This window comes from Anomaloglossus baeobatrachus, chromosome 2 (genome assembly GCF_048569485.1).
Source record: "Anomaloglossus baeobatrachus isolate aAnoBae1 chromosome 2, aAnoBae1.hap1, whole genome shotgun sequence".
NCBI lineage: Eukaryota > Metazoa > Chordata > Amphibia > Anura > Aromobatidae > Anomaloglossus > Anomaloglossus baeobatrachus.
In genome coordinates, this window is record NC_134354.1 from 437,704,161 (window position 1) to 438,534,103 (window position 829,943).

General features: G+C 48.2%; 4 protein-coding genes, 18 non-coding genes and 1 pseudogene across 25 annotated transcripts in view; 8 read left to right on the top strand and 15 right to left on the bottom strand.

The window, feature by feature from the left end:
* The window catches only part of TAF15 (TATA-box binding protein associated factor 15), a 109,994-nt gene extending 79,730 nt beyond the window's left edge, over nucleotides 1-30,264 (bottom strand). Inside the window, exons 1-5 of one of the 2 annotated variants that reach the window (XM_075336259.1) lie at nucleotides 30,095-30,264; nucleotides 19,339-19,381; nucleotides 17,990-18,044; nucleotides 16,490-16,580; nucleotides 14,875-14,959 (exon numbers count right to left, since the gene is read on the bottom strand). In XM_075336259.1, coding sequence (XP_075192374.1) covers nucleotides 14,875-14,959; nucleotides 16,490-16,580; nucleotides 17,990-18,044; nucleotides 19,339-19,381; nucleotides 30,095-30,104 — 284 coding nt within the window. In that variant the 5' untranslated portion in view covers nucleotides 30,105-30,264. Of the gene's footprint in view, nucleotides 1-14,874; nucleotides 14,960-16,489; nucleotides 16,581-17,989; nucleotides 18,045-19,338; nucleotides 19,392-30,094 lie in introns of those variants that run through there. The other variant, XM_075336260.1, reaches the window with a different exon arrangement.
* Nucleotides 30,265-67,476: 37,212 nt separating this feature from the next.
* RHBDD2 (rhomboid domain containing 2) lies at nucleotides 67,477-377,622 on the top strand. 2 transcript variants are annotated; one of them, XR_012750513.1, is made up of 5 exons: nucleotides 67,477-67,699; nucleotides 73,696-74,097; nucleotides 85,582-85,732; nucleotides 103,655-104,243; nucleotides 377,175-377,622. XR_012750513.1 is itself a non-coding variant. In XM_075336262.1 (4 exons), exons 1-4 carry the CDS (start codon nucleotides 67,507-67,509, stop codon nucleotides 103,950-103,952), a joined length of 1,044 nt encoding a protein of 347 aa, XP_075192377.1. In that variant the 5' UTR covers nucleotides 67,477-67,506; the 3' UTR covers nucleotides 103,953-106,603. The 2 variants fall into 2 exon arrangements, 1 of the variants encoding a protein (XP_075192377.1); XM_075336262.1 differs by lacking the exon at nucleotides 377,175-377,622 and having other exon boundaries at nucleotides 103,655-106,603.
* Nucleotides 116,605-116,822, top strand: LOC142292762 (small nucleolar RNA U3). Its single transcript, XR_012750796.1, has one exon. It is a non-coding gene; the product is annotated as a small nucleolar RNA U3 (small nucleolar RNA).
* On the top strand, nucleotides 125,704-125,921 carry LOC142292763 (small nucleolar RNA U3). Its single transcript, XR_012750797.1, has one exon. It is a non-coding gene; the product is annotated as a small nucleolar RNA U3 (small nucleolar RNA).
* LOC142292758 (small nucleolar RNA U3) lies at nucleotides 131,918-132,135 on the top strand. The gene has a single exon (XR_012750793.1). It is a non-coding gene; the product is annotated as a small nucleolar RNA U3 (small nucleolar RNA).
* On the top strand, nucleotides 160,702-160,919 carry LOC142292779 (small nucleolar RNA U3). The gene has a single exon (XR_012750812.1). It is a non-coding gene; the product is annotated as a small nucleolar RNA U3 (small nucleolar RNA).
* Nucleotides 164,356-164,573, top strand: LOC142292764 (small nucleolar RNA U3). The gene has a single exon (XR_012750798.1). It is a non-coding gene; the product is annotated as a small nucleolar RNA U3 (small nucleolar RNA).
* On the top strand, nucleotides 167,349-167,566 carry LOC142292765 (small nucleolar RNA U3). Its single transcript, XR_012750799.1, has one exon. It is a non-coding gene; the product is annotated as a small nucleolar RNA U3 (small nucleolar RNA).
* Nucleotides 191,508-191,723, bottom strand: LOC142292772 (small nucleolar RNA U3). Its single transcript, XR_012750806.1, has one exon. It is a non-coding gene; the product is annotated as a small nucleolar RNA U3 (small nucleolar RNA).
* Nucleotides 195,202-195,419, bottom strand: LOC142292773 (small nucleolar RNA U3). Its single transcript, XR_012750807.1, has one exon. It is a non-coding gene; the product is annotated as a small nucleolar RNA U3 (small nucleolar RNA).
* On the bottom strand, nucleotides 211,315-211,516 carry LOC142292788 (small nucleolar RNA U3; annotated as a pseudogene).
* Nucleotides 214,192-214,409, bottom strand: LOC142292766 (small nucleolar RNA U3). Its single transcript, XR_012750800.1, has one exon. It is a non-coding gene; the product is annotated as a small nucleolar RNA U3 (small nucleolar RNA).
* LOC142291609 (transmembrane protease serine 11D-like) lies at nucleotides 223,954-616,178 on the bottom strand. The gene is made up of 12 exons (XM_075336261.1): nucleotides 616,146-616,178; nucleotides 613,541-613,639; nucleotides 586,490-586,592; nucleotides 573,532-573,652; nucleotides 564,818-565,038; nucleotides 544,856-544,923; nucleotides 544,584-544,732; nucleotides 420,049-420,193; nucleotides 415,873-416,108; nucleotides 409,479-409,594; nucleotides 398,035-398,202; nucleotides 223,954-224,036 (listed from the first exon to the last, which is right to left on the bottom strand). Exons 3-11 carry the CDS (start codon nucleotides 586,538-586,540, stop codon nucleotides 398,038-398,040), a joined length of 1,272 nt encoding a protein of 423 aa, XP_075192376.1. The 5' UTR covers nucleotides 586,541-586,592; nucleotides 613,541-613,639; nucleotides 616,146-616,178; the 3' UTR covers nucleotides 223,954-224,036; nucleotides 398,035-398,037.
* On the bottom strand, nucleotides 232,123-232,340 carry LOC142292770 (small nucleolar RNA U3). The gene has a single exon (XR_012750804.1). It is a non-coding gene; the product is annotated as a small nucleolar RNA U3 (small nucleolar RNA).
* Nucleotides 265,050-265,267, bottom strand: LOC142292776 (small nucleolar RNA U3). The gene has a single exon (XR_012750809.1). It is a non-coding gene; the product is annotated as a small nucleolar RNA U3 (small nucleolar RNA).
* LOC142292767 (small nucleolar RNA U3) lies at nucleotides 277,402-277,619 on the bottom strand. Its single transcript, XR_012750801.1, has one exon. It is a non-coding gene; the product is annotated as a small nucleolar RNA U3 (small nucleolar RNA).
* Nucleotides 456,338-456,555, bottom strand: LOC142292768 (small nucleolar RNA U3). Its single transcript, XR_012750802.1, has one exon. It is a non-coding gene; the product is annotated as a small nucleolar RNA U3 (small nucleolar RNA).
* On the bottom strand, nucleotides 461,712-461,929 carry LOC142292785 (small nucleolar RNA U3). The gene has a single exon (XR_012750818.1). It is a non-coding gene; the product is annotated as a small nucleolar RNA U3 (small nucleolar RNA).
* Nucleotides 474,573-474,790, bottom strand: LOC142292777 (small nucleolar RNA U3). Its single transcript, XR_012750810.1, has one exon. It is a non-coding gene; the product is annotated as a small nucleolar RNA U3 (small nucleolar RNA).
* LOC142292769 (small nucleolar RNA U3) lies at nucleotides 479,856-480,073 on the bottom strand. The gene has a single exon (XR_012750803.1). It is a non-coding gene; the product is annotated as a small nucleolar RNA U3 (small nucleolar RNA).
* On the bottom strand, nucleotides 485,689-485,906 carry LOC142292761 (small nucleolar RNA U3). The gene has a single exon (XR_012750795.1). It is a non-coding gene; the product is annotated as a small nucleolar RNA U3 (small nucleolar RNA).
* On the bottom strand, nucleotides 493,085-493,302 carry LOC142292778 (small nucleolar RNA U3). Its single transcript, XR_012750811.1, has one exon. It is a non-coding gene; the product is annotated as a small nucleolar RNA U3 (small nucleolar RNA).
* Nucleotides 616,179-828,960: 212,782 nt separating the features above from the next.
* POR (cytochrome p450 oxidoreductase) overlaps nucleotides 828,961-829,943 on the top strand; it is a 438,013-nt gene continuing 437,030 nt past the window's right edge. The window contains exon 1 of one of the 2 annotated variants that reach the window (XM_075336269.1): nucleotides 828,961-829,050. The gene's annotated coding sequence lies outside the window, so the exon portion shown is untranslated. The remainder of the gene's footprint in view (nucleotides 829,051-829,943) is intronic. The other variant, XR_012750515.1, reaches the window with a different exon arrangement.

Consider the following 829,943-nt stretch of genomic DNA (forward strand, 5'->3'; position numbering starts at 1 on the left):
GTTGTGATCAACATAAAAAAATGAGATATCAGACTACTGATGCTTAAAGTCCCCTTAGGGGGACTAGTAAAATAAAATAAAAAAAATAGTAAAAAAGAAGGGAATTTTGTTTACTTACCGTAAATTCCTTTTCTTCTAGCTCCAATTGGGAGACCCAGACAATTGGGTGTATAGCTTCTGCCTCCGGAGGCCACACAAAGTATTACACTAAAAGTGTAAAGCCCCTCCCCTTCTGCCTATACACCCCCCCGTGCATCACGGGCTCCTCAGTTTTGGTGCAAAAGCAGGAAGGAGGAAACTTATAAATTGGTCTAAAGTAAATTCAATCCGAAGAAGTTCGGAGAACTGAAAACCATTCAACATGAACAACATGTGTACACAAAAGAACAACAGCCCGAAGGGAACAGGGGCGGGTGCTGGGGTCTCCCAATTGGAGCTAGAAGAAAAGGAATTTACGGTAAGTAAACAAAATTCCCTTCTTTGTCGCTCCATTGGGAGACCCAGACAATTGGGGACGTCCAAAAGCAGTCCCTGGGTGGGTAAAATAATACCTCGTAATAGAGCCGTAAAACGGCCCCTTCCTACAGGTGGGCAACCGCCGCCTGAAGGTCTCGCCTACCTAGGCTGGCATCTGCCGAAGCATAGGTATGCACCTGATAGTGTTTCGTGAAAGTGTGCAGGCTCGACCAGGTAGCCGCCTGACACACCTGCTGAGCCGTAGCCTGGTGCCGCAAAGCCCAGGACGCACCCACGGCTCTGGTAGAATGGCCTTCAGCCCTGAGGGAACCGGAAGCCCAGAAGAACGGTAGGCTTCAAGAATTGGTTCCTTGATCCACCGAGCCAAGGTTGACTTGGAAGCCTGCGACCCTTTACGCTGGCCAGCGACAAGGACAAAGAGTGCATCCGAGCGGCGCAGGGGCGCCGTACGAGAAATGTAGAGTCTGAGTGCTCTCACCAGATCTAACAAGTGCAAATCCTTTTCACATTGGTGAACTGGATGAGGACAAAAAGAAGGTAAGGAGATATCCTGATTGAGATGAAAGGGGGATACCACCTTAGGGAGAAATTCCGGAACCGGACGCAGAACCACCTTGTCCTGGTGAAACACCAGGAAAGGGGCTTTGCATGACAGCGCTGCTAGCTCAGACACTCTCCGAAGTGATGTGACTGCTACTACCGTGTTTCCCCGAAAGTAAGGCCCTGTCTTACATTAATTTTACCCCCAAAAGTCCCACCCTGCCTTACTTTCGGGGGAGGCCTTACATTGGAAAAAAAATGACAATCCTCCCCCCTGCAGCCTCCCCATTGTTTGAGATCCGGCATCCACCCCTTCCTCCCCCCTGCAGCCTCCCATTGTTTGAGATCCGGCATCCACCCCTTCCTCCCCCCTGCAGCCTCCCCATTGTTTGAGATCCGGCATCCACCCCATCCTCCCCCCTGCAGCCTCCCCATATAGTGGTTCTGCCCCCCACTCTGCCACCACACACACTGACACATACGGTACCGGTACAGCCCCACACGGCACCCACACACATATCGTACCGGTACCGTACACACACACACACACTGACACATACAGCCCATACGGCACCCATACACATACCGTACACAACACACACACACACACACACCACACACAGTTTCGGAACTTACCGAAATCGGAGCGAGCCTGCAGGCGGTGACGTCGCGGCTGATTTCGGCCAATCAGCTGCGAGCCGGCTGACTGGCCAATCGCAGCTCGAGCTGAGGGCCAATCAGCTGCGAGCCGGCTGACTGGCCAATCGCAGCTCGAGCTGAGGGCCAATCAGCTGCGAGCCGGCTGACTGGCCAATCACAGCTCGAGCTGATGGCCAGCAGGGAGCCTTGCGGGGGCCATTCACCAGAGGCGGACCACGGGTGGCACGAGACTGGAGAAGGCCTGGATGGAGCGAGGGAACAGCGGCAGCGGTAAGTTCCTGTACTTTCCCCAGGGACCCCCACCCATATGCGGCCTTACATTACGCCGCGACCACCACCCATAGGCGGCCTTACATTCCCCGGCCCCCCCGCTACCCTGCCTTACAATCGGGGGGTGCCCTACATTGGCGGACCCCCCCGAAACCCCCACCCTGCCTTACTTTCGGGGGGGTCCTACTTTCGGGGAAACACGGTAGGAAGACCACTTTCTGCAGAAAGGCGTGAAAGAGAAATATCCTTCATTGGCTCGAAAGGTGGTTTCTGAAGAGCCATCAGCACCCTGTTCAGATCCCAGGGTTCTAACGGACGCTTGTAAGGAGGGACTATGTGACAAACCCCCTGCAGGAACGTGCGTACCTGTGGAAGTCTGGCTAGGCGCTTCTGAAAAAACACAGAGAGCGCTGAGACTTGTCCCTTAAGGGAGCCGAGCGACAAACCCTTTTCCATTCCGGATTGAAGGAAGGACAGAAAAGTGGGCAAGGCAAATGGCCAGGAAGTAAAACCCTGATCAGAGCACCAGGATAAGAATATCCTCCACGTCCTGTGGTAGATCTTGGCGGACGTTGGTTTCCTGGCCTGTCTCATAGTGGCAATGACCTCTTGAGATAACCCTGAAGACGCTAGGATCCAGGACTCAATGGCCACACAGTCAGGTTGAGGGCCGCAGAATTCAGATGGAAAAAAGGCCCTTGAGACAGCAAGTCTGGCCGGTCTGGTAGTGTCCACGGTTTGGCCCACCGTGAGATGCCACAGATCCGGGTACCACGACCTCCTCGGCCAGTCTGGAGCGACGAGGATGGCGCGGCGGCAGTCGGACCTGATCTTGCGTAACACTCTGGGCAGCAGTGCCAGAGGAGGAAATACATAAGGCAGTTGAAACTGCGACCAATCCTGAACTAATGCGTCTGCCGCCAGAGCTCTGTGATCTTGAGACCGTGCCATGAATGCCGGGACCTTGTTGTTTGTGCCGGGACGCCATTAGGTCGACGTCCGGCGTCCCCCAGCGGCAACAGATCTCTTGAAACACGTCCGGGTGAAGGGACCATTCCCCTGCGTCCATGCCCTGGCGACTGAGAAAGTCTGCTTCCCAGTTTTCTACGCCCGGGATGTGAACTGCAGATATGGTGGAGGCTGTGGCTTCCACCCACAGCAGAATCCGCCGGACTTCCTGGAAGGCTTGCCGACTGCGTGTTTCTGCCTTGGTGGTTGATGTATGCCACCGCGGTGAGTTGTCCGACTGAATTCGGATCTGCTTGCCTTCCAGCCACGGCTGGAACGCCTTTAGGGCAAGATACACTGCCCTTATCTCCAGAACATTGATCTGAAGGGAGGGACTCTGGCTGAGTCCAGGTACCCTGAGCCCTGTGGTGGAGAAAGACCGCTCCCCCACCTGACAGACTCGCGTCCGTCGTGACCACCGCCCAGGATGGGGGTAGGAAGGATTTCCCCTTCGACAACGAGGTGGGAAGAAGCCACCACCGAAGGGAGGCCTTGGCTGCCTGAGAAAGGGAGACGTTCTGTCGAGGGACGTCGACTTCCTGTCCCATTTGCGGAGAATGTCCCATTGAAGTGGACGCAGATGAAACTGCGCAAAGGAACTGCCTCCATTGCTGCCACCATCTTCCCTAGGAAGTGCATGAGGCGCCTCAAGGGGTGCGACTGGCCTTGAAGGAGAGATTGCACCCCTGTCTGTAGTGAACGCTGTTTGTCCAGCGGAAGCTTCACTATCGCTGAGAGAGTATGAAACTCCATGCCGAGATATGTCAGTGATTGGGCCGGTGTCAGTTTTGACTTTGGGAAATTGATGATCCACCCGAATCTCTGGAGAGTCTCTAGAGCAATATTCAGGCTGTGTTGGCATGCCACCTGAGAGGGGGCTTTGACAAGCAGATCGTCTAAGTAAGGAATCACCGAGTGTCCCTGAGAGTGTAGGACTGCTACCACTGTTGCCATGACCTTGGTGAAAACCCGTGGGGCTGTCGCCAGGCCGAAAGGCAGTGCCACGAACTGAAGGTGTTCGTCCCCTATGGCGAAACGCAGGAAGCGCTGATGCTCTGGTGCAATAGGTACGTGGAGATAAGCATCCTTGATGTCGATTGATGCTAGGAAGTCTCCTTGGGACATTGAGGCGATGACGGAGCGGAGAGATTCCATCCGGAACCGCCTGGTTTTCACGTGTTTGTTGAGCAGTTTTAGGTCCAGAACGGGACGGAAAGATCCGTCCTTTTTTGGCACCACAAACAAGTTGGAGTAAAAACCGTGACCCCGTTGCTGAAGGGGAACAGGGATCACCACTCCTTCTGCCTTCAGAGTGCTCACCGCCTGAAGAAGAGCATCGGCTCGCTCGGGGGCGGGAGATGTTCTGAAGAATCGAGTCAGAGGACGAGAGCTGAACTCTATCCTGTAACACCGTGAGACAGAATGTCTCTCACCCATCGGTCTTGTACATGTGGCAGCCAGGCGTCGCAAAAGCGGGAGAGCCTGCCACCGACCGAGGATGCGGTTTGAAGAGGCCGAAAGTCATGAGGAGGCCGCTTTGGGAGCGGTTCCTCCGGCGGTCTTTTTAGGACGTGACTTAGACCGCCATGAATCGGAGTTCCTCTGACCCTTCTGTGGCCTGTTGGACGAGGAGAATTGAGACTGCCCGCAGGCCGAAAGGACCGAAACCTCGATTGTACCTTCCGTTGTTGAGGTCTGTTTGGTTTGGACTGGGGTAAGGATGAGTCCTTTCCCTTGGATTGTTTAATGATTTCATCCAATCGCTCGCCAAACAGGCGGTCGCCAGAAAATGGCAAACCGGTTAAGAACTTTTTGGAAGCAGAGTCTGCCTTCCATTCACGTAGCCACATGGCCTGCTGACTGCCACCGAATTGGCGGATGCTACCGCCGTACGGCTCGCAGAGTCCAGGACAGCATTTATGGCGTAGGACGCAAACGCCGACGCCTGAGAGGTTAAGGACACCACCTGCGGAGCAGAGGCACGTGTGACTGCATTAATCTCAGAGTGACAAGCTGAGATAGCTTGGAGTGCCCATACGGCTGCGAATGCCGGAGCAAAGGACGCGCCGATAGCTTCATAGATGGATTTCAAACCAGAGCTCCATCTGTCTGTCAGTGGCATCTTTAAGTGAAGCACCATCTTCCACTGCAACTATGGATCTACCTTGGACACTGAGCCCAACCCTTGACTACGTCAGGGGGGGAAGGGATAACGTGTGTCCTTAAGGCGCTTAGAAAAGCGCTTATCTGTACAAGCTCGGTGTTTCTGGACTGCATCTCTGAAGTCGGAGTGATCCAGAAACGTACTCATTGTACGTTTGGGAAACCTAAAACGGAATTTCTCCTGCTGAGAAGCTGACTCCTCAATTGGAGGAGCTGGGGGAGAAAGATCCAACACCTGATTGATGGACGCTATAAGGTCATTCACTATGGCGTCTCCTTCAGGTGTATCTAGGTTGAGAGCGGCCTCAGGATCAGAATCCTGATCTGCCACCTCCGCTTCATCCTCTAGAGAGTCCTCCTGCTGAGACCCTGAGCAGTGTGATGAAGTCGAGGGAAGCTCCCAGCGAGCCCGCTTAGGCGGTCTGGGACTGCGGTCCGTGTCGGAGACCTCACCGTGGGACCTATGAGTCACCCCAGGAGCACTTTGCTGCTCCAACCGAGGGGGGCCTGGGGTCAATGATTCAACAGTGCCCGGGGCCTGAGTTACCGGTCTGGACTGCAAGGCTTCTAGTATCTTAGCAGACCATTTATCCATAGACTCAGAAAGTTTGTCAGCGAATACTGCAAACTCTGTCCCTGTCACCTGGACAGTGGCAGCAGGTAGTTCCACCTGGGCCACCAGTGGCAGAGGCTCCGGCTGAGTGAGTGCCACAGGGGCCGAGCATTGCACACAATGAGGGTAGGTGGAACCTGCCGGTAGCATAGCCGCACATGAGGTACCGGTTGCAAAGTAAGCCTGTGCTTTGGCACCCTTGCTTTTTGCGGACGACATGCTGTTGTCTCCTCAGAGTACAATCCGGGAGGGTATATAGCCAAAAACAACAGTGCGGCCGTACAGAGTAAATGTATAGTAACAGGTGCGGCTTACCGACCGCCCGAAGCGGTTGTGTGACCACCAGATTCCCTGCCTGGCCTCCCAGAGCTGTGTTTCTCCTCTCCAGCTCAGAAGTGCTGACAGGAATGGCTGCCGGCGTTCTGTGAGGAGGAGGGGGCCGTGGGCGTGCCTTAGAAAGTGCGGGAATATGGTGCCCCACGGTGCTCAGTGAGGGGGGAGGAGGATACTAAGTATGCTCCAACCCTCAGCGCTGACGTCTAGCGCAGCGTCCCGCCCTTCCCCTGACTGGCAGGTCCAGGGGCGGGAATATGCGGTACTAGGCCGCAAAAGCCGGGGAGTAAAGTTATAAGCGCGGCCGGCAAACAAGCGCGGTCAGCGCGGTAGTCCCGGCGCACTAACACACCAGCAGTGCTGCAGCGTGCATAACACAGGCGCTCCATGCGTCATCCCCAAGGGGACACAGAGTACCTCACAGTAGCAGGGCCTTGTCCCTGACGATACCCGGATCCTGTCCAGCAGATTCCCCCAGGGGCTGCGGAGGGAGCACGGTCCCAGTGCCTGGAGACCGATTAGGATCCCCACTTCACCCAGAGCCCCTAAGGGATGGGGAAGGAAACAGCATGTGGCTCCTGCCTATGTACCCGCAATGGGTACCTCAACCTTAACAGCACCGCCGACCAGAGTGGGGTGAGAAGGGAGCATGCCGGGGCCCTGTTATGGGCCCTCTTTTCTTCCATCCGATATAGTCAGCAGCTGCTGCTGACTAAAATGTGGAGCTTGCGTGCATGTGCGCCTCCTTCGCACAAAGCATAAAAACTGAGGAGCCCGTGATGCACGGGGGGGTGTATAGGCAGAAGGGGAGGGGCTTTACACTTTTAAGTGTAATACTTTGTGTGGCCTCCGGAGGCAGAAGCTATACACCCAATTGTCTGGGTCTCCCAATGGAGCGACAAAGAAAAAACCAACAATCCCGTAAACGTTGAAATCACCGCCCCCATTCACCCCATTAACAATTAAAGGGTTAAAAAAATACACATTTGGTATCGCAGAGTTCAGAAATGCCCGACCACAATATAAAATCAATTAATCTGATCAGTAAACTGTAGCAGCAAAAAAATTATAAACGCCAAAGAAGGGAATTTTGTTTACTTACCGTAAATTCCTTTTCTTCTAGCTCCAATTGGGAGACCCAGACAATTGGGTGTATAGCTTCTGCCTCCGGAGGCCACACAAAGTATTACACTAAAAGTGTAAAGCCCCTCCCCTTCTGCCTATACACCCCCCGTGCATCACGGGTTCCTCACTTTTAGTGCAAAACCAAGAAGGAGGAAAGCTAATAAAGTGGTTTAAAGTAACTTCAATCCGAATAAATTTCGGAGAACTGAAACCATTCAAAATGAACAACATGTGTACACGAAAAAACAACAGCCCGAAAGGAACAGGGCGGGTGCTGGGTCTCCCAATTGGAGCTAGAAGAAAAGGAATTTACGGTAAGTAAACAAAATTCCCTTCTTTGTCGCTCCATTGGGAGACCCAGACAATTGGGACGTCCAAAAGCTGTCCCTGGGTGGGTAAAATACCTCGTAATAGAGCCGTAAAACGGCCCTTTCCTACAGGTGGGCAACCGCCGCCTGCAGGACTCGCCTACCTAGGCTGGCCTCCGCCAAAGCATAGGTATGCACCTGATAGTGTTTGGTGAAAGTGTGCAGGCTCGACCAGGTAGCCGCCTGGCACACCTGCTGAGCCGTAGCCTGGTGCCGCAAAGCCCAGGACGCACCCACGGCTCTGGTAGAATGGGCCTTCAGCCCTGAGGGAACCGGAAGTCCAGAAGAACGGTAGGCTTCGAGAATTGGTTCCTTGATCCACCGAGCCAGGGTGGATTTGGAAGCCTGTGACCCCTTACGCTGACAAGGACAAGGACAAAGAGTGCCTCCGAGCGGCGCAGGGGCGCCGTACGGGAAATGTAGATTCTGAGCGCTCTCACCAGATCTAACAAATGCAAATCCCTTTCACATTGATGAACTGGATGAGGACAAAAAGAGGGTAAGGAGATATCCTGATTGAGATGAAAGGTGGATACCACCTTAGGAAGAAATTCCGGAACCGGGCGCAGCACCACCTTGTCCTGGTGAAACACCAGGAAAGGAGCCTTGCATGACAGCGCTGCTAGCTCAGACACTCTCCGAAGTGATGTGACTGCTACTAGGAAGACCACCTTCTGCGAAAGGCGAGAAAGAGAAATATCCTTCAACGGCTCGAAAGGTGGCTTCTGAAGGGCCATCAGAACCTTGTTCAGATCCCAGGGTTCTAACGGCCGCCTGTAAGGAGGGACTATGTGACAAACCCCCTGCAGGAACGTGCGTACCTGAGAAAGCCTGGCAAGACGCTTCTGAAAGAACACAGAGAGCGCTGAGACTTGTCCCTTAAGGGAGCCGAGCGACAAACCTTTTTCCAATCCTGATTGAAGAAAGGAAAGAAAAGTGGGCAAGGCAAATGGCCAGGGAGAAAACCCCTGATCAGAGCACCAAGATAAGAATATCTTCCACGTCCTGTGGTAGATCTTGGCAGACGTTGGTTTCCTGGCCTGTCTCATAGTGGCAATGACCTCTTGAGATAACCCTGAAGACGCTAGGATCCAGGACTCAATGGCCACACAGTCAGGTTGAGGGCCGCAGAATTCAGATGGAAAAACGGCCCTTGAGACAGCAAGTCTGGTCGGTCTGGTAGTGCCCACGGTTGGCCCACCGTGAGATGCCACAGATCCGGGTACCACAACCTCCTCGGCCAGTCTGGAGCGACGAGAATGGCGCGGCGGCAGTCTGACCTGATCTTGCGTAACACTCTGGGCAACAGTGCCAGAGGTGGAAACACATAAGGGAGTTGAAACTGCGACCAATCCTGAACTAAGGCGTCTGCCGCCAGAGCTCTGTGATCGTGAGATCGTGCCATGAATGCCGGGACCTTGTTGTTGTGCCGGGACGCCATTAGGTCGACGTCCGGCATCCCCCAGCGGCAACAGATCTCCTGAAACACGTCCGGGTGAAGGGACCATTCCCCTGCGTCCATGCCCTGGCGACTGAGAAAGTCTGCTTCCCAGTTTTCTACGCCCGGGATGTGAACTGCGGATATGGTGGAGGCCATGGCTTCCACCCACATCAAAATCCGCCGGACTTCCTGGAAGGCTTGCCGACTGCGTGTTCCGCCTTGGTGGTTGATGTAAGCCACCGCTGTGGAGTTGTCCGACTGAATTCGGATCTGCTTGCCTTCCAGCCACTGCTGGAACGCTTTCAGGGCAAGATACACTGCCCGAATTTCCAGAACATTGATCTGAAGCGAGGACTCTTGCCGGGTCCACGTACCCCGAGTCCTGTGGTGGAGAAAAAACCGCTCCCCACCCTGACAGACTTGCGTCCGTCGTGACTACTTCCCAGGATGGGGGTAGGAAGGATTTCCCCTTTGACAATGAAGTGGGAAGAAGCCACCACCGAAGGGAAGCTTTGGTCGCCTGAGAGAGGGAGACGGTCCTGTCGAGGGACGTCGGCTTCCTGTCCCATTTGCGTAGGATGTCCCATTGAAGAGGACGCAGGTGAAACTGCGCGAAAGGGGCTGCTTCCATTGCTGCCACCATCTTCCCCAGGAAGTGCATGAGGCGCCTCAAGGGGTGTGACTGGCCTTGAAGGAGAGATTGTACCCCTGTCTGTAGTGACCGCTGCTTGATCAGCGGAAGCTTCACTATCGCTGAGAGGGTATGAAACTCCATGCCAAGGTATGTGAGCGATTGGGCCGGTGTCAGATTTGACTTTGGAAAATTGATGATCCACCCGAAACTCTGGAGAGTCTCCAGGGTAGCGTCGAGGCTGTGTTGGCATGCCTCTAGAGAGGGTGCCTTGATCAACAGATCGTCCAAGTACGGGATCACCGAGTGACCCTGAGAATGGAGGACCGCTACTACAGTAGCCATAACCTTGGTGAAAACCCGTGGGGCTGTTGCCAGGCCGAATGGCAGTGCCACGAACTGCAGGTGTTCGTTTCCTATGGCGAAGCGCAAGAAGCGCTGGTGCTCTGGGGCAATCGGAACGTGGAGATAAGCATCTTTGATATCGATCGATGCAAGGAAATCTCCTTGGGACATTGAGACGATGACGGAGCGAAGGGATTCCATCCGGAACCGCCTGGTCTTTACGTGTTTGTTGAGAAGTTTCAGGTCTAGGACAGGACGGAAAGACCCGTCCTTCTTTGGGACCACAAACAAAGTTGGAGTAAAAACCGTGGCCCTGTTGATGAAGAGGAACAGGGACCACCACTCCTTCTGCCTTCAGAGTGCCCAGCGCCTGCAGAAGAGCCTCGGCTCTCTCGGGAGGCGGAGAAGACCTGAAGAATCGAGTCGGGGGACGAGAGATGAACTCTATCTTGTAACCGTGAGACAGAATGTCTCTCACACAGCGGTCTTTTATTTGTGGCAGCCAGGTGTCGCAAAAGCGGGAGAGCCTGCCACCGACCGAGGATGCTACTAGAGGAGGTAGAAGTCATGAGGCAGCCGCTTTGTTAGCGGTGCTCCCAATGGCCTTTTTAGGACGTGACTTAGACCGCCATGCATCAGAGTTCCTTTGTTCTTTCTGAGACCTTTTGGACGAGGAGAATTGGGACCTGCCCGCGCCCCGAAAGGACCGAAACCTCGACTGCCCTCTCCTCTGTTGGGAGAGGTTCTGCTTGGGCTGGGGTAAGGATGTATCCTTTCCCTTGGATTGTTTGATGATTTCATCCAGGCGCTCGCCAAAGAGCCTGTCGCCAGAAATTGGCAAACCGGTTAAACGCTTTTTTGGAAGCGGAATCTGCCTTCCACTCCCGTAGCCACAAGGCCCTGCGGACTACTACCGAATTGGCGGTCGCAACTGCCGTACGGCTCACAGAGTCCAGGACAGCATTCATAGCGTAAGACGCAATTGCCGAGGTCTGGGAGGTAATGGAAGCCACTTGTGGCGCGGCCGCTTCAATTTTCGCTTGACCTGCTGATATAGCTTGTAGCGCCCATACGGCTGCGAATGCTGGGGCAAAAGAAGCTCCGATAGCTTCATAGATGGATTTCATCCAGAGCTCCATCTGCCTGTCAGTGGCATCTTTAAGCGAGGCCCCATCTTCCACTGCAAGTATGGATCTAGCCGCCAGTCTGGAGATTGGAGGATCCACTTTGGGACATTGAATCCAACCTTTAACCACTTCCGGGGGAAAAGGATAACGTGTATCCTTAAGGCGCTTAGAGAAACGCTTATCCGGACAAGCATGGTGATTCTGGATTGCCTCCCTGAAATCAGAGTGGTCTAGAAACATACTCTGTGTACGCTTGGGGAACCTGAAGCGAAATTTCTCCTGCTGAGAATCAGACTCCTCCGCCGGAGGGGCTGAGGGAAGAATATCCAGCAACTGATGAATGGATGCAATAAGATCATTCACTATGGCGTCCCCGTCTGGAGAATTAAGATTGAGAGCGCTCCCAGGATCAGAATCCTGATCAGCTGTTTCCGCATCATCAACCAGAGAATCCCCCCGCTGAGACCCTAAACAATATGATGTCGAGGGAAATTCTAAGCGGGCTCGCTTAGACGATCTGGGGCTAGGTTCTAAGTCCGAACCCTCCGTCTGGGATGTATGAGATACCCCGTGAGGACATTGTTGGTCCAACTGAGGAGGGTCAGGGAACTATGATTCAACAGAGTCCCTTTGCTGAGATACCGATCTGGACTGCAAGGCTTCTAGTATCTTAGCCATAGTCTCAGAGAGTTGATCCTTAAAGGCTGCAAACTCAGTCCCCGTCACCTGGACAGTGTCAACAGGTGGCTCCCCCTGGGCCCCTCTTAGCAGAGGATCCGGCTGAGGAAGTGTCACAGGGGTCGAACACTGCACACAATGAGGGTCAGTGGAACCTGCCTGTAGCTGGGTCTTGCATGCGGCGCAGGCAACATAATAAGCCTGTGTTTTGGCACCCCTGCCTTTTATGGGCGCCATGCTATAGTTTTCCCTGAGTAACACAATAGGGTATATAGCCAGAAAGAACTGTGCTCATACAGTGTAAATTATATACAGTACACAAATAATGTACCCATACAATACAGCACCATGGGGCTAGCACCACATGTGCTGTTTACCAGCCGCCTAAGCGGTTGTGAGGCCACCAGAGACCGTGTCTGGGTCTCCCATGAATATGTCCCTCTCTGCAGCGTCGGTGGAGCTGACAGGAATGGCTGCGGCGTCCTGACGAGCTGAGGAAGCTGTGGGCGTGGCCTAGAAAGAGCGCGAAACGGGCGCTCATACTGTGTACAGTGAGGGGAGTGGAGCATGTAAATCATACTCCAGCCCTCATTGCTGCTCGCTCCGTGCAGCGTCCCGCCCTTCCCCTGCCTGTCAGGGCTGAGGGCGGGAGAAAAAAAAAAGGGAAACTAGGCCGCAATGAAGCCGGGGACTGTAGTAATAAACGCGGCCGCCGTAAAAGCGCGGTCGCGTGAAAGTCCCCGGCGAACTACAAGTCCCAGCCGCGCCGCAGTGTCCCGTGGCAACGGCGGTCAGTGCGGTAGCCCTTACATATAAACACACTCAGCGACGCTGAGTGTGTAATGGCACATATAGACCCGGTCAGCGCCGCGGTCCCCGGTGCACTAGCACACCCAGCAAAGCTGAGGTGATGCCGTGCGCGGTCCCCATAGGGATACAGAGTACCTTTAAGATGCAGGGCCATGTCCCTGAACGGTATCGGCTCCTATCCATCAGGCTCCACAGGAGTTGTGGATGAAGCCCGGTCTCAGTGCCTGGAGACCGATAAGATCCCACTTCACCCAGAGCCCTAAGGGGGATGGGGAAGGAAAGCAGCATGTGGGCTCCAGCCGCCGTACCCGCAATGGATACCTCAACCTTAACAACACCGCCGACAAAAGTGGGGTGAGAAGGGAGCATGCTGGGGGCCCTATATGGGCCCACTTTTCTTCCATCCGACCTAGTCAGCAGCTGCTGCTGACTAATCTGTGGAGCTGTGCTGTGCGTGTCTGACCTCCTTCGCACAAAGCAAAAAACTGAGCAGCCCGTGGGAGCACGGGGGGTGTATTGGCAGAAGGGGAGGGGCCTAACACTTTTAAGTGTAGTACTTTGTGCGGCCTCCGGAGGCATAGCCTATACACCCAATTGTCTGGGTCTCCCAATAGAGCGAAAAAGAAAACAGCATGTGGGCTCCAGCCTCCGTACCCGCAATGGATACCTCAACCTTAACAACACCGCCGACAAGAGTGGGGTGAGAAGGGAGCATGCCGGGGGCCCTGTTATGGGCCCTCTTTTCTTCCATCCGACATAGTCAGCAGCTGCTGCTGACTAAGATGTGGAGCTATGCGTGCATGTCAGCCTCCTTCGCACAAAGCATGTAAACTGAGGAACCCGTGATGCACGGAGGGTGTATAGGCAGAGGGGAGGGGCTTTACACTTTTAAGTGTAATACTTTGTGTGGCCTCCGGAGGCAGAAGCTATACACCCAATTGTCTGGGTCTCCCAATGGAGCGACAAAGAAATTACATTTTTTCGTTGCCACAAATTTTGTGCAAAATGCAATAACAGGCGATTAAAACGTAGCATCTGTGCAAAAATGGTACCATTAAAAACGTCAGCTCGAGACGCAAAAAATAAGCACTGAGCCATAAATGCAGAAAAATGAAAACGCTATGGGTCGCGGAGCATTCTGGGAGTTGTAGTTCAGAATAGCTGGAATGCCACGTTGCACGGTCACGCATAGCAGATCTGTTGCAGAAAATAGGGAGACAAATTAGGTTCGCATGCCTGCAAGTTCTGGAAATGACGGGCTCCATGTAAACATCTTCATAGCAGGAAAATGCAGGTGCTGCCTATTCACATGTTCTAGTGGGCATATAATGATGCATACTGCAATCCTCCAACACCCAAGTCCATTGGTCTGTGTGTAAAACCAGCCATATGCATTTACACACTGCCTATAATAATGGGTCCATACTGCACTTGCACAAATAATAAACTCATCTGAAGGAACCCTTAAAAGGGAACCTGTCACAACTTTTTCGGCCTATAAGATGCGGCCACCACTACCGGGCTCTTATATACAGCAGTCTAACATGCTGTATATAAGAGCCCAGGCCGGGGGTATAACATAAAAAACACTTTATAATGCCTAACGGTTGCGTTATGGGCGTCTCCGTTGTCCGCTGCCGGCGCCTTCTTTTTCTGCCATCTTTGTCCTCCATCTTCTGAAGCCTGGGTGCATGATGCGGCTACGTCATCCACAGTCGCCGGCATTCAGGTCCTGAGCAGGGCAGATCAAAGTATTGTAGTGCGTCTGCGCAGGACCGGCAAGTGTGTATGATGTAGACGTGTCATGCACACAGGCTTCAGAAAGAGGACGAAAATGGTGAAAAGAGGAGGCGCCGGCACCGGAGACACCCATATGGCCGACAGCGCAACCGTTAGGCAAGTATTATAAAGTGATTTTTATGTTCTACACAGCGGCCTGGGCTCTTATATACAGCATGTTAGAATGCTGTATATAAGAGCCCGGTAGTGGTGGCAGCAGCTTATAGACCAATAAAGTGGTGACAGGTTCCCTTTAAGCATCCATTCCAGATATGTGAATATTTGTAAAGACCCAATCAGGTACAAAGTAGATATGGAAATTTCTGCAACAAGTTTACAACTTGTGAACACAACCCTAGGACTAGTAGAAACCAAATTACCCAAAGACTGCATGCCACCCTACAGAGACAATGCACTTTTAAACAATCAAAATCTGGCCAGGGTTCTTCTCTTTATGAAAACAATCATGCATTGTAAAGTTAGTTTAAATGAATGAAACCTCTTACCCTCCTACAGACGATTCAGAAGTCTGTCCATAGCTACCATAGGACTGCTGACTTTCATAGGGGGTCTGCGAGGACTGGCCATAATCTAAAAAATACACAAACTGTTTATACAACGATAAAAATAAATGCAATATATATTCTCAAGTATAAATTCTATATCCATTGAAGGTGCATCACATTGATGGGTGTAAGTTTACCTGCATTTTTTTAGTAAGTGATGTTATGCGATTACCGAGTTGAAATACTTTTCAATCACTGATAGAGTACTGAATAAAGTTAATGGTGGTGTATGCAAGTTAGACCGGATACCCACATCCTTGTGTTGCAGAGTGGATACTGACTACGAGCCTCCGGACAGACTCATATGCCTGTGCGGCATCCGAGACCGAGCCAGAGCCAGAGACCGTCACACATGGATGTGAATGTGGCCTAAAGCTTAGATTTTGAAGAGCCCTATATTTTAGGTCCTAAATTCCTGAGATTTTTAATTTAAAATATATTTTTAAAAATTGGGCGGTGTATTTCTTACACAGACCATGCTCTTGTATAGCAAGAAACATTACATGATGATGCCTATTTAGGATGGACTTATTCAAAGATTCATATGCAGTTAGCGCTATCTAAAGCAACTGTAGATAAAACAGTATTTTACATTTAGGCGCTTTAACCCCTTCATGACCAGGCTATTTTCTGTTTTTTTCCTCCCCTTCTTCGAAGAGCTGTAACTTATTTTTTCCGCCCACAGCCATTTGAGGGCTTTCATTGCGAGACAAGTTGTACTTTTGAATGACACCATTTATTTTATCATGTGATGCTCTAGAAAGTGGGAATAAATTCCAAGTGCACTGAAGTTTTGGGCTGTGCGGTTGTGATTATTTTTTGTTTTTTTTTATTGTTTTAATTTTAAAGGAGAAAGGGGATGATTTGAACTTGTAGTTTTTTTTAATATACTTTTAAAAACAATTTAGTTTCTCGCTTTTTACTGTATTTAATAGTCCTCTTAGGGAACTTCAAACTACGATGACCTGATCGCTTATGTCATACATAGAAGTGCAGTTGCACTGCCAAGTATAGTAAAAATCACTGTCTTCTATGAACACAAGTTATACACTGGCTTTCACAGGAGGGTTATTCCACTAACTATCTTCAATTTAAGTTGGTTTTAATCAATAGATCGTGGAATAATAATTTCCACAATTGGATGAATTTAAAAAGAATCTTCCTGTGCGGAGATTATATATTTATAAATATATGGGTCTTTGTTAAGTACTGTGTAAAGGTCGTGTGACTGTACGGAGATAGATACAAGCTTGGTGTGCGAGCCCACATCAAAGTCAGGGAGCCGGCATACGATCCAGTTTTAGTGTCTCACATACTGCAGATCTAACGGAATAATATATAGCATATGATGTACCAGTATGTCGTATGTTAAGGGGTTTTCAAGAGAAGACAACACATGTCCTTTTACTTCCATATAAATGAGCATTTTCCATGTTTTGTACTTTCACTTCTAGTAGAAGTTAGCAAAATTTCTGCATAATCATAAGACATCAAGTATTGAAATGTATGACAACAGCTTATCAATCTGCTTGTTAAAAAAAATTAAATAAAATACCTGGCTGGCTCTGACTATAGCTCGGATTATAAGCTCCATAACTCTGCCCGTATGACGATGACTCTGGTGCTTGTCCGTAGCCAGAATAGTCCTAAGAATACATTATATTTACAACACAAACATTATGAAGTAATGTCATCACAAGTCACCAATGGAGCAAGTATGTGCTGACTAGATAAAAGAACAAGCCAAATTCCATGTCACAGCTCTGGATCTCCAGATATGCCAAATTCATGCCTTGTATACCAAAGTGCAGTGTAGCACAGGTGACAACCTATCCATAAACTCAATGGCTATGGATCTCAAATCTGTGGGAGAATTCTTTGGCATTAGCTTCAAATGTCAACTTAAAGGTAAAAATCGAATGCAAAATCCATACTATGCAAAAGTTCACGATACAGGCAAACTGCAGCGAGTCCCAACAAAGGCCACAGTTTACAGCCGGGATGGAAGGCATAAGTTTACCATATTTTTCAGACTATTAGCCTTTGTGTCCACGATCAGGGTTCACAGTGTTTAGGACGCAATGTGTTTCAGCTGCGTCCTAAACCCTGCCATGTACAATACAACCAGAGTGGATGGGATTTCTAGAAATCCCATGCCCACTGTGCGTGCGCTGCTCACAATGTAAATTGACCTGCGGTGCGGGTCTCAATCGCACGCATGTTGAATTCTTTGCTGCAGAGACGCGAGTGTTCTCCGCAGGGGAACACAACGAAAGACCACAACTGCCCGAGCCCAGATCGTGGGCACGAGCAGCTGCGGTCTCTTGCAGCCCTGTAGGTCAGGACCCGCCGCATCCAGGACGCAGTGGGTCCTGATCGTGTGCACATACCCTAAGGCAAACTATTAACAAGGAAAACTCCTGCTAAAAAGTGTGTACATCAGTCCGCAGGCAGCTTCCTGTGCTGAAGGAGAACACTGACACCATGTCCTGCCCAATCAGAGAGCCGTTTTCTCACCTCTTGTCCCGCACTGATGTGATTGATGCAGAGCAGGAAAGGAAGCAGCTGGAACCTGAATGGTAGCTGCCGAGCTGAGGGACCATCCAATCGCTTAAGTCCATGACTGTTCAGGTCATGTGACAGACCACATGCACATGACCTGAAAGGCCTTTAAGTTAACAATGTGGAAGGTCCTTCAGCAGCTCAGCTCCTACAGCACCCGTTCAGATCCCGATCAGGAAATGCAAGATGTGGATAATATATATATATATATATATATATATATATATATATATATATATATATATATATTTATACGTGTGTATTGTAACTGCAAGATGTGCATGTAGCAGTGCTGTGTGCGTATAATACACACTGGAAAGAGACTAATAAGATTTATTACTTAACTGTTCCACCCCACAGTGCTAATGACCCCCTCTACTTTACACCTTCAGGTAAGTGGTAATTAAATTGGGGAAAAAAAAAATATTTTCAGTTATCTAAACTTAGGATGCGCCTTATGATTTGAAATATACAATACAATTTCACCACCTACCTGTGAAGTTGGTCCCGCACTTTGACCCCCTGAATTTCCTCCATATGAAGAATAGCTGGAAAAGAAACAAAAAAAACAAACAAAACACTGCATCAAAAAACAAAAACAAAAACAACACACACACACACACACACACACACACACACACACACACACACACACACACACACACACACACACACACACACACACACACACACACACACACACACACACACACACACACACACACACACACACACACACACACAAATTTTCCATCAGATATAAAATCTGTAAGGAATTTGTATGTTCTCCCCCTGTTTGTGTGGGTTTCCTTTGGCGTCTCTGGTTTCCTCCAGCACTCCAAAAACACACTGATCGGTAAATTAGATTGTGAGCCCTAATGGGGACAGTGATTAGGATGTCTGTAAAGCGGGTAAAATTATTTAATGGCATTATATACATGTGCAGGAGGCACTAGTTCCTGAACTGTAACATAACCCTGCCCTACTTCTGACAGCCGCTGAGATTGGCAAAAACTCCAATCCTGGAAAAGTAACCCATTAGACATCAAAAAAGGCAGCCGTAATCGAGAGGTTTGCCTGAGAACAGGGATTCTGGCCATCCCACAAGCCTCCGCTAATGAGATGCTATGCCAGCCAAGAGTGTAAAAATCTATTTTGCAAACGGCCATCATTAAAAATCTTGTACTACTTAGCTTTTGAGAGATAGTGTAGGGATTATATATTTCCAAAAAAAAAAAGCCACGGAAGAGCATGGACCCCTCTTAGGCTGTGTGTGCACGCTGCGTTTTTGGTGACGTTTGTTGCCAAAACAGCATGTTTCTTTCTCCCAGCAAAGTCTATGAGAATTCAGAAATGCTGTGCGTACATTGCTTTTTTTTTTCTCTTGGAACCTGCAGTTTTGGGATGACAAAAAAACTGCAACATATCAATTCTTTGTGCACTTTTGTCCAGCGTTTTTTTTTTTTTTTTTTAGCCCTTCCAGCCATTGATTTCACACAAAAAAAAATGCACCAGACAAAAAACGTGCATAAAACATGCGTTTTTGGTGCATTTTCTTGCATAAAGTACGTTTTTCTGTGAACAAGTTTTCGGCAGCGTGCGCACATTTTACACAAGCGCAGGTGATAATTGTGGCAACCACTTTCACAAGACATGTAATTACTGCACTACCATTTCAGAATAATGGAACAGGTAATACAACATTGCAAATATCTAAATAAGGTCAACTTTGTTGCATATGCGCAGAATCAACAAGCTGCAATTTAGCAGAAATGCTTATTATCGAAGAAGCAGCTTGTGGTATAACCTGTTCTCGCAGACCGCTGCCATATTAATACATACCTCTGTTGATTTTGTCCTCCGTAACTGCCATAATTCCCAGGATCTAAAATCATAAGGAAAACGGAATAAACCAGCTTACTGCACACATCTCATATCATATATTATATCAAACATGTCAAGAAAACACTACATAAAGTGCGTAGACAGGACACTGATTTGCATGTGGCATGAGAGATAAGAAACCCATAAAATCCACCAGGAAGCCAAGTCCCTACAGGGTAAAAACTCGTGTTTAAGGCTATGTGCCCACGGGAGCTCGCACCTGCAGGTACATCCGCAGGTACGTCCGCAGGTTTCCCGCAGCTGATCCCCGGAATCCATAGCTATTTTTAGCTGCGGGATCCCTGCGAAATAGCTGTGGTAAACCTGCGGACATTCGTGCGACTTACCTGTGGAAGTCCCAGCCTCTGTCTCCATAGTGGAGAGCCGTGATATCCGCAGGAATAATTGACATGCAGTTATGTGCAGCTACAGGACATCCGCAGCATATTCCGCAGCCGCACATTCCGCAGCATGGACACAGCACTTCCCATGTCCCATAGGATAACATGGGGAGTGTCTGTACATACTGAAAACTGCGGATGTATCTAGAAAATACAGCTAAAAACGCAGGTTTTCCACAGCAAATTCCGCGGTTAGAGTCCCATGGGCACATAGCCTTACAGTGGCAGCACTGTGTATGAGATTGGGGGGGGGGGAACCCATCTCATATGTGCTGCAAAATATATACAGCGTAAATGACCGGCGCTTTGGACTTCAGAACCGCAGCCTGTCAATTTATGATACAAATGGAAAGGAACATCTGTAGGATTAGGAAAATAATCCACTTTATACATCTGTCAGAAAAATGCATGTTGCCATTTCCAAATACTAGCTTCTACTTACAAAGTAGTAAAGGCTGCAAGTGGCCACTACACAGTAAGAAACTGTGCCATTCATGCTCTGTGCACGGTTTACGGCTGGCTACCACAAGGGCTAATGATAGCTTGGGGGTGGAGGGGGGACAGAAAATTAGCACCGCCAGCAATATGATATAATATGAAAGTAGTGGTCAACCCCTCAAAGGGGTTATATGCACTAAATCCACAAGTCTGCACTTATGAATGCTCACATCACGCACACTGTGAGGATTCTCTGATGTCAGAGTTGGGAACAGCAGTCATGTGGTCGCGAGTATGCAATATGTACACCCACGGCCAGAATGCAACTAGATGCTCAGTGCAAGTATATTGAACAAGGCCGCACACACCTAGTCGAATTCTGTCTGGGACTATGCATATCGCATACTTAGGACCGAATGACTGCCGTTCCCAGCTCTGACACCCAGAGAATCCTCACAGCGCTCACTATGTGACGATTTATAAGCCTGCAGTCAGAGTAACACATGGTGACTGCAGACTTGTGGATTTAGTCCATACAACCCCTTTAAGATGACAAATGTTCCAAAGGAAGGGAATATTGCTCGAGACAACAGTTCCTTCAAAACACCCACTCATACATTCATGGCCTGGTACAGAACAGCAGGCCATTAACCACTCAGACGAGCACCATACAAGCATGGCACTCATCAGAAGCGGGTAAATGAAGCAGGCTCTGGACCTGAGGCCACCCCATCACTGGCAGATGACTTTTTCCGCCATCATGTGCCTCTAACAGTCCCAGGTGGAGAAGAGCTCAGACCAATGCTGTTAACCTACAAATGCCGCTGTCTGTCTTCAACAACAGTATTTACAGCACACAGCATAGTGGTGTGCCACTTCAAAGTGCCCATTAGTCCCCCCTCCTACCCCTGGAGAGAAAAAAAAAAATCACTCCTGTATCCCATATGAAAAAAAATAAATTATGAACTCATTCATAAAAGTGCAATCAAAATCTAAATTTAGTTGACCCAATTGGTAGAAAAAAAAAACATTACAAGCATAAAACATCAAGAAAGGCGAAACTCAGTTTCATGGTCATTGCAACAGCAGCAAAAGAAGAAAAAAAAAGTCATATCTAACCCCAAAAAGCATGAATAATAATGTCAGATCACCACATAAAAACAAAACCCTTGCACAGCTGCAAACAAACCCAAAACACATCGGAATTGTTTTTTTTCTTCACATTCCACTGAACTCTGAAGTTTTGTTTTTCAGTATAGTGTATGTGAAAATGAATGGTGTCATTCAAATGTACAAATCGTCCAAGAAAAAAAAATAGCTCTCGGCATGACCGGAAGTCCGGGGTCATGCGCACTGAGGCGAAATCCAAGGTCGGCCGAAATGGCAGCAGAGAGGTGAGTGAGATCATGTTCTGACGCTGTACATTCATTAGCATATTAGCACGCCCACAGGGTAATTCCGGTCATGCGCAGTATGAAGCCAGGTGTATGCGTCCCAACTTCAGAGAGGTCTACTGCGCATGACTAGAAGTGTCGGGCATTCAGAAGCGCGAACACAGGTACTCGCGACACCACTGGTGACGCTGCATTGAATAGCATCTTAGTACACCCTTGTGGGCGTACTAACGTGCTAAGAGGACGGACTGGTCGAGGGATATAACACCCTTGGGACTAGTCCTCGCACTCATTAGCATAAGATAAAAGATCTTTAGAAATACTTGTAGGGGTACTTCTCACATAGCGAGATCTCTGCTGAGTCACGGTTTTTGTGACGCAACAGTGACCTCATTAGCGATCTCGCTATGTGCGACACTGAGCAGCGATCTGGCCCCTGCTGTGATATCGCTGCTCGTTACATACAGTGCTGGTTTATTTTTTTGACGTTGCTCTCCCGACTGTGAAGCACACATCGTTGTGTTTGACAGCGAGAGAGCCACGATCTGAATGTGCAGGGAGCCGGCGTCTGGCAGCCTGCGGTAAGCTGTAACCAAGGTAAATATTGGGTAACCAAGCGAAGGGCTTTGCTTGGTTACCCAATATTTACCTTGGTTACTAGCGTCCGCCGCTCTCAAGCTGCCAGTGCCGGCTCCCTGCTCCCGGCACAAGTAGCCGGAGTACACATCGGGTAAATAAGCAAAGCGGTTTGCTTATTAACCCGATGTGTACTCTGGCTATGAGCGCAGTGAAACAGCGCTAAGCGGTGTGCGCTGGTAACCAAGGTAAATATCGGGTAACCAAGCACCTTGGTTACCCGATATTTACCTTAGTTACCAAGCGCAGCATCGCTTCCACGTGTCGCTGCTGGCTGGGGGCTGTTCACTGGTCAGATCTGCCTGATTGACAGCTCACCAGCGACCATGTAGCGACACACCAGCGATCCTGACCAGGTTAGATCGCTGATGGGATCGATGGAGCGTCGCTAAAGTGTGACAGTACCCTTACTAAAGATCCCTTTATCTATGCTCTGGGTGCATATTGCACCTGACAGGTTCCATTTAAAGGGGTTTTCCCATGCACAAAGTTCATTAAATCAATATAATATGTGTCCCTGCTGTGTACTGTGTAATGGATGTGTCTGACCGTACAGTGAGTCTGATCATACAACAGCTCCTGGGCTGGGAAGGAAGTAAAAAGTATCAGCTATGATGCCATGCTGTAATGTCTGTATAATCTTACTTACTCCCCTGCCCAGGAGATGTGGTGTGATCAGACATGCCCCTGTACGGTCAGACAAGGCCATTACACAGTATATAGTAGGGGCACATCTGTAACATTATTTCAGCACAGGAAAAAAACAAACATCCAATTGTGGAAATTATTCTTCCAACATTAATGAACTTTAAAGCTACGGTATGTGCACACTAGGCATTTTTTACCGCGTTTTTCTGGTGAGTTTTTGTTCAGAAAACTGCATGACTTTGCTTCACCGGCAAAGTCTATGAGTTTTCATTTTTGCTGTCTGCACACAGCATGTTTTTTTTAGCTGCGTTTTGTGGTGCCCACAAAAACGCAGCATGTCAATTATTACTGCATTTTTCACCCATTGAGTTCAATGAGATGTTCAAAAACGCAATGAAAAACGCAAATTGCAAATACAGCTGCGTTTCTATGACTGAAAACGCAGCTATAAACGCAAGGGGTGGGTAGTATAGTCACGTGTACAGGAAGAGGATTCCTTGTGTTGGTAAACACAGAAGCGTGACTCCTGCCGATACCGCCTTCCCTGCTTCCACCTCCCATCCGGCACCATGTCCGTTCCCAGCTCCTCTCCCGGTACCGCCAGCCCTGCTACCGCGCCATGTCCGCACAGGAGGTGGAAGCAGCTGCAAAATCAAAAGTGAACAATAGAAAACAAAATATATCATACTCCCGGGACATGTCACATCGCTGCAGGAACTGCTGGTGATTAGCTGATGCGGTCACCTGATTGCATCAGCTGATCGTACAAGTCCAGCGGTGAGGCCGGCTTTTAACCGCCTGGCTGGCTTAAACGATCAGCTGATGCTGTCAGGTGACAGCATCAGCTGATTACCGCCAGATCCTGCAGCGATCGCTCGAGAGTCAGCACAGAAGTGTGTCTTTTTTTTTTTCCTACTGATGCATCAGCTGATTGTCTAAAAGCAGTTTATACAATCAGCTGATGTGTCATGTGATTCACATCCTAGAAACTGACACATCATCTGATCTCTTTGCCTTCCTTCCGGTAAACCGATCAGATTATATTGGATCCGGATTGGACATCGCAGGACCCTTGACCCAGGATTACTGCGGAGGGGGGTTCTTTAGTTCAATAAAGATGAAGTCACAAATTGCGTTGTGTTTTATTTCTAATAAAAATATTTTTCTGTGTGTTTTTTTTTTAACTTTACTAGAAATTCATGGTGGCCATGTCTAATACTGAATAAAAAATTAAACAAGGGAGCGCATGTGAAGGGTCTGGGAGATAGCGGTGAGGAGGAGAAAAAGAATCTGCTCATCTGATGTGGTTGTGCAGCCCTCGCACAACTACGGTGTAAGACGGGAGTGTGGTGTCAGAGCTCTTTTAACCTGTTAGCCCAGGATGTCCATCCAGGGAAGCTAATTCCTGAAAAGCTGGTCACGTGACCCATCATTGGGCGTCTCTGGTAATCTGACCTCCGTACCAAGCAGCTCTTGCCGTGAACCCACAAAGGGGAAAATCAGCAGTAAAGAATGGAAGCACTGCCTGATAGAGCGCTAAGGAGTCCACAGTATTAGGTTAATTTTTGTAGAATTTATTGTTTTCTATCAGCCACAACGCATTTTGATACATACAATATCTTCATTAGATGAATATATTGTGTATATCGAAACACGTTGTGGCTGATAAAAAACAATAAATGTCTAATACTGGCATGACAGCATGAATTTCGGGCCTAGGGCAAGCTGATAATACACAGCTAGCCCTAACCCCATTATTACCCAGCGAGCCACCCGGCACCAGGGCCACTGAAAGTTGGATACAGCGCCAGAAGAAGGCGCTTCTATGAAAGCACCATTTTCTGGGGCGGCTGCGGACTGCAATTTGCAGCGGGGGTGCCCAGAAAGCTTGGGCACCCTGCGATGCGGATTCCAATCCCCAGCTGCCTAGTTGTACCTGGTTGGACACAAAAATTGGGCGAAGCCCACGTCTTTTTTTTTTTTTAATTATTTCATGAAATTAATGAATAAAAAAAAAAAAAGGCTTCCCTATATTTTTGGTTCACAGCCGGGTACAAATAGGCAGCTGGGGGCAGCCGTACCTGCCTGCTGTACTTGGCTAGCATACAAAAATATGGCAAAGGCCACGACTTTTTTTTTTATGTTTTTGGGCAAAAAACTCCTGCATACAGTCCTGGATGGAGGATGCTGAGCCTTAGGCTATGTGCCCACGGGCGCTCGTACCTGCGGATATATTCGCAGGTACGGCCGCATGTTTCCCGCAGCTGCCCGCCGGCATCCGCAGCTATTTTTAGCTGCGAGTTTCCAGCGGAATAGCTGCGGGAAACATGCGGACTTTCACGCGATTTACCTGCGGACATCCCGGCCTCTATCTCCATAGCGGAGGGCCGGGATCTCCGCAAGTAAATCCGCATGAATAATTGACATGCAGTTAGGTGCGGCTGAGGGATCTCCGCAGGAGATTCCGCAGCGTGGACACAGACACTCCCCATGTCCCATAGGGTAACATGGGGAGTGCCTGTACATGCTAGAACCTGCGGATTTATCTGGAAAATCCAGAAAAATCCGCAGGTTTTCCGCGGCAAACTCCGCAGCAAAAAGCTCCCGTGGGCACATGGCCTTATAGTTCTGCAGCTGTCTGCTCTCCTGCATACACTAGTGGATGGAGTATGCTGAGCCTTGTAGTTCTGCTCCCCTGCCTCTCCCTCCAGCATACAGTCCTGGGTGGAGCATGCTAAGCCTTGTAGTTCTACAGCTGTCTGCTCTCCTGCAAACACTAGTGGAGAATGAAGAACAGATAGAAGAAGGAAATGACATTTTTTTTTTCTTTATGAATCTTTAACGGCATTGTTCACTGATAAAAAAAACCCGCATAAAACGCAGTGAACAAAATGCAGCAAAACGCAGCCAAAAACGTACCAATTTGCGGTAAAAACGCATGCTTTCTTTATGCGTTGTGCGTTTTTAGCAGCCAGAAACGCAGCGTTTTTGAGGCCACAAAAAAAAAAAAAAAACAAAAACGTTAGGTGCGCACATACCCTAAAATTAACTTTATTTGTGGGAAAGCGCTATTAAGCAGTGCAACATCTGTTCTCCTCAGTCAGCACAAGCCACAGACCAGCCTACACTGGATACAGGGGAGTATGAATTACATTAGTGGGTTTTTTTTATGCTTCTAATACCGGGAACTTTTTCTTTTGCCCAGAAAACCACATTATGGTTATGTGCCCACGGGAAATTAAACCTGCGGATTTATCTGTGGAAAATCCGCGGATTTTCTGGCTTTTCCAGATAAATCCGCAGGTTTCAGCATGTACAGACGCTTCCCATGTTATCCTATGGGACATGGGGAGTGCTGTGTCGATGCTGCGGATATGTGCGGCTGTGGAATATGCTGCGGATGTCCCGCAGTCGCACGTGATTGCATGTCAATTATTTCTGCGGAAATCCCGGCTCTACTCTGGAGATAGGGCCGGGACTTCCGCAGGTAAGCCGCATGAATATCCGCAGGTTTACCGCAGCTATTTCGCTGGAATCCCGCAGCTAAAAATAGTTGCTAATTCCGGCGAGCAGCTGCGGGAAACATGCAGCTATACCTGCGGATATATCCGCAGGTACAAACTCCCGTAGGCACATAGCCTAATGGTTAACACCATAACCACCTGGGCGTTCGAAGAGCAACAATCAAGAAAAAAAACCTTAAAGGTAACCAATCACCAGGATTTTCGTATATAAGCTAAAGCCAGTGCTATACTGACACTATCAGGCTGATTCTATACATATCTGTAGTGGTCAGCTCGGATGTTTAGGCTTTCAAATCCAAAAAAGTGAAGTGTATAAATTCAGCAGCTTCTTGAGTGACAGTTGTATCTGAGCAGATAACTGGGTGGGTATTCATATGGATTCCAGCCCCCTGCCTGTTATTCCTCCCACTCTGTTCTCGATGGTAAGTATTATACAAACTATTCACTTTTTTGAAGGACCCGTGTGAGGTCATACCCATGTGACCTGGTATCTAGCTTTGTTGGCTGAGACCCCGCCCCTTCTGGTCACATGGGTATGACCTCACCACACCTTGGGACACCGAGCTCACCGGCGGTCCTGTCCCAGTGGATGACTTGGGACGCCAAGCTCACCGGCGGTCCTGTCCCAGTGGATGACTTGGGACGCCAAGCTCACCGGCGGTCCTGTCCCAGTGGATGACTTGGGACGCCAAGCTCACCGGCGGTCCTGTCCCAGTGGATGACTTGGGACGCCAAGCTCACCGGCGGTCCTGTCCCAGTGGATGACTTGGGACGCCAAGCTCACCGGCGGTCCTGTCCCAGTGGATGACTTGGGACGCCAAGCTCACCGGCGGTCCTGTCCCAGTGGATGACTTGGGACGCCAAGCTCACCGGCGGTCCTGTCCCAGTGGATGACTTGGGACGCCAAGCTCACCGGCGGTCCTGTCCCAGTGGATGACTTGGGACGCCAAGCTCACCGGCGGTCCTGTCCCAGTGGATGACTTGGGACGCCAAGCTCACCGGCGGTCCTGTCCCAGTGGATGACTTGGGACGCCAAGCTCACCGGCGGTCCTGTCCCAGTGGATGACTTGGGACGCCAAGCTCACCGGCGGTCCTGTCCCAGTGGATGACTTGGGACGCCAAGCTCACCGGCGGTCCTGTCCCAGTGGATGACTTGGGACGCCAAGCTCACCGGCGGTCCTGTCCCAGTGGATGACTTGGGACGCCAAGCTCACCGGCGGTCCTGTCCCAGTGGATGACTTGGGACGCCAAGCTCACCGGTTCTGTCCCAGTGGATGACTTGGGACACCGAGCTCACTGGTTGGCTGTCGATGCGACATCAGCGCTGCAGACAATACCAGACTCCGGAAGCAGCTAAGTGGCTCAAGTCATCTACTGGGACATAATCAGCAAGCTCGGTAATTGACTGCATCACTGTCAACGGGATATGAACACTGATGGCAATAGGACTGCTGAAGGGGGCGCCTCTGCACTGTTACGAGGAGGGGGAGTAAGGCTATGTGTGCACATTGCGTTCTGCCGTGACAAATATTCTGCAGCGTTTTGTCACTGCATGTGCGTTTCAAAACGCAGCCGAAAAGGTGCGTTTTGAAAGTATTTTGAATGCGGAATGAATGCAGAATTCATGCGTTCTGGATGCTTGCTCTGCCATAGACAGAGTGGGCAAACGAGGTAAAGCTGTGGAGAAAGGAAGCGCAATAGGGTCTTACCCGGTATATATCTGGGGAAAAATTAAAAGAAATGCACTCATCTCAAGGAGTTGCGTCAGTCACATCCCCTGAAAAAGCTTATGTTGTTGAGATGAAATCTGCTGCAGCCCCCGTGGTTGATAACAGAACAATAGAGAAAGAGGTTTATGCCGCGCTATTCACCAGGAAGGAGACTTCCTGGTGAATAACGCAGCATAAACCCCGTTCTCTATTGTTCTGTTATAGACGGAGTGGGAAACGCATCCAAAACGCACAAAAGAAGTTACATGTTGCTTTCTAGAACGCATCAATTTTGTCAAAAATTCGGCATCTAAAACGCAACGTGCACATGGAATTTTCAACATTCTCAGACTTTGCTGGGGATGCAGAAAGCATGCATTTACATTGCTGTTATAAAAGCTGCGTAAACGAAAATACGCAATGTGCGCATATAGCCTAAAGCTCAGTCTTCATTTAAGTTCGGGGGAGGTGCCAACAGTGAAAAACACCTTTAGGTCTGTGCGCACACTACTTTTTTTGCCACGGATTTGCTGCGTTTTTTGCTGCATAATTGGTACAATTTTTGTTCATGAGCTTCATGCATTCCTTCCCCAGCAAAGTCTATGAGACTTCCAAAATGTTGTGCGCACGTTGCGTTTTTTTCCTTACAGGTTTTGCTGCAGAATTTCTGTAGCAAAAAGAAGTAGCATGTCACTTTTCTGCGTTTTTCCCTGTGTTTTGCCATTGACAATGTTAAAAAACCGCAGGGACAAAACCGCAGGCAAAAACACGGTAAATCCGCACCAAAAACGCAGCATAACGCGGTAAAACCGCATGTGTTTTTGGTGCGTTTTTTCCGCAGGTAGGTGCGTTTTTCTGCCAGAAGGTAAGTTTTTCGCTGGAGAAACAAATCTGCAGTGTGCGCACATAGCCTCAGGGTATGTGCCCATGATCAGGTCTCCCTGCGTCCTGACCTGTGGGGCCACGAGTCTCCTCTGCAGGAGACTGCAGCTGCTTGTACCCACGAACAGGGTTCAGTGCGCTGCGCTCTCTCGCTTGTGTTTTCCCTATGGAGAACGCTTGCTATTCCACAGAAAACAATTGACATGCTGTAGTCTGGAAAGCCGCACTGCAGGTCAGTGTTTGCTGCAGAAAAAAACAAGCACAATGGGCACAGGGTTTCTAGAAATCCCATCCGCTATGCTTGTACTGTACACCACAGCTGAAGCATGCGGTGTCAAACACTGATCGTGGGCACGCACCCTTAGGCAATATGCACACACTGCAGATTTGTTTCTTCAGCAAAAAACGCACCCTCTGGCCTTAAAAACGCATCAAAAACCGCATGAGTTTTAATCGCGTTTTGGTGCGGTTTTGTCTCTTTTTACATTCTCAATGGTACAACACAGGGGAAAACGCAGGGACCTGCACAAATGAAGGGACATGCTGCGGCTTTTTGCTGCAGAAGATTTTCAGCAAAGACCGTTAAGACAACGTGCGCACAGCATTTTGCATTCCTCATGGACTTTGCTGGGGAAGGACTGCATGAAGTTTATGAACAGAAACTGCACCAATTCCGCACCTAAAACCGCAGCAAAAACGCAGTGTATGCACAGGGCCTAAGGCTATAGTTATAAAATGTATAACGATGGATTTCCTTTCATTTTCCCTTGGTATCTGCTAAACATGACTATAGAAAGATTACAAATAGTTGGACCCCAGGTATTACAAAAAGAAAGAAAAATCTATTAGCTAGAAACAAGAAAACACTGCGGCCCATTCTGCATACAGGGAGCGTACAGCGCGCAGGGTGAGCGGCACCGAGCTCACAGGATGCGTCACGTGACGTCCTGTGGGCCCTCGCGGCCACCAACACTGGCTGGAGAAGGCCCCACCGCCCCGTGTACTGCTGCGTCACTGAGCAACCAGGCCAGGGCCGCCGTGTGAGGAGGCGCTCCGAGCACATGGCGGGCCCGGCTGCCTACCTGAAGACATGATGGCGGCGATGTGCAGGACACTGAGGCAGCGGAAGATCAGCCCTGCGCTCGGCTCCGACAATCACTTCACGCTAGAGAACGTAACGGCGCGAAATGAGCGTGCGTCCCCACGCGAGGAGGCTTGGCGCTGTCACGTCCAGTACTCCCGGAAGGAGACAAGTGACGTAAGCCAGCGCGCGGGGTTACTGGTCACGTGGTTAAGTTCCTCCAACGTCGTAAAGTGAAATGTTGTTTTCCTGCATGCTATACGCCTTTCTCATTGGCAGAAAGAGCTGCAGTCTCTCAGTATGTAGCTTCAGCGGCTACTCAGAGACAGCAGGCTATGTTCACACGGAACGTTTTCACGCCGGTTGTTGGTTTGTGAATAGCTCCGTAAAAATGCTGCAGAACTGACATGCTGCTTACCAAAAACAAGGCAAGGCTCAAAATGTGCGTGGTGAAAAACGCCATGTATGAATGAGTGTCCGCTCACCAGGAGTATACTGTGACTTGTACCAAATACCCTGCACAAACGCCATGTGTGAACAGACCCTAAGGCTATATGCGCATGGTGCAGTTTTAACTGCAACCAAAACTGCACCTTGTCACAGAGAGGCTGGATATAAAGAAAAAAAAACCGCTTGTAATTATGGTGCGTTTTTGCCACGTTTTTTAAAGGAGAAACAAAATGTAAGATAATTGATAGGTAGCTAGAAGAGATAGAAAATAAATAGAACATATAGAATAAATAAGAAAGAACAGATAGATTAGATAGAAAAAAATAGAATAGCTTGACAGAGGGATAGCCAGCTTGACCAGCTGTTTTTTAATTTTTGTAAAAAAAATGACATGGGGTCCCCCTTTTTTCAAATCCAGAACAGAAACAGCAGCAGCTGCAGGCTGCAACCCTCAGCTGTCTGCTGTACCTTGTCTGGTTATGAAAAATAGAGGGGATCCCACGCTTTTTATTTTATTTTTTTTTAAATGACATGGGGTCCCCCCCATTTTTCTAAAACCAGCCATAGTACAGCAGACAACTGGAGGCTGATATTACTAGGCCCTGTGCGCACTAGAAAATGGAATTTTCTTAAGAAAATTCCGCAGGCACTGAAAGATTTCCGCACCCGCGGAATAAAAACGCACCGAAATCTGCATGCGTTTTGGTGCGGTTCTGGTGCAGTTTTTCCGCGGGTTGGTGCATTCAATGCAATAAAGCACATTGAAAAGAAAAAAAAAAAGTCATTTCCTTCTGAGATAGATAGATAATGGATAGATAGATGGATAGATAATCAATAGAGGACAGCTCAATCAATAGATAGAGTCCCTGTGAGGACACACTGCAGTTCTCATGAGTGGTAGTGTGTTCACATTACCGACCGCGAGAAATGACCTGTGGTTACCTCACTGCAGGCTCTTTACGAGGCTGCATTCAGTACAGTGTCAGTCGCAGCTGGATGCAAGCGTCGTGGGACCTGCGTGGATTACGCCGGAGCTGTGTTTGGTGGGGGGGTTAATAAAGGCGTAAAAGAGGGGGCTCTTTTGTGTTTTATTTAAAATAAAGGATTTTTCGGTGTGTGTGCTTATTCACTTTACTTACAGGTTAATCATGAAAGCTGTCTCATAGACGCTGCCATGATTAAGCCTGGACTTAAATGGCAGCGATCCGCTGCCATTTAACTCCTTATTACCTGGATTGCCACCGCATTACGGCATTCTGGAAGAGCCGGGGACAGTCCGGGACTGTCACATAATGGATGCGACAGTCCCGGGGCAGCTGCGGGCTGATATTCTCGGCTGCGGGAGGGGGTGATTAACCCTGACCCTCGCCCTCCCCAGCCTGAGAATACTGGGCCGCCGCTGTGTGTTTACCTCGGCTGGACGGTAAAAATACGGCGGAGCCCATGCTTTGTCTTTTTATTTTTATATGTACGTTTGATTTGTATGTGTATTGTATGTGTCTGTGATGTCTGTGTGAGTGTGATATGTGTGTGTTTACTCTGCTCCGCTTCCTCTTCTTGTCATAATGACATCACTTCCCTGCAAAACGCAGGGCAGTGATGAACATTATGTCCCGAAAACGCGAAATAGGGAATAAGGCTATGTGCGCACTTACCGGATTTTGCCACGGATTTTCCGCGGATTTGCTGCATGTTTCGCTGCAGAAAATGTTCATAACATCTCTGCAGTGAATCACCAGCAAATCCTATGGAGAAAAAAATCCTGTGCGCACTGGGCGGAATTTGACAGCTGCATGTTTTGCTGCGGGAATCCCGCAGCAAAAACAAGTGCATGTCACTTCTTTTCCGCACATCGCTGCGGGATTTCACTCCATTGACTCCAATGTAATCATGAAATCCCGCAGGGAATAACGCAGGCAGCAAATTCTGTGCGGTTCACTGCGTTTTCCTGCGTTATTCCCTGCGGTATTTCGCGGTTTACCTCCGGTAATGTGCATCGCCTGTCTGCGGTTTTGCAGGGAAGTGATGTCATTACAGGAAGAGGAAGCCGGACAGAGAGTAAACACACACAGATCACTCACACACAGACATAGAACACATAGACACAGACACATAGAACACACATAGAAAGAAAACGGAAATATAGAAAAAAAAGAACGTGGGCTCCGCTGCATATTTACCTTCCAGCCGAGGTAAGCACACAGCAGCGGCCCGGTATTCTCAGGCTGGGGAGGGAGAGGGGCAGGGATAATGTCCCCCGCCTCACTCCCCCTCCCGGAGCCGAGAATATCAGCCGCAGCTGCCCCGGCACTGTCGCATGCATTATGCGGCAATACCGGCGTGTCCCCGGCTCTTCTTGCCACCGTGTAGCAGTGGCAGCAAGGTAATACAAGGGGTTAATGGTGGCGGATCGCCGCCATTAGCTCCAGGCTTGATCATGGCAGCGTCTATGTGACAGCTGACATGATCAACCCGTAAGTAAAGTGAAAAAAAACACAGACACCGAAAAATCCTTTATTTTAAATAAAACAAACAAGCCTCGTTCACCATTTTATTAACCCCTCCCGCACCAAAGCTCCGGCGTAATCCACCGCTCCGGTGTAATCCACAGGTCCTGTGCTGCTTCCATCCAGCCGCGACTGTCACAGACACAGCGCTGAATGAAAGCAGCAGACAGCAGAGGTAATTACCGGTCATTTCCCACGGCCGGTAATGTGAACTCACTGCCGACCGTGGGAAATGCAGCGATCTGTCCTCTATCTATCTATCTATCTATCTATCTATCTATCTATCTATCTATCTATCTATCTATCCCTCTGTCTGTCTATCTATCCCTCTATCTATCTATCCCTCTGTCTGTCTATCTATCTATCCCTCTATCTATTCTTCTGTCTATCTACTCTCAGAATTAAATGACTTTTTTTTTTTTTTTCCAATGTGCTTTATTGCATTGAATGCAATAAAGCACATCCCAACCCGCACGCGGCAAAACCGCGGCAATACCGCGAATAATACCGCGGTAAAACCGCAGCAAACCGTGGCAAACCGCATGCGGTTTTCGGGTGCGGTTTCCCGCGTATTTTTACCGCGGGTGCGGTAATCTTTGAGAGCATGCGAAATTTTCTCAAGAAAATTCCATTTCTCAGTGCGCACAAGGCCTAACGCAGGAAAACGCCATGAACCGCACAGAATTTGCTGCCTGCGTTATTCCCTGTGGGATTTCACGATTACATTGGAGTCAGTGGAGTGAAATCCCGCAGCTACCTGCGGAAAAGAAATGACATGCAATTGTTTTTTCTGTGGGAATCCCTCAGAAAAACATGCAGCTGTCAAATTCCGCATAGTGCGCACAGGATTTTTTTGTCCCATAGGATTTGCTGGTGAATCACCGCAGAGATGTTATGAACATTTTCTGCAGCAAAACATGCAGCAAATCCGCAGGAAATCCGCGGCAAAAACCGGCAAGTGCGCACAGGGCCTTATGGTGGGAAGGGCTATCGTTATTTGGCCCTTTCCAGCCTAACAATAGCAGCCCATAGCTGCATCCATAAGATGCGCCAATTCTGGCGCTGGACCCGGCTCTTCCTGTTGTCCTGGTGCCGTGACAATTGGGGTAATAAGGAGTTAACAGCCCACAGGTGCTACAAAGCCCTAGCTTAGTGATGGCAGGTGTCTAAGACCCCGCCCCCATCACTAATCTGTAAGGCCGGCTTCACATCAGCGGTGTTCTGCCGCAATGCTGGATCCTTCACAAATGCGGTGCTTTCCGCACAGCTCATGGGCTATGCGCACACAACGTATCTTACATCGAGAATGACTCAAGTTCATGGGGTTTTTTACCCCTGAAACATTTTTTTTTAGCTGGTGGTTTTCCCACAATTTTTTTTTACTGGCATTTTCTGGACATTATTTTCACTACATTGAATAATGAAGTGGTACTATTTTTTGTTTAAAGCAAAATCACTCCAAAAAAATTGTCCTTTTGTTTTCCAGCATTTTTTGAGCTTTCCCATTGACTTGCATTGTAAAGTACAGAGCGTCTTCCAAGCCAAAATGGCAGTAGAATGATGGTCAGGTCACCTTCTTTTAACCGCTTGTCGTCTTTAGAAATACAAAGTGCATAAAAGATGTTCAGAGGCCTGAATATGTGAACCGCAAGTGATTTTAGGCTAGGTTCACACTTCCGTTGTTCTGCTTCCGTCAGGTCCGTTGTTGCGACGCAATGACGGATCCGTCATTTTTGAGATGTCAACTGATGCAACGCATGTGTAATTTCACAGAATTCTGTTCACAGGAATCCTGTGAAAAAACTGATCCGTCGCGTCCGTTAGGCTAAGTTCATACTTCCGTTGTTTTGCATCAGTCACATGCGTTGCTTGACGCATGTGACTGATGCATTGTACAACGGATGACAACGGTGACAAAGAAAAGAATTTCATTGTTGGACTCCGTTGTGTGTGGGGGCGGAGTTCGGGGGGCGGAGCTGAGGACGTCAGTGCCGCGGTCTGCATGGCTGGGGACAGGTGAGTGAGTGTGTGTGTGTGTCTACATGCGTGTGTACATGCGGAGTGCGGGAGGGGGCGGAGCGAGCGCGAGGGGGTGGAGCCGTGGAGCTGAGGACGTCAGTGCTGCGGGGACTGCAGGGCTGGGGACAAGTGAGTGAGTGTGTATGTGTGAGTGAACACATGCGGAGTGCGGGAGGGGGCGGAGCCGAGTGGTGAAGTGTCGGCCTCCTTGCACACTGTATCCAGGGTAAATATCGGGTAAAAGCAAAGCAGTTTTTGCTTGGTTACCCGATATTTATCTTGGATACCAGCTTAGCGCGGGCTCCCTGCACCCGTAACCACTGTAAATATCGAGTAACTAACCAAAGCGCATTGCTTGGTTACCCGATGTTTATCCTGGTTACGGGGGCGGGGAGCCAGAGAGCGCATGCGCAGCGAAATCCTACGGATCGCGCTGCTCAAAAATTGTTACATGCTGCGTTGCTCCCGCCCGGCGGTCAGTTATAAGACGACTGACCGCGACTCAGCGGATGCAACGCAGCATCATCAGTCACAATCCGTCACTAATAGAAGCCTATGGGGAAAAACAGGATTCCTGCAAAATATTTTGCAGGATACCGTAATTCCTCAAGGCTACGAATTGTGACTGATGCAAAACAACGGAAGTGTGAACTTAGCCTTACATCCGTTGTGCATCTGTTCTTTGACTGATCCGTTGTGATCCGTTTGTGTTTGGGACAGCCCACTGGGTGTGCCAAACATGCTGGGCATGCTTAGTAGAGCATGACGGAATCCAGCTCTGGATTCCGTCGTGTGACAGATTACCACGGAATCCAGCACCATAGACATTCATTATAGCTTGTGACGGATTATGACGACACCTGCGGAGTCCGTTTTTATGTCGCTCCAAAAAGCGTTACATTCAGCGTTGCTCCTGCCTGACGGTCAGTCACTAAACGACTGATCCGTAAGCAGCGGATGCAACGCAAGGCCATCAGTCACAATCCGCCACTAATAGAAGTCTATGGGGAAAAACTGGATTCCTGCAAAATATTTTGCAGGATACCGTAATTCCTCAAGGCGACGGATTGTGATTGATGCAAAACAACGGAAGTGTGAATCTAGCCTTACATAGAATTGCTTCTATTATGCTTGGGAATGTTTTCTGATAGGTTTCAGTGGCAGAATCCACCTGAAAAAGACGTGTGCAAATAGCCAGCTGTTGCAAAGAACTGACATGCACTTTTTTTTCACCAGGTGTTTTAATAAACCTAAACCTTAGAAATAATATAAAAACTTAACATACAAACAGCCAAGTAATTTTACTATAGAAATAAATAGGAAAAATCTTTCAAGCGTTGTGTGAAGTGGGCTCACTCCAAAAATCTCTTTAAACACCCTGTGTACTATATTAGCATTTTGGACACTGAAGTGTTGTACAGTACAAGCACAGTGGATGGGATTTATGGAACTCTCATGCCCACTGTGCTTCTTTTAGGCGCAGCGCAAAGGGACCTGTGGTGTAGGTTTCTGAGCCTCAGAATGTCAATTTAAATACTCTGAATATAGAAAAATTAGCACCAGGCACTCCAATTTATGTGAAAAAAAGAATACATTTTATTGCAACTTCAAACAGTTCAACATTTTGGTTGCTTCTTGGACTTTCTTCAAGAACCAGCAGTGAAGCCGTATAAGAACTACTCGTGAGTACGGTAAATAGAAATGGACAGAAACCTGTCTTATGATAATTGAGAGGCGAACAAGAGAAGTTCAAGTGTAAATAAGAAACCAGGTAGGAAGTGGACCTGTTATAACAATGGTTTTGAATATAAATTCACCTATAGCGAACAGTGTGTGAATCATTAAGCCGCAATGATGAGCAGGGCCGGATTATAGGCGGGGCTTCAGCCCCGGGGCCCTGTGATACCAATGTGAATTGTGATACCAATGTGATATGACTGAAGTTTGAATGTGATTAGATAGGAATCATAATCATAAAAGATAGGAGTGATCCCAGATATTATTTCACCTATCAATAATTCAGTATCAAAGAGATGTCCTTTGGAGGGCCAATATGATGACCAAAGAATACATGTCACAGGTTTTTGAAGCAGTTTCAAGATAATGAGGACAGTTCCACTTACCGGAAACTTGTGGTTCGTTTAAAGACAGGTTTAAGGAAGCTTGCATATGAAATTTACGGGTCATTGCAATATTTCACTAACACTATGGTCAAACTGTGGTCGGTCAGTTGTCAACTGGCAGGATGTGCAGGAAATGTGCAGGAAGCTGCCGGTGCCCACAGCGGTTTGTGGTCAAGTTACATGAACATGACTCAGCTGTCACATGCTGGTGACCATTTAAACACAACCTACAAATTTTCCTATAAAAATACACCGGACTCGCTTAATGTTAGGGAAAACCTTCCAGGACATTGAAGTGTACGTACACACTGTTCCTGTGATGCAAGATGCCATGTTGATTCCTTATCATTAACTCGAGTTCCCTCCGATGTGAAAGGATTGCTACAACATAACGGTAATGTTGATGCATATTTCTGTTATTGTATAAGTTTCTATGACTATAGTTCTTATGCCTATGTACCATTAACTATTCATGTGCTATTAAAATAAATAGTATCTTGCTATAAAGAATATTAGTATTCGTGCCTGATTAGGATATCAGTGAGCGCTTCGTAAGTACGGGCTTTCAGCCCCTTTTTAGTAGAATTTAGCAAGACATAAATTGGCATAGTCGGCAGGATTACTTCTATAAGAAGTAATTAACGAATTTTTGTACTTTGGAAATTAAAAACATATATTTGGCAAAATTCCAGATATTTTTTTTTCAATCTTTTTGCATAGTGTCAAAATGTTCAGAAAACGTAAGGATAATGTTAAGGAGGTTGTTGTGGAGATCCCATACTGGACTGAGGCTCCCTACAATCTTATAGCACATGAATTGGTCAATTGTGGATTGGCAGAACAATGGCAGAATAAGCTTAAGGGTTGTGTACCTACTGATGTTGTGAATGTACTCAGTGGTGCCCCTGTGAAAACAGGTGATGTAGTGTCTTGTGGATTGGTAGAACAATGGCAGGACAAGCTTAAGGGTAGTGAAGCTACTGATGTTGTGAATGTACTCAGTGGTGCCCCTGTGAAAGCAGGTGATGTAGTGTCTTTAGCACGGCACAAACAATGGCAGGATAAGCTTAAGGGTAGTGAAGCTACTGATGTTGTGAATGTACTCAGTGGTGCCCCTGTGAAAGCAGGTGATGTAGTGTCTTTAGCACGGCACAAACAATGGCAGGATAAGCTTAAGGGTAGTGAAGCTACTGATGTTGTGAATGTACTCAGTGGTGCTCCTGTGAAAACAGGTGATGTAGTGTCTTGTGGATTGGCAGAACAATGGCAGGACAAGCTTAAGGGTAGTGAAGCTACTGATGATGTGAATGTACTCAGTGGTGCCCCTGTGAAAACAGGTGATGTAGTGTCTTGTGGATTGGCAGAACAATGGCAGGACAAGCTTAAGGGTAGTGAAGCTACTGATGATGTGAATGTACTCAGTGGTGCCCCTGTGAAAACAGGTGATGTAGTGTCTTGTGGATTGGCAGAACAATGGCAGGACAAGCTTAAGGGTAGTGAAGCTACTGATGCTGTGAATGTATTCGGTAGTGTCCCTGTGAGAGCAGGTGATGTAGTGTCTTTAGCACGGCACATCTGGATTTTGGCAAGTGCATATAGTGTAATGCATGAGCGTAATCTAAAGATGCAGAAGAAAAGTTCCCAGATGGAACAAAAGATGATAGAATTAGGTTGCCTGAAAACAGTTATGGAATGTAATACCAGACTGTTGAAGGATAAATTGGAACATTATCAGAATGTGGCAGAAAAAGCTGCCATAAAAATTGCTCAAAATAAGTACAAGAAAAGAAGAGGAAAGGTAAATAAAATCAAAATTGCTCAAAATAAGTACAAGAAAAGAAGAGGAAAAGTAAATAAAACCAAAGTACATAAACGTATCGTCTCAGCTTCTATAAACTGGGATCCCGATACTTGGGATGGGGATGTGTGGGATTCATCTTCATCATCTGATGAGGAAGATTACCATAAAGGGAAGATTCAGGCTAATCCAGTAAGGCGGCGCCTAGAGAGGACAGAAAATAAGATCATCCGGGAACATGTCCGGGATGGTCAGGGGAATCTGCAATATGACGAAGATGGTAATGCCATCACAAATGAGAGAACGATTCCTCATGTAAAAAATCGAGTAATCATTGAAGATTACTCTCAGGGAGAAGTTGATAGCATTTTAACACAGTTTAGACAAAAACCAGGAGAAGGAGAAATTCCCTGGTTGGTCAGGGTGCACGATCTCGGAGGAGGTGGAGTGCACTTTGACGCCGGAGACGTGGCAAAATTTGTCACCATGTCTCGTGACCCAGAAATTCAGAGATCAATAAAAAATTATTTTGTTGATCATAATGAGCATGGTACTCAAAACTTAATCATGATCTTAGCCCATGCTTTTCTGGACAAATATCCATCAGAAGCAGACTTTCCTATCAATGATAAACCTTGGTATACCTTAAAAGATGGTATGGAAAGGTTGAAGGAAGAAGCAATGAGGAATGCTCTTCCTCTTTTGGGAATGGATGATGATTATCTCCAGTACCCATTGACAGCCAGCATAAGAAATAGGCTGGTTAAACATGCTCCTCCAGCATACAAAACAGTTATTTTAACCTTAACTGTAGCGCTGACTGGAGAATCAATCGGTGTAGTTCTAGGGAGGATGAGGGAGTTACAGGATATGGGACAGTGGGATAAATCGTCCCCTGGAGGCCATGTTGGTAACAGTAAGCTAAACAATCCTGATTGGAAAGAGAAATCAGTAGGGGAGGCCCCACGAGTGTCTCGCAAAGACATGTTCCAGGCTTTGCTTAAAGCCGGGATCAATATGGAAAGGATTGATGGAAAGGAGACAGGAGAATTATGGAAGTTGTACAAACAGAAAGTTCTATCCACAAAGAAAGTGACCACTACAAATGTGGAAGGGGGTTCAAAAACCCCCAAGGTAAAGAAATCAGAGGGAAAAGGGGAAAAACCCCCAAAGAATGTGTCTTGGGAAGATATTCAGTCAGTTTATCCATGGGAAGAACTGGCTGCAGCCGTGGCCACAAAGGTCACCATAGGTAGCCAGCCAAGCCCCCTATTGATAAAAAGGGACGAACGTCCCTACGTCAATCTTAGCATACATTGGAAAGGGGGAAATGTTCAAAGAGTCCCAGCTTTGATTGACACGGGGGCGGAGGCTACTTTAATTCATGGAAACCCAGAAAAAATAAAAGGACCTCGAGTAAAAATTGCTGGACTAGGTGGTCAAGTGATCACCGGGGTTCAGACACAGGTAGCTTTGAAGATAGGTAATTTACCTATCAAGAAGTACACGGTGCTGGTAGTTCCTATACCAGAATATAATTTGGGAATTGATATCCTAAAATGGATGACTCTTAATATAACCGAAGGAAAATTCTCCTTTGGGGTTATGTCTTGTCATAAGGAAATGCAGATCTCACATTATATCAATGATATAATGATACAAGGACAAGATGAGCAAAGTGTGAAAGATCAATTGACAAAACTGGTTGCTCATATGTGGAGTAAAGGTTGGGAAATCAGTGATGCCAAGGTTCAAGGACCGTCTCAGGTGGTAACATATCTAGGGATTCAGTGGAACAAGGGGCACAGAGAGATCTTGCCCAATGCCGGACGGAAAATTATTAATTTTCCAGTCCCTAAATCCAAACAGGAGACTCAGTCTTATATTGGATTGTTTGATTTTTGGAGACAACATATCCCTCATTTGGGACAAATGTTGGCTCATTTATACAAAGTAACGAGGAAAAAATATGAGTTCCACTGGGGAGAGGAACAGCATTTTTCAAAAGGTTCACTATGATACACGCTGTGTGCGTATCTTGGGCATGACATTTACTGCACTTTTGGAGACTTCTGAGGCAGTACCCAAGGCTTTTCACCCATACTCCCCTGATGATTGATCCCCAAGAAACGCGTTGGGAGTGAGTGTTTCTGACAGACATATGGAGTTTCATTCTGTGGCATTCCTGTGGGATCTGAAGAGCTGATTGAAAGCTCCCCTAGGAGACCTAAGTATTTTGGTACAGTCGCCCTGCCATCTCTTCAGGATCTGGTAAGAACGTTCCCTATAGGGGATTAAATGAGAAATACGTTTTTCTTGATCCTTAAGAAGCAGTTTTTGGGACACTATTGCTCGTCATTGTGGCCTCTAGCATTTGGCAATAAGGAGGTATGTGTCTCTGTTTGTTGTTTTGATTATCCCTTTGGGTATTCTATAGGAGGCTCCCTATTTGTCCTGAAGGTTGCCATCTTGTATTCCTATTACCTAGGGTGATCTGATCTGGGCTCGTCTAGGTATGCCCTGTTATAGCACCGGTGTATACTGTGTGCTGTTTTCTGTTTTTACTCACCTGTGAGCTGCTGCTCATTTTATATATTTATCTAATAAACGTTATATTTTAGGTCTTATTTATCCTATTGTTCATTGCTCCTCTTGGATTCAGCTATTTACACTAGTAACATATCGGGAAATGTAATGTGTAATGATTCCTTTGAATATCGAGCAAATGCCAAAAACACATGATATTCAAGGGAGCTTTTCACATAATATTGCTTTTAGTTTTAATATACTGTACAAAGTAGTGAAAGTGATTATATTTGTGATTCAACGTTTATCTAAACAAACCAAGAAAACAAAATTTGTGGCAAACAATATTTCTTGGTCATGGTATGGTATATTCCGAGTGATCTTCTTCTAGTGGAATACTGATGATGGAAAATAATCCCTGGGATCAAGGACCGATTGTGATACCAATGTGATATGACTGAAGTATGAATTTGATTAGATAGGGATCATAATCATAAAAGATAGGAGTGATCCCAGATATTATTTGACCTATCAATAATTCAGTACCAAAGAAATGTCCTCTGAGTAACCAATTTCACTATGATGACCAAAGAATAAGATAATGAGGAAGTCACATTTACAGTCCCACTTACCGGAAACTTGTGGTTGGCTTAAAGACAGGTTTAAGGAAGCTTGCATATGAAATTTACGGCTCATTGCAATATTTCACTAACACTATGGTCAAACTGTGGTCGGTCAGTTGTCAACTGGCAGGATGTGCAGGAAATGTGCAGGAAGCTGCCGGTGCCCACAGCAGTTTGTGGTCAAGTTACATGAACATGACTCAGCTGTCACATGCTGGTGACCATTTAAACACAACCTACAAGTTTTCCTATAAAAATTACACCGGACTCGCTTAATGTTAGGGGAAACCTTCCAGGACATTGAAGTGTACGTACGCACTGTTCCTGTGATGCAAGATGCCATGTTGATTCCTTATCATTAACTCGAGTTCCCTCCGATGTGAAAGGATTGCTACAACAAACGGTAATGTTGATGCATATTTCTGTTATTGTATAAGATTCTATGAAAATAGTTCTTAAGCCTATGTACCATTGACTATATATATTCATGTGCTATTAAAATAAATAGTATCTTGCTATAAAGAATATTAGTATTCGTGCCTGATTAGGATATCAGTGAGCGCTTCGTAAGTACGGGCTTTCAGCCCCCTTTTTAGTAGAATTTAGCAAGACAGGCCCCCACCAAAAGAGCTTCCAAGGGGGCCCCCACCACCAGGGCCATACTTGCCACTAGGCACCTGTCAGCATTTTTTTTTTTCTTCACACCCTCCCCCCCCGTAAAGACAGTCTAATAAATCAGCTGTGTTTTCGGGGGGAAGGGGTGGGGGTGCTTGGTGCACCGCTATTTATTTGTATCTGCGTCTTTAAGACGCAAAAACAAACTGTGGGCACAGGACGCTGATTGACCCCGGAAGTACCAGCGCTTGCACTTCCGGGGTCAGAGGTGTGCCAATGAGCTCCCTGCTATGTTCTGCGGCCGTACCCAGCGAGGGGCAGGGGGGGCACGGTGTAGTGGGCCGCAGTATCTGTTGTCCCCGCTGCGCTCCTCATCAGTGTGTGCAGGCCAGGCACACTAGCAGGAGGCAGCGCGCTGTGCTGTGTGCCCGGCATGTACACAATGCAGAGGAGCGCGCCGGTGACCTCAGCTCCGTCCTTCCTATTCAAATGTATTTGCGTCTTTCAGATGTAAATACATTTGAACAGTGTGCCGGGACTAGGCCCCGCCCCCGACGTGCAGCAACGTGATGAGATCAGCACCTTGCTGACGTCATCACAGTGCTGCGGAGTCGGACGCCACACAGGAGACATCAGGAAGCGAGCGCTCCATGAAAGATCTGAAGAGACAGGTTTAATTAATGGGGATGAGTGGGGAGGGGCTGAGGACACATAACGGGGAACATTTGCGAAGGAATACAGCTTTGTGACAGGCAATGGAGGAGTGCTGTATTCCAAGGGAGGGGGGAGGAGTGTGTAGGGATGGGGCAGTGTAATTTGTGTGTGTAGGGGGTGATTTGGGTTGCATTGTATTGTGTGTGGGGGGGAGGGGTAATGGGGGGTGCATTGTATTGTGTGTGTGGGGGGAGGGGTAATGGAGGGTGCATTGTATTGTGTGTGTGGGGGGAGGGGTAATGGAGGGTGCATTGTATTGTGTGTGGGGGGAGGGGTAATGGAGGGTGCATTGTATTGTGTGTGTGGGGAGGGGTAATGGAGGGTGCATTGTATTGTGTGTGTGTGTGTGGGGGGAGGGGTAATGGGGGTGCATTGTATTGTGTGTGTGTGTGTGTGTGTATGGGTGATGTGATGTGGGGTGTGTGTGTGTCAGAGCTGTGTGTGTAAGAAGCAGTACTCTGTGTGTGTGTGTATATACATATGAATTAGAGCAGTCTGTGCGGCCCCCCAGAACTATATGGGTCCCCCACAGCGCTATGTCACCCATCCCAGTAATGAGTACACCACCAGAGCTGTTTGCCACTCCAGTAACGTCTATGCCCCCTGCCCCTCCTGTAATGTATATATTGTAGCCCCCAGCCCCTCCTTTGATGTATATACAGCAGTGCTGTCAGTGTGCAGTCATGTCTGTTAGTGACAGCCATCGTGAAACACAGCCACATGTCCTGAAGGAGCTGGACGGAAACAAGCAGGAGAGGTGAGTGAGGCTGCTGGCGACTTCCCCATATTAATACCTGTAAGTGCTCATGCGCACGTAACTGCTGAATATTCTGCAGCGATTTGACAGCACATGTGCGCGTCAAATCGCTGCAGAAACACTGCATAATGGATGCAGTTTTTCTGTACAAAAAAAGCCGATTTCATGCGCTGTGGCTGCTGCCCTCACCATAGACAGAGTGGGAGCTGCATCTATAGCGCACGGAATAATTGACATGCTCATTTTATGAACGCACAGATTTGGGTCAACATTTTAGCACCCAAATCGCTGCGTTCATAAAAGCAACGCGCGCACATATCATGCACAATCTACATAGATTGTGCAGGGGACGCAGGACGCATGCAATTACACTGCAATGCTATACGCAGCGTAAATGCATGGAATTACGCAACGTGCGCACGAGCCCTAATGCATCTGTCTGCATGTATGTCAGTGTATATGACTGTGCATATATTTGTCTGTTTATATGTATTTTTCTGAATTTGTCTTCAAATATGTATATGTACGTATGCCTGTATGTGTGTGTGCGTGTCTGTGTGTGGATGGGGTCCACTGAGACTCTTTCACTCGGAGGCCACAAAACCCTGGAGCCGGCCATGGCTACCTTAACATTGGGATCAATAAAAAATATGTGAGTAAAGCGGGCTTTACACGCTACAATATATCTAACGATGTGTCGGCGGGGTCACGTCGTAAGTGACGCACATCCGGCATCGTTAGTGATATTGTAGTGTGTGACAGCTACGTGCGACCCTGATTGTGCGTTAAAACGTTGATCGCATGCACGTCGTTCAATTTCTAAAAATTGAACGTCCGGTTGTTCAATGTTCCTGAGGCAGCACACATCGCTCCGTGTGATACCCCGGGAACGATGAACGCAGCTTACCTGCTTCCCGCTGGCAATGCGGGAAGAAGGAGGTGGGCGGGATGTTACGCTCATCGCCGCCCCTCCGCTTCTATTGGCTGGATGCTGTGTGACGCCGAACGTCCCTCCCACTTCAGGAAGTGGATGTTCGCCGCCCACAGCGAGGTCGTTTGGAAGGTAAGCGTGTGACGGGGGTTAATCGTTTGTGCGACACGGGCAACAAATTGCCCGTTCCGCACATACGATGGGGGCGGGTGCGATCGCATACAAGATCGCATATGTAATTGAAACGTATAAAGCAGGCTTAACTCTACTTTATGTGTATATGTGACTGCTGTGAGTGATCCTGAACTGTATCTGTATTACTGTAAATCTGAATGTGGCAGAACAGGATAAGATAAATGTTCATTGGATTTATATATTAAATGCTACAGTTCGCGCTCTACTGTTATGGCTAAAAATGTTAACGTTATGGGGCCCCCACCAGATTTTCTGCCCAGGGGCCCCCACCAACCTTAATCTGGCCCTGATGATGAGGATTGCTCCTGTTCTGGAAAAGGTTTGTGTGAGAGTTCACATGAAGTGACTACCATGTAGATTATTGGTCAGAAATGGTGTAGATTGTTCAATACTTGTAACAACACAATTTGTGCGGAGTCCACAGCTATTGAATATAAAAATAAATGTAGGAAGTTGAGTCTCTACACCAGAAAGGGCAAAAAAGAAGTATGCGGTATCCACCGCTTGTAATAAAGATAAGGTAATCTGGCTGACGTGACCAAAGGGGCAAGAGGAAAACATGCGGTATCCACTGCTTGTTGAGGGTGTGGTGACTAAGGTTGCCGTTACCAGAGAGAGAAAAAGAAACACAAGGTATACACTGCTAGTGGAGAGCGCTGTTTTTGATGGCTCCGCCTACTGATTACTGACTACTGCATATCCACCTCCCATTCAAATCAATAGTAGTCGGATGTGCAGTACCTGGCCATGTCCACTATCAGAAGACAGGCAGCTCCGGAACTGAGCATTTCTGGCCATCTGCTACTTCCGGCGGGACCTAGAACAGCTGATTGGCAGGGATGCGGGGTGTCGGACCCCAGCCAATCAGACATTAGTGACCTATCTATAGGATGTGCATCAATGTAGAAGTAGTGGTCAATCTCTTAATAGTTTACTGCGTTTTTGGTGCATAAGGTCACGTGCACACATTGAGTATAGTTAGCAGGGTCTAACAGCCACAGTCAGTGAGTCACTGACAGATCTCCAGCACTGCAGTACATGAGTATTGCAGTGCATGAGACCAGTAATCAAAGTGAAAAATATTCATGTCTCACAGTGGGACTATGGAAAAGTTAAAAAAAAAGAAGTGAAATAGAAGGTGTAAAAAAAAAAAAAAAAAAAAAAAACCCACACAAAAATCACAAACTCATTTTGTCAGAAAAAACAGTGTTTCTATTAAGACAAAAATATACACAAAAAAAATACACAATTGGTATCACTATGTCTGGAACTTCCAAATCTGTAAAACTGTTACATTATTTATTCTGTAAGGCAAACACCATAAAAAAATTAACAAAAACTGCAAAATATAGTTTTTAGTGTGTAATAGTAGCAAAGCATGAAAAACTATAAGGCCCTGTGCGCACTGGGAAATAACCTTTTCTTAAGAAAAATCCACACCCTCTGGCAGAATACCGCACCTGCAGCAAAAACCGTGGTAATAACGCACTCGCGGTATTGCCGCAGTTTTGCCGTGGTTTTTCCGCGGGTTGGTACCCGTGGTTTTTTAACAATCTATGGCAAAAAACGCAGGTACCTGCAGAAAAGAAGTGACATGCTCATTCTTTTTGCTGCAGAAATATGTGCGCACAGCATTTTTTTCTCCATAGGTTTTGCTGGGGAAGGACTACAGCAAGGTTATGAATATTTTCTGCAGCATTTCTGCACAAAAACCGCAGCAAATCCGCGTCAAAAACCGAAGTGTGCTCACAGGGCCTAAATCTACAACATAAAAACTGTATAAATCTGGTATCGCTATAACCGTACTGAGCTGAATAATGCGGTCTTATCAATACTGCATGAAGAATTGCACAAAAAGAAAAATAAGAACTATTCTTGTACTGCTGTGTATTTCTTCATTCTACATCCCAAAAATTGGAATAATGCTCGGATCACATTTATCCTGCGCTCTCCATTGAGCACTCATGTGAGGGTTTATGTGTAAATTCGAAAAAAAAATTGATTCAGACAAAACGCCCCCCCCCCCCCATATGAAACAGCTCACTCTGAGACCTAGTGCCCACGCTGTGTAATTTTGTCTCGTATTTTCAGAAATCTGCAGCAAAATCTGCATGTCCATTGTGAAGCCAGCAAAGTCTATGAGAATTCAGAGGTGCTGTGCCCATGTTGCTTATTTTTTCCCTTGCGTATTTGGTGCAGATTTGGTGCAGAAAAACAAAAATCTGCACCAAATACGCAAGGGAAAAATACACAACTTGGGCACTGCACTTCTGCACACAAATTTTCAATATGACGACCATATGTGATCAAATTCAGTGTAGTAGCTAAGGGTTCAAAATGCTCACTATACCTCTGGCTAAAATCCTTGAGGGGTGTGGTTTCCAAAATGGGGTTACTTGTGGGGAATTTCTGCATTTAGGTACCTCAGGGGCCCTGAAAATGCGACATGGTGCCCATGATCTTTTTCAGCCAAATTTGGGTTCCAAAATTCATATAGTGTTCCTTCTCTTCCGAGCCCAGCCATGTGTCCAGACAGAGGTTTCTGACTACGTGGAGTATTGCTGTGTTCAGAAGAAACTGGGTAACAAATTGTGAGGTTCCATATTGTCATGCTATCCCTTGTAAAAGTGAAAAAAATTGTGGCTAAAGCAACATTTTAGAGTAATATTAGAATAGATTGCTCCTGTTTCCAAAAGCGGGGAGACAGAAGCCAGTGCTAATTGGACTCTCGGCTCACATGAGCCCCAGGAAAGTGATTACCGACAACGCTTTAACAGTGCTGGCTGCGGCGGTGAGTTTAGGCTTATTTTACCTGGAGGAAACATGTGGAATCAGAAATGTATAACCACTTTAAGGGTTCACTCACATCTGCATGTAAAATATAGCTCTGTTATTGCTCTTGAATTGTCATAGAGTGAGATGCGAGTAACATGCAAGTGTCATTCTGTATGTCATGCGAGTGCGTTTCCCCCCCTCGCCTAGTCTCCGTGTGATGTCCGTGTGACATAAGTGTGCGATGAGTTTTTAACATGGAGTTTTACATGCTGGCAAAAGCTAGATAGATGAATAACATAATATTACAGGTAGATAGTTGACCCAGATTAGGAGGCGGGAAAGAATATTTTTCCCTATGAAGAAAACTGTCCTTCTACCTTCCCCTGGTTCAACACTGCAAAACATCTGCACTAAAAATAGGCTGAACTAGATGGACATAATGTCTTCCTTCCGCCTTACAAACTATGTTACTATGTAATGAATAGATAGATATATAGATGTGCAAGACATATATTGTATCCACCCCCTGCATAGTGTAAGCTTGCATCCTTTAGTGCCTTTCATGTTGCACTAAAGGGTGTTTAGCCCTGTTTTTAGGCCCATAGTCAATATTTTTTTATAAGAAAAAGACAATGTGGGGTCCCCCTTATTTTTAGTAGCCAGCTAAGGTAAAGCAGACAGCTGCAGCCTGTATATCGCAGCTGGCAGCTTTACCATGGCTAGTAATCCAAAACATAGGTGACCCCACGCTGTTGTTTTAAATTATTTAAAAAAAACCATGTGGTTCCTGCAAATTCAATCACCAGCCAAGGTGAAGCAGAGAGCTGCGATCTGGTCTTCTCAAGCTGGGGATGCCCATGATTATTGGGTCCTCCCCTGACTAAAAATAGCAGGCCGTAGCTGCCCCAGAAGTGACGCATCCATTAGATGCGCCAATCCTGGTGCCCGTTGCAGTGGCAAACAGAGTAATCTATGAGGTTGAAGCCAGCTGTGAATTGCCAGCTGACATGAAGCCCTGGTATTAGTAATGGGTGGCCATTTATCACATACCTTCATTACTTTTCCAGTGCTTGTAAATGGAAAAAAATACACCAAAAATATTTTTAATAAAACCCCCAGACACCAGCCCTCATTCACCAATTAGAAAAAAAATTCTTTCAGGTCCGCCGTAATCCACAAGGAGGTTCCACGACATTCCTCCAAAGATAACTTGAAAGACAAAAAAAAGAGAGGGATATTAAAAAAAAAAACGACAAGAGACATTCTCATTCATCAATTTATTACTCTTCAAAGCCCTTATTCAGGTTTGCTGTAATTCCTTAAAAGGGAGTCCCACGACATCCGCAGACTCATGTTGCAGCCTATGAAGAACAGAACACGTTCCCTATAGGCTGGAACAGCAGCCACTGCCAAATCTCACACTCCTGTGTGAGAACCACAGCTGTGAGCTGCGATGACCTCATGAAGTCACCCCAGGTCACAACAGCAGGTCCCACAGTAGAGTTGCGGGCATTGACGTGCGGTGACATCATGAGTTCACCGCAGGTCAGTGCCCATGGCGGTTTTCACTCAAAGAATGGCCACGTAAAAAAATTAAATGAAATAAGGTATAAAAATATGGTATCTCAAAAATTGTATCAATAAAAATGTACACTCGCCCTGTAAACAAAAAAACCTCTCACGCAGATCCATTGACCGAAAAATTAAAATGTTACGAGTCTCGGAAAATGGCGACACAAAAAAACAAAAAAGTTATTTACAAATTTGTACTTTTTTTCCCAACTAAAATAATAAAAAAAAATACTGGACAAGTGTAGTATCTGAAATTATACTGGCCTGGAGAACCATGATTCCCAATTTTACTGCATTATGAAATGTTTCCCCGGTTTTGGCATTATTCACCACTATCTGGGATAGTTCCAATTATTTTTTGATCATTGGGCTGTGAAAAAGAAAAATTACCTTTGTTTCAATAATATGCTGACGTCCTAAGTTTTTCATTTTCACAACTGTTAATGAGGCTGCTTTCACACTTGCGTTCAGCGCAATCCGCCGCTATGGAAAATACCGCAGTCCTTTAACGCACTGCGCTATTCTCAATAGAATTGTATTGGCGACGCACTGTGACGCAAGTGTCTGCGTCGCATCCGCTGGCCGCCGCTGAGTCGTTATTTTGACACAGCGTCGAGCAATGGAACGCTGCATTTAGCGTTTTTTTGGTTGTTAAAATAACGCACCTTAACGGATTCCGTTGGAATCTGCTAAGGTGTCTAATGATCGTCTATGGTGGCGGATTTCGGCGCTATGCGCTAAGTGTCGGAATCCGCTGACGGATTCCATCACGTTCTACTGAGCATGCTCAGCATGTCAAGCAGAACGATCTAAATCGTTTAAAATTACTCCTGGTCTCTTTATCCCTCTCTGTCGATTGGTGTCTCCCTCTAACCCCCTCTCTCATACTCACCGATAACCGGCACGGCGCTGCACGGCTGTCACACTGCTCTGGCGGCTTCTCTTTTGAAAATGCCGGGCGCTCATTATTCCATCTCGTATTTCCTGCTTCCCCCGCCCACCGGCGCCTATGATTGGTTGCAGTCAGACATGCCCCCACGCTGAGTGACAGCTGTCTCACTGCAACCAATCACAGCCGCCGTTGGGCGGGTCTATATCGTGCAGTACAATACACTGTGTTCCAAATTATTATGCAAAAAATATTTTTTCATATTTTCCTAAATTAACTTTATGAATTGCAGTCATTGTTATATTCAAGTCATCTACTATTCGAGTATAATTGAAATGTTTTTGATCAAACTGCCTAAGAAAACAGTATATTTTTAAAAATAATAAACACTCAAAATGCACTCAAAATGCATGTTCCAAATTATTATGCACAGCAGAGTTTACAACCTTTTTATTTTTTTTATTTTGAAAAACAAAATGGTCAATTGTGAAATTCTAAGCATTATCAGCTTATTACAAAATGAAATCAAACAGTTTTCAAGTCAAAACTTAATTCTAGGTGATGTTACATTTGCCCTTGTTCGAAAGAAGCTTCTGAACTCTCTCGTCCATTGATTTTGTCAGTTTTTGGATGGTTTGTGCTTCAATTGTTTTGCATGTGGACAGAATACACTCCCAGAGCTGTTGCTTAGATGTGAACTGCCTCCCGCCATCATAGACACTCCTTTTTGATGATGCTCCAGAGGTTCTCAATGGGGTTCAGGTCAGGGGAAGATGGTGGCCACACCATAAGTTTGTCCTTTTTTATGCCCATAGCAGCCAGAGATGCAGATGTGTTATTTGCAGTATGAGACGGTGCATTATCATGCATGAAAATGATCTTGCTGCGGAATGCACGGTTCTTCCTTCTGAACCATGGCAGGAAGTGCTGTTTTAGAAACTCCACATAGATTATGGAGTTCATCTTAACCCCTTCAGGGATCCTAAAGGGGCTGACAATCTCTCTCCCTATGATTCCAGCCCAAAACATTACTCCACCTCCTCCTTGTTGGCGCCTTAGCCATGTTTTCATGGGTTGTCCATCAACCAGCCATCCTCCACTCCATCCATCTGGACCATCGAGCGTTGCACGGCACTCATCGGTGAACAAAACAGTTTGGAGGTCAGTCTTCATGTATCGTTTGTCCCACTGGAGCCGTTTCTGCTTGTGTGCAGTGGATAGAGGTGGTCGACAGGATGGCTTATGCACAGCTGCAAACCTCTGAAGGACCCTGCATCTTGTTGTTCGGGGGACGTTGGAGGCACCAGCAGCTTGTCTGCTGCAATGACAAGGCATTTTAGCAGCTGCTCTTTTAACCTGACGCAATTGCCTGTTGGAAAGAGTCCTCAATTTTTCATTATCAGCACGCACACGTGTGTGCTGTGAATCAGCTACATGCTTCTTGATTGTGCGATGATCACGATGAAGTGTCTTGACAATGTTGATTGTAGTCATGCCTTGACCTAAATACTCCACAATTTGTTGCTTCTCAGCAGCCGACACATCCTTTTTTCTTTCCCATTTTGGCAAAAAATGTAGGCTGCTTAATAATGTGGAACATCCTTCTTAAGTACGGTAGTCTTGCCTTTATTTGGACACACCTGCCAAACTAATTTGCACTGGTATCTGCAATTGCTTTCAGTGATGTAAAGAGCCCTGACACACATCACCATCAATGAGTTTAAATGACAAACAAAAAATGTCTAACCTTATCACTCCTAAACTCTTTTTGCATAATTTGGAACACAGTGTAAATAAATAATTTTAAAAAACGGCGTGCGGTCCCCCCCAATCTTGATACCAGCCAAGGTAAATCCACACGGCTGAAGGCTGGGATTCTCAAGATGGGGAGCCCCACGTTATGGGGAGACCCCCAGCCTAAAAATATCAGCCAGCAGCCGCCTGGAATTGCCGCATCCATTAGATGCGACAGTCCCGGGACTCTACCCAGCTCATCCCGAATTGCCCTGGTGCGGTGGCAATCGAGGTAATGAGTTAATGGAAGCCCATAGCTGCCACTAATCCCTAGGTTAATCATGGCAGGCGTCTGAGACACCCCAAATCATTAACCTGTAAGTGAAAGTAAATAAACACATACACCCGAAAAAATACTTTATTTGGAATAAAAGACAAAAAACCACCCTCTTTCACCACTTTATTAATCCCCAAATACCCCTCCAGGTCCGACGTAATCCAAATGAGGTCCCACGACGCTTTCAGGTCTGCTACAGGAAGCTGACAGGAGCGGCCGTAGAACACTGACGCTTTCTGTCAGCTCCAGGCAGCAACTGAAGTGAATCGCGCTTGTCAGCGGGGACGTCACTAAGGTAGTGTGTGCGCCGGTGATGATGGGTGCGGTAGTGCCGGTGTGTGTGCGGTGATGATGAGTGCTGTAGTGCCTACGTGTGTGGTGATTATGAGAGCTGTAGTGTCTGCGTGTGTGCGGTGATGATGGGAGCAGTAGTGCCGGTGTGTGTGCGGTGATGATGAGTGCGGTAGTGCCGGTGTGTGTGCGGTGATGATGAGTGCGGTAGTGTCGTTGTGTGCGGTGATGATGGGTGCGGTAGTGCCGGTATGTGTGCGGTGATGATGGGAGTGGTAGTGCTGGGGTGTGTGCGGTGATGATGGGTTCAGTTGTGCCGGTATGTATGCGGTGATGATGAGTGCGGTAGTGCCGGTGTGTGTGCGGTGATGATGAGTGGAGGTAGTGTTGTTGTGTCCGGTGATGATGGGTGCGGTAGTGCCGGTATGTGTGCAGTGATGATGAGTGCGGTAGTGCCGGTGTGTGTGCGGTGATGATGAGTGCGGTAGTGTCGTTGCGTTGTGTGCGGTGATGATGGGTGCGGTAGTGCCGGTATGTGTGCGGTGATGATGGGAGCGGTAGTTCTGGGGTGTGTGCGGTGATGGGTTCAGTTGTGCCGGTATGTATGCGGTGATGATGAGTGCGGTAGTGCCGGTGTGTGTGCGGTGATGATGAGTGCGGTAGTGTCGTTGTGTGCGGTGATGATGGGTGCGGTAGTGCCGGTATGTGTGCGGTGATGATGGGAGCGGTAGTGCTGGGGTATGTGCGGTGATGATGGGTTCAGTTGTGCCGGTATGTATGCGGTGATGATGAGTGCGGTAGTGCCGGTATGTGTGCGGTGATGATGGGAGCGGTAGTGCTGGGGTGTGTGCGGTGATGATGGGTTCAGTTGTGCCGGTATGTATGCGGTGATGATGAGTGCGGTAATGCCGGTGTGTGTACTGATGATGATGGGGTGGTAGTGCTGGTGTGTGCAGTGATGATGGGTGCGGTAGTGCCGGTGTGTGCGGTGATGATGAAGGCGGTAGTGCCTGGGTGTGCGGTGATGATTGGGGCTTGCTCTCTCTCTCTCGGGTTAACGCAACGCGTTATTTCACAGGAATCTGTTGCCTTTATATCACACTATTTACAACGCATCCGTCACATGCGTCACACAACGCATTGTGACGGATGCCATACGACGCAAATGTGAAAGTAGCCTAAGACAACAGTACTCTGTAATTTATTACACACTTTCTCCTGAGTATGACAAGACCCCTTATGCAGTCATACACTATTGTTCGGGCACACAGCTGAGCTCAGAAGAGAATGAGCACCATTTAGCTTTTACAGCACAAATTGTGCTGTAATGGCTGTCAGGCATCATGTGATATTTGCAGTACAGTAGAAATCTCTCTTGAGTGACCTGAAATTGGAAAATGTATGAATCAAGCCTTGTCTCACGGTCCGTTCTCCCAAACCTTTTTAAAAAATTGAGAACCTAAGGCCGGCTTCTCACTTGCGATTTTCTCGCAGTAGTGCAATGCGAGAAATTCTCGCATTGCACTCGGACACGTGTTAATCAATGAGGCAGCTCCCATCTGCTATTTTTTTCTCAGTCCAAATCGGACTGAGAAAAATCGCAGCATTCTGCAATTTGGAGAGTTTCTCGCGCGAGTCTCTCCAATGCAACTCTATGGGAGCGTGTAAATAAACTGATGTCACACGGACCGGCACTCAGACCATCCTAGTGATATGCGTTTTTCTAAATACATTTATCGCATGTTTCACAAAACACTGGAAATGAGTGTGGTCTCACAATGTCGGTCAATCTCTATCTCTGTCAGTCGGTCTCTCCCTCTCTATTCTCTCTCTGTCGGTCGCTCTGTCAGTTGGTCTGTCTCTTTGTCGCTCTCTCTCTCTGTCCATCTCTCCCCCCCTCTCTCATACTCACCGATCACGGGCGCGGCGCTGCACAACATTTACACTGCTCCGGCGGCTTTTCCTCTTTTGACAAAGCCGGCCGCTCATTATTCAATCTCGTATTCCCTGCTTTACCCGCTCACCGACACCTATGATTGGTTGCAGTCAGACACGCCCCCACGATGAGTGACAGCTGTCTCACTGCAACCAATCACAGCTGCCGGTGGGCGGGTCTATATCATGCAGTAAAATAAATAAATAAATAATTTAAAAAAACAGCGTGCAGTTCCCCCCAATTTTAATACCAGCCACACGGCTGAAGGCTAGTATTGTCAGGATGGGGAGCCCCACGTTATGGGGAGCCAACCACCCTAACAATATCAGCCAGCAGCCGCCCGGAATAGCCGCATCCATTAGATGCGACAGTCCCGGGACTGTACCCGGCCATCCCGAATTTCCCTGTTGCGGTGGCAATTGAGGTAATAAGGAGTTAATGGCAGCAGCCCATAGCTGCCACTAAGTCCTAGATTAATCATGGCAGGCGTCTCCCTGAGATACCTTCCATGAATAACCTGTAAGTTTAAGAAAATGAAGACATACACAAAAAAAATCCTTTATTTGAAATAAATAACAAAAAAAAAACAACCCTCTTTCACCACTTTATTCAAGTCCCCAAATACCCTTCCATGTCCGACGTAATTCACATAGGTCCCTCGACTCTGTCAGCTCTGCTACATCGGAAGCTGACAGAGAGCGGTCACAGACCACGACTGCTCTCTGTGAGCTCCCCGCAGCGACTGAAGTGAATCGCGCTATCAGTGATGACGTCACTCAGGTTACCCGCGGCCACAGATCTCAGTGAGAGGACTCCAGCTGTGGCCGCGGGTAACCTCAATGACCGCACCGCTGATAGCGCGGCTCACTGCGGTCACTCAGGGGATTTGCGGTTACTGGTGAGACCTTCACCGGTGACCGAAAATCAGGGGCCATGCCACATAGACAGAGCCGCAGCATGACAATGAAATCAGGTGAAGTTCATCCGACTTCATTCTGATCGTGCGGCTCTGTCTGTGTCTGCTGTCAGCGGCCATTCAGCTCTGCTACATGGCTCTGTCTGTGTCTGCTGTCAGCGGCCATGTAGCAGAGCTTAATGGCGGATGACATAGTAAAAACGGATCCAATATGCATCAAACACGCATTGCACACGCACTGCAATCATGAGAAAAATCCTAGGATCGCAGTGCAGTTGCATTGCACACTGATCATAAAGTGAACTAAAATCGGTCGACTTTTTTTCCTGCTACTCGGACCGATTTTACACGCATAAATGTGATTCCAGCCTTAGAGGAACTTTCTCAGCTACTTGAACATTCTTTAGGCTATGTGTCCACGTTGCTTTTTACCTGCTTTTTACCTGCCTTTTTGCTGCTTTTTCAACTGCAGCGTTTAATGGCAAAATAGATGTGCTCTGCTTTTCAAGCAAAGTCTATGGGAATTTGGGTTTCTTGTGCCCACTATGCAGTTCAAACTGCTGCCTTTTTGTGGCAGAACTTTGGACAAAAACTCAGCTTTGCAGTGCAAAACCCAAATGGCAAAAACAATTGACATGTCAATTGTTTTTGCCATTTGCGTTTTGAACTGCAAAGCAGAGTTTTTGACCAAATTTCTGCTAGAAAAAGGCAGCAGTTTGAACTGCATAGTGGGCACAAGAAACCCAAATTCCCATAGACTTTGCTTGAAAAGCAGAGCACATCTATTTTGCCATTAAACGCTGCAGTTGAAAAAGCAGCAAAAAAGCAGGTAAAAAGCAGGTAAAAAGCAACGTGGACACATAGCCTTAGACAGTTCTGGTCAATTTACCCAGATTTTCTGCAGTGCACATACTCAGTGTCAGGCCCTAATAGGCCAGCTGGGATTTGTATTATAAGGGTATGAGTACACGCTGAGTATTTGGAAACTTTTTTTACCTCAGTATTTGTAAGGCCACGTGCACACATTATTTGAGTTTTTTTACCTCAGTATTTGTACGCCAGAACCAGGAGTAGGTAAAAAATGCAGAAGTGGGACACGTTTCTGTTAGGCTGGGGCCACACGAGCACTACTGCGAGTGCATCGCATGACACTCGGTTCCCGCTCTGCTGGAGTGTAAGCCGAGTGTCATGCCACTGTGCTGCGATCGGAGCACAATTGCGGTGGAGAAGGCAGGTGCTGCAGAGGACATGGAGGGATTAACCTCCCCATCTCCTCCATTATCAGCTGATGCGTATATCATACTGCACTACAGTGTTGTGCAAGTGAAGTGCGATGTTTCTCTCCCACCCATAGACTTGTATGGGTGTGAGTGAAAATGAATCGGATTCCACCCGCAGCATGCTGCGACTGTTTTCTCGGTCCGATAAGGGTTGAGAAAAAAAAATGTAACCCCATAGGGTAACATTGGTTCGAGTGGAATGCGTTTTTGTTTAATCGCATTCCACTTGCTTTGTTTTACCCGCTGTGTGTCCTTAGCCCTATACTTTTCCACTGATTGTTACTCTCCTGGTTCTGCCTTACAAATACTGAGGTAAAATACTCAAATACTCGTGTGCACGTGGCCTTACAAAAACTAAGGTAAAAACTCAGCATATACTCAGCGTGTGCACGTGGCCTTACAAAAACTAAGGTAAAAACTCAGCATATACTCAGCGTGTGCACGTGGCCTTACAAAAACTAAGGTAAAAACTCAGCATATACTCAGCGTGTGCACATGGCCTTACAATTACTGAGGTAAAAATCTGACCAAATACTCAACATATGCACGTGAGCTTACATATACTGAGGTAAAAAACTCACAAAATATACATGTCCTTACACATACTGAGGTAAAATATTTACCAAATACTCAACGTGTGCATGTGTGGTCTTGAGTGGGAGAGAGTGCTAATCCTCTATGTATGTTTTTTTCCACTGCAGTATAAAATATAGCTAGGGAACAGCTTTCTATTGGAAGCCACATGAAAAATAAATAAGCTGCTTATTTTCACAGCTTTTTCTGAAGTGACTTCGCTGTCGGTATCGTCAAATATTTTGGGAAGTTTACTAGCTGAAGCCACCCTGAGAGCGAATGTGTTACTTCTTTTAAGGCTATGTGCGCACGTGTGCACTCTGCACCGCACTTAAAAGGTGCGCTTCAGAGCGCAGCTGAAAAGCTCCGTACTGAAGCGCATGGTGCTGGCAGAGAACGTGCGCTCTGCATGCTGCCTCTCCCTATAGACAGCATGCAAACCGCACGAAAGAAGTGACATGTCACTTCTTAGAACGCAGCGATTCGGGCAGCAGCCGAAGCGCTGCATTCTAATAGGCCACGTGAGCACGGCCCCTGCACAATCTCCATAGATTGTGCAGGGGACGCAGGACGCATGCAGTTACGCTGCGGTGCAGAACGCAGCGTAACTGCATGCAATACGCACACGTGCGCACATCCCCTAACTGCTTTTCCATTTCCGAACCCTTAAGTGGTTAATTAAGTAGCAAAAGACAGATCATATGCACAGCGATGTCGTTCTATATTGCTGTGCATTATGTAAGTCTGCTTTCACGCATCAGTTTTTTGGCATCAGGCACAATCCGGCAAAAAACGGATAAAACGAATCCGGCGCTGGATCTGTTTTTTCCCCATTGTCTTGTATTAGCGCTGGATTGTGCTGCATGGGGTCGCGTTTCATCCGGCGTGCGCCGGATCCGGCAAAAGTTGTTTGTGCGGCCGCCGGACAGGACGCACCATTTATGGCCTCTTTAACATATCATTTTTGCCATCATGCGCACTTTGGCGTTTATTGGAAAAAACGGTTCCGGCACCAGATTCGTTTTTCCCTCATAGTGTTGTTTTTGAGCCGGATTGTGCCGCATGGCCTTGTGTTTTGATCTGGCGTGCGACGGATCCGGCGAAATGTGTCTGTGCAGCCGCCATAAGGAACGCAGCATGCAACATTTTTTGTGTCCGGCAAAAAAACGGATTGCGACAGATCCGGCGCTGTCAGTTTTTTTTTACAAAGTTAGCCTGGGCGCAGGATCCGTCGCCTTCCGCAAAAAAATGGAATCAGGCGACGGATCCGTTTTTTGTTTCTGCGCATGCCCAGAACATATGTACCGTAAATTCACTTCTGAAAAGAAAAAAGAAAAAAAACTCTCTCGCCGGAAGGGGAAAAATGAGACTGATCCGGTTCTTTGACTGATCCTCCGTCACATCAGTTTTGTCACAATGTGCGACGGATCCGTCGCATCAGGCACAATTCGGTTTGTGCCTGAAGAAAAAAAAAAATGTGAAAAAGTTAAGTTTTTTGTTGAAAAACAAAAAAAAAAAAAAAGACACCGACGGATCTGGTGCTGTCCGGCGTGTTGTGTAATGGAAGCCTAAGGGCGCCGGATCCATCGTAATACAGCAATAAACGCAATTCAGCGATGGATTGTGTATTTTTAAACTGAGCATGCTCAATATCACAATGGATCCGGCGAAAAACAGATGGAAAAAAAACTGACGCGATGGATCCGTTTTTTCGACAGATCCGTCGAATCAGTTTTTTCGCCGGATTGTGCCTGATGCCAAAAAACTGATGTGTGAAAGCAGCCTAAGGGCTCGTGCGCACATTGCGTAATTGCATGCATTTACGCTGCGTATAGCACTGCAGCGTAAATGCATGCGTCCTGCGTCCCCTGCACAATCTATGAAGATTGTGCATGTCACGTGGGCACGATGCTTTTATGAACGCAGCGATTTGGGTGCTAAAATTTTGACCCAAATCCGTACGTTCATAAAATGAACATGTTAATCAATTTGTGCGCTATGGATGCAGCTCCCGCTCTGTCTCTGGTGGGGGCAGCATCCCGAGCGCAGAAAATCGGTTTTTTTTGTACAAAAAACCTGCATCCATTATGCAGTGTTTCTGCAGCGATGTGACGCACAGAACGCACAAATCATTGACATGCTCCTTTTATGAACGCACGGATTTGGGTCAAAATTTTAGCACCCAAATCGCTGCATCCATAAAAGCATCGTGCGCACGTATCATGCACAATCTTAAAAGATTGTGCAGCGGACGCAGGACGCATACATTTACGCTGCAGTGCAATACGTAGCGTAAATGCATGCTATTACGCAACCTGTGCATCAGCCCTAAAAAGCATTAAACCAAGGCAAATCTGCAGCTAAAAAAACGCAGCAAAAAAGCTGTGTGAACATAGCCAAAGGGGTACTTTGCACACTGCGACATCGCTAGCGATCTTGTTAGCCTTGTGACCCTCTGAAAGAATCCCACACCTGCGGATTTGCCACGGTTTGGTGCGGATTTGCAGCGGTTCTTCTGCAGGTTGGTCCCAGCGGGTTTTTACCATATCTATGGCAAAAACTACAGGTACCTGCGTAATATATAGTAATATATAGAAACGAGGACAAAGAGTTATTACGTGCAAAAACGCGTTTGGAGGTTGCTCCTGTGACCTGGCCTGGCTCCTTGCTGCCATCCATTTCGGGTATATACTTTGTGACCCTGTATACATGCTGAAATGTGGTTGTGACCCTGAAGGGTTCTTTTTACTGCTGGCATTGAGATAGAATGTATCTGATAAACATGTACCTGCCTGGATGTGTAGCTTTATATATATACACTGATTGTCACTTATACTGAGGCAATATGGAACCTAGTCAATGGTCCTGTCACTCTGCTGATTTTATGTGTTTTTAATACGGATGTTCACTAACTGTATTTAATAAAAATTGTCTACTTTTTGCACGTAATAACTCTTTGTCCTCGTTTCTATATATTATGCCTTTGAGTTTGTGCCAATTGTGGGGTTTTATGTCCTGTTGTCCCCACAAAAATTTACGTTGGGCTTTTTGGAGCTTTTTTCTAATATAGGTACCTGCGTAAGGCTACTTTCACACATCCGGTTTGAGCAGTGCGGCTCAATCCGGCTGTGAAACCTATGCAACGGATGCGGCGAAAACACCGCATCCTTTGCATAAGTTTTTACATGCGTCCCGTCCGTTTTTTTCTGGTTGCGGCACGCTACTGATCATGCGCAGTGGAAGAAACCGCATGCGGCAGCCGGATGCGTTTTTTTCCGCATCGCGCTGCATCCGGCGTCCATAGGCATGCATTGAAAAATGCGCCGCAGCGGCCAGATGCGGCGCGATGCGGGTTTTTTTGCCGGAGCAAAAAATGTTGCAGGCAACGTTCCATCCGGCCGCGGCATCAGCTAAATCTGCCGCATGCTGCAAAAACCGGACCGAACGCAAGCCCATGCGGCACAATACGGCACTAATGTAAGTCTGTGCAAAAACAACGCAACCGGCGGCAAAAAAAACTGTTGCGGTTTTTCTGCAGAGCGCCGTATTGTGCCGCAGAGCAAAAACCTGATGTGAGAAAGTATCCTAAAAGAAGTGACATGCACATTAATTCTGCAGCGGAAAATCCACGGGTATAAAAAAAACACAGTGTGCGCACAGCATTTTTTTTAAACCCATAGGTTTTGCTGGGGAATGACTGCACAAATGTTAGAAACATTTTCTGCAGCAACTCCGCTGCAAATGCGCAGCGTGCACACATAGCCTAAAGGCCGCTTTAAACGTTGCGACATCGCTCAAGCGATCTCGTTGGGGTCACGGAATTTGTGACGCACATCTGGTCGCTTTAGCAATGTCTTTGCGTGTGACACCTATGAGCGATTTTGAATTGTCGCAAAAACGGTCAAAATCGCTCATCGGTGACATGCCTCCTATTCTCGAATATCGCTGCTGCTCGGTGTACGAAGTAGTTCATCGCTCCTGCGGCAGCACACATCACTATGTGTGACACCGCAAGAACGAGGAACCTCACCTTACCTGCGGCCGGCCGCAATGAAGAAGGAAGGAGGTGGGCGGAATGTTACATCCCGCTCATCTCCGCCCCTCCGCTTCTATTGGGCGGCGGTTCAGTGACGCTGCTGTGACGTTGCTGTGACGCTGAACGAACTGCCCCCTTAGAAAGGAAGCGGTTCGCCAGTCACAGCGACGTCGCAGAGCATGTATGTGCGTGTGACCATGCTGTAGCGATAATGTTCGCTACGGCAGCGATCACACGATATCACATGTACGACGGGGGCGGGTGCTTTCGCGCTCGACATCGCTAGCAATGGCTAGCGATGTTGTAGCGTGTAAAGCGGCCTTTAGAGTCAGTATGTGGAGGTGTGCAGCATTACCACCCAATACACTCTTCCATTTGGAGACTAGTGAATATTCGTCTTCTCTTTCCACCATCACACATTGCATAATTATCAGGTAATGATCGGCCCCCAGTGTCTGTACTGGATGTGATCAGTCATTCTGTGGGGACAGAGGCCTAGAAAAGCCGCACTATGGTCTCCAAACTAGTTTTATATGTTGGATAAACCCTTTACTAGTCCTGTGCATTCTGACAACACTGCTCTATAGGCACATCAGGCTTTTTTTTTTTACATACACAGTATTTATACTGAGGCTCCTCCTGTACTATCATCACATATAGGCTATGTGCGCACGCTGCGTTTTTTTCTGACCACAAAGATGCAGCATTTCTGGCCCCAAAAAAACGCACAAAAAAAGTTTAAAAAAAACGCATACATTTTTGATGCGTTTTTGTCCAATGCATTCAATAGGTGAAAAATGCAGAGAAAAAGGCAAAAAGAATTGACATGCTGCATCTTTGTGGTTACCACAAAGATGCAGCCAAAAAAACTGCAATGTGCGGACAGCCAAAATAAAATCTCATAGACTTTGGAGGGGAAGGAAATTCATGCAGTTTTGAGACCCTGATGAGTAATTACATATAGCCTAAGATAATGACACTGGGATACAGGATAATGACACTGGGGGGATGGGATAATGACACTGGGGGGATGGGATAATGACACTGGGGGATGGGATAATGACAGAGGGGATGGGATAATGACACTGGGGTACAGGATAATGACACTGGGGGGATGGGATAATGACACTGGGATACAGGATAATGACACTGGGGGATGGGATAATGACACTGGGGGGATGGGATAATGACACTGGGGGATGGGATAATGACACTGGGGGATGGGATAATGACACTGGGGTACAGGATAATGACACTGGGGTACAGGATAATGACACTGGGGGGATGGGATAATGACACTGGGATACAGGATAATGACACTGGGGGGATGGGATAATGACACTGGGGGGATGGGATAATGACACTGGGGGGATGGGATAATGACACTGGGGTACAGGATAATGACACTGGGATACAGGATAATGACACTGGGGGGATGGGATAATGACACTGGGGGATGGGATAATGACAGAGGGGATGGGATAATGACACTGGGGTACAGGATAATGACACTGGGGGGATGGGATAATGACACTGGGATACAGGATAATGACACTGGGGGATGGGATAATGACACTGGGGGGATGGGATAATGACACTGGGGGATGGGATAATGACACTGGGGGGATGGGATAATGACACTGGGGGATGGGATAATGACACTGGGGGATGGGATAATGACACTGGGGTACAGGATAATGACACTGGGGTACAGGATAATGACACTGGGGGGATGGGATAATGACACTGGGATACAGGATAATGACACTGGGGGGATGGGATAATGACACTGGGGGGATGGGATAATGACACTGGGGGGATGGGATAATGACACTGGGGGGATGGGATAATGACACTAGGGTACAGGATAATGACACTGGGATACAGGATAATGACACTGGGGGGATGGGATAATGACACTAGGGGGATGGGATAATGACACTGGGGGGATGGGATAATGACACTGGGGGATGGGATAATGACACTGGGGGATGGGATAATGACACTGGGATACAGGATAATGACACTGGGGGGATGGGATAATGACACTGGGATACAGGATAATGACACTGGGGGGATGGGATAATGACACTGGGGTACAGGATAATGACATTGGGATACAGGATAATGACACTGGGGGGATGGGATAATGACACTAGGGGGATGGGATAATGACACTGGGGGATGGGATAATGACACTGGGGGATGGGATAATGACACTGGGATACAGGATAATGACACTGGGGGGATGGGATAATGACACTGGGATACAGGATAATGACACTGGGGGGATGGGATAATGACACTGGGGTACAGGATAATGACATTGGGATACAGGATAATGACACTGGGGTACAGGATAATGACACTGGGGGATAGGATAATGACACTGGGGGATGGGATAATGACACTGGGGGGATGGGATAATGACACTGGGGGGATGGGATAATGACACTGGGGGGATGGGATAATGACACTGGGGGGATGGGATAATGACACTGGGGGATGGGATAATGACACTGGGGGATAGGATAATGACACTGGGGGATGGGTTAATGACACTGGGGGATGGGATAATGACACTGGGATACAGCATAATGACACTGGGATACAGGATAATGACACTGGGATACAGGATAATGACACTGGGGGGATGGGATAATGACACTGGGATACGGGATAATGACACTGGGGGGATGGGATAATGACACTGGGGGGATGGGATAATGACACTGGGATACAGGATAATGACACTGGGATACAGCATAATGACACTGGGGTACAGGATAATGACACTGGGGTACAGGATAATGACACTGGGGGGATGGGATAATGACACTGGGATACAGGATAATGACACTGGGGGGATGGGATAATGACACTGGGATACAGCATAATGACACTGGGGTACAGGATAATGACACTGGGGGATGGGATAATGACACTGGGATACAGGATAATGACACTGGGGGGATGGGATAATGACACTGGGATACAGGATAATGACACTGGGATACAGGATAATGACACTGGGATACAGGATAATGACACTGGGGGGATGGGATAATGACACTGGGATACAGCATAATGACACTGGGGTACAGGATAATGACACTGGGGGGATGGGATAATGACACTGGGATACAGGATAATGACACTGGGGGGATGGGATAATGACACTGGGATACAGGATAATGACACTGGGGGGATGGGATAATGACACTGGGATACAGGATAATGACACTGGGATACAGCATAATGACACTGGGGTACAGGATAATGACACTGGGGGGATGGGATAATGACACTGGGATACAGGATAATGACACTGGGATACAGGATAATGACACTGGGGTACAGGATAATGACACTGGGGGATGGGATAATGACTCTGAGGGGACGGGATAATGACTGACACTGGGGTTGCAGGATACTGACGCTTGATACTCGGTACAGGATAAACACTTGGGGTACAGGATAATTACTCTGGACACTCGGTTCTTTTCCTCTGCACCCAGCATTTCTATGTTCTGATAGCCATCTTTACTTCAGCACCCGGCTTTCCCATGATATCAGAGAATGTGAAAGCTGGGAGCTGGGAAGCTGAGAAGATGGATATCAGAACATAGAAAGGCTGGGTGATGAGGAATAGAGCCTCTTTTTCTCAGCTCAGCACCCAGCTTTCCCAATCCCATCCCATGCTCTGACTGCTGCTATCCCTCTTTCCCTAATCCCTACTGATATATGGTTACAGTGTGGACTTCACCCACGTCACACAGCAGGGACTGGTGCACACATCCTGCACCTCAAATCACGCACACCCAAATCACACACACCCAGCACCCCCAAATCACACACACCCTTCATCCCTAAATCACACACACCCTGTATCCCTAAATCACACACACACCCTGTACCCCTAAATCACACACACACCCTGTACCCCTAAATCACACACACCCTGCACCCCCATGTTCTGCATATCTCTAAGACAGACTGGCAGTACCACAAATTCCCCCCCTCTCAAACACACTGAAACCCCATGTCATATGCACACCGTATCCCTTAACACCCCTGTGTGACAGTCTGGACCCCTGATATGCCACTCACCTCCCCCCCCCCCATCTCTCACCAGACACATCTTCCTCGGGATTTCCTGCCCGGCTCCTCCCACACGGTCACATAGGCATGACATCATTGCAGGTCCTGGCAGATCCAGCACTAGCTGCATCTTCTTCCTCTCTGAAGCAGCTTCTGTTCTGCCCCTGCCGCGCTAGCAGCTCATAAGCTCCGGGTGCCTCCAGGTCAGGAGCGCCCCCTCCACCCCTGTGGTTACTGGCACTGTCACATAATCTAGTGGCTGCTGCATACAATATTACCACCTGCGGCAGCTAGGAGCCGCGGCCGCAGGTCATGTTAATTCACCGGGCGAGGGCCCCTGCAGGCTGCCAGGGACAGCTTAGTGTGAAAACAAGGTGGGGGCCTACCGGGGGTTTCCCCGCTACGCCAGACCGACGCTGTGTGTCTGCTTGTATTGACGCTGCTGGGCCAGCATTGTGCCTTTAATTCTTTTTGTGCGTCGGCCTGGCAGCATCACTGCTAGCAGATACAGCTGCACAGTGCATGCTGAGACTGCTGTATATACATCAAAGGACACATGGGGGCTACAGTATATACATCACTGAAGGGGCTGCGGGCAAGTACTTCACAGGGGAGGCTGGGGTCATAGACATCACTGTGGGGGCATACATATTACTGTAGTAACTGGGGGGATAGGCATCACTGGAGGAGCATACAAGTTATTGCGGCCAGTGGGGGGCATACACGGAGAGGCATACATGTCACTGGCGGGGCATAGACATCATTGGAGGGGGAGAACAAGTTAGTGAGGCCAGAAGGCACATTACTAGGGCCATTAGGGGCATACACATACTGGAAGACACTGGGAGCACATGCAGGCAGCACTGGAGGACGCTGGGGGCCAGCAGACCCTCCTCTTCATCTGTGGGGTAGAAGTGCATTACACACTAGCTCTTCCCACAGATGAACCCCAACCTGCAATACATGTGCATGCAGCATTCAGAAGTGAACGCTGTGGTTTGAAGGGCCAGCAGCCGACAAAGTGACTGCCTGCAGTCCCTAGAAATCTGCAGAAAAGATGGTACCCTGGTCCTGCTAACTGCTAGTGGGGCCCTGGCGCTTGCCCAAGTGCTAATGTTGGCCCTGAGCAAGGGTGCAGGGTGTTGAACCCCGGCGGACAGACATTGAGGACCTATCCTGAGTTTAGACCATGTTAAAGTGGTGGATAACCTCAAATTTTTTGGGGCACTTTTCAGGAAGATACCAGGTGGGATCCACCAGAAAAACACATTGTGTGCAGTTACCCGAAGCGTTTTTGAGGACGGTTTTGATGTGTCCACTCCAAAGACTCTAAATGCCTCAGTGTGAGCCCACTAATAGCTTTTGTATAGGCTACACATCAGGAAAATCGGAAGTGTTTTCTGTGGCAGGAATCCAGCTGGGCTTTGGGTTTCTGCGGCAGATTTGCATGTGAATTGGAGCTGATCCACATGATGTCCCCACTGCTGTAGGTATTAGACAGAATCTGCCTGAAAACCACTTCTACAGGTGACTGGTTATGGAAACCGCAGCCATAGTTACGGTTTTCCCACTGGCATAATCATTTTGCAGGCGGATTGTGGAGAGGATTCTGCAGCAGTGAGCATACCCTGTAGTCACACGTGACCGCGCACCATGTGACCTAACAAGGAAGCGCCTTATGCACGAGCTACTGTACTGTACTGGTCTCCTAAAAAATGGCTGAAGAGTGGACCGAGAGCCGGTCGTGGAGAAAAGTTCTGGCGTCCTGGTTGCCGGACCTGCACCTCACGCCAGGCTGCACCCTTACGATAGTGTTGTCTCTGGCGATATCGGTTCCAGCAATAAATACGCAGACACCTGTTGTGAGGAGCCTGGACCTGGAGGCTGGAGTGCTGGAGAACCTCTCAGGTATGGCCGCCACTGTCCGGTCATCGGTGTCCAGGGTCTGAGTAGGTGAAGACCTAATAAAACTGGTGCAAAAAGAGCCAAGTAGTCACCCGTGACAGCCAATTAGATTGCTCCTTTCTTTCTTCAAAAGGCCTCTGTGTCATGTAAGCCGACAGCTGATAGGTTGGGAAACGTTCACTTCGCTCTTGTGCAGGTTTAGCTACAGAATCTTTTTTCTTTTTTTAAGAGAAGTGTTTTCACCAAGGACACCAGCCAGTGTATCCTAATATTGGCAATGGTAATATTGGCCATTGCCCTGCATTTTCCTGGGAAGTGTGCAGTACCAGCATGGCTGTAGGTGCTCTTACTCCATGGCTCCACTTCAGGGCCAGCTCCAGGTTTCTGTGGGCCCCGGGCGGAAGAGTCCCAGTGGGCCCCATAAACACGCAGACTCACACATACACAGATACGTACATATACATATTTAAAGACAAAGTCACAAAATACATATAAACAGAAAAATCTATACAGTCATATACACTGACATACTGTACATAGATACACATCATACATGCCTACAGACAGACACACACAGCTCTGCTGCATACAGACACACACACACTGCTCTGCTGCATACATAGAGACAGACACACACACACTGCTCTGCTGCATACATAGAGACAGACACACACATACTGCTCTGCTGCATGCATACATACATACATACATACAGACAGACAGCTCTGTTGCATACATAGACACACACAGCTCTGCTGAATACATACATACAGACACACACACAGCTCTACTGCATACATACAGACACACACAGCTCTACTGCATACATACAGACACACACTGCTCTGCTGCATACATACAGACACACTCACACTTCTCCGGCGGCTTTTCCTCTTTTGAAAAAGCCGGCTGCCCATTATTCAATCTCGTATTCACTGCTTCCCCCGCCCACCGGCGCCTATGATTGGTTGCAGTCAGACCCGCCCCCACACTGAGTTACAGCTGTCTCACTGCAACCAATCACAGCCGCCGGTGGGCGGGTCTATATCGTGCAGTACAATAAATAAAAAAAAAAAAAAAACGGCGTGCGGTCCCCCCCCCAATTTTGATACCAGCCAAGGTAAAGCCACACGGCTGAAGGCTGGTATTCTCAGGATGGGGAGCCCCACGTTATGGGGAGCCCCCCAGCCTAAAAATATCAGCCAGCAGCCGCCCGGAATTGCCACATCCATTAGATGCAACAGTTCCAGGACTCAACCCGGCTCATCCCGAATTGCTCTGGTGCGGTGGCAATCGAGGTAATAAGGAGTTAATGGCAGCAGCCCATAGCTGCCACTAAGTCCTAGGTTAATTATGGCAGGTGTCTCCCCGAGATACCTTCCATGATTAACCTGTTAGTGAAAGTAAATAAACACATACACCCGAAAAATCCTTTATTTGGAATAAAAGACAAAAAAAACACCATCTTTCACCACTTTATTATAATCCCCAAATACCCCTCCAGGTCCAGCGTAATCCACACGAGGTCCCGCATCCAGCTCTGCTACATGAAGCTGACAGGAGCTGCAGTAGAACACCGCGGCTCCTGTGAGCTCCACGTAGCAACTGAAGCGAATCGCGCTGTCAGCGGGGACGTCACTGAGGTAATGCTGGTGTGTGTGTGCGGTGATGATGGGTGCGGTAGTGCCGGTGTGTGTAGGGTGATGATGAGGGCTGTAGTGTCGGGATGTGTGCGATGATGTCGGGGTGTGTGCGGTGAAGATGTGGGCGATAGTATTGGGATGTGTGCGGTGAAGATGTGGGCGGTAATGTCGGGATGTGTGCGGTAATGTCGGGATGTGTGCGGTGATGTCGGGATGTGTGCGGTAATGTCGGGATGTGTGCGGTAATGTCGGGATGTGTGCGGTGATGTCGGGATGTGTGCGGTGATGTCGGGATGTGTGCGGTGATGTCGGGATGTGTGCGGTGATGTCGGGATGTGTGCGGTGATGTCGGGATGTGTGCGGTGATGTCGGGATGTGTGCGGTGATGTCGGGATGTGTGCGGTGATGTCGGGATGTGTGCGGTGATGTCGGGATGTGTGCGGTGATGTCGGGATGTGTGCGGTGATGTCGGGATGTGTGCGGTGATGTCGGGATGTGTGCGGTAATGTCGGGATGTGTGCGGTGATGATGAGGGCTCTCTCTGTTAAAAAAAACTTAACGCAACGCATTATTTCACTGGAATCCGTGGCCTTTATTATCACACTTTCTGCAACGCAAGTGTGAAACTAGCTAAGGGACGGCAGCCACAGTTTCCTGCCAAGGACTGGGTCCCCGGAACTTGGCCCGGGGGTAGCAGAACTGAAGGAGAGTGGGCTGGGCCTGGGGGCAGCTGAAGTGACGAGGCCGAGTGGGCCCCCCCAGCTCTCCAGGGCCCCAGCATTTGCCCGGGTATGCCGGGTGCTGACGCCAGCCCTGCTCCACTTATTGAGGTGCTGTTACTATGCAGTCACTCCACGGCTCCAGTTATGGAGGTTCTGTTACTATGCAGTCACTCCATGGTACCAGTTATGGAGGTGCAGTTACTATGCAGTCACTCCATGGTACCAGTTATGGAGGTGCAGTTACTATGCAGTCACTCCATGGTACCAGTTATGGAGGTGCTGTTACTATGCAGTCACTCCATGGTACCAGTTATGGAGGTGCTGTTACTATGCAGTCACTCCATGGTACCAGTTATGGAGGTGCTGTTACTATGCAGTCACTCCATGGCTCCAGTTATGGAGGTGCTGTTACTATGCAGTCACTCCATGGTGCTGTTACTATGCAGTCACTCCATGGTACCAGTTATGGAGGTGCTGTTACTATGCAGTCACTCCATGGCTCCAGTTATGGAGGTGCTGTTACTATGCAGTCACTCCATGGTACCAGTTATGGAGGTGCAGTTACTATGCAGTCACTCCATGGTACCAGTTATGGAGGTGCTGTTACTATGCAGTCACTCCATGGTACCAGTTATGGAGGTGCTGTTACTATGCAGTCACTCCATGGTACCAGTTATGGAGGTGCTGTTACTATGCAGTCACTCCATGGCTCCAGTTATGGAGGTGCTGTTACTATGCAGTCACTCCATGGTGCTGTTACTATGCAGTCACTCCATGGTACCAGTTATGGAGGTGCTGTTACTATGCAGTCACTCCATGGCTCCAGTTATGGAGGTGCTGTTACTATGCAGTCACTCCATGGCTCCAGTTATGGAGGTGCTGTTACTATGCAGTCACTCCATGGCTCCAGTTATGGAGGTGCTGTTACTATGCAGTCACTCCATGGAACCAGTTATGGAGGTGCTGTTACTATGCAGTCACTCCATGGTACCAGTTATGGAGGTGCTGTTACTATGTAGTCACTCCATGGCACCAGTTATTGAGGTGCTGTTACTATGCAGTCACTCTATGGCTCCAGCTATGGAGGTGCTGTTACTATGCAGTCACTCCATGGCTCCAGCTATGGAGGTGCTGTTACTATGCAGTCACTCCATGGCTCCAGCTATGGAGGTGCTGTTACTATGTAGTCACTCCATGGCTCCAGTTATTGAGGTGCTGTTACTATGCAGTCACTCCATGGCTCCAGCTATGGAGGTGCTGTTACTATGCAGTCACTCCATGGCTCCAGCTATGGAGGTGCTGTTACTATGCAGTCACTCCATGGCTCCAGTTATTGAGGTGCTGTTACTATGTAGTCACTCCATGGCTCCAGTTATTGAGGTGCTGTTACTATGCAGTCACTCCATGGCTCCAGTTATTGAGGTGCTGTTACTATGCAGTCACTCCATGGCTCCAGTTATTGAGGTGCAGTTACTATGTAGTCACTCCATGGCTCCAGTTATTGAGGTGCTGTTACTATGCAGTCACTCCATGGCTCCAGTTATTGAGGTGCTGTTACTATGTAGTCACTCCATGGCTCCAGTTATTGAGGTGCTGTTACTATGCAGTCACTCCACGGCTCCAGTTATTGAGGTGCTGTTACTATGTAGTCACTCCATGGCTCCAGTTATTGAGGTGCTGTTACTATGCAGTCACTCCATGGCTCCAGTTATTGAGGTGCTGTTACTATGTAGTCACTCCATGGCTCCAGTTATTGAGGTGCTGTTACTATGCAGTCACTCCATGGCTCCAGTTATTGAGGTGCTGTTACTATGTAGTCACTCCATGGCTCCAGTTATTGAGGTGCTGTTACTATGTAGTCACGTTGTTTAAAATCTACATCACCTGCTAATTTCTCCTGTCAACTTTACTACTATTATTGAATATGGATTGGAGCCCTACTCAGGCACCACCGCTCAAGTACTGGAGTTAGGTGTATGACTTTCCAACATTGTCTATATAAGGCTAGTTTCACACTTGCGTTGAACGGGATCCGTTGCATTGCGTTGTGTGACGGATGCAACGGATGCGTTGCATATAATGGCACAACGGATGCAACGGATCAAACAAAACAATGGCAAGCTTTTTTTTTTCTTTTCTTTACAGTTTTACCGGCAGCAGACTATTGTGAATGATCAGCTGATCGCTGGGCGCTCAGCTGAGCGCTCTCGCATGCCGGCGGCCAAGCACTCAGCTGAGCGCTCTCGCATGCCGCCGGGCGTTCAGCTGAGCGCTCTTGCATGTCGGCGGCCGGGCGCTCAGCTGAACGTTCGGCCACCGAGAGACAAAATAAAGTTTCTGTGATTTAAAAAAAAAAAAAGATGAGCATGCACAGTGAAAAATAGAGGATTCCGCCGCTCAAAAAAACGTTACATGCTGCGTTCCTTCCACCCAGCGGACGCAAGCAGCGTCAGCCAGTGGAAGCAACGCAGGTACTTTTGGCACAATTCGTCATCCATACAAGTATATGGGAAACAGCGGAATCCGTTAACGGATTCCGCTGTTTTCCAAAAGGGCGGATTGTGACGGAAGGGAAATAACGCAAGTGGGAAAGTACCCTAAGGCTATGTTCACAAAAGGCGTTTTTCTTGTGGGGTTTTTTTTTTGTAGTAAAACCTTGGCAGGAAAAAAGCTGCATTTTTTTCTGGTGGATTTTACAGCTTTTTTTGCATGTCCTCATTGCTTTGTATGGGTGAAAAAATGCGGCAAAACCGCTGAAAGAATTGACATGCTGCTTCTTTCAAAAACTAAGCAGGTTGACATTTCAGTCAGGAAAAAAACTGTGTGTGTGTGTGTGTGTGTGTGTGTGTGTGTGTGTGTGTGTGTGTGTGTGTGTGCGCGCGCGCGCGCACGCCCATTAGTTGTCTGGAACCTCATAGGCTTTGCTGGTGCTGTTGAAGCATTTTATTTGCATGGATTTGTATAAAACCAATAAAAAAACGCAACAAAAATGCTGTGTGTGAACATAGCCTAAATTTCCAGGAACTCGAGCAGATAGCCGGTATTGTGTACATCATCGGCACAAGTCACTTCCTGAAGCAAAAGTGAACAGCGCTGGGGAACACTTAAAGGGATTGTCCAGATAAAAGTTACTACCTATCCATACGATCTGTGATAACTTATGGATCCTATCACTTGCCCTCCCACCTACTGGCAGAATAAGGAACTTTTATCTCCCGTTGTACAAGTAATAGCCGCAGTGTGCAGGCTTGACCGCCACTTCATTCTTTACATATGGAACTGCCAATCTGTGTAGGTACCTACAGATATGTGATAACTTGTTATAAGTGGTCAGCCCTTTTCCATACATGTGCAATCTCCCATTCTGGATGAGGCCTACAGTGATGAGTGTCCATGTAATCCATGATCACCAGACGTTCTCCAAAGTATGGGGAACTTATTGCAATGGTCTAGTAGATGTGGATCCTAGGTGAAAGCCCTGACTTCTAAAGAACACCTCTCCAATGTCCTTCAGATATAAATAGGTTTTCTGCGTGTATTCCTTTGTACACATGAGCTTCTCCTCTTTTGTGGTAAGGCGTGAGTGCTGGTGATGGAGTTTTCACATATTGCTCATAAGATCTTCTGTTTTCAGTCCACAGATTGCTCACGTATATTTATTTCCATGAAGATCTCCCAACCTTGATCTGCAGTTGCCTAATCGCTTGGTATTTTGGTGGCGGTTTTGAAGAGAATGTTGGCACAGTGAAGTTCTGCTTCCTCACACCTCTGTTTGCCGTATGGAATGGACTTCTCTACTTGGTTGTTATTGCCATAGGCAGCAACCTCCACTTGGACGGAAAGGTCCAGGGATTTACATCAGTGGCTTTTTCAATGATCAGTGTCTTTATCATTCGCACCATCCTGAGACGACTGATATTCTTTGGGTTCATGGTACCCTCAAAAGTGATGCCACTGTTGTTCCTTATCCCAGCTTTCTTTATTCCACATGCCACTGTCCTTAGTAATGTATGTGGCATAGTGGTGGGAGTTATTTGTATCCTTTTACAAGTAATAAGTGTTGTATGTCATTACCTTCTTTTTGGATAAACTATAGATAGTCTATCCACCAAGTTTTTTAAACGATAGAAAACTCAGTTCTACTCAAACCTCAAACTTGTCAACACTTCTGAAGATTTGGCATATCCTAGAGATTTTACAAAAATTTCCAGAAAATAACGCTTCCTCTTCTATGTCCCACATATTGGCGGCTTTCTGTGCACACTGAGCATAAGCAGAAAGATGCCAATCAGTGGTGTTGGCAGGGGCTGCACCACATGGCAGTAAGTTTACTAGTTTTTCTAGTAAAGATCTCCTACTGATAAAACACTGATATCAAAACTACAGGAAGCAGCCCAGAAAGTGACACATTCCAGGATTTGGGATCTCTGCCCCTACATTATACTGCTCTCAGATTAGGTAGCAGGGGCCCTTAAAGGCAAAGGGTGAAATTTGAAGCAAATTCCACTTTAAATTTTGTACTGTGTATTTTGTGGTAGTTTTGCAGCAAAAATTGATGCAATATTCTAGCACGTTGAACCCGGTCTCACACAAGGAGTATAAATTATATCTAAAAATATACCGTACTCAGTCGCTAGATTTCACAATATAAACTGAATACAGTATTAAATAAAGTTCTTAGGCCTGATGAGCCAGATTAAGTTTCTTTGAAACCCCACTTTATAATGGCTTTATAATTTGAATATTAAAGGGATTTTTCAGCAGCCAAAAAAAAAGGAATTCTGCTATTTTTATTTATTTATTTTTCTTCATCGTTCCTTATGGGAGACCCAGACCATGGGTGTATAGCTTCTGCCTCCGGAGGACACACAAAGTACTACACTAAAAAGTGTAGCTCCTCCCTCCTAGCATATACACCCCCTGGATAACCAAATATAGCCAGTTCAATGCTTTGTGTTCAGGAGGCACAAATCCACACATGCATTCTCATCTGATTTTTGATTTTAAAGAGTTTGAAGAAAAGCGGGTCCAGGCTGGACCCCCGGCATGTCCCTTCTCACCCCACTGTGTCGGTGGTGTTGTTAAGGTTGATTTCAAGGCTGGAGCCTTACATGCCGCGCTCCTTCACCATCCCTCGGGCTCTGGCTTGAAGTGGGAGCCAGCACGGTTCTCACTGCTTTGCAGGAGACCGGTCTCCATCCGCAGCCCTTTCAGGACCCTGCCGGACGGAGCACTCATCCCTCAGGGACCTGGCCCTGCGTCTCACAAGCTAAGTATTTGAGACGTTATTGTCAGCGGGTCCCTTGCATCTTTATTGTGGGGGGGAGTGTATCAGGTTACTTTGGTGACATTTCCGGCCGGTTCTCTGGTTTTCACCTGAGAACCGCGCCGAGGGGGGCCTGCGCGCCGGCCGCATTGTAAAATTTAGGCCCCGGCTTCGGCTGCGGCCTACTTTCGTTTTCACTGCCCCTGCATGTCAGTCATGCAGAGGGACAGTGCGGCGCCGCCCACCGACCGTTCAGCACAGGGGAGGACACTCCTCTCTGAGGAGATGTTTCCCTCCCCTGTATATCTCCTTGGCCCTCCGGTTCCCGCTCTTGGACTAGGCCCTGCCCCCCCTCCTCACTCCGGCGCCATTTTATCAGCGTTCTCACACTGATCGGTGCTGGCTGCTGCATCTCTGCAACCTGTCTGGGGGTCCGAGCTGTGGGATCCGGAGGGCACACAAAACGGTCTGGTAAGCCACAACCTCTGGTTGTGGACCTTCTTATACACTCTCTGGGCATTCTGAAGGAGTGTGTTCTTTACTGCAGAGCCCCCACCTCAGCAGCATGTCTCACACTAGGAGCAAGGCTGCAAGGCTGTACTCAATATGCACTGCATGTAAGCTCGTACTGCCTGAACCGAGCACATATCCTCATTGTGATGCCTGCTCTAACATGGTGGTGCCTCAGCCTGGAGTCTCCCCAGTGGTCCCTCCGGCTGCTCCGGCCCCGGTGGCTGAACCCCCGGCTTGGGTAGAATTGTTTTCTAAGTCCATCTCCCAGTCCTTTGCTGACTCCATGGGACAGCTGTCCCGGACTCTGCTGAGCATGCATCAGCCCCCTTCTCAGGGCGCCTCTGCTGCTTCGGCTCGCTCTGCAGAGCTCACAGAGGATTCTTCATCTGCTCCCAGACCCCGTCCTCCTAAAAGGAGACGCAGGGTCCCCTCTCCTTCTTCGTCCCGCGGCTCCGATTCATGAGCCGACTCGCAGAACGAGGAGGATATTTTTACTGGGGGCTCGGACGCTACCTCCATGTGCCCCATTGATCTGACCGAGGGTGATGCAGATGTTAGTGATTTGATTGCGTCCATTAATTCTGTACTGGACCTCAATCCGCCAGTATCAGAGGAGCAACCCTCTCTGGCAGAAAAGCACCAGTTTACCTTGCCTAAGAGAACAAGGAGTGTGTTCTTTAACCACTCCAGTTTTCAAACCACTGTGTCCAAGCCCAGAGCCTGTCCTGACAAACGCTTCCCAAAGCGTGGTTCTGATGACCGTTTTCCTTTTCCACCAGAGGTGGTCAAGGAGTGGGCTCACTCACCAAAGGTAGACCCTCCGGTGTCTAGACTCTCAGCCCGGACAGTTGTATCTGTGGCTGATGGCACCTCACTTAAGGATCCCACTGACTGCCAGGTTGACCTCCTGGCCAAGTCTGTCTATGAGGCGGAAGGGGCCTCGTTCTCCCCATCCTTTGCAGCAGTGTGGGCTATCAAAGCCATCTCTGCTTCCCTAGAGGAGATGCATTCCCTCACTAGGGACTCTATGCCTGAATTCGTTGCCTTAACTTCCCAGGCTTCAGCCTTTTCAGCCTACGCCATGTCTGCCATTCTGGAGGCCTCTCACCGCACTGCGGTGGTCTCCGCTAATTCTCTCGCTATCCGCAGGATCTTGTGGCTTCGAGAGTGGAAGGCAGATGCTTCTTCAAAGAAGTACCTTGCTGGGCTCCCATTTGCTGGGTCCAGGCTGTTCGGTGAACAACTGGATGAAATAATTAAGGAGGCTACTGGCGGGAAGAGTACTTCCTTGCCACAGACTAAAACCAGGAAGCCTGTCCAGGGCAGGAACCAGTCGAGGTTTTGTTCCTTTCGTTCCTCTAACTGGTCGTCCTCTAAGCCCTCGGCCTCGTCCACTAACTCAGCCAAGGACCAGAAGCCCACCTGGCGCAAGAAGCCGCGTCCACAAAAGTCCGCAGGAGCTGCTGCCACCAAGGCAGCCTCCTCTTGACTATCTGGCCGAGCCAGCAACGTCCTTGGTCGGTGGCAGGCTCTCCCACTTTGGCGACGTGTGGTTTCAACACGTCTCCGATCAGTGGGTGCGGGATATCATCTCCCACGGCTACAGGATAGAGTTCTCTTCCAGCCCGCCAAACAGATTTTTTCTGTCAACTCCCCCCTGCTCCAAGGCCGCCGCCTTCTCTCAGGCCGTGGCATCCTTGCAGGCCAACGGAGTAATTGTACCAGTTCCCGCCAGGGAACGGTTCAGAGGTTTTTACTCAAATCTCTTCCTGGTCCCCAAAAAAGACGGTTCCTTCCGGCCCATCCTGGATCTCAAGCTTCTCAACAAGCATGTTCAGGTGCGGCATTTTCGCATGGAGTCTCTGCGATCAGTCATTGCCTCAATGACCCAAGGAGATTTCCTGGCATCCATCGACATCAGAGATGCCTATCTGCATGTGCCAATTGCAGTTTCACACCAGCGTTGGCTACGTTTTTCAATCGGAGAGGAACATTTCCAATTCGTGACTCTCCCCTTCGGGTTAGCCACAGCCCCTCGAGTATTTACCAAGGTCATGGCAGCAGTGGTTGCGGTTTTGCACCTCCAGGGGTTGGCAGTGATTCCTTACCTGGACGACCTTCTTGTCAAGGCTTCATCCAGTGCAGACTGTCAGCGGAGTGTCTCGCTCACTCTCGCCACTCTTGTTCAATTCGGGTGGCTTGTCAATCTGCCCAAGTTCACTCTGACCCCGACCCAAAAACTCACGTACCTAGGGATGCAATTCGAGACTCTGCCGGCACTTGTCAAACTGCCCTTAGTCAAACAGCAGTCCCTCCATCTGGCGGTGCGCTCTCTGTTGAGGCCCCGCCGTCATTCCATCAGACACCTCATGCAGGTGCTGGGTCAGATGGTGGCGTCAATGGAAGCGGTTCCCTTTGCCCAGTTCCATCTGCGTCCTCTGCAGCTGGACATTCTCCGCTGTTGGGACAAGCGGACTTCTTCATTGCACAGGTTGGTGGCTCTGTCGCCACAGACCAGGAGCTCTCTTCAGTGGTGGCTTCGGCCCCTCTCTCTATCTCAGGGACGCTCCTTCCTGACCCCGTCCTGGGTGATCCTCACCTCGGATGCCAGTCTATCCGGCTGGGGAGCAGTATTTCTCCACCACCGAGCACAGGGCACTTGGACTCCATCCGAATCAGCCCTGTCGATCAATGTGCTGGAAATCAGAGCTGTGCTCCTAGCTCTCGTAGCCTTTCACCACCTGTTGGCGGGCAAGCACATTCGAGTCCAGTCAGACAACGCGACAGCAGTTGCCTACATCAATCACCAGGGCGGCACTCGCAGCCGCCTGGCAATGTTGGAGGTTCAACGCATCCTTCAGTGGACGGAGGACTCCAAGTCCACCATATCCGCAGTTCACATCCCAGGCGTAGAAAACTGGGAGGCAGATTATCTCAGCCGTCAAACCGTGGACAGCGGCGAGTGGGCTCTGCATCCGGCAGTGTTCCGGTCGAGCTGCCGCAAGTGGGGCACTCTGGAAGTGGATCTAATGGCATCCCGGCACAACAACAAGGTCCCGGTTTACGTGGCTCGCTCCCACGATCCTCAGGCCTTTGCAGCGGACGCCCTTGTTCAGGATTGGTCCCAGTTCCGTCTGTCTTACGTGTTTCCCCCTCTAGCTCTCTTGCCCAGAGTCCTGCACAAGATCAGAATGGAGGGCCGTCGGGTCATACTCATTGCTCCGGACTGGCCCAGGCGAGCCTGGTACCCAGACCTGCTCCGTCTGTCCGTAGAGGTGCCGTGGCATCTCCCGGACCGCCCAGACCTTCTCTCACAAGGTCCGTTTTTCCGCCAGAAATCTGCGGCTCTCAGATTGACGGCGTGGCTCTTGAGTCCTGGATCCTGACGGCTTCCGGCATTCCTCCCGAAGTCATCTCCACTATGACTCGGGCTCGGAAGTCTTCCTCGGCCAAGATATATCACAGGACCTGGAGAATTTTCCTGTCCTGGTGTCGTTCTTCCGGCCATGCTCCTTGGCCTTTCTCCTTGCCGACCATCCTGTCCTTTCTGCAGTCTGGTCTGCAGCTAGGACTATCCCTCAATTCCCTCAAGGGACAGGTCTCGGCTCTGTCAGTGTTGTTCCAGCGGCGTATCGCCCGGCTGGCTCAGGTGCGCACCTTCATGCAGGGCGCATCTCACATCATTCCGCCTTACCGGCGGCCTTTGGATCCCTGGGACCTTAATCTGGTCCTCACGGCCTTGCAGAAACCCCCTTTTGAGTCACTTAGGGAGGTTTCTTTGTCTCGTCTTTCACAGAAAGTGGTCTTTCTAGTGGCCATAACTTCCCTCAGGAGAGTCTCTGATTTGGCTGCGCTCTCTTCGGAGTCACTTTTTTGGTTTTTCATCAAGACAAGGTGGTTCTCCGTCCGACTCCGGAATTTCTTCCTAAGGTGGTCTCTCCTTTCCACCTTAACCAGGATATTTCCCTGCCTTCCTTTTGTCCGGCTCCTGCTCATCACTTTGAAAAAGCGTTGCATACTCTGGATCTGGTGCGGGCGCTCCGGATCTATGTGTCTCGCACCGCTGCTCTTAGGCGGTGCACCTCTCTTTTTGTGCTGACCACTGGTTGGCGTAAGGGCCTCTCGGCTTCTAAGCCGACCCTAGCTCGTTGGATTAGGTCGGCCATTTCCGATGCCTACCAGTGTACTCAAGTGCCTCCCCCGCCGGGGATCAAGGCACACTCGACCAGAGCTGTCGGTGCCTCTTGGGCTTTCAGGCACCATGCTACGGCTCAGCAGGTCTGTCAGGCTGCCACTTGGTCCAGTCTGCATACCTTTTCGAAGCACTACCAAGTGCATGCTCATGCTTCGGCAGATGCGAGCTTGGGCAGACGCATCCTTCAGGCGGCTGTCGCCCATTTGTGAAGTTAGGTTTCGCCTACTTTTCAGTTTTCTGTTTATTCCCACCCATGGACTGCTTTGAGACGTCCCATGGTCTAGGTCTCCCATAAGGAACGATGAAGAAAAAGAGAATTTTGTTTACTTACCTACCGTAAATTCTTTTTCTTATAGTTCCGACATGGGAGACCCAGCACCCTCCCTATTGCCTGTTGGCAGTTTTCTTGTTCCGTGTGTTTTCACCGGCTGTTGTAGACAGAGGTTTCGGTTGTTCCGGGTTTTGCTCTATCTCTACTTGTGGGTGGATGTCCTCCTTCAGCTTTTGCACTAAACTGGCTATATTTGGTTATCCAGGGGGTGTATATGCTAGGAGGGAGGAGCTACACTTTTTAGTGTAGTACTTTGTGTGTCCTCCGGAGGCAGAAGCTATACACCCATGGTCTGGGTCTCCCATGTCGGAACTATAAGAAAAAGAATTTACGGTAAGTAAACAAAATTCTCTTTTTTTTTTTTTTATGGTTGCGCTGCTTACCAATTTGGAATAATTTTTTTTACATTTTGATCGGAGTTTTACAAATGCAGCTAAACTAAATATGCAGGGGGTTTTTTTGTACAGTGCCTTGCAAAAGTATTTGGCCCCCTTGAATTTTTCAACCTTTTCCCACATTTCAGGCTTCAAACATAAAGATAAAAATGTTATTGTGAAGAATCAACAACAAGTGGGACACAATTGTGAAGTTGAACGAAATTTATTGCTTATTTTAAACTTTTTTTAAAAAAATAAATAACTAAAAAGTTGGGCGTGCAATATTATTCATCCCCTTGAGGTCTCATTCACATGACCGTTCCGTTTGTCCTGGTCAGTTCCTGTTCTTTTGCGGACCCACGGACAGGACCGTCTTTTCAATGTCTTTTATGTAGGATCGGATAGCACACGGAAGAATTTCCGTGTGCTTCCGATTCTACAAAAAAAACACATTGGATGCTGTATGTCCGTTCCGTTATTATGGATCATTGTCCTATTCTGTTCTGTAATAACGGACCATGACTCAATACAGGTCAGTGGGCCTGCAAAATCCCTGGAAGCCACATGGAAGCACTTCCGTGTGACCTCCGTCGGGTGCCCGTGCAGTCTGTGTCCCGCGGCTGCCCACACTGCGGTATCGGCAGCTTCTCACACTGCAGTGCGAGAAGCCGCGGGGATGACGAGTGCTGCTGTCAGGAGGTTGGATGAGATCATTACCTGCTGTGACGATCTCCTGTACTCCTGACGTCAGCGCTGTCACTGCCTTCTATGCCCGCCGCGTTCTCACATCAAGTCTCGCGGGTGGCCCGAGACTGTCGCTAGTGGTGACATCACGTGCTCCCGCGATTCTTCGCTGTGAACGCGGCGGGCATAGAAGGCAGTGACAGCGCTGACGTCGGGAGTACAGGAGATCGTCACAGCAGGTAATAATCTCATATAACCTCCTGACAGCAGCGCTCGTCATCCCCTGCAGTGACCTGGGCTGACCCTTTGATGTTAGCTCAGGTCACTGCACTGCTCTCCCAGCCAATGGGGAACATTCTGTTCTTCATTGACTGGGACATTGACTATGGTATGGATCGTCGTGGGACCCCCTTATTGGATTACGCCGGATTTGGATTTGATTGTTCTTTTCAATAAATTGGTGAAAGAGGGAATGTTTTGGGGAGTGGTTTTTTTTCAAATAAAACTTTTTTTGTCAAATTTTTTTTTATTACTGACTGGGTTGGTGACGTTGGGTATCTGATAGACGTGTGACATCACTAACCCCAGGGCTTGATGCCAGGTAATATTACACATCTGGCATCAACCCCATATATTACCCCTTTTGCCACCTCACCAGGGCAATGGGATGAGTTGGGGCAAAGCGCCAGGATTGGCACATCTAATGGATGCGCTACTTCTGGGGCGGCTGTAGCCTGCTATTTTTAGGCTGGGGAGTGTCCAATAACAGTGGACCTCCCTAGTCTGAGAATACCAGACCACAGCTGTCCGCTTTACCTTGGCTGGTGATCCAATTTGGGGGAGACCCCGTGTTTTTTGTTTTAAATTTATTTTTGTAATTTAAAATAACAGCGTCGGGTGCCCTCTGTTTTGGATTACGAGCCAAGGTGAAGCTGCCAGCTGTGGTTTGCAGGCTGCAGCCGTTTGCTTTACCCTAGCTGGCTACAAAAGATAGGGGGGATCCCACGTCATTTTTTTTTTTTTTAATTATTTTTTGGCTAAACACAAGGCTAAGCACCCTTTAGTGCTACATGAAAGTCACAAAAGGGTGCCAGCTTAGAATAAGCAGGGGGTGAGACATTATATATATCCATTTATTCATTCATCCCTCTATCTCTCGGTCTCTATATCTATCCATCTCTATATCTACTCATCAATTTATTTGTTGCTGCTTCCGTTTTTTTGCGGTCCACAAAAAAAACGGAAGGCACACGGATGACACACGGACCGTATAGGAAACGGATGTCACACAAATGCCACACGGATGCATCCGTGAAAATAACGAACCGTTTTTTGCGGCCTGCAAAAACGGAACGGTCATGTGATTGTAGCCTGAAGCTAATACTTTGTAGCGCTACCTGTTGCTGCGATTACAGCTGCAAGTCGCTTGGGGTTTGTCTCTATCGGTTTTGAACATCGAGAGACTGAAATTCTTGCCCATTCTTCCTTTACAAACAGCTCGAGCTGAGTGAGGTTAGATGAAGAGTGGTTGTGAACAGCAGTTTTCAGCTCTTTCCACAGATCTCGATTGGATTCAGGTCTGGACTTTGACTTGGCCATTCTAACACCTGGATACGTTTATTTGTGAACCATTCCATTGTAGATTTTGCTTTGTTTGGGATCATTGTCTTGTTGGAAGACAAATCTCCGTCCCAGTCTCAGTTCTTTTGCAGACTCCAACCTGTTTTCTTCAAGAATGGTCCTGTATTTGGCTCCATCCATCTTCCCATCAATTTTAACCATATTACCTGTCCCTGCTGAAGAAAAGCAGGCCCAAACCATGATGCTGCCACCATCATGTTTGACAGTGGGTATGGTGTGTTCAAGGTGATGAGCTGTGTTTGCTTTTACGCCAAACATATCGTTTGGCATTGTGCCCAAATAGTTCAATTTTGGTTTCATCTGACCAGAGCACCTTCTTCCACATGTTTGGTGTGTCTCCCAGGTGGCTTGTGGCAAGCTTTAAACGACACTTTTTATGGATATCTTTGAGAAATGGCTTTCTTCTTGCCACTCTTCCATAAAGGCCAGATTTGTGCTGTGTACGACTGATTGTTGTTCTATGGACAGACTCTCCCTCCTCAGCTGTAGATCTCGGCAGTTCATCCAGAGTGATCATGGGCTTCTTGGCTGCATCTCTGATCAGTCTTCTCCTTGTTTGAGATGAAAGTTTGGATGGACGGCCGGGTCTTGGTAGATTTTCAGTGGTATGATACTCCTTCCATTTCAATATGATCACTTACACAGTGCTCCTTGGGATGTTTAAAGTTGTGGAAATCTTTTTGTAACCAAATCCAGCTTTAAACCTCTCCACAACAGTATCACGGACCTGCCTGTTGTGTTCCTTGGTCTTCATGATGCTATCTGTGCTTTAAACAGAACACTGAGCCTATCACAGAGCAGGTGCATTTATACGGAGACTTGATTACACACAGGTGGATTATATTTTTCATCATCAGTCATTTAGGACAACATTGGATCATTCAGAGATCCTCAATGAACTTCTGGAGTGAGTTTGCTGCACTAAAAGTAAAGGGGACGAATAATATTGAAACCAGATAATGTAGTTCTAGCGCTATTCCCTGTATAACCTGGTTGGCAGCTAGATAATGGCAAACGCCCTTATTTTTGCCAGAGAAATTAATTTATGTGTAAAAATAAAATTTTATAAATATCTGCGCCAATTTCAGTTAGTAATAAACGTCTATATTACGATTAATAGAGTAAAATAGACCGAAAGGAAACAATGTTTTTGAAATAATTTTCTTAAAATTTGCACTTTTTTATTTTCCACCAAAAAATATATATGTCATTATTCCATTAAGGAAAATGGTTTTGGTGGAAAATAAGTGCACATTTTAAGAAAATTTCAAAAATATTGTTACCTTTCGGTCTATTTTACTCTATTAATCGTAATATAGACGTTTATTACTAACTGAAATTGGCACAGATATTTATAAAAAATTTTATTTTTATTTTTTTCACATAGACGAAAAATATTGCACGCTCCACTTTTCAGTTATTTATTTTTTTCACAAAACTTAAGCAATAAATTTCATTTAACTTCACAATTGTGTCCCACTTGTTGTTGATTCTTTGCCATAACATTAACATTTTTATCTTTATATTTGAAGCCTGAAATGTGGGAAAAGGTTGAAAAATTCAAGGGGGCCGAATACTTTCGCAAGGCACAGTAGCTAAAGATAATCCACTCGCTTGTACTGTACACAGCAGTGCATCAGTATTGCTGTATATAGTAAGATTCACGGTTTTCTATGAATGCCAGCTACAGTCTAACTATCACACTAGTATCACAGTGACAGGTACGGTGGTCTTCATCTGTCATGGCATCACATCAGCACTCAGTGATCATGTCACAGGCAAACGGATCGGCACATAGAATGACACACTCCCCAGCCGCCGTGCTTTAAAATCCGTTATCAGAAATTGACAGGGACATTTAACAGATGGGGCAGAGCTTCACTTGACTTGTGGCTGCTAGAGGCAGATGATGGCTGAATAACACAGCCATCATCTGCTGGAAAAGATGCAGGCTCCCAAGCAGAGTCAGGGAACTGACATATGACATAACTGTACGTCATGTTGGGAAGAGGTGAAAAGTAAAGTCTGTGATCCATCGGTCATGTGACTGCGTGTATGTGATCTGACTATTTGTGGCCACATGCCGATTAGATTGTAATTTGCTTCTCTCAATAGAACAATAACTTCTAGACTTAAAAGCATCCCACATAAAAATTAATATTCACCTTATGGACCAGCGCTGTTCCTATGATGTTGGGACTGTGTCTCCCTTCCTGGCAGTCAGTTGACATTTTTGCGTTGTAACCGCTGCAGCCGATCAGCGGCTACTGATCGGTTGTAGTCTTCATTCTGTTAAATAGGGTATCCAGAGGATCCAACACTGACATCTTAGGAACCTCTCTAGTCTGGGAACTAAATGTGTTTTTTATTTTATGTGGGGTACGTTCGCAGTTAAGAAGGTGGTGTCTTGTAGTGGACAACCTCTTTTAAATAAAACCAGTGCATTAGACATGGATGTGAGTGGACTGTTTTGCATGATTTACATTTGCTATGTATTCTTTAACTATAAACAGATGGTTTGGGTGGCTGCTTTTTCTTGGACCCCCCAGAATCTTTATTTTCACGAGTGGATCAGATGGTACCATTCCGGGTATTAAAAAGAGTCCAAATTTGGAGGTACATCCCTGCAACTTCCACAGAAAGGACGGCCTCGCAAACCAGAAAGTGAGTTGCCTTGTATTCATGTAATATGGCTGCCTCTATCGTATGTAGGTGATATGTTGTTCAGGTAGAATTATTGCTCTGTAATGGCCATTGGAGAAAAAAGTCTTATCCTGACTATATACTGTAAAAGCAAATTTAGTTTCACATTTGGTTTACTGGTCTACAATGCCTTGAAAAATTATTCATACTCAGTAAACTTTTCCCAATTTTTTTTTCTTACACCCACAAACTTAAATTATTATTTATTATTATTATTTATTATTATAGCGCCATTTATTCCATGGCGCTTTACAAGTGAAAGAGGGTATACGTACAACAATCATTAACAGTGCAAAACAGACTGGTATAGGAGGAGAGAGGACCCTGCCCGCGAGGGCTCCCAGTCTACAGGGAATGGGTGATGGTACATTTTATCTGACATACCAACACAAAGTAGCAAGTATTTGTAAAGTGTACGGGTTTTTTTTTAAACATTTTAAAAATTTAAATTAAAAATTGTGACATGCATTTGTATTCAACCCCCCCGGTGTCAATACTGTGTAGCATCACCTTTTGCTGCAATAACCACTGCAAGTCTTTTGTGGTATGTCTTTTCCAGCTTTGCACATCTAGAGGCTGAAATGTTTACCCGTTCTTCTTTGCAAAATAGCTCTAGCTCAGTGAGATTGGATGGGGAGTGTCTGTGAACAGCAATATTCAATTCTTTTCACACATTCTGTTGTATATAGGTCTGGACTGTGACTGCATCATTCACCGACATGAATATGCTTTTATCTAAACCAGGGGTCAAGACATTTTTGTCCTGAAAAACCACTTAGATATTTAAATCTTAATTTGGTGGCTGTACAAAATTTTCAACTTGCAATTTATCCTGCTGTGTTTGGTCAAACACTGAATTACAGTATATCAGAAAAAATAAGTACTCCCCTCAAATATTTGTAAATATTTCATTGTATCTTTTTATGGCACTCTTCATGAAGATATAACACTTTGACACTGTAAGGTAGTAAGTGTAGCACTTGTATAACAGTAAATTTGGTGTCTTATCTAAATAACTCGACACACAGCCATTAATGTCTAAACCGCTGGCAACAAAAGTAAGTACACCTATAAGTGAAAATGACTAAATTTTGCCCTATTAGCCATTTTCCCTCCCCATTGACATGTGACTCATTAGTGTTACAAAGTCTCAGGTGTGAATGGGGAAAAGGTGTGATAAATTTGGTGTTATCGCTCACACACTTTCTCTTACTGGTCACTGGAAGTTCAATATGGCACGTCATGGCAAAGAATTCTCTGAGGATCTGGAAAAAAAGAAATGTGGCGCTACATAAAGATGGCCTAGGCCAGTGATGGTGAACCTATGGCACTCGTGCCAGACAGGGCACGCAGAGCACTTTGTGCTGGCACGCACGCCGTCGCCACAATCAGCCACTTTGCACTGTCGGTGTGATCGCGCCGGCAGTTCAATGTAGTGTTTAGCAGAGGAGACATTTCTCCTCCCTCTGACACTGCTCCTCTCCTGGGCCGCAGGCCTGTTGCCTAGGAGACGGAGGAGCGTCAGTAGGCGGCGCCGGCGTCTTGTGGCCGCGCGGTGGAGCGGGTGCTAGAAGGTGAGGTTTTTTTTTATTTTTAAGCTGTGTGCGGCTGTGCCAAGGTGTGGGGGAGACAGAGCCAGCACGGGGCAAACCCATGGGAGCACGGGACAAACCCATGGGATAACGGGGCAAACCCATGGGAGCACGGGGCAAACCCATGGGAGCACGGGGCAAACCCATGGGGGCACGGGGCAAACATGGAGGGCACGGGGCAAACATGGAGGGCACGGGGCATACAAACATGGAGGGCACGGGGCATACAAACATGGAGGGCACGGGGCATACAAACATGGAGAGCACGGGGCAAACATGGAGAGCACGGGGCAAACATGGAGAGCACGGGGCAAACAGAGCAAACAGAGCACGAGGCATACAAACAGAGCACGGGGCATACAAACAGAGCAAGGAGGAAAAAAAGGGGCAAACAAACAGAGCACGGGGCAAAAAAACGGAGCACAGGGCAAACATGGAGAGCACGGGGCAAACATGGCTGCAAGAATGGGGGAAACGTGCAAAGATGTAGAGAAACGTGCAAAGATGGGGGAAACTTGCAAAGAGATGAGAAACATGCAAAGATGGGGGTAACATGGCTGCAAGGATGGGGTAAACATGCAAGGATGGGGTAAACAGGTAAACATGCCAGGATGGGGTACATTTAGCATGAAGGGGAACATGCCAGAAAGGGGTACATTTACCAGTATGGGGATACATTTACCAGAAAGGGGGGGGGACATGAAAGGATGGGGGGAAACATGCCAGGATGGGGGTACATGAACATGCCAGGATAGGAAACATTTAGCAGGAAGGGTGACATTTACCAGGATAAGGGAACATGCCTGGATGAGGTACATTTACCAAGATGGGGTCATTTAACAGCATGGGGGAACATGCCAGGATGGGATACATTTACAATGATGGGGTACATTTACCAGGAATGGGGTACATTTACCAGGATGGGGAATATGCTGGGATGGGGTACATTTACCAGGATGGGGCCATGATGTGGACAAATATACCAGAATGTACGGAATATATATCAGGATTGGGGACATGTTTACCAGAAAGTGGCCAGGAAGGGGGACATAACTACACAATGAAGGAAGAGGGGAGCAACTCGTATGTCTTTATGGGATTTCAAGATGTTCAGACTTTGAAATGTAGATGTGGATTACTGGGTGACATCTGATTGCATTCCATGCTAAAATCTCTGTCTAATATGCTGCAATTTTTTCCAGAAAGATCAATCTGTTGATCTGTTGATCTGCTGTGTCTGGAAAGGGCTGGAAAGGGCAGTGGCTCAGCTTCAATGTGTGGTAAGCATGCATGAGCGTGATGCCCCCTGCTGAAGAGAAGAGAAGACGGCAAAGGTAAGGTTAAAATCAATTATTTAAATAATAGGATTGGTTGGCACTTTGGAAAAAAAAATGGGTTTAGGGCTACAGTTTCGGCACTCGGCCTGTAAAAGGTTCGCCATGACTGGCCTAGGCTATAAGAAGATTACCAACATCCTGACACTGAGCAGCAGCATGCAGGCCAAGACCATATAGCAGTTTAACAAGACAGGCCCCACTCAGAACAGGCCTTGCCATGGTCAACCAAAGAAGTTGAGTGCACATGCTCAGTGTCATATTCAGAGGTTGTCTTTTCAAAATGGATGTATGAGTGCTCCCAGCATTGTTACAGAGGTTAAAGAGGGGTAGGGTGAGCCTGTCAGTGCTCAGACCACATGCTGTACACTGCATCACATTGCTTTGCATGGCTGTCATCCTAGAAGGAAGCCTCTTCTAAAGGTGATGCACAAGAAAACCCACAAACAGTTTGCTGAAGATAAGCAGACTAAGGGCATAAATTACTGGAACCATGTCGTGTGGTCTGAGACCATGATAAACTTATTTGGTTCAGATGGTGTCCAAGCGTGTGTGGCAACAACCGGGGAGAAGTACAAAGACAAGTGTGACTTGTCTACAGTCAAGCATGGTGGCGGAAGTGTCATGGTTGGGGCCTCATGAGCACTGCCGACTGTGGGGAGCTACAATTCATTGAGGGAACTATGAATGCCAACATGTACTGTGACATACTTAAGCAGAAACTGGGCTGCATGGCAGTATCCCAACATAACCCCAAACACACCTTCAATGCATCCACTGCCTTGCTAATGTAACTGAGGGTAAAGGTGCTAGAATGACCAAGCATATCTCCAGACCTAAACCCTATTGGGCATCCTCAAACGGAAGCTGGAGTCCCTACCATCCACCAGGTCCGTGATGTCGTCATGGAGGAGTGGAAGAGGATCCCAGTGGCTCCTGTGAAGCTCTAGTACACTCCATGCCCAAGAGAGTTAAGGCAGTGCTTGAAAATAATGGTGGCAACACAAAATATTGACACTTGTGGCACAATTTGGCCATTTTCACTTAGAGGTGTACTCACTTTTGTCGCCAGCTGTTTAGATTTTAATGGCTGTGATCCTATAAAAAGAAAATTGTACACTGAGAGTCGTGTGAAAACAGAATAAATCTTTATTTAAATAGCAACATAACTTAAAATCCGATATGCACTGGCACCACGTTACTGTGCCCGGTGAGCGGTATATGTTTGATATTTTGTCATTCCAGCTTTATATAGAGGTTTTATATGAACGGGCATTTCAGCTTACCTCTGTGAGCACACGATCTCAGCATGTTAGGTTGATATTCCACCTGTTAGAATGCCTTACTGCTGTATAAACACCTCTTTACCAGGTAGACTTTTTGCACATAATTGTCAAGTTCCCACTGGAGTCCGCTCCTGTGACTTCTGCTTCAATCACCAGGCGACGCCGTGTTCCTGCCGTGGATAGTGCTGGTGATGGGAGAGGAGTTGGTGCCAGTGACTGGTGGGCACAGGCTCCGCTCATCCACTCAGCTGTGTTTCCTTGGGACCTGCAGTACCACTGGCTGACTAGGTGGCATGTGTCTTCCAGCTAAAGTTACCATCATTCAGCCTCAGCCAATGGGAAGACACTACACCCTTTTACTTCCCCCTGCTGGCTACTGCCAGACATAGTTCTGTTTTCCTGTTACCTGGCTCCTTCTCTGTTTTGCTTAGTGACCACCTGTGTTTGGACTTCTGCTTGTTTCCTGACTACCCTTCTGCCTGCCATTTCTGTAAATCGCCACCAGTCCCGGATTTGACCTCTGCTTTGTTTTGATTTACATCCTTGCCTGCGTGATTCTGTCTCTGTTCTGCAATTCCTGGTTTGACCCTGCCTGACTATTACTCTCATCGGACTGCAGCCTTCCACAAGTAGTGATTACCGGGGCCCTGTGTAATTTCAAATCCCTGTATAGAGGTTAAAAGGTTTCAGAGTTCTGGGGGTCCTGCTTTGTGAGCGGCTTTCCTCTAGCGGCTGTTCGTGACAGCCAGTCTGAGTCTGTGGTTCCAGGCAGGCATTAAGGTCCAGTCACACTAAGCAACTTACCAGCGATCCCAACAACGATAGGGATCGCTGGTAAGTTGCTAGGAGGTTGCTGGTGAGCTGTCACACTGCGACGCTCCAGCGATCCCACCAGCAACCTGACCTGGCAGGGATCGCTGGAGCGTGGCTACACGAGTTGCTGGTGAGCTCACCAGCAACCAGTGACAAGCCCCCAGTCTCCTAGTTACAGCACACATCAGGTTAATTAACCCGATGTGTGCTGCAGCTAAATGTGCACAGAGCAGGGAGCAGCGCACACTGAGCGCTGGCTCCTTGCTCTCCTAGTTACAGCACACATCGGGTTAATTGCCTGATGTGTGCTGCAGCTAAATGTGCACAGAGCAGGGAGCAGCGCACACTGCTTAGTGCTGGCTCCTTGCTCTCCTAGTTACAGCACACATCGGGTTAATTACCTGATGTGTGCTGCAGCTACATGTGCACAGAGCAGGAGCCGGCACTGACAGTGAGAGCGGCGGAGGCTGGTATCAAAGGTAAATATCGGGTAACCAAGGACAGGGCTTCTTGGTTACCCGATGTTTACATTAGTTACCAGCCTCAGCAGAAGCCGGCTCCCTGCTGCCTGCACATTTAGTTGTTGCTGTCTCGCTGTCACACACAGCGATCTGTGCTTCACAGCAGGACAGCAACAACTAAAAAATGGCCCAGGACATTCAGCAACAACCAACGACCTCACAGCAGGGGCCAGGTTGTTGCTGGATGTCACACACAGCAACATCGCTAGCAACGTCACAAAAGTTGTTCGTTACCAGCGATGTTGCTAGCGATGTTGCTTAGTGTGACGGGGCCTTTACAGTAATTGTGATTTGCACTGGCACTTTATCTATGCAAATTATCAGACTCCTGTGCATTTCCTTACTAGGGATGCACCCTTGCACATATTTATTTGTATTTTTTACACCAGCATCTATCCCTCTATCTATCAAAGACAGACTTGTGTGCAATTCCTTACCAGGAATGCTCTTTTGCATTAAGCTCCTTATTTGCATAAATTGCTAGGCAGAAACTTTAGCGTATTCTCTATGATTCTCTCTAGCACCTTATTTTATCTAAATTGTATGTACCTGCTCCTATTCCATTTATTCTCCTGCTACTTTGACTTTGCACTCAGCACTTTATATTCTATCTATATTCATATATAATGTATTGAGCATTATTATACAAAAGTGTTAACGTAACATTTGGGCCACCTGCTTGCCACTTACACATTGGTGCCACCTAGTGGCTCCCTTTTAGTTTTTATGGTTTTGGTTTTGTTTTTTAATCCGAAGATTTATGTTTTCACATGACTGTGTACAATCTAAGGTTTCATTCAGTTTTATGTATTGAGTCTTCTTTAAAATGTCCATGTTAATATTTTTTATTGCCTTTTTTCTATTTTCAGTGCTTTTTTCTATGTTGGGGCTGTGGCATATACATCACATAGGAAACGCTGGGGCATACAGTTGAAACCAGAAGTTTACATACACTATCTAAACTGAAACATGCATTTTTTTCTCGGACATAAAATCAGAATAAACCTTTTCCATTTTAGGTCGGTTAGGATTAATAAAATTATATTTGCCAAATGGCAGAATGAGAGAGAGATTGTATAAGGCATTTTTATTACTTTCTGCAAAGTCAAAAACTTACATACATTTCATTAGTATGTGGTACCATTGTCCTTAAACTGTTTGACTTGGGCCAAATGTTTGGATATCTTTCCACAAGCTTTTCACAATAGTATGAATTTGTGCCCATTCCTCCTGACAGAACTGATGTAACTGAGCCATGTTTGTATGTTGTCTTGCTCTCTTACCTGCCTTTTCAGCTTTGCACATTAAATTTTCAATAGTATTGATATGAGGGCTTTGTGATGGCCACTCCAAAACATTGATTTTGTTATCCTTAAGCCACTTTGTAACCAGTTTGGCAGTATGCTTCAGGTCATTGTCCATTTGGAAGACCCATTTCCGCCAACCTTTAGGTTTCTGGCTGATGACTTAAGATGTTACTTCAGTATTGCCACCTAATCTTTTTTTCCTAATGCCATCTATTTTCTGAAGTGCACCAGTCCCTCCTGCAGCAAAAAGACCCCACAACATAACGCTGCCACCCCTATGTTTCACAGTTGGAATGGTGTTCTTAGGCTTCAAATCTTCTGCCCTTTTCCTCTAAACGTAATGATGGTCATTATGGCCAAACAGTTAAATTTTAGTTTCATCAGACCACTGGACAGGTCTCCAGAAATTAACGTCTTTGTTGTGTGCATTTGTAAATATAATCTGGCTTTGTTTCTTTTGGAGTAATAGCTTTTTCCTAGCAGAGAGGCCTTTCAGCCCATGTTGATACAGTACTCATTTCACTGTGTATAAAGACACAATCTTACCAGCTTCCGCCAGCATCTTCACAAGGACACAGAACCTGTCTCCTTCCTATGATGTTCAGCCTATGACAGCTGAACATTCCCATCTTGTTTGTACTTGCATCTAATTGTTTGTACAGATGAACGAGGCACCTTCAGGTATCTAGAAATTGCTCCCAAGGGTGAACTAGACTTGTAAGAGTCCACAATTCTCTTCCGGAGATCATGGCTGATTTTTTTTTTTTTTATATATATACTTTGCCATGATGCTGTGTATTAAAATACATCCACAGGTGTGTCTCAGATTAACTCTGATCTTGCCAAAAAAACTATCAGAAGCTTACAAAGACAACCTCATGATATGGGCTGTCCCATATTGTTTAAAAGCATAGTACTCTTAGTGTATGTACATTTTTGACTTTGCAGAAAGTAATACAAATGCATTAACATTTTCGCTTTTTCATAATTCTGGCATTTGACTAATATAAATAATTTTGGTTCCAAATTGACCTAAAACAGGAAAGGTTTATTCTGATTTCATGTCAGATAGTGAGAAAAACAGGCATATGTGTTTGGTTTTTTTGTTTGTTTTTTTATGTAGTATATGTAAACTTCTGGTTTCAGCTCTAGGTCTTGTGGATGACCGTGATGGTTGTGCTCCCGCCTGCAAACTGTATGGTTTTATTTTCTAAAATGTAGCACTGAAAAAAATTCTTTTTGGAGGGCAGCCTGATATGCCTGTTGATATGGTGTAGGAGGATGACCAGAAAAAAACAAAGGTGAACAATATTCTCTTTTTGGGATTTGATAGTGTGCATGGGAATACACCAGAAAAAGAAAACGGAACATTTGATTTGGTTTTATGCTCCGCTGCGGTCTTCGGCTGGGGTTGAGAAGTCTGGGCCAAACCAGGCCTTGTTCATTTTGAGAACAGTCAACCTGTCATCATTTTCAGTTGATCTGTTGTTATGCCCCTAGCTGCACTAAAAAAACACTTTGACAAAAGACTAGCGACAAGACCGGCCAGCACCTCCAAGGCGTAGAGGGAGAGTTCTTGCCACATGTCCAGCTTGGCCATCCATTAGTTGTACAGCACAGTGGACCCTGGTACAGCCCGGCTACGATTTCTTTCACCATCTTCATAAACGTCTCCCTCAATCAAATTGATGAAGTCCAGGTTCCTCACCAGGGGGTCTCCAAACTAAAGGTTTACCCTGTTATACACCAGAGCCGCAGGTAATACTCTGTCCATAATTGGGAGCTTTAGAGATTGGTTTACTTATACATACAATTTATATGTGATGATTATACTCCTGCATTGGACCTTTTTTAGCTTGTTTTTTATAGCTATATATTAATCTTATGGTCCTGGGTGGTGTTTCCTGACACTTGTTCCATCCCTTCAGTTTGTATAGTACTTCTACACAGACCAGGAGTCTCAGATTTACCCGACGGAATTCCAATCGTATTTTGCGATACCTTGAATTTTTACCTCTAGGATCCACTTATATCCTGGGTATCTGGAATAACCTTGGTGTTTTTCTGAGAAAAGCACTGTCAGTGTAACAATCTTTACATTCCCTCTTGATGATTCATTTTGGTGATGTCTTATTCGTGTTTTTAATTGTCTATTGTGGTTTTTTCATAATAAATAAAAATCTGTCTTTTTCACATATACTCTCTAATCATTGGGGATGTCTCATAGATGCCTGCCATGATTAACCTTTGACTTAGTGGCAGCTATGGGCTGCCATTAACTCATTACCTTGATGCCACTGCACCAGGGCAATTCGGGATGAGCCGGGTAGAGTCTGGGGACTGTTGCATCTAATGGATGTGGCAATTCCAGGCGGCTGCTGGCTGATATTTTTAGGCTAGGGGGCTCCCGATAACGTGGGGCTCCCCAGCCTGAGAATACCAGCTTTCAGCTGTGTGGCTTTATCTTAGCTGGTATCAAAATTGGGGGGGACTGCACACTGTCTTTTTTTTTTTTTTTTTTTAATTTTTTTTTTTTTTATTTATTGTACTGCACGATATAGACCCGTCCACCGGCAGCTGTGATTGGTTGCAGTGAGACAGCTGTCACTCAGCTTGGAGGCGTGTCTGACTGCAACCAAACGTAGGCGCTGGTGTGCGGAGGGGGCAGTGAATACGATCTGGAATAATGAGCGGCCGACATATTCAAAAGCAGGAGAAGCCGCCGGAGCAGTGTGACAGCTGTGCAGCGCCGCGTCGGTGAGTATGAGGTGGGGGGGGGGGGGGAGAGCGACCGACAGAGTCCGAGAGAGAGACCAACCAACAGACCGACCGACCCACAGAGAGAGAGACCAGTAGTGATTTTAAACAATTTGGAACATTCTGCTGGACATGCTGAGCATGCTCAGTAGAACGTGATGGAATCCTGCACTGGAATCCGTCACCAAACGCATGGCGACGGAATCCAGCACCATAGACATTCAGTATGCTTCTTAACAGGTCTCGACGGAATCTTGCGGAGTGCGTTTTTTTTACAGCAACAAAAAAACGCTACATTCTGCTTTCCATCCGCCCGGTGCTCAGTCAAAATAACGACTCTGTGTCGGCCGGCGGATGCAACGCAGACACAAGTCTATGGGAACAGCGCATTCCGTTAACGGATTGCGCAATTTTCCATTGCGGCGGATTGCAACAAACGCAAGTGTGAAACTAGCCTTACTTTGGTATGGCACAGATTGTAAATGACCATTCTTTTATCGGACACACTTTCTTTAAAAAAAAAAAAAAAAGTAACATACTTCAAGTGTGGGTGCTCTTGGGAACAGTTGCCCACCTTCTCCCTCTGGTCACCGCACTGCCTCTGATGGCCCTCTTAAAATTCAGTGAGGTCCGGCTGCTGTTCCTCTAAAAAATAATTCTGTGAGGGCTGCATGCAAGGTGTGCATGGGAATATGCCATAAAAGAAAACCACATTTGAATTGGCTTTATGTTCCGCTAATGTCATCCGGTGGGGTTGAGAAGTTGGGAGCCAATGCAGGCCTTGTTCATTTTGAGAAATTTAAGAAATCTGATGCACATTCATTTTTTTTTTTTCCTGACTGAAATGGAAAACTGCTGCTTTTTCACCATTTGAAAGTAATGAGAGTGCAAAAATGCAGCAATATCGCCAGGTGTCAACATAGCTTAAGTGCCTCTTTACACACTACGACATCACTAGCAATTGCTAGCGATGTCGAGCGCGATAGCACCCGCCCCCGTTGTTGTAACGATATGTGGTGATCGCTGCCGTAGCGACCATTATCGCTACGGCAGCGTCACACGCACATACCTGCTCTGCGACGTCGCTGTGACTGCCAAACAATCCCTCCCACAAGGGGGATGTTCGTTTGGCGTCACCGCGACGTCACTAAGCAGCCGCCCAATCAAAGCGGAGGGGCGGAGATGAGCGGGACGAACATCCCGCCCACCTCCTTCCGTCCTCATTGCTGACGGGATGCAGGTAAGGAGAGGTTCCTCATTCCTGCGGTGTCACACATAGCGATGTGTGCTGCCGCAGAAACGAGGAACAACATCGTTACTGCAGCAGCAACGATAATTGAGATTAGAGGGGGATGTCACCGATTTTAGCGATTTTGAACGTTTTTGCAACGATTCAAAATCGTTAATAGGTGTCACACGCAACGACATCACTAATGCAGCCGGATGTGCTTCACAAAATCCGTGACCCCAACGAGATTGCTTTAGCGATATCGTAGCGTGTAAAGCTACCTTAACCCCATAGCGACGGCCTAACGTCTCAAGACGTCGGAAAAACAGGGTACTTATTCTGTTCCGACGCCTTGAGACGTCAGGCCGGAAAAAGCTTGTAGCGCCCCCCAGTGACGAAAAATCTCGGGGGTTTCAGCTACCGGAGGTAGCTGAGACCCCCAAGATTATGAATCGGGGTGTTTTTTTTGGACCTCGTTAATGCGATTGCCGGTATACACCGTATACCGGCGACAACATTAAAAAAAAATAAATGGCCGGTAAAATTGATTTATTTCTCATCTGACGTGATCAAACATGTCAGATGAGAAATAAATATGAGCCCTTAGTGCCCCCAAAGCCCCCGGTACCGGAGAGTCCCCCCACCACCCCTACCCCCCCTCCGGAAAATCCAAGATGGCGCCGACGTGCGCTGAAAACTCCCGCCGCCGCCGGCTCTGCATTAATTTCCCTCCGATCTGAAATGATCAAACCATTTCAGATCGGAGGGAAATGTCCTCCCCCTGACCTCTCCTCCGGTACACCGGAGATCTCTGGTCCCCGGAGCCCCCTCCGGTTCTCCATAGCCGCCTCCCCCCTCCCCCCTCCCCCCTCCGGAGCGTGGAAGATGGCGGCCGCATTCATCCTGCTCTTTCTGCCGCATGTGACACGTCACATGCGGCAGAAAGTTGTCCCCAGGTCCCCCCGTCACCCTCCCCAGCCCCCGGTTTTACGTTACCTGGCTGCTGGTGCTCCGGCCCCGCGATCACGCCGCCTCCTTCTTGAAAGCTGGCGGCGCATGCGCAGACAGCGGCTGTCAGCTGGATCCCTGCAAGCAGGGATGCTGACGTCGCTACTGCACAGGCTGCTCCACTGTGGACCGGGGGAGGGTGAGTGCGGTAATCTGCAGCCACACTCCTCACATGGAGAGACTGCTGTTCTAGAAAATGGGGGGTACGTTCTGTGAGCGTGCCCCTCATATTCTAGAATGAGGTTACTGCAGGTCACTCTGCCCTAGGTTGGACCGGGGCAGTGTGAGTGCAGTAATCTCAGATTACTGCACCCACACTGCTCATGGAGAGCTTGCTCTTCCAGAAAATGGGGGATACGTTCCCTGAACGTGCCCCCCATATTCTAGAAGATCCAGAGTCGGCGTGGGACCTCCAAAATGGATTACAGCGACCGAAATTTTATTTATTTTCAATAAATTGGTAAAAGAGGAATGTTTTGGGGAGTTTTTTTTTTTCAAATAAATTTTTTTTTTGTCTTTATTTTTTTCTATTACTTGACTGGGTTAGTAATGTCGGGTATCTGCCGTGACATCACTAACCCCAGGGCTTGATGCCAGGTGACATTACAGCTGGTATCAACCCCATATATTACCCCGTCTGCCACCGCACCAGGGCGCGGGATGAGCTGGAGCGAAGCGCCAGGATTGGCGCATCTAATGGATGCGCCACTTCTGGGGCGGCTGCGGCCTGCTATTTTTAGGCTGGGAAGAGTCCAATAACCATGGCTCTTCCCACCCTGAGAATACCAGACCCCAGCTGTCTGCTTCACCTTGGCTGGTGATCTAATTTGGGGGGGACCCCACGTTTTGTTTTTTTTTTTTTAAAAAACGCCTGGGGAGCCCTCCAAATTGGTCACCAGCCAAGGTGAAGCTGTCAGCTGTGGTTTGCAGGCTACAGCTGTCTGCTTTACCCCAGCTGGCTATCAAAAATAGGAGGGACCCCACGTCGTTTATTTTAATTATTAATTTTTTGGGGGGCTAAATACAAGGCTAGGCACCCTTTAGTGCCACATGAAAGGCACTAAAGGGCGCCAGCTTAGAATATGCAGGGGGTGGGACGTTATATTTGTTTGACATCTATCCATTCATCCATTGTAGCATTTTAGGCTGTGCGCCCACAATCGGGATTTGCAGCGTTTTGGGCGCAGAGTGTTTTCCCTGCGTCCATAGCGCTGCGTTGTGCAGTAGAAGCACAGTGGAAGGATTTTTAGAAATCCCGTGCCCACTGTGCTTCTCTTCTCCGCAGCATAAACCGACCTGTGGTGCAGCTTCCCGAGCCTCAGCATGTCAATTTATGCTGCGGAGATGAGTGTTCTCTGCAGGTAGCATAGAGCTCCACAGCGGCCTGAACCCAAATCGTGGGCATGGGCAGCTGCATTCTCCCGTGGACAACACTCACATCTCTGCAGGAGGCTGACACTGTATACTAGACGCCGTGTCGCTGGATCATGGCCACATAGCCTAAAAGTGAGACATTTGTTGCTACAGCAACATTTTTGTGAAGTACCTGTGGATTCAAAATGCTTACTATACTCCTGAATAAAATCCAGTTTCCAAAATGGAGTCACTTGTGGGGGGTTTCTAATGTATAGGTACCCAAGGGGCCCTGCAAATGTGACATGGTGCCCGCAATTTATCTCAACTTTTCCAGAATTCAAATGGTACCCCTTCCATTCCAAGCCCTCCCATTTATCCAAACTGAGGTTTTTGGCCACATGTGGGGTATCCCTGTGCTCATAAGACAGTGGATAACAACCTGTTGGGTCCACGGTTTGTTGTTGTCTCTTGAAAAAGTGAGAAATTTGATGCTGAAGCAACATTTTTGTGAAAAAAATGAAAATTTTCAATATGGCAACCTAAGCTTATCAAATTCTGTGAAGTATTTGTGGATTCAAACTGCTCACTATACACCTAGATAAAAGCCTTGAGGTGTCTTGTTTCCAGAATGGAGTCACTTGTGGGGGACAGCCACTGTTTAGGCACCTCAGGGGCTCTCCAAATGCAACCTGGCGTCCGCTATTGATTCCAGCCAATTTTGCAGTCAAATGGCACTCCTTCCCTTCCGAGCCCTGCTGTGCACCCAAACAGTTGATTTCCACCACATATAAGGTATCGCCAAACTCAGGAGAAATTGCACAATAAATGTTATGCTGAATTTTTTCCTTTTACTCTTGTAAAAAAAAAGCTACCTGGTTGAAATAACAATTTTGTGGTAAAATTTTATTTTTTTTTTTTTTCATGGCTCAACGTTATAAAATTCTGTGAAGCACCTGGGGGTTCAGGGTACTCACCAAACATCTAGATAAATTCCTTGAGGGGCCTAGTTTCCAAAATGGGGTCACTTGTGCGGGGTTTCTGCTGTTTAGGTACCTTAGGGGTCCTCCAAATGTGACATGGTGACCGCAATCTTTTTCAGCCAAATTTCCTTTCCAAAATTCAAATATTGCTCCTTTCGGTCCAAGCCCTCCCATTTGTCCAAACAAAGGTTTCAGACCACATGTGAGGTATCACCGCGCTCATAAAAAAGTGGTTAACAAACCTTGAGGTCAAATTTTTGGAATTACCTCTTGAAAAAGTGAGAAAATTGATGCTAAAGCAACATTTTTGAGAAAATTATTAAAATTTTCAATATGACAACGTAACGTTAACAAAATCTGTGAAGTACCTGTGGGTCCCAAATGCTCACTATATCCCTAGATAGAAGCCTTGAGGGGTCTAGTTTCCAAAATGGTGTCACTTGTGAGGGATTTCTTCTGTTTAGGTACCTTAGCGGACCTGTAAATGCAACATGGTGCCCGCAATCTATTTCAGCCAAATTTGCTTTCCAAAATTCAAATATTGCTCCTTCTGTTCCGAGCCCTCCCATTTGTCCAAACAGAGGTTTCTGACCACATGTGGGGTATCGGCGTGCTCATAAGAAAGTGGGGAACAAGTTTTGGGGTCCATTTTGTTGTGTTATTTCTTCTAAAAGTGAATAAATTTGGGTTAGAGCAACATTTTTAGGTAAAATTTAATTTTTGCTTTTTTTCATTCCACATTGCTTTTGTTCATGTGAAGCACCTGAAGGGTTAATAAACTTCTTGAATGTGGTTTTGAGTACTTTGGGGGGTGCAGTTTTTATAATGGTGTCACTTTTGGGTATTTTCTGTCATCTAGGCCTCTCAAAGTCACTTCAAATGTGATGTGGTCCCTAAAAAAATGGTTTTGTAAATTTTGATGTAAAAATGAGAAATCGCTGATAAACTTTGAACCCCTCTAACTTCCTAACGAAAAAAAATTTTGTTTCCAAAATTGTGCTGATGTAAAGTAGATAAGTGGGAAATGTTATTTATTAACTATTTTGTGTCACAGAAATCTCTGGTTTAACGGTATAAAAATTTAAAAGTTGAAAATTGCAAAATTTTCAAAATTTTTGCCAATATTCAATTTTTTTCATAAATAAACGCAAAAAATATTGTCCTAAATTTGGTACTAACATGAAGTCCAATATGTGACGAAAAAACAGTCTCAGAATCACCGGGATCCGCTGAAGCGTTCTAGAGTTATAACCAGGGCTGTGGAGTCGGAGTCGGAGTCGTGGAGTCGGAGTCGGAGCTCATTTTGGTGGAGTCGGAGTCGGAGTCGGAGTCGGTATAAAATGCACCGACTCCGACTCCTAAAATATATAATAAATTGGGGACAGGAGTGCAATGCAGAATGTGCTGAATATTTTACTAAATAATAACATTTAGTATAATGCTTATATTTAAGTGAAAAATGTATTGTAGTACAATGTGAACATCAGACATTTAATTGTTTTTATGATACAATAATCAAGATATTTGGATAGAACATAAAATATATTTATTGGAATACAACTTTAGAACACAAAAAACTGTAATAAATTGTAAATATGTAATACACTATGTAATATACAGTAGATTACATATATATCTTGTGTGTGTATATACACTGTATATACATATATATATATATACAGTGTATATACACACACAAGATATATATGTAATCTACTGTATATTACATAGTGTATTACATATTTACAATTTATTACAGTTTTTTGTGTTCTAAAGTTGTATTCCAATAAATATATTTTATGTTCTATCCAAATATCTTGATTATTGTATCATAAAAATTATTAAATGTCTGATGTTCACATACACATATTCATGTACTACAATAAATTTTTCACCTAACTATAAGCAATATATGTAGGAGTCGGAGTCGGAGCCGGAGTCGGAGTCGGTGCAAGAGAATTTGAGGAGTCGGAGTCGGAGTCGGAGTCGAAGGTTTGGCTTACCGACTCCACAGCCCTGGTTATAACCTCATGAAGTGACACTGGTCAGAATTGCAAAATTTGGTCTGGTCATTAAGGTGAAAATTAGCTCCGTCACTAAAGGGTTAAGGAGTGGAGGAGGCTTTTTTTTTTTTTTTTTTTTTTTTTTTTTTTTGTATCGTATTCTTTCCTGTATAATGAATTTTATTTGTTTCCTAACATTTTTTCATGTAAAATCCATGGCATTTTTGGTTTGTTTTGTTTTTTGTCAGTCCATAAAAGTGAAGTAACACTGACTTCCACATCACTGCTGGGAACACTGTTGTCAGCCATGTGTCAGGCGTCTTTCCCGTGCTGTTCCCATTACATTTGAGCACTTTTTCCATCCATTTCACCATATTTAGTGCCACCCAGACCTCCTGGGATGGTTTGCAGGAAAAACACTCGAGTTTCCCTTTGGCTTCCATTATACTCATTATTCGAAACATGCATCCAAGCATATTCCAATTTGAGTACAGAGCATTTTAGTGCTTGAATATCACAACTGAGGACATTGGAGACTGACCTCCTGTCTACATAAAAGAGCATGTCTGGAATGGTTGTCAGACTGGAGATCACATTACCCTACTGCCTTTTATAAAGGAGAGAAAATGTATAGGGGCAACTGAGCAGGGCTGATAACAAATTATACTGCAGGAATATTGCTAAGGAGTTGGCAATATATGCAAAAATATTGAGGTGCTATTTTACCCAATGGCTTATTAAAGGGAAGGAACCTGTCACCACGTTTTCAGCTTATAAGCTGTGGCCACCAGCACTGGGCTCTTTTATATATATATATATATATATATATATATATATATATATATATATATATATATATATATATATAATTATATTATATTGGCATTCTAACATGCTGTATATAAGAGCCCAGGCCGGGGCTACTTACCTAACAGTCGCGCTGTGGGCCTTATGGGCGTCTCCGTTGTCCGGCGCCGCCTCTTTTGGCCATCATTGTTTTCCTTCTCTAGCCGCAGTGCATGACTGGTCCGACGTCATACACATTTGCCGGCATTCAGGTCCTGAGCAGGGCAGATCAAAGTATTGTAGTGCGCCTGCGCAGGATCGGCGAGTGTATGACGTAGCTGCGTCATGCACCCAGGCTTCAGAAAGAGGACGAAGATGGCCAAAAGAGGAGACACCGGACAACGGAGACGCCCATAAGGCCCACTGCGCGCGACCGTTAGGTAAGTATTATAAAGTGTTTTTTATGCTATACCCCCGGCCTGGGCTCTTACATACAGCATGTTAGAATGCTGTATATAAGAGCCCGATAGTGGTGGCCGTAGCTTATAGGCCAAAAAAGTGGTGACAGGTTCCCTTTTAAATGTCCTAGTTTTATTTTGGCTACTAACAACTTTATTATTGTTTTTTTATTTGCTGTTATTTATTAATCAGCCAGTATACAGTATGACAGCTTATGGATCTCTAGCATGTGCTAATAAGCTAGTCTTGTTCTGGCCCACGTGGCGAGCTGGCCGCACGTACAATTTGGCATATTTATGGGATTGGTGGAGGTCTCAGCTGCCAGCTCTCTCCCCTCCACCCGAGTTTGATATGCTTCAATTTCCGCTCATCGTTTTCTAGTAATCTCTTATGACATTTTTATCTGTTATTTCTAATGTTTTCTTTAATTCTCTTTTCACTTACCTTTTAAAGGATCAACCCACCTCCTGGATCTTACCCAACCCAGCAGTACTATACGCCACCTCAAGGCCTTCCTGATACCTACTCTCCATATCATCACATGAAGCCAACCGGAACATGGCCGCCTGCTGGTGCCTCGGTGTACCCAACAGGAGCAGCTTCTGGACAACTGTATAGACATGGCTACCCGGAAGTACACACACATAGTAACGATGCTAATGATTCTTTAGCACATACGGACTTGCATTCCCAAAAAGACTTGGGGGTCTCCTCTGATCAACCAGAACTACAGCAGGTCCAGACACAGTAAATAGAGGGCACATTTTAATAACTGCAAAGACGATTGCAAGGCCACAGTGGTGCCTGTTTACATATGTTATCACGGGGGCAAATTCTTAAGTGCCTTACCTATTTGCTTTTTGTTGTGTCTTTTTTTTTTCCTAGTGCATATCTGTCACCAGACTCATCATTTTATTCTAGAGTTGATTATGCTTTAATAAATGTGGCTGCTTCTATAAGGCTATGTTCAAATGGCATTTTTGTATGGTTTTTGCAGCAAAAAAGCCCTGGGTGAAAATAGCCTAAGTGTAAAAAAAAAAAAGTCTTGTTTATGAGCTTGCTCCACAGTGAAGAAAGGAAAAACACCGTTTCTTTTTAGTCATTTGTAGGTTGAATGACTCTTCAAGACGTCCTGGGTATATTGACCCACATTTGACTATTTTGTGACCTTTTACTGTTGGATGCCACGTATTGCACCATATGTGGTAAGGATATAGTTCAGTGTAAGGCATCTGACGGACTATGCTGCATTATTTTAATTAAAAACATTGTGATATAAAACTATATATGTATTGCCCCTTATGCAACTTAATGATCTCCATTTTCAGTACTTGTGGGATACAGATCCCAATATGCATGTGAGGCGAGCTGGACAGATTCCAGGAGCCATATTGCCCATGTACATTGAAAATGTAATTCTGATAGATTTTTCAGCTATTTTTTCTTGTTATAAAAGCTTTTACACTCAACTTTGAGGAGAAATGCTATGTATAAATTATTAATGAATCTTGGTTTGTCCAACCAGTGTGAAAAGATGGTCATTTTGGGACGATTTCCTGAGACTTCTGAATGGGCTATGAAAGTAGTGCAGCATGGCACGTCTGTAGAATTGTTTTCTATGCAGTAGAGGAATAGTGAACTATCACATCAAATATGACTGAATTACTATGCAGTTTTTAAAACACAATGTACCTTATTTTTCTGACTATAAAGTGCTCTAAGGGAATATATAGCTAAACAGCTGTGGATATTTTATAGTCCAGAAGCAGCTGCCTCTGGGATTAACAGGAGTTCCTATAACATCCTTCACTGAGAGAACTATCTAGTGGCAAAGTTTTTTCTTTTTCTGCCTTGCCTTTTTGATTATGGCAAGAAAAGAAGTGGGGCCAGCAGAGTCTTGCACCATGTCTAGAAACAGCACACCACTGAACTCTGGAGGTAAAGGGCCATCCAGGATGTCAGTCACAAGCCTTAAGAAGGCTCGAAAGTATGGGAAATAGGACGACTTTCTACCTGGTACTAAACTAGTCCTGATTAGAGATGAGCGAACCTGAAAAGGAAAGTTCACTGTTCGTACTGAACACAGACTTTACAGCAAAAACAGTGTTGGGGTTCGGGTTCTTTACATATGCTGACGACTCGCTTTAGCAATCGCTGTGCTCTAGTACGCTCGGTCCTCAGCCCAGTGCGAGCCGCGTGCAGTGTTTGAACGACTCGTACTGGGGGCAACAAGAGCGTTATTGGATGTACTGTGCACCAAACAATAGAAAAAAAGAAAAAAGTCCGCCCACCCCTGGAAGTGTTCTGTTTATGGCTGGCTGTATGTAGGCTGAGACCTGAACTGCCCAATCACTGACCATTAGGGTTAAGTCTGGATCCAGAACCAAACTTTATCAAAAGTCCACCTGAACTTGCCAAAAAAATATTTCATATATATATCTCTTTCACACCTGCACTGCTTGTTTTTTTTTTTTTTGTTTTGTTTTTTTAACCATGTCTACAGCAGGTCAGCTTTAGATCGTGTGTCATTGGTTGCCGTCTAAGAGCTATAGTCAATCAATTTATTTTAGTCTGCTGTAGCGCTCACACTTACCTCTGACAAATCTCAAACGCATAAAGGAGAAATAAGAGCTGCAGCCCATTAGCGACTGCTGATGGACTGCAACGCTCACATGGCATAACTGTGTCGCATAACTACCAGCAGATCTGTGCTGACATCACTAAAATGGTGCTTGCATAGGAATTGAGTTGCTTTTTGTTTTTTAAACCTGATTACAACATTTTAGAAGGGGTTGTCCAAGTAGTTGACTAACCTTTTAAAATTGGTGTATGATGCCCACAGCAGAGGTATAGGCATGTGTATTTATACAACAGCACTGTGTGTATAGATGCAGAAAAAAGAGCTGTGTGTATGTATATCTATGTATAGAAGAGCTGTGTGTGTGTATTCACCATGTATGCAGCAGAGCTGTGTGTCTGTCTCCCATGACTTCAGCAGGGTTCACCATTTTGTGGATAATGTGAATGCTGCAGAGGACTCTGATAGAAGCTGACTGTTTACCTGTTACCTCTATGTACACTGTACATACAGCTCCTCAGAGCACATTACTGACTCCTTGTCTTATTTACACCACAAAAGAAGCTTTAATTAGTAGAAAATATATTCTTCCTATTTTCTGATACCTAAAAATGTGTGAATCTTATAGTAAGGTGCCTTCTACACTTCCAAAGATACAGTGCGTACTCTACGTATTGCAAGTACAGTAGTGTCACTGAGACTTCTGAACATCTTTTTATATGTATTAATTCCTATTCATTTGACTTCCATGATTATATAAAATAAAATCACTGCTGGATAAGGGAAAACGTTTATTTTTATATTCTGGCAAGTTGACAACTATTTAACATGTTTTATTATCAATAAAATACATTCTATATTTTATCATTGTCCTCCTTTATTACATAATTTTGTGATCACAAGAAGCTGTCTACACACAAATAAGACATGACTGAATAATACAATTATCCACTATTCAATGAATACAAAAAAGCTAGTCAGAAGATGTTAGATGCTGTTAGCCAATAAACATCAGCCAAAAAATGCACCCCTAGTGTGGATCTTGACACTTGTCAGCTGATGCGATTATCGCACTGCACTTTGATATCATCCGAGCGCAGTCCGATGTTTCACTGTCACCCATAGACTTGAATGGGTGCGAGTGACATGTCTCTCACTGACAATCGAAGCATGCTGCAACTTTTCAAAAATCCAGAATCTGGATGAGAACAAAGCTGACCATCTGCTCTCCTTCATTGAATAACATTGGTCCAAATGCAATGCGAGATTTTCTTGCATTGCACTTATCCAAGTCATACGCTCGTGTAAGCGTACCCTTAAAGGGAACCTGTCACTTCGTACTTGCTACCTATGCCATGGGCAGCAAGAATCGGAGACAAACATGTTTTGCTCTGAAACACACTGGTGTTGACAGTTGACAATGCAGCCTTAGACTAGGTGTGTAGTCCACAAAATATGTCCCCATCTGCTTCCCCTTGTCTGTTCAGCTAGAGTGCGTTTCTCAACTCCAGTCCTCAAGACCCACTAACAGGTCAGGTTTTCTGGATTTCCTTAGTATTGCACAGGTGATGGACTTATTTCCTATGCAATGCTGAGGAAATCCTGAAAACATGATCTGTTGGTGGGTCTCGAGGACTGGAGTTGAGAAACACTGAGCTAGACTGATTGCTCTCTCGTGTGTATGGGGTTAGACCCACAAAATTCAGAAAAATATCCATGTGTAGACGACTGATATGCCTCTGTGGTGGTGGTGGTGGTGGTATGAAAGCCAGAGAAGGCTAAAAATAGGGCACAATCTTTTAGGGTCTCACCACACACGGCGAATGGAATGCGATAAAAGAATCGCATTCCACTCGGATCCATGTTACTCTATGGCATGGGTCCCCAATTCCAGTCCTCAAGGGCCGCCAACAGTGCATGTTTTCAGGATTTCCTTAGTATTGCACATGTGATAATTTAATCACCTGCACAGTTGATTCCAACACCCATGCAATGCTAAGGAAATCCTGAAAACATGCACTGTTGGCGGCCCCCGAGGACTGGAGTTGGGGAACCCTGATCAATGGGGTAGCTCCCGTGAGCGAGCTAATCGGACCGAGAAAGCAATCGCAGCATGTAAGTCTATGGGTGCGAGAATCCCATCAGTTCATAAAGGAGGAGATAGGGAGATTACTCCCTCCCTCTCCTCCGCAGCTGTGCTGTGATCACAGGATCGCATCACAGTGGCTTGACAGTCGCATGACACTCTGCTTACATTCCAGCAGAGCGGGAGCCGAGTGTCATGCGACTCACTCGCATTAATGACTGTGTGGCCCCAGCCTTAGGCCCCCTTCACACGTCCGTGAAAAACACGCACGTGTGTTACGGGCCGTTTTTTCGGGTCCGTGTCCCGTTTTTGTGTCCGTTTTTATGGTCCGTGTGGCACCTGTGTGAATTGCGTATGCTAGCCGTGTTTGTGTGCAGAACGTCCGTGTGTGCGTGTGGAATTAACGTGTATGTGTACGTGTAATGTCCGTGTGTAATGTCCGTGTGTGTGATGCACAATGTCGTTTATAAATGTCGGCTGACAGCAGACAGAGTTGCGCGATGAGAATGAACTCGGGTGAACTTCACCCGACTTCATCCTCATACCGCGGCTCTGTCTGTGTCGAGTACTGATTAGCGGTCACCTGTGAAGGATTCACCGGTGACCGCTAATCCCCCGATTGACTGAAGTGTCCCCTCCTCTCTCATACTCACCGATCCCCGATCACCGGCGCTGCACGGCATTCACACGGCTGCGGCGGCTTTTACTATTTTGAAAAAGCCGGCCGCTCATTAAACAATCTCCTATTCCCTGCTTTCCCCGCCCACCGGCGCCTATGATTGGTTACAGTGAGACACGCCCCCACGCTGAGTGACAGGTGTCACACTGCACCCAATCACAGCAGCCGGTGGGCGTGTCTATACTGTGCAGTAAAATAAATAAATAAATAATTAAAAAAAAACGGCGTGCGGTTCCCCCCAATTTAAAAGCCAGCCAGATAAAGCCATACGGCTGAAGGCTGGTATTCTCAGGATGGGGAGCTCCACGTTATGGGGAGCCCCCCAGCCTAACAATATCAGTCAGCAGCCGCCCAGAATTGCCGCATACATTATATGCGACAGTTCTGGGGCTGTACCCGGCTCTTCCCGATTTGCCCTGGTGCCGTTGGCAAATCGGGGTAATAAGGAGTTATTGGCAGCCCATAGCTGCCACTAAGTCCTAGATTAATCATGTCAGGCGTCTATGAGACACCTTCCATGATTAATCTGTAAGTTACAGTAAAAAAACACACACACCCGAAAAAATCCTTTATTAGAAATAAAAAACACACACAAATTCCCTCATTACCAATTTATTAACCCCGACAAACCCTCCATGTCCGGCGTACTCCACGGACCTCCAGCGTCGCGTCCAGCTCTGCTGCATGGAGGTGACAGGAGCAGCAGAAGACACCGCCGCTCCGGTCACCTCCACACAGCAAATGAGGTGAGTAGCGCGATCAGCTGCTGTCAGTCAGGTAACTCGCGGCCACCGCTGGATCCAGCGGTGGCCGCGGGTAACCTCAGTGACAGCAGCTGATCGCGCTACTCATCTCATTTGCTGTGTGGAGGTGACCGGAGCGGCGGTGTCTTCTGCTGCTCCTGTCACCTCCATGCAGCAGAGCTGGACGCGACGCTGGAGGTCCGTGGAGTACGCCGGACATGGAGGGTTTGTCGGGGTTAATAAATTGGTAATGAGGGAATTTGTGTGTGTTTTTTATTTCTAATAAAGGATTTTTTCGGGTGTGTGTGTTTTTTTACTGTAACTTACAGATTAATCATGGAAGGTGTCTCATAGACGCCTGACATGATTAATCTAGGACTTAGTGGCAGCTATGGGCTGCCAATAACTCCTTATTACCCCGATTTGCCAACGGCACCAGGGCAAATCGGGAAGAGCCGGGTACAGCCCCAGAACTGTCGCATATAATGTATGCGGCAATTCTGGGCGGCTGCTGACTGATATTGTTAGGGTGGGGGGCTCCCCATAACGTGGAGCTCCCCATCCTGAGAATACCAGCCTTCAGCCGTATGGCTTTATCTGGCTGGCTTTTAAATTGGGGGGAACCGCACGCCGTTTTTTTTTAATTATTTATTTATTTATTTTACTGCACAGTATAGACACGCCCACCGGCTGCTGTGATTGGGTGCAGTGTGACACCTGTCACTCAGCGTGGGGGCGTGTCTCACTGTAACCAATCATAGGCGCCGGTGGGCGGGGAAAGCAGGGAATATGAGATTGTTTAATGGGCGGCCGGCTTTTTCAAAATAGTAAAAGCCGCCGCAGCAGTGTGAATGCCGTGCAGCGCTGCGCCGGAGATCGGGGAACGGTAAGTATGAGAGAGGGGGGGAAACTGACCGACAGACTGTGAGAGAGGGACAGACAGACAGAGAGACCGACAGAGAGACAGAGAGACTGACCGACGGACTCAGGGAGATTGACCGACATACACAGAAATAGAAAGAATAGCCGACATCACTAGAAATAAAAACACCAAACGGACACGGACTATAGGTATATGCATACGTGTTTACTAACGTGTGTGCACATACCCATAGACTTTCATTGTGTCCACGTGTGCGTGCTCCGTGCAGATAACGGACATGCATCCGTGCCAAACGCAAACACATACGGATCACGGACACGCACACACGGACATAATGAAATAACGGACGTGTGACCACAATCATAGATTAACATTGGTGCACGTTTGGCCGTGTCTCCGGTATATACGGAAACGGACCAAACACGCACGTGTATCACGGACGTGTGAAGGGGGCCTTAGGAATATTCCTTCGGATTGTTTTTGACAAACCTGCAGTGACTGACCCCTGGCCTTATCCTAATGGGCTGTTTACATGTCCGGGCAAAAGTCACGGAGACATGTCCATTTTTAATGGATGAAAAGTAGCAATACAAGTCCATGGGTCTGTGAAAATCAGACAGGACATGGATGTCATCAGTGTACAGTCCGTGTGTTGTCTGTAACTACCATTGTGATGTGTAGAGAAGCTTTGTAATTCATTTATTAATCCAAATGTGAAAATCCCTGATGAAATTCTGAGAGTAAAAACTGACAATGACCAAACACTCCTGCCTTTTTGTTGTGTATGTGAATACACACAAATGTCTGAATGAGGCATTAAGGCTACATTTTTTTTCTCACGTTTTTTGGTGCAGTTTTGTTGTCAGAACTTTCTGATATCTGACTTCCCAGCAAAGTCTATGAGAAGTCAGATTTGCTATGCGCACATTGCAGATTATGTGTCAGCGTTTTATTTGTCAAAAGATTGTGACAAAAAAGAAGCAGCATGTTCATTCTTTCTTGCGTTTTTGTCAACATTTGTCACCCATTGAAATCAATCAGGGCATCAAAAACACAAGGAAAAATGCATGCTGTCAAATTGGTGCGTTTGACATGCATTTTACCTGCGGTTTACCTGCAGTTTTGTCAACAAAAACGCAGCTCACCAACCTAGTTCCAGAATGACAAAATCAATGACTGAGTGATTTTGACATGCCGGTGTCCGTGTGTCAGTGTCCGTGTCGGTGCCATGTCAGTGTTGGTGCCCGTGTCAATGTCAGTGTCGTGCCTGTGTGTCAGTGTCGGTGCCGTGTCAGTGTCAGTCTCGGTGCCCGTGTTAGTGTTGGTGCCCATGTTAGGCTACTTTCACACATCCGGCTTGAGCTCTGCGGCTCAATCCGGCTGTGCAAGCTATGCAACGGATGCGGTGAAAACACCGCATCCTTTGCATAAGTTTTTCCTTTGCGGCCAGTCCGTTTTTTGCCGCTTGCGGCATGCTACTGAGCATGCGCAGTGGCAAAAACCGCATGCGGCGGCCGGATGCGGTTATTGCCGCATCGCGCCGCATCCAGCCGCCATAGGCATGCATTGAAAAATGCGCCGCATCGGCCGAATGCGGCGCGATGCGTTTTTTTTTTGCCGCACGAAAAAACGTGCCAGGCAACGTTCCATCCAGCCGCCGCATCGGCTAAATCTGCGGCATGCGGCAAAAACCGGACGGAACGCAAGGCCATGCGGCACAATGCGGCACTAATTAAAGTCTATGCAGGAAAATTGCAACCGGCAGCAAAAAAAAACGGTTGCGATTTTCCTGCAAAGTGCCAGATTGTGCCGCATAGCAAAAACCGGAGGTGTGAAAGTAGCCTTAGTGTCGTGCCCGTGTCACTGTCAGTGCCTGTGTCGGTGTCTCTGTCTCTCTTGCGCTCTCTCTCTTTCTCCCCAAGTACTACATTCTTACCGATCACCGGCTGTCACATTGCTCCCCTGCCTCTCATCTTCTTCCGGACCCGCTGATTAGCTTCATACATATTGACTCTTCCCCCCCATCTGTGATTGGTTGCAGTCAACGAGCCTTCATGCTGAGCGACAGCTGTCTGACTGCAACCAATCACAGCCGTCGGTGAACGTGTCTCCCTCGTACAGAACTGAGGAGAGTTGCTCAATCAGTGGTGGAGGACTTGAGCTGTGACAGCAAACATCTGATTGATGGGACCGCTGATCGCACGGCTCACTTCAGTCACTTGGGTGGTTTGCTGTGACAGCTGGAGGACTCCAGCTGTGGAGCGACAGGCACCACAGCTGTAGTCCTCCAGCTGTCACAGCAAACCACCCGAGTGACTGAAGGAAGCAGCGCGATCGGCGATGCCGTCTCTCAGGTGTTTGCTGTCACAGCTCAAGTCCTCCACCTGTGAGCACACATCAGGCCGCGACTGAAGTGAGCTGGAGGACTCACTTGAGTGACGGCATCGCCGATCGCACGGCTCACTTCAGTAGCGGCCTGAACTGCAGGTAACCTGTGACGTCATTGCTGCGACACCCGCCGTACTGCGGGACCTGTAGCTGTGATGTCAGTGATTCACCCTAGTTCATTCTGATTGCTGCGGCTCTGTCCACACTCACAGCTGGCAGCCATGCTGTATGACCACTGGCTGTGACAGGACAGGGATGTAGCAGAGCTGGAAGTGTTGTGGGACCTCGTGTGGATTACTTCGGACCTGGAGGGGCGTTTTGGGGGTTAATAAAGTGGTGAAAGAGGGGGCTTTTTATTTTATTTCAAATAAAGGATTTTTTTTGGCTGTTTGTGGTTATTTATTTTCACTTACAGATTATGGATGCGCCACTTCTGGGGCGGCTGTGGGCTGCTATTGTTAGGCTGGAAAGGGCCAAATAACAATGGTCCTTCCCACCCTAATAATATCAGCCCCCAGTTGTCTTCTGCACCTTGGCTGGTATTAGAAAAATGGGGGAATCCCACGTCATTTTATTTTTAATAAATCAAATCATTAAAAAAAAAGTGTGGGATCCCCTCTATTTTTCATAACCAGCCAAGGTACAGCAGACAACTGGGGGTTGCAACCTGCAGCTGCTGCTGTTCCTGTGCTGGATATGAAAAATGGGGGGAACCCCATGTTATTTTTTTTTACTCCCAAAAAATGAAAAAAAAAAAACAGCTAACCAAGCTGGCTATCCCTCTATCAAGCTATTGTTATTTCTTTCTATGTATTCTTTCTGTTCTTTCTTATTATCTAATGTTATTATCTATCTATCCATCCAGCTATTCTTTCTATTTTTTTCTATCTATCCTCTATTCTAGCTATCTATCCATTATTATCCTTTCCTATCATATTTTGTTTCTCCTTTAAAAAAAACGCAATAACAAAAACGCACTAAAAACGCATCAAAACCGCACCTACATAAGGCTGGTTTCACATCAGCGTTTTTTTTGCCTTGAGGCAAAAAAATGCAAACTGCATGTGACTGGATCCTGTTTAATTAGTGTTGAACGCATGCAAACGCAAGTGTTTTTTTTTACTTGATCCTTGTACTTTGCAGTTTATTTAGTTGGGAATGAGCTGCATTGGGCGGGCATTGAAGTCATGTGATCCGGAGGAGTGAGCTGAATTTGATGAGAGAGATAGCTAGAGATAGATAAATATAGATAGATAGATAGATATAGAGAGATAGAGAATCACGCTAGCCAGCTCGCCAGTCAGCTTCAGGGCATGCTCAGTACACCAAACAAGATCCGTTTGTCAGCATACAACCGCAACTGGGAAAGGAGGATCCGGCGCCCATTGAAAAACACTGCAGCGACGGCTGCAATGTACAGGATCTGTTGACATGCAGTATTCGGGCGGTCAAAAACGCAACATGTTGCGTTTTTAAAAAAGTTTAAAAACTGAAAGTTACCGGATCCTGACAGTACAGCACGTAACCGCATGTAAACACATGTTGCCGCAAGTCCATTGAAAATGCATTACAAGAAAAACGGATCCAGTTTTGCGGCAAAAAAACCCCATTCTTGCCGCATTTCAAAAAACACTGATGTGAAACCAGTTTACCAGCGTTTTTTGGGACATTTCCAGGCTCTCTCTGACAAGGTGATGTTTTGGGTGCAGTTTGTGTGCAGAAAAAACTGCAGCGTGCGCATGTAGCCTAAGAGAGATGGCGGCTATTTCCAATCGTTATTTGCCATATGTGTGGAGAGATATTGCATTATAGCACCACTACAGGGGTTTTTGTTTCAATAGTAGAGCAATAGTGGAGCAATACTGTAAACGTAAGTCTCCTGCCCCTGGTCGTATGCTCACCTTCCACCATCATGCTTTTCCAGCATTGCTCTGGCCAGCCTTGGCAATTTGTGACCTGTCGGCAGCTCCAGTGTTTCATGGAGAGAGCCGGAGGTCACAATTCAATACAACTCTATGAGAGTCTCGTTCTGGATCTCATGGAGGTTCATTGGGAGATTGTGATGTAACGTCTGGCCAATCAGAAGTTAGTTACAAGATGGCACCGCGGGATTGAAGGATGAAGATGGCGGCAGGTGAGTATAAGACAGGGGAATTCCATTTAAAGGAACGATATCCCTGCTGGAGTGGTGCCTCCATTTTTTTGCCCCCCAGGAAACAAGTAAAGCAGACTTCACATATTGGTGCCCCACAATAGCTGTCGGAGCATTTATCTGAAGACTAAAGGGTGCTTTACACTCTGCGACATCGCTACTGATATATCATCGGGGTCACGTCGTTAGTGACGCACATCCGGCGCCGGTAGCGACATTGCAGCGTGTAACACTAATGAGCGACGATCAACGATCGCAAAATCATTCAAAAACGGTGATCGTTGACACAACGCTCCTTTCCTTAATATCGTTGCTGCTGCAGGTACGATGTTGCCGTTCCTGCGGCATCACACATCGCTATGTGTGACACCGCAGGAGCGACGAACATCTCCTTACCTGCGTCCACCGGCAATGAGGAAGGAAGGAGATGTTACGCCCCGCTCATCTCCACCCCTCCGCTTCTATTGGCCGGCCGCTTAGTGACGCCGCAGTGATGTCGCTATGACGCCGAACACACCTCCCCCTTGATGGAGGGATTGTTCGGCGGTCACAGCGACGTCGCTGACAAGGTATGTGCGTGTGACGCTGCAGTAGTGATAATGTTCGCTACGGCAGCAAGCACCAAATGTCGCACGGGGGCGGGAGCTATCGCGCACGACATCGCTAGCAATCGCTTGCGATGTCGCAGTGTGTAAAGCACCCTTTAGGCTGCTTTCACGCATCAGTTTTTTTGCCATCAGGCACAATCCGTCAAAAACCTGAAAAAACAGATGTAGCGTCTGTTGCCGCCAGATCCGTTTTTTCCCTCCTAGACTTCTATTAGCACCGGATTGTACCGGATGGCCTTGGATTCCATCCGGCTTTGGATGCTTGTCCGGCGGCCGGATGGAACGCTGAGAACGTTTTTTGTCTCTGGCGAAAAACCGTATCGCGCCGGATCCACGTGTTTTATAATGGAAGCCTATGGACACCGGATCCGGCGTAATGCAGCATGAAAACAGATACGGCTGCCGGATCCGTTTTTTTGAACTGATCGTGCTCAGTATCACAACGCATCCGTCAAAAAACTGAAGGAACTGATGAAAAAAGCTGATGCAACTGATCCGTTTTTTCGCCGGATCGTGCCTGAAGAAAAAAAAAATGTGTGAAAACAGCCAAAGGTGAACAATGCCCCGGATCTGGGGTCAGACAGATCAGCTGAATCCCGCCTGTCAGACAGAGGCACTGCTGTATGGCAATGTGACGCGATCCCGGGGTTACAGGCTTCACCTCCGGGTCATTAAAGAAAAACCCCGATGCAAACGGATGGAGTTTCTGTACAATTCATCCATTTTTATCAACATTCACCAGTTCCAGACGTGGCGTGATACAGGCGCAATGTGGGCAGGAGCGGCTCCAACCAAACCTCACACATCCGTCACTCTGGTGCATAGAGCGGAGCTATCACCGGCTGACGTATACGTCCTACATAACGCGCTGAGCGGGCAGCGCCGCCTCCAGCAGTCGTCACATAACGGGCAGCCGCTACACAAGTTATATCGTCATGACATCACTAAACGTGCGCCGCTGCCGACACTAACCTCGGCCACCTCATTATGACGTAACACATCCACATGTTTCTGCCAGTCAGTCTTCATGCTGTATCTGCTCCAAAACGGCACTCTGATTGGTCGGTGGGCGGTTCATATGCAGATTTTCATGAAGCGGTTTCTGGTACCTTGTGCGATGAAACTTATTGAATAATTCACGTATTATAAAGTAATAGCCGGCGCGATGATCAGCAGTGAGGTCTGGGCCAGCCAGTGTGCTGATGGGGAGGAACACAAAATGTATCTCCGTAATGTACAGTGATAGTGTGCAGGGTGTGGAGTGTGGAGACTGCTAGTTACAGGTTAAGACTATACTTTCAGGGATCATTTCTATAGTTTGTAACTTGAGAAATGTGCTCTAAAGTGTCCAAACTCACCAACCACGAGGAGGAGCTGTAGTGATCTCTCCTGAGCGTGAAGTGAGCTCTCGGTTCTGCTTCATTGCAGGGGCTGATTGCTGGTGATGATCGTTCTCCTTCTCTGTTACAGAGAGGGTGGAGGGGGAGATCACAAGCTGAGTGGTTGCTCTGTATTTTTAACTTGGTTGAAAAGTAGAGTAGTTGTGTCAGCTCTGATACCATGCTGGAGAGGCTGCTATGGAATTATTGTTATGCTGTGTAATAGCAACTGCCTATGTTGTTTCCACAGTGAACTCTATGGCTATGTGCGCACTTACCGGATTTTTCGCGGATTTGCTGCATGTTTCGCTGCAGAAAATGTTCATAACATCTCTGCAGTGAATCACCAGCAAATCCTATGGAGAAAAAAAATCCTGTGCGCACTGGGCGGAATTTGACAGCTGCATGTTTTGCTGCGGGAATCCCGCAGCAAAAACAAGTGCATGTCACTTCTTTTCCGCACATCGCTGCGGGATTTCACTACATTGACTCAATGTTAATCATGAAATCCCGCAGGGAATAACGCAGGCAGCAAATTCTGTGCGGTTCACTGCGTTTTCCTGCGTTATTCCCTGCGGTATTTTGCGGTTTACCTCCGGTAATGTGCATCACTTGCTTGCGGTTTTGCAGGGAAGTGATGTCATTACAGGAACAGGAAGTCGTGCAGAGTAAACACACACATCACACACACACAGACATCACAGACACACACACATCACAGACACAGATAGACACACACACATCACAGACACAGACACACATCACAGACATCACAGACACAGATAGACATCACAGACATAGAACACAGACACATAGAACACACAGAAAGAAAACGGAAATATAGAAAAAAAAGAACGTGGGCTCCGCTGCATATTTACCTTCCAGCCGAGGTAAGCACACAGCGGCGGCCCGGTATCCTCAGGCGGGGGAGGGAGAGGGGCAGGGGTAATGTCCCCCGCCTCACTCCCCCTCCGGCAGCCGAGAATATCAGCCGCAGCTGCCCCGGCACTGTCGCATCCATTATGCGGCACTGCCGGCGTGTCCTCGGCTCTTCTTGCCACCGTGTAGCAGTGGTGACAAGGTAATACAAGGGGTTAATGGTGATGGGGGACCACCGCCATTAACCCCAGGCTTGATCATGGCAGCGTCTATGAGACAGCTGACATGATCAACCCGTAAGTAAAGTGAAAAAAACACAGACACCGAAAAATCCTTTATTTTAAATAAAACCAACAAGCCTCGTTCACCATTTTATTAACCCCTCCCGCACCAAAGCTCCGGCGTAATCCACCGCTCCGACATCCTGCACTGCTTCCATCCAGCCGCGACTGTCACAGACAGGCTGAATGCAGCAGACAGCAGAGGTAATTATCGGTCATTTCCCACGGCCGGTAATGTGAACTCACTGCCGACCGTGGGAAATGTAGCGATCTGTCATCTATCTATCTATCCCTCTATCTATTCTTCTGTCTATCTACTATCAGAATTAAATGTATTTTTTTTTTTTTTTTTTTCTTCAATGTGCTTTATTGCATTGAATGCAATAAAGCACATCCCAACCCGCACGCGGCAAAACCGCGGCAATACCGCGAATAATACCGCGGTAAAGCCGCGGCAAACCGTGGCAAACCGCATGCGGTTTTCGGGTGCGGTTTCCCGCGGTTTTTTACCGCGGGTGCGGTAATCTTTGAGAGGATGCGGAATTTTCTCAAGAAAATTCCATTTCCCAGTGCGCACAGAGCCTTAGACAGCTCAGCATGGCACACGTAGCCTTTTTTCAGTTTGATTATAGGAAAAATAATCAGCATATAATTCTTTATGGTTTCCACCTGCATTTTGCCAGTAAGTACAATTAAAAGATGCATTGGAAAAAATGCACTTATTTAGGCTAAGGGCATGTTCACACATCAGGTTTTGGCTGTGCGGCACAATCCGGCACTTTGCGGGAAAACGCATCCGGTTTTTTTTTGCCGCCGGGTGCGGATTTTCCTCATAGACTTATTAGCGCTGGATTGTGCCGCATGTACTTGCGTTTGATCCGGTTTTTGCTGGATGCGGCAAAAATCGTCACTCCGGCGGCCGCACAGGACGCAGAGAGAAACATTTTTTGCCAGCGGCAAAAAACTGCATAGCGCCGTGTGCGGCGCTGTGCGGCATGGTGCATAATGAATGTCTATGCGCGCCAGATACGGTGGCATGTCTCAAACGCTGGAAGCATGTACCGGATTCGGTTTTTACTTCTGAGCATGCCCAGAAGTGATATAAATTCATTGCTTGTCAGAAAAGCAATCACTCACTCTCAAACTCTCTCACTCACTGACTCACTCACTGACTCATTCACTCACTCTCACCCACTCACCGATCACCGACGCGGCGCTGCACGGCTGTCACAAAGCTCTGGCGGCTTCTCCTGATTTGAAAATGCCGGCCGCCCATTATTCAATCTCGTATTCACTGCTTTCCCCGCCCACCGGCGCCTATGATTGTTTGCAGTCAGACACGCCCCCACGCTGAGTGACAGCTGTCTCACTGCAACCAATCACTGCCGCCAGTGGGCGGGTCTATCCTGCATTAAAAAAATAAATAATTTAAAAAAAACGACGTGCGGTCCCCCCCAATTTTGATACCATTCAAGATAAAGCCACACGGCTGAAGGCTGGTATTGTCAGGAAGGGGAGCTCCACGTTATGGGGAGCACCCCAGCCTAAAAATATTAGCCAGCAGCCGCCCGGAATTGCCGCATCCATTGGATGCGCCAGTCCCGGGACTCTACCCAGCTCATCCTGAATTGCCCTGATGCGGTGGCAATCGGGGTAATAAGGGGTTAATCATGGCAGGCGTCTATGAGACACCCCCAGTGATTAACTTGTAAGTGAAAGTAAATAAACACATACAGCCAAAAAACTACTTTATTTGGAATAAAAGACAAAAAAACACCCTTTCACCATTTTATTAAAATCCCCAAATACCCCTACAGGTCCGACGTAATCCACAGAGGTCCCACGACGCTTTCAGCTCTGCTACATGAAGCTGACAGGAGCAACAGTAGAACACCGCCACTCTTAGCTCCACGCAGCAACTGAAGTGAGCCGTACTGTCACGGGAGACGTCACTGAGGTAGTGCCTGCGTGTGCGGTGATGATTCATGCGGTAGTGCAGGGGTGTGCGGTGATGATGCGTGCGGTAGTGCCTGCGTATGTGGTGATGATGCGTGCGGTAGTGCAGGGGTGTGCGGTGATGATGCGTGCGGTAGTGCAGGGGTGTGCGGTGATGATGCGTGTGGTAGTGCTGGGGGGGGTGTGCGGCGATGATTTGTGTGGCAGTGCAGGGGTGTGCGGTGATGATGCGTGCGGTACACAGAGAAAAATACACAGAGAAAAATATTTTTATTAGAAATAAAACACAACATAATTAGTGAGACAAAAAGAGAAACTTTCAGCTCACCCATTCCATGTGCTCTGATTTCCTTCTGCTGCTCGGGCTACAGGTGCTGTTACCTGTGTATAATGAAGAGGGAAGAGTTCTGCCCAGCGCAAGGAGGAGAGATATGCCAGTAAATTTCCAGATGCTTTATTCTGCTTGGTTTCCAATAAAAACGGTCATATAAACATATGAACAGTTAAGACATAGTCCTCCATGGATAATGACACAACAGCGACGCGTTTCGGCTACAAGAGTGTAGCCTTTGTCAAGTGGCTTTACTATGTGAACTGAGTCCTCTTTATACCCATACATGGGAAAGTTCTCCAAACAAACAGGTGTAGATTCTTGCTGAAATCCTCAGAGTTAACCCATGATCCACTGGCTCCAGATGTATCACAGCACATTACAGGTACATGGTTTCAAATACAATATAAAGAGAACAAGAGCTATGCACATTATATAACAGTACTCTCATATTGAAAGACACTGCTTGAGAGCTACATCATAATAGTCATATAATAGAAGTTACATGAAAAATACATGAATATATAACAATCAGAGTGATATGAATCATTACCAAAGGGAGTGTATCACAATACAAATGCATTGTTATAATTGCCCTGTTCCTTAGAAATGATGGAATAGCATATGTAATAAACAATTGATACCCAAAGATCTATGCACCAATACAATTGAATCCAGAGAAAGATAGAAAAAAAAAAGAGAAAAAAAAAAAAGGGAAAAGTTTTAATGGGTTTATAAACTCTTTCTATGTCTCCGGAGCTAAAACTACTATTGTATAACAATTCTCTCGTATTAACAGACACTGCTTGAATGTTACATTATAATATTCCCATGATAAAAATTACCTAAAAGATATATGCAAATGTATAACAATCAGAGTGATATAAACTATTACCAAAGAGAGTGTATCACAATATAGATGCATTATCATAGTTGCCCTGTTCACAGATATGATAGAATAACATATATAATAGATATCCCATACCCAACACTCAATGCACTAGTACAAAAAAAAAAAAAAAAAATGTTTTGAAAAAATACCTATGTGACTGTTCTTTTAGTCCCACCAAACCGCAACTTCACTGAATTCAACTGACAATGGTATTGACAAATCTCCGCTATGGAGGGAGGAAAAAAAAAGGGGGGGGGAGAAGGAGGGAGGGGAAAAGGGGGAGGGGAAGTGTGTATATATATCTCTGTTCTTTTGTTATTTATCATGTATAGTTATGATTCTTTATTTCATTTCCATATATATTATCATTAATTTAATCAATTATATATGTATTACACCCTACGGAGACATGTCAATCAGTTGTATTGCAATATCAGATCTTTGCGTATATTCAAACCATTTGGCTGCCTAGTTCCTAATTTAAAGATCCAAAAAGACTCACGATTTAAGATTTTCCGTCTATAACATCCCCCTCTGATAGGTTTCTGAACCCTTTCAATGCCACAAAAACTGAAACTACTGTTATCACCTCCGTGTACTTCAGAAAAATGTTTTGATACCATTGAAGTACCAATTTTTTTCGTTCCCGAGGCATCAGATAAATGACGCCTTATTCGTTTCTTAAGGGGACCAATAGTGCACCCTACATACTGGATTCGACATAGGGTGCATGTTATTAGATAAATTACTCCGGTGGTATTACAGTTGATGAATCTATTAATGTCATAAGTATGGCCATTAGCTATAGAAGTAAATGTTTTCGTCCTATCAGCATGGGAGCAGGAGATACAAATATTGTGATGACATTTAAAAAAACCCTTAAGGTCCAACCATGTAGAACCCTTTTGCGGGGGAGATTTTAAAAAACTTGGGGATACTATATTACCAATTGTGGGAGCTTTTTTTGGAAGGAATCTAATATCACATTTGGTCAGTACTTCTCTGGTTGTCAAATCACTATTCAAAATAGGAATGTATTTTCTCACAATTTTAACAATGTCATTAAAATCCTCACTACTACTTGAGGGTTTTACCCCCTTCCCCCCCCCCTTCTCCCCCTGCCCTTCCATCCCCTTCCTTCCTCCCCCCCCCCCATCCCACCCCCATTTCCATTTCACCTCTCACCCAGGATATATTTGGTCCCCCCCGTTTTTTCTGGTGTGGGTTTTATTTTGTTTTGATTATGCATATATTTTTTCAACATTCTAGGGTTTTGGTCATGGCGACCTGGTTCCTTCTGCCCTGAATAGGGCTTGTCGACTTCGGTTTGAGAAGATCTTTTCCTGATGCCTGCTTCTTGACGCGTTGATTGGAGCTTGTCTCCTTGTGTCCTCCCCTTTTTTTGGTTCCTGGAGTTACGGGATCATCTGAACTGCGGCCTGAAGTGGAGCATGCTTATTTCCTGTTGGTGAATACACACAAGTTGCTGACCTCTTTTGTAAAGACTCGTCGAAATGGGACTTTGCTGTCTACTAAATTTGGACATTTTATTTTGTTGGCATCTTTTTGATATACCAATACTATGTAAATGTGTTACAGTTGTCTATGTGACTACATTACATCTTAATATGTCTCTTTGGTAATGTTCCGTGACCTGCTCATGTACCGTGGTTTTTTTGGGCATTGTTCCTCCATAGGATAATAACATTCCGGTGGGGTCATTTGAATTATAAATCCGCTCTTTGTGGTCCTTGGTGCATATGTACACTACTTGCTTTGTGTACACAAATTGAGGGTTTGTGTTATTAGGATATATGTGACCAGTATGATGCAAATACATGACGGTTGTCTGTGCATCTGTATTGGATCTCAATATGTCCTCTAAGCAATATGTTTGTGACCAGCTCATACAATGGTCATTTTGCTGCTTTGGGTGGAGATGTCCCTTGTATGATTACGTGTGGTGGTAGCGCATGCGCATTTATATGTGTGGTTATCGCATCCAGATCTGTACTACTCACATTTGATATCTCTTTGGTGAATGCGTGCTGTTTGTTCTGTGCGCACAGATTGTGAGTGCATGAGTTTATGTTACCAAGTGATATTGGCCCTAATGGGCTGGGATGTGCCTTGCGATCATTCCATTTTTATATGGGATCGCTTCATATATGGTTAGTGCCGGTACCTTGGCGCATGCGCCTTGAGAGGCACATCTTATGGCATAGTAACATGCGATCAGATCACGTGGTGCAGCTCGCATTTGGTATATTTGTTATGCGAGTATAGTACAGCTGCCGATGCGACTGATTTGCATCGGACGCCTGTCCAAGGGTGCCTCGGGATCTGCTCTCATGTTGTTTTTGCAGTATCCATCTCTGAAGCTGAAATGTCCCTTCAGGGATATCTTATGGATTCTGCGCATGCGCATGTTTATGCGGGCTTTCTTCTAAATAAACAAATCGCACAAATTCATCTTTTCAGCGCATGCATACTACCTGTTTTGTACGTATAATGTATGTGTTTGCTGCACGCCTATCTTATTCTATTTTGGCATGAGATCGCCTGATGCTTATGTAGCGCCGATGTTATTGCGCATGCGCTCTGGCTGGGACGTTTGCACGTCTTGGGGATCACATGATCAGGTCACGTGACACACAATGGCGGCGCCCACCGGCGTCCTTAGGTTGCATGGCGATTTTTCTTCCTCTTCCATATCCATGCTGGTAAGCAATTTTCTTTGATTAATACGGTTATTTAAGACACACTAACCACAGTTTGCCTCACTTTCCCCTGAGGAAGAGACAACTCCTTGTAGCGATACGCGTGGGGTCACCACCCCACCCTTCTCACGCTATCGTTTTGCCATTTACCCCTTGCAAAATTTCTCTGGGTGTGTGCCATGCTTTAAACTTGTTCCAGACATGTGCTCTTAAGGCAGGTCATTATTATGTGGCTTGGAGGTAATCGTATGTAGTATTATTCTGTGATTGTTTGAGTCTTATTCATCATGTTACACTTATTGCTTGTTACTGATTGAGCAAAGTTTTTTGGCTGTCACATTTGCTCTGACTTATTATCTTGGGTTTTTTTGTGGCCTGTTGAGAGGGTGGGGTGTATTTTGGTGGCATATACCATTGGCATCAAATATGTGTATAAGCTTTGGCTTTTTAATTGTTTTTAATGAACATCTGTGTGTTTGTATGTTTTTTTGATATAATAAAACGTTATTGTATGGTTATTTCTGGTGATCCCACTTTTTGCACATTTTCTTTCCTCTTGTTTATTCTATTAAAATCCTCACTGTAAGTAGTGACAAAGTTTATAACATTGCTGTCACTACTACTTGAGGGTTTTACCCTATCTATTAGCAGTGACTCCCGTTTCATCTGAGAGACCTCCTCATATGTCCTAGCTAACAAATTTTTGGGGTAGCCCCTATCTCTTAGATCCTTACACTTGTCTCTTAAAACTTCTTCCAAATATCTGCTATCTGAGCAATTGCGTTTAGTTCGGATTAACTCCCCCTTAGGAATGTTAGAAGTCACATGCCTAGGATGACATGAGCCATATCTCAAAATGGTGTTCTCACTTATCTCCTTACGGTAAGGAGTAATAAGCACATCAGGCGTACCTCCACCCGCCTGCAGGGTGATGTCCAGGAAGTTTATTTGGCTTTGATGATAATTTGAAGTAAAACGCAAATTAAAATCATTGCAATTAATATACTCTATAAACAGACCGATTTCTTCCTGGGTACCACCCCACACCAACAGGAGGTCATCACCTTGTTCTCTTTATATTGTATTTGAAACCATGTACCTGTAATGTGCTGTGATACATCTGGAGCCAGTGGATCATGGGTTAATTCTGAGGATTTCAGCAAGAATCTACACCTGCTTGTTTGGAGAACTTTCCCATGTATGGGTATAAAGAGGACTCAGTTCACATAGTAAAGCCACTTGACAAAGGCTACACTCCTGTAGCCGAAACGCGTCGCTGTTGTGTCATTATCCATGGAGGACTATGTCTTAACTGTTCATATGTTTATATGACCGTTTTTATTGGAAACCAAGCAGAATAAAGCACCTGGAAATTTACTGGCATATCTCTCCTCCTTGCGCTGGGCAGAACTCTTCCCTCAACATAATTAGTGACTCCATCTTTTTTGAAATATAGAACCCCCCCTCCGCAGTAATCCTGGGTCAAGGGTCCAGACAGGGGCCGCGGCCGCATCCACAGCTAGCCTATGACAGGCCGCGGCCGCATCCACAGCTAGCCTATGACAGGCCGCGGCCGCATCCACAGCTAGCCTATGACAGGCCGCGGCCGCATCCACAGCTAGCCTATGACAGGCCGTGGCCGCATCCACAGCTAGCCTATGACAGGCCGCGGCCGCATCCACAGCTAACCTATGAATCTGCTCCAAAATGGCACTCTGATTGGTCGGTGGGCGGGTCATATGCAGATTTTCATGAAGCGGTTTCTGGTACTTTGTGCAAGCTGAATTATTGAGTAATTCACGTATTATAAAGTAATAGCCGGCGCGATGATCAGCAGTGAGGCCTGGGCCAGCCAGTTTGCTGATGGGGAGGAACACAAAATGTATCTCCATAATGTACAGTGATAGTGTGCAGGGTGTGGAGTGTGGAGACTGCTGGTTACAGGTTAAGACTATACTTTCAGGGATCATTTCTATAGTTTGTAACTTGAGAAATGTGCTCTAAAGTGTCCAAACTCACCAACCACGAGGAGGAGCTGTAGTGATCTCTCCTGAGCGTGAAGTGAGCTCTCGGTTCTGCTTCATTGCAGGGGCTGATTGCTGGTGATGATCGTTCTCCTTCTCTGTTACAGAGAGGGTGGAGGGGGAGATCACAAGCTGAGTGGTTGGTCTTTATTTTTAACTTGGTTGAAAAGTAGAGTAGTTATGTCAGCTCTGATACCATGCTGGAGAGGCTGCTATCGAATTATTGTCCTGCTGTGTAATAGTGACTGCCTATGTCGTTTCCACAGTGAACTCTATGACAGCTCAGCATGGCACACGATGCCCTTTTTCAGTTTGAAGTATAGGAAAAATAATCAGCATATAATTCTTTATGGTTTCCACCTGCATTTTGCCAGTAAGTACAATTAAAAGATGCATTGGAAAAAATGCACTTATTTAGGCTAAGGGCATGTTCACACATCAGGTTTTGGCTGTGCGGCACAAAGCGGCGCTTTGCGGGAAAACGCATCCGTTTTTTTTTGCCGCCGGGTGCGGATTTTCCTCATAGACTTATTAGCGCTGGATTGTGCCGCATGTACTTGCGTTTGATCCGGTTTTTGCTGGATGCGGCAAAAATCGTCACTCCGGCGGCCGCACAGCACGCAGAGAGAAACATTTTTTGCCAGCGGCAAAAACTGCATAGCTCCGTGTGTGGCGCTGTGCGGCATGGTGCATAATGAAAGTCTATGCGCGCCGGATATGGTGGCATGCCTCAAACGCCGGAAGCATGTACCGGATTCGGTTTTTACTTCTGAGCATGCCCAGAAGTGATATAAATTCATTGCTTGTCAGAAAAGCAATCACTCACTCTCAAACTCTCTCACTCACTGACTCACTCACTGACTCATTCACTCACTCTCACCCACTCACCGATCACCGACGCGGAGCTGCACGGCTGTCACAAAGCTCTGGCGGCTTCTCCTGATTTGAAAATGCCGGCCGCCCATTATTCAATCTCGTATTCACTACTTTCCCCACCCACCGGCGCCTATGATTGTTTGCAGTCAGACACGCCCCCACGCTGAGTGACAGCTGTCTCACTGCAACCAATCACTGCCGCTGGTGGGCGGGTCTATCTTGCATTAAAATAAATAAATAATTTTAAAAAAACGACGTGCGGTCCCCCCCAATTTTGATACCAGCCAAGATAAAGCCACACGGCTGAAGGCTGGTATTGTCAGGATGGGGAGCTCCACGTTATGGGGAGCACCCCAGCCTAAAAATATTAGCCAGCAGCCGCCTGGAATTGCCGCATCCATTAGATACGCCAGTCCCGGGACTCTACCCGGCTCATCCTGAATTGCCCTGATGCGGTGGCAATCGGGGTAATAAGGGGTTAATCATGGCAGGCGTCTATGAGACACCCCCAGTGATTAACCTGTAAGTGAAAGTAAATAAACACATACAGCCAAAAAACTACTTTATTTGGAATAAAAGACAAAAAAACACCCTTTCACCATTTTATTAAAATCCCCAAATACCCCTACAGGTCCGACGTAATCCACAGAGGTCCCACGACGCTTCAGCTCTGCTACATGAAGCTGACAGGAACAACAGTAGAACACCGCCACTCTTAGCTCCACGCAGCAACTGAAGAGTGCCGTACTGTCACGGGAGACATCACTGAGGTAGTGCCTGCGTGTGCGGTGATGATTCATGCGGTAGTGCAGGGGTGTGCGGTGATGATGCGTGCGGTAGTGCAGGGGTGTGCGGTGATGATGCGTGCGGTAGTGCAGGGGTGTGCGGTGATGATGCGTGTGGTAGTGCCGGGGGTGCGTGCGGTGATGATGCGTGCGGTAGTGCTGGGGGGGTGTGCGGCGACGATGTGTGCGGTAGTGCAGCGGTGTGCAGTGATGATGCGTGCGGTAGTGCTGGGGGGGTGTGCGGCGATGATTTGTGTGGCAGTGCAGGGGTGTGTGGTGATGATGCGTGCGGTAGTGCAGGGGTGTGCGGTGATGATGCGTGCGGTAGTGCAGGGGTGTGCGGTGATGATGCGTGTGGTAGTGCCGGGGGTGCGTGCGGTGATGATGCGTGCGGTAGTGCTGGGGGGGTGTGCGGCGACGATGTGTGCGGTAGTGCAGCGGTGTGCAGTGATGATGCGTGCGGTAGTGCTGGGGGGGTGTGCGGCGATGATTTGTGTGGCAGTGCAGGGGTGTGTGGTGATGATGCGTGCGGTAGTGCAGGGGTGTGCGGTGATGATGCGTGCGGTAGTGCAGGGGTGTGCGGTGATGATGCGTGTGGTAGTGCCGGGGGTGCGTGCGGTGATGATGCGTGCGGTAGTGCTGGGGGGGTGTGCGGCGACGATGTGTGCGGTAGTGCAGCGGTGTGCAGTGATGATGCGTGCGGTAGTGCTGGGGGGGTGTGCGGCGATGATTTGTGTGGCAGTGCAGGGGTGTGCGGTGATGATGCGTGCGGTAGTGCAGGGGTGTGCGGTGATGATGCGTGCGGTAGTGCCTGCGTATGTGGTGATGATGCGTGCGGTAGTGCAGGGGTGTGCGGTGATGATGCGTGCGGTAGTGCAGGGGTGTGCGGTGATGATGCGTGTCGTAGTGCTGGGGGGGGTGTGCGGCGATGATTTGTGTGGCAGTGCAGGGGTGTGCGGTGATGATGCGTGCGGTACACAGAGAAAAATACACAGAGAAAAATATTTTTATTAGAAATAAAACACAACATAATTAGTGAGACAAAAAGAGAAACTTTCAGCTCACCCATTCCATGTGCTCTGATTTCCTTCTGCTGCTCGGGCTACAGGTGCTGTTACCTGTGTATAATGAAGAGGGAAGAGTTCTGCCCAGCGCAAGGAGGAGAGATATGCCAGTAAATTTCCAGATGCTTTATTCTGCTTGGTTTCCAATAAAAACGGTCATATAAACATATGAACAGTTAAGACATAGTCCTCCATGGATAATGACACAACAGCGACGCGTTTCGGCTACAGGAGTGTAGCCTTTGTCAAGTGGCTTTACTATGTGAACTGAGTCCTCTTTATACCCACACATGGGAAAGTTCTCCAAACAAACAGGTGTAGATTCTTGCTGAAATCCTCAGAGTTAACCCATGATCCACTGGCTCCAGATGTATCACAGCACATTACAGGTACATGGTTTCAAATACAATATAAAGAGAACAAGAGCTATGCACATTATATAACAGTACTCTCATATTGAAAGACACTGCTTGAGAGCTACATCATAATAGTCATATAATAGAAGTTACATGAAAAATACATGAATATATAACAATCAGAGTGATATGAATCATTACCAAAGGGAGTGTATCACAATACAAATGCATTGTTATAATTGCCCTGTTCCTTAGAAATGATGGAATAGCATATGTAATAAATAATTGATACCCAAAGATCTATGCACCAATACAATTGAATCCAGAGAAAGATAGAAAAAAAAAAGAGAAAAAAAAAAAAAGGAAAAGTTTTAATGGGTTTATAAACTCTTTCTATGTCTCCGGAGCTAAAACTACTATTGTATAACAATTCTCTCGTATTAACAGACACTGCTTGAATGTTACATTATAATATTCCCATGATAAAAATTACCTAAAAGATATATGCAAATGTATAACAATCAGAGTGATATAAACTATTACCAAAGAGAGTGTATCACAATATAGATGCATTATCATAGTTGCCCTGTTCACAGATATGATAGAATAACATATATAATAGATATCCCATACCCAACACTCAATGCACTAGTACAAAAAAAAAAAAAAAAAAAATGTTTTGAAAAAATACCTATGTGGCTGTTCTTTTAGTCCCACCAAACCGCAACTTCACTGAATTCAACTGACAATGGTATTGACAAATCTCCGCTATGGAGGGAGGAAAAAAAAAGGGGGGGGGGGGAGAAGGAGGGAGGGGAAAAGGGGGAGGGGAAGTGTGTATATATATCTCTGTTCTTTTGTTATTTATCATGTATAGTTATGATTCTTTATTTCATTTCCATATATATTATCATTAATTTAATCAATTATATATGTATTACACCCTACGGAGACATGTCAATCAGTTGTATTGCAATATCAGATCTTTGCGTATATTCAAACCATTTGGCTGCCTAGTTCCTAATTTAAAGATCCAAAAAGACTCACGATTTAAGATTTTCCGTCTATAACATCCCCCTCTGATAGGTTTCTGAACCCTTTCAATGCCACAAAAACTGAAACTACTGTTATCACCTCCGTGTACTTCAGAAAAATGTTTTGATACCATTGAAGTACCAATTTTATTCGTTCCCGAGGCATCAGATAAGTGTCTCCTTATTCGTTTCTTAAGGGGACCAATAGTGCACCCTACATACTGGATTCGACATAGGGTGCATGTTATTAGATAAATTACTCCGGTGGTATTACAGTTGATGAATCTATTAATGTCATAAGTATGGCCATTAGCTATAGAAGTAAATGTTTTCGTCCTATCAGCATGGGAGCAGGAGATACAAATATTGTGATGACATTTAAAAAAACCCTTAAGGTCCAACCATGTAGAACCCTTTTGCGGGGGAGATTTTAAAAAACTTGGGGATACTATATTACCAATTGTGGGAGCTTTTTTTGGAAGGAATCTAATATCACATTTGGTCAGTACTTCTCTGGTTGTCAAATCACTATTCAAAATAGGAATGTATTTTCTCACAATTTTAACAATGTCATTAAAATCCTCACTGTAAGTAGTGACAAAGTTTATAACATTGCTGTCACTACTACTTGAGGGTTTTACCCTATCTATTAGCAGTGACTCCCGTTTCATCTGAGAGACCTCCTCATATGTCCTAGCTAACAAATTTTTGGGGTAGCCCCTATCTCTTAGATCCTTACACTTGTCTCTTAAAACTTCTTCCAAATATCTGCTATCTGAGCAATTGCGTTTAGTTCGGATTAACTCCCCCTTAGGAATGTTAGAAGTCACATGCCTAGGATGACATGAGCCATATCTCAAAATGGTGTTCTCACTTATCTCCTTACGGTAAGGAGTAATTAGCACATCAGGCGTACCTCCACCCGCCTGCAGGGTGATGTCCAGGAAGTTTATTTGGCTTTGATGATAATTTGAAGTAAAACGCAAATTAAAATCATTGCAATTAATATACTCTATAAACAGACCGATTTCTTCCTGGGTACCACCCCACACCAACAGGAGGTCATCACCTTGTTCTCTTTATATTGTATTTGAAACCATGTACCTGTAATGTGCTGTGATACATCTGGAGCCAGTGGATCATGGGTTAACTCTGAGGATTTCAGCAAGAATCTACACCTGCTTGTTTGGAGAACTTTCCCATGTGTGGGTATAAAGAGGACTCAGTTCACATAGTAAAGCCACTTGACAAAGGCTACACTCCTGTAGCCGAAACGCGTCGCTGTTGTGTCATTATCCATGGAGGACTATGTCTTAACTGTTCATATGTTTATATGACCGTTTTTATTGGAAACCAAGCAGAATAAAGCACCTGGAAATTTACTGACGTATCTCTCCTTCTTGCGCTGGGCAGAACTCTTCCCTCAACATAATTAGTGACTCCATCTTTTTTGAAATATAGAACCCCCCCTCCGCAGTAATCCTGGGTCAAGGGTCCAGACAGGGGCTGGCCACTTAAGAACCCATTAGGGCCGCACAAGGAATCCCAGTTAAATTACCGGCGGCCGCGGCTTTCCTTATAGCTGTGGATGCGTCCGTTGCTTGTCATAGGCTAGCTGTGGATGCGGCCGCAGCCTGTCAGGCCGCGGCCGTATCCACAGCTAGCCTATGACAGGCCGCGGCCGCATCCACAGCTAGGCTATGACAGGCCGCGGCCGCATACACAGCTAGCCTATGACAGGCCGCGGCCGCATCCACAGCTAACCTATGAATCTGCTCCAAAATGGCACTCTGATTGGTCAGTGGGCGGGTCATATGCAGATTTTCATGAAGCGGTTTCTGGTACTTTGTGTGAGCTGAATTATTGAGTAATTCACGTATTATAAAGTAATAGCCGGCGCGATGATCAGCAGTGAGGTCTGGGCCAGCCAGTGTGCTGATGGGGAGGAACACAAAATGTATCTCCATAATGTACAGTGATAGTGTGCAGGGTGTGGAGTGTGGAGACTGCTGGTTACAGGTTAAGACTATACTTTCAGGGATCATTTCTATAGTTTGTAACTTGAGAAATGTGCTCTAAAGTGTCCAAACTCACCAACCACGAGGAGGAGCTGTAGTGATCTCTCCTGAGCGTGAAGTGAGCTCTCGGTTCTGCTTCATTGCAGGGGCTGATTGCTGGTGATGATCGTTCTCCTTCTCTGTTACAGAGAGGGTGGAGGGAGAGATCACAAGCTGAGTGGTTGCTCTGTATTTTTAACTTGGTTGAAAAGTAGAGTAGTTATGTCAGCTCTGATACCATGCTGGAGAGGCTGCTATGGAATTATTGTTATGCTGTGTAATAGCAACTGCCTATGTCGTTTCCACAGTGAACTCTATGACAGCTCAGCATGGCACACGATGCCCTTTTTCAGTTTGAAGTATAGGAAAAATAATCAGCATATAATTCTTTATGGTTTCCACCTGCATTTTGCCAGTAAGTACAATTAAAAGATGCATTGGGAAAAAATGCACTTATTTAGGCTAAGGGTATGTTCACACATCAGGTTTTGGCTGTGCGGCACAATCCGGCACTTTGCGGGAAAACGCATCCGTTTTTTTTTTGCCGCCGGGTGCGGATTTTCCTCATAGACTTATTAGCGCTGGATTGTGCCGCATGTACTTGCGTTTGATCCGGTTTTTGCTGGATGCGGCAAAAATCGTCACTCCGGCGGCCGCACAGGACGCAGAGAGAAACATTTTTTTGCCAGCGGCAAAAAACTGCATAGCGCCGTGTCCGGCGCTGTGCGGCATGGTGCATAATGAAAGTCTATGCGCGCCGGATATGGTGGCATGCCTAACACGCCGGAAGCATGTACCGGATTTAGTTTTTACTTCTGAGCATGCCCAGAAGTGATATAAATTCATTGCTTGTCAGAAAAGCAATCACTCACTCTCAAACTCTCTCACTCACTGACTCACTCACTGACTCATTCACTCACTCTCACCCACTCACCGATCACCGACGCGGCGCTGCACGGCTGTCACAAAGCTCTGGCGGCTTCTCCTGATTTGAAAATGCCGGCCGCCCATTATTCAATCTCGTATTCACTGCTTTCCCCACCCACCGGCGCCTATGATTGTTTGCAGTCAGACACGCCCCCACGCTGAGTGACAGCTGTCTCACTGCAACCAATCACTGCCGCCAGTGGGCGGGTCTATCTTGCATTAAAAAAATAAATAATTTTAAAAAAACGACGTGCGGTCCCCCCCAATTTTGATACCAGCCAAGATAAAGCCACACGGCTGAAGGCTGGTATTGTCAGGATGGGGAGCTCCACGTTATGGGGAGCACCCCAGCCTAAAAATATTAGCCAGCAGCCGCCCGGAATTGCCGCATCCATTAGATGCGCCAGTCCCGGGACTCTACCCGGCTCATCCTGAATTGCCCTGATGCGGTGGCAATCGGGGTAATAAGGGGTTAATCATGGCAGGCGTCTATCAGACACCCCCAGTGATTAACCTGTAAGTGAAAGTAAATAAACACATACAGCCAAAAAACTACTTTATTTGGAATAAAAGACAAAAAAACACCCTTTCACCATTTTATTAAAATCCCCAAATACCCCTACAGGTCCGACGTAATCCACAGAGGTCCCACGACGCTTCAGCTCTGCTACGTGAAGCTGACAGGAACAGCAGTAGAACACCACCACTCTTAGCTCCACGCAGCAACTGAAGAGAGCCGTACTGTCACGGGAGACGTCACTGAGGTAGTGCCTGCGTGTGCGGTGATGATTCATGCGGTAGTGCAGGGGTGTGCGGTGATGATGCGTGCGGTAGTGCAGGGGTGTGCAGTGATGATGCGTGTGGTAGTGCCGGGGGTGCGTGCGGTGATGATGCGTGCGGTAGTGCTGGGGGGGTGTGCGGCGATGATGTGTGCGGTAGTGCAGCGGTGTGCGGTGATGATGCGTGCGGTAGTGCTGGGGGTGTGTGCGGCGATGATTTGTGTGGCAGTGCAGGGGTGTGCGGTGATGATGCGTGCGGTACACAGAGAAAAATACACAGAGAAAAATATTTTTATTAGAAATAAAACACAACATAATTAGTGACTCCATCTTTTTTGAAATATAGAACCCCCCCTCCGCAGTAATCCTGGGTCAAGGGTCCAGACAGGGGCGGGCTGGCCCGGGAGGCAGAGGGGCAATTGCCCCCTGGGCTGGCCACTTAAGAACCCATTAGGGCCACACAAGGAATCCCAGTTAAATTACCAGCGGCCACGGCTTTCCTTATAGCTGTGGATGCGTCCGTTGCTTGTCATAGGCTAGCTGTGGATGCGGCCGCAGCCTGTCATAGCCTATGACAGGCCGCGGCCGCATCCACAGCTAGCCTATGACAGGCCGCGGCCGCATCCACAGCTAGCCTATGACAGGCCGCGGCCGCATCCACAGCTAGCCTATGACAGGCCGCGGCCGCATCCACAGCTAGCCTATGACAGGCCGCGGCCGCATCCACAGCTAGCCTATGACAGGCCGTGGCCGCATCCACAGCTAACCTATGAATCTGCTCCAAAATGGCACTCTGATTGGTCGGTGGGCGGGTCATATGCAAATTTTCATGAAGCGGTTTCTGGTACTTTGTGCGAGCTGAATTATTGAGTAATTCACGTATTATAAAGTAATAGCCGGGGGGGGGGCGTGGCCTGGCCATGGAGGGATAGAGAAGTGCTGTACATCAGCTCCTCAGCCGGCGCAGGGAAATATCACATAAGAGCAACACCTCAGGACCCCTAAAGACACGAATGGGCAATAGAAGGAAGAAGGAAGACCCCCAGCTCACCTCATCCTGCTCAAGTACCCCAGACCAGAGCATTCGGCGGTACATGGTGCGGACAGCGTCTGCAGGGCCCGCTCCCATAATGGCCGACAGTGCGGTATCAACCAGAAGCAGCCGCGCGTCCTGCAGAGAGATGGCGGCGGCTGCAGAGAGGGAGGAAGCCGCACAGGAGACGCGGGCGGTGGAGGCATTGGAGACGGTGGAGGCAGCCCGGGGAGCAGTGAGTGCCGGCCAGCCCAGGGGTAATGACATACCTCCCAACCGTCCCGGATACAGCGGGACAGTCCCTCTTCTGAGCCTTTGATCCCGGGTCCCGCCCGTGAGGCTGTTTATCCCGGGCTCCACCCACCCACTGTAGCCCCGCCTCGCTGTTTCTCCCTTCTATTCATTACAGAGCCGACCGCGCACCTACTCCTGTGACTGCTGCTGAGGTATGAATCACCCCCTGCAGCAGAGCGACCCCTCCCTGCAGCAGAGCGACCCCCCCTCCCCCAGAGCCGACCCCCCCAGTCCCGGAGCCTGCGTTTCTCTGCAGCTGTTCTCTGACTCCCCGTGTGCGGATTCTCACTGCTGCAGACACGCGGGGAGTCAGGAAGCTGAGGAGACCGTGCAATCAGCACTTCTCTCTCCTGCAGATAGCACTGGCCAGTAATAACCTATGCAGAGTGACATCTGCAGGCTTCTATTAGCTTACCGATCAGTGGTCTCCTGCCTGTAGAGCTGCTGGGTCCTAGCTTCCCAACAACTTCAGCTCTGCTTTATCCTGGCTCCTCTACCAGTTAAAGGGAACATGTCAGCAGAAATTTCACAATAAAAGTAATAGATTCCCCTCTGCAGCTCCTGGGCTGCTTCTAGAAAGGTTCCTGTTGCTATTGTGCCCCCTTTGAGACCTACAAAAATACTTTATGAAGTCTTACCTTTTTGTATGCAAATGTGTTTTTATGGTCACGGGGGCGGGCTGTCTGGCGTCCGTTATTCCCCCTCCTGCCGCTTTACGCAGTCCCCCATTGCTCATTTACATACACAAGAACGCCTTCCTCATGTAACTGTCCTCCCGAAGATTTGCGCATGTGAACGCTTTTTCAGGTGATTGCGCAGGCACGAGATTATGGGCGGCGCTGTGATTGTCATCAACAGCGTTAACCAAGTACCCGCCCATAATCTCGTGCCCGCACTTTTCCCTCTGACTCCACCGTTATGCGCAAGTGCTGGCCATATGAACCATGTTACCTATTACCGCTTGCACGAGATTATGGGCGGGTACTTGGATGACTTTGCTGATGACAATCACAGCGCCGCCCATAATCTCGCGCCTGCGGTAATAGGTAACATGGTTCATATGGACAGTGCTTGCGCATAACGGTGGAGGCAGAGTGAGAAGCGCGGGCACGAGATTATGGGCGGGTACTTGGATGACGCTGCTGATGACAATCACAGCACCGCCCATAATCTCGCGCCTGCGCAATCACCTCAAAAGCGTTCACACTTTGCACAGTGCTCAGTCCCGCGAGAGTGGCACTGGGCATGCACAAAACTTCAGGAGGACAGTTACATGAGGAAGGCGTCCTCATGTATGGAAATGAGCAATGGGGGACGGCGTACAGCGGCAGGAGGGGGAATAACGGACGCCAGGCAGCCCGCCCCCGTGACCATAAAAACAGATTTGCATACAAAAAGGTAAGACTTCATAAAGTATTTTTTTAGGTCTCAAAGTGGGCACAATAACAACAGGAACCTTTCCAGAATTCATCCCAGGAGCTGCAGAGGGGAATCTTTTATTTTTTTTGCTAAATTTCTGGTGACAGTTTCCCTTTAAAGGGAACCTATCAGGTGCAATCTGCACTCAGAGCCAGGAGCAGTTCTGGGTGTATATTGCTAATCCCTCCCTAACTGTCCCTGTATACACTAGCATAGATAAAGGCATCTATAGAAAAAGTATTTTTAAAGAGCTTATATCTTATGCTAATTAGCGCGGGGACTAGTCCCAAGGGCGTTACTTCACTTGGCTAGTCGGCTCACATAGCGTATTAGTACTCACACAGGGGCGTAATAACATGCTAACATGCTATGCGAGCCGACTAGCCAAGTGAAGTAACGCCCTTCGGACTAGTCCCCGCGCTCATTAGCATAAGATATAAGATCTTTAAAAATATTTGTTCTTGATCTCTTTATCTATGCTAGTGTATACAGGGACGGTTAGGCAGGGATTAGCAATATGTGCCCAGAACTGCTCCTGGCTCTGAGTGCATATTGCACCTGACAGGTTCACTTTAAAGGGAACCTGTCACCAGATTTGGGGCCTATAAGCTGCGGCCACCACCAGCGGGATCTTATGTACACATTCTAACATGCTGCATACCTCCCAACCGTCCCGGATACAGCGGGACTTTCACGCTTTACGTTGTTTGTCCCGTTGCCACGGGCGGGACGGCCGGCTCCCGGGCTCCGCCCACCCACTCTCTCTCCGCCTCCCTGCTTTTCCCTCCTACCATCCTAGTAGACGTGGCATAGAGAGGAGCGCTGCCTGTGCTGCTGCTGGTACAGTAAACTAATCTCCCCAGCGCTGATTTCCCTCCCTCCCCCCTCACCCCCGGCGGGAGCCTGTCTGTGCGGTCGGCCGGCCGCCTGTCTGTGCGGTCGGCCGGCCGCCTGTCTGTGCGGTCGGCCCGCCACCTGTCTGTGCGGGCGCCCCCCTGCCGCCTGTCTGTGCGGGCGCCACCCGCCGCCTGTCTGTGCGGGCGCCCCCCGCCGCCTGTCTGTGCGGGCGCCCCCCTGCCGCCTGTCTGTGCGGGCGCCCCCCTGCCGCCTGTCTGTGCGGGCGCCCCCCTGCCGCCTGTCTGTGCGGGCGCCCCCCTGCCGCCTGTCTGTGCGGGCGCCCCCCGCCGCCTGTCTGTGCGGGCGGCCCGCCGCCTCATTGTGCGGGCAGCCGGCCGCCTCTCTGTGCGGGCGGCTGGCCGCCTCTCTGTGCGGGCGGCCCACTGCCTGTCTGTGAAGGCGGCCGGCCGCCTGTCTGTGAAGGCGACCGGCCGCCTCACTGTGCGGGCGACCGGCCGCCTCACTGTGGCTGCCTGCGTGTCCGTGCTGGAGGCCCGCCGGCTGCCTGCGTGTCCGTGCTGGAGGCCCGCCGGCTGCCTGCGTGTCCGTGCTGGAGGCCCGCCGGCTGCCTGCGTGTCCGTGCTGGAGGCCCGCCGGCTGCCTGCGTGTTTGTGCTGAATGGGTGTGGATGGGGAGTGGATATGGGCGTGACTGTGAAATGGGTGTGGTTAGGGGGCGTGGCCTAAAAATTTGCCGCGGCGCGCTACGCGCGCCGCAAACTTTGTCCCTCTTTTCCTTCTTTAAAAGTTGGGAGGTATGGGTAATGGAGTAGCCGGGGCGGCCGCGCTGGAGGCCCAAAATGGCGCTGAGACGCCGGAGCCCAGCAGACAGGAAAGCAGTGGGGGAGGGCACCGAGTAATGCCCGAGGAGAAGCTGTCAGAGTGTGCAGGAGCAGACGGGGCCACAGAAGGGCACAGAACAGAGCAGGCAGCAGGCTCCCAAGCTCAGACACAGTCTCTGTTGCAGCCAAATAAGATGACAGCTACCTCCTCAGCCCCTGATAAACCCCCAAATACTGACATGCCACATATAATTAGTCAGGAAGGGGTGCAAGGGGACCAAGATATCAGCCAGCTATGGCGGACCATTGGGGAGCTGAGTTCCCATATTAAAAACATCCCTACAAAAAAGGACATGGAGCAGTATATTTCCAGACTGGAGAACTCATACAAGGCTGAACTTTCTGGGGTTAAAGATGAAGTACAACAGTTGGGAGAAAGAGTCACAACAGCAGAGTCCACAGTTCAGGCTCTGACAGTAAAGGCAGCAGAACAGGAGGCCGGATATGCATCTCATAATATACAACTGCAGTATTTGGCAGAAATGCTAGACGATGCTGAAAACAGAAATCGGCGTAATAATATTAGAGTACGCGGCATTCCTGAGACGGTTGAGCACACAGCCTTGGATGGGACTTTATGCCACATTTTCAATGACATACTGCAAGTACCTATAGACTCTCCTCTGGAGCTGGACAGGGCTCATAGAGCTCTGGGCCCTAAAGTAATGGATCCAGAGTTCCCCAGAGACGTCATATGCAAAGTACACAAGTATAAGTTGAAAGATAACATTATGGCCCAAGCACGGAAACTTGACAATATATCCTTTAACCCCTTCACGACCGCGGGCAGTAAAATTACGTCCTATTTTAACGTGACTTAACAACCAGGGACGTAATTTTACTGCCTAAACTTCATTTGATTGCTGTGGCCATAGCAACGGCTTTCAAATGATGTCCCCTGCTGTTTCTTACAGCAGGGGACCTTTGCTTGACCCCAGGGGGGGTGGCATCGCCACCCCCCATAGGCGATCGATGTGATTGGCTGTTCAAATCGGAACCGCCAATCACATTGATCACGCTGTTTTCGGCAAAAAAAAATGCCAAAAATAGCGTGATCTTGTAAAATCCAGCTAAGACCGGGGCTGCAGCAGCTCCGATCATTGGCTGGAAGCAAGCAGACACCGTGCCCCCCCCTGCAGCACTGATTGGAGCGATCGTGCGATGACGCGCAATCGCTCCAATCAGTGTGCAGTGGGGCGGTCTGATCTGCCGGTGGCCGCCCTCCCCAGGCCTGTGCTGCTCTGGGGACCCTCCCCCAACATGTCTGCAGCGTGCAGCACTGGCTGGTACTAGTGGTACCACGCCACTGCTGCTGCTGCCGCTGCTGTCACGTCACGTCGCAGGAGCAGGAGCGGTGAGTATTGTGCTCACCTTGCAGCCCCTGCGCGTGCCCCCCTGCGATCTGCCCCCCCCCCGACATCCCGATCTGCCCCCCTGACATCCCGATCTGCCCCCCCCGACATCCCGATCTGCCCCCCGCCATGTCTATTCTGCAGCTCCTCCGGTATCCCTCCTCCCCTGCTCTCTTGCAGCCCCTGCGCGCTCTTGTGATTTGCTCCTGCGCGCTCCCGTAATGGCCCCTGCCCGTGCCCCCCTGCGATCTGCCCCCCGCCATCCCGATCTGCCCCCCCAGACATCCCGATCTGCCCCCAGACATCCCGGTCTGCCCCCAGACATCCCGGTCTGCCCCCAGACATCCCGGTCTGCCCCCCCAGACATCCCGATCTGCCCCCCCAGACATCCCGATCTGCCCCCCCAGACATCCCGATCTGCCCCCAGACATCCCGGTCTGCCCCCAGACATCCCGGTCTGCCCCCAGACATCCCGGTCTGCCCCCAGACATCCCGGTCTGCCGGCCTCCCCCGTGATCTCTATTCTGCAGCTCCTCCGGTATCTCCCTCCTCTGCTCTCCCCCTCCCCCTCTGCTGTCCCCCTCTGCTGTCCCCCTCTGCTGTCCCTCTCCCCCTCTGCTGTCCCCCTCCCCCTCTGCTGTCCCCCCGACGTCCTCTTACCTGTCTTCACCGGCCGATCACATCTGCCTCCATCGCTGGGTCCTTCTTCCTGGGTCTTCTGCTGAGCTGTCCAACTTCCTGCCTGCTGGCTGCTGCTGTAAAGCTGTTCCTCCTGCAAATCCTCTGGGTACTGTGAGTATAACTTTTTTTTTTTTTCTTTTTTTCCTCTATCCCCTTTCTATTTTTACACCTCATGCGTCCTTGCGTCCCGCCGAGCGCTGATCAGGGATGCAGATAACATATCTGCATCCGTGGTCAGTTTTCGGCGGGACTTTTTTTCCCGTATTCCCGACGCTTTTTGTATCGCATCTGTCCGTGCGTCCCGCCGAGCGCTGATCAGGGATGCACATAACGGATCGGCATCCCTGCTCAATTTTTGGCGTGACAAAAAGCATCGGGGATACGGAAAAAAAAGTCACGCCAAAAATTGAGCAGGGATGCCGATCCGTTATGTGCATCCCTGATCAGCGCTCGGCGGGACGCACGGACTGATGCAATACAAAAAGCGTCGGGGATACGGAAAAAAAAGTATCGCATCTGTCCGTGCGTCCCGCTGAGCGCGGATCAACATCCCTGCTCAATTTTTGGCGTGACTTTTTTTTTTTTTCCGTATCCCCAGCGCTTTTTGTATCTCATCCGACCGTGCCTCCTGCAGCGGCCGATCAGCGCACTGCGTCTGTGCGTTTGAAAAGTCAAATGGCGTTCCTTGTCTTCTGAGCCCCGCCATGCGCCCAAACAATTGATTTCCACCACATGTGAGGTATCTGCGTACTCGGGAAAAATTGCACCATACGTTTTATGGTGCATTTTTTCCTGATACCGTTGTAAAAAGAGAAAAAAAAACCTACCTTGTTGCTGCAAAAATTTAAAAAATTTTTTTAAAAAAAAATAAATAATTTTCACGGTTCAACGTTATCAACTTTCAGTGGAGCCCCTGGGGGTACAAGGGGCTCACTAAACATCTAGATAAATTCCTTGAGGGGTCTAGTTCCAAAATGGGGTAATTTGTGGGGGAGCTCCACTGTTTAGGCACCATGGGGGGGGGGTCTAAAAACGTGACATGGCGTCCGCTAATGATTCCAATCAATTTTGCTGTCAAATGGTGCCCTTCTCTTCTGAGCCCCGCCATGCGCCCAAACAATTACTTTCCACCACATGTGAGGTATCTGCGTACTCAGGAGAAAATGGACAATACGTTTTATGGTGCATTTTGTCCTGATACCCTTGTGAAAAAAAAAAGCTACCTAGTTTTGTGGTAAAAAAATTTTTTTTTCTTTTCACGGCTCAACGTTATAAACTTCTGTGAAGCCCCCAGGTGTTCAAAGTGCTCACCAAACATCTAGAAAAATTATTTGAGGGCTCTAGTTTCCAAAATGGGGTCACTTGTGGGGGAGCTCCATTGTTTAGGCACCTCAGGGGGTCTTCAAACCCGACATGGCGTCCGCTAATTAGTGCAGCTAATTTTGCGTTCAAAAATTCAAATGGCGCTCCTTGCCTTCCGAGCACTGCCATGTGTCCAAACATTTCATTTCCACCACATATGAGGTATCTGCGTACTCAGGAGAAAATGGACAATACATTTTATGTTGCATTTTTTCCCGATACCCTTGTGAAAAAAAAAGCTACCTAGTTGAAGCAACAGTTTTGTGGTAAAACATTTTTTTTTTCTTTTCACGGCTCAACGTTATAAACTTCTGTGAAGCCCCCAGGTGTTCAAAGTGCTCATCAAACATCTAGAAAAAATATTTGAGGGCTCTAGTTTCCAAAATGGGGTCACTTGTGGGGGAGCTCCATTGTTTAGGCACCTCAGGGGGTCTTCAAACCCGACATGGCGTCCGCTAATGAGTGCAGCTAATTTTGTGTTCAAAAATTCAAATGGCGCTCCTTGCCTTTCGACCTCTGCCGTGCACCCAAACAATTGATTTTTACCCCATATGGGGTATCAGCGTACTCAGGAGAAAATGCATAATAAATTGTAGGGTGCACTTTCTCTTTTCTCCCTTGTAAAAATGAAAATTTTATGGCTAAAGTAACATTTTTGTGTTAAAAAGTAAAATTTTCATTTTTTCCTTCCACATTGCTTTGGTTCCTGTGATGCACCTAAAGGGTTAATAAACTTCTTGGATGTGGTTTTGAGCAGTGTGAGGGGTGCAGTTTTTAGAATGGGGTCACTTTTGGGTATTTTCTGTCACCTCGGCCTCTCAAAGGCACTTCAAATGTGATGTGGTCCCTAAAAAAATATTTTGTAAATTTTATTGGAAAAATTAGAAATTGCTGATGAACTTTGACCCCTTCTAACTTCCTAACGAAAAAAAAATTTCTTTTGAAAATTGCGCTGGTGTAAAGTTGACAAGTGGGAAATGTTATTTAGTAACTATTTTGTGTGACATATCTCTCAGATTTATGGCCATAAATTTTCAAAGTTTGAAAATTGCGAAATTTTCCAAATTTTCGCACAATTTCCTAAATTTTCACAAATAAACGCAAAAAATATCGGCCTAAATTTACCACTGACATGAACTACAATATGTCACGAAAAAACAATGTCAGAATCGCCAGGATCCGTTGAAGCGTTCCAGAGTTATAACCTGTCAAAGTGACACTGGTCAGAATTGCAAAAAATGGCCCGGTCATTAGGGTGTTTTAGTGGCCGGGGGTGAAGGGGTTAAAGGACAAAAGATTCTAATTCTACCTGACCTGTCCAAGTGGACTCTTCAGAAGAGAAAGGCTCTGAGACCCTTATTGGACATACTACGCCAGCGGAACATACAGTACACTTGGGGCTTCCCATTCCGCCTGAGAGTCCGGAGGGCAGGAAGGATGCACGTCCTCAGTCACCCAGGGGGCATACCTGAGTTCACCGCAGCCCTCCAAATTCCTTCAGTGACAATTCGGGACTGGCCATTTCTGCCTCCGGGGGCCCCCGGAGGGGTTCCACCTAGAGAAGCCCCTCAGAGGAGGCGAAGAGAGGCGCCTATGGATTTCGGTTGAATATAGAGTCTCACTGAGCGGGAAAAGAGACTTTGAATTGTCCTAAAGATGGTATACAATTAGGATAATACGGTTGAAGTTTGGAAGATGGCTTAATGTTATAGTTACAGTTACAGTCAAATTGAAAAAAGGGGTTTTGATATGAAAGGGGAATAATGGCAGAAAATAGCAGAAAATAGCAGAAAATGGTTTATGATTTAGTATGGAGGAGTCAGAGAGGTACATGGAATAGTGACATAGTAATACATGTTGGACCAAGTTTCAATTTATCCATAGATTAACATAGTTATTATACAGTTAACATAGAGGGGAAATATATGATCAGAAAGATGATGCAGATCTGCGCCGGCGGGGAGCAACTCTCCCTGGAAAGACTACCGCACTTAAGGGGGTACTATACCGTGCTGGACAAGGTATAGTTAGATACAGCCTCCCCCATCAAAGTAGGTGGGTTGGAACACCAGGATATAGTTACTGGTGCCTTAGTCCAACACCACCTTTCCATACTTGGGAACAAATTTTGTTGTGATTTTTTTTTTTTTTGTTTCTCTTCTTCCTCTTCTTCTTCTCTTCTTCTTCTTTATTTCTATCTCAACTTACTATTCTACCCGCTATTCCTGGGGTTTCCTATACCCTTACTATAAATCTCTCAAATCTCGCTTGATCTAACCCCTTGCTGATAGTTTCCCCGTCCATACGTGTCCTTCCCTTGTTTGTCTAATGGCCAGAAATAGACATGGCGGAACTAAAATTTGGATCTCTCAACACAAAGGGCTTTAATACGCCACAAAAAAGGACCCAAATACTAGCTGAAATGCACAAACAGAAAGTCCACATATTGCTCCTTCAAGAAACACATTTTAAAGTGGGACATGTCCAAAACTTAAGAGATCGCAATTATATATCATGGTTCCACAGTGCCAACGCTGAATCTCGGTCAAGGGGGGTATCGCTGGCCATACACAGAAATCTGCCTCATTCTATTCTAGACACGAAACAGGACGCAGAAGGCAGATACATTATAGTCAAGCTATGGATTTATGACACAGTGTATACGGTGGCAGGATTGTATGCCCCTAATACGGGGCAGACACAGACATGCAGGGCCTTTCTAAAGGTTTTATCCGAGTTCGCAGAGGGAATAATGATTCTGGGGGGAGATTTTAATTTGTCTTTGAATCCCTTGGTAGATACCTCGGCTGGAAGGAGCAACATTTCCACAAAAAGATTGACCTCTTTGAAGCGAGACATACATCAGATGCACCTTAATGACGTGTGGCGCAGCATGCATCCTACGGGTAGGGATTATACCTTTTATTCCACCCCTCATGATTCGTACAGCCGCATAGATCTATTCTTAGTGAGTCAGTGTGTTTTGGCTTGGAGACCGAATCCCACGATTGGTAGTATAGTTTGGTCCGATCACGCCCCTGTCTTTTTGGCCTTTGCCCCTCCAGATGGAAGGAAACGGGAGTGGACATGGAGACTCAACGATAATTTGCTCAAAGATGTAATTTGTATGAATGACATCAGGGAGACGGTAGGGGTCTTCATGTCCTCTCACGAAACGGACCCCACTTCGTTGCCATTGCAGTGGGAGGCGTTTAAGTGTGTCATAAGAGGGGTGCTGATAAAGCATGGGGCGCGTACCAAAAAAATAAGGAATAGCCGCATAAAAGAATTGTTGGATAGGATACATAAGTTGGAAACAGCACACAAAAATAAACAGTTGAGAGGAACACTAGCAGAACTCACAAAATGCAGAGAGGAACTTAGGACAGTACTGAATGATAGGTTTCTCAGATACCGGAACCATTATAAACGCTTCCTCTATCAGCATTCTAATAAATGCGGTAGATCCTTGTCCAACCTTTTACACCCCCGTAATCTCACCACATTGATACCTAGCCTGCGGAGACGGGGAGGAGGGGAAGTAAGCAATCCGGCGGAGGTCTTGGAAGAATTGAGGGGCTTCTATTCGGAATTGTATAACATTCAAGGGAGGTTCTCTGGCATGTCGTCACAGGCATTGACTGAGCGCATTAAGGGGTACATGATAGACACGGCGTTACCAACTCTGAAAAATGAGGAAGTGCAACAATTGGAAAACCGGTTCTCAGAGGAAGAGATGGGAAAGGCAATCAGGAATACCCCAAAGGGGAAGAGTCCGGGCCCGGACGGATTTTCTCCTACATTTTATAAAACATTTGGGGAATTGCTTACCCCATTTCTGACTAAGGTCTTTAATGCAATCTCAGAGGAGACTCCCTTTGCGGCTCAGTCACTGGAGGCACATGTCACGGTCCTTCCGAAACCTGGCAAAGACCCCATGATAGTGGCGAACTACAGACCAATATCCTTACTAAATGTAGATATAAAGTTATTCTCCAAGATCCTAGCTAACAGGCTGGCTCCCCTTCTCCCCGCCATCATAGATACAGACCAAGTAGGATTCATACAGGGTAGGGAGGTGCGAGATAACGTCAACAAAACTTTGCTGCTCATAGCGCATGCCAAAAACACGAATCAACCCCTGGGAATATTATCAGTAGACGCAGAAAAAGCGTTTGATCGAGTACAGTGGGATTTTTTGAGGGCGGCTTTAATACAAATAGGGATAGGCCCTGGCTTTTTGAATAAAGTATTGGCACTTTATACTTGTCCATCGGCAAGGATAAAGGCAAATGGTTTCTTATCACAGCCTATACAAATCAGAAATGGAACAAGACAGGGGTGTCCTCTTTCTCCGCTATTATATGTTATTACAATGGAGCATCTTGCCAACGCAATTAGGAGAAATCCCAATGTGCACGGTATAGATGTAGGGGGGAAAACATACAAGACGGCATTATATGCGGATGACTTGTTGATATACGTGTCTCAGCCACACATATTTTTCCTCTCCTTGATAGCGGAGTTCGAGAGATTTGGGGATTTAAGTAATTTGAAAGTTAACGGCTCAAAAACAGAAGCTTTAAATATCACACTGCAGCCCCATGAGGTATCACTAGCCCAAAGTAACTTCCCATTTAAATGGCAATCCCAGACTTTGAAATATCTAGGCATCAATGTCCCGGCAGATTTGGAATTATTGTATTCCAAGAACTATTTACCGCTATTGACACGAACAATTAAAGAGCTTAGGTCATATCATAAAAAACCCTTGTCCTGATTTGGCCGTATAAACACATTTAAAATGGATATCCTCCCACGGTTTTTATATATATTTCAGGCAGTTACGCTTCTTCCCCCTACCGGGTTTTTTCGGACACTAAGGTTGGCTCTATCTCAATTTGTATGGGGCCACTCTAGGGCTAGAATAAAATACCACACACTCACTAGACATATCAATGTAGGGGGTGCAGGACTACCAGATGTGCGCAGATATCATAGGGCGGCACTGATGGTCCGAATGTTTGACTGGCATTTTAACGACCAGAATAAGAAATGGGTCAGACTTGAACAGGAAAGCTCATCAATTCCACTGAAGTATCTACCATGGGTGGGGTCCAGGGAGGGGGTGAGATCGGTTGCGGCGAGTCTTTTTATTAAGGCTACATTGAGGACATGGGACCAGGTTAAACAGAATGGCGGATTGGTGGGCTGCCCTTTTCTCCTTGCTCCTATCATATCCAATCCAGAATTCCCTCCGGGAGTCGGTCGGACTAAATTTCTAAGATGGAGAGCACAACAAGATGGTAGGATATATCATACCCTTAGGGGGTCTAGATTGAGATCCTTTGAGGATATGCAAACTATGGAACCTCCCCAGAAATTATCCTGGATAGAATATAGACAACTCTATTCATTTGTGAACTCTAAGACACAAGGAATGGAAGGAATATCAGAGGGCTTGGCCCTACCCTTTGAAAAATTATTTATGCAGGACACTATACCCACTCATCTGATGTCCCTTATATATAAGATGATTGGACAGGCAGATCCCTCTGTGGGCTCGGATCCCTCATACATGACTAAGTGGGAAGAAGAAATGGAAACGACATTCACAGACACAGAAAAACAGAAAGCTTATATATTTACACATAAAATGTCGATTGCAGGGTACACCAAGGAGAAAAATTATAAGATCCTAACAAGATGGTATCAGTATCCGGTGAGGCTACACAGAATCTTTCCTTCTGTCTCCGAGATGTGCTGGCGATGTGGAACACTAAAGGGTACAATGATACATATATGGTGGGACTGTGATAAATTAAAGCCTTTTTGGGAGGCAATTTTCCAAACATATACAAAAATAACAGGAAAGGGAACAGCACGGACCCCACAAATAGCCTTGTTGTCAATGCTTCCCGGCTCAATTAAAGCCCAAAAGGGGGATTTACTGCGGTTCTGTCTGGCGGCAGCAAGAGCAGTGATTCCAAGACATTGGAAAACACAGGAGGTCCCGTCATTAAGGGAATGGACACAGGAATTTGAACACATTCATCATATGGAGGAATTAATGGCAGAGGCAGAGGGACATACTGAAAGATACCTGAGAATTTGGACGCCATGGATAACATTTAAAAGTTCAGACGAGTACCATACGGTATTTTGAGGCTCAGCAGGTGCAGTATGAGCAGAGTTAGAAGAAAGGCAACGATAGGATTCGCGTGAGGCCCCCCCCCGCCCTCCCAACCCTGAAAAGATCCCCTCTTTCTCCCTCCTTGTTTTTTCAGCTTTCTTTTCAACTTCATGCTTGTCTACTTATTTCTCTTCTGTGGTCACTTCTGAAGGTATTTATTATTTTTTTTATTCATACTGATAAAAATAGAACGAATTGAGATAGGCTAAGGTTCAAGGTTATACGGGAAGGTGGGTTACCAAAAAACAGACAGTAGTCTGGAGCCTGTGGGATAGAAAGGGAGGAACATAAGATTGGTAACTGTGAAGGAGTCTAAGTCATATGCGGAATTATAATATAGAACTGTTATTCAAAATGTGGTATCATTTGAAATGATCCTTCCATAACCTTGTTTGTACGTTTTTCTTATGTTTCTTTATTTTTCTCTTCTACTCAATAAAGAAAGATTATACATAAAGTAATAGCCGGCACGATGATCAGCAGTGAGGTCTGGGCCAGCCAGTGTGCTGATGGGGAGGAACACAAAATGTATCTCCGTAATGTACAGTGATAGTGTGCAGGGTGTGGAGTGTGGAGACTGCTGGGTACAGGTTAAGACTAGAGTTGAGCGCAGTTCGCGGTTCGAGGTTCTCCAGTTCTAAGCTCGAGTGATTTTTGGGGCTGTTCGAGATCGAACTAGAACTCGAGCTTTTTGCAAAAGCTCGATAGTTCTAGATACGTTCGAGAACGGTTCTAGCAGCAAAAAGCAGGGCTTTTTACAGCTACAGTGTGCAGGAGCCATCGCTGGCAGCCTGCCACAAGCTGGTAACCAAGATAAACATCGGGTATCCAAGCAAAGCGCTTTGGTTAGTAACCCGATGTTTATCTTAGTTACGTGCAGGAAGCCCACACTTCCCCGCTCAGCTCACTCCGCCCCCTCCTGCCCGCGGCATGTATACATACATATACACACACGCACACACACACACACACACTCTCACACACGCACCCCCCCCTCCCCCCTCCCCCGGCTCGGCTTACCTGCGGTGATGAAGTCCCGCCATCCCGACCTCGGCGCTGTCACTGTCCTCCATGGCCGCCGCTTGTCACATCACCTATCGCTTCCGACCCGAGACTGACACTGGCGGTGACGTCACGGACCTCTCGCGATACTTGATGTGAAGGCGCCGGTCATTGACCTCAGTGACAGGGGCTGTCAGTGTGCTGGAGATCAGCGCAGGTAATGTACCTCGCTGACAGCAGCACTTGTCACCCCCCTGCAGTGACCTGGGCTGACCCATTGATGTTAGCTCAGGTCACTGCATTGCTCTCCCAGCCAATGGGGAACATCCTGCTCTTCATTGACTGGGACAGTGTGGATCGTCATGGCAACCCCTTGGATTACAGCAGACCTGGATTTGTTTTTCAATCTAATAAATTGGTTAAAGAGGGAATGTTTTGGGGAGTGTTTTTTCAAATAAAAATGTGTTTGTCGTCTATTTTTTTTATTACTGACTGGGTTGGTGATGTCGGGTATCTGATAGACGCCTGACCTCACCAACCCCAGGGCTTGATGCCAGGTGACATTACACATCTGGTATTAACCCCATATATTACCCCGTTTGCCACCGCACCAGGGCACGGGATGAGCTGGGGCGAAGCACCAAAATTGGCGCATCTAATGGATGCGCCACTTCTGGGGCGGCTGCGGCCTGCTATTTTTAGGCTGGGGAGATTCCAATAACCATGGACCTCCCTAGTCTGAGAATATCAGGCCCCAGCTGTCTGCTTTACCTTGGCTGGTGATCCAATTTTGGGGGACCCCTACGTGTTTTTTTTTTTAATTATTTATTTAATTTAAAATAACAGCGTGGGGTGCCCTCAGTTTTGGATTACCAGCCAAGGTGAGGTTGCCAGCTGTGGTCTGCAGGCTGCAGCCGTCTGCTTTACCCTAGCTGGCTACAAAACTAGGGGGAACCCTACGTCATTTTTTTTTCATTTTTTTGGCTAAATACAAAGCTAAGCACCCCTTAGTGCCACATGAAAGGTACCAAAGGGTGCTCCGCTTTTTCTCCATTTTTTTCTCCACTTTTTCTCCACTTTTTTCTCCACTTTTTTCTCCACTTTTTCTCCTCTTATGCTCCACTTTTTCTCCACTTTTTCTCCTCTTATGCTCCACTTTTTCTCCACTTTTTCTCCACTTTTTCTCCTCTTATGCTCCACTTTTTCTCCACTTTTTCTCCACTTTTTTCTCCACTTTTTCTCCTCTTATGCTCCACTTTTTCTCCACTTTTTCTCCACTTTTTCTCCTCTTATGCTCCACTTTTTCTCCACTTTTTCTCCTCTTAATCTCCACTTTTTCTCCACTTTTTCTCCACTTTTTTTCCACTTTTTCTCCACTTTTTCTCCACTTTTTCTCCACTTTTTTCTCCACTTTTTCTCCTCTTATGCTCCACTTTTTCTCCACTTTTTCTCCACTTTTTCTCCACTTTTTCTCCTCTTATGCTCCACTTTTTCTCCACTTTTTCTCCTCTTAATCTCCACTTTTTCTCCACTTTTTCTCCACTTTTTTCTCCACTTTTTCTCCTCTTATGCTCCACTTTTTCTCCACTTTTTCTCCACTTTTTCTCCTCTTATGCTCCACTTTTTCTCCACTTTTTCTCCACTTTTTCTCCTCTTATGCTCCACTTTTTCTCCACTTTTTCTCCACTTTTTCTCCTCTTATGCTCCACTTTTTCTCCACTTTTTCTCCTCTTATGCTCCACTTTTTCTCCACTTTTTCTCCACTTTTTCTCCACTTTTTCTCCTCTTATGCTCCACTTTTTCTCCACTTTTTTCTCCACTTTTTCTCCTCTTATGCTCCACTTTTTCTCCACTTTTTCTCCACTTTTTCTCCTCTTATGCTCCACTTTTTCTCCACTTTTTCTCCTCTTAATCTCCACTTTTTCTCCACTTTTTCTCCACTTTTTCTCCACTTTTTCTCCATTTTTTTCTCCACTTTTTCTCCACTTTTTCTCCACTTTTTCCTCCACTTTTTTCTCCACTTTTTCTCCTCTTATGCTCCACTTTTTCTCCACTTTTTCTCCACTTTTTTCTCCACTTTTTCTCCTCTTATGCTCCACTTTTTCTCCACTTTTTTCTCCACTTTTTCTCCTCTTATGCTCCACTTTTTCTCCACTTTTTCTCCACTTTTTCTCCACTTTTTCTCCTCTTATGCTCCACTTTTTCTCCACTTTTTCTCCACTTTTTATCCACTTTTTATCCTCTTATGCTCCACTTTTTTTCCACTTTTTCTCCTCTTATGCTCCACTTTTTCTTCACTTTTTCTCCACTTTTTCTCCACTTTTTCTCCACTTTTTCTCCTCTTATGCTCCACTTTTTCTCCACTTTTTTCTCCACTTTTTCTCCTCTTATGCTCCACTTTTTCTCCTCTTATGCTCCACTTTTTCTCCACTTTTTCTCCACTTTTTCTCCACTTTTTCTCCTCTTATGCTCCACTTTTTCTCCACTTTTTCTCCTCTTAATCTCCACTTTTTCTCCACTTTTTTTCCACTTTTTCTCCACTTTTTCTCCACTTTTTTCTCCACTTTTTCTCCACTTTTTTCTCCACTTTTTCTCCTCTTATGCTCCACTTTTTCTCCACTTTTTCTCCACTTTTTCTCCTCTTATGCTCCACTTTTTCTCCACTTTTTCTCCTCTTAATCTCCACTTTTTCTCCACTTTTTCTCCACTTTTTCTCCACTTTTTTCTCCACTTTTTCTCCTCTTATGCTCCACTTTTTCTCCACTTTTTCTCCTCTTAATCTCCACTTTTTCTCCACTTTTTCTCCACTTTTTTCCACTTTTTCTCCACTTTTTCTCCACTTTTTCTCCACTTTTTTCTCCACTTTTTCTCCTCTTATGCTCCACTTTTTCTCCACTTTTTCTCCACTTTTTCTCCACTTTTTCTCCTCTTATGCTCCACTTTTTCTCCACTTTTTCTCCTCTTAATCTCCACTTTTTCTCCACTTTTTCTCCACTTTTTCTCCACTTTTTCTCCACTTTTTTCTCCACTTTTTCTCCTCTTATGCTCCACTTTTTCTCCACTTTTTCTCCTCTTATGCTCCACTTTTTCTCCACTTTTTCTCCACTTTTTCTCCTCTTATGCTCCACTTTTTCTCCACTTTTTCTCCACTTTTTCTCCACTTTTTCTCCTCTTATGCTCCACTTTTTCTCCACTTTTTCTCCTCTTATGCTCCACTTTTTCTCCACTTTTTCTCCACTTTTTCTCCACTTTTTCTCCTCTTATGCTCCACTTTTTCTCCACTTTTTTCTCCACTTTTTCTCCTCTTATGCTCCACTTTTTCTCCACTTTTTCTCCACTTTTTCTCCTCTTATGCTCCACTTTTTCTCCACTTTTTCTCCTCTTAATCTCCACTTTTTCTCCACTTTTTCTCCACTTTTTCCTCCACTTTTTCTCCATTTTTTTCTCCACTTTTTCTCCACTTTTTCTCCACTTTTTCCTCCACTTTTTTCTCCACTTTTTCTCCTCTTATGCTCCACTTTTTCTCCACTTTTTCTCCACTTTTTTCTTCACTTTTTCTCCTCTTATGCTCCACTTTTTCTCCACTTTTTTCTCCACTTTTTCTGCTCTTATGCTCCACTTTTTCTCCACTTTTTCTCCACTTTTTCTCCACTTTTTCTCCTCTTATGCTCCACTTTTTCTCCACTTTTTCTCCACTTTTTATCCACTTTTTATCCTCTTATGCTCCACTTTTTCTCCACTTTTTCTCCTCTTATGCTCCACTTTTTCTTCACTTTTTCTCCACTTTTTCTCCACTTTTTCTCCACTTTTTCTCCTCTTATGCTCCACTTTTTCTCCACTTTTTTCTCCACTTTTTCTCCTCTTATGCTCCACTTTTTCTCCACTTTTTCTCCACTTTTTCTCCACTTTTTCTCCTCTTATGCTCCACTTTTTCTCCATTTTTTCTCCTCTTAATCTCCACTTTTTCTCCACTTTTTCTCCACTTTTTCTCCACTTTTTCTCCATTTTTTCTCCACTTTTTCTCCACTTTTTCTCCACTTTTTCTCCACTTTTTTCTCCACTTTTTTCTCCACTTTTTTCTCCACTTTTTCTCCTCTTATGCTCCACTTTTTCTCCACTTTTTCTCCACTTTTTTCTCCACTTTTTCTCCTCTTATGCTCCACTTTTTCTCCACTTTTTCTCCTCTTATGCTCCACTTTTTCTCCACTTTTTCTCCACTTTTTTCTCCACTTTTTCTCCTCTTATGCTCCACTTTTTCTCCTCTTATGCTCCACTTTTTCTCCACTTTTTCTCCACTTTTTCTCCACTTTTTCTCCTCTTATGCTCCACTTTTTCTCCACTTTTTCTCCTCTTAATCTCCACTTTTTCTCCACTTTTTCTCCACTTTTTTTCCACTTTTTCTCCACTTTTTCTCCACTTTTTTCTCCACTTTTTCTCCACTTTTTTCTCCACTTTTTCTCCTCTTATGCTCCACTTTTTCTCCACTTTTTCTCCACTTTTTCTCCTCTTATGCTCCACTTTTTCTCCACTTTTTCTCCTCTTAATCTCCACTTTTTCTCCACTTTTTCTCCACTTTTTCTCCACTTTTTTCTCCACTTTTTCTCCTCTTATGCTCCACTTTTTCTCCACTTTTTCTCCACTTTTTCTCCACTTTTTTCTTCACTTTTTCTCCTCTTATGCTCCACTTTTTCTCCACTTTTTTCTCCACTTTTTCTCCTCTTATGCTCCACTTTTTCTCCACTTTTTCTCCACTTTTTCTCCTCTTATGCTCCACTTTTTCTCCACTTTTTCTCCACTTTTTATCCACTTTCTATCCTCTTATGCTCCACTTTTTCTCCACTTTTTCTCCTCTTATGCTCCACTTTTTCTTCACTTTTTCTCCACTTTTTCTCCACTTTTTCTCCACTTTTTCTCCTCTTATGCTCCACTTTTTCTCCACTTTTTTCTCCACTTTTTCTCCTCTTATGCTCCACTTTTTCTCCACTTTTTCTCCACTTTTTCTCCTCTTATGCTCCACTTTTTCTCCACTTTTTCTCCTCTTAATCTCCACTTTTTCTCCACTTTTTCTCCACTTTTTCTCCACTTTTTCTCCATTTTTTCTCCACTTTTTCTCCACTTTTTCTCCACTTTTTCTCCACTTTTTTCTCCACTTTTTTCTCCACTTTTTTCTCCACTTTTTTCTCCACTTTTTCTCCTCTTATGCTCCACTTTTTCTCCACTTTTTCTCCACTTTTTTCTCCACTTTTTCTCCTCTTATGCTCCACTTTTTCTCCACTTTTTCTCCTCTTATGCTCCACTTTTTCTCCACTTTTTCTCCACTTTTTTCTCCACTTTTTCTCCTCTTATGCTCCACTTTTTCTCCTCTTATGCTCCACTTTTTCTCCACTTTTTCTCCACTTTTTCTCCACTTTTTCTCCTCTTATGCTCCACTTTTTCTCCACTTTTTCTCCTCTTAATCTCCACTTTTTCTCCACTTTTTCTCCACTTTTTTTTCCACTTTTTCTCCACTTTTTCTCCACTTTTTTCTCCACTTTTTCTCCACTTTTTTCTTCACTTTTTCTCCTCTTATGCTCCACTTTTTCTCCACTTTTTCTCCACTTTTTCTCCTCTTATGCTCCACTTTTTCTCCACTTTTTCTCCTCTTAATCTCCACTTTTTCTCCACTTTTTCTCCACTTTTTCTCCACTTTTTTCTCCACTTTTTCTCCTCTTATGCTCCACTTTTTCTCCACTTTTTCTCCACTTTTTCTCCACTTTTTCTCCACTTTTTCTCCACTTTTTCTCCTCTTATGCTCCACTTTTTCTCCACTTTTTCTCCTCTTAATCTCCACTTTTTCTCCTCTTATGCTCCACTTTTTCTCCACTTTTTCTCCTCTTATGCTCCACTTTTTCTCCACTTTTTCTCCACTTTTTCTCCACTTTTTCTCCTCTTATGCTCCACTTTTTCTCCACTTTTTCTCCTCTCATGCTCCACTTTTTCTCCAATTTTTCTCCACTTTTTCTCCCCTTTTTCTCCACTTTTTCTCCTCTTATGCTCCACTTTTTCTCCACTTTTTTCTCCACTTTTTCTCCTCTTATGCTCCACTTTTTCTCCACTTTTTCTCCACTTTTTCTCCACTTTTTCTCCTCTTATGCTCCACTTTTTCTCCACTTTTTCTCCTCTTAATCTCCACTTTTTCTCCACTTTTTCTCCACTTTTTCTCCTCTTTTTCTCCACTTTTTTCTCCACTTTTTCTCCACTTTTTTCTCCACTTTTTCTCCTCTTATGCTCCACTTTTTCTCCACTTTTTCTCCACCTTTTCTCCACTTTTTCTCCACTTTTTTCTCCACTTTTTCTCCTCTTATGCTCCACTTTTTCTCCACTTTTTCTCCACTTTTTCTCCACTTTTTCTACTCTTATGCTCCACTTTTTCTCCACTTTTTTCTCCACTTTTTTCTCCACTTTTTCTCCTCTTATGCTCCACTTTTATTCCACTTTTTCTCCTCTTATGCTCCACTTTTTCTCCACTTTTTCTCCACTTTTTCTCCACTTTTTCTCCACTTTTTCTCCTCTTATGCTCCACTTTTTCTCCACTTTTTTCTCCACTTTTTCTCCTCTTATGCTCCACTTTTTCTCCACTTTTTCTCCACTTTTTCTCCACTTTTTCTCCACTTTTTCTCCTCTTATGCTCCACTTTTTCTCCACTTTTTCTCCTTTTAATCTCCACTTTTTCTCCACTTTTTCTCCACTTTTTCTCCACTTTTTCTCCATTTTTTTCTCCACTTTTTCTCCACTTTTTCTCCACTTTTTTCTCCACTTTTTTCTCCACTTTTTCTCCTCTTATGCTCCACTTTTTCTCCACTTTTTTCTCCACTTTTTCTCCTCTTATGCTCCTCTTTTTCTCCACTTTTTCTCCACTTTTTCTCCTCTTATGCTCCACTTTTTCTCCACTTTTTCTCCACTTTTTCTCCTCTTATGCTCCACTTTTTCTCCTCTTATGCTCCACTTTTTCTCCACTTTTTCTCCTCTTATGCTCCACTTTTTCTCCTCTTAATCTCCACTTTTTCTCCACTTTTTTTCCACTTTTTCTCCACTTTTTCTCCACTTTTTTCTCCACTTTTTCTCCACTTTTTTCTCCACTTTTTCTCCTCTTATGCTCCACTTTTTCTCCACTTTTTCTCCACTTTTTCTCCTCTTATGCTCCACTTTTTCTCCACTTTTTCTCCTCTTAATCTCCACTTTTTCTCCACTTTTTTCTCCACTTTTTTCTCCACTTTTTCTCCTCTTATGCTCCATTTTTTCTCCACTTTTTTTCCACTTTTTCTATACTTTTTCTCCACTTTTTCTCCTCTATGCTCCACTTTTTCTCCACTTTTTCTCCTCTTAATCTCCACTTTTTCTCCTCTTATGCTCCACTTTTTCTCCACTTTTTCTCCTCTTATGCTCCACTTTTTCTCCACTTTTTCTCCTCTTATGCTCCACTTTTTCTCCACTTTTTCTCCTCTCATGCTCCACTTTTTCTCCACTTTTTCTCCACTTTTTCTCCTCTTATGCTCCACTTTTTCTCCACTTTTTTCTCCACTTTTTCTCCTCTTATGCTCCACTTTTTCTCCACTTTTTCTCCACTTTTTCTCCACTTTTTCTCCTCTTATGCTCCACTTTTTCTCCACTTTTTCTCCTCTTAATCTCCACTTTTTCTTCACTTTTTCTCCACTTTTTTCTCCACTTTTTCTCCACTTTTTTCTCCACTTTTTCTCCTCTTATGCTCCACTTTTTCTCCACTTTTTCTCCACTTTTTTCTCCACTTTTTCTCCTCTTATGCTCCACTTTTTCTCCACTTTTTCTCCACTTTTTCTCCACTTTTTCTCCTCTTATGCTCCACTTTTTCTCCACTTTTTTCTCCACTTTTTCTCCTCTTATGCTCCACTTTTTCTCCACTTTTTCTCCACTTTTTCTCCACTTTTTTCTCCACTTTTTCTCCTCTTATGCTCCACTTTTTCTCCACTTTTTCTCCACTTTTTCTCCTCTTATGCTCCACTTTTTCTCCACTTTTTCTCCACTTTTTCTCCACTTTTTTCTCCACTTTTTCTCCACTTTTTCTCCACTTTTTCTCCTCTTTTGCTCCATTTTTTCTCCACTTTTTCTCCACTTTTTCTCCGTTCTTTTTCTATGGTCGGTCTACCCATTAGCTCTGCCATGCATACTGTAGCTCTACACCTACTGCACATGTTACTTTATGATTGACATCTCTTTCGTACCAGAGCTGTCTAAGTCTACTCTGACCCCATATTTGTCATTACTATATTGTCCTTGTACTGTATTATGACATTTGTATCATGTGTTTCATTTCTTGCTGTGTTGCAATTTTTTTGCTGCATCCCAATTGTACCTCTACATTGTTCGAGTTTATGTTATTGTTCTCTCACTCTTATGTGATACTGATTATTGTCATTTTTCATGAATACATGCAGATAAGTCCAATCTGACGAAGTGCTCAGGCCGAAACGTCATTTGTAACTTGTTTTGGACAAAAACATATATGCTTATGAAAAAATTTTTTTTCTTAATATGGACCAATAAAGAGTGATTTTGCATTACTATCCATTGTGACTTACTGACTTAGTCTGGGAGATTTAGAGTGCCGAGGTTACTCACTAATTTTATCTATTATTACCTCTGAGCACCTATATACCAGTGAGCAGAGTTTCCTCTACAGTAGTTCTCCTGATTAGGCATGCCCTTACCTCATGAGCAGGGCATTGCAGCTTTGGTAGCAACCATTACGACATGGACTCTGCTGCTGTGGACCCGGGGAGAGTGAGTGCAGATTCATTGCACCCACACTCCTCACATGAAGGGTCCGCACTCCTAGAAAATGGGGGATACGTTCCCTGAGTGTCTCCCCCCCCATATTCTAGACGGTCCAGAGTCGTCGTGGGACCCCTTTATTTTTTTTCTTACAATAAATTGGTGAAAGAGGAAATGTTTTGGGGACTGTTTTTTCAAATAAATTTCTTTTGTCGATTTTTTGTTTTTGTTAGTACTGACAGTTTATGATGTTGGGTATCTAATAGACGCCATGACATCACAAACTGCTGGGCTTGATCTCAGGTGACTTTACAGCTAGTATCAACCCGATTTATTACCCCGTTTGCCACTGCACAAGGGCACGGGATGAGCTGGGGTGAAGCGCCAGGATTGGCGCATCTAGTGGATGCGCCACGTCTGGGGTGCCTGCGGCCTGCTATTTTTAGGCTGTGAAGGCCCAATAACTATGGACCTTCCCACCCTGAGAATACCAGACCACAGCTGTCCGCTTTACCTTGGCTGGTGATCCAATTTGGGGGGGACCCTACTTTTATTGTGTAATTATTAATATTTATAAAATAATTATAAAAAAGAGCCTGAGGGGACCTCCACATTGGATCCCCAACCACGGTAAAGCTGCCAGCTGTGGTTTTCAGGCTACAGCCGTCTGATTTACCCTAGCTGGCTATCAAAAATGGGGGGACCCAACGTCATTTTTTTTTTTAACTATTTTTTAAATAGAAAAAATTAATGGGCTTCCCTGTATTTTGATTGCCAACCAAGGTAACGGCAGGCAGATGGGGGTGGCAACCCATAGCTGTCTGCTTTATCTGCGCTGAGAATCAAAAATACCGCGGAGCGCTACGTCATTTTTTTAAAGATTTATTTTTACAGCACTGTGATGTCCAGCAATCAAAATACAGGGAAGCCCATTTTATTTTTAGTTATTTAAATAAATAATTAAAAAAAATATATATGGGCTCCCGCTGCATTTTTTGTATTGCTAGCTAAGGGTAATCCAAGCAGCTACTGGCTGCTAACCCCTACTGCTTGGTGTTACCTTCACTGGCAATGGAAAATCCAGGGAAGCATTTTTTATTTTTTTTGCCAAAAAACTACAAAAAAAGGACGTGAGCTTCGCCATATTTTTGTATGCTAGCCAGGTATAGCAGGCAGGTGCTGGAAGAGTTGGATACAGCGCCAGAAGATGGCGCTTCTATGAAAATGCCATTTTCTGAGGTGGCTGCAGACTGCAATTCGCAGCAGTGGGGCCCAGAAAGCTCAGGCCAACCTGTGGTGCGGATTCCAATCCCCAGCTGCCTAGTTGTACCTGGCTGGACACAAAAATGGGGCAAAGCCTACGTCATTTGTTTTCTAATTATTTCATGAAATTCATGAAATAATAAAAAAAGGGCTTCCCTTTATTTTTGGTTCCCAGCCGGGTTTAAATAGGCAACTGGGGGTTGGGGGCAGCCGTACCTGTTTGCTGTACCTGGCTAGCATACAAAAATATGGCGAAGCCCACATAATTTTTTCAGGGGGCAAAAAACTTCTGCATACAGTCCTGGATGGAGTATGCTGAGCCTTGTAGTTCTGCAGCTGCTGTCTGTCTGTATGGAGAAGAGCAGACAGCAGCTGCAGAACTACAAGGCTCAGCATACTCCATCCAGGACTGTATGCAGAATTTTTTTGCCCACCAAAAAAATGACGTGGGCTTCGCCATATTTTTGTATGCTAGCCAGGTACAGCTGGCAGCCACGGGCTGCCTCCAACCCCCAGTTGCCTATTTGTACCCGGCTGGGAACCAAAAATATAGGGAAGCCCGTTTTTTTTAATTATTTCACTTATTTCATGAAATAATTAAAAAACAAATGACGTGGGCTTCGCCCCATTTTTGTGTCCAGCCGGGTACAACTAGGCAACTGGGGATTGGAATCCGCAGCACAGGTTAGCCCGAGGTTTGTGGGCGCCTCTGCTGCGGATTTCAGTCCGCCGCCGTCCCAGAAAATGGCGCTCTCATAGAAGCGCCATCATCTGGCGCTGTATCCAACTCTTCCAACAGCCCTGGAGCCGGGTGGCTTGTTGGGTAATCATGAGTTAATACTGGCTTTGTTTTACCAGCCAGTATTAAGCCAGAGATTCTTAATGTCAGGCACGTTTGACCCGGCCATTAAGAATCTCCAATAAAGGGTTAAAAAAAAGACACCACACAGAGAAAAAATACTTTAATAGAAATAAATACACAGACACATTAGAGACTCCATCTTTATTACCCCCTGTCAGCCCTCCACGATCCTGCTCTTCTGTCTTCTTTCTTTCTAGTGTAGTAGTAGTGACGATTGTAGTGAGGATGAGATTCACCAGCTCATCACTTGGGGCTGGGGAACCTCCATCCTCACTACAATCATCACTAGTGTAGTAGTAGTGACGATTGTAGTGAGGAAGGATGAGATTCACCAGCTCATCACTTGGGGCTGGGGAACCTCCATCCTCACTACAATCATCACTACAATCGGGAAGCAGCATGCAGCCTTCACTCCGTGAGTGATCACTGCTGGCTGCTAGCGGTAACGCTGACAGACGCGTTACCATAGCAACGGTGCTCTCGGAGCCGCGGTTAGCGGTGACGTCACCGCTAACTGCGTTGCTATGGCAACGGTGATCTCCGTTAATGACCGGCTGTGTCAGCCGGTCCCTAACGGAACGGGGAGTCGACCGTGTGCTAGAGCATGTCGCCGGTACACGGCGATACACATATGTGCACCATGTACCGGAGAGATGCACTCGCAGGTCCTACATGACGTGTCATAGTCATGTGACCAGTCTGTAGCCAATGAGATAATAGCCACGTGACTGGTCACATGGCTATTTTGACGTCACGATAGGTCCTGCATCTCTGCTGGCAGTGCAGGTCACCGGGAGGATTCAGCAATCATCGGATGGAATAGCGGCAGGAGACAGAGTGCAGAAGGGATCGCGAGGACCGGTAAGTGTTATGGCAATGTTTATTAACTGTTTGTGTACATTTATCATGCATTTTTATGTGTTTGTGATTGCCTCCCATTCTAGCCTATACGTTCGAGTTCGGTTCGTCGAACGTTCGACGAACCGAACTCGAACGGGACCCCCGTTCGGCGAACCGGCCTCGAGCCGAACTGGGACCAGTTCGCTCATCTCTAGTTAAGACTATACTTTCAGGGATCATTTCTATAGTTTGTAACTTGAGAAATGTGCTCTAAAGTGTCCAAACTCACCATCCACGAGGAGGAGCTGTAGTGATCTCTCCTGAGCGTGAAGTGAGCTCTCGGTTCTGCTTCATTGCAGGGGCTGATTGCTGGTGATGAGCGCTCTCCTTCTCTGTTACAGAGAGGGCGGAGGGGGAGATCACAAGCTGAGTGGTTGGTCTTTATTTTTAACTTGGTTGAAAAGTAGAGTAGTTATGTCAGCTCTGATACCATGCTGGAGAGGCTGCTATGGAATTATTGTTATGCTGTGTAATAGCAACTGCCTATGTCGTTTCCACAGTGAACTCTATGACAGCTCAGCATGGCACACGTTGCCTTTTTTCAGTTTGAAGTATAGGAAAAATAATCAGCATATAATTCTTTATGGTTTCCACCTGCATTTTGCCAGTAAGTACAATTAAAAGATGCATTGGAAAAAATGCACTTATTTAGGCTAAGGGTATGTTCACACATCAGGTTTTGGCTGTGCGGCACAATCCGGCGCTTTGCGGGAAAACGCATCCGTTTTTTTTTTGCCGCCGGGTGCGGATTTTCCTCATAGACTTATTAGCGCTGGATTGTGCCGCATGTACTTGCGTTTGATCCGGTTTTTGCAGGATGCGGCAAAAATCGTCACTCCGGCGGCCGCACAGCACGCAGAGAGAAACATTTTTTGCCAGCGGCAAAAAACTGCATAGCGCCGTGTGCGGCGCTGTGCGGCATGGTGCATAATGAATGTCTATGCGCGCCGGATATGGTGGCATGCCTCACACGCCGGAAGCATGTACCGGATTCGGTTTTTACTTCTACTTCGTTTGTGAACCCTCCCCAACCACACCTATTGCCAATCCATATCATACGCATAAATAGCCTGGGTCTCAGCTTCCCATACACGGTAGGTTTTTTAACTGCATGAGAGGACACACACAAGCTAGGGACCCCAACGTAGAGAAATACTTTGGCGTAGTGTTGGGGCTCTATTGCATTGATCAATTCAGTAGCTAAATTTCTCTTGATTCATATGTTCATGGCAGTAATGCAGATTCCATTTTTCACATTTTCACTCTTACATATAGCTATTGGATTTTTCAAGTCAGTATTCACACAGCAGTTTCTAATATTCCATGTATTCCCCTTACATAGTCACTGGTGTGCATACCTTATCTCCCCATAGTGATTTTTTTTAGGTTTTTGCACCCAGTTCAGACTTAGAATGGTGTTCCAAACGTTATTCCTTATTGTTAGTAGTTTTTCGTTTGTGAACCCTCCCCAACCACACCTATTGCCAATCCATATCATACGCATAAATAGCCTGGGTCTCAGCTTCCCATACATGGTAAGTTTTTTAACTGCATGAGAGGACACACACAAGCTAGGGACCCCAACGTAGAGAAATACTTTGGCGTAGTGTTGGGGCTCTATTGCATTGATCAATTCAGTAGCTAAATTTCTCTTGATTCATATGTTCATGGCAGTAATGCAGATTCCATTTTTCACATTTTCACTCTTACATATAGCTATTGGATTTTTCAAGTCAGTATTCACACAGCAGTTTCTGCTATTCCATGTATTCCCCTTACATAGTCACTGGTGTGCATACTTTATCTCCCCATACGGATTTTCCTCATAGACTTATTAGCGCTGGATTGTGCCGCATGTACTTGCGTTTGATCCGGTTTTTGCTGGATGCGGCAAAAATCGTCACTCCGGCGGCCACACAGCACGCAGAGAGAAACATTTTTTGCCAGTGGCAAAAAACTGCATAGCGCCGTGTGCGGCGCTGTGCGGCATGGTGCATAATGAATGTCTATGCGCGCCGGATATGGTGGCATGCCTCACACGCCGGAAGCAATCACTCACTCTCAAACTCTCTCACTCACTGACTCACTCACTGATTCATTCACTCACTCTCACCCACTCACCGATCACCGACGTGGCGCTGCACGGCTGTCACAAAGCTCTGGCGGCTTCTCCTGATTTGAAAATGCCGGCCGCCCATTATTCAATCTCGTATTCACTGCTTTCCCCGCCCACCGGTGCCTATGATTGTTTGCAGTCAGACACGCCCCCACGCTGAGTGACAGCTGTCTCACTGCATGCAATCACTGCCGCCGGTAGGCGGGTCTATCTTGCATTAAAATAAATAAATAATTTTAAAAAAACGACGTGCGGTCCCCCCCAATTTTGATACCAGCCAAGATAAAGCCACAAGGCTGAAGGCTGGTATTGTCAGGATGGGGAGCTCCACGTTATGGGGAGCACCCCAGCCTAAAAATATTAGCCAGCAGCCGCCCGGAATTGCCGCATCCATTAGATGCGCCAGTCCCGGGACTCTACCCGGCTCATCCTGAATTGCCCTGATGCGGTGGCAATCGGGGTAATAAGGGGTTAATCATGGCAGGCGTCTATGAGACACCCCCAGTGATTAACCTGTAAGTGAAAGTAAATAAACACATACAGCCAAAAAACTACTTTATTTGGAATAAAAGACAAAAAACACCCTTTCACCATTTTATTAAAATCCCCAAATACCCCTACAGGTCCGACGTAATCCACAGAGGTCCCACGACGCTTCAGCTCTGCTACATGAAGCTGACAGGAACAGCAGTAGAACACCGCCACTCTTAGCTCCACGCAGCAACTGAAGAGAGCCGTACTGTCACGGGAGACGTCACTGAGGTAGTGCCTGCGTGTGCGGTGATGATTCATGCGGTAGTGCAGGGGTGTGCGGTGATGATGCGTGCGGTAGTGCAGGGGTGTGCGGTGATGATGCGTGCGGTAGTGCAGGGGTGTGCGGTGATGATGCGTGTGGTAGTGCCGGGGGTGCGTGCAGTGATGATGCGTGCGGTAGTGCTGGGGGTGTGTGCGGCGATGATGTGTGCGGTAGTGCAGCGGTGTGCGGTGATGATGCGTGCGGTACACGGAGAAAAATACACAGAGAAAAGTATTTTTATTAGAAATAAAACACAACATAATTAGTGACTCCATCTTTTTTGAAATATAGAACCCCCCCTCCGCAGTAATCCTGGGTCAAGGGTCCAGACAGGGGCGGGTTGGCCCGGGAGGCAGAGGGGCAATTGCCCCCTGGGCTGGCCACTTAAGAACCCATTAGGGCCGCACAAGGAATCCCAGTTAAATTACCGGCGGCTGCGGCTTTCCTTATAGCTGTGGATGCGGCCACGGCCTGTCATAGGCTAGCTGTGGATGCGGCCGCAGCCTGTCATAGCCGTGGATGCGGCCGCGGCCTGTCATAGCCTATGACAGGCCGCGGTCGCATTCACAGCTAGCCTATGACAGGCCGTGGCCGTATCCACAGGTAGCCTATGACAGGCCGTGGCCGCATCCACAGCTAACCTATGAATCTGCTCCAAAACGGCACTCTGATTGGTCGGTGGGCGGGTTATATGCAGATTTTCATGAAGCGGTTTCTGGTACCTTGTGCAAGCTGAATTATTGAATAATTCACGTATTATAAAGTAATAGCCGGCGCGATGATCAGCAGTGAGGTCTGGGCCAGCCAGTTTGCTGATGGGGAGGAACACAAAATGTATCTCCGTAATGTACAGTGATAGTGTGCAGGGTGTGGAGTGTGGAGACTGCTGGTTACAGGTTAAGACTATACTTTCAGGGATCATTTCTATAGTTTGTAACTTGAGAAATGTGCTCTAAAGTGTCCAAACTCACCAACCACGAGGAGGAGCTGTAGTGATCTCTCCTGAGCGTGAAGTGAGCTCTCGGTTCTGCTTCATTGCAGGGGCTGATTGCTGGTGATGATCGTTCTCCTTCTCTGTTACAGAGAGGGTGGAGGGGGAGATCACAAGCTGAGTGGTTGCTCTTTATTTTTAAATTGGTTGAAAAGCAGAGTAGTTATGTCAACTCTGATACCATGCTGGAGAGGCTGCTATGGAATTATTGTCCTGCTGTGTAATAGCAACTGCCTATGTCGTTTCCACAGTGAACTCTATGACAGCTCAGCATGGCACACTTAGCCTTTTTTCAGTTTGAAGTATAGGAAAAATAATCAGCATATAATTCTTTATGGTTTCCACCTGCATTTTGCCAGTAAGTACAATTAAAAGATGCATTGGAAAAAATGCACTTATTTAGGCTAAGGGTATGTTCACACATCAGGTTTTGGCTGTGCGGCACAATCCGGCGCTTTGCAGGAAAACGCATCCGTTTTTTTTTTGCCGCCGGGTGCGGATTTTCCTCATAGACTTATTAGCGCTGGATTGTGCCGCATGTACTTGCGTTTGATCCGGTTTTTGCTGGATGCGGCAAAAATCGTCACTCCGGCGGCCGCACAGCACGCAGAGAGAAACATTTTTTGCCAGCGGCAAAAAACTGCATAGCGCCGTGTGCGGCGCTGTGCGGCATGGTGCATAATGAAAGTCTATGCGCGCCGGATATGGTGGCATGCCTAACACGCCGGAAGCATGTACCGGATTCGGTTTTTACTTCTGAGCATGCCCAGAAGTGATATAAATTCATTGCTTGTCAGAAAATCAATCACTCACTCTCAAACTCTCTCACTCACTGACTCACTCACTGACTCATTCACTCACTCTCACCCACTCACCGATCACCGACGCGGCGCTGCACGGCTGTCACAAAGCTCTGGCGGCTTCTCCTGATTTGAAAATGCCGGCCGCCCATTATTCAATCTCGTATTCACTGCTTTCCCCGCCTACCGGCGCCTATGATTGTTTTCAGTCAGTCACGCCCCCACGCTGAGTGACAGCTGTCTCACTGCAACCAATCACTGCCGCTGGTGGGCGGGTCTATCTTGCATTAACATAAATAAATAATTTTAAAAAAACGACGTGTGGTCCCCCCCAATTTTGATACCAGCCAAGATAAAGCCACACGGCTGAAGGCTGGTATTGTCAGGATGGGGGAGCTCCACGTTATCGGGAGCACCCCAGCCTAAAAGTATTAGCCAGCAGCCGCCCGGAATTGCCGCATCCATTAGATGCGCCAGTCCTGGGACTCTACCCTGCTCATCCTGAATTGCCCTGATGGGGTGGCAATCGGGATAATAAGGGGTTAATCATGGCAGGCGTCTATGAGACACCCCCAGTGATTAACCTGTAAGTGAAAGTAAATAAACACATACACCCAAAAAAATATTTTATTTGGAATAAAAGACAAAAAAACACCCTTTCACCATTTTATTAAAATCCCCAAATACCCCTCCAGGTCTGACGTAATCCACAGAGGTCCCACCACGCTTTCAGCTCTGCTACATGAAGCTGACAGGAGCAGCAGTAGAACACCATCACTCTTAGCTCCACGAAGCAACTGAATTGAGCCGTGCTGTAACCGGGGACGTCACTGAGGTAGTGCCTGCGTGTACGGTGATGATGCGTGCGGTAGTGCCGGGGGTGTGAGGTGATGATGTGTACGGTAGTGCCTGCGTGTGTGGTGATGATGCGTGCGGTAGTGCAGGGGTGTGCGGTGATGATGCGTGCGGTAGTGCTGGGGAGGTGTGCGGCGATGATGTGTGCGGTAGTGCAGGGGTGTGCGGTGATGATGCGTGCGGTAGTGCTGGGGGGGTGTGCGGCAATGATGTGTGCGGTAGTGCAGGGGTTTGCAGTGATGATGCGTGCGGTAGTGCTGGGGGGGTGTGCGGCGATGATGTGTGCGGTAGTGCAGGGGTGTGAGGTGATGATGCGTACGGTAGTGCCTGCGTGTGTGGTGATGATGCGTGCGGTAGTGCCGGGGGTGCGCGCGGTGATGATGTGTGCGGTAGTGCAGGGGTGTGCGGTGATGATGCGTGCGGTAGTGCTGGGGGGGTGTGCGGCGATGATGTGTGCGGTAGTGCAGGGGTGTGCGGTGATGATGCGTGCGGTACACAGAGAAAAATACACAGAGAAAAATATTTTTATTAGAAATAAAACAACACAATTAGTGACTCCATCTTTTTTGAAATATAGAACCCCCCCTCCGCAGTAATCCTGGGTCAAGGGTCCAGACAGGGGCGGGCTGGCCCGGGAGGCAGAGGGGCAATTGCCCCCTGGGCTGGCCACTTAAGAACCCATTAGGGCCGCACAAGGAATCCCAGTTAAATTACCGGCGGCTGCGGCTTTCCTTATAGCTGTGGATGCGGCCACGGCCTGTCATAGGCTAGCTGTGGATGCGGCCGCAGCCTATCATAGCTGTGGATGCGGCCACGGCCTGTCATAGGCTAGCTGTGGATGCGGCCGCGGCCTGTCATAGCTGTGGACGCGGCCGCAGCCTGTCATAGCCTATGACAGGCCGCGGTCGCATTCACAGCTAGCCTATGACAGGCCGTGGCCGTATCCACAGGTAGCCTATGACAGGCCGTGGCCGCATCCACAGCTAACCTATGAATCTGCTCCAAAACGGCACTCTGATTGGTCGGTGGGCGGGTTATATGCAGATTTTCATGAAGCGGTTTCTGGTACATTGTGCGAGCTGAATTATTGAATAATTCACGTATTATAAAGTAATAGCCGGTGCGATGATCAGCAGTGAGGTCTGGGCCAGCCAGTGTGCTGATGGGGAGGAACACAAAATGTATCTCCGTAATGTACAGTGATAGTGTGCAGGGTGTGGAGTGTGGAGACTGCTGGTTACAGGATAAGACTATACTTTCAGGGATCATTTCTATAGTTTGTAACTTGAGAAATGTGCTCTAAAGTGTCCAAACTCACCAACCACGAGGAGGAGCTGTAGTGATCTCTCCTGAGCGTGAAGTGAGCTCTCGGTTCTGCTTCATTGCAGGGGCTGATTGCTGGTGATGATCGTTCTCCTTCTCTGTTACAGAGAGGGTGGAGGGGGAGATCACAAGCTGAGTGGTTGCTCTTTATTTTTAACTTGGTTGAAAAGTAGAGTAGCTATGACAGCTCTGATACCATGCTGGAGAGGCTGCTATCGAAATATTGTTATGCTGTGTAATAGCAACTGCCTATGTCATTTCCACAGTGAACTCTATGACAGCTCAGCATGGCACACGTTGTCTTTTTTCCGTTTGAAGTATAGGAAAAATAATCAGCATATAGTTCTTTATGGTTTGCACCTGCATTTTGCCAGTAAGTACAATTAAAAGATGCATTGGAAAAAATGCACTTATTTAGGCTAAGGGTCTGTTCACACATCAGGTTTTGGCTGTGTGGCACAATCCGGGCATCTTTTTTGAAATATAGAACCCCCCCTCCACAGTAATTCTGGGTCAAGGGTCCAGCCAGGGGCGGGCTGGCCCGGGAGGCAGAGGGGCAATTGCCCCCTGGGCTGGCCACTTAAGAACCCATTAGAGCCGCACAAGGAATCCCAGTTAAATTACCGCGGCTTTCCTTATAGCTGTAGATGCATCCACGGCTTGTCATAGGCTAGCTTTTCATGCGGCCGCAGCCTGTCATAGCTGTGGATGCAGATGCGACCTTTCATAGGCTAGCTGTGGATGCGGCCACAGTCTGTCATAGCTGTGGATGTGGCCGTGGCCTGTCATAGCCTATGACAGGCCGCGGCCGCATCCACATCTAGCCTATGATAGGCAGCGGCCGCATCCACAGCTAATCTATGACTCAAAGGCTAGCTGTGGATGGGTCCGCGGCCTGTCATTGCTTTGGATGCAGCTTGTCTTAAAGGAGATACCTTTGGAGTTAGCGTTGCAGTAGGCAGCCTGTACCTTTAACCAAGGTCCGACTCGTGACTGGGGCGTGTCATTTACTGCGTGGAACGCCCCAGTCACGAGTCTTCTTACACTCTGGAGCGGAGCTCAGGAGACTAGTGATGGGCAGTCTGGCTCTTTGATGATTCGATTCCCATGGCTCCGCTCAACAAAAAGAGCCGAATCTTTCAGATCGTTCTCTGCTCCTTATTAAATGTGTGTTCACCCCAGGTGAACACATATTTAAGATTGTAGTAACGCCGCCAAAACCCCGCCCACCCGCGACTAAACGCCGCCCACTTACAAGTGTCCAATTAGATTGTTGAGTAGGGAGAGTATAGCCGCGAATGGGCGGGGTTTTGGCAGCGAAAAGAGCTGTTTAGAAATTTTAGTGGCTCACACTGGTGATCCGGCTCCTTTCAAAGCAGGGAGCCAGATCTTTGTGTCGGATCATTCACGACCGACACATCACTACAGTAGACAGGCGGCATGTGGCCATTAGTTACATTGCTCATCCGGTGTCTCGCTGTGGCTGCACTAGTGTAAGTTTGTCCAACGTCCTCACTCCACACATCAGCAGTAGTGTTGAGCCACCCCCTAGTGATCGAGTTCGGTTCGGTTCGTCAAATGGGTTAGTTCGGCGAACGTTCAACGAACACCTTCGAACCCCATTGAAAACAATGGCAGGCAAACACAAACACATACAAACACATTATACATATACACATACTGTTAATGAACATTGCCATTATACTTACATGTGCCAGCAACACGTCCTGCATTCTGTCTTCCGCCACTTTTCCTACCGATCATCGCTGCGCCCTCCCGATAACCAGCACTGATGATAGGACCTTCCGTGATGTCGTCATAACATGTGACCTGTCACATGTCTATTATCATTGGCTAAAGACTGGTCACATGGCTAGACGTCATGCTACGTCCTGTCAGTGCATCTCTCCGGTATGCGGTGCTTGTTTGAGCATCTCCGTGTACCGGTGAGATGCTTGGGCACATGCTTGGCTCCTCGTTCCTGCATGTCGGCGCTCTTTACAGAGTCAGTCCACATGCAAGTACTGGATTCCACAGTCGGTGAATAGCGGCACCAGGAATCAGGTGATCGGAGATCACCGTTGCTATAGTAACCCACCTGTCAGATTACTATAGCATTACTCCGCAGTAATCCTGGGTCAAGGGTCCCGCGTAGTCCAATCCGGATCCAATATCATCTGATCGGTTTGCTTGAAGGCAAAGTGATCAGATGATGTGTCAGGTTCAAGAGCCTGAATCACATGACACAGCAGCTGATTGTATGAAAAAAAAACCCTACACACTTCTGTGCAGACTCCTGTCCGACAGCAGCAGCTGATAGTTTAGCCAGCCGGGCGGTAAAAAGCCGGCTTCACTGCTCAACTTATAGTGTCAGCTGATTCCGTCAGGTGACCCCATCAGCTGATCATTGCCAGATCTGAGAGAGAAAATAGAGGGAGAAAAGAGAGAGAAAAGAGAAGAAAGAGAGGGAGAGAGAGAGAAGAGAGACAGGAGAGAGAGGAGAGAGAGAAGAGGAGGAGAGAGAGAAGAGAGAGAAGAGAGCAAGAAGAGAGAGAGAAGGAGAAAGAGAGAAAAAGAAAAAGAGAGAAAAGGAGAGAACAAGAGAGAGAGAGAAAAAAGAGAGAGGAGTGAGAGGAGAGAGAGAGAAGAGAGAGAGAAGAGAGAGAAAGAGAGAAAAAGAGAGAAAAAGAAAAAGAGAGAAAAAGAGAAAAAAGGAGAGAACAAGAGAGAAAAAAAAGAGAGAAAAAAAAGAGAAAAAAAGAGAGAGAGACAAAGAGAGAAGAGAGAGAGAAGAGAGAGAGGAGAGAGCAATGCAGCCTCATTCCGTGAACTGCTCCGATTTTAGAGGTGTGTCTTGCGGCCCACAGCTGATGTCCGTCTCCTCTCGTCAGTGCATAATTAAATTAAATTATAATTATAAATAAATAATAATTTTAATTTAAAATAAATTAAATTCTTTACCGGGACGGCCGGGACTTGAACTCGTGAGCGAATTCTCCTTATGCAGTAGCTCTACCTATTGAGCCACTGCCTCTAATGAAACAAATAGGAAGATTTGGTAAACTTGACCTCTGTATTGCAGTAGAGAATCAAGAAGTGGATTATTCAGCTACAAAGAGGAGAGCGAAAGATAAAAAGAGAGAAAAAAAGAGAGAGAGAACAAAAAAGACAGAAAAAGAGAGAGGGAGAGAGAAAAAGAGAGATAAATAGAGAAAAAGAGAGAGAGAAAAAGAGAGAGAGAAAAAGAGAGAGAGAAAAAGAGAGAGAGGGAGAAAGAGATAAAAAGAGAGAGAAAGAGAGAAAAAGAGAGAAAAAGAGAAAAGGAGAGAGAAAGAGAGAAAAACAGAGAAAGAGAGAGAGAAAAAGAGAGAGAGAGGAAAGAGAGAGAAGAGAGAGACAAGAGAGAGAGGAGAGAGAAGGGAGAGAGGCGAGAGAAGAGAGAGAGGAGAAAGCAATGCAGCCTCATTCCGTGAACTGCTCCGATTTTAGAGGTGTGTCCCGCGGCTCACAGCTGATGTCCGGCTCCTCCCCTCATTAATAATTAAATTATAATTATAAATAAAAATTATAATTTAAACTCTTTATCTGGACGGCAGGAACTCGAACTTGTGAAGTAATTCTCCTTAAGTGGTAGCTCTACCCATTGAGCCACTGCCTCTAATGAAAAGCATAGGAAGATTTGGTAATCTTGACCTCTGTATTGCAGTAGAGATATATCACACACAGGCACTATCTGAGTGAAGTCTCCGGTGACAGCGCGACTCACGTCAGTTGCTGCGTGGAGCTGACACAGAGCACTCATGTTCTACAGCGCCCCCTGTCAGCTTTATGTAGCAGAGCTGAACACGTCGTGTGGATTACATGGATCTGACACAGAGCGCTTATGTTCTATGGCGCTCCCTGTCAGCTTCATGTAGCAGAGCTGAAAACGTCGTGTGGATTACTTCGGACCTGGATTGTTGTTTGGGGAATAATAAAGAGGTAAATGAGGGTTTGTTTTGTCTTTTATTCCAAATAAAAGATTTTTAGTTGTGTGTGTTTATTTACTTTCACTTACACGTTAATCATAGAAGGTATCTCGGGGAGACGCCTGTCATGATTAACCTAACCTTTTACCCCGATTGCCACCGCACCAGGGCAATTCGGTATGTGCCGGGTAGAGTCCCAGGACTGTCTCATCTAATGAATGTGTCAATTCCGGGCAGCTGCTGGCTGATATTGTGAGGCTGGGGGGCTCCCCATAACGTGGCGTTCCCCATCCTGGCAATACCAGCCTCCAGCCGTGTGGCTTTATCCTGGCTAGTATCAAAATTGGGGGATCGCATTTTTTGTTTTAATTATTTATTTTACTGCACGATATAGACCCACCCGCCGGCGGCTGTGATTGGTTGCAGTGAGACAGCTGTCACTCAGCATGGGGGCATGTTTGACTGCAACCATGGGCGCCGGTGGGCGGGGAAAGCAGGGAATACCAGATTGAATAATGAGCGGCAGCCATTTTCAAAAGAGGGAAAGCCGCCATAGCTTTGTGACAGCCGTGCGGCGCCGCGCCCGTGATCAGTGAGTAGGAAAGAGAGAGGGATTGTGCTGGGGCGCAGGACTCATGCAAATACACAACATGCGCACATAGCCTTACTGTGAAAAGCCACGCTTTGGTGATCGAACCGTTATCGAACGGTAACTTGAACGGCCGAACTTGAAGCAAATCGTTCGAGTTCGTCGATCGACTCGAACACCGCCCAAAATCATTTGAATTTGAAATTGGTGAACGGGTAGAATAGAACATCGCTCATCTCTAATCAGCAGACAGCAGCACAGCACAGTTTTATAGAGTGCTCCGACCAAACCTCACACATCCTTTACTCTGGGGCATAGTGCGGACTGCGGAGCTATCACCGGCTGAATTATACGTCCTACATAACGCGCTGAGCGGGCAGCGCCACCTCCAGCAGTCGTCACATAACGGGCAGCCGCTACACAAGTTATATCGTCATGACGTCACTAAACTTGCGCCGCTGCCGACTAGAGATGAGCCACCCCCCTAGAGTTCGAGTTCAGTTCGGTTAGCCGAACGATGCCCCGTTCGACGAACCGATCGTCGAACTGTTCGTCGAACTCTCGAACCCCATAGGAAACAATGGGAGCCAATCACAAACACATAAAAACACATTATAAATGTACACATACAGTTAATAAACATTACACTTACCTGTCCCCGTGATCCATCCTGCACTCTGTCTCCCGCAGCTTTTCCATCGGATAATCGCTGCATCCTCTCGGTAACCAGCAGTGATGACAGGTCCTATCGTGACGTCAAAATAGCATGTGACCAGTCACATGTCTATTATCTCATTGGCTACAGACTGGTCACATGGCTTGGACGTCATGCTAGGTCCTGTCATTATATCTCTCCGGTACACGGTGCACGTTTGTGTATCGCCGTGTACCGGCGACATGCTCTGGCACACGGTCGACTCCCCGTTCTGCTTCGCTGTTCCGTTACTGACTGGCTGACACAGCCGGTAAATAACGGAGATCACCGTTGGCATAACAACGCGCCTGTTAGCGGTGATGTCACCTCTAACAGCCGGAGCGACACCGGTAATCACGTGATCGGAGCACCGTTGCTATGGCAACCCGTCTGTCAGCGGTGACGTTACCGCTAACAGCCAGCAGCACTGATCACTCACGGAGTGAAAAGCCTGCACAGGGAGCAGCGTCTTTCTCCCATGCAGTGTTGCTGATGGAGCAGAGCTGCATCTGTTGAAGGAGAAAGAAGACAGAAGACCATGAATCGTGGAGGGATAAGAGGGAGTAATAAACATGGAGTCTCTAAGTGTGTCTGTGTATTTATTTCTATTAAAGTATTTTTTCTCTGTGTGATGTCTTTTCTTTAACCCTTTATTGGAGATTCTTAATGGTCGGGTCAAACTTGCCTGACATTAAGAATCTCTGGCTTAATACTAGCTAGTAAAACAAAGCTAGTATTAACTCATTATTACCCAGCTGCTGGAAGAGTTGGATACAGCGCCAGATGATGGCGCTTCTATGAGAGCGCCATTTTCTAGGGCGGCTGCGGACTGCAATTTGCAGCAGAGGGGCCCAGAAACCTCGGGCTAACCTGTGCTGCGGATTCCAATCCCCAGCTGCCTAGTTGTATCCGGCTGGACACAAAAATGGGGCGAAGCCCACGTGTTTTTTTTTTTTAATCATTTCATGAAATTCATGAAATAATTAAAAAAAGGGCTTCCCTATATTTTTAGTTCCCAGCCGGGTACAAATAGGCAGCTGGGGGTTTGGGGGCCGTACCTGCCTGCTGTACCTGGCTAGCATACAAAAATATGGCGAAGCACACGTCATTTTTTTTTGTAGTTTTTTGCCAAAAAAAATAAAAAATGCTTCCCTGGATTTTCCATTGCCAGTGAAGGTAACACCAAGCAGTGGGGGTTAGCAGCCAGTAGCTGCTTGGATTACCCTTAGCTAGCAATACAAAAAATGCAGCGGGAGCCCATATATATATTTTTTTTAATTATTTATTTAAATAACTAAAAAGAAAGAAAAAAAAAAAGGGCTTCCCTGTATTTTGATTGCTGGACATCACAGTGCTGTAAAAACAAATCTTTAAAAAAAGACGTAGCGCTCCGCGGTATTTTTGATTCTCAGCGCAGATAAAGCGGACAGCTACGGGTTGCCACCCCCATCTGCCTGGCGTTACCTTGGCTGGCAATCAAAATACAGGGAACCCCATTAATTTTTTTTATTTAAAAAAATAGTTGAAAAAAAAAATGACGTTGGGTCCCCCCATTTTTGATAGCCAGATAGGGTAAAGCAGACGGCTGTAGCCTGAAAACCACAGCTGGAAGCTTTACCGTGGTTGGGGATCCAACGTGAAGGTCACCCCAGGCTTTTTTTTATAAATATTAATAATTACAAAAAAAAAGTAGGGTCCTTCCCAAATTGGATCACCAGCAAATGTAAAGCGGACAGCTGTGGTCTGGTATTCTCAGGGTGGGAAGGTCCATAGTTATTGGCCCTTCACAGCCTAAAAATAGCAGGCCGCAGGCGCCCCAGACGTGGCGCATCCACTAGATGCGCCAATCCTGGCGCTTCACCCCAGCTCATCCCGTGCCCTGGTGCAGTGGCAAATGGGGTAATAAATGGGGTTGATACTAGCTGTAAGGTCACCTGACATCAAGCCCAGCAGTTTGTGATGTCATGGCGTCTATCAGATACCCGACATCATAAACTATCAGTACTAAGAAAACAAATAGACAAAAAAAATGTATTTGAAAAAACACTCCCCAAAACATTCCTTCTTTCACCAATTTATTGTAGGGAAAAAAAATAAGGGGGTCCCACGATTACTCTGGACCGTCTAGAATATGGGGGACACGCTCAGGGAACGTATCCCCCATTTTCTAGGAGTGCAGACCCTCCATGTGAGGAGTGTGGGTGCAATGAATCTGCACCCACTCTCCCCGGGTCCACAGCAGCAGTCCATGTCGTAACTGTTGCTACCAAAGCTGCAATGCCCTGCTCATGAGGTAAGGGCATGCCTAATCAGGAGAACTATTCTACATTTCCAAATATTGGTATTTGCTGATATTATTGCTATTCCACCTACTATATATTGGGGATAGGATCTTGGAGATGGAATACCCCTTTAAGTCCAGTTATCCAGCTGAATGAATACTAAACAACAGAGCTCGCTATTTAGACATGTTTTCTTGTGGCATATAACGGACTCTCATGTTTGGTAGTCGTTCAGCAGGGCAACTATATAATCAAATACCTCCATTTGGAAATGTAGTATAGCTCTCCTGATCAACTATGTTCCTTACCTCATGAGCAGGGCATTGCAGTAGCTTACAGATGCATGGTTACCAGCACTCACGGTGTCTGAACACAGGAAGCTGAGCTGACAGCCTCTCTGTGCATGCGGCAGCGTCTATTGTGAAGGAGGGGGCCGCGGGGGATCAACGCTGCACAGGTACCGTGGGACACCGGGGAACACCGGTGGGGTTATAGAGGGTGACCTGGCAGGGCCTGGGGATGAGTTTTCTGTCACATGTGTCATGGCACATGTGTCATAAATCAGAGGAGTAGGGTGAATGCGGCCGGCACAATGCTGTGTGCGTGGCCATCTTGGATTTCCGGGAGGTGGTCGGGGGGCACTTTGGTGACACCGGGGGACCGGAGGGGACCGGGGAGGAGATTTATCTCCCATCTGATATGTTTGTTCATGCCAGATGGGAGATAAATAATTTTTTACCGGCGCTGTCATTTACTGTAACGTGATCATCGGTATACGGTGTATACCAGTGATCACGTGAGCGGGGACCGGAAAAACCGGCCTGAATCATGATCTCCAGGGTCTCAGCTACCCCCTGAAACCCCAGAGATTTTCTGACGCTGGGGGGCGCAATTCACTTATTTCTGCCTGCTATTTATAAACGACAGATCAGAATAAGGCTTCATTCACACGACCGATCCGTTTTTGCGGTCCGCAAAAAACGGTCCCTTTTTTTCACGGGTGCATCCGTGTGGCATCCGTTTCCGTTCCATAGACGGTCCGTATGTCATCCATTTGTCATCTGTGTGCCTTCCGTTTTTTTTGCACACTGCAAAAAAACTGAAGGAGGGAAAATACATAAATTTACCCAGGATCCATAGCTTCAACCTACATGAGGCGATCACATGTTCACTCCAGTGCCATTTTGTACTGCTTTTCACAGTGTAGAGCGCTCTGGTGATTTTCTTGTGCTTGTACACTAGAGTTGAGAGCGGTTCGAGGTTCTCCAGTTCTAGGCTCGAGTGATTTTGGGGCCTGTTCTAGATCGAACTAGAACTCGAGCTTTTTGCAAAAGCTCGATAGTTCTAGAAACGTTCGAGAACGGTTCTAGCAGCAAAAAAACAGCTAATTCCTAGCTGGCTTTCCGCTGTAATAGTGTAAGTCACTCTGTGACTCACACTATTATGAAATTTCAGTGTATAGTGTGCGGGAACAGCACCTTCAGATCACTGCTGTTTGTATAATGGCGATCGCCATTTTTTTTTTTTTTCCTTGTCTTCCTTCCCTAAGCGCGCGCGTCTTGTGGGGCGGGCCAGCATGTCAGCCAATCCCAGACACACACACAGCTAAGTGGACTTTTAGCCAGAGAAGCAACGGCATGTGTGATAGGATGTCCATGTCACATGTCCCTGCATTATAAAACCGGACATTTTCCTCCAGCACGCCATTATCTGCCTTCTGCGTCCTTGGTGTCAGACATCACTGGCGCAGCTCCGTCCTAAATCCTATCGCCGATACAGCTGTATGCGCTCCATACACAGCGCTGGACAGCTTAGGGATAGCACTTTCTATCAGTCCTTTTAAGGGCTCGTACCGGCAGGGTCAGAGCCATAGGTGACAGGTCCTGAAAACAGAGACAGCGTCTGTGTAGCTAAGGTCAGGGATTTCGTCGCTGCATTTCCCCATTAGGAGGGAATAGAAAGGCAGGCTTCCATTCCTCTACCCAGAGCACCACAATCCTGCCACTGTACCCTCCTGTCCTCTGCACACTCCAACTCATTATAACTAAGCCATTATACTAGCAAACAGTCAGTGTACCTAGTGGCATCCTAAACATGGCTATTGGACTTTTGTGTAGTCACACTAGTGGAAAGATATTTGCAGCACGTCTGCCTGCATTCCACACTCAAACTCTTTTTAACTAAGCCATTATACTAGCAAACAGTCAGTGTACCTAGTGGCATCCTAAACGTGGCTATTGGACTTTTGTGTAGTCACACTAGTGGAAAGATATTTGCAGCACGTCTGCCTGCATTGCACACTCAAACTCTTTTTAACTAAGCCATTATACTAGCAAACAGTCAGTGTACCTAGTGGCATCCTAAACGTGGCTACTGGACTTTTGTGTAGTCACACTAGTGGAAAGATATTTGCAGCACGTCTGCCTGCATTGCACACTCAAACTCTTTTTAACTAAGCCATTATACTAGCAAACAGTCAGTGTACCTAGTGGCATCCTAAACGTGGCTATTGGACTTTTGTGTAGTCACACTAGTGGAAAGATATTTGCAGCACGTCTGCCTGCATTGCACACTCAAACTCTTTTTAACTAAGCCATTATACTAGCAAACAGTCAGTGTACCTAGTGGCATCCTAAACGTGGCTATTGTACTTTTGTCTAGTCACACTAGTGGAAAGATATTTGCAGCACGTCTGCCTGCATTGCACACTCAAACTCTTTTTAACTAAGCCATTATACTAGCAAACAGTCAGTGTACCTAGTGGCATCCTAAACGTGGCTATTGGACTTTTGTGTAATCACACTAGTGGAAAGATATTTGCAGCACATCTCCCTGCATTGCACACTCAAACTCTTTTTAACTAAGCCATTATACTAGCAAACAGTCAGTGTACCTAGTGGCATCCTAAACGTGGCTATTATACTTTTGTGTAGTCACACTAGTGGAAAGATATTTGCAGCACGTCTGCCTGCATTGCACACTCAAACTCTTTTTAACTAAGCCATTATACTAGCAAACAGTCAGTGTACCTAGTGGCATCCTAAACGTGGCTATTGGACTTTTGTGTAGTCACACTAGTGGAAAGATATTTGCAGCACGTCTGCCTGCATTGCACACTCAAACTCTTTTTAACTAAGCCATTATACTAGCAAACAGTCAGTGTACCTAGTGGCATCCTAAACGTGGCTATTGTACTTTTGTCTAGTCACACTAGTGGAAAGATATTTGCAGCACGTCTGCCTGCATTGCACACTCAAACTCTTTTTAACTAAGCCATTATACTAGCAAACAGTCAGTGTACCTAGTGGCATCCTAAACGTGGCTATTGGACTTTTGTGTAGTCACACTAGTGGAAAGATATTTGCAGCACGTCTGCCTGCATTGCACACTCAAACTCTTTTTAACTAAGCCATTATACTAGCAAACAGTCAGTGTACCTAGTGGCATCCTAAACGTGGCTATTGGACTTTTGTGTAGTCACACTAGTGGAAAGATATTTGCAGCACGTCTGCCTGCATTGCACACTCAAACTCTTTTTAACTAAGCCATTATACTAGCAAACAGTCAGTGTACCTAGTGGCATCCTAAACGTGGCTATTGGACTTTTGTGTAGTCACACTAGTGGAAAGATATTTGCAGCACGTCTGCCTGCATTGCACACTCAAACTCTTTTTAACTAAGCCATTATACTAGCAAACAGTCAGTGTACCTAGTGGTATCCTAAACGTGGCTATTGTACTTTTGTCTAGTCACACTAGTGGAAAGATATTTGCAGCACGTCTGCCTGCATTGCACACTCAAACTCTTTTTAACTAAGCCATTATACTAGCAAACAGTCAGTGTACCTAGTGGCATCCTAAACGTGGCTATTGGACTTTTGTGTAGTCACACTAGTGGAAAGATATTTGCAGCACGTCTGCCTGCATTGCACACTCAAACTCTTTTTAACTAAGCCATTATACTAGCAAACAGTCAGTGTACCTAGTGGCATCCTAAACGTGGCTATTGTACTTTTGTGTAGTCACACTAGTGGAAAGATATTTGCAGCACGTCTGCCTGCATTGCACACTCAAACTCTTTTTAACTAAGCCATTATACTAGCAAACAGTCAGTGTACCTAGTGGCATCCTAAACGTGGCTATTGTACTTTTGTCTAGTCACACTAGTGGAAAGATATTTGCAGCACGTCTGCCTGCATTGCACACTCAAACTCTTTTTAACTAAGCCATTATACTAGCTAACAGTCAGTGTACCTAGTGGCATCCTAAACGTGGCTATTGGACTTTTGTGTAGTCACACTAGTGGAAAGATATTTGCAGCACGTCTGCCTGCATTGCACACTCAAACTCTTTTTAACTAAGCCATTATACTAGCAAACAGTCAGTGTACCTAGTGGCATCCTAAACGTGGCTATTGTACTTTTGTGTAGTCACACTAGTGGAAAGATATTTGCAGCACGTCTGCCTGCATTACACACTCAAACTCTTTTTAACTAAGCCATTATACTAGCAAACAGTCAGTGTACCTAGTGGCATCCTAAACGTGGCTATTGGACTTTTGTGTAGTCACACTAGTGGAAAGATATTTGCAGCACGTCTGCCTGCATTGCACACTCAAACTCTTTTTAACTAAGCCATTATACTAGCAAACAGTCAGTGTACCTAGTGGCATCCTAAACGTGGCTATTGGACTTTTGTGTAGTCACACTAGTGGAAAGATATTTGCAGCACGTCTGCCTGCATTGCACACTCAAACTCTTTTTAACTAAGCCATTATACTAGCAAACAGTCAGTGTACCTAGTGGCATCCTAAACGTGGCTATTGTACTTTTGTGTAGTCACACTAGTGGAAAGATATTTGCAGCACGTCTGCCTGCATTGCACACTCAAACTCTTTTTAACTAAGCCATTATACTAGCAAACAGTCAGTGTACCTATTTGGCATCCTAAACGTGGCTATTGGACTTTTGTGTAGTCACACTAGTGGAAAGATATTTTGCAGCACGTCTGCCTGCATTGCACACTCAAACTCTTTTTAACTAAGCCATTATACTAGCAAACAGTCAGTGTACCTAGTGGCATCCTAAACGTGGCTATTGGACTTTTGTGTAGTCACACTAGTGGAAAGATATTTGCAGCACGTCTGCCTGCATTGCACACTCAAACTCTTTTTAACTAAGCCATTATACTAGCAAACAGTCAGTGTACCTAGTGGCATCCTAAACGTGGCTATTGGACTTTTGTGTAGTCACACTAGTGGAAAGATATTTGCAGCACGTCTGCCTGCATTGCACACTCAAACTCTTTTTAACTAAGCCATTATACTAGCAAACAGTCAGTGTACCTAGTGGCATCCTAAACGTGGCTATTGTACTTTTGTGTAGTCACACTAGTGGAAAGATATTTGCAGCACGTCTGCCTGCATTGCACACTCAAACTCTTTTTAACTAAGCCATTATACTAGCAAACAGTCAGTGTACCTAGTGCCATCCTAAACGTGGCTATTGGACTTTTGTGTAGTCACACTAGTGGAAAGATATTTGCAGCACGTCTGCCTGCATTGCACACTCTAAGCCATTATACTAGCAAACAGTCAGTGTACCTAGTGGCATCCTAAACTTGGCTATTGGACTTTTGTGTAGTCACACTAGTGGAACGATATTTGCAGCACGTCTGCCTGCATTGCACACTCAAACTCATTGTTACTAATACATTATAATACCAAAAATTGAGTAAACTTAGTGGCATCATAGAACTGGCTGTTGTATTCCATTAGTGCCCCACTGGTGCCAAGCTATTTCTAGCACCTCTGCATGACACCCTCCTGCTCTGTTTTTAATAATCTATAATTATAGCAAAAAATACTGCCACTTAGTGGTATACAAAAAATGCCTGTAGAACTCCTTTATTGTGCCACTGGTGCCAAGGAATCTCAAGCACCTCTGCATTCTACACTCATGCCCATTTTGCTATGCTAATTTTATAGCAAACTCAGGGAATTCCTTGCTGCATTTGATCATTAGGAGGGATAGAAAGTGAGGCTTCTTTTACTGTCCTGGTACCCACAGAACACGGCCACTGTACCCATCTGTCCACTTTTGCCACGCTATTTAATTTGCACAAAGAGCTGACTCTTTTTCTGCCTTCCTAAAATTGTCTGGAATACTAAGTTAGTGTTCCTTTGCTGCCAAGCAAGGTACAACACATGTGCATTCTACACTCCTTTCCATTTCTGGAATGCAATTATTAACTGCAGGTAGTCCAGGCAATCTGTGACGAAGGTGCAGGCGTGGATATAATGTAGCCTGCATCCAATGATGGTTCGCTCGATGTCTGACAGCTCAACAATACCTTCTGTTTCCACTTCCAAAACAAGTGATGACCTGCCAATCACACTACCTGTTGCGGGTTAAGGAGTGGAAGTTCAGTGTGAAAAACCATGTGTGACTGCTGTCCCCACAGTCACAGAGGATGAAGAGCATGCAGATGCACTTGATGGGGCAGGCGGTGGTTGCACAGGCACGCTAGTCCGCATTGTAGCACAGTGAAATTCACATTGCGACTTATGCTTCATTTTAAGTCGTGTACAGGGTGGGCTCCCCAGTATGCAGCAAAACCAGGCAAAAGGACTCTAGCCAGTTGGGTTGATAAATGATTGTTTAACTTTACCAAAACAAACAATAAGAACCATGCATACAATTAAAATAATTGAACAATCTATTCTGTTGCCTACTACCTGCTAATCCCTCTGTGTAGCAGTAATTGTGTGTTTGTGCGTGTGTGTGTGTGTGTGTGTGCGAACACGACTTACCAGTGGCGCATCACAAGAGCTTCCAAGTTATCTACCTAAACATAGACAAAACACATGACCCCCCCTGAATACCCTTGTTAGCTGAAGCCTCACAGATATTGCAGATGATAACAGTGTGAATGCAAACCACACAGCTCTGCAACACAGTCATGGAAATCTTGAAAAGCAACAGTCAATGCAAACATGTGTTGCTGTCCCTCTATGATTTAAACTGTACATGACAATTTGACAGTGCAGAGGCAGCAAGTCTTATTGTCTATATAGTCGGTCTACCCAGAACAGATATGTGTTTTGCTAATAAAACAAAGTGTTTTGTGCCCGCATTATTGTCTGGGCACAGCCTACCGTACCCGGGTACTGTGATGTCCAGTTGCCAGAAATACAGACTTTACGCTCCTCTCACGGTAAACAGTATAGACAGCACTGTAAGAATGTTGGTCTGTGGCACAGGATGCTGCTCACTGACGTTACAGTGCTCATCATCAAAGTACAACACAACTCCCCTCACAATTGAACAAAGTGTTTCCGCGGTGGCTCCTTGCTGTAACACACACCTTTAGCTTTTCATTCTGTTCATAGACAGCATCTCCAAGTCCACCCCCGAAGAGCAATTTCCTATTGCTATAGTGACCAAAGGCAGATCCAAAAAAACAGCAGCCCCTTGTGTGTAGTCTGCAACAATGCATGCAATGAACGGCAATAAGCATATTGCGTTGACGGTTGCTAAAGCTGAGCAATACACCTTCACGCTGTCAATTCATATCCATGTGATACTTCATGGAGGAAGTACTCAAAAGTGTGAGTTTTTGCCTTCTACTTACAGATTGTTGACAAATCTTACAGATTCCATGACTTGGGTGATCCTTTGCGATGTCCAAAAATTCACAGGCTAGGAAAGGCTTACAGCCCATGCGACCTGCATAGCCAACACGACATCTGCTCAGAGTCAAAGTTGTGGTCCAGGATTCAGTTGTTGACGTGCTTCCAGTACATTGTCTCTGGCCAGGAAGACGCAACGTAACCTCGTCGTCAGTAGCATCCTCCTCCACCTCCTCTGCTGACCTCATCGACTGGCTGACTTTGGTTTCACAGTAAGTGTTGTCTCCAACCTCATCAATAACCCTGTGTGTTTTCATTCCCCTCGTCCTGAGTCCTCCGAGACAACCTCTTCCTGCCCTGACCGAATAGTAAAGTTGTCCTTCCAATCAGGTATCTGTGCTCCTCATCATGTTCCCCATTGTCTCCACCAGGAGGATTTACTATTTGGAAATGAGGGTGTAGATTAGGCTCAGCACCTTCTTCATCGGGGCCTGGATCCCAGTCACAAAGCTTCAGGCTATCTGCGCAGATCATTTCCCCTGTCTCATGGAACTCGCTACCTCAACACGTTAGATTATCTGCTACACACGCAAGCTTCAAACTGAATCTGAAAACTCATCTGTTCAGAAATGACTATAACCTTCAATGACACAACCACCATACGTACTTGACGCTCAACCTAAACAACTCCTACTGTCTCCTCCCAAAAATCCTTTAGACTGTAATCCCGCAAGGGCAGGGCCCTCTTCCCTCTGTACCAGTCTGTCTATAGTTACTTGTATATGTATTCTGTATGTAACCCCCTTCTCATGTACAGCACCATGGAATCAATGGTGCTCTATAAATCAATAATGATAAAAATAATAATAACTTCCTTGTCTGTACTCATTGCAGCTTTGGAGCAGACCTCTGATTCCCAGGCTATAGTGCGACTGAACAGCTATACAAACTCAACCATCTCTGTCACCCCATACTCAGCAGGGCTGCTGGAAACTTGAGAGCTGTTAGGAAGCAAGTGCGATTGGATTGACACCACAGAGGAATGGAGTATTTGGGATTTTGAAATTGGGGTGGAGGAGAGGCCACTTTATGGAGCACTTGATATCCATTGAAGCAGCTGCTGTTTTGGCCTCATCTACATTTGTTAGCGATGGTCGTGTCCATGAAAAAAGGGATCATATCAGATTATCCATGGGAAGAAGTACACCTGTTCTTTTGGATGTTATTTGTTGTTACAAAACGGTGACGCCTTAAACGCAAGCAGCCTGCTGCGGTTTCAGTTGCGCCCAGGCATCAGCTGCCATTTAGGCCTGTGCCTCGGGTTGTCCAGCTGGCTGCTTTCTCCTCCACGTGTAAGTGTGGAGAGGCAGCTAGTGCGCATGCGTGTGACGAATTGCCCCAGCCGCAGCCTAACTCCAGTGTTTCGCCTAGTGAGTATGCTCAGCCTGACTGTGCCATTCCTGAGGCTAAGTCTTCATTTCGGGCTACAGCGCATGCTCCCACACTTAGTGCGAAAAGCCTCTTTGCACAGGTACTTGCACTCCGTGACGGGTCTAAGTCCTGTGTTGTGCATAGACACCATGCTAAAGCTGATAGTCTTTTTTCAGAGACTGTATTTCATGCAACTGACTATGGTCAGGCACTTACTGCATCAGAAACTAGGTCCGGTAATGAACTCTTTGGCCCTGCCCGTGATGTGGGGGGCCCATTTAGACCACAGGGCATCAGGTGTCCTGACGATGTGGCCAGGCCACTCCCAAATGGCTTGCAGAGGCCCGCCCCTATGACTTGTCACCTCATTATTGATGGTCAGACGATGACTGGTGAGGTGTTTGGGTCATGGCAGCCATGAGGTCATCATTGAAGTTGTGGTTCCAAATAGGACGCTAGTTATGCCACTCATGACGTGTCACTCTGCTTTTGTCTCCAGGAGGTGCATTGTGGTCCACCCTGGTTTGGGGCGGTCCCAGGTTATAGAAGGTGCTGGAGACAACAAGGAGGTGCGCAGTCTTCTATTATGCTCCGAAAGAGCACACCTCCATGTGTTGAACCCATTGTGGCTTTAGGCCAGAGGTAGGCAGGGATAGGGCGTTGATGCAGGCCGCCACCACAGTTGGTAACGCAGAACGGTTAAGACCAGCTCCTGTCCTACAAGTCCTGCTTGTGCAGCCCAGTGGCATTAACAGGCCTGCTGCTGCTGATGCGCCTGCTGTTCACAGGTGTGGCCCCAATGCACACGGTCAGCATACTGAATGGCCCCTGTGATGTTGACAGGGAGTTCCTGGGCTGGGTGGGCGTGTGGACCCTGTGACGCTAACAGGGCTCCCAGTCTCAAGATCCGAGTGGCGTCTAACTTGGTTCAGGCTACTATTAGTTTCATAGCCACACAGCTCTGTATCCTCAACCAAAACCTTCCAGTTGCCAACCTCTCCTTTTCCATCTGGGAGCACGGTGGACACTGACTGCTGATGGGGATATATGCCTTTATCTTTCTTTTCTTATTAATTTTCGTTATATAGCGGTAACATAGTATATACCACCTTATCCAAATCTGCCAGTCCCACCGTAACAGATGGTGTTTCTTCATCAAATGTTACTTTTGTTTAACCACCAAACCCACGGACCAAAACTTTTTTCCCCTTTCCAACACACCTGTTCCCCTTTTCACCCGCATCTGTCCTTTTTAAACTCATTTTGTATATGACCAAAAGTGCAACTCTGCAGGGACACCGTACTCAATGGCATCTCAGCACAGCAGCCAGCCCTCGGTCCCTCAGATGTGGACAAGTAAGACCATTTCCTCCTATCGATGAAAAAGCATTGAGATTCACTCTGTGCACCCTGGTGTTTAGTGGAAAAGCAGATGTAAGATTGCGTAACACCTTCTGCTGATACTCCTGCATACGTGCGTCCCTTTCTATGGCAGGAGTTATTTCGCAAAATTTTGTGTTGTACCAGGGATCTAACAGTGTGGCAACCCAGTAGTCAGCATGACTTGGAATTCGTACAATCCGAGGGTCATGTTGTAGGTAGTGCAGCAAGAAGGCGCTCATGTGTCTTGTGCATCCAGGAGGACCAAGTCCTTGGTGTGTTGGTGACAGAGAGGTGAGAATCGTGCCTCCTTCCTCTGCCCTCTCCCCCCAACCTCGCACAACCGAAATGTGAGCAAGCTCTCACTCATCTGCTGAGTCTTCCATGCCCATCGCAAGTTTGTCCTCCATTTCTTCATGGCTCCTGCACCTTCCTCAACAATTTTTGCTGATACTATGCGCCCTTGTTAATCCCTATCCCCCCCATAACTGCTGCCTAGGTGCCGCTTACCGTATGGACCTTGTAGATCTTATTATCCCTTCTGCATATGACTCCTCCTGTACTTCCTCACCTTCCTCTTGGACCAATACCTGACTCCGAATAATGCTTACAGTGTGCTCCATCATGTAGGTGACCAGAATTGTCACGCTGAGAATGGCATTGCCAGTGCTAAACATCTTCGTCGACATTTGGAAACTGTGTAGAAGGGTGCATAGGTCCTTGATCTGACACCACTCCAGCAGCGTGATCTGCACCACCTCTGGATCAAGTTAGCCCAGGGTATACGTCATACCGTATTTCAGCAGGGCTCTGCGGTGCTGCCACACACGCTGCAACATGTGCAGATTCCAATTCCTGCGTGTCGGAACATCGCATTTCCGGCGTTTAACTGCCAGACCCTAAGACTTCCGGAGCGATGAAAGTTGTTGAGCTGCTGGGTGCGAAGGATGAAAGTGACCACATAGCAGCGTGCCCGCTGCACAAGGCCATGTAGGCCGGGATGGTATTTTAAAAATTGCTGGAGAATCAGATTCAACACGTGAGCCATACAAGGCCCGTGTGTCACATTGCCCTGACGAAGGGCCGCAGACGGGTTTGCATCATTGCCGCACATGGCTTTTAAGTCACCAACGTAGTCCACTCAATCAATTTGTACTCTGGTCCCAATGGGAAGACACCACACCCTTTTTTAGGCCCCTCCTGTCTGCAGACCACTGCCAGACAAAGCTATGAACCTCTTGTTACTGTTACCCCAGTTCAGTTTTATGAGTTTGTGCGCTTGTTACCTGACTACGTTTCCTGCTTGCTGTTTATGTACCTCGTTGGCCGATCCGCATTTCAACCTCTGCTTGTTTTCTGATTAAGTCCTGGCCATCCCATTCTGTTCCTCTTCCTCAATTAATGTTTTTGAACCTGCATGACTACTATTCTCTGGAACTGCAGGCTTCCACAGGTATTGATCAACGTGGGCCCTGTGTAATTCCAAATCACTGTATAGGGGTTAAAGGTTTCAGGGTTCTGGGTGTCCAGCTTGGTGAGTGGCTTGCCTCTAGCCTATCCTTTACAGCCCATCTGAGTGTGTCGATCCAGGCAGGCGTTACACCGTGCCCTCTGCAGAAGGCCATGTAGGCAGGGATAGTGTTTTAAAAATTGCTGGACAACCAGGTTCAACACGTGAGCCATACAAGGCACGTGTGTCACATTGCCCTGAAGAAGGGTCGCAGACTGGTTTGCATCATTGTCGCACCCGACCTTCCCTGACTGCTGGTTGACTGTAGACAACCATTGATGAAACTCGGTCTCACTCTCCAGAGCTAACCGTCCACAATTCCTCAGCGGTGTCTCACATTTCCCCTACATTTCAAAGTAAACATTTGACCGCATGATGGCCTTGAGCTCTGCTGCCAGCATAGTAAGGAGGTGTGTGGGATTCCTTGGGCGCAGTTACAAGGAAGGGTGGCCTGACCACACAGGGTTTGGGCCAAGGTGGAGGACCCACACGAGGTTGAGGAGGCAGAAGCAGTGGAGGAACTTGTACATACAGAGGAAGGATTGACACACAAGTCGTGGGGACGGCAAGACTTGTACAGCATTGGAGGTTAACTCCGGCACACTACCAATTTCCCATGAGTCAAAAAATGAAGAATACAGTGGTTGGATGTCAAAATCCTTTTCTCTTATTTTATTAGTGCCAAATTGTGAAAAAAAGTGCTGTACAATTGTCCGCCAGGAATCGACGTTTCGGCTAGCAAGCCTTCATCAGGTCGGACAGGCTGAATACATTATTTACAAGTGAAAAAACAAAACAAAAGAAAAGAGATAAATTAATTAATTACAATGAATGGATGCGTTAGTCAAGGTACAGAAGGCAAAACAGGAAAATCAGAGACCATAGGTAATGACAAAACCATAGAAACAAGGGTACAACGTACGCAAATTGGAACATTGGGAATACTGCATATATAAGTACATAGAACCGATTAGATATGGTGGCAATGTAACAGGGTAGAAGTGAGACATAAGTGCTGTGGAGTGACCGCGCAGCGAACATGGTAAGGACGCTCACCTTGACTTATAATGAGATGGCAACCTGGTACAAATGCAGGGTAGCTGCAAGAATATAGAGCCCTCCGTGTGGAGATAGCTAAAGGGAAAAAGTAAAAGGGGTGAGGGAAAATACATTAGCAGAAGAAAAGCAAGGAAAGGAAGACAAGATCAGAAGGTAGTGCTTGCTCCGACATACCCTGTATCAAAGCAGTGAGATCCCTGGGTAATATCAGTATGTGGGATCCTAAGAGGTTAGTGGATCATGATTTGGGAGGTCTGAAACAGAGAACATGAAACCTATCTATAAAGGTAAGAAAACGAGGAGTGACCCATTAGGTTGGGTAATATTTATTCATTGATAGGTATTTCCATTAAGAGGTGAAGTATTGGTTACCTCGGTGGTCAACTGTACCTCTTGGGGGTCTCAATATACTAGGCAGGGGTGGCGACCATATGTATCCCAGGGAGATAGCAGCTCCTGCAGTGTGATGTCAATATCTAAGGTTCAAACAGGGAACCAGGTTAACGTGACTACTGTTGCTATGTAAAGATAGTGGGTGGAGTAAAATGCAATGTTACCTATTAACTCTGGTAGTATAGCCTGGAGAAGGATCAATGCGGCTCAAAGTATATCAGTCATTAAATTATACGGAAAAAGAGCAGTTCCCGTGGTATGGAGTAAGGGTCCCAGGCTCACGTTTAGGAGTCAGGATGGTGTGCCTGATTGAGAATCTGTGGTATCGGAGGAGAAAATATGGAAGATAATATTGTCGATAATATAGGGTAAAAGGCAAGCAAGAAAAGGGGGAGTAGAAAAGGTTACCTAGTGATTTGTTGAATAAGGTACTCTTGTAAGGGTTACACAGAACGGACCGCTACTGTAGTGTGGAATCAGAGTCCAGAGTTCACACTAGTAATCAAGGTGACATGCCTGACTGTCGCCTTCAGCTATATGGAGAGAAATAAGGAGTAGTTAGATAGTAGTTATGGAGTATGGAATAGATAGGAAAACAAAGAGGGAAGAGATAAAGGTTACCTAGTGACTTTGAGTGATATGGCCTGGAGGGAGGTCCGTTGGCCCTGGAGAGAGTCAAAGGTAGCTGGCTAGGAAAGAGAGGGAGATGGTGAAAAAGGGAAATAGTAAATATACATCATACATTGGTGGTATGAGTGTGGTAATGTCCCGGTGAGTCACCTTACCATGAGCCTGTGGTGCCGCAGAGTTGGATCGCGCGTCCTGTGGAGTGTAAAAAATGATGGGGAAGCGTCTATTTAACTTCAAGCGAACCGCGACGTCACTTCCGGTTTTCGTGCGAAGTGGTGCATGTTGGGACTTAGTGTCATGCGCATGCGCAAGTGACTTCCAATGGTAGAGGTGGTGAGCGCGTCACTGCCGCTAGGTGGAACGCGGTAGTAGAGCCATGGAGCGCACATGTGACAAGGAGGGCGTGTTAGTGAGTCACATGACCGTGTTGGTAGTGGATCTGGACACGGAAGACACATTTCGGTGCAGGAGTGAGTGACAGGCTGGTTTATAGTTGTCACGAAGTGGTATTAGTTCTGTAAGGCAGAAAAGAAGGATTAGGATACCATATAGCAGGATAATCACGTAATCAATAGAGTATGTACAGTGAGATTATACAATGGATTAGCCATGAGAACGCAGTTAGTCATTTAACCTTTACATCATAAGGGAAGCAATAAATGAATGGTTCATGTGAGAATAACACTATGAATCACTGATATGGGATAACACCTAACAGCTAACACCTCCCCCACCCTGTGCAACCTCAGCTAACACCCTCCCCACCCTGTGCAGCCTCAGCTAACACACCCCCTCCACCCTGTGCAGCCTCAGCTAACACACCCCCTCCATCCTGTGCAGCCTCAGCTAACACCCCCCCCACCCTGTGCAGCCTCAGCTAACACACACCCCCACCCTCTGCAGCCTCAGCTAACACACCCCCTCACCCTGTGCAGCCTCAGCTAACACCCCCCCACCCTGTGCAGCCTCAGCTAACACCCCCCCCACCCTGTGCAGCCTCAGCTAACACCCCCCACCCTGTGCAGCCTCAGCTAACACCCCCCCCACCCTGTGCAGCCTCAGCTAACACCCCCCCACCCTGTGCAGCCTCAGCTAACACCTCCCCCCCACCCTGTGCAGCCTCAGCTAACACCCCCCCCCACCCTGTGCAGCCTCAGCTAACCCCCCCACCCTGTGCAGCCTCAGCTAACACCCCCCCACCCTGTGCAGCCTCAGCTAACACCCCCCCCACCCTGTGCAGCCTCAGCTAACACACACACACACACACCCACCCTGTGCAGCCTCAGCTAACACACACCCCCCACCCTGTGCAGCCTCAGCTAACACACACCCCCCCCCACCCTGTGCAGCCTCAGCTCTCACACACACACACACACACCCACCCTGTGCAGCCTCAGCTAACACCCCCCCCCACCCTGTGCAGCCTCAGCTAACACACACACACCTCCCCACCCTGTGCAGCCTCAGCTAACACCCCCCCCCCCACCCTGTGCAGCCTCAGCTAACACCCCCCCCACCCTGTGCAGCCTCAGCTCACACACACACACCCACCCTGTGCAGCCTCAGCTCACACACACACACACACCCTGTACAGCCACAGCTCACACACACACACACACACACACACACACACACTGTGCAGCCTCAGCCAGCAACAGAAACACATACACACGAAAACATTCGTTTCACCTGCTGTCAGCGGCATGCAGGCACGTGGACTCGGTGAAGCCTCAGCTAGCACACACGCGCGCACACACGCGCACACACGCGCACGCACGCACACACACACACAGCGCAGCCTCAGCCAGCAAAAGAACCACACACACACGGCATGCCACACACAGTGCAGCCTCAGCCAGCAACACAGAACCCCACACACACGAAAACATTCTTCTCACCTGCTGTCAGCGGCACGCAGGCACGTGGACCCGGTAATGATCACAGCTGCTGTCATCACTGAACTTTCGGCCGGCGCATGCAGAGCAGTTCTCACTGCACAACAGCCACTGGCCAATCACAGGCAAGCATCTGAGGTCATATGCAGCAGGTGCTTGCCTCTGATTGGCAGGCGGCTGTTATTGCGTTCTGCAGCGAGAACTTCACTGTGCATGGCAAAGACAAAACTGTTGGCTGAAATAAATAACTGGCAGCTACGGCCCCTGCACCGGTCACCATCTTTACCAGGTCCACGGGCCTGCGGGCCGCAAGAAGCCACCTGAAGGGCCGCGTGTTTGAGACCCCTGGCCTAATAAGTGCAATTTTTCCATTCAGTTTTTTAATTGTACTTACTGGCAAAATGCAGGTGGAAACCATAAAGAATTATATGCTGATTATTTTTCCTATAGTTAAAAAAAAAAGGCTACGTGTGCCATGCTGAGCTGTCATAGAGTTTGCTGTGGAAACGACATAGGCAGTTGCTATTACACAGCAGGACAATAATTCCATAGCAGCCTCTCCAGCATGGTATCAGAGCCAACATAACTACTCTGCTTTTCAACCAAGATAAAAATAAAGCCAACCACTCAGCTTGTGATCTCCCCCTCCACCCTCTCTGTAACAGAAGGAGAACGATCATCACCAGCAATCAGCCCCTGCAATGAAGCAGAACCGAGAGCTCACTTCACGCTCAGGAGAGATCACTACAGCTCCTCCTCGTGGTTGGTGAGTTTGGACACTTTAGAGCACATTTCTCAAGTTACAAACTATAGAAATGATCCCTGAAAGTATAGTCTTAACCTGTAACCAGCAGTCTCCACACTCCACACCCTGCACACTATCACTGTACATTATGGAGATACATTTTGTGTTCCTCCCCATCAGCACACTGGCTGGCCCAGACCTCACTGCTGATCATCGCGCCGGCTATTACTTTATAATACGTGAATTATTCAATAATTCAGCTCACACAAAGTACCAAAACCGCTTCATGAAAATCTGCATATGACCCGCCCACCGACCAACCAGAGTGCCGTTTTGGAGCAGAGTCATAGGTTAGGCTAGTTTCACACTTGCGCTATTTTGACACAAACGGAATCACTAATGTAGTACAGTTCATTTATTTACATTGGAAGCGCGTTACTATGGCGCGTGTGTGTGTCATGCATTATCCGCTTGTGTCCACATGATGTCGCGCTTCCACTGTAAATAAATGAACTGTACTACATTAGTGACGGATTCCGTTTGCGTCAAAATAGCGCAAGTGTAAGTGAGCCCTTAGCTGTGGATGCGGCCGCGGCCTGTCATACGCTAGCTGTGAATGCGGCCGCGGCCTGTCATAGGCTAGCTGTGGATGCGGCCGCGGCCTGTCATAGCCGCATCCACAGCTATGACAGGCTGCGGCCACATCCACAGCTAGCCTATGACAGGCCGCGGCCGCATCCACAGCTATGACAAGCCGCGGCCGCATCCACAGCTATAAGGAAAGCCGCGGCCGCCGGTAATTTAACTGGGATTCCTTGTAATGGGTTCTTAAGTGGCCAGCCCAGGGGGCAATTTCCCTTCTACCTCCCGGGCCAGCCCGCCCTTGGCTGGACCCTTGACCCAGGATTACTGCGGAGGGGGGGTTCTTTATTTCAAAAAAGATGGAGTCACTAATTGTGTTTTGTTTTATTTCCAATAAAAATATTTTTCTCAGTGTATTTTTCTCTGTGTACCGCACGCATCATCACCGCATACCCCTGCACTACCGCACACATCATCACCGCACACCCCCCCCAGCACTACCGCACGCATCATCACCGCATACCCCTGCACTACCGCACGCATCATCACCGCACACACCCACAGAACTACCGCACGCATCATCACCGCACACCCCTGCACTACCGCACGCATCATCACCTCACACGCAGGCACTACCGTACGCATCATCACCTCACACCCCTGCACTGCCGCATGAATCATCATCGCACACGCAGGCACTATCTCAGTGACGTCCCCGGTGACAGCACATCTCACTTCAGTTGCTGCGTGGAGCTGAGAGTGGCGGTGTTCTACTGCTGCTCCTGTAAGCTTCATGTAGCAGAGCTGAAAGCGTCGTGGGACCTCTGTGGATTACGTCGGACCAGGAGGGATATTTGGGGATTTTAATAAAATGGTGAAAGGGTGTTTATTTGTCTTTTATTCCAAATAAAGTTTTTTTTGGGTTTATGTGTGTTACAGGGGCTGTCAGATAGTAAATAACCTCAGGCTATCTGACAGTCAGGGTCCACTGTGCAAGGAACTTGCTGCTGATAATGGCAGAGGACAGGGGGAACTTGTACCACCCATGGTTGTGGTGAGGTTGTGACACCACCGCTGCTCTGGACGGGGATCCCGGGAGCCATGATAGGGAGCAGCTTGGATGTTGTTCTTCCCCTCCGTGGGTAGGGGGGTTGGTTATCCCGGGGCCCGGTGAGGGAGGAATGGCAGGTGGGTTACGGGGCCTGGTGAGGTGCAGGGTCGCGGGGGCAGCGCGGTGCCACACGGCACGGTGGTACTCACTCAGCCAATGATGAATGCAAAGTCTCCGGTAAAACAAACGGCTGGATGGACGGGTCCCACAGATGGCTGCGGTGGTTCTTCTCCCGGTAGGTTGGCGGTGACTGCCTTTCCCTGCACCTGTGTTAAGTTCTCGGTTCTGGTGGCTTCCCACCAGTAACCCGCTCCCCAGCTTGGATGGATGCTGAGGGAGCCCCTTTTGGCCGCAGGCTCTGGCCCTTGGAACTGTAGCCTTGGAGGTGACTGTATTTCCCTTTACGGTTTGAGCGGTTGCCTTCAATTGGGTCTTGACTGCTGGGAAACCCCGGAGGTTCCCATCGCTAACGGATTTGACCGGTTTTACGGTGACTCCAAGCCTGGTCGGGGTCCGTAGGCCCTGCCGCATAATGCTGGCTTCTCTTCGCTCCCCGATCCGGTACCGCCTGTCCCCAGTCCTTACGGTTCACGTCAATCAGCCTCTCCTGCAGACGGTCACGACCGTCTGCCAACCTTGCTGTATGTGCCCGGGCCACGCACACGGACACGGTCAGTCTGCTCCACTACCACTTCACTCTTCCACTTCCCTAACTCATCTTCTACTCTCCCTTACTTTTCCCGCCTCCAGGACTGTGAACTCCTTGGTGGGTGGGGCCAACCACCTGGCTCCACCCCTTGGTGTGGACATCAGCCCCTGGAGGGAGACAACAAGGATTTTGTCTGACTTCGGTGTGCCTAGCCGGGGTGTGGGGTGTGTTGTTGTAGTACCTGTGACGACCTGGCTTGTCCAGGGCGACACAGAAGCAGTACTGACACTGTTACGTCACAGTGACACTAAAGGCCCCTTTCCACACTGAGACTTTCTAGCGATCCCACCAGCGATCCCAACCTGGCCGAGATCGCTACAAAGTCTCTGGTGAGTCTCTGGTGAGCTGTCAAACAGGCAGACCTGGCCAACGACGCAGCAGCGATCCGGACCTGCAGAACGACCTAGCTAGTCATTGGGAACGTTGTAAAGCAGCTTTTTGAAAGGGAAGTCGCTCACGAAGTCGCTGTAAAGGCCCCTTTACACAGAGACTTTCTAGCGATCATGCTGCACAGTGGGAAACAAAGGACCAAAGAATAATCCTGAGAGATGTGTAGTGATCAGCAACCTCACAGCAGGGGCCAGGTCACTGATGTGTTTCACACACTGCAATGTCGTTGGGGAGGTCACTATTACGTCACAAAACCAGTGCCATTACAGCGATGTTGTTGTGTGTAAAGGGGCCTTAAGGCCAAAGACGGCGTACACTGTTTAATTCACAGCGACTACCGAATTAGCATAAACGCAAATGAGGAATATGCTAAACAACTAATGGAGACTAAAAAAGTAACCAAAAGAATGTAGTAGAGTCTGTTAGCTGCACAGAGCACTACATAAATGTACGATTACTGACCGTAACCTCTGTTAATTCATAGAGGAATATATGTGTGACACACAGGTAACAACGCACTCATACAGAGAGTGCAAAGTAATGTCTCCGTTAATGGTCACGGAGACAAAGATCACTTGTGCAAGAGCCCAGGAAAGTACTTAATGTTTACTAGCTAACCACTAGCAACCAAGGGCAAAGCCCTCCAACCTAAGAGGTGGGGAGGAACTACAAGTCCCAGCGCTACCATGTGCAGCAAGCACCTGCCTATGTCTCTCCAGCATGGTATCAGAGTTGACATAACTACTCTACTTTTCAACCAAGTTAAAATTATAAGAGCAACCACTCAGCTTGTGATCTCCCCCTCCACCCTCTCTGTAACAGAGAAGGAGAACGATCATCACCAGCAATCAGCCCCTGCAATGAAGCAGAACCGAGAGCTCACTTCACGCTCAGGAGAGATCACTACAGCTCCTCCTCGTGGTTGGTGAGTTTGGACACTTTAGAGCACATTTCTCAAGTTACAAACTATAGAACTGATCCCTGAAAGTATAGTCTTAACCTGTAACCAGCAGTCTCCACACTCCACACCCTGCACACTAGCACTGTACATTACGGAGATACATTTTGTGTTCCTCCCCATCAGCACACTGGCTGGCCCAGACCTCACTGCTGATCATCGCACCGGCTATTACTTTATTATACGTGAATTATTCAATAATTCAGCTCGCACAAGGTACCAGAAACCGCTTCATGAAAATCTGCATATGACCCACCCACTGACCAATCAGAGTGCCATTTTGGAGCAGATTCATAGGTTAGCTGTGGATGCGGCCGCGGCCTGTCATAGGCTAGCTGTGGATGCGGCCACGGCCTGTCATAGGCTAGCTGTGGATGCGGCCGCGGCCTCTCATGGGCTATGACAGGCCGCGGCCGCATCCACAGCTATGACAGGCCGCGGCCGCATCCACAGCTAGCCTATGACAGGCCGCGGCCACATCCACAGCTAGCCTATGACAAGCCACGGACGCATCCACAGCTATAAGGAAAGCCGTGGCCGCTGGTAATTTAACTGGGATTCCTTGTGCGGCCCTAATGGGTTCTTAAGTGGCCAGCCCAGGGGGCAATTGCCCCTCTGCCTCCCGGGCCAGCCTGCCCCTGGCTGGACCCTTGACCCAGGATTACTGCGGAGGGGGGGTTCTATATTTCAAAAAAGATGGAGTCACTAATTGTGTTGTGTTTTATTTCTAATAAAAGTATTTTTCTCTGTGTACCGCACGCATCATCACCGCACACCCCTGCACTACCGCACACATCATCGCCGCACACCCCTGCACTACCGCACACATCATCAGCGCACACCCCTGCACTACCGCACACATCATCGCCGCACACCCCCCCAGCACTGCCGCACGCATCATCACCGCACACCCCTGCACTACCGCACGCATCATCACCACATACGCAGGCACTACCGTACGCATCATCACCTCACACCCCTGCACTACCGCACGCATCATCACCACATACGCAGGCACTACCGCACGCATCATCACCTCACACCCCTGCACTACCGTATGAATCATCACTGCACACGCAGGCACTACCTCAGTGACGTCTCCCGTGACAGTACGGCTCATTTCAGTTGCTGCGTGGAGCTAAGAGTGGCGGTGTTCTACTGCTGTTCCTGTCAGCTTCATGTAGCACAGCTGAAAGCGTCGTGGGACCTCTGTGGATTACGTCGGACCTGTAGGGGTATTTGGAGATTTTAATAAAATGGTGAAAGGGTGTTTTTTTGTCTTTTACTCCAAATAAAGTATTTTTTGGGTGTATGTGTTTATTTACTTTCACTTACAGGTTAATCATTGGGGGTGTCTCATAGACGCCTGCCATGATTAACCCCTTATTATCCCGATTGCCACCGCATCAGGGCAATTCAGGATGAGCCGAGTAGAGTCCCGGGACTGGCGCATCTAATGGATGCGGCAATTCCGGGCGGCTGCTGGCTAATATTTTTAGGCTGGGGTGCTCCCCATAACGTGGAGCTCCCCATCCTGACAATACCAGCCTTCAGCCGTGTGGCTTTATCTTGGCTGGTATCAAAATTGGGGGGGACCGCACGTCGTTTTTTTTAAATTATTTATTTATGTTAATGCAAGATAGACCCGCCCACCGGCGGCAGTGATTGGTTGCAGTGGGACAGCTGTCGCACAGCGTGGGGCCGTGTCTGACTGCAAACAATCATAGGCGCCGGTGGGCGGGGAAAGCAGTGAATACGATATTGAATAATGGGCGGCCGGCATTTTCAAATCAGGAGAAGCCGCCAGAGCTTTGTAACAGCCGTGCAGCGCCGCGTCGGTGATCGGTGAGTGGGTGAGAGTGAGTGAATGAGTCAGTGAGTGAGTCAGGTTTGAGAGTGAGTGATTGATTTTCTGACAAGCAATGAATTTATATCACTTCTGGGCATGCTCAGAAGTAAAAACCGAATCCGGTACATGCTGCCGGCGTGTGAGGCATACCACCATATTCGGCGCGCATAGACAATCATTATGCACCATGTCGCACAGCGCCGCACATGGCGCAATGCAGTTTTTTGCCGCTGGCAAAAAATGTTTCTCTCTGCGTCCTGTGCGGCCGCCGGAGTGACGATTTTTGCCGCATCCAGCAAACACCGGATCAAATGCAAGTACATGCGGCACAATCCAGCGCTAATAAGTCTATGAGGAAAAACCGCACCCGGCGGCAAAAAAAAAACGGATTAGTTTTCCCGCAAAGCGCCGGATTGTGCCGCACAGCCAAAACCTGATGTGTGAACATACCCTTAGCCTAAATAAGGCTAGTTTCACACTTGCGTTGAACGGTATCCGTTGCATTGCGTTGTGTGACGGATGCAACGGATGTGTTGCATATAGTGGCACAACAGATGCAACGGATGCTGCAAAACAACAGAATCAGTTTTGATTGTTTTTTTTTTTTTTACAGTTTTACCGGCGGCAGGCTATTGTGAACGATCAGCTGATCACTCCCAGTAGCCGGCCGCCGGGTGATCAGCTGATCGCTCCCAGTAGCCGGCCGCCGGGTGATCAGCTGATCGCTCCCTGCAGCCGGCTGCCGGATGATCAGCTGATCGCTCCCTGCAGCCGGCTGCCGGGTGATCAGCTGATCGCTCCCAGCAGCCGGCCGACTGCAGATCACTGCTGCTGGGATAATGGCGATCGCCATTTTTTTTTTTCTTTTCTTCCTTCCCTAAGCGCGCGTGTAATGGGGCGGGCCAGCATGTCAGCCAATCCCAGACACACACACGGCTAAGGCTGCTTTCACACTACGTCTTTTTAACATGCGTCATGAACGTTTTTTTAACGCAAAAACGGATCCAGTGCAAATGCGTTTTCATTTCAATGCATTTGCAATGGACTCGCGTTAACATGCGTTCACCTGCGTTTGCGTGCGTTATAGTGAGGATCCAGCGACTTGCAGTTTTTTAGCATCTTTCAAAAACGCTACTTGTAGCGTTTTTGAGCTGCGTCCAAATACTGAAAATTGCTGGATCCTGACTAAACAGCACGCAAACGCAGGTGAACGCTGGCATGCTGATAGACAGGATCCTGCTTGCTCTACTGAGCATGCACAGAAACCAGCCTCCGTGATCAGTCTCTCTCTCCTCCCTCTCTCCTCCCTCTCTGTCTCTCTCATCCCTCTCTCTCTCTCTGTCTCTCCCCCTCCCTTTCCCCCACCTGAGAGCTGCGGACACTCGTTATCAAGGTAAATATCGGGTAACCACTTATCTTAGTTACCCGACGTTTACGTTGGTAACGTGTGCAGGCAGCCCGGCTTCTAGCAGCTGCAGACGCTTGTAACCAAAGTAAATATCGGGTATCCAAGCAAGTATACCCGATGTTTACCTTGGTTACGAGCCTCACAGCTGTCAGATGCCGGCTCCCAGTCTGGCACGTTTAGTTCCCCTCACTCCCGATCACATGACTCCAATGCCTGCCCCTAAACATCCAGTGACAGGATCCTGCAAAATAACACATGCGTTTGCATGCGTTTTTTGCTGTAAAAGCAGGATCCGCTTTTGCAGCAAAAAAACATTCAGGACGCATTTTAAAAAGACGTAGTGTGAAAGCAGCCTTAGTGGACTTTTTGCCAGACAAGCAAGGGCATGTGTCATAGGATGTCCATGTCACAAGTCCCTGCATTATAAAAACGGGTATCTGCCCGTCTGGAAGCCATTATCTGCCTTCTGCGTCTGGGTGACAGTTACCGCCGACGCAGCTTCTGCCGCCAATCCTGCTGTGTACGCTCTACACACAGCTCTCTACAGATTAGGGATAGAAGTTTAATTCAGCCCTTTTCAGGGCTCATTTCATCCGGCTCAGAGCCATAGGTGACAGTCAGGTTTGTGGAAACAGTTTTTAACAGCTACATATCACAGCGTCTGTGTAGCTAAGCTCAGGGACTTCCTTGCTGCATTTCACCATTAGGAGGGATAGAAAGTGAGGCTTCCTTTCCTCTACCCAGACCCACAACCCGGCCACTATACCCTCCTGCCCTTTTTAGCAAAGCCATTTTAATTGCAGAGTGCTGCCAGTTAGTGCCATCCAAAGAGTGGCTGCTGTCCTCCTCCTTATTGTGGCACTTGTGCCAAGCAAGTCCCACCACTCTCTGCATTCTCCCCTCCTGCACATTTTTGCAAAGCCATTTTAATTGAAAAGAGTGCTGCCAGTTAGTGGCATCCAAAAAGTGGCTGTTGGACTTCATTAGTGTCCCACTGGTGGCAAGCAATTTACAGCACCTCTGCATTACACCCTCCTGCTCATTTTTACTAAGCTATTATAATAGCAAAAAATGTGCCACTTAGTGGCATCCAAAAAGTGGCTGTTGTACTCCATTTCTGCCCCACTAGTGGCAAGCAATTTACAGCACCTCTGCATTACACCCTCCTGCTCATTTTTAATTAGCTATAATAATAGCGAAAAATGCTGCCAGTTAGTGGCATACAAAAAGTGGCTGTTGTACTCCATTTCTGCCCCACTGGTGGCAAGCTATTTCCAGCACCTCTGCATTGTCCATTTACCATAAATACAGACTTTACGCTCCTATCATGGTAAACAGTATAGACAGCACCGGAAGAATGTTGGTCTGTGGCACAGGATTTTGCTCACTGGCGTTACGGTACTCCTCACCAAACTCCAAAATGACTTCCCTCACAATTGAACGAAGTGTTTCCGCGGTTGCTCCTTGCTGTAACACACACCTTTATCTTTTCATTCTGTTCATAGACAGCATCTCCAAGTCCACACCCAAAGATCGTTTTGCTATTGCTATAGTGAACAAACAGACAAAAGCAGCTCCAAAAAAACTGCAGCCCCTTGTGTGTAGTCTGCAACAATGCATGCAATGAACGGCAAATAAGCATGTTGCATTGACAGTGGCTAAAGCTGAGCAATACATCCTCACGCTATCAATTCATATCCATGTGACACTTCATGGTGGTAGTACTCAAAGTTGAAATTTTTTGCCTTCTACTTAGAGATTGTTACAGATTACATGACTTGTGTGATCTTTTGCTATGTCCAAAAAATTCCCAGGCTAGGCAAGGCTTACAACCCATGCAAACTGCATAGCCAACATGACTTATGCTCATAGGCAGAGTTGTGGCCGAGGATTCAGTTGTTGACTTGCTTCCAGTACTTTGTCTTTGTCCATGAAGACACAACGTAAACTCGTCATCAGTAGCATCCTCCTCCACCTCCACTGCTGATGTCATCGATTGGCTCACTTTGGTTTGACAGTAAGTGGTGTCTCCAACCTCATCATCACCCTGTGTGTTTTCATTCCCCTTGTCCTGAGTCCTCTGTGACAACCCCTCTTCCTGCCCTGACCTAAAAGCAAAGTTGACGTTACAATCAGGTATCTGAGTCTCCTCATCATGTTACCCATTGTCTCCACCAGGATGATGTATGGTTTGGAAATGAGGGTGTACATTGTGATCAGCACCTTCTTCATCGGGGCCTGGATCCAACTCACAAAACTCCCAAACCTTCTGGCCATCTGTGCAGATCATTTCCCCTGTCTCCTGTAACTCGCTGCCTCAACACATCAGATTATTTGCTTCACCCGCAAGCTTTAAACGGAACATGAAAACTCATCTGTTCATAAATTACTATAACCATTAAATGACACCACCACGGTGCAGAGCTTCTGCCCAACCTACACCCCACCTACTGTCTACTCCACAAAATACTTTACAATGTAATCCCGCAAGGGCTGAGTCCTCTGCCCTCTGTACCAGTCTGTCTATTGTTACTTGTATATGTATTCTGTATGTAACCCCCTTGTCATGTACAGCACCATGGAATCAATGGTGCTCTATAAATAAATATTAATAATAATACTAATAATAAGAACTTCTTTGTCTGTACTCACTGGAGCTTTAGAGCAGACATCTGATTCCCAGGCTACAGTGTGACTGAACGGCTCTGCAGACTCAACCATCTCTGTTACCCCTTATTCAGCAGTGCTGATGGAAACTTGAGAGCAGTTAGGAAGCAAGTGCGATTGGGTTTACACCACTGTGGAATGTAGTATTTGTGATTTTGAACTTAAGGTGGAGGAGAGCCCACTTTATTGCGCACTTCACATCCATTGAAGCAGCTGCTGTTTTGATGCCTCCTTTACTTTTGTTAACGATGGTCGTGTCCGTGAAAAAATGATCATATCAGATTATCTAAGTACACCTGTTATTTTAGTAGTTATTTGTTGTTACGAATTGGTGCCGCCATAAATGCAAGCAACCTGCTGCGGTTCCAGTTGCGCCCAGGCGTCAGCTGCCATTTAGGGCTGTGTCTCGCGTTGTCCAGCTGGCTGCTTTCTCCACCACATGTAAGTGTGGAGAGGCGGCCAGTGCGCATGCGTGTGCCGATTTACCCCAGCCGCAGCCTAACTCCAGTGTTTCGCCTACTGAGTATGCTCAGCCTGACTGTGTCATTCCTGAGGCAAAATCTTCATTTTGGGCTACAGCGCATGCTCGTTTGGACTGTGCCTGAGTCATTCTGCGACCTGCGGTTCAACACACTTACACAGGGCCCTGGGGCTTGACTCACTCTCGGGAGGCCACTAAAACTAATTGCACCCAACATCAGCCCCAGGTGTCCCCTTACACTGCAGTGGCGGTCCCCACTGACTGCAATACCGAGAGTGGCATCACGAAAATACATATAAAGAAGCAACCTAAGTGTGACCGGACTCTTCCTCCACGTGGAGTCCCTGAAGGTAATGCACCGACACAACACCTGTGGGGCTTCACACTTACTGCGAAAAGCCTCTTTGCACAGGTACGTGCACTCCGTGCCGGGTCTAAGTCCTGTGTTGTGCCTAGACTGCATGCTGAAGAGGATAGTCTTTTTTTCAGAAACTGTATTTCATGCTACTGAGCATGCGCAGGCACTTACTGCATCAGAGGCTAGGTCCGGTAATGAACTCTTTGGCCCTGCCCCTGATGTGGGGGGCCCATATAGACCACAGGGCATCAGGTGTCCTGACAATTTGGCCAGGCCACTCCCAACAGGCTTGCAGAGGCACCTCATTGTTGTTGGTCAGACGATGACTGTTGAGGTGTTTTGGTCGTGGCAGCCATGAGGTCATCATTCAAGTGGCGGTTCCAAATAGGACGCTAGTTATGCCACTCATGATTTGTCACTCTGCTTTTGTCTCCAGGAGGTGCATTGTGGTCCACGCTGATTTGGGGCGGACCCAGGTTATAAAAGGGGCTGGAGCCAACAAGAAGGTGCCCAGTCTTCTATTATGCTACAAAAGAGCACACCTCCATGTGTTGAACACATTGCGGCTTTAGCCCAGAGGTAGGCAGGGATAGGTCATCGATGCAGGCCGCCACCACAGTTGGTAACGCAGAACATTTAAGAACAGCTCCTGTCCTACCAGTCCTGCTAGTGCAGCCCAGTGGCATAAACAGGCCTGCTGCTGCGCCTGCTGTCCACAGGTGTGTCCCCTACGCACACGGACAGTGTACCCAATTGCCCCTGTGTTGTTCACAGGGAGTTCCGGGGCTGGGTGGTCGTGTGGACCCTGTGACGCTAACAGGGCTCCCAGTCTCCAAATCCGAGTGGCGTCTAACTCGGTTCAGGCTACTATTTGTTTCAGAGTCAACCTGCTCTGTATCCTCCACCTAACCTTCCAGTTACCAACCTCTCCTTTTCCATCTGTGAGCACGGTGGACACCGAATGGCGATTGGGATATCTACCTTTCTCTTTCTTTTCTTCTTAATTTTTTTTATATAGCGGTAACATAGTATATACCACCTTATCCAAATCTGCCAGTCCCACCATAACAGATGTTGTTTCTTCAGCAAATGTTAATGTTGCTTAACCATCAAACCCACGGACACAAACTTTTTTACCCTTTCCAACGCACCTGTTCCCCTTTCCACCAGCATCTCTCCTTTTTCAACTCAGTTTGTATATGACCAAAAGTGCAACTCTGCAGGGACTCAACGCCGTCTCAGCACAGCAGCCAGCCCTTGGTCCCTCAGATGTGGACAAGTAAGACCATTTCCTCTTATCCATGACAAAGTGTTGAGATTCACTCTGTGCACCACTGGTGTTTAGTGGAAAAGCAGATCTAAGATTGCGTAACACCTTCTGCTGATACTCCTGCATACGTGCGTCCCTTTCTATGGCAGGAGTTATTTCGCAAAATTTTGTGTTCTACCGGGGATCTAACAGTGTGGTAACCCAGTAGTCAGCATGACTTGGAATTCGTACAATCCGAGGGTCATGTTGTAGGTAGTGCAGCAAGAAGGCGCTCATGTGTCTTGTGCATCCAGGAGGACCAAGTCCTTGGTGTGTTGGTGGCGGAGAGGTGAGAATCGTGCCTCCTTCCTCTGCCCTCTCCCTCCAAGCTCGCACAACCGAAATGTAACCAAGCTCTCACTCATCTGATGAGTCTTCCATGCCCATCGCCAGTTCGTCCTCCATTTCTTCCTGGGCTCCTGCACCTTCCTCAACAGTTTTGCTGATACTATGCGCCCTTGATAATCCCTCTCCCCCACCGTACCATGACAGCCGCCAAGGTGCCGCTGACCGTCTGGACCTAGTAGATCTTGCTATCCCTTCCGCATATGACTCCTCCAGTAGTTCCTCCCCTTCCTCTTGTACCAACACCTGACTCCAAATAATGCTTACAGTGTGCTCCATCATGTAGATGACCAAAATTGTCACGCTGAGAATGGCATCGCCAGTGTTAAACATCTTCATCGACATTTGTAAACTGTGTAGAACGGTGCATAGGTCCTTGATCTGACACCACTCCAGCAGCGTGATCTGCACCACCTCTGGATCAAGTTAGCCCAGGGTATACATCATAGCGTATTTCAGCAGGGCTCTGTGGTGCTGCCACAGACGCTGCAACATGTGCAGATTCCAATTCCTGCGTGTCGGAACATCGCATTTCAGGCGTTTAACCGCCAGACCTTAAGACTTCAGGAGCGATGAAAGTTGTTGAGCTGGTGGGTGAGAACGATGGAAGTGAGCACATAGCGAGCGTGCCCGCTGTACAAGGCCATGTAGGCCGGGATGTTGTTTTAAAAATTGCTGGAGAATCAGATTAAACACGTGAGCCATGCAAGTCATGTGTGTCACATTGCCCTAACGAAGGCCCGCAGCCATGTTTGCATCATTGCCGCACACGGCTGTTAAGTCACCACCGGAGTCCGCTACGTCAATTTGTACTCCTGTCGCAAGGTGACAACGTGTTCCTTTCGTACATAGTGCTGATGATGGGAGAGAAGTCGACGTCAGCGGCGCAGGTGGACGCAGGTTATGGTCACCTACTGGGCTGCGTTACCTTGACAGATGCAGAACCAATGGCTGAATGCAGGTGGTGGGTATCTCACAGATGAAGTACCATCATTCAGCTACAACCAATGGGAAGACACAACACCCTTTTTTAGGCCCCTCCTGTCTGCAGACCACTGCCAGACATAGCTATGAACCTCTGGTTACTGTTACCCCCAGTTCAGTTTATGATTTTGTGTGCTTGTTACCTTACCTGACTACTTCTCCTGCTTGCTGTTTATGTACCTCGTTGGCCGATTCGCATTTCACCTCTGCTTGTTTTCTGATTAAGTCCTGTCCCTCCCATTCTGTTCCTCTTCCTCAATTAATGTTTTGACCCTGCATGACTACTATTCTCTGGAACTGCAGCCTTCCACAGGTATTGATCAACTTGGGCCCTGTGTCATTCAAAATCACTGTACACATCGACATATAACACTGTGGTTTTCTATAATAATCTTTTCCAATGATTGGTGTTTTTCGACATTATGCTACATGTTATTTTGTGATTGCTTTGTGGGATATTACCATCTGTTGGCTGTCTTTATTCTTATATTCAAATATGCTAAAGTGCCTGAGTTATAACTCCTAAATAATGTTGGATACCAATGTATAATACAATAAATATATGATGGCATTGTTACCTATATGAGTGTTTTTACCCTTTATATGGTATCATGGTATATCCCATAATGCTATATCCCAGTCATATACTGTCCCTTTCCTACAATATTTCTTATAGCTCCGGCTATGTGCGTGCGCGTGCGCGCCGTGGGCGCCAGGACGTGGTTGCGGTGCCACGCCGAATTACCCTGCGTGACGTCCACTCACGTGGTCACCATGTGATGCGCACACGTGGTGGTCATGTGATCGGAAATGTCGGGCAGGGGGCGGCACGGCGCGCGACGAGCGTCCCTGGTTGCCCTGGGCATTGCGCGCGTCACGGCCGTGCTGATTTACTATGATTGGCGGACGCCCTGTTTTAAGCTACACTTCCCCTCACTGCACCACGCCCCCTGACGAAGGCTTCACAGCCGAAACAGCCATCGGGTTGGACGCAGGCTCTGATTGATCTTCATATCTCTCCAGGTAATAGCTGCATTTTTGAATCATCTATTGTCCCCTTGGTGTTTGGGGCGTTAGGGTCCCTTCCCTACTCCTTTACTTAAATATCGTGCAATCCCTTTGAGTTTGATTGTCCAACATACATTGTATGTGATTGCCATGATCCATATAGGAGGTTCTTTAGTTCAGGACCCTTTTACATTAAGGGTAACATCTCATGCAGCTTTCCTGGTGGACTGTTGACTACTTGATTGTATACATATGTTGATTGGTTTACATGCAATTACTGCCCATTACATGTATGGGTTATTTATGACTTGTTAGCAGTCTGATAAGATCACTTGCCTATGTCCACACTTGTTTGTGCCGCTCCGCACCTATCCACTCAATAAAGTTTTCTCACTTTGTACCCTGGACTCTGGTCATAAATTTCTCTTGTTTGTACTTAAGTATAACGACTTGTCCTAGTCCCCATCCAGGTGTAGTGATCATTATGGTCCCACTATACTGTCACATACTTTCCTGGTAAATCATGTTGTGGCTGTGGCTTTTCTTGTATATTAACATTACTGTGTTTTGCACAGGCATTTGTGGTTCAGCCATGGACTATAAGGCTAAAGAAAAAAGTTGGCTGGACCAGGCCAACCAGGTATATGGTGATTTGGAACGCGGTACAACATCCACAAGTGACCACAATCTTGAGGAGGCATTCCAAGCCATTCAGCAATTACATCTTAAGAGGTCTAAACTATGGTGGAATCGCCTATTCTTGCAGATATATATATCCAAAAAATTAATTCCCCGTGGGTTAAGAGTCCGTGTTATTCCTACGTTTTTCATTGATGACACATCATTCATCTCTAGATGGGAAGATGCTTGCAACGCTTGCTCCTCAATCTTTATGGAATTACTGATTGAGTTAAACACTAAAAGTATCTCCAGTATTGACATTAAGTTGGATGAAGCACAATCTAAATTCAAAGAAGACTGTCTTCCGGACCAAATGTCGGTTTATGACTCCAAATTTGAAAAAGCACTGGACGGGTGTGTCAAGAAGATACATGACACACAGGCCAGAAAATGTGCTCGAGATCAACGGGACTTCTTTCAGACGTCAGTCTATTTTTGGAGAGTAGATCCTTCCAGGTCACCTAGGGCTGCTCGTGCCTCCTCTTTTTCATCCCTCTCCTCAATTAGTGACCAATCAGATGCACCATCTCTTCAGTCTAGCATTACCACCCGTTCTGGTATGATGATTGGGAGACCAAGAGAAAATATGACATCTTCTATTAAATCGAACAATTATAGGACCTCTGGCTACAAGCACTCTAACAAGGTGATTAACCTAAGTCCTCATATTCTATCTTCTTCTGATATCTCCTTTTTGGAAAGGGGATTCTCCTCACCGACTGCCAGATTTGATAAATTTATAGCCACTAAAGATCTGCATCTGTTTGCTCGCTCCCTAATTTTTAAAAAATATTTTTTTGATACTAATTTACATCAACTTTTCCCTACAGAGGAGGAACAAGTAGCCCTTCGGGACCTTGAGGAGCTCGCCATTGAACACAACTTATCCGAGGGAGGTAAGATCCCCCCTTCAATACGTCCACGCTCCAGGAGACTTCCTCCACTTTCGTCCTGTGCCAATGTGGAAATGTTTGTTAATTTGGTTTCCAAAGAATTTGACAGCATTCCATCTGGCATTGTACATGATAATCTTACTCGGCAGGAACGGATTAGGTTGCGGGAGCTGCGGTCCTTACCTGATGTGATACTGAAGCCAGCAGACAAGGGTGGGAACGTTGTTGTCTGGCCTAGAGATCTCTATGAAAAGGAAGTATTCAGACAATTACGGGATAGGGTCTGTTATAAAAAACTGACCTACAATCCCCTGTCTGCCTTTACTACACTGCTTCAGAGCTCACTTAAAGTAGCACTAGACGGCAATGTTGTCACCAAGGAGCTGGCTTCGGCGCTTCAGGTTATTGAACCAGCGATTCCCACCCTATACCTTCTGCCGAAGATCCACAAGGACATCAACGTGCCACCAGGGAGACCGATTGTCTCAGGCAGAGGGAATTTTTTGGAGCATGTAAATCGCTGGATCGATACCAAACTTCAGCCACTTGTGGAGGGCTTGCCATCCTTCATTAAGGACACTGGCAAGTTCCTTAGGAAGGTCGATGGACTCGGTGTGGGAGATGACACAGTACTGGTGACAGGAGATGTTGAATCCCTGTACACCAGTATTAAACATTGTGACGGACTTTGGGCTACTCGATTTTTCTTGGAAATGTCCAATACACCTAAGGACATAGTGGCCTTGATAATGGAGTTGTTGGAGTTCACCTTAACTCACAACTTTTTTGTCTTCAAGGGGTCCTTCTATCTGCAGCTCCAGGGAACAGCTATGGGGGCCTCTTTCGCCCCCTCTTATGCCAACTTGTTCCTGGGGCTGTGGGAGAGGGACCTCTTCCTGTCGGATCAGCTGCCGTCGATGGACCGTGTCCTCTTTTGGACACGGTACATCGATGACATCTTTTTGATCTGGCAGGGTACGGAGACTGAACTCCATGAGTTCATGAAAACCCTCAACTCCAATAATTTGAATATCCGCATCACCTGTACCCACCACGCACAGTCCATCGAATTCCTTGATGTTACTGTCAAAAAGGATCTCAATAACATCATTCAAACCGACATATATTGGAAAGACACTGCGGGGAACATGCTCTTGCATGCGTCCTCATCACATCCTGGCCACATGATTCGGTCCATTCCAGTGGGCCAGTTCCTGCGACTCCGTAGGATCTGTTCCACTGATCTGGACTTCGAAAAAAGAGCCGTTGACCTTAAGCATAGATTCTATGCAAGGGGTTATAGTAGGCGATGTGTCAAGAGAGCCTATAACAGGGCAAGACATTCAAGACACAAAAGTAACCAAAAAGGGGCGTAGTAGAGTCTGTTAGCAGCACAGGACTCTTCATAAATCGTACGGTTACTAACCGTAACCGCACACCAGTGACTAGTACCTCTGGTAAATCACAGAGGAATATATGTGTGATAACAGGAGTGACTACGCTCTCACACAGAGAGGGCAATGTTATGTCTTCGTTAATGGTCACGGAGACAAGGGAGAAGGTCACTTGTGCAAGAGCACAGGAATACACTTAATGTTCGCTAGCTAACCGCTAGATACGAACAGCAAAGCTCCCTAAGCAAGGAGCTGTAGTGGAACTACAAGTCACAGCACGGCCTGCCTAAGCCCGCTCATACGGACAGCAGCTATGCTGCAGAGCACCATGTCACTATCCTACCAATAGCGCTCACCTACTTGTGTCAGTAACAGATTAGAGAAGCAACATGCATGGAGCATCTACTCCATTCAAGCACCAAGACGACTGAACGCTGAACAATGTGCATCAGGGTCTTTTATAGACTCTGTGCCTCCTCCAAGATGGGGGATTAAACAGCCAATCAGCATCAGAAACGTCAGCAATGACGTCACCCGATCAATCGGCAGCCAGAGCGTCATGAACATGTGACACCGACACCGCATCAGCGGTGACGTCACCCGCGACCAATCAGTGTCCTAGACGTGGCGCACATGCGCAGAACACACCTGCATCCAAATTAGAACGCGCATGCGCAATAGCGCTATTTCCGGACTTAGCCTCCAGCGCTACTGCGATCTGGAACCAACAGAGCCTTGTAACAGAGCAGCAGGGGAGGATGATGGAGAAAGTGAATTATCAGAAGCAGGACTCTAACAATGTGTTTTTTTACTTTCACTTACAGGTTAATCATTGGGGGTGTCTCATAGACGCCTGCCATGATTAACCCCTTATTACCGCGATTGCCACCTCATCAGGGCAATTCAGGATGAGCCGGGTACAGTCCCGGGACTGTCGCATCTAATGGATGCGGCAATTCCGGGCGGCTGCTGGCTGATATTTTTAGGCTTGGGTGCTCCCCATAACGTGCAGCTCCCCATCCTGACAGTACCAGCATTCAGTCATGTGGCTTTATCGTGAATGGTTTCAAAATTGGGGGGGACCGCACGTCGGTTTTTTTTAAATTATTTAGTTTTTTTAATGCAAGATAGACCCGCCCACCGGCGGCAGTGATTGGTTGCAGTGAGACAGCTGTCACTCAGCGTGGGGGCGTGTCTGACTGCAAACAATCATAGGCACCGGTGGGCGGGGAAAGCAGTGAATACGAGATTGAATAATGGGCGGCCGGCATTTTCAAATCAGGAGAAGCCGCCAGAGCTTTGTGACAGCCGTGCAGCGCCGCGTCGGTGATCGGTGAGTGGGTGAGAGTGAGTGAATGAGTCAGTGAGTGAGTCAGTGAGTGAGAGAGTTTGAGAGTGAGTGATTGATTTTCTGACAAGCAATGAATTTATGTCACTTATGGGCATGCTCAGAAGTAAAAACCGAATCCGGTACATGCTTCTGGCGTTTGAGGCATGCCACCGTATCTGGCGTGCATAGACTTTCATTATGCACCATGCCGCACAGCGCCAGACCTGGCGCTATGCAGTTTTTTGCCGCTGCAAAAAAAATTTCTCTCTGTGTCCTGTGCGGCCGCCGGAGTGACGATTTTTGCCTCATCCAGCAAAAACCGGATCAAACGCAAGTACATGCGGCACAATCCAGTGGTAATAAAAGTCTATGAGGAAAAATTGCTCTCGGCAGCAAAAAAAAACGGATGCATTTTTCCCGCAAAGCGCCGCATTGTGCCGCACAGCCAAAACCTGATGTGTGAACATACCCTTAGCCTAAATAAGTGCATTTTTCCAATGCGTTTTTTAATTGTACTTACTGGCAAAATGCAGGTGCAAACCATAAAGAATTATTTGCTGTTTATTTGTCCTATACTTCAAACGGAAAAAAGGCAACGTGTGCCATGCTGAGCTGTCATAGACTTCACTGTGGAAACGACATAGGCAGTTGCTATTACACAGCATAACAATATTTCGATAGCAGCCTCTCCAGCATGGTATCAGAGCTGACATACTTACTCTACTTTTCGAACAAGTTAAAAATAAAGACCAACCACTCAGCTTGTGATCTCCCCCTCCACCCTCTCTGTAAGGCTACTTTCACACATCCGGTTTGAGCCATGCGGCTCAATCCGGCTGTGAAACCTATGCAACGGATGCGGTGAAAACACCGCATCCTTAGCATAAGTTTTTACATGCTGCCGGTCCGTTTTTTTCCGGTTGCGGCACGCTACTGAGCATGCGCAGTGGAAGAAACCGTATCCGGTGTCCATAGGCATGCATTGAAAAATGCACCGCAGCGGCGCGATGCGGTTTTTTTGCCGGAGCAAAAAACATTGCAGGCAACATTCCATCCAGCCGTGGCATTGGCTAAATCTGCCACATGCGGCAAAAACTGGACCGAACGCAAGCCCATGCGGCACAATACAGCACTAATGTAAGTCTATGCAAGAAAAACCGCAACCGGAAGCAAATAAAACGGTTGCGTTTTTTTTTGCAAAGCACCGTTTTGTGTCACAGAGCAAAAACATGATGTGTGAAAGTAGCCTAACAGAGAAGGAGAACGATGAGCACCAGCAATCAGCTCCTGTAATAAAGCAGAACCAAGAACTCACTTCACGCTCAGGAGAAATCACTACAGCTCCTCCTCGTGGTTGGTGAGTTTGGACACTTTAGAGCACATTTCTCAAGTTACAAACTATAGAAATAATCCCTGAACATATAGTCTTAACCTGTAACCAGCCGTCTCCACACTCCACACCCTGCACACTATCACTGTACATTACGGAGATACATTTTGTGTTCCTCCCCATCAGCGCACTGGCTGGCCCAGACCTCACTGCTGATCATCGCGCCGGCTATTACTTTATTATACGTGCATTATTCAATAATTCAGCTAGCACAAGGTACCAGAAACCGCATCATGAAAATCTGCATATGACCCACCCACCGATTAATCAGAGTGCCGTTTTGGAGCAGATTCATAGGTTAGCTGTGGATGCGGCCGCGGCCTGTCATAGGCTAGCTGTGGATGTGGCCGCGGCCTGTCATAGGCTAGCTGTGGATGCGGCAGCGGCCGCATCCACAGCTATGACAGGCTGCGGCCGCATCCACAGCTAGCCTATGACAGGCTGCGGCCGCATCCACAGCTAGCCTATGACAGGCTGCGGCCGCATCCACAGCTATGGCAAGCCGCGGCAGCATCTACAGCTATAAGGAAAGCCGCAGCCGCCGGTAATTTAACTGGGATTCCTTGTGCGGCCCTAATGGCTTCTTAAGTGGCCAGCCCAGGGGGCAAATGCCCCTCTGTCTCCCGGGCCAGCCGCCCCTGGCTGGACCCTTGACCCAGGATTACTGCGGAGGGGGGGGTTCTATTTTTCAAAAAAGATGGAGTCACTAATTGTGTTGTGTTTTATTTCTAATAAAAATATTTTTCTCTTTGTATTTTTCTCTGTGTACCGCACGCATCATCACCGCACACTCCTGCACTACCGCACACATCATCACCGCACACACTCCCGGCACTACCGCACACATCATCACCGCACACCCCTGCACTACCGCACACATCATCACCGCACATTCCTGCACTACCGCACGCATCATTACCGCACACCCCTGCACTACCGCACGCATCATCACCGCACACACCCCCGGCACTACCGCACGCATCATCACCGCACACCCCTGCACTACTATATGCATAATCTTCGCACACCCCTGCACTACCGCACACATCATCACCGCACACTCCTACACTACCGCACGCATCATTACCGCACACCCCTGCACTACCGCACGCATCATCACCGCACACATCCCCGGCACTACCGCACGCATCACCACCTCACACCCCTGCACTACCGCATGAATCCTCACCGCACACACAGGCACTACCTCAGTGAAGTCTCCGGTGACAGCACAGCTCACTTCAGTTGCTGCGTGAAGCTAAGAGTGGCGGTGTTCTACTGTTGCTCCTGTCAGCTTCATGTAGCAGAGCTGAAAGCATCGTGGGACCTCTGTGGATTACGTCGGACCTGGAGGGTTATTTGGGGATTTTAATAAAATGGTGAAAGAGTGTTTTTTTGTCTTTTATTCCAATTAAAGTATTTTTTTGGCTGTATGTGTTTATTTACTTTCACTTACAGGTTAATCATTGGGAGTGTCTCATAGACGCCTGCCATGATTAACCCCTTATTACCCCGATTGCCACCGCATCAGGGCAATTCAGGATGAGCCTGGTAGAGTCCTGGGACTGTCGCATCTAATAGATGCGGCAATTTCGGGCGGCTGCTGGCTAATATTTTTAGGCTGGGGTGTTCCCCATAACGTGGAGCTCCCCATCCTGACAATACCAGCCTTCAGTCGTGTGGCTTTATCTTGAATGGTATCAAGATTGGGGGGGACCGCACGTCGTTTTTTTTAAATTATTTATTTTTTTAATGCAAGATAGACCCGCCCACCGGCGGCAGTGATTGGTTGCAGTGAGACAGCTGTCCAACAGCGTTGGGCCGTGTCTGACTGCAAACAATCATAGGCGCCGGTGGGCGGGGAAAGCAGTGAATACGAGATTGAATAATGGGCGGGCAACATTTTCAAATCAGGAGAAGCCGCCAGAGCTTTGTGACAGCCATCCAGCGCCGCGTCGGTGATCGGTGAGTGGGTGAGAGTGAGTGAATGAGTCAGTGAGTGAGTCAGTGAGTGAGAGAGTTTGAGAGTGAGTGATTGATTTTCTGACAAGCAATGAATTTATCTCACTTCTGGGCATGCTCAGAAGTAAAAACCGAATCCAGTACATGCTTGCGGCGTTTGAGACATGCCATCGTATCCAGCGCGCATAGACTTTCATTATGCACCATGCCGCACAGCGCCACACCCGGCGCTATGCAGTTTTTTGCCACTGGCAAAAAATGTTTCTCTCTGCGTCCTGTGCGGCCGCCGGAGTGACGATTTTTGCCGCATCCAGCAAAAACCGGATCAAACGCAAGTACATGCGGCACAATCCAGCGCTAATAAGTCTATGAGGAAAAACCGCACCCGGCGGCAAAAAAAAACGGATGCGTTTTTCCTGCAAAGCGCCGCTTTGTGCCGCACAGCAAAAACCTGATGTGTGAACATACCCTTAGCCTAAATAAGTGCATTTTTTCCAATGCGTTTTTTAATTGTACTTACTGGCAAAATGCAGGTGGAAACCATAAAGAATTATATGCTGATTATTTTTCCTATACTTCAAACAACAAAAGGGCATCGTGTGCCATGCTGAGCTGTCATAGACTTCACTGTGGAAACGACATAGGCAGTTGCTATTACACAGCATAACAATAATTCCATAGCAGCCTCTCCAGCATGGTATCAGAGCTGTCATAGCTACTCTACTTTTCAACCAAGTTAAAAATACAGACCAACCACTCAGCTTGTGATCTCCCCCTCCACCCTCTCTGTAACAGAGAAGGAGAACGATCATCACCAGCAATCAGCCCCTGCAATGAAGCAGAACCGAGAGCTCACTTCACGCTCAGGAGAGATCACTACAGCTCCTCCTCGTGGTTGGTGAGTTTGGACACTTTAGAGCACATTTCTCAAGTTACAAACTATAGAAATGATCCCTGAAAGTATAGTCTTAACCTGTAACCAGCAGTCTCCACACTCCACACCCTGCACACTATCACTGTACATTATGGAGATACATTTTGTGTTCCTCCCCATCAGCGCACTGGCTGGCCCAGACCTCACTGCTGATCATCGCGCCGGCAATTACTTTATAATACGTGAATTACTCAATAATTCAGCAAACAAAGGGGAAGGGCACATCCCGGTGGGATCTTCTGGTATACTAAATAAGGAAGGAGGAAGAGAAAGGGTATACCAACATGGGATCACCACAACAAAATATAAAAGATGAATATTTTATTAATACAAGCAGAAAACAAGAGAACACATTTCTCCGCACTTGGAGTGTGGACACACAATAACACGGTTAAAAACACTTAAAAAGCCAAAGGCATGGACACCATACACGCCAGGAACAATAACATATGAAAAATACAGTGCAAATAAAGCGAAGGTACTCTATAGGATATTGCACAAAGCCCGGTCCCAAAATTAATCCGTAATCAGACAGGGACTGTATGATCTAATATCCAGGTATTTATGAAATACAAGATATGGAACACCGCCGTAAAGATACAATCAGATATGCTAACACCTGATGTGTAAAATATATGAACAGATGAAAAAAATCAAAAATAGTGCAGTATGTTACCCTTATATGCAGTGACCACGAAGGTCAGTAAGTCATACAGTGGAAGGCCTGATAATGCACCATGTGCAGTATAAGCCGGTATATAGCTAACAGGGTATGAGCAGCGCACTGCAGGTACATATAGAAATTAGAATAAATCTGCACAGTATTTAGCACAATGCAAGTGTATCAACAAAAAGCAGCACAGTAAATATTGATATAGAGCCAGTAACTATCAAAAATACCTCATACAGTCAGTATCCCCAATATATGAGGGATGTTTGCCATGCCCATCACCCCTATGGTAAACCTGATGATGCACCATGTGCAGTATAAACCAGTATATAGCGAAGAGAGTATATGCAAAATACTGCGGGTATATATAGAGGTTTGCACAGTATGTTTAACACAATACAAGTGTATCAATGGAGGGCAGCACAGTGAATATCAATATAGGACCAATAAATGTCAAAAATACCTCATACAGCCGGTATCCCTAGCATATGAAGGATGTAGACCATGCCTATCACTCCTAAAATAGGACCAAGAGCCACTAGGGCCATACAGAGAGGCCAAGGCAGGGATTAGGGATTAGGCTAGGGATAGCACGAGAGCGGGACCGTACTTACTACCCCAAAAAATGATGGCAGCCATATAGGTGGAGTAGATAGGAAGAGTAACCAACAAAGTTCCTGGCGTGGAACCCCACGCGTATTGCCACGTGTACAGTGGCTTCCTCAGGGGAAAGAAAGGCAGTGTGCAGTGATATTGTGTGTCCTATTTAAGGACCAGTCATCAGCACTCACCAGTGTTGCAGCTGGGAGATCCTGAACGCTAAACGTGGAGCTCCGATGGCGGTCACCATCTTCCTAGGTCACATGACGTGACGAGACTCCTCCCCTGTCCTTCACTGCGCATGCGCGAGGCAGCCGGCGCTTTAGACCTTATCAAAATAGCATTAAGTACGGCGAATAGGGTTATTATAGGATGGCGAAACGGTCTACAGGAACTGATATTATAATCATAATAAGGTATAAATCCTATTCTATTAAGCAGGCCGTTCGAAGCTATGCGCATGCGTCAGGCAACAGGGAGGAAGAGGGCTATATTAACCCTGTCATGGGTGGAATGCTTAGATAGAAAAAGTAATTTAGTATGATGATTGAAGAGGATAACAAGTATGTAGATAGTCACAGATGCAATAAGGAAACAGAGGGTTCCTCATATATCTGCGTCTGCAGTGAATCTAGATATATCAACAAATCGAATATTGCAAAAGTGTGTGTTCATAAATGCAAATTTCCTTATTGGTCAAACATAAGACACATACACATGCTGGCTGTTTCCAAAATAACTATCTTATTGTCTTATATAGACCTAAATGACATGACACACGCCACAAGGTACATATACTGGACACACCAGCCAGAGGCAAATAGAAGTAAGATAAACACTTAACCTCTATTGGTATGGTACCGGATCACAAACTATGGGCAAAATAATAGATATGCCCAAGATTACCAAACAGAGAGGAACGACAGGAAAATCCATAGTCAAATTGACCATAGATATGGTAGTCGGCCAAAAAAAGGGGGGGGGGGTTGGAGGGGGGAGGGGGGAGGGGAAAGGAGGGAAAAGATTATCATGGATACTAAATGCACCATATCAAAAAGGAGCTAAATGTCATTAGGAACTCCTTATGTAGCCATCTACCAGAGCTGTTGTCACCATATAGGTGAAACAGTATGATCCTAATACAGGTACAAAATCAGGGGGACTAAAGGTAGTTGTAGAAGGTGGGTCCACTAAATGTCTATGTACAGATACTGAGACTCACATCCCCTTACAGACATGGTAGTATAGAAGTTAGCGAGAGCAGACTCAGCCCATGTCGAAAGGGCCTGGGTATCAGTGACTCCTTATGTAGCCATCAGTCAGTACTGGTGTCACCACAAAGGCGGAACAGTACAATCATAGTACGGATACCAAATCAGGAGGACTGAGGGTAGTTGTAAAAAGTGGACCATATAGAAACTGAGACTGACATCCCCTTATAGAACAATAATAGTACAGAGGTTAGTGGAAACAGACTTGAGAGTCACTGGAGACCCATTCAGGGCCTGTAATACGTAGTGACATACAAAATGATTTGCTAACCTGAGACTGCAAAGGCAAGATGCCAAAGAGGTCAAAATAGATGATGCAGACACGTAAGGTTGCAGTTGGTTAATCATATTCAAAGACACTATGTGCATTACATCTTGCATGTATAATAGACATGATAAAATATAGTACGTCAAAGGGAGGTCATTAACTCCCACGTATCAATAAATCCCTGTCCGTTGGAGCTCTTAAGTAATGTCAATGGTAACCGTATATAATTTACGGAAGTTCAATTGGAGTCCCTCCAACATGTCCCACTGTTCCACTATGGGGTACAGTATCAGCTCTTTTTCCACCAATGGGTCCGCAGATCCTTCATGTGATTGTTGTAATAAGGAGTCCAGAGTGATACCCTTGATATTCAAAGAAAATACATTTTCAGAAGAAAGCCTATGATTCCCAATTCTTGTCCTCTTCGTCCCCTCTTCAAATTTTCTTCTTGCCTCCCGTTTTAGATGAACAAGATATCTAAATGGAAGATAAAAGGATGGACTTAGAGGATAGAAACACAATTTGTCAGATGACATTGTAGAACCCAGTATAGAGCAATTCTTCATTGAGACCATGTGGGGCTAAACTCTTAAGCGTGTAAATCCATCTGGACTCCTTTTTCAGCAACTGCTTAGTGGCATTTCCACCCCTAATGCTCGGCTTGATTGAGTCCACAATAAGCACCTTAATTGTGTAGTACCGACCTCCATGAAATGTAAGGAAGTGGGAAGCCACCGAGGTGAGGACTTTACCCTTCTTCAGATCTATTCCTGCTGTGTTTATTTTAGAGAAGTGTTGCTGCACCCTCCTCACCTCTTGAGTGGTTTCGCCAACGCAGATTTTAGGGCAATCGCAGACGAGGATATAGATGGCATTTCTTGTTCGGCAATTGTAGTAAGATCCACAGGTGATTCGCCTAGGGAAAATTGGCAGAGAGATGTGATCACTGGCCAACATGTAAGGACAAATTGTGCACGCCCCACATGGGAATGTTCCTTTGAGTTTTACACCTGTTCCCAAGCTCTGCATTGGTCTCTTAAAATGGCTCTTGGAAAGAATACCCCTAAGGTTCTGAGCCCTTCTTGCTACCAAATTGGGTTTCTCACTGATGAAAGGGATCAGTTTTTTGTCGCTCAATAAGATATCCCAATTTACCTGAAGGAGTCTGTACAAGTCTTGCCATTGATTGTGAAAAGGAGTGATGATACTCACTGTGGTTTGTTTGTTCCGTATTTTCGGTTGTAACAGGGTTTGTCGTGTCATAGTTCTGCAAGCCTGCAGAGCCCCGGAAACCACTTGCTTTGGATATCCTCTCCTACGAAATCTGTTGGTTAGATCAGAGGCATAGGTTTCAAAATCAGAGTTTTCACTGCAGTTCCTTTTGACCCTCATGAACTGGCCCTTGGGTATCCCGTTCTTAACATGGGTAGGATGAAAGCTGTTGTAATGCAAGAGACTATTGGTGGCCGTTGGTTTGCGGTACAGGGTGGTAACGATGTTATCGCCTACCCTGGAGATTCGGAGGTCCAAAAACTCTACCATATCAATGGCTATGTTGGAAGTTAGGCTGATGTTGAGAGTGTTGTCATTGAGGGTAGTGATAAAATCCTCACAGTCCTCCAGGGATCCGGACCAAAAGAACAGAATGTCATCTTTATACCGAAACCACCGAATCACATGGGCTTTAAAGTGCTCTAGGGTATACACCTGCGTTTCCTCCCACCACCCCAAAAAGATGTTAGCATAGGGTGGCGCACAGCATGCCCCCATAGCGGTCCCAGACGTCTGCCTATAGTATATTCTGTCAAAGACAAAATAATTCCTGTCTAGTACCAGATGAAGAAGGTCCAGGAGGAAGGAATCATGCCTTCTATTGCCGGTGGTTCTGTGGTCCAGATAATGCGATACTGCCCGTAGTCCTGCCTCGTGGTTGATGGAGGTATATAGAGCCTCAACATCTAGTGTCACCAACAAAGTGTTGGGCGGAACTCTAAGTTTGGTCATCTGCTCAATTAGATGGGTAGAATCCCTCACATAAGATGGTGAAGATTGCGCTAGAGGCTGAAGATAGAAATCCACGTAGATACATGGCCTTTCAAACAGGCCACCAATCCCTGAAACTATAGGCCTTCCCGGAGGTTCCGGGTGGCCCTTATGAATTTCGGGGAGCAAATAAAATGTTGGTATAACTGGGTATTTTGTTGTTAAAAAATTATTTTCTTTCAGGGAAATGATGCCATGTTCGTGGGCCGTGGACAGAAATCCATCCAGATTTCGTTTGAAGGTGCTAGTAGGGTCTGAAGGTAGTACCGCATAGCATTCTTTATTAGAGAGTTGTCTCCTGGCCTCTCTTACGTACATCTCCACTGGCCACAAAACCACATTCCCCCCTTTGTCAGCCTCCTTGATGAGAAATTCTTGGTTGTTATTGAGTTTGGACAAGATCTGTCTTTCACCTACTGTAAGATTGTTACCCCTGTTGTTATCAGGTTTGAGTTTTTCAATATCTTTACAGACATTGTTGAAAAAAATTTCTACAGCAGGACAGAGGCTGAGGGAGGGTGTGGCCTGTGACAAGAGCCGCCCTGTAAACGGTATTTTCTTACCAGTGTCTCTCTCGCTTTCCTCCAATAAATCCAGAAGGTCATTAAATACTTGGCGATCCTCAGGTGGGAGCGTGTCGATGAGTTCAGGGCGACGATAGACGTACTTGAAGGTGAGCTGTCTGCAAAAAAGGTACATATCCTTAGTAATGGTGAACTTATCCATTTTATTAATGGGCGCAAAGGAAAGCCCTTTGGCCAGTAACTTGCTTTCTGCGTCGGATAGCTGATATTGGGACAGGTTCACAATTTGCAGATCATCATCCTTACTCTTCACCAGTTCCGTCTCCGGCTCCTCATTTCCCTTTAAGGAGGCGACTGCCACGAATGGGCCCCCCTGACTCTTCTCCTGGTGCCTCGTTTTCCGGCGACCCCTCCTGGTGCGCTTTCCTGGTCGCTTGTGTCGGTGGACAAAAAATCACTCGAGGAGGGTTCGGAGGCTACCGGAGTGATGTCTGGTTCCCTGTTGGCCGGTCTACGCCTATTACCCTTGTGGGACCACCTGTATGCCTTATTCTCAGCGTAGTCAGTTTTGTCTCTTTGGAACTTACTTTTTTCCCCCCTAATAATATCTTTTTCAAAATTGTCAAGGATTCCCTTCAGTTTGTTTTGGAATGGAATTACAACTGTTTGTAGATCCTGTTGGTGCAGAATGTGTTCTTTGTTGTTAATTTCTTCTTTTAATTGTGTGAGAAGTGAGCCGTCATGATCAATTAACATGTCCAGGAGTATGAATGAGCATGTTTGTAAACCCTGCTCCCAAGTGATTCTGAACTGGGTATCAGTCTCCCAGGCCGGAAATATTTGTACCCTTAGACCTCTAGGTGTAATTTTAAGTTTTTTGTACTCTTCAAGAGTTCTGATGTTCCACCATACTTTCACTACCCTCTTGTGTAGATTAATTAGGTCCTGTGTGAGCTTTTGGTTCTAATCCTGGGGACCAGCTGGCCCACCAGTGGCTCCAGAACTCACAGAGGCACCAAACACGTCAGAAGATTGGTTAAGCCAAGCGGCCTCCCTTGCTGCCAGATCCATGTGAAAACTCACGTTATAATCTGCGTTATACTATTTATTCAAAAATTATACAAAAAAATCTTATATAAAGGTAATTTCCAAACAATTTACAAAGAGGTGTGCCTCCTTCAAGAAAGGTGTATGAAACGACCTGATGAGGAGAACAACAAACAAAGGGGAAGGGCACATCCCGGTGGGATCTCCTGGTATACTAAATAAGGAAGGAGGAAGAGAAAGGGTATACCAACATGGGATCACCACAACAAAATATAAAAGATGAATATTTTATTAATACAAGCAGAAAACAAGAGAACACATTTCTCCGCACTTGGAGTGTGGACACACAATAACACGGTTAAAAACACTTAAAAAGCCAAAGGCATGGACACCATACACGCCAGGAACAATAACATATGAAAAATACAGTGCAAATAAAGCGAAGGTACTCTATAGGATATTGCACAAAGCCCGGTCCCAAAATTAATCCGTAATCAGACAGGGACTGTATGATCTAATATCCAGGTATTTATGAAATACAAGATATGGAACACCACCGTAAAGATACAATCAGATATGCTAACACCTGATGTGTAAAATATATGAACAGATGAAAAAAATCAAAAATAGTGCAGTATGTTACCCCTATATGCAGTGACCACGAAGGTCAGTAAGTCATACAGTGGAAGGCCTGATAATGCACCATGTGCAGTATAAGCCGGTATATAGCTAACAGGGTATGAGCAGCGCACTGCAGGTACATATAGAAATTAGAATAAATCTGCACAGTATTTAGCACAATGCAAGTGTATCAACAAAAAGCAGCACAGTAAATATTGATATAGAGCCAGTAACTATCAAAAATACCTCATACAGTCAGTATCCCCAATATATGAGGGATGTTTGCCATACCCATCACCCCTATGGTAAACCTGATGATGCACCATGTGCAGTATAAACCAGTATATAGCGAAGAGAGTATATGCAAAATACTGCGGGTATATATAGAGGTTTGCACAGTATGTTTAACACAATGCAAGTGTATCAATGGAGGGCAGCACAGTGAATATCAATATAGGACCAATAAATGTCAAAAATACCTCATACAGCCAGTATCCCTAGCATATGAAGGATGTAGACCATGCCTATCACTCCTAAAATAGGACCAAGAGCCACTAGGGCCATACAGAGAGGCCAAGGCAGGGATTAGGGATTAGGCTAGGGATAGCACGAGAGCGGGACCGTACTTACTACCCCAAAAAATGATGGCAGCCATATAGGTGGAGTAGATAGGAAGAGTAACCAACAAAGTTCCTGGCGTGGAACCCCATGCGTATTGCCACGTGTACATTGGCTTCCTCAGGGGAAAGAAAGGCAGTGTGGAGTGATATTGTGTGTCCTATTTAAGGACCAGTCATCAGCACTCACCAGTGTTGCAGCTGGGAGATCCTGAACGCTAAACGTGGAGCTCCGATGGCGGTCGCCATCTTCCTAGGTCACATGACGTGACGAGACTCCTCCCCTGTCCTTCACTGCGCATACGCGAGGCAGCCGGCGCTTTAGACCTTATCAAAATAGCATTAAGTACGGCGAATAGGGTTATTATAGGATGGCGAAACGGTCTACAGGAACTGATATTATAATCATAATAAGGTATAAATCCTATTCTATTAAGCAGGCCGTTCGAAGCTATGCGCATGCGTCAGGCAACAGGGAGGAAGAGGGCTATATTAACCCTGTCATGGGTGGAATGCTTAGATAGTAAAAGTACTTTAGTATGATGGTTGAAGAGGATAACAAGTATGTAGATAGTCACAGATGCAATAAGGAAACAGAGGGTTCCTCATATATCTGCGTCTGCAGTGAATCTAGATATATCAACAAATCGAATATTGCAAAAGTGTGTGTTCATAAATGCAAATTTCCTTATTGGTCAAACATAAGACACATACACATGCTGGCTGTTTCCTAAATAACTATCTTATTGTCTTATATAGACCTAAATGACATGACACACGCCACAAGGTACATATACTGGACACACCAGCCAGAGGCAAATAGAAGTAAGATAAACACTTAACCTCTATTGGTATGGTACCGGATCACAAACTATGGGCAAAATAATAGATATGCCCAAGATTACCAAACAGAGAGGAACGACAGGAAAATCCATAGTCAAATTGACCATAGATATGGTAGTCGGACAAAAAAAGGGGGGGGAGGGGGGGAGGGGAAAGGAGGGAAAAGATTATCATGGATACTAAATGCACCATATCAAAAAGGAGCTAAATGTCATTAGGAAGTCCTTATGTAGCCATCTACCAGAGCTGTTGTCACCATATAGGTGAAACAGTATGATCCTAATACAGGTACAAAATCAGGGGGACTAAAGGTAGTTGTAGAAGGTGGGTCCACTAAATGTCTATGTACAGATACTGAGACTCACATCCCCTTACAGACATGGTAGTATAGAAGTTAGCGAGAGCAGACTCAGCCCATGTCGAAAGGGCCTGGGTATCAGTGACTCCTTATGTAGCCATCAGTCAGTACTGGTGTCACCACAAAGGCGGAACAGTACAATCATAGTACGGATACCAAATCAGGAGGACTGAGGGTAGTTGTAAAAAGTGGACCATATAGAAACTGAGACTGACATCCCCTTATAGAACAATAATAGTACAGAGGTTAGTGGAAACAGACTTGAGAGTCACTGGAGACCCATTCAGGGCCTGTAATACGTAGTGACATACAAAATGATTTGCTAACCTGAGACTGCAAAGGCAAGATGCCAAAGAGGTCAAAATAGATGATGCAGACACGTAAGGTTGCAGTTGGTTAATCATATTCGAAGACACTATGTGCATTACATCTTGCATGTATAATAGACATGATAAAATATAGTACGTCAAAGGGAGGTCATTAACTCCCACGTATCAATAAATCCCTGTCCGTTGGAGCTCTTAAGTAATGTCAATGGTAACCGTATATAATTTACGGAAGTTCAATTGGAGTCCCTCCAACATGTCCCACCGTCCCACTATGGGGTACAGTATCAGCTCTTTTTCCACCAATGGGTCCGCAGATCCTTCATGTGATTGTTGTAATAAGGAGTCCAGAGTAATACCCTTGATATTCAAAGAAAATACATTTTCAGAAGAAAGCCTATGATTCCCCATTCTTGTCCTCTTCGTCCCCTCTTCAAATTTTCTTCTTGACGCCCGTTTTAGATGAACAAGATATCTAAATGGAAGAGAAAAGGATGGACTTAGAGGATAGAAACACAATTTGTCAGATGACATTGTAGAACCCAGTATAGAGCAATTCTTCAAGCCTAATCCCTAATCCCTGCCTTGGCCTCTCTGTATGGCCCTAGTGGCTCTTGGTCCTATTTTAGGAGTGATAGGCATGGTCTACATCCTTCATATGCTAGGGATACTGGCTGTATGAGGTATTTTTGACATTTATTGGTCCTATATTGATATTCACTGTGCTGCCCTCCATTGATACACTTGTCTTGTGTTAAACATACTGTGCAAACCTCTATATATACCCGCAGTATTTTGCATATTCTCTCTTCGCTATATACTGGTTTATACTGCACATGGTGCATCATCAGGTTTACCATAGGGGTGATGGGCATGGCAAACATCCCTCATATATTGGGGATATTGACTGTATGAGGTATTTTTGATAGTTACTGGCTCTATATCAATATTTACTGTGCTGCTTTTTGTTGATACACTTGCATTGTGCTAAATACTGTGCAGATTTATTCTAATCTCTATATGTACCTGCAGTGCGCTGCTCATACCCTGTTAGCTATATACCGGCTTATACTGCACATGGTGCATTATCAGGCCTTCCACTGTATGACTTACTGACCTTCGTGGTCACTGCATATAAGGGTAACATACTGCACTATTTTTGATTTTTTCATCTGTTCATATATTTTACACATCAGGTGTTAGCATATCTGATTGTATCTGTACGGCGGTGTTCCATATCTTATATTTCATAAATACCTGGATATTAGATCATACAGTCCCTGTCTGATTACGGATTAATTTTGGGACCGGGCTTTGTGCAATATCCTATAGAGTACCTTCGCTTTATTTGCACTGTATTTTTTATATGTTATTGTTCCTGGCGTGTATGGTGTCCATGCCTTTGGCTTTTTAAGTGTTTTTAACTGTGTTATTGTGTGTCCACACTCCAAGTGCGGAGAAATGTGTTCTCTTGTTTTCTGCTTGTATTAATAAAATATTCATCTTTTATATTTTGTTGTGGTTATTCAATAATTCAGCTCGCACAAGGTACCAGAAACCGTTTCATGAAAATCTGCATATGACCCGCCCACCGACCAATCAGAGTGCCGTTTTGGAGCAGAGTCATAGGTTAGCTGTGGATGCGGCCACGGCCTTTCATAGGCTAGCTGTGGATGCGGCCGCGGCCTGTCATAGGCTAGCTGTGGATGCGGCTGCGGCCTGTCATAGCCTATGACAGGCCGCGGCTGCATCCACAGCTAGCCTATGACAGGCCGCGGCCGCTTCCACAGCTATAAGGAAAGCCGCGGCCGCCGGTTGTTTAACTGGGATTCCTTGTGCGGCCCTAATGGGTTCTTAAGTGGCCAGCCCAGGGGGCAATTGCCCCTCTGCCTCCCGGGACAGCCCGCCCCTGGCTGGACCCTTGACCCAGGATTACTGCGGAGGGAGGTTCTATATTTCAAAAAAGATGGAGTCACTAATTGTGTTGTGTTTTATTTCTAATAATAATATTTTTCTTTGTGTATTTTTCTCTGTGTACCGCACGCATCATCACCGCACACCCCTGCACTACTGCATGAATCATCACCGCACACACAGGCATTACCTCAGAGACGTCCCCAGTGACAGCACAGGTCATTTCAGTTGCTGCGTGGAGCTGAGAGTGGCGGTATTCTACTGCTGCTCCTGTCAGCTTCATTTAGCAGAGCTGAAAGCATCATGGGACCTCTGTGGATTACATCGGACCTGGAGGGGTATTTGGGGATTTTAATAAAATGGTGAGAGGGTGTGTTACAGGAGCTGTCTGATAGTAGATAACCACAGGCTATCAGGGTCCACTGTGCAGGAAACCTGCTGCAGAAAATGATAGAGCACAATGAGTAACTTGTACCACAGAAGCAGTATTACCACTGTTACGTCACAGTGACACTAAAGGCCCCGTCACACTAAGCAACATCGCTAGCAACATCGCTGGTAACGAACAACTTTTGTGACGTTGCTAGCGATGTTGCTGTGTGTGACATCCAGCAACAACCTGGCCCCTGCTGTGAGGTCGTTGGTTGTTGCTGAATGTCCTGGGCCATTTTTTAGTTGTTGCTGTCCTGCTGTGAAGCACAGATCGCTGTGTGTGACAGCGAGACAGCAACAACTAATGTGCAGTGAGCAGGGAGCCAGCTTCTGCTGAGGCTGGTAACTAATGTAAACATCGGGTAACCAAGAAGCCCTGTCCTTGGTTACCCGATATTTACCTTTGATACCAGCCTCCCCCGCTCTCACTGCCTGTGCTGCCGGCTCCTGCTCTGTGCACATGTAGCTGCAGCACACATCAGGTAATTAACCCGATGTGTGCTGTAACTAGGAGAGCAAGGAGCCAGCACTAAGCAGTGTGCGCTGCTCCCTGCTCTGTGCACATTTAGCTGCAGCACACATCAGGCAATTAACCCGATGTGTGCTGTAACTAGGAGAGCAAGGAGCCAGCGCTCAGTGTGCGCTGCTCCCTGCTCTGTGCACATTTAGCTGCAGCACACATCGGGTTAATTAACCTGATGTGTGCTGTAACTAGGAGACTGGGGGCTGGTCACTGGTTGCTGGTGAGCTCACCAGCAACTCGTGTAGCCACGCTCCAGCGATCCCTGCCAGGTCAGGTTGCTGGTGGGATCGCTGGAGCGTCGCAGTGTGACAGCTCACCAGCAACCTCCTAGCAACTTACCAGCGATCCCTATCATTGTTGGGATCGCTGGTAAGTTGCTTAGTGTGACTGGACCTTAAGGCCAAAGACGGCATACACTGTTTAAATCAAAGCGACTGCCGAATTAGCATAAACGCAAATGAGGGATATGCTAAACAACTAATGGAGACTATAAAAGTAACCGAAAGGGGATGTAGTAGAGTCTGTTAGCTGCACAGAGCTCTACATAAACGTGTGATCACTAACCGTAACCACACACAGTGACAGGTACCTCCTGTTAACTCACAGAGGGGTATATGAGAGATAACAAGCGTATCGCTACACTCACACGGAGTGTGCACACTAATGTCTCCGTTAATCTTCATGGAGACAGTATGAGATCACTTGTGCAAGAGCACAGGAGAGTACTTAAAGTCTGCTAGCTAACCGCTAGCAACAAAGGGAAAGCTCTCTTAAGTAAGAGCTGGGGTGGAATAACAAGTCCCAGCACGGCCACATGCAGCAAGCACCTGCCTAAGTCCGCTCCACTAGTGTGCGAGGATACAAACAGCAGCTATGCTGCAAGGTACAAGAACGCTATCCTACTGATAGCGCTCACCTACTTGTGACAGTAGCATACCTCCCAACCGTCCCGGATTCTGTGGGACTGCCACGATTTTAGAGGGCTGTCCCGCACTCCCGCGGCTCACAGCTGATGTCCCGGCTCCTCCCCTCAGTGGAGTGAATAAATTAAATTAAATTATCATCGGCTCTGGAAAAGCAATAGGAAGATTTTGTTATCTTGACCTCTATACTGCAAACACCAGAATCAGGTTATTCAGCTGCAAAGATGGATGGAGGGATAGAGGGAGGGATGGATGGATGATAGAGGGATGAATGGAGGGATAGAGGCAGGGATGGATGGATGATAGAGGGATGAATGGAGGGATGAATGGAGGGATAGAGGGAGGGATGAATGGAGGGATAGAGGGATGGATGGATGGATGATAGAGCGATGAATGGAGGGATAGAAGGAGGGATGAATGGAGGGATAGAGGGATGAATGTAGGGATAGAGGATGGGATGGAGGGATGGATAGAGGGAGGGATAGAGGGAGGGATGGATGGATGATAGAGGGATGAATGAAGGGATGAATGGAGGGATAGAGGGATGGATGCATGGATGATAGAGGGATGAATGGAGGGATAGAGGGAGGGATGGATGGATGATAGAGGGATGAATGGAGGGATAGAGGGATGGATGGATGGATGATAGAGGGATGAATGGAGGGATGAATGGAGGGATAGAGGGAGGGATAGAGGGATGAATGGAGGGATGAATGGAGAGATAGGGGGAGAGATAGAGGGAGGGATGGATGGATGATAGAGGGATGAATGGAGGGATAGAGGCAGGGATAGATGGATGATAGAGGGATGAATGGAGGGATGAATGGAGGGATAGAGGGAGGGATGAATGGAGGGATAGAGGGATGGATGGATGATAGAGGGATGAATGGAGGATAGAAGGAGGGATGAATGGAGGGATAGAGGGAGGGATGGAGGGATGAATGGAGGGATAGAGGGAGGGATAGAGGGAGGGATGGGATGGATGGATGATAGAGGGATGAATGAAGGGATGAATGGAGGGATAGAGGGAGGGATGGATGCATGGATGATAGAGGGATGAATGGAGGGATAGAGGGAGGGATGGATGGATGATAGAGGGATGAATGGAGGGATAGAGGGAGGGATGAATGGAGGGATAGAGGGAGGGATGGATAGATGATAGAGGGATGAATAGAGGGATAGAGGAAGGGATGGATGGATGATAGAGGGATGAATGGAGGGATAGAGGGATGGATGGATGGATGATAGAGGGATGAATGGAGGGATGAATGGAGGGATAGAGGGAGGGATGGAGGGATGAATGGAGGGATGAATGGAGAGATAGAGGGAGGGATGGATGGATGATAGTGGGATGGATGGATGATAGAGGGATGGATGATAGAGGGATATATAGATACACGACAGATAATAGATAGATAGAGATAGAATCATAGATAGAATCATAGAATCATAGATAGATAGAGAGATAGAATCATAGATGGATAGAATCATAGATAGAATCATAGATAGAATCATAGATAGAGAGATAGAGTCATAGTTAGATAGATAGAATCATAGATAGATAGAATCATAGATAGATAGATAGATAGATAGAGAGATAGAATCATAGATAGATAGATAGATAGAATCATAGATAGATAGAGGGATAGAGATAGATAGATAGATAGATAGATAGATAGATAGATAAATACTGTATCTCAATGTAGGTGAAAGAGTCAGATTCATTTGTTCCCATAAAACCACTATAAAGAAATGAGGAAAAAAATACAAATACAATTTTTATTTTTTTTTATCTTCACCATCTTGGATTCAAACCAGCAACGTTCAAAACTTGTGTCCAGCAGTCTCCTAGCTTCTCAAGCTGTTGAGCCACTAGGATTGATGATGTGAGAGGGAGGATTTCACATAAATGAACCTACAATGCAGCCTCTTACACAGCAGATTAAACAGGACACAGCATTGTACAGAGCAGCATCTCTATGTCCTGTATTCTAGAGGGAGAGGAAAAGAGGATTTTTTTTTCTTCTAATAAAGTTACTAAAAATAATACAAAAAAAATAGAATAATGTAATTTTATTACACTTTTTTATAAAATAATAAACATCACAAATCAGCAAATAACATGGACATATTTGGTGTCCCTGTAATCGTAATGACCTGAACAACACAGCGATCAGATTATTTATGGGGATCGGTAAATGGCGGGAAAAAAAAGGCGCAATTTATTATTTTTCTTTATTAAAACCCATAAAAAATGTAATAACAATGGATCACTGAGGCCGTGTTCACACATAGCGTAAATGCTGCATTTTTTCTGCAGGTGTCCGCGCCACGAGTGCAATAACAATGTTCTCTGATTATTGCGTGTTTGCGGTAATTTTTATACATTGTCCCCCTTATTTGATACATGTTTGTTGCTGATGTGAATCCTGAAGCTTATAAAGAAAAAAACACCAAATCCGCACAGTTCAGCGGTGTCTTTCCACGCACCAGGAGCGGAGATTTCAGGACGTCTCATCCACTTTGCTTGGACAATTAGTCCATATTCCCATGTAGTGTAAATGCTGCATTTTTTTCTGCTGTTTTTTTGCACATTTATTCTGCTGTGTTTAATTGTCCAAGTAAAGTGGATGTGATTCCATGAAAAGACGCCGCTGAATTCTGCGGTTTTCGGGGAGGGGGTTCTCTGGAGGTTTCTATATGGAGCTTAAAAAAATGCAGGAAAAAGCTTCTCTGTACAATAAAAACACTTAAAAACGCAGATTCACATCTGAACCAAAAACGCATTAAATAATGGAGAAAAGGCAGAAAAAATGCAGGAAAAATGGAAAAAACAGAGAAGATTGTTATTGTGTAGTTTGGTGCAGACAGAAACAAAAACAAACAGAATTTATGCAACGTGTGAACACGGATTGATAGGCACAAATAAGCAACATGTCATAAAGAGACACATAGAAATAAAAAAAAATTCTGACTGCTATAAATATGAATGAACAGTCCGGGGCATCTGCTAAATGACCCTTACTGCCAAATGGGTGTGGCTAGGGGTGTGGCTAGGGGCGTGGTCAAAATTTGCCGCGTGTGTCAGGGCTTTATATAGACTCTGTGCCTCCTTCAAGATGGAGGATCACACAGCCAATCAGCAACCAGAGCGTCAGAGACGTGACATCGCATCAGCGGTGACGTCACCCGTGACCAATCAGCGTTCTCCACGTGGCGTGACGTCACCCGCGACCAATCAGCATTCTCCACGTGGCGTGACACCACCCGCGACCAATCAGCATTCTCCACGTGACGCACATGCGCAGATCGCAACAGCGTCACACTTTCAGATCTTAGTCAACAGCGCTACTGTGATCTGGGACCAACAGGACGCTGCAACAGATCACCAGAAAGGGACAAAGGAGATTGCGAGTTATTAGAAGCAGAACTCATAACAGGGTGTTTTTTTGTCTTTTATTCCAAATAAAGTAGTTTTTTGGGTGTATGTCTTTATTTACTTTCACTTACAGGTTAATCATTGGGGATGTCTCATAGACGCCTGTCATGATTAACCACTTATTACCCCGATTGCCACCACATCAGGGCAATTCAGGATGAGCCGGGTACAGTCCCGGGACTGTCGCATCTAATGGATGCGACAATTCCGGGCGGCTGCTGGCTAATATTTTTAGGCTGGGGTCCTCCCCATAACGTGGAGCTCTCCATCCTGACAATACCAGCATTCAGTCATGTGGCTTTATCTTGAATGGTATCAAAATTGGGGGGGACCGCAAGTCATTTTTTTAAAATTATTTATTTTTTTAATGCAAGATAGACCCGCCCACCGGCGGCAGTGATTGGTTGCAGTGAGACAGCTGTCACTCAGCGTGGGGGCGTGTCTGACTGCAAACAATCATAGGCACTGGTGGGCGGGGAAAGCAGGGAATACGAGATTGAATAATGGGCGGCCGGCATTTTCAAATCAGGAGAAGCCGCCAGAGCTTTGTGACAGCCGTGCAGCGCTGCGTCGGTGATCGGTGAGTGGGTGAGAGTGAATGAGTGAGTCAGTGAGTGAGTCAGTGAGTGAGAGAGTTTGAGAGAGAGTGATTGATTTTCTGACAAGCAATGAATTTCTATCACTTCTGGGTATGCTCAGAAGTAAAAACCGAATCCGGTACATGCTTCCAGCAATTGAGGCATGCCACCATATCCGGCGCGCATAGACTTTCATTATGCACCATGCTGCACAGCGCTGCACCCGGAGCTATGCAGTTTTTTGCCGCTGTCAAAAAATGTTTCCCTCTGCGTCCTGTGCGGCCGCCGGAGTGATGATTTTTGCCGCATCCAGCAAAAACCGGATCAAACGCAAGTACATGCGGCACAATCCAGCGCTAATAAAAGTCTATGAGGAAAAACCGCACGTGGCGGCAAAAAAAACGGATGCGTTTTTCCCGTAAAGTGCCAGATTGTGCCGCACAGCCAAAACCTGATGTGTGAACATACCCTTAGCCTAAATAAGTGCATTTTTTCCAATACATTTTTTAATTGTACTTACTGGCAAAATGCAGGTGGAAACCATAAAGAATTATTTGCTGTTTATTTTTCCTATACTTCAAACGAAAAAAGGGCATCGTGTGCCATGCTGAGCTGTCATAGACTTCACTGTGGAAACAACATAGGCAGTTGCTATTACACAGCATAACAATAATTCGATAGCAGCCTCTCCAGCATGGTATCAGAGCTGTCATAGCTACTCTACTTTTCAACCAAGTTAAAAATACAGACCAACCACTCAGCTTGTGATCTCCCCCTCCACCCTCTCTGTAACAGAGAAGGAGAACGATCATCACCAGCAATCAGCCCCTGCAATGAAGCAGAACCGAGAGCTCACTTCACGCTCAGGAGAGATCACTACAGCTCCTCCTCATGGTTGGTGAGTTTGGACACTTTAGAGCACATTTCTCAAGTTACAAACTATAGAAATGATCCCTGAAAGTATAGTCTTAACCTGTAACCAGCAGTCTCCACACTCCACACCCTGCACACTATCACTGTACATTATGGAGATACATTTTGTGTTCCTCCCCATCAGCACACTGGCTGGCCCAGACCTCACTGCTATTCATCGTGCCGGCTATTACTTTATTATACGTGTATTATTCAATAATTCAGCTCGCACAAGGTACCAGAAACCGCTTCATGAAAATCTGCATATGACCCGCCCACCGACCAATCAGAGTGCCGTTTTGGAGCAGAGTCATGGGTTAGCTGTGGATGCGGCCGCGGCCTGTCATAGGCTAGCTGTGGATGCGGCCGCGGCCTGTCATAGGCTATGACAGGCCGCGGCCGCATCCACAGCTATGACAGGCCGCGGCCGCATCCACAGCTATGACAGGCCGCGGCCGCATCCACAGCTATGACAGGCCGCGGCCGCATCCACAGCTAGCCTATGACAAGCCGCGGCCGCATCCACAGCTATAAGGAAAGCCGCGGCCGCTGGTAATTTAACTGGGATTCCTTGTGCGGCCCTAATGGGTTCTTAAGTGGTCAGCGCAGGGGGCAATTGCCCCTCTGCCTCCCGGGCCAGCCCGCCCCTGGCTGGACCCTTGACCCAGGATTACTGCGGAGGGGTGGGGTTCTATATTTCAAAAAAGATGGAGTCACTAATTGTGTTGTGTTTTATTTCTAATAAAAATATTTTTCTCTGTGTACCGCATACATCATCACCGCACGCCCCTGCACTACCGCACGCATCATCACCGTACACCCCTGCACTACCGCATGCATCATCACCGCACACCCCTGCACTACCGCACGCATCATCACCACACACGCAGGCACTATCGTACGCATCTTCACCTCACACCCCTGCACTATCGCATGAATCATCACCGCACACGCAGGCACTACCTCAGTGACGTCTCCGGTGACAGCACGGCTCACTTCAGTTGCTGCATGGAGCTGAGAGTGGCGGTGTTCTACTGCTGCTCCTGTCAGCTTCATGTAGCAGAGCTGAAAGCGTCGTGGGACCTCTGTGGATTACATCGGACCTGGAGGAGTATTTGGGGACTTTAATAAAATGGCAAAAGGGAGTTTTTTTTATCTTTTAATCCAAATAAAGTATTTTTTTGGGTGTACGTGTGTTACGGGGGCTGTCAGATAGTATATAACATCAGACTATCTGACAGTCAGGGTCCACTGTGCAAGGAACCTGCTGCTGATAATGACAGAGAACAGGGAGAACTTGTACCACAGAAGCAGTATTGACACAGTTACGTTACCGTGACACTAAGGCCAAAGACGGCGTACACTGTTTAATTCACAGCGACTACCGAATTAGCATAAACGCAAATGAGGAATATGCTAAACAACTAATGGAGACTACAAAAATAACCAAAAGAATGTAGTAGAGTCTGTTAGCTGCACAGAGCTCTACATAAATGTACGATTACTGACCGTAACCGCAGACAGTGACTAGTACCTCTGTTAATCCACAGAGGAATATATGTGTGACACACAGGTAACAACGCACTCATACAGAGAGTGTGACTCGCCCACCCCAGGGCTATGGGACACCCGGTGCCGGGCCGGACTAGTCCGGTGGTAGTCAGTGGTGGCTGGGCCCGGCTCCGTGGCCCTGGTGGGTGTCAGTTGAATATGTGGCGGATGACTTTAAGTTTGTATTCGTGACGCCACCTGTGGTCTGCGGCTATTAAGCCGCCGCTGCTGTGTGAGGCCACCGGGATGATGTTATAGCAGCAATGGTGGTACTGCTCCCCACAGGTGGAGCAATGCCCGGGGCACAGTTGGTGCTTGTGGAAGTCTATGGTGCTGTGTGACTAACACGGTGCAGGGCCGACAAGCAATGAAAGAAACAGGCACAAACAGTAGTCTCTTTACCTTCTCCTCTTTTACTCGGCAGAAACTTAGTCCAGGGAGACCGTCACAGATGGTAAAGATGATCCGGCCGGCCTGGAAGTGACTGGGGTGATCTTTGGCCAGTTGAGTATGAGGCCTACTCCTTAATCTTTCTCTGCTGTTTTAGGACACTGCACTTTAGGTTTGCAATTGCCCTCTTGCTGCTGGGACTTGTTGTTCGTCCCCTTTTCTGTGTGGTAGACTGCGCAGGCCCTCTCTGGTGCTTCTCTGCTGGAGCCCACACCAGGCCCTTGGGATGCAGTTGTACCTTCAGATTGCTTCTGGGACAGGGGGCTTGCAGCTCTCCTGCCCTCCGGATTCAGCTACCAGGGATGGATTTTATGCCCTGGCAACTACAGACTCCGATGTCCGAGTCTCTGCTGTGCCTCTCTGCTCCCCTTGCTTCACTGGGCCAAGCTATCCAAGCTCTAGGCCCCAGTTTCACAAGGCAGCACTACCCTGCGTCTGCACTCTTTCACTCCTGTCTCCAGACTAAACCACTACTTCCTCCCTTCAGCCAGACTTAAGGAATCCTCCCTGAAGTTCCAGGTTCAGAGCTCCCTCTGCTGGCCGGAGGGAGAATTGTGTTGAGTGTTAACTTACTGGCCAATAGATCTCCCAATTACCTCCAGGCTCAGCATTAACCCTTTGGGAGGGCAATGCTGTTGTGGCGACCAGGTCCTGGGGCGCCACACTCCCCCTTAGTTAAATTCAGTACTCCCGGACTGTAGAAACAAACATGACATGTTAGAACATTTCATCCCATTATGGGAGGCGCAAATACTTTAACGTTACAAACTTAAACATTACTATAAGAGTCCAGTGTGGCTCCCTGCCGGGTTTCCATTACACTGCTCCATGGGGGACCCGCCGCGATCAAACCCCCAACGTAGGCTCTGGGCGTGCGTCAGAGCATTGATGACCCCACTCTATGCACGCCGGACGGGTTTTTCTTCAGGGGTGTCGAGCACACTGGTGCTAACTATGAACAATTTAGGTGTTGGCCACCCATAGTCCAGTGGCCCAATTGTCCATTTTCGCAATCAAAGAAAAGAAAAACATTTTGTACACAACCTTACAGACATTTTGCATAACTATGTACATTCTAATAAATACTCCTTCTTTTTCCCTTATACAGTTGACTCTCTATACCTTGGAGGGGGTTGTCCCCGAGTGCTGCGCTGGGACCTACGTAGCTCTGGTGTTTGCCCCTGACTACGTGGTGCGTCTTCTATCTCAGCACTACAGGTGGGCCTAACCCCAATAGGTAAGCGTGATGGTTGCCTTTGTGGGCTAAGAGTCGCCAAGGGTATGACAGGTTCACCACTGACAGGGGGTTGATTCTCCTGTTCCACTGCTGGCGTGTCATCTCGTGCTGGCGCGGACGGTTCTTTAGGTGGATCCGGAACCTCTTCTGTTTCTGGCTCGACCAACTGCAGAAACGTCAAAACTGGTACCACTATAGCATTGTTTATTCGGGTCCAAGTTTTGGGGAACTTTCCAAGGATGGTTTGAATCATCTCCCCTTCTTTCTCTTGACTTTGGGGACTTCCTTGTACTCCTTCCATTTCTCTTTGGATTCTGCACCGTTCAGGGCACGCTTTCAGGCGGTCTCGGGAAATTGCTTGATAGGTCTTGCCTTCATCCTTGCTTATGAGGCATACCTTACTATTGTCAAAGTTGGAGGGGATAATGGTGTAGGGCTCGTTTTCCCACTGATCATCCAATTTATGCGTCCTCCGCTTCTTCTTGAGGACTTGTTCTCCAGGTGCTAAGGGAGTTGCTGGGGCTGTTTGATTGTAATGCTGCTCTTGTCTCGTTCTTGCTTGAGACAGGCTCCTCTCTACGCACTCCTGGACCTTACGGTACTGCTGCTGCCGTTCTGTATCCCAATCCTCTATTTCTTGAACCGCCTCAGGCGACACAGTCCCCATCTCAAAGTCTACAGGCAACTTGCCAGGCCTGGCTCGCATCAGGTAAGCGGGGCTGCAGTTGGTCGAATTCACTGGGATATGGTTGTACAGGTCCACCAGATCTGGCAACTTTTCTGGCCATTGGTTCCTTTCCTCCAGCGGTAGGGTCTTCAGCATATCAATAACCACATGGTTCATTTTCTCGCACAGTCCATTGGTTTGGGGGTGGTACGTTGTGGTTCGGATTTTCTTACAACCGTACATGTTACAGAACTCTTGGAACACTTCAGCCTCGAATGCAGGACCCTGATCAGTCAGTACCCTTTCCGGATAGCCGTGAGGTCGACAAAAGGATGCCTGGAACGCTCTAGCTGCTGTCCTGGCTGTCTGGTCCTTCACAGGCACTACTACCAGGAAACGAGAGTAATGGTCCACAATGGTGAGGGCGTACACATAGCCTGACCGGCTTGGTGTTAGCTTCACGTGGTCCAGGGCCACCAACTCCAGGGGCTGCTTCGTGACAATTGGCTGTAGGGGAGACCTTTGGCTGGCATCATCCTTCCGCCTCAGGTTACACGGGCCACAGTCTCGGCACCACTTCTCGATCATCTTTCTCATGTGCACCCAATAGAACCGATCACGGAGTAGGGCCTCCAACTTCTTCCACCCGAAGTGTCCTGCGTTATCATGATACGCTGCTAGGACCATTGGAGCATCCCTCTGCGGAACCACTATCTGCCAGACAAGTTCATTTGTTCGCCAGTTGACATATCTCTTGCAGAGCTTGCCTTGGTAGGTGAACAGTCGTCCCCTCTCCTTCCACAGCTGCTGGGCTTCCTATGGAGCGTCTGGGCCAAGATGGGTCTCAGCTTGCGCTAGCTTCTCTTTGACCAATCGCACGGCCGGGTCACCATTCTGTGTTTCTTCCCAATTATGGTGGAGTAATGGGTTGACCGAGACCTCGTGCTGGCTTGAGCGCTTCACTCCCACAGCATGCTCACACTGGGAAACACCTTGGTGATGGAAAGCCGGTAACTCTATCTCTTCGAGTTCATCCAGGTCTTCTCCAGACTCGGGTAAGTGAGGCATTCTGGACAGCGCATCAGCATTGTTATTCTTCTTGCCAGCCCGATACTTGATGGTAAAGTCAAAGTTAGACAGCCGGGCCATCCATCGCTGTTCCATCGCACCTAACTTGGCTGTTGCCAGGTGTGTCAACGGATTGTTGTCTGTGAAGATGGTGAACTTGGCCGATGCCAGATAGTGCTTGAAGCGTTCAGTCACTGCCCAAACAATAGCGAGGAACTCCAGCTTGAAGGAACTGTAGTTTTCTGGATTCCTTTCTGTGGGCCGAAGCTTCCTACTGGCGTACGCTATCACCCTCTCTCTGCCTCCCTGTACCTGGGACAGAACTGCTCCCAGTCCCACGTTGCTGGCGTCTGTATACAGTACAAACGGTTGGCTGTAGTCAGGGTAGGCCAGAATTTCTTCTCCCGTGAGAGCCCCTTTCAGCCGGACAAAGGATGTTTCCAGTTGGCTGCTCCATTCAAATGGAGGGCTCTGCTTCTTAGCCTGCTTTGGCTGGCCCACCAGGAGATCTTGAAGGGGCGCTGCTATCTTGGTGAAACCATCAATGAACCTTCGGTAGTAGCCCACCAGTCCAAGGAACTGCCGCACCTCCTTCACTGTGGTGGGTCTTGGCCAGTCCTTGATTACAGTGACTTTCTCCGGATCAGGTGCCACACCTTCTGCGCTGACCACATGACCCAGGTACTGTACCTTTGGCTTCAAGAGGTGACATTTGGACGGCTTGATCTTCAGGCCATATTTCGACAAGGACTCAAACACTTCTGCTAAGTGCTTCAGGTGGTCCTCATAAGTCTTGGAGTAGACTATGACGTCATCCAGGTACAACAGCACGGTTTCAAAGTTGTGGTGGCCCAAGCAGCACTCCATCAACCTTTGGAATGTCCCTGGGGCATTGCAGAGCCCGAATGGCATACAATTGAACTCACAGAGGCCCATTGGTGTCGTGAATGCAGTCTTCTCCTTGTCCGCCTCTGCCACGGGAACCTCCCAATACCCACTGGTGAGATCCAAGGTGGAGAAATAGTTAGCTGACTTTAAGGCTGTTAGTGACTCCTCTATTCTGGGCAGTGGATAAGCATCTTTATGTGTAATGCGGTTAATTTGCCTGTAATCTACACACATTCTCATCGTACCATCTTTTTTCTTTACGAGCACTAGTGGAGCTGCCCAGGGGCTACAACTATCTCTGATAACCCCAGCCTCCTTCATTTCCCGTAACATTTCCTTGGCACACTGATACTGTGCGGGGGGTACAGGGCGGTATCTCTCTTTAATGGGATGATGATCACCCGTGGGGATTTGATGTTTAACCCCTTTCACCTGCCCAAAATCTAGGGGGTGTTTGCTGAAGACCCGCTCGTACTCCTGTACCACCCGGTAAACCCCATGCTTTTGGTGCGAGGGGGTGGAGTCGGTGCCTACATGTAATTTTTGGCACCAGTCTTCCGGCTGCCCCTTGGAGCCATTGTCTTCCGCCTGGTCGGACGGGATCAAGGGTTCCACTGCTTTAATGGTATTGTTGCTGACAGTGTACAGTTTTGCTACAGTGGCGTACCGGGGCAATTTGGCCTCCTCCTCCCCACAATTCAAGACACGGACGGGCACTCTCCCCTTGCGGACGTCCGCTACCCCTCTGGCTATCAGGACTCCAGGCCTACTGTCTGAATACACCGGTTCTACCAAGGCATGGTAATCCTGACCCTTGAGGCCTATTGCTGCCCGACACCATATCAACATTTCACTTCTTGGGGGTATTACAATGGGGAGGGGGTCACTTACCCTCACACTGCCAATTTCTCCTCCGGCCAGCTCTACCTGCTGCCTCCTCATCAGGGCTCTGATCTCCCTCTGTAGGACACGCTGCTGCCCGGAGCTGGCAGTTTCAGACGCCTGTTGCAACAAAATTATCACTTCGGCAATACAATTTTCTATCACATTTGTACCAATGGTTAGCAGTGGGTCAGATTCTTTGCGATCAATATCTACAATTATCATCCCCTGACATGGCAATTCCACCCGCCCCACTTTAATGGTTACTTCTTTGTACCCAATTTGAGGTAAGGGCTGACCATTACTGGCCACAATTGTTAAATCATCATCTGGGCCATGGTCAATGTCTGAATCAGCCCAATATCTTTTGTACAGTTTGTGGGGGATGGTTGTTACCTGGGACCCCGTATCCAGGAGGGCATTCAAAGGGATCCCATCCAGCACAATGGGAAGGACCGGTCGTCCTCCCACATACTTGCTGCGGCTGGGGTTTGAGCCGGGCTTCCTTACACCTGGGGGTTGGCTCCTGGCCCCAGGCTCAGCCCATTTAAAGGACATTACTCACAGCAAGTTGGGCTGCAGTGTGTACATCGCCCTGGCCAAAAACTGATGCTCTAGCAGGATACAGCTAAACCCCCACTAAGTGGAGACATCACAGGTGCAGGAGAAGCACATCACACACACACCTTCATGGAATGGAGGGGAGGTGACTGCTAGATGATAAAAACTGCACACAAGTGGCTTGCATAGAGCGCTGTTCACATGCAGATGACACAGTCACAAACCCGCAGCCTATTAGGTAACGCCCTTCTATTAGATCAGGCGGGCTGCCAAGCCGTACTCCACTGTATATCATGCACGGACAGACACTCTACAATGCAAGGCCCAACAGAAAGGGGCCTGGCTGTATCCTGTACAAACAAAAAAATATGAGGTTTTTGTTGGTATTTATGGCCATAACCATTTAAAGGACAGCGTCGTGCAATGTGGCCCGCCTGGTTGCAGTGGCGGCAGATCGGTTGTCCTGTTGAATCATACCGGTCTGTGTCTCTGCCTCGGGTCGGCGGAATCCTCCTCTGTCGCATCCATGGGACGTCCTCTGGGCTGGTGGCCAACTCGATTTTTGCAGGCGAGGGGGTCATTTGTAGAGACTGCACGGTCTTGGCAAGGGCAGCCACAGTCTTGGTCAGCTCCTGGAACTGCTGTCTGAGCTCTGCAGTGGGATCCTTATCCAGGGACTGCGCCTCAGCCCCTGCAGTGGCTCGGGTTGCAGGCACCACCCCGGGGTACGTGATAGCAAGAGGCCGGAGGGGTACTGGGTCATTCGGTGTAGATTCTCTCAGTACCCTGATGGCCTGGTCCTTAAACTTGGCAAAGTCCAGAGCAGGGTTCTGCAGGACCAGGATACGCAGCTGGGTCCTGTGGGCATCTGACAGGAGCCCCTCTATGAACTGCTCAGTTAGGAGTTTGTCTTCTTCACGTACACTCTCTGGATCCACCTGTTTAACTGCTTTCAGGGCCTCCTGCAAGTTTAAGGCATAGTCCCTTATGCTGTCTGTGGCCCGCTGCTTGCACCCAAAGAATCTCATCTTTATCTCTGCTGCGGTGCGGGTGTCAAACGTACTCTTTAGCTTGGCCAGTATCTGGGCTGCTGTCCCTTTATCTGTATCAGGCCAGGACTTCGCTTCACGCTGGGCTGCGCCGGCTAGCTGTCCCATTACTATGCCCACCTTCTGGCTCTCAGTCAGCGGATACACCCGGAATAAGCTGTGCAGGCTTTCTCTGAAGTCACTCAAGGTATGGGACTCCCCGGAGTACTGCGGCAGCCATTCTGCTCCCGGTATGTACGGCATGGTGATCGGCATTACCGGCGCTACAGTGGGGGCCGGGGCGACGGCGACTGGGACTGCTTCGGCCGGTGCTGCGGCGCCTTGGGCGATGGCAGCCACCTGCTCTCCCTCTGAGTCGGACATCTTCCTCCCCCTTAGTGAACCTTACCAGGCTCCGTTCACTTTTCAAATTTCCTTCTGGGTCGCGCGGGGTTAACAGCGCTCTGCTCTGATGGCGCGCTCCCTTCGCGCTCTTTTTCAGGCACGCCCCCCTTCTTCCTGCGCTCGGCGAGGCTAATGGCGGCGGCGGTTTACAGACAGTACACAGTCTTTTAAGCACAATTCCTGCAGGCGCACAGTACCCGGTGTGACCGGGCACGAAATCCTGTTCGTGACGCCAAAAGTTGACTCGCCCACCCCAGGGCTATGGGACACCCGGTGCCGGGCCGGACTAGTCCGGTGGTAGTCAGTGGTGGCTGGGCCCGGCTCCGTGGCCCTGGTGGGTGTCAGTTGAATATGTGGCGGATGACTTTAAGTTTGTATTCGTGACGCCACCTGTGGTCTGCGGCTATTAAGCCGCCGCTGCTGTGTGAGGCCACCGGGATGATGTTATAGCAGCAATGGTGGTACTGCTCCCCACAGGTGGAGCAATGCCCGGGGCACAGTTGGTGCTTGTGGAAGTCTATGGTGCTGTGTGACTAACACGGTGCAGGGCCGACAAGCAATGAAAGAAACAGGCACAAACAGTAGTCTCTTTACCTTCTCCTCTTTTACTCGGCAGAAACTTAGTCCAGGGAGACCGTCACAGATGGTAAAGATGATCCGGCCGGCCTGGAAGTGCCTGGGGTGATCTTTGGCCAGTTGAGTATGAGGCCTACTCCTTAATCTTTCTCTGCTGTTTTAGGACACTGCACTTTAGGTTTGCAATTGCCCTCTTGCTGCTGGGACTTGTTGTTCGTCCCCTTTTCTGTGTGGTAGACTGCGCAGGCCCTCTCTGGTGCTTCTCTGCTGGAGCCCACACCAGGCCCTTGGGATGCAGTTGTACCTTCAGATTGCTTCTGGGACAGGGGGCTTGCAGCTCTCCTGCCCTCCGGATTCAGCTACCAGGGATGGATTTTATGCCCTGGCAACTACAGACTCCGATGTCCGAGTCTCTGCTGTGCCTCTCTGCTCCCCTTGCTTCACTGGGCCAAGCTATCCAAGCTCTAGGCCCCAGTTTCACAAGGCAGCACTACCCTGCGTCTGCACTCTTTCACTCCTGTCTCCAGACTAAACCACTACTTCCTCCCTTCAGCCAGACTTAAGGAATCCTCCCTGAAGTTCCAGGTTCAGAGCTCCCTCTGCTGGCCGGAGGGAGAATTGTGTTGAGTGTTAACTTACTGGCCAATAGATCTCCCAATTACCTCCAGGCTCAGCATTAACCCTTTGGGAGGGCAATGCTGTTGTGGCGACCAGGTCCTGGGGCGCCACAAGTGCAATATAATGTCTCCGTTAGGCCGGTTTCACACATCCGGCTTTTCGCCGGTTTACCGGATCCGGCGCTCTCCCATACAGTGACTACAGTACAGTGACAGCGCAACGAGCGCCGGTCACATGCTGTCATGTGACCGGCGCATGTGACCCGGAAGTTACAGCGCTGTCACTGTACTGTATTGTCTGTACGGGAGAGCACCGGATCCGGTAAACCGGCGAAAAGCCGGATGTGTGAAACCGGCCTTAATGGTCACTGAGACAAAGATCATTTGTGCAAGAGCACAGGAAAGTACTTAATGTTTACTAGCTAACCACTAGCAACCAAGGGCAAAACTCTCCAACCTAAGAGCTGGGGTGGAACTACAAGTCCCAGCGCTACCATGTGCAGCAAGCACCTGCCTAAGTCCGCTCCACTAATGTGCGAGGATATGGACAGCAGCTATGCTGCAGGGTATAGGAACGCTATCCTACCGATAGCGCTCACCTACTTGTGACTGTAGTAATGCAGGGAAGGGACATGCATGGAGCGTCTACTCTCATGCAAGTACCAAGAGGACTGGACGCTGAGCAACGTGTATCAGGGCTTTTTATAGACTCTGTGCCTCCTCCAAGATGGAGGATCACACAGCCAATCAGCTACCAGAGCGTCACAGACATGTGACATCGCATCAGCGACGACGTCACCCGCGACCAATCAGCGTTCTCCATGTAGCACGACGTCACCCGCGATCGCAACAGCGTCCCACTTTCAGATCTCAGTCAAGAGCGCTACTGTGATCTGGGACCGACAGGACGCTGCAACAGAGCACCAGAAGAAGGCAAAGGAGAACGCGATGTATCAGAAGCAGGACTTGTAACAGTACCCCCATCCTCTAGGGCCCCTCCTCCGGCGGCGCAGGTAATCGGCAACTAAATCAGGAGCATGAACGGCCTCCTCTGGCTCCCAGGAGCGATGTTCCGGACCATAACCCTCCCAATCAATCAAAAAGAACCTGAGACCACGAACCATCTTAGAACCAACGATAGCTCACACCTCATAGCTGGACTGAGAGGAATCAGAGGAAGGGGATAGCTCTCTAGTGGCATGGGGAAGGATAGCAGGCTTCAGAAGTGAAACATGAAATTTGTCATGGATCCGCAGATGCATTGGTACTTTCAATTGATACACTACAGGATTTATCTGACTAAGCACCTCATATGGACCCAAGAAACGTGGAGCAAATTTGTCCGATTCCATTCTCAGTTTCACGTTCTTAGCAGATAGCCATACAAAATCCCCTGGAGAGAAAACAGGAGAAGGAGAACGAATACGATCAGCCACCGTCTTCATACGATCCTTAGCAGCTTGGATCGCCTCCTGAGTCCGATCCCAAACCTCTCTAGCATTTGTTGCCCAATTTGCCACGAGAGGTGGTGGTAGAGAGGCGGGAAACGGAACCGGAACTCTAGGGTGTTGCCCGTTATTGAGAACGAAAGGCGTTTGCCCAGTTGCCTCAGCCACGGAATTGTTAAGGGCAAACTCTGCCCAGGGTAGAAGAGATGACCAGTTGTCATGATTCTCAGAGACAAAATGGCGTAGGTAAATGATCATGGATTGGTTGGTTCGCTCAACCAAACCATTGGTTTCCGGATGGTAGGCCGAGGAGAGGTTCAACTCAATTTGTAAGAGACTACAAAGATCTCGCCAGAACTGGGAAGCAAATTGTGGACCTCTATCACAAACGATACGGTCAGGCATCCCGTGTAATCTAAAGACATGTCTGAGGAACAACTTGGCCAATACTCTGGAAGATGGTATTCTCTGTAAAGGAACTAGATGAATTATCTGGGAAAAATGATCGGTAATAACTAACCCAAACAATCCGATGACCCTGAGAACAAGGAAGATCACCCAAGAAATCCATGCCTACCACCTCCCATGGTCTGTCTGGCACGAGTAAAGGGTGCAAGAGGCCAGCTGGTCTCTGTCGCAAAGGGCGGTGTTACGGTTGCTGTGGCACTGGAGACTATGTTCGGATTTCTTGCTACTGCACATGTGCGAGCACTGGAGACTAGAGTTGAGCGCGGTTCGCGGTTCGAGGTTCTCCAGTTCTAAGCTCGAGTGATTTTTGGGGCTGTTCGAGATCGAACTAGAACTCGAGCTTTTTGCAAAAGCTCGATAGTTCTAGATACGTTCGAGAACGGTTCTAGCAGCAAAAAGCAGGGCTCTTTACAGCTACAGTGTGCAGGAGCCATCGCTGGCAGCCTGCCACAAGCTGGTAACCAAGATAAACATCGGGTATCCAAGCAAAGCGCTTTGGTTAGTAACCCGATGTTTATCTTAGTTACGTGCAGGAAGCCCACACTTCCCGCTCAGCTCGCTCCGCCCCCTCCTGCCCGCGGCATGTATACATACATATACACACACGCACACACGCACACACTCTCACCCCCCCCCCCCGCTCGGCTTACCTGCGGTGATGAAGTCTCGCCATCCTGACCTCAGCGCTGTCACTGTCCTCCATGGCCGCCGCTTGTCACATCACCTATCGCTTCCGACCCGAGACTGACACTGGCGGTGACGTCACGGACCTCTCGCGATACTTGATGTGAAGGCGCCGGTCATTGACCTCAGTGACAGGGGCTGTCAGTGTGCTGGAGATCAGCGCAGGTAATGTACCTCGCTGACAGCAGCACTTGTCATGCCCTGCAGTGACCTGGGCTGACCCATTGATGTTAGCTCAGGTCACTGCATTGCTCTCCCAGCCAATGGGGAACATCCTGCTCTTCATTGACTGGGACAGTGTGGATCGTCATGGCAACCCCTTGGATTACACCAGACCTGGATTTGTTTTTCTTTCTAATAAATTGGTTAAAGAGGGAATGTATTGGGGAGTGTTTTTTCAAATAAAAATGTGTTTGTCGTCTATTTTTTTTTATTACTGACTGGGTTGGTGATGTCGGGTATCTGATAGACGCCTGACCTCACCAACCCCAGGGCTTGATGCCAGGTGACATTACACATCTGGTATTAACCCCATATATTACCCCGTTTGCCACCGCACCAGGGCGCGGGATGAGCTGGGGCGAAGCACCAGGATTGGCGCATCTAATGGATGCGCCACTTCTGGGGCGGCTGCGGCCTGCTATTTTTAGGCTTGGGAGAGTCCAATAACCATGCACCTCCCTAGTCTGAGAATATCAGGCCCCAGCTGTCTGCTTTACCTTGGCTGGTGATCCAATTTTGGGGGACCCCTACGTGGTTTTTTTTTTAAAATTATTTATTTAATTTAAAATAACAGCGTGGGGTGCCCTCAGTTTTGGATTACCAGCCAAGGTGAGGTTGCCAGCTGTGGTCTGCAGGCTGCAGCCGTCTGCTTTACCCTAGCTGGCTACAAAACTAGGGGGAACCCTACGTCATTTTTTTTTCATTTTTTTTGGCTAAATACAAAGCTAAGCACCCCTTAGTGCCACATGAAAGGCACCAAAGGGTGCTCCACTTTTTCTCCACTTTTTCTCCACTTTTTCTCCACTTTTTCTCCACTTTTTCTCCGTTTATTCTCCGTTTATTCTCCACTTTTTCTCCACTTTTTCTCCACTTTTTCTCCACTTTTTCTCCACTTTTTCTCCATTTTTTTTCTCCACTTTTTCTCCACTTTTTCTCCACTTTTTCTCCATTTTTTCTCCACTTTTTCTCCACTTTTTCTCCACTTTTTCTCCACTTTTTCTCCGTTTATTCTCCACTTTTTCTCCACTTTTTCTCCACTTTTTCTCCACTTTTTCTCCACTTTTTCTCCACTTTTTCTCCGTTTATTCTCCACTTTTTCTCCACTTTTTCTCCACTTTTTCTCCGTTTATTCTCCACTTTTTCTCCACATTTTCTCCGTTTATTCTCCGTTTATTCTCCACTTTTTTCTCCATTTTTTTCTCCACTTTTTCTCCACTTTTTCTCCACTTTTTCTCCACTTTTTCTCCGTTTATTCTCCACTTTTTCTCCACTTTTTCTCCATTTTTTTCTCCACTTTTTCTCCACTTTTTCTCCACTTTTTCTCCACTTTTTCTCCATTTTTTTCTCCACTTTTTCTCCACTTTTTCTCCATTTATTCTCCACTTTTTCTCCACTTTTTCTCCATTTTTTTCTCCAGTTTTTCTCCACTTTTTCTCCACTTTTTCTCCGTTTATTCTCCACTTTTTCTCCACTTTTTCTCTACTTTTTCTCCACTTTTTCTCCGTTTATTCTCCACTTTTTCTCCATTTTTTTTCTCCACTTTTTCTCCACTTTTTCTCCACTTTTTCTCCACTTTTTCTCCGTTTATTCTCCGTTTATTCTCCACTTTTTCTCCATTTTTTTCTCCACTTTTTCTCCACTTTTTCTCCACTTTTTCTCCACTTTTTCTCCACTTTTTCTCCACTTTTTCTCCGTTTATTCTCCACTTTTTCTCCACTTTTTCTCCATTTTTTTCTCCACTTTTTCTCCACTTTTTCTCCACTTTTTCTCCACTTTTTCTCCATTTTTTTCTCCACTTTTTCTCCATTTATTCTCCACTTTTTCTCCACTTTTTCTCCACTTTTTCTCCACTTTTTCTCCACTTTTTCTCCACTTATTCTCCACTTATTCTCCACTTATTCTCCACTTTTTCTCCACTTTTTCTCCGTTCTTTTTCTATGGTCGGTCTACCCATTAGCTCTGCCATGCATACTGTAGCTCTACACCTACTGCACATGTTACTTTATGATTGACATCTCTTTCGTACCAGAGCTGTCTAAGTATACTCTGACCCCATATTTGTCATTACTATATTGTCCTTGTACTGTATTATGACATTTGTATCATGTGTTTCATTTCTTGCTGTGTTGCAATTTTTTTGCTGCATGCCAATTGTACCTCTACATTGTTCGAGTTTATGTTATTGTTCTCTCACTCTTATGTGATACTGATTATTGTCATTTTTCATGATTACATGCAGATAAGTCCAATCTGACGAAGGCTCAGGCCGAAACGTCAATTGTAACTTGTTTTGGACAAAAACATATATGCTTATGAAAAAAAAAATGTTCTTAATACGGACCAATAAAGAGTGATTTTGCATTACTATCCATTGGGACTTACTGACTTAGTCTGGGAGATTTAGAGTGCCGAGGTTACTCACTAATTTTATCTATTATTACCTCTGAGCACCTATATACCAGTGAGCAGAGCTTCCTCTACAGTAGTTCTCCTGATTAGGCATGCCCTTACCTCATGAGCAGGGCATTGCAGCTTTGGTAGCAACCATTACGACATGGACTCTGCTGCTGTGGACCCGGGGAGAGTGAGTGCAGATTCATTGCACCCACACTCCTCACATGAAGGGTCCGCACTCCTAGAAAATGGGGGATACGTTCCCTGAGTGTCTCCCCCCCATATTCTAGACGGTCCAGAGTCGTCGTGGGACCCCTTTATTTTTTTTCTTACAATAAATTGGTGAAAGAGGAAATGTTTTGGGGACTGTTTTTTCAAATAAATTTCTTTTGTCGATTTTTTGTTTTTGTTAGTACTGACAGTTTATGATGTTGGGTATCTAATAGACGCCATGACATCACAAACTGCTGGGCTTGATCTCAGGTGACTTTACAGCTAGTATCAACCCGATTTATTACCCCGTTTGCCACTGCACCAGGGCACGGGATGAGCTGGGGTGAAGCGCCAGGATTGGCGCATCTAGTGGATGCGCCACGTCTGGGGTGCCTGCGGCCTGCTATTTTTAGGCTGTGAAGGCCCAATAACTATGGACCTTCCCACCCTGAGAATACCAGACCACAGCTGTCCGCTTTACCTTGGCTGGTGATCCAATTTGGAGGGGACCCTACTTTTTTTGTGTAATTATTAATATTTATAAAATAATTATAAAAAAGAGCCTGAGGGGACCTCCACATTGGATCCCCAACCACGGTAAAGCTGCCAGCTGTGGTTTTCAGGCTACAGCCGTCTGCTTTACCCTAGCTGGCTATCAAAAATGGGGGGACCCAACGTCATTTTTTTTTTTTAACTATTTTTTAAATAGAAAAAATTAATGGGCTTCCCTGTATTTTGATTGCCAACCAAGGTAACGGCAGGCAGATGGGGGTGGCAACCCATAGCTGTCTGCTTTATCTGCGCTGAGAATCAAAAATACCGCGGAGCGCTACGTCATTTTTTTAAAGATTTATTTTTACAGCACTGTGATGTCCAGCAATCAAAATACAGGGAAGCCCATTTTATTTTTAGTTATTTAAATAAATAATTAAAAAAAATATATATGGGCTCCCGCTGCATTTTTTGTATTGCTAGCTAAGGGTAATCCAAGCAGCTACTGGCTGCTAACCCCCACTGCTTGGTGTTACCTTCACTGGCAATGGAAAATCCAGGGAAGCATTTTTTATTTTTTTTGCCAAAAAACTACAAAAAAAGGACGTGAGCTTCGCCATATTTTTGTATGCTAGCCAGGTATAGCAGGCAGGTGCTGGAAGAGTTGGATACAGTGCCAGAATATGGCGCTTCTATGAAAATGCCATTTTCTGAGGCGGCTGCAGACTGCAATTCGCAGCAGTGGGGCCCAGAAAGCTCAGGCCAACCTGTGCTGCGGATTCCAATCCCCAGCTGCCTAGTTGTACCTGGATGGACACAAAAATGGGGCGAAGCCTACGTCATTTGTTTTCTAATTATTTCATGAAATTCATGAAATAATAAAAAAAGGGCTTCCCTTTATTTTTGGTTCCCAGCCGGGTACAAATAGGCAACTGGGGGTTGGGGGCAGCCGTACCTGCCTGCTGTACCTGGCTAGCATACAAAAATATGGCGAAGCCCACATAATTTTTTCAGGGGGCAAAAAACTTCTGCATACAGTCCTGGATGGAGTATGCTGAGCCTTGTAGTTCTGCAGCTGCTGTCTGTCTGTATGGAGAAGAGCAGACAGCAGCTGCAGAACTACAAGGCTCAGCATACTCCATCCAGGACTGTATGCAGAATTTTTTTGCCCACCAAAAAAATGACGTGGGCTTCGCCATATTTTTGTATGCTAGCCAGGTACAGCTGGCAGCCACGGCCTGCCTCCAACCCCCAGTTGCCTATTTGTACCCGGCTGGGAACCAAAAATATAGGGAAGCCCGTTTTTTTTAATTATTTCACTTATTTCATGAAATAATTAAAAAAAAAATGACGTGGGCTTCGCCCTATTTTTGTGTCCAGCCAGGTACAACTAGGCAGCTGGGGATTGGAATCCGCAGCACAGGTTTGTGGGCGCCTCTGCTGCGGATTTCAGTCCGCAGCCGTCCCAGAAAATGGCGCTCTCATAGAAGCGCCATCATCTGGCGCTGTATCCAACTCTTCCAACAGCCCTGGAGCCGGGTGGCTTGTTGGGTAATCATGAGTTAATACTGGCTTTGTTTTACCAGCCAGTATTAAGCCAGAGATTCTTAATGTCAGGCATGTTTGACCCGGCCATTAAGAATCTCCAATAAAGGGTTAAAAAAAAGACACCACACAGAGAAAAAATACTTTAATAGAAATAAATACACAGACACATTAGAGACTCCATCTTTATTACCCCCTGTCAGCCCTCCACGATCCTGCTCTTCTGTCTTCTTTCTTTCTAGTGTAGTAGTAGTGACGATTGTAGTGAGGATGAGATTCACCAGCTCATCACTTGGGGCTGGGGAACCTCCATCCTCACTACAATCATCACTAGTGTAGTAGTAGTGACGATTGTAGTGAGGAAGGATGAGATTCACCAGCTCATCACTTGGGGCTGGGGAACCTCCATCCTCACTACAATCATCACTAGTGTAGTAGTAGTGACGATTGTAGTGAGGAAGGATGAGGTTCACCAGCTCATCACTTGGGGCTGGGGAACCTCCATCCTCACTACAATCATCACTACAATCGGGAAGCAGCGTGCAGCCTTCACTCCGTGAGTGATCAGTGCTGGCTGCTAGCGGTAACGCTGACAGACGCGTTACCATAGCAACGGTGCTCTCGGAGCCGCGGTTAGCGGTGACGTCACCGCTAACTGCGTTGCTATGGCAACGGTGATCTCCGTTAATGACCGGCTGTGTCAGTCGGTCCCTAACGGAACGGGGAGTCGACCGTGTGCTAGAGCATGTCGCCGGTACACGGCGATACACATATGTGCACCGTGTACCGGAGAGATGCACTCGCAGGTCCTACATGACGTGTCATAGTCATGTGACCAGTCTGTAGCCAATGAGATAATAGCCACGTGACTGGTCACATGGCTATTTTGACGTCACGATAGGTCCTGCATCTCTGCTGGCAGTGCAGGTCACCGGGAGGATTCAGCGATCATCGGATGGAATAGCGGCAGGAGACAGAGTGCAGAAGGGATCGCGAGGACCGGTAAGTGTTATGGCAATGTTTATTAACTGTTTGTGTACATTTATAATGCATTTTTATGTGTTTGTGATTGCCTCCCATTCTAGCCTATACGTTCGAGTTCGGTTCGTCGAACGTTCGACGAACCGAACTCGAACGGGACCCCCGTTCGGCGAACCGGCCTCGAGCCGAACCGGGACCGGTTCGCTCATCTCTACTGGAGACTATGTTCGGATTTCTTTCTACTGCACATGTGCAAGCGCTGGAGACTAAGTCCTATCTTGGAGCCATTGCACATGTGCGGGTGACATCATCGCTGACACGAGGTCACATGTCTCTGACACCTTCTAAGCTGATTGGCCGCTGGTAATGTGCTTGTGACACGTGGTCACATGTCTCTGACATCTTCTATGCCGATTGGTCGCAGGTCATGTGCTTGTGACGCTTTGCTCGGTGATAGCCCAGTGTGACGTCATTGCTGTCATTCTGACAGCAGATTGGCTCTGGTGTCCTCCATCTTGGATGAGGCACAGAGTCTATATAAGACCCTGACGCACGCCGCCCGGCGCTCAGTCCTCTTGGTTCCTGCATTGGAGTAGACGCTCTGTGCATGTCCCTTGCGGCACCTATTCTATCTAGGTGAGCGTTATCGGTAGGGTAACGCTCTTGTACCTTGCAGCTTATGCTGTGGTCCGTATCCTCGCACCTTAGTGGAGCAGACATAGGCAGGTGCTTGCTGCACATGGTCTGACTGGGCCTTGTGGTTCTACTCTGAGGTGAGCGCTATCAGTAGGGTAGCGCGCCTGTACCTTTCAGCCGTACTGTTGTCCGTGTCCTCGCACCTTAGTGGAGCGGACATAGGTAGGTTAGGTGGTCGTTGCCTTCTAAAGTAACGCTCCACTACGCTGCCTCCTGCAGCAGTCCGTATCCTCGCACACTAGGGGAGCGGTCATAGGCAGGAGTTTCAAGCTAGCAGCCTTGCTGCTGTTCGTATCCTTGCACCACAAGTGGAGCGGACATAGGTAGGTGCCATATTGCACACACTACACCTAGTCTCTGTGACTGTTAACTGAGACAGGTGCTTTCACGCTCACAGACTGTGAGACTTCTATGCACTTTTATGTTGTATTCCTCACTCTTTTGGATTTCCACTCCTATGTTATTCAAATAAGGTAGTCACTGTGACTTTAACAGTATACGCCGCTATTGGTCTTGGTGACACTGTGACGCAACAGTGTCAGTACCGCCTTGGTGGTACAGGTTTCCCCTATCCTCTGCCATACTCTGCAGCAGAGCTCTGCATGGTGGACCCTGACTGTCGGATAGCCTTCCATTCCCTTATTATCCGACAGCCCCCGTAACATTAGGACTGAGCCAAGGGTCTGGCAGAGATGGCAGAGTATCAACAATTACATCAGTATATACAGGTTCTTGAAGCAAGGCTCAAGACTGTAGAGGATAAAGCTCAAACTTTGGTGTCTTCACTACATGACCCACGACTTGCTCTACCCAACAGATACTCTGGCGATGCCAGGTCTTGTCGTGGGTTCATAAGCCAGTGTCAGATTCACCTTGAGGTTAATTCCTCTCACTTCTCTATGGAGAGGTCCAAAGTAGGCTTTATTATATCCCTGCTTCAGGATAAAGCCTTAGAGTGGGCTACTCCCTTAAGCTGGTGTCACACACAGCGACAACGACAACGACGTCGCTGCTACGTCACCATTTTCTGTGACGTTGCAGCGACGTCCCGTCGCTGTCGCTGTGTGTGACATCCAGCAACGACCTGGCCCCTGCTGTGAGGTCGCCGGTCGTTGCTGAATGTCCAGCTTCATTTTTTGGTCGTCACTCTCCCGCTGTGACACACACATCGCTGTGTGTGACAGCGAGAGAGCGACGAAATGAAGCGAGCAGGAGCCGGCACTGGCAGCTGCGGTAAGCTGTAACCAGCGTAAACATCGGGTAACCAAGGGAAGACCTTTCCCTGGTTACCCGATGTTTACGCTGGTTACCAGCCTCTGCTCTTGCTGCCAGCGCCGGCTCTCTGCACTGTGACATGTGGCTGCAGTATGCATCGGGTAATTAACCCGATGTATACTGTAGCAAGGAGAGCAAGGAGCCAGCGCTAAGCAGTGCGCGCGGCTCCCTGCTCTCTGAACTGTGACATGTAGCTGCAGCACACATCGGGTTAATTAACCCGATGTGTACTGTAGGAGAGCAAGGAGCCAGCGCTAAGCGCGGCACCCTGCTCTCTGCACATGTAGCACAGCGACGTTATGATCGCTGCTTCTGCTGTGTTTGACAGCTAAGCAGCGATCATAACAGCGACTTACAAGGTCGCTGTTACGTCACCGAAAATGGTGACGTAACAGCGACGTCGTTGTCGCTGTCGTTTAGTGTGAACCCAGCTTTATGGGAGCGCTCTGATTTGGTTACTCAGAGACATCAAGACTTCCTTGATGGTCTTAAAGCGGTGTTCATGGGACGGCAGGTTACCCATGATGCGGCATTGAGACTGCTAGATCTGTCTCAAGGTTCGTTATCTACCAGCTCTTATGCCATTGCTTTTCGTACCTTGGTAGCAGAGTTAGACTGGCCTGAGAAGGTGTTAGTACCCATCTTCTGGAGGGGTCTTGCAGGCTATGTCAAAGATGCTCTTGCTATTCGGGAAGTTCCTCCTTCTCTGGAGGACTTAATTACGGTAGCAACTAGGATCGATGTACGCCATAAGGAACTTAGACTCAAGGTTACCTTGTCACGTCCCAAGTGTCGAGTTGGTTCAGATGCTGTGGTTCCTTCTCCATCTTCCTCAGCATCTGAGACATCTCCTACTTCTATGGAGTTGGGTTATACTACTTCCCGACCTCGTAAGGCGGGCTCTCCTATCTGTTACATATGTCGTCAGGCTGGGCACTATGCCAACAAGTGTCCTAGCCGTCAGGGAAACTCCCAGGCCTAGTAACCATTAGAGGGGGGTTACTAGAAACGCCTTCTGCACCCTCAAAGTGTACTGTCCCAGGTCAGCTCTCATTCTGTGAGAATACATGGCCTATTATGGCTTTTGTGGATTCCGGAGCTGACGGGACTTTTGTGTCCTCTGGATTTGTAAAGAGACACAATATTCCCTCTATCATGTTAGAGGCGCCTATTCCTGTCCGGGTTGTTAATGGGACTATGTTGTCTGACTCCATTACATTGAGCACAGTTCCCTTGCACCTTTCCCTGTCTCATGGTCACATAGAGGAGATTTCTTTTCTTGTTTTGCCTGAGGGTATAGACAACGTACTTCTGGGTCTCCCATGGCTTCGGACTCATGCTCCTCTAATTGACTGGGAGTCCGACAGCATTATTAGTTGGGGTTCGAAATGTTAGTCCCGATGTCTTCCCTTACCACCTAAGGTCGTTGCGGTTGCATCAACTGATCTCTCTCCCTTACCTAAACCCTATGTGGATTTCGCTGATGTGTTTTCCAAGCAGGGTGCTGAGACTCTTCCACCTCATAGGCCTTATGACTGTGCTATAGACCTCTTGCCGGGTTCTGTTCCACCAAAGGGCAGGGTCTATCCCTTGTCTATCCCAGAATCCGAGGCTATGTCGGCCTATATAAAGGATAGTCTGGAGAGGGGCTTCATCCGCAAGTCTGTCTCACCTGCAGGGGCTGGTTTTTTCTTTGTGCGGAAAAAAGAGGGTGATCTGCGTCCCTGCATAGACTACAGGGTTCTTAACGCCATTACTGTAAAGAAGAGATACCCCTTGCCTCTAATTTCTGAACTGTTTGACAGACTACGGGGAGCTAAGGTATTTACGAAATTGGATCTGCGAGGTGCTTATAACTTAGTGCGAATTCGAGAGGGTGACGAATGGAAGATCGCTTTTAACACCAGAGACGGTCACTATGAATACCTCGTCATGCCTTTCGGTCTGTGTAATGCACCTGCAGTGTTCCAGGACTTTGTAAATGATGTGTTTAGGGATTTACTGTTATCATCGATGGTGGTATACCTGGATGATATACTAATTTTTTCTCCCGACCTGGAGACACATCGGTTGGATGTGATCAGGGTTCTGTCACGTCTAAGGGAGCACTCTCTGTTTGCCAAACTCGAGAAATGTATATTTGAGCAAGCCTCTCTACCCTTCTTAGGCTATATCATTTCTCATGAGGGATTGGCAATGGCTCCTGCGAAGCTTTCTGCAGTTATGGAATGGGCTGAACCTCATTCCTTGAAAGCAGTACAACGCTTCCTGGGATTCATAAATTATTACCGGCAATTTATACCACACTTTTCTACCTTCGTAGCTCCGTTAGTGGCTTTGACTAAAAAGGGCGCCAATCCTAAGGTCTGGTCTACTGAGACATCCCAGGCTTTCAAGGCAGTTAAAGAACACTTTTCATCTGCTCCTGTCCTCCAAAGACCTGACGAGAATAAGCCCTTTCTCATGGAGGTGGACGAGTCCTCTGTAGGAGCTGGAGCAGTTCTATATCAAAAGAACAGCTCAGGTAGAAAAAGACCGTGTTTTTTCTTTGCAAAGACGTTCTCTCCTGCTGAGAGGAAGTACACTATTGGTGACAGGGAACTACTTGCCCTAAAATTAGCATTGGAAGAGTGGCGTCACTTGCTCGAGGGAGCCAGGCAGCCCTTTCAGGTCTTTACAGACCATAAGAACCTGACATATTTGCAAACTGCACAACATTTGAATCCTCGGCAAGCTCGCTGGTCCTTGTGTTTCTCTCGGTTTAACTTCTCCATTAATTATCTTACCGGGAGTAAGAATAATAAGGCCGACGCACTCTCTCGCTCTATGGAATCATCTCATTAAGAGAATGAGGACCCTCGTCTCATTCTTCCATCTAGGGTTTTTCACACACTCTCTCCTGTAACGTTAGACCAAATCCCACCGGGCAAGACCTTTGTTCCGCCTAATCGACAAAATGATATATTGTCGTGGGCCCACACCTCAAAGGTGGGTGGGCATTTTGGTATTAGACAGACACGAGAGTTACTCGAGAGGTAGTATTGGTGGCCACACTTAGCCAGCTACATCAAAAGATATGTCGGTTCCTGCTACTCATGTGCTCGCAACCGTCCGTTACGGCAGAGACCGGCTGGGCTCTTGCATCCTTTGCCAGTGCCAGATAAACCATGGGAGGTGGTAGGCATGGACTTTGTGGGTGATCTTCCGTGTTCACAGGGACATCGATTTGTGTGGGTCATTACGAACCATTTCTCCCGGATGGTTCATCTCGTACCGTTAGCAAGAATTCCATCTTCTAGGGTACTAGCCAAACTATTCCTCAAGCATGTCTTTAGGCTTCACGGGATGCCAGATCGTATCATTTGTGATAGAGGTCCGCAATTTGCTTCCCGTTTCTGGCGAGATCTTTGTAGCCTTCTGCAAATTGAGTTGAATGTCTCTTCGGCATACCATCCGGAGACCAATGGTTTGGTTGAGCGTACCAATCAATCCATGATTATATACCTTCGACACTTTGTTGCTGAGAACCACGATAACTGGTCCTCCCTCCTACCCTGGGCAGAGTTTGCCCTTAACAATTCTCTGGCTGAGGCCACTGGGCAGACACCGTTCGTACTCAACAATGGGCAACACCCTAGGGTACCGGTACCGTTTCCCGCTGCTGCACCTCCTCCTCTTGTGGCCAACTGGGCGACTAATGCCAGAGAGGTCTGGGATCGGACTCAAGAGTCGAACCAAGCAGCTAAGGACCATATGAAGATGGTGTCCAATCTGTTTCGTCGCCCGGCCCCTGTCTTTTCTCCTGGGGACTTTGTGTGGCTCTCTGCAAAAAACGTGAAACTTAGAGTGAGCTCTGTCAAATTTGCTCCTCGCTTCCTGGGTCCTTATGAGGTTCTTCGACAGGTAAATCCTGTAGTCTACCAATTGAAGATACCCGTCCACCTTAGGATCCATGACAAATTCCATGTTTCACTGTTAAAGCCGGCTATTTTACCTCACGCTCGTGAAGTGCACTCTCCTGCCTCCGATTCCTCTCGCTCTAGCTATGAGATACAAGCCATAGTTGGTTCTAAGATGGTTCGAGGCCGCAGGTTCTTCTTGATAGATTGGGAGGGCTACGGCCCGGAACATTGCTCTTGGGAGCCTGAGGAGGCTGTCCATGTTCCCGACTTAGTTGCCGATTACCTGCGTCGCCGGGAGGGGGGCCCTTGAGGGGGAGGTACTGTTACGGTTGCTGTGGCACTGGAGACTATGTTCGGATTTCTTGCTACTGCACATGTGCAAGCGCTGGAGACTAAAGGCTGCTTTACACGGTACGACCGATTGTTCAATTTCACAATCGATCGTACCCGCCCCCGTCCTTTTTGCGTCACGGGCAAATCGCTGCCCGTGTCGCACAAAGTCAGTAACCCCGTCACACATACTTACCTCTCGTGAGACCTCGCTGTGGGCGGCGAACGTCCACTTCCTGGAGTGGGAGGGACGTTTGGCGTCACAGCGACGTCACACGGCCGCCTGCCAATGGAAGCGGAGGGGCAGAGATGAGCGGGACGTAAATATCCCGCCCACCTCCTTCCTTCACATAGCCGGCTGCGGCCGCGTGACGCAGGTGAGCTGCTGTTCATCGTTCCCGGGGTGTCACACGGAGCGGCGTGTGCTACCCCGGAAACGATGAACTACTAAATTAAACAATATTATGGAACCTAGCGAGCAGTACACGACTCACGATTTGTGAGCGATACTGCGTCGCTAGGAGGTGTCACACAGGCCGGCATCGCCAGCGATGCCGGATGTGCGTCACAAAAACCGTGACCCCGACGATCTATCGCACGATAGATCTTCTGGTGTAAAGCAGCCTTTAGTCCTATCTTGGAGCCATTGCACATGTGCGGGTGATATCATCGCTGACATGAGGTCACATGTCTCTGACACCTTCTAAGCTGATTGGCCGCTGGTCATGTGCTTGAGACACGTGGTCACATGTCTCTGACAACTTCTATGCCGATTGGTCGCAGGTCATGTGCTTGTGACGCTTTGCTCGGTGATAGGCCAGCGTGACGTCATTGCTGTCATTCTGGCAGCGGATTGGCTCTGGTGTCCTCCATCTTGGATGAGGCACAGAGTCTATATAAGACCCTGACGCACGCCGCCCGGCGCTCAGTCCTCTTGGTTCCTGCATTGGAGTAGACGCTCTGTGCATGTCCCTTGCGGCACCTATTCTATTTAGGTGAGCGTTATCGGTAGGGTAACGCTCTTGTACCTTGCAGCTTATGCTGTGGTCCGCATCCTCGCACCTTAGTGGAGCAGACATAGGCAGGTGCTTGCTGCACATGGTCTGACTGGGCCTTGTGGTTCTACTCTGAGGTGAGCGCTATCGGTAGGGTAGTGCTCCTGTTCCTTTCAGCCGTACTGTTGTCCGTGTCCTCGCACGTTAGTGGAGCGGACATAGGTAGGTTAGGTGGTCGTTGCCTTCTAGGGTAACGCTCTACTACGCTGCCTTCAGCAGTCCGTATCCTCGCACACTAGGGGAGCGGTCATAGGCAGGAGTTTCAAGCTAGCAGCCTTGCTGCTGTCCGTATCCTTGCACCACAAGTGGAGCGGACATAGGTAGGTGCCATATTGCAAACACTACACCTAGTCTCTGTGACTGTTAACTGAGACAGGTGCTTTCACGCGCACAGACTGTGAGACTTCTATGCACTTTTATGTTGTATTCCTCACTCTTTTGGATTTCCACTCCTATGTTATTCAAATAAGGTAGTTGCTGTGACTTAAACAGTATACGCCGCTATTGGTCTTGGTGACACTGTGACGCAACAGTGTCAGTACCGCCTTGGTGGTACAGGTTTCCCCTATCCTCTGCCATACTCTGCAGCAGAGCTCTGCACGGTGGACCCTGACTGTCGGATAGCCTTCCATTCCCTTATTATCCGACAGCCCCCGTAACAGGCGGTTGCGAGCACAAGTAAAGCATGAACGAATATATCTCTTGACGTGGTTAGCTATCTGTGGCCACCAATACCCCCTTTCAAGTAGTTCTTGCATTCGTCTTATACCAAAATGCCCACCCAACTTAGAGGTGTGGGCCCACGACAGGATATCATTCCGCCGATTCAGAGGAACAAAAGTCTTGCCAGGTGGAATCTGATCTAATACTACAGGAGAGAGCGTATGAAAGGCCCGGGATGGTAGGATGAGACGAGGGTCCTCATTCTCCTCCTGAAAAGATTTCATAGAGAGAGAGAGTGCGTCTGCCTTGTTATTCTTATTTCCAGAAAGATAATTAACCGAAAAATTGAATTGGGAGAAAAACAAGGCCCAACGTGCTTGACTAGGATTCAGACGCTGTGCAGTCTGCAGGTACGTCAGGTTCTTATGATCAGTGAAGACCTGAAAAGGATGTCTAGCCCCTTCAAGCAAATGACGCCACTCCTCCAATGCTAACTTTATTGCAAGTAAGTTCCCTATCTCCGATGGTATACTTCCTCTCCGCAGGAGAAAACGTCTTAGCAAAGAAAAAGCACGGCCTTTTCCTACCGGAGCTGTTCTTTTGATATAAGACTGCTCCAGCTCCCACAGAGGAAGCATCCACCTCCATGAGAAAAGGCTTATTCTCATCAGGTCTTTGGAGAACAGGAGCAGCAGAAAAATGTCTCTTAACTGCCTCAAAAGCCTGGGTTGTCTCAGTCGACCAGGCCTTTGGGTTAGCGCCCTTCTTAGTTAATGCCACCAAAGGGGCTACCAAGGTGGAAAAGTGTGGAATGAACTGTCGGTAGTAGTTTAGGAATCCTAAGAAGCGTTGCACAACCTTCAAGGAAGGTGGTTCAGATCACTCCATCACTGCAGTAAGCTTCGCTGGATCCATCGCCAAACCCTCTTGAGAAATGATATAACCTAAAAAAGGCAGAGAAGGTTGCTCAAATGCGCATTTCTCAAGCTTGGCAAATAAAGAATGTTCCCTTATATGGGAAAGAACTCGGAACACGTCCAGACGGTGAGTCTCCATCAGGGGAAAAAAATCAATATATCATCCAAGTACACAACAACGGATGACAACAGTAAGTCTCTGAATACATCATTTACAAAATCCTGGAATACTGCGGGTGCATTGCATAAACCGAAAGGCATGACCAAGTATTCATAGTGACTGTCTCTGGTGTTAAATGCGGTCTTCCACTCGTCACCCTCTCGGATACGCACTAAGTTATATGGTCCCCGCAGATCCAATTTTGTAAAGACTCGGGCACCCCGTAGTCTGTCAAATAATTCAGAAATTAAAGGCAAGGGGTACTTATTTTTTACAGTGATGGCGTTAAGTCCCCTATAATCAATGCAGGGACGCAGATCACCTTCTTTCTTATGGACAAAAAAGAACCCCGCTCCAGCTGGAGAGACAGACTTCCGGATGAAACCCTTCTCCAGACTCTCCTTGATGTAGACAGACATTGCCTCGGATTCAGGTATAGACAAAGGATAAACCCTGCCTTTTGGTGGAACAGAACCCGGAATAAGGTTAATGGCACAGTCATACGGCCTATGAGGTGGAAGAGTCTCAGCGCCCTGTTTGGAAAAAACGTCCGCATAATCCAAATAGGAAGATGGTAATGGAGAAAGGTCCGTTGTTGCAGCAGCAACAATCTTAGGGGGTGAGGAAAGACAATGGGACTGACAGTTCGAACCCCATTAGATTATACTGTCAGACTCCCAATCAATTAGGGGAGCATGATCCCGAAGCCATGGGAGACCTAGAAGTATGTCATCTATGCCCTCAGGTAACACAAGAAAAGAAATGTCCTCTATATGACCATGAGGCAGGGAAAGCCGCAAGGGAATTGTCCTCAATGTAATGGATTCTGACAACATAGTCCCATTAACAACACGGACAGGAATAGGCGCCTCCAACATAATAGAGGGAATATTGTGTTTCTTTACGAAAACTGAGGAAACAAAACTCCCGTCAGCTCCGGAATCAACAAAAGCATTAATAGGCAATGTAGTTGAAGAGAACGAGAGTTGACCCTGGAAACTACACTTGGAGGGTGCAGAAGACGTATCTAGTAACTCCCCTCCTATGGTTACTAGACCTGGGCGTTTCCCTGACGATTAGGACACTTGTTAGCATAGTGACCTGCACATCGGCAAACGTAACAAACAGGGAAAGTAGCCTTGCGCACCATAGGAGTAGTATGGCCTAACTCCATAGGAGTGGGAGAGTTCTCAGATACTGAGGGAGATGTAGATGGAACCTCAGAGTCTGCAACGGATCTGAGTTTTGGACGTCACAAAGTAGACTCACGTTTACGCTCCTTATGGCGCACATCAATTTTTGTTGCTACAGTAATTAATTCCTCCAGGGTAGGAGGAACCTCTCGAGTAGCAAGAGTATCTTTGACATACCTGTTTTCTGGAGAGGCTTGGCAGGTTATCAGAACCTCCTCTGGCCAGTTTAACTCAGCAGCAAAAGTATGGAAATTGATGGCATAGGAGCTAGTGGGAGAAGACCCCTGAACTAGATCCAATAATTTCAAAGCTGCATCATGGGTAATTTGTGGACCCATAAACGCCGCATTAAGTGCATCAAGAAAATCTTGGTGTTTTAGAGTAAAGGGGGCTTTACACGCTGCGACATCGCTAATGCGGAGTCGTTGGGGTCACGGAATTCGTGACGCACATCCGGCCGCATTAGCGATGCCGTTGCGTGTGACATCGATAAGCGATTTTGCATCGTTGCAAAAACGTGCAAAATCGCTAATCGGCGACATGGGGGTCCATTCTTAAAAATCGTTACTGCAGCAGTAACGAAGTCGTTCCTCGTTCCTGCGGCAGCACACATCGCTCCATGTGACACCGCAGGAACGAGGAAGCTCCCCTTACCTGCCTCCCGGCTGCTATGCAGAAGGAAGGAGGTGGGCGGGATGTTACGCCCCGCTCATCTCCGCCCCTCCGCTGCTATTGGGCGGCGGTTCAGTGACGCTTCAGTGATGTCACTGTGACGCCGCACGGACCGCCCCCTTAGAAAGGAGGCGGTTCGCCGGTCACAGCGACGTTGCCGGACAGGTAAGTATGTGTGACGGCTCTGGGCGATGTTGTGCGGCACGGGCAGCGATTTGCCTGTGTCGCGCAACAGATGGGGGCGGGTACCCACACTAGCGATATCGGGACCGATATCGCAGTGTGTAAAGTAGCCTTAAGTACATCAATACGCTCCCATAAGGGAGTTGCTCACTCTAAGGCCTTATCCTGAAGTAGGGAAATAATAAAGCCTACTTTGGACCTCTCCATAGGAAAACGAGAGGCATTAACCTCCAAATGTATCTGGCACTGATTGATGAACCCACGACATGACCTGGCATCGCCCGCATAGTTGTTGGGCAAAGCTAGTCGTGAATCATGTGCAGATGTCACCACAGTCTGTGGCTTATCCTCTACAGTCTTGAGCCTAGCTTCAAGAACCTGTATGTAACGGTGTAGTTGTTGAAATTTTGCCATATCAGCCAGACCCTTGGTCCAGTCCAAATGTTACAGGGGCTGTCAGATAGTATATAACCTCAGACTATCTGACAGTCAAGGTCCACTGTGCAAGGAACCTGCTGCTGATAATGGCAGAGGATAGGGGGAACTTGTACCACAGAAACAGTACTGACACTGTCAGTGTCACAGTGACACTAAAGGTGGCTTTACACACTGCAACATCGCAAACGACATCGCTGTAACGTCACCGGTTTTGTGACGTAATAGTGACCTCCCCAGCGACATTGCAGTGTGTGAAACACATCAGCGACCTGGCCCCTGCTGTGAAGTTGCTGATCGCTACAAATCGTTCAGGACCATTCTTTGGTCCTTTGTTTCCCGCTGTGCAGCATGATCGCTAGAAAGTCTCAGTGTGTAAAGGGGACTTTACAGCGACTTCGTTAGCGACTTCCCTTTTAAAAAGCTGTTTTACAACGTCCCCAATGACTAGCTAGGTTGTTCTGCAGGTCCGGATTGCTGTTGCGTCGTTGGCCAGGTCTGCCTGTTTGACAGCTCACCAGCGACTCACCAGAGACTTTGTAGCGATCCCGGCCAGGTTGGGATCACTGGTGGGATCGCTAGAAAGTCTCAGTGTGTAAAGGGGCCTTTAGGCCAAAGACGGCGTACACTGTTGAATTCACAGCAACTACCGAATTAGCATAAACGCAAATGAGGAATATGCTAAACAACTAATGGAGACTACAAAAGTAACAAAAAGGGATGTAGTAGAGTCTGTTAGGCTAGTTTCACACTTGCGCTATATTGACGCAAACGGAATCCGTCAGTAATGTAGTACAGTTCATTTATTTACAGTGAAAACGCGTTACTATGCCACGTGTGTGTCATGCAGTACCCGCTTGTGTCCACATGATGTCGCGCTTCCACTGTAAATAAATGAACTGTACTACATTACTGACGGATTCCGTTTGCGTCAAAATAGCGCAAGTGTGAAACTAGCCTTATCTGCACAGAGCTCTACATAAATGTATGATTACTGACCGTAACCGCACACAGTGACTTGTACCTCTGTTAATTCATAGAGGAATTTATGTGTGATACACAGGAAACAACGCACTCATACAGAGAGTGCAAAGTAATGTCTCCGTTAATGGTCACGGAGACAAAGATCACTTGTGCAAGAGCACAGGAAAGTACTTAATGTTTACTAGCTAACCACTAGCAACCAAGGGCAAAGCTCTCCAACCTAAGAGCTGGGGTGGAACTACAAGTCCCAGCGCTACCATGTGCAGCAAGCACCTGCCTAAGTACGCTCCACTAATCTGCGAGGATACGGACAGCAGCTATGCTGCAGGGTATAGGAACGCTATCCTACCGATAGCACTCACCTACTTGTGACTGTAGTAATGCAGGGAAGGGACATGCATGGAGCGTCTACTCTCATGCAAGCACCAAGAGGACTGGACGCTGAGCAACGTGTATCAGGGCTTTTTATAGACTCTGCCTCCTCCAAGATGGAGGATCACACAGCCAATCAGCTACCAGAGCGTCACAGACATGTGACATCGCATCAGCGACGACGTCACCCGCGACCAATCAGCGTTCTCCACGTGGCATGACGTCATCTGCGACCAATCAGCGTTCTCCACGTAGCACGACGTCACCCGCGATCGCAACAGCGTCCCACTTTCAGATCTCAGTCTAGAGCGCTACTGTGATCTGGGACCGACAGGACGCTGCAACAGAGCACCAGAAGAAGGCAAAGGAGAATGCAATGTATCAGAAGTAGGACTCGTAACAATGTGTTTATTTACTTTCACTTACAGGTTAATCATTGGGGGTGTCTCATAGACGCCTGCCATGATTAACCCCTTATTACCCCGATTGCCACTGCATCAGGGAAATTCAGGATGAACCGGGTAGAGTCCCGGGACTGTCGCATCTAATGGATGCGGCAATTCCGGGCGGCTGCTGGCTAATGTTTTTAGGCTGGGGTGCTCCCCATAACGTTGAGCTCCCCATCCTGACAATACCAGTTTTCAGCCGTGCGGCTTTATCTTGGCTGGTATCAAAATTGGGGGGGGACCGCATGTCGTTTTTTTAAAATTATTTATTTATTTTAATGCAAGATAGACCCGCCCACCGGCGGCAGTGATTGGTTCCAGCGAGACAGCTGTCACTCAGCGTGGGGGCGTGTCTGACTGCAAACAATCATAGGCACCGGTGGGCGGGGAAAGCAGTGAATACGAGATTGAATAATGGCCGGCCAGCATTTTCAAATCAGGAGAAGCCGCCAGAGGTTTGTGACAGCCGTGCAGCGCCGCGTCGGTGATCGGTGAGTGGGTGAGAGTGAGTGAATGAGTCAGTGAGTGAGTCAGTGAGTGAGAGAGTTTGAGAGTGAGTGATTGATTTTCTGACAAGCAATGAATTTCTATCACTTATGGGCATGCTCAGAAGTAAAAACCAAATCTGGTACATGCTTCCAGCGTTTGAGGCATGCCACCGTATCTGGCGCACAGACTTTCTCTATGCACCATGCCGCACAGCGCCGCACATGGCGCTAAGCAGTTTTTTGCCACTGGCAAAAAATGTTTCTCTCTTCGTCCTTTGCGGCCGCCGGAGTGACGATTTGTGCCGCACAGCCAAAACCTGATGTGTGAACATACCCTTAGCCTAAATAAGTGCATTTTTTCCAATGTGTTTTTTAATTGTACTTACTGGCAAAATGCAGGTGGAAACCATAAAGAATTATATGCTGATTATTTTTTCTATACTTCAAACAGAAAAAAAGGCAACGTGTGCCATGCTGAGCTCTCATAGAGCTCGCTGTTGAAACGACATAGGCAGTTGCTATTACACAGCATAACAATAATTCAATAGCAGCCTCTCCAGCATGGTATCAGAGCTGACATAACTACTCTACTTTTCAACCAAATTAAAAATACAGAGCAACCACTCAGCTTGTGATCTCCCCCTCCACCCTCTCTGTAACAGAGAAGGAGAACGATCATCACCAGCAATCAGCCCCTGCAATGAAGCAGAACCAAGAGCTCACTTCACGCTCAGGAGAGATCACTACAGCTCCTCCTTGTGGTTGGTGAGTTTGGACACTTTAGAGCACATTTCTCAAGTTACAAACTATAGAAATGATCCCTGAAAGTATAGTCTTAACCTGTAACCAGCAGTCTCCACACTCCACACCCTGCACACTATCACTGTACATTATGGAGATACATTTTGTGTTCCTCCCCATCAGCACACTGGCTGGCCCAGACCTCACTGCTGATCATCGTGCCAGCTATTACTTTATAATACGTGAATTATTCAATAATTCAGCTCGCACAAGGTACCAGAAACCGCTTCATGAAAATCTGCATATGACCCGCCCACCGACCAATCAGAGTGCCGTTTTGGAGCAGATTCATAGGTTAGCTGTGGATGCGGCCGCGTCCTGTCATAGGCTAGCTGTGGATGCGGCCGCGGCCTGTCATAGGCTAGCTGTGGATGCGGCCACGGCCTGTCATAGGTAGAGTTGAGCGCAGTTCGTGGTTCGTGGTTCTCCAGTTCCCGGTTCGAGTCATTTTGGGGGGTGTTCTAGATAGAACTAGAACTCGAACTTTTTGCTAAAAGTTCGTTAGCTCGAGTTACGTTCGAGAACGGTTGTATAAGCCAAAAGCCAAGCTAATTACTAGCTGGCTTTTCGCTGTGATAGTGTAAGTCACTCTGTGACTCACACTATTATGAAATTTCAGGGTATAGTGTGCGGGGACTGCGCGTTCAGATCACTGCTGCTGGAATAATGGCGATCGCCATTTTTGTTTTTCCTTGTCTTCCTTCCCTAAGAGCGCACGTGTAGTGGGGCGGGCCAGCATGTCAGCCAATCCCAGACACACACACGGCTAAGTGGACTTTTTGCCAGACAAGCAAGGGCATGTGTGATAGGATGTCCATGTCACATGTCCCTGCATTATAAAAACGGGTATCTGCCCGTCTGGAAGCCATTATCTGCCTTCTGCGTCTGGGTGACAGTCACCGCCGACGCAGCTCCTGCCACCAATCCTGCTGTGTATGCGCTTCACACAGCTCTCTACAGATTAGGGATAGAAGTTTAATTCAGCCCTTTTCAGGGCTCATTTCATCCGGCTCAGAGCCATAGGTGGCAGTCAAGTCCGTGGAAACAGTTTTTAACAGCTACAGATAACAGCGTCTGTGTAGCTAAGCTCAGGGACTCCCTTGCTGCATTTCACCATTAGGAGGGATAGAAAGTGAGGCTTCCTTTCCTCTACACTGACCCACAATCCGGCCACTGTACCCTCCTGCCCTTTTTAGCAAAGCCATTTTAATTGCAGAGTGCTGCCAGTTAGTGCCATCCAAAGAGTGGCTGCTGTCCTCCTCCTTATTGTGGCACTTGTGCCAAGCAAGTCCCACCACCTCTGCATTCTCTCCTCCTGCACATTTTTGCAAAGCCATTTTAATTGAAAAGAGTGCTGCCAGTTAGTGGCATCCAAAAAGTGGCTGTTGTACTCCATTTCTGCCCCACTGGTGGCAAGCTATTTCTAGCACCTCTGCATTACACCCTCCTGCTCATTTTTAATTAGCTATAATAATAGCGAAAAATGCTGCAAGTTAGTGGCATACAAAAAGTGGCTGTTGTACTCCATTTGTGCCCCACTGGTGCTAAGCTATTTCTAGCACCTCTGCATGACACCCTCATGCACATTTTGCAACGCTATTTTTATAGCAAACTCATGGAATTCCTTGCTGTATTTCATCATTAGGAGGGATAGAAAGTGAGGCTTCCTTTACTGTCCTGGTACACACAGAACACGGCCACTGTACCCACCTGCCCACTTTTGCCACGCTATTTAATTTGCCCAAAGAGCTGACTCTTTTTCTGCCATCCTAAAATTGTTTGGAATGCTAAGTTATTGTTCCTTTGCTGCCAAGCAAGGTGCAACATATGTGCATTCTACACTCCTTTCCATTTGTGGAACGCAATAATTAACTGCAGGTAGTCCAGCCAATCTTTGACGAAAGTGCAGGCATGGATATAATGTTTCCTTCATCCAATGGTGGTTCTCTCGATGTCTGACAGCTCAACAATACCATCTGTTTGCACTTACAAAACAAGTGACAACCTGCCAATCACACTCCCGCTTACGGGTAACAGGGTGGAAGTTCAGTGTGAAAAAGCATGTGTGACTGCTGTCCCCACAGTCACAGAGGATGAAGAGCACGCAGATGCACTTGATGGGGCAGGCGGTGGATGCACAGCCCCGCTAGGCCGCATTGTAGCACAGTGAAATTCCCATTGCGACTTATGCTTCATTTTAAGTCTTGTATTTGGTGGGCTTCCCAGTATGCAGCAAAATCACGCAACATGAAAAGCACTGTATGCAGTCGGGTTCATAAAAGATTGTTTCACTTCCCCAAAACAAACAATAAGAACCATGCATAAAATTGAAATAATAGAACAATCTATTCAGTTGCCTACTACTTGCTAAGCCCTCTGCGTAGCAGCAGTAATTGTGTGTGTGTGTGTGTGTGTGTGAACACAACTTACTAGTGGCGCATCATAAGAGCTTCCCAGTTATGTACCTAAACATAGACAAAACACATCACCCACCCTGAATACCCTTGTTAGCTGAAGCCTCACAGATAAGGCAGATGATAACAGTGTGAATACAAACCTCACAGCTCTGCAACACAGTCATAAAAATCTTGAAAAGCAACAGTCAATGCAAACATGTATCGCTGTCTCTCTATGATTTAAACTGTACGTGACAATTTGACAGTGCAGAGGCAGCAAGTCTGATTGTCTATATAGTCGTCCTACCCAGAACAGATATGTGTTTTGATAATAAAACAAAGTGTTGCATGCACGCATTACTGTCTGGGCACAGCCTACCGTACCCGGGTACTGTGATGTCCATTTCCCATAAATACAGACTTTACGCTCCTATCATGGTTAACAGTATAGACTGCACCAGAAGAATGTTGGTCTGTGGCACAGGATTCTGCTCACTGGCGTTACGGTACTCCTCACCAAACTCCAAAATGACTCCCCTCACAACTGAACGAAGTGTTTCTGCGGTTGCTCCTTGCTGTAACACACACCTTTATCTTTTCATTCTGTTCATAGACAGCATCTCCAAGTCCACACCCAAAGATCGTTTTGCTATTGCTATAGTGAACAAACAGACAAAAGCAGCTCCAAAAAAGCTGCAGCCCCTTGTGTGTAGTCTGCAACAATGCATGCAATGAACGGCAAATAAGCATGTTGCATTGACAGTGGCTAAAGCTGAGCAATACATCCTCACGCTATCAATTCATATCCATGTGACACTTCATGGTGGTAGTACGCAAAGTTGAAATTTTTTGCCTTCTACTTAGAGATTGCTACAGATTACATGACTTATGTGATCCTTTGCTATGTCCAAAAAATTCCCAGGCTAGGCAAGGCTTACAGCCCATGCGAACTGCATAGCCAACATGACTTATGCTCATAGGCAGAGTTGTGGCCGAGGATTCAGTTGTTGACTTGCTTCCAGTACTTTGTCTTTGTCCATGAAGACACAACGTAAACTCGTCGTCAGTAGCATCCTCCTCCACCTCCACTGCTGATGTCATTGATTGGCTCACTTTGGTTTGACAGTAAGTGGTGTCTCCAACCTCATCATCACCCTGTGTGTTTTCATTCCCCTCGTCTTGAGTCCTCTGTGACAACCCCTCTTCCTGCCCTGACCTAAAAGCAAAGTTGATGTTACAATCAGGTATCTGAGTCTCCTCATCATGTTACCCATTGTCTCCACCAGGATGATGTACGGTTTGGAAATGAGGGTGTACATTGTGATCAGCACCTTCTTCATCGGGGCCTGGATCCAACTCACAAACCTTCTGGCCAGCTGTGCAGATCATTTCCCCTGTCTCCTGTAACTCGCTGCCTTAACACATCAGATTATCTTCTCCACCCATAAGCTTCAAACGGAACCTGAAAACTCATCTGTTCATAAATTACTATAACCATTAAATGACACCACCATGGTGCGGAGCTTCTGCCCAACCTACACCCCACCTACTGTCTACTCCACAAAATACTTTACAATGTAATCCCGCAAGGGCTGAGTCCTCTGCCCTCTGTACCAGTCTGTCTATTGTTACTTGTATATGTATTCTGTATGTAACCCCCTTGTCATGTACAGCACCATCGAATCAATGCTGCTCTATAAATAAGTATTAATAATAATACTAATAATAAGAACTTCTTTGTCTGTACTCACTGGAGCTTTAGAGCAGACCTCTGATTCCCAGGCTACAGTGTGACTGAACGGCTCTGCAGACTCAACCATCTCTGTTACCCCTTATTCAGCAGTGCTGGAGGAAACTTGAGAGCAGTTAGGAAGCAAGTGCGATTTGGTTTACACCACTGTGGAATGTAATATTTGTGATATTGAACTTGAGGTGGAGGAGAGCCCACTTTATTGCGCACTTCACATCCATTGAAGCAGCTGCTGTTTTGGTGCCTCTTCTACTTTTGTTAACGATGGTCGTGTCCGTGAAAAAATGATCATATCAGATTATCTACGGGAAGAAGTACACCTGTTATTTTAGTAGTTATTTGTTGTTACGAATTGGTGCCGCCGTAAATGCAAGCAACCTGCTGCGGGTCCAGTTGCGCCCAAGCGTGAGCTGCCATTTAGGGCTGTGCCTCGGGTTGTCCAGCTGGCAGCTTTCTCCACCACGTGTAAGTGTGGAGAGGCGGCCAGTGCGCATGCGTGTGCCGATTTACCCCAGCCGCAGCCTAACTCCAGTGTTTCGCCTACTGAGTATGCTCAGCCTGTGTCATTCCTGAGGCAAAGTCTTCATTTTGGGCTACAGCGCATGCTCGTTTGGACTGTGCCTGAGTCATTCTGCGACCTGCGGCTCAACACACTTACACAGGGCCCTGGGGCTTGACTCACTCTCGGGAGGCCACTAAAACTAACTGCACCCAACATCAGCCCCAGGTGTCCCCTTACACTGCAGTGGCGGTCCCCACTGACCGCAATACCGAGAGTGGCGTCACGAAAATACATATAAAGAAGCAACCTAAGTGTGACCAGACTCTTCCTCCACGTGGAGTCCCTGAAGGTAATGCACTGACACAACACCTGTGGGGCTTCACACTTACTGCGAAAAGCCTCTTTGCACAGGTACGTGCACTCCGTGCCGGGTCTAAGTCCTGTGTTGTGCCTAGACAGCATGCTGAAGCGGATAGTCTTTTTTTCAGAAACTGTATTTCATGCTACTGAGCATGCTCAGGCACTTACTGCATCAGAGGCTGGGTCCGGTAATGAACTCTTTGGCCCTGCCCCTGATGGGGGGGGCCCATATAGACCACAGGGCATCAGGTGTCCTGACAATTTGGCCAGGCCACTCCCAACAGGCTTGCAGAGGCCCGCCCCTATGACTTGTCACCTCATTGTTGTTGGTCAGACGATGACTGTTGAGGTGTTTTGGTCGTGGCAGCCATGAGGTCATCATTCACGTGGCGGTTCCAAATAGGACGCTAGTTATGCCACTCATGACGTGTCACTCTGCTTTTGTCTCCAGGAGGTGCATTGTGGTCCACCCTGGTTTGGGGCGGACCCAGGTTATAAAAGGGGCTGGAGCCAACAAGAAGGTGCCCAGTCTTCTATTATGCTCCGAAAGAGCACACCTCCATGTGTGGAACACATTGCGGCTTTAGCCCAGAGGTAGGCAGGGATAGGCCATCGATGCAGGCCGCCACAACAGTTGGTAACGCAAAAAGTTTAAGAACAGCTCCTGTCCTACCAGTCCCGCTAGTGCAGCCCAGTGGCATAAACAGGCCTGCTGCTGCGCCTGCTGTCCACAGGTGTGTCCCCTACGCACACGGACAGCGTACCCAATTGCCCCTGTGTTGTTAACAGGGAGTTCCGGGGCTGGGTGGTCGTGTGGACCCTGTCACGCTAACAGGGCTCCCAGTCTCCAGATCCGAGTGGCTTCTAACTCGGTTCAGGCTACTATTTGTTTCAGAGTCAACCTGCTCTGTATCCTCCACCTAACCTTCCAGTTGCCAACCTCTCCTTTTCCATCTGTGAGCACGGTGGACACCGAATGGCGATTGGGATATCTACCTTTCTCTTTCTTTTCTTCTTAATTTTTTTTATATAGCGGTAACATAGTATATACCACCTTATCCAAATCTGCCAGTCCCACCATAACAGATGTTTTTCTTCAGCAAATGTTAATGTTGCTTAACCATCAAACCCACGGACACAAACTTTTTTACACTTTCCAACACACCTGTTCCCCTTTCCACCAGCATCTCTCCTTTTTCAACTCAGTTTGTATATGACCAAAAGTGCAACTCTGCAGGGACACCGTACTCAATGCCGTCTCAGCACAGCAGCCAGCCCTTGATCCCTCAGATGTGGACAAGTAAGACCATTTCCTCCTATCCATGACAAAGCGTTGAGATTCACTCTGTGCAGCACTGGTGTTTAGTGGAAAAGCAGATCTAAGATCGCGTAACACCTTCTGCTGATACTCCTGCATACATGCGTCCCTTTCTATGGCAGTAGTTATTTCACAAAATTTTGTGTTCTACCAGGGATCTAACAGTGTGGCAACCCAGTAGTCAGCATGACTTGAAATTCGTACAATCCGAGGGTCATGTTGTAGGTAGTGCAGCAAGAAGGCGCTAATGTGTCTTGTGCATACAGGAGGACCAAGTCCTTGGTGTGTTGGTGGCGGAGAGGTGAGAATCGTGCCTCTTTCCTCTGCCCTCTCCCCCCAAGCTCGCACAACCGAAATGGGACCAAACTCTCACTCATCTGATGAGTCTTCCATGCCCATCGCCAGTTCGTCCTCCATTTCTTCCTGGGCTCCTGCACCTTCAACAGTTTTGCTGATACTATGCGCCCTTGATAATCCCTCTCCCCCACCGTACCATGACAGCCGCCAAGGTGCCGCTGACCGTCTGGACCTTGTAGATCTTGTTATCCCTTCCGCATATGACTCCTCCAGTAATTCCTCCCCTTCCTCTTGTACCAACACCTGACTCCAAATAATGCTTACAGTGTGCTCCATCATGTAGATGACCAAAATTGTCACGCTGAGAATGGCATTGCCAGTGCTAAACATCTTCGTCGACATTTGTAAACTGTGTAGAACGGTGCATAGGTCCTTGATCTGACACCACTCCAGCAGCGTGATCTGCACCACCTCTGGATCAAGTTAGCCCATGGTATACATCATAACGTATTTCAGCAGGGCTCTGTGGTGCTGCCACAGACGCTGCAACATGTGCAGATTCCAATTCCTGCGTGTCGGAACATTGCATTTCAGGCATTTAATCGCCAGACCTTAAGACTTCAGGAGCGATGAAAGTTGTTGAGCTGCTGGGTGCGAACGATGGAAGTGAGCACATAGCAGCGTGCCCGCTGTACAAGGCCATGTAGGCCGGGATGTTGTTTTAAAAAATGCTGGAGAATCAGATTAAACACGTGAGCCATACAAGTCACGTGTGTCACATTGCCCTGACGAAGGCCCGCAGCCATGTTTGCATCATTGCCGCACACGGCTGTTAAGTCACCACCGGAGTCCGCTACGTCAATTTGTACTCCTGTCGCAAGGTGACAACGTGTTCCTTTCGTACATAGTGCTGATGATAGGAGAGGAGTCTACGCCAGCGGCGCAGGTGGACGCAGGTTATGGTCACCCACTGGGCTGCGTTACCTTGACAGATGCAGAACCAATGGCTGAATGCAGGTGGTGGGTATCTCACAGATGAAGTACCATCATTCAGCTACATCCAATGGGAAGACACAACACCCTTTTTTAGGCCCCTCCTGTGTGCAGACCACTGCCAGACATGGCTATGAACCTCTGGTTACTGTTACCCCCAGTTCAGTTTTATGATTTTGTGTGCTTGTTACCTGACTACTTTTCCTGCTTGCTGTTTATGTACCTCGTTGGCCGATTCGCATTTCACCTCTGCTTGTTTTCTGATTATTTCCTGTCCCTCCCATTCTGTTCCTCTTCCTCAATTAATGTTTTTGACCCTGCATGACTACTATTCTCTGGAACTGCAGCCTTCCACACGTATTGATCAACTTGGGCCCTGTGTCATTCAAAATCACTGTATAGGGGTTAAAGAATGTCAGGGTTCTGGGGGTCCAGCTTGGTCAGTGGCTTCCCTCTAGCCTATCCTTTACAGCCCGTCTGAGTGTGTCGACCCAGGCAGGCGTTACACCGTGCCCTCTGCAGAAGGCCATGTAGGCCGGGATAGTGGTTTCAAAATTGCTGGACAACCAGGTTCAACACGTGAGCCATACAAGAAGGCACGTATGTCACATTGCCCTGAAGAAGGGCCGCAGACTGTTTTGCATCATTGTCGCACCCGGCATTCCCTGGCTGCTGGTTGAGTGGAGACAACCATTGATGAAACTCGGTCTCACTCTCCAGAGCTAACTGTCCACAACTCCTCAGCGGTGTCTCACATTTCCTCTACATTTCAAGGTAAACATTTGACCGCCTGATGGCCTTGAGCTCTGCTGCCAGCATAGTAAGGAGGTGTGTGGGATTCCTTGGGCGTAGTTACAAGGAAGGGTGGCTTGACCACACAGGGTTTGGGCTGAGGTGCAGGACCAACACGAGGTTGATGAGGCAGAAGCAGTGGAGGAACTTGTACATACAGAGGAAGGATTGACATACAACTCATGGGGACGGAAAGACTACAGCAGACCCTTCTCCATCTCTCACCATAGTTACCCAGTGCCCAATTAGCAACATGTAACTCCCCTGTCCATGCTTACTGTTCCAAGTATCTGTGGTGAAATGCACCCTGTCACACACACAGTTTCTCAAAGAATCAGTGATGTTGTGTGCGACCTGCTGTGGTAGCGCGGGCACCCCTTTCTTGGAGAAGGAGTGGCGAATGGCCATCGGCTCTTGGGGCACTGCAATGGGCATAAGGTCTCGAAAATCCTCGGTGACAAAAGGGTGTAAAGGCAGCCTTTCTGTAACCAACAAGTTTGAAATGCTGAAACTAAACCTCTTAGGCATGTCATTCACTTCGAAAATCATGTAAAAAACAGCGAGGGGACTCCAAGCACAGTCTCCCTCGTTGCCACTAATTGGGCCACACAATCCCCCCACTTGACTGGCATCAGTTGACCCCCCTTTTCAAAATGAAAAAGATGCTTTGCATGAAGCACTCTCAAAAATATGCGTGCCTTTCGCCTCCCCTGGCTGAGCCAGGGGAAGAAAAGTCCTCTGAGAGCCATGACTTGTTCATCTTGGTTCTTTATTCAAAAGCGAGGGGACTCCAACCACAGTCTCCCTCGTTTCCACTAATTGGGCCACACACACCCCACTTGACTGGCATCAGTTGACCCCTATTTTCAAGATGAAAAAGATGCTTTGCATGAAGCACTCTCAAAAATACACGTGTCTTTCGCCTTTCTAATAAATAAATAATAATAAATAATAAAATATTTTTCTCTGTCTATTTTTCTCTATGTACCACACGCATCATCACCGCACACCCCTGCACTACCGCATGCATCATCACTGCACACACCCCCGGTACTACCGCACGCATCATCACCACACCCCACCCGACACTACCGCACGCATCATCACCACACACGCAGGCACTACCGTACGCATCATCACCTCACACCCCTGCACTACCGCATGAATCATCACCGCACACGCAGGCACTACCTCAGTGACGTCTCCGGTGACAGCACGGCTCACTTCAGTTGCTGCATGGAGCTGAGAGTGGCGGTGTTCTACTGCTGCTTCTGTCAGCTTCATGTAGCAGAGCTGAAAGCGTCGTGGAACCTCTGTGGATTATGTCGGACCTGGAGGGGTATTTAGGGATTTTAATAAAATGGTAAAAGGGTGGTGTTTTTTTTTTTGTCTTTTATTCCAAATAAAGTATTTTTTTGGGGTGTATGTGTGTTACAGGGGCTGCCTGATAGTAAGAAGCCTCAGGCTATCAGGGTCCACTGTGAAGGAAACCTGCTGCTGACTATGGCAGAGGATAAGGGGGAACTTGTACCACAGAAGCAGTACTGGCACTGTTATGTCACAGTGGCACTAAGGCCAAAGGCGGCGTACACTGTTAAATTCAAAGCGACTACCGTATTAGCATAAACGCAAATGAGGGATATGCTACACAACTTATGGTGACTACAAAAGTAACCAAAAAGGGGCGTAGTAGAGTCTGTTAGCAGCACAGGACTCTTCATAAATCGTACGGTTACTAACCGTAACCGCACACCAGTGACTAGTACCTCTGGTAAATCACAGAGGAATATATGTGTGATAACAGGAGTGACTACGCTCTCACACAGAGAGGGCAATGTTATGTCTTCGTTAATGGTCACGGAGACAAGGGAGAATGTCACTTGTGCAAGAGCACAGGAATACACTTAATGTTCGCTAGCTAACCGCTAGATACGAACAGCAAAGCCCCCTAAGCAAGGAGCTGTAGTGGAACTACAAGTCACAGCACGGCCTGCCTAAGCCCGCTCATACGGACAGCAGCTATGCTGCAGAGCAGCATGTCACTATCCTACCAATAGCGCTCACCTACTTGTGTCAGTAACAGATTAGAGAAGCAACATGCATGGAGCATCTACTCCATTCAAGCACCAAGATGACTGAACGCTGAACAATGTGCATCAGGGTCTTTTATAGACTCTGTGCCTCCTCCACGATGGGGGATTAAACAGCCAATCAGCATCAGAAACGTCAGCAATGACGTCACCCGATCAATCGGCAGCCAGAGCGTCATGAACATGACACCGCATCAGCGGTGACGTCACCCGCGACCAATCAGCGTCCTAGACGTGGCACACATGCGCAGAACGCACCTGCGTCCAAATTAGAACGCGCATGCGCAATAGCGCTATTTCCGGATTTAGCCTCCAGCGCTACTGCGATCTGGAACCAACAGAGCCTTGTAACAGAGCAGCAGGGGAGGATGATGGAGAAAGTGAATTATCAGAAGCAGGACTCTAACAATGTGTTTATTTACTTTCACTTACAGGTTAATCATTGGGGGTGTCTCATAGACGCCTGCCATGATTAACCCCTTATTACTGCGATTGCCACCTCATCAGGGCAATTCAGGATGAGCCGGGTACAGTCCCGGGACTGTCGCATCTAATGGATGCGGCAATTCCGGGCGGCTGCTGGCTGATATTTTTAGGCTTGGGTGCTCCCCATAACGTGGAGCTCCCCATCCTGACAATACCAGCATTCAGTCGTGTGGCTTTATCCTGAATGGTTTCAAAATTGGGGGGGGACCGCACGTCGTTTTTTTTAAATTATTATTTTTTTTAATGCAAGATAGACCCGCCCACCGGCGGCAGTGATTGGTTCCAGTTAGACAGCTGTCACTCAGCGTTGGGCCGTGTCTGACTGCAAACAATCATAGGCACCGGTGGGCGGGGAAAGCAGTGAATACGAGATTGACTAATGGGCGGCCGGCATTTTCAAATCAGGAGAAGCCGCCGGAGCTTTGTGACAGCCATGCAGCGCCGCGTCGGTGATCGGTGAGTGGGTGAGAGTGAGTGAATGAGTCAGTGAGTGAGTCAGTGAGTGAGAGAGTTTGAGAGTGAGTGATTGATTTTCTGACAAGCAATGAATTTATGTCACTTATGGGCATGCTCAGAAGTAAAAACCGAATCCGGTACATGCTTCCGGCGTTTGAGACATGCCACCGTATCTGGCGCGCATAGACTTTCATTATGCACCATGCCGCACAGCGCCGCACCCGGAGCTATGCAGTTTTTTGCCGCTGGCAAAAAATGTTTCTCTCTGCGTCCTGTGCGGCCGCCGGAGTGACGAGTTTTGCCACATCCAGCAAAAACCGGATCAAACGCAAGTACATGCGGCACAATCCAGCGCTAATAAAAGTCTATGAGGAAAAAAAACGGATGCATTTTTCCCGCAAAGCGCTGCATTGTGCTGCAAAGCCAAAACCTGATGTGTGAACATACCCTTAGCCTAAATAAGTGCATTTTTCCAATGCGTCTTTTAATTGTACTTACTGGCAAAATGCAAGTGCAAACCATAAAGAATTATATGCTGATTATTTGTCCTATACTTCAAACGGAAAAAAGGCAACGTGTGCCATGCTGAGCTGTTATAGACTTCACTGTGGAAACGACATAGGCAGTTGCTATTACACAGCATAACAATAATTCCATAGCAGCCTCTCCAGCATGGTATCAGAGCCAACATAACTACTCTGCTTTTCAACCAAGTTAAAAATAAAGAGCAACCACTCAGCTTGTGATCTCCCCCTCCACCCTCTCTGTAACAGAGAAGGAGAACGATCATCACCAGCAATCAGCCCCTGCAATGAAGCAGAACCGAGAGCTCACTTCACGCTCAGGAGAGATCACTACAGCTCCTCCTCGTGGTTGGTGAGTTTGGACACTTTAGAGCACATTTCTCAAGTTACAAACTATAGAAATGATCCCTGAAAGTATAGTCTTAACCTGCAACCAGCAGTCTCCACACTCCACACCCTGCACACTATCACTGTACATTATGGAGATACATTTTGTGTTCCTCCCCATCAGCACACTGGCTGGCCCAGGCCTCACTGCTGATCATCGCGCCGGCTATTACTTTATTATACGTATATTATTTAATAATTTTGCTCGCACAAGGTACCAGAAACCGCATCATGAAAATCTGCATAAGACCCGCCCACCGACCAATCAGAGTGCCGTTTTGGAGCAGATACAGCATGAAGACTGACTGGCAGAAACATGTGGATGTGTTACGTCATAATGAGGTGGCCGAGGTTAGTGTCGGCAGCGGCGCACGTTTAGTGATGTCATGACGATATAACCTGTGTAGCGGCTGCCCGTTATGTGACGACTGCTGGAGGCGGCGCTGCCCGCTCAGCGCGTTATGTAGGACGTATACGTCAGCCGGTGATAGCTCCGCTCTATGCACCAGAGTGACGGATGTGTGAGGTTTGGTTGGAGCCGCTCCTGCCCACATTGCGCCTGTATCACGCCACGTCTGGAACTGGTGAATGTTGATAAAAATGGATGAATTGTACAGAAACTCCATCCGTTTGCATTGGGTTTTTTTAATGACCCGGAGGTGAAGCCTGTAACCCCGGGTTCACGTCACATTGCCATACAGCAGTGCCTCTGTCTGACAGGCGGGATTCAGCTGACCCCAGATCCGGCATTTTCGTCTTTGGCTGCTTTTTTTTTGCTTTAGGCACGATCCGGCGAAAAAACGGATCAGTTGCATCAGATTTTTTCATCAGTTCCTTCAGTTTTTTGACGGATGCGTTGTGATACTGAGCACGATCAGTTCAAAAAACGGATCTGGCAGCCGTATCTGTTTTTTTGCCGCATTACGCCGGATCCGGTGTCCATAGGCTTCCCTTATAAAACACGTGGATCCGGCGCGATAGTTTTTCGCCAGAGACAAAAAACGTTCTCAGCGTTCTATCCGGCCGCCGGACAAGCAGCTCCGGTCACCTCCATGCAGCAAAGCTGGAAGCGACGCTGGAGGTCCGTGGATTACGCCGGACATGGAGGGCTTTTTCGGGCTTATTAAATTGGTAATGAGGGAATTTGTGTTTTTTATTTCTAATAAAGGATTTTTTCATGTGTGTGTGTTTATTTACTGTAACTTACAGATTAATCATGGAGGGTGTCTCATAGACGCCTGACATGATTAATCTAGGATTTAGTGGCAGCTATGGGCTGCCATTAACTCCTTATTACCCCGATTTGCCAACGCACTAGGGTAAATCGGGAAGAGCCGGGTACAGTCCCAGAACTGTCACATATAATGTATGCGGCAATTCTGGGCGGCTGCTGACTGATATTGATAGGCTGGGGGGGGCTCCCCATAACGTGGAGCTCCCCATCCTGAGAATACCAGCCTTCAGCCGTATGGCTTTATCTGGCTGGTATTAAAATTGGGGGGGACCGCACGCCATTTTTTTAAATTTATTTATTTCACTGCACAGTTTAGACACGCCCACCGGCTGCTGTGATTGTGTGCAGTGAGACACCTGTCACTCAGCGTGGGGGCGTGTCTCACTGCACCCAATCATAGGCGCCTGTGGGCGGGGAAAGCAGGGAATACGAGATTGTTTAATGAGCGGCCGGCTTTTTCACAATAGTGAAAGCCGCCGCAGCAGTGAGGAAGCCGTGCAGCGCCGCGCCGGGGATCGGGGAACGGTGAGTATGAGAGAGGAGGGGAAAATGACCGACAGACTGTGAGAGAGGGACAGCGATAGTGACGGACCGACAGAGGGAGAATAGAGACCGAGAGGGAGAGAGCGACTGACAGAGATAGTGATTGACAGACATTGGGAGACATCACTCGTTTCCAGTGTTTTAGGAAACATGCGAGAAATGTATTTAGAAAATCGCATGTCACTAGGATGGTGTGAGTGCCGTCCCGTGACATCCGATTATTTACACGCTCCCATAGACTTGCATTGGAGAAACTCGCAGTAGAAACTCGCAAAAAAGCAGCATGCTGTGATTTTTTTCTCGGTCCGATTTGGACTGAGAAAAAAAATCGCAGATGAGAGATGAATCATTCACTAACATGTGTCCGATTCCAATGCGAGATTTTCTCGCATTGGTCTACTGTGAGAAACCCGCAAGTGAGAAGCAGCCCTTATGCAATATCTCTCCACACATATGGCAAATAACGATTGGAAATAGCCGCCATCTCTCTTAGGCTACATGCGCACGCTGCAGTTTTTTCTGCACACGAACTGCAACCAAAACTGCACCTTATCAGAGAGAGCCTGGAAATGTCCCAAAAAATGCTTGTTAGGCTATGTGCGCACGTTGCGTATTTGCATGCAGTTACGCTGCGATCTGCACCGCAGCGTAACTGCATGTGTCCTGCGTCCCCAGCATAATCTATGAAGATTATGCAGGAGCCGTGCGCACGTGGCGTATTAGAACGCAGCGATTTGGCTGCTGCCCGAAGCACGCGTTCTAAGAAGGGACATGTCACTTCTTTCGTGCTCTCTGCCTGCAGCCCCCGCTCTGTCTATGGGAGGGGCTGCAGTCAGAGCGCATGAAATCGGCTTTTTTTTTTTTCATTACGGACTCTTTCTGCAGCGATTTGAAGCGCATGTGTGCTGTTCAAATCGCTGCAGAAATTTCTGCAGGGACAGTACGCAACGTGCGCACATAGCCTAAGGATGGTTTCACATCAGTGGTTTTTGAAATGCGGCAAGAATGGGTTTTTTTTGCCGCAAAACAGGATCCGTTTGCATGTAATGCATTTTCAATGGACTTGCGTTTACATGCGTTTACATGCGGTTACGTGCTGTACTGTCAGGTTCTGGTGACTTGCAGTTTTTAAACTTTTTTCAAAAACACAACATGTTGCATTTTTGACCTCCGTCCAAATACTGCATATCAACAGATCCTGTACATTGCAGCCGTCGCTGCAGTGTTTTTCATTGGGCGCCGGATCCTCCTTTCCGAGTTGCGGTTGTATGCTGACAAACGGATCTTGTTTGGTGTACTGAGCATGCCCTGAAGCTGACTGGCGAGCTGGCTAGTGTGATTCTCTATCTCTCTATATCTATCTATATCTATCTATCTCGTCAAATTCAGCTCACTCCTCCGGATCACATGACTTCAATGCCCGCCCAATTCAGCTCATTCCCAACCACATGACTCATAAACTGCAAGTACAAGGATCCAGTAAAAAAACACTTGCGTTTGCATGCGTTCAACACTAAAGGGTGCTTTACACGCTGCGACATCGCTAGCGATGACGAGCGCGATAGCACCCGCCCCCGTCGTTCATTCGACATTTGGTGCTCGCTGCTGTAGCGAACATTATCGCTATAGCAGCGTCACACGCACATACCTTGTCAGCGACGTCGCTGTGACCGCCGAAAAATCCCTTCTTCAAGGGGGAGGTGCGTTTGGCGTCACAGCGACGTCACTGCGGCGTCACTAAGCGGCCAGCCAATAGAAGCGGAGGGGCGGAGATGAGCGGGACGTAACATCCTGCCCACCTCCTTCCTTCCTCATTGCCGGTGGACGCAGGTAAGGAGATGTTCGTCGTTCCTGCGGTATCACACATAGCGATGTGTGATGCCGCAGGTACGACAACATCGTACCTGTGGCAGCAGCGATATTAAGGAAAGGAGCGACGTGTCAACGATCACCGTTTTTGAACGATTTTGCGATCGTTGATCGTTGCTCCTTGGTGTCACACGCTGCGATGTCGCTACCGGCACTGGATGTGCATCACTAACGACGTGACCCCGACGATATATCGGTAGCGATGTCGCAGCGTGTAAAGCACCCTTAATTCAACAGGATCCAGTCACATGCAGTTTGCATTTTTTTGCCTCAAAGCAAAAAAACGCTGATGTGAAACCAACCTTATGTAGGTGCGGTTTTGATGCGTTTTTAGTGCATTTTTGTCATCACGTTTTTTAAAGGAGAAACAAAATATGAAAGGAACGGATAATAATGGATAGATAGCTAGAATTGATGATAAATAGAAAAAAAATAGAAAGAATAGCTAGATGGATAGATAGATAATAACATTAGATGATAAGAAAGAACAGGAAGAATACATAGAAAGAAATAACAGAATAGCTTGATAGAAGGATAGCCAGCTTGGTTAGCTGTTTTTTAAAAAAAATTTTGGGGTAAAAAAAATAACATGGGGTCCCCCCATTATTCATATCCAGCACAGGAACAGCAGCAGCTGCAGGTTGCAACCCCCAGCTGTCTGCTGTACCTTGGTTGGTTATAAAAAATAGAGGGGATCCCACACTTTGTTTTAATGATTTGATTTATTAAAAATAAAATGACGTGGGATTCCCCCATTTTTCTAATACCAGCCAAGGTGCAGCAGACAACTGGGGGCTAATTTTATTAGGGTGGGAAGGACCATCGTTATGTGGCCCTTTCCAGCCTAACAATAGCTGCCCACAGAAGTGGCGCATCCATAAGATGTGCCAATTCTGGCGCTGGACCTGGCTCTTCCCGTTGCCCTGGTGTGGTGGCTATTGGGCTAGTAAGGGGTTAATGGCAGCCCATAGCTGCCACTAAGCCCTAGGTAGTGATGTTATGCATCTATGAGACACCCCACATCAATAATCTGTAAGTGAAAATAAATACCCACAAACAGCCAAAAAATCCTTTATTTGAAATAAAATAAAAAGCCCTGTCTTTCACCACTTTATTAACCCCCAAAACACCCCTCCAGGTCTGAAGTAATCCACACGACATCCCACGACGCTTCCAGCTCTGCTACATTCCTGTCCTGTCACAGCCAGTGGTCATACAGCATAGCTGCCAGCTGTGAGTGTGGACAGAGCCGCAGCAATCAGAATGAAATAGGGTGAACCACTGACATCACAGCTACGGGTCCCGCAGTACGGCGGGTGTCGCAGCAATGACGTCACAGGTTACCTGCAGTTCAGGCCGCTACTGAAGTGAGCTGCGTGATCGGCGGCGCCGTCACTCACATGAGTCCTCCAGCTGCAGCTCACTTCAGTTGCAGCCTGATGTGTGCTCACAGGTGGAGGACTCGAACTGTGACAGCAAACACCTGAGAGACGGCATCGCCGATCGCGCTGCTCACTTCAGTCACTCGGGTGGTTTGCTGTGACAGCTAGAGGACTCCAGCTGTGGTGCCTGTCGCTCCACAGCTGGAGTCCTCCAGCTGTCACAGCAAACCACCCAAGTGACTGAAGTGAGCCACTTGGGTGCACCAGTCAGGTGCAATATGCACTCAGAGCCAGGAGCAGTTCTGGGTACATATTGCTAATCCCTGCCTAACTGTCATTGTATACAGTAGCATAGATAAAGAGATCTTTAGAAAAGAAATCTTTAAAGATCTTATATCTTATGCTAATGAGCGCGGGGACTAGTCACAAGGGCGTTACTTCACTTGGCTAGTCGGCTCACATAGCATGTTAGCATGTTATTACGCCCCTGTGTGAGTACTAACACGCGATGTGAGCCAACTAGCCAAGTGAAGTAACGCCCTTGTGACTAGTCCCCGCGCTCATTAGCATAAGATATAAGATCTTTAAAGATATTTTTTCTAAAGATCTCTTTATCTATGCTACTGTATACAATGACAGTTAGCAGGGATTAGCAATATGTACCCAGAACTGCTCCTGGCATCTAACCCCGGATTCCTAGAAGACCAGTGCTGGTAATCAACATAACACACCCACGAATCCACGCCCTTTTCCCCAGACTGGGTGACAGGCTAGAGATGGAACTGATGGGTGGTCACCTATTGGCTGGGACGCATCCAATCCACTAGTCAGAGACCTGGGTAGTGGAGGGGCTAGTCAGTGGAGTGGATGGATGATGGACATCTTGTCAAGAGAGAGTTAGTTAACCAGACACCAAGTCAGTCAGAGGTTGAAGTACTGACGGAAAGTCTAAAGTGACTGCTGAGTAAAAGGAGTACGGTTGCCAGGGAGCGTACGGTGCAAGGACTCACTAGACCGAGCATCGACGGGGTAAAGAACCCTAGTTCAGGAAGACGCTTCAGGATCACCTGCTAACAATCTGCCCGGTGAGGGGACCATCAAGGACCTTACCGACGTTAGTGTCCGGGGCACAGCAGCAGAGAGGGAACCTGGGAATGGGGACAGAGGTCTAACCCAAGAAAGGTTCAAGCTGCCTACCATATGGGCCTGGACAGAGACAACAGGAGGGGACCCCAAAACGCTCCAGGCCACGGGGACCCACCAATTTACTACAGGTTGCATGGAAGTAAAGCTCATCAGTTCACTACACGGCACTGGAACAAAGGGAATACCAGATTGGTAAAGACCAGCACAAACCACAGGTAGCAGTAACTCCAAACCAGTGAGTAAAGCACAAGTTAAACAGCCCCTTTGTGTTGTTTGAATTCTTCCTATATACCACAACCACCATCATCCTCCCCTGGGGCTTAGCTCTACTTGCGGAGAGCCATAACACCTAAGCTGCCCAATACCACAAGCCCCAGCAGTGAGAGACTTTGCAGCGGCTTTCCCTATATAGCCGCATACAGCAAGTGGCGTCACGAAAATCTCTTTATTTTTATTTTTCCCATGTACAAAACCCCTTTTAAGCAACCCCCAGGGTCATATCTCAAAGCCCTGGGGTGCGTCAACAACACAATGGGCAGCACCAACACATTTTGTAAGTGGTCATAAAATTGTAAGTAACTAATGAACAAATAAAGTTACGTTAAAACCAAGCACACCATTGTTTTTTTTTGTGAAATTCTCAATAAGTTTGATGTGTTACATGACCCTCTTCCAATTGGAAAAAATAAAGTTGGATCCAAAATGGCCGACTTCAATATGGCCGCCATGATCACCAACCATCTTGAAAAGTTTCCCCCCTCGCATATACTAATGAGCCTCAAACAGGAAGTTGATATCACCAACCATTCCCATTTTATTTAGGTGTATCCATATAAATGGCCCACCCTGTAGTGTTTCTTGTAAAGTATATATTATAAATTTGTCCCTTAACATGTTTTTAGGTGTCTCTATGTTTTTCTTGTATAAGGCCCAGTGCACACGCTGAGTATTTGGTGAGTTTTTACCTCAGTATTTGTAAGCCAAAAAACCAAGCGTGGAACAGTCAGAGGAAAAGTATAACGCTATATTGAGCTTTACACGCTTCAATCTCGCTAGCGAGATCGCTAGCGAGCGTACCTGCCCCCGTCGGTTGTGCGTCACGGGCAAATCGCTTACCCCCGTCACACGGACTTACCGGCCCTGCGACGTCGCTCTGGCCGGCGAACCGCCTCCTTTCTAAGGGAGCAGTCCGTGCAGCGTCACAGCGATGTCACACGGCAGGCATCCAATAGAAGCGGAGGGGCGGAGATGAACGGGACGTGACATCCCGCCCACCTCCTTCCTTCCGCATTGCCAGTGGACGCAGGTAAGGAGATGTTCGTCGCTCCTGCGGTGTCACACACAGTGATGTGTGGTGCCACAGGATCAAGGAACAACATCGTTAATAAGCAGAAAACGATTTTTTGTTTCAGGACGACCTCTCCGCAGCAAACGATTTTGACCGCTTTTGCGATCGTTTAAGGTCACTCATAAGTGTCACATACTGCGATATCGTTAATAAAGCCGAATGTGCGTCACAAACACCGTGCCCCCAACGATAATTTATTAACGATATCGTAGCGTGTAAAGCCCGCTTATGTGCACACGTTGCTTTTTTGTGTGCTTCTTTTTGGCAGGAAAAAAGCAGCTGAATAAACATGCATTTTTTATTGCAATTGTGCAGGCACTGATCCCTCCGCAATTGCCGCCAGGTCTCTGGTTATCTCTGCTCGGAGCGGTGCCCACGCTACTCCCAGCAGTTTAACCTCCTGAATGCTGTAATCAATGAGATCTCAGTATTCAGGAGGCAGGGAGAGGAATCACTTACCTCTGCCTGGCGATCGGGTCCCTGTAGGGTGATCACAGGGGCCCGATTGCAGCCATGGTAACGCTGGGTTGTCACCATGACGACGCCAGGTTACTGAGCTACGGAGAGTCTCACACACCATGCTCTATGCACAGTGTGTGAGGCGAACTGTACAGCTATAATCCCCTGTAGTGATAAAGTATTGCAGGGGATTATAGGAACCCAGAAAAAAACCTCAAAAACAATTGACACGCTGCTTCTTTTTATTCGGAAGGAGCAAAATCTGCCAAGCAGAAAAATGATGCCCAATAGTCCAAAAGTAAGATAGTAACAATAGCAGGGACTAAAACTTAACTTTTACTAGTTTTCAATTAAATGACAATAAGGTGCAAGTGCAACATACATATAAGGTGCCAAAGAAACAAAAATTGGAATTATCTCACCCGATTTTTCTCCACAGGCAAGGATACCAAGCATACAAAACAGGAAGGCAGGCTGGAAGCACCGGGGTAAAATCTCAATTTGTCATGTACAAAAAAACCCTGTCGTGCCCCATGTATAGCTTCCGCCCTAACAAGGGCAGCACCCTAGTGAGCTGTCTGCCCCACAACCACATCAAAAAGAAAAAGAAACGCCCTTCCAACGTATTTCCCTCTCAATAGGGAGAGTTCATCAGGGGAGAGAAAAAGGGTCTGTATATCAACCTGCAATGGCAGGGATAGGTACAGCTGGGAACAGGTACAAGACCTGTGTATTAGGTCCAAAAACCTGTGCATGCAATGATAAATGGTGGTACACTGGAAGTTAGTCCACCCATAACTATATACCCACTGAGATAATTAGTAATTGTCTGCATATGTCAACCAATAAACAAATGAATTACCTGTAATGGTCCCATAACAGACGCTTCCATATGCACATAATGGCATCAGTACCATATGATTATCGCGTTTGAGATCATATCCGGTCTCAGATGCGTCTGATTTCCGCGTTCCAAAGTGGAACGCATATGGTCGCGATAAGATGATTCAAGTCACATAATAGTGACGCATGTGGGATCAAACTTGTGGAGAAGTGACTTCCGCATTCCACAGTGGGACGCAGGAACGTCACGCTGGATGAACACATGGCCAAGTCACATGATGATACGGCCGCTAAAGACACGCCCATTATTGCAGGGGAGTAAATCACCGCCCAGATTCACATGGATTGCTTTGTTTAGCATCATGAAAACGGCGATTCCACAAGGAATTAAAGTAATACACAATATATGACGCATGTGCGCTAAAGAGAAGAAGCATAAGTAATTTAAACGCGATTTACAGGATTTCAAGGATAATAAGGTCTACCAGGTCTTTCCAGCTGAGGCTCCTACACCTAGCGAACGGGAATCGGATTTGTCTTCTACTGAGGCTGAAGCTTCTGATTCTGAGGGTAGACTACCCGCTTTTCATATACAGCATAGGGGTAGACACAATCGCAGGGGTGGTCCTAGGGGTGAACAGTCCATCTTTGTACCTGCACAAAATACATCTTCTTTTTTAGATCGCAACTACTTTCTCAGGAGAGGCAAACAAGGATTAAAATCACAGATTGTTAATCTAATAGATCCTTGAGTCATGTGGAGATGGCGGTCTTGAGCAAGGGTTTATTGTTTGTCCCCACTAATGATTTTTTGACTTTTGATTTCATTAAAGACTTGAACTTATTCATTCGTAAATTACGTTGGAAAAAGTTCTTTAAATAGAAAGATAACAAAATTTGTGCTGATCTGGATATTCCCACAGACATGCTTGATGATGTAAGACTTTTGGCTGATTTGGATCAACTTGATACTGGCAGGGGTCCCTTTACTACCTTAAAAAACCCAAGCACTAAGATGCCACCTAGTACTGTTGACATTTCTGCGATAGATGTATTCCTAAGTTTGGTTACTAGGGATGTTATGGCTTTGACTGAAACTAAGTCTGCCAACATTGGAACAACACCCCTACTGCTAACTGAAAGGAATAATCTAACAAAATGCGAAATGCGGGCCTTATGTGATCTTGAGAAAGACACCACAATTATCGTGAAACCCTCAGACAAAGGGGGTAATGTGGTGGTGGTGATGAACTCTGGTGATTATCATAGGATATGTTTGAACATTCTGAAAGATGGTAACACCTATCGTAATATATCTGGTAACCCTGTTGGAGCTGCAAAAAATGTCCTGATGGATCTTCTTACGGAGGCCAAGAAGGATGGATTGATTGGTAGTGATGAGCTGGCATTCATTATGCCTGACTTTCCTGTCATGTCCACGTTCTATATACTCCCGAAGTTACACAAGGGGGTGTCCCCTTTGAGAGGTAGACCTATCGTATCTGGAGTTGGCAATATTGCACAAAACGTGGGTGTGTATTTGGACAAGATACTCAACCCATTTGTTATTGCTTTGCCCTCATACATTCGGGATAGTCTTGATTTTATCACAAGAATTGAGGAGGTGACAGTTGGGTCAGACACATTCTTGGCCAGCATGGATGTAGAGACACTCTACTCTTCTATCCCACATGACCGTGGAATTGAAGCGGTACAATTTTTCTTGACCACCAGGGGACAACAATTTAATGCCCATAACAACTTAATTTTGTCCCTACTACAATTTGTTTTGCATAACATCTATTTTCTGTTTGATGGTTCTATTTACCACCAGCTCAGGGGCACTGCAATGGGGAGCCCTTGTACTCCCTGTTATGCCAACTTCTTCCTGGGCTGGTGGGAGGACACCTTTGTTTTTCATGAATCCCTTGCAGTCTACACTGATATGATTGAATTGTGGACACGATTCATAGATGACGTGTTTCTATTGTGGAGGGGCCCTTGGGATATGTTTGTGGAATTCATTACTAAATTGAACTCTAACCCCTTGGGACTCATATTCACCTACGTCATCCATTCAGATAGTCTGCCATTTTTGGACTTGCTTGTTTCTATTGATCCAGAAGGTAAACTCAGAATCACCATCTATAGAAAGCCAACTTCCACAAACTCACTCCTGAGGTGGGATAGTCATCATCCTTTGTCTCTCAGGCGTGGTATCCCCAAGGGACAATACCTGCGCCTGAGAAGGAATTGTTCGGATCGGAGTGAGTTTGTGGAAAAGGCAAATGACTTGAGGAATCGGTTTCTTGAGAAGGGCTACCCAGATCATGTCTTAAGAAAAGCCTTCAAATACTCTTTAGATCAGGATCGGAACAAGCTCCTGTTACCGCAACCTAAACCAAATCGGAATGAAGGGCTTGTAAGGCTTATTACAACTTACACCAAGGGATCCCCTGCGGTCAGAAACATACTGGAGCAACACTAGGGTATCCTTAGAATGGACACTGATCTGATAGAGTGTCTTAGGCCACAGCCTACCATCACTTACCGCAAAAAACGTTCCTTGGGAGACCATCTGACACATAGTCATTTTGTGGCATCGACTGGTGGTGGTACATGGATTCCTAAAAAAACATCTGGTTGTTTTAGATGTGGCGCATGTGTTGCGTGTATATATATCAGCACTGGCAACAAATTTATGAGTACATCTACTGGTGAGTCTCTCTTGGTCAGAGAGTTCATCAATTGCAAGACAAAGGGGATTGTGTACTTAGCAACCTGTCATTGTGGGATACAATATGTGGGTAAAACCACACGTGAGTTTCTTAGAAGAGTAGGTGAGCATATGGGGGATATCAGAAATGACCGTGATACCCCCATTGCTAGACACATGAATATGCAGCACAGCTCCAACAGGGAAGCCATTTCTTTTATGGCCATCCTAAAAGTCAAAGCATCTCCGAGGGGTGGGAATCTAGATCGCACTTTGTTACAAAAGGAGGCAAGGATGATGTTCCGTTTGAATACTTGCCGCCCTGAGGGTCTTAATGACCAGATTAGTTTTGGTTGCTTCTTGTAATATCTTGACCTCCTGGTCAGTTGGTTGTCTCATGTCCCGGTGATGATGAATTTAGCTTTTTGACCATGAATAATTTTACATAGCCCAGTTTTTCTATCGATGAATTCTGGCAAGAGGGGAATATTGTGTGTATAGGCTTCTTCAATTATTATTGGAGTAATTCCCTATCACAAGGTATAAGAATCCTGTACAGGATATACGTCATTGATTATAATCCCACTTATACAGTTTTAGATTGTTTACTGATACAATGTCTAAACTCTTTTGGTGTCTTCTTATGTGGTCCACCTCTACATATCCTCTTTAAGTATTTTACGTGACTCATATACCTATGCATTCCTTCTTATTATCAGCTATATCCTCTAATAACTCCCTGGGTATATATAACCTTTCAGGTTTATTTTTATATTCAGCATACCAGCTATTATAAATAGCTGTGATTATACTTTTTGAATTGCCTCTATTCTTTAACCTCGTTGGTCCCATATCTAAGGTTATTTAATGCATGTGGATGGTGTTCCCATATGGGCTTATATTTCCCAGGGGCCTTACTAGTGCCTATGCTAAACATCGTAATATCTTTAGTAGTTATATTTTAACTGCGGTTTCTCTTTAGCGCACATGCGTCAAATATTGTGTATTACTTTAAATTCCTTGTGGAATCGCCATTGTCATGATGCTAAACAAAGCAATCCACTGTGGAACGCGGAAGTCACTTCTCCACAAGTTTGATCCCACATGTGTCACTATTATGTGACTTGAATCATCTTATCGCGACCATTTGCGTTCCACTTTGGAACGCGGAAATCAGACGCATCTGAGACCAGATATGATCTCAGACGCGATAATCATATGGTACTGACGCTATTATATGCATATGGAAGTGTCTGTTATGGGACAAGTACAGGTAATTCATTTGTTTATTGGTTAACATATGCAGACAATTACTAATTATCTCAGTGGGTATATAGTTATGGGTGGACTAACTTCCAGTGTACCACCATTTATCATTGCATGCACAGGTTTTTGGACCTAATACACAGGTCTTGTACCTGTTCCCAGCTGTACCTATCCCTGCCATTGCAGGTTGATATACAGACCCTTTTTCTCTCCCCTGATGAACTCTCCCTATTGAGAGGGAAATGCGTTGGAAGGGCGTTTCTTTTTCTTTTTGATGTGGTTGTGGGGCAGACAGCTCACTAGGGTGCTGCCCTTGTTAGGGCGGAAGCTATACATAGGGCACGACAGGGGTTTTTTGTACATGACAAATTGAGATTTTACCCCGGTGCTTCCAGTCCGCCTTCCTGTTTTGTATGTTTGGTATCCTTGCCTGTGGAGAAAAATCGTGTGAGATTATTCCAATTTTTGTTTCTTTGGCACCTTATATGTATGTTGCACTTGCACTTTATTGTTCTTTTTATTCGGCAACAAAATCTGCAACGAAAAAAGAAGCAGCATGTGCACAGCAAGTCAGGATTCTCATAGACTTTGTTGGGGTGTGTTTTTCCCTGCAGTATTGATAAAAATCTGCAAGGAAAAACGCATGAAAAAATGTGTATATGTGACGCCCTGGCCTATCGGGTCATCACAGGGTATTGTGCAATCTGCCCTTCTGCACAGTATCCAACCCTTCTTGGTTACGGGTCCTGGTCCTTTGGTGTTGCTAACAGCTTAGCCAGTCAAAATCCTAGGAACACTTTGCACCATACCCACCAGACACACCATTGGGGGGCTTGAAGGGAATAGGGCCACCCATATGGGGGTTGGTAGGGGAAAGTGACAAGGTAAAAGAGGAGTAGGAGAGTTGTGTGGTGACTCTCAAGAGGAGAGGTCACAGGTTAGGAGCTGGGCTCCTTGAGTACTAGGTGGCAGATGTTGGTCTGGGCCTGGTAGGAGCTGGAAACCCGGTCGCAGGGGATCGTGTCAAGGGGCATGGATTGCCGAGGAGGGCAGCCTGCGGCCTTGAGCCATCTCTGGGCAGGGACCAGGGCACGACGGGGTACGCAGACCCTAGGCCGGGAAGTATCTTCAAGCGTCCTGGTTATTTACCCGACGGGGGTGAAGCCTTCAAGATTGATCCCTCACCCGCTCCAAAATCGGGGTACTAGCGCACCGATGGGATAGGACTTTCCCTGACACAGTCCACAGAAATACCAAGCGTGAACCCTGAGAGCAAGCTCACTCCGTTAGCCATACAGGTGAGCGGGACCCGACTAGTTCCACACTACAGGGTCCAAACAGTGAACAAGGTGCCACGGAAAAGGCCACAGGCTAACAAGCAACACCAAGGGCACGGACCCAGCGTGCTCCCTCCTTGCTGCAGTGGTGCTCAGAATTCTGGTTTACAAGCTGTCGGTGTCAATATTCTTGGACTGAGTGAGTACGCAAAAAATCTTCCTTTTCCTAACGGCAGCCCTACTCCTTCACCACCAACACCGGGCCCCGGGGCACAAACCCCCTACCCACAGAGGGGTTAAACACCTTGCTGCCGTACCATCGCCACCGGGTTCCCCCTCTCCCCAACCGCAGCGGTGGTATCTCACTTTACCACGCACCGTGGGTTGAGTCACAAACTTCTAACTCCCCTGTACATACTTCCCATTTCAAACTCTAGTGTCCGCACGAACCCCCAGTTCCGGAGACCTCGCAAGCCAACGTGGCTCAGGATCCGAGCGTCTCGGCCGCTGGCACGGGGGCGGTACATATACATAGCCTAAAAGAAATATGAGCACCACTTCTACATTTTTTACCCACTCCTGGTATTGGGTAAAAAACATACTGAGGTAAAAAGCTCAAATACTCAATGTGTGTAGTACGTGGCCTTATTTAACTCCTTATAGAGTTCATATCACTTCCTCATCACTAACATTTTTATAAGAAAAATCACTACCTAGCCTAAATGTTTACCTAAAGCATCACTTCAGCAGTGTGTTTTTTTGTTGTTTTTTTTTTTAAATTTCACCGGTGGTGTGGTGCCCTTGGTCTTAAGCCCGCTTTACACTTTGCAATATATCTTACAATCCATCGTTGGGGTCAAGTTGTAAGAGACACACATCCGGCATCGTTCGTGCGTGACACCTACGTGCGATCAAGATTGAACGCAAAAACGGTGATCGCAAACACATCGTATCTTTGTCTAGAATTGAACGTTTTGTTGCACGTACCTAGTCAATTGAAACGTGTGACATCCCTCATACGATTTTGCAAATACAACTTTCAGGCCGTCTTCTCCCTTGCGAGTTTCTCGCAGTAGAGCAATGGGAGAAAATCTTGCATTGGAATCGGACACATGTTAGTGAATGATTTGGCTCGCATTTGCGATTTTTTTTTCTCAGTCCAGATCGGACTGAGAAAAAAAAATTGCAGCATGCTGCTTTTGTCGGTCGGTCACTATCTCTGTCCCTCTCTCTCTGTCCATCTCAGTCATTCTACCCCCCTCTCTCATACTCACTCATCCCCGATCCCCGGCGCGGCGCTGCATGGCGTTCACACTGCTCTGGCGGCTTCTCTTTTGAAAAAGCCGGCCGCTCATTATTCAATCTCGTATTCCCTGCTTTCCCCACCCACTGGTGCCTATGATTGGTTGCAGTCAGACATGCCCCCACGCTGAGCGACAGGTGTCTCACTGCACCCAATCACAGCAGCCGGTGGGCATGTCTATACCATGCAGTGAAATAAATAATTAAATAATTAAAAAAAAATGGTGTGCGGTCCCCCCCAATTTTAAAACTAGCCAGATAAAGCCATACGGCTGAAGGCTGGTATTCTCAGGATGGGGAGCTTCACGTTATGGGGAGCCCCCCCAGCCTAACAATATCAGTCAGCAGCTGCCCAGAATTGCCGCATACAATAGATGCGACAGTTCTGGGACTGTACCCGGCTCTTCCCGATTTGCCCTGGTGCGGTGGCAATCGGGGTAATAAGGAGTTAATGGCAGCCCATAGCTGCCACTAAATCCTAGATTAATCATGTCAGGCGTCTCCCCGAGATACCTTCCATGATTAATCTGTAAGTTACAGAAAATAAACACACACAGCCGAAAAATCCTTTATTTGAAATAAAAAACACTAACAAATACCCTCATTCACCACTTTATTCAGCCTGAAAAAGCCCTCCATGTCCGGCGTAATCCAGGATGGTCCAGCGTCGCTTCCAGCTCTGCTGCATGAAGGTGACTGGAGCAGCAGAAGACACCGCCGCTTCTGTCACCTCCACGCGGCAACTGAGGTGAGTAGCGCGATCAGCTGAGCTGTAACTGAGGTTACTCGCGGCCACCGCTGGATCCAGCGGTGGCCGCGGGTAACCTCAGTGACAGCTCAGCTGATCGCGCGGCTGTCTTCAGTTACCGCGTGGAGGTGATAGGAGCGGCGGTGTCTTCTGCTGCTCTGGTCACCTTCATGCAGCAGAGCTGGAAGCGACGCTGGACCATCCTGGATTACGCCGGACATAGAGGGCTTTTTCGGGCTGAAAAAGGTGGTGAATGAGGGTATTTGAACGCAACGTGCGCACATTCCTGCAGAATTCATGCATTCTGGATGCTTGCTCTGCCATGGGAAAAGCATCCAGAGCGCACATTTTTGACAGTGCGGTCCCACTCGGCTCTGCAGCATCCCCATAGACTTACAGCAGAGCCGACTGGGACCGGAATGTCAAAAAGAGCACATGGTTGGCTGCGGGAGACAGCCGCGCGATCAGAATGAACTCGGATGAACTTCACCCGACTTCATTGTGTTCGCGCGGCTGTCTGTGTGCCGCGGCTTGATTTGCGGTCACAGGTGAAGGACTCACCTGTGACCGCAAATCTGAGTGACTGCAGTGAGCCACGCGATCACCGGTGCCGTCACTCAGGTTACCCGCGGCCAGCTCGAGTCCTCCACCCGAGACCTGTGGCCGCGGGTAACCTGAGAGACGTCCCCGCACACATCCCGACATCTCCGCACACATCCCGACAATACCACCGACGTCCCCGCACACATCCCAACATCCCCGCACACATCCCGACATTACCGCTTACATCCCCGCACACATCCCGACATTACCGCCTACATCCTGACATTACCGCCTACATCCCCGCACACATCCCGACATTACCGCCTACATCCCCGCACACATCCCGACATTACCGCCTATATCCCCGCACACATCCCGACATTACCGCCTACATCCCCACACACATCCCGACATTACCGCCTACATCCCCGCACACATCCCGACATTACCGCCTACATCCCCGCACACATCCTGACATTACCGCCGACATCCCCGCACACATCCTGATATTACCGCCTACATCCCCGCACACATCCCGACATTACCGCCTACATCCCCGCACACATCTTGACATCCCCACACACATCCTGACATTACCGCCGACATCCCCGTACACATCCTGACATTACTGCCTACATCCCCGCACACACCCCGACATTACAGCACTCATCATCACCGCACACACTCCGGCATTACCTCAGTGACGTCCCCGCTGATAGCGCGACTCACTTCAGTTGCTGCATGGAGCGGACAGGAGCGGGGGTGTTCTACGGCCGCTCCTGTCAGCTTCATGTAGCAGAGCTGGATGCATTGCGGGACCTCGTGGATTACGCCGGACCTGGAGGGTTTTTTGGGGATTAATAAAGTGGTAAAGAGGGTGGTTTTTGTCTTTTATTTCAAATAAAGGATTTTCAGGTGTTTGTGTTTATTTACTTTCACCAGGTTAATCATTGGGGGTGTTTCATGGACACCTGCAATGATTAACTAGGACTTAGTGGCAGCTATGGGCTGCTGCCATTAACTCCTTATTATCCAGATTGCAACCGCACCAAGGACTGTCGCATCTAATCCATCAGGCAATTCCGGGCGGCTGCTGGCTGATATTTTTAGGCTGGGGGTCTCCCCATAACGTAGGGCTCCCCATCCTGAGAATACCAGCCTTCAGCTGTGTGGCTTTACCCTGGCTGGTATCAAAATTGGGGGGGACCGCACGCCGTTTTTTTTTTAATTATTTATTTATTTTACTGCACTACATAGACCCGCCCACCGGCGGCTGTGATTGGTTGCAGTGAGACAGCTGTCACTCAGCGTGGGGGCGTGTCTGACTGCAACCGATCATAGGCGCCGGTGGGCGGGGGAAGCAGGGAATACGAGATTGAATAATGGGCGGCCGGCATTTTCAAAAGCAGGAGAAGCTGCCTGAGCAGCGTGAACGCCGTGCAGCTGATCGGTGAGTATGAGAGAGGGGGGAGAGGGATAGACCGACAGAGAGACAGAGAGAGACAGACCGACAGGGAGACACAGAGACCGACAGACAGACAGAGAGAGAGAGACCGACATGGCGCACGTTGCGTAATTACATGAAGTTACGCTGCGCTTTGTAGCGCAGCGTAACTGCATGCGTCCTGCGTCCCCTGCATAATCTATGAAGATTATGCAGGAGCCATGCGCACGTGGCGTATTAGAGCACAGCGCTTCGGCTGCTGCCCGAAGCGCGCGTTCTAAGAAGTGACATGTCACTTCTTCCGTGCGCTTTGCCTGCAGCCCCTGCTCTGTCTATGGGAGGAGCTGCAGTCAGAGCGCATGGAATCGGCTTTTTTTTTTTTTACTACGGACATTTTCTGCAGCGATTAGAAGCTCACGTGTGCTCTTCAGATCGCTGCAGAAATTTCTGCAGTGACTGTACGCAACGTGCGCACGTAGCCTTAATGTATGTGACTAAAAAATACAAGAAACTGTATGTTTGCAGGCTCTACAGTATGGTTTGTCAACTTTTCCAAGCTAAGAACCCTCTAATAACAAAATGCTCCAACTATATACAGTTGAAACTAGAAGATTAAATACATTATCTAAAAAAGACACATCTGCATGCTTTTCTCACTATCTGACATGAAATCAGAATAAACCTTTCCTGTTTTAGGTCAATTAGGAACCAAAAATATTTGTATTTGCCAAATGGCAGAATAAAGAGTGAGAGAATGTTTAAGACATTTTTATTACTTTCTGAAAAGTCAAAAGTTTACATACACTAAAAGAAATATGCCTTTAAACAACATGGGACAGCCTCTATGATGATGTCATGTCTTTGGAAGCTCCTGATAGGTTTATTGGCAACATTTGAGTTAATTAGAGACACACCTGTGGATGTATTTTAATGCACACCTGAAACACACTGCTTCTTTGTGTAGCATCAAGGGAAAGTCAAAAGAAATCAGCCAAGGTCTCAGGAAGAGAATGGTGGACTTGCACAAGTCTAGTTCATCCTTGGGTGCAATTTAAAGATACCTGAAGGTGCCTGATTCATCTGTACAAACAATTATATGGGAATGTCCAGCCATCATGCTGCTCAGGAATGAGATGGGTTCTTTGTACCAGAGATGAATGTGCTCTGGTTAGACATGTGCATATCAACCAAAGAACAAAAGCAAAAGACCCTGTGAAGATGCTGGCGGAAGCTGGTAAGATTGTGTCATTATCCACAGTGAAACTAGTACTGTATCAACATGGGCTGAAAGGGCACTCTGCCAGGAAGAATCCATTACTCCAAAAGAAACATAAAAAGCTAGATTAATGTTTGCAAATACACACAGGAACAAAGACCTTAATTTTTGGAGACCTGTCCTGTGGTCTGACAGAACTAAAATTGAACTGTTTGGCCATAATAACCATTGTTACATTTAGAGGAAAAAGGGAGAAGCTTTGAAGCCTAAGAACCTCATCCCAACTGTGAAACAAGAGAGTGGCAGCATCATGTTGTGGGGTTGTTTTGCAGCAGGAGGGACTGGTTCACTTCATAAAATAGATGGCATCATGGAGGAAAGAAAATTACGTGCCAATATTGAAGCAACATCTCAAGACATCAGTCAGAAACAGAAACAGTCAGGACAATGACTAGACGCACACTGCCAAACTGGTTGCAAATTGTCATAAGGATAACAAAGTCAATGTTTTGGAGTGGCCATCACAAACCCTGATCTCGATCCTATTGAAAATTTACGTGCAAAGCTGAAAAGGCCGGTGCGAGCAAGGTAACCTACAATCATGGCTGAGTTACACCAGTTCTGTCAGGAGGAATGGGCCCAAATTCCAACCAACTATTGTGAGACACTTGTGGAAGAATATCCAAAACGTTTGACCCACGTCATACAGTTTTAGGGCAATGGTACAAAATACTAATGAAATGTATGTAAACTTTTGACTTTGCAGAAAGTAATAAAAATGCCTTAACACTTTCTCTCTCTCTTATTATTCTAGCATTTGGCAAATATAAATAATTTTGGTTCCTAGTTGATCTAAAACGGGAAAGGTTTATTCTGATTTCATGTCAGATAGTGAGAAAAACATGCAGATGTGTCTTTTTAGATAGTGTATGTAAATCTCTGGTTTCAACTATATATACTCCTCAACATTGAAGTTAAAGTCATGATAATAAGGAAATCATAGGACTGATAGACAAGTAGTGATATGCGAGTGATGAAAAATAGGCAAGCACCCCGAAACACCGTGTCTGCAAATTGGGATTCTGATCTGGCTTATATATCCTGAGTCATATTGCAAAGGATTGTTGAAAAAACACTTGTGACTTTTAGGATCGCTACTTCCAATAGGTGGCGCTGTGCTAGAGTTTGTCTCCTTTACTGGAGAGACAATTTGAAAAATAGTAAGCAACATTTTCAAAATCTCATGGTTTATTCAGTATCTACTCTGGGGGACACAAACAGCAATACACACATACTATCATACTTGGCATACTATCAATTAGGTTATTAATGGATGTCTGAGAAATGTTCTGCTATGCTAAATGCACTTGGGCACGCAAATCATCATGACCCACTGCTGCTAGGTCCCTTTACAAGTGCCAACCAATGACATTAAAGATGTGTTCAATGGGAGACAAGTTTTGAGATGCTTCATGTGTAGCACATTATGGTCACACAAGTGACTTACAGTAGTATAAGCAACAGGTGACCTGGTGTTGTGTTAAAAAACTGCTCCTGGGACACTTTCACGTGACGTGACGTTGCACACGTGGTCTACAGATAATCTTCGGCTATTGTAACGTATAAGACAAAAGCAGGACTGAACACTGAAAAGGATAGACCTTCATTTCAACCTCCATTGCTGTCTTGCTTTAAACCATGATTGTCTTTGACCGAGATGGTAAGAGGTCAATAGAACACCTTTAGCTGGCTCATAGCCCGGTGCTGAACAAAGGCCTTCTGATAGTTTGTGTAGATACTGACACCTTAGGATCACGTTACATGTAGCAAAGTTCCAGCGATCCCGACAACGATACGACCTGATCAGGATCGTTGGTACATCGCTACATGGTCGCTAGTGAGCTGGCAAACAGGCAGATCTAATTAATGACGCAGCAACGATACGGCGATCCGTATAATGACCTCGGCGGTCGTTGGGACCCTGTCACACAGCAGCTATTCTGACGACTCAGACCTCGATTGAGGCATACTGTTTCCACCCAGACGTGCCAACGAGGTCGCTCGTAGTTGCTATGGCGTCAAACACAGCGATGCATGCTGCCAAGCGGGACATCAACGATCAAAAAATGAACCTGGACGTTCAGGTACGATCGGCGATATTGCAGCGGGGGGCTGGTCGCTGCTATGTGTCACACATAGCGAGATCGCTAGCGAGGTCGCTGTTACGTCACAAAACCTGTGACGTTTCAGCGATCTTGCTAACGACATCGCTATGTGTAACGGGGCCTTTAGGCTTTGTATTTGATGTGTTAGATCACTATACACCACTGTACTAATCTGACAAAACTACATGGCCAACACTCTGAAGAGGCCTGCAAGGCAGTTATCCTAGTCCCCAGATAACGGAGTGGGGTGGCAGAATGTGTGGTAGCTGGACCCTTACGTTCTTATTAAAAGTACACTAACTGTTCGGTGTTAAATTGATTTAGTTGTGGAACCATTAATACGGCCATTTCTCCAAAGTATGCCAGGAGCCGCATATTGCTCATGCTACTGTGAGCAGTCTATGTGGCCTAAAACGTGCTACCATAGGCTGGACTTGTCTCCCATCAAACATGCCTGTGCGTTATTAGTCAGTAGAACTTGATGATTTGCATACACAAGTGCATTCAGTATGGAAAAACTTTCCAGAGACAACCATTAAAGCAAATCTGTCACCACTTTGACCTTTTTAAACTGTTAATATGGGCATACAGGTTATAGAATGCTGAAAAATGTCATACTTGACTGCCTCATATCAGATACCTTGTTGTTGAAATATCATCTTTTATCACTTTATGTATATGAGCTCTTCCAGGCTATGGGGCAGATGCAGCCTGGAAGATAACTGTAACGCCTGCCTGAATCCACAGACTCAGACGGGCTGTAATGGACAGGCTAGAGGGAAGCCACTCACCAAGCAGGACCCCCAGAACCCTGAAACTCTTTAACCCCTATACAGGGATTTGGAATTACACAGGGCCCTGGAGATCACTACCTGTGGAAGGCAGCAGTCCGAGAGAGTAGTCGTCAGGCAGGGTCAAACCAGGAATTGCAGAACAGGGACAGAATCGCCAGGCAAGGACGTAATCAGAAAACAAGTGGTGGTCAAATCCGGATCGGGCATCGAGGTACATAAACAGGAGGCAGGAGAGGTAGTCAGGAAACAAGCAGAGATCAGCACACAGGAATCACTATACAAATAACACAGGAACCAACCAGGAATAGAACTATCTCTGGCAGTGGTCAGATGACAGGGGGAAAATTAAGAAGGGTGTGGTGTCTTCCCATTGACTGCAGGTGAATGATGGCAACTTCAGCTGGAAGACACACGCCACCTACAGTCAGCCAGTGGTACTGCAGGTTCCAGGGAAACAGCCTATTGGATGAGCGGAGCCTGCGCTCAGCAGAGCCATGGGCACCGACTCCTCTCCCATCACCAGCACTATCCATGGCGGGAACACGCCGTCGCCTGGTGATCGGAGCAGAAATCGCAGGAGCGGACTCCGGTGGGGACATGACAATAAAGGCATATTTACACACAACGATATCGCTAATTAGATATCGTCGGGGTCACGGTGTTGGTGACGCACATCCGGCCTCGTTAGCGATGTCATTGTGTGTGACACCTTTTTGCGATCAGTAACGATCGCAAAAAGGTGTCAAATCTTTCTTCGTTTACACGTCGTTCATTTTTAAAAAAACTTTCCTCGTTTGGAACGCAAGTTGTTTGTCGTTCCTGCGGCAGCACACATCGCTATGTGTGACACCGCAGGAACGAGGAACAACATCGTACTTGCGGCCGCCTGCAATGATGAATGAAGGACGTGGGCGGGCTGTTCTGGCTGCTCATGTCCGCCCCTCTGCTTCTATTGAGCGGCCACTTAGTGACGCCGCTGTGACGCAGAGCGAACCTCCCCCTTAAAGGAGAGATTGTTCGGCGGCCACAGTGACGTCGGTGAACAGGTAATTGCGTGTGACGCTGCCATAGCGATATTGTTCGCTACGGCAGCGATCACCCCGTGATGAGCCACCGACTTGGGCGGGTGCTATTGCTCGCGACATCGCTAACGATGTTGCAGCGTGTAAAGCCCGCTTAACTCTTCCTCTGGGGCTTATTTTAAATAATAGAGGCGTTACCAGTGTGATGTGTGATGGCTGCTCTCTGCTCTCTCTGTAGAGCTGTATGTGAGCATAACTGACATTTCTGCAGGTGCTTCTCAGCTTCAGCCTCCATCTCACATGCAGACAGTGTTGCAATATAGTTTCAGTGAAGCAGAGCTCAGGGAGAATGTTTGCAAGACGTTAAATTTAATTTCTCCTGTTCGGTCTCAGTTAATTGTCTCACACTGGTAACACCCCTTTTATTTAAAATAATCTCTGGAGTCAGCATTATCTTCCAGGCAGCATCTGCCCCATAGCCTGGAAGAGCTCATTTATATAAAGTGATAAAAGATGATTAATCCACAACAAGCAGGGGAATAATGGTCGCAGAGATCGCAACCGGACCTGGCAGGGTTGGGCCTGCCATGCAGAGAAGCAGCCGGCTCCTCTCAGCGAGAGAGGAGCTGCGCTGTTCAGTGGCATTCTGTCAATGGCAGCAGACCACGTTGCCGCTATGGGGCCTGTGAAGCAGGGGGGCCTAGAGTCAGCGGCGGCACTGGGCCCCACTCACCTGTCATCTCACAAAGCAATGATGAAAGATGGAGCAGAGTACTTCGCTCCATCCTGCATTAATCTCCCCCTGTGCCTACACTCAATATCTCAGCACAGCGGAGCGCTGTGACATCACTACTACATGCCGCTGTGCTGAGACATGCAGGATGCTCTGCCCGGAGCAGCGGGGAACGATGAAAGGTGAGTACCTGTTTATTTATGTTTTTAATTAGTGAGTACACGAAGACCAGTAGCCTATGGGGCTGCATTATAATATATGGATGACTATTGGTGCTGCATTAAATGGTATGTGGGCTGCATAGTACAATATGAAGGACTATTGAGGATACCTTATACATATACTATGGGCGTGCATTATAATACATGGAGGACTGTGCAGTGCATTAAATTGTATGGGGGCTGCTTAATATAATATGAAGGAATATGGGGTGCATTATAATAGATGGAGAACTATGGGGTGTGCCTTATAGTAATTGGAGGACTATGAGGGCTACCTTATACATGGAGGACTATTGGAAGTGCATTATAATAATAATAATAATCTAATAATATTTATTCACTTATATAGCGCTATTACTTCCATAGCGATTTACATACATCAGAAACACAGTCCCCATTAGGGCTCACAATCTAAGGTCCCTATCCGTATGTCTTTAGATTGTGGGAGGAAACCAGAGCACTTGGAGGAAACCGACAGAAACATGGGGAGAACACACAAACTCCTTATCCTTGGTGGAATTTGAACCCAGGACCCCAGCGCTTGCTGCAGTGCTAGCCAATGAGCCCCCGTGATAATACATGGAGAACTATGGGGGTGCATTCTAATATATGAAAGGTTATCTGGGACCCATTATACTATTTGGAAGGCTATGTGGGGGCCATTATAATTTTTGGAGAGCTATGAGGCAGCCTTTATACTTTGTGGAGGGCCATTATTCTGTATTCAAGAAATCAAGAAATTATGCAGTGTGAATGTTTGTGTGCTGAGGGAAAGATGTATAGCAGAGCATGGGGAAGCTGGGTGCTGAGGACAAGATGGATATCATAACATAGGAAAGCTGGGTGCTGATAGAAATAGGGATTTCAAATCATGAGAAACATTGGTGCTGAGGGAAATAGCCAAGTGTCAGCGTCATTATCCTGTATCCCGCATCTCTCTCACTTTCCTTTCCTGCCCACTCCCCCGTTCTTTCCATTCTTCTTTCTGAACCCTTTCGCCTACACTATTCTCTTCCCTTCTTTGCTCATGCTGTATTCTTTCTGTTGGTATATAGGTAGTCCTCTTGCTATCGCTTTGTTGACGGCTAGTTCATATTTCCTTATTAAGGATCAGTTTGACCTGATGTATCTGTTCAGTTACTGCGCTGCTTTGTTTTCTGTTATGACCACTCAGAGTCTTTATGATACTTTATCATTTTGTTGATCCTGTTCTCTCTACTTGTCTGTAACTTTGTTTTTGGTGAAAAATTCCCAATCATAAGAGATTAAGCATAAAAAGGTCAAAGTGGTGACAGATTTCCTTTAAAGGCACCCTTTGACATGTAAAAAAATGATATGTAATTAACGTGAAGAATAATAGCTTTTGGAACCTGCCCGGTGCCGGCTCATTGAACCCCGCTGCCGGGAGGAAATGAACTTAATTCCTTCTGGCAGTGTTCAGCTTTCAGTCATGGGTAGTGATGGGCGATCCCGACCTGTAAAGATCGGTTATCGTATCGATCACATAGTGATCATGTACACAATCACAAGCTTTCCTGGGAAGCTCATGTTACAGATCGGGTCCAGATCAGGTCCAGAGGCTGTAAAAAAAAGCACATTATTAAAAAACATTATAATCATACTTACAGGTCTCGCTACGCGTCCTGTAGACTATCTCCCAGCCGCTTCTGCTTCTGAGTCCGATCATTGCTGTGCCCCCGGGTTAAAGGACCTTCCGTGATGTCATAGCCATGTGACCAGTCTGGTGAAAATGTTGTACAGACATTGGCTTACAGACTGGTCACATGACTATGACATCATCGAAGGTCCTCACTATCAACCTGCTTCTCTCTCTGTACAGAGCGATATAGCAGAGCTGATCTGGCTCTCCCTGCTTCTCACTTTGTATAGACTGTGTCTGTACTGAGTGATGAAGCTGACATTGCCGTTCCTGTGAACTACTTCGAACTAAACAGATGAAGTCTCTAATTGTTTTTTTGTTATATTTCTAATAAAAACATTTTTTCTATATGTTGTGTTTTTTTTTTTACTGTTTATTAGAAATTCATGGTTGCCATGTCTAATTTGGCTTGACACCATGAACTTCAAGCTTAGTTCCATCTGAGAATACAAAGTTGGTATTAACCTCTTTATTACACAGTGTGCCACCACCTTCAGGGCCATTTCCAGAGGCGGCTGCGGGCTGCCGAAAATCCAAGTACTGGTGATCAAAATACGGCGGGAGCCCACGCATTTTTTTTTAATTATTTAAAAAAAAAATAAAAAAAAATGGGCTTCTCTGTATTTTGATTGCCAGCCAATATAAAGCCAGGGAGATGTGGGGGGGTAGCCCGTTGCCATTTGCTTTACCTGCGCTGAGAATGAAAAAATACCGTGGAGTGCTACGTCATTTTTTAATATTATTTATTTATTTTTATATAACTGTAATATATATATATATATATATATATATATATATATATATATATATATATATACACACACTAGCTGTACCACCCAGCTTCGCCTGGGTTAATAACTACTGTTAACAAAATAGAATGTATTAACAAAAATGTATTCTGCACACAAAAAGCACAAAACAAATAGATATAAATGTAATTATAATGTCTGTTTCCCCCTCTGTATATATCTCTCTGTCTCTCTCTCTCTTTGTCTGTCTGTCTCTTTCCCTGTCTGTCTCTGACTGTCTCTTTCTCCGTTTGTCTTAATCGCTTTCCCTGTCTGTCTCTTTCCCTGTCTGTCTATCTATCTCTGTCACTTTCCCTGTCTGTCTCTTTCCCTGTCTGTCTCTTTCCCTGTCTGTCTCTTTCCCTCTCTTTCCCTGTCTGTCTCTTTCCCTCTTTCCCTTGTCTCTTTCCCTGTGTCTGTCTCTTTACCTGCCTTTGTCTGTCTCTTACCCTGTCTGTCACTTTCCCTCTCTTTCCCTGTCTGTCTGTTTCCATGTGTCTGTCTCTGTCTCTTTGTCTGTGTCTGTCTCTTTCCCTGGCTGCATTGTGACATGCCAACATTCCATACAAGGGCGTGGCTGCGCATTCTTCTGAAGTTCTGGCTGCACTGTGGCTCCCAGCTCCATTCGCTTTAATGGAGGCAGGTTTTGTGGTGAATAACTGTAAAGCGTGGGGTTAAAATTTCCCCTCAAAACATAGCCTATGACGCTCTCGGGGTCCAGAAGTGTGAGTGTGCAAACTTTTGTGGCTGTAGCTGCGACGGTGCAGATGCCAATCCTGGACATACATACATACATACATACATACATACATACATACACACACACATTCAGCTTTTTATATTAGAGTAGCTGTACTACCCGGCTTCGCCCGGGTTAATAACTGCTGTTAACAAAATAGAATGTATTAACAAAAATGTATTCTGTACACAAAAACCACAAAACAAATAGATATAAATGTAATTATAATGTCTGTTTCCCCCTCTGTATATATCTCTCTTCTCTGTCTCTCTCTCTCTATCTCTTTGTCTGTCTGTCTCTTTCCCTGTCTGTCTCTGACTGTTTCTTTCTCCGTTTGTCTTAATCGCTTTCCCTGTCTGTCTATCCATCTCTGTCACTTTCCCTGTTTGTCTCTTTCCCTGTCTGTCTCTTTCCCTCTCTTTCCCTGTCTGTCTCTTTCCCTCTCTTTCCCTGTCTGTCTCTTTCCCTCTTTCCCTTGTCTCTTTCCCTGTGTCTGTCTCTTTACCTGCCTTTGTCTGTCTCTTACCCTGTCTGTCACTTTCCCTCTCTTTCCCTGTCTGTCTGTTTCCATGTGTCTGTCTCTTTCCCTGGCTGCATTGTGACACGCCAACATTCCATATAAGGGCGTGGCTGCGCATTCTTCTGAAGTTCTGGCTGCACTGTGGCTCCCAGCTCCATTCGCTTTAATGGAGGCAGGTTTTTTGGTGAATAACTGTAAAGCGCAGGGTTAAAATTTCCCCTCAAAACATAACCTATGACGCTCTCGGGGTCCAGAAGTGTGAGTGTGCAAACTTTTGTGGCTGTAGCTGCGACGGTGCAGATGCCAATCCTGGACATACATACGTACAAATTCAGCTTTTTATATTAGAGTAGCTGTACTACCCGGCTTCGCCCGGGTTAATAACTGCTGTTAACGAAATAGAATGTATTAACATTCCCAGGATAGAATGTATAAATAGAATATATTAACGCCCGGGATAGTAACTGTCTCTCTGTTTCTCTCCCATTCTCTGTCTGTCTCCCCCTCTGTATATATCTCTCTGTCTCTCTCTCTATCTTTGTCTGTCTGCCTCTTTCCCTGTCTCTCTCTCTATCTCTTTGTCTGTCTCTTTTCCTGTCTGTCTCTGTCTCTGTCTCTTTCTCCATCTGTCTCAATCTCTTTCCCTGTCTGTCTATCTATCTCTTTCTCCGTCTGTCTCAATCTCTTTCCTTGTCTGTCTATCTCTGTCACTTTCCCTGTCTGTCTCTTTCCCTGTCTGTCTCTTTCCCTCTCTTTCTCTGTCTGCCTCTTTCCCTCTCTTTCCCTGTCTGTCTGTTTCCCTGTGTCTGTCTGTCTCTTTACCTGTCTGCGTCTGTCTCTTAACCTGTCTCTCTCTTTCCCTGTCTGTCTCTTTCCCTGTCAGTCTGTCTCTTTGTCTGTCTCTTTGTGTCTGTCTCTTACCCTGTCTGTGTCTGCCTCTTTCCCTGTCTGTGTCTGTCTCTTTCCCTGGCTGCGTCTGTCTCTTTCCCTGGCTGCATTGTGACACGCCAACATTCCATATAAGGGCGTAGCTGCGCACTCTTCTGAAGTTCTGGCTGCACTGTGGCTCCCAGCTCCATTCACTTGAATGGAGGCAGGTTTTTTTGGCAAATAACTGTAAAGCGTGGGGTTAAAATTTCCCCTCAAAACATAGCCTATGACGCTCTCGGGATCCAGACGTGTGAGTGTGCAAAATTTTGTGGCTGTAGCTGCGACGGTGCAGATGCCAATCCCGGACATACATACATACACACACACACACACATTCAGCTTTATATATTAGATATACAGTCATATGAAAAAGTTTGGGCACCCCTATTAATGTTAACCTTTTTTCTTTATAACAATTTGGGTTTTTGCAACAGCTATTTCATATATCTAATAACTGATGGACTGGATTGAAATGAGGTTTATTGTACTAATAGAAAATGTGCAATCCACATTTGAACAAAATTTGACCGCTGCAAAAGTATGGGCAGCCTTATCAATTTCTTGATTTGAACACTGCTAACTACTTTTTACTGACTTACTAAAGCACTAATTTGGTTTTGTAACCTCATTGAGCTTTGAACTTCACAGGCAGGTGTATCCAATCATGAGAAAAGGTATTTAAGGTGGCCACTTGCAAGTTGTTCTCCTATTTGAATCTCATATGAAGAGTGGCATCATGGGCTCCTCAAAACATCTCTCAAATGATCTGAAAACAAAGATTATTCAACATAGTTGTTCAGGGAAAGGATACAAAAAGTTGTCTCAGAGATTTAACCCCTTCACCCCAGCCACTAAAACACCCTAATGACCGGGCCATTTTTTTGCAATTCTGACCAGTGTCACTTTGACAGGTTATAACTCTGGAACGCTTCAACAGATCCTGGCGATTCTGAGATTGTTTTTTCGTGACATATTGTACTTCATGTCAGTGGTAAATTTATGCCGATATTTTTTGCGTTTATTTGTGAAAATTTAGGAAATTTTGCGAAAATTTTGAAAATGTCGCAATTTTCAAACTTTGAAAATTTATGCCCATAAATCTGAGAGATATGTCACACAATATAGTTACTAAATAACATTTCCCACTTGTCTACTTTACATCGAAAAAAAAAAATTTTTCGTTAGGAAGTTAGAAGGGGTCAAAGTTCATCAGCAATTTCTCATTTTTCCAACAAAATTTACAAAATCATTTTTTTTATTACATTTGAAGTGACTTTGAGAGGCCTAGGTGACAGAAAATACTCAAAAGTGACCCCATTCTAAAAACTGCACCCCTTAGGCTATGTGCGCACGTTGCGCAAATACATGCAGTTACGCTGCGCTTTGTAGCGCAGCGTAACTGCATGCGTCCTGCGTCCCCTGCACAGTCTATGGAGATTGTGCAGGGGCCGTGCGCACGTGGCGCTTTAGAGCGCAGCGCTTTGGCTACTGCCGAAGCGCTGCGTTCTAAGAAGTGACATGTCACTTCTTTCCTGCGCTTTGCCGGCAGCTCCTGCTCTGTCTATGGGAGGAGCTGCAGGCAGAGCGCATGGAATCGGCTTCACTACAGACATTTTCTGCAGCGATTAATAGCGCACATGTGCTCTTCAGATCGCTGCAGAAATTTCTGCAGTGAACTGTACGCAACGTGCGCACATAGCCTTACACTGCTCAAAACCACATTGAAGTTTATTAACCCTCTAGGTGCTTCACAGCAACCAAAGCAATGTGGAAAGAAAAAATGAAAATTTTACTTTTTAACACAAAAATGTTACTTTAGCCATAAAATTTTCATTTTCACAAGGGAGAAAAGAGAAAGTGCACCATACAATTTATTGTGCATTTTCTCCTGAGTACGCAGATACCCCATATGTGATGGAAATGAAATGTTTGGGCACACGGCAGAGGTCGGAAGGGAAGGAGCACCATTTGAATTTTTTAACGCAAAATTTGCTGCACTCATTAGCGGACGCCATGTCGGGTTTGAAGACCCCCTGAGGTACCTAAACAATGGAACTCCCCCACAAGTGACCTCATTTTGGAAACTAGAGCCCTCAAATATTTTTTTAGATGTTTGATGTGCACTTGAACTCCTGGGGGCTTCACATAAGTTTATAACGTTGAGCCGTGAAAAGAAAAATTTTTTTTTTACCTCAAAACTGTTGCTTCAACTAGGTAGCTTTTTTTCACAAGGGTATGAGGAAAAAAATGCACCATAAGGCCTAAAACACACTTCCGCAAAAAAAAAAACGTACGTGTCTTACGGTCCGTTTTTCGGGTCCGTGTTCCGTTTTTTAGGGGCGTTTCTCCGGTACGTATGGCATCCGTGTGATGGCGTATGCGAGCCGTGTGAGCGTGTGGAATGTCCGTATTGACATAAAATACATACGTGTGCTGTCATTTTTAAAGGCCCGCATTCTTACCCAATTAACGATTTTAATCATTCATCATGAGATCCTGGTGTTGTTGTTTGCTTTCAATTGATCTGATAGATTGGAAACAAGTGTTTTAGATTTTGTGATGAAAAACGGACACGGACGATACGTGCTGAACACGGACATACTCCGTGTGCGGTCCGTGCAGGCACAGACCCATAGACTAAAGCGGGTCCGTGCCTGCGTGCTGCCGGCCAAAAACGGACATGTCGTCCGTGTAGAAAAGAGCACACACGTACTTACCACACGGACACACGTTCCGTGTGATTTTACGTGTGTGTGTGCCATCTACCATTGAACAACATGGGTCTCCGGTACGTGCAAATACGTACCGCACACGTACAAAAAAAACGGATGTGTGTTGCGGGTCTAAAATGTATTGTGCATTTTCTCCTGAGAACGCAGATACCCCATATGTGGTGGAAATCAAATGTTTGGGCACACGGCAGGGCTCGGAAGGCAAGGAGCGCCATTTGAATTTTTGAGTGCAAAATTAGCTGCTCTCATTAGCGGACGCCATGTCAGGTTTTAAGACCCCCTGAGGTACCTAAACAATGGAGCTTCCCCAAAAGTGACCTGATTTTGGAAGCTAGAGCCCTCAAATAATTTTTCTAGATGTTTGGTGAGCACTTTGAACACCTGGGGGCTTCACAGAAGTTTATAACGTTGAGCTGTGAAAAGAAAAAAAAAATTTTTTTTTACCACAAAACTGTTGCTTCAACTAGGTTGTTTTTTTTTTCACCAGGGTATCAGGAAAAAATGCACCATGAAATTTATAGTGCATTTTTTCCTGAGTACGACGATACCTCATATGTGGTGGAAAGTAGTTGTTTGGGCGCATGGCGGGGCTCAGAAGAGAAGGAGCGCCATTTGACAGCAAAATTGGTTGGAATCATTAGCTGATGTAATATTGCATTTGGAGACCCCTGAGGTGCCTAAACAATGGAGCTCCTCCACAAGTGACCCCATTTTGGAAACTAGACCCCTCAAGGAATCATCTAGATGTTTAACGAGCCCCAAGGGGCTCCAGAGAAGTTGATAATGTTGAGCCATGAATACAATTTTTTGTTTTTCACCACAAAACTGTTACTTGAACCAGGTAGCTTTTTTTTCACAAGGGTATCAGGAAAAAATGTACCATAAAACGTATTGTGCAATTTCTCCTGAGTACGCAGATACCTTATATGTGGTGGAAAGTAATTGTTTGGGCGCATGGCAGGGATCAGAAGAGAAGGAGCACCATTTGACAGCAAAATTGGTTGGAATCATTAGCTGACGCCATGTCACATTTGGAGACCCCCCATGGTGCCTAAACAGTGGAGCTCCCCCACAAATTACCCCATTTTGGAACTAGACCCCTCAAGGAATTTATCTAGATGTTTGGTCAGCCCCTTATACCACCAGGGGCTCCACAGAAGTTGATACCGTTGAACCGTGAAAATTATTATTTTTTTTTTACCACAAAATTTTTGCATCAACCAGGTAGTTTTTTGTTTTTTTTTTACAACGGTATCAGGAAAAACTGCACGATAAAACGTATTGTGCAATTTTTCCTGAGTATGCAGATACCTCATATGTGGTGGAAAGTAATTGTTTGGGCGCACGGCGGGGCTCAGAAGAGAAGGAACGCCATTTGACTTTTCAAACGCACAGATGCGGTGTACTGATCGGCCGCTGCAGGACGCACGGTCGGATGAGATATAAAAATCATCGGGGATACGGAAAAAAAAAGTCATGCCAAAAATTGAGCAGGGATGCCGATCCGTTATGTGCATCCCTGATCAGCGCTCGGCGGGACGCACGGACGGATACGATACAAAAAGCGTCGGGGATACGGGAAAAAAAGTCACGCCAAAAATTGACCACGGATGCAGATCCGTTATCTGCATCCCTGATCAGCGCTCGACGGATGAGGTGTAAAAATGGAAAGGGGATACAGGAAAAAAAAAAAAAAAAGTTATACTCACAGTACCCAGAGGATTTGCAGGAGGATCACTTACCAGAAGAACTGCAGGAGGAACAGAAGGCAAGCAAGATAGACAGCTGTACAGGAGCAGCAGGCAGGACGTTGGACAGATCAGCAAAAGACCCAGGAAGAAGGACCCAGCGATGGAGGCAGATGTGATCGGGCCAGTGAAGACCTCGGATGACCCGGTAAAGGCAGGTAAGAGGACGTCGAGGGGGGAGCAAGGGGGAAGGGGGGGGGGCAGAGAAGCAAAGGCAGAAGGAAGCAGAATAGAGATCAGAGGAGGCAGGCAGATCGCAGGGGGAGCAGATCGCGGGGGGGCAGGAGCCATCACGGGAGCGCGCAGGGGTCATCGCGGGAGCGCACACGGGCTGCAAGGGGAGCGGAATACTCACGTGGAGCAGGAGCAGTAGCGGTGACATCAGCGGCAGCAGCAGCAGCGGTGGCGTGGTACCACAAGTTCCAGCCAGTGCACGCTGCAGACATGTTGGGGGAGGGCTTCCCAGACCAGCACAGGCCTGGGGAGGGCGGCCACCTGCAGATTAGACCACCCCACTGCACACTGATTGGAGCGATTGCGCGTCATAGCACGATCGCTCCAATTAGTGCTGCAGGAGCTGGGGGCGACATGTTTGAGGTCCATTATTATAAATAGATAATCTTGCTCACTGTCAAGTAGAGGGGTGCTCAGAGAAAAAGAGACGATACTGAAACACGTAACTCTGGCACATCCAAACGAGAAAGAAACAGATATGGTGGTCCAAAAATGATTTTTATTATTATTAGAATTCTTCACTCGTTTGCAAAATATCGAGTTGTAACCTTCATTCATATCATGAACGTTTTCGGCATTAAATAGCCTTTATCAAAAAATTAGGTCTGCATAAACAAAATAACAGAATTAACAATCAGTATATATGTATTTTTTAAGATCCATATATAACATAATTTTAACTACAATAACAACCGCCACTGGATCATAATAATATAATAGAACAAACAAGTATAGGTGTATCTTGAAAAAGGACTGTAAGCACCCATGTACCTAAGTTTACTGGGTCACAGAGTGTGGGCACCCATAGAGGTCTATAACCGGTAAGGCTGTAAAACAAAAGAAAAAACCATGTGACAGGCAGATTAGGAATGTAAAGAAGGGAAAAAAAATAAAAAGGTAAAAACAGGAAAGAGAAAAAAGGGAAAAGAAGATAAAATGATAAAAAGAGAAACAGAAAGAAAACAATAAATGTTAAAAAAGGCTAAGATTGAATAGAATAGACACAAAAGTAAATCATTGAGAACAAGAGAGAGAGAGACATAAAGACACAGGAAAAAGCAGGTGTGCAGGAGCCAGATAAAATACTGGTGTAATCTAACAGGTAAAACCATATGAACAAATGCCTGGTAAAACTGGGAATCGGCATATAAATAGAGGCAAAACACCTATACAAAGAATACGTGAGTTAGCACCACGTTTCACAAATAGAAACATAAGATCTAAGGACATATAAACCATACCTTATGTGATACAAGAAATACAAGCAGGGCCGTGCTCCAGCGTGGTGCAATCAGCACACCATGCAGAGATCTTTAAATAGTATAAAGACTGATCTCCCAACCAACCCAGAGATACACCAACAGTCACCTGTTATTAGACAAAGCAGCAGGAATTAAAGCTAACAAATAAAGTGAAGGCACATAAGGGTACCGTCACACTTTAGCGACGCAGCAGCGATCCAACCAGCGATCTGACCTGGTCAGGATCGCTGCTGCGTCGCTACATGGTCGCTGGTGAGCTGTCAAACAGGCAGATCTCACCGGCGACCAGTGACCAGCCCCCAGCCAGCAGCGACGTGCAAGCGATGCTGCGCTTGCACGGAGCCGGCGTCTGGAAGCTGCGGACACTGGTAACTAAGGTAAACATCGGGTATGGTTACCCGATGTTTACCTTAGTTACCAGCGCACACCGCTTAACTTAGCGTGTGCAGGGAGCAGGAGCCGGCACTGGCAGCGTGAGAGCTGCGGAGGCTGGTAACGAAGGTAAATATCGGGTAACCACCTTGGTTACCCGATGTTTACCTTGGTTACAGCTTACCGCAGGCTGTCAGACGCCAGCTCCTGCTCCCTGCACATTCAGGATTGTTGCTCTCTCGCTGTCACACACAGCGATGTGTGCTTATCAGCGGGAGAGCAAGAATAAAAAAACGAACCAGCACTGTGTGTAACAAGCAGCGATCTCACAGCAGGGGCCATATCGCTGCTCAGTGTCACACGCAGCGAGATCGCTAATGAGGTCACAAAAAACGTGACTCAGCAGCGATCTCAGTAGCGATCTCACTGTGTGTGAAGTACCCCTTAGGGTACCTTCACACTTAGCGATGCAGCAGCGATCCGACCAGCGATCTGACCTGGTCAGGATCGCTGCTGCATCGCTACATGGTCGCTGGTGAGCTGTCAAACAGGCAGATCTCACCAGCGACCAGTGAACAGCCCCCAGCCAGCAGCGACGTGCAAGCGACGCTGCGCTTGCACGGAGCTGCCGTCTGGAAGCTGTGGAGACTGGTAACTAAGGTAAACATCGGGTATGGTTACCCGATGTTTACATTAGTTACCAGCGCACAGCTGTGTGTGCAGGGAGCAGGGAGCCGCGCACACTGAGCGCTGGCTCCTTGCTCTCCTACCATAGCTACAGTACACATCGGGTTAATTAACCCGATGTGTAATGCAGCTACATGTGCAGAGAGCAGGGAGCCGCGCACACTGCTTAGCGCTGGCTCCTTGCTCTCCTAGCTGCTGTACACATCGGGTTAATTAACCCGATGTGTACAGCAGCTACATGTGCAGAGAGCCGGAGCTGGCAGCACAGGCAGCGTGAGAGCTGCAGATGCTGGTAACTAAGGTAAATATCGGGTAACCACCTTGGTTACCCGATGTTTATCTTGGATACAGCTTACCTCAGCTGTCAGACGCCGGCTCCTGCTCCCTGCTCGCTTCATTTGTCGCTCTCTTGCTGTCACACACAGCGATCTGTGTGTCACAGCAGGAGAGCGGCTTTGAAGAAAACGAACCAGGGCTGTGTGTAACGAGCAGCGATCTCGCAGCAGGGGCCAGATCGCTGCTCAGTGTCACACACAGCGAGATCGCTAATGAGGTCACTGCTGCGTCACAAAAAGCGTGACTCAGCAGCGATCTCGGCAGCGAGCTCGCTGTGTGTGAAGCACCCCTTAGTGTGGCTGAAGGAGCTCATTACCATGACAGTAAATGAATAACAGAGGCAGAAAAGAAGAGATAAAGGACGGTTCCTGCACAATTCTTGGTAGGTGAATATGAAGATTATAGTAAAGCCAGAAAAAGAGATTGAAACATAAAACTACAAAAAAAAACAAAAACCGACTCACCACTTGACTCATGTAGCCTAAAAAATAAACAAAACCAGAGAATATAATTATGTTGTGATAAATATGGACCCCACAAACCATCACCCACCCTCAGCACCTACAGGAGAATATCACACTCCCTGTTTAGACCCATTGGCTACAACGTCTGAAGCGTGTATATCTAAAAGGATTCACGTGTTTTTAAAAGTTTAACCCTATCACCTCCCCTCCGGAGCTACCACCTGCTCGATAATCTGGTATCTCAGTTGTGACACGGAGTGCCCCATTTTAATAAAGTGATTGGGAATAGGTAAGAGAAGTCTCTTGCACCTAATGGTGGACTTATGCTGGGAAATGCGGTCTCGGATATGTTGAGTGGTCTCAAAGGGGGCGCCTAGGGAGCAGCTGTTTACTTTCATTTTGCTGCTCCTTAGGTGCACAGCCTCCTTAGGAGCGCCCCTCCCCCCTCCTCTGTGCCCTGCGTCTGGTCTCCTCCCGCTCTGCACAGCCTCACGCAGGGGGCGCCCTCACCTGCTCTCAGCTCTGTGTCCTCCTGTCTCTACCATAGAGAGGGGGAGGGGCAGCAGCAATGGCGGAGATGCTGTTACAAAAGCCACACTGAACTCCTGCAGCCCAGGAAGTGACTGTGAGTATAACACGCTGTGTGTCATCTGTAATGTATTATGTGCTGTGTGTGTGTGTGTGTGTGTGTGTGTTATGTATAACGTGTGTGTCCTGTATACTGTGCAATGTCTGTCTGTCTGTATATCTGTCTGTCCGTCTATTATCTGTCTGTCTGCCTATCTTCCTATTATATATCTGTCTATATATCTCAATTATCTATGCTATATATCCTATATCTATCTATTTATTATCTATCTATCTATTATCTGTCTGCCTATCTCTCTATTATATATATGTCTTTATCTATCTATCTTTCTATTATCTATCTGTCTGATATCTATTTGCCTATCATCTATGCAGCATCGGTCTGCTACACAGACACCAATCAATGCCCCAGAAAGCTCTCTAGGCTGCTTTCACACATCCGTTTTTTGCAGTGCGGCTCAATCCGACTCAAAAACCTAAGCAACGGATGCGTCGAAAAAATCGGATTCGTTGCATAAGTTTTTCCATGCGGCCCATCCGTTTTTTGACGGATGCAGCTTGATACTGAGTATGCGCAGTGCAAAAAACACATCCGGCGCCCATAGGCTTGCATTGTAAATCGCGCCGCACAAAAAAACGTGCCAGGAAACGTTCCATCTGGCCGCCGCATGGGCTAAATATGCCGCATCCGGCAAAAAACGGACGCAACGCAAGGCCATGCGGCACAATACGGCGCTAATGCAAGTCTATGCGGAAAAAACAGTTGCATTTTTTCTGCAAAGCGCCGTATTGTGCCGCTCAGCAAAAAACGGATGTGTGAAAGCAGCCTAAGTGAACATAAAAGGGACCTGCCGGCAGGGGCACCACTGGCATCAAAGATCCAGAGCTCCGACCCAGAACTTCTTGGCCGGAGCCACGAATCTTCTGCAACCACCGCACTGAGCTATGTCGGCATCACCCTGATACAGTTCAATCCTGTGACAGAACAAAGCTCCATGCTCTATCACTGCCCGTCTCCTAAGCCACAGACCGCTGCAGACCTGTGTCTTAGGAGACCGTATATCCACAAGGGCAGAGCAGTGACATCATTGCATAGCGCTGCCTCCGCAGGTCACCATAGAAGAGAATACAGAGGCTGCGGTGCTAGGAATCAGGATTATGTGAGTATAATTTTTTTATGTCTATATGGGATCTGTTAGGGCTCCTGTTGTATATAAGAGGCTATGTGGAGGCCACTGCTGTGCATAAGAGGCTGTGTGGGGGCTCCTGCTGTGTATAGGAGGCTGTGTTGGGGCTCCTGCTGTGTATAGGAGGCTGTGTTGGGGCTCCTGCTGTGTATAGGAGTCTGTGTTGGGACTCCTGCTGTGTATAGGAAGTTGTGTTGGGGCTCCTGCTGTGTATAGGAGGCTGTGTGGGGGCTCCTGCTGTGTATCGGAGGCTGTGTGGGGGCTCCTGCTGTGTGTAGGAGGCTGTGTGGGGGCTCCTGCTGTGCATAGGAGGCTGTGTGGGGGCTCCTGCTGTGCATAGGAGGCTGTGTGGGGGCTCCTGCTGTGTATAGGAGGCTGTGTGGGGGCTCCTGCTGTGTATAGGAGGCTGTGTGGGGGCATCTGCTATGCATAGGAGTCTGTGTGGGGGCTCCTGCAGCGATTTGCATATAGTTGTGTGGCCTCTAGAGTTAACTCCTCCTGTGGACCCCAGACACCCCAGTCCGACCCTGCATCCATCTATCTTTTCCATAGTATCTATGTATGTGTCATGTATATTGTGTAATTTACGCAGTGGCAGTGACTGGGCCTGTGGGTGATGGGGGCCATTGCTATTTTCTCGGATGCTTGATTGAACACCATTGAGGACTGGATGGCCACTGGCTCTCTGTTTCGCCTTTGTTCTGCAGCTGTGGGCCCTGGATAGGTGTAATGACATCAGGGGGAGCATGGGACGTGATGTCAGTGGGCCCAGCAGCTGCGGCCAGAGTGGGTGCAGAGCATGTGTAGGGGGTAATAGATACATATATATATTTACTAGCTGTAGTACCTGGCAGTGCCCGGGATAGTAACTGTCTCTCTCCCTCTCTCCACTCTCTGTGTCCCTCTCTGTCTGTCTGTCTCCCTCTCTCTCTGTGTGTTTCTGTCTCTGCGTGTCTGTGCTTGTGTTTGTATGTATCTCTATGTGTCTCTGTCTCTGTGTATCTCTGTCTCTGTGACTATATCTGTGTCTCTGTGTGACTCTGTGTGTTTCTGTCTTTGTGGGTCTCTGTGTTTGTCTGTCTGTGTATCTCTGTCTAAGTGTCTGTCTCTGTATGTCTCTGCCTCTGTGTCTCTGTCTGTGTGTCTCTGTGTGTGATTGTGTCTCTGTATGTGTCTGTGTTTCTGTGTGTGTCCGTGTCTATGTCTCTGTATGTGTGCCTCTGTGTGTCTGTCTATGTCTGTGTCTCTGTCTCTTTCTCTGTGTCTCTGTATCAGTCTTTGTGTGTCTGTCTCTGTGTGTCTCTTTATCAGTCTCTGTATCAGTCTGTCTCTGTGTGTCTCTGTATCAGTCTCTGTCCCTGTGTTTCTCTGTCTCTGTGTGTCTGCATGTGTCTCTGTGTCTCTTCTCTGTCTCTATATCAGTCTCTGTGATTCTATGTCTGTGTCTATGTCTCTGTGTGTCTGTTTCTGTGTGTCTCTGTCAGTCTGTGTCCCTTTCCCTGTGTGTGTCTCTGTCCCTGTGTGTGTCTCTGCATCAGTCTCTGTGTGTGTCTCTCTCTGTGTCTCTGTGTCTGTTTCTGTGTGTCTCTGTCTCTGTATCAGACTCTGTATCCCTGTGTGTGTCTCTGTCCCTGTGTGTGTCTCTGCATCAGTCTGTGTGTGTGTGTGTGTGTGTGTGTGTGTGTGTCTCTCTCTCTGTGTCTCTCTTTCTGTGTCTGTCTGTGTTTCTGTGTGTCTCTGTCTCTGTATCAGACTGTGTCCCTGTATGTGTGTCTCTGTATCAGTCTGTGTGTCTCTGTCTCTGTGTGTCTCTGTCTCTGTGTGTGTCTGTGTTTGTCTCTATTGACATCATATTATCTGACACATTACCTGTCTTTAAAAAAAAATGTCCTGTGTTGCCTATAGCAACCAATTACAGCTCTTATTAATGACCTGTAGTTTCCAGCGCCATTGCTTTTAGTGTAAGCAGGTTTTTGCGGCGAATTACTGTAAAGCATGCGGTTAAAATTTCTCATTAAAACAGTCTATGACGTTCCCTGAGTCACATGGGGCGTCTGTGCAAAATTTCGTGATTGTAAATGCGACGGTGCGGAGTCCTTTAACGGACATACATACACACATACACTCAGCTTTATATATTAGAATATATACCCTACATATGCCCTGTACCTGTCACGTGTAATGTAACGGAATTCTGAATATTGACCTCCCATATCCTATAGGTGTGTAATATGCGCTCTGTTAGGATTTCACTTGCTGATTCGAGTAGTTGTCACCTGATCGCTGACATGCGATTTGCAATGTGTGGTCATCTGCAGAATGACGTCTCCTCCTGTTTCTCTCAAATTGAAAATTATAACAATGAGAGAAGCAGGAAGAGATGTCATTCTGCAGATGACCCCGAGTCTGCAAATCACTTGTGATTGATTTCATTGGCAAATTAAATCCTAACAGTGTGTATTACACATTTTGGGGGTTCGACCAGTGAATGTGCAGAATGTCAGACACAGGGGAGACACCGGTCTGTCTATGGCAGCAGAGCAGGGAGATGCCATTGGGCACCGGCCTCCCGGGTTCCTCATCCTGGTGGCATTGTCCTCGACAGGGATAAAATGTGTTTTATCTGAAACGTGGCAGCATCAGAGTAAAATATACACGACTGCAATAATGGAGCCGGTGTCTGATTCCTTCCACCCGTCAGCTGTCAGATTCCTTACCTGGTAGAAAATAACAGTGGAGTCTCATATGTTACTGTGGCGCCCTGGACAAGCCAGGTCGTCACAGTTACTGCAACAACACACCCCACACCCTGGCTAGGCACACCGAAGTCAGACAAAAATCCTTGTTGCCTCCCTCCAGGGGCTGATGTCCACACCAGGGGGTGGAGCCAGGCGGTTGGCCCCACCCGCCGAGGAGTTCACAGTCCTGGAGGCGGGAAAAGGCAGTTAGTTTGTAGTGCAGTTTGGAGAGTGAAGTGGTAGAGGAGGAGACTGACCGTGTCCGGGTGCATGGCCCGGGCACATACAGCAAGGTTGGCAGACGGTGGTGACCGTCTGCAGGAAAGGCTGATTGACGTGAACCGTAAGGACCGGGGACGGGCGGTGGCCCGCCGGTACCGGATCGGCGAGTGAAGAGAAGCCAGCACCATTCGGCAGGGCCTACAGACCCCGACCAGGCTTGGAGTCGCCGTAAAACCGGTCAAATCCGTTAGCGAAGGGAACCTCGGAACCTCCTAGGTTTCCCAGCAGTCAAGATCCGATAGAAGGCAACAGCTCACACCGTGAAGGGAAACACAGTCACCGCCAAGGCTACAGTTCCCAGGGCCAGAGCCTGTATTCATCATTGGCTGAGTGAGTACCACTGTGCCGTTCGGCACTGCGCTGCCCCCGCGACCCTGCACCTCACCAGGTCCCGTAACCCACCTGCCATCCTCCCCTCACCGGGCCCCGGGACAACCAACCCCCCTACCCACGGAGGGGAGAAACAACATCCAAGCTGCTCCCTGTCATCGCTCCCGGGATCCCCGTCCAGAGCAGTGGTGGTGGCACAACCTCACCACAACCGTAGGTGGCGTCACGGACAATAAATCCCCACAACCATTCCCCCTTTTCACTCACGGGCGAGGAGCGCCGCTCGAGTCCCCGGGATCCGGCCCACCGCTCGAGCCACCACCGAGCAGCAGCAGCCGGACCCGAGCAGTGGGTGAGCGCAGCGTCCCCTCCCCGCCTGCGACAACTTGGCGTCACGAATAGGATCTTACCGCTCTGCCATCTGGTAGAGGTGCGTCTTGTGACCGCCGGAGGTGTCCGGCCGAAAATTTTGAGAAGCCGCCATTTTGGGCGCGAAAAGTCCCCGCTGGAGCGTCTCCTCGAGCAGTGGAGGCGCGAAAGCCGAAACCCCGCCACTGTAGAGGAGGAGCCGGAAAAAGACTAAGGGGGACGGAAACAAGATGTCCGCGCCCGACGGAGCCGCTGGAGGAGCGGCGGTCGCAGCCGCAGCGGCACCCGTGGATGAGAATGGGCCCGCCCAGGTCCCGGCCGCACTGGCAGGGGGCGCCGCGGTCCCAGCTCTCGCTCAGGTGATGCCGTTCTCCTTGCCCTATGTGCCCGGAGCTACCTGGCTGCCGCAGTACGATGGGAAGCCTGACGCGTTGCAGGTCTTCCAGAAGAAGCTTATCCCGCTATTAGAACTGTACCCCCTGACTGATAAGCAACGGGCAGCGTTAGTGCTAGGGCAGCTAACCGGCGCGGCTGAGCAGGAGGCGGAGACCTGAGCCGAGGGGGACTGGGCCTCTGTAGCCACCATCTTTGAGAAGCTGCAGACTGCCTTTGAGACCCGTACCGAAGCCGAGCTGCGGATGCAGTTTTATCAATGCCGGCAACGGCCCGCGGATAGCATTCGGGACTACGCCTTGCGTCTGCAAACCGCCCTCCGCACACTAAAGCAGGTAGACACCATTAATTATGCGGACAGCAACAAAATGTTAGTTGAGCAGTTTGTGCAGGGGATGAGGTCCTCGGAGGACCGCAAACAACTCCGGCTGTGGGCCCTAGAACACCCTGATGTGGACTTTGCCATGTTAAAGGAACGGGCCATTAAAGCGCTGCAGCCCCCAGCATCGGAAGTCCTTGAGACAGCCCCATGGCCAGCTGAGACGGCTCCCATCATGGTGGCCCCTGCTCTCTCAACGCCCCCAGTACCTGCAGCCCCAAGTGGAATGATGGAGGAACTGGCTGCCCAGGTCCGCCGCATGGATGGGGACCTCGCCAAGATCCTCGCCGCACTCCAGCCTCGGACTAGGTCCCAGCCCCCGGGGAAGATGCAGCTCGCCAACAGCCCCGAGGACGTCCCCTGGATGCAGCGGAGAAGGGCCAATGACTCACGGTATGGACGTACGATTTGTTACAGGTGCAGCAAGCCCGGCCACTACTGCCGACGGTGTCCGTTAAACGAGCAACCCCTGGGGCCACGGGCCAATCCTCAGGAGTAGAACCCAGTGGCCCCCCCCGACTGGCAGGACCGGTACATCGGAGCCCGGCCCATCATTCCCCTGGCAGTGGACAGCATTCCGCTGATGGCTCTCCTAGACACTGGATCTCAGGTAACCACAATACCATACACACTGTATCAACGGTATTGGGGGAAGGACGAACTAGCCCCTCAGGTGGCAGCATGACACTGATTGCCGCAGATGGACTCCCATTGACCCAAGTGGGGTACAAACAAGTGGCCATGACTGTGGGACGAGCTGAACTGCAACACCAGCGGTTGATTGTGATGAACCTAGTGATCATAACCCAAAAGTAGTGCTAGGGACTAATGTGATGGAGCACTGTATGAGTGAGGTGCTGACCCTACTGCAACAGCTGGCCGCCACAGCGGCGGGGAGCCGACAGAGAGCTGTGCAGCGTGAGATCCGGGCCCTGATGTATCGCCAGCATGTGAACTCGACAGGGAGAGATTGGAGGAGTGAGAGTGATGGATGCGGCCCCTTTGCTTGTGCCCCCCAGGAGTGAGATGATGATTTGGTGTAGGGCAGCGGTAGGACCCCAAGGGCGAGACTACCCCGCCATGATAGAGCCCATGCCCTCCGAACACTGGCCCACAGTAATGGCCGTCCGAGGGGTGGTAGACGTCAAGAAAGGGAGAGTGCCCGTAAGGGTGTTGAATAGTGGGGAGGAAGAGGTTAGGCTTCCCCGGTACGCTACCCTTGCCAAGTTGCTCACTCTAGATCCCCACACCATCCATCAGGCCGTCCCCCCGATCTCACCGCCTACCGCCAGTTCTCACCACCGAGCAGCAGCAGCAGCTGGACCCGAGCAGTGGGACCTCATCATACACAACACAGCTGCTGCAGTACCTCATAATACACCTCAGCTGCTGACAATGCATTACATTGATAGAATGGCCTTCATAACAACACTAAGGCTAAGTTAACACAGGACATCTTTTGTAGCATTTTTGAGGTCACAAGGATGCCCCTGCATGCATTTCCTCCTCCCAGCAAAGTCTATGGGATTTCTCTTTTGCTGTCCACACTGGGCATCTTTTGTTGGCTGCGTTTTTGAAGATGCAGCTTGTTAGTTCTTTTTGCGTTTTCGTTTTTGAACCCTTCCAGTCAATAGATTAGACTTAAAAACCGCATTTGGCAAAACGCGGTAAAAATGTGTCAAAAACACATTGCGTTGTTTTATGCGTTTTTGCCGCGGTGCGTTTTTGGTGCATTCTTGGGACAAAAACACTGCATATTTGTGGTAAAAAAAAAATATGCCCCGTGTGAACATCCCCTAAACCATTCCATGTGATGTGCAGATGGCAGTGACGCTATGTAATGTCGCGGGCGGGGAGGGGACACTGCGCTCACCCACTGCTCGGGTCCAGCTGCTGCTGCTGCTGCTCGGTGGTGGCTCGAGCGGTGGGCCGGATCCCGGGGACTCGAGCGGCGCTCCTCGCCCGTGAGTGAAAAGGGGGAATGGTTGTGGGGATTTATTGTCCGTGACGCCACCCACGGTTGTGGTGAGGTTGTGACATCACCGCTGCTCTGGACGGGGATCCCGGGAGCGATGACAAGGAGCAGCTTGGATGTTGTTTCTTCCCTCCGTGGGTAGGGGGGTTGGTTGTCCCGGGGCCCGGTGAGGGGAGGATGGCAGGTGGGTTACGGGACCTGATGAGGTGCAGGGTCGCAGGGGCAGCGCGGTGCCGCACGGCACAGTGGTACTCACTCAGCCAATGATGAATACAAAGTCTCCGGTAAAACAAACGGCTGGACAGACGGGTCCCACAGATGGCTGCGGTGGTTCTCCCGGTAGGTTGGCGGTGACTGCCTTTCCCTGCACCTGTGTTGTGTTCTCGGTTCTGGTGGCTTCCCACCGGTAACCCGCTCCCCAGCTTGGATGGATGCTGAGGGAGCCCCTTTTGCCCGCAGGCTCTGGCCCTGGGAACTGTAGCCTTGGCGGTGACTGTGTTTCCCTTCACGGTGTGAGCTGTTGCCTTCTATTGGGTCTTGACTGCTGGGAAACCCAGGAGGTTCCCTTCGCTAACGGATTTGACTGGTTTTACGGCGACTCCAAGCCTGGTCGGGGTCCGTAGGCCCTGCCGAATGGTGCTGGCTTCTCTTCGCTCCCCGATCCGGTACCGGCGGGCCACCGCCCGTCCCCGGTCCTTACGGTTCACGTCAATCAGCCTCTCCTGCAGACGGTCACCACCGTCTGCCAACCTTGCTGTATGTGCCCGGGCCACGCACCCGGACACGGTCAGTCTCCTCCTCTACCACTTCACTCTCCAAACTGCACTACAAACTAACTGCCTTTTCCCGCCTCCAGGACTGTGAACTCCTCGGCGGGTGGGGCCAACCGCCTGGCTCCACCCCCTGGTGTGGACATCAGCCCCTGGAGGGAGGCAACAAGGATTTTTGTCTGACTTCGGTGTGCCTAGCCAGGGTGTGGGGTGTGTTGTTGCAGTAACTGTGACGACCTGGCTTGTCCAGGGGCCACAGTAACATATGAGACTCCACTGTTATTTTCTACCAGGTAAGGAATCTGACAGCTGATTCCTCCTGCACGGCCCCCGGGTGGAAGGTATCAGACACCGGCTCCATTATTGCAGTCGTGTATATTTTACTCTGATGCTGCCACGTTTCAGATAAAACACATTTTATCCCTGCCGAGGACAATGCCACCAGGATGAGGAGGCTGGTGCCCAATAGCATCTCCCTGCTCTGCTGCCATAGACTGACCGTTAATCCAAACAATAACTCCGGCACTCCAATTGTAGAAAAAGGCAAACAGTCTGGGTTTTTTGGTGCTTAAAGAGTGATTTTATTGCAAAAATGTAAATGAAAAAAAGTCTGTCCCAACGTTTCGGTCTCGGTAGGACCTTAATCAAGGGTTCTATCAGACTAACGTATTGGAAACAATATATTGCACCAACATGGAACTGTATAGGTCATCACAGAAAGGTAGGAAGGTGAGTATAAATACTGTGACCATGTACAGAAATGTCGAGCTCAGCCAGTGAATATTGCCAGAAGAATCGTATAATGATATTAGTGTTGCAGCAGCAGCCAGCCAGGATCCTTACCTCCGGACGCAGGCCTTCTTATGTTCCCCATGGGTCCTCTGACCAGCTCTCTTTAAGCGTCCCTCTCAGAAGACCCTACAGCATAGGGCCAGTCCTGATGCCAGTTATCCATCCTATAAGAACCAAATGAACCTACAGCAAGCATAGGAGACTGCTGCTATCCAACAAACAACTCCCTTGCTGCCCCTAACATATCTTAGCTACTACACCAATATCAATCCTGATCAATTGCGAGCCTTTCTCCTCAACTATTCAACAGGCTGTACTTTGTCGGTCAAACAATGTGACATGTCCACATAATACTCACTTCGTCTTTTGATCCCTATGTGGCAGCTCTGACTGGGTCTCCTACCTTCTCAGCACATCATTATACGACTCTTCTGGCAATATTCACTGGCTGAGCTCGACATTTCTGTACATGGTCACAGTATTTATACTCACCTTCCTACCTTTCTGTGATGACCTAGTCCTATACAGTTCCATGTTGGTGCAATATATTGTTTCCAATACGTTAGTCTGATAGAACCCTTGATTAAGGTCCTACCGAGACCGAAACGTTGGGACAGACTTTTTTTCATTTACATTTTTGCAATGAAATCACTCTTTAAGCACCAAAAAACCCAGACTGTTTGCCTTTTTCTACAATTGGAGTGCCGGAGTTATTGTTTGGATTACAGTTGACTCTTTTCTCCCGAGCACCCACCATATAGTGAGCCAGGTCTATTCTAAACTATAGACTGACTGGTGTCTCCCCTGTGTCTGACATTCTGCACATTCACTGGTCGAACCCCCAAAATGTGTAATACACACTGTTAGGATTTAATTTGCCAATGAAATCACTCACAAGTGATTTGCAGACTCGGGGTCATCTGCAGAATGACATCTCCTCCTGCTTCTCTCATTGTTATAATTTTCAATTTGAGAGAAACAGGAGGAGACGTCATTCTGCAGATGACCACACATTGCAAATCGCATGTGAGCGATCAGGTGACAACTACTCGAATCAGCAAGTGAAATCCTAACAGAGCGCATATTACACACCTATAGGATATGGCAGGTCAATATTCAGAATTCCGTTACATTACACGTGACAGGTACAGGGCATATGTAGGGTATATATTCTAATATATAAAGCTGAGTGTATGTGTGTATGTATGTCCGTTAAAGGACTCCGCACCGTCGCATTTACAATCACGAAATTTTGCACAGACGCCCCATGTGACTCAGGGAACGTCATAGACTATGTTTTGATGAGAAATTTTAACCCCGTGCTTTACAGTGATTCGCCGCAAAAACCTGCTTACACTAAAATCAATGGCGCTGGAAACTACAGGTCATTAATAAGAGCTGTAATTGGTTGCTATAGGCACCACAGGACATTATTTTTTTAAAGACAGGTAATGTGTCAGATAATATGATGTCAATAGAGACAAACACAGACACACACAGAGACAGAGACACATACAGGGATACAGAGTCTGATACAGAGACAGAGACACACAGAAACAGACACAGAGACACAGAGAGAGACACACACAGAGACTGATGCAGAGACACACACAGGGACAGAGACACACACAGGGACAGGGACACAGACTGACAGAGACACACAGAAACAGACACACAGAGACATAGACACAGACATAGAATCACAAAGACTGATATAGAGACAGAGAAGAGACACAGAGACACACGCAGACACACAGAGACAGAGACACACAGGGACAGAGACTGATTCAGAGACACACAGAGACAGACTGATAGAGAGACTGATAAAGAGACACACAGAGACAGACACACAAAGACTGATACAGAGACACAGAGAAAGAGACAGAGACACAGACATAGACAGACACAGAGGCACACATACAGAGACATAGACACGGACACACACAGAAACACAGACACATACAGAGACACAATCACACACAGAGACACACAGACAGAGACACAGAGGCAGAGACATACAGAGACAGACACATAGACAGAGATACACAGACAGACAAACACGGAGACCCACAAAGACAGAAACACACAGAGACACACAGAGACAGACACAGAGACACAGATAGTCACAGAGACAGAGATACACAGAGACAGAGACACACAGAGATACATACAAACACAAGCACAGACACACAGAGACAGAAACACACAGAGACAGAGGGAGGCAGACAGACAGAGAGGGACAGAGAGAGTGGAGAGAGGGAGAGAGACAGTTACTATCCCGGGCACCGCCAGGTACTACAGCTAGTAAATATATATATGTATCTATTACCCCCTTCACATGCTCTGCACCCACTCTGGCCGCAGCTGCTGGGCCCACTGACATCACGTCCCATGCTCCCCCTGATGTCATTACACCTATCCAGGGCCCACAGCTGCAGAACAAGGGCGAAACAGAGAGCCAGTGGCCATCCAGTCCTCAATGGTGTTCAATCATGCATCCGAGAAAATAGCAAGGGCCCCCATCACCCACAGGCCCAGTCACTGCCACTGCGTAAATTACACAATATACATGACACATACATAGATACTATGGAAAAGATAGATGGATGCAGGGTCGGAGTGGGGTGTCTGGGGTCCACAGGAGGAGTTAACTCTAGAGGCCACACAACTATATGCAAATCGCTGCAGGAGCCCCCACACAGCCTCCTATGCATAGCAGATGCCCCCACACAGCTTCCTATACATAGCAGGAGCCCCCACACAGCCTCCTACACACAGCAGGAGCCCACACACAGCCTCCTATGCACAGCAGGAGCCCCCACACAGCCTCCTATACACAGCAGGAGCCCCCACACAGCCTCCTATACACAGCAGGATCCCCCACACAGCCTCCTATACACAGCAGGAGCCCCAACACAACTTCCTATACACAGCAGGAGCCCCAACACAGCCTCCTATACACAGCAGGAGCCCCCACACAGCCTCCTATGCACAGCAGTGGCCTCCACATAGCCTCTTATATACAACAGGATCCCTAACAGATCCCATATAGACATAAAAAAAATTATACTCACCTAATCCTGATTCCCAGCACCGCAGCCTCTGTATTCTCTTCTATGGTGACCTGCGGAGGCAGCGCTATGCAATGATGTCACTGCTCTGCCCTTGTGGATATACGGTCTCCTAAGACACAGGTCTGCAGCGGTCTGTGGCTTAGGAGACGGGCAGTGATAGAGCATGGAGCTTTGCTCTGTCACAGGATTGAACTGTATCAGGGTGATGCCGACATAGTTCAGTGCGGTGGTTGCAGAAGATTCGGGGCTCCGGCCAAGAAGTTCTGGGTCGGAGCTCTGGATCTTTGATGCCAGTGGTGCCCCTGCCGGCGGGTCCCTTTTATGTTCACTTAGGCTGCTTTCACACATCCGTTTTTTGCTGAGCGGCACAATACGGCGCTTTGCAGAAAAAATGCAACTGTTTTTTCCGCATAGACTTGCATTAGCACCGTATTGTGCCGCATGGCCTTGCGTTGCGTCTGTTTTTTGCCGGATGCGGCATATTTAGCCCATGCGGCGGCCGGATGGAACGTTGCCTGGCACGTTTTTTTGTGCGGCGCGATTTACAATGCAAGCCTATGGGCGCCGGATGTGTTTTTTGCACTGCGCATACTCAGTATCAAGCCGCATCCGTCAAAAAATGGATGGGCCGCATGGAAAAACTTATGCAACGGATCCGATTTTTTAGACGCATCCGTTGCATAGGTTTTTGAGCCGCACTGCAAAAACCGGATGTGTGAAAGTAGCCTAGAGAGCTTTCTGGGGAATTGATTGGTGTCTGTGTAGCAGACCGATGCTGCATAGATGATAGGCAAATAGATATCAGACAGATAGATAATAGAAAGATAGATAGATAAAGACATATATATAATAGAGAGATAGGCAAACAGATAATAGATAGATAGATAATAAATAGATAGATATAGGATATATAGCATAGATAATTGAGATATATAGACAGATATATAATAGGAAGATAGGCAGACAGACAGATAATAGACGGACAGACAGATATACAGACAGACAGACATTGCACAGTATACAGGACACACACGTTATACATAACACACACACACACACACAGCACATAATACATTACAGATGACACACAGCATGTTATACTCACAGTCACTTCCTGGGCTGCAGGAGTTCAGTGTGGCTTTTGTAACAGCATCTCTGCCATTGCTGCTGCCCCTCCCCCTCTCTATGGTAAAGACAGGAGGACACAGAGCTGAGAGCAGGTGAGGGCGCCCCCTGCCTGAGGCTGTGCAGAGCGGGAGGAGACCAGACGCAGGGCACAGAGGAGGGGGGAGGGGCGCTCAGTGCTGGAGGCTGTGCAGGGAGCAAACAGTGCAGAGCGGAAAGGCGCCCCCTGCTGGAGGCTGTGTGTGCAGAGAGCGGAAAGGCGCCCCCTGCTAGAGGCTGTGTGTGCAGAGCGGGAGGAGACCAGACGCAGGGCACAGAGGAGGTGGGAGGGGCGCTCCTAAGGAGGCTGTGCACCTAAGGAGCAGCAAAATTAAAGTAAACAGCTGCTCCCTAGGCGCCCCCTTTGCTGTCTGTCTGCTGGCGCCCTGTGCGGCCGCACAACTCGCACATGCCTAAAGCCGACTATGTCCACAGTATACCCTTAATCCTGACCAGACGCAGAAGGGAAAAACAGGGGGACAGACTTGCTTTTGTTTCTACCTTTCATCCTTTTATGCCCAACATCAACTCTATCATACGCAAACATTGGCCACTACTCCAACAAGCTTACCCTTCTATCCCCCAGTTTCAGGTTGCTCGATTGACTTGCTACAAGAGAGCCCCAAATTTGAGGGACAAGCTAGTTAGGGCGGATCTAGGGAGTGACCGACGGACTTTGATACAGAGCACATTAGGGCATCGCAGGAATGGGACATTTCCATGCCTGGGTTGCCTACAGTGCTCCAACATTATTAAAGGTGATACCTTCACACACCCTAGATCCGGTAAAAGGTTTCCCATAAAAGGTTTTTTTACATGTGATACATCATATGTGGTGTATCTGATCAAGTGTCCTTGCGGTCTCGGATATGTTGGTGAGACCACTCAACATATCCGAGACCGCATTTCCCAGCATAAGTCCACCATTAGGTGCAAGAGACTTCTCTTACCTATTCCCAATCACTTTATTAAAATGGGGCACTCCGTGTCACAACTGAGATACCAGATTATCGAGCAGGTGGTAGTTCCGGAGGGGAGGTGATAGGGTTAAACTTTTAAAAACACGTGAATCCTTTTGGATATACACGCTTCAGACGTTGGAGCTGATGGGTCTCAACAGGGAGTGTGATATTCTCCTGTAGGTGCTGAGGGTGGGTGATGGTTTGTGGGGTCCATATTTATCACAACATAATTATATTCTCTGGTTTTGTTTATTTTTTAGGCTACATGAGTCAAGTGGTGAGTCGGTTTTTGTTTTTTTTTGTAGTTTTATGTTTCAATCTCTTTTTCTGGCTTTACTATAATCTTCATATTCACCTACCAAGAATTGTGCAGGAACCGTCCTTTATCTCTTCTTTTCTGCCTCTGTTATTCATTTACTGTCATGGTAATGAGCTCCTTCAGCCACACTTAGGGGTACTTCACACACAGTGAGATCGCTACTGAGATCGCTGCTGAGTCACGTTTTTTGTGACCTCATTAGCGATCTCGCTGCGTGTGACACTGAGCAGCGATATGGCCCCTGCTGTGAGATCGCTGCTCGTTACACACAGTGCTGGTTCGTTTTTTTATTGTTGCTCTCCAGCTGATAAGCACACATCGCTGTGTGTGACAGCGAGAGAGCAACAATCCTGAATGTGAAGGGAGCAGGAGCCGGCGTCTGAGAGCCTGCGGTAAGCTGTAACCAAGGTAAACATCGGGTAACCAAGGTGGTTACCCGATATATACCTTCGTTACCAGCCTCCGCAGCTCTCACGCTGCCAGTGCCGGCTCCTGCTCCCTGCACATGCTAAGTTAAGCGGTGTGCGCTGGTAACTAAGGTAAACATCGGGTAACCATACCCGATGTTTACCTTAGTTACCAGTGTCCGCAGCTTCCAGACGCCGGCTCTGTGCAAGCGCAGCGTCGCTTGCACGTCGCTGCTGGCTGGGGGCTGGTCACTGGTCGCTGGTGAGATCTGCCTGTTTGACAGCTCACCAGCAACCATGTAGCGACGCAGCAGCGATCCTAACCAGGTCAGATCGCTGGTTGGATCGCTGCTGCATCGCTAAAGTGTGACGGTACCCTTATGTGCCTTCACTTTATTTGTTAGCTTTCATTCCTGCTGCTTTGTCTAATAACAGGTGACTGTTGGTGTCTCTCTGGGTTGGTTGGGAGATCAGTCTTTATACTATTTAAAGATCTCTGCATGGTGTCCTGATTGCACCACGCTGGAGCACGGCCCTGCTTGTATTTCTTGTATCACATAAGGTATGGTTTATATGTCCTTAGATCTTATGTTTCTATTTGTGACACGTGGTGCTAACTCACTTATTCTTTGTATAGGTGTTTTGCCTCTATTTACAGTTAGGTCCAGAAATATTTGGACAGTGACACAATTTTCGCGAGTTGGGCTCTGCATGCCACCACATTGGATTTGAAATGAAACCTCTACAACAGAATTCAAGTGCAGATTGTAACGTTTAATTTGAAGGTTTGAACAAAAATATCTGATAGAAATTGTAGGAATTGTACACATTTCTTTACAAACACTCCACATTTTAGGAGGTCAAAAGTAATTGGACAAATAAACCAAACTCAAACAAAATATTTTTATTTTCAATATTTTGTTGCGAATCCTTTGGAGGCAATCACTGCCTTAAGTCTGGAACCCATGGACATCACCAAACGCTGGGTTTCCTTCTTCTTAATGCTTTGCCAGGCCTTTACAGCCGCAGCCTTCAGGTCTTGCTTGTTTGTGGGTCTTTCCGTCTTAAGTCTGGATTTGAGCAAGTGAAATGCATGCTCAATTGGGTTAAGATCTGGTGATTGACTTGGCCATTGCAGAATGTTCCACTTTTTTGCACTCATGAACTCCTGGGTAGCTTTGACTGTATGCTTGGGGTCATTGTCCATCTGTACTATGAAGCGCCGTCCGATCAACTTTGCGGCATTTGGCTGAATCTGGGCTGAAAGTATATCCCGGTACACTTCAGAATTCATCCGGCTACTCTTGTCTGCTGTTATGTCATCAATAAACACAAGTGACCCAGTGCCATTGAAAGCCATGCATTTCAACTGAGGAGAGTAGCGCGATCAGCTGAGCTGTCACTGAGCTTACTCGCGGCCAACGCTGAATACAGCTGATCGCGCTATTCCCTTCATTAGCTGCGTGGAGCTGACAGGAGCGGCGGTGTCTTCTGCAGCTCCGGTCACCTTCATGCAGCAGAGCTGGAAGCGACGCTGGACCATCCTGGATTACGCCGGACATGGAGGGCTTTTTCGGGCTTATAAAATTGGTGAACAAGGCAATTTGTTAGTGTTTTTTTTTCTAATAAAGGATTGTTCGGGTGTGTGTGTTTATTTACTGTAATTTACAGATTAATCATGGAAGGTATCTCGGGGAGACGCCTGACATGATTAATCTAGGACTTATTGGCAGCTATGGGCTGCCAATAACTCTTTATTACCCCGATTTGCCAACGCACCAGGGCAAATCGGGAAGAGCCGGGTACAGTCCCAGAACTGTTTCATATAATGTATGCGGCAATTCTGGGCGGCTGCTGACTGATATTGTTAGGCTGGGGGGCTCCCCATAACGTGGGGCTCCCCATCCTGAGAATACCAGCCTTCAGCCGTATGGCTTTATCTGGCTGGGATTAAAATTGGGGGGGACCGCAAGCCGTTTTTTTAATTATTTATTTATTTATTTTACTGCACAGTATAGACTATTTATTTATTTTACTGCACAGTATAGACACGCCCACCGGCTGCTGTGATTGGGTGCAGTGAGACAGCTGTCACTCAGCTTGGGGGGCGTGTCTGACTGCAACCATTCAAAGGCGCCGGTGGACAGGGAAAGCAGGGAATACGAGATTGATTAATGAGCGGCCGGCATATTCAAAGTAATTGTTGCCGCGTATTCTCTGCACAGCTGTTCCTCGCCGCGCTGGTGATCGGGGAGCGGTATGAGCCGGGGGAAGAAAAAAACCAAGCGCCAATGTAAGTATGACTGAGAACAGCAAAAAAAAGGTAAGTATACTGAATTTAATTTAAAAAAAAAAAAATAAGATCGCTAGTGTAAAAACGCACACGCACGAAACGTTCTGAACACGGACATACTCCGTGTGCGGTACGTGCAGGCACGGACCCATAGACTAAAGCGGGTCCATGCCTGCGTGCTGCCAGCCAAAAACGGACATGTCGTCCGTGTAGAAAAGCGCTCACACGTACTTACCACACGGTCACACGTTCCGTGTGAGTTTACGTGTGTGTGCCATCTACCATTGAATAACATGGGTCTCCGTGTGTACGTGTCTCCGGTACGTGCAAATACGTACCGCACACGTACAAATTAAACGGATGTGTGTTGCGGGTCAGAGGGATTGTCCAGTTACAACAAGTTACTACCTATCCACACGATCTGTGATAACGTGATCCTATCACTTTCACTCCCACCGACTGGCAGAAGAAGGAGCGGCAGTGTGCAGGCTTGACTACTACCTCATTTTTTACCTATGGAGTTGCCAACCTGTGCAGGTACTTACAGATGTGATAACTTGTTGCAACTGATCAGCCCCTCTAAATACAGGTGCAGTCACCCTTTCTGGATGAGGCCTACAGTGAATGAGTATCCATGTAAGGCCTCTTTCACACCTCAGTTTTTTGCCATCAGTCACAATCCATTTTGGGACTGATGCAACGGATCCGTCACAGATTGTGTTAAAACTGATGCGACGGATCCTGTAAAAAAAATGGATCTGTCGTACCACTTTTCACTTTTTTTCTGACCAGAAATTAATTTACACATCTGAGCATGCTCAGTTGAAAAAAAAGATCCGTCACTGGAATCTGTCATTTGACGCATTGCGACGGATCCTGCGTCCATAGGCTTCCATTATAACAAACGATGGACACCAATGGATCCGTCACTTTCCGTTTTTTTAGACGCAGACAAAAAACGTTCATGTGGACGTTGGCCGGACAAACATTTTATGACGGATCAATCGCACGACGGATGAAACGGGAGTGCACCTGTATGTGTATACAAAAAGTCTTTATTACAATAGTCACTCAAGTGACACAAACAAATTTAAAAACAATTAAAAGGCTCAAAGCCTATAAATGTCTTTGTCTATCCCCTGTGAGGGATAGAGCAACCCCCTAGCAGATAATGTAAACAAGGTGAACAAAGAAGGGCTGTATGAATGAAAACACCAAATCCCAACAATGGGGCAGTGTGAGTGGGACAATCAGCATATGTGTAATATAAAAATGACCACATTCATCTAAAGCACATAACTATTATAGAGTGATAAACTGGTTAAGGAAAAAACCTCATATGCAGGATGAGAGATAACCACATAAACATGAGCCACAATACTATTGTAAGATGGTATAAGCTTACAACATGAGATCTATAAGTTGGTTTATAATAAACCGCAAGTATATAAGGTAATAGCTGCAATCTCATATAACAAAATGCATTATACAGCATAAGTGGCAAAAGAACAAATATACACAGCATGAGATTTAACCATCATCCACATGTGCCCAAGATGGTAATGGCTACATGCACATAAATCATGGTATAAAAGTGCAAGGGTCCCTGAGGAATATCAGCCCAAATTTGTATCACCAGAGAACATAGTCCATATAGTAGCTAGGTGGGATAAGAGGTCCCCACGCGTATCGCTGTCACCTGGGACAGCTTCGTCAGGGGTGAAGTGTGCCCACAAGAGGGGCTAGGGTTTAAATAACCCAGAAATTACCTTAACAGCTGTTAACCATTTCGAAAACGCCGCGTTGAAACATGTGCCCAGCGTCCCGGAAGTCACATGCATGCTAGCGTTCAGCCAGGAAGAGGAAAGGAGTGATTCAGTATTTTCGGGTACCGCGCATGCGCGGGACTCCAAAAAGATGGCGGCCGCCATACAAGGAGACATAATATAAGTAAGTACCGTTCATAAGGGAAAAAAGACAGAAACTCCATGTGACAGGAACAGTATTCAATAATAGCCAAATAGAAATAGCGTGGTTATATTTTAGCAGAGGAGAAACATGAAAAATGATAATAATAATGACAATTTTCTGCCGTTTGCATTCCTCAATCTGAGCCCATTCATATTGGATATAACAAGTCCCAAGAAGGGGAGACAGACCACATAAGATAGAATAAGTCACATCTCCCCCTTTATAAAAGTTCCTAATGGGAAATTAGGTAATGTCCCTCACAGATTTTTTGGAATAACTTCATGTAATTGTTCTCTCCCCATTCAAGACCCAGAATGAAGGGAATCACAACCTAAGATACAGAAAACTGCCATTATTAACATTCCTACACAAGGTCAAAAAAAGGGGATCTAAGAATAAGAGTCCAAACCCCATAGGGTAACATTCGAAAATAGACCAGAGAAGAGAGAGAAGCCTCATCTTTGTTTATAAAACCCTGTAAACAAAAGGTCCTCATTTAGGCCCAACGGGGCAAGACAATTTAATTTGAAAATCCAAGATGATTCCCGTCTGAGAAGTTCCAGGGTGGTATTACCACCTCTGATGTTGGTTCTAATTCTTTCCAGTCCAAGAATCCTTATATTGGAAGTCCGTCCTCCATGCTCCTTCAAAAAATGCATCGCCACCGATGATATTGTCTTTCCCTTTTCCAGGTCCGTTTTTGCTGTTCCAATCGTAGATAAATGCTGCTGGATTCGTTTTCGAAGCTCTTGTCCTGTCTGTCCGACATATATTTTGGGACATCCGCAAATAAGTCCATAAACCAGGTTTTTGGTCCTGCAATTAAAGAAGCCCCAAGGTCTCTGTGAAGATGTAAACATAGTGCAGAAAGTTAGGTCCCTTGCTAACATAAGAGGGCAAATACTACAATTACCACATGGGTAGGAGCCTTCAGTCAAGGAACCCCCATCCGTTCTTTTTGTGGGCCTAATAAAATGACTATTGGAAAGAGAGTCTTTCAGGTTCCTCGCCCTCCTAGCCACCATACTTGGCACATCCGAGATGTGTTTGGCTAAAGCTCGTTCGCTTTGTAGGATACCCCAGTTTTTTTGTAGTATATGTCGCAAATCTGACCATTGATTATTATATATAGTAATAATACTGGTTTTATATTCCGCTCTACCCTGACGATCTTGTTTAACTAATACATCCTTCCTTTCTTGAGATGCAGAATACTGAAAAGCCTGGGAGATTACCTTTTTCGGATATCCTCGTGCCAGAAATCTTTTTGTCAGATCCTGAGATTGTGAGCGGAAATCTTCCTCTCTACTACAATTCCTTCGAAGACGGAGGAATTGACCCTTTGGGATTCCTTTTCGTTGATGTACTGGGTGAAAGCTTGAATAGTGCAGGAGACTGTTTGTTGAGGTGGGTTTCCGAAAAAGGTCTGTCACGATTCTTGAATTAGATGAAGAAATTTTCAAATCTAGAAAATCGACTGTGGTAAGCGAAAAAAAGGATGTGAGAAAAATATTGAGTGAGTTGTTATTCAATTCTGTAACAAAATTCTCACACTCCTCCCACGACCCAGTCCATAACATCAAAATATCGTCCAAGTACCTAAACCACCTGTAGACGTGTCTTCCATAATTGATCGTATTTCGGACCTTCGTCTCCTCCCACCATCCAAGAAAAATGCCAGCATACGAGGGGGCACAGCGTGCCCCCATCGCGGTCCCAGACACCTGCTTATAGAACACCCTGTCGAAGACAAAGTAATTCAAATTTAAGATCAAGGACAGCAGGTTTAACAGGAACTCATCATGTTCTCTGGAGCCCGTACTATTTTTAGATAAAAAATATGAAACCGCCCCCACACCCAGATCATGTTTGATGTTGGTGTAAAGGGACTCAACGTCCATAGTTACCAAAATAGTACCCTCCGGAATATCGAGATCTTCTAATCGTGTGATGAGGTCCGCCGAGTCTCTGACATAGGAATCCAACTGTAAGGCAATAGGCTGTAAGTAAAAATCTAAATATAGACAGGGTTGTTCCAAAATTCCGCCTATTCCAGCAACAATAGGTCTACCTGGTGGATTGGTCAATGATTTATGCACCTTTGGGAGCATGTAAAAAGTTGGCGTGGTGGGATTCTTGACAGTAAGAAATTCAAGTTCTCTCTCTGTAATGATTCCTTGGTGATGTACATGCATCAAAAGACGATCCATCTTGGCCTTAAAAATCAAAGTAGGGTCAGAGGGGAGGGGTTGATATATATCCCGGTTAGAGAGTTGGCGTCTAGCTTCTTTGGTATACAAATTCACTGGCCAAAGGACAATATTGCCCCCCTTATCCGCCTCCTTTATCACTAGGTCCTTATTCTCTCTAAGACTCCGTAAGGCCCTTTTTTCTTCAACAGAGATATTGTTCTGTCTATTGTTGTCTATTTTAAGGGCACGTATATCCCTACATACTGAGTCAAAAAAGATCTGGACCACAGGGAAAAGGGAAAGGCGGGGGGTGGCTTGCGAGGGCAATCTGCCCGGAAATTTTCTCTTACCCTGGGGATCATTTTGTTCCTCCAATAAGTCAAGTAGAGTCCGGAAAGCCAGTTGATCCTCCTGAGGAAGGGTATCCACTAATTGAGGCTTTTGATACAAAAGTTTGAAAGTAATCTGTCTGCAAAACATATAAAGATCTTTAATAAAGACAAATTTGTCCAAGATGTTCATGGGCGAAAAAGATAAACCCCTAGAGAGGATATTCTCCTCAGCAGTACTTATTACATGCTCAGACAGATTAATGATTTTCAAATTACCTCCATTGTTGTCACTGTCTCTTACTTCCTCTTCCGGTTCCCCCCACGTCTGTGGGGTGACCAGGCGGTTCTCCTCACTCCACTTCTGAGATTTGGGCCCCCTCCTTCTGCCCCTCCTATGTCGTTTTCCAAGTCGCTTGGGTCTGAAGATAAAAAATCTTCACTGGATGAAGCCTGGTTAGTAATATTTGGGGTATGTGACTCCTGTCTCCTGTTTTTCGGTTTGGGTCTACCATTGCCCCTATGGATCCACCTGTAAATCTCCCCTGTCTGAAAGTCTCTCTGATCTCTATGGAGTTTACTCCTCTTCCTCTTGATAATTTCTTTTTCAAATTGATCTATGATTCCCTTTAATTTGTTCTGAAAGGGACCCACTAAGGTGGTTTGATCGAAATCCTTCAATTTTGATTCCCTAGTACTAATTTCCTCTTTTAATGAAACAAGGAGCTCACGGTCATGTACTATAAGCATGTCCAAGATGATAGCAGAGCACTTAGCCAAACCAGCCTCCCAAGTTTTCTTAAAGTCCGAGTCCGCTTCCCAAGCGGGGAAGATCTGGACCCTCAGACCCCTAGGGATAATCCCCATTCTTTTATAATGCTCCAAACTTTTGATGTTATACCAAACCTTGGTTAGGTTTTTATGTTGTTTAATCAAATCGGTACACAATTTGTCAAAACTAGTATCACTATTTTTCTCACTATCAGTCTGATCAGGGGAACCCAGATCAAAAACGTCCCCAGTCTGATGGGACCAAGAATTAACTCTTTCCTCTAAATTCATGACAGCTGTCAAAAAAAGACCTTAATTACAATAATAAGATAAATATCAAAAATGTATCATTGGGTATGCCAACACTCCAGAAAAGCACCCTAAAGAAGGGTGTTATAAACCTCAGACCAGTATAATCTTAAGGAGGGCACCACCTAAAGGATGTAATCATCCAATAATTAAACTGAACAGGGATCACCTAAGCACACCAAAGTAACCATATATATAGAGAAAAGCTGGTATGCAAAAAACAGGGATACACCTGTATGTGTATACAAAAAGTCTTTATTACAATAGTCACTCAAGTGGACACAAACAAATTTAAAAACAATTAAAAGGCTCAAAGCCTATAAATGTCTTTGTCTATCCCCTGTGAGGGATAGAGCAACCCCCTAGCAGATAATGTAAACAAGGTGAACAATATAGCGTGGTTATATATATAATATATAACCACGCTATTTCTATTTGGCTATTATTGAATACTGTTCCTGTCACATGGAGTTTCTGTCTTTTTTCCCTTATGAACGGTACTTACTTATATTATGTCTCCTTGTATGGCGGCCGCCATCTTTTTGGAGTCCCGCGCATGCGCGGTACCCGAAAATACTGAATCACTCCTTTCCTCTTCCTGGCTGAACGCTAGCATGCATGTGACTTCCGGGACGCCGGGCACATGTTTCAACGCGGCGTTTTCGAAATGGTTAACAGCTGTTAAGGTAATTTCTGGGTTATTTAAACCCTAGCCCCTCTTGTGGGCACACTTCACCCCTGACGAAGCTGTCCCAGGTGACAGCGATACGCGTGGGGACCTCTTATCCCACCTAGCTACTATATGGACTATGTTCTCTGGTGATACAAATTTGGGCTGATATTCCTCAGGGACCCTTGCACTTTTATACCATGATTTATGTGCATGTAGCCATTACCATCTTGGGCACATGTGGATGATGGTTAAATCTCATGCTGTGTATATTTGTTCTTTTGCCACTTATGCTGTATAATGTATTTTGTTATATGAGATTGCAGCTATTACCTTATATACTTGCGGTTTATTATAAACCAACTTATAGATCTCATGTTGTAAGCTTATACCATCTTACAATAGTATTGTGGCTCATGTTTATGTGGTTATCTCTCATCCTGCATATGAGGTTTTTTCCTTAACCAGTTTATCACTCTATAATAGTTATGTGCTTTAGATGAATGTGGTCATTTTTATATTACACATATGCTGATTGTCCCACTCACACTGCCCCATTGTTGGGATTTGGTGTTTTCATTCATACAGCCCTTCTTTGTTCACCTTGTTTACATTATCTGCTAGGGGGTTGCTCTATCCCTCACAGGGGATAGACAAAGACATTTATAGGCTTTGAGCCTTTTAATTGTTTTTAAATTTGTTTGTGTCCACTTGAGTGACTATTGTAATAAAGACTTTTTGTATACACATACAGGTGTATCCCTGTTTTTTGCATACCAGCTTTTCTCTATATATATGGTTACTTTGGTGTGCTTAGGTGATCCCTGTTCAGTTTAATTATTGGATGATTACATCCTTTAGGTGGTGCCCTCCTTAAGATTATACTGGGATGAAACGGGAGGCCACACGTTGCAATCCGTCACTAATACAAGTCAATGAGAAAGAAACGGATCCAGCACTTGTATCCGTTTTTTTCACAAAACGACGAATTGCGACTGATGGCAAAAAACTGATGTGTGAAATAGGCCTAATCCGTGAACACCAGAAGTTCTCCAAAGTATGGGGAACTTATTGCAATGGTCTAGTAGATGTGGATCCTAGGTGAAAGCCCTTACTTCTAAAGAACACCCCTCCAATGTCCTTCAGAAATAAATAGGTTTTCTGCGTGTATTCCTTTGTATACATGAGCTTCTCCTCTTTTGTGGTAAGGCGTGAGTGCTGGTGATGGAGTTTTCACATATTGCTCATAAGATCTTCTGTTTTTCAGTCCACAGATTGCTCACGTATATTTATTTTCATGAAGATCTCCCAACGTTTATCTGCAGTTGCCTAATCGCTTGGTATTTTGGTGGCGGTTTTGAAGAGAATGTTATGTAGAGCAAGAGGGAGAGAAAATGCGCAAAAAGTGGGATCACCAAATATAGCAAACAATATCATTTATTATATGAAAAAGACATAAAAAAACACAGATGTGAGATAAAAACAATTAAAAAGCAAAAAAGCTTATACACATGTTCGGTGCCAATGGTATATGGCACCAAAATACACCCCACCCCCTCAACAAGCCGCAGAACCCCAAGATAAAATACCAAGGAAAATATATTGAATGGCAGAGCCCAGGTTTGTTCAATCTATCATAATAGATGAAAGAGAGTATGTAACAGGCAAATAGATGCAGTGCAATATATCAAAGCTCAAAGATGACAATAGAAATGCACTGAAATATATTACATGCAGTTAAACTAAAGCCACAGAGTAATGACCTGCCTTAGAGACAAATGCACGGAGCCAAGTATAGAGCAAAGCACATACCCAAAAAGGTTACAAGGGGTAGAGGGCAAAAAGGGTGCGTGAGAGGGATAGTGTGGTGACCCCACGCATATCGCTACACAAAGTTGTAGCTTCCTCAGGGGAAAGTGAGGAATACCGTGGTTAGTTTGTCTTAAATACACAAGTTTAATCAAGGAAATTGCTTACCAGCATGGACGAGGAGGGAGGAGAGGAGTCGCCATGCAACCAGAGGACGCCGATGGATGCCGCCATGTATGCCATGTGACCTGATCATGTGATCATGTGACGTAAGTGTCCCAGCCATAGCGCATGCGCCAGAGTGATGACGCTACGCGTACAGGAAAATCACATAGTTACAATATAAAGTGAAAGCGCATGCGCGACGCGGCATGCCAAACACATATGTCCTAATAGCGTAAACTCATGATCTATGCGCATAACTCAGCAAATATGCATGCGCAAATGTGATGCCACTGCAGATTATACAAATTCTTATTCAAATAGCCACAGATACAAATGCGCATGCGCAATAGCCATGAAATGTCTCTGGAGAGGACGTATCCACGCAAGAGACAAGGTCCCATATAGGAACAATATAAGAGCGCATAGTACATGAAGAAGTCGCATGACGTTGCTAAAATGACATGGTAAACAAATTATGATGCGGGCGCAAAAATAGCAGGCATCCACTTATATAATGCTAGCATGTAATAGACCAGAGCATGATCAACATAAAATACATATGTGCAAAAGCGGCAGGCAACCCCTTTTTGTAGTGCATATGCATGCCTGGGGCCACACTCTATCCCAGGCAAGAGAACCTATTATGCCCTGTGTCCTAATTAAGACACCAAATTTCTAGTAAAAGTATTCAAGGACTACAAATAGATTGATTTGGACCATGTGTATAATAACACATACAGGGCAATTAATTCCTGCCCCAAAAGGGAGTAAGCACATTGATAATACATGAGTAGATATATCAGGTCACATGGCAACAAAAAGTGGCAACAGAGAAAATTTACGAGGACAGCATATACAGTCCTTTATAATGTCCATCATCTGTAGGAAATGGGATCCTGGTTAGACAAATTTCTTCATGGAAGATCAGCAGCTTGAGTATAGTCTCAATCAAAAGGAGGGGTGCTCCACTTTAAGCCAGAAGTCAGGAGGTCTGTTAAGTCCCGGAACCAAAAGAGGGGGCGTAGAGAAGCAAAATTCTGTCAATGTGCCGGAATACAAGCATCAGGTAAGCATCTTCACAAACTGGAGTGAGCTGATCTTATTCGAAACAGGAATTGATTGCCCTGTATGTGTTATTATATATGGCGCCCTGGACTAGCCAGGTCGTCACAGGTACTACAACATGCACCCCCACCCCGAGATAGGCACATCAGCCAGACACAAAATCCTTGTTGCCCCCTCCAGGGGCTGATGTCCACACCAGGTGGGGTGGAGCCAGGCGGTTGGCCCCACCCACCGAGGAGTTCACAGTCCTGGAGGCGGGAAAAGGAAGGAGTTGAGTTGAGATCTGAGAGAGTTCGGTTAGGGAAGTGGAGGAGTGAAGTAGCAGTAGAGGAGCAAACTGACTGTGTCCGGGTACGTGGCCACTGGACGGAAAGGTCTATCCACCAAGTTTCTTTGACAATATAAAGCTCAGCTCTCCCAAGGCTCAAACTTGTCAACACTTCTGAAATGACTAAGTGACTGCAGCAAAAAAAAACAAAAGAGGGGGGCGTGACTAGCTATGGTGGTGTGAGGTCGCATCTCTGGGAGCTCCTGCAGCACCACCACTATTTCACCGGCTTTCTTTGAAAAATAATGGGCAAATCAACTAAAAAGTCCAGGGCCCGGGCATCCTCACAACCCCCGACCTCTAAGGGGGACATAGCACACCTGCTCACACAGGCTAATACCCTCCACCGTGGGACCGGAGGTTTCCCGCCGCCGAATCAGGCCAGGGACCCGCCACATGACATGCTGCAGGGCGAGCACACAGCACCTGGGACGGATTGCCAGGCTCCCCTGCAGCCCCCTGTAACCGGATCATCGCTGACCTGGCCTGGTGAAGAAATCCCACGGAGGCTGGAAGCGCAGCGATTAGATGGAGGAGACGCCGCCGGCCAGGATGGCGGCTTCCCACGTGGAGACTCGGGCGGCAGCATGGAAGCACCCGCGCCTCCAAAGAACACACGGACCAGCAGCGCGCGGGGAAGAACTCTCCTGCCTCAGTCGGCTATCACAGGAAAGCAAGGAGAGGGGGAGGACAGACACAGCACGGGAGCGTCTGAGGAGGTGAGGTGTGGAGGGGGGGAGAATGGCGGCGCTATCCAGGACCAGGCTGCTGTGGATGAGGAAGCATCATGTTCTCTCCCAGCACTCATAACAGGACTGGCAGGGGTAAATGAGAGGATGCCTGGCAGTACTGAAGTCACCATGTTCACAGGATCTCCCCCCTTGCCATTTACTCAGGATGGGGACCCACAAAGGGGGAGGGGAGCAGAAGGGGGGTCGTTATCCCCCAACACCCTGCGCTCACAGGCTCCTACACAAAACCAGCAACAGGCCAGAGCAGATCCTGGGATCCCAGAAATGACCCCTCAAGATCACAATATACAAAAGATGTGGACCGACCCCCCTCTCTTGCACTTCACTGAATCACCTACTCAGTGGTCAACGGGATCGTCCTGGCCCTCGACATCCCCCAAAGACGGCGAGAGATCAGAAACCGAAATCTGTGCTCTCCACCCCCGAGAAGGGACACAGACAACAATACACTCCCCTGTTTATGATAAGGTCACCGCCGGAGTATCAGATGGGGTCCCGTTCCACAGTAGATTCGACCAACGCCCACAGGAGAGTATGGAGCTGATGAAACATACACCCCCAGAGGAGAACAGACCCGCTACCCTGGCAGACCTGCGTTCATTACTAGAATCCATGCCTACCAAGCAGGATATAGCTAATTTGACCTCCAAGATTGTTGCAGAATGTAAGCAAGAGTTTGCCAAATTCCACTCTGAGATAACAAACCTGTCATCACAAGTGGACTCCCTAACTCAGTCTTGTGACTCCACGACGAAAACTATACAAGAACTGACAGATACCGTTAAACGTCACTCCTCCCAACTACAATATCTTCAAACTACCTTGGATGATTTAGAAAATAGAAATAGGAGGAATAATTTATGAATCCGAGGCCTCCCAGAATCCATATCCACTGCGGACATCCCATCCACACTGACCTCCATTTTTAATGGGTTACTACGACGTCCTCCGGACACTTTTATTGAACTAGACAAGGCCCATAGAGCCCTACGGCCACCAGACCCCAATAATCCACATCCAAGGGATATAATTTGTCGGATTCATTTTTTCCATCTTAAAGAACTTATTCTACAGACTGCTCGCCAGAAACAAACACTCTCATACCAGGGCAAGATTATCCGTATCATGCCAGACCTATCTAGATACACACTGGCCCAAAGAGCAGCCCTTAAACCCCTGCTCACGCTTCTACTAGACAAAGGGATCCCCTTCAGATGGGGGTTCCCCTTCTCTTTATCAGTGAAGAAAGGCCCTCAGATATTCACGATTAGAGCGCCAGGAGACTTGCGTGGATTCCGGACGAGTTTGAACCTACCCAACATTACTCTCCCTGAATGGGTGATGCTCATGGAGAATGGAATGTCTCATGTTGGAAGGCCCACAAGACCCTCGGTCCGCCCTCCGTCAGGACCCCCCCCCAGAGATAGACCAAAGGGAGGAAATAAAAAATAAGGGTCCGACCACAGACCGTTGCATCGCGATCTGATGACTGGACCTTGAGATAAGTCCCCAACGTTATCTTAGCTCTGCATAAGACCTGCTTTCCACACCTCTCTGTGGGTCAGAGACGAAACATGAGTACGTGGGGACTGGAGAGAATGTTACAAACTCCGCTGTATTTAGTAATAACTGAGCAGGGGGTCTCTTTGCTGGAAGCTACCCCAGAACTCCTTCAAGGACTCAGTAGCAACAAGATTGTTATACATGACATAGTTGTGTTGAGGTCTCCCACCCCCCCCCCTTTTTTTTTTTTTTTCTCCCTCTCCCTGTCCAGCTTAATGGTAGTAGTACATATGCTTATGGATATATCTCCTCTTAAGTGCCCAACTGTATTTTGCTTAATTACTTAGCTGGTGAAAATAATCAGTTATATCAAGTTGAATGTTAACCTTGGTATGGTGTTTTGCAGGCTCCCGTGCCGCGTTGTTAGCTGCTAGACCAGACTCCGCCCCACATAGGGAAGGAGCCTCTGTCCTGCCTTTCAGGGTCGCACAAGCTCCTGTAATACGTTAGTACTCCTTTAGTTGGTTTCTCCTGTTCAGAGGCTATACCTCTGTCTTTTGTTGTCTCCTGTAGTCTTTTCTCTTGCCTTCTCTCTAGACCCTAATTTTGCTGCCTCTTTTCCTCTCTTGGCATTGCACTAAGCTCCGTAACCATCGGGAACGCCTCACCGCACAGTCGGAGTGATGGAATTGAAAATTGCCTCCTTCAACACCAAGGGACTGAACACGCCGGAAAAACAGGCACAAATCTTGCAACATTTCCACCGACAGAAGGTACAGATTATCTGCTTCCAAGAAACACACTTTAAGAAAAATCATACACCTAACATCAAACACAAACATTACACCAGTTGTCATTTTGCCAATAATCCCAGTAACAAATCTAAAGGAGTTGCAATCGCTATCCCCAAATCCCTCCCCCACCAATTAATTAGCTGCACATTAGATAGAGAGGCTAGATACATCATTCTTTCTTTAAAAATCGAAGGCCAGGCAATAACCCTACTAAATGTATATGCCCCGAACCAAGACCAACCCAGCTTCATCTCAAACCTAGTGGACACCGCCTCCCCATTGATTCAGGGGACGGTCATTCTATGTGCTGATCTTAACCTTACACTGGACCCTGTCCTAGACAACTCGAAGAAGAAATCACCCCTATCCTAAAAAAGCCACTAAACATGTCAAGAAAGCTCTCCTTAGGTTACAACTATGCGACGTTTGGAGACTGCAACACCCTGCGGATAGGGATTACACTTTCTATTCTACACCGCACAATTCCTACAGTAGGATAGACTATATTTTGATCCAACACTCTGCTCTTCCTTGGGTAGTCTCTACAACCATAGGTAACATATTATGGTCCGACCATGCACCAGTCTACTGTGCTATGACGATCCCTTCCCTCTCCAAAATGGTGCGCCCTTGGCGTTTGAACGAGAGCCTACTAGAGGACCCTGTGTGCCTATTAGACGTGCAGGATTCAATAAGACACTTCCTCTCAGACCACGCCTCCGACACAACAGCCTCTATTTTTCAATGGGAAGCACTAAAATGCGTACTAAGGGGGGTATTAATAAAACACAGCTTGCGTATAAAAAAAGCTAAGGCCCAAACTCTGAGCTCAGCCCTGCAAAATGTAGCCAATCTAGAATTAACCCACAAAAGCGCGCTTTCGACAGCAACGTTGAGAAGTCTTCTTAAAGCAAGACAAGAAGTAAAACAATTGCTAGATGACTCCTACAAACGATCCCTCCAAATTGGACGAAGCCGCTTTTACGAATTTGGTAATAAACCGGGACGGATGCTTGCTAGGGCCTTACGCTCACAATGTACCCAAAACTTTATCCCCTGTATCAAAGGATCTAATGATTCCTTGGTCCACACAACGGCGGAGATTTCAGAAACCTTCCGCTCATATTACTCAAATTTATACAACCTCCCTAACCCAGAAAGCACCCCACACCCCGTTGCATCCCCTTTCACTACCCCGAGACCAGAAGCGATAACAGAACTAGACAACCCCTTTACGTCTACAGAATTATTGGAGGTAATAAAAAATTTACCGAGTAATAAAAGCCGGGGCCAAGATGGTTTCACAGGAAAATTTTATAAACTATTAGCAGATCTATCCCCCTTGATGTTGGTAGCATTTAACTCTATCTCTGAATCCTGCCCATTTCCTGCTCAGTCCACGGAGGCGAATGTCCCCGTGATCCCCAAACCAGGTAAAGATCCTCATATATGCAAGAGCTACCGTTCAATTTCACTTCTGAATACTGATTTAAAAATTTACGCAAAATTAATAGCAAATAGGCTGGGTCCACTGCTTCCCTCATTGGTTCACCAAGTGGGTTTTGTCCCAGGCAGGGAAGCACGGGATAACACCCTAAAAACGATTGATATCATACACCACGCAAAACTCATAAAATACCACTGATGGTCCTATCCCTAGATGCCGAAAAGGCGTTCGATAGAATTGCCTGGTCGTCACTAGCACAAACCCTTACGCACATTGGTCTAGGCCCCTCCTTCCGTGAAAAAATACTTGCACTTTACAAGTCCCCAGTAGCTAGGCTAAAAATAAACGGCTCAATATCTAACCCCTTTACCATCCACAATGGAACCCGACAGGGCTGCCCACTATCTCCCCTCCTCTACATATTAATCATGGAACATCTTTTGGCCGCCATCCGCAGCATCCCGGAGATTCGGGGAATTAAATTAGCAGGTAAAGAGTATAAATGCTCTGCGTTTGCTGACGACGTACTAATTTATATAACCAATCCGGCAACTTCCCTGCCTAACCTATTGGAATTGCTGGACAGATTCGGCAGATGGTCCAATTTTAAAATCAACATGGACAAATCCGAGGCCCTCAATGTCTCTCTCCCTAGAGAAATGGTACAAGAATTGAAGACGCATTTCCCATTTAAATGGCCTGTGGGCAATGTCATAACTTATTTAGGTATTCGTCTTCCCTCGGAGCTGTCTAGACTATTACCTCTGAACTTCCAGCCATTCCTTTCCAGATTGGAGACTTCCTTGACCGCCTGGGAGCGGACGAGTTTTTCCTGGTTTGGACGTATTAACATACTAAAGATGACAATCCTTCCTAGGTTGTTGTATCTGATACATACGATCCCCACATATATTCCAGCCTCGTTCTGGGATGGGCTCAGGCGACAATTTAAAAATTTCGTCTGGGCGTCCAAACACCCGAGGTTAAAATGGGAAACATTGACCCGGCCTAAGGAAGCTGGTGGGACAGGTTTGCCGGACTGTCGTCAATATTATTTCGCAGCAGCACATGCTCGTGTACTAGAATGGATACATAGCTATTCTACAAAATTGTGGGTACGCGTGGCGGCGGATATGTGTCCAATCCCATTGGGGGCCCTATCGTGGCTATGTGCCTCCCTACTACCCAAGAATATAGACATATCCTAAACGACAGCCAACACATTGAAATTCTTGAACGTCCCTTCCCTGAAAAAAAAGGGCTGTTGGACGGTGACGGCCCATTACTTCCCATTACAGGAAACCCTAAGTTTACACCGGGGTGTACCGCCTTGTTTTTTCTGGGGTTCCCTAAAGCCCGTCCTCTACGTTTACACCAGGTGGCCCCCAATGGAATTCTGTTGCCGCTTGACACGATCGTGGGAGAATGGACCCCCACCCCACGCCATGTATTCGAATACACTCAACTTCAGCACTTTTATGCATCAATTCCTGAGAAAGATACACTGATACGCCCTCTGTCTACCTTCGAATCGTTCTGCCTTGCTAAATCAACTATACCACATGCGACCTCGGTTATTTACAAGTTGCTTTTGGAACAACATCTACTCTCCCTGCCGCCATTCTGTAAGGAGTGGGAGTTGGAACTTAACAAAACGTTCACAAAAACCCAATGGGATAAATGTTTCTCCCTCTCTCATAAATCAGTCATAGCCTCCAAATCACAAGAAACAAGTTATAAAATAATATCGAGGTGGTACAGGGTTCCAACTATGTTACATAACTGGTTTCCAGAGGTGCCGGATACTTGTTGGCGCTGTGGAACGGAGCTGGGTTCGATCTCACATATTTGGTGCTCCTGTCCGACCCTACATGCGTTCTGGAGCGGAGTCCTTAGGGCAGTGTTGGAGGTTACAGGGATCTCGGTCCCACAATCGCCGGAGGCAATCTTACTTTATATGTTCCCCATGTCCAAATCGAGATATAAAAAATCATTACTCAGACATTTATTGCAGGCCGCAAAAATAGTAATCCCCAGACACTGGAGATCCATGGATCCCCCGTCTTTGGAGGAATGGTTTGCAGAAGTGAACCTGACACACCGTATGGAGTCTCTGATGTCCGGACCTAGCCAGGAAAGGGACACGGTCGCAAAGACTTGGTTCCCCTGGGAGGCGTTCTTGTCATCCCCCCTTCTGAAATAAAGTGCAATGATCAACTTCTTTCTTCTCTATTTCTTCTTATACGCGATAGCGTGTTCTCTCTTTTTCCTTTATGTAGTTCTTCTCTCTGGTTATGATAGTGAGTCCCCCCAAGTTGTGGGACCTATGTTGGGAACGATCTAGAGTATTGCCATGTCTCTGGAAAAATATATCGTGTTTACCCACCGGGCCCTCAGGCCATAGATGCCATCGCGATAGGTAATGCATTACATTGTGATATATTAATCAATGAACAGGATCGTTCCCTTTCCTCTTATTTTACGAAGTTCAAGTGATTTATTGTATAATGTAATTGACCCATTGAGTGTTTTGTGCGGGTCTTTTATGTTTGTTTGTGAACAATTTGAAACTTAATAAAAATCTATTGTTTAAAAAAAAACAAAAGATAGACCTTCCAAGCCCTGAAGATTTGGCAAATCCTAAAGATTTTACAAAACTTTCCAGAAAATAACGCTTCCTCTTCTATGTCCCACATATTGGCGGCTTTCTGTGCACACTGAGCGTAAGCAGAAAGATGCCAATCGGTGGTGTTGGCAGGGGTTACATCTCATGGCAGTAAGTTCACTAGCTTTCTAGTAAAGATCTCCTACTGATAAAACACTGATTTTATCAAAACTACAGGAAGCAGCCCAGAAAGTGACTCATTCCAGGATTTGGGATCTCTGCCCCTACATTATACTGCTCTCAGATTAGGTAGCAGGGTCACTTAAAGGCAAAGGGTGAAATTGGAAGCAAATGCCACGTTACGTTTTGTACTGTGTATTTTGTGTTAGTTTTGCAGCAAATATTGATCCAATATTCTAGCACATTGAACCCGGTCTCACACTAGGTGCTATAAATTATATCTTAAAATATACTCAGTCGCTAGATTTCACAATATAAAGTGACTACAGTATTAAATAAAGTTCTTAGGCCTGATGAGCCAGATTAGGTTTCTTTAAAACCCAACTTTATATCGGCTTTATAATTTGAATATTAAAGGACTTTTCCAGTTTTAACCCCTTCACGCTGCAGCCAATTTCCATTCTTTCCTTCTTTTTCCTCCCCTTCTTCCAAGAACAATAACGTTTTTATTTTTCTGTCCACATAAAATGAACGGCCTCACACGGTTATCATGGACTGAAAAACTGGAATAAAAATTCAAAGTGCTTCAAAATTGCAGAAAAAGTTCTTTTTCACTCATTTTTTTTCTTTGTTTTTTTTATTTAAGTGGTGAAAAAAAAACAAACGGAAATCCGCAAAATAAAAAACAATTTTTGCTGGGGTCACCATTTTCCGTGAGCCGTAATGTTTTCAATTTTCAGGATTTGGTGCTGTGTGAGGTCTTGTTTCTTACCTCCTGAGCTGACATTTTTACTGATACTATTTTAGGGTAGCTAAGAGATTTTGATCTCCTCTTATTGTATTTTATTTTCAGCTGCAGCAGCCCAAAAAAAATGTAATTCAGCCATTTGGGGTTTTTTACGCCGCTTACTGTTTTGGAATAATTTATTTTACATTTTGATAGATCGGACTTTTACGAATGCAGCAATACCAAATATGAGTTGTTGAGGGGTTTTTTTTTTGTTTTTAATTTTTAGTGTAGCTAAAGAGGGGTGATTTGAACTTTTTCTTTTTTTTTCCCATATATTTAAAAATAACTATTTCCACTGTATTTGTTAGACCCCATAGGGGACTTGAACCTGCGATTATACACTCACTTGTACTGTACACAGCAGTAAATCAGCATTGCTGTATATAGCAAGATTCCTGGTTTCTTATGAACGCCAACTACAGGCTGACTTTCACGGGAGTATCATAATGACAGGCAGGGCTTGTCATTCCATGCGATTGGCGCATGGAATGACAAGCCTCCCTCACCGATGGACTTTAAATTCCACTATCGGAGATTGACAGTGGCATTTAACGTGTTAACAGCTGGGGTAAAGTTTCGCTCCACCCGCAACTGTTAGAGGCAGGTGATGGCTGAATAACACAGCCATCATCTGCTTGGAAAGATGCCGTTCCCGATCCGAGACAGGGAACTGACATATAGTGGGTACGGAAAGTATTCAGACCCCTTTAATTTTTTCACTGTTTCATTGCAGCCATTTGGTAACTTCAAAAAAGTTCATTTTTTTTCTCAATATTGTACACTCTGCACCCCATCTTGAAAGAGAAAAATCAGAAATTTACACATTTTTGCATATTTAAAAAAAAAAAATAAAAACTGAAATATCACATGGTCATAAGTATTCATAAGTATTCAGACCCTTTGCTTAGGATTGAGTAGAAGCACCTTTTGAGCTAGTACAACATGAGTCTTGTTTGGAATGAAGCAACAAGTTTTTCACACCTGGATTTGGGAATCCTCTGCCATTCTTCCTTGCAGATCCTCTCCAGTCAGTTTGGATGGTGAACATTGGTGGACAGCCATTTTCAGGTCTTTCCAGAGATGCTCAATGGGGTTTAGGTCAGGGCTCTGGCTGGGCCAGTCAAGAATGATCACAGAGTTGTTCTGAAGCCACTCCTTTGTTATTTTAGCTGTGTGCTTAGGGTTATTGTCTTGTTGGAAGGTGAACCTTCGGCAAAGTCGGAGGTCAAGAGCACTATGGAAGAGTTTTTCTTCCAGTAGATCTCTGTACTTGGCTGCATTCATCTTTCCTTCCATTGCAACCAGTCGTCCTGTCCCTGCAGCTGAAAAACACCCCCATAGCATGATGCTGCCAACACCATGTTTCACTTTTGGGATTGTATTGGGTAAGTGATGAACAGTGCCTGTTTTCTCCACACATACCGCTTAGAATTATCACAAAAAAATTCTATCTTCGTCTCATCAGACCAGAGAATCTTATTTCTCATAGTCTGGGAGTCCTTCCTGTGTTTTTTTTGCAAACTCTATGTGAGCTTTCATATGTCTTGCACGGAGGAGAGGCTTCTGTCTGGCCACTTTTCCATAAAGGCCTGACTAGTGATTGTTGACTTTGTGAAACTTTCTCCCATCTCTCTACTGCATCTTTGGAACTCAGCAACAGTGATATTGGGGTTCTTCTTTACATCTCTCACCAAGGCTTTTCTCCCACAATTGATCAGTTTGGCTGGACGGCTAGGTCTAGGAAGAGTTCTGGTAGTCCCAAACTTCTTCAATTTAAGGATTATAGAGGCCACTGTGCTCTTAGGAACCTTGCGTACTGCAGAAATTCTTTTGTAACCTTGGCCAGATCTGTGCCTTGCCACAATTCTGTCTCTGAGCTCCTTGCGCAGTTGCTTTGACCTCATGATTCTCATTTGGTGTGGATGCACTGTGTGTGCCTTTCCAAATCAAGTCCTATCAGTTTAATTAAACACAGCTGGACTCCAATGAAGGAATAGAACCAACTCAAGGAGGATCACAAGGAAATGGACAGCATATGACTTAAATATGAGTGTCTGAGCAAAGGGTCTGAATACTTACGACCATGTGATATTTCAGGTTTTCTTGTTTAATAAATTTACAACAAATTCCATATTTCTGTTTTTCTTCAGACAAGATGGGGTTGCAGAGTGTACATTAATCAGAAAAAATATGAACTTTTTTTAATTTACCAAATGGCTGAAATGAAACAAAGAGTGAAAAATTTAAAGGGGTCTGAATACTTTCCGTACCCACTGTATGATGTAACTGTATGCCATATGTCAGGAAGGGGTAATAAGAAAAGACTGCAGTTACTGGGATTGCAGACTGCTGAATCGTGACACACTGCCTTGATTCCCCTCCATGCACAGTGCGATGCAGTGGTCATATGACGTCATGTATGTGATCTGACTACTTGTGGCTGATTAGATTGTAATTTGCTTCTCGCAATAGAAATATAACATCTAGACTGCGAAACCGTCCCACATAAAAAATGAAATATTCTGTTCCTGTGATGTTGGGGCTGTCTCTCCCTTCCTAGCAGTCAGTTGATATTTTTACATTGTACCTGCAGCTGCTCAGCGGCTGCTGACCGGTTGTAGCCTTTACTATTGCTTTAAATAGGGTATCCAGAGGATCCAACACTGACATCTTATGAACCTCTCTAGTCTGGGAACTAAATGTGTTTTTTATTTTACGTGGGGTACTTTCGCAGTTAAGAAGGTGGTGTCCTGTAGTGGACAACCTCTTTTAAATAAAACCAGTGCATTAGACATGGATGTGAGTGGACTATTTTGCATGATTTACATTTGCTATGTGTTCTTTAACTAAAAACAGATGGTTTGGGTGGCTGCTTTTTCTTTGATCCCCCCAGAATCTTTATTTTCACGAGTGGATCAGATGGTACCATTCCGGGTATTAAAAAGAGTCCAAATTTGGAGGTACATCCCTGCAACTTCCACAGAAAGGACGGCCTCGCAAACCAGAAAGTGAGTTGCCTTGTATTCATGTAATATGGCTGCCTCTATCGTATGTAGGTGATATGTTGTTCAGGTAGAATTATTGCTCTGTAATGGCCATTGGAGAAAAAAGTCTTATCCTGACTATATACTGTAAAAGCAAATTTAGTTTCACATTTGGTTTACTGGTCTACAATGCCTTGAAAAATGATTCATGCGCAGTGAACTTTTCCCCAAACGTTTTTCTTACACCCACAAACTTAAATCTATTTTATCTGATATACCACCACAAAGTAGCAAGTATTTGTAAAGTGTACGTGGTTTTTTAAAAATATAAATCTGAAAATTGTGACGTGCATTTGTATTCAACCCCCTTGTATCAATACAGTGGAACCTTGGTTTACGAGAACAATCCGTTCTGGGAGTGTGCTTGTAAACCAAGTTACTCGTCTAGCAAAGCAATTGCCATTCCACACACACACAAACACACACACACACACACACACATGTCATGCCCTGGACTAGCCAGGTAGTCACAGATAGACCCCCGCACTACACCTGTCCCCCAATAAGGTGTCATCAGCCAACCATTAAAATCTAGTCACCTCCCTCAGTGCTTGATGGACACACCAGGGGGCGGAGCCAGGCAGTTGGCCACGCCCACCGAGGTGTTCAGAGGGCCTGAGGCAGGAAACAGTCAGTCAGTCATTAGTGAGAGGAGTCTGACAGGTTCCGGGGTTGGAGCCCGGGCACCTTTGGCTAGGAGGCAAACGGTGGCCTTAGCCTGAAGGAGACGGGAAGACGGCTCGGTGGAAACGTGGTGGACCGGGACAGGGTAGTGGCCCGCCGGTACCAACCCGGGGAACCGACTCGGAAACCGGAGCACACAGGGGGCTACTCAGACCCTGAAACGAGGTCCAGAATCCACTGGACTGAGTTGATTAACTGATTGCGGTGTGGACTATAGGTCCTTTCCCACCCAAGTCCCGACTGAAGACAACAGCCCACCGAGGGGGATAGAAAGCCACCGCACAGACAGAGAGATCCCACGGGCCAGTGACTGCGGGCAAAAGGGCTCTCCCGACATCCTCAAAGCCGGGGAGCGGACTCCCGTTGCTGAAGTGCAGGCAGCCCAAGTACACAACACGGTGCAGGAGAAAGACAAGGACCACCGAACCGGGTGGGGGACCAGACGCAGCCAGCTGCGGGCACCGACCACCATCAACTTGGTTTACCAGAGACTTGTGTGTGTCAATAACAGTGAGTACAACAGTGCCATCCAGCCGCGCACTGCCCTGCACCGCCCAGCTATCCCCAACGGGCCCCGAGGCCACCATCCCTGCCCATGGAGGGGTTAACAACTTGCTGCATAACATCTCCCCCGGGTGCCCCGTAACTGCAGCGGTGGTGTCTACCTTCACCACATCCCGTGGGTGGTGTCACGAACTCAAGCGCGGCTCCGGCCGTGCACCTACCTAACCCCCCACCAAAAGCACCGGCATCCCCTTTCAGAGCGAAGTGATCCTGGGTCCGGAGGCGCTCGAGCCACCCACCAACAAGTCCGGCTCCGAGTGGCTCGGCTGTAGCCGAGCGCGGGGCGGTACACACACACACATATTATGCTCACCTTGCCTTCTGTTCCCTTGCCGGACTCATGGTTCTTGTAGTTTACAGGTAAAGGATGTATATCGGGTAACCATCGCGACTGATGCCGAAGCTTCCGCTGCCAGCGCGCTGACGTCAAAGGCATGAGCCGCTTGCCTCTGATTGGTCAGCGCGCTACCTTTGAAAAGCTGCTGACAGCGGAAATTCCTCCATCGTCGCAATGATTACCCGATACACATCCTGTACTGGCGAACTACAAGAACAAGGAGGCTGGCGAGGGAACGGAAGGTAAGGTGAGCATATGCTTGTTTGTGTGTGTTTGTGTGTGTTTGTGTGTATTTGTGTGGACTGCAAGAGCGGGTCAGAGAGCGGTGAAAGTACGGAACCGGAAGTGTTTGCCGTATTTGTTCATCCAGCAAAGCTTGCTCGTAAACTGAGTTACAAATTTACAGCAAGCTTTGCTCGTATAGCGAAATACTCGCACACCAAATTACTCGTAAACCAAGGTTCTTGTTGTTTTGTATTGTTGTTTTGTTGTATGTCTTTACCAGCTTTGCGCACCTAGAGGCTGAAATTTTTACCCGTTCGTCTTTGCAAAATAGCGCTAGCTCAGTGAGACTGTATGGAGAATGTTTGTGAACAGGAATTTTATCTAAACCAGGGGTCAAGAACCTTTTTTCTGACTGGTCAGTTAGATATTTATATTTTCATTCGGTGGCTGTACAAAATTTTCAACTTGAATTTTATCCTGCTATGTTTGGTCAAACATTGAATCACATTTTTGTAATTATTTTATTGTATCTCTTCATGGCACAACACAGAAAATATGACACTTTGACATAATGTAAGGTAGTAAATGTATCACTTGTATAAACAGTAATTTGGTGTTCTCTCTAAATAACTCAACACACAGCCATGTGTCTTAACTGCTGGCAACAAAAGTGAGTACACCCGTAAGTGAAAATGGCTAAATATTGCCCTATTAGCCATTTTCCCTCCCCAGTGTCATGTGACTCATTAGTGTTACAAGGTCTCAGGTGTGAATGGGGAGATGGTGTGGTAAAAAGGTGTTATCACTCACGCACTCTCTTACTAGTCACTGGAAGTTCAACATGGCCCCTCATGGCAAAGAATTCTCTAAGGATCTGGAAAAAAGAATTGTTGCTCTACATAAAGATGGCCTAGGCTATAAGAAGATTGCCAACATCCTGAAACTGAGCGGCAGCATGGTGGCCAAGACCATACAGCAGTTTACCAAGACAGGTACCACTCAAAACAGGTCTTGCTATAGTCAACCAAAGAAATTGAGTGCACATGCTCAGTGTCATATTCACAGGTTGTCTTTTCAAAAATGGATGTATGAGTGCTACCAGCATTGTTACAGAGGTTAAAGAGGGGTAGGGTGAGCCTGTCAGTGCTCAGGCCACATGTCACACAGTGCCTCACATTGCTCTGCATGGCTGTCATCCCAGAAAGAAACCTCTTGTAAAGATGATGCACAATAAAACCCACAAACAGTTTACTGAAGACAAGCAGACTAAGGGCATGAATTACTGGAACCATGTCGTGTGGTTTGAGACCATGATAAACTTATTCGGTCCAGATAGTGTCCAAGCGTGTATGGCAACAACCAGGGGAGGAGTACAAAGACAAGTGTGTCTTGCCTACAGTCAAGTATGGTGGCGGAAGTGTCATGATTTGGGGCTGCATGAGCACTACCAACTGTGGAGAGCTACAGTTCATTGAGGGAACCATGAATGCTAACATGTACTGTGACATACTTAAGCAGCAACTGGGCCGCATGGCAGTATTCCAACATGATAACCCCAAACACACCTGCAATACATCCACTGTCTTGATAAAGTAACTGAGGGTAAAGGTGCTGGAATGACCAAGCATGTCACTAGACCTTTGGCGCATTGGTAGTGTGCAAGGGGAATAGGTCTATATCTCTCTTTAATAGGGGGATGCTCACTGGTGGGGATGTGGTGTTGGACCACTTTAATCTGCCCAAAATCTAAAGAATGTTTGCTGAAAACTCGCTCATACTCCTGTACCACCCGGTATACCCCTTCTTTGTGATGTGTGGGGGTATCATCAGTGCCTACGTGTAACTCTTGACACCACTCATCTAATTCCCCCAGGGATGGGTGAGGACTGGCAGTAGGCGGTGAGATCGGAGGGATGGCCTCATGGATGGTGTGGGGATCTAGAGTGAGCAATTTGGCGAGGGTAGCGTACCGGGGAAGCCTAACCTCCTCCTCCCCACAGTTCAACACCCTTACGGGCACTCTCCCTTTCTTGACGTCTACCACCCCTCGGGCGGCCATTACTGTGGGCCAGTGTTCAGAGGGCATGGGCTCTACCATGGCGGGGTAGTCTCGCCCTTGGGGACCTACCGCTGCCCTACACCAAATCATCATCTCGCTCCTGGGAGGCACAATCAAAGGGGCCGCATCCATCACTCTCACTCCTCCAATCTCTCCTCCTGTCGAGTTCACTTGCTGTCGATACATCAAGGCCCGGATCTCACGCTGCACAGCTCTCTGTCGGCTCCCTGCCGCTGTGGCGGCCAGCTGCCGCAGGAGGGTCAGCACCTCACTCATACAGTGCTCCATCACATTAGTCCCTAGCACTACCTTCGGGTTATGATCACTGGGTTCATTCATTATCACAATCATCCCCTGGTGTTGCAGTTCAGCTCGTCCCACGGTCATGGCCACTTGTTTGTACCCCACTTGGGTCAATGGGAGTCCATCAGCGGCGATAAGTGTCAGGCTACTGTCTGGGGGGGCAAGTTCGTCCTTCCCCCAATACCGCTGATACAGTGTGTATGGTATTGTGGTTACCTGGGATCCAGTGTCCAGGAGGGCCATCAGCGGGACGCCGTCTACTGCCAGGGGGATGATGGGCCGGGCTCCAATGTACCGGTCCCGCCAATCTGGGGGGCCACTGGGTTCTACTCCTGAGGATTGGCCCGTGGCCCCAGGGGTTGCTCGTTTAACGGACACCGTCGGGAGTAGTGGCCGGGCTTGCTGCACCTGTATCAAATCGGAGGTCCATACCGTGAGTCATTGGCCCTTCTCCGCTGCATCCAGGGGACGTCCTCGGGGCTGTCGGCGAGCTGCATCCTCCCCGGGGGCTGGGATCTGGTCGGAGACTAGAGTGCGGCGAGGATCTTGGCGAGGTCTCCATCCATGCGGCGGACCTGGGCAGCCAGTTCCTCCATCATTCCGCCTGGGGCTGCAGGCACCGAAGGAGTTGGGAGAGCAGGGGCCACCACGATGGGAGCCGTGTCAGCTGGCTATGGGGCTGCCGCAGGGACTTCGGATGCTGGGGGCTGCAGAGCTTTAATGGCCCGTTCTTTTAACATGGCAAAGTCCACATTAGGGTGTTCTAGGGCCCACAGCCGGAGTTGCTTGCGGTCCTCCGGGGATCCCATCCCCTGCACGAACTGCTCAACTAACATTTTGTTGCTGTCCGCATCATTAATGGTGTCCACCCACTTCAGTGTGCGGAGGGCGGTCTGCAGGCGCAAGGCATATTCCCGAATACTATCCACGGGCCTTTGTCGGCATTGATAAAACTGCATCCGCAGTTCGGCTTCGGTGCGGGTCTCGAAGGCAATCTGCAGCTTCTCAAAGATGGTGGCCACAGAGGCCCGGTCCCACTCGGCCCAGGTCTCCGCCTCCTGCTCACCCGCCCCGGCTAGCTGCCCCAGCACCACCGCTGCATGTTGCTTATCGATCAGGGGATACAGTTCTAAGACCGGATTAAGCTTCTTCCGGAAGACCTGTAAAGCATCAGGTTTCCCGTCGTACTGCGGCAACCAGGTAACTCCGGGCACATAGGGCAAGGAGAACGGCATCACCTGAGCAATGGCGGGGGCCGCGACCTACCCTGCTCGTGGGGCCGGAGCACGGCCTGGCCCATTCTCATTCGCGGGCGCCGCTGCGGCTGCGACCGCCGCTTCTCCCGCGGCCTCGTCCGACGCAGACATCTTGTTTTTGCCCCCCCTTGGTTTCTTCTCAGCACCTCCTCTTCAGGGGCGGAGCTTCGGCTTTCGCGCCTCCACTGCTTGGGAAGACGCTCGAGCGGGGAACTTTTCATGCCCAAGATGGCGGATTCTGAAATTTTTCGGCCGGACACCTCCGGCGGGACACAAGGCGCACTTCTAACAGGTGGTAGAACGGTAAGATCCTGTTCGTGACGCCAAGTTGTCATGGGCGGGGAGGGGGCGCCGCTGCGCTCACCACGCTCGGGTCCGGCGCTGCTGCTGCTGCTCGGTGGCTCGAGCGGTGGGCCGGATCCGAGGACTCGAGCGGCGCTCCTCGCCCGTGAGTGAAAGGGGATAGTTTGTTTGGGGTTTGGGAAGTCGGTCCGTGACACCACCCACGGTTTGTGGTGAGGTTGGGGGACACCACCGCTGCTCTGGACGGGGATCCCAGGAGCGATGACAGGGAGCAGCTGAGATGTTTCTCTCCCCTCTGTGGGTAGGGGGTTTGGTGGTCCCGGGGTCCGGTGAGGGTGACTGGAAAGTGGATGGCAGGGTCTGGTGAGGTGCAGGGTCACGGGGGCAGCGCAGTGCCAGACGGCACGGTGATACTCACTCAGCAATGATGAATACAGAGTCTCCGGTAAAACAAATGGCTGGATGGACGGGTCACTCCCGGTAGGTTGGTGGTGACTGCCTTTCCCTGCACCTGTAGTGTGTTTTCGGCTCCCATGGCTTCCCACCGGTAGCCCGCTTCCCAGCATGGATAGATGCCGAGGGAGCCCCTTTTGCCCGCAGGCTCTGGCCCTGGGAACTGTAGCCTTGGCGGTGACTGTGTTTCCCTGTTCTGGTTGAGCGGTTGCCTTCAATCGGGTCTTTGTTGCTGGGAAACCCCGGAGGTTCCCGTCGCTAATGGATTTGACCGGTTTTACGGCAACTCCAAGCCTGGTCGGGGTCCATAGGCCCTGCCGAATGGTGCTGGCTTCTCTTTGCTCCCCGGTTCGGTATCGGCGGGCCACCTCCCGTCCCCGGTCCTACGGTTCCGTGTTGATCGGCCTCTCCTGCAGACGGTCACCACCGTCTGCCAACCTTGCTCTCGGTGCCCGGGCCACGTACCCGGACACGGTCAGTCTGCTCCTCTACCACTCCACTCCTCTCCCTACTTCACTACTCCACTAAACTCAACTGACTTCCTTTTCCGCCTCCAGGACTGTGAACTCCTCGGTGGGTGGGGCCAACCGCCTGGCTCTACCCCACCTGGTGTGGACATCAGCCCCTGGAGGGAGGCAACAAGGATTTGTGTGTGACTGACGTGCCTAACCGGGGTGTGGGGTGTGTTGTTGCAGTACCTGTGATGTCCTGGCTTGTCCAGGGCGCCACACTTATGTGTACATTGTCCCATTTGCAGGTCCTCCCCTGCCAGCCTTTTGTTCCTAAGTCGGAGGAGGGGGCGTGAGATCTACCTAAACTCTGCTTACCTCAAGAATTAGGCAGTCTGTTTGAGAACTTTAAGGAAGAAGGATTGATCCTCTGGGAGAAGCTGGGACTTCTCAGAGAGATGGGGACATTTATGTCACTTGCTGTGGCCGGCAATCAACCTCTTTTCTAAGGGAGCGTTTTGTGCGGCGTCACAGCGACATCACACGGCAGGCGTCCAATAGAAGCGAAGGGGCGGAGAGCAGCCTCATGAAAGACATGCCCACCTCTTTTCTGGAGGGTGCAGTAACAGTGCTGTTCGTCGTTCCTGGGGTGTCACACGTAGCGATGTGTGCTGCCTCAGGAACAGCGAATAACCTGCGTCCAAAAGCAGCAACGACATTTGGGATTTGAACGACGTGTCAACGATCAACGATTATGGAGTATTTTTGATCGTTGGCGGTCACTCGTATGTGTCACACGCAACGACAACGCTAACGAGGCCGGATGTGCGTCACGAATTCCATGACCCCAACGACATCTCGTTAGCGATGTCGTTGCGTGTAAAGCAGCCTTTATCTATGCAAATTATCACAGACTCCTGTACATTTCCTTACTAGGGACACACCCTTGCACATATTTATTTGTATTTTTATCTATCTACTAGCTGTAGTACCCGGGCGTTGTCTCTCTGTCTCTCTCCCAGTCTCTGTATGTGTGTCGCTGTCTGTCTGTCTCTTTCCCCGTCTGTCTCTTTCCCCGTCTGTCTCTTTCCCGGTCTGTCTCTTTCCCCGTCTGTCTCTTTCTCGGTCTGTCTCTTTCCCGGTCTGTCTCTTTTCCGGTCTCTCTCTTTCCTGGTCTGTCTCTTTCCCGGTCTGTCTCTTTCCCGGTCTGTCTCTTTCCTGGCCTGTCTTTTCCCCGTTTGTCTCTTTCTCGGTCTGTCTCTTTCCCCGTCTGTCTCTTTCCCCAGTCTCTGTATGTGTGTCGCTGTCTGTCTGTCTCTTTCCCCATCTGTCTCTTTCCCCATCTGTCTCTTTCCCCGTCTGTCTCTTTCCCGGTCTATCTCTTTCCCCGCCTGTCTCTTTCCTGGTCTCTCTCTTTCCCGGTCTGTCTCTTTCCCGGTCTGTCTCTTTCCCGGTCTGTCTCTTTCCTGGCCTGTCTTTTCCCCGTCTGTCTCTTTCCCGGTCTGTTTCTTTCCCCGTCTGTCTCTTTCCCCGTCTGTCTCTTTCCCCGTCTGTCTCCTTCCCCGTCTGTCTCTTTCCCGGTCTGTCTATTTCCCAGTCTGTCTCTTTCCCCGTCTGTCTCTTTCCCCGTCTTTCTCTTTCCCCGTCTGTTTATGTCTGCCTCTTTCCACGTCTGTCCCACTATCTCTCTGTCTCTTTTCCCATCTGTCTCTGTCTTTGTCTCTGTCTGTCTGTGTCTTTTTCTTTCTCTCTCTATCCGTCTCCCCACCGACATCATATTACCTCATACACAAGCTTGTTATTCTAACAGTTTATTTTGTTCCTATAGCAACCACTGACAGTTGCTATTAATAACCTATAGCTCCCACGTCCATTCAGTTTAATGTAGGCAGAATTTTTGGACAGTAGCTGTAAAGCGCAGGGTTACATTTTCCCACCCAAACATAGTCTATGACGTTCCCTGAGTCACATAGAGTGTCTGTGCAAAATTTCGTGATTGTAAATGCGACGGTGCGGATTCCTTTAGCGGTCATACAGACATACACACATACAGACATACACTCATACACTCAGCTTTATATATTAGATCTATTTATCTGTGTGCAATTCCTTACCAGGGATGCTCTTTTGCATTAAGCACCTTATTTGCATACATTGTTGGGGAGAAACTTTAACATATTCTCTATGTGATTCTCTCTAGAACCTTATTTTATCTAAATTGTATGTACCTGCTCCTATTCCATTTATTCTCCTGCTACTTTGACTTTGCACTCAGCACTTTATATATGAATATAGATAGAATAGAATGTCTTGAGCATTATTATACAAAAATGTTAACGTAACATTTGGGCCACCTGCTTGCCACTTACACGTTGGTGCCACCTAGTGGCTCCCTGTAGTTTTCATGTTTTTTTTTCTTTCAGTTTTTGGTTGATATTTAAATAAGGATTTATGTTTTCACACGACTGTGTACACTCTATAGGATTTCATTCATTTTTATGTATTGAGTCTTCTTTAAAATGTCCATGTCTAATATTTTTCAGTGCCTGTTTCTATTTTCAGTGTCTTTTCTATGCTGGGGCTGCAGCATAAACATCACATAGGAGATGCTGGGGCTGCGGCATATACATCACATCAGTTGAAACCAGAAGTTTACATACACTATCTAAAAAGAAACATATACATACCAACTTCCACCAACATCTTCACAAGGCCTTTTACTTTTGTTCCTGGGTTGATATGCATATGTCTGACCAAAACACGTTCATTTATGGTACACAGAACCTGTCTCCTTCCTGAGCGGTATGATAGCTGAACATTCCCATCTTGTTTGTACTTGCATCTAATGGTTTGTACAGATGAACGAGGCACCTTCAGGTATCTAGAAGTTGCAACCAAGGATGAACCAGACTTGTACAAGTCCACAATTCTCTTCCTGAGATCTTGGCTGATTTCTTTTTACTTTCCCATGATGCTACACAAAGAAGCAGTGTGTTACAAGTGTGTATTAAAATACATCCACAGGTGTATCTTAAAATAACTCTGATGTTGCCAACAAACCTATCAGAAGCTTACAAAGACATAACATCATCATATGGGCTGTTCCATATTGTTTAAAAGCATAGTACTCTGAGTGTATGTATACTTTTGACTTTGCAGAAAGTAATACAAATGCCTTAAAATTTTTTCGCTTTCTCATAATTCTGGCATTTGGCAAATATAAATAATGTTGGTTTCTAATTGACCTAAAACAGAAAAAGTTTTATTCTGATTTCAGGTCAGATAGTGAGAAAAACATGCGTATGTATCTTTTTAGGTAGTGTATGTAAACTTCTGGTTTCAACTGTAGGTCTCATGGATGACTGTGATGGTTGTGCTCCCGCCTGCAAACTGTATGTTTTTTTTTTTTTAAATTAAAAAATGTAGCCCTGAAAAATTTAATTTTGGGAGGGCAACCTGATATCCCTGCTGATATACAGTGCCTACAAGTATTATTCAACCCCCTGCAGATTTAGCAGGTTTACACGTTCGGAATTAACTTGGCATTGTGACATTTGGACTGTAGATCAGCCTGGAAGTGTGAAATGCACTGCAGCAAAAAAGAATGTTCTTCCTTTTTTTTTTTTTTTTTTTTATAATTGTGAAAAGTTTATTCAGAGGGTCATTTATTATTCAACCCATCAAACCACCAGAATTCTGTTTGGTTCCCCTAAAGTATTAAGAAGTATTTCAGGCACAAAGAACAATGAGCTTCACATGTTTGGATTAATTATCTCTTTTTTCCAGCCTTTTCTGACTAATTAAGACCCTCCCCAAACTTGTGAACAGCACTCATACTTGGTCAACATGGGAAAGACAAAGGAGCATTCCAAGGCCATCAGAGACAAGATCGTGGAGGGTCACAAGGCTGGCAAGGGGTACAAACAAAACCCTTTCCAAGGAGTTGGGCCTACCTGTCTCCACTATTGGGAGCATCATCCGGAAGTGGAAGGCTTATGGAACTACTGTTAGCCTTCTACGGCCTGGACAGCCTTTGAAAGTTTCCACCCGTGCCGAGGCCAGGCTTGTCCGAAGAGGCAAGGCTAACCCAAGGACAACAAGGAAGGAGCTCCGGGAAGATCTCATGGCAGTGGGGACATTGGTTTCAGTCAATACCATAAGTAACGTACTCCACTGCAATGGTCTCCGTTCCAGACGAGCCCGTAAGGTACCTTTACTTTCAAAGCGTCATGTCAAGGCTCGTCTACAGTTTGCTCATGATCACTTGGAGGACTCTGAGACAGACTGGTTCAAAGTTCTCTGGTCTGATGAGACCAAGATCGAGATCTTTGGTGCCAACCACACACGTGACGTGTGGAGACTGGATGGCACTGCATACGACCCCAAGAATACCATCCCCACAGTCAAGCATGGTGGTGGCAGCATCATGCTGTGGGGCTGTTTCTCAGCCAAGGGGCCTGGCCATCTGGTCCGCATCCATGGGAAGATGGATAGCACGGCCTACCTGGAGATTTTGGCCAAGAACCTCCGCGCCTCCATCAAGGATCTTAAGATGGGTCGTCATTTCATCTTCCAACAAGACTACGACCCAAAGCACACAGCCAAGAAAACCAAGGCCTGGTTCAAGAGGGAAAAAATCAAGGTGTTGCAGTGGCCTAGTCAGTCTCCTGACCTTAACCCAATTGAAAACTTGTGGAAGGAGCTCAAGATTAAAGTCCACATGAGACACCCAAAGAACCTAGATAACTTGGAGAAGATCTGCATGGAGGAGTGGGTCAAGATAACTCCAGAGACCTGTGCCGGCCTGATCAGGTCTTATAAAAGACAATTATTAGCTGTAATTGCAAACAAGGGTTATTCCACAAAATATTAAACCTAGGGGTTGAGTAATAATTGACCCACACTTTTATGTTGAAAATTTATTAAAATTTAACTGAGCAACATAACTTGTTGGTTTGTAAGATTTATGCATCTGTTAATAAATCCTGCTCTTGTTTGAAGTTTGCAGGCTCTAACTTATTTGCATCTTATCAAACCTGCTAAATCTGCAGGGGGTTGAATACTACTTGTAGGCACTGTATTGTAGGAGGATGACCAGAAAAAAAACAAAGGTGAACAATGAAAAAAATGGGTTTAAGTCAGCTCACCAGTCCTATTAGAAAAGTAGCCGTCACGGATTCAGTGAGACTCCAGCACCAGTAATATAAGGAAAATTCTCCAGCGTCCGCTCTTCTAAAATCAATTTTATTCCAAAATTCTCTTAAAATGATGAACAATCACTGGTGCATGAAGGATAAAAACAAATTCATGACACAATCATCCCCGATATGCCTGAAGTCTGTGTACACACAGACATGTTTCGGACATGCGTCCTTCCTCGATGTGTGTAACTAAACAACTAATCCAGGCATCTTATAATCTAATTGCAACACCTACACCTGCACCAGGAATAAAGGCAGGAATCAATTCCACCCACCTCAAACTGACACTGACACATAGAATTACAATTTTACTCTTATCAACCTTCAGGTATTATCAAAAAAATAATTTTAAGCTCCACGCAGCTAATAAAGGGAATAGCGCGATCAGCTAAGCTGGCACTGAGGTTACTCGCGGCCAATGCTGACAGCTGATCGCGCTATTCCCTTCATTAGCTGCGTGGAGCTGACAGGAGTGGCGGTGTCTGCTGCAGCTCCGGTCACCTCCATGCAGCAAAGCTGGAAGCGACGCTGGACCATCCTGGAGTACGCCGGACATGGAGGGCTTTTTTGGGCTTATAAAATTGGTGAACAAGGCAATTTGTTAGTGTTTTTTTTTTCTAATAAAGGATTGTTCGGGTGTGTGTGTTTATTTACTGTAATTTACAGATTAATCATGGAAGGTATCTCGGGGAGACGCCTGACATGATTAATCTAGTATCAAATTTTAAGTACCTCTAAGGTCCAGGGGATATTACTCTGATTTACTCATAGAAAAATCCCCAATTGTGAAAATATTTAATTTTTATTCAAGTAGAAAAATAACACCAAAATGTGCACATAGATATACAATTCAATTGTCTTCTGCCAATTAAATGGCAACCCCTGATCTTGAATATCAAGACCAGGGTTTACAATAAACAAAAAAGACAAATTGATACAATTTAAAATACATAACCAAAATGCTGGTTCACAACAGGACAATAACTATGACCAAACTTAACTTGGTATCTCCTAATGAGACTATGCTGGCACAGCGTGCTTATCTGTAGTCCCAATCAAGGATAAACATCCAGGAGTATCCACATGACGTTTGGAAGATTAGTCCCTTTAGTCAGTATAGTGAACCGCCAACTATATCACAATCAAGACGTCTCCACCTCGACGCGTTTCCCCACGTTGGAACACGTGGTTCATCAGGAGGTTGTCAGATAGTATAGTTTAAGGTATGCAGGTCCATGGCGCCAGATAGCAGATCAGCAGCACTACAGTAAACACTGTCTTGATAGCATGCTCCCGTCCTCCAGTCACTATACTGACTAAAGGGACTAATCTTCCAAACGTCATGTGGATACTCCTGGATGTTTATCCTTGATTGGGACTACAGATAAGCACGCTGTGCCAGCATAGTCTCATTAGGAGATACCAAGTTAAGTTTGGTCATAGTTATTGTCCTGTTGTGAACCAGCATTTTGGTTATGTATTTTAAATTGTATCAATTTGTCTTTTTTGTTTATTGTAAACCCTGGTCTTGATATTCAAGATCAGGGGTTGCCATTTAATTGGCAGAAGACAATTGAATTGTATATCTATGTGCACATTTTGGTGTTATTTTTCTACTTGAATAAAAATTAAATATTTTCACAATTGGGGATTTTTCTATGAGTAAAACATGATTAATCTAGGACTTATTGGCAGCTATGGGCTGCCAATAACTCCTTATTACCCTGATTTGCCAACGCACCAGGGCAAATCGGGAAGAGCCGGGTACAGTCCCAGAACTGTCGCATCTAATGTATGCGGCAATTCTGGGCGGCTGCTGACTGATATTGTTAGGCTGGGGGGCTCCCCATAACGTGGGGCTCCCCATCCTGAGAATACCAGCCTTCAGCCGTATGGCTTTATCTGGCTGGTATTAAAATTGGGGGGGACCGCACGCCGTTTTTTTTAATTATTTATTTATTTTACTGCACAGTATAGACACGCCCACCGGCTGCTGTGATTGGGTGCAGTGAGACAGCTGTCACTCAGCATGGGGGGCGTGTCTGACTGCAACCAATCACAGGCGCCGGTGGGCAGGGAAAGCAGGGAATACGAGATTGATTAATGAGCGGCCGGCATATTCAAAGTAATTGTTGCCGGTAATCTCTGCACAGCTGTTCCTCGCCGCGCTGGTGATCGGGGAGCGGTATGAGCCGGGGGAAGAAAAGACCGAGCGCCAATGTAAGTATGACTGAGAACAGCAGGAAAAAAGGTAAGTATACTGACTTTAATTTAAAAAAAAAAATAAGATCGCTAGTGTAAAAACGCACACGCATGAAACGTGCTGAACACGGACATACTCCGTGTGCGGTACGTGCAGGCACGGACCCATAGACTAAAGCGGGTCCGTGCCTGCGTGCTGCCGGCCAAAAACGGACATGTCGTCCGTGTAGAAAAGCGCACACACGTACTTACCACACGGTCACACGTTCCGTGTGATTTTACGTGTGTGTGCCATCTACCATTGAATAACATGGGTCTCCGTGTGTACGTGTCTCCGGTACGTGCAAATACGTACCACACACGTACAAATTAAACGGATGTGTGTTGCGGGTCTTATACAAGATCACCCAATGGTATGAATATCAGACATGATATGAATTATTTTTATAATTGACTATATTTAGTTAATTGTTTTAAAATTAATTGTTTGATAATACCTGAGGTGTGATAAGAGTAAAATTGTAATTCTATGTGTCAGTGGCAGTTTGTGGATGACATGTGCTTGAGCATGTTGGTGGTGGTCAGACTGATAGTGGCTCCTGCTTATTTTGGTGTGGCACAGGTTTTAAATGACTGTTCTTTTATTGGACACACTTTCTTTAAAAAAAAAAGCACCATACTTCGAGTGTTGTTGCTCTTGAGAACAGTTGCCCGCCTTCTCCCTCTGGCCACCGCATTTCCTCTGATGGCCCTCTTAAAATTCAGTGAGGTTTGGCAGCTGTTCCTCTAAAAAATGTGTGAGGGCCGCATGATGACTCAGTGGACATGTGTCGAGGGCGGGGGCCGGTTTCCCCGTCGCGGGGGCTGCTCAGGGAGATCGCGCTCGGATCCGGTGCCTTCCCCTCGGTGGCTTGAGCGGGCCGGACCTGGGGCTCAAGCAGCGCTCCTCGCCCACAAGTGAAAAGGGGAGGAATTGGGGATTTGTCTAGAGTTCGTGACGCCACCCATGGGTCGTGGTGATGGTGGGCACCACCGCTGCTGGTGACGGGTTTCCCGGGAGCGATGGCGGGGAGCAGCTAGGTGTTGACCCCTCCGTGGGTAGGGGCTGTTGGTCCCGGGGCCCGGTGGCTGATTGCTTTCCAGTAGGATGGGGCTCGCAGGGTGCGGGGTCGCGGTGCAGCGCAGCGTGGTGCCGGGTGGCACTGGTGTACTCACTCAGATACAGATGGACAAAGTCTCTGGTAAACCAAATGGCTGGATGGACGGGGCCCGCAGCCGACTGCAGTGTTTCCCTGGATGGGTTGATGATGGCTGTTGTTTCCCTGCACCTGTGTTTGAATGTTGACTCGAATGCCTGGGCACTGGTAGTCCACTCCCCGACGTATATGTGCCGGAGGAGCCTCTTTGCCTGCAGACGCTGGCCCTTTGAATCTCTGGCCCTTGGCGATGGCACTTATCCGTACTGGTTGGGCTGTTGCCTTCAATCGGGACTTGGTTGGGAATGAACCTCTGAGGTCCAGACCGCAATCAGAGAATTTGACTAGAGGTTGGCTTTAAGCCTAGTCGGGGTCTGAGTACCCTGCCTGGTGCTTGGCTCCAATCGGCTCCCCGGTTCGGTACCGGCGGGCCACCGCCCGTCCCCGGTCCTACGGTTCCGCTGACCTTCGCCAACTCCTGCTGTACGTGCCCAGGTTTCAACCCAGACACCAACAGTTTTCACTCCTCTTTCACTGCTGACCACAACTGGACTCTACTTCCAACTGACTACTGTGTTTTTTCCCGCCTCCAGCCTGTGAACTCCTCAGTGGGTGGCGCCAAGCACCTGGCTCCGCCCCTCCTGGTGTGAACATTGGCCCCCGAGGGTGGCAACAAGGATTTTAAGTTTGACTGGTGTGACCTGTCCAGGGAAGGGTGTGTGTGTGTGTGTGTAGTGACCTGTGACCCCTGGGGTCCAGGGCGTCACACATGCTGTATGAAGACAAGAAAAATAATAAACCATGAACCATATACCCCTTTTTTTGGTGGAAAGATGTGCATGGGAATATACCAGAAAAGAAAAACACATTTGAATTGGCTTAGGGTTTGTGCACACGTTGCTTAATTACATGCTTTTACGCTGCATTCTGCACCGCAGCGTAAAAGCATGCGTCCTGCGTCCCCAGCACAATCTATGTAGATTGTGTAAATTCCATCCGCACGTTGCGTTTTAGAACGCAGCGTTTTACATGCTGCCAAAACGCTGCGTTCTAAAAAGCAACATGTCACTTATTTCATGCGCATTGGATGCTGCTCCAACTTTGTCTATGGGAGAGTCAGCATCCAGAGCACATGAAATCGGCATCCATTCTGCAGACACACTGCATCCATTATGCAGTGTTTCTGCAGCGATTTGAAGCGCACATGCACTGCCAAATCGCTGCAGAATTGCATGGACACTACGCAACGTGTGCACATAGCCTTAATGTTCCGCTAATGTCATTCTCTGGGGTTAAGAAGTTGGAGCCAATCCAGGCCTTTTGAGAAATTTAAGCAATTTCATGCACACGATTATTTTTTGGTTTTTTATTTTTTTTTTCTAGCTGAAATGGAAAACTGCTGCATTTTCACCATTGAAAGCAATGAGAGTACAGAAAAGCAGCAATATCGCCAGGTGTGAACATAGCCTAAGGGGTGAAGGAGACTTTTTGTTTTCTTTTTTTGTCGTATTCTTTCCTATATAATGAATTGTATTTGTTTCCTAACATTTTTTTCATGTAAAATGAATGTCATTTTTGGTTTGGTATGTTTTATTGTCAGTCCATGAAAGTGAAGTAACACTCTGACTTCCACAACACAGCTGGGAACATTGTTGTCAGGCATGTGTCAGGCGTCTTTCCCATGCTGTTCCCGTTACATTTGAGCACTTTTTCCATTTTAGCGTATTAACTGCCACCCAGACCTCCTGGGATGGTCTGCGGGAAAAACACCTGAGTTTCCCATTGACTTCCATTATACTCATTATTCGAAACGTGCATCCGAGCATATTCTGATTTGCTCTATTCGAGTACCAAGCATTTTAGTGTACCGCCCCCATGCCAGCGGCTGAGCCGCTCGGATCCGGAGGCGCGGTGGCTCGAGGAGTCTCTGGATCCGGGGGGTCCACGCATACACTTGAATTAAAAGGAAAGGGGGGGGATATGTACAATGGGATGAGAAAGTTCGTGACTGGTCACGACCGGTCTGGTCTGGCCGGTATCTGGGTGACCGCTGCCATGACTAGAATGAGGACCTTGTTCTGGATCTCTGCAGCTGGAGACTCTGGTAAACAAACTGAAGGTTCCGCTGCCGGGGTTGGTGGGGGCAGCTCGGCATCCGCCGAGGATGGGGTAGTCGGTAGTGGAGAGTTCACCGCAAGCGGGGACGGTCCGGATCCCTCAGCCGCTTTGGCCGGATTTGTGCAATCAGCAGGGACTGGGTAACCGCTTACCCTCTCCTCACATGGGATTTCAATTTCACGAGCTCGCACCACCACCGTCAGGCTCCTCATCTCTTCCCTCTAGTGGTTCAGAATGAAGAGGAATTGCATCCGCATCCTCCGGCAAAGCTGCTCTGTTTCTTCCTCTATCCATGCCGCGGTCCCAGGGACAGCACGCTCTGGGGACCAGTCTCGCTCCGCCATCTTGCCACTGCGTCTTCCAAGAACGTTGTCACAGAGTCCTGGCGTCCCTGCTTCACTTCCGCTAGTAACACATTCTGGCCCGCCCCCTCGGTCTTTTCGCAGCACTCTCTCGCTGACCGTGGCCCTCTGGGAACTTCCGGTTCCGGCCTCTTCAGGAAGACGAGGGGCGGGGCTTAGGCTTTGCGAGCTTTCTCGGAGAAGACGGGGTTTTGTCACGAAAAAAATGGCAGAAAATGGCAGAATTGACGGGAAACAGAATTTTGACTCGCGGTCTTCGGTTTTCAAGACGCACGTCACCCAGGTAAGTGGGTCCTGGTCGTATTCTGTTTGTGACGCCAGTTTTTCCCAAGGTTTACCGCCCCCACGCCCGCGGCTGAGCCGCTCGGATCCGGAACCACGGTGGCTCGAGGGGTCTCCGGATCTGGGGGGTCCGCGCGGACACTCAAATGAAAAGGAAAATGGGGGATATGTACAATGGGATGAGAAAGTTTGTGATGCCACCCATGGTGTGTGGTAATGTGAGGGACCACCGCTGCTGTTGGGGAGCCCGGTGACGATGGTGTGGTAGCTTGATGTTTAACCCCTCCGTGGGTAGGGGGTTTGTGTCCTGGGGCTCGTTGGATGGTTGGTGCTTGGGTGCCGTTGGGGATCGGGGCAGGGGTTTTCAGTGTACTCACTCAGTCCAGGAATAACACCGACAGCTTGTAAACCAGAATTCTGAGCACCACTGCAGCCTGTAGGGAGCATGCTTGGGTCCGTACCCTTGGTGTTGCTGTTAGCCTGTGGTCCTGTCCTTGGCATCTTTGTCTCTGTTTGGACCCTCGGGTATAAAACTCTTCGGGTCCCGCTCACCTGTATGGATAACGGAGTGAGCTTGCTCTCAGGGTTCACGCGTAGGATTTCTTTGGACTATATTGGGAATGTCCTATCCCATCGGTGCGCTAGTACCCCGATTTTGGAGCGGGTTGGGGATGAATCGGGAAGTCTTCACCCCCGTCGGGTAAATTACCGGAACGTGTGAAGCTACTTTCCGGCCTAGGGTCCACATACCCGTCGTGTCCTGGCCCCTGCCCGGTGATAGCTCAAGGCCACCGGCTGCCTTCCTCGGCTGTCCGTGCCCCCTGACACCATCCCCTGCGACCGGGGTTCCAGCTCCTACCAGGCCCAGACCAATGTGTGCCACCTAGTAACTACAGGAGCCTTGCTCCAGGCCAGTGACCTCTCCCTCTCAGACAGTCACCTCCTCACTCTCCTCTCCTTTGCTCAACTTCAGCCCAACTTCAGCTCAACTGTCATTTTCTTCACTTTTCCCTTACCAACCCCCCATGTGGGCGGCCCTATTCCCTTCAGGCCGCCCAATGGTGTGTCTGGTGGATAAAGTGTAAAGTGTTCCTAGGATTTTGATTGGATAAGCTGTTAGCAACTTCAAAGGACCAGGATCCGTAACCAAGGAGGGTGGATATTGTGCAGAAGGACAGATTGCACAATACCCTGTGACAACCTGATAGGCCAGGGTGTCACAGTAGTGCTTGTGATGCGCTCACTGAGGCCTGGGGTGACTCAGTACTGGGCGGTGGTTCTGGCTCTGGGGCGCCGTGGTGGCGTGGCCTGGCTCCGTGACTCCGTCGGTGTCATTTAATATAAAGGAAGTGAATGATGACAGTTTATTCGTGACGCCACCTGTGGAATGCGGCAAGTTAGGTGTCGCCGCTGCGAGATGGGGCTCCCCATGACAGATGGTGATGCAGCTTAATGGTGCAGCTACCCACAGGTAGCGCTAGGCCCCAGGGTGGATGGGGGTGGTAGTAGTAGTCTATGATGGCAGAGGCTGCCGGGCAGGAGGCACAGGTGAATAACAGAGCGACACAGGGATGCAGCCTCAAGGTTTTTTCTCACTGTAGCAGGTTTCTGGATAACGCGATATGCCAGTGACCACCCTTGGAGTGCTGGGATTCACCGTGATGGGCTCCAGCTGATCCCGGGTAGCTCGGAGGTCGAGTCTGTTGCACCTTTCTTAAATGTCTCTTTCCTGGTCGTCTCTGCGCTTGCTTCGCCCTCCTGCCTTGCATCCTTACTCACTGAACCCTATATCAGTGCCCGTGAACCCTGTGGGGTGGCGTGAAGCTCTATCCCATTGGTCCTTGAGGGTCACCTTCCAGTGAATTTGTGGCGGTGGTAGCTTTAGTGCTTGAAGACACCTGAGCCGTTGGTTTTGCTAGCGGATCCCGTAGGTTATACTCCTCTAGCCTGGGGACCAATTCCTGTGATGTGACCTAGTCCTTACACCTATAGATTATGTGTGGAGCAAGGCCACCGAAGGTTAGCTCCCGTGGTCTCTAGGATCCTTTCTGTTGGTGCCTGGGCCGAGTGGTACCTGCTCCAGGCCGCGGGACTTAGCTCCTCCGCTGCTGCTCTTTCTCTCTCCACACTTTGTTCCCACTTTGTACTGCTGTGTTCACACTCCTAAGACTCCCTCTAGACTGGCTTCGGGTATAATCACGCTCTCTGCCATGTCTGATGAGGTGTTTCTGAGCCTGGGTGTTGTGCTTTTGTGTGAACCGGTTGTGACCTCCTCCTTACCCCAGATGGAATACCACACATCTGGCTGAGGTGCAGTACCTCTTTGGTGACTGAAGCCTTAGGGGCACCACACTTGCATATCACTACTGAGGATATTGGAGACTGACATCATGTCTACACAAGAGAGCATATACTGGAATGGTTGTCAGACTGGAGATCACATAACGCAACTCCCAATTGCCTTTTATAAGAGAGCAAATGTATAGGGGCAACTGAGCAGGGCTGATAAAAAAAAAATTATACTGCTGGAATATTGCTAATGAGTTGGCAATATATGCAAAAATATTGAGGTGCTATTGTAACTAATGGCTTATTAAATATCCTAGTTTTTGGTTACTAACAACATTATTATTGTTTTTTATTTGCTGTTATTATTAATGAACCCATATGGAGTATGACAGCTCATGGATCTCTAGCATGTGCCAATGAGCTAGTTTTGTTCTGGACCATGTGGAGAGCTGGCCGCACAATTTGGCATATTTATGGGATTGGTGGAGGTCTCAGCTGCCAGCTCTCTCCCCTCCACCCGAGTTTGATATGCTTCAATTTCCGCTCATCGTTTTCTAGTAATCTCTTATGACATTTTTATCTGTTATTTCTAATGTTTTCTTTATTTCTCTTCTCACTTACCTTTTAAAGGATCAACCCACTTCCTGGATCTTACCCAACCCAGCAGTACTATACGCCACCTCAAAGCCTTCCTGATACCTACTCTCCATATCATCACATGAAGCCAACCGGAACATGGCCGCCTGCTGGTGCCTCGGTGTACCCAACAGGAGCAGCTTCTGGACAACTGTATAGACATGGCTACCCGGAAGTACACACACATAGTAACGATGCTAATGTTTCTTTAACACATACGGACTTGCATTCCCAAAAAGACTTGGGGGTCTCCTCTTATCAACCAGAACTACAGCAGGTCCAGACACAGTAAATAGAGGGCACATTTAATAACGGCAAAGACGATTGCAAGGCCACAGTGGTGCCTGTTTACATATGTTATCATGGGGTCAATTCTTAAGTGCCTAAAGCTGGTGTCACACATAACGACGACGACAACGACGTCGCTGCTACGTCACCATTTTCTGTGACGTTGCAGCGACGTCCCGTCGCTGTCGCTGTGTGTGACATCCAGCAACGACCTGGCCCCTGCTGTGAGGTCGCCGGTCGTTGCTGAATGTCCAGCTTCATTTTTTGGTCGTCACTCTCCCGCTGTGACACACACATCGCTGTGTGTGACAGCGAGAGAGCGACGAAATGAAGCGATCAGGAGCTGGCACTGGCAGCTGCGGTAAGCTGTAACCAGCGTAAACATCGGGTAACCAAGGGAAGACCTTTCCCTAGTTACCCGATGTTTACGCTGGTTACCAGCCTCCGCTCTTGCTGCTAGTGCCGGCTCCTGCACTGTGACATGTGGCTGCAGTATGCATCGGGTAATTAACCCGATGTATACTGTAGCAAGGAGAGCAAGGAGCCAGCGCTAAGCAGTGCGCGCGGCTCCTTGCTCTCTGCACTGTGACATGTAGCTGCAGCACACATCGGGTTAATTAACCCGATGTGTACTGTACCTAGGAGAGCAAGGAGCCAGCGCTAAGCGCGGCTCCCTGCTCTCTGCACATGTAGCACAGCGACGTTATGATCGCTGCTTCTGCTGTGTTTGACAGCTAAGCAGCGATCATAACAGCGACTTACAAGGTCGCTGTTACGTCACCGAAAATGGTGACGTAACAGCGACGTCGTTGTCGCTGTCGCTTAGTGTGACACCAGCTTTACCTATTTACCTTTTGTTATGTCTTTTTTCCCTAGTGCATATCTGTCACCAGACTCATCATTTTATTCTAGAGTTGATTATGCTTTAATAAGTGGGACTGCTTCTATAAGGCTATGTTCACACAGCATTTTTGCATGTTTTTTGCAGCAAAAAAGCCCTGTTTGAACATAGCCTATAGGGTACTTTACACTCTGCGATATCGGTACCGATATCTCTAGCGAGCGTACCCGCCCCCGTCGGTTGTGCGTCACGGGCAAATCGCTTCCTGTGGCGCACAACATCGCTTACACCCATCACAAGGACTTACCTTCCCTGCGAACATCCCGCCCAGCTCCTTCCTTTCTAATTGCGGCCGGCCGCAGGTACGAGGTTGTTGCTCGTTCCTGCGGTGTCACACATAGCGATGTGTGCTGCCGCAGGTACGACAAACAACCTCACTACTGAATAGGCAACGATTTTTGGTAAGTGAACGACATCTCACATACCAACGATTTTTGCCTCTTTTGCGATCGTTTAAGGTCGCTCATACGTGTTACACGCTGCAACATCGCTAGCGACGCCGGATGTACGTCACAAACACCGTGACCCCGACTATATATCGTTAGCGATGTCGCAGCGTGTAAATGGCCCTTAAGGCTGTGTGTGCACTTTGCTTTTTTTCATGCGTTTCCACAGCGTTTTCAACGGCAGCGTTTTAATGCCAAAATGCATGCATTTTGATTTTCAAGCAAAGTCTATGGGAAATGGGGCTTTCTTGTGCGCACAATGCTGTTAAAAACGCAGCATTTTAGTTGCAGAAAATTTGTCAAAATCTCTGCATTTAAAGAAGCAACATGTCAATTGTTTTTGCCATTTTGGCAGCGTTTTGTTAACATTAGAGTCAATGAGAAGTTGCAAATCGCATCCTAAATCAAAATCCTAGCGTTTTACATGCTTTTTTGATGCAGAAAGCATACGTTTTTGACATTATATTAAGGGCATGATATGTCCCTTTACACACACACACACATAGTCCGACAATTAAATTAATGAAAATCAATAATTTAACGTTATTTGAAACATAACTATTAGATCACAGTTAGCATTTTAATAAAATAAACTATATTGTGTATGATTTTCAGCATGATTTTTGTTATCATTTTTTTCCCTTTTTTCATAGTGTTTGAATGTTTAAACTTTATTTAGTATTGTATTTGTATTGAAAACGCATCTGACTTTAAGCAATGAAAAAGCATGTAAAACGTGGTAAAAACGCAGCCAAAACGCGGTAAAAATGCATGCGTATTTTTAGCATTTTTGTGGTGAAAAACAAATTTGACAAAGACAATTTCTGCCAGAGGATGCGTTTACAACTGCAAGTAACTCAACGCAAAGTGTGCACACAGCCTAAGGGTGGTGTCACATACAGCGACGACGACAACGACGTCGCTGCTACGCCACCATTTTCTGTGACATTGCAGCGACGTCCCGTCGCTGTCGCTGTGTGTGACATCCAGCAACGACCTGGCCCCTGCTGTGAGGTCGCCGTTCGTTGCTGAATGTCCAGCTTCATTTTTTGGTTGTCGCTCTCCCGCTGTGACGCACACATCGCTGTGTATGACAGCAAGAGAGCGACGAAATGAAGCAAGCAGGGAGCAGGAGCCGGCATCTGGCAGCTGCGGTAAGCTGTAACCAGGGTAAACATCGGGTAACCAAGGGAAGACCTTTCCTTGGTTACCCGATATTTACCTTCGTTACCAGCGTCCGCCGCTCTCGCTGCCAGTGCCGGCTCCCTGCTCTCTGCACATGTAGCTGCAGTACACATCGGGTAATTATCCCGATGTGTACTCTAGCTAGGAGAGCAGGGAGCCAGCGCTAAGGAGTGTGCGCGGCTCCCTGCTCTCTGCACATGTAGCACAGCGACGCATGTCGTTATGATCGCTGCTGCTTCTGCTGTTTGACAGATTAGCAGCGATCATAACAGCGACTTAGAAGGTCGCTGTTGCGTCACAGAACATGGTGACGTAACAGCGACGTCGTTGTCGCTATGTGTGAACCCAGTTAAGTGTATAAGAGTCTTGTTTATGAGCTTGCTCCACAGTAAAAAGAAACAGTGTTTTTCCTTTCTTCAGTCATTTCTAGGTTGAATGACTCTTCAAGACATCCTGGGTATATTGACCCACATTTGACTCTTTTGTGACCTTTTACTGTTATATATTGGATGCCATGTATTGCACCATATGTGGTAAGGATACAGTTCAGTGTAAGGCATCTGATGGACTAGCTGCATTATTTTAATTAAAAACATTGTGATATAAAACTATATATGTATTGCCCCTTATGCAACTTAATGATCTCCATTTTCAGTACTTGTGGGATACAGATCCCAATATGCATGTGAGGCGAGCTGGACAGATTCCAGGAGCCATATCGCCAATGTATCTTGAAAATGTAATTCTGATAGATTTTTCAGCTATTTGTTCTTGTTATAAAAGCTTTTACACTCGACTTTTGTAGAGAAATGCTATGTATAAATTATTAATGAATCTAGGTTTGTCCAACCAGTGTGAAAAGATGGTCGTCTTGGGACGATTTCCTGAGATTTCTGAATGGGTTAGGCTATGTCCGCACGTTGCTTTTTACCTGCTTTTTACCTGCTTTTTTGCTGCTTTTTCAACTGCAGCGTTTAATGCCAAAATGGTTGTGTTCTGCTTTTCAAGCAAAGTCTATGGGAATTTGGGTTTCTTGTCCGCACTATGCAGTTCAAACTGCAGCCTTTTTGTTGCAGAACTTTGCAGTGCAAAATTGTTTTTGCCATTTGGGTTTTGCACTGCAAAGCTGAGTTTTTGACCAAAGTTCTGCAACAAAAAGGCTGCAGTTTGAACAGCATAGTGCGGTCTAGAAACCCAAATTCCCATAGACTTTGCTTGAAAAGCAGAACACAACCATTTTGGCATTAAACGCTGCAGTTGAAAAAGCAGCAAAAAAGCAGGTAAAAAGCAACGTGCGGACATAGCCTGATGAAAGTAGTGCAGCATGGCACGTCTGTAGAATTGTTTTCTATGCACTAGAGGAATAGTGAACTATCACATCAAATATGACTGAATTACTATGCAGTTTTTAAAACACAATGTACCTTATTTTTCTGACTATAAAGTGCTCTAAGGGAATATATAGCTAAACAGCTGTGGATATTTTATAGTCCAGAAGCAGATGCCTCTGGGATTAACAGGAGTTCCTATAACATCCTTCACTGAGAGAACTATCTAGTGGCAAAGTTTTTTCTTTTTCTGCCTTGCCTTTTTGATTATGGCAAGTAAAGAAGTGGGGCCAGCAGAGTCTTGCACCATGTCTAGAAACAGCACACCACTGAACTCTGGAGGTAAAGGGCCATCCAGGATGTCAGTCACAAGCCTTAAGAAGGCTCGAAAGTATGGGAAATAGGACGACTTTCTACCTGGTACTAAACTAGTCCTGATTAGAGATGAGCGAACCTGAAAAGTAAAGCTCACTGTTCGTACTGAACACAGACTTTACAGCAAAAACAGTGTTGGAGTTCGGGTTCTTTACATATGCTGACCACTCGCTTTAGCAATCGCTGTGCTCAGCCCAGTGCAAGCTGTTTCAGGCGGGGGTTAGACCACTGCAGGGGGGGCTGCTCGAGACGCTCGGATCCGGCCGGTTGCTGTGGCTCGAGTGGCAGCCGGACCCAGGCTTGCGCAGCCGTCCGTCGCCCACAAGTGAAATAAAGAGGTTATTTACAGGGGAGAGTTTGTCAGTGACGCCACCCGTGGGTTGCGGTGATTGTTGGTGACACCACCGCTGCCTTGGCATGGGATGTCCGGGGCTGATGGAGCGGGGCAGCAGGATGGTATCCCCTCCACGGGTAGGGGAGGTGTTGTCCCGGGGCCCAGGTGTAGGTGGAGTGCTGGGACGCAGTCTGCAGGGCTGGACTAGATGATACCGGTGTACTCCCTGTTTTTAATAAAATCACACAGAGTCCAGATAGTAAACCAACTGCTGAAAACCTGTAGCCTCCGGAGGGGTGTACTCGGGTCCCACACACTGGTGGATAGAACAGGGGCCCTTCCTCCTGCACCTTGGTATTGTTGCCTTGTGTGTTGACTAGTCCGCATGAAACGGGGTAAGTCCGCTCCCGATGACTTTTCCGTGGGAGCTGTGGCCCGCAAGAGCTGACCCTTGTGATTTTTGCAGGCACTTGCAGATGCCCTATCCCCCACGTTGGGCTTCCGTCTCGCTCTATCTGGGCTGGTACTGGGACAAGACTTGGAATCTTGTCCCATGCTGGTTAATTTTGGAGAGAGGCTTGCAGCTGTCCTCGCCCTAGGGTCCAGGTACCCCTACTGTGCAGAGACTCCGGACCGGATCTCCGCTGTCGGCACCGGCGGGCTACAACCCTGCCCCGGTCCACTTAAGGTCTCCTGCGACCGGATTTCCGTTGCCTGTGGCCCTGCTCTGCCGTCTGCCACTTAGTCAGCTCAGGTAGTCCGGAAGCTACAACCCCCGAATACCACTTCACTGCTCTCACTTCCACTGTCTCCTCAACTCCTCCACTCAACTGTTGTTCCCTCCCCTTGACACCTTAGGACCCTTAGGTGGGTGTCACCATCTGCCTGGCCCTGCCCACTGGTGTGTCCCTATTGTCCTGGGGGGGTGACTAGCTGTTTGTGGCTGGTGTATGTACCTGTGTGTGGGTTGTGTTAGAAGGCCAAGAAGGAGAGAATCCTGCACCTGGAAGATCGATGCAGTCATCTGTGACACCCTGATTTTGTCAGGGCGACACACTCCCCCTTGGTAGAACACAGCCCGTCCTCGGGCTGTCCGGCACCGGTTTTTATTTTAACTGCTTCTGTAAAATGTAAAAAGGTAAAAGCATAACATTCTATAAAACTTTAAACATTTCATCCCTTTACAGGGAGGCACATTACTTGAACGTTGCATAGCAGTCCCTTTCCCACCAGTCCACCCCAAAGAGTCCTAAAGTCCAGAACCCTCTGGCCTGGAGGTTAGCCACCTATTTTGTTAGTGACTGGGCCTTGGCCGACTCTACTGCAGGCCCTTCCTCCAACCAGTCCTCGCCAGTGGGTGTCACAGTCCTGGTAGTTAGAGAAGCAAGAAGGCAAATATGGGATATATACAATAACCCAAGAAAGTCTTTGGGTGGCCTCTGCCAAACTCGAGGCCATGGTCCATAACAATGTTTTACTACTGCTGCCGGGGCAGTCTCCCGTTGCAGCTTTTCTCCCCTCACAACCCGCCACCCAAACAACACGGATCCCCAGTGCCACCTTCACTCACAGTGCCGCACTGTCCTGGAACTCCCTCGTTGCCTGCGGTAATGGGTGTAGCTGCCTTCCTTTCTTCAGCTTCTAACCGGGTAACTTCTGCACCATCCTCCACCAAGGGCCCCTGGTACCACCTCCTCGTGGCACACTGCTCCGGACCCTGATTGCCTTTTTTTATCTTTAACTGACAGGGTAAAAAGATTCATCAAGAATAGTGCCTCTTTAACTTTAACTCTCCTGCCACCTTCCACCTGGGGTCCAGATGGCCTCCTCACGGAGCACGAGGACGTTCAACAAGGGTTACAGTCCATCAGTCATTCTTTAAACTTTTTTTTTTTTTTTTAAAACTTTCAACTTGTAAATGAACTTACAGGTTCCGGTCCCCTTAGCGTCAGGCACCTCTTGTGCATATTCTGGCAAAGTGCCCTGGCTGGCCACAGCGACGGCACATGGGCACCACAACTTGAACAGGCCCAGCTGGAGTCTCATCATCTGAGGTAGGTTCTTCCCCCACTTCCAGCATTACTAGCTCCGGCACCGATCGTGCTGACAGGGAGACTCGGTAACCGTTCCCTCCGTAATGTGGGACCCAGGCTGCTTCTGGTGTACTGGAGCCCGAGTCCGTCTCTTCTGTGTCTGAGGCCTCAGGAACCAGGACGACTTGATCGTCATCTACAGGACGGTCGTTCTCCTTGGGGGCTGAGGGTCCCACTGCTGGTGTTACAGGCAGTGTCTCAGCGGCAGCGGCTGTCGTGGACGGGGGAGGCGGCATGATCTGCGTGGCCGCCGGCTCCGCCGCTTTTGCGACCGGAGCGGGGCCTGCTGCTTCTCTGTCATCCTGCGCTGCCAGGGGAGGCGCGGCTCCGCGATTACTATCAGGGACCGACATCTTTCCTGTGTTTCCCCCTTGGTTTTCAACAGCAGTCTCGCAGGACCCACTGTCCTTTGCTGCTTCCTGCTCCTCAGGTCACTGGGTTCTGGCTCCGTTCACAGGAAGGTGGGCGGAGCTTCTGACGCATGCTCTTTTCGGGGATGAAGATGGTGAGGTTGTCGTTTTTGGCGCCAAAATGGCGGGTAAGATGGAGACGGTCCGAAAAATTTGAGCATTTCAAGGGTTAATAGTCCAGGAAAGGCACACTTCACCTAGTGGATGGGGTAAGTATCCTATTCGTGACGCCAAGTTTTGTTGCAGGTGGGGGACAGACCACGGCAGGGGGGGCTGTTCGAAACGCTCGGAGCCGGGCGGTTGCTGTGGCTCGAGTTGCAGCCGGACCCGGGCTCGCACAGCCGTCCGTCGCCCACAAGTGAAATAAAGGGGTTATTTACAGGGGAGAGTTTGTCAGTGATGCCACCCGTGGGTTGCGGTGATTGTTGGTGACACCGCTGCTGCCTTGGTATGGGGTGTCCGGGGCTGATGGAGCGGGGCTGCAGGATGGTATCCCCTCCACGGGTAGGGGAGGTGTCGTCCTGGGGCCCAGGTGTAGGTGGAGTGATGGGGCACAGTTTACAGGCTGGACTGGATGATACCGGTGTATTCCCTGTTTTGAATAAAATCACACAGAGTCCAGATAGTAAACCAACTGCCGAAAACCGGTAGCCTCCGGAGGGGTGTGCTCCTGTCCCACACAATGGTGGACAGAACAGGGGCCCTTCGTCTTGCACCTTGGTATTGTTGTCTTGTGTGTTGACTAGTCCGCATGAGACGGGGTCCGCTCCCGATGACTTTTCTTTGGGAGCTGTGGCCCGCAAGAGCTGACCCTTGGGATATTTGCAGGCACTTGCAGACGCCCTATCCCCCGCATTGGGCTTCCGTCTCGCTCTATCTGGGCTGGTAGTGGGACAAGACTTGGAATCTTGTCCCATGCTGGTTAATTGGAGAGGGGCTTGCAGCTGTCCTCATCCTAGGGTCCAGGTACCCCTACTGTGCACGACTTCCGGATCGGATCCCCGCTGTCGGCACCGGCGGGCTAGAACCTTGCCCCGGTCCACTTAAGGTCTTTCGCGACCGGATCTCCGTCGCCTGTGGCCCTACTCTGCCGTGTGCCACCTAGTCAGCTCAGATAGTCCGGTAGTCCGGAAGCTACAACCCCCGACTACCACTTCACTGCTCTCACTTCCACTGTCTCCTCAACTCCTCCACTCAACTGTTGTTCCCTCCCCTTAACACCTAAGGACACCTAGGTGGGCGTCACCATCTGCCTGGCCCCGCCCACTGGTGTGTCCCTATTGTCCTGGGGGGTGATTAGGCTTTTGTTGCTGGTGTATGTACCTGTGTGTGGGTTGTGTTAGAAGGCCAAGAAGGAGATAATCCTGCACCTGGAAGATGGATGCAGTCATGTGTGACACCCTGCATGTGGAGTGTTTGAACGGCTCGTACTGGGGGTAACAACAGCATTATTGGATGTACACCAAACAATAAAAAAAATGAAAAAAGTCCACCCACCGTCCCCTGGAAGTGTTCTGTTTATGGCTGGCTGTATGGAGGCTGAGACCTGAACTGCCCAGTTAGTGACTATTAGGCTATGTACGCACATTGCGTTTTTTCATGCGTTTCCACAGCGTTTTGAACTGCAGCGTTTTAATGCAAAAATGCATGCATTTTGATTTCCAAGCAAAGTCTATGGGAAATAGGCATATAGTGTGCACGCTATGCGTTCAGAAACGCTGCGTTTTTTTGTGACAAAAATTTGTCAAAATCTTTGCGTTTGAAGAAGCAACATGTCAATTGTTTTGAGCGTTTTGGCAGCGTTTTGGTAACATTGAAGTCAATGAGAATGATCAAAACGCATCCTAAAAGAAATTTCTAGCATCTTACATGCTTGTTTGATGTTAAACGCATGCTTTTTTTGTCAAAATGAAAGCATGCATTTTTGGCATTATAGTGAGGTCAAGAGGTTTCCATTTGCCCTCACATGCAACCCGACTTTAAAAAATGAGTCAAACAATACTTTTACTTTATTTTGAACATAATTATTAAATTTCAATAATCATTTGCAGTAAATTATCATTATAGTGTATGATTTAAAGGTCTTTTTTTTCTTTTCATTTTTTTTCCTACTGTTTCAATGTTCAAACTTTATTTAGTTGTGTATTTGTATTGAAAACGCATCTCAATTTAAGCACTGAAAATGCATGTAAAATGCGGCAAAAACGCTATAAAAACGCATGCATATTCCTGCGTTTATGTGGTCAAAACCAAATTTGACAATGACAGATTCTGCCAGAGGACGCGTTCATTTCTGCAAGGTACTGGACACAACGTGCGCACACAGCCTTAAGGTCAAGTCCGGGTCCAGAACTAAACTATAGATAGGGAAAACTCACCAGAACCAGTATACAAGCTGCAAGGCAGAAATATCACTGGCAGTGAGCCTTAGGCCTCCTTCACACGCACGTGTTTCCGGTACGTGTTAGGTCCGTTCTTGCACGTACCGGAGACACGTGTACACGTAGACCCAATAAAAACAAAGGGGTCTGCGCACACGTGCGTGTTTTGCTATGGAACGTGTGTACATGTGGAGCATACGTGTGTCTGTGTGTTCCACACATAGACATGTCCACGTTTTCTCCGGCATCACGGGTGTCACACAGCCCGCATACAGACCACACGGATGTAGTGTGGATGCGGTTCCCGTGTGACACGCGCCAGAGAAAACTCACGTGTCAGAGAAAAAAATAACAAATCTTTACTCACCTTCTCCAGCCCTGCAGTCTCTGCCGCTGCTGTCACTTGCTTCTGACCGCCGCTCATTTTGCTCATTTAATATTCACTTCACTGCGGCCGGAAGCAGCAGCAGCGGAGAGTTGGCAGGACCGGAGACCGAAGATCAGCACCACGGACAGCGACGTCAAGGACAGGTGAGTTGAAAGTTCTCGTTCTCCGTGTGTTATCACGGTGAACACATGTAGTGCCATAAACACGGCTCATGGATGGGAAAACGCACCTTTGACACGTCCGTGAAAAACGTGCGTGATTTTCACGGACGTGTGAAGGGGGCCTTAAGTAGAGAGGCAATATATAGCGTGTTGGGATCCAGAACGAGGCAATGGAAGTTAACCCCTGACATGACCAGGCCAGAGCTGGGTGTAATCAGCAGCAGGAAAAAGCCGGCCTGGATCATGACACAATCAATTTATTTTAGTCTGTTGCAGCGCTCACACTTACCTCTGACAAATCTCAGATGCATGAAGGAGGAATAAGGCTATGTGCGCACTTTGCGTCGAGGTAGTTGCAGTTCTAAACGCATCCTCTGGCAGAAATGATTTTTGCCAAAGTTGGTTTTGACCACAAAAACGCGATAAATACGCGTGCGTATTTACCGCCTTTTAGCCGCGTTTCTAGCGCGATTTACCTGCTTTTTCATTGCTTAAAGTCAGATGCGTTTTGAATACAAAGACACTACTAAATAAAGTTTAAACATTCAAACACTGAAAAAAACGGGAAAAAATGATAACAAATATCCAGATTAATATCAATAAAAAAATGGCTTTTTTAATTTAAATTGATAAGTTTGTAATAATAATTATGCATAAAATTACATTTATTTATGGATTTTCTTAAAAATAATTGTCGAACTATGTGTGTGTGTAAAGGGACATATCATGCCATTAATATTTTTCCAAAAACGCATGCAATTAATTGGTCCAAAACGCATGTTGTCAGCATCAAAAAAGCATGTAAAATGCTAGAATTTTGATGTTGCTTGGGTTTTGCAATTTCTCATTGTCTTCAATGTTAGCAAAACGCAGCCCAAATGGCAAAAATAATTGACATGCTGCTTCTTTAAACGCTGAGTTTTTGCCCAAAAATATGCAAATTAAACGCTGCGTTTTTAACAGCATTGTGCGCACAAGAAATCCCCATTTCCCATAGACTTTGCTTGAAAATCAAAACGCATGCCTTTTGGCATTAAAACGCTGCAGTTCAAAACGCTGCGGAAACCCAGGTAAAAAGGCAAAGTGCGCACGTAGCCTAAGAGCTGCAGTCCATTAGCGGCTGCTGATGGACTGCAGCGCTCACATGGCATAACAGTGTCACATAACTACCAGCAGATCCGTGCTGACATCACTAAAATGGTGCTTGCGTAGGAATTGAGTATCTGGGTTTTTTTTTCTTGTTTTGTTTTTTAAATGGGTTTACAACATTTTAGAAGGGGTTGTCCAAGTAGTTGACTACTCTTTTAAAATTGGTGTATGATGCCCACAGCAGAGGTATAGGCATGTGTATTTATGCAGCAGCACTGTGTGTGTAGATGCAGAAAAAAGAGCTGTGTGTATGTATATCTATGTATAGAAGAGCTGTGTGTGTATTCACCATGTATGCAGCAGAGCTGTGTGTATGTATATCTATATATAGAAGAGCTGTGTGTGTGTATTCACCATGTATGCAGCAGAGCTGTGTCTGTCTCCCATGACTTCAGCAGGGTTCACCATTTTATGGATAATGTGAATGTGTTACGACCGGGTGGTGGATCCTCTGGACCATGCCCCTGTCACCTCCGGCGAAGCAGCTAGAGCTACCCCTAGACTGGGATAGTCCTGCAAGCCTACCAGAGGGACCAGGGACACGGTTGCCGGAGCAGAAGGCGGGGCAAGGGACGAGTCCTTCTAGAAGCAGGAATGAGGAAGTCCTTGAAGACACAGAGTTCCTGGTGCCAGGTAAGATGCCGGTGCCCAGGTACTGGTGCCAGGTAGAGTCGGCAGACGTGAGCAGAGTCCAACCAGAAGGAGGCAGGGGTCACCGGGTGAAGCCGAGGGTAGAAAGCGGGTTCAGGCTGGAGAAGATGGTGGCGTCTCAGCTGACAGTCCCCGTAGGACCACTCGGACAGGTTGTGGACAGGACCAGGTTAACTTGGTAGAACTGGTTCTGTGGAAGACACAGTGTTAGGCTAGCGCCACACATCCGTGCCTCCGGTACGTGTTTGGCATTTTTTACACGTACCGGCGGCACGGAGGCATGTACAGCAATGCTACCCTATGGTAGCAGGCACACACACGTAAAACCACACGGAACGTGTGTCCGTGTGCGTTTGTACGTGTGTGCGATTTTCAAAGCGCTGACATGTCAGTGTTTTCTCCCGCAGCACGGGTGTCAAACGGCCCGCACCCGTACCACACGGGTGTAGTGTGGATGCGGTCCCGTGTGACACGCGCCGGAGAAAACACACATGTCAGTGAAAAAAAAACAAAACATTTACTCACCTTCTCCAGCCCTCCTGTCTCTGCCGCTGCTGCCTCTTGCTGCCGACCGCCGCTCATTAATCTCATAGAGTATTCACTTCACTGCCTGGCAGCAGCAGCAGCGGGGAGACGGGAGGGCTGGAGACCGAGGATCAGCACCATGGACAGCAGCGCAGACAGCAGGAAGGACCAGGTGAGTATAATAATTACCGATTCTACGTGTGCTATCGCGGATAGCACACGTAGAACACACGTGTCACGCACGTACCAGAGACACGTACTTACCTGCACGCAACACGCAGGGAAAATACGTGTCTCTCGGCACGTGCGTGAATTTCACGTGAGTGTGGCAGAAGCCTTAATGCAAGACACAGCAAGCGGGACCTGGACTCCTAGCTATAGAACTCGTAGAACAGGCGACGCCCTCCAGGCAGGAAGCTCCTAATATACCTGACCCTGACTGATGCAATATCCTGTTAGGGAGTGCTGGGTCTTTAAGAGGAGATCAGTGACCGCGCGCGCGCCCTAATGTGCATGCGTGACGCCCGGGTGCCGGAGGCCAGAGCAGGGAGCGGTGCCGAGGAGGACGTGTGGCTGGAGGCAGGGGACCCGGGGACCGGTGCAGTCAGTGAGGAACGACGTCGGGACCCGGGGAGCATGACAGAATGCTGCAGAGAACACTGATAGGAGCTTACTGTTTACCTGTAACTTCTATGTACAGCTCCTCAGAGCACATTACTGACTCCTTGTCTTATTTATACTACAAAAGAAGCTTTAATTAGTAGAAAATATATTCTTCCTATTTTCTGATACCTAAAAATGTGTGAATCTTATAGTAAGGTGCTTTCTACACTTGCAAAGATACAGTGCGTACTCTACGTATTGCAAGTACAGTAGTGTCTTTTTATGTGTATTAATTCCTGTACATTTGATTTCCATGAATATATGAGAAAAATAAAAATCGCAGCTGAATAAGGGAAAACGTTTATTTTTATATTCTGGCAAGTTGACAACTATTTACCATGTTTTATTATCAATAAAATACATTCTATATTTTATCATTGTCCTCCTTTGTTACATAATTTTGTGATCACAAGAAGCTGTCTACACACAAATAAGACATGACTGAATAATACAATTATTCATGACTCAGACTATTCAATGAATACAAAAAAGCTAGGCAGAAGATGTTAAATGCTGTTAGCCAATATCTATCAGCCGAAAAATGCACTCCTAGTGTGGATCTTGACACTTGTCAGCTAATGCGATTATCACACTGCACTTGGATGTCATCTGAGTGCAGTCCCTTGTTTCACTCGCACCCATAGACTTCAATAGGTGCGAGTGACAAATCTCTCACTGACAATTGCAGCAGGTTGTGACTTTTCACTTATCCAGAATCTGGAGGAGAACAAAGCTGACAATCTGCTCTCCCTCATTGAATAACATTGGTCCAAATGCAATGCGAGATTTTCTTGCATTGCACTTGTCCAAGTCATATGCTCATGTAAGCGTACCCTTAAAGGGAACCTGTCACTTGGTACTTGCTACCTATGCCATGGGCAGCATGAATCTGAGACAAACATGTTATGCTAAATGAGTGTGTAAGCGACTGATATGCCTCTATTATCCAACCCACTAACTTTTATTATTATTAGTAAAAATAAATAATTTTTTGGCCCATAGTAATTTTTGGATATGTTTGTAGATTTTCCTTTCAAAATCATGGTGTGATTAAAGCCAGAGAAGGGTAAAAAAGGGCAGAATCTTTTAGGCTGAGCACACACGGCGAGTAAAACAGAATGAGTGGAATGCGATAATAAAAAAAAAATCGCATTCCACTCGGATCCATGTTACTTTATGGGGTAGCTCCCATGAGTGAGCTAATCGGACCGAGAAAGCAATTGCAGCATGCAAGTCTATGGGTGCGAGAGAAACATTGCACTGCACTCGCATTACACCGGTGTAATGCGAGTGCAGTGCGAGAATCCCATCAGCTGATAATGGAGGAGATAGGGAGATTACTCCCTCCCTCTCCTCCGCAGCTGTGCTGTGATCATAGGATCGCATCACAGTGGCTTGACAGTCGCATGACACTCTGCTTACATTCCAGCAGAGCGGGAGCCGAGTGTCATGCGACTCACTCGCATTAATGACTTGTGTGGCCCCAGCCTTAGGAATATTCTTTCGGATTGCTTTTGATAACCAGAAACAACTCCTAGTTGCACTAAAGCTTTGTAGCTGACATTTTACACAAGTCGCAGCAAGTTCTGCCAATGTTTTGGAAAGTTGGCGCAACTTATCCTGGAGGGATGCAGACAAAAACCGCCAACAAATTCATCAAACTTTATGCTAGAAATGTTGTGTAAATTACAATAGAAATATATTCCATTGTCTTCCGGTGGTGCACGTCAGCTAAAAATGATATTTTATATATTTTATAATTCATTTTCCTTAATCAATCTGGTGCATCTTACCCCAGTACATTCTTCATCAAGACTGGAGTACAATATGCCAATCTTGATGAATCAGGGCAAAGAGTTCTCTAATCTCAGGATAACTTAAAAGGGGGTTTTCTATGAATAATCTTCTGATTATACACTGCGAATCGAAGAAAAGCGATCCCGGCAGCTAAATAGGAAAGGGTTCTTTACAGTTAGAGCAGTCAGACTGTGGAATGCCGACCACAAGAGGTAGTAATGGCAGACACTATAACAGCTTTCAAAAAAGGGCTGGATGATTTCCTCAGTGCAGACAACATTGTTGGTTATAAGTGAATTAAGGGGGCTTTACACGGTAGCGATATCGCTAGCAATTTGCAGCGATAGCGAGCGTGTAAGTACACGCCCCCGTCACACATGCGATTGTTTGTGATCGCTGCCGTAGCGAACATTATCGCTACGGTAGCGTCACACGTACTTACCTGGTCGGCAGCGTCGCTGTGACTGCCGAACAATCCCTCCTTCAAGGGGGAGGGACGTTCGGCATCACAGCGACGTCACCGCAACGTCACACAGCGGCCGGCCAATCAAGGCGGAGGGGCGGAGCTGAGCGTGATGTAAACATCCCGCCCACCTCTTCCTTCTGCATTGGGGCCGGTGGCAGGTAAGGAGATGTTCCTCGCTCATGCGGTGTCACACATAGCGATGTGTGCTGCCGCATGAGCGATGAATCATAACACTAAACAACCCTTACCGATTTTTGAGTTTGGGACGACCTCTCCATGGTGAACGATTTTCACCATTTTTGAGGTCGCCTAAGGTCGCTGGTAAGTATCACACACTGCGATATTGTTAATGACGCCGGATGTGCGTCACTAACAATGTGACCCCGACGATCAAACATTAACGATATCGTAGCGTGTAAAGCCCCCTTTAGTGACCAAATGTAGAACTGGTGGAGGAAGGTTGAACTAGATGGACCTAGGTCTTCTTTCAACCTAAGTAACTATGTAGCTACTGCTTTACTTGGGTTAAAAGTAAACTAATTGTTACCATAGTAGAGAAGAGCCCCTTAGGCTATGTGCGCACTAGAAAGTGCCTTTTTCTTAAGAAAAAAACGGACCCTCTTAAAGAATCTCGCACCCGAGGTAAAAAAACACACCAAAATCGCAACGAAATCCGCATGCGGTTTTACCGCGGTTTGCCGCAGATTTACTGCCGATTTTCCGCAGGTTGGTCCCTGTGGTTTTTTACCATTATCTATGGCAAAAAACGCAGGTACCTGCTGAAAAGAAGTGACATGCTCATTAATTCCGCAGCGGAAAATCCACGGGTATAAAAAAACGCAGTGTGCGCACAGCATTTTGGCTTAGTGGCTAGCACTGCAGCCTTGCAGCGCTGGGGTCCTGGGTTCGAATCCCACCAAGGACAACTGTGACGCCCTGGCAAAGCCAGGTTGTCACAGAAAGAGTTAATCCTCCTTGGTAATCTGATCCCACATGGTGCAGCAGGACAAACCACCCTCCCCCAGTGTAGGAACAAGACAGAGCAGGAGGGGAGGGGCTGGAGCAGAGTGTGTGGAGAGAGAGACAGGAGAGGAGTCTGGAGTTGTAGCTCCCAGGCTGCTACAGAAGCGTGCTTCGAAAGGGCCGGGACAGGCTGTTAGTGAAGAAGGGGCCAGAGGTAGCCGGGGCAGGGTAGCGGCCCGCCGGTACCTAGGGTGACCCGGATCACTGCAGGGGAGTGGACTCCCCGTTCCCGGCTGGAGAAAGAGGAAGAGAGTGGAGAGAGAGGCACTTGGCTGCAGGGAAAGAACAGGAGCTGCTGCACCGTGTGTGGGACACTAACACCCTCCGTACCAAAGGCTGCGGACTCCGGCAGTTTCTGATTAATTCCTGACTCTGTGTGAATTTTCTTGCAAAGCGAACTGTGAGTAACAACATCCCCCGGTCCAACCGGACGCACAGCTCTCAGACCGTCTCCATCTCCTCCCCGTACCACCTCACCGGGGTCCCGGGACACCAACACCCTACCCGTGGAGGGAAATCATCACTTTGCTGCCCACCACCATCCCCGGGATCCATTAACCGGCAGCGGCGGTGCTCCGTTACCTCACCGCACACCACGGGTGGCGTCACGGACAATCTCCCTTACTAATAATAATAATAATAATAATCTTTATTTCTATAGCGCCAACATATTCCGTAGCGCTTTACAATTCAGGAGGATCATATACAAACAAGTAACAGTTATAGAAATACAATATTTAGAGGGGAAAAAAAAATACAACCCTGCTCGTGAGAGCTTACAATCTACAATGAGATGGGGGGAGAGGCAAGGTTCAAGTGCTTATTTACAATGACAATCCAACCATCTCACGGAAATGGGGCTGGATAATGGTTTCCTGGACCAGTGGGCCCGAGCCTTGAGATGCCTTTGGGTGCCATGGAGTTTGATGTGGAGCTATGTTGTGAGAGGTTGTAGAGGGACTATGTGAATCGAATCTGATTAGGGAGTGTGATAGGCCGCCCTAAAAAGATGCGTCTTTAGGGTGCGTCTGAAGCTGAGTAAGTTGTGATTTGTCCTAACTTCTTGGGGTAGAGCGTTCCAGAGGGTTGGTGCAGCTCGGAAGAAGTCTTGGATCCGGGAGTGGGAGGTTCGAATTAGTGTGGATGTTAGTCGAAAGTCGCTTGCAGAGCGTAGAGAACGGGTGGACTGATAGACAGAGAGGAGGGTGGAGATGTAGGGGGGTGCTGGGGGGTGCTGCACTAATCCCCTTCTTACTGTGGAGCCTGGGATCACAGACCGGGTCACGCCACCGTGATACCCAGAGAAGTGACCCCGTGGCCCGGATCTGAGTACCCCTTGTCCCTGGGCGACACATTTTGGCGTCACGAACAGGATCCTTACCCATCCAGTTACCTGGAGGAAGTGCGCCTTGTTCTGGACTGTCAGCGGTGCTCCGCTGCAAAATTTTTGACAGTCGCCATCTTTGCCGCCATTTTGGGTGCGAAAATCTCCCGCCCAGCGCCTTCTTCCCCAAGCGGTGGGTGCGAAAAAGAGGCTCCGCCCCCTGAGAACGCAGGCGGAAGTGAAGCTCCGGAGGACCGGAAGCGAAAGGAAAACTTTAAAAAGTTGCCAGTAGGACTGCTCCCGAGTACCAAGGGGGAGCAGTAGGAAGGAACTGCAGTTCATGTGACCAGGACTGTAAAGGCAGGGACGCCAGGACTTTGCCTAATTCCGTTCCTGGACAAGCGAGCCGCAAACCCCGATGACATCTTACCCGGCTCCGGCAGTCCGCCCAGCCGCAACGGAGGAGGCACCCGATTGGAAGTCTGCCCCAGATGTGGCGCCAGCCGCTCCCAGGTACCCCGTCACGGCTGTGGAGCAGCCGGAGTGCACCTGCAGAGAGGAGGAACAGGCCAGTGAGAGATGGAGCCCTCGGCAGTTAGCGAGGCCGGTTGTAGCCGGCGCCGAGGGCATCCAAGTGGGCCTGGCTTCTGAGCAGGAGGCAGAGCACGGAACCAGTGCCCCGTACTGGGAGTGGCGGCAGCGGCAGTGGTAGTGGAGCATGGACGGCTACCCGCCAGTTTCAAGTTGACTGTTTTATGGACTGTCACCCCTGTTGAGCGTCCTCAAGTTCCCGGAGGAGGCCATCTTCATAGCAGGTGGGGGCGGCAGAACAGTTTAGAGTTTAAGAAAACGTACCTCCCGATGTGGGAAGATGTATGATTGTAATGTGTTGATTTTTCTTTTTTCCAGTTTCAATAAATGTTGGTGCCCAGACAGCCCGAGGACGGGCTGTGTTTTACCAAGGGGGTGTGTGACGCCCTGGCAAAGCCAGGTTGTCACAGAAAGAGTTAATCCTCCTTGGTAATCTGATCCCACATGGTGCAGCAGGACAAACCACCCTCCCCCAGTGTAGGAACAAGACAGAGCAGGAGGGGAGGGGCTGGAGCAGAGTGTGTGGAGAGAGAGACAGGAGAGGAGTCTGGAGTTGTAGCTCCCAGGCTGCTACAGAAGCGTGCTTCGAAAGGGCCGGGACAGGCTGTTAGTGAAGAAGGGGCCAGAGGTAGCCGGGGCAGGGTAGCGGCCCGCCGGTACCTAGGGTGACCCGGATCACTGCAGGGGAGTGGACTCCCCGTTCCCGGCTGGAGAAAGAGGAAGAGGGTGGAGAGAGAGGCACTTGGCTGCAGGGAAAGAACAGGAGCTGCTGCACCGTGTGTGGGACACTAACACCCTCCGTACCAAAGGCTGCGGACTCCGGCAGTTTCTGATTAATTCCTGACTCTGTGTGAATTTTCTTGCAAAGCGAACTGTGAGTAACAACATCCCCCGGTCCAACCGGACGCACAGCTCTCAGACCGTCTCCATCTCCTCCCCGTACCACCTCACCGGGGTCCCGGGACACCAACAACCTACCCGTGGAGGGAAATCATCACCTTGCTGCCCACCACCATCCCCGGGATCCATTAACCGGCAGCGGCGGTGCTCCGTTACCTCACCGCACACCACGGGTGGCGTCACGGACAATCTCCCTTACCTAATCCCCTTCTTACTGTGGAGCCTGGGATCACAGACCGGGTCACGCCACCATGATACCCAGAGAAGTGACCCCGTTGCCCGGATCTGAGTACCCCTTGTCCCTGGGCGACACATTTTGGCGTCACGAACAGGATCCTTACCCATCCAGTTACCTGGAGGAAGTGCGCCTTGTTCTGGACTGTCAGCGGTGCTCCGCTGCAAAATTTTTGACAGTCGCCATCTTTGCCGCCATTTTGGGTGCGAAAATCTCCCGCCCAGCGCCTTCTTCCCCAAGCGGTGGGTGCGAAAAAGAGGCTCCGCCCCCTGAGAACGCAGGCGGAAGTGAAGCTCCGGAGGACCGGAAGCGAAAGAAAAACTTTAAAAAGTTGCTAGAAGGACTGCTCCCGAGTACCAAGGGGGAGCAGTAGGAAGGAACTGCAGTTCATGTGACCAGGACTGTAAAGGCAGGGACGCCAGGACTTTGCCTAATTCCGTTCCTGGACAAGCGAGCCGCAAACCCCGATGACATCTTACCCGGCTCCGGCAGTCCGCCCAGCCGCAACGGAGGAGGCACCCGATTGGAAGTCTGCCCCAGATGTGGCGCCAGCCGCTCCCAGGTACCCCGTCACGGCTGTGGAGCAGCCGGAGTGCACCTGCAGAGAGGAGGAACAGGCCAGTGAGAGATGGAGCCCTCGGCAGTTAGCGAGGCCGGTTGTAGCCGGCGCCGAGGGCATCCAAGTGGGCCTGGCTTCTGAGCAGGAGGCAGAGCACGGAACCAGTGCCCCGTACTGGGAGTGGCGGCAGCGGCAGTGGTAGTGGAGCATGGACGGCTACCCGCCAGTTTCAAGTTGACTGTTTTATGGACTGTCACCCCTGTTGAGCGTCCTCAAGTTCCCGGAGGAGGCCATCTGCATAGCAGGTGGGGGCGGCAGAACAGTTTAGAGTTTAAGAAAACGTACCTCCCGATGTGGGAAGATGTATGATTGTAATGTGTTGATTTTTCTTTTTTCCAGTTTCAATAAATGTTGGTGCCCAGACAGCGCGAGGACGGGCTGTGTTTTACCAAGGGGGTGTGTGACGCCCTGGCAAAGCCAGGTTGTCACAGAAAGAGTTAATCCTCCTTGGTAATCTGATCCCACATGGTGCAGCAGGACAAACCACCCTCCCCCAGTGTAGGAACAAGACAGAGCAGGAGGGGAGGGGCTGGAGCAGAGTGTGTGGAGAGAGAGACAGGAGAGGAGTCTGGAGTTGTAGCTCCCAGGCTGCTACAGAAGCGTGCTTCGAAAGGGCCGGGACAGGCTGTTAGTGAAGAAGGGGCCAGAGGTAGCCGGGGCAGGGTAGCAGCCCGCCGGTACCTAGGGTGACCCGGATCACTGCAGGGGAGTGGACTCCCCGTTCCCGGCTGGAGAAAGAGGAAGAGAGTGGAGAGAGAGGCACTTGGCTGCAGGGAAAGAACAGGAGCTGCTGCACCGTGTGTGGGACACTAACACCCTCCGTACCAAAGGCTGCGGACTCCGGCAGTTTCTGATTAATTCCTGACTCTGTGTGAATTTTCTTGCAAAGCGAACTGTGAGTAACAACATCCCCCGGTCCAACCGGACGCACAGCTCTCAGACCGTCTCCATCTCCTCCCCGTACCACCTCACCGGGGTCCCGGGACACCAACACCCTACCCGTGGAGGGAAATCATCACCTTGCTGCCCACCACCATCCCCGGGATCCATTAACCGGCAGCGGCGGTGCTCCGTTACCTCACCGCACACCACGGGTGGCGTCACGGACAATCTCCCTTACCTAATCCCCTTCTTACTGTGGAGCCTGGGATCACAGACCGGGTCACGCCACCATGATACCCAGAGAAGTGACCCCGTGGCCCGGATCTGAGTACCCCTTGTCCCTGGGCGACACATTTTGGCGTCACGAACAGGATCCTTACCCATCCAGTTACCTGGAGGAAGTGCGCCTTGTTCTGGACTGTCAGCGGTGCTCCGCTGCAAAATTTTTGACAGTCGCCATCTTTGCCGCCATTTTGGGTGCGAAAATCTCCCGCCCAGCGCCTTCTTCCCCAAGCGGTGGGTGCGAAAAAGAGGCTCCGCCCCCTGAGAACGCAGGCGGAAGTGAAGCTCCGGAGGACCGGAAGCGAAAGGAAAACTTTAAAAAGTTGCTAGAAGGACTGCTCCCGAGTACCAAGGGGGAGCAGTAGGAAGGAACTGCAGTTCATGTGACCAGGACTGTAAAGGCAGGGACGCCAGGACTTTGCCTAATTCCGTTCCTGGACAAGCGAGCCGCAAACCCCGATGACATCTTACCCGGCTCCGGCAGTCCGCCCAGCCGCAACGGAGGAGGCACCCGATTGGAAGTCTGCCCCAGATGTGGCGCCAGCCGCTCCCAGGTACCCCGTCACGGCTGTGGAGCAGCCGGAGTGCACCTGCAGAGAGGAGGAACAGGCCAGTGAGAGATGGAGCCCTCGGCAGTTAGCGAGGCCGGTTGTAGCCGGCGCCGAGGGCATCCAAGTGGGCCTGGCTTCTGAGCAGGAGGCAGAGCACGGAACCAGTGCCCCGTACTGGGAGTGGCGGCAGCGGCAGTGGTAGTGGAGCATGGACGGCTACCCGCCAGTTTCAAGTTGACTGTTTTATGGACTGTCACCCCTGTTGAGCGTCCTCAAGTTCCCGTAGGAGGCCATCTGCATAGCAGGTGGGGGCGGCAGAACAGTTTAGAGTTTAAGAAAACGTACCTCCCGATGTGGGAAGATGTATGATTGTAATGTGTTGATTTTTCTTTTTTCCAGTTTCAATAAATGTTGGTGCCCAGACAGCCCGAGGACGGGCTGTGTTTTACCAAGGGGGTGTGTGATGCCCTGGCAAAGCCAGGTTGTCACAGAAAGAGTTAATCCTCCTTGGTAATCTGATCCCACATGGTGCAGCAGGACAAACCACCCTCCCCCAGTGTAGGAACAAGACAGAGCAGGAGGGGAGGGGCTGGAGCAGAGTGTGTGGAGAGAGAGACAGGAGAGGAGTCTGGAGTTGTGGCTCCCAGGCTGCTACAGAAGCGTGCTTCGAAAGGGCCGGGACAGGCTGTTAGTGAGGAAGGGGCCAGAGGTAGCCGGGGCAGGGTAGCGGCCCGCCGGTACCTAGGGTGACCCGGATCACTGCAGGGGAGTGGACTCCCTGTTCCCGGCTGAGGAGAAAGAGGAAGAGAGTGGAGAGAGAGGCACTTGGCTACAGGGAAAGAACAGGAGCTGCTGCACCGTGTGTGGGACACTAACACCTTCCGTACCAAAGGCTGCGGACTCCGGCAGTTTCTGATTAATTCCTGACTCTGTGTGAATTTTCTTGCAAAACGAACTGTGAGTAACAACATCCCCCGGTCCAACCGGACGCACAGCTCTCAGACCGTCTCCATCTCCTCCCCGTACCACCTCACCGGGGTCCCGGGACACCAACACCCTACCCATGGAGGGAAATCATCACCTTGCTGCCCACCACCATCCCCGGGATCCATTAACCGGCAGCGGCGGTGCTCCGTTACCTCACCGCACACCACGGGTGGCGTCACGGACAATCTCCCTTACCTAATCCCCTTCTTACTGTGGAGCCTGGGATCACAGACCGGGTCATGCCACCATGATACCCAGAGAAGTGACCCCGTGGCCTGGATCTGAGTACCCCTTGTCCCTGGGCGACACACAACATCTGCAGGAGTTTGTATGTTTTCCCAGTGTTTGCGTGGGTTTGCTCCGGGTACTCCGGTTTCCTCCACACTCCAAAGACATACAGATAGGGAATTTAGATTGTGAGCCCCAATGGGGACAGCATTGATGATGTATGTGAAGCGCTGCGGAATATGTTAGCGCTATATAAAAATAAAGATTTTTTTATTTTATTTTTTAAAACCCATAGGATTTGCTGGGGAATGACTGCAGCAATGTTAGACACATTTTTTGCAGCAATTCCGCGGCAAATCCGCAGCGTGCGCGAAGGGTCTAAGACAGTGATTGTCTGCAGCGGTCATGTGCATTGTATTTGCTTCATCACTGATCACTGCTGCAGCCTGTGAACAAAGACTGGGAGTGGAGAGATGTGACTGGAGTAGGGAAAAGTGTTTAATGTTGAGTACAGTATTATTTTTAACATGAATGTTATTAATGGAAAACCCCTTTAAAAGTAACTTGTCATCAGGATTTCTTCCTCTAATAGCACTACTAGCTTTTTATCTGCCCACATGACAGCATTTCTACCATGCCCTTATCAAACGTAATAGCGCACCTATACGATTTATCAGGGCAGGAACCATTATTCCGTCTTGCCAAAATGATTAAACAGATTTCTATGATGTGGGCATCCAAGAAATGCTGTTGGGGATGGGAAGCAGATCATGCGCTGCTCGTGGATTACGGTGGAAATTGCTGATGAGGATTTCCTTTTTATCTAAAGAGTATTATGAAAGAAAAGGACAATATTAAACAATGACTGGTTGAACATATACCGGTCAGGTTAGTAAGTAAGAGTTGATCCAGCTAATAGTTTGTCCAATACTTGAGAAGCTCAGACACGGGCTGGTAAGGAGACTGCTGTTGGACTGATATATTGAAATGCCTTGAAGATAAGCGGTGCCATCTGCGTTCATGCACACAAGCGCATTCCCTGTGTCTGTCTGTAAAAGAAACAAGATGTTCCTACATTAAGTTATGGTAAGTTTCATGGCATTGATAAATCTTAATATCATGGTTACAAGTTACTGAAACACAACAATCCATTAAGACGCTGAGGCTGGATTCAATTCATTTGAGGGCTCCGTCAAGAGCCTCCATCATACACTGTCAAAAATACACCAGAAATAACAATATGGCACGCAGCGCTATTCTTATGTAACATTACATATTACTCAGCAGTTTTTAATATGTGGTGGATTTCACTGCTGCTTTGCAGTGCTGGGGTCCAGAGTCCAAATCCCACCATTTGTCTGGAATTTGTCTGGTCTCCCCAGGAGTACGTGTCTCCTATGTGCAGTGAGATACTGTTGGAGTTTCAGTTACATAAGACATTTCATAATGACAACCTGAGACTACATGCCCTGTTAGCGAGTACAGACATATAGAAGAGACCCTTCCCTCAGGATCCGCCTCTATGACCCAGACCATCGCCGCTCCATACGACTGACTCCCAATTCTGGCACAATGGAGTCTTCTATGTAAGGTTAAGTTCTCACAATGAGATTTGATGCTGGATATTTTCACTTTAGAAAAAACAATGCAGGATCTTACAGTTCCAGCAAGGTGGATGGCATTTATAGGAATCTCATGCCCCCTATTTTTGTTTTTACACTGTGTAAACTAAGTGCGGTGTGCTTTTGAAAGCCGTAACATGTTTATCTCTTAGGGGTACGCTGAGTATTATGTGTAGAGTTTTCCCATAGAATTGCTCCGGATGCGGAAAATCCACAGATAAATCATTTTACTGCATTTCTGCTGTAGAATAACACATTTCATCCTCATATGACACTTTATACTGAAAAACGTTTATTATATTTCTATTTTCTTTTTCAGGAGAGGGGTGGTGAAAAGTAAAAATCAGCAATTCCACTATAGTTTTTAAATTTGCATAGCCCGTTAGGTGATAATTTATAAGGCATTGTCACGCTCCCCGGGTCCCCTGCCACGCTCTCTGGCTCCTCTGCCTCGCTCCCCGGCTCCCCTGCCACGCTCCCCGGCTCCCCTGCCTCGCTCCCCGGCTCCCCTGCCTCGCTCCCCGGCTCCTCTGCCAGGCGTCCCCCGCTCCACAGCCTCCAGGCCCCATCACCTGCGGTCCCCAGGCGGCCCGGTCCCCGCTCCCGGCGCCCGTCGGCAGCTCTGCTCCAGCCCGGCTCTCCTGCCTCCTGTTCACCGCTCCCTGCTCTGGCTTCTGGCACCCGGGCCTCGCACATGCGCATTAGGGCGCGCGCGCGGTCATCGACCCTCTCTTAAAGGGCCAGTGTCCTCCAACAGGATATTGAAGAATCAGGTACAGGGTATATAGGGGGATCCTTTCCAAGTGGGTGGGGCCTGTTCTTCGTGTTCTGCTAAGCTAGGAGTCAGGTCTCCTTGTGTTTTGTGGTATACTTACCTATCTCTCTCCTAGAGCCGCTCCTGCCTCGCCAACCGGTTCTGACGATACCCGAACCCCGAACGGTGACGGTCTGCCATCCCGTCAAGTTCATACCATCTCCGATCCCTGTGGTGACCCGTCTTCTCGCTCCGTCGGTTCCGGACTCTGCCTGACGTCATCTCGGCCTCCGAACCTGAGCTCCGTCACCCGGACTACCTTCAGTGACTCCGTGGTCCCAGGGACTTCTACACTCCTCTGAACTGACTGTCCTGCTGCTGTAGTGCTCCGGCTACCGGGCACCTTGCCCTCGGTGAGGTGTTCAGCCCAGTGGATCCACCTCCTGGGTCTGCCCGTCCACCTGGCCCTAACAGTAAGAACAGGCCATGGATCCCGCCGAAGCACTAGCGGCCCAGTTGGGCACCCTGCAGCAGGAACTCGTACGACAGCGCGAGACCCAGTCCCGCATGCTGGCCTTCATGTCCTCTGTGGATACCCGCCTGCACACACTGCAAGCATCTGCCACGTCCCTGGCATCTCAGGTTACTACTGCAGAGTCCACGGCCACGGTTCCCGTGGCGGCTACCTCGGAAGCTTCTAAACTCCGCTTGGCCTCTCCACCCCGATATGCCGGAGATCCCAAGACCTGCAGAGGATTCTTAAACCAGTGCTCCCTCCATTTCAAGCTGCTTCCGCACTTGTTTGCCTCCGACCAAGCCAAGGTGGCGTTTGTGATGTCCCATCTAGAGGGTGAGGCACTGGCCTGGATGAACCCCTTGTGGGAGAAGGAGGACCCTGTGACCACTAACATCCAGGACTTCCTGCAGGCATTTAGAAACACCTTTGACGAACCCAGACGTGCCGCCGCATCCGCCTCATCACTCCTCAGGCTACGTCAGGGGACCATGACTGTGGGGCAGTATGCCAACTTTGGCCTCAGAATTGGGGTGGAACAATGAAGCCCTCACCGCCGCCTTCTGGGAAGGACTCTCCAGCCGTATTAAGGACGAGCTGGCAGGCCGCGATGTTCCTTCCACCCTGGATGCCCTGATCGCACTAGCCACCCGCGTGGACCTCAGATTCCAGGAACGATCCAAAGAGGTGTCCCGTGAGAGACGTCCGATACGGCATTCCTCTCCTCCGCAGAAGCCCGCCATACTTCAGTCAGCGTCGTCTGGTGTCTCTGTCCACGAGCCCATGCAGATTGACCGTTTGCGGCAGTCCGAACAACGCCGAGCAGAACGGCTCGCCAAGGGCCTCTGCTTCTACTGCGGAGAGGGCACACACCTTCTACGCTCCTGTCCAGAGAGGCCGGGAAACTCCAAAGCCTAGGGTTGGTAGGAGAGGCCACCCTAGGTGCTGGGACTCTCTCAGACCCGGTTACGTGGACTGTTCAAGTGACAACGGGAGAGACGCGGTTCACGGCCGAGGCGTACCTCAATTCCGGGGCAGCAGGCAATTTCATCCACCAGGCCACGGTGGACAAGTACCAGGTGCCTGTTACTCCACTCGACAAACCTCTCGTGATTGCCTCTGTAGATGGGAGACCCCTCTCTGACACCATCTCGTGGATCACCAAGCCGGTGGAACTACGTATCGGTGCCCTACACACCGAGAACATCGCTCTCTACGTCCTCCCACACATGTCTCATCAAATCCTGCTGGGACTCCCCTGGTTACGGACACACGAACCGTCAGTCAGCTGGTGTACTGGTGAAATCACCCGATGGGGCTCCTCTTGCCACGAGAACTGTCTGAAGACTATACAGCCCATCCGACGACCTCCGGTTCCGGAGTCCCTACCGGGACTGCCCTCGGCCTATTGGTCCTTCGCGGATGTCTTTGATAAAAAGGAGTCAGAGGTACTTCCGCCACATCGTCCTTATGACTGTGCCATCGACCTACTCCCGGGAACTACACCACCTCGAGGACGGATATATCCGCTGTCTCCTGCTGAAACAAGGGCCATGTCTGCCTACATCATGGAGAACCTGGCAAGGGGATTCATTCGGAGATCCTCCTCTCCTGCGGGAGCAGGATTCTTCTTCGTTAAGAAGAAAGAGGGCGACCTACGCCCATGCATTGACTACCGGCGATTGAACCAAATCACCGTGAAAAATAAATACCCCCTGCCGCTCATTCCCGAATTGTTTGATCGGCTTAGAGGAGCTCGTGTGTTTACCAAGTTGGATCTTCGGGGTGCCTACAACCTGGTCCGCATCCGCTCTGGGGACGAATGGAAGACCACATTCAATACTCGCGATGGGCACTATGAACACTGTGTGATGCCCTTCGGCCTGTGTAACGCACCAGCAGTCTTTCAGGAATTGGTGAACGACGTGTTCCGGGACCTTCTCTACGTCTGTGTGGTGGTGTATCTTGATGATATCCTGGTCTTCTCTCCGGACCTCCAGACCCACAGAGAGAACGTGCAGCTGGTACTACAAAGACTGAGAGAGAATCGTCTGTACGCCAAGTACGAGAAGTGTGTCTTCGAGCAGTCTTCTCTTCTCCTCCTGGGTTACGTAATCTCCGATACCGGTCTGCAGATGGACCCGGAGAAGGTCTCTTCCATTCTCAACTGGCCCCCTCCTTCCGGACTGAAGGCAATCCAACGCTTTCTGGGATTCGCAAACTATTACCGTCAGTTCATCCCTCACTTCTCTGCTCTGACTGCACCTCTCTCCGCCTTGACCAAGAAGGGGGCTAATCCAAAGGACTGGTCACCTGTGGCCGACGCCGCGTTTGGCTCCCTGAAACAGGCATTTGCTTCTTCCCCTGTGCTCCACCGTCCTGAGTTAAACCGACAGTTCACCTTGGAGGTGGATGCCTCCTCCTCGGGAGCCGGAGCAGTGCTCATGCAGAAGTCCTCCTCCGGGAAGATGGTTACTTGCGGTTTCTACTCCAAGAGCTTCTCAGCGCCTGAACGCAACTACACCATCGGTGACCGAGAGCTATTGGCAGTCAAACTGGCTCTGGAGGAATGGCGCTACCTTCTGGAGGGAGCAGTGTACCCCGTGATCATTTACACGGACCACAAGAACCTGGAATACCTGCGGTCCGCTCAGCGACTGAACCCATGGCAAGCCAGGTGGTCCTTGTTCTTTGCCAGGTTCGATTTTCAGCTCCATTTTCGACCCGCGGACAAGAATGTACGAGCAGATGCCTTGTCCAGGTCATTCATGCCCATGGAGCAGGAGGAGGAGACATCCCAGCCCATCATCTGCCCTAGTAAAATCATTCCGGTGGCCCCTGTCACCCTGGCCCAGATACCGCCCGGGAAGACCTATGTCTCTGAGACTGACAGGCAAAAAGTGTTGCACTGGGGCCATGCCTCGAAAATAGCCTGCCATGCTGGTCAGAAGAAAACATGGAGTACAATTGTACGTCACTACTGGTGGCCATCCCTTCGCACGGACGTCGCTTCTTTTGTCTCAGCCTGCTCCTCTTGTGTCAGGAACAAGACGCCCAAACACCTGCCATATGGTCGTCTTCTGCCTCTGCCTATACCCTCCGTTCCGTGGCAACACATTGCAATGGACTTTATTACGGACTTGCCCCTGTCCTCCGGACACACAGTCATATGGGTCGTGGTGGATCGGTTCTCCAAAATGGCTCATTTCGTCCCTATGGCTGGACTGCCCTCTGCCCAGGAACTCGCTGACGCTTATATACAGCACATCTTCCGGTTGCATGGCTTTCCATCTCACATTGTGTCCGACAGAGGAACTCAGTTTACCTCCCGCTTCTGGAGGGTCCTCTGCAAACATCTGGGAGTGACTCTGGACTTTTCTTCAGCCTACCATCCTCAGTCGAATGGCCAAGTGGAACGAGTCAATCAGATCTTGACCTCCTTCTTACGTCACTACGTTAACGCCCATCACGACGACTGGTCCCCGCTTCTTCCTTGGGCTGAATTCTCCCATAACCACCACGTTAGTGAGTCCTCCTCCAGCTCTCCCTTCCACGTCATTTACGGACTTCAGCCTTCCGTCCCTTTACCTGTATCCTCTTCCTCGGATGTCCCTGCTGCTGATGCTGTAGTCCGTGACTTTACGACAATTTGGGACTCTGTCAAGACGTCCCTTGGACGTGCTTCCCTGCGGATGAAGAGACACGCAGACAAGAGGCGTCTGGATCCTCCGTGTTTCTCTCCAGGAGATCTGGTCTGGCTTGCTTCCAAGTACGTCCGATTGAAGCTACCATCATACAAGCTGGGTCATCGCTACATCGGGCCGTTTAAAGTCCTCAGCAAAATAAATGAGGTCTCCTACAAGCTGCAGCTCCCGGCCACGATGAGAATACCCAACTCCTTCCACGTCTCCCTACTCAAGCCGGTTGTCCTTGGTCTCTTCTCCGCTGCTGCCAGTTCTGCTCCTCCTCCTATTGCTGATGATGACATCTATGCGGTAAGGGATATCGTGGCCATGAAAACCGTACGGGGCCGACAGTTCTTCCTGGTGGACTGGGCAGGGTATGGTCCTGAGGATAGGTCCTGGGAACTCCGGGAGAATGTGGGTACTCCCCTGATACGTGCCTTCCTGTCCCGGTTGCGGGGAGGGGGTCGTGGGGGAGGGGGTACTGTCACGCTCCCCGAGTCCCCTGCCACGCTCTCCGGCTCCCCTGCTTCGCTCCCCGGCTCCCCTGCCTCGCTCCCCGGCTCCCCTGCCTCGCTCCCCGGCTCCTCTGCCAGGCGTCCCCCGCTCCACAGCCTCCAGGCCCCATCACCTGCGGTCCCCAGGCGGCCCGGTCCCCGCTCCCGGCGCCCGTCGGCAGCTCTGCTCCAGCCCGGCTCTCCTGCCTCCTGTTCACCGCTCCCTGCTCTGGCTTCTGGCACCCGGGCCTCGCGCATGCGCATTAGGGCACGCGCGCGGTCATTGACCCTCTCTTAAAGGGCCAGTGTCCTCCAACAGGATATCGAAGAATCAGGTACAGGGTATATAGGGGGATCCTTTCCAAGTGGGCGGGGCCTGTTCTTCATGTTTTGCTAAGCTAGGAGTCAGGTCTCCTTGTGTTTTGTGGTATACTTACCTATCTCTCTCCTAGAGCCGCTCCTGCCTCGCCAACCGGTTCTGACGATACCCGAACCCCGAACGGTGATGGTCTGCCATCCTGTCAAGTTCATACCATCTCTGATCCCTGTGGTGACCCGTCTTCTCGCTCCGTCGGTTCCGGACTCTGCCTGACGTCATCTCGGCCTCCGAACCTGAGCTCCGTCACCCGGACTACCTTCAGTGACTCCGTGGTCCCAGGGACTTCTACACTCCTCTGAACGGACTGTCCTGCTACCTGTAGTGCTCCGGCTACCGGGCACCTTGCCCTCGGTGAGATGTTCAGCCCAGTGGATCCACCTCCTGGGTCTGCCCGTCCACCTGGCCCTAACAGGCATACTCCTATCTGTAGGATATACAGCACACTAGGATGATGAAATCCAAGAACCAAAGCCAAACCCCGCCACCCCTTTTCTAGAGATCAGTGGGGTCCCAGCAGGGAAAGCCACAAAGATCTTAAAAATGATGGCCTATCCTGTGGATAGGTGATCATTTATGTAGACTGCAATACCGTGTGCAAGAAATGGCAGGAATTATATAAATTCTGAATGAATGCGTGCACCATATCCTACAGATCTGATCCGACCACCCCCATCAAAAACTCCAACATAGGATCTGATCAGCTCCTATCCCACGTGTACAATGACTGTTAGGGCGGCTTTGCACGTTGCAACATCGCACGTGCGATGTCGGTGGGGTCAAATTGAAAGTGACGCACATCCGGCGTCACTTTCGACATTGTAGTGTGTAATTCCTAGATGATACAATGAACGAGCGCAAAAGCGTCGTTATCGTATGATCGGTGTATTCTCCGACATTTCCATAATGCCGGTGCCGTGACAGATACGATGTAGTTCCTCGTTCCTGCGGCAGCACACATCGCTGTGTGTGAAGCCGCAGGAGCGAGGAACATCACCTTACCTGCCGCCGGTGGCTATACGGAAGGAAGGAGGTGGGCGGGATGTTTACATCCTGCTCATCTCCGCCCCTCCGCCGCTATTGGCCGCCTGCCGTGTGACGTCGCTATGATGCCGCACGACCCGCCCCCTTAGGAAGGAGGCGGGTCGCCGGCCAGAGCGACGGTCGCAGGGCAGGTGAGTGCATGTGAAGCTGGCGTAGCGATAATTTTCGCTACGCCAGCTATCACAAGATATCGTACCTGCGACGGGGGCAGGGACTATCGCACTCGACATCGCAGCATCGGCTTGCGATGTCGTAATGTGCAAAGCCCGCCTTAGTGTCACTCCATGTTACACAGATATTAGGAGAATTAACAAGAAAACTGAAACCGCTGCAGGCTGGACAAGTCTCACCACCAACAACTCCCATACCAGAATTATTTACCTGGTTCAATGACATGTTGGTGGTTACAATATTTTTATTATTACATATTAGAACATTTATATATTACATTAGTTTAGTGGAACAAAGTAGAAACATTAGACAATTTCTTTGTAAACAGTTCAAACATTTGCGTTTTTTGTTTGAGGGGAGGTAAGCCGGGGAGGGAAGGCGGAAGGAGAGATCTTTATTGGGGAAACCGGGAAAAGAAAGGTGAAATGGCATTAGGAAAATGGTTAGAAGGAGAACTACCATGCATAATAATCATTTGCAAAGACTTCTGTGCAACGTATATAGAGCTTAGTTTATAATATATATATATATATATATATATATATATATATATATATAGCTTAGTTTAGTTATATCTTCTTTGCAAATATTGAGAATCATTTCTTTAAAGAAATATATACAAGACAGAAAAAAGAGGAAAAGGAAAGAAGAGAAAGAGGACGAAAGGAAGAAAGAAAGGAGTAAATTGATTGGGGTATTTGTCAGAGGACTATTTGTATTTTATCTTCAATATTTCTACTATAGAAGCTTATGGTTTGGATTGCTCAATTGCTCAATGCCAGGTACCCCATCTCTTTTGATAGGGTTGGAACAGGTTATTGTATATGAAATATACCGTACATATATAAATATACTAGAAGGTTGCCCGATTCTAAAGCATCGGGTATTCTAGAATTTATTGTGTAGTTAATGTATAATTTTTGTTATATATATTAGATGTTGTTGCGTGTAGTTGCTAAGTGTTTGTGTAGGGACTGTACATGTTGTGGGTGTTGTCTGGGTGTGGCGGGGGGTGAGAGCGGTATTGTATGTGTGTTGCGTGTGTTGCGTTGTTTGTGGAGCGCTGTGTGTCTGTAGCGTTGTGTGTGTGTTGCACGGTTTGTGTGGGTGTGGTGTGTTTTGGGGGGAGGTATGTTTTGTGCAATGTGTGTGTTGTGCGGTATGTGCGTATATTTATGTATGCCGCGGTGTTTGTGTGTTGAGTGTTGTGTGTGTGCGGCGTTGTCTGTGTGTGTGGGTGTCTGTGTAGGGCGGTGTTTGTGGTTCTGTGGTTCCTAGTGTGTGTGTGTGTGAGTGTGGTGTGTTGTGCAGTGCGCGTGTGTGTGTGTTGGGGGGAGGTGTGCACCTCCCATCGTGCCCCATCCCCCATGCTGCGCACCTCCTATCGTGCTCCATCCCCCATGCTGCGCACCCCCCATCGTGCTCCATCCCCTACGCTGCGCATTCCCCATCGTGCTCCATCCCCTATGCTGCACATTCCCCATCGTGCTGCATCCCCCATGCTGCGCACTCCCAAACGTGCTCCATCTGCAATGCTGCGCACTCCCAAACGTGCTCCATCCGCCATGCTGCGCACTCCCAAACGTGCTCCATCCACCATCCTGCGCACTCCCAAACGTGCTCCATCAGCCATACTGCGCACTCCCAAACGTGCTCCATCCGCCATGCTGCGCACTCCCAAACGTGCTCCATTCGCCATGCTGCGCACTCCCAAACGTGCTCCATCCGCCATGCTGCGCACTCCCAAACATGCTCCATCCGCCATGCTGCGCACTCCCAAACGTGCTCCATCCGCCATGCTGCGTACTCCCAAACGTGGTCCATCCGCTATGCTGCGCACTCCCAAACGTGCTCCATCCGCCATGCTGCGCACTCCGAAACGTGGTCCATCCGCCATGCTGCGCACTCCCAAACGTGGTCCATCCGCCATGCTGCGCACTCCCAAACGTACTCCATCCGCCATGCTGCGCACTCCCAAACGTGGTTCATCCGCCATGCTGCGCACTCCCAAACATGCTCCATCCGCCATGCTGCGCACTCCTGAACGTGCTCCATCCGCCATGCTGCGCACTCCCAAACGTGCTCCATCCGCCATGCTGCGCACTCCCAAACGTACTCCATCCGCCATGCTGCGCACTCCCAAACGTGGTTCATCCGCCATGCTGCGCACTCCCAAATGTGCTCCATCCCCCATGCTGCACACTCCCAAACGTGGTCCATCCGCCATGCTGCGCACTCCCCATCGTGCTCCATCCCCCATGCTGCGCACCCCCCATCGTGCTCCATCCCCCATGCTGCGCACCCCCCATTGTGCTCCATCCCCCATGCTGCGCACCCCCCATCGTGCTCCATCCCCCATGCTGCACCAGCATCAGCCTCTCTGCCCACAGCATCAGCCTCTCTGCCCGCAGCATCAGCCTCTCTCCTTCCAGCCTACCCGAGCCACAGCCTCCCACAGCCTCTCTTCTCTCAGCTTCCCCCCTCCCCCTCCCAGCCTTCCCCAGGATCAGCCTCTCTCCTCCCAGCATCAGCCTTTTCTGTCCCCAGCATCAGCCTCTCTCCTTCCAGCCTACTCCAGCCTCAGCCTCCCCCAGCCTCTCTTCTCTCATTCTCCCCCCTCCCAGCCTCCCCCTCCCAGCCTTCCCCAGGATCAGCCTAGCTTACCGCAGCCTCAGCCTCCCCCAGCATCAGCCTCTCTCCTCCCCCCTCCTCCTCCCAGCCTTCCCCAGGATCAGCCTCTCTCCTCCCAGCTTCCTCCAGCACGCCGTGCTCCTCTGCCGACACTCACAGATCCGATCGCATACACTCACACACACCCGATTGCATACACGCACACACACCCGATCGCATACACTCACACACACGATCGCATACACTCACGCACACACACATTGACGATATCGCACATACGCGCTCATACTCACAACATCCGGAGATACCACATGCTTCTGGCCATGTGATCCTCCGGCAGGTCCTGGAAGCTCACAGCACAGTATCGGCGCAGAGAAGCAAGCGATATCCCAGGATGTTGTGAGTGTGTGGATGCGATGTGATGTGTGAGGTGTGTGTGAGAGTGAGTGTGATCTGATGTGTGTGCTGTTATGTGTGTGCGTGTGTGTATGTTACGCCGCTGCAGGACCTTGATGCGCTGGTAACTATGCTAGCATGGTTACCAGCGTATCTCGTCCCCCGCTCGCACGGGAGCCCACACCAGAATACGGCGGCCAGCCCCAGCAATGCGAGGGTATGTGTCGGCTGGGTTGGCGGCGTACGCTGATGTGGGCTCCCGGGGGTACAGTACTCACCTGTGAGTCGTGGGGGGGGCGCTGATGTGGGCTCCCGGGGGCCAGAGCTAGCGTGCATTGCGTGAGGGGGGCGGGGCGTGGCGTGGCCGAGTTGCCAATGCCTGTAGGGTGCCGGGGCGAGAGGCCAATCTGTGGGGGGGCGGAGCCTGGGCGAGCGGCTGGCCAATCCGTGTGGGGGCGCAGCCTGGGCGAGCGGCCAATCAGTGTGGGGGGCGGGGCCATGGCGAGCCCAGCGGCCAATCAGCTTTGTGTCACCGTAAGGACACAATTTTGGAGCATGACAGACAGACAGACAGACAGACAGAATAAGGCAATTATATATATAGATATATGACAACTCCCATACCAGAATTATTTACCTGGTTCAATGACATTTTGGATAAGGAGGGCTTAAAGTAGAAAGTCCCATGGTCAGTCTTACTGATGAGGCAAGTCAGTTCAGATGTCACAGCCCCGGCCAAACCTGAGAAGCCACCTGCAAAGCAAAGGCTTCAGTTTTTATTTACCCTAGACAAGGTAATTGGTCATATAAACAACTTTCTGTGAAGCATTCCAAATAGGAGGAAATTGTGAAAAAAATGCAATTCCGACATTGTCTTTTGAATTTATTTTCACATTGCCCATTGTTTGCTAAAAATTACCTGGAAACATGATTGTCCAGGTTAGAGAAAACGTGAAAATACAGTTAGGTCCAGAAATATTTGGACAGTGACACAAGTTTTGTTATTTTAGCTGTTTACAAAAACATGTTCAGAAATACAATTATATATATATAATATGGGCTGAAAGTGCACACTCCCAGCTGCAATATGAGAGTTTTCACATCCAAATCGGAGAAAGGGTTTAGGAATCATAGCTCTGTAATGCATAGCCTCCTCTTTTTCAAGGGACCAAAAGTAATTGGACAAGGGACTCTAAGGGCTGCAATTAACTCTGAAGGCGTCTCCCTCGTTAACCTGTAATCAATCAATGAAGTAGTTAAAAGGTCTGGGGTTGATTACAGGTGTGTGGTTTTGCATTTGGAAGCTGTTGCTGTGACCAGACAACATGCGGTCTAAGGAACTCTCAATTGAGGTGAAGCAGAACATCCTGAGGCTGAAAAAAAAGAAAAAATCCATCAGAGAGATAGCAGACATACTTGGAGTAGCAAAATCAACAGTCGGGTACATTCTGAGAAAAAAGGAATTGACTGGTGAGCTTGGGAACTCAAAAAGACCTGGGCGTCCACGGATGACAACAGTGGTGGATGATCGCCGCATACTTTCTTTGGTGAAGAAGAACCCGTTCACAACATCAACTGAAGTCCAGAACACTCTCAGTGAAGTAGGTGTATCTGTCTCTAAGTCAACAGTAAAGAGAAGACTCCATGAAAGTAAATACAAAGGGTTCAAATCTAGATGCAAACCATTCATCAATTCCAAAAATAGACAGGCCAGAGTTAAATTTGCTGAAAAACACCTCATGAAGCCAGCTCAGTTCTGGAAAAGTATTCTATGGACAGATGAGACAAAGATCAACCTGTACCAGAATGATGGGAAGAAAAAAGTTTGGAGAAGAAAGGGAACGGCACATGATCCAAGGCACACCACATCCTCTGTAAAACATGGTGGAGGCAACGTGATGGCATGGGCATGCATGGCTTTCAATGGCACTGGGTCACTTGTGTTTATTGATGACATAACAGCAGACAAGAGTAGCCGGATGAATTCTGAAGTGTACCGGGATATACTTTCAGCCCAGATTCAGCCAAATGCCGCAAAGTTGATCGGACGGAGCTTCATAGTACAGATGGACAATGACCCCAAGCATGCAGCCAAAGCTACCCAGGAGTTCATGAGTGCAAAAAAGTGGAACATTCTGCAATGGCCAAGTCAATCACCAGATCTTAACCCAATTGAGCATGCATTTCACTTGCTCAAATCCAGACTTAAGACGGAAAGACCCACAAACAAGCAAGACCTGAAGGCTGCGGCTGTAAAGGCCTGGCAAAGCATTAAGAAGGAGGAAACCCAGCGTTTGGTGATGTCCATGGGTTCCAGACTTAAGGCAGTGATTGCCTCCAAAGGATTCGCAACAAAATATTGAAAATAAAAATATTTTGTTTGGGTTTGGTTTATTTGTCCAATTACTTTTGACCTCCTAAAATGTGGAGTGTTTGTAAAGAAATGTGTACAATTCCTACAATTTCTATCAGATATTTTTGTTCAAACCTTCAAATTAAACGTTACAATCTGCACTTGAATTCTGTTGTAGAGGTTTCATTTCAAATCCAATGTGGTGGCATGCAGAGCCCAACTCGCGAAAATTGTATCACTGTCCAAATATTTCTGGACTTAACTGTACTTAAAGGGAACCAATCACCAGGATTTTCCTATATAAGCTAAAGCCAGTGCTATACTGGCACTATCAGGCTGATTATATACATACCTGTAGTGGTCAGCTCGGATGTATAGGTTGTGAAATCCTAGAAAGTAAAGTTTATAAAATCGGCAGCTTTTTGAGTGACAGCAGCTGACGATCAGATAACATCTGAGTGGGAATTCATATTGATTCCCCCCCTCTGCCTGTTGTTCCTCCCTCTCTCTGTTATTTCTGCTAATTTTACTATTTACTAATTTCTTCACTAAGATGGCATTGGTGTTGGCGTCTGCGCATAGCGCCTATCTCCGGCACCATCTTTATTCATCATTGGTTTGAAACAGCATAACAACGTTATTATAAAGAATTCAGAGACTTATTGTACTTTAAACGTGTTGGTCTTACATAAGATGCACACACTTGTATTTAGTTTTAAACATATTGTATGGCTCTCATGGAATTACATTTTAAAATATCTGGCGTTCATGACTCTCTCAGCCAAAAAGGTTCCCGACCCCTGATATAGTCCAAAGTACACCGTGTGCAGAATTATTATGCAAGTTGCATTTTTGAGGATTTTTTTTATTATTGATCAACAACTATGTTCTCAATCAACCCAAAAGACGCATAAATATCAAAGCTTAATATTTTTGGAAGTTGGAGTGGGGTTTTTTTTAGATTTGGCTATCTTAGGAGAATATCTGTTTGTGCAGGTAACTATTACTGTGCAGAATTATTAGGCAACTTAATAAAAACCAAATATATTTCCATCTCGCTTTTTAATTTTCACCAGGTAAACCAATATAACTGCACAAAATTTAGAAATAAACATTTCTGACATGCAAAAACAAAACCCCCAAAAAATAGTGAATTAGTAACCAATATAGCCACCTTTCTTTATGATGACACTCAACAACCTACCATCCATAGATTCTGTCAGTTGCTTGATCTGTTTGATCAGCCACCACAGCCTCCCAGACACTGTTCCGAGAGGTGTACTGTTTTCCCTCCCTGTAGATCTCACTTTTTATGAGGGACCACAGGTTCTCTATGGGGTTCAGATCAGGTGAACCAGGGGGTCATGTCATTGTTTTTTCATCTTTTAGACCTTTACTGGCCAGTTACGTTGTGGAGTAGTTGGATGCATGTGATGTAGCATTGTCCTGCATGAAAATCATGTTTTTCTTGAACGATACTGATTCCTTCCTGTACCACTGCTTGAAGAAGTTGTCTTCCAGAAACTGGCAGTGGGTCTGGGAGTTGAGCTTCACTCCATCCTCAACCAGAAAAGGTCCTACAAGTTCATCTTTGATGATACCAGCCCATACCAGTACCCCACCTCCACCTTGCTGGCGTCTGAGTCGGAGTGGAGCTCTCTGTCCTTTACTGATCCAGCCTCTGGCCCATCCATCTGTCCCATCAAGAGTCACTCATTTCATCAGTCCATAAAACCTTTGAAAAATCAGTCTTAAGATATTTTTTGGCCCAGGGTTTTATCTTATGTTTCTTGTTCCAAGGTGGTCGTTTTTCAGCCTTCCTTACCTTGGCCATGTCCCTGAGTATGGCACACCTTGTGCTTTTTGATACTCCAGTAATGTTGCAGCTTTGAAATATGGCCAAACTGGTGGCAAATGGCATCTTGGCCACTTCACGCTTGATTTTCCTCAATTCATGGGCAGTTATTTTGCACCTTTTTTGTCCAACACGCTTCTTGCTACCCTGTTGGCTATTTGCCATGAAACGCTTGATTGTTCGGTGATCACGCTTCAAAAGTTTGCCAATTTCAAGACTGCTGCATCCTTCTGCAAGACATCTCACAATTTTGGACTTTTCAGAGCCCATCAAATCTCTTGTGACCTATTTTGGCAAAGGAAAGGAAGTTGCCTAATAATTAAGCACATCTTATATAGGGTGTTAGGCTATGTGCCCACGCTACAGGATTTATCGCGGATTTGACGCGGATTTTGACGCGGATTTAGCGCGGATTTGCCGAAAATCTGCAGCACAGCTACTCCCCAGCCATTTCAATGGCATTTTGGAAATGCTGTGCCCATGCTGCGGATTTTTCCGCTGCGGATTTTGCCGCGGATTTTGATGCGGAACAAACTGCAGCATGTCAATTGTTTGGTGCGGATTTGGTGCGGATTTTCTGTTTTGAATGGGGAAAAAAAAAAAAATAAAATCCGCATCAAAATCCGCGGCAAATCCGCGGTAAATCCGCGGTAAATCCGCGGCAAATCCGCGGGTGCGGATTTGCCGCGAAAGTTGCGGATTTTCAGGCAAAAAAATCCGCAGGGACCTTTTACTGTGGACACATAGCCTAAATGTCATTACACCACACCCCTCCTCATTACAGAGATGCACATCACCTGATTTATTTAATTGGTAGTTGGCTCTCAAGCCTATACAGCTTGGAGTAGGACAACATGTATAAAAAGTATCATGTGATCAAAATGCTCATTTGCCTAATAATTCTTCACACAGTGTATTTTTGATAACTTTCATGGTTATCCTTTTTTCCAGGTTTTCCTGGCAATCCTTTGTCTTGGGTTTTTGTCTCTGGTTTTTTTTGGTGTTTCACCTTATTCTTTGCAGCCATTTTCCTGCACATTAGCAAATGACCTGCTTTTCTAGCATGTGTTCATGCAGATATAATAAATGAATTTTATTCCTCTTTTGATTGATATTGTCATCTAGTGGACACTGAATAACATCAATGAACTATTTTCAATATATTATCAGTGTGGATACAGTGACTGTATAGTGTATACAATTCTTTGATACTAGAATGTCTTTTGTGCTGTTTGACAACCATCTGGGTCTATTGTGAGTGACCTCTTCCAGTTTAATTATTTTTAACATGTTGAAATAAAGAATTTTCTTTTATATAAAATCCTTTGTTTTGGCTCCTATAGGTTTAGGTATACAGTGTGTCCACCCATATCCTGTCCACCGCCATTAACTTGAGAACGGCGGCAGCTATAGGCATAGAAGTGGTGTCTAGGTATAGCAAAGTAGCCATGCGCTACGCAATGAAGCCACCTATAGCACCACCTGGTGGAAAACAACGGAGTTAGCATTTTTATCTAAAAAAAACGGAACGAAATAGAGAAAAACAGTGAATTAAAAAATTGTAGGGCATCATCAATTCAATACGAATCGACACCTTGCATACAGAAATGCTATGATTTGAAACCCATGACCCCCCCAAAACAATGAATGCTGGTCACGCATATGGCGCTCATTTAACTTTGATGCTCAAAGTGGTCACCGTCAGCTGCAATGCACATCTGGACTCTGGACAGCATACTGTATCTTGCTGATTGTTGTGCAAAATGGTAGGTGACACGTTTGCACAAGCATCTGTAATACGTCGTCGTAGGTCCTGCAATGTTGGTGGAGGGGTCGCATACACCTGCTGTTTGATGTGACCTCACAGAAAGAAGTCTAATGGGGTCAGGTCAGGTGAGCATGGAGGCAACTCCACGCAGCCACCATACCCAATGACTTGTAGGAAGGTCTCCATGAGGTATCGCTTCACGTCCGCAGCCTTGTGAGTTTTACATGTCTAATCATAGCATTTCTGTATGCAAGGTGTCGATTTGTATTGAATTGATGATGCCCTACAACTTTGTAATTCACTTTTTTTCTCTATCTTGTTCCATTTTCGACCCACCCCGTTGTTTTCCACCAGGTAGCGCTATAGATAGTTTCATTGCATAGCGCATGGCTACTTTACTATACCTAGACACCACTTCTATGAATATAGCTGCCGCCATTCTCAAGTTAATGGTGGTGGACAGATTATGGATGGACACACTGTATAGAACTGTCTTTGTAATCCTGCCTCTGATGCTAAGGAGTCTGATAAAAATTATTCCTGAAAAGAAAAGTAAAGTAAAAGTCTAAAACAGCCCTAGTGGCCAGTGTGAGAATTGCAAGATGTTATTAATTTAAATAGATTTTTTAAGATGTTTTTAATACAGATTGTAATGTAAAAAAAAATGCCAAAAATATGTACAAAATATATTTAACACAAAAACCTGACTTAAATGTTAATCATTTTCAGATGAGGGCTTCCCTTTAATGTTACACACCTAAAGTCACTGTGTAGCCCTATACTTAGGGTACATTCAGTTGTCCTAGTTTCAGTCCAATAGTGGACTGTACATTTCAGACCAAAATAGGACCCCGTTCTATCAAAGTCTTGGGGTCACTACTTTCCTATGATTGGACATGCTTCTGATTCTGTCAGGAAACACATGGACTGCACATAATCTGTGCGTCCTAACAAATTCCCGTGGTTTGGGCCCCAAGAATTAGCTGACAGGTACATGTTAGATACTGTAAGTTTCTTTGCTGTAATAGATAAACTAGAAAAGTCGGATAACTTACTAGTCAAGGTATTCCAGACCAAGGTGCTACATACACTTCCAATTGTTGGGTCCTGTGACATCTGTGGGAGACAGATGGGTAAAATGGATGACGAGAACCACATGGGTGTTGAAAGGTGAATCAAGGCGAAGTTGCTTAAGACAGGTGAAGTTGTGAAGTTGGGGTGTTGGATAATGGTGTCTATACTTAAAGATCTCTGTCCATCTCCCAACTTTATGGACAGCAAGGAGAGATCCCTGTGAAAACATACATCAGATATTCAGTTACACCTTTAGATTTTGGGATCCAGTTACATTTAGACAAGAAAACAACCAGATCACATTTGTATTGTACATTATTTGTATTTTTAATCCATGCCTTTCATGTTATGGAAATGAAGACATTTGCTTTCTTGGTTCTAGTTCAAAATACTTCTTGATATTGTCAAAATGAAAAACCCACAGGAGTAGTTCTTCTGGTATAATCATCAAGCTCCAGGGGCAATCAGATGTAAATACACTTTTGTTGTATTCAGGCAAATAATTGTTTTATAAAATGTAAACATTTTTTGTTATAAAATCCATGGAAGTTCTCTTTTCTTTAGGAGAGCCAAACTATCCCCACCACATCTGGATATGGGAACATGATCAAGGGTCTTAAAGGGAACCTGTCATCTGGCCTCCCTTTATGAAACAGCTATCAGCATGCTAGGTCATTCCTAATTAGTAATTATCTGTTCCATAAGCCCCTGCAGCCTGGCAGACCGTTAAAAATGATCTTTATACACCTTTTTTCTGTATGATAATTAGCACTGAGTTTGCAGTTGACTTCTTTTTTCTTAAGCTGGGTTTACACACTGCAACATCGCAAACGACATCGCTGTAACGTCACCGGTTTTGTGACGTTCCAGTGACCTCCCCAGCGATATTGCAGTGTGTGAAACCTATCAGCGACCTGGCCCCTGCTGTGAAGTTGTGATCGCTACAAATCGTTCAGGACCATTCCTAGGTCCTTTGTTTCCCGCTGTGCAGCATGCATCGCTAGCAAGTTTCAGTGTGTAAAGGGGACTTTACAGCGACTTCCCTTTCAAATAGCAGCTTTACAACGTCCCCAACAACCAGCTAGGTCGCTCTGCAGGTCCGGATCGCTGTTGCGTCATTGGCCAGGTCTGCCTGTTTGACAGCTCACCAGCGACTCAACAGAGACTTGGGGAGGTCGCTATAACGTCACAAAATCGGTGACGTTACAGCGATGTCCTTTGCGATGTTGCAGTGTGTAAACCCAGCTTTAGTGTTGTTCTGCTGCAAGGATAGCTTGTGCCTTACATTGTTTACAGCTCATTGCTATGAGGATATATTTGAGGTTGGCAAACATCCAGTTGCTATAGTCAAGGTTGGGATCTAAAAGTTAACTCCAGAGATCCCAGCCACCTCTCTCCAGCCCATTTCTATAGAGCAGTAAGGCAGTGTTTCTCAGCTACCTTTCCCTGTCAGCTCCTCCTGCAGAGCTGCTGTTATCAGTCCTACAAAAATGCAAACCTGTTGGCACCATGTGACAACTCCTTAGCCAGAGGAGCTTGTGTAATCTACTGTTAGCTACTCTGTTTCCCAGAACCCAGGGGTAGCTTTTGCCTTCACCCTTTAACCCCTGTACAGGGATCTGGACTTAAACAGAGGTCCCTGAATAAGGGCCACAGAGCCAGCTGCTTTTCGGTGGTGCAAGCTGGCAAGGAGGATACTTAAGAAGCCATGACAGATTAAGGAGGTCACGTCAGGAACTGAATCAAACAACAAGAGGGTAGTCAAATGTAAAGTCAAGGTCAATGAATGGGAAAATCAGGTCAAAATACAGGGGCGCAGGACAGAGGTGCAAACCAAAATAGAATCTCTATTGGCTGATAGTGAGAGCTGACTCTTTTGGTGTATATAGAACAGCCCCACCCAGGGATGGCAGCAGACAGAAATCAAGACAAACCAGATTAACCATGTAGCTTTTCAGACTGGATTTGGCTTTGCTAAAACATTATTGATACAGTCTTGTGTAAATTATGTGTATTTTTAATGTGTTTCAGGAGCGAATATACACCAAAAACGTGCATTTTTTACCTGCAGATTTCTTCATCTGATGCAATCCTACGAGGTAAATCGACACCTAAAACTAAGCATATGCAGAAACAAGTGTTCCAGGCGGCACACAATCCAAGGTGCATGTGTCCGAGGAAGGCATCTACAGTATATAACTTGAATAAAGGACCGGCACTCCAAATCTTCCAAAGTTTATAAGGATTTATTCCATGTAAGCAAAGTACAGACGTGAATTATGCGTTTCGGCTATTCGTGAGCCTTTTGAAATGTTAGTGAGATGTGTTTGAAAAAAGCTCACTAATAGCTGAAACGCGTAATTTACGCCTGTACTTTGCTTGCATGAAATAAATCCTTATAAACTTTGGAAGATTTGGATTGCTGGTCCTTTATTCAAGTTATAAAACTCGGCACACTCACAAGAGAAGTTGACATGATACGGATATGAAAAACACACTGCAGCTAAGTTCACGCAGCATTTCACTTTGCCGGATGTGTAGGATGCAGCACTTTTTGCACAGTGAAAGTTTGAAGCTTAAAAAAAACTCACCAAAACCTCACTGCAAGAACTTAGAGGGGGGTCACTACTTTTTTATTGATGACCTATCCGCAGTATAGGCCATTAATATCTGATCGGTGGAGGTGTGACATCTGGCACCCTCGCCAAACAGCTGTTACTGATGGTGGCCCGAAGTTCTCACACAGCTCTGTCATTTCTATAAAGGCCGTTGGTGGGTACTGCAATCCACCCCTTAATCAAATGTATAAGGGGTGTATCTGTAGTACCTATCATGCCAGATGACGCTGTATCGCATCCACGAACACATCTCCTGTTGTTGCTCTCCTCACATCTGTATCATAGCTTATCCACGCTCACCATCTTGTACTGCGACTATGTAAAAAAGACTTGGAGAGTCGAAATGTTGTTCAACTTTGGACGCCTGCATAAAGAAATAAGTTTGTTCATCTGTTTTGGAAACCGTGTATCACAACAAAAAGTTTTATTTGAATCTATCCAAGAGTATTGGGAGAATACGATTTTTCTGCCACTACTGTTTTGACAGAGATGCTGTGTTCCAACAGCATCCGAGGGGTGCCAGATGTCGCACTACCACAGATTTGGCTCTAAACTTACCAGGTGTCCTGCTGTCTTCTGACTTTGTGCCCACTAAAGAGTCTGACACGCCATCTAGTGCTCTTTGAGTTACTCAATTAGAGTTGGACATCCAACAGTTGTGAGTTTATTGGTGCTCGGTCTAGCAGGAGTTAATTCCTGCTGATCTGTAAAATGCTGCTTGGATCATCGGTTTCTCGAAGTCTATCATGGCCGCCTTCGCCCTTTAAAAGATGGTGGAATCTGATCTTCCACCTTGATAATAGCTTTTGCATTTATGGTCATTGTGCATGATTATCCAATTCTGGTGAACTTCTGTGTGCAAGTCTGGGGTGTTGTGGAAATATTTTTGTTGTTTATTTTCTCCTCCCCATTCTTTGTTGACCTCCTGAGCACATTTTGTCTATACCTCTGTGAGTGCTTGCTGTGAGTTTGAGTTTTGGTTTCTCCCTGTTTTTCTTTTGTGTGGGTTTAACCACTCCAGTTCCGGTTCTCTCCTGGGGTGGGGGTATTAGACCAGGGCTATTCAGGAGTTAGAGCTATGCTGGTAGTCCAGACCTCGCCACCATCAGGCGTACCTCTGGGATAAGGGACAGTTAGGGACTTCCCTAACCTGAGGACCAGTTTAGGAGTCCCATTCCCAGTGCTACGTTACCCATTGTGACATTCAGCTATTTATATTTTTTTTTAACTGACTTTTAATTGAATTTTCAAAAGAATAGAATTATAGAATGATCACATAAAACTCAAGGTATTGGAAAACAATACTACATAGTTTAACTTGGTAATCTGACAGCAACAATGACTGAATGTAACACATTTTATTTAAGCACAGATCAGTTATTGATGACCTATACTGAGGATAGACCATCAATAACAAAGTAGTGGGAAACCTCTTTAACCTAAAGGCTTCAGATGAGAGGCTGAACCACTGAATGTTCATTCTTCCATCACTTCCATCCTCAGTCTAAGTGTTTTATATAAAAATCTACGTAAACTCACCTGTTTATAACACAGTTAGCTGAGCTCAGTATCCAGAAGCTGCTCAATAAGCTGCCACTGCACAAAGTAACTTTATTGTCTTGTAGAATTATGTGCCAAGGCCAAGTCTGATTTGTATTCAAAAATGTTGGGCATGGTGTCCCCCCTGCAAAAACAAGCAAATAACACAATGACATAACTTCCTTGGGGTGTCTTTGAGATGCAATCTCCTCCAATGACTTCTGCAAAGGGCTCTGATTTAGCTTTCAGGAAGGCCCCACTAGGATGGGTTCACATAGGAGGACAGTGAGGTATTTTGCCATTGAAGTTAATATTTGCAGTTCCCACTACTCTAGGTATTGTGTATGTTATTGCAGCCATTATGGTGCCTGGACACAATGTAGCCACAGATCGGTAGTGTACCACACAGAATACCCAAATGCAAACTGAGCACAAATTGCTGCAGTATTGCGCTGCAGTATTTTTACCCACACACTTGTACACGCAGAACACATTAAAACCATGCACTCCACAGGAACAAGTCGTGCTATTGAAATTGAGCACATTTAAAGCACCACACCAGAAGGGTTTTGTCAATTACAAAAGTCACATGGAAACGCAGCCTTAAAGGTGAAGGAGAAAGTCAGTGATTAAATTATCATTTATTGTAGATTATTAATTGTGACATCGTAAAATAGATATTACCAGCATCTACCCAGCTAGGTCCTGTGTTCAGCAGTATGGATGGTGTTTTCTAAGGCTAGTTTCACACTTGCGTAGAACGGCATCTGTTGCATTGCGTTGTGTGACGGATGCAACGGATGTGTTGCATATAGTGGCACAACAGATGCAATGGATCGTACAAAACAACGGAAAGCTTTTTTTTTTTCTTTACAGTTTTACCGGCGGCAGACTATTGTGAGCGATCAGCTGATCACCCGGCTGCCGGGTGATCAGCTGATCACTCACAGCAGCCGGCCTTTGGGTGATCAGCTGATCGCTCACAGCAGCCGGCCACCGGGTGATCAGCTGATCGCTCATAGTAGCCGGCCGCCGGGTGATCAGCTGATCGCTCACAGCAGCCGGCCGCCAGGTGATCAGCCGATTGCTCACAGCAGCCAACCGCCAGGTAATCAGCCAATCGCTCACAGCCGCCGGCCGCCGGGTGATGAGCTGATTGCTCACAGCAGCCGGTCGATGAGTGATCAACTGATCGTTCGGCCACCGAGAATGTGTGCGGGGGGTAGAGTGTGGGGTGGGTGGAGCCGAGCGGGGCCATGGCGCTGAGGACGTCAGTGCCGCGGGGACTGCATGGCTGGGGACAGGTGAGTGTGTGTGTGTCTGTGTGTGTGTCTGTGTGTCTGTGTGTGTGAACATGCGGAGTGCGGGAGGGGGCGGAGCCGAGCGGGGAAGTGTCGGGCTCCCTGCACACGTAGCCAGGGTAAATATCGGGCAACTAAGCAAAGCACTTTGCTTGGTTACGCGATAATTACCTTGGTTACCAGCGTACACTGCTTAGCGCTGGTTCCCTGCACACGTAGCCAGGGTAAATATCGGGTTACTAAGCAAAGCGCTTTGCTTAGTAACCCGATGTGTACCCTGGTTACGTGTGCAGGGAGCAAGAGAGAGCATGTACAGCGAAATCCTAAGGATTCCGCTGCTCAAAAACCTTACATGCCGCGTTCCTTCCGCCCAGCGGATGCAACGCAGCATCGGCCAGCGGAAGCAACGCAGGTGTATCACTCGCAATCCATCATCCATACAAGTCTATGGGAAGCAGCAGAATCCATTAACGGATTCCGCTGTTTTCCAAAACGGCGGATTACAACTGAAGGATAAACAACGCAAGTGTGAAACTAGCCTATGTGTCATGCTCTACTCAGTCTACTGGGATAAACTGAACACACTACACTGTACCAGAATATTGAAAATGTATCCATCGACCAGCCCTATCCCCAAGAATGAATAATGCCACCATACTGTCCATAAATAATACTGCCATTGAGTTACTGGAAAATACCACTCCATATATTCACTTAAATCTACCCCGCTAGCTTCTTAGATCATACTGTAACTGAATAATACCATCAAAATAGCAATAAATAATACCACTATATTCACTTAAAGAGGTTGTTCACTACTTTTACATTCATGGTCTATCCTTAGGATAGGTCATCAATGTCTGATTGGCCGGGGTCCGACACCCCGCACCTCTGCCGATCAGCTGTTTTCGATGTATGATAAACAGAGATCTCCAAATTCATATAAATAGAGGATAGTCCAAGATTTTGTTCTTTATTCCATAGACTTGCAGACAGATAAAATAACAAGCTGGGTATACTCACCCTCTGCAGGTCCCGTGCTGCTTCTGCACTGCCACTCCAGTCTTTGTGACAGGCTGCTGAGGGGGAATCATGGCTAATGCTCACATGAGCATGTGACGCCCTGGCGCTGCCAAGTGGTCACAGAAAACATACACCCCTCACAACACCTTCCCTCACCAGGTCCTATCAGCCACAAAATCCTAGCCACCCCCCTTAGGGTAAGAAGGACACACCAGTGGGCAGGACCAGGCAGATTGGGAGCGCCCACCTAGGGTTTGGATCCTGCCGATACCGACAGCGGAATTCCGGTCTGGAAACCGTGCACAGGCGGGGTACCTGGACCCTAGTTAGAAGACGGTTGCAAGCCCCTTCTCTAATTCACCAGGCCGGGAGCAAGGTTCCAGACATTGCTTCAGAAGTGTTAGCCCAGATAGATTGAAACGGCAGCCCACCGCGGGGGATAGGGTATCTGCAAACACCCACTGAAATCCCAAGGGTCAGTTTTCGCGGGCACATCTCCCAACCAGAACATACAGGGAGTGGACTTCCCCGTTGCATACGGAGTTGTCCAGAATTGAGGAAAATTACAGAGTGCCGGAGGAAGGGACATCGGTACACCAGCCGGGTGTGGGACCCGAGTACACCCAAATGCGGCAGCCGGCCACTGACACCTTGGTTTACCAACAGACTTGTGTGCAATTATTCAACAGTGAATACACAAACATCCCCCGGTCCGGCCCGGCGCGCCACCTCCGGCCTACATCACTCCCCGTATCCTGGACACTGAGCACCGGGGCATCCACCCCTACCCACGGAGGGGTTAACATCCAAATGCCATTCCATCATCCCCGGGTGCTCCCCAACAGTAGCGGTGGTACTCCATATTACCACACACCGTGGGTGGCGTCACAAAGTTTCTACAGCAATCCCAGTACAGATACGTCCCCTTGTATTTGAGTGTCCGTGTGACCCCCGGGTCTGGAAATCCCTCGAGCCATTGCGGATCCGGATCCGAGCAGCCCGGCTGTTGACGTGGGGCCGACACAAGCACTGCCCTCAATCACTAGACTCAGCATTTTGAGGCTGACTATTAATGATGAGCAAGCCCTAAAATGATCAAGTGCTTGTTACTCGAATCAAGCAGGTCAGACACTCAGACAGGCTCTATTCGAGTAACGAGTATAATGGGGAACTCTAGCATTTTTCCAGAAGACCCTCCTGGGAGGGCTGAGGGGGCTGGAAAATCACTGAGATGGATGGAAACAGCACTCAAATAGAATGGGAACAGCGTGATACTCACTGATCACTGGTGCAGTGTGGCTGTCACACTTCTCCCGCTGCCTCTTATTCTTCTTCCCTATCCGCTCATTAGGCTCATACATATTCACTGCACCCGCTCATTAGGCTTATATATATTCACTGCACCCGCTCATTAGGCTCATACAGTCATATGAAAAAGTTTGGGCACGCCTATTAATGTTAACCTTTTTTCTTTATAACAATTTGGGTTTTTGCAACTGCTATTTCAGTTTCATATAGCTAATAACTGATGGACTGAGTAATATTTCTGGATTGAAATGAGGTTTATTGTACTAACAGAAAATGTGCAATCTGCATTTAAACAAAATTTGACCGGTGCAAAAGTATGGGCAGCCTTATCAATTTCTTGATTTGAACACTCCTAACTACTTTTTACTGACTTACTAAAGCACTAAATTGGTTTTGTAACCTCATTGAGCTTTGAACTTCACAGGCAGGTGTATCCAATCATGAGAAAAGGTATTTAAGGTGGCCACTTGCAAGTTGTTCTGCTATTTGAATCTCCTATGAAGAGTGGCATCATGGGCTCCTCAAAACAACTCTCAAATGATCTCAAAACAAAGATTATTCAACATAGTTGTTCAGGGGAAGGATACAAAAACTTATCTCAGAGATTTAAACTGTCAGTTTTCCACTGTGATGAACATAGTAAGGAAATGGAAGAACACAGGTACAGTTCTTGTTAAGCCCAGAAGTGGCAGGCCAAGAAAAATATCAGAAAGGCAGAGAAGAAAATGGTGAGAACAGTCAAGGACAATCCACAGACCACCTCCAAAGACCTGCAGCTTCATCTTGCTGCAGATGGTGTCAAAGTGCATCGGTCAACAATACAGCGCACGTTGCACAAGGAGAAGCTGTATGGGAGAGTGATGCGAAAGAAGCCATTTCTGCAAGCACGCCACAAACAGAGTCACCTGAGGTATGCAAAAGCACATTTGGACAACCAAGTTACATTTTGGAAGAAGGTCCTGTGGACTGATGAAACAAAGATTGAGTTGTTTGGTCATACATAAAGGCGTTATGCATGGAGGCAAAAAAACACGGCATTCCAAGAAAAGCACTTGCTACCTGTTACGAGTTCTGCTTCTAATAACTCGCGTTCTCCTTTGTCCCTTTCTGGTGCTCTGTTGACTAAGATCTGAAAGTGTGACGCTGTTGCGATCTGCGCTGACGCGATGCCACGTGGAGAATGCTGATTGGCCGCGGGTGACGTCACGCCACATGGAGAATGCTGATTGGTCGCGGGTGACGTCACCGCTGATGCGATGTCACATGTCTCTGACGCTCTGGTTGCTGATTGGCTGTGTGATCCTCCATCTTGGAGGAGGCACAGAGTCTATAAAAAGCCCTGACGCACGTTGTTCAGCGTTCACTCGTCTTGGTCCATGCATAGGAATAGACACTCCATGCTGGTTCTTTCCCTGCACCACTACTGTCACAAGTAGGTGAGCATTATCAGTAGGATAGCGTTCTTGTACACCGCAGCATAGCTGCTGTCCGTATCCTCGCACACTAGTGGAGCTGTGAAGATGTAATTTACCCTCTCACTGTATATGCTGTGATACTATGTCATGATATGTATATTTCCCTGGTTGTATTAAAAAAGCCAGGGAAGGAGTCTTGCGAGGATAATTTGCATATTCCCAGTGCCTTCTGGGATAAGTGAAGAGTCACCGCGAGCTCAAGGAGAACCGGGTTTTGGCCATTACAGCCGGAAGGAAGACTTCTGAAAGCCAGGGAAGGAGTCTTGTGAGGATAATTTGCATATTCCCAGTGCCTTCTGGGATAAGTGAAGAGTCACCGCGAGCTCAAGGAGAACCGGGTTTTGGCCATTACAGCCGGAAGGAAGACTTCTGAAAGCCAGGGAAGGAGTCTTGTGAGGATAATTTGCATAGTCCCAGTGCCTTCTGGGATAAGTGAAGAGTCACCGCGAGCTCAAGGAGAACCGGGTTTTGGCCATTACAGCCGGAAGGAAGACTTCTGAAAGCCGCGCGCCTAGCGGCACGCGAATTTTAGCCTGTCTTCTTCATTGTGAGCGTGAGTGAGCAAAGTGTGAGTAGAATTGTTTGTATTTAGTTGTTTAATTACTTAACATTTGTTTAGTGCTATCCCCATTAGAAAATGTGCTCCACTATTGCTAATGCGATCCAGTGTACATCTTGTCTCATGTATGCAGTCCTTGAAAAGCCGTTCGAGGGTGCATACTGTTGTTTGAGATGTGCGCAAGTTGCACATTTGGAAGCCCAGATACTGGATCTAAATAAGCAGCTGGCAACTCTGAGATGCGTTAGCAATATGGAAAGGAGTTTGCTGCTCACTGAGCAGCAGCTTGCTGGGTCAGATGTGGGGGAGGATCGTAGTAGGGAGCGGCAGGACGGTGAGGTAGGTAGCTGGGTGACAGTTAGAAAGGGGGGTAAAGGGAAAAGTGCTAGGAAGGCTAGTCCTGAACTGACACACCCCAATAGGTTTGCAAACTTGGCAGGTGAGGGGGATGTCATTACAGGGGTAGCATTGCTGCAGCAAGGCATGACCTCTGAATGCCAGAGGAGTGTCTGCTCCAGTAAGGGGGGGAATAGGAGTGCAGGGCAGGCAAGACAGGTACTGGTAGTGGGGGATTCAATTATTAGGGGGACAGATAGGGCAATCTGTCACAAAGACAGTGATCGCCGAACAGTGTGTTGTCTTCCTGGCGCTCGAGTTCGGCACATCGCTGATCGGGTTGACAGATTACTGGGAGGGGCTGGGGAGGACACAGCGGTCATTGTACACATTGGCACAAATGACAAAGTTAGAGGTAGGTGGAAGGTCCTTAAAGATGATTTCAGGGAATTAGGTTGTAAGCTTAAAGCATGGACCTCAAAGGTGGTATTTTCGGAAATACTACCTGTGCCACGAGCCACACCAGAGAGGCAAAGAGAGATCAGGGAGGTTGACAGGTGGCTCAGGAATTGGTGTAGGAAAGAGGGTTTTGGGTTCCTGGAGAATTGGGCCGACTTTTCAGTTGGCTACAGATTCTATGCTAGGGATGGGCTGCATCTTAATGGGGAGGGTGCAGCTCTGCTGGGGCAGAAAATGGCTAGAAGGTTGGAGGAGTGTTTAAACTAGGAATGGGGGGGCGAGGGTATTCACTTTATAGAAGGGGAATGTAGTGCAGATAGTGACCAGGGCACAAGTAATGAAATTGGGGGTGGTACAGGGGGAAGGGTTAGGACAGTCAATACAGTAAGCAGCAATATAGGTACAGAGTCATACGTAACGTGCATGTACACTAATGCCCGAAGCCTCACAAATAAGGTGGAGGAATTAGAATTAATAGTGTTGGAAAAAAATTATGATATAGTGGGGATATCAGAGACATGGCTGGATGAGAGCTATGACTGGGCTGTTAATTTACAGGGTTATAGCCTATTCAGGAATGACCGTACAAATAAGCGAGGGGGAGGTGTGTGTCTATATGTAAAATCATCCTTAAAACCCATCCTGCGTGACAACATATGTGAGGGTACTGAGAATGTAGAGTCCCTATGGGTGGAGATAAGGGGGGGGAGAATGAATAATAAAATACTGATAGGGGTGTGTTATAAGACGCCGAATATTATGGAAGAGGTAGAGAATATCCTCATAAAGCAAATTGATAAAGCAGCGAGTCTCGGAGAGGTAATTATTATGGGGGACTTTAACTATCCTGATATAAATTGGGGAACAGAAACTTGCAGTTCCAGCAAAGGAAATAGATTTTTGATAACAATGAAAGATAATTACCTTTCACAAATGGTACAGGACCCCACAAGAGGGGGAGCACTACTAGACCTTGTACTAACCAATAGGCCAGACCGCATATCAAATATACAAGTTGGGGGTTATTTGGGGAATAGTGATCACAAAATAATAAGTTTCCATGTATTCTTTAGTAAGATGTATAGTAGAGGGGCTACAAGGACACTAAACTTCAGGAAAGCAAATTTTAAACGGTTGAGAGATGATCTTAGTGCAATAAACTGGGATGATGTACTAAGTAATAAAAGTACACAAAGCAAATGGGAGACTTTTATGAGCATCCTGAATAGGGCTTGTGCAGAAAATATACCCTATGGGAACAAACATGCTAGAAATAGGAGGAAACCCCTATGGCTAAATAGAGCTGTAAGGGAAGCAATAAAAGAAAAACAGAAAGCCTTAAAAGAATTAAAGAGGGTAGGTAGTGATGAGGCATTATATAATTATAGAAAATTAAATAAAATATGTAAAAAGCAAATTAAGTTAGCTAAGTTTGAGACAGAGAGACTCATTGCGAGAGAAAGTAAAAATAATCCTAAAATATTCTTTAACTACATAAACAGTAAAAAACTGAAAAGCGATAGTGTTGGCCCCCTTAAAAATAGTCTTGGTGAAATGGTGGAAGGGGATGAGGGTAAAGCCAACCTGCTGAATGACTTTTTTTCTACGGTTTTTATACAAGAAAATGCCATGGCAGATGACATGACCAGTGATACCATAAATTCACCCTTGAATATTACCTGCTTAACCCAGCAGGAAGTACGCCGCCGCCTCGAAATCACTAAGGTTGACAAATCTCCGGGCCCAGATGGCATACACCCCAGAGTACTACAGGAATTGAGTTCTGTGATAGATAGACCATTATTTTTAATCTTCTCAGATTCCTAAATAACAGGGTCAGTACCGCAGGACTGGCACATAGCAAATGTGGTGCCAATATTCAAAAAGGGGACAAAAACTGAGCCGGGAAATTATAGGCCGGTAAGTTTAACCTCTACGGTTGGTAAAATCCTTGAGGGTTTCTTGAGAGATGCTATACTGGAGTATCTCAAGAAAAATAACCTTATGACAGAGTATCAACATGGGTTTATGAGGGATCGATCCTGTCAAACTAATTTGATCAGCTTCTATGAAGAGGTAAGTTCAAGCCTGGACCAGGCTTTTGATATGGTGCCACACAAAAGGTTGGTACATAAAATGAGAATAATGGGGATAGGGGAAAATATGTGTAACTGGGTTAAAAACTGGCTCAGTGATAGGAAACAAAGGGTGGTTATTAATGGTACGTACTCGGACTGGGTCTCAGTTCATAGTGGGGTACCACAGGGGTCAGTATTGGGCCCGCTTCTTTCCAACATATTTATAAATGACCTTGTTGGGGGCATGCGGAGTAGAATTTCAGTATTTGCAGATGATACTAAATTCTGCAGGGTAATCAATACAGAGGAGGATAATTTTATATTACAGGGAGATTTATGTAAATTGGAGGATTGGGCTGAGAAGTGGCAATTGAAGTTTAATGTAGATAAATGTAAGGTCATGCACTTGGGTAGAGGAAATAACATTTATGATTATGTACTTAATTGTAGAACACTGGGTAAAACAGACACAGAAAAAGACTTGGGTGTATGGGTGGATGGTAAACTTCACTTTAGTGGCCAGTGTCAGGCAACTGCTGCCAGGGCTAATAAAATAATGGGATGTATTAAAAGAGGTATAAGTGTTCATGAAAAAAATAAAGTTCTACCTCTGTACAAGTCACTAGTGCGACCGCACTTAGAATACTGTGTACAATTCTGGTCACCGATACATAAGAAGGACATAGCTGAACTGGAGAGGGTGCAGAGAAGAGCGACCAAGATTATTAGAGGAATGGGTGGGCTGCAATACCAAGACAGGTTATTAAACTTGGGGTTATTTAGTTTGGAAAAACTAAGGCTTAGGGGGGATCTAATCACAATGTATAAATATATGAGGGGACAGTACAGAGACCTTTCCAAAGATCTTTTTACACCTAGGCCTGCGACTGGAACATGGGGGCATCCGCTACGTCTTGAGGAAAGAAGGTTTAATCATAATCACAGACGAGGATTCTTTACTGTACGAGCAGTGAGACTATGGAACTCTCTGCCGCATGATGTTGTAATGAGTGATTCACTACTAACATTTAAGCAGAGCCTGGATGCCTTTCTTGAAAAATTTAATATTACCAGTTATGTATATTTTTATGACAGGGTGTTGATCCAGGGAACTAGTCTGATTGCCGGATGTGGAGTCAGGAAGGAAATTTTTTCCCCATTGGAACTTGTTTGCCACATTGGGGTTTTTTTGCCTTCCTCTGGATCAACATGTTAGGCTACGGGTTGAACTAGATGGACTTAGAGTCTCCCTTCAACCTTAAAAACTATGATACTATGATACTATGATTAGTTGTAATTCATGTATTTTCTTGGGGGAGCTACTGGTCTCAATGTGTCTCTCTCATACAATTGTAGTCTTGGCATCTAATGTGATTATGTAAATAGCCTGTCCTCTTCTATCCAGAGTTGTGTATCTAGTCTGTAATTGCATTGGCCAGTGAAGGAATAGTCATTGTGCTGCACAGCAGGGGATCCCTTCATCTACTGTGGCTGGCAGACATATTGGAGCCCTGTGATGGACCAAACCATTGATGATAGGATGTGTGACCCCTACCCCCTGAACAAACATGGTGGGCTGGTCAAGGAGCACAGACAATGCATTTCCCTTTTTGTAACTTCAGAGTGAGCTGAAACTTGGAAAGAGAAGGAGCCCCAGCCTGGGTGGCTGTGGACACGGACGGAGCTAGGCCTGTGTGGCGGCCCGTGGGATTGTGTGGAACTCTTTGGACTACTGTAAGGACGATTGCTTTGTTATCCGGTCCGAGGATTGTCGGGAAGGGCCTCCGAATCTGTTTTACGTGGACTTATCGTGTGCTGTTCCAGTGTTCTTGTGAATAAACCTGTTGGATCGTCCCTCGGCCTCGTCCATCCTTTGCTCTGTTGTACACCCCCGTCACAGGAGCGGACTTAGGCAGATGCTTGCTGCATGTGGCCATGCTGGGACTTGTTGTTCCACCCCAGCTCTTCCTTAAGAGAGCTTTCCCTTTGTTGCTAGTGGTTAGCTAGCAGACTTTAAGTACTCTCCTGTGCTCTTGCACAAGTGATCTCATACTGTCTCCGTGAAGATTAACGGAGACATTACTGTGCACACTCTGTGTGAGTGTAGCGATACGCCTGTTATCACTCTTATACCCCTCTGTGAGTTAACAGAGGTACCTGTCACTGTGTGTGGTTACGGTTAGTGATCACACGTTTATGTAGAGCTCTGTGCAGCTAGCAGACTCTACTACGTCCCCTTTTGGTTACTTTTATAGTCTCCATTAGTTGTTTAGCATATCCCTCATTTGCGTGTATGCTAATTCGGTAGTCACTGTGATTTAAACAGTGTACGCCATCTTTGGCCTTAGTGCCACTGTGACGTAACAGTGTCAGTACTGCTTCTGTGGTACAAGTTCCACCTTGTTCTCTACCATTTTCAGCAGCATGTTTCCTGCACAGTGGACCCTGACTGCCTGATATCCTGTGGTTATCTACTATCAGACAGCCCCTGTAACATTATGAGTGAACCAAGGGTCTGGCTGATATGGCAGAATTTCAACAACTACACCGCTATATACAGGTTCTTGAAGCAAGGCTCAAGACCGTAGAGGATAAACCCCAAACTGTGGTAACATCTGCACATGATCCACGACTAGCTTTGCCGAACAAGTATGCAGGCGATGCCAGGTTATGCCGTGGGTTCATTAATCAGTGCCAGATACATTTGGAGGTTAACGCTTCTCGTTTTCCTACAGAGAGGTCTAAAGTGGGCTTTATTATTTCCTTGCTACAGGATAAGGCCTTAGAATGGGCAACTCCCTTATGGGAGCGTACTGATGTACTTACTCTTAAGGCTCAAGATTTTCTTGATGCACTTAAAGCAGTGTTTATGGGGCCGCAAGTTACCCATGATGCGGCTTTGAAATTATTGGATCTAGTACAGGGGTCTTCACCTACTAGTTCCTATGCCATCAGTTTTCGGACTTTGGCGGCTGAGTTAAACTGGCCAGAGGAAGTTCTGATACCTATTTTCTGGAGAGGCTTGGTGGGTTACGTCAAGGATGCTCTTGCTACTCGAGAAGTTTCCCCTACCCTGGAGGAGCTGATTACTGTAGCAACCAGAATTGATGTGCGATAAGGAGCGTAAACTTGAGTCTTCTCCGTCACGTTCAAAACACAGATCTGTACTTGTTTCTGAGGTTCCATCTACATCTTCCTCAGTATCTGAGAATCTTCCCACTCCTATGGAGTTAGGCCATACTACCCCTGTGGTTCGCAAGGCTACCTCACCGGTTTGTTACATTTGCCGACGTGTGGGTCACTATGTTAACAAGTGCCCTAATCGTCAGGGAAACTCCCAGGTCTAGTAACCATAGTTTTCAGGGTAAGCTCTCGTTCTCTTCGACTACATTGCCCATTAAAGGGAACCTGTCATCAGAAATTTTGCTTTAAACCTAAATGTTTCCCCCTCTGCAGCTCCTGGGCTGCATTCTAGCAAGGTTCCTGTTGGTTTTTTGCTCCCTTTTAGACCAAATATAATACTTTATAAAGGTGTACCTTTTGGGATGCTAATTTTCTAAATCATCCATGGGGGCGGGCTCTCTGGTGTCAGTTATGTCCATCCTGCCGATTTACGCCGTCCCCCAACGCAGCATTTCATACTTCCAGGATGCCGCCCAGTGAGCCCGCATGCGCAGTGCCACTGTAGCAGGACTGTGCACTGCGTGGACAGTGTGACCGCTGGTGACGTTTGCGCAGGCTCGAGAATGGGCGGCGCTGTGTTGTCATCGCAAGTGCCCGCGCTTTCCCCTCTGCCTCCAGCGTTCTGCGTTCTGCGCAAGCGCTGGCCAGATGACCGCACGTCCCCTCTTTCCAATCTTTCCCTGGAGCAGGAAATAGATGGGAGGATCGGAGCAGGACACCACCGGTTACGGCCAGCGCTTGCGCAGAACGCTGGAGGCAGAGAGGAAAGCGCGTGCACTAGATTATGGGTGGGCACTTGCAATGATAATCACAGCGCCGCCCATAATCTCGTTGGGGGACGTCGTAAATCGGCAGGATGGACATAACGGACACCAGAGAGCCCGCCCCCATGGACGATTTAGAAAATTTGCATCCCAAAAGGTACACCTTTATAAAGTATTATATTTGATCTAAAAGGGAACAAAAAACCAACAGGAACCTTGCTAGAATGCAGCCCAGGAGCTGCAGAGGGGGAAACATTTAGGTTTAAAGCAAAATTTCTGATGACAGGTTCACTTTAAGGCTTTTGTGGATTCCGGAGCTGACGGGAGTTTTGTTTCCTCAGTATACGTAAAAAAAACACAATATACCTTCTATTATGTTGGAGGCGCCTATTCCTGTCCGTGTTGTTAATGGGTCTATGTTGTCAGACTCCATTACATTGAGGACAGTTCCCTTGCGGCTTTCCCTGCCTCCTGGTCATATAGAGGAGATTTCTTTTCTTGTGTTACCTGAGGGCATAGATGACGTGCTTCTAGGTCTCCCATGGCTTTGGGCTCATGCTCCCCTAATTGATTGGGAGTCTGACAGTATAATAAGATGGGGGTTCGAACTGTCAGTCCCGTTGTCTATCCTCTATGTCTAAGATTGTTGCTGCTGCAACAACGGATCTTTCCCCATTACCAACATCCTATTCGGATTATTCTGACGTGTTTTCTAAACAGGGCGCTGAAACTCTTCCACCTCACAGGCCGTATGACTGCGCCATCGACCTTATTCCGGGTTCTGTTCCACCTAAGGGCAGGGTTTACCCTTTGTCTATACCCAAATCCGAGGCGATGTCAGTCTACATCAAGGAGAGCCTTGAGAAAGGTTTCATCCGGAAGTCTGTCTCCCTTGCGGGAGTAGGATTCTTTTTTTGTCCGTAAGAAAGAGGGTGATCTGCGTCCCTGCATTGATTATAGGGGACTAAATACCATCACGGTAAAGAATAAGTACCCCTTGCCTTTAATTTCTGAATTATTTGATAGACTACGGGGTGCTCGGGTCTTTACAAAATTGGATCTGCGAGGAGCATATAATTTAATGCTTATCCGAGAGGGTGACAAATGGAAGACCGCTTTCAACACCAGGGACGGTCATTATGAGTACTTAGTCATGCCTTTCAGTTTATGCAATGCACCCGCAGTATTCCAGGATTCTGTAAATGATGTATTCAGAGATTTGCTGTTATCATCCATAGTTATGTACTTGGATGATATATTAATTTTTTTCCCCGGATCTTGAGACTCACCGTCAGGATGTGATCCGAGTCCTCTCCCGTTTAAGGGAGCATTCTTTATTTGCCAAGCTGGAGAAATGCGTTTTTGAACAACCTTCTCTGCCTTTTTTAGGTTATATCATTTCTCAAGAGGGTTTGGCAATGGATCCAGCGAAGCTTACTGCAGTGATGGAGTGGTCTGAACCACGTTCCTTGAAGGCTGTACAACGCTTCTTAGGATTCATAAACTACTACCGTCCGTTCATTCCGCACTTTTCCACCTTGGTAGCTCCGTTGGTGGCGTTGACTAAGAAGGGCGCCAATCCAAAGTCATGGTCGATTGAGACAACCCAGGCTTTTGAGGCAGTTAAAAAGCATTTTTCTGCTGCTCCTGTTCTCCAAAGACCTGATGAAAACAAGCCCTTTCTTATGGAGGTGGATGCGTCCTCCATGGGAGCTGGAGCAGTCTTATACCAAAAGAATAGCTCTGGTAGGAAAAGACCATGTTTTTTCTTCGCTAAGACTTTCTCTCCTGCGGAGAGGAACTACGCCATCGGAGATAGGGAACTACTTGCCATAAAATTAGCATTGGAGGAGTGGCGTCATCTACTTGAAGGGTCTAGACCTCCTTTTCAGGTTTTCACTGACCACAAAAACAGCACAGTGTCAGAATTCCCGTCAAGCACGTTGGGCCTTGTTCTTCTCCCGGTTCAATTTTTCAGTTAATTACCTTTCAGGGAATAAGAACAACAAGGCAGACGCTCTCTCTCGCTCTATGAAATCCACTCAGGAGGAGAGTGAGGATCCCCACCTCATACTAGCATCTCGGGCCTTTTATACCCTCTCTCCTGTAGCTTTATTTCAAATCTGTTTTATTGATGGAACTGTTGTCAACATACAAACATATCATTTGTGCAATTACAATACATAAACATCATTTTCTCAATGCCGGGATAACATCCAGAAATTATTATATTACTAAATTTTTTGGAATTCTTCAAATTATCTTTGTGCTATTACCATATAACCATTGATAAATTATAGGTCAGAATTCCCACTTCTTTTGACTTCCCGTATCCTAATATACTCATTCTCATTGTATGTCTATTGTCTTTTGAATTATTGATAAAATCTTTTCATATAAAAAGAAACTAGAAAAATGCAGATTAATGCTCAAAAAAGAAAGAAAGAAGAGGAAAGATACAGAAGAGGAAATTAGAGAGAAGGGGGGGGGAGGGGGGAAAGCAAGAAAAGAAAAGAAAAGGGGGGGTGGGAAGGAATGAGACTCCCCACCGTTTCTCAGTTCAAAAAGCTCGCCAAACTCTCCTCCATTCTGTGGAGGTTTGTCATCTCCTCCAACCAATCCAGCACCGTAGGGCATCTAGTCTGTTTCCAAAATCGTGGGATAATCATACGGGCAGCCGCCAGGCAAAATCGCAACATGTCCCTTTTTTGTGTTTTAATAGCTCCTGGGAGCATAGAAAGAAGGGCAACCTGGGGGGACTTTTCTATTTCACCTCCGCTCATCTTTTTGTACAGGTAGAACACTGAGTCCCAAAAGGGTTGCATCTTAGTACAGCTCCACCATATGTGTAGCATTGTACCTGTGTCTGTGCCACACCTCCAGCACACATCAGACACAGAGGGAAATATAGCATGTAATTTAGTCGGGTACTGGTACCACCTTGTGAGAATTTTATAACTTTTCTGTTGAGCGGCGCACGCCAAGGAAAGCTTGTGGGTCCACAGGTACGCTCTGCTCCAATCGTCCTCTGGAATATCCTCTCCCAGTTCCTCTCCCCACCTACAGACAAAGTGAGGTTTATCCACCCTATTTCTCTGGTTCAGCATTTTATAAATGAGCGAGATGCCATGTCCAGGTGATGACCCCTGTAAAAATACTTTCTCAAAAGGAGTGAGGGGTGTCCTCATCCTTCTCTCCCTGTCCTGGTACGAGAGGAAAGATTTCAACTGCATATATTCCATCCAGGAAATCTCTCTCCCTGTGGCCTGCATGGAAGTATAAGTTGGTAGGGTGTGTCCCTGGAGTACGTGACCAAAACGAGTATCATCCGCCCGGGTAAATCCCCCGAATCTATGGGAGTGGAGTCCTGGGGGAACTTCTTATTACCGAATACGGGGGTAAGTGGGCCCTGCTCCTGAGAGAGAGATCCCTTTTTTATCTCTCCATCCCACATCCCCATCGCTGTCTGCGTGAACTCCATTCCCTTCGCTATCTGGATCCTACTTTCTTTCTCTAACCATGGGAGTAAATGTAAGGGAGTTCCCAGCATATCCTGTTCGATCACCACCCATTGTTTCGAATTCCTATGAAAATGCCAGTCCAGTAATCTCGTTAGGATAGCTGCCTTGTAATATAACTGAAAATTTGGGAGCCCCGCCCCCCCATCTCTTTTGTGTCTGGTCAGAGTTTTAATTCCTGTTCAGAGTCTCCTGTTCCCCCAGACAAACCAAGACAAGGCTGTACAGATCTTGGAGAAGTAACTTAGCGGTAGCTGTATGGGTATTGTCTGAAACAAGAACAGGAACCTCGGTAACACATCCATTTTTATCGCGTTTATACGCCCAAACCACGTCAATCTCTTTTTGTCATATTTCTTTAAGTCCCTGATTGTCCTTTCTAATAAGGGGAAAAAATTGTGATGTACAACTTTTGCTGGATCCCTAGGTACCATAACTCCCAGATATTTTAAAACTGACGGTTGCCACTTAAAAGGGAAGTTTTGTGATACTCTCGCAAGGTCTTCTGCCGATAAAGTCACGTTCATGGCCTCTGATTTGGAAAAATTTACTTTGAAGTTGCTTAAGTTGCCAAACTCTTCGAACTCCTTGAGCAAGGACGGGAAGGATATGTGTGGTTGAGAAATGAACATGACAAGGTCATCCGCGAATAGAGCCAGCTTATGGCTCTCCCCACCCGCCTCTATCCCGTGGATGCTTGTGTTGTTTCTCAGGGCGACCGCAAGGTGCTCCATGACTATGACGTATAACAGGTGCAACAGTGGACATCCCTGTCTCGTTCCATTGTGGACCAGAAAGGATGATGATAGAAACCCATTTGTCCTGACTTTTGCTGAGGGTCTCGTATAAAGGGACGCAATTCTACCCAAAAATTTCTGACCCAAACCCACCTGTCTCAAAGCTGCCATCATAAAGTTCCAACTGACCCGGTCGAAGGCCTTCTCCGCATCCACTGAACGTAAACACATGGGGAGAGACTGAGCCTTCGACCGAGCCATCAGGAGGCACAATTTGTTGGTGTTGTCCCGTGCCTCCCGGCCTTTTACGAATCCCACCTGGTCCGTATGTATTATCCCAGGCAGGGACGGGGCAAGTCTGTTGGCAAGTGCTTTAGAGAAAAATTTCAAATCTAAATTAATCAGTGAGATGGGTCTGTAATTTGTAACCAGGAAGTGGTCCTTTCCCGGTTTGGGGATAACACATATGTGTGCTTCAAGAGACTGTGCTACCCACTGGGAGTTTTCAGATATGGAGTTAAATACTTTGGTCATGCACGGGAATAACTGAGTCTGAAAAATTTTATAGAACTTAGGGGTAAACCCGTCCGGACCTGGGCTTTTGCCTGAGGGAGAATCCCTGATAATAGATGCCACTTCTGTTTCTGTAAAGTCTGCTTCTAGGTTTTCAACCTCAGTATTGGGTATAGTCTGCAGGGCTGTTTTAAGTATGTAATCATTTATTTTAGTCTCCAAAGCTTCTTGTGGCATATCCCCAAATTTGCCCCTTATGTCGTAAAGGTCACTATAATATTTTTGAAACTGCTCCGCTATGTGGATTGGGTTCTGAGTCAAAAGGCCATCCGGTTTTTTGATCTTAGGGATGTGACTGGGGTCCCCCCTCGGATGTAATAACCTAGCTAGTGGTCTGCTACATTTGTCCGCATATTCATACATAAATCTTTTTAGTCACCGGGGATAATGTCTGCTTATGGATCTTCTCTAAGTCTGAAATATTCTGAAGTAGAGACAGAATGGTTTGGGCTCTCTCTCTCTTAATCTCTTAATCTCTCTCTCTTAATCCTAGCCCTATGTTTGATCAGAATCCCTCTCAACACACACTTGAGTGTCTCCCATTGAACATGTAGGGTAGTAGTGTCTCCTTAGTGTATTAGTGTATCTCCAAGAATTCATCTATTGTGTTCTGCAGGTCTTTCAAGCATCCCTGGTCCCTCAGCAGACTATCATTCAACCGCCACGACCACGGCCTCCCAGGCCCGTCCGGGATAGTGAGGCTCAAAAATATGGGGGCATGATCTGACCAAGAGATACTGCCTATAGAGACCTATATTCCTATGAATTCATGATGGAAATATTTTTTAAGTTTAACATGAAATAAAGAAAGAATGAAATTTTAACCTATTTTGGACCTGATTGCTGGATTCCTACCCTATTCATGCTGCCTATAGAGACCTGTATCTGCCATGTCAGGGCCTTCTGACTTATAAGGAATAGGTCTATGCGGCTGTACGAAGAGTGAGCCGGGGAAAAATATGTGTAGTCACGGTCTACTGGGTGTAGTGTTCTCCATGCATCCACTAATCTGAGTTCCTGTATACAACGTTTAACCTTCGTTAGTTTCCTTATTGAGAGAAAGTTATGTCCCGATGTTGTGTCTACCTTAGGGTCCAAAGTGAAGTTTAAATCACCGCCCACAATCACGGTCCCTTCTGCGAATTCATCCAGTGATGACAGGAGAGAGGAGCAGGTCGTCGCCGGGTCTCTATTCGGTAGATACCAATTGACAATGGTAAAAATGGATGAGTTAACATTAATTTTCAGGAATATAAATCTTCCCTCCGTATCCACCCGTGTATCTAGAACTGTGTGTACCAGGGACTTATGGATGCCTATGGACACTCCCTTGGATTTTGACTCTGGGTTGGAACTGTGGACCCAGTTAGTGTAATATCTGTCTCTAAAGATGGGGAGGCAACCCGTTTTAAAATGTGTTTCTTGGATCAATAGTATATGGACTCTTTTTTTGTGCATGTCAAAAAATATCTGGGTGCGTTTTTGCGGGACATTAAGTCCCCTCACATTTAGTGAACCCCAATTAATCTGCGTCATTCCGATGAGGAGGAACGGTGGGGACTCTAGGGATAGGTTCGGGGATTAGGGAGAGAGAGAGATGTGCAGGTAAGTAGGATAGGAAGAGCAGGGAAAGAGAAGAGGAAATAAAAGAAAAGAGGTAAGAAGGTCGAGAATACAAAAAAAACTACCAACAAAGCAGTAGAAACCACAGGCAAGAAGGTCAGAGTGCCTCCCGCCTGCAAGATCACAACAAGACCCTAACATCGGGTCTAAAAAGACTAAAAGTAACTGTATAGATATAAGAGAATACCAAACTGTCTAACCTAGGGATGGTGAGACTACGCCACTCCTTTGTGGCGTGTTATCCCAATCAGGGAGGGAACTTTCTACAAAGGAGCCCCCTGCCCCGGACTAACAATAAGCAATTATTCAACTTAGTTTGTCAGCCAGAACCCTATATAATGTGGGGACACAAGGTCTAGAGAGAATATTGTGTTATACACCGTCAAGGGGTGCCCACCCTGCCAGGAAGGCAGGAGGGAAACCCCCTCCCTCATAATCAGAAAGACTTAATCCCCCCTGGCAAAAAAATTATGGCAAAACTGGGAGGTACATTCTATTGAGAAACAACCCAATGAATTTTTGTTTATAAAGTAATAACTCCTTAAACATCAGACTGGTCTTCCTCTTCTTTCTCTTCGAGGGCCACGCATCCAATCACCATCTGGGGCAGCACTTCCTCCCCCCATTGGAAACACCGGCCATTTCTCTATAGGCACCAACGGAATATCCAGGGCTGCAGCAAACGATGGTATATCAGTCGGGTTCCTAAGAACATGCATTCTTTCCGCGTGTCGGACCTGCAGGCGGAAGGGAAATCCCCAGCTCTATTGAAACTCATACGAACGGAGCATGTCCAGGAGAGGTTTCAGTGCTCTCCTTCTTTGTAAAGTGAAACGGGATAAGTCCTGCAGAATCTGGACTTGGCTCCCCTCGTATGCTGGTGAAACTCCACTGCGCAGCTTAAAGAGGATGGCCTCTTTAAAGACATAACGGTGGACCCTGCAAATCACATCTCGAGATTTTGTGTAGGTCTAGGGCCAAGCGCTCTATGCACTCTGTCTAGCTCCAGGGGTTGGCTTGATGGTTCACCCAGGATCTCATTAAACATCACTTGGAGGGCTCACTGGAGATCCTTAGGTTCAACAGACTCTGGTAAACCCCGGACCCTTAAATTGTTTCTCCGGCCCCTGTTTTCAGCATCGTCCATTGCTTCCACCATATATTGTATTTGGCGGGAGTGTTGATCCAAAATGGCCCCTTGTGCCTGAGTGGTGTCTTCTATATTCTGTATTTTAGCCTCCTGTATTTGGTTCTGAGTGTCCACTCTTTCCACCTCCCCCCTCAGGGCCGACAGCTCTGTGCGGTATGCCTGTTCCAGCCTTGCTATATATGTCTCTGGTGGGCATAGAAGAGATGTGTGCCCGGATTTCATTAAGTTCTGTCAGCACTCCTGATTCATGTGATCTTATTGTACTTGTGGCATGCTCTAACTCTGCTTGCATTTCCATATCATACACACTTTGACTCAGGCTGTGTCTCACTGAAGATAGGAAATTTCTGTGGTGCCCTGGCCTTGCCATCTCGTCACAGGTAACACTCACACACCCCCACCCCCATTAGACAGTAATACCAGCCAAACACAAAACCCTTGTTGCCTCCCTCCAGGGTCTGATTTCCACACCAGGTGGGGTGGAGCCAAGTGGTTGGCCCCACCCACCGAGGAGTTCACAGTCCTGGAGGCGGGAAAAGTGTCAGTTTAGTCTGAGAGATCAGTTCAGGAGGTTGAAGTGAGAGGAGCGAGCACTGGAGTGTCTGGGTTTGTGGCCCAGGCACTAACAGCAAGGTTGGCAGACGGTGGTTGCCGTCTGCAGGAGTGGTGAAGCAACGCGGAACCGTAGGACCGGGGTCGGGCGTTGGCCCGCCGGTACCGACCGGGGAGCGAAGTGAAGCTAGCACACCCAGGCAGGACCATTGGACCCCGACCAGGCTTGGATCCGCCGACAATAGTCAAATCCGAATGTGACCGGAACCCCAGGGGTTTCCTAACAGCCAAAGACCCGATAGAAGGCAACCGCCCACACCGTGCGGGTATACAGCTACCGCCTAAGGCTAGAGACCCAAGGGCCAGCGCCTGCGGGCAAACGGGCTCCTCCGGCATCCATCCACCAGGGAGCGGACTACCTTTGGGAATCCATTGTAGTCAAACAAGTACATCAAGGAGCAGGGAAAGACAGCCGCCATCACCTGTCCGGGGAGGGACACTGGAGCCGGCTGCGGGACCCATCCATCCAGCCGTTTGGTTTACCGAGGACTTTGTGCATCTCTTACTGAGTGAGTACACCCGTGCCATCCGGCACCGTGCCGCGCTGTCCCTGCAACCCTGCACCTCATCTACCATGCCTCCCCGTCACATCATCGGGCCCCGAGACCACCGACCCCTACCCACGGAGGCGGAAAACAACATCCCAGCTGCTCCCTACCATCGCTCCCATGATCCCCGTCACCAGCAGCGGTGGTGCCCATCTTCACCACGACCCTTGGGTGGCGTCACGGACTAAATCCCCCAAACCAATCACCCCTTTCACTCACGGGCGAGGAGCGCCGCTTGAGTCCCCGGATCCGGCCCACCGCTCGAGCCACCGAGCAGCAGCAGCAGCAGTGCCGGACCCGAGCGTTAGCGAGTGCAGCGCCCCGCCGCCCGCAACATTTCCACTAGCAGGGCCCTGTTCCCCTTTTGCAGCATTAATAGCCTCTGCTTGAGATTTATTATTGTGCTCCTTCTGTGACAGGGGTAAGCACACCTCTCCCCCCTCCTGAGGCCTCCCCACTGCAGGTCTGCAATCAGCAATGGTGGGGGTTGTACCCATGCTCCGTGCTCCAGGATCCCCTGTACCTGAGACCTTGCACGCTGGCTGTCTGGGGTTATCAGCTGCCTCTCCTCCGCTGCCCGGGTGGTTTCCTCCCTCTGTCTCTGCTGCTGCTGGGGCTTCCCCTGCCTCTCCATCTTGGAAGATGTCTGCGGTGCTGTCCTCTGCTTCGGCCCGGTAAAGAAGCCTCTGATTCCCTTCTCCTCTGTGCGTGACGCTCTGCTGCTGGGCCCCTGGGAGCTCTCCCTTCTCCTCCGCTGCATATCCTTTTCTTCCAGGCTCTTGGGCTGGTTTAATTGCCAGTAGTGTAGTCCAGTGGCAGGAGCTGAGACAAACACGTCCTCACTCCTCCATAGCCAGGATACGCCCCTCTCCTGTTGCTTTAGATCAGATTCCACCTGGTATTTTATAAGCTGGATATTAATAACAAATGCCCATCAAAAATTGTCAATATGGTTCAGCAGTATGGGTATAAAGGGCTATAATCAATAAAACTCATAAAACTTAACTTTTACTAATAAAAATTAAAAGACCATCGGTCCCATAAAATCACACTGAAAATACACATAGAAAAAGAAAAAAGCACACCCGAGTATTGGCTCATAAACTCAAAAGGGGCCAAACTCATGCAAGGCACAATAAAGATACAAAACCCCAGAGGCTCCACTACAATATAGTCTAATGGTAGCACTCAAGACTTCCAAACACCGCTCTCAGGGGAACCGCCCCTTTGGACCAGCTAAGGATTTTAGTATGGGGATAGAGAATAGGTGAGACGTAAATAACAATATCACTTAATGAGTCAGAGTGAGACAATATCCATTAAGCAGTTATCAACAATACATATCACTTTCTGCTTATATGAAGAAATAGAAAGTCTCACCCAATCGTAGATACAGGATTTTGTTCCCAGCAAGGACTTCTGGCATCAAGGTTGACTTCTCATAATAATGATTCCCAGTCCGTCTTTCTTAGGAAACATATTTATGTGGGATTTAAAGCCATCCCTTAATGATTGTTTGCAGGTAACATATCTTGTACTCCCTTACTCCCAACGCGTTTCGTATATATCACTCATCAGGGGAGTTTTTTGGTAAGCTTTCTGCTGCTTTATTTACAGCTTCATACAGACCGCAAATAGTCCTGGACTATAATGGGGATGCAATATGGTTCCCATTAGTTTCCAATTCAGCCCAGAGAGAATCAAACAAATCCTAAATAAAGAATAATTTACTTACCACTCCTGTCTCACAGACATGTGTATTCAGTGCCGCGCTCGTGGTGCACGGGCGCCGCCATATTTAAAGGCATCGCGCATGCCCGCTGAGCACCTACGTGGGAGTGGCTTGGTTCGGGAAACGCCGTCCCGATCATGTGACCCAAGCTCCTCCCACTCGCGCCGCGTGATCTCAAGGCAGCGTCCTGGTTACTCCATTCCAGGACATAGTCGCGCCCCCTTCACAGCGTCATATGACAGCCTCCTCACGTCAGCTGTAAGTATATGGAGCGCAAAGCTTGCGTTCCACACAGGTTACAGCTTTTATATCAGGTTTTGCACACATTCTTTTATGGTCGTCGTTTTATATACCATGGGGTGGATTCTCATATTATATCCCCCACATGTAATAGCCCTAAAAAGGCACTTATGCAGTCTGCGTTTTTCTCATTTATATGAACATTTTACAGTGTATAGGGTATTTTCTCTGCAGAAGAGCAATTTTCTCATTAAAGAGCAGAGAGTATATAGGATTACACTCTCCAAGCTTCAACCTATCCTATTCCAAAAAGCCAGTACACTCTTAATTATTAAGGGATTGTTTTATTTTATTTATGAACACTAAATCCCAACTTTCAGAGACACTGGCCATATAAAATCTATAGTACCATCCAGTTTTCAATATCTTCCAAAGGAAATGTCGAGGAGGGAGCTATCCAAGATTAATAATCACAGGACAGAGGGATGAAAGGAGGGGAATTAAGAGATAAAGTAAAGGATATATAGGCTAAATACATTGGCACCACAGGGCCTAAATGAAAACCTATCCTTTTCTCCCTTTGTAGGTGCACATTAGTCTGTGAAGGGGTAATGTTAGGAGGGACAGCCACCGAGGAGCGGGGGCGCCATGGTCGTGTGAGTTATAGGGTGCCAACCTCCGCTGCTTAGGTAGGTTTGAGATTCAGATCTTACGGTGAGTATGGAGGGCTCACGTTTTAGTGGTGGTGGCTTCTATATTTACTACTTCCCTTTTACTTTATCTCTTAATTCCCCTCCTTTCATCCCTCTGTCCTGTGATTATTAATCTTGGATAGCTCCCTCCTCGACATTTCCTTTGGAAGATATTGAAAACTGGATGGTACTATAGATTTTATATGGCCAGTGTCTCTGAAAGTTGGAATTTAGTGTTCATAAATAAAAAAAAACAATCCCTTAATAATTAAGAGTGTACTGGCTTTTTGGAATAGGATAGGGTGAAGCTTGGAGAGTGTAATCCTATATACTCTCTGCTCTTTAATGAGAAAATTGCTCTTCTGCAGAGAAAATACCCTATACACTGTAAAATGTTCATATAAATGAGAAAAACGCTGACTGCATAAGTGCCTTTTTAGGGATATTACATGTGGGGGATATAATATGAGAATCCACCCCATGGTATATAAAAAGACGGCCATAAAAGGATGTGTGCAAAACCTGATATAAAAGCTCTAACCTGTGTGGAACGCAAGCTTTGCGCTCCATATACTTACAGCTGACGTGAGGAGGCTGTCATATGATGCTGTGAAGGGGACGCAACTATGTCCTGGAATGGAGTAACCAGGACGCTGCCTTGAGATGACGCGGCGCGAGTGGGAGGAGCTTGGGTCACATGATCGGGACGGCGTTTCCCGAACCAAGCCACTCCCACGTAGGTGCTCAGTGGGCATGCGCGATGCCTTTAAATATGGCGGCGCCCGTGCACCACGAGCGCGGCACTGAATACACATGTCTGTGAGACAGGAGTGGTAAGTAAATTATTCTTTATTTAGGATTTGTTTGATTCTCTCTGGGCTGAATTGGAAACTAATGGGAACCATATTGCATCCCCATTATAGCCCAGGACTATTTGCGGTCTGTATGAAGCTGTAAATAAAGCAGCAGAAAGCTTACCAAAAAAGTCCCCTGATGAGTGATATATACGAAACGCGTTGGGAGTAAGGGAGTACAAGACATGTTACCTGCAAACAATCATTAAGGGATGGCTTTAAATCCCACATAAATATGTTCCCTAAGAAAGACGGACAGGGAATGATTATTATGAGAAGTCAACCCTGATGCCAGAAGTCCTTGCTGGGAACAAAATCCTGTATCTACGATTGGGTGAGACCTTTCTATTTCTTCATATAAGCAGAAAGTGATATGTATTGTTGATAACTGCTTAATGGATATTATCTCACTCTGACTCATTAAGTGATATTGTTATTTACGTCTCACCTATTCTCTATCCCCATACTAAAATCCTTAGCTGGTCCAAAGGGGCGGTTCCCCTGGGAGCGGTGTTTGGAAGTCTTGAGTGCTACTATTGGACTATATTGTAGTGGAGCCTCTGGGGTTTTGTATCTTTATTGTGCCTTGCATGAGTTTGGCCCCTTTTGAGTTTATGAGCCAATACTCGGGTGTGCTTTTTTCTTTTTCTATGTGTATTTTATGTGTGATTTTATGGGACCGATGGTCTTTTAATTTTTATTAGTAAAAGTTAAGTTTTATGAGTTATTTATTGATTATAGCCCTTTAGACCCATACTGCTGAACCAGATTCCACCTGGCAAGACTTTTGTTCCTCCGAATCGGCGGAATGATATCCTCTCGTGGGCCCACACCTCTGAGGTAGGTGGGCACTTTGGCATAAGACGAACACAAGAACTACTTGAAAGGTGGTATTGGTGGCAACAGTTGGCTAACCACGTCAAGAGATACATTAGTTCGTGCTTTTCTTGCGCCCGCAATCGTCCTTTGCGACAGAGACCAGCTGGTCTTTTGCACCCTTTACCCGTGCCAGATAGACCATGGGAGGTGGTAGGCATGGATTTTGTGGGCGATCTCCCTTGTTCGCAGGGTCATCGGATTGTTTGGGTTATTACCGATCATTTCTCTCGAATGGTCCATCTTGTCCCCTTACAGAGAATTCCATTCTCCAGAATTTTGGCCAAGCTGTTTCTCAGACATGTCTTCATACTACACGGGATGCCTGACCGTATCGTTTGTAATAGAGGTCCACAATTTGCGTCCCAATTCTGGCGAGATCTTTGTAGTCTTTTACAAATTACAAATTGAGTTGAACCTCTCCTCGGCCTACCATCCGGAGACCAATGGTTTGGTTGAGCGAACCAACCAATCCATGATCATTTACCCACGACATTTTGTCTCTGAGAATCATGATAATTGGTCCTCTCTTCTACCCTGGGCTGAGTTTGCCCTTAATAACTCCGTGGCTGAGGCAACTGGGCAAACGCCTTTCGTTCTCAATAACGGGCCGCTCCCTAGAGTTCCGGTTCCATTTCCCGCCTCTGTGCCACCTCCTCTCGTGGCAGACTGGGCAACCAATGCTAGAGAGGTTTGGGATCGGACTCAGGAGGCGATCCAAGCAGCCAAGGATCGTATGAAGACGGTGGCTGATCGTTTCCGTCGTCCTTCGCCTGTTTTCTCCCCAGGAGATTTCGTATGGCTCTCTGCTAAGAACATGAAACTGAGAGTGGAATCTGCCAAATTTGCTCCACGATTCTTGGGTCAATATGAGGTGCTGAGACAGGTAAATCCTGTAGTGTATCAACTGAAAGTACCAGTACATCTGCGGATTCATGACAAATTTCACATTTCACTTCTGAAGCCTGCTATTCTTCCTCATGCCAGAGGAGAGCTATCCCCTTCCTCTGATTCCTCGCACTCCAGCTATGAGGTACGAGCTATCATTGGTACTAAGATGGTTCGTGGTCGCAGGTTCTTTTGATTGATTGGGAGGGTTATGGTCCGGAACATCGCTCATGGGAGCCAGAGGAGGCTGTTAATGCTCCTGACTTAGTTGCTGATTACCTGCGTCACCAGAGGAGGGGCCCTAGAGGGGGAGGTAATGTTACGAGTTCTGCTTCTAATAACTCGCGTTCTCCTTTGTCCCTTTCTGGTGCTCTGTTGCAGCGTCATGTTGGTCCCAGATCACAGTAGCGCTGTTGACTAAGATCTGAAAGTGTGACGCTGTTGCGATCTGCGCTGACGCGATGCCACGTGGAGAACGCTGATTGGCCGCGAGTGACGCCACGCCGAGAACGCTGATTGGTCGTGGGTGACGTCACCGCTGATGTGATGTCACATGTCTCTGACGCTCTGGTTGCTGATTGGCTGTGTGATCCTCCATCTTGGAGGAGGCACAGAGTCTATAAAAAGCCCTGACGCACGTTGTTCAGCGTTCACTCGTCTTGGTCCATGCATAGGAGTAGACGCTCCATGCTGGTTCCTTCCCTGCACCACTACTGTCACAAGTAGGTGAGCGCTATCAGTAGGATAGCGTTCTTGTACACCGCAGCATAGCTGCTGTCCATATCCTCGCACACTAGTGGAGCGGACTTAGGCAGATGCTTGCTGCATGTGGCCATGCTGGTGTGACGCCCTGGGCAAGCCAGGGGTCACAGGTCATCACACCACCACACCCTACATCCCAGTCAGGAACACCAAAGCTAACCAGAAATCCTTGTTGCCTTCCTCCAGGGGCTGATGTTCACACCAGGGGGTGGGCCAGGCGGTTGGCTCCGCCCACCGAGGAGTTCACAGCTCTGGAGGCAGGAAGTACCAGGCAGATAGAGTTTGGAGGAGGAAGTGAGAGGAGTTGAAGTCTAGCTGAGGGCTAGAGAGGAGTGGAGCCCAGGCAGGGCTTGAGCGAGGAGCTAAGTGGAGGAGTAAACAAGTAGAAAAGTGAAGGAAGTAAAGTGGTAAAGGAGGAAAGCAAGAGTGGCGACAGGAAGGAAAGAGAGTGGAAAGCCTGAAGTTGGCCAGCTGTGTGCAGGACCGGGTCAGCAAGGTCAGCAACGACGGTGACTGTCCAGAGGGGTGACTGTTCGGGAGTTCCTGGAAGGACCACGGACGGGTAGTGACCCGGCGGTCTGGAGCAGCGTGCCAAGGACAGTCAGCACCAGGGCAGGGGCCTCTCGGACCCCGGCAAGGCTTGGAGTCGCCATAATTTGCCGAATCCGTCAGTGAAGGGGACGTAGATCCCCCAACAACCAAGTCCCGATTGAAGGCAACAGTCCAACCATTAAGGAGGAACACCGCCACCGCCAAGGCACCAGTTCCTCAGGGCCAGCGTCTGCGGGCAAAGTAGAGCTCCTCCGGTCCAGCTTGAAGCCGGGGAGCGGGTTACCGGTGGGGACCCATCGCTACCAACTTAGAAACATCAGGTGCAGGTCAGAGGGACATCACCGTCACCTACTGGGAGAGCAAGTGCAGCCGTCCGTGGGAACCGTCTTTCCAGCCGTGTGGTTTACCGTAAAACTGTGTCAACGTCTCAGGCTGAGTGAGTATCACAGTGCCGCAAGGCACAGCGCTGCCCCCGCGTCCCTGCGCCCACCAGGCCCTGCATCTCCCATCTCATCACCGGGCCCCGGGATCACCAACCCCTACCCACGGAGGGGCAACACAACACCTGGCTGCTCCGCATCACCATCCCCGGGATCCCCATATTGAGCAGCGGTGGTGAAATCACCACAACCGTGGGTGGCGTCACGGACAATAAACAATCCCCACACCCAACAACCCCCTTTCACTCACGGGCAAGGAGTGCCGCTCGAGAACCCCCGGGATCCGGCCCACAGCTCGAGCCACCACTGAGCTGCAACCGCCGGACCCGAGCAGAAGGGTTGAGCGTAGTGTGCTGACACCCTCCTCCCTGCCCGCGACACTGGGACTTGTTGTTCCACCCCAGCTCTTACTAAAGAGAGCTTTCCCTTTGTTGCTAGCGGTTAGCTAGCAGACTTTAAGTACTCTCCTGTGCTCTTGCACAAGCAATCTCATACTGTCTCTGTGAAGATTAACGGAGACATTACAGTGCACACTCTGTGTGAGTGTAGCGATACGCCTGTTATCACTCTTATACCCCTCTGTGAGTTAACAGAGGTACCTGTCACTGTGTGTGGTTACGGTTAGTGACCACACGTTTATGTAGAGCTCTGTGCAGCTAACAGACTCTACTACATCCCCTTTCGGTTACTTTTATAGTCTCCATTAGTTTTTTAGCATATCCCTCATATGCGTTTATGCTAATTCGGTAGTCGTTGTGATTTAAACAGTGTACGCCGTCTTTGGCCTTAGTGCCACTGTGATGTAACAGTGTCAGTACTGCTTCTGTGGTACAAGTTCTCCCTTGTCCTCTGCCATTTTCAGCAGCAGGTTTCCTGCACAGTGGACCCTGACTGCCTGATATCCTGTGGTTATCTACTATCAGACAGCCCCCGTAACATTACCCACAGTAAAATTTGGTGGAGGTTCCATCATGCTTTGGGGCTGTGTGGCCAATGCCGGCACCGGGGATCTTGTTAAAGTTGAGGGTCGTATGGATTCAACTCAGTATCAGCAGATTCTTGACAATAATGTGCAAGAATCAGTGACGAAGTTGAAGTTACGCAGGGGATGGATATTTCAGCAAGACAATGATCCAAAACACCGCTCCAAATCTACTCAGGCATTTATTTATTTGCTAAAAATCTCATTTTTTTATTGTAGTACAGTTGGAATAAATCTGTGAATTTTCACTTTTTATATGATGCATGCCAATTTCAGATCGTGCTGGCTCCCCTCTCTCTCTGGTTGGTCGTAGTTATGCTACAAATTCTGGTGGCCGGTCACCACCATGCCATGCACGCCTGATTTTGGTTTGCTTTGTATTCCTCCTGTTGGTAGCTGTTCAGATTCAGTTACCTCACCCCTTTCCACAGGCAATGCTAATTAAGCACCATCTTGGATCTGGTCCGCCTTTATCAATGGTTGCTGTTTGGCACTGGGAGGATCAGTTCTGATATAGTCCTGGTATGTGTAGGGCTTGCTCCACATGCTGGGACCTGGGCTGGTCTCTATCCACAAGTGCCTTTTTTGCAACATAGAAGCGGTTATATACAGGTTACAGGTATGTGTGCTCTATTATGGTTCTGCTTTTAACTTTATCTAGGAGGCCGCATGGCACATGAAATACAGAATGTAGAGTAGGACCCCCCTATTGAGATTTGCCGTGACGTTGGCAGGGGTGGCTCAAAAAATTGATCAATTATTTGCTAAAAATCTCATTTTTTTATTATAGTACAGTTGGAATAAATTTGTGAATTTTCACTTTTTATATGATGCATGCCAATTTCAGATCGTGCTGGTTCCCTTTTTTTCTCAGGCATTTATGCAGAGGAACAATTACAATGTTCTGGAATGGCCATACCAGTCCCCAGACCTGAATATCATTGAAAATCTGTGGGATGATTTGAAGCGTGCTGTCCATGCTCGGCGACCATCAAACTTAACTGAACTTGAATTGTTTTGTAAACAGGAATGGTCAAATATACCTTCATCTAGGATCCAGGAACTCATTAAAAGCTACAGGAAGCGACTAGAGGCTGTTATTTTTGCAAAAGGAGGATCTACAAAATATTAATGTCACTTTTATGTTGAGGTGCCCATACTTTTGCACCGGTCAAATTTTGTTTAAATGCGAATTGCACATTTTATATTAGTACAATAAACCTCATTTCAATCCAGAAATATTACTCAGTCCATCAGTTATTAGATATATGAAACTGAAATAGCTGTTGCAAAAATCCAAATTGTTATAAAGAAAAAAGGTTAACATTAATAGGGGTGCCCAAACTTTTTCATATGACTGTACATATTCACTGCACCTGCTCATTAGGCTCATACATATTCACTGCACCCGCTCATTAGGCTCATACATATTCACTGCACCCGCTCATTAGGCTCATACATATTCACTGCACCCGCTCATTAGGCTCATATATATTCACTGCACCCGCTCATTAGGCTCATACATATTCACTGCATCCGCTCATTAGGCTCATACATATTCACTGCACCCGCTCATTAGGCTCATACATATTCACTGCACTCGCTCATTAGGCTCATACATATTCTCTGCACCCAGTCATTAGGCTCATACATATTCACTGCACATGCTCATTAGGCTCATACATATTCACTGCACCCGCTCATTAGGCTCATATTCACTGCACCCGCTCATTAGGCTCATACATATTCACTGCACCCGCTCATTAGGCTCATACATATTCACTGCATCCGTTCATTAGGCTCATACATATTCACTGCATCCGCTCATTAGGCTCATACATATTCACTGCACCCGCTCATTAGGCTCATACATATTCACTGCACCCGCTCATTAGGCTCATACATATTCACTGCACCCGCTCATTAGGCTCATACATATTCTCTGCACCCAGTCATTAGGCTCATACATATTCACTGCACATGCTCATTAGGCTCATACATATTCACTGCACCCGCTCATTAGGGTCATATTCACTGCACCCGCTCATTAGGCTCATACATATTCACTGCACCTGCTCATTAGGCTCATACATATTCACTGCATCCGCTCATTAGGCTCATACATATTCACTGCACCCGCTCATTAGGCTCATACATATTCACTGCATCCGTTCATTAGGCTCATACATATTCACTGCATCCGCTCATTAGGCTCCTACATATTCACTGCATCCGCTCATTAGGCTCATACATATTCACTGCACCCGCTCATTAGGCTCATACATATACACTGCATCCGCTCATTAGGCTCATACATATTCACTGCACCCGCTCATTAGGCTCATACATATTCACTGCATCTGCTCATTAGGCTCATACATATTCACTGCTTGTCCTCCTAACCACCGGTGTATGTGATTGGTTGCAGTCAGACCTGCCCCCATGCTGACTGACAGCTGTCTGACTGTAAAAAAGAAGGAAGAAGGCACCACTGAGTCAAGTGAGATCTATACCAAAAACATGCCAAGAGACAACAAAGTGAAAAGGAGAAGAAAACACTGGCATGTACACATTTGGGATTTGAAAATAAAATGATAAAATATTTATTTATTAATTTTATATAAATATAGGACAAACACCAATGGTGGCATTCAGTTAAAAACATTTAAAACAAACAAGCCAAGTTCCTGTTTAGAACTAGAGCCTCCCTCCAGCACCATTTGGGCAAGTATATAGGTAGATTACAGGGACAGATGTAACAGTAGAACAAGATGCATAATTACAGCATTCAACAAGTGCCTAAAGGCTATACAACACGTTAAATACTTAAACAATACCACTGTGCTAACAGCTCAAAAAGTCAACATGTCACTGCTTTCCAGCACAGATTGTACTAGTTGCCCTTCTCCACCTAACCGAAGAAAAGATAGCTTTAGGACTAGACGGCATTAACCTGAAGCCCCATAAAATGCTAGTGAAGGAGGGATACAAAGCCCATGCTTCCTCGGGGAAGGGATAGGGCTAATGCCAAAGGTGGGTCGTTAAATAGTGCAAAACAAATTGAATAATTAAACTTTAAATTACTGTGAGTGGAGGACTGACACCTGGAACTGGAGGATGTGACTACAATCCTGTCTTTCTTCCTGTATCCAGTAATAAGGCTGATGCATGTGTGCCGCCCCCATGTCAGCAGCTGAGCTGCTTGGATCCGGATCCGCGGTGGCTCGAGGGGCGTCCGGACCCGGGTGTCTCGCGGCCACTCGAATGATGGGGGGTATTTACAGGGGGAAAGGTATATTGAGAGTTCGTGACGCCACCCATGGTGTGTGGTAAGATGGAGTACCACCGCTGTGGCTGGGAGTACCCGGTGGCGATGGAGTGGGCAGCCAGGTGTTTAACCCCTCCACGGGTAGGGGGATGCCCCGGGACTCGGTGATGATGACAGGGAGGTGCTGTTAAGGAGGTAAGGGTCACTTGCGTACTCACTCAGTCCAATAATGCTGACACCGACAACTGTAGTAAACCACCGTTGCCGCTCAGGGGGGGGCACCGTTTCTATTGGTGTTGCCTGTTGATCTGTGACCTTTTCCCGTGGCACCTTGTTGCTTTCTAGTTGGTCTCTGTAGCTTAAAACTAGTTGGGTCCCGCTCCCCAGTATGGCTAACTGAGGAAGCTTGCTCTCAGGGTTCACGCTTGTGATTTCTTGGTTTGTATGTGTGGAAAGACCTATCCCCCTCGTTGCGCTAGTACCCAATTTTGGAGCGGGTGGAGAATGGATCTCGAAGGCTCAGTTCTCGTCGGGTGAATTGTCAGGTTGCCTGAAGCTACTCCCTGACCTAGGGTCCACGTACCCCGTCGTGCCCTGGTCCCAGCCCAGTGATGGTACAAGGCCGCCGGCTGTCCTCCACGACAATGCCGTGCCTCTTGTCACGATCCCCTGCGACCGGGGGTCCATCTCCTACCAGGCCCAGACCAACATCTGCTACCTAGTAACTCCAAGGAGCCCAGCTCCTGACCTCCTCTCTCCTTCACTTCCAACACTACACTGGCCTTCTCCTGACACTCCTGACCTCCCCTTAACCAACCCCCCAAGTGGGCGACCCTATTCCACTCAGGCCGTCCACTGGTGTGTCTGGTGGGTGTGGTGCAGAGTGTTCCTAGGATTTTGATTAGCTGGTTTTGGCAACACCAATTGTTAGGGACCCATAACCAAGAAGGAGGTGGATATTGCACAGAAGGGCAGATTGCACAATACCCTGTGACGACCTGATAGGCCAAGGTGTCACACATGCGCCATGCAAAAGAATTTCCTCTGCACAAAATGCATGCGCCACCCACCACCCAATCATTTTAGTCCTTCATACTTCAGGGCCACCATATAGTGCTATATTAATTACAACATGAGGACTCTAGATTTGGTACATTAGGTAACTCTTGGGGATTGAATACTACACCGATGTGAGCCCCTGTCAAGGGATTTTTTTTGGTTTGCATCTTTTTATTAACATTTTACAAATTTTAATACAAGAAATACAAGGGATTTTTTGATAGTAAAACTATCTGGATTAGGTAGTTATTTCCCAATTTGTCTGTCATTATAATGACTTCTGAATAGGGACAACATGTTTGTCTTTAGACAAGACCCATTGGAGCCATAATGTACGGTTATATGGTAATAAGTATCTATAATAAAGCCTCACAGCTGAGGACTGGTATTCTCAGGCTGGGGAGACCCCCCAGCCTAAAACTATCAGCCAGCAGCCGCCCGGAATTGCTGCATCCATAAGATACAACAATCCCGACACTTTACCTGGCTCATCCCAATTGCCCTGAGGGGTTAATAACAGCGCACAGCTGTCATCAAGCCCAGAATTAATGATGGGAAGGGGTCCTCTATGAGACCCCCCATTACTAATCCTATAAGTAAAAAGAATTACACATTCACTGAGAAAAATCCTTTATTTGGAATAAAATACAAAGCCACCCTCTTTCACCACTTTATTAACCCCAAAACACCCAGGTCCGACGTAATCTATACGAGGTCCCACCACGGTCCTGGCTCTGCTACATCCGAGCCTGGAGATACCAAAAAAATGTCTGATCTCTCCAGGCTCCTGGAAACACTGTCAAGAAGGACCCAGCTGGCAGCAGTGATGTCACTCAGTTTACTGTCAATGTTAACGGGCTGGCGGGGAGCGGGACATGGCCCCGCGCTTTAACACTGACAATGTCATCTGGGGAGTGCGGGGCAGCCTGGACCTCCATGCCAGCACTGCCATTGTTAAGTACTGGAGGGAAGTGGGACACAGCAGGAAAACATACATCTGCCTGAAAAACACATCCAATAACTCATGCATTTTGGTGCATCTTTAAAGGGAACCTGTCACCAGTTTTTTCACTATTAAACTAAAAGTATCACCTTCTGCAGCTCCTGGGCTGCATTCCATAAAAGTGCACCTTGTGCCCTGACTCCCCTTGCAGACCCCAAAAATAACTTTATAAAAGCTGACCGCCACATATGCAAATTGCCTCATCTAGTCAGGTGGGCGTCCTCTTTTTTGGCTCCTGTCCCCCCTCCTGCCGCTGTTCGCCGTCCTCCTTTCTTGATTGACATGATGACGCCTTTGTCATCATCCTCCTTAGGCTGCTTTCACACTACATTTTTTTAACATGCGTCATGAACGTTTTTTTGCTGCAAAAGCGGATCCTGCTTTTACAGCAAAAAAACGCATGCAAACGCATGTATTATTTTGCAGGATCCTGTCACTTTAAGTTTATGGGCGGGCATTGGAGACATGTGATCGGGAGTGAGGGGAACTGAACGTGAAAGACTGGGAGATGGCTTCTGACAGCTGTGAAGGCTCATAACCAAGGAAAACATCGGGTAACTTGCTTGGATACCTGATATTTACATTGGTTATGAGCGTCTGCAGCTGCTAGGAGCCGGTTCCCTGCACACGTAACCAAAATAAACATCGGGTAACTAAGACCGCGGTTACCCGATGTTTACCTTGGTTACGAGCGTCCTCCGCTCTCAGGCGGGGGAGAGTGGAGAGAGAGGGAGAGGGAGAGAGAGGGAGAGAGGGGGAGGGGGAGAGAGGGACTGATCACCCGAGGCTGGTTTCTGGGCATGCTCAGTAGAGCAAGCAGGATCCTGTCTATCAGCATGCCAGCGTTCACATGCGTTTGCGTGCAGTATAGTCAGGACCCAGCAATTTGCAGTATTTGGACGCAGCTCAAAAACGCTACAAGTAGCGATTTTGAAAAATATTAAAAAACTGCAACTCGCTGGATCCTCACTATAACGCACGCAAACGCAGATGAACGCATGTTGACGCGAGTCCATTGCAAATGTATTGAACTGAAAACGCATTTGCACTGGATCCGTTTTTGCGTTAAAAAAAGATCATGATGGATGTTAAAAAAACGTAGTGTGAAAGCAGCCTTACTCTTTCAAATCTCGCGCCTGTGCAGTTAAGTCTGCTCGCACAGGCGCAGTTCACTCTGCCATATCGCGGGCAGAGCAGAAAACATAGCTGCCCTAACGCACGCCGGTGAGCTAAATGCGCAGGCGCGAGATTATGAGCGAGTACGAGGATGATGCTGGTGAGGTCATGCACAGCGCCAACCATAATCTCGGTTATGCGTTTTGCGTTTATGTGCGTTTTTTAGCGGCCAGAAACGCAGCGTTTTTGATGCCACAAAAAAAACACCTAGTGCGCACATACCCTAACTGGTGACAGGTTCCATTTAAAAAGTGCATTTTTTCCCATGCGTTTTTTATCGTTCTCACTGGCAAAATGCAGGTGAAAACCACAGAATTTACATGCTGATTATTTTTCCTATACTGTTACCGAAAAGGGGCAACGTGCATCTTCCTGAACTGTTATTGACTTCGCTGGGGAAACTACACATACAGTTGCCATTACACAGCATAAGAAGAATACAATAGCAGCCTCTCCAGCATGGTCTCAGAACTTTCATACTATATCTATTTTTCAACTATATTAAAAAATACAGACCAACCACTCAGCTTGTGATCTCCCCCTCCACCCTCTCTGTAACAGAGAAGGAGAACGATCATCACCAGCAATCAGCCCCTGCAATGAAGCAGAACCGAGAGCTCACTTCACGCTCAGGAGAGATCACTACAGCTCCTCCTCGTGGTTGGTGAGTTTGGACACTTTAGAGCACATTTCTCAAGTTACAAACTATAGAAATGATCCCTGAAAGTATAGTCTTAACCTGTAACCAGCAGTCTCCACACTCCACACCCTGCACACTATCACTGTACATTATGGAGATACATTTTGTGTTCCTCCCCATCAGCACACTGGCTGGCCCAGACCTCAATGCTGATCATCGCACCGGCTATTACTTTATTATACGTGTATTATTCAATAATTCAGCTCGCACAAGGTACCAGAAACCGCTTCATGAAAATCTGCATATGACCCGCCCACCGACCAATCAGAGTGCCGTTTTGGAGCAGAGTCATAGGTTAGCTGTGGATGCGGCCGCGGCCTGTCATAGGCTAGCTCTGGATGCGGCCGCGGCCTGTCATAGGCTAGCTGTGGATGCCGCCGCTGCCTATCATAGGCTATGACAGACCGCGGCCGCATCCACAGCTATGATAGGCTGCGGCCGAATCCACAGCTAGCCTATGGCTACTTTCACACATCAGTTTTTTGCCATCAGGTTCAATCCGGAAAAAAACGGGTAAAACGGATCCAGTACCGCATCCGTTTTTTCCCCATAGACTTGCATTGTTACCGGATTGTACCGGATGGCTTTGCGGTGCATCCGTTTTTTTCCGGATGCGGCAAAATAAATAAATGCGGCGGCCGGAGGCAACGTAGCTTGCAACGTTTTTTTGTCCGGCAAAAAAAACGCATCGCGCCGGATCCGGCGCGATACGGCGTGTTTTACAATAGAAGCCTATGGACGCCGGATCCGGCGTAATGCGGTAAAAAACGGATGCGGCCGCCGGATCCGTTTTTGTTAACTGCGCATGCACCAATGTAATTAACAAAACGGATCCAGCCAAAAACCGGACGAAAAGGATGCAAAAACGGATGCAAACCGTATCCACCGGATCCGTTTTTTAACGGATCCGGCATAACGGATCCGTTAAAAAAACGGATCCGGTGGATACGGTTTTCACTTTTTTTTCAGGATCCGTTGGATCAGGAAAAAAAAGGACTGTGCCTGAATACAGAAAACTGATGTGTGAAAGTAGCCTATGACAGGCCGCGGCCGCATCCACAGCTATAACAAGCCGCGGCCGCATCCACAGCTATGAGGAAAGCCGCGGCCGCCGGTAATTTAACTGGGATTCCTTGTGCGGCCCTAATGGGTTCTTAAGTGGCCAGCCCAGGGGGCAATTGCCCCTCTGCCTCCCGGGCCAGCCCGCCCCTGGCTGGACCCTTGACTCAGGATTATTGCGGAGGGGGGTTCTATATTTCAAGAAAGATGGAGTCACTAATTGTGTTGTGTTTTATTTCTAATAAAAATATTTTTCTCTGTGTACCGCACGCATCATCACCGCACGCCCCTGCACTACCGCACACATCATCACCGCACACACCCCCGGCACTACCGCACGCATCATCACTGCACACACCCCCGGCACTACCGCACGCATCATCACCGCACACCCCTGCACTACCGCATACATCATCACCGCACACCCCTGCACTACCGCACGCATCATCACCGCACACTCCTGCACTACCACACGCATCATCACCGCACACTCAGGCACTACCGTACGCATCATCACCTCACACCCCTGCACTGCCGCATGAATCATCACCACACACGCAGGCACTACCTCAGTGACGTCCCCGGTGACAGCACAACTCACTGCAGTTGCTGTGTGGAGCTGAGAGTGACGGTGTTCTACTGCTGCTCCTGTCAGCTTCATGTAGCAGAGCTGAAAGCGTCGTGGGACCTTTGTGGATTACGTCGGACCTGGAGAGGTATTTGGGGATTTTAATAAAATGGTAAAAGAGTGTTTTTTTGTCTTTTATTCCAAATAAAGTATTTTTTTAGGGTGTATGTGTTTATTTACTTTCACTTACAGGTTAATCATTGGGGGTGTCTCATAGACGCCTGCCATGATTAACCCTTTATTACCCCGATTGCCACCGCATCAGGGCAATTCAGGATGAGCCGGGTAGAGTCCCGGGACTGTCGCATCTAATGGATGTGGCAATTCCGGGCGGCTGCTGGCTAATATTTTTAGGCTGGGGTGCTCCCGATAACATGGAGCTCCCCATCCTGACAATACCAGCATTCAGTTGTTTGGCTTTATCTTGGCTGGTATCAAAATTAGGGGGACCGCACGTCGTTTTTTTTTAATTATTTATTTTAATGCAAGATAGACCCGCCCACCGGCGGCAGTGATTGGTTGCAGTGAGACAGCTGTCACTCAGCATGGCGGTCTGTCTGCCTGCAACCAATCATAGGCACCGGTGGGCAGGGAAAGCAGGGAATACGAGATTGAATAATGGGCGGGCGGCATTTTCAAATCAGGAGAAACCGCCAGAGCTTTGTGACAGCCGTGCAGCGCCGCGTCGGTGATCGGGGAGTGGGTGAGAGTGAGTGAATGAGTCAGTGAGTGAGAGTTTGAGAGTGAGTGATTGATTTTCTGACAAGCAATGAATTTCTATCACTTCTGGGCATGCTCAGAAGTAAAAACCACATGCTTCCGGCGTTTGAGGCATGCCACCATATCCGGCGCGCATAGACTTTCATTATGCACCATGCCGCACAGCGCTACACCCAGCGCTATGCAGTTTTTTGCCGCTGGCAAAAAATCTTTCTCTCTGCGTCCTGTGCGGCCGCCGGAGTGACGATTTTTGCTGCATCCAGCAAAAATCGGATGAAACGCAAGTACATGCGGCACAATCCAGCGCTAATAAAGGACTGAGGAAAAACCACACCCGGCAGCAAAAAAACCCGGATGCGTTTTTCCTCACAAAGCGCCGGATTGTGGCGCACAGCCATAACCTGATGTGTGAACATACCCTTAGGGTATGTGCGCACTAGGCGTTTTTTTCACGCTGCGTTTTTATGTGCGTTTTTGTCTCAAAAAGCGCACCCGCGGCTAAAAAACGCGGTAAAAACGCATGCGTTTTTACCGCGATTTGGTGCGTTTTTTGCTGCGTTTTTGATCAGTGCACAATGCCATTAAAGATTGTTGATGAAAAAAAAAAGGTCTGATGTCATTTCCTTCTTCAAAATGTTCATTGTATGCAGGAGAGCAGACAGCTGCAGAACTAGTGTATGCAGGAGAGCAGACAGCTGCAGAACTAGTGTATGCAGGAGAGCAGACAGCTGCAGAACTAGTGTATGCAGGAGAGCAGACAGCTGCAGAACTAGTTTATGCAGGAGAGCAGACAGCTGCAGAACTAGTGTATGTTAGGGGATGGGGGCAAGATGTGACATAGAATATCGCATTAAATGCAGACTACACCCTAATAAATAATGCATATATAGGAGGACCAAGGGGATGGTAGTCAAAAGGTCATACACAGGACCAGTCAATTAAAAATAACATCAACGCTGCTTTTTTGCAAAAATATGACAAATATTTATTGAATATAATAAATAGCAAAAAAGTGACATGAACGAGTAAAAAAAGTGTACATTAAACAGAGATCAGGCTTAGAAAGGGGTGTCACTGAAGTTCAAAACCAGGGGTCCACCACCCATCAGGGGAGCAGTATCAAAAATAGTAAGGGCATGGTCTGGTAACCCTCCGGACAATAAATTAAAGATTAATCCAATATCTCAAAAAGTGCATACACATTTCAGCAAGCATTTAAGGAAACAACATCTATGAGGAGTCTAGTGACCGGAGGGTCAGATCATGAACCAAATAGTAGCATAGCAGGCAGGTAACAATAACGATATATACAAGGTTATGTTAAATAGTCCCTGTCCTGCACTCACTCATGATAGTAGACGTGGAACCCGAGCAAAACGTGCCCCGACGCGCACGTTTCGTTGTCTTCTTCGGGGGGCCGCAGACAGCTGCAGAACTAGTTTATGCAGGAGAGCAGACAGCTGCAGAACTAGTGTATGTAGGAGAGCAGACAGCAGCTGCAGAACTACAAGGCTCAGCATCCTCCATCCAGGACTGAATGCAGGAGTTTTTTGCCCCCCAAAAAAATGACGTGGGCTTTGCCATATTTTTGTATGCTAGCCGGGTACAGCAGGCAGGTACAGGCTGCCCCCAACCCCAGCTGCCTATTTGTACCCGACTGGGAACCAAAAATATAGGGAAGCCCTTTTTTTTATATTTTATGAATTTCATGAAATAATTTTAAAAAAAAATGACGTGGGCTTCGCCCAATTTTTGAGTCCAGTCGGGTACAACTAGGCAGCTGGGGATTGGAATCCACAGTGTAGGGTGCCCATGCTTTCTGGGCACCCCCGCTGTGAATTGCAGTCTTGAAGCCACCCCAGAAAATGGCGCTTTCATAGAAGCGCCGTCTTCTGGCGCTGTATCCAACTCTTCCAGCTGCCCTGATGCCGGGTGGCTCGCTGGGTAATAATGGAGTTAGGGCTAGCTGGACCGGGAGGAGATGGGAGCGGGCATGGCACCGGGACCCTGCAGACAGGTGAGTATATATGGCATTTTTTTTTCTACTGTTCACTTTTGTTTTCACCGCTGCCTCCACCTCCCGCCCAGACATGGCGCCGCACGGAGCTGACATGGCACCGGGCGGGTTGTGGAAGCAGCTGTGACGGTACCGGGAGGATTCATGCGTCTGTGTTTACCAACAGAAGGAATCCTCTTCCTGTACACGTCACTATACTGCCCACCCCTTGCGTTTATAGCTGCGTTTTTAGTCATAGAAACGCAGCTATATGCGTTTTTCATTGCGTTGTTGAACATCTCATTGAACTTAATGGTTGAAAAACGCAGTGAAAAACGCAGAAATAATTGACATGCTGCGTTTTTGTGGTCACCACAAAAACGCAGCTACAAAAAAACGCTATGTGCGGACAGCACTTATGAAAACCCATAGACATTGCTGGGGAAGCAATGTCACTGCGTTTTCAGCACAAAAATGCGGCAAAAACGCCTAGTGCGCACAAGGCCTTAGCCTAAATAAGTGCATTTTTTCCAATGCGTTTGTTAATTGTACTTACTGGCAAAATGCAGGTGCAAACCATAAAGAATTATATGCTGATTATTTTTGCTATACTTCAAACAAAAAAAGGCAACGTGTTTTATGCTGAGCTGTCATAGACTTCATTGTTTAAACGACATAGGCAGTTGCCATTACACAGCAGGACAATAATTCGATAGCAGTCTCTCCAGCATGGTATCAGATCTGACATACTAACTCTACTTTTTCAACCAAGTTAAAAATATAAGACCAACCACTCAGCTTGTGATCTTTCCCTCCACCCTCTCTGTAACAGAGAAGGAGAACATTCATCATCAGCAATCTGCCCCTGCAATGAAGCAGAACGGAGAGCTCCCTTCACGCTCAGGAGAGTTCATTACAGTTCCTCCTCGTGGTTGGTGAGTTTGGACACTTTAGAGCACATTTCTCAAGTTACAAACTATAGAAATGATCCCTGAAAGTATAGTCTTAACCTGTAACCAGCAGTCTCCACACTCCACACCCTGCACACTATCACTGTACATTATGGAGATACATTTTGTGTTCCTCCCCATCAGCGCACTGGCTGGCACAGACCTCACTGCTGATCATCGCGCCGGCTATTACTTTATTATACGTGTATTATTCAATAATTCAGCTCGCACAAGGTACCAGAAACCGCTTCATGAAAATCTGCATATGACCCGCCCACCGACCAATCAGAGTGCCGTTTTGGAGCAGAGTCATAGGTTAGCTGTGGATGCGGCCGCGGCCTGTCATAGGCTAGCTCTGGATGCGGCCGCGGCCTGTCATAGGCTAGCTGTGGATGCCGCCGCTGCCTATCATAGGCTATGACAGACCGCGGCCGCATCCACAGCTATGATAGGCTGCGGCCGAATCCACAGCTAGCCTATGACAGGCCGCGGCCGCATCCACAGCTATAACAAGCCGCGGCCGCATCCACAGCTATGAGGAAAGCCGCGGCCGCCGGTAATTTAACTGGGATTCCTTGTGCGGCCCTAATGGGTTCTTAAATGGCCAGCCCAGGGGGCAATTGCCCCTCTGCCTCCCGGGCCAGCCCGCCCCTGGCTGGACCCTTGACTCAGGATTACTGCGGAGGGGGGTTCTATATTTCAAGAAAGATGGAGTCACTAATTGTGTTGTGTTTTATTTCTAATAAAAATATTTTTCTCTGTGTACCGCACTGTGATACCAATGTGATATGACTGAAAGAATGTGTGATTAGATAGGAATCATAATCAAAAGATAGGAGTGATCCCAGATATTATTTGACCTATCAATAATTCAGTATCTAAGAGATGTCCTTTGGATATCCAATTTCACTATGACCAAGGAATAAGATAATGAGGAAGTCACATTTACAGTTCCACTTACCGGAAACTTGTGGTTGGCTTAAAGACAGGTTTAAGGAAGCTTGCATATGAAATTTACGGCTCATTGCAATATTTCACTAACACTATGGTCAAACTGTGGTCGGCCAGTTGCCAACTGGCAGGATGTGCAGGAAATGTGCAGGAAGCTGCCGGTGCCCACAGTAGTTTGTGGTCAAGTTACATGGACATGACTCAGCTGTCACATGCTGGTGACCATTTAAACACAACCTACAAATTTTCCTATAAAAATACACCGGACTCGCTTAATGTTAAGGGAAACCTTCCAGGACATTGAAGTGTACGCACTGTTCCTGTGATGCAAGATGCCATGATGTTGATTCCTTTATCATTAACTCGAGTTCCCTCCGATGTGAAAGGATTGCTACAACAAACGGTAATGTTGATGCATATTTCTGTTATTGTATAAGATTCTAAATGCCTATGTACCATTAACTATTCATGTGCTATTAAAATAAATAGTATCTTGCTATAAAGAATATTAGTATTCGTGCCTGATTAGGATATCAGTGAGCGCTTCGTAAGTACGGGCTTTCAGCCCCCTTTTTAGTAGAATTTAGCAAGACATAAATTGGCGTAGTCGGCAGGATTACTTCTATAAGATGTAATAAACTAATTTTTGTAATTTAGAAATTAAAAACATATATTTGGCAAATTTCCAGATATATTTTTTCAATCTTTTTGCATAGTGTCAAAATGTTCAGAAAACGTAAGGATAATGTTAAGGAGGTTGTTGTGGAGATCCCGAGCTGGATTGAGGGTACCTTCACACTTAGCGATGCAGCAGCGATCCGACCAGCGATCTGACCTGGTCAGGATCGCTGCTGCATCGCTACATGGTCGCTGGTGAGCTGTCAAACAGGCAGATCTCACCAGCGACCAGTGAACAGCCCCCAGCCAGCAGCGACGTGCAAGCGACGCTGCGCTTGCACGGAGCCGCCGTCTGGAAGCTGCGGAGACTGGTAACTAAGGTAAACATCGGGTATGGTTACCCGATGTTTACATTAGTTACCAGTGTGAGCAGGGAGCAGGGAGCCGCGCACACTGAGCGCTGGCTCCTTGCTCTCCTAGCTACAGTACACATCGGGTTAATTAACCCGATGTGTAATGCAGCTACATGTGCAGAGAGCAGGGAGCCGCGCACACTGCTTAGCGCTGGCTCCTTGCTCTCCTAGCTGCTGTACACATCGTGTTAATTAACCCGATGTGTACAGCAGCTACATGTGCAGAGAGCCGGAGCCGGCAGCACAGGCAGCGCGAGAGCTGCAGAGGCTCGTAACTAAGGTAAATATCGGGTAACCACCTTGGTTACCCGATGTTTATCTTGGATACAGCTTACCTCAGCTGTCAGACGCCGGCTCCTGCTCCCTGCTTGCTTCATTTGTCGCTCTCTTGCTGTCACACACAGCGATCTGTGTGTCACAGCGGGAGAGCGGCTTTGAAGAAAACGAACCAGGGCTGTGTGTAACGAGCAGCGATCTCGCAGCAGGGGCCAGATCGCTGCTCAGTGTCACACACAGCGAGATCGCTAATGAGGTCACTGCTGCGTCACAAAAAGCGTGACTCAGCAGCGATCTCGGCAGCGAGCTCGCTGTGTGTGAAGCACCCCTGAGGCTCCCTACAATCTTATAGCACATGAATTGGTCAATTGTGGATTGGCAGAACAATGGCAGAATAAGCTCAAGGGTTGTGAAGCTACTGATATTGTGAATGTACTCAGTAGTGCCCCTGTGAAAACAGGTGATGTAGTGTCTTGTGGATTGGTAGAACAATGGCAGGATAAGCTTAAGGGTAGTGAAGCTACTGATGTTGTGAATGTATTCGGTAGTGTCCCTGTGAAAGCAGGTGATGTAGTGTCTTTAGCACGGCGCAAACAATGGCAGGATAAGCTTAAGGGTAGTGAAGCTACTGATGTTGTGAATGTATTCGGTAGTGTCCCTGTGAAAGCAGGTGATATAGTGTCTTTAGCACGGCGCAAACAATGGCAGGATAAGCTTAAGGGTAGTGAAGCTACTGATGTTGTGAATGTACTCAGTAGTGCCCCTGTGAAAACAGGTGATGTAGTGTCTTTAGCACGGCGCAAACAATGGCAGGATAAGCTCAAGGGTAGTGAAGCTACTGATGTTGTGAATGTACTCAGTGGTGTCCCTGTGAAAGCAGGTGATGTAGTATCTTTAGGACGGCGCATCTGGATTTTGGCAAGTACATATAGTGTAATGCATGAGCGTAATCTAAAGATGCAGAAGAAAAGTTCCCAGATGGAACAAAAGATGATAGAATTAGGTTGCCTGAAAACAGTCCTGGAATGTAATACCAGACTGTTGAAGGATAAATTGGAACATTATCAGAATGCGGCAGAAAAAGCTGCCATAAAAATTGCTCAAAATAAGTACAAGAAAAGAAGAGGAAAGGTAAATAAAATCCAAATTGCTCAAAATAAGTACAAGAAAAGAAGAGGAAAAGTAAATAAAACCAAAGTACCTAAAAGTATCGTCCCAGCTTCTATAAACTGGGATCCCGATACTTGGGATGGGGATGTGTGGGATTCATCTTCATCATCTGATGAGGAGGATTACCATAAAGGGAAGATTTAGGCTAATCCCATAAGGAGGCGCCTAGAGAGGACAGAGAATGAGATCATCCGGGAACATGTCCGGGATGGTCGGGGGAATCTGCAATATGACGAAGATGGTAATGCCATCACAAATGAGAGAACAATTCCTCATGTAAAAAATCGAGTAACCATTGAAGATTACTCTCAGGGAGAAGTTGATAGCATTTTAACACAGTTTAGACAAAAACCAGGAGAAGGAGAAATTCCCTGGTTGGTCAGGGTGCACGATCTCAGAGGAGGTGGGGTGCACTTTGACGCCGGAGACGTGGCAAAATTTGTCACCATGTCTCGGGACCCAGTAATTCAGAGATCAATAATAAATTATTTTGTTGATCGTAATGAGCATGGTACTCAAAACTTAATCATGATCCTAGCCCATGCTTTTCTGGACAAATACCCATCAGAAGCAGACTTTCCTATCAATGATAAACCTTAGTATACCTTAAAAAATGGTATGGAAAGGCTGAAGGAAGAAGCAATGAGGAATGCTCTTCCTCTTTTGGGAATGGATGATGATTATCTCCAGTACCCATTGAAAGCCAGCATAAGAAATAGGCTGCTTAAACATGCTCCTCCAGCATACAAAACAGTTATTTTAACCTTAACTGTAGCGCTGACTGGAGAATCAATTGGTGTAGTTCTAGGGAGGATGAGGGAGTTACAGGATATGGGACAGTGGGATAAACCATCCCCTGGAGGCCATGTTGGTAACAGTAAGCCAAACAATCCTGATTGGAAAGAGAAATCAGTAGGGGAGGCCCCACGAGTGTCTCGCAAAGACATGTTCCAGGCTTTGCTTAAAGCCGGGATCAATAAGGAAAGGATTGATGGAAAGGAGACAGGAGAATTATGGAAGTTGTACAAACAGAAAGTTCTATCCACAAAGAAAGTGACCACTACAAATGTGGAAGGGGGCTCAAAAAACCCCAAGGTAAAGAAATCAGAAGGAAAAGGGGAAAAAAACCCAAAGAAAGTGTCTTGGGAAGATTTTCAGTCAGTTTATCCATGGGAAGAACTGGCTGCAGCCGTGGCCACAAAGGTCACGGAAGGAAGGGCTAATACACAGACTGAAGTCTGTGTAAATGAAAGTTCAGAAGGAAGTGATTTACCATAGGTAGCCAGCCAAGCCCCCCTATTGATAAAAAGGGACGAACGTCCCTACGTCAATCTTAGCATACATTGGAAAGGGGGAAATGTTCAAAGAGTCCCAGCTTTGATTGACACGGGGGCGGAGGCTACTTTAATTCATGGAAACCCAGAAACAATAAAAGGACCTCGAGTAAAAATTGCTGGACTAGGTGGTCAAGTGATCACCGGAGTTCAGACACAGGTAGCTTTGAAGATAGGTAATTTACCTATCAAGGAGTATACGGTACTGGTAGTACCTATACCAGAATATATTTTGGGAATTGATATCCTAAAATGGATGACTCTTAATATAACCAAAGGAAAATTCTCCTTTGGGGTTATGTCTTGTCATAAGGAAATGCAGATCTCACATTATATCAATGATATAATGATACAAGGACAAGATGAGCAAAGTGTGAAAGATCAATTGACAAAACTGGTTGCTCATATGTGGAGTAAAGGATGGGAAATCAGTGATGCCAAGGTTCAAGGACCGTCCCAGGTGGTAACATGTCTAGGGATTCAGTGGAACAAGGAGCACAGAGAGATCTTGCCCAATGCCAGACAGAAAATTATTAATTTTCCGGTCCCTAAATCCAAACAGGAGACTCAGTCTTATATTGGATTGTTTGATTTTTGGAGACAACATATCCCTCATTTGGGACAAATGTTGGCTCATTTGTACAAAGTAACGAGGAAAAAATATGAGTTCCACTGGGGAGAGGAACAGCAAAATGCGTTTGAGATGGTCAGGGAAGTGTGGCAAGACATTGAAGGGATTATTCAATCTACCAAGACCACTGTATTTCATGTCGATGCTCATGTCCCTACTAACTCACTTGAACGTTTGTTTAATTCAGAAGCAGATAAAGCAGCAGCCATCAGACAAATCAGTCCAACAGTTGACAAGGAAAAAAGAGGCATGGTTGCAAGGTACAGCTGTTTGGGCACACCAGAAAGAGCGGCACCTTATTCCGCAGGTTTAGACCTCAGTACATTGGAAACTGTCGTGGTACCCCCAGGTAAGGTAAAACCAATTTCAACAGGATTGGGTTGCCAGATACCAAAGGATCATTATGGTCAAATAGCCACTCCTAGTTTAGTGTTAAAAGGAGTCATAGTGGTGGGAGGGGTAATAGATGCAGATTATCAGGGAGAAATCAAGGTACTGATGCTAAATTTTGGAAATGAACCTTTGATCTTGATGAAACACCAGAAGCTGGCTCAGGTGTTGATAATTCTAATAAACTTGTCTGAAATAAGAGAAGGAACTGCCCCGGCAGAATTAACAATACGGGGTACTAAAGGTTTTGGATCCTCTAATATTAAAAATGTAGGAGCAAAAATATGGATTCAAAACCTCCAAGGACCGCCCTCAGAGACAGAGGTAATAGCGGTCAGAAAAGATCGTACTCTCCTGATAATGAGACCAGGAGTGGAGAAGTGGGAATATGTCCCACAAGAAAAATGTTATTTACGAGAATAATAGTGTATCTTTATTTGCAGAAGGTGTGGTAAATAAGCGGAATCCATGGTATCGGTTACTGGGAAGAGCTCGATAGTGATGAGATGGAGAAATTCCTGTGTTTGATGTTTGCCTCTCTGGTCGTTGGATGGACAAGTCTACATCAGGAGGAACCTGTGGCGAATGAATTTCTGATGCACCATCACATTTTCAACACACAGATTGCTGGATCTGTACACATTCTTCGGTTACAGCCACCAGTATCCCTTATCTGGATGTCCCGGTATCGATGGAGGAAATCTTAAAGTGGAAAAGTTGTTCTGATCAGCTTGCTGATAAAGACACTCGAAGTGTTCGTCTATAGAATACTACAGTACCCATTTCCATAGTGAGATGGATCAATCTTCCATGGTGGCAAGGCAATTTGAATGCAACAGTCACCAATTTGCAATATCTGGCTTTTAAGGGAGGAATTTGGGTACCAAGAAATAAGACTGGACTGACTAACCTGGGATTCATCCCTATAGGGAATATAAAAATAAGTTTTGGGACAGCTATAAATACTGTAGATACTTTTAAACCCAGCTTAGTGGAAAGGACAATTCATGATATGTTATGGCCTTATGCCAATATGTTCATAAATGGGACTAGTGAAACTTGTAGTAACATATCGGGAAATATAATGTGTAATGATTCCTTTGAATATCGAGCAAATGCCAAAACACATGATATTCAAGGGAGCTTTTCAGATAATATTGCTTTTAGTTTTAATATACATAGTAGTGAAAGTGATTATATTTGTGATTCAACGTTTATCCAAACAAACCAAGAAATCAAAATCTGTGGCAAAGTCAATGTTAGTGTCCTATTAAAAGCGACATTTCTTGGTCATGGTATGGTATATTCCGAGTGATCTTCTTCTAGTGGAATACTGATGATGGAAAATAATCCCTGGGATCAAGGACCGATTGTGATACCAATGTGATATGACTGAAAGAATGTGTGATTAGATAGGAATCATAATCAAAAGATAGGAGTGATCCCAGATATTATTTGACCTATCAATAATTCAGTATCAAAGAGATGTCCTTTGGATATCCAATTTCACTATGACCAAGGAATAAGATAATGAGGAAGTCACATTTACAGTTCCACTTACCGGAAACTTGTGGTTGGCTTAAAGACAGGTTTAAGGAAGCTTGCATATGAAATTTACGGCTCATTGCAATATTTCACTAACACTATGGTCAAACTGTGGTCGGCCAGTTGTCAACTGGCAGGATGTGCAGGAAATGTGCAGGAAGCTGCCGGTGCCCACAGCAGTTTGTGGTCAAGTTACATGAACATGACTCAGCTGTCACATGCTGGTGACCATTTAAACACAACCTACAAATTTTCCTATAAAAATACACCGGACTCGCTTAATGTTAAGGGAAACCTTCCAGGACATTGAAGTGTACGTACGCACTGTTCCTGTGATGCAAGATGCCATGTTGATTCCTTATCATTAACTCGAGTTCCCTCCGATGTGAAAGGATTGCTACAACAAACGGTAATGTTGATGCATATTTCTGTTATTGTATAAGTTTCTATGACTATAGTTCTTATGCCTATGTACCATTGACTATATATATTCATGTGCTATTAAAATAAATAGTATCTTGCTATAAAGAATATTAGTATTCGTGCCTGATTAGGATATCAGTGAGCGCTTCGTAAGTACGGGCTTTCAGCCCCTCTTTAGTAGAATTTAGCAAGACACGCACGCATCATCACCGCACGCCCCTGCACTACCGCACGCATCATCACCGTACACCCCTGCACTACCGCACGCATCATCACCGCACACTCCTGCACTACCGCACACATCATCACCGCACACACCCCCGGCACTACCGCACGCATCATCACCGCACACCCCTGCACTACCGCACACATCATCACCGCAAACCCCTGCACTACCGCACGCATCATCACCGCACACTCCTGCACTACCACACGCATCATCACCGCACACTCCTGCACTACCGCACACATCATCACCGCACACACCCCCGGCACTACCGCACGCATCATCACCGCACACACCCCCGGCACTACCGCACGCATCATCACCGCACACCCCTGCACTACCGCACACATCCTCACCGCACACCCCTGCACTACCGCACGCATCATCACCGCACACTCCTGCACTACCACACGCATCATCACCGCACACTCCTGCACTACCGCACACATCATCACCGCACACACCCCCGGCACTACCACACGCATCATCACCGCACACCCCTGCACTACCGCACGCATCATCACCGCACACACCCCCCGGCACTACCGCACGCATCATCACCGCACACCCCTGCACTACCGCACACCCCTGCACTACCGCACGCATCATCACCGCACACGCCTGCACTACCGCACGCACCATCACCGCACACACCCCCGGCACTACCACACGCATCATCACCGCACACCCCTGCACTACCGCACGCATCATCACCGCACACACCCCCCGGCACTACCGCACGCATCATCACCGCACACCCCTGCACTACTGCACACCCCTGCACTACCGCACGCATCATCACCGCACACGCCTGCACTACCGCACGCATCATCACCACACACGCAGGCACTACCTCAGTGACGTCCCCGGTGACAGCACAGCTCACTGCAGTTGCTGTGTGGAGCTGAGAGTGACGGTGTTCTACTGCTGCTCCTGTCAGCTTCATGTAGCAGAGCTGAAAGCGTCGTGGGACCTCTGTGGATTACGTCGGACCTGGAGAGGTATTTGGGGATTTTAATAAAATGGTAAAAGAGTGTTTTTTTGTCTTTTATTCCAAATAAAGTATTTTTTTAGGGTGTATGTGTTTATTTACTTTCACTTACAGGTTAATCATTGGGGGTGTCTCATAGATGCCTGCCATGATTAACCCTTTATTACCCCGATTGCCACCGCATCAGGGCAATTCAGGATGAGCCGGGTAGAGTCCCGGGACTGTCGCATCTAATGGATGTGGCAATTCCGGGCGGCTGCTGGCTAATATTTTTAGGCTGGGTTGCTCCCGATCACGTGGAGCTCCCCATCCTGACAATACCAGCATTCAGTTGTTTGGCTTTATCTTGGCTGGTATCAAAATTAGGGGGACCGCACGTCGTTTTTTTTAAATTATTTATTTTAATGCAAGATAGACCCGCCCACCGGCGGCAGTGATTGGTTGCAGTGAGACAGCTGTCACTAAGCATGGGGGTCTGTCTGCCTGCAACCAATCATAGGCACCGGTGGGCAGGGAAAGCAGGGAATACGAGATTGAATAATGGGCGGGCGGCATTTTCAAATCAGGAGAAGCCGCCAGAGCTTTGTGACAGCAGTGCAGCGCCGCGTCGGTGATCGGGGAGTGGGTGAGAGTGAGTGAATGAGTCAGTGAGTGAGAGTTTGAGAGTGAGTGATTGATTTTCTGACAAGCAATGAATTTCTATCACTTCTGGGCATGCTCAGAAGTAAAAACCACATGCTTCCGGCGTTTGAGGCATGCCACCATATCCGGCGCGCATAGACTTTCATTATGCAAAATGCCGCACAGCGCTGCACCCAGCGCTATGCAGTTTTTTGCCGCTGGCAAAAAATCTTTCTCTCTGCGTCCTGTGCGGCCGCCGGAGTGACGATTTTTGCTGCATCCAGCAAAAATCGGATCAAACGCAAGTACATGCGGCACAATCCAGCGCTAATAAAGGACTGAGGAAAAACCACACCCGGCAGCAAAAAACCCGGATGCGTTTTTCCTCACAAAGCGCCGGATTGTGCCGCACAGCCATAACCTGATGTGTGAACATACCCTTGGGGTATGTGCGCACTAGGCGTTTTTTTCACGCTGCATTTTTATGTGCGTTTTTGTCTCAAAAAACGCACCCGCGGCTAAAAAACGCGGTAAAAACGCATGCGTTTTTACCGCGATTTGGTGCGTTTTTTGCTGCGTTTTTTCTTACTGCGTTTTTAATCAGTGCACAATGCCATTAAAGATTGTTGATGAAAAAAGAAAGGTCTGATGTCATTTCCTTCTTCAAAATGTTCATTGTATGCAGGAGAGCAGACAGCTGCAGAACTAGTGTATGCAGGAGAGCAGACAGCTGCAGAACTAGTGTATGCAGGAGAGCAGACAGCTGCAGAACTAGTGTATGCAGGAGAGCAGACAGCTGCAGAACTAGTGTATGCAGGAGAGCAGACAGCTGCAGAACTAGTGTATGCAGGAGAGCAGACAGCTGCAGAACTAGTGTATGCAGGAGAGCAGACAGCTGCAGAACTAGTGTATGCAGGAGAGCAGACAGCTGCAGAACTAGTGTATGCAGGAGAGCAGACAGCTGCAGAACTAGTGTATGCAGGAGAGCAGACAGCTGCAGAACTAGTTTATGCAGGAGAGCAGACAGCTGCAGAACTAGTGTATGTTAGGGGATGGGGGCAAGATGTGACATAGAATATCGCATTAAATGCAGACTACACCCTAATAAATAATGCATATATAGGAGGACCAAGGGGATGGTAGTCAAAAGGTCATACACAGGACCAGTCAATTAAAAATAACATCAACGCTGCTTTTTTGCAAAAATATGACAAATATTTATTGAATATAATAAATAGCAAAAAAGTGACATGAACGAGTAAAAAAGTGTACATTAAACAGAGATCAGGCTTAAAAAGGGGTGTCACTGAAGTTCAAAACCAGGGGTCCACCACCCATCAGGGGAGCAGTATCAAAAATAGTAAGGGCATGGTCTGGTAACCCTCCTAGCAATAAATTAAAGATTACTCCAATATCTCAAAAAGTGCATACACATTTCAGCAAGCATTTAAGGAAACAACATCTATGAGGAGTCTAGTGACCGGAGGGTCAGATCATGAACCAAATAGTAGCATAGCAGGCAGGTAACAATAACGATATATACAAGGTTATGTTAAATTGTCCCTGTCCTGCACTCACCCATGATAGTAGACGTGGAACCCGAGCAAAATGTGCCCCGACGCGCACGTTTCGTTGTCTTCTTCGGGGGGCCGCAGACAGCTGCAGAACTAGTTTATGCAGGAGAGCAGACAGCTGCAGAACTAGTGTATGTAGGAGAGCAGACAGCAGCTGCAGAACTACAAGGCTCAGCATCCTCCATCCAGGACTTAATGCAGGAGTTTTTTGCCCCCCAAAAAAATGACGTGGGCTTCGCCATATTTTTGTATGCTAGCCGGTTACAGCAGGCAGGTACAGGCTGCCCCCAACCCCAGCTGCCTATTTGTACCCGGCTGGGAACAAAAAATATAGGGAAGCCCTTTTTTTATATTTCATGAATTTCATGAAATAATTTTTAAAAAAATGACGTGGGCTTCACCCAATTTTTGAGTCCAGCCGGGTACAACTAGGCAGCTGGGGATTGGAATCCACGGTGCAGGGTGCCCATGCTTTCTGGGCACCCCCGCTGTGAATTGCAGTCCCGCAGCCACCCCAGAAAATGGCGCTTTCATAGAAGCGCCATCTTCTGGCGCTGTATCCAACTTTTCCAGCTGCCCTGATGCCGGGTGGCTCGCTGGGTAATAATGGAGTTAGGGCTAGCTGTATATGATCCACCGCCAGGTCCTGCAAGCTTCGTACGTGCCCCGGGGAGGCTGCACACAGCCAGAGCGGCGGGACCGGGAGGAGATGGGAGCGGGCATGGCACCGGGACCCTGCAGACAGGTGAGTATATATGACATTTTTTTTTTTCTACTGTTCACTTTTGTTTTCGCCGCTGCCTCCACCTCCCGCCCAGACATGGCGCCGCACGGAGCTGACATGGCACCGGGCGGGTTGTGGAAGCAGCTGTGACGGTATCGGGAGGATTCATGCTTCTGTGTTTACCAACAGAAGGAATCCTCTTCCTGTACACGTCACTATACTGCCCACCTTTTGCGTTTATAGCTGCGTTTTTAGTCATAAAAACGCAGCTATATGCGTTTTTCATTGCGTTGTTGAACATCTCATTGAACTTAATGGGTGAAAAACGCAGTGAAAAACGCAGAAATAATTAACATGCGTTTTTGTGGTCACCACAAAAACGCAGCTACAAAAAAACGCTATGTGCCGACAGCACTTATGAAAACCCATAGACATTGCTGGGGAAGCAATGTCACTGCGTTTTCAGCACAAAAACGCGGTAAAAAACGCCGCTAAAAACGCGGCAAAGACGCCTAGTGCGCACAAGGCCTTAGCCTAAATAAGTGCATTTTTTTCCAATGCGTTTGTTAATTGTACTTACTGGCAAAATGCAGGTGCAAACCATAATTATATGCTGATTATTTTTCCTATACTTCAAACAAAAAAAGGCAACGTTTTTTATGCTGAGCTGTCATAGACTTCGTTGTTTAAACAACATAGGCAGTTGCCATTACACAGCAGGACAATAATTCGATAGCAGCCTCTCCAGCATGGTATCAGAGCTGAGTGACATACTAACTCTACTTTTTCAACCAAGTTAAAATTATAAGAGCAACCACTCAGCTTGTGATCTCCCCCTCCACCCTCTCTGTAACAGAGAAGGAGAACGATCATCACCAGCAATCAGCCCCTGCAATGAAGCAGAACCAAGAGCTCACTTCACGCTCAGGAGAGATCACTACAGCTCCTCCTCGTGGTTGGTGAGTTTGGACACTTTAGAGCACATTTCTCAAGTTACAAACTATAGAAATAATCCCTGAAAGTATAGTCTTAACCTGTAACTAGCAGTCTCCACACTCCACACCCTGCACACTATCACTGTACATTATGGAGATACATTTTGTGTTCCTCCCCATCAGCACACTGGCTGGCCCAGACCTCACTGCTGATCATCGCGCCGGCTATTACTTTATTATACGTGTATTATTTAATAATTCAGCTCGCACAAGGTACCAGAAACCGCTTCATGAAAATCTGCATATGACCCGCCCACCGACCAATCAGAGTGCCGTTTTGGAGCAGAGTCATAGGTTAGCTGTGGATGCAGCCGCGGCCTGTCATAGGCTAGCTCTGGATGCGGCCGCGGCCTGTCATAGGCTAGCTGTGGATGCCGCCGCTGCCTATCATAGGCTATGACAGACCGCGGCCGAATCCACAGCTAGCCTATGAAAGGCCGCGGCCGCATCCACAGCTATAACAAGCCGCGGCCGCATCCACAGCTATGAGGAAAGCCGCGGCCGCCGGTAATTCAACTGGGATTCCTTGTGCGGCCCTAATGGGTTCTTAAGTTGCCAGCCCAGGGGGCAATTGCCCCTCTGCCTCCCGGGCCAGCCCGCCCCTGGCTGGACCCTTGACTCAGGATTACTGCGGAGGGGGGTTCTATATTTCAAGAAAGATGGAGTCACTAATTGTGTTGTGTTTTATTTCTAATAAAAATATTTTTCTCTGTGTACCGCACGCATCATCAACGCACGCCCCTGCACTACCGCACGCATCATCACCGTACACCCCTGCACTACCGCACGCATCATCACCGCACACTCCTGCACTACCGCACACATCATCACCGCACACACCCCCGGCACTACCGCACGCATCATCACCGCACACCCCTGCACTACCGCACGCATCATCACCGCACACTCCTGCACTACCACACGCATCATCACCGCACACTCCTGCACTACCGCACACATCATCACCGCACACCCCCGGCACTACCGCACGCATCATCACCGCACACACCCCCGGCACTACCGCACGCATCATCACCGCACACCCCTGCACTACCGCACACATCATCACCGCACACCCCTGCACTACCGCACGCATCATCACCGCACACTCCTGCACTACCACACGCATCATCACCGCACACTCCTGCACTACCGCACGCATCATCACCGCACACACCCCCGGCACTACCGCACGCATCATCACCGCACACCCCTGCACTACCGCACACCCCTGCACTACCGCACGCATCATCACCGCACACGCCTGCACTACCGCACGCATCATCACCACACACGCAGGCACTACCGTACGCATCATCACCTCACACCCCTGCACTGCCGCATGAATCATCACCACACACGCAGGCACTACCTCAGTGACGTCCCCGGTGACAGCACAGCTCACTGCAGTTGCTGTGTGGAGCTGAGAGTGACGGTGTTCTACTGCTGCTCCTGTCAGCTTCATGTAGCAGAGCTGAAAGCGTCGTGGGACCTCTGTGGATTACGTCGGACCTGGAGAGGTATTTGGGGATTTTAATAAAATGGTAAAAGAGTGTTTTTTTGTCTTTTATTCCAAATAAAGTCTTTTTTTAGGGTGTATGTGTTTATTTACTTTCACTTACAGGTTAATCATTGGGGGTGTCTCATAGACGCCTTCCATGATTAACCCTTTATTACCCCGATTGCCACCGCATCAGGGCAATTCAGGATGAGCCGGGTAGAGTCCCGGGACTGTCGCATCTAATGGATGTGGCAATTCCGGGCAGCTGCTGGCTAATATTTTTAGGCTGGGGTGCTCCCGATAACGTGGAGCTCCCCATCCTGACAATACCAGCATTCAGTTGTTTGGCTTTATCTTGGCTGGTATCAAAATTAGGGGGACCGCACGTCGTTTTTTTAAAATTATTTATTTTAATGCAAGATAGACCCACCCACCGGCGGCAGCGATTGGTTGCAGTGAGACAGCTGTCACTCAGCATGGGGGTCTGTCTGCCTGCAACCAATCATAGGCACCGGTGGGCAGGGAAAGCAGGGAATACAAGATTGAATAATGAGCGGGCGGCATTTTCAAATCAGGAGAAGCCGACAGAGCTTTGTGACAGCAGTGCAGCGCCGCGTCGGTGATCGGGGAGTGGGTGAGAGTGAGTGAATGAGTCAGTGAGTGAGAGTTTGAGAGTGAGTGATTGATTTTCTGACAAGCAATGAATTTCTATCACTTCTGGGCATGCTCAGAAGTAAAAACCACATGCTTCCGGCGTTTGAGGCATGCCACCATATCCGGCGCGCATAGACTTTCATTATGCACAATGCCGCACAGCGCTGCACCCAGCGCTATGCAGTTTTTTGCCGCTGGCAAAAAATCTTTCTCTCTGCGTCCTGTGCGGCCGCCGGAGTGACGATTTTTGCTGCATCCAGCAAAAATCGGATCAAACGCAAGTACATGCGGCACAATCCAGCGCTAATAAAGGACTGAGGAAAAACCACACCCGGCAGCAAAAAAACCCGGATGCGTTTTTCCTCACAAAGCGCCGGATTGTGCCGCACAGCCATAACCTGATGTGTGAACATACCCTTAGGGTATGTGCGCACTAGGCGTTTTTTTCACGCTGCGTTTTTATGTGCGTTTTTGTCTCAAAAAACGCACCCGCGGCTAAAAAACGCGGTAAAAACGCATGCGTTTTTACCGCGATTTGGTGCGTTTTTTGCTGCGTTTTTGCTTACTGCGTTTTTAATCAGTGCACAATGCCATTAAAGATTGTTGATGAAAAAAAAAGGTCTGATGTCATTTCCTTCTTCAAAATGTTCATTGTATGCAGGAGAGCAGACAGCTGCAGAACTAGTGTATGCAGGAGAGCAGACAGCTGCAGAACTAGTGTATGCAGGAGAGCAGACAGCTGCAGAACTAGTGTATGCAGGAGAGCAGACAGCTGCAGAACTAGTGTATGCAGGAGAGCAGACAGCTGCAGAACTAGTGTATGCAGGAGAGCAGACAGCTGCAGAACTAGTTTATGCAGGAGAGCAGACAGCTGCAGAACTAGTGTATGTTAGGGGATGGGGGCAAGATGTGACATAGAATATCGCATTAAATGCAGACTACACCCTAATAAATAATGCATATATAGGAGGACCAAGGGGATGGTAGTCAAAAGGTCATACACAGGACCAGTCAATTAAAAATAACATCAACGCTGCTTTTTTGCAAAAATATGACAAATATTTATTGAATATAATAAATAGCAAAAAAGTGACATGAATGAGTAAAAAAGTGTACATTAAACAGAGATCAGGCTTAAAAAGGGGTGTCACTGAAGTTCAAAACCAGGGGTCCACCACCCATCAGGGGAGCAGTATCAAAAATAGTAAGGGCATGGTCTGGTAACCCTCCGGACAATAAATTAAAGATTACTCCAATATCTCAAAAAGTGCATACACATTTCAGCAAGCATTTAAGGAAACAACATCTATGAGGAGTCTAGTGACCGGAGGGTCAGATCATGAACCAAATAGTAGCATAGCAGGCAGGTAACAATAACGATATATACAAGGTTATGTTAAATTGTCCCTGTCCTGCACTCACCCATGATAGTAGACGTGGAACCCGAGCAAAACGGGCCCCGACGCGCACGTTTCGTTGTCTTCTTCGGGGGGCCGCAGACAGCTGCAGAACTAGTTTATGCAGGAGAGCAGACAGCTGCAGAACTAGTGTATGTAGGAGAGCAGACAGCAGCTGCAGAACTACAAGGCTCAGCATCCTCCATCCAGGACTGAATGCAGGAGTTTTTTGCCCCCCAAAAAAATGACGTGGGCTTTGCCATATTTTTGTATGCTAGCCGGGTACAGCAGGCAGGTACAGGCTGCCCCCAACCCCAGCTGCCTATTTGTACCCGGCTGGGAACCAAAAATATAGGGAAGCCCTTTTTTTTATATTTCATGAATTTCATGAAATCATTTTAAAAAAAAATGATGTGGGCTTCACCCAATTTTTGAGTCCAGCCGGGTACAACTAGGCAGCTGGGGATTGGAATCCACAGTGCAGGGTGCCCATGCTTTCTGGGCACCCCCGCTGTGAATTGCAGTCCCGCAGCCACCCCAGAAAATGGCGCTTTCATAGAAGCGCCATCTTCTGGCGCTGTATCCAACTCTTCCAGCTGCCCTGATGCCGGGTGGCTCGCTGGGTAATAATGGAGTTAGGGCTAGCTGTATATGATCCACCGCCAGGTCCTGCAAGCTTCGTACGTGCCCCGGGGAGACTGCACACAGCCAGAGCGGCGGGACCGGGAGGAGATGGGAGCGGGCATGGCACCGGGACCCTGCAGACAGGTGAGTATATATGACATTTTTTTTTTCTACTGTTCACTTTTGTTTTCGCCGCTGCCTCCACCTCCCGCCCAGACATGGCACCGCACGGAGCTGACATGGCACCGGGCGGGTTGTGGAAGCAGCTGTGACGGTACCGGGAGGATTCATGCGTCTGTGTTTACCAACAGAAGGAATCCTCTTCCTGTACACGTCACTATACTGCCCACCCCTTGCGTTTATAGCTGCATTTTTAGTCATAGAAACGCAGCTATATGCGTTTTTCATTGCGTTGTTGAACATCCCATTGAACTTAATGGGTGAAAAACGCAGAAATAATTGACATGCTGCGTTTTTGTGGTCACCACAAAAGCGCAGCTACAAAAAAACACTATGTGCGGAGAGCACTTATGAAAACCCATAGACATTGCTGGGGAAGCAATGTCACTGCGTTTTCAGCACAAAAACGCGGTAAAAAACGCCGCTAAAAACGCGGCAAAAACGCCTAGTGCGCACAAGGCCTTAGCCTAAATAAGTGCATTTTTTCCAATGCGTTTGTTAATTGTACTTACTGGCAAAATGCAGGTGCAAACCATAAAGAATTATATGCTGATTATTTTTCCTATACTTCAAACGAAAAAAGGCAACGTGTTTTATGCTGAGCTGTCATAGACTTCGTTGTTTAAACAACATAGGCAGTTGCTATTACACAGCAGGACAATAATTCGATAGCAGCCTCTCCAGCATGGTATCAGAGCTGACATACTAACTCTACTTTTTCAACCAAGTTAAAATTATAAGAGCAACCACTCAGCTTGTGATCTCCCCCTCCACCCTCTCTGTAACAGAGAAGGAGAACGATCATCACCAGCAATCAGCCCCTGCAATGAAGCAGAACCGAGAGCTCACTTCACGCTCAGGAGAGATCACTACAGCTCCTCCTTGTGGTTGGTGAGTTTGGACACTTTAGAGCACATTTCTCAAGTTACAAACTATAGAAATGATCCCTGAAAGTATAATCTTAACCTGTAACCAGCAGTCTCCACACTCCACACCCTGCACACTATCACTGTACATTATGGAGATACATTTTGTGTTCCTCCCCATCAGCACACTGGCTGGCCCAGACCTCACTGCTGATCATCGTGCCAGCTATTACTTTATAATACGTGAATTATTCAATAATTCAGCTCGCACAAGGTACCAGAAACCGCTTCATGAAAATCTGCATATGACCCGCCCACCGACCAATCAGAGTGCCGTTTTGGAGCAGAGTCATAGGTTAGCTGTGGATGCGGCCGCGGCCTGTCATAGGCTAGCTCTGGATGCGGACGCCGTCTGTCATAGGCTAGCTGTGGATGCCGCCACTGCCTATCATAGGCTATGACAGACCATGGCCGCATCCACAGCTATGATAGGCTGCGGCCGAATCCACAGCTAGCCTATGACAGGCCGCGGCCGCATCCACAGCTATAACAAGCCGCGGCCGCATCCACAGCTATGAGGAAAGCCGCGGCCGCCGGTAATTTAACTGGGAGTCCTTGTGCGGCCCTAATGGGTTCTTAAGTTGCCAGCCCAGGGGGCAATTGCCCCTCTGCCTCCCAGGCCAGCCCACCCCTGGCTGGACCCTTGACTCAGGATTACTGCGGAGGAGGGTTCTATATTTCAAGAAAGATGGAGTCACTAATTGTGTTGTGTTTTATTTCTAATAAAAATATTTTTCTCTGTGTACCGCACGCATCATCACCGCACGCCCCTGCACTACCGCACGCATCATCACCGTACACCCCTGCACTACCGCACGCATCATCACCGCACACTCCTGCACTACCGCACACATCATCACCGCACACACCCCCGGCACTACCGCACGCATCATCACCGCACACCCCTGCACTACCGCACGCATCATCACCGTACACTCCTGCACTACCACACGCATCATCACCGCACATTCCTGCACTACCGCACACATCCTCACCGCACACCCCCCCGGCACTACCGCACACATCATCACCACACACACCCCCGGCACTACCACACGTATCATCACCGCACACCCCTGCACTACCGCACACATCATCACCGCACACACCCCCGGCACTACCGCACGCATCATCACCGCACACCCCTGCACTACCGCACGCATCATAACCGCACACGCCTGCACTACCGCACGCATCATCACCTCACACCCCTGCACTGCCGCATGAATCATCACCACACACGCAGGCACTACCTCAGTGACGTCCCCGGTGACAGCACAGCTCACTGCAGTTGCTGTGTGGAGCTGAGAGTGACGGTGTTCTACTGCTGCTCCTGTCAGCTTCATGTAGCAGAGCTGAAAGCGTCGTGGGACCTCTGTGGATTACGTCGGACCTGGAGAGGTATTTGGGGATTTTAATAAAATGGTAAAAGAGTGTTTTTTTGTCTTTTATTCCAAATAAAGTATTTTTTTAGGGTGTATGTGTTTATTTACTTTCACTTACAGGTTAATCATTGGGGGTGTCTCATAGACGCCTTCCATGATTAACCCTTTATTACCCCGATTGCCACCGCATCAGGGCAATTCAGGATGAGCCGGGTAGAGTCCCGGGACTGTCGCATCTAATGGATGTGGCAATTCCGGGCAGCTGCTGGCTAATATTTTTAGGCTGGGGTGCTCCCGATAACGTGGAGCTCCCCATCCTGACAATACCAGCATTCAGTTGTTTGGCTTTATCTTGGCTGGTATCAAAATTAGGGGGACCGCACGATAGACCCGCCCACCGGCGGCAGTGATTGGTTGCAGTGAGACAGCTGTCACTCAGCATGGGGGTCTGTCTGCCTGCAACCAATCATAGGCACCGGTGGGCAGGGAAAGCAGGGAATACAAGATTGAATAATGAGCGGGCGGCATTTTCAAATCAGGAGAAGCCGACAGAGCTTTGTGACAGCAGTGCAGCGCCGCGTCGGTGATCGGGGAGTGGGTGAGAGTGAGTGAATGAGTCAGTGAGTGAGAGTTTGAGAGTGAGTGATTGATTTTCTGACAAGCAATGAATTTCTATCACTTCTGGGCATGCTCAGAAGTAAAAACCACATGCTTCCGGCGTTTGAGGCATGCCACCATATCCGGCGCGCATAGACTTTCATTATGCACCATGCCGCACAGCGCTGCACCCAGCGCTATGCAGTTTTTTGCCGCTGGCAAAAAATCTTTCTCTCTGCGTCCTGTGCGGCCGCCGGAGTGACGATTTTTGCTGCATCCAGCAAAAATCGGATCAAACGCAAGTACATGCGGCACAATCCAGCGCTAATAAAGGACTGAGGAAAAACCACACCCGGCAGCAAAAAAACCCGGATGCGTTTTTCCTCACAAAGCGCCGGATTGTGCCGCACAGCCATAACCTGATGTGTGAACATACCCTTAGGGTATGTGCGCACTAGGCGTTTTTTTCACGCTGCGTTTTTATGTGCATTTTTGTCTCAAAAAACGCACCCGCGGCTAAAAAACGCGGTAAAAACGCATGCGTTTTTACCGCGATTTGGTGCGTTTTTTGCTGCGTTTTTGCTTACTGCGTTTTTAATCAGTGCACAATGCCATTAAAGATTGTTGATGAAAAAAAAAGGTCTGATGTCATTTCCTTCTTCAAAATGTTCATTGTATGCAGGAGAGCAGACAGCTGCAGAACTAGTGTATGCAGGAGAGCAGACAGCTGCAGAACTAGTGTATGCAGGAGATCAGACAGCTGCAGAACTAGTGTATGCAGGAGAGCAGACAGCTGCAGAACTAGTGTATGCAGGAGAGCAGACAGCTGCAGAACTAGTGTATGCAGGAGAGCAGACAGCTGCAGAACTAGTTTATGCAGGAGAGCAGACAGCTGCAGAACTAGTGTATGCAGGAGAGCAGACAGCTGCAGAACTAGTGTATGCAGGAGAGCAGACAGCTGCAGAACTAGTGTATGCAGGAGAGCAGACAGCTGCAGAACTAGTGTATGCAGGAGAGCAGACAGCTGCAGAACTAGTGTATGCAGGAGAGCAGACAGCTGCAGAACTAGTGTATGCAGGAGAGCAGACAGCTGCAGAACTAGTTTATGCAGGAGAGCAGACAGCTGCAGAACTAGTGTATGTTAGGGGATGGGGGCAAGATGTGACATAGAATATCGCATTAAATGCAGACTACACCCTAATAAATAATGCATATATAGGAGGACCAAGGGGATGGTAGTCAAAAGGTCATACACAGGACCAGTCAATTAAAAATAACATCAACGCTGCTTTTTTGCAAAAATATGACAAATATTTATTGAATATAATAAATAGCAAAAAAGTGACATGAATGAGTAAAAAAGTGTACATTAAACAGAGATCAGGCTTAAAAAGGGGTGTCACTGAAGTTCAAAACCAGGGGTCCACCACCCATCAGGGGAGCAGTATCAAAAATAGTAAGGGCATGGTCTGGTAACCCTCCTAGCAATAAATTAAAGATTACTCCAATATCTCAAAAAGTGCATACACATTTCAGCAAGCATTTAAGGAAACAACATCTATGAGGAGTCTAGTGACCGGAGGGTCAGATCATGAACCAAATAGTAGCATAGCAGGCAGGTAACAATAACGATATATACAAGGTTATGTTAAATTGTCCCTGTCCTGCACTCACCCATGATAGTAGACGTGGAACCCGAGCAAAACGGGCCCCGACGCGCACGTTTCGTTGTCTTCTTCGGGGGGCCGCAGACAGCTGCAGAACTAGTTTATGCAGGAGAGCAGACAGCTGCAGAACTAGTGTATGTAGGAGAGCAGACAGCAGCTGCAGAACTACAAGGCTCAGCATCCTCCATCCAGGACTGAATGCAGGAGTTTTTTGCCCCCCCAAAAAAATGACGTGGGCTTTGCCATATTTTTGTATGCTAGCCGGGTACAGCAGGCAGGTACAGGCTGCCCCCAACCCCAGCTGCCTATTTGTACCCGGCTGGGAACCAAAAATATAGGGAAGCCCTTTTTTTTATATTTCATGAATTTCATGAAATAATTTAAAAAAAAAATGATGTGGGCTTCACCCAATTTTTGAGTCCAGCCGGGTACAACTAGGCAGCTGGGGATTGGAATCCACAGTGCAGGGTGCCCATGCTTTCTGGGCACCCCCGCTGTGAATTGCAGTCCCGCAGCCACCCCAGAAAATGGCGCTTTCATAGAAGCGCCATCTTCTGGCGCTGTATCCAACTCTTCCAGCTGCCCTGATGCCGGGTGGCTCGCTGGGTAATAATGGAGTTAGGGCTAGCTGTATATGATCCACCGCCAGGTCCTGCAAGCTTCGTACGTGCCCCGGGGAGACTGCACACAGCCAGAGCGGTGGGACCGGGAGGAGATGGGAGCGGGCATGGCACCGGGACCCTGCAGACAGGTGAGTATATATGACATTTTTTTTTCTACTGTTCACTTTTGTTTTCGCCGCTGCCTCCACCTCCCGCCCAGACATGGCACCGCACGGAGCTGACATGGCACCGGGCGGGTTGTGGAAGCAGCTGTGACGGTACCGGGAGGATTCATGCGTCTGTGTTTACCAACAGAAGGAATCCTCTTCCTGTACACGTCACTATACTGCCCACCCCTTGCGTTTATAGCTGCGTTTTTAGTCATAGAAACGCAGCTATATGCGTTTTTCATTGCGTTGTTGAACATCCCATTGAACTTAATGGGTGAAAAACGCAGTGAAAAACGCAGAAATAATTGACATGCTGCGTTTTTGTGGTCACCACAAAAGCGCAGCTACAAAAAAACACTATGTGCGGAGAGCACTTATGAAAACCCATAGACATTGCTGGGGAAGCAATGTCACTGCGTTTTCAGCACAAAAACGCGGTAAAAAACGCCGCTAAAAACGCGGCAAAAACGCCTAGTGCGCACAAGGCCTTAGCCTAAATAAGTGCATTTTTTCCAATGCGTTTGTTAATTGTACTTACTGGCAAAATGCAGGTGCAAACCATAAAGAATTATATGCTGATTATTTTTCCTATACTTCAAACGAAAAAAGGCAACGTGTTTTATGCTGAGCTGTCATAGACTTCGTTGTTAAGGCTGTGTTCACACACTGCGTTTTTTACCTGCGTTTTTGGTCCGTTTTTGGTCCGTTTTTGCTGCAGAAATTTCTTGAGAAATTCTTGTAACCTTTCTGCAGACATTCCCCAGCAAAACCTATGGCAAAAAAAATTAGCTGTGCACACACTGCGTTTTTTTCTTAAGAAAATTCTTTCAGTAGATTTTCTTAAGAAAAAGAATGAGCATGTCACTTCTTTTCTGCAGCTAACTGCGTTTTTTGCCATAGATAATTGGCACAATAACGCAGGGAGCAACCAGCGGTAAAAACGCACCAAAAACGGACCTAAAACGGACCTAAAACGCACCAAAAACGCACCAAAAACGCAGCAAAAACGCAGGTGCGTTTTTGGTGCGTTTTTTAACACAGGTGCACTCTTAAGAAATTTCTTAAGAAATTTCTTAAGAAAAATCATTTTTCTAGTGTGAACATAGCCTTAAACAACATAGGCAGTTGCTATTACACAGCAGGACAATAATTCGATAGCAGCCTCTCCAGCATGGTATCAGAGCTGACATACTAACTCTACTTTTTCAACCAAGTTAAAATTATAAGAGCAACCACTCAGCTTGTGATCTCCCCCTCCACCCTCTCTGTAACAGAGAAGGAGAACGATCATCACCAGCAATCAGCCCCTGCAATGAAGCAGAACCGAGAGCTCACTTCACGCTCAGGAGAGATCACTACAGCTCCTCCTCGTGGTTGGTGAGTTTGGACACTTTAGAGCACATTTCTCAAGTTACAAACTATAGAAATGATCCCTGAAAGTATAATCTTAACCTGTAACCAGCAGTCTCCACACTCCACACCCTGCACACTATCACTGTACATTATGGAGATACATTTTGTGTTCCTCCCCATCAGCACACTGGCTGGCCCAGACCTCACTGCTGATCATCGTGCCAGCTATTACTTTATAATACGTGAATTATTCAATAATTCAGCTCGCACAAGGTACCAGAAACCGCTTCATGAAAATCTGCATATGACCCGCCCACCGACCAATCAGAGTGCCGTTTTGGAGCAGAGTCATAGGTTAGCTGTGGATGCGGCCGCGGCCTGTCATAGGCTAGCTGTGGATGCCGCCACTGCCTATCATAGGCTATGACAGACCATGGCCGCATCCACAGCTATGATAGGCTGCGGCCGAATCCACAGCTAGCCTATGACAGGCCGCGGCCGCATCCACAGCTATAACAAGCCGCGGCCGCATCCACAGCTATGAGGAAAGCCGCGGCCGCCGGTAATTTAACTGGGATTCCTTGTGCGGCCCTAATGGGTTCTTAAGTTGCCAGCCCAGGGGGCAATTGCCCCTCTGCCTCCCAGGCCAGCCCACCCCTGGCTGGACCCTTGACTCAGGATTACTGCGGAGGAGGGTTCTATATTTCAAGAAAGATGGAGTCACTAATTGTGTTGTGTTTTATTTCTAATAAAAATATTTTTCTCTGTGTACCGCACGCATCATCACCGCACGCCCCTGCACTACCGCACGCATCATCACCGCACACCCCTGCACTACCGCACGCATCATAACCGCACACGCCTGCACTACCGCACGCATCATCACCGCACACGCCTGCACTACCGCACGCATCATCACCACACACGCAGGCACTACCGTACGCATCATCACCTCACACCCCTGCACTGCCGCATGAATCATCACCACACACGCAGGCACTACCTCAGTGACGTCCCCGGTGACAGCACAGCTCACTGCAGTTGCTGTGTGGAGCTGAGAGTGACGGTGTTCTACTGCTGCTCCTGTCAGCTTCATGTAGCAGAGCTGAAAGCGTCGTGGGACCTCTGTGGATTACGTCGGACCTGGAGAGGTATTTGGGGATTTTAATAAAATGGTAAAAGAGTGTTTTTTTGTCTTTTATTCCAAATAAAGTATTTTTTTAGGGTGTATGTGTTTATTTACTTTCACTTACAGGTTAATCATTGGGGGTGTCTCATAGACGCCTGCCATGATTAACCCTTTATTACCCCGCTTGCCACCGCATCAGGGCAATTCAGGATGAGTCGGGTAGAGTCCGGGGACTGTCGCATCTAATGGATGTGGCAATTCCGGGCGGCTGCTGGCTAATACTTTTAGGCTGGGGTGCTCCCGATAACGTGGAGCTCCCCATCCTGACAATACCAGCATTCAGTTGTTTGGCTTTATCTTGGCTGGTATCAAAATTAGGGGGACCGCACGTCGTTTTTTTTAAATTATTTATTTTAATGCAAGATAGACCCGCCCACCGGCGGCAGTGATTGGTTGCAGTGAGACAGCTGTCACTCAGCATGGGGGTCTGTCTGCCTGCAACCAATCATAGGCACCGGTGGGCAGGGAAAGCAGGGAATACGAGATTGAATAATGGGCGGGCGGCATTTTCAAATCAGGAGAAGCCGCCAGAGCTTTGTGACAGCAGTGCAGCGCCGCGTCGGTGATCGGGGAGTGGGTGAGAGTGAGTGAATGAGTCAGTGAGTGAGAGTTTGAGAGTGAGTGACTGATTTTCTGACAAGCAATGAATTTCTATCACTTCTGGGCATGCTCAGAAGTAAAAACCACATGCTTCCGGCGTTTGAGGCATGCCACCATATCCGGCGCGCATAGACTTTCATTATGCACCATGCCGCACAGCGCTGCACCCAGCGCTATGCAGTTTTTTGCCGCTGGCAAAAAATCTTTCTATCTGCGTCCTGTGCGGCCGCCGGAGTGACGATTTTTGCTGCATCCATCAAAAATCGGATCAAACGCAAGTACATGCGGCACAATCCAGCGCTAATAAAGGACTGAGGAAAAACCACACCCGGCAGCAAAAAAACCCGGATGCGTTTTTCCTCACAAAGCGCCGGATTGTGCCGCACAGCCATAACCTGATGTGTGAACATACCCTTAGGGTATGTGCGCACTAGGCGTTTTTTTCACGCTGCATTTTTATGTGCGTTTTTGTCTCAAAAAACGCACCCGCGGCTAAAAAACGCGGTAAAAACGCATGCGTTTTTACCGCGATTTGGTGCGTTTTTTGCTGCGTTTTTGCTTACTGCGTTTTTAATCAGTGCACAATGCCATTAAAGATTGTTGATGAAAAAAGAAAGGTCTGATGTCATTTCCTTCTTCAAAATGTTCATTGTATGCAAGAGAGCAGACAGCTGCAGAACTAGTGTATGCAGGAGAGCAGACAGCTGCAGAACTAGTGTATGCAGGAGAGCAGACAGCTGCAGAACTAGTGTATGCAGGAGAGCAGACAGCTGCAGAACTAGTGTATGCAGGAGAGCAGACAGCTGCAGAACTAGTGTATGCAGGAGAGCAGACAGCTGCAGAACTAGTGTATGCAGGAGAGCAGACAGCTGCAGAACTAGTTTATGCAGGAGAGCAGACAGCTGCAGAACTAGTGTATGCAGGAGAGCAGACAGCTGCAGAACTAGTGTATGCAGGAGAGCAGACAGCTGCAGAACTAGTTTATGCAGGAGAGCAGACAGCTGCAGAACTAGTGTATGCAGGAGAGCAGACAGCTGCAGAACTAGTGTATGCAGGAGAGCAGACAGCTGCAGAACTAGTGTATGCAGGAGAGCAGACAGCTGCAGAACTAGTGTATGCAGGAGAGCAGACAGCTGCAGAACTAGTGTATGCAGGAGAGCAGACAGCTGCAGAACTAGTGTATGCAGGAGAGCAGACAGCTGCAGAACTAGTTTATGCAGGAGAGCAGACAGCTGCAGAACTAGTGTATGCAGGAGAGCAGACAGCTGCAGAACTAGTTTATGCAGGAGAGCAGACAGCTGCAGAACTAGTGTATGTTAGGGGATGGGGGCAAGATGTGACATAGAATATCGCATTAAATGCAGACTACACCCTAATAAATAATGCATATATAGGAGGACCAAGGGGATGGTAGTCAAAAGGTCATACACAGGACCAGTCAATTAAAAATAACATCAACGCTGCTTTTTTGCAAAAATATGACAAATATTTATTGAATATAATAAATAGCAAAAAAGTGACATGAACGAGTAAAAAAGTGTACATTAAACAGAGATCAGGCTTAAAAAGGGGTGTCACTGAAGTTCAAAACCAGGGGTCCACCACCCATCAGGGGAGCAGTATCAAATATAGTAAGGGCATGGTCTGGTAACCCTCCGGACAATAAATTAAAGATTACTCCAATATCTCAAAAAGTGCATACACATTTCAGCAAGCATTTAAGGAAACAACATCTATGAGGAGTCTAGTGACCGGAGGGTCAGATCATGAACCAAATAGTAGCATAGCAGGCAGGTAACAATAACGATATATACAAGGTTATGTTAAATTGTCCCTGTCCTGCACTCACCCATGATAGTAGACGTGGAACCCGAGCAAAATGTGCCCCGACGCGCACGTTTCGTTGTCTTCTTCGGGGGGCCGCAGACAGCTGCAGAACTAGTTTATGCAGGAGAGCAGACAGCTGCAGAACTAGTGTATATAGGAGAGCAGACAGCAGCTGCAGAACTACAAGGCTCAGCATCCTCCATCCAGGACTGAATGCAGGAGTTTTTTGCCCCCCAAAACAATGACGTGGGCTTCGCCATATTTTTGTATGCTAGCCGGGTACAGCAGGCAGGTACAGGCTGCCCCCAACCCCAGCTGCCTATTTGTACCCGGCTGGGAACAAAAAATATAGGGAAGCCCTTTTTTTTATATTTCATGAATTTCATGAAATAATTTAAAAAAAAAATGACGTGGGCTTCACCCAATTTTTGAGTCCAGCCGGGTACAACTAGGCAGCTGGGGATTGGAATCCACGGTGCAGGGTGCCCATGCTTTCTGGGCACCCCCGCTGTGAATTGCAGTCCCGCAGCCACCCCAGAAAATGGCGCTTTCATAGAAGCGCCATCTTCTGGCGCTGTATCCAACTCTTCCAGCTGCCCTGATGCCGGGTGGCTCGCTGGGTAATAATGGAGTTAGGGCTAGCTGTATATGATCCACCGTCAGGTCCTGCAAGCTTCGTACGTGCCCCGGGGAGACTGCACACAGCCAGAGCGTCGGGACCGGGAGGAGATGGGAGCGGGCATGGCACCGGGACCCTGCAGACAGGTGAGTATATATGACATTTTTTTTTTCTACTGTTCACTTTTGTTTTCGCCGCTGCCTCCACCTCCCGCCCAGACATGGCGCCGCACGGAGCTGACATGGCACCGGGCGGGTTGTGGAAGCAGCTGTGACGGTACCGGGAGGATTCATGCTTCTGTGCTTACCAACAGAAGGAATCCTCTTCCTGTACACGTCACTATACTGCCCACCCCTTGCGTTTATAGCTGAGTTTTTAGTCATAGAAACGCAGCTATATGCGTTTTTCATTGCGTTGTTGAACATCTCATTGAACTTAATGGGTGAAAAACGCAGTGAAAAACGCAGAAATAATTGACATGCTGCGTTTTTGTGGTCACCACAAAAACGCAGCTACAAAAAAACGCTGTGTGCGGACAGCACTTATGAAAACCCATAGACATTGCTGGGGAAGCAATGTCACTGCGTTTTCAGCACAAAAACGCGGTAAAAAACGCCGCTAAAAACGCGGCAAAAACGCCTAGTGCGCACAAGGCCTTAGCCTAAATAAGTGCATTTTTTCTAATGCGTTTGTTAATTGTACTTACTGGCAAAATGCAGGTGCAAACCATAAAGAATTATATGCTGATTATTTTTCCTATACTTCAAACGAAAAAAGGCAACGTGTTTTATGCTGAGCTGTCATAGACTTCGTTGTTTAAACGACTTAGGCTAAGTTCACATTTCTGCTAAAATCTATCAGTCACAATCCGCTGCTCTTGTAAACAGCGGAATCCGTTTAGCTGATTCCGTTGCTCCCATAGACTTGTATGAGCAGCGGATTGTGACTGATGATGCTGCGTTGCACCCTCCGCCCGACTGATCAGTCGTGGAACGACTGACCGCCGGGCGGGGGGAACGCAGCATGTAACGTTTTTTGAGCAGCGCGATCCATCGGATTTCGCTGCGCATGCTCTCTGGCTCCCTGCACACGTCACCAGGTTTGGTTGGTTACCCGATATTTACCCTGGTTACGGTGCAAGGAGCCAGCGCTAAGCGGTGTAGGCCCGTAACCAAGGTAAATATCGGGTAACCAAGGTAAACATCGGGTGCTTTGCTGTTACCCGATATTTAGGCTGGTTACGTGTGCAGGGAGGCCGACACTTCCCCGCTCGGCTCCGCCCCCTCCCGCACTTTGCACGTGTATGTACACACACACACCTGTCCCCAGCCATGCAGACAAGCACTGACACCCTCGTCTGGCCCCGCCCCCTGCTCGGCTCCGCCCCCTCCCGCACTTTGCATGTGCACACACACACATACATACATATATACATGCACATACACACACTCACTCACACATACACTCACCTGTCCCCAGCCATGCAGACCGCAGCACTTCTACTGACATCCTCAGCGCCTGGCCCCGCCCCCCCGCTAGGCTCCGCCCCCTCCCGCACTTTGCATGTGCACACACATACATACACACACTCACTCACTCAGATACACTCACCTGTCCCCAGCCATGCAGACCGCAGCACTTCCACTGACATCCTCAGCGCCTGGCCCCGCCCCCCGCTCGGCTCTGCCCCCGAACACCGCCCCCCCCCCGCACACAACGGAATCCGACAAAGAATTCTGTTCTTTGTCATCCGTTGTACAGCGTTGAACAGCGCATCAGTCACATGCGTCAAGCGACGCATGTGACTGATACAAATCAACGGAAATGTGAACTTAGCCTTAGGCAGTTGCCATTACACAGCAGGACAATAATTCGATAGCAGCCTCTCCAGCATGGTATCAGAGCTGACATACTAAGGGTACTTTCACACATCCGGATTTTTGCTCTGCGGCACAATACGGCGTTCTGCAGAAAAACCGCAACCGGCTTTTGTAACGCCGATTGCGTTTTTTTTTGCATTGACTTACATTAGTGCCGCATTGTGCCGTAGGGGCTTGCGTTCGGTCCGGTTTTTGCCGCATGCGGCAGATTTAGCCGATGCGGCGGCCGGATCGAACGTACCCTGCAACGTTTTTTGCTCCGGCAAAAAACACCGCATCGCGCCGCATCCGGCCGCTGCAGCGCATTTTTCAATGCATACCTATGGAGGCCGGATGCGGCGCGATGCGGAAAAAACCGCATCCGGCCGCCGCATGCGGTATTTTCCACTGCGCATGCTCAGTAGCATGCCGCAACCGGAAAAAACCGGACCTGCCGCATGTAAAAACGTATGCAAAGGATGCGGTGTTTTCACCGCATCCGTTGCATAGTTTTCACAGCCGGATTGAGCCGCAGGGCTCAAACCGGATGTGTGAAAGTAGCCTAAGGCTACTTTCACACATCAGTTTTCTGTATTCAGGCACAGTCCTTTTTTTTCCTGATCCAACGGATCCTGAAAAAAAAGTGAAAACCGTATCCACCGGATCCGTTTTTTAACGGATCCGTTATGCCGGATCCGTTAAAAAACGGATCCGGTGGATACGGTTTGCATCCGTTTTTGCATCCTTTTCGTCCGTTTTTTGGCTGGATCCGTTTTGTTAATTACATTGGAGCATGCTCAGTTTAGAAAAACGGATCCGGCGGCCGCATCCGTTTTTTACCGCATTACGCCGGATCCGGCGTCCATAGGCTTCTATTGTAAAACACGCCGTATCGCGCCGGATCCGGCGCGATGCGTTTTTTTTGCCGGACAAAAAAACGTTGCAAGCTACGTTGCCTCCGGCCGCCGCATTAACTAATTTTGCCGCATCCGGAAAAAAACGGATGCAACGCAAAGCCATCCGGTACAATCCGGTAACAATGCAAGTCTATGGGGAAAAAACGGATGCGGTACTGGATCCGTTTTACCCGTTTTTTTCCGGATTGAACCTGATGGCAAAAAACTGATGTGTGAAAGTAGCCTAACTCTACTTTTTCAACCAAGTTAAAATTATAAGACCATCCACTCAGCTTGTGATCTCCCCCTCCACCCTCTCTGTAACAGAGAAGGAGAACGATCATCACCAGCAATCAGCCCCTGCAATGAAGCAGAACGGAGAGCTCACTTCACGCTCAGGAGAGATCACTACAGCTCCTCCTCGTGGTTGGTGAGTTTGGACACTTTAGAGCACATTTCTCAAGTTACAAACTATAGAAATGATCCCTGAAAGTATAGTCTTAACCTGTAACCAGCAGTCTCCACACTCCACACCCTGCACACTATCACTGTACATTATGGAGATACATTTTGTGTTCCTCCCCATCAGCACACTGGCTGGCCCAGACCTCACTGCTGATCATCGCGCCGGCTATTACTTTATAATACGTGAATTATTCAATAAGTTTCATCGCACAAGGTACCAGACACCGCTTCATGAAAATCTGCATATGACCCGCCCACTGACCAATCAGCGTGCCGTTTTGGAGCAGATACAGCATGAAGACGGACTGGCAGAAACGTGGATGTGTTACGTCATAATTAGGCGGCCGAGGTTAGTGTCGGCAGCGGCGCATGTTTAGTGACGTCACGACCATATAACTTGTGTAGAGTCTGCCCGTTATGTGACGTCTGCTGGAGGCGGCGCTGCCCGCTCGTCAGCCGGTGATAGCTCCGCAGTCCACACTATGTGATGTGCATTGGGTCGGAGCCGCTTCTTCCTAATATTGCGCCTGTATCCACACCTTGTCTGTAACTGGTGAGCTGTGTTGATAAAAATGGATGAATTTTACAGAAACTCCATCCGTCTGCATTGTTTCTTTTCTAATGACCCCGGAGGTGAAGCCTGTAACCCCGGGCTCTCTTCAGATTGCCATACAGCAGTGCCTCTGTCTGACAGGCGGAATTCAGCTGACCCCAGATCCGGTATTGTTCGCCTTTATGAGGACACAAGACGTGGTCACCTGCGCTCCCCGCCCCTCTCAGAATGGAAGACTGCTGAAAATGAGGGCAGACGGCGGTGACTCTGACTGCATCGTCCCAGTCAGTGGCTCTGTCAGTCCCGCGCTTCACATGGAAGTTCCGACAGCTATTGTGGGGCACAAATATCATGTGAATTCCGCGTTACTTGTTTCCTGGGGGGCAAAAAAATGAAGGCACCACTCCAGCAGGGATATCTTTCCTTTAAGTGGAATTCCCCTGTCTTATACTCACCTGCCGCCATCTTCATTCTCCAATCCCGCGGTGCCATCTTGTAACTAACTTCTGATTGGCCAGACGTTACATCACAAGCTCCCAATGCACCGCTATGAGATCCAGAACGAGACTCTCATAGAGTTGTATTGAATTGTGACCTCTGGCGCACTCCATGAAACACTGGTGAGTATACGACCAGGGGCAAGGAACTTATGTTTACAGTATTGCTCCACTATTGAAATAAAAACCCCTGTAGTGGTGCTATAATGCAATATCTCTCCACACATTCGGCAAATAACGATTGGAAATAGCCGCCATCTCTCTTAGGCTACATGCGCACGCTGCAGTTTTTTCTGCACACAAACTGCAACCAAAACATCACCTTGTCAGAGAGAGCCTGGAAATGTCCTTCACACTATGTTTTTTTAACATGCGTCCTGAACGTTTTTTTGCTGCAAAAGCGGATCCTGTTTTTCCAAAGAGAAACGCATGCAAGCGCAAGTGTTATTTTACAGGATCCTGTCACTTGAAATTGTGGGCGGGTATTGGAGTCATGTGATCGGGAGTGAGGGGAACTGAATGAGACAGAGATAGACAGAAAGGGAGAGAGAGAGAGACTACCGCACCCATTGTCACCGCACACAGCGGCACTCCCGCACCCATCATTACTGCACACACCCCGGCACTACCGCACCCATCATCACCGCACACACCCCGGCACTACCGCACCCATCATCACCGCACACACGCAGGCACTACTGCCGCCATCATCACTGCACAGATATCGGCACTACCGCACCCATCATCACCGCACACACGCAGGCACTGCTGCCGCCATCATCACTGCACACATATCGGCACTACCGCACCCATCATCACCGCACACACCCCGGCACTACCGCACCCATCATCACCGCACACACGCAGGCACTACTGCCGCCATCATCACTGCACACATATCGGCACTACCGCACCCATCATCACCGCACACACCCCGGCACTACCGCACCCATCATCACCGCACACACCCCGGCACTACCGCACCCATCATCACCGCACACACGCAGGCACTACTGCCGCCATCATCACTGCACAGATATCGGCACTACCGCACCCATCATCACCGCACACACGCAGGCACTACTGCCGCCATCATCACTGCACACATATCGGCACTACCGCACCCATCATCACCGCACACACCCCGGCACTACCGCACCCATCATCACCGCACACACGCAGGCACTACTGCCGCCATCATCACTGCACACATATCGGCACTACCGCACCCATCATCACCGCACACACCCCGGCACTACCGCACCCATCATCACCGCACACACCTCGGCACTACCTCCCCCATCATCACCGCACACACGCAGGCACTACTGCCGCCATTATCACTGCACACATATCGGCACTACCTCCCCCATCATCACTGCACACATATCGGCACTACCGCACCCATCATCGCTGCACACACATCGGCACTACTGCATCCATCATCACCACACACAGTCTGGGGGGCTCCCCATAACGTGGGGTTCCCCATCCTAAGAATACCAGCCTTCAGTCGTGTGGCTTTATCTTGGCTGGTATCAAAATTGAGGGGACCTCACATTGTTTTTTTTAATTATTTATTTATTGTACTGCACACTATAGACCCGCCCACCAGTGGCTGTGATTGGTTGCAGTGAGACAGCTGTTACTCAGCATGGGGGCGTGTCTGACTGCAACCAATCATAGGCGCAGGTGGGCGGGGGACGCAGTGAATAAGAGATGGAATAATGAGCAACCGGTATTTTCAAAAGAGGAGAAGCTGCCGGAGCAGTGTGACAGAGGTGCAGCGCCGATCCCGTGATCGGTGAGTATGAGAGAGGGGGGCGAGGGAGAGACAGACAGAGTGAGAGGGAGAGAGTGACAGAGAGAGAGAGAGACTCTGTGATCACGCCAGGCTGGTTTCTGCCCAACAGGATCCTGTCTATCAGCATGCCAGCGTTCACATGCGTTTGCGTGCAGTATAGTCAGGATCCAGTGAAAAACAGTATTTGGACGCAGCTCAAAAACGCTACAAGTAACAATTTTGAAAAATGTTAAAATCCTGCAAGTCGCTGGATCCTCACTATAACGCACGCCAACGCATGTTGACGCGTGTCCATTGCAAATGTATTGAAATTAAAACATATTTGCACTGGATCCGCTTTTGCTGCAAAAAAACGTTTAGGCGGCATGTTAAAAGAAACGTAGTGTGAAAGTAGGCTAAGGCTGGTTTCACATAAGCGTTTTTTGAAATGCGACAATAATGTATTTTTTGCCGCATTTCAAATGGATCAGTTTTTCTTGTAATGCATTTTCTGTGGACTTGCGGCAACATGTGTTTACATGCGGTTACGTGCTGTACTGTCAGGATCCGGTGACTTGCTGTTTTTAAACTTTTTTCAAAAACGCAACATGTTGTGTTTTTGACCTTCGTCCAAATACTGCAGGTCAATGGATCCTGTACGTTGCAGCCGTTGCTACAATGTATTTCAATGGGCGCCGGATCCTCCTTTCCCAGTTGCGGTTGTATGCTGACAAACGGATCTTGTTTGGTGTACTGAGCATGCCCTAAAGCTGACTGGCGAGCTGGCTAGCGTGATTCTCTCTATATCAGTGATGGCGAACCTATGGCACACGTGCCAGCTAGGGCACGCAGAGCCCTTTCTGCCGGCACAAGTTTGGTCTCCTCATCCTTCCACTTTGATCTGCTGGCGCGGTCGCGCCGGCAATTCAAAGTTATGTTGGAGTGGAGGGACATTTCTCCTCGCTCTGATACTCCTCCTCTCCTAGGCCGCAGGTATGTTGCCTAGGAGATGGAGAAGTATCAGTAAGCGGCGCCGGCGTAATGACGTCTTCTGGCCGCACGGGAACTGAGGACCCAGCGGCACGCAGCGGTGAAGCGGGTGCTGGAAGGTGAGTTGTTGTGTGTTTTTTTTTTTAACTTGTGCGGCTGTGCCAAGGTGGGGATGGGGGGACCAGTGCCAGCTTGGGGGAAACATGCATGCATGCCAGGGTTGAGAAAAAAAACATGCCAGGATGGGGGAAACATGCATGTCAGGATGTGGAATATTTACCAGGATGGGGAACGTGTTGGGATGGGGAACATTTACCAGGAAGGGGAACATGCCAGGAAGGGGGGCATTTACGAGGATGGGGGAACATGCTAGGAAGGGGGACATTTAACAGGAAGGGGGTACATTTACCAAGATGGGGGTACATTTACCTGGATGGGGTACATTTACCTGGATGAGGAATATTTACCAGGATGGGGTACATTTACCAGGATGGGGCCATGATGGAGACAAATATACCAGAATGTAGGAAATATATATCAGGATGGGGGACATGTTTACCGGGAAGTGGCCAGGAAGGGGGACATAACTACACAATGAAGGGGGAGGGGAGCAACTCGTACGTCTTTATGGGATTTCAAGATGTTCAGACTTTGAAATGTAGATGTGGATTACAGGGTGACATCTGATTGCATTCCATGCTAAAATCTCTGTCTAATATGCTGCAATTTTTTCCAGCAAGATCAATCCAACTGCTGTGTGTAGAAAGGGCAGTGGCTCAGCTTCAGTGTGTGGTAAGCATGAGCGTGATGCCCCCTGCTAAAGAGAAGAGAAGAGAAGACGGCAAAGGTAAGATTAAAATCAATTATTTACATTATAGGATTTGTTGGCACTTCGGAAAAATAATTGGGTTTAGGGCTACAGTGTGGGCATTCGGCACTGACACGGGCACCAAAACTGACACGGGCACGACACTGACACGGCACCGACACTGACACGGCTCCGATATTGACACAGGCACCGACATTGACACTGACAAGGGCACTATACTGACACAGCACTGACACGGGCACGACACTGACACGGGCACTACACTGACACGGGCACCGACACTGACATGACACCAACACTGACACTGACAAGGGCACTATACTGACACAGCACTGACACGGGCACGACACTGACACGGGCACTACACTGACATGGGCACGACACGGGCACCGACACTGACATGACACCAACACTGACACTGACACGGGCACGACACTGACACGGGCACGACACTGACACGGCACCGACACTGACACGGCACCGACACTGACACAGGCACCGACATTGACACTGACAAGGGCACGATACTGACACAGCACTGACACGGGCACGACACTGACAAGGGCACGATATTGACATGGGGACTGACACGACACCGACACATGGACACCGACATGTCAAAATCACTCCGGCACTGATTTTGTTATTCTGGAACTAAGTTGGTGAGCTGCGTTTTTGTTAACAAAACTGCAACCAAAATGCATGTCAAACGCACCAATTTGACAGCATGCATTTTTCCTTGCGTTTTTGATGCCCTCATTGATTTCAATGGGTGACAAATGTTGACAAAAACGGAAGAAAGAATGAACATGCTGCTTCTTTTTTTGTCACAAACGTTTGAGAAAAAAACCTCTGACACATAATCTGCAATGTGCGTATAGCAAATCTGACTTCTCATAGACTGCTGGGAAATCAGATGTCAGAAAGTTCTGACAACAAAACTGCACCAAAAAACGCGACAAAAAACGCAGTGTGCGCATGTAGCCTTAACGCCTCATTCAGACATTTGTGTGTATTCACATACACAACAAAAAGGCAGGAGTGTTTGGTCATTATCAGTTTTTACTCTCAGAATTTTATTAGGGATTTTCACATTTGGAAAAACAAATGAATTACAAAGCTTCTCTACACATCACAATGGTAGTTATAGACAACACACGGACTGTACACTGATGACATCTGTGTCCTGTCTGATTTTCACAGACCCATGGACTTGTATTGCTACTTTTCATCCATTAAAAATGGACATGTCTCCTTGACTTTTGCACGGACATGTAAACAGCCCATTAGGATAAGGCCAGGGGTCAGTCACTGCAGGTTTTTCACTTCCAAAACCATGTGCCATCACATTTGGGTGGATGAAACATATTACCCCTGGAGAACCTATGATTGCTTGTATAAGAGGTTGTCTAGGACTTTAACATTAATGACTTATCCTTAGGATAGGTCATCAGTGTCTGATCAGCGAGGGTCTGTCACCTGGCACCCCCACAGATCAGCCGTTCCTAGTGCCACCACCAGCCAGAACTACACACAGTACATCTCATCAACTGTATAGTGGCCACTGCTGTGTACTGCATATCCACCCCTGGTTAAAATCAGTAGGAGCAGATGTGCAATACCTGGCCGCAACCACTATTCCATCAACTGCGCTGTACTGTGCAGCTCCGCAACTGAGTAGTGAAGATACAAGATGTGCAGCATCTGAAACAACGGATACTGGAAGCCTGTGCTAGCATTTCTCTGCGGTGTTGCTATCAGTGTGTCAAGAGTAGGAGAATCGAATTGACAATCCAATGTGGCGCCCCTGAGTGTCAGGTGCCACAGGGTACTACATCTAACCCCAGATTCCTGGAAGACCTGTGCTGGTAATTAACACAACACACCCACAAATGCACGCCCTTTTCCCCAGACTGGGTGACAGGTTAGTGATGGAACTGATGGGTGGTCACCTATTGGGTGGGACGCATCCAATACACTAGTCAGAGACCTGGGAGGAGGAGGGCCTAGTCAGTGGAGTGGACGGATGACGGACATCTTGTCAGGAGAGAGTTAGTTAACTAGACACCAAGTCAGTCAGAAGTTGACGTGCTGACGGAAAGTCTAAAGTGACTACTGAGTAAAATTAGTACGGTTGCCGGGGTGAGTACGGTGCAAGGACTCACTGAACCGAGCATCGACGGGGTACAGAGCACTAGTTCAGGAAGACGGTTCAGGCTCACCTGATAACAATCTGCCCGGTGAGGGGACCATCAAGGACCTTACCGACGTTAGTGTCCGGGGCACAGCAGCAGAGAGGGAACCTAGGAACGGGGACAGAGGTCCGACCCAAGAGAGGTTTAAGCTGCATGCCATACGGGCCAGGACGGAGACAACAGCAGGGGGCCCCAAAACGCTCTAGGCCACAGGGACCCACTAACTACTACAAGGTGCATGGAAACCAACCAAAAACCTAACAATGAAAAACAACAGAAAAATAACCTGTACTCAAAATAATATCTGTTGCAACGTGTGCACAGTACCAACATTCCAAGCTGTACTATTGAAAAATGAGATTTTTGGCAAAAAAATTGCAATTTTTCGAGCTACCCTGCCATGTCATGGCAAATCTCTTTGGGGAAGTCCTACACTAAAATATTTTTATTTAAAGTGTGCCATGCGGTTTCACATATGCAAAAACAGAACTGCACAGCACATACCTGGTGCTTTTCAGTCCCATCTCCATGACTAAATCATGGTTGTGGGCGGGATAGGCCCAAGCACATGCTGCCTGGAACAAATAGCCTGTGGACAGGGCTGGATGGCAATGTGTGAACAGCCACCAATCGACAAAAATCAGGACAGATGGAAAAAGGCTATTTGTTCCAGGCAGCATGTGCTTGGGCCTGTCCCGCCCACAACCATGAATCAGTCAATGGAGAAGCACAAGTTATACCACAGCCCCTGTGTTGTCTGAATTCCAACTATATACTACAACCACCATCATCCTCCCCTGGTGCTTAGCTTTACTTGCGAAGGGCCATAACACCTAAGCTGCCCAATACCACCAGCCCCAGCAGTGAGAGACTTTTGCATCGGCGGCTTTCCCTATATAGCCGCATACCACAAGTGGCGTTACAAAAAACTCTTTATTTTTATTTTTCCCTTGTACAAAACTCCTTTTAAGCGACCCCTAGGGTCACGGAAGCGGGCAACGGAACCCAGTGAAATATCCCAGTAATATACAGCCCAGGACCGAGTACCCCAAAGCCCTGGGGTGCGTCACCAACACAATGGGCAGCACTTTGAACACATTTTGTAAGTGGTCATAAAATTGTAAATAACTAATGAACAAATAAAGTTATGTTAAAACCAAGCACACAATTGTTTTTCTTGTGAAATTCTCAATAAGTTTGATGTCACATGACCCTCTTCCCATTGGAAAAAATAAAGTATCCAAAATGGCCGACTTCAAAATGGCCACCATGGTCACCACCCATCTTGAAAAGTTTCCCCCCTCCCATATACTAATGAGCCACAAACAGGAAGTTGATATCACCAACTATTCCCATTTTATTTAGGTGTATTCATTGAATCTCTGTCCTGGTATATAACTCTGCTTGCTGTAACTTATGCTATGTCATTTTCACATTATTTTGAATACTCACTGATGTATGACTGTATCTTTGTCTTTGTAAATCTTATCTGATGGTGGAAGGTGTGAATCTGTGTAGACAGGAGTCCGGGCGGGTGTCAAAAGTGTCCTGTTCCCTTTGATTCCTTAATGATTCCCTGGTGTGATCAGCATTTGTTAATTTCCCTTAACAAGCTGAGCTCCCACAATCCCCCTTACCTATTCCTCTAGTCTGCCCTATATATTTGTGTGCTCCTTACGGGGTGCACGCGTGTGGGGTGCCTGCATGTGTGCCATCTTATGCTAAGTGCCATCGTTGCTAAGTGCTGGCCAGTTATTTCAATGGCAGTTAGTCAGGAAAACTACTCTTTGACACCTTCTGTGTTAACCATGACCATTATTTCTATCCTCACCATCCTATGTGCTTTTACTGTCCACTTTCACCACCCTGTCCCCCCTCCATCACCACTCATCCACATCAGCCCCTCTCTCCTCCCCTCTCCTATGTACAGCTCCCAGGCTCTTTTCACCTATGTGAATAATCTCAATCCATCATGCTCCAGGGTCTTGCCGAAAAAGCCATGCCACAAGTCCAAAAAAAGTCTGAGCTTTCTCCTCCAATTGCTACTTCTCTCAGGCGATATCTCTCCTAATCCCGGTCCACCCCATGCTAACTTTACCCTCTTCCCCACCTCCCATATAAACCCTGATAATCTTATTAACATTACTTGTACACCCTTACTTCCCTCTTTTAATTGTGCTCTCTGGAATCCACGGTCCGTATGTAACAAGCTTCCTTATATCCACAACTACTTTCTCAATAACTCTCTTAACCTGTTAGCCCTCACTGAAACCTGGATTCAGGATTCTGACACTGCTTCCCCTGCTGCCATTTCTCACAGTGGTTTACACTTTTCCCATTCACCAAGACGTGAAAACAGACATGGTGGTGGAGTCGGTTTACTCCTGTCCCCACAATGTACTTTCCAGGTCATCCCCCAGCTCCATCACTCTCATTCCCATCCTTTGAGGTCCACACCATCAGGCTCTTCCATCCCCTCTCCCTCAGAGTAGCGGTCATATACCGTCCCCCAGGCTCACCCACCCAGTTCCTTGACCACTTTTCAGCCTGGCTGCCGTACTTCATGTCCTCAGAATTACCAACCCTCATCCTAGGAGACTTTAACATACCCATGAACAGCCTGACCTCCCCATCTGCATCCCAGCTTCTATCTCTCACCACCTCCCTTGGCCTCTCACAGCTCTCATCCTCTGAGTCACATGAAGATGGTAACACCCTTGACCTGGTCTTTATCCGCCTCTGCTCAATCTCTGACTTTGACAACTCACCTCTTCCCCTCTCCGACCACAACATCCTCTCCTTCAAGCTCACAATCCTTCGTCCACCCCAGCACACTCCCACCTATCACACATTCAGAAACCTACAGGCCATTAGCTCCCAGACCCTTACAGACTCTTTACAGTCATCACTGTCCCCTATCTCCTCACTTTCCTGTCCTGATCTGTCTGTAAACCACTACAATGACACACTCAGAAGTACCTTAGACCAAGTAGTACCCCTCACCCTCAGAACCTCCAAGCACAGAGTAAAATAGCCTTGGCTCACATCCAAAACTCGATTTCTCCAGCGATGCTCAAGAAGTGTCGAACGCCTATGGAGGAAAACCCGCACACCAGAAAACTTCATCCACTACAAGTTCATCTTAAGGACCTACAACTCTTCCCTTCATCTCGCCAAACAGACCTACTTCACCACCCTTATTTCCTCACTATCCAACAATCCAAATTAGCTCTTTGACACCTTTCACTCCCTCCTCAGTCCTAAAGTACAGACCCCCATCACAGACCTTCATGCTGATGACCTGGCCTCGTATTTCACAGAGAAAATAGAAAACATAGGCCGAGAGATCAGCTCCCTGCCACCAAGCGTTGTGAATCCCATCCCTCCCCATATCCCATCCAGCTCACTTTCAATATTTGACCCAGTCACAGAGAAGGAAGTCTCCAGGCTCCTCTCTTCGTCTCGTCCTACCACTTGCCCTACTGATCCCTTTCCCTCACACCTACTCCAGTCCCTCTCTCCGGTTGTCACCACTCACTTAACTAAAAGCTTCAATCTCTCTCTCAATTCTGGTATCTTCCCCTCCTCCCTCAAACACTCTATCATTAGTCCATCATTAAGAAAACCTTCCCTTGATCCGTCCTGCACAAGCAACTGCAGACCAGTCTCCAATCTCCCCTTCATCTCCAAACTCTTTGAGCGCCTGGTCTACTCTCGCCTCACCCGCTACCTTTCCACTCACTCTCTTCTAGATCCTTTCCAGTCTGGCTTCCGCCCTTTACACTCAACAGAAACTGCCCTTGTCAAAGTAACCAATGACTTGTTGACAGCAAAACGTAACGGTGACCACTCTCTGCTTATCCTTCTTGACCTCTCTGCCGCCTTCGACACTGTTGACCACCATATCCTTCTCTCTATGCTTCGTTCTGTTGGCCTAAAGGAAACTGTGCTTTACTGGTTCTCTTCCTATCTTTCTGGCCGTTCATTCAGTGTATCATTTGCTTGCTCCACATCTTCTCCTCTTCCTCTCACTGTTGGGGTCCCTCAAGGTTCAGTCCTAGGCCCTCTTCTTTTCTCCCTCTACACTGCCCCAATTGGAATGACCATCAGCAGATTAGGCTTTCAGTACCATCTTTATGCTGATGACACACAGCTATACACCTCATCCTCTGAGCTCACCCCCGCTGTATTACAGAACACAGGTGACTGCCTGACTGCAGTTTGCAATGTCATGTCTGCTCTCTATCTGAAACTTAACCTTTCCAAAACTGAACTTCTTCTTTTCCCTCCATCTTCCAACCTTCCTAAACCTGACATCTCCCTCTCTGTGTGTGGCACAACAATAAGTCCTAGGCAGCAAGCCCGCTGTCTGGGTGTTATACTTGACACCAATCTCTCCTTCACCTCACACATACAATCTCTTGCCTGCTCCTGCCGCTTGCACCTCAAGAACATCTTTAGAATCCGCCCCTTTCTCACTATGTAAACGATAAAAACCCTCACCGTGGCCCTGATCCACTCTCGCCTTGACTACTGTAACTCTCAATTAATTGGTCTCCCCCTAACTAGACACTCTCCTCTACAGTCCATCCTTAATGCAGGAGCCAGGGTCACCTATCTAGCTAACCGCTACTCAGATGCCTCTGCTCTATGCCAGTCATTACACTGTCTGCCCATATATCACAGGATCCAATTCAAACTGCTTGTTCTCACCCACAAAGCTCTCCACAGTGCAGCACCCCCATACATCTCCACCCTACTCTCTGTCTATCACCCCACCTGTTCTCTACGCTCTGCAAATGACTTTCGACTAACATCCACACTAATTCGAACCTCCCACTCCCGGATCCAAGACTTCTTCCGAGCTGCACCAATCCTCTGGAACGCTCTACCCCAAGAAGTTAGGACAAATCATAACTTACTCAGCTTCAGACGCACCCTAAAAATGCACCTTTTTAGGGCGGTCTATCACACTCCCTAATAAAATCCAATTCACACAGTCCCTCTCCAACTTCTCACAACATAAACCCCACGTCAAACTCCATGGCACCCAAATGCATCTCAAGGTTCAGGCCAATTGGTCCAGGAAGGCATTATCTATCCCCATTTCTTTGAGATGGCTGGATTGTCATTGTAAATAAGCACTTGAACCTTGCCCCCCCCCATATCTCACTGTAGATTGTAAGCTCTCACGAGCAGGGTTGTCTTTTTTTTCCCCTCTAAATATTGTATTTTCTATAACTGTTACTTGTTTGTATATGATCCTCCTGAATTGTAAAGCGCTGCGGAATATGTTGGCGCTATACACTTGTCCCTTAACATGTGTTTAGGTGTCTCTATGTTTTTCTTGTATAAGGCCCAGTGCACACGCTGAGTATTTGGTGAGTTTTTACCTAGTATTTGTAAGCCAAAAAAACAAGAGTGGAACTGTTACGGGGGGCTGTCTGATAACCTAAAGGAGTATCAGACAGTCAGGGTCCACCGTGCAAAGACTCTGCTGCAGACTATGGCAGAGTGCAATACCTCTGTTAACTCACAGAAGGATATAATAAGTAAGTAAAGCAATTACTCCCTTACTTGGAGGGTGTGTGGAATGATCTCTGTTAATAATCATAGAGACAAAGGCAATGTGTGCGAAATGGCACCTACCTAGGTCCGCTCTTCTAGTGGTGCAAAAGAGACGAACAGCAGCGTAAGCCGCACAAAGCTCCTACCTGCGTTCGCTCCACTAGTGTGCGAGGACACGAACCACTAGATATGGCACCTGCCTAGGTCCGCTCTTCTAGTGGTGCAAAAGAGACGAACAGCAGCGTAAGCCACACAAAGCTCCTACCTCTGTTCGCTCCCCTAGTGTGCGAGGATACGAACAACTGCCAGACGCAGTATAAGGAACGTTACCCTAGCGGCAACGTCCACCTACGAGTCGAACCACAAGGCCCAGCCAGACCATGTGCCTCAGGCACCTGCCTATGTCCGCTCCCCTAAGAGGTAAGGATACGGACAGCAGCCGAAGCTGTAAGGTATAAGAACGCTACCCTGCCGTTAGCGCTCACCTAGCATAGACAGAGGAATGCCTAGAGGAACGCGCACAGAGCGTCTACTCTTATGCATGAACCAAGAGGACTGAGCGCCATGCGGCGTGTGTCAGGGTCTTATATAGACTCTGTGCCTCATCCAAGATGGAGGACACCAGAGCCAATCCGCTGCCAGAACGACAGGAGTGACGTCATGCTGGCCTATCACCGAGCAAGGCATCACAAGCACATGACCAGCGACCAATCGGCATAGAAGGTGTCAGAGACATGTGACCTCGTGTCAGCGATGATGTCACCCGCACATGTGCAATGGCTCCAAGATAGGACTTAGTCTCCGGCACTCGCACATGTGCAGTAGCAAGAAATCTGGACTTAGTCTCCAGCGCTCGCACATGTGCAGTAGTAAGAAATCTGGACTTAGTCTCCAGTGCTCGCAGCAACCGTAACAGTACCTCCCCCTCAAGGGCCCCCCTCCCGGTGACGCAGGTAATCGGCAACTAAGTCGGGAGCATGGACAGCCTCCTCAGGCTCCCAAGAGCGATGTTCCGGGCCGTAACCCTCCCAATCTATCAAGAAGAACCTGCGCCCTCTAACCATCTTAGAACCAACTATGGCTCGTACCTCATAGCTAGAGCGAGAGCAATCAGAGGCAGGAGAGTGCACTTCACGAGCGTGAGGTAAAATAGCCGGCTTTAGCAGTGAGACATGGAATTTGTCATGAATCTTAAGATGGACGGGTAACTTCAATTGGTAGACTACAGGATTTACCTGTTGAAGAACTTCATAAGGACCCAGGAAGCGAGGAGCAAATTTGACAGAGCTCACTCTAAGTCTCACGTGTTTTGCAGAGAGCCACACAAAGTCCCCTGGAGAAAAGACAGGAGCCGGGCGACGAAATCGATCGGACACCGTCTTCATACGGTCCTTAGCTGCTTGGATCGACTCTTGAGTCCGATCCCAAACCTCTCTGGCATTAGTTGCCCAGTCGGCCACAAGAGGAGGAGGTGCAGCAGTGGGAAACGGTACCGGTACCCTAGGGTGTTGCCCATTATTGAGTACGAACGGTGTCTGCCCAGTGGCCTCAGCCAGCGAATTGTTAAGGGCAAATTCTGCCCAGGGTAGGAGGGAGGACCAGTTATCGTGGTTCTCAGCAACAAAGTGTCGAAGGTATATAATCATAGATTGATTGGTACGCTCAACCAAACCATTGGTCTCCGGATGGTATGCCGAAGAGAGATTCAACTCAATTTGCAGAAGGCTACAAAGATCTCGCCAGAAACGGGAAGTAAATTGCGGGCCTCTATCACAAATGATACGATCTGGCATCCCGTGAAGCCTAAAGACATGCTTGAGGAATAGTTTGGCTAGTACCCTGGAAGATGGGATTCTCGATAACGGTACGAGATGAACCATCCGGGAGAAATGGTCCGTAATGACCCACACAAATCTATGTCCCTGTGAACATGGAAGATCACCCACAAAGTCCATGCCTACCACCTCCCATGGTCTATCTGGCACTGGTAAAGGATGCAAGAGTCCAGCCGGTCTCTGCCGTAATGGACGGTTGCGAGCACACGAGTAGCAGGAACTGACATATCTCTTGACGTGGCTGGCTAAGTGTGGCCACCAATACCACCTCTCCAGTAACTCTCGTGTCCGCCTAATACCAAAATGCCCACCCACCTTTGAGGTGTGGGCCCATGACAGTATATCATTCTGTCGATCAGGCGGAACAAAGGTCTTGCCCGGTGGGATTTGGTCTAACGTCACAGGGGAGAGCGTATGAAAAATCCTGGAGGGAAGGATAAGACGAGGTTCGTCAATCTCCTCCTGGGTAGAAAGCATAGAGCGAGACAGGGCGTCTGCCTTGTTATTCTTACTCCCAGACAGATAGTTGATGGAGAAGTGAAAGCGGGAGAAAAACAAGGACCAGCGGGCTTGGCGAGGATTCAGACGCTGAGCGGTTTGTAAGTACGTCAGATTCTTATGGTCTGTATAGACCTGGAAAGGATGTTTCGCTCCTTCCAGCAAGTGACGCCACTCCTCCAAGGCTAATCTCAAGGCGAGCAGTTCCCTATCCCCAATGGTATAGTTTCTCTCTGCTGGTGAAAAGGTTTTCGCAAAGAAGAAACACGGCCTTTTTCTACCTGCACCGTTCTTTTGATACAAGACCGCACCAGCACCCACTGAAGAGGCATCAACCTCTAAGAGGAAGGGCTTACTCTCATCGGGTCTTTGAAGAACGGGAGCAGTTGAAAAGTGTCTTTTTACTGCCTCAAAAGCCTGAGATGTCTCAGTAGACCAGGCTTTGGGATTAGCACCTTTCTTAGTCAAGGCCACCAAAGGGGCCACCAAAGTAGAAAAATGGGGTATGAACTGCCTGTAATAATTTATGAATCCTAAGAAGCGTTGCACCGCCTTCAAGGAATGAGGTTCGGACCATTGCAGGACAGCAGAGAGATTCGCAGGATCCATAGCCAGGCCCTCTTGTGATAATGTAACCCAAAAAAGGCAATGAGGACTGCTCGAATACACATTTCTCGAGTTTAGCAAACAATGAGTGCTCCCTTAAACGGGAAAGGACACGAACGACATCCTGACGATGAGTCTCCAGATCAGGAGAAAAAATCAGGATGTCGTCCAGATACACCACTACTGAGGATAACAGTAAATCCCTGAACACATCGTTTACGAAGTCCTGAAATACTGCGGGTGCATTACATAACCCAAAAGGCATGACGAGGTATTCATAGTGACCGTCTCGGGTGTTAAAAGCGGTCTTCCATTCGTCACCCTTTCGAATTCGTACCAAGTTATACGCACCCCGCAGATCCAACTTTGTAAAAACTTGAGCTCCTCTCAATCTGTCAAAGAGCTCCGAAATTAAAGGTAATGGGTATTTGTTCTTTATTGTGATTGCGTTGAGACCCCTGTAATCTATGCAGGGACGCAAATCACCCTCTTTCTTCCGAACAAAGAAAAACCCAGCTCCCGCGGGAGAGACAGACTTACGAATGAACCCCTTCTCTAAACTCTCTCTTATATAGGTCGACATGGCCTCCGACTCAGGTATCGACAGGGGGTAAACCCTGCCTTTAGGTGGAACCGAACCTGGGATAAGGTCTATGGCACAGTCATACGGCCTATGGGGTGGAAGAACCTCAGCACCCTGTTTGGAGAACACGTCAGCGAAATCCAGATAGGGTGTAGGTATGGGAGAGAGATCAGTAGATGCAACCGCAATGACCTTAGGTGGTAAGGGAAGACATCGGGACTGACATTTCGAACCCCAACTAATAATGCTGTCAGACTCCCAGTCAATGTGAGGAGCATGCGTCCGAAGCCATGGGAGACCCAGAAGGATGTCGTCTATACCCTCAGGCAAAACAAGAAAAGAAATCTCCTCTATGTGACCCTGAGACAGGGAAAGGCGCAAGGGAACTGTCCTCAATGTAATGGAGTCAGACAACATAGTTCCATTAACAACACGGACAGGAATAGGCGCCTCTAACATGATAGAGGGAATATTGTGTCCCTTTACAAATCCTGAGGACACAAAAGTCCCGTCAGCTCCAGAATCCACAAAAGCCATAATAGGCCATGTATTCTCAGATAACGAGAGCTGACCTGGGATACAACACTTAGAGGGTGCAGAAGACGTCTCTAGTAACCCCCCTCTAATGGTTACTAGGCCAGGGAGTTTCCCTGATGACTAGGACACTTGTTGGCATAGTGCCCAGCCTGACGACATACGTAACATATAGGAGGACCAGACTTGCGTAGTCTGGAAGTCGTATGACCTAAATCCATAGGAGTGGGAGATGTTTCAGATGCTGAGGAAGATGGTAGTGGACCCTCAACAACTGGAATAGCCCGATGCTTAGGGCGTGAGGAAGAGACCTCGAGTCTACGTTCCTTATGGCGTACATCGATCCTCGTTGCTACTGTGATCAAGTCCTCCAGAGAAGCAGGGACCTCACGAGTAGCAAGAGCATCCTTGACATAGCCTGCCAACCCTCTCCAGAAGATAGGAATCAACATCTTCTCTGGCCAATCTAGTTCTGCCACCAGAGTTCTAAAAGCAATGGCATAAGAACTAGTGGATAACGAACCCTGAGATAGATCTAACAGTCTCAGGGCCGCATCATGGGTAACCTGCGGACCCATGAATACCGCCTTAAGAGCATCAATAAAGTCTTGATGTCTCAGAGTAACCACATCAGAGCGCTCCCATAGGGGAGTCGCCCATTCTAAGGCTTTGTCCTGAAGTAAGGAGATGATAAAGCCTACTCTGGACCTCTCCGTAGAGAAGCGAGAAGAGTTGACCTCTAGGTGTATCTGACACTGACTAATGAAACCACGACATGATCTGGCATCGCCAGAATATCTGTTTGGCAGAGCAAGTCGAGGATCATGTGCAGATGTCACCATGGTCTGAGGTTTATCCTCTATACTCTTGAGCCGTGACTCAAGTACTTGTATGTAACGGTGTAACTGCTGATATTCTGCCATAACTGCCAGACCCTTGGCTCAGTCCTAATGTTACGGGGGGCTGTCTGATAACCTAAAGGAGTATCAGACAGTCAGGGTCCACCGTGCAAAGACTCTGCTGCAGACTATGGCAGAGTGCAATACCTCTGTTAACTCACAGAAGGATATAATAAGTAAGTAAAGCAATTACTCCCTTACTTGGAGGGTGTGTGGAATGATCTCTGTTAATAATCATAGAGACAAAGGCAATGTGTGCGAAATGGCACCTACCTAGGTCCGCTCTTCTAGTGGTGCAAAAGAGACGAACAGCAGCGTAAGCCGCACAAAGCTCCTACCTGTGTTCGCTCCACTAGTGTGCGAGGACACGAACCACTAGATATGGCACCTGCCTAGGTCCGCTCTTCTAGTGGTGCAAAAGAGACGAACAGCAGCGTAAGCCACACAAAGCTCCTACCTCTGTTCGCTCCCCTAGTGTGCGAGGATACGAACAACTGCCAGACGCAGTATAAGGAACGTTACCCTAGCGGCAACGCCCACCTACGAGTCGAACCACAAGGCCCAGCCAGACCATGTGCCTCAGGCACCTGCCTATGTCCGCTCCCCTAAGAGGTAAGGATACGGACAGCAGCCGAAGCTGTAAGGTATAAGAACGCTACCCTGCCGGTAGCGCTCACCTAGCATAGACAGAGGAATGCCTAGAGGAACGCGCACAGAGCGTCTACTCTTATGCATGAACCAAGAGGACTGAGCGCCATGCGGCGTGTGTCAGGGTCTTATATAGACTCTGTGCCTCATCCAAGATGGAGGACACCAGAGCCAATCCGCTGCCAGAACGACAGGAGTGACGTCATGCTGGCCTATCACCGAGCAAGGCATCACAAGCACATGACCAGCGACCAATCGGCATAGAAGGTGTCAGAGACATGTGACCTCGTGTCAGCGATGATGTCACCCGCACATGTGCAATGGCTCCAAGATAGGACTTAGTCTCCGGCACTCGCACATGTGCAGTAGCAAGAAATCTGGACTTAGTCTCCAGCGCTTGCACATGTGCAGTAGTAAGAAATCTGGACTTAGTCTCCAGTGCTCGCAGCAACCGTAACAGGAACAGTCAGAGGAAAAGTATAAAGCGGGCTTTACACGCTACGATATTGCTAGCAATTACTAGCGATATCGAGCGTGTAAGCACCCGCCCCCATCGTGTGTGCGATTGTTTGTGATCGCTGCTGTAGCGAACATTATCGCTACGGCAGCGTCACACGCACTTACCTGGTCGGCGTCGTCGCTGTGACTGCCGAACAATCCCTCCCTCAAGGGGGAGGGACGTTCGGCATCACCGCAACGTCACTAAGCAGCCGGCCAATCAAAGCGGAGGGGCGGAGATGAGCGGGACGTAACATCCCGCCCACCTCCTTCCTTCCGCATTGTGGCCGGCTGCAGGTAAGGAGATATTCCTCGCTCCTGCGGTGTCACACACAGCGATGTGTGCTGCTGCATGAGCGATGAACAACATGGATAAACAACCCTTACCGATTTTTGAGTTTGGGACGACCTCTCCATGGTGAACGATTTTCTCCATTTTTGAGGTCGCTTAAGGACGCTGGTAAGTGTCACACGCTGCGATATCGTTAATGACGCCGGATGTGTGTCACTAACAACGTGACCCCGATGATAAAACATTAACGATATCGTAGTGTGTAAAGCCCCCTTAAGGCTATGTGCACACGTTGCTTTTTTGTGTGCTTCTTTTTGGCAAGAGAAAAGCAGCTGAAAAACCTGCATTTTTTATTGCAATTGTGCGTTTTTTCACATGCGTTTTTCACTGCTTTTTTTAGTCATGGTGATTGCGGGGATTCAGGCACTGAACCCCCGCAATTGCCGCCGGGTCTCCAGTTATCTCTGCTCGGAGCGGTGCCCACGCCGCTCCCAGGAGTTTAACCACCTGAATGCTGTAATCAATGCAATCTCAGTATTCAGGAGGCAGGGAGAGGGATAACTTACCTCTGCCTGGCGATCAGGTCCCTGTATTGTAATCACAGGGACCCAATCGCTGCCATGGTAACGCTGGGTCGTCAGCATGACGACGCCAGGTTACTGAGCTACGGAGAGCCTCACACACCATGCTATATGCATGGTGTGTGAGGCGAACTGTACAGCTGTAATCCCCTGTAGTGACAAAGCATTGCAGGGGATTATAGAAACGCAGAAAAAAAACTTAGAAACAATTGACACGCTGCTTCTTTTTATTCGGCAACAAAATCTGCAATGAAAAAAGAAGCAGCATGTGCACAGCAAGTCAGGATTCTCATAGACTTTGCTGGGATACGTTTTTCCCTGCAGTATTGATTAAAATCTGCAAGGAAAAATGCATGAAAAAATGTCTACACGTAGCCTAAAAGAAATACGAGCACCACTTCTGCATTTTTTACCCACTCCTGGTATTGGCTTACAAATACTCAATGTGTGTAGTACGTGGCCCTATTTAACTCCTTATAGCATTCATATCACTTCCTCATCACTAACATTTTTATAAGAAAAATCACTACCTAGCCTAAATGTTTACCCAAAGCATCACTTCAGCCGTGTGTTTTTTGGTTGTTTTTTTTAAATTTCGCTTTTGGTGTGGTGCCCCCGGTCTTATACTCGGCATCACTCTTGCCAGTCTTTTCAGGTTTGTGACATACCGGCTATTTCAGTGTTTCATGGAGCACGCTGGAGGCCACAACTCAATGCAAGTCTTTGTGAGAGCCTCGTTCTAGCTCTCACAGAGTTGCATTGAGTTCTTGGACATAACTTCTGAGCAGTCAGAAGTTGTGGTCACAAGATGGCACCGTGGGACAGCAGTGATACTGAAAAAAGATAAAAATGCCAAAGGGGAGTATATTTCTAAAAGAAGGGACCTGAGGTTAAAAACATCACTTCAGCACTGAAAAAAAAAACCAAAATGCTGGAGTTGTGCTTTAATGTATGTGACTAAAAAATGCAAGAAACTGTATGTTTGCAGGCTCTACAGTATGGTTTGTCAACTTTTCCAAGCTAAGAACCCTCTAATAACAAAATGGTCCAACTATATGCAGTTGAAACCAGAAGTTTACATACATTAATACATTATCTAAAAAGACACATCTGCTGTATCAACATGGGCTGAAAGGAGGAATCCATTACTCCAAAAGAAACATAAAAAGCTAGATTCATGTTTGCAAATACACACAGGAACAAAGACCTTAATTTTTGGAGACCTGTCCTATGGTCTGACAGAACTAAAATTGAACTGTTTGGCCATAATGACCATTGTTACATTTAGAGGAAAAAGGGAGAAGCTTTGAAGCCTAAGAACATCATCCCAACTGTGAAACACGGAGTGGCAGCATCATGTTGTGGGTTTGTTTTGCTGCAGGAGAGACTGGTGCATTTCATTAAATAGATGGCATCATGGAGGAAAGAAAATTATGTGGCAATATTGAAGCAACATCTCAAGACATCAGTCAGGAACTCAAAGCTTGGGAGGAAATGTGTCTTCCAAATGGACAATGATCAGACGCACACTGCCAAACTGTTTACAAAGTGTCATAAGGATAACAAAGTCAATGTTTTGGAGTGGCCATCACAAAGCCCTGATCTAGATCCTATTGAAAATTTACGTGCAAAGCTGAAAAGGCCGGTGCAAGCAAGACAACCTACAAACATGGCTGAGTTACACCGGTTCTGTCAGGAGGAATGGGCCCAAATTCCTACCAACTATTGTGAGACACTTGTGGAAGAATATCCAAAACGTTTGACCCACGTCATACAGTTTAAGGGCAATGGTACAAAATACTAATGAAATGTATGTAAACTTTTGACTTTGCAGAAAGTAATAAAAATGCCTTAACACTTTCTCTCTCTCTTATTATTCTAGCATTTGGCAAATATAAATCATTTTGGTTCCTAATTGATCTAAAACGGGAAAGGTTTATTCTGATTTCATGTCCGATAGTGAGAAAAACATGCAGATGTGTCTTTTTAGATAGTGTATGTAAATCTCTGGTTTCAACTATATATACTCCTCAACATTGAAGTTAAAGTCATGATAATAAGGAAATCATAGGACTGATAGACAAGTAGTGATATGCGAGTGATGAAAAATAGTAAGCAACATTTTCAAAATCTCATGGTTTATTCAGTATAAACTGAGAGGGACACAAACAGCAATACACACATACTATCATACTTGGCATACTATCAATTAGGTTATTAATGGATGTCTGAGAAATGTTCTGCTATGCTAAATGCACTTGGGCACGCAAATCATCAGGACCCATTGCTGCCAGGTCCCTTTCCAAGTGCCGACCAATAACATTAAAGATGTGTTCAATGGGAGACAAGTTTTGAGACGCTTCATGTGTAGCACATTATGGTCACACAAGTGACTTACAGTAGTATGAGCAACAGGTGACCTGGCGTTGTATAAAAAAACTGCTCCTGGGACACTTTCATGTGACGTGACGTTGCCCACGTGGTCTACAGATAATCTTCAGCTATTGTAACGTCTAAGACAAAAGCAGGACTGAACGCTGAAAAGGATAGACCTTCATTTCAACCTCCATTGCTGTCTTGCTTTAAACCATGATTGTCTTTGAGTGAGGTGGTAAGAGGTCAATAGAACACCTTTAGTTGGCTCATAGACCGGTGTTGAACAAAGGCCTTCTGATATTTTGTGTAGATACTGACACCTTAGGGTCCTGTTACACGTAGCGACGTTCCAGCGATCCTTATAATGATACGACCTGGTCAGGATCGCTGGTACATCGCTACATGGTCGCTAGTGAGCTGTCAAACAGGCAGATCTAATTAACGACGCAGCAACGATACGGCGATCCGTATAACAACCACGGCGGTCGTTGGGCCTCTGTCAAACAGCAGCTATTCTGACGACTCAGACCTCGATAGAGGCGTACTGTTTCCACCCAGGCATGCCAACGAGGTCGCTCGTCGTTGTTATGTCGTCAAATACAGCGATGCATGCTGCCAAGCGGAACACCAACGTTCAAACAATAAACCAGGATGTTCAGGTACGATCAGCGATATCGCAGCGGTGGGCCAGTCGCTGCAATGTGTCACACGTAGCGAGATCGCTACCAAGGTCGCTCTTACGTCACAAAACCTGTGACATTTAATCGATCTCGCTAATGACATCGCTATGTGTAACGGGGCCTTTAGGCTTTGTATTTTATGTATTAGATCACTATACACCACTCTACTAATCTGACAAAACTACATGGTCAACACTCTGAAGAGGCCTGCAAGGCAGTTATCCTAGTTCCCAGATAACGGTGTGGGGTGGCAGAATGTGTGGTAGCTGGACCCTTAAGTTCTTATTATAAGTACACTAACTGTTCGGTGTTAAATTGATTTGGTTGTGGAACCATTAATACGGCCATTTCTCCAAAGTATGCCAGGAGCCGCATATTGCTCATGCTACTGTGAGCAGTCTATGTGGCCTAAACATGCTACCATAGGCTGGACTTGTCTCCCATCAAACATACCTGTGCGCCATTAGCAGAACTTGATGATTTGCATACACATACACATTGTGCATACACAAGTGCATTCATTATGGAAAAACTTTCCAGAGACAACCATTAAAGCAAATCTGTCACCACTTTGACCTTTTTAAGCTGTTAATATGGGCATACAGGTTATAGAATGCTGAAAAATGTCATACTTGACTGCCTCATATCAGATACCTTGTTGTTGAAATATCATCTTTTATCACTTTATGTAAATGAGCTCTTCCAGGCTATGGGGCAGATGCAGCCTGGAAGATAACTCTGCCTCTGGGGCTTATTTTAAATAAGAGAGGCGTTACCAGTGTGATGTGTGATGGCTGCTCTCTGCTCTCTCTGCAGAGCTGTGTGTGAGTATAACTGACACTTCTGCAGGTGCTTCTCAGCTTCAGCCTCCATCTCACAGGCAGATAGGGTTGGAATATCGTTTCAATGAAGCAGAGCTCAGGGAGCTACAAAAATGTGTTTGCAAGAAGTTAAATTTAATTTCTCCCATTCTATCTCAGTTAATTGTCTCACACTGGTAACACCCCTTTTATTTGAAATAATCTCTGGAGTCAGCATTATCTTCCAGGCAGCATCTGCCCCATAGCCTGGAAGATCTCATTTATATAAAGTGATAAAAGATGATTAATCCACAACAAGCAGGGGCATAATGGTCACAGAGATCGCAACCGGACCCGGCAGGGTTGGGCCTGCCCTGCAGAGAAGCAGCCGGCTCCTCTCAGTGAGAGAGGTGCTGCGCTGTTCAGTGGTGTTCTGTCAATGGCAGCAGACCACGTTGCCGCTATGGGGCCTGTGAAGCAGGCCGGCGTGGTGTCAGCGGCGGCACTGGGCCCCACTCACCTGTCATCTCACAAAGCAATGATGAAAGAGGGAGCAGAGCACACTGCTCCATCCTGCATTATTCTCCCCCTGTGCCTGCACTCAATATCTCAGCACAGCAGAGCGCTGTGACATCACTACTACACGCCGCTGTGCTGAGACATGCAGGATGCTTGTCCGGAGCAGCGGGGAATGATGAAAGGTGAGTACCTGTTTATTTATGTTTTTAATTAGTGAGTACACGAAGACCAGTAGCCTATGGGGCTGCATTATAATATATGGATGACTATTGGTGCTGCATTAAATGGTATGTGGACTGCATAATACAATATGAAGGACTATTGGGGATACCTTATACATATACTATGGGGTGCATTATAATACATGGAGGACTGTGGAGTACATTAAATGGTATGAGGGATGCATAATATAATATGAAGGAATATGGGGTGAATTATAATACATGGAGGACTATCAGAGGTGACTTATAGCAATTGGAGGACTATGAGGGCTACCTTATACATGGAGGACTATTGGAAGTGCATTATAATAATAATATAATAATATTTATTCACTTATATAGCGCTATTAATTCCATAGCAATTTACATACATCAGAAACAAAGTCCCCATTAGGGCTCACAAACTAAGGTCCCTATCAGTATATCTTTGGATTGTGGGAGGAAACCAGAGCACCTGGAGGAAACCCACACAAACACGGGGAGAACACACAAACTCCTTGTCCTTGGTGGAATTTGAACCCAGGACCCCAGCTCTTGCTGCAGTGCTAACCAATGAGCCCCCGTGATAATACATGGAAAACTATGGGGGTGCATTCTAATATATGAAAGGTTATGTGGGACCCATTATACTATTTGGAAGGCTATGTGGGGGCCATTATAATTTTTGGAGAGCTATGAGGCAGCCTTTATACTTTGTGGAGGGCCATTATTCTGTATTCAAGAAATTATGCAGTGTGAAGGTTTGTGCGCTGAGGGGAAGATGTATAGCAAAGCATGGGAAAGCTGGGTGCTGAGGACAAGATGGATATCATAACATAGGAAAGCTGGGTGCTGATAGAAATAGGGATTTCAGGTCATGAAAAACCTTGGTGCTGAGGGAAAAAGCCAAGTGTCAGCGTCATTATCCCGTACCTTGAGTGTCAGCGTCATTATCCCGTATCCCGCATCTCTCTCACTTTCCTTTCCTGCCCACTCCCCCGTTCTTTCCATTCTTCTTTCTGAACCCTTTCGCCTACACTATTCTCTTCCCTTCTTTGCTCATGCTTTATTCTTTCTGTTGCTATATAGGTAGTCCTCTTGCTATCGCTTTGTTGACGGCTAGTTCATATTTCCTTATTAAGGATCAGTTCGACCTGATGTATCTGTTCAGTTACTGCGCTGCTTTGTTTTCTGTTATGACCACTCTTAGTCTTTATGATACTCTATCATTTTGTTGATCCTGTTCTCTCTACTTGTCTGACTTTGGTCTGTAACTTTGTTTTTGGTGAAAAATACCCAATAAAAAGAGATTAAACATAAAAAAGTCAAAGTGGTGACAGATTCCCTTTAAAGGCACCCTTTGACATGTAAAAAATGATATGGAATTAATGTGAAGATTAATAGCATTTGGAACCTGCCCAGTGCCAGCTCATTGAACCCCGCTGCCGGGAGGAAATTAACTTCATTCCTTCTGGCAGTGTTCAGCTTTCAGTCATGGGTAGTGATGGGCGATCCCGACCTGTAAAGATCGGGGATCGTACCGATCACATAGTGATCATGGACACGATCCCGATCACGAGCTTTCCTGGGAAGCTCATGTTACAGATCGGGACCAGATCAGGTCCAGGGGCTGTAAAAAAAAAGCACATTAATAAAAAACATTATGATCATACTTACAGGTCCCACTACGCGTCCTGCAGACTCTGTCTCCCGGCCGCTTCTGCTTCTGAGTCCGATCATTGCTGTGCCCCGGGTTAAAGGACCTTCCGTGACGTCATAGCCATGTGACCAGTCTGGTGTAAATGTTGTACAGACATTGGCTTACAGACTGGTCACATGACTATGACATCATCGAAGGTCCTCACTGTCAACCTGCTTTTCGCTCTGTACAGAACGATGTAGCAGAGCTGACATGGCTCTCCCTGCTTCTCACTTTGTATAGACTGTGTATAGAGAGTGATGAAGCTGACATTGCCGTTCCTGTGAACTACGTGGGACTAAAAAGTTTTTTTATAATAAAGATGGAGTCTCTAAATTGTTTTTTTGTTTTATTTCTAATAAAAAAAAAATTCTATGTGTTGTGTTTTTTTTTTACTGTTTAATAGAAATTCATGGTGGCTATGTCTAATTTGGAGTGACACCATGAACTTCGAGCTTAGTTCCATCTGAGAATACAAAGCTGGTATTAACCCCTTTATTACACAGCGTGCCACCACCTTCAGGGCCGCTGGACGAGCCAGGTAAAGCACCTGGAAATGGCGCTAAGAAACAACAAATCACTAGTCAGACCACACTTGGAGTATTGTGTGCAATTTTGGGCGCCGGTGCTGAAGAAAGACATTACTGAACTTGAAAGGGTTCAGAGGCAGGCTACTAAAATAATAAATGGAATGGGTGCATTACAATACACGGAAAGGTTATCAAAATTAGGTCTATTTACTCTAGAAAAGAGAAGACTTAGGGGAGACCTAATAAATATGTACAAATATATCAGAGGGCCATATAGAGATCTCTCCCATGATCTGTTTGTACCAAGGACTATGACAAGAACAAGGGGGCATTCTTTTCGATTGGAGGAAAGAAAATTCCTACATCAGCATAGAAGAGGGTTCTTCACGGTAAGAGCAGTGAGGCTCTGGAACTCTCTTCCTGAGGAAGTGGTGATGGCCAACTCACTGAATGAATTTAAGAGAGGAATGGATGCATTTCTTGTTAGCAAAAGTATAGAAGGTTATAAATAGCATAATCTTACAGGTAGATAGAAGAGCGACCAAGATTATTAGAGGAATGGGTGGGCTGCAATACCAAGACAGGTTATTAAACTTGGGGTTAGTTAGTTAGGAAAAACAAAGGCTTAGGGGGATCTAATCACAATGTATAAATATATGAGGGGACAGTACAGAGACCTTTCCAAAGATCTCTTTACACCTAGGCCTGCGACTGGAACACGGGGGCATCCGCTACGTCTTGAGGAAAGAATGTTTAATCATAATCACAGATGAGGATTCTTTACTGTACGAGCAGTGAGACTATGGAGCTCTCTGCCGTATGATGTTGTATTGAGGGATTCACAAGTAAAATTTAAGCAGAGCCTGATCGCATTAATTGAAAAATATAATATTACCAGTTATGTATATTGGATTTTATGACAGGGTGTTGATCCAGGGAACTAGTCTGATTGCCGTATGTGGAGTCAGGAAGGAATTTTTTTCCCCATTGGAGCTTATTTGACACATTGGGTTTTATTTGCCTTCCTCTGGATCAACATGTTAGGCTACGGGTTGAACTAGATGGACTTAGAGTCTCCCTTCAACCTTAAAAACTATGAAACTATGAAACTAATTTCCAGGGGCGACTGCGGGCTGCCGAGAATCCCAGCACTGGCTATCAAAATACGGCAGGAGCCCACACATTTTTTTTTTAATTGTTTTTTTAAATAATTAAAAAAAAAATTGACTTCCCTGTATTTAGATTGCCAGCCAATATAAAGCCAGGCAGATGTGGGTGGCAGCCCGTAGCCGTCCGCTTTATCTGTGCTGAGAATCAAAAATACTGTGGAGCGCTACGTCATTTCTTTTAAAGCGTTATTTATTTTTACACAACTATATATTGTTTGTGTGTGTAAATATATATATATATATATATATATATATATATATATATATATACAGCTCTGGCAAAAATTAAAAGACCACTGCAAAATTTTCAGTTTTCACTTTATAGGTATATTTTTGAGTAAAATGTAAATTGTTGTTTTATTCTATAAACTAGTATTTTCAGAAAATAAATACAAATTTTTTTGCTTGGAAATTTGTAGATATGTTGTCAGTAGTTTATAGAATAAAAGAACAGTTTACTTTGTACTCAAAAATATACCTATAAAGAGAAAAATCAGAAAATAAAGATAAAGATATCAGATAAAGCGGACGGCTACAGGCTGCCACACTCATCTGCCTGGCTTTACATTGGCTGGCAATCAAAATACAGGGAAGCCCATTTTTTTTTTTTTTAAATTAAAAAAATAAAAAAATAATTAAAAACAAAAAGCGTCGGCTTTGTATTCTCAGATGGTACTAGCCCGAAATGCATGGTGTCACACCAAATTAGACATGGCCACCATGAATTTCTAATAAACAGTAAAAAAACACAACACATAGATTATTTTTTTTATTAGAAATGAAACAAAAAAAACATTTAGAGACTCCATCTTTATTATAAAAAAGTCCTTAGTCCAACGTAGTTCACAGGGACAGAAATGTCAGCTTCATCACTCTGTACAAACACAGTCTAAAGGTGGCTTTACACGCTACGACATCGCTAAAGCGATCTCGTTGGGGTCACGGATTTTGTGACGCACATCCGGCCGCGTTAGCGATGTCGTTGCGTGTGACATTTATTAGCGATTTTGAATCGTTGCAAAAATGTTCAAAATCGCTAATCGGTGACAAGGCCCCCTATTCCCAATTATCATTGCTGCTGCTATAACGATGTAGTTCGTCGTTCCTGCGGCAGCACACATCGCTACGTGTGACACCGCAGGAACGCGGAACCTCTCCTTACCTGCGTCCCGCAGGAATGAGGAAGGAAGGAGGTGGCGGGATGTTCGTCCCGCTCATCTCCACCCCTCCGCTTTGATTGGGCGGCCGCTTAGTGACGTCGCTGTGACGTTGCGGTAACGCCGAACGCACCTCCCCCTTGAGGGAGGGATTGTTCGGCAGTCACAGCGACGTCACAGAGCAGGTATGTGCGTGTGATGTTGCCGTAGCGATAATGTTCGCTACGGCAGCGATCACCACATATCGTTACAACGACGGGGGCGGGTGCTATCACGCTCGACATCGCTAGCAATTGCTAGCGATGTCGTAGCGTGTAAAGCGGCCCTAAGTGAGAAGCAGAGAGAGCATTGTCAGCTCTGCTACATCGCTCTGAAAAGCAGGTTCACAGTGAGGACCTTCGATGATATCATAGTGTCGCGGGCGGAGGAGGGGACGCTGCGTTCTCCCACTGCTCGGGTCCGGCTGCCGCTGCTGCTGCGGCTGCTGCTGCTCGGTGGTGGCTCGAGCGGTGGGCCGGATCCCGGGGACTCGAGCGGCGCTCCTCGCCCATGAGTGAAAAGTGGGTTTGGATTGATTGTGGGGATTTATTGTCCGTGACGCCACCCACGGCTGTGGTGATAATGGTGACACCACCGCTGCTCTGGACGGGGATCCCGGGAGCGGTGACAGGGAGCAGCTTTGTTGTTAGTTCTCCCCTCTATGTGGCCTGGCGAGGTGCAGGGTCGCAGGGGAAGCGCTGTGCCGCACGGCACGGTGGTACTCACTCAGCCCAATGATGAAGACACAGTTCTCGGTAAAGCACTCGGCTGGATGGACGGGTCCCACAGACGGCTGCGGTGTTGTTTCTCCCGGCAGGTTGATGGTGACTGCCTTTCCCTGCACCTAAGTACGGTTGATGGTTCCGATGGGTTCCCACCGGTAACCCGCTCCCCAGCTTGGATATGGGCTGGAGGAGCCCCTCTTTGCCCACAGGCGCTGGCCCTGAGAAACGGTTGCCTTGGCGGTGGCGGTGTCTCCCTCTGTTGGTTGGACTGTTGCCTTCTGTCGGGACTTGACTGTTTGGAAACCCAGGAGGTCCCATTCACTAACAGATTCGGCAAATTCACGGCGACTCCTAGCCTTGCCGGGGTCCGAAAAGCCCCTGCCAGATGGTGCTGACTTCTTTTTGTGTACCGGTCCGGTACCGCCGGGCCACCGCCCGTCCACGGTCCTTACGGTAACTCGGATAGGCCACTCCTGCAGACGGTCACCACCGTCTGCCAACCTTGCTGTTCCGCCTGGGCCACACACCCGGACGCTGTCAGTCAGTTGCTCCACTACCACACTTTCCTCCTTCCACTTTCACTGTCAAAACTAGACTGTCTGTTTTCCCGCCTCCAGGACCGTGAACTCCTCGGTGGGCGGGACCAACCGCCTGGCCCACCCCCTGGTGTGATCATCAGCCCCTGGAGGAAGGCAACAAGGGTTTTGTGTCTGACTTCGGTGTGCCTGCTGAGAGTGTGGGGTGTGTGGGTGTTGTGCTCTGTGGCCCCTGGCTTGTCCAGGGCGCCACAATAGTCATGTGACCAGTCTGTAAGCCAATGTCTGTACAACATTTACACCAGACTGGTCACATGGCTATGACGTAACGGAAGGTCCTTTAACCTGGGGGCACAGCAATGATCGGACTCAGAAGCAGAAGCGGCCGGGAGACAGAGTCTGCAGGACGCGTCGCGGGACCTGTAAGTATAATGACAATGTTTATTATTAACTATATACTTTATTTTACAGCCCCCCCATCCCATCATCCCATAACTGTAAAGCCCGAGTTTGGTGATCAGACGCAAGATCGTGTTATCCCGATCTCGATGTTTCCTAAACGATCAAGCGAGGCTCCCGATCCTGACTATTGGGGGGATCGCCTATCACTAGTCATGGGGGCTACATCAGTCAGTGCTGAGGACGTGGCTACAGTTGCTGCTCTCGATACACAGAGCGGTGACTGAATCTGCATCGGAGCCACCCCGGTGAGTGAAACCCAAATGCTGCCTGGAGGAATAAACTCCATTTCATCCTGACAGCGGAGTTCAGTGTGCAGTATGCAGGCATACTTGATACTGAATATATCGAGATGCTTTAAAAAATTGTTTCATTTTTTTCATTATTTGCATATCATTAACGTCTATTGATCTTGTGCTTTCTAGAATTCTACAACTTTTCCTTCTTGGTGTTGCAATTTCAGTGTTGAGTGTGATGGGATCCAATTGGGAATTGTGCCTTGAAGAGCTGCAGTAAATGAGATTACAATGCTAGTAAATGGCATACTTGTTATGTCACCTATACGAGGTTAAACAATAAAGTAAGGCAGAAAGAAAAAATGGTGCAAAATAGGATCTTATCCTAGATGGAGGATTAGCAAGTGTGCATGAAATTGCTCACCTGGATGGGTTGTGAAAAGTCACAACCACTATTGCTGACATGCAGAGGACTGTCGTTGCGGCTTCCAAGCATTAGCTGGAGAAGACAGGGTTAAAGGACTTTACTGCTGGAAAGAGGAGACCATCAGGATGACTGGAATGTGATTTATTTCTAGGAGTTTCAGAGATAAGATATCTCCTTCTTCAGGAAAATCACATATAAAGCTGTACATTGTGATTTCCCTGAAGAAAGAGATATCTTATCTCTGAAATCAGACACCCCCATACTTTGCACTGACGAGGGGCAAGCACCCCGAAACACCGTGTTTGCAAATTGGGATTCTGATCTGGCTTATATATCCTGAGTCATATTGCAAAGGATTGTCGAAAATCCACTTGTGACTTTTAGGATCGCTACTTCCAATAGGTGGCGCTGTGCTAGAGTTTGTCTCCTTTACTGGAGAGACAATAGAAATAAATCACAATCCAGACATCCTGATGGTCTCCTCCTTCCACAGCAGCAAGGTGCTTTAACTCTGTGTTCTCCAGCTAATGTGTTACAATATAGCAGATGAAATCCACTGCAAAATTTGTGGCTGACAAAGTCAGGTAGTCTCATATGATTCAGGCATATGCACGGGGCTGCTGATAAGTCTTTAGCTTTACCCAGAAAGAAACGAGATAGGATGATGAAACGTTACATTTATTCCACATACACTCCACTGATGTCAACACACTTCTTACATCAGTATTCAATAGCAAGAGCAATTACCCAAACCAGGGAAATAGATGTCAGCAAGGTAATAATGATAAAATATAACTTTTAATTATTCCATTAAAAACAGGGGAAATAAACAAACAACATATGAATTTGATGATAAGCCGATACTGAATGTAAAGGTCCAGTCACACTAAGCAACTTACCAGCGATCCCAACAACGATAGGGATCGCTGGTAAGTTGCTAGGAGGTTGCTGGTGAGATGTCACACTAGCGACGCTCCAGCGATCCCACCAGCAACCTGACCTGGCAGGGATCGCTGGAGCGTCGCTACACGAGTTGCTGGTGAGCTCACCAGCAAACAGTGTCCCAGCCCCCAGCGCCGCGTGGAAGATGCTGCGCTTGGTAACTAAGGTAAATATCGGGTAACCAACCCGATATTTACCTTGGTTACCAGCGCACGGAGCTACACGTGCAGAGAACAGGGAGCAGCGCACACTGAGCGCTGGCTCCCTGCTCTCCTAGTTACAGCACACATCGGGTTAATTACCCGATGTGTGCTGCAGCTAAATGTGCACAGAGCAGGGAGCAGCGCACACTGCTTAGCGCTGGCTCCTTGCTCTCCTAGTTACAGCACACATCGGGTTAATTAACCCGATGTGTCCTGCAGCTACATGTGCACAGAGCAGGGAGCAGCGCACAATGCTTAGCGCTGGCTCCTGCTCTCCTAGTTACAGCACACATCGGGTTAATTAACCCGATGTGTCCTGCAGCTACATGTGCACAGAGCAGGAGCCGGCACTGACAGTGAGAGCGGCGGAGGCTGGTAACAAAGGTAAATATCGGGTAACCAAGGACAGGGCTTCTTAGTTACCCGATGTTTACCGTGGTTACCAGCCTCCGCAGAAGCCGGCTCCTGCTGCCTGCACATTTAGTTGTTGCTGTCTCGCTGTCACACACAGCGATCTGTGCTTCACAGCAGGACAGCAACAACTAAAAAATGGCCCAGGACATTCAGCAACAACCAACGACCTCACAGCAGGGGCCAGGTTGTTGCTGGATGTCACACACAGCAACATCGCTAGCAACGTCACAAAAGTTGTTCGTTAGCAGCGATGTTGCTAGCGATGTTGCTTAGTGTGACGGGGCCTTTACCCAGAAAGAAACGAGATAGGATGATGAAACGTTACATTTATTCCACATACACTCCACTGATGTCAACACACTTCTTACATCAGTATTCAATAGCAAGAGCAATTACCCAAACCAGGGAAATAGATGTCAGCAAGGTAATAATGATCGCTGGTAGGTGTCACACATAACAAGATCGCTAACGGGATCGCTACTGCGTCACAGAAACCGTGACTCAGCTGCGATCTCGCTAGCGATCTCGTTATGTGTGACGGTACCTTTACAGGGCGTCACATTTACATTGGCTTAGTTTTCCCTTTGTCAGACTACCATAATTTCACACCTTGGAGCAATTATTCACACGCACCCAGTTTACTTTCTTTTGTCTTTGTTTATACATGTTCATCTATTTTCCCTATGCATCACAATACAATCCATTATATTCTATGTGTATATCTTTCCATCGTTCCATTCCATCTTTCCATTTACAACCAATGTGGTTGCTTATACATTCCCCTATTGTTTTAAATGGTTTTAATATGTACTGTATATTGCTTTGAATTGATGTACCAATAAAGGATTTTATTTCAAGTAATCATTGGAGAAGAGTCTTCTTTTTTCTGTCAGAACTACAGAGGTAGATAATAGATAGAAATAGATAGACAGAGAGAGTGACAAACACAGCAACAGAGTGACAGAGTGAATGACAGAGAGAGGGACAGAGACACAGAGAGCAACAGAGTGAAAGAGAGAGCGACAGCAACAGAGAGAGCAATAAAACAACAGAGAGAGCGACAGAGAAAACAACCCTTGACTCTCAAATTTTGTAACCAGCAAGATAAAGCAGACAGCTGTGAGCTGATATTATCAGGCTGGGAAGGTCCATGGTTATGGGACCCCTAAAAGCCTATAGATACCAGCCCACAGTCGCCCCAGAAGTAGTGTATCTGTCATGCTCCCCGGCTCCCCTGTTACGCTCCCCGGCTCCCCTGCCACGCTCTCCGGCTCCCCTGCCACGCTCCCCGGCTCCCCTGTCACACTCCCCGGCTTCCCTGCCACGCTCCCCGGCTCCTCTGCCAGGCGTCCCCCGCTCCACAGCCTCCATGCCCCATCACCTGCGGTCCCCAGGCGGCCCGGTCCCCGCTCCCGGCGCCCGTCGGCAACTCTGCTCCAGCCCGGCACTCCTGCCTCCTGTTCACTGCTCCCTGCTCTGGCTTCTGGCACCCGGGCCTCGCGCATGCGCATTAGGGCGCGCGCGGTCATTGACCCTCTCTTAAAGGGCCAGTGTCCTCCAACAGGATATTGAAGAATCAGGTACAGGGTATATAGGGGGATCCTTTCCAAGTGGGCGGGGCCTGTTCTTCGTGTTTTGCTAAGCTAGGAGTCAGGTCTCCTTGTGTCTTGTGGTATTCTTACCTATCTCTCTCGTACAGCCGCTCCTGCCTCGCCAACCGGTCCTGACGATACCCGAACCCCGAACGGTGACGGTCTGCCATCCCGTCAGTTCATACCATCTCCGATCCCTGTGGTGACCCATCTTCTCACTCCGTTGGTTCCGGACTCTGCCTGACGTCATCTCGGCCTCCGAACCTGAGCTCCGTCACCCGGACTACCTTCAGAGACTCCGTGGTCCCAGGGACTTCTTCACTCCACTCCTCTGAACGGACTGTCCTGCTACCCGTAGTGCTCCGGCTACCGGGCACCTTGCCTTCGGTGAGGTGTTCAGCCCAGTGGATCCACCTCCTGGGTCTGCCCGTCCACCTGGCCCTAACAGTAAGAACAGGCCATGGATCCCGCCGAAGCACTAGCGACCCAGATGGGCACCTTGCAGCAGGAACTCGTACGACAGCGCGAGACCCAGTCCCGCATGCTGGCCTTCATGTCCTCGGTGGATACCCGCCTGAACAAGCTGCAAGCAACTGCCACGTCCCTGGCATCTCAGGCTACTACTGCACAGTCCACGGCCACGGTTCCCGTGGTGGCTACCTCGGAAGCTTCTAAACTCCGCTTGGCCTCTCCACCCCGATATGCCGGAGATCCCAAGACCTGCAGAGGATTCTTAAACCAGTGCTCCCTCCACTTTAAGCTGCTTCCGCACCTGTTTGCCTCCGACCAAGCCAAGGTGGCGTTTGTGATGTCCCATCTAGAGGGTGAGGCACTGGCCTGGATGAACCCCTTGTGGGAAAAGGAGGACCCTGTAACCACTAACATCCAGGACTTCCTGCAGGCGTTTAGAACCACCTTTGACGAACCCGGACGTGCCGCCGCATCCGCCTCATCACTCCTCAGGCTACGTCAGGGGACCATGACGGTGGGGCAGTATGCCATCTGCTTTCGCACCTTGGCCTCAGAATTGGGTTGGAACAATGAAGCCCTCACCGCCGCCTTCTGGGAAGGACTCTACAGTCGTATTAAGGACGAGCTGGCAGGCCGCGATGTTCCTTCCATCCTGGATGCCCTGATCGCACTAGCCACCCGTGTGGACCTCAGATTCCAGGAACGATCCAAAGAGGTGTCCCGCGAGAGACGTCCAATACGGCATTCCTCTCCTCCACAGAAGCCCGTCGTACCTCAGTCGGCATCATCTGGCGTCTCTGTCCACGAACCCATGCAGATTGATCGTCTGAGGCAGTCCGACCAACGCCGAGCAGAACGGCTCGCTAAGGGTCTCTGCTTCTACTGCGGAGAGGGCACACACCTGCTACGTTCCTGTCCAGAGAGGCCGGGAAACTCCAAAGCCTAGGGTTGGTAGGAGAGGCCACCCTAGGTGCTGGGACTCTCTCAGACCCGGTTACATGGACTGTTCAAGTGACAATGGGAGAGACGCGGTTCACGGCCGAGGCGTACCTCGATTCCGGGGCAGCAGGCAATTTCATCCAGCAGGCCACGGTGGACAAGTACCAGGTGCCTGTTACTCCACTCGACAAACCCCTCGTGATTGCCTCTGTGGATGGGAGACCCCTCTCTGATACCATCTCGTGGATCACCAAGCCGGTGGAACTACGTATCGGTGCCCTGCACACCGAGAACATCGCTCTCTACGTCCTCCCACACATGTCTCATCAAATCCTGCTGGGACTCCCCTGGTTACGGACACACGAACGGTCAGTCAGCTGGCGTACTGGTGAGATCACCCGATGGGGCTCCTCTTGCCACGAGAACTGCCTGAAGACTATACAGCCCATCCGACGACTTCCGGTTCCGGAGTTCCTACCGGGACTGCCCTCGGCCTATTGGTCCTTCGCGGACGTCTTTGATAAAAAGGAGTCAGAGGTACTGCCGCCACATCGTCCTTATGACTGTGCCATCGACCTACTCCCGGGAACTACACCACCTCGAGGACGGATATATCCTCTGTCTCCTGCTGAAACAAGGGCCATGTCTGCCTACATCACGGAGAACCTGGCAAGGGGATTCATTCGGAGATCCTCCTCTCCTGCTGGAGCAGGCTTCTTCTTCGTTAAGAAGAAAGAGGGCGACCTGCGCCCATGCATTGACTACCGGGGATTGAACCAAATCACCGTGAAAAATAAATACCCCCTGCCGCTCATCCCCGAATTGTTTGATCGGCTTAGAGGAGCTCGTGTGTTTACCAAGTTGGATCTTCGGGGTGCCTACAACCTGGTCCGCATCCACTCTGGGAACGAATGGAAGACCGCATTCAATACTCGCGATGGGCACTACGAATACTGTGTGATGTCCTTCGGCCTGTGTAACGCACCAGCAGTCTTTCAAGAATTGGTGAACAATGTGTTCCGGGACCTTCTCTATGTCTGTGTGGTGGTGTATCTTGATGATATCCTGGTCTTCTCTCTGGACCTCCAGACCCACAGAGAGAACGTGCAGCTGGTACTACAAAGACAGAGAGAATCGTCTGTACGCCAAGTACGAGAAGTGTGTCTTCGAGCAGTCTTTTCTTCCCTTCCTGGGTTACGTAATCTCCGATACCGGCCTGCAGATGGACCCGGAGAAGGTCTCTTCCATTCTCAACTGGCCCCCTCCTTCCGGACTGAAGGCAATCCAACGGTTTCTTGGATTTGCAAACTATTACCGTCAGTTCATCCCTCACTTATCTGCCCTGACTGCGCCTCTCTCCGCCTTGACCAAGAAGGGGGCTAATCCAAAGGACTGGTCACCTGCGGCCGACGCCGCGTTTGGCTCCCTGAAACAGGCATTTGCTTCCTCTCCTGTGCTCCACCGTCCTGAGTTAAACCGACAGTTCACCTTGGAGGTGGATGCCTCCTCCTCGGGAGCCGGAGCAGTGCTCATGCAGAAGTCCTCCTCCGGGAAGATGGTCACTTGCGGTTTCTTCTCCAAGAGCTTCTCAGCGCCTGAACGCAACTACACCATCGGTGACCGAGAGCTATTAGCAGTCAAACTGGCTCTGGAGGAATGGCGCTACCTTCTGGAGGGAGCAGTGTACCCCGTGATCATTTACACGGACCACAAGAACCTGGAATACCTGCGGTCCGCTCAGCGACTGAACCCACGGCAAGCCAGGTGGTCCTTGTTCTTTGCCAGGTTCGATTTTCAGCTCCATTTTCGACCCGCGGACAAGAATGTGCGAGCAGATGCCTTGTCCAGGTCATTCATGCCCATGGAACAGGAGGAGGAGACATCCCAGCCCATCATCTGTCCAAGTAGAATCATTCCGGTGGCCCCTGTCACCCTGGCCCAGATACCGCCCGGGAAGACCTATGTCTCTGAGACTGATAGGCTAAAACTGTTGCACTGGGGCCATGCCTCGAAAATAGCCGGCCATGCTGGTCAGAAGAAAACATGGAGTACAATTGTACGTCACTACTGGTGGCCATCCCTTCGCACGGACGTCGCGTCTTTTGTCTCAGCCTGCTCCTCTTGTGCCAGGAACAAGACGCCCAAACACCTGCCATATGGTCGTCTTCTGCCTCTGCCTATTCCCTCCGTTCCGTGGCAACACATTGCAATGGACTTTATTACAGACTTGCCCTTGTCCGCCGGACACACAGTCATATGGTTCGTGGTGGACCGGTTCTCCAAAATGGCTCATTTCGTCCCTATGGCTGGACTGCCCTCTGCCCAGGAACTCGCTGACGCCTACATACAGCACATCTTCCGGTTGCATGGCTTTCCCTCACACATTGTGTCCGACAGAGGAACTCAGTTTACCTCCCGCTTCTGGAGGGCTCTCTGCAAACATCTGGGAGTGACTCTGGACTTTTCTTCAGCCTACCATCCTCAGTCGAATGGCCAAGTGGAACGAGTCAATCAGATCCTGACCTCCTTCTTACGTCACTACGTTAACACCCATCACGACGACTGGTCCACGCTTCTTCCTTGGGCTGAATTCTCCCATAACCACCACGTCAGTGAGTCCTCCTCCAGCTCTCCCTTCCATGTCGTTTACGGACTTCAGCCTTCCGTCCCATTACCTGTGTCCTCTTCCTCGGATGTCCCTGCTGCTGATGCTGTAGTCCGTGACTTTACAACAATTTGGGACTCTGTCAAGACGTCCCTTGGACATGCTTCCCTGCAGATGAAGAGACACGCAGACAAGAGGCGTCTGGATCCTCCGTGTTTCTCTCCAGGAGATCTGGTCTGGCTTGCTTCCAAGTACGTCCGATTGAAGCTACCATCATACAAGCTGGGCCCTCGCTACATCGGGCCGTTTAAAGTCCTCAGCAAAATAAATGAGGTCTCCTACAAGCTGCAGCTCCCGGCCACGATGAGAATACCCAACTCCTTCCATGTCTCCCTGCTCAAGCCGGTTGTCCTTGGTCCCTTCTCCGCTGCTGCCAGTTCTGCTCCTCCTCCTATTGCTGATGATGACATCTATGCGGTAAGGGATATCGTGGCCATGAAAACCGTACGGGGCCGACAGTTCTTCCTGGTGGACTGGGCAGGGTATGGTCCTGAGGATAGGTCCTGGGAACCCCGGGAGAATGTGGGTACTCCCCTGATACGTGCCTTCCTGTCCCAGTTGCGGGGAGGGGGGCGTGGGGGAGGGGGTACTGTCACGCTCCCCGGCTTCCCTGCCACGCTCCCCGGCTCCTCTGCCAGGCGTCCCCCGCTCCACAGCCTCCATGCCCCATCACCTGCGGTCCCCAGGCGGCCCGGTCCCTTCTCCCGGCGCCCGTCGGCAACTCTGCTCCAGCCCGGCACTCCTGCCTCCTGTTCACCGCTCCCTTCTCTGGCTTCTGGCACCCAGGCCTCGCGCATGCGCATTAGGGCGCGCGCGCGCGGTCATTGACCCTCTCTTAAAGGGCCAGTGTCCTCCAACAGGATATTGAAGAATCAGGTACAGGGTATATAGGGGGATCCTTTCCAAGTGGGCGGGGCCTGTTCTTCGTGTTTTGCTAAGCTAGGAGTCAGGTCTCCTTGTGTCTTGTGGTATACTTACCTATCTCTCTCGTAGAGCCGCTCCTGCCTCGCCAACCGGTCCTGACGATACCCAAACCCCGAACGGTGACGGTCTGCCTTCCCGTCAGTTCATACCATCTCCGATCCCTGTGGTGACCCATCTTCTCGCTCCGTTGGTTTCGGACTCTGCCTGACGTCATCTCGGCCTCCGAACCTGAGCTCCGTCACCCGGACTACCTTCAGAGACTCCGTGGTCCCAGGGACTTCTTCTCTCCACTCCTCTGAACGGACTGTCCTGCTACCCGTAGTGCTCCGGCTACCGGGCACCTTGCCTTCGGTGAGGTGTTCAGCCCAGTGGATCCACCTCCTGGGTCTGCCCGTCCACCTGGCCCTAACAGTATCACATTAGATGTGTTGGCAATTGGGGTAATGATGTTTGGAGTTGATGTTAACTATGTAGTGTCGGCTGGCATTAAGCCCTGGTGTTAGTAATTGAGAGGTGTGTATCAGTTGTACAATTATATGTTTGTCTACTAGTCAAAATTACTGTTGTGCACAGTTAAAGGGAAGGTGTCGTCAAAAAAAATCAATAACAAAAAAATGTAAAATATTAATGTTTAAATGTTTTGTTTAAATATTATTTGTTTTTAATTGAGAAAAATAAAAAAAAAATATTTAAAAGTTTGATATTTTCCTCTCTTAAACACTAGGGGGAGCAGCTGCTGAAATCCTACTGTACAACTACTGTAGAACTAGCTCAGATTACAACTGCAGTACAAGTGGATGGAATCTGCCCTCCTGTGTGTGATGTCACCTCCCCCCTCCCTTTCTGGGTGTTTCCAAAAAGATAAAGGAAAATTAAGTTTAGGATCACAGTGCGAAGCCATTTTGTTGGTGACTGCAAAGTGATCCTAATCTCTAAAGTGTCACTAAAGGCCACGTCTCACTAAGCGACATCTCTAGTGACATCGCTGCTGAGTCACAGTTTTTGTGACGCAACAGCGATCTTGCTAGCGATGTCGCTGTGTGTGACATCCAGCAAAGACTTGGCCCCTACTGTGAGGTCGCCGGTCGTTGCTGAATATCCTGGACCCTTTTTTGGTCGTTGCTCTCCTGCTGTGAAGCACACATCGCTGTGTTTGACAGCGAGAGAGCAACGATCTGAATGTGCAGGGAGCAGGGAGCTGGCTTCTGTGGACGCTGTAACCAAGGTACACATCGGATAACCAAGCAAAGAGCTTTACTTGGTTACCCGATATTTACCTTGGTTACCAGCATCCGCAGCTTCTAGAAGCCGGCTCCCTGCTCCCTGCACACGTAGCCAAAGTACACATCGGTAACTATAAGCAAAGCGTTTTGCTTAGTAACCCGATGTGTACCATGGTTACGAAGCACAGCGTCGTTACACGGGTCGCTGGTGGCTGATCTCTGATCGCTGTGGAGATCTGCCTGTTTGACAGCTCACCAACTACCATGTAGCGACGCTCTAGCGATCCCTGCCAGGTCAGATCGCTGGTAGGATCGTTGTAGCGTCGATTAGTGTGACGGTACCTTAAGGACAGCTGGCATAGTGCCCCACTGTATCTTGCGCTGCACTGTATCCCGCGCCGCACTGTATCTTGCACCACACTGTATCTTGCGCTGCACTGTATCCCACACCGCACTGTATCCCACACTGCACTGTATCCCATGCCGCTCTGTATACCATGCCACACTGTATCCCGCACCACACTGTATCTTGCGCCGCACTATATCCCGCGCCACACTGTATCCTGCGCCGCACTGTATCTCGCGCCGCACTGTATCCTGCACTGCACTGTATCTTGCACTGCACTGAAACGCGACTTCAGAATAAGGAAGACCAAGATGACCAAAAGGGGAGGCGCCAGTCCCGGAGAACGGCGCCACCCATCTGACCGTTGTGCACCGGAGCGACCTTCTAGGTGAGTATTATAAAGTTTTTTTCATGTTATACCCAGTGGCCTGGACTCTTATATACAGTGCCTACAAGTAGTATTCAACCCCCTGCAGATTTAGCAGGTTTACACATTCGGAATTAACTTGGCATTGTGACATTTGGACTGTAGATCAGCCTGGAAGTGTGAAATGCACTGCAGCAAAAAAGAATGTTATTTCTTTTTTTATTTTTTTTTTAAATTGTGAAAAGTTTATTCAGAGGATCATTTATTATTCAACCCCTCAAACCACAAGAATTCTGTTTGGTTCCCCTAAAGTATTAAGAAGTATTTCAGGCACAAAGAACAATGAGCTTCACATGTTTGGATTAATTATCTCTTTTTCCAGCCTTTTCTGACTAATTAAGACCCTCCCCAAACTTGTGAACAGCACTCATACTTGGTCAACATGGGAAAGACAAAGGAGCATTCCAAGGCCATCAGAGACAAGATCGTGGAGGGTCACAAGGCTGGCAAGGGGTACAAAACCCTTTCCAAGGAGTTGGGCCTACCTGTCTCCACTGTTGGGAGCATCATCCGGAAGTGGAAGGCTTATGGAACTACTGATAGCCTTCCACGGCCTGGACAGCCTTTGAAAGTTTCCACCCGTGCCGAGGCCAGGCTTGTCCGAAGAGTCAAGGCTAACCCAAGGACAACAAGGAAGGAGCTCCGGGAAGATCTCATGGCAGTGGGGACATTGGTTTCAGTCAATACCATAAGTAACGTACTCCACTGCAATGGTCTCCGTTCCAGACGAGCCCGTAAGGTACCTTTACTTTCAAAGCGTCATGTCAAGGCTTGTCTACAGTTTGCTCATGATCACTTGGAGGACTCTGAGACAGACTGGTTCAAGGTTCTCTGGTCTGATGAGACCAAGATCGAGATCTTTGGTGCCAACCACACACGTGACGTTTGGAGACTGGATGGCACTGCATACGACCCCAAGAATACCATCCCTACAGTCAAGCATGGTGGTGGCAGCATCATGCTGTGGGGCTGTTTCTCAGCCAAGGGGCCAGCCATCTGGTCCGCATCCATGGGAAGATGGATAGCACGGCCTACCTGGAGATTTTGGCCAAGAACCTCCGCTCCTCCATCAAGGATCTTAAGATGGGTCGTCATTTCATCTTCCAACAAGACAACGACCCAAAGCACACAGCCAAGAAAACCAAGGCCTGGTTCAAGAGGGAAAAAATCAAGGTGTTGCAGTCGCCTAGTCAGTCTCCTGACCTTAACCCAATTGAAAACTTGTGGAAGGAGCTCAAGATTAAAGTCCACATGAGACACCCAAAGAACCTAGATAACTTGGAGAAGATCTGCATGGAGGAGTGGGCCAAGATAACTCCAGAGACCTGTGCCGGCCTGATCAGGTCTTATAAAAGACGATTATTAGCTGTAATTGCATACAAGGGTTATTCCACAAAATATTAAACCTAGGGATTGAATAATAATTGACCCACACTTTTATGTTGAAAATTTATTAAAATTTAACTGAGCAACATAACTTGTTGGTTTGTAAGATTTATGCATCTGTTAATAAATCCTGCTCTTGTTTGAAGTTTGCAGGCTCTAACTTATTTGCATCTTATCAAACCTTCTAAATCTGCAGGGGGTTGAATACTACTTGTAGGCACTGTATACCATGTTAAAATGCTTGTATATAAGAGCCCAGTGGTGGTGGCCGCAGCTTATAGGGCAAAAAACTGGTGACAGGTTCCCTTTAACTAGCCTGTTAGGGTTATGGCTTGTTCACTTTTGTCAATAGGAAAGGCCAGGTGATGCAGCATCATAAACCCAGCCTCCTCTGTTATGATTCAGGGACCGAGGAGGAAAAAAAATGCAGAAAGCCAAAAAGTAACCAGAGTGGCTGGAACCTTAATGGACTGAAGACCTAATCCTGACACACAACTAGAAGTAGCCGTGGGACAAGCCTACGATGACCTAGTAGTCTCGACACAGCCGGAGAACTAAATATTCTTACAGATAGAATTATAAGAAAAGCTAATCTGCCTCGGAGCAATCCCCAAAGATATAGATAGCCCCCCACATGTAAAGACTACGGTGATATAGGAAAACACAATACAAAGCTAGAAAAACAGGTTCAGCAAAGGTGAGAACCAAACTATCTTTATAGGAAAGGATAGGAAAGAGTACTCTCTGCAGCTGTAAAAACCCTAACAAATACCAGCACATCTGAAATGGAAAAATCCTGAGACCAAACGGCCTCTCCCCCACTATATCAGCACTCTGATGTTACTGGAATCCAAAAACACTAATATAGATGAGGGACTGAATTAATACCAAGCATGACAAAACACAATACATTGCAGAATCATGGAGCTGGGTATACAGACACTCCCAGCAGGGAATGACCCAATTGCACCAGGAACTCCACACAGGCAAAATAGGAATCAAGCATTAGTATCAAAGCAGAAAAAAACAACAAGAAAGGGGAAACAATAAGCAGAGGTACAAGACCAACTTATCTGAGAGGAGTTCTGGTAGAGAGCAGGGCTGGTTTCAGAATGTCCTTAACACACAGGCTATCCATTGAGCACCGACAAGTAACAGGAGAAAACTACTCAGCTATATAGCCCAGTGTGAGAGACCTGATTGCCAGTCCTCCACAGGTGTGTGGCTTTCATTCCACAAATCAACTGCACCGCCATCACTGACCACAAGAGGGAGCCCCAAACTGGAAAATGTATTCACAACACTCCTCTAATCTTGTGCTAAAAAACAGCAACTATGGGTTCTTCTAAGCAGCTGCCTAGCATTCTGGTAATGAAAATGGTGGAGACCCACAAACGTCATGTCTATTATTATTATTATTATTTATTATTATACCACCATTTATTCCATAGCACTTTACATGTGAAAAGGGACATATGTAGACAAGTACAATAATCATGAACAATACAAAACACAGACTGGTACAGGAGGAATGAGAACCGATATAAAGATCATTTTGTCTTCATTTTGACCATTGATATCCAAACTTTTGCATGCCACTGTATATGTTTTTCTATCTATATCTATGTAACGCATGCCTGGAACCACAGACTCAGACTGGCTTTCACAGACAGGCTAGAGGAAAGTCTCTCACAGAGCAGGACCTCAAGAACCCTGAAACCCCTTAAAGGGAACATGTCAAGTCCAATATTCAACTAGAACCACGAGCAGTGCATAGATAAAGGGATCTTTAGAAAAAGTATTTCTAAAGATATTTTATCCTATGCTAATGAGCACGGGGACTAATCCCAAGGGCGTTGCTTCCCTGACTAGTTGGCCCCAATACCATGTTAGCACGCCCCTGTGAACGTGCTAACATGCTAATGAACGTGCATCATCAGAGGATGATTTCACTCACCTCTCCACTGCTATTGCTGCCCGATGCTGGTTTTTGGCTCAGTGCACATGACCCTGGACTTTCATGCTGAGCTGAAATCCAGTGTTGGGCGGCGATGGCAGCAGAGAGGTTAATGAGATCATCCTCTGATGCTGCACATTCATTAGCATGACAGCACATCCACAGGGGCGTACTAACATGCTAATGGGGCTGACTAGCAAGGGAAGCAACGCCCTTGGGAATAGTGCCTGCGCTCATTAGCATACGATAGAAGATCTTTAGAAATACTTTTTTTAAAGATCCCTTTATCTATGCTACCAGATGCAGGGACAGTTAGGCAGGGAATGGCAATATGCACCCAGAACTGCGTATGGTTCTGTGTACATATTGGACCTGACAGATTTCTTTTAACCCCTATACAGGGATTTGGAATTACTGCAGGGCCCTAAAGATCGCTATCTATGGAAGGCTCCAGAGGAGAGTATTAGTCAGGCAGGGTGAAACTAGGAGATGCAGACCAGGGAAAAAATGGCAGACAAGGACGTAGTCAGAAAACCAGGCAGAGGTCAAATCCGGATCTGGCAGCGAGGTACAAAAACTGCAGACAGGAGAGTAGTCAGAGAACAGGCAGAGGTCAAAACACAAGGATCACTATTCAGACAAAGCGAGAACCAGAAAGCAGGAATACAAAACTATCTCTGGCAGTGATCAGCAGACAGGAGGGGGGAATTAGAAGGGTGTGGTGTCTTCCCATTGGCTGTAGCTGAATGGTGGTAACTTCAGCTGGAAGATGCACGCCACCTACAGTCAGCCAGTGGTACTGCAGGTCCCAGGGAAATGCATGCTTAGTAGATGAGCGGAGCCTGCGCCCACCAGAGTCACTGGCATCGATTCCTATCACCAGCAGAGTCCACGACGGGAATACGGCGTCACCTGGTGATCGAAGCAGAAGTCGCTGGAGTGGACTCTGGTGGGGATGTGATAATCTATCTCTAATCTTTAGATAATTCATTGGTGTCCAAAAATGCTAGAAAAACACAGATGAAAAATACTCCAAATAATAGCAATTTTGTCTCTACGTTTTTCCTGCTAAGAGATGCAGAAATGGTGTGGAAATTTCTGCATCCAAATAATCAACTTGTGCACATACCCATAGATTTCACAGTTGTTATTGACTGTAGTTTCTAAAAGTGTTGTGCAGGGAAGAGAATTTATTATTCAATTATTTTTCCACAGGATAGGTGATACTTTATAGATTGGTTAACATGCATCAGTAGTGAGTATGTTTGACTGATGCTCCACTCATTCTCTATGAGGCTGCCAGAAAAAGCAGCCCTATAGAGAATGAATTTGGGCACACAGACCTACACAGCAATCTAATGGGTATAAAAATGTCATGTCTTGCTTACTGATGGAGATCCCAGCAGTCAAACCTCATTAATCTATAGGTTATAATGTAACCTAGGGATAAGTAATAACTTATATTCAATGGACAACCCCTTTAAATATCAGGTGCATGAAACTGTCATGCTAGATATGGGGAAGTACCATGCGTACAGCAACAGGGAAGAAAAGCGAAACTCTGTGTCTAAGGAAGGGGAAGATGGTGACCTCTTGTAGGGGGTGGGCAGACCCCCTACAAAGGGAGCATAGTTAACCCGGAAATGTTGTTAATAAAAATGTTTTATTTGTATGTGTATTGTGGTAGGGCACCCCTAGTGGCCGGGTGGGACGGCTGTCACCACAGTGGGGAGGAGGAGCCGGCAGAAGCAAGGGGAGGAGAGAGCAAGGGTGGTGAAGGAAAGGAAAAGATCAGGAGAGCAGTTGTCTCAGGGACGGGAGCGGAGCAGCAGAGCCGGGGCAGAGTGTGGGAGCTGAAGAGCAGGAAAGCCGGAGAGAACAGGAGCGGGGCGGAACCTCATAGAGTGAAGCAGTCCGGTGTGGGTCCGGGCTGTGGGTAGCCAGAAGTGGGAGCCAGGCGAAGAGGAGTAGTCAGGCACATCCCCACTGGAGGGGACGCAAGGACAGGCTTTCCCCCAGCTAAAGAACGCGTATCACCACCTTTATTGCCCGTGTGGAGCTTTGTGACGAATAAAAGAATGTTTGTTTATTGCATCGAACCATGCCTGAAGAGTGTTTGTGCGCCGGACAACATCTGCACCACCACCACACTCTGCCCCACCATGACATCTCCTGTCCCCAAAGTGACGGCGGAGCCAGGGGTAAGCCTGATAGCAAGTGCCACGACTACAAGGCTGGAGGCGCCCCTGGCACCCCGTTACATGTGGCGTAGTCGGCAGGATGCGAATTCCATGCCTGGGACCCAAGAAGCCGGAGATCAAGTGGTGCCTAGAGCACAGGATCCGGATCATTGGAGAAGATTCCCAGTCCCATGGTGGGAAGAAGAAGCAGTGCCTGCAGCGTTGGACCGGGCACAAGATGGCGGCAAGATGGCCGTCGTCTGTGAATATGAAGAAAGCGCGCGAAAAGTTGGCGCCAAAAGAAGAGCCTGGGGCTGGCCGGTGCCGAAAAAGAAGTTCGGAGTACTCCGCCCAAAGAGGGGAGGTGCCGGTCCCAGGGCATGTACGAAGATATGCGAAGTGGGCGGTGTTACAAGAAGAAAAAAGTACCGCCGCGGAGGGGTCGATCTGAAGTGTGAGACTGGGGGTGGAGTATGCTCAAGAGCGGGAAAAGCAAGCCCGCCTCCATTTCCTCCAGCTTCTCCACCGACCCTGACGCCTTTACCTGAGACTCATTCTCCAAGCAAAATGGAAAATGCCGAGGGACTACCCCCTGCGCCTGGCCTGGAGAAGAGTTACCCGAAGCAGAGTGTGGCTACGCCTGCGGAGGGATTCCCTGCCCATCTGCCGGCTGTACCCGGAGGACCGGGAAGAGCCACGAAAGTGACTTGGGTGACCACATGGGACGCCCTGACCGGAGCGACTACCACAGAGGTCCGGGCGACCTATACCGCCCAACTACCGTCGGGGAGCCGGATGCTGGGAGCCCCATACCCCTGCCCGAAGGTACCCCCGCCAGCCGCGGTGGGATCTGCGACACCCGGTCGAGCTCTAGCTCCGGAGGAAATCTACGCCCGGACGCTGGAGAAAGACGAGTGGGGCTTCTACTGGGACCCAGTTCAGCCGTCAACACTACCAACCCGAAAGTCCCCGTCACCTGAGCCGGACCCAGTACAAGAGCGCTGCTCGCCGAGACCATCGCCCGGGAGATGATGGCGGGTCCCGGGGGCGAGGAGTTTGAGCACCAGTACACCACCGGAGTGGTGGTGAAATTCAACCAAAAAGAGGGGTATGGCTTCATCCGGGACGGCGAGACCGGGGACGACTACTTCTACAACCGGGTCAATCTAGACACGGAAGGCCTCCCCCGGCGACTGCATACCCTGTACCAAGGAGAGAAGGTACGGTTCCTGAGGGAAGTGGGTTGCCGGGGCCTGTTTGCGGTCGGGGTAACCCGAATGCCCACCGCACAAGAAGCTGCTCGGTGGCAACAAGAAGTGGAATGGGAGGAATATCAGAGCCAACGAGCACAGCGACGACCGGTATTGGCCGAGACCTCTCACCCGCAACGTACCTTGGCTGTAGCTCCGGCAGTCATGCCTGGGCAGAGTACCGATCCGGAGAAGGGAACCCCGCCGGTGCTGACGATCAACCAGAACATCACTACTCACCCGGTCATTGTTATGGGCAGCCCGCCGTCGTCCCGAGCAGCGACCCCATCACCCCCATCGGGGATTGAGGAGCCAAAGCCGGAGGCTGAAACCGCGGAGCAGCCCGTCAGCTACGAGCCTTTCCGGAGGCTGCGCCGGTTGCCCGGGCAGTCTTTGTCCGAGTACGTACAAGCCCAGAGAGCTGAATGGCAACGGGCCTACCATCCGGAATAATCACCAAGGCCGGAAGATGGTGGGCTTGTTTTTTTGTTTGAAGACCGGTATTGTTTTAGACCGGCAGAAGTTTCATTGTTGATCATCGTTCCAGCTGTCCAGCCCGGAGAGAGAGCCTGCTGCTGGACTGAGCCAGGGGCTCCTCCGCGTCGCTGAGAAGAAGAAGTTTTATTTGCGTTCCTGCCGTTTAAAAACCAAGACCGGGAGTGCTGCTAAGCCTCCGGGCACAACCAAGACCGGGAGTGCTGCTAAGCCTCCGGGCACAACCAAGACCGGGAGCTTCCAGAAGGAACTCCGGGCACTCTCCTGTGGACAGGTTCGCAGTTTCATTGGACATGTTTTGCCTAAGTTTTAAAAATGTGATTTTTAGATGGGAGCCTTGCCGGGAGGCTCGGGTTTTAAGAGGGGAGGTATGTAGGGGGTGGGCAGACCCCCTACAAAGGGAGCATAGTTAACCCGGAAATGTTGTTAATAAAAATGTTTTATTTGTATGTGTATTGTGGTAGGGCACCCCTAGTGGCCGGGTGGGACGGCTGTCACCACAGTGGGGAGGAGGAGCCGGCAGAAGCAAGGGGAGGAGAGAGCAAGGGTGGTGAAGGAAAGGAAAAGATCAGGAGGGCAGTTGTCTCGGGGACGGGAGCGGAGCAGAAGAGCCGGGGCAGAGTGTAGGAGCTGAAGAGCAGGAAAGCCGGAGAGAACAGGAGCAGGGCTGAACCTCATAGAGTGAAGCAGTCCGGTGTGGGTCCGGGCTGTGGGTAGCCAGAAGTGGGAGCCGGGTGAAGAGGAGTAGTCAGGCACATCCCCACTGGAGGGGACGCAAGGACAGGCTTTCCCCCAGCTAAAGAACGCGTATCACCACCTTTATTGCCCGTGTGGAGCTTTGTGACGAATAAAAGAATGTTTGTTTATTGCATCGAACCATGCCTGAAGAGTGTTTGTGCGCCGGACAACATCTGCACCACCACCACATTCTGCCCCACCATGACATCTCCTGTCCCCAAAGTGACGGCGGAGCCAGGGGTAAGCCTGATAGCAAGTGCCATGACTACAAGGCTGGAGGCGCCCCTGGCACCCCGTTACACTCTGACCAAACCTTCCGCTGGCTCTTGGCTCCCCTGACCACTCTACATAGGTTCCACACTTATGCACCTAGCAGGATATCTGACCCTAGAACTGGGCCCTAGGCAGGAAACGGATGGGATGAGCGCTTAGTCAACCCCACTAAGCTCTAAAGAAGACACAGGGAGCACACATAGCGGAATGCACATAAACAACTTATCTCCACTATGACTCAGGGAGAGCTCGAGTAACGAACTACAAAGTTTCTTAAGATGGATAAAAGCCAACTGCTTGCATCCAAGGCCTGTGTAGGTTTCTAAGGGGTGCTTCACACACAGCGAGCTCGCTGCCGACATCGCTGCTGAGTCACGCTTTTTGTGACGCAGCAGTGACCTCATTAGCGATCTCGCTGTGTGTGACACTGAGCAGCGATCTGGCTCCTGCTGCGAGATCGCTGCTCGTTACACACAGCCCTGGTTCGTTTTCTTCAAAGGCGCTCTCCCACTGTGACACACAGATCGCTGTGTGTGACAGCGAGAGAGCGACAAATGAAGCGAGCAGGGAGCAGGAGCCGGCGTCTGGCAGCTGCGGTAAGCTGTAACCAAGATAAACATCGGGTAACCAAGGTTGTTACCCGATATTTACCTTAGTTACCAGCCTCCGCAGCTCTCACGCTGCCTGTGCTGCCGGCTCCGGCTCTCTGCACATGTAGCTGCTGTACACATCGGGTTAATTAACCCGATGTGTACTGTAGCTAGGAGAGCAAGGAGCCAGCGCTAAGCAGTGTGCGTGGCTCCCTGCTCTCTGCAGGGTTAATTAACCTCTCTGGGTTAATTAACCCGATGTGTACTGTAGCTAGGAGAGCAAGAGCCAGCGCTAAGCTAAGCGGTGTGCGCTGGTAACTAATGTAAACATCGGGTAACCATACCCGATGTTTACCTTAGTTACCAGTGTCCGCAGCTTCCAGACGCCGGCTCCGTGCAAGCGCAGCGTCGCTTGCACGTCGCTGCTGGCTGGGGGCTGGTCACTGGTCGCTGGTGAGATCTGCCTGTTTGACAGCTCACCAGCGACCATGTAGCGATGCAGCAGGGATCCTGACCAGGTCAGATCGCTGGTCGGATCGCTGCTGCATCGCTAAAGTGTGAAGGTACCCTAAGTCTATCACCAGGAAAGAGCAAGAGGAAATCAGAGTACTTAAAGACACAAAGGAAGTGCTGATGATTAACAGCTGAAAGATGAGGAAATCTGCAGAGTCCTAAAAAGAAGGAAAAGGGGAAAGTCAGGGAGCAGCTTGTGTAGCCAAACACTACGACCTTCTACAGCGGGACACAACAAGACTGTCTGTCAAGCGTGACACACCCGTGGCAGAAACCACTGCCATTAGTAGATAGTATTTCCATACAGGTGTGTAGCTACTCGGCTCCAATGTTTAGATAGGAGATTTATGTCAAAGTAACAACCTCATGAAAGCCAGGATTCAAGGTATCCCAGCAATACATAGCCCAGGGCATCACACTGCCTCTGCTGGGTTGCTTTTTTCCCCGGTGTGTTATGGTGCCTTCTCTTCCGCAGGTAATATTCCTAAGGAAGATTCATCTGACCAGGCCACCTTCTTTCATTCCTCGGTGGTCTTGTTCTGATTGTCACATGCTCATTACAGGTTATTTTGGCGGAGGACTGGGTTCAGCTGACCACTTCTTATATCTGCATTTTAGTACCAGCCCACAAGACCTGTCATTTTGTAGATATTTTGGCCCAGTTGTCTAGCCATCACAATTTAGCCCTCAGATCTTTTTCCTTGCTGCATCCAACACATTAGAAGAACATGTCCCATTGTACTGATATACACAATGTAACGTACGTCACTTAGCAGCATACGTCTCACAGTGATCTTGGTGAGAGTTTATTATACTTCTTATTCATATTTTATTAAATTGGGTTGTTACCTCCTACTGTGATGCTGTCCACTTTTATCGATATATTGGCATAAGTGTAATTTCTTAAAATCTGCAACACATTGTCAGCTTTAATCCCACTTATTGTAGCATTATCATTGCAAAACAGCATTTGGAAATTTGCCGTGGTGGGGTTAGGTCTGAAACAACAAACATAACATATGTCACTAGGCAGCCGTCCACCCACCAGTATTCACCACTAACTGCTAACATGCCCGTCTTATCGTGCATGCAGCGAGGATGGCGTATAATGGGATCTTTACCTTAGCATGAAAACTGATGAATTTCCGTAGCTCATTGTCAACAGACTATTATTTAACAAGGTATTGATCTGAAAAAAGAAATATAAATAGAATAAAACAATGAATACAAGTGGAATGCATTTAACCCCTTCATGACCTTGGACGGATCTATCTGTCATGGAGCGTGTCACGTTAAGCCCCGCCCCCTGCCACGGGCAGGCGGCAGTCGGCACACATATCAGCTGTTTTCAACAGCTGACATGTGTGCCTGCATGTTGCGAGTGGAATCGCTTCCACTCGCAACATTTAACCGCTTAAATCTCGCTGCCAAAGTCTGGCAGCGAGATCTATATGCACACGGCCATGTTTTGTACTTACCGCCGCCCCCACCGGAAGTCACGTGCGTGAGCACGTGACTTTCGGTGGTTGCCATGGTAGCACAGGGTCATGTGATGACACCTGCAACTATGACGTTTCACTTTCGTTTTCACTCGGCCCGGAGGCCAGTGAAACAGGAAGTGACCGTATCTGCTGTTTACAGCTGTGTAGCTGTGATCAGCAGATAGATCAGAGCGATCGGATTGCTGATCCCTATAGCCCCCTAGGGGGACTAGTAAAATAAAAAAAATAAAAAGTAAAAAAAAAGTTTTAAAAAATAAAAAAAAAACAAAAACCTAAAAGTTCAAATCACCCTCACCCCCCTTTCACCCCATTGAAAATTAAAGGGTTACAAAATAAATAAATATACACATATTTGGTATCGCCGGGTTAAAAAATGTCCGATCTATCAAAATATAAAATCAATTAATCTGATTAGTAAATGGCGTAGTGGCAAAAAAATTCCAAACGCCAAAATTACGATTTTTGGTCGCCGCATGTTTTACGCAAAATGCAATAACAGGCAATCAAAATGTAGCATCTGTGCAAAAATGGTACCATTAAAAATGTCAGCTCGAGATGCAAAAAATAAGCCATCACTGAGCCATAGATCCCGAAAAATGAGAACTCTATGGGTTTCGGAAAATGGTGCAAAACGTGCGCCACTTTTATTGGACACTGTTGTGAATTTTTTTTAACCCCTTAGATACAAGTAAACCTATACATGTTTGGTGTCTACAAACTCGCACCGACCTGAGGCATCACATAGATACATCAGTTTTACCATTTAGTGAACACGGTGAATAATACATCCCAAAAACTATTGTGCGATCACACTTTTTTTGCAGTTTTTCCACACTTGGAATTTTTTTGCTGTTTTCCAGTACACTATATGGTAAAACCTATGGTTTCATTTAAAAGTACAACTTGTCCCACAAAAAACAAGCCCTCATATGGCAAGATTGACAGAAAAATAAAAAAGTTACGGCTCTCGGAAGAAAAGGAGCAAAAAACAAAAACGCAAAAACGGAAAGTGCCCGGGGGCTGAAGGGGTTAAATGTAATAATTTGGCTGCATTGTTTGCCAGAGTCCAGCCATTGCAGATATCATTCAAAGTACATTTTTCTGTATTATCCCGCTAAAAGCTGAATAGAATTATCAGAACTAGAATTGAGATTTGGTACAGCTCTGTAATTACCCTGACCTCGCATGGATTTATGCACCTGCCCGGATCACATAGCCAGATACATTTCCACAGACAGGTCTTTTTGTTCTGCCTTGAAAGCTCAAGACAGGGAACATTGCAATCCTGTATTAATTTCCAGCAATCTGCACAAAAGATGCATTTTCCTTTCCATATTCAGCAGTTTTCCAGACTCAAACATGCATTAAACCAAAGTAAATACAGTCTACATTTGTCTTACATTTATGATTCAATAATTTTTACAAGGTTTTCAAAGTTTGTAAATAAAACAGTTATAACAAAAACAAAATAAAACACATTGTCTAGCATTGAATCATGCTATATTAAGCACAAATAATATTGTCATATACCGTACAATAAAAAAAAACAAATAATAAAATATTAAAAATAGTAAAAACTATCACAGACAGTTGGATTAATGCGGGCGTCACACGGTATGATCTATCGTGCGATTGCATGAGCGATCGTACCCGCCCCCGTCGTTTGTGCGTCACGGGCAATTAGTTGCCCGTGACGCACAAAGTCGTTAAACCGCCGTCACACGTACTTACCTACTGAGCGACCTCACTGTGGGCGGCGAACATCCACTTCCTGAAGGGGGAGGGACGTTCGGCGTCACAGCGACGTCACACAGCGGCCGGCCAATAGAAGTGGAGGGGCGGAGATGAGCAGGACGTAAACATCCCGCCCACCTCCTTCCTTCCGCATTGCCGGCAGGAGCCGCGGGACGCAGGTAAGCTGTGTTCATCATTCCCGGGGTGTCACACGGAGCGATGTGTGCTGCCCCGGGTATGATGAACAACCGACGCCATTAAAAATAAACAATTTTTTAAAAATAAGCGACGAGTACACGACTCACGATTTCTGAGCGATGCTGCGTTGCTCGGAGGTGTCACACGAAACGACGTCGCAAGCGATGCCGGATGTGCGTCACGAAAACCGTGACCCCGACGATGCATATTTTCAAATATGTCAGGAGATGGATATAGTCCAACTAATTGTATAAGTATCATGTTGTATTACTTTTAATACAGAATTAGAACGAGGTTAGATTTAACATTTTATGTGTAGTTGTTAATAAAGTTAGGGGTACTTTGCACACTACGACATCGCAAGCCGATGCTGCGATGACGAGCGCGATAGTCCCCGCCCCCGTCGCAGCTGCGATATCATTGTGATAGCTGCTGTAGCGAATATTATCGCTACGGCAGCTTCACATGCACTCACCTGCCGTGCGACGTCGCTGTGGCCAGCAAACCGCCTCCTTATTAAGGGGGCGGGTCGTGCGGCGTCACTGCGATGTCACACGGCAGGCGGCCAATAGGAGCAGAGGGGCGGAGATGAGCGGGACGTAAACATCCCGCCCACCTCCTTCCTTCCGCATAGCCGACGGGAGCCGCGGTGACGCAGGTAGGCGATGTTGCTCGCTCCTGCGACTTCACACACAGCGATGTGTGCTGCCGCATGAGCGAGGGGCAACATCGGACCATCGCGTCAGCATAATTATGGAATTCGCCGACGCTACACCGATGACACGATTACGACGCTTTTGAGCTCGTTAATGCTATCATCTAGAATTTACACACTATGATGTCGAGAGCAACGCCGACATGTGCGTCACTTTCGACATAACCCTGCGATGGCATAGTGTGCAAAGTGCCCCTTAGTCCATGGGTCCCATTTTTTATGAAATCTGTTCCAAGAGTTATTAATCAGAGCATGCTTCTCTTCGTAGAACCTATGAAGGGATATTTTTCCTATTATATGGTAAATATCTGGAATTTTATCGGATTTCCAATGTGCCGTCAGTTCAATTTTGGTAACTAGAAGCAGGGCCGTATTTACCTTTAGGCACCGGAGGTCTGGGGCATGGGGCGGCGGCGCCAGGGGCAAGAGTTAAAAAAAATAAAAGAAATGTTTTTTTTAATTTCCCTCCCCTCCCCAGACTCATTACTAAAACCGGAGTCTTTGCGGGGGGGGGGGGGGTTGTTTATTAGTTGGTGGTCGTGGAATGAATTTGTATTAGCGTCTTTAAGACGCTAATACAAATCATCCTCCGTACTAGTTCCTTCTTGCGCGCCGGCACTTGCGGGGTCAGGAGCTGCAATCAGGTCCCTGGCCTGGCGCGCTGACTGATGACGTCACGGGCAGCACAATGAGTTTACCTCACTGCTGCCGGCGTCTCTGCAGACTGGAGAGGAGAGTAGAAGTCACCGGTGTTGGTAAGCGCTGTAGAGCCAAAGATAGAGGCGGTAGCCGGCGGGGTGTAATCTTTATGGGGCAGGGGCAGCAGCATATGGAGCGCTCTATATAGGAAAAAAGGGGGTGCATGGAGGGGGATCTCTATGGGACAGGGGCAGCAGCATAGGGAGCGCTCTATATAGGAAAAGAGGGTGCATGGAGGGTGATCTCTATGGAACAGGGGCAGCAGCATAGGGAGCGCTCTATATAGGAAAAAGGGGTGCATGGAGGGGGACCTCTATGGGGCAAGGGCAGCAGCATAGGGAGCGCTCTGTATCGGAAAAGGGGGTGCATGGAGGGGGATCTCTATGGGACAAGAGCAGCATCATAGGGAGCGCTCTATATAGGAAAAAAGGGGTGCATGGAGGGGGATCTCTATGGGACAGCGGCAGCAGCATAAGGAGCGCTCTATATCGGAAAAGGAGGTGCATGGAGGGGGATCTCTATGGGACAAGAGCAGCAGCATAGGGAGCGCTCTATATAGGAAAAAAGGGGGTGCATGGAGGGGGATCTCTATGGGACAGGGACAGCAGCATAAGGAGCGCTCTATATAGGAAAAGGGGGTGCATGGAGAGGGATCTCTATGGGACAGGGGCAGCAGCATGGGGAGCGCTCTATATAGGAAAAGAGGGTGCATGGAGGGGGATCTCTATGGGACAGGGGCAACAGCATAGGGAGCGCTCTATATAGGAAAAGGGGGTGCATGGAGGGGGATCTCTATGGGGCAGGGGCAGCAGCATAGGGAGCGCTCTATATAGGAAAAGGGGGTGCATGGAGGGGGATCTCTATGGAACAGGGGCAGCAGCATAGAGAGCGCTCTATATAGGAAAAGGGGGTGCATGGAGGGCGATCTCTATGGGGCAGCAGCATAGGGAGCGCTCTATATAGGAAAAGGGGGTGCACGGAGGGGGATCTCTATAAGGCAGGGGCAGCAGCATAGGGAACGCTCTATATCGGAAAAGGGGTGCATGGAGGTGGATCTCTCTTGGGACAGGGGCAGCAGCATAGGGAGCGCTCTATATCGGAAAAGGGGGTGCATGGAGGAGGATCTCTATGGGATAGGGGCAGCAGCATAGGGAGCGCTCTATATAGGAAAAGTGGGTGCATGGAGGGGGATCTCTATGGGGCAAGGGCAGCAGCATAGGGAGCGCTCTATATCGGAAAAGGGGGGTGCATGGAGGGGGATCTCTATGGGACAAGAGCAGCAGCATACACCTGGTGTGATTTCTGTATGAGCTGTATACACCTGGAATGATTTCTGTATGAGCTGTATGCACATGGTATGATTTCTGTATGAGCTGTATACACCTGGTATGATTTCTGTTTGGGCTCTATACACCTGGTGTGATTTTTTTTTTACGAGCTGTATTCATCTGGTATGATTTCTGTATGGGCTGTATACACCTGGTATGATTTCTGTATAGGCTGTATATACCTGGTGTGATTTCTGTATGGGCTGTATACACCTGGTATGGTTTTTCTATGGGTGACGTTACCTATTATGAAGGTTTGTGCAGGGTGATCGGCATTTTGTGGGTGACAGATTTCCTTTTAATCGTAAAAATGTCACTATAAGAACAAATATTTTGCTCTTGCATCGGGTGATTGAGGTAGAAACGCACCTTAAAGAGTGACTTAATGTTTTAAATTATTTTATATGTTTTAGGGTAATTAATTTTGAGCAGATCTGAGAGGAACCCGATCCCGAGTCCCCCACCAATTGCTCCAAAGACCTATTAGAAAAGTGCAGGAGACAGACAGCATAGATTCAGTAGAAAGTCAGTGTCCTGTCTCCTGAGCCGTGCACTTCACCTATGGGGGTCTCAGGACACATTAATTCACGAGTCAGCTAAGAATTAATGGACCTATTTGATGATGCTTCTTTTAAAAATCCTAGAGCATGGTGCATGCTGGGATACTCGAAACAAGCGTTATCATGGTGCAGAGGCTGCAGTCACTGCCGCAGCCTCTTCCCTTTCCTGAAATTAACGCTTGTTTCAGGGGCTGGGCTAGTCTCCATGCACTGTGCGATGACAGAACACGCTCTATTGCTGGCTCAGATCAGCAATAATGAGCCGGTACCAATGTCACAATACCTGGCTTGCGGAGACCAGTGACATCGCCTGGTCTTTGTACGCCGGATAGTCTGACACTGCTCTGCTGCCAGCTCATTACTGCTAATCTGAGCCAGCATCAGAGCGTGTTCTGTCACTGTGCACATTGGACAGAGCACATCTTGAAGGGACTAGCCCAGCCCCTCAAATGACCATCACTGATGGTGCTTCATTTCAGGGAGGGGTCAGAAGCTGCGGCAGTGACTGCAGCCTCAGCCCCTTATGACATCTTGTTTTAGTATCCCAGCATGCGCCATGCACTGGGATTCTCAAACGAAGCGTTATCAAAAAGGAAGAAGGGGAAAAAAAGAGAGAATAACAGTTAGATGGTGTAGTTAGGGAAGGATAGGAAATAATTAATGCAAGTATATTAAAAAAAATGTACATTTTGGCACTAAATAGATAGGGATTTAGAATGAAAATTACTTTGCCTTCAGACCTAACCTTTAAGTTACTCTTTAAATGTTTACTAGTGCGGCTACCAGCAACTAATCAGTACTGTGGTACCTGTATGGTCCATAGTTTGATGATAGCTCGTAACAATAATTTCAATCATCTCCTTACCATTGTTAAGGTATACAAGTTTATATGATAGGGGCTAACCTGACATTGAAAGTGATCACTGTATATTGTTGGTGATGTGTCATGTATTGACGGTTGTTCTCAGGCTGTATTTCTGTACTGACAATTGTTCTGGTGATGCAGTCATGTTCTGACAGTGGTTCTGCGGCTGTATTTCTGTACTGATGATTGTTCTGGTGATGTAGGCGTGTACTGACTGTTGTTCTTGTGATGTAGTTATGTAGTGATGATAGACTTGGTATTGTACTTGCGTACTGATGGTGGTTGTGGTGAATTATCAATTTAAATGTTGTAATCTTAAATTTATTAGACATGATACGTGACGATTATACAGCTGTATCAGCCCGGCACAATGAACATACAGTGCCTTGCGAAAGTATTCGGCCCCCTTGAATTTTTCAACCTTTTCTCACATTTCAGGCTTCAAAAATAAAGATAAAAATAATGTTATGGGGAAGAATCAACAATAAGAGGGACACAATTGTGAAGTTGAACGAAATTTATTGCTTATTTTAAACTTTTGTAAAAAATAAGAAACTGAAACTTCGGGCGTGCAATATTATTCGGCTCCTTTAAGTTAATACTTTGTAGCGCCACCTTTTGCTGTGATTACAGCTGCAAGTTGCTTGGGGTATGTCTCTATCAGTTTTGCACATCGAGAGACTGAAATTCTTGCCCATTCTTCTTTTGCAAACAGCTCGAGCTGAGTGAGGTTGGATGGAGAGTGTTTGTGAACAGCAGTTTTCAGCTCTTTTCACAGATTCTCGATTGGAATCAGGTCTGGACTTTGACTTGGCCATTCTAACACCTGGATACGTTTATTTGTGAACCATTCCATTGTAGATTTTGCTTTATCTTTTGGATCATTGTCTTGGTGAAACACAAATCTCCATCCCAGTTTCAGGTGTTTTGCAGACTCCAACAGGTTTTCTTCAAGAATGGTCCTGTATTTGGCTCCATCCATCTTCCCATCAATTTTAACCATCTTCCCTGTCCCTGCTGAAGTAAAGCAGGCCCAAACCATGATGCTGCCACCACTATGTTTGACAGTGGGGATGGTGTGATCAGAGTGATGAGCTGTGTTGCTTTTACGCTAAACATATCGTTTGGCATTGTGCTCAAAAAGTTCGATTTTGGTTTCATCTGACCAAAGCACCTTCTTCCACATGTTTGGTGTGTCTCCCAGGTGGCTTGTGGCAAACTTTAAACTACACTTTTTATGCATATATTTGAGAAATGGCTTTCTCCTTGCCACTCTTCCTTAAAGGCCAGATTTGTGTAGTGTACGACTGATTGTTGTTCTATTGACAGACTCTCCCACCTCAGCTGTAGATCTCTGCAGTTCATCCAGAGTGATCATGGGCCTCTTGGCTGCATCTCTGATCAGTCTTCTCCTTGTTTGAGATGAAAGTTTGGATGGACGGCCGGGTCTTGGTAGACTTGCAGTGGTATGATACTCCTTCCATTTCAATATGATCGCTTGCACAGTGCTCCTTGGGATGTGTAAAGTTGTGGAAATCCTTTGGTAACCAAATCCGGCTTTAAACTTCTCCACAACAGTATTACAGACCTGCCTGTTGTGTTCCATAAGCTGGTGTCACACTAAGCGACAGCGACAACGACGTCGCTGTTACGTCACCATTTTCGGTGACGTAACAGCGACCTTGTAAGTCGCTGTTATGATCGCTGCTTAGCTGTCAAACAGCAGAAGCAGCGATCATAACGTCGCTGTGCTACATGTGCAGAGAGCAGGGAGCCGCGCTTAGTGCTGGCTCCTTGCTCTCCTAGGTACAGTACACATCGGGTTAATTAACCCGATGTGTGCTGCAGCTACATGTCACAGTGCAGAGAGCAAGGAGCCGCGCGCACTGCTTAGCGCTGGCTCCTTGCTCTCCTTGCTACAGAATACATCGGGTTAATTACCCGATGCATACTGCAGCCACATGTCACAGTGCAGGAGCCGGCGCTGGCAGCAAGAGCGGAGGCTGGTAACCAGCGTAAACATCGGGTAACTAGGGAAAGGTCTTCCCTTGGTTACCCGATGTTTACGCTGGTTACAGCTTACCGCAGCTGCCAGTGCCGGCTCCTGATCGCTTCATTTCGTCGCTCTCTCGCTGTCACACACAGCGATGTGTGTGTCACAGCGGGAGAGTGACGACCAAAAAATGAAGCTGGACATTCAGCAACGACCGGCGACCTCACAGCAGGGGCCAGGTCGTTGCTGGATGTCACACACAGCGACAGCGACGGGACGTCGCTGCAACGTCAGAGAAAATGGTGACGTAGCAGCGACGTCGTTGTCGTCGTCGTTATGTGTGACACCAGCTTTAGTCTTTATGATGCTCTCTGTGCTTAAAAAAGAACACTGAGACTTTCACAGAGCAGGTGCATTTATACGGAGACTTGATTACACACAGGTGGATTATATTCATCATCATCAGTCATTTAGAATAACATTGGATCATTCAGAGTTCCTCAATGAACTTCTGGAGTGAGTTTGCTTCACTGAAAGTAAAGGGGCTGAATAATATTGAACGCCCCAATTTTCAGTTTATTATTTTTTACAAAAGTTTAAAAGAAGCAATAAGTTTCGTTCAACTTCACAATTCTGTCCCACTTGTTGATTCTTCACCATAGAATTTAAATTTTTTTATCTTTATGTTTGAAGCCTGAATTGTGGGAAAAGGTTGAAAAATTCAAGGGGGCCGAATACTTTCGCAAGGCACTGTATGTTCATTGTGCCGGGCTGATAATACAGCCATCTGAGTTATGCCACATTTCTCAGCTTTAAAACTGTTTAACTAATGCCTTGATACATATAGACAGCTGTCTGATCATTCGGACGGCAGCTATCTTGCCAGACCCTCACTTACGCTGTGGTCACATCAGCATATGGCATCCTATGCGAAAATATCGGATGCGATCTGCTAATGTCCCTCGGCTCATGCTCTGCTGCAATCTTGCGATCAGACCCAGCTGCGGAGGAGAGGGAGAGAATGATCTTTCTATCTCCTACATTGTCAGGTGATGCGTATATCGCACTGCACTTGGATGTCCAATGTTTCACTTGCACTCATAGACTTATATGGATGCAAGTGATCTCAGACTCGCAGACAATCACAACATGCTGTGGTTGTTTTCCTGAGTCCGATTATGGCTAAGGAAAATCTTGTAGATCCGAGCTGCATTATTGTCTTACCATGGGGCCAAGTGCAAGGCGAGATTATCTCCCATTGCACTTGTGCGAGTCATACACCAGTGAGAACGTTCCCTTATACAGGATTGCTCACTTTGCCGAGCACTCCTGTGTTCTCTATAAGAAAGCCGCTGCCAGACATCTCTGGAGGCTTATCATTTAGAGAATATAAGGATCTTCAGTCCTAAATCTGACATGCTGGATCCTTATCTCCCCAAACATCATCAGTCAGACCCGCAACACACATCCGTGTAATTTGTACGTGTGCGGTACGTATTTGCACGTACCGGAGACACGTACACACGGAGACCCATGTTATTCAATGGTAGATGGCACATGTACGTAAAATCAGACGGAACGTGTGTCCGTGTCGTAAGTACGTGTGTGCGCTTTTCTACACGGACGACATGTCCGTTTTTGGCTGGCAGCACGCAGGCACGGACCCGCTTTAGTCTATGGGTCCATGCCTGCACGGACCGCACACGGAGTATGTCCGTGTTCAGCACGTATCGTCCGTGTCCGTTTTTCATCACAAAATTTGAAACACTTGTTTCCAATCTATCAGGTCAATTGAAAGCAAACAACAACACCAGGATCTCATGATGAATGATTACATTCGTTAATTGGGTAAGAATGCGGGCCTTTAAAAACGGACGGCACACGGATAGCACACGTACGTGTTTGATGTCAATACGGACATTACACACGCACACACGGCTCGCATACGCCATCACACGGATGCCATATGTACCGGAGAAACGCCCCAAAAATACGGAACACGGACCCGAAAAACGGACCGTGTCATACGGACTTTTTTTTGCGGAAGTTTGTTTTAGGCCTCAGAGGCAGCCATACACATTAGACTATGGGCCAAATCTGTTGATATTGGTGGATTCTGACAACTTTAGTCTGTGTTTAGGAGGACTTACATACTATTTAAACAGTAAGGGCACACAATGGCTTCTAGACGTCCACAAATGCCATGCGTTTTTCAGGCAGAAGGTGTTTCAGGACACACCGGTGTCTTTTGGGCTAAAGCTACTTTTTTGCTTCTTTTCTGACATCTTTTGGGACCGTTTTTTAATCAAATTGTATTTTATAAACGAGTGAGCGTCTTACAAGCGGAAGTCGTCTGAGGAATGGTCGGATGACTTCATTCAATTGCTTCATATTTTTGGAAACCTGAAGCAGTTAAAATAAGCTCAAAAGACTGAACACATGATAAGCACATCATGTCAACACTGCAGGGCAGATAGCCAGGCTTTTTAGAGTTTACCTCTTTTTCAGGGGCATAACGGAGAAAATCCACCTGAAATAGATGTCATGTGCACGTACCCTTAGGGCCGCTTTACACGCTGCGATATCATTACCGATATCGCTAGCGTGCGTACCCGCCCCCATCGGTTGTGCGACACGGGCAAATCGCTGCCCGTGGCGCACAACATCGCTAGGAACAGTCACACTACTTACCTTTCTAAGGGGGCGGTTCGTTCGGCATCACAGCGACGTCACTAAGCAGGCGCCCAATCAAAGCGGATGGGCGGAGATGAGCGGGACGAACATCCCGCCCACCTCCTTCCTTCCTCATTGCTGGCGGGACGCAGGTAAGGTGATGTTCCTCGTTCGTGCGGTGTCACACATAGCAATGTGTGCTGCCACAGGAACGACAAACAACATCGTTACTACAGCAGCAATGATAATTGAGATTGGGGGGGATGTCACCGATTAGCGATTTTGAATGTTTTTGCAACGATTCAAAATCTCTTATAGCAATAAAGATGAATGAATCCAGTGCAGACTTAGATTGAATAAAAAAGTTTTTTCTTTCTTTATTGGAATAATTGAATGAATAAAAAATCCAGGGACATGCAAAAGTAAATTCTAGCCCCAGTTCAGAGCGACGCGTTTCAACAAGTTGTCTTAATCACCATGATTTGATTTGAGTTGTCTTTTTTTTATGACAGTCACAGACAGTTCTCTAAACTGTACGACACAAGGGCAAGGTGTAGTAGAGGCTGGCCGCTGAATTTCTTATAAGCTATGCCATCTTAAGGCTATGTGCGCACGTTGCGTACAGTTCACTGCAGAACTTTCTGCAGCGATCTGAAGAGCACATGTGCGCTTTAAATCGCTGCAGAAATGTCCGTAGTGAAGCCGATTCCATGCGCTCTGCCTGCAGCTTCTCCCATAGACAGAGCAGGAGCTGCCGGCAAAGCGCACGGAAGAAGCGACATGTCACTTCTTTTTACGCAGCGCTTTGGCAGAAGCCGAAGCGCTGCGCTCTAAAACGCCACGTGCGCACGTCCCCTGCACAATCTCCATAGACTGTGCAGGGGACGCAGGACTGCATGTATATACGCAACGTGCGCACATAGCCTAAGGCTCATGCAGATGTCTATGGGTATATGCAAACGCTGTGTTTTCAATTTGACAACAAAACTGTATCCTCTGGCAGACTTTGACAATTGTAAACACTGCGTTTGACAAAAAAAACGCATCCGTTTTTGCTGTGTCTTTGTTAATGCGTTTTTTAAAAGGAGAAAAAAAAATAGGATAGGATAATTGATAGATAACTAGAATAAATAGATAGAAAAATAGAAAGAATAGAAAGATAGAAAGAACTTGTAGAATAGATAGAAAGAAAGAATACAATAGATAGAAAGAATTAACAGAATAGCTCGATAGATAGAGGAATAGCTAGGTTGGCCGGCTGGTTTTTTTTCTACTTTTTTTGATAAAAAAATTACATGGGGTTTCCCCCATTTTTCATATCCAGCACAGAAACAGCACTAGCTGCAGGCTGCTACCCTCAGCTGTCTGCTGTACCTTGGCTGGTTATGAAAAATAGAGGGGATTCCATGCTTTTTTTAAATTATTATTTTTTTATTTTTTTTTTTTAAATGACGTGGGGTTTCCACCATTTTTCTAAAACCAGCCAAGGTACAGCAGACAACTGGGGGCTTATATTATTAGGGTGAGAAGAGCTGTCATTATTTGGCCCTTTCCAACCTAACAATAGCACCCCACAGCTGCCCCAGAAGTGGCGCATCCATAAGCTGCCCAATCAGTGGTGTCATCAGGGTTTTTTGGAGTTTAATAAAGTGGTGAAAGAGGGTGCTTTTTGTCTTTTATTTCATATAAAGGATTTTTCGGGTGTTTGTGTTTATAAATCTGACAGCTAAATGGTGGTCTATGAGTATTTATACCGTGAGATAATGTAAGTGGCAAATAAAATAAGTAAAAAGAATAATAAGCATTAATAAAGCAGGCAAAGGGGTAAGTTTCTCAGTTAGGACCTCCATTCAGCTGTCTAGAGCCATATACCGAATGGCTATGAAAGATTTTTGAAGCAATGAACACATGACAAAGTTTCAAGGTGCTTTATTTTAGGCCTGGAAAACCTTTTTAATATGGGCTACATCTGTTCTCTTCCCTTCTGTCTATATAATGCTCTTGTGTATTTCATAAAAAAATACATACCTGTATGTATTTGAATGCAAATTACAATTAAACACTTAAGGCCCCGTCACACTAAGCAACATCGCTAGCAACATCGCTGGTAACGAACAACTTTTGTGACGTTGCTAGCGATGTTGCTGTGTGTGACATCCAGCAACAACCTGGCCCCTGCTGTGAGGTCGTTGGTTGTTGCTGAATGTCCTGGGCCATTTTTTAGTTGTTGCTGTCCTGCTGTGAAGCACAGATCGCTGTGTGTGACAGCGAGACAGCAACAACTAATGTGCAGTGAGCAGGAGCCGGCTTCTGCTGAGGCTGGTAACTAATGTAAACATCGGGTAACCAAGAAGCCCTGTCCTTGGTTACCCGATATTTACCTTTGATACCAGCCTCCTCCGCTCTCACTGCCTGTGCTGCCGGCTCCTGCTCTGTGCACAGATAGCTGCAGCACACATCAGGCAATTAACCCCATGTGTGCTGTAACTAGGAGAGCAAGGAGCCAGCGCTCAGTGTGCGCTGCTCCCTGCTCTGTGCACATTTAGCTGCAGCACACATCGGGTTAATTAACCTGAGGTGTGCTGTAACTAGGAGACTGGGGGCTGGTCACTGGTTGCTGGTGAGCTCACCAGCAACTCGTGTAGCCACGCTCCAGCGATCCCTGCCAGGTCAGGTTGCTGGTGGGATTGCTGGAGCGTCGCAGTGTGACAGCTCACCAGCAACCTCCTAGCAACTTACCAGCGATCCCTATCGTTGTTGGGATCGCTGGTAAGTTGCTTAGTGTGACTGGACCTTTACTTACCCTTCTTTAGAATTGGTTTACTGCTTTTAAAATGTTTTGCAGGAAGTTTTACTTAAAGTGGTTTTCTTACCACCAATTCTATGGGAGTCATCACCAAGAGGGACAGTGGTTCTATAGATGAATGTAGGTCCCAGACATTTATTACATATCTTATGTTTAAGGTTCGGATACACCTTTAGGGCTCATGCGCACGTAACTGCTGAATATTCTGCAGCGATTTGACAGCACATGTGCGCATCAAATCGCTGCAGAAACACTGCGTAATGAATGTAGTATTTTTGTTAAAGAAGCCGATTTCATGCGCTATGGTTGCTGCCCCCACCATAGACAGAGTGGGAGCTGCATCTAGAACTCAGAAATAATTGACATGCTCATTTTATGAATGCACAGATTTGGGTCAAATTTTTAGCACCCAAATCGCTGCGTTCAAAAAAGCATTGTGCGCACGTATCATGCACAATCTACATAGATTGTGCTGGGGACGCAGGACGCATGCATTTACGCTGCAGTGCAATACGCAGCGTAAATGCATGTGAGTAAGCAACGTGCGCATGAGCCCTTAGAGTGGTTGTGAACTGAGGATAATCTTTCATTCGTCCAATTAATCAAACAAGAAAGCTGCGAAGACACCATCACATGTTTCTCAACGCTGCCAGGAAACTAGCCAGGTCTTTCACCGGGAAGGAACAACCACGGGAAGGGGACCCCGAAACAGCTGTCTGTGGATGGATACCATGTTTTGGTATAGGCGGTTTCCTTGACTGGAGATTGCCCTTCCCGTGGTTGTTCCTTCCCGGTGAAAGACCTGGCTAGTTTCCTGGCAGCGTTGAGAAACATGTGATGGTGTCTCCGCGGCTTTCTTGTTTGCATATTTCCCAAGGGGCATTGCTCTAGAATCACTGCGTTGAGAAACACGTAATGACAAGGAGAGCAGGCGAGTTTTTAAAGTGCAAAAAGGTACATATTTTATTAAGGATAGAGGTGACACAAACTTGTAGGCATTAGTAAAAGGATAAAACCCAGACCAATCCAAGGGCTACATGCATATGGGATGCTATGTCATAGTCATTGGAACATTCAAATGAGTATACAATATCAGGTATTCTATGTTAAAAGATATCTCTATCATATGTGCAACAGTATCAGATAAAGTCTGCACAATGTAGGGTATATAGAGTTAAATAACACAGAGGTCAAGAATAATACTGGTAGGTAGCATAACAATAATGAATGGTCTATGACCATGCAGATCACACATCATCTATCAGCAAGTGGAGGCATTTGCAGGGTTATATCTCATAGAAAATCCAGAGTGATTAACTCATATTACATGGATCCTGCAAGGGCAGGAATCATACCCTTTAATGCCGAAGGATTGTCCACAATGGAAAGATGCAAGTGCGTACTTGGAGGTCAAGGGTCGTGGTCCCCAGGCTGCCCGACGTACGTTTCGATAGAAGTGTTGTCTTTCTTCTTCAGGGGATGGGGTGCCATGATGTACGTTCCAGAAATGCCGGTTTTTAAATGGTGGCGCTATTTACCGAAACCGGAAACCGCGTAGCGGCGCATGCGCGGATCCGTCTGGCAAGTCTCGCGTGAAAAGCCGACGTCACGCTATCCCGCGCATGCGCGGGAGCGAGGACCCGTCACCATGGCTCCCGCGCATGTGCGAAACACAAGACGGCGGTATTAGCACGGAGAGAAGGCAGAGGATTCGGGCATGCGCACATGGGTTCGGGATCGGGTACAATACATACATAAGATATACAATTATATTACAATTCAAGAGGGCCACCACATAAAAGATTTTCCACATGGTTCATGTAATGCCATTACATAAATAGAATGCCTATAAAAGAAGAGAACCAGATAAAAAGCCAGCATTAGAAAAACAAGACCAGAGAGAAAAAATATATAAAAAGATTTTTTAAAATCAAAACACGAACAAGAATTACAATGAGGCAAGGATGATCACCCGGAAAACGTCATGATTAAATTTAAAAAGGCAGAAAAAATAAATCATAAATCCTGGATCACAAAAATGGGGCATAACTGATGGATTCATTGAGACCCGTAGGGACCATGGTGTTCAAAGTGAGAATCCACTTAGCTTCACATTGTGCCAAGCGCTTTTTAAGGTCACCACCCCTGATCCCCCCATCTATCACATCAATACCTCTGATTTTTAATTGTCAGGGGTCACAGGAGTGGTGAGACTCAAAATGCCTTGGCAATGTTTTTAGAAGCGTAATATCTGTTACCCGCCTTGGCTGCAACAATGTCCCTAACGTGCTCCCTGACCCTCATGCGGAGCTCACGTGACGTGAGCCCCACATAGATCAGGGGGCAAGTACAAGTGGCAAAATACACCACGTGTGTAGTACCACACATGATGTATTGTTTAATTTGATAATTTTTCTTGCCATCTGAGAAATAGAACTGCGTACTGCGGGGGACATTGCTGCAGGCAAGGCCATGACCACAGGGAAAACAACCCTGTAACGGACCCCTGGAACCAAAGATGTTAATCTTAGGGGGGACATAATGGCTTCTCACCAAAAGATCTTTCAGGCTCTTTGCTCGCCTTGATGTCATTGATGGGCGGCCTGTAAGGTTATTAGCCAACACTGGAGCAGTTAATAAGACCGACCAGTGTTTTGTCATTATGTCACGCATGGTGTTCCACTCTTCATTATAGGTCCCAATGAATTGTACCACTGGGTCGTATGTTTCTTGTTTCTTAGGGGCCTGTGTAAGTAATTGTGCCCTCGGGGTTTTCCTAGCTCTGTGATACCCGTGTTTGATGGTCCTGTTGCTGTAACCCCTGTCCAAAAACTGGGCCCTGAGATCGGATGACTGTGTCTCAAAGTTGTTATCAGAAGAGCATATCCGTTTCATTCTAAGAAATTGACTCGTCGGGATGGCACGGATGGTGGAAGGGTTGTGGGCAGAAGACGCATGCAGTAGCGCATTGACGGATGTATCCTTGCGGAAAACATCCGTCTGGATTGACTCCCTGTCACCAACTATGATTTTGATGTCCAGGAAGTCAATCATACGACTACTGCATTTGTAAGTAAGTTTGATGTTAAATTTATTCCTGTTCAACTGTCCCATGAATTGGTGGAGCGGCTCGATCAATTCATGGGGCAGTTGAACAGGAATAAATTTAACATCAAACTTACTTACAAATGCAGTAGTCGTATGATTGACTTCCTGGACATCAAAATCATAGTTGGTGACAGGGAGTCAATCCAGACGGATGTTTTCCGCAAGGATACATCCGTCAATGCGCTACTGCATGCGTCTTCTGCCCACAACCCTTCCACCATCCGTGCCATCCCGACGGGTCAATTTCTTAGAATGAAACGGATATGCTCTTCTGATAACAACTTTGAGACACAGTCATCCGATCTCAGGGCCCGGTTTTTGGACAGGGGTTACAGCAACAGGACCATCAAACACGGGTATCACAGAGCTAGGAAAACCCCGAGGGCACAATTACTTACCCAGGCCCCTAAGAAACCAAAAACTTACGACCCAGCGGTACAATTCATTGGGACCTATAATGAAGAGTGGAACACCATGCGTGACATAATGACAAAACACTGGTCGTTCTTATTAACTGACCCAGTGTTGGCTAATAACCTTACAGGCCGCCCATCAATGACATCAAGGCGAGCAAAGAGCCTGAAAGATCTTTTGGTGAGAAGTCATTATGTCCCCCCTAAGATTAACATCTTTGGTTCCAGGGGTCCGTTACAGGGTTGTTTTCCCTGTGGTCATGGCCTTGCCTGCAGCAATGTCCCCCGCAGTACGCAGTTCTATTCCTCAGATGGCAAGAAAAATTATCAAATTGAACAATACATCACGTGTGGTACTACACACGTGGTGTATTTTGCCACTTGTACTTGCCCCCTGATCTATGTGGGGCTCACGTCACGTGAGCTCCGCATGAGGGTCAGGGAGCACGTTAGGGACATTGATGCAGCCAAGGCGGTAACAGATATTACGCTTCTAAAAACATTGCCAAGGCATTTTGAGTCTCACCACCCCTGTGACCCCTGACAATTAAAAATCAGAGGTATTGATGTGATAGATGGGGGGATCAGGGGTGGTGACCTTAAAAAGCGCTTGGCACAATGTGAAGCTAAGTGGATTCTCACATTGAACACCATGGTCCCTATGGGTCTCAATGAATCTATCAGTTATGCCCCATTTTTGTGATCCAGGATTTATGACTTATTTTTTCTGCCTTTTTAAATTTAATCATGACGTTTTCCGGGTGATCATCCTTGCCTCATTGTAATTCTTGTTCGTGTTTTGATTTTAAAAAATCTTTTTATGTATTTTTTCTCTCTGGTCTTGTTTTTCTAATGCTGGCTTTTTATCTGGTTTTCTTCTTTTATAGGCACTCTATTTATGTAATGGCATTACAGGAACCATGTAGAAAATCTTTTATGTGGTGTCCCTCTTGAATTGTAATATAATTGTATATCTTATGTATGTATTGTACCCGATCCCGGACCCATGTGCGCATGCCCGGATCCTCTGCCTTCTCTTCATGCTAATACCGCCGTCTTGTGCTTTGCGCATGCGCGGGAGCCATGGTGACGGGTCCTCGCTCCCGCGCATGCGCGGGATAGCGTGACGGCGGCTTATCACGCGAGACTTGCCAGACGGATCCGCGCATGCGCCGCTACGCGGTTTCCGGTTTCGGTAAGTAGCGCCACCATTTAAAAACAGGCATTTCTGGAACGTACATCATGGCACCCCATCCCCTGAAGAAGAAAGACAACACTTCTATCGAAACGTACGTCAGGCAGCCTGGGGACCACGACCCTTGACCTCCAAGTGCGCACTTGTGGACAATCCTTCGGCATTAAAGGGTATGATTCCTGCCCTTGCAGGATCCATGTAATATGAGTTAATCACTCTGGATTTTCTATGAGATGTAACCCTGCAAATGCCTCCACTTACTGATAGATGATGTGTGATCTGCATGGTCATAGACCATTTATTATTGTTATGCTACCTACCAGTATTATTCTTAACCTCTGTGTTATTTAACTCTATATACCCTACATTGTGCAGACTTTATCTGATACTGTTGCACATATGATAGAGATATCTTTTAACATAGAATACCTGATATTGTATACTCATTTGAATGTTCCAATGACTATGACATAGCATCCCATATGCATGTAGCCCTTGGATTGGTCTGGGTTTTATCCTTTTACTAATGCCTACAAGTTTGTGTCACCTCTATCCTTAATAAAATATGTACCTTTTTGCACTTTAAAAACTCGCCTGCTCTCCTTGTCATTATAGTATCATGAGTTTGTGCTACCCGTATGGCCCTTAGACAATTAGCACCCTCGGGAATTTTTTTGAATATGGTTTTCTGGAATTTTGTTTTTATGTTGAGAAACATGTGATGGTGTCTCCGTGGTGTGGATGTTGATCTCCCTGAGGTCAACCATCCTTGCTTATGCATTCGTCCAATTAAGATATGAAAGGGGGCTTTAGGCTACATTATGCCACTACGCAACCTTCTTGCCTTGATTTTCTAAAATCCAAGCAAAATATGCAATTGCTGCAAAAAAAAAAATGCAATGTGGCCACAACATGTGAACACAGCCCTTAAATAGCAGTGCTTGCTCTATGGACATGGTTATTTCAGTAGGTAGGCAGGATTCTTACAATCAAATATATATACAATTCGAATATAGACAAATTGAATGAAATATATATATATATATATATATATATATATATATATTTATATACATATACATATATATATATATATATATATATATACAAATATAATAAAGAAATGCATTCTCAAACAGATCTCATGCTGAATGCCTATCTCTGGTTCTTATTTTTGTGTCTCTGAATCCTCTGTGCCCTTTAAGATCTTACATATGTTAGCTGACTACTTGCGCCTTCTTTTTGTATACACAACATAGGTCACATACGGGCGGCATGGGGGCGGCCATCCTACCATAGTTTGAAGACGTTGAGCAATCCTCTGGAAATCAGCAGATGATGTATCATTATACGCTGGCAGGTACACTTCATTTGGCAATGTAAAGGAGCCCACAAACATTTTGCACGTCTGAGTTGAAGCAGGTTGGTTAGTTCCTGAATTGGCGATCAATGCATCAACTGTCTCCTCGGTGTAATTCATGGCGCTCTTGAAGCCATTCAGAATCACTGGAAACTCTGTGAGATAAAATTATATTTTAATATTTTGTCCATTTTGTTTTCTTGAGTAAAGAAAAAAAAAATAATCAAGAAAAAGTATTCAGGAAGGAAAAGTTTCCAGCCACCATTGAAGCACTAATGGACTGACCCAAGTACTTCCATTATTGTTTGCAGACACAGGAGGAACAATGGTATCATATTGTTTATTGTCCAATTCTTCATGTGTATATAACTGCATACCTCCCAACTTTTCAAGAAAGGAAAGAGGGACAAAGTATGCGGTGCGCAAAGCGCCGCGGCAAATTTTGACCACGCCCCTAGCCACACCCCTAGCCACACCCATTTGGCAGTAAGGGTCATTCAGCAGATGTCCCGCACTGTTCATTCATATTCATAGCAGTCAGAATTTTTTTTATATTTCTATGTGTCACTATATGACATGTTGCTTATTTGTGCCTATCAATCTGTGTTCACACGTTGCATAAATTCTGTTTCTTTTTGTTTCTGTCTGCACCAAACTACACAATAACAATCTTCTCTGTTTTTTCCATTTTTGCTGCATTTTTTCTGCCTTTTCTCCATTATTTAATGTGTTTTTGGTTCAGATGTGAATCTGCGTTTTTAAGTGTTTTTATCGTACAGAGAAGCTTTTTCCTGTATTTTTTTAAGCTCCACATAGAAACCTCCAGAGAATCCCCCCCCCCCCGAAAACCGCAGAATTCAGCGGCGTCTTTTCATGGAATCACATCCACTTTACTTGGACAATTAAACACAGCAGAATAAATGTGCAAAGAAACAGCAGAAAAAAATGCAGCATTTACACTACATGTGAATATGGACTAATTGTCCAAGCAAAGTGGCTGAGACGTCATGAAATCTCCGCTCCTGGTGCGTGGAAAGACGCCGCTGAACGGTGCGGATTTGGTGTTTCTTTCTTTATAAGCTTCAGGATTCACATCAGCAACAAACATGTATCAAATAAGAGGACAATGCATAAAAAATACCGCAAACACGCAATAATCAGAGAACATTGTTATTGCACTCGTGGCGCGGACACCTGCAGAAAAAATGCAGCATTTACGCTATGTGTGAACACGGCCTCAGTGATCCATTTTTATTACATTTTTTATGGGTTTTAATAAAGAAAAATAATAAATTGCGCCTTTTTTTCCCGCCATTTACCGATCCCCATAAATAATCTGATCGCTGTGTTGTTCAGGTCATTACGATTACAGGGACACCAAATATGTCCATGTTATTTGCTGATTTGTGATGTTTATTATTTTATAAAAAAGTGCAATAAAATTACATTATTCTATTTTTTTTATTATTTTTAGTAACTTTATTAGAAGAAAAAAAAATCCTCTTTTCCTCTCCCTCTAGAATACAGGACACAGAGATGCTGCTCTGTACAATGGAGCTGTGTCCTGTGTAAGAGGCTGCATTGTAGGTTCATTTATGTGAAATCCTCCCTCTGACATCATCAATCCTAGTGGCTCAACACCTAGAGCAGCTAGGAAAGCAAAGAGGTTGCTGAACTCAAGTTTTGAACGTTGCTAGTTTGAATCCAAGGTGGTGAAGATAAAAAAATAAAAAAAAAATTGTATTTGTATTTTTTTCCTCATTTCTTTATAGTAGTTTTATGAGAACAAATGAATCTGACTCTTTCACCAACATTGAGATACAGTATTTATCTATCTATCTATCTCTATCCCTCTATCTATGATTCTATTGCTCTATGATTCTATCTATCAATGATTCTATCTCTATCTATCTATTATCTGTCGTGTATCTATATATCCCTCTATCATCCATCCCTCTATCATCCATCCATCAAACTATCATCCATCCCTCCCTCTATCCCTCCCTCTATCCCTCCATTCATCCCTCCATTCATCCCTCTATCCCTCCCTCTATCCCTCCATTCATCCATCCATCCCTCTATCCCTCCATTCATCCCTCCATTCATCCCGCTATCATCCATTCATCCCTCCCTCTATCCCTCCATTCATCCCTCCCTCTATCCCTCCATTCATCCCTCTATCATCCATCCATCCCTCCCTCTATCCCTCCATTCATCCCTCTATCATCCATCCATCCATCCCTCTATCCCTCCATTCATCCCTCTATCATCCATCCATCCCTGCCTCTATCCCTCCATTCATCCCTCCCTCTATCCCTCCATTCATCCCTCTATCATCCATCCATCCCTCCCTCTATCCCTCCATTCATCCCTCTATCATCCATCCATCCATCCCTCTATCCATCCCTCTATCATCCATCCATCCCTGCCTCTATCCCTCCATTCATCCCTCCCTCTATCCCTCCATTCATCCCTCTATCATCCATCCATCCCTCCCTCTATCCCTCCATTCATCCCTCTATCATTCATCCATCCATCCATCCCTCTATCCCTCCATTCATCCCTCTATCATCCATGCATCCATCCCTTCCTCTATCCCTCCATTCATCCCTCTATCATCCATCCATCCATCCCTCCCTCTATCCCTCCTTTCATCCCTCTATCCCTCCATTCATCCCTCCATTCATCCCTCTATCATCCATCCCTCCCTCTATCTCTCCATTCATCCCTCTATCATCCATCCATCCCTCCCTCTATCCCTCCTTTCATCCCTCTATCCCTCCATTCATCCCTCTATCATCCATCCATCCCTGCCTCTATCCCTCCATTCATCCCTCTATCATCCATCCATCCCTCCCTCCCTCTATCCCTCCATTCATCCCTCTATCATCCATCCATCCATCCAACCCTCTATTCATCCCTCTATCATCCATGCATCCATCCCTCCCTCCCTCTATCCCTCCATTCATCCCTCCATTCATCCCTCTATCATCCATCCATCCCTCCCTCTATCCCTCCTTTCATCCCTCTATCCCTCCATTCATCCCTCTATCATCCATCCATCCCTCCCTCTATCCCTCCATTCATCCCTCCATTCATCACTCTATCATCCATCCATCCCTCCCTCTATCCCTCCTTTCATCCCTCTATCCCTCCATTCATCCCTCTATCATCCATCCATCCCTCCCTCTATCCCTCCATTCATCCCTCTATCATCCATCCATCCCTCCCTCTATCCCTCCATTCATCCATCCCTCCATCCATCTTTGCAGCTGAATAATCTGCTTCTGGTGTCTCACCTGCAGTATAGAGGTCAAGATAACAAACTCTTCCTATTGCTTTCAATACAGGCAGTAGCTCAGTGGTAAAGCTGCTGCCTCACAGTCCCACGAGTTCGAGTCCCGGCCGCCCCGAAAATCCAGAGCCGATGATAATTTAATTTAATTTATTCACTTCACTGAGGGGAGGAGCCGGGACATCAGCTGTGAGCCGCGGGAGTGCGGGACAGCCCTGATAAATCGTGCAAGTCCCGCAGAATCCGGGACGGTTGGGAGGTATGTATAACTGCTATCAATGGGATGTTCAAGTGTAGAATAAAATATCTGAATGCTCGAAAAGCTGCAAGTGTTTTTGCTTTATATTCTGTAAAATATATACACGCTAAAATATCTTTTAGCCACAGTGCAAAAAAAACTTACCAAACAAGTACATTTTTTTTGTCCAGATGCAACTATAATCTGTGCACGGCTTTACGGTACAAAACTATCCAGCTATTGTGACAAGTGCAATGATAGTACGCAATACAGAATCACAGATAAATCTAGTTTATTCTCATTTTCATTATTAGTCTCCATTAGATTGGTATAATCATTGTCAATAATGATCATCAAGGGCGAATGGCAATCTACTATTTCAAAATGGCTAATATTGTTACCATCATTTGAGCCACTGGATACTACATGCTCTACGAGCTATGAAGCCCATTTACAAGTACCGATTTATTGTCCATACATGAATGCCAATAGACTATATACAAAGGCTGACACAAACTTTATGGGGTAAATAAAAAATCCCTTTCGGCGCTTCCGGAGGACAAATGGATAAATGAGGAATAAATTGAACCTATTAATAAACCCTTGTTCTTGAAGTTTTTGCAAACTTGCACTGATATCCCATTTATCCTCCGGAAGCGCCGAAAGGTATTTTTTATTTAATCCATTACCCACGTGGGAGCACCTTTACAGGACTCACATTGTTTTTCCCGAGGATTCGTGCTGCATACTGGAGGATTAATAAAAGAGTTGATCCACTACACGGATCATACTAGCGAAAACAGAAGAAATCTGCACGGTGAGTGTAAAATTCGTACGATCATTCAATCTGTGTTTACACACATCTACACTTAGATTTGGCGCCCCGTTGTCCTCTTCTTTTTTTCTTTCCTACAAACTGTATGGGGACAGGACACTGTTTACATTTCCGCATGCAGCATGCATGTTCTTGACAATAGAGCCTGTATATAATGGGTGATGTGCTGCCCACAATGATAATTTAATGGCCCACATGAAAAATTCAGCTGACGGACAGGTATTTTTCTCATTTATTGATTGATAAAGGGAATTAGAGGCTCAATTATACAGCCAATAATCTGCAAACAAGTAGTTATAAGACTGTTCATTCTTAAAGGGAATCTGTCACCAGATTTTTGCTATGTACTATAATTTGAGAGCAGCATAATGTATGGACAGAAATCCTGATTCCAGTGATGTATTACTTGTCTTCTTGGTGTAGTTTTGATAGAATACCTCTTTTCTCTGTTGCAGATCTCCCAGTTCTATGAATGCTGAGCTCTGTACTCGTATGACCCCGCTCACACCACTGATTTGCAGCTTTCTGTGTACACTGCGCATAGGCAGAGAAATGCTAATCCAAGATGGTTAGCCAAAGCTCATGAATATGAAAGACTACATGGCAAGAGACAACCACTCCTCTATTGATAATTTCCTGCTGATGAAACACTGATTTTATTGAAACTACAACAAACAGCCCAGTAAGTGACACATTGCTGGAATGAGGGGTACTTTGCACGCTGCGACATCGCAGGCCGATGCTGCGATGCCGAGCGCGATAGTACTACGCCCCGTCGCAGCAGCGATTTCCTTGTGATAGCAGCCGTAGCGAACATTATCGCTACGGCAGCTTCACATGGACTCACCTGTCCTGCAACCGTCGCTCTGGCCGGCGACCCGCCTCCTTGTTAAGGGGGCGGGTCGTGCGGCGTCATAGCGACGTCACACGCCAGGCGGCCAATCGGAGCGGAGGGGCGGAGATGAGTGGGATGTAAACATCCCGCCCACCTCCTTCCTTCCGCATATCCTACGGAAGCCGCAGTGACACCGGTAGGAGATGTTCCTCGCTCCTGCGGCTTCACACACAGCGATGTGCGCTGCCGCAGGAGCGAGGAACAACATCGGACCGTCGCGTCAGCGTAATCATGGATTACACCGACGCTGCACCGATGATACGATTACGACGCTTTTGCGCTTGTTAATCGTATCATCTAGACTTTACACACTACGATGTCGCATGCGATGCCGGAAGTGCGTCATTTTCAATTTGACCCCACCGACATCGCACCTGCGATGTCGTAGTGTGCAAAGCCCGCCTGAGTGTCTCTGCCCCTAAACTATGCTGCTCTCAGATTAAATAGGAAAAAACCTGTTGACATACCCTTTAAGGATGAACATTTTTATAAATTCTGTTTGTTGATTTTGGTTGTATAATTGGGCCTTAAGGGGTTATGCCTATCTCCAAGATCCTATCCCAATATGTAGTAGGTGTAATAATAATAATAATAATAATATTAGCAAATACCTCCAATTAGAAATGTAGTATAGTTCTCCTGATTAGCTATGTCTCTTACCTTATGTGTAGGGTATTGCAGTTTAGTTATCCATGGTTCTGACCACTCATATAGTGACACTAAAGGGTGCTTTACACGCTGTGACATCGCTAGCAATAGCTAGCGATGTCGAGCGCGATAGCACCCGTCCCCGTCGCTCGTGCGACATTTGGTGATCGCTGCCGTAGCGAACATTATCGCTACGGCAGAGTCACACGCACATACCTTTGTAGCGACGTTGCTGTGACCGCCGAACAATCCCTCCCTCATAGCGACGTCACTGCAGCGTCACTAAGCGGCCGGCTAATAGAAGCGGAGGGGCGGAGATGAGCGGGATGTAACATCCCGCCCACCTCCTTCCTTCCTCATTGCCGGTGGACACAGGTAAGGAGATGTTCGTCGTTCCTGCAGTGTCAGACATAGCGATGTGTGATGCCGCAGGAATGACAAACAACATCGTACCTGTGGCAGTAGCGATATTAAGGAAACGAGCGACGTGTCAACGATCACCGTTTTTCAACGATTTTGCGATCATTGATCGTCGCTCCTTGGTGTCACACGCTGAGATGTTGCTACCAGCGCTGGATGTGCGTCACTAATGACGTGACCCCGACGATATATCGGTAGCGATGTCGCAGCGTGTAAAGCACAATTAAGGCCGGAGTCACTGTCTCGCGCGAGTCTCGCATCACGTCAGCCGACACAGTCTGACGCTCTCCAGCCAGGAGCGTCTCAGCTACATAGAAATACATGCAGATGATCAGCTCAATTTAGGAGAATGTGCGGCTTTGCCAGGTGATGTGATGCGAGACACACGCAAGGCACTTGCAAGTGTGACTCCAGCCTAAGTCAGTTGATCATGGCTGTAACCGTGGATACCTAAGCTACTGGATTGCCCTGCACATGTCGCTTACCTCATGTGCAGGGCACTATAATAGGTTAGGTACCCATGGTTATGACCACTGATATAGTGACAGTAAGTTAGTTGCTTGTGGTGATAACCATGGATACCTAAGCTACTGCAATGCCTGCACATGAGGTAAGTGATATAGCTACACAGCAGAACTATACTAAATTTCTAATTGAAGGTATTGGCGAAACATTAGTATGATATTGGAGATGGATATAACCCTTTCCAGCAATGCTGACTTCCAACATTCAAAAAGGAGCATGCAATGGATTAGCGGTATGTGAGCATTTTACATATGAACATAACATATAGCGTATAGTCAAAAGAAAAACACTGCATGCTACCAATAAATGCTCATAAGGCCCGTTTCACACATCAGTGAAAAACACTGACGTTTTTCACTGGCGTGTAAAACACGCACATGTCCCTCCGTGTGCCGTGAATCACGGTACACGTGGGTTGTCTAAGTGCAATCCGGGCTCCGTTCTCCGTGGCCTGTGATTGCATTTAGAAATTAACTCACCTGTGCGCGCTCCCGCTGTCCATGGTGCTGATCGCTCCCGCGGTGCAGCATCCGGCCGGCGCTGACCCCCCGCAGCAGCTGCTTCCGGGTCGGCTGTGTCGTGCATAATGAATATGCGCGACAGTAATGAGCCGGCCCAGAAGCAGCAGGGAGAACAGGCTGCAGAGAGCGTCGCTGGAGGCGGGTGAGTAAAAATGATTTTTATTTTAAAAGCACGTTTTTTTCTGGCACGTGTCTCACGGATCACACCACTGCGTGGTCCGTGGGACATCAGTGATGCCAGAAAAAAATGGACATGTCTCCGTGCGGCAATCACGCACACGCGGGTACGTTGCACGGAGACACGTGCAGTGAAAAAATCACTGATGTGTGAGCAGACCCATTCATTATAATGGGTCTGCGTATGTCAGTGATTCTGGTACGTTTAAAAAAAAGCACAAACGTACCAGAATCACTGACGTTTGAAAGGGGCCTAAATGTTATTGAATACCAGAAGAAAAGGTGTCACATACAATTAATTCATTAATATTCATTACATATTTAATTCATGGGTAAAGCCTTTTTCACACGTTAGTGATTCTGGTACGTATGTGACAGTTTTTATACATCCCAGAATCAGACAAACACAGACCTATTCAAATCAATGGGTCTGCGCACACATCAGTGATGTTTCACTGACTGTGTCTCCATGCGGCGTACGCGCGTGTCTGTGTGCTCCGCATGGAGACATGTCAATTTTTTTCTGGCATCACTGATGTCCCGCGGACCACACAGTGGGGTGTGATCTGTGAAACACGTACCAGAAAAACACGGACATTGAAAACAAAAAGCTTTTTCAACTCACATCGTCTCCAGCGATGCAGTGTTCAGCCTCTGCTCTCCGCAGCTTCTTGCCCAGCCAATTACTGTCATGCATATTCATTTATGCAGGCACAGCTGACCTGGAAGTAGCTGCAGAGAGGACACAGTGGCGGCCGGAGGCAGCATCTGGGAGACTTCAGCACCACGGACAGCAGGAGCGGGGATAGGTGAGTTTATCTCCATGTGCAATCACGGATCACAGATTGCACAAGGACAACCCACGTGTGCCATGAATCACGGCACATGGAGGGACATTTGCGTTTTTTATACGTCAGTGAAAAAGTCTGTGTTTTTCACTGACGTGTGAAATAGGCCTAATGGTGAAACATAAATCAACCTAGTAACAGGATATTTAGACCCACTCTGGCTTTTCCCACTCCAAGTAGAAGTGGAGAGAATGCCAATGGCATATTGGTTTTATTAAAGTTTTAAGTTTTATATTTCCTACTTACCCAAGAAATATCTTGCACATAAAACCAGACCAGCTATTGCTAAAAGAAAAATGAACCCACTCAGGCATTGAATACAGTGGGAACAGCAGCTAGCACAACAGCTGCAGCATATTGTTCTTGACTGGAAAAGAAAATCATGAAATATTAAGATTATTATTATTATTATTTATTATTATAAAGTTGTTGGCTAACAACATTTAATTTACTCTTAGAATGTGTAAAAAATAATAACTTTAAAGGGAATCTATCAGCAGGTTTTTGCTCCCTCCTCTGTCAGCAGTATGATGTAGGCAAAGAGATCCTGAATCCAATAGTCTATCACATAGATTACTGGGTGCAGCCACGAGATTCTTAATCCAACGGTGTATCACATAGATTACTGAGTGCAGCCATGAGATTCTGAATCCAATGGTGTATCACATAGATTACTGAGTGCAGCCACTTTCATATAATCAAAGAATTGAGTTTTAAGCATGTAGCTGAGCTGGCTCTCAATAGAGATTGTGCATTGACTGCGAGGTGTCAATTACAGCAAGGGGCATATTGGACTGCTCTGCAGGTGTGTTTCTAGTCCTGCAATGTTAAGGCCCAGTCACACTAAACAACTTACCAGCGATCCCAACAACGATACAACCTGATAGGGATCGCTGGTAAGTTGCTAGGAGGTCGCTGGTGAGATGTCACACTAAGCGACGCTCCAGCGATCCCACCAGCAACCTGACCTGGCAGGGATCGCTGGAGCATCGCTACACGTGGAAGCATGCTGCGCTTGGTAACTAAAGTAAATATCGGGTAACCAACTCGATATTTACCTTGGTTACCAGCGCACACCGCTTAGCGCTGGCTCCCTGCACACCTAGCCACAGTACACATCGGGTTAATTACCCGATGTGTACTCTGCTACGTGTGCAGGCAGCAGGGAGACAGTTTCTGCGGACGCTGGTAACCACGGTAAACATCGGGTAACCAAGAAGCCCTTCCCTTGGTTACCCGATATTTACCTTTGTTACCAGCGTCTGCCGCTCTCACACTGCCAGTGCCGGCTCCCTGTTCCCTGCACACATAGCCACAGTACACATAGGGTTAATTACTCGATGTGTACTCCGGCTACGTGTGCAGAGAGCAGGGAGCCGGCACTGACAGCTGAGAGCGGCTGATGCTGGTAACGAAGGTAAATATCGGGTAACCAAGGGAAGGGCTTCTTGGTTAACCGCTGTTTACCGTGGTTACCAGCGTCCGCAGAAGCCGGCTCCTGCTGCCTGCGCATTTAGTTGTTGCTCTGTTGCTGTCACACACAGCGATGTGTGCTTCACAGCGGGAGAGCAACAACTAAAAAATGGCCCAGGACATTCAGCAACAACCAACGACCTCACACCAGGGGCCAGGTTGTTGCTGGATGTCACACACAGCGACATCGCTAGCATGCTGTGCCTCAGCAGAGATGTTGCTAGCGATGTTGCTTAGTGTGATGGTACCTTTAGTGGTGCTTCACACACAGCGAGATCGCTGCTGAGATCGCTGCTGAGTCACGGTTTTTGTGACGCAGCAGTGACCTCATTAGCGATCTCGCTGTGTGTGACACTGAGCAGTGATCTGGCCCCTGCTGTGAGATGGCTGCTTGTTACACACAGCCCTGGTTCGTTTTTTTATTGTTGTTCTCCCACTGTGACGCACAGATCGTTGTGTGTGACAGCGAGAGAGCGACGAAATGAAGCGAGCAGAGAGCAGGAGCCGGCATCTGGCAGCTGCGGTAAGCTGTAACCAGGGTAAACATCGGGTAACCAAGGTGGTTACCCGATATTTACCTTCGTTACCAGCCTCCGCCGCTCTCACGCTGCCTGTGCTGCCGACTCCTGCTCTCTGCACAAGTAGCTGCAGTACACATCGGGTTAATAGTGATGAGAGAGTACTAAAAACCTCGGGTGCTCGAGGCTCGGGCCGAGCATCCCAAGATACTCGTGTACTCGGCCCGAGCACCGAGCCCAATGTTATCCTATGGGAGACCCAAGTATTTTTATGAAATGACCCCCCGGCAGCATGTAGAAACCCTAAAAATGTCACAAAAGTCTCAGAAGAGTGCTCAAATGACATGGCAACAGCATGGGGTAGATCCCTTGAAGCATTTATCACTCAAAAGTCACAGCTGTGAACAATTTTGTCAGCGTTTTACGCCATTTTTACGGACTCACCAGAAAACCTTCCAAAATGACTCCAAAATGAATTTTCATGGCGGAAATGTTAAGGGCACATACCCAATAGTGAGATAGAGCTGGTGTATGTTACTTTTGGAGATTACATGAAAGATTTTACGTGAAAACATTGGGTGGCACTCTGATGTCCCTGAGAAGAGACGTACATGAAGGCCTCTTGAGTCTAATGTGCCCATTTTGAGGAAGTGAGTCTTTGTAGTATTTTCCTTTGCCAGGGCAGTCCAAAATTGTGAGGTTCACCAATGCCCCTGCATACAGACGTGCATGAGGGCCTGTAAACCTGAAGTGCCCATTGTAAGGAAGTGGGTCTATTGTAGTATAGCCCTTAGGCAGGGCAGCCAAAAATTGGGAGGCTCCACATTGTCCCTGGATAGAGACGTGCATGATGGCCTGTAAACCTGAAGTGCCCATTGTAAGGAAGTGGGTCTATTGTAGTATAGCCCTTAGGCAGGGCAGCCAAAAATTGGGAGGCTCCACATTGTCCCTGGATAGAGACGTGCATGATGGCCTGTAAACCTGAAGTGCCCATTGTAAGGAAGTGGGTCTATTGTAGTATAGCCCTTAGGCAGGGCAGCCAAAAATTGGGAGGCTCCACATTGTCCCTGGATAGAGACGTGCATGATGGCCTGTAAACCTGAAGTGCCCATTGTAAGGAAGTGGGTCTATTGTAGTATAGCCCTTAGGCAGGGCAGCCAAAAATTGGGAGGCTCCACATTGTCCCTGGATAGAGACGTGCATGAGGGCCTCAAAACATTGTTCCCATTGCAAAGGAGCGGGTCTCCTGTCGTTGTAATGTCCATTCTGAAAGAATGGGCGAAAAAATTTACCACTGGGGGTATACCTGAAACAAAGGCCTAACTATTGTAACGGTCATCATGGTGGCGCATGAGGAGAAGGAGGAGCAGTCCAGCGATTATCCAAAGTCCAGAAGTGTGTACCCATGGGTGAGTGGAGGTACATGGCAAATTCCCGTTACAAACTTTAAATTCCGCTCTCATTTGCTGGTGGTGTGGTGAAGTCTGGCCCAATCCAACCCTTGTTCATCTTGATCAGTTAGCCTGTCAGCATTTTCAGTTGACAGGCGGGTGCGTTGATCTGTAATGATTCCACCTGCGGCACTAAAAACACGCTCTGACAAAACGCTAGCGGCAGGGCAGGCAAGGACTTCCAAGGCGTAGAGAGCCAATTCATGCCACGTGTCCACCTTGGATACCCAATAATTGTAAGGCACAGAGGAATGTCGGAGTACAGTTGTTCGATCTGCAAGGTACTCCTTGAGCATCTGGGCAAACTTAGGATTTCTTGTGGCACTACCCCGCACCTCAGGGGCTGTGGTACGTGAGGGGCTGAGAAAACTGTCCCACATCTTAAAGACTGTTCCCCTACCTCTGGCGGATTGGACTTGTGCCCCTCTCGACTGTACGCCTTGGTTGTCCACTGATTCCTGACCTATGCCGCTAGCGTTTTGTGAGGGGAATGCTTTGCCTACTTCCGTGACTATGGCCTTCCGGAACTGCTGCATTTTGGCTGACCTCTCCGCCTCGGGAATAAGAGACATAAAGTTCTCCTTGTAGCGTGGGTCTAACAGTGTTACCAACCAGTAATGATTGTCGGCCAAGATGTTCTTAACGCGAGGGTCATGAGACAGGCAGCTTACCATAAAGTCAGCCATGTGCGCCAGACTCTTAACAGCCAGTACTTCAGTATCCTGACCAACACGATGACTGAACATGCTGTCCTCCTCCTCCTCCTCCTCCTCCTCATCTACCCTGTCCTCTGGCCAGCCACGCTGAACCGAGGATATGACTGGTGTGCATGTCATATCCTCAATTTGGCCGGAGAGTCGCTCCATGTCTTCATCCTCCTCCTCGTCATAGTCCTCCACTGCACGTTGTGATGAGACGAGGCTGGGCTGTGTGTTATCACCCACACCCACTACTGTTTCTTGCTCCAACTCATCGTGTTCCGCCTGCAATGCATCATGTTTGTTTTTGAGCAGAGACCGTTTTAGAAGGCAGAGAAGCGGTATGGTGACGCTAATAATGGCGTCATCGCCGCTCACCACCTTGGTGGAGTCCTCAAAGTTTTGGAGGATGGTACATAGGTCAGACATCCATCTCCACTCCTCAGGTGTTATGTGTGGAGTTTGACCCATTTCCCGACGGCTTAGGTGATGCAGGTACTCAACAACTGCCCTCTTCTGCTCACATATCCTGACCAACATGTGCAGAGTTGAATTCCAACGTGTGGGGACATCACCCACCAGTCTGTGAGCCGGAAGATGCAAGCAGCACTGAAAGCCGGCAAGGCCGGCTGAAGAAGTAGGTGACTTTCGAAAATGTGCAGACAGGCGGCGAACTTTTACCAGCAGATCAGACAGCTCTGGGTATGACTTTAGAAACCGCTGAACCACGAGGTTGAGCACATGGGCCACGCATGGAACATGTGTCAGCTGGCCTCGCCTCAAAGCCGCCACCAGGTTCCGGCCATTGTCACACACGACCTTTCCTGGCTTTAGGTTCAGAGGTGTGAGCCAGTGATCTGCCTGCTGTTTCAGAGCTGTCCACACCTCTCCTGCATTGTGGGGTTTGTCACCTATGCAGATTAGCTACAGCACAGCCTGTTGCCGCTTCGCCGAGGCAGTGCTGCAGTGCTTCCAGCTTGGGACTGGTGTGGAGGGTAAAGTGGATGAGGATGCGCAGGAGGAGGAGGAGGCTGAAGAGCATGACATTCCGGAGCTGTAGAGTCTGGGTGAAACCATGACTGAGGTAGGGCCTGCAAACCTTGGTGTGGGAAGGACGTGTTCCGTCCCTCGCTCAGACTGGGTCCCAGCTTCCACAATATTAACCCAGTGTGCCGTCAAAGAGATGTAGCGGCCTTGCCCACAAGCACTTGTCCACGTGTCTGTGGTTAGGTGGACTTTGGGTGAAACAGCGTTGTTCAGGGCACGTGTGATGTTTTGTGACACGTGGTTATGCAATGCGGGGACGGCACACCGGGAGAAATAGTGGCGGCTGGGGACCGAGTAACGTGGGACAGCTGCCGCCATCAGGTCGCGGAATGCTTCTGTCTCCACCAGCCTAAAAGGCAATATTTCCAGCGCAAGCAGTCGCGAAATGTTAGCATTTAGAACTGTGGCATGTGGGGCGTTGGCAGTGTATTTGCGCCTGCGTTCAAAGGTTTGCTGAATGGATAACTGAACGCTGCGCTGGGACAAGGACGTGCTTGATGATGGTGTTATTTCTACGTAGGCAACTGCAGGTGCAGGACCGGAGGAGGCTTGTTCGCAGGCAGCATGGACAGGGGATTGGCTCGCATGCACAACAAGTGAAGACGTAGCAGTGACATCAGCAAGCACTGCTCCTCGACTCTGTTGTACTTCCCACAAAGTTGGGTGCTTGGCTGACATGTGCCTGATCATGCTGGTGGTGGTCAGGCTGCTAGTTTTGGTACCCCTGCTGATGCTGGCATGGCAGGTGTTGCAAATGGCCTTTTTAGAATCATCTGGAGCCAACTTAAAAAACTGCCAGACTCGGGAAGACCTAACATTTGTACAGGCACCTTGTGTCGTGTTGTTGTTCCGGGGAACGGTTGCCTGACTTCTGCCTGGAGCCACCACCCTGCTTCTTACTGCCTGTTGGGATGCTACGCCTCCCTCCCCCTGTGCACTGCTGTCCTCGCTCTGCATATCCTCCTGCCAGGTTGGGTCAGTTACTGGATCATCCACCACGTCGTCTTCCTCTTCCGCACCCTGCTCCTCCTCCTGACTTCCTGACAATTGTGTCTCATCATCGTCCACCCCTTGTTGAGACACGTTGCCAACTTCGTGAGAACGTGGCTGCTCAAATATTTGGGCATCTGTACATACGATCTCCTCATGACCCACTTCAACAGGAGCTGGCGAGAGGCCAGAATGTGCGAATGGAAACGTGAACAGCTCTTCCGAGTGTCCAAGTGTGGGATCAGTAATGTCCGAGGACGTGTACTCAGCCTTGTGGTAGGAAGGAGGATCAGGTTCTGAAATGTGCGGTGCAGTATCACGGCTACTGACACTTGACCGTGTGGAAGACAGAGTGTTTGTGGTGGTGCCAATCTGACTGGAAGCATTATCTGCTATCCAACTAACAACCTGTTGACACTGGTCTTGGTTCAAGAGCGGTGTACTGCTGCGGTCCCCAAGAATTTGGGACAGGACGTGCGAGCGAGTAGATGTGGCCCTTTGTTGTGGCGAAATTAGAGCTTGCCCACGACCTCGGCCTCTGCCTGCACCACCATCACATCCACTTCCTTGTTCGTTGCCAACGCCCTTGCGCATTTTGCAATGCTGTGCTGACGTGTATTCACTAGACTTGTGCGTTATATCCAAGTTTGTGCAAAACGCACACAAGTGCACCTGTACGCTGCCACCGACAGACACACACGTGCGGTTTTTAAATGCAAGCACGGACGCACTAAGAACCTAACAGGTTTTTAGGAGCGACAATTACTGAGAAGTCTGACACTATCAGACACTGCTGACTGACGTGTATTATTCACTAGACTTGTGCGTTATATAATAGTTTGTGCAAAATGTGCACCTGTACGCTGCCACCGACAGGCACACACGTGCGGTTTTTAAATGCAAGCACGGACGCACTAAGAACCTAACAGGTTTTTGGGAGTGACAATTACTGAGAAGTTTGACACTATCAGACACTGCTGACTGACGTGTATTATTCACTAGACTTGTGCGTTATATAATAGTTTGTGCAAAACGTGCACCTGTACGCTGCCACCGACAGGCACACATGTGCGGTTTTTAAATGCAAGCACGGATGACTCGCCCACCCCAGGGATTTGGGACACCCGGTGCCGGGCCGGACGCCCCCCTTCTTCCTGCGCTTAGCGAGGCTAATGGCGGCGGCAGTTTTCAAACAGTAACACAGTCTTTTAGGCACAGTTTCTGCAGGCGCACAGTACCCGGTGGGACCGGGCACGAAATCCTGTTCGTGACGCCAAAATTGACTCGCCCACCCCAGGGCTTTGGGACACCTGGTGCCGGGCCGGACTAGTCCGGGGGACGTCAGTGGTGGCTGGGCCCGACTCCGTGGCCCTGGTGGGTGTCAGTAATAAAATGGCTAGGTGAATAAAGTTTGTGTTCGTGACGCCACCTGTGGTATGCGGCTATTAAGCCGCCGCTGCTGTATGAGGCCTCCGGGGTGATGGAATGGCAGCAATGGTGGTACTGCTCCCCACAGGTGGAGCGGTGCCCCGGGGCACAGTTGGTGCTCGTGAGAGTCTATGGTGTGATGAGTGAATAATACGATGCAGGGCCGACAGGCAGTGAAAGAAACAGGCACAAACAGTAGTCTCTTTACCTTCTCCTCTTTTACTTGGCAGAAGTTTAGTCCAGGGAGACCGTCACAGATGGTAAAGATGATCCGGCCGGCCTGGAAGTGCCTGGGGGTGATCTCCTTGGCCAGTTGAGTATGAGGCCTACTCCCTGATCTTTCCTTTTCTTCTATAGGACCCTGCACTCTGAATTTAGCAATGGCCCTCTTGCTGCTGGGACCGGTGGTTCGTCCCTTTTTCTGAGTGGTAGGCTGCGCAGGCCCTCTCTGGTGCTTCTCTGCAGGAGTCCACACCGGGCCCTTGGGATGCAGCTGTACCTTCAGATTGCTTCTGGGCCAGGGGGCTTGCAGCTCTCCTGCCCTCCGGATTCGGCCACCAGGGAAGGATTTTATACCCTGGCAACCACAGACTCCGATGTCTGAGTCTCTTCTGTGCCTCTCTGCAAATCTTGCTTCACTGGGCCAAGCTACTCCAGCTCCAGGCCCCAGTTCCACAAGACAGCACACTCTGCGTCTGCTTGCTCTGACTTCTCTCTACAGACTGACCACTAACTCCTCCCTCAGGCCAGACTTAGGGAATGCTCCCTGGAACTCCAGGTTCAGAGCTCCCCCTGCTGGCCTGAGGGAGAACTGCGTTGGATGTTAAACTTACTGGCCAATAGACCCCCCAATTACCTCCAGGCTCAGCATTAACCCTTTGGAGGGGCAATGCTGTTGTGGCGACCAGGTCCTGGGGCGCCACACGGATGCACTAAGAACCTAACAGGTTTTTAGGAGCGACAATTACTGAGAAGTCTGACACTATCAGACACTGCTGACTGACGTGTATTATTCACTAGACTTGTGCGTTATATAATAGTTTGTGCAAAACGTGCACCTGTACGCTGCCACCGACAGGCACACACGTGCGGTTTTTAAATGCAAGCACGGACACACTAAGAACCTAACAGGTTTTTAGGAGCGACAATTACTGAGAAGTCTTGACACTATCAGACACTGCTGACTGACGTGTATTATTCACTAGACTTGTGCGTTATATAATAGTTTGTGCAAAACGTGCACCTGTACGCTGCCACCGACAGGCACACACGTGCGGTTTTTAAATGCAAGCACAGACGCACTAAGAACCTAACAGGTTTTTAGGAGCGACAATTACTGAGAAGTCTGACACTATCAGACACTGCTGACTGACGTGTATTATTCACTAGACTTGTGCGTTATATAATAGTTTGTGCAAAACGTGCACCTGTACGCTGCCACCGACAGGCACACACGTGCGTTTTTTAAATGCAAGCACGGACGCACTAAGAACCTAACAGGTTTTTAGGAGCGACAATTACTGAGAAGTCTGACACTATCAGACACTGCTGACTGACGTGTATTATTCACTAGACTTGTGCGTTATATAATAGTTTGTGCAAAACGTGCACCTGTACGCTGGCACCGACAGGCACACACGTGCGGTTTTTAAATGCAAGCACGGACGCACTAAGAACCTAACAGGTTTTTAGGAGCGACAATTACTGAGAAGTCTGACACTATCAGGACTGTTTTAGACTGTACACCAGCCCCAGATATGATGAAGCCTGGTATACGGTCACCAGTAGGAATGGCTATATACCCTGCCTGCCTGTATACAGCTACAATAGTCCTGAGAAGGACTCTTCTGGTCACTAGCCTGTATTCCGACCTGGCTATACCCTGCCTGTATACAGCAACAATAGTCCTGAGAAGGACTCTGCTACTGTACTCCGACCTGGCTATACCCTGCCTGCCTGTATACAACTATAATAGTCCTGAGAAGGACTTCTGGTCACACTGTTTGCAGCCCTGCTACGGAAATAACTATAAAGGGCCGCAAACCTTTCCCTGAAGCAGCAACACTCTCCCTGCACTGACTGTTTGGATGGCTGTGTGCAGAGCACAGCGCGCCCGCTGGTATAAAGGCTCGGTCACGCTGTGCAGGCCGGCCAATCACTGCAATTCCACAACTAACAGGGCTGTAGCATTGCAGTGGTCTGCCAGCCAATCCCTGCATGAGGGCTGGCTCTCAAAAGAGCGCCAACATGCAGGGATGAAGACCACGAGTACAGCACGAGTATCGCGAGATTACTCGGTCCCCGCCGAGTAGCCCGAGTACAGTGATACTCGTGCGAGTACTGAGTAGTGACAAGCATACTCGCTCAACACTACGGGTTAATTAACCCGATGTGTACTGCAGCTAGGAGTGCAGGGAGCCAGCGCTAAGCAGTGTGCGTGTGACGCCCTGGCAAAGCCAGGTTGTCACAGAAAGAGTTAATCCTCCTTGGTAATCTGATCTCACACCGATGCAGCAGGACAAACCACATCCCCCAGGGTAAGAGAAAAGCAGAGCAGAGGGGAGGGGCTGGAGCAGAGTGTTTGGAGAGACAGACAGAAGAGAAGTCTGGAGTTGTAGCTCCCAGGCTGAAAGTGAAGCGTGCTCCGAGAGGGCCGGGACAGGCCGTAGTGAGGAAGGGGCCAGAGGTAGCCGGAGCAGGGTAGTGGCCCCTCGGTACCTAGTTTGACCCGGATCACTACAGGGGAGTGGATTCCCCGTTCCCGGCTGAGGAGAAAGAGGAAGAGAGTGGAGAGAAAGGCACCTGGCTGCAGGGAAAGAACAGGAGCTGCTGCACCGTGTGTGGGACACTAACACCCCCGTACCGAAGGCTGCGGACACCGGCAATTCCTAGTTTACCAGTGACTCTGTGTGAATTACTTGTGAGTACGCCCGTGCCCTCGGGCACCGCACCGCACCGCAGCACTGCGCCCTGCTCCCTGCTTACCCCATCACCGGGCCCCGGGACAACCAACCCCCTACCCACGGAGGGGAGAATCACCAACTCAGCTGCTCCCTGTCACCGCTCCCGGGATCCCCATAAAGAGCAGCGGTGGTGTCCATACAATCACCACAACCGTGGGTGGCGTCACGGACAATAAACTATCTCCCTTACCAAATCCCCTTTTACTGTGGAGCCTGGGATCACAGACCGGGTCACGCCACCGTGATACCCGCAGAAGTGACCTCGTGGCCCGGATCTGAGTACCCCTGGTCCCCGGGCGACACATTTGGCGTCACGAACAGGATCGAACCCATCCAGTTACCTGGAGGAAGTGCGCCTTGCCCCGTCCGTCAGCGGCGTCCCGCTGAGGAAAAATCCCGAAGTCCGCCATTTTAGGTGCCAAAAACAACAGCTTGGCGCCTTCTTCTCCGAGCGGCGGGCGCGAAAAAGAGGCTCCGCCCCCTGAGAACGCGGGCGGAAGTGAAGCTCCGGAGGACCGGAAGCGAAAGGGAAACTTTAAAAGTTGCTAGAAGGACTGCTCCCGAGTACCAAGGGGGAGCAGGAAGAAGGAACCGCAGTTTATGTGACTAGGACTGTAAAGGCAGGGACACCAGGACTTTGCCTAATTCCGTTCCTGGACAAGCAGTAGCCGCAACCCCGATGACATCTTACCCGGCTCCGGCAGTCCGCCCAGCCGCCACGGTGATGACGTCGGCTCCGGCAGTCCGCCCAGCCGCAACGGAGGTGGCACCCGATTGGATGTGTGCCCCAGATGTGGCGCCAGCCGCTCCCAGGTACCCCGTCACGGCTGTGGAGCAGCCGGAGTGCACCTGCAGAGAGGAGGAGCAGGCCAGTGAGAGATGGAGCCCTCGGCAGTTAGCGATGCCGGTTGTAGCTGGCGCCGAGGGCATCCAAGTGGGCCTGGCTTCTGAGCAGGAGGCAGAGCACGGAACCCGTGCCCCGTACTGGGAGTGGCGGCAGCGGCAGTGGTAGTGGAGCATGGACGGCTACCCACAAGTTAAAAAGTTGACTGTTTTATGGACTGTCACCCCTGTTGAGCGCCCTCAAGTTCAGGAGGAGGCCATCTGCTCCGCAGGTGTGGGGTGGCAGAACAGTTTAAAGTTTTATAAAACGTACCTCCCGATGTGGGAAGATGTATGACTGTAATGTGTTTATTTTCCCTTTTTCCAGTTTTAATAAATGTTGGTGCCCAGACGGCCCGAGGACGGGCCGTGTTTTACCAAGGGGGTGTGTGACGCCCTGGCAAAGCCAGGTTGTCACAGAAAGAGTTAATCCTCCTTGGTAATCTGATCTCACACCGGTGCAGCAGGACAAACCACATCCCCCAGGGTAAGAGAAAAGCAGAGCAGAGGGGAGGGGCTGGAGCAGAGTTTTTGGAGAGACAGACAGAAGAGAAGTCTGGAGTATTAGCTCCCAGGCTGAAAGTGAAGCGTGCTCCGAGAGGGCCGGGACAGGCCGTAGTGAGGAAGGGGCCAGAGGTAGCCGGAGCAGGGTAGTGGCCCCTCGGTACCTAGGGTGACCCGGATCACTACAGGGGAGTGGATTCCCCGTTCCCGGCTGAGGAGAAAGAGGAAGAGAGTGGAGAGAAAGGGCACCGCACCGCAGCACTGCGCCCTGCTCCCTGCTTACCCCATCACCGGGCCCCGGGACAACCAACCCCCTACCCACGGAGGGGAGAATCACCAACTCAGCTGCTCCCTGTCACCTCTCCCGGGATCCCCATAAAGAGCAGCAGTGGTGTCCATACAATCACCACAACCGTGGGTGGCGTCACGGATAATAAACTATCTCCCTTACCAAATCCCCTTTTACTGTGGAGCCTGGGATCACAGACCGGGTCACGCCACCGTGATACCCGCAGAAGTGACCTCGTGGCCCGGATCTGAGTACCCCTGGTCCCCGGGCGACACATGCGCGGCTCCCTGCTCTCTGCACATGTAGCTGCAGTACACATCGGGTAATTAACCTGATGTGTACTGTAGCTAGGAGAGCAGGGAGCCAGCGCTAAGCAGTGTGCGCGGCTCCCTGCTCTCTTCACATGTAGCGACGTTATGATCGCTGCTGCGTCGCTGTGTTTGACAGCTAAGCAGCGATCATAACAGTGACATACAAGGTCGCTGTTGCGTCACAGAAAATGGTGACGTAACAGCGGCGACGTTGTCGCTGTCGCTATGTGTGAACCCAGCTTTAGTCACAGGGTAATAAACCCATTAGTTTAGTAAACAATAGCACCCACACACACAGGCACACACACACAGATAAGAGAGGCATAGTTCCTTTGGGTTTTTTAGCTCCTAAGCTTACATAGCAAAAACCTGTTGACAGATTCCCTTTAATTAGAATCATAAAAAAAAGGTTTTCCACCTGTTATGGTGCACCCTGGTATGACCCCCCCACCCCGACAGATATAACAATTATTGCCATCAATTATATAAGTAATAACTTGATTTATTCGGAGGACCCTTTCATTTTACATTATTTTTGGACATACGTTTTTATGTAATACATTAAGTGTGAAATGTTAGGTAAAAGTTGAATGCAGTAATACCAGGTAGTGATCTCACAAAATCGCAAATATGACCATTTATTTTCATACCTTCTTGTGCAGTAACTTTCGATCTCCATCTGTTTCCGTCAGTAAAGCCATTACTTAGAATAGATTGATAAGAATGCACTTCTGTCTTTAATATTTTTTATACCTTTTAAAAGAAAAAATGGTTAGAAAACAGAATAGTTATATAATTTATATGCGGTTTTCTCATGAAGACAACCTCTTTTTAAAAGACGTAGGCTAAATTTCAGCAATGGACAAGAGGTTCCTTAAAAACCCCAAACTTTTTATATTTTTATCTGATTAAAACTAAACCATAAAGGGACGTCACAGTTGATGGTAGCCCAGGACCTGCGTGCGATGCCTCCCCACGTCATGCATTAGGTGATGTGTAATCATGTCCTTACCACATGCAGTAAGTATAAAGGGGGCTTTACATGCAACGACATCGCTAACGAGATATCGTTGGGGTCACGAAATTCGTGACGCACATCCGGCCTCATTAGCGACGTCATTGCGTGTGAAACATACGAACAATCGCTAACGATCAAAATTACTCACCTAATTGTTGATCGTTGACACGTCGTTCTAATCCCAAATATCGTTGCTGTTGCAGAACGCAGGTTGTTCGTCATTCCTGAGGCAGCACACATCGCTACGTGTGACACCCCAGGAACGAGGAACATCACCGTACCTGCGTTCTCCGGCAACGAGGTGGGCGTCACTTTCTTTCGGCTGCTCTCCGCCCCTCCGCTTCTATTGGACGGCTGCAGTGTGACATCACTGTGACGCCGCACAAACCGCCCCTTTAAAAAAGGAGGTGGTTTGCCGGCCACAGCGATGTCGCAAGGCAGGTAAGTTTGTGTGACGGGTCCTACCGATGTTGTGCGCCACGAGCAGCGATTTGCCCGTTACACACAACCGACGGGGGCGGGTGCTTTCACCAGCGACATCGCTAGTGATGCCGCTGTGTGTAAAGCAGCCTTAAGGCTATGTGCCCATTTTGTCGTGATGCCACCTGTGGTATGCGGGCAGTAGTAGCCGCCGCTGCAGGGTTCCTCTCCGGGGCACGTGCTAAGGCAGCCGGGATGGTATCGCTCCCCACAGGCGGAGCAGGTCCCGGGTGGTTAATGAGGGTAGTAATGGCCATTTGCGCCTAAGCGCCGGTAAGGATGAACCAACACAGTCTCTTCGGGTTCAGGGTGTAGATTACTCACAACTTCAGCTGCCAGCCCGGTCACACTGGTCACTGCTGTGATGGGTTCAGGTCAATTCCGAAGCCACAGAAGATCATAAGCAGTCTGGTAGTATGCGGGCCCTTCCTCACTGCTCATATAGTGCGGGTCCCTGTGGCTTGAAGCACTTAGAGTCCCTTCCGTACTAGGTAGAGTACTATTCCCGATGCCAGTAGTGGGGATCCCCTTGAGTCTGACCGTGATCTAGGCCCGGGAGTCCTATATGCCACTTGGCTCTGGAAACTTGGGTGGTTGAAGAGGCATAGAACCTCTCCGTTCTGCAGAATCTGGTGATGCAACGTGGAATTACACCACCCTAGGGTGCTGCACTCTGAACAGCGCTGGTCCTGGGGGAACTGACACGGTATCCTCTGCAGCGACCGTTAAACTCCTATGTCCCACAGGAGCTACCGGGAAAGACGTCTGCTCTCTGTCACTCCTGCTGGAGAACTCCTATTAAGTATACTGTGTGTGTGACTCCTAACTCCCCCTGGTGGTCGCTCCTCCCCCTACCAGGTTCTAAGCTAGTTGATTGGGGTCCCTGTTGTGATGGCATCCTGTAAATGATACACTGTTGGAAAACCCTTTTATACCCAACCCTAGCCCAGTCCCCAATGGGGAAGGGGAAACCCATGTGTGTTTGTGGTTGTTGATGATGAAACCGGTACCGACCTCCTTTTGGATGCATGATCAGCACCATACCCTGAGTGGGATGTAGTACCCTGTGGCGACCTGAGCCTCAGGGGCGCCACATTCCCCCACGGCAAATGGCAGCACTCCCAGGCTGCAACAACGCACAAATAACACCACAATTTTTATATATGCATGCATGCAACAGGTTACAATAAACATTCTTCCCTTTATGGGAGGCAGCAATAACTTCAAACATTTCAAACATGTTCAACATTACCGGTCACAAGTCATCAAAGCAGTTATTAGCAGCAGGTATCAGTAGAAATCATTTCACATTATAAAACTGTGCAAAAAGAAAACAGGTAAACACTTTTACTTCAGCTTGATGGAACGGATGAAAAATATTGCGGAGTCCCAATGTACACTCGTCAGTGTACCGATCACTGGTATTTAACATATTCCATACTGAGCAACGTTTGTTGTCATCCTAATTTTGGTAGGGTGCACAACAGGTGCAATTATTTACAATAAGGAGTCCTGGCCACCCGCAGTCCTGTGGCACAAATGTTTATCAAATCATGATCAGGTGAACTTCGCAAAATGGAGAAATAAACAACAATTTTAATGGGGACTGGTTGGCTCCTGACCAGCCGGTCTACGGGAATCCTCCCCATCAGTCTGGGTACATTGATCCTGTACACGCAATACACAAGGTGCTGGGCAGGAAGCGGGGACTGGCTCTGGACACCTTACTGAAGCGGGCCCTGCTTCAGTTTCAGTCTCCTCCTACCGACAAAGTCCCACATCCAGGGCATACCAGCCCTGCTCTCCCCTCCCCCGTGCCGTGTATAGACAACCCGGTCTCCCAAGTAAAGATCCCGGCCCAGATGACCCCGCTGGAGGTGGGATTCAACATGACGCCGGTACACAAACACTTCCTTGCTCAGCCTTGGCTCTGAAATGAACCCCCACCACCGCTCGAGATCAAACCGAGTCACAGTACCTCTGTGCAGCGGACCCTGCTCCAATGGATGGAGGACTGGCGGGCTCGCTGCTTAGCCACCAGGTTTCGGGTCTCCACCACCCACTTTTGCTCCTGGCGCCGCTGCTCCTCCACGGCCAGCTGGGCAACGGTGTCCAGGTAAACAGTCCAGCTTGTTGTGGCCACACAGTTTAGCTGAGACTGTTCCTTTTCCCATATCAGGCTGAGCATGGGCTCTCCTGATGCCTTGGTGCTTGCTTCAGTTCCCGGTGGTTGGTAGGTCTTCAACCTCTTTAGTAATGGTCACTGGACCCTCCGTGACCTGGGGAATGGTCACTGATTCTTCAGCGACCTGGGGGATTTTCTCCGGGTCTTCAGCAACTGGTGGGGTGGCTCTCAGGTCCTCGGCAGCTTCGATGGCGGCTGCTGGGTCTTCAGCAGGGGACAGCTGTTGGTGCGGCGGATCCAGGAGGGTGTCACCAGTTGCAGTGGTGACTGGAATCTTGGTCTCCTCCACCGCAGACCCTTCCTCCGACATTTCTCCATCCAGGATTGGTGGCAGTTGTTCCTCGTAGGCCCACATGGCCCCCACCATGCCCATCATGGACGCCCTCCAGTCACGGATGACGCGGAGGACCGCTGAAGCTCCTTAGTCACCTGGTTCACTTCTTTCTCCATGTCCCGAGCACTCCAGAACATTGGCCGCACTGGTGTGCCCCCTTGACGGCCAGGGTATGCCATGACTGACACCCTGCACTTCCAGTGGGCCTGGTACATCCGCTCTCTTGCTCTTCGAACTCTCGACTCCCTTACTTTGCCTTTCTCTTCCAGTCTCTGGAGCAGTTATCTCCACCCACATTCTCTGTTAGTTTCGTTTCTCCTTCTGGACTATGGGAAAGGGCGGAGTTAGGCTTTCACGCCACTTTTTCACGCCAACCCACAAAGGTCGAGCACACCTTCATCACTTGTGGTCTTCTAATGGCCGCTGAGGTGTAACTTTTTCAAATAAACAGTCCAGAGCAGTCCATAAGGCGCACAGTACCCGGTTTAATGGGCATGATATCCTGTTCGTGATGCCAAATGTAGTGCCGCACGGGGCAGTCGTTCAGCCTACTCGTCGCCGGGCCATTTCGGGTCGGGTCAGGCGTTGTCACGGGGTGGCCTTGCCCGATTCCGTTGCCCTGAGGCATACAGTTAAATAGTGGGGGAAGCGGGGTTTTGGGGAAAGTTTGTCAAGACGCCACCTGTGCTATGCGGCAAGTAGTAGCCGCCGCTACAGGGTTCCTCTTCGGGGCAGGTGTTAAGGCAGCCGGGATGGTATCGCTCCCCACAGGCAGACCGGGCCCCGGGTGGATGATGAGGGTAGTAATGGCCATTGGCGCCTAAGGGCTGGGTGGAGGCGCCGGTAAGGATGAGCCAACACAGTCTCTGCAGGTTCAGGGTGTAGTTTACTTACAACTTCAGCTGCCAGCCCGGTCAGTAATTGGAGTGGGGTAACTTCGGCACACTACTAATTTCCCGTAAGACCCAAGGAGACATAGTAAATTGATTTCAAAAAATCTTTTTTCTTTTATTTTGCTTGTGGGATTGTGAAAGAAGTGCTGTACAAAAGTCCGCCAAGACATTTCGGCCAATCGGCCTTCCTCAGGTCGGACAAACTGGAGAGCAGCAGGAGATGAAGGAGTAGAAAATGAAAGTAGATGTACTAGACCGTATGTTGGACAGCAGGGTAAATGGTGGTATACACAGGAATACCTATGTGGTTATATTGTGAGTAGTGGGTCACTCTCTTGTCAGGAGGGCAAAGTGAGTACAATGTTCCTCTGGTAACCGCAATGTGGTAACCGGAAATTAAGTGTAGGGGGTCACCAAGTTTCGTCAAACGTGACACAAGACCTGTGTTAAGGCAAGCTTCCAGCGCGCTTTAGTGTAAAGAGATCATTATGCTTCCATGTGTATGCTGTCAGCACACTTAAGTGCTCAGGGATCCTGTTATTCCAAGGCAGTTGTAGCTCAAGTGATTATTCAAGACCAGAGGCTGGAGAACAAAATATGGTCAAGGGGTATATAGAACAAGGCAGGACCTGACCCAGGTAGTTACCTGCATGGAAGAAAGACTATGAGGAATGTACAGTTAGGTCCAGAAATATTTGGACAGTGACACAAGTTTTGTTATTTTAGCTGTTTACAAAAACATGTTCAGAAATACAATTCTATATATAATATGGGCTGAAAGTGCACACTCCCAGCTGCAATATGAGAGTTTTCACATCCAAATCGGAGAAAGGGTTTAGGAATCATAGCTCTGTAATGCATAGCCTCCTCTTTTTCAAGGGACCAAAAGTAATTGGACAAGGGACTCTAAGGGCTGCAATTAACTCTGAAGGCGTCTCCCTCGTTAACCTGTAATCAATGAAGTAGTTAAAAGGTCTGGGGTTGATTACAGGTGTGTGGTTTTGCATTTGGAAGCTGTTGCTGTGACCAGACAACATGCGGTCTAAGGAACTCTCAAGTGAGGTGAAGCAGAACATCCTGAGGCTGAAAAAAAAGAAAAAATCCATCAGAGAGATAGCAGACATGCTTGGAGTAGCAAAATCAACAGTCGGGTACATTCTGAGAAAAAAGGAATTGACTGGTGAGCTTGGGAACTCAAAAAGGCCTCGGCGTCCACAGATGACAACAGTGGTAGATGATCGCCGCATACTTTCTTTGGTGAAGAAGAACCCGTTCACAACATCAACTGAAGTCCAGAACACTCTCAGTGAAGTAGGTGTATCTGTCTCTAAGTCAACAGTAAAGAGAAGACTCCATGAAAGTAAATACAAAGGGTTCACATCTAGATGCAAACCATTCATCAATTCCAAAAATAGACAGGCCAGAGTTAAATTTGCTGAAAAACACCTCATGAAGCCAGCTCAGTTCTGGAAAAGTATTCTATGGACAGATGAGACAAAGATCAACCTGTACCAGGATGATGGGAAGAAAAAAGTTTGGAGAAGAAAGGGAACGGCACATCATCCAAGGCACACCACATCCTCTGTAAAACATGGTGGAGGCAACGTGATGGCATGGGCATGCATGGCTTTCAATGGCACTGGGTCACTTGTGTTTATTGATGACATAACAGCAGACAAGAGTAGCCGGATGAATTCTGAAGTGTACCGGGATATACTTTCAGCCCAGATTCAGCCAAATGCCGCAAAGTTGATCGGACGGCGCTTCATAGTACAGATGGACAATGACCCCAAGCATACAGCCAAAGCTACCCAGGAGTTCATGAGTGCAAAAAAGTGGAACATTCTGCAATGGCCAAGTCAATCACCAGATCTTAACCCAATTGAGCATGCATTTCACTTGCTCAAATCCAGACTTAAGACGGAAAGACCCACAAACAAGCAAGACCTGAAGGCTGCGGCTGTAAAGGCCTGGCAAAGCATTAAGAAGGAGGAAACCCAGCGTTTGGTGATGTCCATGGGTTCCAGACTTAAGGCAGTGATTGCCTCCAAAGGATTCGCAACAAAATATTGAAAATAAAAATATTTTGTTTGAGTTTGGTTTATTTGTCCAATTTCTTTTGACCTCCTAAAATGTGGAGTGTTTGTAAAGAAATGTGCACAATTCCTACAATTTCTATCAGATATTTTTGTTCAAACCTTCAAATTAAACGTTACAATCTGCACTTGAATTCTGTTGTAGAGGTTTCATTTCAAATCCAATGTGGTGGCATGCAGAGCCCAACTCGCAAAAATTGTGTCACTGTCCAAATATTTCTGGACCTAACTGTATGAAGTGTCACAGGAGGTATGCAGATGGAGGAGAAAAAGTAGTATGTGCCTATGGCTCCCGTGATTAGGCATAGGAGGAGGTCCAGGAAAGGTGAAGGGAGTCCGGGCGACTACCGGCGGGTATCAGAGGTGCTGGGAGGCTGAACCGCGCGTCCTGTGGAGTGCCAGCCCGGTCACACTGGTTACTGCCGTGATGGGCTCAGGTCGATCCCGAATCCGCAGGAGGTTAGAACCGGTCCGGTAGTATACGGGTCCTTCCTCATTGCACTTTTAGAGCGGGCCCCTGTGGCTTGAAGCACTTAGAGTCCCTTCCATACTAGGTAGAGAACTATTCTCTATGTTAGTAGCGGGGATCCCCTTGAGTCTGACCGTGAGCTAGGCCCGGGAGTACTGCACCCTGAACAGTGCTGGTCCCAGGGTGAACTGACACGGTATCCTCCGCAGCGACCATTAAACTCCTATGTCCCACAGGAGCTACCTTGAAAGACGTTTGCTCACTGTCACTCCTGCTGGAGAACTCCTATTAAGTAAACTGTGTGTGTGACTCCTAATTCCCCCTGGTGGCTGCTCCTCCCTCTACCCATGTCCTAAGCTAGTGGATTGGAGCCCCTGTTGTGATGACATCCTGTAAATGACACGCTGTTGGAAAACCCTTTTATACCCAACCCTAGAACTCATGTAAGTAAAGGGTGCTTTACATTCTGCGACATCGCTAACGATATATCGTTGGGGTCACGGTGTTTGTGACGCACATCCAGCGTCGTTAGCGACATCGCAGCGTGTGACATCTAGGAGCGACGATCAACGATCGGAAAAACGTCAAAAATCGTTGATCGTTCACACGTCGCTCCTTTTCATAATATCGTTGGTGGTGCATGCCGCTGGTTGTTCGTCGTTCCTTCGGCATCACACATCGCTATGTGTGACACCGCAGGAACGATGAACATCTCCTTACCTGCGGCCACCGGCAATGAGGTGGAAGGAGGTGGGCGGCATGTTCCGGCCGGTCATCTCCGCCCCTCCTCTGCTATTAGGTGGCCGCTTAGTGACGCCGCTGTGACGCCGAACGAACCTCCCCCTTAAAGGAGAGATTGTTCGGTGTCTCCAGCGACGTCGCTAAGCAGGTATGTGCATGTGACGCTGCCGTAGAGATATTGTTCGCTACGGCAGCGATCACCCCCATGACGAAACAGCGACATGGGCGGGTACTATCGCGCACGACATCGCTAGCTAACGCTAGCGATGTTGCAGCGTGTAAAGCACCCTTTAGAGGTTTTTTCTAAGCCAGTTAGACCCACCGGTCCCAGTTATCTGCGAGTCCGCCCATCACTAAAAATAAACTAGTGTCACCTTTGTTTCTCCAGTGCAGAAGCTGCAGCTGTTTTTCCATCCTTTGTTTACAAGTGGGCAGCATGTGACTACTGCTTCCAATCAGTGACCTCAGCAACTCACATGTCAACTAGCATTGTAAATCCCGTTGTTGAGTGTTGATGCTAGGTATAAGGCTATGTGCGCACTTTCCGTCGTCCTACATGCAGTTGTAAACGCAAGTTTTAGCCTTAATTGATTTAGCCAAAATTGCCTTTTCCAGAAATTTAGCGCAGAAAACGCATGCGTATTTACCGCGTTTTAGATGCGTTTTTAGCGCTTTTTCCATGCGTTTCCACATGCGTTTTCACAGATGCGTTTTGAACATCAAGACACTGCTAAATAAAGATTAAATAGTCACACAGAATGAAAAAAGAGAAAAAAAAGGGACAAATCTATATTAATGGGAAAAATAATGGAAAAAGATATATTTAATAAAATTCTAGCGTTAATATACATTTTATCGGTAAAATAGCAATAAATGCATATTATTCTTAAATTTAATTGTCGGATTATGTGTGTGTGTAAAGTGACATATCAAATCATTATTTTGATGTTCAAAAAGCATGCATTTTGGTAGTCCTAAACGCATGTTTTCTGCAATGAAAAAGCAGGTAAAACGCAGGAATTTGGATATTTCTTGTTTTTTGCTACTTCTCATTGACTTCAATGTTAACAAAACGCACCACAAATGGCAAAAACAATTGACAGGGTCCTTTTCTGAACGCATGGTTTTTGACCAAACATATGCAAATTTTGAGATGCTTTTGGAAACGCAAAGTGCGGACAAGAAATCATGAATTCTCATTGTCTTTAATGGAAAACCAAAACGCATGCATTTGGGCACAAAAACGCTGCAGTTCAAAACTGATCCTAAACGCACCTGAAACGCAGGTGAAAACTGAAAGTGCGCACATAGCCTAAGGGACATGACCTGCTGCTTGTAAACAAAGACCTGAGCGAGCCCTTGAATGTTCTGTGTTGAATGAGTGGGTACAAAAGGGTAGGTTAGTTTATGTTATCACATCTGCAATTTGATAATTTTATTTTTAAAGGTTGGATAACCCCTTTAACAAGTTTTTGACACAAAAAAAGTTCATTTTATTCAGTAGATATTGGAATAATAATAATCATTTCCTCATTTGGATGTGTTTAAAAAAAATGTTCCTGTGCTGAGATGATGTTATATATGTGCCCCTGCTATGTACTGTGTAATGGCCGTGTCTGACCATACATAAATACTGTGTGATCAACCCACATCTCCTGGGCAAGAGAGGAAGTAAAAAATATACAAACATTACAACACAGGATCGCAAATTATTCTTTCTTAAGGCCCCGTTACACGCAACGACAAATCTAACGATATATCACCGGGGTCACGGATTCCGTGACGCACATCCGGAATCGCTAGCAACGGCGTTACGTGTGACACCAACAAGCGTCCGTTAACGATGGAAAATAGTCACCAAATCGCCCATCATTGACACGTCGTTCATTTTCAAAAAATCGTTGGTTGTTGAGGACACAGGAACAACACCATACCTGTGGCCGCCCACAATGAGGAAGGAAAGAGGTGGGTGGGATATTCCGCCCGCTCATCTCCGCCCCTCCGCTTCTATTGGGCGGCCGCCTAGTGATGCCGCTGTGACGCCGCACGAACCGCCCCCTTAGAAAGGAGGCGGTTAACCAGCCACAGCAAAGTCACTAGGCAGGTAAGTCGGTGTGACGGGTCCTAACGATGTTGTGCACCACGTGCAGCGATTTGCCCGTGACACACAACCGACGGGGGCGGGTGCTTTCACCAGCGACATCGCTAGCAATGTCACTGCATGTAAAGCCCCCTTTAGAGGTAAAACATTTAAAAAAAAAAAAAACAGGCAGGGAAATGCTTTATCTCACAAAAAGAATCAGCAGGGATCCCGTGCTGTGCTATCTGTATACTCTCTTTTGTGTCCTTACCTGTCCAGGAGCTGTGGTATGTTCAGACCAAGTCCCTGTATGGTCAGACATGGCCATTACATAGTACATACCAGAAGCAGGGTTTGACTTACCATTGGTGCAACTTGTGCAGTCACACAGGGGCCTATGAGGTATGGGGCCCTATTTTATCTCCAATAAAGGTGAAACTGAACATTATGATGAGGTATTTGATTGCAAACTGACCAAATAAACTGTTCTTACACAGGGGCTCTTTTGTCTGTGTCCCCCAGGGAGCAAAGGCACATTTATAAGCACAGGAACCTTTTTTAAACACATCCAATTGTGGAACCTATTATTATTCCAAGATCCACTGATTAAAATCAACTTAAAACTTAACTTTGCTTGTAGGAAAACCCCTTTAAGTGTAATGTAAGAAAGTACATGTTGTTCTGTGCTCAGAGCCAGCTACACATCTTTCTTGTCATATTTCCAGCTGTTGCACACCTGAGATGCTAATACTAAGCAAGTTGGAACAATTCCGGATTTTAGGAGTAGATGTAGGTGTTTACTAATCAAATGCTGTGACTTTACAAGGTAATTATGTTCCTTCTGTATGAAGCTAAGCATATATAAAAAAGTTATTGCTGGATTAATAGCAATATTTAGTACCATCCTTTTGAAATTGCAATTTGTCATGCAGATTAAGCAAAACTAGATTAAAGAGATTTAGATACAGTAATACCTTGACTTATATATATGATCCCCATCCTGCTATATATGATCTCCCATCCTGGTATATATGACCCCATCCTGGTACATGGCCCCCATCCTAGTATATTTGCTCTCCCATCCTGGTACATGGGCCACATCCTGGTATAGATGATCCCCCATGTATATACAGTATAATTCCCAGGGTAGTATATATGGTCCCCATCATGGTATATGGCCCCCATCCTGGTATGTATAATCCCCAATCCTGGTACACGGCCCTCATCATGGCATATATGACCCCCCCAACCTGGTACACGGCCCTCCATTCTGGTACATGTCCCTCTATCATGGAGCATAGCCCCCATCATGAAACATGGCATCCATCCTGGTATATATGATCCCCCATCCTGGTACCTAGCTCTGCATCCTGCTACATGGCCCCCATCACGTTGCACACTTAAACTATTATATTCACCCTCCCTCCAATTCCCCGCAGCCTAGTGTCCTCCTCTCATGCAGGCAGCTGGTCACCTGCCTGCATTAGTCGCACTTATTATACTCACCTTTCCTGTGGACTCAATCAGTTCAGCATCCTCTTATCATGTGGTCAGTCAGCTGATCAGTGTGTAAGGACACAGCGCCCATACGCTGATAAGCTTACTGCATGAGAGGAGGATGCTGTGCTGCGAGGGATCGCAGGGATGGTGAGTATAATAAGTCTGCGGTTGATCCAGACAGCTGATCAGCTGTCTGTATGAGAGGAGGACGCCGCACTGCGTGGGATTGCAGGAAAGGCGAGTATAAGCTGCTCGTTCGTCACATTTCTGCTCGCATCATGGAACAGAAAAAGATACAGAGCTACTGTACAATGCATTAAAAGAAATCTGTCAGCAGGTTTTTACTATTTAATCTGCGAACAACATGATGAAGAGGCAGATAGCCTGATTACAGGGATGTGTTACTTGCTCAGCAGCTTGCTGTAGTTTCAATACAACCAGTGTTTTATCAGCAGGAGATTATCACTAGAGAACTAGTTCTCCCATGCAACCTATTCTGGGCTTTGGAGTCCAGTGGGCAGGCCTAATCAGTGACTGACAACTCTCTCAGTTAAAGTATACATACAGTGATAGTTGTCAGTCATTGTTTATAATAGCCCCCTTGACTGCTAAGCCTAGAATGAGCTGGGATTAGAATTAATAAAATACAATTTATACTGAATCTTTTCCCACAAACGTAAGTATAAATCTTTTCAGCTTCTTCTGATGTACACTATGCTGAATTCAATAATCCTATTTAGAGTTGTAGGCAAAAAAAACAACTAGAACTGGGGGCCTCTAAATGCTTGGCCATGAATAGATGCAGATATTTTCTGATTGTATTTAGAAAAGAAAAATATAAAGAATATACAGAGATTGTTATGAAATGAAGGCCTCATGCACTCAATACCACAATAACGGCCCTATTCATTGAAGGAGTGGTCTTGTGGCGCCCTGACCTGGTCAGGCACTACTGAGTACTGCACCCATGCTGGGACAGTGCTTCCAGGTAATTACAAAGGCCAGAAAGGGGTGTGTACGCACAGACATATAGCAACCAGGTCTCCCACACCATGAGATGGGACCCTTGGGCAGTCCCTGAAAGGGTCTGGCTTACAATTCTCAGCAAGGGGTGTAGGGGAGGGGCTGGAAGCTAAGATGCAGAGGCTGTAAGGAAAGGAGGAGGAGTGAGCCAGTCTGCAGAATGGAGTGTGGCAGTTACAAGAGGAACACGCAGAGAGACACTCTGGAGAGACCCTGCACGTGTAGTAGCTGTTAGCGGGGGAGAACAGTTACCAGAGGGTCAGTCTGAAAGACACCTGAAGAGAGGCAGTCGAGTATGGGGACTGCTGATAGCTAGGCACGCACAGGGAACAGGTCCCTAGAGCAGACGTCCATTTAGTGATCTGCTGAACCTGTCGGTGAGGGGACTGGAGGTCCCTCGCCAACCATCTAGAGTCCAAGCTTCAGCAGCAACAGGGGGACCCATAAGGAGACAGAGCCAGAAGCCATCTCACCTGGTCCACGCTGCCGGCAAACGGTCCAAAAAGGGAAGAAAAGACAGTAGCGACTTCCCTGGATGAATCCCACGGTACTTTAAGTCAGGGGTTATCCAAAACAAGAAGTGCAAGGAAGGCAAGTTACTAGCTACCCTCAGAACGGCCTGAAGGAATTCCTGGTTCCACCTAGTGTAATCTCAGCATCGCCCGAGCTCCTCACAACGAAACATCCAAAAGTGAGTAAACAAGTTGAAAGACTTTCTGGACTGTGACTGAGTTATTCTGGAACTTGTTGTTCTACACACACACACACACACACACCCGAGCCCCTGGGACCAGCCTCACTCTCGGGAGGCCACACCATCCGACTGCAGATTCCATCAGCCCCAGACGCTCGTTAAAACTGCAGTGGCAGTCACCCATAACCTTGACCGCAAACCGAGAGTGGCGTGACGACTCAGATCTACATAACCTGACATACCTGTTGCCAGAAGGATCCCCAAAGAGAGGTCCCTGTGGCGTCCCTGGAGGAGAAGCGGTGTGTCCGGGGCGACCGCTGCAGCGGTGGGCGTCTCAATCTACTACAAAGCAAAGTGGCCACATTGATGTAAAGCTGAGACAGAAAGCATTTTTTAAATACCTTCTGTTATCCATTCTATTGCTGGCCACTCATCCCCCATAATGTAACTTGAGCTACAGTGACCTCTGATGATGTCACGTCAACTTCTGGAATTGGAAGTTGATCTGGCTTCTCCGAGGCGAGACACAGTCTCTCTGAGTTACTGGACTGTTTGTTGAGTTTCAACAAACATCACAGCCCAGCATCGCTCGTGCTTGCGGTGCTCAGCGGTGAAGGAGAGAACGCGCAAGATGATGAGCTGTGACATGCGGTGAAACTCTGCTCACAGCCCAGTCACAGAGACTGGGTCCCGCCTCCATGATGCCAGGTCAACTTCCAATTCTAGAAATGGACGTGACATCTCCGGACATCAACGGTCACTGCAGCTCGGGTCACGTGATGGGGATGAGCGGACAGCGATAGCGCCACTGACAGGCAGAATGGACAACAGAAGGTATTTAGAAAAAGCCTTCTGTCTCAACTTTACATCAATGTGGCCATTATGCTTTGTAGTGGACCACCTCTTTAAGTGTGAATTGAGCTTTTAATGGGTTGTCCACTATCAGGACAAACCTTTTTTAAGTGAAGTTCTCCCCTTTGTAAAATAAAAATAACAGACACTCACCTCCCCATTGGAGGTGCCGGCACTAGGCGTTCTGGGGGTTGCGTGACATTGCTGAGCCCTGCAGCCAGTCAGCAGTTGCTCATGAGCTGCTGTGCTCTCAATTCCACATGGCTGACATTAATCCGCTTATTGTCTGCAGGGTTCTGACACAATATCACACAAACCATGGACCCGGCGCTGCCATCACTGTCATGGCGCCAGTGCGGGAGGTGAGTATCTTTTATTATTTTACAAGGGAAGAACAGCATTTAAAATGAATTGTCCAGGTAGTGACAAAACCCCCTAAAGTGACCCATCAGATAGACATACATATCTAACATCAGTTGGTTAGTAAAACTATCTGGGGGTCTCCTTTTGAATGTTTCAACCACCTTTCACCCATTATAGCCACAGAGATTCTCTGACAACCCAAATCTCACAGACACACCCCCTGATAGTGGAATGGCCTGGACTACTCACATTAGCAGTGCGGACCAATCTGAAGACCGGTGAATGTCTTAGACTACTGGCGTACAGTGTGCAAGTCTCAGAAGCCCTCCTATCATTTTGGCAGAAGCATGCACCGAGTAGCCTTAATAAGCATTTCCATGTTTAATTTTTATATTAAATCATAGGATCAATTTTTGTAAACTGAAGAATAACTCACTTTTTAGGAGCTTTATAAACCCTGGGAATGTGCTTTGAACTAAACATTTTTGCCAAATGTAAAAATAAAGGGGTTTTCCAGTACTATAATACTAATAATTCAGATAGGTGCACACGGCATAGATAGAAAAAACAAAATATCCAATATAATCATAAAGCTTTCATAAAAAGCAACTACTTCTCAAAAGTACCCCATGGTAAAGCTACCTGGGTTAAACATGAAAAACGCTAATAATCATCCAAATTCTTAGATAAATTAAAAATATTCTTTATTGAAACAATTATTTTTATTCAAACAGGAGAACACAACACAGAGGAATCGGTATTACACCCATATAAATTCTCTCAAGTTACAAAAATAGCTATTTGCCTATATTTGAGAATATAAAACAAATGACCACTTATAATAAAACCAAATGGCCACCGTGGCTGATTGGTATACTGTAGTGCCATTTTTTACGGCGGCCATTTGGTTTTATTATAAGTGGATATACGGTATTTGCATGGGTTTCCAGCTGGGTTCAATCGGGAAAGTGAATTTATAGCTATTTGGACTTTACTAAGTTCATGGTGCACCCATATGGGCGTTTATGAAAAAAAGCAAAAAAGACACTAATTCATTTTCTGACTAATATATTCTGATAAACTATATTTATATCCATATGGATATATAGATATAGTATCTGGCACTAAGTTTATCCAATTATTTTATTACAATAGCTGGCACTTGTGCACTTTAATTCTACATGATAGGACAATTATCAGTAAGATCTCCATTAATTATACGTTGATTTAGAAGATTTTTTGTATATCGCGAATTATCTTGTATCCTTTATATTCTCAAATATAGGCAAATAGCTATTTTTGTTACCTGAGCGTATTTATATGGTTGTAATACCAATTCCTTTGTGGTGTGTTCTCCTGTTTGAATAAAACTAATTGTTTCAATAAAGAATATTTTGAATTTATCTAAGAATTTGGATGATTATTAGCGTTTTTCATGTTTAACCCAGGTAGCTTTACCATAGGGTACTTTTGAGAAGTAGGTGCACACGGCATTCCTGGCTTCTCTTGGCTGATCAAGCTAGGACTCTATCAATAGAAAAGAAGAGCTTAGCACTTCACATTCAAGAAGGTGTAGTGTGTTGTTTACTGCAATTCTAATATGCAGTAAAAGTACATGGAGAAAAGGTGGTATATGTTGTGCTGTGTCATAATGGTTTTGCTCAGTATTGGAATACCTATTTAATTTGAAGCTATTTGTATAAATAAATTCAACACACTATAAAAGCCGCTTTACACGCTACGACATTGCTAAAGCAATGTCGTTGGGGTCACGGAATTTGTGACGCACATCCGGCCGCGTTAGCGATGTCGTTGCGTGTGACACCTATGAGCGATTTTGAATCGTCGCAAAAACGTTCAAAATCGCTAATCGGTGACATGCCCCCCTATTCCCAATTATCGTTGCTGCTGCAGGTACGATGTTGTTTGTCGTTCCTGCGGCAGCACACATCGCTATGTGTGACACCGCAGGAACGAGGAACCTCACCTTACCTGTGGCTGGCGGTAATGAGGAAGGAAGGAGGTGGGTGGGATGTTACATCCCGCTCATCTCCGCCCCTCCGCTTCTATTGGGCGGCCGCTTAGTGACGTCGCTGTGACGCCGAACAAACCACCCCCTTAGAAAGGAGGCGGTTCGCCGGTCACAGCGACGTCGCTAGGAAGGTAAGTAGTGTGATGGGTCCGCGCGATTTTGTACGCCCTGGGCAGCGATTGGCCCGTGACACACAAACGATGGGGGCGGGTACGCACGCTAGCGATCTCGCTAGCGAGACCGCAGCGTGTAAAGTGGCCTTAACTCAATTTTTTAAGCTGGGATTGCATGGCTTTAACCAACAATAGGTCTAAAGAATAAAAGTAGCATTTTGTTGTATTTAGAATACTGACTGCTCAGTCAGTGGTGGGGCACGTTTACACTATGTACTGAGTGGTGACCGAAGACACACCGGCCACACCTCTATGACTGAAAGTTGGAGGCTGCTGGGAAGAATAAAGTTATCCAAGCTTTCAGTGTGGCTGCTGACCGGCTTCAGATCGTTATTAACTTGCAGATTAACACCATAACTGCAGGTTATTGGGTGTTTTTTTTTACTTTACAGATTTCCTTTAAGGCCCCCTTACAAAGTAGACTGTAAATCGAACCCACTGACACTCTAATGTTTATGGGGACACCGACCAACTCAAGGGAGATGTTGTTCAGCATGCCTTATTTCTTCTCCAAGATAAGTCACTGACGGCCTTTTCATAAAGAACACAAGAACACTCAGTCGAACAAGTGCTCATGTATGGAAAATAAAGCGTAGATGTGTCACGAGGGATTATGGGGATAGTGGGAAACCGGGGACCATAAGATAACCCTCAGACTAGGGGGCCCTGTGCTATGCCTATTCTCTGAGATACCTCTAATGGTGGGGATGTCTGAGTCTCCTTCCTGGCCATGCTCCTGACCAGCCCTGATCTTATATTCACGTCCTCTCCCCCAGGGGAACTAGGACAGGATTGTGATTTAAAACACCGAAATAGACAAACAGGGGAATCCAAAACTCTATCACATAGCACGCACACACAGAGGTATAAGAAAACAAGAAATTAGAAGGAAAACAAGAGCAAGGTGGAAACAAGAAGATGGGTAACTCCACAACAACACCAAGCATAAAGCAACTCTTTCTCCTATAAGTCTGGGACACCACAATGCTCAGACCAACACAGTATAAACTATAGTTGGCATAGGTAGATTTTCTCCAGCAAAAAATGAGAATTGACTTCCTTACAACATGTGATCAAAGAAGCCTAACGAGCAGGCTAGCAGAGGCTAACTCTTGCTAGCCTGTCAATGAATGAGAAGACAGCAGGCTGATGCCTGGGTCTGCCTGAGTTGATCAGAAACACCAGAGAAATCATCGGATGGAGTGTCAGACTCTGTAATGTGAACAATGGCTGATGCCACCATCACCATTAGCGAGTTTTGTGCAAAACTTTGTGTGACAAGATAACTGTCGGCTGAATGATCATCACACAAATGTTCTGCCAACAGCATTCCAATGTACAAGTGTATCTCGATAAATTAGAATATCATCAAAAAGCTAATTTAAGTAATTCAGAACAAAAAGGTAAACACATACAGTATATTATATAGAGCCATTACAAACAGAGTGATCTATTTCAAGTGTTTATTTCTGTTAATGTCGATGATTATGGCTTACAGCCAATGAAAACCCAAAAGTCATTATCTCAGAAAATTAAAATAATTACCACAAAACACCTTCAATGGCTTGCTAAGCTTTTAAAATGGTTCCTTAGTCTAGTTCAGTAGGACACACCATCATGGTGAAGAATGCTGACTTGACAGATGTCCAGACGGCAGTCATTGACACACTGCATAAGGAGGGTAAGCTACACAAGGTACAGTGCTAAAGAAGCTGGCTGTTCACAGAATGCTGTATGCAAGCATATTAAAGGAAAGTTGAGTGGAAGGAAAAAGTGTGGTAGAAAAAGGTGCACAAGCAATCAGGGTAACTGCAGCCTTAATAGGATTGTTAAGAAAAGGCCATTCAAAAATTTGGGGGAGATTTACAAGGAGTGGACTGCTGCTGGAGTCAGTGCTTCAAGAGCCACCACACACAGACGTATCCAGGACATGGGCTACAACTGTTGCATCCCTTGTGTCAAGCCATTCATGACCAATAGACAATGCCAGAAGTGGCTTACCTGGGCCAAAGAGAAAAATAACTGGACTGTGCTCAGTGGTCCAAGGTGCTGTTTTCAGATGAAAGTAAATTTTGCAATTCCTTTGGAAATCAAGGTCCCAGAGTCTGGAGGAAGAATGGAGAGGCCACAGTCCAAGCTGCTTGAGGACTAATGTGAAGTTTCTTCAATCAGTGATGGTTTGGGGAGTCATGTCATCTGCTGGTGTAGATCCACTATGTTTTATCAAGACCAAAGTCAGCACAGCTGTCTACCCGGAAATTATAGAGCACTTCATGCTTCCTTCTGCCGACAAGCTTTTTGGAGATTGAAATTTCATTTTCCAGCAGGACTTTGCACCTGTTCACGCTGCCAAAAGCATCAATACCTGGTTTAATAACCACAGTATCACTGTGCTTGATTGACCAGCAAACTCACCTGACCTAAACCTCTTAGAGAATCTATGGGGTATTGTCAAGAGGAAGATGAGCGACACCAGACCCAACAGCAGATGAGCTGAAGGCTGCTATCAAAGCAACTTGGGCTTCCATAACACCCCAGCAGTGCTGCCGGCTGATCGCCTCCATGCCACGCCGCATTGATGCAGTAATTCATGCAAAAGGAGCCCCGACCAAGTACAGAGTGCATTTACTCTACATACTTTTCAGTAAGCGCCAACATTTCTGAGTTTAAAATCATTTTTTCAGTTGGTCTTATATAATATTCTAATATTCTGAGATAATCAGTTTTGGGGTTTCAGTGGCTGTAAGCCATAATTATCAACATTGACAGAAATAAACACTTCAAATAGATCACTCTGTTTGTAATGACTCTATATAATATATGCATTTCACTTTTGGTATTGAATTACTTTGGAAATGGTTGAAACCACTCTAAAATGCTAGCGTGCAATGTTGAGAGTGCACTGAATCTTGTATGTTGGATGACCTCACCTAGGACTTGACTTGGCATTGTTCCTAAAAGTATCCTGTATACAAGCAGATGGCTGATTGTTTGTTCACTGGGTTGTGCTCTATTAACAATTGTTCACAGCAAATAGCTTACTGGATGGACCCTGTTATACAAAATATTACAATGGATACTCGATGTACAGTTCAACTTGATATTGGTTATATAATAGGTTTGCACATAACAGAATTCTTCGTATGTCTGCAGGCTGGTATTGCATTTCAAATTGTACAACTATTACATGCTGATTCAATGTCATTTATAAACATTAAAGGGGTATTCCTGGTTACATAAATAATCAGCTATCCACTGTATAGGCGATAAATGTTAGAATGGGGACTTGTGACCAAGGCTAGGAGGAGCTAAATGGAGCCGCTGGTCACACATGCGTCCTGCTGCTCGATTCAAAGTTATTGCCACTAAATTGAGTTCATTAATGAGATGTATTCTTTGATTGGTTTGATGGAGTTTATATACCCTCTATTGTATGTGCCCTGGCTCCTTAGTGTATTTTATGTGAGCTTGGGCACAGGACCTCTGACCTCTGATGTGATACCGGAGTCCCCTGATGAGTCTATACACTTTATGGTTTGATTATATTGAGTTATTTTTGATAATTTTTTGTACTCGTATATTGGACCACTGTCCTTTTCTGAGCGAAATTATCTACTCAATTTTTTGTTATGTGTGTTTTGTTTTTCTGTTAATTTTGTTATATGTTTAGTGGCTCCCTGGATATACATTCTAGGCTGAAACTGTCAGCAATTCAAGGAGCTTTGGGTTACTCATGTACCTGATCTAGGCTTTTATTGTGAACAGGATTAAAAGTTATATTTTAGCCTCTTAAAATTGCTATTTTATATTATTATTTAAGTGGCCTCCCTCGATACTGAGGACTGCTGTGTGAATAAATTGTGGCCAGGCTGAAACCAGGTGAGGAAATAGGACAACATTGGTCCCTCTTTCTGGAAATGAATGAGGCTCTCAACCTGCAAAAGTTGAACAATTATCATGTATTCAGTGAATAGCTGATAGAATACCTCTTTAAAGGGAACCTGTGAGGTCCAATATGCATCCAGAACCACGAGCAGTTCTGGGTGCATATTGCTAATCCCTGCCTAACCGTCCCTGTATACACTAGCATAGATAAAGAGATCTTTAGAAAAGTATTTCTAAAGATCTTATATCGTATGATAATGAAGCGAGGGGACTAGTCCCAAGGGTGTTATATCCCCTGGCTAGTCGGTCCCATTAGCATGTTAGTATGTCCCAATGGGCGTGCTAACATACTAATGAATGTGCAGTGTCAGAGGATGATCTCACTCACCTCTCCGCTGCTATCACCACGCGACGCTGGATTTTGTCTCAGTGCCCATGATCCCGTAGTTTCGGTCATGCGCACTACTTCAGTTTGAAGCCAGGACGCGTACACCCATCTTCATAGAGCGCATGACTGGAACTCCGGGGTCATGTGCACTGAGCCGAAATCCAGTGTTGGGCGGCGATGGCAGTGGAAAGGTGAGTGAGATTAACCTCTGACACTGCACATTCATTACCATGTTAGCACACCCACAGGGGTGTACTAACATGCTAATGGGGCCAACTAGCAAGGGAAGCAACGCCCAGTGGACCAGTCCCTCCGCTCATTAGCTTACAATATAAGATCTGTAGAAATACTTTTTCTAAAGATCTCTTTATCTATGCTAGTGTATACAGGAACGGTTAGGCAGGGATTAGCAATATGCACCCAGAACTGCTCGTGGTTCTGGGTGCATATTGGAGCTGACAGGTTCCCTTTAAGGGCTTGCTCACACCTCTGTGTAAGTCGGACGAGTGCTATTGAATGTGTTATCGAATAGAGCATGGACCAATGTTATACTATGGTGCATTGCTGATAAGCGTATTTTGCAGTGCAAATCAGATGGCGTGCACCCGTTCAAGCCTATGGTTGGTGGAAATCATCAGGCAGCACTTGGATGACATCCGAGTGCAGTCAGATTTCCACGGACTTACTGAATGCTATTGTGCCGCCCCTGCAGTGGTCGAACCACTCGGATCCGGGGGTTATTGCTCGTGGCTCGATGGTCTCCGGACCCGGGGGCTAGAGGCCACTCTCCAATGAAGAAGGGGAGTATTTACAGGGGGGGGATATGTATAGTTCGTGTCGCCACCCGTGGTGTACGGTAACTGGGAATACCGCTGCTGCCGTTGGGAGTACCTGGGATGATGGAAGGGGGCAGCTAGGTAATGTGGCCCTCCATGGGTAGGGGATGACCCCGGGACTCAGGATGGTGGTGCCGGGTGCAAGGGAAGCGCCGGCTCGCTGGTTGCAGGGATCAATTGGTACTCAGCAAATAAGCTGACGCTGACAACAGGGTGAACCAATTCTCTGACTGATGCTGTCTCCTGGGGGGAGCTCGTCCGGGTTCTGTCCCCTGCAGCACTGCCTAGTGGTCTGTGGCCTCTCTCCTGGCACCTGAATTTAGATGTTCTCTTGTGGCCCGTCAGCCTGGAGCTTTCTGGGCCCCGCTCCCCACTGTGGCTAAGTAGAGGAGCTTGCTCTCAGAAGCTCACGCTTGGGATTTTAGTGGGCCACTTGTTTGGAAAGCCCTATCACCCTCGTTGCGCTAGTGCCCCGATCTTTGAGCTGGTGGGAACAGTCCATAGAGGTCCTGACCCCTAGGTAGGCGGCCCTATTCTGCTTAAGCAGCCCACTGGTGTGCCTGGCAGGTGTGGTACAGGGTGTCACTAGGATTTGTGAATGCTGGTGGAGGCGGTACTGCAGGTTAGGTTCCCAGAACCATGGGGGGTTGAGTCCTGCACTGGAAAAGAAAGATTGTGCAGAACCCTGTGACGACCTGACTAGTCCAGGGCGTCACACTATGATTCTCTTATGCTAGAGAGTCTGATCACACTAAGGCTAAGAACACACATCCGGCTTTTCTGCCATTTGTCGGTTCCGGCGCGCTCCCATACAGTGTATACAGTACAGTGGCTGCGCGAAAAGCTCCGGTCATGTGTTGTCATGTGACCGGAGCATGTGACCAGGAAGTTGCAGCGCAGCCACTGTACTGTATACACTGTACGGGAGCGCGCTGGATCCGACAAACAGCAGAAAAGCCGGATGTGTGTTCTTAGCCTAAGATGACACTCTGATCAAACTCGGATCAGGCTTTGATCGGAGTGTCATCACCATAATCAATACAATTCTAACACATGAGAGAATCAACCCGACTTGCGACTGAAAACGGTACATAGAAAAGTGAAATATTAACCCCATCCTGAAGTGATACATATTTACGTCCTAAGTTGGTTGCTAGTAAACAGTCTTGGTAGTGTGCTGCCCCCGTGCTAGCATCCAAGATGCTCGGATACGGATCTGTGGTGGCTCGAAGGACTCCGGACCCGGGGATCGTGTGGCCACTCAAATGAAGGGGGTATTTACAGAGGGATGTATTAGAGTTCGTGATGCCACCCGTGGTATGTGGTAATTGGAGTACCACTCCTGCAGTTGGGAGTACCCGGGGATGATAGAATGAGGTAGCCAGGTGTTGTGACCCTCCATGGGTAGGGGGGATACCCCGGGGCTCTGTGATGGTTGGGGAGTGCCGTTGGGTGCAAAGGGGTCACTTGCATACTCACTCAGTCCATTAAGCTGACACGACAACTGGATAAACCAAAGTTCTGGATATCGCTGCAGGGAGCTAGTTCGGGTCCCGTCCCCAATGGTGCTGCCTGGTGATCCGTGACCTGCCTCCTAGCACTAAGTTTACTTCTCTGTTGGTCCCGGTAGAATGAAACCTGCCGAGTCCCGCTCCTCACTATGGCTAAGTGTGGGAGCTTGCTCTCAGGGTTCACACTTGGGATTTTCTGGACCGTTTTGAGTGGAATGTCCTATCCCCCTCGTTGCGCTAGTACCCCGATTTTGGAGCAGGTGGAGAGCGGATCTTGAAGGCTCCATTCTCGTCGGGTAAATTGTCAGGTTACCTGAAGCTACTCCCTGACCTATGGTCCACGTACCCCGTCGTGCCTTGGTCCCAACCCGGTGATGGTGCAAGGCCGCCGGCTGTCCTGCTCGACAAATCCGTGCCCCTTGCCATGATCCCCTGCGACCGGGAGTCCAGCTCCTCTAGGCCCAGACCACTGTCTGCCACCTAGATATCTTCCTAGGAGCCGTGCTCCTGACCTCCTCTCTCTTTCACTTCCTAAACACAACTCTCTACTTCTGACACTCCTGACCTGCCGTCCCCAACCCCCCAGGTGGGCAACTCTATTCCACTCAAGCCGTCCACTGGTGTGTTTGGTGGGTGTGGTGCAGAGTGTACCTAGGATTTTGATTAGCTGATGTAGGCAACACCATATAGTTAGGGACCCTAAACCAAGAAGGAGGTGGATATTGCACGGGAGGGCAGATTGTGCAATACCCTGTGATGACCTGATAGTCCACGAGCGTCACATTAGCTGAGCCTTCGCCATACATTGTAGATGCTGTGACTGTTAGCAACAGCTTTGAGACTGGTACAAATTTGGTTCTCACAGTTTGCTACTTCAGTATTTTTTAGGTTTTTTTGTCAGATGTTTTTATGGTTACTGAAGTACAATTCTAGGCATTTCACAAGGTTTTCCACTTTTATTGACAAATACCTCAATATTTACAACACTGTCCCTTATTTTGCAAGACTTCTGCCCTTCGCCCTGACATGCTGGATATCAGCCAAATACTGACTACTGGTAACCTACTCTTATCTAATCAGTGCTTGGATTTTATCACAATTTTTGTGTTTTTGTTTATCCACTTTCTTTTTGAGGATAGCCAACAAGTTCTTAATGGGATTGAGATCTGAGAAGTTTCCTTGCCATGGATCCAACATGAAGAGATTAGAAAAATGTTTAAAAATATGTTAAAAAAATGAAAAATGAAGTGAGGAAAGTATCAATTGAACCGATTAAAATTACATACAGTGATCATACAGGTCCAGCAATGGAAAAATAAAAAAATATGGATCTCAGGAAACAGCCACACAAACCAATTTTTTTTTCCTGAAAGTTCAGAATTTTTTTAAACCAAGTCAATTTTACTGGGCAATAAACAAATGTAGAGAAAACTGGAAAATGCATTATTTTACCATATCACACCTCTTTTTTTCCCCTGTTTTTCAGTACATCATATGGTAAATAAATGGTGTCATTCACTACAACTCATCCCATAAAAACAAGTCCTCTTACAGCTTTGTCAACAGAAAAAAACCTATGGCTTTTGGAACTAGGGGAGGAATAAACAAAAGTGCAAAAACAAACCGCTCCGACAGTAAGAGGTTAAAAAATATAGACTCTTATAAGCTGTGTAGGAAATAATCAGAGAAGTCTAAACTAAGCTATACAACGAATTAATTTTTATAATTCTATGCCATTCTTTACCTGTACCCCAATTTTGAAAAATCTCTAGTTGTCCACTTTGGAAAATCTCTACTTGTTCCGTGGTTCCTTTGCCAATAAATGTCTCCCTTCTGGCATATACAGTACAATGATCAGCTGTTATTTTTATGTCAACCTAAGATCCCGTGATGCAGTTATACATTTTTTTTTCTAGTGCGTACTTCCATGCAAGAGAAAAAATGCATGGCAATACAGTTCTAGAAAAGTAGATGTGATTCCATAAATCTCAGACCCACTGTGCTTTGTTTAATGCTGTGGAAATGAACCTGCAGTGCAATTTCTGAATTCTCAGTATGTTCCCCAAATGATTGAATAAGATGCAGATAAATTATGCACATAAAAAAAACATAGGGGCTGATCAATCAAGAGTAGGGTAGAGCCCGCTCACTTTATGCCAGTGTTGATGGAGCACAAAAGGCACCAAATTCATTGAGAGGCGCACACCACTTAATGAGCTTGGCACTGCATCCGAGAGACATGTGCCACTCCAGAAATGCATTTCTGGCATGCAAACACTGATGATTTTAATGAACTGGAAAGGCGGGTATGGCCAAGTCCCATCCTACGCCATCTGCCCATTTTGATGAGGCAGATTCAAATTGTCTCTTCAGGGAGGAAGGAAACGGACTCTAGTGCCATCTATTGGAAGTAGCAATTCTAAAAGTCAAAAGTGACCCTTTAATGAGCATTTTCATATGACTTAAGATTTATGCTAGAGCAGAACGTCAATTTGCAGACATGGTGTTTCGGGGTGATTGCCTCTCGTCAGTGCAAAGTATGAGATCTGATCTAGCTGTAGGAGATGCTATAGTGGGGTTTAAGTGGAAAACTTTTCTCCTTGCAGAGACTGACAAGCCAATCTGGCTGTCAGTGAGGAGTCTAAAGCCTGCTTTAAACGTTGCAATTTAGCATACGATATCGTATGCGATTTGCAACGCCCCCATCGTATGTGTGGCACGTTCAATTTGTTGAACGTGCCACACAAATGATTAACCCCCATCACACATACTTACCTACCATACGACCTCGATGTGGGCGGCGAACGTCCACTTCCTGGAGTGGGAGGGACGTTCGGCGTCATAGCGACGTTACGCAGCAGGCAGCCAATAGAAGCGGAGGGGCGGAGCTGAGCGGGATGTAAACATCCCGCCCACCTCCTTTCTTCCGCATTGTGGCCCGGGAGCCGCAGGACGCAGGTAAGATCTGTTCATCGTTCCCAGGGTGTCACACACTGCAATGTGTGCTACCCCGTGTACGATGAACAATCTGACGTGCAATTCTAGAGAAAGGTACGATGTATGCGATGAACGTTGTACCGTTCAATCGCAATCGCACGTAGCTGTCACACACTGCAATGTACCTTACAATGCCGGATGTGCGTCACTTACGACGTGACCCCGCCGACACATCGTAAGATACATTGCAGCGTGTAAAGCAGGCTTAATTCTTATACCTGTAATGCTCCTCTGTTAAATAAGGTGGATTCAAACTGTTGTGAAAATGACAAAATACACAAAATTTTTGCGGGACTGCGTTGTGCAACAATGTTGTGACTTTTAAACCTTTTACGCCACTTTTGTGGATCCATCTTGTTTTTTTTCATTTCTGATGCAGAAACAGTAAAAAAGGCATAAAATCTGTAACTCTATCAATTAAGTTTTATAAAAGCTAGGTTACTGATATTATCTAAAACTTGGCATATGAAAGAGACGGAAATCACAGTGGAAAAATGAGACAAAAATGCATGTTAAAAAAAACATATTAAAACTATAAATAACCTAAATTAACCAATTGGTCCATCTGCATCATGAGAACTTAGCTCAATAGTAAAAGTTTAATTTCTTTGCACCAAGGAAAATAGGCTTTGTACATAGTGCCCATTTATATCTGTGGGTTCTCTGAGAAATACAGGACTGGATATCCTTGCTGGGAAACCCTTCCATTAACCCAAAAGTCCCTAAAAATACATGTCCTCAAATCAGCTTTTCAATAGGATATTGTCTGTAAAAATAAAGGAAAAAAAAACCTTTTAATGATTCCACCCTTGGGAAATGGGTGTAAATAAATAATTGAAAAGGACATTATAAGAAGGGGGATTGCTACTGTAGCTCTTTTGATTCAATGTTGGTTGTAGCAAAAAATATGTGCCACTTACGCACACCGACCGAGGAACATCTATATTATTGTTAATTGGTATTCTTCTATAGAACGGTTCTGTCTGGATACATTGTTGAATGGAATCTATATAAATAAATATTGATTTCTATTTGCTGAACGCATTATTTTGTCTATCATTGAGGTCTTATATTACAAGCATAAGAAGAATATAGATTATATCTAAAGAAGGAGCCTTTGGCATTACACAATCCTTTTCTGTGTTACTTACATGAATTTTGGCTGCCAATCCTCCTCTTCTGATAAATTTTATATCTGTTTAACAAGGACAATCCTCCATGTATCTGAAGCTCTGGAGTCTGCATCTGCCCTACAGGAAATGATGCTCAAAATGTACAAGACATCGATAATAATAGCAAACCTCAAAGCCATTTATATTGAGACACCTGATCAAATAATGAGCAGTATTGGTTGGATTTTTCCAGGCTCCATTATAGGTACAATACACAATATTTATTCAGATATATGATCTGATTTGTTCTTTTATCCTATTCAGGGTCATAGGGACCCTGTAATATGATGTAGGTATTGACATATATAATAAAAAGGAAACTAGTAAAGCGTGCAACTCCGTTTTTCCCCTGGAAGCTTGCTAGATGCTTAGCAGATGTATACTTAAAATGCATATAGCGCAAGAAAGATAGATCCAGCACTTTTCTGAAGATAAAGGATTTAGGTTTTATTGTCCACAAATCAGGGTCGGACACTTAGGCGGGCTTTACACGTTGCGACATCGCTACCGATATATCGTCGGGGTCACGTCGTTAGTGACGCACATTCGGCGCCGGTAGCGACATCGCAATGTGTAAATCCTAGGTGCGACAATGAACGAGTGCAAAAGCATAAAAAAATCGCTGATCTGTGTCACGTCGTTCATTTCCATAATGTCGTTACTGCTGCAAATACGATGTTGTTTGTCATTCCTGCAGCACCACACGTCGCTGTGTGTGAAACCGCAGGAACGACAAACATCTCCTCACCTGCGTCCACCGCCAATGCGGAAAGAAGGAGGTGGGCGGGATGTTATGTCCCGCTCATCTCCACCCCTCCTCTTCTATTGGCCGGCCGCTTAGTGCCGTCGCGGTGACGTCGCTGTGATGCCGAACGCACCTCCCCCTTGAAGGAGGGATTGTTCGGCGGTCACAGCGACGTCACCGACCAGGTATGTGCGTGTGAAGCTGCCATAGCGATAATGTTCGCTACGGCACCAAGCACCAGACATCGCATGTATGACGGGGGTGGGTGCTATCGCGCTCGATGTCGCAGCGTGTTAATCCCGCCTAAGAGTAAAAGGCCCCTGTGCAAGAATTGTGTATGGGTCACCCCCCAAGCCTAAAAGTCACCTCTGGGATTTAATAAATACAAAATTCAATGGGAGGTGTCTTTAACAGTGGTAAGGTTGTTACCAGAAATATCGGATTTACCTCTCCATACTGTTCCCCATGATCCCACTTCAACATATAGTTCCCCTACTTCTCCATACTATCCCCACTCCTTTACGCTCCCACTTCACCATACAATTCCCCATATGCTCCCACTTATCCATACTGCCCCCATGCTCCCAATTATCCATACTGTCCTCCATATACTCCCACTTATCAATACTGTCCCCCATGGTCCCACTTATCCATACTGTCCCCTATGCTTCCACATATCCATACTGTCACCCATGGTCCCACTTATCCATACTGCCCCCTATGCTCCCACTTATTCATATTGTCACCCATGGTCCCACTTATCCATACTGTCACCCATGGTCCCACTTATCCATACTGTCACCCATGGTCCCACTTATTTATACTGTCACCCATGGTCCCACTTATCCATACTGTCACCCATGGTCCCACTTATCCATACTGTCACCCATGGTACCACTTATTTATACTGTCACCCATGGTCCCACTTATCTATACTGTCACCCATGGTCCCACTTATCCATACTGTCCCCTAGGCTCCCACTCACTCATACTGTCCCAAGTTCTTACCTCTCTATACTGTTCCCCCTTCTTCATACTGTTCTTTCACTTCTAAAAACTGTGCCCCCATTTTCCATATGGTCCATTCACCCCATGCTACTCTGTCACACTGTTCCATAATGTGTACTCACAGTCTCCACTCTGTCATTGCCACCTCCACGGCACAGCATGATGCAGTAAGCAATGACAGCCATTAAGCATCACTGCTATGCACCGCGCACTGACGGCAGCTCCAGGCATATAGCAATGACGATACATTGCCGTCGGCCTATCAGAAGCCGCTCTCTGATGCTCGCGACCCTTCATGGCCAGTAAACGTCTCTGCTATGCGCAGCATGCTGACGTCACCGTGCAGCGCATAGAAATGACATTTGATAGTGCATAGGCCCATTCTAACTATCGCATTTACCGGTGGCGGGCCCCCTTATACCCATACTGTAGCACCGCCGAGGACTCCGAGCCCACGCTGTCCCTCCAGGCCAGTCAGACCCCGGTTGCGAGGGGCCCCCCCTCCTCTCTGGGCCCTGGTGCAGTTGCACTGGCTATATGTGCACCACTGCCACAAATTAAAATCCAACTCCTACCAGCAAGACAGCCACTGACGCTTTTCAAACTAACGTTCTTAATGATTGCTAAGCTGGATTTTAATTAACAAAAACTAAAATAGACACAAAATGTATATATACTCTGTAGTAAGTAAGTACAAATTAATAGTACATATAAATTAAGGGAACTACTTAGTAGCACTGTTTTTACTTAAAAAAAAACGTCAAAGCCATCCGATTCCATCAAGGTGTACCCCAATCAGGATGATCGTAAACTTTAGTGCTAAAATCTCACCTTGTGTCAACCGACCTCAATGTAGTGGATCAGGATCGGGGTGGAAGACAAAAAAGCCATAAATCTTGTATCTTCATAAGAGTGCTGTATCTTCTTTTCTTGTGCTACATGGAATGCTGCATCTTGTCGATACATTCACTCAAAGGGTGAGCTTTTTTTTCTCCCTAATTAATTATCGTAAAATGTGTACAGTTACAAAATCTATATTATTTTAGTCAGTATGGAAATGGTGAATCTGTATTTTCAGCAGGTGAAATAAGTATTGAACATGTCATCAATTTGTTTTTTAATAGATTTCTAAAGGTGCTAATGACATGAGTTTCTCACCAGATGTTAGTATCACAATCCATTCAATCCAAACAGGCAAAGCAATCAAACCATAGATGTCCATAAATTGTCATGTTTAATAATGAGAAATGACATCGGAAAAAGTTTTGAACACGCTTACTGAAATGTATCTAATACTTCGTACAAAAGCCTTTGTTGGTGATGACTGCTTCAAGACACCATCTGTATGAAGAAACAAGTCACATTCATTGCTCAGGTATAATTTTTGCCCACTTTTCCACACAAACACTCTTGAAATCCTGAAGTTCAAGTGTTCAAATGGGCTCCTGCTATAAACTCTGAGCTTTAGTTCACTTCATAAATTTTCTATTGGATTCAGATCGGGTGATTGGCTGGGCCATTTTCGCAACTTTATTTTCTATCTCGGAAACCAATTGAGAGTTTCCTTGGCTATTGGTCATGCTTGTTATGGAGGAACATCAAATGAACGGCGAAAGGAGGGGGCAAATAAGAAACCTGGACACTAGGTAAGGGAAAGTAGAGACCCCTGAAGAACACCTACTGCTTACCTCTGGCTCCCCTGACGTTGCAAGGTAGATTCCGCACCTAGCTGGCCCTGAAATAAGCACTAGGTAGTGGCCGGATGGTATGAAGGCTTATCAATCCCTTTAAGTCCTAAAGAACACACAAGGGAGACAAACAAGGGAATACAAATGGACACTCATCTCCAAGATGACTTTAGGAGAAAGACAGCAACACACAATGAGTTTCCACATATGATGACACAACGTCACCTCTTTCCCATCTAGCCCTGGAGCAGGAAATAGATGGGAGGAGCGGAGCAGGACACCACCGATCATCTGGTCATTTGGCCAGGGCATGCGCAGAACGGTGGAGGCAGAGGGGAAAGCTCGGGCACGAGATTATGGGCGGGAGCTTGCTGATGAAAATCACAGCGCCACCCATAATCTCGTGCCTGCGCAACTTTACCAGCGGTCCCACTGTGCACAGTCCCGCTACAGTGGCACGGCGCATGCGAGAGACATCGGACGCACTGGGCGGCGTCCTGAGGTATCTAAATGAGCATTGGGGGACGGCCTAAAGCGGCAGGAGAGACAGTAACGGACACCAGACAGCCCGCCCCCGTGTACCATTAACAAGATCTTCAAACTGAAAGGTACCACTTTATAAACTATTTATTTTGATCTAAAAGGGGGCAGAATAACTATAGGAACCTTGCTAGAATGCAGCCCAGGAGCTGCAGAAGGGGAAACTTTTAGGTTTAGGGCAAAATTTCTGCTGACAGGTTCCCTTTAATGTTGATGATTATGGCTTACAGCCAAAGAAAACCCAAAAGTCATTATCTCAAAAAATTAGAATACTAAGACCAACTGAAAAAAAATATTTTAAATTCAGAAAAGTTGGCGCCTACTGAAAAGTATGTACAGTGAATACACTCAATACTTGGTCAGGGCTCCTTTTGCATGAATTACTGCATCAATGTGGCGTGGCATGAAGGCGATCAGTCTGTGGCACTGCTGAGATGTTATGGAAACCCAGGTTGCTTTGATAGCAGCCTTCAGCTCGTCTGCATTGTTCTCTCATCTTCCTCTTGACAATATCCCATGGATTCTCTATGGGATTTAGGTCAGGCGAGTTTGCTCCCTAATCAAGCACAGTGACACTGTGGTTATTAAACCAGGTATTGGTACTTTTGGCAGTGTGGACAGGTGCAAAGTCCTGCAGGAAAATGAAATTTCCATCTCCAAAAAGCTTGTCGGCAGAGGGAAGCATGAAGTGCTTTAAAATTTCCTGGTAGATGGCTGCGCTGACTTTCGTTTTGATAAAACACAGTGGACCTACACCAGAAGATGACATGGCTCCCCAAATCATCACTGATTGTGGAAACTTCACACTAGACTTCAGGCCACTTGGATTGTGGCCTCTCCACTCTTCCTCCAGACTCTGGGACCTTGATTTCAAAATGAAATACAAAATTTAGTTTCATCTGAAAACAACACCTTGGACCACTGAGCAACAGTCCAGTTCTTTTTCTCCTTGGCCCAGGTAAGATGCTTCTGGTATTGTCTATTGGCAGGGCCGTATTTGCCATTAGGCACTTGAGGGCACGTGCCCAGGGGGGCGGCGCCCAAACCAAAATTTAAAAAAAAAAAAAAATAAATAAATTTTTTTTTTAAATCTTCCTCCCTCCTCCAAACTCTTTATTAAATCCGGCGCCTTTTTGGAGGAGGGAGGGGGCGCACAGTCATTTATAGTCGCGTCTATAACACGCGAATATAAATGAAACTGTGAGCGTGCCGGCACTTACTTCCGGGGTCAGAGGAGCTGTAATCAGCTCCCCGCCCCGACGTGCTGCCGTGCGCTCACTGTGCAGAGGTCACAGGAGCGTGAGGCAGCGCCGCGCAGAGGAGGACGGGACATGGAGCCGCCGCCGAGGAAGATGTCCAGAGGAGGACAGGACATGGAGCCGCCGCCGAGGAAGAACGGGAGGTGCAGCCGCCGGAGATGCCGCCTGGAGCAGGTAAGCGCTTTACAGCCGAAGACAGCGCCGAACAAGCAACCCGGGGGGGGGCGCAACATGGAGGATGGGGGGTTGGAACATGATATGGGGGCGCAACATGGAGGATGGGGGGATGGAACATGATATGGGGGCGCAACATGGAGGATGGGGGGATGGAACATGATATGGGGGCGCAACATGGAGGATGGGGGGATGGAACATGATATGGGGGCGCAACATGGAGGATGGGGGGATGGAACATGATATGGGGGCGCAACATGGAGGATGGGGGGATGGAACATGATATGGGGGCGCAACATGGAGGATGGGGGGATGGAACATGATATGGGGGTGCAACATGGAGGATGGGGGGGATGCAGCATGATATGGGGGTGCAACATGGAGGATGGGGGGATGCAGCATGATGTGGGGGCGCAACATGGAGGATGGGGGGGATGCAGCATGATGTGGGGGTGCAACATGGAGGATGGGGAGGATGCAGCATGATGTGGGGGTGCAACATGGAGGATGGGGGGGGATGCAGCATGATGTGGGGGTGCAACATGGAGGATGGGGGGGATGCAGCATGATGTGGGGGTGCAACATGGAGGATGGGGGGGATGCCGCATGATGTGGGGGCGCAACATGGAGGATGGGGGGATGGAACATGATATGGGGGCGCAACATGGAGGATGGGGGGATGGAACTTGATATGGGGGCGCAACATGGAGGATGGGGGGATGGAACATGATGTGGGGGCGCAACATGGAGGATGGGGGGGATGCAGCATGATGTGGGGGTGCAACATGGAGGCTGGGGGGAGGATGCCGCATGATGTGGGGGCGCAACATGGAGGATGGGGGATGGAACATGATGTGGGGGCGCAACATGGAGGATGGGGGGGATGAAGCATGATGTGGGGGCGCAACATGGAGGATGGGGGAGATGAAGCATGATGTGGGGGCGCAACATGGAGGATGGGGGGGATGAAGCATGATGTGGGGGCGCAACATGGAGGATGGGGGGGATGAAGCATGATGTGGGGGCGCAACATGGAGGATGGGGGGATGAAGCATGATGTGGGGGCGCAACATGGAGGATGGGGGGGATGAAGCATGATGTGGGGGCGCAACATGGAGGATGGGGGGGATGAAGCATGATGTGGGGGCGCAACATGGGGATGGAGCATGATGTGGGGGCGCAACATGGGGATGGAGCATGATGTGGGGGCGCAGCATGGGGGATGGAGCAGAATGGAAAATGGGGGGGGGAGGGAAAATGAGGGAGGGTGGTGGACAGTATAGCAAATGGGAGTTACAGTATGGAGAATGAGAGGCATGGTATGGAGAATGGGGTAGCACGGGGGGGGCATGGTATGGAGAATGGGGTAGCACGGGGGGGGCATGGTATGGAGAATGGGGTAGCACGGGGGGGGGGCATGGTATGGAGAATGGGGTAGCACGGGGGGGGGCATGGTATGGAGAATGGGGTAGCACGGGGGGGGCATGGTATGGAGAATGGGGTAGCACGGGGGGGGGGCATGGTATGGAGAATGGGGTAGCACGGGGGGGGCATGGTATGGAGAATGGGGTAGCACGGGGGGGGGGCATGGTATGGAGAATGGGGTAGCACGGGGGGGGCATGGTATGGAGAATGGGGTAGCACGGGGGGGGCATGGTATGGAGAATGGGGTAGCACGGGGGGGCATGGTATGGAGAATGGGGTGGCACGGGGGGGGGGCATGGTATGGAGAATGGGGTAGCACGGGGGGGAGGGGCATGGTATGGAGAATGGGGTAGCACGGGGGGGGCATGGTATGGAGAATGGGGTAGCATGGGGGGGGGGCATGGTATGGAGAATGGGGTAGCACGGGGGGCATGGTATGGAGAATGGGGTAGCACGGGGGGGGGGCATGGTATGGAGAATGGGGTAGCACGGGGGGGGCATGGTATGGAGAATGGGATAGCACGGGGGGGGGCATGGTATGGAGAATGGGGTAGCACGGGGGGGGCATGGTGTGGAGAATGGGAAAGCATGGGGGGGTACTCTGTATGGAAGGGGAACCATGGTGGGCTTGGTATGGAGGGGGCTTGATATGGAGAAGGGGCAGCATGGGGAGCGCTCAGTTAGGAGCCTGGAAGGGCTGGGTATACAGAATGCGAAGCATAAGGCTCATTATAGAGTGGGGACATCATGAGGGGGGCAGTGAAGTGGGGGCTGCATGGAGAGGTGGGGACAGTGGAGGTCATAGTTCATAAGTGAGGAAGGTCTGGAGGGTATATTTCAGTGGTGAGGACAGTGGGGTTTTCATTTGAGGGGGCAGTGTAGTGGAAATGTTATAGGAGAGAATGTGGAGGCTGTATACTATAAGTGACGCGGTGTGGGGTCATGACCCTGGAATTGTAGATTCCGGCCAAAATTAGGCACACACACCCCTTTTCCAATTCCCCCTTATCTGCTAATAACCACTCAGACACCAATTTATCTTTGGATAATTTTGGCCATAGCAGCCATTTATTAAACAAATACATAACATGTAAAATTTTGCATTGTGGTAAGGTCCTTGAAGCTAAAACCCTGGTGATTCCCATAACCAAGCCATATAACCAAATTGCTCCCAGCCGTTACCCACACTGGCTCAGGAGCACCAAAGTGTAAGGGTTATTCCTTCATTAACCACCAAAAACACCCACGGGGGCCCCGACATACCCCGTCGGGATCCCCCAAAAATCACCAGGTGACCAACCATTCTGCCAATGAGGGGATCCATACCCGGATGGGTTCCCCGAACCAATTTAGAACCAACTTCAAGGACCCACCAAAAACCTGCCACCAGGCCACTACGACCCGATAAACTTCCATATCGCCTCCCACAAAACTTGCAGCCCATTGCGAACTCAAAGTCTTTAGGGAGGGCGGGTGGGACTCTCACTGGTGTCCCAGAGCGGGAAAAGTGCCGCTCCTCCCCCAGCTTCACCTTTTTACTATACCCTGACTTACTCCCCCTCCCCTACCCGTGACATCATGACCTCCACTCCAATCAGTGTCATGCTGGCCTCCACACATGCCCGGGGGGAGGGGGGGGTCAGTGCTCCGGCCATTCTTGACCCTGGAATTGTAGATTCCGGCCAAAATTAGGCACACACACCCCTTTTCCAATTCCCCCTTATCTGCTAATAACCACTCAGACACCAATTTATCTTTGGATAATTTTGGCCATAGCAGCCATTTATTAAACAAATACATAACATGTAAAATTTTGCATTGTGGTAAGGTCCTTGAAGCTAAAACCCTGGTGATTCCCATAACCAAGCCATATAACCAAATTGCTCCCAGCCGTTACCCACACTGGCTCAGGAGCACCAAAGTGTAAGGGTTATTCCTTCATTAACCACCAAAAACACCCACGGGGGCCCCGACATACCCCGTCGGGATCCCCCAAAAATCACCAGGTGACCAACCATTCTGCCAATGAGGGGATCCATACCCGGATGGGTTCCCCGAACCAATTTAGAACCAACTTCAAGGACCCACCAAAAACCTGCCACAACGAGGGCACCTTGATAACCTTCAAGTGCCTGAGACCCCCCCTCAATAGCAAAGCTCGCTCAATACCTCCCTGCAAACCAAGTGCCCACAATCAATCCGTACTGCATTCAAATGCACCCCATCCGCCTACCAAAATTCGTCATCCTCTCGCTCCAGCTCAAAAAGCCGAGCTGCGACTCCCACGTTGCAGCCCCCACATTTTTTGATATAACCCTATTAACTTTCACCCGCACCTTATTCAGCTTCTCCACAGACCATGCTTTCCGCCCAAACCCTTCTTGGAACAATGTCCCACCACACAATTATCACGCCTGGAAAAGACACCCATAACCGCAACAAGTCATGCTTAGTATCTTTATCAAAGTCCGAGAAAGCCGCTCACCCAAATAGGTCCCTCGACGCGTAAAACCAAAATGTCAGGGGGCCTGCCCAAATGAGCATAGTTATGCACCCCCTGCAACACCGTATTCCACCCCATACCCCTGATTCCAACCCATCCGACAGGAGCCCTATCCCTCCGACAAAATTTAGCTGTCTCCTGTTCCTTCTCGTATCCGCTCTCTGTGTTCCCCAGCACACATTAGAATGGCCCAAGATCCAGACCAGGCTGGAAAAACGGGGGGGGGGGGGGGGGGGGGGGGTGTCTGAAAAACAAAGCACTAACAAAATTACCAAGTAGCTCCAATACCACCCCAAAGAATGACACCCCCCCCCACCCCCCCCCTCCATCAGAACCAGTCTTCCGATCAATTGCCCCTGAAACATTGCGAACCCACGACTTACAACGCTGAGACTTCTATCGACCAATCTGTTTAACTGTCTTAGCAGGGAGACCACACCCAGAGGTTTCCACTGCCGTCCCAAGACGAAAAGAATGCAACGCAAACCTCGCCAACCAGACCCAATGATTCCAAACATGCCCACAAAACACTAATGAACTAATATCTGGACAAAAAGACCCATCCTCGAGACATAACAATGGGCCATCCTGACTCGGGTGGACCTTTGCAAAGCTCAAAACGCACTGCCAATGGCACATACCTGATGCCATAACCTTCCCTAAACGAACCCGCCTGCCCCCACTTTATCCATTTTTGATTTCTGGATCCAAAATTCGATCCCCATGCTCCAAAAATAGGACGTCACTATTACCCAAGCCCCCGGGGCACGTCACCCTGGGAAATACCAATTCGCCAATACACCAAGCCCCGAAAAACCGCCAACGAAAAGCCAACCGCAACAATGATACCTTAATTCCCTACCCAAACATTCCAATAAGCTAAATCACACAGGCCGTCTACCTATGGCCCCTATGCACACCCTTCAACGCCTGAACTACCCAAAAATTTGTTCCCAATCCTGTACACCTCGCAACCAGAAACCAAATGCCAACCCTGTAATCAAATGACTCAACTTCGTGGAAGACCAACCTGTTATCGCCACTCCCCCGATTTCCCAGGAACAGTCCTAACTGGGAATCCTCATTCATCATGCCACCACCCAACCACCACTCCCAGGAACCCATGTGGCCTAATACGCCGCCCACGTGGTACCAGTCAAACTGCCTGAATCCGTGGTCTTGCTGCTTGCAGACCACGCTCCAAAGCTGCGCAGGGGACTACAAGCTGCTGCCGTCCGCCACTACCGCAAAATCCCGGAAACAATCTCACTGAAACAGGAAAGGAAATCCGCTATTAGGTCCTCTATACCTGGTACCTGAGCTGCTGTGACCCGTATTAATTTCCCAACAAATAAAAACCAACCGCCGCAACACCCGAACAACTTGGGTAAAATATGCCGAGCCGTTATTAATCACTAGCACCACCCCCATATTGTCCCAGTTGAACCGGATCTACTTATTCCACAACTGGTCACTCCCCAAATGGAGTGCGACCATCATCGGAAAAAATTTCCAATAGCGACACATTCCTTGTCAACCCCTCCGCCATCCAACTTTCTGGTCACCAATCCGCACATCACTGACCCTGAAAAAAGGCCCCGAAACCTGAGTCACCCGCAGCATCCGTAAACAATTCCAATTTGAAATTAACCACTACCTCATCCTTAAGCAACGAAGCACCATTGTACGGCTCCCCAAAAAATTCTCCCCAAACCAACAAGGCCGCTCAATGTTCCTCCGACAAACTTATGTAGGGGTGAAGAGCAAGCACTCCAGCTGTCGCGCAAGCTAGCCGACGTGAAAACTCGGCCCATTGACCTTACCCGACACGCAAAATCAAGTTTCCCCCAATAGCGATTGAACCTCCTTTAATTGTAACTTCCTCACCCGGCATGCCCTTGCTACCTCAACCTTAAGCGTGGCAACCTGTCGTCAGGAAGCCGAACCTCCCAAATCACTGAGTCAATTACAATGGCCATAAACTAAATACAGGTATTTGGCCGAACAGTTCTTCCCCAGGTGCCAAAGGCACCCCAAAGCCTCTCGCTATCCATTCCATTGCTGCTAGAATTCTTGTGCCTGTGCCGAAACAGCCAATCCCACACACCGACAATTCATCCCGGTAAGGTACCAGTGATGCCAAACCAGAAACATCACGCCCCCCCCATTCTAAAAAAGAACAAAAGGTTTCAACACATGTGCACGATACTGCACTACCCATTGGCAAGCAGGGGTCTCCAAAACAATTTCCCTTCCAAAAACAAACTAATAACGAACACAATTTTGGATGAACTGGTAAGAGCCGGACAGCTGCCTCAATATCCATCTATTGCCATCAACATACCCCTCCCACAACTCTTTACCTACTTTGTAGCCTCATCAAACGACGTATACAACACCTAACGAAGCTCAGCCAGTATACCATCATTCGCTGACCTACCCCTGGGATGAGACAAATGGTGGATTAGCCGAACTTTACCTGGCTCCTCCTTGGGCCCCCCCCCCCCGAATGACGAAACCACAAAATAAGAAAAGGTAGGGGGGTGACTAACTATGCCCCCCATTCTCCCCAACGCCACCTCCTTTCCTAACTTTCCACCTACCAGCGCCAAATGCTGATACACCGAGGGAGATTCCTGGTTGTCCCTGGAACTTCAAAAACAGGGGAAGGAATCCTGAAACCCTCCCCAAAACCCAACCTCAAACCTCAGCTTTGGCCCTAACAGGATCCCTATTTAGGTACGGCAGCATCGCAACTAAGCTCACCGGTGTCTGACCCTTGGACATCCCATGGGATGCTCCGTTACAATAGGTGCGGAGATGTCCAAACAACGACAAGTGGCACTGACTTGCCTTCCCCCTCATTAACTTACCAACACGAACTTGACTTCTAGGACCCTGTCTGTCCGTACTGACCACCGGCACCCCAGCTTCCCGACCGGCCGGGGAACCCTGCCCCGCCCTGAAATGACTGCCCATATCTGGCTGCCGCCATCACCCGCAACCACAAGCCTATATCCTTCTGATCCCATCTTATGGATGGACGGTCGCCATCCTCTGATGACACTGCTCCTCATAACGGATCCAGGTCTACCCCCCATAAATCCTATAGGCCTCACCAATCGAGCCCATATAGCAAAACCACTGAAAACTATTCTCTGGCGCCTGTCGCCAATTACTCTTGCCCAAACTGCAACGCCTTAAACCTATTAGCATAAGTCTGAGGAATCAAGTGCCATCGCCACTTCTCCCCATCTTCCTTCTTGCTATCGTCTTTTCCCCCTTTGTCAAAATAAATTTTTGCCACCTCCTTACTCCTTTCAGTCTGAACTGCCACTAATACTGGGGAAGAGACACTCCCAACTGGACTCACTAGCCGCAATGACGGACAAATTAACCCAAGCCGCCACTGGCGCCGGGTTTTCCTGGCCCCTAATCCGGGCCCGCAACTGGCGAACGCAACTTCAATTCTGACAACTCCCCACTCAACGCATTCCCCCTAACACCCGCTGGCACCCCCAAACCGAACCCCAGCTGACCCGTCACCCCCCCTTTACTGTGTACCTAAACAGCATGTGAAGACAAACAAAACATGTAATCATACTCACCAGGCTGCACAAAGGTATAACCTCGCCAGCCGGACCACCTGTATCCTGACGTCCCTCCTGCCGATCTAGCATGACTTGGCTCCTCCCATCCGACTCTGCTCCATTGCTGTTTTAGCCGCGCGGCCCGAGGCCCCGCCGGCCGCATATCCTGGACATGACAATCAGTAGCGCCGACCAACAGGGGGAGCTGCATATTATCCTCAGGGCTCTCCAAGCACGGCCCCCCCTGCTCCGCTCCATGTGGCCCCTCGCCCAGACAGGGCCTCTGTAGCCGCAGGCCCTGAATGCCAGGCCCGATGTAGTTCCGACCGCAGCCGCCTGGCTCCACCCACCTCACAGGGATCCATCCGGGATACTATCGCTGCAGGGAGGAGAGGCTCAGGGCGCTCGGCCGGTACATCACCAGAGCGCCCCGCCGCACCGCCGACGTCACTCGCCAACAAGGCAGCAGCAGGCCCCGCCCCCAACTCCAGCGTAGGCCTGCCGACTGCCGCCGGGCCCAGCCGCCCGTCTGAATTCCTCCCAGGCCGGGGCCTGCCGGACCTCGCAGCTCGCGGCGTCCGGCCTGGAGGGTCCCCGGAGGGGGCTTCTGTGGCGACGCTGGGCCCTGGGAGTCAGGTCAGGTGACCGCCTCTCTGCCAGTCCAGACCTCCGGGGGCGCCGCTGTCGCAGGGGTGCCGTCCCTGCCCCCCCCCCGGACTCCCACCGAAGATCCTTGCTATCAGGCTCTGCAGCCACCTGGGGGGATGGTCCCAGCCGCTCCAGGAGCTGATCCCCGGCGTCCATAGCAGGTACAGGGATGGGGACTCTCACTGGTGTCCCAGAGCGGGAAAAGTGCCGCTCCTCCCCCAGCTTCACCTTTTTACTATACCCTGACTTACTCCCCCTCCCCTACCCGTGACATCATGACCTCCACTCCAATCAGTGTCATGCTGGCCTCCACACATGCCCGGGGGGAGGGGGGGGTCAGTGCTCCGGCCATTCTTTCTTTGTGCTGTGAGCTCAGTGATGGGCAATTACTTATTCTTGGGCACAGCCTTGGCTTACTTAGGGTGGTTACTCTTTAGTGAGAATTATGAGTCTGTCACCAGGTTTTTGCCACCTAATTTGAGAGCAGCATAATGTAGGGGCAGAGATCCTGATTCCAGTGTTGTCACTTACTGGGCTGCTTAGTGTAGTTTTGATAACTACTGCTGATTAAACAGTGATGTTATCATTACAGGACTACTTGGTGTGCTGCAGGTAGTCCAGCATATTCATGAGCTCTGTATAACTGCGAGATCTGCAGCAGAGAAAATGACAGCAAACAGCTCAGTAAGTGACACATCGCTGGAATCAGGGGCTCTGTCTCTACATTATGCTGCTCTCAGATGGGGGAGCAAAACCTGGTGACAGATTCCCTATACGGGCACCATTGCAGTATGTGCTGCAGCAGACCAAACAAGAGGGGAGTCTTGGGAGACGCAGGACAATGTGTTGCTAAGAGCGATGACATTTTACTTTTACTCCCAAAATGCCAATTAATTTGCAGACACATTTATACAGGGGACGTCGCTCTGGCATATACAGTTTTAACTTAATATTTTATTATATATATGCAGACTGTTCTGTCCCCCTGGTGCGGCCGATGTCTTGGTGCAGATGTGCACCGTCCTATTTGCATATTAAAGACAGTCCCTCGTCCTTAGGTGAGAGTCAGTGCTGTCTAAAATCACTTAGCATTTCTGCACGTGTCCTGACACTGGAGGAGCAGAGTAGCACTCCAAGTGTCAGTGTGGGTGCGCATGCAATGTGACTGCAGTGTCCGCGTGGGTGCGCCTGCAGTGTGACTGCAGTGTCCGCGTGGGTGCGCCTGCAGTGTGACTGCAGTGTCCGCGTGGGTGCGCCTGCAGTGTGACTGCAGTGTCCGCATGCAATGTGACTGCAGTGTCCGCGTGGGTCCGCATGCAATGTGACTGTAGTGTCCGCATGCAATGTGACTGCAGTGTCCGCGTGGGTGCGCCTGCAATGTGACTGCAGTGTCCGCGTGCAATGTGACTGCAGTGTCCGCGTGGGTGCGCCTGCAATGTGACTGCAGTGTCCGCGTGGGTGTGCATGCAATGTGACTGCAGTGTCCGCGTGGGTGCGCCTGCAATGTGACCGCAGTGTCCGCGTGGGTGTGCATGCAATGTGACTGCAGTGTCCGCGTGGGTCCGCATGCAATGTGACTGCAGTGTCCACATGCAATGTGACTGCAGTGTCCGCATGCAATGTGACTGCAGTGTCCACGTGGGTGCGCGTGCAATGTGACTGCAGTGTCCGCATGCAATGTGACTGCAGTGTCCGCGTGGGTGCGCCTGCAGTGTGACTGCAGTGTCCGCGTGGGTGCGCCTGCAGTGTGACTGCAGTGTCCGCGTGGGTGCGCCTGCAGTGTGACTGCAGTGTCCGCGTGGGTGCGCCTGCAGTGTGATGCAGGTACGTTCTGACACCTGGTTGCTGCCTGTATTTGACTGCCGATTCAATGAGGAAGGTTGTTGAAGTGAGCAGACAGCACATCACAGCGCCGTGTCCCCCTCCTTACTGTACTCCTCCTGTGTTGTGTGCACACCCGCACTGACGCTTGGAGTGTGCCGCTGTGCTCCTCCTGTGTTGGATGCACACCCGCACTGACGCTTGGAGTGTGCCGCTGTGCTCCTCCTGTGTTGGATGCACACATGCACTGACGCTTGGAGTGTGCCGCTGTGCTCCTCCTGTGTTGTGTGCACACCCGCACTGACGCTTGGAGGGTGCCGCAGTGTTGGGTTCGGTGCAGTCAGGAGATCTGGTGTTGCGGTGCTCACTCTCACCAATGGATCACTATTAATCAAGACAAAGGCCTGGCTAGTATTTTCCTATATTCGGTGGTATTGGTGCACCAGGCTTAGGCCGCGCAGAAATGTCCTCATTTTCATATCAAATGTGGCTTTTTCAGTGAACATTAAAGGGAACCTGTTACACCCTTTTTCAATTCTAAACTGCCCCCCCTCTTGTTAGTGACGCAACATTAAGTGATGCACATTTTCTGACTAACAAGACAATGGAGCAGTTTAATATTAAAGGTCGTGACCAGTTCCTTTTAAGCTGAACTATATGGGTGGGTTTATTTCTCCACAGATCATGTCCCCCATATAAATATTTCTGCAGTCTAGGTGTCATTTTGGGGTGACAGATTCCCTTTAAGTCAGCTTAAAAATCATCTCACCTGACGAATGAGTTTTTTGCTCGTGCATCGGGTGATGGACACTGTTTAGATAAATCAGTTTCCCATCTTTGGCTGCAGTGTGAATGCTGCTTTTAAAGGGGTTTTCTCACATTGGGAACTTACCCCCTATCCTTGGGATGGGGAATAACTTTCCAATCGCTGGGGGTCCGACTACCGTGGCCCCGAGTGTTTCCCAGAACCAGAACATGCAGACAGAATGGATTCCGGGAGTAAAATTTCATAGTCCTGTCTCCTGAGCTGTGCACTTAAGAGGTCTTTTGAGCAATTGGTGGGGGTCTCAAGTCCCACCCCATGATGCCCCTTCTCCCTACTGAGCCCACCTCTGCCCTACTAATCTCCTCAGAATTAATGGACCTAAACCTATAAGATCTCGTCCAAAAGTTAAGTCTACTGCCTGGGACTAATCAGTATTGTGGTTCTTATATGGTCCACAGTCTAATGATGGCTGGTAACAACTACCAGCATCTCCTTACCATTGTTAAGGACATACTGAGAGTTGTACGTTAATGCAATACATAGATGTATATGGGTCTAACCTGACACTGCACTTGATTGCTGTGTGAAGTTGGCAATGTATTCATGTACTGATGGTGGTTTTGGCGATGTATTGTCTTCAGGGTGGGTTTGGTGATGTATTATTGTATTTAGGGTGGTTTTGGTGATATTACTGTATTGACAGTAGTTCTGTTGATGTATTACTGTACTAACTGTGGTTTTGGTTACGTATTCTTGTATGTAGTGTGGTTTTAGTTATGTATTACTGTACTGATGGTGGTTCTGGTGATAGTCATGTGGCTGTTGTAATCTTTACCTTATCAGTCTTGATCCTAAAACATAGGGTCAGCGTGCTGGACTAAAATACAGCTATCTGCATGTCTGTCAGCCGAATAAGTAATAGACTAAAGCCCCCATACACTATAGTCTGATTTTTAGGCCGGCAGCTATCTTGCTCGGCTCTCACAGGAGCACTCATTCTGCCAATTGTTTCTGTGTTCTTTATTAGAGCCGCTGCTGGACATCTCCGACAGCAGCTTATCATTTAAAGGATAATAGGATCTACACTCCATAATTGGACATTCTGGATCCTTATTCCCCTGACAATCAGAAGTTAGAGCCCCCATTCACATTGGGCTTTCAGCAGAACCTGTCGATATTGGCGGGTTTATACAACTTTAGGTTAATGTGTATGGAGGTCTTAACTACTATCTGAAGGCTCTGGGCTCTATCAGAGAATGTGCACACGTCTTGTAGATGTCTGTGAACCCCCGGAATTATTCAGACAGAAAACACTTCAGGACAGTCATCATTTTATCCTGAAGCAAATATTTATTTTTTTTTTGCTGTGGCTTCTTGGTTGTTTTTTCCAACATCTTTTTAGCTACTGGATTTTACTTATTTTTTAAATGAAGTAGTAAGCGGCATCCAAGCAGAAGCCGCCATATAATGGCCGGTCACAACTAGTAAGCGGCATCCAAGCAGAAGCCGCCATATAATGGCCGGTCACAACTAGTAAGCGGCATCCAAGCAGAAGCCGCCATATAATGGCCGGTCACAACTAGTAAGCGGCATCCAAGCAGAAGCCGCCATATAATGGCCGGTCACAACTAGTAAGCGGCATCCAAGCAGTAGGCGCCATATAATGGACCGGTCACAACTAGTAAGCGGCATCCAAGCAGAAGCCGCCATATAATGGCCGGTCACAACTAGTAAGCGGCATCCAAGCAGTAGGCGCCATATAATGGACCGGTCACAACTAGTAAGCGGCATCCAAGCAGAAGCCGCCATATAATGGACCGGTCACAACTAGTAAGCAGCATCCAAGCAGAAGCCGTCATATAATGGACCGGTCACAACTAGTAAGCGGCATCCAAGCAGTAGGCGCCATATAATGGACCGGTCACAACTAGTAAGCGGCATCCAAGCAGTAGGCGCCATATAATGGACCGGTCACTGTCAGCCGCTTCATGTCTGAGGAAACCTGACGCGCTTAAAAAAAACTCCAAAGACTGAACATATGGACAGCAAGTTGTTTTACACTGCAGTGTATGAGTTAATTTCTTTAATATTTAGAGTTTGGGTTTTTTGGGCGGGTTATAGGGCGGATCTGTCTAAAAAAAAAAAAAAAAAAAAAAGCTGTGTGCACATACCCGTAATCTGACTGATCAGAAGGGGGCGCCACCACTGACAGTGCCTAGGGCAGCAAAAACCCCAAATACGGCCCTGTCTATTGGTCATGAGTGGCTTGACACAAGGAATGTGACAGTTGTACCCCATGTCCTGGATACGTCTGTGTGTGGTGGCTCCTGAAGCACTGACTCCAGCAGCAGTCCACTCCTTGTGAATCTCCCCCAAATTTTTGAATGGCCTTTTCTTAACAATCCTATCATGGTAGCGGTTATCCCAATTGCTTGTGCACCATTTTCTACCACAATATTTCCTCAGACTCAACTTTACATTAATATGCTTGGATACAGCACTCTGTGAACAGCCAGCTTCTTTAGCACTGACCTTTTGTGGCTTACCCTCCTTGTGGAGTGCGTCAATGACTGCCTTCTGGACATCTGTCAAGTCAAACTTCACTGTTGCTATGGTGTTTTTGGGGTGATATACAGTGCCTTTTGGCCTCCATAGTTTGTATTGTGGTATCCAAACAGTTACATTTTGGTCTCATCTAACCAGACTATATTCTCCCAGTATTTCACAGGCTTGTCTAAATGTTGTTTGGCAAATCTTAAATGCACTTGAACATGAATTTTCTTTAGCAACAGAGTCATGTCTGGTGAGCCTGCATACACACCATGTGGGTTGAGTGCATCACGTATTGTTTTCTTTAAACAATTTTACCTTCTGATTCCAGGTCTCTTTGTAGCTCTCGACAGGTGGTGCTTGGCTGCTGGACAACTTTTCTGATAATTCTTTTCACCTCTCTGTTTGAAATCCAGCAGGGAGCATCTGTTCATGCCTGGTTTATGGTGAACTGTTTTTACCCATCATGAGATGTTTCTTGTGTGGCATCCCCCCTTCCCCTGCCTATCATCACACTTTAAACTGTATCAGTATTGTGTATGTTGATACAGTTGAAAGCAATGATGAAAGAGGGAGGTAGCACTCTGCTGTCCGCTCCTTCCTTCTTCATTCTCCCACTGTATCTGAGATCAGACAGCATAGTGCAGCAGGCACAATGACGTTACTTAAAAATGCCTGCTATGCAAAGCAGTGAAGGCACAGCTTCAGAACATTCCCTGCCAAGAACGGAGCCGTGGGGGTGAATATTTATCTTTCTTAAATCAGTGAGTACACGGTGGCCATGACACTACATGGATGACTATGGGCTATGCAATATACTATATGGAGGACTAAGGGCTATGCATTATACTATATGAAGGACTATGGGCTGTGCATTATACTATTTGAAGGACTATGGACTTTCCATTATACTATATGAAAGACTATATTCTGTGCATTATACTATATGGAAGACTACATACTGTGCATTATATATGGAGGTGCATTATACTATATGGAGGACTATGGGGGTGCATTATATATGGAGGATTATGGAGGGTTCATTATATTAAATTGAGGACTATGGGTAGCATTATACTATATGGAGGACTAAGGGGGGTATTATACAATATAAGGGACTATGGGTTGTGCATTATACAATACAGAGGACTATGGGGGTGCATTAAACTATATGGAGGACTATGGGCACATAATATATAGAAGACTATGAAAGGTGCATTTTGTTATATGGAAGGTTATGATGGTGCATTATATTATGTGGAGGACTATGGGAGGTGCATCATACTATATAGCTATATGGAGGACTATGAAGGGTACATTATATTACATGGAGGACTATAGGCTCTGAATTATACTATATGGAGGAATATTGGTGATGAATTACAGTGACAAGCAAAAGGGTAACAATGTTTTGAACATTTGACTTTCAGGCTCCATATCTCACCATCCAGTACAGTTTCAAATATGAGATTATCTTTATGTTATGGATAATCATCTTGGCTTTCTCATACATAAATTTGATGACCAAGACCACATGCACACACTGAGTATTTGGAGAGTATTTTACCTCAGTATTTGTAATGAAAAACCAAGACTGGAACAATCAGAGGAAATGTGTAATAGAAACACGAGCACCACTTCTGTATGTCTTACCCACTCCTGATTTTGGCTTATAAATACAGAGGTAATACACTCACCAAATACTCAATGTGTGCACGTGGCCTTACAAATACTGAGGTAAAAAACCCACCAAATACTCAACATGTCCACGTGGCCTTAGGCTACATTCCCAAAATGAGCTTTTTGTGAGATTTTGACAATGGGGATTTTTATCAAAAATGAGCATTTTACAGTTCTATCAAAGGGAATGTGATTTATAGAAATCATATAAGTCTATGGGGACCAGAATCCAGTGATTAAAAATAGTGGTAGAAGGAATAGTTTGATAGGAGCAAGCAGGCTATACTTACTGAGTCTCTGGCGCACCTGTAACTGTTCCGGCCGCTCATTCCCTTCCGGGACCGCTCATTACCTTCACTGCATATGCACAGCTTTCCCCGTCCACTGGCGTCTGTGATTGGTTGCAGTCATACGCGCCCCCTGAGTGGCAGCGTGTCTGACTGCTTCCAATCACAGACACTGTGTGCGTCTATCGTGGTATAAAAACAAATAAATATAATAAGGGGAGTGCTGTTTCTCTCCTTGTTAATTGTTCATAGATGTTCATACATGTTTCATGATTTGGAGATACCTTTTTCAAATAAACAAAATTTGATTTACAAAAAAAACCAAAAAAAACGAATAAATAAAAATTTGGTGCAGGGTCCTCCCATATTATGATACCCAGTACAGATAAAGCATACGGCTACACACTGCAGCCCCCAGTCATGTGCTTATCTTGGCTGTGTATCAAAATAAGAGGAATTAAAATAAATACAGCATTCAGTCCCCCAATTTTAATAACCAGCCAAGATAAAGTCCGACAGATGGGGGCTGGTTTTCTCAGGCTGGGAAGACACATGCTTATTGCTCTCCCTGCTTAAAAATATGATGTCACACCGAGCAACCATGGAACATGACTGCCCGCTCTCGACTTCAGGCAGAGATTGAGCACCGATGAGCGGTGACGTCACTCAGGTTAGTTGCGGTCACAGCTGGAGGTTTCCACGGCCCTGCACCTCTGACTGCAGGTAATCTGACCTCAGGTGACTTCATTAAACTCAATGACCACACCTCTGAAGGTTTCCTGATGTCAGGTTGCCTGCGGTTACAGGTGGAGGGCCGTGGGAACCACCAGCTGTAACCACAAATAATCTGAGTGACATCACTGCTCATTGCTGTGGCTCATTATCTGCCTGAAGTCCACAGCGGATGGTCATGTTTCATGATGGCTTGTTGTGACTTCAGCTGTAACAGAGCTGGAATCGTTGTGGGCCCTCGTGTGGATTACGTCGGACCTGCAGTGGTGTTTTTGGGGTTAATAAAGTGGTGAAGAAGGGTGCTTTTTTGCATTTTATTTCAAATAAAGAATTCTCACAGCTAATGGATGCAGCAATACTGGGTGGCTGCAGGATGCTAATTTTAGACTGAAGGGGCCAATAAGCATGGGTCTTCCCAGCCTGAGAATACCAGCCCCCAGGTGTCAGGCTTTATATTGGCTGGGTATCAAAATTAGGGGGGACCACATGCCGTTTTTTAAAATAATTTATTTAAATAATTAAAAAAAAGCCACATGCGGTACCTCTTATTTTGATACACAGCTAAGATAAGCGCGTGGCTGCGGGCTGCAGCCTGTAGTCGTATGCTTCATCTGTGCTGGGTATGATAATATGGGGGGAACCAAGGCCAATTATTTTTTTTTACACCATGATGTAGTGTGCAGGTGAAGCAGGGCATATGTATGAAGGCTAATGTGTGGCCCCAGAAGTAGAATAAGCTGCCGCGGGAGCAGTTACAGCTACGCCGGGGCCTCGGTAAGTATGAAGCACTCACTTTATTTTTTTCTGTATTTTTCCCTAATTTTTTTATTATCCGGGTGCCAGATCTGGATCAATACCCGGAATTCCCTGAGAATTCCGAGCCCGGAACTCGGGTAACCCAATCGGTTCTAGACTTTTACAGTCCGGGTCTGCCCATCACTACTCTCAATCATTTTTTTCAAGCACTCCTTTTATTTGACAGTATCATCCTAGGTCCAGCATATCACTTAATTTATCTCTACTACTGCAAGGCCAGTATATGTGGATGTAGGGGGATCAGGGTTATGCCCACCCCTGCAGAAGTAGCCAGCACAGCCAAGGTTATGTATAATGCTGTGTAATGTATATGTTGTATGGTATGTTATGTCAATGGCCACTAGGTGGCAGTGAGGTAGCATGGCTGTCCTGGCACTGGGTGAGCAGAGAAAGAGTTAAGGAAAAGGAGGAGCAAAGCATGTATAAAAGGGTGAGATAGGAAGTAGACAGCAGGAGAGTCCGTCAGGAGATTTTCTGATAAGAACCCCAATTTGTAGATTCTGACCCTAACAGTCACCCCTGTGGCCGTGACACGCGGGATCCATCTGGATTGTTGAACTGAGTCCCTAAGAAGAGGGTTTTAGTCTGATGGTCGGGGGTCTGGTATACATATTACCTGGCTCGTGATACTCAACGACTTCATCACTAACTGAAGGTCAGTGCGCCCTCTAGGCGAAGGGTATGTCTGGATGGCCTGGGCATAGATGGGAGAGCCTTGTCGGTTGTGGTCCTTCATACGTGTTAGCATATCCTGTGGGTGAGTTGAAGTGGCTCAGTGGACTTAATGAACTGGTCGGTGCCAGTGTGAAGTATAGTGAAGGAATGAGAGGCCTAGAGATGTCAGACAGAACCCAGGTACCTGGGATACCGACTGCTGCTAAATTGTGTATGAGAAGAACGAGTGAAAGGAACCCCTATGGGAAGTGTACTGGTACCGGCGAAGCGCGGACCGAAGTAATCCAGAAGTTAAAGGAAAATAAAGTTTGCACGTTTGATTAAACAGTGTCAGGACTTTATTTGCTGTAAGCGAGGAAAGCAATGTCGCCTGAATGGTTTCAGAGTTCTCCTGTGTGTAGTGCGGCAACGGGGAGGTGAGGGGTTAATGGACGGCTGCTCTGCGGCCTGTTGACCCCTGCTATCACGACTACTACCACTGCCTGCCCCATTCCCGCCACTACATTTTGGCATAATCGGCAGGATAGACTCCCATGTCTTGTCCTGCCTGCACGGCTTGAGAAGAGGAAGTATTCCTGTCCGTATGCAGCTAAGAGGAGTCAAGATGACGGCAGTCACCAGGGAAGAGCGATAAGCCCAGCATGGGTGGAGCAAAGGCGCAAGGGCGCTAATCTCTGGCCCACTGCCTGGAGGTACAGTGATTGTCGGTCAACCCAGGAGGGTGAAGCTTGGAAGGAAACTCCACCTCCAGCTACATTGCAGAATGCGGCTGGTGGGACAAAAAGGAAAAAGCTGGGTGCGGCCTAAAGAAAAGACTGCACCCCACAGGAGTGGCCGGGTACATGAAATTTCCAGCCTGTACCCTGGAAATCAGAACAAGCCCAGACGCTTGCAGAGATGGAGAGGAGGCCTGGTCCTGAACCGGTGTGGGAGGCCAGATGATTGGGCCACCTCACCCGTGAAAGTGGACGCCGGGCGTGGGAAGCGCTCCTGGACCCCACGGTGGAGCGGTGCCCAGGTGGACTCCAGGACTGGCTCAGTAAAGTGGTGAGTCCCGCAGAAGGGAAGCCGGCAGCCCCTGATAACGTGGCTGCGTGGGCCACCAGAGAGGTGGGGAAATTGGGCCCAAGAGTAGGTCCAGCAGGCTCAGGAGGAGGCTGAATGGGCTACAGAAAAGGTGGCGCGGAAGAAGGAGGCAATGCAGAAACTGGACCATCAGTACTCTGTGGCCTGTGTGTCTCCTATAAAGAAGGGGTGTCTGGAGGATGGCTCAGAATGGATCCAATGGGTCATCCACAGGAAGAGGGCCCAAGAGCCGCAAGTTTGGGCACAGTTGGCGCTGCCCAGTGGAGGCAACTCCGGCCGGGTGTAGGTACACGAGATATCTGCAACAACGGCTGTCTTAGGAATCTCCCAGGGGAACAATGCCGTGGTAAATCTCAATCTGGGAAGCCAGGACTGAGCCGATGACGTTGGCTCTCGGTACTCAGTTTCATTAATGTTTACCCCTGGGCTGCCAGCCTCAAGGAAGGGAAGGGGGAGGTTGCTGAGCTGGACAGCAGCGGGACAGTTACCTGTTTGTAATGTTCAAGATGGTGCCCAGGGAGCAGGACCTGTTTCCTGAGAACTTATAAAGTATTCATCATGGTTCGGTTTCGGTTGATTTTTTTTCGGGTTTTGTTTCTATGCGGTTTTATGCGGGGCAGCTTGCCTGAAGAATAAGAAGCTAGGCCTTCTAGGCTATAGTGTTATTATTAAAGGTATTTGCATGGTGAAATATTGGTGTGTGTATATGTACATGAGTGATGAGACATTGTAGGGTAGAAAACGTAAGTGCTGATTTGCAGGACGCAGCCGCAGAGGACGTTAACCTGGACCCCTGCAGCAGCTAGGGAAAGCTGCTCGGTAAGCGTTGGTGTATCTGCTGGGCTAGGTGGTGGGTCAAGTGTATGTGCCGGCCCCTGTATGTAATCAGCTTAAGGAAGGGGGAAATGTAGGGGCTTCAGGGTTATGCTCACTCCTGCAGAAGTAGCTGGCACATCCAAGGTTAAGTATAATGCTGCGTAATGTATATGTTGTATGGTATGTTATGTCAATGGCCACCAGGTGGCAGTGTGGTAGCATGGCTGTCCTGGCATCTGGGTGAGCAGAGAAAGATTTAAGGAAGAGGAGGAGCACAGCAAGTATAAAAGGGTGAGATAGAAAGTAGACAGCAGGAGAGTCACTGAGAAGATTTGCTGATAAGAGCCCTAATTTGTAGATTCTGACCTTAAGGGTCACCCCTGCGGGCGTGACACGTGAGATCTATCTGAATTGTTGAACTGCGTCCATAAGAGGAGGGTTTTAGTCTGACGGTCGGGGGTCTGGTGTCCATATTACCTGGCTTGTGATACTCAACGACTTCCACACTAACTGAAGGTCAGTGCGCCCTCTAGGAGAAGAATATGTCTGGATGGCCTGGGCACGGATGGGAGAGCCCTGTAGGTTGCGATCCTTTATACGTGTTAGTGTCCCCAGTGGATGAAGTGGCTCAACGGACTTAGTGAACCGGTCGGTGCAAGTGTGAAGTACAGTGAAGGAATGAACTCAGTGGTGCCTGACCAGGTCAGGGGCGCCACATTAACACATTCAAGCCTTTCACACCATGTACTCTGCTTTTATGTTCACATATTAATTAGGAATAGAAAAAAAAAAGTTGTGGAGCTGCAATTACACTTTCTAGAGAAAAGGGGGAGATCTAACTTTTCAGCACTGTTTACAAACAGATCAGTTGCATATATCATGTAAATATAGTAAAGCAAATCTAATTAACCTTAAATTATAGAAAATTAATTCAAATTCACCTAAAATCTGAATATTTTGTGATTTGTTCATGCAAATCTAGCAAAATTGTGGTCAGGAAAGGGTTTAAAAAAGAATATGTTCACCTCCTCTTACGTCAACACTCTCCATCTAGTTCTCCATCAGCTCCTACCATGTCTAGTCTCTTCTGGTCTTCATGGTAGACAGCGTCCCATTCCGCGTCTTTCCTCACTATTACACTATTATTAGGCTATGTGCGCACGTTGTGTTTTTTCCGGCGTTAACGCTGCGTTTTGAACAGCGTTTCAGTGCCAAATTGCATGCCTTCTGCTTCCCCAGCAAAGTCTATGAGAAGTCTGAAAATTCAATGTGAATGCTGTGTTTTTAAACACAGCGTTTTGGATTCCAAAAATCGCTGTGGAAAAAAAAGCAGCATATCACTTCTTTTGAACGTTGTAGCTGCGTTCTCCACCCATTGAAATCAATGATGTGGGTCAAAACGAAACCAAAGTGCACTTGGACTGCATTTTTGTTGCGTTCCGCATGCTTTTTTGATAAACAAAACGCAGGTCTTTTCAGTCTCTCTCTGTCGATGTCGGTCAATCTCTGTCTGTGAATGTCGATCAATCTCCCTCTGTCTGTCGGTCGGTCTCTTTCTCTGTCAGTTGGTCGCTCTGTCTGTCTCTCTCTCTCTGTCCGTCGGTGTCTCTCTCTCTGTCTGTCCCTCTCTCTGTCCGTCGGTCAGTCTCTCCCCTTCTCTCATACTCACCAATCCCCGATCACCTGCGCTGCACGGCTGTCACAAAGCTCCGGGTTTTCCTCTTTTGAAAATGCCGGCCGTTCATTATTCAATCTCGTATTCCCTGCTTTCCCCACCCACCAGCGCCTATGATTGGTTGCAGTCAGACACCCCCCCCCATGCTGAGTGACAGCTGTCTCACTGCAACCAATCATAGTCGCCGGTGGGCGGGTCTATATCGTGCAGTAAAATAAATAAATAAATAATAAAAAAAAAATGACGTGCGGTACCCCCCAATTTAGATACCAGCCAGGGTAAAGCCACACAGCTGAAGGCTGGTATTCTCAGGATGGGGAGCTACACGTTATGGGGAGCCCCCCAACCTAACAATATCAGCCAGCAGCCGCCCGGAATTGCCGCATCCATTAGATGTGACAGTCCCGGGACTCTACCCAGCTCATCCCGAATTGCCCTGGTGCGGTGACAATCGGGGTAATAAGGAGTTAATGGCAGCAGCCCATAGCTGCCACTAAGTACTAGGTTAATCATGGCAGGCGTCTCCCCGAGATACCTTCCATGATTAACCTGTAAGTTAAAGAAAATAAACACATACACCCAAAAAAATCCTTTATTTGTAATAAAAGACAAAAAAACTCACCCTCTCTCACCACTTTATTAACCCCCAAGTACCCATCCAGGTCCGGCGTAATCCACATGACATCCCACGACGCTCTCAGCTCTGCTACATGAAGCTGACAGGAGCGGTCACAAACGAGTCTGTAAGCTCCACACAGCAATTGAAGTGAGCTGCACGATCAGCGATGACATCAGTCAGGTAACCCGTGGCCACCGCTGGATCCTCCAACTGTGACAGCAAGTCGCCCGAGTGACTGAAGTGAGCTGCGCGATCAGCGATGATGTCACAGGTGAGTTGCGGTCTCGAGTGGAGGACTCCAGCTGCCCGGGGGGAACCTGAGTGACGGCACTGCTAATCACTCTGCTCACTTCACTCAGGGGATTAGCGGTCACCGGTGAGTCCTTCACGGGTGACTGCTAATCAGGACGTGACACACAGACAGAGCCGCGGTATGACAATGAAGTCGGGTGGAGTTCATCCGAGTTCATTCTCAGCGCGCGACTGTCTGCTGTCCGCGGGCATTACAGAGCTCAATTGCCGTGGGAACGCACTGCGAAAAATGCATCCAAAACGCATACAAAATACATCCAAAATGCATGCTTTTTGGATGCATTTTTTTGACAAACGCAGTGTTTACAGTTTTAGAGGGTGCGTTCTTCTCCGCACTGTTATGAACGCAACGTGCCCACATACCCTTATACTATTGGCTACCCACCATTCAAAATATTAATGGATATGCCGGCACTGTGCCCCACATTAAGTATAATTTCTACCACTATATAAATATAATCAGTCTCTCTGTGACTCCCCCCTTCCCAATTCAGTTGAAGGCTGTTTGCACATAATGTGTTTTTGTTGCATTTTTTCCACATGGATGTGTTGCAAAACATATGCAGAGCTTTACAGTACAAGCAAAGTGAACAAGATTCCTGAAATCTCCTGCACACGTTGTTTATATCTGTGGGGACAAAATACGTAAAAGTGTGTATTTTATGCAATGTATTTCCTGCGAACACATCAGGATTTGCAGCAGAAACTCTGTGCATATAGCCTTAGGGATACTTTGCACACTACGACATCGCAAGCCGATGCTTGCGATGCCGAGTGCGATAGTCCCCGCCCCTGTCACAGCGGTGACATGTGGTGATAGCTGGCGTAGCGAAAATTATCGCTACGCCAGCTTCACATGCACTCACCTTGCCCTGCGATGTCGCTCTGGCCGGCGATCCGCCTCCTTATTAAGGGGGCGGGCCGTGTGGCGTAATAGCGACGTCACACGGCAGGCGGCCAATAGAAGCAGAGGGGCGGAGATGAGCGGGACGTAAACATCCCGCCCACCTCCTTCCTTCCGCATAGCCGGCAGGAGCCGCAGTGAAGCAGGTAGGAGATGTTCCTTGCTCCTGCGACTTCACACACAGAGATGTGTGCTGCCGCAGGAGCGAGGAACAACATCGGACCGTCGCAGCAAGGTAATTATGGTTTTCGCCGACGCTACACCGATGATACGATTACGACACTTTTGCGCTCGTTAATTGTACCATCTAGGCTTTAAACACTACGATGTCGAGAGCGACGCCGGATGTGCGTCACTTTCGACATGACCCCAACGACATCGCACCTGCGATGTCGCAGTGTGCAAAGTACCCCTTAGTCCCTGTCCTGTGTCCCCCTGCCACACATTCATTATAAGTCCCTGATAGCATCATTATGAATTAGGAGGTAGAAGTAGACATTATCAGGGTTTATTTATAGCAGCTGGCACCTGTTCACACTGCCTATGTTCTATTTGGAGATGCAGTTTTTGTTATGGTTTTTTTGCAGTACAAATTGGAGGTATAGACAGTATCCTATTCTGATCATGCTCTCCTCCCATCAGCCCCAGGGTGTTTTTCATTAGTGCCAGACAATATATTTGTAGACTTTTAGTCCAGAAGAGGCATAAAATTAGGATAGGGTCCCATCAAAGATAGGTCACCTTGCCTCAGTTGATGGACTCACATGAACTGACCAATTTATGTGGTATTTTTATTTTTCTATTATTTTTAAGTATAATCCATATAGCATTAATGCAGTTTAAATTTCATTTATTTTGTGTTTGCATTTAACTTAGCGCTTACAGAGTGCTGCTGTATTTTTTTTTGTTTGTTTTGTGTAGTTATAGCAGCTGTTCACACTTGCTATATTCTATATGGAGATACAGTCTTTTTGTTTTTGAAGTATATATTGGAGGCAGATAGTGTAGCAATATGTATATGCTGTATGGCCTCTAGGGGCCTCTAGGGGTCTCACTACTTGTATGTATTCACCACAAGCAAGTGGGAACTCGCTGGTACTGCAGAGTGCAGGCAGCAGAGAGAGATGTTATGGCTGACAATACCACCTAATAAATAGCCTGAAGATCTCCACTGAGTGTGATTACTGAGAGACACAGCAAACAGAACATGGTGGCAGCTGGGCACAGAACCTTCATGTGACACACCTGCAAATCCTCAGAGCGTGTGTGTGACAAGGACTGTACAGAACATTATAGCAACTGTGAGTACAGATTTCCTGTCATTATACAAGATGGAGACTGGTCTGAAGCCCCCTCAGAAACTGGATGTCTCATCATGTAATCTATCCCAGACATGGAGACACTGGAAAGAGGAGTTTACTCTGTATGTGGATCTGACAGTGGCCCCCAGTGATGACAAACGTAAAGTAAAGCTGTTTTATTACTTAATTGGGGAAAAAGGCAGAGAACTAGCCCAGACCTTACTGCCAGACACAGACCACCTCGTCCTAGCAGACATTGTGGAGGCATTTGATAAGCACTGTGACCCCAAGAGAAATGAGACTGTGGAGAGATACAAGTTTTTCACAAGACAGCAGGCGGATGGTGAAAATATAGACAGATATGTGACAGAGCTGAGGACATTGGCTGCAACATGTGGCTTTGGGGAAATCAGAGATAGCCTCATAAGAGACAGAATTGTATGTGGCATTATGGACACTCGCCTCAGAGAAAGGTTACTCAGAGACGAAGAGCTGACCTTAGAGAGATCCATGCAAATCTGCAGGGCTGCTGAGCTGACAAAGCGCAGCCTGAAGATGATGGCAGGCACCAGTGATAATAATGATGATGATGAGGTACATGCAGTATCTATGAAAGGAAAGACAAGACCAAGCTCCCCTATAAGCACGATCCACTGCAAATATTGTGGTAAGAGACATCAGAGAGACAAGACCAAGTGTGTAGCATATGGCGAAACCTGCAGGTTATGTGGCAAGAAGAATCATTTCTCAGCTGTCTGCAGGCTGAGAACAAGCAAACAGCATGGACAGGTCCACACTGTGACACCAGACACTGACAGTGGAGAGGACATTACATGGCTACAGCTGCGACCTGCAACAGAGAATGTCAATGTAATCAGGCAGCCAGTAGTCAAGGATGCCAAGCAGCTCTATGCAACCTTCCTGTTGGATGAGAAGCCCATTAGATTTCAGCTGGATTGTGGAGCAAGCTGCAATGTAATTCCAAGTGCTCTACTGAACAAGCAGGTTTCCATTGAGCCAATGGACAAGGTACTGGTGATGTACAACAAAAGTGTTCTGAAACCTATGGGGTCATGTAAGCTCAAAATACGGAACCCATGTAACAGGAAAAGTTACAGAGCTGAAGTTACCGTGCTGCATGGTGGGAACCATGTACCAATACTGGGAGTAAAAGCAGTGCAGGCAATGGACTTAATAAAAATAGTACAGTCTCAGAACATTATGTCTGTTGAAGTTTCCCAGGATATACCAAATCCCAAACTAAATGCAGAGCGCAATTTGGACTTTCAATAAATAAAAATGGAGTATGCTGATTTATTTGAAGGTGATCGGTGTTTTGAAGGTAAATACAGGCTAGAAATTGATAAAACCATGCAGCCTATCAGATTACCTACAAGAAGAGTGCCTGTAGCTTTAATGCAACCACTGAAAGTAGAGCTACAAGATTTACAGAAAAGAGGCATGATAGAACCAGTCCAGAAGAGTACAGATTGGATCAGCAGTTTGGTCATAGTGCAGAAACCATCAGGCAAGTTAAGAATATGCATTGATCCGAAGCCACTCAACAAGGCGCTGAAAAGAAATCATTACCCGATGCCAACATTGGATGATGTTCTCCCAGATCTATCAAAGGCTAAAATATTTTCTGTATGTGATGTCAAAAATGGATTCTGGCATGTGTAACTGACTGAAAAATCAAGTTTATTGACATTTTCTTCACCATTTGGACGCTATAAATGGCTGAGACTGCCCATTGGACTAAAACCTGCTCCGGAGATGTTCCAGGAGAAATTGATGCATGCTTTGGAAGGACTTCCTGGAGTAAAAACAATAGCAGATGGGAGAAGGTGAAGATATGGAATCTGCAATCAAGGATCATGATCAGAAGATGATACAATTTTTGGACCGATGTAGAGCAAAACAAATAAAGCTGAACTTGGACAAATACAAACTGAAAATGACAAAAGTTGCATATATTGGACATTTTCTGACCTCAAATGGTGTAAAAGTGGATCCAGAAAAGGTGAGAGCAATTCAAGATTTGCCAACCCCAACTGATGTGTGTGGAGTACAACGATTTCTGGGCATGGTAAATTATCTCTCCAAATTTTGCAAGCATCTGTCAGATATGTGTGAGCCACTGAGACAGCTAACCCACAAAGATGGGCTCTGGGAATGGACAGAAAACCAGGAAACTGCTTTCCGATCAGTAAAGAAGGCTATTGCAGATGCAGCAACCCTGAAGTATTTCGACACAGATCGAGAAGTGGTGGTACAATGTGATGCTTCAGAAAAAGGCCTTGGAGCTACACTAATGCAGAACAAACAGCCAATCACGTTTACAAGCAGAGCCCTCTCAACAACAGAGCAGGGATATGCTCAGATTGAGAAGGAGTTACTGGTTGTGGCATTTGGGATGGAGAAGTTTCACCAGTACACCTATGGTCGACGAGTAACAGTGCAGTCTGATCACAAGCCATTGAAGAGCATTACAAAGAAACCACTACTAAATGCCCCAAAGAGACTACAGCGCATGCTGTTACGACTTCAGAAATATGATTTTGACATCTGTTACTGTCCAGGAAGAGACTTACTGATTTCAGATACTCTAAGCAGAGCATACCTACCTGTCACAAATGATGAGAATGAAATTGAAACCATCAATATGTGTGACTACCTGGCAGTGTCAAAAGACAAGTTTAAGCAAATACAGACTTGTACAGGGAAGGATAAAATTCTCCAGATCTTAAAGACTGTCATCTTGCAGGGCTGGCCAAAATACAAGCAGCATGCACCTAGGGAAGTTTCTCCATTCTTCCACATAAGAGATGAACTGTCAGTGCAGCAAGGAATCATCTTTAAAGGAGATAGAGCTGTTATACCAGAAGCACTCAAAAGAGACATACTGGAAACACTGCACTCTTCTCACTTAGGCAGGGAAGGATGTCTACGGCGAGCAAGAGAATCTATTTATTGGCCAGGAATGAATGACCACATTAAAAAACTATATAGCACAATGTGAAATATGTGCATCCTGCAGTGATAAGCAACAGAAGGAGACATTGCAACCTCATGAAATTCCACAGAGGCCTTGGTCAAAAATTGGAACAGATGTGTTCACATGGAATGACAAAGAATACCTGATTACAGTGGACTATTTATCTAACTTTTGGGAGATTGATTTGTTACAGGACACAAGAGCGAGAACAGTGATTAAAAAACTCAAGGCCCTTTTTTGCCAGGTATGGCATTCCGGATATCGTGTTCTCTGACAATGCTGCTCAGTTTACTTCAGAAGAGTTTAAAACTTTCAGCAAGAGATGGGAATTTGAACACCAGACGTCTTCTCCAATTTATCCACAGAGTAATGGCAGAGCAGAGTCCGCAGTAAAAACGGCCAAAAGACTCAGGCAGGTACTGATGTATATCTGTTTATACTGGATCATAGAAACACACCCACCCAAGGCATAGACAGCAGTCCGGCACAGAGGCTCATGAGTAGACGTACAAAGACACCCATACCAACGGCTAGTCATCTGTTAAAGCCAAAGTTGGTGGGAAACATCAAAGCTCAACTAAAGAAAAATCAAGATAGGCAAGCTTTCTATTACAATAAATCTGCAAAGGATCTGCCAGATCTCCAGAGGAATGACAACATACAGCTGCAGCCAAGCAGCAAATACAACAAACACTGGCAAAAGGCAAAGGTCGTGCAGAAACTAGGACCTCGGTCCTACGAAATTGTAACAGAAGACGGAAGAAGCCTAAGGAGAAATAGGAGATATTTGAGGAAAACACAAGAACAAGATGATTCATGGCCTTTTGAACAATATCCTGATACCCAAGATAACGAGGCAGCAAGTCCAAGCCAAGTACCAACAGTGACTGCTGACCATCAGGGTGAGACTGTTAACCAGAGACAGGCAATATCAGAACTCAGAAGGCATATTACCAGAATCAGAACAACTACCAGAGGTGGACATTGACCTTTCTTATGTTACTAGGGTGGGCAGAATGATCAGAAAGCCTGCGCACCTCAAGGATTATATCTAATTGTATATATTGTAATTATCTTTATTAATTATCAACAGATTAACTGTTGTGTTTATTAAGTTTGATTGTTCTTCTTGTTTAAAGAGAAAGGATGTAGCAATATGTATATGCTGTATGGCCTCTAGGGGCCTCTAGGGGTCTCACTACTTGTATGTGTTCACCACAAGCAAGTGGGTACTCGTTGGTACTGAAGATAGAGTGCAGGCAGCAGAGAGATGTAATGGCTGACAATACCTCCTAATAAAGAGCCTGAAGATCTCCACTGAGTGTGATTACTGAGAGACACAGCAAACAGAACAGATAGCCATCTATCCTGATTGTGGTCTCCTCCCATCAAGAAATTTTTAATTAGTGTCCATGTGAAGCCCCACAGGTGTTGTGTCGGTGCATTACCTTCAGGGATTCCACTCGGCTGGATCTTGTCACAGGTAGGAGATCTTCTATTTAGGATTGTCGTGACGCCACTCTCAGAATTGCGGTCAGTGGGGACCGCCACTGCAGGGTAAGGGATGCCTGGGGCTGATGGTGGGTGCAGCCAGTTGTAATAGCCTCCTGAGAGTGAGGCAAGCCCCAGGGCCCTGTGTAGGTGTGTAGAACCACAAGGCGCAGAATAACTCCACACAAGCAGAATGTCTTTCAGGGGTTTTACTCACAGAAGGTGGCAGGGTGAGTAACCCGGGCGTAGCTGGGATGAACCAGGCTGGAACCAGGTGTCCTTCAGGCTGACTGATGAGGGTGGCTACCGACTCGCCTTCCTTAGCCCTTCTGTGGTTTGTGGTAACCCCGACTTTTAGTCCCTATGGGGGTCACCCAGGGAAGTAGCTGCTCCCCTCGTTTGTTTGCCGTTTGCTTGTCGCCTGGACCAGATCACTCCAGCTGCTTGCCTCCTGTGAACTATGGGCCCTAACTGTGGCTACGTGGCTGCGGCTTTTGTGGTGTTGTGGCGTGGGCTTTGAGGGCCCCACACCGGCAGGTTTAGCAAGGAAAGGTGGATCTATCCCCGCACCGGGATCTGCCGCCCGTTTGGGCCTGGTACTCCCTGACAGTCTCCTTACTTCCCACTACACTGCTCTCTCTCCAGCTGTGTGTGGTGTTCGGGCAGCACTACCAGGTGACCGTTCTCCCCCGTCGGTAGTCACTGCGCGGACGCTGTTAGACTGCAACAGCTCCAGGGTCTGCTTCTGCTCTTCCTGAGCTGCACACTAAACTGGCTCACTCGTGGGACCTGCACTGCTGCTCCTGTCTGAGCTCCACTTCCATGCTCCTCACTCCTCCACACTCTGCTTCAGACTGCTCTTCTCCTCCTTCTCTTTTCCTCTTGTGCCTGCCTACGCCACCTAGCAACCAGGCTCTCTACCACACCCCTTGAGTGGAGATGGAGGCTTTGCACCGGCTTCGCCCCCTCCTGGGATCCCCAGGGGTCCTCCCAAAGGTACACGTGTGAGACCTGATCACTATGCGCCTGTGTAGTCACACCTCGGTCAGCCTTCTGGATTACCTGTATTGTACTGTCCCCAGCATGGGTGCAGTACTCAGTGGTGCCTGACCAGGTCAGGGGCGCCACATTCCCCCTTAGTTATCACCAGCACGTCCTCGGGCTGCAAGACAACATTTTAAAATGCATAAAACAGTAAAACATGGTAAAACATTTTAAAACCACCAGGTACCATACATTACCACCCTCCACTCACAAGTCCGTTAACCCACCCTAAACCCTCTCTCGTTGGCCGCGCCTTCAGCCACTTCTGGCAGGATGTAGAGGCGGCTTTCATGGTCTGGTGGTCTTCAGGGCATACCTGGCCTGGTGGATCCGCGCCTTCAGCCTCTTCTGGCAGGATGTAGAGGCGGCCTCCACAGTTGGTGCTGACCAGGTACCCTCTTTGTGGTGGAGAGCCAGGCCCCATAAACAGGCATGCTCCCTGGTTGCAGGCGAGCCAAGGCCCCATAAACGGACGTGCTCCCTGGTTGCAGGTGAGCCAAGCCCCTAAACAGGCTGGCTCTGGTGGTGGTACCTCTGGGGTAACCATTTACACTGCGAGAGTTTGTGGCTATAGCCAGTTCATAGCCTTAAGGTTCATGGGTTTCTCACATTAGTTTATGTGGGCACATTTCTTAAACATTAACGTTGCAAACTTTTCAAAACTTGTCAAACTGGTAACTTCTGTACTTCTTTCTTTACTTTACGCAGATTCCTCCTTACCAGGGCTTGGGCCTGTAGGGCTGCGGCACCTGTTGTTTTCTCCATCTCTGTCTTTTCCTTCTTCTTCTACATCTGTTTCTTGTTCTGTATCTGTTTCTTTTTCTGTTGAGACAGCAGGTTCACTGTAGGGATTTCTGGAACATGGTGTAACATCCAATGCATACCATCCCCTTTCTCCTTGGTGCATGGTGAATTCCACTGAATCTCCTATCCGTAGGTTCCTTCCCGGATGTCCTCTGGGCAAATGGGCTCTAACATCCCTTCTATTCACAAATATGCCTTCTTTTATACCAGGAGCTACTATGAAGCCATATCCACTCTTCAAACTGAAATCCTCTACTACACCACGACAAAGTGGGCCTCTGACCTGGGATTTGGCCCTTCTCAGGAACCGTTTCTCTTCCAAGTCTCTGGCCATGACTTCGTCTTTCTGCTCTGGAGACTGCGGTGCAGGGGAAAGCTTGGTTCTGCTACGGCGCCGTGTCCTACGGGCTGGATTCTGCTGGGCTGTTACTTCACTGCCTGCAGGCTCCCAGGTGAGGTTTCTGGACAAATCTTCCTCTTCATCCCAGCGGGAGTATGGCAACATCTCTGGCTCTGGGCATGGATCCACTGCTGATGGCTCCGGGGTCAGCTCCTCAGCTTCCTGGCCTCCTCTCCCCCTTAGTTCTTCTAAGCACTCCTGTTGTGGCAGCGCCGGGGATGGGTGGTCATCAGCAGGCCCGGGCGGGGGACTCTTTGGCGTGGATATTGCCGGAATCCTCCTGGGGGTGTGCGGAGGGAGCAGATACCGATCTACCATCTCCTGTGGGAACTGGGCCTCTAAGTCAGCCTTCAGCTTCCAGTATGCGGGGTCCTCTCCTATCAGGGACTTCCTAGCAGGGACCTCCTTAGACTGGGGAGCGGTGTCTGCTCTGGCCTTGCAGGCCGGGGTAAACAGAGGTACATTCTTGTCTTGGCGGGCCGCGCCTGACATGGCGGCGGCCTGGTCTTGGCGGGCCGTGCCTGACATGGCGGCGGCCTGGTCTTGGCGGGCCGCGCCCTGCATGGCGGCGGCCTGGTCTTGGCGGGCCGCGCCCTGCATGGCGGCGGCCTGGATCAGCGTTGCTGTCGCAGCTGGAGTCTTAGCGGGCATCGCTACTGTGGCCGGTTCTTGGCGGGCCGGGCAGGGCATCGCTGCGGCGGCCTGAATTGGCGTCGCAGCTGCGATGGGATCTGTGCAGGCTGGGCTGGGCATCGCTGCAGCGATCGGAGCTTGGCAGGCCGCACCTGGCGTGGCTGCGGCCTGGTCCAGCACCTCGCCTGCGGCGTGGATGAGCGTCGCTGCTGCGGTGGGGTCTTGGCGGGCCGGGCCTAGCATGGCGGCGGCCTGGGTCAGCGTCACACCCGCGGCATGGATGAGGGTCGCGGTGGCAGCCGGATCTTTGCGGGCCGGGCAGGGCATCTCTGCGGCGGCCTGGGCTTGGCGGGCCGCACCTGGCGTGGCTGCGGCCTGTTTTAGCGTCGCCGCGCCGGGCGCCTCTTCAGGGACCGCGGGCGTGGCAGCAGGGGTCGGGGCACTCGCGCTGGCAGGGGCAACACTGGACTCACCCATCGGTGGTATCATCGGGGTCTGAGTCGTCGCCGTCCGGTCTGGCACTCGTCGTGCGGTTCCCCTCTCATAGGCCTGAACCGCTGCAGCCATCTCCAGAAGCTCCGTGCGTTCCTCTCTGATCTGCTCTACGACCCGGGTCTCCAGTCGGTCGCAGAACTGGGCAAGCTCCCGATACCACCAGGCAGCGGAGCCTGGTTCTGGGTCTCTGCGTTCAGACGCCATTTCCTCTGCGCCTTCTTCTGCACGATTTCCCAGCAGCGGACTCGTCGCTGCCTCCAGTAGCAGGCTCTTCAGTTTCTGTTCTGCCTCTTCCAGCAGCAGGCTTCTGGCTCCCTTTCTGTCCCGACGTCTCTGAACGCCTCTGCTCTCTTCACTTGCGAAGCCAGGACTCTGCAGGGGATCTCTGGGTAGCCACACCTCTTCGTGGGCGGTAACTTCTCCCAGCGCGGGCTGCTGTTGTTTTTCAGCGCGCTTTTCATGGTGGCAATATGGCGGCGCTTCCAATTTTCCAAGCGGATCGCCCAGGCACATGGTCACCTGTCTGAACAGGTCTAGTCCTTATCCTGTTCGTGACGCCAGATGTGAAGCCCCACAGGTGTTGTGTCGGTGCATTACCTTCAGGGACTCCACTCGGCTGGATCTTGTCACAGGTAGGAGATCTTCTATTTAGGATTGTCGTGACGCCACTCTCAGAATTGCGGTCAGTGGGGACCGCCACTGCAGGGTAAGGGATGCCTGGGGCTGATGGTGGGTGCAGCCAGTTGTAATAGCCTCCTGAGAGTGAGGCAAGCCCCAGGGCCCTGTGTAGGTGTGTAGAACCACAAGGCGCAGAATAACTCCACACAAGCAGAATGTCTTTCAGGGGTTTTACTCACAGAAGGTGGCAGGGTGAGTAACCCGGGCGTAGCTGGGATGAACCAGGCTGGAACCAGGTGTCCTTCAGGCTGACTGATGAGGGTGGCTACCGACTCGCCTTCCTTAGCCCTTCTGTGGTTTGTGGTAACCCCGACTTTTAGTCCCTATGGGGGTCACCCAGGGAAGTAGCTGCTCCCCTCGTTTGTTTGCCGTTTGCTTGTCGCCTGGACCAGATCACTCCAGCTGCTTGCCTCCTGTGAACTATGGGCCCTAACTGTGGCTACGTGGCTGCGGCTTTTGTGGTGTTGTGGCGTGGGCTTTGAGGGCCCCACACCGGCAGGTTTAGCAAGGAAAGGTGGATCTATCCCCGCACCGGGATCTGCCGCCCGTTTGGGCCTGGTACTCCCTGACAGTCTCCTTACTTTCCACTACACTGCTCTCTCTCCAGCTGTGTGTGGTGTTCGGGCAGCACTACCAGGTGACCGTTCTCCCCCGTCGGTAGTCACTGCGCGGACGCTGTTAGACTGCAACAGCTCCAGGGTCTGCTTCTGCTCTTCCTGAGCTGCACACTAAACTGGCTCACTCGTGGGACCTGCACTGCTGCTCCTGTCTGAGCTCCACTTCCATGCTCCTCACTCCTCCACACTCTGCTTCAGACTGCTCTTCTCCTCCTTCTCTTTTCCCCTTGTGCCTGCCTACGCCACCTAGCAACCAGGCTCTCTACCACACCCCTTGAGTGGAGATGGAGGCTTTGCACCGGCTTCGCCCCCTCCTGGGATCCCCAGGGGTCCTCCCAAAGGTACATGTGTGAGACCTGATCACTATGCGCCTGTGTAGTCACACCTCGGTCAGCCTTCTGGATTACCTGTATTGTACTGTCCCCAGCATGGGTGCAGTACTCAGTGGTGCCTGACCAGGTCAGGGGCGCCACATCCATATGTTTGTAAACTTTTAGTCCACTGAGAAGCATGAAATTAGGCTAGGGTTACATCAAAGAAATATTACTGTGTCTTGCGGCAGTTGATGGGCTCATATGACTTGGTCAATTTATGCGCTAAGTACGTGTCATGGGGTGGGATGAGGTAACTTGGAACAGTGGCACCTACACTGGCAATAACTACGGTGAGTCTAGCTATCCCTGTTCCCAAAGATATGTCTAATGGCGATTTTGGGCCACCTTCCTAACCCTAGCTCCTGAATATCCCTGGTCTATGTACCCTGTCCCCCACTCCCGGGGAAGAAAACCAAAACCAAACTCACTGCTCATACACAGCGGTAAGACATGTGCTCAGGAGGAAATAAAGAATCAGAGAATAAATAAACAAACAACGAGAATATTTCCACATCACACCAATTAACGCACAGGAGATTACCAGAACAAGATCACAACTGCACAAGGACTGGTATCACAATTGAAGCTATAATCAGCATGGGGGAACAGGCTCCACCATCTTTTAAAATGTTTTGGCTGTGACAGGTCACCTGTAACCTGTGACCCTAGCAGTAAGGCCGGGGCCACACGGGGACTACTGCGAGTCCTCGCATGACACTCGGTTCACGCTGGCAGCACAGCGGGAGCCGAGTGTCATGCGAGTGTCACTGCGACTGAGTTCCGATCATGCGATCGGACCTCAGCTCTGGGGGGGCGGGCCGGCGCTGAGGAGGGGCGGGCCGGCTATGAGGAGGGGAGGGCTGGCGATGCGGTGGAGAGGGAGAGATTTATCTGCCTCTCTCCTCTGTAGCCGGCTATTGCCATTCTCACCCTGTACTCGCGGTACACTGGTGTACTGCAAGTGCAGTGCGATTTTTCTCTCGCCCCATAGACTTGAATGGGTGCGAGAGAAACCAAGAACACATTACAATCGCAGCATGCTGCGATTGTTTTCTCGGTCCAATTAGGGCTGAGAAGATAATCGCTCATGGGTGCTGAACCATAGGCTAATATTGGTCCTAGTGAAATGCGATGTTTTATCAAATTCCACTCACTTCGATTTTCATGCCGTTTGTCTTAGGCCTCTTTCACACGTCCTTGTCTCCGGTACGTGTTTGGTCCTTTTCCTCACGTACCGGAGACACGGGCACACGTAGACCCATTAAAATCAATGGGTCTGCGCTCACGTGCGTGTTCTGCCATGAACCGTGTGTACGTGTGGAGCATACGTGTGTCCGTGTGCTCCACACGTTAACATGTCCATTTTTCTCCGGCATCACGGGTGTCACACGGAACGCAAACGGACCACACGGAGGTGTTCTGTGTGATACGCGCCGGAGAAAACACACGTGTTTGAAAAAAAAAACTTTACTCACCCTCTCCATCCCTGCTGTCTCTGCCGTTGCTGTAACTTGCTTCCGACCGCCGCTCATTATGCTCATTGCATATTCACTTCACTGCGGCCGGGAGCAGCAGCAGCAGCGGGGAGTCTGCAGGACCGGAGACCGCAGATCAGCACCACGGACAGCGAAGCCAGGGACAGGTGAGCAGAAAGTTCCCGTTCTCCGTGTGTTATCATGGATAACACACGGACAACACACGGAGAAAACACATAGGCCATAAACATGGTTCACGGAGGGCAAAACGCACCTTTGACACATCCGTGAAAAATGTGCGTGGTTTTTCACGGATGTGTGAAAGAGGTCTTAGGCCTTATCCACAGGCTAGCAGAAATTAACTCCTGCTAGACTGATCACTAATAAGCACACAACTGGTCAACGCCCGAGTCTGACTGTGCAACTCCAAAGCACCAGGGATACCAGAGTGTGATGTGTGAGACTCTGCAGTGTGAACATCATCAGAAGTCGCCATGACACTTGGTGAGTTTAGAGCTGAACATTGTGTCAGTACCTTCATTTTCTAAGTATATTCCATATAGCATTCATGCAGTTTAAATTTAATATAGTCTATGTTTTCATATATCTTACTGCTTACAGAGTGCGGATTTAATCTTTTGTTTGTGTTTCTTATAATGAATTAGGGGGTGGGAGAGGATGCTATCAGGTACTTAGCAAAATTTGGACTTGGTCCCCCACCTACGTTTTAGCCAGATGTATGGGCCCTTGTAGCTTTCTGGATCCTAAAAAGATACCTGTGTTTGCCGCCTATATAGTGATGTCCCCCATCCTGGCGCCTTCTTGGTATAATCTAGGAAAAAGACTTATAGCACTTCCTAACTTTCTAATGTGAACAGGTGCATACTGAGCATGAAACATAGTAATAAAAAAGAGACAGTTGCACTCTGTAGTGCTAAAATATGTGTAACAATGAATATAGGAATGTAGACATGCAATACTGCTATAAAAAATCTATAAAAATTGGCTAACACGGTACAAAGATAACTTTTACCTGTATAAAAATTGTGATACTAAAGCCTGCTTTACATGTTACGATTTCGCATACGATATCGTATGCGATCGTAACTGCCCCCATCGTTTGTGCGGCACGTTCAATTTGTTGAATGTGCCGCACAAACGATTAACCCCCGTCACACGTACTTACCCGTCCATACGACCTCGCTGTGGGCGGCGAACATCCACTTCCTGGAGTGGGAGGGACGTTCGGCGTCACAGCGACGTCACGCAGCAGCCAGCCAATAGAAGCGGAGGGGCGGAGATAAGCGGGACGTAAACATCCCGCCCACCTCCTTCCTTCCGCATTGTCGGCGGGAGCTGCGGACGGAGGTAAGCTGTCGTTCAATGTTCCCGGGGTGTCACACACTGTCGCACACGATCTGTGCTGCCTCGGGAACATTGCAGAACCGCATGTTCAATTTATGAGGAATGAACGACGTGCATGCGATGAAAGGATTTTCGTTCAATCGCAATTGCACGGAGGTTTTACGCGCTACAATCATACTTATGATGCCGGATGTGCGTCACTTGCGACGTGACCCCGCCGACACATCGTAAGATTTATTGTAGCGTGTAAAGCGCCCTTTAGCACATAAAAATGGCCAATTTTATGGGAGCACAACAGCCAATGCCAAGGCGACCTCTTATTGTTGGTATACTGTCCCCATCCTATAATAATGTCCCTATCCTGAACCCCTTCTTGGTATAATGTTTCCCATTCTAGGCCCTTTCCAGCAATAATGTGCCCCTATACTGGGCCCTTTTCTGGGATAGGTTCTCCCAACCTGGGCTCATTCTTGGTATAATGTATCCTATCCTGGTCCCCTTCCTGGTATAATGCTCCCCATCCTAGGCCCATCCCTGGTATAATGTCCCATCCTGGTCACTGTTACGGTCACCAAGGGGCGGTGACCATCCAGGGGTGGACCCACTGGACCGTGTACCGGACTCCCTCAAAGGAGCAACCAGCAGCAAACTCCTATAAAGAGATTGTGAGGTGCTCTAAACAGAAGGCCTAAATGCACGGAAGCCAGGGACTAAAGGCGACAGTCTCTTTCAGACAGTTAGAGAACAATGTCCAGTGCTGGGGTTTTCAGATGTGGCAGCACAGAGGTGTAAGCTGAGATAAGACAGCACTGTGGTGATGGCTCAGGCTTGGCGGCACTGTGGTACAGACATAGACGTGGTGGCAGTCTGGTGATGGTTCACACGTGACTGCACTGCGGAATAGACTCAGACGTAGTGGCACTCTGGTGACTGTTCAGACCAGAGTAGGCTCTAGGATGTGACAGAGATTAGCAACAGGAGACTGGTACAGGGAAAAACACAGTAACATACAGGGACCTGAGCATTAGCAACGCACTATAGGCATCGTTGCTCAGGCACCTCCTGTAAGGGGAGGCGGTCATAAATACCTTTAGGGTAATAGATGACCTCAGGTATTGCTTCTGGGTAATGGGACACCGGCGCTTTAAGAAAGGGGGTGGGGTCGCACGCACCCTATGAGCACTTACTAAAGCCATACCTCCCAACTGTTGAGGTAAGGAAAAAGGGACAAAGTCTGCAGTGTGCGCAGTGTGCTGCGGCAACTTTTGACCGCGCCCCTAGCCACACCATTAGCCACATCTATTTGGCAGTAAGGGTCATTCAGCAGATGCCCCGGACTGTTTATTCATAGTCATAATGAAGGAATGATGGTGGCAAATTGAGACTCCATGGTACGATTGGGATGAAGACAGCACTTGTTAGCTCCCAGCGTTAGGAGTGATTTGACACCCGGGACCCATTTATCCCTGCTGGTGGAGTTCCGTGGAAATCGGGATTGGCTGGAGAATCTATTGTTCCGTTTGATGGGTGACCTATTGATGCACTATTAGGCCAGGAACCCCCTCTCTGTTTTTTCGCAGGATTGGCTGATTTGAGCTTTATATATCAAAACGTGGATACTGCCATGATCAGATATGAATTAGATTTGTTGCCTGCAAAGAGTCTACCTCTGACGTTTATACAGTACCCTGACATATCTAGAATCAGGAACTAGCCAATACAAAGCTGTGATATCTGGCTGGATGAGAATGAACAATTGTTGACCGTTCCTCGAAAGATTTTTCCTGATTGACAACATTAGTCTATTTGTTTCATATTGAGGAGTTATTCTAATTGATCCCCTGATGATCCCTCCTGTATTGCGTTAGGAGCGGTGAAACGCGTCGGGAGAGTTGAGGGTGTCTATAAGATAAGTAGACCTCTTAACTCTTACCTAATAACCTATTTATTATTCCTCAAAGAGGGAAACTAAGATTATTTAGGGAACTATATACATATTTATAATTTGTCGGTGTTGTATGTGGTTCTGTCTGTATCACAGTTTATACACTTGGTTTCTGGTGGTGGTTGCCCGTGCTAGAAGAAGTAAGGGACAGAGAGGGTGAGCCATCTGGAGCGGACGGTGTCCAAAAAATTAAGGCACCCTCCGCTGTTAGGAAGGGAAGTGTAGGATCCATGCAGATTAGTCCCGTCCTTATGTATATTGGAAAATCATTTGTTTTCCTTTGAACTATCCCTCTTTCCCGTGTTATCATCTGGTACGGGCATAGCACTGTTTGACACCTGCACACTTTGTTTCTTTTTCATGTGTCTGTGTTTCTGTTGAATGAGAGAATACTATAAGTGTTCCTTTTAATATTTTTTAATAAAATATTTTTTTAGAGGTAGCTTTTTGGTGGTGTATGAATATCATAGTCATAGCGGCCAGAATTTTCTTATATTTATATAACTGTCACTATATGAGATGTTGCTTATTTGTGCCTATAAGGCCATGTTCACACGTTGCATAAATTCTGGGGTTTATTTGTTTCTGCCGCTGTCTGCACCAAGCTACACAATCCATTTTTGCTGCATTTTTTATGCCTTTTCTCCATTATTTAATGCGTTTTTGGTTCAGATGTGAATCTGCGTTTTTAAGTGTTTTTATTGTACAAAGAAGCTTTTTCCTGAATTTTTTTAAGCTCCACATAGAAACCTCTGGAGAAAAAAAAGCACCAAAACCACAGAGTTCAGCGGCGTCTTTTCATGAAATCACATCCACTTTGCTTGGACAATTAAACACAGCAGAATATATGTGCAAAAAAACAGCAGAAAAAATGCGGCATTTACACTACATGTGAACATGGACTAATTGTCCAAGCAAATTGGATGAGACGTAATGAAATTTCCGCCCCTTTTGTGTCTAAAGACGCTGCTGAACTGTGCGGTTTTGGTGTCTTTTTTTCTTTATAAGCTTCAGGATTCACATCTGCAACAAACTTGTATAAAATAAGGGGAACAATGCATAAAAAATACCGCAGACACACAATAATCAGAGAAGATTCTTATTGCGCTCGTGGTGCGGACACCTACAGAAAAATGCAGCATTTACTCTACATGTGAACACTGACTCAACAATACATTTTTAATACATTTTTTATCGGTTTTAATAAAGAAAAAAAATAAATTGTCGCATTTTTTTTTCTCCATTTACCAATCCCCATAAATAATGTGATAGCTGTGTTGTTAGGGTAATTACGATTACAGGGACACTAAATATGTCCATGTTATTTGCTGATTTGTGATGTTTATTATTTTAGAAAAAAGTGTAATAAAATGACATTCTATTTTTTTTTATTATTTTTAGTAAGCTTATTAGAAGAAAAAAACACCCTCTTTTCCTCTCCCTCTAGAACACAGAACATAGTACATGCTCTGTACAATGGAGCTCGGTGTCCTGTGTACCATATTTTTCGGACCATAAGACGCACTTTTTTCCCCCAAATGTTGGGGGAAAGTGGGGGGTGCGTCTAATGGTCTGAATGTAAGGCATGGCTGCGGGGAATGAGGGTGCTGCGGTGGAGCGGGTCATCGGGGGCACGAGCAGGCAGCAGCAGCGCCTGCCGTGACCACGTGGGCCTGCTCATTACATATGCACTCCCACCTCCCGCCCATCTCTCAGCGCTGACAGGTGGGCGGGGTGATGAGCGGGGACGCGCGCGAAGTAAACAGCCAGCCGTGATCACCCCTGGCAACTACAGCCAGGAGTGATCATGTGCGGCTGTATTCACTGCTCCCCGCGCATCATCATCAGCGCGGGGTGCAGTGAATCAGTGCACATTACTCACCGTTCCCCGCAGCACCGCGATGTCCTCCTGATTGCCGGCCGCGCTGTGTAGAGACTAACGGGGTTCACAGCGATGACGTCATCGCTGTGCACACGTGTCCACACAGCATCGCCGGCACAGACAGAAGGAGATCGCGATGCAGCAGGGAGCGTGGCCGGCTCCACACAGCGCTGCCGGCACAGACGGAGGAGGAGCGACGCTGCGTGGAGCAAGGAAAGGTGAATATAAATGTTTATTTTATTTTTTTTATGTGTGTTCCGCAGGATGATGGGGCACATATGAGCAGGATGATGGGGCAAATATGAGCAGGATGATGGGGCAAATATGAGCAGGATGATGGGGCAAATGTGAGCAGGATGATGGGGCAAATGTGAGCAGGATGATGGGGCACATGTGAGCAGGATGATGGGGCACATGTGAGCAGGATGATGGGGCACATGTGAGCAGGATGATGGGGCACATGTGAGCAGGATGATGGGGCACATGTGAGCAGGATGATGGGGCACATGTGAGCAGGATGATGGGGCACATGTGAGCAGGATGATGGGGCACATATGAGCAGGATGATGGGGCACAAGTGAGCAGGATGATGGGGCAAATATGAGCAGGATAATGGGGCACATATGAGCAGGATGATGGGGCACATATAGCAGGATGATGGGGGACATATAGCAGGATGATGGGGGACATATAGCAGGATGATGGGGGACCTATAGCAGGATGAGAGACCTATAGCAGGATGAGGCACATATAGCAGGATGAGGGACACACACACACACATACATACATACATACACACACATATATATATATATATATATATATATATATAAAAATAAATATAAGGATGGGGATTATATACAAGGCAGGAGAATCATTACCAGGATGGGGTACCTTACTAGAGAATTTGGGGACATTACCCCCATAATAGTGTGTCAGCAGCAGATCCTCGCCCCATAAGTGTGTCATGACCACATTTTTTGCTTAAAATTTTATTTTCCTATTTTCCTTCTCTAAAACCAGGGTGCGTCTTATGGTCCGGTGCGTCTTATAGTCCGAAAAATACGGTAATTGTGTAATCACAGGCTGCATTGTAGGTTCATCCATATAAAATCCTCCTGCTGATATCATTGTTCCTAGTGGCTCAACAGGTAGAACAGCTAGTAAACAAATAGGAGGGCTGCTGGACACATGTTTGAAAGTTGCTGGTTTGAATCCAAAATGGTAAAAATAAAGAAAATCTTTATATATATATATATGTATATTTTTTTCCCCTCATTTCTTTATAGTAGCTTTATGGGAACAAATGGATCTGACTCTTTTCTTCACCTACAAAGAGATGCAGTATCTATCTATCTATCTATCTATCTATCTATCTATCATCTATCTATCATGTATCTATTATATATCTATCCCTCTATCTATTACCTATCTATTATATATCTATCATGTATCAGCTATCTATCCATCTATCTATATATCTATCTACTTATCTAGCTATCTATCATGTATGTATCTATCATGTATCTATTTATCTATGTATCTGTAGCGCCCCTGAACCCATCAGGGCACTACAAGGTACTGCATCCTGACAAAAATGCAGGGCCTACCCCCAGGGACCTGGAAGACCAGTGCCGATAACAGCAAAACACATTAAAATCCCAGTTTTCCCCATCCACAGACTGGTGACAGACTAGAGTGGACCCAATGGATGGCCACCCAGGGGTGGAGCCGATCCAGTCCAATAGACGACAACCAGGTGGGAGGGGACAGACAGTTAGACAGTTAATAAGTGGAAGTGAGAGAGAACGGACGTAACTGCTCTGACACGGGAGTGTGACGGTGACCTGAGGGCTAGAGATGAGCGAACCGGTCCCGGTTCGGCTCGAGGTCGGTTCGCCGAATGTAGGTCCCGTTCGAGTTCGGTTCGTCAAACGTTCGACGAACCGAACTCGAACTGCATAGGAAACAATGGCAGGCAATCACAAACACATAAAAACACCTAGAAAACACCCTCAAAGGTGTCCAAAAGGTGACAAACAACTCACAACACAACACAAACACATGGGAAAGTGACAAGGACATATACTCATGCGAAAACAAAACAGCTGGACAAGGAAAAAGAGGAGGACACACAGATATAGGCATGGCACGCCCTTCTAAAATCATGTAAAACACCGCAAGGTGACTCCAAGCGTAGTCTCCCTTTTTTTCCAAAAATTGGGCCCCACACACACCCACCCCTTCAGTGGCAGCAGTTGTGCCCCAGTTGTACACTTCACAGCTAGATTTGCATCAAGCACATTCAAAAATACGCCATTCTTATCCGTCCCCAGGATGACACCGGGGTAGGTAGCAAAGTCTTTCCTGATCCCAGCTCTGTTCATCTTGGCTTCTTTTAAAAACACAGCAAGCAAGGGTTACTCCAAGCGGAGTCTCCCTTTTTTCCAAAAATTGGGCCCCACACACACCCACCCCTTCAGTGGCAGCAGTTGTGCCCCAGTTGTACACTTCACAGCTAGATTTGCATCAAGCACATTCAAAAATACGCCATTCTTATCCGTCCCCAGGATGACACCGGGGTAGGTAGCAAAGTCTTTCCTGATCCCAGCTCTGTTCATCTTGGCTTCTTTTAAAAACACAGCAAGCAAGGGTTACTCCAAGCGGAGTCTCCATTTTTTCCAAAAATTGGGCCCCACACACACCCACCCCTTCAGTGGCAGCAGTTGTGCCCTAGTTGTACACTTCACAGCTAGATTTGCATCAAGCACATTCAAAAATACGCCATTCTTATCCGTCCCCAGGATGACACCGGGGTAGGTAGCAAAGTCTTTCCTGATCCCAGCTCTGTTCATCTTGGCTTCTTTTAAAAACACAGCAAGCAAGGGTTACTCCAAGCGGAGTCTCCCTTTTTTCCAAAAATTGGGCCCCACACACACCCACCCCTTCAGTGGCAGCACTTGGGCCCTAGTTGTACACTTCACAGCTAGATTTGCATCAAGCACATTCAAAAATACGCCATTCTTATCCGTCCCCAGGATGACACCGGGGTAGGTAGCAAAGTCTTTCCTGATCCCAGCTCTGTTCATCTTGGCTTCTTTTAAAAACACAGCAAGCAAGGGTTACTCCAAGCGGAGTCTCCCTTTTTTCCAAAAATTGGGCCCCACACACACCCACCCCTTCAGTGGCAGCAGTTGTGCCCCAGTTGTACTCTTCACAGCTAGATTTGCATCAAGCACATTCAAAAATACGCCATTCTTATCCATCCCCAGGATGACACCGGGGTAGGTAGCAAAGTCTTTCCTGATCCCAGCTCTGTTCATCTTGGCTTCTTTTAAAAACACAGCAAGCAAGGGTTACTCCAAGTGGAGTCTCCCTTTTTCCAAAAATTGGGCCCCACACACACCCACCCCTTCAGTGGCAGCAGTTGTGCCCCAGTTGTACTCTTCACAGCTAGATTTGCATCAAGCACATTCAAAAATACGCCATTCTTATCCGTCCCCAGGATGACACCGGGGTAGGTAGCAAAGTCTTTCCTGATCCCAGCTCTGTTCATCTTGGCTTCTTTTAAAAACAATGTAAGCAAGGGTTACTCCAAGCGGAGTCTCCCTTTTTTCCAAAAATTGGGCCACACACACACCCACCCCTTCAGTGGCAGCAGTTGTGCCCTAGTTGCAAACAGGATGTTTTGATTTGCATCAAGCACATTCCAAATCCACAAGCATTTACTCTCCCCAGGATGACACAGGGGTAGTAAATTCCTTCTGGATCCATGACTTGTTCATTTTGATGAACGTCAGTCTGTCCACATTGTCACTGGACAGACGCGTGCGCTTATCTGTCAGCACACACCCAGCAGCACTGAAGACACGTTCAGAGACAACGCTGGCAGCTGGACACGACAAAATCTCCAAGGCGTAACTGGAAAGCTCTGGCCATTTTTCTAGATTTGAAGCCCAAAAGGAGCAAGGCTCCATTTGCAAAGTCATGGCATCGATGTTCATTTGGAGATACTCCTGTATCATCCTCTCCAGCCGTTGACTATGTGTCAGACTTGTTGTCTCTGGTGGCCTTGCAAAAGAGGGTCTAAAAAAATTATGAAAAGATTCCATAAAATTGCTGTTACCAGCACCAGATACGGTCCTACTGGTACGGGTAGACTGTTGAAGATGACGAGACCGTCCCATGTTTGGCAAGTTACAACTGGGAGAATCACTCCCTGCACCTGCACGGTTGTTTGGTGGAAAAGCCGAGCTAAGATCGAGTAACAGCTTCTGCTGATACTCCTGCATACGTGCGTCCCTTTCTATGGCTGGAATTATGTCACAAAATTTGGACTTGTACCGGGGATCTAATAGTGTGGCAATCCAGTAGTCATCGTCACTTCTAATTTTGACAATACGAGGGTCATGTTGGAGGTAGTGCAACAAGAAGGCACTCATGTGTCTTGCGCAGCCATGCGGACCAAGTCCACGCTGTGTTTGTGGCATAGAGGTGCTACCCGTTCTTTCTTCCTCTGACATCTCCCCCCAACCTCTTTCAACTGAAATTTGACCAAGGTCTCCCTCATCCGCTGAGTCTTCCATGTCCATGGACAGTTCGTCCTCCATTTCTTCATGTTCTCCTGCACCTTCCTCAACATCTCGCCTGCTACCATGCGCCCTTGTTGATCCCTGTCCCCCATGGTCCCATGCCTGCCGCCTTGGTGATGATGAACGTCTGGACCTTGGTGATGTTGTTGTGTCTTGCGCATATGAATCCTCCTGTAGTTCATCCCCTTCCTGTTATCCCACCCCCTGACTCCGAATAGTGTTTAGCGTGTGCTCCAGCATGTAAATGACTGGAATCGTCATGCTGATAATGGCATTGTCAGCGCTAAACATATTCGTCGCCATGTCGAAACTGTGCAGAAGGGTGCATAGGTCCTTGATCTGAGACCACTCCATCAGGGTGATCTGACCCACCTCTGCATCTCGTTGGCCCAGGCTATACGTCATGACGTATTGCACCAGGGCTCGGCGGTGCTGCCACAGTCGCTGTAACATGTGGAGAGTTGAATTCCAGCGTGTCGCCACATCGCATTTCAGGCGATGAACCGGCAGGCCGAAAGACTTCTGGAGCGATGCAAGTCGCTCAGCTGCGGCGCTTGAACGGCGGAAGTGAGCAGACAGTTTTCGTGCCCTGTTCAGAAGGCCATCTAGGCCGGGATAGTGTGTTAAAAATTGCTGGACGACAAGGTTCAACACGTGAGCCATACAAGGTACGTGTGTCACCTTGCCCAGGCGAAGGGCCGCACCCAGGTTTGCAGCATTGTCGCACACGGCCTTACCAGGCTGCAGGTTGAGTGGAGACAACCATTTATTAAACTCGGACCGCAGAGCTGACCACAACTCCTCAGCTGTGTGACTCTTATTCCCAAGACATGTCAAGCTAAAGACCGCCTGATGCCGTTGCGCTCTGCTGCCAGCATAGTAATGAGGGGTGCGTGATTCATTCTGCGCAGTGAGAACGCTGGTGGCCTGACCAGGCAGGCTTGGGGCGGAGGTGGAGGACCCAGATGAGGTGGAGGATGCAGAAGCAGTGGCGGAACTTGGACAGACAGAGGATTGACACACAAGTCGTGGGGACGGCAAGACTTGTGCAGCAGACCCTTCACCATCTATCACCATAGTTACCCAGTGCCCAGTCAGCGACATGTAACGTCCCTGTCCATGCTTACTGGTCCAAGTATCGGTGGTGAAATGCACCCGTTCACACACAGAGTTTCTCAAGGAAGCAGTGATGTTGTGTGCGACATGCTGGTGTAGCGCGGGCACACCTTTCTTAGAGAAGTAGTGGCGACTAGGCATCTGGTACTAGGGCACAGCAACAGACATAAGGTCTCTAAAATCCTGTGTGTCCACTAGGCGGAAAGGCAGCATTTCGGTAGCCAACAGCTTACAGAGGGATAGAGTCAACCTCTTCGCTTTGTCATGGGTCGCAGGAAGTGGCCTTTTATTTGACCACATCTGAGGGACAGAGATCTGGCTGCTGTGGGTAGACGGTGTTGAGTAGGGTGCCCCTGGAAAAATGCAGGTTTGTGAGGAAAGTGCTGGCGGAGACATGATGTTGCCTTCATCCAACGTTGGTGCTATCGATGTCTGAGAGAGCTGTACACACTCACTTGTTTCCCCTTCCAAACCAACTGACGACCTACCAAGCAAACTGCCTGTTGCGGTTACAGTGGTGGAAGTTGTGGGTGGAAAAACAGGTGTGACAGCTGTCCCCACAGTCCTAGAAGATGACGAGCGCGCGGATGCACTGGAAGGGGCAGGCGGTGGATGGTTTGCTCCGCTAGGCCGCATTGCAGCACGGTGAGCTTCCCACCGGGCCATATGATATTTATTCATGTGACGATTCATGGAAGAAGTTGTCAAACTGCTGACGTTTTGACCTCTACTAAGAGAACTATGACAAATTTTACAGATCACATAATTTGGGCGATCTTTTTCTATGTCAAAAAAGGACCAGGCTAGGCAAGGCTTAGAGGCCATGCGACCTGTTGATCCACCCCGAATAATGCTCAGAGGCAGAGTGGTGGCTGAGGATGCAGTTGTAGACGTGCTACCAGTACTCCGACTCTGTCCAGGAAGGCGCAAGGTAACTTCGTCATCAGTTGCATCCTCCTCCACCTCTCTGTTGACCTCCTCGAGTGCCTGACTGTGGGTTGACAGTAGGTGGGATCTAGAACTTCATCATCAATTGTTGTGTTTGCACTCCCCTCCCCCTCAGACCGAGCCTCTTCTTGCCCTGACCGAATATTTAAGTTGTCATCCCAATCAGGTATCTGCGTCTCATCTTCATCAGTATGTTCCTCATTGTCTATAACCACAGGTGTTACAGTTTGTGACAAAGGGTCAACATTATGCTCAGAAACTTGGTCCTCACGGCCTGAATCAGAGTCACAAAGGTTCTGGGCATCACTGCAGACCATTTCCTGTTCTGTACTCACTGTAGCTTGGGAGCAGACATCTGATTCCCAGGCTATAGTGTGACTGAACAGCTCTGCAGACTCAGCCATCTCAGTTCCACCATACTGTGCAGGGCTGATGGAGACTTCAGAGCTGGGAGAAAGCAAGTTTGATTGGGATGACAACTCAGAGGACTGGTGTTTTTTGGATGCGGTACTTGAAGTGGCTGAGAGGGCACTTGTTGGACCACTTGAGATCCATTCAAGCATTTTCCTTTTTTGGCCATCATCTACCTTTGTTCCTGTTGTTCGTGTCCGTAAAAAAGGGAGCACATCGGATTGTCCACGGTAAGTAGTAGACATCTTACTTTTGCTGGTAGATGCTCTATCTTCAGCAGATGATAATGGAGCTTTGCCACCTTCCCCACGGACAAAACCTTTTTTGCCTTTTCCACCACGCCTCTTCCTATTTCCACCAGCATCTGTCATTTTGCCACTCATGTTGATTGTGACAAGATTGTGCACTGAAAATGTGGTAGTAAAAATTGAGAGGTGGTGTAGATTGCAGTGGTGGTCTAGCTTTATTAACAGCAGAATAATAAAGAATAAATATCCCTGACAATGCAACTACGGCCCTTAAACTTGCAGCAAAAATTGCTAGTATAATGGCTTAGTTATAATGAGCTGGAGTGTGCAATGCAGGCAGAGGTGCTGCAAATGTCTTTGCACTAGTGTGACTAGACAACAGTCCAATAGCCACGTTTAGGATGCCACTAGGTACACTGAGTGTTTGCTAGTATAATGGCTTAGTTATAATGAGTTGGAGTGTGCAATGCAGGTAGAGGTGCTGCAAATGTCTTTGCACTAGTGTGACTAGACAACAGTCCAATAGCCACGTTTAGGATGCCACTAGGTACACTGAGTGTTTGCTAGTATAATGGCTTAGTTATAATGAGTTGGAGTGTGCAATGCAGGTAGAGGTGCTGCAAATGTCTTTGCACTAGTGTGACTAGACAACAGTCCAACAGCCACGTTTAGGATGCCACTAGGTACACTGAGTGTTTGCTAGTATAATGGCTTAGTTATAATGAGTTGGAGTGTGCAGAGGACAGGAGGGTACAGTGCCAGGATTGTGGGGCTCTGGGTAGAGGAATGGAAGCCTGCCTTTTTATCCCTCCTAATGGGGAAATGCAGCGACGAAATCCCTGACCTTTGCTACACAGACGCTGTCGCTGTTTTCAGGACCTGTCACCTATGGCCATTATACAAACAGCAGTGATATGAAGGCGCTGTTCCCGCACACTATACACTGAAATGTCATAATAGTGTGAGTCACAGAGTGACTTACACTATTACAGCGGAAAGCCAGCTAGGAATTAGCTGTTTTTTTGCTGCTAGAACCGTTCTCGAACGTTTCTAGAACTATCGAGCTTTTGCAAAAAGCTCGAGTTCTAGTTCGATCTAGAACAGGCCCCAAAATCACTCGAGCCTAGAACTGGAGAACCTCGAACCGCGAACCGCGCTCAACTCTACTGAGGGCCTAGACGTGTGGTTGCCGGTGGAGTACGGCGAAGTACTACGGGAACCATAGCATCGACGGGGTATAGGGCCCTAGGTCAGGCAAATGCTCCAGGCAGACCTAATAAAATCTGCACAGTGAGGGGCCCATCCAGGACCTTACTGACTTTAGAAGTCTGGGGGCACCAGCAGTAACGGGAGAACCAGGGACCGGAACGGAACACTGACCCTACAGGGATCACACTGCCCGCCGTGCGGACCAGAGACTGAGAGACAAACAGGAGGGGACCCCCAGACACTCCAAGCCATGGGGACCCACCAACTTGAGAGAGGTGCAGGGGAAAGAAGCCACCAGGTCATCAACCTGGCACTGGGACTAAGGGAACCAGAGGTGAATACCAGCGTTCCTCTGGGTACCAGTTACCATCCACTGTGAGTAAAGAAAACGAGTTATACAGCAACCCCTTGTTTGGCCTACCTTCTTTCCGCGCCTAACTCCATCACCTACCCTCTGGGGCCCCGACCCTACTTGCGGAGGGCCCAATATCTAGGCTGCCGTCAACATCAGCCCCAGTGGAGAGACTGTGCAGCGGCGGTTCTATCTCCATAACCGCAACCCGCAAGTGGCATCATGACATAAACTTTATTGAACATTTTCTTTTATATAACCCCTTTTAAAGCGACCCCCAGGGTCAAAGAACCGGGCAACGGCCACCCAGTGACACATCCCAGTAGTACACCACCCGGGACCGAGTACCCCATAGCCCTGGGGCGAGACAGCTTTCTTGGCGTCACAAACAGGATTGGACTAGACCAGTTAAAACCGGGTGACGTGTGTCTTATGGACTGTTTTTGTGACTTGCGCAACTGTCGCCATTTTGTGTGAAAAAGCAACTGCGCCATCGCTGTGGTGAAAAGGGCGCGAAAGGGAATCCTGCCCACAACTCCTGAAGTGCCCCAGTCCCGCAAGAGAGTGGTGAGAAAAACCAAGGGTGATGGGAAAAATGCAGGCACAAGACGACGGGAGTGCAGCGGGGCCTGCTCCAGTAGCGCAAGGCGGCGGGAATGCAGCCGGACCTACTCCGGTGGCGCAAGCGGCAGCACCCGGAGCCAAAGTGGTGGCACCGATCATGACGATCACCCTACCGAATGTCTCAGGAGCTGCGTGGCTGCCCCAGTATGATGGTAAACTGGGACATATCTATCTATCTATCTATCTATCTATCTATCCATCTATTATGTATCTATCATTTATCTATCTATCTATCTATCATGTATCTATTTATATATCTATTATCCATCATGTATTTATCCCTCTATCTATCTATCATGTATCTATCGATCGATCTATCCCTCTATCTGTCTATCCCTCTATCTATCTATCCATGTATCTATCCATGTATCCATGCCTCTAATTTTTCCATCTATCCATGTATCTATCTATTCATGTATCTATCTATCTACACTGGGTGCAGAATTATTAGGCAAATGAGTTTTTTGATCACATGATACTTTTTATACATGTTGTCTTTCTCCAAGCTGTATAGGCTTGAGAGCCAACTTCCAATTAAGTAAATCAGGTGATCTGCATCTCTGTAATGATGAGGGGTGTGGTGTAATGACATCAATACCCTATATAAGGGGTGCTTAATTATTAGGCAACTTCCTTTCCTTTGGCAAAATGGGTCAGAAGAGAGATTTGACGGGCTCTGAAAAGTCCAAAATTGTGAGATGTCTTGCAGAGGGATGCAGCAGTCTTGAAATTGTCAAACATTTGAAGCGTGATCACCGAACAATCAAGCGTTTCATGGCAAATAGCCAACAGGGTTGCAAGAAGCGTGTTGGGCAAAAACGGCGCAAAATAACTGCCCATGAATTGATGAAAATCTAGCGTAAAGCTACCAAAATGCCATTTGCCACCAGTTTGGCCATATTTCAGAGCTGCAACGTTACTGGAGTATCAAAAAGCACACGGTGTGCCATACTCCGGGACATGGCAAATGTAACGAAAGCTGAAAAACGACCACCTTAAACAAGAATCATAAGATAAAACATTAAGACTGGGCCAAGAAATATCTTAAGACTGATTTTTCAAAGGTTTTATAGACTGATGAAATGAAAGTGACTCTTGATGGGCCAGATGGATGGGCCAGAGGCTGGATCAGTAAAGTGCGGAGAGCTCCACTCCGACTCAGACGCCAGCAAGGTGAAGGTGGGGTACTGGTATGGGCTGGTATCATCAAATATGAACTTGTGGGACCTTTTTGGGTTGAGGATGGAGTGAAGATCAACTCCCAGACCTACTGACAGTTTCTGGAAGACAACTTCTTCAAGCAGTGGTACAGGAAGAAGTCGGTATTGTTCAAAAAAACATGATTTTCATGCAGGACAATGCTCCATCACATGCATCCAACTACTGCACAGCGTGGCCGGCCAGCAAAGGTCTAAAAGATGAAAAAATAATGAGATGGCCCATTTGCTCATCTGATCTGAACCCCATAGAGAACCTATGGTGCCTCATAAATTTGGGATCTACAGGGAGGAAAAACAGTACACCTCTCGGAACAGTGTCTAAGAGGCTGTGGTGGCTGCTGCACGCAATATTGATCGTAAACAGATCAAGCAACTGATAGAATCTATTTATGGTAGGCTGTTGAGTGTCATCATAAAGAAAGGTGGCTATATTGGTCACTAATTTTTTGAGATTTTTTTTTGCATGTCAGAATTGTTCCTAGCTGGGTACCATTGTATGGGCGATTGTTGGGGAAAACTGGGATTACCTGGGTTTTTGGTGGTACAGGCACTGGGGTTCTGGGTCCCTAAGGGGGTAGGCCCTGCATCCTAGTGGGGATGCAGAACCTTGTAGCATCCTGATGGTCTCAGGGGCGCTACATTCCTCCTTGGTTAATTCCAGCATGTCCTCGGGCTGCAAGGTAAACTGGTTACACATATTTTTTTTCTTTTATTTTCAACAGGTAACATGTAAATAAACAGGTCCATCCCACGCAGGGGAGGTGCATCACTTTAACGTTGTGACATGGGTATCCCTCCCTGCAACCACCACCCAAAGATCCTGGTCCCAGAACCCTTTTCAGGAGGCAGGGCACCCGTTTCTCTGGTGACCAGGTCTCGGCCGCCTCTGCCGCAGACCTTTCCTGCACCCGGCCTCTCCTGGTGGCGGTGCATTCAGCAATGTCCGCTGGATGGGTGTACCCTCGTGGGGCACAACTGGTGCAACTTTGTACAATAACACAAGTTTGTGTTGGCTGCTGCCAGTCCTGGGGTCCATTTTTATCAAAACTTTAACTGGTAACTTTTAGATCAGGAACAGTTCAAACAACAATAACAACAATGAACTGGTAGCATAGCAGATTTTAGCTACCAGGGTGCTGGGTAGGGGCCATCTGGTTCACTTGGCCTCCAGGGATCAGCACTCACAGTACTCTCCCAGGTGACGACTGCCGACTTCCCGCTACCTGGAACAGGGAAGCTCGCTGCCGGAGCCCCGACAGCGACTGGGCACAGTACCTGGGGATGGTCGTTATTACTGACGGCGGCCTCCTCTGCAGCTCCTGATAACTCAGCAGGCTGGGCGATCACCACTGGTGAAGACAGTGCTTGCTCCTTCTCCAGCGGAGACGGTGGTGTGACTGCTTCTGGTCTGGCAGGGGAAGCTGGCAACACTGTCTCCTTCTCCAGTGGAGAAGGTGATGCGACCGCTTCTGGTCTCTCTGGCTCTGGCAGTGACATGGCCTGGTCGAGGACGGATCCCGGTAGCTGGATCGGTGCAGCCTGGTCAAGCGGCGCTCCTCTCTTCAGGGCTCGCATGGCTGCCACCACTGCCATCATCTCCGCCTTTCACTCCTCGACTCGCTGCAAGTGCTCCGCTCGCAGAGTGCAGCACAGCCGCTGTACCTCCGCCTCTAGCCTTTCCGTGGTCCAGGTCCCTGGTGGAACTGGGAGACTGGCACGATCCCCTGGGGCAGACGTGTTGTCAGTAACAGTCCTGGAGGAATTCTAGTGCAGGGCCTCCGGGCTCCCTACTTCCGGTTTTGTTTTACATTCCGGATACTCCAAGGGGGCAGGGCTTTCTTTTCGCGCCTTTTAGTCTGTTGTGGCGCAGTTATTTTTCACAGCAAAATGGCGGCGTTTTTTTCAAATATTAAAGTTCAGTCCATATACAGTTAGGTCCAGAAATATTTGGACAGTGACACAAGTTTTATTATTTTAGCTGTTTACAAAAACATGTTCAGAAATACAATTATATATATAATATGGGCTGAAAGTGCACACTCCCAGCTGCAATATGAGAGTTTTCACATCCAAATCGGAGAAAGGGTTTAGGAATCATAGCTCTGTAATGCATAGCCTCCTCTTTTTCAAGGGACCAAAAGTAATTGGACAAGGGACTCTAAGGGCTGCAATTAACTCTGAAGGCGTCTCCCTCGTTAACCTGTAATCAATGAAGTAGTTAAAAGGTCTGGGGTTGATTACTGGTGTGTGGTTTTGCATTTGGAAGCTGTTGCTGTGACCAGACAACATGCGGTCTAAGAAACTCTCAATTGAGGTGAAGCAGAACATCCTGAGGCTGAAAAAAAAGAAAAAATCCATCAGAGAGATAGCAGACATGCTTGGAGTAGCAAAATCAACAGTCGGGTACATTCTGAGAAAAAAGGAATTGACTGGTGAGCTTGGGAACTCAAAAAGGCCTGGGCGTCCACGGATGACAACAGTGGTGGATGATCGCCGCATACTTTCTTTGGTGAAGAAGAACCCGTTCACAACATCAACTGAAGTCCAGAACACTCTCAGTGAAGTAGGTGTATCTGTCTCTAAGTCAACAGTAAAGAGAAGACTCCATGAAAGTAAATACAAAGGGTTCACATCTAGATGCAAACCATTCATCAATTCCAAAAATAGACAGGCCAGAGTTAAATTTGCTGAATAACACCTCATGAAGCCAGCTCAGTTCTGGAAAAGTATTCTATGGACAGATGAGACCAAGATCAACTTGTACCAGAATGATGGGAAGAAAAAAGTTTGGAGAAGAAAGGGAATGGCACATGATCCAAGGCACACCACATCCTCTGTAAAACATGGTGAAGGCAACGTGATGGCATGGGCATGCATGGCTTTCAATGGCACTGGGTCACTTGTGTTTATTGATGACATAACAGCAGACAAGAGTAGCCGGATGAATTCTGAAGTGTACCGGGATATATTTCAGCCCAGATTCAGCCAAATGCCGCAAAGTTGATCGGACGGCGCTTCATAGTACAGATGGACAATGACCCCAAGCATACAGCCAAACCTACCCAGGAGTTCATGAGTGCAAAAAAGTGGAACATTCTGCAATGGCCAAGTCAATCACCAGATCTTAACCCAATTGAGCATGCATTTCACTTGCTCAAATCCAGACTTAAGACGGAAAGACCCACAAACAAGCAAGACCTGAAGGCTGCGGCTGTAAAGGCCTGGCAAAGCATTAAGAAGGAGGAAACCCAGCGTTTGGTGATGTCCGTGGGTTCCAGACTTAAGGCAGTGATTGCCTCCAAAGGATTCGCAACAAAATATTGAAAATAAAAATTTTTTTTTGGGTTTGGTTTATTTGTCCAATTACTTTTGACCTCCTAAAATGTGGAGTGTTTGTAAAGAAATGTGTACAATTCCTACAATTTCCATCAGATATTTTTATTCAAACCTTCAAATTAAACGTTACAATCTGCACTTGAATTCTGTTGTAGAGGTTTCATTTCAAATCCAATGTGGTGGCATACAGAGCCCAACTCGCGAAAATTGTGTCACTGTCCAAATATTTCTGGACCTAACTGTAATACAGTTTTTAAGGCCCACATCACCCGGTTTGACCGGGTCCAGTTCAAGCCTGTTCGTGACACCAGGAAAAAAGGTTGTAGCACCCAGGGATATTGGGTAGTCGGTTCCGGGCAGTGTCTCTATTGGGAGTGTCACGGTGGTGGCCGTTCCCGGTTCCGTGCCCTGGGTCCTTTTTGTAATGGGGGATAATTACAGGGGATTTGTGCATAAAGTTATTTGTGACGCCACTTGTGGTGATAAGTGTAGGGAGCCGCCATTGCAGGTTTGGCTGGGGCTGATGGAATGTGCAGCTCTGATGACTTGGGCCCTTCGCAAGTAGGGTATTATTCCAGCAGGTGTATGGTGCAGTAGATGTCGGAAGAAGGAATCCAGACAGGTATTCAATGCAACTGGTTTACTCACTTTTCGGGTCTTAACTGGTTGCCCGAGGCCGGCTGGTTTTGTCTCCAGGTATCCTTCGTCCCAGTGCCAGTCTGGGTCTCTGGTACCTTCTTCCCCTGCACCTGTCTCTGGTAAATGTGTCCCCGTGGTATGGAACACTGGGGGTCCCCAGTTTGTGGTTTGTCCATTTCTGTCTGCCTGACGGTAGTGTGAACCCTGTGGGGATGGAGTCTCTGGTCCTGTCCCCGGCTCTCTCTTTGCTACTGAGTCTTCGGATTCTTTAGGGTTAGCAAGGCCCTTGATGGTCCCCTTTGCTGTGCAGGTGTTAATAGGTCGGCTTGAAGCTCTTTCCTGTCCTAGGGTCCTGTACCCCATCGGTGCGTAGTTCCAGAGGTACTCCACCATACTCCACCGTCAACTACCTCTCCTGGGTACCAGGTCACCGTCAACCCAAGTCAGGGAGTCACTTCGTTCACCTACACTGTCACTTCAGTTCTCTCTACTCACTTAGTTAGACAGACTGCTGACTTCCTGTGTTCCCGACTACTCTCCACAGTCTGCCTCTCCCGCCTGGTCAACTAGTGGACTGGAGTGGCTCCACCTCTAAGTGGTCATCCATGGTCCCACCCTAGCTGGGTACCATTTTATGGTGGGGGATTGTTGGGGAAAACTGGGATTACCTGGGTTTTTGGTGTTACCGGCACTGGGGTTCTGGGTCCCTAAGGGGCTAGGCCCTGCATCCTGGTGGGGATGCAGAACCTTGTAGCACCCTGATGGTCTCAGGGGCGCTACACTACCAAAGTGAATTTTGTACTCACCTGGATCCCAATCAAATGATCATATAGTATGTAGTGTTGACCCTTGTGTATACTGAGGTGCTGCCAGACGATCCGCTCTAAAGATCCCCTCTGTCTGAGTTATCGCAGGAACAATGATTCAGATGAATGGACCTCACTCAGTGCTCTCAAGGAATCTAACGTGGATGGATCTTTGCTCCAAAAAATATCTTATTAGGACAATAATGTATTTACAATCGAAAAAACGTCATTGTCCTAGTAAAATATTTTTAGGAGGAAAGTTTTATCCACCGAGCGAAGTCCATTCATCTGAAACACTGAAAGTACGAGAAGAATTAGTTTTTACATTTGCCTGGTACATAGTCCAGATAAGGGTGGAGCTTCAGTTTCATATTTTCACACCTTCCACATTGGTGGCTTCAGTATAGCTAATTATACATTTATTGGATCCTGAACACATGTATGTGGCATATAAACTATATACCTACAAGCCTCAGCACTACACAGAACAATTACTTATACTTGCTGAACCACTTTTATAATCCTTTTTTCTGCACCTTTTCTCTTCACCTGTACAAGGCAGGTCTGCTAAGAAATTGTGAAACAAATATCAGATTATATTAATCCTGTTCGCATACAGCCTGATGTAATTAGAAGCAAGTTGGCATGTGCATAAAGACTGGAGGATAAAATGAAAATTGGTTACTTGGAAATACTAACTGCGGAGACAGCATCCAGGTAAGCAAGTTTTATTCCACCATGGCTAGGGTCAGACCACTGGGGGTTTTTTTTATCTCATTAGAGAACACCAGATCAATTATGCTAATCACACTCTGATCACAATTTCATTACAATGTGATCGGATTTACGGAGACAACTTGGGCATGAAGCAAGTTTTTCCTCATACCGGATCGGTCCAAGAAAACAATTGGACAAAGATCGCTTTGTATGAAACCACCACACAAAGGTTTCCTTCACACAGTTTTTCGCTTGCTTTTCATGCTTTTTTTTGTAGGATTTTTTTCTTCCTTTTGTTTTTGTTTCTTTATTAATACAAGCAGTATGAACATACATATCTCCACAGAAAGGACACAGTGCAAAAGATTCCCGCCAATACCAAAATCTTCTAAATTGCACTTTTCTGGTAGAAATACAGCAGTAAGTATTCAGTCATACCGATAGATTTGTATAATAGTCAGACCAGTCTCAAAATTATGATATTCACTACCAGCAGGGGTCCCCAACATGTAGCTTGTGGGCCCATGATGTGCGGCTCGTCGCTGTCTGCCAACTTGGTGCAGTAGCACTTGGTCTAGCAAACAGCTATAAAAAGTAGAAGAGCAGATCTGGATGCACATATACTGGCCTTGGGAGTTTAGAGGTAATTTATGTATGGTAAGCTGGAGACAGGATGATACTACCTGTCAAAGGAGGTGCTTGAAGCTGGATGTGACTGTGTGATGGGAGAGCGTGATGTGAGAATACTTGATGGGGGTACAGTGAGAACCCCTGGATCTTGGTATACTGCCTCAGTGTGATCCTTGTGGAAAATCTTTGGCTGTCATTATACCAGTAATGGTGGCTCTCATTGTCAGAAAGGTTGGGGACCAATGAAATACAGTAATCGTAACAACCACAGAAAACAAGCGTCGTCAACAGTGTCGTCAACACATATAGTATGTTCAGTCTCCAGTGGATATTAAAGGAGGTCACCAAAAATGAGATAAAATGAAGTCCCTGGTATAAGTGAAAATATAAGCCGTCCTGGTCACATGACAGTATAGGCTGCAGACTGAAGACTTACAGCTTCTGAGACCTGTGTATCTACAGACAAGAGCTGTATCCCACCTCAGTTGGCAGCTAGAAGCACGGCTGTGATATGTGTAAAAATACCAAGTTTTAGTGCTCTGCGAGATTTCCAGCTTCCACCTCTTTCTCTGTCAGTTTGACAGCTTTATAGCAATGTACAGGGACTATGCCCAATTGAAGAAAAAAAAAAAAACATTGAAGAGGATTAAGCTGGAGTTTGTGATACACAAGAAAAATACATATTTTTTCACAAATGACAGCTATTCTCCCAGCAACCAACTGAGGTATGTTTGATACAGCTGTTATCAGTAGAGATGAGCGAACCGGTCCCGGTTCGGCTCGAGGTCGGCTCGCCGAATGGAGGTCCCGTTCGAGTTCGGTTCGTCGAACGTTCGACGAACCGAACTCGAACCGCATAGGAAACAATGGCAGGCATTCACAAACACAGAAAAACACCTAGAAAACACCCTCAAAGGTGTCCAAAAGGTGACAAACAACTCACAACACAACACAAACACATGGGAAAGTGACAAGGACATATACTCATGCGAAAACAAAAGAGCTGGACAAGGAAAAAGAGGAGGACACACAGATATAGGCATGGCACGCCCTTCTAAAATCATGTAAAACACCGCAAGGTGACTCCAAGTGGAGTCTCCCTTTTTTCAAAAAATTGGGCCCCACACACACCCACCCATTCAGTGGCAGCAGTTGTGCCCCAGTTGTACACTTCACAGCTAGATTTGCATCAAGCACATTAAAAAATACGTCATAATTAACCATCCCCAGCATGACACCGGGGTAGGTAGATAAAGTCTTTGCTGAACCATGACTTGTTCATCTTGGCTCCTTTTAAAAAAAAACAGCAATCAAGGGTTACTCCAAGCGGAGTCTCCCTTTTTTTCCAAAAATTGGGCCACACACACACCCACCCCTTCAGTGGCAGCAGTTGTGCCCCAGTTGTACTCTTCACAGCTAGATTTGCATCCAGCACATTCAAAAAATACGCCATAATTAACCGTCCCCAGCATGACACCGGGGTAGGTAGATAAAGTCTTTGCTGAACCATGACTTGTTCATCTTGGCTCCTTTTAAAAAAAAAAACAGCAATCAAGGGTTACTCCAAGTGGAGTCTCCCTTTTTTCCAAAAATTGTGCCCCACACACACCCAGCCATTCAGTGGCAGCACTTGTGCCCTAGTTGTACACTTCACAGCTAGATTTGCATCAAGCACATTCAAAAATACGCCATTGTTAACCGTCCCCAGGATGACACCGGGGTAGGTAGCAAAGTCTTTCCTGATCACAGCTCTGTTCATCTTGGCTCCTTTTAAAAAACACAGCAATCAAGGGTTACTCCAAGCGGAGTCTCCCTTTTTTTCCAAAAATTGGGCCACACACACACCCACCCATTCAGTGGCAGTGTCGCGGGCGGGGAGGAGGGTGTCAGCACTGCGCTCACCCCTCTGTTCAGGTCCGGCTGCTGCTGCTCAGTGGTGGCTCGAGCGGTGGGCCGGATCCCGGGGGTCTCGAGCGGCGCTCCTCGCCCGTGAGTGAAAGGGGATTGGGTTTTGGGATATAGTCTATTGTCCGTGACGCCACCCACGGTTGTGGTGATTTGTTAGCACCACCGCTGCTCGGTGTGGGGATCCCGGGAGTGATGGTGTGAAGCAGCAAGTTGTTGTGTTGCCCCTCCGTGGGTAGGGGTTGGTGATCCCGGGGCCCGGTGATGAGGTGGGAGATGCAGGGCTTGGTGGACGCAGGGACGCGGGGGCAGCGCTGTGCCTTGCGGCACTGTGGTACTCACTCAGCCTGAGACGATGACACAGTTCTCGGTAAAACACACGGCTGGAAAGACGGTTCCCACGGACGGCTGCACTTGCTTTCCCCAGTAGGTGACGGTGATGTCCCTCTGTCCTGCACCTATGTTGTTGATGGTTGCGATGGGTTCCCACCGGTAACCCACTCCCCGGCTTCAAGCTGGACCGGAGGAGCTCTACTCTTTGCCCGCAGGCGCTGGCCCTCAGTAACTGGTGCCCTGGCGGTGGCGGTGTCTCTGCTTTAATGGTTGGGCTGTTGCCTTCAATCGGGACTTGGTTGTTGGGAGACAGCCGTCCCCTTCACTGACAGATTTGGCAAATTATGGCGACTCCTAGCCTTGCCGGGGTCCGAGAGGCCCCTGCCCTGGTGCTGACTGTTCTTTGTACACTGCTCCAGACTGCCGGGTCACCACCCGTCCGCGGTCCTTCCAGGAACTTCCGAGCAATCACCCCTCCAGACAGTCACCGCCGTCTGCTGACCTTGCTGTCTCAGTCCGGGGCACACACCCGGACCAGCTTCAGGCTTTCTTACTGTCACTTTTACTCCTTTCCGTCCCTCACTGGACTCCTTACTCAAGCTCCCCCTGAGCTAAACTGCCTGGTTCTTCCCGCCTCCAGAGCTGTGAACTCCTCGGTGGGCGGAGCCAAACGCCTGGCCCACCCCCTGGTGTGAACATCAGCCCCTGGAGGAAGGCAACAAGGATTTTTGGGTTAGCTGATGTGCCTAACTGGGGTGTAGGGTGTGGTGGTGTGATAACCTGTGACCCCTGGCTTGCCCAGGGCGTCACATTCCCCCTTAGCAAAATGCAGACCGTCCGCGGGCTGCCCGTTCAACACCGGTTTTATTTTTCTGAAAAATATATAACATTGTAAAACAATAACATATTTACATTTTTATTACTTCTTCCCATAACGGGAGGCACTTTACTTAAACGTTGCAAAACGGTTCACAGTTACGGTTTCCGCTCTCTCCCACCCAAGCAACCTGGCCCTGATGCTGCCCCTAAAACCCAGGCAGCACCCCTTGACCCACAGTCCAGCACAAGTCACCCGAGCGGGATCTGTCCTTCCCCTCCAGAGGGTAGCCACCGGTTCCTTTGGTGGCTGGGCCCCAGCCTGCTCTGCTGAGGGCCCTCCCTCCAACCTGCCTCTCCGGAGGCGGCAATGCGGAAACGGTAACGGTAAAACAACTTATTTACAAGCCACTAACGTTTGTGGTTGCCCTGCAAGTTCACGGGCTTGTCCATGAGCAGTTCCTCATGCAAACTTTCAAACGGTCCCCACGGGGACAACGGTGCCGGCAACGGCCGGTTTTCCAAATCACGGTCAAATCAGATCATTTTTCGGTTCCATTTCACTTATCATTTGCAACTTTTTCCAACAAACTTTTCAAAACTCTCAAACATAAATTCACACAGACTTCCTGACCCCCCCTCTTTAAAGAACAGTCTCCCTGTACCTAAGTGGGGGTCTACCTAGGTTGGGACGGGTGGACCTTCGGGGTCCGGTGTCAGTGGGGCTATGCAGTGGGGCAGAGGGAACAACCGATTCCTCCTCCCTTCTATCGTGTGGGGAAGGCGGAGGCATAGGGGAGCTGGGTACAGGTTCATCCCTGGGCACTGGCACTAGTTCTGGCTCACGGTCGACCGCTTCCACCACTTCTTCATCCACAGGTTGTGGGAACAGTATCACTGGAAGAATCACCGTGCCATTCTGTGTAGGCCAGTCTGCTGGGAAGTCACCCATCACAGTGTGGATCACCTCTTTTGCCTTCTCTACTGGTGGAGGAACTGGTACGTCAGCCATTGCCCTCAATGCTGGTGGGCACCTTTTCAGATGGTCCCGGGAAACCATGGCCAAAGTGCCCCCTTGGTCACGACTGATCTGGTAGGCCTTCCCATCCTCCCATCCTGTGGGTTGTATGACGTATGGGATTGGTTCCCATTGATCATCCAGCTTGTGGGTCTTCCTCTTCCGCTTTAGCACCACATCTCCTGGCTGGAAAGGGCCCGCAGACGCTTTCTGGTTGAATCGCTGCTCCTGCTGTTCTCGACTTCGACTTAGGTTCTTCTCCACATACTCATGAATCTGCCGGTATTGTGCTCTCCGCCGAGTTTCCCATTCAGCTGTCGAAGGGAGTGCTTCTGGGGCCTCCAACCCTATTTCCAGGTCCACCGGCAGGCGGCCGGGCCGAGCCCTCATCAGATATGCTGGGGTGCACTTTGTCGAGCTGGACGGGATATTGTTGTACATATCGACCAAGTCGGGTAGCTTCTCCGGCCACAAGTTCCGCTCTTCCAGCGGTAACGTCTTGAGGAGTCCCAGGACCAAGTGGTTCATCTTCTCACACATGCCGTTGGTCTGGGCATGGTAAGGGGTGGTCCGGATCTTCTTACAGCCGTACAACTGGCAGAACTCGTGGAACACCTCCGCTTCAGAAGCCGGGCCTTGGTCAGTCAGCACTTTCTCTGGATATCCATGTGGGCGGCAGAAAAAAGCCTGGAATGCTCGAGCAGCAGTTCGACCAGTTAGGTCCTTGACGGGGACAACCACCATGAATCTTGAATAGTGGTCTACGATGGTCAACGCGTAGGCATACCCACTTCTGCTGGGGGTGAGCTTGACATGGTCTAGGGCGACCAGTTCCAGCGGTTGATGTGTGATGATTGGGTGTAGGGGCGCCCTCTGGCTGGTCTAATCCTTCCTTCTCAGTGTGCAAGGACCACACTCTCGGCACCAGGCCTCTACCGACTCCCGCATCCCACTCCAGTAGAACCGCTCTCTCAACAGCATCTCCAGCTTCTTCCACCCGAAGTGTCCGGCACCATCATGGTATGCCCGCAAAACAGTAGCCACATCAGCTTGGGGGATAACCAACTGGCAGATTTTCTCATGGGTCTTCGGGTTGATCAGCTCACGGTACAGCTTCCCTTGATGTAGATAAAGCCGTTTCTGTTCCTTCCACAAGCGCTGGGCTTCAGCTGGAGCGGCAGGGTCCATTCCAACAGCACCTTGTTCCACCAGGGTCTTGACGAGGCGGACAGCCGGCGCCTGGTTTTGAGCTTCCTGCCACTCTTGACTGGGCCGTGGGTCCAGATCCACCCGTTGTTGGTGTATTTGTACCTTCTCAGTTGGTGGCTGGTGAAATGCAGGCAACTCAATCTCTTCGAGGTCATCATCTTCGCCCCCTTCTTCTGACAAATGGGGCATTCGGGAGAGTGCATCAGCATTAATGTTGACACGACCAGCTCGGTACTTGATGGTGAAGTCGTAGTTGGCTAGCCGGGCCACCCACCGCTGCTCCAATGCGCCCAGCTTGGCCGTGTCCAGGTGGGTCAACGGATTGTTGTCCGTGAAAGCGGTGAATTTTGCTGCAGCCAAGTAGTGGCGGAACCACTCTGTGATAGCCCATACCAATGCCAGGAGCTCGAGCTTGAAGGAGCTATAGTTCTCGGGGGTTTTTTTCAGTTGGCCTAAGCTTCCGGCTAGCATAAGCTATCACTTTCTCCTTCCCATCCTGGACCTGGGACAGGACTGCTCCCAGTCCCACATTGCTGGCGTCGGTATAGAGGATGAATGGGCAGCCATAGTCAGGATACGCTAGGACCTCTTCCCCAGTCAAGGCCGCTTTCAGCTGGCAGAAGGATTCTTCATGCTTTTCTTCTCACACCAGTGGGGCCCCTAGGGGTCTACCACCTTTGGTCTGTCCCACGAGGAGATCTTGCATGGGAGCAGCCATCTTCGTGTACCCTTTGATAAAGCGCCGGTAGTACCCCACCAGACCCAGAAACTGCCTTACTTCCCTCACTGTGGTTGGTCTCGGCCAGCCCTGGATGGCAGTGATCTTCTCAGGGTCGGGGGCGACACCTTCTGCACTTACCACGTGCCCCAGGTATTGCACTCTGGGTTTCAACAGGTGACACTTAGAAGGCTTCAATTTCATCCCGTATTTGGCAAGGGACGCGAACACCTCGGCCAGGTGCTCCAGATGGGCTTCATACGTCTGGGAGTAAACAATCACATCATCCAAGTACAATAGGGTGGTCTCGAAGTTTAGGTGTCCCAGACAGCACTCCATCAGCCGTTGGAAGGTTCCTGGGGCGTTGCACAGACCGAACGGCATACTATTGAATTCACAGAGCCCCATCGGGGTGGTGAAGGTGGTTTTCTCCCGGTCTTCCGGGGCCACGGCCACTTGCCAGTACCCACTGGTGAGGTCAAGGGTAGAGAAGTAATTTGCAGTTCTCAGTGCGGCCAAAGACTCTTCAATACAAGGCAGTGGGTAGGCATCCTTATGGGTTATCTGATTAATCTTCCGGTAGTCCACACACATCCGCATGGTACCATCCTATTTCTTGACCAGTACCAACGGAGCGGCCCAGGGACTACAGCTTTCCCGAATAACCCCTGCCTCCTTCATATTCCTCAACATATCTTTGGCACACTGGTAATGTGCAGGGGGAATAGGCCTGTACCTCTCTTTGATAGGGGGGTGTTCACCGGTGGGGATGTGGTGTTGGACCCCTTTGATCTGCCCAAAGTCTAGTGGATGTTTACTGAAAACCTGTTCATACTCCTGCATTACCCTGTACACCCCTGCTTTGTGATGTGTAGGAGTATCGTCAGTGCCCACGTGTAGCTGTTGGTGCCACTCCTTTACCACCCCTTGAGGCGGGGAAGTGCTGGTGATAGGTGGGGAGACTGAGGGACTGGCTTCGTGGATGGTGTGGGGATCCAGGGTGAGCAGCTTGGCAATGGTGGCATACCGGGGAAGCCTGACTTCTTCCTCCCCACAGTTCAACACCCTCACAGGCACTCTCCCCTTCTTTACATCCACCACCCCTCGGGCGGCCATTACAGTGGGCCAGTGCTCGGAGGGCATGGGCTCCATCATGGCAGGGTAGTCACGCCCCTGAGGCCCTACTGCTGCCCTACACCAAATCATCATCTCACTCCTAGGGGGCACAGTCAATGGAGCAACATCCATCACTCTCACTCAACCAATCTCCCCTCCTGTTGAGCTTACATGCTGGCGGTACATCAGGGCTCGGATCTCACGCTGCACAGCTCTCTGCCGGCTTCCCGCCGCTGTGGCGGCTAGCTGTTGCAATAGGGTCAACACATCAGCCATGCAGTACTCCATCACATTGGTTCCCAGCACTATCTTCGGGTTATGATCACTGGGTTCATTCATGATCACAATCATACCCTGGTGTTGCAGTTCAGCTTGCCCCACGGTCATAGCCACTTGTTTATACCCCACCTGGGTCAATGGGAGTCCATTAGCAGCAATTAGCGTTATGCTAGTATCTGGGGGTGCCAGCTCGTCTATTCCGCAATACCGCTGGAACAACGTGTATGGTATGGTGGTTACCTGTGATCCAGTGTCCAAGAGAGCCATCACTGGTATGCCGTCCACAGCCACGGGGATGATGGGGCGGGCCCCGATATATCGGTCCCGCCAGTCCGGGGGGCCACGATGTTCTACTCCTGAGGATTGGCCCGGGGCCCCAGGGGTTGCTCGTTTAACGGGCACTGTCGGAAGTAATGACCAGGCTTACGGCACTTGTAGCATATTGGAGGTCTGCTCCGCGGGTTATTAGCACTTCTCCGCTGCATCCAGGGAACATCCTCGGGGCTGTCAGCAAGCTGTATCTGTGCTGGAGGCTGAGATCTGGTCAAAGGTTGTAGTGCAGCAAGGATCTTGGCGAGATCTCCGTCCATGCGACGGACCTGGGCTGCCAGTTCTTCTACTGTGCTGCTTGGGGCTGCAGGTATTGGAGAGGTTGGTAGGGCAGGGGCCGCCACAACGGGGGCCGTCTCGACGGGCCACGGGGCTGGCTCCAGGACTTCTGCAGCTGGGGGCTGTAGTGCTTTAATGGCCAGTTCCTTTAACACAGCAAAGTCCACATCAGGGTGTTCTAGGGCCCACAGCCGGAGTTGTTTGCGATCCTCAGGGGATCTCATCCCCTGCACAAATTGCTCTACTAACATCTTGTTGCTATCCGCCTCATTGATAGGGTTCACCCGCTTTAGCGTGCAGAGGGCGGTCTGCAGACGTAAAGCATAGTCCCGAATGCTATCCACAGCCCGTTGCCGGCACTGGTAAAACTGCATCCTCAGCTCGGCTTCAGTCCGGGTCTCAAAGGCAGTCTGTAGCTTCTCAAAGATGGTGGCTACAGAGAGCCGGTCCCCCTCGGCCCAGGTCTCCGCCTCCTGCTCAGCCGTGCCGGTTAACTGGCCCAGCATTACCGCCGCACGTTGCTTATCGGTCAGGGGGTACAGTTCTAGCAACGGGTTAAGCTTTTTCCGGAAGACCTGTAAAGCATCAGGTTTCCCGTTGTACTGCGGTAGCCAGGTAGCTCCGGGCGCATAGGGCAAGGAGAACGGCATCACCTGAGCGAGCGCGGGGGCCGCGGCACCTCCCGCTAGTGCAACCGGGGCCTGGGCAGGCCCATTCCCATCTGCGGGTGCCACTGCGGCTGCGACCGCCGCTCCTCCAGCGGCTCCGTCGGGCGCAGACATCTTGTTTCCGTCCCCCTTAGCTCTTTCCGGCCCCTCCTCACTTGGGGCGGAGTTTTGGCCTTCGCGCCTCTGCTACTCGAGAAGACGTTCGAGCGGGAACTTTTCGCGCCAAAGATGGCGACTTCCGAAATTTTTCAGCCGGATACCTCCGGCGGTCACAAGGCGCACCTCTACCCAACGGCAGAGCGGTAAGATCCCGTTCGTGACGCCAAATTGTCGCGGGCGGGGAGGAGGGTGTCAGCACTGCGCTCACCCCTCTGCTCGGGTCCGGCTGCTGCTGCTCAGTGGTGGCTCGAGCGGTGGGCCGGATCCCGGGGGTCTCGAGCGGCGCTCCTCGCCCGTGAGTGAAAGGGGATTGGGTTTTGGGATATAGTCTATTGTCCGTGACGCCACCCACGGTTGTGGTGATTTGTTAGCACCTCCGCTGCTCGGTGTGGGGATCCCGGGAGTGATGGTGTGAAGCAGCAAGTTGTTGTGTTGCCCCTCCGTGGGTAGGGGTTGGTGATCCCGGGGCCCGGTGATGAGGTGGGAGATGCAGGGCTTGGTGGGCGCAGGGACGCGGGGGCAGCGCTGTGCCTTGCGGCACTGTGGTACTCACTCAGCCTGAGACGATGACACAGTTCTCGGTAAAACACACGGCTGGAAAGACGGTTCCCACGGACGGCTGTACTTGCTTTCCCCAGTAGGTGACGGTGATGTCCCTCTGTCCTGCACCTATGTTGTTGATGGTTGCGATGGGTTCCCATCGGTAACCCGCTCCCCGGCTTCAAGCTGGACCGGAAGAGCTCTACTCTTTGCCTGCAGGCGCTGGCCCTCAGAAACTGGTGCCCTGGCGGTGGCGGTGTCTCTGCTTTAATGGTTGGGCTGTTGCCTTCAATCGGGACTTGGTTGTTGGGAGACAGCCGTCCCCTTCACTGACGGATTTGGCAAATTATGGCGACTCCTAGCCTTGCCGGGGTCCGAGAGGCCCCTGCCCTGGTGCTGACTGTTCTTTGTACACTGCTCCAGACTGCCGGGTCACCACCCGTCCGCGGTCCTTCCAGGAACTTCCGAGCAATCACCCCTCCAGACAGTCACCGCCGTCTGCTGACCTTGCTGTCTCAGTCCGGGGCACACACTCGGACCAGCTTCAGGCTTTCTTACTGTCACTTTTACTCCTTTCCGTCCCTCACTGGACTCCTTACTCAAGCTCCCCCTGAGCTAAACTGCCTGGTTCTTCCCGCCTCCAGAGCTGTGAACTCCTCGGTGGGCGGAGCCAACCGCCTGGCCCACCCCCTGGTGTGAACATCAGCCCCTGGAGGAAGGCAACAAGGATTTTTGGGTTAGCTGATGTGCCTAACTGGGGTGTAGGGTGTGGTGGTGTGATGACCTGTGACCCCTGGCTTGCCCAGGGCGTCACAGCAGCACTTGTGCCCTAGTTGTAGACTTCACAGCTAGATTTGCATCAAGCACATTCAAAAATACGCCAATGTTAACCGTCCCCAGGATGACACCGGGGTAGGTAGCAAAGTCTTTCCTGATCACAGCTCTGTTCATCTTGGCTCCTTGTAAAAAACACAACAATCAAGGGTTACTCCAAGCGGAGTCTCCCTTTTTTCCAAAAATTGTGCCCCACACACACCCAGCCATTCAGTGGCAGCACTTGTGCCCTAGTTGTACACTTCACAGCTAGATTTGCATCAAGCACATTCAAAAATACGCCATTGTTAACCGTCCCCAGCATGACACCGGGGTAGGTAGATAAAGTCTTTGCTGAACCATGACTTGTTCATCTTGGCTCCTTTTAAAAAAAAAACAGCAATCAAGGGTTACTCCAAGCGGAGTCTCCCTTTTTTCCAAAAATTGTGCCCCACACACACCCACCCATTCAGTGGCAGCACTTGTGCCCTAGTTGTACACTTCACAGCTAGATTTGCATCAAGCACATTCAAAAATACGCCATTGTTAACCGTCCCCAGGATGACACCGGGGTAGGTAGCAAAGTCTTTCCTGATCACAGCTCTGTTCATCTTGGCTCCTTTTAAAAAACACAGCAACCAAGGGTTACTCCAAGCGGAGTCTCCCTTTTTTCCAAAAATTGTGCCCCACACACACCCACCCATTCAGTGGCAGCACTTGTGCCCTAGTTGTACACTTCACAGCTAGATTTGCATCAAGCACATTAAAAAATACGCCATAATTAACCGTCCCCAGCATGACACCGGGGTAGGTAGATAAAGTCTTTGCTGAACCATGACTTGTTCATCTTGGCTCCTTTTAAAAAAAAACAGCAATCAAGGGTTACTCCAAGTGGAGTCTCCCTTTTTTCCAAAAATTGTGCCCCACACACACCCACCCATTCAGTGGCAGCACTTGTGCCCTAGTTGTACACTTCACAGCTAGATTTGCATCAAGCACATTCAAAAATACGCCATTGTTAACCGTCCCCAGGATGACACCGGGGTAGGTAGCAAAGTCTTTCCTGATCCCAGCTCTGTTCATCTTGGCTCCTTTTAAAAAACACAGCAATCAAGGGTTACTCCAAGCGGAGTCTCCCTTTTTTCAAAAAATTGGGCCACACAGACACCCCATCAGTGGCAGTGTGTCGCCCTGGGCAAGCCAGGGGACACAGATAACAGCACCACTACACCCCACACTCCAGGTAGGCACACCTGCTAACCAGAAATCCTTGTTGCCTCCCTCCAGAGGTTGATGATGCACACCAGGGGGTGGGCCAGGCGGTTGGCTCCGCCCACCTAGGAGCTCGGAACTCTGGAGGCAGGAAGTAACCAGGCAGTCGAGTCAGGGACATGAACGAGTGAACGGCAGATTAGCCCGGGGAGGGCAAGAGTGAAGTCTAGCTGAGGGCTAGAGTAAACAACAAGAAGTGAAAGCGAAGGAAAGGAAAGTGAAAAAGGAGGAAAGCAAGAAGTGGAGACAGCGCAGAGAGTGTGCAAAGCCTGAGAGCCCAGCTGTGTGTAGGGCTAGAACAGCAAGGTCAGCGACGGCGGTGACTGTCCGGAGTGGGACAGTTCGGAAGTTCCTGGAAGGACCCCGTTGGCTGTGTGCCCGGTGGTCTGGAGCAGTGTTCCGAAGGACAGTCAGCACCAGGGCAGGGGCCTCTCGGACCCCGGCAAGGCTAGGAGTCGCCCAATTTGCCGAATCCGTCAGTGACGGGGACGCAGATCCCCCAACAACAAAGTCCCGATTGGCGGCAACAGCCCGACCATTAACGGGGAGACACCGCCACCGCCAAGGCACCAGTTTCCCCAGGGCCAGCGCCTGCGGGCAAAGTGTAGAGCTCCTCCGGCCCAGATTGCAGTCGGGGAGCGGGTAACCGGAGGGAATCCACCGATACCACCAGACCACACAGGTGCAAGGAAGAGAGAAGTCACCGCCACCTACCGGGAGTGCAGGTGCAGCCGTCTGTGGGACCGTCCTACCAGCCGTTGGTTTACCGTACAAACTGTGTCCGTGTCAGGCTGAGTGAGTACCATAGTGCCGCAAGGCACAGCGCTGCCCCCGCGTCCCTGCGCCCTCCAGGCCCTACACTTTACATCTCTCCACCGGGCCCCGGGATCACCAACCCCTACCCACGGAGGGGCAACACAACACCTGGCTGCTCCCATCACCATCCCCGGGACCCCCACACTGAGCAGCGGTGGTGCCATCACCACAACCGTGAGTGGCGTCACGAACTATAATCCCAACAAACAACCCCCCTTTCACTCACGGGCGAGGAGTGCCGCTCGAGACACCCCGGGATCCGGCCCGCAGCTCGAGCCACCAGGAGCAACTGCCGGACCCGAGCAGAAGGGGTGAGCGCGGTGTGCTGACACCCTCCTCCCCGCCCGCGACAACTTGGCGTCACGAACAGGATCTTACCGCTCTGCCGTCAGGTAGAGGTGCGCCTTGTTACCGCCGGAGGCATCCGGCAGAAAAATTTCAGAAGCCGCCATCTTTGGCGCGAAAAGTTCCCGCTCGATCGTCTTCTCGAGCAGTAGAAGCGCGAAGGCCAAAACCCCGCCCCGAGAGAGGAGGGGCCGGAAAGAGCTAAGGGGGACGCGATGGCGGCTGGACGCATGTAAGTGTGGCATCGCGACAAACACACTGGGACTCCCCCGGTCCGTTGACCCTAATGGAAAATGTCCGCTACACCTAGTCCGGCAGAGACTACCGAGCCGGTGTCCGGAACAGCGGCATGGCTAAGGGCCCGGGCGGCGGGGATCTGCCGCCACTATCGGAGTCAGATTGACGGGTTGATGGAGCAGTGGGCCGCGGAGGTGGAAGCGCTAGTTGCTGTGGCCCGAGTGTATGGAGTGGAGGCTGTGATGGAGGAGCTGGAGAATGACCCACGCCCCTGTGTCCCCGAGGGACCGGTCGCTGCGGCTGAGGGGCCCGGCCTGCCCCTGGCTCCTGTGTTACCTCCGTCCTACGCACTCGCGTGCTGCACCGCACCTGGCCCATCGGGTGCGCCTCCCTCTGTGACTGCGGCAGGGGCAGAAGATAGCGACTCCGGGCCTGACACTGCGCCTGTGTCGGAAGAAGAGGAGGAGGTCGTTGCCCTGACCGGCATGGAGGCCACTTATATTCCCCGAACCGGAGGCAACGGGTATCGGGCGGCCCTTCCGCGCCGTGCTTGCCATGCACTGGAGGGGCTGGTGGCCGTGTCCTTCCACCCCGAGCCGGGTGAGGAGGACGAAAACACCCAGTAGGGCAGCGGATGCCCGCTGCACCGTCCCCCGTTGGGACCACCACTGAGTTGTTTGTTGTTTGAAAGTTTTGAAAAATGAAAATGATTTACCGAAGTTTACCTGATTGTCTGCAGTGATTAGCAACCGGCAGGAGCCGGCACCGTTGTCCCCGTGGGGACCGTTTAAAGTTTAAAAATGCATGGGAACTATCCATGGACAAGCCCGTGAACTCTGCAGGGCAACCACAAACGTTAGTGGCTTGTAAATATGTTGGGTACCGTTACCGTTTCCGCAATGCCGCCTCCGGAGAGGCAGGTTGGAGGGAGGGCCCTGAGCAGAGCAGGCCAGGGCCCAGCCACCACAGGGACCGGTGGCTACCCTCTGGAGGGCAAGGACAGATCCCGCTCGGGTACCGTGTGCTGGACTGTGGGTAAAGGGGTGCTGCCTGGGTTTTAGGGGCAGCATCAGGGCCAGGTTGCTTGGGTGGGAGAGAGCGGAAACCGTGACCGTACACCGTTGAAACGTTAAAAGTAAAATGTGCCTCCCGTCTTGGGAAGAGTTGATTAAAAATGTTATGCTTATGTTATGTTTAACCCTGTTATCCCCTTTTTACAGAAAAATAAAACCGGTGTAGGACGGCAGCCCGCGGACGGTCTGCATTTTGCTAAGGGGGAATGTGTCGCCCTGGGCAAGCCAGGGGACACAGATAACAGCACCACTACACCCCACACTCCAGGTAGGCACACCTGCTAACCAGAAATCCTTGTTGCCTCCCTCCAGAGGTTGATGATGCACACCAGGGGGTGGGCCAGGCGGTTGGCTCCGCCCACCTAGGAGCTCGGAACTCTGGAGGCAGGAAGTAACCAGGCAGTCGAGTCAGGGACATGAACGAGTGAACGGCAGATTAGCCCGGGGAGGGCAAGAGTGAAGTCTAGCTGAGGGCTAGAGTAAACAACAAGAAGTGAAAGCGAAGGAAAGGAAAGTGAAAAAGGAGGAAAGCAAGAAGTGGAGACAGCGCAGAGAGTGTGCAAAGCCTGAGAGCCCAGCTGTGTGTAGGGCTAGAACAGCAAGGTCAGCGACGGCGGTGACTGTCCGGAGTGGGACAGTTCGGAAGTTCCTGGAAGGACCCCGTTGGCTGTGTGCCCGGTGGTCTGGAGCAGTGTTCCGAAGGACAGTCAGCACCAGGGCAGGGGCCTCTCGGACCCCGGCAAGGCTAGGAGTCGCCCAATTTGCCGAATCCGTCAGTGACGGGGACGCAGATCCCCCAACAACAAAGTCCCGATTGACGGCAACAGCCCGACCATTAACGGGGAGACACCGCCACCGCCAAGGCACCAGTTTCCCCAGGGCCAGCGCCTGCGGGCAAAGTGTAGAGCTCCTCCAGCCCAGATTGCAGTCGGGGAGCGGGTAACCGGAGGGAATCCACCGATACCACCAGACCACACAGGTGCAAGGAAGAGAGAAGTCACCGCCACCTACCGGGAGTGCAGGTGCAGCCGTCTGTGGGACCGTCCTACCAGCCGTTGGTTTACCGTACAAACTGTGTCCGTGTCAGGCTGAGTGAGTACCATAGTGCCGCAAGGCACAGCGCTGCCCCCGCGTCCCTGCGCCCTCCAGGCCCTACACTTTACATCTCTCCACCGGGCCCCGGGATCACCAACCCCTACCCACGGAGGGGCAACACAACACCTGGCTGCTCCCATCACCATCCCCGGGACCCCCACACTGAGCAGCGGTGGTGCCATCACCACAACCGTGGGTGGCGTCACGAACTATAATCCCAACAAACAACCCCCCTTTCACTCACGGGCGAGGAGTGCCGCTCGAGACACCCCGGGATCCGGCCCGCAGCTCGAGCCACCAGGAGCAACTGCCGGACCCGAGCAGAAGGGGTGAGCGCGGTGTGCTGACACCCTCCTCCCCGCCCGCGACAGCAGCACTTGTGCCCTAGTTGCAAACAGGATGTTTTGATTTGCATCAAGCACATTCCAAATCCACAAGCATTTACTCTCCCCAGGATGACACAGGGGTAGTAAATTCCTTGTGGATCCATGACTTGTTCATTTTGATGAACGTGAGTCTGTCCACATTGTCACTGGACAGACGCGTGCGCTTATCTGTCAGCACACACCCAGCAGCACTGAAGACACGTTCAGCGACAACGCTGGCAGCTGGACACGACAAAATCTCCAAGGCGTAAGTTGAGAGCTCTGGACATTTTTCAAGATTTGAAGCCCAAAATGAGCAAGGCTCCATTTGCAAAGTCATGGCATCGATGTTCATTTGGAGATACTCCTGTATCATCCTCTCCAGCCGTTGACTATGTGTCAGACTTGTTGTCTCTGGTGGCCTTGCAAAGGACGGTCTAAAAAAATTATGAAAAGATTCCATAAAATTGCTGTTACCAGCACCAGATACGGTGCTACTGGTACGGGTAGACTGGTGAAGATGACGGAGACCGTCCCATGTTTGTCAAGTTACAACTGGGAGATTCACTCCCTGCACCTGCACGGTTGTTTGGTGGAAAAGCCGAGCTAAGATCGAGTAACAGCTTCTGCTGATACTCCTGCATACGTGCGTCCCTTTCTATGGCTGGAATTATGTCACAAAATTTGGACTTGTACTGGGGATCTAATAGTGTGGCAAGCCACTAGTCATCATCACTTCTAATTTTGACAATACGAGGGTCATGTTGGAGGTAGTGCAGCAAGAAGGCGCTCATGTGTCTTACGCGGACCATGCGGACCAAGTCCACGCTGTGTTTGTGGCATAGAGGTGCTAACTGTTCTTTCTTCCTCTGACATCTCCCCCCAACCTCTTTCAACTGAAATTTGACCAAGGTCTCCCTCATCCGCTGAGTCTTCCATGTCCATGGACAGTTCTTCCTCCATTTCTTCATGTTCTCCTGCACCTTCCTCAACATCTCGCCTGCTACCATGCGCCCTTGTTGATCCCTGTCCCCCATGGTCCCATGCCTGCCGCCTTGGTGATGATGAACGTCTGGACCTTGGTGATGTTGTTGTGTCTTGCGCATATGAATCCTCCTGTAGTTCCTCCCCTTCCTGTTGTCCCACCCCCTGACTCCGAATAGTGTTTAGCGTGTGCTCCAGCATGTAAATGACTGGAATTGTCATGCTGATAATGGCATTGTCAGCGCTAAACATATTCGTCGCCATGTCGAAACTCTGCAGAAGGGTGCATAGGTCCTTGATCTGAGACCACTCCATCAGGGTGATCTGCCCCACCTCTGCATCTCATTGGCCCAGGCTATACGTCATGACGTATTGCACCAGGGCTCGACGGTGCTGCTACAGTCGCTGTAACATGTGGAGAGTCGAATTCCAGCGTGTCGGCACATCGCATTTCAGGCGATGAACCGGCAGGCCGAAAGACTTCTGGAGCGATGCAAGTCGCTCAGCTGCGGCGCTTGAACGGCGGAAGTGAGCAGACAGTTTTCGTGCCCTGGTCAGAAGGCCACCTAGGCCGGGATAGTGTGTTAAGAATTGCTGGACGACAAGGTTCAACACGTGAGCCATACAAGGTACGTGTGTCACCTTGCCCAGGCGAAGGGCCGCACCCAGGTTTGCAGCATTGTCGCACACGGCCTTTCCAGGCTGCAGGTTGAGTGGAGACAACCATTTATTAAACTCGGACCGCAGAGCTGACCACAACTCCTCAGCTGTGTGACTCTTATTCCCAAGACATGTCAAGCTAAAGACCGCCTGATGCCGTTGCGCTCTGCTGCCAGCATAGTAATGAGGGGTGCGTGATTCCTTCTGCGCAGTGAGAACGCTGGTGGCCTGACCAGGCAGGCTTGGGGCGGCGGTGGATGACACAGATGAGGTGGAGGAGGCAGAAGCAGTGGCGGAACTTGGACAGACAGAGCATTGACATACAAGTCGTGGGGACGGCAGGACTTGTGCAGCAGACCCTTCACCATCTATCACCATAGTTACCCAGTACCCAGTCAGCGACATGTAACGTCCCTGTCCATGCTTACTGGTCCAAGTATCAGTGGTGAAATGCACCCGTTCACACACGGAGTTTCTCAAGGAAGCGGTGATGTTGTGTGCGACATGCTGGTATAGCGCGGGCACACCTTTCTTACAGAAGTAGTGGCGACTGGGCATCTGGTACTGGGGCACAGCGACAGACATAAGGTCTCTAAAATCCTGTGTGTCCACCAGGCGGAAAGGCAGCATTTCGGTAGCCAAGAGCTTACAGAGGGATAAAGTCAACCTCTTAGCTTTGTCATGGGTCGCAGGAAATGGCCTTTTATTTGTCCACATCTGAGGGACAGAGATCTGGCTGCTGTGTGTAGACTGTGTTGAGTAGGGTGTCCCTGGAAAAATGCAGCTTTGTGAGGAAAGTGCAGGCGGAGACATGATGTCGCCTTCATCCAACGTTGGTGCTATCGATGTCTGAGAGAGCTGTACACACGCACTTGTTTCCCCTTCCAAACCAACTGACGACCTAACAAGCAAACTGCCTGTTGCGGTTACAGTGGTGGAAGTTGTGCGTGGAAAACCAGGTGTGACAGCTGTCCCCACAGTCCTAGAAGATGAAGAGCGCGCGGATGCACTAGAAGGGGCAGGCGGTGGATGGTTCGCTCCGCTAGGCCGCATTGCAGCACGGTGAGCTTCCCACCGGGACATATGATATTTATTCATGTGACGATTCATGGAAGAAGTTGTCAAACTGCTGAGGTTTTGACCTCTACTAAGAGAACCATGACAAATTTTACAGATCACATAATTTGGGCGATCTTTTGCTATGTCAAAAAAGGACCAGGCTAGGCAAGGCTTAGAGGGCATGCGACCTGTTGATCCACCCCGACTAGTGCTCAGAGGCAGAGTGGTGGCTGAGGATGCAGTTGTAGATGTGCTACCAGTACTCCGACTCTGTCCAGGAAGGCGCAAGGTAACTTCGTCATCAGTTGCATCCTCCTCCACCACCTCTGTTGACCTCCTCGAGTGCCTGACTGTGGGTTGACAGTAGGTGGGATCTAGAACTTCCTCATCAATTGTTGTGTTTGCACTCCCCTCACCCTCAGACCGAGCCTCTTCTTGCCCTGACCGAATATTTAAGTTGTCATCCCAATCTGGTATCTGCGTCTCATCCTCATCAGTATGTTCCTCATTGTCTATAACAACAGGTGTTACAGTTGGTGAAAAAGGGTCAACATTATGCTCAGAAACTTGGTCCTCACGGACTGAATCAGAGTCACAAAGGTTCTGGGCATCACTGCAGACCATTTCCTGGTCTGTACTCACTGTAGCTTGGGAAGATCTGTGTTAGGGAAAACAAGGGCGCAATAGGGTCTTACCCGATATTTAGGGTATAAGAAAAATGGAGAGATGCACTCACCTGGTCTGGTTGTGATAGTCACAACCCCTATAACAGCGTATGGGAGTGCTGAGCTGGTTCCAGCAGCGGCCCCGTCAGAAGTGGTTACTGTAAAAACGGGGATGAAAGAAGACGGGTTTTTCAGCCGCGCTATGAACCACACCGTTGAAGATTCCTTAAGATATTTTTATTGAGCCATTCCAACGCGTTTCAAAGGCATAACCGCCTTCCCTGAGGAAGAAGGCGGTTATGCCTTTGAAACGCGTTGGAATGGCTCAATAAAAATATCTTAAGGAATCTTCAATGGTGTGGTTCCTAGCGCGGCCGAAAAACCCGTCTTCTTTCATCCCAGTTTTTACAGTAACCACTGTAGCTTGGGAGCAGACCTCTGATTCCCAGGCTATAGTGTGACTGAACAGCTCTGCAGACTCAGCCATCTCAGTTCCACCATACTGTGCAGGGCGTATGGAAACTTCAGAGCTGGGAGAAAGCAAGTTTGATTAGGATGACAACTCAGAGGACTGGTGTTTTTGGATGCGGTAGTTGAGGTGGCGGAGAGGGCACTTGTTGGACCACTTGAGATCCATTCAAGCATTTCCCTTTTTTGGCCATCATCTACCTTTGTTCCAGTTGTCCGTGTCCGTAAAAAAGGGAGCACATCGGATTGTCCACGGTAAGTAGTAGACATCTTACTTTTGCTGGTAGATGGTCTATCTTCTTCAGCAGATGTTAATGGAGCTTTGCCACTTTCCCCACGGACAAACCCTTTTTTTCCCTTTTCCAACACGCCTCTTACCCTTTCCACCAGCATCTGTCATTTTGCCACTCATTTTGATTGCGACAAGATTGTGCACTTAAAATGTGGTAGTAAAAATTGAGAGGTGGTGTAGATTGCAGCTGTGGTCTATCTTTATTAACAGCAGAATAAACAACAATAATTATCACTGACAATGCAACTACGGCCCTTAAACTGGCAGCAGTGTTTGCTAGTATAATGGCTTAGCTACAATGAGTTGGAGTGTGCAATGCAGGCAAACGTGCTGCAAATATCTTTGCACTAGTGGGACTATACAAAAGTCCAATAGCCACGTTTAGGATGACACTAGGTTCACTCAGTGTTTGCTAGTATAATGGCTTAGCTACAATGAGTTTGAGTGTGCAATGCAGGTAGAGGTGCTGCAAATATCTTTGCACTAGTGGGACTATACACAAGTCCAATAGCCACGTTTAGGATGACACTAGGTTCACTCAGTGTTTGCTAGTATAATGGCTTAGCTACAATGAGTTGGAGTGTGCAATGCAGGCAGACGTGCTGCAAATATCTTTGCACTAGTGGGACTATACAAAAGTCCAATAGCCACGTTAGGATGACACTAGGTTCACTCAGTGTTTGCTAGTATAATGGCTTAGTTATAATGAGTTGGAGTGTGCAATGCAGGTAGAGGTGCTGCAAATATCTTTGCACTAGTGGGACTATACAAAAGTCCAATAGCCACGTTTAGGATGACACTAGGTTCACTCAGTGTTTGCTAGTATAATGGCTTAGCTACAATGAGTTTGAGTGTGCAATGCAGGTAGAGGTGCTGCAAATATCTTTGCACTAGTGGGACTATACACAAGTCCAATAGCCACGTTTAGGATGACACTAGGTTCACTCAGTGTTTGCTAGTATAATGACTTAGCTACAATGAGTTTGAGTGTGCAATGCAGGTAGAGGTGCTGCAAATATCTGTGCACTACTGGGGCAATACAGCAGTCCAACAGCCTCGTTAAGGATGCCACTAAGTTCACTCAGTGTTTGCTAGTATAAAGGCTTAGTAACAATGAGTTTGAGTGTGCAATGCAGGCAGACATGCTGCAAATATCTGTGCACTACTGGGGCAATACAGCAGTCCAACAGCCACGTTAAGGATGCCACTAAGTTCACTCAGTGTTTACTAGTATAATGGCTTAGCTACAATGAGTTTGAGTGTGCAATGCAGGTAGAGGTGCTGCAAATATCTTTGCACTTGTGGGACTATACAAAAGTCCAATAGCCACGTTTAGGATGCCACTAAGTTCACTCAGTTTTTGCTAGTATAATGGCTTAGCTACAATGAGTTGGAGTGTGCAATGCAGGCAGACGTGCTGCAAATATCTGTGCACTACTGGGGCAATACAGCAGTCCAACAGCCACGTTAAGGATGCCACTAAGTTCACTCAGTGTTTGCTAGTATAATGGCTTAGTAACAATGAGTTTGAGTGTGCAATGCAGGCAGACGTGCTGCAAATATCTGTGCACTACTGGGGCAATACAGCAGTCCAACAGCCACGTTAAGGATGCCACTAAGTTCACTCAGTGTTTGCTAGTATAATGGCTTAGTAACAATGAGTTTGAGTGTGCAATGCAGGCAGACGTGCTGCAAATATCTGTGCACTACTGGGGCAATACAGCAGTCCAACAGCCACGTTAAGGATGCCACTAAGTTCAATCAGTGTTTGCTAGTATAATGGCTTAGTAACAATAAGTTGGAGTGTGCAAAGGACAGGAGGGTACAGTGGCAGGGTTGTGGGTCTCTGGGTAGAGGAATGGAAGCCTGCCTTTCTATCCCTCCTAATGGGGAAATGCAGCGAGGAAATCCCTGACCTTAGCTACACAGACGCTGTCTTTGTTTTCAGGACCTGTCACCTATGGCTCTGACCCTGCCGGTATGAGCCCTTAAAAGGACTTATAGAAAGTGCTATCCCTAAGCTGTCCAGTGCTGTGTATGGAGCGCATACAGCAGTATCAGCGATAGGACTCAGGATGGAGCTGCGCCAGTGATGTCTGACACCAAGGACGCAGAAGGCAGATAATGGCGTGCTGGAGGAAAATGTCCGTTTTTATAATGCAGGGACATGTGACATGGACATCCTATCACACATGCCGTTGCTTCTCTGGCTAAAAGTCCACTTAGCTGTGTGTGTGTCTGGGATTGGCTGACATGCTGGCCCTCCCCACTACACGCGCGCGCCTAGGGAAGGAAGACAAGGAAAAAAAAAAAATGGCGATTGCCATTATCCAAACAGCAGTGATCTGAATGCGCTGTTCCCGAACTATACACTGAAATGTCATAATAGTGTGAGTCACAGAGTGACTTACACTATTACAGCGGAAAGCCAGCTATGAATTAGCTGGGTTTTTTTGCTGCTAGAACCGTTCTCGAACGTATCTAGAACTATCGAGCTTTTGCAAAAAGCTCGAGTTCTAGTTCGATCTAGAACAGCCCCCAAAATCACTCGAGCCTAGAACTGGAGAACCTCGAACCACGAACCGCGCTCAACTCTAGTTATCGGTTGAGATACCAGTCTCGTGTGCCGTGTGTTTTCAGTCTGCAGCCCGTCCTGACACTTAATTAGGATGGTCTACAGATTGAATTATAACAGGAAAGCTATTGTATCTAATTCTTGGAGAACTCCAAGTAAATTAACCAGATGCTCATATAATAAAGGAGTTTCCAAAGTGAGACGACTTTCATGCATGAACACTGGACCAAGGCAAAACATCATAACCAGATTGGTGCCAAACACAAAAAGAACTATAAGTACCATATTTTTCAAGGGAATAGGTTGTCTAGTAAGCTTGTTTAATTTGCCATAAAGTGAGCCAAACCACGGTGGGTGAATAATGCCTTACCTTTAAATAAAAATACTAATGTATATACCTGCATAATGTAGTGATTCATGCATAAAGACAGCTCCTTAGTTGGGCTATATTAAACATTAATTACAGTTGGCTTCTACCATGTGTTGTTCTAGGGCATCTGAGTTTGTACTCTGAGGTGACAGGTTTCTTGGCCCTGTGAATGAGTGGAATGAGTCATCATATATATATTGCATGTGGAAAGCAAAGTTAACAAAGGTTTCTGGCAATAGGCTAAGTAAACTGATTTGTCTGCGTAAGCAACCTTGAAAGGTGATGCCAGCTCTGTATCGGTGATCTAGTTATATTTCTCCATATGATCAATATTAAAGAGCAACAATACTCAATACAAGGGCTGGACAATTAATTTTCCCAAAGGCCCACATGGGAGATCATGACTGTTAATGACGACCATACCAAAAGGCCGAAATTAATTCTGCTTATAATTATTGATATTATTATTAGGGATGAGCAAACCTGTAAAGTTTGGGGATCGTCCTGGACACCTAATGCCCGGTGCTGAAATCCGAATACAGACTTCTCACGGATGTCCATGGTCAAGTTCAGAGTTGAGATCAGATGCTTATTGGATGCTGAGCAAAGTTTGTTGAAAAACTGCTACACAGCCATCAACAAGCTTTTCGGCTTGGGGCACTTCTGCAGACATCACAACCATGCCGAGTATTGACATGAGGGACATTTTTAGGTTACTCTTCTTACACCTCTCTCTGTATTCTCATAAAACAGGCTCTGTGTGGGCACTCTGCACTGGGCTCTCTGGGGGGTACTCTTAAAAAGTCTCTGTGGGGGGTACTCTTAAAAAGGCTCTGTTGGGGCACTCTGCAAAAAGGCTCTGCATGGGCACTCCTCACCAGGCTCTATGGGGTACTCTGGAAAAAGGCTCTGTGTGGGCACTCTGCACTAGCCTTTGTGGGGGTACTCTGAAAAAGGCTTTGTGGCGGTACTCTTAAAAAAGACTCTGGGCGTTCTGCACCAGGCTCAGTGGGTGTACTCAGAAAAAAGGCTCTGTGTGGCCACTCTACAACAGGCTCTGTTGAGGTACTCTTAAAAAAGCTCTGTGTGCAACGAATGCCGAGTTGCCCGGATTGTTACCAGTGCTAATTACTGCGTGGCTATCCTGCCGGATTCCTGCTACAAGCACAAGGTACCATCCTTAATTCCATCACTGGAGTGTAATCGAAAAATGAAGGAATAAAAAGCACATGCTGGAGGATGCATTACTGACGGCGTTCCCACCTGAGAGCGGGGGCTCAGTAGAAGTACAAAGCAGAGGAGGAGGAGTCAGTCTCAAATGCAGTTGGGACACCAGCACCACCACAGAACGGAGGGTTAGCCTGGCAGCCAAAATACAGCACCACCACTTGATAAAGTCCGTAATAGCAGGGGGCAAAGCATGGTGGAAGAGTATGTGTCCACATATTTCTACATAGTGAATGATGGGTCTGCCCCATTTAATTTCTGGATCTCCAAATTGGACATACAGCCTGAGCTTACCCTTTATGCATTGGAGGTGCTGGCCTACGGATGCGGCAAGTGTACTGTCAGAATAACTGTTCAGCACGACAGGGGGTGTGATCGCAGACAGGTGCAGCCGCCTGTCCACAGCCAAGGTGGGCAAGATCATTCATTAAAATAAACCAGGCGTGGATCCCACAGAACCTGTCTGTACCTTTTGGCTGACGATAGAAATATACTAGCTGCATCCAGTCATTGTTGTACTCCTCTAAAGTTTGTTCTGTTTGCCATTCCCAATGTTTTGGGGCCTCCCCAAACTAAAACAAAAACAATATTAGCTGCCTTGCCTTCTGCGCATCTTCCACTACACCACCACCTCCTCCTCATACACCTCCTCCACTGCACCTCCTAGTTTAAGATTTTTTTTCATCCTATGTTATTTTAAAGGAGTTCTGTGTGGGAACTCTGAAAATAGGCTCTGTCAAGGTACTCTTACAATTTTAGTTCAGTGGGGGCACTATTAAAATTTTGATTTTATTAATTTACTTCCTATTTAACTATGATTCCTACGGTGACAGAATCCCTTTAAGTCATTTACCTATTCACATTTGTTTGCAGGGCAATTGTCCTGCTCTTACCCTCATTTTGCTTCCTTTTGCAGTCTCCTAGCCCTTATTATGACGATTATACCATACAAAAGTTCAGGTCCCCATTGACTTCTTTGGTGTTCGAGGTCAAGTTTAGGTACCAAACTGAACTGTTAACTACAGTTCAGCTGAACTCGGCAAACCCAAACATCCATGCCAAGTCAGCTCATTCCTAGTTACCTAGTTATTATCTTTATTTTTTTATCACTCACTGTTGAGCAACATTAAAAGGCTTATCCCCTTTCAATGTTCTGCACCATCTGATGTTCATTTGTAACGCCCCTGTAAACGGGTCGTTACAGGGTATTAAATGTTACCCCATTTTTCCCAGGCAGGAGGAAGAAGAGTCCCCACAACATACACTCACATCACACTGGTAGGAAGGAGTTAATAGCTTTTTCAGCATGAAGTTTTGAGTCCATGACTCATCCTGTCTCGTTAATGAGCAGGTGGCTGGACATAGGCACGTCCCCATGACAACCAAGAACACACAGAAAGTTGGTCAGAATGTCAGAGGCTGCAGCAGAGTGCAGACTTACACAGGACAGCTCCCTGCTGAGGAGATGCCACGAGACCAAGGCTGATAACACCTAGAGGAAGGGAATGGAGCTGCGGACTGGGGTTTCCTGGAGAAAGTTGTACCCGGTGGCGCTTGTGTTAGGTCCGCTACCGGGGATGAGAGAGACAGAGAGGCGGCGAGTTCCCAAGATGCTCTATGCCACGGGGACGGCACTAACGCACCGAAAGGGAGAGAACCCCAGAACACCTCACCGGACACCCCTTCCTCCTACCTGCCCGGGACCGACCAAAGGCTACAGGCGGCGAGGACCAGCACCCGGGTGTGATGTGAAACGGACTTTAAATAAAGAACAACTGGAACCGCACACCATGACTGCTGTGAGTAATGCCGTCGCACTGTGCCCCCGGTGTTCCTGAGGACTGTTGCCCTGGGTCTCATTAACCTCCCGGGGCCACCCCGTTCCACCCGTGGGGAGCAATTCCATCCGGCTGCCCGTAACACCTGCCCCGGAGAGAGACCGCGCAGCGGCGGCTGAACACCTGGCCGCAAACCACGGGTGGCGCTGCAAGCATCCCCCGACCCCATCCCGTACCGTTTCCTGGGGGAGAACGATGGCAAGCTCCCCAGGAACCCCGTTACCCTCCTTCCATCCCCCCTGTAACACCGGACTGACGGTCGGACTTTCCTTTTATTGAAACCCGCCGGGGGTCACGGAAGCCGGGTCGGGCCACTCACAGCCTGACCCCGAATACCATCGGCCCGGTGACCGTGCAAGCCCTGCAAGCCCCGGCGCGGGCGTTTCACATTAAAAAACAACAAACTGCACTGTACTCACCTTCCCCAGATCCACCTAAGTGTCTCCATCTTTGCTCCTTGTGCCTGGCATTTGCTGACACCACATCAACAGTATGGCCACAAATCAGTCAGTGAGCTCTGCTACTCACTGATCAGTTGGAGCAATGTCAACATGATATCAGCACCGCAGCCAATGTTAGTAGCAAAGAACGAGAATGCACCACAATAGCAGAATAAACCAAAAGGGGGTGCTGATAATGCAATGGAGCACATAATGGGTTAAAGAAGGAGGAAAGACATTGCATATGACGCACAACCCATAATACAGTATGAAAAACCTTTATTAACAGTGCACTGATCAATTAAAAACAATTAAAACATGTAATAAAGACAAGATCCTGTACCCACAAGTTTACAATGATTATAATAATTATAATGATTCAACAAAGTACAATAATAAAGCCCCGCCACAAGGGGAGAGTGAATTGCAGACTGGTACAACACCTACAGGAGACAAATGGTCCAGAGGTATCACATACAATGAGCATGTAAGAAATGGCAATAATCAACACCTGGAAAACAATAGCCAGGTACCAACAAATTAGATAGCTCTATGTGAGACTAAAGGAAACCGTAATACCTCAGGACACGCAGTATGGGCCCATGTGTAATCATAGGGGCATCATAGCCCTGCTGGAAGAAGGACACAAAATCCACATAGTTCCTGGCAAACCAGGGAAATAGCCTGTTCCCAGGGGAGGGAGGAGGGCTCACCTGAGTAAAGCACAGGGAAATCGGTAGTAGAGGAGCCTGTGTATGCCTAATGGGGCAGCAAGAAAAATATGTGGAGGAATTACTGCGAAGTCCAGTGGAAAAGAGCATCCACAATGTGGCAGGGGCACACAAGGGGTACAAGGATCACCCCACGCGTATCGCCGCCGCTGCGGCTTCGTCAGGGAAGTAAGGTGCACTGCAGCACAGGTACATATATACGAGAAGAAGCGAGGGTTACTCACAATCAGCTGTGTTGTCGCTAGCGCGCGGTCCGGACCATGTGTGTAGAAGCGCATGCGCGCACACGTGCGCAGTGTGTCCAAACAGGAAGTAAAAGTCATGGCAACATCCAAACGTTGTGGACGCAGGCGCATGCGCCGGAGCAATTATGGTGGAACAAGAGGCTCAAAATAGTGAAGCGTTACGAAGACAGAGTTAGAGTACAGGAAAACCTGCACCAATGGCGGTATAGTCATGTAGGTACATGGCAGCAATCAGAGCCAAGAGATAGGGAGGCTCCGACTGCAGTTAAGACAACTGCACATGTATATGTGAGGAATGAGGAGAAGAAAAAGGGGCAAGATGGTGGAATATCACAGCCCAACATAGGGAAATAATATAATGCAGAGTGCAGAAATATAATGCATAATGTTTAATATTTCATATTTCCTTCTTAGTTCAGATAGGCCCCAAAGGGTAAAACAACACACAGTGTGTATGTGGAACACACCTGTGCACGTAACTAGGATGCATAACCCCATGTATATAGTTGAATACACACCAGCTATGCACTGGCAGAAGGGGGATTAACCATGAGGTAATACATGTGTGTAGTACCCACACATGTATAAATATACGTGCCTACAATTGCAAAACCCCACATGAACAACTACCCATGATAAACCATGATAAATGCAGGCAGACACATACCCATATATATGTGGGAGTCACTGTAAGTAAAGAACATACATAGAATGATGGGCCATCATTCTATGCAAGCTTTCGATTTACAGCGACTCCCTGGTTCCAATCGATCTCAGGACAATGTTATGACCAAATATATGGTTTGACCTTTTTGTTTCTACCCTGCTGGATTTAATCATGTTGGAACTTTCTTGTTCCTAGGGTGTTCCTAGGATTATCTATCCACCTGGGGTTGTTGGGGTTGGTTTTGAGCATTCCGTAGTCCTTGGGATATCCTCCATGCGTCTATCATGGTTATCAAAATACGATATATAATGGTTGGGTCCCCGGCCTTGGGCTATCCTACTATGTATGTTCTTTACTTACAGTGACTCCCTGGTTCCAACTGGTCTTAGGACAGCTCTATGTGGTTATTCATGGCCATATATATGGTGGTCACTGTTCCTGCATGTATCATGATATAATGACCCCTTTCAGGTCCTGCACGCACCACGACATAATGACTCCTCCCAGGTCTCACCTTCCCCTTCCCCCCCTCTCCCCTGTCCCTGGCCACCAGGGTAGTTTGTGCCCCTGGCCATGGTATCCCCCCCCCCCTTTCCAATTGGGACTAGTTTATCATGTTAGGCTGTTTTTCATACGAATTAGGGGCACTTGATACATACAACTTTTTTCCCCCTTTCCCCTCCCCCCCTTTTCCCCCCTTCCCCCCTCCCCCTCCCACATATATATGGGTATGTGTCTGCCTGCATTTATCATGGTTTATCATGGGTAGTTGTTCATGTGGGGTTTTGCAATTGTAGGCACGTATATTTATACATGTGTGGGTACTACACACATGTATTACTTCATGGTTAATCCCCCTTCTGCCAGTGCATAGCTGGTGTGTATTCAACTATATACATGGGGTTATGCATCCTAGTTACGTGCACAGGTGTGTTCCACATACACACTGTGTGTTGTTTTACCCTTTGGGGCCTATCTGAACTAAGAAGGAAATATGAAATATTAAACATTATGCATTATATTTCTGCACTCTGCATTATATTATTTCCCTATGTTGGGCTGTGATATTCCACCATCTTGCCCCTTTTTCTTCTCCTCATTCCTCACATATACATGTGCAGTTGTCTTAACTGCAGTCGGAGCCTCCCTATCTCTTGGCTCTGATTGCTGCCATGTACCTACATGACTATACCGCCGTTGGTGCAGGTTTTCCTGTACTCTAACTCTGTCTTCGTAACGCTTCACTATTTTGAGCCTCTTGTTCCACCATAATTGCTCCGGCGCATGCGCCTGCGTCCACAACGTTTGGATGTTGCCATGACTTTTACTTCCTGTTTGGACACACTGCGCACGTGTGCGCGCATGCGCTTCTACACACATGGTCCGGACCGCGCGCTAGCGACAACACAGCTGATTGTGAGTAACCCTCGCTTCTTCTCGTATATATGTACCTGTGCTGCAGTGCACCTTACTTCCCTGACGAAGCCGCAGCGGCGGCGATACGCGTGGGGTGATCCTTGTACCCCCTGTGTGCCCCTGCCACATTGTGGATGCTCTTTTCCACTGGACTTCGCAGTAATTCCTCCACATATTTTTCTTGCTGCCCCATTAGGCATACACAGGCTCCTCTACTACCGATTTCCCTGTGCTTTACTCAGGTGAGCCCTCCTCCCTCCCCTGGGAACAGGCTATTTCCCTGGTTTGCCAGGAACTATGTGGATTTTGTGTCCTTCTTCCAGCAGGGCTATGATGCCCCTATGATTACACATGGGCCCATACTGCGTGTCCTGAGGTATTACGGCTTCCTTTAGTCTCACATAGAGCTATCTAATTTGTTGGTACCTGGCTATTGTTTTCCAGGTGTTGATTATTGCCGTTTCTTACATGCTCATTGTATGTGATACCTCTGGACCATTTGTCTCCTGCAGGTGTTGTACCAGTCTGCAATTCACTCTCCCCTTGTGGCGGGGCTTTATTACTATACTTTGTTGAATCATTATAATTATCATAATCATTGTAAACTTGTGGGTACAGAATCTTGTCTTTATAACGTTTTAATTGTTTTTAATTGATCAGTGCACTGTTAATAAAGGTTTTTCATACTGTATTATGGGTTGTGCGTCATATGCAATGTCTTTCCTCCTTCTTTAACCCGCAGCCAATGTTAGACACTGGGAGCAGTAGTGGAAACTCGCCGGAACACCTGGGGAAAGTGAGTATTGTGCGGTTTGTTGTATTTTAACAAACTGAAGAGGTGCAGAACAATGTCTGAAAGGGAGAAGCCCCTTTAAGTATGTTGACTAGCTGCTACTACTGACACAAGTTTAAATAGGACTTATTGTGACTAGAGCTGGTCGAACTCGTGGAAAACCGGGACCGGCGGGTCCCTGATAAATGTAAAAAAAAACCCGGATCTTTTCTGGAATCTGGTACTCATATAAATCTATGGGGACCAGAATTCGGAGATTAAAAATGTTGGTTGAAGGGATAGGGGGGTAGAAGCGCGTGCGGTGTACTCACCGAGGCTGTGTCATGGCGGCAAGCTGCTTGCGGGTCACGCATTCCCTTCAGGAGCCGACAATTACCTCTCTTCTGCTTTGCCCGCCCACTGCCACATGTAATTGGTTGCAGTTAGATGTGCCCTCACCCTGCGTGGCAGCGTGTCAGCTGACTGCAACTAGTCACAGGCGCCAGGATGGCCGGTGGGTGAGGAAAGCAGTGCAAATGTCTGCAGGTCAGTATGGTGTTATAGAAATAAATTAATAAATAAAACAATCAGCACAGGGTCCCCGTATTCTGAAGTCAGCACAGATAAAACCCACAGTTGCAGCCCCCAGTTGTTGGCCTTTATCTTGCATCACATCACTCCGAACATGAGCGTGCAGGTACATAGAAAGACATACGGCCGACCCACTCCTGTCAGAAGAGTATGCGGCTGTGCCACGTAATGCGATGCCAAACTCGTGCGAGTCTAGCATGACATCAACCGGCAGTGCCTGCCGCTCTCCTAACGTGAGCATGCAGGTACATAGAAACACATGCGGTCAACCAGCTCCTGTCAGGAGAATGTGCAGCTGTGCCGGGTGATGCACAAGTCCCTCGCAAGTGTGACTCTGGCCAAGGAAAAACTGCATGAAGCTTTTTTTTTTATTTTATAAATAATAAAAAAAAAACCAATTTGTGGTCCCCCCAATTTTGATACCCAGCCAAGACGCCCGGTATTGCCGCATCCATTAGATGTGACAATCCCGGGGCTTTACCAGCTCTTCCCATTGCCCTGGTGCGGTGCCAATCGAGGTAATGTAATAGCAGGGGTTAATAACCGCGCACCGCTGCTACTAAACCTTAGGTTATGCTGGCACAGGCGTCTATGAGATACCTGCATGAGTAACCTGTAAATGAAAGTAAATAAGTACAAACACAGAGAAAAAAATCCTTTATTTGGAATAAAATACAAAAACACACCCTCTTTAACCACTTTATTAACTCAAAACACCCCTCCAAGTTTGGCGTAATCCACACAAGGTTCCACGCCGCTTCCAGCTCGGTTACATCTCACAGCGAACGGCCATAGAACAAGACCGCCTGCTGTGAGTGCAGACAATGATTGAGCCGCGATGAGCAATGACTGCAGGCAGACACTGTCACAGGATGTGGGCGCGTCTGACTGTAACCAATCACAGACTACAGGTGGGCGGGGACGGCACGGAAAGCTGTGTGTATGAGGTGAGCCTATTGCGCAGTACAGGAAATGAATGCGCGACCCGTAAGCAGTTTGCCACCAAGACACCGAGTCTCCAAAAGTATGAAACTCTCGCTTAATTCTTATTTTCTTTATTTTTCCTTTAATTTCCCCAGTGCCAAATCCGGATTGTACACTCAGCCCTAATTGTGACATATATTTTAATTAGTAACTAGAGTTGAGCGCGGTTCGTGGTTCGTGGTTCTCCAGTTCGCGGCTCGAGTGATTTTGGGGCATGTTCTAGATCGAACTAGAACTCGAGCTTTTTGCAAAAGCTCGGTAGTTCTAGAAACGTTCGAGAACGGTTCTAGCAGCCAAAAAACAGCTAAATCATAGCTTGGTTTCTGCTGTAATAGTGTAAGTCACTCTGTGAATCAAACTATTATCACATTTCAGTGTATAGTGTGCGTGAACAGCGCCTTCAGATCACTGCTGTTTCTATAATGGCGATCGCCATTTTTTTTTTTTTTTTTTCTTGTCTTCCTTCCCTAAGCGCGCGCGTCTTGTGGGGCGGGCCAGCATGTCAGCCAATCCCAGACACACACACAGCTAAGTGGACTTTGAGCCAGAGAAGCAACGGCATGTGTGATAGGATCTGCATGTCACATGTCCCTGCATTATAAAACCGGACATTTTCTTCACGGACGCCATTATCTGCCTTCTGCGTCTTTGGTGTCAGACATCACTGTCGCAGCTCCGTCTTCCTGAGTCCTATAGCCGATACAGCTGTATGCGCTGCATACACAGCGTTAGACAGCTTAGGGAGAGCACTTTATAGCAGTCCTTTTAAGGGCTCCAACCGGCAGGGTCAGAGAGCCATAGGTGACAGGTCCTGCAAACAGCAACAGCGTCTGTGTAGCCCAGGTCAGGGATTTCCTACCTGCATTTCACCATTAGGAGGGAATAGAAAGGCAGTCTTCCATTCCTCTACCCAGAGCACCACAATCCTGCCACTGTACCCTCTTGTCCTCTGCACACTCCAACTGATAACTAAGCCATTATACTAGCAAACACTCAGTGTACCTAGTGGCATCCTATACGTGGCTATTGGACTTTGCTATAGTCCCACTAGTGCAAAGACATTTGCAGAGCGCGTCTGCCTGCATTGCACACTACAACTCATTCTAACCAAGCCATTATACTAGCAAACACTCAGTGTACCTAGTGGCATCCTATACGTGGCTATTGGACTTTGCTATAGTCCCACTAGTGCAAAGACATTTGCAGAGCGCGTCTGCCTGCGTTGCACACTACAACTCATTCTAACCAAGCCATTATACTAGCAAACACTCAGTGTACCTAGTGGCATCCTATACGTGGCTATTGGACTTTGCTATAGTCCCACTAGTGCAAAGACATTTGCAGAGCGCGTCTGCCTGCGTTGCACACTACAACTCATTCTAACCAAGCCATTATACTAGCAAACACTCAGTGTACCTAGTGGCATCCTATACGTGGCTATTGGACTTTGCTATAGTCCCACTAGTGCAAAGACATTTGCAGAGCGCGTCTGCCTGCGTTGCACACTACAACTCATTCTAACCAAGCCATTATACTAGCAAACACTCAGTGTACCTAGTGGCATCCTATACGTGGCTATTGGACTTTGCTATAGTCCCACTAGTGCAAAGACATTTGCAGAGCGCGTCTGCCTGCGTTGCACACTACAACTCATTCTAACCAAGCCATTATACTAGCAAACACTCAGTGTACCTAGTGGCATCCTATACGTGGCTATTGGACTTTGCTATAGTCCCACTAGTGCAAAGACATTTGCAGAGCGCGTCTGCCTGCGTTGCACACTACAACTCATTCTAACCAAGCCATTATACTAGCAAACACTCAGTGTACCTAGTGGCATCCTATACGTGGCTATTGGACTTTGCTATAGTCCCACTAGTGCAAAGACATTTGCAGAGCGCGTCTGCCTGCGTTGCACACTACAACTCATTCTAACCAAGCCATTATACTAGCAAACACTCAGTGTACCTAGTGGCATCCTATACGTGGCTATTGGACTTTGCTATAGTCCCACTAGTGCAAAGACATTTGCAGAGCGCGTCTGCCTGCGTTGCACACTACAACTCATTCTAACCAAGCCATTATACTAGCAAACACTCAGTGTACCTAGTGGCATCCTATACGTGGCTATTGGACTTTGCTATAGTCCCACTAGTGCAAAGACATTTGCAGAGCGCGTCTGCCTGCGTTGCACACTACAACTCATTCTAACCAAGCCATTATACTAGCAAACACTCAGTGTACCTAGTGGCATCCTATACGTGGCTATTGGACTTTGCTATAGTCCCACTAGTGCAAAGACATTTGCAGAGCGCGTCTGCCTGCGTTGCACACTACAACTCATTCTAACCAAGCCATTATACTAGCAAACACTCAGTGTACCTAGTGGCATCCTATACGTGGCTATTGGACTTTGCTATAGTCCCACTAGTGCAAAGACATTTGCAGAGCGCGTCTGCCTGCGTTGCACACTACAACTCATTCTAACCAAGCCATTATACTAGCAAACACTCAGTGTACCTAGTGGCATCCTATACGTGGCTATTGGACTTTGCTATAGTCCCACTAGTGCAAAGACATTTGCAGAGCGCGTCTGCCTGCGTTGCACACTACAACTCATTCTAACCAAGCCATTATACTAGCAAACACTCAGTGTACCTAGTGGCATCCTATACGTGGCTATTGGACTTTGCTATAGTCCCACTAGTGCAAAGACATTTGCAGAGCGCGTCTGCCTGCGTTGCACACTACAACTCATTCTAACCAAGCCATTATACTAGCAAACACTCAGTGTACCTAGTGGCATCCTATACGTGGCTATTGGACTTTGCTATAGTCCCACTAGTGCAAAGACATTTGCAGAGCGCGTCTGCCTGCGTTGCACACTACAACTCATTCTAACCAAGCCATTATACTAGCAAACACTCAGTGTACCTAGTGGCATCCTATACGTGGCTATTGGACTTTGCTATAGTCCCACTAGTGCAAAGACATTTGCAGAGCGCGTCTGCCTGCGTTGCACACTACAACTCATTCTAACCAAGCCATTATACTAGCAAACACTCAGTGTACCTAGTGGCATCCTATACGTGGCTATTGGACTTTGCTATAGTCCCACTAGTGCAAAGACATTTGCAGAGCGCGTCTGCCTGCGTTGCACACTACAACTCATTCTAACCAAGCCATTATACTAGCAAACACTCAGTGTACCTAGTGGCATCCTATACGTGGCTATTGGACTTTGCTATAGTCCCACTAGTGCAAAGACATTTGCAGAGCGCGTCTGCCTGCGTTGCACACTACAACTCATTCTAACCAAGCCATTATACTAGCAAACACTCAGTGTACCTAGTGGCATCCTATACGTGGCTATTGGACTTTGCTATAGTCCCACTAGTGCAAAGACATTTGCAGAGCGCGTCTGCCTGCGTTGCACACTACAACTCATTCTAACCAAGCCATTATACTAGCAAACACTCAGTGTACCTAGTGGCATCCTATACGTGGCTATTGGACTTTGCTATAGTCCCACTAGTGCAAAGACATTTGCAGAGCGCGTCTGCCTGCGTTGCACACTACAACTCATTCTAACCAAGCCATTATACTAGCAAACACTCAGTGTACCTAGTGGCATCCTATACGTGGCTATTGGACTTTGCTATAGTCCCACTAGTGCAAAGACATTTGCAGAGCGCGTCTGCCTGCGTTGCACACTACAACTCATTCTAACCAAGCCATTATACTAGCAAACACTCAGTGTACCTAGTGGCATCCTATACGTGGCTATTGGACTTTGCTATAGTCCCACTAGTGCAAAGACATTTGCAGAGCGCGTCTGCCTGCGTTGCACACTACAACTCATTCTAACCAAGCCATTATACTAGCAAACACTCAGTGTACCTAGTGGCATCCTATACGTGGCTATTGGACTTTGCTATAGTCCCACTAGTGCAAAGACATTTGCAGAGCGCGTCTGCCTGCGTTGCACACTACAACTCATTCTAACCAAGCCATTATACTAGCAAACACTCAGTGTACCTAGTGGCATCCTATACGTGGCTATTGGACTTTGCTATAGTCCCACTAGTGCAAAGACATTTGCAGAGCGCGTCTGCCTGCGTTGCACACTACAACTCATTCTAACCAAGCCATTATACTAGCAAACACTCAGTGTACCTAGTGGCATCCTATACGTGGCTATTGGACTTTGCTATAGTCCCACTAGTGCAAAGACATTTGCAGAGCGCGTCTGCCTGCGTTGCACACTACAACTCATTCTAACCAAGCCATTATACTAGCAAACACTCAGTGTACCTAGTGGCATCCTATACGTGGCTATTGGACTTTGCTATAGTCCCACTAGTGCAAAGACATTTGCAGAGCGCGTCTGCCTGCGTTGCACACTACAACTCATTCTAACCAAGCCATTATACTAGCAAACACTCAGTGTACCTAGTGGCATCCTATACGTGGCTATTGGACTTTGCTATAGTCCCACTAGTGCAAAGACATTTGCAGAGCGCGTCTGCCTGCGTTGCACACTACAACTCATTCTAACCAAGCCATTATACTAGCAAACACTCAGTGTACCTAGTGGCATCCTATACGTGGCTATTGGACTTTGCTATAGTCCCACTAGTGCAAAGACATTTGCAGAGCGCGTCTGCCTGCGTTGCACACTACAACTCATTCTAACCAAGCCATTATACTAGCAAACACTCAGTGTACCTAGTGGCATCCTATACGTGGCTATTGGACTTTGCTATAGTCCCACTAGTGCAAAGACATTTGCAGAGCGCGTCTGCCTGCGTTGCACACTACAACTCATTCTAACCAAGCCATTATACTAGCAAACACTCAGTGTACCTAGTGGCATCCTATACGTGGCTATTGGACTTTGCTATAGTCCCACTAGTGCAAAGACATTTGCAGAGCGCGTCTGCCTGCGTTGCACACTACAACTCATTCTAACCAAGCCATTATACTAGCAAACACTCAGTGTACCTAGTGGCATCCTATACGTGGCTATTGGACTTTGCTATAGTCCCACTAGTGCAAAGACATTTGCAGAGCGCGTCTGCCTGCGTTGCACACTACAACTCATTCTAACCAAGCCATTATACTAGCAAACACTCAGTGTACCTAGTGGCATCCTATACGTGGCTATTGGACTTTGCTATAGTCCCACTAGTGCAAAGACATTTGCAGAGCGCGTCTGCCTGCGTTGCACACTACAACTCATTCTAACCAAGCCATTATACTAGCAAACACTCAGTGTACCTAGTGGCATCCTATACGTGGCTATTGGACTTTGCTATAGTCCCACTAGTGCAAAGACATTTGCAGAGCGCGTCTGCCTGCGTTGCACACTACAACTCATTCTAACCAAGCCATTATACTAGCAAACACTCAGTGTACCTAGTGGCATCCTATACGTGGCTATTGGACTTTGCTATAGTCCCACTAGTGCAAAGACATTTGCAGAGCGCGTCTGCCTGCGTTGCACACTACAACTCATTCTAACCAAGCCATTATACTAGCAAACACTCAGTGTACCTAGTGGCATCCTATACGTGGCTATTGGACTTTGCTATAGTCCCACTAGTGCAAAGACATTTGCAGAGCGCGTCTGCCTGCGTTGCACACTACAACTCATTCTAACCAAGCCATTATACTAGCAAACACTCAGTGTACCTAGTGGCATCCTATACGTGGCTATTGGACTTTGCTATAGTCCCACTAGTGCAAAGACATTTGCAGAGCGCGTCTGCCTGCGTTGCACACTACAACTCATTCTAACCAAGCCATTATACTAGCAAACACTCAGTGTACCTAGTGGCATCCTATACGTGGCTATTGGACTTTGCTATAGTCCCACTAGTGCAAAGACATTTGCAGAGCGCGTCTGCCTGCGTTGCACACTACAACTCATTCTAACCAAGCCATTATACTAGCAAACACTCAGTGTACCTAGTGGCATCCTATACGTGGCTATTGGACTTTGCTATAGTCCCACTAGTGCAAAGACATTTGCAGAGCGCGTCTGCCTGCGTTGCACACTACAACTCATTCTAACCAAGCCATTATACTAGCAAACACTCAGTGTACCTAGTGGCATCCTATACGTGGCTATTGGACTTTGCTATAGTCCCACTAGTGCAAAGACATTTGCAGAGCGCGTCTGCCTGCGTTGCACACTACAACTCATTCTAACCAAGCCATTATACTAGCAAACACTCAGTGTACCTAGTGGCATCCTATACGTGGCTATTGGACTTTGCTATAGTCCCACTAGTGCAAAGACATTTGCAGCACGTCTGCCTGCGTTGCACACTCCAACTAATTATAACTAAGTTGCATTGTCAGGGATATTTATTCTTTATTATTCTGCTGTTAATAAAGCTAGACCACCACTGCAATCTTCACCACCTCTCAATTTTTACTACCACATTTTCAGTCCACAATCTTGTCGCAATCAACATGAGTGGCAAAATGACAGATGCTGGTGGAAAGGGGAAGAGGCGTGGTGGAAAAGGCAAAAAAGGTTTTGTCCGTGGGGAAGGTGGCAAAGCTCCATTATCATCTGCTGAAGATAGACCATCTACCAGCAAAAGTAAGATGTCTACTACTTACCGTGGACAATCCGATGTGCTCCCTTTTTTACGGACACGAACAACAGGAAGAAAGGTAGATGATGGGCAAAAAAGGAAAATGCTTGAATGGATCTCAAGTGGTCCAACAAGTGCCCTCTCAGCCACTTCAAGTACCGCATCCAAAAAACACCAGTCCTCTGAGTTGTCATCCCAATCACACTTGATTTCTCCCAGCTCTGAAGTCTCCATCAGCCCTGCACAGTATGGTGGAACTGAGATGGCTGAGTCTGCAGAGCTGTTCAGTCACACTATAGCCTGGGAATCAGAGGTCTGCTCCCAAGCTACAGTGAGTACAGAACAGGAAATGGTCTGCAGTGATGCCCAGAACCTTTGTGACTCAGATTCAGGCCGTGAGGACCAAGTTTCTGAGCATAATGTTGACCCTTTGTCACAAACTGTAACACCTGTGGTTATAGACAATGAGGAACATACTGATGAAGATGAGACGCAGATACCCGATTGGGATGACAACTTAAATATTCCGTCAGGGCAAGAAGAGGCTCGGTCTGAGGGGGAGGGGAGTGCAAACACAACAATTGATGATGACGTTCTAGATCCCACCTACTGTCAACCCCCAGTCAGGCACTCGAGGAGGTCAACAGAGGCGGTGGAGGAGGATGCAACCGACGACGAAGTTACCTTGCGCCTTCCTGGACAGAGTCGGAGCACTGGTAGCACGTCTACAACTGCATCCTCAGCCACCACTCTGCCTATGAGCATTATTCGGGGTGGATCAACAGGTCGCATGGCCTCTAAGCCTTGCCTAGCCTGGTCCTTTTTTCACATCGAAAAAGATCGCCCAACTCATGTGATATGTAACATTTGTCATGATTCTCTTAGTAGAGGTCAAAAGCTCAGCAGTTTGACAACTTCTTCCATGAATCGTCACATGAATAAATATCATAAGTCCCGGTGGGAAGCTCACCGTGCTGCAATGCGGCCTAGCGGAGCGAACCATCCACCGCCCGCCCCTTCCACTGCATCCGCGCGCTCTTCATCTTCTAGGACTGTGGGGACAGCTGCCACACCTGTTTTTCCACGCAAAACTTCCACCACTGTAACCGCAACAGGCAGTTTGCTTGTAAGGTCGTCAGTTGGTTTGGAAGGGGAAACAAGTGAGTGTGTACAGCTCTCTCAGACATCGATAGCACCAACGTTGGATGAAGGCAACATCATGTCTCCGCCTGCACTTTCCTCACAAACCTGCATTTTTCCAGGGACACCCTACTCAACACCGTCTACACACAGCAGCCAGATCTCTGTCCCTCAGATGTGGTCAAATAAAAGGCCACTTCCTCCGACCCATGACAAAGCTAAGAGGTTGACTCTATCCCTCTGTAAGCTGTTGGCTACCGAAATGCTGCCTTTCCGCCTAGTGGACACACAGGATTTTAGAGACCTTATGTCTGTCGCTGTGCCCCAGTACCAGATGCCTAGTCGCCACTACTTCTCTAAGAAAGGTGTGCCCGCGCTACACCAGCATGTCGCACACAACATCACCGCTTCCTTGAGAAACTCTGTGTGTGAACGGGTGCATTTCACCACCGATACTTGGACCAGTAAGCATGGACAGGGACGTTACATGTCGCTGACTGGGCACTGGGTAACTATGGTGATAGATGGTGAAGGGTCTGCTGCACAAGTCTTGCCGTCCCCACGACTTGTGTGTCAATCCTCTGTCTGTCCAAGTTCCGCCACTGCTTCTGCATCCTCCACCTCATCTGGGTCCTCCACCTCCGCCCCAAGCCTGCCTGGTCAGGCCACCAGCGTTCTCACTGCGCAGAAGGAATCACGCACCCCTCATTACTATGCTGGCAGCAGAGCGCAACGGCATCAGGCGGTCTTTAGCTTGACATGTCTTGGTAATAAGAGTCACACAGCTGAGGAGTTGTGGTCAGCTTTGCGGTCCGAGTTTAATAAATGGTTGTCTCCACTCAAACTGCAGCCTGGTAAGGCCGTGTGCGACAATGCTGCAAACCTGGGTGCGGCACTTCGCCTGGGCAAGGTGACACACGTACCTTGTATGGCTCACGTGTTGAACCTTGTCGTGCAGCAATTTTTAACACACTATCCCGGCCTAGATGGCCTTCTGAACAGGGCACGAAAACTGTCAGCTCACTTCCGCCGTTCAAGCGCCGCAGCAGAGCGACTTGCATCGCTCCAGAAGTCTTTCGGCCTGCCGGTTCATCGCCTGAAATGCGATGTGGCGACACGCTGGAATTCAACTCTCCACATGTTACAGCGACTGTGGCAGCACCGCAGAGCCCTGGTGCAATACGTCATGACGTATAGCCTGGGCCAACGAGATGCAGAGGTGGGGCAGATCACCCTGATGGAGTGGTCTCAGATCAAGGACCTATGCACCCTTCTGCACAGTTTCGACATGGCGACGAATATGTTTAGCGCTGACAATGCCATTATCAGCATGACGATTCCAGTCATTTACATGCTGGAGCACACGCTAAACACTATTCGGAGTCAGGGGGTGGGACAACATGAAGGGGAGGAACTACAGGAGGATTCATATGCGCAAGGGACAACAACATCACCAAGGTCCAGACGTTCATCATCACCAACGCAGCAGGCATGGGACCATGGGGGACAGGGATCGACAAGGGCGCATAGTAGCAGGCGAAATGTTGAGCAAGGTGCAGGAGAACATGAAGAAATGGAGGACGAACTGTCCATGGACATGGAAGACTCAGCGGATGAGGGAGACCTTGGTCAAATTTCAGTTGAAAGAGGTTGGGGTCAGATGTCAGAGGAAGAAAGAACGGGTAGCACCTCTATGCCACAAACACAGCATGGACTTGGTCCGCATGGCTGCGCAAGACACATGAGTGCCTTTTTGTTGCACTACCTCCAACATGACAGTCGTATTGTCAAAATTAGAAGTGATGATGACTACTGGATTGCCACACTATTAGATCCCCGGTACAAGTCCAAATTTTGTGACATAATTCCAGCCATAGAAAGGGACGCACGTATGCAGGAGTATCAGCAGAAGCTGTTACTAGATCTTAGCTCGGCTTTTCCACCAAACAACCGTGCAGGTGCAGGGAGTGAATCTCCCAGTTGTAACTTGACAAACATGGGACGGTCTCGTCATCTTCAACAGTCTACCCGTACCAGTAGGACCTTTTCTGGTGCCGGTAACAGCAATTTTATGGAATCTTTTCATAATTTTTTTAGACCCTCTTTTGCAAGGCCACCAGAGACAACAAGTCTGACACATAGTCAACGGCTGGAGAGGATGATACAGGAGTATCTCCAAATGAACATCGATGCCATGACTGTGCAACTGGAGCCTTGCTCCTTTTGGGCTTCAAACCTACAAAAATGGCCAGAGCTCGCAACTTACGCCTTGGAGATTTTGTCGTGTCCAGCTGCCAGCGTTGTCTCTGAACGTGTATTCAGTGCTGCTGGGTGTGTGCTGACAGATAAGCGCACGCGTCTGTCCAGTGACAATGTGGACAGACTGACGTTCATCAAAATGAACAAGTCATGGATCCAGAAGGAATTTACTACCCCTGTGTCATCCTGGGGAGAGTAAATGCTTGTGGATTTGGAATGTGCTTGATGCAAATCAAAACATCCTGTTTGCAACTAGGGCCCAAGTGCTGCCACTGATGGGGTGGGTGTCTGTGTGGCCCAATTTTTGGAAAAAAGGGAGACTCCGCTTGGAGTAACCCTTGCTTGCTGTGTTTTTAAAAGAAGCCAAGATGAACAGAGCTGGGATCAGGAAAGACTTTGCTACCTACCCCGGTGTCATCCTGTGGACGGCTAAGAATAGCGTATTTTTGAATGTGCTTGATGCAAATCAAAACATCCTGTTTGCAACTAGGGCCCAAGTGCTGCCACTGATGGGGTGGGTGTCTGTGTGGCCCAATTTTTGGAAAAAAGGGAGACTCCGCTTGGAGTAACCCTTGCTTGCTGTGTTTTTAAAAGAAGCCAAGATGAACAGAGCTGGGATCAGGAAAGACTTTGCTACCTACCCCGGTGTCATCCTGGGGACGGTTAAGAATAGCGTATTTTTGAATGTGCTTGATGCAAATCTAGCTGTGAAGTGTACAACTGGGGCCCAAGTGCTGCCACTGAAGGGGTGGGTGTGTGTGGGGCCCAATTTTTGGAAAAAAGGGAGACTCCGCTTGGAGTAACCCTTGCTTGCTGTGTTTTTAAAAGAAGCCAAGATGAACAGAGCTGGGATCAGGAAAGACTTTGCTACCTACCCCGGTGTCATCCTGGGGACGGATAAGAATGGCGTATTTTTGAATGTGCTTGATGCAAATCTAGCTGTGAAGTGTACAACTGGGGCACAACTGCTGCCACTGAAGGGGTGGGTGTGTGGGGCCCAATTTTTGGAAAAAAGGGAGACTCCGCTTGGAGTCACCTTGCGGTGTTTTACATGACTTTAGAAGGGCGTGCCATGCCTATATCTGTGTGTCCTCCTCTTTTTCCTTGTCCAGCTGTTTTGTTTTCGCATGAGTACATGTCCTTGTCACTTTCCCATGTGTTTGTGTTGTGTTGTGAGTTGTTTGTCACCTTTTGGACACCTTTGAGGGTGTTTTCTAGGTGTTTTACTGTGTTTGTGATTGCCTGCCATTGTTTCCTATGGGCTCGAGTTCGGTTCGTCGAACGTTCGACGAGCCGAACTCGAGCCAGACCCCCCGTTCGGCGAACCGCCTCGAGCCGAACCGGGACCGGTTCGCTCATCTCTATTAGTAACAACTAATCAAAACCTTTATTGCTGTTTCTAAAGTTTATAAATCACTCTGCTCCTGCTATTTAGCACTTGTACTTTGATCAATAACTCCCCATACAGTGTAATCAGTGGCGTAACTAGAGTTTGATGGGTCCCGGTGCAAAGTTCAGACCTGGCCCCCCCTCCACATACACCGACACTTGGGGTACGGGATAATGACACCGACACTCGGGGTACAGGATAATGACGCTGACACTTGGCTCTTACCCTCAGCACCCATATTTCCCATGATCTGAAATCCCTCTATCAGCACCCAGCTTTCCTATGTTCTGATATCCATCTTGTCCTTGGCACCCAGCTTCCCCATGCTCTGCTATACATCTTTCCCTCAGCACCCAGCTTTCCCATATCAGAGCATGGGAAAGCTGGGTGCTGACAGAAGATGTATAGCAGAGCATGGGAAAGCTGGGTGCTGACAGAAGATGTATAGCAGAGCATGGGAAAGCTGGGTGCTGACAGAAGATGTATAGCAGAGCATGGGAAAGCTGGGTGCTGAGGCAAAGAGCGTTTATCCCTCAGCACAAAACATTCCCGTCCCCTGATTGTATCTTTGTCCCCCCTTGTATATAGTTCTCCAAATACAATAATGGCCCCACACAGCCTTCCATATAGTATAAAGGGTCCCACATAACCCTTCATATATTAGAATACACTTCCATAGTTCTCCATGTATTATAATTCACCCCATAGTCCTCCATATATTATAATGCACCCCATAATCCTCCATGTATAAAGTAGCCCTTCAATTATTATCATGAATTTCTCATAGTTCTCCATGTATTATAATTCACCCCATAGTTCTCCATATATTATACTGCACCCCATAGTTCTCCATATATTATACTGCACCACATAGTCCTCCATGTTTTATAATGCACCCCCATAGTCCATGTATAAGGTAGGCTCCATCATCCTCCATATATTATAATGTAGCCCCATAGTCCTATATGTATTACAATGCAGCCCCATAAAACCTCATATTGTATTATGCAGCCCCATACTCCTCCATGCATAATGCACCCCTATATTCCATGTATAACATGTCCTTCATTTTGTATTATGCAGCCCCCTCAGACCTCCATATATACTAATGCAGCCAGCCTCCCCAGTCCTCCATGTATAATAATGCAGCCATCCTCTCCATGTATAGTAATACACCCAGCTCTCCATGTATAATAATGCAGCCAGCCTCCCCAGACCTCCATGTATAATAATACAGCCAGCCTCCCCCCGCCTCCATGTATAATATAGCAGCCAGCCTCTCCAGGCCCCCATGTATAATTTAGCAGCCAGCCACTCCAGGTCTCCATGTATAATAATGCACCCAGCCTTTCCAGGCCTCCATGTTTAATATAGCAGCCAGCCTCTCCAGGCCTCCATGTGTATTATAGCAGCCAGCCTCCCTAGGCCTCCATGTTTAATATAGCAGCCAGCCTCTCCAGGCATCCATGTATAATATTGCAGCCAGCCTCCATGTATAATGCAGCCAGCCTCCCCATGCCTCCATGTATAATGCAGTCTCTCCAGGCCTCCATGTATAAGGCAGCCTCTCCAGTCCTCCATGTATAATGCAGCCAGCCTCTCCAGGCCTCCATGTATAATAATGCAGCCTCCCCAGGCCTCCATGTATAATAATGCAGCCTCCCCAGACCTCCATGTATAATGCAGCCTCTCCAGGCCTTCCTGTATAATAATGCAGCCTCCCCAGGCCTCCCTGTATAATAATGCAGCCTCTCCAGGCCTCCATGTATAATAATGCAGCCTCTCCAGGCCTCCATGTATAATAATGCAGCCTCTCCAGGCCTCCATGTATAATAATGCAGCCTCTCCAGGCCTCCATGTATAATAATGCAGCCTCTCCAGGCCTCCATGTATAATAATGCAGCCTCTCCAGGCCTCCATGTATAATAATGCAGCCTCCCCAGGCCTCCATGTATAATAATGCAGCCTCCCCAGGCCTCCATGTATAATAAGGCAGCTTTCCCAAGCCTCTGGCCACCGTGTACTCACTAATTTATATTAAAAAAAACCAAACACACACAACAAGTACTCACCCTCTCTCTTCCTTCCCACCGCTGCTCTGTCTTCACGTCTCCTCGTTCCACTGCTTCTGTCCTCACCGCTTTCCTCTTCCACCGCTGTTCGTTCTCCCCTCTCCTCGTTCTCCCGGTGCTCCGGTCGGCGTCCTCCCGTCCTGCGCTCTGCACAGCAGTCACACGGAAGTGACGTCACCGCGCAGGCACAGGGGGAGAATGGTGATGCATAGCGTGGTACTGGCCGCACTATGCTTCATGATTGCTGTGCGCGGTGATGGGGGAGCCGCCGCTGACACCAGGCAGGGGGCCCCGATGCTGCCGCTGACACCAGGCAGGGGGACCCGGTGGCGGCGGCGGCACCGGGTTATATAGCGGCCGCGTTGTCTGTGACAGATCAGCGCAGCTCCTCTCTCTCTGAAAGGAGATGGCTACTGATCTGCCTGGCGGCCGCCGGGCCCCTAACCTCCCGGGCCCAGTCGCAATGGTGACCACTGCGACTGCGGTAGTTACGCCCCTGAGTGTAATGCTTCCACAGCTCCCATCGACAGCAGGATGTCCCTCCAGCATGATTTCCCAAACAATATGATGTCACCAAGGCTCCCCACATAGTATAATTCCAATTCCAAAAAAACTCATGACACTGTGTAAAATGTAAAGATATCAAGATTGCATTGGAAATCGCTTTAGCTTGGCTAATGAAAGGAGAGATTTGCAGGCCTCCCGTCTAATAGCCACAGATTATGGATGTGGCCGATGCACTAGATTCCTGCAAATAAATTCTGCCATCTCTACTTATAGCCATATTTTATTCACAGCAGAAAGCAGGTTCTCACACGTGGTTACATCAGTAACTCGCTGACCTCACCATGCATAAAAAACTCTGGGTCTGGCGCTGAACTGTGTAACACCACCATCGGCAGGGCACTGTCCTGCTCCTCTCCCCCGGGTAGGGAAACCGGTACACTCACATTCCTTGCCGCTCAGCGGTGGTTGCACCATCCCCAGTCTCTGTTGTCAGGGCCTGCACACACTGCACAGTTTTCCTGGGAGCACACTTGAGGCATGTGCGTGAACCTATTATTAAAGGGCCAGCATGCCCTAACCTGGAAGTGCCTCTCAGTCTATGGCTGAGAGGCAATAGGTATTTAAGGCACACTCCCATTATGGGAGGTACCTGGTCAACGTGGTCTAATCCAAGAGACATGATGCTAAGTGTTCAGGTCCTTTTTAAATGTGCTGCTGCTGTTTCCTACACCTGTCTGTTTTGTAGTAACGGCCACTTCTGCTGCATTGTTCCATATCGGCCAAACCTGCTGTTTCGACCGCTGCTTCTGCATTGTTCCCTATTGGCCAAACCTGCTGTTTTTGGCTGCTGCGTCGTTCCATATTGGCCAAACCTACTGTACTGACCGAGACTGCCGCATCATCCATTCCAGCTGCACCTGCCTTATCAGAGATTGTCAGTGTTCTTACCCCTGGTGATAGCTGTCCCAGCATCGAGTCTCCCTGAGTCACACATGGTTTCTACCATCAGCCAAACACCTTCACGATCAGAGGCTCTGGTGAAAACCTGGTGCGAGCTATAGTCACATCCCTTGCCCCGCTTCCACCCTCGAGCATTACAATCTGGAGTGACCTATGGAGCTTCATTCTGAGAATGCGGCTCCATGGGTTGAGTACAGATTCGGGGGACATCGTGGCACAAATGGATTACGTCGGATCTTCATGGTTTTTAAAAAATAAATAAATAAGTTGATGACTGAGGGATAGTGTGGGGGAGTCTTTATTTAAATAAACATTTTTTTCCGTATGTGTTTTTTTTTTTAATTTTAAACTTACTGGGTTAGTAATGGGGGTGTCTGATAGACTCCTCTCCATTACGAACTCCTGGGCTTTATGTCAGCTCACATCAACCCGATAAACCATTAACCTGATCGCTACTACATCAGGCCAATCGGGAAGAGTCAGGGGCGATGCGCTATAGTGGCTGCAGGCTGCTATTTTTAGTATGGTGAGGGTAAAATAACCATGGGCCTCTCAGCCTGATAATATCAACCCACAGCTGTCTCCTTTACTTTGGCTGGTGATCAAAAATAGGGAGGACCCCATGTCATTTTTTAAAATTATTTATTTATTACATTAAACGAGTCTAAAAATACCCTTTAGTGCCACATAAAAGGCACTAAAGGGTGCAAGTGTAAAACAATGCCTCTATGCTTGCTCTAATTTAAGCTGTCCCTCCTACATCAACCCTCCCTAAACTACACTCTGCCGAGCATCGCACCCCCGAGTCTCATATCAGACCCGATAATTCAATGCAGCTGGCCAATCACAGCAACAGCTGTAGGCAACATGGCTACGGCATTACTATGATTGCCAGGAAATCCCTGCATGTTTATTGGCTGAAAAAGAGCCGTGAAACATGCGGGCCGGGGAGTCGAGCATAAGGCTCGAGCATCCTCGATACTTGGCCGAGTACTGTGTATGCCTGAGCACCCTGATGCTCATTCAAGTAACGAGCAGTGCCGAGCATGCTCACTCATTACTAGCAGGGACCAATTAGAGTGGTGCCGTGCTCTGATCACTGTGATTGGTTAGTGAATCTGACTGACCAATCACAGCATGTGATTAGAGGAAGGTGCTGAAATAATAGCATTTCCCGCACAATAACCGCAGGAGCTTGGCTTAGCTGACAACCAAGCTCCTACAATAACAACCAAGGCTGGTACACATGCTGATCCTGCCTAATTAACCCTCTAGATGCCGTGATCTATAGTAATAGCGGAATTTAGAAAGTTGTGTTAGGGATGGGGCACCCTCTCTCATGCCTATCAGCACCACCACAACAAAATCACTGGGATTCGATGGTTGTCATGGCACCCAGAGATCAAACAACGATCTCCTAGTGTGCCAGGTATAGGCATCGGCATATTAGACCCAGCCATAAGCAGGGTTTAACAGGCATTCTATCAGTGTAATCCGACAGTCTGATGCATTACAATATATGTCTCTTGCAATGCATGAGACCAGTGATCAGAAGAGTAAAAGGAAAAGCCTTATCGAGGGACTAAGTACAAAGTAAAAACTATCAACAATCCAAAAAAGCTCTTTGACATCTTTCACTCCCTCCTCAATCCCAAAGCACAAACCCCTATCACAGACCTTCATGCTGATAACCTGGCCACGTATTTCATAGAGAAAATAAAAAACATCCGCCGAGAGATCAGCTCCCAGCCACCAAGCGTTCTGAATCCCATCCCTCCCCACATCCCATCCAGCTCACTTTCCACATTTGACCCAGTCAGAGGAGGACGTCTTCAGGCTCCTTCCTCTCTTCTTCTCGTGCTACCACTTGCCCTACTGATCCCTTTCACTCACATCTACTCCAGTTCCTCTCTCCGGTTGTCACTACTCACCTACCTAAAATATTCAATCTCTCTCTTCTGGTATCTTCCTCTCCTCCCTCAAACACTCTATCATTAGTCCATTATTAAAAAAAAACTTCTCTTGATCCATCCTGCACAAGCTACTACAGACCAGTCTCCAAACTCCTCTTCATCTCCAAACTCTTGGAGCGCCTGGTCTATTCTCGCCTCACCCGCTACTGTGACGCCCTGGCACAGCCAGGTTGTCACAGAAAGAGTTAATCCTCCTTGGTAATCTGATCTCACACTGGTGCAGCAAGACAAACCACCTCCCCCAGGGTAAGAGAAAAGCAGAGCAGAGGGGAGGGGCTGGAGCAGAGTGTTGGAGAAGGAGACAGAAGTGGAGCCTGGAGCTGTAGCTCCCAGGCTGAAAGCAAAGCGTGCTCCGAGAGGGCCGGGACAGGCCGTAGTGAGGAAGGGGCCAGAGGTAGCCGGAGCAGGGCGGTGGCCCCTCGGTACCTGGGTACCCGGATCACTACAGGGGAGTGGATTCCCCGTTCCCGGCTGAGGAGAAAGAGGAAGAGAGAGGAGAGAAAGGCACCTGGCTGCAGGGAAAGAACAACAAGGGCTGCTGCACCGTGTGTGAGACACTAACACCCCCGTACCGAAGGCTGCGGACACCAGCAATTCCTAGTTTACCAGTGACTCCGTGTGACTTACTTGTGAGTACACCCGTGCCCTCGGGCACCGCACTGCAGCACTGCGCCCTGCTCCCTGCTTACCCCATCACCGGGCCCCGGGACAACCAACCCCCTACCCACGGAGGGGAGAAATAACATCTAGCTGCTCCATATCATCACTCCCGGGATCCCCGTCCAGAGCAGCGGTGGTGTTCCACAATCACCACAACCGTGGGTGGCGTCACGGACAACCTCCCTTAACAAAACCCATTTTACTGTGGAGCCTGGGATCACAGACCGGGTCACGCTACCGTGATACCCACAGAAGTGACTCTGTGGCCCGGATCTGAGTACCCCCTGGTCCCCGGGCGACACATTTGGCGTCACGAACAGGATCGAACCCATCCAGTTACCTGGAGGAAGTGCGCCTTGTTCTGGACTGTCAGCGGTGATCCGCTGCAAAATTTTTGAAAGTCGCCATCTTTGCCGCCATTTTGGGCGCGAAAATCTCCCGCCCAGCGCCTTCTTCCCCAAGCGGTGGGCGCGAAAAAGAGGCTCCGCCCCCTGAGAACGCGGGCGGAAGTGAAGCTCCGGAGGACCGGAAGCGAAAGAGAAACTTTAAAAGTTGCTAGAAGGACTGCTCCCGAGTACCAAGGGGGAGCAGTAGGAAGGAACTGCAGTTCATGTGACTGGGACTGTAAAGGCAGGGACGCCAGGACTTTGCCTAATTCCGTTCCTGGACAAGTAGTAGCCGCAACCCCGATGACATCTTACCCGGCTCCGGCAGTCCGCCCGGCCGCGACGGAGATGACGACGGCTCCGGCAGCCCGCCCGGCCGCAACGGAGGTGGCACCCGATTGGAAGTCTGCCCCAGATGTGGCGCCAGCCGCTCCCAGGTACCCCGTCACGGCTGTGGAGCAGCCGGAGTGCACCTGCAGAGAGGAGGAGCAGGCCAGTGAGAGATGGAGCCCTCGGCAGTTAGCGAGGCCGGTTGTAGCCGGCGCCGAGGGCGTCCAAGTGGGCCTGGCTTCTGAGCAGGAGGCAGAGCACGGAACCCGTGCCCCGTACTGGGAGTAGCGGCAGCGGCAGTGGTAGTGGAGCATGGACGGCTACCCACAAGTTAAAAAGTTGACTGTTTTATGGACTGTCACCCCTGTTGAACGCCCTCAAGTTCAGGAGGAGGCCATCTGCTCCGCAGGTGTGGGGTGGCAGAACGGTTTAAAGTTTTAGAAAACGTACCTCCCGATGTGGGAAGATGTATGATTGTAATGTGTTTATTTTTTCCTTTTTCCAGTTTTAATAAATGTTGGTGCCTAGACGGCCCGAGGACGGGCCGTGTTTTACCAAGGCGGTGTGTGACGCCCTGGCACAGCCAGGTTGTCACAGAAAGAGTTAATCCTCCTTGGTAATCTGATCTCACACTGGTGCAGCAAGACAAACCACCTCCCCCAGGGTAAGAGAAAAGCAGAGCAGAGGGGAGGGGCTGGAGCAGAGTGTTGGAGAAGGAGACAGAAGTGGAGCCTGGAGCTGTAGCTCCCAGGCTGAAAGCAAAGCGTGCTCCGAGAGGGCCGGGACAGGCCGTAGTGAGGAAGGGGCCAGAGGTAGCCGGAGCAGGGCGGTGGCCCCTCGGTACCTGGGTACCCGGATCACTACAGGGGAGTGGATTCCCCGTTCCCGGCTGAGGAGAAAGAGGAAGAGAGAGGAGAGAAAGGCACCTGGCTGCAGGGAAAGAACAACAAGGGCTGCTGCACCGTGTGTGAGACACTAACACCCCCGTACCGAAGGCTGCGGACACCAGCAATTCCTAGTTTACCAGTGACTCCGTGTGACTTACTTGTGAGTACACCCGTGCCCTCGGGCACCGCACTGCAGCACTGCGCCCTGCTCCCTGCTTACCCCATCACCGGGCCCCGGGACAACCAACCCCCTACCCACGGAGGGGAGAAATAACATGTAGCTGCTCCATATCATCACTCCCGGGATCCCCGTCCAGAGCAGCGGTGGTGTTCCACAATCACCACAACCGTGGGTGGCGTCACGGACAATCTCCCTTAACAAAACCCCTTTTACTGTGGAGCCTGGGATCACAGACCGGGTCACGCTACCGTGATACCCACAGAAGTGACTCTGTGGCCCGGATCTGAGTACCCCCTGGTCCCCGGGCGACACACTACCTCTCCACTCACTCGCTTCTAGATCCTTTACAGTCTGGCTTCTGCCCTTCATACTGAACACAAACTGCCCTTATTAAAGTGAATAATGACCTATTGACAGCAAAACGTAATGGTGACCACTCTCTGCTTATTCTTCTTGACCTCTCTGCAGCCTTCGACACTGTTGACCACCATCTCCTTCTTTCTATGCTCCATTCTATTGGCCTAAGTGAGATGTCACACTGCGACGCTCCAGCGATCCCACCAGCAACCTGACCTGGCAGGGATCGCTGGAGCTGGCTACACGAGTTGCTGGTGAGCTCACCAGCAACCAGTGTCCCAGCCCCCAGCCAGCAGCGCCGCGTGGAAGATGCTGCGCTTGGTAACTAAGGTAAATATCGGGTAACCAACCCGATATTTACCTTGGTTACCAGTGCACACAGCTACACGTGCAGAGAGCAGGGAGCAGCGCACACCGCTTAGCGCTGGCTCCCTGCTCTCCTAGTTACAGCACACATCGGGTTAATTATCTGATGTGTGCTGCAGCTACATGTGCACAGAGCAGGGAGCAGCGCACACTGCTTAGCGCTGGCTCCCTGCTCTCCTAGTTACAGCACACATTGGGTTAATTACCCGATGTGTGCTGTAGCTACATGTGCAAGAAGCAGGAGCCGGCACTGACAGCGTGAGAGTGGAGGAGGCTGGTAACGAAGGTAAATATCGGGTAACCAAGGACAGGGCTTCTTGGTTACTCGATGCTTACCGTGGTTACCAGTGTCCGCAGAAGCCGGCTCCTGCTGCCTGCACATTTAGTTGTTGCTGTCACACACAGCGATCTGTGCTTCACAGCGGGACAGCAACAACTAAAAAATGGCCCAGGACATTCAGCAACAACCAACGACCTCACAGCAGGGGCCAGGTTGTTGCTGGATGTCACACTAAGCAACATCACTAGCAACATCGCTGTTACGTCACAAAAGTTGTTCGTTAGCAGCGATGTTGCTAGCGATGTTGCTTAGTGTGACGGGGCCTTAAAGGACACTGCTCTCTCCTGGTTTTCTTCCTATCTTTCAGTGTATCATTTGCTGGCTCCACATCTTCTCCTCTTCCTCTCACCATTGGGGTCTTTCAAGGTTCAGTCCTTGGCCCTCTTTTTTCCCTCTCTACACTGCCCCGATAGGATTGACCATTAGCAGATTTGGCTTTCAGTACCATCTTTATGGTGATGACACACAACTATACACCTCATTCCCTAAGCTCACCCCCACTGTTCCACAGAACACCAGTGACTACCTCACTGCTGTTTGCAACATCATGTCTGTTCTCTATCTGAAACTTAACCTTTCCAAACCTGAACTTCTTCTTTAATGTCCGTCTTCTAACTTTCCTAAACTCGACATCTCCCCCTCTGTGTGTGGCACAATGATAAGTCCTAGGCAGCAAGCCCGCTGTCTGGGTGTTATACTTGACACTAATCTCTCCCTCACCTCCCACGTACAATCTCTTGCCCACTCCTGTCGCTTGCACCTCAAGAACGCCTCTAGAATCCGCCCGTTTCTCACAATGGAAACGACAAAAACCCTCACCGTGGCCCTGATCCACTCCCGCCTTGACTATTGTAACTCTCTACTAATTGATCTCCCCCTAACTAGACTCTCTTCTCTACATTCCATCCTTAATGCAGCATCCAGGGTCACCTATCTGCCTAACAGCTACTCGGATGATTCTGTTCTCTGCCAGTCATTGAACTGGCCCCCCATATATCACAGGATCCAATTCAAACTGCTTGTTCTCACCCACAAAGCTCTCCACAGTGCAGCACCCCCCTACATCTCCGCCCTCATCTCTGTCTATCACCCTACCCGTACTCTACGCTCTTCACATGACTTTCGACTAACATCCACACTAACTCGATCCTCCCACTCCCGGATCCAAGAGTTCTTCCAAGCTGCACCAATTCTCTGGAGCGCTCTACCCCAAGAAGCTAGGACGAATCACAACTTACTCAACTTCAGACACACTGTAAAAACGCATGTTTTTAGGGCAGCCTTTCACACTGCCTAGCCAAACTAAGTTCACATAGTTCCTCCACACCTTCTCAGAACATAACCCCACTCCATGGCACCCAAATGCATCCCAAGGTTCTGGCCAACTGGGCCAGGAAGCCATTATCTATCCCCCATTTGCTTGAGATGGCTGAATTGTCATTGTAAATAAGCACCTGTACCTTGTCCTCCCCACCTCATTGTAGATTGTAAGCTCTCACGAGCAAGGGTTGTCTTTGTTTCCTCATATTATTGTATTTTCTATAACGGTTACTTGTTTGTATATGATCCTCCTGAATTGTAAAGCGCTACAGAATATTTTGGCGCTATAGAAATAAATATTATTATTATTATTATTTTATAACTGTTAAGAAAAAAATTGCAAAAATTATAAAAAAAACAAACCGAACAAAACACAAAATAAAGAACGAAACATATCATACCAATAAATAAGAATATTTATGTAAAAACAAAAAGTACACATATTTGGTATTGCTGTATCCAGAACAAGAGCTATAAAACTGTCACACTATTTAACCTCTACAGTGAACACTATAAAAAAAAAGTGGCAAAAAACTGTTTTTTCATGAAAACGCATATATAAAAGTGAAATAAAACACAAGCAAAAATATTAATATAGATAAAAATTGTATAGTTAACAGGAGTTAATAAAAGGAGTTTCCATATTACTGAGAGCACAAAGACTCTGGAAAAGCACTATGGCTCACCCCCCCCCCCCCCCCAAAAAAAAAGAAATACAGCAAAATCTGGACTCCCATATCCAAATGCTCTCCTCTCTTCTGAGCCCCAGTGTGCCTAAACTACAGTTAGCTTCCACCTGTTTGGCATTTCTGTAGCAAGGAGAGTCCACTTCATTTAGGGGGTGTCATCGTGATTGCCCTAGTGCAGTGGCAATCGGGGTAATATAACAGGTTAATGATAGCTGTCATTTGTCAAAAAATACAGCTGCCACTAAACGCTGGATTAGTAATGGGTAAGGATCTATGAGATATCCCCATTACTAACCCTGTAAATCAAAAGACATAAACACAAAACACAGAGAAAAATCCTTTATTTGAAAAAAGATTAAAATTAACAAAAAACATCCACCCTCTTTCTCCAACTTATTATCTCCCAAAACACCCTTCAGGTCCAATGTAATCCACACCATCACATCCCACGATGATCCCAGCTCTGCTACATACCAAAGTCACGGCGCGCGAGCACATGAGAAAACATGACTGCCCTTTGCGCCTTCAGGCAGACACTAACTTAGTGGTGATGTCACTGAATTTATCTGAGGTCACACCTGGAGGGTCCCACAATACGCCACCTGTGACCGCAGGGAAACTCACCTCAGGTGAACTCATTGAACTCAGTGACCTCACCTCAGGTGAACTCATTGAGTTCAATCAGGCCTGCATCTCCTGGCAGAAAACTGAGATGCATATGTAGTGCCCCTGAAGCCATCAGGAGCTACAGGGAACTGCATCCTATCAAGGATGCAAGGCCTACCCCCAGGGACCCTGAAGACCAGTGCCGGTAACACCAACACATTCATTTTAATCCCTGTTTTTCCCATTCCCAAGGACTGGTGACAGGCTAGGGTTGGACCCAATGGATGGCCACCTAGGGATGGAACCGATCCAGTCCACTAGGCGACAACCAAGGAGAGGGGTCAGACAGTCAGTAAATGGAAGTGAGAGGAGACGGACGTAACCGTACTGACGAGAAAGTGTAGCAGTGACCTGTACTCTCGGAACCATAGCACCGATGGGGTACAGAGCCCTAGGTCAGGAAAACACTCCAGGCAGACCTGATAAAATCTGCACAGTGAGGGGACCATCCAGGACCTCACCGAACGTAAAGTTCGGGACACAGTAGCAACGGGAGAAGCGGGGAACAGGATCAGAGAAACTGACCCCACAGGGTTCAAGCTACCTGTCATACGGACTAAGACTGAAAGACAACCAGGAGGAGACCCCGAACGCTCCAAGCCACGGGGACTCACCAACCAGAGACAGGTGCAAAGGAAGACAGCCACCAGGTCACCACACCGGCATTGGAACTAAGGAGACCAGTGGTGAGGACCAGCCTTCATCAGGTTGCCAGCCATAACAACGCTGTGAGTAAAGAAACCAGTTATACTGCAATCCCTTGTGTGGCCTACCTTCTGTCCGCGCCCAACACCATCATCTATCCCGTGGGGTCTGGCCCTACTTGTGGAGGGCCGAACATCCAGGCTGCCGCTAACATCCGCCCCAGTAGTGTGAAACTGTGCAGCAGTGGCTCCAACTAAATAGCCGCAACCCGCAAGTGGCGTCACAACAAAAACGTTATTATCATTTCCCCTGTACATAACCCCTTTCAAGTGACCTCCAAGGTCACGGAACCAGGCAATGGCCACCCAGTGAACTGTCCCAGTGAATATACTGTGCGGGACCGAGTACCCCAAAGTCCTGAGGTGCGTCACATATTTGGTGTTGAATACCCAAGTCTGCCTGTGTTGATCCCAGATACCAGAGAACCCATCGGGCGGACTGTCCTACACATAGTCTAGAAAAAAAAATGAATTAGCTTGCCACTTCAAAGTAACAATAGTAGCTTGTTTGGTGTTTATGAATAGCACCTTGCATGGGCTTTAAACATGTAGGAAAAGCGTTTCTTTAAAAAATTTTGACCTTGAAATTTTATTGTGACGAAACAAATAGTTTTTGTTTGTTTTTTTTTTAATTTTCAATTGTGGATGCTGGAATTATCCACTTTACCTCCTTCACAACAGCATGAAGATGGCTGTAAGAGATTTCCAAATCATTGCATTCTACTTTACATTTTAAACATCTTACTTTTTTGGAATTGGGGTTATAGGATGTTCCCACAACTCCCCACACTGTATGATGGATCACAATGCTCCCCTTACAAGGTATGATGGAAACCACATTCCTTTATACACAGTATGATGGACCCCACAGCCCATTACTAACAGTATGATGGACTCCACAATCTCTCACACAGTATAATGGCCCTCACAGTTTTACTGACTGATAAAAAAAAATCAACTAGCCACATTCCCTTAATGTGCTGCTTTGGTCTGTGCAGCATGTGGATATAGGCTCTGGTTAAGCAAGTGTGATCTAATGACAGTACTGAAACGCACAGCCTGAATGGTAGGAGAGCTGTAGAAGAGAAAATCTATTCTGGCCAAGCAAAAATTTACCAAACTGAACACAAGGATCTTAAAATTTTAATCAGACATCCCACTTCCATGTTACGATGAACCTCTTGGAGGGTCCTTAACCTCAAAGATCAGATGACCAGCACCAAGGTGATACCGGCTCAGGGGGCAGCGACCCACAGTTTCAACAGCACCCATTCTGCAAGACAAAGCCCTCACAGCTATAGGTCACACCACCCCACAGTCAGAGCATCATAACAAAAACATCCACCATCAGGGCTGGGACAAGTTATTTTGCTTCCCTAGGCAGATGAAGCCAATGTCGCCCTCTTTCCCACTCCAAAGTACAGGAAAGGGTGAGAATAAGGTAACAGGAATCCTAAAGCACCCCCTCTCCCAATGGGTCAGATAACAAGCTCTGATGACCATTTACATTAGAATTGATACCCTTTTCACCCAAAAATACTCACAAAAGTCATAAAAGGTGGTGTACTTTAGGAGTGTTACTTACTAGGGAGTGTAATTTCAAGGTTATATATATATATTATCATTTATTGTTTGCAGAACATTTACACAATACAAGGGATAAATACTGATATTTATCTCTGACGTCCTATGTTTTAAATTTCAGACGCAAAGATAGTTATTGAAATTAATATAGCTTAACTATAATGATAAATGTTTTGTTTCAATTAAGATGTCCAGCATTTTGTGGACTCCCTAATGGAAACTAAACAGACCCTATCATGGATAAAAGGATACGTATGATGGTTTTTGGGTTGGTCATGCGACAAATACAGCTTGCAAAAAACTAATGGTGGTTCTAGTGATGTATTCATGTACTAATGGTAGTTATGGTGATGTATTCATTTACTGAGGGTGGTTTGTTGATGTCTTCATGTGCTGATTGTGGTTCTGGTGCCATATTCAAGTATTGTTGGTGATTCTGGTGTTCCATTCATGTACTTATTGTGGTTTTGATGCTGTATTTATGTACTTCTGATAGATCTGGTGATGTATTCATGTAGTGATGATGATTCTGATTATGTATTTATTACCAGAACCATCATGAGTATGTGAATATGAAACCAAAATCATCATCAGTACATAAATAGAACACCAGAGCCATCAATAGTACATGAATACTTCACCAGAACCACCTTCAGTACATGAATACAACACCAGAACCAACATCAGTACATGAATACGTCAACATAATAGCATCAGTACAGGAATACATCGTCTAAAGTAGCATAAGTAAATGAATACATCACCAGAACCACTATGAGATCAAAGCTTAGAACAGTAATCAATTGTAACTGTCACTATATGAGTGAGTATAACCATGGATACTTAAGCGACATGGCAAATCAGGAGAACTATACTACAATTCTAATTGGAAGTATTTACTAATTATTAATATACCAACTACATATTGGAATAGGATTTTGGACAAGGGAATACCCCTTGAAAAAATGTCATGGAGATGCTGGGAATTATTGTTATCAGTAATTATCAGACTGCAGTCCATACAAAAATCAAAGTACTGATGAGACACAGTCAGTATCACTATTAAGCATTTACCTCCAGGTACCTTATAAGTGACATCTTCTCTGCTTGGTGTTATCTCTTTTTTTTACCATTTCTATGTCTAGATGCCACGATTACTTTTCATAACGACAGCTTGCCTCTGCAGACTTCCACTTTTTTCGGTCTTCTGCAGCACATGCTAATACAGAGCCCTTAAAAATAAGAGTGTCATTAAAATGTCCTCTGCATGAAAATATTTGTTCAAACTATGCCCTAAATAAGCCTCCTATAATATATGTGTAATGCTTGCTGGGGAGGTGAACGGGAGTGGACCCACTGGACAACAGGGGGGACCCCGGCTTACATACTTACATAGTTACATAGGTTGAAAAAAGGACCTAAGTCCATCTAGTTCAACCTTCCTCCACCAATTCTACATTTTGTCCCTAAGTCACTTACAACCAACAATGTTATGTGTACTGAGGAAATCATCAAGTCCATTTTTAAAAGCTGTTATAGTGTCTGCCATTACTACCTCTTGTGGTAGGGCATTCCACAATCTGACTGCTCTAACTGTAAAGAACCTTTTCCTATTTAGCTGCTGGAATCGCTTTTCTTCCATTCGCAGTGTATGCCCCCTGATCCTTAGTATTGTCTTTGGAAGAACTAAGTCATGTGCCAGTCCTTTGCATTGACCACACATGTATTTAGACATATAAATGAGATCTCCTCTGAGACGTCTTTTTTCTAAGCTAAACATATTTAAATTTTTCAACCTCTCATCATATGTGAGGCCTTCCATTCCTTGTAGTAGTCTAGTTAGCCGCCTTTGAACTGATTCTAACTTCTGTATGTCCTTCTTAAAATGCAGAGCCCAAAACTGGATCCCATATTCCAGATGTGGCTTTACAAGTGATTTATAGAGGGGTAACAATACATTGGGATCCCAGGATCTACCGTAATCTCTCTTTTTATACACCCTAAAATGTTGTTTGCTTTTGCAGCTGCTGCCTGACATTGAGTACTGCTGCTCAGCTTATTTGTAATGAGAATACCCAAGTCTTTCTCCTGTTCTGTAGCTCCTAGTTTACTTCCATTTAATGCATACGCAGGTAAAGGATTCTTCCGTTCTAGGTGCATTACTTTACATTTAGCAACATTAAATCTCATTTGCCAAGTATCTGCCCATTCTGACATCTTATCCAGATCTTTTGTAATATGTACCATCAAGGTCAGTTTTTAATATCCTACATAGTTGGTGTCATCAGCAAAGACTGACACTTTACTATCAATCCCATCCACAAGGTCATTAATAAAGAGATTAAAAAGAATTGGTCCTAGGACAGATCCCTGCAGCACCCACTGCTGACTATAGCCCATTTAGAGAATGTACCATTTATGACTACTCTTTGTTTCCTTTTAGCCAATTTCTTACCCAGTTGCATATAGTTTCCCCTAGTCCTTGCTTCTGGAGCTTTAGTATAAGGCTATTATGTGGTACAGTATCAAATGCCTTTGCAAAGTCCAAATAAATCACATCAGCTGCATTACCAATATCCAGGTTTGCACTTACCCCCTAATAGAACCCCAACAGGTTGGTTAGACATGACTTATCTTTCATGAATCCATGCTGTCTGTCAGTTGTTATATTAATTTCTGCAATATATTTTTGCATGTCATCCCTTAAAATGCCCTCAAAAACTTTGCATACGACTGATGTCATGCTTACTTGTCGGTAGTCCCTGACATGGAAGGGGCTTTACTAAGTGCCTATCGAGTATTCACCATAGCCTCTGATGGTGACGATGGGCTTGGCTGTGGGTAGACCCCAGGTTGCCATTCCCAGAGCAGTGTCTGGGGCTCAAAAAACTTTCCAAAAGGCCTCCAGGAAATCTAGAACATCAGAGGTAACCAGGTCTCTTCTCTCCCACAGGGAGTTGATCCAGGCGATAGCATCCCCTTTGAAGTGCAACATTAAGAATGCAATTTTGGCCCGGTTACAAGAAAACTGGTAGCCAACAGTTCAAAGTGCAGCATCGATGAACCCTCGGCATTGCTTCGGGTCGTCGTTGAAACATGGTGAAGCAGACAGATGAGGCCCAAATGCAGTCGGTGCTGGAGCTGCAGGCTGAGCATACGCAGACGAGACAGCCAGTTCCAGATTGTTTAAACGGGTGTTCATGGATCGCAGAAAAGACAGAATTTGATCCTGCTGGTCTCACAAAGGCAAAATTTCCTGATAAACGCTGGAAGCGTAAGGGTGTTAGTGTCAGTGGAGTCCATAGCCTGAAAAAGTTGTACCTCTCACCGGGAAGGCGAGCGGGAGTGGACCCATTGGACCACAGGGAAAACCCGGGCTTACCCTGATGTGGGAGGGGCTTAACTAAGCACTTACCAGGTATGCGCCAGAGCCTCTGATGTTGAGCATGAGTTTGGCTGCTGATAGCAACCAGGTACCACTCCCAGGGCTATGTTGCAGCTGACTCCTGGGATAATGGATGCAGGGACAGGCTCAAGTGCAGACAGATACAGACTCTAGTGCAGACAGGTGCAGTAGGGATGGCTGATGCAGACTGGATGCATTCTGCGGGAAGGTTATAATGGGTACAGCAGATATTGACAGATATGGGACGGCAAGCACAGGTACAGGTAACTGAAACAGGATACACGGGATCTGACAACTAGCTAGCAAGCAGACAAACTAAAATCTCGTTGGTCAGGCACCTCCCCTAGGCGGAGGATACCTTAAATAGTCAGTGCCTCATAGCCTTAGCCATAGCCCTAAGCACACTCCTGAGAGACTGTGTGGTGTGCGCAGTCCCCAGAAGCAGGAGGCAGCAGGAGAGTATGTTGGAGGCAGGGCCGGATTATAGGCGGGGCAGACGGGGCTCCAGCCCAGGGGCCCCCACCAAAAGAGCTTCTAAGGGGGCCCCACCATACTTGGCACTAGGCACCTGTCAGCATTTTTTTTGTTCACACCCTCTCCCCCTCCGTAAAGACAGTCTAATAAATCAGCTGTGTTTTCGGGGGGGTGCGGGGTGTTGAAGCACCGCTATTTATTTGTATCTGCGTCTTTAAGACGCAAAAACAAACTGCGGGCACAGGACGCTGATTGACACCGGAAGTACCAGCGGCCGCTTGCACTTCCGGGGTCAGGTGTGCTAATGCTCCCTGCTATGTGCTGCGGCCGTACCCAGCGAGGGGCGGGCAGCTGCCCCCCCCTAGAAGCAGGGGCACGGTGTAGTGCGCCGCTGTATCTGCTGTCCCCGCTACGCTCCTCTACACTGTGTGCATGCCAGGCACATTAGCAGGAGGCAGCGCGCTGTGCTCTGTCGGCTCTGCTGTGTGCTGTGCTCGGCATGCACCCAGTGTAGAGGAGCGCAGCAGAGCCGATGACCGCAGCTTCCTCTTTCCGTTCCTATTCAAATGTATTTGCGTCTTTCAGACGTAAATACATTTGAACAGCGCGCCGGGACCCGGCCCCGCCCCCGACGTGCAGCAACGTGATGAGATCAGCACCTTGCTGACGTCATCACAGTGCTGCAGGCGCCACACAGGGGACAAGAAGAAGCGAGCGCTCCATGAAGGAGCTGAAGAGACAGGTGTAATTAATGAGGATGAATGAGGAGGGGCTGAGGACACATAACGGGGAACATTTGTGAAGGAACACAGCTCTGTGACAGGCAGAGGAGGAGTACTGTATTCCGAGGGAGGGAGGAGTGTGTAGTGATGGGGCAGTGTAATTTGTGTGTAGGGGGTGATGAGGGTTGTATTGTGTGTGGGGGAAGAGGTAATGGAGGGTGCATTGTATCGTGTGTGTGGGGAGGGGTAATGGAGGGTGCATTGTATTGTGTGTGGGGAGGGGTAATGAGGGGTGCATTGTATTGTGTGTGGGGGAGGGTTAATGGGGGGTGCATTGTATTGTATGTGGGGGGAGGGGTAATGGGGGGGTGCATTGTATTGTGTGTGTGTGTGTGTGTGTGTGTGTGTGTGGGAGGTGATGTGGGGTGCATTGTGTGTGTAGGAGGTGATGTGGGGTGCAGTGTGTGTGGGGGGGTGCAGTGTGTGTGGGGGGGAGTGCATTGTAGTGTGTGGTGATGTGGGGTGCATTGTGTGTGTGTATAGGAGGTGATGTGGGGTGCATTGTGTGTGTGTGTAGGGGGTGCATTGTAGTGTGTGTGTGTGTGTGTGTGTGTGTGTCAGAGCTGTGTGTGTAAGAAGCAGTACTGTGTGTGTGTGTGTGTGTGTGTATATATGAATTAGAGCAGTCTGTGCGCCCCCCCCAGAACTATATGGGTCCCCCAGAGCGCTATGTCACCCATCGCAGTAATGAGTACATCACCAGAGCTGTTTGCCACTGCAGTAACGTCTATGCCCCCTGCCCCTCCTGTAATGTATATATTGTAGCCGCCAGCCCCTCCTGTGATGTATATACAGCAGTGCTGTCAGTGTGCAATCATGTCTGTTAGTGACAGCCATCGTGAAACACAGCCACATGTCCTGAAGGAGCTGGACGGAAACAAGCGGGAGAGGTAAGGGAGGCTGCTGGCGACTTCCCCATATTAATACCTGTAAGGGCTCATGTGCACATAACTGCTGAATATTCTGCAGCGATTTGACAGCACATGTGCGCGTCAAATCGCTGCGGAAACACTGCATAATGGATGCAGTTTTTCTGTACAAAAAAGCCGATTTCATGCGCTATGGCTGCTTCCCCCACCATAGACAGAGTGGGAGCTGCATCCATAGCGCATGGAATAATTGACATGCTCATTTTATGAACGTGTGGCGCCCTGGACAAGCCAGGGGCCACAGAGAACAACACCAACACACTCCACACTCCCGGCAGGCACACTGAAGGCAGACACAAAACCCTTGTTGCCTTCCTCCAGGGGCTGATGATCACACCAGGGGGTGGGCCAGGCGGTTGGTCCCGCCCACCGAGGAGTTCACAGTCCTGGAGGCGGGAAAAGCAGACAGATTAGTTTTGGAGGTGAAAATGAGAGGAACGAGAAGTGGTAGTGGAGCAACTAACTGACAGCGTCCGGGTGTGTGGCCCGGATGGATCAGCAAGGTTGGCAGACGGTGGTGACCGTCTGCAGGAGTGGCCTATCAGAGTTACCGTAAGGACCGTGGACGGGCGGTGGCCTGGCGGTACCGGACCGGTACACAAGGAGAAGCCAGCACCATCTGGCAGGGGCTTTCGGACCCCGGCAAGGCTAGGAGTCGCCGTGAATTTGCCGAATCCGTTAGTGAAGAGGACCTCCTGGGTTTCCAAACAGCCAAGTCCCGACAGAAGGCAACAGTCCAACCAACAGAGGGAGACACCGCCACCGCCAAGGCAACCGTTTCTCAGGGCCAGAGCCTGCGGGCAAGAAGGGGCTCCTCCAGCCCACATCCAAGCTGGGGAGCGGGTTACCGGTGGGAACCCATCGGAACCATCTACCGTACATAGGTGCAGGGAAAGGCAGTCACCATCAACCTGCCAGGAGAAACAACACCGCAGCCGTCTGTGGGACCCGTCCATCCAGCCGAGTGTTTTACCGAGAACTGTGTCTTCATCATTGGGCTGAGTGAGTACCACCGTGCCGTGCGGCACAGCGCTGCCCCTGCGACTCTGCACCTCCCCAGGAACTGTAACCCGCCTGCCATCCATCCCTACCCCATCACCGGGCCCCGGGACAACCAACCCCCTACCCACGGAGGGGAGAACTAACAACAAAGCTGCTCCCTGTCACCGCTCCCGGGATCCCCGTCCAGAGCAGCGGTGGTGTCACCAAAATCACCACAACCGTGGGTGGCGTCACGGACAATAACAATAAACCCCCACAATCAATCCCCCTTTTTCACTCACGGGCGAGGAGCGCCGCTCGAGTCCCCGGGATCCGGCACACCGCTCGAGCCACCACCGAGCAGCGGCAGCCGCAGCAGCAGCAGCGGCGGCCGGACCCGAGCAGTGGGAGAGCGCGGTGTCCCCTCCTCCGCCCGCGACAAACGCACAGATTTGGGTCAACATTTTAGCACCCAAATCACTGCGTTCATAAAAGCAACATGTGCATGTATCATGCACAATCTTCATAGATTGTATAGGGGACGCATGCATTTACACTGCAGTGCTATACGCAGCGTAAATGCATGGAATTACGCAACGTGCGCACGAGCCCTAATGCGTCTGTGTCTGCATGTATGTCAGTGTATATGACTGTGCATATATTTGTATTTTTCTGAATTTGTCTTCAAATATGTATATGTACGTATGCCTGTATGTGTATGTGCGTGTCTGTGTGTGGATGGGGTCCACTGAGACTCTTTCACCCGGAGGCCACAAAAACCTGGAGCCGGCCCTGGCTGCCTTAACATTGGGATCAATAAAAAATGTGAGTAAAGTGGGCTTTACACGCTACAATATATCTAACGACGTGTCGGCGGGGTCACGTCGTAAGTGATGCACATCCGGCATCGTTAGTGATAATGTAGTGTGTGACAGCTACGAGCGACCCTGATTGTGCGTTAAAACGTTGATCGCATACACGTCGTTCATTTTCTAAAAATTGAACATCTGGTTGTTCATCGTTCTTGAGGCAGCACACGTCGCTCCGTGTGACACCCCAGGAACAATGAACTGCAGCTTACCTGCGTCCCGAGGTGGGCGGGATGTTTACGCCCCGCTCATCTCCGCCCCTCCGCTTCTATTGGCCGGCCGCTGTGTGACGTTGCTGTGACGCCGAATGTCCCTCCCACTTCAGGAAGTGGATATTCTCTGCCCACAGCGAGGTCGTTTGGAAGGTAAGTGTGTGTGACAAGGGGTAATCGTTTGTGCGACACGGGCAACAAATTGCCTGTTCCGCACATACGATGGGGGCGTGTGTGATCGCATACGAGATCGAAATGTGTAAAGCAGCCTTAACTTTACTTTCCGTGTATAAGTGACGGCTGTGAGTGATCCTGGACTGTATCTGTATTGTAGTACTGTAAATCTGAATGTGGCAGAACAGGATAAATGTTCATTGGATTTATATCTAAATGCTACAGTTTGCGCTCTACTGTTATGGCTAAAAATGTTAACGTTATGGGGCCCCCACCAGATTTTCTGCCCAGGGGCCCCCACCAACCTTAATCTGGCCCTGATTGGAGGCCATGGAGAGGCTGTCTGGCCACAGCGGTATGTCGGAAGGGGAGAGGCAGGACAATGCAGATACACCAGCATTACAATATGGCTTTTACACTGTCGGATTTAAAGGGATTGTCCACTATTAGGACAACCCCTTTTGATTCCACTTGTTTCCCCCAGTTAAAATAAAATACCAATCACAGCCAGCTTCTCTCTCCCCGCCTTCAGATTAAATGAGTTAATCAAGAGGAAGTGACGCTGCGGCTGCCACTGTCCAGAGTCCACAGTCCCTATTTAGTGGGCAAATAATATAAGAATTAAAAAAGCTTATAGTTACCTAATCCAGGCTCTCTGTACACTGTGGCCGCCATCTCCTCTTCTATCTTGAATAGCAGTGGGCGCTGGATGACGCCATGCAGTGATGTCATCATGCCGGCTGATGTCCCCTGCATGCAGTGCTCTAACAGAGTCTTCTAATTTAAAAATGGTTTTGGTTTTGTATGGCAGCCCTTGTGGCTGTGGTGCGGTGCCTATGTGGTGGTGTGCCTTGCAATCATGGTGGTTTTGCATGGTAGCATGGATGCTGGTTGGCTTGAATATATACAGTGGGTACGGAAAGTTTTCAGGGCCCCTTTAAATTTTTCACTCTTTGTTTCATTGCAGCCATTTGATAAATTAAAAAAAAAATATATTTTTTTCTCAATGTACACTCTGCATACCATCTTGTCAGAAAAAAACAGAAATGTAGAAATGTTTGCAAAAATATTAAACAAGAAAAACTGAAATATCACATGGTCATAAGTATTCAGACCCTTTACTCAGACACTCATATTTAAGTCACATGCTGTCCATTTCCTTGTGATCCTCCTTGAGATGGTTCTACTCCTTCATTGGAGTCCAGCTGTGTTTAATTAAACTGATAGCAATTGATTTGGAAAGGCACACACCTGTCTATCTAAGACCACACAGCTCACAGTGCATGTCACACCAAATGAGAATCATGAAGTCAAAGGAACTGCCCAAAGAGCTCAGAGACAGAATTGTGACAAGGCACAGAGCTGGCTAAGGATACAAAAGAATTTCTGAAGTACTCAAGGTTCCTAAGAGCACAGTGGCCTCCATAATCCTTACATGGAAGAAGATTGGGACCACCAGAACTCTTCCTAGACCTGGCCGTCCTGCAAAACTGAGCAATCGTGGGAGAAGAAACTTGGTGAGAGAGGTAAAGAAGAACCCCAAGATCACTGTGGCTGAGCTCCAGAGATGCAGTAGGGAGATGGGGGAAAATTGCAGAAAGTCAACTATCACTGCAGCCCTCCACCAGTCGGGCCTTTATGGCAGAGTGGCCCGACGGAAGCCTCTCCTCAGCGCAAGACATATGAAAGCCCGAATAGAGTTTGCAAAAAATACATGAAGGACTCCCAGACTATGAGAAATAAGATTCTCTGGTCTGATGAGACAAAGATAGAAGTTTTTGGTGATAATTCAAAGAGGTATGTGTGGAGAAAATCAGGCACTGCTCATCACCTGCCCAATACAATCCTAACAGTGAAACATGGTGGTGGCAGCATCATGCTATGGGGGTGATTTTCAGCTGCAGGGACAGGATGACTGGTTGCAATGGAAGGAAAGATGAATGCGGACAAGTACAGAGATATCCTGGAAGAAAACCTCTATCAGAGTGCTCTGGACCTCAGACTTGGGCGAAGGTTCACCTTCCAACAAGACAATAACCCTAAGCACACAGCTAAAAGAACAAAGGAGTGGCTTCAGAACAACTCTGTGACCATTCTTGACTGGCCCAGCCAGAGCCCTGACCTAAACCAAATTGAGCATCATCTCTGGAGAGACCTGAAAATGGCTGTCCACCAGCGATCACCATCCAACTTGATGGAACTGGAGAGGATTTGCAAGGAAGAATGGCAGAGAATCCCCAAATCCAGGTGTGAAAAACTTGTTGCATTATTCCCAAGAAGACTCATGGCTGTACTAGCTCAAAGGGTGCTTCTACTCAATACTGAGCAAAGGGTTTGAATACTTAAGACCATGTGATATTTCCTTTTTTATTGTTTAATAAATTTTCAAAAATTTCTACATTTTTCATTATTTTTCTGTCAAGATGGGGTGCAAAGTGTACATTAATGATAAAAAGAATGAACATTTTTTAATTCACCAAATGGCTGCAATGAAACAGAGTGAAAAATGTAAAGGGGTCTGAATACTTTCCGTACCCACTGTGTGTGTGTGTGTGTATATAATATACACACTGTGTGTGTGTACTATATATAATATATATATATATATATATATATATAGTACACACCTTCTCATTCAAACAGTTTTCTTTATTTTCATGACTCTGAAAATTGTAGATTCACATTGATGGCATCAAAACTATGAATTAAAACCGAGTGGCCAGCATTACTTTAAGAAATGAAGGTCAGTCAGTCAGAAAAATTCGGAAAACTCATGAAAATGAAGAAAACTCTGAATGAGAAGGTGGGCCCAAACTTTTGGTCTGTACTGTATATATAATGTATATATACAGGGCCGTATTTGCCACTAGGCACCCGTGGTCCCGTGCCTAGGGCGACACGTTGCGGGAGGCGGCACTTTCTGGCAGCAAAAAAAAAAAATATAAATTATTTTTTTTTTTACATCCCCGCCCCCCGTCCCTCCCTCCGTTACACTCGGCTGTGTTCCCGGGGGGGGGGTTGGGAGGGAGGAGAGGCGCACTTCTGCTGTCTATTTAAATACATGGCGGGCGCCAGGCATAGTGAGCTGACTAACCCCGGAAGTTCCATGGCCTGCACTTCCGGGGTCAGAGGCGCGCGGGCGCGACAATCAGCTCTCTGCCCCATGCTGCAGCGTCCAATGCTGCAGATGACACACGCCGCGGAGGAGGACGCGTCTGCAGCTGGAGCAAGCCAGAAGAGGAGCCAGCCAGAGCAGGGCGGCGGGCACTGGAGCAGGTAAGGCAGAGCCTAGAATGTATGGGCACCTTACAGGTTAGTTGATGATCGTTGCAAATTGCGATGCCTCTTTTTGTCCACTGTAATCATGCAAGGGGAGGCTGGGGGGAGAGAGGCTGAGGCTGGGGGAGGCTGGGAAGAGAGGGAGGCTGGGAAGAGAGAGAGGCTGGGGGGAGGCTGGGAAGAGAGAGAGGCTGGGGGGAGGCTGGGAAGAGAGAGAGGCTGGGGAGAGGCTGGGAAGAGAGAGAGGCTGGGGGGAGGCTGGGAAGAGAGAGAGAGAGGCTGAGGCTGGGAAGAGAGAGAGGCTGGGAAGAGAGAGGCTGAGGGGAGGCTGGGAAGAGAGAGAGAGGCTGAGGCTGGGAAGAGAGAGAGACTGAGACTGGGGGGAGGCTGGGAAGAGAGAGGCTGAGGCTGGGGGGAGGATGGGAAGAGAGAGGCTGAGGCTGGGGGGAGGCTGGGAAGAGAGAGAGGCTGGGAAGAGAAAGAGGCTGAGGCTGGGGGGAGTCTGGGAAGAGAGAGAGAGGCTGAGGCTGGGAAGACAGAGAGGCTTAGGCTGGGGGGAGGCTGGGAAGAGAGAGAAGCTGAGGCTGGGAAGAGAGGCTGAGGCTGGGGGGAGAGAGGCTGAGGCTGGGGGGGAGGCTGGGGGAGAGAGAGGCTAAGGCTGGGGGGAGAGAGAGGCTGGGGGGAGAGAGAGGCTGAGGCTGGGGGGAGAAAGAGGCTGAAGCTGGGGGGGAGGCTGGGAGAAGAGAGGCTGATTCTGGGGGAGTTTGGGAGGGGGAGGCTGATGCTGAGTGAGGCTGATGCTGAGGGAGGCTGGGAGGGGGAGGGTGAGGCTTGGAGGAGGGAAGCTGATGCTGAGGGAGACTTGGAGGAGGGAGGCTGAGGGAGGAGGGAGGCTGAGGCTGGGGGAGGCTGGGAGGAGGGAGGCTGAGGCTGGGGGAGGCTGATGCTGGGGGAGGCTGGGAGGAGAGAGGCTGATGCTGGGGGAGGCTGGGAGGGGGAAGGTGAGGCTTGGAGGAGGGAGGCTGATGCTGAGGGAGGCTGGGAGGAGGGAGGCTGATGCTGGGGGAAGCTGGGAGGGTGAGGCTTGGAGGAGGGAAGCTGATGCTGAGGGAGGCTTGGAGGAGGGAGGCTGATGCTGAGGGAGGAGGGAGGCTGATGCTGAGGGAGGAGGGAGGCTGATGCTGGGGGAGGCTGGGAGGAGGATGGCTGATGCTGGGGGAGGCTGGGAGGAGGGAGGCTGATGCTGGGGGAGGCTGGGAGGAGGGAGGCTGATGCTGGGGGAGGCTGGGAGGAGGGAGGCTGATGCTGGGGGAGGCTGGGAGGAGGGAGGCTGATGCTTGGGGAGGTTGGGAGGAGGGAGGCTGAGGCTGGGGGAGGCTGGGAGGAGGGAGGCTGAAGCTGGGGGAGGCTGGGAGGAGGGAGGCTGAGGCTGGGGGAGGCTGGGAGGAGGGAGGCTGGGAGGAGAGAGGCTGATGCTGGGGGAGGCTGGGAGGAGGAAGGCTGATGCTGGGGGAGGCTGGGAGGAGGGAGGCTGATGCTGGGGGAGGCTGGGAGGAGGGAGGCTGATGCTGGGGGAGGCTGAGAGGAGGGAGGCTGATGCTTGGGGAGGTTGGGAGGAGGGAGGCTGAGGCTAGGGGAGGCTGGGAGGAGGGAGGCTGAAGCTGGGGGAGGCTGGGAGGAGGGAGGCTGAGGCTGGGGGAGGCTGGGAGGAGGGAGGCTGAGGCTGGGGGAGGCTGGGAGGAGGGAGGCTGAGGCTGGGGAGGCTGGGAGGAGGGAGGCTGAGGCTGGGAGGGGGAAGGTGAGGCTTGGAGGAGGGAGGCTGATGCTGGGGGAGGCTGGGAGGAGGGAGGCTGAGGCTGGGAGGAGGGAGGCTGATGCTGGGGGAAGCTGGGAGCAGGGAGGCTGATGCTGGGGGAGGCTGGGAGGAGAGAGGCTGATGCTGGGGGAGGCTGGGAGGAGAGAGGCTGATGCTGGAGGAGGCTGATGCTGGGGGAGGCTGGGAGGAGAGAGGCTGATGCTGGAGGAGGCTGATGCTGAGGGAGGCTGGGAGGAGAGAGGCTGATGCTGGAGGAGGCTGATGCTGGGGGAGGCTGGGAGGAGAGAGGCTGGTGCTGGAGGAGGCTGATGCTGGGGGAGGCTGGGAGGAGAGAGGCTGATGCTGGAGGAGGCTCATGCTGGGGGAGACTGGGAGGAGAGAGGCTGATGCTGGAGGAGGCTCATGCTGGGGGAGGCTGGGAGGAGAGAGGCTGATGCTGGGGGAAGCTGGGGGAGAGAGGCTGAAGCTGGGGGAGGCTGGGGGGAGAGAGGCTGATACTGGGGGAGGCTGGGGAGAGAGAGGCTGATGCTGGGGGAGAGGCTGCTGGTGAAGGCGGGAGAGAGCGGCTGCTGCTGGGGGAATGGGAGAGAGGGGCCAATGCTAGAGACAGAGGACAAGGGTTGAGGGATAGAGCAATGACAATATCGATGGGGGAGTGTAAGGACTCAGAATAAGAGGGGGCCAGCATTGGGAGCTCATTATGGAGAAGGGGCAGCATGTCTGGGCTCAGTATGGAGTGGAACAATGTAGGGGAGTCAATATCAAGAGTGGGGTAGTGTGTGTGGGGGGGTCTCAGCATAAGCGTTAGTGTGGTGGTCTTAGGATGAATGGGGCAGCATGGAGGTGTCAATATGGAAAAGAGGAAGGCAGCATTAGGAGCTCATGGAGAGGGGCAGCATGCACGGGACACTGAGGAGGGGGCAGCATGCATGGGACATTGTGAGGAGGGGACAGCATGCATGGGACACTGTCAGGAGGGGGCAGCATGCATGGGACACTGTCAGGAGGGGACAGCATGCCTGTGACACTGTCAGGAGGGGGCAGCATGCATGGGACACTATGAGGAGGGAGCAGCATGCATGGGACATTGTCAGGAGGGGGCAGCATGCATGGGACATTGTGAGGAGGGTGCAGCATGCATGGGACATTGTGAGGAGGGGGCAGCATGCATGGGACACTGTGAGGAGGGGGCAGCATGCATGGGACACTGTGAGGAGGGAACAGCATGCATGGGACACTGAGGAGGGGGCAGCATGCATGGGACACTGTCAGGAGGGGGCAGCATGCATGGGACATTGTGAGGAGGGGGCAGCATGCATGGGACATTGTGAGGAGGGGGCAGCATGCATGGGACATTGTGAGGAGGGGGCAGCATGCATGGGACACTGTGAGGAGGGGGCAGCATGCATGGGACACTGTGAGGAGGGAGCAGCATGCATGGGACACTGTGAGGAGGGGGCAGCATGCATGGGACATTGTGAGGAGGGAGCAGCATGCATGGGACACTGTCAGGAGGGGGCAGCATGCATGGGACATTGTGAGGAGGGGGCAGCATGCATGGGACATTGTGAGGAGGGGGCAGCATGCATGGGACACTGTGAGGAGGGGGCAGCATGCATGGGACACTGTGAGGAGGGAGCAGCATGCATGGGACATTGTCAGGAGGGGGCAGCATGCATGGGACATTGTGAGGAGGGAGCAGCATGCATGGGACACTGTGAGGAGGGGGCAGCATGCATGGGACATTGTGAGGAGAGGGCAGCATGCATGGGACACTGTGAGGAGGGGGCAGCATGCATGGGACACTGTGAGGAGGGGGCAGCATGCATGGGACACTGAGGAGGGGGCAGCATGCATGGGACACTGTGAGGAGGGGGCAGCATGCATGGGACACTGTGAGGAGGGGGCAGCATGCATGGGACACTGTGAGGAGGGGGCAGCATGCATGGGACACTGTGAGGAGGGGGCAGCATGCATGGGACACTGTGAGGAGGGGGCAGCATGCATGGGACACTGTGAGGAGGGGGCAGCATGCATGGGACACTGTAAGAGGGGGAAGCATGCATGGGACATTGTGAGGAGGGGGCAGCATGCATGGGACACTGTGAGGAGGGGGCAGCATGCATGGGACACTGTGAGGAGGGGGCAGCATGCATGGGACACTGTGAGGAGGGGGGCAGCATGATGTGAGGACAATGTGCAGATCATATTTCATAATTGAAGAAGGTGTGGTGGATATAATTTATAAGGGAGGGCAGTGTGTAGTTTATTAGGGGCAGTGTGACAGTCACAGTATATAAGTGGGGACGGTGGGAATATTTTATACTCATGCTATGTTTTGATGTGCCTGTGGTGATTCCCATTGGGGGGGGGGTTAGTGCCCTTCGTTTCTCATTGATACGTTTTCAAGTGTTTTACAGAGTAGATCTGCCTTAAACAGATGTCGTGTGCGAAAACTCAGTTTTACGTTGTCAATAAGGGGCGCGACCACTTAAAGTGCCTAGGGCAGCACGAAGGCAAAATACAGCCCTGTATATATATATATATTGTGAGACTGTGACCGGGGTTATCTATGACGGCCGGTATGTCTCGCCCCGGTTGTGCTCACTCCATGATAATCCACTATAGGGTTAATGCTGTTTTCCCTACAGGCTGAAGGGAGGGATAAATAGATTCAGGAACAAGGGCAGGTGTGCCGGGTGTGAGGGGGTGATCACATCTCCCTGAGTTCCGGAAAGGCACCTATGTACTATTGTGAACTTTTTCTTTGGAATAAACCGTGTGCTGTGAACCTTGGTGCCTGGATCCCGTGTCTTCTGCAGCGCAGCCGACGACGCTACCTCACATATGGTGGAGAATCGGCGGGCATGACAGCCGGTGAGGTGTAGCATCCATCCCTGGTGACCCAGCTGCGCATGTCCTGGATTCGAGCGGCTATACTACAGCCCAAACCCGGCGACGCCATGGAGGACATACTAAAGCATTTGGCTCAGGCTAATGCACAGCAGCAACAGACCAATGCACACCTGCTCCAATCCTTGCAAATGCAGGAAAAAAAATTCCAAGAACAGATGGATCAGGCCAATGCACGTCAGCAGCAAGCCTTGCAAGTGCACCAAGAACAGATGGAGCAGGCCAATGCACGTCAGCAGCAAGCCTTGCAATTGCAGGAAAAAAGGCACCAAGAACAGATGGTTCTCCTGGCCAAGTCGATCCGTGCCAGACCGGCAGCAACAACCCCGGGACCGGATGACGACGGCAGCGTCCGGAAAGCGGTGAGACAAGCGTTGCAAAAGATGACCCCGGGTGATGATGTGGAAGCGTTCCTGGCGGTGTTTGAGCGGGTGGCCGAGCGGGAAAAGCTGCCGACCCCGCAGTGGGCTGAGGTATTGTCGCCCTATCTGACGGGGGAACCCCAAAAAGCGTACCTGGACCTCTGTACCGAGGACGCCATTGACTATGTGACCCTGAAAGCCGAAATACTGGCTCGGTTGGGGGTGAATACCTATGTACGGGCTCAGCGGGTAAATCAGTGGTTCTTTGAGGAAGCCAAACCCGTACGCTCCCAGGCCTATGACTTGTTGCATCTTGTAAAAAAGTGGTTGCAGCCTGACACTCTGAGCCCGGCGCAAATGGTGGAAAGGGTAGTAGTGGATCGTTTTGTGCGCACTTTACCCGTCACCGTTCAACGGTGGGTCGGACAGGGTGACCCGAGTACCCTGGACCAATTAGTGTCCCTGGTAGAGCGGCATGTGGCTACGCAGGACTTGATACGGGACACTGAGACTTTGCGTACCGCCCGTCGGTCCGGTCCCTCCAAGCCTAGGGCCAAGGACCCACCGCTGACACCGGTGCGGGAGTCCGCTACCGTCCCGTCTGAAACCACACCCTCCGTCCCTGAGGTCCGGAAAACTACGTACCCTAAACGACAACTCGTCAAGGGGGTGTCCTTCCCTATTAGATGTTGGCGGTGCCAGCGGGTGGGACATATGGAAGCCCAGTGTCCACTCACCCCGGAGCCCATGGATTGTGGGGTTACCCGGCGGGGTTCAATGTATGCTCAGGTGGTGTGTACCGCTGACCTGGTCTACCCAGAGACTGAGCCCCACTTGTGTCAAATTCAGGTGAATGGATGTCCGGTTACAGGCTTGTTGGATTCCGGAAGCTTAGTGACCCTTGTGCGATCAACCCTAAGGGCTAAAGTAAAGGCCACAGGACGTACCGTGGGGGTGGTTTGCATACATGGGGACCGCCGAGACTATCCCACGGGGATAGTCACCATCACAGCACCTTGCGGTCAGGTGCAACATGAGGTGGGACTTATTAATACTCTTCCCTATGATGTGATCCTAGGAAGGGATCTGCCCTATTTTTGGACTTTATGGAAGGGACCTCCTAAGTCCCCTCAGATATTGGTCAGTCCGGGACCTGAGCCCTACAATCCTGAATCCGGGACGCCTGCCGTAGGGGTCCCCATGATAGGGACAGGATGTGAACCTGATAGGTCGCCCCTAGAGGTATTGGCAGGAGAGGCTGAGACGGTCGAGCCCATCCCGGAGTTGGAGGCGTCCCCGGATACGTTTGGGACAGCCCAACTCCAGGACCCTACATTAATACATGCCCGGAGTCGGGTGACAGTAGTTGACGGGGTGGCACAGCTGCCTGGTGCCCAGGTAAGATACCCCCATTTCGCTCTTAAGCAGGATTTACTCTACCGGGTAGATGAAATACGGGGCGTAGGGGTAGAGCAGTTGGTGGTGCCCCAGCCGTATCGCCGGCGGGTCCTCGACTTGGCTCATAAACACCTGATGAGTGGTCACCTAGGGGTCAAGAAAACGCAGGAGCGAATATTGCAAAGGTTCTATTGGCCCGGGATCTTTGGGGAGGTAAAACGGTTCTGCGAAACCTGCCCGGAGTGTCAGCTTACCGCACCCCTGACCCACTTTCGCAGTCCGTTGGTACCGTTACCCATTATAGAAGTCCCTTTTGAACGGATAGGGATGGATCTGGTGGGGCCCCTCGTAAAGTCTGCTCGAGGGCACCAGCATATCCTAGTGATCGTTGACTATGCCACCCGGTATCCAGAGGCGATACCTCTCAGACATACTGCAGCCAAGCTTATAGCTCGGGAGTTGTTTGCTGTGTTCTGCCGGGTGGGGTTGCCCAAGGAGATCCTTACGGATCAGGGGACCCCATTCATGTCTAAAGTGACCAAAGAGCTATGCCGGCTACTCCAGATCAAGCAGTTGCGTACGTCTGTGTATCATCCTCAGATGGATGGTTTAGTGGAACGATTCAATAAAACCCTGAAAACCATGCTCAAAAGGGTGATTTCCAAAGACGGGAAAGACTGGGATATGATGCTTCCCTATTTGATGTTTGCCATACGAGAGGTGCCACAGGCATCCACGGGGTTTTCGCCTTTTGAATTGTTATACGGGCGACATCCCCGGGGATTGTTGGACCTGGCAAAAGAAACCTGGGAGCAGGAGCCCACCCCCCATAAAAGTGTGATTGAACACATTTTGGGTATGCAGAACCGCATAAGCGCGGTCATGCCAATTGTGAAGGAGCATTTACAGGAGGCTCAGGCCGCGCAAAGCGGCCGCTACAATAGACAAGCCACCGTGCGGACCTTTACTCCCGGGGATCGGGTGTTGGTATTGATTCCCACGGCGGAGAGTAAATTCCTGGCTCAGTGGCAAGGCCCCTACGAGATAAAGGAAAGAGTCGGGGTGGTTAACTACAAAGTATTGCAGCCCGGTAGGCGGAAACCTGAACAAATATACCATGTCAACCTATTAAAACCTTGGCAGGAACGGGAAAACCTGATGGCTGTTTTTTCCCCACCTCCCTCCTCTTCGGGTCGTTCACATCCGGCTCCAGCGACCTCCGGAGAGGACGAACCGGAAGTAAGGATTGGAGAAGCCCTCACCAAGACACAGAGGCGAGAGGCCAGACGGTTGGTTCAGCAGAACCCCGATGTCTTCTCCGAGCTGCCCGGTAGGACCAGTCTGATACGACATGATATTGTCACCGAGCCCCACCTGAAGGTACGCCTGAAGTCATACCGGGTACCGGAGGCTCGACGACAAGCCATATCAGAGGAAGTAAAGTCAATGTTACGCCTGGGGGTCATCGAAAAATCCCGGAGTGAATGGGCTAGTCCGATTGTCCTAATACCAAAACCCGATGGCTCCTTAAGGTTCTGCAATGACTTTAGGAGATTGAACGAAATATCCAAGTTTGATCTCTACCCCATGCCCCGGGTGGATGAGCTGATTGATAGGCTGGGACAGGCGCGATACTTTACCACGCTCGACCTGACCAAGGGGTACTGGCAGGTGCCACTAACGGAGTCCGCCAAGGAGAAAACCGCTTTTGTTACGCCGGAGGGTCTCTTCCACTATGTTGTCTTGCCTTTTGGGTTACATGGCGCTCCGGCCACGTTCCAGAGGTTGATGGACTTACTGCTGGAACCCCACCAGGCGTATGCTTCAGCGTACCTTGATGACATCATTATTTACAGCTCCGATTGGCAGACCCACTTGGAACAGGTACAAGCGGTGGTGGACGCGCTTCGAACAGCCGGATTGACAGCCAATCCCAAGAAATGTGCGTTGGGACTCACGGAAGCCTGCTACTTGGGCTACGTAATAGGCCAAGGAGTGATTAAGCCCCAAATTAACAAAGTGGAGGCGATCCAGAAGTGGCCTAGACCCCTGACCACGAAGCAGGTTAGGGCCTTCCTGGGTATCGTGGGGTACTACAGGAGGTTTGTAAAAGATTTTGCGGGACTATCAGCCCCCTTGATGGACCTTCTCAAAGGCAAGAAGTCCGTCATGGTGCACTGGACTCCGCAGGCCGAGGACTCCTTCCGGGCCCTGAAGGGGGTCCTGTGCGGACAGCCCGTTCTTGTAAACCCTGATTTCCGGAAAGAGTTCATAGTACAGACTGACGCCTCGGAGGTCGGCCTGGGGGCAGTGCTGTCTCAGGTGGTTCAGGGGGTGGAACACCCCGTCACCTTCTTAAGTAGGAAGCTCACCCCTCCCGAGCGGAATTATAGCGTAGTGGAGAAGGAGTGTCTGGCGATCAAGTGGGCCTTGGAGTCCCTACGCTATTACCTGCTGGGACGGCAGTTTCGCTTGGTGACGGATCACTCTCCACTGGTCTGGATGAGGTCCGCCAAGGAACGGAATGCCCGGGTTACCCGGTGGTTCCTTTCTCTGCAGAACTTCCGGTTTACGGTTGAACACCGGGCCGGTAGGTTGCAGGGCAACGCCGATGCCTTGTCCCGCGGCCCGTGTTTGATGGCAGGAGTTCAACCCCGCACGCTTGAACTGAGGGGGGGGGTATGTGAGACTGTGACCGGGGTTATCTATGACGGCCGGTATGTCTCGCCCCGGTTGTGCTCACTCCATGATAATCCACTATAGGGTTAATGCTGTTTTCCCTACAGGCTGAAGGGAGGGATAAATAGATTCAGGAACAAGGGCAGGTGTGCCGGGTGTGAGGGGGTGATCACATCTCCCTGAGTTCTCTGCCGGAAAGGCACCTATGTACTATTGTGAACTTTTTCTTTGGAATAAACCGTGTGCTGTGAACCTTGGTGCCTGGATCCCGTGTCTTCTGCAGCGCAGCCGACGACGCTACCTCACAATATATATATATATATATATATATATATATATGTATATAAAATCTGGCGAAAGCACCGTAGCTCATATATACCAAAATATATTTCAAACCATTAGCTAACAACTGTATAAAATATCATAGAATCATAGAATGGTAGAGTTGGAAAGGACCTCAAGGCCAACCCCCTGCAAGTACAGGCTTTCCTAAATCATCCCAGATGTATGTTTATCCAGCTTCCACTTGAAGATTTCCATTGATGAAAAGCTAACCACCTCACTTGGTAGCCTGTTCAACCCTGACTGCCCTCACTGTTAGGGCTGCTTCTCACTTGCGAGTTTCTCGCAGTAGAGCAATGCGAGAAAAACTCGCATTGGAATTGGACACATGTTAGTCAATGATTCAGCTCTCATCTGCGATTTTTTTCTCAGTCCAAATCGGACCGAGAAAAAAATTGCAGCATGCTGCTTTTTTGCGAGTTTCTCGCACCATTTGTCCCAATGATTTCCTATGGAAGGGGATTAAAAGTAGCATCACACACGCGCACCAGCGTTCACATTTGCGAGTGTGGCAGTAACTTCGCTCATTAGATGAATGTGACAGCACATTCCCATAGGTTAATTAAATGACACATGTGTAATAGCTTTTATCTAATTAAGATGTTGCATGACACTAGCATCGCAATCGCAACACACACGCGAGCAAAAAGCATCGCACTTGCGTTGCACTCGCACCTAATGTGAACTAAAATCAGCCGAGTATTTTTCAGCCCAGTCGGACCGATTTTACTCGCATAGATGTGTTTCCACCCTTAGGGCTGCTTCTCACTTGCGAGTTTCTCGCAGTAGAGCAATGCGAGAAAAACTCGCATTGGAATCGGACACATGTTAGTCAATGATTCAGCTCTCATCTGCGATTTTTTTCTCAGTCCAAATCGGACCGAGAAAAAAATTGCAGCATGCTGCTTTTTTGCGAGTTTCTCGCACCATTTGTCCCAATGATTTCCTATGGAAGGGGATTAAAAGTAGCATCACACACGCGCACCACCGTTCACATTTGCGAGTGTGGCAGTAACTTTGCTCATTAAATAATCAACAGATGAATGTGACAGCACATTCCCATAGGTTAATTAAATGACACATGTGTAATAGCTTTTATCTAATTAAGATGTTGCATGAAACTAGCATCGCAATCGCAACACACACGCGAGCAAAAAGCATCGCACTTGCGTTGCACTCGCACCTAACGTGAACTAAAATCAGCCGAGTATTTTTCAGCCCAGTCGGACCGATTTTACTCGCATAGATGTGTTTCCAGCCTTAAGCATCATTCTGTTTGCCTCGGCCTATAGTTCGAGTGTGTCTAGATCCTTTTGAATATGCTCTCTTTCCTCTCGAGTGTTGGCTACTCCTCCTATCTTAATGTCTATAAATGTGATTATCCAATCAATACACCACAATAGCAGAGCTAACTCAATTAGCACATAAATACCACATACTAGGACATGAGAATGGTCCACACATAGAGTATAGTAAGCTATCAATTTTTATTAATAAATCTTAAAATCTTTATACAAAATTCAAAAAAATTAATTCAATAAACAAGTGCTGCAAGTCTGTGCAGGGGATAACACTAAATACACAGGGCAAACTGATGTATTGAAATAGGTCAGGCTCTCACAGTATAATCACAGTATAATCTTTGATGTTCCAATGAGACATACACCATACCTCCCAACCGTCCCGGATACAGCGGGACTGTACCGGATTTCAGCGGGTGCCCCGGTGTCACGATCATGAGGCTTTTGTCCCGTGGCTCCGCCCACCCGCTCTCTCCCCGTCTGACTTTCTCCCCCTCCTAATGCACATGAGCAGAGCCGAGCGCTACTTCACTGCTCTGGCTCTGTGCTGCCGCTGTCATGGGTGGGCGGCAGCAGCAGCATTTTCCTGGCTGCCGGCGCTTTAAATCGGCACTTGCAGCTCAGCGTGCACTCACTGCTCTCAGCTGGGCTGCTTGTATACGGATGTGCATCTGTGGGCGGAGCTACCGAGCAACATGCTGAGTTCTGTTCACAGATGGAGACTGGAGGAAGAGGAGCTGCAGCACCAAGAAACGCTGTATGTGACACCCCCCACCTACCAAGAGCTGTATGCCCCAACCCCCTCCTCACCAGAGCTATATGCCTCCAGTCACCCCCCTCACCACATCTGTATGGCCCCCTCACCAAATTTGTATGCCTCCCAGCCCCCACACCAAATTTGTATGCCTCCCAGCCCCCACACCTGATTTGTATGCCCCCCAGACCCCCACCAGATCTATGCACCCCCAGCTCTGTATGCCTCCAGCCCCCTCCCACCAGATATGTATCCCCCAGCCCCCCCTCACCAGATATGTATCCCCCAGCCCCCCCCTCACCAGATCTGTATGCCCCAGCAGCCCTCTCCTCACCAGAGCTATATGCCTCCAGCCACCTCCCCACCAGATCTGTATGCCCCCAGCCCCCACACCAGATTTGTATGCCCCTTAGCCCCCACACCAGATTTGTATCCCAGCCCACCCTCACCAGATCTGTATGCCCCATCAGCCCTCTCCTCACCAGAGCTATATGCCTCCAGCCACCCCCCCTCACCAGATTTGTATGCCCCCATCCCTCCCATCGGAGCTGTATTTGCCCCCAGAGCTGTATAAGCCCCAACACCAGAGCTATAGGACCCTTAGTAATATCTATGCTACCAGTAATTTGTATGCCCCACAGTAAAGTGTATTTCCCCCAGTAATGTGTACACCCCTTAGAAACGTGTATGCCCCTCAGTGAAAAACACAGACGTTCTTCACTGACGTGTTAAACACGCATATGTCCCTTCATACTCCGTGATTCACGGCACACAGTGGTTGTCCATGTGCAATCCATGATACGTGATCCGTACTCCGTGATTGCACATGGACATATACTCACCTGCCCCTGCTCCTGCTCTCCGTGGTGCTGAAGAGTCCCGCGATTCAGCATCCAGCCACCGCTCTCTCACCTCTGCAGCTACTTCCGGGTCGGCTATGGCTGCATAAATGAATATGTATGCCATAATGAACCAGGCAGGAAGAAGCAGAGAGCAGCTGCCGAATTCAGCATCGCTGGAGAAGGTGAGTTGAAAAAGCTTTTTATTTTAAATATCCCTGTTTTTCTGGTACGTGTTTCACGGATCACACCATAGTGTGGTCTGTGGGACATCAGTGATGCCAGAAAAAAACAGACATGTTTCTGTGCGGCAATCACGGATACGCATGTACGCCGCACGGAGACACGGTCAGTGAAAAATCACTGATGTGTGTGCAGACCCAGTGATTATGATGGGTCTGCATAGGTCAGTGATTCTGGTACGTATAAAAACTAGCACATACATACCAGAATCACTGACATCTGAAACAGGCCTAATATGTATGCCCCCTCAAGTACTGTCTATTCCCCAAGACCCTCCTGTGCTGTATATACTGTATATATACAGTGTATATATATATATATATATCTATATATATATATATATATATAGATATATATATATATATATATAAAATATAAAACCCCCATCCTCCCTTGTGATACATACACAGCGGTGTCAGTGTGCACTGTGCATGGCTAGGTCTGTTAAAGTGATGCCAAGTGATCACATGCTGAGGAGGAGCTGGATACAGACAAGCGGGGTAGGTGAGTGCGGCTGCTGCCGGCTTCCCCATATTATTACCTCCAATGTGTGTATATATCTATGTATGTCAGTGCAGATGACTGTGTATAGATTTGTCTGTTTATATGTATTTTAGAGAATTTGTCTTCAAATATGTACCGTATATGTGCGTATGCCTGTGCCCACGATCAGGACTCACTGTGTCTTGGAGGCAGCGGGTCCGGACCTGCGGGGCTGTAAGTCTCCTCCGCAGGAGAACGCAGCTGCGTGTGCCCACGATTAGGGTTCAGTGCGCTGCGGTCTCCTGCTGTGTTCTCCCTACAGAGGACGCATGCAACTGCAGCAAACAATTGATATGCTGCAGTCTGGAAAGACGCTCCGCAGGTCAGTGTTTGCTGCAGAAAAAACAAGCACAGTGGGCACGAGATTTCTAGAAATCCCTCAACTGTGCTTGTACTGTACAATGCAGCGTTTTAGACACAGCAAAAACACGCTACATCCAAAATGCTGCAAATACTGATCGTGGGCACGCAGCCTTAAACAATGTGATCAGCAGTGCTGAAAAGGATTGGATGTGGGCGTGACAGATTGCAAAATGGGTGTGGTTAGGGGCATGGCTTAAAATTGCCACGGCGCGCTACGCACGCTGCATACTCTGTCCCTTTTTCTCATCTTTAAATGTTGGGAGGTATGCATACACAATTAGTAATACCAACACAAAGTACTATCATTATTCCCTAGGGAGATCCCTATACATGACTGTAGGGGACAAGATATCCATAGCAACTTACATCAGGCCAAGTGTGCTGTGATCTCCCTGCCGCCCCAATGTGTGTTTCGTCCTTTCTTCAGGAGGCGTGCATTGGGGAGGAAGGGGTGGGCTATTTAAATAGAGAAGGGCTTACAAGAAGTGTGTGGTTGTCAGCACTGTGATGCTTAAGTAACGGCGTATGCATCGCTGACGTAATTCCTGCTATACAAGTGTCTTCAGCTTGCAGACCTCCGGAACGCAAGCTCCCCACTGTCTCATAGCAACGGTGTGGACCCATGCACCTGGAAATTGCTGCTCACAGACGGCCCAGGGGACGCTCAGGCACACAGCGCTTCCGCAATATGTATATCAATCTGTTCCTATCCTTTTGAATACACTCTCTTTCCCCTCTAGTGTTGGCTGCTCCTCCTATCTTAGTATCATCTTCAAATTTTATGAGTTTCCCAATATTTCCATTGTCCAGATCATTTAATAAAGACATTAAACCGCACTGGGCCCAGGACAGAGCCTTGCAGCACTCCGCTTTTAACTTTTCTCCAGGTTGATGTGTAGCCATTTAGTATTACTCATTGCACCCGATTATTAAGCCAGTTGTGAATCCTTCTAACTGATTTTTTTTGTAGATTCCGTACTTGATCATTTTTTCAATGAGGATGTTATGTGATACTTTATCGAATGCCTTACTGAAGTCTAGGCATACTATATCCACAGCATTCCCCTGGTCCAACCATTTGTCAACAATCTGACATCATTGACCTGAAATAAACTTTGACTTTAGTTCTCTTTATGTAAAGGAGACTATGCCCAGAGCAATATTTTTGTTTAATAGGCACACACATTCTTCTTATGAAACCGGATGACATTGCCTAGATACGAAATTTTAAACAAACACAAACTTGATAAACTTATTTATTAAGTGGGGGGATCACAGTCAAGAATACGCGATTGTGCATGTGCCACTCATGCTGCTGTGACACCCCTGGACTAGTCAGGTCGTCACAGGGTACTGCACGCTCTTTATCTCCCAGTGCAGGACTCAACCCCTTTTGGTTCTGGGTTCCCAACTTGCAGCACTGTCTCCATCAGCATCCAAAAATCCCAATCACACCTCGCACCACACCCTGTCAGGCACACCAGTGGGCTGCTAAGCTGGAATAGGGCTGCCCACCTAGGGGTTAGGCAGGGAGGTGGGAGGTGACAAGTCAGTTGGCTCCAGGGGAACAAAGTGAGAGGAGAGTTGGGTGGTAGCCCTCGAGCAGTGAGGAGCTAGGAGGGAGCGTGTGGCTCCCGGGAAGGAGAAGATTTGGTTGCAGACGGTGGTCTGGACCCGGAGGAGTCGGAGACCCGGTTGCGGGGTATTGGGACTGGGTACCTGGACTTAGTCTTGGAGGACAGTCGGTAGCTCAAGTACAATAGCCGGTCTGGGACCAAAAGCACGTTGGGGTACTGGACTCTAGGTCAGGGAGAGGCTTCAAGTAACCCGGCAATTAACCTGCGGAGGATAGGGCCTTTATGGACTGTCCCTACGAAGCTCAGAGATCGGGGGCACTAGCGCAATGAGGGGGATAGAGCTTTCCAACCAAAGCAGCCCACTGAAATCCCAAGCATGTGCGCCTGAGAGCACAGCTCCTTCATTCCAAAAAGTGGGGAGCGGGGAACAGACAACTCCAAGCTTACGGGCCACTTGGACACTACTAAAACTTGTGCACGGAGGCAGGCTCCAGACCATCAGGCAGTGCTGAACGGGATGGAACCGGACGGGCTCCCAAAGGAGGAACAAAAAGAGGACAATGTCCTCCAAAAATTAAGTATTACTCACAGCAAGTTGGGCTGTAGTGTGTACATCGCCCAGGCCAAAAGCTAATGCTCTACCAGGATACAGCTAAACCCCCACTAATGTGGAAGCGTCACAGGTGCAGGAGAAGCAGATCACACACACACCTCCATGGAATGGAGGGGAGGCGAATGCTAGATGATAAAACTGCACACAAGTGGCTTGCATAGAGCGCTGTTCACATGCAGATGGCACAGTCACAAACCCGCAGCCTATTAGGTGACGCCCTTCTATTAGATCAGGCGGGCTGCCAAGCCGTACCCCACTGTGTATCATGCACGGACAGACACTCTACAATGCAAGGCCCAACAGAAAGGGGCCTGGCTGTATCCTGTACAAACAAAAAAATATGAGGTTTTTGTTGGTATTTATGGCCATAAAACGTAAGCCTACACCCTCGTCACGGGACCTCATGTCTGTAGGTCCCTACACTAAATATAAAAATAGCAACAAAAAGAGGACAATGTCCTCCAAAAATTAAGTATTACTCACAGCAAGTTGGGCTGTAGTGTGTACATCGCCCAGGCCAAAAGCTAATGCTCTACCAGGATACAGCTAAACCCCCACTAATGTGGAAGCGTCACAGGTGCAGGAGAAGCAGATCACACACACACCTCCATGGAATGGAGGGGAGGCGAATGCTAGATGATAAAACTGCACACAAGTGGCTTGCATAGAGCGCTGTTCACATGCAGATGGCACAGTCACAAACCCGCAGCCTATTAGGTGACGCCCTTCTATTAGATCAGGCGGGCTGCCAAGCCGTACCCCACTGTGTATCATGCACGGACAGACACTCTACAATGCAAGGCCCAACAGAAAGGGGCCTGGCTGTATCCTGTACAAACAAAAAAATATGAGGTTTTTGTTGGTATTTATGGCCATAAAACGTAAGCCTACACCCTCGTCACGGGACCTCATGTCTGTAGGTCCCTACACTAAATATAAAAATAGCAACAAAAAGAGGACAATGTCCTCCAAAAATTAAGTATTACTCACAGCAAGTTGGGCTGTAGTGTGTACATCGCCCAGGCCAAAAGCTAATGCTCTACCAGGATACAGCTAAACCCCCACTAATGTGGAAGCGTCACAGGTGCAGGAGAAGCAGATCACACACACACCTCCATGGAATGGAGGGGAGGCGAATGCTAGATGATAAAACTGCACACAAGTGGCTTGCATAGAGCGCTGTTCACATGCAGATGGCACAGTCACAAACCCGCAGCCTATTAGGTGACGCCCTTCTATTAGATCAGGCGGGCTGCCAAGCCGTACCCCACTGTGTATCATGCACGGACAGACACTCTACAATGCAAGGCCCAACAGAAAGGGGCCTGGCTGTATCCTGTACAAACAAAAAAATATGAGGTTTTTGTTGGTATTTATGGCCATAAAACGTAAGCCTACACCCTCGTCACGGGACCTCATGTCTGTAGGTCCCTACACTAAATATAAAAATAGCAACAAAAAGAGGACAATGTCCTCCAAAAATTAAGTATTACTCACAGCAAGTTGGGCTGTAGTGTGTACATCGCCCAGGCCAAAAGCTAATGCTCTACCAGGATACAGCTAAACCCCCACTAATGTGGAAGCGTCACAGGTGCAGGAGAAGCAGATCACACACACACCTCCATGGAATGGAGGGGAGGCGAATGCTAGATGATAAAACTGCACACAAGTGGCTTGCATAGAGCGCTGTTCACATGCAGATGGCACAGTCACAAACCCGCAGCCTATTAGGTGACGCCCTTCTATTAGATCAGGCGGGCTGCCAAGCCGTACCCCACTGTGTATCATGCACGGACAGACACTCTACAATGCAAGGCCCAACAGAAAGGGGCCTGGCTGTATCCTGTACAAACAAAAAAATATGAGGTTTTTGTTGGTATTTATGGCCATAAAACGTAAGCCTACACCCTCGTCACGGGACCTCATGTCTGTAGGTCCCTACACTAAATATAAAAATAGCAACAAAAAGAGGACAATGTCCTCCAAAAATTAAGTATTACTCACAGCAAGTTGGGCTGTAGTGTGTACATCGCCCAGGCCAAAAGCTAATGCTCTACCAGGATACAGCTAAACCCCCACTAATGTGGAAGCGTCACAGGTGCAGGAGAAGCAGATCACACACACACCTCCATGGAATGGAGGGGAGGCGAATGCTAGATGATAAAACTGCACACAAGTGGCTTGCATAGAGCGCTGTTCACATGCAGATGGCACAGTCACAAACCCGCAGCCTATTAGGTGACGCCCTTCTATTAGATCAGGCGGGCTGCCAAGCCGTACCCCACTGTGTATCATGCACGGACAGACACTCTACAATGCAAGGCCCAACAGAAAGGGGCCTGGCTGTATCCTGTACAAACAAAAAAATATGAGGTTTTTGTTGGTATTTATGGCCATAAAACGTAAGCCTACACCCTCGTCACGGGACCTCATGTCTGTAGGTCCCTACACTAAATATAAAAATAGCAACAAAAAGAGGACAATGTCCTCCAAAAATTAAGTATTACTCACAGCAAGTTGGGCTGTAGTGTGTACATCGCCCAGGCCAAAAGCTAATGCTCTACCAGGATACAGCTAAACCCCCACTAATGTGGAAGCGTCACAGGTGCAGGAGAAGCAGATCACACACACACCTCCATGGAATGGAGGGGAGGCGAATGCTAGATGATAAAACTGCACACAAGTGGCTTGCATAGAGCGCTGTTCACATGCAGATGGCACAGTCACAAACCCGCAGCCTATTAGGTGACGCCCTTCTATTAGATCAGGCGGGCTGCCAAGCCGTACCCCACTGTGTATCATGCACGGACAGACACTCTACAATGCAAGGCCCAACAGAAAGGGGCCTGGCTGTATCCTGTACAAACAAAAAAATATGAGGTTTTTGTTGGTATTTATGGCCATAAAACGTAAGCCTACACCCTCGTCACGGGACCTCATGTCTGTAGGTCCCTACGCTAAATATAAAAATAGCAACAAAAAGAGGACAATGTCCTCCAAAAATTAAGTATTACTCACAGCAAGTTGGGCTGTAGTGTGTACATCGCCCAGGCCAAAAGCTAATGCTCTACCAGGATACAGCTAAACCCCCACTAATGTGGAAGCGTCACAGGTGCAGGAGAAGCAGATCACACACACACCTCCATGGAATGGAGGGGAGGCGAATGCTAGATGATAAAACTGCACACAAGTGGCTTGCATAGAGCGCTGTTCACATGCAGATGGCACAGTCACAAACCCGCAGCCTATTAGGTGACGCCCTTCTATTAGATCAGGCGGTCTGCCAAGCCGTACCCCACTGTGTATCATGCACGGACAGACACTCTACAATGCAAGGCCCAACAGAAAGGGGCCTGGCTGTATCCTGTACAAACAAAAAAATATGAGGTTTTTGTTGGTATTTATGGCCATAAAACGTAAGCCTACACCCTCATCACGGGACCTCATGTCTGTAGGTCCCTACACTAAATATAAAAATAGCAACAAAAAGAGGACAATGTCCTCCAAAAATTAAGTATTACTCACAGCAAGTTGGGCTGTAGTGTGTACATCGCCCAGGCCAAAAGCTAATGCTCTACCAGGATACAGCTAAACCCCCACTAATGTGGAAGCGTCACAGGTGCAGGAGAAGCAGATCACACACACACCTCCATGGAATGGAGGGGAGGCGAATGCTAGATGATAAAACTGCACACAAGTGGCTTGCATAGAGCGCTGTTCACATGCAGATGGCACAGTCACAAACCCGCAGCCTATTAGGTGACGCCCTTCTATTAGATCAGGCGGGCTGCCAAGCCGTACCCCACTGTGTATCATGCACGGACAGACACTCTACAATGCAAGGCCCAACAGAAAGGGGCCTGGCTGTATCCTGTACAAACAAAAAAATTTTTTTTTGTTTGTACAGGATACAGCCAGGCCCCTTTCTGTTGGGCCTTGCATTGTAGAGTGTCTGTCCGTGCATGATACACAGTGGGGTACGGCTTGGCAGCCCGCCTGATCTAATAGAAGGGCGTCACCTAATAGGCTGCGGGTTTGTGACTGTGCCATCTGCATGTGAACAGCGCTCTATGCAAGCCACTTGTGTGCAGTTTTATCATCTAGCATTCGCCTCCCCTCCATTCCATGGAGGTGTGTGTGTGATCTGCTTCTCCTGCACCTGTGACGCTTCCACATTAGTGGGGGTTTAGCTGTATCCTGGTAGAGCATTAGCTTTTGGCCTGGGCGATGTACACACTACAGCCCAACTTGCTGTGAGTAATACTTAATTTTTGGAGGACATTGTCCTCTTTTTGTTGCTATTTTTATATTTAGTGTAGGGACCTACAGACATGAGGTCCCGTGACGAGGGTGTAGGCTTACGTTTTATGGCCATAAATACCAACAAAAACCTCATATTTTTTTGTTTGTACAGGATACAGCCAGGCCCCTTTCTGTTGGGCCTTGCATTGTAGAGTGTCTGTCCGTGCATGATACACAGTGGGGTACGGCTTGGCAGCCCGCCTGATCTAATAGAAGGGCGTCACCTAATAGGCTGCGGGTTTGTGACTGTGCCATCTGCATGTGAACAGCGCTCTATGCAAGCCACTTGTGTGCAGTTTTATCATCTAGCATTCGCCTCCCCTCCATTCCATGGAGGTGTGTGTGTGATCTGCTTCTCCTGCACCTGTGACGCTTCCACATTAGTGGGGGTTTAGCTGTATCCTGGTAGAGCATTAGCTTTTGGCCTGGGCGATGTACACACTACAGCCCAACTTGCTGTGAGTAATACTTAATTTTTGGAGGACATTGTCCTCTTTTTGTTGCTATTTTTATATTTAGTGTAGGGACCTACAGACATGAGGTCCCGTGACGAGGGTGTAGGCTTACGTTTTATGGCCATAAATACCAACAAAAACCTCATATTTTTTTGTTTGTACAGGATACAGCCAGGCCCCTTTCTGTTGGGCCTTGCATTGTAGAGTGTCTGTCCGTGCATGATACACAGTGGGGTACGGCTTGGCAGCCCGCCTGATCTAATAGAAGGGCGTCACCTAATAGGCTGCGGGTTTGTGACTGTGCCATCTGCATGTGAACAGCGCTCTATGCAAGCCACTTGTGTGCAGTTTTATCATCTAGCATTCGCCTCCCCTCCATTCCATGGAGGTGTGTGTGTGATCTGCTTCTCCTGCACCTGTGACGCTTCCACATTAGTGGGGGTTTAGCTGTATCCTGGTAGAGCATTAGCTTTTGGCCTGGGCGATGTACACACTACAGCCCAACTTGCTGTGAGTAATACTTAATTTTTGGAGGACATTGTCCTCTTTTTGTTGCTATTTTTATATTTAGTGTAGGGACCTACAGACATGAGGTCCCGTGACGAGGGTGTAGGCTTACGTTTTATGGCCATAAATACCAACAAAAACCTCATATTTTTTTGTTTGTACAGGATACAGCCAGGCCCCTTTCTGTTGGGCCTTGCATTGTAGAGTGTCTGTCCGTGCATGATACACAGTGGGGTACGGCTTGGCAGCCCGCCTGATCTAATAGAAGGGCGTCACCTAATAGGCTGCGGGTTTGTGACTGTGCCATCTGCATGTGAACAGCGCTCTATGCAAGCCACTTGTGTGCAGTTTTATCATCTAGCATTCGCCTCCCCTCCATTCCATGGAGGTGTGTGTGTGATCTGCTTCTCCTGCACCTGTGACGCTTCCACATTAGTGGGGGTTTAGCTGTATCCTGGTAGAGCATTAGCTTTTGGCCTGGGCGATGTACACACTACAGCCCAACTTGCTGTGAGTAATACTTAATTTTTGGAGGACATTGTCCTCTTTTTGTTGCTATTTTTATATTTAGTGTAGGGACCTACAGACATGAGGTCCCGTGACGAGGGTGTAGGCTTACGTTTTATGGCCATAAATACCAACAAAAACCTCATATTTTTTTGTTTGTACAGGATACAGCCAGGCCCCTTTCTGTTGGGCCTTGCATTGTAGAGTGTCTGTCCGTGCATGATACACAGTGGGGTACGGCTTGGCAGCCCGCCTGATCTAATAGAAGGGCGTCACCTAATAGGCTGCGGGTTTGTGACTGTGCCATCTGCATGTGAACAGCGCTCTATGCAAGCCACTTGTGTGCAGTTTTATCATCTAGCATTCGCCTCCCCTCCATTCCATGGAGGTGTGTGTGTGATCTGCTTCTCCTGCACCTGTGACGCTTCCACATTAGTGGGGGTTTAGCTGTATCCTGGTAGAGCATTAGCTTTTGGCCTGGGCGATGTACACACTACAGCCCAACTTGCTGTGAGTAATACTTAATTTTTGGAGGACATTGTCCTCTTTTTGTTGCTATTTTTATATTTAGTGTAGGGACCTACAGACATGAGGTCCCGTGACGAGGGTGTAGGCTTACGTTTTATGGCCATAAATACCAACAAAAACCTCATATTTTTTTGTTTGTACAGGATACAGCCAGGCCCCTTTCTGTTGGGCCTTGCATTGTAGAGTGTCTGTCCGTGCATGATACACAGTGGGGTACGGCTTGGCAGCCCGCCTGATCTAATAGAAGGGCGTCACCTAATAGGCTGCGGGTTTGTGACTGTGCCATCTGCATGTGAACAGCGCTCTATGCAAGCCACTTGTGTGCAGTTTTATCATCTAGCATTCGCCTCCCCTCCATTCCATGGAGGTGTGTGTGTGATCTGCTTCTCCTGCACCTGTGACGCTTCCACATTAGTGGGGGTTTAGCTGTATCCTGGTAGAGCATTAGCTTTTGGCCTGGGCGATGTACACACTACAGCCCAACTTGCTGTGAGTAATACTTAATTTTTGGAGGACATTGTCCTCTTTTTGTTGCTATTTTTATATTTAGTGTAGGGACCTACAGACATGAGGTCCCGTGACGAGGGTGTAGGCTTACGTTTTATGGCCATAAATACCAACAAAAACCTCATATTTTTTTGTTTGTACAGGATACAGCCAGGCCCCTTTCTGTTGGGCCTTGCATTGTAGAGTGTCTGTCCGTGCATGATACACAGTGGGGTACGGCTTGGCAGCCCGCCTGATCTAATAGAAGGGCGTCACCTAATAGGCTGCGGGTTTGTGACTGTGCCATCTGCATGTGAACAGCGCTCTATGCAAGCCACTTGTGTGCAGTTTTATCATCTAGCATTCGCCTCCCCTCCATTCCATGGAGGTGTGTGTGTGATCTGCTTCTCCTGCACCTGTGACGCTTCCACATTAGTGGGGGTTTAGCTGTATCCTGGTAGAGCAGGGGTGGGGAACCTCCGGCCCGCGGGCCGCATGCGGCCCGCCATGACCTTTTATGTGGCCCCCGGGCAGATTCCCGGGGGAGGCAGTGCTGGTGCTGTCACCGCAGTTTGCTGCCGCCGGCCCTTTAAATCCACACATTGCTGTTTGTGCTGCAATGTGTTCTCCCGTCGGCCAGTGCCAATTGTGGGCGGGTCTACAGCAGCCTCAGCTTCCAGCCTTGTGTGTCCGCCCCCTGCCCTCCGGAGATCAGTGCCTGCCTTCTCCTTCTGATGCACTGTGTCCGGCTCCTGCACTCTGGTGATGTGAGTGCAATGCTGCTGTGAGTCCAGCGCCGACCCTCTGCTGCTATGTGCCCTGCCCAATGCTTTGTGCCTCCCCACACCAGTTCTGTAAACCTTCTCCCCCAGAGTTGCATGAAACTCTCAGCGCAGTGTGGCCCCCAATGTCCTGTGTGCAGCCCTCCCCCAGTCCTGTGTGCAGCCCCCCAATGTCCTGTGTGCAGCCCATCACCCAGTAGTCCTGTTTGCACCCCCCAATCCTGTGCACCCCTCCCCCAGTCCTGTGTGCAGCCCCCCAATGTCCTGTGTGCACCCCCACACAATCCTATGTGCAGCCCATCACCCAGTCCTGTGTGCACCCCCCAGTCCTGTGTGCACCCCCCAGTCCTGTGTGCACCCCTCCAGTCCTGTGTGCACCCCCCCAGTCCTGTGTGCACCCCCCCAGTCCTGTGTGCACCCCCCCAGTCCTGTGTGCACCCCCCCAGTCCTGTGTGCACCCCCCCAGTCCTGTGTGCACCCCCCCAGTCCTGTGTGCACCCCCCAGTCCTTTGTGCACCCCCCCAGTCCTGTGTGCACCCCCCCAGTCCTGTGTGCACCCCCCCAGTCCTGTGTGCACCCCCCCAGTCCTGTGTGCACCCCCCCAGTCCTGTGTGCACCCCCCCAGTCCTGTGTGCACCCCCCCAGTCCTGTGTGCACCCCCCCAGTCCTGTGTGCACCCCCCCAGTCCTGTGTGCACCCCCCCAGTCCTGTGTGCACCCCCCAGTCCTGTGTGCACCCCCCCAGTCCTGTGTGCACCCCCCCAGTCCTGTGTGCACCCCCCCAGTCGTGTGTGCACCCCCCCAGTCGTGTGTGCAGCCCCCCCAGTCGTGTGTGCAGCCCCCCCAGTCGTGTGTGCAGCCCCCCCCCGTGATGTCTGTGCAGCCCCCCCCGTGATGTCTGTGCAGCCCCCCCCGTGATGTCTGTGCAGCCCCCCCCGTGATGTCTGTGCAGCCCCCCCCCGTGATGTCTGTGCAGCCCCCCCCCCGTGATGTCTGTGCAGCCCCCCCCCGTGATGTCTGTGCAGCCCCCCCCCGTGATGTCTGTGCAGCCCCCCCCCGTGATGTCTGTGCAGCCCCCCCGTGATGTCTGTGCAGCCCCCCCCGTGATGTCTGTGCAGCCCCCCCCGTGATGTCTGTGCAGCCCCCCCGTGATGTCTGTGCAGCCCCCCCCAGTGATGTCTGTGCAGCCCCCCCCAGTGATGTCTGTGCAGCCCCCCCCAGTGATGTCTGTGCAGCCCCCCCCAGTGATGTCTGTGCAGCCCCCCCCAGTGATGTCTGTGCAGCCCCCCCCAGTGATGTCTGTGCAGCCCCCCCCAGTGATGTCTGTGCAGCCCCCCCCAGTGATGTCTGTGCAGCCCCCCCCAGTGATGTCTGTGCAGCCCCCCCCAGTGATGTCTGTGCAGCCCCCCCCAGTGATGTCTGTGCAGCCCCCCCCAGTGATGTCTGTGCAGCCTCCCCCAGTGATGTCTGTGCAGCCCCCCCCAGTGATGTCTGTGCAGCCTCCCCCAGTGATGTCTGTGCAGCCTCCCCCAGTGATGTCTGTGCAGCCTCCCCCAGTGATGTCTGTGCAGCCTCCCCCAGTGATGTCTGTGCAGCCCCCCCAGTGATGTCTGTGCAGCCCCCCCAGTGATGTCTGTGCAGCCCCCCCCAGTGATGTCTGTGCAGCCCCCCCCCAGTGATGTCTGTGCAGCCCCCCCAGTGATGTCTGTGCAGCCCCCCCCAGTGATGTCTGTGCAGCCCCCCCCAGTGATGTCTGTGCAGCCCCCCCCAGTGATGTCTGTGCAGCCCCCCCCAGTGATGTCTGTGCAGCCCCCCCCAGTGATGTCTGTGCAGCCCCCCCCAGTGATGTCTGTGCAGCCCCCCCCAGTGATGTCTGTGCAGCCCCCCCCCAGTGATGTCTGTGCAGCCCCCCCCAGTGATGTCTGTGCAGCCCCCCCCAGTGATGTCTGTGCAGCCCCCCCCAGTGATGTCTGTGCAGCCCCCCCAGTGATGTCTGTGCAGCCCCCCCAGTGATGTCTGTGCAGCCCCCCCAGTGATGTCTGTGCAGCCCCCCCCAGTGATGTCTGTGCAGCCCCCCCCAGTGATGTCTGTGCAGCCCCCCCCAGTGATGTCTGTGCAGCCCCCCCCCAGTGATGTCTGTGCAGCCCCCCCCAGTGATGTCTGTGCAGCCCCCCCCCAGTGATGTCTGTGCAGCCCCCCCCAGTGATGTCTGTGCAGCCCCCCCCAGTGATGTCTGTGCAGCCCCCCCCAGTGATGTCTGTGCAGCCCCCCCCAGTGATGTCTGTGCAGCCCCCCCCAGTGATGTCTGTGCAGCCCCCCCCAGTGATGTCTGTGCAGCCCCCCCCAGTGATGTCTGTGCAGCCCCCCCCAGTGATGTCTGTGCAGCCCCCCCCAGTGATGTCTGTGCAGCCCCCCCCAGTGATGTCTGTGCAGCCCCCCCCCAGTGATGTCTGTGCCTCCCCCCAGTGATGTCTGTGCCTCCCCCCAGTGGTGTCTGTGCCCCCAGCCCCGCGTGTGGTGTCTGTGCCCCCAGCCCCGCGTGTGGTGTCTGTGCCCCCAGCCCCGCGTGTGGTGTCTGTGCCCCCAGCCCCGCGTGTGGTGTCTGTGCCCCCAGCCCCATGCCCCCAGTTAATTAATTGCTTCACCCAATATAGCAGGGTCATTTAAACATTGATAATTTTGTGCGGCCCCCGAAGGTTGGTAGAAATTTCCAAATGGCCCCCGACAGAAAAAAGGTTCCCCACCCCTGTGGTAGAGCATTAGCTTTTGGCCTGGGCGATGTACACACTACAGCCCAACTTGCTGTGAGTAATACTTAATTTTTGGAGGACATTGTCCTCTTTTTGTTGCTATTTTTATATTTAGTGTAGGGACCTACAGACATGAGGTCCCGTGACGAGGGTGTAGGCTTACGTTTTATGGCCATAAATACCAACAAAAACCTCATATTTTTTTGTTTGTACAGGATACAGCCAGGCCCCTTTCTGTTGGGCCTTGCATTGTAGAGTGTCTGTCCGTGCATGATACACAGTGGGGTACGGCTTGGCAGCCCGCCTGATCTAATAGAAGGGCGTCACCTAATAGGCTGCGGGTTTGTGACTGTGCCATCTGCATGTGAACAGCGCTCTATGCAAGCCACTTGTGTGCAGTTTTATCATCTAGCATTCGCCTCCCCTCCATTCCATGGAGGTGTGTGTGTGATCTGCTTCTCCTGCACCTGTGACGCTTCCACATTAGTGGGGGTTTAGCTGTATCCTGGTAGAGCATTAGCTTTTGGCCTGGGCGATGTACACACTACAGCCCAACTTGCTGTGAGTAATACTTAATTTTTGGAGGACATTGTCCTCTTTTTGTTGCTATTTTTATATTTAGTGTAGGGACCTACAGACATGAGGTCCCGTGACGAGGGTGTAGGCTTACGTTTTATGGCCATAAATACCAACAAAAACCTCATATTTTTTTGTTTGTACAGGATACAGCCAGGCCCCTTTCTGTTGGGCCTTGCATTGTAGAGTGTCTGTCCGTGCATGATACACAGTGGGGTACGGCTTGGCAGCCCGCCTGATCTAATAGAAGGGCGTCACCTAATAGGCTGCGGGTTTGTGACTGTGCCATCTGCATGTGAACAGCGCTCTATGCAAGCCACTTGTGTGCAGTTTTATCATCTAGCATTCGCCTCCCCTCCATTCCATGGAGGTGTGTGTGTGATCTGCTTCTCCTGCACCTGTGACGCTTCCACATTAGTGGGGGTTTAGCTGTATCCTGGTAGAGCATTAGCTTTTGGCCTGGGCGATGTACACACTACAGCCCAACTTGCTGTGAGTAATACTTAATTTTTGGAGGACATTGTCCTCTTTTTGTTGCTATTTTTATATTTAGTGTAGGGACCTACAGACATGAGGTCCCGTGACGAGGGTGTAGGCTTACGTTTTATGGCCATAAATACCAACAAAAACCTCATATTTTTTTGTTTGTACAGGATACAGCCAGGCCCCTTTCTGTTGGGCCTTGCATTGTAGAGTGTCTGTCCGTGCATGATACACAGTGGGGTACGGCTTGGCAGCCCGCCTGATCTAATAGAAGGGCGTCACCTAATAGGCTGCGGGTTTGTGACTGTGCCATCTGCATGTGAACAGCGCTCTATGCAAGCCACTTGTGTGCAGTTTTATCATCTAGCATTCGCCTCCCCTCCATTCCATGGAGGTGTGTGTGTGATCTGCTTCTCCTGCACCTGTGACGCTTCCACATTAGTGGGGGTTTAGCTGTATCCTGGTAGAGCATTAGCTTTTGGCCTGGGCGATGTACACACTACAGCCCAACTTGCTGTGAGTAATACTTAATTTTTGGAGGACATTGTCCTCTTTTTGTTGCTATTTTTATATTTAGTGTAGGGACCTACAGACATGAGGTCCCGTGACGAGGGTGTAGGCTTACGTTTTATGGCCATAAATACCAACAAAAACCTCATATTTTTTTGTTTGTACAGGATACAGCCAGGCCCCTTTCTGTTGGGCCTTGCATTGTAGAGTGTCTGTCCGTGCATGATACACAGTGGGGTACGGCTTGGCAGCCCGCCTGATCTAATAGAAGGGCGTCACCTAATAGGCTGCGGGTTTGTGACTGTGCCATCTGCATGTGAACAGCGCTCTATGCAAGCCACTTGTGTGCAGTTTTATCATCTAGCATTCGCCTCCCCTCCATTCCATGGAGGTGTGTGTGTGATCTGCTTCTCCTGCACCTGTGACGCTTCCACATTAGTGGGGGTTTAGCTGTATCCTGGTAGAGCATTAGCTTTTGGCCTGGGCGATGTACACACTACAGCCCAACTTGCTGTGAGTAATGCTCCCAAAGGAGGGCAGCTGCACCCAGAGACTTGGTTTACATTGTCAGCGTCTGCTTTCCTTCTGAGTACCTGATCACCCCCTTGCTCCCAGCGAGCCTGCGCTCCCCTGCAATCCATTCCACCATCCAGAGTCCCGGGGCCTTCCCTACCCGTGGAGGGTAACGTCATCTGGCTGCCCCTGTTCCATCACCTCGGGTGCTCCCAACGGCAGTGGCGGTACTCCCTATTACCGCACACCACGGGTGGCGTCACAAACTAACTAATCCCCTGTAAATAACCCCACCATCACATTTTAGAGTGACCCTGAGCCTCCGAGTCCAGAGACCCTCAAGCCACGAGTAGCGACACCCGGAATCGAGCGGTTCGACCGCTGCTGGGGCAGTACTCTGCCACAGCTTTTCTGACCCTTAAACACATGAACTCTAGAAGATCTCTGAAGGTATTGTGTGTAATCTGTACTTTGAAATTCTGGCGCCACTACTTTCAAGAATAACTATTTTTGTGATCATCCAGTCTCCCCCAAAATTGAAACTCTGTGTACCCCAAAATGGTAATGAAAACATTAGCTCATTCTGCAAAAAAAAATAGATTCTGCCAAAAAAAAGCACCCCATAAAATGAGTATAATGCACAACTATGTCAAAATGACATTGCTGTGTACATGTTCCGTCTTATGTCACTTCTTGTAACCGCTTCAAGGTTTGGAAACCCTAAATTGCTCATTGTTTGGGTGGATGTTGCTCAGAAGTTGCTTGCTATCTAGCCGGTGGAAGAGCTACAGCAAAGTCGCTAGCTAAGTCACTACAGGAAAGCATCGCCAGAAAAAACTTGGTGTCTGTGGTGGCATCTAAAGGATGCCAGGTGTACATAGTCTAAGGCCCTGTGCGCACTGGAAAACGGAATTTTCTTAAGAAAATTCCGCAGGGTCTGAAAGATTACCGCACCCGCTTTTTTACCGCGGCATTGTTTGCGGTATTGCCGCGGTTTTGCCGTGTGCGAGTTGGTACATGTGCTTTAATGCATTCAATGCAATAAAGCACATTGAAAAAAAAAAAAAGTAATTTCCTTCTGAGATAGAAAGCAGATAGCTAAATAGATAGAAGAATAGATAGAGGGATAGAAAGAGGGATAGATAGAGATAGATAGATAGATAGAGTCCCTGTGAGTACACGCTGCATTTCTCACGGTCGGTAATGTGTTCACATTACCAGCCATGGGAAATAACCGGTAATTACCTCTGCTATCTCGTTGCGAGGCTGCATTCATTCAGCACTGTGTGTCAGTTGCGGCTGGCAAGCATCGAAAGACGTGGATTACGCCAGAGCTGTGTGTTTCGGGGGGGTTCATAAAGGGGTGAACCAGGAGCTTTTTTGTGTTTTATTTAAAATAAAGGATTTTTCGGTGTGTGTGTTTTTTCACTTTACTTGCGGGTTGATTATGTCAGCTGTCTCATAGACGCTGCCATGATCAAGCCTGAACTTAGTGGCGGTGATCCGCCGCCATTAACTCCTTATATTACCCTGACTGCCACCGCATCATGGCAACAGGAAGAGCCAGGGCACTCCGGTACTGCCGCATAATGGATGCGACAGTCCCGGGGCAGCTGCGGACTGATATTCTCAGCTGCGGTAGGGGGGAGGGAGGCGGGGGACATTAACCCCCCTCTTCCCCAGCCTGAGAATACCGGGCCGCCGCTGTGTGCTTACCTCGGCTGGATGCTAAAAATACGGCGGAGCCCACGTGTTTTTTTTCTATATGTCCGTTTGCTTTCTATGTGTATTCTATATGTCTGTGTGTGAGTGTGATATGTGTGTATTCTATGTCTCTGTGTGAGAGTGATCTGACTGTCTGTGATGTGTGTGTGTGTGTGTTTACTCTGCTTCCTCTTCCTGCCATAATGACATCACTTCCCTGCAAACCGCAGGCAGCGATGTACATTACCGCAGGTAAACCGCGAAATACCGGAGGGAATAACGCAGGAAACCGCAGTGAACCGCACAGAATTTGCTGCCTGCGAAATTCCCTGCGGGATTTCACGATTACATGGCAGTCAATGGAGTAAAATCCCACAGCGATGTGCGGAAAAGAAGTGGCATGCAATTATTTTTGCTGCGGGAATCCCGCAGCAACACATGCAGCTGTCAAAATCCGCATAGTGCGCACAGCATTTTTTTTCCCGCAGGTTTTGCTGGTGAATCACTGCAGAGATGTTATGAACATTTTCTGCAGCGAAACATGCAGCAAAACCGCAGGAAATCCGCAGCAAAAACTGGCAAGTGTGCACAGGGCCGTAGGCTGTGTTCACACAATGCATTCCTGAAGTGTTTTTCTTTGCTGTCACTTTCTGAAAACGTGTTTAATGGAATGCATTTTCGTCCAATTTCAGACAATCATGGCAAATGCATTGTGTTTACAGGGCTGTGTTTAATAAGGGTTATAAAAACACTTGTTAAAGGGTTTAGAATTATCAGATTAGTGTGGGTGGGGTATGACACAAAAACTAGGAGCTATTCTACATTCTCAGCTAAAAGGGCTGTTCAATTCCGTTCAACACATACATCCGCCCAGAGGTAGAGCTAATATCTGCTAATCGGTAATGTGATATTGATGACTTAGCCCAAGAATAGGTCACCAATATTACGTCTGTACAACCTCTTGAGTACAGTACCTTGAATAAGTATTCATACCCCGTGAACTTTTTCACATTTTTTCATGTTATACCCACAAACCTAAATGTATTTTATTCAGATTTTTTAATATTTATCATTTTTATTAATTTTCAAATAAGATAGTCAAACAGAAACATTCATGTTACATTGGAAAATAGTACATTGATACATTTAATCACAATAAGCATGGGTCAATCAGCGAGAGTATACCTCTTCTTTTAGTGACAACCATCAAGGCCACTTTAAAACTTGAACGCCTGTAATAAGGTGACCCACCCAGTTTTCTTTCCCCTTTTATGTTTTGAAACATACAAATAAAGAAGGGAAACAATTGTTCCCCACCCACACGAAAAAGAAACACCTAAACAAAAGATCTCTAGAAGGAAAGATAGTGTAAGGCTATGTCCGCACGTTGCTTTTTACCTGCTTTTCACCTGCTTTTTTGCTGCTTTTTCAACTGCAGCCTTTTTGTTGCAGAACTTTGGTCAAAAACTCAGCTTTGCAGTGCAAAACCCAAATGGCAAAAACAATTGACATGTCAATATGTCAATTGTTTTTGCCATTTGGGTTTTGCACTGCAAAGCTGAGTTTTTGATTAAAGTTCTGCAACAAAAAGGCTGCAGTTTGAACTGCATAGTGCGGACAAGAAACCCAAATTCCCATAGACTTTGCTTGAAAAGCAGAACACAACCATTGTGCCATTAAACGCTGCAGTTGAAAAAGCAGCAAAAAAGCAGGTAAAAAGCAGGTAAAAAGCAACGTGCGGACATAGCCTAAGAGAGAAAGGGGAAGGTGGGTTCAGGATACCACGGGAGTTTATTCAGATTTTATGTGATATACCAACACTAAGTAGCAAGTATTGGTGAAGTGTAAAGGAAGTAAGACATTGTTTCCTAAATATTTTAAAAATAAAAATCTGAATATTGTGACTTGTATTTCTATTCAGCCCCCGAGCCAATATTTTGTAGAACCACCCTTCACTGCAATTACTGCTGCAAGTCTTTTGGGGTATGTCTCTACCAGCTTTGCACATTTTGCCCATTCTCCTTCATAAAATAGCTCTAGCTCAGTGACATTGGATGTGGAGCGTCTGTGAACAGCAATTTTCAAGTCTTGTCACAGATTCTCAATAGGATTTAGGTCTGGACTGTGACTGGGCCATTCAAACACATGAATATGCTTTGATATAAACCAGGGGTCTCAAACTCAACTGGGTAAATGGGCTGTACATAGAAATAAAAATATTTTGTTGGGGCCGTATTCTTTGCAGGACAAAGTGACGTTTTTACTGAGACCATATTTTTTTTCTATACACCTATGAATCACTTTTTTTTAGCATTTTTCGCGTCTTTATTTTTTTATGGTATGGTTTTATAGCTTGGGCCATTACAGTTGGGGCGATAAGAAACGTGCACTTTTCTGTTTATCTTACTTTATATATATAAAAAAATTTTAATGATAGAAAAAAAATTCAGGCCTTTTTTTATTATTTTTTTAGATTTTATCCCTTTCTTGTAAGCAATATCGTTTTACAATTAGCACCATATAGTAATTTTGGCCAAAATCTTGTAATAATGTTCCCTTTCTGGTCCTCAGCTTGTAGTAATGTACACAGTCTTGTCCCCATTCTGTATTAATGTGCGCATCCTTGTCGTCATCCTGTAGTAATCTACCCATTCTTGCCCCCTTGCGGTAATGTGCCCATTCTTGTCCCCATCCTGTAGTAATGTGCTCAACCTTGTCCCTTTTTACAGTAATGTGCTCATCCTGGTCCTCATCTTGTAATAAAGTTCCCATCCTTGTCACCATCCTGAAGCAATGTGTCCCATCCTTGTCCCCTTGTAGTAATGTGCCCCATCCTTGTCCTCTCGTAGTTATGTGCCCATATTTTTACTCTTGTAGTAATGTGCCTCATCCTTGTCCCCATCCTGTAGTAATGTGTCCTATCCTTGTCCCCTTGTAGTAATATGCCCATTCTTGTCTCCGTGTAGTAATGTTCCCATCCTTGTCCGCTTGTAGTAATGTGTCCCACCCTTGTCTCCTTGTAGTAATGTACCCCATTTTTTTCCCCACCCTGTAGTAATATGCCCAACCTTACCCCCTTGTATTAATGTGACCATCCTTGTCCCCATCCTGTAGTAATGTGCCCCATTCTGGTCCCCACCCTGTAGTAATATGCCCATCCTTGTCCCCTTTTAGTAATGTGCCCTTCCTTGTCCCCATCCTGTAGTAATGTGCCCCATTCTGGTCCCCATCCTGTAGTAATGTGACCAGCCTTGTCCCCTTGTGGTAATGTCCCCATCCTTGTTTCCTTGCAGTAATGTTCCCATCCTGTCCCCTTGTAGCAATGTGCCCACCCTTGTGCCCTTTTAGTAATGTGCCCATCCTTGTCCCCAACCTGTAGCAATGTGCACATCCATGTTCCCATCCTGTAGTAATGTGCCCTATCCTTGTCCCTTTGTTGTAATGTGCCCATTCTGGTCCCCATCCTGTAGTAATGTGCCCATCACTGTTCCCATCTTGTACAGTGGAGAAAAAAAGTATTTAGTGATACACCAAATGTGCAAGTTCTCCCACTTATAAAGATGAGGCCTGTAATTGACATCATAGGTAGACCACAACTATGAGAGACAAAATGAGAAAACAAATCCAGAAAATCACCTTGTCAAGATTTTTTTTTTTAATTATGGTAGAAAATAAGTATTTGGTCAACAACAAAAGTTCATCTCCAGTATTTTGTTATATATCCTTTGTTGGCCATGACAGAGGTCAAATGTTTTCTGTAAGTCTTCATAAGGTTGGCACACACTGTTGGTGGTATGTTGTCCATTCCTCCATGCAGATCTCCTCTAGAGCAGTGATGTTTTAAGCCTGTTGCTGGACAACACGGACTTTCAATTCCCTCCAAAGGTTTTCTATGGGGTTGAGATCTGGAGACTGGCTAGGCCACTCCAGGACATTCATATGCTTCTTACAAAGTCACTCCTTTATTGCCCTGGTGGTGTGCTTGGGATCATTATCATGCTGAAAGACCCTGCAACGTTTCATCTTCAATGCCCCTGCTGACGCAAGGAGGTTTGCACTCAAAATTTCATGATACATGGCCCCATTCATTCTTTCATGTACACGGATCAGTCATCCTGGTCCTTTTGCAGAGAAACAGCCCCAAAGCATGATGTTGCCACCCCCATACTTCACAGTAGGTATGGTGTTCTGTTATGAATGTCATCCGAGGGGGTGATGGTTTGGAGCTCCCTCTGGTGGTCAGGACTGGGGGTGAAGCTGACTGTGACTCAACAGGTGTGGGAGCTAATTGGGAGTTTGGGAAGTCCAATTGTAGATAAGCCTGGGCTATATAGAAGAGCAGTGTCTGCTGGTTGGGGCCGGTGATAGATGTTTTTCCTTAGTCTCTGAATTGGCTTGGAGTTTGTCCTTCCATATATCCTGTGCCTGTACCATTCCAGATAAGTTGCAAGTTCTTTGCTTTATTGCCTGATCCACACCTAAGGGTGTTAGTGTTTCTTTTCATTTTGCTTAAGGTCTGTTTTCTTGCAGGAGAGGAATTGTCTTTCTGTTTTGATGAGCATGGGGGTTCCCCCTCTGCAAGCCCCAATGCAAGAAAAGGGAGATTCTCCCTGTTCTACTTGATTATTTGCACTTTTGTATTTCTTGTGGGTTTTTTTGGTATTTTGTTTCTCCCATTATTTACAAGAGTACCTGATATAGTAGGGGAGAGACCGTATGGTCTCAGGGTTTTGTATATCAGAAGTTTGGTATTTTTCCACAGGGTTTTGCACTGACCGCAATCAGTTTTCTTTCCTTTCCTGTTGTATCTAGGAAGTCGGGCCTTTGCTAAACTATATTTCCTATCTGTGTATTGTGTTTTCTTACTTCACCGTTGACTCTATATGTTGGGGGTTTGCTATTCCTTTGGGCACTGCTCTGAAGCAAGATAGGTTCCCTCATTTCTGTCTGTGAGGTGTAGTAAGTTTCTCCAGCTGTGATGAGGCGTCTAAGTGTGTTTAGGAATGATCCACGGCCACTTCTAGTGTGGTCTGACAGGGGATTGCGGTCAGCTCAGGTTCGAACTACTCGTGTTTTTTTGTGTTTTTCTGCTGATGGGATTTTTGTGATCGTCCACGGTTACCAGATCATAACAGTGTTCTTTGGATGCAACTCAGCATTCTATCTCCTTCAAACACGATGAGTTGTGTTTCTACCAAACAGTTCTACTTTGGTTTCATCAGACCATATGACATTCTCCCATTACTCTTCTGGATAATCCAAATCCTCTCTAGCAAACTTCGGACAGGTTCGGGCTGTACTGGCTTAAGCAGGTGAACACGTATGGCACTGCAGGATCTGAGTCCCTGGCGGCATAGTGTGTTATTGATGGTAGCTGTTACGCTGTAGAAAGGGCAAGTGAGACGTAGTACAGCGTATTCCCCACTAGGTTGCAGCAGAGTAGTGAAGGATAGTCAATGTAACACTGTAACGGAAAGGCAGCTGGAGTACAGCTGAGTAATGTCAGCACGCAGTTAACAGGCAAACCACCAGGGGACAATAGAGTAGTCAAACAGTCAGGGTCTAGCCAGGAGAGTCAAGTCACAGCAAAGGGAGGATAAAAATCAAGCCAGAAAACAGAACCGAGTCGGAACTCGGGAGGTCAGGTATGCAGTGGGAAATACAAACAACAAACAGGAGTGGGAAGTCAGGGACTGGGATAGATGGACGAACGGGGGAGGGTACAGGTCAGGGCACGGTAACAAGGAGTCAGATGAAACAGGAATTATCATCAGAGCAAGTCACAGGCTGCAGAGCAAAACTATAACCAGCCAAGGAATCCAGGTTGAGACCATATATAGTGTCTCCTAAAACCAGAATGAGGCTGATGGGAGTTAACCCCTGACATGAAAAGGCTGGGTCTGTAAAACTCTGGAGTGGAGAATACCGGTCCTGGATCATGACAGTAGCCTTTGTTACGGTGGTCCCAGCTTGGTGTAGGTCATTCGCTAGGTCCCCTCGTGTAGTTCTGGGATTTTTGTTCACCATTCTTGTGATCATTTTGACCCCCCAGGGTGAGATCCTTGGGTGGAGCTCCAGATCGATGGAGATTATCAGTGTTCTTGTATGTCTTCCATTTTCTTATTATTGCTCCCACAGTTTATTTCATCACACCAAGCTGCTTGCCTATTACAGATTCAGTCTTCCCAGCCTGGTGCAGGGCTACAATTTTGTTTCTGATGTCCTTCGACAGCTCTTTGGTCTTCACCATAGTGGAGTTTGGAGTGTGACTGTTTCAGGTTGTGGACAGGTGTCTTTTATACTCATAACAAGTTCAAACAGGTGCCATTACTATGGGTAATGAGTGGAGGACAGAGAAACCTCTTAAAGAAGAAGTTACAGATCTGTGAGAGCCAGAAATCTTGCATGTTTTTAGATGACTAAATACTTATTTCCCACCATAATAAAAAAAAAATCTTGCCAAATCAGACGCGGTGATTTTCTAGATTTGTTTTCTCATTTTCTCTCATAGTTGTGGTCTACCTACGATACCAATTACAGGCCTCTCTCAGCTTTTTAAGTGGGAAAACTTGCACAATTGATGGCGGACTAAATACTTTTTTCCCCACTGTAGCAACTATATTAAAATAGTGATATCACTGTGGGAGAAGGTTATAGGAGTATTCCCATTTTCCAAGATCCTATCCCAATATGTAGAAGTTATAATAATTATATTAGCAAATACCTCCCATTAGAAATGTAGTACAATTCTCCTGATATAACCATGTCTCATATCTCATGCGCAAGGAATTGCAGCTTAGGTATCCATGGTTATCAACTAAGTAACTGTCACTATATGAGTGGATGTAACCATGGATAACTAAGCTGCAATGCCCTGCATATGAGGTAAGAGACATGGCTATATCAGGAGAACTATGCTACACATCTAATTTGAGGTATTTAGTAATATTATTTTTAGTAATATGCCTACTACATTACATATTTGTCAGACAGTGTTTGGATCTTAACTCACTGTCTGTCATGGCAGCATCTGACACTGTTCACACTTCAGAATCTGACACTCCACACTATGCCTTCTCTGGTGCTTCTGAGTTGCACAGGCAGGCTCAGGTGTCGATCATCTGTGTACTCATTAGTGATCGGGCTTGCCAGAGGTAATCTGTAGCCTGCTGGTTACTTCTTGGATCACATGTTGTAGGAGACCTATCACAGTTACTCCCCACTTTTTTAAGATATTGGAACCTGTCTTCCTATGCCGACTATTGTTTTTGCTAAACCGGTCCGTGTGTTGTTGTGTTCCAGTTGCTGGTGATTTATTGTGTGCTGCTTGGTGTGCCGTGGAAATCCTCTCGTCATCTGGTTATTTCCTCCCTGCTCTTTATTTCTTCCTTTCATGTATTATCTTATTGTCTCTGGTCTCCTCTGCGCGTACACTGCTGTGATGCCAATACAATTGAAAGCACGATCCTCGGCGGGGAGAGGCCGGGGACAGCGCTGGCACCGGGCCCCCCTGAGTAGCGGTATGCCACTCCTGCCACCGCGAGTGGGCCCCCTGGCAGCCCAGGGCCCCGGCATTTTCCCGGGTTTGTCGGGTGCTGACGCCGACCCTGGCTCCAGGTATAAATGTGTGGCTGGGGGGCGTGGCCTGGACGGCAATGTGAAGAGAAGTGTTTGTGGAGCTCTCCTGCAAACTCCCTTGATAAATCCCTGAATACTGCTGTTATCACTGCCTCAGCCGGCTGTCAGGAAGATAAGGTGGTGAGGACTTATCTGGAGTGAGTCTGGTGGATGCAGAGAGGTGCCATGGTCCGTCACAGGCAAAAAGATAATGGAGGCGGGAAAGTCCCCAGCTCTCAAGATGGTGCCATGATAAGGCAGGAAGCTGAGAAAGTTAATGCAGCCTGTCAGGAGAGGATGCAGATCGCTGCAAGGCTGGAGAAATTTGCCCGGACTTCAGAGAAATCACATCAGCATATGGATAACAGAGGTGAGGAAGGAGAAGATAATGCCAGCTCTGATGATATGGGGGATGGTGAAAAGCAGCAAGATAAGACAGGAGAAGTGGAGAAAGCACATAGTGCACAGGAGGCTCCAGAAAACCCCACTTTAAAGGACGTTTTTGCAGTGGTGTCTTTTTGTAAAGAGGCTCTGACCACCCTGACGAAGCAAGTTAAGGGATTACAGGCAGAGGTTGCTGACATTAAGAAAGACCTCAAGAAAGCAGATCTGAGAACAACGGCTGTAGAGGAGAGAGTGGGGATAACAGAGGATCATATTACAAAACTACAAAAGTCTGAAAAGACATTTGCACAGCAGATAGCTGAAATCATGGCAAAAAATGATGATTTAGAGAACCACTCTAGAAGAAATAACATCCGAATTGTCGGCATCCCTGAGAAAGCGGAAGGAAGAAACCCCACTGAATATGTAGAAGACTGACTCAGGGGGAAAATGGGTGCTAATGTCTTATCCAAGCTCTATGCCGTGGAACGTGCACACAGAGTCCCGATGCAGCCACAACCAGCAGGCAGGGGCCCTCGCACTATGCTAGCCAAGCTCCTCAACTACAGAGACAGGGACACTATACTGCGAAAGGCAAGAGACATGGAGGATCTTATGATTGACGGCCAGAGAATTTCCATATACCCGGACTACTCCATTTCTGTTCAAAAGCTACGTATGACTTTTACAGGAGTAAAGAGGCGCCTGCGAGAGATGGGGGTGCAATACTCAATGATGTTCCCGGCAAAGCTAAGAGTGACGGCGTTGGAGCGGGTGCACTTTTTTACAACTCCAGAGGAAGCCATGCAGTGGTTGGACGCAAACGAAAAGCGGATCCGTTTGAAGGAATGAGCTGACTGTCTGAATCTGCAGTGTGTTGGAGAAGGCCGGCTGAGGCTCTACAACATCCTTAGGAGCTTACAGGGGACCCTTCTTGTTTTTTCTTTTTTTTTCTCCTTCCCTTTGGGATTGAGGTAGTATGCAGGGGGAATGCGAAGGGTTTGATGTGAGCTTCGCAGGACATGGGGACTGCCTAATTTGGCGCGGTGGTGGTATTTACAATTTGAGATTCCAGTTTAATTACTGTTCGCCATTTTACTGTTATATTGGTTGAGTGGAATATGATTATACATAGAAAGGGGGGGAGTGGAGAATTGTTGGAAAAGGGACGAGTTTTAAAATGTGTCTAAGAGGGGAAGGCGAGGGAGGTAGGGGGGAATTTAGTAGGGATTATGGACCAGGTTTGGAAAACCCGATGCTTCACGGGAGTACTCGAAAACAGGAAGTGGTGGGGAGTAGGAGGGGAGGGGAGCAGGGGGGGAGGGGGGAAAGGGGTAGGGTAGAGGCAGCATGGGGAGATACTACAAGGTTTGATGGTTTTACTGGGTGGGATAATGGGGGATAGAATTAAGGTGTTGAGTTGGAATATTAGAGGGTTATCAGATAGGTCTAGGAGAGCGGCAATAATTAAATATGTTCAAGACCAGAACCCGTCAGTAATATGTCTACTAGAAACGCATCTAACAAAGGAGACAACACATGTTTTAAATAGGAGATGGGTGCAGAAGGCCTATCACTCCACCTTTTCCAACTATGCAAGGGGTGTATCACTGCTGATCCATAACTCTGTGCAATATGAAGAGATAGAAGTGTATGTGGATAAAGAGGGACAGTGTGTGGCCGTCAAGTGTAAAATATTTGGCAGACTCATGTGTATAGCTGCAATATATATACCACCTCCATATAAGTGCACCAAACTAAGGGAGATAAGGGAGTTCTCTGAGAAGGGGGGAGTAATCCCTTTTTTACTGGTGGGGGACTTCAATAATGTGATAGACCTGTACTGGGATAGGAGTAGTAGACCTCCAGGTATCCAGGATAGTTGTATGACTTCGTTTGGCACTCTTATTGGGGAACTTGGAATGGTGGATACCTGGCGAGTGAGGAATGGGAGGGTATCCTGCTTCTCTTGTTATTCGGCCTCGCATAACACTCTGTCCCGCATTGACATGGCTCTAGCTAGTGATCTGATGGATGCAATAAGCGACGTGCAATATCTGACAAGAGTGATTTCGGATCATAGCCCAATTCTAGTGTCCATACGACGGGGGACCCTGACAGGGGGAAGGAGGGGAGAGTGGAAGCTTCATCCAGCATGGATCCGTCATATTAATATGGGGAATATAGAACGGGATCTTGGGGATTTCTTTATCCACAACGAGGGTAGCACTGGTCCGCTGGTGGTATGGGATGCGATGAAGGCATACCTCAGGGGGCTCCTGTTCAGGGATATCTGTAAACGTAAAACACAGACGAGGCAGGATGAGAAAGATAGCCTGGAGGCCTTAGATAAGGCAGAGCTGGAAGCAATCCGGAGTACTACTACGGACGCGAAGCAAAATCTTAGGCAGGCGCATGAACAGGTTAATAAGATGCTTTTGGAGAAGGCGGTAAGGAAGCAGGCATTCCAAAAATTGCATTTTTATGAGGAGGGGGAAAAAGTTGGTCATCTATTATCGGTCATAGCTGCAGCTCAAAGGAGTAGTTCATTTGTGCATGGTATGGACACGGTGGAGGGGACACAGGTCACTGAGGTTGAGGAGATCCTTGGGGTCTTTAAAGATTTCTATCGCACGCTATATTCTTCTAGCGGAGAGATGAGGGTGGAAGAGGTGGACTCATTTCTTGAGCGAGGTGAGCTTCCGGTGTTGTCTGTGGCGGATAGAGATAAACTGGAGTCACCTATTACTATTGATGAACTGGAGGGCGCTCTGCATGGCATGAGCAATGACAAGGCACCGGGAGCAGACGGGCTACCAGTTGAAATTTATAAACAGTTAGAAGAAATCCTATTACCCAAACTATTGAAAGTCTTTGAGGTGGCGGAGGGGGAAGGTGTATTGCCTGAATCTATGAGAGAAGCAATAATAGTAGTAATTCCTAAGGAGGATAAAAATCCGAGGCTTCCAGACTCATATAGACCCATCTCGTTATTAACAGCGGACGTGAAGCTTCTGGCTAAGGTGTTGTCAAACCGGCTGACTGGAGTTATATCTAACCTAATCCATATGGACCAATCAGGGTTCATGGCCAATAAGGTCGACAGCTGCTAATATCAGGAGATTGTACCTTAATCTACAGTTGCCGCCTGACAACCCTGGCCGGAGGGTGATCGCTTCGCTAGATGCCCAGAAAGCGTTCGATAGTGTTGAGTGGGGGTATCTGTGGAAAGTGTTGCAGCATATGGGTTTTGGCCCACGGTTTGTAAAGTGGGTGCAGCTGTTGTATAATAGGCCTACTGCTAAAGTTAGAGTTAACGGTATGACCTCCCCAGCGTTTGAGTTGCACCGGGGAACGAGACAGGGCTGCCCACTATCGCCGCTCCTATTTGCTATTGCAATAGAGCCTCTGGCGGCGGCCATTAGGAAAACAAAGGAGATCCATGGATTTAAGTATGGGCATTTAGAGGAGAAAATAGCTCTTTATGCTGACGATTTATTACTTTTCTTGGGGGATCCATCAGCCTCATTGGATCATGCCATGCAGATAATAGAGAAATTTGGAGAAGTTTCAGGACTGACCATTAATTGGTCTAAATCGAGCCTCTTTAAAGTGGATGGGGAAGTAGCCTGGACAAATGAGGATACTGGGGCTAACAAATTGAAGAATGTGGACGAATTTAAATATCTAGGTATCCAGATATCTCTGCCAGTAGAAAAATACATACAGGTGAACTTATGGCCTCTCCTTAAAAAATTGAGAGCCACGGTGGATGCCTGGAACAAGCTACATTTGTCAGTTGTTGGAAGGGTTAATTTACTAAAGATGGTAGTGATGCCTAAACTCCTATACATACTGCACAATGCCCCTGTTTGTATTTCAAGGAAACGATTTAAAGGGATAAACTCGCTGTTTAGGGACCTGGTGTGGGGTAAAAAGCAGCCTAGGGTGCGATTAGAGACTTTACAAAGGCCGAAGGATGAGGGGGTCTAGCAATCCCAAATCCGGAGTTGTATTATATGGCGGCGCAATGTCAACACCTCAGGGGCTGGTCTGATCGAGAGAAAGATGGGGGCATTAAAGAAGTGCTGGAATACATAGTGGGTAGAAGTCCATTGGTAATGGGACTAGAGGATGGTGCGGTGGGGCTCCTGGGTAGAACGTCTCCTACAATGGCACTTATAAATAAGACCTGGGATAGGCTGAAAAGGGTGAGAGGGGTGACCCGGTTAACTAAGTTTACACCTATCTGGGATAACAGTAATCTCCCAGAGATTCAGAAAATGGGGAATATTGAGGAGTGGAGACGCAAGGGTGTGATATACATGCATCAGATATTGGACGGAGGAATTGTGAAATCGTTCCCGCAGTTACAGAGTGAGTTTCAGTTACCGGCGTCCGGCTGGCTCCACTACAGACAATTAAAACATGCGATTGCAGCCCAAGCGGCTAAACAAAGTGTGGCCATACAGACTGACCTGGTACTGGAGTATGTGTGTAAGGGCGGAGGAAGCACTAAAGGGATCATTTCTGGCACGTATAAAGATATACTACATACCTTTCTTTTAGAATACCCAATTAAAACTAAATCTAAATGGGAGGAGGAAGTTGGGCCGATAACGGAGGAGGTGTGGGAGAGTATCCTGGAGTATGTCCCTAAACTTTCCATGAGCGAACCGGCCAGACTGTCTCACCTATACGTGATTCACCGGGTATATAGGTCTCCCTTACTGATGTTTAAAATGGGGTTGAAAAGGAATTCGGAGTGTCCAAGGTGTCAGGGATCTGACGCAGGTATTTTTCACATGATGTGGTCTTGTCCGAGACTGGTCTCCTTTTGGACTAAGGTTATCCACAAGATAGGAAGAACATATGGGTGTGTCCTCCCCAGGGAACCAGTGATATGCCTATTGGGATATGTTGAGGAGCTTGGGGTGGAAAATACTATGAAAATTGTCATTGCTAGGCTGCTGTATGCGGCAAGAAAGCTAATCGCCAGGTCCTGGATTAAAAAAGACCCCCCGACCAGGGGAGAGTACATTAAAAGGGTGAAATGTATTCTTCAGCTGGAACGGGGAGTGTATGAAAGAAGGGGGAATGTTAAAATGTTTGAGAAGCTATGGTCTCCTTGGCTGCAATGCGAATAAGACGAGTGATGGACCAATAAACTGGTCTGGGACCAGGATAGCCGTCTGAGACCTCTGATGTGTATGTTTTGTTTTATTTGTGTTACTAGTTGTTCCTCCTGCACAACGGGGTGGTTGCTATACTACAGTTGAAGGGTATCCTAAGTGTGTACTAAATGGGATGTAGTATCGGGGAGAAGTGTTGCTGCCGGGGTGGGGGAGGGGGCGGGAGGGGGAGTTAAAGGGGTAATAGATGTGATAAATTTAATTTGGATGCCGATTTGTTATTCTGTTGTATGTATTCTGTTTTAATAAAAAAGTATCTGATTTAAAAAGAAAATAAATGTGTGGCTGACTGTAGACGTGTCCTTCGTCTGGACCTGTGTGTGGGTGATCTGGTGTGCTTATCCACTAAAAACATTAAGCTTAAAGTACCGTCGATTAAGTTAGAACATTGCTTCATTGGTTCGTTCAAAATTACTGCTGTCATCAACCCGTTGGCTTTCTGTCTGACCTTACCAGCATCAAAGAAGAGAAGAAAGTGGAAGAAAAGCGATTCCGACACCTAAATAGGAAAGGGTTCTTTACAGTTAGAGCGGTCAGACTGTGGAATGCCCTACCACAAGAGGTAGTAATGGCAGATACTATAACAGCTTTTAAAAAAGGGCTGGATGATTTCCTCAGTACACAAAACATTGTTGGTTATAAATGACTTAGTGACTAAATGTAGAACTGGTGGAGGAAGGTTGAACTAGATGGACCTAGGTCTTTTTTCAACCTAAGTAACTATGTAACGATGTAAAAAAGAAAATCCATAATGTTTTCCACAAATCTCTTTTAAAGAAATATGTAGGTTCGGTAACTCCTCTTCCAGCCCCTCCACCTTCGGTCTGAGTTCATGGATCATTGGAGTTTCAGGTTTCGAGAAATATAGATTTGCGGGGTGTTTGTGGTTTTTTACAGTACCTGGTTCACTGGCAGGGTTATGGTCCTGAGAAGAGGACTTGGGTATCAGCTTCAGATATACATGTGGAGCGTTTCAATAGGGTATTTTATCGCCGTCATCCGGAGAGATCTAGTCCGTAGGGTCCAGAGGCCCCTCATAGATGGAGGGGTACTGTCACACGGTGTTTGTCTTTCAACTCACTGAGTGTCATGACAGCATTTGATGCTGTTCACACTGCAGAAGCTGACACTCTACACCAGGGGTCGGGAACCTATGGCTCGTGAGCCACATGTGGCTCTTTTGATGGCTGCATCTGGCCCGCAGACATCTTTAATAAAAAAAATATCGTATTTTCCGGTTTGTAAGATGCACTTTTTTCCTCCAAAACTGGGGGAAAAATGGGGGTGCACCTCACAAACTGCATATGGGTTACCAGGGCGGCAGTGGTGGCGCAGGGTAGGCGATACTGCGGGCTCGTGGGGTGTTGTGGTGGCGAGCACCATTGATCTGCTGGCAGACAGCCGGCTTCTTTGAATCTCCTGCAGTTGATGATATCGACTTCAAGAAAGTGGCTGTGGAAGCGGCGCGTATCGCCGACCCTGCACACACTGACCCTCTTGAGCAGCAACACCCCCTCCTCTGTGTCCGCAGCATCGCCTACCCTGCCTCCTGGGATCTTCTGAGCCGCTCCACCACCGCCACTCTCCCTAGTGAGTATGGCTCTCACGGAATTACATTTTAAAATATGTGGCGTTCGTGGCTCTCTTAGCCAAAAAGGTTCCCGACCCGTGATCTACACTATGCCATCTCTAGTACTTCTGAGTTGCACAGACAGGCTCTGGGGTCGATCAGCTGTGTGCTCATTAGTGATCGGGCTTGCAGGAGTTAATCTCTAGCCAGCTGGGTACCTCTTGGATCAAGTTGTAGGAGACCTATCACAGTTACTCCCTGCTTTTTTAAGATGGTGGAGCCTGTCGTCCCATGCCGACTATATTTTTTCTAACCGGTCCGTGTGCTGTTACGGCAGACCTGGGCAAGGGGCGGCCCGCGGGCCACATCCGGCCCGCCTGCTCTCTGTGACCGGCCCGCCCGTCTTCAGCCGGTGCAGTGGAGCCGGGCTGCAGCGTGCCGAGTAGGGAGAGATCCTGTGCAGGTCCGCAGAGTCAGTGCAGGAGAAGAAGCAGCACAGCAGAGCAGACAGAATAATTCATCTTCCAGGACCTGCGATGATGTCACGCCCATGTGACTGTGTGGGAGGAGACACAGGATGCCGGGCAGAAAGCAAGACATGCTGAATGCTGAAGGAGATGAGGACACATGATGACTGGTAATAAGAAAAGAGGGGACATGAGGGGGAAGGGGGCTGCAGGGTGAGTGCATATGAGGGAAGATGGAGCTGCAGGGTGAGTGCATATGAGGGCTGCAGACTGACAGAAGGATGTGAAGGGGTGCAGAGTGTTTGAGAGGGGTAAGTTGGGGTACAGGCAGGGTGAGATATGTGGGCAGGGTGTGTGACATATGGGGGTGTAGTGTGTGTGATATGGGGGTGCAGGCTGTATGGGGTGTAGTGTGTGTGATATGGGGGTGCAGGCTGTATGGGAAGCAGGGTGTGTGACATATGGGGGTGTAGTATATTACAGGTGTGCTATATGGAGGTGTATATAATGGTGTAGTATATGGGGGTATAGTGATGTAGTATATTACAGGTGTGCTATATGGAGTTGTAGTATATTACAGGTGTGCTATATGGAGGTGTAGTATATTACAGGTGTGCTATATGGAGGTGTAGTATATTACAGGTGTGCTATATGGAGGTGTAGTATATTACAGGTGTACTATATGGAGGTGTAGTATATTACAGGTGTGCTATATGGAGGTGTATATTACAGGTGTGCTCTATGGAGGTGTAGTATATTACAGGTGTGCTATATGGAGGTGTAGTATATTACAGGTGTGCTATATAGGGGTGTAGTGATGTAGTATATTACAGGTGTGCTATATGGAGGTGTAGTATATTACAGGTGTGCTATATGGAGGTGTAGTATATTACAGGTGTAGTATATGGGGTCTAGTGATGTAGTATATTACAGGTGTATATAGGGGTGTAGTGATGTAGTATATTACAGGTGTATATAGGGGTGTAGTGATGTAGTATATTACAGGTGTACTATATGGAGTTGTAGTATATTACAGGTGTGCTATATGGAGTTGTAGTATATTACAGGTGTACTATATGGAGTTGTAGTATATTACAGGTGTGCTATATGGAGTTGTAGTATATTACAGGTGTGCTATATGGGATGTAGTGATGTAGTATATTACAGGTGTGCTATATGGAGGTGTAGTATATTACAGGTCTAGTATATGGGGTGTAGTGATGTAGTATATTACAGGTGTAGTATATAGGGGTGTAATGATGTAGTATATCGGAGGTGTATTATATAGTGGTGTAGTATAATACAGGTGTATATGGGGGTGTAGTATATTACAGGTATATGGAGGGAGTGTAGTATAATACAGGTATAGTATATAGGGGTGTAGTGGTGTAGTTTATTACAGGTGTAGTATATGGAGGGGGTGTAGTGATGTAGTATATTGGGTAGAACTGAGTTAATTATATTAGTCCGGCCCTCTAAATAAATCCCAATTTCTCATGCGGCCCCATGGGAAAATTAATTGCCCACCCCTGTGTTACGGTATGTTCCAGTTGCTGGCAATTTATTGCATGCTGCTTGGTGTGCTGTGGAAATCCTCTCATCTGTTTATTTCCTCCCTGCTCATTATTTCTTTCTTATCACATGTTGTCTTATATTTCTATGTGTGCTAGCTGTGTGATAGAGTTTTTGGTTTCCCCGTTACTCTATATGTGTGGGTTCAACCACTCATGTCCTGCTCCTCCCCTGGGGTGGAGGGTGGGGCACAAGATCAAGGCTTGCCATGAGCAGGGCAAGGAAGGTGTGCCAGACATCTTCATCACCAGAAGTATCTCTGGGATTAGGGACAGCTAGGGCCCCCTAGCCTGAAAGCTGGTCTAGGAGCTCCTTGTTATCCCCTCACAGCCCATGACAGTATTGGGATATGATTCTGGAAATGGGAATAACCCTTTATTCATACATCCTAACTGTAGCTTTTAACCAAGGATATATGGATATTTAGTAAATTAATGCAGGGGTTTATTGTACACCTTCAAATGCACACCCTAAATGGTTTATGCCGTTTCTTTGGAAACATGCTTTACTATTAGATAAAAGATAAATAAATGTGATTAATCTTGCACGTAATTAAAAAATCTCCTTAGGTTTTTCTTGTTATCTCTACATTACTACTGAATATGAACTGAGAGCAAACATGAACTCTGGCCAGAGATGATATGTTTCATTAGAGTCATGTGAAACCATGGAAGTGTCAGGTTAAAGTGTGCACCTCCTAAATAGTTCAAGCTCAAGGAGGATTTCAAGGATATTTCAGCACTGATCTGCTGACTGTGCATCGCAATACTCATCTGCTCAGTTACATTATTGCTTAAAGGAGTACTGCCATGAAATGGGTCAGTAATGTGGGTGCAATAATATACTTATTAATTGTAGTACTCTCGTTTTCCAGTGCTTTTCTGGTCCTCTTCTGGGTCATATAATGACTGTTCCGACTTGCTGGCTTTCAACTGGGTTCTATGTGTGAGCTGGAAGTCTCTATTACAATATAAGCCAATGGAGTTTAGTTCTGACGTTCCATAGACTGTCACTTATACTGTAAAAGCGACGACCTTCTCAAACACAGAGTCCTATATAATCCAGCAAGTCATAACAGCCAGAAGAGGATTGGAGCAACGCTAGAAACTGGGTAAGACGGCGATCAGTGCATATGAATTAACCTACACTTCACTACATATATTACATGCGTTTGCCAATGAAAAGTTTCGTGGGAGTGCTTCTTTAGGACAGGTACTTTTAATATTATAAGTGTTTTTTTTCTTTATTATCGTATTTTAAGCAACATCTATTTTATTTGACTATCCCTCCTTTATGACCATATGAGGGTTTGTTTTTTGCAAAATGGCTTGAATTTTCAAATAGCATCATTTCGGAGTACTAATCAAAAGTTGGGGCGTCTGTTCATGCTTTGGTTTTTCTTGTTCTGTTTGAATGTGCAAATTGCAGATTCAGGCTAAAGGCAGCAAAGCGACAAAGAAACTCATGGAAACAAGGAATAATGAAACAGGTTTGTTATAAACCAGAAAATCTGTTATACAATAGATTTGTTAAAGTACCTCCCTTTTACTCAGATAACAGCTTTACACACCCTTGGTATTGCCTCAAGAAAATCATCAGATAGTTATCTGGAATGGCTCTCCAGCAATCTTCAAGGAGTTTCCACAGGTGGTGTTTAACATCATTAGCGGCATCCTGCCCCCTCCTCCGAATGGAACACTGGCAATGTAAATTTGCAGTGTCTTTTGATAACTGATGAACTTATCCTCTACAACAGAGGTAATTCTTGCTCATCCTTTCCTGGGGCAATTCTCAAGAGAGTTTCTTCATAGTGATTTTCATGGCTATATTTGAGGATACCTTCAAAGTTCATCAATTTTTCAAATTGACTGATCTTCATGCCTAAAAATAACGATGGTTGGTCATTTCTTTTTATTTAGTTGACTGATTATTGCTATATTCTGACTTAGTACAGTTGTGTAATAGGGCTCAGCACTGTATGGAACTTTGTACTAACACAAATGAACTCTTGACAAGGTATGCCTATTCATTGGAAGCCATTCCATGTGAATACCTGATAAAACTGCTTCAGAGAATGCCAGGGGTGTGTAAAGCTGTGATTCGAGTAAAAGGGGAGTACTACGAGGAAGCTAAGGTTTAACATACAATCTGATTTGTTTCACATGTGTTTCTTTACTCGTTGTTGCCATTTATGCTCCTTTGTGGTTTTACTATGGTTTTGCTATGGGTCATTGTAATAACAAATTTTATATTTTCTATCATTTCTTTTTCAGTTGCTGTATTTTAGAGACCCATAACTTTTGTAATTTCCTGATATTGAAGCTGAGTGATATCTTGTTTTTTTGGCACAACGACTGACAATTTTCACTTTTACTGGTTACATTCAATTTACTGTATGGGGAGCCAGAATAGAAAAAAACTGCTAGTTTTTTGTGTGGCATTTACCATGCAGCATATTGATGGATGTACTGTATGTATGAGGGGGTATTGATTTATAGTTGGCTCATATTACAATAAAAAAGGGGTTTTTAGGCAATACTATGTTATTCAACATAGCCACCTTTTACCTCCATACATTAATGCATAGATCAATAGTTATTTTTAATATTTCAGGTAAATTTTGATCCTTTGAATGAATTTTTGAGTGGGGCCATTTGAGGAAAGTATGGCGGATGATTTACAGTTTTAAAGCCAATTTCTTTAGGATTTCGCAGTGCAACACGAGACTTGTGAGCATACTTCACGTGGGAGAGACTGGGGCACCGTACAGGTTCAATAAACTGTACAAAAGTTTTCCCTAGTACAATTACTACAGTATTAACTCTGCTTTATTATGGTTCCTTGTAAGAAATAAATGCCAAAAATGATTTCAAAATCTGTAATGAGAAAACAAGAAAGCCTCTCCAAAAAGAATTTGGCAAAGCTTTTCCTGCATTCCCCAAGAAAAATTCCTTGATCATTTTTAAAGCTAAACATACAGCTTTCAGATGGAGCCTTTTTCATTAGTATATTAAAGCCAATAACCTATACGATCAGTTTGGTGTAAAAGTCAAAGTATTTTATTGTCTATCTAGGGATCATCATAATAGCTGTAATGCTCCCGGCCGATGTAGGGGCGGCAAGTGAGGTTAGTGCACCCACTGGACTACAGGGGGACTCGGGCTTACCGTTTAGTGGGAGAGGATTAACTAAGTGCCTACCATGAGGCGGACACCAGGTACCCCTCCTGACCCTCAGGACAGGAGATAATAAATAATAATAAAAATCTTTATATTTATTGGCGCTAACATATTCCGCAGCGCTTTACATACATCAGGAACACTGTCCCCATTGGGGCTCACAATCAAAATTCCCTATCAGTATGTCTTTGGAGTGTGGGAGGAAACCAGAGAACCCGTAGGAAACCCACGCAAACACGGAGAAAACATACAAACTCCTTACAGATGTTGTCCTTAGTGGGATTCAAAATGGGACAGGAGCTTTGGACCTGACAAATAGCTAGCAGACTGAATAAATAAAGGCGTTGCACAGGCACCTCCCCTATTGGGAGGGTGCCTTAAATACATAGTGCTTCTCAGCCATAGGATTTAAGAGGCGGGTTGGTGAGTGCGCTTGTGCCCTAAGCACACTCCCAGGTAATCTGAACTGCATGCACATACCCTGGGAGGAGGAAGCATAAGCACATATGGACGGCCACAGGGCATTGCGGGAGAAAGCAACCCGGCCAGGGTGGTAAGTCAGCAGGGATGCCGGCCTTACAATAGCATTTGGTACCATATACTTTTATTTCTGTATTTTCATATATAGAATATTTTACTGCCAGTCTCTAATTATGACTACACATTTGTTTAAGACAGTGTGGCACCCTGGCCTAGCCAGGTCGTCACAGATAACAAACAAACACAGCCCACCCCCATTAGACAGGGACACCAGCCAAACAAAAACCCTTGTTGCCTCCCTCTAGTGTCTGATGTCCATACCAGGTGGGGCGGAGCCAAGCGGTTGGCCCCACCCACCGAGGGGTTCACAGGCCTGGAGGCGGGAAAAGTGACAGTTTAGTCCAGGAGGTGGAAGAGAGAGGAGTAAACACTTGGGTGTCTGGGTTTGTGGCCCAGGCACTGACAGCAAGGTTGGCAGACGGTGGTGGCCGTCTGCAGGAGTGGTGGAGCAACGCGGAACCGTAGGACCGGGGTCGGGCGACGGCCCGCCGGTACCGACCGGGAAGCGAAGTGAAGCCAGCACACACAGGCAGGGCCATCGGACCCCGACCAGGCTTAGAGCCGCCGACAATAGTCAGATCCGAATGTGACTGGAACTCCAGGGGTTTCACAACAGCAAAAGTCCCGATTGAAGGCAACAGCCCACACCGTGAGGGTATACAGCTACCGCCTAAGGCTAGAGACCCAAGGGCCAGCACCTGCGGGCAAACGGGCTCCTCCAGTATCCATACACCGGGGAGCGGACTACCGTTGGGAATCCATAGTAGTCAGAAGGAGAACATCAAGGTGCAGGGAAAGACAGCCGCCATCACCTGTCCGGGGAGAGACACTGCAGCCGGCTGCGGGACCCGTCCATCCAGCCGTTTGGTTTACAGAGGACTTTGTACCTTTCTTGCTGAGTGAGTACACCCGTGCCATCCGGCACCGCGCCGCGCTGTCCCTGCAACTCTGCACCTCACCGACCCTGCCTCCCCGTCACATCATCGGGCCCTGGGACCATCGACCCCTGCCCACAGAGGGGGAAAACAACATCCCAGCTGCTCCCTACCATTGCTCCAGGGATCCCCGTCACCAGCAGCGGTGGTGCCCATCTTCACCACGACCCGTGGGTGGCGTCACGGACTAAATCCCCCAAACCAACCACCCCTTTCACTCACGGGCGAGGAGCGCCGCTCGAGCCACCGAGCAGCCATCGCAGCAGCGCCGGACCCGAGCGTTAGCGAGCGCAGCGCAGTGGCATCCTCCCCGCCCGCGACAACTTGGCGTCACGAACAGGATTGAACCCATCTACTTACCAGTAGAAGTGCGCCTTGTGATCTCTGCCGGCGGCGTCCGGCCGAAAATTTGGAAGCGCCGCCATCTTGGCGCGAAAATCTCCCGCTCGAGCGTCTTCTCCGAGCAGGGAAGGTGCGAAAGCGAAGCCCCGCCCCCAACAAACGGAAGTGCTGAAGAGTACCAAGGGGGCGCAAGAGTGTGTCTGCCTGATGTAGCCGAGGCTATAAAAGCAGGGACGCCAGGACTCTGCAAGCATTTGGTTCCTGGAACATGGCCACGCATGATGTCCTGTCCGTCCGGCACCGCGGAAACCCCCGAGCCCACGCCAGGAACAGCGGCGTGGGTGGAAGCCCGAACCGCGCAGATGTGCTGCCGCCTTCAAGCCCAGGTCCGGTTCCTGATGGAGCGTTGAGTGGCCGAGATGGAGGAGGTGGTGGCGGCCGTGCGGAGAGGCGAGGTGGAGACAGAGTTGGAGGAGCGGGTAAGCGACCCACGCCCTATGTCCGAGAAGGACCGGCCACTGCGGCTGAGGGGCCCAGCCTGCGCCCGCTCACCCACCTGCTTCCCCCGCCATGCGTACCGGCTGCTGTCGCCCCTCCGCTCGGTCCGCTACCCCCAACACCGGTAGCGGAATCCAACCCGTCCGCCCTAGAGGACCGGCCTGGGGGCGTTGTTCGGGAACGGCCTGTGTCCCTCTCGCTACCATGGAAGGCCCCGCGGGAAGTAGCCGTCCGCGACAAGGAGCCATCGGCCCCGGAAGTGGCCGCACCTGAAGCCGTCCCGGCTCCGGCAGTCCGCCCGGCTGTGGAAGAACCGGCCGCTGCTGGCCCGAAGGCTCAACCGGTGAGGTCAGCTAACCCTGAGTCCCCCGCCTCGGCTGAGGCTGCACCGGGCCGCAACTGCAAAGCCGCAGTCCAAGCCATGTCACCGCAGGACCCCCATGAAAGAGAACCGGTAGTGGCCGGTGTGGGTGCGGTCCAGCGGGGCCCGACCCGGGCGCAGGGGTCTGCCAACGCCCCACACTGGGACAGGGAACCAAACCCGTTGGGCCGGGAGATTGCCGCCAGAGAGCAGCAGAGGGCCAAAGTGATGGCGAGGGTGATCAGGGAGAAGGATGCACTCTGTCATGCCACCTTTCGGGTGCGGGGCCCGGTGTACGAGGGTCAAGTCCGGCAGTTCGACCAATGGAGGGGGTTTGGCTTCATCTATGAGCCGGGCCTGGAGGCCGAAGTATTCGTGGCCCGCCGTGATGTCAATTCACACCTCCCCATGGGCCATCCAGTTCGTGATCTATTGCCGGGCGACCTAGTGACGTATACCCGCCACTGCGGAGAGAGGGGCTGGTTCGCCCTGGATGTAAAGCAGAGGAAGAGCCGCAGTGAGCAGATGCGGACCCAGCCCCCTCCTCCACCAAGCCGTCCGGATGTGGAGCAGGAAGAGGTCTTGGAGGAGTATGACCTTAAGTATTGGCAGCGGTCCGCCGTTGCAAGCAGTTGTCCCCCGTTGGGACCCTCAGCAGTTTGATTGAATGACTTTAATGAACCGTGAACCTTCATCTGATTGTCATGTGATTATTCCGGCCGTTGCCGGCAAGTTATCCCCGGAGGGACCCTGTGTGCTTTTACCCCCCCTGCATGAGAGACTACTCATGGACATGGCCGAGAACTGGCAGGCCACCCACGAACTTGTGGGCTTGTAAATAAGTTGAGGGGTGATTTTCCGTCGGAACCGCCTCCGGAGAGGCAGATTGGAGGAAGGGCCCGCAGCAGAGCAGGCTGGGGTCCGGCCACCACCAGGACCGGTGGCCATCCTCCTGGGGTCAGGGGTCCCCCTGGACGTGGGGTCCCCTGAAGTGGCAGCCGGGTGCAAGAAACCGTACCCGTTCCCGCTCGGGCAGCCTGAACCTGGATTGGGATCAAGGGGTGCTGCCCACTTCTTAGGGGCAGCATCAGGGCTAGGTTGCTTGGGTGGGAGAGCGGAAGACATCCGTCCGTCTATTATTAAAAATGTTTTTGTTTATATGTGCAACGTTTAAGTGTCCTCACAAGAAATGCTTATATGTTTGCAAATGTTTACATGTTATTTATATTTTTTACAGCTTTTGAAAAAAAATAATAAAACCGGTGATGGACGGGCAGCCCGCGGACGGTCTGCATTTCACCTGGTGGGAATGTGGTGCCCTGGCCTAGCCAGGTCGTCACAGATAACATACAAACACCCCCCACCCCCATTAGACAGGGACACCAGCCAAACAAAAACCCTTGTTGCCTCCCTCCAGTGTCTGATGTCCACACCAGGTGGGGCGAAGCCAAGCGGTTGGCCCCACCCACCGAGGATTTCACAGGCCTGGAGGCGGGAAAAGTGACAGTTTAGTCCAGGAGGTGGAAGAGAGAGGAGTAAACACTTGGGTGTCTGGGTTTGCCAGGCACTGACAGCAAGGTTGGCAGACGGTGGTGGCCGTCTGCAGGAGTGGTGGAGCAACGCGGAACCGAAGGATCGGGGTCAGGCGATGGCCCGCTGGTACCGACCGGGGAGCGATGTGAAACCAGCACACACAGGCAGGGCCATCGGACCCCGACCAGGCTTAGAGCCGCCGACAATAGTCAGATTCGAATGTGACTGGAACCCCAGGGGTTTCACAACAGCAAAAGTTCCAATTGAAGGCAACAGCCCACACCGTGAGGGTATACAGCTACCGCCTAAGGCTAGAGACCCAAGGGCCAGTGCCTACGGGCAAACGGGCTCCTCCGGTACCCATACACCGGGGAGCGGACTACCGTTGGGAATCCATAGTAGTCAGAAGGAGAACATCAAGGTGCAGGGAAAGACAGCCGCCATCACCTGTCCGGGGAGAGACACTGCAGCCAGCTGCGGGACCCGTCCATCCAGCCGTTTGGTTTACCGAGGACTTTGTACCTTTCTTGCTGAGTGAGTACACCCGTGCAATCCGGCGCTGCGCTGTCCCTGCAACCCACCGACCCTGCCTCCCCGTCACATCATCGGGCCCCGGGACCACCGACCCCTACACACGGAGGAGGAAAACAATATCCCAGCTGCTCCCTACCATCGCTCCCGGGATCCCCGTCACCAGCAGCGGTGGTGCCCATCTTCACCACGACCCGTGGGTGGCGTCACAGACTAAATCCCCCAAACCAACCACCCTTTTCACTTACGGGCGAGGAGCGCCGCTCGAGTCGTCGGATCCGGCCCACCGCTCGAGCCACCGAGCAGCCATCGCAGCAGCGCCGGACCAGAGCGTTAGCGAGCGCAGCGCAGTGGCGTCCTCCCCGCCTGCGACAACAGCTGGTGAACAGCAAATTTTCTTGATGACCTTTCAGGAGCTTAAACCTATTGCACATCTGCATCACATTCAGATGATTTGCTCTATTTTGATAAAACAGAGGATCAGATTGTGTGATTAGGATGAAAAGGAAACATTCTCTTCAGCTCTATGCCTTTCTTGGGGCAACTCCCTATCTTATAGCTCATTCAGATATTAGTTTTTCATGTGCGGATTCTATTCTTATTCTTCACAGATAGACTATGGCAGGGGTGTCAAACTCATTTTCACCGAAGGCCACATAAGCATTATGGTTGCCTTCAAAGGGCCGCTTGCAGGGTTGGACTGGAGTGTGTGGGCTCCAGAGAGGAAATTGAATCTAGGGGCCCACTCTACAGAAATATGCAAATACACATTAGCCGTTATCCCTGTTATAGTGGAGCATTGACTGTAAAACACAAGCAACTCCTGCACATTTATTGTGCGCACAACATAACTGGGACGTACAATTCTGGTAGTTTGCATTAAAGGGGTTCTTTGGTGAAAACAAGTTATCACCTATCCATAGGATCCACAGCTTAGGTAGGTGATAACGTTCTGAATTGGAAGAATGGAAAAGTTTTATCCCAGACAGGGCACTTTTATCCCCATTATAAAATGGAGCAAAAGGTTGGATGTTGGACCGCAGCTTCATCCATCCTCTTTGTGGATTCCAGAAATAGCCAAGTGCAGCGCTCGCAACCATTGAGGGAATGAATGGATCAATGGTTGAGTCGTTCATAAGCTCCAGTGTAATGTGGATAAAAATTGCACATACTGCTGATGGATGCGAATGCCAGCAATCGGACCCCCACTGATTAATTAGTTATCACTTATCCTTAGGCCACATTCACACATTGAATATTTGGTGAGTTTTTTACCTCAGTATTTGTAAGACAAATTCAGAGGAAACATATAATAGAAACATGTGCACCATTTCGACATTTTTTTTACCCACGGTAAGAGTATGAACTGCAATGCACAAACTGGCTAAGGCTATGTCCGCACGTTGCTTTTTACCGGATTTTTACCTGCTTTTTTGCTGCTTTTTCAACTGCAGCGTTTAATGCCAAAATGGTTGTGTTCTGCTTTTCAAGAAAAGTTGACAATTGACATGTCAATTGTTTTTGCCATTTGGGTTTTGCACTGCAAAGCTGAGTTTTTGACCAAAGTTCTGCAACAAAAAGGCTGCAGTTTGAACTGCATAGTGCAAACAAGAACCCAAATTCCCATAGACTTTGCTTGAAAAGCAGAACACAACCATTTTGGCATTAAACGCTGCAGTTGAAAAAGCAGCAAAAAAGCAGGTAACAAGCAACGTGCGGACATAGCCTTAGAGCTATAAGAGAGCTGTTCCTGGATAGATAGTAGGGCTATTCAATACCTGTCCCTTATTTGTTGGGCTCAATGAGAGCTGTCACTGGGTAGTAGTACTGTATGAGAGCTGTGACCGGTTTGTGTGGGGGGTGGAAAGATTCAGCAGACTGGATGTGGGTATGGTTTTGTGTTGACAAATGTATCTTATCAATGTCATGACATGAATTTTTGCTCAGCCTACAGCTATGTGCGTACGTTGCGTATTTTCTTGCATTTTGGTTGCGTTTTAAACTGCACTGTGTCATTGACAAAATGCATGTGTTTTGCTTCCCCAACAAAGTTTATGAGAAATCAGAAATTTCCATCCACACGTTGCTTTTTTTTTTTAGCCAGCGTTTTGTTTGACAAATATTTGTCAGAATTGTTGCCTAAAAAAAAAGCAGCATGTCATTTCTTCTTTGCGTTTTGGTCACGTTTTTTCACCCATTGAAATGAATGAGGAGTGTCAAAATGCAACCAAAATGTTAGCTGTGCTTTTGCACTGTGTTTTGGTTGCATTGTGGATGCATTTTTGTCAAGAAGAACATAGGTCATCAACTTTTTTCCATTCTCTCTCTCGGGCTCTCTTCCGCCTCATACTCACCAATCACTGGCATGGCTGTCACACTGCTCCCGCAGCCTCTCCTGCTTCTGAAAGTGCCGACCGCTGAATAGGCTCATTTCATATTTACTGCACCTGCTCATCAGGCTCATTTCATATTCACTGCTTCCCCCACTCACCGGTGCCTATGATTGGTTGCAGTCAGGCACGCAACCACGTTGAGTGACAGCTGTCTGACTGCAACCAATCACAGCCACTAGTGGACGGGTCTATATCGTACAGTAAAATAAATAAATAATTTTTAACAAATGGCATGCTGTCCCCCTCAATTTTGATACCCAGCCAAGATAAAGCCTCACAGTTGAGGGCTGGTATTCTCAGGCTGGGGAGACCCATGTTATTGGGAGCACCCAGCCTAAAATATCAGGCAGCAGCCACCCGGAATTGCCGCATCCATTAGATGCGACAGTCCCGGGACTTTACCCAGCTTATCCCAATTGCTTTGATGCGGTATCAATCGGGGTAATAAGGAGTTAATGGCAGCACATAGCTGCCACTAAGTCCTAGCTTAGTGATGGAAGGCGGCTATGAGACACCCCCTCATCACTAATCTGTAAAAGTAAATAAACACGAACACCGAAAAATCCTTTATTTGAAATAAAAGACAAAAAAGCTAACCTCTTTCATCACTTTATTAACCCCCCAAACACCCCTCCAGGTCTGATGTAATCCACACGAGGTCCCGCGATGCTTTCAGCACTGCTACATCTGACACAGCTAACGCCATAAAACAGAACTGCCCGCTGTGAGCTCCACACAGCAACTGAAGTGAGTCGTGCTATCAGCGGTGATGTCACTCAGGTTAGCCACTGCCACAGCTGGAGTCCTCCATCTGTGACCGCAAATCAGGCCGCGACACAGACAGAGCCGCAGGCTGAGAATGAACTCGAGTGAACCTCTGACATCACAACTGTGGGCCCACTACTGCCTGAATTCATTCTCATCATGAGGCTCTGTCTCTGTCTGCTGTCAGGGGGCAGTCATGCTCTATGGTGCTCGCTGTGACAGGACAGGGATGTAGGAAATCTGAATCGCCGTGGGACCTCATGTGGATTACTTTGGACCTGCAAGGTGTGTTGGGGTTAATAAAGTGGTGAAAAAGGGTGTTTTTTGTATTTCATTCCAAATAAAGGATTTTGGGGGTGTATGTGTTTATTTACTTTCACTTACAGATTAGTGATGGGGCGGGGTCTCATAGACGACTGCCATCACTAATCTAGGACTTAATGACAGCCTATAGAAGCCACTAACTCCTTATTACCCTGATTGCCACCGCATCAGGGCAATTCAGGAAGAGCCAGGTCCAGCAAAAGAATTGGCGCATCTTATGGATGCGCCACCTCTGGGGCGGCTGTGGGCTACTAATGTTAGGCTGGAAGGGCCAAATAACAATGGGTTTTCCCACCCTAATTATATTAGCCCCCAAATATCTGCTGCACCTTGGCTGCTTTTAGAAAAATGGGGGGGCCCCACGTATTTTTTTTTTTTTAAATAAATCAAATAAAAAAAAGTTTGGGATCCCCTTTATTTTTCATAACAAGTCAAGGTACAGCAGACAGCTGAGGGTTGCAGCTGTTTCTGTGCTGGATATGAAAATCAGGGGGACCCCACGTCATTTTTTTTTTTACCAAAAAAAAAAATTAAAAATCAGCTGTCTAAGCTAGTTATCCTTCTATCAAGCTATTCTGTAATTTCTATCTATTCTACCTGCTCTTTCTTGTTATCTACTCTATATGCTATTTCTATCTATTCTATATGTTCTATCTATTCTATCTAGCAATTATCCTATCCTATCATACTTTATTTCTCCTTTAAAAAATGCACTGACTAAAAACGCATCGAAAATGCATGTGTTTTTACCGCGTTTTTTTGTCAAATGCAGTGTTTACAGTTATCAAGTCTGCCAGAGGGTGCATTTTTTTTGTCAAATCAAGAACACAGCTTGCGGACCTACCTTAAAAGCCCTGTAACACACAGAGATAAATCTACGGTTGCAGTGAAATTGTGGACAATTAGTGCCAGGTTTGTGGCTGTGTACAAATGGAACAATATGTCCATGATTTCACTGCAACCACAGATCTGCCAAAGATTTATCTGTGTGTGTGACGGGGCCTTAAGTGTGCATGCTTGATGAGTCTAGAAGGAGGTCTCATTGCTGGGATGTCATCCAATATGTATGCCCCCCTTTCAAACCGCTAAATGTGTATGATAATAGAGAAGATTAAAGGGGACCTCATCTTTGGTGGAATATTGGAAAAAAATTGTGGCAGGTTCAGACAACTGGTATGGTATATTTGTAAAAGGAACTGGGCTTGGTGTCATAAAACCAGTGATTCAGCCCCCCAAAAAGTTATCTAAAACAAGTATTCTAGCCAGAAAAATCTATTACCTATTTACTGAATAGGTGATAAATGCTGGATTGGTGGTGGGACTAACTACTGGGACCCCTCTAATTGCCAGGAGACTAATGTTTATATGAGTTTCCAACTTTTCTCAAACAACAGATTTTGGGGAAAAGAAGGACCAGAGAAATTTAAGTTCAAGACGCCAGATCAGTTGTACCTGAAGGACGTAAGCCACCAGCAGGGAGGTTTGGTAGCTCTCTTCCCAATGAAAACACAGTTTACATCAGACCTGGGTAAGGGGCGGCCTGCGGGCCACATCCGGCCCGCCTACTCTCTGTGACCGGCCCGCCTGGCTCCGGGCGTCCTTGCTGGCCGGTCACTGAAGAGGGCAATCTGACCTGTTGTCCGGAGCTCCAGGCTCCGGGCGGCCCGTGGTCAGATTGCCCTCATCACACGCTGCGTGCCGGCAAGGAACAGAAGACAGATACTGCAGCACCGCACAATGCAGCAGCGGAACGCAGGAATCTGTCCTCTGTTTCCTGCCGGCACTTTCTCTGTGACACACACGCGCGCGCCCTGATGTCGTCAGTACGGCGCGCGTGTGTGTCATTTGAAAAGTTCCCGCCCCGGCAGGAGAAGAAGATGCAGCAGCCGGAGCCCGTACGGAGAGAGGAAGCAGCTCAGCGGGGAGCCGTACAAGAGAAGAAGGATGTCAGCGGGAGCCCGTACGGAGGTGTCTGAGGAGGGAAAGGTGAGTGGTGACTAGTAACCTGAGGGGACAATGGGGGGAGTGGAGGTGAGGGGGGGGGTAACTGGTAAGTAATATTTGGGGGGAGTGATGCAGTATATGGCAATGTAGTTTTACAGGTGTAGTATATAGGGGTCTAGTGATGTATATGTGGATGTAGTGATGTATATTACAGGTGTATATGGGGGTGCAGTGATGTATATTACAGGTGTATATAGCAGTGTAGTGATGTATATTACAGGTGTATATGGGGGTGCAGTGATGTATATTACAAGTGTATATGGGGGTGCAGTGATGTATATTACAGGTGTATATGGGGGTGCAGTGATGTATATTACAGGTGTATATGGGGGTGCAGTGATGTATATTACAGGTGTATATGGGGGTGCAGTGATGTATATTACAGGTGTATATAGGGGTGCAGTGATGTATATTACAGGTGTATATGGGGGTGCAGTGATGTATATTACAGGTGTATATGGGGTGCAGTGATGTATATTACAGGTGTATATGGGGTGCAGTGATGTATATTACAGGTGTATATGGGGGTGCAGTGATGTATATTACAGGTGTATATAGGGGTGCAGTGATGTATATTACAGGTGTATATAGGGGTGCAGTGATGTATATTACAGGTGTATATAGGGGTGCAGTGATGTATATTACAGGTGTATATAGGGGTGCAGTGATGTATATTACAGGTGTATATAGGGGTGCAGTGATGTATATTACAGGTGTATATGGGGGTGCAGTGATGTATATTACAGGTGTATATGGGGGTGCAGTGATGTATATTACAGGTGTATATGGGGGTGCAGTGATGTATATTACAGGTGTATATGGGGGTGCAGTGATGTATATTACAGGTGTATATGGGGGTGTAGTGATGTAGTATACGGGGATTGTTTGTGTATATATGTATATAGCGTGTGCGTGTGTATATGTATGTGTGCGTGCGTGCAGAGAGAAAAGCCCGTAACTGCGAGTGGTACTGGAGTTACATCGGGTACCACGTGCTCTCTCCCCGCCCCCTGCAGCGCCATACCGCCATTACAGGGCCTGATTGCGTTTCTCCGGTACCTGTTTGCATACATGTGACAGGTACCGGAGAAAACACGAGTCTGTGAAATAAAAAGATTTTCCATATTTACCTGCTTTCTTCAGCTCTGCTGCCTCCCGCTCCTGACCACTGCTCATTCATTGATTATTCACCGCACTCAGGACCTGGAAGCCGGAGCATCGCGATGACAGCACCGGGCACAGCACCGTTGAGGACATCACCGCAGGGACAGGTGAGTATTCTGCAAGCACAGTGACCTCCAGGAGGTCATCAGAGTTTCCAATGAACTTTGATGACCATCCTGCGACACCCACGCTACAGCTTCATGGGTTTATCAGAGTTCATTGGGAACGGTGACGAGTCCCCGAGATGCTCCGGCTTCCAGGTTCTCAACATACACACACACCTGTATACTCACCCAGCGATGCGGTCCCCAGCGCTGTCCCTGCTTCCAGCTGCTCACTGCAGTGAATATTCAGTGAGTATAATTACCAGCGATAAGGAGCGGGAGGCAGCAGACCCAGAGACAGCAGCGCTGGAGAGAGGTAAATATAGAAAATCTTTTTATTAAAAAGACCCGTGTTTTCTCTGGTATTTGTCACACTGATGTCACACAGATCACATCAGTGTGCGGTCCGTGTGACACCTGTGCTGCCAGAGAAAAAAAGGACATGTGTGCGTGCAGGGCCACGAGGGGTCACACAGTCCGTAACTTACTGTTTGTATATGAAGGGATAGTATATATGCTATATACAGTATTGGGTAAAACTGAGTTAATTATATTAGTCCGGCCCTCTAAAACCATCCCAATTTCTCATGCGGCCCCATGGGAAAATTAATTGCCCACCCCTGGTTTACATAGTATGTATTTGGAGAGGAAGAGCTGTTGGTTGAATGAGCAATTGGCCAATTGCTCAATCAAAACTATGGACACATTTTAAGGTAATAGAACCTGTCTGAGGAACATGCCTAAGGACAGTTCTGTCTGAAACGTGTCGGTTTTTACCTTGATGCAATATTTTTAATGTATCTGGAACCTTTTAAGCTGCACTACTAAATTGTCTTGTAGGAAATAAAATCTATACTTACCTAGCCAAGCACCGGAGACATTTTTTCTTTCTGCAGTGTTGGTTGGGCAGACAGATTCTGGACAAATGTTGTCACCAATCTGTGAGTGGCATCATAAATGAGACAATGGTCTTGTATGATCTTAGGTTTCAAAATGCTGCTTCCTTCTGAGTTCCTCTAAGTTGCTTAGAAGGGAAGTAAAACAGAAGAAATAATGACGTCTGTTAAACCTTTTTTTTAAGCCATAACTGGTCCATTTATTTACACCAGAAAATACACATGCAACAATTCACGTGAACAATAGTTTCCACTAGGAGAAACCACAAACCACCCTATTCTGTGATAACAACCGAATACTACTACAGTGTAATTAACATCTTGTCCTCTCTCTAAAACTAAATCCTGCAAAAATGGAGCTTCTTATGTTTCTACTACCAAACTACCTAAAACTGGTATCTCCATTTCCATGTGTGGTACAACGATAACCTCTGGGCGGCACACATGCAGTCTTGGGGTTATGTTTGACTCAAATCTTTCCCTTTCCCATATTCCCTATATCCAGACACTTGCACGCTCATGTCATCTGCATCTCAAAAACATTTGCGAATCCGCCCTTTTCTTACGTGGAAACTGAAAAAACTTGTCTAGTTGCTCTGATTCATTCACGTGCAGATTCCCAGCACAATACTCTCCCCCTCCATCCTAGATGTAGAAACCAGGCTCAAGTTTCTGTCCAACTTCTGAACTGATCCTGTACCTGTGCCAATCTCTGCAGGGTATGCCCATTTATGTTAGGGTACAATATAAACTGATCATCAAAAATCTTCACAGCGCTGCTCCCCCTTACAGTTGGTCCACCGTCTCTAGTACCCTATCCCTGCTCATTGGTCCGGAACACCTCTCACTCTGGACTTCAAGCCTTTTCTCTCTAAAATGTGCTGATCCAATCAATTTAAAGCAATATTTTCAGAATCCAATGTCATCTACTCACTGAGACCACCAGAAACCCTGAGAACAGGGCTCTAAATCTTAGAAAACAGGCTTTCCACAGACCTGTCTTAAATGAAGCATGGTCTACCTCCACTCCATTCATTGTCTATGGGATTTCAGCACATAGCCAAGCAATGTACTTGGCTTTCGTCAGCAAACTCTGACAATTAATTGCTGGGGGTCCCAACAGTCAGACGCTCATCAACCAGTAAGTTCTCGAAAGGTATAACTTTCAATTCGGGTAATAGCATCCCGTCTTTCACATTGTTCACACTTTTAAGTTGCAAAGAGGAGAATAACGTGATGGTGTAAACCAACTGACAGGTTCCTTTAATTCATTTTTTTTTAAGGGTAGGTTCACACTCCATTTTTCTTTTCAGTATCCTATGAGGAATAAAACAAGGCATTAAATTCATTAAAGGCTTGAGATTCAATATAATGATACTTGCCATTTAAAGAAAAAACACTGGAGCATGTGCACTTTTTCTTAAGCCTAAAGGCTGCTTTACACGCAGCAACATCGCTAGCGATGTCGCTCGTGAAAGCACCTGCCCCCGTCGTTTGTGCATCACGGGCAAATCGCTGCCCATGGCATACAATATCGCTAGTACCCGTCACACATACTTACCTTCCCAGCGACATCGCTGTGGCCGGCGAACAGCCTCTTTTCTAAGGGGTCGGTTCGTGTGGCGTCACAGCGACGTCACACGGCAGGCGTCCAATAGAAGCGGAGGGGCGGAGAGCAGCTGCATGAAAGTCACGCCCACCTAGATGCCGGAGGACGCAGGTAGGCTGTTGTTCGTTGTTCCTGGGGTGTCACACATAGCGATGTGTGCTGCCTTAGGAACGACCAACAACCTGCGTCCAAAAGCAGCAACGACATTTGGGAAATGGACGATGTGTCAAAAATCAACGATTTGGTGAGTTTGACATCGTTAGCGGTCGCTCGTACATGTCACACACAACAACGTCGCTAACGAGGCCGGATATGCGTCACGAATTCCGTGACCCCAACGACATCTCGACATCAACATCATCTTATCAATGCGATAAAGCATCACATTCCACTTGGACCAATATCAGCTTATGTGTCAGCACCCATGAGCGATTTTTTTCTCAGCCCCAATCGGACCGAGGAAACAATCGCAGCATGCTTCGACTGTTATGCGATCCTTGTTTCTCTCGCAGCAATTCAAGTCTATGGGGCGAGAGAAAGATCACAATGCACTCGTGGTATTGCAATGGCAATAGCCAGCTACGGAGGAGAGAGGGAGATAAATCCCTCCCTTCCCTCTGCAGCGTTGGCCCGCCCCCCGCAGCGCCGGCCCGTCCCCCGCAGCTGAGGTCCGATCGCATGATTGGACCTCAGTCGCAGGAACACTCGCATGTGCTGCCAGTGTTGGCCGAGTGTCATGCGAGGATCGCAGTAGTGCCGCGTGTGGCCCCGGTCTTACAGCAAAAACGGCACAGCTTACAATGGAGTAAAGTGTGCCTTATTCTAAAAATGGCTGATTTTCTGTATGCAAGCACTCTCTGAAATCTGCTGCAATGAAGGATAATTTATCATATTAATTTCCTCAGTTCTTTAAAGACATCAGCATCACTGTCCCCATTGGGGCTCACAATCGAAATTCCCTAACAGTATGTCATTGGAAGAAACAGTAGTACCCAGAGCACAGCTAGCACTACAGTACTGACAGGAGCAGGGGCAGAGGGGGGCACAGCCAGCACTACAGTACTGACAGGAGCGGGGCAGAGGTGGGCACAGCCAGCACTACAGTACTGACAGGAGCAGGGGCAGAGGGGGGCACAGCCAGCACTACAGTACTGACAGGAGCAGGGGCAGAGGGGGGCACAGCCAGCACTACAGTACTGACAGGAGCAGGGGCAGAGGTGGGCACAGCCAGCACTACAGTACTGACAGGAGCAGGGGCACAGCCAGCACTACAGTACTGACAGGAGCAGGGGCAGAGGGGGGCACAGCCAGCACTACAGTACTGACAGGAGCAGGGGCAGAGGGGGGCACAGCCAGCACTACAGTACTGACAGGAGCAGGGACAGAGGGGGGCACAGCCAGCACTACAGTACTGACAGGAGCAGGGGCAGAGGGGGGCACAGCCAGCACTACAGTACTGACAGGAGCAGAGGAGGGCACAGCCAGCACTACAGTACTGACAGGAGCAGGGGCAGAGGGGGGCACAGCCAGCACTACAGTACTGACAGGAGCAAGGGCAGAGGGGGGCACAGCCAGCACTACAGTACTGACAGGAGCAGGGGCAGAGGAGGGCACAGCCAGCACTACAGTACTGACAGGGGCAGGGACAGAGGGGGGCACAGCCAGCACTACAGTACTGACAGGAGCAGCGGCAGAGGGGGGCACAGCCAGCACTACAGTACTGACAGGGGCAGGGGCAGAGGGAGGCACAGCCAGCACTACAGTACTGACAGGGGCAGGGGCAGTGGTGGGCATAGCCAGCACTACAGTACTGACAGGAGCAGGGGCAGAGGGGGGCACAGCCAGCACTACAGTACTGACAGGAGCAGGGGCAGAGAGTGGCACAGCCAACACTACAGTACTGACAGGAGCAGGGGCAGAGGAGGGCACAGCCAGCACTACAGTACTGACAGGAGCAAGGGCAGAGGGGGGCACAGCTAGCACTACAGTACTGACAGGAGCAGGGGCAGAGGGGGGCACAGCCAGCACTACAGTACTGACAGGAGCAGGGGCAGAGGAGGGCACAGCCAGGACTACAGTACTGACAGGAGCAGGGGCAGAGGGGGGCACAGCCAGCACTACAGTACTGACAGGAGCAGAGGCAGAGAGTGGCACAGCCAGCACTACAGTACTGACAGGAGCAGGGGCAGAGGAGGGCACAGCCAGCACTACAGTACTGACAGGAGCAGGGGCACAGCCAGCACTACAGTACTGACAGGAGCAGGGGCACAGCCAGCACTACAGTACTGACAGGAGCAGGGGCATAGGGGGGGCCCAGCCAGCACTACAGTACTGACAGGAGCAGGGGCAGAGGGGGGCACAGCCAGCACTACAGTACTGACAGGAGCAGGGGCAGAGGAGGGCACAGCCAGCACTACAGTACTGACAGGGGCAGGGACAGAGGGGGGCACAGCCAGCACTACAGTACTGACAGGAGCAGGGGCAGAGGGGGGCACAGCCAGCAGTACAGTACTGACAGGAGCAGGGGCAGAGGAGGGCACAGCCAGCACTACAGTACTGACAGGAGCAGGGGCAGAGGAGGGCACAGCCAGCACTACAGTACTGACAGGGGCAGGGACAGAGGGGGGCACAGCCAGCACTACAGTACTGACAGGAGCAGGGGCAGAGGGAGGCACAGCCAGCACTACAGTACTGACAGGAGCAGGGGCAGAGGGGGGCACAGCCAGCACTACAGTACTGACAGGAGCAGGGGCAGAGGGGGGCACAGCCAGCACTACAGTACTGACAGGAGCAGGGGCAGAGGTGGGCACAGCCAGCACTACAGTACTGACAGGAGCAAGGGCAGAGGAGGGCACAGCCAGCACTACAGTACTGACAGGAGCAGGGGCAGAGGGGGGCACAGCCAGCACTACAGTACTGACAGGAGCAGGGGCAGAGGTGGGCACAGCCAGCACTAAAGTACTGACAGGAGCAAGGGCAGAGGGGGGCACAGCTAGCACTACAGTACTGACAGGGGCAGGGGCAGTGGTGGCACAGCCAGCACTACAGTACTGACAGGAGGAGGGGCAGAGGGGGGCACAGCCAACACTACAGTACTGACAGGGGCAGTGGTGGGCACAGCCAACACTACAGTACTGACAGGAACAGGGGCAGAGGGGGGCACAGCCAGCACTAAAGTACTGACAGGAGCAGGGGCAGAGGGAGGCACAGCCAGCACTAAAGTACTGACAGGAGCAGGGGCAGAGGGAGGCACAGCCAGCACTACAGTACTGACAGGAGCAGGGGCAGAGGGGGGCACAGCCAGCACTACAGTACTGACAGGGGCAGGGGCAGAGGGAGGCACAGCCAGCACTACAGTACTGACAGGGGCAGGGGCAGTGGTGGGCATAGCCAGCACTACAGTACTAACAGGAGCAGGGGCAGAGGGGGGCACAGCCAGCACTACAGTACTGACAGGTGCAGGGGCAGAGGGGGGCACAGCTAGCACTACAGTACTGACAGGAGCAGAGGGGGGCACAGCCAGCACTACAGTACTGACAGGAGCAGAGGGGGGCACAGCCAGCACTACAGTACTGACAGGAGCAGGAGCAGAGGGGGGCACAGCCAGCACTAAAGTACTGACAGGAGCAGGGGCAGAGGGAGGCACAGCCAGCACTACAGTACTGACAGGAGCAGGGGCAGAGGGGGGCACAGCCAGCACTACAGTACTGACAGGAGCAGGGGCAGAGGGGGGCACAGCCAGCACTACAGTACTGACAGGAGCAGGGGCGGGGAAGCACAGCCAGCACTACAGTACTGACAGGAGCAGGGGCGGGGGGGCACAGCCAGCACTACAGTACTGACAGGAGCAGGGGCAGAGGGGGGCACAGCCAGCACTACAGTACTGACAGGAGCAGGGGCAGAGGAGGGCACAGCCAGTACTACAGTACTGACAGGAGCAGGGGCAGAGGGGGCACAGCCAGCACTACAGTACTGACAGGAGCAGGGGCAGATGGAGGCACAGCCAGCACTACAGTACTGACAGGAGCAGGGGCAGAGGGGGGCACAGCCAGCACTACAGTACTGACAGGAGCAGGGGCAGAGGGGGGCACAGCCAGCACTACAGTACTGACAGGAGCAGGGGCAGAGGAGGGCACAGCCAGCACTACTGTACTGACTGGAGCAGGGGCAGAGGGGGGCACAGCCAGCACTACTGTACTGACAGGAGCAGGGGCAGAGGTGGGCACAGCCAGCACTACAGTACTGACAGGAGCAGGGGCAGAGGGGGGCACAGCCAGCACTACAGTACTGACAGGAGCAGGGGCAGAGGAGGGCACAGCCAGCACTACAGTACTGACAGGAGCAGGGGCAGAGGAGGGCACAGCCAGCACTACAGTACTGACAGGAGCAGGAGCAGAGGGGGGCACAGCCAGCACTACAGTACTGACAGGAGCAGGGGCAGAGGGGGGCACAGCCAGCACTACAGTACTGACAGGGGCAGGGGCAGAGGGGGGCACAGCTAGCACTACAGTACTGACAGGAGCAGGGGCACAGCCAGCACTACAGTACTGACAGGGGCAGAGGAGGGCACAGCCAGCACTACAGTACTGACAGGGGCAGGGGCAGAGGGGGGCACAGCCAGCACTACAGTACTGACAGGAGCAGGGGCGGGGGGCACAGCCAGCACTACAGTACTGACAGGAGCAGGGGCGGGGGGGCACAGCCAGCACTACAGTACTGACAGGAGCAGGGGCAGAGGGGGGGCACAGCCAGCACTACAGTACTGACAGGAGCAGTGGCAGAGGGGGGCACAGCCAGCACTACAGTACTGACAGGAGCAGGGGCAGAAGGGGCACAGCCAGCACTAAAGTACTGACAGGAGCAGGGGCAGATGGAGGCACAGCCAGCACTACAGTACTGACAGGAGCAGGGGCAGAGGGGGGCACAGCCAGCACTACAGTACTGACAGGAGCAGGGGCAGAGGGGGGCACAGCCAGCACTACAGTACTGACAGGAGCAGGGGCAGAGGGGGGCACAGCCAGCACTACAGTACTGACAGGAGCAGGGGCAGATGGAGGCACAGCCAGCACTACAGTACTGACAGGAGCAGGGGCAGAGGGGGGCACAGCCAGCACTACAGTACTGACAGGAGCAGGGGCAGAGGGGGGCACAGCCAGCACTACAGTACTGACAGGAGCAGGGGCAGAGGAGGGCACAGCCAGCACTACAGTACTGACAGGAGCAAGGGCAGAGGAGGGCACAGCCAGCACTACAGTACTGACAGGAGCAGGGGGCAGAGGGGGGCACAGCCAGCAATACAGTACTGACAGGGGCAGGGGCAGAGGGGGGCACAGCCAGCACTACAGTACTGACAGGGGCAGGGGCAGAGGGGGGCACAGCTAGCACTACAGTACTGACAGGAGCAGGGGCAGTGGTGGGCACAGCCAGCACTACAGTACTGACAGGAGCAAGGGCAGAGGAGGGCACAGCCAGCACTACAGTACTGACAGGAGCAGGGGCAGAGGGGGGCACAGCCAGCACTACTGTACTGACAGGAGCAGGGGCAGAGGTGGGCACAGCCAGCACTACAGTACTGACAGGAGCAAGGGCAGAGGAGGGCACAGCCAGCACTACAGTACTGACAGGAGCAGGGGCAGAGGGGGGCACAGCCAGCACTACAGTACTGACAGGGGCAGGGGCAGAGGGGGGCACAGCCAGCACTACAGTACTGACAGGGGCAGGGGCAGAGGGGGGCACAGCTAGCACTACAGTACTGACAGGAGCAGGGGCAGTGGTGGGCACAGCCAGCACTACAGTACTGACAGGAGCAGGGGCAGAGGGGGGCATAGCCAGCACTACAGTACTGACAGGAGCAGGGGCAGAGGGGGGCACAGCCAGCATTACAGTACTGACAGGAGCAGGGGCAGAGGGGGCACAGCCAGCACTACAGTACTGACAGGAGCAGGGGCAGAGGGGGCACAGCCAGCACTACAGTACTGATAGGAGCAGGGGCGGGGGGGGCACAGCCAGCACTACAGTACTGACAGGAGCAGGGGCAGAGGAGGGCACAGCCAGCACTACAGTACTGACAGGAGCAGGGGCAGAGGGGGCACAGCCAGCACTACAGTACTGACAGGAGCAGGAGCAGAGGGGGGCACAGCCAGCACTACAGTACTGACAGGAGCAGGGGCAGAGGGGGGCACAGCCAGCACTACAGTACTGACAGGAGCAGGGGCAGAGGGGGGCACAGCTAGCACTACAGTACTGACAGGAGCAGGGGCAGAGGGGGGCACAGCCAGCACTACAGTACTGACAGGGGCAGGAGCAGAGTGGGGCACAGCTAGCCCTACAGTACTGACTGGAGCAGAGGGGGGCACAGCCAGCACTACAGTACTGACAGGAGCAGGGGCAGAGGGGGGCACAGCCAGCACTACAGTACTGACAGGAGCAGGGGCAGAGGGGGGCACAGCCAGCACTACAGTACTGACAGGAGCAGGGGCAGAGGGGGGCACAGCCAGCACTACAGTACTGACAGGAGCAGAGGGGGGCACAGCCAGCACTACAGTACTGACAGGAGCAGGGGCAGAGGGGGGCACAGCCAGCACTACAGTACTGACAGGGGCAGGGGCAGAGGGGGGCACAGCTAGCACTACAGTACTGACAGGAGCAGGGGCAGTGGTGGGCACAGCCAGCACTACAGTACTGACAGGGGCAGAGGGGGGCACAGCCAGCACTACAGTACTGACAGGAGCAGGGGCGGGGGGACACAGCCAGCACTACAGTACTGACAGGAGCAGGGGCGGGGGGACACAGCCAGCACTACAGTACTGACAGGAGCAGGGGCAGGGGGGCACAGCCAGCACTACAGTACTGACAGGAGCAGGGGCAGAGGGGGGCACAGCCAGCACTACAGTACTGACAGGAGCAGGGGCAGAGGGGGGCATAGCCAGCACTACAGTACTGACAGGAGCAGGGGCAGAGGGGGGCACAGCCAGCACTACAGTACTGACAGGAGCAGGGGCAGAGGGGGCACAGCCAGCACTACAGTACTGACAGGAGCAGGGGCGGGGGGGGAGTCACAGCCAGCACTACAGTACTGACAGGAGCAGGGGCAGAGGGGGGGCACAGCCAGCACTACAGTACTGACAGGAGCAGGGGCAGAGGGGGGCACAGCCAGCACTACAGTACTGACAGGAGCAGGGGCAGAGGAGGGCACAGCCAGCACTACAGTACTGACAGGAGCAGGGGCAGAGGGGGCACAGCCAGCACTACAGTACTGACAGGAGCAGGGGCAGAGGGGGGCACAGCCAGCACTACAGTACTGACATGAGCAGGGGCAGAGGGGGGCACAGCCAGCACTACAGTACTGACAGGAGCAGGGGCAGAGGGGGGCACAGCCAGCACTACAGTACTGACAGGAGCAGGGGCAGAGGGGGGCACAGCCAGCACTACAGTACTGACAGGAGCAGGGGCAGAGGGGGGCACAGCCAGCACTACAGTACTGACAGGAGCAGGGGCAGAGGGGGGCACAGCTAGCTCTAGTACAGTACTGACAGGAGCAGGGGCAGAGGGGGCACAGCCAGCACTACAGTACTGACAGGAGCAAGGGCAGAGGAGGGCACAGCCAGCACTACAGTACTGACAGGAGCAGGGGCAGAGGGGGGCACAGCCAGCACTACAGTACTGACAGGAGCAGGGGCAGAGGGGGGCACAGCCAGCACTACAGTACTGACAGGAACAGGGGCACAGCCAGCACTACAGTACTGACAGGAACAGGGGCAGAGGGGGGCACAGCCAGCACTACAGTACTGACAGGAGCAGGGGCAGAGGGGGGCACAGCCAGCACTACAGTACTGACAGGGGCAGGGGCAGAGGGGGGCACAGCCAGCACTACAGTACTGACAGGAGCAGGGGCAGTGGTGGCACAGCCAGCACTACAGTACTGACAGGGGCAGGGGCAGTGGTGGCACAGCCAGCACTACAGTACTGACAGGGGCAGTGGTGGACACAGCCACCACTACAGTACTGACAGGAACAGGGGCAGAGGGGGGCACAGCCAGCACTAAAGTACTGACAGGAGCAGGGGCAGAGGGAGGCACAGCCAGCACTACAGTACTGACAGGAGCAGGGGCAGAGGGGGGCACAGCCAGCACTACAGTACTGACAGGAGCAGGGGCAGAGGAGGGCACAGCCAGCACTACAGTACTGACTGGAGCAGGGGCAGAGGAGGGCACAGCCAGCACTACAGTACTGACTGGAGCAGGGGCAGAGGGGGGCACAGCCAGCACTACAGTACTGACAGGAGCAGGGGCAGAGGTGGGCACAGCCAGCACTACAGTACTGACAGGAGCAAGGGCAGAGGAGGGCACAGCCAGCACTACAGTACTGACAGGAGCAGGGGCAGAGGGGGGCACAGCCAGCACTACAGTACTGACAGGGGCAGGGGCAGAGGGGGGCACAGCCAGCACTACAGTACAGACAGGGGCAGGGGCAGAGGGGGGCACAGCTAGCACTACAGTACTGACAGGAGCAGGGGCAGTGGTGGGCACAGCCAGCACTACAGTACTGACAGGAGCAGAGGGGGGCACAGCCAGCACTACAGTACTAACAGGAGCAGGGGCGGGGGGGCACAGCCAGCACTACAGTACTGACAGGAGCAGGGGCAGAGGGGGGCACAGCCAGCACTACAGTACTGACAGGAGCAGGGGCAGAGGGGGGCATAGCCAGCACTACAGTACTGACAGGAGCAGGGGCAGAGGGGGGCACAGCCAGCACTACAGTACTGACAGGAGCAGGGGCAGAGGAGGGCACAGAAAGCACTACAGTACTGACAGCAGTAGGGGCAGAGGGGGGCACAGCCAGCACTACAGTACTGACAGGAGCAGGGGCAGAGGGGGGCACAGCCAGCACTACAATACTGACAGGGGCAGGAGCAGAGGGGGGCACAGCCAGCACTACAGTACTGACAGGAGCAGGGGCAGAGGGGGCACAGCCAGCACTACAGTACTGACAGGAGCAGGGGCAGAGGGGGGCACAGCTAGCTCTAGTACAGTACTGACTGGAGCAGGAGCAGAGGGGGACACAGCCAGCACTACAGTACTGACAGGGGCAGGAGCAGAGGGGGGCACAGCCAGCACTACAGTACTGACAGGAGCAGGGGCAGAGGGGCGCACAGCCAGCACTATAGTACTGACAGGGGCAGAGGAGGGCACAGCCAGCACTACAGTACTGACAGGAGCAGGGGCAGAGGGGGGCACAGCTAGCTCTAGTACAGTACTGACTGGAGCAGGAGCAGAGGGGGGCACAGCCAGCACTAGAGTACTGACAGGAGCAGGGGCAGAGGGGGCACAGCCAGCACTACAGTACTGACAGGAGCAGGGGCAGAGGGGGGCACAGCCAGCACTACAGTACTGACAGGAGCAGGGGCAGAGGTGGGCAGAGGTGGGCACAGCCAGCACTACAGTACTGACAGGAGCAAGGGCAGAGGGGGGCACAGCTAGCTCTAGTACAGTACTGACTGGAGCAGGAGCAGAGGGGGGCACAGCTAGCACTACAGTACTGACAGGAGCAGGGGCAGAGGGGGGCACAGCCAGCACTACAGTACTGACAGGAGCAGAGGGGGGCACAGCCAGCACTACAGTACTGACAGGAGCAGGAGCAGAGGGGGGCACAGCCAGCACTACAGTACTGACAGGAGCAGGGGCAGAGGGGGGCACAGCCAGCACTACAGTACTGACAGGAGCAGGGGCAGAGGGGGGCACAGCCAGCACTACAGTACTGACAGGAGCAGGGGCAGAGGGGGGCACAACCAGCACTACAGTACTGACAGGAGCAGGGGCAGAGGGAGGCACAGCCAGCACTACAGTACTGACAGGAGCAGGGGCAGAGGGGGGCACAGCCAGCACTACAGTACTGACAGGAGCAGGGGCAGAGGGGGGCACAGCCAGCACTACAGTACTGACAGGAGCAGGGGCAGAGGTGGGCAGAGGTGGGCACAGCCAGCACTACAGTACTGACAGGAGCAAGGGCAGAGGGGGGCACAGCTAGCACTACAGTACTGACAGGAGCAGGGGCAGAGGGGAGCACAGCCAGCACTACAGTACTGACAGGAACAGGGGCAGAGGGGGGCACAGCCAGCACTACAGTACTGACAGGAGCAGGGGCAGAGGGGGGCACAGCCAGCACTACAGTACTGACAGGGGCAGGGGAAGAGGGGGGCACAGCCAGCTCTACAGTACTGACAGGAGCAGGGGCAGAGGGGGGCACAGCCAGCACTACAGTACTGACAGGGGCAGGGGCAGTGGTGGCACAGCCAGCACTACAGTACTGACAAAAGCAGGGGCAGAGGGGGGCACAGCCAACACTACAGTACTGACAGGGGCAGTGGTGGGCACAGCCAGCACTACAGTACTGACAGGAACAGGGGCAGAGGGGGGTACAGCCAGCACTACAGTACTGACAGGAGCAGGGGCAGAGGTGGGCACAGCCAGCACTACAGTACTGACAGGAGCAGAGGGGGGCACAGCCAGCACTACAGTACTGACAGCGGCAGGGGCAGAGGGAGGCACAGCCAGCACTACAGTACTGACAGCGGCAGGGGCAGAGGGAGGCACAGCCAGCACTACAGTACTGACAGGAGCAGGGGCAGTGGTGGGCACAGCCAGCACTACAGTACTGACAGGAGCAGGGGCAGAGGGGGGCACAGCCAGCACTACAGTACTGACAGGTGCAGGGGCAGAGGGGGGCACAGCTAGCACTACAGTACTGACAGGAGCAGAGGGGGGCACAGCCAGCACTACAGTACTGACAGGAGCAGGAGCAGAGGGGGGCACAGCCAGCACTAAAGTACTGACAGGAGCAGGGGCAGAGGGAGGCACAGCCAGCACTACAGTACTGACAGGAGCAGGGGCAGAGGGGGGCACAGCTAGCACTACAGTACTGACAGGAGCAGGGGCAGAGGGGGGCACAGCCAGCACTACAGTACTGACAGGAGCAGGGGCAGAGGGGGGCACAGCCAGCACTACAGTACTGACAGGAGCAGGGGCAGAGGGGGGCACAGCCAGCACTACAGTACTGACAGGAGCAGGGGCAGAGGAGGGCACAGCCAGCACTACAGTACTGACAGGAGCAGGGGCAGAGGGGGGCACAGCCAGCACTACAGTACTGACAGGAGCAGGGGCGGGGGGGGGCACAGCCAGCACTACAGTACTGACAGGAGCAGGGGCAGAGGGGGGCACAGCCAGCACTACAGTACTGACAGGAGCAGTGGCAGAGGGGGGCACAGCCAGCACTACAGTACTGACAGGAGCAGGGGCAGAGGGGGGCACAGCCAGCACTACAGTACTGACAGGAGCAGGGGCGGGGGGGGCACAGCCAGCACTACAGTACTGACAGGAGCAGGGGCAGAGGGGGGCACAGCTAGCACTACAGTACTGACAGGAGCAGGGGCAGAGGGGGGCACAGCCAGCACTACAGTACTGACAGGAGCAGGAGCAGAGGGGGGCACAGCCAGCACTACAGTACTGACTGGAGCAGAGGGGGGCACAGCCACCACTACAGTACTGACAGGAGCAGGGGCAGAGGGGGGCACAGCCAGCACTACAGTACTGACAGGAGCAGGGGAAGAGGGGGGCACAGCCAGCACTACAGTACTGACAGGGGCAGGGGCAGAGGGGGGCACAGCTAGCACTACAGTACTGACAGGAGCAGGGGCAGAGGGGGGCACAGCTAGCACTACAGTACTGACAGGAGCAGGGGCAGTGGTGGGCACAGCCAGCACTACATTACTGACAGGGGCAGAGGGGGGCACAGCCAGCACTACAGTACTGACAGGAGCAGGGGCAGAGGGGGGCACAGCCAGCACTACAGTACTGGGCAGGAGCAGGGGCAGAGGGGGGCACAGCCAGCACTACAGTACTGACAGGAGCAGGGGCAGAGGGGGGCACAGCCAGCACTACAGTACTGACAGGAGCAAGGGCAGAGGAGGGCACAGCCAGCACTACAGTACTGACAGGAGCAGGGGCAGAGGGGGGCACAGCCAGCACTACAGTACTGACAGGAGCAGGGGCAGAGGAGGGCACAGCCAGCACTACAGTACTGACAGGAGCAGGGGCAGAGGGGGCACAGCCAGCACTACAGTACTGACAGGAGCAGGGGCAGAGGGGGGCACAGCCAGCACTACAGTACTGACAGGGGCAGGAGCAGAGGGGGGCACAGCCAGCACTACAGTACTGACAGGGGCAGGAGCAGAGGGGGGCACAGCCAGCACTACAGTACTGACAGGAGCAGGGGCAGAGGGGGCACAGCCAGCACTACAGTACTGACAGGAGCAGGGGCAGAGGGGGGCACAGCTAGCTCTAGTACAGTACTGACTGGAGCAGGAGCAGAGGGGGGCACAGCCAGCACTACAGTACTGACAGGGGCAGGAGCACTACAGTACTGACAGGAGCAGGGGCAGAGGGGGCACAGCCAGCACTACAGTACTGACAGGACCAGGGGCAGAGGGGGGCACAGCTAGCTCTAGTACAGTACTGACTGGAGCAGGAGCAGAGGGGGGCACAGCCAGCACTACAGTACTGACAGGGGCAGGGGCAGAGGGGGGCACAGCCAGCACTACAGTACTGACAGGAGCAGGGGCAGAGGGGGGAACAGCCAGCACTACAGTACTGACAGGAGCAGGGGCAGAGGGGGGCACAGCTAGCTCTAGTACAGTACTGACAGGAGCAGGGGCAGAGGGGGCACAGCCAGCACTACAGTACTGACAGGAGCAGGGGCAGAGGGGGGGCACAGCTAGCTCTAGTACAGTACTGACAGGAGCAAGGGCAGAGAGGGGCACAGCTAGCACTACAGTACTGACAGGAGCAGGGGCACAGCCAGCACTACAGTACTGACAGGAGCAGGGCAGAGGGGAGCACAGCCAGCACTACAGTACTGACAGGAACAGGGGCAGAGGGGGGCACAGCCAGCACTACAGTACTGACAGGAGCAGGGGCAGAGGGGGGCACAGCCAGCACTACAGTACTGACAGGAGCAGGGGCAGAGGGGGGCACAGCCAGCACTACAGTACTGACAGGAGCAGGGGCAGTGGTGGCACAGCCAGCACTACAGTACTGACAGGGGGCCAGGGGCAGTGGTGGCACAGCCAGCACTACAGTACTGACAGGAGCAGGGGCAGAGGGGGGCACAGCCAACACTACAGTACTGACAGGGGCAGTGGTGGGGCACAGCCAGCACTACAGTACTGACAGGACAGGGGCAGAGGGGGGCACAGCCAGCACTAAAGTACTGACAGGAGCAGGGGCAGAGGGAGGCACAGCCAGCACTACAGTACTGACAGGAGCAGGGGCAGAGGGGGGCACAGCCAGCACTACAGTACTGACAGGGGCAGGGGCAGAGGGAGGCACAGCCAGCACTACAGTACTGACAGGGGCAGGGGCAGTGGTGGGCATAGCCAGCACTACAGTACTGACAGGAGCAGGGGCAGAGGGGGGGCACAGCCAGCACTACAGTACTGACAGGTGCAGGGGCAGAGGGGGGCACAGCTAGCACTACAGTACTGACAGGAGCAGAGGGGGCACAGCCAGCACTACAGTACTGACAGGAGCAGGAGCAGAGGGGGGCACAGCCAGCACTAAAGTACTGACAGGAGCAGGGGCAGAGGGAGGCACAGCCAGCACTACAGTACTGACAGGGGCAGAGGAGGGCACAGCCAGCACTACAGTACTGACAGGAGCAGGGGGCGGGGAAGCACAGCCAGCACTACAGTACTGACAGGAGCAGGGGCGGGGGGGGCACAGCCAGCACTACAGTACTGACAGGGGCAGGGGCAGAGGGGGGCACAGCCAGCACTACAGTACTGACAGGAGCAGGGGCAGAGGGGGGCACAGCCAGCACTACACTACTGACAGGAGCAGGGGCAGAGGGGGGCACAGCCAGCACTACAGTACTGACAGGAGCAGAAGCGGGGGGGGGGGGGGCACAGGCCAGCACTACAGTACTGACAGGAGCAGGGGCAGAGGGGGGGCACAGCCAGCACTACAGTACTGACAGGAGCAGGGGCAGAGGAGGGCACAGCCAGCACTACAGTACTGACAGGAGCAGGGGCAGAGGGGGCACAGCCAGCACTACAGTACTGACAGGAGCAGGGGGCAGAGGGGGGCACAGCCAGCACTACAGTACTGACAGGAGCAGGGGCGGGGGGGGCACAGCCAGCACTACAGTACTGACAGGAGCAGGGGGCGGGGGGGGCACAGCCAGCACTACAGTACTGACAGGAGCAGGGGCAGAGGGGGGCACAGCCAGCACTACAGTACTGACAGGAGCAGGGGCAGAGGGGGGCACAGCCAGCACTACAGTACTGACAGGAGCAGGAGCAGAGGGGGGCACAGCCAGCACTACAGTACTGACAGGAGCAGGGGCAGAGGGGGGGCACAGCCAGCACTACAGTACTGACAGGGGCAGGGGCAGAGGGGGGCACAGCTAGCACTACAGTACTGACAGGAGCAGAGGGGGGCACAGCCAGCACTACAGTACTGACAGGGGCAGAGGAGGGCACAGCCAGCACTACAGTACTGACAGGAGCAGGGGCAGTGGTGGGCACAGCCAGCACTACAGTACTGACAGGGGCAGAGGGGGGCACAGCCAGCACTACAGTACTGACAGGAGCAGGGGCGGGGGGGGCACAGCCAGCACTACAGTACTGACGGGAGCAGGGGCGGGGGGGGCACAGCCAGCACTACAGTACTGACAGGAGCAGGGGCAGAGGGGGGGCACAGCCAGCACTACAGTACTGACAGGAGCAGGGGCAGAGGGGGGCACAGCCAGCACTACAGTACTGACAGGAGCAGGGGCAGAGGGGGGCACAGCCAGCACTACAGTACTGACAGGAGCAGGGGCAGAGGGGGGCACAGCCAGCACTACAGTACTGACAGGAGCAGGGGCAGAGGAGGGCACAGCCAGCACTACAGTACTGACAGGAGCAGGGGCAGAGGGGCACAGCCAGCACTACAGTACTGACAGGAGCAGGGGCAGAGGGGGGCACAGCCAGCACTACAGTACTGACAGGAGCAGGGGCAGAGGGGGCACAGCCAGCACTACAGTACTGACAGGGGGCAGGAGCAGAGGGGGGCACAGCCAGCACTACAGTACTGACAGGAGCAGGGGCAGAGGGGGCACAGCCAGCACTACAGTACTGACAGGAGCAGGGGCAGAGGGGGGGCACAGCTAGCTCTAGTACAGTACTGACTGGAGCAGGAGCAGAGGGGGGCACAGCCAGCACTACAGTACTGACAGGGGCAGGGGCAGAGGGGGGCACAGCCAGCACTACAGTACTGACAGGAGCAGGGGCAGAGGGGGGGCACAGCCAGCACTACAGTACTGACAGAGGCAGAGGAGGGCACAGCCAGCACTACAGTACTGACAGGAGCAGGGGCAGAGGGGGGCACAGCTAGCTCTAGTACAGTACTGACTGGAGCAGGAGCAGAGGGGGGGCACAGCCAGCACTACAGTACAGTACTGACAGGAGCAGGGGCAGAGGGGGCACAGCCAGCACTACAGTACTGACAGGAGCAGGGGCAGAGGGGGGGCACAGCTAGCTCTAGTACAGTACTGACTGGAGCAGGAGCAGAGGGGGGCACAGCTAGCTCTAGTACAGTACTGACAGGAGCAGGGGCAGAGGGGGGCACAGCTAGCTCTAGTACAGTACTGACTGGAGCAGGGGCAGAGGGGGGCACAGCTAGCTCTAGTACAGTACTGACAGGAGCAGGGCAGAGGGGGCACAGCCAGCACTGCAGTACTGACAGGAGCAGGGGCGGGGGGGCACAGCCAGCACTACAGTACTGACAGGAGCAGGGGGCAGAGGGGAGCACAGCCAGCACTACAGTACTGACAGGAACAGGGGCAGAGGGGGGCACAGCCAGCACTACAGTACTGACAGGAGCAGGGGCAGAGGGGGGCACAGCCAGCACTACAGTACTGACAGGAGCAGGGGCAGAGGGGGGCACAGCCAGCACTACAGTACTGACAGGAGCAGGGGCAGTGGTGCACAGCCAGCACTACAGTACTGACAGGGGGCAGGGGCAGTGGTGGCACAGCCCAGCACTACAGTACTGACAGGAGCAGGGGCAGAGGGGGGCACAGCCAACACTACAGTACTGACAGGGGCAGTGGTGGGCACAGCCAGCACTACAGTACTGACAGGAACAGGGGCAGAGGGGGGCACAGCCAGCACTAAAGTACTGACAGGAGCAGGGGCAGAGGGAGGCACAGCCAGCACTACAGTACTGACAGGAGCAGGGGCAGAGGGGGCACAGCCAGCACTACAGTACTGACAGGAGCAGGGGCAGAGGGAGGCACAGCCAGCACTACAGTACTGACAGGAGCAGGGGCAGAGGGGGCACAGCCAGCACTACAGTACTGACAGGAGCAGGGGCAGAGGGGGCACAGCCAGCACTACAGTACTGACAGGAGCAGGGGCAGAGGGGGGCACAGCTAGCTCTAGTACAGTACTGACTGGAGCAGGAGCAGAGGGGGGCACAGCCAGCACTACAGTACTGACAGGAGCAGGGGCAGAGGGGGGCACAGCCAGCACTACAGTACTGACAGGAGCAGGGGCAGAGGGAGGCACAGCCAGCACTACAGTACTGACAGGAGCAGGGGCAGAGGGGGCACAGCCAGCACTACAGTACTGACAGGAGCAGGGGCAGAGGGGGCACAGCCAGCACTACAGTACTGACAGGAGCAGGGGCAGAGGGAGGCACAGCCAGCACTACAGTACTGACAGGAGCAGGGGCAGAGGGGGGCACAGCTAGCTCTAGTACAGTACTGACAGGAGCAGGGGCAGAGGGGGCACAGCCAGCACTACAGTACTGACAAGAGCAGGGGCAGAGGGGGCACAGCCAGCACTACAGTACTGACAGGAGCAGGGGCAGAGGGAGGCACAGCCAGCACTACAGTACTGACAGGGGCAGGGACAGAGGGGGGCACAGCCAGCACTACAGTACTGACAGGAGCAGGGGCAAGAGGGGGGCACAGCCAGCACTACAGTACTGACAGGAGCAGGGGCAGAGGGGGGGCACAGCTAGCTCTAGTACAGTACTGACAGGAGCAGGGGCAGAGGGGGGCACAGCCAGCACTACAGTACTGACAGGGGCAGGGACAGAGGGGGGCACAGCCAGCACTACAGTACTGACAGGAGCAGGGGCAGAGGGGGGGCACAGCCAGCACTACAGTACTGACAGGAGCAGGGGAAGAGGGGGGCACAGCCAGCACTACAGTACTGACAGGAGCAGGGGCAGAGGGGGGCACAGCCAGCACTACAGTACTGACAGGAGCAGAGGGGGGCACAGCCAGCACTACAGTACTGACAGGAGCAGAGGGGGGCACAGCCAGCACTACAGTACTGACAGGAGCAGGGGCAGAGGGGGGCACAGCCAGCACTACAGTACTGACAGGGGCAGGGACAGAGGGGGGCACAGCCAGCACTACAGTACTGACAGGAGCAGGGGCAGAGGGGGGGCACAGCCAGCACTACAGTACTGACAGGAGCAGGGGCAGAGGGGGGGCACAGCAAAGCACTACAGTACTGACAGGAGCAGGGGAAGAGGGGGGCACAGCCAGCACTACAGTACTGACAGGAGCAGAGGGGGGGCACAGCCAGCACTACAGTACTGACAGGAGCAGAGGGGGGCACAGCCAGCACTACAGTACTGACAGGAGCAGGGGCAGAGGGGGGCACAGCTAGCACTACAGTACTGACAGGAGCAGGGGCAGAGGGGGCACAGCCAGCACTACAGTACTGACAGGAGCAGGGGCAGAGGGGGGCACAGCTAGCTCTAGTACAGTACTGACTGGAGCAGGAGCAGAGGGGGGCACAGCCAGCACTACAGTACTGACAGGGGCAGGGGCAGAGGGGGGGCACAGCCAGTACTACAGTACTGACAGGAGCAGGGGCAGAGGGGGGCACAGCCAGCACTACAGTACTGACAGGGGCAGAGGAGGGCACAGCCAGCACTACAGTACTGACAGGAGCAGGGGCAGAGGGGGGCACAGCTAGCTCTACAGTACTGACTGGAGCAGGAGCAGAGGGGGGCACAGCCAGCACTACAGTACTGACAGGAGCAGGGGCAGAGGGGGCACAGCCAGCACTACAGTACTGACAGGAGCAGGGGCAGAGGGGGGCACAGCTAGCTCTAGTACAGTACTGACTGGAGCAGGAGCAGAGGGGGGCACAGCTAGCTCTAGTACAGTACTGACAGGAGCAGGGGCAGAGGGGGGCACAGCTAGCTCTAGTACAGTACTGACTCGAGCAGGAGCAGAGGGGGCACAGCCAGCCCTACAGTACTGACAGGAGCAGGGGCAGAGGGGGGGCACAGCTAGCTCTAGTACAGTACTGACAGGAGCAGGGGCAGAGGGGGGCACAGCTAGCTCTAGTACAGTACTGACTGGAGCAGGAGCAGAGGGGGCACAGCCAGCACTACAGTACTGACAGGAGCAGGGGCAGAGGGGGGCACAGCCAGCACTACAGTACTGACAGGGGCAGGGTCAGAGGGGGCACAGCCAGCACTGCAGTACTGACAGGAGCAGGGGCAGAGGGAGGCACAGCCAGCACTACAGTACTGACAGGAGCAGGGGCAGAGGGGGGCACAGCTAGCTCTAGTACAGTACTGACTGGAGCAGGAGCAGAGGGGGGCACAGCCAGCACTACAGTACTGACAGGAGCAGGGGGCAGAGGGGGCACAGCCAGCACTACAGTACTGACAGGAGCAGGGGCAGAGGGGGGCACAGCTAGCTCTAGTACAGTACTGACTGGAGCAGGAGCAGAGGGGGCACAGCCAGCACTACAGTACTGACAGGAGCAGGGGGCAGAGGGGGGCACAGCTAGCTCTAGTACAGTACTGACAGGAGCAGGGGGCAGAGGGGGGCACAGCTAGCTCTAGTACAGTACTGACTGGAGCAGGAGCAGAGGGGGGCACAGCCAGCACTACAGTACTGACAGGAGCAGGGGCAGAGGGGGGCACAGCCAGCACTACAGTACTGACAGGAGCAGGGGCAGAGGGGGCACAGCCAGCACTGCAGTACTGACAGGAGCAGGGGCAGAGGGAGGCACAGCCAGCACTACAGTACTGACAGGAGCAGGGGCAGAGGGGGGCACAGCTAGCTCTAGTACAGTACTGACTGGAGCAGGAGCAGAGGGGGCACAGCCAGCACTACAGTACTGACAGGAGCAGGGGCAGAGGGGGGCACAGCCAGCACTACAGTACTGACAGGAGCAGGGGCAGAGGGGGCACAGCCAGCACTGCAGTACTGACAGGAGCAGGAGCAGAGGGGGGCACAGCCAGCACTACAGTACTGACAGGAGCAGGGGCAGAGGGGGCACAGCCAGCACTACAGTACTGAGAGGAGCAGGGGCAGAGGGGGGCACAGCTAGCTCTAGTACAGTACTGACAGGAGCAGGGGCAGAGGGGGGCACAGCCAGCACTACAGTACTGACAGGAGCAGGGGCAGAGGGGGGCACAGCCAGCACTACAGTACTGACAGGAGCAGGGGCGGGGGGGGGGGCACAGCCAGCACTACAGTACTGACAGGAGCAGAGGGGGGCACAGCCAGCACTACAGTACTGACAGGAGCAAGGGGCAGAGGGGGGGCACAGCCAGCACTACAGTACTGACAGGAGCAGGGGCAGAGGGGGGCACAGCCAGCACTACAGTACTGACAGGAGCAGGGGCAGAGGGGGGCACAGCCAGCACTACAGTACTGACAGGGGCAGGGGCGGGGGGGGCACAGCCAGCACTACAGTACTGACAGGAGCAGGGGCAGAGGGGGGCACAGCCAGCACTACAGTACTGACAGGAGCAGGGGCAGAGGGGGGCACAGCCAGCACTACAGTACTGACAGGAGCAGGGGCAGAGGGGGGCACAGCCAGCACTACAGTACTGACAGGGGCAGGGGCGGGGGGGGCACAGCCAGCACTACAGTACTGACAGGAGCAGAGGGGGGCACAGCCAGCACTACAGTACTGACAGGAGCAGGGGCAGAGGGGGGGCACAGCCAGCACTACAGTACTGACAGGAACAGGGGCAGAGGGGGGGCACAGCCAGCACTACAGTACTGACAGGAGCAGGGGCAGAGGGGGGCACAGCCAGCACTACAGTACTGACAGGAGCAGGGGCAGAGGGGGGCACAGCCAGCACTACAGTACTGACAGGAGCAGGGGCAGAGGGGGGCACAGCCAGCACTACAGTACTGACAGGGGCAGGGGCGGGGGGGCACAGCCAGCACTACAGTACTGACAGGAGCAGGGGCAGAGGGGGGCACAGCCAGCACTACAGTACTGACAGGGGCAGGGGCGGGGGGGCACAGCCAGCACTACAGTACTGACAGGAGCAGGGCAGAGGGGGGGGCACAGCCAGCACTACAGTACTGACAGGAGGCAGGGGCAGAGGGGGGCACAGCCAGCACTACAGTACTGACAGGAGCAGAGGGGGGGCACAGCCAGCACTACAGTACTGACAGGAGCAGGGGCAGAGGGGGGCACAGCCAGCACTACAGTACTGACAGGAGCAGGGGGCAGAGGGGGGCACAGCCAGCACTACAGTACTGACAGGAGCAGAGGGGGGGCACAGCTAGCTCTAGTACAGTGCTGAAGGGTTAATTCCGCTATTGCAGAGGATTGCAGTGCAGCCTCCGCCCGGCCCTTACACAAGCTGATTACGCACGGTCCCTTTAACAAACGCCCTCACCTCTGCCCTTCTCCTGACGTGACGTCACTCACTAACTCCGCCCCCATTCCACAGGCTCATCCACCCCTACAGGCAGTGCGAGCTCTGTGCGGCTGGCTACGGAAGTGGGCGGTGCTAGGATCGTACCAAGCTTCTTATGCGGAGGGGGGTAATAGTCTGTCAGCTCTTACTTTCTGTAACTCTGTGAGATTCTTTAGCTTTCTTATCATTGTTAATAAGATTTTTTTAGAAAGTTCTTTTTTCATTCACTTTTTCCTATGACCGCGATTTAAATCTCGGCATTGTATAACTGGTCAGTATCAGCCCCCCCTCTGTACACAGTGGGCAGGACCCGAAGTCAGCTGACGCGCGTGTGGTGTCAAGCTGGGCCGTGCTGCTCGTTGTTCTTCTTACCTGGTGGCGCCGCTGAGAAGACCGGAACCGGTAAGTCATGCGGTATCTGTGCGTTACGGTAAAGTGCGGTGTTGGTGCTTGTTGTCATGGAGACGCCGGCGCTTGAGCTCCCATTACGTGTCTGCAGGGTCCTAGCACCGACTGTGGCGAGAATGGGGGGATTCGTGGCAGGTGATAGGCAGACAGTGTGTGCAGCCCTGTGTACAAGGTGGCTATGGAAGGGCTGACCCTGGGCACACAGTAATGGAGGGCATGTGCCCAGGGCGGGGCGCTCAGGAGTGGCAGTGCTGTGATTTCCAGACATATGAACTGTTTCACTAGATAGGGTAAATACATAGGAGGCACTGCCATGGTGTGGTACCTGGCATAGGCACGTGATGTGTACAGGCCTCAGTATGTGCTCCCCTCCAGCGTTACTGACAGTGCCACCTGTACGTACAGGTAATGTACATAGCCGCGGAGTATCCAAACAAGAACGGTGCGTCCGTCATGGGATGTGTGAGCCGGGAACCCTGTCCGTCTGAGAGCACAGTAGGGGAAAAACAAAAGCTGGGGGGGATCACACAAGAAGCTGGTGGAATCACACAAGGAGCTTGGGGGGTCATCACACAAGGAGCTGGGGTCATTACACAAGGAGCTTGGGGGGTCATCACACAAGAGCTTGGGGGGTCATCACACAAGGAGCTTGGGGGTCATCACACAAGGAGCTTGGGGGTCATCACACAAGGAGCTTGGGGGGTCATCACACAAGGAGCTTGGGGGGTCATCACACAAGGAGCTTGGGGGGTCATCACACAAGGAGCTTGGGGGGTCATCACACAAGGAGCTTGGGGGGTCATCACACAAGGAGCTGGGGTCATTACACAAGGAGCTTGGGGGGTCATCACACAAGGAGCTTGGGGGGTCATCACACAAGGAGCTTG

What these genes read in the sequence shown, in the direction of transcription:
- RHBDD2 (XM_075336262.1), top strand. Translation starts at nt 67,507, where the DNA reads ATGGCTGAAGAGTGGACCGAGAGCCGGTCGTGGAGAAAAGTTCTGGCG. An exon ending in CATAGTGGTGGGAGTTATTT is followed by an intron (nt 74,098 to 85,581) that starts GTATCCTTTTAC and finishes AACTATAAACAG; the next exon opens with ATGGTTTGGGTGGCTGCTTT. An exon ending in ACGGCCTCGCAAACCAGAAA is followed by an intron (nt 85,733 to 103,654) that starts GTGAGTTGCCTT and finishes TACCTTTTAAAG; the next exon opens with GATCAACCCACCTCCTGGAT.
- LOC142291609 (XM_075336261.1), bottom strand. Translation starts at nt 586,540, where the DNA reads ATGGCTTTACTGACGGAAACAGATGGAGATCGAAAGTTACTGCACAAG. An exon ending in CTCAACGTCTTCAAACTATG is followed by an intron (nt 544,924 to 564,817) that starts GTAGGATGGCCG and finishes TTCTTTTTTCAG; the next exon opens with ATCAATACCTTGTTAAATAA. An exon ending in CCAAAATGTCATTGAACCAG is followed by an intron (nt 398,203 to 409,478) that starts GTAAATAATTCT and finishes TTTCTTTTACAG; the next exon opens with ACAGACACAGGGAATGCGCT.